The 901,562-nt window shown below is 35.1% G+C and overlaps 168 protein-coding genes, 8 long non-coding RNA genes, 9 other non-coding genes and 7 pseudogenes across 296 annotated transcripts; 96 read left to right on the forward strand and 96 right to left on the reverse strand.

Annotated features, from left to right (window-relative positions):
• Nucleotides 1-705: 705 nt before the first annotated feature.
• LOC103830652 (bZIP transcription factor 44-like) lies at nt 706-1,962 on the reverse strand. Its single transcript, XM_009106460.3, has one exon. The coding sequence runs from the start codon at nt 1,478-1,480 to the stop codon at nt 941-943; it is 540 nt and encodes a 179-aa protein (XP_009104708.1). The 5' UTR covers nt 1,481-1,962; the 3' UTR covers nt 706-940.
• A 15,138-nt stretch (nt 1,963-17,100) lies between these two features.
• Nucleotides 17,101-20,953, forward strand: LOC103830653 (phosphatidylinositol/phosphatidylcholine transfer protein SFH5). 4 transcript variants are annotated; one of them, XM_033275134.1, is made up of 15 exons: nt 17,101-17,360; nt 17,453-17,762; nt 18,209-18,308; nt 18,380-18,646; nt 18,756-18,833; nt 18,922-19,023; nt 19,130-19,179; nt 19,274-19,373; nt 19,478-19,570; nt 19,647-19,760; nt 19,836-19,956; nt 20,033-20,070; nt 20,140-20,400; nt 20,514-20,591; nt 20,687-20,953. In XM_033275134.1, exons 1-15 carry the CDS (start codon nt 17,330-17,332, stop codon nt 20,705-20,707), a joined length of 1,764 nt encoding a protein of 587 aa, XP_033131025.1. In that variant the 5' UTR covers nt 17,101-17,329; the 3' UTR covers nt 20,708-20,953. The 4 variants fall into 4 exon arrangements, with proteins under 4 accessions (XP_033131025.1, XP_033131026.1, XP_009104709.1 ...); XM_033275135.1 differs by having other exon boundaries at nt 19,842-19,956; XM_009106461.3 differs by having other exon boundaries at nt 20,033-20,400.
• Nucleotides 20,954-21,395: 442 nt separating this feature from the next.
• Nucleotides 21,396-21,546, forward strand: LOC117127003. The gene has a single exon (XR_004449763.1). It is a non-coding gene; the product is annotated as a U4 spliceosomal RNA (small nuclear RNA).
• Nucleotides 21,547-24,465: 2,919 nt separating this feature from the next.
• LOC103830654 (ornithine carbamoyltransferase, chloroplastic) lies at nt 24,466-26,365 on the forward strand. Its single transcript, XM_009106463.3, has 5 exons — nt 24,466-24,726; nt 24,930-25,264; nt 25,404-25,535; nt 25,697-25,972; nt 26,046-26,365. The coding sequence occupies exons 1-5, from the start codon at nt 24,519-24,521 to the stop codon at nt 26,226-26,228; spliced, it is 1,134 nt and encodes a 377-aa protein (XP_009104711.1). The 5' UTR covers nt 24,466-24,518; the 3' UTR covers nt 26,229-26,365.
• Nucleotides 26,366-32,138: 5,773 nt separating this feature from the next.
• Nucleotides 32,139-37,137, reverse strand: LOC103830655 (zinc-finger homeodomain protein 5). Of its 3 annotated transcripts, XM_033275445.1 has the most exons (3): nt 33,887-37,137; nt 32,663-33,628; nt 32,139-32,229 (listed from the first exon to the last, which is right to left on the reverse strand). In XM_033275445.1, the coding sequence occupies exon 2, from the start codon at nt 33,592-33,594 to the stop codon at nt 32,710-32,712; it is 885 nt and encodes a 294-aa protein (XP_033131336.1). In that variant the 5' UTR covers nt 33,595-33,628; nt 33,887-37,137; the 3' UTR covers nt 32,139-32,229; nt 32,663-32,709. The 3 variants fall into 3 exon arrangements, with proteins under 3 accessions (XP_033131336.1, XP_009104712.1, XP_033131335.1); XM_009106464.3 differs by lacking the exon at nt 32,139-32,229 and having other exon boundaries at nt 32,526-33,628; XM_033275444.1 differs by lacking the exon at nt 32,139-32,229 and having other exon boundaries at nt 32,526-33,722.
• A 9,620-nt stretch (nt 37,138-46,757) lies between these two features.
• Nucleotides 46,758-49,032, reverse strand: LOC103830656 (DNA-3-methyladenine glycosylase 1). Its single transcript, XM_009106465.3, has 2 exons — nt 47,808-49,032; nt 46,758-47,105 (listed from the first exon to the last, which is right to left on the reverse strand). The coding sequence occupies exons 1-2, from the start codon at nt 48,797-48,799 to the stop codon at nt 47,087-47,089; spliced, it is 1,011 nt and encodes a 336-aa protein (XP_009104713.1). The 5' UTR covers nt 48,800-49,032; the 3' UTR covers nt 46,758-47,086.
• Nucleotides 49,033-51,407: 2,375 nt separating this feature from the next.
• On the forward strand, nt 51,408-57,108 carry LOC103830659 (sugar transporter ERD6-like 6). The gene is made up of 17 exons (XM_009106466.3): nt 51,408-54,119; nt 54,201-54,263; nt 54,343-54,432; nt 54,525-54,584; nt 54,668-54,733; nt 54,817-54,882; nt 54,962-55,037; nt 55,135-55,199; nt 55,290-55,382; nt 55,467-55,550; nt 55,645-55,729; nt 55,808-55,917; nt 56,028-56,087; nt 56,187-56,252; nt 56,337-56,396; nt 56,496-56,610; nt 56,700-57,108. Exons 1-17 carry the CDS (start codon nt 53,925-53,927, stop codon nt 56,810-56,812), a joined length of 1,467 nt encoding a protein of 488 aa, XP_009104714.1. The 5' UTR covers nt 51,408-53,924; the 3' UTR covers nt 56,813-57,108.
• A 418-nt stretch (nt 57,109-57,526) lies between these two features.
• LOC103830660 (5'-nucleotidase domain-containing protein 4) lies at nt 57,527-62,397 on the reverse strand. Its single transcript, XM_009106467.3, has 16 exons — nt 61,986-62,397; nt 61,007-61,326; nt 60,841-60,918; nt 60,542-60,762; nt 60,276-60,368; nt 60,078-60,161; nt 59,654-59,770; nt 59,376-59,481; nt 59,163-59,279; nt 58,946-59,003; nt 58,615-58,691; nt 58,441-58,511; nt 58,292-58,352; nt 58,142-58,201; nt 58,001-58,063; nt 57,527-57,901 (listed from the first exon to the last, which is right to left on the reverse strand). Exons 1-16 carry the CDS (start codon nt 62,239-62,241, stop codon nt 57,776-57,778), a joined length of 1,908 nt encoding a protein of 635 aa, XP_009104715.1. The 5' UTR covers nt 62,242-62,397; the 3' UTR covers nt 57,527-57,775.
• Nucleotides 62,398-67,222: 4,825 nt separating this feature from the next.
• On the forward strand, nt 67,223-70,167 carry LOC103830661 (S-adenosyl-L-methionine-dependent tRNA 4-demethylwyosine synthase). The gene is made up of 8 exons (XM_009106468.3): nt 67,223-68,176; nt 68,253-68,368; nt 68,443-68,618; nt 68,835-69,025; nt 69,136-69,222; nt 69,323-69,480; nt 69,561-69,771; nt 69,869-70,167. Exons 1-8 carry the CDS (start codon nt 67,328-67,330, stop codon nt 70,028-70,030), a joined length of 1,950 nt encoding a protein of 649 aa, XP_009104716.1. The 5' UTR covers nt 67,223-67,327; the 3' UTR covers nt 70,031-70,167.
• A 281-nt stretch (nt 70,168-70,448) lies between these two features.
• On the reverse strand, nt 70,449-71,174 carry LOC108869017 (annotated as a pseudogene).
• A 1,686-nt stretch (nt 71,175-72,860) lies between these two features.
• LOC103830662 (uncharacterized protein At1g01500) lies at nt 72,861-75,557 on the forward strand. Its single transcript, XM_009106470.3, has 3 exons — nt 72,861-73,245; nt 73,662-74,455; nt 75,074-75,557. Exons 2-3 carry the CDS (start codon nt 73,736-73,738, stop codon nt 75,302-75,304), a joined length of 951 nt encoding a protein of 316 aa, XP_009104718.1. The 5' UTR covers nt 72,861-73,245; nt 73,662-73,735; the 3' UTR covers nt 75,305-75,557.
• Nucleotides 75,558-75,723: 166 nt separating this feature from the next.
• Nucleotides 75,724-76,437, reverse strand: LOC103830663 (mitochondrial import inner membrane translocase subunit Tim13). Its single transcript, XM_009106471.3, has 2 exons — nt 76,304-76,437; nt 75,724-76,186 (listed from the first exon to the last, which is right to left on the reverse strand). The coding sequence occupies exon 2, from the start codon at nt 76,177-76,179 to the stop codon at nt 75,913-75,915; it is 267 nt and encodes an 88-aa protein (XP_009104719.1). The 5' UTR covers nt 76,180-76,186; nt 76,304-76,437; the 3' UTR covers nt 75,724-75,912.
• A 325-nt stretch (nt 76,438-76,762) lies between these two features.
• On the reverse strand, nt 76,763-84,825 carry LOC103830664 (glycine--tRNA ligase, chloroplastic/mitochondrial 2). Its single transcript, XM_009106472.3, has 34 exons — nt 84,518-84,825; nt 84,221-84,271; nt 83,929-84,142; nt 83,665-83,720; nt 83,473-83,550; nt 83,309-83,383; nt 83,126-83,196; nt 82,930-83,046; nt 82,733-82,834; nt 82,495-82,621; nt 82,192-82,275; nt 81,982-82,068; nt 81,628-81,729; nt 81,355-81,418; nt 81,204-81,259; nt 80,865-80,936; nt 80,679-80,761; nt 80,482-80,530; nt 80,329-80,391; nt 80,100-80,189; nt 79,914-80,000; nt 79,743-79,814; nt 79,587-79,645; nt 79,394-79,487; nt 79,053-79,271; nt 78,836-78,930; nt 78,599-78,689; nt 78,396-78,500; nt 78,234-78,272; nt 78,031-78,120; nt 77,492-77,593; nt 77,313-77,394; nt 77,141-77,226; nt 76,763-77,055 (listed from the first exon to the last, which is right to left on the reverse strand). Exons 1-34 carry the CDS (start codon nt 84,752-84,754, stop codon nt 76,957-76,959), a joined length of 3,198 nt encoding a protein of 1,065 aa, XP_009104720.1. The 5' UTR covers nt 84,755-84,825; the 3' UTR covers nt 76,763-76,956.
• Nucleotides 84,826-85,068: 243 nt separating this feature from the next.
• Nucleotides 85,069-89,620, reverse strand: LOC103830665. The gene is made up of 3 exons (XM_009106473.3): nt 88,745-89,620; nt 87,998-88,357; nt 85,069-87,392 (listed from the first exon to the last, which is right to left on the reverse strand). Exons 1-3 carry the CDS (start codon nt 89,087-89,089, stop codon nt 86,907-86,909), a joined length of 1,191 nt encoding a protein of 396 aa, XP_009104721.2. The 5' UTR covers nt 89,090-89,620; the 3' UTR covers nt 85,069-86,906.
• A 115-nt stretch (nt 89,621-89,735) lies between these two features.
• LOC103830666 (uncharacterized membrane protein At1g75140) lies at nt 89,736-93,023 on the forward strand. The gene has a single exon (XM_009106474.3). The coding sequence runs from the start codon at nt 90,944-90,946 to the stop codon at nt 92,774-92,776; it is 1,833 nt and encodes a 610-aa protein (XP_009104722.1). The 5' UTR covers nt 89,736-90,943; the 3' UTR covers nt 92,777-93,023.
• A 508-nt stretch (nt 93,024-93,531) lies between these two features.
• LOC103830667 (calcium uniporter protein 5, mitochondrial) lies at nt 93,532-95,038 on the forward strand. Of its 2 annotated transcripts, XM_009106476.3 has the most exons (3): nt 93,532-93,717; nt 93,835-94,226; nt 94,316-95,038. In XM_009106476.3, exons 2-3 carry the CDS (start codon nt 93,879-93,881, stop codon nt 94,826-94,828), a joined length of 861 nt encoding a protein of 286 aa, XP_009104724.2. In that variant the 5' UTR covers nt 93,532-93,717; nt 93,835-93,878; the 3' UTR covers nt 94,829-95,038. The 2 variants fall into 2 exon arrangements, with proteins under 2 accessions (XP_009104724.2, XP_009104723.2); XM_009106475.3 differs by having other exon boundaries at nt 93,547-94,226.
• Nucleotides 95,039-95,477: 439 nt separating this feature from the next.
• On the forward strand, nt 95,478-97,102 carry LOC108869147 (protein BUNDLE SHEATH DEFECTIVE 2, chloroplastic). The gene is made up of 2 exons (XM_018653254.2): nt 95,478-96,625; nt 96,758-97,102. Exons 1-2 carry the CDS (start codon nt 96,348-96,350, stop codon nt 96,798-96,800), a joined length of 321 nt encoding a protein of 106 aa, XP_018508770.1. The 5' UTR covers nt 95,478-96,347; the 3' UTR covers nt 96,801-97,102.
• On the reverse strand, nt 97,094-99,373 carry LOC103830669 (protein BRASSINAZOLE-RESISTANT 1). Its single transcript, XM_009106477.3, has 3 exons — nt 99,159-99,373; nt 98,717-99,096; nt 97,094-98,153 (listed from the first exon to the last, which is right to left on the reverse strand). Exons 2-3 carry the CDS (start codon nt 98,975-98,977, stop codon nt 97,419-97,421), a joined length of 996 nt encoding a protein of 331 aa, XP_009104725.1. The 5' UTR covers nt 98,978-99,096; nt 99,159-99,373; the 3' UTR covers nt 97,094-97,418.
• Nucleotides 99,374-99,710: 337 nt separating this feature from the next.
• Nucleotides 99,711-100,463, forward strand: LOC103830670 (NAC domain-containing protein JA2). Its single transcript, XM_009106478.3, is given in 2 exon segments — nt 99,711-100,053; nt 100,056-100,463. Coding segments are annotated over 2 exon segments (483 nt in total). The 5' UTR covers nt 99,711-99,765; the 3' UTR covers nt 100,251-100,463.
• On the reverse strand, nt 100,318-101,479 carry LOC103830671 (pathogenesis-related protein 5). Its single transcript, XM_009106479.3, has 2 exons — nt 101,331-101,479; nt 100,318-101,211 (listed from the first exon to the last, which is right to left on the reverse strand). Exons 1-2 carry the CDS (start codon nt 101,368-101,370, stop codon nt 100,523-100,525), a joined length of 729 nt encoding a protein of 242 aa, XP_009104727.1. The 5' UTR covers nt 101,371-101,479; the 3' UTR covers nt 100,318-100,522.
• A 645-nt stretch (nt 101,480-102,124) lies between these two features.
• On the reverse strand, nt 102,125-105,601 carry LOC103830672 (probable 1-acyl-sn-glycerol-3-phosphate acyltransferase 4). 3 transcript variants are annotated; one of them, XM_009106482.3, is made up of 3 exons: nt 104,034-105,601; nt 102,905-103,469; nt 102,125-102,805 (listed from the first exon to the last, which is right to left on the reverse strand). In XM_009106482.3, exons 2-3 carry the CDS (start codon nt 103,465-103,467, stop codon nt 102,226-102,228), a joined length of 1,143 nt encoding a protein of 380 aa, XP_009104730.1. In that variant the 5' UTR covers nt 103,468-103,469; nt 104,034-105,601; the 3' UTR covers nt 102,125-102,225. The 3 variants fall into 3 exon arrangements, with proteins under 3 accessions (XP_009104730.1, XP_009104729.1, XP_009104731.1); XM_009106481.3 differs by having other exon boundaries at nt 102,905-103,487; XM_009106483.3 differs by having other exon boundaries at nt 102,905-103,530.
• A 221-nt stretch (nt 105,602-105,822) lies between these two features.
• Nucleotides 105,823-107,771, forward strand: LOC103830673 (30S ribosomal protein S9, chloroplastic). 2 transcript variants are annotated; one of them, XM_033275447.1, is made up of 3 exons: nt 105,823-106,258; nt 106,668-106,980; nt 107,667-107,771. In XM_033275447.1, exons 1-2 carry the CDS (start codon nt 105,908-105,910, stop codon nt 106,953-106,955), a joined length of 639 nt encoding a protein of 212 aa, XP_033131338.1. In that variant the 5' UTR covers nt 105,823-105,907; the 3' UTR covers nt 106,956-106,980; nt 107,667-107,771. The 2 variants fall into 2 exon arrangements, with proteins under 2 accessions (XP_033131338.1, XP_009104732.1); XM_009106484.3 differs by lacking the exon at nt 107,667-107,771 and having other exon boundaries at nt 106,668-107,099.
• On the reverse strand, nt 106,384-106,659 carry LOC117126677. Its single transcript, XR_004449387.1, has 2 exons — nt 106,469-106,659; nt 106,384-106,434 (listed from the first exon to the last, which is right to left on the reverse strand). It is a non-coding gene; the product is annotated as an uncharacterized LOC117126677 (long non-coding RNA).
• On the reverse strand, nt 106,819-110,878 carry LOC103831440 (putative F-box protein At3g22940). The gene is given in 4 exon segments (XM_033276031.1): nt 106,819-107,500; nt 107,953-108,512; nt 108,515-108,948; nt 108,950-110,878. Coding segments are annotated over 4 exon segments (1,362 nt in total). The 5' UTR covers nt 109,072-110,878; the 3' UTR covers nt 106,819-107,254.
• A 264-nt stretch (nt 110,879-111,142) lies between these two features.
• On the forward strand, nt 111,143-114,943 carry LOC103830674 (3-oxoacyl-[acyl-carrier-protein] synthase II, chloroplastic). Its single transcript, XM_009106485.3, has 14 exons — nt 111,143-111,715; nt 112,114-112,319; nt 112,410-112,613; nt 112,675-112,785; nt 112,881-112,976; nt 113,067-113,112; nt 113,192-113,271; nt 113,419-113,487; nt 113,638-113,722; nt 113,815-113,969; nt 114,051-114,131; nt 114,215-114,274; nt 114,414-114,569; nt 114,653-114,943. The coding sequence occupies exons 1-13, from the start codon at nt 111,385-111,387 to the stop codon at nt 114,528-114,530; spliced, it is 1,641 nt and encodes a 546-aa protein (XP_009104733.1). The 5' UTR covers nt 111,143-111,384; the 3' UTR covers nt 114,531-114,569; nt 114,653-114,943.
• Nucleotides 114,944-121,565: 6,622 nt separating this feature from the next.
• Nucleotides 121,566-123,133, forward strand: LOC103830675 (protein TIFY 10B). 2 transcript variants are annotated; one of them, XM_009106487.3, is made up of 5 exons: nt 121,566-121,854; nt 122,082-122,199; nt 122,295-122,581; nt 122,668-122,725; nt 122,819-123,133. In XM_009106487.3, the coding sequence occupies exons 1-5, from the start codon at nt 121,698-121,700 to the stop codon at nt 122,865-122,867; spliced, it is 669 nt and encodes a 222-aa protein (XP_009104735.1). In that variant the 5' UTR covers nt 121,566-121,697; the 3' UTR covers nt 122,868-123,133. The 2 variants fall into 2 exon arrangements, with proteins under 2 accessions (XP_009104735.1, XP_009104734.1); XM_009106486.3 differs by having other exon boundaries at nt 121,569-121,854; nt 122,076-122,199.
• Nucleotides 123,134-124,986: 1,853 nt separating this feature from the next.
• Nucleotides 124,987-126,127, reverse strand: LOC103830676 (FCS-Like Zinc finger 13). The gene is made up of 2 exons (XM_009106488.3): nt 125,445-126,127; nt 124,987-125,360 (listed from the first exon to the last, which is right to left on the reverse strand). The coding sequence occupies exons 1-2, from the start codon at nt 125,951-125,953 to the stop codon at nt 125,201-125,203; spliced, it is 669 nt and encodes a 222-aa protein (XP_009104736.1). The 5' UTR covers nt 125,954-126,127; the 3' UTR covers nt 124,987-125,200.
• A 556-nt stretch (nt 126,128-126,683) lies between these two features.
• LOC103830678 (ethylene-responsive transcription factor ERF018-like) lies at nt 126,684-128,129 on the reverse strand. Its single transcript, XM_009106489.3, has one exon. It carries the CDS (start codon nt 127,913-127,915, stop codon nt 127,331-127,333), a length of 585 nt encoding a protein of 194 aa, XP_009104737.1. The 5' UTR covers nt 127,916-128,129; the 3' UTR covers nt 126,684-127,330.
• Nucleotides 128,072-129,944, forward strand: LOC108869018 (the record flags this gene model as incomplete). The annotated part of the gene is made up of 2 exons (XM_033276032.1): nt 128,072-128,073; nt 128,117-129,944. Coding segments are annotated over 2 exons (78 nt in total), but the record flags the coding sequence as incomplete, so codon positions are not given.
• Nucleotides 129,945-130,203: 259 nt separating this feature from the next.
• LOC103830679 (betaine aldehyde dehydrogenase 1, chloroplastic) lies at nt 130,204-133,524 on the forward strand. Its single transcript, XM_009106490.2, has 15 exons — nt 130,204-130,482; nt 130,558-130,700; nt 130,778-130,858; nt 130,951-131,099; nt 131,184-131,276; nt 131,366-131,489; nt 131,621-131,686; nt 131,780-131,846; nt 131,979-132,055; nt 132,324-132,437; nt 132,509-132,586; nt 132,680-132,831; nt 132,907-132,967; nt 133,066-133,172; nt 133,287-133,524. The coding sequence occupies exons 1-15, from the start codon at nt 130,374-130,376 to the stop codon at nt 133,369-133,371; spliced, it is 1,506 nt and encodes a 501-aa protein (XP_009104738.1). The 5' UTR covers nt 130,204-130,373; the 3' UTR covers nt 133,372-133,524.
• A 135-nt stretch (nt 133,525-133,659) lies between these two features.
• LOC103830680 (mannose-1-phosphate guanyltransferase alpha) lies at nt 133,660-136,870 on the forward strand. Of its 2 annotated transcripts, XM_033274436.1 has the most exons (16): nt 133,660-133,874; nt 133,990-134,159; nt 134,339-134,436; nt 134,507-134,607; nt 134,710-134,788; nt 134,893-134,953; nt 135,036-135,082; nt 135,169-135,261; nt 135,350-135,440; nt 135,520-135,568; nt 135,651-135,764; nt 135,863-136,010; nt 136,090-136,182; nt 136,267-136,335; nt 136,442-136,484; nt 136,573-136,870. In XM_033274436.1, exons 2-16 carry the CDS (start codon nt 134,099-134,101, stop codon nt 136,671-136,673), a joined length of 1,248 nt encoding a protein of 415 aa, XP_033130327.1. In that variant the 5' UTR covers nt 133,660-133,874; nt 133,990-134,098; the 3' UTR covers nt 136,674-136,870. The 2 variants fall into 2 exon arrangements, with proteins under 2 accessions (XP_033130327.1, XP_009104740.1); XM_009106492.3 differs by having other exon boundaries at nt 133,842-134,159; nt 136,267-136,339; nt 136,448-136,484.
• A 585-nt stretch (nt 136,871-137,455) lies between these two features.
• Nucleotides 137,456-138,861, forward strand: LOC103830681 (two-component response regulator ARR15). 2 transcript variants are annotated; one of them, XM_009106493.3, is made up of 6 exons: nt 137,456-137,561; nt 137,649-137,789; nt 137,881-137,957; nt 138,173-138,250; nt 138,358-138,428; nt 138,511-138,861. In XM_009106493.3, exons 1-6 carry the CDS (start codon nt 137,519-137,521, stop codon nt 138,752-138,754), a joined length of 654 nt encoding a protein of 217 aa, XP_009104741.1. In that variant the 5' UTR covers nt 137,456-137,518; the 3' UTR covers nt 138,755-138,861. The 2 variants fall into 2 exon arrangements, with proteins under 2 accessions (XP_009104741.1, XP_018508710.1); XM_018653194.2 differs by lacking the exon at nt 137,456-137,561 and having other exon boundaries at nt 137,568-137,789.
• Nucleotides 138,862-139,104: 243 nt separating this feature from the next.
• LOC103830682 (probable myosin-binding protein 6) lies at nt 139,105-141,901 on the forward strand. The gene has a single exon (XM_009106494.2). The coding sequence runs from the start codon at nt 139,838-139,840 to the stop codon at nt 141,317-141,319; it is 1,482 nt and encodes a 493-aa protein (XP_009104742.1). The 5' UTR covers nt 139,105-139,837; the 3' UTR covers nt 141,320-141,901.
• Nucleotides 141,902-142,147: 246 nt separating this feature from the next.
• LOC103830683 (germin-like protein subfamily T member 3) lies at nt 142,148-142,955 on the forward strand. Its single transcript, XM_009106495.2, has one exon. The coding sequence runs from the start codon at nt 142,192-142,194 to the stop codon at nt 142,849-142,851; it is 660 nt and encodes a 219-aa protein (XP_009104743.1). The 5' UTR covers nt 142,148-142,191; the 3' UTR covers nt 142,852-142,955.
• A 2,330-nt stretch (nt 142,956-145,285) lies between these two features.
• On the forward strand, nt 145,286-148,262 carry LOC103830684 (hydroxyproline O-galactosyltransferase GALT5). Its single transcript, XM_009106496.3, has 7 exons — nt 145,286-146,345; nt 146,421-146,653; nt 146,733-147,023; nt 147,105-147,233; nt 147,319-147,492; nt 147,571-147,678; nt 147,779-148,262. The coding sequence occupies exons 1-7, from the start codon at nt 145,496-145,498 to the stop codon at nt 147,989-147,991; spliced, it is 1,998 nt and encodes a 665-aa protein (XP_009104744.1). The 5' UTR covers nt 145,286-145,495; the 3' UTR covers nt 147,992-148,262.
• A 473-nt stretch (nt 148,263-148,735) lies between these two features.
• LOC103830685 (protein NUCLEAR FUSION DEFECTIVE 4) lies at nt 148,736-152,044 on the reverse strand. Its single transcript, XM_009106497.3, has 2 exons — nt 150,681-152,044; nt 148,736-150,128 (listed from the first exon to the last, which is right to left on the reverse strand). The coding sequence occupies exons 1-2, from the start codon at nt 151,146-151,148 to the stop codon at nt 149,004-149,006; spliced, it is 1,593 nt and encodes a 530-aa protein (XP_009104745.1). The 5' UTR covers nt 151,149-152,044; the 3' UTR covers nt 148,736-149,003.
• A 952-nt stretch (nt 152,045-152,996) lies between these two features.
• On the reverse strand, nt 152,997-157,659 carry LOC103830686 (pentatricopeptide repeat-containing protein At1g74750). The gene is made up of 2 exons (XM_009106498.2): nt 156,529-157,659; nt 152,997-155,729 (listed from the first exon to the last, which is right to left on the reverse strand). The coding sequence occupies exon 2, from the start codon at nt 155,724-155,726 to the stop codon at nt 153,240-153,242; it is 2,487 nt and encodes an 828-aa protein (XP_009104746.2). The 5' UTR covers nt 155,727-155,729; nt 156,529-157,659; the 3' UTR covers nt 152,997-153,239.
• A 261-nt stretch (nt 157,660-157,920) lies between these two features.
• Nucleotides 157,921-162,483, reverse strand: LOC103830687 (protein QUIRKY). Its single transcript, XM_009106499.3, has one exon. The coding sequence runs from the start codon at nt 161,322-161,324 to the stop codon at nt 158,178-158,180; it is 3,147 nt and encodes a 1,048-aa protein (XP_009104747.1). The 5' UTR covers nt 161,325-162,483; the 3' UTR covers nt 157,921-158,177.
• Nucleotides 162,484-163,802: 1,319 nt separating this feature from the next.
• LOC103830688 (isochorismate synthase 1, chloroplastic) lies at nt 163,803-167,645 on the reverse strand. Its single transcript, XM_009106500.3, has 14 exons — nt 167,380-167,645; nt 167,114-167,302; nt 166,147-166,397; nt 165,947-166,064; nt 165,752-165,868; nt 165,528-165,674; nt 165,298-165,441; nt 165,088-165,206; nt 164,938-164,995; nt 164,708-164,818; nt 164,526-164,610; nt 164,338-164,435; nt 164,163-164,255; nt 163,803-164,082 (listed from the first exon to the last, which is right to left on the reverse strand). Exons 1-14 carry the CDS (start codon nt 167,494-167,496, stop codon nt 164,026-164,028), a joined length of 1,704 nt encoding a protein of 567 aa, XP_009104748.1. The 5' UTR covers nt 167,497-167,645; the 3' UTR covers nt 163,803-164,025.
• Nucleotides 167,646-171,377: 3,732 nt separating this feature from the next.
• On the forward strand, nt 171,378-172,584 carry LOC117126901. The gene is made up of 2 exons (XR_004449628.1): nt 171,378-171,542; nt 172,206-172,584. It is a non-coding gene; the product is annotated as an uncharacterized LOC117126901 (long non-coding RNA).
• LOC103830689 (probable arabinosyltransferase ARAD1) lies at nt 172,581-174,988 on the reverse strand. The gene is made up of 3 exons (XM_033276172.1): nt 173,909-174,988; nt 172,805-173,394; nt 172,581-172,669 (listed from the first exon to the last, which is right to left on the reverse strand). Exons 1-2 carry the CDS (start codon nt 174,737-174,739, stop codon nt 172,867-172,869), a joined length of 1,359 nt encoding a protein of 452 aa, XP_033132063.1. The 5' UTR covers nt 174,740-174,988; the 3' UTR covers nt 172,581-172,669; nt 172,805-172,866.
• An 8,049-nt stretch (nt 174,989-183,037) lies between these two features.
• On the forward strand, nt 183,038-186,835 carry LOC103830691 (mini zinc finger protein 1). 2 transcript variants are annotated; one of them, XM_033276173.1, is made up of 2 exons: nt 183,038-186,418; nt 186,490-186,835. In XM_033276173.1, exon 1 carries the CDS (start codon nt 183,087-183,089, stop codon nt 183,378-183,380), a length of 294 nt encoding a protein of 97 aa, XP_033132064.1. In that variant the 5' UTR covers nt 183,038-183,086; the 3' UTR covers nt 183,381-186,418; nt 186,490-186,835. The 2 variants fall into 2 exon arrangements, with proteins under 2 accessions (XP_033132064.1, XP_033132065.1); XM_033276174.1 differs by having other exon boundaries at nt 186,494-186,835.
• Nucleotides 186,836-189,690: 2,855 nt separating this feature from the next.
• Nucleotides 189,691-194,138, reverse strand: LOC103830692 (myb-related protein 306). The gene is made up of 3 exons (XM_009106506.3): nt 192,411-194,138; nt 192,198-192,327; nt 189,691-191,928 (listed from the first exon to the last, which is right to left on the reverse strand). Exons 1-3 carry the CDS (start codon nt 192,541-192,543, stop codon nt 191,175-191,177), a joined length of 1,017 nt encoding a protein of 338 aa, XP_009104754.1. The 5' UTR covers nt 192,544-194,138; the 3' UTR covers nt 189,691-191,174.
• Nucleotides 194,139-205,535: 11,397 nt separating this feature from the next.
• On the forward strand, nt 205,536-206,681 carry LOC103831442 (F-box/kelch-repeat protein At2g22050). Its single transcript, XM_009107331.2, has one exon. The coding sequence runs from the start codon at nt 205,536-205,538 to the stop codon at nt 206,679-206,681; it is 1,146 nt and encodes a 381-aa protein (XP_009105579.2).
• Nucleotides 206,682-207,770: 1,089 nt separating this feature from the next.
• Nucleotides 207,771-209,560, reverse strand: LOC103830693 (cytochrome P450 98A8-like). Its single transcript, XM_009106507.3, has one exon. The coding sequence runs from the start codon at nt 209,483-209,485 to the stop codon at nt 207,989-207,991; it is 1,497 nt and encodes a 498-aa protein (XP_009104755.1). The 5' UTR covers nt 209,486-209,560; the 3' UTR covers nt 207,771-207,988.
• A 1,960-nt stretch (nt 209,561-211,520) lies between these two features.
• On the reverse strand, nt 211,521-213,826 carry LOC103830695 (F-box/kelch-repeat protein At1g74510). 2 transcript variants are annotated; one of them, XM_009106508.3, is made up of 3 exons: nt 213,552-213,769; nt 213,402-213,449; nt 211,521-212,993 (listed from the first exon to the last, which is right to left on the reverse strand). In XM_009106508.3, the coding sequence occupies exon 3, from the start codon at nt 212,979-212,981 to the stop codon at nt 211,698-211,700; it is 1,284 nt and encodes a 427-aa protein (XP_009104756.1). In that variant the 5' UTR covers nt 212,982-212,993; nt 213,402-213,449; nt 213,552-213,769; the 3' UTR covers nt 211,521-211,697. The 2 variants fall into 2 exon arrangements, with proteins under 2 accessions (XP_009104756.1, XP_018508856.1); XM_018653340.2 differs by lacking the exon at nt 213,402-213,449 and having other exon boundaries at nt 213,552-213,826.
• A 487-nt stretch (nt 213,827-214,313) lies between these two features.
• Nucleotides 214,314-226,582, forward strand: LOC103830696 (transcription factor PRE3). Of its 2 annotated transcripts, XM_033275164.1 has the most exons (3): nt 214,314-219,025; nt 219,553-226,199; nt 226,286-226,582. In XM_033275164.1, exons 2-3 carry the CDS (start codon nt 226,068-226,070, stop codon nt 226,433-226,435), a joined length of 282 nt encoding a protein of 93 aa, XP_033131055.1. In that variant the 5' UTR covers nt 214,314-219,025; nt 219,553-226,067; the 3' UTR covers nt 226,436-226,582. The 2 variants fall into 2 exon arrangements, with proteins under 2 accessions (XP_033131055.1, XP_009104757.1); XM_009106509.2 differs by having other exon boundaries at nt 214,314-226,199.
• A 2,478-nt stretch (nt 226,583-229,060) lies between these two features.
• Nucleotides 229,061-232,967, forward strand: LOC103830697 (probable serine/threonine-protein kinase PBL18). The gene is made up of 5 exons (XM_009106510.2): nt 229,061-229,696; nt 230,069-230,433; nt 231,029-231,164; nt 231,249-231,509; nt 231,607-232,967. Exons 1-5 carry the CDS (start codon nt 229,609-229,611, stop codon nt 231,984-231,986), a joined length of 1,230 nt encoding a protein of 409 aa, XP_009104758.1. The 5' UTR covers nt 229,061-229,608; the 3' UTR covers nt 231,987-232,967.
• On the forward strand, nt 232,761-235,057 carry LOC103830698 (GDSL esterase/lipase At1g74460). The gene is made up of 5 exons (XM_009106512.2): nt 232,761-233,292; nt 233,378-233,508; nt 233,586-233,825; nt 233,910-234,159; nt 234,615-235,057. The coding sequence occupies exons 1-5, from the start codon at nt 233,055-233,057 to the stop codon at nt 234,866-234,868; spliced, it is 1,113 nt and encodes a 370-aa protein (XP_009104760.1). The 5' UTR covers nt 232,761-233,054; the 3' UTR covers nt 234,869-235,057.
• Nucleotides 235,058-235,181: 124 nt separating this feature from the next.
• On the reverse strand, nt 235,182-236,101 carry LOC103830699. The gene is made up of 3 exons (XM_009106513.3): nt 235,755-236,101; nt 235,598-235,659; nt 235,182-235,478 (listed from the first exon to the last, which is right to left on the reverse strand). Exons 1-3 carry the CDS (start codon nt 235,846-235,848, stop codon nt 235,347-235,349), a joined length of 288 nt encoding a protein of 95 aa, XP_009104761.1. The 5' UTR covers nt 235,849-236,101; the 3' UTR covers nt 235,182-235,346.
• A 603-nt stretch (nt 236,102-236,704) lies between these two features.
• On the forward strand, nt 236,705-236,779 carry LOC117127007. The gene has a single exon (XR_004449767.1). It is a non-coding gene; the product is annotated as a small nucleolar RNA Z267 (small nucleolar RNA).
• Nucleotides 236,780-236,906: 127 nt separating this feature from the next.
• On the forward strand, nt 236,907-237,002 carry LOC117127009. Its single transcript, XR_004449769.1, has one exon. It is a non-coding gene; the product is annotated as a small nucleolar RNA R44/J54/Z268 family (small nucleolar RNA).
• An 82-nt stretch (nt 237,003-237,084) lies between these two features.
• On the forward strand, nt 237,085-237,168 carry LOC117127021. Its single transcript, XR_004449781.1, has one exon. It is a non-coding gene; the product is annotated as a small nucleolar RNA snoR17 (small nucleolar RNA).
• Nucleotides 237,169-239,604: 2,436 nt separating this feature from the next.
• Nucleotides 239,605-243,819, reverse strand: LOC103830700 (transcription factor MYB106). The gene is made up of 3 exons (XM_009106514.3): nt 243,178-243,819; nt 242,179-242,308; nt 239,605-240,419 (listed from the first exon to the last, which is right to left on the reverse strand). The coding sequence occupies exons 1-3, from the start codon at nt 243,308-243,310 to the stop codon at nt 239,888-239,890; spliced, it is 795 nt and encodes a 264-aa protein (XP_009104762.1). The 5' UTR covers nt 243,311-243,819; the 3' UTR covers nt 239,605-239,887.
• Nucleotides 243,820-249,575: 5,756 nt separating this feature from the next.
• On the forward strand, nt 249,576-253,313 carry LOC103830703 (fucosyltransferase 3). Its single transcript, XM_009106517.3, has 2 exons — nt 249,576-251,841; nt 251,926-253,313. The coding sequence occupies exons 1-2, from the start codon at nt 251,460-251,462 to the stop codon at nt 253,173-253,175; spliced, it is 1,632 nt and encodes a 543-aa protein (XP_009104765.1). The 5' UTR covers nt 249,576-251,459; the 3' UTR covers nt 253,176-253,313.
• Nucleotides 253,288-254,515, reverse strand: LOC103831443 (annotated as a pseudogene).
• LOC103830702 (putative pentatricopeptide repeat-containing protein At1g74400) lies at nt 253,288-256,158 on the reverse strand. Of its 3 annotated transcripts, none has more exons than XM_018653200.2 (5): nt 254,696-256,158; nt 254,282-254,461; nt 253,960-254,043; nt 253,692-253,764; nt 253,288-253,545 (listed from the first exon to the last, which is right to left on the reverse strand). In XM_018653200.2, exon 1 carries the CDS (start codon nt 256,098-256,100, stop codon nt 254,697-254,699), a length of 1,404 nt encoding a protein of 467 aa, XP_018508716.1. In that variant the 5' UTR covers nt 256,101-256,158; the 3' UTR covers nt 253,288-253,545; nt 253,692-253,764; nt 253,960-254,043; nt 254,282-254,461; nt 254,696. The 3 variants fall into 3 exon arrangements, with proteins under 3 accessions (XP_018508716.1, XP_018508715.1, XP_009104764.1); XM_018653199.2 differs by having other exon boundaries at nt 253,655-253,764; XM_009106516.3 differs by having other exon boundaries at nt 253,288-253,764.
• A 156-nt stretch (nt 256,159-256,314) lies between these two features.
• LOC103830701 (probable xyloglucan 6-xylosyltransferase 5) lies at nt 256,315-258,187 on the reverse strand. Its single transcript, XM_009106515.3, has one exon. It carries the CDS (start codon nt 257,910-257,912, stop codon nt 256,539-256,541), a length of 1,374 nt encoding a protein of 457 aa, XP_009104763.2. The 5' UTR covers nt 257,913-258,187; the 3' UTR covers nt 256,315-256,538.
• A 296-nt stretch (nt 258,188-258,483) lies between these two features.
• LOC103830705 lies at nt 258,484-263,725 on the forward strand. Of its 2 annotated transcripts, none has more exons than XM_009106519.3 (4): nt 258,484-258,670; nt 259,339-259,341; nt 262,062-262,707; nt 262,841-263,725. In XM_009106519.3, exons 3-4 carry the CDS (start codon nt 262,688-262,690, stop codon nt 263,595-263,597), a joined length of 777 nt encoding a protein of 258 aa, XP_009104767.1. In that variant the 5' UTR covers nt 258,484-258,670; nt 259,339-259,341; nt 262,062-262,687; the 3' UTR covers nt 263,598-263,725. The 2 variants fall into 2 exon arrangements, with proteins under 2 accessions (XP_009104767.1, XP_009104768.1); XM_009106520.3 differs by having other exon boundaries at nt 262,062-262,685.
• LOC103830704 lies at nt 260,134-262,068 on the reverse strand. The gene is made up of 5 exons (XR_004449347.1): nt 261,229-262,068; nt 260,805-261,162; nt 260,616-260,716; nt 260,328-260,406; nt 260,134-260,228 (listed from the first exon to the last, which is right to left on the reverse strand). It is a non-coding gene; the product is annotated as an uncharacterized LOC103830704 (long non-coding RNA).
• Nucleotides 263,726-264,185: 460 nt separating the features above from the next.
• Nucleotides 264,186-267,626, forward strand: LOC103830707 (annotated as a pseudogene).
• A 223-nt stretch (nt 267,627-267,849) lies between these two features.
• Nucleotides 267,850-269,089, forward strand: LOC103830708 (60S ribosomal protein L35a-1). Its single transcript, XM_009106522.2, has 4 exons — nt 267,850-268,049; nt 268,198-268,233; nt 268,544-268,772; nt 268,863-269,089. The coding sequence occupies exons 1-4, from the start codon at nt 268,018-268,020 to the stop codon at nt 268,902-268,904; spliced, it is 339 nt and encodes a 112-aa protein (XP_009104770.1). The 5' UTR covers nt 267,850-268,017; the 3' UTR covers nt 268,905-269,089.
• Nucleotides 269,090-269,406: 317 nt separating this feature from the next.
• LOC103830709 (probable phosphoribosylformylglycinamidine synthase, chloroplastic/mitochondrial) lies at nt 269,407-274,276 on the forward strand. Its single transcript, XM_009106523.3, has 5 exons — nt 269,407-269,653; nt 269,779-270,181; nt 270,253-270,824; nt 270,891-273,270; nt 273,341-274,276. The coding sequence occupies exons 1-5, from the start codon at nt 269,612-269,614 to the stop codon at nt 274,153-274,155; spliced, it is 4,212 nt and encodes a 1,403-aa protein (XP_009104771.2). The 5' UTR covers nt 269,407-269,611; the 3' UTR covers nt 274,156-274,276.
• A 196-nt stretch (nt 274,277-274,472) lies between these two features.
• LOC103830710 (DNAJ protein JJJ1 homolog) lies at nt 274,473-276,522 on the reverse strand. The gene is made up of 3 exons (XM_009106525.3): nt 274,926-276,522; nt 274,778-274,839; nt 274,473-274,679 (listed from the first exon to the last, which is right to left on the reverse strand). The coding sequence occupies exons 1-3, from the start codon at nt 276,216-276,218 to the stop codon at nt 274,622-274,624; spliced, it is 1,413 nt and encodes a 470-aa protein (XP_009104773.1). The 5' UTR covers nt 276,219-276,522; the 3' UTR covers nt 274,473-274,621.
• Nucleotides 276,523-276,793: 271 nt separating this feature from the next.
• LOC103830711 lies at nt 276,794-283,822 on the forward strand. Of its 4 annotated transcripts, none has more exons than XM_033275282.1 (8): nt 276,794-277,034; nt 277,249-277,737; nt 277,862-277,979; nt 278,061-278,122; nt 278,289-278,399; nt 278,517-279,023; nt 279,095-283,460; nt 283,553-283,822. In XM_033275282.1, the coding sequence occupies exons 7-8, from the start codon at nt 282,796-282,798 to the stop codon at nt 283,761-283,763; spliced, it is 876 nt and encodes a 291-aa protein (XP_033131173.1). In that variant the 5' UTR covers nt 276,794-277,034; nt 277,249-277,737; nt 277,862-277,979; nt 278,061-278,122; nt 278,289-278,399; nt 278,517-279,023; nt 279,095-282,795; the 3' UTR covers nt 283,764-283,822. The 4 variants fall into 4 exon arrangements, with proteins under 4 accessions (XP_033131173.1, XP_033131171.1, XP_033131174.1 ...); XM_033275280.1 differs by having other exon boundaries at nt 278,608-279,023; XM_033275283.1 differs by having other exon boundaries at nt 278,732-279,023.
• A 9-nt stretch (nt 283,823-283,831) lies between these two features.
• LOC103830713 (glycerophosphodiester phosphodiesterase GDPD5) lies at nt 283,832-286,055 on the reverse strand. 2 transcript variants are annotated; one of them, XM_033275279.1, is made up of 9 exons: nt 285,949-286,055; nt 285,558-285,736; nt 285,253-285,436; nt 285,098-285,172; nt 284,889-284,998; nt 284,557-284,775; nt 284,308-284,463; nt 283,969-284,215; nt 283,832-283,925 (listed from the first exon to the last, which is right to left on the reverse strand). In XM_033275279.1, exons 1-8 carry the CDS (start codon nt 285,959-285,961, stop codon nt 283,976-283,978), a joined length of 1,176 nt encoding a protein of 391 aa, XP_033131170.1. In that variant the 5' UTR covers nt 285,962-286,055; the 3' UTR covers nt 283,832-283,925; nt 283,969-283,975. The 2 variants fall into 2 exon arrangements, with proteins under 2 accessions (XP_033131170.1, XP_033131169.1); XM_033275278.1 differs by having other exon boundaries at nt 283,892-284,215.
• Nucleotides 286,056-289,122: 3,067 nt separating this feature from the next.
• On the reverse strand, nt 289,123-291,676 carry LOC103830715 (glycerophosphodiester phosphodiesterase GDPD5). The gene is made up of 8 exons (XM_009106530.3): nt 291,459-291,676; nt 290,906-291,084; nt 290,578-290,761; nt 290,366-290,440; nt 290,152-290,261; nt 289,815-290,033; nt 289,576-289,731; nt 289,123-289,503 (listed from the first exon to the last, which is right to left on the reverse strand). Exons 1-8 carry the CDS (start codon nt 291,469-291,471, stop codon nt 289,264-289,266), a joined length of 1,176 nt encoding a protein of 391 aa, XP_009104778.1. The 5' UTR covers nt 291,472-291,676; the 3' UTR covers nt 289,123-289,263.
• Nucleotides 291,677-291,727: 51 nt separating this feature from the next.
• Nucleotides 291,728-301,518, forward strand: LOC103830717 (receptor-like protein 15). Of its 3 annotated transcripts, XM_033275272.1 has the most exons (5): nt 291,728-292,148; nt 297,808-297,963; nt 298,181-298,255; nt 298,347-300,493; nt 301,385-301,518. In XM_033275272.1, the coding sequence occupies exons 1-5, from the start codon at nt 291,782-291,784 to the stop codon at nt 301,436-301,438; spliced, it is 2,799 nt and encodes a 932-aa protein (XP_033131163.1). In that variant the 5' UTR covers nt 291,728-291,781; the 3' UTR covers nt 301,439-301,518. The 3 variants fall into 3 exon arrangements, with proteins under 3 accessions (XP_033131163.1, XP_009104779.1, XP_033131164.1); XM_009106531.3 differs by lacking the exon at nt 291,728-292,148 and having other exon boundaries at nt 295,998-297,963; XM_033275273.1 differs by lacking the exons at nt 291,728-292,148; nt 301,385-301,518 and adding an exon at nt 298,028-298,062 and having other exon boundaries at nt 295,998-297,963; nt 298,147-298,294; nt 298,347-300,630.
• Nucleotides 292,147-295,754, forward strand: LOC103830714 (annotated as a pseudogene).
• A 286-nt stretch (nt 301,519-301,804) lies between the features above and the next one.
• LOC103830718 (cytosolic sulfotransferase 18) lies at nt 301,805-303,782 on the reverse strand. The gene has a single exon (XM_033275277.1). The coding sequence runs from the start codon at nt 303,147-303,149 to the stop codon at nt 301,938-301,940; it is 1,212 nt and encodes a 403-aa protein (XP_033131168.1). The 5' UTR covers nt 303,150-303,782; the 3' UTR covers nt 301,805-301,937.
• A 255-nt stretch (nt 303,783-304,037) lies between these two features.
• LOC103830719 (cytosolic sulfotransferase 18) lies at nt 304,038-305,245 on the reverse strand. The gene has a single exon (XM_009106534.3). The coding sequence runs from the start codon at nt 305,184-305,186 to the stop codon at nt 304,152-304,154; it is 1,035 nt and encodes a 344-aa protein (XP_009104782.1). The 5' UTR covers nt 305,187-305,245; the 3' UTR covers nt 304,038-304,151.
• Nucleotides 305,246-307,059: 1,814 nt separating this feature from the next.
• Nucleotides 307,060-307,856, reverse strand: LOC103831444 (annotated as a pseudogene).
• A 6,213-nt stretch (nt 307,857-314,069) lies between these two features.
• Nucleotides 314,070-316,472, forward strand: LOC103830721 (protein STRICTOSIDINE SYNTHASE-LIKE 12). Its single transcript, XM_009106535.3, has 3 exons — nt 314,070-314,954; nt 315,248-315,517; nt 315,894-316,472. Exons 1-3 carry the CDS (start codon nt 314,719-314,721, stop codon nt 316,360-316,362), a joined length of 975 nt encoding a protein of 324 aa, XP_009104783.1. The 5' UTR covers nt 314,070-314,718; the 3' UTR covers nt 316,363-316,472.
• Nucleotides 316,473-317,554: 1,082 nt separating this feature from the next.
• On the forward strand, nt 317,555-318,910 carry LOC103831445 (annotated as a pseudogene).
• Nucleotides 318,479-322,010, reverse strand: LOC103830722 (lipase 1). Of its 3 annotated transcripts, XM_009106537.3 has the most exons (8): nt 321,451-321,999; nt 321,159-321,332; nt 320,401-321,081; nt 320,249-320,317; nt 320,084-320,140; nt 319,897-319,949; nt 319,740-319,815; nt 318,479-319,605 (listed from the first exon to the last, which is right to left on the reverse strand). In XM_009106537.3, exons 1-8 carry the CDS (start codon nt 321,489-321,491, stop codon nt 318,657-318,659), a joined length of 2,100 nt encoding a protein of 699 aa, XP_009104785.1. In that variant the 5' UTR covers nt 321,492-321,999; the 3' UTR covers nt 318,479-318,656. The 3 variants fall into 3 exon arrangements, with proteins under 3 accessions (XP_009104785.1, XP_033131165.1, XP_033131166.1); XM_033275274.1 differs by having other exon boundaries at nt 319,740-319,949; nt 321,451-322,010; XM_033275275.1 differs by having other exon boundaries at nt 319,740-319,949; nt 321,159-321,337; nt 321,451-322,009.
• Nucleotides 322,011-322,941: 931 nt separating this feature from the next.
• TRNAD-GUC lies at nt 322,942-323,013 on the reverse strand. Its single transcript has one exon. It is a non-coding gene; the product is annotated as a tRNA-Asp (tRNA).
• Nucleotides 323,014-323,145: 132 nt separating this feature from the next.
• On the reverse strand, nt 323,146-327,917 carry LOC103830724 (flavonol 3-O-glucosyltransferase UGT89B1). Its single transcript, XM_033275276.1, has 2 exons — nt 323,941-327,917; nt 323,146-323,862 (listed from the first exon to the last, which is right to left on the reverse strand). The coding sequence occupies exon 1, from the start codon at nt 327,592-327,594 to the stop codon at nt 326,182-326,184; it is 1,413 nt and encodes a 470-aa protein (XP_033131167.1). The 5' UTR covers nt 327,595-327,917; the 3' UTR covers nt 323,146-323,862; nt 323,941-326,181.
• LOC103830723 lies at nt 323,551-324,450 on the reverse strand. The gene is made up of 2 exons (XM_009106538.3): nt 323,941-324,450; nt 323,551-323,862 (listed from the first exon to the last, which is right to left on the reverse strand). The coding sequence occupies exons 1-2, from the start codon at nt 324,394-324,396 to the stop codon at nt 323,686-323,688; spliced, it is 633 nt and encodes a 210-aa protein (XP_009104786.1). The 5' UTR covers nt 324,397-324,450; the 3' UTR covers nt 323,551-323,685.
• A 2,879-nt stretch (nt 327,918-330,796) lies between the features above and the next one.
• On the forward strand, nt 330,797-336,718 carry LOC103830727 (kinesin-like protein KIN-14P). The gene is made up of 20 exons (XM_009106540.3): nt 330,797-330,940; nt 331,614-331,904; nt 331,989-332,116; nt 332,200-332,283; nt 332,365-332,442; nt 332,522-332,614; nt 332,724-332,753; nt 332,821-332,991; nt 333,067-333,597; nt 333,654-333,735; nt 333,821-333,916; nt 334,020-334,199; nt 334,320-334,426; nt 334,517-334,695; nt 334,788-334,952; nt 335,039-335,292; nt 335,379-335,542; nt 335,781-336,100; nt 336,180-336,298; nt 336,405-336,718. The coding sequence occupies exons 2-20, from the start codon at nt 331,682-331,684 to the stop codon at nt 336,461-336,463; spliced, it is 3,063 nt and encodes a 1,020-aa protein (XP_009104788.1). The 5' UTR covers nt 330,797-330,940; nt 331,614-331,681; the 3' UTR covers nt 336,464-336,718.
• Nucleotides 336,719-337,259: 541 nt separating this feature from the next.
• Nucleotides 337,260-339,703, forward strand: LOC103830728 (trithorax group protein osa). 2 transcript variants are annotated; one of them, XM_009106542.3, is made up of 7 exons: nt 337,260-337,461; nt 337,552-337,629; nt 337,817-337,855; nt 337,941-338,489; nt 338,592-338,672; nt 338,950-339,135; nt 339,349-339,703. In XM_009106542.3, exons 1-7 carry the CDS (start codon nt 337,366-337,368, stop codon nt 339,472-339,474), a joined length of 1,155 nt encoding a protein of 384 aa, XP_009104790.1. In that variant the 5' UTR covers nt 337,260-337,365; the 3' UTR covers nt 339,475-339,703. The 2 variants fall into 2 exon arrangements, with proteins under 2 accessions (XP_009104790.1, XP_009104791.1); XM_009106543.3 differs by having other exon boundaries at nt 337,817-337,852.
• A 231-nt stretch (nt 339,704-339,934) lies between these two features.
• LOC103830729 (RNA polymerase II subunit A C-terminal domain phosphatase SSU72) lies at nt 339,935-341,205 on the forward strand. The gene is made up of 4 exons (XM_009106544.3): nt 339,935-340,238; nt 340,376-340,521; nt 340,591-340,709; nt 340,859-341,205. Exons 1-4 carry the CDS (start codon nt 340,024-340,026, stop codon nt 340,958-340,960), a joined length of 582 nt encoding a protein of 193 aa, XP_009104792.1. The 5' UTR covers nt 339,935-340,023; the 3' UTR covers nt 340,961-341,205.
• Nucleotides 341,206-342,750: 1,545 nt separating this feature from the next.
• LOC103830730 (protein SAR DEFICIENT 1) lies at nt 342,751-350,861 on the forward strand. The gene is made up of 7 exons (XM_009106545.3): nt 342,751-347,110; nt 347,371-347,446; nt 348,263-348,821; nt 349,636-349,796; nt 349,903-350,091; nt 350,179-350,275; nt 350,355-350,861. The coding sequence occupies exons 1-7, from the start codon at nt 347,022-347,024 to the stop codon at nt 350,579-350,581; spliced, it is 1,398 nt and encodes a 465-aa protein (XP_009104793.1). The 5' UTR covers nt 342,751-347,021; the 3' UTR covers nt 350,582-350,861.
• Nucleotides 350,862-351,120: 259 nt separating this feature from the next.
• On the reverse strand, nt 351,121-351,505 carry LOC103830731 (mitotic-spindle organizing protein 1A). The gene has a single exon (XM_033275254.1). It carries the CDS (start codon nt 351,498-351,500, stop codon nt 351,294-351,296), a length of 207 nt encoding a protein of 68 aa, XP_033131145.1. The 5' UTR covers nt 351,501-351,505; the 3' UTR covers nt 351,121-351,293.
• A 2,448-nt stretch (nt 351,506-353,953) lies between these two features.
• On the forward strand, nt 353,954-355,576 carry LOC103830732 (E3 ubiquitin-protein ligase MBR2). The gene is made up of 5 exons (XM_009106548.3): nt 353,954-354,560; nt 354,644-354,796; nt 354,884-354,982; nt 355,073-355,210; nt 355,294-355,576. The coding sequence occupies exons 1-5, from the start codon at nt 354,060-354,062 to the stop codon at nt 355,420-355,422; spliced, it is 1,020 nt and encodes a 339-aa protein (XP_009104796.1). The 5' UTR covers nt 353,954-354,059; the 3' UTR covers nt 355,423-355,576.
• Nucleotides 355,577-356,878: 1,302 nt separating this feature from the next.
• On the forward strand, nt 356,879-359,774 carry LOC103830733 (ETHYLENE INSENSITIVE 3-like 3 protein). Its single transcript, XM_009106549.3, has 3 exons — nt 356,879-357,648; nt 357,821-359,470; nt 359,567-359,774. Exons 1-2 carry the CDS (start codon nt 357,608-357,610, stop codon nt 359,436-359,438), a joined length of 1,659 nt encoding a protein of 552 aa, XP_009104797.1. The 5' UTR covers nt 356,879-357,607; the 3' UTR covers nt 359,439-359,470; nt 359,567-359,774.
• A 535-nt stretch (nt 359,775-360,309) lies between these two features.
• On the forward strand, nt 360,310-360,390 carry TRNAL-AAG. The gene has a single exon. It is a non-coding gene; the product is annotated as a tRNA-Leu (tRNA).
• A 1,058-nt stretch (nt 360,391-361,448) lies between these two features.
• On the forward strand, nt 361,449-366,113 carry LOC103830734 (protein DETOXIFICATION 17). The gene is made up of 8 exons (XM_009106550.3): nt 361,449-361,826; nt 362,408-362,952; nt 363,165-363,251; nt 363,329-363,385; nt 363,469-363,707; nt 363,823-363,941; nt 364,037-364,123; nt 364,238-366,113. Exons 1-8 carry the CDS (start codon nt 361,590-361,592, stop codon nt 364,310-364,312), a joined length of 1,446 nt encoding a protein of 481 aa, XP_009104798.1. The 5' UTR covers nt 361,449-361,589; the 3' UTR covers nt 364,313-366,113.
• A 578-nt stretch (nt 366,114-366,691) lies between these two features.
• Nucleotides 366,692-366,876, forward strand: MIR159A (microRNA MIR159a). The gene has a single exon (NR_120802.1). It is a non-coding gene; the product is annotated as a microRNA MIR159a (primary transcript).
• Nucleotides 366,877-368,857: 1,981 nt separating this feature from the next.
• Nucleotides 368,858-372,151, forward strand: LOC103830737 (alpha-dioxygenase 2). The gene is made up of 9 exons (XM_009106551.3): nt 368,858-369,057; nt 369,183-369,443; nt 369,833-369,982; nt 370,113-370,243; nt 370,333-370,546; nt 370,629-371,002; nt 371,085-371,287; nt 371,358-371,601; nt 371,688-372,151. Exons 1-9 carry the CDS (start codon nt 368,965-368,967, stop codon nt 371,911-371,913), a joined length of 1,896 nt encoding a protein of 631 aa, XP_009104799.1. The 5' UTR covers nt 368,858-368,964; the 3' UTR covers nt 371,914-372,151.
• Nucleotides 369,716-385,734, forward strand: LOC103831446 (probable inactive serine/threonine-protein kinase fnkC). Of its 2 annotated transcripts, XM_033275250.1 has the most exons (7): nt 369,716-369,728; nt 378,935-378,938; nt 381,473-384,220; nt 384,360-384,529; nt 384,661-384,940; nt 385,045-385,193; nt 385,309-385,734. In XM_033275250.1, exons 3-7 carry the CDS (start codon nt 383,847-383,849, stop codon nt 385,446-385,448), a joined length of 1,113 nt encoding a protein of 370 aa, XP_033131141.1. In that variant the 5' UTR covers nt 369,716-369,728; nt 378,935-378,938; nt 381,473-383,846; the 3' UTR covers nt 385,449-385,734. The 2 variants fall into 2 exon arrangements, with proteins under 2 accessions (XP_033131141.1, XP_033131142.1); XM_033275251.1 differs by lacking the exons at nt 369,716-369,728; nt 378,935-378,938 and adding an exon at nt 378,945-380,439 and having other exon boundaries at nt 380,533-384,220.
• On the reverse strand, nt 372,519-376,125 carry LOC103830739 (mitogen-activated protein kinase 15). 2 transcript variants are annotated; one of them, XM_009106552.3, is made up of 11 exons: nt 375,765-376,122; nt 374,932-375,340; nt 374,719-374,846; nt 374,553-374,612; nt 374,148-374,297; nt 373,860-374,015; nt 373,559-373,696; nt 373,399-373,472; nt 373,195-373,296; nt 372,863-373,085; nt 372,519-372,743 (listed from the first exon to the last, which is right to left on the reverse strand). In XM_009106552.3, exons 1-11 carry the CDS (start codon nt 375,993-375,995, stop codon nt 372,681-372,683), a joined length of 1,734 nt encoding a protein of 577 aa, XP_009104800.1. In that variant the 5' UTR covers nt 375,996-376,122; the 3' UTR covers nt 372,519-372,680. The 2 variants fall into 2 exon arrangements, with proteins under 2 accessions (XP_009104800.1, XP_033131139.1); XM_033275248.1 differs by having other exon boundaries at nt 372,547-372,743; nt 372,816-373,085; nt 375,765-376,125.
• LOC103830740 (peptidyl-prolyl cis-trans isomerase FKBP17-3, chloroplastic) lies at nt 376,834-378,016 on the forward strand. Its single transcript, XM_009106554.3, has 3 exons — nt 376,834-377,187; nt 377,376-377,420; nt 377,509-378,016. Exons 1-3 carry the CDS (start codon nt 376,889-376,891, stop codon nt 377,864-377,866), a joined length of 702 nt encoding a protein of 233 aa, XP_009104802.1. The 5' UTR covers nt 376,834-376,888; the 3' UTR covers nt 377,867-378,016.
• A 3,413-nt stretch (nt 385,735-389,147) lies between the features above and the next one.
• On the forward strand, nt 389,148-396,587 carry LOC103830743 (probable inactive serine/threonine-protein kinase fnkC). The gene is made up of 5 exons (XM_009106555.3): nt 389,148-395,022; nt 395,424-395,593; nt 395,681-395,963; nt 396,048-396,196; nt 396,269-396,587. The coding sequence occupies exons 1-5, from the start codon at nt 394,646-394,648 to the stop codon at nt 396,427-396,429; spliced, it is 1,140 nt and encodes a 379-aa protein (XP_009104803.1). The 5' UTR covers nt 389,148-394,645; the 3' UTR covers nt 396,430-396,587.
• Nucleotides 396,588-396,832: 245 nt separating this feature from the next.
• Nucleotides 396,833-397,442, reverse strand: LOC117126645. The gene is made up of 2 exons (XR_004449341.1): nt 397,278-397,442; nt 396,833-397,179 (listed from the first exon to the last, which is right to left on the reverse strand). It is a non-coding gene; the product is annotated as an uncharacterized LOC117126645 (long non-coding RNA).
• A 1,523-nt stretch (nt 397,443-398,965) lies between these two features.
• LOC103831447 lies at nt 398,966-402,278 on the forward strand. Its single transcript, XM_033275253.1, has 2 exons — nt 398,966-400,275; nt 400,692-402,278. Exons 1-2 carry the CDS (start codon nt 399,896-399,898, stop codon nt 400,870-400,872), a joined length of 561 nt encoding a protein of 186 aa, XP_033131144.1. The 5' UTR covers nt 398,966-399,895; the 3' UTR covers nt 400,873-402,278.
• On the reverse strand, nt 402,166-407,262 carry LOC103830744 (phosphoethanolamine N-methyltransferase 3). The gene is made up of 11 exons (XM_009106556.3): nt 407,013-407,262; nt 405,542-405,663; nt 404,753-404,890; nt 404,548-404,685; nt 403,868-404,011; nt 403,668-403,778; nt 403,418-403,562; nt 403,030-403,310; nt 402,781-402,942; nt 402,647-402,700; nt 402,166-402,549 (listed from the first exon to the last, which is right to left on the reverse strand). Exons 1-11 carry the CDS (start codon nt 407,062-407,064, stop codon nt 402,376-402,378), a joined length of 1,521 nt encoding a protein of 506 aa, XP_009104804.2. The 5' UTR covers nt 407,065-407,262; the 3' UTR covers nt 402,166-402,375.
• A 4,808-nt stretch (nt 407,263-412,070) lies between these two features.
• LOC103830746 (protein YLS3-like) lies at nt 412,071-413,670 on the forward strand. The gene is made up of 3 exons (XM_009106557.3): nt 412,071-413,089; nt 413,203-413,238; nt 413,454-413,670. The coding sequence occupies exons 1-3, from the start codon at nt 412,756-412,758 to the stop codon at nt 413,528-413,530; spliced, it is 447 nt and encodes a 148-aa protein (XP_009104805.1). The 5' UTR covers nt 412,071-412,755; the 3' UTR covers nt 413,531-413,670.
• Nucleotides 413,671-414,155: 485 nt separating this feature from the next.
• On the forward strand, nt 414,156-415,466 carry LOC103830748 (organelle RRM domain-containing protein 6, chloroplastic). Of its 2 annotated transcripts, XM_009106558.3 has the most exons (4): nt 414,223-414,616; nt 414,864-414,932; nt 415,039-415,145; nt 415,215-415,466. In XM_009106558.3, the coding sequence occupies exons 1-4, from the start codon at nt 414,343-414,345 to the stop codon at nt 415,335-415,337; spliced, it is 573 nt and encodes a 190-aa protein (XP_009104806.1). In that variant the 5' UTR covers nt 414,223-414,342; the 3' UTR covers nt 415,338-415,466. The 2 variants fall into 2 exon arrangements, with proteins under 2 accessions (XP_033131143.1, XP_009104806.1); XM_033275252.1 differs by lacking the exon at nt 414,864-414,932 and having other exon boundaries at nt 414,156-414,616.
• A 1,636-nt stretch (nt 415,467-417,102) lies between these two features.
• On the forward strand, nt 417,103-420,505 carry LOC103830749 (mitogen-activated protein kinase kinase 9). The gene has a single exon (XM_009106560.3). It carries the CDS (start codon nt 419,308-419,310, stop codon nt 420,232-420,234), a length of 927 nt encoding a protein of 308 aa, XP_009104808.1. The 5' UTR covers nt 417,103-419,307; the 3' UTR covers nt 420,235-420,505.
• Nucleotides 420,506-422,589: 2,084 nt separating this feature from the next.
• LOC103830750 (monoacylglycerol lipase) lies at nt 422,590-425,800 on the reverse strand. Its single transcript, XM_009106561.3, has 7 exons — nt 425,163-425,800; nt 424,496-424,534; nt 424,329-424,399; nt 423,809-423,873; nt 423,644-423,733; nt 423,457-423,549; nt 422,590-423,377 (listed from the first exon to the last, which is right to left on the reverse strand). Exons 1-7 carry the CDS (start codon nt 425,798-425,800, stop codon nt 422,976-422,978), a joined length of 1,398 nt encoding a protein of 465 aa, XP_009104809.1. The 3' UTR covers nt 422,590-422,975.
• A 3,184-nt stretch (nt 425,801-428,984) lies between these two features.
• Nucleotides 428,985-433,723, reverse strand: LOC103830751. Its single transcript, XM_009106562.3, has 8 exons — nt 433,470-433,723; nt 432,231-433,363; nt 430,822-432,148; nt 430,480-430,759; nt 430,254-430,361; nt 429,890-430,168; nt 429,606-429,749; nt 428,985-429,517 (listed from the first exon to the last, which is right to left on the reverse strand). Exons 2-8 carry the CDS (start codon nt 433,348-433,350, stop codon nt 429,329-429,331), a joined length of 3,447 nt encoding a protein of 1,148 aa, XP_009104810.2. The 5' UTR covers nt 433,351-433,363; nt 433,470-433,723; the 3' UTR covers nt 428,985-429,328.
• Nucleotides 433,724-434,856: 1,133 nt separating this feature from the next.
• On the forward strand, nt 434,857-440,106 carry LOC103830752 (sucrose synthase 6). The gene is made up of 11 exons (XM_009106563.2): nt 434,857-436,451; nt 436,555-436,687; nt 436,774-436,928; nt 437,008-437,200; nt 437,284-437,402; nt 437,476-437,692; nt 437,773-438,326; nt 438,393-438,617; nt 438,699-439,265; nt 439,350-439,488; nt 439,584-440,106. The coding sequence occupies exons 1-11, from the start codon at nt 436,342-436,344 to the stop codon at nt 439,992-439,994; spliced, it is 2,823 nt and encodes a 940-aa protein (XP_009104811.1). The 5' UTR covers nt 434,857-436,341; the 3' UTR covers nt 439,995-440,106.
• Nucleotides 440,107-442,981: 2,875 nt separating this feature from the next.
• Nucleotides 442,982-446,208, forward strand: LOC103830753 (homeobox-leucine zipper protein HDG11). The gene is given in 11 exon segments (XM_009106564.3): nt 442,982-443,130; nt 443,198-443,315; nt 443,399-443,587; nt 443,673-444,098; nt 444,174-444,278; nt 444,346-444,546; nt 444,614-444,788; nt 444,864-445,123; nt 445,198-445,287; nt 445,368-445,506; nt 445,509-446,208. Coding segments are annotated over 11 exon segments (2,115 nt in total). The 3' UTR covers nt 445,772-446,208.
• A 1,086-nt stretch (nt 446,209-447,294) lies between these two features.
• On the forward strand, nt 447,295-449,100 carry LOC103830754. 2 transcript variants are annotated; one of them, XM_009106565.3, is made up of 6 exons: nt 447,295-447,464; nt 447,543-447,610; nt 448,074-448,122; nt 448,206-448,312; nt 448,396-448,478; nt 448,578-449,100. In XM_009106565.3, the coding sequence occupies exons 1-6, from the start codon at nt 447,416-447,418 to the stop codon at nt 448,861-448,863; spliced, it is 642 nt and encodes a 213-aa protein (XP_009104813.1). In that variant the 5' UTR covers nt 447,295-447,415; the 3' UTR covers nt 448,864-449,100. The 2 variants fall into 2 exon arrangements, with proteins under 2 accessions (XP_009104813.1, XP_009104814.1); XM_009106566.3 differs by having other exon boundaries at nt 447,317-447,464; nt 448,031-448,122.
• Nucleotides 448,894-452,124, reverse strand: LOC103830755. The gene is made up of 2 exons (XM_009106567.3): nt 449,415-452,124; nt 448,894-449,295 (listed from the first exon to the last, which is right to left on the reverse strand). The coding sequence occupies exon 1, from the start codon at nt 452,076-452,078 to the stop codon at nt 449,778-449,780; it is 2,301 nt and encodes a 766-aa protein (XP_009104815.2). The 5' UTR covers nt 452,079-452,124; the 3' UTR covers nt 448,894-449,295; nt 449,415-449,777.
• A 613-nt stretch (nt 452,125-452,737) lies between these two features.
• LOC103830759 (protein-lysine methyltransferase METTL21D) lies at nt 452,738-454,618 on the forward strand. 3 transcript variants are annotated; one of them, XM_018652692.2, is made up of 6 exons: nt 452,738-453,065; nt 453,290-453,432; nt 453,507-453,691; nt 453,768-453,881; nt 453,978-454,158; nt 454,429-454,618. In XM_018652692.2, exons 1-5 carry the CDS (start codon nt 452,793-452,795, stop codon nt 454,148-454,150), a joined length of 888 nt encoding a protein of 295 aa, XP_018508208.1. In that variant the 5' UTR covers nt 452,738-452,792; the 3' UTR covers nt 454,151-454,158; nt 454,429-454,618. The 3 variants fall into 3 exon arrangements, with proteins under 3 accessions (XP_018508208.1, XP_033131154.1, XP_009104822.1); XM_033275263.1 differs by lacking the exon at nt 454,429-454,618 and adding an exon at nt 454,287-454,312; XM_009106574.3 differs by lacking the exon at nt 454,429-454,618 and having other exon boundaries at nt 453,978-454,307.
• On the forward strand, nt 454,427-458,254 carry LOC103830757 (serine carboxypeptidase-like 2). 3 transcript variants are annotated; one of them, XM_033275261.1, is made up of 14 exons: nt 454,427-454,618; nt 454,696-454,841; nt 456,165-456,241; nt 456,314-456,436; nt 456,525-456,627; nt 456,727-456,764; nt 456,851-456,952; nt 457,039-457,125; nt 457,215-457,283; nt 457,375-457,446; nt 457,537-457,655; nt 457,727-457,829; nt 457,862-457,930; nt 458,021-458,254. In XM_033275261.1, exons 1-14 carry the CDS (start codon nt 454,470-454,472, stop codon nt 458,099-458,101), a joined length of 1,338 nt encoding a protein of 445 aa, XP_033131152.1. In that variant the 5' UTR covers nt 454,427-454,469; the 3' UTR covers nt 458,102-458,254. The 3 variants fall into 3 exon arrangements, 1 of the variants encoding a protein (XP_033131152.1); XR_004449343.1 differs by lacking the exons at nt 454,427-454,618; nt 454,696-454,841 and adding exons at nt 455,251-455,854; nt 455,937-456,082 and having other exon boundaries at nt 456,694-456,764; nt 457,727-457,930; XR_004449344.1 differs by lacking the exons at nt 454,427-454,618; nt 454,696-454,841 and adding exons at nt 455,251-455,854; nt 455,937-456,082 and having other exon boundaries at nt 457,727-457,930.
• Nucleotides 458,255-458,386: 132 nt separating this feature from the next.
• On the forward strand, nt 458,387-462,240 carry LOC103830756 (serine carboxypeptidase-like 2). 2 transcript variants are annotated; one of them, XM_009106568.2, is made up of 14 exons: nt 458,387-458,620; nt 458,698-458,843; nt 458,920-458,996; nt 459,071-459,190; nt 459,288-459,390; nt 459,484-459,521; nt 459,605-459,706; nt 459,783-459,869; nt 459,974-460,042; nt 460,126-460,197; nt 460,281-460,399; nt 460,465-460,578; nt 460,656-460,701; nt 460,805-462,240. In XM_009106568.2, exons 1-14 carry the CDS (start codon nt 458,475-458,477, stop codon nt 460,883-460,885), a joined length of 1,320 nt encoding a protein of 439 aa, XP_009104816.1. In that variant the 5' UTR covers nt 458,387-458,474; the 3' UTR covers nt 460,886-462,240. The 2 variants fall into 2 exon arrangements, with proteins under 2 accessions (XP_009104816.1, XP_033131151.1); XM_033275260.1 differs by having other exon boundaries at nt 460,656-462,240.
• A 260-nt stretch (nt 462,241-462,500) lies between these two features.
• Nucleotides 462,501-463,392, forward strand: LOC103830760 (kunitz trypsin inhibitor 4). Its single transcript, XM_009106575.2, has one exon. It carries the CDS (start codon nt 462,663-462,665, stop codon nt 463,269-463,271), a length of 609 nt encoding a protein of 202 aa, XP_009104823.1. The 5' UTR covers nt 462,501-462,662; the 3' UTR covers nt 463,272-463,392.
• A 1,758-nt stretch (nt 463,393-465,150) lies between these two features.
• LOC103830761 (nascent polypeptide-associated complex subunit beta) lies at nt 465,151-466,948 on the forward strand. 2 transcript variants are annotated; one of them, XM_009106576.3, is made up of 6 exons: nt 465,214-465,367; nt 465,947-466,014; nt 466,097-466,245; nt 466,326-466,382; nt 466,467-466,505; nt 466,588-466,948. In XM_009106576.3, exons 2-6 carry the CDS (start codon nt 465,947-465,949, stop codon nt 466,767-466,769), a joined length of 495 nt encoding a protein of 164 aa, XP_009104824.1. In that variant the 5' UTR covers nt 465,214-465,367; the 3' UTR covers nt 466,770-466,948. The 2 variants fall into 2 exon arrangements, with proteins under 2 accessions (XP_033131155.1, XP_009104824.1); XM_033275264.1 differs by having other exon boundaries at nt 465,151-465,367; nt 466,326-466,505; nt 466,588-466,943.
• Nucleotides 466,949-469,595: 2,647 nt separating this feature from the next.
• Nucleotides 469,596-471,558, forward strand: LOC103830762 (F-box protein At5g03100). Its single transcript, XM_009106577.3, has 3 exons — nt 469,596-470,621; nt 470,699-470,872; nt 471,008-471,558. The coding sequence occupies exons 1-3, from the start codon at nt 469,653-469,655 to the stop codon at nt 471,347-471,349; spliced, it is 1,485 nt and encodes a 494-aa protein (XP_009104825.1). The 5' UTR covers nt 469,596-469,652; the 3' UTR covers nt 471,350-471,558.
• A 4,192-nt stretch (nt 471,559-475,750) lies between these two features.
• On the reverse strand, nt 475,751-477,128 carry LOC103830763 (aquaporin TIP3-1). The gene is made up of 4 exons (XM_009106578.3): nt 477,005-477,128; nt 476,713-476,869; nt 476,368-476,633; nt 475,751-476,279 (listed from the first exon to the last, which is right to left on the reverse strand). Exons 1-4 carry the CDS (start codon nt 477,014-477,016, stop codon nt 475,890-475,892), a joined length of 825 nt encoding a protein of 274 aa, XP_009104826.2. The 5' UTR covers nt 477,017-477,128; the 3' UTR covers nt 475,751-475,889.
• A 238-nt stretch (nt 477,129-477,366) lies between these two features.
• Nucleotides 477,367-482,547, reverse strand: LOC103830764 (eukaryotic translation initiation factor 2A). Of its 2 annotated transcripts, none has more exons than XM_009106579.3 (14): nt 482,436-482,545; nt 482,081-482,134; nt 481,638-481,995; nt 481,360-481,546; nt 481,020-481,254; nt 480,879-480,947; nt 480,629-480,730; nt 480,478-480,518; nt 480,261-480,394; nt 479,936-479,999; nt 479,761-479,857; nt 477,996-478,102; nt 477,789-477,811; nt 477,367-477,701 (listed from the first exon to the last, which is right to left on the reverse strand). In XM_009106579.3, exons 2-14 carry the CDS (start codon nt 482,109-482,111, stop codon nt 477,608-477,610), a joined length of 1,542 nt encoding a protein of 513 aa, XP_009104827.1. In that variant the 5' UTR covers nt 482,112-482,134; nt 482,436-482,545; the 3' UTR covers nt 477,367-477,607. The 2 variants fall into 2 exon arrangements, 1 of the variants encoding a protein (XP_009104827.1); XR_004449342.1 differs by having other exon boundaries at nt 477,675-477,701; nt 477,996-478,138; nt 479,710-479,857; nt 482,436-482,547.
• A 55-nt stretch (nt 482,548-482,602) lies between these two features.
• LOC103830766 (anaphase-promoting complex subunit 13) lies at nt 482,603-483,601 on the forward strand. Of its 2 annotated transcripts, none has more exons than XM_009106580.3 (4): nt 482,603-482,744; nt 482,971-483,047; nt 483,136-483,189; nt 483,398-483,601. In XM_009106580.3, exons 2-4 carry the CDS (start codon nt 482,972-482,974, stop codon nt 483,457-483,459), a joined length of 192 nt encoding a protein of 63 aa, XP_009104828.1. In that variant the 5' UTR covers nt 482,603-482,744; nt 482,971; the 3' UTR covers nt 483,460-483,601. The 2 variants fall into 2 exon arrangements, with proteins under 2 accessions (XP_009104828.1, XP_009104829.1); XM_009106581.3 differs by having other exon boundaries at nt 482,661-482,784.
• Nucleotides 483,602-493,086: 9,485 nt separating this feature from the next.
• On the forward strand, nt 493,087-493,877 carry LOC108869118 (CLAVATA3/ESR (CLE)-related protein 1-like). Its single transcript, XM_033275266.1, has one exon. The coding sequence runs from the start codon at nt 493,133-493,135 to the stop codon at nt 493,364-493,366; it is 234 nt and encodes a 77-aa protein (XP_033131157.1). The 5' UTR covers nt 493,087-493,132; the 3' UTR covers nt 493,367-493,877.
• A 247-nt stretch (nt 493,878-494,124) lies between these two features.
• Nucleotides 494,125-499,465, reverse strand: LOC103830767 (D-inositol 3-phosphate glycosyltransferase). Its single transcript, XM_033275259.1, has one exon. The coding sequence runs from the start codon at nt 495,881-495,883 to the stop codon at nt 494,417-494,419; it is 1,467 nt and encodes a 488-aa protein (XP_033131150.1). The 5' UTR covers nt 495,884-499,465; the 3' UTR covers nt 494,125-494,416.
• A 258-nt stretch (nt 499,466-499,723) lies between these two features.
• Nucleotides 499,724-502,230, reverse strand: LOC103831449 (histone-lysine N-methyltransferase, H3 lysine-9 specific SUVH3). The gene is made up of 2 exons (XM_033275255.1): nt 500,041-502,230; nt 499,724-499,954 (listed from the first exon to the last, which is right to left on the reverse strand). The coding sequence occupies exon 1, from the start codon at nt 502,083-502,085 to the stop codon at nt 500,052-500,054; it is 2,034 nt and encodes a 677-aa protein (XP_033131146.1). The 5' UTR covers nt 502,086-502,230; the 3' UTR covers nt 499,724-499,954; nt 500,041-500,051.
• A 32-nt stretch (nt 502,231-502,262) lies between these two features.
• Nucleotides 502,263-505,033, reverse strand: LOC117126646 (histone-lysine N-methyltransferase, H3 lysine-9 specific SUVH3-like). Its single transcript, XM_033275256.1, has 2 exons — nt 504,797-505,033; nt 502,263-504,161 (listed from the first exon to the last, which is right to left on the reverse strand). Exon 2 carries the CDS (start codon nt 504,148-504,150, stop codon nt 502,348-502,350), a length of 1,803 nt encoding a protein of 600 aa, XP_033131147.1. The 5' UTR covers nt 504,151-504,161; nt 504,797-505,033; the 3' UTR covers nt 502,263-502,347.
• Nucleotides 505,034-505,582: 549 nt separating this feature from the next.
• Nucleotides 505,583-509,936, reverse strand: LOC103830768 (leucine-rich repeat receptor-like protein kinase PEPR1). Its single transcript, XM_009106584.3, has 2 exons — nt 506,707-509,936; nt 505,583-506,180 (listed from the first exon to the last, which is right to left on the reverse strand). The coding sequence occupies exons 1-2, from the start codon at nt 509,711-509,713 to the stop codon at nt 505,813-505,815; spliced, it is 3,375 nt and encodes a 1,124-aa protein (XP_009104832.1). The 5' UTR covers nt 509,714-509,936; the 3' UTR covers nt 505,583-505,812.
• A 719-nt stretch (nt 509,937-510,655) lies between these two features.
• LOC117126647 lies at nt 510,656-513,654 on the forward strand. The gene is made up of 2 exons (XR_004449346.1): nt 510,656-511,611; nt 511,859-513,654. It is a non-coding gene; the product is annotated as an uncharacterized LOC117126647 (long non-coding RNA).
• On the reverse strand, nt 513,555-514,939 carry LOC103830769 (ESCRT-related protein CHMP1B). The gene is made up of 2 exons (XM_009106585.3): nt 514,527-514,939; nt 513,555-514,055 (listed from the first exon to the last, which is right to left on the reverse strand). Exons 1-2 carry the CDS (start codon nt 514,849-514,851, stop codon nt 513,769-513,771), a joined length of 612 nt encoding a protein of 203 aa, XP_009104833.2. The 5' UTR covers nt 514,852-514,939; the 3' UTR covers nt 513,555-513,768.
• LOC103831450 (anoctamin-like protein At1g73020) lies at nt 514,939-519,015 on the forward strand. Its single transcript, XM_009107335.2, has 16 exons — nt 514,939-515,348; nt 515,469-515,830; nt 516,025-516,094; nt 516,214-516,329; nt 516,469-516,595; nt 516,674-516,774; nt 516,864-516,955; nt 517,036-517,140; nt 517,219-517,488; nt 517,571-517,703; nt 517,766-517,879; nt 517,967-518,034; nt 518,111-518,241; nt 518,306-518,388; nt 518,464-518,571; nt 518,659-519,015. The coding sequence occupies exons 2-16, from the start codon at nt 515,660-515,662 to the stop codon at nt 518,956-518,958; spliced, it is 1,989 nt and encodes a 662-aa protein (XP_009105583.1). The 5' UTR covers nt 514,939-515,348; nt 515,469-515,659; the 3' UTR covers nt 518,959-519,015.
• Nucleotides 519,016-520,455: 1,440 nt separating this feature from the next.
• Nucleotides 520,456-524,825, forward strand: LOC103830770 (beta-galactosidase 17). The gene is made up of 19 exons (XM_009106586.3): nt 520,456-520,703; nt 520,859-520,963; nt 521,041-521,236; nt 521,326-521,414; nt 521,748-521,828; nt 522,012-522,106; nt 522,187-522,257; nt 522,383-522,473; nt 522,543-522,660; nt 522,737-522,832; nt 522,911-522,959; nt 523,042-523,229; nt 523,345-523,416; nt 523,516-523,668; nt 523,753-523,803; nt 523,918-524,068; nt 524,139-524,284; nt 524,366-524,431; nt 524,579-524,825. The coding sequence occupies exons 1-19, from the start codon at nt 520,509-520,511 to the stop codon at nt 524,681-524,683; spliced, it is 2,118 nt and encodes a 705-aa protein (XP_009104834.1). The 5' UTR covers nt 520,456-520,508; the 3' UTR covers nt 524,684-524,825.
• A 1,428-nt stretch (nt 524,826-526,253) lies between these two features.
• Nucleotides 526,254-529,633, reverse strand: LOC103830771 (protein HOTHEAD). Its single transcript, XM_009106587.3, has 6 exons — nt 529,385-529,633; nt 528,567-528,957; nt 527,756-528,066; nt 527,279-527,664; nt 526,638-527,206; nt 526,254-526,552 (listed from the first exon to the last, which is right to left on the reverse strand). Exons 1-6 carry the CDS (start codon nt 529,479-529,481, stop codon nt 526,498-526,500), a joined length of 1,809 nt encoding a protein of 602 aa, XP_009104835.1. The 5' UTR covers nt 529,482-529,633; the 3' UTR covers nt 526,254-526,497.
• A 1,841-nt stretch (nt 529,634-531,474) lies between these two features.
• LOC103830772 (protein ROOT HAIR DEFECTIVE 3 homolog 1) lies at nt 531,475-536,632 on the reverse strand. Its single transcript, XM_009106588.3, has 22 exons — nt 536,011-536,632; nt 535,641-535,790; nt 535,499-535,565; nt 535,317-535,419; nt 535,160-535,230; nt 534,991-535,054; nt 534,824-534,889; nt 534,701-534,748; nt 534,552-534,614; nt 534,422-534,478; nt 534,168-534,326; nt 534,034-534,102; nt 533,847-533,938; nt 533,686-533,764; nt 533,261-533,551; nt 532,925-533,187; nt 532,734-532,830; nt 532,486-532,638; nt 532,316-532,420; nt 532,146-532,240; nt 531,961-532,057; nt 531,475-531,866 (listed from the first exon to the last, which is right to left on the reverse strand). The coding sequence occupies exons 1-22, from the start codon at nt 536,012-536,014 to the stop codon at nt 531,675-531,677; spliced, it is 2,385 nt and encodes a 794-aa protein (XP_009104836.1). The 5' UTR covers nt 536,015-536,632; the 3' UTR covers nt 531,475-531,674.
• LOC103830774 (TMV resistance protein N-like) lies at nt 536,135-542,482 on the reverse strand. The gene is made up of 2 exons (XM_009106589.2): nt 537,970-542,482; nt 536,135-537,897 (listed from the first exon to the last, which is right to left on the reverse strand). Exons 1-2 carry the CDS (start codon nt 538,506-538,508, stop codon nt 537,258-537,260), a joined length of 1,179 nt encoding a protein of 392 aa, XP_009104837.1. The 5' UTR covers nt 538,509-542,482; the 3' UTR covers nt 536,135-537,257.
• Nucleotides 542,483-542,714: 232 nt separating this feature from the next.
• On the reverse strand, nt 542,715-544,901 carry LOC103830775 (TMV resistance protein N). Its single transcript, XM_009106590.3, has 2 exons — nt 544,016-544,901; nt 542,715-543,646 (listed from the first exon to the last, which is right to left on the reverse strand). The coding sequence occupies exons 1-2, from the start codon at nt 544,624-544,626 to the stop codon at nt 542,896-542,898; spliced, it is 1,362 nt and encodes a 453-aa protein (XP_009104838.1). The 5' UTR covers nt 544,627-544,901; the 3' UTR covers nt 542,715-542,895.
• A 2,331-nt stretch (nt 544,902-547,232) lies between these two features.
• On the forward strand, nt 547,233-550,117 carry LOC103830776 (5'-nucleotidase SurE). Of its 2 annotated transcripts, XM_009106591.3 has the most exons (10): nt 547,270-548,027; nt 548,127-548,221; nt 548,385-548,452; nt 548,525-548,568; nt 548,654-548,731; nt 548,819-548,972; nt 549,134-549,286; nt 549,388-549,495; nt 549,594-549,659; nt 549,759-550,117. In XM_009106591.3, exons 1-10 carry the CDS (start codon nt 547,750-547,752, stop codon nt 549,855-549,857), a joined length of 1,143 nt encoding a protein of 380 aa, XP_009104839.1. In that variant the 5' UTR covers nt 547,270-547,749; the 3' UTR covers nt 549,858-550,117. The 2 variants fall into 2 exon arrangements, with proteins under 2 accessions (XP_033131153.1, XP_009104839.1); XM_033275262.1 differs by having other exon boundaries at nt 547,233-548,027; nt 548,385-548,568.
• Nucleotides 550,118-550,625: 508 nt separating this feature from the next.
• Nucleotides 550,626-552,628, reverse strand: LOC103830777 (disease resistance protein CHL1). The gene is made up of 2 exons (XM_009106593.3): nt 551,976-552,628; nt 550,626-551,694 (listed from the first exon to the last, which is right to left on the reverse strand). The coding sequence occupies exons 1-2, from the start codon at nt 552,449-552,451 to the stop codon at nt 550,908-550,910; spliced, it is 1,263 nt and encodes a 420-aa protein (XP_009104841.1). The 5' UTR covers nt 552,452-552,628; the 3' UTR covers nt 550,626-550,907.
• Nucleotides 552,629-555,984: 3,356 nt separating this feature from the next.
• On the forward strand, nt 555,985-560,506 carry LOC103831453 (disease resistance protein RPP4). The gene is made up of 6 exons (XM_033276033.1): nt 555,985-556,000; nt 556,115-556,727; nt 557,237-558,329; nt 558,413-558,715; nt 558,797-559,963; nt 560,046-560,506. The coding sequence occupies exons 1-6, from the start codon at nt 555,985-555,987 to the stop codon at nt 560,175-560,177; spliced, it is 3,324 nt and encodes a 1,107-aa protein (XP_033131924.1). The 3' UTR covers nt 560,178-560,506.
• A 636-nt stretch (nt 560,507-561,142) lies between these two features.
• LOC103830778 (nuclear transcription factor Y subunit A-3) lies at nt 561,143-563,544 on the forward strand. Its single transcript, XM_009106594.3, has 6 exons — nt 561,143-561,480; nt 561,899-562,155; nt 562,316-562,407; nt 562,488-562,562; nt 562,654-562,824; nt 562,899-563,544. The coding sequence occupies exons 2-6, from the start codon at nt 561,933-561,935 to the stop codon at nt 563,289-563,291; spliced, it is 954 nt and encodes a 317-aa protein (XP_009104842.1). The 5' UTR covers nt 561,143-561,480; nt 561,899-561,932; the 3' UTR covers nt 563,292-563,544.
• A 733-nt stretch (nt 563,545-564,277) lies between these two features.
• LOC103830780 (solute carrier family 25 member 44) lies at nt 564,278-568,372 on the reverse strand. The gene has a single exon (XM_009106596.3). It carries the CDS (start codon nt 565,411-565,413, stop codon nt 564,400-564,402), a length of 1,014 nt encoding a protein of 337 aa, XP_009104844.2. The 5' UTR covers nt 565,414-568,372; the 3' UTR covers nt 564,278-564,399.
• A 226-nt stretch (nt 568,373-568,598) lies between these two features.
• LOC103830779 (proline-rich protein 12) lies at nt 568,599-570,801 on the reverse strand. 2 transcript variants are annotated; one of them, XM_033275258.1, is made up of 2 exons: nt 569,369-570,800; nt 568,599-569,338 (listed from the first exon to the last, which is right to left on the reverse strand). In XM_033275258.1, exons 1-2 carry the CDS (start codon nt 570,408-570,410, stop codon nt 568,794-568,796), a joined length of 1,587 nt encoding a protein of 528 aa, XP_033131149.1. In that variant the 5' UTR covers nt 570,411-570,800; the 3' UTR covers nt 568,599-568,793. The 2 variants fall into 2 exon arrangements, with proteins under 2 accessions (XP_033131149.1, XP_009104843.1); XM_009106595.3 differs by having other exon boundaries at nt 568,599-570,801.
• A 1,378-nt stretch (nt 570,802-572,179) lies between these two features.
• Nucleotides 572,180-572,261, reverse strand: TRNAS-AGA. Its single transcript has one exon. It is a non-coding gene; the product is annotated as a tRNA-Ser (tRNA).
• Nucleotides 572,262-574,435: 2,174 nt separating this feature from the next.
• Nucleotides 574,436-594,034, reverse strand: LOC103830782 (protein ELF4-LIKE 2). Of its 2 annotated transcripts, XR_004449345.1 has the most exons (3): nt 592,536-594,034; nt 592,084-592,441; nt 574,436-574,446 (listed from the first exon to the last, which is right to left on the reverse strand). XR_004449345.1 is itself a non-coding variant. In XM_033275265.1 (2 exons), exon 2 carries the CDS (start codon nt 592,439-592,441, stop codon nt 592,136-592,138), a length of 306 nt encoding a protein of 101 aa, XP_033131156.1. In that variant the 5' UTR covers nt 592,536-594,034; the 3' UTR covers nt 591,956-592,135. The 2 variants fall into 2 exon arrangements, 1 of the variants encoding a protein (XP_033131156.1); XM_033275265.1 differs by lacking the exon at nt 574,436-574,446 and having other exon boundaries at nt 591,956-592,441.
• LOC103831454 lies at nt 587,087-591,720 on the reverse strand. Of its 3 annotated transcripts, XM_033275257.1 has the most exons (10): nt 590,727-591,720; nt 590,056-590,211; nt 589,713-589,863; nt 589,376-589,437; nt 588,691-589,198; nt 588,314-588,654; nt 588,104-588,205; nt 587,677-587,964; nt 587,541-587,597; nt 587,087-587,438 (listed from the first exon to the last, which is right to left on the reverse strand). In XM_033275257.1, exons 2-10 carry the CDS (start codon nt 590,182-590,184, stop codon nt 587,334-587,336), a joined length of 1,743 nt encoding a protein of 580 aa, XP_033131148.1. In that variant the 5' UTR covers nt 590,185-590,211; nt 590,727-591,720; the 3' UTR covers nt 587,087-587,333. The 3 variants fall into 3 exon arrangements, with proteins under 3 accessions (XP_033131148.1, XP_018508326.2, XP_009105586.2); XM_018652810.2 differs by having other exon boundaries at nt 588,314-589,198; nt 589,394-589,437; XM_009107338.3 differs by having other exon boundaries at nt 588,314-589,198.
• Nucleotides 594,035-594,511: 477 nt separating the features above from the next.
• On the reverse strand, nt 594,512-596,786 carry LOC103830784 (uncharacterized hydrolase YugF). Its single transcript, XM_009106601.3, has 4 exons — nt 595,209-596,786; nt 594,987-595,079; nt 594,832-594,899; nt 594,512-594,740 (listed from the first exon to the last, which is right to left on the reverse strand). The coding sequence occupies exons 1-4, from the start codon at nt 595,938-595,940 to the stop codon at nt 594,626-594,628; spliced, it is 1,008 nt and encodes a 335-aa protein (XP_009104849.1). The 5' UTR covers nt 595,941-596,786; the 3' UTR covers nt 594,512-594,625.
• A 245-nt stretch (nt 596,787-597,031) lies between these two features.
• Nucleotides 597,032-597,847, forward strand: LOC103830785 (germin-like protein 1). The gene has a single exon (XM_009106602.3). It carries the CDS (start codon nt 597,095-597,097, stop codon nt 597,716-597,718), a length of 624 nt encoding a protein of 207 aa, XP_009104850.2. The 5' UTR covers nt 597,032-597,094; the 3' UTR covers nt 597,719-597,847.
• Nucleotides 597,848-603,660: 5,813 nt separating this feature from the next.
• LOC103830786 (putative receptor-like protein kinase At1g72540) lies at nt 603,661-606,621 on the forward strand. The gene is made up of 4 exons (XM_009106604.2): nt 603,661-604,918; nt 605,005-605,140; nt 605,217-605,353; nt 605,436-606,621. The coding sequence occupies exons 1-4, from the start codon at nt 604,511-604,513 to the stop codon at nt 605,943-605,945; spliced, it is 1,191 nt and encodes a 396-aa protein (XP_009104852.1). The 5' UTR covers nt 603,661-604,510; the 3' UTR covers nt 605,946-606,621.
• A 70-nt stretch (nt 606,622-606,691) lies between these two features.
• On the reverse strand, nt 606,692-607,904 carry LOC103830787 (multiple organellar RNA editing factor 7, mitochondrial). Of its 3 annotated transcripts, none has more exons than XM_018652827.2 (4): nt 607,588-607,904; nt 607,350-607,447; nt 607,144-607,258; nt 606,692-607,066 (listed from the first exon to the last, which is right to left on the reverse strand). In XM_018652827.2, the coding sequence occupies exons 1-4, from the start codon at nt 607,848-607,850 to the stop codon at nt 607,051-607,053; spliced, it is 492 nt and encodes a 163-aa protein (XP_018508343.1). In that variant the 5' UTR covers nt 607,851-607,904; the 3' UTR covers nt 606,692-607,050. The 3 variants fall into 3 exon arrangements, with proteins under 3 accessions (XP_018508343.1, XP_018508344.1, XP_009104853.1); XM_018652828.2 differs by having other exon boundaries at nt 607,135-607,258; XM_009106605.3 differs by having other exon boundaries at nt 606,696-607,066; nt 607,190-607,258.
• LOC108869084 (putative defensin-like protein 162) lies at nt 606,765-608,878 on the reverse strand. The gene is made up of 4 exons (XM_033275268.1): nt 608,773-608,878; nt 607,588-608,433; nt 607,350-607,447; nt 606,765-607,258 (listed from the first exon to the last, which is right to left on the reverse strand). Exons 1-2 carry the CDS (start codon nt 608,822-608,824, stop codon nt 608,267-608,269), a joined length of 219 nt encoding a protein of 72 aa, XP_033131159.1. The 5' UTR covers nt 608,825-608,878; the 3' UTR covers nt 606,765-607,258; nt 607,350-607,447; nt 607,588-608,266.
• Nucleotides 608,879-612,892: 4,014 nt separating this feature from the next.
• LOC117127056 lies at nt 612,893-612,999 on the reverse strand. The gene has a single exon (XR_004449814.1). It is a non-coding gene; the product is annotated as a small nucleolar RNA R71 (small nucleolar RNA).
• A 7,251-nt stretch (nt 613,000-620,250) lies between these two features.
• LOC103830789 lies at nt 620,251-625,696 on the forward strand. 2 transcript variants are annotated; one of them, XM_033275267.1, is made up of 7 exons: nt 620,251-620,978; nt 621,422-623,863; nt 623,954-624,032; nt 624,201-624,808; nt 624,897-625,059; nt 625,149-625,195; nt 625,286-625,696. In XM_033275267.1, the coding sequence occupies exons 2-6, from the start codon at nt 623,858-623,860 to the stop codon at nt 625,166-625,168; spliced, it is 876 nt and encodes a 291-aa protein (XP_033131158.1). In that variant the 5' UTR covers nt 620,251-620,978; nt 621,422-623,857; the 3' UTR covers nt 625,169-625,195; nt 625,286-625,696. The 2 variants fall into 2 exon arrangements, with proteins under 2 accessions (XP_033131158.1, XP_009104854.1); XM_009106606.2 differs by having other exon boundaries at nt 620,251-623,863.
• Nucleotides 625,697-627,619: 1,923 nt separating this feature from the next.
• On the reverse strand, nt 627,620-631,239 carry LOC103830790 (exocyst complex component EXO70B1). The gene has a single exon (XM_009106607.3). It carries the CDS (start codon nt 629,814-629,816, stop codon nt 627,936-627,938), a length of 1,881 nt encoding a protein of 626 aa, XP_009104855.1. The 5' UTR covers nt 629,817-631,239; the 3' UTR covers nt 627,620-627,935.
• Nucleotides 631,240-631,302: 63 nt separating this feature from the next.
• Nucleotides 631,303-636,802, reverse strand: LOC103830791 (pollen receptor-like kinase 3). Its single transcript, XM_009106609.3, has 2 exons — nt 634,257-636,802; nt 631,303-633,999 (listed from the first exon to the last, which is right to left on the reverse strand). The coding sequence occupies exons 1-2, from the start codon at nt 635,160-635,162 to the stop codon at nt 632,947-632,949; spliced, it is 1,959 nt and encodes a 652-aa protein (XP_009104857.1). The 5' UTR covers nt 635,163-636,802; the 3' UTR covers nt 631,303-632,946.
• Nucleotides 636,803-639,585: 2,783 nt separating this feature from the next.
• LOC103830792 (auxin-responsive protein SAUR78) lies at nt 639,586-640,394 on the forward strand. The gene has a single exon (XM_009106610.3). It carries the CDS (start codon nt 639,838-639,840, stop codon nt 640,192-640,194), a length of 357 nt encoding a protein of 118 aa, XP_009104858.1. The 5' UTR covers nt 639,586-639,837; the 3' UTR covers nt 640,195-640,394.
• Nucleotides 640,395-642,543: 2,149 nt separating this feature from the next.
• LOC103830793 (40S ribosomal protein SA) lies at nt 642,544-644,481 on the forward strand. Its single transcript, XM_009106612.2, has 5 exons — nt 642,544-642,795; nt 643,261-643,523; nt 643,604-643,801; nt 643,888-644,095; nt 644,195-644,481. The coding sequence occupies exons 1-5, from the start codon at nt 642,669-642,671 to the stop codon at nt 644,263-644,265; spliced, it is 867 nt and encodes a 288-aa protein (XP_009104860.2). The 5' UTR covers nt 642,544-642,668; the 3' UTR covers nt 644,266-644,481.
• Nucleotides 644,303-645,862, reverse strand: LOC103830794 (ethylene-responsive transcription factor ERF073). The gene has a single exon (XM_009106613.3). The coding sequence runs from the start codon at nt 645,786-645,788 to the stop codon at nt 645,057-645,059; it is 732 nt and encodes a 243-aa protein (XP_009104861.1). The 5' UTR covers nt 645,789-645,862; the 3' UTR covers nt 644,303-645,056.
• Nucleotides 645,863-647,313: 1,451 nt separating this feature from the next.
• On the forward strand, nt 647,314-649,080 carry LOC103830795 (agamous-like MADS-box protein AGL61). Its single transcript, XM_009106614.3, has one exon. It carries the CDS (start codon nt 647,372-647,374, stop codon nt 648,008-648,010), a length of 639 nt encoding a protein of 212 aa, XP_009104862.1. The 5' UTR covers nt 647,314-647,371; the 3' UTR covers nt 648,011-649,080.
• Nucleotides 649,081-650,519: 1,439 nt separating this feature from the next.
• Nucleotides 650,520-659,030, reverse strand: LOC103830799 (transcription factor bHLH96). Of its 3 annotated transcripts, XM_033275269.1 has the most exons (6): nt 658,317-659,030; nt 657,432-657,836; nt 652,238-656,715; nt 652,083-652,145; nt 650,848-651,976; nt 650,520-650,749 (listed from the first exon to the last, which is right to left on the reverse strand). In XM_033275269.1, the coding sequence occupies exons 1-3, from the start codon at nt 658,788-658,790 to the stop codon at nt 656,620-656,622; spliced, it is 975 nt and encodes a 324-aa protein (XP_033131160.1). In that variant the 5' UTR covers nt 658,791-659,030; the 3' UTR covers nt 650,520-650,749; nt 650,848-651,976; nt 652,083-652,145; nt 652,238-656,619. The 3 variants fall into 3 exon arrangements, with proteins under 3 accessions (XP_033131160.1, XP_009104863.2, XP_033131161.1); XM_009106615.3 differs by having other exon boundaries at nt 650,549-650,749; nt 650,848-652,145; XM_033275270.1 differs by having other exon boundaries at nt 650,549-650,749; nt 650,848-652,145; nt 652,238-656,998.
• On the forward strand, nt 658,663-661,059 carry LOC103830798. Its single transcript, XR_625799.3, has 2 exons — nt 658,663-658,901; nt 658,990-661,059. It is a non-coding gene; the product is annotated as an uncharacterized LOC103830798 (long non-coding RNA).
• Nucleotides 661,060-671,739: 10,680 nt separating this feature from the next.
• Nucleotides 671,740-677,500, reverse strand: LOC117126430. 3 transcript variants are annotated; one of them, XR_004448985.1, is made up of 5 exons: nt 674,723-677,500; nt 674,495-674,639; nt 674,150-674,433; nt 673,848-674,048; nt 671,740-673,551 (listed from the first exon to the last, which is right to left on the reverse strand). It is a non-coding gene; the product is annotated as an uncharacterized LOC117126430 (long non-coding RNA). The 3 variants fall into 3 exon arrangements; XR_004448984.1 differs by having other exon boundaries at nt 674,150-674,639; XR_004448986.1 differs by having other exon boundaries at nt 671,740-673,734; nt 674,150-674,639.
• A 260-nt stretch (nt 677,501-677,760) lies between these two features.
• On the forward strand, nt 677,761-678,336 carry LOC103830801 (RING-H2 finger protein ATL11). Its single transcript, XM_033276034.1, has one exon. The coding sequence runs from the start codon at nt 677,761-677,763 to the stop codon at nt 678,334-678,336; it is 576 nt and encodes a 191-aa protein (XP_033131925.1).
• A 644-nt stretch (nt 678,337-678,980) lies between these two features.
• LOC103830804 (hydroxypyruvate reductase) lies at nt 678,981-681,350 on the forward strand. 2 transcript variants are annotated; one of them, XM_009106620.3, is made up of 10 exons: nt 678,981-679,405; nt 679,492-679,627; nt 679,746-679,890; nt 679,977-680,104; nt 680,192-680,263; nt 680,338-680,455; nt 680,536-680,633; nt 680,714-680,755; nt 680,822-681,034; nt 681,106-681,350. In XM_009106620.3, exons 1-10 carry the CDS (start codon nt 679,317-679,319, stop codon nt 681,172-681,174), a joined length of 1,110 nt encoding a protein of 369 aa, XP_009104868.1. In that variant the 5' UTR covers nt 678,981-679,316; the 3' UTR covers nt 681,175-681,350. The 2 variants fall into 2 exon arrangements, with proteins under 2 accessions (XP_009104868.1, XP_009104867.1); XM_009106619.3 differs by having other exon boundaries at nt 678,995-679,405; nt 679,483-679,627.
• Nucleotides 681,200-686,353, reverse strand: LOC103830803 (receptor protein-tyrosine kinase CEPR2). 3 transcript variants are annotated; one of them, XM_033274259.1, is made up of 5 exons: nt 685,584-686,353; nt 685,358-685,413; nt 681,989-684,421; nt 681,713-681,921; nt 681,200-681,641 (listed from the first exon to the last, which is right to left on the reverse strand). In XM_033274259.1, exons 3-5 carry the CDS (start codon nt 684,343-684,345, stop codon nt 681,307-681,309), a joined length of 2,901 nt encoding a protein of 966 aa, XP_033130150.1. In that variant the 5' UTR covers nt 684,346-684,421; nt 685,358-685,413; nt 685,584-686,353; the 3' UTR covers nt 681,200-681,306. The 3 variants fall into 3 exon arrangements, with proteins under 3 accessions (XP_033130150.1, XP_009104866.1, XP_018508700.1); XM_009106618.3 differs by having other exon boundaries at nt 685,792-685,936; XM_018653184.2 differs by having other exon boundaries at nt 685,358-686,351.
• Nucleotides 686,354-694,367: 8,014 nt separating this feature from the next.
• LOC103830805 (MICOS complex subunit Mic10) lies at nt 694,368-695,736 on the reverse strand. The gene is made up of 3 exons (XM_009106621.3): nt 695,514-695,736; nt 695,166-695,305; nt 694,368-694,647 (listed from the first exon to the last, which is right to left on the reverse strand). The coding sequence occupies exons 1-3, from the start codon at nt 695,644-695,646 to the stop codon at nt 694,633-694,635; spliced, it is 288 nt and encodes a 95-aa protein (XP_009104869.1). The 5' UTR covers nt 695,647-695,736; the 3' UTR covers nt 694,368-694,632.
• A 119-nt stretch (nt 695,737-695,855) lies between these two features.
• On the forward strand, nt 695,856-698,031 carry LOC103830806 (patellin-3). 2 transcript variants are annotated; one of them, XM_033274260.1, is made up of 5 exons: nt 695,856-696,174; nt 696,235-697,011; nt 697,094-697,218; nt 697,310-697,460; nt 697,546-698,031. In XM_033274260.1, exons 1-5 carry the CDS (start codon nt 696,022-696,024, stop codon nt 697,792-697,794), a joined length of 1,455 nt encoding a protein of 484 aa, XP_033130151.1. In that variant the 5' UTR covers nt 695,856-696,021; the 3' UTR covers nt 697,795-698,031. The 2 variants fall into 2 exon arrangements, with proteins under 2 accessions (XP_033130151.1, XP_009104870.1); XM_009106622.3 differs by having other exon boundaries at nt 695,857-697,011.
• Nucleotides 698,032-701,604: 3,573 nt separating this feature from the next.
• On the reverse strand, nt 701,605-704,466 carry LOC103830807 (annotated as a pseudogene).
• Nucleotides 704,467-705,197: 731 nt separating this feature from the next.
• LOC103830812 (protein NRT1/ PTR FAMILY 5.11) lies at nt 705,198-707,867 on the reverse strand. The gene is made up of 4 exons (XM_009106626.3): nt 707,310-707,867; nt 706,997-707,214; nt 706,210-706,706; nt 705,198-706,111 (listed from the first exon to the last, which is right to left on the reverse strand). Exons 1-4 carry the CDS (start codon nt 707,434-707,436, stop codon nt 705,346-705,348), a joined length of 1,608 nt encoding a protein of 535 aa, XP_009104874.1. The 5' UTR covers nt 707,437-707,867; the 3' UTR covers nt 705,198-705,345.
• Nucleotides 707,868-708,160: 293 nt separating this feature from the next.
• LOC103830811 (protein NRT1/ PTR FAMILY 5.12) lies at nt 708,161-711,040 on the reverse strand. Of its 2 annotated transcripts, none has more exons than XM_033276251.1 (4): nt 710,589-711,040; nt 710,298-710,449; nt 709,192-709,715; nt 708,161-709,050 (listed from the first exon to the last, which is right to left on the reverse strand). In XM_033276251.1, exons 1-4 carry the CDS (start codon nt 710,722-710,724, stop codon nt 708,270-708,272), a joined length of 1,593 nt encoding a protein of 530 aa, XP_033132142.1. In that variant the 5' UTR covers nt 710,725-711,040; the 3' UTR covers nt 708,161-708,269. The 2 variants fall into 2 exon arrangements, with proteins under 2 accessions (XP_033132142.1, XP_009104873.1); XM_009106625.2 differs by having other exon boundaries at nt 710,298-710,515.
• A 250-nt stretch (nt 711,041-711,290) lies between these two features.
• On the reverse strand, nt 711,291-715,562 carry LOC103830810 (protein NRT1/ PTR FAMILY 5.11). The gene is made up of 4 exons (XM_009106624.3): nt 713,459-715,562; nt 713,162-713,379; nt 712,583-713,076; nt 711,291-712,243 (listed from the first exon to the last, which is right to left on the reverse strand). Exons 1-4 carry the CDS (start codon nt 713,547-713,549, stop codon nt 711,478-711,480), a joined length of 1,569 nt encoding a protein of 522 aa, XP_009104872.1. The 5' UTR covers nt 713,550-715,562; the 3' UTR covers nt 711,291-711,477.
• A 546-nt stretch (nt 715,563-716,108) lies between these two features.
• On the reverse strand, nt 716,109-718,770 carry LOC103830808 (protein NRT1/ PTR FAMILY 5.11). Its single transcript, XM_009106623.3, has 4 exons — nt 718,620-718,770; nt 718,317-718,534; nt 717,718-718,232; nt 716,109-717,027 (listed from the first exon to the last, which is right to left on the reverse strand). Exons 1-4 carry the CDS (start codon nt 718,711-718,713, stop codon nt 716,265-716,267), a joined length of 1,590 nt encoding a protein of 529 aa, XP_009104871.1. The 5' UTR covers nt 718,714-718,770; the 3' UTR covers nt 716,109-716,264.
• Nucleotides 718,771-719,316: 546 nt separating this feature from the next.
• LOC103830813 (protein NRT1/ PTR FAMILY 5.11) lies at nt 719,317-725,291 on the reverse strand. Of its 2 annotated transcripts, none has more exons than XM_033276252.1 (4): nt 722,086-725,291; nt 721,748-721,899; nt 721,153-721,667; nt 719,317-720,211 (listed from the first exon to the last, which is right to left on the reverse strand). In XM_033276252.1, exons 1-4 carry the CDS (start codon nt 722,177-722,179, stop codon nt 719,446-719,448), a joined length of 1,527 nt encoding a protein of 508 aa, XP_033132143.1. In that variant the 5' UTR covers nt 722,180-725,291; the 3' UTR covers nt 719,317-719,445. The 2 variants fall into 2 exon arrangements, with proteins under 2 accessions (XP_033132143.1, XP_009104876.1); XM_009106628.3 differs by having other exon boundaries at nt 721,748-721,965.
• A 234-nt stretch (nt 725,292-725,525) lies between these two features.
• LOC103830814 (protein NRT1/ PTR FAMILY 5.14) lies at nt 725,526-729,904 on the reverse strand. Its single transcript, XM_009106629.3, has 4 exons — nt 727,632-729,904; nt 727,346-727,563; nt 726,679-727,199; nt 725,526-726,479 (listed from the first exon to the last, which is right to left on the reverse strand). The coding sequence occupies exons 1-4, from the start codon at nt 727,750-727,752 to the stop codon at nt 725,663-725,665; spliced, it is 1,677 nt and encodes a 558-aa protein (XP_009104877.1). The 5' UTR covers nt 727,753-729,904; the 3' UTR covers nt 725,526-725,662.
• Nucleotides 729,905-729,957: 53 nt separating this feature from the next.
• LOC103830815 (transcription factor IIIA) lies at nt 729,958-732,100 on the reverse strand. The gene is made up of 6 exons (XM_009106630.3): nt 731,865-732,100; nt 731,640-731,780; nt 730,890-731,229; nt 730,586-730,824; nt 730,358-730,501; nt 729,958-730,276 (listed from the first exon to the last, which is right to left on the reverse strand). The coding sequence occupies exons 1-6, from the start codon at nt 731,997-731,999 to the stop codon at nt 730,136-730,138; spliced, it is 1,140 nt and encodes a 379-aa protein (XP_009104878.1). The 5' UTR covers nt 732,000-732,100; the 3' UTR covers nt 729,958-730,135.
• Nucleotides 732,101-735,535: 3,435 nt separating this feature from the next.
• Nucleotides 735,536-736,971, reverse strand: LOC103830817. Its single transcript, XM_009106631.3, has 4 exons — nt 736,591-736,971; nt 736,252-736,304; nt 735,994-736,164; nt 735,536-735,910 (listed from the first exon to the last, which is right to left on the reverse strand). The coding sequence occupies exons 1-4, from the start codon at nt 736,897-736,899 to the stop codon at nt 735,694-735,696; spliced, it is 750 nt and encodes a 249-aa protein (XP_009104879.1). The 5' UTR covers nt 736,900-736,971; the 3' UTR covers nt 735,536-735,693.
• A 944-nt stretch (nt 736,972-737,915) lies between these two features.
• LOC103830819 lies at nt 737,916-738,693 on the forward strand. Its single transcript, XM_009106632.3, has 2 exons — nt 737,916-738,166; nt 738,223-738,693. Exons 1-2 carry the CDS (start codon nt 738,094-738,096, stop codon nt 738,441-738,443), a joined length of 294 nt encoding a protein of 97 aa, XP_009104880.1. The 5' UTR covers nt 737,916-738,093; the 3' UTR covers nt 738,444-738,693.
• Nucleotides 738,694-742,737: 4,044 nt separating this feature from the next.
• LOC103830820 lies at nt 742,738-743,820 on the reverse strand. Its single transcript, XM_009106634.3, has one exon. It carries the CDS (start codon nt 743,561-743,563, stop codon nt 742,958-742,960), a length of 606 nt encoding a protein of 201 aa, XP_009104882.1. The 5' UTR covers nt 743,564-743,820; the 3' UTR covers nt 742,738-742,957.
• A 7,050-nt stretch (nt 743,821-750,870) lies between these two features.
• LOC103830821 (ABC transporter G family member 25) lies at nt 750,871-758,831 on the forward strand. The gene is made up of 5 exons (XM_009106635.3): nt 750,871-751,456; nt 751,530-752,358; nt 756,887-757,221; nt 757,319-758,267; nt 758,431-758,831. The coding sequence occupies exons 1-4, from the start codon at nt 751,349-751,351 to the stop codon at nt 757,997-757,999; spliced, it is 1,953 nt and encodes a 650-aa protein (XP_009104883.1). The 5' UTR covers nt 750,871-751,348; the 3' UTR covers nt 758,000-758,267; nt 758,431-758,831.
• On the reverse strand, nt 758,720-760,288 carry LOC103830822 (uncharacterized membrane protein At4g09580). Its single transcript, XM_009106636.3, has 4 exons — nt 759,943-760,288; nt 759,433-759,703; nt 759,182-759,352; nt 758,720-759,091 (listed from the first exon to the last, which is right to left on the reverse strand). The coding sequence occupies exons 1-4, from the start codon at nt 760,200-760,202 to the stop codon at nt 758,960-758,962; spliced, it is 834 nt and encodes a 277-aa protein (XP_009104884.1). The 5' UTR covers nt 760,203-760,288; the 3' UTR covers nt 758,720-758,959.
• Nucleotides 758,730-763,305, reverse strand: LOC103830823. Its single transcript, XM_033276268.1, has 4 exons — nt 759,943-763,305; nt 759,433-759,703; nt 759,182-759,352; nt 758,730-759,091 (listed from the first exon to the last, which is right to left on the reverse strand). Exon 1 carries the CDS (start codon nt 762,333-762,335, stop codon nt 761,826-761,828), a length of 510 nt encoding a protein of 169 aa, XP_033132159.1. The 5' UTR covers nt 762,336-763,305; the 3' UTR covers nt 758,730-759,091; nt 759,182-759,352; nt 759,433-759,703; nt 759,943-761,825.
• A 2,424-nt stretch (nt 763,306-765,729) lies between these two features.
• On the reverse strand, nt 765,730-768,151 carry LOC103830824 (sucrose transport protein SUC1). Its single transcript, XM_009106638.3, has 4 exons — nt 767,437-768,151; nt 766,662-767,320; nt 766,507-766,570; nt 765,730-766,088 (listed from the first exon to the last, which is right to left on the reverse strand). The coding sequence occupies exons 1-4, from the start codon at nt 768,035-768,037 to the stop codon at nt 765,868-765,870; spliced, it is 1,545 nt and encodes a 514-aa protein (XP_009104886.1). The 5' UTR covers nt 768,038-768,151; the 3' UTR covers nt 765,730-765,867.
• A 245-nt stretch (nt 768,152-768,396) lies between these two features.
• LOC117126917 lies at nt 768,397-783,321 on the forward strand. The gene is made up of 3 exons (XR_004449663.1): nt 768,397-774,440; nt 776,726-782,368; nt 783,029-783,321. It is a non-coding gene; the product is annotated as an uncharacterized LOC117126917 (long non-coding RNA).
• A 9-nt stretch (nt 783,322-783,330) lies between these two features.
• LOC108869123 lies at nt 783,331-785,734 on the forward strand. 39 transcript variants are annotated; one of them, XR_004449650.1, is made up of 8 exons: nt 783,331-783,786; nt 783,960-784,052; nt 784,133-784,236; nt 784,661-784,790; nt 784,934-785,002; nt 785,089-785,147; nt 785,227-785,295; nt 785,390-785,734. XR_004449650.1 is itself a non-coding variant. In XM_033276262.1 (7 exons), the coding sequence occupies exons 1-6, from the start codon at nt 783,630-783,632 to the stop codon at nt 785,108-785,110; spliced, it is 549 nt and encodes a 182-aa protein (XP_033132153.1). In that variant the 5' UTR covers nt 783,331-783,629; the 3' UTR covers nt 785,111-785,147; nt 785,223-785,627. The 39 variants fall into 39 exon arrangements, 13 of the variants coding, with proteins under 13 accessions (XP_033132153.1, XP_033132152.1, XP_033132148.1 ...); XR_004449651.1 differs by having other exon boundaries at nt 784,661-784,764; XR_004449653.1 differs by having other exon boundaries at nt 784,908-785,002; nt 785,227-785,627.
• Nucleotides 785,735-798,264: 12,530 nt separating this feature from the next.
• On the forward strand, nt 798,265-799,259 carry LOC103830825. Of its 3 annotated transcripts, none has more exons than XM_009106639.2 (2): nt 798,265-798,469; nt 798,710-799,259. In XM_009106639.2, the coding sequence occupies exon 2, from the start codon at nt 798,776-798,778 to the stop codon at nt 799,076-799,078; it is 303 nt and encodes a 100-aa protein (XP_009104887.1). In that variant the 5' UTR covers nt 798,265-798,469; nt 798,710-798,775; the 3' UTR covers nt 799,079-799,259. The 3 variants fall into 3 exon arrangements, with proteins under 3 accessions (XP_009104887.1, XP_009104888.1, XP_018508315.1); XM_009106640.2 differs by having other exon boundaries at nt 798,267-798,469; nt 798,716-799,259; XM_018652799.2 differs by lacking the exon at nt 798,265-798,469 and adding an exon at nt 798,525-798,600 and having other exon boundaries at nt 798,716-799,259.
• A 1,443-nt stretch (nt 799,260-800,702) lies between these two features.
• On the forward strand, nt 800,703-802,873 carry LOC103830826 (cytochrome P450 709B1). The gene is given in 5 exon segments (XM_009106641.3): nt 800,703-801,143; nt 801,221-801,447; nt 801,526-801,761; nt 801,842-802,205; nt 802,278-802,873. Coding segments are annotated over 5 exon segments (1,539 nt in total). The 5' UTR covers nt 800,703-800,857; the 3' UTR covers nt 802,704-802,873.
• Nucleotides 802,874-802,954: 81 nt separating this feature from the next.
• On the reverse strand, nt 802,955-805,128 carry LOC103830828 (angio-associated migratory cell protein). 2 transcript variants are annotated; one of them, XM_009106642.3, is made up of 8 exons: nt 804,788-805,101; nt 804,629-804,688; nt 804,506-804,547; nt 804,175-804,440; nt 803,862-804,093; nt 803,674-803,789; nt 803,428-803,586; nt 802,955-803,324 (listed from the first exon to the last, which is right to left on the reverse strand). In XM_009106642.3, the coding sequence occupies exons 1-8, from the start codon at nt 804,891-804,893 to the stop codon at nt 803,085-803,087; spliced, it is 1,221 nt and encodes a 406-aa protein (XP_009104890.2). In that variant the 5' UTR covers nt 804,894-805,101; the 3' UTR covers nt 802,955-803,084. The 2 variants fall into 2 exon arrangements, with proteins under 2 accessions (XP_009104890.2, XP_033130528.1); XM_033274637.1 differs by having other exon boundaries at nt 804,506-804,688; nt 804,788-805,128.
• Nucleotides 805,129-808,314: 3,186 nt separating this feature from the next.
• On the reverse strand, nt 808,315-812,150 carry LOC103830829 (somatic embryogenesis receptor kinase 1). Its single transcript, XM_009106643.3, has 10 exons — nt 811,430-812,150; nt 810,779-810,911; nt 810,624-810,695; nt 810,414-810,557; nt 810,243-810,314; nt 810,086-810,157; nt 809,895-810,007; nt 809,678-809,809; nt 808,868-809,604; nt 808,315-808,799 (listed from the first exon to the last, which is right to left on the reverse strand). Exons 1-10 carry the CDS (start codon nt 811,503-811,505, stop codon nt 808,485-808,487), a joined length of 1,866 nt encoding a protein of 621 aa, XP_009104891.1. The 5' UTR covers nt 811,506-812,150; the 3' UTR covers nt 808,315-808,484.
• Nucleotides 812,151-815,040: 2,890 nt separating this feature from the next.
• On the reverse strand, nt 815,041-822,356 carry LOC103830830 (exocyst complex component SEC6). The gene is made up of 26 exons (XM_009106644.3): nt 822,108-822,356; nt 821,810-822,001; nt 821,684-821,722; nt 821,528-821,616; nt 821,359-821,449; nt 821,140-821,229; nt 820,974-821,044; nt 820,671-820,763; nt 820,230-820,256; nt 819,770-819,877; nt 819,448-819,583; nt 819,312-819,356; nt 818,866-818,921; nt 818,642-818,750; nt 818,174-818,314; nt 817,914-818,093; nt 817,344-817,427; nt 817,169-817,255; nt 816,974-817,018; nt 816,719-816,797; nt 816,340-816,409; nt 816,168-816,255; nt 815,987-816,076; nt 815,788-815,904; nt 815,582-815,644; nt 815,041-815,439 (listed from the first exon to the last, which is right to left on the reverse strand). The coding sequence occupies exons 2-26, from the start codon at nt 821,936-821,938 to the stop codon at nt 815,308-815,310; spliced, it is 2,259 nt and encodes a 752-aa protein (XP_009104892.1). The 5' UTR covers nt 821,939-822,001; nt 822,108-822,356; the 3' UTR covers nt 815,041-815,307.
• A 400-nt stretch (nt 822,357-822,756) lies between these two features.
• On the reverse strand, nt 822,757-825,924 carry LOC103830832 (cleavage stimulating factor 64). Of its 3 annotated transcripts, none has more exons than XM_033274634.1 (11): nt 825,683-825,924; nt 825,523-825,601; nt 825,266-825,440; nt 825,145-825,178; nt 824,839-825,056; nt 824,668-824,745; nt 824,556-824,591; nt 824,064-824,450; nt 823,502-823,684; nt 823,249-823,408; nt 822,757-823,138 (listed from the first exon to the last, which is right to left on the reverse strand). In XM_033274634.1, exons 1-10 carry the CDS (start codon nt 825,714-825,716, stop codon nt 823,256-823,258), a joined length of 1,377 nt encoding a protein of 458 aa, XP_033130525.1. In that variant the 5' UTR covers nt 825,717-825,924; the 3' UTR covers nt 822,757-823,138; nt 823,249-823,255. The 3 variants fall into 3 exon arrangements, with proteins under 3 accessions (XP_033130525.1, XP_033130524.1, XP_009104895.1); XM_033274633.1 differs by having other exon boundaries at nt 822,757-823,134; nt 824,064-824,456; XM_009106647.3 differs by having other exon boundaries at nt 824,064-824,456.
• A 138-nt stretch (nt 825,925-826,062) lies between these two features.
• Nucleotides 826,063-827,421, forward strand: LOC103830831. Its single transcript, XM_009106646.3, has 2 exons — nt 826,063-826,505; nt 826,968-827,421. Exons 1-2 carry the CDS (start codon nt 826,122-826,124, stop codon nt 827,175-827,177), a joined length of 594 nt encoding a protein of 197 aa, XP_009104894.1. The 5' UTR covers nt 826,063-826,121; the 3' UTR covers nt 827,178-827,421.
• A 953-nt stretch (nt 827,422-828,374) lies between these two features.
• Nucleotides 828,375-831,395, forward strand: LOC103830833 (polyadenylate-binding protein 5). Its single transcript, XM_009106648.3, has 7 exons — nt 828,375-828,864; nt 829,075-829,844; nt 829,930-830,007; nt 830,109-830,198; nt 830,280-830,570; nt 830,667-830,876; nt 830,961-831,395. Exons 1-7 carry the CDS (start codon nt 828,588-828,590, stop codon nt 831,189-831,191), a joined length of 1,947 nt encoding a protein of 648 aa, XP_009104896.1. The 5' UTR covers nt 828,375-828,587; the 3' UTR covers nt 831,192-831,395.
• Nucleotides 831,396-839,297: 7,902 nt separating this feature from the next.
• Nucleotides 839,298-847,821, forward strand: LOC103830835 (type IV inositol polyphosphate 5-phosphatase 3). Of its 2 annotated transcripts, XM_009106650.3 has the most exons (11): nt 839,298-839,487; nt 842,753-842,796; nt 844,487-844,539; nt 844,627-844,762; nt 844,853-844,963; nt 845,285-845,357; nt 845,563-845,667; nt 845,762-846,623; nt 846,787-846,971; nt 847,051-847,159; nt 847,250-847,821. In XM_009106650.3, exons 2-11 carry the CDS (start codon nt 842,787-842,789, stop codon nt 847,592-847,594), a joined length of 1,989 nt encoding a protein of 662 aa, XP_009104898.1. In that variant the 5' UTR covers nt 839,298-839,487; nt 842,753-842,786; the 3' UTR covers nt 847,595-847,821. The 2 variants fall into 2 exon arrangements, with proteins under 2 accessions (XP_009104898.1, XP_033130510.1); XM_033274619.1 differs by lacking the exon at nt 842,753-842,796 and having other exon boundaries at nt 839,318-839,487.
• A 244-nt stretch (nt 847,822-848,065) lies between these two features.
• Nucleotides 848,066-851,302, forward strand: LOC103830839 (putative F-box protein At3g58820). Of its 7 annotated transcripts, none has more exons than XM_033274643.1 (5): nt 848,066-849,805; nt 850,141-850,201; nt 850,285-850,488; nt 850,614-850,754; nt 850,842-851,302. In XM_033274643.1, exons 1-2 carry the CDS (start codon nt 848,636-848,638, stop codon nt 850,180-850,182), a joined length of 1,212 nt encoding a protein of 403 aa, XP_033130534.1. In that variant the 5' UTR covers nt 848,066-848,635; the 3' UTR covers nt 850,183-850,201; nt 850,285-850,488; nt 850,614-850,754; nt 850,842-851,302. The 7 variants fall into 7 exon arrangements, with proteins under 7 accessions (XP_033130534.1, XP_009104906.1, XP_033130533.1 ...); XM_009106658.3 differs by having other exon boundaries at nt 850,285-850,442; XM_033274642.1 differs by having other exon boundaries at nt 850,312-850,488.
• Nucleotides 851,303-851,313: 11 nt separating this feature from the next.
• Nucleotides 851,314-853,657, reverse strand: LOC103830836 (peroxidase 12). Its single transcript, XM_009106651.3, has 3 exons — nt 853,127-853,657; nt 852,228-852,422; nt 851,314-852,128 (listed from the first exon to the last, which is right to left on the reverse strand). The coding sequence occupies exons 1-3, from the start codon at nt 853,400-853,402 to the stop codon at nt 851,511-851,513; spliced, it is 1,089 nt and encodes a 362-aa protein (XP_009104899.1). The 5' UTR covers nt 853,403-853,657; the 3' UTR covers nt 851,314-851,510.
• An 8,872-nt stretch (nt 853,658-862,529) lies between these two features.
• LOC103830841 (agamous-like MADS-box protein AGL12) lies at nt 862,530-870,650 on the forward strand. The gene is made up of 7 exons (XM_009106660.3): nt 862,530-868,423; nt 868,527-868,635; nt 869,467-869,528; nt 869,624-869,723; nt 869,868-869,909; nt 870,037-870,078; nt 870,274-870,650. Exons 1-7 carry the CDS (start codon nt 868,242-868,244, stop codon nt 870,373-870,375), a joined length of 639 nt encoding a protein of 212 aa, XP_009104908.1. The 5' UTR covers nt 862,530-868,241; the 3' UTR covers nt 870,376-870,650.
• Nucleotides 870,651-872,016: 1,366 nt separating this feature from the next.
• LOC103830842 (GDSL esterase/lipase At1g71691) lies at nt 872,017-874,888 on the forward strand. Its single transcript, XM_009106661.3, has 5 exons — nt 872,017-872,703; nt 872,914-873,035; nt 873,592-873,834; nt 873,927-874,176; nt 874,245-874,888. The coding sequence occupies exons 1-5, from the start codon at nt 872,388-872,390 to the stop codon at nt 874,466-874,468; spliced, it is 1,155 nt and encodes a 384-aa protein (XP_009104909.1). The 5' UTR covers nt 872,017-872,387; the 3' UTR covers nt 874,469-874,888.
• A 232-nt stretch (nt 874,889-875,120) lies between these two features.
• Nucleotides 875,121-878,305, reverse strand: LOC103830843 (probable serine/threonine-protein kinase At1g09600). 4 transcript variants are annotated; one of them, XM_033274623.1, is made up of 7 exons: nt 877,332-877,803; nt 876,979-877,263; nt 876,589-876,906; nt 876,277-876,504; nt 876,113-876,213; nt 875,664-876,039; nt 875,121-875,578 (listed from the first exon to the last, which is right to left on the reverse strand). In XM_033274623.1, the coding sequence occupies exons 1-7, from the start codon at nt 877,749-877,751 to the stop codon at nt 875,438-875,440; spliced, it is 1,869 nt and encodes a 622-aa protein (XP_033130514.1). In that variant the 5' UTR covers nt 877,752-877,803; the 3' UTR covers nt 875,121-875,437. The 4 variants fall into 4 exon arrangements, with proteins under 4 accessions (XP_033130514.1, XP_033130511.1, XP_033130513.1 ...); XM_033274620.1 differs by adding an exon at nt 878,081-878,305 and having other exon boundaries at nt 875,121-876,039; nt 876,589-877,263; nt 877,332-877,993; XM_033274622.1 differs by having other exon boundaries at nt 875,121-876,039.
• Nucleotides 878,306-878,801: 496 nt separating this feature from the next.
• On the forward strand, nt 878,802-881,777 carry LOC103830844 (pentatricopeptide repeat-containing protein At1g71490). The gene is made up of 3 exons (XM_018653057.2): nt 878,802-881,175; nt 881,397-881,497; nt 881,571-881,777. Exon 1 carries the CDS (start codon nt 878,858-878,860, stop codon nt 880,892-880,894), a length of 2,037 nt encoding a protein of 678 aa, XP_018508573.1. The 5' UTR covers nt 878,802-878,857; the 3' UTR covers nt 880,895-881,175; nt 881,397-881,497; nt 881,571-881,777.
• Nucleotides 881,317-884,198, reverse strand: LOC103830847. Of its 2 annotated transcripts, XR_004449098.1 has the most exons (6): nt 882,752-884,198; nt 882,555-882,669; nt 882,023-882,104; nt 881,876-881,927; nt 881,550-881,781; nt 881,317-881,360 (listed from the first exon to the last, which is right to left on the reverse strand). XR_004449098.1 is itself a non-coding variant. In XM_009106664.3 (5 exons), exons 1-5 carry the CDS (start codon nt 883,052-883,054, stop codon nt 881,719-881,721), a joined length of 615 nt encoding a protein of 204 aa, XP_009104912.1. In that variant the 5' UTR covers nt 883,055-884,198; the 3' UTR covers nt 881,533-881,718. The 2 variants fall into 2 exon arrangements, 1 of the variants encoding a protein (XP_009104912.1); XM_009106664.3 differs by lacking the exon at nt 881,317-881,360 and having other exon boundaries at nt 881,533-881,781.
• Nucleotides 884,199-884,416: 218 nt separating this feature from the next.
• LOC103830848 (ethylene-responsive transcription factor ERF021-like) lies at nt 884,417-888,389 on the reverse strand. The gene has a single exon (XM_009106665.3). The coding sequence runs from the start codon at nt 888,298-888,300 to the stop codon at nt 887,746-887,748; it is 555 nt and encodes a 184-aa protein (XP_009104913.1). The 5' UTR covers nt 888,301-888,389; the 3' UTR covers nt 884,417-887,745.
• Nucleotides 888,390-897,453: 9,064 nt separating this feature from the next.
• Nucleotides 897,454-900,448, reverse strand: LOC103830849 (receptor-like protein 11). The gene has a single exon (XM_009106666.3). It carries the CDS (start codon nt 900,058-900,060, stop codon nt 897,643-897,645), a length of 2,418 nt encoding a protein of 805 aa, XP_009104914.1. The 5' UTR covers nt 900,061-900,448; the 3' UTR covers nt 897,454-897,642.
• Between the last annotated feature and the right edge of the window lie 1,114 nt (nt 900,449-901,562).

A 901,562-nucleotide genomic window follows, 5' to 3' on the forward strand; every position in this document is an offset into this window, starting at 1 on the left:
TGAAAATTGTAGACTGGAAGAGCATCAGCAGCAATATAAACTTTTTCATAGTTTCTTAATATATATAATATTAATATAGTTAAAATTTGTTGTAAAAATTTAAACAAAAATAAAATAGAACGAATTACAATAAGCCACCTGTAGAATTATGCTGTTAAATTGTTCCGAAAGTTTCTAACCAAATAATCGTTGCTCAACTAAAGTGTTTCTCACTCATGCTTTTTGATATATTTCCATTATTATTAGGCTGAGGTACTGGGGTAGATACCCCCACTAATCATGCCGTAACTCGTATAAATATAAGTGTGTTAATTTAAGTAGATTGATCCATATAGACACATTAATCAATCTAGATGTGAGATCACGGAATTGACATGTACATACTATAAATAAAACGAAATTATTGAGTAAGTGAGATCATGTGCATCGTACGTAGGATTCTTGAAAAGAGAAAACTGGAGTGACCCATGATAATAATTCATTTTGTTGCAAGTGCTAGAACGCATCACTATTATGACATTTTGGACAATATAGTCTTGAGCAAAATAATGACAACACTCCATTTATAAATAGTATTTTAAATGGACCACCTTCTTATATGAAACCGTCCACGAGCTTTCACATTGTTTTCATTCTTCACTAATAGCCAAATCATCTTTTCTAATAAAGTCAACAAATGCGCCCAAATAAGGAAAACAGAAACTATATAAAAAGACAAAATAATATTTCTCCATTTTAATATAAATATATATATTTTAAACATTTTCACCCACTTACAGCAAAATCACATCACCATCTTCATGATATCACAGTTTTAAACACTGATTAAGCGTTAATTGTTTTTTATCTTACAAACTAAAAAACATAACATCACATCATACATAATAAAGTTACATGCTTACCCCTGATGTCATTCATATTCGTCACACTCACGATGATATCAACAGTTGAAAACATCACCAGCAGTAGAAGCAGAAGCCATGATTGGTTGGTTATAAAACCCTAGATTGAGAGTATTCATCACCCCGTCGTAAAATCCACCACCACCACCTCCGCCGCCGCCACCGTAGTCAACCAGTCCTCCTCCCTGACCAGTCTCCATCTCAAAGGAAGACGACTCGACAAAGTCGACGATCTCGTTGAGGGAATCAAGGCGGTGGTTGAGCTCCAGGAGCTGAGCTCTGAGAATGGAATTCTCCGCCTCCATAGTGACGTAGTGCTCCGTCGTGACGGCGATCCCGGCGATGAAATGGCCGTTTTCTTTACGTAGATGCGTGACCTGAGCTGCTAGATCGTCCAAGTGCTGCTGCTTCCTCATCCTCGACCTCCTTGCCGACTCTCTGTTCGACTGCTTCCTCTTTCTCTTCCGCTCGTCGAGTAGATCACGTTGTTGGAGATCAGTCTCCGAACCGGAGTTTAGTAAACCGGTCGTTGAAACAGACGAGTTGCTTGTCGGAGATCCGAGTTCAGTTTTATTCATATTTTATATATCGAAAACACACACAGAAAATACTAATACAAATGAAAGACGCAGGACCCAAGTTAGGGTTTTAGAAATCTATAAAATCTTATTATAAAAGTTTTATATGGTATAGTATATAGTTATAGGTTATATATATATATATATTAGAGCTAAAGGAGAGATGATTTATGAGAAGACATAGAACCAGTAGAGAAAGACAACGGAGAAAGATTGAACAAGATGGGTTCTGCGCCTAAGAGACGAATCTATAGTAAGCCCAGATCTAAGGATTTCACTAATCACCGGAGACGACATGAATGTTTGAACATCAAGATCCAGTTCTTTGCCACATCAATATAAGAAAGAAAAAAAACAGAACAAGTTTTGTTTCTCGAGAGAAAAAAAAACTGAAAAAGTATAGAAAAAGGAAGACAAAAACACTAACAGTTTTAGAAGTGATGTATGTATTCGGGATCGAAGGGAGAAGAGGTAACTTATGGGTTTGAGAAGGGGTTTTATAGAGTGGGAGAAAGAAAAAAAAACATAAATTAAAAAGAAGTGAATATTATAAAAATAATTAAAAGGAATCTGGAAACTATTGAGCGATGAAGCATGTGAAGTAGAAACAGTCAAGTTTACAGCTGTTTTGCAATATTTGTTTTTGTTTATGTGTATGGGTTTAATTTTAAATTATTGATTCTTTAAATAACCAATAACCATTTTAGTCATTGTTTATGGAAAAGTAAGCCTTCTGGGGTTTTCTTTTTGTGAAAATTTGCAACCTTCAAGATTTATTCTCTGATTAATTATTTTAAAAATAATTTGTAGTCAAATGTAGTATTTTGTATAAATTTCTAATACTCAGAAATTCCAAAATAAACTAATATTTCCTGAAAATTAGATTTTAGATTTACTTTAAATTTAAATTATTTTAACATGAATTAATTATATTTTATTTTAAAAATAGAACATAAGATAAAGTATAGGTATGGTTGAATTTTATGAAAAATAAATAAAACGTTAAATTAGTTAAAAGTAATCATTTAAAGTAATTAATAAACCAGTATATACTATTTTAAATACCTATGAAAATCTTTATTTTTTGTTTCTACAATATAGTATAAGTAAGTTAATAATTAAATAATTAAAAACCTTTCTCGATTGTCGTTTTTAATACATGAGAATCACCGCCCAAAGTACCAGAATAAACCGTTCAGCAACGGACACCTGGAGTATGAGACAGATGACGGGATGAGGGTAGAGGTGGTATTTTAGAATGCATGTATGGGTACTCCCGTTATTTAATGTTCTGCCATATTCCCATGTCAATAATTCAATCAAGATTGGAAACTTCAATCAGTATTTTAAAATTCTATCACGAAATAAACCATGCATTGAATTCATCTTGATGAGCAAAATGCAAAAAGCATCAACTTTCATGTCTTACCTAGAAAATTATATACTACTTCTATGGTTAAATTGGCGGAGCAACATGGTCCAAGGTGGAGCAGATTTTTTTTTTGATAGTGTTCGTCATACCCGGATTATCTTTAAGCAATTTTGATAATGCCTCCCTAAACATTCATCTCTACATCCGCCCCTTGTTTCAAAGCCCAGTAACTTTTTGAGTACATAAACATATAGTAATATGTTTTTCCGATAATCCAAAACTATTCCTCAATTCAAACATGGAATTTGCATTCTCCTTCTATTTCTTTCTATTTGTGTTTTATTATTTTTAGCTCATTATTTTATACTTTATTTAGTTAGCAATAAAAAATATTCCACCATTTTATGAAATATATTACTTTGACATTTTTTATACAAACATATATTTATGTGTTTTATTGAATACACTTATTTGACCAATAGTATTTGAGATCAATGAAATTATTTATAAGATATATTCATTTCACAATGAATATTAAGCCAAAGTATGTATAAATCGTAATGAAATTCTAAAATTATATTTTTGTATATAAGAAGTCAAAATAACATTTTTAGAAAACATAGAGAGTATTAAATAATTAATTTCTGAAAATATTTTTTTCACTTCGAAATTTAAACTCATACTAACTTCTAAAGCTATATTTATTTTTAATTTAAAGTTTCATACTTAAATCAATAGATTTCTAGTCATTAATAAAGTATTTTTATTTTTGTTAATCGAAGTTATCAGGGACAAATCTCTACTAATTTTACAGGAAAACAATACCGACGATTAGTTTAGTCGTGAGTTTTCTTAATGAGACGTAAGACATAATTTTATCATCTGGTCACTATAACAGCTTAGATTTTGGAAGAATTTAAATCTAAACTAACATATTTACGTTTTATTCCAAATCATTTTTCTTGCCACTAGGTTACTACTGTTTAGAGCATCTTCAAAATAATTTCTATAACTTCAAATACAAAGGTTTTTTTGCTCTAAAAAAAACTTTAAAACTTCAAATTTGAAGTTTTGAGGAGTGAAACTCTATATTTGAAGTTTCACTAATCAAAACTTCGAATTTGAAGTTTCATATTTTTGTTTGCATTTTGGTCTCTACAATTACACATCACATTTATGATTCTTAAATATTTTCTCTTTTATTGTTTTAATCCTTAAAATTTATATCTCATAAATATTTCATTTTGTTATAAATTTAAGTTTTACACATAAAATTATATAAAACTTTAAAATATGATTTAAAATATTTTAAATCTTTATTTAAAGAACAAACAATATACAAAAGAAACCTAACAAAAAAACTTTTAAAAATACATGAAGTCATAACTATTACACAAATTTAAATATTACAATAACAGTAATGATCAGGTAAATTTGATCTGGAACTTCCTAAATCTCTAAAATATTGTCCGAACTAATTTTGTGTAACCGAAGATGGTTGTTGTTGTTGTTTTTGATGTATTTTTCGTATAATTATTTTTTTGTTCAGATCAAATGTATTCATGAGTATTAATATCATCGATAGAAGTTACGTCTTTTAGCAATGTTTTTTTTTTCCTCTTTTACTTTCTCATTCAGATTTAACGTATTTACAAGTACTAGTATCACCTGATTTTAACAATTTTTATCTCGTAATCTACAAATTAATAATAAAGAGAGTCCTTTTTATATGGAGTAGTTCATCATATATGCATTACGGAAAAATTAATAGAATGATATGGTATTTTGCTTGAAGTTAAATATTAATTATGTATTTAAAAAATATCTGAATGTAATATTTTATTAATTAATATTTTGTAATATTTTATTAATTAATATTTTGTAATATTTTATATATGTGCTAGTTATTACAAAAGTTTTATGAAATTAAATTAGTTATGACAAATATAAAGACTGTAGTATAAAATACAAATAGTTTTGAAGTTAAATTTGAAATTTTGTTTTACATTTAAATTTCAAATAAAGAGTTTTGAAAATTTAAAAGTAGATTGTCTTTTTGGAGATGCTCTTAGTTAACTATTTTCATGTTGGCAAATATTTTTTTTGCTATCTCCATTTGATTAGCAACTAATGCACAAATTAATCAAATAGATTCAAGGCTTTATTCATCCTTTTATCCACAGCGAAAACAAATCGCTTTGATATTAATTAGCTACTCTTAAAGAATAAAGACATTAATTTAAAATAAAAGTATTAAGATTTTTTTAAAGAGAAAGAAATAGGATTTGACTTGGCATATTGGCAGCATTCGACCTTCATTGTCATCACAAACTTCTATGTATAGATTTCTGCTTTCAAAATAAAACTAACTATACAAATAAAGTATACCTCAATTAACGTTTAGGAAAACAAATAAAATTCATATGTAACTGAAAATAAAAATATGATCTACAATTGAGTTTAAAAAGTCTCTTAAACATTAAGCTAAATTAATAGAAAATAAAAATTTATTAAATAGACCGTCATCGTACGGATATCTCACGTGCAAGAGTGCGTGCTCTGTTCGCACATGTGGATCTCATGTAAAAGAGTATATACGGGGTGTCAGATCGACACGTGTCATTTTTCTTGTACCTAATAATCAAAATTTTCAAATAATCGATATTAGTTCAAGGAAATAAGTGAGGTCTGACGTTAATTAGGTATCTTTTTCTTTGGCTCAGGAATTAGGTATTTTATTAGTCAGTTTTTTCCTGCATTTATTGGAACAGGTAAGAAAAGTAATTTGTACTAATTGTCTTTTGACAGTGCGTTTCTCCTTTTTTTGTTTATGTGTATTACTCTTTTTTTTTTTTGAGAAAACATATATGTATTACTTTAGTTATATACTTAACAGCTTTTAAATATATACGTGAAAACTATGGGATATTTGCAAAATTGCCAAAATATCACACATGTATGATAGAAAAACGTACACCTTCGATCATTTAGAAACATTTTGTAAAAATGTAGGAATACTGCATAAACCACAAGTTTATTAAATATTTTTTTTACTTTGTAAAATAATTTTAGAAACAAAGCTTAAAAGTGATAGCTTAAATAATTATAATATTCTTGTTTTTAGTTATTTATAAACGAGTTTATATACTTTGATTTTTTGTCTTTTAACGATGGAAATACAGAAATCAACTACCAACAACCTCAAAACTATTGTACCATCGAATTGACAGTTTATTCCCACCGAATAAATTGATATTTTTCAAATATATAGATGCCCAAACGACACCGAATAAATTGAAAATTAAATATTAAAGAAATTGATGCCCCCAATAAAAGGTTTCGAGGAATTAAGTAAGATTATCTCCAGTTTTTTTTCATAAATCCAAAATTAATTAGTCGAAGAAAGGAACAAATGCGTCATATATTGGGTGTATGCAAAAGACATCCCACAATAGATATCTAAAAATAAAATAGTTATTACTTTAGAAAATAATTATAGTCACCACCTAAAAAAATCATTCAAGAGAAAATAATGTCATTTTTCACATCTCACATCTCACTCATAACAAAAAAAACGCTAAACCTTTTCTAAACTAATACACATACAATAGTGTCATACATATTCATAAACCTTGTTTTATTGTTTACTAGGTCAGATAAATTATCAATAATTACACCCTTAAAAAAGATCAATAAAACTAGTTCATTTAAACTACATGATAATTAGATCTTTTACAAACTCAGCACTGCTAGCTTGCCTTCGTTTTTAAATCCAATATATAGTATATACATGTACTTAGAATATATATATTTTGACCTATTTACTCAATTAAAAAGTGTAAAGTTCAAAGCACGTTGCAAACATCATATTAGTTATGTGAAAGAGCATATTTTAGTTTCGATTTGAATCTCAAAAATGATAAAACTCGATCAAAGTAGAGAGATTTGGTACATCAACGTTTGGTAAGTGGGTGTGTGGTCAGTGGTGTGAAGTCTCTTTTTACCCAACGCAAAAGGGTTCCAAGTTGCTTAGTGAAACATATACACAGAAATGGAAAAAGTATTATAAAAGAAAGCTAAGGCAAAGATACTGCGTTTTGGCAAATACAGGTTCTTATATCAAAAGCGGAATCAAAATGTAGCAATAATAATTATTTCTGTTACTAAAAAAACATGTATGTAAGAGAGAGAGACGAGAGAGAGGATGTAAGAAAGAAAAAGATGTCTGAAAGATCCCGAATCTACCTAACCTCTCAACTCTCAAGCACATGCCTCTATCTTCCTTCCTTAGCATTGATCTCTCTACTTTTGCTTTGTCCTCTCTTTCGTTGCGAGCATTCTGGAGTTGTTTTATATTTTTTTTTTGTAACTGGAGTTGTTTTATATTCAGAGACTACCTTTTTTAATCTTATGTACTACCTTGATAAAGCTAAGTAGTTAATTTATGGCTTACGTTGGTAACAATGTTGTATAAATAATCGAACCATAAAAAAAAATCATGCAAAAATAATGATAACATATATACATGAAATAATTAGAAAACCGTAGAACACCGATTTTCTCTTTTACTAAATTTTGTTTTTCTAACTTGCAGAAAACTGAACTAATTGATTAGAGAGATATCATCAATCATCATTCAAAATAATCAAGGATGACCAATGAAAATGTGCACCTCTTCATATATCTAGTCTGAAGAAATTTGTCTATGAAAATAGTGAAGAAATTTGGGGGTTCTCTTATTTTTTGGTTGGGAAGCCGTGAGTAAGGTCACAAAAAGAATTAGGATTTACACTAAATGCTTAATTTTTGTTGCATTGCATTTGATGTAAAAATGTATTTTTATGAATACAAATTTAACATTTATTCAAAAAAAATAGTGTGTTTCTGTTTACAAGTGCCGTGTTCGATTCAATTAGGGTTATATAATGCTTTGCTACATCATTCATTGGGAGTTTAGCTCTCGCCTATATTATTTTATGGAGAGACCGAAACTCTCAATTTGTATATCTTTCTTACAGCATTGGAAGTTTAACAAATTTTATGTTTAGATAATTCTATGTGTTTTGTATTTTGTGTGTTAATTTTGAAATTTGAAATCGTTTCCAAGTAACGAGATTTCTTTGCTCATCTATTATAATGTTTATATTATTTGATCCGAATAGATTTCATGCAAAAGAAAAACAAACAACCTCAATGACTGATGCGTAGATTAAAATTAATAACAGAACATTAGCTTTAACAATTAATTGTGGAATCCCTCTCTCGATCTAATTGGAAAATTAAAAGCCAAAAGAAGTTTTGCCAAATTATTTCTAAGGTGGGTTCTGGTGAGTAGTCAACTTTCATGAATGTACACTTTATTATGTTATATAATATGCATGAAAAGAAATGTGGAAATGTAAAACAAATTGTATGAAGGCATCCTAGAAAAATATACCACTTTCGGTAATATATGAACATTATTCATTTGTTGGGTTAGGGACTTCGTAGTTAGAATCAAACTTGATAATAACACAAAGAAACCCATACTCTCTATAGTTTAGTTATAAATACATTGACATAAACGAGAAAATAGATAAGTTTAGATGGTTTGTTCACTTAGTAGAAAACAGTTGCCTAATCTTCGTTAAACATATATATCTTCTTCTTTTTTGGGTCAAAATTTAAACATATCTATCTAAATATAAAATAAAACAGAAAAGTAGAAAGCAACCAATGAGACTCCCAAGGTTTTTTTTTTTTTTTCAGTTGCGCAAAAAAAAAAAAGTTTTTGTTTTCTGTTTCCCTCACCCATGGTTCATAATTAATGTATTTATAAAAGAGGCGTATAACGTTTCAATCGATTGTCTCGACGACCTGCATGGAAGCTTGGAAATATCATTTCTTGCAATTAAATTAATCAATGAAGGAGAAAGACAAACTATGAACTTTGATGGTTGTTCACGTAGGGTAAGATATGAGTAAATGCATGCAAATTGGGTTCGATTTCATTTTTATAAAAGCTAGCCTTAAAAGGCTGGTATGTTCTTGAAGTTCTTCTCCTCTTTGTCCCCCACTCCGTTTCACTTAAAGTACATGGTATTTTTTTGTAATGTCTTAAACATTCTCCAAGGTTCTCTGACCTCTGTAGGAGTCTCTTAACAAAATGTATTCGTTTGTATCTGCAACGGTTCCATTTCTTTTCTTCGTTTCGTTCTACCCTTTACAAAAAAACTAAAAACAATATTTATTTTTTACAACTTACTCATATACATACACATTATCACATTTGAAACTACACAATTGCGATATTAGTATAAATCATTAAGTTCAGTTAATTATAACAGCTAAATTACAAATAAAATTGGATGATTCTAAAGAATTCTCTATAGAATCCTAAATATTTTACTTTTAACTAATTGCTATAAATTTTCATAAGTAAATCAGAAGATATTTCAAATATGTATAGACACGTTGCACGTCGTATGCCTCACACATATAGACAACGACAACACAATATCAATTGACACTTCTTACATATTGACCATTCATAATAAAGAAAAACCTACGTAAAGAGATTCTGTTTACAATCACATCAAAACTAATGTTGCAACTCCGGAGTCAATAGTTTCTTGCATAGCTCTGTACGGTCATGATGGACTTTTCCTTCGTTAGTAAGGCAAAAATCTGAACATGTATAAGTATATAATGTAATAAATTAATAATGACATGCACGTCAAAATATATTAGTGATGGGTTTAATCGAAACGAACATTTATTTACCAGTGAATTACATTACATACACTTAAAGTAGTATCACCCGAGTCGTATAAACATTATACTTATAGAGTATTTATAGTATCGATCAAACTTATTTTTTATCACACGAATTATAGAATTTAAATATTATAAATACTCTGAATACCAACTGATGTAGCGGAAACTCCAGGAATAAAACTAAGATCCATCGATTTTAAAAAAAAAACAGATACTAGGATCAATGAATACTCTTCACAATATTTAATCAAAAACTCTTTAAGATTTGAGAATATTCTTTTTAATGATTTACATAAACCTATTTAAGAAAACTCTTTTTATTAATCAATCAAAACTGAATACAACTCTTGGCATAAAAACTTATTTATATTAAAACGAATAAATAACAAATTATGAAAGTTCATTAAGATAATTCTAACTAATTAAGATAAACACATAAATAATAATAAAATAAATAAACATAATATTTTGAAATATATTCAAATATTATTACTGCATCAGTGACTCAACTAGACTAATCTGCGAGGACTTTGTCCACCGGCTTCAGGCAGATCTAGTTATTTGCAGAGGGAGTTAGATATTTAGGGCATCTCCATCCCAACTCTATTTTTTCCTCTAAAATGGAGTAAAAGTGGATATGGAATAAGGAATGCTCCAACTCAACTTCATATCTCACTCTATAATGAAATTTACTCCATAAATGGAGTAGTTTATTTTTTGTTTGTTCATCACTCCATAATGGAGTGGGAAATGGAGTAGGGTTTGAGCAATTTTATTTTATTTTCACTTTTACTCATTTTTTGAGAAAAAAATAAAGTTTTACATTGGAGATGCTCTTATTCGCCTTGAGATCTTTATGGGCCGCTCCCGACCACACCCTTGTAGTTAAGTGGTTAATTATTGCAAACAGCTAGATCCAGTTATATAAAGTATATGATTTCGAATTTGAAACTAACTTCAGTTGATACGATATATTTTTTTCTCCAAATATTCACCGTCAGAGAAAATGTACCGACTCGTAAAAGTGGAAGATTTTGCTAACTAGACATAATACAAACTGAAGTAAAAAAGGAAAAACAAAACCAGATTAATTATGGGTGCGTCTATGTCATACAATGGAATGCCGAATAATTAATCTACTCAATATATACATGGAGGAGATATTCTTTTGTTCAAGAGAAATTAATGCTATTAGACTTTAAGAGTATTTGTGAATTTTAAAAGCATTCTCTTCAAACCAAGACCAAAGAATAGCTAAACGGAGAAAATAATAATACATGATAATCTCTGAGCAGAATAAAATAACAAGTTTCAGATACCAGCATATATCGATATCGAATATGCAGGACCGAAATATTATGTCATATCTTGGATATTAAAACCAGATTCGAAGAGACATATAAACATATATATCTATATATATCATATAATATATATTATGCTACATACACATATAATACAAATTATACGACTGTGTTATATATAATGGTGTGTCTCCTTGAGCATGGCCTTTTGGATTTGTTGTCTCTATTTAGTTGCTTAGACTTCGTGTTCGTGTCTCGTATATCATCGAGTATCAAATATTAAGCTTCGATCATTTTACTAAAGGCAGATAACTAATTGCTAAAAGTATCAAAAAGACGACGGCTACGTATTTGAGGTTCATGCACTTACGGGTATTCTATTTTATAGTCGCTGAGACTGTTGTTGAAGTGCATGTACGTATATTAAATTCATTGTTTCAGCGAATAATGATATATTGATATGTTATATTGTTAACTAGATGTCTTGTCTACACATGCAGCCGTAATCTTTTTACGAATACTTATTACTTTATATTTTATTTATTTAAAAATCATTATGATAAGTTATTATTTATGTTGTCAAAAAAAATTAAATCAAACATCAAATTAATTATATTCGACAAAGTTTTGATGAAAATATTTATATTTATTATTGTATTGAAATTTTAAAAATACTCACATATTAGAAATATTTTTATACAAATATTTTTGTCTGATTAATATTTAATTAAAAATTGTTTTATATCTTAATTTTGTTTCACTTTATAATTAAAATATGATTTCTGGATAAAAAACAATATATATAAATTATTCTTTTTAAAGAATGTTTTTATTTTTGACAATTTTATTTTATTAGTTCATAATCAATTACCTAATATAACATATACATTTAATATTATTGATACAAAATTTGGTTTAATTATTGTAATAAGTTATATATAAAAATTCAGTGTGGGTATAAACAATATTAACCGGTCTAACTTTTAACGTGAGAATTCAAAACCAAAAAATCACTTCGCAAATAGTAATATAGATAGAATCCCGACCACCGTCGATTAAAATATGATGAAAAAGACGGCCTCCTTGAATGCCTTCGGTGGGATCCCCGGCTTAACCTCCGGTGGACGTATTTTGGCGCTAATCAGATTTTTTCGAGATATACGGATACCAGGGTCATAAAAAAAGAGTACAGATAGCTAAGTTTACTTGTGTGAAAATGGCCAAGAACCACACATTTTTAATTGTTATGGCTTCTGTTTGATAATTAGTCATATTGATTCCGTTTAAAAAATGTCACCATCCATTGCTAATTCTATATCAAATGCGATTGCGTGATTGCAAGTGATATAATTAACCAATTTTGGACTTTTGGAGAAGGACTTGGTTATCGTGGTATTATTGTTTGATATAAAAACTAATTATTCCAACATGACAATCGATTAAACATATGCTCTATGTAAGTAAGAAATGAAAAAAAAAATACGCAAATGATTATAATAAAAGGAAGAACGAAAGAAAGACAAATGGTAGGGTTGGTCGGGAGAGGCTAAAGTCTTGAGAGTGCGTGAAGGAGGCTAAGAGCAGCCGACATCGAATCTTTAAAAGTCGCAAGAATCTCGAAGTACCTCATCACATATATACGCTCATATGAATATCTTTTTATTTTAAATAAATAATCTAATTTCTTTTTGAAACTATTTTATAAATAATCTAATTATTACTTACTTCATTTAAATGTTTAAATCTCAAAGTACCTTATCACAATTGGAACTTTGAAATTTTATTAATTTATAGAAATACTAATTTACAAAAGTTTCTTTATATAGATTTTTCATTTTAATATATATTTATTCTAAAAGAAAAAAATATATTTGATTTTAATGTCTAGACATTAATTGTTATTTTTCAAATTTGATATTTATATTAACTTTATTATATTAAATGTCTATATAATATATATTTATTTGGATACAAAACATAAATAGCATTTAATAAATAATATGCGAAATGGCCACTACATAGTCTTACTTGCTTTATGGTTATCAATCCTTATTTTCTTGTATATAGATATATTTGGAGGTCTTTAGAAATCCATAATTGTTATTTTATCCATAACATTTTTCACGAACAATAACACTGGCTTGGTGGATGCATCAACTAAAAACGCAAAACATAGAGCTTCTGACCAGAAATGCTTTTGACTTTTGAGCATGTAAACGAGGTTGTGTCCATTTACTACATTCTTACCATCTCGCTGTCATTGTGTTTGAATACTTTTTTGATCACCTCTTGTGGCTGCAACGTTGGGCTTCGTTCGGCCCAAATATAAATGGAAATATACAAAATAGTTTCACCTATTTAAAATCTTATAAGCTTATGGGCCTCGGAAATTGGAGATTTTTGGTTTGCAGACGAGATGTATCATGTGGTGAAGGAAATGGCGGAGAAGATGGCTACGAAATATGTCTTTATGGTCTCTGTCTATCTTTCTTTATGTAATTCATTTTCTCATGAACGTTTTCTCTTAACTTCTCTACTTGTTAGGGTCACCAAAAGAGTTCACGAGGCTTATTTTGCAAACCTTTCAAAGGTTTGCATTTAGTGTCTTCTATGTAACTGGCCGTCGGTCTTGGAAACTCAGTTATAGTTATCTATTCATGTCTCACTTTTGGGGCGATGTTGCAGGTGGGTAATGCATTAATAGATTGTCTCAGCTTTGACCTTCAACCTTCAGATGCATTTAATATAGCTGTTAGATGCAAGGTAACACATAACTATGCTTATAAATCATCTGAGCTGAAGTAAGATACGTAGTTGCGGTTGAAAATTGTGGTGATTCCTCTGTAGGTACCTATCCAAGTGAGCAAGTACCCTTCATATTAATGTAGCGGAAGCTACGTGCAATGCAATTAACCTATTGACTCTTAGAATACCTAAGAGATTTTGCTTTCTTAAGATTCGAGAGTTTAGCTCTATCCGAAAACAAGGTAAAAGAGATAACTTTCTCTTTTTATATTTTATTAAATGTAAAAACCTGCATACAATAATACTTTCATGACTTTCTTAAATAAAAGACACTGACAAAACCCTAGCTAATCTAACTAATACGTCAAAGGCCAAAACAACATTAAAGCCCATAATAACTATTGTAACACATGTGAAGCCTAAATCTATTGTGATAGAATTGGAGACGTGGTTTAGTTGTTAAGATGCGCTGCATCACATATTGTGATGGAGTGAGTCATTGAGTCAGGGAAGATGTCACAACAAACACCTGCTTCAGATGGTTTATTATTTACTGAACAAGACCGGTAAACAGTTACAACAGAAAATAAGACCGGTAAATTTTCAGACACCCGGCCTAGATCATATCAATCATGCTTTTTGAATTTTTTAGTGTCGAAACCTAAAGCTTTGTTTTGCCTTTGTACAGACCAAAGGGTCAGGCTTGTCTTGATACTAAAGAGTTCAATATTTTGAGCAAATGGTGCACGCTGTTCAATATTTTGAGCAACATGCCTTTGTTAATGAAAAGCTGCTTCAGATGGTTTATTATTTACTGAACAAGACCGGTACACATTTACAATAGAAAATAAGACCGGTAAATTTTCTAACACCCGGCCTAGATCATATCTATCTTGCTTTTTGAATTTTTGAGTGTCGAAACCTAAAGCTTTGTTTTGCCTTTGTACAGACCAAAGGGTCAGGCTTGTCTTGATACTAAAGAGTTCAATATTTTGAGCAACATGGTGCAAGCTGTTAATGATGAAGCTGGTAAGCTTTTATGTTAATTGTTATGATACTAATCAGTTTAGGTGACCTTGATCCGCATTTCCATGTAGGTTGCTCATCATTAAGAACAACGACTTTTTTTTTATGGTTTGCAGCTGAGTGGAAAGACATGCTTAGCAAGTTCCGGGCCAAGCTTAACCTGAAGAAATACACATAAAGGGTACGAAGAACAGAAGAAAGTTCATGTAAATAATTGTGTCATCTTCATTACTTATATTTCTCCTTCGGACAGCTCAGTCAACAAGTGTTTGTCTCTGTACATAAGAAGAAGTTATTGTCAGGATCAAAGTGGAGGAAGAAGCAGAGTGTTGAGATCGGAGAATGCTTCTGCACAGTGCACTTAACCCATTGTCCCAGGGAAAACTGTATAATATATGCGTAACATATAGCGTGATGTACATATTAGTAATCTATGTCGTTAAGCTCACTCTGATTTAATTAATTTAATCTTGTTCGGCGTTGTATTTTACCCAAAGAAACAAAAGTTAATTAGTAGTAATTTATTAAGTGATCATCTTACTTTTTAGTCAAAGTGGCATAATATTCTATATGTATGGATATGGTTAGCAAATGAGAAAAGAAAAACGAGATGCCTTTGCCGACAAAGCTGCAGGTGTGTTTCAAACTAAAATAAGACATACTTTGGTTTAGGCTGTAAATTATAATCTTTTATGTATTTTAATTGTCTATTTCCAACTTTTTTTTATTTGTCGCTTTGTTTACAACCTAATAAAGATTTTTTATTACCAATTAACATTTAAGTGGTTTTTAAATAAAAGAGAAAACAAAACCTTATCCATTCGAATAAAAATTAAAAATATCTCAACAATATATGTTCCACCGGCAGAATGAATGACAACCACAAGTCACAAATGAGCTCTACATATGTAAAATCTTATTTATGATGATGATAACTAGAACAAAATAAATCTAAGGAAATTGCATCCTATATACATCAAAAAAACATAAATACACTAACTAACCAAAATTCCCCCCCTCTCTCTTACTTTCTTTTCCTATCTCTCTCTATTCTCTCTCCCAAAATCTAATTTTTCATTTTTTTTTGGTTATTTGGCAAATAAGTCCATAAATCTACCCTAATTTTTTTTGCAATAGATTCAAAAGAAAACAAATCATATATTTTAAAGATAAACAAATTTGTGTGGGTGACATTCGCAATTCAGAAGTCCACAAATGAACTTATTTTAATAGTAGAAGTCATCTTCATCTATTTTCAAAACAATCATTAAGTAATCAACTAATTTTTTTGAAAATAAACCACATGTTTAATTTATTTCTATTTTAATAGATAATTTATGGTATTACAATAAATTTAAGGAACAATTTTTTGTATAAACTAATAAATGTAGAAACCCTATGTTTTAAACTAATCCAAAAGTAATGTACTAAAAATAAAAAGTTTAGTTCACTTACTAAATTATTTACTATTTTTAATAAATAATTTATCATACTACAAATAAATTTAAGGCGTGAAACTTTCTGTAAATTAATAAAAAGGTTTAAAATTTATATTTTTATTATTAAAATAGATAAAATTAATTGAGAAAAAGACTAGGATAGCACCAAACCAAGTTTTTGTTCCCAAAGTAGCACTCAAGGCTCAAAGTCACAAAAATAGGTTTCATTAAAGAGGTAAATATACACTTATACCCCTTGGGTTAATTAATCCAAACCTTAGGGTTTAGAGTTAAGGGGGTGGGGTTTTGGAATTAGGATTTAAAATTTTATAAAAAATAAATACTAAAATAAAAAACAAAAATTTATAAAACAGTTTCAAAAATTATTTTTAAACTATAAAAAAAAATTTGAAAAAAAAATTAAAAAAAAAATTCAAAATTTTTTTTTTAAAAAAAATTATAAAAATTTCGAATCTGAAAACATATAATCTGAAACTATAAATTTTTTTTTTTAATTTATTTTTTATTTATTTATTTATTTTATTTTTGTTTGTTTATTTAATTTAAACCAAGGATATTAGGGACATTTTACCCTTTAATGAATGTCATTTTTGTGACTTTCTCCTTCTAGTGCTCTTTTTGAGACATAAACTTCAAAATGTGCTATTATTGACAATTGCCCAAATTAATTTATACTTTTATTTTTGAGTGAAAAATCAATTTATACTTTAACAATATAAACTAAATAATCGATCAAATATACCAAATATAAAATCATTTAACTCGGGAATCCGTCTAATATAAAAAATAAAACAAAAGAAGAGAACAACGTTTATATAATATCTCACATTTCGTTAAACTTTTGTTTCTAGAAGTATTAGTAGTAGTGCATGCAAATGTTAGCAATGTTATTAATAAAATGTGGTAAGTAATATTATTTTCAATTGGAGAAACAAAACAAAAAAACAAAGCAAGACTGGTTTAACAAGAAAGAAGAGAAGTCACAGACGGGTGGTTGTGTTTCCGGCAACAATTAAAAGTTAAAGTCTGTAACGCAAGATATTGACTTAATTAAACACACACATTTAATCATATTAAAAACCGAACACTTTACTTCTTCTCCCTCTTACGTCTCTTTCAATTTCTCTCCGATCGCTTCTCTCTCTCGGCTGCCGCAATCCCAAGTTCTCGGGATTCGTGTCTCCTCATGTCAGGCCCTCTCGATTTCGCTAGACCTTGTAAGAAATATCTCATCGTTACTTATCCTCCACCGATGATCGCGGTTCTGAATTGTGAATTGTAATTTTGAGTTTGTGAGTTGATTGTTCAGGTTTCGAAGGGTGTTCGAGCAATGATGAGAGAAGAGAACGGAGATCAGACTTCGAAGTTTCAGAGGACGAGAAGAGAACGAGAATCGGCACCTTTAAGAAGAAAGCAGCCAAAGCTTCAAGCAAACTGAGACACTCGCTCAAGAAGAAAGGAAGCAGCGGTAGGAGGAGAAGCACTGATCGGAACTTCTCTCTTACCATTGAAGACATTCACGACGTTGAGGAACTGCGAGCTGTTGATGAGTTAAGGAGTTTACTCCTCTCTGAGAATCTGCTTCCTCCACAGCTTGATGATTATCACATCATGTTGAGGTCATCTCTCTCTCTCTAGTTTTTCATACGCATGACGGTTCGGGTACCCGTTCCGATCATGTTCCAGGTTTAGCCTCAGGTTTTATATATGTTTTGGTCGGGTTCTGATAACAATACTTCATGTTTGGTAAAAAAATATTTCTATCTAAAACTCATTTGTTATTTGAATTCATTAATTTTGGGTTCGAACATTTTAGATATCATATCAAAATAAACATACATTTTTAGATACTTATTTTGGCTGATAATTCGGATTTTTAGGTTAGGATTCTCGGACTCTTTGGGTTTAGTTAACAACACTTCGAGTTCAGATATATTTTTATATCCTAGGAAATTCATTCAAATATTTTTTTTAAGCTCGGATTGGATACAAGTTTTTTTTGCCCATGCCTACTAGTATGTACTATTATATAACACTCCTAGAGGATGATGAGATCATGTTGCAGGTTCCTGAAAGCGAGGAAGTTTGATGTTGGGAAAACCAAACTGATGTGGAGTAACATGATTCAGTGGAGACAAGAGTTTGGTACAGACACTATTGTCGAGGTAATGATTTTAACATAAGTGTTATTTGTGTGTTTGTCTGATGAGAGTTATTTATTCTATTTGTGTTGTAGGATTTTGAGTTTCAAGAGGTGGATGAGGTGCTCAGATACTACCCTCAAGGCTATCATGGTGTTGACAAAGAAGGAAGACCTGTTTACATTGAGAGGTTAGGAAAAGTCGATCCGGCAAAACTCATGCAAGTCACCACATTGGAGAGATACATAAGGTATCATGTTAGAGAGTTTGAGAAGACTGTTAGTATCAAGTTTCCTGCTTGCTGCATTGCTGCTAAGAGACACATTGACTCTAGCACCACCATTCTTGACGTTCAAGGCGTGGTACTTAACAAAAAAAAACTACTAGATTCTTGATAAATCTTTTTTTTTACCTTGTTTAGTGTTAGTAATGTCCTGCTTACTTTTCAATTTTTAAAATTATGTTTTGCAGGGTTTAAAGAACTTCTCGAAGCCTGCGAGGGATCTCATAATCCAGCTGCAAAAGATTGATAATGATAACTACCCTGAGGTTTGAGCTGGCTGCTATAACTTTCCTTAACAAAGTGTGCGTGTGTGTGGTTGGCTGTGATTAATAATATAAACCATGTGATATGCAGACACTACAGCGCATGTTCATCATCAATGCTGGTCCTGGTTTTAAGCTTCTTTGGGGGTCGGTGAAATCATTTCTTGATCCAAAAACAGTAACAAAGATCCATGTAAAGTTACCTTTCTTTCTACATATTTATCCACTTATCCACACGTTATATGAAACATTATGTTAGTCTCATGCCAGCAACTGCTGTCCATGTGTTCTTCTGATAGGTTGTTGGTAACAAGTACCAGAACAAACTACTTGAGATAATTGATGCAAGGTAAATAATTCTCAGTCATCAGCTTTCTTCTTGTTTGGTTCTCAAGACTCCAAAACATGGTTTATCTCCCTAATAATATTTGGAACTTGTTCAGTCAGCTGCCAGATTTTCTTGGTGGCGCTTGTACATGTGTTGATGAAGGTGGCTGTATGAGATCTGATAAAGGTCCCTGGAAAGACCCAGAGATATTAACTGTAAATCAACCTTCCACAACTTATTGTTTACTCTGTGTGTTTGGTTACTCAAATTAACACAAAAATAGAGTAAGCTATCTATCTAACTGATCTCCCACCTGTAGATGGTTCAAAGTGGTGGAACCCTCTGCAGTCATGCATCTATTCTAAACAGTGCTTCCCGTATGAACTCATGTGATAAGCCATCTTTTTCCGGGGTAATATTCTTTGCTTGAATGCTAAACATGTATTTGATCATTTCTTAACGTAACAATATTGTCCACTTTGGCTCAGATTAAGGTTAGTGACACCTCAACAGCGGAATCAAGCTCTGAACTAGAAGAGATGGCTTCTCCAAAAGCAAACAAGGACAGTCATGTTCCCAAGTTGACTCCTGTTTGTGAAGATGTAAGAGTTTTCTTGCATGGAAGTGAAACCATAGTTTGCGTTTTAATAGCACTTTACTTGTTTTCTTGATCTAAGTTGCAGATTAGGACCAATGGTAGATCATATCCTACTGATTCATCAGAGTATGACTCACCAATGGTGGACAAAGTTGTGGATGTTGCTTGGGTGGCTAATGAGAAGCCAAAGACTCCACAAGGTAAAAAGAGTTGAAACTAAATACTAAACTAGATCAATGCAAAGTTTCACTGTTACTGAATGTGTTGTTGGTGCAGGCCCCAAGGAGTCACCCGGTTTGGGAAAGTTAGGACCGGTTAGTCATATCTTCAGGTGGTTAACCACGTTGTTCACGTTTCTCATATCTATGGTGGCTCTGCCACAGAGTAAAGAAGAACATTCTCCGTCTGAATCATCAGTTGATGAACCAATCGCTAGAGAGTCTCGTCCTCCTTCACCGGTTTATTCAACTGTCAGAGAGAGAAACCTCGTTTCTTCTGTTGTGAACAGACTAGGAGATCTTGAGAAACAGGTGGAGACACTTCACTCAAAGCGACATGAGATGCCTAGGGAGAAAGAAGAGTTGCTTAACACAGCTGTGTATCGCGTGGATGCCCTTGAAGCAGAGCTCATTGCTACCAAAAAGGTAAGAACTAGAATCTCTCAGTTCCATGTTAAGTTATTTCCATTGACTGATTGATATAAAAAGGAAATGTTTTTGTTGTGTAGTAACTTGATACTCTGTCTTCAATGGTTCAGGCTTTACATGAGGCTTTAATGAGACAGGATGATCTTTTGGCTTACATAGACCGTGAAGAAGATGAGAAATACCATCAGGTAACTAACCACTTCTCAATTTTTTTCACTCAGTAAACTTGAATTTTGTATTGAATTTATACTAAATGTGTTTTTGTTTGTTGAAAAATAAGCAGAGAAAGAAGTTGTGTTGGTGAAGAGACGGAGAGAGAGCTTGGATTACTATTTTATGAGAGAAGGTGGTGAAGAGAGCTGTGGCTATGCTTTGTGAGTATGTTGGTAAGTTTGTATACACCATATGATATGGTAGAACAATGTTTTATATACAAAATTGAGGTCTCATAGGCAAAAGAATTTGATACTTTTGGGGGAAGTTCCGGAAGACCATGTCCAGTACATATTCATCGTATATCTTTATTCATATCAGAGACCATTTTCTCTCAGCTCATGAGTAATTCTAACTTATATAAATTAAAATATGTATGGAAAATATGACTACAAATTACAAAAAAGAAAGAATTATTTTTTTTTAAATGCATACGAATATGAAACTTGACCAATTATTAAGCTCACACAGCTTGTGTTGTTGTGGTTAGCATAAGAGAGAATCAATAGAACAAAATATGTAAAATAACACTGTAGATGAGATGACCAAGTAACACAGAAGATTAACAGAGCAGAAAAAACGATTTCACTTGCGAACAAAAATACGAAAAAATATGTTTGGACATGAAATTTATAGGTCCAATTTCTGAGGCCCAAGACGCATAAAGCCTGCTTGCGTGTTTTAGGTGCTGCCTGTAATTTCTCCCACATCGGTTATGAATTTTCTAAAGCTCCAAAACTTACGCTATAAATAAAATCTCGCGTGCTCCTTTCAAAAGCATCTTTGCGCTTGGGGCAATGACGCAGCTAATGAGGTACTAACCGAGGCGCGTCTATTGCTGGTTGAAAACTATTTCCAAACCCCCTCCTGGGTCTGAGCTTGTCTTGGGCCTTCGAGAATTTCTGGAAGGGCTCCCTTCGGGGTAAAGCCCTACAATATCCCAAGTTAAATTTTAATTTTCTTTGCTAAAGAAAAATAAATCAAATCTCATTATATCATTCTGGATTAATCACATTCATCTTAACGTTGAGTTCTAAATCCTCCTGTAAAACAGAAGTCACTTTAGTGATTTCTGCTGACATGACATTAATATAGAGCTTCTCAGAAAAATTGTTATAATTCTATTGGTCAATTTTTCTGAATTTTATTTTTCATTTATTTTAATCAATAGCTTATGTAGACAAGCCCAAAACTATTGTCGATTTCGTTAAGCCCATATATAGCTAATGAATAATAATTATCGATTTAGTTTAGCCTTGGGTACCCGTTCGGGTTAGGATCGGGTATTTTAGATTTTCGGGTATTTCGGAATAGATGTGTAAAACCTGTTCGGGTATATCTGTACTTCGGATCAGGTTCGGATATTTTTAGTTCGGATTCGGTTATTTCAGATCGGGTTCGGATATTTAGATTTTGAAAAAAAAAATTAAAATTATCATTTCTCAAGTTTCTTATATTTAAAAATATAACTTTTAGTTAACTAATTTTTTATTTTTAATAGATTGAAGGGTTAATAGATTTGGACATAACATTTTAAAACTAAAAAGACATTAATTTGGTTATTTTTTTTTTAATTTTGGATGTAATTTTTTGTTAATTTTTGAAATAAAAAACTTGACATGCATTTTAAGTGAGTAGCAAATCATTTTTTTCCGTAATTGTATGTATATCATATGAACTTAAAGTATGTGTAGTATCAATATAAATATTTTATATAAAATGAGAGATGTAAACTAGAAATATAAGGTTAATTATACATATGTTCGGTTATCTTCGGATATCCATTCGGGTTCGGGTATTATCCGTTCGGGTTTGGGTATCCAATCTCTCCTTATTCAATACCCGTTCGGGTATTTTGCTACTTCGATTCAGATTTCAGTTCGGGTTTTTCGGATCAGGTTCGGATGCCACTTTGGATATCGGTTAAAGTGCACACCCCTACTAATTAGGTTGTTTGTTTTTAATAACTTACATTTCTAATATGAATTACTTGCGCAAGTTGAAATCATTAAATATGCAAATAACTTATTGACAAAATTTGTTTTTAGTAACTTACCTTTCTAATATGGATTACTTGCGCAAGTTGAAATCATTAAATATGCAAATCACTTATTCACAATATGGATTACTTGCGCAAGTTGAAATCATTAAATTTTATCGATTTAGTTTACCATTGGGCAAGATTTAGAATTAAGACAAATATTAAAAACGTTTCTTATTATTCAAACGGTAAACTTGCGCATGTTGATATCATATTTATTATATTGCTTACAAAATATTTTAATGTTTCTAATTAGGTTGTTTGTTTTTAATATGGATTACTTGCGCAAGTTAAAATCATATCATATGCAAATCATTTTTTGACAATACACATTTAATATATTTCTTTAAACGATTTCATTATTTATTGTGCGTCATTAATATGAGAAATAAATCGACTGTATATATATAGGAGACACCCAAAGTCTTAAAATACAAACATTCTCTTTTTATTCTTTAAAGTATTATTCATAAATCTCTCCTCTCATACTATTAAGGTATTACGACGATCCTGCTTGTGTGCTAAGAAAAATGTGTTTAGACGTAAAGGCTCCTCATCTTTAGAACCCTGAACTCAACTCTTTATGTCTTGTCTCCAAAAAGCATGTTTGGTCTATTTTTTCCATGTGTTGAATACTGGTAACGACAATATGGTCTTCTTTTTTTTATATATAGACCAGGTCGTGAGAGTGATAGTGATCCAGAAAACCTTGAACATGCTGAGAAACCTTGAAGAAGTTTTTTAGTACTTTCTCTTTTTTTGTTGAATATAGTCCGGGAAAGTATTTGAATTGTATTGTTTAGTAATACTATCTTATATCATTTTTTTTGTTGAATATACTATTTTATAAGTAAGCTAGCATTATGCATTTTTTATTTAATTCATGAGGTCATTTTCTCACAGCAAAGAATCTTTTGGAATGGCGCAGGGAGGAAATTTTTCAGGGATATATAGGAAAGTTCAACTGAAGCCGCTGAAGTGGGATGGTGAAGTCGAATAAGAAAGACCCGTAGAGGCCCTTATGATTCTTAAATACGACGGTGTTCTAGCTCACGCTGGTAGAAAACAAGTGTTTACATACTCTACCATTTAATTTGTCATTGCTATATATATATATGTTTTCCAAATATGGAAGAATTGTTTAACTTATTGATGTTTGCTTCATCTGCATGCAGGCATAAGAACTTGGTAGATATAATTTTTTGTAGGTTTCTAATTGAATTTGCTTTCTTTATCGAGAAATGTACTTCATAATTTATATTATTTATAGATAATATTTCGATTTTTATTATATTTTCTTTTAATATGTCTACATAAATGTTTGTTTATTATTTATAGAAAAATAATATTATTCACCTAAAATAAAGAATTACGACACATATACAATACAATTCTAATTAATGATAATATATAATCTGTTACTTCTAAAACTATACACTATTTATTCCATTTTTTGAATGAAAGTATCTTCGTAAACACACAAAATATTTTGTAACGTTGCAATTATACATACACACAATATCTGTCTCTTCATACTGACGTTACTGTGTTCCCTCTCGTGAGGTGCGGGCCGAGAGGGAACACAGAGTGCGGGCCGGTCATGTTTTTGTGCCCGCACAGGGTGCGTGCCGGTCACCTAGTAAAATATTAAATTGCTGAACATATATAATATACAATTTGTTTATTGATTCCCTAAAAAGAGTGCAAGAACAATTTGTCATAGGAGTAGAAACAAATATGGGCCGAAAGCCCAACATCTGATAATGGGCCTTAAGGCCTAGAAACAAGCGTGTCTCCTCTGCAGCAATAAGGTAAAGCAGTGTGTCACTGAAGAAGAGTCATCAACAACGCAATTACGACAATGGTGGCGGCGGCTATGGCTTCTCACGTCTCTTCCACCCGATCACCGGCTCTTTCCCTCTCCTCTTCATCGTCCTTCTTCCCTGGCACCACTCTCAGGCGATTCTCCGCCGTCTCACTCGCTCCTCCGGCGAGCTTCTCACCCCTCAGCCTCCGCGTCTCCTGCCAAGCCTCCTCCGTCACGTCCCCTTCTACTTCCGATGTGAAAGGTTGGATCTTTCGTTACCAGATTCCGATTCTAGCATTACCCAAATGAGAAAGTTCGTTAATTGATTGGAGATTAATCTTTCAAAGCATGTTTTTTTTTATTACAGAAACATAATCTGTTAAACAAAAATGCAAATGTTCTTGTCCGAAGTCGGAACCTGTCTGTAAAAGAATCATTAACTAAAATCTCTTTTGTGTTCTGCAGGGAAATCTGACCTGAAAGACTTTCTGGCCATAGATGATTTTGACACAGAGACCATCAAGAAGATTCTAGACAAGGCTTCAGAGGTGAAAGCCCTGTTGAAGTCAGGGGAGAGGAACTATCTGCCTTTTAAAGGGAAGTCTATGTCTATGATCTTTGCAAAGCCCTCCATGAGGACTCGTGTTTCCTTTGAGACTGGCTTTTTCTTGCTTGGTGGACATGCACTGTATCTTGGACCCAATGACATCCAGATGGGCAAGCGAGAGGAGACTCGCGACGTTGCTCGTGTCCTGTCGCGCTATAATGACATCATTATGGCCCGTGTTTTTGCTCATCAGGTATGCCGGTGAGTTTTTGGTTGGTTTAGAAAAGAGATACTAGGTGGAACACTAGAAGTGCTTTCTCATGTGTCTGTTTTAGTGTCTTGTGTGTGGTATTGGTGTTTTAAAAGCTGAATGAATCAAATCTTGATTGCAGGACATTCTTGATTTGGCTAACTACTCGAGTGTACCGGTTGTTAACGGTCTGACAGATCATAACCACCCTTGCCAAATCATGGCCGATGCACTCACAATGATTGAGCACATTGGTCAAGTCGAAGGGACAAAGGTTAGTTAACCCTTTCAGAATTAAATCTATGCATATAATATTTGACTTCAAAACATTATTTATTTCAAAATCATAAATCATAGCTAGACTTGTAGATATTGTATGTGAAATCATACAGAAAAAGTCATCTTTAGGTACACACTGATTCAATAAAATTTCAGGTTGTGTATGTGGGAGATGGGAACAATATGGTGCATTCATGGTTAGAATTGGCATCAGTTATTCCTTTCCATTTTGTCTGCGCTTGCCCAAAAGGGTTTGAACCAGACAAAGAGATGGTTTTAAAGGCACAACAAGCTGGATTAAGTAAGATAGAGATTACCAATGATCCTAAAGAAGCTGTCATAGGAGCTGATGTTGTCTACTCTGACGTATGGGCCAGTATGGGGCAAAAGGATGAAGCTGAATACCGCCGTAAAGCATTCCAAGGCTTCCAGGTATAACATATTTCTTCTGTATACGAATGGCTCTGATTTAGATATCTTACTTATATTATGTTAAAACTTGCAGGTAGATGAAGCTCTGATGAAATTGGCGGGTCCAAAGGCCTACTTCATGCATTGTTTGCCTGCAGAAAGAGGAGTGGAAGTGACCAATGGAGTCGTGGAAGCTCCTTATTCCATTGTCTTCCCACAGGCAGAGAATCGCATGCATGCCCAAAATGCAATCATGCTTCATTTGCTCGGCTTTTAAACCACTTTCGTTGTCTTAGCTCTCTCACTCGTTTACTGGTGTGCCATTGGCTTTATGTACTTTTAGTTTGAGAAACCTTGATGAATAAATATTGTGGATGGTTTTGCTGGGAATAAGAATGAGCTTCTTTTAATATATATGAACTCGTGGTTACAAATATTTATAGGTTATTACATCTCTAGAACTATCTCTATCCCATATCTTAGCTTGATACTGTACTTGTAACTTATGTTTGCAAATGTACTTCTGTTGTGCGGATGCTCCACGTTGTTGAAGCTTGTCAGGATGAACGTAGAGAGTTGCCTTTCGGTAAGCTTTTCTAACAGAAGCACTCAACACAAGATCAGTGAAAGGAATTGGTTTCCATCCACTTTCTGCTCCCAGAATCTGCAAAGCATCATGATACAACAAAAAGTCACGAATGAAGTTTTATTTACTTTTAAGAATTACAAAAAGAAAATAAATAAATGGCCGGAGAAACTTTATTTTCTAAAATTTTATTTAGCAAACCGCAGAAAAGATGATGTAAGAATATATTTTTTCATCATTTAGTTTTACAACTATATCAAATAAAGTTACATCCAAAAATTCTACAACAAAATATATATGCATTTTAAGAACTCCAATGGATAAAATCTCCATTAGAAATACTTTAATATTTTTAATCTCATTTGGATATTCGGAGAGATTTTTTTCTTGAAATGTAATTATTTTTAGAAATTATTTTAGATCATTCCATAAATCTGAGATACTTTGGTTAATATATATAATAAACCTTTGAAAGCCGACACGAATATTGTGTTCTATTTTAGCAAATGGGAATAGTGATATTTATACAAAAAGCTTGGTCATTGATCAACGACGTAAAAAATAAAAAAACAATGCGAACGTGAGAATTGAACCCAGGTTAGTATGATATATATATAGGACAGTTACCACTAAGCCATTGAAACTTTCTTGGATACATATACAAGAACCAGTAAGTATATAATCACAAACTCTTATGTATATTTACAATAATATGAATTCAACTTTCAAAACTCCGATACTTTGTTTTGTAAAAAAAAAATAAGTAAGTGATTAAGCTAATATATTCTTAGAAAGTGTGAGAACGTTGACAAATATGAAAAAACATAGATTTTTGTTTTCGTGCAAAGTTAAGAATTTTGTAAAAGTAAGTTTAACATATAAATTTTCGTGACAAATATGAAAAAACATAGATTTTTGTAAAATTTTGACAAAACAACTCATAACATACTTCTCTAATATTTTAATAAAATATTATTTAAGGGTGCAATAATTAAATATATTAATTCAATAAATTTTGTAATTTATAGACAAAACAATAACACAACAAATTTTGAAACATTTGTTTAACCTATCGCTTTTTTTTTCATGAGAAGGGGGATATAAGCCATGGAGAGGGTGTCCACATAGGATAGAAAAATCAACCAATCAGAGAACCCGAAATTGCCATGTCATCTCATTTATTTTTCGTAAAAAATAAAAAAACAATGCGAAGGTGAGAATCGAACCCGGATTAGTATGATATATATATATAGGACAGTTACCACTAAGCCATTGAAACTTTCTTGGACACATATACAAGAACCACTAAGTATATAATCACAAACTCTTATGTACATTTACAATAATATGAATTCAACTTTCAAGACTCCGATACTTTGTTTTGTAAAAAAAAAATAAGTAAGTGACTAAGCTAATATATTCTTAGAAAGTGTGAGAACGTTGACAAATATGAAAAATCATAGATTTTTGTTTTCGTGACAAAGTTAAGAATTTTGTAAAAGTAAGTTTAACATATAAATTTCGTGACAAATATGAAAAAACATAGATTTTTGTAAAATTTTGACAAAACAACTCATAACATACTTCTCTAATGTCTTAATAAAATATTATTTAAGGGTGCAATAATTAAATATATTAATTCAATAAATTTTGTAATTTATAGACAAAACAATAACACAACAAATTTTGAAACATTTGTTTAACCTATCAATTTTTTTTTCATGAGAATCCAACTAAACAAGATAAAAATAATAATTAGATTTACAAATATTTAATTACCATTTTATTCAATTTTGATTAATTTCAAATTATCATAATGTATCTTTTTGAAGTTACAAATATGAAAAAGCATAGATTTTTGTACAATTTGACAAAACAACTCAAAACATATTTTTCTAATGTCTTAATAAAATATTATTTAAGGATGCAATAATTAAATATATTAATTCAATAAATTTTATAATTTATAGACAAAACAATACCACAACAAATTTTGAAACATTTGTTTAACCAATCGATTTTTTTCATGAGAATCCAACTAAACAATTAGATTTAGAAATATTTAATTACCATTTTATTCAATTTTGATTCATTTTAAATTGTAATAATGTATATTTTTGAAGTTACAAAAAAATAATGTTCTTTCTTTATTACACTAGCATTATATATAGATTCTATATACACAAAATAAATATAATATAGCAACATAAACTTGCTTTCCCCGATTCATATGAAAACTTTTTAAGTTATCCACCAAAGCAAATTAATTAAATCAATGAAATTGTTAAAATACAGCAAATTAATATATAATTTTATTTTAAATTAAATTATTTAAAAAGTGTATTTTCGTTAAAACAAAATAATAAATAAGTAAAACTGGTTTGATGGTAATTTTTATGATATATATATATATATATATCAATTCTGTGAAAGAAAGAGAAGCTTAATATGGAAAAAATCTTAAATACAAAAACCTCTAAAAATTAACAAAAAAACTAATAAATTAAACTATGATATCACTTAAAAGCTTCTTAGACCATATTAATAAAATATTTAAGCGATAATTAGACAAATTTGATTTTTTTTCCAGCAACAAGTTTATTATTAATTAGCATCAGTTATTTCAAGATGTTTAAGAAATGGTAGACAAAAAAATAGGATGGACATTAATGATATATGAACTATGAATAGTATTTTGTGAAGCAGACTTAGAAAACATATCTGCACATCCATTTTCAGTCCTTTTTGATGCCTAAATTCAATTTCTTCAGAGTAGTTATTCCACAAATAGATCGTATGAGATATTGTTTTGATATGTAGATTTGTTTTTTCAATGTTAAGAAGATTGATAACTGTAAAAATGTCTCCTTCGTATATGATATGTCTATAACCGAGTCTCCAACATGAGACAAGTTTGTTTAAAACGTAAATAATTTTATTTTTCTTATATTATATAATCAATATATATTATTTACTGATAATAAAAATATAGTTATTCATCTATCACAAATATCTATGCAAATATGTGAATCAAGTACAACAATCAAACAACATATTGATTTCCACAAAGAAAATTTAAAAAATATATTTATGTTATGTAGTCATATTTTATATTTTTTAAATAATATAATACAATATTATACATTTTTTTTTAGAATTGAGAAATACATATATCACTTAGACAAATTAAACAAATTTGATTTTTATTTTGTGAGCAAAAAGTTTATTATTAATTAGCATTACTTATTTCAAGATGTTTAAGAAATGATGGACAAAAAAAATAGGATGGACATAAATGATATATGAACTATAAATAGTTTTTTGTAAAGCTGATCTACTTAGATAACCCATATGCATATCCATTTCCAGTCCTTTTTGATGCATAAATTCAATTTCTTCAGAGCAGTTATTCCACAAAGAGATCGTATGAGATATTGTTTTAATATTCAGATTTGTTTCTTGATTGTTAAGAAGATTGATAAGTGTAAAAATGTTTCATTCGAATATGATATGTCTATAATCGAGTCCCCAACATGAGACAAGTTTGTTAAAAAGTAAATAATTTCATTTTTCTTATATTATATAATAAATATATATTATTTACTGATAATAAAAATATAGTTATTCATCTATCACAAATATCTATGCAAATATGTGAATTAAGTACAACAATCAAACAACATAATGATTTCCACAAAGAAAATATAAAAAATATATTTATGTTATGTAATCTTATTTTCTATTCTTTAAATAATATAATACAATATTATACATTATTTTTTAGAATTGAAAAATACATATAATATCTTATCCGCGCGTATCGCGGTTAAAAAATCTAGTTTTTTATTAAAAATAAGATATCAATCAAAACACAACATTGTTTTGTTGGTGGCATTCATAAATAGTACTGTACATTGTTTCACTTATGCATTCCGATGATATAGATTACAGATTACATTTATGAACTTTACCGGTCTGATTGTTATAAATAAGTGTGGCCTTTAATCCGTCGAGCCGCCTCATTTCTAAGACCATAATTAATTCGGGGTTTTTAAAGTGGGTTTTTTAGCGTAAGTTAAAAAACTGTTTTTAACTTCCACTAAGAATCCCAATCTAAAAATTTTAGGTTAATCATGCTCTAACGTGAACAATGTAGGCAGCCAACTAAAACATACAGAAGAAGGAGGATCATATACAGAAATTAGACTTGGATCTTTTACCCTTTGGCCCACTTTCTTTTTCTCAAAGGAAGAAACAAAATGAAATAATTATTTTATAATATTAATAATCAACATTCTCCATTCAAAAGTAGTCGCAAAAAAAAGAAAATAGAAGCTCGAAAAGTGTTATTTATTTATATCCATTATTACATATATATGGTAGCTTAGATACGATACATAGGTTGTGACGACACAGAAAAAGAAAAGAAAAAGGATACACATAGGTCCTGAGTTATATAACTTTGGCCCTATCTGTGATATATATATATATATCTATATGTTAAATTTCTTTGATCAAAAAAAAAATATATTAAGTTTTTTTTCTCATGTTTTTGTTTTGGTACAAAACTGCAAGGTGACTAGTTCTCTACAGTAGAGCCAAATCAAATGGTTGGAGACATTCACATCAAACATATAAAAAGTTAACTTTGATCATAACGCTTGCATATGCATATATCTATCATATATATATAATATCTATAACAAAAAAAACTAAATTATATATTGTTATATACCATAATAATAACATAACAATTTTGCTCATATAAACATTGAAATCTTCACAGAAAAATGTAACGTAGCCTGCAAAAAAATGTTGTGTTTACATTATATACTTGTTTTTTGGTTGGTTCCAAATGATGCTTATCTACAAGATTCTCTGTAAGTGAAATTAAGAAACACTTTACTAGGTTTTTTTTTTTTTGCATTTGAAGGTACGTATTGCAGCTTTTGTTTTTTTTCTAAGATTTGTATCGAACTGTTAATAATAGGGGTGGGCGTTCGGGTACCCGTTCGGGTTCGGGTCGGGTATTTCGGATTTTCGGGTATTTCGGTATAGAGGTCTAGAACCCGTTCGGGTATTTCTGTACTTCGGGTCGGGTTCGGGTATTTTTAGTTCGGATTCGGTTATTTCGGATCGGGTTCGGATATTTAGATTTTGAAAAAAAATATTAAAATTTTCATTTCTCAAGTTTATTGTATTTTAAAATATAACTTTTAGTTAACTAATTTTTTATTTTTAATAGATTGAATGGTTAATAGATTTGGACATAACATTTTAAAACTAAAAAGACACTAATTTAGTTATTTTTTTTTAATTTTGGATATAACTTTTTGTTAATTTTTGAAATAAAAAACTTGACATGCATTTTAAGTGAGTAGCAAATCATTTTTTCCGGAATTGTATGTATATCATATGAACTTAAATTATGTGTAGTATCAATATAAATATTTTATATAAAATGAGAGATATAAACTAGAAACATAAGGTTAATTATACATATGTTCGGTTATCTTCGGATATCCATTCGGGTTCGGGTATTATCCGTTCGGGTTCGGGTATCCAATCTCTCCTTATTCAATATCCGTTCGGGTATTTTGCTACTTCGGTTCGGTTTTTTCGGATCGGGTTCGGGTGCCACTTCGGATATCGGGTAAAGTGCCCACCCCTAGTTAATAATAGCGTTGAAAGCCTGTTACAAAAAAAAAAAAATAGCGTCGATCGTATTTGTATATCTCTAACTTTGTACTTAAGCGTAAAAAAGACAGAATCATAAAATAGTGAATAAACTGATTACAAGTACCATCCGTGTAAAAGACAAAAAGTCAAACTAAACTAAAAACACATATTATTAAGTTAAATTGCATTCCATATACGCAACTTTTCTAATAATTAACTCAATTCTAAATTCCACTCCATGATATCTTTGTTTATAGACACACAACTTGTTACATCATGGCTAATTACCTAATTTCCAACTTCTCTATGGGGTTTTAGCCGATTGACTCTATTATTAATTTATTATTAACTACTCAAACAAAACATCATCCAATCGTACAAGCTACAAAACCTAGATAACATCTAAAACAAAAAGATAACAATAGATTAAGAGATGATTCTCTTACATAATCTCACAACTAAGTAGTACTTGATCACTTCACCATTAGAGAGTTCATGTTGTTGTTGTTGGTGTTGGTTGTTTCCTAGCATTGTTCTTGTTGTTATGCATCCAGACTTTGAAGACCTGTCTCTTAACTCCGATCTCACCACAGAATCTCTTGAGGTCTTCTTCGTCTTGCTTGTTCATCCTCCACCCTAGCTTTTCCGCAAACTCCATCATCTTCTCCTTCTGCTCCGCCGTGAACTTCGTCCTGAACCGTTTCATCGAAAACGCCGTTTGTCCCGGCGTAACACCTCCTCCATTCTCTCCGCTTGACTGTCCATACATATTCAGATCTTCACTAGACGACTCAGCTCCTCCTCCGCCGCCGCCGTAAGGGAAGCTCATCGGCGTCACCATTCCTCCTCCACCAGGAGGACTCATTCCGTACTTGTGGTGGTGCAACGGCGCGTAACTCGGCGGGGGAGGAAGCATGAGTGGGTTAAGCATCATGTTTCTCGGCGGTGGTCTTCTCCCTCCACCGTACTGGTGATGGTGGTGATGATGACGGTGATGAGAGCTTCCATCTGAGCTTCCTACGCCGTCGTTTTCTTTCCGGTGGAAATTACGGTGGCAGTCACAAGCAGCGCATCTAAGAGCTTCTAATGTTCCTTCCTCACCACTCGGCATGAACTCGCCGCAACCGTCATATACACTTCCACCGACGCTCGCCGCGTGGTTCTTCAGACACTCTCGGTACCGTACGGTGGAGATGGAAAAAGAAGGCGAAGACTTGGATTGGTGGGGAACTAGGGTTTGAGAGTTGGAAGAGACACGAGTGTTGTTGTTACCGTTGCAGTTATCTTCATTTGTAATAATGCTATTGATATTACCAACACCATTGTTGCCATTGTCATCTCTTCTTCTCTCAATCATTTCATGGCTTCTCATATCCATTTTCTTTTTCTTGGAGTTTAATTATAATTAAACCCTGAAAATGATTTAATTTGCAATTAAGGAGATGGAGAAGGGCGCTGACAAAAAAAAAAGGAGATGGAGAAGGGTTTAACTTGTGGATCTCTACCCTACCAAAAAAAAAAAAAAAAAAACTTGTGGATCTCTACTCTAGGGTTTGTTTAATCTCATGTCTGGAAAAGAAAATATTAATGAGACTGCTAATAAGGAAAGAAAGACTGTTAAAGACAAAAAGAAGAATGTTAATTAAAGACAAAGAGATTCAGAGACTTACCGATAAAAGCAAGTACACGAGGTAAGACTCAGATTTTCCAGGAGGAACTGAAGAGGACCTTAACCAATAAAAGCTCAAAAGCTTTTTTTTTACTTGTGAAGGGTATTAATGGAGAGAGAGATGAGATGTCTAGGAACTTTTGGGATTGATACTGTAAAAGGGAACTTTTAGGGTTAATTAGTTGTTAAGGTTGAAAGAGAGAAGAAGTCATGTTTGATGTCTCAGTGCTCCCAACAAGCAAACCTTTGAGATCTGATTATAAGAGACAGTTCTTGTGGTGAGGCCATGGGAAAGAGATAGAGACGATCGTATGAGTATATATTATACTATCATGTAGTGAAGTACTTCTCATTTAGCATCTCCTTTGAAGTGCTTTTATAATTTTAAAGCAAAATTTTAAGGTAATCTTGGACTTAAATGAATACTAATGGTAATGATCTGTGGGATTAGTTCAACTAGTTGAAAGATTATTTCAGTGATTCTGAATTTTTAACCTGATTAAGTATATTTATGTCTATGAAGAAAGTATATTATCCCGGTTGAAAACAGAATCCCCAAAATAAAAACCTTAATTCTCTAATCTCTCAATTCTCTAATTTCTCAATCTTCTAACCCTAGTTAGAGAACTGAGAAATTAGAGAATTAAGGTTTTTAATTGAGGGGTCTGGTTTTAGTTTGTCATGAAAAAGGAGAAGAAGAGATGATAAAAAAAAAAGATGTCATTTAGACCATTTTCATATAAAAATTATACTATACTACTGACCCTTTATCAATCTTCAAGAGAAAAACGAGAACATAGAAAAAGTTAAAATGGGAAGAAAAATACTTAAAAGTTTATTTTGGAATATTAAGCTAAATGACTCTATTATAATGTTTTAACATCCAATCTAAATAGGCAATTGAACAACCTTTCAGACCACATGTTATATTGTATTGTAGTATTTGTAAATATAAACAAAATGCATTTTATTTTAAAACTACTACATTTAGCAATAATCATAACATGAGTGAACATTTTAAATCTGAAAACTAAAAAAATGAAGATAATATATAAACGAAAATAAACTAACAATGCATCAGATTAGAACTACTTCTAGTTATTTTCATCATATTCCATATATTTATTTATAAGCGGTGTATTGAGATCTTCATCAATAAATTTAAAATGATGATAAATAACATATTTTTACTCTATATATCATATACAATTAAATCATAAAAGGTATATTTTAAAACGACGCATCTGGTTGAATCAGTAATACATAATCACAGATTAATGTAAGTTTTTTAGACATCATGTAAGTTTATTTAAGTTTTACAATTAGTTGATTTGATATATTATTTTTTAATAATGCATAACTTTAGCAAAAAAAAATTGAAGCCATGTAAGTTTATAGTAATTATATTGCATAACTCTATGCATTTTGGTCACACCAATTGTTTTTTCTTTCTTAATTTGTATGAAATTTGATTGGTCTATCAGTTAGTTTAGTTCTATACACATCACGATTCAACAGTAACTTGAAGCTCAAATTTCATAGTATATATCATTGGCATGAAACTGATGCAATTATTGAATTATGTCGCAGTTTGTATGTCATTTTTACCAAGTACCACAAGCCATTAGTGCATTGACATATTAAAATGGTAAAAACAGAAAATATGAGTACATAGAATTTTTTTTAAAATTTCTCAGTTATATGATTATTTTTTGTTGTTGTTGCATAACGCTAAAATGCTAAAATGTAAATCAGTCTGAAATGGGCAGACTGTTGCTTGTATATCACAACAGTTAATTCCCTTTAAGTAAAGTAAAAAATTATATACAGTCAGCTGATAATAACTATTAAACAAACACTAACATCTAGTAATAATCAATTCAGAATATTGTAATTTGTGCCAATGGATCATATGTACATAAGTACATTTGTAATCAGAAAATTGAACGAATATTGAAGTTTACTGATAAAGTATAAACTCGCATTCTATAGCATTAAATTATGTTTGTGCATTGTGCGCATAATTCTTTTTTGTTCGGTGCAACTGCTACGTCTAATATACGTTTGTATACTTTTATTTTTGCTCAACAAGATCTTGATCGGATTTGGGCGTTGTTTGAGTGATTAAAAATCACATCTTTCAAATGTAAAGTATACTCTCTCTTTTCCTAAATTATGCATTTTCTTGTGTTTTGCACATATTAGAAAAACATATTAAATATTAATTATAAATTTGCGTTTAGCTATTCTTCATAATTTTAAACTAATAGTATTTGAATAAGTACAATTAATATTTGAATTTTACAATTTATAATTATTAACTACTAAAAATTGCAGAACAATTGTAAACATACATCTTTTTGAAACATAATTTTATTTTTAAACATTTATTTCTTAGGAACAAAGGGATTAGTTATAGGATAACCTTTATAGTTTGTTCATTTGAAAAAAAAATACCGAAAACCTTTAAAAACTAAAATTTTAATGTCAAAACCACAAATAATTACCATCATACTGTTTTATTTTGGAGATGTACCAAAAAGGAGCGTTTAGTAAAAAAAAAAGAAGGAAATTAGGCTTTATAGTGTGTGGGTTGCAGAGGAGGGCAGTACAGAGAACAACCGACAAGGTCAAGTTGGAATCCCAGCCACATGCCCTGCCACATTATGGCCCCCGCCATTCTCTCTCTCCTCCATTATTTTTACTCTCTCTCTTGAATCTTTGTTAATGTTCTTATGCCAATATTATGAACGTTGCTATATAAATTCACCCGCGTAGCTTAATCATCTTATAAACATCAAAAGTTGAAGATATATATCTCTGATACGATTAAGATCATGTCTCAAAAGTATGTAGCATCAAGATTACAACAATACACGTAGATTTACGCATTGGATTGGAACAGTGTACATGATAGAGTTAAAACTTTATTAAAGACAAATACAAATATCATGCTTGATAAGATATTAAGATATCAAGCTTATCATCAGATCTCATTGCTATTCATACTATATTTATTTGTCTTCTTTTGCTTATTTTTGCTTTGGGAGGAGAAGACTTAATCGATGTATATCAAGATCAGCCATCTATAGTTAGGAGAATTGTTAAGATTTGAAATGTCTGTATTTAAACAGAGAACCTAAACCAGAAAAAGCAGTTTTGAAGTAGTAACAACTGTATAACCCAACAATGTCTGAATCATAATCTCTCTCTCACACTCTCTGCCACCCTCCACGCTTCCCCGCAAGCAAACTTTTTCCTTTTCCCTCACTTTTTTAATTTTCTTTCTTCCTATGATTTTCTACACCTAAGTTGTAGCTTCTATGGTGTAGGGATATTTTGAGATTTGGAACTATCAAATTCCACTAACTTGGTTTCACTAAAGTATCTAATTTTATATCCGGTTCATTTAAACCAGTATCTGGTTTGATTAAATGAATTCCACCAACTCTCTGGACACCAATAGGCTATTGGTGTCCTCTCTTTGCTTCATGTATGAACTCTCTCATCCAAGTTACTTTTCATTATCTAGCGCGTTAAAAATATAATTAACATGGCGATTTAAGGGATTAACTTCATGGAATATTGTTTAGACAACCATGTAGAATATTGAAATCAAGACTTATGATTGTAGCTCAACAACCAAGAACTCAAACTCAAACTCTTTATTAATAACTCAAGGCTTTAGAAACAATCTTCAAAAACTAAAGCACTCAACCCACAAGTTATGCAACACTCTTGCATATCCTTTATATATAAAACCTAAGTTCCTAAACTCATTAGGAAACATATCTTAAAGATAACTCTCAATCTTTACTAAATCCTAATCTCATTAGGATAACTTCTATCTCAAGTTAACTAACTACAAGCTTAGGTTCAACATACTTCCCCTTAAGCTTGTAATTCTCATCTTTCAATTCTTGAACTCCAATGAGATCTCTCATCTCTTTGAACATGATTCTCCCAAGTGGTTTTGTTAATATGTCAGCCTTCTGTTTATTCCCAGCTACATGCTCAACGTCTACAAGCCCTTCTTCGACGCATTCTCTTATGAAATGGAACCGCCTGTGAATATGTTTACTGCGTCCATGAAACACTGGATTTCTTGTCAGTGCTATAGCCGATTTATTATCAATGCGGATGATCACTTTCTCGATCTCATCTTCTGTGATCTCACCAAGAAGTTCCTGCAACCATATAGCTTGTTTAGTTGTCTCTGTGGCTGCCATAAACTCTGCCTCGCAACTAGATAGAGCAACAATTTCTTGCTTTTGTGAGCACCAAGTAACAGGACATTTGTTGAGGTAGAAAATATGTCCTGTTGTACTCTTCCCATCATCTTGATCAACGTTGTAGCTACTGTCGCTGTAACCTACAAGCTCTTTTCCTTCATTAGTCTTATAGTAGAGACCGAGTGAGCATGATCCTTTAAGGTAGCGTAGGACTTGTTTCAACGCAGCTCCATGTGACGCCCTTGGATCATGCATATAACGACTTAAGACCCCAACACAGTATGCTAGTTCCGGCCTTGTATGAATCAAATACCTCAAGCATCCAATATTTCTTCTGAACTCTCTCTCGTTGATTGTTTCTTCATGTGGTGCTCTGGATAACTTTAACCCAGCGTCCATTGGTATATGAACAGGATTACACTCACCCATTCCCGCTTCCTCTAGTATCTTACACGCATATCTTTCCTGTTTCAAGATCACTCCATCTCTTGTTTGAGTTACTTCGATACCAAGATAGTAATGAAGAAGCCCGAGATCACTCATCTCGAATTTTGCCGACATCTCTCTCTTAAACTCCTGTATGTCGTCGAGTCTTGATCCAGTGATGAGTAAATCATCAACATAAACTGCTACAAGAAGACAGGACCTGTTCGTTCTTCTTTTAAACAGAGATGGCTCCTTTGAGCACTTATTAAAACCAAGCTCCTTGAGAATCTGATTCAGCTTGATATTCCAAGCTCTTGGTGCTTGTTTTAGACCATATAGAGCTTTGTGAAGTTTGTATACTTTACCCTCTTTACCTTTTATCTTAAAGCCCTCAGGTTGCATTACGAATACTTCCTCCTTAAGCTCACCGTGGAGAAAGGCAGTCTTTACATCGAGGTGGTGAATTTCCCAATGTCTTGATGCTGCTAGTGCCAGTAATACACGCACAGTCTCCAGCCTTGCTACGGGCGCAAATACCTCCTCATAATCAATTCCCTCACGCTGCACATACCCTTTTGCGACAAGCCTAGCTTTGTGCTTGTTTATACTACCATCAGCGTTGCGTTTCAACTTGAACACCCACTTTAATCCTATTGCTTTGCTCCCAGCCGGTAAATCAACCAACGTCCATGTTCTGTTTTTCTTTATAGACTCAATCTCCTCTTCACAAGCGTTTCTCCAAACTTTCATATCTTTTGCCTCACTCCAATCCCATGGTTCTTCATTAATCATAAGAAGAATACGTTCTGTCTCAAGTTCTTCTGCTAGCATGACGTAATCATCCAAATAACCAGGTCTCTTGCTTTCCCTCGCTGAACGTCTCAGTACAGGTTCTGCTTCTGTATCAGTGTTGCACTCTGTCTCGCTATCAACATCAACAATTTCATCACCTTCTTCATTGTCTTTGATCTCTAGTGAAACACCACTTTGCTTGGTATCCTTGATATTAGGGAGAGTGATGGTGATCATCCCTGGTTCACCTATCTCTTTCTCAGTAGGATTCCACTTCCAATGTTTGCTTTCTTCAAAGACGACGTCTCTACTTACTATAATTCTTCGACTTGCTGGATCGTAGAGACGATATGCCTTGGACCCTGGTTCAATGCCTAAGTGAACAAGAAGTTGTGATCTGTCATCTAATTTCTTGAGATGTGGTGTCTCCTTTTTAGCATGACATACGCAGCCAAAAACCCGTAAGTGCTCAACGTTTGGCTTCTTTCCTTTAAGCATCTCATATGGTGTCTGCTGTTTTAGTGTCCTTGTTCCCACACGGTTGATGAGATACGTAGAGTGTCGTACTGCTTCCCCCCACAACCAGTTTGGAATACTCATATGCTTCATAATACTCCTGGTCATTTCCATGAGTGTTCGATTCCGTCTTTCCACAACACCGTTTTGCTGCGGTGAGTATGGTGCAGTTAGATGTCTTCTTACTCCATGATCATCACAGAACGCTTGGAACTCTTTAGAAGTAAACTCACCACCTCTATCAGTTCGAAGTGTTTTAATAAACTTTCCTGTCTCTTGCTCAACCATTCTTTTAAACTTCTTAAATTTCTCAAATGCCTCGCTCTTCTCTCTCAGAAGAATAGACCACATGTATCGTGTATGATCATCAATCAACACGAATATATACCTGTTACCAGCCGCTGTGGTTGGTGATATAGGCCCGCAAAGATCCCCATGAATAAGCTCCAAAACATAATCAGCACGGTACATCGTTGCCTTTGGAAAGCTTTGTCTCACTTGTTTTCCTAATAAGCACGATGAGCAAGTTTCTTTCAAGCTTAAGGGGAAGAAGAAAGAATTGAAAGATGAGAATTACAAGCTTAAGGGGAAGTATGTTGAACCTAAGCTTGTAGTTAGTTAACTTGAGATAGAAGTTATCCTAATGAGATTAGGATTTAGTAAAGATTGAGAGTTATCTTTAAGATATGTTTCCTAAACTCATTAGGAAACATATCTTAAAGATAACTCTCAATCTTTACTAAATCCTAATCTCATTAGGATAACTTCTATCTCAAGTTAACTAACTACAAGCTTAGGTTCAACATACTTCCCCTTAAGCTTGTAATTCTCATCTTTCAATTCTTGAACTCCAATGAGATCTCTCATCTCTTTGAACATGATTCTCCCAAGTGGTTTTGTTAATATGTCAGCCTTCTGTTTATTCCCAGCTACATGCTCAACGTCTACAAGCCCTTCTTCGACGCATTCTCTTATGAAATGGAACCGCCTGTGAATATGTTTACTGCGTCCATGAAACACTGGATTTCTTGTCAGTGCTATAGCCGATTTATTATCAATGCGGATGATCACTTTCTCGATCTCATCTTCTGTGATCTCACCAAGAAGTTCCTGCAACCATATAGCTTGTTTAGCTGTCTCTGTGGCTGCCATAAACTCTGCCTCGCAACTAGATAGAGCAACAATTTCTTGCTTTTGTGAGCACCAAGTAACAGGACATTTGTTGAGGTAGAAAATATGTCCTGTTGTACTCTTCCCATCATCTTGATCAACGTTGTAGCTACTGTCGCTGTAACCTACAAGCTCTTTTCCTTCATTAGTCTTATAGTAGAGACCGAGTGAGCATGATCCTTTAAGGTAGCGTAGGACTTGTTTCAACGCAGCTCCATGTGACGCCCTTGGATCATGCATATAACGACTTAAGACCCCAACACAGTATGCTAGATCCGGCCTTGTATGAATCAAATACCTCAAGCATCCAATATTTCTTCTGAACTCTCTCTCGTTGATTGTTTCTTCATGTGGTGCTCTGGATAACTTTAACCCAGCGTCCATTGGTATATGAACAGGATTACACTCACCCATTCCCGCTTCCTCTAGTATCTTACACGCATATCTTTCCTGTTTCAAGATCACTCCATCTCTTGTTTGAGTTACTTCGATACCAAGATAGTAATGAAGAAGCCCGAGATCACTCATCTCGAATTTTGCCGACATCTCTCTCTTAAACTCCTGTATGTCGTCGAGTCTTGATCCAGTGATGAGTAAATCATCAACATAAACTGCTACAAGAAGACAGGACCTGTTCGTTCTTCTTTTAAACAGAGATGGCTCCTTTGAGCACTTATTAAAACCAAGCTCCTTGAGAATCTGATTCAGCTTGATATTCCAAGCTCTTGGTGCTTGTTTTAGACCATATAGAGCTTTGTGAAGTTTGTATACTTTACCCTCTTTACCTTTTATCTTAAAGCCCTCAGGTTGCATTACGAATACTTCCTCCTTAAGCTCACCGTGGAGAAAGGCAGTCTTTACATCGAGGTGGTGAATTTCCCAATGTCTTGATGCTGCTAGTGCCAGTAATACACGCACAGTCTCCAGCCTTGCTACGGGCGCAAATACCTCCTCATAATCAATTCCCTCACGCTGCACATACCCTTTTGCGACAAGCCTAGCTTTGTGCTTGTTTATACTACCATCAGCGTTGCGTTTCAACTTGAACACCCACTTTAATCCTATTGCTTTGCTCCCAGCCGGTAAATCAACCAACGTCCATGTTCTGTTTTTCTTTATAGACTCAATCTCCTCTTCACAAGCGTTTCTCCAAACTTTCATATCTTTTGCCTCACTCCAATCCCATGGTTCTTCATTAATCATAAGAAGAATACGTTCTGTCTCAAGTTCTTCTGCTAGCATGACGTAATCATCCAAATAACCAGGTCTCTTGCTTTCCCTCGCTGAACGTCTCAGTACAGGTTCTGCTTCTGTATCAGTGTTGCACTCTGTCTCGCTATCAACATCAACAATTTCATCACCTTCTTCATTGTCTTTGATCTCTAGTGAAACACCACTTTGCTTGGTATCCTTGATATTAGGGAGAGTGATGGTGATCATCCCTGGTTCACCTATCTCTTTCTCAGTAGGATTCCACTTCCAATGTTTGCTTTCTTCAAAGACGACGTCTCTACTTACTATAATTCTTCGACTTGCTGGATCGTAGAGACGATATGCCTTGGACCCTGGTTCAATGCCTAAGTGAACAAGAAGTTGTGATCTGTCATCTAATTTCTTGAGATGTGGTGTCTCCTTTTTAGCATGACATACGCAGCCAAAAACCCGTAAGTGCTCAACGTTTGGCTTCTTTCCTTTAAGCATCTCATATGGTGTCTGCTGTTTTAGTGTCCTTGTTCCCACACGGTTGATGAGATACGTAGAGTGTCGTACTGCTTCCCCCCACAACCAGTTTGGAATACTCATATGCTTCATAATACTCCTGGTCATTTCCATGAGTGTTCGATTCCGTCTTTCCACAACACCGTTTTGCTGCGGTGAGTATGGTGCAGTTAGATGTCTTCTTACTCCATGATCATCACAGAACGCTTGGAACTCTTTAGAAGTAAACTCACCACCTCTATCAGTTCGAAGTGTTTTAATAAACTTTCCTGTCTCTTGCTCAACCATTCTTTTAAACTTCTTAAATTTCTCAAATGCCTCGCTCTTCTCTCTCAGAAGAATAGACCACATGTATCGTGTATGATCATCAATCAACACGAATATATACCTGTTACCAGCCGCTGTGGTTGGTGATATAGGCCCGCAAAGATCCCCATGAATAAGCTCCAAAACATAATCAGCACGGTACATCGTTGCCTTTGGAAAGCTTTGTCTCACTTGTTTTCCTAATAAGCACGATGAGCAAGTTTCTTTATCAACCGCGATGTTAGGTATGCCAGATACCATCTCTTTATTCATCATAGACTTCATAGTATCAAACGCAACATGTCCAAGTCTTGCATGCCAAGTAACAGAATCACCAGCACTTACAAGCTGCAAGCACTTCACACTTTCGACTTCCATGGTTACTTTATACAGACGATTCTTAGATCTGTTTGCCTTGACCAGTAAGTTACCATCACGATCGTATAGTATCAGATAATCATCCCTCATTCTAATGTCGCAACCAGACTCAGTTGCCTGACCGAGACTAATGATATTGCTTCGTAACTCTGGAATGTAATACACATCTGTCAAGGATCAATACGTGGTATCAGAGCTTAAATATTGAAATCAGAAACACATAGAGAAAGAAGGAAACGATGAGTGATCTAACGATTACTACTACTACGAAACCGAAGGAGAGTAACTCTTCAACGATTCAATGTCCAATGCTTACAGCTACAAATTATACGGTCTGGAGCATGAGAATGAAGGTGACCCTAAAGGTACATAAAGCTTGGGATACTATTGAGCCAGGAGAAGGTGAAGCAAGTAAAAACGATTTGGCCAGGGCTCTGTTATTCCAATCTATACCTGAAGCTCTAGTCTTACAAGTCGGCAACTTAGAGACATCTAAAGAAGTGTGGGAAGCTATAAAAGCAAGACATGTGGGAGCTGATAGAGTTAGGGAAGCTCGTTTACAAACTTTGATGGATGAATTCAGTCGGATGAAGATGAAAGAAACAGATACTATAGATGATTTCTCAGGCAAACTTGCAGAGATATCGTCTAAATCATCAGCTTTGGGAGAAGATATTGAAGAATCTAAGCTTGTAAAGAAATTCTTGAGCAGTCTTTCTCGTGCAAAATACATTCATATTATTGCTGCACTTGAACAGGTTCTTGATCTAAACACAACAACTTTTGAGGATATTGTTGGACGGCTAAAAGCCTATGAAGAACGAATTCAAGTTGAAGAACAGCAGGAGGATCATGGGAAACTTATGTATGCTAATATGGATTCTCAAGCGCAACAAGAAAGCTATGGTAGAGGAAATTCTCAAGCTGGTACTGAAAGTTATGGTAGAGGAAGAGGTCGAAGAGGTCGATCTGGATACAGAGGAAGAGGACGCAGCAACGGGGCCACACAAACCCAACGCAATTGGACTCAAGGAAGAGATGCGTCTAGGATTGTTTGCTACCGGTGTGACAAAACTGGTCACTATGTGTATGACTGTCCTGAGCTGAAACTTAAGCTTCAAGAAACGCATGAGAATGAGAATGACAGTACGCATGAAGCAGAGGAGTTAATGATGAATGAAGTAGTGTATCTTAATGAAGAAAAGGTGATGCCTATTAAGTTCGAAACCGCAAACGGAGATAATGTCTGGTACCTTGATAATGGAGCCAGTAATCATATGACTGGGAACAGAGATTATTTTTCTAAACTTGATGAGAAGATAACAGGGAAGGTCAGGTTCGGGGATGATTCCCGTATAGATATTAAAGGAAAAGGATCAATATTTTTCCATAGCTTTCTTGTTGCGCTTGAGAATCCATATTAGCATACATAAGTTTCCCATGATCCTCCTGCTGTTCTTCAACTTGAATTCGTTCTTCATAGGCTTTTAGCCGTCCAACAATATCCTCAAAAGTTGTTGTGTTTAGATCAAGAACCTGTTCAAGTGCAGCAATAATATGAATGTATTTTGCACGAGAAAGACTGCTCAAGAATTTCTTTACAAGCTTAGATTCTTCAATATCTTCTCCCAAAGCTGATGATTTAGACGATATCTCTGCAAGTTTGCCTGAGAAATCATCTATAGTATCTGTTTCTTTCATCTTCATCCGACTGAATTCATCCATCAAAGTTTGTAAACGAGCTTCCCTAACTCTATCAGCTCCCACATGTCTTGCTTTTATAGCTTCCCACACTTCTTTAGATGTCTCTAAGTTGCCGACTTGTAAGACTAGAGCTTCAGGTATAGATTGGAATAACAGAGCCCTGGCCAAATCGTTTTTACTTGCTTCACCTTCTCCTGGCTCAATAGTATCCCAAGCTTTATGTACCTTTAGGGTCACCTTCATTCTCATGCTCCAGACCGTATAATTTGTAGCTGTAAGCATTGGACATTGAATCGTTGAAGAGTTACTCTCCTTCGGTTTCGTAGTAGTAGTAATCGTTAGATCACTCATCGTTTCCTTCTTTCTCTATGTGTTTCTGATTTCAATATTTAAGCTCTGATACCACGTATTGAAATCAAGACTTATGATTGTAGCTCAACAACCAAGAACTCAAACTCAAACTCTTTATTAATAACTCAAGGCTTTAGAAACAATCTTCAAAAACTAAAGCACTCAACCCACAAGTTATGCAACACTCTTGCATATCCTTTATATATAAAACCTAAGTTCCTAAACTCATTAGGAAACATATCTTAAAGATAACTCTCAATCTTTACTAAATCCTAATCTCATTAGGATAACTTCTATCTCAAGTTAACTAACTACAAGCTTAGGTTCAACATAGAATATATTGAGTATATATGTATATAAAAGAAAAGATTAGCTGGAAATGAAATGAATGAAAAGGAAAGCAGTGATTTGTCTCTATCAGCTCTCTCCTTTCTGAAAAACAAAACTTAAGGGTTGTGTGTTCCCAACTTGTTCTGTAGCCAAAACCAGAACGACTCTTACCTCAACTGTGTTCAGAACACGTGCTTTGTTGTTTTCTAAATAATGAGATTTGTTTGCCTCTCAAGTCTCCTCATAGTCTCACATGCTTCACTTTCCCTACTCACTTCTTACTGAACACAGATTCAGTTGTGTGGAGGAGAAAGACGGATCTGTGTCTGTTACAGTGACAGAAGAAATAAACCAAACAATTGTTTTCATATCTAACATGTTGTCTTCAAACTGATAATAGGAATATCCCAAACCTTACGTAACATCAAAAGGGTTCTTCTTTTTCTTCCATGCGAGTACGATTTGCTAGTATGTTTTGACAACTCAACGCAACAATGACAGCTAAACCATAAGCTTTTTTTTACTGTATATATCTATACTATTATTTGCGAAGTGATTTTCTGTAACAGAGCTCTCAGTTAAAAGTTAAAACGATTAAGACTAATAATATTAATAAATTTTTATATTTATTTATTATATAATAAAAACGGATTTTATACTAATAATATTAGATTTTTTAAAAATTAGATAAATCTTAATTGTGTTGTTATATTAAAATAATATTTTCTATTATAAATTTTAAATATAAAACAATTTATTATTAATTAAGAAAAACATTTGTATAAAAATATTTTCTAAAATATTTTTAATATGTGAGCATATATATTTTAATGAATTTTTTATATATATACAAGTAATCTGATATTTGAGTTAAAATTTTTGGAAACATAAAATGCTAATTTCGAATTATGTTTGTGTGATTATTTGTAAGAAGATTAAGCCAACATGTGCAGGAAAAACACCTGGTTAACAATGAGAAAATGAAAGATTTGGCTCTGTTTTACAGGAATAATGAGCTTTCTTTAAGCAGCAATTTTAAGCCTCCAACAAGAGAAAATCAAAGTTCATCGGCTAAACTATATATCTTTACATAACAAGACGGTTTCTGCCGCATAGTCTTTCAGTTTCGTGTCTTGAGAAACCCAACCTACAAAAGTTCCTGCTTTATTCTTATTTCTTCACAGCAGAACACTCGACCTTTTCACCTGACAGTAGCTGAAGACCGGACCAGAACCCTCTAACGCCATGGACGACAACAACTTATGGTGGGAAGCCAGCTAAGTTTGGCCCCATGCCCTGTTAAGTAGTCAATAAGAACCACATAAGAAGACTAATGTATCAACAACCTCGTTATAATTGTAATTACTCCTTAATTAACAAACCAAGTATTCAGCATTACAAAAGTATAGTGACTTGGATGAGAAAAGCCTCAGTTATTATGTTTGTGATGGTTTCCACATTTTAACGTTGTCACGTGAAACACTAGTACCTAAGGTACGCAAAGTATCAAATATTAGAATCCCTATGTACCATTTTCTTCAACATGATCTTGTTTTAGTGAAGGCTTTCACTGCCGCACATGTGATTACGTTGAAAAGTAAAGGCCTCCACATGAAAAATCTATCAATTTACGTCTATCAAGCCATGAAAACCAGCCTCAATACACATTCCCTGCATAGATGCTACTCTTGAACATACTAAACTCCACGAAACTATGGTATTTTCTCATGTGACTTGTCAGCTCGATACAAGTTTTAGATACTAAAAACTATCTTAACCACAATCCCCTTGACAATTGCATCTACAGTTAAAGCTAAATACCTTGTGAAGCATTGAGATTAACTTTAGGAAACGATAACTAGACGTTAGTACTCGTTTTCAGAAAGTACCATCTATAAGGCAACCACTCCAGTGACTGCTACATCTACCTTAAGGGCAAACTTCAAGCAGGGACAAGTATTGCACAGAAACTACGTTAGATACAGTAGCTGACTATACCCGATACTGAACACACTAAGAGGGTCCAGAAGCTGTGACTGTTGTTGCTGTTGCATGTCTTCCAACTGCGGAAACGCCAAATCAGCTCCTGAACTCACAGCCCCAGCACTAGACGGCGTCCCTTTCGCTTCAATGAGCCGCCACATGTACCAAGACCCAACAGACCTATACGGACGCCACTTCTCGCAAATCCCCTCCATCTGCGAAGGACGAGGCAGCTCCGGCAAGTCATAAAGCATCTGCACACCTTTCCTCACACCAAGATCGTTAACAGGCAACACATCAGGTCTATGAAGCGAGTTTATCATAAACATATGAACCGACCAAGACCCGATCCCGTTAACCATCGTCAGCATCGTGAACAGAGACTTATCATCCATGCTCACAATCCCAGAATCCGACAAGATCCCGTTTTGATACTTTCTCGCGAGATCGTGGAGGTAACTCGCTTTCCTCCCGGAGACACCGATCTGACGAAGCTCCTGAGGCGTCAAGGGGAGGACATTCTCCGGAACGACGCCGTTTTCGCCTCCGCAGAGGGAAACGAAGCGCGTGTAGATTGAGTTCCCCGCTTTGGCAGCAAGCTGCTGGTAGAGGATGCTTCGGATGAGAGCCAAGAAGGGAGTGTTGAAAGACTCGTACTTTGGCGGTGGGTGTGCGTCGATCAACGAGGCTAGGAGAGGATCGACGCTGCGGAGGTGGGTTATCGCCGCTTCGAGCTCTCCCTCGCAAGTTAGAGACTTTGCGTGGATCCTCGGTGGCTGCGATGGTTTGCCCTTCGGTGAAGGTCTCGCGTCGTTGTTGGGAGAAAGCTTTCTGATTTTTCGAGGACGGAGAGGGATTTTGGAAGGAGGGGAGGATACATTGCTTAGCTCGGTGATTCTCGGGGCTTCGATGGTGGTTGATGAGACGATTGAGCCGGGAACGGAGGCGGAGGAGGAGTCGTCGGAATCGTTGCTTTGCGGTGGTTGAGAAGGTTGTGGTTCACCCATGTGGAAAATCGAATTGGGTTGAATTAGGGTTTTGTTTGATCGCTTGAAGAAGTAATCGGAGAATGGACACGGCGGAGTGAAGTTGCGTCTTTTGGCTTGACTTTGATTCTTTTCTGACGCGCTTTTAACTATAGTGGCCTTCACGCTCCGATGTCTTCTGTGTGGGCTTTATGATAAAAAAGTAGAGTCCGTTTGCTTTAATAAGCCCAAACTGGATTACTTGGGTCTTTCAACTGAGCTCAATATACACAAGAAACACCTTACTTTGTTAAATTTAAAATAGTTACAAAGTAAATAAAAGTTGATTAAAACTCCCTCTGAAAACTGGGGGGAAAAGTCGTTGATCTATTGTTTTCATATAATTTGAGAATTAACTGAGTGATGTTTTTGTGGTCAACAAAAGAGTTAATTAATGGGAAATTGCATCCAATATACACACAAAAAAACAAAATTCACTAACTAACTAAAAACACCCCCTCTCTCCTACTTTCTCTTCCTATCTCTCTCTACTCTCTCTCTCTTTAAAAATCTAATTTCACTTTTTTTTTGGCTATTCAGCAAATAAGCCCTTAATTAATTGGGTGATGAATAAGCCGAAACTGGAATGCTTGAGTTAGACCCTTCTTTGTGAAATAAATAACAATTAAATACTTTTCCAAGAGTCTTGATCTATTGTTTTCATATAATTTGAGACTTTACTGAGTAATGTTATGTTTAATTTTATTATAAGGATTAAAGAATAAAATATACAATGGCGATGGGAAGGACTATTCACTACAAAAAAACATTGAATTGTATCACTTAAATTGTATCACAAAAATAAGTGATACCATTTTAAATCACTTATTCAGAACTGAAACAAATATTTATACTTTTAAATCATTTATAGTAATTGATGTTATTATTAATTAATTTAACATCAGTTCGATATAAGTGATGTCTTTTCTTTTAATTTGTATCATTTTAACAAAAATGATACAATTATATAAAATTATATCAATTACACAATTGATGCATATATTATTTTGTTTAGTATCACTTATTTAAATGATCTATAATTTACATCAGTAAAATAATTGATGCTAATAAAAATTATATATATATATATATATATTAGCATCGGTCTAATAAAAATGATATTGTTTTTAATCTTATTTTGCATCTGTTGAAATATATTATCTAGTACAAAATTAGTTTGGATCTATAAAATAATTAATAAATATAATATAATTGTATAATTATATACTAAACAGGATCTATTATAGTTCCCCAAAAAAAGGAACCACAATCCCACATAAAACGTGAACTAATCAGTTAAAAAGTAGGGAATACCAGAAATAGTATAATATTCTTGTGATTTTAATTTTTTGTTAGCTTTAATTTTACTGGATCATAATTTTCTATAACTGTTTCACTTCAATATTTTCATCTTCGTCTCTTTTTCATCTTTTCTCTGTTTCAGTTTCTTAAACTTTTGTTCAGAGCTTAAAATTTGTTGTTTTGGTTATTTGATCAGAAACAGATTTCAACAATATCAAGCATTATATGAGTCACGATGACAAATGCGTTTCTTTTCATGAAAGGGTTTAAAGATTGCTGAAGTTTGCTAATCAAACGACTCTGATTAAACTTTTGAGAGGTATTATTTCTTTTTTCTTTCTCTATTCTCAAATTTTTTGAAAACTACAAGTTCTTATATTTTTTGTTTATGTCTTAATAATCATTCTCTATTAGGATCAGAATAATTCAGAGATATATGAAGACACGACAAGAGTGATTTGAAATGTGGAGGAAAATCGATAGAGATTGAAGATGAAAAAAGAAGATGCAAAGAATGAGAAGAAAAAAGAAGAATCTGGATATAATTGCTAGTATTTTTTTTGTATCTCCGCATTCTTCATGTTTTTTTCTTTCTCATAACTAGTAATTTGTTTAACTTTCTATATTCTTTTTTTCTTCTCTGTACCTTTTTTATTTTTCTTGTTTTCTTGGCTATGTTATATTTCAATGGAAAATTAATAAATTGTTACAAAATAATATTTTATTTTATATGTATTTTCTACTCTACAAATGATTCTAATATTTAAAACAATAACTATAAATAGTAAAACTATTAAAATATTTTTTAATAAATCGATATTAATTTATTAAATTATTAATTAATATTTTATTAACTAAATCAGTTATTTTAATTGATGTCAATACTAATATCATTTGGAAAAATTGATGTAATTGTTAATATCGTTTTTACAATTGATATATATATTGACATCACATAAAGTAACTGATGAAAATATAATAATTTCTTACATCATTTGTTAATAAAATGATGTAAATTATTTGTATCACCACTTTCAGAGTCATTTATTTAAGTGATGTAAAATTATTTTACATCATTTATAACTAATGCAAAAATATAAATTAAATGATGCTAAATGACTTTTTTTTTTGTAGTGATTGTACATGTGAGGAACGAGGAGGAAACAAAAAGACTTGATCAGTGTTATGTACAATGCAGATATATAAATATTTGTGGTCAACAAAAAAAATTAGATCGTGGTGATGTGGAGACAGTAATATCAGATCACAAAGACGTGTTTGGTGTGATATGATACTCTGTCTTTCTGACCATCTCTTACCTCACATTTCGCTCGTTTTGTTTTTTGTTCTTTTATTTCTTTCTACCAAACAGCAAACTAAAAAACAATGAAAATAAATATTTTTTTTATTTAATATAAAGTCTACCATCTTTAAAAATAATATTCTGGCTTACGTATCTAGACAAATTTCTGATCTGTATATTTTGATGGATTTTATATATTGAAAGACAAGAAATAAGTTTCTCTGGCCCAAATTATATTATCAGACCAATATATGCAAGACAAACAATACTAATTTTTGATTAAAAAATAATTCAAAGCTTGATGATCAAAATTTATTTCTCTTTCTAGAAAATTATAGAAATGTAAACTAAAAACGCAAAAAGTGAAAAAACTCTAATAATTTGCCAAACCTTCTCTAATCCTTGACATGCCATATCCATGCTTCTTGGACTTGGATAAATTATGGACCGGATAGTTCTGGAATAATGTCTATGAAATAACATGGAATATTCGAAGTGCAAAGATGTTGTAAGAGCTTATCGATATTACATGATGAGTTGCATAATTTTTTGGACAATAATTAGCCTATAAAACATGATAGTTTTTAGCGATTTGATTCAAAACCAACTGTTTGGAGTTGTTAAAAAGACTAAAAATCCAGTGTACACAAAAAAGACTAAAATTCCAACAAAACCGATAGTTTCTTCAAGTTACGACCATACCTTTTAGTTATCTTTGAAATATGTTTGTTAATTTCAGTTCAAATATAAGTTCTCATGTATAGTTCACATATCCGTATCAATTAGTATATGGATAAGTTTGACGAAAAAAACATATATTTTGATGGCAAATTTTGCTGGCCTTTGAAAACTGGATAGAATTATCCGGAATATTACAAAATATGTATTCAATTTATTGCCAGGGTATTATCTATTTTCTGCATAGTTTATTGGTTATATATATATATTTAATTTAGAAAAATCTCCAAAATAATATTTTCTAAAAATTCTCAAAACAGCACTCATTTAATAAGAAAAACTTAATTTACCCTAATTTTAACTTCAATATAAAACAAAAAAAGTTTTTGTAATAACTTTTTAAATTTATTTATCTACTCTATTAAAATAAAGTCATTGGAAAAATCTACTGTAATAATTTATAATTGGACCTTCTCATTAATAACTTAATATTTTTTATTTGATATTCACATTAATTAATCAAAAATAATTCTTTAAAGAAATCAGAAAGAATATTCTTTAGTAAGATACTAATATTTTTACACTAAACAAATGAAATTTCAAATGAATATTCTTTAATTTTTAGGTTATTTAAATATCCTACATGTATGTGTATCATTATAACAATCTTTTTTTCATAAATCATATCAAATATACATGTAACGATATATTCTTATAATTTGATACATAAATTCATGGCTAATATTCATTTGTTGTTATATTATTACATAATATAATTTAAAATTCGCAGAATTTATTCAATAAAAATTATAAAAACTAAAACATAAAATATATTCGATCGACTATATTTAATATTTTCATTTTATATAAATAATTGCAATAAACTCAAAACATATAAAACTAAAATATAAATTATATATAATACAAATCTTAAAACACAAATATTTCTTTTACGCATAAATGTAAATTACTGATATAAATTTAAAATATAAAAATGTAACTATTATTTATACACATTATATTAGTCAAATACAACATTAATTACATTTAACACTAACTTTTTAACAAAACATCAACTACTTACTTTTATCTCTATTTTAAAGATGTTTCTCTATTTGATTATTGAAAATTAAAATACATTGGTATTCAGCAACTAATGAAAAATTAAATTACATTTTGAAACATAAATTATTATATTAATAATACCAAAAATATACATGAATAATGATTTTTTATACATTATATAACATCAAATTGTAAATAATATATTTTAAAAATATTATAAAAATCAAAATCAAAATCAAAACTATATATAAATAGAAAAAAATATCTGCGCAGATAGATAAAATTCTAGTTAATGTTATTTTAGAGATGTTTCTCTTTATTTGAACACAGGGTGTTTTATTACTATCTCAAGGTTTTACTCTTTTAATTTTAAGAAGAATTATTACATAAAAAAAGTTATATCCATTTATCCAGACAAGACCTTTATTTTTGTCCAAATTTGGTTTATGCGTCGACAGTATGTGATCTAAAAAAAACTGTCTGAAGCAGTCTCATGATCTCTCTGTCTCTTTCAGCAAATAATCACTACATCACCGCCATATACACACCACATTATCTTCCATTTCTTCGTTTTCTTTTATAAGACGGCATTTCTCAATCCATTCTTATCCAAGTTATCGTCATTCTCAGAAAGTCCTCACAGGAGTTTTTGTTGACTTTTCCCGTTTAGAATCGGCATTTTACTTCCTCAATCTTGAAGCTTTTGATAAGAAAAGACAATAGATTTGAGAGTGTAGAGACATAAAGAAAATCAAAAAGATGAGTTCGAGGGATGAGACAGAGGAGGCCAGGAATGAGCTGCGACGACCTTTCATGCACACAGGAAGTTGGTACCGGATGGGCTCAAGACAATCGAGCATGATGGGTTCGTCTCAAGTCATCAAAGACAACTCAATCTCTGTTCTTGCTTGTGTTCTGATCATTGCTCTTGGTCCTATTCAATTCGGATTCACTGTAAGTCGTTGAAAAATCTCACCTTTACTTGTTCATTTTGTTTTAGAAAGTTTGAGACTTTATACATTTTTTTTGGACCAGTGTGGTTACTCTTCTCCAACTCAAGCTGCAATCATCAAGGATCTTGGTTTGACTGTATCTGAGGTAATAAGACCGATCCTATGTCTAGAGCTGCTGCCTGGTCCCTTATTTGACTTTTTGATCTTTTTTTGTCCATGTGTAGTACTCTGTGTTTGGTTCTCTGTCCAATGTGGGTGCTATGGTTGGTGCTATTGCCAGTGGTCAGATCGCTGAATACATTGGAAGAAAAGGGGTACACTTTGTTTTTTTTTAACTGATTCTTGAATTGATCCATGTGATGATCTCTTCATCTTTGTTTTACTTATTGTGTGTTTCTTTGGACAGTCTCTGATGATTGCTGCAATTCCTAATATCATTGGCTGGCTTTGCATATCATTTGCAGAAGTGAGTATATATATAAGCAAAATAGATCTCTGGAGATTTTTAGATTTTTACCTTATCTCTCTACATCATTATGGTATTTGTAGGATACTTCTTTTCTTTACATGGGAAGACTTTTAGAAGGTTTTGGTGTTGGGATCATCTCTTACACGGTAACACTGAACTCGCCTAGTTTGTTTGCTTATAGAATAACAAGTTTCCAGTGAGTTTTATGCAACTCGGTTCTTGGTTTTAGGTGCCTGTATATATTGCTGAGATATCTCCACAGAATATGAGGGGAGGGTTGGGTTCTGTTAACCAGGTTTGTCACCTCTAGCTGACTGATTCTTCTTTTTAATTTCATGAAACAGATTCTTAGTGCTTAACATTTTTTGATGTAGCTTTCTGTGACAATTGGAATAATGTTGGCTTATTTACTTGGCCTCTTTGTTCCATGGAGAATCCTTGCAGTCTTGGGTAAATCTCATTACACAGAGCCTGAAACTAGTTTATGATTATGACTCATCAACATGCTCTCTAATCACTTTTCTCTCTTGTCTTCCTTTATCTTTAGGGACATTGCCATGCATAGTATTGATACCTGGTCTCTTTTTCATTCCTGAGTCCCCTCGTTGGCTGGTACGCCTTAGAAAGTTCCACTTATTTTTATTGAGTTGGTGCATATTTGGTTATTACACTCTTATGGGATGCTTTGCTTTAAATTTGTAGGCAAAAATGGGTATGACTGATGATTTTGAAACCTCATTACAAGTTCTTAGAGGGTTTGAGACTGATATTACCGTTGAGGTTAATGAAATCAAGGTAATATTACCGCTGAGTATGATTGATTCCTTCCATGAATGACTTTCAAAAGCTTTATTTTTCATATTGTCTGCATATCTGCAGAGATCTGTGGGAACGTCTACGAAACGATCGTCTACAGTTCGGTTTGTTGATCTCAAGCGCAGGAGATACTATTTCCCACTTATGGTACAAACGTTAAATATCTCTCCCTTGGAAGATACTTTGTTTACCGTATGAAACAGCATCTTAAAACTCTGTTTCTTTGTTGCGTGTGTAATAGGTTGGTATAGGTTTGCTTGTACTTCAACAACTCGGTGGAATTAATGGTGTCCTGTTTTATTCCAGTACAATCTTTGAGTCTGCAGGTAGGTCCTTGCTCTAAGAACACTTGATGCTTCTTGTTTCATATCATTACATAACATTTTTTTTTTGTCATTTTTTAGGAGTTACATCGAGTAACGCAGCAACATTTGGGGTCGGTGCTATTCAGGTAGTGGCGACTGCAATATCAACATGGTTGGTGGACAAAGCAGGTCGTCGTCTTCTTCTTACCGTGAGTATTATTAGTTCATTAGTTTCATATCTTCAGAACTTTTCTCTAGAGAAGAATTCAAGAAATGCCCAAAATTAACTTCTAATAAGGCAAATGGGAATGTTTTGTAGATTTCTTCTGTTGGGATGACGATAAGCCTAGTGATTGTTGCAGCTGCCTTCTACCTTAAGGTACTTTATAAGTTCTAACTTCCCTTATCACCATTTTTTTCAATCTTCTGCAAAAAACCCAGTATTTGACGTTTTGAGTTTTTAACATCTCTTGTTTAGGAATTTGTGTCTCACGATTCAGACATGTACAGTATGCTGAGTATCTTGTCAGTAGTTGGAGTAGTGGTAAGTTTGTTATATTATTATTGAAACATTTTTGAAGCAGTGAGCTATTATTATCTTTGCTTTAAGTCCGTTGAATCATTACAGGCAATGGTTGTTTCTTTCTCATTGGGAATGGGACCAATTCCGTGGCTCATTATGTCTGAGGTGATTAGATGTTAGAACTAAGTGTGGTAAGAACCAAACAGCGAAAAAAGCTTTACTAAACTACCATCTGCTTGCTTTGTTGTTGTTTTTGGTAAATAGATCCTTCCTGTGAACATAAAGGGTTTAGCTGGAAGTATAGCAACTTTAGCCAATTGGTTTATCTCTTGGTTGATCACCATGACCGCAAACTTGCTATTAGCCTGGAGCAGTGGAGGTTTCTCCCTCACTCTATCTTCCTCTTTTCTCTCTGTCAACACACGATAGGTCATTTTGTTGATGGGGGTTTTGGTTAATTCTGAGCAGGAACTTTCACTCTATACGGTTTGGTTTGTGCATTCACAGTGGTGTTCGTGACTCTGTGGGTTCCTGAGACCAAAGGGAAAACGCTTGAAGAACTTCAAGCCTTGTTCAGATGAGAAAAACTCAAAAACAATTTCATTTTTTGGTCTCCCTCTCTCTTTTGGCCACGAACAAGAAGAAACGGAGAAATGTTCCAGCTGTTGTTAATTGGGCTGAGAAGTTACTAAAATTTGTTTGTTTGTTGTGTGTCAATATTTTTTTTTTGTTCAAAGTTGTGTGTCAATAATCTTCTGTTCAATGTATATGAACAAACATTCAAGTTTTTTTGTAATTTGATCAAACTCTTCATACAGAGATAAATCTGAACATCAACATTGCCAGAAATGAATAATGATGATCTAGAATTGTAACCTTACATGGTGTTGTTGATGCAATCTTCCTGACAGCAACTACAAAAGTGCTCCTATGAACCACAGATCTTTAGCTAGGCTAACTTCCCCAACCCTACAACCCATTCCACCGAGGTAAAAGCTGTTGATGTTACCTATCAACTTGTGTTTGTTCACAGTCATTGCAGATAGTGAAGGTGCAATGTTAAAGACACTACAATTCACAATGCAAATTCCAATATCCTTTGGTTTAATCTCTCTTTTGGTGGAAAAGGTTGTCTAAAGCACCAAACATAACTTGTTCTGCTTCTTCTCTTCCAGCAGCCAGTTACAGTTTTGGAGGAATTGAATGCACAGCTTCAGAATCGTAAGATTTTCTCCTAAACCAGAACTGAGAGTGTTCCATGAACTAAGTAAATGGAGGTTAAGGTGATCAGGAAGAAGTTAACAAGAGTAATTGACAAATAAACTGGTTTGGGTCCGGAAGTGGCTTAACAAAGAAAACAAAGCAAATGACAATAGAAAACATTTTCATTAGATTCTCAAACTTGTAGTTGTTCAAGTGAAACTGAAACTAAGAAGAAACTAAGGAAGCTTATAGACAGTAAGAATAAGCACCAACCAAACCAATACTTTGATATACTCTTGACTTTAGAGCTTGGTCTTTCTTTAACAAGTCTCATTGATCAATCATTCTAGAGGAAGAAGATGGAACTCATGGGACATGAAGTCTTCACTAGGTCTGTAATACTTGTCTGGTGAGTACAAGAGTAGGTTAGAGACTTGGCTTGTGTATAGGCATGCAAACCTTTCGACCTGATTTAGGAAGAAAAGCGGGTTGAGAAATCAATTCCCCAAAAACACAAAACACTCGAGCTAGCACATAAGAAAGCAAAAATATAAAATGTTGTAAACCTGGTTAGCGAATCGTGAACTCTGGTAACCTGTTTTCATCAGTTGTCCCCAGACCTTGTGAAACTGCAGTAACCAAAACCAATGTCAGTTTCTAACAGATTGGAACTGAAACTAGTCGTTGCACTTGATACACAACATTACCTTTTGGTGATTTTCTCTTTGAGCTTGTTGATGACTTAGTCGTACTTGATCTCTTTTAGACTGTCAAATCCCACCAAAAACATAAGTGTGGACTTAAAACAACTATGCAACTGTTGAAATATTCAGGGGTTACACAAATTCTATTTTTACCTCTAAGTCGTTGAGAGCTGATAACATCTCCTGCTTATCATTCTCGTTTACATCTTCAAACCTGAACGATAAGATTGGTTACAACTAAGAATTTTAATCTATGTAACGCAGCTTTCATTGGTGTACATCTTAATTTAAAGAACACTCACTTTAGGGACCAGTTCAAGTGATGAATTTTGTCTTCAACTGAATCACGCTCATTCCTCATCAAAATAAGTTTCTGCAAACCAAAATAAATTATGGAGATCATTAGCGGCTGTTGATCCTAATCACAAAACCATCTCTCTCATACTAACTACATAGAGAATGAGAGGATCAATCACCTTTCGCATGTCCCTCAGTTCCCATAGAAGTTCAACCTCCTTTTCTAGTTCTGGAACAACTAGCATAGTTCTCCAGCCTGAAGAATGAAGAATAATTAAGCTGCAAGTAGCTTTCACAATCAAATACACTTTTACCAGTTTCTTTTAACACCAATGATACTATCTTCATCAACAAAAGAGTGCATTTAGCCTACTTAGATGCTACGCGAACCAGTCATAAGGTGTTAGGGACCTAACATACCATATTCTTAATCCCTACATAGGTCTTCGTTTAAGTTACTTCACTAAACAAAAGAGAAGAACAGTCTATAAATGGAAAAGGAAACCTTACCAAGAACTTTTTTGCTCCGCAAGATATCACCGTATATATGATCACCAACGTAAAGAACCTAGTAAGTTCAAATAGCTGAATGAGTGACAACTAAAGCATGGCATAGTACGTCCGGTTACTATAGATTTCTTTAGAATATATGTAATTTCATAACAGACTGATCTTTGTAATCGCGAGTGGGATAAGTGCTTTTTGAGAAATAGCTAGTGCGATATACCTGCGAACTTGACTCAATGGATAGCAAACTGTGAAGATGTCCGACATTTCCACCTTGAAAAACTCGACAACCTTTATCTTTACTCTTCAGTAAAATTTTTGGTGAAGGATCTCCCACCTTTCAACCAAAAAAAAACAATTATACACAAGAATCATTTGGATAAGAAGTACATCTCAGACACTTGAGTGAGTCTCGCAATTCATTAAGTCAAACCTGAGGCATAGGTGTTCCATTGTCAGTATTAATAAGCATTCCAGACTTAGGTTCCACCTCAAACAAATTGGCACGACTCTCTTCATGGAAGAAGCCAGGTTTTGCACTTCACCAAAAAAAGATCCAATTCAGACAGCAGACAAATAAAAAGAGAGAAATATTTTCCAGAAACAAAAAATTCAACTACAAATTGATAGCCAATAAAAACATATAACTATTTTTATCAACATGATTTTATTCAGAGCATTAAATTAAAAAGACTTGAGAAAGGAAAAGACCTGCCAGTGATCACAACATCAAAATACTGGAGCCAATCAAAGTTGCAAGTATGAGGACCATGTACCGTGCGACCTCCACAGAGAAAATTCATCACAATGTTTGTGTAGTCCCACAAACTGCAACAATGTTAAATCAAAAATCCATCTCACCAAGCAGAGAAAAAAAAACTGATTATACAATAACAGGCGATAATAAATCATTAATATTGACACTCGTTAATATTGACACTGTCTCATAACAAGATTTCACAGATGTTTTTAAAAATCTTCCCAAGTTCGATATTTCTGTTACAAGTGCAGGGAAACAGGTTACAATGGTTTAAGTTAAACTTTGGAGCATGTAACCATTTACGAAGTTAAATTTTTATCGACTGCGCAACCAACATAGCAGGCAAGTTTATAAAATATATGTCGTTAGCATTACCTATTGGTCACCAAGAAAGTAAAACGTCCAGAATCTCTTATCATTTTTATAAGTGGTACAATCGTAGTATCTTCATTGATATACCTGATAAGAAGACAAATTAAAATATGTAAAGAAGGAAGGGGGAAAAAAGTTTTCAACAGAGATGGTACATATCCAATTTTCAAAGAACAGTCATGAACATAACATCAGCCTTACCTATTGGGTTCTTTTGCTACCATCTGTTTTAAAGTTCCATCACGGTGGCACAGATCAACAGCAGCCCGGACATCTTTATACATACGAGCATAACTGAAAGAACACCATTGGAGAAGAAATAAATTAATGATACGTTTTTAAATAAATTAATGCCAAGCATAAGTTAGGGAGTATCGGTTACCAATATTATAACCATACGCATAACATATACTTTATTGAAGACTAGAGAATATCAAAACAGTAATAAAAATGGGAAATAGACTTACTCAACGTCCTTGGGAATCTTTTCAGGGTTATTATCTTTAAAATCAACAAGTTGCGCGAACAGATAAGCTTCAGCCAAAGAAAAGAGAGTATCTATGAGAGCGTAGTCAGGCTCATCAAAAGAATCTTGTATTAGGCTGCTGCCATAGATATCAACTTTATCATCTTTAGAGAGCTCTCTAAACCCATGGTAAGCTACTTTCACATACTTGTGGCGATCCATCTGCATCATCAACAGTCCATTAGAAAAAGGAGCAATAACTATTATGAGAGTCCAATCCAAATAAAGGTTTTCATTCACCTTTAAGATGTTCCCCCTCTTTTTGTCTAGCACCAAGCCTCTAACCATGTAATTCCAATCAAACGTCCATTCCAGCAGCTGGATTAGTTGACCACAACAAGTATTAACAGTCAATCAAACACATTTTGCTAGTCAGAACCTTAGAAGAGCAATACAATATACTAACCTCACTTGGATACCCCAAATCATATACCAATTTCCTGACAGTTCCTTCATAAGCAAGGGACTCAAAAGTTTCAGACTTGTACTGAGCAAGAGTGTAGTCCATATCAAAGCCTACGGCAATGATATTTCTCATGTTCAACGATCTGTTGCAGAAGATTTGTTTCTTCAAATCGATTTTCTTTCCTCCTCCAGGAGATGACCATTTATGGGGAGCTTCACATCCATCCCTTGAGCCAACATTGTGAAACTGTACCACACCTTCACTAAGAGCACTAGCTCGCTGTTCTTCCATTGAACTCTTGAAACACAACTGGCTTGCCCCTGAGAAGATCAAAGGAAGCATAACTTTATTTTTGGACATATGACGTATACGCAACACATGGAATGGAATAGAGAAGGAAACAAGCTATATCCAAAAATAGATAATAAGAATATGCAAGAAACAACTCGTTAGTCAGAACCCACCAAAGCTAAACATAGAAGCACGTGAGAAGATAAACAATCTGATGACACGTTTTCTACGGGAGATGGAATGATTCAACATGAGTCATACGATCAACATGATCCACTAGCACCAAGGACAAAAAAAAAGTAACAAAACCCCTAAAATGAAAATAAAAACAAACTAACTAACATGTTAAGACCACTATGGTTTGTTTATCAACATGATCCACTACCACCACCAACCACCAAAGAGGAACAAAACAAACCTAACATCTTACCTTGATCAAAAGACACAAGCTTTCCGACAAGTTAAGTCCTGATCCTAAGATTCCTAAAAATTGAGATAGCTACTAATTAAGCACACCTTCCTTCTCTATCCAAAGGTTCACTACGAAATTTCTCCAACCACTTAGCAAAGTCAGTTACATGGAACCACACACAGACCGCAAAGTTAATGAACTGCTTCGTGTGGTTACGACACCAATCAACCAAACTCCATAGAAAAATAAACCAAAAAGTCGAATAAAAGAACTAACCAGCAGCAGAGGAGTTGAGGAATCGTCTCTGAGCTTGAAATTTTCCAGGGAAACGAAAACCAGAGGAAAATACAGAGAGACAGAGAGAAAGAGGAGAGAAGTGGCGTTTGGAGAGACGCATGGTATTATTATTATTATATAGGCGGAGAGAGGGAGGTGAATCGTGTTCGAGATAGAGAATAATAGTAGTAGTAGGTGTAAAACATATAGGTAATGTCGCCGAAAAGGTTGGATTCGAATATAAGCAATGAGACATTTACCGGTGGTTTTCCGGCGAATATTCCTTCCAATTCAATTGCATTTATTTGTTTATTTTATTTTTTCTTCTCTCTCTCAGGCGAGGAAGGAAGGAGGGAGGGAAACGAGGTGTGTGTGGCAGAAGAAGAGATCCCTAGGAAGATTGCCACGTGGCTTAAGCGTGGTTCTGGCTTTTTGATCTCTAGACAGAGTTTATGGGCCTTAAACCTAAATTAAATGGGCCTTGAAACGAAGCCAAGCTACTAAACTATACGTCCACTAAAGCTAAGATAATTAAACCGGATAATATTAACCGAACCAATCCTATAAAAATGAATCCAAACCAAACTGAATCCAACATAATTATTGAATGAGTTTTGTTCTGCTCTATTTTGAGTTATGGATTTTAACCGAAAAATCTTGAAAATTTTGAAATCGCACCAAACCCAATTTCAATCTCGAAAAGTACCAAAAATACTCTAACGAAGGTGTGTTCAGTTGAAAGTTTAAGGAAATTTATATTAAAATGACAAATCTAATGTTATTCAAAATAAATTTTAAAACATTTGAGATTCACTATAATTGAACCTAACATTTCATAAAATACTCTGTAATCTATTGTTATTCAAAACATTTGAGTTATATGGTTTCAAAGTTTTTAAGTGATTTAAGAGTGTTTGGATAGTGTTCTTTTAGTTTTAAGAAATAAAAATCTAAATCTCATAGTTGTAGCTGAGATTCTAGAGTGTTGCATATTAAACTCTTTAATTCGTATAAAACATCTAACACTCAATAAAATCAAATAAATTCAAACATTACATTGAATACACTGCTAAGATACTATTGAATGACTAAAATAAATATGTATTTCATGAATAATTAGGAAGAAAAGCGGTTTGACAAATCAATTTCCCACAAACACAAAACACTCAAGCTGCCACATAAGAAAGCAAAAATATAAAATGTTTGTATGCCTGGTTAGCGAATCGAGAACCCTGCTAACCTGTTTTCATCGGTTGGCCCCATACCTTGTGAAACTGCAGTAACCAGAACCCATGACATGAACAGTTTCTAACAGACTGAAACTAGTTGTTGCACTTGATATGCAACTATTGAAATATTCAGGGGTTACACAAATTCTATTTTACCTCTAAGTCCTTGACTGCTGATAACATTTCATGCTTGTCATTCATATCATCAAACCTAATATTAAAAACGTTTTGTGAAAATGGCTATAACAATTAAGATTCTAATATATGCAACACAGATTTCTTTGGTGTACATCCAAATTTAAAGAAAACTCAATTGAGGGACCAGTTCAAGTGATGAATTTTATCTTCAACTGAGTCACGTTCATTCCTCATCAAAATAAGTTTCTGCGCACCAAAAAATTATCAGATTGTTAAGGGCTGTTGTTACTAATCACAAAATCATCTCTTATATTAATAAGATATAGAACGTGAGGATCCATTCACCTTTCGCATGTCCCTCAGTTCCCATAGAAGTTCAAATTTCTTTCTAGTTCTGGAACAACAAGCATAGTTCTCCAGCCTGAAAAATGAAGAAACATTAAGCTGCAAGTAGCTCTCACAAGCAAAAACACTTTTACCAGTTTCTTCTAACCCCTATGATACTATATTATCTTCATCAACAAAAGAGTGTTTCTATCCACTTAGATGCTACGTTCACCAGTCATAAGGTGTTAGGGGAGTGATACAGGTCAATTAAACCCATGAAGTTTCGTTAAGTTCTTCACAAAACAAAACAGAAGAAAAACATATATTTGGAAAAGAAAACCTTACCCAGAACTTCTTTTGCTGCGCAAGATATCACCATATATATGATCACCAACGTAAAGAACCTAGTAAGATCGAATAGCTGAATAAGTCACAACAGATGTATGGCATGGTACATCCAGTTATTTTAGACTTTTACAGAATATCTGTGTTTCATAACAGACTGATCTTTCTAGTCCAGAGTGAGATAAAGCTAGTGTAAAATACCTGTGAACTTGACTCAATGGAGAGCAAACTGTGAAGATGCCCCACATTTCCATTTTGAAAAACTCGACAGCCTTTATCTTTACTCTTTGGTAAAGTTTTTGGTGAAGGATCTCTCACCTTTCAAGCAAACAAAAAAAACAATTGTGACGGATATATACACAAGGATCATTTGGAATAGAAATACATTTGAAAGACTGAATAAGTCTCAAAATTTGTTAAGTCAAACCTGAGGCATAGGTGTTCCATTTTCAGTCTTAATAAGCATTCCAGACTGAGGTTCCACCTCAAACATGTTGGCACGACTCTCTTCATGGAAAAATCCAGGATTTGCACTTCACAAAAAAAGAGAGATTCAAATCAGATAACAAACAAATAAAATGGGGAATAATATTTCCAGAAACAATAAATTCAACTACAAATTGATATCCAATAACACATAACTATTGTTATCACCATGATTTTGTTCAGAGCATTAGATTAAAGAGACCTAGGAAAGGAAAAGACCTGCCAGTGATCACAACATCAAAGTACTGGAGCCAATCAAAGTTGCAAGTATGAGAACCTTTTACCGTGCGCCCTCCACAGAGAAAATGCATCACAATTTTTGTGTAGTCCCACAAACTGCAACAATGTTAATCGAAAATCCATCTCAGCAAGCAGAGAAAAAAAACTGATTATACCATAACAGGCAATAGTAAATCATTAATGTTGACACACTGTCTCATAAAAAGATTTCACAGACGTTTTTAAAATCTTCCCAAGTTCGATATTTCTGTTACAAGTGTAGGGAAACATGGTACAATAGTTTAAGTTAAAACTTTAGAGCATGTAACCATTTACAAATCTAAAGTTTAATCGATTGCGCAAGCACCATATCAGGCAAGTTTATAAAATATATCATTAGCATTTACCTATTGGTCACCAAGAAAGTAGAACGTCCAGAATCTCTTATCATTTTTATAAGTGGTACAATCGTAGTATCCTCATTGATATACTTGACAAAAAGTCAAATTAAAATATGTAAAGAAGGAAGGGAAAAAATTCCAACAGAGATGGTACATATCCAATTTTCAAAGAAGAGTCATGAACAACATAACATCAGCCTTACATATTAGGTTCTTTTGCTACCATGCATCTGTTTTGAAGTTCCATCACGGTGGCACAGATCAGCAGCAGCCCGAACATCTTTATACATACGATCATAACTACACGAACGCATTGGAGAAGGAATAAATTAGTGATATGTTTTTTAAGAAAAAACTAATGACAGGCATAAGTTACAGAGTATCCCTTAGCAATGTTACAATCACATGCATAACATATACTTTATTGAAGACTATAGAGAATATCAAAACGGTAATAAGTATGGGAAATAGTCTTACTCAACTTCCTTGGAAATCTTTTTTGGGTTATTATTTTTAAAATCAACAAGTCGCGCAAACAGATAAGCTTCAGCCAAAGAAAAGAGGGTATCTATAAGAGCATAATCGGGCTCATCAAAAGAATTTTGTATTAGGCTGCTGCCGTAGATATCAACTTTATCATCTTTAGAGAGCTCTCTGAACCCATGGTAAGCTACTTTCACATACTTCTGGCGATCCATCTGCATGATCAACAATTAATTTAGGAAAAGAGGCAACAGTTATTGTGAGAGTTCAATCAATTACAAAATTTTCATTCACCTTTAAGATGTTTCCTCTCTTTTTGTCTATCACAAAGCCTCTGACCATGTAATTCCAATCAAATGTCCACTCTAGCAGCTGGATTATTTGACCACAGCAAGTATTAACAATCAATAAATCATTTTTGCTGGTCAGAAACTTAGAAGAGCAATACAGTATACTAGCCTCACTTGGATACCCCAAATCATATACCAATTTCCTGACAGTTCCTTCATAATGACCACTTATGTATCATGCCACAAAGCTTTTGTTAGAGCAATAGGTGACCTAAAGAGTGCACTTTCGAATCACAAACAAAGTAACCAAAATCCTAAGTAAGACTGAACTTGAAGTTAAAAGGGGTTCAATTGGATTTACGATGTGTTACTATATCTGGAACATAAACCTAAATTTTAACATATCTAAATATGGTCAAATTTCATGTTCCATGAGAACCAAAACCTGGCTGAACCCGAACCAAACCCAATTGGACATCCGAACGCCAGACCTAAGCTTATGATTCAGGATCAACTTTTTGAACTTTCAGGTTTTCGATTTCATTTCTCTAAGTCCCATTTACATATATATATATATATATATATATATATATATATATAGTCAAGTCAGGTTTACGTATATTTTATAATTCTTTCTGATACTTATTTCCTATTTGTATAATACTTTAGTTTTGAGTTTTCAAAATATTTTATCAATATAAAGATAAAACACGTATTTAAATATTTGAAATATTTATTTATGTTTTGAATATTAGTTTAAAATTGTGAGACTATTTTTTAATTTAGATTTTCAAATTTTTGGTATATCGATTGTTTTGGTTAATAATTTTATTTTATATCAGTATACATAAATTTTTTAAATTTCAGTTTGGATCAATTTGGATTTCAGTTTCAAGCATTTAGTCGGCTCGCTTGGTATCAATTTTTGGCTCAGGATTTAGTGTTATAAAAACTGTAACTTCAAGAAAACAAAAGCCATGTTTTATAAAATTTAGAGAAAAACCGTCGATTATTGAAAAAAAAATATAATTAGAAACCGACTTTGAGTGTTTGACTTTGAGTGTTTTTAAATACTTTGGTTTGGATTTGGTTCAGCTCCGATTTGTTAAATACTAAAATTTTGAAGCCGTTTAGATATTTAACCAATTTCAATTTAGGTTTGGTGCTATTTGGATCGAATTTGGTTTGATTATTTGGATTCAGATTTTTCTGCCGTTAAATCTTTCAAAGCCACTTTATCCGTGGTTTATGTCTTATTGATTTCTAGACAGATTTGATGGGCTTTGAACTAATTTAAATGGGCCCATTCCTTAAACCTCACACTGACTCTAGAGCTCTCTTCGCCCTCTCTCTCAATTCATAGTTTCGGGTGACCACCACGCGCCGCCGGTTTAATCTCCAATCTTAACCATTGATCTCACTCCATGGCTTTCTCCTCCTCCATACATTCTCGACTAGCTTTAATCGCTTTACTCTCAGCAACCACTTTCTACTGCATCCACAAATACCGCCGCCTGAAACGTCTCAAAACCCTCTCCTCAAAGCTAAACCCTAGCGCCGCCACCATCAGAGGAAAGATCTTCTTCATCTCCCAAACCGGCACATCCAAGGCCCTAGCACAACGCCTCCGCGACCTATTGGCGTCAAACGGCGTCGCATTCGACCTCGTCGATCCGCGAAGCTACGAGCCGGAGGATCTCCCGAAGGAGACGGTAGCGATCTTCGTCGCGTCGACGTGGGAGGGAGGGAAGCCGCCGAAGGACGGAGAGTTTCTCGTCGACTGGCTCTCCGAGAGCGCCGAGGATTTCAGAGTCGGGTCGCTGATTCTATCGGATTGCAGGTTCGCCGTGTTCGGCGTCGGGAGCCGTGCGTATGGAGAGGCGTATAACGCTGTGGGGAAGGAGCTGGCGAGGAGGATGGTGGGGTTGGGTGGGGTTGAGATGGTTCCGGTGGGGGAAGGAGACGTTGACGACGGAGAGATGGAGGGAGTGTTTAGGGATTGGTGTGATGGAGTGATTAGAGTTCTGAAGGGAGGCTCTGCTCGAGAAGGAGCTGAGATTTTGCATAATGGTGATGTTGGACTTGTGAGTGATGGTGAATATGTTGATTCAACAGATGAGGAGGAGGAGGAGGAAGGGAATGGTGATATTGTTGATCTTGAAGATATTGCTGGGAAAGCTCCTTCAAGGAAGAATGGTGTAGTGAAAGTGAATAAAGGTGATGGGAAGAAGGAGATGGTGACTCCTGTTATTAGAGCTAGCTTAACCAAGCAGGTTGCTGATTCTCTGGACTTTGTTTCAAATGTATATATGGTTCTATAGACTTTCTGAAGTTTTGTGGAACTTGCAGGGATATAAGATCATTGGTTCGCATAGTGGAGTTAAGATTTGTAGATGGACGAAGTCGCAGCTTAGAGGCAGGGGAGGTTGCTACAAGCACTCCTTTTATGGCATTGAGAGTCACAGGTTTGATTCGAAGTTCTGTCCCCTCTAATAGGCGTATAGTTTGTGATTCTTATGTTGGTTTTCGAATAAACAAGGTGCATGGAGACAACACCTAGTCTGGCTTGTGCAAACAAATGTGTCTTTTGCTGGAGGCATCACACAAACCCTGTGGGAAAGAGCTGGCAGTGGAAGATGGATGATCCTAAAGAGATTGTGAAAGGTGCTCTAGATCTTCATACAAAGATGATTAAACAGATGAAAGGAGTTCCAGGTCTGATTATATCTTTATCCTAATTCTGCATGTATTATGAAAGCCATTTAGACCTTTGTTTGCACCAAAAAAGACAGTGAGCTTGGCGCTTTCTAGGCAGTAGGCACTCTTGGAAGTCAAAGATAATCTGCGTGTTTTTGTTGCTTGATTGATTTGTTTTCACCAATTAATTGAATGTCAGAAGCTGACGCTTTATTGGCGGGAAATGTTCTTCAGGTGTAACTGCAGAGAAATTACAAGAAGGTCTAACACCAAGGCATTGTGCGTTGTCACTTGTTGGTGAGCCAATTATGTATCCAGAGATCAATGCCCTTGTAGATGAGCTACATGGAAAGCGTATCTCCACATTTTTGGTTACTAATGCGCAGTTCCCCGAAAAGATTTTGATGATGAAGCCCATCACCCAGGTCTGTGGTGTCTGTTGTCTACATATCAGTTATTTCAAAAGGTGAGCTTTGAAAGCTCTTCATGCACACGTACTGAACCAGATTTTCCTTATTATTTTTGATATCTACAGTTGTACGTAAGTGTAGATGCTGCCACCAAAGAGAGCTTGAAGGCTATTGATAGGCCTCTCTTTGCGGACTTCTGGGAGCGCTTTATTGTGAGTATTTAAAATAAATTCGTTCATGTAATAAAACCTTCGAAGTGAAATGTGAATTAAGATAAAGGTATATAATAATCTCTGTACCATTTGTATCCAGGACTCCTTGAAAGCTCTCCAGGAGAAGCAGCAGCGAACCGTCTACCGTTTAACACTTGTCAAAGGATGGAACACAGAGGAGCTAGAAGCTTACTTCAACCTCTTCAGCATCGGGAAACCTGATTTCATCGAGATCAAAGGAGTCACATATTGTGGATCGTGAGTGTGTTTAACTTGTTCTCTTCTATCTCTCCACTCTTGTTACACGCAAATCATAACTTATGTGTTAATCTTAACAGATCCGCAACATCAAAGTTGACAATGGAGAATGTACCATGGCACGCAGATGTTAAAGCATTCTCAGAAGCTCTGTCTCTGAAGAGCAATGGAGAGTACGAAGTAGCTTGCGAGCACGCGCATTCTTGCTGTGTTCTTCTAGGGAGAACCGACAAGTTCAAAGTGGATGGAAAGTGGTTTACTTGGATTGACTATGAAAAGTTCCATGATCTGGTTAGTTATTTAAACCAAATCCAGGAACACTGATCAATCTCAAAATTCAAGATTTCATGCTAATAATTACTGACATTTTATGAATGAAATTGCATAGGTGGCTTCTGGAGAACCGTTCACGAGCAGAGACTATATGGCAGAAACACCATCATGGGCGGTGTATGGAGCAGAGGAAGGTGGGTTTGATCCAGAGCAGTTGCGTTACAAGAAGGAAAGGCATCATCACCCTAAACCACAGCCCCAGGCGGTTTTAGCTTAGCTCATTTTGTTAAAGCTTTTGTGTTTCTTTTTGTTGTTGTGACAACTACAGTGCTATATATAACTCTTGGGAAGACGTTAGTTAAAGTTTTGAAATCATATCAAACTTTATAACAATCAAGTTTTAAATTTAGATGTCACCTTGGTTGTGACTTTATTAAAAGACTTGTTTCACTAGCAATATACAATAGTTTATTAACTTGTTTATTCACCACGTAAACATCAACTACACAAACCAAAAACGATAAACAACCTACTACAACTAGAAATCCCTCTATAAAGCATTATTATGAAACAATTAATTTTATTTAATTTAACTGTCAGAGATTTTACTGAAAATAGCTTTGATTATCTAAATCTGTAACAAAAACTAGTTGGCAAAAAAACTTGTTTCTTGTTTTGAATAAACTGATCCAAGAAATTATAAAGCAAAATGTACTTTTCGTCCCATAAGGGTTTTTAGTCCAGCAATAGTTAATCCATGGTGAACATACACAAAATTAAAGAGTACATTGACATGGTAATAAAAATTTACCAGCTCTTCACGGGTGTGTTTTTCCTCCTCCACCGTCTAGATGACGGCAGTGCAACCGTTTTCTCCGTCATCTCTGGCTTCTTCTCCTCCTCCGCTAATTCTTCATGTTTCCATTTTTCTGCTTCTTCCAAGCTACTACTACTACTAACTTTATTATTATGTTTATCTCTGTTAATAATCTCAACTTGTTTATCTTCTTCTTCTTCATTTTCGTACTCCTCGTAATATTAGTCTTCTTCCTTCTTGAAATCTCCATGATTCTCAAGATTCTTTCTCGGCCTTCCTCTTCGTCTGAGAGTCCGACGAAGATGAAGCTTCCTTTATTCTCACAAACCTTCTCTTTCCACCAGCTTACGTTTTTTTTTGGTGTAAATCAGCTTACGTTTTTCACAGAATATAATATTTTTGAACAGCTTATTTGTTTGTGATATCTTCAAGAACAGTCACAAAAAATATCTTCAAGGGCTATTAATTTTTCTCATGCTTTTTTTTTTAATGTTTACAGAAAGAAAGAAATACACGTCTTTAATATCAAAAGTCACCCACTCTTTGGACTAGAAGAAAAAGTAGATTTTGAGTTTGTCCATTTGGTTATCTTTTCTTCAAACATTATCCACCATTATAATACATATATGTATGACATATACACCAACATATAATGTACTATATTCTTGGAGTTAGGTATTCATATATTATTGTCAAAGATTAAATTGTAAAGCTTCAAAGATTGAAATTTGTAATCTAGTATGTGAAAAATATTGCCACCCTATCACGACCGGTTGCTAGCTGCAATTTGTGTGTTAAATTTAAGCTTAATTAAAGCTTCCGATTCCATAATAACAACCTAAATATATAGAGTTTTAACTTAAAAAAAGATATATATAGAGTTTGTTGTAAGTCCTGGTTTTATTTCATTTTCAAACATCGTCTTCTTCTTCTTTAGTTATCATATCTGAGAAAAACATAACTATAATTTAGATAGGGGATCGACTTTCTCTCTCTTAACTCTCTCTGTATCTTTCAGAGAGAGAAAGTCATCGATCTCTTTCGCCGGTGTCGCATCTTTCATCCGGTGGATGACCGGCTTTTGATTCCCGGGACCACGCCTTCCTTTTGGTGTTGGACCGCCGGCTCTTGGCTCCGGGGACCACACCTTCCTCTGTAGTTTGGGATCGCCGGCTCTTGACTCCGCTTCGCATCAACCTTTGATGTTTGACGGCGGATTAGTCTCGGGTTCGCTCGGATTTTATCTGGTCTTTTCTTCTTCGCTCTGCTCTATTCCAAACTACTCCCGGTTCGATTGATTCGACAACGGTGATGTTTGATTGGAACTCCTTCTGAAGAAGAGTTTTTTGGTTCTGCATCGCAGCGTATAGTCTCGGTCCTGGAAGATCAGGCGATGTGGTTGGGTTTCCTTCTCTGTTTCGATTGAAGCTCTCTGAAAAATTAGCATAAGGATATGTGTAGATGACGATGGATTTCCCCTACCTTCCAACATAGTCGTTGGAGGTTCTTTCGTCGTGGTGGTCCCAGGTGTTTCTGGTGGTTGCGAGGAGAAGCTAGCCGGTGGTTATGTTCGATCGGTGAAGAAGATGGGTAGTTGCATGTGTTTCCCGGCGAGATTCCGGCGAAACGATTCGTGTTTTCTCCGGAGGTGGAGAAGACGAAGGGAGATGACGACACGTGTTTGCCTCGTTGTTGAGGTTCTAACACGCGTCCCTTGACGTGTTTGGGTGTTTCGGTGCAGCCTGGGTGGGCTCTCGTCTTTGGGCTTGGGCTTTATGCTTTTTCTATGTTTGTTAGTTTTTCGGTTGGGCTTTCACTTGTTCAGTGGGCTTTTTGTTTGGGTTTGCTTTTTGGACTTTATCCATTAATAATATTATCTCAGATGGCAAAAAAAAAAAATCGTATCTGAGAAAAACAGGGAGACTGCATATGTGATCAGTGTTTAATTTAGTAGTAGTATTAATTAAAAACGTATATTCAAACCGTGACATTCTTTCTATTGAATAAAACAAATGATACTGTCAACGACGTAGTTAATAGTTGGCAAAAAAAAAAGGTTCTGAAGTTCTTTTTTTTTTTGAAACACAAAAGGTTCTGAAGTTCTAACGACAAAATATATGACCCAACAGAAACGGCACGACGTTCACGTTTTTTACCATTAGTTTAATTCCCAACAACCTACCGTTTAAGAAAAAAATAAGGAGAACGCAAGTCGTTTTAAATGAAAGTGACCCAGCGAATTGGCTTTTGGTCCCAAAAGAGGATAAGATCATCATCACGTGATCGAAAGTCAGAACAGCCCTTATCTTCTTTCTCCTTCCTCCCGTCGGATCATAACAAGAAGAAGACAATTCAATCCTCTTTCCTGATTTTTTTTTGGGATCATTTTCTCCTGTTTTTCTTTTCGAGATTTCACCAAATACAAATTTATATATTCGATAAAGACAAAGCTTATTCTTGTCCTTTTTTTCGGACAACTTTTTTTTGTGCTGTAATAAAATCAAACTGGGCTTTGTCGTGAAATTTAATAAATCCTCCTTGGCCGTAGAAAATTTCCAAAAAAAAAAAAAAGGAATTGGGAGATGCAGACAGGAAGATGAATATGAAGCGCTAGTTGTATTTTGTTTGTGCAAAATCATTAAGTGTGGAGTTTGTGGATGCAACATCTTCTTGGGGTCAGCTTCCTTTCTTTTCTCCTGATTTTTCTCAGAATATTCTAATTTTTCTTCTTCTATTTTTAAAAGTTTGTTCCTTTTGTGATTGAAAATTAGTTTTATAAATCTGCAAAATCTCTCTCTCTCTTTTTTCTTCTTTTAATTTCTGTTTCACATGGATCAATCAATCTCTTCAGTTTTCAAATAGATCATTGGATCTTTGTTAATTTTTTTTTTTGTAGTAGCCATCTCTGTTTTGGGGAAATAAGTAAAGTTTCATTCTTTACATTCTTTCTTTTTTTTTTTGGTTAACCATCTTCTGTTTTTAGGAAGTAAGTAAAAGTTTGAATCTTTACATTCTTTGTGATGTAACGAATGAATGAATGAATGAATGTTTCTCTTTTCTCATTTTTGATGTATTTCAAATTTTTATGCAGCAAAACTTGTGATGCTAAACATTTGGATTCAGTGAAGAAATAGAGATTGGTTTTTGGTTCAATTCTTAATAATCATGGTGGAGCCTTACGAGACACGTAACAACAACAACGGTGAAGCTTATCAGATGGTTAGGTACCAGAGTTACAACCATCACAATCCCACAATACCATCGTTACCACTCCTGGATTTGAGAGTGTTCTATGTCAGAATCAGCAACTTCAAGGTGGATGATTCCACTCCTGAGGTCCTCACCATCACCCACGTCCCTCTTGATCCAGACTCTCTCCTCGAGATCAACGGCGTTCGAATGAGCATTCACTCCGAAGGAGTCTCCTCTCAGCTGAGGCGAGACCGTGTTGATAAGAAATCAGAGGAAGCTACTTTCATCAGCACGGACAACATCAGGTTATCTGGTAGTGTGAAGTTCGAGGTATGTGACAAAGAGGAGCTTGTTTTGTCTGGGACGTTGGAGATGTCTGGTAGTAATGGCTTCACAGGGGAGTCTGCTAAGCACAGTGTGAAGCGGTGGGGGATGAACTGTGAAGCTGAGATCACTGCAGGGTCTGGTTTCTTGAAGGAGAAACACATTGGTTGTTCTGAGTTGTCATCATCTCCGTTGCCGAGTATTGAAGTGTACGTCACTGGTTGCTTCTCAGGAACGCCTATTATTCTAACCAAGACGCTGCAGCTTGGTTTCAGGAAGAAGCACAGTAGAACGAGTGCGTTGGATTCGATTCCAGAGTATGAAAGTGGTGAGTCTCAGAAAGGCAGCTCATCTGAGCTTGATTTTCAGGTATGTTTCAAATTGCTGTTTCTCAAGATTATTATTATAATGGTTTGTTTGTTTCTATCTTGAAGACATTGAATGCTTTTACCTAGGAGATGAGTCTTGTTAGTCATGGTGTGTATTAAGTTTTGTTCATGGTTGTGTTGACACATGTGTGTACTTTTAGGAAGATGATTCGTTTTAGATATTGAAGTGGACCAACTTTGTGATAAATGATCATGTGATGTATGGGGTCTGACACGTTTTACAAGTCAGTAGATAGCTCTCTCTCTCTCTCTCCCATTTGTCTGTTGTCTTTGATTTTTAATATCTGAATTCTTATCCTTCTGTCTGCTACAGTCAGTTTTTAGGACTCATTGGTTGAAAAATCCTGATTATCACAATATAACTTTAGTTTATGCATAAACTGACTCTGGATAATGTTAATAGTTTCCTTAAGTGTTTATATCTTCCTCATGGAGCAAAGAATAATACCATTAGCCTCTGTTCTACTGAATGGTCATTGTATTCTTTGCTTGACTATGTCTATAAATAAATGTCTCTGTTGCTGAGTTGTTCTTTGCAGTGTTTTGTCCTAAGTATGGGACTTTTTTTTTCTTTCTTTTGTGGCTTTTGTTTGTGTAGGTAACAGAATATGGAAGCTATAAACAAGAGTATGAAGGAGAATACGGAGACATGTATATGGGAAGAGAGTACGCAGATGGTGAAGATGGGGAAATGTCGTGGTTCAATGCGGGTGTGAGGGTTGGTGTGGGAATTGGACTTGGTGTATGTGTAGGTCTGGGCATTGGGGTTGGCCTTCTTGTGCGTACCTATCAATCAACCACCAGAAACTTCAGAAGAAGGCTTATCTAGTCTTCTTCACTCAATTCACCTCCTTAAGCATCTTCTCCTTTGCCTCTCTCTCTCTCTAACTCCACTCCATTGCAGATCTCTTTTTGACTGATAGTCTAATACCTAATACTGCTGTGTAGTAGCATAATCTTTCTTGGTATGTGTGTTTTTGTTTTATCTTTGTGCCTTAAAATTTTGAGAGGAATCATTGTCTTTTTTTTTTTTCTTGTTTGTTGAGATTCAGACTGAAAGAAAACAAAGTTTGTTATTGGTATTTACCTGCTTCCTGTAAATATAAAAATGCTTTTGAGTGTAAAGTTCTTGGATTCACTTTCAAGCCCTGCCAGTGTTACTTATAACACAAATCCTTTTATTCAGTCACTCTTCTAAGATCTCATTATTAATTTGATTAAAAACAAACACAAACCCCCATGGGAAAATAAAACTAATAAAATTAGAAGCTTATAGAATAAAATCATATTTGATTCCCAAACAACCTTTTCAGACAATGTATGTCATCAGCAATAACAACGCTACTGTTGTAGTAATAATATAATCTGATGATGATTTTTCTTAATGACAAACACTCCCAAAAAAAAACGACAAGAGCAATAGTGTTTTGTCATGATTCAATGACGTTGTTGACTGAAAAGAGAACGGCTGATGATACCAGTAGCTTCCAGGTAACGATCAACACATCTAGAGACACAGCTGCTCTCACCACTGCTGAGGCTCGATCCTGGCTTTGTTATGCATTTATCAAAGCATTTTTCTCTCATGGTCTCGATGAGCTCCTTAGCGTAAGCTTCAGCGAGCTGCGCTTGAATTTGTTCCATCAGTGCCTCCGGAGATGGAGAAGCACCCATCGGCGGCGACGATGACGAGTACGAGTCCATTTATTTTCTGAAGATCGAAAAGAAACATAAAATAATCTATATAAGTAGACAAAATTGGCAAGTAGAATCAATCATTGAATCGATATTCAACTACACGACAGAGAGGTGATCCAAGATACTCTACCGTATAATTCAACGAGATCGGTTGTTCTTGAGGGTTTAGTGTTTACCTCACGGAAGATATGTTTTCCCTTTATTTAGGGTTTCTCTCTTGACGGGCTTTTGATATTATTTTAGTGGGCTTGGGTTATAATAAAAGATTAGGCCCATTTGGGATTAACTATTGATGACGAATCTCGGTTCTTAGAGCTTTGTTTCGCTGGACGTTTGTCTTGGGAGTTTTGAAAACTGTTTGTTTAGGACTTTCCCCAGTATATTCAGAACACAAATTTAGACGACAAGAAATAGGGGAAAAGAAGCAATTGTGATGTTAACTTCTTTTTATTTTCAAAGGTTTTAGAGGCAAAACTGAGGCTAAGAATCCTTTTTTACAAACATCATGTGAGTCACTTGGATAAATAACCTTATCAGAATGCGAGAACAAGTTCAATTCAAGAAAATAGTTCCATGCTCATGCAGCGGATCAATGAACTAATTGTATAGTCTCTCTTATTAAACCAACTTGCGACAAGAGTTGATTCGATCAAATAAATCATACAAATAATACTCCAATGCATGCCTGTTTGTTTTGCTAAACAGTCTGCAACGCTGTTTGATTCTCTCTATGCTTGAACTTGTATTTTGTCCGCTCAACAGAAAGATTACAAGTAAAAAACCTCAAAAACCAGGCAAAAATGAAAGGTCAGCGATTCCTGAGGGAAGACTGGCAATGTTATTTAGAAGAGCCAGTCTGTTCTTTCTCACTCTTTCTTCCTCCTGCAGCAACCAGTTATAAAAGTCAAAACCATAAAGGCTCTCAACTCGAGCACAATGTGTGTGAACAAACAAAGTTTCAACTTACCACCATCACAAACACATTGTTGAAGAAATCCTCCAGTGGCTCCACCAACTGCGTCGATATCTCAGTGAACTCCTCGATTCCTATGCCTGGATACAAAATTGGAAAGCAGTGAGAGAAATTTGAGTTTTCTATGATTGAACCATTCCGGTATTAGAGAAGGAAGTTGAATTACCACTGTGAATTCGATCTTTGATGGAGGTGTAAATGCTCCACAGCTCTTTCTCTTGGGAAGTCTCAAATACACCCTCATCCACCTAATTTTTTAATTTTGCATCATTCAATGTTAGAACTTAGAAGCTGCAAGTTTCACAGATGCTCTTTCGCCATTTTATCAGAAGAAACCTCAAGTACCTCAACTCCGACATCGACATCTTTCCCACGGACAATGCGTGTAGGACGTGAATATGCTTCCACTATCTTCGGAAAGATCTCACCTTTGCTCAGCTCTTCCATCTGCAATGCAAGGCATCAGCAAAATGTTAGCTTCTTAATGAGCAAAGTCAATACGGTTTGAGCCTATCAACTGCGTAACAACATTCCAAACCAGAAGATAACAACGTTCAAGGTTTAGTGAACCACCAGCATATTGAGAGGAACCAATTGCTATAAGTAACAGATAAACCTCCCTTTGTACGACTACCGTGCTACTGTAGGAACCCGTTTACTTTTTTTTAAGGCCATAAACCAATCCCAATTTCTGCTAACAGATGAGAAAACACCATCTTCCTTACCAATACCACTATCCAGTCTGGTTTCTAGTCTCGATTAATTAAAAAGTGATCAAACCGGTATAAAACCCTAGCTTGTAGGAGAGTGATGCACACATGCTTCTCAATTATCACCTAATCCTATATCTAATCTGCTATTGGATCATATTTCAGTTCAATTACCTTGTATGCAGTTCGTGCTGCCAGACAAGGATCATTTCCACGCTCTGCTAGGACAGACCTAACTACTTCAGGGCTTACTCCGTTGTCAACCTGTAAAAAGGATTGAACAAAAAATCACACACTAAGATTCTTTAGTTTAAAGAGCCAAGGAACTGTGTCTAAAAGAATTAGAAACAATAAGAATCAGGAAAAGTTGCACAAACCAGAAGCTGTTCCAGTCTTCGAGTAACAAATTGATACACCTAAAAACAATAAAACAGTTAAGTTATATCAAGAACGTTTTTTCAGATGATGGCTTGCAACCCGTAAATGGGGAAACAATATTTTGGCCCCACTCAACAGCTATGGGAGAACTTGATTCTTACATCGTCTAGGGTGTTTGCCTCAACCTTTACTGGTTGTACACTGGCTGCAATTTCTAGAGCATCTTTAAAGTTGACATTTTTATCCTTCTCAACCAAAATCTGAACCTGTAGCATACGTTATTGATTGGTATCCATAAGGCTCATGCAACCATAAAATGACAAATCATAACTTCTTTTTTAGATCAGAACATCTACAAACTTACTAAGCCATAAGATATTCTTCTAAGGCCAAATGGGTCATTTGTTGAACTTGGCTGGCAACCAGCAGCAAATAGACCAACGAGGCTATCCAATCTAGAAACAAGCATAAGTTTTAGTAATATATGATCACAATAATATCAGAAGTATGTGTAATTTAGCTCTGCACCAAATCAGCAACAAGGTCATTTTGGAATAGAAATATATTGGAGGGACACTTAAAGTTGAAGCTTTCACATTACCTATCACCTATTGCCAAAACCATTCCTGCATCTGTTTTAGGGATGACATCTCCGGAAAATCTAGGAAGTGTAATTTCCAGCAAAGCTTCTGCAATCTGCACCCAAGAGGAAACGATTGTTGTGCAATACCACATGCTAATAGATGTATACCATAGTACGCTAGTAGCTAAAGACTATTAACTATTTTTATACAAACAAGCAGACACACGTCCATTACCTGCTCTGAATAGCCATCTCGGAGAGCATAATGACGAGCCATTATTCCTGAGAGGGCAGTAAATTCTGTAACCACAGAAGTTGCAAGGTCTGACAGAGCAAGTGAGGCAGCCTCCCCCACAACCGGAAGCAGATCTTCATCAATTTCGAGGGCCAAACAAAGCTTAGTTACCATCTTTTCTAGACGGTTCATCTTATCCAGCATCGTTCCCAGCTTTTCCTGTAGATTCACATAAACATGAATGAAACGCTTGTGTTGTATGTGCTACTAATTTCAAATTACATCGCTTGTTTTTATTACTTGTACGAGTACCGAACCATTAAAACCGCTGTGAAACTTACGTGGAAAAGAATTCCCTTAAGCTGATCTCGAAATTCAGAAAACTTTTTCCTTGTGTCCACCTCATAGAAGAACTTCGCATCTTCATAGCGTGCCCTGTAAAAGTCAAACATTGCCATTTGATGCTTTTGACTTGGTCTAGATCATCTATCAATTGAGTAAAGATTTTAGTCACTTATTATTACACATCTCAACCTGAGAACTGCTTCATTTCCTTTCCTCACCACATCCTCATTAATTGCACCATTAGCAACCTAAAGCAAGTCACTATCTTTCGTTAGCTATTAACAACTTGTTGTGCCATTTCAAAAAGCATGCAACAGAAGAAAATGCAAGGCCAGAGTGTCGTACAGCAATAAAGTAAGGCAATAGCTTTCCACTCTCATCAGTAATGGAAAAATATTTCTGGTGCTTCTGCATAACCTGGAGGGTTACAGTATAATAAGGCAACGAATTAGATATGCATACTTGACAGAGAGTTAAGAGAAATTATGAGTAAATTACACGGTATAAAGAGCTTACAATAGTTAATAGCTCATCTGGTAATTCTAAAAATGATTCCTTAAACTTTCCAATTAATGGCACAGGAGCTTCGACGAGATTTGCAACCTGGAGAACACCATGAATTAAATTAACTTCTTTGTAAAGATGTGAAGATAATGTCTTGGAGCCATTTTAGAGAATATCACTGATAACGCCATAAGTTACCTCATTAAGTAAGTTCTGCTGGACAACAACTCGCCCATTAACACTTTTTGCTAATGCATTCGACTTGTCAAGAATGATTTTCTTCCTTTCCTGTAAATTATGTTAACAAATCATATAGATCCATAAACAGAAATCTAAAAGAAAAAAAAATTGGCCATCCTGCTGAAAGTTAAAAATAAAAAATAAAAAATTGAAACAATGGTTAGAGAAGAATATATGAAGGGCTTGCCTCAATCTCAATATTGATTCCAGCATTCCTCATAGTATCTTCATAGGACTCTGCAGTATCTACCTGCCAATAAGACCATAAAATGCACATTTAAAGCACGAGATCCAAATATGCCTATAGACGAGTCCACGACGGTGCAGACTAAATTCATACCAACAGTGTTGCTGAAGCAGTGTTGCGAAGTCCAAAAGAAACATTTCCACTGCATTTTGAAAACGAAACAAATATTAAAAAAAACTAATATTTCATTTAGAAATAATATTGAAATCCCAACTGCTAGAGGAAGATAACGATATGCAAAATATTTAATTAAGAAGCGTGGATACTCGAGTGTAGCCAAGTAAACATACCTTGTGTTGCCAGCAAAGCAGAATGGTACAACCAGATCCCCATGTAAGGCCATAACCCAGCGAACTGGCCTGCTAAACATTACCTGCTTACCAGAAGACAAATAGCAATAATTAAAATCCTTGTTTTACTATTGAGCCTATGGCTATATAAACTAACAAATGAGTATCTCGTTTAATGTTACATACTGACGAGTTCCAGCGCATTGACTTTGGGAACGATATTTTAGCCAGTATACCTGGTAATTCTTCTGACAGGACCTACAATACACAAGATCACAAAAATTGTATCCTTAGCAAATTAATTGTAGTTTTCCTTTGAGGAAAAACTCAAATGCCAATATAGTGAAGCACAGGTCTTGGAACGCTAAAACTACAAGCTCACCTATTAAAACGAAGAAGGATATGTGAACATTAATAATTTGTTAAACTAGGATATAAAAATGTCAAGTAGATTTCTCTGTCCTAATTCATAAAACATGAAAATAATAGTTCCTAAGCTCAACATGAGGAGTCAAGGAAGAGAACCTCCAACGCAAGTCGAGCTGGCTGTGTAACTCGTGCGTGAACATATTCTGTCTTTCCTGAAAGAAAAAATAGACAAAAAGATGAAAAATGAAAAAAAAAAAGCTAAACAAAGAAAGCAGAACAGGGAATTTGCTTATGGAGATGCACCAACCGTCAACTTTTCTGTACAATTTTTCCAACGGAACGCCATATCTACGGCTAAAACCATCTGCAGCCTGCAAATTAGAACACCGAGAAATTGATTACATATCTTAAGGCAGTCAATGCTTGCTAAAAAACACAAGCGTATCTAAAGGCCAGTGTATAAGTAATTCATATGCTTTTTCCTTCAATTCCAGCACTGTCTACCAAAATACTTTCAATAGTCAATTTAATTAGCCTGGCCGTGCCTGAGGAGCAGAAAGGACCAAAGCGAAAGAAAAACCTTTGTAGAATTTCCTTGATCATCAAACGCTTTAGACGCAGGGGGTCCTCGAACTTCAACCTCCTCTTCCAGCTGCTTAGGGGACATAGCATCAACTAGAACCTGAAAAAGGGGCTGTCAGTTTACCATGCTCTAAGACTTCCATGATTTAACACAATAACCCACAACCCAAAAACTTCAGATAGGTTTCTTTAAATTTTACATTCTCACATAAAATACAAGGGGACAACAATCTCAAAGAATAAACAGGAAGATTTGGTGTCAACCAGCACTTTATCTGTAAGATTGGATTTATGTTGTTATAGAGCTGACATTGTAGCAATAACATGTAAAGTGAGACATATTATTAATTACCACTAGCCTACGAGGTGTGCCAAATGCTTTCACAACGCCATGCCGCAGTCTTTGGTTCTCTAACAATTGTACGACTAAAACCCTGAGCTGCACGATTAACAAGGATTATTACTCGATGCCCAATCTATCAGAAGAAAGCTAACACAAAAGTCCCTATGAGTCAGCGATAGAGGGAAATTTTAAGTTTCTCGAAATGAAGTGAAAATATACTTGTTCGCTAGCATTGATAACATCTGGAGGTGGCATCTCTTCAGTCCCTATCTCAATAATAAATGATCTTGGATCCTCAGGAACCTGTGACGATTGAAAACAACATAAACAACAAAAGAGGAAACCATATCTTATTTAACAACTTCAGAAATGTTTTCATAACAGAACATATGAACAACTAGTACTGAAGATATTAGCGTCACAAGAATATTTCACCGACTAATATCCCACGATTAATCAAAAATGAAATAATCAGCAACAAAGCTCCGATTGTAAATTCTCAAATTAGAAAACAGGGCCAACCTTTTCAGCCATATTTTCCAAAGCTGCTCCGTGGTGGATGGGAGGAATATGTTCAGAGGCAACACCAAGAGGATGTCCAAGAGATTCACGTGTCTTTAACCACAGTTGGGCACATTGGCGAGCCAAGCTATTCTTTCAAAAATGATGCTTAGAATCACAAATAAGCACTTATTTACAAGTAAGAACTTGTTTAAATCATTTCAGTAATACTCTTTCAAAAAACTGGAACAGATCTTACCTGCGCATTCGACCAAAATAACGAGCACGTTCAGTTACACCGACGAAACCTCTAGCATCTAAGATGTTAAAAGCGTGAGATGTCTTCAGTAGCTGATCATACCTAGCACATGCCCCCAAGCAATTTTGTTAAATTCAAGAGGCAGTAGTTAAATATGAAGAAGACAATGGACGACCATAAGCACGTGATAAACATACGCAGGGATTGGAAGGCCCAAGGCAAGTAAGGAACGTGCTTCTTCGTCAAAAGAATCGAAATGCTTTTGAAGACGGTCCACGCTAGCATGCTCAAGATAATATGAGCTCATTTCCTTCCTGCAAAACTCACCCAAATATCAGTCTGGAAACAGGATAATTTTGATACTGTACGATGAAATATCCACAAGTCTATTACTCATTTTCTAAGAAAAGTTCCCCGTAAGTGATTCCATCAGCATATAAAATCTTCTTGAAATGGTCAACTTCCTGTCAGTTAAAACAAAAGGCTAACTTAAGGCAAACTAAAAGAACCCAAAAGGAAAAATGTGTGCATCCTTGATAAAAGAAACATAAAGTAATAAAGAGGTACAAAACTGACCTGAAGCAACATGAGGATGCGCTCAAGCCCATAAGTTATTTCAACAGATACTGGAGACAGCTGAAGGCTTCCAGCCTAGAGAGAACCAAAGCTTAGAATTTTGGCTTTACCAGAAAATATAGACAGAGATTAAAAGGTATAGTGTAGCATAAAATGAAAAATACCTGCTGAAAGTAAGTAAATTGTGTAATTTCCATACCATCCATCCAAATCTCCCATCCCAACCCCCAAGCACCAAGTACCTGTAAGTCATTCAAATGAACAGACAGTACCACATTGTAAGATCTCTCTCTCTCTCTCTCTGACAATATAGTGAGAAACCAAAAGAAAAGGAAACCCTGAGCTGGAGACATTACCGGGCTCTCCCAGTTGTCTTCAACAAACCGTATATCGTGTTGAGTCACATCAATACCTATAAAGGTAGAGTAAAAGAAACAGTAAGCGGAGAGCTAGAGTTTCCTGCAGCGATACACCATAAAGAAACCTTTACCAAAATCAAGACTAAAATTCACCAAGGAGAAAGATTCAACATACTAAGGAACATTGAAAGTCTCAAAATTTATGATCAAACCGAGACATGTAAGTGAAAGCATTTCAAGGGGAAAGACGTTTGCGAGTACCTAAAGCAGAGAGACTGTTGATGAAGAGGTCTTGAGAGTTCCCAGGATCAGGTTTCAAGATGACCTGAAACTGAGTGTGCCTTTGAAGCCTATTGGGATTCTCTCCATATCGACTATCGTCAGGACGTATGCTAGGCTCCACGTAGGCAACATTCCATGGCTCAGGGCCAAGAACCCTCAAAAACGTGGAAGGATTCATAGTGCCAGCTCCAACCTTAAAAGACAAGTTAACAAGTAATGAGAATAGTCAATAATCGCAGAGAAAGAGAGAGTTTAAATGGTGAATACTAACCTCGGTGTTGCTGGGCTGCATAACGGCGCATCCAACAGAAGCCCAATACTCCTGAAAAAGAGTAGAGAAAGCGATAAAGAGCTCTGTGAAGAAGATGATAGGAGAGTGAAAGAAGTTTGTTATGAAGAGGATGAATCTTCTTCACATTAATTCATACTGTACACTATGGTTCTGTTTATATACACGTTAAGATTAGCTAACGTACACTCTAACCATATAACTGACTGCTAACATGCGCATAGATGCATTACACATATCTAATCTCGAATGATTAAGAGTGAATTGGGGAGAACGAACCTGGAGGCGTTGAATTGCTTGTTGGAATGTAGGGATAGAGACGGAGTTGCTGTGACTATCACCATCGGGCTTGCGATGGGAAGTATGATGATGAACATTGGAGGAGACGGCGGTGCGGTGAAATCGGCGGTAAGGGGATCGAGGAAGGTAGCGAGGGAGGTGGAGGAAGCGAGGAGAGGCGTGAGGACGGAGGAAGGAGGAGATGATGAGAGGGAAAGAGAGAGAGAGGATGGCCATGAATGAGCAGAAGACTTTCGAAGGTTTATCCGAATGCTGCTGCTGCCCCCAGTGATTTTGGGTTTTTCATTAGAGAAGAAGAGACACGACCCGGTTCATTTCAATAACCAATCCGAATAGAAATCAAAAATCCAAAATGTTCGGTTCGGTCTGTGGATATTTCTTGTAGATATATTAACCGAACCGATCCGATAGTGTTACCCGAACAAGAGCTGTTTGGTTCAATACTCGATTAATATTTGATTCTTAACCGCAGCACTACCCTCAAGGTTTTTCTGTTAGCGATCTGTTTGATTATGGTATATCATAGGTCTGATCATTTTATCCAAATCCAAAAATCTGAATCAAAACCAACTCAAAATATCTGATCTGAAACCAAAATTTTTATTTACAAGTATTTAGTTGGATTCAAATTTTTCTACGCAACAAAACGGATATAAATATTATATAAAATATATATATGTACAATACAGTAAGGGTCTGACTGGTGACCATTCGGGAATCAAGAGGAACGAATAAAAAAGGAATGTACGGGAACAAAATATCAGGAACGAAAAGGAATGGCTGTTCCTTATCAAATTTAACAAGGAATCATTTTGTTCTTAAATTCTCTACAAAAAAGGGAATGAGAGGGAATGAGAAGGAATTATTATTCTTTGTGAATGGTGATTTTTTTTAGGAACGTTAGGGAATGCATTATTCCTCACCGTTCCCTGGTCACCATTCATACCCTAAGTTTAGAATAATTATTAAAATATTAAAAAAATTAATTTTAGTTTCTAAATAGTTTGAAAAACAAAAATGTCAGTACTATATTTTAGAAGTGTGAGGTGTATGAAAACAATGTACAAACCGTTATATCATTATCAAAAATGGTTTAATCAAATTCTATAATATTCTGTTAAAATAATTTTGTGAGCCATGATAAATATTTTGTATTGTTGAAATTTTTGTAAATGATTTGTAAAGCATGTATGGACATTATAAGACATTAATAGTTATTATATACTTATATACAAATATAATTCTTTATGTAAAATATCTTGGAAGCATTTAACTACAACTTCTCGACTTCACCAATGATCGTCACGTAATAAAATTAATTGGCTCTAAACTTACTTCTCATTTTTACATTTAATTAAAATTAAAAAAAAATCGTCGACCAATCAAATTATACTAATTTTCTTAAAATTTCACCAATGACCGACACGTAAGAAAAAATCACTTAATTGACTTCTCTTGTAATATATAGTATGGTTTATATTTTTATAAATGATTTATTTGCTCTTATAAGTAATTTTAAAATTATGATAAATTGATTTGTAAGCGATGATAAATAATTTTCATTAAAAACATTTATTAATGATTTATAAAGCATGTGTAAACTTTATAAGATTTTAATAGTTATTATATAATTATATATGAATATAATCATAAATATAAATTTATTTTATTTATTTTATATTAAAATTTTGTTCAATATTTATATGGTTCATAGATATTAAAATAATTGAACAAATATTATTAGTCTTTCTATAATGACTACAATTAGTTATCATAACTTGTTATTCATAATATTTCTTAGATTATTTGGTAAGGGATATTAATTGGTATCAAACTTATCTTTAATTTTTTTAAATTTAATTTAAATAAATAAAATTAAAAATCATCAACTAATTAAATTAGAACAGTTTTTTGAAATTTCACTTATGATCGACAAATAAGCAAAAATACTTAATTTATTTAATATGTAGGAGGATTAAAAAAAAGTTGCACAATTTAAAATTTTAGTTGGTGTACACAAAAATTTAACTATAGTTTACATTGTTTATAAAACTAATTATTGGTACAAGTGCCTCCATTTCACTTGCGTAGCTTCCGTTCCTCCCCCCCCCGAATTCGTGGCTGGTTAGTCGATCGTTGGGTGTATAAAAAACGTTTTCTAGTGGTTCGGTCACTGAACTAACTACAAGTATTCTGACTAAACAAAAAAAACTCATCTTTTACAATTATCAACATATATTGACCAAAATGACACAACTCCATGTATATCTTTCTTTTTTTTTTTTGTTATGAAACCTAATTTTCAAAAACAAACCCATCTAACAAGAAAAGAGAGATACAACAAAGAGGCAAACTATCTCGACGGTACTTAACGATCATTGTTCATATCCGAAGGTGGCAAGAAGCTCTCCAAACACAGCCCACAAATATTAAAATCAACTTCCTCAATCCTCCACTTCTCCTCAATTCTTCTCCGATGATTAACCGCTCCGCCGTACCGATAAAGCGTGGTCAAAGTTCGACCACCATGAGCTATGTTGACCGAGTCAACGTACATGTAATCATCAATGATTGACTCCATGCTTGTCTCCCAGAAAACGCCGTCGTTTTTGCCCCTAGCGGATCTGACTCTCACGAGCTTTGTGTCGCCAAACTTTACTAGAAGTCCCGTCCTTTGGCTGAAGTAACCCCACACCGTGTGGTGGATCACCTCCGTGTTGGCCGAACACTGCGCCTTGAGTATATCTGCCGGTGTCTCTACCTTTAGGACGAAACAGTCTTCGCCGTTAATGGTCTGTTCGCCGATACAAACGGCGTCTAAAAAGAGACTAGCCGTACACCTAGGGTCAAGTCCCTGTCACATTTAACATGTCAAAATGTATATGCATGCATATAAACTTTTAGATTTTAACAATATTTTTATCGTTAATAATCTTTGATAGCTTCATTAGTTTGTTAATATAAAGTATTTACTTAATAGAGATAATTATCTTATATACAACATATTTAAAGCTTAATTAATCATGCCATATTTAAAATATATACTGTCACAAAACTTACAACTACAACCAATATAGTTATAACAAAAATGTTTGCACAAAAGTTTACAACAATAATTTTATGGTTACCGCCAACGCATATGTAACACAAAAATGTTTATGGTTAATTTTCTACAATCCAACCAGTCATCCATTTTATTTATCCTCTCTTTTATAATTTTTACTGCTAGAAACTCTTCTAAAGACCATGAATATTAATGGCCGTAAATCCAATTTAGTTGTTTATAGTTCACGTATACGCATGGTACCATGTTCAAACATGACAACATTAATACAAATTAAAAGCAGTAGACTACAACATTAATTGATTAAAGTTTAAGATATATGGTCAAGTGGTTAAAGTTTGAGATATATGATTAAGTAAAACCTTAAGTGGTTAAAGTTTGAGATATATGGGTACCTGAAAAAAGCGGCGGAGAGGACGAGGAGGGCCACGGTGGGCTTGGGAAGGCTGGGTGGATGATTGGTTCCAAGCCACTTTGCCGTCACTGCCGGCGCTAATTTTGAAACCGGAAACCACCAGCTCCAAGAACCAAAGGTTTGGATTCTTCTGCCATAAAACAAAACCCCCGACTTCGAAATTTCCTTTCCCCAGCCGCACCGGCGTGGCTGTTATCCCTTCATCCTCTCCAGCAACCATCCCGGAGCCTTGCATCCTCACCTGCCCCACCGCATACATGCTCTTCACCGCGTTCAAAGCGGCTGGACCTCCACATGCAGCAACATATTGCTGCACTATGTACTTAGCCGTTGACGCCTCCTTCAAATACACCATTATAATTATATACATATCAAATTCCTATACTAGTTTTTTTCTTCATAGTTAGCCAAAAGTAAGTTTTATAATGTAAGGTGAATGTGTATTATGATCAAATGTATTATATTTTTATAGCTAGAAGCCTATAACAAAGAAAACTATATGCACATACACATTTTATATCTATAAATATTATTTTTATCTCTATAAATGTTCTATCCGGGGAAATCATGTAGTTCATTGGCTAATCTCATGTTCTCGTTTGAATTCTGCTAGTAATTAAACCATATAATATAAACCAGGTGGAAATTCAAACCTAAAACAAATATCAAAACGCAAAACTAAACCAAGAAAACACACAAAATAGATAGCATGATGATATAGACGTACGATGGAAGGGACATTGATGGGTCGTGAGAGACAAAATTCAAGAGGGACATGAAAAGGAATAAGAGGACTTCCCACGATCTTCAACAACGCGACAAATTCATTATCAGATTTCGACTGCATATGCATATTAACATTACTCATCGACGACGAAGACGCCGGCGTTCTCATGTCCGCAGCGACTGCGGTCACGACGGCATGGGCCTTCATAAGAGCATGCATATTCCTCCACCTCCCCGTCGCGTTGCTTCCCATCTTGGTAAACATTTCTTCCGGCACAGGAACCTCTAAAACCGTCTCTAACCCGTCTTCATCGTCTAAATTCGGACAAAGCTTCCTCATCTTCATCTCTTAGTTTTTTTTTTCTTGAATGATCAAAGAGAAAGAGAGGATTAGGGTTTTCCTCTTTCTCCGAGTTTTTATTACGGGAGAGAGATGGGTAGATTTTGGAGAATCATGAGGATTAACTACAAAACTATTCTTGATTATGTTCTTGATCGTTTTCTGTTGGCCGGCTTTTATATATAACTAAGGTGCTCCTTGCTCGTAGCTATCGTGAGAACACGATTTCAGGAGGATCCATCCAAACTAAATATCTTATATCCTGATGTGACATATACATGAATTTACGCTTTTGATCTAGGTTTGGACGTTGACAGTTGACAAGCTATTTATATTAATTCGCATACGAATATTTTTTTTTTTTTGGGTGTAAATGTTAAAATTTATACCATTTTTTAAGAGTTTACATTGTTGTGTGACACAACTTATTACATAGAAGGATAAGAGAGAAGAGAGTGAAAATATTCGTATGCTCTCTCATACGAATATTTATGTGTGTTTATGGATATACATTATGGTCGTGTGCTTCATATGTATACGTGGAAGAATAATACTAGTTGAGGAATAATATCTAAATGTATACAATCGGAGTGGTAAGGCAGGAGACCAATGTTTATAATCTTTTTCTTTAATTAAACGCCTTTTAATCTAGCTAGTTGTTATTCTAAAATATTATTTGTTCATGTAGAAGTGGACTATTGTACTTTATGATTATGATGATTTAATTATCGACCAGAAATCAAATACGTAATCAATGTTTGGGTTAAAGTAAAGAACATGTCTCCTTTGAACTTGAAACCAAAGAACAAAGGGAATCAGAGGAAGAGAAATGACTGGTAACTGAACGTATTCTTGTGAAAGCAATTCTTATTTTTTCCCAACTAAATATTACAGATTTTGTATATTAGTTTTTGATATACAGAGTAAAAACAAAAAAAAAAAAAAAGAGAACTGTGGCAATGGAACTGCACGTGTAGTGAATATGAATCGCTGGATCATGTCGCTTTGTGTTTGTGTGGCCACTGCGGTAGGACCGTGCGTTTGGCATTTTTCTTAGATCGGTTTCAAGTCTCATTTCCCAAAGTACATATAGGTTGCTGCTATAACTACAGAGAGTATAGTGTGAGATTAGATCATCCATCGTAGTCACTCGGATCTTTTGTTAGACACCGCGATTGGAATTACTATAACAAGTTTTGTTTTTTCTATTCAAATAAAATTTCCAATAAATTTTCATTCTACATAGATTGAAGTTATCCAACAATCATCAAACTAAGAACAAAATTGTATAAGTATTTAATTTTTTTAATACAAATTATAGAAATGTTTTATTGATGAATATTAAAATTGTTAATAGATTTTGTTCTCTATATTCAATTATTTCCAGTATTTTTTAAATTTAAAATGGATATTAATTAATCGTCTAAGAATACAATTATTAATTATTCATATGAGTTTTATACACAAAATTGTATTTATATGTAAATTTGCAAATATAAATACAAAATTTGACAAAAAATACAAAATTAGATAAATACTTTATTAAATAATATAAAGATAATTAACTTTTTGTTCTTCTTATCTTCCCCTAAGCTTTAGCGTAGACCAAAGAAGACCAGAGAGTTTCGGACAGAAAGATCTCAAATCAGACAACTTAATTTTTAATCTTCTTACACCCCAACGTTGTTTGACTTCCAAAAGAAAAATCTCCAGATAGATTCCGACCGGATAAATCCTCTTCCTTTCAGATCTCCTAACTCAAATTAGATCTGCTGTGGTAATGGCGGTTACTTCCTGATCTCAGAGAAGCAAAAGAAAGAAAGAAGAAGACCCATCTCCTACCCTTGGTTGCACTCTTTAATGGCCGGGCTTCAAAAAGGCAAGTCCTTTCTCTTCTGTCTCTCCTTCTTTGTCTCGTGTAGCTTGCTTTTCCTTTCGCCGATTGTAACCGCTTCCGAGTCTGATCCGCCTCCGTACGAGCACTCTGATGCTTCTCATGGAGTCGTGACCGTCAGCGAATCCGACAGGCAAGGTGTTGCATTGCATAGGCTCGAGGAGCTTGTTAGGAATCTAACGGAAGTAGTAGCTAGATTAGACGCTAAGTTATCTGAAACCTCTTCTAAGGAGAAGAACGAGATCAGTAGTAATGGGGTTAAAGAGGAGAAAGCTAAGAAGGCCTTTTCAGTGACAAAGTACAGTCCTTTCTGGTCCGAGAGATTCGAGTTCACCTCCGCCGTGAAGCTCAACTCCGAGGCAACGTGCATCAACGTGTTGCCCTTTAGAGACCACGAAGGTTTAAGCAAGTACTTCGTCGTTGGAGACTCGAGTGGTAACCTCTACGTGTTCTTGAGAAACGGCGACGTTTTGGTCGAGTTTTTCACCAACTGTGATTCACCGATCACTGCGATGGTTTCTTACTTGTCCGTGTATAAGAACGAAAGCTTTGTGGTGACGGGGCATCAAAGCGGAGCCGTTTTGTTGCATAGACTCAGAGAAGGCTCTATGGGAGACGATTTTAGTTCAGCTGTGATGGAGAGTGTTGGCAAGTTCGATGGCACGGAGGATGGTCTGGAAGTGACGTTACTAGAAGTGCATCACGTGGGTCGTGTTAGGTACATATTAGCAACTGATCTCACCGGAAAGCTAACAGTTTTCACCGAGAACAGAACCGTTCACGGGTCCGTTACTCCTACAAGTAGACCTCTCGTCTTCTTGAAGCAGAGGCTGTTGTTTCTCACCGAGACCGGCGCTGGTTCGCTAGACTTGAGAAGCATGAAGATCAGAGAATCAGACTGCGAAGGCTTGAACAGCTCTCTAGCGAGAACGTACGTTTTCGATGCTTCCGAGCGGTCTAAAGCCTACGGATTCACGTCAGAAGGCGAAGTCATCCACGTGTTGCTTCTCGGCGACGTAACGAACTTCAAATGTAGAGTGAGGTCAAAGAATAAGGTTCAGATACAAGAGCCTGTAGCGTTACAAGCCATCAAAGGCTATCTTGTGCTAGTCAGCGAAGAGAAAGTGTTTGTATACAATGTATCGACTCAACACTACGTGAGAACAACGGGTCCTCGTCTTCTCTTCCCTGCTGCGTTAGAAGATCTCAAGTCAACGTTCTTGACCCATCAATCTAAAACGAGTCCCCAAAACTTTAAGGTTACTACTCCTTTGATAGCAAGCGACCGTGAGAAGCTTCTTGTGATGAGTTTAGGCGAAGGGTACGTAGCTACATACAAATCAAAGCTTCAGAGTTCCAAAGGAGAACTCAACACGATGCTATGGAGCAGTCCTGTCTTCTTCTTTCTACTGTTTTTATTCGGGGCGTGGCATTTCTTTGCTAAGAAGAAAGAGTCTCTCACAGCTTGGGGACCTGACGATCCTTTCACATCTTCCTCTTCTTCTGCTTCTTTCTCTGAGCCATCTAGGAGAAACAATGATGATCTCATGGATCTTAGGAGAAGATATGTTTCTCCATCTCGGTACCCTCCTGGAGCTGCAGCTGGTACTTATAGGTCGGTTGCCTCTAATGACCCGACCACGAGAGGTTCGGTTGATAGTACAAACTATAGAGCAACAGGGCAGGGGATGAAGTATCGTGGTGTGACAGGGCTTGATTCTTCAGGTGGTGGTGGGTTTGGTAATAGAAGAGAGAGTTTGTTTGGTAATAATAACAAAGCTTTAGACAACGAAAGTTAAGGGCCTTTTTTAACGTTTTGCCACTTTTTTTTTGTTACCGGTTAACGCTTGAAGTTTTTTTTGTATTTTGTAACACTCCGGCGAGAAAAAATAAATGTTTTACCGGTAGCTTTTGTTTCTCCGGACACTTCTTGTTTAGTCAAACTCTTGTAGATTTGAATCGTTATGTAATTTTTTCTTGTGGTCAAGATCAGGATCAGACTGAAAATGATACATTTTTTAATATATATATTATAGTGTTTCAAGATCCAGATGTCTTACAAGACCTCAAGACAGTAAGTCCTTTAGGCAATGTGACACTGATTCTTAACAAGACATATTTTCAGGAGTTGATGTTGTTTCAACTCCTGAAAATGTGTCGGAAATCTTTTTTTCTACCCGCCAACGATGACACTCAGGAAAGCTCAGCTCGGGAACTCAACTCTATCTATCACTCATCGCGATGCACCATAACAGAGAGACTGACACAGGGAGACAACGCAGAGGAGTTTAATCCGCGTAGGTTTGAAATTTGGGCACACCAAGAAAGAATCAGCTCAGCTTGTGCCGTTTGGGTTAGGGCCTAGTACTTGTGTCGGACAGAATCTTGGAGTGTCTGAAAACCGAGAAGGTTCTGGCTACGATCTTTGAGGCATTACAGTTTCAGGTTGTCTCGGTTTAATATACTTGGGTTAGGTACTTTCGAGTTTCGATTTCGTTACCTCGGTTTATTATATAGGTTCTTCCCTTTATTGAAAGGGTAAAATAGTAAAAGCACGTAACTATTAAGCGCATCAATCAAACATCTTCTATCTTCCTCCCAAACCTACCCACAAACTCCAAGGGCCGCAAGACTCTGCAGCTCTCCTCGAACGTCTCCTCTCCTTACAAAATGGAATTAGGGAAATCGAAAAGGCACGGCTAGTGAACAAATGTCGAGCAAACTTTTCTAATTCCAGAAAGTAACACAAAGCTTCTCTTGCTTCTTCCTCTTTTCTTTTTTTCATAAATGCATTACTATTTTTAACCCCTCCACGTTCTCAGATTCGAGTCTCACGCGTCTTTCTTCTTTTCCTTAGCTTTTAGTCCCACAAGAATCTCATATCTGTTTTCATCCTAAGAGATGTGGTCGGCGGTGGGTGCTTTGAGGCGTACGGCCGCCAGTAAAAGTTGTCCGATAAGGTCGTCATGGCTCGGCGGTGGTTACAGATGTCTCACAGTGGAACCAACGGAGGAGATAACTGTAACGGAAGCGAAGAAGCTAATGAGGTTAGTGAACGTTGATGAGATGAAGAAGAAGCTCGGTTGTATGGGGAATGATGAAACTGTCTCTTACACTAAACTCATTGAGGCATCTCAAGGTTTTGGTATCGCTAGATCTCTCCACGAAGCTCATGCCTTCGCTCGTATCCTCGATGATGCTGGTGTCATTTTGATTTTCCGTGATAAAGTCTATCTTCATCCAGATAAGGTCTGCTGCAATCTCATGTTTTGTCTTGGAAAAAAAAAACTCATTGTGTTTGTCTGAAATCGATCTTTGTCTTGTGGGTTTTGTTATAGGTGGTGGAGTTGATTAGAAAGGCAGTGCCTTTAGGTTTGAATCCAGAGGATGATCCAGCTAAAGTCGAGTTCGATAAGCTTAGGAGAATGAAGGAAGAGATTGATGTGTTGGCACATAAGCAAGTGAGGAAGATTCTGTGGTGTGGTCTTGGCTACTCTGTGGTTCAGATCGGACTCTTCTTCAGGCTAACCTTCTGGGAGTTTTCATGGGATGTGATGGAGCCCATTACCTTCTTCACTACAGCCACTGGCATTATTGTTGGTTACGGTTATTTCTTGATGACTTCCAGGGACCCAACTTATCAAGATTTCATGAAGAGGTTGTTTCTTTCTAGGCAGAGGAAGTTGCTCAAGAGTCGCAAGTTTGATGTTGAGAGGTTTAAGGAACTTGAGAAGAAGTCGAAGATGACGTCTTGCTCTTCGTATCATTCGTGCCACGCGAACGCAGCTATTCGGAAGTGTGTTGGAGTTGATCTTGATTTAGAGGATTCTTTGCATAGTCGCAGCGACTGATTCATTCGGTTTCTGGTTTTCTAACCATTATTCACTTTTGGTTTTATATGCTATAACCAATGTCTCTCGAGGCTTCTTCATGTTTGATTCCTTGTTGTTTACAAAAAAAGAATCCAATGGGTGTTTAGTTTTGCACTAGTCAATGGAGATTGAGAATTTTTATTTGATAATCTTGAGCTCTAAAATCAGTAATATGGAATTTGTTGATTATTGAATCTACCGAACAATAACGTTTCTTAGTTTAAGTTTGTTTTCCGTTGTTAATCCTTGATTAAAGTTTCCGAGGGTCCAACGTTTCTTAGTTTAAGTTTCTTATTTTATGGATGGTTTGGAAGTGACGTTACTAGAAGTGCATCACGTGGGTCGTGTTAGGTACATATTAGCAACTGATCTCACAGCTTGGGGACCTGACGATCCTTTCACATCTTCCTCTTCTTCTGCTTCTTTCTCTGAGCCATCTAGGAGAAACAACGATGATCTCATGGATCTTAGGAGAAGATATGTTTCTCCATCTCGGTACCCTCCTGGAGCTGCAGCTGGTACTACAGGTCAGTTGCCTCTAATGACCCGACCACGAGAGGTTCGGTTGATAGTACAAACTATAGAACAGCAGGGCAGGAGATGAAGTATTGTGTTGTGACAGGGCTTGATTCTTCAGGTGGTAGTGGGTGTGGTAATAGAAGAGAGAGTTTGTTTGGTAATAACAAATCTTTAGACAAGGACTTCTTTTCAAACGTTTTGCCACTTTCTTTCTTTTTTTGTTACCGGTTAACGCTTGAAATTTTTTGTATTTTGTAACACTCCGGCGAGAAAAATAAATGTTTTACCGGTAGCTTTTGTTTCTCCGGACACTTCTTGTTTAGTCAAACTCTTGTAGATTTGAATCGTTGTGTAATTTTTCCTTTGAGAAAATCTCAAGTTCAGGATCAGAATGAAGATGACAGTTGAATATATTATAATTTCAAGATCCAGAGATGTCTTACAAGACCTCAAGACAGTAAGTCTTTAAGCTCCCCCCAACTGAAGAATGTGACATTGGTTCTTAACAGTCTCAAAGTTATGCCCATGCTCCTGTTTTGCTTGTTATCTTGCTGCTTCAAAATGGTGATCATCTTCTCTTTAGTAGGATTTAAAAAAGACTAGGAGGATGATGTTACCTTGGTTTAATGTCACTTCGGTTAGGTACTTTCGATTTGAACCCAAGATGTTATCTCGGTTTATATCTCGGTTCTCCCTTCGTTGAAAGGGTAAAATAGTCAAAGCACCTAACTATACACAATAATCTTCAACGCAATTATTATCTTCTTTCTTCCTCACAAGGGCCACAGAAAACTCTGCAACTCATAAAGTCATAAGTCAACCTTTCTGTGTGTATTCATATATTTGGCGGGAAAATAACTATCAACCCGTTCTTCCTGATCGATATATAAAGTGAAACAGAGGTAGTGGGTGTGAGAAAAGTTTTAACGGAGAACGCACTCAAGGTGTTCGACGAAATTCCGTATAAAGACTATATAAGATGCCGCCACCAGAACCGATTCGATTCTTGAGAAACAGCGTGATCGTAGCTCTTGGCGGGTTTGTGACCATAAACGTGGTGTCCGCGGCAGCCTTGAGCGCATTTCGACTAGCTACAGAAGAAAAACGGAAGAAGAGCGGGTTGGCTTGTGAAGCGTGTCGTGGGAAAGGGTTTTACATATGCAAAGTATGCAAAGGAGACGCAACTATAAAATGGTCGCCGTTGTATGATCCTGTTTGTATCAATCCATGTCTTTGCCCTACTTGCGATGGTCACAGGTATCAAATCTCTGATTTAGAAGTAAGAACAATATCTAATTGGTTTCTCTTCAAAAACAAAAAAAAAGAAGAGGATGGTATCTGATTGTGACAGAACTGAAACTCTGGTTTGTTTCTTTTTGGGTATTGCAGGGTACAAAGATGTCTCAACTGCTTAGGAAAAGGATACTGGTGACTCTTTTGAATCACTTAGGAAGCATGGGACCATTTCAACACTCTCGGACCGGTTTAGAGGAAGACAAAATCTTTAGTCTTTTAGTTCAATACGCAAGGGCTGTGCATTATCATTAGAAGTGTACAGTTAAGGTTCTGATTCAAAAGATGTTCCAGAGTTTTTAATAGTCACAGCCTCCGCAGGTACAGATCTGTAACTAGTTCTTTGATGATATTATGGGTTAGTTTTTTTACAAAACGATAATGAATACAGATTTGTAAAAAACATGTTCCGCAAATTTTGGATCTTTGATGTTGAGAGAAACAAAATGGGCTTAAGACATAATACGTCAATAGTCAATTTGACAAGACAACACACAACGGTTTCAAGCCGCTAATGAATGTAACATTTGTAAGAGAACATAATGATCATACATCTTGACATATCTTTATCTACAAACAATGCTCTTTTGGAACCAAATTCATGAATTGAACAACGACACCAACACTCCAATGCTTCCATGGTGAGAGAAGGGTATGTGCCGCATATATGGATAGTAACTGAATAACAAATGCGATTTCAGAGATACCTGTAAGAAGAAGAAGAATAGCTAAGCTTCTCACATTCAAGTGTTCAAAGTCAACCACGAGCTTTGCCGTTTCCAAGAGTAAGCTCCAGATCCTCCATACCAACATCATGTATCATCTCTCCTTCCCACGGCTTCACTTGTCTATTCTCAAATTTAAACTCAGAGCTTTGACCAATCTCTTGTAACGCAACATTTGGAGACATCATCTGAGCCGCGGGAGGAGGTTTCACAAGATTGAAGGTAGGAGATGTTGGCACCATAGATCCAGAGAATGGCTGCTGTTGTGCAAACTTCTGAAAGCTTATCCAATGACCAGAGTCAACAGTGGATGCGTCAGACTCATCACACTCAGGTATAGTCGCCGGAGCATGAAACTGGCGATGAGTGGGACTAGCAGGCGCAGAAACCGCATAGAAAGGATAGTTAAAAGACGCCATTGATTGTTTAGCGTTGGCCATTGACTGCTTAGCAATAGACTCCCAGTTGGGTAAAGGTTTAGGGTTCTTGGAAGTCGGAGACGAGAGCGGTGGAGTGACGGGACAGCTGTTTGAGATTCTGAGAGAAGGAAGAGAGGAAGGGATGCCTCCGTTTCCGAGGAAGGGGAAGAAGGTGGAGCTGTTGTTGTTTGGTTCACCACGAGAAGGACTGGGGAAAGATGAGGAAGAAGGGCTGACTTGGTAAGAAGGGATGGGACTTTGAAAGGCTGAAGAAAGAGGGCTTTGGTTTTGTGATGAGTAATGATGATACGATGTTCCAGCTATCTCCCCAGGTAGAGGCTTGCATCCCTGTTGCTCAAATGAAAACAAACAAAGGTGACAATGTCAGAACTAAATCAGCGGTAAGGAAACAAATGCAAGAGACTTTGGATCAAGTAAGACGACCACAGAACTAAATCACAGCTGTAATTTGGAGCTTTTGTCCTAACGACCATTACAGAACTAAATCACAGCTGTAAAGGAAACAAATGCAAAGACTTTGGATTCAAGTAAAGATTTTAAGCATGCTAATAGCTCAAGAAGACACCGATTTACAATTAGATTAAGATTTGAATCAATAAAAAAACTAAGACAAAAGAAGCTGAGGTTCCGACATGTTTTTAATAACTTTGGTCCTAACGACCATTAAGCTCCTTACAAAACACACATATCACTCTGAGATTAGCAATAAAAATGCTAAATTTAACTTTTTAGAACATTAGATCCGTTTAAAGACATGATTTTTAATCTAAAGAAAGCTCCAAGCTAAGTGTTGTGATCGAATCAGATTCAAGCCCTCAATTGAAAGTCATTAGATTTACACTATCTATACAGAGATAAGCTCAGATCTGAAAATTAGATTGGGGATTGACCTTGCGATAAGTGGTGCCGTCTTCTTCAACAACCCAACCAGCTTCAGAACAGAGAGCCTTGAGGACCTCATTGTTATCGCAATGTTTTGGAAGATTGTAACCACCTTGAGCTCTTAGCCCTGTGTATATCTTCGCTGCTACGGCTCTTCTCCTCCTCTCTCTCCTCCGATTGTTCTCCCTCTCCCTCCACGACGGTTTCCTCCTCGCTGCCGCAGCTGCTGCAGCCGCTGCTGATGTCGACGTAGCTCCATCTGACGTCATCTTTCGAGCTTGGATGGGTGTGAGGGTGAAGATTGTGTGAACGTAGACTGGAGAAGAAGAAGGTAGTAGTGCTCACGAGGAATACGCTTTTTTCTTCGCTGGAATCGAGGAAGAAGAATCTCTCTTTCCTTTGAACAAAAAAAAAAAAAAAAAAAAAAAAAAAAAAAAAAAAAAAAAGAATCTCTCTTTCCTTCTCGAAATTAATTATATTAAAAAGGAAGTATAGTTGGGTTTGATTTTGGGTCGGGCTCTTCGCATTAACATTAACAATCAGTTTTATTTTTTATAATCGATCGTCCACCTGGCCTTTACATATTTTAAGGGTGAGATTTGCTAGGGTGTACATAGCTAGATGTGGGGTTGAGTGTATATTTTATTTATTAAGAATATCAATTTTATATATTTTATGTTGTAGGTGTTATATTTTATTTATCAAGGATATCAATTTTATATATTTTATGTTTTACGTGTTATCGCGGATATAGTTTTCTTGCGAATATTTATTAGTTTATATATTTTGTTAATTTAAAAATCAACATAGTAAATTATTTTATTTATATATGACAAAGGTTTTTATTAAATATATATTTTTTATTATTGTGTCTAAAATATGTAATTAATATTACATATATAATTAATATTTAATTATAAATTATTTTCTATTTTATTGTATAAAATATTATTTAAAGATAACAACAGAACAGTAGATATAAATACAGTAGAGATCTTGCGCTCGGTGTCACTACGTAGCAACTGAGCTATATCAATTCCGTCTAGTTGATTTAGGGATGACGATGTTGGCCGGATACGGCGAGGATGAAAGTTGGATCTCACACAATGAGATCATAGAGAGTTATCTCCGGCCAAAGATTGAAGGAAAAGCAGTGGCGATTCCGGGGTTGGTTGTGGAACTGGGGGAGGAATTGTACACTCGAGAGCCATGGCTGCTTCCGCAGAGAGCACATCCCGTCCTTAACCCTCGAGAGTGGTTCTACTTTGGGAGAAAGAAACCAAATGATCGCATCTTTGAAGGAGTTGATCACGAAGGGGCGTGGGTTGTCCTTAGCGGTCGCTGCCCGATCCGATCCGATCCGAGGAGACTGGTGAAATAGTTGGGGCAACGATGAGATTCAGATATGGCTTCAGGAACAAGGGTGAGAGTACAAGCCTGAGGTGGAGTAATTGGTTCATGAGAGAGTATCGTCTCTTTAACCACGTTAGGCAAACCACGAGCAAGCAAGTTTTTTGCAAGATTACTGAAAACCTATGCTAGACAGCTTCCTCCCTCCTTTTGTTTTTTTTTATTAAAGACACAAGTCAAATGCAGTATGTGAGTTTCATTAGAACAGTATGTAATGCAATTATTTATTTTTAAAGATATGTCACAATACAAATCACAGCTTATAGTGTAACAACTGATCAATACTTAGGAAAATCTTTAAAAAGTGGAAGAAGATATTCATCTTCCCGTGTACAGCAAGCAAAAGATAGATAAAAACCCTAGCTATCCGATCTATTTAAAACCGGAGCTCTGGTCAATTTTAATCAGGGGCAGAAAGTGATCACATAGTTAGCTCCAGCACAAGTGAAGGTACTCGAAGCATCGTCATAAGCGTAGCTATAAGCGGTAGGGCAAGCGTTCTTGAACTTCCTCGAGTAATCCGTAGGAGAACAAGTTTGAGAAGTATTGTGAGCTCCCTTGCAGCAAAACTCATCCGTGTTGAACGCCGCGCACGCGCTTTTACACCCCACGACGTTTCCACCGTTGTTCGGATCCATGACGCGAAGCTGTTCAGGACAATCCGCGTTGAGGTCAGCGACGCAGCCCGTGTACTTGCACTCTCCAGATCCTCCTTCGGGCTTTATCCCCATCTTGACGTTGTAACCGTCGACGAGGCTTAGGTCGTAGAAATCGTTGCCGGAGTCGCCTTGGATGGTGAACTCAGCTAGAGTGGAGGGAGTTGCTCCGGTGACGGTGCATTTTAGGGAATTGCCGCAGTCTCCTGTGGCGCAGTTGCCGTGGCCTGAGGAGTCAAAGTTGCAGCCGGTACGACCCCAGAACCGGCCTGACCATCCTGGTTCATTGGTAAGCGTGAGCTGCACGGAAGCGCCTGGATCTAGTTGAAACCCGCCTTCGCCGAGGGTGCTGCCTTTGCCGGCGAAAGTTGCCGGCCAGACGGTGTAAGGACAACTGTTCTTCAGTGTGAAGACGGTGGCGGAAACAGCAACTCCGCCTTCATTTTTGTAAAACACAAACCAAATCATTAAAAAGGAAGATAAAGATGTATATAAATGAAACAGTGAAGAAACAAAAAAAACATAAACATAATGTGATAGTTGTTGCTGCTGTTACCTGTAATGAACATGAAGAAGAGAATGTGAAGACTGGCCATTCTTTTTTTGTATGTAGTTTCTTGTGTGTAATGTGTTGTGAATGTTGATGATGATGATGATGATGATGATGATGAATGTCAGTGGCATTGATCCTCTATTTATAAAGTACAGATTCTAGGTAGTGACGTAGTGTGAGCAGGCTTTGAAAGAAGCATCGAAGACTTCTTCTTCATCATCAAAGTCCCCCCCATAATTAATGGTAAGGGGGCACAACATTTTCAGCAAAGTAGAACCGGGGGATGGGTTGAGAAGACTGACTTAGAATTAGAATCAATGTTCATGAACTGAAACAACTCTGTGCCGGAGAAAAATAAGAGTACTTAAACATACCGTGAGGATGGGGTTTCCTTGACATATACGATTTATTTATCTGTTTTGGTGACTTTGTAAATTCTAATGTAATGGGGTTGAGAAGACCGACTTGGACTCAAGACCTAGACGGTTTTAAACATGTATATGCTTTCCCATGGGACAAGTTGAAGTGGGTTTGATAAATCTGTGGCAAGAGCAAGAGCAACGATCAACAACAAGAGTTAATGACCTCTTGTTGTTTCTGACTCACTGAACACAAGAGATTCACACCTCCAACAATCATCTCTTCCTTGCAATGTTCTGTTGCTCCATGACGGTTTCTTGAAGAAGAACTAATTTCTCAGTGGCTTTTGCAAAAGACGCAAACAGCTTGACGCAACCATAATAATGCAAATAAAGATAACAACTTGATAATAAACTGTAAGATAAAAAAGAAAACTAAACAATGAAAAAGGCAGGCAGCTTTGAAATCTTTTCTGCCTGTAAACTCTTTATATTGTTTCTCTGTGTGTAAGGAAAAAAATTGTAATGTACAACAGGAGCTATTGTTCTTTTCCTTCTTTACTAGAACCTCCTCTACACCAGCTAACAGACGGTGAGGGCCGAAACTTGTAATAAGTAGCAAAAGACAAATACATGAAGCTTAGACCAACATAGACTTTGAAACAGCTATGTGAATACAAGGTCAGATAAACAAACACCCCTGTCAAAAATATCACCACTCCAAAAGTTGCAACGCATTTCACAATAGAGAGTTCTTCTCCTCCTTGTCTTTGATTTGGGAACTGCCCCTGAGCATTGAAATCAGATAACAGTTTGTCCTTCAACTGAAACGAATCCATTAACCAAGCAGAACACTCTGCATCGTTTGCTGGAATCTCCTTAGCTAAAACTCGCCTAACGTGGATATGAACTTCTGAAGGATCAGTCCCAAATACATTGTCCATGAAAGATGGGCAACGAGGCTTGTATGCAATAGTCAAATCATATACTGCATCCAAAGAGTTACGTAGAGCTTCAAAGCAAACGCTAAAGCCCCTTGTCTTTGGTAAAAGTACATTTGATAATGGTGGAAGATCAGCTTCAGCTGCAAACTTTTGACTTCTCTTGCACTTCTCTTCACTGCATATATCAAAACAAGAGAGAAGAGTTAAACATAAAACATACAATGCAACACATTATGCATTAATGTAAGATCAGATAAGGAACATAGTAGTATACGTGAAGTCTGTTCCTTCAGGGAATAGAGCGAGCCACAAGGGCTCTCGAGGATCCTTAAAAGTCGAAAGCATTTGAAGCATAACAGGCTCGTCGACCTCACGGTTCCTCTCCACAGGGATAAACTCAAGGATATGAAACCCCCAGCCGAAGATAGGCAGCCTCATCAAGCTGCTCTTGAGGACGTACTTGATGTAGCCGAGACAGCCTTTCCTCAAGGCGATGTTCCATAGATACATCCAGTCCACCTCCGTCCTGTGGTTTGCGATGAGGAGGACGCGTTTTTCAACGGGAAGGGTGTCTCCGGAGAAGACCATGGATGTTCCGTTGACTGTTTCGAAGAGGTAAGGCCAGAGAGCTAGCCAGTGACCGAAGATTAATGATATGGCTTTCCTGGATTGGTGTACGCTAAGGAGACGTAAGGCGAGAGCGAAGATGGGGGAGAAGTAGAGGAGGAACATGAACGCAGTTGAGAGGTAGATGAGTAGGATGATGAGACCTCTTAGGATCCTAAGTGGAGTCAAGGGGCGGTTCTTTAAGTTATCAGGGTCCCCACAAACTTCCATATCTGTTAGAGATAACAGAACTGTAGCAATGTGAATCAAATGTTACGCAGTGCCAACCGAAAGCTAGTAAAGCAATGCAATAGCCACAATGTTAATTATAAGCTCAAAAGAAAATAGTGAGATCACACATAGAGCCTAATCAAAGACATTACTTGCCCAAACTTTATAACTTTTGAATATGAAACATACCAAAAAAAATGGAAATGTGAAACTCAGGAACATGAACTAACCAATTATTCAACCTGTTAAGTTTCATCAATTTCCAATTCAAAAACAATTGGTATTACACTAATCTGTTATTTCTCCAACTTCGACTTTTATCTCATTAAAACAAACCCAATGAACGTAAACAATTGTATTAGGCAGCTACATAGATTCGGAATCAAGATTTGACGCTATTACAATAAGTATTCCAAATTGGGAAAAAGACTTGTGGATGGATACAGCAACTGATAAAAACAAAAATTAGATCCCACGTGATCAAAGACTAAAGAGACAGAGCAAGAGAAACACACTTCTGTCGGAAAAAATAAAATCTACAGAGAGAGAGGGAGATAAGAAAGTACCTGGAGAGGGGAAATTAGCAGTTGGTGAAGAGGGGGGAGATGATCAACGTTAAAAAGAGGAACAGAGGAATGGTGGGAGAATCTTAAAAGAAGGATTCGTTTAGGGTCGGATAGGATCTTAATAAAGAGGGTGGGAATGATCAGAGAAGGTAGGGTGTACAGTATACTAAATCCAGCAATCTGATTGGCCGTGTGACGATAATAAGGTCCAAAGGCGCCGCGAAGACAAATACCTGACACTTGCGACCACCTTACAACATTCTCTTTGTCCCAATCTCCAAGCGTCAAGCAACGCCAACCTCTTATAACATTCTCTTCTCTTCTTCACTTCAGTTTTAAGTTGTACCAAAAAAGGAAAAAAATAACGCCTTTTCCTAATTTATTTAAAATTAAATCAACAGGCTGCCACCATTTCTTATAAGAGCACGATTAATTAGGAGTTATTAGGGTGAGATTCTTAGAGCATGATTAACATAGACTCTTAGTTTGAGATTCTTAATTTATGGTTTAATATTTTTTTATTTTTTTATATTTTTTAGCTAAGAACCGCTCTTATATTTCTTATTTAAGAGACGTAATCGAAGCTAAGAACCCCACCATAAGAGTACAGATTAATCATGGTTTTATATTCTACTAAAAACATCACTTTCCATTAATCATGCTCTAAAGTTTAGATCTAATCAAATTTTTAGATTTAAGTTTTTTTTTTTTGTTTTTCTTGTATATGGAGTCTGACCACATGCTCAATTATTTTCATGCATGATAGGTTGGCAACAACAACATATAAATTCATGTTTAAAATATGCTGAGAGAAAGTACCTTTTGCAAACAATCGTGTATTATGTAGTTCTCAGCTCCGGTGATGAAAAGAGGCGGATGAGATCTCGGTATGCCGATTGCATCTCTCCACTACAGTGAGCTCGGGATTATAAGCGTTTGCGGCTAAGAGATTGTGAAGTTAGTGACTGATGGTGTTTCCCGGTGGATCGTCGTTTGGATCACCGGCGATGGCTGGAAGCGGTGGAGGCCGTGATCGACGCGGAGGCATCGCTTCTGGTTTCTCTAGGGTTTCGTTTGGTGGGTTGTGGGTCTGGATGTATGTGTTTAGTGTTTTGTAATGTTGGGCTTTGACCCTTAATCTAATTAACTATTGACGGAAAAAAAAAAAGTAGTTCCAAAAGTATGTAAGATTTTTTTAATAAAAAGTGTGAATATTAATATGATTTTTTTTTTCTCTAGTGGTTACCGTTTCTTGTCCTAAATAACACTGGAATCATTAAATTAGTAGACTAAAGATACGTTCTTTTGTTTTTGTAGATATTAGTGTTTGATTTATAAGATATCATTTGACCAAAGTAGAAAATTCCATTAAAAGTGACAGTAGACCAAACCTTATGATGAGGATGTGACTGATCAGGTTCAGAGGTTACATTCTCTCCCTCTGATTCGTCAACTTACAGTAGAAGTGATTTTATCGCGGTCCATATAGAAAGTGATTCTATCTCCCAAACTAATGCTAGCGACGAGATTTAAGGCATATGGGTCCATTGTTGTTGATCTGATGAAGCTATCAAGTATAAACACAATAACACATGACTGGTCACCCAGAAATTATGACTTATCTTTGTGTGTGTTTTAATGGCTTTGTAATGAGATACAAATTGATCTAAAAGAGTTCAATATTTTGTTGAACAAGTTACGTTTACAGAAATGCCACAAGCCCATTAGTTATCCTCTTATAAAGCCCATATAAGTCGTTAATGGGCCGAGTACATCACTTGGAGAGCTCATGAAGCGAGAGAGAGAGAGAGAGACGCTGCCTAATCTCATCCCGTTATCTTCTTCCTCGTGCCTGCGAGCTTCCTCCAGCGACAATGGCTTTATCGGTTTCAAACCTCGCCTCTTCTCTCTCGTCCCTCTCTTTCTCCTCCCAAGTTTCTCAGGGACCAACCACCCTTTCCTTCCCCCGAGCAAACTCGGCGTTCTCACTCCCGGCGAAATCCGCTCGACGCGCTTCTCTCTCAGTCACTGCCACGGTGGCTGCTCCCGCGGAGGTAGCGGAGGAGGATGATACGATGGAGCTGAAGAAGTACGTTAAATCTCGGCTTCCGGGAGGTTTCGCAGCACAGAAGATCATAGGCACGGGACGGCGTAAGTGCGCCATCGCTCGAGTTGTGCTCCAAGAAGGCACCGGGAAAGTTATTATAAATTATCGCGATGCCAAGGTACATTTTATCTTTTCTAATTCGTTTATTACAAGATGATGCTTACGCTGTTTCTGATGTGTGTTTTGCTTTAGACTGACATTATGTTGTGTTGTTGTCTGAAGCATTTAGTAGTATAAATTTTGCAGCAATGAATAACATAAGTCTTGTTATTAAAATTGGCTGAACAAGTAGGTCTTACGTTTGATGAATCCTAGGTTGTGTTTAGACCAGTGATTCAATGCCTAGCGCTTAGTTTGTAACAATATGTTAAAGTGCTGTTTTAGACTAAGGATAAGTGGTTGAGAATGTGGTAATAGAGTGAGATATTATTGTAAAAGTCTCTAATGAGGTATTGTGAATGTGAATTAATTATTTTGAATCAATCCCACATATGTTGCTAAAAATGATGATGATCCTTTTTATTCAGGAGTACCTTCAGGGCAACCCATTGTGGCTTCAATACGTTAAAGTGCCACTAGTGACACTTGGTTACGAGAACAGTTACGACGTGTTTGTGAAAGCTCATGGAGGCGGTCTCTCTGGTCAAGCTCAAGCCATTACTCTCGGAGTTGCTCGGGCCCTCCTGAAGGTAAGTGCAGACCATAGATCTCCTCTGAAGAAGGAAGGTTTGCTCACTAGAGATGCGAGGGTGGTTGAAAGAAAGAAGGTTGGGCTCAAGAAGGCTCGTAAGGCACCACAATTCTCCAAGCGTTAAAAGAGCTTTTGTTATTTGTATTATTGTTGGATCATCAACTACACTCCTTCGCTCCATTTCCTTGTTTTCAGTTTGTGTAGATTGAATATAATGCAAAGCCAAGAGTGAAAGTTCATTTTTTTTTAACATTAAAAAGTCATTTGATCACTCAAATTCGAAATAGTCTAGAAAATTAAACCGAAATAAAATGGAAACGTTCTTTTAGTTTATCGAATTCATTATAAGAAGAAATAAGGCTTCAAACAACATACATAATTAGTTCTCTGTTTGAAAATAAACTAAAAATCTTGTTCATATGATCATTTATTCTTGTGTTTGATTCGCTTATTATCATATCGACGCTTCTCTGAACTACTTTTGTGTGTCTTGATTTGCACGAAACTTGGAACATAAGGGCACACAAGTGGCCAACACTCTTTGTCAGAAGGTTCTCCAAGATCCAATTCTCTAAAATATCCATCCTCTCCAAAGACTTTTATTGTGTCTGATCTTTCATTTCTGTCTTTAGTCTTTACTGAAAACCAATTGCAACTTTCTTCTCCTCTTCAACAAAGAAACACCCATCTGAAAACTTGCTGATCAAGCTACTGAATAGTCCCATATCCACTCTCAAGAACTTGCTCCACCACACCTTTGTACCCCAATCCACTTTCAAGCTTATGCTATTCCACGAAATTATTTGTTAAAAGAAGCTTTGTTTTTTGTATTATTTGTTGGATCATCAACTCGTCTAGTACACTCCTTTGCCTCCATTTTCTTTTTATCTTCATGTGTTCTGTTTTGATTGAATATAATGCAAAGCCTGATTCATTTTTTACATCAAAAAGTCATTTTATTAATTAAACCTGAAGTAGTCTAGAAAACTAAACCAAAATAGAAAAACCAGTGCAAAACTCGGTAGCTAACTGGTCGGCTGTTGTCTCGACTCGATAATCTAGCATTTGCTAGAAACTTTCCCTTTGTAAAATTCATTGTAAGAAGAAATAAGGCTTCAAACGACATATATAGTACAGTTCTTTCTGATTGAAAATAAACTAAAAATCTTCTTCATATGATCATTTATCCTTGTGTCTGATTCGCTTATTATCATATCGACGCTTCTCTGAACTAGTTTTGGGTGGCTTGATCTGCACGAAACTTGGCACATAAGGGCACACAAGTGGCCAACACTCTTTGTCTGAAGACTTTCCAATATCATTGCGAGTTTCTTCTCCTCTTCAACAAAGAAACCCCCATCTGAGATCTTACTGATAAAGGTACTGAACATACACACTCTCAAGAACTTGCTCCACAACACCTTTTGTTCATCAATCTTATCACTGACCCATATATCAACCACAAGTGATTCCCAAGACTGAAGTAAAACCGAAAGCTTCTCATCTCTCACACAAGACAGAATCACGAGTTGTTTAAACCGATAAGGAGCGAACGGTAGATTTTGAAGCCCTCCGAATCTCATTCTTGTGAAATCAAAACAAACCGTATGAGCGATCTGTCTTCGTGGGTCTGCAACACACCAGTAAGTGTTTCCTTTGAGAGAAACACCACGGCCGCAAAGGTTTATACCTCTAAACCCATTAAAAAGTCTTCTCGGATTTTAGGAACTATAAACCTCAAGATTTTGTAGTGTCGACGACAAGAATCTTCCTCGTACCCGTACCCGATAGCGTACTTGTACTTGGCACGTACGTCAGCATGTCGTCCTTTTTCGATCCACCTTGTTTGTCCCAGACAAGGGTTCCAAACCAAAAGTCTCTTGTCATCTTTTAAGATGCATAGTAACAAACCATCGCAGTGAAAGACTTGAGATATCTTGACTTGTCCGTGGGTTAGACAAGTGAGTTTACCTAGACGCTTTATTGATGGGTTCTCGTTGACTACAATGCTCTTTAGATAAACATTATGATCCATTATCATGATCATCCTAGACTCACCTGACTCCCTTGCTTCTTCCGATGTTACTTTAACATTATGTTCCATCTTCTTTGCAAACCATCGAATAAAATAAACCGTTCCAAGCTTTGCACGTTGATCGTGCTGCTCTCACAGATTCTGAGGGAACCCTAGAGAAAATATCATCTATCAATTCCTCTGGAAGATCCAACATCGTCGTCATAGTTTTCGAGTTGGAACAAACAAACCCAATAATTCATGGTCCAGTAATCTCTGCTAGGATTAATAATCACTAAATTGTTGAAACACACATAATTGTTTGTTTGTAGATCACCTCAATAGTAACTGAAAATCCGGAGGAACACACACACTCTTGTGTGTATATAAACTATCGTCAAAGAAGAAACACTTTTTTTTTGGACTTGTGATCTCTCACATTCGCTTGACTTGGTCTCCTTGTCATCATACAGTTTGCCACTTGTGAGACAGTGATCAGATGCATACGGAAAATGAAAACTGGAGATTAAGCTGGTTTAGCTGAGAATGGTGTGCGAACGTTAGGTATGAGAGAGCTTACCCACTTTGACTCTTTCCATGCATTTTCTCCTGCTGCCATTTTTTCTGCTTCTCCTGTTTTTATTTTGTTCTTTCATTTCGCTAGCTCCTCATAACTTTGTTATTCTATTACTTGAAAATAACAAAAAGAATAACAAACACAACCTGAACTCTTGGGTGTTAAACCAATAGTTTCATTCAACAATTGATTTTTATGTAATATTGTTCCTAAAAAATCCATATTCTAGTTTTTTCACACATTTTAATAAAACACATTAAATTTGCATAATCTTTTATGTTTATCTTCTTTTCACAATTTTAAACCAATAAAAAATCAATTAGTGCAATTAAAATTTTTGAAGTTTGCAATTAGTTAATAAAACATGCTTTGAAAATGAAGAAAATGAATTTTTTAGGAATAATTTTTTCCTATAGAATATGTATCTTTAAAGAATGGAGAGAGTATAATACTAACAGAGAAAAACATACTTGGTGTGTGTGTGTGTTTCCATTGGTAGGATCCTAAAAATTTATTGATTACATGCATTTGTCAAAAGAACATTAATTGTAACAATTTAATGATTTCGAGGGGTCTAGTTTCAAATGAAATTATTACGTTATTAATAGTCTGCTGCTACCAGCACCGGACCACTTCAAAATTCTTTTTTTGGTTATCTATGAACAACTGAAGTGTGTGTCAGTGTATGTACGTCACACCTAATGTATAGTTGTATTTCTGAATATTTCTATGAATATATAAGTTAAAACAGTTGCGTATATATGCCATATCGCTATCCCCTCCCTGCAACACTTCGCTGCCACAATACGACGAGTAACACAAAAGTAAAATATTGGTATCCAAGTGTCCTTCCTTCGATTAAACCGATGTCACGAAATCTGTCTGTAAGTAAGCATATGCATACGATTATGAATCTACATTATTGCTAATTGCTATGCTTTATAAAATGGTGTACGAATGATTTGGAATCTCGCTGCAAAAACTAGTGATTGACCAATGGGTTATTAGTGTTTTATATCAAGGACTGGAGGCTTTGAATACATAAGATTAATGAAACTAAATTTTCTTCCAGGTCATTCTATATAGTACTCTCTCTCTCTTTCAATTTATTTGGTGTTTAATGAATTTTTTTTTAAAATAATTGATGCTTTCACTATTCTACATAAAATTTACTGGACCAATTACAAAATGCTATTTTTCTTATCGATTAAGCTAGATTTATTTAGTACTACTTTTACATAACGAAAATAAATTACATAAAAATTTATATTTTCTTGCAAAAAATTTTAACATCAACTTAAATAAAAAAATAAAGTATGTGATTTTGCCTGCTAAAAAATGTTTATCGTAGTAATACAATTAAAACTGTTTATAATAAATTTCTATGAGACGAAAATTGTCTACAAATTTTTTTTTTTCAATTGCTGATATGATAGTAAAGTAAAAATATATATTTTAAATTAACATAACAAAGAGAACAAAAACTATTTTACTACATTTTCATTGTTATAATTTACTTGTTCTAGAAATCGGGAATCGAGTGTAATTTAAAAGTGTAAACTACTTTACAAATAAATTACTAACAACAACAACAAAACATAGCATTATTTTAAAAAATAAAAAATTATAATATACTATTTATTTGAGATTCAGAATTAAAAATAAATGAATAAAAATTTATTCTGGTCATCGATACGGTTGTATGTATGTTTTATCTCTGTCTAGCTATCTCTGTGTGTTTTGTTGTTAATAACAGGAAGTTTTGTTTTGTTTTTTGACGTCTCAACGCACGAATTTAAGCCTCCATTACGCTCTGCACGCCTCCTGAAAGAGAGAGAGAGAGAAGAGAGATCGAATCATGTTTAATTAAATCTCTCTCTCGTGAATCCGCTAGATTCTCTCTTCACCCTTTTCTCGCCTCTCCTCTCCTCTCCATTTTGTTTTCTTCTTCTTGCCATTGCCATGGTGGGTGCTGCTGCGTCTTCCTGTTACGCTTCTCCCTTATGCACCTTCTTCGTCGCTGCTTGCATGTCCCTCTCTCACGGCGGCGGCGGCGGTGATACCCGTCAACCCCTTGGGCGGAGTCGTCGAAGGAGACAACAGCTCGGCAAATGCTCTGGATCCGGTAGCGTTCAGGAGGCTCTCGTGTCTTCTTGTTTGGAGTTTAAGCCTTGCAGTCACTACAACAAGAACAACAAAGGCAATGCCTTTACTCCTCTCCTCTTCGGATCGAATAGCCTTTCTCTGAATCGTAAACAGAGGAAACTGAATCGAGCAACTACTTCTTCTTCCGGTATAATCATTCTTTCTTTGTTTTTGTGTGTAAAATTTGGACTTTTTATGTTTCATTACACAAGTCTTAGTTCAATGTTGTCATGGGTTTATGTCATAATGGGCAAAAGACTTAAAGCAGCTGACTTGGAATCTCAGCTGAAGTGTGAAGTTGGATTCTTTTATTTTATTTTATTCTGATTTCAATGTGTTTATGAAAAAAAGCACATCTTTTGTGAGTCCTAATAAAAAGTTTGGAGACCTGAACAAATGGCAGTGAAACTATATATATATATATATATATTAAAATTTTGAAGTTGCCATTTGGTATAATGCCATTGAGATGTGGTTTCTGGATAGTAGCTAGTTTAAGTTAATCTATCTCATCTACTATTAATGATCTTTTGTGGGGTTTTTTAGGTGGAGCCATGGCTGTTGCAATGGGTATGGAGAAGGAAGCCACTGTTGACAAGAAACCCCCTATGGAGCAGCGCAGGGTTGTGGTGACAGGCATGGGAGTTGAGACATCATTAGGTCATGACCCAAACACCTTTTATGAGAACTTGCTACAAGGCAACAGTGGTATTAGCCAGATTGAGAATTTTGATTGTTCTGAGTTTCCTACGGTAATAAGCATATATTATATATCAGGAGTTTCTCCCTTTTGATTTTGTAGTTTAATTGAATATCTTTCCTTGTTTTTTACCTTTGATAAGAGGATAGCAGGAGAGATCAAATCCTTCTCAACTGAAGGATGGGTTGCTCCAAAGCTTTCTAAAAGGATGGACAAGTTCATGCTCTATCTTCTCACAGCTGGTAAGAAAGCTTTGGCTGATGGTGGTGTAACTGATGAAGTAATGGCTGAGTTTAACAAAGCCAAATGTGGGGTTTTGATTGGCTCTGCAATGGGAGGCATGAAGGTACATTCTTGATTGTTTTCCTGCTAATCGCTGCATCTCTAACAATCTATATTGATTACAGGTGTTTAACGATGCTATTGAAGCGCTGAAGATCTCTTACAAGAAGATGAATCCTTTCTGTGTACCTTTCGCCACAACAAACATGGGTTCTGCTATGCTTGCTATGGATCTGGTCTGATTTGATTTTGTATGTTTTATGTAAATATTATATGGATCCACCACCAGCAGTTTAGCACTGACCTTTCTTTTTGTGGTTATGTATATTAGGGATGGATGGGGCCAAACTATTCTATTTCAACTGCTTGTGCAACAAGCAACTTTTGCATTTTGAATTCAGCAAACCACATTATCAGAGGGGAAGCTGTAAGTAATCCTCCACCCAAATTGGAAATTTCGACTGTTTGGTAGACTTCTTCTGGTTCTACTTTTATTGGACTATGTCTATTTTTTCAGGATGTAATGCTCTGTGGTGGCTCAGATGCAGTGATTATTCCAATAGGTGCAGATTCGTTCTCCTATCTCTGTTCTTGAACTCTAAGCTACATGTTTCTTAATCATATGTGTACCTATATATGCAGGGTTGGGAGGTTTTGTTGCATGCAGGGCTCTTTCACAAAGGAATAATGATCCCACAAAAGCTTCACGTCCTTGGGATAGCGTGAGTTTCAACCATTTCTTGTCCTCTCTTCTTTCAAGTCTTGATTACCAATGTGGATGTTAGAAAGAATTTTAATGTGAGAAAACATGTGATAGTGTTTGGATATATCTTCTAATTTAGTAAACTTTTGTCTTGATTGCATAACAGAACCGAGATGGTTTTGTGATGGGAGAAGGAGCTGGAGTTCTGCTTTTGGAAGAGCTTGAGCATGCTAAGGTATATAATATAACTCATTGGTTCTTGTTCTCCTCCCTTGTTTCCTATGTGCTCTTTAATCACAAATGAAACTTTGCATCCAAGCTTTATTCATTCATTCTTGCTATGGAAAAAAGTTGTAAGAAATGTATTCTTACTTTTTTTTATCAGAAAAGAGGAGCAACAATCTACGCAGAGTTCCTTGGTGGGAGTTTCACATGTGATGCCTACCACATGACCGAGCCTCGCCCTGATGGTACTTCCTCAGTTTCTAATCAACTCTTAGTTTTAAATCTCTTTTGTCTATTAGAGTTATCGTCATTGTCCCATGTCTTATTATATCCACAGGGGCTGGTGTCATTCTCTGTATCGAGAGAGCATTAGCTGATGCTGGGATTTCAAAGGAACAGATAAACTACATAAACGCACATGCAACCTCAACTCCAGCTGGGGACCTTAAGGAGTACCAAGCCCTTGCTCACTGTTTTGGCCAAAATCCTGAGGTAGCTTTCTCTTCTCCAGACCTCCTCAAGTTCAGTTTTGTTTGCTTTCCTTAATTGGTCTCATACACACTATGTTGGCAGCTAAAAGTAAATTCCACAAAATCTATGATCGGACACTTGCTGGGAGCTGCTGGGGCCGTAGAAGCTATCGCAACCGTGCAGGTAACACATTCAATATTATAAAAACACATCAGTGTATCCTCAAGAAAATGAAATGAGGTGAAATTGTCTGTTGTTGTCTACAGGCAATAAGAACAGGATGGGTTCATCCAAATATCAACCTCGAGAATCCAGACAATGGAGTGGTATGTTAAGTTATTTTTTTTGTCCTTTTGTTATTCCAAGATGATTATACTACACAAAGACCATTTATTGTGTCCTTTAAGAAAACTGTGGGTGGGGGAGAGTTAATAATACTTACCTAATGAGATGAAACTGGAGCAGGATACAAGTTTGCTGGTGGGTCCTAAGAAGGAGAGATTGAGCATTAAAGCAGCCCTGTCAAATTCATTTGGGTTTGGTGGCCATAACTCCAGCATCATTTTTGCTCCTTACAAGTGAAAAAAACAAAACTCGTTTTCTTGTATAACTTGCTGTAAGGTAACATTAACCATCCATTGTTCTCTGATGCATTGTACAGTGATGAAGCTGAGTTTTTAAAAGCATGTAATTATTCTGTGCAGTGTTTACAAGAGCTCTCCCCCATGTTATGTTGTGGTGGGAATCAACACAGCCAAGAGCTAAGCTAAGTTTCTTAGGATCAAGATTTGATGTGCTAGAGAACTTGGATAGGACGAGCAAACGTAGGAGAGTTTGGATTTGCCATCAAAAAGTTTGTTCATTATGATATGTTTTTAATGTGTTTCAGACTCAAATTCTCAAAACAAAGTTAAAACTTTTACGTGTTGTCCTAACCAATTACATACTTGGTGAGATTATCTTTAGTTCATGTCGTAAATGCATAGAGTTGAATACTTAATAGTTTATACAACAAGCCAGTAGGCTATAACAGTGACTTCAACAGATCCGGTTTTACGTAGTTGGTCGCTTAAAACATTTACCTATAAACCATTACAGTAAAAAAATTAAAGCTGATACGTTATGAACTTTAAACTATGATCAGCCCTTTTTGACATATACCAGACTTAATTGAACTGAGGTTTTGTGTTAAGTGAGTCAATTTTACGTATGCAGGTTGATATCTTTGTTTTAAAAACACTAGATCCGTGTCCGCGATACGCGCGGATTTTGTGGTTATATAATTTTCTTTTAAGATTTAGTATAAATATATGATATCGTTTGACAATTTTGTTCGAAAAAACCTACAGAATTTGAGCTTAGAATGTATCTGATTTTGTTGTCTTCTTTATTAATGTTTACAGTTAAGCGTTTTAAATTTAATTGGAAAGAGTAAAAAATAAACCATACATAATCTGAGGGGTTTATGGTTTTATTTGAAGAATTATTAAAACAAAAATAATAAGAAAGCATGTTAGCAGTGTAACTTTAAGAAGTAATATTCATTATCAGATGAAATAATGTTATAGAAATCTTGAAACCATTGAGCTTAATACTACACCCAACGATCGAGCATCTTGTTTGTTATTTTAAGTTGAAGGTAATACAGCCGAAAGTATATCCGTTTATTCTAGTAGACAGTCGTAATAGAAAGTGCACTTCTTTCTTTCTTTGGGGCTGATTGATATATCATTGGAGGATTTGCGGTGCAAATTAAGAAGAAATGAGCTATACTCAGTTTTGTTGAGAGGGAAACATTGCATAATTACTTAAGGCAAACATTGAAAGTACGTGACGGGTTCTCAATAAGTATATGAAATGCTGACTCATTTTATATGCAGCCACTTGGATAATGTTTTAGAAGTTTAATAAAAAAGTGTAGCTTACATCTTGTGAATATAGTTTTGTGTGTTTCTCTCTTAAAATCAGAAACATAGGACTGTGCAACCGGAATATACTCTGTTGTTCTTCCCTCTCCCGGAAGGCCGGAAGTAAAATCCTCTCTTCTCAGAAGCAACAAAAAACGTAGCATTCAAAACACTTTTATTCATCAGTTTTTTTTTTATCTCTGTCGCGTGTTAAAGATTAATATTCTTACTATTATGCTATGACAGAGAGTATTGTCGTAAAAATGTGTCTGAATTTTAGTGATCCAAAAAAATTTGAACTATTATTTTTGAAATGTTTTTTTTTAATTCGAAAGTGCTTTTTAAAACTATTTTTACAATTTTTATTTTAAATTTTTAATATTTTGTTTCTATTTTTTTATGTTGTGAATTGCATTATGTTAAAGTTGTGCTTTGTATATTATTAATTCATTCTTCAATTTGAGTTTTTGTATGTGAATGTATTTTATTACATTGATTTCAAAAATCTTATGGGTAAAGATGATATTCTCAAAGTTGAGTACTATGAGTATAGATTTTAAAAATTCACAAACCAAAAACAATGGAATCACAAAATTTAATAATTCCTCTAGAATTCTTTGCCCAATAACCCTCTTTAGTATAAGGTGCTGATGCAAGTGATTCTGATTTCACTTATCAGTTGCAAGTCATTGTTCAAGATCTGTAAACCACAGAGATAATAATAATTAATAATAGCACACTTATGTAATTTATAGGAATTAGACTTTATTATACACGATGGATAAGACAGATATGCTTCCAACGCGTCTGAAATCTATACTATTAAAGCAAAATCCCTATTAGGATTCTGCCTATAGTTTTTTTAGTTATTTACCAAAGAATGCCATTCCCTTACTTGCTATCTTTTTTTTTAAAAAAAAATCCAACATTAATTACAACCAATCGGAATCTAACTATTCTACAGAACAATTACATTAAAGTATTATTTAATGTACTTCGGTCTTTCTCTCGATTTTTTTCCCAAACCAATTACCTGTAAAAATTCAAACCAATTCGTTACATTCAGCCATTATTAAAAATAACATACAAACAATACAAAACAATACGGTTTCTCTACAAAACAATTTCATGCAAGCATTAATTAATATTTTTCTGTTGATTTTTTTCAAACCAATTACATTCAATAATTCAAACCCGTTACATTCAAGAATTATTTTGAAAACATACAAACTATACACCCTAAAAAAATACGGTTCATACCCTAAATAACTACAATCTGACTTTGAGCTACACAACCCCTAAACATACCTACAAACCCTAAGTTTTATCTTATTCTTATGCATAAATTAATGTTTCATTTTAAAAAAAGGGTTGTTAAATGAAACATTCAAATTATATAATATATACTATTAGGGTAAATAAATTTGTGGAGATTTTAAATTAGTGTAATATGAAAAATTAACACTATGAACTTTCACTTAAATTTATTTTTTCAATATAACTTACCGTAATATATATTATATTTTTCTAATATTTACTGCTTACTATTTTAAAAATCATTTTGATATTACTACGCTACATATCGAAAAATTATTTTGTATAAACTTATTCACCAAGCAAAATTATAAAAATAATAAAATCTTTAACAATATATATAACAACTTTTAGAAATTAAGTTGTGATTCTCCTAAAAATACAGTAACAAAATTTTGACCTTATCATTAAATTAGCCATATGCCTTATTTACTAACCAAAATCAGTGCATCATAAATACTTAAACAATTTATATATATACGATTCTCCTAAAATGCTGGTAACCAAATTAAATCAAATCATTAAAGCCAACGATATTTTTGATTCGATGATTCGGCTAGCTACGATTTCCACATTTTTTCAAGGCGTAAATCGAAAACCCTCACAATACCTCATACTTATTATAAATATAGAGCACGCTCATATCGACAAGGTCATAAACCACAGACCTCACCAAAATACCTATGGCTTCTAATATGAAATTTGCGGCGATGAAGGATTTAGCCTTGGTTAACAACTTGGGCAGTGCATATGAAGGACTTACACACATGGAAACAACAAAAGTGAAAAAAAATCCCGCGCTTTGAAAGCACGGATCAAAATCTAGTATCAATTATTAAAACATAGACTAAACTAAAAGCGCCTACTGAACATGCAGAGGCTGGAGGACATTGAGGACGTGGAGCGCCACCACTAAATCTCCAGAATTACAGATTCCCTCTTTCTTTGCGACTTGGACACTGAAACTAATCATGTCCCCAATCGTTTTCGAATCCGCCCCCATCAGCGGAATGATCCCATGGAACACCAAGCCATGACTGGCCACATGAGACGACCATTTAAAGGACTCCGACATCGAAACAACCAAGAGAACAGGAACGCTCGGCCTGCACCTGGCCACAAGTTTTACCGCAGCCTTGGCAGTGATAATGATAGCCTTTGCTTTGGGGTACTTCCAACAGGCGTAAGTGGCTTTCCTCGCCATGATGGGGAGTACTTTTCATAGACACACAACAAAGAGAGAGACAAAAGTATGGACCTTTGTGTCGAGCATGACGGCGCAGAGGATACCAGTGTTCCGTATGGCGGCTCTGAGATTATTGATTGTTTCTTGGTGGTGTGCGTGAGACCCTCAGAGAAATCGAATCGGGCTATGTTCATACCAGCTTCGAGAAGCTTCTCTATCATCTCAACAGATCTAGACGCTGCTCCAAGTGTCCACACCATCTTAGTCTTTGCCGCTCCTTTCTTAATATTTTGTTCAACTTTCAGGTACGCCATTCTGAAAAATCTCCTAGGCTTCTTTTTTAATAGAGAATTGTCCGTTTGTGTTTGTGGGAAAAAAAATATAATCAGACAACGGAGAAAAGGATCTGCCTTGTCTGAAAAGTAACAACCGCTTCACGGAGTCTAACGGCGTAAATTTGCAACAGCAGCGGATCTGCAACGGATTGGGCTACGACTCCTGCTTGATGGAGAGGAGAGGAAGATAAGATACGACGTAGAAAAGAGGCGGTGGTGCTAGACGACTTCTTTTTTTCTCTGCGTCCGCTTGTGATGGAGGCTAGGTTTTTTTTTTTAAATACACCCACAACAAAATAAAAAGATTTATAGGAATTGGTTTGGGCCAAAATAATTAAAATAAGAGAACAATGTTAGATCAATGTATTGTTTATGTTTTAATAGTTTAAAGCCCAAACGTAAACTTTAATATTGGTCACAAGTGGCTTTAAGCCCAAAAAAAAAAATCTGATTGGTTGATTAAATTTGATGACATGGCAACCTATAAATTCAGTATATGTGGCTTTTAGTATAGTATAGATTTTATTAAATAGTACATTATTCTTCTCCTTTTTCTCATGTGTTTAGTGGTTGAGGGACAGATTAGGTTAAAACCCCTAACCAAGGGACTATACGCTGGGTTAAAACCCCCATCAACGGACTATAAACTCAGAGTATTTCCAACACATTTTTATATCCCTTATATATTATTTGAGAAGCATTGCAATATTTTTTTGTAGTCATGTGTCATCACTATAATGATTATTAGAATCCTTAGAGAAATATGTTGGTCCATCTAAATATATAATAAACTTTTTATTAAACCACAATAAATCCCTTATATATTATTTGAGAAGCATTGCAACATTTTTTTGTAGCCATGTGTCATCACTAGAATGATTCTTATAATCCTTAGAGAAATATGTTGGTCCATCTAAATATATAATAAACTTTTTATTAAACCACAATAAATACATTATTAATGTGCTTCATTATTAATGTGCTTCATTATTTCCTTAAATAAGATTACGGAATTGCCTAATGTGGCTAAAATATATATGACAATTAATGATTTTGATTAATTTTCAGTTATTAAAATAAATTAAACAATCATAGTAACCATATAATAAAAATTAAAAAAAATTATTTATATATTATATTTTGAATTTTTAAAAACGAGTATAAATTACTAAAACTGTTAAAAGTTTCACATTCAAATTTTGTGATCTATGATTTAAAACTTTTGTTATGACATGATACAAATAATTAAAAAATAATATAAGTTGAAAGTCTCATTTAATAAGTATCGAAAATAAAAGATATATAAATATATGTATCATTTTAAATTAAACTATATGCCATATAAAAATACATAAATATCTTAATTTTGAAATTTATTTTGAACATTTTTTTGATAAAAAATTTGAAAAAATATTGACAACTTAATTTTTTAAAATATTATAAATTATTTAAACCATTAATCCCACAGTAAAAATTTTGTTATCACTAATTTAGACTTTTTGCTATAACAGATACAAATGATAAAAAAAATATAAGCAAAAAACATCATCTAATAAATAGTAATATTAAAATATATCATATATATGTTACTATCATTTAAATTTAATTATATATCATATCAAATAGAAAAAATATTTTTTCGATTTATAAAATTTATTTATATGTTCGCACCAATTTAATTATATAAGTAGTAGATAATGACTTTTTTATTCAATATATATTTATTATTTCATAAAATGTTATAAATATATAATATATATATAATGTTCATTCCGCGCAAGGCGCGGATCTTAACATAGTTAACTTTATTATAATAATAATAATTAGAGGTAAGTCTATTACAATTCACGTATGTTTTTCTAAAATATAATTGTTTATTTTTTAAGAGAACAGTTTTCGATTTTTACTCTAAATATAAATAAAAAATAAATATAAATATATTGGAGTAGATATTATCTCAATTATAAAATCATTTTATTTTGAAAGGAAAAAAATCAAAATACATCGATATAGGGCAACGACTGTTTGAAACGCAACGGTCGCAATTTCATGAGTTTGTGGACGTGATTGGTTGTGGTTTATAGCGTTATTAAACAATTTGTACAACTAGTACAATGGTTAGAAATTGATGCATTTACGGGATATTTGTGACTTGTTGATTATCAGATACTGCAATGGTTTAATAATAAATTCTCAATATTAACACATTATACCATTATAAAAGTATAAAAACATACTATTATGATAAATATAATATAATTAATAACAATATTATATATGTTTATTTGTGCATTTTTTAACTTAAATGAAAGTTATACTTTCAATATAATTTATTTTGAAGATTTCTATTAGAACTTTTAAAAGAATATTTTGTTTCTTTTATATATGTATATTTTTTATATAGGTATATATATTAATGTTAAAAAAATTATAGTGAATAGTTTTGGTTTAAAGTGTTATAAAAATAAATTATGATACTATTAGTGAATTTAAATTAATATGTATATATATATATAATATTTCAATTTTAAAATTTAAATAAAAAATGAAAATATTTTTATATTTATTTATCCAACCGCAACCCTCTGCAACCGCAAACGATAGCAAAAACTAGCTTTCGATTTTAAAAGGTTTGCAGCGGTTTGAAGAGATTTGTAACGTTTTTAATAGTGGTTGCAAAACGTCAACAATCTCTACCAATCGCAAAAGCTGCGTTTGCGGGTGGTAGCGGAGAAACCAATCAGCCCCATAGTCTCACTGCTACCTACAGTTAATATAATTGGAATTTATTTTAGCACGTGTTTTATATGCTTTATTATAGAATTATAATTGTTATTTTATTTATTTATTTTGGTATCTGCAACCAGCTAAGAAAGTAATAAAGATTCTCATAGTCATTGACTCATTTGTTAAATTTATATTCGGGAACAAGGCAGAATTGCAATTCAAGAAAGCAGAAAGATTCTTCTGCTCCTATTTTTTCTTACATCTGGAACGATCTTTAAAGATGTCGAGTTCTGCCGAGTGTTGGGAGTTCTCTGGTCCGAAGTTACCTGAGAAGCCAAGCTTCTCACAGACCTGTAGTCGATTGAGTCGTTATCTCAAGGAGAAGGGTAGCTGTGGAGATCTGAGCTTCTCGATGACAAGCAAGCCTGACGTTAATGGTAAGCAAACCCTTCTCTTTCTAACTAGATGAGTAGATCTGGTTAGTTCTGTTTGATTCTCTAGGTTTTTTTAGGAGTCTATAAATCAAGACTTGTGAAACAAGCAACTTGAAGTCGGTTACATGTTAACCGGAAACTAAGTCATCTTACTTTGGTTTTGGTTGAAACATAATCCTAAGTTTAAGTTTAAACCATGATGGTGAATTTGTTCCTTTGTGAAGCTTCAGGAATCAATTCTAAAGCTGCTCAAGATGTTAAACTACAAAATGATATGTTTCCTTGCCAATCAAGCTTTTCTTCTTCCTTTGGGGTCAAGGAAGAGGTCGTGAAGATCACAGAGACTAAGTATGTTTTGTTATCTGTAAATAGTAATAAAGCATCATCTGATTATACTAGATTTGACTACTTTTTTTGGTGGGTTGTCTTTTAATCTTGAGCAGACCTGTGAAGCCAGAGTCTCAATCTGCTCCATTGACCCTATTCTACAGCGGCCAAGTTATGTTGTTTGATGATTTTCCTGCTGAGAAAGCCAAACAAGTCATTGACTTGGCTAACAAAGGAAATGCCAACGGCTTCACAGCTGAATTGAACAATAACCAGAGTGCTTATACTAAAAACATAGCCAAGAACCAAAAAGAGATTGCTTCTATCCCAAGGCCAGTTCCTAGTCCTGCAAAAAGCCCAGCTCAAGAGCCAATCCAGACCAACACGTCCTCTTTAGCTTCCGGTAAGTTATTTTCCCAGGCCACTTTGTTTCAATCTCTGGCCTTTTGGCTTATTCATATTTGTCTAACTTACTTATTGACTTTGTAGAGCTCCCAATTGCTAGAAGAGCTTCCCTTCATCGATTCCTAGAGAAGAGAAAGGATAGGTAAATGCATATTTGTGAAAACATCTTACTCCACTATTTAGTAACCTATTGTTAAAGCAAGTTTCTATATATTCAACTCGGAACCTTTTACAGGATTACATCAAAGGGACCGTACCAGAAAGAAGGTTCAACCGAAGCCTAAACACAGCCGGGTTAGGTTTGCAGTAATCTTCTAAGACTTGTGTGGATCCAGAAGCCACATGAGAGATCATCTCAAAAGACTCTCTTGATGCTCCATCTTTTACAGATATCAAGCTCGTATTCATGTTTTTCATAAAATAAATTTGTCTCACGCCTAGTAGTCTTGTTTTGTTCAATCCGCCAATAACTCGGTATATCTGTATGAATTTACTCTTAATACCTGTTTTTCTTTTTACGTTCTTGATATCATCTATGCAGTTTAACTAACCTAAAGTGTTCTTTTAAAACAAAATATATTTTGAAAGAGCCCTAAATTATGTTTTTGTTCCAAAACAACATAATACAATGAGAAAATAACGTCACTGGAAAAAAACAAAATAGATATATTCATACTTCATAGGATTAAAGTGCTAAAAACTAGTGGTTAGATTTTTAAGGTTGGTGTTTAGGGGTTAGGAATAAGATTTTATGGTCTAAGTCTTAGGGTTTAGATAGAAAATTTAAAATAATAATATTTATTTGATTTTTAAATATATATATGAAATATATAAAATATATATGTATAGTAAATATATTATTAATTAAAATTAAAATACTTTTCACTATTAGTGAATAATTGTTTTTTCTTTTATCTTTTATTAACTATTTTAGGATATTTTTTTTAATAATATTTAGGGGAATTTGCACAATTTTTTTTGTCTATCTTCGCAAAAATTAATTAGATCATTGAATTCAGCCCATGAATTGGAATTCCAGGAATCATTTTCTCTTGAAAATGTGGAAATCTAAGAAGATTGAAGATTATTTATCAAACTAACACTCATTTACACATAGGTCTGGATTGTGACATTTGAACCTACTAGTTACTATACTAGTGTTTTAGGTTTGACAATTATTAAGAAAATGTACAAACCAGAATATTTTGGTATAAAAGAAAATAAATATCACAGAAGTACTAAGAGTTTCCAATCCATCTTTATATTTATTTATATAATAGTATCTAGAAGCAAATCTATTTCAAGGCATCTCTATTTATTTTTTTGAAATTAGAGATTACTATTTCTCTTGATAAAAAAAGAGATTACTATTTCTCTTTATATATAAAGCAAGAAATGATATTTATTTATATTTATCGAAAATGCTATTTAACAAATAAATTGAAATGAAAGTCTTTTCATTATAGAATTCTTTTGTTTTAAAGGAAAGATAGAAAAATACATTAGAAATGGTTTAATATATTACTTTTAGCTTTATACAGTAAACTATATGTAGTACAGTAGTGGATTAGATCAGACCAGGCTTGGTAGGCCATGGGGACTCTGGCTGGCGATAGCTAATTGGTTCGGTCTTGAACAATGTTTTGAACGAACCAAACAAAACGTTGCATCGAGCAGAATCGGGCCCGACTTCATCTTATCAACAACATAGGTCAGATGGTGGATTCTTTATTATCAAAAATTAATTTTTTCAGTTTTAGGCAAAAAGATATATACAAATTACTTTTTGACGACGGGACCCAGATTCAACAAGTTGCACATCCAAGGGGCCATATGGATTAATTGCACTATGAATCAGAATGATGAAAAAGTTATTATGTTGTTTCTTCATGTCTTTATTTTATTAAAAGGTTAGTTTACTTTCGTCATCAACTTGAATCTGACAGACAGGACGCGATATTTAATTTTTTACTTTGATCTAGAATTAGATGAAAAATCTTATGTAAAAGATTGCAATACATTATTAGTAGTCATAAACTTATAACTTTAATATATAAACATCTTGACTGCAATACATTATTAGTAGTTATAAACGTATAATTTTAATATATAAACATCTTGACTGCAAAACATTATTATTAGTAGTTATAAACTTATAAGTTTGTTCAAAAAAAAAGATTGCAATACATTATTAGTAGTTATAAGCTTATAATTTAAATATATAAGCATCTTGACTGGTAAGAAATTTCTTATAAATAAACCATAGGAATTTGTATTTTTGACCAAGGATTCATTGTATAATTATTCAGGTCCTCTAGTCGCAAAGTTATAGAGTCATAGACACGAGTCTTGTGCAATCATACATTTTTACTTGATTAAAGTATTATGTATACAAGTAATTTCTAGATCCAACAAACATTTTTATTGATTTAGTTTAATACATATAAACCTTAATCAAAACCAAAAACAAAGCTTCTATACAAGTTGCTTTAAACCTAACCAAAATTTTCAATCTTTTTTTTTTCTTTTCTTATAATTATTTTCTTTTAAGGTACTATTGAATAATGACCACCATTTTTTATGTTAATGTACATCTCTTCGAATTATTGTGCTCATCCTAAAATATGAATATCCCAGCGGAGAAACTCTGCTCGCCGGCACAAGGAGAGCTTAAAACGTCGACGTTTCCGGAGACTTGCGATTTACATTTCTCATTTTGTTCGTCCTGCATTATCTGCACTGATCTGCACTCCGCACTGCAGAATCCCATCTCTCCTCTGCACACAACCCAAAAGGAAAATTAATTTCAAGAAAACCACATAATTGTAAATTTTATTACAATAGTGCGAAGAGACACTTACTTGTACATGTATATGTCTTTGCCTTGAAGTCTCTTCTTACACAAGTAACAAGAGCTCAGAAACTCTGTCGCATCCCTACAATTCTGTCTCTTGATAACCGGTGGTTCAACCAACGGTTTATTCTTTCTCCGATCATCATACTCCGACCCGTTTTCAAACAGTTCAAACCCATCGTCACTGTAATACACTTTGGTCGGCCCACCAGGGCTCGTCACGTAAGTGTATTCCTCATCCGACAGATCGATCTCAGGGCAACGGAATCTCCCGGAGTAGCAAACCGGATCGTACCGGTTACTCCCAATGTTTCCGTCCTCCAACGCAGCGACGATACCTAAACCGATACCACCGGAACTGTACCGTTTCGAGTTAACCGGCGAGGGAAATTTCATATCTAACGGACTTCTCGGACTGGCCGAGGAATCTTCCGGTTTGGTAGCAGATCTTCTTCCCGGAACCAGCATCTCCGACAACTTACGGATCATTAGGTGAGATCTCTTGCTTAGTGTCATAATGAAGAATCAAGAAACGCAAGCTTATAGGAAATAATCTGAAAGAAGAAGAGAAAGATGGAGAAAGGTAGAGAGACTTTTCTTGAGCTCACTGGTTTCCTTTGAAGTTTGGAATTTTATGTGAGATGATCAATGATTGAAGTATACAGAACGGCCCACCATTTATTTATAATCATTATTATTGTTTTTGTATTTATTTATCTTCTTGTCGACTTTTGTATTTATTTATCTTGTTTGGTTACTTTGATCGACATTATATTATTTTTATACCCATTATTATTGAAATGAGCAGGCTCAGAATTTGATTGAATGAGCAGGCTTATTATTATTTTTTGTCAGAATTTTATTTTATTTTAGGAAATGATTATTTTATTATTATTTCATTGGTGAGTAAGACACTAGGACCCACTTTTTCATCAAGATTCATATGTCCATTTCTGATATTTATTTTTATTCTTTGGAATCCAAGACTTTTTCTAAGAGAAATTTAAAAAATATTATGTGTTATAATCTACCTGATATATATATATATATATATATATATATATATATATATATATATATATATATATATATATATTATGTAAGTTTATTTTTTAAACCACTGCGTTTTATATCAATAGACCAATTCATATGTACTTGAAAAGAGTATATATCAGCACCTAGATTAATAATTTAGATAGTGGTTTTTTATATTGAATCAGGTAGTTGGTTTTACTCTTTTTTGAAAATGATTGTTTTTTTTAATTTAAGCCGAATATTAGGTGGCAATTTGAAAATGATTGTGGAATCTTATCCCCAACTTTCTTTTGTTGTTTCCATAAATCAATTTTTTTGCTGGTTATTATCTCGACTTACATTTGTTTTATCGACCGTTTCTCTTCTTAAGTTAATTAATTCGAGTCCTTTTTCTAAAATCATTGACGTTGAAATTGTTTTTTCATTAATAATAATGCGGGATGAAAGTTCATTTCATTAATTTACGCTTGGGGCCTGCAAAACACTAGAACCACTTTTAAAACGGGACTTCATAGTGATTAAAGATATAGGCCCAACTATCATATTTTGGGCCGAATAATAATTATCTTCAGAATAATTGGTTCGAATTGCATAGGATACTCTTCAGAATATTACGGAAATTCAAGAATTTGACAACGTAATTGATACATTTAATTTGTTATTTATCCAATGATTTTAATTAATAACAAAAAAATGAAAAAAAAAGGAATGACATGAAGAATGATCATCAACGTAAGCGAATCAAGTTTCCGGGTTGTCGGAGCTCCGTCTTACAAAAAAATCTCCAGATTACTCCATGACCCGAAGAAACACACAACTCGCTCTTAAAATTACAATATTTTTTTTTTCTTTGGATATTTAAAAGTCCCAAAGAAAAAAAGATCCATCAAAAATCTCTTCTCCGTAATCTTCAATGGGTAAAATCTCTGTAAATCCATCACCTGAGAAGCCATCAAACCCTGGAAACATCCCAAAGTCTGCAGGAAGCAAATCAAACAACGACAGATCGCAATCCAGCGTTGTCGCCGACGATGTATCCATTTCAGACACGGAGGTTGAAGAAGGAGACTCCGGTCGGATTTCGGACAAACCCGATTCTTCTCCCCGGACACTAATAACATCGTCCTGAGCGTTGGCGAACCGAGCAGCAGCTTCTCGAATCTCCGTCGCCGTCAACGACCTTCCGCCGGAGATAGACGGTGGGTTATCGGGGAAATTGAATGCGGAACCGTCGCCGCGGAGACAAAACTGAGCGGCGTCGAAAGCACGCGCCGCCTTCTCGGGAGTGTCGTAAGAGCCTAACCAGATGCGTTCTCTGCTGTGTGGAAGTCTGATCTCCGACACCCATTTTCCCCATTTCCTCTTCCTCACGCCTCTGTACTTTGACTGCATCGACGAGTTTCGATTCTCTTCTTCTTCCTCCTTCATCGCTTTCTTCACCATTTTGAACAAGAAGAGATAAGCACACACCCGGTTCGGTTTGATTTTGATTTTGATTTTGATTTGGACTCTGTTCCGGTTATAGATTTCTCTCTTCGTTTTAGTTTGCAGTTATTTCTGTTATCTGATTTGATTTCGAATTTGCTTGCGGCTGTGTGGGGGTTTTATAGACGATGGACTTGAGGAGTGAAGTGGGAAGTGGAGGAAAGAGATCAGCGCTGACTGGCGCGTGAAGAAGGTACACATGGCAGATCATAAGTGGATCACGCGGGAACACTGATACTGTGTCTTGGTCTGTTCTGTTCCTTGTTTTCCATGTGATTTATTCCGCTTGTCTTTTTGCATTATCTGATGACGTATTATTTCTATTTATTTTTAGACACGTTGTTTTCTTTAACTTTTTCGTATTAAAATCAAATGGCAAATTGTAGCATGGGAAAGTCGGAGAAGAATAGCAAAGAGCTACATCGAGAGCGAAAAAGATAGTGATAAGAATAATATGAAACATGATGATGCTATATCGTTGCTACTGACTTTATTTAAAATCAAATGATATGAGTAACCCGTAATGGTTATTCTATCGGTTGACCTTGTGAACCTCTTGGGTCTTGGGAGGAGCAGGACTAGGTCCTGAGCTTGAATCCTACCAGCAGCGAGAAGGAAACTAATTTAAATTAAGGCTTCAAATCAAGTGGATCTATATAAAAAAAAAGGCTTCAAATAGAGAAAGGGGATCTGTATCAAGTAAATCAAGTGGAATAAAGACAGATTAAGCGGATCACTGAAAAAAACTTGAACTGGATTACTGGACCACAAGCGTATTATGTCTACTGATTACTGCATCACTGCTCCTCGTGAAGTTTTATGCGGGCACTAACTAAAAGGCTTCTGTATATATATGTTGTTTAAATGTGTCAGGAGTCGCTAAGAGAAGCAAACACAAGATTCATTAACACAAAATTAAACCACATTGCTTGAGTTCCAAAATGTAGTCTTTTTTTCCGTATAAGGCATCTCCATTGGAGCAAAACCAACTCTATAATAGAGTTACTCTATTTTAGTGGGAATTATAGAGGAGATTATAGAGCACCATTAGAAATGGTCTAAACCAATATATTTACAACTAAGCTTTCTTTAATCACTCATTCGTTTGCATCTCAGCTCTAGTGTTTTATTTACGACTAGTGTTTAATTTAAACATCTTCTTTGATCATCTAGCAAACTGCTGAAGCTCAAATTAGGTAGTAGTAACTTAATATAAAAGTTAATTTCACTGGATAAAAAGGTTTAAACTTGTGACAGTTACAGAGCTGCAACAATTTAAAGACAAGTTAGTGGTACGTGCGCAAATCAAAACTCAGAATTATTAGATGGTACGAAATTAAGAAACCTTTTAAAAACATTTGATTAATTTTACAAGATTTAATTTGCGTACTTGCCATTCAATGTAGGACTGGTTGTTGTTGATGGCTCCGCCTCCGCCACTGTCAAATCCAAGAAAAACTTGAAACTTCGAGTGAAATGAACCAATTTATGTGTCAACACCAGAGATCATAAGATGCATCATCCTACTCGAACATATATAGAAGTGCATGCAAGTGTGAGAGAGAATCATCAACTTCATGGTAAACAAACAAGTGTTCCTAATTATGGGATAGTTACTGCACCCTCTTCTAGGCAAATAGAGTTTCCACGTTAAACATCATTGCTTGACTTTTGTTACTACTAAATTAAAAAAATGTTCTTCACCGGAACAAAAATGAAAACTATTTAGCATAAATATAACATATAACTGCGACAGTGTCTCTCTTCTCTCTTTCTTGCAAAACTTTTAGACGAAAAAATTTAACTTGTTTTTCTGTTGTAAAATATAGATTTCGATCGAAAGTTCATCCTTCCTTCGGCTTTGTCGGCTTATCTTTTCGTTTTAGACGTATTAAAACTGTCAAAAACAAAACTTTATATAAAAGTTGAATATAAAACATAAGTATGACTTCCAGCTAAACAATCAGCAACAGACAAATTCCAAATGGAGAGACTTGGTAACAAACTGAAATAAGGTAGTAATAACTTTATATGAAAATTAATTTACCATTAGAAAAAAAAATAGAAAATTTTGACAGTGACAGAGCATCAACCATGTAAAGACAAGTTCAATGGTAACATGCGCAAATCAAAACTACAGAATTATTATGTAGATGGTTTAACAAAAACATGTGACACAGATTTGATTTGCGTACTTGGCCATTAACTGTAGTTGTTGTTGCTGTCTTAATCAAATCTAATTAAAAAAATAGAAAGTTCGAGTGAAATGAATCATGTGTCAGCCACAAGAGAGGAGACGTATCTTTAGACAAATAAATTATATAGAAGTGCGTGCAAGTAAGAGAGAAAGCATCATCAACTTCGAGTCTCCCCCATCTTCAGTGAACGAACTAGAAAGTGAGATTCAGATAACATCATGGCGATTCCGATGCCAACTCGCCAGCTGTTCATCGACGGCGAATGGAGAGCGCCAATCTTGAAGAATCGCATCCCAATCGTCAATCCAGCAACCCAAGATGTCATTGGTATTTAACAAAACCCTAGTTCATTCTTGTAATCGATTGGAACCAGATCTCGAGTTGCGTGTGTGTATGTGTTAGGTGATATCCCCGCGGCTACAAAGGAGGATGTGGAGGTTGCAGTCAACGCTGCTCGAAGGGCTTTCTCAAGGAACAAAGGTAAAGATTGGGCCAAAGCACCAGGAGCTCTTCGTGCTAAGTATCTACGCGCTATTGCCGCTAAGGTAATGATATATATATTATGCTTTTTTCTATCAGTGTGTGTTGTTGAGTTATCTTTCAAGCCTCTGTTTTTGTTTAGGTGACTGAGAGGAAGTCGCATCTGGCTACGCTTGAGTCGCTTGATAGTGGTAAACCATTGGATGAGACTGTCTGGGACATGGTACTCTTTGCTCTCTTCTTTTTTGGTTAAAGTCGGGATTTTTTTGAAGGGTTTTTTGGATCTTAATGTTGGTTTTGTTTGATGGGCTGCAGGAGGATGTTGCTGGGTGTTTTGAGTTTTATGCTGACCTTGCTGAAGGTTTAGATGCTAAGCAGAAAGCGCCTGTTTCGCTTCCCATGGAGACTTTTAAGAGTTATGTTCTCAAGCAACCTATTGGAGTTGTGGGACTCATCACTCCTTGGTAACTATCAGTTTCCTTTCTTTGGTGGTGGGTTCACTTGTTTTGGATCACACCTATGCTTTTAAACTTGGTTTGATGCTGTAGGAATTACCCCCTTCTGATGGCTGTTTGGAAGGTGGCTCCTTCACTTGCTGCAGGATGTACTGCGGTTCTCAAGCCATCAGAGCTTGCATCAGTGTAAGTGAACTGTGTATTTCGTTGTTATGCTTCTGCATTGGTCGGTCCTTCTTTGAGCTCTCATTTGTGTTATGGTTTTTTAACTTCAGCACTTGTTTGGAGCTTGCTGATATCTGTCGTGAAGTTGGTCTTCCTCCTGGTGTCCTCAACGTTCTTACAGGATATGGTTCGGAAGCTGGTGCTCCATTGGCATCGCATCCCAGTGTGGACAAGGTATTGGTCTTTGAGGCATACATCAAACATAATTCAATTTGACTAAAAGGGCTACTGATTAAACCATCATTGTAGTTTAATGTGTGCGGTTTCTTAGAACTTAAAATGCAAAAGTCATTGTTTCTTGGCAGATTGCTTTTACCGGAAGTTTTGCCACGGGAAGTAAGGTCATGACAGCTGCTGCTCAGTTGGTGAAGGTAATTCAAATTTCTGATTTTTGTGCTATATATTTTTTTTCCACTCTTCATCAAACAATGTAAGTGACACAACTTTCGTGGCCTTGTTTGCAGCCTGTTTCGATGGAGCTGGGTGGGAAGAGCCCTCTCATTGTGTTCGATGATGTTGATCTTGACAAAGGTGAGTGTCACGAAAAGTAATTTAACGGTATTGATATAGATTGGTTTTATGATGAGTAGACATGAATTGGATCCGGTGAAGCTTTGAAATGAAAGCTTAGTATGTTTTGACTCCTGTTAATGATCTGAATAGCTGCTGAATGGGCTCTCTTCGGTTGCTTCTGGACAAATGGTCAGATCTGCAGTGCAACTTCCCGCCTTCTTGTTCATGTAAGTGCCAACCATGTGTTTCATTATCTTCTGCTTGCTTTTTTGTGTGAACATGAACTACATGCCGTAGCTGAAGAAGTGAATATTCCAAATTATACAATAAGATGTTTCGATAGAGGTCCATAACAATGATAATTATCTCAGACCAAACCTTTTGGGTGGTTATTGCCAACAGGAATAAGTCACTGCTGGATACAATTGCCGATTCTTGTGTGTAATTTATGAATATATGCCTTATGACATTTCAATTTTATATTTTGAATCCTAGGAAAACATCGCATCTGAATTCATAGAAAAACTTGTAAAATGGAGCAAGAACATTAAAGTTTCTGACCCCTTGGAAGAAGGATGCAGGCTTGGTCCTGTTGTCAGCGAAGGGCAGGTAAAAGCCATATCATGTTTCATCTGGATTGTTATGATCCGAATGAGAGCTGACAAATGTGAATGTTGCAGTACGAGAAAATTTTGAAGTTTATCTCAACGGCTAAAAGTGAAGGGGCAACGATTTTACATGGGGGTTCCCGACCTGAGGTATTTATTTTATCTCTCCCTTTCTTTCATATCCTTGATGCAGTTTCTTCCAGGCTATGATGCTGACCTCTACATCACATATACATCTCACAGCATCTGAAAAAGGGCTTCTTCATCGAACCAACCATCATAACTGATGTAACCACTTCAATGCAAATTTGGAGAGAAGAAGTTTTTGGGCCTGTTCTTTGCGTGAAAACATTCTCCAGTGAGGATGAGGCAATTGAGCTAGCAAATGATTCCCAGTAAGATCTTGTCCTAGACTAAACTTCTTTCTTAATTAAGATCTTTTGTGACTGAAAATCTTTGATAAATGATAGTTACGGATTAGGAGCTGCAGTAATATCTAATGATGCAGAAAGGTGTGACCGCGTAAGCCAGGTTAGTGCTTGTTTCTTAAACCATTTTCAGATTCTTTTGTAGTCTCTTACAATACCATCTAGTAACACAAATCAATACTCGGGTTCTACTTTTGTTAGGACTTTGAAGCTGGGATTGTGTGGATTAACTGCTCACAGCCTTGCTTTACTCAAGCTCCATGGGGTGGAGTCAAACGCAGTGGGTTTGGACGCGAATTAGGAGAATGGTACATACTCTCTATTATAAAACGAATCTTATTGTTAAGGACCTAAATCACTTGATGGCTTGGTATCTGAACAAGTCTTGGGTTTGGTTGGTTTCTTGTGTGTTGTTTGTGCAGGGGACTTGATAACTACTTGAGTGTGAAGCAAGTGACGCTCTACACATCAAACGACCCATGGGGATGGTACAAACCCCCTTGCTAAGTAATGATGAATACGTTGTCATGAAAACGGAAAACCAAATGCTGTGTCTGTGTTGTCCATCTGTGTGCTTTTTCTTTTTTAAAATCAGTCTGTCTAGTTGTGGAACCTTTTGAGTATAATTAAAGACGATATGAATAAAGTCAGCTTTGGTGATTCGCTTTTGTTGTGCATTGAGGCACCATTTTAGGGATCTGGTGCAGAGATATCATGTATATCAAAGAACATGCACCATTTTATGTAACCTTCAAGTCGCAACAAAGTTTGAAACTCACATGGCATTTAATTCAAAGTCGGTAGTATTTGCTTAGAAAAAGCGTTTTATATTAAACAAATCTGAAAGGGGAAGAAGATAAAAAAGGATAAAGAAGAGAGAGACAGAGAGGTGTGTGGGGATTTTCTGGTGCTTATCCTTTTAGAGTGTGACTTGGACCCATTACCATAACAGTACAGCTCTCCTTAGATCTATCTCATCTCGAGATAAACCACTGTCCCTTACTTACTAGGTGACACTTTCGATTACATCTTCTCTCCTTTCTTTGTCAATTTCTCCTACCGTTAGATCTTTTCTTTATTGTCTGAATTCTGATCCTGCGGTGCCCATTTCTTGCTTTGTAATAGAACATTGGTGATATTAGTGCTTAAGAAAGAACTCTGAGGTTTTGTGGGTCTCTCTCTGCTTAAAGATTTGTGCATTTGGGGATTCGTTATTGTCTGAATTTTGAGAAAAATGGGAAGCTCAATGGAGGAGAAAGTGGTGGCTGTGATCATGGTCGGTGGTCCAACCAAAGGTAATAGCGAATGCCTGAGAAATCTCCTTTGATCTTAAACAGTACCTTTAGATGTGGATTTATGTTTGAGCACATTACAATGTGTTTCTTTCCTTTTTATCGTTAGTGTCTCTGCAGACAATTCTGGTCTGAATAGTTTATGTGTTCTGATTCTGTTCGAATCTTGGGATCCACCACAGGTACTCGATTTCGACCACTGTCCCTGAATATTCCAAAGCCTCTGTTTCCTATTGCCGGACAACCTATGGTGCATCATCCAATCTCAGCTTGTAAAAGGGTAAGTTTCTTCACTTCAGTTTCAACTTCAGATCAATAAATAAATGATAGCAATCCTTAATTGTCTGCAGATTCCAAACTTGGCTCAAATCTATCTTGTTGGTTTCTATGAGGAAAGGGAGTTTGCACTTTATGTCTCTGCCATCTCCAATGAACTCAAAGTTCCTGTCAGGTTTTGATAAACTCTCTCCTCCTTTTGAAGTCTCAGTGTGGCTCATTTGTTTTAGGCTTTGATCTTTGATTCTCTGTTTTGTTTTGGGTTTCTGCATATTAGATATCTGAGAGAAGACAAGCCACACGGCTCAGCTGGTGGGTTGTATCACTTTAGAAATCTAATCATGGAAGATGACCCGGTTAGTCCCCAAGGAGTCTTATTATTATTGTTATACTGAATCATTCTTATCCTCAATTGTTTTATGAACTAAGTGTTTCTTCTTCACATCTGACTTCCTTGCAGTCTCATATCTTCCTGCTTAATTGTGATGTTTGCTGCAGTTTCCCCTTGCCAGAAATGCTTGGTATGTACTTTCTTTTCTAAGCCGCAGATTCATCTCTTGGTTTTGAAGATTGTTCTTACTCTCTGATGCCTTTACTACACAGAGGCTCATAGGAAATATGGTGGAATTGGAACTCTTCTTGTGATCAAGGTTTGCCATTGAGCAATAAGATTAGTCTTGTTTTTGTTTCTTGTGGATTTTATCAAAGTTTACTTTCTGTGTGTTTGGTTGTTTAGGTCTCTCCTGAATCAGCAAACCAATTTGGAGAACTGGTTGCAGATCCAGATACTAATGAACTGCTTCATTACACCGAGAAACCTGAAACTTTTGTATGTACATATCACTGAGATGACTTCAGCTCTTTATCATTTCCAAGATGGCAATATCTGATTCTAATGTTTTATTTTGGAAACACAGGTCAGTGACCTTGTTAACTGCGGTGTTTATGTATTTACACCTGACATTTTCACTGCTATAAGAGATGTTTCCTCTCAAAGGAAAGATACAGGTAAAAGCAAGTAACAAACATCTTAAAACATACATCTTCAAAGTCCCTCTTATTCTTGTTCCCTTTTGTTTTGTCTTAGCAATTCTGAGACGTGTTTCCAGCTTTGAAGCTCTTCAACCGGCAACAAGGTTGGCCTACCTGTCTCTTCATAGCCTTTGAACTGAATCATCTTCTTAAGATTGTTATGTTTTCACCCTTTTTTTAAAATAGGATCCCAGCAGATTTTGTAAGACTGGATCAAGACATCCTTTCACCTCTAGCTGGGAAGAAGCAGCTATATACTTATGAGACTTTGGATTTCTGGGAGCAAATCAAATCTCCTGGGTATACCTTTTGCCTTGTCTCATTTCTTACAGCTGAATCAGGGAATCAAGTGTTTATGTCTCTTAGTCTCTTACTTAACTGGTTTACTTTTTGCTCAGAATGTCGCTGCGGTGCTCGGAACTCTATCTTTCCCAGTTCCGGTTGACTTCTCCCCAAGTGTTGGCTAGTGGTGATGGAACAAAGACTGCTATAGTGATTGGCGATGTTTACATACATCATTCTGCAAAAATACACCCAACTGCAAAGGTACCTTTTGTCCATTGTTGACGCAACTTCTTATTATCCCACTTTTAACACAAAGACATTCTGTCTGGTCTGTTAACAGATTGGTCCCAACGTATCAATCTCTGCAAATGCACGTGTTGGGCCTGGTGTCAGGCTCATCAGCTGTATCATCCTTGACGACGTTGAGATCATGGTATGTCTTCTTATATCAGAGACTTGCAAAAGGGGTAAAAGTCTCTCATGATTGACTCTCTTCAGTGACTGTCTGTTTGCACAGGAAAATGCAGTGGTGACTAACGCAATTGTTGGGTGGAAATCTTCTATAGGGAGATGGTCTCGTGTCCAGGCATGTTTCTCTCTTCTGCTCATCTCTTAAGAGTCTGATCTTTAAATGTTTCTTTCTGTGTTTCCTACACAATCATGAACCTGAAGGTATTCTTTGTTGATCACAGGCTGAGGGAGTCTACAACTCCAAACTTGGAGTTACTATTCTCGGTAAACTATTTTTTATATTCACTTCCCTTTAAGAGTCATTCCTTTTACTTATAGACATAGAGGTAACCTGAAACATAAATGGTTTCAGGAGACTCGGTTGCAGTTGAAGACGAGGTTGTGGTGACCAGCAGTATTGTTCTTCCAAACAAGACACTCAACGTCAGTGTTCAAGACGAGATCATCTTATAACTCAAGAAAGGAAACCAACCTTGTGGATCTATACCATGTCCCTGAGATTCAATGTTTACTGGAGAATCACCAAAGAAGTATTTCACATGAATCTTTTGTTTAAATTTGTACCAGATTCCACCATATATACTGAGTCACACCTACTGTAAATGCTATTTTGGCCCATGATATAATAATAAATCACTTGTGTCTTATCCCATGAAGCTTTAGTGAATGTATCAATGTCCAAAGCTGTTTTTTTTTATGCAAGTGAAACGGTCGAGAAGAACATAGACCGAGTCTACAAATTTAGATTCTTCTTTTAAAATAATGTATAGTTTAAAGTTGATTTTTTAAAAATTTTAGGTATACTTTGAGATTTAATGCTTGTAACTTCAAAAGAAACACTAAATATATAAAGATGATACTGTTAACTTTTAAAAATTACATAACTACTTCATTAAATGTACTATATTTTTCTAAACAAGGTCTAGAAAATAATTTGAGACGGCATTGTCAATGTCTCTAAAGAAAATGACATGAATGTTTTGAGCATGGTGAATAAAGGCCATCAACTCCTATACAAGGAGGATCAAGACATAAACACATTATTATCAACATTAATAGACAGTAGTTACTGTGATTACTACTAATAAAAATCTACAGAGGAGAGTTGTCATTGTCAGAAAGAGATTAAAGAGAGCAGACAAAAGATTGTAAAATCAAAACAAGATTGGGACCCTCGAAAGATTATGACCGTGAAGACACAACAATGTTACGTTATCTGACAAGACATAAACACATCACTTATCGATTTAGATTTTCTTTCCCCTCTCCAAGATCCGATCCTCAAGATTCTCTTCTCTATGTTTATATCAGATCACCATCTCTTTCCTCTCTCTTATTTATGTAACTCCTCGTCTTCCTTCACATTGATGTTTGTGTCCTTTTTTGACGTTATATATCTAACATCTCTTTTCTTTATTCTACTTTCAGGTTCACAAGAGAGAACAATGACAGTGGGAGATTTATCTTCTTCTACAATTTCTTCCCCGGAGTTGCATGTTCTCGCCGTCGATGACAGTTTTGTTGATCGTAAAGTTATAGAGAGGTTGCTTAGGATCTCTGCTTGTAAAGGTAATAAAGAGGCAAAACCGTTTCTTAAAATCTTTTTATTTTCCTCCTCTATGTTTGGTCTCTTGATTGTGGGTTTGTCTACTATATAAAGTGACCACTGTTGAGAGTGGGACTAGGGCTCTTCAGTATCTTGGCCTTGATGGAGACGATGCACCTTCTGCTCTTAAGGTACTGTTTCTTTATAAACCTTCTTGCAGAGAAAAAAGGTTTGAAATTTGGACTTGTTTTCTCTTCTGGTTTGGCTCCCAAGAAACTTAGATTTGAATAATGAGGAATACAATATTTAACCTAAATTTTGTTGTCAGTTTCTTGAAAATAAAGCTTTGAAGATTTGCTTTTGATCAGTTGATATGAATAGTTCTGCTAAATTTTGATAAAAACAGGATTTGAAGGTGAACTTGATAGTGACAGATTACTCTATGCCAGGACTAACAGGATATGAACTACTCAAGAAGATCAAAGTAGGTTTACTTTTTTTTTTTATATAGAATTTTTCATTTATGAGAACTTTTTCTTTTTGAATGAAGCTTAGTTACACAGAAACAAAGTTGTTTAATTTTATTACCAGGAGTCATCTGCATTTAGAGAGATACCAGTAGTCATAATGTCCTCTGAGAATATACAACCTCGTATTGACCAGTAAGTGATTGTTATTAGTATGAAACAATTAATCTCAACTATGTAATCTGATTTTAGGTATTTGTTCTCTTTTTTCTTGTAGATGTATGACAGAAGGAGCAGAGGATTTCCTGCTAAAACCGGTGAAGTTAGCAGACGTGAAGCGGTTAACAGAACTTATAATCAGAAATGTTGAACCTGAAGAAGAAGATAAATCCAAACACTCTTATCCTAACAGAATCCTACAAAACAACACTGATTCATCATCGTCTCATGATGATGTCTCCTCTCTGGATGATGACACTCCATCTTCCAAGCGAATGAAAACTAGAATCCACGGCTCATGATTGAGCAGCTTGAGTAATTTCTCCCACTCCTTTCTTTTGTTTTCTGTAATAACACTACTATTAAGCCAAGATGTTGTTATGTTTTGATATATGCAAGTCTTTAGATCCTGATGCAGTGATGCTCATAATGACTCTCTATTTCTAAAAGAAAAGTATACATGAAATCTAACATCTAAAAATTTAAAAGTAAACGTCAAACGATATGTACATGATTTTCAATGCCATGCACGATTTCACTTGTGTTTCATAAGAAGAAAGATGCAGTACAAAGGTTCAGCTCATCCTCAAGTAAAGCTGCCACAGTCACTAAGATAAGAACAAATATATCCCCCCATTTTAAGAAACTTTTCACTTAGAAACAATTTGTGTAAGCCTCACTAACCAAACATTGTAAAAGCATCTCCTCAACAGAGCGGTGGAGATATCTGTTTGACGCTAAGCTACTCAAGTTTATGTATTTGGCTAAATAACAGACAGAGGAGTTTTTGAGAATAGGACTAAGTGGGTTTCTAGAGTTTCATCATCATCTTTTTTTTAATCCTTCCACGTTGGAAGGTTGTTGTAATACTGTCTAGACACTCGTGTGGATCTATCAAAACTTATTAAATTATATTTACTTTATATGGTAAGATATATCTAATTTCCAACTATAGGATGTTGTAGTATTCGTAGAATAATGTCATTATGATTAGGTACATAACCTGTTTTGCAAGCAACAGTCTTCCAATCACAGAACATAATTCCCATTGATTAATCAACCAATCAAACAACATCATATAGATATGTAGATGTCATGTGTGTGTTGGCATGTTCTTTGTTTCGGTCGTGCAAGGTTGTATTCAGTTTAAGCGTCAACGACAAAGTTCTCCTCACGTCTAAGCTGGAAAGATTTACATAAAATCCCATTTGCTTTTTTTTTGTCTATCTGTTGTCTCTAAATTTTTTCAATTCCAAATATCATCCTTTGTTTTTTGACTAATTTAGACTTTCCCAAACCCATAAATAGAAACACAATCATAAACATAACTCACAAGAGAGTGAGAGAGAGAGAGATCCTGATCTATGTTCTTTTGTTGATCTGACATGATTATACAATTGCTCTGTTTCTTCTTGTTCTTGTTTCTTCTTTTACAAGTCACCATGCTTAAACGTTCTTTCAAGAATTTTGTTGAACAAGAACTCGGATCTTTCCCTCAGTTCCTCATCTACACCCTTCTCGAATTGACTCTCATCACCATCCTCTTCATAGACGGGGTTCTCGCCTTCTTATCAAACCAATACGCAAGATTCTTCGAGCTCAACACTCCTTGTCTCCTCTGCACCAGAATCGACCACGTTCTTGTCCCTAGAAACCCTCATTTCTATTACAACGACTCAATATGCGACTCACACAAGAAGAAAGTCTCTTCCCTTGCGTATTGCCATGTCCACAAGAAACTCTCTGAGATCAAACATATGTGTGAAGGTTGTCTTCTCTCTTTCGCCACCGAGAAGGAATCTGACTGTGACACGTATAAGTCTCTCATTGGGATCTTGCATAAAGATCTTGAGCTTCTCATTGACGAACAAGTGCTTGCCTTGGCGCTCAAGAAAGACGATGACCTTGTTCAGACAACAACAAACCTGGTGGATTACAAGACAAACAACAACATTAGCTTGAAACAACATTGCTCTTGTTGCGGAGATTTATTGAAGAACAACAGTTCTTTCCTTGCTCCTGCTCTCTCTCCTAGGGTTCCCTACAACAAGCTGTCTGAGAATGAATCTGAGTTTAGGGTTTTGGATGTTGGCAGAACACTGAGTGGTGTAAGAGGAGGTAACAAGTTCTTTGGGACACCTCTTAGAAAACTCCCTTTGGATAAGACAGAGAATACTTCTGACATGGCTGATTCAAACGGTGAATACATCCTTAATCAGCTCAAGAAAGAGGCTTGCTTGGACAAGAAGTCACTGATGGATTTGTATATGGAGTTAGATGAAGAGAGGAGTGCTTCAGCTGTTGCAGCCAATAACGCTATGGCTATGATTACAAAGCTACAAGCCGAAAAAGCCACTGTTCAAATGGAGGCTTTGCAGTGCCAAAGAATGATGGATGAGCAAGCAGAGTATGACCAAGAAGCTTTGCAGTCTCTGAGTAGTGAATTGGCAAAGAGGGAAGAGGATATGAAGGAGCTTGAAGATGAACTTGAGGCTTACAGAGAGACATATGGATGTTTAACGGATAAAGATGATGTGAGAGAAGAGTTTCTTGAGGAACACGGCAATGCCAGTGTAGTTTGTTATTCAAATCATGAGGACAATGGAGCAAACATTGATCAAAGTGGGTCTTGTAAATCCGAAGAATCGAAATTCTTAGGACAAATGAAAGGAACTGAAAGCAAAGAAGATATAGTAAAGGAGCTTTCTGAGATCACAGAGAGGCTAAGTGCTCTTCAATCAAATGGTGAACTGTTGAAACATATTGCTGATGTTTTAGAAGTTAGTGAAGGTGAAGCAATTCTAATGCAGATATCTCAAAACTTGCACATGCTTCGTAGTTTTGTTGCTATGCCTTCAGAATCATGAATTTGTAATACATCTTTTATTGTTTCTTAGAGAACACGCAAGCTTCTAATGCATTGTCTTAAATTCAAAACATTTTTCTTATTCTTATTCATTGAAATGTTTCAGATTTGCTCTATGAAACCTAACTTGTAAGATGAAATGCATAAAGACTAGAGCCTGATTTTGAAACACAATTTTTTTGTTGTTGTTTACTTGTGATTTTCTTAAGAATACTCACTGATCGTTGAATATTTTTTTGTATGTAGTAATTTTTCTAGAAATTCCAAACTTTAGTTATGTAATCTTCTAGAGATTTGAAGTAAGTTTTTGAGAATTTCGTAAAAAATGACACTTCGTACCAATAGAAATTTGAAATACAAGAGAACCAACTTTTAACACTACCACTAGTCACTAGACTACCAACATCTTGGTAACATGCTTTGATTGTTACAAAGTTTTTCTTCATACATTTGCATTTTGAATTTGATCGATGAATCCACCCTAGAAGAATGGATCGCAGAAACAAATATTATTGAACTGAAACTATTTAATTAGTTACGTTAATATATAACCAAACAATACAGTAATTATTTCTTTTGGGAATATAGGTTTGATTGGTCTTTCTTTTAGTATATTTGTGATTGCGTGTACATCAAGACAATTAAAACCTAACTCACTTCAGCCAAAATGAAAACCACACAAAATTACACTAATACGAGCCCCAACATTCATAAAGATTCAATCATTCACGTGTTTGCCTTAAACCAATCTTATCTTATTCTATCTCGTTATAAGGTCAGTCCAAGAAATACCAAATTTCTGAGGCTATATAATCAACAGTAACCGTGGTGACTTATCATCATCACAAACATCATCATCATATCTCCCTAGCAATGGCTAATGTTCCACAAATATCTTCTTCAATCCTCCTTACACTCTGCTTCACTCTCTTCACGACTCCAGCCCTCTCAGACTACCTTAACCCCTTACAAGACTTCTGTGTAGCTGATCTCCAAGCTACCCCATCCAACACTGGCTACCCATGCAAGTCACAAGTCACCTCTGAAGACTTCTTCTACTCCGGCTTAGGCACTCCACTAAACACTTCAAACCCAAAAGGTGTAGCCGCTAATAGAGCAAACCTCATGACGTTTCCAGGACTTAACACGATGGGAATATCCATGTACAACGTTGCAGTGGCCGCCGGAGTAGCTAACCCGCCTCACTCCCACCCTGGTGTGACCGAGGCAGGGATCGTGGTCGAAGGCTCGGTCTTGATTGGGTTCTTGACGAATAACTACACGTTGTACTCCAAAGTTGCTGGTCCTGGTGACATGTTTGTGATTCCTCCGGGACTCATTCACTATGAGATGAACGTTGGGAAAACGGAAGCTCGTCTTTTGACTGTGGTGGCTAGTGAGTGGCCTAGCGAGGTGCTTGTGCCGCACACTTTGTTTCTTGCGAAACCAGCGATTCCAGACTTTGTTTTGGAGAAGATTTTCAAGACTGATGGTAAAACAATCAACATGCTCAGGACTAAGTTAACTAATTAAACATATGTTTATGTGTTTCCTCTAAAAAATGTAAGGGAAAATGTAATCTGGTATGAGTTTGCCTTAAAAATGAATAAATGAGCTGTCTTTTTATTTGTTTTTTTTCACAATAAAAATCTCAACAAATATGAGAGAGTTTTCGTTCTCGTTTTATGTCATTTCAAAAGTAAACATTTGTTACAAATACTAGAGATTTTTTCCGCGCTTCGCGCGGATTGTGTCTTATAAATTTATTTTATTTATAATATTATTTGTCGGTTTGTTTCTTTTACATTAATTTTTTGTTTTTCCAATGTTAGTTTTTCTTAATTTAAATTTATATGTTTATAGTTTTTCTTTTTTCTGGTTGTAGATGGAGAATTATATTTTTTATTGATAGTTTTTGTATGTGACATAAACTTTTTGAAATTTTAAAATAATGTTATATATAGTACAATTAACACATTAAAGAAGAGAAACATATTTAAGCACATTTTATACAGGTTTTATATACATAATCTTAAACATTATATATGTATATATTATAAGTTTGAAACATGTAAATGCTTTCTAAAGTTAAATACTTGTTCTGGGTTTACATAACTTATCGAAAGTTTTATCTTTTTTAAATTTAAATCACAGAAAAAAATCAAAAAGTCAGTGTAGATGGGTTTTCTTGGGCTTTTAAATCAACACTGAAAATTTACATGAATCATATAACAACAGTTTTATAAACAACTCGATAAAATTTGACCGAGCCAAAGATTTTCACACAATATGTTCTTTCTTCTTCAAATTGCGAAGAGCCTATAGGCACAAGAAAAAAATCATAATTTTTGTTTTCACTTATATAATATTTTTTTTCTTTTACACACGGAATTTATTACACTGCTATAAGCAATTGAGAACTCTATTCATATAAGATTCACATCTATGCATTTTGACAAAGAAGAATTTTAGCCATCTTTAGTTTCGGAATGAATCAACTTCAGTCATATACACTATATTTTCTCTATGATTCAAATCTTACAATTTTAATATATGTGCAGGTTTCCATGTGAAAAAACACGCACGCCATCTATCGTTCAACCTATTACTTTTTCCAAAGTAAACACTATAATCCTCGTTTGGTTAGCTCCACAAACTAATCTCTTTGGATCAGTGTAACCTTTCAGAAAATGATAATCTTAATATCTTACAAAAAAAAACAACAAATATTGACTTATTTATATGAATATATATTATTTTAAATCATTATAGTGGACGAAGAAAGCACCATAATTTGTACAACAAATTTTCTTAAATTCACTTCATCATATTCACCATTTTACCATTTTAATTACATAATTTTATATGAGCTTCTTCACCTTTCCCGGTTATTTTCTCTTTATTTATAACTACAATATAAAGTTATAAACTATATATATATTATAAATTAATAATTTATTTACTCTTAAAGTAACGATTAAAAATAGAACATAATTCAATATAGATATATGATTCTATTAATAAATTAGCAGTTACAAATTTGAAATTTTTAGAAATATCAAAAGTTTTATATTAGTTAATTATTTTCTAAATGACATTTATTTTTAATTCTTTTTGGATGAGAATATTTTGGCTGAGGTGGATAGTCTCAAAAGCCTTGAATTTAGTCCCTTTTATATAGTAGGATATATGCAGAAATGGGTTCTAGCCTTCAAATTTTCTAATGGTTGGATAATTGGTCCAAACCGGTATTATTAAAACATTATTAATTACTAAAAACTCATATCAGCATCTTGCTTAGTAATATTTAATACTCCATTTGTTTCAAAATAATATATGTTTTAGAATTTTCACACTTTTTAATAAAATATATTAAAATTTAGGTATAATTGCATAGTTTTTTGTAATTTTATATTTCTTATATTTTTAAATCAATAAAACTTTAAAAAAATATAATTAATATTCTTGAACTTTACAATTTCTCATTATAGGTTGATAAAATTGTATTAAAAATATAATATATGTATTTTTTTGAAACAAAAAAATTCTCTTGAATATGTATTTTTTTTTGAAACGGAAAAAGTATAGTTTAGTTATTTAACTAAATTTAAAATTATGACAGTGTATAAAATTATGAATCATTGAAACAAAGTCAAATACCCTGGAAAAATCTTAATTTATGAATTTTTATTTGAAAAATCCATCTAATTTTCTAATTTTATTTTATTTATTAGTCATAAAATCCATTGAAATATCCTTCGTAAAATACTTTTATGGGTTTGTACCACACGTGTCACATTTAATGTTGTTGAATTTGTATGATCAAGATTTCCGAATTTGTATCTGCACAGCAATTATAGATGCTATAATGTTGTTGAAAAAGCTATTTAATTAAGATAAATATATGAGTAGACTATATATATAAATCAAAAATCTATATATTTAAATTTTTTTAAAGAAATTAATTAATAATTCTACTAACATACGCCTAAAAAAGGAATCAAGATCTCCTTTTCTCCTCCTCCTCCATCTCTCGTCATCATCATCGTCTCTGCTAAAATTCTCTTCTCTTTAATCCATTACTCTGCGAACAAAGCTCCGAACTTTCCACCACTCTCGGATCCCTCTCCATTCAAAGTTAGCTTCTTTCTATTTCATTTGCTTGGATCCCAAGGAAATGAAGAAACCCAAATCATCAAAAGCCGAAAAAATCGACAAACTCGATCTCTTCTCGTCACTATGGAAGCAGAGACCTTTCCGCGTAATCATAGCAATAGGGTGTCTCTATCTCCTAATGGTCACCGTCGAGATACCTCTCGTCTTCAAATCCTGGTCCTCCACCACCAACTCCGCCTCCATCGATTCTCTCTCACGGCCCGAGAAGCTCGAAACAGAGCAGCAAGAGCCCCAATTCGAAACAATCCCTAACCCACCGTCGTCTAAACCGGATTCTAAACCGACCCTGAACCGGACGGTACGCGAGCATCACCGAGGTCTTCTCTCAAGCCTGAGATTCGATTCGGAGACGTTCGACCCGAGTAGCAAAGACGGGTCGGTGGAGCTTCACAAGTCGGCTAAGGAGGCGTGGCAGCTAGGTAGGAAGCTGTGGAAGGAGCTTGAGTCAGGGAGGCTTGAGAAAGCAGTGGAGAAGCCTGAGAAGAACAAATCCGACACGTGTCCTCACTCTGTTTCGTTAACCGGGTCGGAGTTTATGAACCGGGAGAATCAGCTTATGGAGCTGCCGTGTGGTTTGACGTTGGGGTCGCATGTGACTTTGGTGGGGAGGCCGAGGAAAGGCTATCCCAAGGAAGGTGATGGGTCTAAGTTGGTTTCTCAGTTTGTGATTGAGCTTCAAGGTTTGAAGACCGTTGATGGAGAGGATCCTCCTCGGATCCTGCATTTTAATCCGAGGCTGAAAGGAGATTGGAGCAAAAAGCCTGTGATTGAGCAGAACACTTGTTATAGAATGCAGTGGGGATCTTCGCAACGGTGTGAAGGGTGGAGGTCAAGAGATGAAGAGGAGACTGGTGAGAGTTTAGTTTAGTTTAAGTGTGTATAATCTGTTATTAGCAAATGATTAATAGGTTAGTGTTGTTTTGCAGTTGATAGTCATGTGAAGTGTGAGAAGTGGATCCGTGATGATGACAACTACTCAGAAGGGTCGAGAGCGAGATGGTGGTTGAATAGACTTATAGGAAGGAGGAAGAGGGTTAAAGTAGAATGGCCGTTTCCTTTTGTGGAAGAGAAGCTCTTTGTTCTCACTCTTAGCGCTGGTTTAGAAGGTTACCATATCAATGTCGATGGACAGCACGTTACATCCTTCCCTTATCGCACTGTGAGTATATATATATATATATATTTATCTACATGATTGTGTTCAGATGAAATGGCATTGAGTTGGTTTGTTCTGTTAGGGTTTCACACTAGAGGATGCTACGGGGCTTACCGTAAACGGAGACATTGATGTCCACTCTGTTGTTGTTGCCTCTCTGCCAACATCACATCCCAGCTTTGCTCCCCAAAGGCATCTCGAGTTGTCAAAGAGATGGCAGGCGCCTTTGGTTCCCGATGGGCCTGTGGAGCTTTTTATAGGTATTCTTTCCGCAGGCAATCATTTCGGAGAAAGGATGGCTGTGAGGAAGTCGTGGATGCAGCATGTTCTTATTACATCTTCAAAAGTTGTTGCTCGTTTCTTTGTGGCACTCGTAAGTTAAGATTTTTACATTTTTCATCTCGTGTTAAGTCATGAAGGCTTTATTGTATCTGTGATGTGTGCGTTTCACCAGCATGGGAGGAAGGAGGTAAATGTGGAACTGAAGAAAGAAGCAGAATATTTTGGGGACATTGTACTTGTTCCTTACATGGATAGCTATGATCTTGTCGTGCTGAAAACTGTTGCCATATGTGAACACGGAGTGAGTTATATCAGATCTTTACAGGACATGGTTCCACGTAATCGTTCTTTTGATTGTTGAAAACAAATGACTTTGATTGGTGCAGGCTCTTGCATACTCGGCAAAGTACATAATGAAGTGTGACGATGATACATTTGTAAAACTTGGCGCAGTGATCAATGAAGTGAAGAAAGTACCCGAAGGTAGAAGCTTGTACATTGGTAACATGAACTATTATCACAAACCTCTCCGTGGGGGTAAATGGGCAGTCACTTACGAGGTATGCGCATTCATCTGCATCACACTCTATATTGCATGATATTGTAAAATGGTGTTGAGTGTTTTTGTTTTATATCAGGAATGGCCTGAGGAGGACTATCCGCCCTATGCAAATGGACCTGGATATGTTCTGTCTTCTGACATTGCACGCTTCATCGTGGAAGAGTTTGAGAGACACAGATTACGGGTAAGCGGAAGAGAGAATCATTAACTAATTGTAATCAAATCTCTTTTTCATTTGTCATTCTCAGTAATATCCTGTTTTTGTTGATGTTCACATACACCAGCTGTTCAAGATGGAGGATGTGAGTGTGGGAATGTGGGTGGAGCATTTCAAAAACACATCAAACCCAGTGGACTACAGACACAGTCTGAGATTTTGCCAGTTTGGTTGTGTTGAGAATTACTACACAGCTCATTACCAGTCGCCAAGACAGATGATATGCTTATGGGACAAGCTCTTAAGACAGAACAAGCCGGAGTGTTGTAACATGAGATGATCATTGAGGGAAACAGCCACGTTTTCATTTAGGCGTGCTGTAGAAAGACTAGGCATGTTGAGAAACCAATTTTGCAAGCTCACCATAGACTCTGGACTTCGATTTGATTGGTCTGCAAGCTTTAAGCCATCTAATCTGTAGAAGAATGGAGAGAAGAGTAGAGAAAGAAGCATATAGGCATACTGTTTATTCACTTTATTTGTGAATCAATTAATTTATTTTCATATGTACAAACCCATTTCTTAATCTAAATCAAAATTTGTTCTTTCTTTGTCTGTCTACTTGGACAACATTGGCACATAGCAAGAAACAGTTTGTGCCTCGTGGCCTTTTTTAAGGATTCTTCATGAATACATAAGTTGTCTCCGTTTGAAAACTTTCATCCTATGAAACCATTTACACTAATAAAGCCATCAGAATCAGAGACACCAACAAACCCACCAAGCTTCCATGGAAAACAGTCATTGATCTCTTGTGTTCGTTCTTCTTGTTTCTCTCATGCTTAGCTCTCTTTCTTCATGCTCTTCCTCTGTGTTCCGATTCAAGTGAGTTTCACATCCTCTCATGGTTTTGCTATTGTAGATTGATGTAATGGATGCTTAAGGATCATTCCAATCTGAACAAGCAATTTCAAGCAATGAACATTTCCAAAAAGGGTTGTGCTTCTGTTGTGAAGTCAATCCTTTGTGCTGTAAGTACAGTATGCCTAAAGATTCTGCAAACGTTCTCATTACGAACTAAATGTGTCCAAGTTCTCCATTAAAGAGAAATTTCAACATTTATTGGAAGGAATGTCTGTACACTTCACAAAACAAGATTCACAAATTGTGGAAGAAACTACAAAAAAGGGAGACAGAGATCTCTCAGCCTTCTTCCTTCCCATCTCTAAACACAGACAATTGATACAAACATAAGTTACAGACAACTTAATATAAGGTAAAGTGATAGATGTACACCTTTGGGTATCATACGCTCTATATTCGTTTTCCAAAGTATCATATTCACAAGTATCCTATCGACGGTGCAGCCTCTTCACAAGGATCTGTCGATAGAGCGTCTTTGTTCGAAAGAACAATACTATAGCAACAAGAAACCCAAAAAACGCAACAGACGCCATTATAACAAAGGACAGCCTGAAGCAGTGAGAGCCAAAGCATTTGTTCCCTTCCCCAGAAGCAGTCTTGTCATAAATATAACCGATCAATCTTACAGAGAAGATATATGAACCAATGGGACTAGCTATGGATATGGTGTTGAAGATGGTTCCCATGTGGCGAACTCCGAATAGTTCAGAGGTGATTGTAGGCATCAGCGACCACTGTGAACCATAACAAACGCCAACTATAACAGAACCTACATAAAGGTTTCCTTGAAAACCAGAGGCTATGATTAGATGGCCTATGGTCATGGTTCCAAGAGTTGCAGCCATTAGCCATGGACGAGGCCATCCTTTCTTGTGAAGCATTGCATCTGAGGCGTAACCGGCTCCAAATCTACCGAGAAAGTTCCATATACTCCACAAGGAGACCAGTGAGTTTATCTCAACGGATGAGTACCGAAGAGACTCACCTATTTGTCGGATGTTGTTTATTGTCGAAAGTCCAGACCCCATTCCACAGATCATGGCGAGAAACAACAACCAGAAGCTTAGGCTTTTCATAGCTTGCAGAAGATTCAGGTTCTCGCTCAGACCAGCTTCTACTTGACTGTCGCTTACAGAGCTTTGGTTCACAGAAGTTGCTGCTTTTGGACTGGTTATAAGAGGGGATTTATCAGGTAACGCTGTTTTCTCCATGCGGTCTCGACGTGCTCTTGTCGCAATAAGTAGAGGCAAGGCAAGGAGAAGGACGAGACATACAAGAGTGACAACATTAGCCACTGATGACAAACCAAAAGTGTTCTTAACAATGATCACAATCATAAGATAAGCTGCAATGACAAGAGATACAGCTGAAAGACCATTTAAATGCTTTTTATCATCAGCTGTGCTCGTCTCATAGATCCTGACCAAAGGCATGGCCAAGAGGGAGAGAACTGTTGGTGTCACAGCTAGCAAAAGAATGAAGCTCGCCGGATCTCCGCCACACAGAGTCTCGTACAGTTGAATCAGTATCGCTCCACTCAGACCAAGAAAACCCTGCCAATTAAGATGGAGAGAGAGATAAGCTTGGCTGCTTCACTATGATCATAAACAAACCAAACAGAGCACAAATACTTTGCGCAAAGACAGTACATTGCCGAACAGAGTCCATCAAAGACATAACCTTTATTCTGATGAATCAACAAAAAAACACAACCCAACAATTTCTGCAAACTCCTGTCAAAATCTAAGATACCCACCAAGATGGAACAAACAAAACATCATCTAAACCACAAAAAGCTTTCCACCTTGCATAAGATAAGCTCCCACAACTATTACCGAACAGAGTCCATCCAAGACATAAGCTTTACCCTGATGAATCAACAAAAAAACATAACCCAACAATCTCTGCAAGATCTAAGATAACCACCAAGATGGAATCAACAGAACATCATCTACACCACAAAAAGCTTCCACCTTGATTAAGATCATAGCTCCCATAACTATTACTAAAGTCTCCCCATTTTTGAAGTTCAAGTAATTTACCAGGATCTAACACGTGATCCAATACACAACGCGAAACTCAAAAGGGTACAGTAAAGTCTTCACCTTCATGATGCCAACGGCAGTACCACCATAGTCAGCGACATTCTCCACAGCACTCACAACGTTAGCGGTATTAAAGAAAGTCTGCGACTGCGCCGCTATGAACATAAAGAGGCACATGAGAGCCACAGGGGGCTTCCTGATGATTCCGGTGACGGAAGCCCACATGAGAAAGTAACCGGCGAAGCACTGAATCGCTCCGATAGCAAGCACCACCCAAGGACCTCCGCTGTCTCCTCCGCGTCCGCGGCGGCGATTGGAGGTGACGTATGTGTACAGAAGCCCGGAGAAAACTCCGGCGTTAGCTCCGATGTCTTTGAAGACGGAGACGGTGTCGAGGGTGGATTGATCGTAGGATTGGGTCGATTTTAGAACGGCGGAGTAGATTCCGAATGTGTAGGAACCGCCGCTTGTGCACTGTATCCAGATGCTAGCCGCCATGGCTACCCATTTTGACCTCAGGATCTCCATCGCCGCCAGTAACCCTCGCCGGGGAAAGAGTTTGTCGACGAGGCGAACACGTTACGGAAGATATTATTCGAAAAATGGATTTGACAGATAATATATTTTCTATTAATTCTTAATGGGCTTACGATATTAAGATCGTCGGCCCATATATTGTAATGAAGGCGTATTGTCTAGAATGATAATGTGAATTCTTATACAGTTGAATTATTCTCATGTGTCTTTCTAAGTGTAACCTCGGTAACGAAGGTTTTTAACAGTGGAGATTTTCTTGGGAATGGGATAGTACGATGACTCTTGTTGTTTTCCTATTTTCAAATTTAGCAAAAACCACATTTTTGAAATATAGAATTATTGTGTAGGATTTAGCTACTTTATTTGAAATTTTCAAAGCTACTCCCTCCCATTAAACCTAGAGTAGCACTAATAGCACCATTTTGGTTGAGAACGATACTTAGTAGTCTAGGACATTTCGAGCAAGCTAGAAGAACACACCGGACGGGTGGTTGATGCGAAGCTAGCTTGTAAACATGTTTTTCTAGACCATTTTGGTTGAGTTATATTGACATTGGATGCCCGTTTTTGGGTTTGATTAATATATATCTATTAAAAAAAAGCATTAATAGCACCACAACTAGTGATGCCGATTCGGTGAAATAGAAGATTCAGTATGTCGATTTTGGAAAGTGTGATTGATCATTGCACATACATACACAATTGGTTTACTGTCTTGAATAGGAGACATGATGGTATTTGTGTTCTCATTATAGTGATGCTAATGTTTGGTTAGGTTTCTTTATTCAAATAGTTTTTGTGTGTTTCTCCATTTGTGCATAAAGTTTTGTTATATTCATTTTAGTGAATAAAGTTTTGTTATGTTCTTTTCGTGAATAAGCTATGGTATATTTCATTACAAGAGAAGTATTGTTTGTACAGTGAATGTACCGATTTGGCTAAATCTGGTCATGGTTACTTTGGTGATCGGGTTGATCTAAATGTTTGGAAGAGTAAAGATGAGACTCCTGATGTTCTGCTCACTAGGTTGATGTATAATGATCGACGCCATAACATTCGCGCCAAGAAACCAACACGTGGTAATGTTGATTACATCAGATTTTGACTTTGAGAGCACAATGTTGGATCTAACAGACAAGGGATGCACTATACTGCTAGCTCTTCCTTAGAAAGCGAATCAGGATTTCATGAACGGCTTTCATGCAGCATGGCATGTGTCATGTTTGGTTCAAATACCTATGTATTGGGTCAGAACTATATGGAAGAACTGGAGGTTTTAGGCAGATTTAATAATTATTTAATGTGTGAAAAACTTTGTTTGTTTATGTTGGAGTATTTTTGTAAGAATTATTTACAACTGAGTTGTTAAATTTCTGTTTTATGAATTCTTAGTGAGATTAACCTTTTAAAGTTAAAAAAAAATTGTGTATCACATAGCTTATATAAACGTTATGTTTGATTTTTTTTAACATTAAATAACACATTACATAATCATATAACCTCTAATTGTATTACATATGATGATCGAACTACCTGCAACATATGTAATATTGATGAAAAATAAACTTTGAAAGCAAAATCTCTTTCTCGGCTTTATACTAAACAAGATATAAAGGGTATTGCTCTTCCCCACAGATCCAGACTCTATTCAGTCAGCAAAACTGGTAAGTTGCTAACTTTTAAGACAGATTCCTATGCACATCTTCTTGTTTCCACAATTCAAGGCTCCTTCAGATCTCCAGTTTTCATTCTCCATTCGCATCACTTTAGAATCAAGACATGGTGGTGAGGAAACGGTTTTGTAACAAACATAAAACATACAACAAAATGTTCCAAATATTTAATAAATTTGGGGGTTTATGACCCTTAGAGATTGATTTATTAATTTACTCCCATTACAACCCATTGCAAGAGGAGATAATGTCCACATGATAACAAAAATCTGGAGATGATATTCCAGTCATCACTAGCCATAAACCTTAAACCTTATGACATACAAAAACCAAGCCACTGAGACTACCCAAAGTCTAATAATTGAATAGGCTTTATAAAATAAGAAAAACAAAAACAACTAATCTACAACTAGAGCAAATGCATCCTCTCAACATATGATGATTCAAGCAACCATTTCTTGAGAGGCTCTCCGCATCCAACAAAACACCCTGAGTTCCCATTCTCAGTGAAAAAGGGGAAGTTGAACATGTTGAGCAGCTCCTCAACCGCTTGCCTCACCATTGAAGTCCCTGTGACCCTGCTTCTTCTTCCCCAACCAGTTACTATATCAATCCTTGAAGGACATTCTCCTGAAACCAACATCTGCTTACGGAACCACGCAAGTGTCCTAGACAGTGCAGTGACTGCAGTTCCTTCCGACATTACATGGAGATTTATAAGCCAATAGCTGCAGCTTTTCTCCCTCAACGCGTCTGGATACACATTCTTGAACGCAGCCACTTCCCACACCGAGCCTGCCTCTTCTTTTAGACCCGACTTGTGGAGAAAATCCACAACTGCATCCATTAGCCCTCTCTTACTCTCCCTGTCCTCGCTGTGCATGTAATCAAGGAAGTTACTAACATGTTCACGCACGTTTTGGCCATCAGTACCTGCAGGTGGCATTTTGAGGAGAAACATGTGTGCCGGATGTCCCGAGACCGCCATTAGCTGGCCGCAGAATCCCAAGTCAAACTTCGAACGAGCATCTGTGCAACAGCTTAAGAGCAGTGTGTATGTCTGCAAAGAAGACTGTAGACCAAGCGCAAGCATGCTCTGCAATAAATTATAGGCTTCAGACAGCCTGTGAACTCTAAGGAAAGTACTGAGAAGAGAATTGCATGTAGGAACATTAGGCCGCAGACCAGCGTGAAGCATTGCTTGATACCACTGCCAAGCCTTGTCCACATTGCCAGCTTTTCCCCACAAGTCCACCAAAAGACCGTAAACCGGCTCATCAGGAACCCAGTTCTTACGCTGCATCTCGGTGAAAACAGCCTCTGCTTCCTCTAGATATCCACAGTGCCCAAGCACCTCCATGACTATACTGTAAGTCACTTTATCAGGCTGAAACCCGGCACCTTTCATGTCACGGTAAAGCTTCAACGCACTCTGGTAGTTCCTCGCCTTGGCATGCAACGCTATCATGATGTTGAATGTGACCAAGTTAGGAGTACATCCTTGACCAACCATCTCACAGAAGAGCCTATGGGCAGCAGGTAAATGTCCAGCCTTCCCAAGACAGTTTATTATCACACTGTAAGTGAAAGTATCAGGAGAGAGCCCCGCCGCTTGCATCCTCTGATACATGTCCATGGCGATATCAAGAAACCCAGCTTTAGCATGGATGTCAATAAGAGTACAGTAAGTTACACGGTCAGGCTCACATCCCGCCTCTTGCATTTGGTTGAAAACATTCATAGCTTCTCTGAGGTAATTCGCACGGCCGTAGCTGTGGATAAGACGGTTATATGTAACGGTATTAGGCTGACATCCATCTCTAACCATCTCATTGAGAAGCTTGTTTATCTCACCGAATTGCTTTGCACGCCCAAGGTTACCTACCATTGTGGTGTAAGTATGGCCATCATGCTTAAACCCAGGTTGTCTTTTGAGCCAATAGAAGAAACCAAGCGCATTAGTATAATTATCCATCTGCTTGAGAACTTGGTTTGCTTGGTATGCATCCACCCTCAAGCCGACATTGTGAAGGGCCTCTTCAGCAGCAGGTCCCCATTTGAATCTCCGCAATATATTAGAAACATTCTCCACAACGTATCCAGAGTTACAATGCTGCTGCTGCCTAGGTGTTGTCACTCTCATCATTTCCCTTGAGGGTTTTCTGAAACCTTCAGCTGGAAATTTCATGGTCCTGTCATCAGAAGAATGCACGTTAAAGTCACAACCACCAGAATCAACGTTGGTTCTTTGCGGCATGCTTTTCCTCTTTCCAGAGATATTAGTTGTTGTCTGTAAATCCTGAGGTTCAAAAGGCTTCCCTGCCACATCACTTGAAGGTTGCCTTAAGCCAGATCTTTCAGCTTCCTTAGGGTAGACTTTAGAGAGATCCTCTCTTCTGATGACTTTCACATTTGAAGGCTTCACATGTGTAATAGGCCGAGAAGAGTCAACAATACAGCTTTTAGACAAACCAACGGCTTCAGCTCCATCGGTTAGAGGGATCTTATAGTTTGCTATATCCGACAGGAAGTTCACAGTTCCAATACCAATAGGTGCCACCGCGTCTTCTTCAACGACAACGGAAGCATGATTTACAGAATCTGGTTTCACAGGCAAAACAGGAGAGGAAACATGCTGGGGAAGAAGAGATGGTCGGTGGAAATGTTCAGCCTTTGCCTCTACTGGTAATACATTTCCAGCTAGTCCAGCTGCTAAAGTGGAAGCTCTTTTCCCAGTCAGTACAGCTTCATTTCTGGCTTGCTGGCGTCTCAAGACGGAGCTTTCATCGTCGGCGGATGTACAAGAGTTCCCATCAGCTGCACCAGATCTTGTTCCACCAAGGAAAAAGGATCTCGCTGTACTGGAAAGATTACTAATCTGCTTTGCACGAATCATTGTCTGCAGAAAATGAAAAAAAAAAGATGAATCACAAACTCAGAGAGGCTCAAAAGATTCATACATAGCCCCAAACAAAGAGAGTAATCCCTTGAGCTATATTGGCAACCTATTAATTACACACTACCTGATATATATATCTCACCATATACACATAGAGCCACCAACGTAGAAATTAAGGTAAAATGCTTCGTAGTGTAACCAAGCTATAAGTTAAAACAAACTCTCCTCCCACACATAAAGCTGTATACATCTCTATCTCTCTGACCCTTAACAGTTACTTGAAACCAAGAAACTCTGTACATCATTTATCCCAAGTCACCCTTTGTCTTGGTTTCATTCATTCCACACGGACTAAACCATTCAACGGAAACAAAACAAAAAAAACTGAGTCCTTCCATTTTTCTTTAAGCTTCTCCATAAAGTATCATCCTTTAACACATGACCAAACCAAGAATAAACAACAACAATACTTTTTGAGCCCTCCGCATTTTCGCAAGTTGCTCAAAATCATTGTGCAAATTCACCACAATGAAAAATGAGCCACTGTTAGAATATTATATCCACCATCTGATTCCACATTCAAATCCTTAAAATAGTTGATTCAACTCCCAAAAAAAAATTGCACAACTTCCTAAAACTAGAGTCAAAACGTTTTGAATACGTTTAAATCTAAGGGAACGCTACAACGCAGAGAAACCCATGAATCAGAACCGTGTCTATTGCTAAAGATTTCCATCGGAAAATGAAAGAGAGAGAGGGAAGCGAGATCAACAACGAGACTAGCAAAAGTCTCTCTCACCTTCGAAAATGGTGTGGAGTTTGACTTCCTTCGTCTTGCTTCGTGTTCCCCTGGTGACCCAAAAGGAGAGAAGAAATCGAGTTTTTCTTTCTCCCTCTGTAGCCGTCAAATGTGAAAGCTTCAAGCTTTTGTGTTTTGCTTTGCTCTCCAAGCAAAATTGAGCAAAGGCTGACCTTGCAAAGCTCTCGACTTTATTATTGTCTTTTTTAATTATTTTTATTTATAAAATATTTTCCTTAACCTAGCTGGATTTTCAAGTACACCCCTATATTTTTATTTTATTCTATAACACCACTATAAATGTTATTATTGAGAGACTAGGCCATTCACATTTCAATCTGATGGATACCATAACAGTATCAGTGTTATTTAAAGCTTATTAATCGTTAAAAAAAGAGATATTCTTTAATAAAATATTAATTTATTATCTTTTTTTTGGTAAACTATTAATGTATTATCAATCGACTTCCCCTGTTAGGTCTTGACTCTTAACACTTAAGTAACCAATGTTGGGCAAAAACTGTAATTTACAAGTTAATGGGGTTGATTTGTGAGAATAAAAAGATTATATGGGGGATTTAGCTATAAAAACGGTCTTTACTCTTTGTTCCCCTTTGTGCAACGTTTCATTGTTGCCCTCCCCAAATATCGTTGTATACGTGGCGTTGCTTTCATTTTTTTGAATACGACAGCTTTGTTAGGTTAGTAAAGAGTTGCGAGATTTAGTGGATATGATTCGTTACGAAAAACTAAATATCCGCCGCTTCCTTGATTTAGATTTGTAGAACGTTCTTGATCACTAAATATGTTTTAAAAAATCCTATAGAATATATGGAAATGATGAGACAAATATATTGTGGAATTAGACTGTTGATTTATGGTAATATAATATAAACTCTACAAATATTATAGATTTGTGTTTTTGTCATTTTAGATTTGTAATCAGGTAAGCCCATGATTATGAGATCATTTGCCTTTAGGCTTTTTATGTTCTTTTTCAAGCATTTCGTTTAAGCTGAGAAAATATAATTGGTTTTTGTATAGTTAGTTAGTCCAACCAGCCCATTTTGTATTTTCTTGCTAGACCAAATATACTAAGATGTAAATACATTATGTATAGCTCATCTCTCCTACTATGTCATGGAATTTTATGCAGCTTTAATAAGTGACTCGTGAAAAGGCCAGAAGAGCTCAGAACTTCTTTCTTTTCTATGGTCAAAGCTAACATACAAGAGTAGAAATAGTAGTAGAAGAGCTCAGAGCTTAAACATGTAATGGAAAGGAGTAGAAGAGATGTAGAAAAAGAGATTGGTAAGATAGTGAGGAGCCATTGAGACGACGGAGAAGACTGCTGGTGATTTCGCGGCGGAGTATGAATCATTTATTCAAGTGTGAGCAATTAATAAAGCATTTCAGATTAGAGTAAGTACACAAACATCTCTGTCGTTTGCTTCAAAATATTACAGTCAGGTCTCAAACTCGTACAATCTGATTATAACTCCGACAGAATCCGACTAATAAAATAACGAATCATAATAATATGATATAAATCATAGCTTTTAAATCTTAACACAAAATGAATCTTTATTCTATTCTCTTCCTCAGCTCAAATATCATACTGAGACTTTGGACACTCAAAAAACACACCCTTAGATGAGCCGATCAGACAAGCTTGGCAACCGCCGGAAAAAACTGAGACTCGCCGTAGGCATTGTGTCCCTAAACATCGGATGCCTAAGATAGTAAAACCCAAGAGCCACCGCCACCATTTTCGCCGGAACCACATACAGAACTATCGTGATCACCAAACATATTGTTATGAACAACTTAGTTGCTCTCGGATCTCTCCAGCTAACCAACGCTTGAATCCGTTCCCCTTGCGCTGCAAAATCCCCTAAAATAGTCTGAACCCTCACCGCTAAGATCCTTAACCGATCATACCTAGCTCTGATCACTTCCGGTCGCCTTGAGCTTGGTATGGTGTCGAACTCTTCGTCTAGCTCATCAGGATCCACAGTTTCGGCTTGTGATAACCGGATATCCATACCAGCTGGTATCTTGGGTCTAAACCGGTAGTACCAAACTCCGATCATCACTACATACAAGAATGCTGTCGGGACGACCAAATCAGGGTACCACACAAGAACAAGATATAGAATGTGGACTAGCACCGTCGTCACAGGATTCCTCCATCGTCGGATATTATCTAACCACTTAGCTAAACCCACCGCCCAAGCTAAAACCCCAACGATCCTGTACCAATTCGCTTTGCTCTTCCGCATGCTCCACGAATGTGAATCTGCATCCAACATGTATCGAACCACCTCTGGTCCCAACGGTGGTTCTGCTCTAGCCAGCCACGCTGCAACCATTTTGGTAGCCGCTCCTCTCAATGCATCCTGTTGCGCTACTCCTAGAGGTCTTATATAATGCATCCGAGGTAGAAGTGGTTGTCCGTAAGCCGCACAAACATCAGGTAGCAGTGAAGGACACGCAAACCGGACCGCCACCTCGACTTCACCCATCTTTTTCAGACCGCTAGGTAACAGAACCAGTAGAGGATACGAATTGGTGTACACTTTGTTGCTCTCTAACGTCGAGACTCGTATCCGTATCTTCCCTATCCGAGTATCAGGTCTATCATCGGACACATCCGAGAACATTCTCCAGTTGTCGAACACACCAACGGTTAAGACAGTGCAGGGATCGTAAACCTGCCACGTGTACTGCTCGTGCCATCTCGGGTCGAAACTGTCAGTTATGGTTCGTGTCCGAACCCATTTCTTGCCGTACTTAGCTACACAGTACGCATCAGTGGAGCCTTTCCCTCCGTTTTTAGCCTTCATCGGTAACAACCCACGAGCTCCGAGTATCCCCAGCTCAAGTACTCCGATCGGTGGTTTCCAGAGCTGCTTAGCCGTGGGACGGAAGTCGCTACACACGTGCGCAGCCTCTTCAAGCACGTGATACCCACCTTCAAGACACAGTCTTAAGCTAATCCTTCCACAGTAAGGTCCTCCACCACCACCACCTCCTCCTCCTCCACCTTCTCCTTCCAAAGCATGCCATTTAGACGGCACGAAACGCTCATCGATTCTCTGCTCAATGGAGCTCACTGGTATCATCGCGTGCCCTAGAACCATTGGCTCTTTACTCGTCCTATCTTCAACCATCAGCATCAAACAATCTTCTAACGGCTCTCCAGCGACAAAGATCATATCTTCATGCCAATGAAACGAGCCACTGTGATTATTCATCGAGCCTCGTCGTGTCCTCGCCGACTGAAACCCTAACTGAGCTTTCACACGGACCTCAGGCGCCGTCAACGGCGGAAGATTCGGAGCAATGTGGAGATCCTGCGCCTCGAGAACCGTCACTCTCAAGTACCAAAGCTTCGGCGACTGGTACACCTTGGAACGAGTGTGCGCCACGTGTGGAGCGTCGGAGCTCCACGCCTCCGGGAAAGCTTCATCTACCTGAGTGCCGATCCATACAGAGAGCTGAATATCGCCGGAGACTCTCCCGGAGTTCTGATCGGCGGCTGAGCCTTCGAGGCGGTACCACTGAGGAGCAAGCGGACTATCCGGCGGGTCGCGAACCGGAACCTCGGAGAGATCGAAACAAACGCCGCCGAGGAAACTCTCCGAGGAAGCGTCCCACGCGGAGATTTCAAGAGTCGCGCCGGACGCGGCTGAGTCCGTTCGGTTATGTCCCAGCGCGAAAACCTGATTCCACTCGGGTGAATCCGTTGGTTCGCCAGGCCGGTTAACAGCCGGTTTAGACCTCACGAAATGGTTAGACGTACGCACTTTAACGTACGCGCTCTCGTTCGGCGGGAGTCCACGCGCCTTCACGATCCTGACGAAGAGATACTGCATTGGCTCAACGAGATTGTAAGGGTTATGAGTAGTCTTCTTCTCCATCGTCGCCTCCGAGGCTCCTCCGATCTTGCTGTTGATAACCCTAGGCGAGAAATCTCCGTTAGGCCGTTTCGCCGCGGCGACTCTGATTCTGTCTCCGCCGGGAGGTCTCCCCACCTGCATCTTCCTCACCTCCGGCGGATAACGGTGCACCTCGTGCGGCGGAGACGGCGGTCGCGGAGGATGGTTATCGCTAGGACCTTGCATTACCTCCTGCGGCGGAGATTCCTCGACGATAACCACGGGGGGTTGCTGAGGCTCTTGATAGCTATGACTCTGCGCCGATTCGAAAGACGGTTTCTCCGGAGGTAGATTCTGCATCTGCTGCGGCGGAGGATGAATATACTGTTCATCAGCTTCTTGCGGTTGCGGTTGCGGCGGTTGTTGTAGTTGTTGGTGGTGGTGGCTGGCGATGTTTTCGTCGGCGACTTCGTCGTAGTAATAAATCTTGAGTCCAATCTCGCCGCGAATCCAGCTGAAGACGCTCTTCTTCTCCAACGGGAAGTAGACGAGGCCTTCGTCGCCGCGTCTAGAGAACTGGCTTCCGTAGATCTTAACCCTGCCGAGGAAATGGTTTTTCCGGCCGCCGCCGTTGCCGAAGCGTTTGTCGTTGTAGACCTCGATGTCGAGCTCGTCGTAGTCCATGTTCTGAGGGTCGTTGACGGCGAAGTCGAGCATCTCGTTCCAGATAGGGTTCAGGTCGCGGAACTTGGTGGAGGTTCGTTTCTTCTGGGCGTCGAAATCGACGACGACGTAGGCGCTTGAGCTTCCTTGGCCGTCTTTCGGGAGGAGGTTGCGGGCTTCGACTACTTCGACGACGAGTTTGCGCTGCATCCTCGATGGGGGAGGATCTGATTGAAACGGCGTCGTGTTCATCGTGGAAAGAGAGAGAGAGGAGGGATAGCGTTTCGAACCTTTGTCACAGAGACAGACGGTAATCGCGGAAGAGAGAGAGAGAGAGAGAGAGAGAGAGAGAGAGAGAGAGAGAGGAGAAAGTGTGTTTTTTCGACGCTATACTTTATTTATTTGAATATGTTCTTCTTTCTTTAAAGCCATTTCTTCTTGTAATGTTGCTTGTTTTGTATAAGTAATTTATGTTTCTGTTAATACCAAATCTGAAATTAAGCACTTAGTAATAGCATAACTATGTACGGTCGAAAAAGAAAATTATGGATTTTTTTGCTGTATTATATTTCAAATAGTGCTAACTAAACTTGTGAACTAGTAGTTGATGTGTTTTACAAATGTATAAAGAAATTACCTCTAGTGTGTTTTTTATCATCTAAGTTACTTCTAGTGTTTAAAGACCCAAATAATTCAATGAATCTCGCAAACTTTGTAAGTTTGACAAACTCAAATTTAACCTAAAGAGAGTATGTAAAAGCATCATTATTAATAAAAACTAATGTAAATATTTTCTATAATAGTAATATTTTAATATAATTTAATTTTGTAATTCTACTTAAAATCATTTAAGAAAACTAATTTTCAAGAGTTTTCACTTCACTTTTCATGTTTTTTTAGTTTTCATTTTAAGAAAATCATCTCATTTTATATCTAATATTTTTGAATGATAAAATAACTCATTTCATGTTATAGCTAAGCAAACTGGAGTAAGTTAAAAAAGAAAATATAGATTTGAATTGATTGGTTGAATTGATAAGAATATTGTATACAAATAAACCTAATTATGGTGAAAGGCATAAAGCGCGAAAGAATATTTTGCGTTAGATAATGGGGAAATCTGATTCCATTCTCTATCGCCAAGCCTTCGTTTTATTCTTCCCTTTTTACGTGTTCTCTGATTTTATTATTGTACTCTCTCATTTTTTTATTTTATTTTTTTAGTTCATTCTTCATTAGTTTTATTAAAGTCACCATTACAATATTACCTGAAAAGATTTGGCAACCAAGTCTGTTGGATGGAATTTTTGTTGTTTTTAAACACACAAGTTTCTTAATCTACTAAAAGGCAAATTATCTCAAAGATTATTAATGTTTTTCCTTTTTAAGTTCGGTATGTTTTATAAAAATGCCACTTACCGTTTGAGTATTGGACTCGACTAACGAAATCCATACCATCATTTAAGGCCCAAACTTCCGCCCGGTTTTGTTTTATTTGGTAAAATCAAGGTCATTGCTATAGATTGTTCTTTTCATTTTAAGTCAGAAAAATGATCAATACTTGTGAGTTGTGACTTGAGAGGATCAATAAATGTTATGGGACTTTCACATAATTACTATGCAGTGGGTTCTTATTTTATGAAGGAAAAACCAAGAAAATCTTGTTTTTATTGCATTATATGATATGAATACTACCATTTAATGTGAGGAGTGAAGTGGGTAGGGACCATTATGATCCTTGATTTTGTATCCCACACACTATACGATAAAGAATTTTGTTCCCTCGTGCTCTCGTCATTGCCATAACCTTTGTTTATTTTCCAGACCACCTTTTCTGTGTGTTTGTTGTGAAATATCCCGGTTTGGTTATAATCACAACCATAATCGGTTAGTTAAATGTATCGACCCGGTTTTGCTGTGTACAAACACAAAAGTTACAAATTAGTCAATAGGGCATGAAAAGAAATGAATGAATATTATACTTTTCCAAACAGTATAGCACATGTTTCAAACATCGTTTTCATGAAATTCAAAAAAAGCATCACCGTTTTCATTAAAGATTTAAAGTTTTATTTTCTTTATCACACAAGCCCTCTATTAGATGTCAAATGAGTATCCCAACCATCTTAAATTCAATATTTTATAGCAAAGGGTTAGTCTTAAAATCAATGTTTAGGACAGTAGTAATATAGCTCGCATAAAGAAAATTTTATATATCGAGAGATCGAAATATTCAAATAATAGAAAAGGTTTATTTTACAACTAATTAACATGGAATTGTTTATAACAAAGAGCTCTATCTGATAACATAAAAATTATGATCTTAATTAAACGTTTTGTATATATAGTGGTCGCGTTTATATACAAATTAATTTCATCCACAATCTTCAATACAGTATTTATTATATATACATTCTTTTTACTTGTTTTTTTAGAATATTTTTTACAAAGTTAAAACAAGTATTATTATTACCTATTATGTCCTCTGTTACGACAAACAAATTAACCTTATCTGTATTTTATAAAACTAAAATCCTATGAATCGACCAAAAGAACAAATAAAGTTATTAAAAATAAAACTAAAAATCTAATTAAAATATAATCACCAATCATAATTTTAATATTGGTTTTCGTTTTAGAGGTGTTTTGGATATATGAATGTAAAAGTTTGATTTGGTTTTTACTTTTCATAGCAGTATTTTTAAGTTTTAGATCAATGAGAACATCTGCTTCTGATGAAAAAGAATCCCATTAACAATCATAAAAGGCTTAGCCTATTAACATTCAGATTAGGCCTGGCCTAGTTATAACCAAGGAAGATATAATTAGAAAAACCCCTTCGAACTTTCAACAATTATTATTTCTATTTACAACGAAGACAAATACACACTGATTCTCTATTGTAACCCCATTCCCATATAATACAAAGAAAAACAAATGTTGTTACTCATCTTCAATTAATTGGCTGCAGAGTTGTTGTTGTTGCCTCAGACTCAATTGACTTGGTGAACTGCAAGAAACAACCACACAAATGAATACAGAAACAAAGGAAGCGCAATGTTAGGTAACAATTTTGTAAACAACTCGAACCTGAGATATCTTTAGATCAAGCTCATTCCACTCTGAGGTTGGGTTGCTTCCAGCTACAATCCCTGTCCCCGCATAGATCAATGCCCCAAGACCCTGTAACAATTCAAAAGAAACGATTCAGTCATGTTTGCTTAAACTTAGGAAAGTGTTCTTTTAGAGCAAATAAGATCCTCACCTTCTCGACTAGAGCTGATCTGATACCAACTGCAAACTCACTCTCCTCGCCACCAAAGAAACCGACAGGTCCAGCGTACATTCCTCTATCGAATGATTCTGGGAGACACGAAATGTTTTAATAAGCAAACTTAGAAAAAACAAAGCATAAGATGTCAGAAACAAGAACAGAACCGGCATATATTTTACCTATTTCCTTAATCAAAAGCCTAGCTTCTTCTGCTGGAAGCCCACAAACAGCTGGAGTTGGATGCAGAGCAGCCAAGATGTCAAACTGTATAATAAAACATAAGACAAATGGGTCAAACCTCTTAACTTCAAACGATTAGATGATCATATGATATAGAACTATTCGAATATTATTGTCTCACCTCATCATCTTCCCTCCTAAGCCTCCCCGCCAATTGAGAATACAGGTGTTGCACTCTTGCAAGCTTCCTCACAGTTTTTTGGGGCTTAACAACTACCTTGTCACATATAGACTGCATAACAGTAGAAAGGATAATAAGAAAAATAAACGAAACGAGTACAGAAGAGATTTCAAAACTAATATCGTAACAGAAAAAGAGTGAAAGCTGCAGAAGAAGATGATTGAACTTACGTTTAACTTTTCTCTGATATTCTCACGTACAATAGAGAACTCAAGGTCGTCTTTGGGGCTGCAGCAGTTTAGCAAATCACGTCAGTACACGGATGAGATCAGAGAAATGGATTTTATCATCGTTCAAAAGAGGAAAGTAAAAAAACTAACCTGGTTAGTAAGTCACGCTCTATCTCCATATCACGAGCCGTTGAAGCAGCTCGAGGCCTAGTTGCAGCCAAAGCTTCACTGCAGACACCTAACTGATTCCTTTGGAAAAGTCTCTCAGGCTGTTAATGTCACACGGATATGTCAGCCTTGTTTAGTCCAAAGACGTGAGCTACAATAAAATGTACCAACAGACTACTTATGATAACATACCGTGTTTCCAATAAAAGCTGGTGCACCTGGTGGTTGAAGACAGAACTGATACGCATCATGCCCTTCACTCTGTAACTGTGCAAGCCAAGCAATGGGATCAATGTCGGTATCTGTTATAACTCTGCTGTTGCGAGCAAGCACGACCTGATTTCACAAACAAAAAAACAATCAGTTAAAACGGGAACCATAACTATGTAATAACAGATACAAACACGAAGTCACTAAACTACCTTGCTGAGAGACGAACTCTTCTGCTTTATAATCTCCAAAGCCTTCTCAACAGCAGGGTAATACGCCCCTTTTGTAGGAACATGATTCTTGCTAAGCACAGATACTCCAAGAGACTCCCTCCGTAACCTCACCACAACAGAAGAAACCTGACACACAAAACAAAGCTCTCATTAGCATAAAGAGTCCCATTCAATAACTCCTAGAAAGGATCTATGTTAAAAACCTGAAGCATAGTCTCCTGAAGTGCTTCAATAGCATTCTCCAGCGTCCAAGAGAGTTCATCGTCCCAAGCAAGAGTAGCAGCCAACATTGAGCTTCCACCAAACTCATTAAACTCAACCTGTCCTTGAAGTAACCAATTAGTCAAAACAAGTCTCGTCCTCTATATAAAAATAAAAATCAAAACTTTAAAGGTTACCTGAGGGACTGAAAAGTAAAATGCACCAAAGGGCTCCCACTCCACAGAGATCTTGCCGTTAGGATCAAACCGCATGCCTCCATAGGCGCGAATCAGAGGCGAGTTAGGCGATAGAAACCTTCAAACCACGTTAAACCACTCAACAATCAGATCACCGAGAAGCGAAACGAGAATATTATCCGTAAAGCTTATTACTTTACCTTCGGATGGATCTCCAGTCTTCGTGAGAGAAGGCGTCAAGGTCACGGAAGAACACTGCGGAGCCGATTCCGGCGACGCTGACCAGATCACGATCCGATCCGTTTCGGTTCGCGTTCTCGTTGTCGCTCGCTAAGTCGAGGAGGAGATCGGGACGGCCGACGTCGCTGCGGCGGGAGAAGAAGCAGCGAGGGTGGATCTCGCTCTGGGCTTGAAGCCAATCGATTGCTCCGATTTGCTGGTCAATTGGTACCTAAACCGAACCAAACCGAAATTAAATTTATGGTTCTTGAGAAATTGCGCGGGTAAATGTTCGGTTCTACTGGGCCCACATATTCTTAATAAATGATCAAATCTAATTAACGGTGGATTAGTTAGAAGTTAGAACGAATTGACTCAAGGGAAAATTATTCTTTTTTTTTTTTTTTGAAGAACAAAATTATTCTTTTTTTTCCTACGTCCATTATGAATAATTCGATTATTAGATTCTTGTACGACTCTATGTGCATGATTCATAAACTAATAATAATAGTACTAGTGATAGTGATAGATTAGTCATATCTTCTTCTTCTTCTGTCTTGGTCATCATTAGCCATAGCTTTTTTTTTTTTGTCTATGATTACACTTACACAACCAATTCCAAAAGCACTAACCTTTTATAACAATGATAATAAGCACTGGGATACAGCTATAGAAAATTTAATTATAGAAAATGATGTATGTGTGTAAAGACTCTAGAAATATAAGGAGTATTTAATTATCGTCTAAACCCACTAAATGATTCGGATCATGCTAAAAGAAGCAATCTTAAATGATTATAGGCTTACGATACGGCAATGAAACGAATCAGAGAGCGATATTAACATAAACCAATTCAAAGAAACCACGTGGCATGATCGGATTCTTTCACTGACGTGAAATCTGGTTATCTCTATTAAAAAAATAGAGGATAGTCTATATACTATGTACCTGTAACCGGACGACACCGGAGGAAAACGGCGGAGGTTGAGATTTGAGCTCGGAAACGGCAGAGATTAGCCTCTCAGTGGCCGCTGTCGGAGACAAAACAGTGGACATAGTCCTTGTCTCCACGGTACCAAGTGGCGTCTTGAAATCCCCTTCGCATCCGTTCATAGACATCGAACAGGACATAAACTTCTGCAACCATCCAAAAAGGTTTCTCAGTTAATGTAATTTACATTCTTGGAAAAAAAAGACAAGAAAGAAAAAAAAACCTTGCGGGAGAATAATCTGGTGAATGGAGTTGGAGAGTAATGATGAGAGATGGAGATGGAGCTGTGTTTTTTAGTGTTTGTGGCCAGAAACCGAGAAGAAAGATGAAGTGAGGCCATTGGAGATTGCTTAGAGAACGAACAAAAGAGAGATGGTGAGTGATTTGTTTATATATTTTGTTTATTTCTTTTTTCTGTTTGGAGGAATATACTATATAGTTTTTTGTTTTTCTCTTTGGTTCAAGTAGATATTTGATGATAAGGATTATGGATTCGCCTTCAATAAATAGGGGACGGGTGTAGCTAGGCCCCATTTTAAAATTGAAGAATTCATCTCATTTTCACACTTAAATTTCTCAGAATTGCTAAGTAAACTACTCAGAAATTTTCTTTTGTTTTAATTTCTTCACTTGAAATTGGATCATACTTTTCTTTCGTTATATCTTTATTTATTCACGTAACAATTTAATATTCTTAATCTAAAGAAAGAAAGAAGCTTGTTTTTGGTTGGTCTATTACTATGAAGTATGGAAGTATAAACTGAATTAGAATAAATTGTGGTTTACGTAACATAAAAAGTATATACATGAATAAGCAGACAATGTTGTTAGAGATGAGAAGAAATAAATATATAGATAATATTGTAAGATACATAATCATACTTGGGGTAGTAGTAATGGATTTAAAGGCTAAAAGCTATATAGTGTAACATGTTATTGATGTAAATTTAAGAACTCTAAAATATATCACAGAGTTTATTGATGTAAAATGTTACAAACAAGTGTTTTTCAAACTTTTGTTGGACTTGGATCACGTGAGTGGAGAGACTTGATGGATATTCTATGTGCATGTATTTTCGGTTACCTTTCCAAGGATTTACCAAAATAAAGATTCAGAATATATACAGGTAAAATGGATTGTAATGACAGAGAAAAGGCATTTTGACTGACTGACCACATGTGATGGATATGATGGTAGTAATAGCTGTATTTCGTTGCACTTGTTCTGTCGTTTTGTAAATTAGGATATGATTAATGAAACTTTTTAGTGTAATGCTGAGCTATGAAAGATAGAAACAATATGAAATCAACTGAAAATTAAGACATAAATCAACGGTTCAAAACAAAATGAAAAGCATAACCAATATGAAAGATTCTGATCTTAATTGACAGACTCGGATCCCTCTAGAATAATTGATATAATTAATCAAAAATATGTGGTCATAGTTAAAATCGACCCCAAAACAGACAAAAGATATTCCAACAGCATGTCATCCCAATAAAAGTTAAAACCAAGATTTATCTTAGATTAAATTCTTATGTGTCTTGTTTATCATATTTTAGCTAGATTAATTACAGCATGGACACATTTTCTCATATTTTCTTACTTTGACACCAATCTTTAATATTTTTCCATTTTTCTACTTTGCAAATGATGAATCCAATCTACAAATATCCACCTTGTTTCTACAACGAAGTTATAAATCCATTAATCCATCTATTGTTATCTGTATAATCCCATATATTATTTAAGGAGTCAATTCAGTCTAACCATCTTCTTTGCGAGGAAAGTGGCTCTTTGAAAAATCATCAATTCACGTCCCGGTTATAAATTATTCAAACATTTTTAATGTAAAACGAAAACACACTGAAAATACAAAGATTCATTTTAATTTCTGAATAAATCATAATGTCGTCAAGAGTGAGAGGAGACTGAATAGTATAGAGAGTTTGTAGCAATTTCCCCAAAATTTCCCTGAAATAACCAAGATACACATTTTAGTCCAAAGTCCATAGGGATGATTACGATGGCTCACCAGCTATTTGATAGACCTATTATATTTTTTTCTGTCAAATTGAATCATCGTGGTCAAAACGAATATATTTATTGGACTATAAGTGACTTGACTTTAAAAGTCAAATTGTTATTTATCATGACGACCTATTAAAAATTAGCAAGTCATTCAGATAAGAATATAATGAAACCAAACCATAACTCAACTACCATTGGCGGATGTTAATCTAAATAAACTGCAACTACACACGGTCTAGTCCTACGATATTGTATTATAGTGTGACTTTATAGATCATGAAATGTTGGACGCGGTCACTGGTGATCACATTTTGTTTCTATCATTTAAGACTTGGAATGGTTGTTGCATTTCAACGTCGCATGTGCTATAGTTGGAAATTTTAAACGAAGTTTGAGAAGCTAGACAAGCTCACGAAATCACGCGTCTGACAATGTTCAAATCACCTTGATAAAAATGTCTAAAGCATGTGTTCAATATCTCGTTTACTTGATGCAAACCTTTTTTTGGAAACGTCAAAATTATTTATTATGTACACATTAATAAGAGATAACAGAAGAACCAAAAGCACAAGAACAAAGCCTTTTTTTGGAGGAAACACAAGAACAAAAGCTATAAACATTACTGTAAGACTAAAACCTAAAATTCAAATGTTCACACTCCCATTTTAAACATTTTTTTTTGGTAAACATAATAAACTTAATTATTAATTGTTGTTACATTAACAAGCCATTATTCATTATTGATAACAAACATATAATTGTCCACATGCTAATTTATTTATGGGTAGTTCGAAAAAAACAAGAAGTTGGCATGGAATTAGTTAAGCTCGTTTGTTTGACCAAAAAAAGAGTTAGCTCATTTGTTATCACTTTACGCGGAAGAAACCAAACTTACTGCTGATCAAGTGATGAAGCAAATCACACAAAAAAACTGAAGACCGATCATATTCATAACTCATATGGGCATTCATTACGACTATATAGATTTAAAAAGCATTTTAAATGGTTGTTTAAGCGGTGTATAGACATGAAGCCTTGTAAAACCGTCTCCAATATATTCACTTATTTCTATCTCTAATAGAGATTCTAAAATAGATATGTTTTTTTCTCCAAAGTATTTCTCTTTTTTTTTTCTTTTTAGAAGAATATTTTAAAAAGAATCTATTCTAATTTTAAAATAATTATATTTTATTTATAAAATTTGAAAATTAATCCTATTTAATTTTAGTTTTTACAAGATTTTCAAAAAATATGACTTTGTTTAGTTTTCTTAAAATATTATTAGGTAAATAAAAAGTGTGATACATCATAATGTCAAAAATAAAAAATAAGAACAGATTTTAAAAATTTTATTTTGCAAACCTAATTTATGTTATTAAATTATTTTTTATGATTTTAAAGCTGATACATCATAATTTACTATTACATAGTAGATATAAGCCCATAATTTACAATCACATAATGGATATAAACCCATAATTATCAATAAAGACATTTTCCAATGATCCAAGCCCATATGTTATTTTTTTCAGAAAAAAATAGAAACATTTTTCCCATCTACCGACTTTTCTCATTCCATCAAAGGGTCTCCGTTCTTATCTCTTTCTCCGCAGCAGACAAAAGTCTGATGCATGCTTTCTAAACAATCAATCAAAATAGGGAAATTACCACAAAAAACACATTTATAGTACAACTTTTCATGTTTACACTAACTATTTTTACCCTCACTTTTAATGAAGGGTAAAAAACAATTATACCCTTAGGGTTAACTAATCTAGACTTAGGGTTTAGAGTTGAGGGGTGGGTGGAGTAGGGTTTTTGGAATGTGAAATTTAAGATTCTAATAAATATATAAATAAATACTTAAAAATATATAATTTTTTTTAAAAAATAGTTTCAAACATAACTTTCGTTTTTTAAAAAGAAATTTGAAAAAAAAAAAAATTAAAAAAAAAAGATTTATAAAAAAGTTCGAATTTGAAAAAGTATAATTCGAAAACATAAATTTTTCTTTTCTATTTTTTTTATTTTTTATTTAAATAATGATTTATTATATATATAAATAACAAGGACATAATAGTCTTTTGCCTCTTAATGAAAAATGTATTTTTAAAAATGTCTTTTTAGTAGTGGTAAAAATGAAAAGTGGTACCATGAAAGTGGTAAACATGTAATTTCCTCTTATCAAAATAAATTAATGTCTTCGCTCTAAGGTTATCAGAAGACAGATCTACTGATAACTTTCATCTTTTGGTATAAAGGTTCGAGTTTCTTGATTGAAGTTTGCTTGAGTTTTTAGGATTAGGTTCTTCTAAGCTACATTCTTTGTTTTGATTTTTCATAGACCAACTAAAGTATGGAATACTAAGAGCCTTCAATCGGGGATGAATATTTCTTAAAGCATTTTGTGTAATTGTGTAAATATAATCTATAATTGAATAGTCATTTATGTATAAAATATTTTAAAGAACTTAAATATATACCAATATATTTGCAAATTTTTAGTTGACAATGCCAACTGATTTTCGGCAAATTTTTTAATTTGGAATCATAATCCGTTATTTACAGATATATATGAATTTATCCAAATTTCTTTTTCTGAATCGAAACAATTACCAAAATAAAATTCACTAAGGTATATTGTATAAATAATTGTTAACTGCTTTTGGTCGAATGCAATATTTCATATTGGTCAAGTGGTAATATTTCTTGGCTTGATGTATTAACTAGGATTATTACTTTACTTAATCGGCGTTATCATAATTGCATTAATATAGAAATTACTGGTATAATGGGAATATTTCTTGGCATAACGTAGTACAAAATTAATGGGTTAGCGAAAGTATATAACTACTGTGTTTAGATCAGTGACATTAGATTGTAATTATTGAGGAAAACTCAGGATCAAATTTTATTTGTAGTCCTATTTTAATAGATTAGATAACAGTATTTTATATATTATAACATATATATTTACTATATTGTTTTATCTTGTATACAATTACACAACTTCAAAGACACAAGTAGCCTCACCTCAGATAAATGTCTTCACCTCACCTAATCATCAAGAAATGTGATACCAAAAATAATAACAGAGCATATGGTAAATGATAAACCCATGTTGGTGCTAAGATGTTCTTTACCAAAATGATTTCATTTGTTTTTCTCCTCTCTCTCTCTCTCCCTGTGTTCCCCTTCTCAGGAGAGCTTTAAGGCTCTGAGAACTCTTTCTCTTTTAGAAATATTATTTGCATTTCCTGATCTGAACACATTATGGGAAGGCTCACCATGCATTTTGGGGCACTCAAAGGCATAACAAGGCTACAAGCACTTACTCTCGTGGTCACACCTAGTTAGGAGACAAGCTATTGCAATTCTGACGTTGGAGTTCAAGTTCCAAAAAATTTCAGATCGCAGCTGCTTCAGGTACTGATACTTTTGCTTCTCTGTAGGCTTTTACATAATGAACGTTAGTCCAAAAATATATTTTTGTTGGTGTTCTTGAGAGAATATAACTCATTATTTTTCTTGTCAAACTAGAACAAGCTTTGCACAGATGCTTGTTATGCTGACTGCTGAGTTATATTCTTTGATCTTCAACTCTAAGAAAACAAAACAGAGACGTGGCAAGAAGAGAAAATGTGTTTTCTCCAAATAGCATCACTCACATACATGATCTTAAGTTGATAAACTTCTCTCAAAACCTTCAGATCTACGGTACCTATTCTTTCTATGAACATGAAACTGAAGTGAAGCAAGCTTATGCGAAACCGCAGACCAAATCATATCCACCGAGTCTCCAGGCTGAGAAGGAAACCGATACTCAAAACACCTAGCAACCTCTTTGAGTCTCTCCCACTTCTTCCTCCACTGATCCTCAGTTACCCCTCTGAGGAGACTCACCAAAAACCCTTTCTTCACAGCTTCAGAAGAGTGCACAAACACAGAGAAACCAGAATAGTCTAGAGTATCCTCAAATGGAAGCTCAATCTGATCACTGATGATAACCGGAACACAATGGCTAACGATAGAGTCGAAAAGACGGTTAGAGGAAGGAGTGTCACCTGCAATATTGAGACAGAACTTTGAGGAAGCCATGCCTTTACCGGTTTGTTTAGTCCCGTTCCCTCTTACGGTTCCAAATGCAAAGTGAACGTCTTTCTCATCTTTAAGAAGGTTATATAGTTCTTGACGAATAGTTCCACCCTGCAAAAAAAATATTTGACATGATTTAGATGTGTTCTAGCTAGGCCTGCCATTATTAACCAAACCGAACTGAAAAGTTTGGTTTTTGGATCAGTTTAGTTAGGAGGTTCGGTTCGGTTCGATTAGGCAACTTAAAAGAAAATTTTGGTTCAGTTATCGGTTAGTTCCGTTTTCAAAAAAAAAACAATTAACGAAACTATACCAATCTTAACCAAATTTCCGAACTGAATTAACCGAACTAACAAAAATCCGAACCAAAGTAACTGAGCTAAACCAAATTACTGAACTTAACAAAAAATTTCCAAATTTTTAACCAATTTAAACCAAAATTTAACCGAATTCAAAAAACTTTAGTTAAGTTCTGTAGAAATTTTTGAAACCGAAAACCAAACCAAACATTTACGGTTCATTTCGGCGGAGATTCAACTGAATCAAACTAACCAAATTCGAACTACGGACCCGAAAAACCCGAACTAACCGATCCAGCAGTACTTTAGGACAATAAAACACTTACATCTTTTCTGTAGATAGCTCCTTGGAAGTAGGCCAACACAGGACGCTTCTCAAACGGAGCTGACTCATTGTTAGAGACAGTCTTAACAACGTGCACGTAAGGCGCAATAACATCTTTCTCAAGATTAGCAATGGAGGAAGGATACCTTCCAAAGTCCGAGAGAACAAACATTGCAGAACCAAGCGAGTTTCTTGCATAGAGCAAACTGTTTGGATGGTGAGCTACTATCAAATGATCTTTCCCACCAAATCTTTTCCACTCGTCACGACTTTTCAAGAACTCAACTAATCTCTCCTGCAACAATCTATCAACACTACTCGTCTCGTTTCCACTGAGCTTAGACTTCCTATTGTAACTCAACGAGGAGAAGAAGGGGACAAAGACAACATCAGCTTCTTTCGAACTCTTCACTCTCATTGCACTACATGGTCTCTTAACTTCAGGTGTCTCTGAAGCTAACAAGTCAAGCGTAAGCCAATACTCCACACTGTGTTGACGATTCAACCCACCAGGATAAGACGGGACTGTGCTAACGTTCTTGACGCTAGGCCAAGTCTCAGATCCTTTCTTGTGCCAGTTCAATAGCCCAAAGTGAAACTCAGAAGGGAGATCGTACATAAACACCTTTAACACACCACACGAGACCGGTTTAGCATCGGTTCGCTCGTTCTTGAGGTCTGTGCTCGGGAGAATCAGCTTGCGGACTAAGCTTGAAGTGAAAGAAGAGTCGTTGCGTTGGAGGAAGAAGAGAGAAGAGACGATGAATAGCAGCGTCGATACTGTTATCGTGTAAAAGAGGAGTTTTGAGGAAATCATGCTCTTTTCCGACATCTTTCGAACCTCAAATCATTCAGACAGAACACAAAGTAATCGATTTGGAGACAAAGGTTTCAGCTTTCGACCAAGAGACATGAGTTAGTACCTGATGAAGTAGGGCGGCATTTGAGGTTTCACGCCATTGGAGGTGAACAGAAACTTTGATGCATGAATTGCTCTTCTTATCTGATGCTATTCAGACAGCTTCAATCCAGGAATCAGTTGACTTTGGAGTTCCAGGGTCTTTTGATCTACAGATCTTCTAATGACTCCTTTCCTCTGTTCAGGACAATTTGGTAAAAGACTTTTTTTTTCCGGCGGATAATTTGGTAAAGGCTATTTATTTTCTATTCTTTAATAATTGTGAAACTACAATATTTGTTTGTAATAATAATCTAGTAGGTTTATATTAGTCACATTTTTCTGTTCTAGAGGAGTTTTAGTGTAAATTTATTTGAAAATTTTAAATATATTTCTTTACATGGAACCAATATAACTATCGCTAATTTTATTATAGAAAACTAGGGTTTCTTTTAGTTTGATTGTATATTTAGAAACGATTAATCAAACGATATGTATTTTGAATCTCTTTCAACATGTGTTCAAACGATTATATATAAAATCATTGTAATAAATTTATTCAAAAAGTAAAAAAAAATGATGAAAAAAAAGTTCATATATTTTTTTTTTTTTTTTTTAAACGTCTAAACAGATTTTATTAATATACCAACGTACAAATAGGGTTATAGAATCATATACAAAGCAATGAAATACAAATTATTACATAAGCAGAAATATGTGACATATGCTGAAGACAAATCATTTGTAAAAGTGAAGATTGACGTTGCTTTCTTTTACAGTAAGCCTTACACGCTAACAGAATATGTGATCTGTTATTTTCCTTCTCGAGAATTCGTCTCACTCTGATATGATGGATATGCCATTTTGGCATTTTATTCTTTTTCCATATCATACAGTAAAAATCCATTGTATCCAGGACATGCTTTGAAACATCAACACGGTACCAATTAGTCCGTAGCCGTGTTCTTTGTAATAGAGTAGATTCCATACTTCTCCATTTGTGGATCCGGTAGATTGACATCCTCTGTTTATCCCATCCATTCATAAGAACTGATACTCTATGTAGCCATGATGTTTTCTCCCTCGACCAATACCCAAACAATTGTATTACGAATTGAATTGAGAAATTACCATGAATAATAACTCCATATCCTTGAGTCACCATCTCTGGAAAGTTATAAACGCCAACCAAATCCCCATAGATGTCACACATTCCCGTTGACAATGGCATTGGTAACACACATTGATTTCTCTCCGCAACCATAGATTCCACAAGCACACAACCTCTTCTCTGTACATTAGAGGCCATGGCAGATTTTGATAACAATATATGCACGATGAAAGTGATATCATGATCTCCAGGCCAAGGTGCCTTAAGGAAAGACTGCGTCTCTCCATGAATGATCAGAGAAGGATAAACATCGCGCAACAAGTGCTCGGAGATGGCGCCGACAAAACCATGGAGACTTGCCGGAAAAACATCGACAAAATCAACTAGATTTGCCGGATAATCACTCTCCAAAGTGGAGAAAATTAAATCTTCGATTCGACGAGGTCGCTCCGGATTTTCCCCCCATGACTCAAGAACAGAACGGATGGAAATCAAATCAATGATAACAACCATTCGAAGAGGCGATGAAACGGACAATCGAAGAGAGTAGCAGCGGCGAACAGGTGGATGTAATTGACAAAGACTCTCCTTAGGAAAGGAGAAGACCAGAACGATAACTGGAATATGACAGAACCAAATCATCGCTCAGTATTATTGATAAACTAAAATTTAAAACAAAGAAACTAAGTAGAAGAAGAGTACAGCCGACGTCGGAGCCGACGTCGGCCGGAAATCACAAGATCCGAAAGTTGTAACGATCGCACAAAGAGTCGCAAGAAAAACGGTTATCGAGAGCCCTATAATGATTACTTCCTAAGTTCATATATTTTAATTTGAAAGTTCTATAAAGAAATTTTGTTCTATATATATATATATATTTAAAAACTCTATTTTAACTTGGTCTAACAAATTTGCAAAATACAAATAGGAAAGAAACATACGTACAATTATATGAGAGCTAAGAAATTAATGATAGATAATACAAACAGATAATACTATAATACTAAAATTTAAAATTATATATTTCTATTTATATAAAACAAATATATATTTAAAAATAAAAAATAAATATTTACGCGGGTGCACGGATCAAGCTCTAATTATTAATTAAAATAATAGATTGTTTTTCCTCTGTTTATGGATCCACCTTGTTTGTTGCCGTAAGTGCCTGGATAAACACAAAGACATTTAGTACAACACTTTTGGCAGAAGAACATGCATGGTTTATGATACTTGGTGTTGCTGCGCCTCATCTCTAAACCGTCTTTAACGGCTTGAACTATCAATCTCAACCTCTTGGTCCTGAGCCCTCTTCCTTTCTCTCCTTGTATAAGTTCTCTATGACATATCAGATTACTCCAGAGTCCAGACTAAGTCAAATTTGGTGACAGCCTAAATTGAAGAAAAGGAAAGCTATAAAGGTGAAAGAAAGAGGAGGTAACATGGAGGAGCAATTGTATCTCCATTGCTAGTGATTGGGACCAACCAACAAGAGATCTCTAAGAGAAATATCGGCTTGGCTCTTCATGCCACCTTTCCCCTTAGGCCTTATCTATTAGCAAGGACATCAAGGAACCCCGTCTAATGTAGAGCAGGAGTGACGTGTCTGAATCTCAGAGCTGAATATATAGATGATGCAGGTTAAGAGGTGGACATTAATTGGAGAAACTGAGAGGGACTGAGGGTAGACGCAGCTTTTGTGTATAACTCCATCTGCAGTTCTTGTAAGGAGGTTTTGCTGACGCTTGTGGCAATTCTTGTAGATTGAAGTGTTGCTCTTGTTGATCAATGCTTTGATCTTAGGTTGATACTTGGGGTTTTTTATATTTTTTGCGGCCTTTGTATCTGATTAGTTATAGAGCAGAAGAGATTGCAAGTCTTTTTGACTCAGACTTTTCAATAACAACTTAATGATATTTACATTTTAGCAAAAAAAAAAAAAAAAAAAACTTCATGTGCAGTTGTGCACGTACATTGGAGGCAAATCTATCTAATGCATACAACAAATTTTAACGACTTTTCTCATATGTTTTCATTTTCTGATATAATTATTGCATCTATAGCCCTTGTTTTGAAAATCTAGTAGCGGTGTGTATAATTATATGTTATCGTTCTATGATTTAAAGCTGCAATTATGAGACATTAATGGGCATATAGGGCAATTATAACTGTAGAATTTTGTATGCAATTCTTTTTCGCCATGAAACCTTTTATAGGAAAAATTATGAAAAGAAAGACCACAAATATTTTGAGTATATTAGCATAATTCACACACATATATGAGTGCGACTTAAAAATATGAATGGCTTAGAAAATATAAAAGATTTAGTGGCACTTACCAGTTACCAATCACATTATGGAGCCGTATATGGCTTGTTGGGATTTGTTTATTAACTATATGGGTTTATAAAAAGTATGTGTTCTTTAACAAAAATTAAAATAAAAATAAAAAGTATGTGTTAATTTGGATATTTCTCTTGCGTATGAAATGTGTATAACTCTTTTTAAAATATATATGTGTTCTTTCAATAATAGTATATATATATCCAAATATATGACCAAGAAAATTAATACAAACTTCACTCAAATGAATGGGCATGGCCTCTCGAAGTGATACGAAGTTCAACTTCAAGAAGTTCATAATTCTGAAGGAAAAGCCCGAAAGAATAGTCAGAGAACATTAAGAGCCCAATACTCATTTAACATTACTCCAATTTTTCTTATAAACCTATTAACTATTCAGTCGTTCCGGTAGAAACACATTTAATACTATTTGATTCAAGTTTAAATATTTTCTGACTAATACTAAAGAGTAGATCGATTATCTGTTGTAACCTAACATATTATTAATTACTTAAGCGAAACTCAAACCAAAATTAGCCAAATAGCAATAGTTTAGTGTCTAATGAAAATTGAACTCACGACTAACATATTCCATATCACCCACCAGAAGGACATGGAAAACGTAAGTGACACAATCAACTAAATAAATTTTAATGTTTGGTTACTTTTGCGAGTTTTTTAATTCGATAAGATAGTTGTTATAGTCTTTTTTTTCCTTGAATTAAATAAGGCTATTCTTGAATATAATAATGAGTATCGAATAGGTTGTCTTCAATTAGAGACGGTTGTTATATTTTTAAGGAAAGCGAATATAGAAGCAAGTGACAGACAAAGAGACACTGAAAAAGTAGATTTGATGTTTAGTTTCCCAAATAAGAATTAGTTTAAAATAATCGTAATTAGTTGTTTAATAATCATTGTGTGCCTTCTCTTTGATTCGTTTTAAATTTCTGATACTTTTTCATTGCTGCAGCTAGTTTCAACATTACATCGAAGCAATTCATAATTTGAATTATGGCTGTAAATGGTATACACTCCATCTGTTTCTAAATGTAAGTAATTTTAGCTAAAAACACTATTAAAAAAATTGTGGGATAAAAATGAAATATGTCTATTCTATTCATTTATGATCAAAATTGTAACTTGTTCTGTTTTATAAAGAGTATTATTTTGACACTTTGTATTATATAAAAATATCATTTTAGAAGTTCAATGCAATTTACATTTATTTTAAACTTATTATTATTTACAAAATATATTAATCTTATAAATAATTTTATTTATCTTAAATATTATTAATTAAATAGATGTAATTAATAAAAACACAAATACATTTCAATCATTTTTAATGTGTAAAAAGTATCAAATTGACACTCTTTGCAAAACGGAAAAAGTAATAAATAATTTCTTTTGCATTTTATTTATTTTCTTATGGAATTGATGGTACAAACATTCTATTTCATTAGAGACAAATTGTATTTTTTATTGAATTACTGGAACAAAATATTTCACATTATTTCATTTCAAAAAATACTATTCGGCTGCAGCCTATATGTATTTGTCCTTTATACTCATATTCTTAAAAAAAATGCTAATGTATTACTCTATTTTTGTTTTAAAATCAAATAATCAATATAATTGTTGAATTTATTTAATTCTATTCTATTCTATTTGAAAATAATATAAAAAAAATAAAAAAATATTTTAAAAGTAATTTTGTTTGTACTTTTTTGTAAAATAAAAATAAAATAGAGTTAGAGAAAATTTTACTCCAAACTTCATTCAGAATAGAAAATAGAATAAAATTTGAGATTCTCTAAACGTTGTGATACAGTTTCATATGCGGGAATATTGACCATTAACACTCTTATAACACTCATTGGTTTTTGTTTTATAGTTTTTCAACTTTTATTGATGCTGGTAGTTAACTATTGTGACATACGGAGAAAAATAAAAGCAATCTAAAACCAACATAAAAGTATAGATAACTTGTTAGTCTCACTTTGATACTAATCAAAATCTTATGAAGAAAAAGGCAAGATATTGAATCAAATAAGCTGGTTTTATGGGTTTATATGATTCTTAACTTCACGAGTAGGGCACGGTTGGTGAGAAACATAGAGTCTTTTCAACATAACCCATCACCTCTCTATCTTGAATTCATCTATATGACTCCATTTTTAAATTAAAAAGCAGTCCTAAATCCTAATTCCAAATTATTTTATTAAATCAGCTCCACAGGACGATCCTGACTTAAGGAATAGCGGGAAACAGCATTTTCATACTTTAATTGTTACCATAACTTCAATTCATACTGGTTAATAAAGATTTTTCTAAAGAAAATAGTTTATTTTTTCTCATACAGAAATATAGTTGAAGTATGAAAAACATTTTGCTGATTAATAGGTGAAAAATAACACCAAAATGGTCGTCAAAGATTGATTAAGAACTGTTTACTTTATCTATTCAATTGGCAAATCAACTTCGTAACATTCTTCCGTGATCTTCGGCTTTTAATACCTCAATTATGTTTTTCTTTATAGCATAAATCGGTAATTATGACATTTTCTTGATCTAATATTTGTTGTGTTTCTGTGGTCGGTGAGTACAAAAGCGATAAATGGTTTTACACTAACGGTATAATTCAAAGGTACGTAGAAACCAAATTTCGAACGGTAAAAATGAGGTATACTGAGCTATAATTCGGTGTACAATTATAATTAATTCATCTTTTACGTTTTCAATTGTATTATTTAACACTAGGCACATTACATATATAATCCACTACAACTAGTTGAATAGATTATTCCGATAGTATCTTTGTCGACTTGTTTACTTACTACTTACAGTTGAATTAATTCTATGGTATATTTTTCTGCATTTGTAAAGCATATTGTGGCAAAAAAAAATTCTTGAGTCACTGAGTAAAATTTACTGTAATTCTTAGCTTATCAAACTAAAATACTGTACATTGACCTGAATTTAGGAATATATACGTATTCAAACTATTTAGTTGGATGAATTCCAAGCTGAAATCAAGATTAATCTCCAAAAAAAGGTTTAATCTCCAAATTAATGAAAATCTGTTTTTTTTATTTGTTACTTAAGACATCTAGAATGATTATGTGCACCTCTTGAGAATTCAATTTTTTTTAATGGGATACTCTCACATAAATTTGTATAAAATTTATTACAGAAATACTTTTAATAAATTAAAATTATTATAACCAGTTATCATTAATAACATTATTATAACCAGTTATCATTAGTAAAATTTCATTTGTATTTTTGTTATATCATTTTCGATTCTTAGCTAATATTTTGATTAAAGTCTCTGTTATTTTTAGTTTGTAATTTGTTCATACTGTAACACTTTCACCTATATTTATATTGTAATACGAGCAAGAGGAATAAAAAAGGCGATGCTCACACTCGACTGACTTTTGTGTGTCAAGTGGGAACCATATTTGTTGGCTCACGTTGTAAAGAAGTCAATTTGACCAATTAAGTAAGTATTAATATTCAATTAGAAACCATATCTGTCATGGAAATCATATCTCTTATTTTACATCTTTTTCGTTTACTTGTCTACATAATCGAAGCTACTTAATTATTTAGTTCATTTTTAATTGAATAGCCATTTTCTATATTTTCTTACAAAATTCAACATAGCACACGAGGGATAGTAGTCTGGAATATGTCTTATTAATTTAACAAATTCCTAAAGAGAATAGTCTGTTAACATTAGATATAGTATGTGTATGGTGTTAAACAATGTATATCTATAGACGTAGTATTTATTCTTATTCATGTAATTTACAAACATAACATTACAGCAACTTTGGAATAAAAGAAAAGGTGATGGGAAATGTGATTGCATTCCAATGTTAACCTGTCATTGTCTCTTGCTGGGAGCAAGTCCGTTGGACTGAGTCGGATTCGCATTTAATTCTATTTACTCGAATAATTTAATCAATTATCTATATAATGCATTGCACGTGATCTTGACGGTAAATCAAGGCTGGCTACTAAATTTGTTATATTTGTTCCATTTAGGCTTTCTTGTGTGGTGTATGAATAAACTCCAGATATTATCATTTTGGACTTGAACATCAATGTGTTATTTCACCTGTTTTTCTATCTCACTATGTCACAAGCACTGTTAATATTGTTTTCAATTATTCGGACAACGAAGACCATAGTAAATTATGTCGCGTTTGTACATGTCAGTTGGGTGAAAATAATGGAAGAGAAAGAATATCGTTCTAACAGTGTACGCTGTAGGCTTAACCATATACGATGTCATTTATTTCAGTATAAAACATAGCTTCACTAATTATACAGCAATACACTACAGTGTGTAATAAATGATTTTTTCAACCAATTTGAAAGTCTTACATATATTCTCTTATTAGATATCTATATAACTAACGCAGGTTGGTCAATTGGTTAAAACATATACTATTTTATATGAATCTTGAAAGTCAATAAGCTTAAATCGCGTTTAAATGTTTTTTTTCTTCTTCTAAAAGGTTAAATTTTATGGTTTTAACTTTGCCCTATAATGTCTGGCCTAAAAGTTTATAACCTTCTAATCACTAAAAATATATTAATATATTTATTAGTTGTATATAATTAAATTATAAATGTAATTGCAAAATAACTTGGAGTCTTCACTCCCTCTAGGGTTAAGATAATATAACAGGCCTAACTAGTTTATAAAAGGGGCAGGTACACACCATCTAGTCTTCACTTCGTTTTCATAAAGGAGCCACTTCCAATTTCCAGAATAATAAATCGAAAAAAACTAGGGTTTCACAGATCGTGATGAAGAAGAGACAAGTGGTAATAAAGCAAAGATCAAGAAACTCCAACACCTCGTCGTCTTGGACTACTACTTCTTCATCGGCGACCAGTAGCATCCGTTACGTGGAGTGTCAGAAGAATCACGCTGCTAACATCGGAGGTTACGCCGTCGACGGTTGCCGTGAGTTTATGGCCGCCGGCGTTGAAGGAACCGATGATTCTTTGAGATGTGCCGCTTGTGGTTGTCACCGGAATTTTCACCGGAAGGAGGTCAACACGGAGGTTGTTTGTGAGTATTCGCCACCTAACGCTTGATTTTTCGATGATTCAACTTTTTTATTTTCTGTGATTTGGATTTTATCGAATGATTTTTAAAGGTGAAGTGATATATATATTTGTAAATGGTTATCGATGTGTATATTCACAGCTCACATACTGCCGGTCTGTATGTATTTTAAAAATATTGTATATATCTGTTTGTGATGTAAACAATAGTTACTTTATTTTACAAATTTAGCTTTTGGATTTTTATATGGTTCGTGATATGAACTTCATACGAACGAGTAATACATGTGCGCTATTATACTGATTAAAATTTATATCTGCTGATCGAAACTATAATTGTTTTATAATTTGGAGAATGTTATTGGATTTATTTATTTCACCGTTGAGCTTAACTATAGGATCGCAAGTCAGTATATCACAGGCAAGAAGCATATGTCAGTACATCACACGATATATGAGACAATTTGTAAAGGATGCCTCTTATTTAGTTCAGAACATGGTTTTATAGTTCGAGTACAACTTCCAATACATGTCTGTAGCCTTCTCTCTTCTTTTTTTCTTTGAATATAATTGAACCTCTGATAGAAGCTTAAACGTGTGATTAAAAATTGCTGAAACTTGAAAATGTATATATAGTTTCTTACAACGAAAATTAATGTATATATAACATAAGATATTTCCATTCAATTAAGTTTCAGGAAGTGTCAATTAAAACCTTTAACCATCGTCTTACATGTAACTTACAAAAATGTTGTATATTTAAAAATTTAAAATACATTCTAGAATCATATAGTATGTATAAAGACCAATAAAAAATGAGAGACTAATTGAGTTAGAAATTTGAGGATGCTGATGATGCCATAGTAGGCTGAATCTAATTCCATTTAGTTGGCCTCTTGAATCTAATTCCACTAATATTATATTATTACGTGTCTGAAAGCATGAAATTTCTTTGTAGAATAGTGTACCCAATCTCTTTTGTATCGCAGACGGTCCACATATCGGATCATGTTCGCTTATCGTCTAGGTTAATGGTTTTTGTCTAATTAGTTTTTTTTTTTTTTTTTTTTTTTTTTTTAAATTTTGGAGGCATCCTTCACAAAAAATAATCTCTAAATAAATAGTGCGGTCCACGGATTTTTACTCCGGCAATATTTTCAGAACCGGACCGATCCGATGGTTAGACCGGATTCGACCATAAATCGGTTACATAGTTGAGTTGAGTCTAATAATTGGTTCGACCATAAAGCGGTCACATTATAGATCTCAAAATTATTAAACTGATAAAAACCATTAAAACTATCAAAATCTATAAATCATCCATATAAACAAAAAATTAGTTTATATTTATAATGTTTTATGTTTTAAATTCATTTATATTTTGATAATGTATTATATATAATAATATTACTTTTAAATTTAATTACACACTAAAGATACACTAAATCATATTTAACTATGACCAAATAGTTATCTGGTCCGGTTTCAAAAATACTACACTCCACTAGTAGAAATCTTGCTCATAGCCACGAAATACCTACGAAATTTTCGTGGCAAATTTGAAAATGCTACGAAAATACTATGAAAATAAAACGTAGCAAAAAAAGCCACGAAAATGCCACTAAAATGTCACGAAATATGAAACGTAGCAATTCGTACGTAAATCGTAGCAAAAAAAGTCACGAAAGTACCACAAAGTAAAACGTAGCAAACTATAGCCACGTTTTTTGCTACCGAATTTTCGTGGCAAACTGCTACGAAATTAAACATCCCTATAAACATAGCTAATTTGTAAAAAATATCTTTTTTGCTACGGTTTGGCCACTAAATTTTCCGTGGCTGTGTAAAAAAGCCACAATTTTATCACGAATTAGCCACTAAAATTTGAAATATTAAACCCTAAATATACTTTTAAAACCCTAAACTCTAAATAAAAATCTTAAATTCTTATTTTAACTTTAAATCTCAAACTTAAATTCAAAAAATAATGTTTTTCAGGTTTTACTCTTAAATCTTTAATCTAACCTTGAAACTATATTCCAAACCATACACTTTAAACCTAAACATAATACCCTAAATCATAAATTCAAACACCAAAACTAATATTTTCAAACTCAAATGTTAAACATAAATTACAATCTCTATACCCCAAATCAAAAACCTAATCTTTAAAGAATTTAACTATTTAAACTAAATAAATAATGCTCAATACATAATTATTAGTTATTTATATAAATATTTAAAATCTTTACACGAAAACTTTATCTCTTTGTTTGGTAAGCATGTAAACTTCATCTAAAATTAAAAAAAAACAGTATCTTTAATTCTAAGGCTTAAACTATTAAACCTAAACAAACCCTCTATAACCCCTAAACTCAAACCCTAAAACCTTTAATTCTAAATAAAAACTAAACACTATAGTATAACTAAACTTGCTCTTAAATCCTAAACTATAAATATACTTTAATAAAAGTGACACTTAACTTTATATTTTCATACTATAAACTAGTCTTTTATTTTGAACTAAATCACTAGATTATATATCATAAACATGACACTTAACTTTATATTTTTGTTTTGAACTAAATCAACATATCTTAAATCATAAACATAATTTTTAATATCTATAATTTAAAAAATATAAAATTAAATAAAACATTCTCTTTTGTCTTCCATATATATTAAAACTAAAATGCTGTAAAAAAGAAGGTAGAATAGAGTAAACATAATTAATAATTACTCATAACTTTCTATTGGTTAAGATAAGAGGGTGAGGATCACAATTTTTGACCATTGATTAAATCTAATCAATGGTTCAGATTCATTTATTTGTGTTTCTTTCTCTCTCTCCAAAGTCTATTCTCTCGATATCTTTTTCTGCCTTTTCTAATCTTCTTCTCTCTGTCTCTTCAACAACACAACTCTGTCTTAATCTCTCACAATCACTCACAGCCTTCTTCTTCTCCATATACAACAACGACGTTTAACAACGACCGTCGCGTTCTTCACCACCACCACCGTCACGCTCTTCACCACCATCACCGTCACGCTCTTCACCACCATCACCGGTAGCGTCTCTCTCTCTCTCTCTCCTTCTCTCTTCTGAGCGTTGAATCTGAGTTTATTTATTTTGGTAAAGGAAGGTGGAGGAGGCAGAGGAGATTGATGAAGGATGAGGTAGCAGAAGCGGTGGCTCGTGAGCTGAGCCGGCTTGAAGATTGAAGATAAGAAGCTACGGTGAGGAAGCAGAAGAAGCGTGACGGCGGAGGAGGCGTGAAGCGTCGCTTCATCAATAACACCACCGGTGGCTCCAGAAACAAATCGAGTCGCCGCTTCAGGCGAACTATCCGGAGGTGTCGGTGGTGAAGCTGGTGGCGGTACCGGTGGTTGAGCCGACGTATATATTTGTGTATATATATGTATGATATATATTTATAATTTGTTTTCTATATATTTTGTAATTTCATTAATAAAAATTATTTTTTTCTAATTTAGTAATTTATTTTTCATGAATTTTTTTTTTAATTTTTTTTTTTAAAAGACACGTTTTAGCCACGATTTATTTCGTAGCTAGAATAGACACGCAAATTTTCGTAGCAAAATGTAACAATATTTGCCACGAAAATGTCGCAGCAAATCGTGGCAATTTGCTACGTTCTTTGACACGGTCAGTTTTTGCTACGATCGTATACGTACGATTTAATTTTCGTAGCATTTAGTGGCTTCCTCTCTATATACCCACGAAATTTGGGTTATAGCCACGAAAATAAATGTGGCTGTGGGGGCTTTTTTTACTAGTGCTCTGGATATTCAAATGAAGTCTAAAATATAACTTTATATCCGTGTGATCACATCATAAACTGTAATGGAGTGCCTTCAAATTCAGATCGCTTAGTACTCGAAGCCCGTCTACCACTAGATCTTCATTCACCACCACCATGTGTTTTTTTTTGTCTAATTAGTTAAATCAATAAAATCGAAATAAGAGGCCGAAGCAACTACAATACAATATTAATGTAAATCAATATGGCCATGAAAAAAAAAATTGGTTTTGTGAATAAAAAATGTTGTATTGGCTGCTTTTGGCATCATCTAAGTGGCCACTCGAATTTGTTGGGAAAGACAATGTTAGTTTAATTATTGTTATTACTATCGTTTGAATTCAAAAGAGTTTTATATTCCTTACTTTTTTAGCTAGAGCGTATCGTGAATCTCCAGAAATTTTGAACTGTATTCATTTTTATATATTGGCTTGAGTAAAAATGAAAGGTAGGATTATTATTCAAATAAATTTAGTTAATTAATTTGCCAAGTATTTTGAGAAAAAATTGCATTTATACAAAGTTTATGGTCCGAAACTACACGAATTTATAATCAAACCAATGTTTTTTTTTCTCAGTTTACTGAAATACATGCCATAGTTTATTGACCATTGTGTTAGAGGTGACCAGTTCGAATGACCGCTGAGACGAAATTAATATAACATACTGTGATTTCGGATTTAGTAGATTACATGCTTCGGTCCTGAACCTCCTAGTATTGAAAAAAAAGATTGTACTAGTTGTTATTTGCAATGTACAAGTTAATATCCCTAGGTTAATATGAGTAACTAGTAACAAGATTGTAGTTGAAAAGAGTGACACGTAAATATTATCCCTAGGTTAATATAAGTAACTAAGTAGATTATGTTGGCTGACATTATAAATTAGGATCGGTCTCTTTCTTCTCTTCCGGGAGCTTGAAAGTGTATGAAACTAAAACCAGAAAAATAAACCTTATAAACTAAAGATTTAAAGAGTGCAGCACAAAATATCGGAACATCTTTTCAATTAGGTGGCATGCCATTGTCATGGAGAGCTTGAAGTTGAGATTGGTGAAGGCCCATTAATGGCAAATCAATCGTCATTCAAAAACCAATGATAATATTATTTTTAAAACAAGTCAATTTGGTTTTATTTGGGTGAACAATCGGCATTTTTGGTTGATGGTTGGCTCTTTCGTAAATGTGCAATGTTTAGAAGACCCACCCACTAATTATTATGATTATCACTAAAGACTTTCTTTTTCTTTGTGTTAATTATTTTTTTCTTATTAATGGACCGACGTGCAGAGCCCTAGTGCCCATTCAAAAGCTCATAAAAGGTCCATGGTAAGTGGCTTTTCTTTATAATACTGTTCCTTTAAATAACCCTAAATTCGAGATTTTCTCAAGTTCTAGTGTAGTTCAACTTCAATGACTATTTACTAGTTAAATATATGTACACAAATTTTAAAATAAAAGGGGGTCATGATGAAGGAACTAGGATATACATTGGAATGACAATGCCATTATTTTAAAATATTATCCGTATTGAAGAATAAACAATTTAAATGGGCCAAAAATGAACAAAACCAGCTGTGGACCAAGACAGCGAAAAAAAACCTTTGGCTTATCTAACAATGTAGAGATGCGACTGAGAAAATGATTGAAGTGAAGATGAGTTCCTTTTGATACATGGTATCGATGTGATTTCTAGAGGCCCGTCCTTTAAGATCACATGCTTCTGTCCTTTTAATCCTTCATTCACATTTTTTTTACTCTCTCTCTCTCAAACTATTCGATTCATAGAAAATGCTCAAAGCATGTATGCCGAAAGAAGAACGAGAGATATTAATTCATAAAAATCAATATTTCTTTTGTAGCTCAACTGGTGCGAGATCTGAGAATGTGCTAAAACTCTTCTGAATCAACTTCATTTGAAAGAAAATTACAGTTACGTGTAAAGTCTGGACTTGAGATTAGTCTATGTAGTTTATCTGATAGTCCGGTAACACCCGTGATTCATCTATTTCTTGGCATTGTTCGGAAAGTATTCCACTCAGGTCATGCACTATGATAGCTGTTCAGAAAAATACGCATCGTATATCACTAAATACATTTCTACCGCGGCGAACGGGATCAGCTAATAGAGTATAAAAAATAGTTTGGATTTTCTAGTTTAACCAGTCGTGCATATGAGCACTAGAAGATAATAATTGCAGAAGTAGTTGTGTATTTATATCTTGCTTCAAAATGTTAATACAATCTAGATAAGAATTACGTACAAACCTGACAAATACTGTTGTTGATGCTCTGGCTGATACTGCTCATGATACTGCACCACATGGTAATCTCACAACTGTTGTTGTAGATGATTCTAATGTGTAAGATTTCGTTCAGTGAAAAAACTAGTTGGAAATGTAGTACATGGCACCAATAACTTTTCCGTGTCGAAAAAATTCAAAAATATGTAAATATGGCTGCTGCGTAAACTATCCGCTTAACTCTTAGCATTCTTTTTTTTTTTTTTTTTTTTTTTTTATAACTCTGGTATCTGGGCAGCCACATTCCCAACTATCCCCCGAAAGGGGTCCAGCGCCCCAACGGAAGGGATGTTAAATCCGTTGTGGCCAAGACTCGAAACTCTTAGCATTCTTGTAGCTAAGTTCTCTAATTTTATGTTTTAGTTTATTCTTATGAGTGTATGCTCATGTTTTCTAAAAACTCTTCAAACACTTATGACTTATATAACATATGTATGATTTATAAGTCGTAGACTGTACTTTCACCTTAATACCTTTTCAACAGAAAATATGAAAATATATAATTATACGCTTGTACAACTGTCCATCATATTTCCTCTTGCTATAAGTCAACTTTTTTTTTTGCAAGAAACAAGAATCAATAAAATTTTCTAAAATTGATTTTAAATTTCATGTTATTCATTAGTAATGTATAAAAAAAAAATCGTATAGACCAAAAAATAGAAAAAAAGTTTATATGTAATTTTGAAAAGTATTATGGTGGATGAGTTATAAAAAACTTATGCGAATGAGTTATATTTTTTTATGGCATAAATTTTTTTTTGATATTTACTTTATTTATTTTAAATGTAATTGGATATTATTCTTTAAAGTTCAGAAAATTTTATTGCAGAGATAAAATATTAATTAATTAATTTATAATATATTTATTTTGGACATTCTAAACATAGTAAAAATAATAAGTTTTACTTATAAATATACTATTTTATCACACATTCTTTTTTTGTTAAAGTAATTTTTTTATCACACATTCACACTATATATTTTTTTCATAAACCAATAGCAATTCAATATATTCAAATACTATAAATAAATAATTTATATCCTTGACTTTTAATTTTTTTAATAGCAATTATTAGAAGTTCCTGATCGTTAAAAAAAAATCTTCGTGGAACAAAAATTGTTTTTTTAACCTAATAAGCATAACACAAAGCACGAGGGAATCAACAAGCCAATATTATTGGGTAATAGATAGGCCTATTGTTTCAAATGGGCTATAGTAACTAGGCTCTGTTTCGTAATTGACAAAGTCAATGACGCTAACTTTATGTACCAGATCACCAACACGGCAACACGTTAAGTACGATAACGATTTATCGAAGATTATGAGTCGGTCTCTTCAATTTGATATTGGTACAGCGGCACATGTTTCTTTTTTTTCAATTAATTTCAAAAGTCTACATGATACATAATGCTCGTTTTTCTTTACTGGAACAATAACATTATAATAACTTATCGAAATTGTGTGACATTGACAAATGACAAGGTTAGTTATTATATATAGATAGATAACTAAGGATTATTTAAGACAGAAAATAACATTTAATGTAATCATGTTCTACTAGTCTAATTTATAAGTACGTATTAAACGATAATTGACTTTGGGTGCAGAGCGCAACCTTATTATGAATGCCACTAAGATCACAACACTACCTACCCTTGGTAGTTGGTATACGTTTAGAGTTGCTCCCCAGTTTTTTCTTAGGACAAATCTTGACCGTTGTTGCCATTATTTTTACCCTCTAAAGACACATCAATTAAATCTTCTTGAACGTCATCATACTGATCAACCAAGCCTTGATCATCATATAGCCATTGATCGATCAAAGACAACGAGCCATGATCATCAGTAGTAGCATTATTAGTTGCTTCCATGTCAACGTTTGATTTACTCTCACCTTTGAATATACTTGTCTCTGTCATTATATTCAGTCTCTCATCAACTGATCCAGATTCTGAGTTCGGTGAGAACAAAGAGTACTGATGATCAAGAACTCCTCCTTCACCGGTGCTTGAGCTCCGGTTGTTGGAGAGTGATGAAGTGTTAGGCATTGAAGAGGACGAGCTTGTCCAGTTCTGTAGTAACTTAGAGATGTTATCTGTGCTTGAGGCATAAATAGCGGTGGTAGAATGAGGATCATGAGGCTTTGGTGAGTCGGGATCGGGAGTGATCGATGAAGATGCTTGGTCAAGTGATAAGGCTTGGAACAAGGCTTGTTTGGCCATGTTAATGTCTGTTTGAAGTTTTTTCTCCCATTGGCCTTTGTTGACGCTTCTCCTGTTGTTGTTGTTGTTGTTGTTATCACAAGACGACATCTCTGTCATATTGGTGTTGTCGTCGTTGGTGTTACCATTTTGACGCTGAAGATTGAGTTTCTTTTTGAGATGAGTGTTCCAATAGTTCTTGATATCGTTGTCCGTCCTCTGAGGTAAATATGATGCTATGGCTGCCCATCTGATTTTCAAGACGATATCGAATTATATCAAGAAAAGTTAGAAGCTAAACATTAATACACCAATGAATGTTATGAGATTAAGAAGAGATACCAGAGAGACTATTATGAACTTTCAACTCAAACCAGTTAGAAGTGAGTAGATTAGCTCCTATAAATTATACTATATTACTTTGGATTCTGTCTCGCTGATATAAGATTCTTTAACATCCATCAAATATTTGTACAATTTTATAAAAATGGAATTGCTTAAAGGAATATTTTCGGATACCTGTTACCCAAAAGAGCTTGGAGGTGGATGATAGTTTTCTCTTCATGTTCAGTGAAATTTCCTCGTTTGATCCCGGGACGAAGGTAATTAGTCCATCGAAGTCTACAACTCTTGCTACACCTTAGCAAACCTGAAAACATATATACATGTATATGTGTTTTATATATATAAGTTAATAAGGTTAAAATAAAAATTAGAAATGAAGATCAAGACCGGTATTTCTAGGAACACATCTCCAGCTTCCAGGGCCATGTTGTTGGATATAAGAGACTAAGATGATGTCCTCTTCCGGAGTCCATGGTCCTTTCTTCACCTCCATCTTCTCACAACAAGGTGGTCTACCCATATCTACTCGCGCACGCTCTTGATCCTCTCCTTTCTCTCTCTCTCTATATATATATATATATTGGTAGGTACAGTGCGTGTGTGTATATGTGTGGAAGCTTTATAAAAACTAGTAAGACTCCAATATTGGATTTCTGCAAAGAGGGTATTCTGAAAATGTCACTTTGAACTTGAAAGAGTATTTCCTTTCTTTAAATTGATCTTTCTATTTTAGCTCTTTTTGTTGTTGTTTGCTTATTACAAGGGTGGTTTCACTAAAGAGTGCGGGTGGTGAAGAGAAAGACAAAGCGTCTAGGTCACATGGGTCTTTCTTTGGATATATATGCATTGAGATAAGACACACATGTATTTAAACCGAATCCAACGCTAGCGCATAAAAATCAATTTTATATTAGTTTTTTTTTTGCTGAAAAAGAATTTTATATTTGTTTTCTTACGAATTTAATTAATTTGCTTCTTTACCATGTGAAGTGAACATGTGAAAACATTAACTTTATCTTTAACGCAACCCCTAAAATGCTTTAAGTAACAAACAAAGATACAACATCTATATACACAAAAAATCAAAATACACTAACAAACTAACAAAAACATCCTCTTTCTCCTATTTTCTCTTCTTATCTCTTTTTACTATCTCTCTAAAAAAATTGTTAATGTTGCAAAAGAGAAAAAAAAACAAAAAAATAAATATTGAAAGAAAAAAAATGCCTTTACGTGGCTGTAGTATGATCAAATAGAGACAGCGAAGAGCATTTACTCATTTTTCTCTAAAAAGTCGTCCCTTCCTTTTCTATATCTTTCTCTCGTTCACTTACGTGGCCGTACTAATCAAAGGGTTGGCATTGCAATTAGGAGTATTTAGTATTTACCGATTATACAGGTGAGATTTTATATGTTTAACTAGTGTTGAGAATCAGCCCTTCTCTTATCTCTTTTCCGCATGAAATTAGTATACTGTTCAAATTGACTCTAAATATGATAGTCACTCTATACATTAGAAAAACTCAGTCCACTCACGGATTATGATTTTTGATTTTTATATGCTGAGCATCCTCCAACTCATATCTTTTTCTATAATAGATGAATACTTTGAAACAAAAAGTTATCTCTATTTTACACTCTTCTGTTATATAAAAATAGAAATGAATTGAAGATGATTCAACTTAAAAATAGACTAATAGTCGAAACTAGAAGAATATATTAGGCATGCACCTATGTCATGGAAAAGGTTTTCCGTACATGTTCACTATTAAACTATAAAGATTGCAAGTAAATCGTCTTCTCTAAGACTAGCCGACATTTTTCAAGAAGCACGATCGGATCAATTCATATATACAGTGATCAGAGCAAAGTAAGTATAGTTCTCATTATGTTACAGCCAATAAACGACTCTCATGTATAAAAGCAGCAGCAACGCATATGCTTAGGTGGGGGAGTTTAAAAAAAAATATTATAACAAAGAATGGGCCCCACATAAAAATTAAACATCGATGACACGTGGCGGTCTGCGATTGATTGGTTTTTTATTACTTTTTACTTTTTAAATTAGACAAAAACTAAAAAAAAAAAAAAAAATAAGCACCCTACTAGAGATGCTAGATTAATGGTGTTCTAAGCCAGTAAGTTTTTTTCTTATCATTTGAATTAGACTAAACCGACAAATTTCTACTTGTTACTCAGTTATTTTAATATATATATTTTTGGTACGTAACTACGTTTTATTAATGAGAAAGTATATAGTATATATTTATGATTGGTGAAATTATGGTTAGATACGGTAAATAAATTTTACAATGTTTTGCATCACTATACAAGAGATACTGTAAAGCCGTACATGATTATTATTATTAGAAATCAAGGGAAAATTCGATAGTAGAATGTTTTGTATCACTATATCAATGTCAGCAGTAACAAAGAAACGGTATATTATATTTTAACGGAACAAAGGTTTAATAAGTGTTATTGACTTAACAATTACAAAATATTTACTTTTTTTTAATCGTATTGTCATATTTTGTTATCAATTGAATAATAATTAAACTGCTATTTAGAAATGATAATCTCAACAATAAAGGTTTAATTATAAAAATGGTTTAAACCGGTCCTGGGTGTTTGTCAAAAGAAAGGTTTAACAACATTCACGATTTCTTTTTGACTTTTGGTTTAAAGAAAAATCTCATATCCATCCACCTTTACTTTTCAAAAACAATTTTAGCATACATCATTTGATGTTTAGGCGACACATATCAAATTCAATGGTGCGAGAATTTATTGTTCTGTTCCTATTTCTGTTTCAGTTTCTTTTAAATTTTATAATGTTTCATTTGAAACATTACATATTTTGGCAGAAATTATGAAAAAGCCGAGTTTTCATATTTTAAAGGTAGACGATTTTGAACATGAGTAGACGATTTTGTAGACATATTAATGGTCTTTTTATCGAGGTGTTCTTTTTAAAGATGGACCTATTAATAGTTTTATAGATGCCATTTTAAACATGATTAGACGATTTTGTCCTTATTTACATTATCTTTCCTCTTACACTATATTTTCTCTTACATTTTTACACTTTTACACTTTTACATTCTTACACTCTCACACTATATTTTCTCTTCCATATTTACTCCACGATTTTTACTTTAATCTCACACTCTCCTTTTTCCTATTTTTTTTTCTCTTTTCTCCAACAAAATATGCAAAATAAAGAAAACAATTTAAATTTGAAACAATTGAACATAAATATTATCGTGTAACTAATAACAACTAACATAAATATTATCAAAATATGTATTAGCTAATAAACAGTGTATCATCTAAGAAAACATGTATTTGTTACTTACAGTTATTTTTGGATAAGTTTATGTGCCGAAGAAGTCCAAGGATGAACGCTATGAAGGTGTCTAGGATTTCTTCGGCACATGAAGTATCAACATAGACAAGACGAAGAGCTAGAACAACCGTTTAATTACATAAATAACAAATAAAAAAAGTATCACATAACTACACAGATAACAAATCATTTATCAGATAAAAAACATTTGCCAAATAATAATTAACTCAAAACCTATGTAGTCAACAACCCAATTTTCAGCTACCAAATCAAGCTTTAAACAATATATAAGCTGACAAACAATTTATCAAATCATTAATGAGTTTTACAAACAATGTATCAATTAACAATAAATCTTTTATAACATCATATAACAATTTATCAATTTTTTGATACCAAACTCTCTATCCGCTAACACCAAATGTACCATGTAACAAATCATTTAGCATATAGTAAACTATTTATCAATTAACATATTAACTCATAAACCATGTATCAACCCATTTGTCAGCGACTAAATTAAACCACTTATCGAACCATTTAACAACTACATAATTCATATACCAATTAACGACAAGTCTTTTGTAAGATCATACGAACTATTTATCAATTATTTGTTATCAAAATATGTATACGCCAACATAATATGCACTATGTAACAAATCATTTATCATATAACAAATTCCTAGAATCGGATACAGCTAGATCACAAACATATTTTGGAATTTTCAGAAACATTAACTCATGCCGAGCCAAAACAATGAGAAACCCAAACGAACAACTGAATCTTGCATAAACTCATTAAAAGCAAACAACCAAGCAAAAAAAGACATTTAAAAAAAAATTGATTTGTTTTCACCTAATAGTCATGAGATTTCTTCTTATGACCAAAACAACCAGCCGGTTCACTTGCCTTATTCGAATCTTTCTCTCATAAACTAATTAGAAAAAGCTAGAAAATGTATAAAAGAAGAGAGAAGAAGATAAAAGGGAGAAAGTTAGAATCTAGGATAAATAAAAAGATAGCAAATAGGCTGCAAATACTGACACAATTCTAATCAAATGGACTAGCAAGAGACTATAGCCTATAGGGTTAAAATCATAACAAAAGTATTAATATCACATTGTGGTAGAGAGCTAATTAAAAGTTTAATTATGTGTATAAAAGCCAATTATCTATTGTTTTTGACACATTTTTTACATTTGCTTTCATGGTGAAACTGAACTACAAAATGCAAATGTATTGTCCGAACACGTTTTCTTGACAAGCTACTCAAAAAGTTAAAGTTTGACGTATATGAAAACGTCAAAAACATATCATCGACTTCACATCGTAAAGTCATTTAATTTTTGGCGACAACGATTCATTTTTAACAGATACATATCATTTGATAGTTGCACACTTGCACCCAAAAATAAAACACATCATTTGTTTTTTTTTGAAACACAAATACATCATTTGGTTAAACAAAATAAAGTGCGATTGTATTTTTTTGGGTAACCTGAGGCCAGGAGACAAACCATTCCAAATACTCTTTGTTTCCATATGTGCGCAGCTAATCTTAAATATTGAGCATACACCAAAAAATGCTATATTTAAAAAAAAAAATTAATTTGGGTGTATTCTAGATTTATGGAATAGCCCAAAATAATCTTCTATGGGAAGTGTAACCCATTGATAGAACATCTCAACAGATATTTGAATGAAACCGCTGACTCGTGGTTAAATGGTGCGATAATCACAAGATAAGTAGTATAATAAAATGCCTTTAAATCTATATTGCTTAGCGCCCTAAGTTCGCATCCTCCTAGTCCTACCACTAAACCGCTGACTCGTGGTTAAATGGTGCGATAATAAAGATTATTTCTTGCAAATTTTTACAATTCACGTATCAACCCTAAAGCCAAACAACCTAGAGATACTTATTTAATTAGTTCACACTTCAAGCTAGCTGGTGTTAACATCACAAAAAAAAATCAATCGTTCATATCCATGAAAAATATATCCTATTTTAATATTTTGTACGAATGATAGCTAGATATTGTCTTACATAACATCAAATAGATGAAACATCGAGAAATATCCAATCCATCACGTCAGATTCTAATTAGGAGTATTGTCATATTAGGTGGAATTAATGGCTTTGCTTTTGTGACAACACATAAGTATAATAAATTAATTAAGACCGGGTCATATTCACTCCATTTTCTAGTTGATGTTTTAAAGTTATACACACAAGTTAATAAGATATCTAATTTATATTTTTTAAACAAAAACATTATTAATTATCCAAATAACCATAACTCAACCAAAAATAATAATTTACAAAATATAAAAATTATATAGCATAAAATAATATTTTACATTGAAATTAAAAGCGTCATGTAATTTGAAATAATTTTTACTCCAAAACATCATCTATTAAAAAGATAGGGAATAGTATATTACAGCTATAAGAGCTGCCTACACATAACACATATGTGAACATGTCAAAATGTTTTGGCAAATAATTAATCTATTAATTTAAGGTCCTATTTTTATCTACTATTATCAAATCATAATAGGACCACTTAATGAATTAGTTTATGTGACATATTTGATTGTTTACATTAATAATAAATTAACTATAAATTAAAAAAAAAATTGATTATAACAAAATTTGTTGAGAAAGAATCTAACAAAATCTTACTAAAAATAAATATTTTTATAAAATAGGACAAAAATTAATTTCGTAATAAGTAATATAATATTATTATAAATTAATATTAACTAAAATTATATTTTTAAATAATAAAATAAGAATTATACACTATTTTAATATATTTTATAATTATATTCTGTATTATATAAAAATAGAAGTGATTTATGAATTAAATATGGAAAATTATATTAAATATGTAAATTGACAAATCATTTTAAAAAATATTTTGTTTAAATAAATTATCACTCATCATTAAATTGGATTAAAATTCGTAAACTATATAATATTTTTATTCAAAAATAAATTTATTAGCATAAGTTAAACTTTTATATCTACAACTATATATTATCTTTTTATTTATTTTGAAACCTTTAACAATATATTGTTTAAAAATATTTATTTACAAAAATATTATAGTATATAATAACTTTTAGTTCATATACTATTTAAAAAATATGTTATTAGAAAACTATGAAATTTAATAATTCATTTATTAATGACAAATAAAAATTTAATTATAAATTTATTTTTCTTTTAATTATAACAAAATCTAATGAGAAAAGTTTAGAAAATGTTACAATTTTTTTTAATAAAATAATGTATTAATGTAATAACAAAATAAAATTCAAAATTCATGTAATCTTCCAAACTCAAAAATAGTTGTGTAATTTTCCAAATTTTTCTTGACAAAATATATTATTTTGAAAATAAATATTCAAACTAAAAATGATAATATTTTAAATTTTACAAAAGAAAAAATCATAGATAATAAAAAATAACTTTTTTAAATGCACCAGAGAAAACAAACTATATATATGTTGTAAAAACTAAAGTAATCTAGTATTTTGAAATCTTAATTACAAAAAAAAAAAAAAACTTAATATCATAACATCGAAAAATATTATATATCAATAAAATTTAGTAAATAATATGATATGTGCTAATATGTATAAATTTCTTAAAATAATTGGGTTATATTATTTAAACAAAACAGTGGGTTTACTTATTAATCTCGTAAATACTAAAATGATATATATTAAAGTATATTTTTAAACACAACATGTAAATAAAAATTATCTTAAACATATATATTTTCTATAATATAAATAAATAAAATTTAAAAATATATTATATGAAAAATGTATAAATTAAAGAAAAACATATTTTGAAAGAGGTTCTCTATTTTATTATTTCAGATTGTTAGTTTATTCTACTTAGCTCGAAAATATATTTGGAAGTAATGAAAATTAATAACAAAGTAAAATGTATTAAATAATTATTATATATTAATAATACCGAATAAAAAATATAAACAATAATATTATAGAGTTACACAATATATATCACTAAAAAAATTATATATTAAAAAAGTTGTAATAATATCAAATACATTTATAAAAAGAATGAAAAAATATCCACAAAGAAGTTCATGTCAAAATCTAGTAGTAATTTGAAATCGAGTTAATGTATGATCATGGCATGAGACGGTCACACGTGGAAGGTCAGAAGAAACATACGATTAATGATCCGAAAACGATAGAATGCACTTAATTGTAATTACCCTACTCTATTTAATTACATTATCAGTCCCTGCTCTCATCAATTGTCGGCTGGTTCATACCAACATGACTATTTATTCTGTTGATATGTGTAGTACACATATTTGAATTGATATTGTAAATATACGTATTCCATTTTCGGCGATCAACAACTTCGTCTTGACATCAATCCTGGTCTAGTCGGGTGATATCGCCCGATGTAAACATCCAGACCAGTCCAAATTCAAATACGAAAATATTATGGTATTAATGTGTCATGTTCTATATATTTAGTTCTCTAACTGTTTTATTTCGTCTTAACATTTACAACAAAAAATCGTTTTATTTCTTATAGGCTAATTGGTATATGTGACATAAATTGGGTTGTATCATAGGATTTGACCGTATAATGTATAAACGTAATAAAATATTGGCATATATACGTGATGTCGATCAAGGTTCAAAAACGTATTGTTCTTTTAATTCAATAACTAGATATTGACCCGGGTAATTATTTCAACTTTTATAAATATGTATACATATTTGTGTACATGATTAGTAATATAAAATTTTATAGTTCACTTGCAGTAATTTGATTTATTTTTTAAATTGTCAGTGGTATTTTTCTTATTAAATTTAAACTATATTTACGGAAACTGACACTTAATTTAACATTGACTTAGATATTTCATTGAGAGTATACTTGTATTTTAGATTTTGACCATACATCTATGTTAACTTATATGTTGGTTTTGCCATACATATATGCTATATCGAATTATTTGTATGATTTAAATATTTGACTCAATAACCTATACTACATAAAACGCCTGTTTTATTTAAATTATTTAACCAAAAATGGTAGTGTGTCGTCATTGTCATTTTAAATCTGCATTTTTCTATATTAATTTTTGTTTTATTGAGGTTTATAATGTTGTCTATTGGTGATTTAGATTTTAATATGTTGGTTGTATTACTTCACAACTCTTGGATTATTTTGCAATTTTTCATCTGTGATACATCACGTTATACAATTAATATTTATACATGTCATTACATTTGATAAACAGATTGAAAATAAACATATTCATATGACATATTTTTTAATCATTTATCAGTCATTTAAGTTAATGACATAAATTAGTACAATACATAATGCATTTTTAAAACTGCACAAGATAAAAAATAGTACAAAAATAGTGGCATTAATGAATAATATATAAACTTAGTCTAAATAGAAATAAGAATGATTACATTTATGTTTAAAAAGTATTCGTATTCTCCTATTATTAAAATATAAATTAGATGATCACCATATTTAATAACAAAAATCGATTGTACTATCAAAATAGCATTTGTAAACCGATTGTTCATATTGATAGGACATTTTTAATCATGTGGTACAAATTTTTAAATTGAAAATCATATCTTATAGGGATCCAAGATTAAATTGAAATTTTTTATATTGAATTAATATCGTAAATTTAATACAAAATAAAGGAATATTTATTTGATTAGTTGGTTTTAAAATAATTCATATTTATACAAAAATTAATTTAAACAATTTTCGAAAGTATGGTCCAAATAAAAAATTACACATGAAATAAATCGACTTTTATTTTATTAGATAAGAAGTTGAGTGGCATATGGCGACGAATGCGTATATGAATGTACGGAGATACGTAAGCAGCGAAAATGTAGACAAAACTATGTCAAAAAATTTTCCGACTAAATATTTAACTATGTCAGATTTTCAAGAAGATATTAAATATTTAATGGAGATAGGTAAATAACAAGCACGTGAACCCGCCCATGATCTCATGTTCGTCTATTGTAAATGTTATAAGTTAATTGCAATCGGCTCGTTTGTTTATTTGTTGTAATTGTCAAGATATATTTATCACTGAAGAGACTAATTATGGTCTGCACACATTAATTCAAACGAAATAATGATGCCCTACGGTAACCTATTAATTCGTTTGGAAGAAAGTTCAATTATTTTTTACAATAATAGAAAAATACAAATCTTTGTGTAAACAGATTCAATCTGTCCAAAATCTCGTAAGGACAGATTAAATCTATTTACACAAAAATTGGGAAGTTTGACGCATGTCATAACGTATGTAGACATGTCAGCCAAGATCGCTTTGAATAATACATATGTTATGTTTAGAAACATAAAACTAATAATGTTGGTTATAATATTTGTAAGTCAATATTTCAGTCAACCAAAAATAAAATTGCGAGTATCTCTCAAAGTTTTCGTTTATTCAATTAGTTAACTTTAAAACTATATATATTAAGATTCTAAAATCTAGGAAACATATAAGATACTTTTTTATGAATGCAATGTGATAATGATGATTCTTTTTGGTAATCGAATAACTATACAATGCCTAACATGCAGTTCCATTAGATGAGAAATTGCATTTAAAAAATATATTTTTATAAATTACAATCTACACTATACACATAAAACGGGAGTTGAATGTGGGTGGTAACACGATTGCAACATTTGTTAAAAACTTTTACCAAAAAAAAACATTTGTTGAAAACTAGAAACTAGTATTACAAAAATATTTACTATTATAAAATACTAGTTTATACTATAAAATATTAGTTTTACACAGAATGGTATTTTTTAATGAAAATCTTGAACTTGTTTAATTTATAAGACACTATAATATGAGGAAAAAGTTCTGCTGTTGGAAAATACAAAAGAAGAAGATAGGGATTAATTGTTTTTTTCAAAAAAAAAAAGAAGATAGGGATTAAGTAGGGTGTAGTAAGTGGATGTATATTTAATAAAAATGCGCCCACTAAAACAATGGAATGAGGTCCAAAAAGTCCACGTTGGCTAAATGCATGGCATGTGATGATCTACAGGGCACGTGGGGATGATACCAACTCACCAAACTCATGGCATAAGATTGTTGTAAATGTTCTTTTCAAGTTTTTAACATCAGAATCTATTTATCTGATCCCGGATCCATAAGTAGTGGATACTTCTGTTTTGTCTTTTTTATTGACTTGCATTTACTCTACTACGAAAATCAATATCGTAAGACTTTGAACAGTAGAGTTCAGAAAATAACGAATAAACACTATATGGGACTACGCTCTCATGACACATCTCATGGGCCTGTCAGTGTGTGTAAGCATAATCGTATCTATCATTTACTTGGGACTTGGGAGAAGCAAATTGCAAGAAGTTGTAGAGATCTTGAGCAAAAAGAGAACTTAGTGTTCCTCTTAGCAGACCGTGCCTGTTGGGATAAAAACCGGGGAGATCAAGAGAAGTTACCAGCTTTCATGTTAAGGCTTAATGAAAGAAACAACCTTGTCTCTCCATGGAGGAATCACAGCCAAAAACAATAGGGAAAGGTCCAGCTCATGTAGGTGCAACATCAGCAATAGCCAATGGTTTTAGTAGTGCACATTGGGTACCATGGTCTGCTAGTGTTGCTGCATGTCCTCCTCCAGTGATTACTATATCATCATTACCTGTTTTGGTTTAACATTATGTCAAGAAATTGCTATTCTCTTTTGTTAATTGTAAAGCAATACTTCCTTATATTCACCCAAGTACATAGATAATACTACTACTCTACATGCATAAATTTTTATGCCAAACAAATAGAAACCTGGAACTATATCCATGGAGAGTTGTGTGCAGCTTTTCACTCTTGTAGCTGTAACCATAATATTGCCAGCATAAGTAGAATGGAAGCAGGTTCGCACTAACGTGCCTGGCTCATCGGGCTCTCCGGTGAGTTTATGAACCGGCTAGTTATTGTTTATATGGATAAGGGCTCTTAAGTACTTGTAGCTAGTTGGGAAAGAGTAGTAATGGTGGAGAGACATCATCAGAAAAAACAGTGGGAAACAATAACTACTATCCACGAACCATGAATGTCAAAAAAATTACTATATACCCACCACTGCTAAACCAAAACTGGTTAGGTCTGCTGCAAATCATTAATGCAAACCGACACTAAACCAACATATATAAGTTTATTCCAGACATATATGAACGAGTTAATCTACTTGTTTTTCAGACTCTTCGTTAAAATAGTAGCATGTAAAGATATTCATGAAAAAAATAAGATATATAGACTGCACGAACCCAAATAATTGTTATATACAAAAAGATCAAAACTGTTTTTTTTTTTTCCTTTTTGGTTTGTCTTATGATGAAACTACAGACTCAGCTTTTCACATTGTGTTCTTATTAACTAATAATTAAACCTAACCAATACCCTAGTGGAAGCGAAATCGACACAAGGGACATTGATGACTGATCTTCTTCCACTTGGATATGCATTGTCCATGAAAACGATGGTCACAAATCAATGTAGACACCACTTCTCCTTGTTTGAATTCCTCCATGCAAATCACACATTCATTATCATTCTCCTCCTCCAACGTCGGATCGGAGAAATACTCCTCAATCGTCATACCGTAGATTCTACAAACTTTGGTTATGATCTTCCAAATCTTGACTTCAATCACTCATCTGTCTCCCCATGACGATGATGATGTAATAGCTGCGTCGATCTCACATAAGATAGTGGTACTACCGTATTTGGTGACGCCGAAGCGGCGCAAGATTTGCAAAATAATCTTAGCGCAGTCTAGCGAGTATTTAATAGTGGGTTCGCTTGAGCTGGACGTAACGGTTGTTTCGTTAGGACCACGAGAAATGTCATGGGAGAAACCGCCACTGGACTACTTTAAGTGCAACATGAGCACGGTGTGGGAAGCACAAACTGGTAATGTCGGAGCAGCTTGGATTGTTAGAGATTCTTTTGGGAAAGCTCTATTCCATAGTCGACGTTCCTTTGTCGGAATTCGGTCTCAGGTGGAAGCTATTATGATCGGCCTGGTGTGGACAACAGAAGCTCTGAATGACATTCAGGTGAAGAGAATCATTTTTGAAACCTCATCTCCCCAGATTCAGAAGAACTTCTCTCAGGCATCCCTTCCATGGGTCCTACACTCACTTTGGAGGAGGTTTCGGAGAGCTCTGGATCGGTTGGAAACTTATCGAGTGGTTCGCATCAATGACGGGTGTAACACAATTGCTCAAAACAGCGCCTTGCAGGTCCAATGGCAACAATCTTATTTGGCAAGGAATGGCCCGGAATGGCTTGATGCTCGTATCAATATGGAAGCATCAGCTGTGGTATAATAATCTCTGTCTTGGTTCTCTCGAAGCAGCATGAAGTCTTCGAGTTTGATGAACTCTGCTTCTCTTTCTTACCCCTCTGTTTGGGTTTTCAAATGCCTACTGGCACGTATTGCTTTACTATTCAAGACTGTACTTTCTTAAAACCGTTTGGTTGGTAGTCCTTCATGGACAGATGACAATTTCAATGACAAAAAAAAAATCTATATATTGTTTTTTGAAGTCATACTTTAAATAGTTCTAAACCCCACGAGCAGTAACAATTTTAACAGCCAATTTATAATCTTTACTAGTCTAGAGTTTTTTTGGGCCAAAATGCATCATGTAATTGGAATTAAATCCTCTCATTAGATAACTATTACATTAATACTTACCCCACAAAATCAGCTTTGAGAATAAAACTGAGATCTTGTTGCCTTTTTTTTGGTCAAGGTCTTATTAAAAGCTTAAACGGGTCAATTTCTACATACCATATTCGAATTAAGACAAAACTCAATACAGACTTTTGCTGAAATCTTGTTGTTGATTAACGTTTATAATTCTATAGCATTTTTGAAATTAATGTTTTAAAAGTAAAGTAATAGTTTTGTATAAATGCTGTCCATATCTGAATCATAACCTAGCCCAAAAAAAGTAACGTAGTAAATTTTTATAAAGTCCGCTTTGTTCGATTTCATCATCATCATCATCTTAAATATGCAAGACCGAAAATTTTCAGTCTCTCCTTTTGAAACAATGTCCAACTCCAAAGCCGACGACGAGCCACCCAAAAAATACACTCGTCCGCAGCCGTCGCTTTCTTCACTGCCTGACGATATCGTTTTGAGATGCTTGGTCCGCGTCCCAAGAAGCTATCACCTAAACATCTCATGGGTCTCAAACGACCTAAGATCCCTTGTTCGCTCCCCTGAGTTCAACGTCTTGCGATCCTCCCTCCCCAAGAGCTCCCTCCATGTATGTCTCGAAGAAGATGATGACGACGACAACTCATCCTTCCACTGGTTTACTCTCAACGAAACATCAACAACGGAGTATGGGTTAGTTCCGAACCCAACTCTCTTCCCTCCTCATCCTAAGTACGGTTCTTCAACCGTTTCAGTGGGGTCAAAGATCTTCTTCATTGGTGGATCTATAGAACCTTCCACTGATCTGTGGATCCTTGATACCCGAACTGGGAGCATCACTCGAGGACCAAGCATGAGCGTGCCTCGAAGACAGCGCTACGCAGCTGTGGAAGTGATCGACGGGAAGATATACGTACTCGGAGGCGAACCATACATCGACGGAAGGTTGTTTCATGAAGTCGAAGTTTTTGATCCAGAATCGAACACTTGGGAGGTTACGGAGGTGGAGGACGTGCGTAAGATTTCAAACTGTAGTGCCACGGTGGAGGAGAAGGTGTACATGGTGGATTACGAGAAGACAAGTGTGTACAATCCTAGAGAAGGTGAAGGAGGAGAACGGTTGGTTCAGATGGTAAGCCAGAGACTCTCGGAAGGTGGAAGCAAGGATAAGTTAAATGATATGGCGCATAGCGTGTGTGTGGTGGAGGATGTTATGTTTGCTTTCTTTAACAAGACTGGTTTGATGTGGTTTGATACAAAGCTTAATGTGTGGAGAAGATTGGTTGGTCGTGATGGGAAGGAACTAATGTTTATCTTAGATGCGGGTGCCATGGCGGAATACGAGGGAAGGCTTGTGGTTTTGTATATGGGGGATGAAGATATATTTAATGTCCCCGTTACTCAGAGTGTTCGGTGTATGTTTGTCTCACTGGACAGAGCTGGAGGAAAGATTTGTGGGACAATCGATTGGTCTGGTACTGTGGCTACCGTCCCATTTATGTTTCGTTTTCTTCATTGTTTAGCTGTTTCCGGTTGACTGATCACATATAGTATATGTGTTCTTGAAGCAATATTTGTTTTGTTAAACTCATGAGTGTTACTGAAGAAAATGCAAGGTGGTTTCTTTTTTCTGCTCCTCGTATTGTTTGCATCGTTATTCAAGGTTGATATTAATCTACCTGAGTTTTACATCATCCATGATTACACACATGGAGGAACATAATGATATTTGTCTAACTTATTTGGTGATGTCGAACCGGCGCAAGACTTGCAAAATAATCTTAGCGCAGTTTAGAAGTATTTAATAGTGGGTTCGCTTGAGCTGGACGTAACGGTGGTTTCGTTAGGACCACGAGAAATTTCAACAGCAGCGACGTCTTCGTTGGATTGTTTTAAGCGATTAAAACCGGACTGATTGGCGGTGCTTTTGTCGGGAAGAGACGGTGATGAGGTTATTACACCGTTGCGGTAGCGGACTTCGGTGCATGTTAGCTCGACAGTAAGAGGAGTGGTACTTTTTTTTTTGCTAAATAAAAAGGTGTTTTCACCTTTTTGCCGGGAACCCAAGCATTGTAAAATAGTTTCTTCCACCGTTAGTTGAACTCAAGTGGCGGAAGTTACAGTCGCAGCCTCTTTACCACTAGGCCAACTCAACGTTGGTGAGGAGTGGTACTTGACTGCCGGGCACCGGCGAGGAGAGACAGTATACTCAAAATCAGTGTACTCCGTCATGGCTGAACTCTTTGTTTAATGGAGAGAGGTTATTATATGAGACTAGGAGCACATAAGAAGAAGAGAGCTCAATGTAATGGTTTTATATCGAAGAATTTTATTTCCTAGTTATACTCGAAGTAGAATGGTAATTTAGTAATATAGAAATTAAGGGAAAAGATTCATGCATACATAAGTATTAACTTTTCTTTAATTGGATTTGTTTGAAACAGTAATTGGCTAATGATGGATGTACATGTACTCATAAACAGTGGGGGAGTTCAAAAAGAAGTTAAAAATCAGTGGGATCAATCAACATTAACATGGTTAGTAATAATGTTTTTAACTAATCTTATAATGTACGAATAACCTTTATAGCTCTTTATCTAAAAATTTTGAATTTAAAACATTGTTATAAACTCCAATAAACTACAGTTATTTGATTATTATTTATACTGGAGAAAAGGAAAAACAAACTACCAACGATGTATTGGGATAGTAATTTAGCTTTTAGAATAATGTCTAGACCATGATGCCATGCATCTAGTGTTTTTGACATGACTTCATCTTCTTCTCCCTAATGAGAGTCATCATGGTCTATTGAGTTTCCATGATCTATATTATCTTATTTATTCAACCCATATTTAAAGGTATAACTCTTGTGGCAGCTCTCGGCGAAGCTAGTGCTTCCACTGGAGTCTTCATGACACAAAGTAATCCAGGAATCTCGCTCATGTCAATAGTCTCCGGAGGAATAGGAGAACTCCACGAGAAGCATTGCAACAAGTTCCCCATCACCAATGCCATCAAGTTCATGCTGAGCTGTGCAGCTGGACACACCCTTCTCCCCGATCCAAACGGAAGAACCCTGAAGTCTCGACCTTTGACATCAGTGTCCTCTAGGAGAAACCGCTCTGGTCTAAACTCCTTAGGGTTTATCCAGTTCACTGGATCCCGACCTATCTCCTTCACGTGGACATAAACCGTGGTTCCTTTAGGAACCTTATACCCACCTAACCAGACCGTTTCACTTGCTTTGTGTGGAAGCATTGTTGGTGTTGACGGGTGAAGTCTCAGTGCTTCTTTGACAACACATTGTAGATACGGCAGCTTTGGGATGTCTGCTTCAGTCATTAGCCTTTCTGATCCAACCACCGCATCAAGCTCTTGCTGAGCCTTTCTTTGCACGTTAGGGCATCTGATCATCTCTGCCATAGCCCATTCTAGGACAACAGCTGTTGTGTCTGAGCCTGCGGTGAACATGTTCCAGATTAATCCGTGAACCGTCTCTTCACTCAGCTCTTTCTTCTCTTTCAACACTAACAGTTTCCTAACAAACCCCTCGTGATCCTCAACAGCTACATCTTCCTCCACCATTATAGCTCCTCTAAACCACTTTGTCCTCCTATCCATGTGCGCCATGAAGTCCTTGTCGCTAACGAGCCACTTCGAAACCCATTTGAGCCACCAGATGACATCTAACAAGCTCCCTGAGCCACTAAGATAATGTTCTTTGTGGACAATCTCTTTGAACTCTTTACCTTCCTCGGTGCTGAACTCTTTCCCAATCATTAACTTTGAGATTGTGTTCAAAACAACAGCAGCTAGATACTTCCTCACCACCACTGGTTTTCTTGTCTGATCATCTGTTGAATCTATCATCACGTCTTTGTAAACCGACTCGACCATGGACCTTGTTTCCGTCTCTCTCAACGATCTGAAACTCTCAATGCTCTTCAAAGAGAAAAGCTCCAACGTGCATAGTTTCCTCAGCTTCACGTAATGTGGACTGTAGTCAGACCAAACAAGATCATTACCTGACTGAGTCATCTTTGCGACCCTTTCTCGATTACATAACTGATGGTCGTTGTCTTTCAACACTTGTTTGGCTAAATCAGAGCTAGAGACAACGACAGAGAGGTTTGTTCCAAACCATACAGATATGATGGGACCATAAGTTTCTGACCATTCGGAGAAAGAATGAGTCCAATGTGGTTTCAGTTGATGAATGTTTCCGAGCAGAAACCGCGGCTTTGGTCCTGGAGGTATGTTGGATGCCCACCACCGTTGATAAAGCATGTTGGTGGTGATGATGATGGTGATTACAGATATAATTAGATATAGAATCATTTTTTACTCTGTGAGTGGAAGAAAATATACAAGTTTGATAGATTATAACATTTACCTCACACTGAAGATTTATTTATACACATTATAAAATATATTTTTCAGAAACTATATATTATGTTAGGATTTTTGCTTACGTTTGTTTTAGATAGCAACACACAACTTTGACATGCGCATGAAACATGCATTTTATACTCTCACACTCTTTGCATTGTCAATTTGGTGATTTATATCAACAAAATGCGTTTTAGCGAGTTTAAATCCGAATGATACAACACAGCAACAAGACTAGTGAAACCCAGCATGCTAGATGGCAGATGCCTTGTCACATATCTACCTTGTTTGATTACATTACATAAATATTTATCTAGAAAATTATGCCCTTGGTTTTATGAGGAATATCATTTTGACATTTTCACACAAATTAAAAAATGATTAATAATTACATATATTTAACTAGTAGTCTTTGAGATAAATACAATCATTTATAAGATCACAGCATTATACAACTAATTTTAATCTTAAAATAGGTACAAATTGCATTTGAATTATAAGTGATATTCCTTTGTAACAAAAATATGGTGAAAATAATTTTCTTTATGAAACATAAAGAGTATTTCATCATTATGATGACTTTATAATAAGAACTGAGAATAAAAATGTGAAGTTGAGGATAAAAGTTGTTTCATAATTAAAATGGTTAAGTAGCCATTTGATGTTTAGAGATCAAATAGGTACTTAAATCACCATTATTTATCCCATGCTTAAGGAACACTATAACATGTTTCTTGTTGATTAAAAGCAAGCGTCTAATCTTATACGTTTCTTGAAACTTTAAATGTAGAACATGTTAACGTGAATATGTGATGCAAAGACAAATGCTTGATTTTGGGATCTTGTACCTTTGTTATGTATTGTATACTATTGTTCATTTCCTTTTAGATTTTTTTTTGTAAGCTTTATCAAAGGTTGTATATGAATTATGAAGTAGATAGTTAGGTGGAAGGTTGTTTATCTTTGTACTAGATATTCGTGGCAGTAATAACTAAAGCTGTTATGTTTCAGATCCTACATTAATGTATTAGCATGTGCCACATTCATGCAGGACTACATAAGTTTTGGGGATCTAGTAATAATAGAAGCTAAATTAATGTATTAGCATGTATCACATTCATGCAATACTACATAAATATATCAAAATTGTTCAGTTTAATAGTGCTATATAAATAGATGGTATAAACAGGCTGCCAATTAAGATAAATTCACATTGTTCTTTATCATTTCTATTAAAATTTCAAACTTTCAAAGCTCTCAAAAATGGTTAGTTAATTTGTGAGGAGGGTAGTATAAAAGTCATATACATATAGTTTACACATTCAGAACCAGTATTGGTTATATATAAAAAGTTCTTCAAAGTTTTAATTGTAATTTCATTACTTGCAGGAAGAAGTGAGATTCCAGTTTAATTCTGATTGTGAAAAAGCCAGGAAGAAAGCTCTAGATTATATCTTTGACTACAAAGGTACACTAACACAATTTAATGGTTAAGTTTAAGTCAAAATATTGAAATATTAATGTATCCAAATGAATTTCTCATTTTGTTAATTAGGAGTTAAATCTGTAGAATTAGAAAACAGCATACTTCTCGTGCAAGGAGAAGGACTAAATGAGGAAGAAATGAAGAGAAAGATGGATAAGATTCTTCTTTCACCCAAAACGGGATTTCTATCGTGTTTAACTCCTAAAAGATGATATGATCTTCGTCTTTTAAAATAAATATTTGAATTAGTATGGCTTCATGTTCTATAAAAGGCCAAGTTATTTATCTACTAGTATAATATTTTTGTATACCTATTTGCTTATATAAAACATATTTAGAGAAATCTAAAGATAAGAGATGGAAAACTTCTTATTTTTGTGTATTGTCAAATTAATTTTTTTTTTATAATAGTAAAACTAGTTAACCTAAACATCTCACCACATGGAGTGCTAATAATGGAACCAAATTACAGTGTTGAGAGATAAAGACAACATGAAGTTTCTTCTTAAATCTTCTTCAAATTTTATTGAAACTTGTTCAGTTCAAGATTATGCCTAAACAACCATAACCCCACAAAGACAATGAAGAAAAACAAAACAGAAGTGTTTAAAATAACATGTAAGAACCCCTAAATAAAGAAGTCAACAACTTTTGAAATGGGCTCTCAAGTTTTCATCAACATCCCATAACCGCACAATTATACACAAAGCTTTCTGATGGCTTTGAAGCAAGAACTCTCCAATGCAGTGCCTCACCTTCCCTTGGGACACAAGCATTGATCTCTATGAACCCTCCACCAAGTGCCCTAGGCCCTCCAACCACCACCAACTGATCTCCACAAGCCCTAAACGCCATTCCCCAACCGTTCATCGAAGAAGCCCTCTCAGGCAAACTCCCAACTCTATTCCACACGTTACACCTCTTGTCATACTTCCTCACCTCTTGCTGAGCATAGTTGGCTGCATAAAGCTCGTCCTTCACAACCGCTAGAAGCGGAGGCGCCCCTGACACTGCCGCTGCAGAGGAATCTGCTCCTCCTCCTCCTCCGTTGCTTCCCTGTAACATGTTAGGTATCACTGTCCATGTCCTCTTCTTCAGATCATAGACCTCACCACACATAAGCATCTTTGTGTTCCCCTCTCCGATACCACCAAGAACATAAAAGTTCCCATCCATGAACACACTCGAGCACATCTTCCTCGCCTTGTTCATGCTTGGAATCACGGTCCATTCCCCTGTCTCCGAGTTATAAACCTCAGCAGAGTTCAGTATCTGCCCACGAGGGCCGCATCCTCCAGCCACAACAGCGATCTCACCTAGACTAGCTGAACCAAACAAGCACCTAGGAGCATTCATTTGCATACCTGACGTCCACGTATTGGTCAAGATGCTATACTTGTAAATCACATGGGACAAGATCTCTTTACCGAAGACAAGAAGCTCAGTACCGACAGCAAGAGATTCTTTGTCCGAGCTCTTGAAACATTCGTTGACTGTCATTTTGGGCACACGCAGCCATCGGTCTCCGTTTGGATCATAAGCTTCCCATTCCAAGAGCACGCAGGAGAAGTATATCCAATGCTCAACAATACCCTTTGCTCGTCTCAGCCTGTAGAGCTCGCTGTTCTTGATGAGCGAGCGGAAGGTTCTGTTCGTTGAGGCGATGGAGCGGAAGTCAGATAAGGAGCAGTGAGCTAAGCAGTTGAGCAGAGCGTTTTGGTCAAGCGTAGTTACTGGTGGAATCTGTTGATCACCACCACCTTGCTGACTTTGGTTAGACCTCTGATAGGTTTCATCAACGCGTAGCATTTTGCTCCTGTAACTTCCTTCTGTATCATCCAACAAACGCTTCTTCAAGGAGAGCTGAAGCACGCAGTGAGCGTTGTATATCCATTTGCTCTCTTCCTCACATGAAGAGGGCAAGTCCCTTGACACCAGATAACTCGGAGCCTCCAACATGATGAGACAACGCTAAGAAAAACAATCAAAGAACCATCAATCTAATCATCCAAGAAACAGAAGAGAAGAGAAAGACACTCTATAACAGAATCTTGTTTTTTTTTTAAATCAATTATCCAATGAAAATTCATTTAACTGTAGAGATGATAGTAACGTTTGAGTGAGACCAGTAAGATGAAAAAGTACAGTTCTTGACCAGTGAAAGATTAGCTCTGACATCATCAGAAAAAAAAGAAGAAGCAATCATTAACAATCCACAAGACAAGATCTAAATCAAGCAATACGATCAGATCAAAAGCAATTCACCAATAGAATCAAAGAACAATCATTTCATCGGATCTCAAATTCGAAAACCCATTTACTAAATCTAAAAAAGATCTGAACTTTTACAAAGGGTCATCCACAAAAATCAAAGCTCACCTAAGAATAACCCTCCGACTCGTCTTGCAATCAAAGTCGATTGAAGATCTGAAATATTCAGACAAAACCCCACTTTAGATCCGATGGTTTTCAACAAATCGAGCAGACACATAAAATAAGAAGAAAGAAAGAATAAATAAAAAAACAAACTTGTGTGGATGCAGCAGCTTCTGAGTGGCTAGGGATGATATTCATTCATCATCTTTGTATCCACGGCCACATTTTAGCTGAATTGGTAGCTTATTTGAGCTGTGATTTACATTTTTTTATATTTTATTATATATAATTTTGGGGGTTATAAAAAGATGCACGAATGAACCAGTGGGGTGATTTCTACAATATTAAATCAAGAATAAAGCTGATGAATTTATATTGTTTACTACTTTTTTATACCAAGATGACAAGGAGTAGTGTGGAGAAGGGTAGTTTCGGTATTTACGATAAAAGTTTGACGACGCCGTTGGTAGTGGACGTTAACGGCGGATTGTTACACGTGTTTCTGCTTCGGACAACTAAAGCTCTTCCTTTTTTGCTTTTTCACGTCAATGTTTTGTTTTGGATTTTGTCCTAATCCTATTTTGATTGTTCAGTTTTGTTTCTTCTTCTCTTCCTACCACTTATGAATCTCTAACAATAACATTTTAATAAAACAAATATATATATAAACTAGATTTTGTTAATTTTATCATGAAATCATCTCACTAACAGAAAATATTACTGATTGTTTTTTATTTATACATATTACTGAATTTGCAAAGAGAATCCCTATCACAAAACTTAAAGATTAACAAAGCATAAATTATATATAAAATGTTTGGTTCTTCATAATTGATTTTGAGTTTCGGTCTTTTGGATTGGATTGAACCAATCAGGAGTTTGAGATCAGAATATGAAACCAACTTAGGTCTTACAGCCCATTTATGACCCTATCCTGCTAGCTCTTTTAACGGGCTGGATCTATTCTTAGACTTTAGCCCGTTTATTATCTCATCAGTTTTGCTGTAATTTTCAAGACAATATTTAAATCAACTGAAAAACAAATCATAAGACTTCTTCTTAACACATAGACATGACTAAAAACTACTGGATTTGGGCTTAGTTTTATAAACCCAAAAAATATGAGATTTTCAGGCTAAGCCCACTTAATTTTAGGTATTTTGGACATAAATCCGTTTGGGATAGGACCGGTCCGAATACCCAAAACTTTATACTTTAGCTTAAATATTATCATTCTTATAATCAAAACCATTATTAATATTGACATATTATTTTAATATTTTTATCCAAATTCTAATAAAGTAAATATAAAAGTTGTTAATGCACTTTATTGTTTGATCATTATAAGTGTCATATTTTTAATTTTGCAAATACACTTTCTTCTTTTGTGTACAACATATTTTTTTATTTCAAAATACAATGAAAAGTTTGCCATATTTATCAAAAATTGCATTCTCTTATATATATATATTTAATTTTAATTTATATTTGATTATTTAAATCTTATTAAATTTGGTATGTTTATAATATGTTTTTAAAGCATACGAAAAATAAAACATTTTTGATAAAGAATAAAAGTTTAAACTTAATTTTTTTTTTAACTATTTTTATGAAAATTCATATGTATTAAAAAGTTCAAAAAAATCCGAAAAGCCCTATAGCCCTATAAAAGCCGAGCTAGACTTAAATATTACGGGCTTAGCGGGTTTGGACCGGACCAGTCCGAATTGACACTTCTATTATAGCACGCTACTAATAGGCAATAGCGTTTTAATTTATTTCCACTTAAATCTAAAGTCTAGAGATGCAGGTTGCAATAGCCTATATGTTGTTAACTGAGAATATTCTGCAAGGTATAGCATCTTTTCTGCTTTTTTATGTAGCAAAGAAAGATTATTATGCTATGTTATTTGACCTACCACTTAATTTTACTTCTGATTACTTGAGCTAGGACCACACCTCCATCTTCTAAACACCGCATTACTTTTGTAATAAATATGATCAATCCGCGACAAAATCTTGTTTCTTTAACTTGAACGAACGAGACTATAGATTAAGTCACAATAAATATTTACCCCCACGAGTACATGGAACCCTGTGCAACTACTTTGCTTTAGGACGCTTTTTCTTTTGTCTCGTTACAATCATTTGAACACAATCGAGGAGATTAATTATTGATTAATGTAATCTAAAAATTTGCAAATTGTGAAAAAAAGAACCTTAGACGATGGTGGACGTTATCGATCATATTAATATTAAAATGATGGCAACTTGGGGTTTATAAATACCAAGTTGTAACATAGAAAACGAATCTACATAATGTAGAGCGACCGAGATTTGATTGTTTAGATCAAACACATTAAAACCAGTAACCTACTGTCTTAATTTTGGTTGTTTATTATGATTTATGAATGGTGACCAATTAGAATGTCAAGAAGTGTAGAGCATTTAGGGGAAGTTATGAATTACAACGCATGGTACCATAACGTTCGTGAATACATAATGCTCAAAAACATAAATTAAATTTCGTGAACATTTAGAATATTTTTCGACACTCTCTTTTACAAAATGTGCATGCATTCAGTTTTGTAGCGTTTTTCACCTCGTTCGCCTGGCAGGTTTTGGGTAAATTCATTTGTTAGTTTTAAACGTTTACTCCAAATACTAGCCGAGAGAAAGTATAATTTTAGTATTTGGCGTTTTACATGTTACACAGCAATAAGAAAACCTATTCCAACAATGTGAAAAAAATATCAAATATTTTCATATAAACACATAAATTACGTTTGGAAGCAGTCTAGACTTTATTTTCGGTCAAAATTTTTACATTTTTAAGTTTTACAAATCAGCATAATCATTTCTAATACATGAATGTGATTCTTCATTCTATTCACATATATGCTAATGATTTGTTTCGGTAGAGCACATATATATACATGTCAAATAACTGAATCACTATATGGCTATATGCTAGACACCTAGTCTTAGAGTTTTTTCCTAGTTTTAGAGTTATTACGGAATTAACACGACTAATCTATATTATATATATATATATATATATATACTTTAGTTATTAATTATTGTAAAGCACAATACTTGTATACTGAAGTAGCATAGAGAGATCACTAATTAGGCAGCTATATATAAGCAAATAACAGTTTCAACTCTCCGCTCTATCGGACTTGACAGAGAGAAAAAAAAACATCTTATCAAATTTAGTCCCGCTAGATTGTGAACTAACGCTTTTGTTAAGTATGTCATGATATTACAACACATGATTTACGATTGGTTAATTCAGAAACACAAACTCCACTAATACTAAAGCGCACACACAATTCCTAGAATACAAGATGTCATACTGAAATTCCTTCTCTATATAATGATTAAAGATGAAAGTGTCTTGTTTTGTTTTGCCTTCTTCGTCGTAAACGCATTCGAAAAAAATGATTTTGTTGGTTGATTAACTCCATGTGCAAATTCAGAGTTGATAGGCTTTTGGGACTCATCCTAAGTCATAAACTTATAATTAACCGCATCCTATAAATGGAGTCTGCCAGTTCTTTTGTATAACAAGGAGTTTGCTGGTTGCCCTTTTCAACCTTCAAACTATTCGCCACATTGCAGTTTTGTACATTGCAGTTTTTATTATTGATCGACAAATAGTATTAAGCAAAAGAAAACAGTACAGAGTAGAAAATATGCTGTTAGATGATAATTGTTATGTTTAAAAATGGTTTAGTTTAATAATATATAGCTGGATCACGTTTTTGTAACAATACTATACGATTAAGCTTGTTTTGGTCGGTGTCAAAGAGCAGAGACAGGACACTTTAGCTCAGTTAAGAGTTAAATGCAGATCAAATCATATTACTATTTAAGCATCTTTGCATTCATGCTCCGAATGGTAACAGCGGATTGAGCGGTGCGGTTCTGACAGTTATAAAAACATATAGATATATGGTATATGTAAAGATTTTTGTTAATGTTAACTGCGGTGCGGTACGGAACGAATGTTACCATTCGGAGCCTCAGAATATGAGATTCAAAATTTCTGACAAAAGTCTTACTTAAATTATGTATATATATATTGTAGTAAGAAAAACATATTTTCTAAACTAAGGACATAAAATAATTTAATTTGTTGATTCTAACTAGCATGTATTAAATCTTATTTTATATTAATTTATACATACATATTAATTTTATAATTTAAAGAATCATTAATTTAAGAAATGTTGATTTAAATTATATTTTACTACAGATGACAATTTTATTTAAGAGAAACAAATATAATTTTCTGATTACTTAATTAGAAACATTGACGAATAATTTTATAACCAAAATCATTTCTATGTACTATAATAATTTTTTTTTAAAAATGATAATCTGAAGATTTCTGGCGAGCCGTGGTCCAACTAATTTTTTTGGATTTGTCTATCTATATCAGATAGACCCAGTTTTACTTTAGAAATAAAATATTCATACTGCCTGAGCACATAAACAAATATGTGAGATACTAGATTTTTAATTCAAAGTGTTTAGCACCTCTTCAAATCCGTCGGACCACGACTATGTTTATATAGTTAGTTATTAAAGGTCTTAGACCACCTCCATTGAAAATTATATCCATTAGACTTCTTAAAATACATATGTATATATGTATATGTTATATAAGTGTATGTAGATATGAGATCCACTACTTTTGTGAAAAACTCTATCCAACATTCTTAAAACATTATATGCATTTTAATAACTCCATGAGTAAAATCTCTATTGGAAGTGCTCATATGTATCATCTAATGATTATAATATTTTTAAATTATGAATAACTATGGCTATAACTGGTAAATTGTTTTAGAAATGTATGGAATAAAAAGAATTGGAATAAATGGGATACAATGGAATGTAATGACTCTAATTTGAGGGATAAAATGAATGAAATATATATTTTGTATCCAATTATATTTAAGTTATTTCATTCCTCTCATTCTTTCTATTCCTCTACTTTTTTCATCGTGAAAGAATTTTAACGTAATTTACAGTTTTTTTTTATTTATCTCACAGGAATGGATGGAATCAAAAAGTTTGCTGTTTCCTTGTAACTGGTAGTTTTTATTTGGAATTCTTATGAATGGCTAATTTCACGTAATTCCATTCATAAAAATTACATTCCAGTTGTAGCCTATATATATTTTTCTGGAGTCAGTTCCCGTAAATAATTTAGAGGTATTAATATAGTGTTGAAATACTATAAAAATTAATGGATTCATCAATATATATATATATATGTTTATTATAAAACATAAATTATACTCAATTCAATAGCATGCATTAATTTCTTGTCTAACGTAAAAAAACGAGGGAACAAGACGAACCTAAACAAGCATTAAAACGAAAAAAACAAAAAAGATTTTAAGTTTTGAACTAAAAGGAAAGATTGTGACAAGAATGGAACGCTCGTGAAGTTAAGCTTAATCTTCACTGTGAGTTAAAGATCATGTGCCGCTAGAGACACGCTGACTCCATTTAACTCATCTGAGCTCTCTTTGTTTTATTTTTAAATATAAACAGAAATCAAATCTCTTTTTATAAAATAAAAATGTACAATTAGATCTTATCTCTCTAAAGTAGTCAGTTCTAAATATATTTAACTTTTCGTAGTCAATAAATTTTGCGATTGATTGCTTTGGTTGACCTTGTATATATATTTATACTCGTCTGCTATTTAATTAAAGTCTCCTACTCAAAATTTTATCTTTAGATACTCAAAATTCTCTTATCATGTTCAAATCCTAACACAATAAATATCATATTTGTTGGATGTTTTGATATAGAATAATCGAGAAGATGTCTCTAATATCTTTTATTATCTTATTATCTTTCCTAATATACGCATAAAAATTATTTTATTTTGAAAACAATAGTACTATGAAAAAATTATAGAACTAAATTAATTTACTTCATAAGTTTTAATAGTATACTAGATTGTTTATCCGCATATGTAGACATTTTTCGTATATGTTTATTATTAATACCAAATTTATTGATCAAAAGATTGCATTTACAAAAATATGAGGGCAATAGATAACTTACGAAGAAAAGAAAGAAACAATGTAAAAACTTATACTAAGTTAACGTCAAACCATCTTCACAGCATGCCTGCTAAGGAGGTGATTCACGGCGTAGTGCAGTAAGGAGATACGATTGCGGGATTTTCCCAGTGCTTCTGCTGAGCTGAGCTTATCTTCGGAAATCCAAGCTCCACCATGGTGTCTTAAATTTATTTCTCTCTAGATAGCATATAACACAATCTGGAAGGTCATCCTCATGAGAACTGTGTCAATACGAGACCGAGCTGGAATCATGAGTGCAGCAACCGTGTCATCCCAATCAGGCGTTATGACTTCTCCAATTAATCCTCATGTTGTGTTCATTCAGATGGTAAAAGAATAGGGGAACACAAAAAACAAGTGGTCTCTAATTTCATTTATCTCTCCATAGAGCATGCAGTCTTGAGTTGTGCCCCATGTTCTCATTCTGTCACCAATTGATAAGCGAGTAAGAAAAGCAAGCTATACCATAAAGAAATGTCTAGGCGCTGCTTGACTGAACCAGACCAGTGGTCTCCGTGGCATTGCTTCCTACGTTGTTTTGAAATAGTTCCAAGTATGAAGTGAAGAGTAACCGGGCTTTAATTCGTCATGATCGATTTCCACAGTACCATGTCAGCTCCTGAGTGAGGATTAGGTGGTGGTGTAGCAGCAATTCTTTCATATATTTATGGGCAGCACCTCTGACCCCTATTTTTTCACAAATATTTATTATTACATTAATTCAAAAATTAGCATAATAAGTTATTGTTTATGTCCTAAAAATTATGTTTTCTAGACTAATTTTGTTAGTATTAATTTATAATAATGATTTAATATAATAAATAAATTGAAAATTGTTAATACAAAAAATAGTTGTTAAATATATAATAAATTATCTAATCTAATAAATATATCTAAAATTATTAATATAATTTTTATTAATTATGTAATAAATTATATAAATATTTATTAAAGCTATCAAAACCTTGAGAAAGTTCACCAACAAAAGTCAATTGGCCAACAACATATAGACTTTAACATGACTAATAGAAAAGGGTAATGGACGATGATATCTTATGGAATTGAACTTGCCAATCAAAATATCATTTTTCGAAGTTCTAGAAAGTATTAGGGATAGATTAAATATCCACATCCGAATATTCAGTCTGAAACCATCTGAATTTAGAAATACCAAAATAGATAAGATCCAGAGTAAATATTGGAATATGTCCTAAATTGCTATATCTAAATAATCAATATCAACCTGTTCTTAATGCCAAATAATTATCGAAAATATTTTAAAGATAAATAAATAATATATATGTATATATGCACACATTTATCAGATTGATAAAATGAACCAAACATAATTTGATTTATAAGTACACATTTGAATGAGTCACATGCACCTAATTTCGATATTTGAACCATTTCGTAATAATTTCACTATCAATTAAAGTAGTATATATTAAAATATCCAAATGTATAAAATTGAACACATATTGAATATAGAGATACAGTAAAAATTCTATAAATTAATAATGTTAGAAGTATAGTATTTTATAAATTTATAAAATATAATTTTGTAAAATATAAAATATATTTGATTTTACTATATATGCACTATTAAAATTTTCAAATGCAACTTTCATATAGCTTTTATCATATGATATGGTGTATATAATATATGTTTCATAGAATTTAAATATAGTTTTAGATATAATTCTACTAAATATCATAAAAATATATTAAAATATTAAGAAAACATAAAGATAATTTTATTATGAATATAAAAATGACACGATAGTTTTTATATAAATTGTAATATACATATAAATTCAGGGAACACTGAACTTTTTTTAAAAAATCACCAAAAGAACCTCCAAAGAAAAAAATAACTTTTATTTTGGAAACTATTTTAAAACTTTTATTTTTAAATTTTAGTACTTATTATTTTATTTTTAATTCTAAACCCCACCTCCGAAACCCAACCCCTCAAATCAAAACATTTAATCTATATTAGTTAACCATAGGGGTATAACTGTCTATTTATCCTTCAATGAAACTTTTTTGGTCATTTTTCGTTGAGAGCTCTTTTGGCGAAAAATCTAAAAAATGGTTATTTTAGAAAAAATTTCTATAAATTATTTTCATATGATAAACAAAAAAATTATTATTTTATTATCTTATCGATTTGTGTCATATTTAAATCAGTCTAACTTGGAACTGAAAAAATTTTATATTTATCAAGTATTAACTTATTGAGTTTCTATTGTATATGTTTAGATAAATGTACAAAGCTAAAAATAAAATTGGTTACTCTTATAGATATAATCATTAAGTTATAGTCAATGGAAAATTTATTATGTTAATATAAAATTCTTTTAATTGTGTAATGAATTATATATATAATAATCTATTAAGGATCCTAACAATTGTAAGAGCTCTAACTTTTATCGTGAACTTTTGGGTCAAAAAAGAGTTCGGGTCAAAAAACCAATTCGTAAATAAAAATCTAAATTTAAAATATAAGCGGGAAAAATGGCTAATTTCCTAAATAGTTTTTAGTTTTTGTTCTATGAATAGCTTTCAAGGACAAAAGTTTTCAAAAATAACTTTCATAAGTGGATAAAAATACAATTGTATATTTAATTACATGTTTTACTTAATTATTTAATATATAATAAATAAATATTAAAAGTTAAAATAATAAAATTGATTTTGTTTTTTCAGAAATATATTGAATGTAACTTTTATGCATATTTAGAAAAGTTTTTCTAAATATGTATGACATCTTCTTAAATTTGATTTAAATGCATATTTAAAAAACATTACTGAATATAAAAAAATCTTTCTAAAATTTTACGATGATATTTTAAATATTTATAATATCTTTCTAAAATTTAGATATTAAATACATGAATATCATCCTAAAAATTTAGAGAGATATTACATATATTCAAGCATATATTGGTAAGTGTCCATATAATTAAGATTCAGCAAGGTATTCATAATATATATTAGTGAAGGTTTAAGAATGTACTTTTAAATACACATATTTGAGAAAATTTCTAATAACGGAGTTCAGTTTGTACATAAAGCAGTATCAGTTAAGTTTTTTTTTTAAATAAATTTTACAATTATTCTAAAAGACTTTTACCTAAGGCTCGCTTCAAGATACAAGGAATTTGCATCTAATGAATCAAAAGTATATTGCCATATATTTCTCCAATGTATTAAAATCTGAGATTTGTTGTTTTGCTCCCCACAGCTCACACTTCGAGTTTTCATAGATTCTTGTTGTTTCTACTCTATCTTTTCAAAACATATTTCCTTAATTTCTTCGCTTATGTTGGACTGAAAAAATGTATATGGTAAAAAGGAGAAACTGTATTCTTCAGGTACGAAACTAGGAGGAATGTATCAAGTTAATAGCATATACATGTAGACATGAAGCGAGTAAGAAACACAAAGTTGGCAGAAAAAATTTGTCCGTAAACTTTTTGCGCAATTTGTCCGTAAACTTTTTGCGCTAGCGTAATATCAATATACAGACAGAAAACTGCAGGTACATGGAGTTGATAACAAAAGCAAAATTACACGATTTTCTGTTTGTTTGGTGATTTGATATGAATCGTGATTTAAAAAAAAAAGATTTGATACGAGTTTTTGTGGTGCAACAGATTAGTGCATACATGAATAAATTAATAATGAACTCATATAAATTAACTACAAGATCGTGGTCTAATAGACGGATTCTGGAATGCTAAGCAATCCGGATTCGAAGATATTCCATTACAATTTACACTTCACTTTGTGCCTACGTAATTATGATCATCCATGTTTTAGTTTTTCTTCAAATATCTAGAGTGAAAAAGTTTATCCGTGAACCATAACATCCATTTAGAGATTAGTACAGGATAAACCAAAAAGAAAAAAAAATCATTATGAATTTAAACTTTTTAAGTGTTCACGTCGGTCGGTGTAAGTGTACGCACCTCCCGAAATGCAACGTGTGTGTTGTTAATCAAAGAACATGGGCGTGTGCGTGCCTTTGTGTGTAAACGCTTTGACCAGTCAAACAACTCACACTTTGTCCCTTTCCTTACAGTCTTCACAATTGCACCTGTGTCTACGTAGACGTCAAAAGAAAACCATGGCTAGTGACTAGTGAGTAATTATAGTATTTCAAAGGATCTCCGTATTTTCTTAAATACTTCCGCTGTTTTCGGAAGTAAGATATTTTAGATTTTTTACTTGTTCCATAAAAATAGTTTTTTCTATATGTTTAAGATATTTTATTATACTTTTAAAAACATTAAACAGAAATATTTAAATTTATTAAATTTCATTGGTGAAAAGTTATTGAAAAGTGTTAAAAAAATTTAAAATTATAAATATTTATTAAATTTTTAATAAGCGTGAACACTTTACAAAATTTTACTTTCGGAAAACAAAGGAAGTATAATTTAAAAATCATGATCAAAGTTAATTTCAAAAACTTGTGATATAGTGTTCTTACCATTAAATTTATTGTTATATATAAAAATAATTTTACAGCTTCTTGCCACTAAACTACATGCACGGCCGGATTTTTAGACCAAGATCAATAAAACATTAGTATTGATTTCTAAAACTTTTATATGCTTTTAACATAAAAGCAGATGTTCAAATTATTTTTAAAAAATTATAAAATTTTATAATAAATGTGTAAGAGTTTCAAATTCTCAGATCGGGTTTTGACTAGATAACATAACTTTATATGTTATAATATTCTTTAAAAGAAATACTAAATTTTCCTTTGTTAGATATATTGTGTCATGTTTTTGAATTAATATTTTTAAACTTTATATTTTTGATGTAAACTAAATAATAACTCGAAACTAACTAAGACAGTAACGTAGAAAAAGGTTTTAGAGATATATTTCAGAATCTTTAATAAAATAATATAATAATTAATTCGGTTTTGCTGTCAACATTTCGATTTCAATTAGTGGAGAAAAATGTCATTTCCAGAATAATCCTTTGATTTTTTTTTAAGAAAAAGCGTATATCAGTTAGAAATCAATATGTTTCAAAAAAAAAAAAAAAAGTTAGAAATCAATATAATAATTGAATAAAAAAGTACCTGTGGACGTGGTGGACGAAACCCTAAATATCGAAAATGTAGATTTAGAGAGTCGAATTTCGAGGAATGGATATGCATATTATACTTATAAAATATAGTTCCTTCTCTTGATAAGCGCACAAAATTCAATTACATATCTTCTTTTAGTTTAACATTTTTACCGTAGATATAACAGCATATATATCATAGACGGTCGGTCTGCTCTTGTAAAGGAGATTACCAAATACATATTTCACTAACTAATACTCCATCTATTTTATATTAGATAATGTGTTATCCTAATGCATAAATATTTGAAACACTACCGTTATTAAAATATATTATTAAAATATAATTTAAAATTAATTTAACTAATTATAAATAGAATAATAAAAATACAACTGGTTAGACTGTTTTTAATAAAGTTAAAATTATATAGGTTTGTGCAATTACGAAACAGTATTTTTTGTTAAAAACATCATGTATATTAAAATAAAGTATTATTTTATGGCGTTGCCAAACTTTATTATGTTTAAAGAATTAAGATTAATTATTTTAGTTAATAAAAACTCTTAAGTACTCCCTCTGTTTTTAAAAGATGCATATTCTAGATTTTACACATATATTAAGAAAACTCATTAAATATGCATTGTTTTTTGTGAATAACAATTTTCCATAACTTTAAACCAATAGAAATTCAATAAACACCATTAATTTTTTTGAAACTTATAATTTTTCATAAAATCATACATTGAAAAAGTAAAAAATGTATCTTTTTAAAACAAATTTTTTTTCTATAACATACATCTTTTTTTTCTATAACATACATCTTTTACAAGCCTTTGGAAAATTTTATGTCCATTAAAGTATAATTAGTTTAGTTAGTTGAAACATACCTTTGGAAAATCTAACATATGAACTGTACTAACGCAAGTGTCGAATTCCAAACTGGAAACATTTCAATAAGTTTACAATTTAAGGAAATTTTGGGCTAGACTCAACAATAAGGTTATACATATCATTATGTCAAACTTAGATCTATATATATACATATTAAAATTATGAGATTCTCTGAAATCGATATATAATAACAAAAGTTGTCAGGAGGGATATAATTCAATATTTGAAAAACAAGATTCGCATTAAAAAAGGCTAATTTCATTGTTTGTCTATATTTTCCATTAACAATTATTAAAAAAAGCCTACTAAATACTACCGTCACTTCACTTTTTTCCTTCATACTCTCATCTTTACTGACTTACTCTCTCTCTCTCTCTCTCTCTCTCTCTCTCTCTCTCTCTCTCTCTCTCTCTCTCTCTCTCTCTCTCTCTCTCTCTCTCTCTCCTTTTCCCGGCATAACCTGTGTGTGATCCTAAAGTCCATAACCTGTTTCATCCATAAAGTATAGTTTGCTTCAGTACCTATTATACTCTTACTAGTTTCGAATTATATTCAAACTAAACAAAAGAAATGTCGGGAAGAATATCACGTTCGAGGCAAGTATCAGGAACTTCAAGGATCTCAGAAGAACAGATCAATGATCTCATTATCAAGTTGCAGCAGCTTCTTCCTGAGCTCAGGGACAGTCGTCGCTCTGACAAGGTAGGCTAAATATAAGAATTTTACTTGATATATATTATATGTATATATGGCATGAAAATTATGAAATATAGATTATATCTTGGCAGGTTTCAGCAGCGAGAGTGTTACAAGAGACGTGCAACTACATAAGGAATCTGCACAGAGAGGTTGATGATCTAAGTGAGAGGCTATCTGAGTTACTTGCAAATACAGACACTGCTCAAGCTGCTTTAATCAGAAGCTTACTTACCCTATAATTCATATCTTCTTCTTCTTCTTTTCTACTAATAATAATAATAATAGTATGCGGATTTGTTTTTCTATAGATGATATGACCTTATAGATTTTGATGTTATGAGTTCGTCACTTTCTGCGTCGGTCATAAATATTCGCTTGTTTCCTAACCTTTGCCCCATTTTCGGTTAATTTGTTTGTCTCTTTCTCGAATTCTGTTAGGGTTTTGTTCACCCATAGACTTGGCTTCATTCCTTACCTTTATTTATCTTTTAGTCATTTAAAGCATTCCTAACAAGAGATCTTACATAAAACGACGAATTTGTAACATAAACATACTACTTTAACAATTTCATGTTATATTATACTGCGATAAGAGGAAGCCTTACAATTGTTCAAAAAAAGAGTGGAAGCCTTACAATTCTTCGAAAATATTAACGAATTCTTATTTCAAAACCAAGAAATATTCAGAAATTTAAGATACATAATACCGACTAAATGACTTTGAGTCATTTCCAATATATTGTCGAATGCCATACCTTTGGGGACAGAATAGTATACTATAGGTAACCATTATGAGTTTATGGGGTAATTAATTAATAAAGTAATTAATTAGTTTGAGACCGAGGCATCGATAAAACAATGTCATATCCGCGTATTAGCATCTTGAAGGATTGTAAGATTATATGTTTATGGACAACAAAGTATGGGGTGAATTTGACGCTATGCACTCAAATGAAGCAAAAAAGCTGCAAATTTTATGACATGACCTAATTAATTCATTTTTGTCAATCTTGTTATATTTTACTTTTGTAGTCTTCTTTCCTTCCCACCGAATATATATCCTTTTTTTACAAGATATTTTTGAGTATTAATAAATTACATTACAAATGAGAGGATTTAACAAAAAAATTACATGCATATGAAAGAACACCTACTTCATCTTTCATATTGTTTTTTATTTCTTCTTGTAAGTAGCCCATATGCATTTTTTAGTAAGAGATTTCATGAAATGCCATTTTGGTGGACTGCTTTTCAAAGACAATATTAACACCAAGGTAAACTGAATCTAATAAAAGAGACTGCTACAGTGTTACTTCAACATAAGACGTGATTGGTTGTGCTATAAAAATTGGCTGTGTAATTTTTATTGTAGATGTATCTGTTGTAGTTTTTCAACCTATAAAATATTATTTTAGAAAATAGAAGTTTTACAGGCATTTTTGTTATTTTTTGCTGTAATTTTAAAAATTGATTTAAATTATAATTGTTATTTTTAAAGACCGTAAATAAGAATTAAATTAGGTATCTACAATGCAACCAATCATCCATGTAGTAATATACTAAAACTTAAGTGATTAACGCTCATTTTTAGAGTGAAAATTTTCAACATTATTAAAAATGATACTTAATTAATTTTGGAAAATTGTATTTAAACTAGTTGTATTTTTGAATGATCACGAAGGGAATGTATTTTTTGCAGAACTATGATGTATTTATGGTCTTTTTGCTAATCCCTTTTTAAAGTTGTTCTTTTTATGTTATGAGACTAAACTGCACTATTAATACAGATTGAAAATTAGAAATTTTGATAAAATATATTTTTATTAATTTAGCATTTGCTGTCCAAATTATCTTGGTCGAAGAGTTAGCCAATAATTTATATTGCCCCATAATTAAATAGCTTATATAATAAATTTTTGGATTATATTTCTCTTCAAACATGAAAATCTTACATAACATATTACGAAATAGTAATGAACGTTAAACTGTGGGCCCGTGGTCCATCTAATTTTATTCATAGTTATACTCGTTTATCATATATTACAAGATAACAAAAAATAACGAAATGAAACAATAGGTTACACATATTCATCCGAGTAATCAACAACGACATGCAGACTAAGAAAATCAACGGAATCATCCATAATATCCAGCGGATCGCCTCTGTATTCGTCGCTATCTCTCATTTTCGTCGTGATAAAAATGTTGAGACCGATATTTTAGCTAAACGAGCCTATTAAGCCTATTAGTAGGGTAAACCTTGGCCCAAGGCCTATTTCAATTTTAGGAAATATGTTTGTTCCAAAAAAAAAGCAATAGGTTACGTATGTATTATTTAGATCACAATATAAATAATTTAGTTCTTTAACTAAGGGTATGACTGGTTTTCCCGCTACCACCCGCAAACGCAGCTTTTGCGGTTGGTAGCGGTTGCTGGCGTTTTGCAACAATCGCTCAAACCGCTCTAAACCGCTCCAAAGCGCTCCAAATCGCTCTGAACCTCATAAATTCAAAAGCTGGTTCCAGCTAGCGTTTGCGGTTGCGGGCGTTTGCGGGAGGACAAAAAAAAATTATTTTTTTTCCAAAACAATATAAATACAAAAATAAAAAATTCAATAAAAAAATTAAATTGAAATTATAAAAATGCTAAAATATATCAATTAAATTTTAATTAATATTATAAATCTTTAAAATAAAAATATTTTCTATATTTTTAAAAAAAATTAAACTATAACTTTCTAAATATAAATTTTATATTTATTATAATATTATTATTTTTGATATTTTTATAATTGTATAAAATGTAAATATTGTTAATTTATTATTTAACTGCTGCTGCATTTGATAGTTAACCAGTCATAAGTATCCCGCAAACGCATCAACTTCTAACCGCAGAACCAGTCGTACAAATCTCTTAAAACCGCTAGAAACCGCAACCACCCGCATCCGCAAACTCCCGCAACCGCAACCGCAACCGCTGCGGTTGAACCAGTCAGACCCTAAAAGGGAAGTTGATAATTTAATAAACTGAAAACAAAACAAAATATTGAAAATCCATGGGAAGAGTCTGGCACGGGAGTTGCACGTGACAAAGGATTAGTCAATTGGTAATTAATAGGTTACTCTGACAGGAAGTTAATACACGGAAACTCCCTATGCATTCTCTCTAATTATAGTTTATCCAATTTTAATTAAATTTTCTTTGCTTCTCTAATCTCCCAGCCCAAAATATTTCAAGCACTCTGAATCGATTTGGAATCCAAACACATTTCGATCCCACCAACTCTAATCTCCACGTTCTTCCTTTCGCCGGAGGAAGAACGTCGGTGAAGACGACGGTGCGAAAGATCGATCTATAGCGTTTTACATTTGTCCAAGGGTTTTATATAATTAGACCATATATAGGATTAACATGGGGAATTGCTTTGAATCTTGCTCAAAGAAGAATGATAATAAGGGTGAAAACGTTGTCTCCTCAGTGAAGTCGAAACCCTTTTCACGTAAGCTCTTCTCAACCTTTTTATGTATCTCCTTCTTCAATTAACTATATTCATACTGGAATCTTCTAGGGTTTCTCGGAATCTTGTGAGTTAATGCATTTCTTAGGTTATTTAGGGGATTAGGTTTATTTGTAGTTTTTGGATTCGACGATGATAGAAGAAGACAAAGCTCGATTCCCCATGCAGGATCAGTGATGAGATTTTGAGAACTATAAACATATAGTACAAATTTAAATAAGATTTTGGTATTAACAATTTGGGAACTCTATGTTTATGTATATTAACTCATATGCCAATGTTTCATTTGCCTATACTCATAATTAATTTGCCATGACACCATGTTCTTGAAGTAGTTAACTTTTCTGTTCATAGTTTCCCATTTTGATGTAAGAATGTGGCACTGTCATGGTTCAGAAGGTGATAGTGATTCTGAAAGAATCTCCAATCTTTCGTATCCATGGAGTTTAAAACCTCTGATTACAAGAAAGAGTGAAGCTAGCAGCGCTCTACATGCACCGAGCAAAGAAGGAGACGTCATGCATCCCCAACATTTGAAGTCCTTTACGTTAGAAGAGCTAAAGAACGCTACAGGAAACTTCTGTCCAGAGAGTCTCATTGGAGAAGGAGGGTTCGGGTTTGTTTACAAGGGTTGTATTAATGGTGGACCTCGAATGGACCTCGCTGTTGCTGTTAAGAAGCTTAAAATTGAAGGGTTTCAGGGCCACAAGGAGTGGCAGGTAAGCTTATTTTCAATATTTTGTTATAATTTCTCAGAGCCAGATCTTGAATATAAGGAGGCTATAAACATTTTTAGGCTAGTCTTTTAAAAATAATCGACAATTTGGGGATCATACGGTGTATGTGCATTAACTCTTCAAAATTTAGAAGCTAAAGCAAATATGTTATTTGGTTCTGCCTAGAGCCGGACTTTTGATTCCGGGGGCCCTATCCAAAATAAAAAAAATATTTAATTTTTTAAAGATATTTTTTGAAATTTTTTTTAAGGCAAAACATTTTTTTAAAGCAAAACATTTTTTGTTTACTTAAAAATTTAAAAGAATATTTTTAGTCTATTATAATTTTTTTTATATAATTATAATTTTTAAAATCTGTTTATTTTTATCATTTTTCTATTTTACATTAAACATTTATATATTTATCATATACAAAAAAATATTTCTTTTTTAAAAAAGAGGCTCCACAAAAGTAGGAGCCCATTCAAATGTTTTGCATGAATGAGGTCAAGTCCGGCTCTGCCTAGGACCAGCCTTGGATTTTCTCTAGAGGCTAATACATTAAAAACGTTTTACCTTTATATTGTTTTCTCCAAAGAGGGAAGTGAATTATCTAGGGAGATTGCATCATCCAAATCTGGTGAAATTGATTGGCTACTCTTTGGAAGACGAGAACCGTCTTCTTATCTATGAGTATATGCCTAATGGAAGCTTGGAAAATCATTTGTTTGAAAGTAAGTAAAGAAACTCTTTTCTAAATCCAACACTTATGGTTTTTTCCTCTACATTCCTCATGGCCTGAGTTGTGCTCCTTCTAGGAGGTTCCAATGTGCTTTCTTGGTCACTACGTATGAAAATCGCGATTGGTGCGGCTCGAGGACTATGTTTCCTGCATGATGCTAAGGACCAAGTCATTTACAGAGACTTCAAAGCATCAAATATCCTTCTCGATTCAGGATTCAACGCCAAACTCTCAGACTTTGGATTGGCCAGAGAAGGTCCAAAAGATGACCGTTCACATGTGACAACTGAAGTCATTGGTACACAAGGTTACGCAGCTCCAGAATATCTAGCTACAGGTTTCTGTTTACTCACTGATTCAATGTACGTACAAATAAACACATAACAGGAAAATTTCTAAAACACTTTGGTTTGTTCTGTTCTGTTCCACGTCAGGTCATCTAACTACGAGATGTGACGTCTACAGTTTCGGTGTAGTCTTGCTAGAGATTCTCTCAGGACGAAGAGCCATAGACAAAAGCAGGGCAAGAGAAGAAGAAAACCTAGTGGACTGGGCGAAACCTTACTTGCGGGACAAGCGAAAAGTGTTTAGGATAATGGACACTAAGCTTGTGGGTCAATACCCTCAGAAAGCGGCGTTTATGATGTCTTTCTTGGCCTTACAATGTATCGGAGAGGTTAAGGTTAGACCATCCATGCCTGAGGTTTTGTCTCTTCTTGAGAAAGTACCGAATCCAAGACATAGAAAGAGTAGAAGCAAAAGTTTTGCTACTAACTCTTCTTCTGTCTTTAAAACGGTTTCTCAGACACACTGAAGAAAAAGTCTTCAACCACATTATATATAATCCGTGTCAGACACACTATGTATTTGCTTGTTTTGGATCGTTTTTTGGTGGGCTATAGCTTTTTTTTTTGTAGCTCACTAATAGCTTGTAATCAATTCGGAAAACATAAATAAAAAGATTCCCATGATTTATAATAAAGTTTCATCCTTATATATGAAGTTATGAACATATACATATGTGTATTGTATTAGTACTACTTTTTACTCAAAGTGATTGCATGGATATATCAAAGGTCCAAAAGATATTTCAGTTCATTTAAATTATTAGGAGGTTCTCAGAGAGTCAGAGTAAATTTGTAATCTTCAATGCCTAAAAGGCTGAAACCATAACAAAATAATGTTAGTTTTGTCTTCTTTAATTTTTTTTAAGTTTTGTCTTAAGATTTTACTTGTCTAATTGAGCTAATGACATTTGGTTATTTCAAAACAAACAAAAAATTGACTTTTTATTTCGTTTTCATTTGATTTTAGAGTATGACGGAGAGTTCCTTTGTGTTTACTCTGTTTTGGTTGGAAACAGCCTAAACTTACCAACATTTCTCTAATTGTCCAACGGTTAACCTTAATTTCTTTGAGCCAGAGTATTATCTTCGGTCCATTGGGCTTGATTAGATCCATGATTTAATAGTAGCTTAAAAGAAGAAATTACAGACGAACCAAACATTGAAATTCTAGAAAATACTCGGAATAGCTTTTCTCTATGGAGTTCACAAACTAGACTTTGAAATTATTATGTTGTCACAAAAGCTTTGAAGTTATTTACCCCACGAAAACAAAACAGTTCCCAAGAGAAACAAAATTACGAATTTACGGACAAGAAACGGTTACAACTTATGACACCAACACGAGGAAAGAGTAGTTGAAAGTAGGTTTGAATAAAACATAAAACAAAAAATAATATACAAAATCAGTTGGTTCATCAACTCAAAATCTACCTTCACTTTTCTTACTTGTCTTATATTTCACCTCCAAACCCCCTTTTATAAACCACCAAACAAATCGTTCTCAATCAACACACATTTTGATTTTGTTGTGCGACATGAAGTACTTCTGCGCTATATTCGTGTTGCTCATCGTTCTTGGACTCAATGCTTCCGACGGCTACGATTGCAAGATCGTCCAGTTTATATTTGGGGACTCGTTGTCTGATGTAGGCAACAATAGGAACCTACCGAGGAGCTTAGCGCAGGCGAATCTGCCCTTTTATGGTATAGATTTTGGCAATGGTTTGCCTAATGGAAGGTTCACTAATGGCCGAACTGTTTCAGACATTATAGGTAAGTCATGTGTGCATGTTATATAACGAACGTGGTATATCATGTGCATTACTTTCTTATATAGCGGTTTTATTTGAATTTTCAGGTGATAAAATTGGGTTACCAAGACCAGTAGCCTTTTTGGATCCATCAATGAATGAAGATGTTATACTTGAAAATGGAGTGAACTATGCTTCAGGAGGTGGTGGAATCTTGAATGAAACTGGTGGCTACTTCGTAAGTCTCATTATTATTTTAAATGAATAAGTTTCAAATAAATGATTTTTTATTGTGTTGTTGCTTTCATTGTGAAGATCCAAAGATTTTCTCTATGGAAGCAAATAGAATTATTCCAAGGGACACAAGATGTAATTGTGGCAAAGATAGGGAAACAAGAAGCAGACAAATTCTTCCAACAAGCTCGATACGTCGTCGCTTTAGGCAGCAATGACTTTATTAACAACTACTTGATGCCTGTCTATGGCGATTCTTGGAAGTACAATGATCAAACATTCGTCGACTACTTAATGGAAACACTTGATTCTCAACTCAGGGTTAGTATTTAAACAAACACTTTATTACATACTTTTATTTTTATAAATCGACCGATACATATTCTTTGTGATATGGTGTTTTAGGTGTTGCATAGTTTGGGAGCGAGGAAGCTAATGGTGTTTGGGTTAGGACCAATGGGTTGTATCCCACTTCAAAGAGCTTTAAGCTTCGATGGTCAATGTCAAAACAAGGCTAGTAATCTTGCTAAGAGATTCAACAAAGCTGCAGCCACAATGCTCCAAGATCTCGAAACCAAGCTCCCAAATGCAAGTTACAAGTTTGGTGAAGCCTATGACCTTGTCAACGACGTCATCACCAACCCACAAAAATACGGTATGTATATATAACCAAAATAAAATAAAAATACATAAATACAAAATTCATGACCACTATTTATAACGTTAATTTAAATAATTAATTAATCTAAATATGAAGACTTGGTAAATGTAATGAATGCTTAAGGGACCCAATGTTAAGCATAGCAAATCACATTATTCTCACTATTGAGATGTGAAAAACAATATACAAGACATGACCGTTATTTATTTAAAATATCTCACTATTCACACACACAATTTAGTTTCTACGGTTGTACCAAAAATTCCAAAATAATTTGAAAGATTATATATTATGATCATAATATGCAAAAAAATAAAAAAAAATCAATCTGGTTAATAGAAGTAAATGTTGTACTAGTTGCGATAACTTAATTGCATATATCATATATGTTACCTTTTCTCTTAGTTCATTTCTACAATCATCGGGTTAATTAACTTATTTATACACAGGATTCGATAACTCGGATTCGCCGTGTTGCTCGTTCTACAAAATCCGGCCGGCGCTGACATGTATTCCGGCGTCGACGTTGTGTAAAGACAGAAGCAAGTATGTGTTTTGGGATGAGTATCATCCCACCGATAAGGCGAACGAGCTCGTTGCTAATATTCTCATCAAAAGGTTTGATTTCATGCGTGCTGACGACGGTCCTTCCGACTCTCCTTCTCCCGCCCCGGATCTTGCTCCTTCTCCCGACGATAACTAACTGATTGATGTCTTAATTATATATAATGATTTTCGGTTTATGTATATTTTGTTGATCATGTTGTGGAGAGTCACGTTTGTCCTAAATATTTAATTACCATTTTTGTTTGGTGAAATAATGTGTTGTTTCTGTAATATCTTCATATTCTGTTGTGTGTCTTATAATAGTAAAGATATCATCATGCGTTGAGGTGGTTGTTGTGTCCTCCACTCCAATCTCCACCAAATAAAACTAAAACAACAGTAGCTCAGTGGATGACATAACGTTAGCTAAAGTTAATTGCGAAATCGTTTAATTACATAACCCGAAAAAGTGACCTTTCTAGACATGGGTTTCATAAAGTTGGAGTCTTAAAATAATATTTGATATCTTCGCATAGCCTTTTAGATTAAGATTCCATCATGTTAAATCTTGATACATAGCATATAAAATAGTGCTTATTAGTACAATTTTTGTAGGTGCTCTACATTATAATAAATTAGCAATCAGGGCAATATGATCTTGGAGTGTGACGGTTGTTAGCACCTGATCCTGGATAATCGTTAATCTCCTCAACATCCATCAACCTCCGTGTCCTTGTTCTTCTCTTGGGATCGATCTCAATTCGTCTCTAATGAAACCATTCAGACAAACAAACAAAAAATCAAGAACAAGAGTCAAAACACAGAAGAGATACGGTCTTTACTCACATTGTATGCGTTTGTGTATATGTGTGGAGTGGTTTCTTACCAGGTGAGTAGTCTCATTCAATTCTTGTCCTTTGGTTCCATAGCCGATCTGTTTCTCAGTTTCTGTAATAAGCAAGAAGTTAAAGCAAGAAAGAAACATAACAAAGAAGAAGAAACTTGAGGAGGTTAAGAGAGACTGAAGGAGAAGTATTACAGACTTGGAGTAACTAGGACAGGCTTCAATACGATCACAAGAGACAGAACAGCTAAAACCAAGAATGTTCGAAGCTTTAAGAGTTGTCTTCTCGCCATCTTAAAAAAACAGAAGACGTGTTCTGTTTCTGCTCTGTTTCTTCAAGCAAATCTTTGTCCGATATATATATAACACCCATATGTGATCTTTCTTTAAAGATCAGGGTTTATCGTGGAAGAAGATATAAATATTAAAGTAGAGGAGATTGTGGAAATTTTATCACTTTCTTTTGATTTCTACCGTTGATTGTGGAAACAAGCCTTTAGTGTTGGAGACATCACATGATGCTCATCAAAATAAAAGCTCTTCTTATTTTAAGTACTAGTGTTGTATTATACAATACTCACACTGACACACAAGAATATATACAGATCTGTTGAATATCATGTATGTACACACAACATACCTAGACATGTACACTACAAAAACTTGTATGTATTGCTACAGTGATTCAAATTAATGTCTGATCAGAAGTCAGAACATACTAAATGACCTCTTTCGAGTCATTCTGGTTGGTGCAAAATAAAGAAACATTAATGGATTTTGACTCTCTTTTTTTAAAGCTGGTTGATTATGTTATTAGAGGGATTTTAAATTCTTAACTATCTATAAAAACATTTTATCTCTGCACTGTTAAGAGAATATTTGGTTTGGGCCTTTAAAAATTTCTAACGGGTCTTGCATATCTTCATATTCATACAAGGAAGCCCATTCAGATTTGTTAACCTCCTTTTTGACCTAACTTTCGCTCCCTCTGCCTTTTTTTTTATTTAAAGCCATCAGGATTCTACAGAGACAAAACAGAGCAACTTCTCGTGAAACCCTAGTCTTGTCCACTCGAGGGATTTGTAAACAATTTGATCTTTTGTCGTCCATGAGTTTTCGTGTATAGTTCTTTGTTGTTGTTTGATTTTTTGAATGCCTGTGATGGTGTTAAATATACTTTGAGAGCTAAGTCTCCAGGAAAACTAAACTACTCTGAGGCTATTCTTATTCCTCCTTTTTTATCCTCTGCGTCAGTTTAGGGTTGCATTCTTCACTAGTTTTCTTGTTTATAAAGGTACTAGTTGCATATGCGGTAAGTGTTTAGTTTTCTAGTTTATGCCAGTCTTGTGCGAGTGCAAGTGACGATAAAAAGACAGGGACATCAGATTCTCCTTGGGGAAAAGTGTAATGATGATTAACGTCTAAATGGGAATCTCTCTGATGCACTTATATTTTTGAATCTTTGTTTTAATTTAGGCTTGTTAGTTGTGCCTATGATGTATATCTATTGATGTGTTTTCATCAGATTGTATAGTGATGAATTTAATCACAATTGTCACTACCTCTGAGGCATATTATTCTCGTTTTTGCTACTTATATGTTTAAGCCTGGTTATTGCATAGGAAGGGTTGTTTTTGTTGTACCTCAACATTAAACTGGGCTCCAAAAGTTTTAACCGATGTAATAAGTTTTCTTGACTGTATATGAAGGCCGGTTTGCTTAGATTCTATTTCTTACACTCGGTTTTGTTATATGTTGATGTACTTGTCCCTGATGCCGAAGGAGGGTCCATCTCCTCCTCCCAAGACCATTCTATGTTCTGAATCTATTTAAATTGCTTATAATGGATTGAATGCTTGGACAGCAAGAAAGAGAATGAAATCAAGGAATGGAGAGAAAAAGATGGTCACATAAGCTCCAATAATATAGTCGAGTGTTAATAAAAAATGTTTGTTTACTTAATCAAACCATAATGATGTGAATACTACTATTTAACATTTTTTATACATTAGAAAAAGAACAATTCTCTCAAAAAATACTCAAATAATTTATTTTAACCATGTACTTTTACAACAGAATCAAGAACCTATGTTCCGCTTCCGACATTCCGATGAAACACTTCCCTTACTTTCCTCTCAAATTCATCCAAACCCATTCTTCAAAGCCTCTTGATGAAAGTACAAGTGATAATCACAATGGATTGTTATTGGATACGAGCCATACCCTGGAGTCAAAGCACACATCGATTGCAAGATAAAGAATGAAATCAAGAAACAGAGGAGAAAAGAATATCATGGACGCTCTATTATAGTTGGTGTGATTTTTAAATTGGAAAAATTGTCATTTAAATCACGAACTTTTAAATTTGGTTGAAAAAATCATGAACTTTTTATTGTATCATTTAAAGCACTAACTTATCTTGACTAGCAACTTAAAACCTCAAGCTAATTTGACTAAGCACAAACTTTCTAATTTACAATCCTTTGAAGATGAATTCATCATGAAATCGAGACAAAGGTTGGAGAGTTTGTGCTTTTCGATTTCGATTTTGAGAGAATTAGGGATTTAAGTTTTGAGAATTGGGGGTTTTCTAATTTACAAAACGACGTCGTTTTGGTTTAACATAGATTATAAACGGAGATTAACTTCATCTATTCAATCTGTTAACCAAAGTAACGACATTTTAAAATTAGTTTAGTCAAATTAACTTGAAGTTTTAAATTGGTAGTCAAGATAAATTGATGCTTTAGATGGTCCAAGAAAAAAATCATGTTTTTTATAACCAAATTTGAAAAATTCGTGATTTAAAGGATAATTTTCTCATTTAATTTGTTGGTTTGTTATATATAAGAACAAAGATATGATAACTACTATAAGGCCCGGCCCATTAACTGGCAGTGTAAGCCAATGTATGAGCTCGTTTCAAAGATTTCTGGACATGACAATTGGATTTGTATAGATAGCGAATCTTCCACGTCTATAAACATGAACCGAGACTGTCAGAATAGTACGACGAGACGTATCGGGTTGATCTGTTTTGTGATTTCTAACCTCAGCCTTTTTCAGCTGAACCAGAAGAAAAAGGGTAGAAAAATCGAAAAGTTTTCTAAGAAAAAAAACGAAAAAGAACATTTGGCTTGAAAATAACAAAATTTCAAGGGAATAAAATTAGGTCGCAACTATTACGAAAGGATGTGAAACCAGATATGACATTGTAGAGCCCACATCAAATAATTTGAGATTACAAAACTATTAATTGGAAAACTGAATGCAAGAAAATGAGCACAAATAATTATATTCCCCATGTCTACAGATAATTCAGATCTTCAATCATAAGATTTTTTTAAACAGTGTTTTCTTCTTGTCCTCTTACTTACTCTTCTTGTTCAGGATTCAATGTTTAGACTATATAACATTTAAGTCTACAGAAAAATGATCACACGAAGTTTGGTAAAATGTATTAATTATTAAATAATCCAAACAAGTATGGACCAGCGACGCGGAAGCTAGTCCCACGATGATAAATTTGCCACATGCGTTATAAAGATTTTCCGCAATTAGCGTATCAAAGAAGTGGAAACTATTTAGCAGTACTTGTAGTCTGGCATAAATTGTGTCAACACCAAAACACAGAGCTCAAAGATTCAAGCAGAACATGCAAGAACCTATACATTGAATCATATGAAAATGAAAATGATTACCCCCTTTGTCGTAGCTTAACTTTTTATTGGAAGCATACAATCACAGTGAAAATGTTTAATAGAGTTTTCGCAAGACGTTAAACACGATTAAGTAAAAGCAGTAAATAAAAATATGCTTAGTTCAATTTCAGATTTAACATGGCTATAGTCAAGTGATGTAACATAATATATACGTTCAATAGGACACCCATTTTACACTTTAAACTTTTAGATTATTGAAGTAGCATATTTTAACCATGAAACTCAAATGAGATCTGGTGTTTAGATGTTTGATATTTTGATAGATTCACATGATATTATCGTTTTCAAAAAATGTGTTTGGGATCATGTACAGTCTACACATAATAATAAAGTTTCAACAACACACCATTTTGATAAAACAGTCAATAAAGTAATATAGTACTACATAGGCTTCTTTCATTCAAATGGCATGAAATCCCTCCTCAGATAGGCATGTAGGGCTGTAAGCATGTGCAAGAGATAGAGAGAGGTAATCGAACAAAAAAAGAGACAGTCCAAACTCAGAATTATTGACCATGCATGTCATTTATAGTAATAAACTACTAAAGGCACTTGGTTTTTTTCAGGAGTCTCTTTCTCTCATTCGTCACTGATACCAAAAGAAAGAGATTCAAGATAAATCTTGTCCAAGAGTGGGAATTTCGAGGAAAAGGTCAAATTGGTCATCAACCTCAAGACCGAAATCAGATTGGTACATATCGTAAGGCTCGGAAAGCAACTCATATAACGACGTCGTACTGATAAGATTATCATCACTCTCTATGAAACAACCATCAACTTCCTCCTCCTCTTCCTTGCTGCTTATCATCAAGGCATCTTCTTTAACGGCTTGTCTTGGTTCTGATAATATCACATTCTTGATCCTATCGAATCCCTGTTTTCTTGAGGAGATTCCCGTAGCAAGCCTGTTAAGTAGACGTGCGGAGCTTGTTGAGGAAAATGAGGAAGAAGTAGTAGAAGAAGAAGGGGTCAGTGTTGGAGAGGACGTCGTTGAGGAGGAATTAGCTTTCACGTTGACGACAGGCTCATGGGTCATGGGATCGATTCCACTTCTAACGAGTCTTTTCTTAAGACATGAGTTCCAATGATTCTTTATGTCATTGTCTGTTCTGTTTGGCATTTCCTTTGCTATTGCTGCCCACCTTATGTAATATGCATAATTATTTTCACAAAAAAAAATTATGTTAAGCAAAATAAATTTTATGCATAATCATCAGTTTAATTATGAATATAACATGATTATTGATTTATTTAATGTGGCAAGATTAATGTGCACTGGTTTGCATTTAATCACAAATTAGATGATAATCCGCACGCATCGATTGTAAAATGACGAATACAAATGTTGATCTCTTAAATCAATGTATCATTGTTGTTGAAGAATTAACGTATTACCGCTCATTTTAATTATTTTTAAGACTTTATATGCACAAAAAAATTAAGTTTTACGGCTAACATAAATCACCAAAACCAGATTGACAACCTCAATTATAAAATGACTAAAGAGAACTAAGTTTTCTGCTCTCGATTTTTTTACTTTTGATTCTCCACAAGTGATTTCATTTTCTACCTCTATAAAATTGTGATTTCGTTCTCATTTATATTTCACTAATATGAGTTTAGTTTCTTTTTTTAACTTATGTTGTGAATTCGGTAAATTACATTAGTGTTAATTTAAAAAGATGGACATCTATGAAAATTAGTTCCACACCAGATACATATCCAAGAATCAAATTTTTGAAGAAAATTACCGACAAATTCTATTCACAGGTTAGTGTTCAAATCTAATATATCAAGCAGTTATAAAATATAAGTGCAGACTCGAAATATAAATGTCTGACTAGTATATATTCATCAGTTCTGTATAAAAAGCATCTAATTCTATAAAAACAAAACAAATTACTTATTTTATTAACCAAATTTTTTTAAGATTTAGTTACTTAACAGTATAACGATAAAATATATATATTTATCATTCTAGCATATGTAAACTATGTATAAACTAAGGACTGTTTGATTTATTAAATGATAAACCATATAACTTATAATAAATAGTTTAAATATCTTATTCTTGCTATTATAATAGCTAGATATAGGGTATTAGGAAGAAATAAATTTTAGACAAATGATCAAATTTCTCATTCTTCGAACAAACTCAAAAAGAGGTGATTGAAATCTTGACATGATATTTCAGTAAAAGCTTTTTAAAATAAAAATCAAGACTAAATTATTTAATCTGAATGAAAAGATATATATAGTGCTTCCAATATTAAAAATCACTTCAATTTGAAGAAGTGTATTTTTGTGATTGTCATGATCAAATAACATATTAAAAACCACCTATTTAAAAAATAATTTGTATACATAAAAGTATATATATTAGAGTAAACACATAAATCAGAACCAATATTTTTTTATATTTAAAATCATATTTTTGATAAAGAAATCAAAAAAATTATTTTATTTACATTATATGGTATATAATTAAACTTTAGTGATATTTACATATATATATATATATAATATGTTTTAATAAAAATATTTATGGTTGACACTTCCTACTCATATAATTTTATTAACATTTGTATATTTGCTGTAACAAATATTTTAACCGTTAATCAAAAAACTTTTAATGTGAGATTTTTGAATGCAAATTTCAAAACTAAAATATTAGATCTCAATAATTTTTCAATGAAAATTTTAAAATTAATCATATTAGATAATTCCGTAGCTTTTATTTACGGAAGTAATTGAAAATATTTTTTTGTATATTATTAATCAATTTGATAGTTAGTTTACCAACTTATTTTCTAAAAAATTTAAAAATTATCATAGTCATGACACATAGATACAAAAATATATTGTAATGATCTATGATTAATATATAGAGGATTTAATCACCTGTTACCAAGAAGGGAATGAAATTTGATGATATCTTCTTCCTCCTGAGGAGTGAACTTGCCTCTTTTAATTCCCGGCCTCAAATAATTTAACCACCTTAATCTACAACTCTTTCCACATCTTTGCAGACCTTTTTTCATTTTGAGAAAGAAAATAATATATATCAGAAAATGAGGGGAGATTATTACTTTAATATAGTGGCAAACAAAGAACTTACAAAAGAAAAATATAAACTTTTTCATCCATCAGACAAAAAGGAGAAAACGCAATCACATAAACTTTCTGATTTTGTAAATTAGGCTATAAATATTTCTAATATCTATTACTTTACACTCTTGAAGACTGAATAATAATAATAATATATCATGATAAAAGTAATCAGGATAATACTTGGCTTTCATGGGTTCCTTTTTTTTTTTTGTGAAATGGCTTTCATGGGTTCACATATTGCATTATGGGTGATATATCATCACATCGACCCAATCTGGTTGAAGGTCCAACAAGTTTATCAATATAATAATCTAATAAATCTCATCTACACAATAATTTTGTAAAATGGTTTACAAACATCTTTACGGTGAATTAAATTTCATGTGCTCTCTCTCTCACACACTAATAATACACTCCAAAAAGAATAGAAAACTTTTAAAAATCTCTATATATTTTAAAATAATAAAATCCGTATATATATATATATTTCCAAATATGTTTCTTTTTGTCACAAAAATCTTTTAAAATATATGTATATATGGATTTTTGTTGATAATCTCTTACTCTAGTGAAATGGATAGCTGATAAAAAAATCTCTTCAGACGATGGAATATGATCAATGATTGAGAAAATTTAGAACCAACAAAAAATAATCAAAACATACTCAAAAGAAAATCTCCGGTCCGATAGAAACTGGAATTTAGAGATCCTAGCTTTGAAAGAGACACAAACATATGTGGTCCGTACACAATGTATGCATATGTATAGAGTGTAAGTATAGATTTATACCGGCTCTCTTAGGCATAGCACGCCAGTCCCCAAGACCGTATTCGTTGATGTAAGCGACGAGCATCCTGTCTTCTTCCGCCGTCCACTCTCCTTTTTTCAAACCCTCGTCGTCGTACCAAGTCGTCCTCCCCATTTTATTTCCGGTAAACTAATCAGATCCCGTCACGTATCACTTCTCTCAGGTCAATTCTAGCCCAACGTGAAGTAAGATGATGATGGTGATGACTGAGCTTGAGAACAAGTGAATTATTGATTACTCTTACTATTTATTTATTTATTCAAGAGACTTTAAATATATATGTGAGGCTCTTTGACACTCTCGCTTAATATAGAAGTAGAATGGTCTTTTCTAGAGTGAGTCTATGTATATATATAATAGTCCCTCATTTTTGCTTTTGCTCTTTTAAAATTATTTTCAGCTGTTGAATACATATATTTTTATCTTGATGCTGAAATATCTTTTTCAATTTTATCACTCGTTGATATGTTGTTTTCAATTAGTATAAGTATTCGGAATATGTAAACATGATTTTTCCAAGAGGTTAACTCACACATATAGCGCATTCAAAGCACGTGATGCAAATCATTATTCCCAAAGAATAACGCTAGGTTCCTCATTTTTTTTTTATTTATAGCATGATCCTTTAAATCTTGAATATTATTATTTCATACCTAAATAATATTTTAAAATAATACAAAAATAAATATGATATTCCATAAGAGATTATTTAATAATTTTACATAAAAATTGCATAAAATAATAAAATAGCAAACTAAACATAAAAATATAAAATAAATATAACATAAAATAAGTGATTTAATAATCTGGTCAATCATTTTTGGAACTGTCGTATTGTCCAAATAATGAAAATGTCCAATTTTAAAATATTTCTTTCCCAATTAAAAATTCATGGATAAAAACTCATTATTCATTATGAAATGCTTCAGTAGAATATTTGTGAGAAAAAATATTCTAATACGTATTATTGAACCAAAATATTTTATCTTATATATATTTATGATTTATTGTACTTCTGATAAAAATGTTTAATTTAAATAAATTATATTGTGTGGATGTTTTATAAACATAAGATATTAACGGTTAATTTATAATTTTTTTTGTAAGTCAAAGGTGTTTGTAACAATTATTAATTAAATAAATAGAATTATTTTAAAATATTTATTTTTGGAGTAGAAACTGGAATAATACATTAGAGTAAAACTTTACCTGAAAATTTTAGAGATGTTCTAAATTCCGATCAGCCTATCTCTGTACCTGAAAATTTAATAGATTAACAAATTGCTTAGTTTATTTTGATTATTTATTTAGGACAGAACTGCCTTTGATTATCTTTTACTCGTCCTGCAATTTCCCCATCGTTTGCTAATACATCTTTGAATATGTGTGAAGGACGACTTTTTTTGAATATGTGTGAAGGACGACTAATATAAATATTTTGGGGGTTGATATTGTCTTTCAATTTTGAGCGATACCGTCTAAACCACTTGTACTTTATTTTCCACAAGTCGGTTAATACCATACTTTAGTTTTCTGATCTTTGTTATTGACTTTGATATCAAAAGTCTTTGCAAACACCAAACTGATATTCCTTTTTTTTTTTTGATCAAACACCAAACTGATATTCCAAGACTACCATATATCTATATTTATTTGCATAAGATTTACCCCTCAATAAAGGAATTCATAATGATTTTATAAAATCATGTTTACAGTTGTATCCCAAAACACTTGGTTACAGCAAAAAAAAAAAACATATTGGTACGAAACATAATTTGACGGTTATCTGTCTAATAGCCTCAGAAAAGCAAAGCCGACCTAGCATCATAAAGGTTTTGTTCGTGATATCAGCATCCAGACTATGTAACTCACTGAATTTATCTTTAGAGGTTCGAGATACATGAAATAAAAATTTGCTAAACATTACACTTATCCAAGTTTAACTTTATACTTCTAGAAACTGATAAAATATAGCTATGCAAATTATTGTTAAACTATGAAAAGAAAGTTGTTGTGCTCGCAGAACCGGAGTCCATATATGTAGTTATGTACCCGACTACTGACATGGTACAAAACCTTAGACCATGCGTATGTTCGTTAATCCGTTTTCACATAGCTCATTCATTTGGTTTTTTCCATCTCTCTAAAATTTTATCATTGTTTTGTTGTTTTCACCAAACAGAAGTATAGGTATACCATGCTGCTAACCAAATTCTCATGATTTCTTATAGTCTATTCCGATTTCACCTTTTGTTTTCGTTTTAAAATGTTTGACGGGTATTTATGGCATCACCTTTTGTTTTCGTTTTAAAATGTTTGACGGGTATTTGGCGAATGCCATAATTTATCTTATCGACAGATTGGTAGACATGGTTTACCTTAGGTGCGAAAACCACTAGTCCTGCAATCTTCAAATGTCCGTCTACTAGACAAGTCAAAGCTCTCTTGCCTATCCTCAGAAGCTTTGTGAACACTTTTGAGTGGACTAGGCTAGAAGAAGAAGCTTGGAGATAGCAAATACACGAGAGGAGAATGAAGTGACTAGGTGGGAAACTTCTGAGGACAAAGCTCCTCACCGATCCATTACTCATGTGTGTCATTTTGATAGTTCTTGGGTCTTGCCATATGTTGCCATGTTGGATCCCCATAATAGATTCATATGCATTGAGACCTTCAAATATGGAAATTTTCAGCTAGACTTGAAGGGGTCATGACGATGGTTATCTCCTTTACAAAATCTTTTATAGTTCTCGACCAAATTTTCTGAATTGTATAAATAACTTCGATATTGATATTCCAAAATTATCACGTGTGACATGTCTATTATTTGTTGTGTACAATTTACACCTTGGTAGACAAATCAGCTTATTTTTACAAAATTCAAAACTTGTAGAAACAACCATTTACCATTTTATTACATTTACAACTAAATTTCAAAGGAACTTGTCTCTTATGTTTTATACCATACTATTCACTTGTTTAGTTGCTCAAGCACGACAGGGAATAAAGTACGTCCGAGTGAATGCACACACATTTGGTAAGTACTCCATTTGTTTACAGTAATAGCTGCTTTCAGATTTTATAAATTTATAGAAAATGTTAGTAATGATTCTTCTATTTAATCTCTATTTAAACCAATAACTTAATTTGAAAACTGAAAAATATGAAACATTTAGAAATATATTTTTTTCTCAAAAACATTTGTCAATGAAAATTGAAAAACAGAAGGAATATTAAATATGCTACCATTATGAAGATAGCATAACTAATAACAGTAACACTTTTCTTTTCTTTTCAAAAATAAAATAAAGAACTAATAACAGTAACAAACTATTGAAAACAGCATAATATGTGTGGCTACGGGCTAGTTAACCTTTAACCTTTCTTTTGTGAGGTGTGCGGCGGCAACTATTCCAAAAAATGAATTTATTACATTCACATTTTGTTTTTAATTTTGATTATAATTTCATAATTTTTAAAATGGCAAAATAAAAGAAAATGTCAAGAATGAAAAATGGTCCCTTCACTGCCAAAATATACACTGACCCTCTTTCGAGTCCTCACTTGATTTGTGAACCTCTTTTTCTTGGATTTTGTATCGACGTGGTTCGTAGATTTTATATGATCTTTAGTTTTTTTTAAAACTAATTATACACTATTTTAATAATACGAATATGGAATTCTGTCTTTTGTGTGCTCGATACTCGCTTCATTTCTTTCAGACAAAACCATTAACGTTGCTGAAAGTGATGACTTGTTCTTTTATGAAATGCACAAGGAAAAATATCAATGAGCATGATGTTATTCCTACCTCGATTTAAAATCTAATGAAATATCTTTGAATTCAAATTACTTAACAGACCAAAACTCGTCTACCATTAGACCATCATTGTGTAGTAAAATTTTAGTATTGTTTTAATATTTTGTTTGCGTATATATTCGGATGGTAAATGTGTTTATTTGTCGGAATTAAACGTTAATATTCGTGGGCCACACGGTTTCTTCTGACTCATATCTTTATGTGAGATGTGACTGAATTCAATTCACGATGGTTGTTTAGTCTACAAACTCTACTAGTCTGTGTAGCTCTCGAATCCGCGTTTCTAAAACGCGCATTTCTCTTGGACACTTATGCTTATAATTGTGTACTTTTTTCTCTGTGATTTTTATACTCAAATGCTAATTCTTTGTTGCGATATCATTTTTAATATATCATGTTTATATTGTTAGGGATGACATGCATTTCTGAGTGACTCAACCATATTATGTAGGATTTTATATTGGCGTATACAACCAATTACATCACCTCTAGTTTAGTAGTTTATAGTTTTTCATTTTACGTAGTCCATAACCTACTATTGACAAAATAATATTTCTTTTTTGGTAAATTTTGACAAAATAATATGTTAACCAGTGCATACGTTGAGCAATTCTTGCTTTTAACAGGGCTTTTAAATTTTTTTTTTGTCACAAACAGGGCTTTTAATTACCCAATGAAACTATAAAACAAACTCAAATACATATACCGTCAGATGATATTGCGTCACGGTGCCATACTTAAACACATACTCGCAGTCACTGGCAGATGTACACTAACCAAGGAGGTGGCACTTGCCACCATGAAAATTTCAAAATTATATGATATATCCAAATTTTAATTATTTTCCTCTACTAAATATTAATCTTTCTGTTTTTTAATACGTTATGTTTTAGAAGGTTTTTGATGTTTCAAATTATTTGATGTTTGGACATTTCAATGTTCAATGTTTACTTTAACTTTCTTGAAAACTGTTCAACCAATAGTATTTTACTGTTTTTTTATGATTGGTTCAATTAGTTATAAATTATATTTTAATAATATTTTTTTTTTAAAGTAATTTTTTTAATTTGTGTGCTTTTAGTCATGACATCAAGTATTATGAGTGAAGTATTTTTAGCTATATTTTTAAAGTTTATGTATGATCTGACTCCAAAAAAAGAATAATTCTTCATCCGCTACTGCTCCAATACCAACAATAATAAAATGAGATGGTCATGACTGTGAGCGTTTAAATCTTTATAAATAATTTCCTTTGAGTCTGTTTTATATATGTATTTTAAAAAAAAATCGGAATTTATTTATTATCTAGGTTTTTGAAGGTCTAAATTTACTTATTGTATGGGTTGTAGGATATTTAATGTCATTCTACCTTTTTTTTTGTTATGAAAAAGTGATATGGTGATTTTAATTGTTAGATCTTTTTCTTACCTTTAAAATAATCAATATATGTTTAGTTAAATCATTTTCAATTTAAATAACTTTACAATAACTAAGAATATGCCAATCATTTTAATCATTTTTAACCCACTTAAAATATGTCTAAGCGACACTTTTGTGAAATAGAGAAAATATATTGAATAATTACGTTTGAGTATCTAAAAATTCAGGGTGCTTATTCTTTGAGTTTTATCATATATCAGAAATATTTGATATAAATCCATTTCATACGATTAAACTCAGCTACATGTTATCATAAAATGATAATAAACAACTTTATAAAAAAGTCATGTTATCATAAAATGATAATAAACAACTTTATAAAAAAGTGACTTATCTTAATATGCCTACAGAAAAAGCGATTTATCTTAATATGTTTACAGAAAAATTGATATCATGGTCTGGTGCATGGCCGGTATTTGGCAAAGCCAAATAAAACATTCGTCTCAGTTTTTTTTTATCAGAACTTACATAGACAAATCAAATATTTCTGATATATTTACTAAATTTTCTACGTCCCGAAATTTTTTTTATTGAAATATTTATCAAATCGTCTTTTTCTAATATATTTACTAAATCGTTGATATATTTACTAAATCTTTCCCAAATTTATAATAAAAAAGTTTTTATTGAAATATTTCCTAAATTATCTACAACCTTTAAAATCTCAGAACCAGCCCTGGTCGGGTGTTCACAGCACACATATTCACGATTAACTATACTCCCTCCGTTTTTTAATATAAGTCGTTTTACAGCTATGCACGTAGATTAAGAAAACCATTAATTTCTTATATTTTCTAAACAAAAACATCATTAATTATTTACCTAACCACAATTCAACCAATAGAAAAATAGAAGATATATTACCATTGGTCATACAACATTAATTATTAATAAATTTTACATAGAAAACCGAAAACGACATATAATTTGGAACAAAAAAGTTTCTCTAAAACGACTTATATTAAAAAACGGAGGGAGTATTTATTACATTTATGATGGACAGTCTTTGTTTTTTGTTTTTTTCTTTAACACCGATGGACAGTCTTTGTAATACTCAAACCTACAATGGAAAGCTCTACTTGATTTCACTAAATTTTTACATCAATCAATCTGCATAAACTACATCAAACAATTATGTTCAAACTGAACTTTCAACCTAATATTAAAGCATTAAACCTTTTAACCATTAAATCAAAGTCTTCTACAAGTCAGAGTCAATCCAAGTCCCCTGAAAATCTCTATTTCATAGACTAGAAAAAAGAAGAAAAGCAAAAAATATTGTTTCAAACTCCCACACGAACATTGGTTAAAATGAAATGGTACATGTTTATTAATTACATTTCCCAGGTGCTTAAATAACTTGTTTCCTAACACAGGATTTGAAAAACAGATGGATTCTTTTTTGTTTCTTATTGTAATAAAGTTGAAAATTCTCACATAGCAACAAAGTATTTTAAACTTTTCCGGTCCCAGATATTTAAATTACTGACGTAACCTGCAAGGAGATTGGCACCCATCATGTGTAAACGCGTAAGGTAATAACTTATTACGTTTCACTATCAATGTTCAATGATACTACGGCCTTTTTCCATATAATCCGTCAGTGAAATTAAATGAGATATTAAAGCAGATCGGATGAGATTAAACACTTAAACAAGATCGTACTTTTCTTTATCGTAAAAATAGCACTCCCTCTGTTCCGGAGCAAGATGTTTTAGATTTTTTATTTGTTCCACAAAGATAAATTTTTTATATGTTTAAGATACTTTTTATATGTTTAAGAAACATTAAATGAAAATATTTGAATGTATTAAATTTCACTGGTGAAAAGTTATTGGAAAATGTATAATAAAGGAAAAAAAATTAAATTATAAACATTTATTAAATTCTTAATAAACGTGAACACTTTAGAAAATTTTATTTTCGGCAACAGAGGGAGTAGTAGTTTCTTCACTTACTTGGAAGTTAAACTAACTGTTTAACATAATATTTAAGAAAAATAGGAGTACTTGTTTTTGTTAAACTTTTTGAAATTATATAATCTAATGTTATTTGTTATTAGAAATGTAACCGGGAGTTATCCTATTAACCGGGAGTGATTCTACCAATTAAAACCAAACAGTGTATATGTATGGATGAGAAAGAAGGAATGATTAATTAGGTTTCCACAAAAGATAAATTATATGCTATCTCAAATATGAGTTTTCGCCCGCGTTAAAAATCACAAACCATCGAAAGCTAGGGAGAGGAACTTGTCATCCACGCTCGACATTTTCTGTTATAAATTACCTTCATAGTTGTTTATATAAGGGTGTTCAAAAAGAGTTGTTTATATACGTTGTTTACATTAGATAACATTTCATAGTTATTTATAGCGTGTAAGTTAAAGTTCTCCACACTCTTCTAACGTCTTCAACTAGCTATTACAACTAATGAAGTTTTTTTCTTTCACGACTAATGTAGTTTTTACCCCGGTTCACTTAGCTCGTGGATCTCAATCCGACGATGATGTGTTAATTATGAGGTATAAAGACTACTAACTATGCAATCTAACTATGTAATCACTACGTGATTTTTTCTATGTTTTATCCTTACTCATACGGTATCGGAAATGATGGTTCAATAGATCACTGATCATTTACGTTTTCTAACACCTTCAACCATTGTATCCATCCATCAACGTATAACATGGATTAAAATGATATATCTGCAAGTGTACAACATATACATCTAATCTTTTAAAATATTAATTTCTAGCTTGCACAAATTCTCTGACCAGGAAATCTAGATTTTCTCCCCATATTAATTGTAAAACTGTGTTAGCCTAATTGAAAATCACGAAACAAGACAATTAAAATTTTAGATGATGCAAATAAACAAGATATCAAGTATATGAGACTTGTCCCAATTTTAGATGGTAATGCTCAGTAAAATCGTAGCAAAAGCTTGTCGTTGTCTCTGCCACGTACTCATTGTTTATCTCTGTTCTCTGAAACACATCACATGATGACTTCATCCGATCTCTGTCTTCACTCCACACTCCACACTCCACCACCAACGCTGTTTTCAAGTCTTGCTACTCACTTTAAACTCCAACCCGGTTTTCACCTCACGTCTTTCTCTCTGTCTCACCATATGAAGCGGGGCAAGAAGAGCTCCGATGCGGGTGAACCCGTGACCAACCCAGACACTCGAACCGGGTCTAGCCAAGCGGATGCAGTGAAACCAAGTTTGAGCTCCATGAAATCGATGGGTCTGCTTCTTGCTGTTCTTCTGGTTGCTTCGGTTATGTTTTCTCTGTCGGTGGTACTCAGAGACCCACCTTCTGATGATGTTGTGGAGAGTGTTGCAGCTTCTAGGGTTCTTCAGCTCAGATTCCACCAAGGTAAAAAGCTTTGATTCTCACTCTCACTTCTTTGCAAGAATGTTGCATTTAGTAAACACTCTTTGGTGGCTTTATGAGTTTCAGCTAGTGAATCAGACGGTGGGTTAAGCGAGAAGAAGGACAATCTTGTCCCTGGTTTCGATAAAGAATCATGCTTGAGCAGGTATGAGGCGAGTTTATATCGAAAGGAATCGACTTTTAAGCAATCTTCTTACCTGGAATCTAGATTCAATAGATACCAAGATCTTCATAGACGGTGTGGACCGTTTACTACTTTCTATAACTCAACATTTGACAAACTCAAGTTGGGAGATAAGTCTGATGGTGGAGTCTCTGGTTGTAGTTATGTGATATGGTTGAACTCTGACGGCGAGCTTGGAAGTAGGATGCTCAGTCTAGCTTCAGCTTTTCTTTATGCTCTCTTAACCGACAGAGTTTTACTAGTGGAACAAGGAGCTGAGATGGCTGATCTTTTCTGCGAGCCGTTTCCATCCACTTCTTGGTTTCTTCCCTCAGAGTTTCCGCTCAATGAACAACAGTCTCTTCTTCACCATCTTGTTCTTGATTCCAGTGACCAACAAAAGCTGGAGAGTCAAGCTTTGTTTAACGAGACACCGTGGTTGATCATGAAAGCAGATGGTTACTTTGTCCCATCACTCTTCTCCATCTCTTCATTTGAGCAGGAACTTGAAAAGCTCTTCCCGGTTAAAGAAACGGTTTTTTACTTCTTGGGTCAGCATCTCTTTCACCCAACTAATGTAGTCTGGGGTCTCATCACACGATACTATCACGCTTATCTTGCTAGAGCTGATAAAAGAATAGGAATCCATATTGAGGTCTCTGATACTAGCAATGATCAGTTTCAGCGTTTAGTAGAACAGATTCTAGCTTGTGGGGTTAGACATGAGCTGCTTCCTGAAGTAGACAAAGAGAGACATCTCCCTTCAAGCCAAGTTATAAGCCGAAAATCAAAGGCAGTGTTCATCTCATCTTCTTCTTCTCCAGGGTACTTTGAGAGTATCAGAGACGTGTACTGGGAAAACCCGACGGTGACGGGAGAGATACTCAGTGTTCACAGGCCTAGCCGCAAGGAATACCAGAAAACTCAGAGGAACATGGAGAGCAGGAGAGAGTGGACTGAGATTTACCTTCTAAGTTGTTCTGATGTGCTGATGGTCACAAGCCCCTGGTCCTCACTTGTGGAGGTAGCTCATGGTCTTGGAGGGTTGAAGCCATGGGTATTGAACGGGACTGATCATGACTCTTTTTGTACGAGAGCAAGGTCAATGGAGCCCTGCTCCCAAACGCCAAGGTCCCATGGCTGTAAAAATTAAGAGATGAGTAGTATTATTTTCTGTACTAGGTGTTGTGAGGTCATGAGTTTCAGATTTTCCCAATAGACACGTAAGGTATATTAAGAATCAACTTAATGTATGAATGCATAACTTGATCAAGTTCTCTATATTTTTCAACATATCTGTAGGTGTTAGTTATTATTCATGTCTACAATAGTATACATTCAAAAGTAGAAACCTATGGAGATGCTTAAGTTGCAATATTAATAAATAGAGATTGAAATTAATAAATCTCCACAATGATGCATTCTCTAACGGCCTGTCTGAAGAGCCATTTATCAACACAAACCAGGTGAAACGTGTGATCGCATCTCGGTAAGCTTTGTGTGATTTCACCTGTCTTCATGTCCTGTAATATTCAAATGGTGTGAGATGAACAAAGGGCCATTTTAAGAAGTTTGATCAGTTGGTATCAACGAATGGAACAGAAAGTTTGATCTGCCTCTTGGTCATCTCACTTGACATTATAGCATGGTAGTTTCCTTAACGAGTCACCTGATAAGCCTCTGCGTTTCAATTCATCATAAACATCATCCCGCTCTTCATAGCTTACATCAGAAATTCTTAACTGCAAAAAGTAGAAAAAACTACTCATAGACGACAAAGGAACGTAAGTGTATAAAATTCCCTTCAAATACTTGAGAAGTCTGCAATCATGTTCACATAATATAGCAGTAGTTCTTTTTAATGTCCTCTCAATAGTGGAATTTCTGAGAACAGTTTCAAACTATACACACGCAGATGAGATCAGATAAAATAGAACCTGCGAGTGGTGTGTATTTAACATTCTCGACATAAGTTGTTCATCTACTAGTCTCTCACGAAAGAGTTGCTCTACAAAATCAGCCTGTATCCAAAACAAAACAAAACAAAAGTCAAATAAATGACTAAGCCATTATGTCACTCCATAACTGTGATGGTCCACCAGTAACATGTCAAAGCTATGTCATTATATCTTTCACCAAACTCTTCTCTCTCAAAAACCTTCTCCATCTCGACACTAAAGTCAGTAGAAAAACTCCAAAACCTAATTCCTATATACTTGACAAACGTGTAAGATTGCTCAGATTTATTTTAAGACTAACCATAGATGATGGACCCCTTGATCCTGATAGCTCTAAATACCACCAGTAGGCACGAGAAGCCTCCAACACTGAGAAAAGCTCCAGCTACAGCTGCCAAGTGCAGGCCCACGGAGGACTCCATACTATGCAGCTCTGCCTGCCACAGCACCAGCCAAATCTCTTGTGTAAGCTCAGCTCAACCTACAAGTGAGCAAAGAACAAGAATAATTTACTAATCAAATAAAAAGAAGACATGACCCGGGTCAGATGAATTAAAGTTATATTAAAATTTAGATTCAACAATGGTGAACAAGTAAGGGGACCAAAATTTCTTAGTTGAAGTGAATGGGATTTGATGAATATATACTGGAAAAAGAACATTGAGATTCACTTGAAACATAACAATTTCAATCAATACATAGCACACTTTTATACCTCAACAACTGGAGTCAAAATTCCCCACATCAGAATCATAACTTGTCATACAAGCAACTAAACACCTCAAAACCTCACTAATCTCTCCCACCATTAGCTTCCCATCATCATCACCACCCCCTGAAACAAACTCAGCGATAATGTTTCCCATCTCAATCCAGCTTTTCCCAGGCTCCCTTCTCTTCCTCACACGATCCCTCATTCTCACTTTCTCATCCCACATTCCTTTCGCCGCGTAGATATTCGACAGCGCAACATAATCCCCAACATGATCACTATCCAACTCAAAGATCCGTCTCTGAGCTTCTTCCCCGAGCTCAACATTCCCCTGAAGACTGCAAGCACCAAGCAAGGTTCTCCAAATCACCGCGTTTGGCTTTACAGGCATCTGACTTATGAACTCATGAGCATCCTTCAAACGCCCTGAACGACAAAGCAAATCCACCATACATCCGAAGTGAGCTTCTCTAGGTTTCAGATTGTAATCCTCAACCATGCTCCTGAAATGTCGTTTCCCTTCTTCCACTAAACCACCGTGACTACAAGCCATCAAGACGCCAATGAAAGTCACATCGTTCGGAGACACAGATGAATCTTGTCTCTTCATTTTCTTGAAGAGTTCCAATGATTCTTGAGCTTGACCGTTTAAAGCATACCCCACGATCATAGACGTGTAAGTAGTCACATCTTTTCTCACTGTTTCATCAAAGACTCTCCTCGCTTTCTCAACATCCCCAGCTTTTACATACATGTTGAGAAGTGAGTTTCTCAGAGTTAAATCCATACCCAATCTTCGTTTCCTCTTGATGCTCTGCGAATAAATCCTTTCTCCCATCTGCACCGCACCGAGATCAGCACAAGCCGATAAAGCCACAGTCACAATCACTTCATCAAGCTCAATTCTTTCCTCTTCCATTAGTCGAAACATCTCAAGAGCTTGCACACTTTTGTCATTCTCAGCGTAAGCTGTAATCATAGCCGTCCACAAGACTACGTTTCGTTTCTCAGGCGTTTCGTCGAACATCTGGCGTGCACTAGAGATATCACCTGCGGTTGAGTAAAACCCGACAAGGGATGTCTGAATTTGGATTATGCTATGAAACCCAAGTTTCCTTACAAGAGCGTGGATCTGTTGGCCCATAAAGGAGTGACCTTTATGAGCTGACGATGAAGCTTTAATGGCGAACAAGACAGAGAAACTGTCTATGAAACGAGGGCTTTCTCTGTATCGTTGTTTGAAGTTTAAGAGAGCTTTGATTGGCTCTCCTGATTCAAGATAATGCTTCAAGGTGTGATTGGACTTAAGCGAGTTCGTATGGTAATGAAGTAGAAGAAAGGAATCAAATTTGTTGATCACTGGTCTAGATGAAGTCGCAGACGAAAGATGCCGTAAGATAGACGTCATCGTAGACCTATGGCTGCGTCTAAAATTTAGATTTTAACGGTTTAAAGTAAGGAGGTGGCGCGTAACTGTTACTCGCTTTAACCACATTAAGCTAAAACTGTTGGTTTTGGTGCTTATAACAAACTTGTAATGTAACGGTTATCCTGATTCCACAGTCTAATCATGTATTCTCTAACTTTCTTTCAACAGGTTCATATGTCAGACTTGAATACAGTAGTCACGAGCAATGACAAAGTATATTAGACTGAAGAAAACACAACAAAAAACATCTATGGAAAAAAAGAATTTTGCAACTAAAATATTCTTGCAAACAACAACAAACGAAAACAAAAAAAAGCAGAAGAAGAAACAATGAAGTAGCAAGTACAGGCAAACAAATTTTGCTTTGCATTTGTAAGTGTCATATATATTACCTATACGTGTCCATGAAGAGCTCCTCTAGTTCTGTGGTTTGGTTTCCACTTGCGTTGTTCTGCGGATATCAAACTTGTCTACAAACTCCAACGGAGTAACCGTCTCATTCCTGATCCTCTTAATCTTGGGGCTCAACAGTCCCCTATGTCCAAAACCATACAGCTTCAGCACTTGATTGTCTGCAAAGTTAAAAGCCCTCTCCATGCTCTTCAAACACCTCTCGACCGCGTAATCAGCGTAGCTACCACACGGTTTACACCCAACGAAATGGGTCACAAACGGCCACCTCTCATCACCTAACCCCGGGTGATACTTCTCCATCATCTCCTCATACTTATCCACCAAACCTTCCCAAAACCCGTGCAAGTAGTACTGATTCTCCACAAACACTTTCTCCATCCATGTATCTTTCTGAGAAAGCAGGAGATAGATCAAAGCCGACTGATCATCCGCCTCGAAAGCCGGTCTTCCTTTAAGATAAGCCGTCAGCACCTTCCCAGCCTCATCGCGGATCGGTCCTTTAGGTCCCATAGGAGCCCAAGCATCCAACAAATCCAACGACCACTGACAATTCCTCAGCAAAAAGCTACCAGTGTTCAACGCAATCCACGACTTCTGATCAAACAACAAATCCGGATAACCATGGATCACCAGGTTATGCTTCTCGTACCTAACCAACGGGATCTGAAACAGTATGTCAGTGAACAAAGCATCACTATCCATCCACCAGATCCACTCAACTTCAGGATGAGACAGCATCAACCTCCTAATCATAGGCAACTTGGCCCAATACCCAGCAAGCTCCTTATCCAGATGAGCCATGTTATAAACAATCTCAATCCCGTGGAGCCTACAGTAATCAATCTTGTTCTTCACAGACTTCAAGAGGTAATGATCACCAATAGGATTATCACAGGGCTTAGGAGGAGACCCTGTTAACAACAAGATCCGAGCTTTGCCATTGACAGTACTAGGAAACTCAGGGTTCTTGTCGAGCCATACCTTTCGCTGACTATCCCAATCCGTGATCTTAGGCCCTAGAGCGTACGTCTCGTTGGTACTCATCTCTGTTTCTTGAGGGCCTTCCAAGTCGGTTGGATCCGAATCGGACCGGATCTCGGCTAGGATCCGGTTAGTCTCCTCGATGATGTTCTGGTTAACAGCGTCGGCGCTCGAGCTCCCGAGGTTACCGACGCCGATTGTGCCGCGTAGGACGAGGATGGTGACGAACCCGCAGAGGATCGTGATCTTGATGTTGTTGAACGTCTTCTGCATCTGTCTGCCACGTGGCAGCACGCCGCGACCGCCTCTTCCTCCTCCGCCGTTTTGTGATGTTGACGTCGGGAGTCCTCCGCCGCCGCCGCTTCCGGAGGGTCTTTTGTGCGCCGGCGAACCCATTTTCTCGTTTGGATTTTCAGTTAGAGAGTTGCGAAGACCATTAAAGTCTGTTTCTTTTTTTGTCTGAAAAAAGACAGTCTTTGTAGCTTTCTCTCTCTAACTGTGTACTTACGGATCTGAGGAAAGATCAGATCTTTAGCATGATTCGATGGTGGGAGAGAGAGAGAGAGAGAGAGAGAGAGGATATTCGATCTGAAGAACCCTAATTAAAAAAAGAAACTAAACCCAATAATGCGGAAGCATTGTCTTAATTAAAAATACATTGTCGGAAGAAAATGCTTCGCTCGATCCAGAAGCTGAAGGAGAAGATACGCGTACAGCTCATTCACACCGACAAATGTCATTATTATTATTTTAAATTGTTTTTAGTTTTTACTAAATTTGTAAATGACTGTTTATTTTCTTAAAATTATATAGTTTGCTAAAATCAAATGTGTATTGGTGTGATGATTGTTAACTGATATATAAAATCTATTATTATATAAAAGTTTAATTTTTATTAATTTTGTACTGTTATCACATTTTAGTACTATTGAGACAAATTTTATACAATTTTAACTCATAAAACAAAACTTTCAAAATATTGTATATATTTCAAGATTCTACTATAGTATAAACTTTTAAATAAGAATAGTTCTTTAATTTCTTTTTTCAAATTGAATCAATTTGTATCTAGCTGTACCTAATTTCAGTTCCCACTAATTACTCGTAGCATAAAATAATTACAGAAGTAATTGATGGATAGTGGAAATTAGTATGTACTAGTGGTATTCCGGCGCTACGCGCCGGATTTGTATGTTTTATTTTTAAATGAATTTACAATTTATTTTATGGTCTTAGTAAAGAAAATATGTTGAATAGAATGATATTTTTTTCGATCCATTTGATAGTGGTTAGTGACCATAGTGTATTACTTTGTTTTGAAATTGCTTAGTTCAAAGTAAAATACCATAATTGGTTGTGACTGATTGATTCAATAAAGATAGAATAAAAAGCCGTTAATTGAAATTTAAACATAAATCAAAGTTGATTTTCGAGAAGGAAAAACATTCATATATTTTGTTTGAATATTAATATGAAAATCGAAAACAATATGTAAAAAAAACTAAAAATTGGAACATAAGAAACTTTTTTATAAATTGGAATAATGCTGAATCATAGATGACTTTTTCTACATATGGGACGGCTTATATATGTAGGAATCCATTGATCAATGCAGCAGAAATGGAAAGTATGACCACAAATAAAAGAGCATAGATAGGTTCTATTGTTGTAATTTTAGAATATTTTTTAATGTTCGATAATGGCGTTAATTGTATTGATATTTGTCGGTTTTTGAGATTATTGAGTAAAAGTTGGTGAATTGCTTTGATTTGGATAGGCTGGGCTGTGGAAGCAGCTGGTGTTTTCTTTGTGGTTTGTTGAGTGTGTTAAGGCCCTCGTATGACAGAAGCTGGTTTTTGTTATTACTTAACATTCGATCATGTGGGCTATATCGGTATAGGCAGAATGTGAGAGAGTTGGGAAAAATCAATTTGTTAATCTGGGGGGGACCATCAATGAGTTTACTTTTGTAAATGTACTGGTGTTTACTTGCAAACTATTCGTGGAAGGGTTTACGGTCTTATTTTGTTTGAACATTTTTGTGCAGGCAGCAGTACAATCGTGATTGCACTGTTATTTAGAAAAAATAAATTGAAGTATATTGCATTTCAAAAACTGACCTTTGAAGATTATTCAAAAAAATAATGCCTAATGAGAAGACCAAAGCCATAAACACTTAATCGAAGTCGTTAAATTTCAGGCATATCAATGTTCAAACATAGAAATAAAAACTCAACTCAGAGCAGAGAAGATGCTTTATTTACATCAAAAAGCCATGAAGAGAATTAATCTACCTGACACTGTGAGTTCAAGCTCTTGGTTCCTTAGCTGTGACCAAGCTCCAGGTACGGTGGTTGCCTGAGATGTCTCAATTCTCTCTGAATTTGATCAAGAACATTAGATGAATTTGATTGATATTATTATATATAATCATATGAAGTATATGGAACATTTATAGAACAATATAAGAAGTTACTCAATAGCCTTCTCAAGCAGTGGGTCATCTTCATCAATCATATGATAAGACTTTGTCAAGACAGTGTTCTTAAAATAGGCACTCCAGTTAAAGAAAAAGCTCAAGTTTGATTATTTTCCACGGTAATGATTGCGAGTTGCATACAAAATGAATACCAAAACTGCATATAGTCTACCTCCTCAAAAGTAACATTATTGTTCTCAAGGCCCTCAGCCATAATATTGAAACTTCTTTGTCTGCGGTAGAACACATGGAAACGTATTAAATTGCTTTTATCTTGCCAAAATACTTAAACAAAAACAAATACAAAGAAGACACAGTGGTGCTGAAGTTACTTTCTGCAGTTTATTCCTCTCCTTGGTCCATCTTTGTATCTTATGGAGTTGGTTCGACTTCAGCAGTTTCACTGACAATCTACAAGATACCAAGTTAGAATTTAATCGGAAGTTTAAGAAATATATATCACTCTGCTGAATAGTTGAGGTAGCAAAAAAGAGTATACACAAATCCTTAGATTTATTTATTTGGATTTTTTCAAAAAGAGTATACACAAATGCCCATTGTCACACTTCTCCCAACGTTCTCTTCATTAAAAAGAAATAAAAAGAGATGAGTCAACTAACCCATCTCACGATAAGGAGAATCATCAACATCTAAAGGGAATAGCTCACTTCTCCTGTGGAAGGTAGCTATATGTGGAACAGCTCGTCTCTGTCTTTGTCACCTATGAAGAAAGAGAGGCAATAGTTCTAAAGTTATAAACCACTAAAGTCTGTAGGAAAGTTATAAAGATAGATAAAACGAATACGCACCTCTGAAGTATAAGAAGATTCTGGTGGAAGGAACGGTGTCCACAGAATAGGGTCTCCGAGGAGATCCAATGTGTTGTAGTTGCTGAGCAATGGAGCAGTTAAGAGAGAGGTATAATTGAGTACATGCTTTTCTGAAGAGTGCAACTACGTGACTACGTGACACGACTGGTTGAGTACATGCTTTTCTGAAGTGACAAAGCAGTAGCATCAACACCGACAGCACCACTGCATAGAGCAACTACGTGACTCACGACTGGTTTCTCTATTTCCTTACCGTGGATCTTCTCCATATTGGCGATGTTACGATTTGCATTCTCATCGTTTTCTCTAGTGCTGATCTCTTGGATCAATCTGTTAGCTGTGGCATAATAAGAGTTAATGAGAGGAATTAATGGTATTGGAGAACTGAAGAGTTGTTGCTTACGGCCTCCTTTGTTAACAGTTTCTTAGGTAAATGAATAAGGCTTGTTTGATTCGATCATATTCTTCTTCACTGATGACCAGCTTCGGAGCTGCTGTTCCAAAACCTGTTTGATAATACACATTGATGTTTGGTATGGTTCTTAAGTGCTTCCATAAATAATCGTCTCCAATTGGTATGTGCGGATTGTAATCCGGGGCCAGAGTCTTTTATTGTCTCTGTGAATGATATACAGAACACAATTAGATTGATTACAACAAAACTGTTTGTCTACTTTTTGATATGATTTTGAATCCTAACCTGCAGAAATCCAATCCACTGAGAGCTTGAAAATCGATGGAGAAACTTCTAACCAGCTTACTTGATTTGTCAGCTTTTCAATGTTGAGTCAGAGAACCAGCTTTTGGTCGACACCAGATTTTCTCAGCGGAAGCTGATACACAATTTAAAGATATAATCATCGCAAAGAAGACTCTTGATCCAGACTGATTCAGTAACGTTTTTAGTTTTTGTTCTCAGGTGATATGAAGAGATAAATAACTTAGACGACGATTAGGGCTGTTTGATGCAGCTGAGTTTACAAAAATAATAAACACTCAGACTCTGCATATGGACTTCATTTGATTTGAAGATAGGCTTAGTACAAAAAACATTTAGAGAAAATAAGCCCGTAAGCCCAGATGTTTTTGGCTTCGCAGAATTGATTCGAGAAGAGAGGAGCTGACGTGGCGAAAAAAAAGCCCCACTCTCCGTGATGACGTGGCAGCAGGAGGTGAGAGAAAACTCCCCTTTATATATATAGATGAGAGAAAACTCCCCTTTATATATATAGATAGATGATTAGGCATATGGGTTCTGGTAAAAATGTTAGTTCGGTTAACATAAAGTTACATTAAATTAAGCTGAATCGAATTTTGATTCGGTTTGATTTGGCATTTGGTTAATAATTTTTTTGGGGTGGTTACTGTTTAATTTTAATTACAAATTCGAGTCTTTTGATTAAAATTGGTCAATTCGGTTATATCGATTAAAATTTTATTTATTCGACTTGAAATAAAATGGTTTGTTTCTCTTTTTTTTTTTTTTTTTGAAATCCAACTAACTAATTGCCGAATGGAAACCAAATTATACCAAACTTGAATCGAAACGCAAAAACAATTTCATTTGGTTTGGCTGGTTCGGTATCGGTCAAAATCCCACCTCTAAATATGAGCGTTAACAAACGGTGCGTTTTGTGGTGAATCCAGCGGCGTCAGATTTAAGGTGTGGAAATCTGTTGCGGCCGTAAACTTCGAAAGGCGTTTCCGTGTCACCGTGTCTTACTACGCGTGTCTCTTTCTGTGGTCGTCCTTTACTGAAACGGCGTCGTTACGACAGAGTTTTTGATATTTCTTTGCAATTATCCATATCTCATATGACTAGATAAACTCTTGCAAAACATAGACATTCCTTGCTTCGTGGTATGCTCTGTTCTCTTGGGAGGTTCGGTTGTGAACTTCGTGTCTGAAATATGATTATTATCTATGTCTTTTAGCTTACCATCTCTCTAATGTCTGAAAACAGATTAGTGTTCAGTCTCCTTTAACTGATCATTCTTTTACTTCTTTCTTTGAAGGGTTGAAGAACAAAGTCATCACCATTTTGTTATGTGGAATTTAACTTCAAAATCCAATGAAGAAGGCTTTAAATCAAAGGGAGAAGATGCTGTCACAGAACCGCTAAAAGCTCCTTTAGATGATGGAAGAAAGACAAGGAAGGAAGAAAGACTGGAGTGTCCCATTTGCTGGGAACCATTCAACGTATTTGAGAATGTGCCTTACGTCTTATGGTGTGGTCATACCATCTGCAAAGATTGTCTCTTAGCTCTCCACCGTGCCGTTGTGATCAAATCCTCAGGTTTCCCTTTCCACCTTCCCTTCTTCGTTACTTGCCCTTGGTGCAACATGCTCTCTTTAAGGCTAGTACACAACGGAGCCATCAAGTTTCCTTCCAAGAACTATTACCTTATATGGATGGTCGAAACCATGAACGGCTCTCGCAGTGACAACAGAAGGGTCACTTCAGGGGAGAGAGATACGAAAGAGAGGTGTGATGGAGTGAGTAACAACGCTTCAGATGTGACCAGAGGATACTTGAGAACTGGGTGGCTTCATGGTTATATATGTAAGTCAATGGCTCTTGTTGCTCATTTGTTGGCTAAGTTTCCTTTGGTAGTCATGTTCCTGTTGATGGCTTTATATGCGATCCCTGTTAGTGCTGCGGTTCTCGGGGTCTATTTCTTTGTTACAATTGCTTTGGCTGTTCCGTCGTTTTTAGTCCTTTATTTCGCTTTCCCGAGCTTAAACTGGCTGATCAGAGAGATTTCAGCCTAACTCATTGTTGTACTATCTCTCTCTTGTTGTTCCTTTGTGTTTCTTGACTTGTGAGGAACATGAACTATAGAGTCAAACATTGTTATACTCAGTTTATACAAGAAGAAGAAGAAGACTTTTATTTCAAACTGTGTCTTCTTTTATGATGGTGATCTGTTGTTACTGCTTATGATTTCCCAAGCAAAAAAAACTTCAACTCCATAACATCGAGGCTTCTTCTGGTGAAAGCCAGTCTCGTGCATGCACTGAGCCAGTTTCTGAAGTTACAGAGTGGGAGAGAAACAGATTCAAGAAAATGGGTGGGAAAGAAAAAAATGGCTGAAGAAATGAAGGACTATGTATTAAATAACGTATAATATTTAGTACAACTTTGCAATTTTCATTGAACTCCTTTAATCTGTAGTAGATTCCTTATCTGTAAAATGCATTTCTACCAGGTCCAGCCGAAGAAGAAAAAATGATAATTACGGAAGACCAACCATAAAAGATAGTTCCACGTGGCATCTAGCAGTCATATAGCAAAAAAGTGAGATTGAAATTGATGTCTCTTCTTCTCTTCTCACGAAGTCTCTAGTATCTTCTGGTTCTAAGAAGCAAGACGACGATCACTCTCCATCTCTCGAGATGAATCTCCTTCCCTTAAAACCACCTCACCTCCCTCCTTCCTCCCTCGCAAATCACAAACATTTCAAACACCTGAAGAAACGCAATTCACAACGATCTTGTTTACTAAGAAGAAGAAGTTTTCTAATCCACTGAAGAATGAATCCAGAGAAATTCACACACAAGACGAACGAAACAATCGCCGCCGCTCACGAGCTAGCTGTAAAAGCAGGCCACGCTCAAATCACTCCTCTACACTTAGCCGGAGCCTTAATCTCCGACCCCGCCGGAATATTCCCTCAAGCAATCTCCTCCGCCGGCGGCGGCGAAGCGGCCGCCCAATCTGCCGAAAGAGTGATCAACCAAGCTCTAAAGAAGCTCCCCTCGCAATCCCCTCCACCAGACGATATCCCCGCGAGCTCGAGCCTCATCAAGGTCATACGCAGAGCTCAAGCCGCGGGGGGACACTCACTTAGCTGTTGATCAGATCATCATCGGCCTTCTCGAAGATTCTCAGATAAAGGATCTGTTGAGCGAGGTAGGCGTTGGGGCGGGGAAGGTGAAGTCCGAGGTTGAGAAGCTTCGCGGGAAAGAAGGGAAGAAGGTGGAGAGCGCTTCCGGCGATACGAATTTTCAAGCGTTGAAGACTTATGGGAGAGACTTGGTTGAGGAGGCGGGGAAGCTTGATCCTGTGATTGGGAGAGACGAGGAGATTAGGAGAGTTGTGAGGATTCTCTCGAGGAGGACTAAGAATAATCCTGTGCTTATTGGAGAGCCAGGGGTTGGGAAGACGGCTGTTGTTGAAGGTTTAGCGCAGAGGATTGTGAAGGGAGATGTTCCTAATAGTTTAACTGATGTGAGGTTGGTGTCTTTGGATATGGGTGCTTTGGTTGCTGGTGCTAAGTACAGAGGGGAGTTTGAGGAGAGGTTGAAAGCTGTGTTGAAAGAAGTTGAGGAGGCTGAGGGGAAAGTGATTCTGTTTATCGATGAGATTCATTTGGTTCTTGGCGCTGGGAAGAGTGAAGGGTCGATGGATGCGGCTAATTTGTTTAAGCCTATGTTAGCTAGAGGTCAGCTTCGGTGTATTGGTGCTACGATGCTTGAGGAGTATAGGAAGTATGTTGAGAAAGATGCTGCGTTTGAGAGACGGTTTCAGCAGGTTTATGTAGCTGAGCCGAGTGTGGTTGACACTATTTGTATTCTTAGAGGGCTTAAAGAGAGGTATGAGGGACATCATGGTGTTCGTATCCAGGACCGAGCTCTTATCAATGCTGCTCAGCTTTCTGCTCGTTACATTACTGGTATGTTGAGATTTTTAGACTTGGTGAGAATGTTGTGGCTTTGTGTAGTATTGTTCTTGGTATAACGTGGTTCTTGTGTGGTTAACTAGGTCGGCATTTACCGGATAAAGCTATTGATTTGGTGGATGAGGCTTGTGCTAATGTGAGAGTCCAACTTGATAGTCAACCTGAAGAGATTGATAACCTTGAAAGGAAAAGGATGCAGCTGGAGATTGAACTTCATGCCTTGGAAAGGGAGAAAGACAAAACCAGCAAAGCTCGTCTTGTGGAGGTAGGAGACAGATGACGATTCAAATTGTTGTTTGTTAATATCTTCTTTTGGGACAAATCTCTAATATTGTTATCTTGAATTATGAATATGTAGGTGCGGAAAGAGCTTGATGACCTGAGGGACAAGCTACAGCCTCTCACGATGAAGTACAGAAAGGAGAAAGAGAGAATTGATGAGATTCGCCGGCTTAAGCAGAAAAGAGAAGAGCCCATGTTTGCTTTGCAAGAGGCAGAACGAAGATATGACCTTGCGAGAGCTGCTGACCTAAGATATGGAGCAATCCAAGAAGTGGAATCTGCAATTGCTCAGCTTGAAGGAACTTCTGACGAGAATATGATGCTCACCGAAAACGTTGGGCCGGAACACATTGCTGAAGTTGTGAGCCGTTGGACTGGGATTCCAGTGACAAGACTTGGCCAGAACGAGAAGGACAGGTTGATTGGTCTTGCTGATAGGTTGCACAAGAGGGTCGTGGGACAAGATCAAGCTGTGAAGGCAGTTGCTGAGGCGATCTTAAGGTCAAGAGCAGGACTTGGAAGGCCACAACAGCCAACTGAATCATTCTTATTCCTTAGCCCAACTGGTGTTGGCAAAACTGAGCTTGCTAAGGCTCTTGCTGAGCAGCTCTTTGATGATGAAAACCTCTTAGTTCGGATTGATATGTCCGAGTATATGGAACAGCACTCTGTCTCTCGCCTCATTGGAGCACCACCTGGGTAAGTAGCTATTTCTTTACTTTCCAAAACTCTGTTTTCTCCATGAAAATTTGTTTTCTTACATGGTATCGCTTTCTCTCAGCTATGTTGGTCACGAGGAAGGAGGACAGTTAACTGAGGCTGTGAGGAGACGACCTTATTGTGTTATACTCTTTGATGAAGTGGAAAAGGCCCATGTTGCTGTCTTCAACACTTTGCTTCAAGTGTTGGATGATGGTAGATTGACAGACGGCCAAGGAAGGACGGTCGATTTCAGGAACTCGGTGATAATCATGACATCAAACCTTGGCGCAGAGCATCTTCTCTCAGGGCTAACTGGGAAAGTGACGATGCAAGTGGCCTGGGAATGTGTGATGCAGGAGGTGAGAAAGCACTTCAGACCAGAGCTCCTGAACAGGCTTGACGAGATCGTGGTGTTCGATCCCCTTTCACATGACCAGTTAAGGAAAGTAGCCCGCCTCCAAATGAAAGATGTTGCTGTCCGACTTGCTGAGAGAGGCGTTGCTTTGGCAGTGACTGATGCTGCTTTAGACTACATTTTAGCTGAGAGTTATGACCCGGTACGTCTCTTAGCCTACTGCAACATTTATCTTGTACTAATCTCTTAGTTTGGTAATGTCTGTTGGCTGACTATATTGTATTGTTATGGTTAGGTGTATGGTGCTAGGCCAATAAGGAGATGGATGGAGAAGAAGGTGGTGACAGAGTTGTCGAAGATGGTTGTGCGTGAGGAAATTGATGAGAACTCCACAGTTTACATAGATGCAGGCAGTGGTGGATCTGATCTTGTGTACCGTGTTGAGAAGAATGGTGGGATAGTGAACGCTACGACAGGGCAGAAGTCAGATGTTCTGATTCATATTGCTAATGGGCCTAAGAAAAGTGATGCAGCTCAGGCGGTGAAGAAGATGAGAATTGAGGAAATAGAAGATGATGATGAGGAAATGGTTGAGGATTAAAGTCTTAACCTTTAAAGTGTCTCCAACGTAATACTCATTCTCTGTTCTGGTTTTTGGATTGGCTTCTTTGGTTGACTTAACTAGCAGAATCATGTGAAGATGTAAAAAGTCTACTTTCATTGGAAATAAACTCAATTTACATAAATCCGTTGGTGTCCATAATCTCATTCTAATTCTCAGCATCATAAATTAGATAAGAGCGTCTTAACAATGTCATTACAACCAAACCTTTAATGTAGTGGAGTAAGTGGCCATAAGCTGCCATGCCTCTACGTCTGACACGGCAGCTTTGTTCTTCTTGAAGAGATCATCACACGAGAGAGCAAGTAGGAACGAGAAGTAAACGACAACATAAATAGATAAGGCAACGAAAAAACATTATAAATTGTATTTAAATATTTTAATGGGCCAAGTTTTGAGGCCCATAGGACCATTTTAATCAAAATCTAAAGATGAGAGAACTAGGGCAACACGTTATAAACTCGTGGTTATGTGTTAGGGTTCGGCTTCTCGGTTTTCATCACTAGCTGGCAGCTGCAGAGTCTTGCGTTTTTATCAGCCGACGCGAAAATGGTGAAGGGACGCCAAGGAGAACGTGTCAGGTCTTTCTTCCTCTCCTCCTCTTATTGTTCATCAAGTTTGACACATAAGCCTAGTTTTCAAATCTTGGTTTATCCATAGTAGCACTTGAGCTTTGCTCCTTTTGCCTCTGTTTTACTCACTTTAATGGTCTTATCGATTGTATTGCAGACTCTACGTTAGGGGAACCATCTTGGGATACAAAAGGTAACATTTTACATTTGATCTCTATGTAAATTCATTATATACTGCTTACTGTTACTTGATTTAGCTCCAATTATGTAATGAACCATGATGAGTAGTTTATGTAACTGAAGCTTCTAGGATCTCATACTCAACTTATAATTAGACTCTGCTCCTATAATACCTTCAAAAAATTAAAACATTATGTAATTAGCTCTCTGCATTTTCTTAGAACATTGTATAAACTTCTGCTAAATTTCTTTGTCGTGTTGAACTTAGACTGAACGATTTGATACTGTCATTTAGTCTCTGACGTTTTTCTTGATTGGTGCAGGTCGAAGTCTAACCAGTACCCAAACACATCCCTTATCCAGATTGAAGGAGTCAACACTACCGAGGAAGTGACATGGTACAAGGGAAAGAGGATGGCTTACATCTACAAAGCTAAGACCAAGAAGAACGGTAGCCACTACCGCTGCATCTGGGGAAAGGTTACAAGGCCTCATGGTAACAGCGGTGTTGTCCGTGCCAAATTCACTTCCAACTTGCCTCCTAAGTCCATGGTACTTTATATCTTTTAATCGTTATCTTGTTTAGATGTTAAATCTTTTGCTTGGGGTTCTAAAGAAGACAACTGTTTCTTACTTTTGCAGGGAATGAGGGTCAGAGTCTTCATGTATCCGAGTAACATATGAAGCAAACTTTGATGTTGTAGCTGTGGTTTTTGTCCACTAGTTCGTTATTTTGTATTTTGATATTTAAAGAATTTGACTTTCTTTTGTTTTGAAGTGTTTTGGTTCATGGATTTGGCCTTTAATCCCAAGTTAGAATCTCTCAAATCTTTTTTTCCTCATCATATAGTAAGTTGAATCAGAATGAATATCATTTTCTTTGGCTATTGTTATCATTTAAAGAAATTGATAACGTACTTGTTATAAACATATTTCACATTTTATAGAAGATAAAAAATTTATATCTATATTAAATCTCTTCAATCATTTTTGGCATCATTAACTTATCCTTCATATGATCGTAAGTTCACTCGATAATTACAAATATAGTGTTGTAGTTTTTGTTGTTTATATGGAAACAATAGATAATTGATATCATATGTAATATCTACGCTTAGGCCCATTAATTATTTTGGACCTAGATAGCCCAACTTTGTAAAATTAATCATCTTTTGTTTTTTTTTTTTGTTTTTGTTTTTATACCTGAAAATTGAAAAAAGTAGCCACCCACTAAAAAAAACCTAAAGACTCGCGTTGTGAAGACACAAATACAGTGTTGTGTCGACTCTGGTGTTTCTCGCAGTCACAGGCTCTCAGCCTCGTTAAACCATTAGCAGAGAGAGAGAAAGAGACCCTTAAAACCCTATCTGCCTTTGTTCATCATCTTGGCGATGAATACCTCCCAAGCTACTCGTGCGGCTCTTTTTCTAAACGTAACTATTCTCTTACTCTAAGTTCTATTGCATAGATTAGTGTTAATACAGTCGCATCGCTTTTCTATTGGCGTCTGTGATGTTTTATATTTGGTAAAAGATTCCATTATTCATGGCTCTTGCAGGGTTCCAATAGACAAACAACGCTTTTGCAGAGAAGCTCAACAACTCAACTGTGGGGTTCTGTTAGATTTCAAACCCCACAGGGTCTGCGCTCTCTGAATAGAGCCAAAGCTACTACTGGCTTGAGATGTTCCACGCCTGGAGCTCCTCCTGTTTCTGTTGTTGAGCAACCGAGCTTGGTTGAGAAACCTGCTGCAGAGGTCATCCATTTCTACCGCGTCCCTTTGATTCAAGAAAGCGCCAACGCTGAGCTTCTCAAGGCCGTTCAGACCAAAATCAGCAACCAGGTTGTCAGTTTGACAACAGAACAATGTTTCAACATCGGTCTTGAAACTGAATTAGCACAAGAAAAGCTATCTGTCCTAAAGTGGATTCTTCAAGAAACATTCGAGCCAGAGAATCTAGGTACTACTTTCACCCTCTCACTGTATTATTTTGTTTACTTGCAATGGTAACAAAACTGTTTATGCTTACAGGCACAGATAGTTTTCTTGAGAGGAAGAAGAAGCAGGAAGGACTTCACGCCACAATCATCGAAGTCGGTCCCAGACTGTCTTTTACAACAGCTTGGTCCACCAATGCAGTTTCAATATGCAGAGCTTGTGGTTTAAACGAAGTGACTCGCTTGGAAAGGTCCAGGAGGTACCTCTTGTTCAGCAACGAGCCACTCTTGGAGACTCAAATACACGAGTTTTCCGCGATGGTTCACGATAGAATGACCGAGTGTGTGTACCCTCAAAGGCTGACTTCATTTGAGACTAATGTGGTTCCCGAGGAAGTTAAGTATGTGCCTGTGATGGAGAAAGGTAGAGAGGCGCTTGAAGATATCAACCAGAAGATGGGTTTAGCCTTTGATGAGCAAGACTTGCTGTATTACACTAAACTTTTCAAAGAGGATATTAAGCGTAACCCCACTAATGTTGAGCTGTTTGATATCGCTCAGTCCAACAGCGAGCATAGTAGACATTGGTTCTTTGCTGGGAACATTGTTATTGATGGAAAACCAATGGATAGGTCTCTTATGCAGATTGTAAAGAGCACTTGGGAGGTAATAACTATAAATGTTTTTTTTTAAATGATAAAACTCTTAATCTTATGTGTTTAAGTTATGCAGGCAAATCGAAATAACTCTGTCATTGGGTTTAAGGATAACTCCAGTGCTATAAGAGGCTTTATGGTGAACCAGCTACGCCCTCTACTTCCTGGCTCCACTTGCTTACTTGATCTCAGCGCACGTGATCTCGACATACTGTTCACTGCTGAGACACATAATTTCCCTTGTGCGGTGGCTCCTTATCCTGGCGCTGAGACAGGTGCTGGAGGGAGAATCAGAGACACACATGCAACTGGAAGAGGCTCATTTGTGGTTGCATCCACTTCTGGTTACTGTGTTGGGAACCTCAACATGGAGGGCTCTTATGCTCCTTGGGAAGACTCCTCTTTCCAGTACCCATTAAACCTTGCCTCACCGTTACAGATACTTATAGACGCTAGCAACGGTGCGTCTGACTATGGGAACAAGTTTGGAGAGCCTATGATTCAAGGATATACAAGAACCTTTGGGATGAGACTGCCGAGTGGGGATAGAAGAGAGTGGCTGAAGCCGATTATGTTCAGTGCAGGTATTGGACAGATTGATCATACTCATATAACCAAAGGGGAGCCTGAGGTTGGGATGCTTGTTGTTAAGATCGGTGGACCTGCTTACCGTATTGGCATGGGAGGAGGCGCTGCTTCGAGTATGGTGAGTGGTCAGAACGACGCAGAGCTTGATTTCAACGCTGTGCAGCGTGGAGACGCTGAGATGTCTCAGAAGCTGTACCGTGTTGTCCGTGCTTGCATTGAGATGGGGGAGAAGAATCCCATCATCAGTATTCATGATCAAGGCGCTGGCGGGAACTGCAATGTGGTGAAAGAGATTATTTATCCAAAGGGTGCGGAGATTGATATAAGAGCTGTTGTTGTTGGTGATCATACTATGTCTGTGTTGGAGATTTGGGGAGCTGAGTATCAAGAGCAGGATGCTATTTTGGTTAAAGCTGAGAGCAGAGAGGTTTTGGAATCTATCTGTAAGAGGGAGAGGCTTTCAATGGCTGTGCTTGGAACAATTAATGGAGAAGGTCGGTGTACTTTGATTGATAGTACAGCTGCAGCTAAGTGCAAGAAAGAAGGCTTACCTCCACCTCCTCCTGCTGTGGATCTTGAACTTGAGAAGGTTCTTGGCGACATGCCTAAGAAAACGTTTGAGTTCAACCGAGTTTCTTATGCACGGGAACCACTTGATATTGCTCCTGGGATTACATTGATGGACTCTTTGAAAAGGGTTCTGCGTTTACCATCTGTTTCTTCGAAGCGGTTCTTGACAACCAAAGTGGATAGATGTGTGACAGGTCTCGTTGCACAGCAGCAAACAGTTGGACCATTGCAGATCACTCTCGCTGATGTTGCAGTCATCGCGCAAACATTCACTGATCTAACAGGCGGTGCATGTGCCATTGGGGAGCAGCCAATCAAAGGTCTGCTTGATCCAAAAGCCATGGCGAGACTAGCCGTTGGAGAGGCTTTGACAAATCTGGTTTGGGCGAAGGTTACTACACTTTCTGATGTTAAAGCTAGTGGTAACTGGATGTATGCTGCCAAGCTCGAAGGAGAAGGATCAGCTATGTATGATGCTGCGATTGCTCTAGCTGATGCCATGATTGAACTTGGCATTGCGATTGATGGTGGAAAAGATAGTCTTTCAATGGCAGCTCATGCGGATGGTGAGGTTGTTAAAGCTCCAGGGAATCTTGTGATAAGTGCCTATGTTACCTGTCCTGATATAACAAAGACAGTGACTCCTGATCTGAAGCTGGGAGGTGATGATGATGGTGTTCTCTTGCATGTTGATTTGGCAAAGGGGAAGAGGAGGTTAGGTGGATCTGCACTTGCTCAGGTCTTTGGTCAGATTGGAAACGACTGTCCTGATGTTGATGATGTTCCTTATCTAAAAAACGTTTTTGAGGGCGTTCAAGCTCTCATCTCAGAAGACTTGGTATCTGCTGGACACGACATCAGCGATGGTGGACTAGTTGTAGCAGCTATGGAAATGGCTTTCGCTGGAAACAAAGGTATAAGCCTTAACTTGGATTCAAACGGGATAAGCCTCTTTGAGACTTTGTTCTCGGAAGAGCTCGGTCTCGTTATGGAGATTAGTAACAAGAATTTAGACGCTGTGTTGGAGAAGCTCCGTGGGTTTAATGTTACTGCTGAGGTCATTGGGAAAGTCACTGACTCACCTTTGATTGAGGTGAAAGTTGATGGAATCACTCATTTGAGCGAGGAAACTTCATTCCTCAGAGACATGTGGGAAGACACCAGTTTCCAGCTGGAGAAGCTTCAGCGATTAGCGTCTTGTGTGGAGATGGAGAAAGAAGGTTTGAAGTTGAGGCATGAACCTAACTGGAAGCTCTCGTTTACTCCTTCATGGACCAACGATAGTTACCTGTCTAAGGGTAAGCTTCTTTTTCTCATTAAGCCTTACGTTTCTTGTTGAGAGTTTTTATTTATTTTATATGTTGTCAGATGCTAAACCCAAAGTAGCTGTGATCCGAGAGGAAGGCAGCAACGGAGACAGAGAAATGTCAGCTGCATTTTACGCTGCAGGTTTCGAACCGTGGGACGTGACAGTGTCTGACCTTCTAGCCGGAGCAATCACTCTTGACCAGTTCCGTGGGATTGTGTTTGTTGGAGGGTTCAGCTACGCTGACGTTCTCGACTCAGCCAAAGGATGGGCTGCTTCTATAAGATTCAACGCTCCTCTCCTGAGTCAGTTCCAAGAGTTCTACAAAAGACCAGACACATTCAGCCTCGGAATCTGCAACGGCTGTCAACTAATGGCCTTGTTAGGATGGGTTCCAGGCCCTCAAGTCGGCGGGTCTCTCGACACGGCCCAGCCGAGGTTTGTTCACAACGAGTCAGGAAGGTTTGAGTGCAGGTTCACAAGCGTGACGATCAAGGACTCGCCGTCGATAATGCTGAAGGGAATGGAGGGAAGCACCTTAGGAGTGTGGGCGGCTCATGGAGAAGGAAGGGCTTACTTCCCGGACGAAGGAGTCTTGGACCGTATGCTTCACTCAGATTTGGCTCCGTTGAGATACTGTGATGATGATGGGAGCGTAACTGAAGCTTACCCTTTTAACCTCAATGGCTCACCGTTGGGGATAGCGGCTATATGTTCACCTGATGGGAGGCATCTTGCGATGATGCCTCATCCTGAACGTTGTTTCTTGATGTGGCAGTACCCGTGGTACCCGAAGAGCTGGGAGGTTGAGAAAGCTGGGCCTAGTCCGTGGTTGAAGATGTTCCAGAATGCTAGGGACTGGTGCTCTCAGCTTTAGAGTTATGTTTAAGTTGGTTGAATCTGATGTTGAGTTCTGACAATTGGGTCTACGTTTTGTTTTACTTGATAATACATTCTTCATATGAAATAATAAACATAATAATCATTGCATCGATAGATATTGAAGATTTGAAATGCTTCAGGAGAATAAGAGCTCCCTCCAACAACAATAACAATACAGTTTGGTTAGAAAACCATAGTCTATAGCATGGAAGACTCTACAACAAAGACCACCTGGTGATACTTTGTTAATGAGCCTCAACATTGACCAGAAAGTAAAAAATAGTATTATAGAGCCAACCTTTGATAGCTTTCTTGTTTGCAAAATCATTGTTTCAAACATACTAAGTAGTCAGTACATGAATAGTCTGATCACTAATTTTTGCAATAAAACAACTTCAATGTATAAAATTAAATCAAAGAATACAATTCTTGTTTATACTCTGCATAAAATGAGCAATGGATCATCTGGATTTCACTGTAGCATGATCGGTATCAGCTAAGTGCTTGAATAGTTTTGTCCTGGCCAAGGTAGATAAAATGGTGAGTCAACAACATATTAGTGACACAAAGTATACTGCTGGAGATGACATAAAGAAACAAAATTTTAATGGACCAACCTTGACTCAAACTTTTCTCCGCATCTACCACATTTGTTATAAAAAGCTTTCTTCGATGTGCCCTAACATTTTGATATACATATGATTTCAGTAACCACCAGGCCAGAAACTATGATCTAGTGATGCTACAAGGGAGGAATGATTGTACCTCGGATGTCATTCCTCTGGTTGATGTTTTTGATCTTTGAACCTTCTTGCTTTCCTCAAACGTTTCTGCATGAAACTCTTCCATGTCTCCATTTCTATCTTGAGTATTATCAGCTTCACTGCTCTTCTCCATTAACCCTCCAAGGTTATTCTTATCCTTATCCTTCTTGCTTCTGCGCCTCCTCCCTGTGATCTTCTTGTTATCATTCTCCATTGAATGTGCCTCATCCTTCACATTGTCATATGTGTTTAACTCTACTATGTTGGCATCATCGGTATTCTGTTTAGTTCTCTCAATATCGACTACAACTTCATCTTCTTCTCTTGACACAACATTCTTTAGCTTATTTTTCTGCTCAGATACCATCTTCTTGAGTAGACGCATCTCGTCATCCTCATCCTCACTTTCACTAGACCCTTTCACATCCTCCTCTGTCATAACAAACTCATCATCAGTCTCATCAGCTTCTCCTACAACTTCCTCTTCGACATCCTTTTCTTCGGCTTCGGCCTCATCGATATTGAACCCATCCTGAATCTTCTCTTGAAGCTCCTCTACAGTTTCAGTTTCAGGTGCCTCAACTCTCAACTCTGCCACTATCTCTTTGTGCTTCTTAGACTGCTCATGGTTCTTCCACTGCTTCTCAGTTTTGAAATTCTTGCTACAAACAATGCAATACAGCACCATACCATCATCATCATTATCATCACTATCATCTTCTTCCACTACACTGAACCCTCCATCCTCCCCCTTTGCCCAATCAGGCTCCTTGTAGTTCATAGCTCTCTCCCACCTCACCTTACCCATCTTCTCCTTCCTCTCCCTCTCCCTCTCCTTCACCTCCATCTCTATCCTCTTCATCACCATCATATCAACCATTCTCTTGTCCAGCTTCTTCACAAAAGCAGCCAAGCTTCTCACACTCTCGTTGTACTCTCTCTTCGCCTTCTTCCTCACCTCATCATTCTCCTCCTTCATCTTCCTCCTTATCACGCCGTCAGGTTCAGACATCACATCAAACTCATCCACCCAGCAGAAATCCATAACAGTCCTAAACCCTAACCAGTAACTATAAAACTCCTTTACCTGAGCGTATGGACTCTCTAGACTCCCCATGACTGGAGGAGTCTCCATTCCCAGCCCTAACTTCCTAGCGAAGTTAACCTCGTTGAGGTAAACACTGTTGAACACATCGGAATACACCTTGTAGAATCCTTTCCAGGTGTCAGAGTAACCGGAGTATACCTTTGTGGAGAAGAAAGGGAGGAGATTCGGAACTGTGCCGCCAGACATTCTAAAAGATTATGAAGGTTGTTGTATTCAGTTATCTCAGCCGTCTGCAACAGTTTGTCTAAACTATTTATATGATGATCATAAGTCATCTAAACCTAAAACAATATACCTATACATAAATAAGAAAATATTGGTATAGATTGGCAAAATCTCCAAAATAAGACATTTTAAAATATTGTTGTAAAAATGTTACCCAATGAAATTTTTTTGCAGATAGCACTCATGTGAATAGTGATAAAAAAACTAAATTACTGTAACGCCTAAACTCTAATACCACCCACCCATAAATACTAACTATAAATTCTAATAACTTAAATACTAAATTCAAATATGAAAAATATAAATATCTATACTATATTAAAAGAGATATATAATCATCAGAGAGGATGTCCACATCAGACAATAAAATCAACCAATCAAAAAATTCCTTTTTGACACGTCATTTCGCATGTGGTTTGTTGGGCTTCGATTTTTTTTAAAAAAATAGAATGTTAATGATGTTGGCCCAGGAAGCCCATAAGTTTGCTCTTGGCCTTCTTGGTTTCACCTTTCGATATGCTGAAAGTGAAGAGATTCACGTTTCCTTTTCTTATTTTTCCAAACCCCAATTTGCTAGATCCATTCGTGAAACCCTTTGCTCTTCCTCTCTTCGTTTATCTGATCCAGGATCAATCAATACATCCTCCAGAATTGATTGAGATGGCTCCAGGTCCAGATCCGAACAGCGTTGGTTATGGTGCAAAGCGGGATGAAGCTACAACCAAGATTCCTTTTAAGGATCCCAAGAAGAAGGATGATAAGAAAGAGGAAGATCTGGTAAGCACGATTTCTCATTCTCTTTGAATCTTTGCTTGGCTGCAAGAGTTAGTTCATAATCAGAGTTAGTGGAGATTTACGATTAAGCTGTAGATATTGCACTAATGTAGAGATTTAGGGTTTAGCTGATAAGCTGATAAGCTGTTTGTTGGTTTTGAAAGCCTTGCTAAAGTGATTGTTATATGATATGTTTGGCATCTGATGTGATTTGTAGTCTGAAGCAGTGACATTCCTTCCACTCAAGGACATTCGCTTTTCAAACAAGCCACTCGAAGGTCACACCTGGTTCATGAGCTCTCTCTTAGATAACCAGACCAAAGGCGAGGCTCAGTATCAAGAGTTTCCTTCAGATTCTTCCAACGGAAGGCTTTTATGCTTGAAAGGTATCAATGAACATGATGGATCATGGAACTACTACGCGTTGGCTTGGCCTGAAGCTCTTCCGACCAATGCCATGCTTCAGGAGGGTTTGACTTTTGTTTCTTACAATCAGTACGATTACGGTAACTTGTGGCATGGACTAACCGCATCATTCCCATTTGTTTCTTGGAGCTTAAGAAACCAATGTGAAAAGCCTCAAAAATGGGTTTTATACCACAAGTCAGACGGAGGACTTGTAACTGAAGCAGAACCTGGAGCTCTATGTTGAGAGGGTCCAAGACCCTAATCCTGAACTGCAGAAGGCTGCTCTTGAAAGCATGAGGTAATTCGTGTGTTTCTCTTAACCTATTGTCGATTTAATTAGCTGATAATACTCATATAATCTTTTTTTTTTGGATTTCATAGTATAATTTTAATTTAGTCTATGTTTTTATTTTAATATATAGGCAGGAGATCCGTGCCTCAACAAGCTCCATGACGTCGGTTCCAAAACCCCTCAAGTTTCTCCGTCTCACTATGGAACTCTTAAGAAGTTTCATAAAAATATGGTGGAGTCCGATTAAGGTACAATTTCAAGAAATTATTACCATCTTCTTGCTCATTCTACTGTGTAAGGATTAAAGATCGCTTTTTATGTATCTGCAGAAATTGCTGGCTGATATACTATGTCTGTCTTGGCACTGACCATGTCTGCTGAGGGTCAAAGGGTATGTGCTTTCGTGCTATTATAGTAGGAATTGATAAAAACTTAACTTTCTGTGTGTTTCATCTTATGATATACCTTAAAACAATGTTGTGTTTTGTGGTACGTTCTTTGCTAGAATTTGAGGTAGTTTTTGGTGCTTGACTTTGTTATGCAATACTCTTTTTCAGGAAAGCTTAGGATACAGGTTGACTGGATCAGAGGGTGACATCGGATCTTGGGGTCACGTGTATGTCAGGAATTTGGCCGGTGAGATTGCAGAAGAGTATACAGTTCGTCAGGTTAGAAAACAGTTGTTCATGAGTAGTTTATGTTTGGCTTTTCTCTGCCGGTTCGTTAATGAATGTTATAACAATGAATGTTATTTAGAATTACATCTTTTTGAAAAAATCAACCAGTGAAAGAATAGTATGCAATCGTTCTTTGGAGCTAAACATCGTTCCTTTGATGAATTGTCGAGAATGTCACTGACCTACTTAGACATCACAGATTGCTACATGTTAGACCGGATGCCAAAGAGATTGTGCAGGGGAGCCTCAGTTGTACAATGTTAATATTACTCTTAAAATCTGGCTTGATCTTACAGTTTCAAGTTTTTTTTTTTTTTGTGCAGGGGAGCCTCAGTCAGGACTCTAGGGCAAAATATTGGAGCCAAAGATACAGCCTCAAGGAGACTTCCAGAAATTTTTAGTAAATAGTTAATCTAGATGAAGCTACGGTGAAAGTTACCTCAAGGTGCGGAAGTAATTCTAAATCTAGATGAAGCTACGGTGAAAGAGATGAGAAAGAAAGAGGAGATTGCTAAAGCCAAGCTAGCCATGGAAAGTAAAAAGAAGCTGGCAGAGAAAGCCGTTGCTAAAGCTGCCATAAGAGCTCAAAAGGAAGCTGAGAAGAAAGAACAAAAGGTATCAATATCAATGCTCTTTGCCTTCTCTCTTTTCCATTTTAATAATATTTTTTTTTTTGTGTGTTGCAGGAGCGAGAGAAGGCGGCCAAGAAGAAGACAGGAGGCAGCAACGCATACGAGGCCATCTCTGAGGAAGTTCCAGAAGCTTCTGAGGCTGAGAAGGAGGAGATTGAAGCTCCAGTGGAGGAGAAGCCAAAGAAGGAAAAGAAAGTCTTAGAAGGAGAAACCAATAAGGAACAGGATCCGCAATAGAGGAGGACCGGAAACACTCCTGAGACCAATGCTCAAGCGTAAGAAGCAGACTAACTACATGGTTTGGGCTGCTCCAGCTGCTGTTGTGGTACTAATGCTTCTTGACTTGGGTTACTACTACGTTTTCTAGATCAAGGGAAGCTGCGTTTGCTGTAGTTTGGGTCTTTTTAAAGCTTTCTTTTGAGGATGAGACTCTCTAAAACTTATATCTCATTTACATATTGAGTAGAGACTCTTCCCTTTTTAAATACTTTTTTACATTTCACTTATGTATATATAAATCCAAAAATAGAAAATGGTAGTTAATATAAAGGTTACAATTTTAAAAATGATCTTCTATTTTGATAATTTTAAAATTACAATAAATATAAAACAAATTATTAATATAAACATGTGTAGCCTGGATAATAATTTAGAATGTGTATAACTAAAGTAAAATTTAATATTGAGTTTGTACACAATACTATCAAAGCATCATAAACAAAGGTCATGGAACCTAAAAAAAAAGGTCATGAAACTTAAAATAAGAAGTGAGGCAAATGCGAGAATAATAATAATGCAGTTCGTAGGTTTGCAACTCAGATTGTAGGGCATGATCAAACCGTAGGAGTTAGAATTATTAAACCGTTTTTGTATATAAATTATTTTCAGAAATTTATGCAATGTGTTTAATCAGATTTAAGTTAAGAGTTCTTCAGAATTTTTGATTAAAAACCTAATTCCAGATCTCAGACAGCGATAATTTTTGTATGTATCTACCATTTATAAATTTCGGAAAGCTTTTAAGTTAGGTTTGAAGTCCTCATTCATACATGTTTTCGATAGGTCATTCAAGACCATGTTTGAGCAAGTATCTTAGCCTTGCATAAAGGGATGACCGAGCACACAAACACTACCCAACAAACATTAAAAAAAGTTAGAACATCAAATAATAATATTAATATTCAAAATTATTTCCAAAAAAATCTGATTAATTAAATAATTAAAATAAAAAACTGTAAAATTAATATTATATCAACAACGGTAAGAAAGTAAACCTTCTATAAATTTATAACTAAAAATATTTCAAATCATGAAGCAAAATTTTCTTTCTATCACAAACAAACTTAAAAAAAAACATAAATTAAATAGCAACAATAAATGTTAAATTGAAATTTTGGTTAAAAAGGTTGACAAAATTATTTTGGTTAAAACGATAAATTGAAGACAACAAATAAAGAACCGGTATACAAGTCGGTGGTACTTTCTTTTAAAGACAACTACAAAAATAAAACTTAATAATTTTAAAACCAATCAAAATTTATACAGTACTAATTATAAGCTTTACAATTGTTTTACATAAAAATAAATAACCAAGATAAAGAATATATATAGATCTTAACTTATAATTTAGTTAACTTTTTATTAATCTTACTAATATCCTACATAAAACTCCAATAAAACACAACAAAATATTTCAAATATTTTTAAATTTGTATTTGTGTCTATAATTCTATAACAAGTTTCAATATATATCATATTTGTTCGATTTTAAAATATAAATATAAAAACTAAACAAATATTATAGGAAAAAATCCGGGCGTAGCCCGGAAAACCTCCTAGTATATTTAATATATGTTATTTTGAGAAGTTTCTCTATTGTGTGTTATTTTATCATAAAACATAATTTAGTGTTATTTGAAGGTATTAATCTGGAGAACAAAAATTAATAATGTCTAACGTGGACAATGTCTTTTGAAAAGAGCATTCTCTGAAATATTGATTGGTACTTTGCTTCTGCGGAAAGACATGTCACATGATATCACATCTTGCTTATTCGATTTCCACGGAAAAAAATAATTATCTAATTGTATAATCCATTCAATAATCTTTTTTTTTGTAATTGGACATGATCTAACCCACCAGTCTGAATCACACTAACTTATAAATTACAATCAACTCTAAATATTTTTAGGACATCCTTAAGTAACAAACAACCTCGATGCAATGATCCAATGATTCTCTCTTTGTTGTTGCATAAACATAGGCAAAACATGAACAGAATAAACAAGATTTGGTCTAGTGGCAGCCATGTATATTGATTTATAAATCGACTTCGCCACATGATGATTTTGGTTGATAAAAATTTGTTGTGAAAACTAAATCAATGGTCGATCGAATCAAACCGAATCGAAACCAATTTATTTGGAGGTGACAATTTACTTCTTCCTCAGAACTATCATATAACATCACATTCACAAAAAAATAAATTTAACGTTCTTTAGAGTCACAATATGAAATTTGGAATCCATTTTCCTTCCATGTGAAAGTTCTTTTTTTTTTCCATTATGAAAGTTCAAATTCTATCTCCCCATTTATCCGAAGTTTATACTTAAACACACGCATGCATAGGTTATATTCGGTTTACTCTTTACCAATTAACCTTAAAGTAGTTTTTCCCAAATACACAATTAAACTGAAACTACCCAATTAGAACCCATTGATTCTGGTTCAAAAATATGTCGATTTCGATAGCATGGATTCTCGGTTTCATTTAGATGGTTTTAGGGTTTTCATGGCTGAAGAAATGAAAATGGGAATTGGAGACTTTTGTAATTTGATAATATGTGTTACAATCGAGTTTTAATTGAATAATTTTGGTTTAATTATGTATTTGATTGAGCAAAACTGGATTAAGATTGATTGGTAAACATTAAACCGAATGTATATGCGGAAATATAATTCGAACTTCTATATTGGGTGGAAATCCACTTTCAATTCATGAAGTTACAAAACGTGAGCTTAATATATGTAAATGTGGTGCTATGTGATAGTTCCGAGGGAGAAATAGATTACCACCCCTTATCGGCTGAAACTATTATAAATAGTCCTTGGTCAGTATTGAATAATGTTTTAGAAAGTATATGGCAACAATGAAATAAAATCCATTGAGTAAAACTAGTAATCACATTTTTAGTTAATGTATTATCAATTGCAGTTCATTTCCTATGTTAAAAGACTTTATCTGGAAACTTGCAACCCAGGCTTTAATATTATCTATGGAGACTTGAAGCCACACCACAATAGTTACTGAGTATGATGAAATTCACTATTGCGTACGGTGTCTCCTTCGAAAACGATTTTCTTGTATCCCAAGGCCGAGCAAGCGTACATTTATGCCTTTTCAGGTGTAGTTCTCCCTTCGAACTTTCCATTCTTGAAAACTTCTAGTACTATTTCAAACCGAGCTTTACTTAGCAATGTCGAAAATAGTTGATTAAAATTGGGTTACAATTATTGTTATCATCATCAATAATATATATAAAAATTCCTAGACGCGTGCGTGTCCTTTAAACTCTTAATCTCCTCTTGATTCCAACAACAAACAACATTCTCTTTCTTGTCATCTAAACTTTCTAAAAATAGACATCTTCTTGCATGTGTTCTTCGTCTTCATTGTTGTCCTCTGAAACATCTTTTGTCTTCTTCATACTTGCATTGCAGATTAAAACTTTTGGCAGAATTTTCATTTTGGAACCATGGAAACGTCACACGAGCACAACTTTTTCAACCCCACGTCTAAACCAGAAGCAGAAGATCCAACCCTAAGACTTTCTTCATCGTCTTCTTCCTCATCTTCTTGTTCCTCCATAGAAGCAGAACAAAGACCTGATCATAATCTAAGAAACAATCAATCTCCTCCAACGCAAATCATGGAGAGATCTACAAACGACGCAACCTCAACACCTACTTATAGAATCCCATCACACGTTTTCGAAACAACAACCTCAACAGCTCCCGTTGAATGGAGCACTCTCTCCAACGAATCTCTCTTCAGCATCCGCATGGGAAACAATAGCTTCACCGAAATAGATTACTTCAAATCCGGCGAGCTCACGTTTCCTCAGCCTCCTTCACCGAGAACTCCTCATATGCCTTCTCCTCGCCACGATACAAATCAAGGAGGAGTCGCGGAGGAGGCCAAAACTCCGGTGGATGTAGGTAAGAAAGCAGCTGAGACAGACAAAGCGTACCGCGCAAGTAAAGATGAAGAACAAAAAGCTGCCGCAAGTATAAGAGAAGTTATCATGGCTAATGAAGCTGTTAATAAAGACAACAACAACAACAACAAAAACAATAAGTTAGATCGGTCTGTTTCTCGTCGGTCTGAAGATTTAAGCGTCAAGTCTTTCGCTTTTCAAAAGTAAAACAACAAAAACAAAACTCTTCTCTTCATGTCTTAAAATAGAAATGTCTTTATCTTTTCTCACTTTGTGTTGTTGTTCATTTGCTTAGATTGGGGAATGCAGATAAGGGTGGATTACAAGGGTCAACGCCACAAAAGAGGAGGACGTCGCAGCCAGAGTCGCCAAAGAGTTCGTCTGAGGCTGATGAAGGAGATGAATCTCAAAAACCTCTTACTCCTAAAGCAGAAGCTGATCGTGCATGTAATCGCAACCCTAAATGGTTATCTTGCTTCCCTTGCTGCACAACTTTCTGTGTCTAATTGAGTTTGATTTGTTTACTATCTCTTAAGTTATTTAGAGAGATTGTTTCCTTCTTCTTAGTATTTTAGAAGTATGTTCCAAGATTTACATAGTTTTTTTTCTGGCTTTTATGTATAATCTTGTGAAGTAAGAAAACACATTTGATCTTTAAGACTCTTCTGTTTCTTATTTGTTAAGAATGATGTAAAATACAATGGAAAACATTGGTATTTCAAGCCTTTGCATAAGGGAGGACCAATGAAGCAATTTGACTCAAGAGCTGTCTTGGAGACTTGGAAGTTTCTGACAATGGAGACGTCCATTCTTGGTAGTTATGGAGGCTACCAGTGAAGTCGGTGAAGAGTCCATCAACACCAATCTCATTGATCCAGTACTCATATTCCTTATATGGATCTTGGCTGAAGTTTAGGTGTAAGAATTCGTTTTCATTCCTGTACGTATAAGGATGCACCTGAGTTTTATATCGCCAAGAACATGTTCAAGAATTTAGCAACATGTTTCACCAACCAGACACTCAATCTTAGGGGGAGATTTGAAACAGACCTGTAGGTTATGCGCATGAGCTCTTTTGACCAAATCTGTGGGAGCTTGTATGTAATTGTTATTTACTGGAACAACTGTGTCCTTCCAAGGTCCAATTCCGACAACATATTGCTTAATGTAATTGAAATACACATCTGATGTGATCTCTGCGTAAGTCTAGAATTTGCACGAAAAAATTGATCAATCACTTAAGCAAAAGAAAAAGAACTTTCAGGAGAAGCAAACAACTAAGAAGAGCAGAGGATGGACCTGGTTAGTGTCTTCTGTTAGCACGGTAACATCGTCTATTAGTAACACTTTCGGCGAGTCTGTCAATTTTGTTATGTACACAAGTGAAGATGGAGCAAATGATTGTATAAACAATGGTCTTTTCAACCACTTCTTGGACAAATATGAGCCTCCATATCCATATTTTTTAAGTGTCTCCACCACTTTATCCTCAAATCTCTTACCACCAGGCCATTTGACCTGCGAATATATAATAGTTGATTAGAAGCAAAGCTAGAGGTTTCAAGGGAGATAAAAGGCAAAGAAAGTTCTGCAGTAAATGTAGAAGTCAAGCTTGTAGGATTGTGACTCACATGTTGGTTCATTAGAACTGGATTCTTAATCTCAGGATATATACCGACGACTCGAGGAGCATCCCGAGCAATGGTAATGAACTCTTCAAATGTAATGATAGGGTATTTTCCTGCAAAAACAAACAAGAGATCTGCAGGGTTAGATGTTTCTTGTACCATTGTTTTTGTTTCCTCATCCAGATTAATCCAGGAACAAAAGGCTAGCTAACCATTGTATTGCTGGTCTCGAAAAGAGTATCTCTGCTTTGTCCTTAGTTTCTTTAGTTCTTTGAGAGTAAAATCAACTGTAAGCAAATCAAAGAGAACCTATTGGGATGCATCCACTCAGGTATAAACAATAAAAGAAGGAATCATGGGAACGTACAAGTGAAAAAGCCAGTGATGTTGAATCCTTGAACCTCGTATGTTCTCTTACGATCAAAAAACTCTTTGTGGCTCGCAACATTGGTTGTTTCGTCAAGGATGACATCATGGAAACAGATAAGCGCACCATCTTTGGTTGATAAGACATCTGTTTCTATGAAGTCTGTACCCTCTTCAATTGCTCTCTGTCCAAATAAGAAGATTCACTTCAACAAAACAAACTAAAGATAGCCATGGCAGTAATATGCCAAGATAGTAAAATCAAAGAGAGAGAGAGATATTGATAAGGAAATGTCAATGGTGTACCAAGTATGCAGCTGCAGTTTCTTCAGGGATCTCTCCATTGGAACCTCTGTGTGCGATGTTATAAGGACGTGAAGTCTGAATCGGTAGCTTACCGCCTTTGGCTCCTACACCAGGGAGTGGGTATGGTGTCCTTCCAGCACAGACAGTAAGCAGAGATAGCCATATTAATGGCAAGCATTCTGTAGAGATGAACAATAACCACTTCTTATATCAAACTCCATTGTTATTCTTGCTTCTCTTTTCCTTTTTAGTAAGAAAACCCAAACTTCTCTTTGATTTTGCAGGAAAAAAAGTAAAACAAGTTGCATTACACGCATACTATCAGATGGAGACTAATAGAACAATGAGAAACCCACAAAACATATAAAAAGGTTGAGGTTGAGAAGTTTACTTGTAAGAATCATGAAGATCTCTTAGATCAATCGGATTGCTTTGGTCTTGTCTGTGACTCAATTGGTTCATGTCCGATTATTTAAGTAGAAAAAAAGATTCTGAGATCTATTTTTGTAATCAAAATATCAGTCCAATATTAGTAGAATATAATTCAGACAAGTTGGTGGCGGTGGCTGACACAAAGAAATATAGAAATATACATTTAACATTTTAGGGGACCAAGATTGCCTTTGGTGATTTGTACCTCAAAGTCTCCTTGTCTTTCTTTGTTGCATCCCTTTGAAGAGGTTCAAAGTCTGGACTATCCAAGTTTGCTTTCAGTGCCTTGTTTAATAATATGGAAGGTATATCTGTAATCTTTTTCACCATGTATAACTATTTCTCATTTATTTGTAGTTATATTTTACTAACCGAAATACCGAAAACAAAAAAAAAACGAACTTAAATCGAACCGATATCCGGATTGAACACCCCTACTTCCCTTGCATCAAAAGATTATAGTGCCGTTCTGGGAAGTAGCTAAATATCTATATCGTGTATAGCACAGTCTTTAATCCAACTGTCAAAACCGCAAACCAGAGTTTTCCGTAGACCCGAGTTTTTCCTGCTAAAAATGAAAAATTGAATAGCCCGCCAAAAAAAAAAAAAAAAAAAAGAGCTTAGTTCGCCCTAGCAAAGACTCTCCCAGGCCCAGTTATCGAGGCGCCGTTTGCTCGTCCCCTCTCCGACGCCGGTGGAGTCATGGCTCGCCGGCGTCGGCCCTCTCAAACTCTACGTCTCTCTCTCCTCTTATCTTCTATCCGTTCAAGCTCTCTGGTTTCGTCCGTCTCCTTGTCTTGGTCGGAGAACATTGTGACTGTTTCGTTTTCCGGGGGCTCCCGGTCTATGTTCTCGGTTTCCTCTTCGGCTCACCGCCTCACGCTTACCGTTATGTGTCTTGTTGGGCTCAGATCTGTAAGAATCAGCTCCCGTTTCATCGTCATCGCTCCTGTTCGTGCTCTCATCGTCTCTCACGCCGTCGACGGTTCTCCGTTGAGACCGTCTCTCAAGGTGAGCAGGGACGACGTGGTTAAGCCTTTCGGATCGCTTTCCACCGGAGTCGTTATTTTCTGGGGGGTTCCCCACTTTTCCTCTGTTACTGTCAGCCACAACCACCGTGACTCACCAATGCTCTGCAACTGCAACTCTGGTTGAACAGCCGGAAAAGCCTTAACCTTCGAGGTAGTCACGTCTCAAAACCCTAGATTTATGAAGCACCGTTCAGATCTACCGCCGTCCCCGCTAGTTATGGTGTATGCTTGTTTGTTGTCTCATCGAGGAGGAGATCTGCTCCGACGAGCCTCTCCGCGGCGACTTAGATTGATTTCAGAAGACCGGAGATCAGCACCAACACTCACCCCCTCATCTGTTCCGCTCAACCGTCGCTGCTCCCTTTCCGGCGACCCAAGCTCCTGTCAACGTCAACGGAACAGCATCGCTCAAGCCTGTGAGATGGGCCTATTTGCTTGTAGATTGGGCCTGGTGAGCCTTCTAAATTTCATTCAGTCTCACAGCATAGTTTCAAAGCCCATTTGTTTATGGGGTAGGCTGGTCTACTTGGCCAGTTTGCTAAAGAATTCCGATGGGTTCATCGGGTTGTTTACCGAAACCAATATGCTTACAATGTCATACCTCTCTTTCCTGAAGAGAACACTAATTATCTTTTTACCGGTGGGTTCACTGGGCTCGTTGTCATCTTCATCACCATACTCATCACCATCATCATCATCACCTGCCTTCTCTCGAAGAAGTGTTTCCCCTTCTGCCCATGTGCGAAGGTGTATTTCCAAGTCTATAACCGTCTTGCTATCTTGTGGAGCGGTCCGTTCGGGGCCTGAAGATGCAGCGGATCTCGTTTCGACGATATTCCGAGGTGCGGATTGGATATCAACGTCACTTTTCAATGTGACTAAATTTCAACCTTCCGGCACTGCCGTGATTTTGACGCATTCAAGCTTTGCTATGAATTCGCTGTCTCTTTATCTTAGAGGTTTCTCTAAATATATCGTTTGTGTTGTATGGTTTTATGTTTGTAGTTCTATGAACTCTTGTAGACTTTAAGTTTTTTTTTTTAATGAAAGTGGTGTTCCAAAAAAAAAAAGAATAGCCCGCCAAAAACAAAAAAGTCAGGTTTTTCGGAAAAAATCACAATATTGAGTTTCTCCGCTAAAACCGCAAGATCAAGTTTTCCCGGCATAACTTAAAAGTTCGTTTTTATAGTTTTGATGGAAAATTTGATTTTATGGTTTTAGCAGAAAAAATAAATTTTTATTTTGGCAAAAAAAACTCGATTTTGATGTTTTGGCTGGAAAACTAGATTTTGTGGTTTTTGCTGGAAAACTCAATTTTTCTGTTTTTACGAAAAAACTTGATTTTGTAGTTTGAATGGGAATATTCGATTTTTGGTTTTAAAGAGGGGGGCAAAACATTTTTTGGCAGGAAAACTTGATTTTTAATTTTTCAGTGCCCTGCCGGAAAGTTTTTCCGGACTAGAGAACATAGAGAGCCTTGACCTTTCTTTCAACAGGTTACAAGGCCGAATCCCATCACAACTGACAGAGATGAGAAGTCTTGCTGTCTTCAATGTCTCTTACAACAATCTATCTGGTGTCATGGAAGCAGCTACATTGGGAATCCTCATTTATGTGGAAAACCCACAGGTAGAAGTTGTAGTATCAAATATCAATGCTTCAGAAGTTGGAGTTGAAGATGCAGTCTTCATGGAATCTTTCCGAATGAGTTTTGTTGTAGGCTATGTGACCATAGCTTCACTCTCTTGTGATTCTCCGTGGAGAAGAGCTTGGCTTAGTGTTGTCGATGATTTTAACCGCATGATGAGAAGTTTGTCACCCTAAATTACATTGATTAAGATCAGTTATCTCTAAACTGGTCCAATGATGGTATATACATTGTTGTGTCAATTCCATTGCGGTACTTTTCTGTGTGTGTGACATGTTGCATGTTGCAATCACATCTGGTGTCTCTTGCATTCGATCATAAACCTCTTACTCCTAAAGCAGAAGCGATCATGCCTCTAACCGCACCCCTAAATGGTTATCTTGCTTCCCTTGCCGCACAACTTTCTGTGTCTAAGATCTTTTGAGGGGACTGAGTTTGATTTGTGTACTGTCTCTTAAGTTATTTAGAGAAACTGTTTCCTTCTTTTTGGTATAATAGAAGTATGCTCCAAGATTTACAAAGTTGTTTTGCCTTTTATGTATAATCTTGTGAAGTAAGCAAACACATTTGATCTTCAAAACTCCTCTGTGGTATTTCAAGCCTTTGTATAAGGGAGGACTAATGAAGCAATTTGACCCAAGAGCTGTCTTGGAGACTTGGAAGTTTCAGACAATGGAGATGTCCATTCTTGATAGTTATGGAGGCTACCCGTGAAGTCGGTGAAGAGTCCATCGACTCCAATCTCATTGATCCAGTACTCGTATTCCTTATATGGATCTTGGCTGAAGTTTAAGTGTAGGAACTCGTTTTCATTCCTGTACGTGTATGGATGCACCTGAGTTTTATAACGCCAAAGTTAGTAACATGTTACAGACCTTTAATCTCTGGGGAAGGTTTTAAAACCGACCTGTAGATTATGCACATGAGCTCTTTTAACCAGATCTGTGGGGGCTTGCGTGTAATTGTTGCTTACTTGAACAACTGTGTCCTTCCAAGGTCCGATACCGACAACATATTGCTTAATGTAATTGAAATACACATCTGATGTGATCTCCGCATATGTCTAGAATGCAGGAAAGATTGATCACTCTAGCAAAGCAAAATCATAAGAACATTCAGTTGTAAGAAGAAGAGCAGAGGATGGACCTGGTTAGTGTCTTCTGTTAGAATGGTAACATCGTCTATTAGTAACACTTTTGGCGAGTCTATCAAGTTTGATATGTACACGAGTGAAGATGGCGCAAATGACTGAATAAACAATGGTCTTTTCAACCATTTCTTGGACAAATATGAGCCTCCATATCCATACTTTTTAAGTGTCTCCACCACTTTATCTTCAAATCTCTTACCACCAGGCCACTTGACCTGCAAGTAATTTACCACTAATTAGAGCAAAAGTAGATGTTTCAATAAAAAGCCAAAGAAAGTTATCACATGATTTCTGCAGTAAAGTAGAAGTCAAGCTTCTAGGATTGTGACTCACATGCTGGTTCACTAAAACTGGATTCTTAATCTCAGGATATATTCCGACAACTCGAGGAGCATCCTGAGCAATGGTAATGAATTCTTCAAATGTAATGATAGGGTACTTTCCTACAAAACAAGCAAGAGATGGACAGGGTTAGATATTTCATGTACCAGGAATTGTTTTTGTTTCTTCCAACAGTTAAAAGACAGCAAAGAAAGGCTTAGCTAACCGTTGTATTGCTGGTCCCGGAAAGAAAATCTCTGTTTTGTCCTTAGTTTCTTTAATTCCTTGAGTGTAAAATCAACTGTAAGCAATCAAAGTCGTTAGAGAATAGACCAAGTTCAAGTAAACCCACTTGAAGCGTTATTAGATGCATATTTATGCTGAGAAAAACTCATTGGTATAAAGAAACAAAAGAAGAAGCATGGGAAGGGAACGTACAAGTGAAAAAGCCAGTCTTGTTGGATCCTTGGACCTCATAAGTCCTATTACGATCAGCAAACTCCTTGTGGCTGGCAACATTGGTTGTTTCGTCAAGGGTGTAATCATGGAAACAGATAAGCACACCATCTTTGGATGATAAGACATCTGTTTCTATGAAGTCTGCACCCTCTTCAATTGCTCTCTGACAAAAAGACAGATAAAATTGCTTATAAGCATTCACTTCAAAAAGCAAACTAGAGACAGCCATCAGCCATGCCAGCCAGATAATCAAATGAAAGAGATAGATAGAGAGAGAGATTGACTCAAGGAAATGTCAATGGTCTACCAAGTATGCAGCAGCAGTTTCTTCAGGGATCTCTCCATTGGAACCTCTGTGTGCAATGTTATAAGGACGCAAAGTCTGAATGGGCAACTTAGCACTTTTGCCTCCTTTACCAGGGAGTGGGTATAATGTCCTTCCAGCACAGGCAGTAAGCAGAAAGAGCCATATCAATGGTAAGCATCCTGTAAGATGAACAATAACCACTTCTTTTTTTTTTATCAAACTCCCTTGTTATTCTTGATTTTTATTTTCTTTAACAGTTATGTCAGCAGAAACAAAAGGGAAAAACTGATCAATAGGAAACCCAACCACAGAATCAATAGGATAAGATATAAGCCTAGTTTCTAAAGACCCAAACTTGTACTTCCTCTTTTCATTTTGCTACTCATTTTTTTTATGGATGAACAGGGGAAACTCAAAGGGCAAGGATCAAGTTTTGCAAACTCCATCCACAAGTTAATGAGGTGTAATAAAAGCATACTATCAGATGGAGAATAATCGAACAGTGAGAAACCCAGAAAAACAAATAAAAGAAGTTGGAGTTCGAAAAGCTTACTTGTAAGAATCATGACAAGCTCTTAGATCAATCGATTTTCTTGTCTGCCACCCAATTGGTTCCTGTCCGTTAACTACGAAGAAAGATTTTGGGATCTATTTTTTTAAATATATCTCACACCATTATGAGCTTCTTTTTTTCCACAAAACATTGACTTGTCTTATCGTACAATTCAAAGTAAACGATAGCGATCCATCACTTTACTCATGCCACATGACTTTTAAGTGCTTCACTAAATGTGACGGGACTTCTGACATTTCAAACACAACCATTTCTTGCTTCATTATTTCCATTTGCTTTTTTTTTTTTATATCTTACTTGCAATGGAGGGGAAGCTTTTCTTGGGTCAATACTTGATAATGGTGATATTATTGTTGGGGCAGCTACATGGATACATAAGTTGTATTGAGAAAGAAAGGATGGCTTTGTTGGACCTCAAGAAATACACAATCGCAAGTAACGAATCCCACCAGTTTTTAACAACTTGGACTAATGTCACAAAGAGCGATTGCTGCCAGTGGGAGAAAGTTAAGTGCGATCGTGCTAGCGGGCGGGTTATCAGGCTTTCCATTGGTTGGGCGCGCTACAGAGAGAGTTCTCTAAATCTTTCTTTGCTGCATCCCTTTGAAGAAATTCAAATTCTGGACTTATCCTCGTTAGGATTCAGTGGTTTGTTTGATGATGTGGAAGGTATACCAGAATTTTCATAGTGGATAATTTTAATTTTTTTTTATTTGCGTTGGAACTTTGATTTTTTTCCCTCCGTTAGCGTTATGCTTCTCTAAAGAATCTAGATGGACTACGTCTTAGACCATCTCCAACCCACCCTTATTTCTATCTCTATATTTTCCCCTAAAATAGAGAAACTTTATTATAGAGGTGAAAATGCTCCAATGTATGCCTCTATAATAGAGTTTCTCTATTTATAAGAGAAAATATAGAGATATGTTATTTTCACCTCTAAATATAGAGGTAAAAAATAACTTTCCTCTATATTTTCCTCTAAAATAGAGGAACTCTATTATACATGCATACATTGGAGCATTTTTACCTCTATAATAGAGATCTCTAGCAACAAAGAACTAACCACCAAATTATGAAAGTTAATACCTTATGCTACTGAGATTTTCTTTGACGTTTGTGTCCCATGCTGTATGTTGCAATCCCATATATAGGACGGTCACTTACTTTACCTTTCCATGTACATAGTGTAAATGGAGCAGGACCCTCCTGGGCATAACCAAGTGAAACATTTGCATATGGCTTCCAAAATTTTTTAAAATTAATTTACGTAGTGTGATTGGAGCGAGATATGTTATCTTTATAAGGTTAGCAAGAATTCTCGTTTGCAGGTTATAAAAGCCTAAGGAGATTAAGAAACTTGGAGAGTCTGGATCTCTCTAGAAATGCATTCAACAACAGCATATTTCCATTTATTAATGCCGCTACATCGCTTAGAACTCTGTTACTTCCTTCGAACAACATGGATGGCCTATTTCCTGCTAAAGGTATGTTTCTTTTCCATTTGTATATATCTAGCACGGTGTATTTCTTGATGATGTATTTTCTTCTTCTAAAAATTAGTGTTTTAATTTTTTCTGTACCTCTTAAACTCAGTTTGTATCATTCTTCTATTTGGTAAACTCTATTTCAGAACTCAAAGATTTGACGAACTTGGAACTACTGGACCTAAGTGAAAACAGATTTAACAATTCCATACCACTGGGAGGTAGCTTTTGCATTCATGTTTCCTTCTTCTCTAGGGTGTAAATTCGATTTAACGGCTGTCTAGTACAATCTTTCGGCTATTATTTAAAGGAGTTTTCATTTGTGCGGCTTTGTGGCAGATTTACATGCTCTGAGGAATCTGAAAGCTTTGGATCTACATGGTAACGAATTTTCTACATTAGTGGAACTGCAAGGCAAGTCATAGATCTTCGACCTATGAATTAACTCTAATGATGATAATGAATATACTCATGTGAATAAACGTTTTGCGTTCGATTACCGTAGGTATTTGCGAACTGAAAATTTTGGAGGAGCTCAATCTCAGTCAAAACAAACTTGTAGGTCAGTTTCCCTTATGTTTACTTAGCTTCAATGGACTTCGAGTTCTTGATCTCTCATCTAACCAACTAAATGAGAAGCTACCATCTGCTATCCGTAACCTTGAATCCCTCGAGTACATGTCGCTGTCTAATAACAGCTTCAAAGGCTCCTTCTCACTTGGTTTACTCGCCAACCTCTCAAAGCTTAGAGTGTTCAGACTTGATTCAAAAGGCAACTCACTCCAGGTGGAGTCTGGAAGTTCCTGGAAGCCAAAATTTCAGCTGAATGTTATTGCACTACCATCATGCAACTTGAAGAAGGTTCCTCATTTTCTCCTACACCAGAAGGATTTGCGTCATGTTGATCTTTCTGACAATAAAATTACTCAAGTTTTCCCTTCTTGGTTGTTGGTGAACAATTCGAAAATATGCATCTACAGAATAATTTCTTTACGAGCTTTCAACTTCCTGAATCTCATCATAATCTGCATTGGTTGGATTTGTCTGTTAATAAACTCAGTGGCTTCCTTCCTGAGAACATTGGGTGGATACTTCCTCATTTATCTTATATGAATATATCGAAGAACGAGTTTGAAGGAAATCTGCCATCTTCACTGGGCAACATGAGGAGTATTGAACATCTGGATCTATCTCACAACAGTTTCCACGGGAAGTTACCTAGAGCTTTACTAGAGGGTTGTTATTCCTTGGTAATCTTGAAGCTTTCATACAACAAACTAAGTGGCGAGATTTTTCAAGAATCAGTCAACTTTACTGGTGTCAATGTGTTGTTTCTGGATAACAATCATTTCACAGGACGGATTGGGCATGGTTTAAGGAGGCTGATAAACCTGTTACTGCTTGACATTTCAAATAACAATCTAACCGGTGTTATTCCAAGCTGGATCAGCGAACTCCCAACGTTATTTTCGCTACTGCTTTCAAACAACTCACTGGAAGGTGAGATACCTATCTCGTTGGTCAGCATATCCAGTATTAGGCTACTTGACCTCTCTGCAAACTCTTTATTTGGGGCCATACCTCCACACGTTAATTCTGGAACTTCAGTAGTGTTATTGCTGCAAAACAATAATTTATCGGGAGATATTCCAAATACATTGCTGTTAAATGTTTCTCTACTTGATCTGAGCAATAACAGATTTTCTGGGAACATTCCAGAGTTTATCAGCAGCCAAAGAACCAGTTTTCTTCTTTTGCGTGGGAATAATTTAACAGGGCAGATTCCTAGCCAGTTATGTGCCCTAACAAGTGTTGGCCTTCTAGATCTTGCTAACAATAGATTGAGTGGTTCAATACCTTCATGTCTAAGCAATATATCATCTGATTTGAGAAAAGTGTATCCGCCAATTTATGATTTTGGCATTGATTCACTTGGATTATCACAACTTTCTTATCTGGACAGGGACTCCATTTCCACACGAGATGTAGGTACATATTTCAAATCTCTGCTTATACTGGATCAGTTTACAACAGATGAATATGATGTTAGCACCCAAACAAAACTAGAATTTGCAACAAAAGGTAGATTTGAGGCCTACATGGGTGGAAACCTAGGATATATGATTGGTATGGATCTCTCGGAAAATGAGCTGAGCGGTAAGATTCCAGTAGAGCTTGGAGGTCTTAAGGAGTTTCATGCTTTAAATCTTTCTCACAACAACTTATCAGGTGGTATACCAGAAAGCTTTTCAGGTCTGAAGAATATGGAAAGCCTTGATCTCTCTTACAACAGATTACAAGGTCGGATCCCACCACAACTAGCCGAGCTGAGCAGCCTAGAGGTCTTCAATGTATCATACAACAACTTAGTAGGAGCCATTCCACTGGGGAGACAGTTTAACACCTTCGATACACAAAGCTACTTAGGTAATCCCCTTCTCTGTGGGAAACCAACCAACATAAGCTGCAATAACTTTCAAGAAGCAGATGATGGACTGGAAGAGGATGAATCCACAATCGATATGGAATCTTTCTACTGGAGTCTTGTTGCAGCCTATGTGACCATACTCATTGGAATATTTGCGTCTTTCTCTTTCGATTCTCCTTGGAGCAGATTTTGGTTCTACAGCGTTGATGCTTTCATCTACAAAGCGAGGAGTTGGTTGTGGTAATGTTTATTGTATCAATATTTTACTGTGCTTGTTCCTTCGTTTATCCCTATTTATGGCTGTTCTTCAAAAAGCTGCTTTGTGTAACAACACCAGAACATAATGTGTGATCTTATGTATTCACTACATATCTACTGCAATACATGGACTTTTGCGTGAAACAATCTTCTCGAAGTAGAAAGAGTACACATAAAAAAAATGTTAAAAGTAAATTAAAGAAAATTCCCCATTTGTTATATATAATTTTTTAATAATCTTTTATATTTATGCCATTTACAGTTGCGCACAGAGCATTTTGACTAGAAATTAATACACAATCTTGTGCAACTTGGTAGGTTTTAAATCCCCCTCTGTATTTTGGTGTTCGCTGAATCGATGTATCACTTAGGTAGGTTACACCAGATGTAGTGGCCTTGGTGATAATACCCTTTGTCATGCCATCGCCCGTGACGGAGACGTAGTAATGCAAACAATCCTAGAGAGCCACATCATCCCTGACCGCTGGGCTTCGACTCAAATCTAGTTAGGCTACGGTTCAACAAGAAAGAAAAAGTGAAATATTCTTATATTATTTCAATGGTTTTTGTTGAGATGTCTTAACACCAAGAAATAGTTCAATATGAAAAAGAGACGTCTCTCGTTTATTTTCTTTCCTTGAAACTTATCTGGTTACTATAATATGCAAAACATGATCTTAACTCGACTTGTAGGGTAGTGATCGCTCACGCTACGGCCTACGAATGTCACATGACTTTTAGTGGTCTCATTTAAAGTAACTTTTGACTTTTCTAAACATACAACTCTGCTATTTACAGTCATTTTGGATTCTTCTTCATTTGCTTGTGTTATCAAATTTATAATGGAGGGGAAGATGTCTTTGGGAAAATACTTTTTTTTTCCTTTGGGAAAATACTTGACATAATGTAATTCATTGAATAATGTAATTCATCAAATGTATCTTAAAACCAGGGGCGGACGTACAGCCAAACGTACGGGGTCACGTGCCCCCGTCTCATTTTATAATTTCTTTCAGTAATTCCTATGGTGTTTATAAAATGCCCCCAACTGAAAAATTGATATAATGTATGTGCCCCCACCTAAATACACTCCTGCATCCGCCCCTGCTTAAAACTAGTTTGGTGGTTCCTCTGAACTGTTACTGTATTTTTCGCTGAACAATATAATGCATGAAACAATCTCAACTTCATGTTTTAAAGTTGAAGAATAATTTATTCACAATCCACTGTTGCATAAGTTGCGAAATTGCTGGACCTCCCTGATATTATTGGCCATGTGCGTTCGCATCTATTATGGAATGGATCAGATCATGGGATCCGAATATAGTGATTTACGGATTAAATCCCGATTATTTTTTTGTATACTAAAGCAAGAACCACATCATCAATTCCATGACCCTTATAGGCTTTTCAACATCATTTATTGAATAATTTCGCTGTATTAAGTCTACCAAAAACTTCTGGGAAGACATTTTGAACAACAACAAAAACTTTTCTAGCAACCAGTTTTTTTTTTTTTTAAATATCATTATCATATTTGTTATGAGTGTTTTCTGCAAAGACCTTGACTTGTCTTACCATAACATTCAAAGTAAACGATAGCGATCACTCATTTACGTATGTCTCATGACTTTCAAGTCATTTCATAAACAGAGACTTTGACCTTTTCTACCCTTTCTTGTTGAATTCTTATAACCGTAGAGGTGTTTGCATTGAACCAACATTGAAGTTCATTTTCATTTGCTTTTTTAAAAAAAAAAAATCTTATTTGCAATGGAAGGAAAACTTTTCTTAAAACAATACTTGATATGGGTGATGATACTATTGTTGGGGCAGCTGCATGGATACAAAAGCTGTATTTTGAAAGAAAGGAACGCTTTGTTGGACCTCAAAATATTCTTGATCTCAACTACTGAAGAAGGGCAATCCGAACCTGTTCTCCCTTCTTGGACCAATGACACCACGAGCGACTGCTGTCAATGGGAGCGTGTTAAGTGCAATTCTACAAGCGGACGGGTACTCAAGCTTTCCACTCGTGGACTGAACCTCAAAGAGAGTTCTCTCCTAAATCTTTCTTTGCTGCATCCCTTTGAAGAAGTCCAAATTCTAGACTTATCAGAGTCCAAATTTGGCGGTTTCTTTGATGGTGTGGAAGGTTATAAAAGCCTCAGTAGATTAAGAAACCTGGAGATTCTGGATCTCTCGTCAAATAAATTCAACAGCAGCGTCTTTCATTTTCTTAATGCTGCTACATCTCTTACAACTCTACTTCTTCAGGGAAACAACATGAATAGTCCTTTTCCTGCTAAAGGTTTGTTTTTAATTTGTAACTAGCATAGCTTCTTTCATCTTATGTTTGCTGGAAACCCTTTAAGAACTTATAAATTTGAAAAAATTGGAAATAAGACCTGTGTACATTTTTTTCTTAACGGCTGCATATAACATTTTTATATGGTTTGCATCATGTTTTCGATAACCATGTACGTTAGTAAAGGTGTCTACCTTTGTGTGGTTTTGTATTGTCACAGAGCTTTCTGCCATGGTGAAGCTGAAATTTTTGGATTTAAGTGGTAATGGATTTTCTGGCTCAATGGAATTGCAAGGCAAGTCAGTTCATATCTTTAACTTTTCCATTAAAAGTTGTGAATTCACTTTTGATTTTGTGAATTAATGTTTTGCATTTGATTACCGTAGGGATTTGCAAACTGAAGAATCTACAAGAGCTCGATATCAGTCAAAACAATCTTGTAGGTGAATTTCCCTTATGTTTAACTGGCTTGACTGGACTTCGAGTTCTTGATCTCTCCTCGAACCAAATGAGTGGGAAGCTACCATCTTCTCTCGCTAACCTTGAATCCCTTGAGTACTTCTCATTGTTCGATAACAATTTTGAAGGCTTCTTCTCTCTTGATTCCCTTGCCAATCTCTCAATGCTTAAGGTGTTTGGAGTTAATTCAAGATCCAACTCATTCCAAGTGGTTTCAGAAGGTTCTTGGAAGCCGAAATTTCAGTTAAATGCTATTGCATTACGATCTTGCAACTTGGTGAAGGTTCCTCATTTTCTCTTACACCAAAAGGATTTGCGCCAGGTTGATCTCTCCGACAACAACATATCTGGACAGTTTCCATCCTGGCTGTTGGCAAACAATACAAAACTCGACGTGTTGCTTCTGCGGAATAACTATTTGACAAGCTTTCAGCTGCCAAGATCAGCACATAATCTGCTGTTCCTGGATCTGTCGGTTAATAAATTCAACCATCTATTACCTGAGAATATTGGGTGGATACTTCCTCATCTACTGTCTCTAAATATCTCAGATAACGGTTTTCAAGGAAGCATGCCATCTTCTCTAGGTAACATGAAGAGTATTAATAATCTTGATATATCTCACAACAGTTTTGGCGGGAAGCTACCAAGAAGTTTCGTAGAGGGTTGTTATTCCTTGTCAATCTTGAAGCTTTCACATAACAAACTAAGTGGAGAGGTGTTCCCAGAATCAACAAACCTCACTCGTGTATCTCAGCTGTCCATGGATAACAATCACTTCAATGGAACAATAGGTCAAGGTTTGAGGAGATTGAGTTCTTTGTATATGCTAGATGTTTCGTACAACAACCTCACAGGTGGTATCCCAAGCTGGATTGGAGAAAACCAGTTCCTAGGCGCATTACAGCTCTCAAACAATGTGTTGGAAGGTGAAATACCTCCTTCCTTGTTCAACATTTTCAGCCTTCGGCTGTTGGATCTCTCTGGAAACAGATTATCTGGAGGCTTACCTCAAGAAGTAAGTTTCAGGACTCCGGTGGTGTTATACCTGCAAGACAACAACTTATCAGGGCATATACCAGACACATTGCTAGCGAATGTGGTAGTACTTGATCTCAGAAACAACAGATTGTCAGGGAATATTCCAGAGTTCATCAACACCCAAACTACAAACATCCTTCTTCTCCGGGGTAATAATTTAACAGGCCGTATTCCTCGCCAGCTGTGTGGCCTAAGCAACATCCACCTACTTGATCTAGCTAACAACAGATTAAATGGGTCTATACCTTCATGTCTTAGCAACACATCACTTGGTCTAGGGAAAGAGGATGCACCATACGGCTATAGTTTCGGCGTTGCTGTCGTTGCTCCTGGTGACTCCACTTCCACAGATTCTTTTAGCTATTTGAGTTTGAAAATGTCAGTGTATATTTCAGATCCTTTTAGAATGCCCTACCTGTCAGACACTCAATATGATATTGAATTTGCAACAAAACATCGGTATGATGCCTACAGAGGAGGAATTCTAAACTACTTGTATGGACTTGATCTCTCGGAAAATGAGCTCACCGGTGAGATCCCATCAGAGCTTGGAGATCTTCTGAGACTACGAGCTCTCAACCTTTCTCACAACTACTTATCAGGAGTGGTACCAGCGACTTTCTCAGGTATAAGGAATTTGGAAAGCCTTGATCTTTCTTTCAACAGATTACATGGTCGGATCCCACCACAGCTAACAGAGCTAAACAGTTTAGCGGTTTTCAACGTCTCATACAACAACTTATCGGGAGCCATTCCACAGGGAAAACAGTTTAACACGTTTGAAACACTAAGCTACTTAGGCAATCTTCTTCTCTGTGGACAACCAACCAACACAATCTGCAACAATGTTACCTCTCCAGAATCAGATAATGAACTAGTGAAGGACGATGATGGTCAAGTCGACATGGTATCTTTCTACTGGAGTTCTGCTGCAACCTATGTGACAATACTTATTGGATTATTCGCATCACTCTCTTTTGATTCCCTTTGGAGCAGATTTTGGTTCTACATCGTTGAAGTATTCATCAACAAGGTGAGGAATCTATTGTGGTAAAATTAGTGTTGCCGCCAAAGCCATGAAAACATTTTATGTTTTTAAAATTAGTGTAGGCGCCAAAGCCAAAGTTACATTTATGTTTTTAAATTTTTTAGTAAACTTATTATAAGTAATACTATATTTTCATTTTATAAATATTTAATTTTGATATTATTATACAAATTTAAATATACAATTTATATCTTAGTGTTATGTATTTTATAACTCTTTAATTTTATTATTTAGGTTTCTTATTACTTTATTAATGTAGGGGTTTGTTTTATACATTTTACCTTTTTTATTACATTTTCGAGTTTTTATAATTTGAAATAATCAAATAAAAAATATTCTTCAACATATGATTTTTGAAAATATATAGCTGTATAAATAAATTTTTAACATACGTTAATAACTTCATTTGTATTAAAAAAATCTGACATGATTAACAAATTTGAACCCGTTTTAGTGGTAGATGATAATTTACTTAAATGAAAGCATTATATTACTTAATTACGAAATTAATTAATGCATATTTAATAAAAACTATTTAAAAATTTAGTAGATTTTGTTAAATTTTTTTCAACAGATTTTGTTATAACTGAAAATAAAATTCAAATCTATAGTTAAAATTAATTTATTATTAATATTTCTATTAATTATTATGTCATATTATGTGATTAATGAAATGGTCTTAGTAGACTTCTAAATAGTAGATAAAATGGTACTTCTTTTTTAATAGAAAAAATTTCCTTGTTAATAAATTTATTATGAAAACATAAATATTTTCATATAGAATAATATTAGACTCATTTTCTTATATTTAAAAAAAACATTATATATTTATAGAAACTCAAGGCTTTTTGTTAAAACTTTAACAACACGTGATAGGGTTCAGGAGCGGTTGTGCCACTTGTCGCCTTCCTAACGCGAAAAACGATGTAATTTCCCTATTATCACAGACCTACTTCATGTGATCCAGTACCGGTTTTGGGTAGTGTCCAAGGTGCAAAAACACAGGGTCCTCACCTTTTCACCAAAATTTTTTATTGCTTTAGAGTCTTAAATTCTGAAATTTTTTAAAATTAAGGGTCCAATTTTTAAAATCAACCATTAACATAGGAGAAATATTTTTTATATAGCACAAGGTCCACTGACGTTTTAAGCCGGGCCTGTGTGATCGTATCTGTATTATGAATATAAAAACACAAGTTGCAGAGGATCGAGACTACACCATATCATGCAAAGCCAATTCACTAATTCACCATATCATGCAAAACCAATTCATTTTTCCAATAGACAGACAATACATTCATCTGAAACAGAAACAAGTTTTATTCATCCAATATGTAGCGTAGTACATAGATCATCGAAAAGAGAAAACTTCTGCTTTAAATTAACAAGCATGCAAAGGATGAGTCATCTTTCCCGAACAAGAACTAGCTCATTCACCATTTTCAAGCAAACCAGTACCTTTGAACTTCTCTTCCATTATTCCATCCATACGAGCAGCCATCTCTGGAGTCAGATAATTCACCCAATCTCCGGTCTTTCCTTTCCTGAAATACGTGCTGTTTGTATAAGGAGAAGGGTGGTCTCCTCTCTCCTTATCTCCTTTGTTAGCTTCAAGATTCTTCATTGTCTCGAAGCTGCAAAGATTCACAACTTTCTCAACACCACCACTCTTCTCTTCTTCAGCTGTGAATCCATAACCCATGAACTCAGCCAACCTCTTCACATAAGGCAAAGGATCAGCTCTCACAGTCTCGTACTTGAGGAACAAAATCTTATCTGGATTCTCTTGGTGAGCTTTCCAGTAACCTAAGACATGATCAAGATAAGGACCTTCCCCAGAGATACCTTGGCAGAACATATCAAAACACTCCTCAAGACTATTGAGCGGGCCACGTGTTGACCTTTGCTTTTGCATGAAACTCCAAAAGGAGATGAAAGTGTCCTTTGGGTCTCTCCAGATGTAAACCATCTTACAACCCGACTTGACAACCGAATCGGGTAAGAAATCGTGTGGCATATGAGTTGAAAAAAGAGTGTTCCCTTTGTCTTGGAGAACATCAATGTGAGGGAACAAAGGGAACTCGATCTCAAGGAAAGGAATAAGCTCATGAGGGTTACGTTTTAGGAGAGGGTTCGTGGAATCGTCGAAGCGAGATCGATTGGCTATTGTGAATGTTAGTGACTTGAGCCAAGTGGAACCTGTCTTTGGGTAGCTACAAACGAGGAAGTCATTGGGTCGCGCTTGGAAGAACTCTTGCGCGTATAGGGAACCTTCAAGGAAAAGCTGTATCCACCAATGACCACCGTACCAAATCAGGGGAGATTTCGGCCTCCAGCCTTTCACGTGAGGCAGCGTGGAGATCAGGTCTTGGTACCGTTTCTGATTCTTTTGGAACTCTGTTAACTCCGTCTCGTCATGGTTTGGCACGGTACTGTCTCTTACGGTTTCTGTTGCCATTGGAGATAGAGGAAGAAGATTGGAGGACATGTGTTTCTGATCTGTGTGAGATGAGAAATGGTTTTGTTCGGACAAGATCGGATTATAGCGGGCTTTATATATTAGAAGCAACGACATAGAGATTGACGTTTGTTTTTTAATTGTACCTTTCGTCGTTTTATTAATCCTAATTACTATATCCATTTTTTATAATACTTTCATTAAAAACATAGTATAAAATAGACTGGTCACTGTCCACTATCCACATGCTTCATGTGTTTACCAAGGACCGGATCTGGATCCGATTACGTTTAGTAATGAAGCTAATTTCGTTTATCCACGTAAAACATTTATGAGTATGTCGATTTGCGCACGATGTACGATGGTGCCATGGGTGACGGGTCCATGATGGCAGCGATATTTAAAATTCATGTTGCAGAATCTTTAGGCGCTTACTTAACAGAAGACGATTAAACAAAAAAAAAACGTAAGTGGAGATAGAGAAGGCTTCTTGTTTACGATTTAGTATTGTTTAAAATTAACCAAAATATCTTGTATAATATTTTTTTTTATCAAAACAAAGTTAAATGCATGATTACACAATCGAACTAAATTCTTTAATACAAACAAAGAGCACGTGATGAGACTAAATCATTATAACAAAAACATAAATCTTGTTTATCAGATCGAGGGGAGAAAAACAGAATTAATTATATATGATTAAAAAATCCATTTTTGTTTATCTTTTAGTTAATATTATTTAAATAATTATAGTTTATAAATTTGTTTTAGATTTTTTTATATTTATATAATAATGATTTGTTTTATTTTTAAAATAATGTTACACAAATGACATCTATGTCACTAAAAAAAATGATTGTGATATCTACACCTTTAAAATTAGCTGATGTGACGGTCATGTATATATGATTTCATCAAAAAATTATATAAAACATATGATACGAACATTTTTAAAATTATATATAGATTTGTACTAATTAATTTAAAAGTTCAATATGATAATATTTTGAGCCAATACACTTGTGCAGCATGCAAAGCCAATTTCATTTTCCTATTGATAGTACATTCACATGAAACAGAAACAAGTTTTATTCATCCAATATATAACGTAGTACATATATAATAAATGTGACAAAAGGATCAAACATATGCTTTAAACAAGCATACAAGGATCAGTCGTTGTCCTCATTTACCATATTCAAGCAAACCAGTACCCTTGAATTTCTCTTCCATTATCCTATCAATACGAGCTGCCATGTCTGGAGTCAGATAATTCACCCAATCTCCGGTTTTTCCTTTCCTGAAATACGCGCTCTTTGTGAAAGGAGAAGGATGATCTTCTCTCTCCTTATCATCTTTGTTAACTTCAAGGTTCTTCAACGTCTCGAAGCTGCAAAGATTCACAACTTTCTCAACGACCCCATTCTTCTCTTCCTCATCTGTGAATCCATAACCCATAAACTCAGCCACTCTCTTCACATGAGGCAAAGGATCAGCACTCAAAGTCTCGTACTTAAGGAATAAAATCTTATCTGGATTCTCTTGGTGAGCTTTCCAATATGCCAGAACGTGATCAAGATAAGGACCGTACCCAGATAAACCTTGACAGAACATATCAAAACACTCCTCAAGACTGTCGAGCGGGCCACCATCTGACCTTTTCTTTTGGAAGAAAAGCCACAAGGAGATGAAAGTGTCCTTTGGGTCTCTCCAGATGTAAACCATCTTACAACCCTTTTTCACAACCGAATCGGGTAGTGAATTGTATGGCATATGAGTTGAGAATAGAGTGTTCCCTTTGTCTTTGAGACCATCAACTTCAGGGAACAAAGGGAACTCGATCTCAATGAAAGGAATAAGCTCGTGAGGATTACGTTTTAGGAGAGGGTTTGTGGAATCATCAAAGCGAGATCGGTTGGCTATTATGAATGTTAGTGATTTGAGCCAAGTGGTACCTGTCTTTAAATAGCTACAGATGAAGAAGTCACTGGGTCTCGCTTGGAAGAACTCTTGCGCGTAAAGGGCACCTTCAAGGATAGGCTGTATCCACCAATGACCACCGTACCTGATAAAGGGATCTTTAAGCCTCCAGCCTTTCACGTGAGGAAACGTGGAGATCAGGTCTTGGTACCGTTTCTGATTCTTCTCAAACTCTGTTGACTCTATCTCAGTCTCGTCATGGTTTGGAACGGTAGTGTCGGTTATGGTTTCTATTTCCATTGGAGGACATGTGTTTCTGATCTACAGGAGATGAGAGATGGTTGTTGTTCGGACAAAGATCGATTCAGAGCAGGTATTCTAGTGTTATTTTTGAAACATAAACTTCAAAAAGTAATATTATTGACAATTGCCCTTATAAAATATATGACGTGTAAGATAGAGACACTGACTTTTGGTCTATAATTGGCAATTTGTGTTTCCTAACTACTCTATTTATTTTTTGTAATATCCAGATCCTGATCTCGGTCCGATTATGTTTATAATAATGAAGCTAGCGTTTTTTAAACATTTGTGAGTATTATAAGAGGGAGAAGAGGACCATCGGAAAATCAGAACTGACGGGAAAACCCCGATGTGTAGCTAATCCACCAGGGCTGTCTCAGACTTAAACTCTATAGAGATACTGTTCAAAAATAAAAAAGGCTCCTTTTGGTAATCTGAAGTAATTTATATATTTTTTTACCTCCACATGCGGACTTATCTTTTTATGAATATTTATTAGTTTGTATTTTATTAATTTAAAGATCAGCATGATAAGTTTTTTATTTATGTTTAAAAAAAATTAAATCGAACATCAAATAATTTATATATGACAAAGTATTTTATTTGCATGACAAAGTTTTCCATTAAAATGTATTTTTATTGTTGTATTGAAATTTAAGAAAAACTCACATATTAAAAATAATTTAAAAATATCTTTATATAATTTTTTTAATTTATATATGTTTTTAATTTAAAAAACTCACACAATATCTTTATATAAATGTTTTATCATCGTTGCATGCAAATATGACTTCAACAATTTTAGTTTCGAAAACTTCTTTCTGTAAATGCAAACAGGTATAAGAATAATTAGTAAAATTCTATAAGCAACACTATCACTTAGAAAACAATTAGCTTGTATCAAATAATTCAAAATGTCGATAGGGTAGATTATCTCTGCTAACTTCTCTAAATAATTTAAATTCTATAAACAATGCATTTCCACTAACGTCAAAATTATCACCTTTTTCAAAAGCATTTGTAAAACTACTATAATTATTTAAAGTCATATCATCTAAAGAAACACTTTTCAAGGTTAAATAAAAAACCAAAAATCTTTGCATACTCTTGATATTGTTCAAACCTTTTGGCAAGTGAAGTAATTGCATGATCAACTAACTATGCATAAAAATAATCAATGCTAAATAATTCCTCACTAGATTTGGAGCAACTGAAGGTGAACTACATGGAATATCATCAAAATTTCTCTTTGAATGTTGGATCAACACCTATCTCTATAGCAATTTTTCTAAGAGTTTCCAAAGCATTTGAGAAAACCAGTATCTCGATACTTTAAAAAAAAACTATACTAACGCCCTAACTTTTTCAATAGCAATATCAATAAGCATATCTTTAGACAGCAAACTTTTACTAACCAAATTAACAGCATATACCATTTCATACCAAATAACAATGCTCACCAAAAACTCAAATTCACCAAGTTTATTTGTTGCTAGCTTCACTTCTAATTATAGAATCATAATCACTTTCAGATACTTGCAGTAAAAATTTGGAATCTAATTGCTTTAACACTATGTACATGACTGGTGACTCTCCCAGTGAATAGATGACAATGGCTTAAGTGTAAGTTCTTTTATATTATCTTTTATAAATATCTCCCTCCTAAAAAAATAATAAATAAATAAATATCTCCCTCATAGAATTAGCAAATATTGTGTAGATTATGTGTATCACTCCAAAAAAAAATTAGCTTTCCCACAATTATTAGCCATATCACGTAACGTAGTACATATATAATTCAAGTGATTCTTAAATTTATGCTATAAACAAGCATACAAGGATCAGCCATTTCCCCCAAACAAGAAATAGCTCATTTATCATTTTCAAGCAAACCAGTACCCTTGAATTTCTCTTCCATTATTCCATCCATGATCCATACGAGCTGGCCATATCTGGAGTCAGATAATTTTCCCAATCTCCGATCTTTCCTTTCCTGAAATACGCACTCTTTGTATAAGGAGAAGGATGGTCCTCTTTCTCCTTATCTCCTTTGTTAGTTTCAAGATTCTTCAATGTCTCGAAGCTGCAAAGATTCACAACTTTCTCAACACCACCATTCTTCTCTTCCTCAGCTGTGAATCCATAACCCATGAACTCAGCCAATCTCTTCACATAAGGCAAAGGATCAGCTCTCACAGTCTCGTACTTGAGGAACAAAATCTTATCTGGATTCTCTTGGTGAGCTTTCCAGTAACCTAAGACATGATCAAGATAAGGACCGTGCAGAGATAAACCTTGACAGAACATATCAAAACACTCCTCAAGACTCCTGAGAGGGCCACGAGTTGACTTTTGCTTTTGGAAGAAATGCAACAAGGAGATGAAAGTGTCCTTTGGGTCTCTCCAGATATAAACCCGATTTTACAACCGAATCGAGTAATAACTCATGTGGCATATGAGTTGAGAAAAGAGTGTTCCCTTCGTCTGGAGAACATCAATGTGAGGGAACAAAGGGAACTCGACCTCAATGGAAGGAATATTAGGATCCGCGAGTTCTGTGTTCCAAAATATGTACCGCTCTCGTATCCACTCCATGAAATCAAATTATGTTCTTAGTAAAATTATATATATATATATAAAAATTATAAAATCAACTGAAAAAAAGAGAGATCATAAAAAAGGATCATAATAACTGGTCTACAAATGAAGGCCCATCTTTATTTAGGGTTTCTATGTCTTCCACTTCTTAGATGCTATCGTCCTTCTCCCTCATATTCGCAACCGGAAACTTTCATTTCTTTCTAGAGAAAGCAACAATGCCGGAAAAACAGAGGACGCCTAAGGTCAGCAGAAACCCTGATATGATCAGGGGAGTTGGTAAATACTCGAGGTCGCAGATGTACCATAAGGCCGTTGATGCAGCTCTGATCAAAGCCATTGAAGCAGTTCCAGAGTTGAAGACTTACTTGGGCGCAAGGTTCTCACTGAAACAAGGGATGAAACCTCATGAGCTTGTTTTCTAAATTTCATTAACCTTCTGCTGAGGTTCTAGAGTGTCTGTCACCTTTAGTTTTATCCACGGGAACGGTTTAGTATTGTTCTTCTGTTTTTCATATGGATAGTTCATCGATCTTGTTTTTGAACGTGAGGTTTGTAGCAATATGGAGTTGAAATCTTGACTTCATAGAATTTTCCTCAACCATTCATTTGGTGATAACAGATGGTATAAAGCTACAATGCTTCTAAAGTCTTATTACTAGTCTCTCTCGAACAGTCATTGTAAAGCATAGATCAACCTGGATGAGTTTTCTAGATTAGTCTGATTACCATCTTTTGGCGTTTCTTTGCCAGAAACAATCGGCAACTTTAGCTGCAGCCTCTACATCTCTGTCCAAGCACCGTTTCCATTTGGGTCTCACCCACCATAATAGCCCACCGCTATTAATCATCTCCAACGGATTGGCTTCAGCCACTAAAGCAGTTCTCTGGCGGCGGTGTGCGCATATCCAGCCCAAGAAGCAGGAGAGAACAGCAAGAACGACAAGAACAGAGATGACTGCAAAGAAGGGGCCAATGGAGCCGGTAGAGTAGTGGTTTGGACCGTAGATTATAGGGGTGGGCACTTCTGTTATTTTCTCGGTTCCGTTTGGTTCGGTTTAGTTAGTTTGGTTCTAGTATTTTTCCAACTGAAATGAACGATAGTTAGTTTGGTTCTGTTCGGTTCGGTTTGTGTTCGGTACGGTTTATATTCGGTTTGGTTTGTATTCGGTTCAGTTTATTTTTTGGATCAGTTTAATTAGGTTCTTCTTAGTTTAATTTTTTAACAGAAATTATGTTTTAAAACATAAATATATAAACCTAAATTATGTGAATTAAATTCAATATAAAACTGAAACAGAATTTTTTTTAAGTCATAAAAAGTATATAAGAATTAAAACAAATAAAAGTTAACTAAAATAAAAAAAACCAACATCATTAGTAATGTCTCTTATATCATTATTAAAAAGCTTGTAATGAATCATCTTCCATGTGACGATGTGGACAAGAACTTTTGTTTTTAATAAAATTTTCTTTAGGTTTTAAATTTAGATTTAACATCCACATTTACATATACAAAAATATAAACATACAAACTTTTCTATTTTTTTTAAATCAAATATTTTGATGATTACATATTAGGTTAGAAGAATATATGTTAATGAATGAAAAATGGAAAAATATGTGGTATAGTATTAGAATTTTAGTATATTGGTATTACTAGTATTTTTAATTTAATTATTACAAAACACGTCGGTTTCTCGGTTCGGTTCGGTTTTTTTGCCCGTAGATTAGCATTTGTGCCGTAGGTTCGATCTCATTGCTTCCTAATGGCTGTTGCGGTTGTTGTTGGGAAGGATACAACAACGAAGTGCTGCTACTAGTACTAGTCATTGCCATTGGATCATATGATGTTTGATTCTTGTGGATCAAGATTTAGTATATGTTGATAGATCAATGGGATCTTTAGTTATTGCTTATCTACGGATGAAGATCTATAGGGCTGTGCACATACATGCACATGAGTCTTTTGAAGAGCTTTTAGCGGACCAATGTTTTGTTAAAGAATGACATGTAAAGGTGAATAAAGGGGAATTCCTCATCAGCTTCATCAAAAGCTTTTCAAAGTATAGTTTTTCATATTATGGACATTAAGGGGGTTTCTTCCAAAGCTCCCTCCCCTGTGAACTCAAGGCATAACGACTTTGACTTAAAGAAACGTCTTCCAAGCCAGACTTAATGAAAACACCTTTTTTTTTTTGCTAAATTAATGAAAACATCTTAAGTGAAACTAAACTGATATCAAGTTAATGTGAAACAAGTTACAACCCTTGACAATTTACAGTTTCAGCTAATCTCTAACATATATATATGTTCATGCAATTTTCTCTCTTATAACACCAAGATAAACCAGAACCAAAATAATGAAGACCTCCATGAGAACCATCGTCTTCTTCGTAGTCATTGTCTCAGTTTCTGCTATCTCCCTAGCAAAGCAGAGCCCTCTGGAAGATTGCATTAGAAGAAACATTGTCCGGTCTCTCTCTCCTCCATCAAAGAAAAACGAATCATCTAACTTCGAGGTCTGACAGACGAATTGTGCAGAGATGAGTCACGAACAATCATGTACTTCTTGAGACTGAAAAGAAAGTTCCCACCATACTACATCGAGGCGTTGTGCAATGTATTTGGAAGTGATGGAAAGAAAGTTGGTTGAATCATTCGAAGAAGCTCCTCAACAGCTTAACTTGCACAAGAGGAACCACCTTGGTAGGCAAGAATAAGAGCTACGTGGAAGTTTGTATAAGAAGAAACGTCGCATTATCACTCTCTCCTTCTCCTTCCTAACACATCTCATTTCGACGTCATGAGAGACCAGTTGTGTAGAGATGAGACACGAGTCATCATGTACTTCTTAGAAATGAACGGGAAGTTCCCAACTTATTACGTCGAAGTATTGTGCAATGTATTTGGAGACAACGAAAAGAAAGTGAAGGCAACGTTATTAGGAAATGGTTGGATCATTCAAAGAAGCTCGTTGATAGCTTAACTTGTGCTTCTCCATAAAAGATGTGTAATTGTTGATGGATTAGAAAAATTCAAAACCTAATTATTAAAATTTTATTTTTCTTTACTTTATTTAAATAGAATGTCATCTTTCAAAAAGAAATGAATGGCATTCATGAATAACAGTACAAAAAAGATATATTTTTGTTTCAATTTATATAATGTTTTGAAAGTTTTTATGTAAAAATATTAAATTAAGTGATTAAAATATTAAAAGTTAAAGTGTTGATCTTATTTGTTTAGAATAGCGATGATTAAATTACTTTTGGTTATTTTTTATTGTAGTCAAGTGTTTTTAATATAAATAAATTTTTTTCTTAATTTGTGTGTTTATGCTAAAACATCATATAAAAAATAGAGGGAGTATAATACATGCATCGATCTTGATAAGGCTGCTTTATCCCGGAAAATCTGATAGCATGTTGTGTCGACTTCCCAAACACTTTAGGTTCCTCTGTCCTGAAACACACAATTTTGTGTGATTGTGTGCAGGTGTGTATGTGTTTTTTTTTAAATATCAAATCAAAAGTAAATACATGCAGAGCCGTGACAAAAATCTGTAATGCCATGGGCTAAATAAAATAATATTTATAATTGACAGAATGTTTTACAATTACAATTTTTGTGAAATATGTTTTTAAGAAAATATTTTTCAAAAGTTTTGTTTTCTTAATTTTAAAATAAAAATATAACACATAAGGTTAAAATGTAAATTTATTCTAATTATTTCACAAAGTTTACATTTAGTTCTAGTGAATAAATAAATTAATAGAAAAAGAAAAACAACAATTCCAAAGGTATCAATAGTGGTTTATGGTCAAGAATGTATTTTAATCAGAGTATTTAAATTATAAACAATAAATAAACAATAACATTCAAAAAGAAATTAAAAGTACCAAAAAATTTAAATATTTCCATAGAGAAAAAAAATATTTTCATAGATGTATATATAGTATGAATTAAATGATCTATATTTATGTTTTGATTATAAAAATAAGTTCCTAAGGTATTAGTAGTTACTCTATCTTCCAGATAGAAAAAAAATATAAAAATTACCAATAAAACCAGATTTGTGTTCCAAAAATACCAATAAAACCATATACAATCATATTTGGTAAATATGCCCGTTAAAGTTTCCAAAAAAAATGATACCCTAAACTAGTGTTAGAATTTTCACGTAGTAGGCACGGCTCTGCATACAGGTTCAAACGGTCCGGAGGACGAAGATGACAATAAGCACAAAATTGTGATCAACTGGATGACCAACTAAAAATTAGACAGCTGAAACTGTTCTATAATAAATATAAAATTTTAACATATTGTGCTATCGTCCGCATAGAATTGTTGTGGATCCCGAGCTTGAAAGGGCCTGACATTTTTTGTTTGTTTAAAATGATGATAAAAGCAATAAAACTGTTGCTCAAAAAAAAAAAGCAATAAAACTTTGGTTAAAAACAGCAATGTGTTAAAAAAATTGAGGATTGAAAATATTAAATAGCTTTACAAATTCACGTTAAAGACATGTTTTAAAGAAACTTTTCTCTATGTTCTTACAGCCTCTTGTTTATATATGTTGGATGATAATATTTCTTAAAAATTTAGGACCCTAAAAGAACTTTTGTTAATAATATAGGACCCTGCTAAAACTTTTGGTTCTATATTACAGCTAATTGTTTTGGTTCAAATATAGACCGGTTCAAAGGAATTACTCCAATTCAGTAGACCGGATCAAATTACAGATAAAATTTTAATTTTTAAATTAAAATTGTTTATATTATATATTTGACAGTAAACTAGTAATAACATTTTGTGACAAAAAAAAAAAAACTAGTAATAACATAGAAACAAGTTTTTTTTTTTTGGAAAACATGATATCTAGATCATTGGGTTATACTGTACTTGTATTAATTATTTTTGTGAGATAACTCCATATGTTAAAATTAAATAATCACGAGAGGTTGTTATTACGAGCAACTATAGTAACTTATGTGGAAAATTTGCCGGATTAAGCAATTGTGTAAGTCAATTTAACTATTTTAAAATGTATTTGCTTATTTCTTTAGATATTTTTCATTTATGATTGATATAGTAAACATAAAGCAGTTTCCATTTTTGATTTACATATTAAACCTTTTTTTAGAGAAAACCTTACACTTTTATAAAAATGGATAAAACAGAGTTATGTGTCAAAATTCTGAAAGATAAACGGAAACTTCTTAGTACTTGTTGATAGAGAAAATCATAAATGTTATGTAAGATTGTTTCCCTGTATGGCTTATAGATTAATATTTTACTTTTAGAAAAACCTTAAAATCTTGTATAAAATAGATATATATATGCCAAAATTTTGAAGAACACATGGTTACTTTGCAGAACTTATTAGTTATTACTAGATAACAAGGTGTTTTGCCCGCACAAACGGACATAATCATGTTACAATTATTTATGATTACATTTGTTATTAAAAATTATAGATTTTGATATTTTATTGGAATGCACTTATTCCTCTTCCTTTTCTTGAAATGCACTTATTTCTCTTCTAAGTCATAAACTTGTTCTTCAAATTTATTTATCTTTCTATATCTCCAAAATACTTTCTTGCTCTCCAAGTTTACACGACTCCAGCTCAGCACATTAACTTCACATGGTCTTCACCATTCACCACAACGTCTGCTTCAGTAACTACATCAGCGACTATTCCAAAGCGGATATCTTACATCTTCACTTTGTTATCCATTCATATGTATTTGTTAGCCAACTGTTTTCGATATGGCTTCATGTTTAGTTGTAGTAATCACATATTTTTCATTGTTAATCAATTGTTTTGCTTCAAATCTTTATAATATTTTTTAAGTGGCGAATGGGTAGCATGTATGATGATGCCCCGTATCAAAATTTGTTTAGTAATACATATTGCAGTTTTTATATTACAAGACATGTACTATCATATACAACATACTGTTACAATGTACCAGTATAAATAATACAAGACAGCTAAACAACGAATGCTTAGCTGTCATGATAACAATCTCACAAACTTGAGTTTCTCATGGGTAGTCGAGTTTTTCAATAATCCCTAAAAAAATACATAATAAATTTTATATAACTTGCTTGTAGAAGTTGTGCTCTCTCCTTGTTATTTATTTTTATCGGCAAAAATATTTTTAATTAGTCTGGAGATATTCCAAATCTATTAAAAAATTAAGATTAGTTCTTAAACATATGTGCAGTTTATAGATAAAATTTCTTCTCGAATATGTAAATGGTGGGGGGGGGGGGGGGGCGGGGGGTGTAAGTGGTTTGACGGTGTCTGTCATTATTCAAAGCTTGTGTTGATTAAGCTTATCGTGACGACGTAGCATGTGACAGAGTTATATGTGGTGATCAAGCATGATGTGTGTTGGTGTTGACATGATTGTTGTTATCATTAGTGTGTTAAGTGTTAACATATTTGGTAAATTACTTAGAAATATAATTTGGAAGATTAAAGTCTAAATTCAGTAAAAATTTAGTTTAGGGTTATGTATCTTAATAAATTATAAATTATGTTGTCTTAAAGAATTCATATTCTAGAACAAAGCATGATTTAAAAGGATTGTCGTACTACGCGTGTGTAAATTGATTATAGTTTAATTTATTATTTTAATGGATTTGAAATCTGAACGAAATCTCAAAAATTAGAAAATAAACTCTGTTAACAAATTTTATGTGTTGGGAGTAATTACTTTTGCACTTTATTTTTTTTCGACTCATTCCCCTTTTAAAAATAATAACAAACAAGAATGTATCATGTGCTGTCAATGTTTTAACATATGGAATAGAGAAGACAAAAATCACAAACCTATAAATAGACATACATGCAGATTACAAAGCCTCACGCAATAATAATTATAGAGCAATACGAAAAAAAAACTAAAGAAACGATATGATGTCATCTTTGTCCACAATATCTCTTCTCCTTCTTCTTTCTCTTTTGTGTGCGGTCATCTCGGTTGACGCGTCTTTCCAGTCACTTCCGCTGCCAATACTTATGTCCGGCCCTCAATCTTTCGCCTTTAATTCCACAGAAAAGGGATTCTACACTGGAGTCTCCGGCGGTACAATCCTCAAGTATACTCCCGAGAAGGGTTTTGTCACTTTTGCACGCATCACAGAATCATCGTAAGTTGTTTTAGTTTTATTTATTCGATGAGGAAGTATGTTGTTAGGGATTATAACATGGTATAAAAAAGTACGTAGACTTCACTAACGATGACAATTTCACGTGTCAATATACATGTGATGTATATTACCCAAAAAATGGAGAATGTCTAATATATATGTAATATCCAACTCTGATCAATATATTTTTTTTATATGATATCATACACACAAACAAAACCTAGAAATACAAATAATAACATCATTTATATATTTTAATTTCACTGGTTTCAATTGTTCTTATTACAATTCAGGAACTCTTTATTGTGCTACGTTTTACAAGAACCGATTTCCTCCAAAAGGTGCGGCCGACCGGCGGGGATAGCCTTCAATGAGAAAACAGGTGAGCTCTACGTCGCCGATGCTCTGTTGGGTCTTCACATTGTTTCTCCCGCCGGTGGTTTAGCCGTGAAGATCGCCGACGGTGTTGATGGAAATCCCTTCAAGTCTCTCAATGGTCTTGACGTTGATCCAACAACCGGTATCGTCTACTTCACTTCCTTGAGCTCACACTTAAGCGCATAGTAAGTTTCTTCTTTATCTTCCTCTCTTCTTCTATACATGTACTAATTGTTTTGATCATCATTTGATTAAAAAGTGTGGCAAATGGGTCTTTTTTATTACATAACTAGTTTTACAGTTACAGATGATATAAAATTATAATTTTCGCCACTTTTTAACAATATTTAAAAAGCAAACAAGTCTAAAAAAAAAGATAGATCCGACTAAATTACAACGTAATTATTGATGAACTTTTTTTTGAATAGTAAACGGTCTTCATAAGAAAAACCATTCCAAAACATTAACCTATAATGATTTTAATTGGGTTAAAAAAAGTACTCACTCAAATATCTTTTGCTTTCGGATACATTTGTTTCTTACTTTTTGTTATGTATGTAGCCAAATGCATCTTCTGTTGCGTCTGAATGACGCCACGGGAAAACTCTACAAGTACGACCCATCAACAAAGACTGTCACCGTATTGATGGAAGGTCTAGGCGGCGCAGCTGGTTGTACCGTAAGCTCGGATGGTTCTTTCGTGCTGGTTAGTCAGTTTACAAAGAATAACATCAAGAGGTATTGGATAAAAGGACCTAAAGCTGGTTCTTCTGAAGACTTCAGCAATTCGCCATCAAGTTTACACCCTAGCAGTATCAGAAGAATTGGTTCTACTGGAAACTTTTGGATCGCTGCCGTGCAGAGGGTTACCAACCAAACAGCCGTCGCCAAAGTCGACTCTAACGGTGAAGTGATTCAGAGAATTTATGTTCCTCTTCTATATAATTTTCTTAGCGAAGTTAACGAGTTCGACGGTAGTCTATACTTCGGGAGTCTCACTGAACGATATGTTGGAACTCTTAAGCTTTGAAACCTTGAATGGAACCCAAGGGTGAACGAAACACAATGGGATAAATTACCTTTAATTTTCAGTTCAATAATATTTGTATTTTATAATAAATAAAAGTAATAAACATGTAATGATATGCATATGGTTTTAATTTCCTGGAAAATGGTTCAACCTCTTAAATACAATATTTCATACACAAACTAATATTATTACCATAGTAACAAAATGTTTATCATGTTTTTTTTTTCAAATTAAATTGTAAAATATGCTGAAATGTAAAATAGTATATATTTTGGATTCAAATATATATAGTAATACAAAATATTTTATACCGCTTGGTTAGCTTGTTCTCTTTTAACTTCACATCTGGCCAAAAATATGAGTTTCATATTAAAGGTCATAACCGTATATTGATCTTACTGATTTTATATGAAAATAATATGTTTATATTTCTGTAGTTAACTAGTATAATTTGGTAAACTGAAAGTAGAAAATATTGGTTATGTTCGTTTTAGTAATTATAGTTTGCAAATCTGTTTGATTTTCTAACAAAGATAAACTTATAGATTACAATGAACAATTCATATTATAAATTTATTTTTTTGGGCACCATTCAAATTATAAACTATCATCTAATATGTCTAATTAATTAACTAAAATATCATATCCTATTAATTGGAAATGTATATATATAATATATATTATTTTTTTCCTTACCAGGAGATATATTGTTGGAACAAAGAGGCATAATATGATAGAATTAGTGTAGTCCTATCCAGTAATTTTCTCTAAATATTTATTCACTCTCATATTTTTATTTTAACCGGTAAATGAATAAACCTAATTTCTGAGAAACATCCTATTGGTAGAGAGTGCAAATACTCAAAAACAAAAGAGAGCTAAATAAACCCATTAAAAAACAGAAATACAAACAAACACCAAAAGAACCATCAACACTAAGATTAGTCAAGATACAGCGAAGTCGAGGGCGAACACATGACTACGATTTTGCGCCTTAACTTCTATCATTTGTACGTAGCATCTTCTGTTAGAATCCATTGCAACCAAAAAGCCCATCGCTAGCAACGCAAAGTTGGTATCTTACATCTTTTGTGACACTTAGTGCTATAGCGTATCAGCACAGAGGTTGTTCAGTTGCTTGAACTGGGTTTTTATTTTGGAAATATCAAAGGAAAAGCGATAGACCTAACTCATTCCGGCCAGATCCAACGAAATCTGGGAAAGTGACGGCGAGGAAGAGAGAGAGAATGTGGTTCACGGGCGGAGGAGGAGGACTAAGAAAGCTCTGTAGAGCCTCCGCGGCTGTTTTAGAGAACGAGATGAGCTCTAACTCTCTGTTGTTGGTGAGATACATGTCGAGAGAACGAGCTGTAAACGTCAGAAAGATAAACCCTAAGGTATCGATCCAAGAAGCTCACATCATCTCCACTTCTCTCTACGATGTCTTCAAGAAACATGGTCCTCTCTCCGTTCCCAACACTTGGCTCCGCGCTCAGGTTTGCTTCCCCGGCCCTTGTTCATTTCTAGGTTTACGATGTCTGAGATGTTTTGACTTAGGGGTTGAAATGGTCTGAATAGTATGTTTCACTGTGTTAAATATAATAACAGGAAGCTGGGGTTAGTGGAATAAACAGCAAAACTCATATGAAGCTGTTGCTGAAATGGATGAGAGGGAGGAAGATGCTCAAGTTAATCTGTAACCAAGTTGTTCCTCTATAAAGTTTTTTCACACGATTTTACCTGAAGATCCTCAACAAGAGACACCACAAGCTGCTACCGCTGTTGCGGGGACTGAGAGAAAGAAACAAACCTTCAAGAGAAGAAACAAATAATAGGATATGGTCTTTCCACATAATTTGAGACTTGAGAGAGCAAATCTATGTGGACATAGTTTGCTGTTTGGTGTTCGTGTCTGTCTACATGGTTTTTTTTTTTTTGTCTTGTTTTGATCTGGTTTTAGTCCCCAGGGAAAACATTATAGTTGCTGGTGTAGAAATTCTTTAGAAACTCATCATGAGAAGATACCTTCGATTGATGGTTCATGATTTTTTTTTGTCGTCTTGTGCTCTATTTCAAATCATGGTTGGTCGATAAATCGCAGATCCGGAGGATTTGATGCTACCGATTGGTTATGATTTATATGGTAAATATCTCGTCTAAAAGTTATGATTTACATTATGTACACGCTATTACAGGGGAGATCAACGTAAATGCACACATGAAAGCTCAAACACACAACATCACAATACAATGACACCAAACTCTACACTGGCCATGGTTTGGTTTCCAGCTACTTACACTACTGTACCTTCCTTTTTCTTCTTCTTAAGTTTCATACCTTTCTGGCTGCTCTGCCTTTGTTGACTTGGTGTCACTTCCACAAGCAGAAGCCTCGACATCACATACGTCAAAAGCTCTTCCCGGTGAGAGAATGTGAAATCAAGGTGAGCATACTCGAACTCATTAAACGATACATCAACCCCTGCATCTCTCATCACCTTGTAGTGTTTCCTCACCATGGAAGGCCGAATCACCTTGTCTTTCTTCCCCGCTACCAAATCAACAGGCACATCGATAAACTCGTAAGACTCCCCTAGATCAAGCGGTTCAGGAGAGCCGTAAACCTCCATGTTAGCTGTCCTGCTCCCGTAATCAAACATCTTGAACTTACCAGTGTGTTTGATCTGAGCTAGATGTTTCGCTACACCGAAGGAGACAGCTGGCATATCGTTCATGTTGTAGTGAGGCGTCCCCAAGACTCCGACCCAGTTCGAGCTGTCTCCGCCAACTACATAACTCATAAGGGTTTGGACCAGTCCACCAAGAGCAGGATAGTTGTGGAAGTCACGTGCTAGCTTGTTTAGAAGCATCCTGAAGAACCTTGTCGGTATGTAAAAGGCAGGTACAATGTGAGCCAATACTGGACTCACAAAAAGGAATATGTACTCAACAATTGTGAAACCTAAGTTGGAGTCTTCGTGAAATCCAGCAGGTGAAAGTAGGATCAGTCGTGAGAGTCTGTGTGGCTTCTCCTTGATTTTGCGAGTGATGACGTACATGAGAATTGCAGCACCGCCTAGGCTATGACAGACGGCACAGAGCTTATAAGGCTCCTCCTGGTAGATTTCCTCGTCGGTATTAGGCTGGATGAGCTTCAACTCTGAAGTTTTGATTTCATGGATTTTTTCAATCATCGCTGGGATATCCTCAGTACCGTGCTCGTTAATGGAGTATCGCCAGTACCTGCATTTTGATCAACAACAATTAACACTAGCTTGCAAGCATATATCTCGGGGATATAGATTTTTTCCCCAGTCTCCACTATCAAAAAGAAACTAGCCATAGCAAGTAGGAAAATATGAAGCGAAAGAACTCACTCTTTTGAGGATATGTTCTTGTTCACATGATCTCTTGAAACTAAACCCCGAAAGTTCCCCAAGAAAACATCATAGCCTGTGAAAGTGTGAAGGAAAAGAGAGTAAATATCACAGCAGTTGCTATGTGAATTAATAATCGAGTGGATTATACTTGAACCTTGGTCATACGCAGCAAAAGCTGGAGATCCAACAACTCCATTTGATACCCATCTGAAGAACACGCAGACAAATTATACAAAGAATTTTATGCAACGTGAATATAGAAAACTATAGTTCCTCAATATTTCAGGTTACGATGTTTGAAACTTTTACAAGTCATCTAATAAACAGACCATGAAACTCACCCCATTGAAGAATCCAAAATCCCATGTTGTAGATACACAGCTTTCCTTGCATCACGCCTAAAGACAAGAAAAACAGTCAGGGATGACATACATAGTGTAGAGAAATAAAACATGAAATGAAAAGGATGCACAAGTGAGCGTAATATATCAAAAAGAATAGTATACCTTGGTATCCTTTCCAAGAGAAGAACATAACCATCAGATGTAACAACACGAATAGCTTCGTAAGGATACCTATTAAACGCATGAGAAAAACTAAGTAAACATCAAATACTTGAGAACAAGAAAAAAGCACAAGACATCCAAGCTGCCCTTACCCCAGCTCTGTTATGACATCTTGACACGTTCGAGTATCCGTGTTCATAGAGTTGTACAATCGCGTGGGCCTTTCACTAAGAGATGGATCAGCATCTCCTAAAGTAGCAGTCTGCACAGGTTCATCATCTAAAACATCATCACGACTTTCTTTACTACTGCGAGAAGAGAACCACGCCGACATTTTCGCAAAAGCTTCCGACGGAGAAAGGATCACATGCGTAGCCCTGTGGAAAAAATCAAAAATAGCTTCTATACAGATCTCAATAGCAAGATGAAGATCCTCAATGACTCCGCGTCTTCGATCAGTAGCTCGGTTGGGCACATCATGGTCTTTGCTCGACATAGTCTTGCTAACACGAGGCCTAGGCGAACGTTGGTTCCTTCTTGGACTCGTGGGAGCTCTTGCACTACTTCGTTTATAGAACAAACGAAGAAAGTACTGCGGTATCCATACCAAGATCCGTAAAGGGAATATCAACCACCAGAGAAGGAAGGTAACCCACTCAGTCCAGTGGCTTTCCGGATTTGCAGAAGCACTGGCCCAAGAAAGGCGTGAGCTTTGAGAAGACGGTGAAGCAGGGAGGGCACCATCACTCTCTTCTCCGGAGGAATAGTCAGAGCTCGAAGTATCGGAATCCACAGAGAGCTCATGAACGAAGTGATTGAAAGAAGAGACCCCACTGTTATCAAAAGTCGAGTTAAATTAGCATTAATTATCATTAATCATAAGAACAAGATTGGGAAATGAATTTGTTACTTATGCATCCAGCGTGGCAAACGTGGACCACGGAAAGTGGGTCTGAGCTCCCAGCCATGGAGACCTTCGAGAATATTAGCCTTCCCAGGGAGAAGGGTTAATAGAAGAGCTGAGATTCCGTTGATGCATCTAGCAATGTTGTTGAGAGACTCATATGTAACAGTTTTCACTGACCTGCACTACAAGCCAAATACATAATCATCCATCAACGAATGTGACTCAACATTAGCTAGCTATGAAATTTCTAATGAGATATCGAATTTATATAACGAAATTAGAGAAATGGACTCACTCTTTGGTGACAGCGAGGGCGTTATCTACGATCCGTTGCATCGCTTTTTTTTTAAAAAATCCTAACAGAAATTCTCTACGAAAAATAATCTGATTCGGCGATTCTCTTTGATATCCGCCAAATTTTTCCAGGAAAACGACAGCGAGAAAAATTATATCCACCTGAATAGAAAATTCCGATGGATTTGTTGTTGATTCGAGAGACTTTTGACCAAATCGCGATGAAGAATCAGATTAAAAAAAAAAGAAAGGAAGGAAAATACAGAGACCCAGGAAACGAGATTCAAATAAATCCAAAAATAAACAAATAGATTGGGAGAATCCGATATTTTAGGGGCACGTCGGCGATTCTTGCCGTCCAGAGGATGAGAGAAGAGACCGGATTGATGACACGTGGATAACCGTTATTGGATAACATCGAATGTGGACAAACTACTACTACACGTTTTCATCTAACGTTTGGGAGACGGAGAAGGTCGATTTACCAAACACGCACACACTCGAATTGAGAGCAATGAGTAAATGCCTGAGATCAATAACTGTTTCTTTAAGATATTTTTATAATGTCGACAAAAAAGAAAGAAGAATATGTTTTTCATTTGATTCCTTGAAAAACAAATAGGAAAAATTCCTCTAGTTGCACATTGAAACTTTTCTCTTCCATTCATTTGTTTTTGGAGATAACCTTTTGCTTAACGCTTGTGATTAAATTATTTAACAACCAACCGAATTAAATTGGTCGTGCCAACTATTGTACTTAGTTTTTTTTTATAACGACTGAACTATTGTACTTAGTTATAGTGTTATTATTTATTAGTATATGCCATAAGAGAAGTACTTTTTTATGACAGAACAGAAAAATAGTACTAGTTAAAAACCTAACCATGTGAATATTTTGGAAAAACTATACACAATGCCCAACCAAATTCAAGAGGTTATAAAGAGGTGGTTTTCTAGTCAAATATATGCATAGACTTGCCTGAATAAAAAGAATCACAAACCTAACCCTCTGACTGTCTCCAAAGGTTCTTATCATCCTGGCCATAGAATACACACCATCGGAATCAGCAGCCTGTATACAAGCTTTTAAGAGCATTCCTCCGGATATAAGAGCAGGATTATAGCAGTAGATAAAGGAGTTTCTTAGTGTGTAGGCCGCGCAAGGAGAAGAAATTGTTTATGTGCGAGTCAAGATAACTATAGAACAATCCAATGAGTTGCTTACTCAAGACTTTGAGCGAGAGGTTTTAGGGAGCGAGAAAGGGAACTTACCTCCACCCTACATGGATTCATAGAATGCGAGAGGCGGAGAGGTTTCGAACCGGATATTCCCCGGAGGGTTTAAGAACGGAGCGGAAGTAACTTTGAAGTGGGGTTGTGTTTGTCGGAATTTACTTTTATCTGGGCTTCTGATGTGAATATAAGGAAGAAAGGGACTAAAACACTACAAACCTGAAAATTGTTGGACTGAAAACAAAAAAAGAAAAGGTTACGCCGTTGCCGGGGATCGAACCCGGGTCACCCGCGTGACAGGCGGGAATACTTACCACTATACTACAACGACTTGGTTGTTGAATGTTTTATTTTTATCGTAATCAACTTTGTTTGCTAATAACAAGGATGTCTCCCTCTTGGTCAACTGGAAACAAGAAGCATAATTTGAATAAAGTGGAAAACATTGAAAGAGACACAAACATGAAGAAATAAAGTATTGAAACAAGAGTAACACATATCATCTGAGCAATAACAATACATTTCCACAGTCTCACACTCACACCAAACCAATTGATTCCGACCTTTAATACTCAAAAGAACCACTACTTTCTCTCCAACAAAAAAAAGAAAGAATTTCCACTGATCTCGTTTAACTTCATCAGCAAACCCAGTGGCTCAAGTAGCATCAAGACACGCCAGCTTCATGGCGCTGGGTTATGGTCTGAGATCCTCCAGCTCCAAGTCTGAGATTCAGCTAATCATCCCTGCACTCGCAACGATCCTACCTGGATCTCTCCTCATCTGAAACTACCATCTTAATTACATTTTACTATAGATTTTTTTTGCTATGTTTCTTAACGTTTACAGTTCTTGAAATGAAATCAAGAAAACAAAACAACTATAAAACACAACACTCTTATTTAATAATCGTTTTTTTTTCGCTTTGATCTGTAACATTATATGAACACAAGAAGCTCATGATCAACTTCGAAGATAGCTTTAACAAAACACTGAACTAAAACTACTCCAAACTAGGCGCGACTTCTGTCGGATTAGAGTCAAACACATCTTCCGAGTTCGAACCCTCTGCTTCATCAAGAAGGTCACGAGACTCCATCGCCTCCTTATAAACTGGCGTCTCCTTAAAATCCGTGGCACCTTCGTTATACGTCCCCGCCGCAATTCCGCCGGAGACAAGCTGTAATCAAAAATTTAAAACGTTACAACCGCTTTAAACGAAATTATCAACTCAGAGAATCAAGCGGTTGAAACTTACCGCGAAAACGATGCCGAAAGCCCACAAGTACTGAACGAAGAAACCTAAACCATCCCACTGAGGACCTTCGAATGGGTCAGGTTCAAGCCCAGGAAGATCCTTTATCGAGAACTTTGGCGCGTCTTTTGGATCGCCTCTGAAGCGAGTGTTCACCGCGAACCTGTCTTCGTCGTCGGCGATTTCGATCTGAGACGGTGCTGTGTCGTCGTCGTTGATGCTTTCTTCCGGCTGTTCCTTGGTGGTTGTTGTAGGGACGAGGGTTCGGCGCTTCTTGCTGTCGAACCGACCGGTTTGGGAGGAGGCTTTTTTGGAGGCGGAGACCACGTGGAGACGGGTTCTTGATGGGTAAGGGAAGTTTATGAGTTTGAAGGTGGAGAAGGGAGTACGGCAAGAATCGGTGAGGTCTATGGAGGGGATCCTAGAGACTCCACCACCGCTGCTCACGGTGAGAGTCATTTCTTTTTGTTGTGTGGATGTGTGAGAGAAGGGAGGGAATATGAGAGAATCGAAGAAGATAAGCAAACGTCATTCTTTTCCGGGTCCAGTTATACTTGACCCGACACGACCAAACCAATTCACTTTGATCCACTTCTTTAATGGTCTACTAGTTTCCTTCTTTTTTTTTAACTCAGATTTTTATTAAGTTTTTTATAATGAAACACGTAATAGATTACGAAAACTGACAAAAAATTGTAATAGTTCGGTCAGAAAGTAATATTCCAAAAAAAGAAGACAATAATAATGAAGTACGATAATACAGGAAAAATAAACATTAGAGAGCTACATGTACTAAAGATAGAATTAATAGACTAATCATAACTCGCAAACATTTTTAAAGAACATACAATCCAAGATAACCAAAGAACCAATGACTTACGCAAATATAACCCTGAAGGGTACATCACCAAGCCAAACACAGACGCAACATAGACGCAACATCGGTACAAACATGTGCGAAGATAAACTTACATCAATACCAAAAACCGAAGCCGAGACATAATCAAATTAAAACCACACACCTAGGTTCAAGAACACACGAACTTGAAATGTTAAAGGAAAAAACACCGGTAAAGATTTACATGTCCTACACATATCGATCTACAGAGGTAAAACTGATTACCTCTTAGCAAGAAAAAACCTCCACAGCAAGTACACCTCACACCGACAAATCCAATAAACTAGAACAAAGCGTAAAACGAATGGACTATAACTGTGAACAATCGAAGAAAAACAGAAACACCACAATCCAAATCTAAACCAGCCCTCGACTTGATAAGAAAAATGATTCTATAGATCTGGATCGTCGAAAGCGGTGAGAGATATAAACCAACGAGAAGGAGACTCCACCCAAAACCACCTAAACCATACGAAATCTAGATTAAACTAAATAAGAAAAAGAAAATTCTTCCTCACGTAGCAGCAGTGAAAAACACCGCCAACCACGGAGAGAGATCGGCGATTATGGAGTTTTCTTCTTCTTTTCTCTTTTGTGCGACGGCTTGACCTAATTTTCTTGATCCGTAATAATATGGTCTGCTAGTTTTCTCTCTTTCACTTCAAACTGCTTTAAAATTTTTAATCTCAAATTTGATTTTCGCTACCGTTTACGGTTGGTTACGAACGATTGCAAGTGAAAAATAATTATAAAAATATTGTAAATTTAAATTTTAAAATTGAATATTGTAAATAAATATATAGATACATTTTTCATTTTATAATTCTGTTTAAGACTCATTTTAAACCTAAACTCATTTTTGTATTCTGTTAACAATATTTTAAATTAGGTTAAAACTATTTTAGCGTCGAATATTTTTTTTTGGTAACACTTTTATTTTGTAACACAGCGTCGAATATTTTATAGTTGGATTTCATTAACTCTGAAACTAAGTAACTGAAATACTCGGATCTGATTTTTTTTGTTTTCATGTTTTTGTATACCTATTTAGATTTGAATCAACTGTTTTACAATTTAAAATTTTTTGAATATTTGTTCGGGTTCAGTCGATACTCAAAATAGTGAAATACCTTTTTACGCTACAGCTTCGACCAGAAACGGATTCATGTATTTCAGTTCGAATTCAATTAAATCTAGGATTTAGTTGCAAATGCCCAAGCCTAATTAAAAACTATTTTTAAAACATCGAAATTATATTCGGAAATTCCAGAAACACCGACGTTATCACTTATCATCTTACAACAATTAAATAGAGTGCAGTCACATGCATACAATATCTGGTTGGATCATTTCTTTAGTCCTAAGCTAACAAGATGCTCGATAAATCCATCTATATCCTTAACCGAGCTTCCACGTTCTTGGATCGCATCCAACGCTGCTTTCCTCAGCTTCATGGCTTGGATCCTCTCCGTTTGCTTCCCGGCCACGGAATCAACAAAAACTCTAGCTAACTCATCCGGGTCAGGCACCGTGTCTGGTCCTTCACAGGCACGCACACCCACTTTCAACTCGTCAACCACCAGAGTCGCGTCTGTGTACTGGTCCGCTCGCATCGGCCACGTCAGCATCAGAACGCCGGCTACAACTGCCTCCACCACTGAGTTCCAACCGCAATGCGTTAGAAACGCTCCAACTGCTCTGTGCTGTAGGACAGCCACTTGTGGGGCCCATCCTCTGATCACCAGACCCCTCCCAGCCACACGATCTTCAAAACCATCCAGGATGTTGCCACGTGACGAATCTCTCTCCACGGGCTCCTTGACGGCCCACACGAAATGCACGCCGCTTTTCTCAAGGGCAGAAGCGAGAGCGAGAGTCTGCTCCCCACTCAACAGAACTTGACTTCCGAAGCACACGTAAACCACGTTGTTATCCGCACGTGCGTCTAGCCACGACATCACGTGATCGACAGAAACCGATGTCCGACCACCACGATCACCCTGGGACACAGGAAGAACCGGGCCTACGGCCCATACACGATCATGGCCCATCTCTTTCTTAAGATGCTCGAGGTAAACACTTTCCATGTCGGCGAAAGAGTTCACGACGAGTCCCCAACTCGCCGCGTTGTCTCTGAACGAGTCTCTTATGAACTCCCAAGCTTTGTCTTCATGAACATAGCTTAGGTAGATCGAAGAGATCTGAGACCAAGGGTATCTCCAAGAGTTCGGTATCTTGGTAAACTCGAGAATCTCATCATCGTCTCCAATGGTTGGCATCTCGATCCAAAGAGTGTTGAGGATGCAGCAAGTGACGGCGGCGGAAGGAGAGAACTCGACGCGAGGGATCCCGAGGTGTTGAGTCCATCCAAGGAAGAAGTCAGAGACGATGGCTACAGGAGGAGAAGGGTGAGAACTGATCCAAGAGAGAAGCGGCGCGTGGAGACCACCGAGTGCGTGGATCATGGTGGGGAAGCCGGAAGGAGGTAAGTCTTGGACGTTTTCGACGCCGGAGGGGATCGAAGGGTGAGAGGGGAAAGGGAGGGTGAGAGCTTCGATGTTGAGATCGGCGGAGAGGAGAGGAGAGAGGAAAGGAAGGTTCTTTGGAGTGACTAAGACGGTGATTTTTAAGGCGGAGCCGCCGCGGAGAGCGAGACGGTGGGTGAGGTCGAAGAGGGGAATCATGTGACCTTGTGCCGGAAATGGGAAGATCAAGACATGCGTTCTTGTCGGAATGATGTTTTCTGTGTTGACTGTCATAACGATGTTTTTCTTTTTTTTTTCTTGTCGGAATGTTGATGAAGCCAAAGAGAACACAGAGAGTGATTTAAATAGATGCGTTACCCAATGTTGCTCATACACATGGAGAAAATGCTTACGACTCTATTTGAGAGTACCGTGTGGTCTTTCACTTAATCTAGCATCAGATGACACTGGAAATGAGCTTAAATTGGGAATGAACTGATCGAAAAACTTTTTACGTAACGTCTCTTACATCAGTTACTTATAGTAGGAAAATGGGTCATAGCTTCTGATAGGTACACGTCCTGAAACATAAGCGTTTGGTATCTATTCTATTAAAACAGCAGATTGACCAATTGATAAAAGTTGTGTTCAATTATGTATTTCTATTATTTAGGGGTAATTTTTATAACTGCATCATTTATTACTTTTTTATATAACCAACTTTTATTTACGGGTCATTTTTTTGTAACTGCACCACTTATTATTTCTTTATATAACCATGATTTTGTTTATAACTTCCATTTGATTCTCTCATTTCCGGACCCACTTATGTCAAAGTCTACGGTTTCATTCAGCAATAATCAGTCCTTTCTTTTTTCTGACATCATTTTTTTCTTTTTAATTATATTACACTGTTCTATATTCGAATTATAATTATTAGAGCAAATTATCATTTTAATCTATTATGGACCATATTAAATTAGGACCCATATGAACACCATTAACACAGTCCCAATAATAATACTAATATCAACATAGTTAATGAATGTTAAGGTATATATTAGCCTATTTAAATCATATACTGTTTTTTTAACAATCGTATATTAAAATTTAAATCTATTTTATTAAATTAGAATCATGCCAATTTATAAGTGTTATGTCCAACTAATTATTCCCATGTTTTACTCTTTCAAAAATGAAATATAATTCTTTATTTTATGTAACTAAATATAATATTCTGGTTTCAGAGTTAAAAAACTTAACTCTCTATTAATTTACAAAGCACATAATGTTAAAATAAGATTTAATAGGGTTTAACTGGATTTTTAATAGAAATAGAAAATTTATATAAACTCATTTAGCTTAACAGAGTTTAAATAAGTTATTTAATTAACAACATTTATTAAATGTGATTTTACTTAAAGTTATTGAAGACCATATTAACCATATATATAGATATATAACATAATATATTAGAATTTATCTTTTTCAAACACTTTTCAAATATTTTGTTCAGTTTTCGGTGCAGGTTGAATTTCATATTGGTTTTCGGATATAACATTTTTTAAGGAAAGTTTAAGTATATAGGTCTAATAGAGTATGAGACTTTAATTTTCAGATCTTTTTAAGTACGAATATTTTTGACTATTATGTTAGGTAATTAATAAAAAAATATAATATATTGCAAACTTTATAATTTTTTTTTAAAAAAATCTGAAATGCATATAGTATGTGAATAGTTATGCAGTTTGACATATTTAATGTAGTTACCAAAAATTATATTCAATTAAATCAACATTTAATATAAATACGATTACAAAAAATAACATAAATATAAAAGTGTTATTTCTCAAAAACGTTAAAACAAAAATATACCCGCCCTTTCAAGGGCGGGTCAAAATCTAGTATTAACTTTAAAAAAGCAGAACATTTGGTAAAGGTGTTGAGTTTGGTACTTAGTACTTACCAATAAAAGCGTGTGTGTATTAGTAATCAAAAATTAAAAAGAAACTGTTTATGTTCCTTTGTTTATTTTTTTTTCTATTTGTCAGGTACGGAAGATTTAATTTAGTTTTCCTGTCAGGCAAATTTCCAATATTTTCCATTCATCCAGCCAAGTTTCCAGATTGAATACGCACAGGAACTTCAGTATATGCACTGTTTTAAGCTTTAGTTAATGTTGGACATGAGTAGTTACTTGACCACCAGTTGCAAGCTGTAGTTCTTCTTGCCTCTATTCATTGGTTTGTGATGCACTGAAAAACGGGAAATTTATTTACTTGGGACTAAACTGATATAACAGGAGCCAAAGGAGAGAAATAAGTGATCTTATCAGTTCATCAGATAAACAGAAAAGGCAATCACAGCAACCAAGCATTTTGACGAATTTCTAATTACTTAAATGCATAATGGTTTCTAAATGACCTTTCCTTTGTATCAAGTTCAGACTGACCAGAAATTTGCCTGCGATCTTGGTGTAGGGAGATGCCATGGTCTTGCACTTCCTCGTTCGAGAGTTTCTTATGTGATGAAATTAGCAAGTGCCTTATGGAACGACGAACAGAGACGTAAAAAAGGACAATTGTACTAATCTAACTTGATTTTTTGGGTTTAAAACATTTAAATTAAATGTTTACGTACTCTCTCTCGTTTATTAACTAATTCATCTTGTTTTCTCCTAGCGAACCAGGACCTCTTGCATCAGAAATAGAGACACTTTTACTTCCAAAAGTGAAGAAGCCGGTTAATAACTCCGGATATATATGAACAAGGTATGCTATGATTTGCCAAGAATATGAGTGCCTCCCGCATACTTTGTAAAATTTAGAAATGTTGTAATAATAAGAGGGTCTGTATATATGAGCCCTCATTGCATGTATTTATGCATTTGTGATTCAATATTTTATGCAAGTCCTTCAGAACATGTGTGTAGCTATCCTCTAGGATGCTGCTTTTGTTTTGACAAGAAGTTGTAGTTCAGACGCTTCAAATGTTTTTCAGTGATGACTGTGGAATCATTAGGTTTAATGACATTAAACTGCTAACTGAATGGTGATATGCCCATATGGAATCAACCTCAGTTTCGAAACAATAAGATCAATATATTAGTCGCCACGATTTTGTTTGTTAACCTATGGTTTTAATTATACAGTACTGTATTCTCTTTAATATTGTGCAGATAGAAGATATAAACACTAGAGCTATAACCCGAACGTTATAAAATATTAGCCAGAACTCGACGTGGTATGGTGTCTAAACACAAATGCGTCCTTTGGTCGTCATTCCACAAGACCATATTATATAAACTAACCGTTAAATAAAATATTACTATTTCTGTTAACATTCTTTATAATTGATTTTCCTCCAATTTTAGCCAAGATTTGTCATAAAATTGTAACTTTTTCCCTACGTTCGCGCTCCCTCCCTCTGTACACGAACCTAAATAAAGTACAAAACAACAAAAAATCTTTAATTTTGGTTTGTAATTGTAATTATCAAAAAAGTAATTAATCTAGTTTTTATTACCACTAATCAAATCAACCAACATTCCCATCACGTCTCATTGTTTTCTCTCAGGTTGGACTTTCTCCACGCGTGCGTCCGAAGTTTTCACCAGAAAACTTCGCCTGGATTTTTCTAGGTAAGCAGACAAATGATCGCTTTCATTAATCCTCCTCGTATCTTCATTGCCATGATCCTATTTTGCTGATCACGACTTTAATTATCAACCATGTTTTGACTTCTTCCATTGGCGATTTTTCTCTCTCTTTTGTTCCACCAAAGTGATCATCTATATCCCCATCTCCTGGTAGTTTTGTTTGTAAAATGTTATGTTCTCGTTAGCTTTGTCTCTTCATATCTTTATTGCAATTCTAAAAGGTTATGTTTGTCTCTAACATGGTTATCTCCTGGTAATTTTGTCTGCAAAACGTTATGTTTTATTCTTGCTAGCATTCTCGGAAGTTTCCAGTAGTTGAACATGTTCTTATTAGGTGTCTCTCCATATCCTTACTGCCTTTCTAAAAGGTTAGCTAGGTTTTTCCATGATCAGTCTGGACAAAGTGTAATGAAACATTTACAAATTGTAAAAGAAAATATGTTCAATTTATTTTGAATGGTTAGCTAGGTTTTTCCTGAATCGCACGATCGGCTATGGGTTTATCTCTAAAAGGTTATCTCCTGTTAGCTTTCTGGTGCCATTTGATCCTGTTCTAATCACCTCTTCTATGTGTTTTTCTTATTATATTATATGGATATAATTTATATAATCTAATCATCAAGTCTTTTTTTTGGTTGAATCAATCATGTCTCAGGAGTTGAATGATCCAGTTTTGGGTTTATCAAGTGTTTCCATAAGTTTGCTTACGACGTCGACGCATAAATGAATCCTATGCGTGATCAATCAGGCAGCCCTTATGGAGATTCAACTCCTCGTAGTCCATTTTCTCCCTACTCCGGAGATGAAAGGCATAGAAACCTTGCAGATTCGAAAAGAGATACAACGACTCCTCGTAGTCCTTTCTCTCCATTTTCTCCATTATCTGGAGATGAAAGGCACAAAACTCTCGCAGAATCCAAATTCCAGCAAGCCCTCCCCTGTTCTGGTACATGTGTTGTACTTACTAATTGTCTGCCTGTGTTTGTCTATGTATAATCTTCTTGTTTACTGATTCTTTAAAGCCTTGTAGATCCATCATCCCCTGGATCAATGCATCATGGTGGACACAAGTTTCATGAGGTTTTCCAAATGAAACAAGGGCGTTATGATCTTCAAGCTTCAAAGATTTCTGAAATGATGAAATCAAGTAGCTTAGATGTACTTCTACTACCTCATCCAACATTTCCATACAATTAGTTTATTCTCTTTTTACAATGTTCTTTGGCTTATGTTTGATGCAGAATGCACCAACACAGTCACTACTAAGCGTTGTGAATGGGATTCTAGATGAAAGTATTGAAAGAAAGAATGGTGAAATCCCTCAGGTATTTTGAAGTCTAGCTATTAAGATCATACTGTGATTTACCGCTTGGGAAAGTTTTTGACAAAAGCTAACTAATGATCAGCGAGTGGCATGCCTTTTGAGAAAAGTTGTGCAAGAGATTGAGAGACGCATATCAACTCAAGCTGAGCATCTAAGAACGGTACGGTTTTTGTTTTATTGAAGAATATGTTTTCAGTTTCTAGTTTTGCTGAGTATATATTTTTTTTGTTCTGGTGCAGCAAAACAATATTTTCAAAACTCGAGAGGAGAAGTACCAGTCAAGGATCAACGTCCTAGAAGCCTTAGCATCAGGAAGTGGTAAAGATAGTGAGGTATGTATCATTTTTTAACCAGTTTGGCCTCTAAGAGACTGTTTCCTTAATATCTTACCACATAGTGTGTTACATTCTCTCCTCTGCTGATGAACTGATTCTATGACAGATTGCTACACAACAGCTTAGACAAATTAAGGTAACATTATACTTTAGTAATAGTGGTATCTCTACATGTCTTTGACTTGATGTGCACTGTATGATAGACAGAGAAGTCAACCTGGGAAGAAAAGAAGAAGAACGGAGAAGAGGATATGCTTAAGCTGCTCAAAGAAAATTGTCAATACGACCTTGAAATCTCTGCGTTGAGGCAAGAGCTGGAGACAACTAAACGAGAATATAAACAACAATGCACGCATATGGAAAGCCAAACCATGGTCAGTACGTTATACTCCAAGTCAAGATGTTATGTTTTACTGGCCTGACATGAAGTTTACTTTCAAATGAGATAGACAGAAAAGACAAAGTGGGAAGAACAGTGGAAGAACGAAGAGGAGGATATGGCCAAGCTATCGAAAGAAAATGATCAATTCAACCTCGAAGTTTCAGCATTAAGGAAAGAACTAGAGAAAACTAAGAAAGCCTATGAGCAACAATGCTTGCAAATGCAAAGCCAAACGATGTTGGCTACAACAGGACTTGAGAGCAGGCTGAAGGAACTTGAGCAAGAGAGAAAAGAGACAAACACTGCAAAAAATTCCCTTGAGGAAAGGGTCAACGAGCTCGAGAAGATGGGGAAAGATGCACATACTGCTAAAGAAGCTCTTGAGGAAAAGTTAAAGGAGCTTCAAGAAATGGAGAAAGAAACAAAAAGTGTTAATACAAGTCTTGAAGGAAAGATTCAAGAGCTTGAAGGGAATCTTGTAAACTGGAAGAATAAAGTCAAAGAAATGGATGAAATATCTGAGTCCAAACAACAAAGTTGGAGTCAGAAAGAAGTTTCCTATAAAAGCTTTATTGATTACCAGTCTCAGACACTAGAGGTATATATATGTTTATAGTATTCTATATATAGTTGGCTAATTATGCTGAATCTCAGGAGTTGAGGTTCTACTCAAGTTCCATCAAGCAAGAGATTCTAAAGGTTCAGGAAAACTATACAGAACAGTTCAGCCAATTAGGTGAGGGAATGTTCTAATAGATGCTAGGTTTTTTATGACCTTGTAGTTTTTTGTAATCTTTATCAATCAATATTTGTTTCTTCAGGAATTAAACTAATTGAACTTAGTAATGCTGCCGAAAACTATCATGCTGTCCTAACCGAAAACCGGAAGCTTTTCAATGAGCTTCAGGAGCTTAAAGGTATTAAGAAGATCTAGTTAAAATCTTTCTCTTTAACATTTGTTTTGGATATGTAAATTTTCAAATATGCAGCCTATATAAGTTATATACTTGTGACTTGCAGGAAACATCAGAGTGTTTTGCCGGGTGAGGCCATTCCTTCCTGGACAAGGTGCACCAAACACCGTGGTCGAGTACGTTGGTGAGGATGGAGAATTGGTAGTTACCAATCCCACCAGACCCAGGAAAGATGGTCTTCGCAAGTTTAGGTTCAATAAAGTTTATAGTCCAGCTGCTACTCAAGGTGTCATTCTTTTCTATTTCTCTAAAATTATTTTTTCTATTATCATTTATGTTATGGATGTTACATTAGAAGCATCAAAGTATTTAATCAAAGTTCATGTGTTGTGTTGGATTCTTGCAGCTGAAGTCTTTACAGATATAAAACCACTGGTTCGGTCAGTGCTTGATGGGTTCAATGTTTGTATATTCGCATATGGTCAGACAGGATCAGGAAAAACTTATACAATGGTATGTATGTTTTCATTGTTATTTTTTTGGTCATCTTTTGAGTTTCGTACCAATAATGTGTTTTTGTTACCTTCTTTCTTGTTATTTCAGACTGGTCCAGATGGAGCAAGTGAAGAGGATTGGGGAGTTAACTATCGTGCACTCAATGATCTCTTTAAAATATCTCAATCCAGAAAGGGAAACATAAACTATGAAGTTGGGGTGCAAATGGTTGAGATATACAATGAACAAGTGCTGGATTTGCTCTCTAATGACAGTTCTCAAAAGAAATATCCTTTTTGTTTCAGCTTCTTGTTCTTATACTCTCTTTCTTTCTTTCATTACTAGTTGTTGTTTTTTTGTTTATCTTGACCTTGCACACACTAGGGATCTTGTCTACAATTTCACAAAATGGTTTAGCTGTACCTGATGCAAGCATGTATCCAGTGAAATCAACCTCAGATGTGATTACATTGATGGACATTGGACTACAGAATCGTTCCGTTGGTGCTACTGCCATGAATGAACGAAGTAGTCGCTCTCACAGGTTCGTACTTCATCTTGATCCCCATGAAACAAAACATATGTGTTTCAACAGGTCCTTAACACTGTAGTATATGGTTTCTTATGCAGCATTGTCACTGTTCATGTCCGTGGTAAAGATATGAAGACCGGTTCTGTGCTATATGGAAATCTTCATTTGGTGGATCTGGCTGGAAGTGAGAGAGTAGATCGATCTGAAGTTAAAGGAGACAGACTTAGAGAAGCACAACATATAAACAAATCTCTCTCATCTCTTGGAGATGTGATATTCTCTCTTGCTTCAAAGAGTTCCCATATACCTTACAGAAACAGCAAGCTAACACAACTACTCCAAAGCTCTCTTGGTTAGTTACTTATTCAAATTGATGTTTTAGTTTCTCAGTTTAACTGATCTAATCATAAACAAATACTTTGTGATGTTGGAGTATAGGAGGACAAGCAAAGACCCTAATGTTTGTGCAACTCAATCCTGATGCTATTTCATATTCAGAGTCTATGAGTACCTTAAAATTCGCAGAACGTGTCTCTGGAGTTGAACTTGGTGCTGCAAAGAGCAGTAAAGATGGTAAAGATGTTCAAGACTTAATGGAACAGGTAAGTTCGAGACTTACATCTTTCTTACCATGAGCCGGTCTTGAAATTTGGAGAATGTAAACAAAAACAAAATTAGTTAAATTTTAATTATAAAAAAGAATTGGGGCATATCATTATAGACATTACGGCTAAAAAAATTAAAAGTCATAAGCCAATTTTCGCTTGCCTATGCTTAGAACCGGATGTGCATACCATAAGCAATTACATTTACATGAATCATTTGTTTTGTTTACAACAGTTAGCATCCCTTAAGGACACAATAGCAAGGAAAGATGAAGAGATAGAGAGGCTTCATTCGGTAAAAGACATTCATCATCCTCATAGACTTCAGAAAACAATGGTGAAGATAAAGAGCTTAGGACAAACCGATGACATAAACTCAGAAACAGGAGAATATTCATCACAGTCAAGACACGCCATTACTGACGGCGAGAGTTTAGCTTCCTCCGTCGAAGCAGAGTCTGAGGAGAGATTGAGCGAAGTGACATCTGATGCTGCCTCTAACGGAACTCAAGGATCACCTGATGTTGCTAAAAGACCACCCAGGATTTCAGACAGGTTAAGACTCAAACTTATAATGTTGTTGTGGTTTTCAAGAGTTCTTTACCTAACGCTGTAATGGTGGATGAAATTACAGAGGGAAGTCAACGCCTTCAAGGTCCTCGGTTGTAACACGACCACTTGATAAGCTTCGGAAAGTAGCTACAAGAACAACATCGACAGTTTCTAAGGTTGCATCGGGCTTGACGTCATCAAGTAAGCCAAACTGAGAACCTATACATAAGTATTAATTTTTGTGTATTAGGTTTTTAATTATGAGATTATTTGCACGAACTTTTGTTTGATCTGATATGTTTTCTAGGCAGCAAGAAGACAAGCAACGCTTCTAGTTTGTCAAAGTCTTCTAAACGGTGGGCGTAATTGACGCTTTTACCCCTAGCCGTAGCTGACATACCTTACACGCAACACTGCATATACCCACTCTTTTTTGGTTCGGAAAACCTTACGTACATTTTTTCATTTTCCTTTAATATATGGCTTCGACTGGGACTACAAACTATACCAATATGTTATGTGATTTACGTATCAAATATTGTAAATACATACATCTTATTATTTCACAGGTTTTTTTTTGTAAACCAAAGAAGAATAGCTGATCACATTTTTCAGGGTATACTACGTACTTGTAATTCATGCATGCGGTGATATAATTGAAGAATATAAATTAAGCGATGTTGCGTACTTTCACCAATCACACATGATTCTCAGAACTAAAATTTATAATTAAATTATTTAATAATCGAAAATTAAATAAATAAATTGAAGTCTCATTATATTGGTTCATGTATTGAATGTTATATATTAATTTATTATAACTGGAATCTCTAGCTCTTGTGGTAAAAGATCCACACTTGAAAGTTTCGTCATCACTTAGGTTCGATCGAGTCTGACTAGTTTATATGTTTAGAAAGTTTTTGAGATCACACCACAATTATCAAAAACAAAATTAGTTTATTATATTTTTGTTTTTTTCTTTTCTTCAGTTTATTATATTTTTGTTTTATTATCAAACGTAACTTATAAATTATATCTGAAGAATGAAACATGTGATTCGGTTTTCAATTCCTGTAAATTACAACAACAATATCTAATAACACCTACAAAGGAAGGATTCATGGGCCTATTCTAAAGGAGTAAAAAAAATCGATATAAGCCCATAACGTGCGAGGCCCAGATTTATTTTCACGTACTGAACTGTTGTTGTTTCGCGTGTTAAAGCGCACCGGGTAAAACTCAAGTTGTCACGGCTGCGACTACCAACAATGGCGGGCAAGCAAATCGGCGGAGAGGGCGGTGTGCCGGAGAATCTCGCCGGAATGACCAAAAGCCAGCTCTACGATATCATGTCTCAGATGAAGGTTGTCTTCTCTCTTTTCTCTACTCGTCGATTATCGGCTACAACACTTTCTCGAATCTTGTTTTGTGATTGATTGAATCTGATGACGCAGACGCTGATCGATCAAAACCACGAGCAAGCGAGAGAGATTCTGATTCGGAACCCTCTTTTGACCAAGGCTCTTTTCCAGGTGAGCTTCTTACTTGATTGGACTGGTTTGGTTAAATTGTTAGGTTTAAAAAAAATTAGGATTTGTGATTTTGTGACATGAACAATGTGTTGATAGCTCGCCATTAAAAAATCATTTACATTTAGATTTACAAAAAATAGGGTTTTGTGACATGTTGTATATGATGTTATATGTTGGTGAATGTTAGGCACAGATCATGCTTGGAATGGTTCAGCCTCCTCAGGTGGTATTTGCTTGAATCCCTTCAGAGAAAAACTTGCTTAAGTCATTCATTTTCATGCCATTTACCATTAACAACTCTGTTCATCTAGGTTCCAAAAGTGGATCCTCTAGTCGCGGTACAGCCTCAACAGTCCCGTCAATCTATCCCGACAAAGCCAAACGTTCAAGCTCCTGTTTCATCTGTTCAAGGCGGAGAGCCAGGAGCTACAATGCAACCACAAGCACCTATTAGAAAACACCCAATGCAACAGCAGCAACCGTTGCATATGCCTCCTCCACCTTCCGTCTCTGCAACCAGTAATGCTCCATCACAGCCTCGATTTTCGCATCCCCAGCGTCAGGGACATCTGAATCCTGCTGCCACTTCCTTGTCTCATCCTCAAGTTCAAAACGCACCTCCTCTAGCTCCCCATCATCCAACATCCCAACAACCTCAGTTTCATCATCTTGATATACCAGCCTCCTCGACTCAGTTGCAACAACAACAACAACCGATGCACTCTGTTAAGAGTTCTCATTTAGCTCAGCAACAGGCTAGACCGTATCATCATCAGTTTGGACCATCCCAGACTGGTCCTAATGCTGGGTTTCAGCACCATGGCGCACCTCCTCAGCATCATTCTCAGCCCATGTTTCATGTGAGTTTTATTGAGTAGCTTGTTATCCGTTTTCTTTTGTTTTGACCATTGTGAGTCATGGTTTTGACTGAGTAAAGCTTGTTTATTTGAACCAATTCATAGTCAGGCAACAGACCCCCGGCTTCTGGTGGACCGCAGTTCCCGCAGGGACAGCCACATCTGCCTAGTCAGCCACCATATCAGGTACTTTGTACTCTTACTGTCTTATACCTTTAGGCAGTATGTTTGGTGGTTTTTGCAGATTGATTATGCAATTATCTTTGTACTCCTTCAGTGAGTAGGATTCACCCTTTAATAAGTATTCTTTCCGACATTTTTTCATTGTTCTTAATCTGATATGGGAAATCTCCAGAAATAATTCTTCTCATCTTTGTTCATCGTCATCTAGTTTCTAACCTAAATTAAAATTGTGCAGGATTTAGTTATGCTTTTGAATCTAACTGCTTTTCTTTTGTTTCAGGGTGGAGGACAATTTCGTGGGGACTACAATAATAACCAATTGGGAGGTCCGATGGCTGCAGAAAGAGGTCCTTGGATGGCTAGCCAACCAGAGAGCTCAAACATTACTCATCTCCCAGGATTAGGACCGGCTCCTCCACCAAGCCAAGTTGGGCCTGGAGGCGGACCACCACCTCGCCCTGCACCGGTAATTGAACTTCTCATATTGCAACTGAAAGACCAGCCATTGATCCGATAATATATCATGTCCATGGTTGTGTGGTTCTGTCATTTTAACATTCCTTTTCCAATAGACGCTGTAGTTTGCGTCCTTAGCCGGAGTTCTAAATGACTTTTGAGCAAAAAGAGGCTTGTGTTCATTTGTTAATGATTATTGTCTGTTTTCTTTTTTCTTGTGCAGATATCTGCAGATATGGAGAAGGCACTGCTTCAACAGGTGATGAGTCTGACCCCAGAGCAGATCAATTTACTGCCACCAGAACAGAGAAATCAAGTCCTTCAACTCCAACAGATTCTCCGACAGTGAAGATCATTGATATAATCACTTGGTCTCCATTAGCAGAGACAGCTTTTGGGTTTAATGTAAGGTCCGAGACAAGTTTGAGATGATTTGTCATTTTGTTGAAAAAAGAAGTAATTAATAATTGTATTTTTTGAGTTCAAGGTATCATTTAATACTTTGATCATAGCCCCCGGAGAAAATTATTTGTTCTTTCACTATATTTTCTTTTGGTTCGGTGACATTATTCTTCTGACTTCTAAAGTTTTCGTCATTGTTTATAGTTAATGTTCAGTCTTTCAAGTCTTAACAAACAAATCAACTAGGGGTGGGCGCCGAACCGAGCAGAATTTTTTCCCGGTTCAATAAAGCTAACCAAAATAACGATACTGTGTACTAAACACAATAACGTTAATGGACGTGTTTAAAAAGCCCGGCCCAGGCCCAACAGGCCCAATCTAATTCATTCACATAACATCATCTCTGAAATCGACAACTTGTAAACTGCTCCGGCCACCAACGCCATAAGTCGCCGGAGATCCCAATCGTAGATTCGCTCATCACGGCGGCTTCGCCATGAGGTTCCGGTACGCCATGGTCTGCTCCTCGAATCAGAACCGGAGCATGGAAGCTCACTTCCTCCTCAAGAGGCAAGGACTCGACGTAGCTTCGTACGGGACAGGGTCTCACGTGAAACTACCTGGACCATCCGCCAGAGAGCCTAACGTCTACGACTTCGGAACTCCGTACAAGCAGATGTTCGATGAACTCAGGCGCAAGGATCCTGAGCTGTATCCTATCTTTGATTTTGTTTCTTAAAGCTTCGAATCCCTAATTGCTGTGATAATCTGTGAAGATGCTTTTGTGTTTTATTTATTGAGTTTTGTGAGTCTTTGTAAGCTTGAGGGAACCTTGACCGTTTATTCAGTTACAAGAGGAATGGGATCTTGCAGATGCTTAAGAGGAACCTTAACGTGAAGCTTGCTCCCCAGAGATGGCAAGATAATGCTGGTGATGGTGTGTTTGATGTTGTCATGACCTTTGAAGAAAAGGTTTTTGATTCTGTTCTTGAAGGTAGTCTTTGTGTGTGCTGTTATTATCTTTATCTCATTGATTAATATTATGTTATTTACGAATCTGCAGATCTTAATAACAGAGAACAGTCACTGATGAAAACCATACTTGTGATGAACTTGGAGGTTAAAGATAACCACGAGGAAGCAGCTATTGGTGGCCGTCTTGCCTTGGAACTCTGTCAAGAGGTCAATATTCCTATTGGATTGTTTGTTCACAATCAGTCATTAGTTCTTTTTTTTTTGCATCACTCATGCAGTGGCAGCTTTTGATAAAACATCTAATATTGGGTGTGATACCAGTTCTTATGTAATATTATTATTGTTTGTGGGTTTAGATTGAAGGGAATGAAACATGGGAAGATACAATCGATGACATTGTTGCTGGCTTTGAAAAGCAGCAAAGGCGGAAGCTTGTCTATAGCATCTCATTCTACTGAAGGTACCATTATCATCAGTTCCAGTAATCTGTCAATGTGAGCTTCTCTTTCCTCCTTAGATTATGTAGAATGATGTTTTGTAACCCGAACATTTCTCGATGGTTAATCGTTTTGATATGCTTAAGGTTATATTGTCTCCCAAACACGTTCCTCTGTTTGTTTCTATTTGCTTGAAAGTTGAAACAGAACCATGATGAGCAGATGCTACAAGAAAACAAATATATTTTACTTTTTTTTTGTTGAAATTTCAAGAAAAACGTAATATGAAAGTTACAAAAATGGATAACAGATATATGACACTACTTGTCCTTAGCCCCAGGCCCCCAGCATTAATTCTTTTTGTATTCAGACTCAACTTCCACATAAGAAACGTTTCTTTTAGTCCCCAACTCTTTCTTCATCTTCGCCGACACAGCTAGAAAAAATCATTTTAGTAAAAGAAGCGGTTTGCTCATGATGATGATGAATGGCAGAAGAATCGTTCTGTGGTGGAACCGGAGAACGTGATGCATTACATGACGGAGAGAGAACTCATGTGGCGAGCAACGAAAAATTCAAGAAACGCCGTTTACAACGACAAAGAAAGTGGCATTTATGTTATTGACGAGAGAGGGAAGCTTTATTATGTATTTACAAACTAGACGAAATATTTCAAACATGACTTACAATCAACAATTATATTTGTCTTATGACAATTCTCGTCAGTCTTTAAAACTTTTTGCCTAAAAATTATATATACACAACTATTTAAAAAAATTATAAGCATTTTTTATTATTCTGTATATTTTTTTTCCGAGACTTGAAACCTTTAACTTCATAAATTTTTAGTTAAACTACTAAACTAAAGAAACTTTAACAAAACCTTGTTCACATGTTTGTATTATAATGTAGATACCACGATTGAAGCATAACTAATCTTTCAAAAGACAACTAGGAGGTTGATTGTTTGTAGTTTTTGTTTTAATTTTTGGTTTTTGTTTTTGTAAAAACCAGTTTTTATCCAATCAAGTTTTTAGCTTTTAGTTTTTATTTTTGTAAAAACTATTTCACTTTCCAATCATTTTTTTAACAAATAAATTCCCTAAAATTTAGGGAAACTAGTTTTTCAAAATTTCAACCAATTTGTGAAGAAAAACTAAAAACCAACTTTTGTAGGTTTTCAATACAAAAACGAATTTTGTTTATTTTGTATAAAATACTATATTTTAATTAATTAATAATTAAGTAAATAATGTTTTCATAAAGATAAAATTCCCATACAATTTTTTTTATCATTTAACATTAATGTAAAATAATTTATGTGTTTCATATATGTAAATAAATATAGATAATATAGATAATTTTAGTATTAGTTGTAACCAATTACCTATTAATATCTATAAATAAATTATTGAATAATTTTATTATACATACTAAACAACAACTAAAAGTTATAAATTTAAAATATTTTATTAATACAATATATTATATTAATTTGAAAAATAGCCATTCAAGTTCTAAAAAACGAAAAATATTTTATGTAATAAAATTTATAAATAGTTTTAAAATTTTAAAATATTTTAATTTTAATAATTTATAGATATTTTATTAATTATATTTAAGTATAACACTTAAAAATAAAATAATTTAAAACATGGTAATGTTTTTATTTTAAATAACAGCCACTATATTTTGATAAATTTTAATGGTAATTTTTTAAAAATTATTATTTTAAAACAATGTATTGCTTATTTTATAAAAAAACTAAGAATATAGCAAAACCAAAATCTAAAAACCAAAAACCAAAACCAAAAACTGAAAATCAAAAACCAAAATCTAAAATTTAAAAACCAAAAACCAAAATCTAAAACTAAAATCTAAAAACCAAAAACTAAAACCAGAAACTAATGGAAACAATCATCACCTAGATTTTGATCCGCGCTTGAAAAATGCGAAACCTTGTATTAGGATACACAATTCATCCATCAATATGGCAAAATTATAAATCAAGGTGAATTGAACCCAAGGGCAATGGAGAATGCACAATCAAACAAAAAACAATTATATGAGTTAAAAGTAATGATGTTGCTAGCTCATCTTTTGTTGTGATGTCCTACTTTTTCAAAAACAATCATGACCTTCCTTTTACAAAATCCAAAACAAAAAGAAACTCCCAAATTCGTTGTTCAAATGAGTACCATATGATGGTCTAATAAATTATTGGAGATTGTATAGTATATTGTGAAAACAGTAGTGTATATTATGATTCGCTAGTTGATAACAGTACTGGTTGATAATCGTATTACTCAACGTATTTTTATAAAAAAAAATAGTAATGTTAGATAGCTTAGAGTGAAACTCAAAACTAATATTCAAAATTCAGCACAGATTTTTGGATAAATTAACTTAAAATAACCTTATAAGTGGAAAGTTATACGTATCTTTAATTGTACTTATGAGGCTATATGACTACATGTTTAAGATTTACCAATACAACGTCCAAAATTAAATACTTAATCAAAATAAATTATTACTTACACACTGTACATATATATTTTCAAAGCTTATATATAAAGAATGTGGCTTAGTAACAAAAATTGCGAAGGAGAAAGGTACATTCCAAGAAAGAAAGACAGTTTCATATATTGTTCGGGATCCCTATATTGTTTCATTTAGACTCACGACTCTTCCTCACGCCCACTTACTCCATTTCATCTTTGGTTTTAATCTCATTTCAAAGCTAGAAAATGGAATATACTCAAAATCATAATGAATTAAAAGTTCAATTAGTATGAAAATGTCAAAATCAACAATCTACAGAGTTTTTTTAATTAGCCACCCCAAAAGAGGATAGCAATTGAGAAATGGACTTCTCATCGATCAGACTATATCAATTTCAATAAATGGTTATTGTTATGTACTCTGAGTAATGACTATCATGACAAAACCTAAGACAACCTAACTCCGGCCCGGTTAATCCGGCGCCGGAGGAACCCTCCTTCCCTCTAATCTCTTTTTATTTTGCTCTCTACACCTTCGTTATGTCCGTCTGCCGAGATGCTCGTGTATTCTGGGTTTAAGGAAACTCATCTGAAGCCTAGATTCAAGGAGGACAGTGGTGAATCTCGACAAGATCTGGAGTGACGGCGAGGCTTACGTGGCGGCGGTGGTGTGGAGAGTCTCGGCTTTTAGGATAGCGGAGAAACCGGATCTGTTTTTCCCTTTTTAGATCTCTGGTGTTTCCGATTTGGCGACGGCGCGTGAGCTTGTAAGACACCTCCTTTCACATGGATCTTGGCCCTTACGAGGCGGTGAGATGTGAGGAGGAGCTATATGAAGTAGTGTCTTTGTAAAGAGGTTAAAAAAAAAAAAAAAAAAAAAAAGCTCTCTAGAAAAGGCGACGGGTTGAAATTTCCGGGAGACGGAGGCTCATTTAGCTCCGTCGACGCCGGCCCTTGTTTCCGGGAGGAGGAGGCTTCCTCAGCTCCTTTTTCGCCAGCTATTGTTTCCGGGGCGCCAAAGCTTATATAGTTTGACGTCGCCGGCTCTCGGTGTTGAAGTTCCGTCGTGGGTTCGGGTTTGGGGACTGATTTGGATCCGGTTTTCTACGGTTGCGGTCTGGTACCGATGGTAGATCGGGGTGGTCCGTCGTGTTTGGTTTCCGTGATTGCGGTTAAAGCTCAGATCGTTAAGGTCTCGATTTGTTCGAGGCAGCTCTCCGTGGCGAGAAGAAAGCGCAGTGGTTCCAGGGGAGGCTCGGTACTTTACGAGCTCCGGCGAGTCGAGAGAGATGCTCCGACGAAGGTGCGATGCGGCGGTGGTCAGGCCGAGGCGAAGGTGTCACGTGCAGCTTCAATTGGTGGTCTTGATGAGATTTCGGTATGTCCGATGGAAGATCTCAGTGGAGGACCGCCTTTGTTGTTGTGACCGTGCGCTCGTCTCCGGTGACACTCATTTCAGATTCCGGCGACGCCGTTTGCATGGAGGTGGAAGGACAAATGACCGACTGTGTCTAGGGTTTCCGCGGGATGATGGGCTTGGACTGGGCTCAAGCCCATCTTGCTTTGTATGTTTTTGTGGTTTTCGGATTGGGCCTTGGGCCTTTGTGTCGGTTGGCCGTGGGCCTTTGTAAGGTTAATGGGCTTTGTCTCTTTATTTATCTAAAATTAATTTGAGTAAAAAAAAAAAAAAAAAATGACTATCATGACAAAGACTATGAAACAATACCATAAAGCTTATAACGCCTCCAAGAATATTTTGAAGTTAACCAAGTTGCTTTGGTCTAGTGGTATAGGAGTTCCAGCTGGAGTGCCCGCCTCTGGGTTCGAACCTTGACCACTGCGGAATTTACATATGGGCTGCAGCATCCGAGACCGAAGACCGTTATACGGTGAGCCACATGGTGATGCCCTGGCAGCGTTCATGTTCACTTCGGTTTCTAGTCTGGACCACTTCGGTGGGGCCAGGATAATCGGTTAGCAAAAAAAAAAGAATATTTTGAAGTTAAGAAGAAAAAATAATAGTTTTGATAGAGACTTAACAGAGTCGACTGAAAGCTAAAAGAACGACAAGTTTTTTTAGGAAGAATGACGTTTGAAACTGACCCGACAAGAAACTACCCGAGAAGAACAAATCAATTCAACGAACCTTCTTTGAAATGATTCACTTTACCCTTTATATATAGTTTAATATTGGTGTTACAAAAAATATATATATATATAGTTTAATATTTAATGAACCCATAAGAACTTGGATGATAACTTTACTGACGCAAAACATTCTACACTAAAAAACGATTGCTAGTTACAAAATTTATGGTTAATAGTAGCAATCCAATTATTAGAAAATATTGGGAAAACCCCTACAAGATAGGTCGATGAAATTATTTCTGTATAAAAAAGAGGTTAATAACATATATTTATTTGCTTTAAAAATATATATCCATATATTTCGGACGAGAAAACCAGATATAATAAGTTTAAGTTATTGCAAACTTTGTTTTTGACATAAAATAAAGAAGAAACAAATCTAAACCGAACCTGTCTTTTTTTATAATTTTCATAATTTTCGGATTAAGTAATACATGAAATTACTAAATAACTGATTTATCATATATATATGACATCTTGATTTATCATGAGTATGTTAACTTCTTTGAAAAATGAAAAAGAAAAAAAACTCTTAAATAGTAGTAATAGATTGTGTTTTATAACAAAATTAGCATAAGAAGGAGATTTCTAATATCATTTATTAAAGATAAAAACAAATACATTTTACATATTTGAATTTAATATTTAATGATTAGAGTTTAAAATTTAGTATTTATAGAGGATGATAATGTGATTAAGGTGTAGGAGTTAGAGTATTTTTTTTGTTAAATATTTTCTCGCGAAGAATTTTGCGCAGAGTAAAAAAAATATATTATTTTTTTGGTACAACAAATATATCTTTAATTAAATATAATTAATTAATCAAAAATAAATTTAAATAAAAATTGTTAGTTATTCAAAAAAACAGAAAAAATATGTAAAGTAACATTAAAATTAGACTAACAATATTTTTGAAATAGTAAAATAGTGAAACAATATTTTTGTAAAACAGTGGAAGTAAATGTAGTTTTATAGATTTTTGTCAGTTGGTGTTAGTTTTTGGATAACTTTTAGAAAGTGTAATTTTGAAACTTTGTCAAAAAAAATCTTTAAAAAACGGACCTCGGATCTATCAGACACTCTCCACAAGAATAAGTAATCAAACTTAATATCAACCGTTAGATATAAACCCCAAAGTGGATGATCACAATCATCCACTTGTTAACACATAAAACTTTCTCTTTTGGGGTTGACGTCAAAAGTCTCCCTATATATGACGCTATTAAAAGAAATTTCGCTTCTACTTCATTATTTTGCCACTTGCCAGGTTATTTCCTTTGTCGTTCTGCGAACTTTCTTTATTTCCATATAAACCAACCATATATATCATGTTGCCCCTTTAGATTATTATCAAACATTTCTATCAACAGAATAGATCAACCCTAGATTTGATCGAAGCTCTCTCTCTCTCTATCTATCACTACACCTATCCCATGGCGGGGAAGAGATTAATTCAAGATCAAGAATCAGACCAAGAAAACAAAACGGAGAAACGGATGAAATCACTACCACTCTTTGGCTCGTAAATTTCCTCAAAACTTCTTGAATATTTTCGTTCTTATATTGGTTATGACTAATCATATACAACCATAGTTTTAGCCAGGAAGATGTTCATTGTTCAATATATATACATATATATATATAAGTAAATATGCGTGTGTGCTTTTATTTTATGTATATAGTCTCTTCCTCTTCCTCTCTCTCTCTCTTGTTTTTTTTCTTCTATTGATTCATTTTCTGATAAGGTTTTTGTTACTTCCCCCCTCCCCCGCCAAATTCCAGTGTATTTGGAGCATTGAATACTGAGAACACCATGAAGAGCCTTTCGTCAGCCCTAGAGCCTGTTCTGAGAAAAGTTGTAAGTACACTTTAATTTCACTTCTTTTTAATTATAAATACTTGTTTTCTGTTAATACAGAAATATGACAATATTGTATGTTAAGTAGCGTTAGGTTCATATGCATGACTATAGTTTAAAATTGATAATTCATAGATTTATGTAGATAGTAGAGAACTGGAGAATTTATCAGATTATCAAATTAAGAGTTAGAGGTACATATCTACCATGTTTAATCAAATTGAGACTTAAGTAACAAGTATTCCATGCATCCATATATATGTACATATATACAAATATACAGAAGTCTAGCATTGACAACGCCTAATATGCGAGTTGGAAGTTGATAAAATAAGAAAGATTTGATCTTCTGTCTACCGATACATTTACGTACAGCACACACACACACACACACACATATATATATATATATACTAGCATATATACACTATTAATGTATCATAACTTCATGAAGATTTAAATAAATACTTTCAAAGTTAGAGATCTTTTTAGAATTAGTGACGAGATCTACATATAGATAGGGCTACAAATTTTACATTACTTCCACTTTACAAATAATGTTTTAGAATTATGATTTTGTCACGTTGGATTTTTTTATAGAAAAAAAATGCTTAGCAAGATCTTTTATATCTTTTTGAAGCTTCTCATGTACTAATACAGTAGAATATGTAGTGTAGTAAACCATATATAGTAACAACAGATATAATATAAACTTTATTTATTTGTGTGAGGAAATATTAAACGGAAAATCTTCTATAAAACATATAAAAGTTCATCGTAAGAGTATTTTATAACTTGTTTTAGTGATGGAAACAGGTAAGACAAGAAGTAGAATATGGAATAAGTAAAAGACTTCGATCATTATCTCGGTCACCGTCGTTTTGTGTTGAAGCTCGGGAGAGTATTGCTCCGACATTAAAGCTAATGTTTGCAAAGAATCTAAAGAAACCAATATTCACGGGAAGTAAAATCATTGACGAGGACAACAATCCACTTCAGATCATCCTTGTTGATGACTCAAACAATGATCATTCCATCGCTCCGGTGAATCTCGACCGTCGTCCGATCAGACTAGACATCGTTGCCCTTCATGGAGATTTTCCTTCGGGTGATAAGTGGAGTAGTGATGAGTTTGATCGTAACATCGTCAAAGAAAGGGATGGTAAAAGGCCGTTACTTGCTGGAGAAGTAACTTTGACCATGAGAAACGGCGTTGGAACTATTGGAGATATTGAGTTTACAGATAACTCTAGTTGGATTCGTAGCCGAAAGTTTAAAATAGGCGTGAGAGTTGCGAAAGGGAGTAGCGATCAAGGCGTTGCGGTTTGTGAAGCGATGACCGAAGCATTTAATGTAAGAGATCATCGTGGAGAATGTAAGTTCCTTTTCCTGATCTTTGCTATAAGTTACCCTAACTAGTCATTATTAACAAAGATAATTGTGCATATACTTTGGCTTTTATAGATTCATTGATTAAAAGCACTCCACTAGACATGTGATCGTAACATATCATCACAAGAAACATGTTTCCATTATCTTTGACCTAACCATATATGATTACACTATCAATCACACACCCTTAATATATAGTTCTATGCAACATATGTGCAATAGAAATACATCAAAGTGATATTTTTTTGTCAAAACTTATTGTAATTGATATTTTAATTTTTTTTGTCACAAACTATTAATATTCATCAAATAATAAACGGTACATATATAGTATTTTATCTGTTTAAGAATAATCTTAGTTTTACTAACTAAAATTTATATTAAGAAATAAGTTACATCAAAGTTGCTGTCTTTGGTCGAATTATTTTGAAATCTCTAGTTGTTCTAGTCATGATGTCTTTTCTTTACAAATAGTCTGATTGTTTTGTCTCCACACAAACTAACATTAAAATTTTCAATTTGTGTGCCATTGACAAATTGAACTTATTTGCGGTGTGGACCAAAAGCAAACAAGTGTCAACTTTATATAAATGCAACAAGTCTTAGTCAATGCTTACATATATTATGGTTATGAACCATTGCTTATATTAAATTACTAATACATCGTGAAATCATATTTCCCGAAGCATAAGCAGATATATAAGGAATAAAGTACATACATAGCGACAATCAAATAATACAAGTTTAAATCAATTGTATTAATAGTTTTTGTTTTGTACTACTTGGGGTTGGTGAAGTGTACAAGAAACATCATCCACCCATGTTAGAAGACGACGTGTGGCGACTAGAGAAGATAGGCAAAGATGGGGCCTTTCACAAGAAGCTCTCTGCTGAAAACATCAACACTGTTCAAGACTTTTTGAAGTTATCCGTCGTTGACCTCGACAGACTCCGTCAAGTAAAGCTATTAATAATTTAATTTGTCTTTATTATCTATATACCTATCATGTTTTTGTGAGAAATTTGATTGTCTGACTAATAAGGGTTTGTTTGTTTGGTTACAGATTTTGGGCCAAGGAATGTCTGATAAAATGTGGGATGTCACATATAAACATGCTCGAGAGTGTACATTAGGAAATAAGTTATACATTCACAGAGGACCTAACATTTTGTTGACCTTGAATCCAATATGCGAAGTGATGGAAGCAGCGATCAATGGTCAGGTGTTTTCCAATGAAGAAGCGCTGAATCAGGTATATATCTTTCTACTTTGAATTAGAAATCATCTTTTGAAAAAAAAAATGTGTTTTTATTTCGTTAATGGTAACATTTGGTTGCAGCTCAATATTAAGAAGCTAGCTCGACAAGCTTACTCAAAGTGGGATTTCTTAGAAGTGATTGAAAGAAAAACGAACGAGGTTCCTCTTTTGACACAAGGTAATTTGAAATACAGTTGTTAGTACAACTATTTTTAAAGGTGGTCATAGTAAGTTATAATACAATTTTGGTCATATAGGTCATACTATGGACCAGCAATATGGTGCAAACCACTACCACAACATTGAAATCAACAAATCGTATCAACAAAACGGATATGCTCTAGAGAGATCTCCTAACAATTTGGAGATGATAAACGAAGGGTATATTACGACAACTCCAATGGAATTCGGTGTATGTTTCAACGTTACCGGATCTTCGTCCCAAAGTCATATGAACCCTTTCGAAAATCCTCATCTACGTTAGTATTGGAACACGAAGCCTGTTGTGCCTTCACACGATGGTTAAACTCTTTCCAAATAAGGGTGTAATTTATTATATATACAATGGTGAAAACATGGATTATATATATATATATGTGTATCTGTAGATCATTGTTGTATAGGAATGTGTGAAATTTCAAAAAGAGTAACATTTTTAGCTGAATGGTATTAGAGTTGTTTACATTTTTCATGTTTTGACAACATGATGCAGTTGTTTTTTAACCATTCAGAGTATTAATCAAAGTTTTACGTTTTACGTGTTTGAAAAATAACCATTCAGAACAAGTTATTACTATTTTTTGCTCCCGCTATTCCTTCAGTCTACTATTCATTCGGATACAATTTATCACACCAATCACCTATTGAAATTTGATTAATAAAACATGAGAAATGTGTAATAGACAACTAGTGGTGACACAAGAAATCAATAACAGAGGAGGGTAACTTTATGATTCATGAAGGCCCCTCAAAAGCATTGAGTGAAGAAGATGTGTGTAGTAGTAGTAGTAGGTAGCCTTTGGGTAAGCCGTAAGTGTGTGATAGTGTTCATATTTCTTTCATAAGACTACAGCTCAAGAACACTCGATAAGGCTATATATTTCAAGAACCACTCGATAGTTAAAACATACAGAAAAAAAGAAAACAATCGCAGATGTTTTAGTATTGATCCATCTTCCAAAGGATTTGAATTATTATTATCTTAAGCTTCTGCCAAAGTTGTTGCCAGATTCATGCCGAAGCTCCTTGACAACAGCAGCTAGAGCCTCAGGGTTAAGACCAAGATCACAGAGAGCTATGAGAACAGACAAGGTATGTCGATCGAGACCAGTGTCCAAAATGTTCGACATCCGAAACACAAGCTCCAATGACTCTCTTGCAGTTTCAGCTGCCTCTTGATCCATTTACTCTGGCCACAAAGATAAATCAAATTTCATTTCCAAAATATACGAAACGATTTCTACTTTTTATATCATGTAACTGAACAGATCTCAAATCGGTGATTATCGAAAATCGAATGCTCAGAAGTTAAAGGAAACAAACCGATTATGCAACGGAGACGATGAACGGCGACGAATCTGAGATCTCAGAGCTTGAGAGTTGAGAGAGAGAAACGAGTCGAAGGAGGCGAAGTGAATGCGTAAACGGGCCAGAAATTTGATTGCTAGATATTTTTTAAAAGCCCATCAGGCCTGGTTCGAAGAATGTTAAGAAAAGCACTTTCGTCTAAGTTGAAGGATCAGGACCTAGCTAAGGCCGATTAGTTGAAATTATAAGAACATTTCTTTTGACTAATGTATCATTTTCAAACAAAATATAAACAGAAAAAAAAAAGTAAGATTCTATTATTTTATTTCGTGTTAGATTGTTCTTGTGAATCACGACTAAGGAACTAGTCGACAGAAATATAATTTGGCAACCTAAAATAACAGTATTATTTGTCGTGGAGTTTTTGGGCCATGCTCCGAGGAGAATAAAGTTGAGAGTCTTGAGACTTTCGGACTCTGGTTTTGCACCTAAGGCCAACATTATCAGTTAGTCCCTTAAGGGTCCCTAAGAAGGGGGAGGGGCCACAAAACATCAGGACCGAGGAAAAAAAAAGAGGAAAAGCCCCTAAATAAGGGACAAATGAGGTGAGTCCTTGTGAGTCCTTGTACTATTCATTTGGGGACTTTCATTTGGGGACCTATTGATAATGTTGCCCTAACAGTCTTCCACGATTTTTCATTTTTATTTTTTATTCATCTCAATTCTCAACCACAATAATTGTTTACAAGTTCTAATCTATTTTCCATCAAAACCGGACCAATATTCTTTGGGCAGGTTTTGTATATAGAAATTTACAGATTCTTTTCAGTTTTGTGGCCAGCATAATCAAAAACCTCTGACCCTCTAGTGCATCCTGTCGTCTTTCTTACATCGAATAAATAAAAATTGAAATATAGCTCTGACAAATAAGAAAAGTAAAAGTCATGAGAGACCTTTTCTACATATACAAGCAAAGACGATAAGGGGTGTTATTGAATTAAGAATTCAATAGAATTCAGTGTAACTGTAATTAGGAATCTTTCAGTGGATTTGATTGGATTCTTTACAAGATAAAGATGAATTTTAGTGGAGTTTATCGTAAATCAAATGGAAAATAAATTCAGTTCCAAAAGTTTAAGTTCAACCGTTTTTTTTATTTTTCTCTGCAAGATTTAGTTGCTTGATCCAACAGCCTCCCTGAATTTTTCTTCCATCTGTATCCAAATAAACAACACCATATCACTGTGAATCTTCATATCATACCTCTTTTCGTTAGAATTAGTAAGGAGACGAAGCATATAAAGGTAGCGTCGAGAATGGCTTGAACTCTGGCTTCAAATCCACAAACGAAAATACCAAGCTTTGCCACAGCTTGCACAATGATGATGTTACTCAGAGAGAACATCAGTTTGAGGATTAGCTTGAAAATGGCTTTGAGGTTGAATGTAGGGCAGAAGAAGCGAGACGAGAGACATCAGTCTGAGGATTACCGAAGAACTGATTTCGCCGTTCAGAATTTGTCTGCATCTTCATTTATTTGGGTTCAGATTAAAACCTAACCCAAACAGGTTCGCTTTCTGATTACTTTGTCAAGTTGAACGTGATGAAACTCAAAATCCAAGCAAGAAGTGTCGGATTTTGTTTACTCTTATCTTTCATACAATTTTACATTCAATTCCATTAAAACTAAATTCCAATAAAATCTCATGGAAATTGAATAACAGGTGATTTGAATTCTCTCTAACAAGTACTCAATCCAATAACAGTGGATTTCCGTTGAGATTTAAAATCTATTAATTTCCATTGAATGCACTAATTCAATAACACCCACTAAGATTTCCTCCTTTATCTTCGTGGCAAAAGTGAACATAATGAAAAAAATTATTTAAATCAAGTCAAATATTGATGCTTTGATTGAAAGTAAAAAAAGAGTTAATTAACTCAGTATACACAAATCTAAAATGCTGGTAAGAGATAAGAATCTATTGAGTGAACAAATAAATATCTATTTACCCTCCTGTACCTCAGTTCTTAACTGTTTTTAAGTTTTGAAAAACTCTCAAGACACTTGTTTTTATTTTTATTGGCTTATACATTTTTGCATTTTTAAATCTACTTATATAATTAAAAAATATATTTTTTTTGTTGGTAAAGTATTTATAAGATCAATAATGATGTTCTAAAAACTGACGAAAGTACAAACCAAACACTGGTTTTGCATGTTATCACTTATCAGGTTAGTTGTAAGACTTCAAACACAAACTAGTATACGGAAAGTGGATTTGATTAAATTAATAAATTAATTAATCTCACTAAACCAAGTTAAAAAGTCCATCACACTCTTCCTTCCCCCGCGCTGTGTGTGTGTGAGTGTGCCTCTCTCTCCCCCACCACTCAATTATCTCTTTCTCTCTCACAGTCACAGCGAGAAGACAATGCCTTCTTCTGGAGATCCCTCGACAACAATCAGACACCAACCCATGAACCTCCCACCATTTCCCACCGCCGACGAGCCTCTAATCCCCAAACCTAGCCGCATCTGTAAATCCGCCATGTCTACCTTCTTCCTCTTACCTTCATCATCCAACGAACCCAACAACAGAAGAAAGGGGAAGAAACAGACGACGTCGTCCTTTCGCAGCCTCGGCTGCACCTCCTCCGCCTCTCAGCAGGTTTCCGTCCCCGCCGTGATCCGCTCCTCCGCGAATTGGGACCCGAGTAACGCCAAAAGCAAGAAGAAGAACAAGGGTTGTAGCTACAGTGGCGGTGGCTCGGTTAAGATCTTGAGCGAGGCAGAACGAAGCGGTTGCGGTCCGGTTCCTGATGTTTGGTGCGGACCCGGTGTCGGGTTTTCCACCGATGCGGTGGTCTCCGGCACCGTCGAAGCGGAGCCTCCGAGAAGGAATATTCCGGCGAGACGCAAAATCGATGGAGAGGTTCCTTCTGTTATTACAAAGCTTTCTGTCTTTTTATTACACAAGTCTTGTCTTAAAACTCAAAACTGTTACATTATTTGCAGGGCTCTTCTGTTCCTCCCCGGCGATCTCATAATCAAGAAACTAGTCTTTACTTTGACTCTGATTTGACATCGAGGGATGAACAGATGCAGACGCTTTTCTCTGATAGATACCATCGTCATCTACGACAACCTTACCCTAATGGACTCGACGAGGTAGAGAGTGTGTTCTTGACTATGTTTCAGGTCTTAGGGGTCTTTGTGTTTGTGTGCATTGTTTTCATTTAGTTGTTTTGTTTGTAGATGATGATGATACATAATGGTTTTGTAATGGGAGAGATGTTAGGCTCTCACGATCACTTCCGTGACTTGAGGCTCAACGTCGATGGCATGTCTTACGAGGTAATGTTCCTTTCTTACAAGGAGAATTTTTAACTCTTATGTTTGTTTTTTAAAAAGTTTTGTGTGTTGTTCTGTTGTGTTAAAAAACAGCAACTTTTGGAGCTTGGTGATAGAATTGGGTATGTGGACACTGGACTTAATGAAAAACAGATCAAAACCTGTCTCTGGAGAGTCAAACCATCTCACAAAGCTACACCACTTGAAGATAGAAAGTGCAGCATTTGTCAAGTAAGTCCCTTATGTGCTTTCATTGTTCAGATATTCACTCTCCTTTGTAAACAACCCACGTTCTTGTGTTTGTTTGCCGACAGGAAGAGTATGAGGGTAAAGACGAGGTAGGGAAGTTACGATGTGGGCACAGGTACCATATCCACTGTGCGAAACAATGGCTGTTAAGGAAGAACTCTTGTCCCGTCTGTAAAACTATGCCATTTGTTTAAAAAGTCTTAGATAGATAGATATATCTCCTCTCCTTTGACAATGATTTGCTATTTTATGTCTGAAAACAAAACTGGTTGATGAAAGATTTGTAAGGAACAGCAAATGTTATTACTTACCTATGGAAGAAGTCACAGAGAGACATTGTGAACCCCACATTGCTTGTTGGTTAGATCAATCTTTTTGGTTGGTGATTATTAGGTCGGCAACTACTAAAAAGTGTTGGGTAGATCTAACATTGTTAAATCACATGAAAATGATGAAACTGTTACGTGCAAGTAACATCTAGAGGTTATCTACATAAATAATGTGGCCAATTCAATGATGTTACTGTACTAATAAAGTCATCAATATCATCATACACATTGTCTGTTTCAAAACACATTCTGTAATCTATAGCACACTTACATTTCTTACTTAGCTTTTCCTCGCGTGCTGTAAGGTCGAAAGAGGTGTCGAGCTATAAGATACTAAGCCAAAACTCTTAATACGGAGACGAGAGTTTATAGTTTCTTACAACATAAGAATGTACTCACTTACCTTCTGATGCTGGCAATAGAATGATGTGTTTAGCGACATCTGATGCAAGAATGTAAATGTCATTACTAGAATGAATGTTTGGTTACAATGATATTGAACCAGAATCTACTGTTAAGCCATTCTGTTCTTAAAGGCTGTAAAAAAGTTTAAAAAGAACCTCTAAGAAACTAAAAATTAAATCCAAGCAAACCACCAAAGGTGAGCATTGAAGATAATAATGGTACTAGAACAAGAGACAACATTTTATTTCCCAAACAAACCACTTCTTAATCGCCAGGAGGAATCGAGAGAATAGCCAATAGAGGGTAGATTGGTCGGACACTCACCTGAAGGTGGCTCAAAGTGGCTTCAACGGAGGCGGCTGGCAACGGCTCCGGGGCACCACAAGAGGAGGACGCCGAGCAAACAAACCCATAGCTAACGCGGTCATGGACAAAAGTTCAAACCCGACAAAACACTGCTGAAGATGAAGAGCAAAAACACTGGTCAAGCGTAGGCGGTACAAAACGCCCTCACCGGCCACGCGACCTAAAGGATGCGGCTGAGACATCAAGAGTAGGAACAGAAGCTACAACCGGAGGTATGCAAGGAGGGAAAAGAGACACAGAGAGAGTTGGAGACTCTCCATCAGCAGGCTGAACAAAAGGAGAGCAAGAGCTCGACCTCCAAGCGAGAACACCACCACGGCAGGTCGTCCTCAAAACCCTAGGCGACGGTATCATCAAGCGAGGAAGGTAACCACTAACTTTCGCTGTAACAAGCCATGGTAGTTGTCTGATGGACTAAGGGAAAGAGGTCCTCAGTGGTGAGCCTCAACACCACCTTTCACTCAAAGAGAGAGGAGAAGCTCTAGGATACCTTGAGACAGGCCATAGAAGAGAGCGCCATCTGATGCGAGCGACATCTGATGCAAGCGCCAGGCTTGGCAGTTGTAAGCGCCTCCGTTCGCTTCCATTTGGAACCAACTCAATGAGGCAATGAGAGAAGGAAGAAGATGAAGTTTGAGATTGTTTTCTACTACTGTGGAGTTTCAGCTGACCTAGAATATCTTCCATTGTAGCTTGAACAGTGATTGAATCTAGCGATTCCTCTGTTATTACCTTTGAGCCAACGATGTCAACTCGTCGCAGATTGCAAGAGGATGATTGATTCAGGTCTACTGAGAGAGACAGCAAACGGAGCATGAGGAAGGAGTGAGAGCCGAGAGGAAAGGATAGCCATGGTAGATCAAGACAAGATGCTCACTTACGTACATTTTGGTTAGAAAACGATGATGCTTACGGAATAAAAAATGAATGAAGAGGTTTTTCGGTCCGTATAGTCAAAGTATGTCGTTAAAAAGTCAAACTTCTTTGTTCTGTTTTGTTGCCACGAGAAAAATATTGTTACTATAAAAGCAAAACAAAATTAAATCGAAAAAAAAAGAAAAACAGAACAGAAGAGAAGAGAGGAGAAAACGCAATTGGTTACGAATATTTTTAAAAAAGAAAAAAAAAAACAAATATGGCCTTTGGGTTTTTGCCACAAAACACTTAAGGATTTGTTGCCCCCTTCCTTCCCAATTTTGCAGCCATTTTTACTCTTCCACCTTAACAGGGACTTGCAATTTCTAAAGGTTTCATCTTTTCTTCGAAAACACTCGCGTATATGAGCGGGGGCGATCTCCCTATCTCCGTCACAGACATCAGGTAAGGGAACATTGGATTCACTTTCATTGATTTGCTTTAAGATTTAGGGTTTATGCTCCTTTCTTATATTGGAAGGTGAAAAAGTTTCGAACTTTCAATACGCCCAGATCGATTTTTCTCACCAAAAGTGGACCCTTTGATCTTAAAGGTTGTTTCTTTATTGATTTGCTAGGATGGAGAATGAGCCTGATGACTTAGCTGTAGCGGAGATTGACGTGAGCGATGAAGAGATTGATGCGGAAGACCTTGAGAGACGGATGTGGAAGGATCGCGTCAGGCTCAAAAGAATCAAAGAACGAACTAAAATCGTTTCGTCTCAAACGAAGGAGACGCCTAAGAAGGTCTCTGAACAAGCGCAGAGGAAGAAAATGTCTAGAGCTCAAGACGGTATACTCAAGTACATGTTGAAGCTCATGGAAGTCTGCAAAGTCCGCGGCTTTGTCTACGGTATCATACCCGAGAAGGGGAAGCCTGTGAGCGGCTCCTCTGACAATATAAGAGCTTGGTGGAAAGAGAAGGTCAAGTTTGATAAGAACGGTCCTGCTGCGATTGCTAAGTATGAAGAGGAGTGTTTAGCCTTTGGGAAGTCAGATGGAGATAGAAACTCGCAGTTTGTGTTACAAGACTTGCAAGATGCTACTTTAGGGTCTTTGTTGTCTTCTTTGATGCAGCATTGTGATCCTCCGCAGAGGAAGTATCCTTTGGAGAAAGGGATGCCTCCTCCTTGGTGGCCTAGTGGGGATGAAGAGTGGTGGGTGAAGCTTGGGCTGGCTAAAGGACAGAGTCCTCCTTACAAGAAGCCGCATGATCTCAAGAAGATGTGGAAAGTTGGGGTTTTGACGGCTGTGATCAATCATATGTCGCCTGATATCGCCTGGTTGGCGGTTTTGAACCAGGAGGAGTCTCTTACCCCGCAGCCTAGCAGTGATAATGGAGCTTCTAATGTAACCGAGACACACCGGAGAGGTAATAATGCTGAGAGGAGGAGGAAGACAGTGATCAATAGTGATAGTGAATATGATGTTGATGGGAGGGAAGAGGCTTCAGGTTCAGTTTCTTCTAAAGACAATAGAAGAAAACAAACTCAAAAAGAACAACCAACAGCCACTTCACAGACAGTAAGAGATCAAGATAAATCAGAGAAACACCGGAGAAGGAAAAGACCTAGAAGAACTGTCAATGGACAAGAGGAAGAACAGCCAGAAACTGAACAAAGAATTGTATTACCTGATATGAATCATGTTGATGCTCCTCTGCTAGAATATAACATCAACGGTACTACTCATCACCAAGAGGAAGGTGTTTTAGGACCAGAGGAGAACAGTCTGGAGTTGGTGATCCCTGAGTTTAATAACAACTATACTTATCTTCCTCCTGTCAATGGACAAGCTATGATACCTGTAGAGGAAAGGCCAATGCTTTACGGACCAAACACTAACCAGGTGTTGCAGTTTGGGTCAGGTTACAACTTTTATAATCCCTCTGCAGTGTTTGTGCACAATCAGGAAGAAGACCTTATCCATACACAGATTGAAATGAACCCACAAGCACCGCCTCATAACAATGGATTCGAGGCTCCAGGAGGAGTACTTCAACCCCATAATTTACTTGGGAATGAAGACAGCGTCACAGGAAGAGATTTGCCGCCTCAGTTTCAGAGCGATCAAGATAAACTCTTGGACAGTAACATTCTATCTCCATTCAGTGACTTGGCGTTTGATAGCAACACCTTTTTCTCTGGGTTTGATTCCTATGGTGTTGATGATCACTTGTCATGGTTTGGAGCTTAGTTTCTTAACATTTTTTGTTGGGAGGTTACATGGTAAGTTTGTGTCACATATATTATATATTGTACTCTTAGTTTATTATCAGTTTTCATGAATTGTCTTAAATATTTCTTTTACTGGGTATGTTGCAGGTTCAAAGGAACATGGCAATAGTCTGACTTGTACAGTTACATTCTCTACTGCTGATCTCAGATTTGTTAAGAGAAACAATTGTTTTCCTTTTGAATAATTTGCCAGACACTTCTGCTTGAAAGCAGTGAGTGTGTCTTTTGTAAATTAGCCCTGTGAATAATTCATAAAGTTAATAGAATGATGATCTTTTTGTCTGTTCAAGTTTCATCTTCATGTACTATCTGAGTTTGAATCTCTTTGTGTTTTTTGAAGGGTAAGTATGAACTTGATGATGAGGTCTTTGACCTTAACCTTCACATGCTTTGCAAAGATGGTTGATAGAAAACTTGTCCACCGAAGCTTTGTTATTAACTTCCATGTATCACAACTGATAAGAATGCTCTTCGACTCACGCTAGAGTCAATGCCATCATCTCATCGCTCTCAGTTGGATTTTACCTCGATACCTTGAGATATATATACTGACTGGATCTGAGAAACTCTTTGTTCCGAGTGAAGGCTTCTCTCCTCTCAGATATTCCATGGAGATTGTCATCACCTTTAAACTGAGGCAAGTCCAAATTAGAATCAGTTCCAGAACATCTCTGTCTCTGTCTCTGTCTCTGTCTCTGTCTCTTTCTCTTATCATGAGCTTTGACCTTACATTTGATAAGGTAGGCAAATTATTTTGTGACCAATCCTATGAGCAAAGTCTATTTTATATCTTTGATCTAATATTCTTGTTACTCTCAATTGAACAACAAGTTGATATGGCCGAGTTGGTCTAAGGCGCAGGATTAAGGTTCCTGTCCGAAAGGGCGTGGGTTCAAATCCCACTGTCAACAAATTCTTTTTTTGGGTGTGTTTTTAATACGTTGACATGTGACAGTGTGGCTCCGCCCGTTAATTTCATAAGTTGTCTTTTTTTTCTTTTGTTTTTATTGCTGTCCCTTTGGAAGGTACTGAGCCTAGTGACTATAGTGAGCAATATTGTTGCCTGAAGACAATATCTATGCTTTTTTTTCAGAAAAAAGAACAAGTAAACATCTATGCTGAGGTTGTGGCGCTGAGATTAAATGTAACGGAAGGACCATTAAGTTTGTTATTCACACACTTCCAATAGAGGCATCTAACGGAACAGAAGAGATACATTGGAAGGTCGAGAACACGAACAATAATTCGATATCTATTAGTGTCACAATTGTCTAATGGATCTTCTGAAAATATTTTTGTTTATTCAAGTATAGGTAATTCACATTTGCATATTTTGGTTCAACATGGTTAATGTTAGTGTCAAATAGATGGTTCATGGAAACATTTTGATCATATTTTCAGGATAATATTCAATGATTCAACAAACATGAGGGATTAAAACGTTTAGAAATGGAGGCAGGCTATAAATGTAAATGTAATTTTCACTATTTTATGTGCAAGTACAGTCATTTTTTTGAGTTATGGAATTTTGATTGTATATAATTTTTTTTTTTTTTTGCAATTTGGAACCATACCGAAATATACTATTTTATGAATTTATTATAATATAAATTATTTTTTCATTAATGTACATAAAACCTGCAAAGCTTCGAATTGTAATAACCAAAGTCAAAGGACGAATTTTGTTTGGCTGAGAAGAGAAGAAGCCACTCACGCCATAGTCTAAAATCGGAAACTTCGAATAGAAGTGGATGGTTGCGGATTTGTGAGAATATTTCGATCATAATGCAAAACATTAATGAAAAATATCCTGCCTAATCGAGAGGAGAAAACCGTTTAAATTAATTAGTAACTTTTATTTAAAAACAGAATCGATAATTTATATTTTCAAATATTTCCAGCATTGGCCACAAACCCTACAAAAATAAAATTAAAATAAACCGAATACAGCACTTAAAAAAAAATTGTTACGTGAAAATCATAGATATCAACGACGGCTTCACAAGAAACCCTAAGAACCAGGGACACAGATAAAGAGTTTGTTATTCTATTTCTCAGATTATTTTACATCTTTTTCTGACGTTTACGGACAAAAAGAAAGAGAGAAAAGATGGGAGATGGTGTGACTCCTCCGCTTCTCATCACAGAAAGGAACACAACAACGATCCGTGTGAAGGAAGAAGTGAAGAAACAGCTATGGCTTTCTGCCCCTCTCATTGGTGTTAGCCTCCTTCAATACTCTCTCCAAGTCATCTCTGTCATGTTCGTTGGCCATCTCGGTTCTCTTCCTCTATCCGCAGCCTCCATAGCCACCTCCTTTGCCTCCGTCACCGGTTTCACATTCCTCGTACGTTCCTTTCTCATTCTTCATGCATGGATCCTTACATGGTACCATCTAGTTTTGTTTTCTTGTTAGATTATTTGAGGTTTGTGTACGGTCCTTAAATCGATTTCTTCATTATTTATGCATAGATAGTGCTTGGCTTTTGTTTAAACTTCTTTGTATATGTCCCATCGGCTGATCCGGTAAATCAGGTAAAAAAATTGCTACATAATGGATTTCTTCTCAACATATACCGTAATGTCTAAGAGCATCTCCAACCCATAGCTATTTTTACCTCTATTTTTTACTCTACATTTAGAGATTGTTATTTTAAAGGAATACATTGGAGCATATCTCACCTCTATTATAGAGTTTCTATATTTTAGAGGTAAAAATAGCAAAATATATTGGAGATGGTCTAACACAAGTTTGGAATGATTTTAAACTTTTCATGTGTTAAAGTATGATTGTGTTTTTTTTATTACAAGTGCAATTGCTATAATCAACATGTCTAAAAGCGGACAAGCTTCTTCCTTGTCTTCTTCTGTTAGAGAACAAATTTATAATTCAACACATTTTTCTTTCCGTGTGGGTCACGTCACCAGTTGGGAACAGCGAGTGCATTGGAGACACTATGTGGCCAAGCGTACGGAGCAAAGCTGTACGGGAAACTAGGCATTCAGATGCAAAGAGCAATGTTTGTTCTTCTGCTACTCTCTATTCCTCTCTCGATCATTTGGTTTAACACAGAACACATTCTCGTACTCGTACACCAAGACAAGTCCATCTCAAGTGTTGCTGGCTCTTACGCAAGATACATGATCCCGAGTCTCTTCGCCTACGGACTACTTCAATGCATCAACAGGTTCTTGCAAGCGCAGAACAATGTGTTCCCTGTGTTTGTCTGCTCTGGAATCACCACTTGTCTTCACTTGCTTCTTTGTTGGTTGTTTGTGTTGAAGACTGGTTTAGGATACAGAGGAGCTGCTCTTGCCATCTCGGTCTCTTACTGGTTTAATGTTATTCTCCTCTCGTGCTATGTCAAGTTCTCGTCTTCTTGCTCCCATAGCTGGACCGGGTTTTCAAAGGAGGCTTTTCATGAGATTTATGATTTTTCTAAAATTGCTTTTCCTTCAGCAGTTATGGTTTGGTAAGTGATATCGAAAAAGAATGCTGCATTGTTCATGTCTAGTATAATTTACTAAGAGTTTTGGTAAAAAAAAGTTGTATAACAATTTGAAGACATATGTTCATATATATTAACTTGAAAAAAAATTTAGGAGCCTGGGACCAATGTTTCATTTTGCCATGTTCGGAAACGGTTTTGCTAGTATGTGGATTTAATCAAATTGTTGGTAACAGTTTGGAGTTGTGGTCATTCGAGCTTCTGGTTCTGGCCTCAGGGCTTCTTCCTAATCCGGTTGTAGAAACTTCCGTTCTTTCAATCTGGTAAGTTTCAGTTATTATTGTTTCTTTGGTTTCTCAGGTTCATAGACTTGATCAACATAATTTCTCAAACTTTTCAGTCTAAATACTTCACTAACAATCTGGCAAATCTCAGTTGGTCTTGGTGGTGCAGCGAGGTAAGTAGATTTGTAACCACATAACATAATCTTACTATACCAAACTATGGTTCTGTTACACTTGTGTGTTCTTTAACTTGAAGCATACGAGTCTCCAACGAGTTAGGAGCAGGAAATCCAGAAGTGGCAAAACTGGCTGTATATGTCATTGTAGGCATAGCAGTTGCCCAAGGTATCGTGGTGGTAACGGTTTTGTTGTCGGTTCGAAAGGTCCTAGGCCGAGCTTTTAGCAGTGACCCGAAAATCATCTCTTATGCTGCATCGATGATACCTATTGTCGCATGTGGAAACTTCCTTGATGGTCTCCAATGCGTTCTCTCAGGTTCTTATTGCTTGCACACTCGACCATATGTTTCTGGAACAAGAAAATATTGGTTTAGGCTCCTCCTAGCTTATATATATATATGTCCGGTTAATCCTGGTTTGGTATGGTTTAGGGGTTGCTAGAGGATGTGGATGGCAGAAAATTGGAGCGTGTGTAAATCTTGGTTCATATTATCTCGTTGGAGTTCCGTTAGGGCTATTACTTGGTTTCCATTTCCACATCGGTGGTCGGGTAATAATCTTTGAAACTCACATTCTCGTATAGACCAGGACTAATTTTCTCATAGAAACTGTAAAATGTGTTGTGGTGCTATGTCATTTGTTTAGGGGCTTTGGCTTGGAATTGTTACAGCTCTAGCTGTTCAAGTGTTGTGTCTTTCCTTGGTCACTATATTCACAAACTGGGATAAAGAGGTAACTTTGTTTCTACCTTTCAACTGATTAGTCAAATTTTATATATATGAGCGAATGTGAAACTGCGACTGATGTGATTCTGCATGCTTTTTTTGTTTTTTTGTACGAAAATAGGCAAAGAAAGCTACAAAAAGAGTTGGATCTTCGGATGACCAAGATGATAATGTCGAACAATCAATTCCAAAATGAAGAAGAGCAATGGATTAGCAAATCAGCATAACGTTTAACGTTAATAATGAATAATGAGTGTTCGATTCTTCTAGAGTTCTTTACGAGACACTAGTCCATATATGCTAATATTAATTCAGGGGCCAAGCCAATAATACCCAAATGACAATTCCCTTGAGGTTATACGACCAAAATTTTCGTAGGCCCATGTTTGAACGATGGAATATTTAGCATGAGCTATCCGAAAAAGTAAAAAGAAACTCTTTGTGCTTAACATTTGTGTATTTTTTATGTATTTTAACCAGAAACATAAAATAAATTGGTTTTGGAATTGCATGGTCATGTATTTGTTTGCAAGTGTTTTCCTTGTACTAATATGACAACATTTTACCAAACTCAACCCTATTCACACGGTGGGTAAAAAAGTTCAAAATAAGTTAAAACGTCGGCATGAATTGTGATAGAGACCAGACTCTTTGTGACTTGTGAGGTAATAATACGACAAGGTCCTTCGTCCTTGTAATAAATCTAGCCATAGATTCTCATGTAGGGTAATACTCTCCTGTTTTGGCGCCCACATCATCTGACATGATCTTGACCGCACATAAATAAAACTGTTTCTGTATCTCGTGTTTTTACTTGGAATTGTATGAGGGTTAACGATTACGTTTAGACAACGAGAACACCTTTGTTGGCTTTGTACAGTTTTAAACAAATTGGTAGGCCAGTTTTTTTTTTTCGAGATTCGCCTCTCTCTAAAAACAAAAGCTCTCGCTTCTCTCTAACGACGAACCCTAACTCCGGCTCGGTTTATTCCGGAGCCGGAGACCCCCTCTTTCCCATTTTTTTTCTTTTTTTCTTTTGCTCCCTTCCCCCCACTTGACGCTGGTCGAGATGCTCGATGCTCTGGCTCGGCAAATCCACCTTAAGTTTTCTTCTTGAGACAAACGGTGGTGAGATCCGGTCTCTGGAGTAGCGGCGAGACCAACTTGACGGTGGTGTGGAAAGGAGTCGGCTTTTAGGGCTTACGGAGAAACCAGATCTGATTTTCCCCTTTCTAGATCTCCGGTGACTCCGGTTCAGCGACGGCGCGTGGCCTCGGGAGACGTCTCCTCCACCGTGGATCTATGGTCCCTCACGACGGTGAGATAAAAGGAGAAGGTTTGTGATGGTGAGCTGACAGAGAAGGATCTCCAGGTATAAGTACCGGTTCTCGGAGATCACACGAATCACGACTCACGCGGACAAGGTACACAACATGAGATTACATTAGCGGCGTTTCGTGGTGGTGGTTTCTATTCCCCAGAGCAGAAAGCTACAACCAATGGATGGCACCGATTCTCTAAAAGCTCGTATTAGGTACACCAACCCGCCCTTTTGTAGCTGAAACCCGACTTTCATTCGGATCTCGTGTCCGTTTTAGGCTGAGGGTCACAGTGATTGAAGACCAGCAGGATGAGACTCCCTCGATAATGCACCTATGGTGAAGAAGCTAAGTGACCATGTACTTTGAAGCCAAGCTTTAGGATCATTTAGTTTGTTTTTAATTGGTTCGGGGGTTGTTCTTAGTTCCGGTTGTGTTAGTAAACATTGTTGTACCATGAGGTTGAATTTTAGGTGGTTGAAGGGGTGGATTGCTTCGGGTCGTGGAGTGATTTCATCCCACTGTGGTTGAAAAATACAATGAAGGATGTTAGGTTGCGTTGGTTCCAAGTAGTGAATCAGGGTGGAACTAGACTACTTCATTGTATATGTGGTAGAAATCTTGTATGGTCATAAGCTTTGTACTAAGAATTGGTGAAATGAAATGCTGTTGTTGAGCAAAAAAAAAAAAAAAAAAACAAATTGGTAGGCCTACTACAATTTCAAAGTTAGGTCTTGAAAATGTAGTGGACTAGTGGTTGGAAAGAACAATAATTTATGGTAAAATGATAAATCTTGAAAGAAGAGAGGAGCACAAAAGCCAAGAGGGACGCATGTGACGCGTAGGGGATCTATACACTAAACAATGTCAGATTCTTCCCATGTCTTTTCAGATGCTCCCACCTGTTTTTTTCCCCCTATTTTCATTTTATTATATTTTTTCTTCTACAACGAATACTTCTATAATTACAACTTTATTTCCATCACTTCTCCCAAAACTTGACTTATCTTCTCTTTCTCTCCTCTCTAGTAAATCTGATTATAGTTAGTTAGGGTTCTTCATCTTTGATTTCTAGGGTTCTTTCTATTGTCTCTAACTGAGGCTTTTGCTTGTGTTGTTTAGATCATGTTTTAAGGTTTATTGAGTCTACATAGTTCCCAAGATCAGATCTATATCTTAGATGGTTATTGATTTGACAAGCATCTTTGTTTCTCGATAAATCTTGGCCTTCCAAAATGAATTTCCCGAGAACAAAAAAGTAGGGCTCCTTATAGTTCAAACGAGAGTTTAGCAGGGTAAAGAAAAGCTGCTAAGCTATGAATCCCATAAGCCCTAATCCTTATATATAAAAAGGATTTGGTTATATGGCTTACATATCTCAGGAGCTTTAACTTGCCCTTTAATTGCTTTTACTCTTCTTTGGATTGAAGGGAGCTCTACATCTTCTTTCACTTTATCTAAATTTATTTTTCTACTGTAATGAAGTCAGTGCTGATTTTGATTTTTTTTTTTTTTGCAGTGTCATTTCTGAAGGAGTATTTCTATGGTGATGGTTTATGTATGCTGTGGTGTGGAATTTATTTTCTTGCTTGTATGTAATTAGGGTTTATGTAAATGTGTCCGTAATTTGCGAAGATCCAAATTTATTTTTTCAACAAATGCAATTACTTTCTATTTGTGATCTTAAATTCCTTGTTCAATATTACTACTCAATTGTTGCGAAAACAATTTCTTCCCGTTTCAGATCAGATATTTTGTATCATAGGTGCTCCTTAATACCATTTTTGTATGACTGTTAACTGTGTAAGAAGACTTCAAAAAAATAAATATTACTGACAGACACATTCATTTATTGAAAATTTTAGATTAACCAAAAAATTTATGCTCCTCCTTTAGTACGGTTCAGTGTTGGAATGTGAGAAACAGGCATGTTCGAACTGTTTTTGAGTTAATTGAACAGTATTTTTCTTTGGTCATTTCACATTGCTATTTAATTGTAAGGTAAGGTTTCTCGGAGATATGGACCGAGCCTTTTTTATCGACATATTCACCAACGCAAGTTTAAATTCATGCCCATACAAAAGGCCCACATTAAGGCTCAAATATCAGCCCCCTGATTTGCTCCGTAATTATCTCACCATCGATATACTTTCCTTCATGCATGCTTAGTTGCTTGCAACGACATGGTCACGGCCATCGGCCCATAGCCACACCTATATTCTATTATGCTGACACTTATATACTGCACTAACTTGTACTGGAGTGCACACTGTTCAATGGATATACAAACGGGTGTGATTAGACCATCTCCAATCCACCCTTATTTCTATCTCTATATTTTCCCCTAAAATAGAAAAACTCTATTATAGAGGTGAAAATGCTCCAATGTATGCCTCTATAATAGAGTTTCTCTATTTATAGGAGAAAATATAGAGATATGTTATTTTCACCTCTAAATATAGAGGCAAAAAGTAACTTTCCTCTATATTTTCCTCTAAAATAGAGGAACTCTATTATAGAGGCATACATTGGAGCATTTTCACCTCTATAATAGAGATCTCTATTTTAGAAGAAATTATAGAGGTGTACATTGGAGATGCTCTTAGAGTCTGGTTATTGGTCGTTAGTGGTTATTAAATGATTATATTAAATTATGTTAAAATACATCTATGTTGTGGTTAAACAAATAACATATTTTCACGAAGAACTAATTAACCCTATTTTAAATCAGTATTTAAACCTTTTTATACATTAGTTCTGCTAAATGTTTAAAATCCCCACTTTGCCGGATACATATGCTATCTAGTTTCAAATGCATGATTTGACTATGAATCTATGATACAAGTTACAAAACTATGAAATAATTATAATAATGCAAAATAAGGAAGACTCATCAAATAAGGAATGAAATATATATAATTGAATGACTTGTTTTTAATATGAATCAAACAATAATGCATGAATTGACCATGGCTGGTGCTATGATATCAATAACAATAAGATTCTATCATTTTCATGTGTAGAAATTATGTTAATAATGCAAGATAAGAAAGTTGATCAAATAGAGAATAGTCGGCGATTTACTTCTCCACGAAAATAAATATCAAAAGTTTGACCATGATTTTATGCAGTTAATTTGTAGATACTATTTTTTTTTGTATAAATCATTCCAATATAGTCGAATTTAGTTTAGAAGAAATATTTACTAAATATCTCCATCCAGTCACTCTCCAATCAAAGACATGCTCGACGACCACTCGTTAAAAATGTCAATAATCAAATTTTATTCAAAAACAATAATTAGCTGGTGTTTAGTTGTCTTTTTCCAGTATTAGTTATGTCTGTAACTTCTCTCTAAAATTGAAAATGATATAATATTTAAAATTGTACCAAACGAACAATAATCAAAATTCATCTTACATATGTAAATGTGAATGCGTGTGGGTCTATATAAATACATTACAATTGTGTGACTGTCGTTTAAAGCATAAAGCAAACACACAATCCAAACACATACAAAAATAAATAAATGGGTTTCTCTCCATCTTCTTCCTGGTTTCTTCACCCTGAGCTTCATCATGTTGTTTCCAAGATGTCTCTCTTTGATACCTTTTTGTTCTATGTAAGTACGTCTCTACGATTATTTATATAATCTACAATCATTCTTTATCTTGTAGGAAAACTATCAAATCAATAACCATAATTATTTGATAAATATTTTATTATAATCATTTTTTTTAAATATAGATTGTGCACTTAGTGGACAAGCTAGGATTATGGCATAGGTTTCCAGTGTTGTTGGGAGTAGCTTACTTGGGGATACGAAGACATTTACATCAACGTTACAATCTGGTACACGTCGGTGGTATCAACGGCCAGGGTTACAACACCGATGAGTTCTCTTATCGTACGGCTGATGGCAAGTGTAACCATCCCTCCGATGACTCTGTCGGTAGCCAAGGCACCTTTATTGGCCGGAATATGCCTCTATGTACTTCTCAGTACGGTGTAAGTCATTTTCTTTCGTCTATTTGTATTCACAATCACAATTACATAACATGCAAATTAGTTTCAGACAAGTTAAGTATTTGTAGTTTTGATCCAATTGTAATTATGCTGTATCGATTATAGCGTAATTAAACAGTAGAACCAAATCTTGCGACGCGCTTCTTTGCTTATCGATCTCTACTCACTAGTGGTTGAAATGATGATGTATCAATGTATCATCTTCTTTTGCTTTAAGTTTGTATATCTCTTTGGAATAAACTTTTTGTTTGTTAGAAAAGTGTTTTTGTTTTTGCATGATTAGTAATATTATTTTTTTTTTCCTCAAAAAAAATATTATATTTCTTTTGCATGATCACCAATATGTGTATATAACTTATTGACCATTACAGATTTTGGATCCACATCCAAGTGTTGTGGCTACAAAGTTGTTGGCGAGGAAGAGATTCATAGACAATGGGGACCAATTCAACGTGATAGCTTGTTCTTGGATTCAGTTCATGATCCATGATTGGGTTGATCATTTAGAAGACACCCACCAGGTTTTTATTCTTTTGAATCTAACCACTTAAATATTCAACATTTTTGCAATTTTATCCTTCAACTTTAGATTTCTTTTCATTTGAAAATTTTAAGGTTATATACTAATCACCAATTTAAAACCTCAAACAGATCGAGCTTGAAGCTCCAGAAGAAGTAGCAAGTGGATGTCCATTGAAGTCATTCAAGTTTTTGAGAACGAAGAAAGTTCTCTCTGGTGATCACCACAAAACTGGTGCTGTCAACACTAGAACTCCTTGGTGGTACGTTTTTGCATTCAAATATGCTCTTAATTGTTGTTTAATTATTTATTATTGGAGTTTGATTTTATACATAATAATTTTTGAAATAGGGACGGGAGTGTAGTTTATGGAAATGATGAGGCTGGAATGAGAAGAGTAAGGGTTTTCAAGGACGGGAAACTAAAACTCTCCGGTGATGGTTTACTGGAGAGGGACGAAAGAGGTGTTCCGATCTCCGGTGACATAAGAAACAGCTGGTCAGGTTTCTCTCTGTTGCAAGCCCTCTTTGTCAAAGAACACAACTCTGTTTGTGAAATGCTCAAAGTAAGTTAGGGTTTGTCTTTCTTGTATTGCAAGCCAACTCTTTTTATACAGAATCACACTAACTTTTAACTCTCTTTTTCAGGAACGTTATCAAGATTTTGACGATGAGAAACTCTACAGGACAGCTAGATTGGTGACAGCAGCGGTTATCGCTAAGGTTCACACAATAGATTGGACAATAGAGCTCTTGAAGACAGACACACTTACTGCTGGAATGAGGATCAACTGGTATGGATTCTTAGGGAAGAAAGTGAAGGACACGATTGGTGCAAGATTTGGTCCAATACTTAGCGGATTAGTTGGTATGAAGAAACCAAGAGATCATGGAGTTCCTTATTCGTTAACCGAAGAGTTCGTTAGTGTCTATAGGATGCATTGTCTTCTACCGGACACACTTATCCTTCGAGATATGAGAACTGAGAATGTAGACAAAGCAGACCCTGCAATAGAACGAGAGTAAGACACTTAGAATGTTTTGGTGCACTGTTTTGGCCGGTCCAAGTGCAGTTTTGTTAACCTAGAAAGATATTTCTAACAGGGTGACAATGACGGAACTGATAGGGAAAGAAGGAGGAAAAAAAGGTTCGAGAATAGGGTTTGAGCAGTTACTTGTTTCAATGGGACACCAATCTTGTGGTGCGTTGACATTGTGGAATTACCCCAATTGGATGAGGAACCTTGTGGCTCAAGATATCGATGGAGAAGATAGACCTAACCTTATAGATATGGCTGCCTTGGAGAGTAAGTCAACTCAAATCAATGCTTCTTCTTCTATATCACTAGTTCTCTGACCTATTTATTTTCCTCTCAGTTTATAGAGATCGAGAGAGAGGAGTTCCTCGATACAACGAGTTCAGAAAGAATCTGCTGATGAGTCCAATCAGCAAATGGGAAGATCTGACAGATGATGAAGAAGCTATCAAGGTTTTAAAGGAAGTGTATGCAGGCGATATAGACAAGCTTGACTTGAACGTGGGACTACATGCAGAGAAGAAGATCAAAGGATTCGCCATTAGCGAAACTGCTTTCTTCATCTTCCTCCTCGTTGCCTCCAGGTTATATAATCAATTTTAAAAACAGAGGAGTTTCTTGCGTAACAAGTAACAAAACTGACTTGACTTGACTTGGTTTGATTGATTAGGAGGTTAGAAGCAGATCGTTTTTTCACGACAAATTTCAACGAGAAGACGTATACTAAAGAAGGGTTAGAGTGGGTTAATACAACAGAGTCTTTAAAGGATGTAATAGACCGACACTTCCCTAGTTTAACGAACAAGTGGATGCGATGTACGAGCGCTTTCTCAGTTTGGAGCTCAGATCCTGACCCAACCAATTGGCTTCCTTTGTACCTTCGGTCCGCGCCATAAGCTGTTAAAATGTCTCGTGGTGCATGTGTGTATGTGTCACGTGGTTAGTTCCTTGGTCTATCCTTTTTGGTGGGTGACTTGGATTAAGATCGTACGTATGAATAAATCATATGAGAGTAGAAGAGGTTTAGTCATTACTCATTACCTACTCATGAGTCTGTTCGCTTAACAAAAACATCTACCCCTATTTCTCGTTGTAAAACTCAACTACAATTTCCAACAGTATTTTTAAACTTTTTTTCTCATTCCATTAATGTATTTTTTTTTCAAATATTACCAAAAAATACATCCATAAATATGTAGATGGATGCCATTAATTTAGTAGTTTGAATAATAGTTCATTATGTGTTTTAGTGAGCTCTGTTGTTGGAATGTCAGAGAGTACAATTTTTCATCATTTATACTGATGAAGACATGTTTATAAGAGATGTTCAATTTAATGCAAAAAAAAAAAAAAAATTAGGCAAAAATCTTTATAAGACGATTCAGTGTAGTAGATGTAATGTGATGAATGTAGAATTGTTAGGTGTTGTGTGGATGTGGAACTGTCCAATACAGGGTTTTGATAGAATTATCCATTGTCAAACTATTAGTGTATATTCTTAAAATTATTAATGGAACAATAATCTAAGAAAGATAACTAAATTTGATAACTAAATTTATTAAATATTATTATAATGCTACAACATTCAAACTCAAATTCTGAGAGTGAGAAACCGCAGATTTGCTTCTACAACTCTGTATAAGAACAAATATAGATAAAAAAACTAAGTATTGTGTAGAGATGCAACTTTCTCAACTATCTCATCTTGTTCCTCTGCTATGGCGTCCTGCAATATAACACAACAACGCTTTACATTTATCGCACAAGAAGAGTGTTTACAAATTTTTCAGTCACTAACCTACAAAATCTTTTCATCTACAGAAATGAAGTTTTCCTTTTATATACCTCAATGTTGGTTTTAGATTGGACACCTATACATTTAGAACCACTGATGCTAGCGCTTTTCATCAGGTTACGTGCACTGTATCCTCCTCCATTATCTGTACCTTCAGGTTGTTGTGAAGCTTTGGGACTGTCTAGGGTTGATGCTACAACAGCTGATATTCTTCTCTCAATATCGTTGCTGCTTTCTTCATCTGTCTCATTTTTTGGTGCAGGAACTCTTTCTCTGAAAATGCAATGCAAGCACGTCAATAATGTTGGCTGGTTTTGTTATGTAGTGAAAAGACTAGTTGATGCGGAGACAATAGTTTGTAAATTTTTTGGTCTATTTGTACCTTGGTAAAGAAGCATGTTGTCTCTGAAGAGCGTTACTTCTTCCAGATTGACCTTGATTTTCTTCAAGATGAGCAAACTGCCTCCTAAATCTATCTACCCCACTGTACCGTCAAATGAATATTCTCAGCATGATGTTCTCTTTCATATTAGTTTCAAAATGATATATACTTTTAGTCAGTTAATTTAAGGATCAATTGGCTAACCTAGGGTACATGAAGCTGAGGTCATTGCCACCACGAAGGTATTCCTCCTGCATCTGAGGATGATACTCCAGTATCTATGTTTTTTTTTTTCAGATAACTAATCCATTAGCATCATTAGGAGAGAATAAAAATCAAAGAAGAGATGTAAAAGGCTGAAAACCTCTCTGTAGATTAACTCTCTGACATCATCTTTTGTTAACTTCTTTCTCTCAAACTCAAATTCAAGCTTTGAGATCGGCTGTGTTGATGGTTCCCTCTCTGAACTTGAAACACCTTTAAAATACGGATCAGCCAGTGCCTACAAATACAAGCAGAAAGACAAGATCATACACAGTGAGCATATAATTTCAGTTTTTTTTTTCCTTTGAAATTCCAATCTTCCAGTTTCTGCATCAATGTGGACGTTCTCAAACATAGTTTCATCGATCTCATGTATGAAATACTATTTGCTTACAGCTTACTTCTTCGGCTGATGGACGATCTTTTGGATCAAAGGCAATCAGACGTTGCAACAGGCGGAGAGCAGAAGGATCAGCTTTAGGGAATTTTTTAGAGAATGGGACTGGCTGTTTCTTTCTCATGTTGCCAATATATCTCCTCGCCTTATCATTTCTGATCTGTCAATATGAAAGAGAACATTATTCATTATAAGGAAAATCAAGATTACTTTATTAGATGAAATATATGTTTGATCAAATAGTTTTTCAACCAATGAAAATCAAGATTACTTTCATAGTATAACTACTGACCTTGGATATTGCTTCTGGAGGTGGAGTGCCAAGAAAATCGGTCATGATATCCAATTGGTGAACAACATTTTTCCCGGGAAACAACGGCTTCCCTAGAAGCATTTCAGCGAATATGCAACCGACGCTCCAAATATCAATCGCAGGGGTATACTGAATTTAACAAAAGTAGAGTTAGCATGAGATCTCTAGTTAACTCTTATCCTCCACGTATGTAGATAGTGAACACGAGGAGACCATTGCACAAAAAAAGACTCAAGGCATACATTATATTATAAGAGTTAGAAAATAAAAAGTAAAGCAAGTTCTGGTTAAAACAAAATGTTTGAGGGATGAAGAGAAGCTGATTGTTGTACATTCCTGCCTACGTGAGTAGCATGAAATGGATAGAATAGTTATAAAGCTTACTTTGGAGAAGAAAGATCCACAGAGTTCAGGGGCACGATACCACCGAGTTGCAACATAATCCTATAAAAAAACAGATAGGTAAGCGTGAGTGCATAAGCACTAAAAGGGAATGATACCTTATCCAACATAAGTCTTACAAAAACAAACATTGTGATAGATGACTCACAGTCCAAAAGATAGCAGAGGGGGCGTCATCAAAAGATACACGAGCCAGCCCAAAGTCACAGATCTTCAACTTGCAATCAGCATTAGCTAGAATGTTCTTTGGTTTCAAATCCCTATGAAACACATTCGCTGCGAAACAGAGTCGTAGTTGTTCAAATCATCTTATTAAGGCAACCACAAGTGGTGAGGAAAGTGTAAAATTCCAGAAACTAACCAGCATGAACGTACTTCAAACCACGGAGAAGCTGATACAAGAAAAACCGATGATGCTCAGGAGTCAGATCATCGTTAGCCTTAATCACCTGATGAAGGTCAGACTCCATCAACTCGAAAACTACGTAAACATCACGAAACTCTCTTCTTGAAGGAGGGAGCATGATGTGTTTAATCTGCACAACGTCAGGGTGAAGAAGCAAGCGTAGCAACTTGATCTCTCTCAAGATCCTAGTAGCGTCAGAGATGTGGTCAAAGACATCGTTGATCTTCTTGATAGCAACTCTTTCTCCAGTGTGGGTGTCAATAGCAGAACCAACAACTCCGTAGCTTCCTTTGCCAACTACTTGTTGGATCTGATACCTGTTTGCTTCTCCATACTCAGTGAAGAAGTCCGCATTAGGTGTAGCCTGAAGATACAATGTCAAATTAAATTCAAACTATAACCAAAGCACGAACTAGGCCTGGGCGTTCGGAATCCTGCTCAAGTTCGGGTGAGATTTTTAGGATTTTTGGTTCCTCCAGGTTCTAACCAATGAATCAAATCACCCAAAATATATTTAAAAAACTACTGAAAACTAACGAAAAAATCTAAATTATTCAAAAATCCTATAAAAACTAAAAAACTACTTACATTAGTATTCAGAATAACAACAAAAGTATATAACTACAAAACCCTGGACATTTTTCTATACTATTTCGGTTCGGTTCAGATTATAACTAATATCCAAAATACCTAACCCTCAGGCCTCAGGTCCCATTCAGGTATTCTTTTAAACGGTTTGGATCGGATTCAGTTTTGGTCTGATTCGGTTTGGATAACTGTTCATTTACCTTTTTTTGAGCATCCATGGGTGAATGATCTCGTTTTGGAACCTTGATTAGTTTTAGCTTAGATGGGTCGAGATCTTCAATACCATTAGGGTTCTTTGAATCACCGTCGTTATCTACTAAGTTATCGGGATTGTGAATCTGATCGTGAGTGTTGGAGGAAGAAGAAGGACGACGTTGGAAGAAAAGCCAACGAAGAAGACCGTCAACGAGATTGCTACCACCACCACCCATTGGTCAAGAGGCTAATAATAAGCAGAGACTCTCCGAGTTTACTCTCAGCCAAGCGTTTCTTCGTCAATGGTTCCACATTATTCGCCGATTCTTTCGAGGAGTTGTAAGCATCTTCTTCGTCTTCTCTCCTACTATTTAATTTTCCATTTTTGTTAATTTATTAATTTATTTATTTATCTACTTGTACTACCAGTTGATCTGCAGAGACAAATTGACTGACAGTCAGAGAGACGCGCGCACGAGGTGGAAGAACGGACAACAAGATAAGTTGTTGACCAGATCGGTTTGATTTTGGTTTGCATGCGTGGTTTATTAAACCAGTATTCTGATTGTGGCACTGTTTTGATTACCTCCAGTCGTTAAAAAATATTTATTTTATATATTTAAAGGAAAAATAATATTTTTAATTTTATAGATATACATTCAAATTCGTTTTTTAATTAAAAAATGAAAAAGTTAATATATATATATATACTATTATTTACAAAGTAAATTTTAGAATCGAACTTTCACATTAAAAGCTAGATTGGTTAATATCGTTTATAGTGAAGGTGAAGGATTAGTTTATCTTGTCGTGTTGTGTTGCTTGCACAGTGATGTTCATGCGTAATTTTCTCTATTTTGTTTTACAAAACTGAAACTGTGTAATTTACAAAAAAATAAAATAAACTGTGAAACTGTAAAAAAAGATAGAGAACGTAAAAAAAAGAACTATTTGTTTAATGATATATCATTGTAATTTCGTCGACAAAAAAAATCTTTTAGACATGAAAACTGCAGTCTTCATGCACCACACAAACAAGATAACGTTACTGTTTTATTATTCAGATATATCTTATATAAAAAAAGTCACAACAATATGTGTTCCTGCTTTTGACCAATCCTCTGAAAAAATGGCGACTCTCTTCACTGCGACGACGGCTCCTACCAACCACCGCTTCCTAACTCCTCCTCAACATCCGAGACAGAACCTTCCATCTCAGCCGCTAAGCGTCTCATTCACGGAGAATCCAGCACATGCGTCAGTCGCATTGCAGGAACAGCAGCAGATGACGGATTGGGTGGCTTCTCCGGTGACGCGACGGTTCAGTGTCGGTGCTGGATTTGCCTGGGCGGGGTTTCTAGCTTTCGGAGCTGTCTCTGAGCAGATGAAATCACGACTCGATGTGTTTCAAGAAGACAATAACACAAGGTTCGAATTATACATCATAGTCTTCTCTTTATCGTATTAATAAGAACTGGAGACAGAACATTAAGTGAATGCTTGCTGTTCAAGCAAAGATACATAGAAGGGAATCAGGGTTTATTTGTTCTTCAATGCCTTTTAGGTTTTGGAATCATACACTTGAAATGTCTTTTTGTAATTTCTTGATTCTGCAGAGTTTTAGAGAAGCAAGAAGAGATCGTCTTACCAAATGGCATAAGGTACATTTCCCCATAACATATGTTGATCATCATGTTTCATCAACTGAAAAGCAACATGAAATCATCTACAGAATTTGAACTGTGTCAGGTACTATGATCTACAAGTTGGAAGTGGAGCTACTCCAAGCTCAGGATACTTGGTTGTGTTTGATGTAAAGGGACAAGTACATGGAACAGAACAAGTGTTTGTCGACACTTTTGGAGGCAAGAAGTCACTTGCGACGGTAATGGATTCAAGACCATATAGCAAGGGGATATGTCAAGGGGTGGAGTATGTTCTGAGGTCAATGAAGGCTGGAGGTAAACGTAGAGTGATCATTCCACCTTCCTTAGGGTTTGGAGATAAAAATGTCGAATTCGGACAGGGTTTGCAGATCCCTCCATCTGCAACACTTGATTATACCATCGAGGTTGATACAGTCTATTGTTTTCAAACCATTGTATGAGAGATTATGAAGTTCACTATGTGTATTGAAGTTTCACAACATTTTTTTTCTGTTTGCACAGATCATCTCTATAATAATCAAAGAACATGTATTTTTCATGTATATTTTTTTTTTATATTTGAAGAGTAAAACGGAACATATATATAACTATGTATGTTTTTGAGGAAGCACAAACTTAGTTATACTTGCTGTTCTTATTCTTAAGGCCACTTGGCATTTTCAGCAGGTAAGTCTCAGCTCTTCTCCTCTGTTTTAATCATGTTCCTTACATATTGTATATGTAATTGGATGGTTTATACATATAATATGTTGTGGATAGTTTGAAAGCCCGATGATCCATGTGTATAAAACATGTTAAACTTGGGTATATGACGAATGTTTCATCCGCTGTTTCTAAAATTGACTCGGTATATATTTTACATAGATATATATATATATTATGCAGTATAAGATGGGTGTACAATATGAAGGGTATTTAGAGTGTATCTAAATGGAGTTGGGTCTGGAACTAGCAATTCGTTGTCATTCTTTTTGTCGAGTGCGTCAAATGAAAGTAGTTGCGATGAAAGCTAAGTTAGCCGAGTAAGAGTTCATTAGTTCAATTGGAAAGGACTTTGGCCTGCTGGCCCTTGTGTAGAGGTTTCTAATTCCAGTGATTGTTGAGACGAAACTAATATCACATAATGGGCCTTAGAGAATTACAGATTTAAACTATCAACCTCTTGGTATTAGAAAAAATTATATATACATAATACATGAAAGCCAAGTTACGAGTACCTGAACCAATCCAAACATGTGTATAGACAGGGTAATTAAGTATCTCGGTTTGATATCTCCTTCACCGGCCCTGTTAATTAATTATGATTCCTTTAGTCTTGTTCTTTTTTTTGTGAGCAGGCAGAAGTAAATCCTAAATGGCTAATCTAGTCTTGTACTTATTTAGACTATTTAAGCGTATTTAGAAAAAAAATGTTAAGTATTAACTTTTGATCTATTTATATATATAGTGGAAGGATGGCCGTCCCAATGCAACTGAGAACGGATGGAGTTTTGAGAAGTTTTTTTTAGCGAAGTTTTAAGAAGTTTATACCACTCCAAGTCGAAGATATCAAAGACGCAGCAAAATGTTTCCTTGCAACGACACCATGAAATTTGAAGCCGAGATCTTGTCCTTCTCTAAATCTGACTCTCTCTCTCTGGACTGAGGGTTTAAGATGATTCCACAGTCACTCTTTTGTTGTTTTTCCTTTTATACCTGAGATCTCTGCTATGTAATTCCACAATGGTCAAGTGATACTTTCACTCTGGTTCACTGTTTTGTTATGTTCAATAATAAAGAGTTCGAGTTTACTTGTGTCGAACTTTTGATCAATCAAACTGCAAATGTCATATAATAAACTTTACAACAGAGTTTGAAAGGCAGACCAAGTTGCTTTCAGGCTGTAACTGAAATGTTTTTATGAATGGAAATCATATGAAATTAGGTATTAATGTGAATTCCATGAAGCTTTTACCAGTTAAATAAAAAAAAGTTTTTAATTCCATACATTCATGTGGGATAAGTGAAAAAATTATGAATCACACTAAATATCTAAGCTGTTACTGGTTGAACAAAATTTGGAATAAGAAATGTATGGAATGGGTAATTCTTTTTGATTCCGTAAAAATACAACAGTTACAATGAAAGATCATTTATAAAGCAATCCTAATTTTTTTTTTAATGAATGGAAAAATAACAATTTCTTTGTGAAAGCATCCAACAACTTAAACTTTAAGGAATACTAGATATTGACCCGCGCTTTAAAAGCGCGGGATTTGTTTGATGTTAAATTTATATATCAAACAATGTATACTTCGGTTGTATATAGTAAAAACATATTATGATGCGTAATACTATTTCATAGTTACATATTTGAGATTTTACTTTATGTTTTGAGTAAGTGACATCAATTCTCATTAGTTTAATAGTATATATATATATATATATATATAAATTATTTTATTTTTAACTAAAACACCAAGATAGATAATCATCTATATGCACTTTCAAAATTTTAAATATGCAAAAAATATATAGTACATATATCATATTTATGTTTTTAAGTATAACTTAGGAATAAAAGTGAGATTATAGATTTTTTTTATAACGTTATAGGACAACATATTTTTATCTTAACCTTAAAATTGCTCATATTTTGTTTATAATATGTATATAGCATTAATTTAAAATGTTTAGACTTTTTTTTAAAAAAATTATACTATATGAATTAATTTATTAAGAATGGACTAAACAATAGGCCAGAAAAATATTTGTCAATATTTTTATCAATATAAACCAAGATGAGGTGTTATTAAGGATCCAACCGCTTTAGAACAGCCCAAAAACGAAATTGGCCCAAACCGATATCACTGTTTTGATCTTCATCGATCGGAAGACTAATTGCTTTCTTCCTTTGTCATTTTCAGACAAATGCATCGGTTAATAGAAAATAAAAAATAAAAAATAACCTTCATATGGAGATTAAAGAAACCAATCGGCTCTTCCACGATTCAACTCAAGAGGCATCTCCAAGGTAAATCCGTTCCTGTAATTCCTTCATTGTTGATACTCAGTTGAACTCAAAGCCCCAAGTTTTTTTTTTTGATTTATTTTGCATGTCCTCTAGGATGGCTTAAATGGAATGAAATAGGATGAAATAGATTCCGATCTGAAAAATTAACAGTCAGACATTAGTGAGCTCTATCGATTTGATATTGAAATGAGCAAATCTCCAAAGGTTTGCCTTTGTCCTAGAGTAAATTGTTTCAGATACCAATTTTAAAGTTTTTTTTCTCTTGCAAGGATTAATGAAGTTAATATTACTTGTCTTATTTTTAAAATATATAATTGTTTTTAAATATTAGTGTCTTACTTTTAAAATATATAATTTTTTTATTAAAACAAAATGTATAATTGTTTAAAAAGGTATATATTTATAATTTAAATATTGTCATATTTATCCGTATCAAATTTATTAGCCCGTTTTTATTTTTAGTTAACAAAATTCGCGGTTTCCTGTTTTGATTGGTTTCTTATTGATATGTTGAAGATACGATGAATTTAAATGATTGGTTGTATTCCATATTGTTATGTAAATATCTATTTCAGAAGATATTACTTATTTTTTAAATAAGTTTCTTTAATATCCAAGTATATTCCATATTGTTATGTATAGATGCTCTTCAACGTGGTTTTATTTGCGGATTTTATATATATATATATATATATAATTGCAATTAATAAAAGATTTGAAAATACATTTGGCGAGAAAAAGAGTATATTTGTATACAAATCTATGACTTCTGATAAAATTATTTATATAACTGTTTGAAATTATTTACAAACCTAACGTGTTTAGCCATAACAGGATTCTTATGTTGTGTTTTATTTTACAGTTTGGATGTACTGCAAATAATTCAAAAATCAAGATCTATAAAAGAGGAATAACATAGATGCCATGCTACATGATACTTTAAAAAATAAGTTAAGTAAGGACTATTCAATCACCTAATATTAGAACTGAATTAGTAATAACTTTCCATTCACCATCTCGACAGTGTCTCGAGGTGTTGCAACAATGATTATTTGCAACTGGCATGGATTTTCACACCCTAAAACATGTAAAAAAAAGGCTGAAGTATATATATTATAAATATATAATAGACGATAGTTCCATAATCATAGGGCTTACATTTTCGTCTATTAGAACCATCTGAAGAGAAGAACCAAATTGGGGATTGCATGACTTCCACGTATGAAGCACTTTCACATGAACTCTCTATGCAGATTGGAAAGGCTTAACATCACTTAGATTGCTGGTTTTGATTATGGAACCCATAAGTGTAGATCACGGTAGACAGTTTGGAGGTTTAGAATGGTTATATTTGTTGTGTTTGAAAGGCTATTTATATACTTCATTATTTGGCTTCTAGAAGTGTGAATGCTCTCAAAAAACTTAACTCATAGACAGCAAGCTATCCTTGATCATATATTCAGAATACACGCAGAAATATGTATTAGAAAGCATGTAAATTTGGCTAACAACTTATAAAAGGTTAGATGTCAGGAATAAAACACTAAAAATAACCAAAATACCTACTTGTTTCCAGCCAAATATCCAAATACCCAATTTTCATGTTAGTGTTAGGTATTTAGTTTTACATTATTTAAATTTATGTATTGTATATTATTTTTAGTTTTGGATTTTAAATATTAAATATTATATTTGGATTTTTAATTTTTATATAATTCAAATGAGAACTTAACCCGTAATGATCTAAACCGAATTTTAACTAAAATTTATAAATATTCAAATCGGGTATAAATCTCTATTAAAATACCAATATCCGAATACTCTGATTCGAACCCAAACGTTTACCTTCAGCTTTAAACATACTTAATTAATTATTCATAGCATGATTAATTAGACCGTGTTAATTCTTTTAACCTATGCTATTTAATTAAGCATATACTTAAGATCAAACAGTCATATAAGAAAAGAAAATCATCATATATGACAAAATACAAAAACGTTTTCGGTGTTTTAGTGGAAACAACGCACTCTCCTGGTCCCATACCACTGGTTCAATCTATTCCCAGCCCGTTTTTAATTTGTTGTTTTTTGTTTTTTCCGTTAATGGTATAAACGTAATTTCTTTATCTTCTTCCCCAGTCAAATTAGGTTACGCAGAAAAGAGTTTTACAGCCGCCATTGTTTTTTGGTGTAGAATCCATAGTACCGGATTTTAACCTATAGAAACCAAAAAAGTAAAAAAAAAATTGATGATTTTGATTTAGTGGCCGATTATGAGAAAGATAGCGGTTGTAAGTCACCATGAATCTCATATCGAGATTTCAAGAGTAGAACTGGGTTTTTTTCAAAAAAAAAAAAAAGTAGAACTGGGTTTCTGCTACTGGGTTAAATCCTGAAAGTTTGAGTATTCATCAAAAATCAAAAATAATAATGTACTCATTTCTGCAGGAAGAAAGATAAAAAAAACGTAGATATAGTGGAAAGGGACAACGGCAATATCTCGTTTGTTGGAATAAAAAAATTTCAAAAAATACATAATTTAATTAAAAACATAGCTTAAAAATATTCTAGTGGCAGATATCTGTAAATATTGTTGAAACAGAAGGGCACCTCAAAAAAGAATCTTCTGTTTTAATAGTATTGAAGTGGAATGAGTGGAATAATTTTATTTTTAGTTTAATCAATAAATACATTTTATTTCTAGTCCAATTCTATACATTCCATTTAATAATATTCCTTAATTTAACTGGTCGTTACATCCATGATAAAAATTGTAAGGAATGAAATGAATAGATAGAAAGAAAGAAAAAAATATCCATCTCATTCATTTTATCCCGTAAATTACAGTTATTTCATTTTATTATTCCATTTATTCTGATTCATTTATTCCACCAGTCTGTATTCACACATTCATAAAAATGATTACCAGTTTCAGCCTTAATAGTCATTTCCTTTCTTTATATTTAATTTTCTTATATATACTAAAAATAATTAAATGTTCTGTTTTGGTTTTGATAGATATGTAATATATCATTTTGTTTGGTTTTGTAAATTAATAAACTAATAAATAAAAATAAAATTGAAATTTTGTCAAATATTTGCATCAAAAATGTAAAACAACACGTGATATCATATGAAGGAAATAGTAATACTAAATTTCGGTCATATATGAATATGCGCCCCAAAACCGCCAGTAAAAGTGGATCCAACCTTGAGAACGTGCCAACAGCCTCCTGAATACGTAAATGTCACTATCAGATAAGATTTGATATTGATATAATTTGGCGATAAAATACTACGAATGTGTGTAACTCGTGACAAATATATTAATGGGCCAGTACAATAATTCATGTCTATAAATACACAACTCAGAAACCGTTACAGATACACTTGAAAAAGAAAAAAAAATGTTTACCGAAGAAAAAAAAAATACAAACTATGGAACAATATTTGTCTACTGCTTCTTCTGTCTTGTTTTCATCGTGGAAGTAGTAAGATTTGCAAAACCTTACTACAACCTTCAAAACCTGATGGAGACAGAAGCAGTACTCGAAGAAGGATTGTTGGACGCGGGGATACTTCCTTGTAACATTAGGAGCTCTGTCTCTGTTCCTGCTAGGAATCACAAAAAGCTCTCGGCAACAATAAGGGAAGAGACGAGAACTCGTCCTCCAGTTACGTACTGTGTGAAGTTCGAGTCATTTGACACAATGTCTAAACTGGTCAAAGACAACGGTGACAAGTACGAGTCACATCCTTTCTCAGCCGGTGGATACAATTGGTACGTTGGGTGTAGTTTATAAGTTGACAAGTCCATATAGATCATATATTAACACATTGCTTTAAATCTCGTCAAAATCTAATTGGTACATGTTTTAGCTAATATATAATGTGAACCGTTTTTTTTAATATGTTTTAAGGACGTTCTTAGTCTACCCAAATGCGGACAAGCCAGTGGGCTCGGGTGGATACGTTTCGCTATACGTTAAAATCGATAACTCAAGCTTCATCGAGAATCAGAACGAAGTGTATGCATGGATCAGATTCCTCACCTATAAAAGCACTACGGACACGTACCATGAGTTCTATGGTAATAACTAATATATATATATATATATATATATATATATATATATAATATTAGAGAGACAGTTAGGTATATTGTTTTAATCTTTTGTGGTTTCTTCAGACTAAGTGACTATAGTTTTGTCCGGTTTGTAGTGACTGACGCGCAGAGGTTTCACTTGTTTAAACAAGAGTATGGAATGCTAAACTTTCTTGAGATTGGGTATTACCAAACTCCGGTCCATGGATTCATTTTCAACGGCGGGCAGAGTGTGTTTGGCGTTGACATCGTGGTTTCTAATCCCCCTCTATGGGAGGATGTCTCTTATGAAGAAAACATTCCTGGCCCTGCTATCGGCTGGAGAATCTACAACTTCAGTAGCGGCGAGCATGACTCTTACACTTCTAACCCGTTTTCTTCTGGAGGAAGAAACTGGTGACGCTCTCCACTATATATATATATATATATATATATATATATATATATATATATTTACATATAGATATACAGTATGTATTAATTTTATATGATGTGTGTAGGGTAATGAAAGTTTATCCAAATGGAGTTGGGACTGGAAAGGGTAATTCGTTGTCAATTTATTTGTTGAGTGCGTCAAACAAAAAGGGTTACGTGAAAGCCAAGTTTAGAGTTATTAACAAGACCCCATCCAAAAATGTGGAGAAACAAGGTTAATAAGGCTTATGCCGGAAAACAAAAACCTAATTAGCTTCTTTTTTTTAGTCAAAAAACCTAATTAAGCTTATCTGAAAGATGTTACACTAACTTTTGATTTGTTCCTATAGTGGAGGGATGGCCCAATGCCGAACAAAATGGATGGGGTGTCGACAAACTTATATCTATTGCAGATGTCCAAGACCCGTCCAAAGGTTTCCTCGTCAACGATGCCATCAAAGTTGAAGTCGAGATCATGGCTTTCACTTGAGCCGACTCCATCTATAACTAAGCGCTTAAGATAATCTCAAAATCATCACTTGTACGTTTGTTGCTTTTCCTTTAATAACCGGATGGATGTAGTTCCACGGGTGGCCAAGTGAATATGAATCACTATCACTATGGTTCACTATTTATGTTTCTGTGCAATAATAAAGAGTCCGAGCTTTTTTCTTTGTAAAACTTGATCAGTATCAAAAGATCACATTAAACACTTAAACTTGATAGGGTTCGATATATAAATGATCAAAGAAAAGCTCACAAGGAGAGGGAGAAAGCAACATCAACATATGTAGCTCGAAGAGATGATATGAGACGGAACTAGGGTTTTATGTATCTTACATAACAATTTTTCTCTCTCTCTGTATCAACTATTAAGACCATAACTAATCCGGGTTTTTAGGGTGGGGTTATTAGCTTCAGCTATGAATTATTTCTTAGTTTTTAACTAAGAAAAGAAAAGAATCAACTCTTACGATAAAATATATAAGAACCGGTTCTTAGCTGAAAAATATAAAAAAAATGTCAAATCATGTGTTAAAAATTTCAAATTAAGAATCCGGTTTAAACATGCTCTAAGAATATTATACAAGAGTTGATTATAGAAATAGTATTCTTCTTCGTCGTAGCAACAATAAATAGTATTCTTCAAATTGTAGTTTTGCAATTGTCGTATTATTATTTAATCATCATCCCTTAAATTACACGTTTACGTTGCTTTTGTTTTTTTACGTTTACGTCGCTTATCAGAATCCCTTATATATTAAAAAAAAAGCATTGTAATAAATGCATTCACATTATAATAGACACGTGTCAGCCTCACAATGATTTGATAATAAATATGCTAATGCATTCACACTATAATCATAAATGTGTTCACACTATGTACTTTATATTTTTTTTAATATAAAACTCACATACATAGTTACAATAAAACTCTGGATTTTTCGGTTCGAATAAAAATAGATAACGAATCAAAAGTCAAACTCTATATATATTATTTTTATATTTACGGATAAAGTTGAACAAAATATTCATAAATTTTAATTCGATTCGTTATCCGTTTTGATTTGAACCAAAAAATCTGGATATTTGAAACTCTACAAAACAAATCAAATACTAGAATACAATATCAAAAAAAGAAGCAAATCACAAATACCAATATTTTTAGGAACATATATCTAATTCAATATGTTATATGCATATATATACATATATATAATTCTTTATATATATATGTTATATATATTATACTTTATATCAGTTTTAAAATATTTTTATGAATTAAATTTATTATATTAGGTACTAGAATTTAAAAGGTTATATAATGTTTTATTTTGTAATGAAATGTTATTATAAAAATTATTTTTAAAATTTTATTTTATTTACGAATCAAATAGGATATTCTTTAAAATTCTAAAACATTTCGGATATCTGAGTCACCGAATATCTAGGTGGCTAAAGATCGAATCGACAAGAATGCTTTCAAATACTCAGATATTTGATATGTGTCCACCCTGATTTACAGATATAATTTTATTTTCTTTATATAAAAAATGACTAATGTCAAGGTCTTTTTTATTTTAAATTAATTTTAATTTTATCTTTATGTATTATTTTGTACAAAAATGTCATTTAATATTAATTAACAATATCTTTATATATTTTTTAACTATTTTATATACTTTTTACATAAACATACATGTGCACCTTGATGTGAGCACCTTCTAACTAAGTATTAACCACAACTGAAGTATCTAATTTTTTTGAAAGTTGAAATATTTTTTCTTAATGCTTCTTTCACTACCGACCAAATTGTAGTGAAATGATTTGTCTTAATAATATTCTTTTATATTTCTTAAACTATTATCTGTTTAAAAACTATAATATGAAACTATTGGTTCAACATAACGACTATCTAAAATTCATAATATGAAAATAAATAAATAGTATTAATTTTTGGTTTTTACCGAAAAAACTAAAAAATCAAACATTTTAACCGAATAAACTGAAATGAATATTAATTTAAAATAATAGTTATATTTTAGAAGATTAAAAACAAAAAAAAACGTAAAACCTAACCAATATCCAGATAAAACAGATTTAGTGTTTTTTATTAAAAATAACGAAACTAATAATCACATTCCGCGCAAGGCGCGGGTTATTACCTAGTAGTTTAATATTTTACAAAATTTGGTGAGATCCTTGCAATAAAAATGCTCTAAAATCGCTTGTAATTTGGAAACAAACAAGACAACGTGAGTATGCATGTTTACTTACGCTAGGATCCTTAAGAGCATCAGTATCGGGCGTCCTTATGGACGTCCTTATTAATTTAGGCCCAAAAAGAAAATGAAAAATGGAGTTAATTGTTAAGGATTGTGTCCGAAAGTCCCAGAATAAGAAGTTTGTGGGCTCGTCCTGGGCTCGTCCTTCGTCATACGTGGCGAAAAAGGATTGGACAAGTGCGTTGTAGGGCAACACACTTGGTTTCGTCTCATCGCGACTCTCTCTCTTTCTCTCCTTCTCTCTCGAAACTCTCTCGACGGCGATAGAAGTAGACGGCGATCCTCCCCTGATTTGAAGAGCCGACCGATTATTTCGCTATCTCGAGACCGATCTATTGTCCGACTGAAAGCATCTCCGCCGATTAGAATCAAAAAGGTATGTCTTTCTCTACCCTAAACAAGAATGCGTTAGAGGGTTATGTCGTTGTCTGGTTGTTGTTGGTGTTTGCTGTTATTGCATGGTTATGGTGTGTACATTGAAGGAGATTATAGCCACTGGTTTAGGGTTCTTTCTTAGATTGGCAGATGAATTTTGATGAAAGAGTTATAAAATTGTTGATGAAAGAGTAGTTAACGGAATAACCTGCTTTCACATAGCTTTGTTTGTAGCTTTGTAGATTCATTTCTTAGATTGGCCGACGAACCTCTGTAGATTCATTTCCAAATTGTTGATGAAAGAGTAGTTGTTAGAGTAATTGTTTCTTAGCAAATGCTTTTTGCATTGACAATTGTTGGTTGTGGTTACTTGTCGTGTCATTTATCTGTAAGTAGTAATGGTAAAATGAAGGAAACCAAATACTCTTTTTTGTAGATTCAACCATTTCTGTAGATTTATTTCTAAGAAAAGCTCACATAGCTTTGTTTGTAGCTTTGTAGATTCATTTCTTAGATTGGCCGAACCTCTGTAGATTCATTTCGAAATTGTTGATGAAAGAGTAGTTGTTAGAGTAATTGTTTCTGAGCAAATGCTTTTTGCATTGATAATTGTTGGTTGTGGTTACTTGTCGTGTCGTTTATCTGTAAGTATTAATGGTAAAATGAAGGAAACCAAATACACTTTTGCATTGTCATGATTGATTGTGAATAGTTGTTACTTAAATGCCTAGTTAAAACGATGTGTTCGTAGTTATATTGATTTGTAACTAAACTGCATTGCCATCTCTGATTGTGTAATGAAATCTCTTAATAATTTAGTTAAAATGTAACCGAGATCGCTTCAAATAGATTTGTACTTGTTAGATGGTAATAACTCTTGATTAGACTTAGGTAGATAATGGTTAGGTGGTTGTGAGTTATTATTCCTCTATCAAATGTGAGCTATTAAATCCCAACCTTCTGTCAGCTTTGCTAATTATCTCCATACTCTTCTTTCTCTCCATACTCTTCTTTCTCTCCTATTACTTTCTATGGCTTCAAGGAAACCAGATATGGATTCAACGAATCCTGATATGGATTCAACGAATCCATATAGCCAGTATCGTAGTTACATAGGGCTTCTTAACTCTCAGAATCAACAAACCTTTCCATCTACTGTAAACATTGGAGCCTCACAAATCCCTTCTTTTGTTTCCCAACAAACTGAGGCTCCTGCTGTAGGTTCAGACACACCAGTGGAGCGTCGGGGGAGAAAGACATGGACACCATCTGACGACGAGGTCCTAATAAGCGCCTGGCTTAATACTTCTAAGGACGCTGTAGTTGGAAACGACCAAAAGGGAGGAACGTTCTGGCAACGGGTAGGAGATTACTACGAAGCAAGTCGTAATGTTGGTGAGGGTGGTGATGCGAGCTCTCATACCCATTGGAAGCAGCGGTGGTCAAAGATCAATGATCAGACCAACAAGTTCGCTGCAGCATACGCTACTGCTGAGAGGCAAATCAGCAGTGGACAGAATGAAAACAACGTTCTAAAGTCGGCTCATCAGATCTTCCACTCCGACCACAACACAAAGTTTACACTGGAGCATGCGTGGTGTATCTTGAGGCATGAGCAGAAATGGATGAGTCTCAACACTGCTGCACAGAAAAGAAAGGCAACTGAGTCCTTTCCTCAAGCTACAGACAACAATGTTGGTGAGGAAGAGATGCGGCCCGAAGGTATTAAGGCGGCAAAAGCAAGCAGGAACACTGGTAAAGGGAAGGCTTATGGAGATTATAAGAGCATGTGGGATCTGAAGATGGAAGATTTGGCACAGAAGGAGAAGCTATCCAAGCTCGCGATTCTTGATACTCTCCTAGCTAAGAAGGAACCACTTAGTGAGAGTGAAGAAGTCGTGAAGAATAAACTCCTTGCCTTGTATTTTTAAACTAAGCATTTTAATGTTTTGAATTAGATGTTTGAACTTGTTGTTTTTTTTTTTAATTTTCTGTTTCAAGTACTTGCTTCTGTGATTTATGAAATAATATTCCTTGTTTTAAATCATGGTAGTTTATTTACTTTGTTCACTGTCATAATCTATGGTTGGTGTTATGTGACATACAAAACTTACGTGTGCCGTTTTTATTATTGACAGGTTATGGGTTTGGATTACAGCTACACGCAGCCGTCTGATTCGGAGGATTATGGTTTACAGAACTCAGCAGACAGTAGAAACAGCTCGACAGAAATGAATATCATGCTAGACCAAGCAGAGATCGAAGCCGCGCGGAATCAGTACCCTCCGCAGCCTGAAGTGGAGTTTGGCTTCCCCAAGGAATGCTACTGTGGCCGCGAGCCACTTTTAGCCACTTCTTACACAAGAAATGACCCGGGAAGAAGGTTCTACACCTGTGACAACATCGACGACGGAGACTGCCATGTATACAAGTGGTGGGATGTCGCGGTTACAGAGGAGATCAAAGCCTTAGGTACACAATATGCTCAGCTTTCTGATAAGGTAGATTACCTATCGTTTCGAAGTGACGACGACACCCATTTGCGCGAGTTTAAGGATCTGCAGTATGCATTGGGAGTGGAAGATTGGAAGCATCGACTGTATGCATTGGGAGTGGAAGAATTGCCCCACCGCTTGGAAAGGAATGTATTCACGAGGAACCGGAAAACCAACAATTGTGTTGGAGGCCGTAGCTTCCTATGACCTCTGGATATGGCACGCGTTTTTTGGAGCTCCAGGTACTATGAACGATCTTAATATTCTTGATCGATCACCTGTTTTTGATGACGTTATTAACGGCATCGCGCCACAAGTAAACTTCTATGTTAATGGTAATCCATACCATTACACATATTATCTCACGGATGGTATTTATCCGAAATGGGCGACTTTTATTCAATCTATCCGACTACCACAAACTCAGAAGCATTCATTATTTGCTCAAACCCAAGAATCAGTTCGAAAAGATGTTGAGCGTGCCTTCGGAGTCTTGCAAGCTAGATTTGCCGTTGTCAGAAATCCGTCTAAATTATGGGATAAAGAGAAAATAGGAAATATTATGAGAGCATGTATCATACTCCATAATATGATTGTCGAAGATGAACGGTCATCATTCAGCCAGTTTAATAAATTCGAGTTTCAAGAAAGAGAAGAAGTGGATACATATTCCGTCAACATGCCTTCGAATCTCGGCAGTACAATGAATCGTCGAACGAGCCTTCGTAATAAACAAGCCCATGAACAATTAAAAAATGATCTGATTGAAAATATATGGGTTAAATTTGGACATTTTCAATGATTTGAATAAGTTGTTTGTTTCTTTTTATTTATGAAGTTTGGAAGTTTTTTTTTTTTATGAAATGTAATAAAAAGTTTGTAATTTTCTATTAAATGCATAAATTTGTTTTTCTTTAAAGTTATTCAACTCTAAATGGTAATATGTTTTATTTTATATATGTTACTATTATTTAAAAAAAAATTTAATTACCTAAGGACCAATAAAAAGTCCTACCTATAATCACCATTTTCTTTAAAAGTCCTTAACAAAGTCCTACTCTACAAATAACAATAAAAAAGTCTAAGGACTCTCACATAAGGACCATTGATAATGATGCTCTAAGCCCCATGAGTCATGTATATATAGACAAAGTTCTGCTAAAATAACGTAAACGTGCATTTAAATGTTTATTATGCAGTAATTTTTTCTTTGTAAATAATTTTGTTGGATCATTTCTAACGTATTTGTTATTTTTGGTTCTAAAATAGAATAATTCTATAATAGAAATAGAGTTTACTTCAATATTTTTGGTTTAATTATTTTATATATAGATTGTGTCTTTTCATTAAAAATTGTGGTTAGTTTTGTTTTTCCAACATGCATGCAACTATTGAAAATATTTTTAAAATAATTAAAATATCACAATAAGTGTTTTTTTTGTTTTTTTTCAACATGCAAGTATTAATTATTTTTAATTAATTATAACATCTTAACAAGTGAATTCTCTTAAAAAACAGTTATAATATGTTAATAATAGTCTTTCTACAATTAATAATTTTAAGAGTTGTGTTTTTTATTATTAATATTGTCTTTTTCATAAAAAAACCAGTGATTAGTTTTTTTTTCTAACATACAACTATTAGAATTTTTTTTAAATAGTTAAAATTCACAATAAGTGTCTTTTTGTATTTGTTCAACATGCAAATATTAATATATTTTTTAAATTATTTATAACATCTTAACAATAGGATTCTGTTAAAAAGTAATTATAATATCTTAATAAAGTGTCTTTCTACAATTAGTAATTTATGAGTTTTGTCTACTCATTATAAAAATTTTGTATTTTCATTAAAAACTATGAGTACTTCTATTTTTCCAACATGCAACTATTTGTTTTTATAAAATGAGTTTCGTGCGATATCGCACGGATTCTTTACCTAGTAAAAATAGAGTTTACTTCAATATATTCATATAAAATATTAATATTAATTTCTAATTATAGAGTAAAATAAAAATTGTATTTTTTTCTATAAATAGAGGAATAAAGGTGTATCGAAGAAATAAAGGTGGATTGAAGAAATAGCAATTCTTTATTTTATATGAAGAAATAAGGTGTGTTAAAATAAATTTGCTTCTAAATGCTATTATAAAAATAAATATAGAGATGAAATGAAGATGCTCTGATATGTATTTGGTTGGACTCAGGGTACTATTGACCTTATCAAATATTTGGTTGATGATTTGTCTTCACCACTGACTTGTTATTTTTTTTTTATCAAGAGTAACAAACATACAATTTTAAGATAGTTAGGGAAAAGCTTTTTGATCAAAAAAAAAGGGAAATGCTTTTTATGTCTTACTATGAGTCTGGAACATTATTCACAGCGATAATATTTTTTACTTAGGTTTGCTGAAGAATAAGAGTGTATTATATAGTCATTAGTGTTTGTAACATTGTGATTAGCAAGCATATTTTTGATATTTTTAACATAATTAGCGTTGTTTTCTACATCATCACCAATGAAATTTCTCCATTAAATCAGATCTCTGATAAAGTGGTGATCTGGAATGACGTGGTAGAGAAAATGAGAGGAGGGATGTGACTGAAGACAACAACAATGGCTGGGGAGTGAGTGAAATAATCAACGAAGAAGACAATTTAGGTATACAAAAATGTAACCACATTAGGATATGAACACATTAAAATTGGACAGAAAAAAAATGAAAGAGATATCTTACCTTTCACCAAACTAGGATTACCATAACTTAAGAAGATGGCTCAAAAGTACTACAAGAGAATTCAACTGAGTGCGGATTTTGTTTTCTTCAAAAGCAACTTCATATTCCAATAATTAAACCAAAATATTTAATTTTGTATGACCAAGATGATAATTTTTAAAGAAACTAACACAACTAGTAAGTTAATATAATGTGAGTGAGATAAAATAAATTATCTTGCATTTACGATTGGATGTTTAAAGTATACCCAGCTTAAATATCTCACAAAATATCTTAGTTTTTGTGAACGCACCGAATTAACCTTAAAGAAAGTAAATAACTTAAGAGAATGAAAAGAAGATTGAGGTAAATATTCGTTTATGGTGTATATGTATTGGATATACGAATGAATAATTTTAAATTAAAATTCTTTAAATTCATATTTATACTAACTTCAAAATCTGATTTTTTTCTTTTTACGAAACTTCTTTATCTTAGTAAAAATAGTTTTTCTAATCCTAAAACGCACACCGTACGGATGGACCTTTCGGCACAGCAACCCCCCAGATGAAAATCATGAGTCTTTAGTCACTTCCAACATTTTGATTTTTTTTTTTTTTTGCAAATGAAGGCTATTTATCTTTTATTTATTGATTAGTATTTCTTTAGATATTAAAAACCGTTGAGCTTGCTCTTTAGTACAAGCAAATGAAATAAGTTTTGTGTCGAGGCATATCCCGGAATTGAAGATGTCTCTTGAGTCTGCTTCCTGTAATCGTCTGGCGAACTTCATTGCACAAAGGGTCACATATGGAAATACACACCATTAGTATGTGGCGAGAGGGTCCCCTATAGTTGGATTTACTTCTTGTGTGAGGTGACAGACTTAACGTTTCTTCTTAATCTGTTATGTTTAGTCTTTGTGTTTGAATATGAGTGGTCTCAACTTTGTGGTATTGATTACTGCGTAAATATATTGATCCCATGGGTGACTCATCAGTTTTTGAACTTGGGTGGTACGAACGTTCTTTTGGTGTTAATAGTATCATATGAATACGTGCCACTGCCAGCGCGAAAACCGCATCTAAAAGTATGTCCACTTTTAAAAAGGAAAATAAAATAGGAGAGTACGTTCCAACAACTCGTGAATCACACAAGTGTCACTATCTTACACGATTTGATAGTATTTGGCCATAAAATACTACAAACGTGTGAATTCGTGTCATATATTAATGGATTAAGTAAAATAATTTATGTCTATATATACACAACACAGAAACAGTTACAGATACACTTGAAAAGGAAAAGAAAAATGTTTACCGAGGAAAAGAAGAAAAATACCAACTATGGTTCAATCTTTGTCTCTTGCTTCTTCTGTTTGGTTTTGGTTGTAGGAGTAGTAAGGTTTGCAAAACCTTATTACAACCTTCAAAACTTAATGGAGACAGAAGCAGTAATGGAACAAGGATTGTTGGACGTGGGGATACTTCCCTGTAACCTCAAGAGCTCTGTCTCTGTTCCAGCTCGGAATCACCAGAAGCTCTCGACAACAGTAAGGGAAGAGACGAGAACTCGTCCTCCAAATTCATACTGTGTGAAGTTCGAGTCATTTGCCACTATGTCCAAACTGGTCGCAGGCAACGGTGACAAGTACGAGTCACGTCCGTTCTCAGCCGGTGGATACAATTGGTACGTACATACAGCCCTAATTTAATATTTTTATGGACCTTAACACACAGAATTTAGACTTTTAAGATTAAAGGTTTTGGTTTTTTATTAAAAAAATTATAACTAATGTTTTTTGTAAAAAATTTAATAACATATTTTAACAATATTTTTTTTTAGCATTTTGAGTATTAGTGTGGATTATTTTCAATCTATTTACAAAGAACATGGGGACAATCACTCATCTCCTTGTGAGCCATATTTTATATATATATATATATATATATAACAGTGTAGAGTTATTTCCACACTTTAGATGTGTAACATTTTAACATATTGCTGTAAATCTCGTCAAAATATAATATATATATATATATGTTATAGCTATATATGTATTTGACCCGTTATACTTAATATGTTTATAGGACGTTCCTAATCTACCCAAATGTGAACAAGCCAGTGGGCTCGGGTGGATACGTTTCCCTTTACGTAAAAATCGATAACTCTAGCTTCATCGCTACTCAAACCGAAGTGTATGCATGGATCAAATTCCTCACCTATAAAAGCACTACAGACACATACCATGAGCTCCATGGTACTAACTAACCTAGAGAGAAGTGTATTTGCTGTAATCTTTTGTGGTTTCTTGAGACTTTAGTAACTAGTTTTGATTGGTTTGCAGCGACTGAGGCACAGAGATTTCATTTGTTTAAACAAGAGTATGGAATGCTAACCTTTCTTGAGATCGGGTACTACCAAAATCCAGCATATGGATTCATTTTCAACGGCGGACAGAGTGTGTTTGGTGTTGACATCGTGGTTTCTAAACCCCCTGCAACATGGGAAGATGTCGCTTATGAAGAAAACATTCGTGACCCTGTTCTTGATTGGAGAATCACCAACTTCTCTACCCGAGATAAAGTCTCTTACACTTCTGATACGTTTTCTTCCGGTGGAAGAAACTGGTGAGTCTCTCCAAAGAAATATATGTGTGTGTGTGTGAGTGTGTATATATAAAATATGTATTAACTTATGTGATGTATGTGTAGGGTACTGAAAGTATATCCAAATGGAGCTGGATCTGCAACGGGTAATTCATTGTCACTCTATTTGTTGAGTGCGTCAAACGAAAAGGGTTACGTGAAAGCCAAGTTTAGAGTTATTAACCAGACCCCGTCCAAAAATGTGGAGAAACAAGGTTAGTGACGAAAATAAAACTTATTAAGCTTATTTGAAAGATGTTAAACTAACTTTTGATTTGTCCCAACAGTGGATGGATGGCCCAATGCAAAAGAAAATGGATGGGGTGTCGACACACTTATACCACTCGCAGATATCAAAGACCCATCCAAAGGTTTCCTCGTCAAGGATACCATCAGATTTGAAGTCGAGATCTTGGCCTTCTCTAGAACTAACTCCATCTCTAACTAGGGCTTAAGATAATCATCACTCGTACCTGTGTTGTTTTTTCCTATCATAACCGGATATAGTTGGTACTTGGTAGTAAATTCCAAGTGTTACTATCCCTTTGTTTCACTGTTTTTGTTTCCGTCCAATAATAAAGAGTTCCAGCTTCTTCTTTTTTATAACTCATGAGAGAAGACAATACGGAAAACATATAAAAAATGGGGCAAAGTATTGGAGACGATCTTAGATTTCATAGCACAATTAGAATTTACAAAAAAACACAAGATGTTTAAGAGTATTCACGTTCTAAAATCTTATTGTTGATGTGACTTTCAGATCTGACTAATACTACAGGGTTAGACTAGATTTACAACACATCAACATTTTTCTGTGTCATACCTTGAGCAATCCGACATCAAATAGCATATTAAACACCAAACTTGTTGTATATATAAATGATTAAAGAAAAGCTCACATGGAGAGAGAGAGAAAGCAACACATGTAGCTTGAATACATGATAGGAGGGAACTCGGTTTTGATGTATCTTACATAGCCCAATTTATTTATTTATTTGTTTTAAGTATTAAGAAGGCTAAACAATCAATTTCTCTTGGCCATGAACAAACCCCACTTCTGTTCACCACTTGAGCTCCTGAGTAGCTTTGAGTTCCACCCACCAACAATATCCTCGTAGTCCTCCTTAGAGAAGTCACTGATGAAGTCATCCTTCTCCTTCTCAACTGCGTCCAGTTCCCGTTTCAGGACTTTCATGAACTGATAAAATCAAACAGAAACATATAAACATTAATAGTTTCAAGTTCTTTATTTTTGTAAGCATATTGATATGGTTCATTTTCAGAAACGTTTCTTACCTGATCGGTTCTATCCTCTGCGATTACCTCATCGAATCCAGCATCTGTCGAGCCAAGTAAGGTTTAGGCGAGTTTTGTGATTTTTTAAAGTAGAAGAGAGGAGAGAGGATGTATCTCTGTATACCTGACCGTATGCTTGTACATCATGGAGATCATAACCTCGTTGCTTGATGTAGTTTGCAAAATCTAGAGATGGTGTTTTGGGGCTTCTACAATAATCAGTAATGAGAACTTTCCCTCCAGGCTTCATCCATTTGTAAAATGTTCTGAACAATGCTGGCTTGTCCTGAGAGTAAGACCATTTATTACAAACTGGTAGCTTAGCTTGTTTCCTTGATGAGTTAGTGTGGCATCATATACGTGAAAGGTTTCTTGTCTGTGTGTCTTGCTTTTAAATGTACATTGATATAGCTGTATACTGTCTTCTTATTTCCCTTTTTTTTTGTTCTGATGATGAGTTCTTTTTCTGTTTAGCCAAGAACATTATTCTCGCTGGTGTGAAGTCAGTGACTCTTCACGATGAAAATGTGGTTGAGCTATGGGACTTGTCTAGTAACTTTGTTTTCTCGGAGGAGGACATTGGTAAGGATAGGGCACTTGCTTCTCTTCAGAAGCTGCAAGAACTCCACAATGCCGTGAATGTCTCAAACTTTGACTGACAAGTTAACCAAATAGCAGCTTTCTTGTTTCCAGGTATTCAACCCCTTCTTTATTTGATGATTCAACTTGTCAATAATACTATGATCACCTGCTACGCGAAGCAAGGGAACGTTGAGGCTGCGAGGGCTTTGTTCGAAAGAGTGCCTGAGACTGAGAGAGACATTGTTTCTTGGAACGTGATGATCGATGGATACGCTCAACATGGCTTTCCCAGCGAAGCTCTGATGCTATTCCAGAAACTGTTGGCCAAAGGAAACGTATGACTACTAACATCCTCTCTCTTCTTTCTTCAGTCTCATTCTGAGCTTTTTGTTGGCTTTGTTAGTAGATGATGAATGTGATTATGATGTGGTTGCAGGCATTGACCTAAACGGTGCAGCATAGCAATGTGAACGCATGTGCAAGCTACACAAACGTATAGGAATGTGAACACATGTGTGACTAATTGCATAGCAGAGAGGACATGATGTTTATTTTATTATCTTTTTTAACATTCTGGTTTCACATCATGTACTTGCAGTTGGGAATAGCGATTGTTAATGACTTCAAACGTGTTGAAGGAGACAGAGCAATGTGACTTCAGTCTCTCCCAATAGCTTTTGGCACTGAGGCTGCAAAATGGATATGCGTTAGTGCTATAGACGTTACTCAGCTCTCTGTTGCCGGTATGTAGTATGACTTCTATTTCTTGTGCTTGATCTTATGAGCTAGATGATCATTAGTGAATGTCTATTCTGGTTGCAGTGTATCTTGTAGTGGAAGTATTGTCTTTAAAACTCTTCTCCAAACAAGTTAAAAAATTTTTTGTAAGAACATTTCATTAAGAAACTCCCAATGGAGCACAAAATCTATGGATTTCTTACTTAAATTTCTTAACTAATTTTTATTATGAAACAAGTCATTAAGAAACCGAAATGGGGTTATAGGAATAATGATACTCTAAGTCTATCAGTAACGATGAACATGCTGTCAACCAGGAGCCAGGTTCGAACAACGTAGAATGCATATTTTTAGTATTTTCATACTTCTTAAAACGATAGATCAAAGAATTTATTTTTAGTAAATGAAATCAGTTTTGTGTTCAGGCATATCCCGGAATGAAAGAAGTCTCGTGAGTCTGCGTCCTCTAATCGTCTTGCCAACTTCATTGAATCATTGCTCAAACGAATATTTTTTTTTTTTTGCTCAAACGAAATATATTCCATTCGAATGTGGAGGGAATGTCTCATAGTTGGCTTCATTTCTTGTGTGAGGTGGACTGTGGACAGAGCTCACGTTACTTCTTAGTCTGTCATGTTATGTTTTCGTGTCTTTGTTTTGGATATTGATTACTGCGTAAATATCTTGCACTGATAAATGGTTGACTCTTGGTTGTAAACTTGGGTGGTAAGAACGTTTTTTGATGTTAAATAGTATCATATCATATGATACATATGATACGTGCCAGCGCGAAAACCGCATCTAAAAGTATATCCAAGTTTTAAAAAGGAAAAAAATAGGAGAGTACGCAGTGGCGAATCCGGAAAGTTTTTGAATCGGGGGCACATGCACATATTAATATTTTTTTTTAAAATGATACGCATAACAAAAGTTAACTATAAATATACGCATAACAGGCTTCAAACCACGGATAGTTGAATGATGACAGGGAAGTGAAGCCACTGAACTAGTTCAAGCTATTACGTTCCAACTAATACTGAACAATATATATTTAGTCGGGGGCACGTGCCCCCGTACCTGACAAGGTGCATCCGCCCCTGAGAGTACGTGCCGACTACTCGTGAATACATGTGTCTGTATCTGGTCAGATTTGATATTATTTGGCAATAAAATTCTACAGACTTTTTTCAAAAAAAAAAATTCTACAGACTTGTGAACTCATATATTTTAATGGGTCAGTAATCATCCATGTCTATTTATACACAACACAATAAACGTTACAGATACACGCAAAAAACATGTATACCGAGGACAAGAAGAAAAATACCAACTATGGGTCGATCTTTGTCTACTGCTTCTTCGGTTTTGTTCTCGTTGTGGGGGTGGTAAGGTATGCAAAACCTTATTACAATCTTCAAAGCCTAATGGAGACAGGAGCAGTAATAGAAGAAGCATTCTTGGATGTGGAGAAATCACTTCCATCTGCCTCAAGGAGCTCTGTATCTGTTCCTGCTCGGAATCACCAGAAGCTCTCATCAACAGTAAATGAAGAGACTCGAACTCGTCCCCCAATTTCGTACTGTGTGAAGTTCGAGTCATTTTCCACTATGGCGAACCTGGTCAAAGACAACGGTGAAAAGTACGAGTCACGTCCTTTCTCAGCCGGTGGATACAATTGGTACGTACACGTTGGTTGGGTGTAGCTTATGATTACTTTCTCTCTTTCATAATGTATAGATGACGTTTTATTTCAAGAACATATATCAAAACTCTAATTTTCTAAAAAAATATCACTAAAATTTAATTTCAGAATTTATTTATTTATATAAAAACAAGAAAAAAATATTCTTTATATGTTTTTAATAAAGTTAAAGTTATCTACATGTATGAAAATATCTTATATTGTAAAACAACAAAATTCTCATAAAACATGTTAAATACTAGCGGATGGAGTATAAGTTGGGATATATAAGTGTAGGATCATCTCCGCTGTAGATGTGTGACATTTTAACACAATGCTGTAGATTTCATCAAATCCAATTTGTACTTGTTTTAACTATATAACTTGACCCGTTTTGCTTAATATGTTATAAGGACGTTCCTCATCTACCCAAACGAGAACAAGCCAGAGGGCTCGGGTGGATACATTTCGCTTTACGTAAAAATCGATAACTCAAGTCTCATCACCTATCAAAACGAAGTGTATGCGTGGATCAAATTCCTCATCTACAAAAGCAATACAGACACGTACTATGAGTACCATGGTACTACTTAATTACCTAGAGAGAGGGTGATACATAATTGTTCTAAACTTTTATGGTTTCTTAACTAGTTTTGATCGGTTTGCAGCGACTAAGGCGCAGAGATTTCATTTGTTTAAACAGGAGTACGGAATGCTCAACTTTCTTAGTATTCAGTATATCAAATATATATCCGGAATATGGATACCTTTTCAACGGCGGACAAACTGTGTTTGGCGTTGACATCGTTGTTTCTAAACCCTCTGGCACATGGGAAGATGTCTCTTACGAAGAAAATATTCGTGACCCTATTCTTGATTGGAGACTCACCAACTTTTCTATCCGCGATCAAGTCTCTTACACTTCTGATACGTTTTCATCCGGAGGGAGAAACTGGTGACTCTCTCCACATATATATATATTTACAAGACACACACACACACATATATATATATATAGTATGTATTAACTTATGTGATGTTAGTATACATATACAATATGTATTATACGTATAAAGTATGTATTAACTTTTGTGATGTATGTGTAGGGTATTGAAAGTGTATCCAAATGGAGTTGGGTCTGCAACGGGTAATTCATTGTCACTATACTTGTTGAGTGCGTCAAACCAGAAGGGTTACGTGAAAGCCAAGTTTAGAGTTATTAACCAGACCCCATCTAACAATGTAGAGAAACAAGGTTAGTGCCTAAGATAAAATACTATATAGGCTTATTTGAAAGATGTTAAACTAACTCTTGATTTGTTCCTACAGTGGGGGGATGGCCCAATGCACAAGAAAATGGATGGGGTTAAGACAAACTTATACCTCTCGCAGATATAAAAAATACGTCCACAGGTTTCCTCGTCAAGGATACCATCAAAATTGAAGTCGAGATCCTGGCCTTCTCTAGAGCCGACGCCGTCTCTAACTAAGGCTTAAGATAATCGTGGCTCGTACTTGTGCTGTTTTTTCCTATCATAACAGATACTTGGTAGTAACTCCAAGTGAATTACTATCACTTTGTTTCACTGTTTTTGTTTCCGTCCAATAATAAAGAGTCCGAGCTTTTCTTTTTTTATTAATAACAGGAAAACATATAATGCAGTTATAAAGCAAACCACACAAAAATTAACGTCTTTCACCAAATTACTACGGGTAAAGAGATGTTTTATTAGTGGAGATGATTTCATATTTCTTAGTACAATCAGTAGGATTAAAAGAACATAGGATATATAACTATATTTTGCATCCTAAAATCCTCTTTGACAGGATTTCTAGCTGACTAATAATGCTACCGGGTCGCATCATATTAAAAACGCATCAAAAAAATTCTGTGTCAAACTTTGATCAATCAGATATCAAATAACACAACATAAAACACCAAACTATATACATATATATATATATATATATATGATTAAAGAAAAGCAGCAACATATATAGCTTGAAGGAGATGATAGGAGGGAACTTGGTTTTGATGTATCTTACATAGCCCAATTATTTATTTATGTGTTTAAAATTTTTAAGCATGCCATACAATCAGTTTTTCTTGGCCATGAACAAGCCCCACTTCTGTTCACCACTTGAGCTCCTGAGTAGCTTTGAGTTCCACCCACCTACGATATCCTCGTAGTCTTCCTTAGAGAAGTCACTAATGAAGTCATCCTTCTCCTTCTCCACTGCGTCCAGTTCCCGTTTCAGGACTTTCATGAACTGATAAAACCAAACAGAAACATTAATAGTTTCAAGTACTTTGGCTTTTAAGCATGTGGGTCATTTTAAGTTGTTTATGTAGAGAAACGTTTCTTACCTGATCGGTTCTATCCTCTGCGATTACCTCATCGAATCCAGCATCTTTCAGCATCTGTCGAGCCAAGTAAGGTTTAGGCGAGTTTTGTGATTTTTTAAAGTAGAAGAGAGGAGAGAGGATGTATCTCTGTATACCTGACCGTATGCTTGTACATCATGGAGATCATAACCTCGTTGCTTGATGTAGTTTGCAAAATCTGGAGATGGTGTTTTGGGGCTTCTGCAGTAATCAGTAATGAGAACTTTCCCTCCAGGTTTCAACCATTTGTAGAATGTTCTGAACAACGCTGGCTTGTCCTGAGAGTAACACCAGCGATTACAAGTTAAAGACAAAACAAGAAAGTCATCTCTGGAAACTAAGCTAAACAAAGGGGAAGCTTATACTTGGATATGCAGAATGGTGTCTCTGCTGTAAATAACATCAAAGGTGTTATCAGGATACTCCTTCTTGGTGCAATCAGCTACTTCGAACTCCACAGAGCATTTGAGTCCTATGGCGTGTTCGAGGGCGAAAGAGATCATGTTTACAGATAGATCAATGCCTACAACATCCACGTCAAAGTTCTCAGCCATGTAGAAGTCCCCTCCTCCTATTCCACATCCAACATCTAGAACTTTCTGGCCCGGCTTCAGATCCAGCTTAGCCACAAACTCCTTTGTCGTCTCTATTATCAAAGGTCAACACAAAAAGAAACATAGTATAATAAGAAGGAAAGATAGCTTCAAGATACAGAAGCAAAGTTGATACAAAACCGATGAGTAAGGAGCATACCGAGTCCCCCTGTGCTCACAAAGCCTTGTCCAAAGACACGCTCATAGCGTAAGATACCACTAGACTTATACTGGACATTGTCCAAGAAGCGTTGGAAGCCCCTATCATTATCCGAACTGACTTTCTTCTGCCAAAGCCAGCAGATCTGAAATTTGTGAAAAATTATAATATATGAATCCCTACCAGCAAAAGGGTGGCTAAATAAATATATGAAGAAGCCTTTTTTTTTATGAAGAAGCTTATTTATTACCTGGTTCTGGTTCTTTTTGTTCCTCACATAAGCTCCAACGCATTTACAGCTAACCAAAGAGAATTCGTACGAGTTCCCAACATCGTCATTCATATGGCATTCTTTGAAAAGCTGAAAGGAATTTATGGAGCAGGATTTTCAAAATTTAAATTCTCTAAAAAAGGGAAGAACAGAGGGATATAGAGGTATAGCATGCAAACCTTTGTGTAAAACTTGGGTTCACGGTAGTGTGTTGGGTTGTACTTCCGCTTGTTGTCACCAGACTGATGAAAGCATGACTCCCTAAAGAAAATATACCCGCCAACCTTTGTCCATTGTAACATCTTTTTCGCCAAATCTTCAACCTGCAAATTGAATAAAAGAAAAAGAAACTTTAGCTTTGTCAAGTGACGATTAAAATCACTCTTGATACAGCGAAGTTTAACATTGACAGGTTATCAATCTATATTGATTGACGGACTCCATTATGTTGTAAAAAGTTCTTGGTGAAAAAATAATATGAATAAAGACTTTATAGAGAAAGATTAGCTTTTTAGGCCAAGAGGTTGATATCGAACCTCAAATCAACTTAATAGTCATGATATATTTCATTATAGTTTGATTCAGCACCAGAAATGGCTTAGAACCAATAGTTCATTATCTAATGAATTTTTTCTGTCTTTAGCACATGGTAGGCAGCTGAGTCAAGCTCATATGCTTTAGCGGTGTAGCTTTGTCATTTGGAAGGCCAAGAAATATTAGCAACTACTTTCGTACGGTGATCTTTGCATAGCACAATAGTCCCAAAATGCGTTTCTTTGCATTATTACACATATATAGTCCAAGTGTGTACTGTTCTAAAGTGGTTCCCGCGGTAATAATTTATCAGTTAACTGGTTACCTCTTTATCAGAGAGATACATGAGCAGCCAGTTAGAGAAGATCAGATCCATAGACTCGTTTGAGAATTTCATATCCGGGGATGTGACATCAGCGCACATAAATTTGACGTTCTTGTAGTGCCCATTAATGTTTTCATTCTGCAGAGAAGACTCTCATGAGGGAACTGTAAGTAGCTAGAAAGAACAAGCATGGGAGTGAACTAACCTTTTTAATAACACTTTCAATGAAATCAACTGCAATGACCTGGCCGGCCTTCTGAGCTAATTCACTAGTGAAACGACCAATGCCAGCGCCAAACTCGAGCACTGTTTCCCCTTCAATCGGTGGAAGAAGCGAGAGTATCTGGCATATACACACATTGAAGCCTTACAATATTTCATCAAATGGCAAAAGGACAGCAAAGAACAAAGAAACTGCCATGTCAAAGTAAGTAAAGATACATTTTGCTCAGGCTTGGGCTCGATCGGATCGGTCGGTTTTGTGGATCTGTTCTTTTGGGTAAAGATATAGATTCATAAACTTTATATTTGATTCCGGTCAGTTATACTCAGTTTCGAATCGGTTTGGTTTTTTTTTTTTTTTTAACTTTTTAAAATTGGATTCTTTTTTTTTTCTCAATAACAATTAAAACAAAAAAAATTGAACTTCAGATAATTTCATTCTACTTAATTTCACAAAGTGATAAACTTTACAATTAGAAAACCTTTATAACTAAATCATTAATAAAAACAGAGAAAATTAAACACATAAAGTTATAGTCATATATGCATTAGGGTTTTTACATTGGGTTCTGATCGGTTTAGTTGTCTATTCGAATCCAGATCTATTCAGATCGGTTCTACCAGACAAAAATCTTTTGGATAAAGTAGTTTTGAACTCATATAATCCACAAAATTTTGGATCATTTTCAATATCAATTCAGATTTTAGGATCCAGGTAAAATGAGACTCAACTTCATCTGAATCACAAAGATAATAACTCTATGCTTATTACCTCAGGTCGTTCTTCTTTGTCCAGGTCAGCAGCTTTGGAATCAAGCATCATGGCCTCAACGCTCAAACCCACCGAGTGCTCTTTCCAGTAATTCTTTTGGATTTCACGCTCTTCCCCTGAATCTGAGGATACACCATCCACAACCAGCAAAACAATCAAGAAAAGGTTACCAAAATCAGCAAATCAATCAAGAATATGGATCTCGAAAAGCTTCTTTCCGGTTATCGTTCGGTTTATGCTCAACCGAACCGAAAACCTTTCTTTATCATGGCGGGGTCCAAAATTCAACTACGGGAAATTAGGTGAGGGACGTTGGGCCGTTTGGAGAATCTAGTTTGTCGTTACGTGTGAAGCGTGGTATCTCCTACACCGTCCGATTTTGTTGTTCACATGTTAATGCACCAAGAGTAGTGTGTCCCACGGAACTATGATTTTTTACCAGATATATTAATTCTGCTGAAAGGGGTCGTCTATTTTCATGTTTTGATAATTAATTAATTATATTTAAAATTAGGTTCTACCTAGCTATTCCACGTTGAGAAAAAAAAATTGACATGTTGATAGTTACTATTATTATTTTTATTAAGCTCCACGGAATCTGATACATGATTCTCCAAACGGCCCTAACGTTCCCCACCTAATTTCCCATATTTGAATTTTGGACCCCGCCATGATAAAGAAAGGTTTTCGGTTAATGTTCAAAAGAAAAGAAAAAAACTCCAAGGAATCTTATACGTAGAACGTCGACTACGCTTACGTAATAACCAATCGCCCTAAATCAGAAATTATCTAACACTTCTATCACATCAAAAGCTAAAGTTTTTATGGTGATAGGTGAATATTTCCTCTCAAATGATTAATGGATACCCAACTTAAATTATTTTTTCATCTAGGAATATTAGATTCATTTTTGAAGTATACTTGAGTGATAGAAACATGGTAAAATTTTAAGCCAGTAGAAAAAGAATTCCGGAGATTAAACTCTGATGAAAACCAAGTTTTTAGAGACAAAAAGTCCTATAAAAAGAAACTGGCGAAACGAAATACAACAGCAGAAACAACAAATAAAGGAGGTTGATACCGCAACATAAAGTATATACAGGAAGTCTTTATTATATAATCTCCGGAACTTAAATTATATACAAGGAGGTCTGTAAAGTATAATACGCAGGTTTACTTTACAGTTCCAATAATAGTCCACATTTCATGTTGCAGTTGTTTACCAGAAAAAATGTTATATGTTGTCAAGATCAAGTACATAGAAAAAAAATAAGAACATCATGATCAGTAGAAATTAATGAAAGTGGATAGGTAGAAATCCGAATATGTGAATGTTTGACCGATGATTAAATTGATTTGTGTGTTGATTTGAATGAGGATTTAAATCGCTGTAGTATCTGTAGATTGATGATATTGTATGATTCCTTATGTTATGTACATCTGAGAGCAGCATAATTGAAAGCAAACTTACATGAGTTTGGGAAAGAAGGAGAGATGTTGCCATTAGTGTGAATGTGAGCCATTTGGTTCACTATTGACAAGAAGAAGAAATAAATATAAGAGGTTTACGGTTTTGGGTTGTGGTTCTTTGTAATGTTCATTCTGCTCTTCTGATCTTCATTATATAGAGAAAAATGTGATTATTTTATTATTTTCTTGTATTTTTATTTTCTTTTGGAGAATCGAAGAAAAAAAAATCTTCATTTACCATTTTCATCTTCTTACACGAAATTGCAATACTACTATAAACAGAAAATATGTCCAAATTATTTTTGGCAACAACAGTTTTATTAACTAAATTTGAACGATATAATATCCAAATGGGAAAGGTTAAATAGCAAGTTAGTTTTTGAAAGAAAATAAGATTCATTATATAACCAAAACAAAATGAAATAGTATTCCACCTACCAGTTGAATGCGTTGATGATATGAAAATCATCATCTATAAAAAATTGAAAATTATCTAGGGTTCTTGGATTTAAGGACCATTTAAATCTAAGATTCAAGCTTAGCTTGTGTGTAGGTGTAGCTTCTTTAAAACTTGATTTGCTTATTTCATGATAATTAAGAAATTCAAGCATCAAAACTTATAAGAATGTAAAACAGTTATAGAAATATATATCCTATATCAACCAATATAAAAGAGTGAAGAACTTATATTTAAGACTGGTAAAGACGTTTCACAAAAAAAAAAAGACTGGTAAAGACAGATAAGAATAGATTCTAAATTGTTTATATTCACAGATTCGTTTGCTTAGTTCAAGTTGGATTCAGTGATTATGATGGCCACTTTAAACATTTTCTTAGTGATTAGAAATGTGAGGTTATAAAGACAAACATGAAATAAAACACTGTTTAGAGCAAGTGAGTAACAGTTAATAGTCTTTGAGAAGTAGCGAACAGACGGTGATCCCAAGATGTTCCGAATGGGCAACTTTTAAAATGAATCTTTTGATCCAATGGCTTAGAGCCACATCCTTCGTTTCCCTCTCCCTGTCCTCTTATTTACAGATTATTATTTGTGAGGCCAAAGGATATAATCATTAATTAGATTTTCAAAAATAAAACTGAAAATAAAAAAAAGTGTAAAAAATAGCGACAACAAAATAGTAATTTGAAATCACGATTCACAATCACGTTCATTTTTAATGCAAAATCAAGTACTAATACATATACGGTTATGTTATTTTGCGAGCTAAAAAAATGAAACATCTGATATCCATATATTTATGGTAAAGTTTATTAATTGTAGGATAAATTAACATATCAAGTTTCCAGATCAATTGCCAACTGAGTTTTCAATAAATAAGAATAGTTAGCTGATACACATAAAAATATTTACACATATGCTAGAAACGGCTGCCCTAGTTGGAAAGGAATAGTTTCCACTCAAAATATATTTTTATGAATAGTTATAATCCATTGTAGTAGAAGCCTTTTATTATCTACAAATCTGAATATCCATGATTCTGACCTTTATGAAGATTCTAGAAATGTTAGCATTGTCCGTTAGGTTAGCGAGATACTGAAACTATTACCGTAAACAAGAAAATTAAAATATCAAGATGACATTGGTTTCGTAAGAAACAAATAACCAAAAGTTAAGAGAAAAATGTGGGGAAAAAATAAAATTAAGCAATCAACTTGACACTGCTAAGTGCTAACATCCATATAATGGAAAGTTAGTGGGTCTACTACATTTCTTAGGACCACAACTTGGTTTAATTTTTGTTTTCGGCAAATTTTAAATAATTGTGATGAATACACAATGAATGTAGCAAATGCCATTGCCGCTAACATATTATTTTCTCAAATAGTGGTTCAATAATCAGCTTTAAGCAAAAAAAAAAAATCAGTATGTAAATTTTACTGATAAAATGACAGTTTTCAAAATATCAATAAATTTTGATTTACAAACATCTATTGCTATCCTGGTTACTATTTCAGGTTATCTGTGCTAATACATAATATAATTTATAGGGGATTAGGACGTATTCCTGAATTAGTTTTAAGTTTTACAATGTGATAAAACATTTCAAACAAAATCAATATCTTTCGAAAAAGAAAAATAGAGATATAAATAAACAACCGGATACACAGTAAAATTAACAATTAGAGAATGGAAAATTTTATATTCGACGATAACGACCACAAAGAAAATCACTATGTATGAAATATGAATAGAGTAGGTAGTGGTTTTAAATAGTAACGAGCCTACACTCCATTCATTCTAATTTCTAAATCAGTTTTTTACCATTATAAATCAATTTGGTTAAGCCCAGTTACAAAAAAAAAATATCAATTTGGTTCTTTGATTTGCCTACTTGCCTAGTCACTCACTACATGTAACTCTTTTTTTGCATTACAAGTAACTCCACTGCGATTAATGTTATAGTTAATATTTGGCAAATGACAGTATAAATTAGTTAAGAATCTTACAAATTGGCTATGCAATGATTATATAAACTTTATTATGGGACCTTACTATTTCCACCCGATGATCTAGGGTTTAAATAACTATACTAAAGAATTATTACTACTAACCACGAGCCTATTCTGGTCCACCACCCCAATCATTCCTATTTTCTTCTTATTTTAACGAATTATATTTTATATATTCACTATTTTGGGGTGTTATAAGAAGATTCTCACTACACCAGGTCCATAGTAGCTCAACAGTGACATACCAAAATAATTTAGAGGATTCTAAAAATAATTACACACTTGGATTATAAATATCTCCAATATATAGTGGGTGCGTTTTACCATGAAATAAATCTCTTCCGTTCTATAACTTCCCAACGACTTTTTGAGTCTATTTGCCAAGATCTGTAACCATCGTTTAATCGCGAAATCGCATGAAAAATAGTTAAACTACAGAAAAATTAATTAAGTCTGCAATTTTAAAAAAAAAATTGTAGAATGATAGAATACATGTTAAATTGATCAAAATATTTTATACGGTATTCGCTTTGTTATAAAAAAAATAAATATCAATAATTAAACTAATTATTAAAAAATATGAAAGCAACTAAAATTTATTAAAAATACTTTAATTCTTATTATAAATATTTAACTTATCTTTCACTATGTTTTAATAACAGATTGGTATTTTATAATATTATAAGAAAATTATAGTGTAATTTTATTTAAAACATAACTATTTATCATTACAAGATTTATTGCTATTTATTTAAAACTTTAAAATGATATTAGAATATAATTCAATAATATGAAAGTGTTTATTTTATAAATAATCTACTAAAGTTCATTTTCTACTTAATGAAAATTCTCTTTGTATTAAACCTGCGTTTTTGCATTTTTTTTAATTCCACAATTTTTGTTGATTGGTAAAATTCTTGCAAAATCACGTTTAAAATGCCATTCGGCAATTCTGAAAAATTACCGTCCAAAATTCGTGGTCTGATCATAGTCCCAACTATTTCAACATGTGTTTTTGGCCGGTGACATGGGACGTAGAAACAATTTTAATTTTTGTTTTATTATATTTGATTATCTAACTAGGTTTTGTAGTTTTAAGAGTTCAAAGTTATTGAAGTTGAAAAGAAAATATTTTCTACAAATCTTATAAGCCTATTATCCTTTAGTAACTCTTTCGAAAATCAGCTTATTTGTATAGACCTTCAAAAGAAGAATATGATAAACCAATTTTTTCCACCAAAAATTGAGCTTTAGGATCGGCCTATAAACCTATTATCCTTTCATAACTCTTTAGAAATAAACTTCTTTTACAGAAGTTGAAGCCCACCCAACCAGGCTTCTGCTGGATGATTGTAAATGGGCAAAGGAGATATTATACTTTTGACCTTGTCAAGCAAAGCATATGGGTGGATAATGGTAATTTAAGTAGAATCTTTTCAAAATATTTTTGATTAGAAAACGCTCAAAATGTTTAATAGTAGAAAAATGCTCAAAATGTGAATCAGCTTCATGCAGGATCACATGACTCACATCTATTCTGATAAGGCTAACTTTTCAAGTTTTTATCTATTACATTTGGAGAGAAATGAATGAACGAAGACACAACCGGACCTCTCTCCCTGTGAACCACTTAGCTCATCTCATTGATAAAACAATTCGGAATCGGATTATGTCTACAGAGTATTATGAAAAGCCATGGCTAAACATGCTCTTTGTGAAAATGCGTTTTTGTCATTGTGCAAATGCTCAAGTCGCACAGAGTTTGTATTGTTCGAACTTTGGTTAAATTCGAAGGATGTTTTGAAACCGTATATCCTAACTCCTCCTATGATGGTATGTTCTATTTTTCAGAAAGCTATGTGATTATTATAAAACATTTATACCCCTATAAAGTGTCATAGTTTTTTAGAGAACTTCAATTTTACCACCAAATTGATATTATTTTTCAAATTTACCCTTAAATGATAACTATTTTCCTAAATATTTTCCTCAACCACCATGCCATCTTCAAATGAAGAAGGAAAAAGTTTAAGCAATCAATACCTGAGAATATGTCTCTATTTTGTAACTCCATTTGAAGATGGCATGGTGGTTGATAATCTTCAAGCTTCTATGGTTCAACAGAATGAGAAACTCCATATACATGATATTGAGAAGAAAATGATGATGATTAATCCAGTAAGAAAATCAATCAGACTGATTCCACTCATAAACAAATCTTAATCGCTAGAAACAGAAGAGCTCATAGCCATATGCGTCGGAGAGCTTGAAACCACACATCGTCGAGGAGGTTTCCATTTCATCGGCATAGATAGAAATTTGGCGGAAAGACCACCGTCGCTGCAACCTCCCCAGCGTAAGCAGATCTTAACATTCGCTTTCGGAGAATGTTGAACTCGAGGAATCTGGAACATCCCATATTCTCCAATTTGGCGGCGACGATATGCTCGTGAGGTGATAACCTGAGTCCAGCGATAGTAAGCATATAAATTAGCTGAAAGAGATAGAAATCGGGAGATGGAGATCTAAATTTACTTAGTTGTTTTCAGATATTGAGAGAATGGTTTTCAAGAGAGGAAGACTAACCTTTTTATAGTCGTAGACTTACAGAAGATAAACTTGCATTGAAGACTAGACAGTGGTTGATGGAGTTAAGAAAGCTATAAAGGCGGTGAATCTATATCTCGAAACATTTCTATTGATATGTAAAGAAGATCAAACAATGCGATTGAGACACTACATAGAGATTTTTCACGTTGATTTGAGCATATCAATCTTTCAAAACTCTATTGCTGAAGTCAGAGATCGAAGATTACGAAGAACCTAAATTTCGAGAGGACATGGACAAAAAAGATAAAGGTTCTTCAGGCATGTAGTGCTTGACTTATATCTAAAGTCCACACACAAAAACCCATACCAAACGTTAATAAAACGCAGTGTTTTAAAATTAAGGACATGTGTCGATACCACATGACTCGACTTTATGACCTGGCGTTGACGTGTCACGTCCAAAAAAAAGTAAACACTCTTTTATATATATATAGATAGATAGATTTTTACATGCATGTATATACTTTAAACTGCAAAAATTCAGATTTTTTCTTTAATCCTATAGTATTAGAATTTAGAATAAATCAATTAAACTAGGTAACAAAATCCATGATATTTAGTAACAAAATCCATGATATTTAGAAACAAATAATACAATTCTGACTTTCCTCTATTTATAAGACGCATGACCAAGAAACAACAAGACACGATACACAAAAATTATGGAGATTTGCAAATTTCTTACCTTGATATTCTTGGCCATTGTCGTTCTCTACCCCGTCCAGGCGACAGCACAAGGAGGCGATCCTCATTTGATGTCTTGCATGCAGAAACTTATGTCGTGTCAGCCGTACATACACGCGGTAAACCCGCCGCCTCCACCGTCGTGTTGCGGGCCAATGAAAGAGATCGTGGTGAAAGACGCGCCGTGTCTATGCGCCGTTTTCAACGACCCGGCGATACTCAAAACACTAAACCTCACCAAAGAAAACGCTCTTGATCTTCCTAAAGCATGTGGAGCTAATCCTGACATCTCACTCTGCTCCAAAACCGCTTGTAAGTTTTTATTTCTCAATGAATGTCGCGTCAATATATGTATTCATTATTAATCTAATCAAACATCGTAAAGTAAATGACAATGTTTTATTCATTCCTTACCAACAATGAAGCTTTGCCGCCTACTGCGCCGCCAGGACCAACCAGCGGTACGTATGCACTTCATATTAAAATGCAGTTAGATTTATAGACAAATATATAAATTAAACATTACAAAAACTCGCATATTTGACGCCTAGTATAATATGAACCGATACATTAATGTTTTGGAGTTAAAACAATTTGAATCTTCGCAAAAGGATTAGAGTTGATTAATTCAGTTTGTCTTACTAAAGTTAATCGACGTGACCTTCTTACTCAACAGGATGCTCTTCCGTTCAAGCTGTCAGCTACATTGGACTTAGCTTTCTGCTTGCTTTTGTGGCAAGAATCTTATATTGATTATTCCATATGTCAGTTTTTTGTCATCATTTTATATATTTGGCTCTATGTATTGTTAATGTTTCATCTTTATACATTTTTACGTTGTTGAATTCTCAATTTCGGTTCTATTTTGGATTCTATAAATATGTTGGGTAATGTTTCATTAGTCCAATACAACCTGAGACATATAATTTATGTTTTAACCGAAATTAATAGTTTTAAAATGAGGAGAATTTTAGAGATATTTTTAACATTGGTAAATCGTCAATTATCATCACCAATTTATATTTCTATTATACACGAAGAATAATTCTACGATGTAACTCTCTTTGTAGTATTTGGATCTATTGATGATTCTGCATGTACGACATCTTTGATAGACATACTCTCTTTGCAGCGCACAAGCACAACAAACAGCTTTCCCGCAACACTTTTGAACTTCCGATAAGCATTGATCATATAATCTGCAAAAAAAATTGCATCTTCTGAAAAACTCTATGTCTGATGTAGAAGTATTTAAATCTTGACCATTAGGTCATGGTGTGCTTCCACAACCAAAATGGGTTTGTTTTTTTTATTGAATTGTGTCGGAACGAGTGGATGATAGAACCGTTGGAGGTTTATTGAATTGTGTCGGAACGAGTGGATGATAGCAGTTACATTTGTTCTTATTTATATATTCGGTTTACATTTTGTCTAACCAACTCGAATGAAATGGTTTAGTATAAACCGAATGGAAAATACCAATTTGACCCTCAACAAATCAAGTTGAGAGCGTTTGCGATAGGATATTAGGAGGATCCGAGGAAGAAGAAGAAGAAGAAGAAACAATGGCGAGTAGCTTAGGGATAGTCGCTGTTAATCCGTCGTGTTCTGGAGATCGCTTCTTAAGACCTAACTTCTCAGTCACCACTTCCTGCTGCTTCTCTTCGTCTGTCTACTTCCGTTGCTGGCGCGGACGAATCAATGTCGGAACCGTCGTGAATTCAGCTCGCAGACGCCATGACGTAGGGGGATTGTTAGTTTCTGGTTGTCTCTCTTCGCCGGATTCTTCATCTCCACCGTCTTCTATCTCTGGTCCGAAGACTAAACTGTATGTTAGTGGTAAAGCTCCCTTCCCTTTTTTTCTCTCTCTTTGTCTTTTTTTTTTTCCAATTTTTTTAGAATGTCTCTCTGTTTTCAATTCATCTCCAACTCATGAATGATAAGTGGAATTTATAAGTACATGATCTTGTTGTAATGGGTGTTTATGGTCTCTACTTTGTTGCTTTGACTCATTGTTTGTATTTTACTTTATGAGACTTGAACTCTCTAATGACAAGAGTTTGATGTTTTTTTTATTGGGAGACAGGGCTTTCTTTCCGTACAACTGAAGATAACTTAAGAAATGTTTTTGAACAATTTGGCAAGCTTACACTTGGTAAGCTCTCCCTTGTTTCACTTTCTGTCACATCTTATTTTAACTAGGTGTCTGTAGGATGATCAGGTAAGAGAATCTAAAATGTTAACTCATGTTCCACGTGTAGTTAACTTGGTGATGGATAAAGTAGCAAATAGACCAAGAGGATTTGCTTTCCTGAGGTATGAGACTGAGGAGGAGTCCATGAAAGCCATTCAAGGGATGCACGGAAAGGTAACTCTGCTCAACAATCACACACATACGCTTGCCTTCTTTTAAAATTCTGATTTGGTTTGTGTGCAGTTTTTGGATGGAAGGGTTATATTCGTGGAGGAAGCTAAACCCAAATCAGATCTTCAAAGAGCTAAACCCAGATCAGATTTCAACAAAGCTCAGACTAAACCTCGCACCTTCCGCACCTGGTAGCTGTTTTTGATTCTGTCTTCATACTGTAATTCTTCACAATTTTTCAATCTAGTTCTAAAGTTTATACAATGGACTCGTTGGTTAACTCAGTTACAATAGTCTTAAGTATTAGTATTATTTTAGATAACCCAAGTCAGGTTAAAAAAATGCATCTGTTATATCTTTCAAAACAAACATTCTCGATCCCTGACTGATAGTTTCACGAACACCGTAAAAGAAGGATTCATAGTGACCTGATCACGACTTGGACCAAAGTTGATATCGATATCAGTGTGGGAGATGGTCGTCTAAAAGTTTCCTGTTGGAAACGAATGTGAAGACCATGTCCCTATCTGCCACAACTCTCGTCGCATGTTCACGTCAAAAAACGGACTTTCTCAACTCTTTAGTCTCCATCCTTCCGCCTTGACATCTAATGATCATAAAATCTCGCTTTTTCCACGTTATATGAAAAAGCCGTAGGAACTTATGGATGATAGACGATGGTGTATGGAGATTTGGAAGATTGATAGTAGTCGGGTCAAGATTCATAAGACGGGAACCCATAAAAAAATGGTCAAGTGAAGATGTTAGATATTCGATGAGACCAGGTTTTGTTCAAGCTATCGTCGACATGGCTGATGATATGCTATGACGCCAAGAACTGTGACATAGTATCTAGAGAATATCAGCAATGTCACTACACATGGACTATTGTCTCTACAAAAGATTGCTATGTATAATTTTTTGACCACATTTATCTAGATCTCTTTCTCTAAGGTCATTCCTAAAACACACACCCCGCTTAGAGGTTCAGAGTGTTGTTATAGTAGCATATCTTATGAAAGTTGAAGACATAGATCAAACTCCAGTAGCCAATCATACATCGAGCACTTTGCCATATCCACCCAGGGCGGCTTAACACTTAGGGGTCATCGGGCAATTTTTTTTTACCTTTAAAATTTATAGTTATTTAATGTTTAAAATACATTTTAAAAATTTACCAGTAATGTTTTGCATATTTTGAGATAAAAATAAAATCATATACATATATAAAATATTTTTTAACCTTTTTCAATTTTATTTTTTAATAATTTTGTATAAAAGTATAAATTTATAAAAAAAATTGGGCTTCTTAACTATTAATATACGGAGGACATAGAACTAGATCCGGTCGCACCGGTTGTCCTTCCTTCCTAATTAGCCGGCCATGTATCCACCTTGGAATGAGTTGGATTTCGCCTATAGTATTGTCTGCGGGTAACATTGTGAAAACTTTTATTGATTTCTTAATATTATTGTTATATTATGGAATCCAAATGGCATCCGAGGACAAATTGCTAAGAGTTTTCACTTTTTAGAATTTGAGGATTCTCAATTATGATATATCACACAACGTTCGTCGATCATCCTCATGGATCATCACATAAAATGTTACATGTGGTTTCTTTTGAACACTTTACAAAGGGGCGCACGTTAGCAAACGATATCTGGTTTTCAGCTTTGAGAATCGTTGCTGTCCATTCACAAGGGTTCTATCATATGTATCGACATGGGTGGTATTGATGTCTAATGATTACTTAGAGGAATTATAATATCAAACTAACGACAATAAGTATGCATGTGCGTGATAAATACACACATAACACATGCTGAAAGATGCCAAGAAATTAACAAATTATAATGGCAGGATGTCCTCCATTCCTATTTTCTGTTTCTGTCCTACTTTTTTAATTTATCATTTTATAATTATATATCAAAACATTTCAACATGTTTAAATGAGTTTTAAGTAATTAACTATCGATATCTATTATTATTCTAAACATCTGGTGGATACTATTATAGATTTCGTTTTCGATTAGGATTACTTCGACATTTGTTTTGCAGAATTCTTTCAATTGTTTGTAACTACTAGCATAGCAAAACATAACTACCCACACACAACCAAGCAATAAATAGGCATGTGCACTTCGCACAAATACACACATCACACATGAAAACATACATGTAAACCCTGTGGTGTCTTATGTGTCTGCAAAGTAAGGATCTTATCCCAATTTCATAGAAATAATAAAATTAGGCAACATGTGAATGCGATGGCCAAAGAAACTAAGAAGAAATAAGCCCTTTATAAAAAAAAAAAAAAAAAAAAACTAAGAAGATGGGTGTTACAAGCTTTTCCACGTTGGCGTACAAAACGCTAGTGCTTTTTAGTCGTTCTCATACCTCACTAGTCATTTAAGTTCCTCGTCCTTTAGCCTCCTTGGTTCATCGAACCTTCACACCCAAAAAATATATTCCATTTTCCATTTTCCATTTTCCATTTTCCATTTTCCTTGAGCGTAAAGTAATAATCTATTTGAGAAAAAGGTCATATACTATTAGTGCCACTGGTTTAGGAGATGATCTTTTATTTACATATACTATTTTCCATTTTCCGTGACCGTAAAGTTATATCTATTAGGAGAAAAAGGTCATATACCATTCTATTAGTGCTACTGGTTTTAGGCTTGGAATAGTAACGGTCGGATAAGCAGTACGGATAAAGCGGATAATATAACGCGGTACAGATTAAAAACGGTTATAAATATAAGCGGTTAGACAAAAAAGCGGTTCATTATAAAATATGAATGGTAACGAAAAGAAAATGCAGTGTGAAACTAATAGTAGAATGTTATTTATATTTTATATTATTTTTATATTTCTAAATATTATATTTCTTTTTTTTATAAATGAAAATTAGATAAAATATATTTTAAACCTAATTGTTCATATTTAATAAACTAAAGAAAATGAAATGAGAAAAAGTTAAAAAAAAAAGTAAACTCACTAAACTCACCTAATTTAGTGCTTATGCGTTTCAGGTGCGGTTACAACACACACATTTTATTTTTTTATTTTTAAATGTAAAACCACCATATGCGTTTTGTGTATTAAAATGAGATGAATGGTAACCAAAATTGAAATCTAAGTGCATATAGCACAAACTAACTAAAACATTCATAACCTTAGTCTGACTTTTTAAAACTGATTTGTTATTTTATTATAAAATATAAATTATAATAACTATTAAAAAATCGATAATCTTCAATTATATTTGTTTATTAAGATTAGCGCTTCATAGTTTTGTTTGCATAATATTAAACTGTTTTACGAAGATCCACATTTTACTTGAACCTGTTAAAAATATTCTCTACATTTTTCACTAATTTGTAAACATTTCATTTTACAATATTTTTTATAGCAACGGATTGAGACTCAACCGAGATAGAATCTTGTTTACTGGTGTTAAATAGACTAGTTGCTTACAACGAAAATTAGATAATTTATATCATCTGACAAAAAAATCAAAGATAATTTATATCATTTGACAAAAAAAAAAACAAGTAAATCTGAGTTTGATAGGTTTTGAACTCAAAATGTTTAACTCCTTTGAACTGGCCGCACCATTCGACCGTGCTTGCGTGTTACATTTTCCAATACCTAACCTTAAACGTTATTTCTAGTGTAAAAGAATGAATACTTAATAGATTAATACAAATTCTAAAGTTTTAATACAAAGTAATGCCGCCCGAATACATCATTACCAATAACTTTTTACATACCTTATCGTTTTAAAGGGATTGCCGTTGTCTTGCTTACATTATCGTGTAGTACTTTACAAATAATGATTACTAGGAGGACTATAGGGTTAGTTATTTTCCATGAAATAAATTGGAGAAATCCATTACAGATGCATTTAACCACGTGCGTAATCAAACACTCACACAAGTTGCATTTTTAACGATATTAAAAAAAAAAGAAGAGATTTGCCATTTTAAGATAAGAAGAAATTAAATAAGAAAATTAAAAAGGGGTAATTAGGTCATCTTCACCTTCCACGTTGTCTCCTTCCCACTCTTGTCTAAACGACAACTCTCAAACTCATATAAAACCTGAAGCTTCTCTCTTTATCTTCTTCTTACATCAGATCAAGTCTTCCTTCTTTCTATGGCTTTGGTAAGAGAACGTCGTCAGCTCAACCTCCGTCTTCCTCTTCCTCCGATCTCCGACCGCCGCTTCTCCCTCCCATCTGTCACCACCACAGTCGCTACCTCCGGTGACATCTCCGCCGCTGATCTCGAGAAACTCAACGTTCTCGGATGCGGAAACGGCGGGATTGTTTACAGAGTCCGTCACAAGAACACGGCGGACCTCTACGCTTTGAAAACTGTCAACGGCGACATGGATCCGATCTTAACACGGCAGCTGATGCGCGAGATGGAGATCCTCCGCCGTACGGACTCTCCCTACGTAGTCCGGTGTCACGGAATATTCGAGAAACAAGTCGTCGGCGAAGTATCGATTCTGATGGAGTACATGGACGGCGGGACTCTAGAGTCTCTCCGCGGCGCCGTGACGGAGCAGCGCCTCGCCGGGTTCGCGAGACAGATCTTGAAAGGTCTTAGTTACTTGCACGCTCTCAAGATCGTGCACAGAGACATCAAACCGGCGAACCTCCTCCTCAACTCGAAGGACGAGGTCAAGATCGCCGACTTCGGAGTCAGCAAGATCTTGGTCCGGTCGTTGGATTCCTGCAACTCTTACGTCGGGACTTGTGCTTACATGAGTCCGGAGAGGTTTGATTCCGAATCTTCTTCCGGTGGTAGCTCCGACGTGTACGCCGGAGATATCTGGAGCTTCGGGTTGATGATGCTGGAGCTTCTCGTTGGTCACTTTCCGTTATTACCGCCGGGACAGAGACCGGACTGGGCGACGTTGATGTGCGCGGTGTGTTTTGGGGAGCCGCCGCGGGCGCCGGAGGGATGCTCGGAGGAGTTTAGGAGCTTTGTTGAGTGTTGTCTACGTAAAGATTCGAGTAAGAGATGGACGGCGTCGCAGCTTCTCGCCCATCCTTTTCTCCGGGAGGATCTTTAGTTAATTCGATTCGTTTTGTAGAAATCAAAATCGAAAGTCTGATTAAAATTATTTTTCTTTTGTAGAATTTCGAATAGTTTCTGGAGATACTATTATGTTCGTAATTTTTGTACATAATATATTATCCGGATTTTAGGGGAAAACATTGGCATTATCTGTCAATGATAAAACTATTTCTTTGATTTGTTTTTTACAGTTTCATTCATGTATGTAAATCGAATATCAATTAATGTACATTAGATTTTGATAATCTAGTATTTACTTATTTAAATCATAGTATTATGTACTTTTTTAAAAATAAATACGATATGTTATATATACACAGACACTTTACCTAATAATACTAGCGAATAAATATTTATTAACACTAACACACAAAGCAGATAAGCTAATCACAACCAGTGCAGTATATTTTATTTGTGAAACAATTAGATATCTTATTATATATATATATATATATATATATATATATATTTTAATCTTATTATATTATTGTAAGAATGTGTTATCTTGGCGAATCATTAACAATTATTTGTTCTTTCTTAGGTATGTCTGTTAGGCCAGAGGTTTCTCTCTATCGTCCTTGTTCTCTAATTAGATCTTTCACAAGGAATAGAGTTCTGAGAGATTTTTGTCTGGTTTTTTCGTTTCCGGCGACGCACCTTCTCCTTTGGTGGTCGGTCGGCTCTGTTTCCGGGTAGTGGTGGCTCGTTCAGCACCAGCTTCGCCGGGTTTTGTCTCCGGGAAGAGATGATTCTATCACATCGTCTTCGCCGGCTTGGTTTCCGGGTAGCGGTGGCTCGCTCAGCATCAGCTTTGCCGGTTCTGTTTCCGGGAAGAGATGATTCTATTTCATCGTCTTCGCCGGTTCTTCACCGGAGTTCTTCCGGTTTCGTTTGATTGTTGCTTCTTGTTCTTCGATCTACCATCGACTCTCGATTTGATCCTCTGTCGCAGTGATTAGATTGATTGAAGACGGCGGTTATCTTTCCTGAAGTGATGATCCGGTTGCGTCTTGGCCTTCTGTGAAGACTGCTCAGTTGGTCTTTCACTGATTTGTCTCCGCCGTTGGCGGAGCTTCGGCGTGGCTCTTCCGGAGGAGGTGAAGACTCTCTCTTGACGCGTGTTCTCAGAATCGTTCGTCGATTGTACACGTGGTGGACGGATGTTGCTTTGCTTCTTCGACGGTTCTTGTTTTTGAGTTTTGGACCCAAAAAGTTTGTTTAATGTTGGTCCGTTTGTCTGGGCTTTGTGTTTTGTAAGTTTTTCGGGCTTTGCCCAGTTGGACTTTGATCTCTTTAATAAATATCCAGAGGAAAAAAAAAAGTATGTCTGTTAGGCCATTACATCTTTCATATTACAATAATCATAAATCCTTTGGAACTGTTGTAATAATGAGTTAAGCTGTTTTCTTTTGTGTGGAAAAGAATGTAATAAAGCACGTTCGAAAAAAGATAAGGGCTGCGCAGTCGAAGTTTAAAGTTGCAGTTGCAGCCAAAAGGAATATATAAAAAAATAGCCACTTATGCAAGGAAAAACAATAATATTGGGTTTCACTTTCCACTAGCTTGGATCAAATTTCTGTTTGGATGATGTTCGTCGAAGATTCGGAGGTCTCAATAGCTGTGGAAGAGTTGATGATGATAACAACAACTCTATTAAATTTTTCTTTTTGTTTTCTTCTTCTGACGCACTGCCTTACGTTAGCATTGATGATTCACGAATGAGAAAAGCCCATAGGTGTCACTCTTGAGTGTGACAAAAAGAGAGAGTCACCCCCTTGACTTGTGAACTCTTGAGATATTTGTTTCTGTATGAATCTCATTTCCAACTTTGTTTAGACAATTGGGTTTCATTTCCCTTTCTTCCTCCACTTCGATTATGTTTCCAGGTTATTGCAACGAATATATTAGAATAATTAATATTCTTTACGTCGAAGATTATTTAAGAAAATATTTCTGAAAGATACAATTTTATATGCTCGATATTCTTTATACTTTTGTTAGTTAGTACTTAATAATAAGTAGCAAACTGTAAAATTCATTATTATTTTTAATTTATATAATGTAAAAATTAAACTAATTACAAAATAACGTTTTTACAACTATAATTTAATGAAAAAACTAACTAAAATTTAATGTGCCTATTTTTTAGGTTCTAAGAACCCCCAAATATTTTTCAGAAACGGACTGATGGAGTATATTTAACAGATATATTTTTGATTTTAATACATTTCATGAGATTAGAAACATTCGTACGTTCTTCTTTTTGTAATAAGCAAGTGACCTACTAATACTATGATCAGATCACCAAACACTTTTTCTTGTTGTTGGACAAACAAAATGCTGATTCACACAATAAAACATCATAAACTTGATAAAATTATTTACAAGCAGAAACATTCGAAACATGCAACAGATTTCCATCAACGTAGATAAAAATATTAAAATCCGAGGTTACAAAATTATTTGATTTATAACATACACAGAGGGTCAAAATGTTGTGCAAGACCAATGAACCGCAAGAAAGTCCAAGTCTCCTTATCTCTTTAACTTCTTGAGTTGACAAAAACCAATCAAGAAGTAGCTAAATCAACCAAGAACTCTTTTTAAGTCTTTCTCCCTCACGATTTCTCTGTTAATTTACTCAGAAATTTCCGCAAAAATACATTATTATTTTATCTTAATCAAGAAATAAAACTTGATTAGACATGATAGTAATTGCTGGTTATGGAAAGAGCACTAAACCCGCTGGTTTAGCCAATCTAATATGACTCCAGCGATGATTTCTCTCTCAGGTTCGAAGAGAAGATCGTGCAACAGTCCGTCAAAGAGCTTGATTGATTTGTCTGAAGAAGAAGCTTCCTCGTAGAGCCTCTTAGAGGCGTTGGGATCAGTCACAGTGTCAGCTGTACCGTGCATGACCAGAAAAGGGACTTTCACTTTGTTCAGGTTTTGTTGCAAGTGAGCGGCGATTCTAAGGATCTCGTAGCCGGTTTTAACCCGGATGGATCCGGTGAAGACTAGCGGGTCAGAGTATTTGGTGACGAGAGCTTGTGGATCACGAGAGACCGGCATTCCTTTCTTGTTTGCTGCACTGAACTGGTACCTTGGCAGGAGGAACGCAACGATTGGAGCAAGAACCTGTTTTAAAAAGACAAAGTTGTTCAAGAACTATTTGAAAATGTGCAAGACTATATGACTCTTTTTCAGATTAACTTACAGTAAAGATAGGATGGGATGGTTGGACTCCAACAGCAGGTGAAGTCAGTACAATGCCCGAGACTCGAGACTCAATCATTGGATCTAGCATAGCCTGCACTTGATTGTTTTAGCAATGTTTTAGGACTTTGTAGGCTTGGATAATATGATATGATGATATTTAATGGGGTCGAAAGATGTTTTGTTACCTTGAGGATGATTGCTCCTCCTGTTGAGTGTCCAATGCAGAAACAAGGGAGTCCTGGATTCTCCGTAAAAACCTTTTCAAGAAATGATTTCTGCAAAGATGATGATAGTGTGAGTTTGTTTCAGGAACAAGATGTTTTGGAAACTATAGAGAACGAGAGAGATACCAAATCTTCGACAGCGTAGTCAAGGGAAGGGACATAAGCATGAAGTCCATCGCTTCCACCATGACCTGTTAGATGAGACCCCTAAAAAATTATGCTCAAATTCAAATAAACAGATTTGGAAGTTAACATTGAGGTAGATGCTTAAGTTCAAATTGTTTGCAGTTATAAACAAATCATAGATTAGTTTCTAAGTTGTTGACACTGTAAGGCTAAAGATGAGGTTCATGTGTAACCTTTCCACAAGAACTATAAGTATCAAGGTTCGCTTCTATCCATCCTAGTACATAATGACCCACCAAATGTCAAAGATCAAGACTACCACCATGGCTACTAACGATGTCAAAAACTTAAGCCCCAGTACCTTAGATACCATCAGGATCCGTAGTTAAAAGGTTTATACTCATTTTGACCCAGGCAGACTAACTGGACACGAGGGCAGAATACGAAAATGCTTATACTAAAGTCTACAGAAGCTTCTTTAGCTATAGGTTAAATATCAAAAAGCTAACTAGAGGTTTACCTATCCAATCGATTCCATAGACCTTGAACCCATTAGCATTTAGCTGCTTTGCAAAATCACTATACCTGCCACTGTCAAATTTTGGAAAAAGAAAGCTTCCTTCAGTAATAAAAAAAAACTATATTCAAAGCAGAATGGAGCATAGGTAGACAAAAATTAGTTCAAACCTATGCTCATTTAGTCCATGTAGCAGAACAATAAGTCCCCTGCAAAGAAAAGAGCACTGGCAAAGATAAGAAACCACATAAGAAAATGATAAATGATTCTATAAGAACAAAACTCAGGTTAGCTGCTAACAAAACTAGAGGCATGAAAGATTCAAACTACTTTTATATAAATGATAGGTCAGTAGGTCAAACATTGACAAAGTCTTCTATTATCTTATACTAGTTGGACAAGCAAGACCCTCTCTTTTCTATATTTCTCCAGCTAATCTTTTTTGATATCCTCTAACTGAATCTTAAGAAATGCTTACCAACTAAGTCTAATCTTGATACTGAATGCGCATATCTTATGTTAGTTCAACAACAATTTATGACCCTTGATTACGCAAACTAATTAAATCTAGGAATTAAAGGAATAATATCTAGCCATCCACACTTGAACATTAAATCACACAAGCTACAAACCAAAACATGAAACAGGACCACCTGACATGAAAAGTACAACAGACACAAACTCCAAGAAACATTCATGTAATGAAAAAACACACATGTCCGTCCTTTCAGCACATCTTCCTTAAAACATTTATAATCAGTAATTGACTATAAATATGATAATTTACGGATTAAACAGAATTAAAATAAATAAAATATGGAGAAATGTTAATATGACCTGTGATTAGGGGAAACAGGTGACCATGACTGAGTAAACAACGTATCTCCTCTCTTCGTCGGGAAAAGCGAAAACTCTCTGACGGAGCTTCCATCGCCGCCGTCATCCTCCAACACTCTCCTCATCGCGAGCTCACGTCTAACCGCAACCTCCAAGTCCACCACCGCCGCCGGAACCGACGGAGGCGCAACGCTGCATCCGCTTTCGCTTCCTCCGGCGCCCCTCTTCCTGACCACGATCTGCGGCGGAGACCAGACCTTCCTCTCCTGTTTCTCGTCTCTGATAACCACCGCTCCGGTCCTCCGCCTCCAAACAACGACGCGAAACGGGAGGAGAATGAAGAGGATCAGCGCGTGGATGATCGTGACGAGACGCTTGAGCTCTCGCATGGAGAAGAGGGCTCTAACGCGGCCGCTTGCTCCCGACGTCAGAAGCAAAGTTGATGTATCTGACATTGTTTCCACCGCCATTGACGATGAAGGTAACGATGATGATGATCGTTGAAAAGCTGTGACAGTGATCGGAAGTTTGTTATTAAATCGATTCTTGTAACTTAAGGAAGAGCCTGTAACGGGTAATCTAAAGGTTGAATGTTTTCCTCTGTATATTAAGATCGTTCCTTTGCTTGAACAGATCATAAACGAAGGAAAATGGATTTAAAAACAATAAACAGACAACCTTTTTGTTTGTTTTTTTTTTTTTTATTCCAAAATTAGAGAAATGAGAAATAGCTTTGAATGGAAAAATCCAAATTTAGGGATTCCTCTGTTTGTTAAAAAGAAAACAGAGCTTAGATGATAATAATAATGGCTGATGAAATGAAGAAGGAGAGAAGTGAGACGATTTCTAGAGAATGAGCTAATAAATATAGACGAGAAGAGATGAGCAGATTAAAAAAAAAAGAAAAAGAAAAAAAAAGAGAGATGAGCAGATTCTTCTAGAATTGACACGTGAAGGGTTATTTTGCCTTTAATTTTTTAATTTCCTTTTTTTTCCAAGAATTTTACACTAGAAAGACCGTCCTATCATAGAATCTTATCTTGATAAAAAAGGGATCTTCCAACAATTTATGAAATCTATACACATACAAACACACCTTCTGTATCCGAATATAAATTCACGAAAATCAATTTATAATTTACAAGTTAGGAGAATATTAAAACAACGAATTCATACCATAAATAATTAAATTACATAATTTGGTCTTCATATTTTACAATTTTTTCTTTAAAAATGTCAGGCTTGGCATTTTAAATATCCCAAAACCCCATTTGAATCAAAGTTTTAAAGCTTTTAATAAAAAAAATCAAAGTAAAAAGTAAATAACCAAAACCGGAATCGGACTATAATTTAAAATGTTTGAGTCGGTCCGGTTTGGAATAGAAAAGTATTCAAATATATTATATTTATATATATTTGAAGTTTTACTAAAATGTATGAATATTTAAAAAAAATAAAATTACGTAGAAATAAACAAATCACTGTAAACATCTAGTTATTTGTATTCAAAATAATTCATACCATTTGAAAGTTTTATCTTATTCACCTTAATTGTACTTTATATTTTATCCGATTTATCTTATATTTTATTTGAATTAACTAAAAAGATGAACCAATTTGGATAAGTAAACCTAAATTTTTATTTGAACTGAGAACTATCCGAATCTATCCGAACTAGTGAACCCTAAAATTTTCTACCTAACTGTTTACTTCTCGATTTAACGGATCTATAGACAATCCATACCAAAAATGTTTATGCCAAATAGCAGTATAGATTGGATATTAATCCAACACTATATACTAGTATATAGCCTTTGTGTCCATGCCTCGTACGTCACGTCATGCTCTGGACGATTGCGGCTATTATAAAGAAAGTCTGATGCACCAAATTTCAATTTGAATTTTATTCGGACTTTCTTTTATAAGAAAAGAGAGCCACGAAATAAATTAACCACATGTTTCAAAATAAAGAACCACAAAAACAAAACTATCACAATCGATCCGGATCTAAGCAATGTTCATTCCACACCAACTCAAAGATTTGAAATACATGATTAGAGGAAATTTAATTATGCATACATAAAGTTGTTGTTGTATAATATATAAATTATTAGAGATATGTATCCTACAATGAAAATTCAAAAAAAATATTAAAAAATATATAAAAAATTAGGATCAATCTACTTAATATCAATTAGTTTTAAGTTGGAAATCCAAAATAAATCTGAATCATAGTATCACAACATATATTCTAAATACTTTAAACTTTTTTAATTAATATAACATTTTCAACTGGGTATAAAGGTCGTGGTTAACCTTTCTGATCGGATATAAATGTCATAAAATTCTGAAATTTCTGATAAAAAAAACCATTATCTCGAAAAGGGATATTATAAATATGTATCCTACGTTGAAAAATTCTAAAATACATTAAATAATATATAAGGGGTTCAATCCGCTTAATACCAATTAGTTTTAAGTCGAAATTCCATAATAAATTCGAATCTTACATAAATCATTAATAATTTAAATCAGCTTCCGTAATCTGGTATTAAAATTTTTAATAATCTAATAGTACGTAAAATTAACTAACATGCAAACAAATTAGAGAATAATCTAAAATTCCGCCAAAAAGCCACGTGGATGAAGGCGGCGGATTAACGTCGTCGCGAAAGAAACAGAGCCGTTGCTTTCTAGGCGCACGAACCAAACACGTGTTATGTCCTCACAGGACTACTTCCTTGCCTTTGTTTCACGGACCTCTAGACACATGTCAACAAAGACACACCTCACGTCTCTTATCCGTTCGTTCGTTACCACTTAAGGAATCAGATTGGTAATAAAAGAAACAAGAGACATGAACATGTCTCCATAAGACCATAACAACGTTTGCAAAACGCCAAATTCATGGACGGGCCACACTCTTTTTTCTTCTATTCGAGTAGCTTCTAAATTTCATTTCAACCACACAGGAGTGATCTTGAACGTTGTTACCGACCTAATTCGTAGATTGAGAATATCGAGAAAAGAAACTGTTACTTCATTTACAAGGTAGCCAGCATGTCCTGGTGATACGGATCTGGAAAATAAACAAAACAATTCCTTTTGAACTCTTTCAACAACAAGTATTGCCTACAAGAAAAAAAGGGGTGCATGTGCAAACGCGTAAATTGCTCGTAATATTCTAGCGTAGTCAGTAGTATACGAGCCAGTAACATCACCCACATCGTGCAGATTCCACAACTATTGTCCGGACAAAAAGCTTATGAAGAATAAGAATCAGATTGATGTACAGGTAATGAAATGCAGTTAGGTAGGTGCCTAGTGCCAAGGCTGACTCTAAGCCAAAGCTTATGAAGTGTAGTGGAGTATGGACAAACATATGTTTTGGTGCCTTAGGCGTCCAAACACAAGACAGGGCCTGCCTAGTGTAATTAGCTTTGGTAATATATATTTATAGACAATCTAGGATCTTAACCAAAAAAGACAATCAAGGATAAGGGCAGTGTATATTAACTAACATTGGGCCGAGTAATTGCATCACTGTTTTCAAGCCAAGGTATCTGGAAGCAGCTCCTGCAAAGCCTGTGTGATCAATTAAAGGTAACCCTAAAATCACCATGTAGTTTCCACCAGCTCATAAGCCATAGGATGGAGAAAGTAATTAACTACATGCTTTGCTGCAAGCAGAGCTGCTCGAGATTCCAATTTAATTAAATATTACTACATCTTGTAACGGTTCATTTGTCTTAAAGCTTCTCAAATCACCATCCGATCTCGAAACATAATTGTAGCAATGAAAATAACATAAAACGAAACAAACATTCATAAATAATAATAATCAAAAGGACCAAGGATGATCAGCAGATAATACAAAAAAAAGTTTTACTACAATCTGTTCTAAGAGAATAATAATAATAATCACAAGTTTGACAACAACAACAACAGTGTTACATGATCTAATCAAATTTCACAAAAAGTTTTTTCTTGTCATTTCACCTTTGCACTCACACAAACCTCTTTTGACTGAAGTAGACAGTCACAAGGGAAGAAAAACTTACATTTTAAGGGTCAAGCTTGCACAGATAAATAAGGTTTTCCCTCACTAATCTGCGGTTTTTGCTGCTAGCCAGAGTAAGTCAACTCATTGTTTCAGGAGTTGAGTTTTAAGCAGAGATTGGTTCGTATGGGTATGAAAGCCACGGGTGCTTGAGAGCCTCTGATGCAGAAGGACGCTTCTTTGGGTTTATCTCAAGAAGATGAGCCACAAAGTCTGTGAATCCTTGGTCTCCCATTGGTAGCCTATGTCTCAATGATGTTCTTTTAGGTATCAGATACTCCAACCTGTTGCTTTCCTGCAAATAAAGTGATTCAGAAAATGTTCTTATTAGCAGCATATCCTTCAACATCAAGAGCTACAGGAGTTTCTGGAGTTCTTCTCACCTGATTCCGCTCGTAGAGCATTCTGTTTTTAGTAAAGTACTTGTGGGAATCACGTCCCTTGGTAAGCATTTCCTGATCGATAGTTCCTATGATTCCCATAACCCTTGCTAGCAAACTCGCTGGAGAATCATTCTGGAAAAGAACCTGCAAACACACAACTCCACAAAATCAACAACCAATCCAAGACAGTATAACGTTTTCAAACTATACCTTTATCTCAAGCAAACGTTAGTATAAATGATAGGATTTGATGCATTAGCACTACAGAAATTGCAGAAACTTACATTGCCAGTACACAGTTCAGCTAAAATGCATCCAAGAGACCACACGTCTATCTTTTTATCATAAGGAAGTCCCAAGATTACTTCTGGTGCTCTATATGACCTCGACTGAACATACGAGCATAGGTGATCCGTCTCGAAACAGCTACTACCAAGGTCGATGACTTTTATCTCACACCTGCTGTAGCTTTTCACCAATATGTTCTCAGGCTTCAAATCACAGTGTACGAGTCCAAGCCCATGTAGAAACTGAAGTGCCTCAAGGCATTGGATAGTGATTGACTGTACACAAAAGGTTCAAAAGGGATCAGGAATCCGCTAGATATATGTTACCTGTGGCTAAATGGTGATGATGAAATGGACTAACCTGCAATCTTGGCATTGTGAAATAAACTTCACCACCTGATTCTCTGTTAAATTTGTGGAATTCGTATAGATTGGCCTTAAGTAGTTCACACACAATTAGCAAATGCTCCTGCAAAATAAACCATTATTTCAAAACAACCCCTCAGACACACCATTATATAAAAAGTACTAAAGGCTAAAATTGTTGAAGAAAAAGACATCTAACCAGAGATTAATGTACAGCTTACCCGGTAGTAAAAGTAATCATACAAGCGGAGAAGATGGTATTTGTCAGCAGGATCATGCTTATTGACATACTTCAAAAGTTTTATCTCGTCAAGACTCTGGTCAAAGAAGTCTTTGTTGTTCTTTATGATTTTTATACAAACGTCCATTCCTGTCTGCAAGTCATGCGCTTGTATGGCTTTGCTGAAGGCTGCTGATCCAAGGTACTCAGTCACATGGTAACGCCCAGCAATTACCGAATTTAAAACCACGTGGAAGTTCTTTTCCTCTTCGAAACCAGTCCTGATTAAACAAATAATAAGAAAGCAGTACTCAGACCCTAAAAGTTAAATGAGAGATCTTACCTGTTTTTTCTATGAACGATTTTGAGGTTAAAAGTTTCAAACTCCTCCTCTTGAGCCTTAATTTGTCTTACTTGCTCTTGTACAGCCACTGCCTCTTCATCATCAATAGCTGTCGCATTGTCATCCTCTCTTTCACTGCTATCGTTTCTATCATCTTCTTTATCAGCACGCTTTCTTTCTTCGCAAGCGTAATTTGACAGAGAAGAGGGAGATGTTGGATTATCTTCTTTCACGGAGCTTTGAGAACTTGACGAATCGCTACTCTTCCGTCTCCAAGTTGCAACCATATCATCATTAGCTGTTGTAGCACTCAAACGCTCGGCGTTCTTATCTCTTATCACCGTTTTGTTATTGCCTGACCATAATGATTTACTAGACTCTGCGTGCATCAACTGCCCATCTTTCCGCGACGAGCCAAATGAAAAACCTCCTCCATCAGTTTGAGTCTTCACATGAAAACTCTCGCCTGAATCATTATCTACAATGTAATCTTTCTGTTTATTCTTGTTTTCCCCATCAATATGTTTCTTGTCTGACTCAGAGTAAAGCTGCCTAAACCTGGATACTACAGCATCATGATCACGGGTGTACTCAAAATCTCCCTCGCTGCTCCCTCCAGCCAAACTTTCACGTACTTCACTCCCAAAATCAGCTGCATCGCTGTTAATACCCACACCAATCGACCTGACTGAATCATGCTGGTCATCTTCGAGGCAAACATCATCAAGATGAGACTTTCGATGAACATTTACTCCTTTCTTATCACCACCCAACGTGAGAAGTTCATTCGTCTGAGCTACAAACCCCTGCCAAACAGGCTCATTACGCATCGAACTGAGCACTTCCTCATCCATCAATTGCCCATCATATTGGGATATTAAATCATTCTCCTTGCTAGCTGGATAGATCTCTGAGACGGTCAGTCTTCTGTCATTTTCTGAAGAGATAGGTTCGGTATCTTTTGCTTGAGGGTACTGTTCGCCAGATAGATAAGAAGCCTCCTCTGTATAAGACTGATCTTCTTCCTCGTCTTTGGTTGTATCTCTTTCATGGTGATCAGGACTTCCCCGGGTCGTCCCTTTCTCGTGATCACTTGGATAATCAATCTCATGGGCAAGAAACCATGTTTCGTCCTCGATAGGTTGTCTGACATAACCAATGTCGTCATCATCCTCATACTCGTCAGAGTCCCAGTATTCATTACGGTAATCAACAGATTCACTCAAACCATCACCGATGGTAGCAAATCCAGACACAAGATCTGATGCATCTTCTGCTATTCCCTGACTTACTGAAAGCCAGTTTCCCCCAGCCGATTTTTTTCCACCTACAGTAAATGAGATCATAGGGAGATTAAAGCGTTACTTTCACACCTTAGCTAAAACAGATATGGTTAAGGTAAAACTAACCTGATGAGCTGATTTCTTGTCCAATGGGAACATCAAGGTACGAACCTATGAGAAGGGCCTCCTCCTCATCATTGATTAGCCTTGAACCAGAACCATCACGCTCAAACTTTTCTTCACAGTAAAGACTCAGAGGATTGTCTTCAGACTTGAGCTTAACAGGAGGCAACCTAGGGAACTCTTCCTTCCGGGCATCATAGACAAGCGGGAAACCTAAACTACTTATGCTCTTGTCATCAAAAGTAGATTGAGTTTTACCAAAGAATAAAGCTCTAGCCACCTCACTCTCCTGCTGTTTGATCGCCTCCCTTACATCACTAGTGTCTGTCTTTTTCTTTCCCTCTCTTTTGTCCAAACTGGTAGCCAGATTGTAGCTGGTTGATGCACCCCCTCTTGAAGATCCGAAAAGAGTCTCCACAGAACACTCTTTCCAGTTATCTGAGGTTCTTGTATCTAAGACATCTTCAGTTCTTAAGAGAACGCTGCCCATATAGTTTTCATGCTTTCCAAAATTTTCAATTAGCCTATCAGTCTCATTTACTTTGGATCCGGAGTTGCCTTTACTAGTACTCCCAGACCAAGAAGCAGTCTTATTACCAAAGAAAACAATATCTTCACCAGTCTCCACAACCTTCTTATCAATATCAGCAACATCCCCACGCCGTGACTGTTCCAACGCATACAAATCCACCAAACTGCTACCACCAACATCATCAGCGCTTCGACAAGAGTCCAACGTACCATTACCTGAAGTAGTAGTAAATTTACAGGAACGCGCATCAGGAGCAGCAGCAGGAGGATCACCTGAGTTTTCAGAGAACGTGAAACTCATCTCCCTCGATATAACCTTCTTACTAGGCTTCTCACCGTTCTCCCATTTGGTTACAGACCCATTGGCGCCAGTCCCAAAGTCCACCTCTTTCACAATAAGCTCCTTGGAGACTTCACTATCCCTTGGCTCTAAACCTTTACTTGAATCTTTCTCCTCTACAATAAGCTTCTGGAGGAACCCGTTTAAGTCAGAGCGGTTGTTGAGCTCGTTACGCAGAGCTTCCTCTGCCTTAGAGAAACGGTTCTTTTTGAGAAAGTCTAGAATCCCATCTACAGAGCCTTGGTTCGTCATTGTAATAACAATCCTGTAACCAAACATAACAAAGATCAAAACTTTTCTTCTGTTTCAGATTACACAAACAAACCCTCAACCGAAAAAAACAATTTTGAAGAAACGAAACAAAGACTCACGCTTGCTCATACGGAACGAAGCGAGCTCCAACGCGCAATCGAAGAATCTGGAAAACAGCTGGAGATCCGAGGAAGAAGTGGATCGAACGAGAGATGAAATGCGCTTAGAGATCAACGAAGACGAAGCCCCACGTTGAGGTTTGAATGGATGTAAATGATTTTTGGGGACATTTACTGGAAAATTTTTAAAGTTCCTAAATTTAAATTAGGGTTCTTTCTTTCTCCCCAATCCTTTTGCTATATTACATCTGCTAACATACGCTAACATACGCACATTTCGCCAGAATATGATATATTGCTATAATCTAAAGATTCGACAACCCTTTTTCTCATTTGTTGATTTTTTTTTAATCCGTTATTTTTAACTAACGGATTAATAGTTAGATAGACAACTAAAAGTTAAAACTGGACAGCTGAATAAAATATGTTTGAATTTGAACATAATTGCTTCAAGCCAAAACTAAACAAGTCTTTAAGAAATAGTTTTGTAGCTTTTCTTTGTTAGTTTCTTTTCCTTGAATCATGACCAAAAAAAAAAGAAAAAGGAAAAAAAAACATACAGTTAACTTCTTTGCACTGAATCTTTTAACTCTTTAAATCAAATCAGAACCATTTGTTCAACTGTTACATGATTATTATCCGGTTCAATCAAACTCATGTTTAATAGTTTCATATCTGCATTTCGGTTTACTTGTTCGGTTTAGCAAATAGTTTCATACCCACTATTACAGGAATCAATCAAACAAATAACAAACTTACTAGTTTCTTCTCCTTTCTCTCCTCTCTCTTACTTTGATCTTCATCTCATCTTTATCCTCTCTTCAAACTCCGTGGACTCAGGTTCTTCAGGGAATCCTCTTCTTCCTATTGGTCATCCTAGAGCGGTTTCCCCTTCTTTCTATCCTACTATCCCATCAGCATATTACGCTCGAAATGAATTAAAATATATGCATATATTCATTTTCAACATTATATTCTCATTCACAAAATATTTGTTTTACAATAATAAATTACTTAACAAATCCAATAACATATCTGAATAATAAACATAATTTCCTCTTTTCTATGAAATCATTATCTAAACTTTGAGTATCTATATTTTTGTCCTAGAACATATTCGCATTTTCAAACTTGTATTGAGATATTTTAAAATATAACAAAATAATGGTAAAAAAATAAAATATGATAATTTAATTGTAATGTTATGCGAAATAAACATCAATAAACATGTCAGTAATAAAGTATAAGAAAATAATTATACCAACGCTACCTGACTTTGCCTTAGCATAGAAACCTGATGAATACCAACTTCCTACTGTAGATGCTTCATGGTCTGAAGACAATCTACGGACTAAGAACACATCAAATCACATTAAGTGCAACCAAAGACAGAGCAGTGCATGAAACATTACCTTATAGAGTACAAAGCCAATGGCCGCCATAGAAATACAAATGGTATAGCTCTATGAAAAACTCTCACGATTCTACAAATGTCAATAACATATACTGTATAAGATAGCTCCTTGTGTACTAAGGGAAGATGTTGTCTGTATTGTGTATGTTTGTTTAGTGCAATAAAAGTCTATTCTTTCTGCAATTAGTTTTGTTTTTTGTGTAGTCGGAGGGGGTTGCCTCACTGAGCTAGTGACATTACCTTAGTTACAGAATAAGTAGAAGTTGAATTATGGCTAATCACCAGTGAGAGCTCGAGGGGCCGGGTATGGTCAATGGTGGAGAGCGACATGCCTCACTGAGCTAGTGATATAACCCATGTCTCGGACGTTCTAACAGTGTTTTTGTTTGAGTGGGAGTTATTGATTATTGTAGTAAATGGAATTAAAAGCAAGACCATGTGTTATTGGATTAGTGATTTTTAAATCTTTGCCCAAATCATCTGTTATTCATTTACTAGTTTTTAATACTAGTTGAAATTCAGTATTATTTACTTTTTTCATCAAATTTCGATGGATTTGAAAATAATTCTATGTTAAAAGTACGAAGACATAAATCCGAGAAGAATCTATAAATTTGTAAATAATAATTAAAATCCACTAGTTTAGAAATAGTTAAAATTTACATATTTATAAGTTTTCAAATCATTTTAACTTAAAATACATAAATGAATAACACCATTTAGTTTGTCTGTTGTTTGTCGGTTTTACTTTGGTTTAACTTTGTAACCTAACTAGTTTTCCGTTTGGGCAGTTTTTTTTTTTTTGGTTTTGTAATCTATTGTTTCACAAAAATGTCATTGTAAGATTATTTTTGTTTTTGTCTTAAAGAGTGTCATTCTACATTTCTAATGTAATTTTACGTATTTAATCTATTTTTATTCTTTCGAAAAACTAATATATTTTTATTTAAATTATTTTATTTAGTAATTGCAAAATAAAGAAGGACATATATATTTAAAAAAAAAATAATTTGTATGAAATATGTTAGCATTTTATGTTAAACGGAAGAAGTATTACTAAAACATACATTGAAATATACTATGAACTTATATTCATTTATGCATATTATTAGATAGGAAAGTATATGCATAGATCTTGGTCCACATGGACCACAACATAAACCCCAAGAAAAGCAAAAAAAAGGTACAAAATCTGATTTTGCTCTCAACATATAAAAATCAAAGCATATTCTTTTTTGTTTACTTGCACACTTAGCTAGCTTTTCCAACGAATAATCTTCTCCCTCTTCCTTCTCCTTCTACCCTGTCCCCTTCCACAGCATATTCATTAACTCAACGTATCCTATATATACCTTGTGATTATCACACCATGTTTCAGCAAAAACTACTTCATCTCAATCATTTCAATCTCCTTGAGGAAAAGTTTGATCCCTTCTTGTTGTTTCTGTACCAAAAGAAATGGCTTCTTCCTCATCTCCAACAACGCTTCAAAGATCGGATTCAATCGCTGACAAAATGCCTGATGCATTGAAACAAAGTCGGTATCATATGAAGAGATGTTTTGCCAGGTTTTCTACAACTTTCAACATCACATTATTGATTAGTTTTTTTTTCTTTGCTATATTTTGGATCCCTTATATATATGTTTTTATGTGTGGAAATATGTTGTAGCTTTGTTAAAGGAGGAAAGAAGCTAATGAAGCGTGAGAATCTAATGAATGAGATAGAAAAATGTATAGAAGATAGCAATGACCGCAAGAAGATTATGGAGGGACTGTTTGGTTACATTCTCACATGTACTCAGGTAATATATCATCTTCATTACCATTTGCAATTAAGACAAGGTTTAATCAGTTGCATGGTTTATTTTTCTCTGTTTTAACTACTCAGGAAGCAGCAGTGGTTCCACCCTTTGTTGCTTTGGCCGCAAGGCCCGATCCTGGTTTCTGGGAATATGTTAAGGTCAACGCTGGAGATCTATCAGTGGATGAAATCACAGCCACGGATTACTTGAAGCTCAAGGAATCTGTTTTTGACGAGTCATGGTTAGTAAACAAGAGCAATATGTGTTACTTAAAAAAGCTCAAGGAATCTTATCTTTTTTTTTTCCAAAATGTTTTGTAGGGCTAAGGATGAAAATGCATTGGAGTTAGACTTTGGAGCGATTGATTTCACAACTCCTAGGCTTAATCTTTCTTCTTCGATTGGAAATGGAGCTGATTACATCTCTAAGTTTATATCTTCTAAGCTTGGAGGCAACACTGATAAACTAGAACCTTTGCTGAACTACTTGCTTCGCCTTAACCACCATGGAGAGGTCTTGACCTTATCATATTCTTGTTTTTATTTTGACTTACTTTCTTCACAAGTTAACTCATTCATGGTAATTTATGTCTTCAGAATCTCATGATCAATGAAGGTATCAACACAGTTGCAAAGCTCAAAAAATCTCTGATGCTTGCTGTGAATGTAGTCTCCACTTACCCTAAACACACACCTTATGAAACTTTCTCTCCAAGGTACTGGTCAAGATTCTTGTATCTTCTTAGAAAAACTGGAACAAGGATGTAATTAATAAGGTTGCTTTCTTAGGTTGAAGGAAATGGGATTTGAGAAAGGTTGGGGAAACACATCAGAGAGAGTGAGAGAAACCATGGTTATGCTCTCAGAAGTTCTAGAAGCACCAGACAGTGTGAAGCTAGATTTGCTCTTTAGCAGACTTCCCACAGTGTTCAACGTTGTGATATTCTCTGTCCATGGCTATTTTGGTCAGCAAGACGTACTAGGTTTACCAGATACCGGAGGCCAGGTACTTGCATAACAAGTCTTCAATTTTATTAACAAGAGGAACCTTACTGGTTTAACATTGGTGTTATGATGATCATATAGGTTGTTTACATTCTTGACCAAGTAAGAGCATTGGAAGAAGAGCTGCTCATTCGAATTAACCAACAAGGTCTCGGATTCAAGCCCCAGATTCTTGTGGTGACACGGTTGATACCAGAAGCAAGAGGCACAAAGTGCGATCAAGAACTAGAAGCCATTGAAGGAACCAAGCATTCTCATATCCTCAGAGTTCCTTTTGTTACAGATAAAGGAACCCTCCGTCAATGGGTTTCTCGGTTCGATATATATCCTTACCTGGAGAGATTTACTCAGGACGCAACGAGCAAGATTCTTCAACGCTTTGAGTGCAAGCCTGACCTCATCATTGGAAACTACACAGATGGGAACTTGGTTGCATCTCTAATGGCCACCAAACTCGGTGTCACTCAAGGAACCATTGCTCATGCGTTGGAGAAGACAAAGTACGAAGATTCAGATGCAAAGTGGACAGAACTAGACCCTAAATACCATTTCTCTTGCCAATTCACAGCTGATTTAATCGCAATGAATGTCACTGACTTCATCATTACCAGCACATATCAAGAAATAGCAGGAAGGTTCGTTCTCTTTTTCTATATTACATCTCATTAGAATTCAAACTCATAAATCTATAACTTGTGCAGCAAGGAAAGACCAGGACAGTATGAGAGTCACACTGCCTTCACAATGCCTGGTCTATGTAGAGTTGTCTCTGGCATTGATGTGTTTGATCCAAAGTTCAACATTGCTGCTCCTGGCGCCGATCAATCTGTTTACTTCCCTTACACAGAGAAGCAAAAAAGATTGACTAAGTTTCATCCTTCTATACAAGAACTGCTTTACAATGAGAAAGACAATAATGAACACATGTAAGTAGTACTCTCATTACAAATAATGAAACACTACACTATATGGTTTTTGTGTTTAACCTAACTTGTTTGTTGATACAGGGGATACCTTGCGGAAAGAGAGAAACCAATCATCTTCTCCATGGCGAGACTAGACACAGTGAAGAACATAACCGGTTTGGTTGAATGGTATGGTAAAGACAAGAGACTAAGAGAGATGGCTAACCTTGTAGTTGTTGCTGGATTCTTCGACATGTCGAAATCTAATGATAGAGAGGAGAAAGCTGAGATAAAGAAGATGCATGATCTCATTGAAAAGTATAACCTCAAGGGGAAGTTCAGATGGATAGCTGCTCAAACTGATAGATATAGAAACAGTGAGCTTTACAGGTGCATTGCTGATACAAAAGGAGTCTTTGTTCAACCTGCTTTATATGAAGCTTTTGGCTTAACGGTTATTGAAGCCATGAACTGTGGACTACCAACATTTGCCACGAATCAAGGTGGACCGGCTGAGATAATCGTTGATGGTGTCTCTGGTTTCCACATTGATCCCAACAATGGTGATGAGTCTGTTGCCAGGATTGGAGACTTCTTCAGCAAGTGCAGTACAGATGGTTTGTATTGGGATACTATCTCTAAGGCTGGTCTCAAACGTATCTATGAGTGGTAAATAAACTTTACTTAACTCTTAAAATGCAAATGTTGTCACATTACATTTGCTTATTCTTAGGTTTTGTACCGTCTTTGTAGCTACACATGGAAGATCTATGCAGAGAAGTTGTTGAAAATGGGAAGCATATATGGATTCTGGAGACAAGTGAATGAAGATCAGAAGAAAGCTAAGCAGAGATACATTGACATGCTTTACAATCTCCAGTTCAAACCATTGGTGAGTTTCTTTTTTATTATCATCTGAAGATTTACTATTTATGCTATCTACAAAACTAACCTTTATCACTGCCTCACTGGTGTGCTTTCTTGTAGATCAAGAAAGTGACTATCCCTGAAGATAAATCTTTGCCTATGAGACTGGCTTCACTCCGTAACCTCCTTCCCAAGAAACCAGCATCTCTTGGAGGAGGAAGTAAGCAGAAGGAAGTCACAGAAACGAAACCAAAGAGTAAAGAAGGTCAAGAACGAGATGATGTCAAGGCAGGAGAAGGAGAGGTGAAAGAGGGGTTGCTTGCAGCTGAAGCATCAGAGAGGATAAAGAAAGTTGTAGAGACTTCTGAAGAGACACAGAGGCTAGAGAAGATGAAGATTGCGTACGGACAACAACGGAACCAAGGAGGTTCATCGGTTAGGAACTTGTTCTTGTCAGTAGTGGTTTGTCTCTACATCTGTTACATTTTGAAGCAGAGGTTCTTTGGAACTTACTCGGTTCAAGAGGATTAAAAGTAAATCAAAAAGCTGTAAATCTTTAATAAAGGAAAATATCATCAATGTAAAAGTTAATATATGAAAGTTATCGTCAGAAATAAAACTTTATGAATTATTATTTTTATGATGTTTTGGCTTACCAGATTGGACAACTTTAAATAACACGTGTACGTACTCTCTGCATGTATTAATTATGTAAACTTGCTGAACATATATTTGAATTAATTTGTTAAGATAATAAATAAAGCAATGAATCGGTCCATATGATAATTAAATTTGAGATAGCTATATGGAGCAAACGAATGCAGAGACTGTATGTGAAGTTTCACTTTGTTCAAGGTCCCAAAATAAATGTGGTAAGGTGGGAAACTTTATATCAATGCTTTAAAACTCTATTTAATTGCTTCTTCTTTATCAGATTAATGTAAATATTTAATGAATATAATATTAGGCATACATGAGTGGTAAATTAAAGACCAAAGTGATAATACTAGGGAATATGTAGATAACTTTTCTTCCTAAATAACTATCTCATCAATAGATTTATATTTTATGAATTGATGCATGACAAATTCATTATTCTATTTTTGCTTCATCAATAGATATATTTTCTTTTGAAAACGATCAATAGATATATTTCATTTACGTTATAGCATTTATAATCTCATCCGATACGTTTCCATTTCATCCAATAATGACAAGATAACTAACACAAGGAGAGAATTCTCAAATCAATTTTTGAGATTTGTATTTTGATCATCAGGCGTTTCTTTTCCGTCAACCTAATCAACTTACGAGCTTCTTATCGTTTTCTTCAGCTAATGTTTTGTCATTCCTTTTGTCAACGAAAGTTTGTAGAAGTATGTAGTAGTATTAAATTCACATTGTTGTCAAGTTCTCAAGTTTCAACCATATTTCTTTCTTCCACAGTTTTCCATTTTCAATGTATGTACATGTAACAAGTTTGACTTTTCTGATACATTATAAACTTTGAACTACGATTGGTTATTTGAATTTGGGAACTTCGTAAAAAATGAACGACAATTTTGAATAATATTTTGATGATCTAAATTAAAATATCTTAAAGCAGTAATGATACATTTCAAAAATTGATTTTTGGGTGTTACGTAATCTCTCCATTTCAAATTGATCAATGTTTTAAAAGAAAATTGTTTAAAAAAGATACACTTTTTTTTTAATTTTCAATGCATTTTTATTATGTAATAATGGTAAATTGTAAAAAAAAATTTAAAAAATTGTAATTATTGAATCTTGATTGGTTAAAAATTGTGAAAATAGTTAATCACAAAATAATGTATTTATAATCAAAATTTATGATATTTTCTTAATACGTAAAACATACTACATCTTTTTAAAATGGATGAAGTAATAATTCTCTAAACACATTTACAAATATCATAGTATGAAATGTTAATTAGGAAGATATTCGTTCTAGTAATTCATTTTTTTTTCTCAATATGAAAAATATTAAATATCATTAGGTTTTATAGTAAATATTTTCAAAATGTTACAATGATTTTATTTCAGTTAACTGAATGATAGTTTAATTATTAATTATAGCATGGTGATAGTTTAATTATTAATTATAGCATGGTGTAGATAAAACTGTATATCGTAGATTCTTGTAGATGGATAAAAGTATATGTTGCAACAACATCTATATAATTGTTGTCATGAATCATGATCGCACACATAAAATGACTAATACTTATGTACAGAAGCTGTAATAATTGGTATATTTACAAACTTAAAAAATTTAAGCAGTCCATAATTGTGAAAACGGGTATTGAATAACGAGTGATGTTGCAAAATAAAGATATGATTAAATCAGGCAAGACATGAATAATAGCCATCTTAAATAGAAAAAAAAAACCTCATAAACGTTCACCGCATTCAGAGTATTCAGTAAATAATATTTTATGATTAGCAATTTTATCTAAATTATGACCCATAGCAAATAAAAATACACCTTTTTTAATACTCGAGTTTAATGTCTTCTTCTTTGTTCACTATAGTTAATTAGTTATACAAGAAGTAACATTTGATAAAGAAAAGCAAACATAGTAGATATACACGAAACTGTCTAAAACATAGTATTTCATTTTTTTACATTTGTCTAGATTAGTAAATGATAACAATAGTAAACATTTAGTTCCTTTTTTGTTTTTACTATAAGACGTGAGGGGAAGTCGCCGGAGAAAGTGGTTAAAGCTCCCTTGCTTTTATCCAACCGCCGTCGATTAACCCTCCCTGGAGACAACAAACCCATCTCTTTCCAGAAAGAGTTAGTTGTGGAGAGAGAGAGAAAAAAAGGAGAAGAAGGTTGGTTCGGTCCTCTCTCTCTCCTATGGTGAGAGTACTACTTAGCAGTAATGGAAAGAACAAGAGACTTTAAAACCCCCTCTCTCTCTCTCCTATTAAAACCCCATCAGTTACACAATTTCTAAAGAGAGAGAGAGTTTAGGAATCTATTAATGAATGTGAAGAAGAAGCACAAAAAAAAAGGATTAAGAGAGGAGAAAGAAAACACTAATGGCGGCTTTAGGTGAGGAGGCTTAGAGCAAGTAGAGTTCATCACATCCTCTTTCTCTCTCTAGGGGGTGTGACATTATTACGGCCTAAAAACAGAGTTTTCTTCTCTCCCTGAATTATAGAGCAAAAAAAAAAAATCAATCAATCTTCATTTCATATATCAATGATTTGTTGCCTTAATCAAACCCTTTCACCTCCCGTAATCACCGCCTCTTTCTGATTCTCTTCCGTTTCGTTTTCCTTTTAACCTCTCTCTCTCTCTATCTCTCCCTTCTTGTAGGTGCAAAAACTTTATCTCTCTCTCTCTCTCTGTTTTTCTAGTGAGTCTGCGTTAATGGCGACAGTGGTGTAAATGGACCATTAACAGTTTATGGTTGTGTGAAAAACTAAGTAACCAAAAAAAAAAGAGAAAAGAGTCTTTACTCTTCTCTTGTTTGTGTCAAAAGAGGATGAGTTTCGTCGTCGGGGGAAGTGGTAGCGGCGGCGGAGACGGTGGTGGTGGTGGTGGTAGTAGCCAACGTCACGACGCGTCTGAAAGTGATAGGAAGAAGAAACGTTACCATCGTCATACTGCTCAACAGATTCAACGCCTCGAATCGTAATATTACTTCTCTTTAGTTTTGGTTCTGGGAATGTTATTCTTATAACCGTTTGAATGTTTGCAGGAGTTTTAGGGAGTGTCCTCATCCAGATGACAAACAGAGGAATCTACTTAGCAAAGAGTTGGGTTTGGCTCCAAGACAGATCAAGTTCTGGTTCCAGAACAGAAGAACTCAGCTTAAGGTTTTCTCTCTCTCTCTCTCTCTCTCTCTCTATCTATCTCTCAGCTTAAGTATTGTGATTGTGATTCATGTTCTTTTGTGTAGGCGCAACATGAGAGAGCAGACAACAGTGCACTAAAAGCAGAGAACGATAAGATTCGATGCGAAAACATAGCCATCAGAGAAGCTATCAAGCATGCTATATGCCCAAACTGTGGAGGCCCTCCCGTTAGTGAAGATCCTTACTTAGATGAGCAAAAGCTCCGCATGGAAAACGCACATCTCAGACAAGAGGTTTTTGTTTTTGTTTTTTGTTTTTTGTTTTTTGTCTTTTGTTTTGTCTTCATTTCTAATCTAAAATCTTTTTATTTTCAAACAGCTTGAAAGAATGTCAACAGTTGCATCAAAGTACATGGGAAGACCAATCTCATCTCACATCTCAACTCTACATCCAATGCACATCTCACCGTTGGATCTCTCCATGACTGGTCCTTCGCTTGATTTTGATCTTCTTCCAGGAAGCTCCATGTCTAGCAACTTCGCTGTATCTGACATGGACAAGCCTATCATGAACGACATTGCTTTGACTGCTATGGATGAATTGCTCAGGCTTGTTCACACAAACGAGCCTCTGTGGAGTAGATCAGATGGACGCGGAGAGATTCTCAATCTTGGAAGCTATGAGAATGTTTTCCCAAGGTCAAGTAACCGAGGGAAGAACCATAACGTGAGAATTGAAGCGTCTAGGTCCTCTGGTATTGTTTTCATGAATGCTATGTCACTTGTCGACATGTTCATGGATAGTGTAAGTTAGCTGAAACATCTAACACAAATGGTGGCAGCATTTGCGATATAACGTTTTGTCCTTTTGTATATTCAGGCCAAGTGGGCAGAGCTGTTTCCTTCAATCGTTGCAGCTTCTAAAACACTTGCAGTGGTTTCTTCAGGAATGGGAGGTGGTACCCATGAGGGTGCATTGCATTTGGTAAACTTCTTTAACTTGTGATGAATCATTACCATTATTAGTTTCCTCATGCATTTGGTTTGTGTAGATGTATGAAGAGATGGAAGTGCTTTCTCCATTGGTAGCAACACGCGAGTTCTGCGAGCTACGCTACTGTCAGCAGATTGAGCAAGGGAGCTGGATAGTTGTGAACGTCTCATATCATCTTCCTCAGTTTGTTTCACACTCTCACTCCTATAGGTTTCCATCTGGATGCTTGATTCAGGACATGCCTAATGGATACTCCAAGGTTTGAGTTTGTTCTTTTCCCCTTTCTACTAAATTAGCATCTCCCTCAAGTTGATGATATGTAACAGGTTACTTGGGTTGAGCATACTGAAACCGAAGAGAAAGAACCGGTCCATGAGCTCTACAGAGAGATGGTTCACAAAGGGATTGCTTTTGGAGCTGAACGTTGGGTTACTACTCTCCAGAGAATGTGTGAAAGGTTTGCGTCTCTATTAGCACCAGCAGTTTCATCCCTCGGTGGAGGTAAGGCTGAATCAACATTTGCTAATCTAATTTTCTGAATGTTTTAATAAACGTTTTTTTTTTTTTGAGTTTCAGTGATTCCATCGCCGGAAGGGAAGAGAAGCATGATGAGACTTGCTCATAGGATGGTTAGCAACTACTGTATAAGTGTCAGCAGATCTAACAACACTCGCTCAACGGTTGTTGCGGAGCTGAATGATGTTGGTGTCCGTGTTACTGCACATAAGAGCCCTGAACCAAACGGCACTATCCTCTCTGCTGCTACCACTTTCTGGCTCCCAAACTCTCCTCAAAACGTCTTCAACTTCCTCAAAGACGAAAGAACTCGTCCTCAGGTAAACAACAGAACATATCTTTATAAGTAAAAAGACTGTTCCTATGTAATGAATAATTTCTTTGCTTTTTTTAGTGGGATGTTCTTTCAAATAGTAACGCGGTTCAAGAAGTTGCTCATATAGCAAACGGATCACATCCTGGTTGCTGCATATCAGTTCTACGTGTAAGCCTTGCCTCCTTCTCAATCTTTGTGCATGCATGGTTCTTGGTTTCTTGGCTGATGGAGTTTTGTTTTGCTATTAGGCATCGAGTGCATCACAGAGTAACAACATGCTGATTCTACAAGAAACCTCAATAGACTCATCAGGAGCACTTGTTGTGTACAGTCCTGTGGATTTATCAGCGCTGAACATTGCAATGAACGGTGACGATACTTCATACATTCACTCTTGTCCTCAGGCTTCGCAATCTCACCAGATGGAAACCGCAATAGTCCAAGTGCTGAGCAAGGAGGAGCCTCATCGTCAAGCGGTTATGGAGGAGGAGGGTCATTGATAACGGTTGGGTTTCAGATAATGGTTAGCAACTTACCGTCTGCTAAACTTAACATGGAGTCGGTAGAAACGGTTAATAACCTGATTGGAACCACAGTGCATCAGATTAAAACCGGGTTGAACAACTGTCCTAGTGCTTCAACTACAGCTTGATACAACAACCATTAAAAGCTCTTTTCTGCTTTTTCTTCTGGGTGTGTCTTTCTCTTCAATGATGGATCAGAGAAAGTGAATGCTCATAGAGAGAGAGAAGAAAGGGACATTAACTTCAAATTGTTCTGTTCTTGGACAAAACCTCATTTAAACAACCAGCTGGATTCTTACTCACCTTCCTCCTCCTCATCATCATCTCTCTTCATTTGTTGTTTCTTTTAATGAGATTTTTAGGTTCTTTTTTTTTTTATTACTATTATTATTGTTTTGGTTAGAAAACTGGAAGTCAAGAACGCACCATGCATGTTCAAACTTTCTTTGTATGGTTCGGGTATTGACTTCTATCGCAAGGTTTTTGTTTCTTTTGTGACAGTTAAAAGCGTTTAAACTTTGTTCATCTTTCCATTAAATGGTATGTGTTCTGCTTTTACCTTTTTCTTAAACCTTCCTCTTTGATCAAAGTGCGTCTGTTGATTGATCTAATTGTTGTTATGTGATGAAATGAGATCTCTGACAAGTGGATGACTTTTTGAAAGTTAGAAGGGAAGGTAACAAGAAATAGTTAATGATTTATAAATGTGATTTTCTTTTTGGTTGGTTTTGCTTTTAATGTAAGTTGTATTCGTACGGACCAATGAACCCATCACACTCTCTCATTGGTTTATAAATCTAATAAATTCACCTTGTAATGATCATCAAACTTATGGTGAAGATTCATGTCACGTCTCTCACCAACATAATAACGTCCAACGTGCGGTTTTGTTTTGTTTTTTTTATTATAGAATTTTATTATTATTATTATCATCATTTTATCAAAAACCACATGTTTCTTTGCAAAAGTTTGGTTGTAGTTTCTGACCGTGTTTCAAAAAAAAAAAAAGTTTATGATTCAACTTGTGATTTAATATAGTCAACAGTTTTTTTTTTTCCTTGTAGGGTTGGAACCGTAGATAGATATAAATCGTGATAATGCATCTGTATATAGTAAATGTACTTTCTGTCTATAACTTAGGTCACATGCCAATAAAGGGTACTTGACGTTGCTAGTCTAAGAGACTACAACTAGACTTCTTTTCTCCTTCTTCTAATAGTTCAAACAAAAATTAAACATATAGTTACTTTTGGTATTATCTATTGCTAATTATTATAAGCCGTAGTTAAGCTCTTTAGACACTTAGCTAAGAGAGCCTAAGACCTTGATGCAACTATGTCAGAAATGACAAAAGAGAGTGAATGAGACATGAAATAAATTTTCTTAGTGGTATGATCAATGATGTGTTGTAAATTTAATGACTTTTCCTTTCTCATACTAAATATTATTTTTATCATATAGTAGATTTAATAAACTCAAAGTATGTGAAATTATTTTGAAATTATGATTTTTTTTTGTTTATGTAGAAAAGAAAATCAAATAAGAATGAACCTTATACCTTTTAAATCTTATTTATTTCCTACAAAAATAGAAGTGAATATTGGGCTAAGAATTTAATTAGGCCTGAATATAGTAAGCCCAATGGAGAAGACAAAACCCAAACATCACTTCATGTTTGGTTCGAGGGAAAGCCTTTACCGTGTTCATCCTCATCATCCCTGGAAAACGTAGGAACCCTAATTTTCTGAGCGTTCGTTTTAGAAGCGAAGACGATGTCAGGGAGAGAAGTTAAAGAATACACAAATCTCTCCGACCCTAAAGGTGCGACCTTTGTGTCTGGGGTTGATTTCATTGCAAGGGTTTCTCGATTGAGCTTTGTTTACCTTTTTTTGATTGCAGATAGGAAACTAGGGAAGGGGGGTAAGATAGATGATGAAGACGTCACCTTTCAACGGATGGTTGCAAAGGTTAGCGCCTCGCCCTCTCCTCTGTTAACACCACCTTCTATTGATATGCATCGAGAACTTATCTTATCTCTATGTTGCATTAAGAGCTTATCTTTGAGTAAATATCGCTGTAGAAGCTCAAATCTTTGCACTTTGAGCTTGTCGATGTGTTGCATTAAGAGCTTTGAGTAAATTGCTGCTCTTTCTTGCACTTTATAATAGAATTTTGAATGGTGAACGTGATCGATTTGATCGAGCTCTTATTTCTTCGTTTCCATAGAGCAGTGGATCAACATTTTGTGTTGATTGATTGTTGTAGTATATAGGTAGGAAAGTTATATAGAGAGAGCTCTTTCTTAGAAGTGTTATTGGTTATTGATGTCTGTGTGCGAAGTGATTCTATTTTTGGGAAGAGTCTGTTCTGATAACATGCCCCGGCAGGGATAATGGCCCCTGCTACATTTTTGTGGTTATTTGCATTTAGATGCAAGATGTTGCTGGTGAGCGTGGAGGCTATCTTCATGGAAGAGGCGGTACCAATCTCTCTCCTTTTTCCTCTCATCTCTTTGAAATTGTTTCATAACTTTTGAAGTGTTTTTTGTTTTTTTCTCTGTAGCTTTGGACAGCGACGATTTACTTTATTTGAAAGAGCAAATGGAGGCAGAGCAGGATGCGGAGCGCCTTCTGAGACGAACTGAGAAACGGGCTTTTGCTGCCTTTAAAATATCCTTTCTTGTTTGCTTATGTTCAGTAGCTAGCCATGATTTCATTCACCACTGTATATGTCTCTCTTGACCATGAATCACAAAGCTGCAACCCAAGCTGATTCATCTCCAGCATCTATTCCTCTGCCACTTCGTGTTGAGCCCAAACCAAAGAGTGGTATCAGGTAGCAGTTTCCTCCCTTTCTACTTTATTCACACCACGAAATGGATTGTCTTAAGACGCTTAGTCGGTGACTAATTTGTGTGTGTTTACCAATGTGTAGGCAGCAAGATTTGCTGAGGAAGGTTGTTGAGGTTAAACCAAAGCGACCAAAGATCTCTACGGCCTCAAGTGCAAGCTTGTCACCTCCTAAAAGAAGCGATATAGGTCCAACAGAAGCGAAAGTTCAAAAAGATAAGCAGAAAGAAGAAGCTAATACAGTGCTGAAGAAACTGGACAGACCAGAGGAGCAACCCGGAGGGAAAGCAGCAGAAAGCAATGTGCAAGGTCAAAATGCTTTGAAAGGCTTACTGGGATTAGCGTATGAGTCTTCAGATGAAGAAGACTGAGACTAGTCATGAATCTTTCTCCTTGTAGTCTTGTCGCATTTTGTTTTGTCGTCTCCAATATTTATGTCGAAAGCTTACAAGTGTTTTAGCTTTAGGATTCAATACAGCTTTGTTGAAACCAAATGGGTTTGTTGGAATGAAGACGCTTCCAAAGCCATACGGTTGTCCTGTTATGTAAGAGCTTTTGATGTCAAAAGTACCAAAATTTACATGAAGTTCAGTAGTCTTATGTTTTAATGGAGTGTTTAGTGTACGAGAGTAGTTGTGTGATCAGTTTGATTTGGTATCCGAACAAAAATGTAACTTCTGAGTCCTGACCAAAATGAATAAGTACCAAAGTAACTTTCACTCCCCTCAACACCAAAACCAAGCTTGTCCAGCTCTCAACTAGTCTAAGTTTCTCTGAGTTTGATTCGACGGTTTGGTTATGCCCTGAAACAAAAAGTATGGAGAATCAACCTTTCTGTGCTACTAAGGAAGCGCTTTGTAAGCACTGGTGGTGAAGTAAATGGAATATCTTGTTTCAGATTCAAGAAGAGGGAGATGCTTACAAGCTTGCGACGTGGGTGATAAGACTCTAAGATGTAAAAGACGATATTATTGCTTATCGTACGAACCGTAACAATACCAAGACGAGAAGGCTATGAACCCTAACGCCAAGGTCCTTCAAATCCAGAGACACTCCTCTGATTTGCCTAACAACTCTCTATCATCCCCCCCTCAACAACAACACTCATGGATCTTTATTTATACTCCCCAGTTTCAGTAACAGCAAAGCCTCTGACTCAATCAGCAACTTCACTAACTTGCCAACACAGTAACCATCAGCCACGTCAGCTATAGTATTCGGTATCTATCATTACCCCCCGCTTCAAATAGAGCTTGTCCTCAAGCTCTGCAAATCCTGGCTTCACCTAAAGCACTGCAAGTGCTAGCTTCACCCCAAGCTGTGAATAGAGCTGCTGCAACACGATACTGTCTCTGGTTAGTCTGGAAACGCATCTTCTGATTCTCCATCTGTGCTTGACTTGAAACTTCTCATCGTCAAGGTTGTGTTTTCTTATTACCGCAACACTGTCCTGCATAATTATGTCAGACTCAACGTTCTCCGGTGAGCTAGCGGCAGTTGCATCAATATCTATATGCTTCCTTGTTTGCCAATTCAGAGTCCCACACATCTTTGATAACGCTTCATAGACATTAGGCCTTTGTAGAACTGACTCAAACACAGCTAGTCGTGCAAGTTCTGCATCAGTCTCTGGTAGCCAGTGCAACATGCAAAACAAGCAGAATAGGTTAACCATTTCAAGGTTTGATTCAGCCAGAGTCAGTTGCGGAATGTGACGACCATCACTCCAATCATTATATGCTTGTGCAAGCTTCATACAGTGTCCCTTGTGCCTGCCGGTATATATGAGCCTCACCAGCACAAGAAAAAAGACTAGGACGTAGTGGCCTGATCCCAAATTTGTACGCCACTCAGCTACGTTGCTTCTTATCATCACGTCATTGTTCAGCTTCTCCACTAGTAGCATCCACCGAAGGTTCACAATTTGCATACATGGAAGGTAGTGATTCAGCACAAGGTTGCCACTATGAAGAATAACATCATACTCTTGATCTGCAGTACATGTAATATGAACATCAATGTTTTTTATCATAAGCTTTTGTTTGCTCCAAGTCTGTACCACGTTGCTCAAACTCTTTTGCTTCATCAGAAACTGCTCGCTGTAACATGTTTCCCTGTAATATTGTAATCGAAAAGCTTCTCTAACCGTTGCACTCTGTTTGAAATTAAACCACCAGTCTTTGCACCATTTTCGTGTCCATGAATCTACAGCCTCATCAACTTCTGACAACCCATACTCTTTATGTGACTGAAGACTCACCAGAACAAACCGCAAACGGCTTGAAACGCTATTAAACTTTCTCGTCGGCTTAGCTTGATTCATTGTCAACGTAAGGCTGGTCTGCAAAGTTGCGTCTAACTCAGCCTTCTTCGGCAAACAAGGTGCAGGTTCCTGAATATCTTGTAGAACTGTCTCAAACACCACTTGTATCCCAGACTCAGTAGCTGCATGAGTGACGAACGGGAAATCTTTTTGGTATCCAGACTTAAGCTTGAGTGACTGTTCCTTGGTACCCGCTCTTTCTCTCATTAAATCAACACTTGGAACTGTACCAAGAGCTTCACCGCTAGTTCCAGACAACATTCTCCCCAACTCTCCACTGAGTTTAGATTCAGAGCTCGACAATTCCCTCCACTGAAACTCTAAAATTGTCTGTACAACGTCCAATCTTCGTTTCTTCACTAGATGTCCTTTGTATTTAAACCTCCAAGACTTAGGAGCCAAACACATCTTCTTCCTGTGATGTACCATTGGCCTTCTCATGATCAGTAATCTTGGTACACCAATCACGAGTGAAGCAGACGTCTCTGAATGCAGATGTGGATTCAAGGCAGTAACGATTGATTCATGATCATCATTGTTGTCCTGACTCGATTCTGTCACAGGATCTAACTCTCTGTCTTGAATCAAATTCTCATCCATTTTAGGTTCTTCCGCTTGTATCGTGACTGTTGCTAATGCTTCGACCTCTTGGACTTGATTAGTCGAGTTGATAGACGGAATCCATCTTGTTGTAGACATCTGTAAGTGTCTACCTTGTTCTGCCTTGTTTCGTTCACCATACTTCCACAACAATGATTCTCTCAAATCCTTCCAACTTTGGAAAGGGACGAACGAATTCATGCGGTGAACATATGCTTCCGCTTCTCCATCGATGAAACCGCGAGCCAATGCAAGCTTTTGTAGCTCCGTGAACTCTTCAGACGCAAACCGATTCTCCATCCACTCGATCCATGGTCTCAAATCAACACATGTAAACACAGGAATCTCTATGAATCTTTCCTCTTCGTGATTATCAAAATTCTCAACTACTTGTCGATAACCTAACTGATTGTTCCCGTACTGTTCCGATGAAGAAACAGATACCTGAGTAGAAGATTTCAGCTGATTAGGATTCGGAAAGATTCCAATCGAATCCGCCTGAGGTGATCGTTGTTCTAGCGTCGCAATGCATGATTGAAGCATTGCTTCGATCCTATTGAACTTCGCATCGATCTTTGCATCAAATGATTGATAGAACGATTGGATTTGTTGTTCGCCAGCTCCGGATCTCGTCGCCGTCGTCGCGAAATTCTGATACGCCATTGTCGTCACCAAAAGCTCGAACCGCTCACCGTCGCGATGATCGAGTCGCTCACCGCACCAATTGATAAGACTCTAAGATGTAAAAGACGATCTTATTACTTATCGTACGAACCGTAACAATACCAAGACGAGAAGGCTATGAACCCTAACGCCAAGGTCCTTCAAATCCAGAGACACTCCTCTGATTTGCCTAACAACTCTCTATCATCCCCCCCTCAACAACAACACTCATGGATCTTTATTTATACTCCCCAGTTTCAGTAACAGCAAAGCCTCTGACTCAATCAGCAACTTCACTAACTTGCCAACACAGTAACCATCAGCCACGTCAGCTATAGTATTCGGTATCTATCAGTGGGTGTAGAGTTGATGACAATACCAAGTTTGTGATGTAACCAACGGTTCTATATGATATAAAACACATGGCTATTGTAAAAAAAAAAAAAAAAAAAAAAAAAAACACATGCCTATTGTATGTACTGCTGACTAATATCATCCCCTCCATATCACTGATAAAAGCTTGCTTGATTATTGGGTTAATTAGACACTCTATGAAACTTTGAGGTAAAATATGAGAAAACGTGAGAATATTGGTTCATTGTTAATAACCCCAAAACTACGTTGTATTCACTATAATGCCCCTGGTTGTTAGGGACTGTTTGGTAAGCAACACCCCGAGAGAGTCAATTCGGCGGCGCGTGTGGGATTTCGAAAATGGGCGAGGAGGAAGCAAGTAAAGGAGAAGATACGGTGGAGGAGATACGACGTATGAGTGGTTACGGTGGAGATGTGATAGCCGTCGGTGGGTTTCCGACTTCAGACTCGGAATCTGATTCGGATTTGGCGGCGGCGGAGATAATGATCATATGGGCAATTCAAGGCCCAACTTCGTTTGCTCCCAACACCTTAGTTTCGCAGTCTTCTCTTGAGCTGCGTCTCGACGCTTGTGGCCACTCACTCTCTATTCTCCAGTCTCCTTGTTCACTGGTAAACCCCTTAGCTTAACAGATTCATAGCATAAAGATGTCAACTTTAGGGTTTATACATTGTATTTTAACGAGTGTATGTTATTAGTCTTGATAGATGCAGCTTGTGTTAGTGGCTTTTAACTTAACATTGAAAGATGTGATGTAACTTGATTCTTCTTGCTTTGATCATGAAACGGGTTTGAACTATCTCATGTGTGTTTTGTTGTATATTGGGATGTAAAGAACACGCCTGGAGTAACGGGGTCAGTGATGTGGGACAGTGGAGTGGTGCTAGGGAAGTTTTTGGAGCATTCTGTTGATTCTAAGGATCTTTCTCTTGAAGGCAAGAAAATCGTTGAGCTGGGTTCTGGTTGTGGCTTAGTTGGGTGAGTTCAAAAAACTGCAAAACCTTTCTCTACTAGGACTGTGTTTTAAATATTAAGTTAGTTTGTTCTTTCAGTTGTGTCGCAGCGCTTTTGGGAGGCAATGTTGTCCTCACTGATCTCCCGGATAGACTGAGGCTACTCAAGAAGAACATCGACACCAATCTGCAACGTGGGAATACGAGGGGATCTGCTGTTGTGCAGGAACTTGTTTGGGGAGATGATCCTGATCCAGATTTGATTGAACCATTCCCTGATTACGGTACCGTCTTCACCTCTTCCACTTTTGCTTTGCACACACCATTTTCACACCTTTTACTGTCTCTGCACTTTTGTAGTATTATGCTCAGATGTCATCTACAGCGAAGAAGCTGTTCACCATTTGATCCAAACGCTCGTGCAACTTTGCGGCAATCAAACTACAATCTTCCTGTCAGGAGAACTACGGAATGGTATCATTATTTCTCCTTCTTGTGTGCTTTCCACTCACTTTATATATAACAAAGTACACAGTGTCTAATTTTTGCTGCTATCTCTTATTATGCCAGATGCTGTTCTTGAGTATTTCTTGGAATCTGCGCTGAAAGATTTTGCGATAGGGCGTGTGGAACAAACACAATGGCATCCGGATTATCGCAGCCGTAGAGTAGTGCTTTATGTTCTTGAGAAGAAGTCGAAGAGATGCCTCGCTGATGCTTCTTCACTTAATCAATCTTGTTAGTCATTGAGGTTTGTTTTGTTTACAGTGTATGGTGAAGTACCACATTGAAATTAGAATATTATTAATTATAAAAAGACGACTTTTTTAGAAATGGCAATTTTTGTATTCTGTTAACATTATTATAAACGATCTGAAGATCAGACATGAAAGTTTCACATAAGAGAAAAAAGTGACAAGTTGGGTGATGAAGCCAAGGTTAATATAATATGCATAGTGGGTAGGGGACTTTCTTTGGTTTTTACTTTGACGTTTCAGTATTAAGATCCAATCATTGTCAGGTCTTAAAGGCTATTGACTTTCTGAAACTGGAAAAAAACGAATGGCTAAGGACTATGTTTCCTCTGTTCTTAAATCTCTGCTTCTGATTCTCCAACTTGTCTTCTTGAGTCAGCATCAATCTGCTTCTGCCTCTATCGTCAAGTTTCTTCCTGGTTTTGAAGGCCCTCTTCCCTTTGAGCTCGAAACAGGGTTTGTTTTCTCTTCTTGTTGTGATTAATTTAACCCGTTTTGAAATCTAAGTAGGTTACTGTTTCTTGTGAATAAAGTTACATTGGTGTTGGTGAGGAAGAAGAAGTGCAACTGTTCTACTACTTCATCAAATCTGAGAGGAACCCTAAAGAAGACCCTCTTCTTCTCTGGCTAAGTGGAGGACCTGGCTGCTCTTCCATCCATGGGCTTCTTTTTGAGAATGGTGAAATCTAAAAGACATTGATAAAAACTCAATTCTTATGCAGTCTCTGATTGCTCGTTTTAATTCTATATATGATGAGCAGGGCCTTACCTTGGAACTCAAGCTTGGATAAGATCGCTCAACTATTCTGTAATTGAGGACAAGAGGCCATGGATGATCAACAATCAACTAGCTGGGTATTATACTGAGTATTCTTGTTTATTGTTTTTTTTTATTAGAGAGTCACCTACTCACCTCAGAGATGAACCAATCTTTGCTTCTTCTTGGCAGATATACAACAACTTATGCAAATAAAATGACATTTGCTACTATCAAAGCAAGTCTTTCCCTATTTCTCTTTCAAAATATTCATTTAAGACATTTTTACTGTGGTTTTTAAATTAATTATGTTGTGGGTTTTGAGTATAGGGAGGTGGGCACACAGCAGAGTATAAACCAGAGGAAAGCTTTATCATGTTTCAAAGGTGGATCGATGGCCAACCTCTGTAAACAGTTTCCTCATATTTAAACAACCTCTGTATAAGCATATGATTTGGTAATCTACCTGTAACCATTGAGATTCTGTTTGTGTGGTCACAACGTGCACACTAAACATATTGACATTAGAGTATTATTATAAGATGAAATTTCAGTTTGTTTGAAAATAAAATTGTTTTTAATGCTCACGACAAGCGCAAGGACAATAAACAAGTAATTTTGTGATTCTATATTACGATTTGAAGATCAGGGACAGTGATGGATGAATCCAATCTTTGAGACATGAAAAGTGTGGGTTGCGACTTTTTGTTTTTTTTTTTGTTTTTAGTATATAGATACAATCATTGATCAGTACTTCAAGGCCATTGACATCCTGAAACTGAAGAACCAATGGCTAAAGACTACGTTTCCTATGTTCTGAAATCTCTGCTTCTGCTTCTTCAACTTGTCTTGTTGATTCATGATGCTGATTCTGCCTCTATCGTCAAGTTTCTTCCTGGTTTTGAAGGCCCTCTTCCCTTTGAACTCGAAACCGGGTTTGTTTTCTCTTCTTGTTGTGGTTGATCAAATATGTGCTGTGTTGACTCTTAGTAAGGTTACTGTTTTCTCTGAATGAAGTTACATTGGTGTTGGTGAAGAGGAGGAAATGCAATTGTTCTACTATTTCATCAAGTCTGAGAGGAACCCCGAAGAAGACCCTCTTTTTCTCTGGCTAAGTGGAGGACCTGGCTGCTCTTCCATCTCTGGTCTTCTTTTTGAGAATGGTGAAATCTAAAAGACATTGATAAAAACTCAATTCTTATGCAGTCTCTGATTGCTCGTTTTAATTCTATATATGATGAGCAGGGCCTTTGACTATGAAGCTCGAGGAGTACAATGGAACTCTGCCTTCTTTAGTCTCTACTACATACTCATGGACTAAGGTAACAACACAAAAAAAAGTGATTAATTTTATAAGACCATCTCAATACACGTTGACATATCATTTTCCACAGACTACGAGCATTATATTCTTGGATCAGCCTGTTGGAACTGGCTTCTCGTACTCAAGAACTCAACTTGTTGATAAACCGAGTGATTCAGGAGAGGCCAAACGGGTCCATGAGTTTCTTCAAAAGGTAATGAATCCCAAAGCAAACACCCTTTTCTTTGTGCATAGAAGTTAGAAGAAGCTTATTTTTCTTTTTTTCCCTGGTTGTTGTGCAGTGGCTAGGTAAGCATGAAGAGTTCATTTCCAACCCTTTGTATGTCGGCGGGGATTCTTATTCTGGCAAGGTTGTTCCTGCTCTTGTTCAAGAAATCTCTAAAGGTATGTAAGGATTTTATGATAATCAATCCTTGGAGCCTCTTTCTCAGTCAACTGTTTATATAACAGAGGAAAAACATGATGTATGTATGTATGATACAGGCAATTATCAATGCTGCAAACCTCCAATAAATCTTCAGGTTCGTCGGTATTTTTGTTGCTTCTTGTATGAATGAGATATGCCAAAGCATTATTTAAAACTAATAGTTTCCGTCCAACAAAACAGGGTTATGTGCTCGGTAACCCGTTAACAGAATTCGAAACTGATATGAACAGCCGCATTCCATTTGCTCATGGGATGGCACTGATATCTGATGAGCTCTACGAGGTAATGAAGGATGAAGTTTGCATTTGTTTCTTGTTCCAATAATGCAATTCAATTAGTTTTTTTTTCATTTTCTTTTTCTTTTGCAGTCACTGAAGATAATCTGCAAAGGAAAGTATGTAAATGTTGATCCAAGTAACACAGAATGCTTGAAACTCGTTGAAGAATATAACAAGGTACAGACTCATGAATGGTTTTAGTTGATGTTGTGTCTGCTTAGTAAAAGATCATCACTCAGTTCAAACCTTTTGTTGTTTCTTTATAGTGTACAGAGACAGTAAACCCATTTCTTATATTGGAACCATTCTATGAAGCTGAAACTCCAGACTCCTATGTAAGTAATACATATCTTAGCTCTCTCTTTTACAGTTAAACCATTCATGAAAAAAAAGAAAAAAAATATATATTAAAGGTTGCTTTTGCAGATTTATAGGTATCTGCTAGCTACTTACTGGGCCAATGACGAAAGCGTACGCAAAGCTCTTCAAATCAATAAGGTGTATATATATATAAGCAAGTTCATTTTAAGGTCTTTGTTGGTAAAGAAACGCTGTCAGTTTTTTTTTTTTAAAGATTTATAATTGCAGGAGAGTATAGGGAGATGGATACGATGTAATTTGGATATTCCATACACTCAAGACATTATAAGTAGTGTACCCTACCAAGTGGATAACAGCATCGATGGCTATCGTTCTCTCATCTACAGGTCAGAGATTATTTTTTTCCCCACCAAGTTTCAAAACTTTATGTAAACTATGTCTGGTTTTGTGTGAACAGTGGTGATCACGATTTGGGAATGCCTTACCTTGGGACTCAAGCTTGGATAAGATCTCTCAACTATTCGGTTATTGATCATACTGATTTTTTTGTTTTTGTTCTTGTTTATTCGTTTTGATTAGAGTCACCTCAAAGTTAAACTTGCCTTTTCTTGGCAGATATAGAAGAACTTATGCAAATAAAATGACATTTGCTACTATCAAAGCAAGTGTTTCCTACTTATTTCTGGCTATTTACTGTTCTTTCCACTCGACATTTTACTGTGGTTTTAAGGTTTTTTTTTTTTAATTACAGGGAGGTGGACACACTGCAGAGTTTAAACCAGAGGAAAGCTCTGTCATGTTTCAAAGGTGGATCAGTGGCCAACCTCTGTAAATAGTTTCCCCATATTTAAACAAGCTCTGTATATGCACATTCTTTGGTATCTACCTGTAACCATTGAGGTTCTGTTTGTGCGACCACGACGTGCCACTAAACATATTAACATTACAGTATTATTATAAATTTATAAGATGAAATTTTAATCTTTAGGTTTGAATATACAATTGTTTTAATGGTTATGACAAGCGCAATGACAGTAAAGAAGTAGTTTTGTATTCTATATACGATTTGAAGATCATGCACAGTGATGAATCCAATCTTTGAGACATGAAGAGTGGGTAGCTACTTTTTGTTTGGTTTTTTAGTATATAGATACAATCATTGATCAGTACTTCAAGGCCATTGACTTTCTGGAACTGAAGAACTAATGGCTAAAGACTACGTTTCCTCTGTTCTGAAATCTCTGTTTCTGCTTCTTCAACTTGTATGCTTGTTTCATGATGCTGATTCTGCATCTATCGTCAAGTTTCTTCCTGGTTTTGAAGGCCCTCTTCCCTTTGAGCTCGAAACCGGGTTTGTTTCTTCTTCTTGTTGTCTCTTTTGAGCTTTGGAGATAATCTAAGTAGGTTAGCGTTTCTTGGTGAATGAAGTTACATTGGTGTTGGTGAGGAGGAGGAAGTGCAATTGTTCTACTACTTCATCAAGTCTGAGAGGAACCCTGAAGAAGACCCTCTTTTTATCTGGCTAAATGGAGGACCTGGCTGTTCTTCCATCTCTGGTCTTCTTTTTGAGAATGGTGAAACCTAAGACCTTGATAAACTCATTCTTATCCGTCTCTGATTACTTGTTTTAATTCTATATATGATGAGAAGGACCTTTGACTATGAAGCTTGAAGTGTACAATGGAACTCTACCTTCTTTAGTCTCTACTACATACTCATGGACTAAGGTAACACAAAAAAAAAGTGATTAGTTTTATATGACCATCTCAATAATACACATTGACATATCATGTTTCCACAGACTTCTAGCATTATATACTTGGATCAGCCTGTTGGAACTGGCTTCTCCTTCTCGACTCAACATGTTGATACACCGAGTGATTCAGGAGAGGCCAGACGGATCCATGAATTTCTTCAGAAGGTAAACTAATGAGAAACATAAAATGTCTCTTGAAATGAATTTATTGGTTGTGCGTACAATTTAGAAGCTTCTTTTCTTTTCCTGCTTTGTTGTGCAGTGGCTAGCTAAGCATGAAGAGTTTATTCCCAACCCTTTCTATGTAGGCGGACATTCTTACACCGGTAAGATTGTTCCTCCGCTCGTTCAAGAAATCTCTAAAGGTAATGTATGGGTTTTGTGATATCAGTCCTCAAGCCACTTTCTCAGTCAATTATTTTTATAACATATGAAACATGATTGATAAATAAATACAGGCAACTATCAACGGCACAAACCTACAATAAATCTTCAGGTGCGTCTGGTATTTTGTTGCTTCTTGTATGAGATATATGCCAAAGCATTGGAAACTGACCTTGGTACACTGACCAACAACAGGGGTATCTGCTCGGTAACCCGGTAACAGAATTTGAAATTGATTGGAACAGCCGCATTCCTTTTGCTCATGAAATGGCACTGATCTCTGATGAGCTCTACGAGGTATTTCAAATCATAAATTTTGCGTTTGTTTCCTGTTCCAACAATGCATTTCAATAATTCTTTTTTCTTTTTGCAGTCGTTGAAGAGAATCTGCAAAGGGAAATATGTAAATGTTGATCCAGGTAACACAGAATGTTTGAAACTCCTTGAAGAATATAACAAGGTCCACACTCTTGAATGTTTTTTTTTCTTAGTTGATGTTGTGTCTGCTTAATTAGTAAAAGAACATCACTAAGTACAGACCTTTTGTGGTTTCTTTAATTATAGTTTACAAAGACAGTAAACCCGTTTCTTATATCAGAACCATCGTGTGAAACTGAAACTCCAGATTGCTATGTAAGTAAGGCACATCTTAACCATGTGCTTACCGTTAAACATTGAGGAAAAAAGTAAATATATATACAAGGTTGATTTAGCAGATTTATAGGCATTTGCTAGCTACCTACTGGGCCAATGACGAAAGTGTACGTAGGGCTCTTCAAATCAATAAGGTATAATATAGGACAAGTTCATTTCAAGGGGTTTAGTAAAGAAACGCTGTCAAGTTTTTTTTAAAGAAGATGTATAATTGCAGGAGAGTATAGGGAGATGGGTACGATGTAATTTCGATATTCCATACACTCACGACATTATAAATAGTGTACCTTACCATGTGGATAACAGCATCAATGGCTATCGTTCTCTCATCTTCAGGTCAGAGTTCAATTTTTTTCTTCCCCCACCAAGTTTCAAAACTTTATGTGGTTTTGTCTGAACAGTGGTGATCACGATTTGGGAGTGCCTTACCTTGGGACTCAAGCTTGGATAAGATCTCTCAACTATTCGGTTATTGATGACTGGAGACCATGGATGATCAACAATAAACCTGCAGGGTATTATACTGCTTTTTTGGTTCTTGTTTATTAGAGAGTCACCTCACATATCAATTAATCTTACTTCTTCTTGGCAGATGTACAACAACTTATGCAAATAAAATGACATTTGTTACCATCAAAGCAAGTCTTTCCTACTTCTCTTTCAAAATTTTCTGTTCTTTCCACACCCAAAACATTTTTTACTGCGGTTTTAACTTAAATGAGTTGTGGGTTTTGATTACAGGGAGGTGGGCACACAGCAGAGTTTAAACCAGAGGAAAGCTCTGTCATGTTTCAAAGGTGGATCAGTGGCCAACCTCTGTAAACAACTTCCACATATTATTCGATGATTAAAAAATAAGCATATGATTTGGTATATCTACATGTATTCCTTTAAAGAATGTCTCTCACAAATCAAGTCTGGTTAACCATGGAGAGTTTTGTGTGACGAAGACGTGCCACTAAACATATTGAAATATGAAATTTATTATAAGATGATTATTTACTTTATGTTTGAAAATAATTTATGGATTATATATGTGTGTAATTGTGTATGTATATATTATATATGTGTGTAATTGCAGAATTCTAAGCCTTGCGAAAAACCCAACCGAAAGTATATACACATATATAATATATACATACACAATTATGTATTTTTAGAACCCCTAAGTTAGAACTCCCATTGGGATTGCTTTTACAGTACCCCATTGAGGATATTTACTTCAAAATATCGAGTTACGTTTTCCGTAAAACTTACAACCCAGCAATTACATACACATATATAATATATACATACATATAATATACTCTTAGATATTTTGAGGTAGATATCCTCAGTGGAGGTGCTCATAAAATGGGTGAAACCACCCCCGTTAAATCTGCTTCATTTAATTTCGAACTCACTTCATTTAAACATTGAACACATTTAGTCTTTAGATCATTTTTATTATTTTTTTAAGGTTTTTATATTTTTAATTTATACATATATAATGTTGATGTTAAAAACATATCAAACTCATATATTTACAAAAAGAATTAAAAATACTAATTTTAAAATTTAACGTGAGTTTTCACACTGAAATTAAATTAACAAAAAAAGATTACAAGAGTGTAATACATTTGCCAGCAGATTCCAAATCTTTGGAGATGAAGCTCCAAAATTGAGAGACAAAATCCCAAACACAGGAATACTAAAAAGACAAGAACATGAGAGACTATTCCGACGGTGTGCCGCCGCCGAAAAAACACAAGCTTTTTTTTTGGTAAAAAAACACAAGCTTTGACGGAGAAGAAAATATTTAGAGAGAGAAGACTGTATCGCTTCTCACTAAAACATATAGTTTTATTTATGATAATTTTTTTAGTGATTATATGCTAGTATTGTTAGTGTATTATTGTTATCTTAACTCAATCTATATTTTACTTTTTATCTCTGATGTTATCCATATACAATGCTCCAAACTAACATGACATGCACATTACACTGAAATTGATTAATTTTGCCAAGAAGAAGACAAGCTCATGACATGTAAGGATTAGAATAAAAGTTTCAATTACGTGTCCATTTTGGTTGGTTTAACCAAATTGAACTGCAATAGACACTTAAAAATATATAAAAATCTTGGTCTCTATATCTGGACAAAACGTAATAAACAAACAAAGTAAAATGTTGACCCCCCAAAAAGAAAAAAAGTTAAAGTAATCAAATCAACGATTTAATATTTTCAGAAAAAAATGGGGATATATGCTGTTAGAAACGTATTAAATTAAAACCATACCAAATCAAAGTAGAATAGTAAATTCAGTTCTCAAACTTTTTTTATAGAAAAGTTGGAAAAAAAACTCGAGCTTGAAAAAAATAAATAAATCAAAGAAACGTGTGTTGAATATAGTGTACATATAGTATGTAAATTCAAATAAATATTGAGAGTTTATAGTTCACAAGCTAAGCATAGCCTACACTAGACATCAAAGTCTCCTCATCTGGTCACCATTGGCTATACTAGTGTCTATATATATAGATTGCATCAAGTCATTTTTTCTTCATCCCCAAACACTCAGTGCCTCAGATTATCACTAAAGCTATAGAAAAAAGCACCATGAATCCTACGTTTTACTTCGTTCTTGCCTTAACCATAGTTTTGGCCACAAACACATATGGTGCAGTTCTTGACATCGACGGCGACATCATTTTCCGCGGCAGTTACTATGTTCTCCCAGTCATCCGCGGAAGAGGAGGGGGGCTAACTCTACGCGGCCGCGGTGGCGAGCTATGTCCTTACGACATCGTGCAAAAATCATCCGAGGTTGATGAAGGTATTCCCGTTAAATTCTCAAACTGGAGACCTAGAGTTGCGTTCGTTCCCGAGTCGCAAGACCTTAACATCAAGACGGACGTTGAAGCTACGATATGCTTCCAGTCAACATACTGGCGAGTCGGTGAGTTTGACGAGGAGAGGCAGCAGTATTTCGTGGTGGCTGGTCTACAAGACGACTCACCCAACAGTTTCTTTCAGATCGAAAACTCTGGAGATGATGCTTACAAGTTTGTGTTCTGTCCTAAGACTGGTGATTCTGGTCGTCAATGCACGAATGTCGGGATATTCGTGGACGAAATAGGCGTTCGGCGTTTGGCTCTAAGCTCTGAGCCGTTCTTGGTTATGTTCAAGAAAGCTAATGTTACTGAGATTTCGTCCAAGACTATGTGAGACTTGTGATATGACAAGACTCGATCCTTACTTACAATAAAATGTCTGTGTGACTCTTTCTCTTTTCCTTTGAAAGTTACATATTGAATAAAATATATCTCTTATCTGTTTCTTTCCTCAATTATTTAGCGTAATATTTACATGATCACGAGTTGATTTTTCTAAATTATAATCACTTTGGTGCTGACCCAAAAAAAGAAAATTATCTCTTTGTTACCAAAGTCAACTACTCTGAACCTAACCAGTTAGACCATTGTTAAGTTGTTAATCGAAATTGTGGTCATGGATTGGTAGGTAAGAATAATACGTATTACGTACGTGCATGAGTTGGACACTGAAGTCTCGTATAAGTGCGAACCGGAGTATTTCGGTTTAATAAAATACTATGTAGAATCGGAGTGAAATAAGAAAAAAATTGTCATCTAGTGAAATAATTTATTAGATTATTTATTCCCTATATATTATTTGAGAAGCATTGCAATATTTTTTTTGTATCCACGTATCATCAATAGAATGATTCTTAGAATCCTTAGAGAAATAAGTTGGTTCATCTAAATATATAATAAGTTTTTTATTAAACCATAATAAATACATTATTAATGTGCTTCATTATTTCCTTAAATAAGATTACGGAATTGCCTAATGTGGCTAAAATATATATGACAATTAATGATTTTGAATAATAAAGATTTGATAAAAATAAGTGTGTATTATAATTATATTTGTTTAATTTTAAGCTATTAAAATAAATTAAACAATCATAGTAACCATATAATAAAAATTAAAAAAATTATTTATATATTATATTTTGAATTTTTAAAAACGAATATAAATTACTAAAACTGTTAAAAGTTTCACATTCAAATTTTGTGATCTATGATTTAAAACTTTTGTTATGACATGATACAAATAATTAAAAAATAATATAAGTTGAAAGTCTAATTTAATAAGTATCAAAAATAAAAGATATATAAATATATGTATCATTTTAAATTAAACTATATGCCTTATAAAAATACATAAATATCTTAATTTTGAAATTTACTTTGAACATTTTTTGATAAAAAATTTGAAAAAATATTGACAACTTAATTTCTTAAAATATTATAAATTCTTTAAACCATTAATCCCACGATAAAAATTTTGTTATCACTAATTTAGACTTTTTGTTATAATAGATACAAATGATAAAAAACAAATATGAACAAAAACTATCATCTAATAAATATTAATATTAAAATATACCATATATATGTTATTATCATTTAAATTTAATTATATATCATATCAAATAGAAAAAATATTTTTTCGAATATAAAATTTATTTATATGTTCGCGCCAATTTAATTATATAAGTAGTAGATAATGACTTTTTAATTATTCAATATATATTTATTATTTTATAATATGTTATAAACATATAATATATAAAATAATATATATATATAATGTTCATCCTTCGCAAGGTGCGGATCTTAACCTAGTTGCATGTTATACTAAGAGATTTGTTGTATAGTTTTTTCTAGGGATGATCATTCATATATTCGTTCGGATTCAGTTAATCTATTCTGATTTTGGATTTTTAGAATTAAAAATTTAAATTGTATTTGAATATTTACAAATTTTAGTTTAGATTTGATTCCAATCATTTTTGGTTCAAGATTAATTATGATTAATTATGTATTTTTTTAACAATATAATTGTGATTTAGATATTTTTGGTATCCAAAAAATATTTTAGTTTGGATCAATTTTCCTCGGGTGATTACGCATTTACAGACAGAATTGTAGAAACGGAAACTGAAATGGGCCACACTAAGGCCCATGTCCAAATAAAAGCAATATCGAACGGTAGAGAACGAGACTCCTTTTAGGAACGTGAGATAACTGACCGTAGGATGGTGTTTAGTATAATAACAATTGTATTCGTGTTAAAAGCGAGATTGGGCTAAGCATCGTATTTACTTAAAAGCACAAAACCCTCCACCGCCGCTTGCATCGTTCCTTCTCTCCCCTTCCTGTCACTCTTTCTTACTTATCTTCTTCCTTCTTCTTATACCCTTCGACGCAAGAAGAACCCTACAAATCGAAAACAAGGTAAGCCCACTTTCACTAATCTAATCCTTCTTCACTCTGACATAATCGATTGTTTCCTTAGTGCTCTCTGATTCAGCTGAAATGTTTAAGATCAGTTTCGTGTTTTTGTTTTTTTCTCGGTTCATTTGGTTACTGCTTTTGTCATTGAGTAGTATCCTCTACTTTCCGACAACTTAACTAAGTGTACAAAGTACTGTCTGATTTTATCGAAACAATAGATACCTAATCGATTGAAAAGGTTTTCTTTTTTTTTTTTGAATAAAATGTTGAAATTTGATTCAAAAGAAAATATAACTTTTTACAGCATTTGCTACTTTGTTTTTGCCTTTTCTATCGAGAAACAGAAATTTTGGGATTACATCCTCACTGATTATCCAGTTCTGGAAAAAGCATTATCCAAAGTCTTGTCGTGCCCCTTGATAGTCATAGTTCTGTTCTTTACATGCATGTCGATGATCCTAGATTGAAAAGATTTAAGCTTTTAACGTTAAAGCTCATAGAACAACACAAAACATTATTCTTCGTGCTGCTAATAATTGATTTATTGTGTGTATTCATAAATGTTTTTCATTACAACAGATGAATAGAGAGAAGTTGATGAAGATGGCTAACACTGTCCGCACTGGCGGAAAAGGCACAGTTAGAAGGTATGTATATTTAAGTCTTTTTTTTTTTTTTCTGTAAACAGTTTAATGTTCGCTAAACCATTTTTGTTTTCTCTCCTTTCAGAAAGAAGAAGGCTGTTCACAAGACGAACACGACGGACGACAAGAAGCTCCAGAGCACGCTCAAGAGAGTTGGAGTCAACTCCATTCCCGGTATCGAAGAAGTTAACATCTTTAAGGATGATGTTGTGATTCAGTTCATTAACCCTAAGGGTAAAGTTCCAAACTTTTTGTTCACTTTTATCAATCTTAGCATTTTGGTTAATGGTCATTTGCATGTTTGTTATTAACAGTTCAAGCTTCCGTTGCTGCTAATACATGGGCTGTGAGCGGTGCTCCACAGACCAAAAGTAAGTGTTCTGTATCTACATACATCATATTCTCTTCTCGGCTTATGTTTATTCTAATTTTCGAAAATCTAAATTTTCGTGCAGAGTTGCAAGACATACTTCCTCAGATTATCAGCCAACTTGGTAAGAACCATTTAGTGTTTACTCTTTCCAAACTAATGAACCCTCGAGTTAACAGATTTCTCTTACTTTTTGATAATCGCAGGAACTGATAACTTGGACAACCTGAAGAAGCTAGCAGAGCAGTTCCAGAAACAGGCACCAGGTGGAGGAGCTGATGTTCCAGCAACTATCCAAGAAGAGGATGAAGATGATGTCCCAGAACTCGTAGCGGGAGAGACTTTCGAGACTCCTGCTGCTCAAGAAGCTGCTAAAGCTACTGCTTAAGAAGAGCTCACCAGCAAAACCCTCATCATAACAAATGTTTGGTGGTGGACCGTTTTTGAGATTCTTGTTTTCTCTAAACGTTGCGAACAGAAAGACTTGGTTTTGTTATTATCACTTGATGCGTTTCGTCTGAACAGCAATTTTCCTTTTATTATGGTTAGATCGCTTCCTGCTTACTATCTGTTCAAAGTTCAGTGTTCGGTCTTTTCAATTAATTCTTGCCACACAGCCCTCCTGATCGTGGTTCTTGGTTCTGTCTATAAATAGTTTATAAGGTAATAACAGAATGTGCAAGTTAAGGATTCGAACTTGAGAAAAAGACACAAAAATATATAGTACTTTGTTACGTGTAAGTGTATAAACAGAGATCTAGAGAAACAAAGTGATTGAACAGCCTTGTAATTCCAATCTCACATCGGGACACGTCCCTGCTCCCTTTATTGTGATTCCTCTCGCAGTGAGTACGTTGTACGCCTTAGCACTATCGATAGTCAGGTTCAGATTCTTCACTATCTCCGTAGAGAAACGAAGTTGTCGGCCGCGCCGCTGTCGATCAAGACTACCACCTTCTCGCCTTGTATTGTCCTTTCTAGCTTGATGGTTTTCGATGATGAGATCCCCATCATTGAGCTAATCGAGATCTCTGCTACCTCCCCTTCTTCTTCCACGTCGCTTCTGCCAACTCAACGGAGCAATCTGAGATATCGATCTCCGTTCCGTCTTCCAGCAGCATCAACACCAACAGCTCCGGCTTTGCACACCGATGATTGTACCGGTATTTCTCGTCACAGCGGAAACAGAGCCCTTCCGCCTTCCATTTCGCGACCTCCTCCGGCGTCAGGTGTCGAAACGGCGGCTTAAGTCTATTGTGTGGGTTATGGCTTCCATTGTTAGGTGATGTGGTCGTGGGTGTGTTAGGCTTGGGCCTGTTCAGCCCACCTCCTTGTCTATTACCTCCTTGACCATTACCTCGAACACTTTGGGCCTGGAAACGTCCGTTACTGGCCCAGCCCATTTTACTATCACTCCCTTCTCTCTTCTCCGACGAGTCTCCCTCACCGGACCAATCATCGACTAGCTCCGCCACGCTCATTATCTTCTCCAGCCCCTGCGGTTCCATCAATTTCACCCCTGCACGAATCTTAGATCTCAGGAGCGTTAGATGCGAGCGCGATGAACTCCTTCTGAAACTTCTTCACGGAGCTCGTCTGCCTCAGGCTAAGCAGCCTTTCCCTGGCGCTCGAATCGCGAACAGTCGAGAACTGTTTAAGCACCCTGCTCTTCATCTGCTCCCAACACTCAAAGGAGTTTCGGTTTCTCTCCCAACAGTACCAAGATAAAGCCTCACCGGTGAAACATAGCCGCACCGCCCTCATCTTGTCTTCCTCCGTAAAATCACTGATCTCGAAGTATTGATCGATCCTCAACATCCAACTCTCAGCTTCCGTGCCGTCGAACAAGGTTATCTCCATCAGACGAGACAACGAAAAGTTTCGATCCTCCAAGGCCCTCCACAGCGGTTGCTGTACCGTGAACTAGTCACCCTCCAACTTCGACTCGCCCACGAACCTTGCTTCGCCAGTGTACCTCGGTCCTTCCTCGATACTTCCCCAATCCTTCTCCCTGATAGACCGGAGCGTTGAAAACACCCGCTGGATGAGAGATCAAACTAGAGGAGATCGGCCCTTCTTCCCGTCGATCCTTCTCCTTGGTTTGTTCTGTCAGTCGAAGACGGATCTTTCCAAACTCACCGGTCATCTGCTTTATCTCCATCATCAGGCTTTCCATACACCTTTCTAACGACGAGATCTTCCCCACCTCCTTCTCGATCGCGTCGATCCGTTCATCTACACGATCAGTGAGCTCGGTGATCTTCTCTTCGTTCTTCTTAGTCGGTGCCATGCTTGATCTCACGTACCCGAATCGGATCCAAAAAACCCGAACTCGGTGATCAGCGAGCTCGGTGATATTCTCATCGTTCATCGTTCTTCTTACCCGGTGCCATGCTTGATCTCAGCGAGCTCGGTGATCTTCTCATCATTTAGGGGTGGACACTTTACCCGATATCTGAAGTGGTACCCGAACCCGATCCAAAAAATCCGAACCGAAATCCGAACCGAAGTAACAAAATATCTGAACGGGTATTGAATTAGGAGAGATTGGATATCCGAACCCGAACGGGTAATATCTGAACCCGAATAGATATCCGAACATAACCGAACATATGTATAATTAACCTTATATTTATAGTTTACATCTCTCATTTTATATAAAGTATTTATATTGATACTACACATATTTTAAGTTCATACGATATACATATAATTACGAAGAAAATGATTTACTACTCACTTAAAATGCATGTAAAAATTTTTTTTTTCAAGAATTAACAAAAAGTTACATCCAAAATTTAGAAACAACAATCAAATTAATGTCTTTTTAGTTTCAAAATATTATGTCCAAATCTATTAACCATTCAATCTATTAAAAATAAAAGATTAGTTAAGTGAAAGTTAAATATTTAAATACAAGAAATTTGAGAAATGAAAATTTAATTTTGTTTTTTCAAAAATCTAAATATCCGAACCCATCTGAAATAACCGAATTAGAACTAAAAATATCCGAATCCAATCCGAATTACAGAAATACCCGAACGGGTTCTACAACTCTATACTGAAATACCTGAAAATCCAAAATACCCGACCCGAACCCGAACGGATATCCGAATGTCCACCCCTACTTGATAGAGCAGTAGCACTGTACATCACAAAGACTTCATTGTTTGGTCAACCGGTCAAAGAGACCAAACACCACATACACATTCTCTTTTTCTTTTTTTTTTTTTTTCATTTTCGCGTTATAACCCCAGTAAATTTCTGGAAAATGAGAAGTGAAATAAAAAAAATGGGCACGAGGGTCGAAAGTGAGAGTGAGAGAATCTCCGCCGCCGTAAGAAGCCCTAGCCAGCGCTTCCGTTCAAACGAGGGTTCAGATTTCATCAGCTCACTACCTGACGCGATACTCCACCACATCCTCTCCAACATTCCGACCGAACACGCAATCAGAACATCGGTCTTGTCCAAACGATGGAAGCATGTATGGCGCGAAACCCCTTGTCTCTCCTTCCATTGCCGCACATCGGATCACCCTGATTCCATAAGCAAAACCCTAGCCACCTTCACGGCTCCCAAAATCACGAGTTTCCATGCTGATGTTACCTTCAACAACTCTTCTTTAACTCCATCCCATGTTCATAGCTGGATCGAGCTCGCTGCTTCACGTAACGCTGAGATCATGTCTATCATCATCATAATCGTCTCCGATGACAACGTGCTTCCGGATTTCTTCTTTACCAATTCCTCCGTGAAGCAGCTCAGGTTAGCTTTGGGTCGTCGAGGCAACTATAATTATTGCAACGTGATTCCTAAATGTACGGTCCTTTGGACATCGTTAAGGAGCTTGTCTCTGGAATGTTGCGGTCTGCCCGATGAGTCCCTAGCTAATATTCTCTCTGGTTGTCCAATGCTTGAAAGCCTTGTATTGATTTTCTGTCAGCATATTCATCATATTGATCTCAGCAAGTCAATGAAGTTGACAAGGTTGGAGATTACTGGCCACTACTACGGACCAGCCAAGATTGTAGCGCCACACATCCGTTTTTTGAAATTGATTGGGTCTCTTGACCCATGTGTATTAGTGGATGTCTCCTCTTTAACTGATGCTAGATTCAGCCTAAGCTATGTCAGAAGAACAACAACGGGGGAGGATGATTTTCATCAAGACAAGTTGCTGAAGATGCTAGAACAGTTGCAACACGTAGAGAATCTTACTATTGGACGAATCGTTCTTCAGGTATATGTTTTCCCATCTTATGATTCTTGTTCTAGCATTCTCTTAACCCTACAGCTTTGTATGCATGATTTTGTTAGGCTCTATCTGTTGCCGAGCTTCGTGGTCTTCCTTTTCCGCAACTCCAGGCTAAATCTTTGACTGTTGTAATGATGGTTGTTCGATCTTTTATTCCTGCCTTAGCAAGGCTGCTCCAAAACTCCCCTGGATTACAGAAGATAACAGTTACCACAGTCTGTTATAAAGGCATACATGTATCTTTTTTTTACCATGAACCTCTTTTTATCTTATAGTAACTATTTACGAGTAAAACAATTATGTGCTTCCACTTTGGGATATATTCTTGTGTGTGTGTGTGTGTTGAGCATTGTTTTTATTACTATCTTCAGGATCAGGAGCTTGACAGACACTTACGTACGCAAGGCTTGAATCCTGATCGATGCTGGAGATTGAAATACGGGGACTTTCCAACGACAGAGCAGACCTATTCATCATCGTCCTCTGGTGTTGTTTCTAAGCTAGCAAAGTCAAAAGATGTGGTTTCGTTCATAAAACTTGTGCTTCAAAACTCAAAGGCAGTAGAGACGATGGTTTTACGGTTGGATGGTTACCTTGATGCAACAGAGTACCAAAAGCTGCTTCGAATGGTTCCAACATTTACTCGCAACAAAAATGTCAGAACTCGTGGTCAAGCGAAGCGGCTCTTGAACGTTTTAAAGATTATTCCTTGAACCGTAAAGATCTATGTGTATAAATATCTGCATTAACTACGATCACCAAGATTGTCCATATTACAAACGCTCATGACTTCTCGTTCTCTTATTGTTATCTGTGAGTTGCTGATTTGTGTTATAATAAAGCTAGTTGCCTATGATTTGTGTTATAATAAAGCTAGTTGCATATGACTAAATGTTAAATATTATTATTATTATTATTATTATTATTATTACTATCAACCTAAAATTATGGAGAACATGATATATTTCATTTCAAAATATTCTTTAGTAAAATAATTTTTGGAGTCTGTAGGTCTTAATGTCTTGAATTTTGTATAATCCAAGACATTCAGAGACTTTATTCTTTGTTCAAACAGTCAAGTGACCATGAGGACGATGTAACTCTGGTTTGGGGTCGGGGAAACTAAAATACCTCTAGCCCAGACCGCATAGGATGATCACATTTATTTGGTATAAATATTTTAAAGTTAATAGATTTTCTCCCACTATTGATTATATTTACTTACCTCTAAACACTCAATAATTTATTACACAATAAATATCTACCTACAGTATAACCTCTTTAAATTAATACTGTATAAATTAATATACACTAAAAATCTCTATAAAATAATATAATTTTATAGTTCCAAATTGAATTTTTGGTTCAATTAGTATATCGATAAATTAATATCTCTATAAATTAATAAAAAAATTATAGTTTTGGTGTAGTCCCAACATTATTAATTTATAAAGGTTTCACTGTATATATAAAACATCTATAATATTTTTCATTAGAATCTCTGCCATAACAAAACAGCATTTCATGGGTAAAAACAGAAACTTATCAAGATTTAAGAAACACATTCAGTTATAAAACCAAGTGCCTTTAGAGTTTCTCAACAAGATATAAAACATTATACAACATCACTCACCACATAATTAAAAATGTTAAATTTAGTTGTTATGACTAACCTCGGTGAACTCCAACATTTTGCCAAAAAAACTCCAAAATTACATTTAAATAATTATAAATGAAACATGTAGAAATAGAATGTCAATAACAATATTCGATAACTGAAAAACAATTTACTTTTTTTTTTAATTTGCATTGTGATTGGATTTTCATGATTTAATGATGGATCATGTCTACATTGTATATAAATATACAGATATGATTATGATTACCCAATATATATATATACAGAAGATTTAAGTATAGTGAATATCACAATCCTCTTTTTAATTATATCTAGATACAGTTGTTTTAATTAATTAATTTAACTATTGGTGGTGTTCTTCAACAAAAAGTTGTTCGAATCTTGAAAGGTTTCTTTTAGGATTCATTCCAAAACCTGTTTCATTCTATCTTCTTATTATAATTTATTTTCTCTTTTTTTTATTGATCTTGAAAAAATTGATCTCTTTTATATTTTATAACCATTTTGAATTGTTTTTCTCCTTCTTAAAACTCGTCTCTAATAAGCAAAGTTTTCAAAAGATCTCTTCATCTCTTTGAATCCTATATTTAGGGGGTAATTAGGGTCTTAAATCTTAATCCAACTAATCATAATAAAAACAACTATTGTTTGGTTTGTCTCCATTAAATCCATCTCTAATCAACACCATGTCTTAATTTTAATCAATGGTGATATTTGTAATGATTATTTTCACATGAAATTGACAATGAGGTCAATAGTTGTGCATTAAGGAACATTAGTATGAGAAATAATTTTAATGGTACCATTACATATTAACACATAAAAACGTGTGACATAATTTTTTTTGCTAGAATAAGTATTATCATAATCATTAATACAATAGATAACTAGATTTGGTCTAAACCATATCATTCCGATCATATTATTAGAGGCTTATCTTACTTGGTAATCATCCTTTTTGTCTGTGATTATTGATTGAGAAGATCTTCATTGTTAAATACATGTTAATCAATAGTCCTATACAATACTAGTGAATATTACTAAATCCATGTTGGTCTCAAAACTAAAGATCATGTTGTTGAGAAGTTGCTTGAAATGATATGTACATCTTGATCACATTTTTGTATAGGATAAATTAGGTGTTAATCACATTGCATTATCAGCTAAACTTTGGAATTTATGTACTATTCGCTAAATTTTTGAGTGATATTTTCCAGTTGTGGCATCAACAAGTCAAGGAGGAGATAGAGTATTTCAGGCTTGGTGATCTATGGGACTGATGTGGCGAGTTTAGTGCGTATGGCTTTGTATAACAGTTCGATTTAAAAAATGGAGAAACCATTATGCAATACTATGTACCTTACTTATCTGCCATTCAAATCCACACTAACATATCCGTTGTGTTGTTCATGTTAGCTTCATTATCAGTCAATTCTCTTTGTGGTTTGACAATGGAAGTGTTCTGGATGTTTAGGTCGTTATTCGTGTTGCAGGAACCAGAAGAGGTGGTTGAGACTGAGAGTAGTGACTGGTGGATTGATAGCGAGAGCGAGAAGTTGTTGTCAAGATCTATGAGCAATGATTCAAGCAAAACATGGGAAGATGTACCTGAAGATTCAGTTTTTGAGCCATATGGTACACTATAGCCTCGAGATAGACTTGGTTACCTTGACTTTAAGTACATTGAAAGAGATCCACCATACAAGCGGTTTCCTTTAACATACAATGTTTTCTTCTCTTCATGGATCTCTACGAAACCACACTCTTCTTTTTTTTATCTTTTTCTGAATCAAAATCACTCTACTTGATTCTCCTTCTTCAAATAAACGAACTGGCTGAGAAGTATGCTGGACTTATGACCTTAAAGGAGTATCAATATGTCTCATGCAAGTTAGATGAATTTTGCATGGTAAGCAAGCAATCGTCAATTAGTACAATTCTTGAACGATTGGATTGATAAGTGTGATTGTTTGATGAACTAGGTATCTGATATATCACATTCCGACCTACAAGAACGATAAAGATTTTGACGACAGGCTGGCTTACTTTCTCATACTTTGTCTTCTTCTTTTCAAGGTATGGATGATCTATCACGGCTTAGTGATGTATAAAACAAGAACCGTTTCTGTTTTGTTAACGGATTCAAGTTTTGCAGATAATGTGGTGGGAGGATATGATAGCAACAACAAAAACAACGGAGAGACAAGAGTGTTGTGAAGAATCTGTTGTGAATAAGAGAATCCCATTGCCTATTTGCCTCTATTTTGTTTGGCTACTTACAAGATGCAAGGAGATCTTTGGCGAAAGACAGGGTTTGATCAGGACCGGTTGATTTACCTTCAGAGCGCTGCGGATTCATGGCTGAAGCAGCTAAGTGATGATCACCATGACAATAACTTCATCAACTTTTGAGACACGACCCTTTCTCCAAACCTTAAAAATTCCATAACCTCTTTCTTTGTTTTTTCTGTTGTCGCTGTTTTCTGGCTCGTTGTGCTGTTTTAGATAGGAACCCACAAGGCCGAATTTTTTTTTCTCCTGTTGCAACTTGCAAGCCAAGGAAGTTACTAAGAAGAAAACAGAGTTTTTTCGGGTTTTTTTCGGTGTTACTGTGATGAGAGAACAAGAATGCTTTGTTCATGGACCATGTAAATGAATTTTGTAACTCTTTCTTCCTTCTTTCTGTTAGATTTTCTAAATGGATCTTTGAACAGAGGACTCTGTTTTGTACTTCTCTATCCAAGTATATAAAATATTTTTGGTGTAAATGTCGGTAAGAGAGAAATAAGAGAGAAATTTAAATTTTGGTTGAGCTGATAAGTCCTTTTGTTTGTTTTCTCAAATTATGATGTTTACTGTAGTGATTGATGATGACTTTTGTCTGAACCATATTTATTTGTCGCATTACTTGGTTACTTTTTCTGATGGGTTTGTGTATTCATCTGATCATTTTGCTTGGGATCGTGCATGCTGCTTAGAAGCATTGATACCAAGGATAATTAACTAAATTATACCTTTCCATATGAATCTAAAAACAAACAAAAGGACATAACAGAGAAAAACAAAGACTAAAAGACTTCCATATTAGTCTTTGTTTTTCTGTTATGTCTGCAAGACAATTTTCGCTGGTTGTTGTGTTCTTTGGCCTCCAATGCTTAGGCTTGACGACCTTAGATCATGGTGTGATTAATGGACTCTGAAAGTAGTCATAGGAGCTCCTTTTTTTCTTATCTCTTTTAGAATCTTAGACCGTCTCTGTTTCTTAGCTGTGGAACGCAGTTACTTTGTCAATAGGAGTCTCGTGGCTTCGAGGCACACTGCGTGTACACATGAAGCTGCCTCCATTTGATCAAATATGGTTTTGCTTCACAAGCATGCCCGGTATTAAATTCTACATCATCTCATCTTTTTTTTTATCTTTTCCAGGTTAAGAGTAAACAAGACTTTATGATATCGTTACACGTATCCATATATATTTGATGAAATATCCGAAATCTTTCTTTATTCTTATTATTACAAGAAAAAAAGAGTAGTATCAAAACAAAGATTTTATGCAAGTAATTTCACACAGACAAAGAGAGCTTGAACAAACACCAAGAGGCGAAAGACCACATCTAGTAATCTTCAGGAGCCAAGGGCTGGTGGGTGGGGTGCGTAGGTGGCTCGGTAGGTATGACCATGTACTCATATATAAGAGCAGCTAAAGCACCACCAATGAATGGTCCGACCCAATAGATCCAATGGTCATCCCATCTCCATCCAACCAACGCTGGACCAAAGGCTCTAGCTGGATTCATTGACGCACCAGAGAACGGTCCACCAACCAAGATGTTAGCCCCAACTATGAGTCCTACTGCAAGTGGTCCTATAACCCCAAGGCTTCCACGCTTTGGATCAATCAAAGTCGAGTAGACAACGTAGACTAGACCAAACGTTAAGATGATCTCTAAAATGAGTCCATTAACTGCACCAACACCTGATGCTACACGGAAACCAACTGGTCTCTGCATGAACACAAACTCTTTAACCATTGTAACACAAAACACTAGCTCACATCACATATCACATATATATGATTTTAATTAGTCTTACCATGCCGTTTGTGGAAAGCCTTAGCAATAGACAAGCGAGGATGGCTCCAAGAAGCTGAGCTATCCAGTAGTATATGGCACGGATCGCAGAAAGTCTGCCTCCAATAAGAGCACCAAAAGTGACGGCCGGGTTAACGTGTCCACCAGAGACATTGATGGCTGCAGAGACAGCAGCGAACAGAGCAAACGCGTGAGCTAACGCTACTAACACCAGTCCTCCTGGTGTGTTTGTCCCCGCATGAGCCGCATGGCTCCAATACAACTTGTCTGAGAGAAAAAAAAACTCACAAGACATATTCACATAAGAAAAAGGCTCAAAACATAGAGAAGGGTGATTGTTACGAACCGAGAGAGAGGATAGAGCCTTCAGCTGCAAAGACAAAGACAAAAGTGGAGAGGAACTCAGCTAAAGTGGCTCTAATGGAGTCAGGGTGTGTAGCCTCGTCGGCCCTACCAAAAGCGTATGCTCTATGAGCTGATGTTGCCATTACAATCACAACGCTCTGAATTAACAAGGATGTGTGAAGAAGAAAGATAGACGTGAGAAGAGAGAGATAGAGACAGAGAGCTTAAAAGAAGCGAAGTCGAAGTAAAGGAGGACAGATGTGAGACTTGAGTATCCTGAGATGGACACGTACCCTTGATTGCATGCATTTTTACTTAACCATCATGACTTCAAATTAGTTTGTGTTCGTGCATATCATTAACTTGCTCTGCCTCCTTATCTTCTCAAGGTAAGTTTTTGGACAAACCGTAAGGTTCGAGTTTTATAACTACATGTCCTCGTGTGCGTGTTTGTCTCTCTGTGTGTATTGTGCTGACTATGCATGTATGCCAAATAGGTAGATTGATCAGAATCTTAACCATTTTTGCTGTATTTAGCTATTTTTTCTTTAAAATATAAAAACTTTATAATAGAAAAGATTTTACTCAGATATGTAAAATAACATTCTCCCACTTCATCTAGATATATAAGAAAGTAGTAATGCTATTATAGAAAAAAAATGAACACAAATCATAGAGTTTCAAAATGATTGTGACATTTAAAGTAACCAAATTTTTGTTTATGTCAAACAATGTTCTTGTATTTTTTGAAGCAGTGATCCTTAGTTTTCCACCTGATTACATCTTAGGCTTCTTCTGATTTTGGCTGGTTAACACAACTGACAAAAAAAACGTTTCCAAGAAGAAAAAAAACGTCTTCACTGAATCTGCTGATATATTGGGTGTGACTTCTTCAATCAGGCGTTATTAGACCCAGAAGCAGCAGCAGCCTCTGCCGCTTTCTTCTTCTCCCTCTTCTTCTTGTTTCTAAGAGCGTTCTTGCTCATCTCTCTGTATTTAACAACAGAGTATCCATCAACAAAAGAAACCATTGATGGTTTCTAAGTTTATGTATGTATTGCAAGATAAGAGACTTACCCTTCTGGGTTTACTCCAAGCAACTGCAATTTACAAATCATGGAACTATCAGATACATTGATATGTGAAGCCGTATGTTCAATAAAAAAACGGTAGTAATGGGGAACAGTTAAAACCACTTTAAAAAGCCGGTTGGGATAAACTGGGTATCACAATCATGACTGTATTTGTGAGACCATAGAAAAAGTTCATTATGGGTAGTAGTACCTCAGCTTGAATGGCAGCCGCTTGCTTAGCATGAGGAGGTCGATATGCAGCTGGTCTTTGTATAGTGGGGATGGAAGCAACAGGTTTCTTCTGAGATGATCCTTGTCCTAAGAAAGAGTAGAATCGTTTAAGGAAAAAATAAACTTAGGCCCTGTTCGTTTGCTCACCCAGGTGATCCATCTGGGTGAAGATGCAAATTGATGTTCGTTTAGTGCATTATAATGCTACATCCAGATGGATCATCCAGCTGAATTTATAAAAACTCATCTCAAATTCTCATCCAAATGAAGGTGAGTCTTGATGGTGCATCTGGATGCAGATGCATCTAGTTCAGTCCAAAACGATAAATGACAAAAATGATCTTTTAAAATCAAAATATTATTTTCAAACCGCAAATTCTATTTTTTTGCATATACATTTTTCCGCTATAACCAAAAAATGCAATTTCTCGCAAAAACGGAAAAACACACTTTTCCGCCAAAACCGCAAGATGCATTTTTCCGCAAAAAACATAAAACACACATTTTCATTAAAACACACTTTTCGGCTAAACCAGTAAAACCACACTTTTCGACCAAAACCCAAAAAACGCATATTCCCGCCAAAACTCTAAAAGCATTTTCCGGCCAAAACCGCAATAAGCATTTTCCCGCCAAAACCGGAAACAACGCATTTTCTCGCCAAAACCAAAAAAAACGCGTTTTCTCGCCAAAACCGAAAAACACAATATTCCCGCCAAAACCAGAAAACAGAATTTTCCTACCAAAACTTGAAAAACGCATTTCCCCACCAAAACCGGAAAAACGTATTTTCCCGCTAAAATCGGAAAACGTATTTTCCCGCTAAAACCAGAAAAAACTCATTTTCCCTCCAAAACCGGAAAAATGTATTTTCCCGCCAAAATAGAAAAATGTATTTTCCCGCCAAAACCGGAAAAGCGTATTTTCCCGCCAAAACCGAAAAATGTATTTTCCCGCCAAAACCGGAAAAACGCATTTTCCCGCCAAAACCGGAAAACATATTTTCTCGCCAAAACCGGAAAAATGCATTTTTCCCTCAAAACCGAAAAATGTATTTTCCCGCCAAAACCGGAAAAACGCATTTTTCCGCCAAAACCGGAAAAGCGCATTTTCCCGCAAAACCGGAAAGTGTATTTTCCCGCCAAAACCGGAAAATGTAATTTCCCACCAAAACCGGGAAAAATGTATTTTCCCGCCAAAACCGCAAAAATGTTTTTCTTGCCAAATCGCGAAAAATAACTTTTCCCGCCAAAATCGTGAAAAAAAACTTTTCCCGTCAAAAACACTTTTCCCGCCAAAACTTCAAAACACACTTTTTCCGTCCAAACCGCAAAAACGTATTTTTCCGCTAAACCCATAAAACGTATTTTCCGCCAAAACCATAAAAATGCACTTTTTCACGAAAAACACATATTTCCTCAAAAACCGCAAAAATATTTTCGGCCAAAACTGTAAAAATGCTATTTTTTCCGTCGAAACGTAAAAAATTATATTTTTGTCATTTTATTAACAAGTTCACCTGGATGCAGATGGAAGTTAAAAAATGAAAAGCAAACGAACATAGTTGCATTCAGATGATTCATCTGGATGCATGGACGAAATGAAGAAACGAACAACACCCAGATGGAGCATCTGGATAAGACATCTAGATGGACCATCTGGATGCATCTTCCAGATGTACAAACGAACAGGGCCTTACTTACAATCAGCATATGTTAAAGATTCAAGAAGCACGAGACTCAGACCTTGCGATTTGCCCTCTTCGAGTTTCAATGATTCAACTGACTTGAGAAGTTCACTGATCTCATCGAACCTGTCTGGAGACTCCGGTTTCCATTCAACCTGTAGGTAAAATAACCATGACACGTTTAGTAAGACAACTTGTAGTTATGTTTTTCAAAGCTGTTAAGAGATGTATACCTGGTACAGTCTCTCAAACATCTTCTTGAAATAACGCTTCCCGTCATAGTTGAAGATTTTAATCCTTCAGTCAGAACAAAGAGGATATAGAACACAAAACAGTCCATATCAGTGAGATATCACAACTCTGCATAATAGACAAAGGAGAAACCATCTCCTCTGATAACTTTAAATATAACAGCGACTAGATTCATACGTTAAAAGTCATGGATTAAGATAAGTGGATATGACGACATATCACCACTCGATCTGTTCAGATGAACTATGACCCACTGATGCAGATAAGATACCAAACTCAATATTGTAGCAAGAAGTTTTAACATACCCATTGTCGATTTGACGTCTTGGTGCTGTTGATGCAGTCAGGAAATAACGCCCATCCGGAGACCATTCACTTGTTACAGACCACTCGGCTTTGTTACTTCCTAGTTGCTTCTTACTTACAACGTCCCAGAATGTCTGAAACGTATTAAGTTAATCCATTGAGTAGACTGTTAACCGAAAATTGAAAGATATGAAGAGCAGAAGATATCGTTATTTACCATATCACCAGGCAAGTTTCCGAATCCAGCCACACATAAAACTGTAGAATCGATTGAAAGTTACCAAGTATGCACAAACACAAATACTCAATTCATAATGAAACAAAAAAAAAGAAGATAAAGAATATAGGAATGAGGAAGAGAACCGTACTTCTCCCTTTTGGGTTCCATCGAAGAGTGTTATAAGGACCTTCGCCAAGTTCCATCAAAGGTTTGCATTTCTTGTCAAAGATTGTCACACAAGCAGGCATAACTGAAGTCGCAATTAAGGAAAAATAAAGTTTGAAGAAAAATAACCTCTTAACACGAACACAAAGATATTAACATGTCAATTGGTGATGACATGCACAAGAAAACATTACTCTTAAGTCCTTATAGCTGATGTAAAAAAAAAAGGATACAGCCATATACAACTGCAAATTCTGAACCCGAGAAGGACCACTGAACATCATGAACTGGTCCCTCTTTACCTGTCAAAGCACCAGAGAGTCAGTACTTTCAAAAATCACAAGAGAGCAGAATTATAAAAGCTGAGGACGTACGTAATGGAACAAGGCCTTCATGTGTGCCATCTACGGTAAGGTAGTGTAGCTTCGTTTCCCCATAATAACTTTTGTTGGTCTTGTCAACATCTGATTGTACAACCACCAGGAGTCCAGTGGAACCATGGTTCCAACTAAACTGCACAGAGGAACACCGGAAAAAGCTACGTCTAGCACTTGGCTGACTCTCGGCATCTTTCCCACAACCAAATATCTGGACACTACCTGGACTTCCCTAAACATATGTAAAGCATTAACCATGTCAGAGTAGCTTATCCACTGAAGAAAAAATTGTGTCTTTTACTACTAAGTAGCACATAGCCCAAGCAATGAAAAATACCTTTACTTCTGGAACAAACACAGCAACATGGGAAGCTGGGGTTTTAGAAAGCTCAAATGCCGCTACTCCAGGAACTCTGATCCGGGATGTTATCCCTTTCGAGAAATCTTTGGGGTCAAAGAACTGGACCTCATTAGTAGCTAAACGGCAGGCAGAAGATTCATCAGGAGAGAAGCGAATCGATGGCCTATAGAGCAACCACATAAACACTCCATATCATATAAAAGCAGTATAATAGGCATCACAAATCCAATCATTAAGCACTAAGAGCAGCTTACCATGTGGTTTTAGTAATGGACTTTTGGTAAAGACTATGCGCAAGATCTCCAGTGTCAGTATTCCAAAGGGAGACGTTCTTCTCCTGGGGAGTAGTAGGTTTCTGAAAGGTCTGAAGATAAGTCCCACACGGAGATATCTCAGTAGCAGTAACATTAGCTACTGTGAACGACCGAACTTCTCTCAAGCTAGCGGACTCATAGATACTAATGGTTCCATCTGATTTCACAGCCATGAACTTGGATCCATCAAGGCTGAACTTGGTGCTGGAGCATGAAACTCGCTCATTCTTGGGAGTAGGTTGGCCGTTACTACTAAAAGGAGGGCCGTTCCACACAATGAAACCTTCAGCGTCTCTAACTGCAATAAAAAAAAGGAAGTGACTTTAGAGAAGAGAAGCACCTCTCTGAATATAACCTGAAATTGAGTTTGAGAGATGTGTTACCTAAAATCTCCAACGACGGTGAAGAACTCATTGCTTTACTTGAGAGAGAGAGACCTGAATCAATGCATCAATCAACAGAAAGCTTTTAAATTTCCTACTGGGTCGATAAAATGAATTGAGGATAGTAAAGTAACACAACTTGTCTAATTGAAATCAACATAAAAGCTTTCAAATTTCCTAGTGAAACCCACATCATCAATCAAACTTGAGCTATGAGGTAGGCTAGTTAGTTACACATGAATCGCTACGTAGATCACTATGCTGGATCGACCAAATGCATTGAGATTAGTAAAGTAGCCAGCTTTTTATACAACACAACAACTTCTCTAGGTGAAACGAAAGATGAAGAAGTTACCTGAAAGGATCGGCGGGGAGAGTGATCGGTGGCTGTTGTGGCGGGCTTAGCTCTCAACTCTGTGTAATGAGATAACCCTAAGATTGCAAATTTCACGAAGACTTTACAAACCCTCTGAATTAACCAGAAGGTAACCCTTACTAAAGGATAAACCGGACGAACGGATTCTCTCCCGGTTCGGTAAAGTTTTGTACGAACCGAATTAAACCGAAAACCGATTCATCCGAACCGAATTAACCGCAAGCCTAAATAGTAAATACTAGTTGTGTTCGCTCGGTGGCTGCTCTCACTTTCCATCGTCTCTACCAGGTGAAATCTCTTTGCAATTTTTTGGACTAATTCGATCCAAGTAAGATTTTTTCGTACTGAGAATCGTGTCTTTCATCAAGGGTTGGCTTTAATTTTTGTTATTCGGGAATCTTTCCTTGATTGCTCACCACCTGCTCGGCGAATTTCCTCAATAGAAACCATACTCTGTTTTTTTTCTCTCGTGGATATTGGTTAGTTATCATCTGAATTTTGAACCTTTTTTCAGTATGGCAGAAGTGAGTCTTGGTATGCTTATAGACATTGTGGACGAGGAGTGGATGAGGGACACTCTCCCTGATGATGGTGAACCTACCTTCCCTCTCGAGATCATTTTTTTTTTCATCAGATTAATTGTTTGTGTGTTATTTATTTATTGATTGTTTGTTTGCAGATCTCCCATTGCCTCCAGTGCTTGCTGTTAGGACTGATGATACCGAAGAAACCAGTATGTTTTCTTTCCCCTTTGGTTTGTTTTGCTTTATTTATTACACAGTCTAAAAACTGCTACCTTCAATTCACCATGTTGGTGCATAAGATACTGAGATCTTGAAATGTCATAAGGAAACCAATGGACACATAGTGGAATATACATTGAGAGAAACTTTGAGCTTTAGGGCTTTCTCCTACGACTAAAGCATTTGCGATTGTTTCAGATCAGGAAACTCAGCAAGTAGATGGAGAAGCTTGGCATGATCTTGCACTGGATACCCAGTAATAAAGCCAGTGGAAACTTTTTAATAGAAACTCCTACTTGCATCTATCTCCTTTTATTGTGTATGATCAGAACTTGTAAGCTTTGTATGTTAAGACAATTATTGCTTCACTTCCATTAATAAAACTCTCTTGGATTTCCCTTTTTGTTGGATTGAATAAATTTGCTTCTTCCTGCTGAAATGTGACCCTTTTGCTGTTGTGTCTTGCTATCATACCATTCAATCTGAGAATGAATTCAGATATCTAGTTTGGATATTCCAATGTGACACATCTCTAACAAATGGTCATTGTCATATAACTCCATGCCAAAGACTGAAGTTCGTGTTCATCCTAGTCTTACTGTTGATGATGTCCTCACAGGCAGAGACTTTTGTCTTATCGAGTTTCAACTTTAGATGGCAAGACATTAACAATACTAACATGAACTTACTACGCTACCCGTCATAGTCATGTCAATTATTAGATTTCGAGCCATATTTTATAATTTTGATATTTAAATGAAGAAATAATATTTTAAAAAAGAAATTTGTGTCAGTGTCAAAGTATACTACTTTCTTTTAAAAATAGTTGACTTTACAAATTAACACATTCCTTAATTTTTGTAACAATTCTTTTGCAAATGGAAAAAGTGGTGTTAAAGTTGTGACTCTATACATATCAAACCGTCACTTAAATTTATTTAGTTTATCTTGGATTCAGAGATCATGATCCATTTTAATCCCATGGTTATTATTTAACTCAAAAGTATAATTGATATATATACACTAGATAAAAATATATATATTTATACTTCTGTTTAATTGAAGTTGAATGGAAGAAAAAGTTGGGTTGGAGTGCGTTATGTAAGAAAGTGCCGACTAGATGAGTGAGGACTACGGTGCGAGGTAGTTAGCTAAACATTAATAACCTTAATCTTCTGTGAGGATCGACTATACTTTATTTATTAAACTTCATCAAAAGGTTTTCTCCGATTTATCTAATAGTATGTGTTATATGCAGATTTGTATATATTGATATGTATATTATTTGTTGAAATGTTAAATCTGTTGATGAATAAATAAAATTTACAGCCAAAACAGTTACAGTCTAGTTGTAATAGAAGGTTTAGAACTGTTCTGGAAGTACAAAAAAAAAACTGTTCTGGATTTGATTTCTACTGTTAACTACATTCCTAATGTGAACGTGATTAGACGAATATAAGACTACGTATTAAGTTATAATTTAATAAATTTGAGACTGGATTTTTCATCGATACCAGTTTTTGGGGAATTAGCTGGATTTTAGCTTTGACACTTTTGATATTTTAGTACAAATAGTTCAACCCAATCTATACCAATTAATTTTAAGTTGAAAGCTATGTAACTTGACAGTTTAAGTTCCACTAATTAGTCATGCCATAATATTACATTGTATAATAACCAACTAAAATGCATATTGACAAAAAACACACACATCCATAACTATTTTGTAACTTGAAAAAACTCTATGTTTTATTACCACACTCATTGCCGGTTAATGTTTTATAAAACTGGAGAACAAATGGGCTGTTATGTGGTTCAAGGTTAAGAAATGATCATTTAAATTATAGTACATATACCTTTATTTCAAAGAATATTACTGAAAATAAAGTTGGAAATAGTTTATAATATTGAAGATTGAAAACGGATTGGAAGCGGGTTAGAAGCCATAGTTCTACAGCTTTTCCTCAGGACAGGACAGAGCCTGCCCAATCAAAACAACATATAAGAGCACATGAGGATCTTGAGTATCCATATAAATCGTATCTCAAATATACAATCTAACATTAGGTATTTTTGTCAATACTGCCCTCTTTAACTAGTAGTTAGTGTTCAAATAACTTTTTCTTTTAGATTCGAATTGGTGCTTCACTTACTCTATAAACTAAGCCAGCTAGTATCCACAAGATCCAAAATCGTTTCCGCTAATAATCTAGTATCATAAAAGAGTTCAAATTATTAATTAACCAAAGTAGAATATAGTCATTAACTTTGCCATACTCTCTCGTTGATGTTAAAATAAAACAGTGAAAGAAGCTTTATATAATGATTTGGACCTCACTCATGAATACTCTCGAAGTTCTTTTGTAACATACAGGTTATATAGAGATTCATAGTTGATTTTGTTTGTTATTAATAGCACTATTATATTTCTTATTTTAAGTCGGTAGAAAGAATTAATATTCAACTAAAAGACATTACTCAGATCATTTACTTCGGATTCACGTTAGTTAACTCAAATGGTCAACTAGTCAAAAGGGTCAAAAGTCAGCCAGGGATGACTCTTTGCTAAACAATTTATTTTCGAAAATAGGACCCATTCACATTAAGATCGATTCATTCAGATGCACCTTAACATATGTCATCTACGCAATTTCACCTTTTTCTTAAACTGTTACTTTTTGTGTATATATCATTTTACATACAAAAATCGCAACACGTTAAACACGCTCATCAAAGTTTAACATACATTAATATAAAGTAAAAATAATTTAAGTAACCTTATATTTTATTATTTATTTTTGATGATAAAATAAATAGTAACTTTCTATTATGAAAATATGTATTATTCAATAACTTTTTTATGTGAAGCTAAATGGATAGCATAACCACATTAACTAGAAGCTAAATGGTTAGAAGGAGATAAACCATACTTGACTAGCTAGTCTTGAACTCGTATCAATTAAAATAGATAAAACTGGAAAGGAATTGTCCGCAGTCCGCACAGATTAATTGCAGCAAGGAGCAGCAACCATATAAAGACAACCCAATCTCTAGTATTAATGGAATCATGTAAGGTATAAACTTCATTTAAAAGCGGAATAAAATGTTCTAACACTTGTGATTTTATGTCTGCATGCGATAGGTAAATGTTCAACTCATTTACCTAGAAAAACAAAGGAATGAAGAATGTTCATGCCCCACCTAATTTGTTGCTTCATGTTCGTACTCTGAAACAATCAAAAGTCGTTATCTGAGTAGCTGTCAAAATCGAATTTATTCAGGGACTTTGTAATCGAGCGAAAAAAAAAAAGGATTTGAGATGCCAACACATTCCAAATTTTATCTACTGTTATGTATGTGAAACTAAATTACATTGTTCTTGGACACCTATAGGATATAGACCTATGCTTTCGGCATATTTTTATATCCAAAAAAGATATCTATTTATATGCTATACTGCATTTATTCTTGAGGATTAGTCTAAACTCTAAACATATCTATAAATCTAGGATATCTCAAGTTAAATAAAACTGACCAAAACGAACAACAAAAGGTAATTTTCAAAAAACAAACAATAAAAATAGGTCTGAAGGCAGTTCAGAAAACGGTTCCAACACTGAATCGATAACCAAAGATCTGACTCGATATTCCGAACCCCCGATATTCCGAACCCCGGTCAAATACGCTCTGAATACAACTCTCCTATCAACATGAGATGGTTTTCACATATTTTGACTCTTATATTGTGATAATTGATTTTTTATTTTATTATTTAAGCACTTTGCCCTTCCTAATATTTTAAACATATTGTCTTATTTTCCTACCACCCTCCGATCATCAAGCGGCCAAATTACAAATCCTATTTGACCAAAATTTTCCTTCTCTCTCTCTCTTTTACTGCAAAACTCATTAGTTAAAAACTAAATGTATACCTTCTTTTTATTTCTACCTAGTGTGCGGCACAACAATTAAGATGTATTTGATCTGCATTTGAAATAACTTATATTAAAATATATATATATATATATGTTATTCAAAAGTAAATTTTAAAAACTCTTATAAAATATAATGTTATTTCACTTGTAAATTAAAAATGAAAAATATTGGAAATATTTTAATTTAAAATTTTAGTGATTTTAAAGTATTTGGATAAAGTTTTTTTAAATTTAAAAATATAAAATTAAAGATCATAATTTTAGATTGTAGAGTAGCTGATTAAAATCATAGTAGCTTTCCCAATTCAACCAATATTATCTAAAATCTCACTGAATATCAAATCATTTCAAAATACACAAGTCAATGCTTCTTTTCGCCTGTTTGCAACTCCTTTTTCAATTTTTTTTGCACATTTTCATATTTTTATTATGTAACTTAAACATTAGAGAATCATCACAAACTAATTAACAATAGCCTGACTATGTATAAATAGGAGGTGGTGTTATATGATTTATCATGTTCAATATATGATATATATATCAATATGGGTTACTTGAATAGTATATCTTATAGCATTATATATTGAAAAAATAATATTATATAGATTGCTCTCGAACCATCCAGTCGAACTCTACATAATCAATTTAGACAACGGGAAACTATCTTCATCTTTTCTTCGCTTATATTTTTTTTCATACCTAGGAGCTTGATCTTTACCGTGTTGGATAATTCCAAGCTTATGGAAACTTAACATATTATTAGATGTTTAATATGTTAAGATAAACACAATAAGGAAACCGAGAAATAGGAAAAGGAAGTTTCTATTTAGGTTAGGTTGTGTTTTCCATATCCCACATGTTAAAGGGAATTGTCTTTCATATAAATATAGGTCTAATGGAGAGGTGTTCCATATGATCTAAGTGAAACATATTGAGAGCTTTAGTTTTGAGTAGTTTCTAAAGCTAATAAGAAAAGTTGTTCTTATAACTCTTTGTGTTTCAAAAGAGATCTGAATTGGTATCAGAGCCAGGTTGGAGACTCGATCTAAGCTTAAGTTGTAGCTTAAGATCCTGGTGCTTGTGAACAAGAGATCGCGACGGCAAGATGGCTGACGTGACTAGGGCTCCACGCACGAAGGACTTTGGATCTACATCCATCCAATGTCCGATGTTGTCATCGACAAACTACACAGTTTGGTCGATGAGGATGAAGGTTCTACTACGTGTTCATGAAGTGTGGGATACAATCGAACCCGGTTCAGATGATCAAAAGAAGAACGATGTTGCGATAGCTCTTTTGTTTCAATCTGTTCCAGAGACTTTGATTCTCCAGGTGGGAGAACAAACCGCATCAAAAGAGATCTGGAACGCCATCAAGTCGCGACACCTAGGAGCTGATCGTGTAAGGGAGGCGAGACTTCAGACGTTGATGGCGGAGTTTGACAGGTTGAAGATGGATGATTCAGATACGGTCGATGACTTCGCGGGGAAGATATCGGGCCTATCATCCAAAGCAACCTCATTGGGAGAAAACATAGAAGAATCCAAGATGGTCAAGAAGTTCTTGAAGGGTCTTCCAAGACACAAGTATATCCAGATCGTAGCATCACTTGAGCAAGTCCTAGATCTCAACTCGACGGGGTTTGAAGACATAGTTGGAAGGCTTAAGGCGTACGAGGAGCGTGTAGGAGAAGAAACTCAGAAAGAAGACCAAGGGAAGCTGATGTTTTCGAACAATGAAGAGCATAGTCAGAGGGGCTATGAGAATTCCCGTGGTAGAGGAAGAGGACGGAACGGTAGAGGCAGAGGTCGAGGTAGGTCACACAACCAAAACCGTGCGTCACACACCGAAGATAACAACTCGAAGAAGAATCGTTCAAAGCTGATATGTTGGAGATGTGACAAGCCTGGTCACTACGCAACTGTTTGTCCCGAAAAGACAGAGAAGAATCAAGAAACCAACCTAAACGAGACAGAAGAGGCTGATGCACTTTATGTACACGAGGTGGTGTTTTTGAACGAAGATAAGGTGATTCCGAAGAATCTTGATATCGACAAAGGCAATGCAAGTGTCTGGTATTTGGATAATGGAGCGAGCAATCACATGACAGGAAACAAGGAGTTCTTTTCGAGTTTGAATCTCAACACCAAAGGGAAGGTGAAGTTTGGTGATGGATCGTGTGCTGACATTGTAGGAAAGGGTGTGGTTACTTTTGTGTGCAAGACTGGAGAGAAGAAGGCACTCAAAGACATATACTACATACCCGATCTGAAGCACAATATATTGAGTCTTGGGCAAGCAACAGAGAACGGATGTGAGGTTAACATGAAAGATGTCTACTTAACGCTCACAGATTCGCATGGAAGGTTGCTAGTTCGTGTGACAAGATCTCCAAACCGTCTCTACAAGACCCCTATGGAGATCAGCTACCCGGAGTGTTTACATGTCAGGGACGTAGATGCTACATGGAGGTGGCATGCTCGACTAGGACATATAAGCTATGGAGTGATGAATAACATGGTAAGGAAGGAGATGGTCGTAGGAATGCCGTGTGTAACACATGAAGAAAGCGTGTGTGACGCATGTCTCGCAGGGAAGCAGATCAGACAGTCATTCCCGACCAAAGCCATGTTTCGTGCGACAAAGCCATTAGAGTTATTGCATGGAGATTTGTGTGGACCAATCACACCACCAACGCCTGCAAATAATAAGTATGTCTTTGTCTTGATCGATGACTTCTCTAGGTATATGTGGGTTATGCTATTGAAGGAGAAGAGTGAGGTATTCGATCGATTCAAAAGGTTTAAAGAGAGTGTAGAGAAGCAGACCGGGTCAACCATCAAAACCTTTCGCACCGATAGAGGAGGAGAGTTTACCTCAGCTGAGTTCAATCTATTCTGTGAAGAGAATGAACTTAAAAGGCACCTAACCGCGCCTTACACACCTCAACAAAACGGTGTTGTGGAGAGGAGAAACCGAACCTTGATGGGAATGACAAGAAGTATGCTGAAGGCAATGAAGATGCCGAACTACTTGTGGGGTGAAGCTGTACGACATTCAACTTACCTCATAAACAGAGTTCCTACAAAGGCCTTGAAGAATCAGACGCCATACGAGTGCCTTACATCGAGGAAACCAAATATCAAGCACCTGAGGATATTCGGTTGTGTAGCTCATGCGAAAATCACTGGTCCTTATCTGAAGAAGTTGGATGAGAGATCAAAGAGTATGGTCAACCTTGGAACTGAGCCGGGTTCCAAAGCCTACAGACTCTATGATCTAGACACAAGGAAGGTGATGGTGAGTAGAGATGTGATTTTTGATGAAGAGAAAGCTTGGGACTGGGCGTCTACAACAAACCAAGCTGATTGTGAACCGAGCATGCTTAAACTTCCACATGAGGGTGATATAGAAGAAGGTAATGATCAAGGTGAGGATCATGAACAGGAAGCTATAAACCAAGATGAGGAAGAAGAAGAAGATGCGGATCACAATGCAAACCAAAACGGTGGAGGTCAACCGCTGGTGACCAGACAAGGCCGAACCATAACAAAACCAAGATATCTCGATGATTATGTGTTACTTGCAGATCAAGAAAGTGCAATGCTGTTGCTCACAGTGGATGGCGAGCCAGAGAACTATTTTGAAGCTGAACACGTACGAGAATGGGTTGAAGCGATGGTGGCCGAGTTGGAGTCTATCACAAGAAACAAGACATGGGAACTTGTGGATAGACCGGCTGGAGTGAAACCCATAGGGTTGAAGTGGATCTTCAAGATCAAGAGAAAGGCGGATGGTACAGTGAGCAAGTATAAGGCGAGACTTGTGGCAAAAGGCTATGTACAAAGAGAAGGAATAGATTTCGACGAAGTGTTTGCACCAGTGGCAAGACTTGAAACCATTCGGCTCTTAATAGCCCTCGCAGCAACGAACGGTTGGGAGATACATCACATGGACGTGAAGACCGCTTTCTTGAATGGAGATCTAAAGGAGTTAGTGTATGTAACTCAACCTGAAGGTTTCGAAAAGAAAGGAGAAGAGGATCGAGTGTATGTGTTACACAAGGCTCTGTATGGGTTACGCCAGGCACCCAGGGCATGGAATGTAAAACTCGATCAGGTTCTCAAGGAGATGAGATTTGAGAAGTGCACGAAGGAACCATCAGTGTACTGCAAGATTCAAGGAGCAGACGGAATCAGAATAAAGCAAGAGAGGTATGCTCAAGGAATCCTGTGTGACACAAAGATGGAAGTGTGTAACACGACTCACATAGGAGTGTGCAACACGGTTCAAGGAATCCTGTGTGACACAAAGACGGAAGTGTGTAACACGACTCACGTAGGAATGTGCAACATGACTCACGGAGGAGTGTGTGACACAAAGGTGGAAGCGTGTGACACAACGCACGTACCAATGGAGTCAAGGTTCTCAAAGGCTGAAGATGAACCAGAGATAAATCAGTTGGGTGTTGAGCAGAAGGCCGACATCCTTCCCAGAGCTCACGTACGCAAGATGGCGGATGTGACCAGAGTTTTCATCGCAGTGAGCTTCAGCCACAAGACTCATCGCAACTTAAGTGAAGAGGTCATGAGAAGGTTCTACAAGAACTGGGCCGATTCTAAGAAGAAGCGGTACGGAAGCAAGGAGAGCATCCGGTCTAACCTTGAGAAAGATGTGAATCCAATGGGTGGATTCGTACACCGTGGTGTGGTGGATGATGATTACTTGATGATTAAGTTCAAGCAAATGAGGAGCTTAATCGGAGTTCAAGAAATTGATCTCCCTAATTCAAGTTGGAATTAAGGGGGTGAATGTTGGATAATTCCAAGCTTGTGGAAACTTAACATATTATTAGATGTTTAATAGGTTAAGATAAACACAATAAGGAAACCTAGAAATAGGAAAAGGAAGTTTCTATTTAGGTTAGGTTGTGTTTTCCATATCCCACATGTTAAAGGGAATTGTCTTTCATATAAATATAGGTCTAATGGAGAGGTGTTCCATATGATCTAAGTGAAACATATTGAGAGCTTTAGTTTTGAGTAGTTTCTAAAGCTAATAAGAAAAGTTGTTCTTATAACTCTTTGTGTTTCAAAAGAGATCTGATACCGCTAATGATCTGACAAAATCAGCACTGTATCACTCAAACTTTGTTATGCTGTTATAAAGCTTTAGTTAATCAAATGATTGTTCAATACCCTAAATAAATAAATAATTTGGCTTTAACCACCTTCTTGTCTATCTATATATATTATTATTTGTAAAATGATTTTTTTCATTCGAGCTCTTATGTTAAAAGTTAAACAGGTTAATATTGTTACTACTCTTAATAAATAAAATATATAAATTAGTCACAAAATCAAAACGAATTTTAATTTGTTGATTAGATAAGTGATTAAAATTAGCAATAATAATTATCTAAAATATAAAAATAGATTTTAAAATAAAAGATAATTTTTATATATATTGTGTTGTTATCTGAAAAAACATTTTAATGAATAAAGTTAAAATTTTAAAAACATAAAATACATACCTAAATATTAATCACGTATAATTTTTATTTTATATAATTGAAAAGAGAATATTAAGTGATTTTAAGAGTTATTTATGTATGGTAAATATAGTGTACAAATAATTTTTCAAAAAAATTATAACACATAAGAATGTTCAAATGAAAATATAAATAATAATAATTTTCAAAAAAAAATTGCACCACGTAAAAATTTTCAAATGAAAACATAAATAATAATTTATCCTTATAATCTTTTAATTAGTAATGCATATATTACTAAGTAATTATAAAATGTTTATGTCCGCATGGGTGGGTGAAACACCTAGTTTTATAATATATATAGCAAAAAAATATCATTTCAGTGAGATTGATCCCAGTTCCATTTTCTATATAAATGGTTCAAGCATGTGAGTGAAAACACACACACAAAACACGCTAAACATATAAACACATTGCGTATTGAATCATTGATTAGCACATAACACATGGCTAACTTAAAATTTTTGCTGTGTTTGTTCCTGATCTGTGTTACGTTGTCGCTGTCATCAGCATCTCGGCCAATGCAGCAGCGGTTTGCAAACGCAGAGGGAAAGAAAGGAGGGCGTATGATGAGAGAAGCTGAAAAAGTGTTGAAAGCTAATATGGAGAAGCTAATGGAGAGGGGCTTTAGCGAGTCCAAGAGACTTAGTCCTGGAGGTCCTGATCCTCGTCATCACTAAGTACTACGTACGTACCCTCGTATATTTAAATTTGCAGGGATGTGTTTTCTTTTCTTGATCTTGAACCGGTTTAGAAGAAAACATATTAATCCGCTTTGTACGCAGCCTTGTTTGTTCGTTCGGTGTAACCAAAATAAATTGTGATGTTCGTTACACGTTTTATGAATTGTGCATGCTTTACGTACTCTATACATTCTACAATATACAATAGTCTACTAGGATCGGATTATATCATGTTTGTATGAAAAGAAAGTACAAATAAATAGTATGAAAAGTGAGACTGAAATAATTTAATTTATCATGTTTGTATTCTATAATGGCTCGTGTATACGATTTAAAATTAAGTTTGAAAAAGTATAGATTATTTATGGACGACAACATAATCCGGAATTTTGACATAATTTCTCAGCAGAGCTCGAAGAGTTTGTAGACTCAAGAGGCGTTTTCATGTTTTTTCTTACTGCATTTCGAATCATCAACTCAAACGCTGATCATTTGGCCAAGAGTGCTACATCTTTTATGGGATTTGTTTTTTTTTTATTAGATATTCCGTTGCTTACCCAATCCACTTCATATCTAAAGATATGAACACATAAAAAATAACCAGCAATAAAAGTAATGACTACTCCCTCCGTTTCAAAATACATGAAGTTTTAAGATTGTGCACAACTTTTAAGAAACTTGTTTTTTATATTAAAGATATCATTAAAATATAAATTAAAAGTTATTTAACCAAACACAAAACAGACAACAAAATATCATTGGTTACACAGTTTTTGATAAAGTAAAAAAGTGCATTGATATAAGAAAACATCATCTATTTTGAAACATCAAAAACTCTCTAAAACATTATCTATTTTGAAACGGAGGGAGTATTAAGTTGATTAATCCAAATAAATAAACGCTTATAATTTCGTTACTAGATCCACTAAAACTTGCAGGTGTGTGTATTGTGTAAATAAAGAGTATGAAACTGTGTAATACAAGAGATCACGTATCTTGTTACAAAACATATGAATCAAAGTAACTTACAAAATCATTGAAAAAAAATCAACTGTCTATAGGAAGAGGGTACCTACAAAACCTCTCATTAGTCATACACATAAAGAATCTCTCATAAGCTGAAGCCATCTGAGTAGCTGTAAACATTGAAATAGCATAATCCTTACAAGCTTTCCCCTTCATCTCCAAAACCCTAGACCCATCACTTACAACAGAGTCCAACGTCTCAACAAGAGACCTCACGTTTGGAGAAAACGTATACCCAAAACGCTCGTCCACAACCACCGTCCCAACAATGCTCGGGTAGTTCGGCGCCACAACAGGTTTCCCACACTGCATTGCCTCAATGATCGTCAAGTCGAGCCCTTGAGGTCTCAACGTTGGATTCACAAACACATCCAAAGCGTTGTAGAAACCAGAGAGCTCTTCAGGCTCTAAAGACCCCAGAACCCTAACGTGTTCACCAAGCTCCGCGTATCTTTTCCCCCAAGGACCAGATCCAGCCACAAGGAGGTACACTTGAGGGTGCGTTTTAGCGATCAAAGCAAACGCTTCGTACAGAAGTGGATGTCCTTTGTCTCTCACCAAACGTCCAGACACACCCATCACAATAACTGTCCCATTACCTTCCGGAACACCGTGTTTCGCCCTAAACCTAGCTCCAGCTTCAGGGGAGTACACGAACTTAGTCTGGTCAACGCCGTTGACTATCACATGAACGTTTCTCTTAGGAAGCTGGTAGATGTTAACAAGAACCTCACGCGCGCTGTTGCTTATGCAAATGTGCTGTTTATAAGCCGGGAAGAATCTGATTTCATCGACGAGTCTAGGCATTGTGTGATCAAGATCGGAGATAGGATGCTCATTCGAGTAATAAAGCTCTTCAAAAAGCTTAGAATGCATAATCTCGTACCAAATGCCATGCCATGTCACAGCCACGTCACCTTTAGGCACCATCTTGACTCGCCAATGAGGAAGAGCAACGCTCTCCGTGTGAACATAGTCGAAAGGATGATCTACACCGTTGATTCTGTGGAAGATCTCGAAGGCATGAGAGATGTTAAGTGCACCGTTTTCGTTTGGGGCAAAGTAGATGTGTAGATCTCCTTTGTTGTAATACTCTTCTTGGTTTTCATAACGGTTACTTCTGTCGGAAGAAACCGTGAAGACGTGAACCTCGTGGCCTCTTGAGGCAAGAGAAGTGTAGAGAGTGTATGCGTGACGCTCCATGCCTCCAGGGATCGAACCAACGGGCCATGATTTGCAGAAGACAGCGAGTTTTAGCTTCTCGGAGATTGGTCCGAAAGAGAGTTTGTTCCAAGGGGATGTTAGGTCTCGAAGATCTCCAGCGAAGGGAGGATTTTCCGTCGAAGAAGTCAACGGAGAGTGATCTAACTGTGAGAAGATGTAGTAAGAAGTACAGAAGATGAGTAGTAATATAATGGTTGTTGTGAATCTGAAAGGAAGTGAAGAAGATGTATAAACTGTTCTTGAAGAATGATTCTTGAAAGCCATTTTCTTGGTTTACTCTTTTTTGTTATTGTTGTTGTGTGTGTGTGTAAATCTGATTGCACGTATTAAAGATGATTCTTTGCTTAAAATTCGGATCTTTCTCGAATTTAATTTCAGAGTTCGAGTTTCCATGGAATTGCACATGGCTTAGCTACTTTTATATGATTTCTTATAAGTCAAATCTCTTTGTGTGTTAAGTCCATGGGTTGAAAGCAGTTTAATGGTTTAACTAAATGTGCAGTTAATGCTTTTACAATACGTACATAGATTTTGAGTTAAAAAATGATTTATTAAATCTTTAAAAAAAAAAAGCGATTTAAAATAGTGAATACATAGAATCGTTAGACATAAATTTTGGTAACCTAAATAAAATATCATTTGTAAAAAATTGTCTACATAATAGTTTTTATTTTGTAATAAAATAATAATCAATTAAGAAAATAAAAGTCAAATCTCTTTAAATAAACTGGGATTCTTTATATACTAAAGTACAAGTCAATTGGCCAATAAAAATCTGACACATGTTTTTGTTTTCAGAAAATAAAATTAATTAAAAATAATTTCTAAATTTCATTTTTTTGAAACTGAAAAAAAAAATTGAATCCCTAAATTTTCTCCTACGGTCAAGCCACTATCATCACTTTCAAATTCCAAAAAAAAAATTGTGTCGTTTATAATCGAAAACCATATCACGGTTTCAAAGTGTGTCTGCTTTCTTTACCATCCTTTCTTCATTTTTTTCTCTGTGTTTGAGGATAGTAGAAAATTTATATACAAGTTTATGTTTTGCCTTTCAAACTTTAATTTTCTTCCATTTACAACTAAAGCTCTCTCATTCTTTTTAATTCTTTATGATTCAGTTTGAAGATGGTACTTGAATTTACTCGAGCTTCAAAGCATTCTTCAAACAAGAAAGGAAAACTCAAGGGTTTCGTCAGCAATTTAGGTAACAATACGTATATCTTCTAATATCAATCTTCTATATGCATATTGACTTATTGAGTATTGACAAACTGATTTATTATGGTCTACTTTTTTTACAAATATCTTTTCTTATAATAGAACATATTCAACTACTATTTTACAAATGTGTAATTATGAGTCTATTATACAGAAAGTGGAGATTTTATATATGGTTTGTCTTAACCTTGAACTTCTAGGTTAGTGATAAGTGATGACTGCAGAAAAATGCGATGGAGAAGAATAACAAAATACAAGTTCAACCAGAAAATCCTAAATGTGTTCTTTTTTTTTTATATTTAGTTAGGCATTTATCTTTGTACAAGGCTTACGATTTCAAAACCTTTGAAAGAATAGTTTGAATAAAAGTCTAATGTTTTATATTTTATTTTAGTTTCACTTTATTTTTATTATAATAAAAAATAAATATACTTATATTTTAAAGAAGACTTATATACAAATCAAATACAAAAAATGTTGTATCAAATGTAGTAATTATATTATTATTTTTTGTAAAATAGTAATTATATTATTATGTTTTGGTATTTACAAATTATCATTTTCTACAAAAGTTGCTTCCAAACATGTATCTCTTTTTGTAAAAACTTATAATAATTGGTTTGCCTTTCTAACTGTTTTGTTTCAATGTAACAAGTATATTTTTGTTCTTTTTCACGTCTAATTTAGGTTTACATTTTATCCAGCTCAAAAATATGACTAAAATAATATTTAGTTTTGATAAAATAAAACAGAACACTAGAAGTTTATCAAAATAAAACAATATAAATGCAACCAAAAACTTCTCCGTGCGTAGACGCACGGGATTAATACTAGTTTATGAATAAACCGGGGACAAGCATCTGATTTTTCTTTCCAGTTAGTTCCGGTTTGTTATTTATCCGAGACACGTAAGCGTTATTGCATTATTCACACTTTACTTTACACACGTGGACGAAAGTTTAGAGCGCGTGTGTCTCTGTCTATGCTATTCTCGCGACTCCTCACAGTTGCTTCGTAGGACTTTGTTATCCGTTCAGACTTCAGAGAATTAGTCAACATGACAGTGAAGTTTCCAAGGCGAAGTATAAACAGAGCGACACTGACATCAAAAGCCGAAAACGACCCAAGCCCACCATGTCGGCGAGGCAGGACAGGCCGTTGAGTTCGCTTGGGTCAAGAGAATAATCATCACCAGATGACGACGATAAGCCTGAGCTCATTTACGGAGCTTGAAGTCAGGAACTTGAAGCGGAAACTAATATTTGAGCTTGAAAAAGTTAGAAGCTTGATCAAGCGAGCTAAAAATATCGTCGGAGGCTTTGGTCTCGAGCTCGCGGAGACTCCAGTGCCTGACAAGAAGCTGAAAACAGTAAACAAAGGTACAGTCCAGATTCTAAAGAACTGCAACAGTTTTGCTGATGAAACATAAGCTCGGATGGATTTTCAACACGCCAGTGGATGGGGCTAAGCTGGTTTACATGATTACCTTACCACACTATCGTTAATATGGATTTGGGGACAGTGAAGAGTAAGTTGAGTAAGAGTTGTTACACGTCACCCTTGAAGTTTGCTGAAGACGTGAGACTTACTTTTAACAATGCGATGCTGTATAACCCTGTGGGGGCATGATGTGCATAGTATGGCTGAGTTTTTGTTGAACATGTTTGAAGAGAAATGGAGGCCGCTTATAACACAGTTTGAGTCTCTTAATAGGAGGCAACAACAAGAAGCTCCTGTTTAAACAAACCCTCATTGGGTAGAGCCATTACCATTACAAACATCCTATAGTTGAAAATAGGACTCTTAACTTTATTTTATGTTTGTTAAATTCCATTAACATTTGATGATGATGATGATGATGATGATGATATGTATATAAATGCAACTCTCTCAACACACATGAAATTGTATACTCCCTCTGTTTTTAATTATAAGTAGTTTTACTTAAAAGCACAAATATTTAGAAAGTTATTATCTAAAAAAATATATCATTTAATCAATTAATTTAACCAATTATAAAAAACTTAATATTATTTTATTGGTCACACAATATCCAATAAATGAAAAAGGTGCATTGAAATATGTAAACTACTTATATTGTGAAACAAACTCTTTTTGCTAAAACTACCTACATTTAAAAACAGAGGGAGTATTTTATTGTGTGGAACTTTGTATTGATCCTGTTGGATTTCATTGAACTTCGCTACAATATTTATTTCTTACTTTCACTTTACCGTAACATTGTGTTCTGCCGCAGTCCACATTGTGAAGAAATAAATACCTTGCTAGCTCTCTAAATATAAAAATTTCATTGATCTTAGAGGTAATGAATGCACCTCCTGCTTCCCTGTTTAGATTCAGTGATTGAGAACTGTCCACCATCTCTTGAACATTATGGTTTTATTTTCCCGACTGCCTAGGTATCTAGGGAGAGGATGTAAAGGACAAGGCAGAACGTTACAGACCGAACTTATATTCAAAACCATGGTAGTTGAACCAGTTACAATGTCTGTAGGAGAGTTGGAATCCGATATAGCTGGTGATTTTCTCCAACCTGGTTACTTTCAGTGGCTAATTGTGTATCAAATTTTCTTACCTTTCTGATATTCCTATCTGGAGAACCGGGAAACCTCATACGTCACTCTGCTATAGAACACCTTCACAAGTGAATCAAGTTAGAAGTTGTTCTTATCATTCCCAGTCTCAACTGATTCCTCCTGACAGGCTTCAGAGTGATCTCCCTCTTACAAAATTTTCAAACATTGGTTCCACTTGAGATCACATGAAGAGTCTGTTTGAAGATGATAACGATTTGACAGAAACTCATCATGGAAACAAAGCTTTCCAAGGAGTACATGAAGAACATTGACTACTAATACCAAACAAACATCAATATTTTTCTTCTCATTCTTGAAGTCTACGGATAAGTTGTTACAAAAAGCTTCAAAACATAACTGAATCGCTCTATGGAGTTTAATTTTACCAAACCTATGATGAGCATGGAACCTAAAGACGATGTTATGCCAATACAATACATTACATTACAAGTGTATGCATAACATGCAAATGCATACACAGTTTCCAAAAGCCATCACCCTCTTTCTACTCTCTGCCCTGTAACAAACAGATATGGTTTCAGACCATTAGTGTTCAGAATCATATCTAAAAGTACAAAGAAAAGGTAGAGATCAAGGGTTTACATTTTCTCAGATTATCCAAATGAATCGCGGCATTTCACAGAACCACAGTTACACTGCCTCTTTCCATGTAAAAGGCTCCCATCTCTGGACTCAGATGTAAGGGAGACTCCATAATCATAAGTCAGTTCAGCCATTGGAGGAATGTGACGAATGGCAAAGAAGGCAATGTGGACAACCGGTTCACCATTTCCTTCAGAAATAACTGGCTGCCACAGAACGTTGGGGGAGCAGCTATGGTTCATGAACCGAGCTACATTTCCAAAACTCTTAGCACTGATCAGGAGCGGTGCTGGGAGATTAAACTCCTCAGAGAGTTCATCTGAAGGATCCTCATCTACTAACGCAGGCTCATAGTTCCATTTAAACGAGTTATAAACACGCGATGTGTCAAAGACATACTCATCCTCTTCTTGGTCCATTCTAAGTGTTTCTTGGTCTTTGACCTCACCAGCATATTCACATATGAAAGAACCAGCACGAATGGGATCCCACGACCGTAAACCCCAACCACGGTTCGCCGTCTTAAACACCTCCATCCGGAACTTAAGTCCTGTCTGAATCACTTTGTTTTTGCAACCGGCGTTACACGGACAGGTTGAACCACATTCATATACCATTGGCCTCCTGGAAACAAGCATAACGCCGTTAAGGTAAGGAAGATCGCCACCGTTCATTCTGATGCAAGAGCAGTTTAGATCTCCCGGCGCACACGAGCCACGGCAGGAGCAACCAGTTGCTGTGTTCTGCTGGGTTATTCTAAAGGCTTCAGAGTGTTTGAGAGTGGAGATGTAAGTAAAATAAGAAGGCCCCTTCTCATCATCAAAGTCATTCACAAGGGAAACAGGTTTGCTCTCAACACCTGAAGTGATATCCGGAAGTATAAGTCCTCTTCTTGGAGTCATCAAACCTTCTTTCCACTTATGAACAGCTTTCCAGAACCCAAAAGCAGGTGGCTGACCTGGCACTCTCACCAATCTATACTTAAACGTGTTGCAGCCAGACTTGCCTTTCTCCACCCATGACTCCGAGATTGTATAAAGCCCATCGTAAATATAGATCTTCCCCGTTTTACTAGCTGGATCCTCTTCTCCTCTGATAACTCTAACTCCATTCCCTTTCCTCAAGCTTCTCTCTAACGCAAGATTCCCTCTCTCAAGCTTCTGATCAGACGCTTGTTTGTTCTTGTCTGCATTCCCTCCTTGTCCGCTGTAGATTAAAGACTCAGGATCCTGGGCCTCGCCGTCATAGCGTCCGGCTGAAACAATGCTGGTAGCTAGAGGCTCCTCATCTGCACCTGCTGCTTTGCTCGTTATGTAGTCAATGCCGGCCATTGTCTGCATGTGGAGACCCACTAAGCACATCTCTATCCGTGAAAAGAAGATATCTCCAACTTCGATTCCTGGAACCGTTCCAACTCTCTTTTTCATGTTTGTCCTCACCCCGTTGCTCATCAAAGAGCCTGCTGCTTTAGCGGTCGCGGCCTTTGCGTACTCCACTTGACTGAGACGCCTCCTAACAGCATCAAAACGCATCAGCACGGTGCTTACTAAGTCCACATTGCCGTCTTCTCGCTCTGCTGCACTGATCCCGCTGTCGAAAACTCCACTGAAACGCTTCACAACCTGAACATCCAAAGTAGGCTCTTGGGGGACTGTCTTGTCTTTTTTCTTGGCGTTGCCGCTTCCCTTAGGACGACCTCTTTTAGCTCCGGTTGAGCTGCTAGGGCCGTTTGATGCAGTGGTAGTGGGAGATCTGTATGATTGAAGAGGTGGAACAAACGATGGAGGAGGTGTGTACTGAGTCTGGTTGAGATCTGGAGTGTCTTGTGTAGGTGGTTGTGATCCAAATGGGAAGAAAGGTGAGTAGCCTGTAGAAGAAGGGCCAAAAGGTGGAACTCCAACAAAGGGTGGACCTTGATTGCCATTTGGAAAAACAGGTTTTAGACTTCTCAGTGGTTTAACATCTAGCACTATAGACTTGTCATAATGGTTAGGATTTGGAACTCCTTCCATTGCTAAAACTCCTGTCAAAAATGAGACCAACATTTGGGTTAAAGAGCATTGACAAAGCTTAGATTATTATTAGCATATGAATAAAGTATGATGAAATAAATATCACAGCATTTTACTGCATAGCCCCTCTAGAACAACACCTTGCAGTGACCTTGTGGGTTATATATACTCTTTGCAGTACTAAAAGCAGAAAAAAAAAAGTTATAAGGAAATGCAAAAGAATCCATTTAAGAGCAACCTTAGGTTCAATAAAAGTCCCTAGAAGAATCGAAAACCCAAAAAAATGCAAACTTTGCTATATTTTGTAGACCGAGCAGCTATGGTTCATGAACCGAGCTACATTTCCAAAACTCTTAGCACTGATCAGGAGCGGTGCTGGGAGATTAAACTCCTCAGAGAGTTCATCTGAAGGATCCTCATCTACTAACGCAGGCTCATAGTTCCATTTAAACGAGTTATAAACACGCGATGTGTCAAAGACATACTCATCCTCTTCTTGGTCCATTCTAAGTGTTTCTTGGTCTTTGACCTCACCAGCATATTCACATATGAAAGAACCAGCACGAATGGGATCCCACGACCGTAAACCCCAACCACGGTTCGCCGTCTTAAACACCTCCATCCGGAACTTAAGTCCTGTCTGAATCACTTTGTTTTTGCAACCGGCGTTACACGGACAGGTTGAACCACATTCATATACCATTGGCCTCCTGGAAACAAGCATAACGCCGTTAAGGTAAGGAAGATCGCCACCGTTCATTCTGATGCAAGAGCAGTTTAGATCTCCCGGCGCACACGAGCCACGGCAGGAGCAACCAGTTGCTGTGTTCTGCTGGGTTATTCTAAAGGCTTCAGAGTGTTTGAGAGTGGAGATGTAAGTAAAATAAGAAGGCCCCTTCTCATCATCAAAGTCATTCACAAGGGAAACAGGTTTGCTCTCAACACCTGAAGTGATATCCGGAAGTATAAGTCCTCTTCTTGGAGTCATCAAACCTTCTTTCCACTTATGAACAGCTTTCCAGAACCCAAAAGCAGGTGGCTGACCTGGCACTCTCACCAATCTATACTTAAACGTGTTGCAGCCAGACTTGCCTTTCTCCACCCATGACTCCGAGATTGTATAAAGCCCATCGTAAATATAGATCTTCCCCGTTTTACTAGCTGGATCCTCTTCTCCTCTGATAACTCTAACTCCATTCCCTTTCCTCAAGCTTCTCTCTAACGCAAGATTCCCTCTCTCAAGCTTCTGATCAGACGCTTGTTTGTTCTTGTCTGCATTCCCTCCTTGTCCGCTGTAGATTAAAGACTCAGGATCCTGGGCCTCGCCGTCATAGCGTCCGGCTGAAACAATGCTGGTAGCTAGAGGCTCCTCATCTGCACCTGCTGCTTTGCTCGTTATGTAGTCAATGCCGGCCATTGTCTGCATGTGGAGACCCACTAAGCACATCTCTATCCGTGAAAAGAAGATATCTCCAACTTCGATTCCTGGAACCGTTCCAACTCTCTTTTTCATGTTTGTCCTCACCCCGTTGCTCATCAAAGAGCCTGCTGCTTTAGCGGTCGCGGCCTTTGCGTACTCCACTTGACTGAGACGCCTCCTAACAGCATCAAAACGCATCAGCACGGTGCTTACTAAGTCCACATTGCCGTCTTCTCGCTCTGCTGCACTGATCCCGCTGTCGAAAACTCCACTGAAACGCTTCACAACCTGAACATCCAAAGTAGGCTCTTGGGGGACTGTCTTGTCTTTTTTCTTGGCGTTGCCGCTTCCCTTAGGACGACCTCTTTTAGCTCCGGTTGAGCTGCTAGGGCCGTTTGATGCAGTGGTAGTGGGAGATCTGTATGATTGAAGAGGTGGAACAAACGATGGAGGAGGTGTGTACTGAGTCTGGTTGAGATCTGGAGTGTCTTGTGTAGGTGGTTGTGATCCAAATGGGAAGAAAGGTGAGTAGCCTGTAGAAGAAGGGCCAAAAGGTGGAACTCCAACAAAGGGTGGACCTTGATTGCCATTTGGAAAAACAGGTTTTAGACTTCTCAGTGGTTTAACATCTAGCACTATAGACTTGTCATAATGGTTAGGATTTGGAACTCCTTCCATTGCTAAAACTCCTGTCAAAAATGAGACCAACATTTGGGTTAAAGAGCATTGACAAAGCTTAGATTATTATTAGCATATGAATAAAGTATGATGAAATAAATATCACAGCATTTTACTGCATAGCCCCTCTAGAACAACACCTTGCAGTGACCTTGTGGGTTATATATACTCTTTGCAGTACTAAAAGCAGAAAAAAAAAAGTTATAAGGAAATGCAAAAGAATCCATTTAAGAGCAACCTTAGGTTCAATAAAAGTCCCTAGAAGAATCGAAAACCCAAAAAAAATGCAAACTTTGCTATATTTTGTAGACCCCCCCCCCCCCCCCCCCCCCCCCCAAGATGAAAATGTAAAGGGCATTTCCATAAAACCTAAAATGTACAATTCCAAACAACAACACCATTGTGCCCTAGGACATAAAAAAAAAAGCTTGCTTTTTGCCCATCAAGATCCGTAAAGGGCATAAAGGAGCATGGCGTAGCTACACCAACCCTTAATCGAACACCAAAACATACTAATTTCAGATTCACCAGCGGAAAAAAAAATTGAAAACTTTATCAACAGTGAAACATTCATTTAATTCATACTCAAGATTTCAACTTACAAAATGGAAAGAAGAAACACGACACTAGATTTTAAACCACCAACCTCACGAAGATGAGAAATTTGAATTTGGGCTCCCTGAAATTAGGCGAGAGAGAGAGATAACAGAGACGAGTTTTGACGATAGATAGAGAGAGAGAGAGAGAGAGAGAGAGAGAGAGTGAAAGAGATGTCTTTCTTTATTGTATTTTTCAGACAAATGCTCAGATGAAATAAAGCAGGAGACGTTAGTCTTACAGAGAATTCAATCCGTTAGATTCTCATTTGCGTCATCTGTATCGTCCAAAACACTTCAGGGCCTTGAAACACACAAACCTTTCGTTCTTCGTGTTGTTATTGTCGCCATTTCTTTTCTTTTTTTTTTTATTATTAAATTTTCTATCCAACTATTTACCAATGCAAGATTAAGCACAAGAATCCAAAAAAAAAATTAAAATGTTCTTTTTTTTTCTTCCAAAGAAATATTTGAGTAGTAATTTCAAGAGTATTCACTTTTAAAAAGTTAACAAATTCGGATAAATCGAATCTGGATTTGATGATGTAATAAGAGTCTCATGTACTAGTAACATATTCACTTTGTTTTGTCTTAAAACGGATGTCCATTTATTGCCAATCCGGGAAAAGTAAATAACAATATGGGTTTAGCACTTTCAGACCTACTTGTCACGCACACTCTTCTTTGGCTTCTCTTTATAAAATCAACAAACCCCATAAACATGAATCCACAAAGGAATTGTAAAGAAACTTTATTTGGAGCAACAATATTTCAAAAAATAAATGAACTTCATCTTAATATCTACAATCACTACCAAACTGACATAGAAATGTAAAGAACTCGAATATAAACAACATTCCAATTGTTGAACTCAAATATAAACAACATTTCTTAGATTTGGTATTTTAATTGAGGAGTCGATTTTACGAACATGGTCTAAAATAAAGGGCCTTCATAGTTGGACTTTAGTTAGGCCCATTATAGGCCGAGTTACATTACTTCTAGTTAACCAAAAACATTCACACTTGCTAGTTACTAATAACATCATCCCCTTCCTTTGTAAAGATTAGCGAACTGAACCAGAGGAGCATCTTACAAGACCTTGCGCATCGCACAAAACTTTCACCACCTCTCTCATCGTCGGTCTCCTCGCTGGATCTCTCTCCGTACAACTCAGTGCCAACTCAGTCACCTCAACTATCTGTTCCCTAATATCCGAATTAAGAAGCTCGTCCACGAGAATAGGATCAACAATTGTTGACACCATGTCGTCCACGCTGCTCTTGCTCAACATAGATCTCACCCAGCTTACTATATCAGTACTGTCCGGGAAGGACTTGTCCACCGCTCTCTTCCTAGTAACCAGCTCTAGCAACACAACTCCGTAACTGTAAACGTCTGATTCTCTTCCCCTCACCGTCTTGAAAGCGTTTTCTGCACAGTTTCATGCGTGAGACACAAGAAACAGAGAATATGATTCACAACAAACCAAGCTCTAACAGATTATAAACTGGTTAAATTCTAAACCAAACTATACCAAGTCTAATATGTCTAATGCAGTTTCACGCGTGACAAACAAGAAACAGACGATATCTTTACACCAAACCAAGCCCTTAACAGATTATAAACCGGTTAAACTCTAAACCAAATTATACCAAGTCTAATCTGTTAGGATTTGGTATAGTCTGGTTTGGTATATATTTTAACCGAGTTAGTTACCGGTTTATGATCTGTTAGGCTTGGTTTCTGTTTCTTATTTCTAAACTACACAATACATATTAGACTTGGTGTAGTTTGGTATAGAATTTAACCGAGTTTGTTACCGGTTTTATAATATGTATAGTGCAGTCTTATGCGTGACAAACAAGAAACATATAATATATTCACAACAAACCAATCCCTAACAAATTATAAACCGGTTAAACTCTCTAAACCAAACTATACTAAGTCTAATATTTACCTGGAGCGATGTACCCGGTGGTGCCTGTAACAGTGGCAGTTGAGACCGTTGAGCCATCAAGAAGCCTCGCCAAACCGAAGTCACCAATGTGAGGCTCCAAGTCCGAGTCCATGAGTATGTTCTCCGGCTTAATATCACGGTGAACAATCGGAGGATGACAGTCATAGTGCAGATAAGCCAGTCCATGAGCGACCCCAAGCGCTATATTGTACCGTGCAGACCACTCTAGCACGTCTTCTTTAGGGCTAACACCGTGAAGAACATCGTACAAGCTTCCTCTAGGCATGTATCTATAGAGCATCAACCCGTCTTCTTTCCTCAACCAAAACCCTTCTAACTTGATCAGGTTCCTGTGTCTGACTTTCCCTATCGTCTCGATCTCCCTCATCATGCTCTGGTTGGCTCGGATGTGAGACGCGAAGATGAGTCTCTTCACCGCGTAGACCTCTCCCGAGCCTAAAGAAGCTCTGTAGACAATGCCGTGAGCTCCTCTTCCTATAATATGTTTTTCGTTTAGGTTGTCAGTTGCTGCAAGAACTTTGCTGAGAAGCAAAGACGGACCTTCTTCCTCGGTGAAGACAATAGCATCTTTCTTTGGTCTTTCTTCGTGACCACCACCACGACGGCGTAGGCAGATGAAGACAATAGCAAGAACCAAAACCAACACGAATAAAGAAGACAAGACTGATATAAGCACGATCTTCCACGTGCTGAGACCGCTTTTGCCGTTTCTTGATTGATCTTCACAGTAACTCAACTCGCTATTGTTGCTAATAGGGAAGGAACGAGGAATGCAGAGGCCAGGGTTTCCTAAAAACGACGCCGGATCAGATATCGACTGATTCTTTAACTTCTCAGGTATTGCACCAATGAACTGGTTGTTAGAGACATCAGCGTGTAGCAACGAGGTAAGGTTCCCAAGAACAGACAGAGAGCCTGTCAGCTTGTTGTTGGATACGTTGACTCTTGTTAGTCTGATGAGATCCTTCAACTTATCCGGAAGCTCACCTGTTAATCCGTTTCCACTCAAATCCAAACCGTAGATCAGTTGCTGTAACGAACCAATAGACGAAGGAATCTCCCCGCCAAAAGCGTTTCTACCCATCTGAAGATCCGAGAGCTTCACAAGCTCAGGCAAGAAGGACGGTATACCTCCTGTAAACCGGTTCTCAGTGAGGATCAAAGTAGCCAAGCCTTTCCACGCGCTGTAGCTCGAAGGAACGGTACCGTTTAACTTGTTGAACCCAACGTCAAAACGCTCAAGGTTAACACAGTTAGAGAGCTGAGAAGGAAGAGAGCCTTCAAGAAGATTATTAGAAAGATTCAAGTAACCGAGTCTCACCAAGCTCCCAAGCTCTGGAGGTATCTGTCCACTGAGTTTGTTTCTAGACAGGTTGATGCTAGAGAGGTTCCTAGAGCTCCCAAAGCTTCTAGGGATCGGTCCTTCGAAGCTGTTTGTATTAAAATCAAGAAACGAGATGCTATGATCCTGAGAAAACTCAGGGAGAGGGCCTGAGAGGTTGTTCTCTCTGAGGATGAACCTCTCGATGCTCTTGCAGTGACCGATAGACGTCGGTATCTTCCCGTGGAGCTGGTTAGAGCCCAAGTTAAGCACTGTCAGCTTCTTCCCATGGCATAGATTCTGCGGTATCTCGCCAGTGAGTTTGTTGCTTATAAAATCAATCTCTTCTAAGCTGCTATGCACACCTAAAGCAGATGGTATCTCTCCGTAGAAGCCGTTGTTGAAGAGAGTAACTTTCTTTAGATGCTTTAACTCTGTCATCTCCAGAGGCAGTTCACCTGTGAGGTTGTTTTGATACACCAGGAGCTGAGCAAGACTCGGAATCTTCCACACCTCTATAGGTATCTCACCGGAGAACCGGTTCTCGAAAAGCTCAAGACTGTCAAGCTTCTTGAGCTTCCCTAACGAACTCGGTATCTCTCCTCCAAGCTGGTTGTTGTTGAGCTTTAACATCTTTAAGCTAGTGCAGTTACCAATCTCTGGAGGGAGACTCCCGGAGAGACGATTCTCTGAGAGGTTAATAACAGTGAGCTTCTTCAACATACCTAACGAGGAAGGGATCGTGCCTGACAAGTTACCACTCACAATCACCAGAGCGTCAAGGCTACTACAGTTCCCTAACTCAGGAGGAACACCACCTTCGAATTCGTTGTAAGACAACTCAAAAGTCAGCAAGTTCTTGCAGTTTGCTGAACCGAAACGAACCGGTCCGGTTAAGCTGTTGTTACCAACGAACAAGTCAGTGAGATTCTCCAGCATGTTGAGAGTTTCAGGTAAAGAACCAACCAGCTTGTTCTTGTGCAGATACAGAATCTCAAGCTTACTACAGTTCCCGATAGACTCAGGGATGTTACCAGAGAACTCATTCTCAAACAAACTCAGCTCAAGAAGCTCCTTAGCTTCACCGATACTCTCGGGGATCGAACCGGTTAGATTGTTGTAGTCAACGTGAAGAGTCTGCAGCACCGGGATGAGGAACAAGGACTCAGGTAACTCACCGGTGAGGTAGTTTTCGTAAAGATAGAGATCGGTTACGCTCTTTAAGTTACCGAGAGTGTAAGGGATCTCACCGGTGAACTCGTTTTCAGACAAATCTAGGTAGACGAGTTTGGTACAGTTTCCTAAAGTGGAAGGTATGGTTCCGGAGAAGCTGTTGGTGCTCAGATCTAGAATCTGTAAGCTTCTGAGGTCGCCGATCTCGGGGGATAACTGGCCTGAGACGTTGGAACGGGTGAAGTTGAGAGAGGAGACGTTGTTGGAGTCGTCGCAAGTGATGCCGAACCAGTTACACGGAGTGGCTTCGGGAGATGAGTTTAGCTTCTTCCATGTGGAAGTTACTTCTTTTGGTACATTCTCTAGATGTTTGAGGAGTGAGAGTAGAGTTAGCCCTTCTGAGTTCAGACAAGAGACAGAAACTATGTGGGTGGTGGAGACAAAGAGAATGAAAAGGAAAAGGCTTTCGAATGATCCAAGATTCTTCTTCATCTCCAGATTCAAGAATCAAGAATCATGCAGAAGAGAGGCTAAAATCAAGATTGAAATATTTGAAGCGAAGGAGAGAGAGAGAAAAGGAGAGAGAATGTATAACTGATTATCAATTTGATGTTTGGTCGGTATTGTACAAACGATTGTGAACCTGAAAACGTTCAACGCGTTTTCTGTTTGAACCCCACGCCGTTTCTGGTTCGGTCTTCTTTATTTCTGTTTTCAGACACACGTGCTTTAAAAAGGTGGTCTTCTTTGTTTATTCGATTCTCACTTTGAGAAACGTGAATAATTTGAATATACTAAAATGTCGTCGTTTTTGTTCTTGTAGATGTAGGCCAAAGAAAGTATGAAACCGTTAACAGCAAGAAACGTAATCAGACAACACTTGTTTGGTTAATTAATTGGGATTCCTTTTGTCCGTTTGCAGTTTTGTTTTGGTGGATGGTCACTTGATGGAGCTGTGGGTAGGGTAGGTTTGGGTCAATTATTCAGTTTAGTATATTAAATTCATTGTTTGTAGACAATATCATCGTGCACTATCTGACTATTAAAATGTGATATATGACCTGTATACGCACTATAATTTTCGATTTGTATAGAATATCTAAACGTTAGTTTGAGCAGAACAATTTGATTACTAAAGTTAATATTCTGATTGTATAACAACACTATAATATGTTAACTTTTAACTTTAGATTACGATTTGTTTAAACTGATAACACAACATCCAAACGTTAGTTTGAGCAGAAAATTTTGACTACTAAAGTTAAGACTCTGATTGTATATATAACAATATAATATGTCAACTTTAATTTTAGATTACGATTTGTTAAACTGGTAAGAACATCCAAACGTTGGCTTTTAATATGATATATCACGTGTATAACACTAATATTCAATTTCTTATAACTGATAAGATCATTCAAAACGTCAACTTGAGCAGAACAATCTTACTATTCAACACGACTAAAAGCTTTCAATTTTAAAAACGTAAACTATTACAATTACCTTATAGTTTGGAAAAGTTAGCATGAAACAAGCTTCATAGAAAATAGAATCTCAAACCTATGGAACTTTAAAGGTAAAGACTAGAAACCCATGTGTTCAACGAACTTGATTCCATGCGTTCAACGAACTTTATCAACGAACAACGAACTTAGAAATATAAAAACATTTCCAAACTATCATTTATCACTCTCATAAAACATTTTCTCAAACTCTTTAACAGTGTTGCATATACAATTGTACATATCTCAATCTTGAGAGACTTGAGAAACTTACAAACAAAGTGTGAATCCATGACTTGGCCACTATTAAGTCACGCCAACTAAATGACAAGTCAAGTTCCACATCTTATCCCCACCAAGTTGCTTTCTGCGACATTATCAGTTTCAGACCACTTTAAGCTGCTCTGTTCACATGCAAGAAACACACGAACACACATTATAGACCAATGTGCGAAAAACCTTGTAGCCCTCCCTGCGCCGGAACTCAAGTGAGCTTCCTTTCTCTTCTTGTAGGCCTAGAACCTGTTACAGCTCTTCCTTCGTCTGTTTGCATCCATAATTTCAAACAGAGCTTGTTACATTTTTGTTAGAGGTTGGGTTAAAAGTCTCCATGTCTGGAAAAACCTAAAGCGTCATTGATGTATATATGTAAGAAGGAACAAATAAAGAAGGGTAACTAATCAATGAAAGAAACGAAGGAGATAGATATTTTAACAATGCAAGCTCTCTACTCTCTATATTCTCCTCAACTTTCCAAGGCAGGTACGAAGGAACTTGGTTTCCGTACAACATCCCAGTCCCAGGCACTCTTTCACGGCATGGACTAGAATCAGAAACAGACGAGATGATCGCTCATTGAAACACAGGGAATGAGATCAACTGCAAGTTGTATCCTGAGCTGATAGAAACCCAAATCACCTGGCTTGCTATATCTGCGCTTTCTCAGAGGAATAATCTAACCAGTAAGCTGCTATCTATCTACTCAAATATACAAGTGACTGGGATGGGATCATTATTATCCTAATTAAAGACCAACAGAGGAACAAACTTCAAAAGTTTCTACTCAGATATGTGTTTCAGGCGACATTATATTCAATTTGGAATATGCAAAAGATGGGAGTACTTGAGTAACGAGAGCAACATGGTTTTCAGTTAGTTTTAATTTTAGCTGTTTTCACCTTTTTTTTTCTTCTGCAAAGTCAATTAACAAAAAGCAATGTTATAGAAAAAATTGCTTCGTCCATACAATAAATTTATCATTCTTTACAAATTCTTTGAAAAAAAATTCGTTTGGTCCATAAAATAAAATCGATGACAAAAGGACTAACAAAAATTGTGTGTTCCATATAAAGTCAATGGAAAATTAAACAGTAAAAAATTCCGCTGCCGGGAATCGAACCCGGATTTCAAGGATGCGAACAGCCCCTGTTTGCTCGTTCAAAGAACGAAGGACTGCCCGCTTGAGCATTGAAATTAACCATTGTGCTACAGCGGATCAAGTTGCTTAAGTAATAAGTAAATATTATTTATTTATTAATTTAAACATGAATGGGCTTTAAGAATTGTTACACTAAACTCTCTAATTATCTAAAAAAGATTTTGGGCATGAAGATGATGCATAGAGCCCATAATCGTGGAAGCACCGTAGCCTATTGGTTAAGGTTTAAAGGCTTCTACACCCAGGTCTGGGGTTCGAATCCCAGACTATGCAGTTTATTGCACATTACAGGAAATCCAGGTTTCAAGTCCCGGAGAGAGTGGTTTATTAACCAATTATGCAGACTACAAAGGAAAGGCTTGCAAGAGATCTTCAACATGGTGCAAGTAAATCTGGTCAGGCGTGGATCTTCATAGGACGGCTCAGGTGCTGCAGTTAGGCGTAGGTCTTCATAAGGCAGGTAGTATTGTCGGTTGTCGAATCGTCTATGTAATATTTCCTATATCATAATTGTAAGATCATAATAAATCAGCGTTAAAAAAAAGAGCCCATAATATGCTGACGGTAAAGACGATTACATTCAAGTTTCATGTGTTTACATTAGAAAAACTTAACATAATGGTAGTCCACAGTTGATGCTTCATACTGGGATTGGTCCAAGAAGTTATCTTTCGACTTGGCGTATCCCTGTGGCTCTTGAACAGCCGCATGTGGGAGGATAAACCGAGGAACGGTGTCACCATTGGTCCTCCGGTTCCAATGGCGAACTCGCTGATACAAGTAGTAGGTATTACTGAGGAAGGTGCTTCTCTGGAGGCTGCTTCCAGATACATTCTGTTTTCATCAGAGCTCCAAGATAAAACCCAATTATTAGTGTCTACTGGTTTACTAAGGTTGGCCTGATAGGATAAACCCAATTGTTTTATTCAACTACTTTAGAGATCCACAGGATCAACCTTCAATATCCCTCCCGGGAAGAATCCACAAGCTGCCTTGATGAGATACAAGATGAGCTTGATGACATTTTCTGGATTAGACTTACTGAATCTTTTGCTGTATTTTCCACCTGTAGCATTCTAGTAGTTGATTCTACAGTTAGTCTGTTCATTTATTCATTGGACTCCTCTGCTTAATTCATGTGACAAGAGTATAGCGAGTTCGTGTTTAGCTGATGTAAACATCAGGACTGAGATGTAATAATCAATAGCTGATTTTACTCAGAGTAGCTATTATAATAAAGTTCAAGCCTTGCTCTGTCAGAAAGTAAGGGACATGTTACATTGACTCCTTCGACTTCCATCAACCAAGATGATCCACAAGCCTCGAAATAATATTCACTGGCTCACAAGACTCTACGGATAAGATGTATCCTAGTCAATGAAGCCAAAATGTGACTCGAACATAAACTTTTTAATGCACAATTCAAAAGGAAATCATCTTATTGCAATGGTAAAAGCTAAACACAAAAGAAGGTTTTTATATAAAGTTATAAACAAAGCATATCTCAAAGTGATAAATATACACAAATGCGCCAGTATTAGCAGATAATAGCTGTAACGTTTCCATAAGGACCTCGTCCCAAAGCATATGGTTGTTGATTCGCTGACTCATCCTCTGGCCTTGAGCTCCGCAAGCCTCCTGGACAAATCATCCTCACCGACTTTCTCCTCAGTCGCAGTAGGGATAGCATGACCAGCAGGCTGAGGTAACCCAACAGAGACTTCAAGACCATAGTCATCAGCAACTTGCTGCATCAGGCTGTTGACTTCGCCTTCAGGAGTGGACAATGATGTTGAACCAGCCATAGCGTTCTCCATGAACTCAGCTTGGACCTCCATGTTCACAAACTGCTTCTCAAATGAATCCATAGTCTCTGACATCTTCTGTAGATTGCCTGTTGAAAAGAAACAGAGAACAGATAAGAACCCAATGAATCTACTAGTCGCTCGTGCTATACATTCTTCTCCCTTCAAGCTAGTTTCCTCTTAAACAAACCTTTCTTTCAACCAACAAAGAATCCTGCAAGTCCACATTCACCTAAACCCTAACAACAGACAGAACCAACACTACAATCAAACACATTTTGTCTGCAACAGACAGAACCCCAAATTGCATACAATACAACTCAATGAATCTACTTAGACAAGTCTACTCCGTGATATACATTCTCCTTCCTTCATGCTACTTTTCTCTTAAGACAAAAACTACGCAATTGAGACCAAAAGGATGCTACTTTCCTCTTGGGTTTCCATAAAGACAAAACCCTTCTCTCTACCCAGAAACAATCATGCAAGCCCACAATCACCTAAACCCTAATTAACGATCAGCATGAAAATTCAATAGCGCCTAATGACGATCGACATACCTGTGGCGAGGGAAGACTCGAGGGATTTGACGATGTTGGTCATGGATTTGGTGATGGTGGCCATCTTAGCCTGTGTGTCTAAGCGAGCAACAACAGCGTCGAGGCGAGAAGCGAGGCGGAGGTAGTTCATCTGCTCGCTGCGTTTACGAATAGCGTTCTCGGCGTAGATCCGAGCTCCATCCATGTTTCCCTTCTCGATCGCCTTCTTCACCTTGAGTTTCTCTGCTTTCTCTTCCTTCTCGCACTTCCTTGACTGCCTTTGGAGAGATTTTGAGGTGAATTTGAGGTCGAAGATTTGGTTCATTAGCTTATCTGTGTTACCCATGTTGATCGATTTTTCTCTACACGTCCTCTGGAATTCGATTGAGAGAAAATTAACAAACAGAGGATTAGAGTTTTCTTCGGATTTGGGAAAAAATATCTCAACGCGTTATGGACCAAGAAGATGAAGAAAGCAGAAGGAATCTAATTAAGTGGGCCCCGTCAAGTTTGGTTTTCTTAAATCTGATCGGACTTAGCCGGTTCAATTTAAACGTGATTGTCGGTAGTACCCGGTTTAACATTGTATCGATTATAAACGGCGGTTACTGACACGCGCGCATGATTAGAGAAAAAGAAAGAGGCACACGTGTCAGTACTGACTAAGCACCTTCCGATGGATGACTCATCATCTGCGTGCCAACTCAGTACGAGCAGCTCCTTTTGGCATGCATGTAACTGTTTTCAAACTCAATCCAAATTTGGAAACCAAAGCTTTGTCTTTACCCTTTTCTAGAAACGTTTCTTGGAGCTGACGTAAGAATCAAGAAGCCGAACTAAACCCCCCAATCTTATTTTTTTTGAATTATACAGAGGTATCCTGGCCCCACAGAAGTGATCCAGACTAGTCACGTGTTGCCACGTGTCGGTCCTCTGTCCTCTGTCCCTGGCGTGACTTTTAACCCCCCAATCTTATCGTGAGGGATAACTAGAGATGTGTCATAAAGTCGATGTTGTCGTGGAGTTTTGATATTTTTGTTGTACCCTGATCCTCCTTTATAATCCAGAAGCTGTAGAGAGCTAAAAGTGAGAAAAAAGGTAGAAACTTCAGCTACTGAGCGACGTTCACGAAGCAAAATACAAGGAATCTCGAAATGAATGCGAACAATGGAGAGGAGCGAATCGTTCACGAGGTTGCATTGGTGCTTCCTAAGAGGACCCGAAAAGAAGAAGAAGAAGACTGTGTTGAAGTTTTGGTGACTGAACTAAAGAAGAGAGGGATGGTTGTCGATAGAGACGTTGGTCTCGCAGATGAGTTTCTCAAGGTCGGTCTTTCTTACAGTTGTGAAAGTCTCTATATTCAGTTCTTCCTCTTGTCTTTTCATGCAAAAGTACTGGTCTCGAAAATTTTGATTAATAAGCTTGCTTAGTGGTGCCTAGGATTCGACAGGTAGAATACCTTTTGCTATCAGGAGAGTAACGTGCGTTTAAATAACTAGAATTAAAGTATTGCTTTCAGGTAGCAGCTCCTTTGGAGACTTTGGAAAGTGCAGCAGCAGAGCTTCATATACGTAAACCTACTCGTCTTGGTATATATCTACCTGGTTTCTTGTACTAATAGCTTAATTTGACAAATGAACATCTGCTACGTTGCAGCATCACAGATCTTCTCTTGTCTTAATATTTGATGGTTATCTCTCATCTTCAGGAATGGATCTACCCTTTGAGGTGCAAGGGTCTGAGGCTTTCATTCAGCAACCTGATGGGTCACTGTTCAGCTGGTTTGAACGTTTTCGTTGCTACCAACACCTTCTTTATGGAATTGTAAGTTCTGACACACTCCAACTATGTTAATAGTTTATATTATGTATCTCCTATACATGTTTCAATTGCTCAAGTGTGTCATTTTACAGTGTTGCTGATTCACTACAGAACAAATCAACTGGTATTGAATATTATACAGGTAAATTGTTATGGACACGACGTTACACTGAAACTTGACGGAAGAGAGCTTTGTTGGGCACCAGAAGAATCATTAGTTAGAAAGTTGGAATCAGAAGGCGTCATCAAACAAATGTTTCCTCTTCACGGTATGCTATTTAATATACCTTGGGTTACAAGCTGTCTAGACTCTTAAGTATGGTTTAAAATTGACATTTTATCTGTAGATGAACTCAAGAGGAAAGAACTTCTCCGAACTTGGGCTTTAAACTGGTGGAACTTCACAAATCAACCAATTGATAAGATCTACTCTTACTTCGGTGCAAAGGTAGTCACACAGAGAAACCTAAGCTTTCTATATACATGTTGTAACAGAAAGCTTTTTGTGTAGAAACTCATTAAATAGAAATATCACAGATTGGAGTCTACTTTTCCTTCTTGGGAATGTATACACAGTGGTTACTTTTTCCAGCCTTACTCGGGTTTATAGTCCAGATGGTTAATTTTGGGTAAGTTCTAAGTCCACCTATTACAAGCTCTTTAAGTAAAATACTAGACATGCAGGCTCATCCATCATGCCTTGTTTCAGGTCATTGCAGTATCTTGTTCTCCCAAGTTTCTTTGTCATTACAACACTCTGGGCTGCCTTGTTTCTTCAGTTCTGGAAACGTAAAAACGCTGCTTTGTTAGCTAGGTAGGTTTCCCCTACACTGATGCTAACTTATTCAACAGTTTAGATTCTCTTACCAACTAGTTTTTTTTTTTTTTTTAGATGGCAGATAAACTGTTTAGTTGGTCCCAGTCAAGGATATCGATTTCTCGGAATGGAATGGAGCTCTCTTCCGTTTCCAAAGGAGCTTACAAAGAATCTAGGGAATGAGAAATTCAAAGAGAAGGAACCATATCAAAGATATGAATGGTTTGCTTATCGCAAGAGGTTTAGTAATGATGTTTTTGTTATCATAAGCATTATCTGCTTCCAACTCCCATTTGAGCTAGCGTATGCTCATACTTACGAGATGATCACATCCAATATAATAAAGTGAGACCTTACTCATTTAGTTCTTTACCAGCCCTTTGTGTTAGCAATTTTTTCCATGACAATTTCTTTATTACGGTTTCAGGTTTGTTTTGACAGCTGTCTACCTTCTAATCATTCAGTACCTCACGAGGTTGGGAGGCAAAGTGGCTGTAAAGCTGATAAATCGAGAGATCAACGAGAGTGTGGAGTATCGAGCTAACAGTTTGATTTACAAAGTAAGGGACAAGGTTATTTTTGTGTTCATCGTTCCTTGTTTCTAATCATTGCTATATTGCAGGTTTTTGGGCTCTATTTTATGCAGACTTACATTGGTATCTTCTACCATGTTCTGTTACACCGGAACTTCACGACACTACGACAAGTATTGCTCCTACGGTTAATAATCTCCCAGGTAACAAGAAGATGGATGCCGCTTTATTACATACTCTACTTTGAAAATGTTTATACCAACATATGTTTGAGACTCAACTTTCTTCAGGTTTTCTGGACCTTTATGGATGGTTCTTTGTCTTACCTTAAGTACAGCTACAGAAAGTTTAGAGCTAGGTACACCCTTTATTTCATTCATGCACCCAGTGTCAGGAATCTTGAGAAATACCAAAACTACTTTTTATTTTTCCAGGAAGAAGAAGAGAAGTGAAGGTGGACCATCAACAGGAAAAATACAAATAGCCTCAAGAGTTGAGAAGGAATACCTCAAGCCTACATATTCAGCAAGCATTGGTGTAGAACTTGAAGATGGGCTATTTGATGGTACTTAAGTTATCAAGTGTGATTGATTATGTTAAGATGTAGCCTAAAATGTGAACTTGTGCAGATTCACTCAAGCTAGCGTTGCAGTTTGGAATGATCATGATGTTTGCTTGTGCCTTCCCTCTTGCTTTTGCCCTTGCTGCAGTGGTAATAATTAACATCTTTTCAACCAATTTCATGTTTGGCTTTTGGATTTTCTGTTGAATATAAGTTGGTGTACAGAGTAATATAATGGACATAAGAACAACTGCTTTAAAGCTATTGGTCACAATGCAAAGGCCTTCTCCTCGTGCTGCTGCAACCATTGGAGCTTGGTTAAACATATGGCAGGTGACTTGGCCAGCAAGAAAAATGAGCTTTATCATGTACTGCTATTTTGATCTCGCTGCACTGAGTGCTTTTTTTCGTGTGTTTCAGTTTTTAGTTGTAATGTCTATATGCACAAACTCGGCGCTCTTGGTATGTTTATACGACAAAGAAGGAAAATGGAAGATGGAACCAGGGCTGGCTGCCATTCTCATCTTGGAACATGTACTCTTGCTTCTGAAATTTGGACTCTCTCGTCTTGTCCCTGAAGAGCCTGCTTGGGTTAGAGCCAATCGTGTGAAGAATGTGACACAAGCACAAGACGTTTACAGTAAACAGCTCTTGAGAAGCAGTTCTAGTGAATTTGCCTCCATGGTAAAACCTGAACAAGAACAACAGAAAGAAGACTAGAAGCAACCTTGACTTGAATATATAGAACCAACGAACATCGAAAAGGTTTTTTTTTATGTGACAGTTTGATCTTTTGTGTGCGTCCTTTTTTTGCATAAAACATATAATGATATCTTGAATACTTGTATAGACAGAAGATCAATCTCCTGTTTTGTCTGTAAATACGTTGAACTATGAGGAAGTCAGTTTTAATATACATGTTATAATCATGGGTTTGAACTTTAGGAAGAACGGCCTCCTAATATATTAAATGTTTATGTTTTTCCATCATCAACAAACAAAAGCTGTCCTATATTTTCTATCCTTCAGAAAAGTTCATTAACCAAATCCTTTTGTAGTACACTTAAATAAATTTATAAAACTCATAAAATTTTCTCAAGGACAAAACAAAACTCAATAATCATGTTTTACTAAAGCAGAATGCAAAAGGAATTCAGAATCATCATCATGACATCCCTGGAAGGTAAACACATTCTCAGACCACTCTATGCATCCTTGAACCATCTTGTGACCCCAAATCTCAATTAAAATCTGTGCACACCAAATCTCAGTTTGACATTCCTCAGCATAATAATTAGTCTTCCACCAAACTAAAACTCTCTGGTCTTGGCCAGAGTTGGTCACCGAAATTAGATAATTAGAGGATATTATTGCTTCAAGTCCCACAACTTTACTCCACCAATTTAATCCACCGCAACTTAGTTCACCACCGCAACTTTGTCAACTGATTATATTAAAAAGGTCCAACAAAGTTTACATGATTACAATCGAAGTAGTTAATCTCGATGGTAAAAAGAGCAAAAAAGAAAGCAATACGATAAAACAAAGTATAGACATGGTTACATGGAGAGTTTTGCTGGATGGAAAAGAAATCTGTAGATAATTTTCACTTGTATCCTTGAAACGGTAACTCCAACGAACTTATAGTCGGAATGGACGTTGAAATACTCAAACAAAAGGGTTTTAAAGGAGGCATAATGCCCTTTGAGATGCTGGATTTGGCTAAACAGCCCACTGAACAAGTATTATCAGCACTAAAACCGACAAAGCTGACTGAAGATACTAGGTGGATCTCAAGAAACTGTGCTAGTTAATGTGTAAAGTGTAAACAACTCTAATGCAACATGGGTGTTGGTTATGCAAGTTGGTTATTAAATTTACCAAAAATCAAATCGTGTTATAGACCAAGCTGCAACGGTCGATCAGTAATTACTCCGATCATGCTTATTACAGAGGTTTTACCACAGCCACCTACAAGACCAAGCAGCGATCTTCTGTCGCAATTTCAGGTAGCTAGTCCTTGTCAAGTCTAGCTCTTTAAGGAACATCAAAGTTAGGATATCGACCGGTATGCTGTCAGAACCTTGTTTGTGTAATAGACACTTCTTAAGTAGACTTTTTCTTTTTGGTTTTGGAACTACAGCTTTCTCTCCGTCTCAAAACTCATGTTTTTGTGATTAGTAGTTCACCCGGTTTAGGAATTCGATTTGTTTAAACCGGTTTTGATTTTTTTCCGGCACGAAATCGACAATGGTGCCCTGTTTTGAGACATGTTAGATCAAGCTTACTTTTGTAGAAGAGGGACGATGGCGAAGATAAGCAGGCCATCAACAGGAAGACATCGTTTGGCTTTCGTGTTGCTTCTGTTTCTTGTGGCTGTCGGAATCTGTGTTCCTGTCTTTGCTCTCCTTCCGTCACTGTCCTCTCATCAGTATCTGCCTCCTGCGCTAAGTCGAGACGAGAAGGTAAGAAAGATTCATACTTTCAGAGATTACTACTGAGAGTTTGCTTCTTTGATGCTGCTGGATCCAAACAAGTATGATTTGGTTCTGTCTCACTGCTGGAGTGGATGGTTCTCATTTCATGTGTGTAAGTTGTCAACTTTCATTTGAACTTGTAGATGATGTCTCGGAGATTTTATATAAAAGACGACAAGTTCTGGAAAGATGAGAATACTTTCCAGATCATTGGTGGTGATTTGCACTACTTCCGAGTTCTTCCTGAGGTATTGTCCTCTCTCTTTGCATAACTACTAGTTATGTAGATGATTTTTATGATGATGCTAGATTGATGGCATGGCAGTACTGGGAAGATAGGCTTATGAGAGCCAAGGCTTTAGGTCTGAATACTATACAAACGTATGTTCCTTGGAATCTGCACGAACCAAAGCCTGGGAAGTTTGTCTTTGAGGGCATTGCTGATCTTGTGTCTTTTATCAAGCTTTGTCAGAAACTAGATTTACTGGTTATGCTGCGTGCTGGACCTTATATCTGTGGAGGTATCTGTTAATTTTGCTGTTTTCTTATGACTTGCTTCAATTGTTTTTACACAAACAAATGCTGATATATGTTCCTGTTTCCATCACAGAATGGGATTTGGGCGGTTTTCCTGCTTGGTTACTTGCTGTGAAACCACCTCTGAGACTAAGGACAGCAGATCCTGCATACCTTAAGTTGGTAAGTAATCATTAATAGTAGGATCCATTGGTAGTGGTAATTAGAATGAGTGGAAACTATGAATAATTTTGCATGATTCATTGAAGTGAGCATTTATTGTGTTAACTTGATTGCTCCTTTCTGTTTATTCAGCTCAGCACTTCCTCTTCCCTGCTTGTGTACTATTTGAAAGGCATGTCACATCTTCGTTTTTTTGCTTGGGATAATCTCTATATTGTGTCCCCCATATTGATCATTTACTACCTTATTTTCCCACTCTGCAATGTTCTTCACACACCGCATTTTAAGACTGTTCCTTAAAAGTAGAGTTATTCATAACAAAACATATCACAGGTGGAAAGATGGTGGAATATTTTATTGCGGAAGGTATTTCCTCTGCTTTACAGCAACGGTGGTCCTGTTATAATGGTCCAGGTATGCACAAGAAAACAATGTTCCAATACTGTATCATTTATCCTGGTTTATTCTAGTGATTTTGGCATATGTACACTTTATATGATGTGTTGGCTTCTACTAAACCTGGAACACTATGTGAAGCTAGAGGCTGGGTCTTTTATGTTGGCAAGTTTGTCAAGTCTAGGTTGTTTTTTTTTTCAGATTGAAAATGAATATGGGTCATATGGAAATGACAAAGCTTATCTTCGTAATCTAGTTACTATGGCTAGGGGACACCTGGGGAATGACATTATTCTGTAAGACTTTGTACATCTTCAACAATATGACATTATCTCATGTGAAAATAAATTGTGGTATCACTGTTAATGATCTTCAGGTATACAACCGATGGAGGTACAAGAGAAACACTTGAGAAAGGAAATGTCCCCTTATATAATGTCTACTCAGGTAATGTAAATCATTCAGATGATTTGTTATCTTCTTCCTGATAAAACACGTCCTCCGGAACATGATTGATTGTAAAACGAAATAGTGGTTTATAAAAATGACAAACAACTACATCTTTCTGATAGCTGTTGACTTCAGTACGGGTGATGACCCTTGGCCTATATTTGAATTGCAAAAAAAGTTTAATGCTCCAGGAAGATCACCTCCACTTTCTTCGTAAGTGACGCCAAACTTCTAAAATGAACTAATTCCTCATTTACAATCCATTTGAGTTGTGTGATACAGGGAGTTCTACACTGGTTGGCTTACGCATTGGGGTGAGAAGATTGCGAAAACAGATGCTGAATTTACGGCAGCTTCCCTTGAAAAGATATTGTCCCGAAATGGTTCTGCTGTGCTATATGTATGTGCTTAAAAACATTCATTTACAAAACAATAATTAATGATAATTCTTGAGGTTCGTGTATGGTGATGTTCAGATGGTGCATGGAGGAACAAACTTTGGTTTCTACAATGGAGCAAATACTGGCTCTGATCAATTCGACTACAAACCAGATCTGACTTCCTATGATTATGTAGGGAAATGTCACACCATTAGTCCGTTACCTAAAACTCTTAACATGTGTTCTAAAGTAGTTTTTTTGGTTCTTCAGGATGCTCCAATTAAGGAATCTGGTGACATAGATAATCCAAAATTCAAAGGTTTGATGATCTTATGATTGCTTTTAGCTATTTACGGGCCTTGCTTTGTTTCCTTTATTAAACTTTGTGCCATTTTTGGCAGCTCTCCAGAGAGTGATTAAGAAGTACAGTGCTCCACCTCACTCCAATGTCCCCTCCAGTAACAAACGGAAAGCGTACGGCTCAATCAAGATGCAGAGGACAATATCTCTGTTTGATTTGATGAGTATGACAGATCCTGTAGATGTGATCACTTCCACCAACCCAATTTCAATGGAATCTGCTGGACAGGTATGAAATATCGTTAGTCTCTCCCCCTTGGTGCAGCTTAATCATTTCCTTACCAAGAAATGGTCTAATATTATTTTACTTTGTGTAATCTGATTCCTTATTATCTTGCTCCCAGATGTTTGGATTTCTTGTATATGAATCTTCATACATTTCCAAAAAGAGTGGGAATATACTAAGAATACCCAAGGTATTCCTTTCAATCTGAATACACTGGCAATATGTATATGTAGCTTTTTCTTTTATAATCATGGTAGAGATAGAATCCGGGAGACTTAATGCGTTGCAGGTTCATGACAGAGGTCAAGTGTTTGTGTCCTGCCTTTCCCAAGATGTTGATGGGGGAGTACTGCGATACATTGGTACAACTGAGAGATGGAACAACCAACCTGTTTCTATTCCAACTACTGAGTGTGCCTCTAACACTAGCTTATTTATTCTGGTAAGAGAATCCACTGATAAGATTTTTTACCTCTATGGTGAGCTGTAGAATGTGGATTCATCAATTTGATAAATTTTCCATTAGGTTGAAAACATGGGACGTGTAAATTACGGGCCATATATCTTTGATGAGAAGGTAAGACTCATTTCACACATTATCTCACGCATCTGATACACTTTTCTTGATTACTTTTAGTTTGTACCTATGATCTCTTTAGTTCGTGAAAGGTCTCTTTGTATTACTTTCCAGGGTATTCTGTCAACGGTTTATTTAGATGGTCAGATTCTCCACGGATGGAAGATGATACCAATTCCTTTTCACAACTTAAACCAAATGCCGAATTTCAGTTTCGAGATACAACGTACCAAAAAGAGAAGTAAGAAGTTTGAGCTTATTAAAGGTCAGTGCTCAATTTTTCTCTTCCAGCATGTCCTTGGTTTAAGCTAATTGCTTCTTACGCTTATCTGTAGATGTGGGTCAAAAGGAACCAGCTCTGTTCGCTGGTGAGTTCTCTATCAGCAGTGTTAAAGAAAGCAAAGACACTTATCTATCATTCAACGGTTGGGGTAAAGGAGTTGCTTTTATCAATAAATTCAACATAGGAAGATATTGGCCGGTAAAGCTCTGTCCTAAAATCTTATCCAGTGAACAGGGTATCTTAGAGTTTCTCCTTATACATGTCTCTCTCTTTTTGCAGTCTGTTGGACCACAATGCAACCTCTACGTTCCTGCGCCACTCCTTAAGCCTGGCAGAAATTCTGTGGTAATGTCAACAAGAACATGAAATCTAGTAGACTGCTTTGTTAGGACAGAGGGATGGAACCGTTTTAGTATTTTGGGAATTAGAGACTCTATACATTACTCATTGCATCTTTGGATCACTTAGATTTGCTGAAAAGGCTTTTTTCAGGTGATCTTTGAGTTGGAATCTCCACATGTCGACCTTTTGCTTCGGTCAGTGGATCAGGAAGACTTCACATGCGGTTCAAATGATTCCAAAGTCAATCAGTTGTAGCCGTTTAGTTGTGCAGTAGCCAGTATTTGACCAATCATGTTTTTTTGGGTTCTTAAAAAAGTTAGTCAATAACAAAATATTCATAGCACAACAAAATCTTAAATAACAGTTTATAATCTATAGCATACATTAAGTGAAGAAAATGAGCCATTTGTCAATGATAACTCATCGTGGATAGTTCTGATTCTAGGTCTTACAGCAACGAGGAGAGGAAATAATTTGTTTGTTACACTTAACTTTTAAAGCAACAAGACTCTAAATTAATAAACTAAGAAAACCATGTTAACAATCGGCATTAAATAACATTGGTTACACTGATGTATTTATAGACAAATGAAATTTTTTCTCAAATCCATGTTTCAAATTATTTCATTGTTAAGATTTATTGTGAAACTATTTTTAAAGAGTTAGACAAAATCTAAATAACAGTTTACAACATAACTAATAGATGAATTGAGAAAAAGGACTGCCATACGAAGTGAGAAAAAAAGAATGAGCCATTTGTCAATGATAACTCATCGTGGATAGTTCTGATTCTAGTTCTTACCGCAACTAGGAGTGGAAATAATTTGTTTACTGCCACTTATACTTTCAAAGAACTAAACTCTCACCGGTTTATATACACAAAATGAAAATAAATATTAGAAATGAAGCTTGAAAACCCAAATTAATAAACTAACAAAACCATGTTAACAATCGATATCTTCTTCCCATCGATGTTAACCAATAACATTGTTACACTAATATATTTATAGACAAATGAAAAATCTTCTCAAATCCATATTTCAAATTATTTCCTTTGAATAGACTATCAAAAAGCTGACTTGGATAATTTGAAAGAATGCTGGAAACATTATATATTGTGGAATAAAATTGTTGCATAACACACCTGAGGAAACAAACTGATTTTAAAATTAATTTATTAAAAGATTTAATTTTATTAATACTTAAGATATATTATATGAAATGTTCTTTTATGTTAAGATTTATTGTGAAACTATTGTTAGAGATACTTGCATTGAAGTCTATGATTAGTATCCATATATTTTATGTTTGTCGTTGTATGTCTTCATTTTCATCATGTACTTGTTTTAGTGCAACATAGGTACACACAAAGATGTTTTCTAACTTTTTACTTCTCACGAAAAAAAAAACTTTTTCTAAATGTTTATAGACGACTTGTCAATCCCACGTAGTTATGCATAACCTTATCTTCTATGCTAATGCTTACTTTCTAGATTCAGCTGGTATGGTTTACAAGATCATGTGTGATCGTGAAAGACCAAGCTGGAGACATCCATGTGTACAACACATGTCAAGCAAGCATTAGCATAGAACATAAGGTTAGTTTTAACAATTGTCATGTTTGTTCATAGACTAAGTTCTTGTGGTTCACAAAATCATGTGTGTCTTAAGCGCTAAGCCTTCAAGCAAAGCTTTAACTTAATTCATCATCAGCTTGTTATGTAAATTGTCTTTGAAGAACTGAGCCATTGATTTAGTGTTGGTTTTTCCTTTATTTAAATAAATTACCAAAATTATTGTATGTAAATTATATATTTGCTATAGATTGAGAAAATTGTTAAAACTAAATCTGAAAACAAATCAGCCCAAAGGCAAGGCATGATAACATTCAGACAGAAACCATGATTAACTTCTCACACAAGCAAACAAATCTGATTGCCCTAAATAGGCTTACACACAGTTCATTACACAATCTGATCCTATATTTCAATGAATAGAATATCAAAATAACCAGAGATGGAGAAATTATCCAACGAGTTACGTTGTGTGATAACATCTCAACTTGTAGACTAAACACCTGCCTTGTTTCCAAGTCTCTTTCGGAGGATCTTGACTCCCATGTATCTGCAAAGATTGACAAATTCTCTGTTTATATATTGAAGTTAAAGTAAAACTCAAATCCATTATGTTACTATTGATTTCAATTTACCTTCCCATCATCATGACCGTGGCTTGAGGGTTGGTTCCAGGAGACTCGTCAAATGTGGAACCATCAATAACTCTGAGCCTATTGACACCGAGAACTTTGCGGTCAGGGCTCACTACTTTACCCACAAGACAACCACCATGATAGTGCCATATTGTGACAACAGTATCTTTACAGAACTGAGCCATTGATTTGGTATCATTCACTTGCTTTGGTCTTAGATTGATGTTTGCCTTGACACTTAAGCTAAGCATCTCGTGTACGTTTTGCTTGTCGCATTGTGTGTAGTTTAGGAAGCGTTTAGACGTCACAACTTTTGAAACCAGACGAATGGCTTCAACGCAGCGTTGGAGATCCACCGGGTGTTTGAAGTAGTTGAAGGTGACTGAAGGGTTGTCATCTACATTTGTGTTGAGCAAACTCAAATGCCCTCTAGAGATTGGGTAAGCTAGTTTCTCCAAGATGAAACTTCCATTGAAGGCTTCATGAAGTTGGTACTTGTTTCTTCTGATGTAAGCTTGTGTTGCTTCTGGTCTTCTCTGCTTTGCAGGTATGGTGGAAAACAATTCATTCTGCAGAAAAATTCAAAGACCATTCACATACAAAGATGCTAATAAGATATAAGTTATGTAGTTTATGGTTACCTTATCTGACATAACCCCATAGTGAGTATGAATGCTCTCAGGGGATTGTCCAAAGCCAGTGCTGGCTTCAACATATACACCCATCTTTGTGATTCCAACAGTCTGGATAAGTGACTGCTCTATAGGCTGCTTCGAAGGCACCAAGATGGTGTTCATCGGATTATCAGCCATTCCTTTCCCCACATGCTCATTCTCTAGCACCAAAGGAATCTTCAGCCTCTGAAGCTCTCTCTTAGGTCCAATTCCACTTAACATCAGCATCTGTGGTGACCCTATAGCTCCACTAGACAAGATCACTTCACTTCCCTTTCTATTCGAGAGTAGAGCCTGGTGTTGATTACCATTCTCGTCTTTGAATATCACTCCTGTCACTCTAGGTCTTGCTCCTGCATCCAAAACAAAAAAAACATTGAAAACATTAGCTTCTAAAAACCAAAATAGTAAGTTCTTCGGTAACTTGGAAGGCACGCAAAGTACCAGATGTGTCAAAGACTATCTTTTGCACGGTGGCGTAGATCAAGACTCTGAGTTTCTGAGGGTTAGCGTAAGCAAGAAGCTCTGCCGCGGTGTGACGACGGCCGAACCTATCGAAGATTGTGCCGCCGATCTTTGTGCCGGAGACGTGATCGTACGTGTAGCCATTGAAAGGTCTGACTCCAACTTCTAAAAGACTGTCTCTCAGAGCTTTCTGCCATAACGTTAGCTTCGGTTGATGAACGATCTCTCGCTCCACCCATGGATACGACTCGTTCACTAGCTTCGGATCCCATCCTGCTCGCTTCACGAACCTATACCATTCGAAAACGTGTAAAACATTAAAAGACGTGATCGTATAGCCCATTATTAAACAACATTCTTGATCGGTGCGTTTTCAGAGATGTAACACTGACCAATAATGACACGAGGCATGGATCATATCAAGTTATCAACTAATCCCTCAGTTTCTGAAAAATAAAGTTTTTGTTTATTTATATATATTAAGAAAACACATTATTTATAATTTGATAATAAATATATGATCTGTAATTAACTATTTACAATAATTTTTATCCAGTAGTAATTTAGTAAATACAATTATTTTTTAGAACATTTACGATTTAACAATATTAACTCATAAAATATATAAAACATTGAAAATGTATTTTAAGAAGCAAACATTTCTAATAAAATATTTATATTTTAAAAACAGAGAGAATATATGATTTCTTTATAAATAACAAGATCTATTTCAAGCTTCACTATTCATAATCTTGTTTTTTTTCCTAAACATAATGTAATAATTACTTACGCAGCATCGGCTCTGGAGTAGAAACCAGCATTAATACAAGAACCGCCGCCGAGAACTCTAGCACGAGCGTTATAAACGCCGTCAGTGGAAACAAACGCCTGAGATGCAGAGGAAGCCGACGTGTCAGCAAGTCCGATGTGGAAGTTCCTGAGGAAAGAGACGTTTGCGTTTGTAAACGGAACGCCCCCTCTTTCTAAAACAAGAACGCTGAAATTCCGTGACAGCGTTGCGGCGAGGGGACAGCCTGCGGTTCCGCCCCCGATGACTATGTAGTCGTAGGTGGAGTCTCGACCGTTGGATGAAAAAGAAGATGAGGAAGATGATGCGAATGTGCTGGCTTTATCGATGAACGTGTATCTATAAGGATTGAACTTCAGCTTCTGCTCTTTACCTACATAAAAAAAATGTTTGTATCGTTATTTTATTAACTAGACAAGGACCAAACAAGTGCGGGTAGTTGGTAGAAGTAACTACACAATTAAATGTCGTGAGCAGAACATAACCCAACAAAAAAACATAACATTATGCGTAAAAACAAGACTGAACTGTTGTTAGTGTCCTAATCACTCCAGATTCGGTCCTGATGAATCAAGAAACAGAGTTTCTCCTTCAAGAAATGAGTAACTCATGGTAGAGTGGTTATATAAAGTATATGCCTGTGACCAAATTCGGACATAAGCTAATTTTGAGAAACATATCTCCACAACTCCAAAGAATTGTCAACGACTAAGAGAGAAAGAAAATATATACTTCAAACACAACACTAAGAAGAAAACAGAAATTAAAGTTGGTGAGAATTGTGTGAAGAGAGGAGCAACCTTTAGAAGCAGTGGAGGAGAGAGAAGTTGGGAGAGAGATAAGAAGAGCAAAGAGAAAGAGCTTGAGAGCCATTGGAGACTGCAGAAACCAAAACATAGATTTATGTTTTTTTTTGCTTCTGCTTCAACTTCTTATGTGGCTTTTGATGAATGGTCTTGTTTTGTGTGTACCTTTCTCCTATAAATAACACTTAGGATCCAACTGAGCAACTATATTAATTACACCTACATTTCTATATATTGTTATACGTAATATGTAACTATTTATACGAATTAGTTATACAAATTCATCGAATTTAGGTAGGCAGCATCTCGGTAAAAAATAAATAGTAAGAGAATGAGTTGATAAATACTATATGTTGGTGGTCTCACACAAACGAAATCGGGTCTTGAGTGTGTCCCATTTTTGTCGAAAATAGCAAATGAAAAAGATAAGTGTATAATCTTACTTATTGAGTTGTTTGCAATTTATCTATAAATAGTATTTTTATCACTAGAAAGTTCTGGAACCATGAATTTCAACATGTAAATTTTCTATGAGAAACTCTTTTCATTGTAAATCGAAAACACAACCTCCAGAATTCCTACACGGTTAACTACGAGAACTAGTTGGTTAATTATAAATAGTCACCTAATAACAAAACTTCTAGCTTCTAATATTAGACTGTTAGTACTTTATTATATGACTTACTGTCGCGGAATAGTGTCTTGCAGAAATTAATGATAAGTACACTTCACTGCTTATTAGAACAGTCATTATCATTTACATTTTCATCTTTTATCAGAAACAAAGACTTAAGAGGGTTGCTTTCACCGTTTTACCATGGTGATAATAAATCATTTGATTTGTTTTGACTTATGGGACCAGTTGTAAAAATAAGTTATTAGTATCATATAATAATAAAAATAATTGAAAGATAAAAAGGAGAGTTGTACAGCTTGTCTATGTCATTAATGGCGATATGAAACGGTTGAAATAGGAGGTCTGGTAGCCGTTGGATCAAAGACTTGATAGATTAAAAAGTGTTTCCATTAATCATCTTCACCTAACCAAACCAGCATAAAACGACAATATACGGAGCCATGTTTTTGGCGAGTAGTTTTGTTTAGTGGATCGTAATTATGACCATAACTGTGAGTTAACAAAATCTTCACGAGTCATGTATTTTTGGAGTCGGACAGCTAATTTAATTGATTAGCTTCACCTACCTAACCAAACAGAAAACACGTTCCGTTTTGAGCATGTGATCATGGGTTTTACTAACAAAATTAGAATAACCTCGGATGAGTTAGTTGCCAATTTTATTTCAAAGAATAAAAAAAATTGTATTTTAGTATTGAATTTAGAGTAGGATTATTGATTAAAATGTCACATCGCATCACGTACGTTAGTCATATAGATCGCAGTACTTTAAACCAGTCACAAGTATAAGAACAAAAGTATATAAAGTAACTACAAAATTTGAAAGTTTTATATAATGGGAATAGGGATTAATGAGTTTATATGTGAAGGAGTATTATTTGTATGAGTGGTTATTAGTGCGCAAACCTTTTTAGACAATTTTTATTGTACTTATACGTTTTTAAAACCTTTTGTCCATTACCGATCGACCAAAACCCCCCACAAAAATTGTTTGTAGACAAACTCAATTAAACTCGGACGAACCATTTGACAGCTATACTCACAACGACTATAACTACATAATTTGATTTTGAATTTATTAATGAATGTTTTTATGGAGGGAAAATAAATTTCATATATACAACAAAATCACTTGAATATTCTTACAAAACTGTTTTCGTTGCCTACAAAAAGCTTATGGACATTTCTTAAAGATAAATTCATTCTATATCTCATGGTGATTTTCGGTGGGTGGATATGCAAACTGTAAAGAAATGGTGATAATAAATACACACACCAATCCCTGAGTTGGATTCAGAATGTGTATTCAATAGTTTATAATAATGGTTACAAAACTTTACCACTCAGCAGTTAATGTAAAGATTAATTTCTGCTCTCTTTTCTTGTGACTGGCATGTTATCCCATGCTCCAACTTTCACGAAACTAGTTATTGAGATCGTACATGTATTTATAGTCCAACTTTATTTTATTTTTACATTATAAGAAAAAAAATAATCAACCAGTTCAGAATCAAATCATGCCACAAAGCTTTTAAGTCACTTGTTGTGTATAAATACGCAGCGTTTTTGCACTCATGAGCAAGTTAATAAGTTTAAAAAACACCAAAGTATTAGAGATCAAACCTTCGAAGAGTAATAAGATTCTTCTTAATCTGTCTTTGAGGCACTTTTGTGCTCTGTTGGATTATCTGATGAGGAAGCATTTGAAGAAGTGTTGTTACTAGGACGACGGTTCTCTGGATTAGCTGTAGGAGGAGCTTCACCTTGCGCGGCAAGGTTCTTGACAAGGTTCATGACTGTGGGAACAAACTTTGCTGATATTGATATGATCCCTGGAAGCTGAAGAAACATAGGTACTAGTAAGTCCATGATTCATGAAAAAAATACTATTACTACTTTATTGGAAGGTTGAGAAGATTGGTAGAACACTTACTGCACCATTGCGGAATTCGCCAGGGATATCCAGTTGCGTCCAGAGTGCTTTCAGAAGTAAGAAACCAACAAACAAGACACCAAGATAGAGAGGGTTTCTGTCACAGTAAGAAGCAAAGAGGTTTCAGAATCTACATGCCATACCATTCATCAATATGAAACAATCAGATACTAGCTTTGATGGACCTTAGAAGAGTCATGAACTCGTTGAATCCAAGTATGATCAATGCAAAAATAGCCCATGGAGGGGGTAACCAGTTACTACCACGCTTATTCGCTTCCTGAATTAGTATAACCAATTAGTATTCATAAAACATATATAGCATAGAGCAAACTTGTGAGTAAAGTAACCATGCCTGTGCAGATATGGCTTGAGTCACTGTATATTCTGTCTCTGTCTTGAACTGTCTCCATATAGATTTACAGTGGACTGGTGTGATCAAAGTTCTTGATGATGGAATCTACAAAAATATTAAGATCAAGAATCAACTGAAGTTAAGACACATTGGAGAAGAGTCATACATACATCATCCCAAGTGCTTGAAGCCAATGGATCAGATGCTGTAATGCTCTTTTTAGACGTTGTTGAATCCAAAAGAGCAACACTTAATGTCTTCTCGATGTTATCGGTTTCATCACCCAATCGCATTACAGCCATTACTGAGAGCAACTTCAAGGACTGAAAACAAGAAACCATAAGATACCATAAGAAAGTGTTTAGAAAGACTTTCTCAAGACTTATAAACAAAACGTTAAGGGAAATACAAAACGTACAGCTGATCTAGCTGCTTTAGTAATTGCTCGAAGATCTTCATTTCCAGTCCAAACTCGTGGCATTGAATCAGCATCATTGCTGAAGATTGTAGCAAACCTGACAGAAAAGAAGAAGATTCAGACTCAAAACTTAAGTGTTGTTTTAGGCTTGTTTTGAAAGTCTTACTATATATATATATATATATATATACCTATCTTTCATACGCATCAAAACCCTTCCAGCTTCTTCCTTAGCCTTCGATTCTATGACACCTCTTGAATACTCCTGAAGACTCTTCACCATTTTGTCTCTTGTTTCTTCTTCAATATCAAAAGCAGCTAATGCACTACTGAATCCAGAAACAGCAGTTTCAGTTTCACGTCCATGAAGCTTCTTTACTGTCATCCACGTTTGATCATTCGCTCCTTCCAACAAAGCTTCCACCGGTTCTGACAATGCTGTATGAAGCTTTGTCTGCAAGTTAGAGTCTACATCAGTTGAAAAAAACTTAACTTGACCCGCAAGCTTTCTTTATTCTTTCTGTTACCTCGTATTGACTAGTAAGTTCAGATAACTTGGAAGTCCGGACAGAGGAAACATGAGCCTCTATGTCACGGACTAACTTTTCCCTTACTTTGGTTGTGTCCCAATTAGCTTGTTCAATGATGGCACCTGCGCACTCTTCATCGAACTGGTCCATGCAAGCCTTGAGCCAAGTAGTGGAAGCTGAAGAAAACCCTTCACCAATTTCTAAAGCTTTATCAAAAGAAGCCTTAAACTTCTCAAGCATTCCCCATCTTATGTGTCCCAACACATCTTGAAACGCTGGATTCACAAGCTGTATAATAAAATTAACAGTGAGGAAAGCATATAATATCACAACTGTATATAAGCAAGAGAAACATGCTTCAAGAGATTTTAGTCAAAAAAAAAAAAAACATGTTCAAGAGATTCAAGATTGTATTGTATTACTTGGAGAAGCTTTTCTTCAAGCTGATGTCTCTTTGAAGATCTGACACCTTCATCAAAGAATGTAGCCTCCCCATCATATCTAATAAAACAAATTAGCTTTTAAAATATATATAAAGTTTTATTTTATGTGTGAGTATCTTGGTTAAATTTGTTGTGCTTACTCTGATAAGCAAGAACCAATAATAGAAGTAAGTCTCTTTCCAAAACCAGAAACTGGACCAGCTTGAACCTCCTCATCAAGTTTGCGCCAGTCCTGTAGACAAAAGCAAACAAAAAAAAGGTAGTGACCATAGGGCTAACCAAGACGCTTCAAACAATGCAGAAGTGACATTAGTAATGTCACATTACCTCGTTTGTAATGAAATGGGCAAACTTCTCATTTGAGATTTCTTCGCACCGCACAGTAGCCACCATGACCTGCAAGAAGAATGAGCTCAGAGGGAGTATAAAAACAAAATCTAAAGGTATCATTATAAGTTTACCTTGTGAGCAGGAAGGTCAAGATCCTTATTCTCTTTGATGACTCTCCAGATTTGATCAGCACTAAATGCAAAACCTGAGGCTGGAATCACTCCTCTTCTGTCTCCAGCAAGACCACCGGGTGCAATAGAATGCATGAACCGTTGTCTCAAACTAGCAACCTAAGTTTCAAAACACAAAATGAATCTGTCTATAAAAGCATGACAATTTGGAACACTCATCTATAGGAAACATGTCGTCGCACACACATGCATACCTGCTCTTTAAACTGTTCTTCCTTTTCCTCATAACTAGAAAGAGCAACAACTTCAACCTAACCATCAAAAGAGAGGAACAACATGAAGAATCTGTAACATAACAATAGGTCTAGCTGTAACATAACATACGTTGAAGAAGTCACTCATAGGAGTTTCTTTGTGTGCTTCAGGCTTTGGAACAGAGTCCCAAATCTGCCAATATAAAGAACAAATATATGATCAGCTGGCTTTCTATGAATATCAATTTGGAATTAGCTGAAATTCACTTCTTTTTATACCTTCTGAATATCTTCCCTTAAGACAGGCTCTAAGTTTTCCAATGGCGTCTGCATCCATAATCACATCAATAAAACAACGTATGCTACTTAATAGTATGATAAAGGAAAAAGAAAAGAATGTACCCTGGTTTTATCTCGTATTACAAACAACATTGTTGTTTTACGTGGACTAAACAACCGCATCATAACCTGTTAAACACAACTCCAAAGATTCAAACCCAAAAGAAAGAAGATATGTTTTTTATACACTAAAGAGTTTATAACTTTTTCTGAGCATCACAAACAAATACCTGAAAGACAGTTTTCAAGAGAGGTTTATTAGCAGCTTGTTCACGGCCAATATCGTGACACCACCTAAAAAAATACAACACAGAGGTTGAGAATAGGTAAATTATATACTTTCTTTTCAACAAAAATGAGAGCTATGTGCAAGTTTGATATACTCTATTACGGTCTTACATGTTGATCAAGACAATATCTGAGATAGCAAGAGCAAAAAGAGCACTCTGTTTCTCGAATGCAGTATCATCCTGATAGGCCACAAGAGGACACCATTTATGGTAAAAGTAAACAACATCACACACTAAACCAAAATGGTAATGAAAGAAACATTAACCTCTCCTCGCTCTCTTCCATCAGTGCCCTCCAAGTCCATTACAAGGGTGCAAGGCTCTATACCAGCACATCTTGCAAGCCAGATACCTTTTGTGGTCTGAGACCTATAGAAAATTTCTTATTCAGGAGATGAAATTTCACAAAAATATCATATATGCAAATGCTATCAGATGAAGAGCATACCTTCCCTTAAATGCATCCATCTCCATAAAGTTTGTTCCAAACAAATTATTCAACAAGGTACTCTTCCCTGTGATATCACAAAAACTGTTCTTAAAAGATTCTGAATAATACAAAAGTGCATCCTCTCTAAAAGAATGCATACCGCTGCTTTGAGGACCCATGATGGAGACAACAGCATAGGAGAGGCCACATTCTCCTAGCTTCACCTCTTTGATGAAGTGATCTATGCCAGAGACATTGTATGTACCATCTCCATCAATAAGCTGTACAGAACAATTTCCCTCGCTCTTATCTGCATCGATAGTGCAATGAAACGAGACCAATGACTCATGTTTTTTATGTTATATAAGCATGCAGACCCATTACTTTCTGAAACCATAACAACGACATTCTTTCTCAAGAGAACAGAGAAACAAGACTCGTATATAACAATCTACATGGATCTATAATAATGATCTAGATCAAAAGAGCATACATGAGACAACGTAAGTTGTGAGAGAGAGAGATAATACCCATGATTTGTCTTTCTGAGAGAGAATATCCTCAAGGGCCAATGAGAATAAAGGTCAGAGCTTTCACTCTTTAGGGATCATCTTCTTCAAAAGCTTCCTTTTCTCTGTTTCTGCATGTTAGTCATTCTAGGTTATAACTTCAAATACTATTTTTTCTTTGCACTTTTTTTTTTGCTTGGATAAAGCAATATCAAGGAATGAAAGTTGGGAACTTTAGATCTCCTCTGCAAATTTGTATGGAACTCATTAAAAGCCAAACTTGAAAAAGAATTTGTATGTCATTTAATCCAGTCAAGAGCAATAATTGCTTCTATACACCAGTAACTCATTCCAAAAATAGACAAACATTCCTATTTCTAAGCCACATCTTACTAAGTTTAGTCATACTTAACTTAATGTACAGTAAAAAATAATAACATCTTGAATGGATACAATTGGCTACAAGTATTAGTATTGGAAATATCTAGATGAGTATTAAAAAATAAAATACTTAAATGGATAAAATAGGAGAAAAGAAAATAAAAAAATTTCATTTTTAAAACTTTTAAAATATTTTTTATGCTATATGGCTTTTTATGATTTGCTTAATTTTTTATATTCAAAACTTAATCAAAAACATTATACTATATACAATATATTTTGTAAATAAATTTTATTATATTTCATTTACATGTTTGATCCACAAACATTTTTACGATTGTATATTTATGATTGTTTATAAATCAACCCGTAAATCGGGAGTAAGGAGTCATGAGTAAGGTTTTGATTACAAACCAACTCGAACATAATAATTTAAGTCTTATAGTTCTTAAACTAGTTTCGCTCGACTCATCATTCTCGACGCGTACCGCTAGTCCGTGACGATAATACTCAAGAATCGACGACTGTTCTCAACCTTTAGCGTGAATCTCTGAGATTAACCTCGTGTTCTCAAATGTTGAAGTTTCATAAGATATCTCCGGAATATCTAGTCTCAAATGAATTTATCGAACTTATTTTTCCATTAAAAAATGCATAATTAATTTTAGATATATTTATTTTTATAATAAATTCATTATTAATATATTTTAGTCTTTTTAACTACTAATATTCAAATATTATTTAAATAAAAACAACGAACAATTTAGCATCTAGATGGTGTATCTGAATGCAAATACTAACTATAAAAACGAACAACATATAATATCCAAATATTGTACTCAGATGCTACATCTAGATGTTGTATGAAATACAAAAACGAACATGACCTATATACCATTGCATATCAGGGTCGGGAAAGAAAGCTCGGAACCCACATGATCATCTCTCCGTATGATGGCTTCAGACCTCCAGAGCTTACGAACTTCACAGCATCTCAAGAGCTCAACTTCGTAGACACTCTTCACACCCCATGAACTAAGCAAATGCTTATCTTGTGTGACTATGATGATCCTACTCCCTGGACCAAACCAACTAAATTCATCAGCAAGCGCGTCTAACTTTTCGATCTTGTCCACGTCGTTAGCCACTAGCAGAACCTTCTTGTTCCCGAGCCTTGCTTTGATAGCGTCAAGACACATGTGAGAGCTCTTTGTGCTCATCAAGACTTCTCCTTGCATCTTGGAAAGAAGCTCTTCTTCTTGTAGATGCAGTGAGATATTTCTAACGTCTTCGAGAAAACAATGAGCTTCAAAGTCGGGTGAGATGTTTTTGTAAACGTGTTTCGCGAATGCTGATCTTCCCTTGCTTCCTCTTCCCCAAATCCCACTTACTTGTACACCTTCATTTGAATTTAGATCAAGTAACGGATACAATCTCTTCATGTGTTCGTCGAAACTAATTACGTTACTGGACAAAATCTTCGATATTCTCTCAGTAACTCTATCGACCAGCGTCGCGTCATCTTCCCTGAAATGAAAAAAAAAAAAGATTTAGGACTCGACACAACATATAGATATGGTCTCGTTATAGAAAGTTTACGAAATCTTTGAACAGTCGCCGGAGAGAGTAGCCAATCTGTTCAAGGCATCTCTCCACGAGTGGACTCTCTCTGTGCTATGTCTCTTCTCGTGTTTCTTGAACTGCTTCACCAGTTTTCCCGTCTGTCTCTTCAGGTCATTAGGTTCAACCTCGTAGAAAATAGGCACCACAGTGAGTAGTTTTTCTCTCTCCAGTTTTAAAATCATTACAAGCTCCTCGAGACACCAGAAGGAAGCTGGATAAGTCGGAGAGATCACCACGACAGCGATTGTTGATCCTTTGATGCCTTGGACAATCACTGGTGCAATCGAACGGCCACACACCAGTGCGTTGTCGTCTTTGAAAGCTCGAATGCCTTTGGTCTCTAACTGCTTGTACAGAAAACTGACGAAGTTCTTGCGAGTGTCTGCGCCTCGGAAGCTCAAAAAGACGTCGTATTTTTGAGGAGTGGACGAAGACGATAATGACCTGGAGTCGAATGGTCGTCCAGAACTAACTTTTCTCTTGAAGCACGATACATTTTGTAATATCGTGTTCATATTTTTTTGTTCTTGCTCTTTTGGTTTGGTACCTTTTTTTGTTTAAGAGCATTTGGCAAAATGACATATATTTATAGTAGGGGGGTTGGAAGAAAGAAAATACTTTATTTTGACTTTATTTTGAAAAAAGGGAAAAGATTGTATATGTTTCCAATTTTAGGGTCAACACAACATAATATTTGATTTTAGTCGCTCTTCGCCAGTACGAAGTTAAGTTAAGTTAGGATTTTTCTTTTGTTAACTAAAACGAGTTTAGGTCTTGGATCATAATCTTTCTTTAGCCTCGAGTCAACCTTTGATAATACAGATAACATTTTCTAATTAGGAGCATAAAAATACTATAACTCTTGCGTTTAACATTTGGGGCTAAAGTTAAGTTAGTTTTTTGTGGTCTATTTATAAAAAGAAGGAAACTTTTAAAACAAATACATAAGAGCATTTGGTTAAGTGTACAAGTATAGTAAAAAAATTCATATAAATTAATAGTGTTGGAATTATAATATTTTATTAATTTATTAAAAAACACATTTGAAACACATATATATTGAATTATATATTTCCTATATTTATATATATATATATATATATTGATTATTATTATTCATACAATATATATATTTATTAAATTTTAAAACACAATATTTATTTTGTTCATATTCAATTATTTTGTGTATATAAGATATGTATTGTAAACAGAGATGTATTATGATAAAATAATATTAAAATATTTTGAAGTGTTTAAAAATTAAAAAATAGATTTCATTGTAAATAATAACAAATAAGATAATTTTATATTTATATTTATATACGTTAATTATTTATTTATTTTTATAATGAGATCATATATTTATATAAGGTTTTTTAAAAAATATTATTTATCAAACTGTCTTATATTTGTATTGATCTAATTCAAAAATAGTGAAATTTATTCATTTATTATAATTATTAATTTATCAAATATTAATTTATAAAATTTCTAATGTTTTTACACGATAAAATTTATTAATGCTAATGTACCAAGAGATCCAAGTTTCAAGTCTCTCCAGTAAAATTATTTATGAAATAATTATGCAAATTAATGTGGAAAAACTTACATAAACTTTTTTAGCATGATGTGAATAATTTTTGATGTGGATCTCCATTACGCGGTCTAGTTTGGTGTAGTGAGATGTGATATTTATAAGACATGTAAATTTGGTGGTTGTAAAATTTTCTATGTAATATTTGTTATAATGTGTAAGCATAATACACCAATGTTAAAATGATTGAACCTAATTTTATAAATTTCACTGTACATGTAGAATTAATTTTGAAATTATACCTAGGAGGGATTCTAATAAATTCAATAGTTTAGAAAAAAAAAGTGGATTACAAAAACATAGAAGGAGCAGGCCGTCTTAAATTAATTATGGGTTCTGTCATCTGTGCTCAACAAATGTTTTCCCCAAAATTACAGTTGTATTCTTTTAATTTACAGATTAGGACCTTAATATATGTGGTTTTTCATAAGTTAGGACCTTAATTTTTTTAAAGAAAATTTTCCACAAAAAAAGAGACCTACTGCATTTGCACCTTCGGCCCTCCCCAAGCGCAGGCACTGAGAAGGAGATAATGAAGCCAATTCTTATGAAGTCAATCATAGAAATGGGATAATGAGGTCAATCATATTTCTATGGCCGGAAAACTTTTCGAAGGCATGGATGGCCCTTCACGTACCCCCATCCCGGTCCTACTTGACACCCTGACATTGACGCTTAAAAAGTAAAAACCCGAGTTATTCTGAATCGCCACAGAATTGTTCTACCTTTACAGAATAATAATAAGGTCCTGAAACAGTAAACGTTTAATTTATGTCTAATAATACAACGTCACAAACACTGGAGATCTGGATAATTTAAAGCACCTTTTAGTTAATATAATAGGTTTGCTAAATATAATTGTCGTTAAAAATTTAAACCACTTTTAATGCCATATTTTCATGCAGTCACTAAGATCGTAACACAGTAACATATGCTACTTTTAGTTGCCGACTCGTACATTTGTGGACAGTACATTAGAGTGTTTTGTTTTATTCGATAAAGAAGCCAAATAAGACTTTTCTTACTTTCGTACACTATTGTTTCGAGAGCTTTACACGGAAACGCACTCAACTTTTACTTTGAAAACATGTTTATGGTAGGTCTTTTAGATTGGATCTCTTAACAGTAATATAAGATACGATTTTTTATTTTTTAACTACAAAAGCTAAAAAACATTTTTTAAGTTAAGAGACGTTTCTTAAAAAAACTAATTAGAAAAATCTTAAATTAAAATACGTCTCTTAACTTTTTTAGTTAAAAAGTAAGAGACTGTATCTTCGCTAAAAGATCCAATCCAAAAAACCTATAATCAACATGCTCTCGAAGTAAAAGTTGAGTGTGTAAAGCTCTCGAAACAATAATGTACAAAAATAAGAAAAGTCTTATTTGAATATTGAGTTGTTTATGAAAGGCACTTTTGAGTTATCATTTTCATCAGAAGGCATTTCCAAAGGGAAAGGCACTTTGAGCATCTGAAAACTCAAACTTATTCCTCAACTCTATTTTGTTTAGTTTGGCGAAATATTATGGTTCTTATTCTAGTTACAGACTTACAGATGTATTCTTCGAAAAGATATTCCCAGCCACATCTTTTATTTTATTCTAAAAACAACTGAGTCATTTTTTAACACAAAACAACCAAGTCATTTAATCAAATATTATCTCCTTCATTTTTTTATAACTTTTCCTCTCGTCAACTCCCCTAATATCTTTAGCCATAAAAAAAAAAACTCCCCTGATATCTCCAATCCTCAAAACTCTAGAATTCTTTGATTTTATTTGGTCGAAGACATCGTCGCCTTTTGGAAATTGGTCTGATAGAAAGTACAATATATAATCTTAGTATATTATATTTTCTTTCTTGTTTTTCTCGTTTAATCGTGCGGTATTACAATTGATTCTTCCAACGATTCTTGTTTTCAGATGCTTGTGCAGTTGAAGAATGGATAACAACTTTTTTCAAAAAAGAAAGAAAGAATGGAATAAAACTTTCCTTCAGTGTTTGTTTTCCTGTGACAGGTTGCAGTCGCTTTATGGGGAGTAATATGTGCTATCTATGTTTAATGTTCTTGGGATTTTAGGTTATTAACTTTAATAAGGTTTTCTAAAAATATATCATAAAAAATCGTTTTAAAAGCAAAAAATTAATTAATTTTACCCGTACTCAGTTGTATATATATATTAATACAAATAATATGATTTAAAATGAATATAAAATCATTTTTACTATATCATAAAATTAAAAGATATCAATCTTTCCCTATCCAAAAATAAGTAGTCCATTTATATAATAATAATCATTTTTAAAATTTTAAATATTAATGTACATGAATAATAGAAATTGACTTAAAAATAAATAAAACTTAGAATAATTAATTACCTATTTTATTACTAATAATTTTATATGTGCTAAAAATACATTCAATACAAAATAACTTCAATACTGATAAAAATAATATATATTAAGATATAAAACAAATTTCAATACAACTGATAATTGAACGTTAATACAACAATATGTATGTACAATACTATATATATATTGTATGTTAAAACAAATATTCGTACGGCTGTGCGGATCAAAATCTAGTCAAAGTTATGAAATAATGAATCAAACTATAAATATAAAACATTTCATATCTTAAAACAAATAAAACTCAATTATATATATCAAAGCTCAAACAGTCTATATATAAAACTTTAAAATATATATTAAATAATTGTTTTAATTATCAAAAATAGATCTTTATTTTCAAAGTGCGGATAGAAATTTAGTTTTTGTTTAAAAAATATGAGATATTTATCACTTGTTATGTTGTCACTGAGTCTGTGCATTTCATAGCATTAACATTGATGTCCTCTTACTGAACATTGATGTCCTCTTACGTAGTTTTCACAATTCAATATATAAGAATATTAAAAAAAGTAAGAGAAACGGTATAAATGTTCATATTTGAGAGACTCATATATGTTTGTGAGATACTTATCCTCCACATATTCAATTATTTTAAAATGGAAAAAAATAAGTAGTTAGTAACATTGTTGATGTTCTAAGGCTCTGACCAGTGTAAATCTCATTCGTCAATTATTTGTTTCACATGTCGAAACATCAAAGGTACAGACAATCTTCAAGAAAATGGTGTATCTTTATTCCTTATAATAAGAAACAGTATTACATAGTGAAAAAAAAAAAGAACAGTAATACATAAAAACTGGTAAATCCAGATCCAAATGATGGCGTTACATCTTTAAGATAAAGGACGTTGTGTCTATAAAGGCTTTGACTTTTCCATTTTAATCAAATGAATCTAAAGACTATATATTATATCATTTAATCTTTCCCTAAGCTGATCTCCATCACTCAAATAATTTATTAAATATTTCAGGGACGAAAAGAGATTACTACCAGGAAGATTCATGGACCCCTCGAAACTCTCAGGATCTTGTTTCTGCTTGAAGGCTTCAGACCTCCACAGCTTACCAACTTCACAGCATCTCAAGAGCTCAACTTCGTAGACACTCTTCACACCCCATGAACTAAGTAATTGCTTATCTTGTGTGACTATGATGATTCTACTCCCTGGACCAAACCAACTAAATTCGTTAGCAAGCGCATCTAACTTTTCGATCTTGTCCACGTCGTTAGCCACAAGCAGAACCTTCTTGTTCCCGAGCCTTGCTTTGATCGCGTCAAAACACATGCGAGAGCTCTTTGTGCTCAAGCAGGGACCTTCCATCTTGGAAAGAAGCTCTTCTTGTAGATGAGATTTTTGGCAATCTAGTGAGATCCTTCTGAGGTCTTCGAGAAAACAATGAGCTTCAAAGTTAGGTAAGATGTCTTGGTAAACGCCTCTCGCGAGTGCTGATATTCCATTGCTTCCTCTTCCCCAAATTCCACTTACTTGAACACCTTCGTTTGAATCTAGATCCAATAACGGATACAATTCCTTCATGTGTTTGTCGAAATCAATTAGGTTATTACCATTCCTTTGTGTTTCCGTGGACAATATCTCTGAAATTCTCTTAGTAATTCCATCAACCAGCGTCGCGTCATCTTTGCTGAAAAAAAAAAAAGATGATTCCAATCCGTAAATTTATATCCGACAAATTGTTATCATGAAAGTGAATTAAATCTCAATGCAACATAAAAGCAACATTCATTGGGCCTATATATCTTTAAGGATTATAAAAAATACCTTTGGTAAATAAGAATTAAAAAAAAAAAGGGAAAAGGAATATCGAATTTTGAAGTTTTATAAATATGGTTATTCATAGTCAATATACAAATTCTAAAATGTTTTTTCCTCAATAGTATTTGCCTCAATGATGGTGTTTCTCTAAAATGTTTTTTTTTGCTGTTCCCATGATTGCTACAAATGAACAAGAAGACAGATAAAAATAAAATTATGGTCCTTATGGAGATTTTACCAGTTTTTTGAACAGTCGCCGGAGAGAATAGTTACCCTAGTCAGCGCATTCCTCCAAGATCTGACTCTCTCTCTGCTATATCTCCTCTTGTGTTTCTTGAACTGTTCCGCGACTTCTCCCTTCTGTCTCCTCACTTGACAAGGATCAACCTCGTAGAAGATCGGCACCACAACAAGCAAACCTTTTTTCTCGAGTTTCAAAATCTTAACAAGCTCTTCAAGACACCAGTAGGAAGCTGAGTAAGTCGGAGAGACCACCACCACGGCGATTCTTGTCCCTTGGATGGCTTGGACAAGCTCTGGTGCAATCGGACGGCCACGCACCAGTGCCTTGTCGTCTTTGAAAGTTTGAATGCCTTTGGTCTCTAACTCCTTGTACAGAAAACTGACGAAGTTCTTGCGAGTATCTGCGCCTCTGAAGCTCAAAAAGACATCGTATTTTTTAGGAGGGAAAGAAAAAGAAGAAGATAACCTGGATTCGAATAGTCGTAAGGACTTAACTTTTGTTTTAAAGCACGATCGTTTCTTTAAGACCGTGTTCATGTTGTTGTTTTCAACTTGCTCTTTGGGACTTTTTTTTGGTTTAAGAGCATTTAGGCAAAGTATATACATATATTTATAGGGTTGGAAGAATACTCGGTAATTTTGTAAACTCCGACGGCCGACCTATAACAATATAGCAGTCAATAAATATTATAATATTGGGGTGAATAATTTTAATAACAGATTATAAAACAAAAAAAAGAGAGAAAAGAGATGCAGACAGATTTTCTTCGTTGTTTCCAGGCTGTACAAAGGCAATTTCATCCAAAAATGCAGTAATATATAATATACTATATCACTTGACTAAGTATGTGCATGGAATAAATTACTCTTATGTTGCTTTTGTTAGTAAATGCCTCCATAAAGGTAGAACAATTATATAGCGTCACTGTCAATACATTAGTGGGTGAGTGTCAAGAATGGCGGGCGGTACCAGCATCAAAATGATCTCAGGCCATTGGAAATAAGATTGGCTTCGTTATATCTCCAACAACGACACCAAATTTGATGTTAAAATTACACCAAATTTGATATTTTGGTGTCAATTTTTCTTTTCATCTCTAACAATAATACTAAATTTTACACCAAAAGCAACATTATATATTATTTGATATTTTTATTTTTAAAACTTTTATATTTCTATTATTTGTAATTGATAAATAATAATTATGTTACATCTAGATTATATTTATATTTTGTTATTTATAAGTGATAAATAGTAATAGTTATTTACTAATTTATGAATATAATAATAAAATTAAAATTAAAAATTTAATTATATGAAAATAAATTAAAAATACAAATAATATAATATTGTTTATGTTTAATTACAAATTTTATAGTAATTGATCTATATTATTAAATGAAACATATTAAAATGTATTTTAGAAATTTTATGTGATGAATATCATTACACCAAATGTAAAAATAAATTTAAAATAAAAATAATACAATATATTTATGTTTAATTACAAATTTGATAGTAATTAAGCTATATTTTAAAATGAAACATATTAAAATATGTATTTTAAAGATTTGGTGTGATAAATAGTGATACCCCAAATTTGGTGTAACACTATTCATATTACACCAAATTTGATGGGATGGTGTCAAATATACTTGATGTTTTACAGAAGTTTTGTTGTTTCATAATATATGATGTTTGCAAAAATCTATGTAACTCTAACTTTATCAAAAACTGTGTAACAAATTAAATTTTTATTATTTCTATTTATAACTAAAGAAACTAATTTAAATTATAATTTAATGATATTTTTGATAAAAAATAGTTTTTTTAAATATGTGTGCATTAGAATAAAACATCAAGTAATATGACACGGAAAGAGTAATATTTAGTTACATCTTAGTGATCAATAAAACAAATATTTTTTTTTTACCAGTATTTAACTTTATTCTAACTTTTGAATCTTTCTATATTACCACAAATGTAACAAGATTCTCACCAGCATATTCTTCTTTCGTGATGCATATACAAAACACATTCAAAAACCAACGAAAGCAGAAGAAAAAAAAAACAACCTCATAGTGTAAAATATAATTTTCAAAACCGATATATTTTCAAAACCGATATATTTTTGGATAGTGTCATCATTGATGTGGCGCAGCATCAAGCTGGATAAGCTTGAAAATCGTTGATTCTAAGAAAAATAACCGTTAGACAAGGATTCGATGATCGTTGATTCCAAAAATAGCCATTTAAACAAAGATTGTTAATAATCGATTCATAATAATACCGAAGAGAAAAAAGATGAACCAAGTTCTCGGGTTCTTATATATTCAATAATCGATGGTTCTTATTTACAAGTGATTATCTTATTTATACTATACAAAGATCGGAATCGTATCTTATTCTACATAATCTACAAAGAGTTAATAAGGCCAAATTCATAGGATGTGCTGCATCGTGATGTTTAAATATGAGAGATGAAAGGCGATGAATAAGAGATAGTTTGTATATGGGTATGTTTTATTACATGTATATTAAAAAAAATTGTGAGTAAACATGATATTTTCAAATTTTAGCCTGAGTAAAAATATATATACAGTAGAACCTCTATAAATTAATAATGTTGGAACTTTAAAATGTTATTAATTTATCCAACATTATTAATTTATAGAGATATTAATTTACAAAAGTTTCTTTATTTAGATTTTTAATGATAAGATATATTTATTTTAAAATAAGAAAAATATTTTATTTTAGTGTATAGACATTAATTGTTATCTTTTGAAATTTGATATTAATTTTATTATATTAGTTGGTGTATATAATATATATTGCATATAAATTAAATGTGGCTTTAAATATAATATTACTAAATCTCATCAAAATTATATTAAGTGTTAAGAAAATATAAAGAAAATTTATTTGTGAATATAAAACAAATAATATAATAATAGATTATTACTTATATAAAATATGTATACTTATAAATTATTCATTTATAATTCTAATGGGACCATATATTTACATAGATTTTTTTTAAAAAAAATTATTATCTTATTATTTTATCAATTTGTGTCAAATTTTGAACCGGTCCAAAATGGAACTGGAGAAATTTATTAATTTATAGAAATTATTAATTTATCGAATATTAATTTATAAATGTTCTAGTGTAATTTGTATTTTAGTAACAATAGGCTTTAATAAAATTATTAAATCAATAAAAACTAAATTTTGAATAATAAAAGATTTAAATAGAATTAAAAAAATTCCAGAATAGTAATAATATGTTTGACTAAGATTTTCATAAACCAATCTAACATAAAATCCCAAAATTTTATAACTTATATAGAACTTGTCAACCAATAACCTCTTTAGTTCGAAAAAATCACTTTAAATTTTTAGTTTCATTTTTTTTATCCAAACAAATTTATTTGAAGGGTTTTCGCATTAAAATCTTACTTAATAAGTGGAAAATTGTTCAAAAAAAAGAAAAAGAAGAACATTCCTCTCAGTTCTTCTTCTTCTTATCTTTCTCAAGCTAACGAAACCAATTGTTACAGTTGACAAATAAATTTCTCTCTCTACCAATTAAAGCTTCTCTCTTTCCTCTCTCCATTAGACCCGCTCCGTGCCCAAATCTTCTCTTCCCCTTCTCATTACGGTTACTGATCCATTCAACAACAAACCCACATCACCTGCGTCCCTTCTCTCTCTCTCTCTACACGATGACCTCGAAGAACAACGGCTTGTCAGCGGCGCTCGTCTCGAATCTCCAGGACGTGCTTTCCAAGAGAAAAGGAGTCGTGACCGATGGATCGGCGGAGGAGCCTCCTTCTACTTCCGATGCTGCGGCCAAGGAGGAGGAGAAGGAGAGTGATGATGACTCAAAACCCATTGTTTTAGTTACAAATGGAGATGGGATTGATTCGCCTGGGCTCGTCTCTCTCGTTGAGGCTTTGGTTCGTGAAGGGCTCTACAATGTCCATGTCTGTGCTCCTCAAACGTGCGTCCGATCTCACCCCTCCCTTCTTTTTGTTAATATTCTTGTTTAAAGTTTCGAGCTTTTGGTGACCCACAAGGCTTGTGAATTGGGATGTTGCAGGGATAAGTCGGCTTCTTCTCACTCTATGACTCCTGGAGAAACCATTTCTGCAAGTTCAGTTAACATCAAAGGTGCCACAGCCTTTGAAGTTTCAGGTTTGTGGATTACAGTTTTCTTAACAACTTAACATTTATAATCTGAAAGTTGGAGTCTTTGTTGAACCCCACGATCCATTGATCTTCTTCAAGTTGTTGGGCTAGTTTAGTGTCTTGATACAAGATGATGTGATACAATACAGTCTCTGTTGTTGTGTCTCAGGGACTCCTGTGGATTGCATCTCATTAGGATTATCCGGAGCCCTTTTCGCTTGGTCAAAACCAATACTGGTTAGCATTTTTTTTATTCATCCCATCATACATTTTTTATTTGGTATCTTTTTCCTTACTTGTTTACTTCAGGTAATTAGTGGAATCAATCAGGGATCTAACTGTGGTCATCAAATGTAGGTGCTTTTTGTCTTTTTTATATAACTGGTTATTCTTTGTCTCTCCGATTGCTATGTGTTTCCTGATGCGAGAATCTTCCAGATTCTATTCCGGTGCAGTAGCTGCAGCTAGGGAAGCCTTGATTTCTGGAGTACCCTCTTTGTCAATATCATTGAATTGGTGAGTTGATCATGAGAATGCCTGTGTGCTGCTGTAGTATTATATCACCGGACGGTTAGGCTATACATTTTTGCTTATATATTATAGGAAGAAGGACGAAAGCCAAGAAAGTGACTTTAAGGATGCTGTTGGTGTCTGTTTACCTTTGATTAACGCAACAATCAGAGACATTGAGAAAGGAGTTTTCCCTAAAGACTGCTCTCTCAACATAGAAATTCCAACATCACCCTCATCAAACAAGGTTTGTTTGCTTCTCAGAAACTGTCTTTTTGTTGGTTCGAATTCTGTATGCTAAGAAGTAAGAACACAATCTTTGCTTGCATTGGTTACCCGGTTCTGTGAAATTAGAGCCTTACTGGCCAATGGTTTAGGGAGGCTGACGTTTCATGCACATATGAATAGGGTTTTAAGGTAACAAAACAAAGCGTGTGGAGGAAGAGTCCTAGCTGGCAAGCTGTTTCAGCTAACCGTCACCCCGGTGCTGGGAATTTCATGTCCAACCAGCAAAGCCTAGGAGCTCAACTTGCCCAGCTTGGTAGAGATGCTTCAGCTGCTGTGAGTTAACTCCTCTTATTCAAAAGTTTTAAACTCAACTTTGTTATTTTTGTAATTTTTTGTTGATTAGATACTGATATTAAGATATCTGGCAATCTCAGGGAGCTGCTCGCCGTTTCACCACGCAGAAGAAGAGTATTGTGGAGATTGAATCAGTTGGTGTTGCGGGTAAAACTGAGAGCCGTGTTAAGAAATACTTCCGCCTAGAGGTAACAAAAAGTTTGAACCCTTCTCTTCACAAACCATTTGGATGTTTAGTATGTACCATCGTATTTACAGATTCTGACTACAGTATGTTTATGTGCAGTTTGTGGCCAAAGAAGAAGAACATACGGATGACGATTTGGATATCAAGGCTCTAGAAGATTGTTTTGTAAGTTGTCATTATCATGCTTACCTCTGTTATCTTGAATCTCTAAGGCAAACGTACTAGGATTGGTTTTTAGATACCTGACTTTTTTGGTAATGACAGGTTTCTGTGACTCCACTGTCTCTACTTCCAAATATAGATCCAGAAACTCAAGCCGTTGCATCAGAATGGATCTACAAATACCTTAACGCTGATCAATGAAAAAGGGTGATGTGGCCAAAACACAGCCAACACATCTGGTAACTCGATTCTGCATATGTTTGTTCGTGTGGTCTTGTTGTCAATTTAGCCCTTTTGTTTATTTTATTTATTCGATCGCCATAGAAGCCTCGTGGGGTGTTTTTGTTGGCTTGTTTGTTTGTTTGTTTTGTCAGTAGCTGTTTGGGAACGCTTACTTTTGTAATTGGCAAAAAGGGTTGGTTTGGTTTTAATGTGAAATGGTGGCTATAGATTTAACCTTAGTATGATATTGAATCATGACAGTGCAGTGATTTTGATTTCATATAATCTTGCTCAGTTTTTACCTTCTTCGATCTCAGTCCCCCAATGATAACAACCACAGATCATATTTTAGGATAGAAGAAGAAAAATGTATTACATGTTTTGCATAGCTACCACTATCCAGGTTCTACAACAGGGGACAACATCACTTTATTTCCAGATAATTCTTACTGAACGCTGAGCAACCTTAGTGTAGGTAGCTAATCAACATATATAACAGAGCTATCACTTTCATTGGATGCAGCATATTGACATAATCTTTTTGAGTAAACTTAGAAACATGATCCTCACTTCCAATGTCAAAGCAATATGTGATATGAAGCTGAATGTTGTTCTTCATCTGCCCTGACATATTGTTTCCGTTCATTCGTCTGTGTATGTATTGCTGATGAACCCTTTTTTTCCGAGTCAAGTCTGTATTTTTTATCGAACATTGAGCAAGTGGAATTCCTAAAACTTGATATTGAATTAAAATAACAGATTATCAAAATAAGAAATGCGTGAAACATAAACTTGGAAAATGTTTTATGAAAACCTTAAGAACACCGAGTTTCAGACAAACGCAAAAGAGATTTGACAATAAGTTCTTCTACTCAACAAGTTTGCCTTTTGTAACTATGCTAAAGATTTCATTAAAAAAGATTCAGACAGACTCAAAAGAGATAATTTCATAGTTTAAAACCCATATATATCCATCAAGACAACCCATAAACCCACTTGATGTTATTAAATCTTCATCATCGAATTTACCTACTCCTCATTTGCTCTTGCGCAGCTCTTCTTCATTACTTCCATTATAGTTTTCTCTTGGTCTCCTTCGAGTTTTTGCAGCTCCTCCTCCCAAGTCCTTTCATCCTTGCCATGTAAAGACGAACCTAGGATTTTAAGAGTCAGAGGAAGGAAACTTGCAACCTGGACAGCACGAAGAGCCAGTGATTCAAAACTAGTAGGAGGGTGTTGCTGGTTGAAAGCAGCTCGGCAGAAGAGTTGGAGAGCTTCGTCGTATCTTAGAGACTGGAGTTCATAGACATGCTCCACACCAACTTCATCTAACAAACTCTTTTCCTGTGTAACAAAGATGACTCTGCTCCCTGAACCAAACCAGCCAACGATCTCTGCTATGTCCTTTAACTGTTGGAGGTTATCCACGCAGTCAATCACAAGCAGACCTCTTCTCTGTCCAAGCGCTGATTTGATGACATCAGTTTGAGCGTCTTCTTGAATCTCTGTCGATGTGAATGTTTCTTGATAGTTCTTCTCGGAGTTGTCTACAAACATATGGACATGGAAATTGACAGACATTTCTTCGTACGCGTATCTAGCTAGTGTCGTCTTGCCAACGCCTCCTGGACCACATATCCCAACCAAGCGAACTTCCTTGTCGGAATTTAGATCCAGCAACTCATATAATGCATGCATATGACGATCCATTGCGACAGGTCCATCCGCTTTGAATGTTGATGGACTGATCTGCGTATTTGAAATAACAAGTGATATTTCATTTGTAATCAGATCGACCATCTCTGCTTCTCTGCTCCTATGATTGAATACCATGAAACAAAGTTTAGAGGATACTATATAAGTGAATGAAAGTCTTACATCTGTAGTTGGAGAAATAATGAACTAATGTATAATATAATAAGAAAACCATTGCCAACTTTTTTTTGAACTGGAAGTTATATGGTAAGCTCAAATTTGTCATGGTATCAGAATCATTCGATATTGATCTACCATGTGAATGTTGTTGAAAGTGTTAATGAAACGAAATTCTCAGATCGGATTGGTTCGGTCATGCATATTGTTATGAAAAACATTTACCAAAAACGCGAATCCAGGCCGGATATACCGGTGAGTTTGGTAAGAGTCCTCCTCCATGATTGAACCTTCTCAGCTGAATACTCTTCACCAAGTTTTCTGAAAGGTTCTGCGTATTCTCCGGTTTGTTTTCTTATGTTCGAAGTATCCACTCCATAGAAGATGAGTAGGACGGAGAGTTGACCTTCGTCTTGCAAGTTTAGTATTGTTTGGAGCTCGTTCAGGCACAACACAGAGGTTGGATAGCTTTCGGATACCACCACAACGGCTAGTTTTGAATCTCTAATACATTTGCTTAGGTCAGAACCCGAAGATGAGACTCCCTCCTCTAGCTTTTCATCTTTGTAATAAGTTGTAATGCCTTTTTCTGACAAGGAACTGAAAAGATCCGTTACGAAAGTTTTGGCGGTGTCTTCTTCTGAGCTGAAACTTAGGAAGACATCAAACTTGGGAATAAGAGATGAAGACGAGGCCGACATTTAGCAGAGTGGTTGAGATTACTAAGGAAATGGGGAGTTACTGAAATCTCAAAGGAAGAAGAGATGCAGTTTCGAGCAGAGGAAAAGTCACCCCACTTGCGCATAGTAAACATTGTTTTCTGTATTAAATGTCAAATTGCTGTTTAATTTCAAATACTTTAATAAAGGTGAATACGACGTTTTTGGCTTTGTATATCTATCTTATTAAAACTCAAGTACAAAATTGGAGTGTTTGGAGACTTGAATAAGACTTTTAAAAATTTGGAGTGTTTGGAAACATGGATTGCAGTCTTTTAAAAAAAAATATTTTTGTTTGAAAACAAGGATAGTAGTATTAAGAAAAAAAAGTAATGGGCTTATGTTCTTTTTAAAAATTGAAAGTTATCTAGGCCACTTTTAAAATATACCAAAATGGGTCAATCTAATTCCCTAAAATTTTTTTTTCTAAACTAACCATAAAACAAAATTTAAACTTTATATACATATTTCAAATCAAAATAATAATTCAAATTTGATTTATATCAAAAATTGATTCAAAAATATACATATATTCAAAAATGGATTTTTACTAAACTATTTTTCAATAACCATTATAAAAAAATATTGTCAATATATATAAGAAAAATATAATACAAAGCCCAATTTGAAATACCAACTCAAATTATGGTTTTCATATTTCATATTAAGTTTTAAAAATATATATGTAATTATTTATATGATGGTATGTATAAAATACTATTAATTATATGATTACTTATATGATGGTACATATAAAATACGATTAATTATATGATGATAAAATACGATATATAATAATGACTAGGGATAGGCTTTTGGATACCCATACGGGTTTAGTTCTGATCGGTTTGTATTTTGAGTTTTCAGGGTCAAAGATTTCAGCCTTATTAGAATGTTTCTAAATTTTGGTTTGAGTTCGATTTGGATCTTTGCGGGTTTGGTTTGGGTTTGGATAACTAATTTAAATTATTTTTAAAGTCTTAAATCATTATATATTTTAAATTTCTCAAAATGTATAAATAAAATAATATATTACGTATAAATTTGAATAACATATGTCATAATACTTAAGCTTAACATATCAATTGGCTTGATTTAAAATTTTGGATACGAAATCAATAATTATTTTAAGTATTTTTGGTGATTTGAGTATACTTTAACTATTTCGGATATTTACTTTTGACTATCTATATATATTTTCAAGTATTTAAACCAATTTAAAAGTATCATTTTTGATGTTTTATATACGTTAAATCTAAAAATAATTAATATATATAAGTATATAAATCTATTTTTAGATAAATTCGGATACCCAAATACTTCGGTTCAGATCAGATTCGGTTCTCTAAATAACAAAATTTTGAATAATTAGAATATTTAATCAATTTATGTTTGGGTTTGGTACTATATCTTTGGATCGGTATCGGTTATGTTCCTCGGATTCATTTTTCCAAATCTTAATAATTACATGAAAAACAAATATCAACATATTTTTCAAAATATACACCCGCGCGCCTGCGCGGGTCAAAATCTAGTCTATATTATTAAAATTGAAGTTGTTTGGCAATATAGATAGTAGTTAAAAAATAGTACTGTTTGGAAACATGGATAATAGTAAGTTAGAAAAAAAATAATGGGCTTATGCTACTAAAAAATTGGAAGTCCATTACATTATATTAAAAAGTAATGGGTCTATGTTACTTGATAATATATATATTCAAATCAAAATAATAATTTAAAATTGATTTATATCAAAAATTCATTCAAAAATAAACATATATTCAAAATTTAATTTTTACTAACATATTTTTCAATAAATATTATAAAAATGTTTTCAATATATATAAGAAAAATACAATACAAAGTCCAATTTCAAACACCAATTTAAATTATGGTTTTTATATTTCACATTAAATTTAAAATATAATTTATGTGATTATTTATATGATTGTACGTATAAAATATTATTAATTATAAGAAAATTATTTGATGGTACGTATAAAATATGATTAATTATATGCTAACAAATATTTTGTAACCTATGATGACACACACACATATATATATATATATATACGATGACACATATTAGGGATGGGCGTTCGGGTTCGTTTTCAGGTCTTTTTGGGATTTCGTGTTCATTTCAGATCTTTGAGGATTTGGTTCGGATTTGGATAATCAATTTAAATAGGTTTGGTTTAAATATTTGGTAGAAAATTAATAATTATTTAAGTATTTTTGGAGTTTTTAGTATATTTTAACTATTTAAGATATTTATGTTTGATTATTTGTATATATTTTCAAGCATTTAAGCAAACTTAAAGTATCATATATATTCTGGATGTTTTTATATATGTATATTCTAAAAATATTTAATATATATAAGTATATAAATCTATTTTGGATACCCAAAATACTTCGGTTCGGATCATATTAGATTTCATTTCTTCAAATACCAAAATTTTGAATAATTCAGATATTTAATCAATTCCGGTTCGGATTTAGTACTACTTATTCGGATTGTAATCGGTTCAATTCTTCGAATTCGAGTTTTTTTGCCCAACCTTAAATAATGACATAAAAATCAAATAGCATCATATTTTCTTAAAAATAATATACCCGCACATCTAGTTTGTAAATTATTAGATGATATAGAATGTTGGTTTATTATGGTTAATAGATAACCGACTCTGGTTAAGTCTCCTTTAGCTTATCCGGAGTATTTAAAGTCTTTGTAACTAACTTTGGACGTTTTATCACATTCAATACATTCAGTTCAATATGGTATCAGAGCCTATTAGATGATAGGGGTGGGCGTTCGGGTACCCGTTCGGGTTCGGATCGGGTATTTCGGGTTTTCGGGTATTTCGGTATAGAGGTGTAGGACCCGTTCGGGTATTTATATACTTCGGGTCGGGTTTGGGTATTTTTAGTTCGGTTTCGGTTATTTCGGATCGGGTTCGGATATTTAGATTTTGAAAAAAATTTAAATTTTTCATTTTTTAAATTTCTTGTATTTAAGAATATAAATTTTACTTAACTTTTTTTTTATTTTTAATAGATTAAATGGTTAATAGATTTGGACATAACATTTTAAAACTAAAAATGCATTAATTTAGTTATTGTTTTAAAATTTTGGATCTAACTTTTTGTTAATTTTTGAAATAAAAAAAACTTGACATGCTTTTTAAGTGAGTACGAAATCATTTTTTCCGTAATTGCATGTATATCATATGAACTTAAAGTATGTGTAGTATTAATATAAATATTTTATATAAAATAAGAGATGTAAACTAGAAATATAAGGTTAATTATACATATGTTCGGTTATCTTCGGATATCCATTCGGGTTCGGATATTATCCATTCGGGTTCGGGTATCCAATCTCTCCAAATTCAATACCCGTTTGGGTATTTTGCTACTTCGGTTCGGATTTCGGTTCGGGTTTTTCGGATCGGGTTCGGGTGCCACTTCGGATATCGGGTAAAGTGCCCACCCCTATTAGATGATATAGAATGTTGGTTTATTATGGTTAATAGATAACCGATTCTGGTTAAGTCTCTTTTAGCTTATCCAGAATATTTAAAGTCCTTGTAACTAACTTTGGACGTTTTATCGAATTCAATACATCCAGTTCAATATAAGTTTTACCAAAACGTCAAAAGGAGGAACGTGATATAGTCAACAAAAGGTTGCTCTATCAGTTTTTATTCCTTTATTCCAAGACTAGTTTCCTTCTTGGACAGACTGTTCTAATCCGTAACCAAGAAAATAATTTTCTTTCCGTCTATGGTTCCTCGTCAACTCGTGTCAGGAACTATGATGTCTTCCTCAGCTTCCGAGGGGAAGACACTCGGCGCACCACCGTCAGCTTTTTGTACGAAGCTCTTTGTCGCGAGGGTATCTATACTTTTAGAGATGATCGGATGCTGGAGGCAGGTGATAACATTTCAGAACAACTCATCGAAGCCATAAAAACTTCGTGGTTCGCTGTTGTAGTCATCTCAAAGAACTATGCTACCTCGAAATGGTGCTTGGAGGAGCTTCGCTTGATAATGGAGCTTCACAGTGCCAATCATATTCAAGTGGTTCCCATTTTCTATGGAGTCGAACCTACGGACGTGAGAAACCAGACAGGAAGCTTCGCGGCTGCGTTTCAAAATTTCGAAGATCTAGATACGGTGCCGGAGAGGGTTTCCCAATGGAGAAGAGCTCTCAACCAAGTTAGTCATCTCTCAGGCTTTCATTCCACCACATGGTAATCTTTCTTTATTATAACAACAACTTTCTACATGCTTCATGGATTTCTTAAAACACGCGTATGTCCCTGGATGCCAGCTCCTATACAACTGTAGCCATGATCAAAAGTCAAAACAAAGCCTACAGCCTTTCATATCCTCATGAAAGTCTCAATTCGGTAGTTGGAGAATTAATGAACTAATATATAAAAAAATATAGTTCATACACTTATCGTTAATTAGTTTTAAATTAGAAGTCTATGATAAACTCGAGTTTAACATGGGTGTTACATATTAGTATTTACAAATTAATGAGCTACTTATGGTTAGTTGGCTTTAATTTTTAAATTGAAAGTTTATGATAAACCAGAACTTAGTCTTAACTAAATTCTCAAAATTAGGTACTAGAGTTATCAAGTGTAGGGAACTAAGGGAATAAATATAAATTCCAAAGAATGTAAAAATATGGTTCATCTATATATATATACCTGCCTGATCTATAAACCTTTCAATTCTTTGGGAGAATTAGGCTGGACGAGGCAGCAATGGTAGCAAAGACAGTTCAAAGTGTCTCAAGAGGACTGTTGACGATGAGGCCGACCATTGGGGTCGATTTAGTTGGAATGGAAGCACACATGGTGAAGATGCATTTCCTTTTGAATATGGGGTCTAAAAATGAGGTTCTCATGATAGGAATATGGGGCATGGGAGGCGTAGGCAAAACCACCATTGCCAAGTGTGTCTATGAACGATTTTCAAGTCAGTTTCCAGCTCATTATTTCATAGAAGACATTAAGAAGATTTATAAGGACAAGAGTCCATCCTACTTACAGGAAAGTTTCCTCTACAAAATCACTGGTCAACATATTGACTTTCAAAGGGTTGTAGCAGGATCTCAGGTAATAAAGGCAAGACTCCAGCACCAAAAAGTACTTGTGGTGCTTGATGGTGTGGATAAAGCGGAGCAGATGCATGCACTGGCACAAGACACGAGCTGGTTTGGTCGAGGGAGCCGAATCATCATAACCACACAGGACAGGGGTCTTCTCACTTCCTGTGGAGTAAACCATATACATGAGGTTAATTGCTTGGAAGATAAAGATGCCCTCCAAGTATTTAAAAAATCAGTGTTCGGAGGAAGAAGGCCTCCTTCTGACAAATTTGAGAAACTCTTCATCAGAGCTTCTCGGTTAGCTCATGGCCTTCCATCTGCCCTTGTGGCCTACGCCTCACATCTTAGTGAAAACACTACCATAGAGAGGTGGGAAGATGAATTACGTCTTCTTGAAACATCGCCTCATAAGAATGTTGAGGAGATCCTGAGAAATAGCTATGATGGTTTAGATAACAAAGACAAGATTGCTTTCCTTCATGTTGCGTGTCTCCTTAACGGATACCCTTTCAACCATGTCACCTCTCTTCTTGATGACGGTTGTCCTCGGATGAATCATTTATGTAAAAAGTCCCTGATCAGCATATCGACAGATGGATGCATAAACATGCATTTTTTGGTCGTACAAACAGGCAAGGAAATTGTGCGCCAAGAATGTAAGAATAGACCTTTCAGACAAAGGTTCCTATGGGATGCTGATGACATCTATAATGTCCTGGATAACAAAATAGTAAGTTCGTTCTGATCCCTTTGATCTCTTGTAAGACAGACTCATCTTTTCTTAACATTTCTGCCTCATGTTTCTATCAACAGGGTACAGACGAAACTGAAGGGTTGATACTAGAGATGTGTAAGATGTGTGATACGTTAACTATGAGCGATACGGTATTTGAAGTTATGCATAGTATCAAGTTTCTCAAGTTCTTCCTCCACTTGAGTGATATAAAGCCCAACTTGCAGCTCAAGTCAGATGGATTTTATTTCCCCCCAAATCTTAGGCTACTACACTGGGATGCATATCCACTGAAAACCTTACCATCCAAGTTCAGACTCCATCACCTTGTTGAAGTCGATCTCCGATACAGCAAACTCGAGAGCCTTTGGGATGACACATCGGTATGCTATCTTTAGATAATATATGTTTTGATTGCCAAAGATAAATCTCTACATATTTTTTTTATCTTCATTTTGTTTCAGATCCTTCGTAATCTACATAGGCTAGATGTGACAGGCTCGAAGAATCTTATACAACTTCCAAATCTGTCAACAGCCAAGAACTTTGAGGAGTTGATAGTCGAAGGGTGCAAGAGTCTACAGCAAGTTCCAGAGTCACTAAAGGGGTTGCTTAAGCTCAAAAAACTCAACGCAAGCCACTGCGATAGCCTTAAAAGTATCTTGTCCAATGTTGAATCCATCACGTCTGAGTACACCTGGCAAGTTTTACTAAGTTTTCCGTATGAGAAATCGAGCATGGTTTATCTGAAAGATTTATCCATCGACGGTCAAATACACGTAAAATTATTGGGCCTTAATGGATGTGCGGAGCATATCTCCTTTAGGTCCAAACAACCGATCCCTGATGAATTGTTGATGATGGAAGAGAGCACATCCCATCAGCTCATGTCAGATTCCAAGGGCTTACATTCACTCAACATCATGAATTTCAGGTACAGAGAGTCTAGTGTTCCCTTCGCCTGTATAAGCTTTCGATGCTTTAGGAGTGTAAAAGAGCTAAAGCTTGTCAACTTGAACATTGAAGAAATCCCAGACGGCATTTTTTCCTGTCAAAACCTAGAGAAACTGGACCTCAGTGGAAATGATTTTGTGTCCCTACCCAACGCCATTGGGGACGACCTGCGCAACTTGAAGTATCTCAGCCTTCATAACTGCCGCAGAATCAAATCACTGCCACGACTTTCACAGGTGAAGACGCTCATACTTTCTGAATGCGTGAACCTCCGATCGTTTATGAAAATTCATCCACGGGAAACGTACTGCTTGCTTGAGCTTTGGCTTGATAACTGCAAGCATGTCCGATCACTGTCAGAATCACTAAGTGTGTTCACCACGTTAACATACTTAGACCTCAGCAGGCATGACTTTGTGAGACTGCCTCAAAGTATCAGGGAGTTTTCATCCTTGGCAACTCTCTACCTCAATTACTGCAAGAAACTCAAGTCAGTGGAGGAGCTTCCACAAAGCCTCAAGTATCTCTATGCACACGGTTGCGATTCCCTCGAGAAGGTTTCCCTTTCTCCAAATCACTCCATCAAACACCTTGATCTTATCCACTGCCCCCGCCTGAATCAAGAAGAACACAAGCATTTAATGGATCTGTTTATACATGATGGACAGAGTCAAGAGGTAAAGCTTACTGCGATCGACCTGTGTTTTTTTTCAGATATATATATATATGTTATGAATGCACACTCCTTTTTTTTCGTAGGGTTCACGGCGATGTGCTTGCATACCTGAAACTGGAGTATCCAATGACTCTGCTAATGAAACCAATCAGACATCCAAGAAACTTGGCCGGACTAGAAAATTATTTCGGTCTCTCAAATCAGTGTTTAGTTGATGGTGTGTCACAAAAAAAAATCATTCAATCAAACACCTCGACCTTATCCAGTTCTTCAGTCTGCAACAAGCCGAAATAACAGGATGATTTGCGATAACCATAGCGGTTAGACTGTGGTGTGTGGAATTTATTTTCAGGTTGGGAACTATATTATACCAATCATCGGTCTATTTGTATATTTTTCGGTTTGCTTGTATTTTCGTATCAAACCAAACTTAACCAGCGGCGGGAGACATTCCAAAACATTGGTAAATCACTAGCCAGAGTTTAAACTTATGACTTTTAACCTCGTGATCGAGTGGTTAAATTTTTTTAAAAAATTACATTAATTTGAGGTTCAATTTCCAAAGATGTAATTTTACAGATTATATAATACTCCTATAAAATTTATAGAAATTTTAGAATGCTATAAATAGAGCTATTTGTTGTGATCATATATTATAAAAAAAAAATACATATCAAAGATATCGTCGTATATATATGTAAAATCATCTATTAATCATGAAAAATTATTAACATTACGTATATATGTTTCAAATAATTTATTATTATTTATAATATATATAAAATTATATAGTTATGTTATCAAGTTTAAAAATCTTCTAAAGATAAATTCAAAATTTTAACCAGCACACAATTGGTTGTTTAAATTATTTAACATTATCATTTTAGTATTTTTCCAATTTTAAATTTTCATTTTTAGGGAAGTTAGGAATCTGAAAATAGTTGGCCGATTTCAATTTACAAAATTATTATTTAAAAAAGTTTTTTTTATCAAAATCTTTTGAAAAAGTTTAATACTATATTTTTGAGGGTAAATGATTTTAGTAAGTGATTCTAGTAAATGATTCTAGTAAGTGATCAAAATCATTTAAAAAAGTTTAATACTAAGGGTAAATGATTTTTGAGGGTAAATGATCAAAAAAAAAAAAGATTCTAGTAAGTAGAAAGTGGGATAAGCAGAGAGCCTCCTTTATTTTGTGTTTTGGGCGAAGTGAAACAATTAAAATGAATAATAAAAGGAAGCACTTAAAGACAATGATAAACCAGAAGGAGAAGAAGAAGAAGAAAGTGGTAGTGGTGGTGCTCATGGCGATGGTGGTTTCCCAGTAAAGCTAAGAGAGAAAGAAATCGACATAGACAAACAATCAGAAGAAGGATCACACCAGTCCAACACGACACACACTCTCTGATTTACTTAGTTTCATTCAAAATTTCAAAGAGACAACAAACAGTCCACTTTGTTCTGTAAGGACAAGGAGACATGCAAAACTAATCGTCGTTTCATCAAACTACTCAAAAGGTTATCTCTCTTTCTCGAAACGCTTTTTGGTGTTTAATCTCTCTCAAAGTTTTCTCCTTTTCGTTGTATCTGTCTTGTGGCGTGTGCGATTGTATGTTTAACCAATTTGGTAACTCTCCGCAAAAAGTTTCCTCTGCAAGTCAACGCCTTTTTGCCTAAAGTGATGACAAGGCACAAATCTTGGTCGGAAGATTTCTAATTTGAGCCAATCGTCACTGATCTCTGCATCCTTTAGCTTACCCAATATAGTACTATCGAATCAGAATTCGTTTAGACAAGACAAATTTAGAAACTTCCAGTGTCTCTTTTATTTCTATTTCTAGGTTTTCACCCTTTCTTCTTGATTTGATCCCTTTAAATTGTTTGTGTAATTATCCTCCTCTCCATATAATTTTTGTGTCATGGTTGAACTGTGTAGGTACTATTCTTGTGATGATAGCTTGTTAGGCGTTATGCATCAGATGAATAAGAAAGATTCCACTTTGCCATACCTGAACACTAGCATCTCATGGGGTGGTGTGGATGCAAGGCCTGAACATATGCAAACCACAAAGCAAATCAGTTTTCAGGATCTGGATTCACCTTCATCTCAGTCCACTTGTCAATCTTACACTGAAGTTGCAAGCAGTGGGGATGATAATCCTTCCATACAAATCTCCTTTTCAACAAAGTCAGGTCAGTTCTAAAGTATGGAGTTAGTTATAAAAAAGAAAAGGTTGTGTGATATTCTATGTTTTGATGTTTTGACTTGTTCTTGATTGCTTATTAGGTATTATAATGTGTTATATGTTGAATTGTACAAGAAACTCTCTTATTTTCTTAGATGTTTGTTTAGGATCTGAAGAAACTCAGCAGAAGGGATTTGCAACTCATCCTAACTCAGGCTCAGTGACAGGAGTCCATAGTATTCACTTTGCTCCTATGCAGGTATTTTAAAATCTTTTTTTTTTGGTAATACTATAAAACTTCTGATGGTGGGCTGGTATCTTATATCATATATGGTTCAGGCTAATTTCTCCTTTCAATATGCTGATCCACATACTGGTGGTTTATTGGCTGCAACTTATCTAGCACATGCACCGGTTAGTGGAACATTCCTTTCTTATACTTTCTCCTTCTGGTATCCTTGCATTTAGTTAGTGAGACCTTTAAGACTCTTAATCTCTGTTGCAGACATGCCATCCCCAAATGGTGGGTATGGTTCCTCGTCGAGTTCCCCTACCAGTGGAGATCACAGAAGCTGAGCCAGTCTTTGTCAATGCTAAGCAATACCAAGCAATCATGAGGAGAAGAAAGCAACGTGCAAAGCTTGAGGCTCAAAACAAACTAATCAAGTCCCGGAAGGTATAACATATATATCTCCACAAACAAATGCTTAGGATTGATTTTTCCATCTGTGTTTCTTGTTATTGCAACAGCCTTATCTTCATGAATCTCGACATGTTCATGCTCTCAAAAGGCCAAGAGGATCCGGTGGAAGATTCCTAAACACCAAACAACTTCTCCAAGAATCCGAACAGGCTGCGGCTAAAAAGCAAGAACATGACAAGTCGGTCCAGCAAGAAAGCAAAAAGGCAAACATGTCTAGATTCGAAGCTCATCATACGCTGCAGCACAACAAAGACCGTGGCTCAACCACTTCTGGCTCAGACATCACATCTGTTTCCGACGGTGCTGATATCTTCGGACACACCGAGTTTCAGTTTTCAGGTTTTCCAACAACTCAGACTAACCGAGCCATGCTTGTTCATGGTCAGTCCAATGACATGCATGGAGGTGGGGACTTGCACCATTTCACTGTCCATATCTGAGACATTGGATCTTTTGGTGCTGTTTCATGTTTCCCACCAAAAGGGGAAGTCATCCTTGGCTACTACTACTACTAGTTCTTTTGCTTGTTGTTACTTGTTAGTGTTTTTCATGTATGTGTTATTATACATCACAATAACAACCAAAATCTTCACTTTGGAACCACTCTTTCAATCTCGTACTAAACTTGTGGTTAGATATACTTACAAACTTCCAATTCCTCTTGTGTGTTTTTTTTTCCCATGGTTTACTCTTTATGTGTGCCTGTAAAAATGATGAAGTCTCCAGATTCTGTATGAATTTGATAAATAAATAAAACAGATTCTGCTTCCAATGTATCTTGGATTTCTGAATATTTTTTAGTTTAGTTGACAATGTTTGAGAAACATTTAATGAAGAATCAAAGACCATATAGTGTATGAATATATCTTATTCTGAATACACTTCATTTAATTAAGAAATGAGGTTGAAAGATTCTACTTTTGAGTCTCATTCATATGTCTGAGAAAATATCAACACACCAGTTAAGATACTTGAAAATATTACCATTTCTTGGACACGTTCATGAATAAAAATATCAAAGCCGTCTCTACGTATTATTTCCTGTTAAAGAAAGAATAAATTATCTTGATAAGGTAAGAAGAAACGTAAGACTCTGCTCCAAGATACGTTGACTTCTGTAAAAGATACACACTTGTGTCTCTTGAGCACTAACAATGAAAACAAATGACAGCATTTTTGAATCATATAAGTCACAATCAATCCTTGTAAATCACTTTCATAAGTGAATCATGAATTACTAATTGTAAACATATTATTGCCAAATCAAATCATGTTGTATGTCTTTAGTGATGTAAGAGCTTGCCAGTTGCCAAATGGAGTATTGAAAGTCACTCAGAAACCATTCTTTTATATTGCATTCATCATACACCGGTTTAATAGCGCGGTTTTGTTTAACCACTCCAAACCGAACCGAAAATTTAAGCAATTGATGAAATGAACCTTTCTTTATTTAGAAACAACTGAATTTTAACACGTTCATTACACATGACTGGAAACAAAAGAGAAAGCAAGAACAACATCAAAGATTCTTATCACTATGATTTAGAGTCAAAACCCGTCATGGTTCTTAGCAGAAAGCCGTTTCAAGAACTCGTAGGTAGTAATCATAGTTGTTGCAGACATTGACATTGAAGCACATCTTGGTCCCAATCCTCTATAACAAGCTGTCCATCCACCTTCCCTAACCAAGTTCCTCACCGTCTGTCCAATACTCGGTCCACGCTTCCCATTACTATCTTCCCCATCAAGAACCTGCAGTCTCGTCTTGATTGTATCCAATGGCATTGTAATTAAAGCAGAAACACTCCCAGCAACCGCAGCACTAACTCCCTGAACAGCCATTACCGTCTTGGAGTCTGGTTTAACCGTGTTCCCATTATCTTCCCCTTTCTTACAGACATAACACCCAATCCCACCCCAAACCATACTCTGCGCAACAGAGTAAGACGCCCACCAAACCGCATTAGACGGTGCATAAGTCAGAATCGATATCCCAAACCCTCTGTATAACCCCTTGACCCCATCAGCTCTAACAATCTTCCTAAACGCATCAAACCCATTAACATAATTACAACACCTAAGACCACTGCTTCCTTGAACCATAAGTCTCTGGCTAACCACATCAACAGGAGTCCAAACAAGCTGAGCAGCCATCGCAGCCGTTAACCCACCAACGGCATTAGCAGCAGCAGAGGCTTTAGCCTCGGTAAAACCTAAGCTAAGAGCAGCAGAGCCGACGTTGCTCTTGGTAACCTCTAAAGCTGTCATGTAGAGAGCACGAGCAGGGATGGTTCCCATCAAAGAAGTGCCGAATCCTCTGTACAATCCCTTTAAGCCTTCGTGTCTGACGAGAGTAAACGCGCCTTTGATACATGAGCCTTGAGAACGGCACACTTGTTGACGAGTTTTCATCAAGACGGCAGGGTAGAGAGCTCCGGAGACCCCTGAGAACAAAGCTGCGCCTAGAACGAAGAACTTTGATTTATCGAGCATCTCCCAGTTGATATCAGCCGGGATGTGAATCTCTTGGGTAGATTCTTCCTCGGATGTGCCAAAATTCATCTTCGCCACCTTTTTAAATCCAACTCAGAAAAGACCAAAAAAAAAAAAAAAAAACAAGAACAAGAACAAAAGCTTTTGTCTTTTTAGTGTTTGAGCCACAATCTATCTGTCTGTACAATCTTGAAAAAAAACAAACTTGGCAATTTCTATTTACAGGAACAGAAAGACCAGAACTTTCTAAAAAGAGAAAGAAAAGATTTAATTAGATTCACCGAGAAAGGAAAGATTTTTTCACAAGTTAAGGATCAAACGAAGAGACGACGGCATTTTTTTACGCCTGTGGAACCATGTCTTGGATGAGAAACGATCAACGAGAAGACCAAGAGGATCTAACGACATCTCTGAAAGTTTCGGAAACAGAATCGATAGATCATCCTAGAAGACTAATCTAAAACTGTATTATTTTGCCGAAGATATCTAAAGAGAGAGATGAAAATGGGCAGAGCACCAATACGAGACGGATGAGACAAAACGAGAGAGAGTATTCTGGAGAAAGCTCGAAAATGCGACCTTTTACAGTTTATACTGTTATCCAGGGGGCGAGAGTCTAGGGTTCCGCCTTTTTTTATTCTGTTAAAAAAAAATAACGAAAAAAAAAAAAAATAACGAAATTGAGATTCCGGTATAGGTATTTCCTTGTATAAACCGGTGTGTACTTTCCGGTTTGTTTAACCCATTTCTTTTTTCTAACAAGATGTCATGTATTATTTTCACAAACTTTATCTGTTTGTAGACATGACAAATTTTTTTTTGGAAATTACTAGAGATGTGTACTTAATCAAGGATTTGGAAGAGTTTATAATAAAATATTATATTATTCAAGTACAAAGTTATAAAAAAAATGCTAGAAAATTTAGTGTTTTGAATTTGTGATTTTAAAATAATTATTTTTTCTATTTTAAATGTAGTGTTTTGAAAAAAACAAAAAAATTGGTTTGAAATTGTTTTGGTGAAACGTTCTATTTCTAAAGTTAAAAAGTATAAGAATTCAAATTACATTTTCTTAAAAATTTCAAATATTTTGAATTAAATAATAACCATTTACTTAATATTCAAAATAATTAATTAATTAAAATTTAAATGTTTTCAAACCTTACACCCCACTAGGTTTGGATTCAGGAGCTGTATATCAGATTCTATTTTTTATATAGAATTTCCTGATGCAACTTGTCACACTTTTTAACTACTTTAAATGATTTTGATCAGCATTTTTTAAGGAAACAAGGACAATCTGTATCCAATCAAATACTGGCCGGTGACACGTGTCAATCAGGACTTAGGATGGAGAAGAAAACAAGCGAAATTGAGAAAATGTTCGACTGCAAAATGGACTAACACTTTGAGGAGGATCAACGACAGAGATACAGACGAGGTCAAAAATAGTAATCGAAGTGAACGGCTAAGATCTTTCCATCGGAAGAGAGAGAAAGTGGATCCGCTTTTGTGATATGGATAAGATGACGTGGTGTCCATCCATATCCTTGGGACGTTGGGAGTAGTTTGGAAGAAAAGAAAGGAGCAGAAGTCAGTGTGTAAGAGATGAGGCACATGATCTCTCAGACAAAGATCACGTGACCTCTTGTGCACGATTCTTTTTCACAGTTCCACTATTGACTATCCCTCCCTCGAGCCTTTTATATCTTCGATGTATGCATAAATATGTTTTTCTTACAGATATATCATTTCATACAGATGCTAAAATGTCATGAACAGAACAGTAGTGGTGGTCCTAAAACAAGAAACCACCAAACACACCAACAAAAATCATTTTTCTCTATGAGTGGCATTACTTGAAAACATTAACTTAACCTTGTGAGTGTCACACTTATACATCGTTAGTCATTTCTTTTCAACAGATTTTATATGCAAGCCCTTTTTCAAAAAAAAAAAAAACAGATTTTATATGCTTAAAGGGGGTGGAAATAAAAGTTAAGACTGATTCAGCATGTGACTGATTACAAATTGTGATTATGTTATGGGCTGTGGTCAACTATGGTCTGATCCACTAATCCTAAAAATGTTGGCTGCTATATGGATTAAATCTACCGTTATTTTTAAGCCCACCACAATGTTCCTAATTGTAAGCTCCACTTTTGTTGGTCCAAAACATTCTATATGTGAAACAAATTTTAGTCCTAGTAGTTTGTTTTATTTTACACCTTTTTGGGAATCAAGCAACCTTGTATCAAGTTTCATTTTCATTAATGACTATTTAGTATTTGCCTTTCAGCCCACAAAAAAAATTTCTATGTGTGAGTTCAATCTTAAGGTACACAAAGACAACCTTCTAAAAATGAAATGAAAAGTTGGTAAAGCCTAAAATTCAGAGAATGTTTTTTTTAGGTAGTCCACCAGAGATTGACATGTGTTGATATATCTTATGTGAAATGTTTTCTTCTATATATTCTGAAACTGGCATCATAACCAGTGTATGTGTTTGCTTCAGCTGCATCACAACGGATGTTATGTTATATTTCGTGAATTACTGTTTTGTTAAGTATTGGCTTCTTTGGTCTTCTAATATTAAAGGGCTAGTGATCACTAGTCGCTTCACATCAACGCAAAATGACCTTTTAACATTCAACTGAGCTTACTTGGACATTTTGACAAACGCAACTAAAACATCAAAACGAACAAATAAAGAAACTAACTGATAAAAAGAGTTGGCACTGTATTGCAAGTCAAAAACACCAAATAACTAGTGAAGAGCCTTCTAATCATAATAGTTGAAGGTAATAATCTTCTAACCTGATTGTATCACAAAGTTAAAAAGGTACTTTTCTTACATGATTGTAGCACAAGTTCACAGCACCAAATAGCTGAGAAATTGTAACAAGCTGAAAACACCAAATAGCTGAAGTTGGTGTCATCTAACCTGAGAACAACCTAGTCTTCTAAACGCAAGGGAGTAAAACTAGGTCCATCTACATGACCCGTCTCTTCCTCCGCAACTAAAAGATCAACTGCGGCCACTATATATGCCTTTAACAGAAGAAACTGCTTCATCTTTGGTAGCAGATTTCTTCCTAGACTCGCACATGAATAAGCCATATTATGTTTAACCACCGTATGTGTTTGCTGTGACATGACATCACAATGGGTGTTAGGTTTAGACAAATTAAGCAATGTTATGTTTTGTGAAATACAGTATTTTAAGCACTTGAGTAAGTTGCTAATCGTTCATGTAGTGATGGTCTCATATTGTATACACCACAAAACTACGTATACGAAGTTAAATAAATGTAAGAAACAAAATCAACAACACAATTTACTCACAAAAAAGGGATCCAACGTTCAAGAAATAAAAGAAGAAACAATATCCAAAAAGAAATCAACGTCTTATACGATTGGGCTAGGCCTATAATGATATTAAAACCCGTTTAAGATTCGGATTCACCGGGGCCGGGTTCGGGTCCTAAATTGGATCTCCCTCTTTTGACAGAGTTCATCTTCTCCAGCTTGAGTCCAGCTCTGAATCTTGAGATGAAATCATCCGCTTTGGTATCTACATCAGGACTCGGACAGAACATGCTCCCATTGCTCTTACCGGACTGAGCTACGTCCTGATCATCGTCAGGCTCGTCTGAGCTTATGCTGATGTTGCTAGCCATCCTAACGTAATCACCACGCTTCACGAACTTCCACGCCGGCATTTTGAACGGCGGAGGAGGCGGCGGCGGAGGGATCGGCATTAACGGCGATTCGCTTCCGGTGAATCGTGTTACTTCAGCTGGCGGAATGGATTCCATCGGAGCTCTGCGAATGTTTGACGTTGATGCGCGTGATTGGAAGTTCCGGTGAGGTGGCGGTGGCGGAGGAGGCGGTGGATTTGAGTAAGTTCTCTTGCTTTTACCTTTTTTGGACGAGAAGAGTCCTTGGAAGAAAGGTGGTGGAGGCGGCGGCGGCGGAGGATGCGGCGGTGAATGTGGTGGCATTGAATAGTCAAATTGAGAATCGGAGCCGAAGAGTAAATCAAGACCATCGATGCTCTGTTGACGCTGCTTCTTCTTCTTCTTTCTCCGTAACGCAATCAGAAAGTCCTTGGTTGCTCCGCCTTTCTTCTTCTCTTCTTTACTGCTCTTCTGATACACAGTCGTCGGAGGCCGAGGCGTCGCCGCCACAAAATCAGCTCTCTCCTCCTTCTCTTCCTTTGGAGCAACATCCTGGTACACTCTCTTTGTCCTCCTCCTCGCTGGCTTAGATGGTGGAGGCGGCGGAGGTGACGGCGGAGCAGAAGGTGGAGGCGCCGGATTAGAAGACGCCGGTATCTCTTCCACTACTTCAGCCGCCACCGTCTCGACGACCTCAGCTTTCTCAGTCCCGGAACCACCAGTACAGAGCTTCTCTCCTCCGTCGTCGCCGCCGTCTGCTAGATCTTGATTCTGATAGATCGGATCTGATGCTTCGTAACGGCACTCACTGACACGTGTATCGTCGTAAAATCTCCACCGTTCATCGGTTTCAAACTCTCTGTTCCTCAGATCTGGATACGAGCTAACACTACGTAACCTACTAAACCTCTTGTACACGGTCTGATCGGGAAACTGATCTCCGCCGCGATCATCGATCCAATAACGCGGCGTAGCTGCAACACTACGACCTCGATCGATGGTCGACGGCGAGCTCGAGTACTTGTCGAAACTGTATCCGTTGATGACGTCATTGTTATTAGTAACTTCTTCCTTGTTGTGATTGCTTTCGTCATTACCGGTGTTGCGGCTGAGGAAGCCGCAGATGACGGCGAAGAGTACGAGGACGAAGTTGAGATAGTCCCAGCTTTTACGGACAAGATGTGGTCGGAGAAACTGAGAAACAGAGGAGAAGAAAGGAGGGACGATGAAGAAGACTATGAGGATTGCAGCTACTCCGGCGAAGAATGATTGGATTGCGACGGTGGTTGCGCGGTTGCCGAGACTAGAGGTACGGCGGAAGTAAGTGTTATTGCGGCGGGATTGGAGCCAGAACGGCGTAGACGCGCCTCCATCTTCTTCTTCCATACGCTTCTTGTTTTTTTTAAATGTTTTTTTAGTTTTTTTTTTGAGTTTAGGATTTAGAAAGAGAACTTTTTGTTGAGAGTGGTTGGCTTTCGATGATGCTTTTTATGCTTTGCTTCCTCTGTTGAGATTTTTTATATGCTTGAGGAGTTGAGTCTGGTCATATTATATGTAATTTCTTTGTTCTTTCTGTCTGGATTCTTACTTTACTTTACAGTTCACACCTTCCTTATTAGAAAAATCAAAAATGTAATTTCTTGGAGTATTAGACATGTTACTCACAAGATAGTGTTGCTAAAAAAAAACTCATAAGATAGTTTATAAGAATAATTATGTGTCAGATTCTACATTTCATATCTATTTATACATGTGTCAGATTCTTTTTTTTTTTTTTCCATCAACTTTACAGATTCATAAAGACTCTGTAAACCAAACCGGGAGATACTGATCCATATGAACGACTAAAGACGACTGAATCCTAACACTGCGTGCTAGGCTATCTGCCTTTGTATTATGCGCTCTTGGTACATGAACGATCTCTGATTGGAGGAAACTTGCTCTCAGACTTTTAATGTCTTCCAAATAACTTGCAAAAGCTGACCATTCTTCTGGTTCCGAAACTATCTTCACCAATTGAGAACAATCTGTTGCAAACGTAACCTGAAATTGACGTAAATTCCTCATACATTCCATAGTCAAGAGTAGTGCTTCCATCTCCGCATAGAAAGGAGAAAAACTAGTTCGAACATTCCTCGCCCTCAGCAGCCCAGCGAAGCCTTCTAAAGTGTTGTACCAATCTTGTCCGGAAAAAAATATCTTTTTCTTTCCAAGAACCATCTGTGATACACCATCGACCTGAATTTAACAGTGAAGACCTAATCTTTAACAGTGAAGACTTAATCTCTGTCTGTGAGACCATTATCTGTTCATTGTGTCAGATTCTTTATTTAGCTAATTTATAATGAAGGGGATACATAATGTATAATGAATGTTCAAACTTGTACTTTTCTACCAATTCAGCTGAGCATCCATGAAAATTTTCAGCTGAAATTATAAATTATATTCCCTATTATTTTTAACAGTAATGTATATTGTTTTTTTCAGTGTTTAACAACATGTGAATCCACGAGAGTTTGGTGACATATTAGATAATAAGCTGGAATAACGGTGATATTTGCTTGTGAAAGATGGATTGGAATTACAAAGACATATGATACAGCTGGATTACATGAAGCAAATACATATTGGTACGCCACAATTGTTCAATGGACTCTTATGTCTAGCATGTTAATACACGTTTTCTATATGAGAACATAAGGCGTAATTAGTCTGTTTATTTCTAATTTTGAATAACAAACAACAGTGCTCAAATTTGAAATTTATATTATTCAAGAAATTTGATTCTATTTTTTTTAACACATTCAAGATTTGAATAATAATTAGTATTTCGGTCAAAGAGGGAGAGAGCCGTTGCTGTCGATGGCTTTGGCAGTAGAGGTCATACCGTCAAATGCAGTATTAATATTGTTTTTTTAACTTTAAATGCAATATTAATACTATTATTATTATCAAGTTCTGTTATTTCCCCTATAAAAAAAAAGATAATCTAATAATGATATGAATAAAATTAATCACGATCTTAAATTTATATAATTTCACTCCCGGGTCACTTTAAAACATTTGTAACCACATGCGTAAATCAATGAATGTAAATGATATATTTATGGAAAAAACATTTAAGAAAACAAATAGGAAAATAAAAAAAAATTACGCGTGAACGGCAGGATTCGAACCTGCGCGGGCAAAGCCCACATGATTTCTAGTCATGCCCGATAACCACTCCGGCACGTCCACTTGTTGTCTAATTGCTGGTTTGTTATATATTATCGTTGAATTCTTTTCTCTACAAAATTCAAGTTACACAATCAAACGACATTAATAAGTAATATAAAAATGCTACTATTTCGTTTCTTTCCTTTCCCCTACTATATTATTTTCTTTTATATCTGAAATCTGTATAGAGTTTCATTTATTCCTGAAGATATTATAGAACATTTGTTTTCTTGCTTAAAATATGTAAATGTTTTCACAAAGCCTTGACTCGTAGACGCATGCACTCTTTTTTTTTGGTCAACAGAGGCATGTACTCATTCTAATTAGAGAGTTTGATAAATGAAGTGAAATAAAAATAAATCATGATTGTATATGCAGAGCCGGTCCTAGACATTTCAGAGCCACAAACCTAAACTAAAAAAAAATGGCTGGAAAAAAATAATGCACCTAAGGGGTCTCGAGCCTAGCCTTCCCATAGATTATTAGAGCACATTAGACCACTACACCACAAGAAGTTGTTAAGAAAATGTGGCCGCTATAATATTTATTATAATGGCGGCCGGAAGCACATGCTTCACTTGCTTGGACCAAGGGCCGGCTCTGTGTATATGCATGCATTTATTAGTTCTAGTTTCTAAATGACAGCTAAATGATAGACATAATGTGATAGAGAAGGAGATATGTGAACTAATGAAATCTCGACGCGTATAAATGTATAATAATGTATGGGAGTCACTAGCTCGAATATAATCAAGTTTTTTTTTCTATATATGATTTTCATTAAAAACACTTTTTTTTTTAATTGGAACACCAAAACTGAGTCGGTCAATGGGTTTATTCTATTTAAGTTAAATATACCACACCAAAAAAGCAAAACTCTGTTTGATAATGTTCATATTTCATTTTGTATAAACTCGGTGATCTATTATTGATATAATTCTTCTTCTTCTTTTTTATGTCTAATATACAAACGATTTTGGTTTTAGATATTAGCGATGGAGCAACCAGTGTTATGGTTTGCTTGTGAAGCAGGTTAATTCAAGTTTCTTGGGAAGCAAGTCTATAACTTGTCTGCAAGAAGAAGTGTAGACGATGGCATAATCACAGCGATTGCCATTAATAAAGATAAGAACAGCCAACACGCCTTGGGGTAGTTGAGATTTGAGAACATCATTCTCGATTCTCCACACTGTGTTCTTCTCCACGTTCAACCTAAAGCGATCTCTCTCGCTCTGTACCTCTCACCTCTCTATAATTAGGAATCTGGTTTGCAGAAGGAAACACAGCCACACAGGAGCACATTTACAACTTGATGAACATCAGCAAACCGGATTGCTTGGAGTGAAATCTGACTGTACTCTTTTGGTGTAGTGCTTCTACAAATCATAACAGCCACGCCAGCGATGGGGTTAGGCCATAGATATGACGGTTGAAAATAACAAGCTCAGGGATATTTTGGCGCCATGAGTCTAGACTTCTCGTTCACTATGAGAACGATGATCTGAGTTTACATTCGCCATGAGAGTGTAGCTTACGATTGTACTTCAAAGCTGTTTTCTATTTCCATTGATTCAATCAGAAATTACAAGTGTTTCTAGTGTTACAAGGATCTAAACTCTATGAGTCTCATATATTACAATCTAACAATTCATATCCGCTTGTCTCAGTTCCTTCCTCTAAGGTTAGTTTATTAGAACCATTCTGCTTGGGAGAAATACCTGCAAATTGAACTTTAGGGAATGCTACACATATCTTCTATATTCATATCTAGACCTTAGTTGATCAAGAGACGTATAAAGACACGTTTCCAGTTCTCCACTCATGCAATATGGTTTTAAATCAACCTGATTGATTTACTGTCAAAAGTAGGTAAAAAGAGATCTCCATAGCAAGAACTAAGACAATACTAGTCTGAAATAAAATTAGCAACACAGAGGCCAAGATGTAGAGAGTATAAGAGCTTAGTACACAGATAATATGCCTAACACTTGAGAGACATAAACCACGCAAAGCAGAAGACAGTCCAGTTAAAAGGGACAAGAGGAACATATAATTACACAATCTTTGAAAATCAAGTATCATTCATACTCATTCTCAGCATTGCGGTTGCATTATCAAGAATGTGCACCATAGGAAACAATAAGGAACTAGATAACAAAAGGCATATTTATGTTAAAGACTTTAGAATACTAGAGCAGATAACAAACTAACAAAAATACTTGAAAAAAGTGTTTCATTAAGACTGATATAACACATAGATCAAACATTAGCATAGGTTCAAAGAAAATAATTTCATCAGAAGCTACTATCAAGAAACAAATATACTCATATCAGTTGAATACCTTTCTAATCACAGTATACAAATAAAAAGGTTTGCAGGTTTGGTATTCAAAGTGATCTGCATTATGACATTCAGATGTTTTTGAAAACCAAAGAAACTATTAGAGCTTGAGCTTTAGAGTAAGAGAGATGATGAAAGGTAGTTACAGATTGAATGTAAAATGTATTTACTCAAGTCGAATGTTTACATTGTACACACTTCTATATATATATATATATATATATATATATATATATATATATATATATATATATATATATACATGACCGGTTTAGTAAAATGTGAGATAATCAACTAACATGTAATTTTGTTACATGTGAGATAATCAACTAACATGTAATTTTGTACACATTGAAGAAAAAGAAAAAAAAAAGCAAGAGTTGATTATCAAACAAGAAAGTGTTAGAAAGAGCAACATATCATACAAGAGCAGGCGATGTTTGAATTGGCTTGATAGAAGGGTTGCAGACATGCCATGAGAAAGCTCTAGTCAGGAAAAACAATCTCACAACCAAAGTTTTGGGTAGACCTCCTCCAATGTCATCATCAGCTACGAGTTCTGAGACTTCATCCACATCTCAGTCCTCAGTTCCCTTCTCAGGAAGTTTCCTTTAGGAAGAAGATTATTACAGAAATCCAAGTTACATGAGCCTGACAAAATCTATCAAAGCCAAGAAGAGACGATCAACCATATTCTTCATCTTCTTGTTCCAAAATCACTGTTTGAAAAGAAACAGTTCATGCCTTACAACGAAGATGTGAATGTAAAGCGTTGTGAATGTTCGGATCCATCTTGCAACAAGTGGATTGATCTATATCCACATGCTCAAGTAACAAAGAGAAATATGTGGGCAAATAAGCTAAAATAAACATCGTTTCATTAAATCATTAAAGCATTTCAACACCTTGATGGTTCTAAAAACACACAAAACACTGATTTATAGATTCATAAGCAACTTCTATGTATGTTTTTTTAAATACGAGTTAGTATGAAGACTGCTGCAATGTTGTTATTTGGCCACTTTTAATATTTAATAGTTAACTTCTGATGCTTCTAAGATAATATGTTCATCCCATCCCTTGAAAATATGAAACCAAGAGCAAAGTTTCATCTTTAGACATGAAAAGCCAATTAATAGACCAAATAACATAGTTTAGACCAAAGCTTCCTAATAAAATTTTATTCTCACGATCTAAATCTAAAATTGAATTCAGTTCATCTATCTGATTATTAAATTGTTTTCATTTTTCATCCTTTTATTGAATTAATTAATTTATTTTAATTAAATACTTACTATTTTTAATATAATCTTATAAATTATGTTACGTATGAGACATTCACCTAATAAACTATAAATTTAAATAGTAATGTTTGAAAAGGATTTTATTGACATTCCTGTAAATAAATTCGTAATTCTAAAAATAGCAGTAACTTTTTGAAAACATCAAAATTATGTACACGCATAGGACACATACCTTTTTATTTACTTATAGGAAAATGAACGACTGTAAAGCTTCCACATGTTATATGAGCAAAACATGGATTTTTCTAAATTAGATTCGTTTAAATCGGAACATATTAATGTGAGTTTCTTAAATTAGATTTTTAATGTGTATATATATGTAAGAAGACTTCTTGCGTTTTTAAAAAAATAGAATAATTCATCTCTTTCCTAAATTTTTAAGTCAGTATCAATCCATTTCTATAATCCAAGATGAAGAAATCCCTTCAACTCTCGTTTACGTTCTTAATTATCTTCATCATTCTTTCACAAGGTTTTTATTTACATCTTAATATATTGCATATAGTAATTATATAATAATTGATTATCCTACAATTTTTACTTTTAATATATTGAAAATCCCGTATAATAATTTTTGTTCACTATATATAATATAGCATTAAACTATCTCTTTTGTGTAAAATTTATAAATTTCCAGAAGGCTAGAAAATAGGGTCAGAAAGTTTTGCGTTAAAATTGAAAGGATCATTCACGAAGTATTTAGGAGTTTTTTATACTTTAGTCCATTTATACATATTTTTTAATGTATGGGTTTATATGTGATGAAGAACTACAATGATAAAATAATATTAAATAGTTTCATTTTTTATCATATGTTTATGAACATTTTGTCCTGCATATACAAATGATTTAACCAACATTTTCATAATATGGATGAACTATAGCTCTTATGTAAATTTATGTGATATTTTTAATTAGATTTATATATTTTACAGGTAATATGTTATGTTTTTTCAATACATACTGTAGTTGTTCTTAAAACATCAAAATTTTATGTGTAATGTTTATTAATGTGCTCATAATTCTTAAAACCATATTTTCACAAAATAAAAAAATAATGTTTGACCAAATTAAATGCTCATTTTTTTTATTTACTTGCAAAATCTATTTATCTATTTTTTTACTTGTAACGCTTAAAACAAAATTTTATTAAACAGCTTTTGTTGATAAATAAGTTTTATATTTCAGAAAAACTATATATATTTTCTAACAATTAAAATTTGAGATTTTTATATCTTACAGGAATGATGGCAGACGCGCAGAAAAAGAATTGTCCTCATAAAATTCCAATAACAGGAAGCTATTGTATTCCAACTAAATGTTTGGATATGTGTAAGAAGCAACATGGAACTGCTGGTAGTTGTTCGGAAGAAAAAGGATTTTGTAACTGTGCTTGTAAGTAAGGGTTCTCACTAAGTGTTATGAATCTAGTAATGTTCAACCAAAGTTTTATATTATTTCTTTTAACAATAAGTCTAAATGTTTGTCTCTGATTTGTGGATCTATTTATAATAAATAATAATTTGAATGTTCAATAAATACAAATGTGTAAAACAAGAGTGGACTATTAATAAAATATATGATCATATTAATGTTAGAAGTAACCATTATTATGTGTAAAATCAAAAGCTTAACGCGAGTTAAAAAGATAGAGATGAAATTACAACCAATATTTAAATGTGAGATAATGAACTAACATGTAATTTTGTACACATTGTAAAAAAAGAAAAAAAAAAGCAAGAGTCGATTATCAAACAAGAAAATGTTAGAAATAGCAACAGATCATGCAAAAGCAGTCCATATTAGAATTGGCTTGACAGATGGGTTGCAGACATGCCATGGGAGGGAAAATTGATAGCACTATTTCTGAACATGACAAAGCTCTGGCCAGGAAGAACAATCTCACAACCAGTGTTTTGGGTAGACCTCCTCCAATGTCATCATCAGCTACGAGTTCTGAGGCTTCATCCACATCTCAGTCCCCAATTCCCTTCTCAGGAAGTTTTCTTTAGGAAGAAGATTATTACAGAAAGCCAAGTTACATGAGCCTGACACAATCTATCAAAGCTAAGAAGAGACGATCAACAAATATTCTTCATCTTCTTGTTCCAAAATCACTGTTTGAGAAGAAACAGTCCATGCCTTACAACGAAGATGTGAATGTAAAGGGTTGTGCATGTTCGGATCCATCTTGCAACAAGTGGAGTGATCTATATCCACATGCTCAAGTAACAAGGAGAAATATGTGGGCAAAGAAGCTAAAGTAAACATCGTTTCATTGAATCATTAAAGCATTTCAATACCTTGATGGTTATAAAAACACACAAAACACTGATTTATAGATTCATAAGCAACTTCTATGTATGTTTTTTTAAATATGAGTTAGTATGAAGACTGCTGCAATGTTGTTGTTTGGCCACTTTTAATATTTAATAGTTAACTTCTAATGCTTCTAAGATAATATGTTCCTCCCATCTCTTGAAAATATGAAACCAAGAGCAAAGTTTCATCTTTAGACATGAAAGGCCAATTAATAGACCAAATAACATATTTTAGACCAAATCTTCCTAATAAAATTTTATTCTCACGATCTAAATCTAAAATTGAATTCAGTTCATCTATCTGGTTATTATATTGTTTTCATTTTTCATCCTTTTATTGAATTAATTATTTTTTTTAATTAAATACTTACTATTTTTAATATAATCTTATAAATTATGTTACGTATGAGACATTCACCTAATAAACTATAAATTTAAATAGTAATGTTTGAAAAGGATTTTATTGACATTCCTGTAAATAAATTCGTAATTCTAAAAATAACAGTAACTTTTTGAAAACATCAAAATTATGTACACGCATAGGACACATACCTTTTTATTTACTTATAGGAAAATGAACGAGTGTAAAGCTTCCACATGTTATATGAGCAAAACATGGATTTTTCTAAATTAGATTCGTTTAAATCGGAACATATTAATGTGAGTTTCTTAAATTAGATTTTTAATATGTATATATATGTAAGAAGACTTCTTGTGTTTTATAAAAATAGAATAATTCATCTCTTCCCTAAATTTTTAAGTCAGTATCAATCAATTTCTATAATCCAAGATGAAGAAATCCCTTCAACTCTCGTTTACGTTTTTAATTATCTTCATCATTCTTTCACAAGGTTTTTATTTACATCTTAATATATTGCATATAGTAATTCTATAATAATTGATTATCCTACAATTTTTACTTTTAATATATTGAAAATCCCATATAATAATTTTTGTTCACTATATATAATATAGCATTAAACTATCTCTTTTGTGTAAAATTCATAAATTTCCAGAAGGCTAGAAAATAGGGTCAGAAAGTTTTGCGTTAAAATTGAAAGGATCATTCACGAAGTATTTAGGAGTTTTTTATACTTTAGTCCATTTATATATATTTTTAATGTATGGGTTTATATGTGATGAAGAACTACAATGATAAAATAATATTAAATAGTTTCATTTTTTATCATATGTTTATGAACATTTTGTCCTGCATATACAAATGATTTAACCAACATTTTCATAATATGGATGAACTATAGTTCTTATGTAAATTTATGTGATATTTTTAATTAGATTTATATATTTTACAGGTAATATGTTATGTTTTTCAATACATACTGTAGTTGTTCTTAAAACATCAAAATTTTATGTGTAATGTTTATTAATGTGCCCACAATTCTTAAAACCATATTTTCACAAAATAAAAAAGCTTTTGTTGATAAATAAGTTTTATATTTCAGAAAAACTATATATATTTTCTAACAATTAAAATTTGAGATTTTTATATCTTACAGGAATGATGGCAGACGCGCAGAAAAAGAATTGTCCACATAAAATTCCAATAACAGGAAGCTATTGTATTCCAACTAAATGTTTGGATATGTGTAAGAAGCAACATGGAACTACTGGTAGTTGTTCGGAAGAAAAAGGATTTTGTAACTGCGCTTGTAAGTAAGGGTTCTCACTAAGTGTTATGAATCTAGTAATGTCCAACCAAAGTTTTATATTATTTCTTTTAACAATAAGTCTAAATGTTTGTATCTGATTTGTGGATCTCTTTATAATAAATAATAATTTGAATGTTCAATAAATACAAATGTGTAAAACAAGAGTGGACTATTAATAAAATATATGATCATATTAATGTTAGAAGTAACCATTGTTATGTGTAAAATCAAAAGCTTAAGACGAGTTAAAAAGATAGAGATGAAATCACAACCAATATTTAAATGTGAGATAATGAACTAACATGTAATTTTGTACACATTGTAAAAAAAAAAAAAAAAGCAAGAGTTGATTATCAAACAAGAAAATGTTAGAAAGAGCAAAAGATCATGCAAAAGCAGTCCATATTAGAATTGGCTTGACAGATGGGTTGCAGACATGCCATGGGAGGGAAAATTGATAGCACTATTTCTGAACATGACAAAGCTCTCGCCAGGAAGAACAATCTCACAACCAGAGTTTTGGGTAGACCTCCTTCAATGTCATCATCAGCTACGAGTTCTGAGGCTTCATCCACATCTCAGTCCCCAATTCCCTTCTCATGAAGTTTCCTTTAGGAAGAAGATTATTACAGAAAGCCAAGTTACATGAGCTTGACACAATCTATCAAAGCTAAGAAGAGACGATCAACAAATATTCTTCATCTTCTTGTTCCAAAATCACTGTTTGAGAAGAAACAGTCCATGCCTTACAACGAAGATGTGAATGTAAAGGGTTGTGCATGTTCGGATCCATCTTGCAACAAGTGGAGTGATCTATATCCACATGCTCAAGTAACAAGGAGAAATATGTAGGCAAAGAAGCTAAAGTAAACATCGTTTCATTGAATCATTAAAGTATTTCAACACCTTGATCGTTCTAAAACACACACAAAACACTGATTTATAGATTCATAAGCAACTTCTATGTATGTTTTTTTAAAATATGAGTTAGTATGAAGACTGCTGCAATGTTGTTCTTTGGCCACTTTTAATATTTAATAGTTAACTTCTAATGCTTCTAAGATAATATGTTCCTCCCATCTCTTGAAAATATGAAACCAAGAGCAAAGTTTCATCTTTAGACATGAAAGGCCAATTAATAGACCAAATAACATAGTTTAGACCAAATCTTCCTAATAAAATTTTATTCTCACGATCTAAATCTAAAATTGAATTCAGTTCATCTATCTGGTTATTATATTGTTTTCATTTTTCATCCTTTTATTGAATTAATTAATTTTTTTAATTAAATACTTACTATTTTTAATATAATCTTATAAATTATGTTACGTATGAGACATTCACCTAATAAACTATAAATTTAAATAGTAATGTTTGAAAAGGATTTTATTGACATTCCTGTAAATAAATTCGTAATTCGAAAAATAGCAGTAACTTTTTGAAAACATCAAAATTATGTACACGCATAGGACACATACCTTTTTATTTACTTATAGGAAAATGAACGACTGTAAAGCTTTCACATGTTATATGAGCAAAACATGGATTTTTCTAAATTAGATTCGTTTAAATCGGAACATATTAATGTGAGTTTCTTAAATTAGATTTTTAATATGTATATATATGTAAGAAGACTTCTTGTGTTTTATAAAAATAGAATAATTCATCTCTTCCCTAAATTTTTAAGTCAGTAGCAATCAATTTCTATAATCCAAGATGAAGAAATCCCTTCAACTCTCGTTTACGTTTTTAATTATCTTCATCATTCTTTCACAAGGTTTTTATTTACATCTTAATATATTGCATATAGTAATTCTATAATAATTGATTATCCTACAATTTTTACTTTTAATATATTGAAAATCCCATATAATAATTTTTGTTCACTATATATAATATAGCATTAAACTATCTCTTTTGTGTAAAATTCATAAATTTCCAGAAGGCTAGAAAATAGGGTCAGAAAGTTTTGCGTTAAAATTGAAAGGATCATTCACGAAGTATTTAGGAGTTTTTTATACTTTAGTCCATTTATATATATTTTTAATGTATGGGTTTATATGTGATGAAGAACTACAATGATAAAATAATATTAAATAGTTTCATTTTTTATCATATGTTTATGAACATTTTGTCCTGCATATACAAATGATTTAACCAACATTTTCATAATATGGATGAACTATAGTTCTTATGTAAATTTATGTGATATTTTTAATTAGATTTATATATTTTACAGGTAATATGTTATGTTTTTCAATACATACTGTAGTTGTTCTTAAAACATCAAAATTTTATGTGTAATGTTTATTAATGTGCCCACAATTCTTAAAACCATATTTTCACAAAATAAAAAAGCTTTTGTTGATAAATAAGTTTTATATTTCAGAAAAACTATATATATTTTCTAACAATTAAAATTTGAGATTTTTATATCTTACAGGAATGATGGCAGACGCGCAGAAAAAGAATTGTCCTCATAAAATTCCAATAACAGGAAGCTATTGTATTCCAACTAAATGTTTGGATATGTGTAAGAAGCAACATGGAACTACTGGTAGTTGTTCGGAAGAAAAAGGATTTTGTAACTGCGCTTGTAAGTAAGGGTTCTCACTAAGTGTTATGAATCTAGTAATGTCCAACCAAAGTTTTATATTATTTCTTTTAACAATAAGTCTAAATGTTTGTATCTGATTTGTGGATCTATTTATAATAAATAATAATTTGAATGTTCAATAAATACAAATGTGTAAAACAAGAGTGGACTATTAATAAAATATATGATCATATTAATGTTAGAAGTAACCATTGTTATGTGTAAAATCAAAAGCTTAAGACGAGTTAAAAAGATAGAGATGAAATCACAACCAATATTTAAATGTGAGATAATGAACTAACATGTAATTTTGTACACATTGTAAAAAAGAAAAAAAAAAGCAAGAGTTGATTATCAAACAAGAAAATGTTAGAAAGAGCAAAAGATCATGCAAAAGCAGTCCATATTAGAATTGGCTTGACAGATGGGTTGCAGACATGCCATGGGAGGGAAAATTGATAGCACTATTTCTGAACATGACAAAGCTCTCGCCAGGAAGAACAATCTCACAACCAGAGTTTTGGGTAGACCTCCTTCAATGTCATCATCAGCTACGAGTTCTGAGGCTTCATCCACATCTCAGTCCCCAATTCCCTTCTCATGAAGTTTCCTTTAGGAAGAAGATTATTACAGAAAGCCAAGTTACATGAGCCTGACACAATCTATCAAAGCTAAGAAGAGACGATCAACAAATATTCTTCATCTTCTTGTTCCAAAATCACTGTTTGAGAAGAAACAATCCATGCCTTACAACGAAGATGTGAATGTAAAGGGTTGTGCATGTTCGGATCCATCTTGCAACAAGTGGAGTGATCTATATCCACATGCTCAAGTAACAAGGAGAAATATGTAGGCAAAGAAGCTAAAGTAAACATCGTTTCATTGAATCATTAAAGTATTTCAACACCTTGATGGTTCTAAAACACACACAAAACACTGATTTATAGATTCATAAGCAACTTCTATGTATGTTTTTTTAAAATATGAGTTAGTATGAAGACTGCTGCAATGTTGTTCTTTGGCCACTTTTAATATTTAATAGTTAACTTCTAATGCTTCTAAGATAATATGTTCCTCCCATCTCTTGAAAATATGAAACCAAGAGCAAAGTTTCATCTTTAGACATGAAAGGCCAATTAATAGACCAAATAACATAGTTTAGACCAAATCTTCCTAATAAAATTTTATTCTCACGATCTAAATCTAAAATTGAATTCAGTTCATCTATCTGGTTATTATATTGTTTTCATTTTTCATCCTTTTATTGAATTAATTAATTTTTTTAATTAAATACTTACTATTTTTAATATAATCTTATAAATTATGTTACGTATGAGACATTCACCTAATAAACTATAAATTTAAATAGTAATGTTTGAAAAGGATTTTATTGACATTCCTGTAAATAAATTCGTAATTCGAAAAATAGCAGTAACTTTTTGAAAACATCAAAATTATGTACACGCATAGGACACATACCTTTTTATTTACTTATAGGAAAATGAACGACTGTAAAGCTTCCACATGTTATATGAGCAAAACATGGATTTTTCTAAATTAGATTCGTTTAAATCGGAACATATTAATGTGAGTTTCTTAAATTAGATTTTTAATATGTATATATATGTAAGAAGACTTCTTGTGTTTTATAAAAATAGAATAATTCATCTCTTCCCTAAATTTTTAAGTCAGTAGCAATCAATTTCTAGAATCCAAGATGAAGAAATCCCTTCGACTCTCGTTTACGTTTTTAATTATCTTCATCATTCTTTCACAAGGTTTTTATTTACATCTTAATATATTGCATATAGTAATTCTATAATAATTGATTATCCTACAATTTTTACTTTTAATATATTGAAAATCCCATATAATAATTTTTGTTCACTATATATAATATAGCATTAAACTATCTCTTTTGTGTAAAATTCATAAATTTCCAGAAGGCTAGAAAATAGGGTCAGAAAGTTTTGCGTTAAAATTGAAAGGATCATTCACGAAGTATTTAGGAGTTTTTTATACTTTAGTCCATTTATATATATTTTTAATGTATGGGTTTATATGTGATGAAAAACTACAATGATAAAATAATATTAAATAGTTTCATTTTTTATCATATGTTTATGAACATTTTGTCCTGCATATACAAATGATTTAACCAACATTTTCATAATATGGATGAACTATAGTTCTTATGTAAATTTATGTGATATTTTTAATTAGATTTATATATTTTACAGGTAATATGTTATGTTTTTCAATACATACTGTAGTTGTTCTTAAAACATCAAAATTTTATGTGTAATGTTTATTAATGTGCCCACAATTCTTAAAACCATATTTTCACAAAATAAAAAAATAATGTTTGACCAAATCAAATGCTCATTTTTTTATTTACTTGCAAAATCTATTTATCTATTTTTTTACTTGTAACGCTTAAAACAAAATTTTATTAAACAGCTTTTGTTGATAAATAAGTTTTATATTTCAGAAAAACTATATATATTTTCTAACAATTAAAATTTGAGATTTTTATATCTTACAGGAATGATGGCAGACGCGCAGAAAAAAAATTGTCCTCATAAAATTCCAATAACAGGAAGCTATTGTATTCCAACTAAATGTTTGGATATGTGTAAGAAGCAACATGGAACTACTGGTAGTTGTTCGGAAGAAAAAGGATTTTGTAACTGCGCTTGTAAGTAAGGGTTCTCACTAAGTGTTATGAATCTAGTAATGTCCAACCAAAGTTTTATATTATTTCTTTTAACAATAAGTCTAAATGTTTGTATCTGATTTGTGGATCTATTTATAATAAATAATAATTTGAATGTTCAATAAATACAAATGTGTAAAACAAGAGTGGACTATTAATAAAATATATGATCATATTAATGTTAGAAGTAACCATTGTTATGTGTAAAATCAAAAGCTTAAGACGAGTTAAAAAGATAGAGATGAAATCACAACCAATATTTAAATGTGAGATAATGAACTAACATGTAATTTTGTACACATTGTAAAAAAAGAAAAAAAAAACAAGAGTTGATTATCAAACAAGAAAATGTTAGAAAGAGCAACATATCATGCAAAAGCAGTCCATATTAGAATTGGCTTGACAGATGGGTTGCAGACATGCCATGGGAGGGAAAATTGATAGCACTATTTCTGAACATGACAAAGCTCTGGCCAGGAAGAACAATCTCACAACCAGAGTTTTGGGTAGACCCCCTCCAATGTCATCATGAGCTACGAGTTCTGAGGCTTCATCCACATCTCAGTCCCCAATTCCCTTCTCATGAAGTTTCCTTTAAGAAGAAGATTATTACAGAAAGCCAAGTTACATGAGCCTGACACAATCTATCAAAGCTAAGAGGAGACGATCAACAAATATTCTTCATCTTCTTGTTCCAAAATCACTGTTTGAGAAGAAACAGTCCATGCCTTACAACGAAGATGTGAATGTAAAGGGTTGTGCATGTTCGGATCCATCTTGCAACAAGTGGAGTGATCTATATCCACATGCTCAAGTAACAAGGAGAAATATGTGGGCAAAGAAGCTAAAGTAAACATCGTTTCAATAAATCATTAAAGCATTTTAACACCTGATGGTTCTAAAACACACACAAAATACTGATTTATAGATATATATATAAGCAACTTCTATGTATGTTCTTTTACATACGAGTTAGTATGAAGACTGCTGCAATATTGTTGTTTGACCACTTTTATTATTTAATAGTTAACTTCTGATGCTTCTAAGATAATATGTTCTTCCCAACTCTTGTCAATATGAAACAAAGAGCAAAGTTTCATCTTTAGACATGAAAGGCCTATTAAATGACCAAATAACATAGTTTAGACGAAAGCTTCCTAATAAAATTTATTCTCACTATCTATTTAATCTAAAACTGAATTCAATTCATCTATCTGTTTATTATATATTTTTCATTTTTAGTTATTTTATTGAATTAATAAAAAAATTTAATTAAATACTTACTATTTTTTTAATATAATCTTATAAATTATGTTACGTGTGAGACATTCACCTAATAAACTATTAATTTAAATAGTAATGTTTGAAAAGTATTGACATTGTTTTAAATAAATTCATAATTCTAAAAATAACAATAACTTTTTGAGAACATCAGATTTATGTACACACATAAGACACATACCTTTTTATTTACTTAAAGGAAAATGAACTTCTAGATATATATATATATATAAGCAATTTTACATACGACTTAGTATGAAAACTGCTACAATGTTGTTGTTTGACCACTTCTATGTATGATCAGGTTCTTCTTCATCTTCCTGTTCCACAACACCATTTAAGTAGAAACAGTACATGTCTTACAACGGAAATGTGAATGTAAAGGGTTGTGCTGGTTCGGAGTGGACTGATCTATATCCACCAGTGCAAGGAACATGGAGACATATGTGGGCTAAAGAAAACATCGTTAACTGAATCTTTAAAGCACTTTCAACATCTTGCTGGTTCCATGAAATACATAAACCGATTATAGGTTATATAAGCAATTGCTGTGTATGTTTCTTACTTATAAATTAGTTTGAAGACAGCAATGTTGTTGTTTGGCCACTTTGATTATTTAATAATTAACTTCTGATCTTTCTGAGACAATATGTTCCTCTTATTTCTTGTCAATACGAAACAAAGATCAGTTTCATCTTTAGACCAATACCACAGTTTTAGACCAAAGCTTCCTAATAAAAGTTACACAAGACAGCAAAAACTGTATCCTATCTCACATTTCTCATCTTCCTTACTTGGTTGCTATTTTACAAAACTCAGCTACAAGGAGTTGGATCTTGTTTCCTCATCTCGAATAACCTTATTTTATCGGTGATTCGGTGGGACCAGTGCTTGCTTCTCCGCGAGCTCCCTTACCTGCAACAGAATCTGCATAGGAATGTCCATCGATCCATGTTTCTTGAGACTTCCCTGGAAACACAACCCCAACACATATTCCCAAAAGGTTTTGTTGGCAAAGGAAAAAAGAAGTTTACAAGCTAAAGGGATGTATATATAGAGAGAGAGAGGTACCATGATGTTTGAGGGACTCTGAGCAAAGTTTGTTCTCAGAAGATTTCGCCATTTGTCCTACAAATTACAACGTTGATAATAAACAAAAGCCTAGATTGATAGGACTATCTCAAGAGAGGTTAAGAAGTTGAATTACCTTGAGATCTACAGGGGTACGGTACGAATGAGATGAAAACGAAAGCTTTTTGATTTCAGACCACTTCCCAGCTCCATACTTGGCTACACCTTCTACTAATTGTGTAACCTCAGATAGAGTCCAAGCTCGGTGATGCTTCCTTCTAAGTCCACCACCTTGCATCGTTGGCAAGCCAATGTTATTATTGTCATCTGAGCTATTTCCAGATGAGTCTATGTTCTCTGTCTCCATGTCTTGATCAACCTCAGTGAGAACATCCTCCTCATTGTTGCTGCTACTTGTAGCTGACTGCATTTGCAACGATAAACTGTATCAGTTTTGCAAAACCAATTTCTTCTAAAAATATCAAGTGGATGGTACATTAAATCTTAATTCTCTATTGTCTGCAAAGTAGAATGACGAAACCAAAAAAACAGGTATGTCTTACTTCTTTCTGGTCTGGTCCAGAAGCCGACTTTAGCACTTCTTTGTGTAGCATGTTACTCTCTCCTGAACTAGCTTTTGCCTCCAAGCAACTGGAGTGACATTCCTAAACAATGTTGCATTATCTTTTTTAAATACATTCCAACTTAGAAAAAAAAAGGCAAAGCCAAATAACTATATTGAGAAGAATGAGTAGTAAACCAAGAGAAAATACCATAAGAGCCATGATGTTCTCTCTTGGACGGCTTCTCCGGACAAGAGAAACATAAGGAACCTCAATTTCAGATCCAGCAAGGGACACCACCCTGGTGACGGTGACTCTCTTCCCTAAGGAGACGCTAATAGACCTCACCTCAGATTTTTCTGATAGCTTCTCATCTTTTGAAGTAACCACTGGCTGTTTCTCATCGTTTTCTGAAAGTTCTTCAATGTATCTTCGTGTAGGTTTCCTAACCCTTTTTGCAGCCCTCTCTTCGCTAGAAAAATCTTCAGTGAGACTATGTCCCGAGGCATTTGAATGTCCATTCGCATTATCAGTACTAGAAGGTGGTGCATCTTTCAGGTTAGTAGCTCTTACATCATCAGTCAAATCATTTGCCTTGTCTTGATTTCCAACTAGCTTGCTGTTTGTAATTCTCAGGTTAGTGGTTGGTACATTACAGGAATTAGTAAGTCCCATTGTAATCCTCCTTTTCAGCCAAGTCTTGTCCTTAACAGTCGTCTCACGGCCAAAGGTCGCCTTGAATGTTTCTTGCAGTGCCTTAATAGGTAAATTATTCAAGCATATCTCCCCTCTAACTAAAGAAAAATCAGGTCTTTGAGCAGTAGCAGGGGGCGCCGCAGTTTCTTTTGGACTAGCTTCTGCGTTTGAGCATGGTACAACCGTATTAGATTGATCCACATTGCATCCGTTCTGAACATCTGATGAGAAAGGAATGGGTTGCTGCAGCGAAGAGTCATGGTGGACATGATCCTCATTAAACATGTTGGTTTCATTACAACACTGGCTGTTGGCATCTGGAGCAGAAAGCATGTGAGGACTATGTATCATGGCAAGTCTCTCATCCTGTTCAACCTTCTGCAACATCTGCTCGTTATACTGCAAAAAAAAAAAAAATCAAATTTGGAGCAAAATCTAAGGAGTAAGGTCATCTAGAATTCTTATGAAATTCACAGACATTAAAACATTTACAACCAGAAATAAGAAAAGAGTAGTTGTAGAAAAGATACACTGCTAGAAAAATATTTTTAAAAAAAATTGTGAAATGGGACTAACCTCAGGTTGAGAATTCACCTGCTCTGTATATGATGGTTCCACACATCCAGACTGCAATAAAGCTGAATTGATAGAAAAACGTTATCGCCAAGAAGTAAGTAAACAATCCAGGAGGAAAAGCCAAAGAGAGTTAAGCTTATATCACTAATAGAAAAAGGTCTGGATGAAGGTAAAATGGATTGATAAACGTCTACAAGAAACCTAGATTTTTCTCTTGAAAGTGCATCTAGATATACAATAACACAATGCGTTCGCTAGAAACAAACCAGTGTTCCCTTAAAAAGAACATCATCAGTAGAGAATCAGTTGAACATGTAAGGAATGGTGAGAAGCAAACCTTGAGAAGTTTCTTCTAACTGAGAAGGTAACCCTTGAGCAGAAAGGGAGCCTACACTCTGACAAGCATCTGACGCAGTATGCATATCCGTCTCATTGACCTCAAAAATTTCTTCATCGGTTGCAGGCACTAGTCTTCCATCTCCTGCAACCTATACCATTTCCATAAACCACATAAGATCAGATTTTGAAAGAATAAAACATATATATCCACAGTAGATATATTTCTCAATTAAAGAAATTATAATCAAACAAGAGGATGTTACAAAAAAAAAAAAAAATCAAACAAGAGGATCAACTATACAAGTGACATCTAAAGAAGACAGTACAACGTGTAAGCATACCCGGACAAGCTTGTAGGTAACAGGATTCTTAATCTGATTTGTTGAAGAGAAAGGTGTGATCCTTGTCTGAGCAGCACTGCCTTCAAACATCTCTCTGCACTCCTCAACATTTCCAACCACAGTCCCCATCGCAAACCGTACTCAAACACACAGAGCCTGAGAATCCAAAACAAAACAGGAAAAGAAAAGAAAAAAAAAAAGGCTAAATGATCAACATTTCTTCAAGTGAGACCCAAAAAAGAACAATCCACAATAGAATGCTTAAGAGAGATTCCAAGAATGCATAGTCCAAACAGATCACCATATTTATCCCCTTAGATTCTTAATTTACTAACTGACAGCATAAATATGTACAATGACCTAAACCAAAATGCATTCTCCTTCAAAGTAATGCCATCAAACAAAAAGGAGTCTCTTCATTAACTTCAGTGAGAAAGTATCTATTTTTTAACACAAAAACAAGGCCTTTGAAGAGAAAGAAGAAAAAAAACTAAAAATACTACAGATTTTGTACTCTTATCATCAAATTCCATAGAAGTTTCACAATAAGAAATTCCATAGATTGTAATAATATCTTTGCAGTTATTACAATCAATTGTTCCAAACCTTATCAAGGAAGAACAAAATTAAAGCTTTGAAAAAAAATAGAGAGTGGAAACTCTAATGCTTACCACCGGGAAATTGAGTTAGTCGCCCGTGAAATCAAAGGAAAGCGATTAAAATTTCCGGTGAAAACGAAGCGTCGGAGTCGAATTCATCTTTTAATACTGGATTCGTCGAAGATTGGTTTCAGTAGAGCAGAGAAGCTTCTTGGATTCTTACAGCAATAAAAGGCACATAAAATTGGAATGAAAGTAACAAAAGTGCGGACTCGAAAGTGTTTTATTAACTCGATATATCTTCTTTTTGTTTTGGAGTTGGAATCCGTATATAGGCTTCTGAGTTTATGACTTTATGATGTTTTGTCTGATTTTGCCACGTCTGTAAATAAGATGAATAATGTCGGAATAGAATTAACTACGTTCCGTTTAGTGTCACGTGTACAAAAACGCTAAGTCGTCTGGTATCTCTAGACTAGAACTACGCGCCGTTTAATAATGTGTGAAACGAAATTAAATTTCATTTGCGTAGGTGGGTATTTCTGTTAGTCCAGATTTAATTATTGTTTTATAAATAACTTTTCTTCAAAATTTAAAAGTCAATTACAATTTCAAATTTTTTACATAAAAGAATCATCCATAAGGAGTAACTCAAGATGTAAATGGATTATCTCAAAGCAAGAACGATGATGACTAATAGTGAAATAAGCTGTATAATTGTATATCAAGTTAGAACAAGCTAATATCGTTGGAGATATTAACAAAAAGAGAAGAAAACTAGTAAATAACAAGCAAAACCATTTATCAACTGTAAAAGCGATGAAGAGAGTCTTCTAGAGGGTTACATTGGACTGTTAGGGAGACGATTTACAGTAGCGTGGAGAGAACGAAACCTTATCTTTTCTCTATTGAAACTGCCTTTGGCATGTTTTGAATATGCGAGATCATGGTTTAATGAAGCTGCAGATGTCTGTTAAGCCATCTTCTAATAAGACAAATCATATGCTGACTTCCCCCGCTTGGTTTCAACAACATTTTCATGAAGGAAACAGGGTGCTGCAGCCAAAGGAAGCATAAGCAAGGAAGATGCTGCTCGCATATGTGTTGAAGCTTTAAGTGTGATCCTACTACCAACAGGACTGATATTCGAGGTAGATAACATTCTTTGCTTTTCTAGGGAAAGAAGAAAACCAGTAGACAAGTTTTATTCGATGCAGCTTCCAATACAAAGATTACTGATGAGGCTTTGACTCTGTCAAGTTTCAAATGGAAGGACAGTTGATGAAAGTAATGCAGAGACATAGTGAAAATAGGGCTGGATAAAATATCTGTAAATTTTGATTCGACTCGTTATCCGTTTCTATCCGAACCGAAAAAATCCAGAGATATCCGTAAAACAAATATAATAAATCATTTCTTAGCTCCACACTCACATTGGCACTGAATCTACATAACACAAAGAGTAATCATTCTTTGGTACATTACTCGCATCTAAATCTCTTCTGGTTATTAGCCTTCCCATCAGATCTCAAGGTCCCAGTGGATTCTCCTTCTGGTGAAGCATCAACCGATCTAGCGAAAGAATGAGAGAGACCACCATAAAGACTTGCCACAGTTCTGATATTATTATTGAGCTCTCTTATCAAACCAATATTTCGACCTAAGTGATCTGCTTGTTTTGACTCATGGTTCTGGTTGATCTCGTTGATCAGAAGCCGGTTTTGATCGAGAATATCTTGAACCTGAACAAAGCTCTTCTGGAAATTTTTTAACACTTTCCCATCCATCTGTTATCAGAATATAACAAAACCATTGGATAATATCAATTACCCTTTGTATGCATATGATAAAAACAAGGTTTGAAAGGATAAGAGAACTCACATTTAACAACAGTGCTTAAGTCTTCTACTTCGTCCATTGACCTTGTCTACAAGCTCTTGATCTCACATGAGATTCCAACTTTTCCAGTAGCAACCAAAGCGAAGATAAAAATAATTTTTAAGTTATATTTATCAGTCAATCTCAGAACCCTGAGTTTTGGACAAGATACCAATCAATGTTATGTAAAAAGAGATCTATGTATAGATAAAAAGAGAAGAAGTCAGACTTGTTCTATAAGTAGACCAGAGACAGGGACATAATCTCATCAAAAGTAGAAACCGATTCCATAAAATTCATAACACTAGACCATCTGCAATGGGAGTCCATTAAGGATCCTTAGCTCCACATCCAATGTTTATCAGATTAAAAAACTATTATTTGAGTAACATAGTACAAGGATTGATCCTTACATAAGGAATTTAAGGATCAAATCCTTGTCTACGTGGCAGTTATGACTTGTAAACATTTGACTTGTAAACATTTTTAAACTTGTATCAAACATAGACATTTTTAAACTCTATCACACTTATATTAAATGAAACCTATAGTTTTAAGAAGATAAACTTATACATAAGATAAGAAAAACTAATAGAAATTATTTAGCTTATAATTTATAATTTTTTTAAAAACATTGAAATTGAAAAACTTATAGTTTTTAAACTTATACATTTTTAAACTTTTCTTTTCTGGTATATTTATTTTTAATCATGCAATTAATAAAATTTCAATTTCAATTTAAAACAAAATTTTTTTTTTTTATTTCTAAGAACTCCTAATTGAAGATCACCATTGGACACATTATTTTGACTAGAGTCCTTAACTATTCAAACAAAAAAAAAATAAAAAAAAAATTAATATAATAATGATAAGGACTCCAAGAAGGAGTCCACCGTTGCGGATGCTCTAACGTCTTTAAACTAAGATCAGAACTCAGAAGCCAAAAGATTCATATCTACAAATCCAGAAAGCAAAGCAAAAATAATTCAAAAGCTTGACTATATACAAGAATAGGAAAAATATATTTCTTACCTTTTGAAGCAGAAAAGAACAAGCTCAGTGACGTACAGATAAAAGCAGAGATGAAATCGAGATTGTATATTGTCGGGAAGTAAACAAGAATCTTATTTCTCGAGAAATAATATGACAATTATTGGATGTTGGTAAAGTAAATAAAAAGGAATCTACTTGTCGTCTCTAAGATAAACAGTCTGAGACAGAGAGATTTGAGAGGAATATATATGTACGTCAGTATGTGTATACATGTTCTGATCTCTTTTAAATCCTTTTTCTAAATAAAATATTTTTGGCATGTACTTACCCTGCATCTCAATTCTGTGGAGTTGATAAGGGAGGTTAAAGGTGTGCCAGTATATTAAATGTAAATGTAAATTTAAATTTAATTTTTAAGACTACTATAGTAAATATACTTTCATAAGAAAAAGTATGGATAATTTTGTAGCATATAAATATAGTTTCAATACATATAGATAATATTTGTATTGAAACTACAATCTCTTGCTTTTGTGAATCTGAACTGGGCCTTAACACTATCTTCTGCCACTTCTGTTTATTAGGCGTTTGGTTTGGTGACCAGTTGTTTACCTCGTTCCACTGCACTTCTCTCCTCCACATGTCCGGTTTGAGAGATACCGTCGTGGTCCTTATTCTTATCCAGCATAAAACCAACATAAACTAATAGAATATCATAAAATATTTAATGATCCAATTGAATATCCGTTATAGCCAATCAAAACTGGTAAAAATATATTACAATGGGCAAAAATTTTACACTCCAGTTAAAAAAACTATATTTTGAATTCCAGTATACGGTTTAAATATGTTCCTTACTTTTCTTTTTGCAAAAGTATGGCTTGGAGACTTGGAGTACCAGTTATCTATCCCGAACCCAATTCACTGTGATTAGGCTGCAGATGGTTAGGATTTGTGTACATGAGACCGGTTATTTCGCGGCAGTACAAAAACGTTGTTTAGATTGATATTAATTCGTTTGTAATTTTCTTGGAACATACATATATAATTAATATATGTCAGACATAAATTTACTATGTTTGTCAGAACAGAAATAGAAGTCAGGAAACATCTAAAACAAACGAGGTTATTAAGTTGTTAAGAGTAGTTGGTGCTTCAATGTTCACGCCGTGTCCAATATCCTTCAATATCTCTATACTCGAGTTTGGCAAATGTCTGCCAAAAGTATGTGAAAACATGATCATTTACTGAAAATGGAAATACTTCTGTAACATTATTTTTTTGTCATCATGATTGTCATATTTACCTATGTAGACGACGTCCATGCTCCAAGGGAAACACCTCATCCTTATCACCCCAAATAATTAAGGTTTTCTGAATATACATACCAAATTAAATCATTCAGTTACAAATGTTTTTATGGATAAAAAGTAAAAACTGATCATTGAGAATATTAGTGACCTGTGATATTGCATAGAACTCAGCATCTTCTTCTCTTTCCAGCAAATTCTTGGCTAGCTCAACAAGTTCCTTCCTATTCGTCTCATACATCACCTGAAATTTTAAAACTTAAGGGTTTATTTTTCACATTTTCTAACGTCAGGGTTAATTTCAAAAACACAAGAATAATTCTGGGCAGATTAGTAATTAAGAAAAAAAAAGAAACAAAGAGACAGAACATACAGCGATGAATTGAGAGAGGATGAAGTCTGGAACCCAGTCAATGAACGCGATCCCAGTATTCATTGAAATCCTAACTAACATCCGTAGATCACGCGGACTCCTCGGAACAAGAATCTCCGACACATCTCCACCATGTTTTTTCATCTCTGTCATCTTCTGCTGTTGCGTGAACCCCACTCCACTGCTCACGATCACCAGTCTCTCGATCATCTCCGGCCACATCTTCGCGATCCGGTACGCGACGAAGCCTCCGTAGCTGATCGAGTAAACCGCCAAACCGCCCTCGCTGCAGCCCAGCCTCTTCAAACCTCCCACAACGCTCCTCGCTTGAAACTCGACGGTCCGCTCGGTGTTCCTCGAGTGGGAGTTCCCGAAGAAGACGAGGTCGGGGATGAAGAGGTTGAAAGATTTGGAGAGATCTGAGACCTGGTGGATAAACTGCCATTTCGAGTTTCCTCCGTAGCCGTGTAGCATGACGAGGTCCGGGCGGTTGTTTCTGCGGTGGCCGGAGACCCAGAAATGTACGGTGGTTTCTCCATCGTTTAAGTCGACGGTGATTGGGCGGAGATCGCAGAATGTTATGAAGTAGAATGATAAGAACGCGTCGGCGAGGTTGATGAGGATTGGGTAATCGAAATTATCGAATAGACACAAGACAAGGCTTTGGAAGAGAGATATCGCGATGGAAATGTAGCGACAGAGAAGATGAAGGATGCGTTTCATGGACGCCATTAGAGTGTAATCTTCTGGAAATTTTGGTTTTGCATGTGTTGTGTATCTCGGTGAGAGAGTTGGTTATGGCTAATATTAGAAAAAAAACAGATCCATTAAAATCTCTTCCGGTCTAATCCGGTTAAGTCCGGCCTAGTTGGATTAAATTTCTGACTAATTTAATTGTTGCTGGATATATTTGGTAATTTACGTGACGTTTACAATGCATGCTTATCTTTAGACACCTAGCATGACATTACAACGTGTGTGCAATTTGAGTAAGAAAACAATAGTGAACCTTACTTTTCTGTTAAATCTTTCCCGCCAAAACTTCACTAGGATAGAAAGATATCATATTTGTTAGATATTTTGGGGTTAGTGTCAGTCAAACTGTCATTGCTTTAACTTGGATAGAAATATAACATATTGAGTCTACGTTGAGTTTTACTCCACACATTTGCAAGTTACATGTAACAAAAGTGGAAGGGATGGTTTACACCCAAAACAAAAAAGTAGAAGGGATCTTTATAAGAATCTTTCTTATAAGCTTCTTCTGGTGGTAGGGACATTTATAAGAATCCTTTTTAAGCTTCTTCTAGCTGTCAAATAGTGTTTTGTAATGGTTCTTCACATGTGACTCTGGTCCACACTACATTACAACACACATACGTATTTTCTACGTCAAACTAAACCCAACTTGTGACAAAACTTTGGCCCTTGACTCATAACTCCCAACTACCGAAGTAAACGAGTGTCTTGTTGGCGCGTGATTTTCTCTCTTCTGCTTACTTGAGCCACAAGTTAAAACTGAAGCTTGATGTCACCAATAGCTCACTCTCTGTTCTTCTCAAAATCTTCCAAGACACGGTCTGAATCCACCAGGCTTTTCCTTTAACAACCCGAAATCTTCGCAGCCAATAAATATCAATGTGTACATCATCATTAGAATCACCAGCGATCCAATGATGCAGAAGGCAAAGAAAAGATACATTTTGTTTGTATCTAAGAGTGGTCCTTGTGTTTGGACGTCCGTAATAGTTTCCAAAAGCTTATCTCCATCTTTCGAATGTTCACCACACAGTTTCTTAACCAACCCCTCTATATAAACAATGAAGAGAAGAGAGAAGAATAGAGCAAAATATTAAAGGTGTTAGTTCTTAAACCAACCAATCAAAATGTTGCGCACTATCTTCCTCTTATTTCTCATTTTTGCTCTATCCAATGCCTCTGTTCAAGACTTCTGTGTGGCCAACCTGAAACGTGCTGAAACCCCTGCCGGTTACCCTTGCATTCGTCCCATTCACGTCAAAGCCAAGGACTTTGTCTTCTCCTTAGGCATTCCTGGAAACACCACAAACATCATCAGCGCTGCGGTCACGCCCGGTTTCGCCGGTCAGTTCCCGGGTCTGAACGGTCTAGGCCTCTCTACAGCTAGACTTGACCTAGCTCCTAAAGGTGTGATCCCAATGCACACTCACCCTGGTGCCTCTGAGGTTCTTTTTGTCCTTGACGGCTACATTACCGCTGGGTTTGTCTCCTCAGCTAACTCTGTCTACGTCCAGACACTAAAACCAGGACAGGTCATGGTTTTCCCACAAGGCCTGCTTCATTTCCAGATCAATGCGGGGAAATCACCTGCTGCTGCCTTTGTCACTTTCAGCAGCGCTAGTCCTGGTCTTCAGATTCTTGATTTCGCGCTTTTTGCTAATAGTCTTCCCACTGAACTCGTCTCGGCTACTACTTTCCTTGACCCTGCTTTAGTCAAGAAGCTAAAGGGTGTTCTTGGAGGAACTGGCTAAAAGATACTTGGGACTCATTGACACTTTTCTCTTTGTTGGATTCTTGTTCTCTGTTTTGTATTCCTTGTAATACCTGTCAACATTGTTACATTGTATGTGAGTTTTTCAATTAAGATCCTGAGTTGGTCATACCGTTTGTATCATTTGCTAAAACTAAATCTCAGTGATAATAATAAAACAAAGAGAGGCCCAGTCTCTCACATGGGTCTCGGTGGTCCCAAATCCATAAAGCTTATATCGGTCCATTGCAATGTTTGTACATGATATGTATGACATTTACCCTCATGGACCATACAAAAAGGGGACTTGATGAGAACAATCCTGGTTTAGTCTCTTACTAACTTAGATCTACCACTGGGAATCAAGAACAGAATGATAGTTCTTTCAAGTTTTGCTGACAGAATTTTCTAAGTGTATAATCAAGCTTGAGAACCTATGAACTCTAATTACCATCCTAAACATATTAAGGTTAAACCATATGTATATTGTAACCATTAGCTGATTTGAGATTCGATGTGTTGTTAAGATGAAAAGTTCTTTTGTTCTACACACTAAGGTAAGACCTTTACCTGAAATATTTAACTCTACTAAACAAAACTAAAAAGTGTTCTTTTTTTTTATTTGATTTTTATCAATCCAAAAAGTGTTCTTTCAATTTTTGGAATTTTCCTAATTTTTCCTTCAATTTTTTAGATGCAGTCTTCTGAATAGTTTTCTTTTTTTTTGGTCAAAAAAAAAAAGAAAAACTATTCCAAAAATTTTTAATTATTTTTTCCATAAAAACTACAAAGAGGTTGATTTTAAGTTACCATTGAAAAGGTCTATGAAACCTACAAGATTATTTCTGCAATTGTATGTATGTACGTACAGACATTTTTTTTGTACGTACAGACTTAATAAGTTCTAAACTCTAAATCTTTTATCCAAAAAAAAACTCTAAATCTTAGATTTTAAAATCTTAAGTTTATATCCTGTCATAAATATCTTTAACTCTAGAGAACCTATAAATTTAGTATTTTTAAAATCGACATTTTGTTTTCAAATAATATAAGATTACTTTCAAATTATTGTTTTTATAAATACTAAATACTTATGATTTAAAGGCGCCGTTGAAAAGGTCTATGAAGATTATTCTGGCATATGTGTGTATGCACAGACGCAATATGTTGAAAGTAGAAACAAATTTGTGGCCGCGTGAATTCAAACAGAAAGGTAACGAGTTTAATGTTTTTACGGTTATAGTGGTTATATTAAAACTAAAATAGCATTGTTATATTAATCATAACTTATGTGGTATTACTAAAAATGTAATTATATTTATAAATTATTAAATCTTACTAATAGTAATTTAGTTTAGATATATATATTAAAACAAAAGTAGAGAATCATTTAGAGAATAACTTATGAGATCGATATTATAATAATTAGTTAGACTATATGATGCTTTACAATCAAAGTCTTTGTAACGCCTCTCCTGTCTATGGTTTTAATGGGTTTTTCATGCTTTGCTCACTTGGTCGTGGATCCCATTATGTATGTGATAATTTTTGAAAGTTTGAAAGACTTATTGATTGCACATAATTTTTTTTATGTATTTGGGATTCACTTTCATGACATCGCAATCCCTTTTTGATAGGTTGCTTATTTTTTGACTACTCTATCTTATGTACACTTATTATAATTTTTTAGATGTGTACTCGAAAAAATAATTACACTTTTATAATATAGATAGACAAATCATTTATGTAAAGTCTTTTCACTTACACCCGTATATACCACAATTGCGATGTTACAATCACTTATTTTCAAAAAACGCAACATCTTCACCGCACCGCACCCAAGATCATCATACATGTTAGTATGAGTCTATGCACAACTACACATTCATACGTGTTCATCTCTGATACCACTTGTAACACTCCTCCCGTCCATGGCATGTGAATCTGCCACACCCACTCACTCGGTATGTGGGTCCCATACTATACAACTCATTCGGTATGTAGGTCCCATACCATACAACTACTGATGCATTAATATTTTGAAAATTTTAAAATTTTGGTTATTAATTCTACAATTACCACATGATTCTATGTGCTTAGGATATTTATACGATAATGCAAATTACTTCTCTTATTCATTTTTTACTATTCCAAATCAAACACACTTAACTATAAAATTATCTCCAAAATGAGTTTAAAAAGATAAATTGTTATTTGGAGGCATAAATAGTTAAATCAGTTTTTTAAACCATCTCACTTCTATCATCATTTTCCACAACCTAGATATTACAGGGGTTTTTAAATACCATAAAATTATTTCAAAACTTTATTTTATTTGCAACACGGATCCATATACCTAGGCCTCGATTGGTAGAGCTAATGGCAAAGCAGTAGTAGTATGTTATAAAAGCAGTATGCTCTCAATAATGCAACTAATATAGTGAATTGTAGAGCAGTAAATGATTTATATAAAAAACAATCATATAAAATTAGTATATGATATATAAGTAGCTTATTTCTGAATAAATACATATATATTATATTTATAATATATATTTTTATTGAAAAAAGTGAATTATATTTAATTTAATTATATTTTAAATGTGAAATAGTTTTATTGAAAAATAAATTTAAATTTTACTTTTAATTTTTTTTCAAATTTTATTTAAGTTTATTTAAAATTTTATTTTTAAAAATTAAAATTTATTTTATTTTAAAATTTTAAAATTTTATTTAAGTTTATTTAAAATTTTATTTTTAAAAATTAAAATTTATTTTATTTTAAAATTTTAAAATTTTATTTTTATAAAATTTTCTTCAATTGTTTTTATCTTTTCATTTAAATGTAGTTTCTGAAAAATTTAAAAATGTTATTTTGAAATTTTTTTAAAATATTAAAATATAAAATTAAAATTTTATTTATAAAAATATATATATAGTTTGGGATATAATATAATTTGTGGTATTATTATATAAATGAATTCTATTAAGTTATTTTATATTTTTTTATATATTCTAAATGCAAATGCTCTACCAAAAACTTAATATGAAAGCATTGGGCAGATAGCATTTGGAAAACAATTGCATCATCTAATTGCTATTAAATGTTTCTTAAAAACTTATTGATTGGATAACAATGAGCGTAATGCTTATGATAATGTTCTCCCAATCAAGCTCCTAGTAAGTATTTTACAGAGTATTAATACACGTGATTATCTTTGCTCTAAATATAGATCAAGTCAAAAGTAACTTTAATTGATGGCCACACTCCGCAGCTGCTGCAAAATAAACTTACATTTTTATTTATGTTTTTCTTTTTCAAATGTACTCAAAATCGGGATGTCTTATATTGAAACACCTGAAATCATGATTACATTTCTTTCCTTTTCATTTCTTGAATCATTTTTCTTCATTTGACCTTTCATGTGGTAAAAAGGAGAGACAGAAGTCAAAATAATAACATTCAAATTCAATAATTCACTGCTAATTTCTAATATGTTTCACACTCGATACCATTATTTTCATCCACATTTTGTCCATATCTATTATTACTTGCCGGTCTGATTTAATTAGATTCATTGATCTCATTCATATCGTTCTTACTAAAATCCATATAATACTGTAATAGTTAAACAATTTGTTCTAATTTTTTTTAGTTAATCGCAATAGTAAACAACTTCATCCTAACGGATAAAATTAAACAGAGGACACCATTGTTTCAAGTCAATGGTGTGGCCAAAGCCAAAGGTATTGGACTGCACATTATAAATTTCCAATTCCAGAGAGAAAGAGACAAAAAATAATCCAACTTACTATTATCCCTTATATATTAATTGAAGAACATTTGAAAAAATGTAACCTCAATTTTGTATTAATTAAAAGAGGCCCCAATGCATAGGTGGCACTCAATTAGGTAGTCAATTACATTCAATTGAAAAATAAGTAGGTCCACATTCGATTTTTATATGTTGTTAGATACATAAGTTGGTCAAACTATATGATATAATGATATGATATGATATTTTCTTTCCTTAAATAAAACCTACGGAATTACCATAAATGACTAATATATATATGACAATTAATGAGTTTAATAATAAAGATTTGATAACAATGTATATCTCCTCCATCATTTTTTGTTTAATTTTATATTATTAAAATAAATTAAACAATCAAATTAGCTATAAAAATAAAATTTAGATTTTTTCGTATATGTCATATTTTGAATTTTTAAAAACGACAATAAATGACTAAAACTATTAAAATTATTATGTTAAAAATTAATGATCAATGGTTTAACATTTTTATTATAAGAAGATACACATGATTTTAAAACCATATGAGTAAAAAATATCATTTAGTAATAAAATAAATATAAATATATATATATTAAACACTATATACCATAAGATTACATAAATATTTTAATATTAAAACTTTCAATGAATTTTCAAGAACATTTATAAATTATAAACTTATTAAAGATTTCAGATTGAAAATTTTGTTATCGATGATTTAAATATTTTGTTATAAAACGATATGAACGATCATAGAACCGTATGATTATAAATTCTTATTTAATAAATAACTATACAAAATATACTATTCCTAGAAAAATAGGTTGGTCCATCTTAACTTATATTACACTTTTTATTAAACTAACTATCGAATTGATAAATAACGTACCAAAAATTGTTTTGCACTTTCCTTAAATAAAAGCTACGATACCTAATATGATTAACGTATATGTGAAAATTAATTATAATGAATAATAAATATTTGATAACAACTTTTGTATCTTAGTTCTTTTTTTAATTTTATATTATTAAAATATATTTAAAAATCACATTAAATATATAATAAAAAAATTTATAATTTTTCTTATATGTTATATTTTGAATTTTTCAAAACGTCTATAAATTATTAGAAATTTGAAGATCCCCACTCAGAAAATTTTGTGATCAATAGATTATTTTTTTTGTCATAATAAGTTACAAATGATCATAAAATTGTATTAATATGAACTTTTATTTAATATTATAAGAAGATACACATTATTTTAAAACCATATGAGTAAAAAATATCATTTAATAATAAAACATATATATTTATATATATATATATATATATATATATAGATGAGACTATATACCATAAGATTACATAAATATTTTAATATTAAAACTTTCAATGAATTTTCAAAAACATTTATAAATTATAAACTTATTAAAGATTTCACATTGAAAATTTTGTTATCGATGATTTAAATATTCAGTTATAAAATGATATGAATGATCATAGAACTGTATGATTATAAATTTTCATTTAATAAATGACTATATAAAATATACTATTCTTAGAAAAATAGGTTGGTCCATCTTGACTTACATTATATTTTTTATTAAACTAACTATCGAATTGATAAATAATCTACCAAAATTGTTTTTGCACTTTCCTTAATTAGAAGCTACGAAATTACCTAATATGATTAACGTATATATGAAAATTAATTATTATGAATAATAAATATTTGATAACAATTTTGGTATCTTAGTTTTTTTTTTAATTTTATATTATTGAAAGATATTAAAAAATCACATTAAATATATAATAAAAACATTTATATTTTTTCTTATATGTTATATTTGAATTTTTCAAAACGTCTATATATTATTAGAAATTTGAATATTCCCACTCTGAAAATTTTGTGATCAATATATTATTTTTTTGTTATAATAAGTTAAAAATGATCATAAAATATAACGCATATGAATTTTTATTTAATAAATATTCAAACTAAATAATAATATATATATATATATATATATATATATATATATATATATATATATATATATATATATATATATATATATAAACACTAATGATTTAAAGCAACAAGATTGGCTGATCAATTTAGTCGTCCAGTTGAAATCTTTCAAAAGTATGTGAAAGACTAAAGTCAAAGTAAATATGGATTTAGAATAGTAGTTATATTTTACTAACCAAATACCAAAAAAAACCGAACCGAACCGAAACCAACCCGATATCCGGATTGAACACCCGTAATCCAAATGAAGCCAAACTATTGTTTCATTTTCCAAAATATAACAAAAATAATAACTTAATCCCGCGCAAAGCGCGGGTCTTATCCTAGTTATTATTAAGAGAGCTTACATAAATTATGTAGCAGAAGCAAAAATCTTCTAGATGAAAATGAATATATGATAATTATCTAACCATTTCATTAACAAGTTACAAGTGTATGATAGTAGCCAATAAGCAAAACAAAAGAATGAAATGATTTGAGAAAGTCAAAGAATTTTCTAATAGATCCAAAACTGCCAATGAAAGAGTATATTGTACACATTATAATAACACAAACTAAGCTATCTATTATCACAAAAGAATGTCAAATTATAATACAGTAATGAAATATAAACTTTCTTTTTAGTAGTTTAGTTTGGGAATTATGTAGCTTCATAAATAGTTCTTTTTTTGTTTCAAAAATAAAAGTTTGAAAAGAGCAAGTCTAAAAAAAAGTCTACTCATCTGCATATTTTATTCACAATTGACTGCTTAGTGGCTGATTCATCCTAGGATGTCTTTATAAGACGACAGACTTTCTTTTGAGAGTCTTCACCTCTCTCCACTTTCTCACTAGCCCTTTTCAAAGAAGTTTCATCATCTCCTATATATATATATATATATATATATACATATTAAGAAAACCATTAACAATATAGACAGATAAAATCTTCTCAAAGAAACACAAGAAGATCCACTCTCAGAGATGAAACGAATAAGATTTTCCTGGAAGAATATATGTCTTCCCATAAGCTGCATCAACAACACAAACCAGAAGACTACATGTACAACAAACCCATCAAAGGAAAGACTTCTTCTGCTATCCAAACAAACCTCTGTCCGAAGCAGAGTCTACTTGTCGGATTTCAGCAACTCAACAATCTCACTCAACGACTTGTCAAACTCTTATCTCATAGACATTCACATCTTCACCTTTGAAGAGCTCAAAACGATCACACAAGGCTTCTCAAAGTATAATTACCTCGGTGAAGGAGGATTCGGGGAAGTCTACAAAGGGTTTGTTGATAACAGCGTCAAGACTGGTTTGAAAGCTCAGCCTGTTGCTGTTAAGGCATTGAAACGAGAAGGTGGACAAGGCCATAGAGAATGGCTGGTAATAATTTTCAACTATTATATGTCAGCTCATATGAGAATGGGATCACAAATACCAAAAATAAACGTTTCTTTGGCATTATGCAGGCTGAAGTTGTAATCCTTGGTCAGTTGAAGCATCCTAATCTTGTGAACTTGATCGGCTACTGCTGTGAGGATGACCACAGGCTTCTAGTTTACGAATACATGGAACGAGGCAATCTGGAAGACCATCTGTTTCAAAGTGAGTCAAATTAAATCATACAAGTTTAAAGAGATGCAGTTTACTAAAGATATGAGTACTGTTTGGTGCAATGCAGAGTATGGTGGAGCCTTACCTTGGTTAACAAGAGTGAATATTCTGCTTGGTGCTGCTAAAGGCCTTGACTTCCTTCACAAGGAAGAGAAACCTGTCATTTACAGAGATTTTAAGCCTTCCAACATCCTCTTGAGCTCGGTAATTCAAAAGCTTCTCTTCCTATCTTGCATCTCAATATACTTATTGTCATGTCAAATAACTTTATATCTGAAACTTTCAGGATTACAGCTCTAAGCTTTCAGATTTCGGCTTAGCCACAGATGGATCAGAGGCAGATGACGCAGACTTTACCAAAAGTGTGATGGGCACAGAAGGCTATGCTGCTCCAGAATACATCTCAGCAGGTCATTTGACAACTATGAGCGATGTGTTCAGCTTCGGTGTGGTGCTTCTGGAGATGCTAACAGCTAGAAAGACAGTGAAGAAGTACCGGTCACAGAGAGAGAGGAACCTAGTGGAATGGGCTAGACCCATGTTAAAGGATCCCAACAAACTTGAACAGATCATAGACCCGAGTTTAGAAGGGAGATACTCGCTTGAAGGCATCAGAAAAGCAGCTGTCTTAGCGTACCAGTGCCTGAGCCACAACGCTAAGTCACGGCCTACTATGGCCACTGTCGTCAAGACCCTAGAGCGAATTTTAGACCTCAAAGACATCCAAAACGGACCGTTTGTGTACATTGTTCCAGTAGCAGGCGCAAATAAAGTTCATGACATCAAATGTAACTGATCACACAGAAGATAAATGTTTTATTTTTTTTATACAGGTATGTATATTAGGAGACAGTAAGTATACAGGAGAAATACACAAAAAGGTTGTGTTAGATAAATGAAAATACTATAAGGTTCAATGAAATTCTGCAGATGTTTTGATAGAAACGTTAGCTACAAGTCAATTTTCAGTTTTGTAACCACAGATGTATAAGTCTTAATTGTATGTGTGTTTCAAAAGGGATATTATTACTTGGATACTCAACATCATTATCCTAAATTGACTGTAGTTCACCAACAAAGAATTTTCAGTGGTGTAAGCGTGTACTCTAGGTCAATGTTTTAGAATATGGGTACATATGCAAGCATGTTCCAAATTTCAGACAGAACAGTTTCATATACAGACAGATTAGATGACATACGTTGGTTATGAAGAAAGACTTCTTAGTCCTACCGAACACCACTCAAAGACTTGTAGAAAAAAAAAACACTTTTGTGGTTGCTTATGTCACCTCTAGTTTTCTACATGCCCCTGATTGACAAAACAGGGACAAGAAGCAGCCACTTGGTGATCTTGTCTATTTTTCTAATTAAGGAGACTTCAAACGGATAACAGGTTGTATGTCACTAACAAAACCGAAGCAATACAGAGAAACATAACAAATCTTCAAACTGATGATTCAGGCAAAATTTCATAAAGAAACGAATCAACAGCTCGTTAATCATCTAATTTTGATGAGATCTAAGTACTGGCACTGGCTTCCATATATGTAAGAGACTCTGGAATTTTCACTTGAAGACAGATTCCACTTAGGTCCTAAGCTCAGTAGCTATATAATGATGTGGAAACTACACAATATATGTCCCTCTACCATTATACATATGATTCTTTACAATAGCTAATGGTAGTAACACTAGAAGACACATTCCAAAAAAAAAAACCCTCAGGCTTGAGTAACGCCACACTGAAGCAAAAAGACCTCCAAATCTACCAAAGTTAGTTCAACTTCTTATTTATTTTTCTCCTAGGCTTCTTTTTGACTAGTCGGTTTTTAGCATCCTCATCGGTTTGATCTCGTAGCCAGTCCGCATGGTACTTCTCATCGTATGGGACAACCTCCCCATCAACGAACGGCTCTCCTACAATACAAGATCCATAACTAAGAAACAAATAGTACGGCAGGTACTACTAAACAGTAAACATATACAACTACAACATCTTGTCCCCCAAAGAAGCAAAACTTAAGCAGCAGCAAATGAAACCTCCATATCCACTGTCACCACCATCCACTATAAACGAATCTGGTAGAACCCATCTAACATCAGGCAGAGCTGCAAATCAAACCATAACCCACAGAGTTACAGCATTTGCCACAAAAACTAAGAAGATGAGTATTTTAAAAGGATATGTGTCAGTCAATACATCTTATCTTGTAAGTCAAATGCTCATGAACCCTGCAGCCAAATGCATAGTAGTACTTTGTTGAAACAGAGTATATCGATTTCTTAGCTTCTTCTTCGCTGCACACAACACAACAAGCAACCACATTCATAATATTACGACAAAAGTTTCAATCTTTTCTCGATTGTAATGTATCTACTAGAACGAACACCACACAAACCATAACATTATTTAGTGAAAATTTTCTTGATTAGTTTACCTCCCTAGAGCCATGGCTAGCGTTTTGATAAAGCCTTGTACGATGTCGTTTCGAGGTGGGTATCCGTTGGGAGGCTTCATGAGCACCAGCCAGTGCTTGTAGTCGCAGCCTTCGACTAAACTCGGCACTCGGACTAACTCGGAGCAACGAGTCGTGTCCGAGTTAACGGAACCAGAACTTCCGGAGAACGGTAATAACGGAGCAAGTCGAAACCGGACGACGGCTGCCGTCAAGTTTGACGGCCTTCTGATGATGCTCGCCATTGGTACGGCGGAGCGTAAAGGATGAAACCTTGATGACGTTACCAATTCAGACAGAGTGTTACTTTGGTTCTATGTTTTTTTTGTCGCGGTTTTGTTTCCGGGGTCATAAACCGGTTTTATGGTTTGGTTTGGTTCAGTTTTCCGGTTTTATAAACCCCGGTTCACACAATTTTAAAATAACTTCTTGCCTATCAAATATCAAGCCAAGCCGAATATTAAACCTCCAAAAATTAGCAAATACACCTAGCTTCTTCCCAGGCAATCACATGAAATTTGATTTTCATTCAAAATCAGATATACTATATAAAAAAAAGTTTATTCAAATATGATATGACCATATCCTCCAAATACATGGAGTTAAGGTCATTAACGCCCCATATAATAAGATTTTGGGTCTAGTTTAGCAACATTCTAATTTAACAATCGTAAATGCAAGTGCAAATATTCTTTTTATTTCCGATACAAATGCCATCCATGTTGTACTTTTGAAGACAAAGCGGTGTGCATTCTTGAAAACTGCATGCCTTCCTAAGGTTCGGATTCACCCTGCATATTTTCTGTGCATTTGGCAAAGCCAAAAAAGCTAAAAGCAAATAAAAATATTTAACAAGCCTACAAATGAATTTAAGTATATTATGCAAACAAAACGAGAATAGTTCATTTGAAAATAATTAGTTGAATAGTACTTTAGCCTAAAATCTTTAAAAAAATGTGATGTACGATATTTAAACGCCATGTGATCAATATAATGCATAGCTTTTATCTAACTCGTAAAGTCATCTTATCATTTTTTTTTATGAATTAGAAAACCGTGCTTAAGTAGGGTTCCTACAAAAAGAACCTGAAGAATGATCTGACTCTTCTTAAAGAGATCAAGGGAAGATGAGCATACCAATGAAATACAAAGCATACAAATCCTTACCTGAGAGAACAAACATGGAGATGAACAGATACGAACACAAGAATTTTGTCATGACTTTTGAATAATTAGATGACTATGTTAATTAAACAATTTTTTTTATTTGATATTGAAAACGTGATAAAGAAAGAATGTTTTATATACAAGTACTAATATTGACGACACAAACATAGAGGGAATCTCTTACTAAAAAAACATTTTTAAAAATTACAAAGAAAATAAATTAATTTACAACTCGTTATGGTAAAAAATCTTACATTTTTCAATTACTGAAAGACATTTTATTGGTTTAAATTCTTAGATATCTTACATTATGTGAATAACAAACATAAATTAAATTACATTCACTCTCCTTTCATTATTTTATAACCTTTTATCCTTTGATATTTTAAGATAGTAAAATAATTATATTAATTTAGTATATTATTTATAAATAATATATACCAAGTCAGTATTGAAAATAAATTACCTTAAATAAACAAATAATATTACAATATAATGATTCAATATTTAATAGAATATAATGAAATTTAAAAGCATATACTTTATATTAAAATGTAAATAATAATATTTCAATAAACTGTTAAATAATTTATTTATTACGTATAAATTGTAGATTAATAACATTAATTCTATTTCTATAATGGTGTAAATATCTAGTCTAAATTTTTGGTATGATCCTATCTAATTGATCCTATAATTTTAATGTCCATTCCAAGTTATATATTTCTAATATATATATATATATATATATATATATATATAAATACTTAGACAATTTTTGGACAAGATATTCTTACAAACCTTTTCTTAAAATCAAAAACAAATCTCCTACCAAAAATACATACAGATATCCTATGTTTTTTTCTTTTGGTCGCAGATACACATAACCTATATTTATGTAAAAGCAAAAAAATTACCATGTCTTTTTTTTGAACACTGAATATTATAGAAATTGAAACCCAACCAAAAAAATTACCATGTCTTAAAGTTCAAAACCGAATTGGCTCTAAAGAACATTCAATTCTTTGTATACTCTATATAAACTCTTAAGTTGAGAAAGTATCTTTAGTCAAGTGGTTAAATGTGGTATACTCACCGGAGCTTAGTCCCTTTAAGTTGTGTTTTCTGCATTCTTTAGTTGGTTATGATTCGGGTTCGAAACCTTCAAAGTAGTACCAATTTAGGAAAAGAATAATGATAATAACTTTTCTTAACAAATGAAAGAATTGTTTATTTTAAGTTATAAGCATTTAGCCCGAAAATTTACACATGTACACAAATCCAGCAAAACACACATGCAGACAACAAGGCAACAATTTTGGTAGCTGACAGACATTTTAAATCTAAAAACCAGATCGTCCGGTTTAAACTTTCTTTCTCCATCAAAGAGCTTAAACTTTCTATCTCCAACAAAGAACTTTTCACGTCAAGCTGGCGAAACAACAATCGGACCTAGACAAAACATTTGAAGCACAATCATCTAAGCATCCTTGGAGTATCCAAGATTCTCTATCTTCTGAAAACGTTCATTTGATATGTTCTCGGGACACAAAGACGAAGAGAACAAGTACGAATAAACAAATAGACAGCAGTGAACACAAATCCAACAATATCAACTATCTTCTGATGTACCTAAGATTGGCATGTAAATTTTGACTTAAAGATAATCAGTGAGAAAGAAACACGTATAACATATATATATATATATATATATATGTTTGAAAATAGAGTGGTAATATTTTGGATAAAAGATTAGGAGATTTTTTTAAAAGAGCATTGGAGAAGGAAGAGTTGAGTAGATTGATAAAGGAAGCGGAAGAGAGAAAACATTCCAGAAATAGAAGGATTTGGTACACTAATGGAAAGGTTACGAAACAAAGAGACCTCGTCATGTGATATCTTACATATTTGTATTGTTTTATCCATTCATCCATGAGCATTTTCATCATATAGATTAGGATTCAGACATGTTTAGGTTGCATTTTGCATACATGAGTCTCTATTAGGTACTGGAGTACCACATGAGGTTATTTGGAGCTCAAAAGAGGTGAAAAGGTGACCATTGGACGAACCGAGCATGGGAGCGACCTCCCGGAGCGACATCACGAAGTCGCTGTGTCCCACTTCTCAGAGCGACCTTCCTAAAGCGACGCCATGAAGTCGCTCGCGTTCTCATTACTCCGAACAGTCTTAGATGACCCTGGAGCGACCTCTCAGAGCGACCTACCAAGGTCGCTCCCGATCCGGAGCGACCCGTTGGAGCGACTGCACAAAGTCGCTCGCATTTTCACGTCCGGAGACACACAACTCGCTCTCGGAGCGACCTCTCGCAGCGACCCAGCAAGGTCGCTCCCGAAGCTTGGAGCGACCTGTCCAGAGCGACAGGGAGAAGTCGCTCGCCATCTTGGTTCCCAGAGACAAGAAATCGCTCTCGGAGCGACCTCTCGCAGCGACCCAGCGAGGTCGCTCCCGAAGCCTGGAGCGACTTGTCGGAGCGACGAGCCGAGGTCGCTGCGCGTCTCAATTTCACTCGAACTTATGATTTCTCAAGGGCCTTTTGGTCATTTCATTATGCACGTTTTACATTTCTAAAACCTATGTTTTAAACATCTTTTGTAGCCACCAGAGGCAGATTATCTTTATCTTTTGATCTATTGAGAAATACACAAGAACTCTCTTGAGAAGTTCATCTCTTGGATTTTGATTGTTATGTTCTTGTGTTATTGTTGATTTCTTATCTATTTCTCTACATGATTAATCTGAAATCCAATATGGGTTTAAGAGGAATCATGGAGATTAGTGAGTAATCACCTTTGGAATTCATGGGTTAGGGAGATTAAGGGTGATTAGGTTAGAGCTAGGATGTTTTAGTGTAGATCATTCATATTTCCTTGCTAGTAGAGTAATCATAATGCATCTTCTGAGTTGGCCACTCAGTTGTTGATCCTTAGGCATTTCTCACCCGAAAGGTGTTCGATGAAATGCCCGAGACAACTCTCCTAGGCTTTTAGTATACTTTGCCAAAGACATTTGTTGTTAAAGATGCTAAGATAGCTAATAGACTTGTTAGTAATGATTGCTTTCATATTATTCAACCAAAGACATTTGATGTTTGAGATATGTTAGCAAATGAGCATTCATCTAGACATAGAGCTTGCTTAGAATTGTGTCTAGGCTTAAGGTTGATAGTTTGATTGATCATTTGCCATCCTTAGTTCGATACTTGATCACCCAAGGTCTAATCCCTATGCCCATGAGTTCTCTTTTCCCTTAGTCAAGAAAGTATCATTCTGTTATTGCTTTCTAGTTTAGTAGTAGTTTAAAACCCATCTAAATCATTGGTTGCACTTAGATTAAGTGAGTACTTGCATTCTCAGTGCTTTGATATCCCTCAGAACTGGTTCGACAATCTTCTATACTACAACATTTGTCTTAGGAGCCTTGAAAACTCCTAACATCAAATTGGCGCCGTTGCCAAATTCTGAGTAGATTTGAACATTGAGATTTAGTCACTTGCTTGAGACTAAGTCATTTTTATTTTCTTTTGTTACTGATTCTCTTTCTTCACCTCCCTTTAATCTACAGGTGTATGAACTTGAGGAGCAGGGGTCCATCAAACCTAGTTCCAATAGCTGCAGACATCAGAGCTTTAGAGAGAGAGTGTGCTAGAAATAGAAGAGAAGAAGAGCAACAGGCTCACTTGCAGAGATTGAGTACTGATATGGGAGACATACCTCAAAACCAACAGCGAGCAGCTCGACCCATTGGCACTTACGACCGCCCCAACATTCATGGTCATAGATTGGGAATCCGAGCACCCGCTGTGGCAGCCAACAACTTTGAGATCAAATCAGGACTCCTCAACGTGATCGAGAACAACAAGTATCATGGCTTGGCTCTAGAGGATCCATTTGATCACTTGGACAGGTTCGACAGCTACTGTGGGTTGTCAAAAACCAATGGTGTGTCCGAAGATGCCTTAAAGCTCAAGCTATTCCCTTTCTCTTTGGGGGATAAGGCACGTCAGTGGGAGAAGTCTCTACCCAGTGACTCCATCACTACTTGGGATGACTGCAAGAAAGCATTCTTGGAGAAGTTCTTCTCTACTTCAAGAACTGCTAAGCTGAGAAACGAGATTTCCAGCTTTCAACAGAAGAACTTGGAAGGCTTCAGTGAAGCCTGGGAGAGATTCAAGGGCTACCAAGCTCAATGCCCACACCATGGCTTTTCTAAGGAGAGCTTGCTGAGCACATTCTACCGTGGTGCTCTTCCTAAGTACAGAGCCAGACTGGATACAGCTAGCAATGGGTTCTTCTTGGGGAGAACTGAGGAGGATGCAGAAGAACTGGTTGACAACATGGTAAAGAGTGATGCAGTCTACAGTGGAGACCACGACAGAGGCAGTAGAACAGATGATAAGCAGACGAGGAAAGAGATCAAAGCTTTGGAAGACAAGATCGACCTACTCATTGCTGAAAAAGCAACCCAAGAGCAGCTGAAGTTTGTTGGTAACTCCAAGCAGGAAGATCCACTTGCTGTCAATGAGGTTGAGGGTTTGGAAGGTCAAGAGGAGTTGTGTTTCATCAACAACAATGGTAGCTGGTACAAAAAGGAGCCCAACTTTCAGTACAACAACTACCAACAGAAATCCTATCCAAACAACCAACAGAGTGGCTATCCGCCAAGAAACAACCAGCAAGGCAGCTATCAGCCTCAGCAAAACCCCTCGTCTGGTTCCTCTGCTCCTCAAGAGAGCAGCACTGATACCTTACTGAAGCAAATCTTGGAGTCTCAGACTAGAAGTGAGAAGCAAGTTGGTTATGAGTTGAAGAACCTTCATTCCAAGATTGATGGGAGCTACAATGAGCTCAACAACAAATTCTCACACCTTGCTTCTACAGTCAGGAATTTAGAGAATCAATTTGCTTCCATGAACACTCACCAGAATCGCCAGCAAGGATCTCTACCTGGAAAGTCTGACCAAAATCCCAAGGAGGCCAAAGCTATCACCCTTAGGAGTGGTAAGCAGTTACCTCCTAGAACCCTCACCAAGGATGCTGAGAAATTAGGTGAGGGGGTTGCCATCAACATAGATGATGAAGTGGTGATTGTTGATGAGAAGATCAATGACGAGATCTTGGAGAAGATAGTGGAAGCCAAAGGTAAAGGAAAGGTTGGAGAGGAGAAGAAGACAGTAAAGGATGGTGAAGTTGTTACTCCAGCAAGTGAAAGTTCTTTTGTTCCTCCTCCCTATGAACCCAAACTTCCATTCCCTGGTAGATTCAAGAAGCAGCTGCTAGAGAAATACAAAGCTCTGTTTGAGAAGCAAATGAGTGAAGCTCAGGTTGCAATGCCCATCATCGATGCTTTCATGTTGATTCCTCAATACAACAATTTCCTGAAAGATGTTGTAGCTGCAAAGAAGAAGGAGATGGAAGGCATGATGATTCTTACCCATGAGTGCAATGCCATCATCCAGAGGCTTGATGTTCCAGAGAAATTAGAGGATCCAGGAAGCTTCACACTACCTTGTGCTCTTGGACCTATGGTATTTGAGAAAAGTCTCTGCGATTTGGGAGCTAGTGTCAGCTTGATGCCTTTGTCTGTTGCAAAGAAGCTTGGATTCACTCAGTACAAGAAGTGTAGACTCTCTCTGGTGTTAGCTGATCGTTCAGTGAAGTACCCTGTGGGCATCTTAGAGGACCTCCCTGTGAAGATTGGAAGGTATGAGATACCTACAGATTTTGTGGTGCTTGAGATGGGTGAGGAGGCTCAAGATCCATTGATTCTAGGAAGGCCATTCTTAGCTACAGCAGGAGCTATTGTTAATGTGAAGGAGGGCACGATTGATCTCCATTTGGGTAAAGAGAACATCCTCCACTTTGACATCAAGAGGAAAATGAGGAAACCAACTGTGTTCGGGCAAGCCTTCTACATTGAAGAGATGGGCACTCCTGCTGATGAGCACCTTGAAGAGTTACCACCTGAGGACGACGAGGAGGGAGCATCTCCCTCTACTCATTCCCTATAGAAGGTAACCCACCACACTCCCTTGTATATACCATTTCATTTTTGCATATTAGTCTTCTTTTCGGTATCTCTCTCTCTACTTGACGACACAGAGACTGTGTAACTCAAGTTTGGGGGAGGTACCAAGTATTTGATCATGTTTGCTTTGATGTTGTTTCATTGAGTCATGCATGGCATACCTATTTGCATAGATAAAAAAAAAATCAATCATTTAGTTTGCATCATTTGCATTTTTAGGAGAGTCTAGAGCATATAGGTTGCATTCACTTGCATTGGGAGCAATGATTTGAATGCCTTGTAAAGAACACTACGTTGCACTTGACTAGCTTTTGCACCTCTCAAAAAGACTTGTATGTTTCGAGCCTTGAAAACTCTTCCTGAAACTTGTTGATTGCTGAAACTCAGTCTTTGAAGCCAACTACAACCTTATTTGAACTGAACGAACTTAATGCTTCTTGCTCATGGTCCCTTGTGTACTGAGTCATGGCTATACACACTTGAGTTGTCACATCTTTTATACCAATCTTTTTTGACAAACTCTAGTGGTAGACCACTCCCAAAACCTTTTCCTCCTTTTAAGCTTTCATTGTTTGATGAGTGAGGCCTTTTTCGGAAAGTCTTACATGTGCATAATGTTGAGAGTATCGGGAACGACAATGCTTGATCTTCATTCTTGCTAGATTGGACACTCTATTGTCTAGCTATAGGTGGGGGTGAGTGTTGTGATTATGATTTGGGAGAAATGAAAAAGGAAAAGAATAGACTCTTTGTGCTTAAGTGAATTGTTTTATTGGGACCAGTATAGAAGCCTCTAGCTCAAGCTTTGAAAAGTTTTGGCCCCCAGCCTAAAAAAAAAAAAAAAGAAAAAAAAAAACGAAAAAAAAAAAAAAAAAAAAAAAAAAGAGAAAAAGAAAGAAAAGGGGGCTAGCAAAGTTGTTAGGAGCTAAGAAATGTTTTGAGGTTGTGAAAAAATCCCTTGTAGATTTCAAAGAGAAGGAGTTAAAGTTCTTAGGATCTTTTGGTGAGAGATGTGAGTTGGGTTTGACATTGGGAAATGATTGTGTGATTTGTATGTTTGGGAAAAGGGTAGAACAATGGAGATTGAGCATTGTATGCATGAGTTGGTCCCTTTCTTAGATATATTATGTGCAATGTCAAGGCTACTTGTTTTGAGAGTAAACCACCTTAAAGATCATATGTTTTGAACCTCTTGAATCACTTGAATAAAAGCCTTCCCTTACCCAACCAAATGACTTGGACCAACTGACCATTTGCAAGAATTCACCTGATGTTTTGTGCTTAATGAATGTGAGAGTTGGTTGATTTGAATGTGTGGATGCTTGATGATGAGTGTAAGAACAAAAAGAGTTAAGATAGGCCTAGAGAAGCTAGAGTGTAATAAGAGAGTGTGCTAGTTGTGTTTCTTTTGGCTATGTGCTCCCTCCTTCAACCTCTCTCCCTATGAGTTCTAGAAAGTTCACTTGTGGACAAGTAAAAGAACAAGTTTGGGGGAGTTGATATCTTGCATATTTGTATTGTTTTATCCATTCATCCATGAGCATTTTCATCATATAGATTAGGATTCAGACATGTTTAGGTTGCATTTTGCATACATGAGTCTCTATTAGGTACTGGAGTACCACATGAGGTTATTTGGAGCTCAAAAGAGGTGAAAAGGTGACCATTGGACGAACCGAGCATGGGAGCGACCTCCCGGAGCGACATCACGAAGTCGCTGTGTCCCACTTCTCAGAGCGACCTTCCTAAAGCGACGCCATGTAGTCGCTCGAGTTCTCATTACTCCGAACAGTCTTAGATGACCCTGGAGCGACCTCTCAGAGCGACCTACCAAGGTCGCTCCCGATCCGGAGCGACCCGTTGGAGCGACTGCACAAAGTCGCTCGCGTTTTCACGTCCGGAGACACACAACTCGCTCTCGGAGCGACCTCTCGCAGCGACCCAGCAAGGTCGCTCCCGAAGCTTGGAGCGACCTGTCCAGAGCGACAGGGAGAAGTCGCTCGCCATCTTGGTTCCCAGAGACAAGAAATCGCTCTCGGAGCGACCTCTCGCAGCGACCCAGCGAGGTCGCTCCCGAAGCCTGGAGCGACTTGTCGGAGCGACGAGCCGAGGTCGCTGCGCGTCTCAATTTCACTCGAACTTATGATTTCTCAAGGGCCTTTTGGTCATTTCATTATGCACGTTTTACATTTCTAAAACCTATGTTTTAAACATCTTTTGTAGCCACCAGAGGCAGATTATCTATTATCTTTTGATCTATTGAGAAATACACAAGAACTCTCTTGAGAAGTTCATCTCTTGGATTTTGATTGTTATGTTCTTGTGTTATTGTTGATTTCTTATCTATTTCTCTACATGATTAATCTGAAATCCAATATGGGTTTAAGAGGAATCATGGAGATTAGTGAGTAATCACCTTTGGAATTCATGGGTTAGGGAGATTAAGGGTGATTAGGTTAGAGCTAGGATGTTTTAGTGTAGATCATTCATATTTCCTTGCTAGTAGAGTAATCATAATGCATCTTCTGAGTTGGCCACTCAGTTGTTGATCCTTAGGCATTTCTCACCCGAAAGGTGTTCGATGAAATGCCCGAGACAACTCTCCTAGGCTTTTAGTATACTTTGCCAAAGACATTTGTTGTTAAAGATGCTAAGATAGCTAATAGACTTGTTAGTAATGATTGCTTTCATATTATTCAACCAAAGACATTTGATGTTTGAGATATGTTAGCAAATGAGCATTCATCTAGACATAGAGCTTGCTTAGAATTGTGTCTAGGCTTAAGGTTGATAGTTTGATTGATCGTTTGCCATCCTTAGTTCGATACTTGATCACCCAAGGTCTAATCCCTATACCCATGAGTTCTCTTTTCCCTTAGTCAAGAAAGTATCATTCTGTTATTGCTTTCTAGTTTAGTAGTAGTTTAAAACCCATTTAAATCATTGGTTGCACTTAGATTAAGTGAGTACTTGCATCTCAGTGCTTTGATATCCCTCAGAACTGGTTCGACAATCTTCTATACTACAACATTTGTCTTATGAGCCTTGAAAACTCCTAACATCATCATGCTCACATTCCATGTGCTCCTAACACTTTCTTCTCTTTTTTTCTTATCCCGATGTTTTTCACTCTCACGAGTCTAGTTAAGTAAATTACTTTACAACTATTTGACCGTCAGCCAAATCGACTTAGGTTTTGATTGACAGAGCTAATGACAAAAGAGTAAAAATATGCTACTCAAATAGTATGATCTCATAAATGTATTTAAAAAATTGATTTTTAGAGCAGTAATAATTCATATAGAAAACTATAACATAAAATAAATATATAATATATAATTTGTTTGTTTCTAAATAATATATATATATATATATATATATCAATTCAAAAATAAACAATGATGCATATAATTATATTTATAATATATATATATATATTATTTTTATTTACAAAAAAAAAATTATATTCTAAATGTGAAAATTTGTTCTTTTTAAAATTAAAATATTTTTAATTTAATTTTCTTTTTAATTTTCAAAATATAAATTTAATTTTATTAAATTATTGAATACTATAAATAAATTATATAATTTTTTAAAAAAAATTATATACATTTAAATGCAAATATTATACAAAAAATTTCATGCGAAAGTATTGGGCAAAACACATTTATAGAGCATTTGCATATTCTGAATGCTATTCTAAATGTTATACTAATCATTCTTGATTGGATAATAAGGAGCATAATGATTATGCTAATGATGCCAATCAAACTCTAACTAGTAGAGTTTTCTTTTGTTTCACAAAATGGAGTATATTTTATATTTGATTATAAACAAAATATCAATAAAATCATAACCTTCTAAATTATGTTTTCAAGCTACTAAGATAAAAATGTATTAAGGCTTCAGTTTGAAATATTTTAAATATTAATATATATATATATATATATATATATTATTTTAATATGTGCTTTAAAGCGTGAGATTACTTTTTTATAAGGTTTTAATTTAATGGAGAATATATTTTTTAATTTATGTTCATATGTGTAGGTCAATTCAATTTTTTTTCAATAATCACATTTAGATTTGTTAAAGTTAAAATTATTGGGTTAAAAATATAATAAGATTATTTTGTTAAAGTCTTATAATGTGTTATAATGCTTAGTTGTTAATTGTTAAACTTAAATTGACATTGTGCGTCCGATTATTTATGATTTTCAAGACTTTCACTGTTGAGGAATATTTCCTTGAGCAACTTCATTTTTAAGGTTGGATGAACCTTAAATTTGAGGTTTGAAGATGGTCTTCTCCAATGATAAAATCTTAAATCTGACTTTATACAAGTATGAATAAGTTTATTCACTCGGAAAGAGGCTAGGTTTCTTAAAGATTGTAGCGTCCTCAATACATACATGGTATATATCTCTTATACTAGGTACTATGCTCCATAATTTAGCTACGTTATGGTCTTGGCTACATGGATTTTCAATTGCTGGACTGCCATGCTATTTGACCATTCATATTATAATATTGTTATCTCCAGCTAACATGGCACGTATAGAGATTCAGAAAAGGTGGTTTTATAAAAAAAAAGACTGTTACGTAGCCAGATATTGATTCTATATATTTAAAAGAGTTATTCTTGGGTTCACCCCTAAGGTGAACCTTTAGGTTCACCAACCAATAGAAATTCATTATTTCAAATTTGATATTTTTTTAAAAAGAAAACAAAATATTATCAAATTATATTATGTTTTCAAAATAAAAAGGTAAAAAAAAAATAATAGTTACAAAATAAAAGATTTTTTTTTTAAATATTGTTAACGTCGTCAGTAAAACACTAAACCCTAAATCCTAATCCCTAAACCCTAAATCCGAAATCCTAAACCATTGGGTAAACCCTAAACCCTTGGGTGAATCATAAACTATAAATCAAAAACACTAAAATCTTAAACTTTTGAGTATTTTAGTGTTTAGTGTTTTTGATTTAGAGTTTATGATTTATCCAAGGATTTAAGGTTTACCCAAGGGTTTAAGGTTTCGGATTTAGAGTTTAGGGATTAGGACTTAGGGTTTAGTTTTTTCTTAAAAATATTTTTTTGTAATTACTACTATTTTTATTTTTTATTTTTTTTTATTTTAAAAACATAATATGATTTGACAATATTTTATTTCCTTTTATAAAAGATATCAAATTTGAAATAACATAATTCTATTGGTTGGTGAACCTAGAGGTTCACCCTAGGGGGTGAACCCAAAAATAAGTCTATTTAAAATAAAATATTTGTAGTCAAGAAAAAACTGTAAGAATATTGCAAAAATAGCTTATTGACCCTGGTAAAATATGTTATTTATTTAAATCGACCCTTCTAAAAAGTTTGGTAGGCTCCGCCACTGCGGCTACACATACGTCTGACAATCTCCGTTTCTAATTCTGTCCGACATTGTGATCACACAAGCAATCAACTAGAGATTATAATAAGATGGTTTTACTTTTATCCATCAAACTAGCTATTTGAACCATTGTAGGATTGGTCCAAAATATGTTAAATAAACTATAAAAAGTTTGCCTAGTTTGACCATAAAATATATGTTTCTTAAGGAATAGCATGCTGACGACTTGCATGACGATCATGTGTATATAATCGACTGGTGCGTTTCTTTTGATACTTTATAGTACATCGATTATATACTTCCAGTAGTTTCATAAACTATATATTTATAATTCAGATGCCTCACACGTGTACTGTTTAAAATCACAAAACATCTCAAAACCTCACTTTTGTTGTTAATCACGATTAGCATATGTTTAAGGCATCGTATCAACCATATTAACCACACATTCGATACAATAATGACTATTTAAGTGGTCCCTAATCCATTCATTGTCCTTATTTTCCTCCCATTTTCAGACCAATGTACCATTTATAAATTTGTATAACGCGTATTGCATGCGTGTAACAGTCAAGTCGCCACAAACACTCAGATTAGTATTTAACTTAATCTTGATTTTGCTAAAGATACTACTGTTAATTAAATAATAGTACAACCATAGGAGACCAAAGAGAAGAAGGCGAGAGAAGAAGTTGAAGTAAAACCAAAGTTTCATGGGGACAAATAAGATATGCATGTTTCCTCCAATGATGTTAGTTCATTTGGTAAGATGAAACGCTATTGGAATTTGATAATCCCCTTTATTAATTATATTGATTCTGTGTACTGTATATAAATATTAGTTAATAATTATATTGATTCTGTGTACTGTTTATAAATACTAATAATTATTTAGATTTGTATCTATTTATTCGCCTTAGGAACAAGTGTAGAATAAATATTTTGTAACTTTGTTCCAACATAAATTATGTTGGACTTATACTCTGATTATATCGAAAGTGAGAGACTGAGAGCTCTTTGGCTAGTGCATCTGGAGCTGGTAGTGGCCGTTGAAAGTCAACCCGAACTCTTTGGTAAAAGGGTTACACATTGGAGGCACCGTAGCTCTCGCAGCATTTTATTCATTTTTTATATGATCCCTTGTAAAAATTACGAGTGCAGTAACTTATTAATAAAAGTAATTAGTTAAGGAAAAGTTTGATTTCAGACAAGTGGACACGAGTTAGAAATGATGTGGCGAATGTCTATTGCACCAGAATCAACGTGATCGGGAGTGGTGAGGTGGGCTCAAGCTTCCGACGATAAAGCGAGACTGCTTTTTTTTTGCTTTCCTTTTGTTTCCTTCCATCTTTATAACTTCTCAGTTCTTCCCACTCCTACTATGTTATTTCCATAAACATAATTAAATCCCCAATTGAAGAAGAAAGCAATAATGAGAAACTATGGATAATGGATTTATGAAAAGAAGATGTCAAGAGTTGATGCCACGAAGCAATTTAAAAAACATACAAATGATAAATATTTCAGGTTCGTGTTTTCTAATGAAAAAGGATTGTGTTTCTTATTGTTATTAATCTTATGGACTGAAACAATATTTGAATAACATGTGATTATATAAAACGGTGAATAATAAAATTACTCCGTATTGTCATTGTGTAAGATTACGAAATAACATCTAGTAGTATATCTTTCACCATGGTTATATAGACGACATTATCCGTTTAATTCACCATGTTCTATATAGAATTTTATTTTAGGAATGATCATATCACAAAATAAAAATGTAAAATATTTAAGATATAGAGGTCATGTTAGTATTGTTTAAATGATTTATTCCAAACAAATATTAAAACCATAATATTAAACGGATAATGTCTATATAAACCATGTATTATATATATATTATCAGTGTCATCCAATCATTTATGCTAATATATATAGTCCAACGGCTTAATTAGTCAAACAACTAACTCAGAAATTGATTTGGTAAGATGTCCACAAATCTTGGTCTACAAAGGTTTCGTAAGGCCATTAATAAAGTCATATAGATTCCATAATTAGTTTAATTTTCATATACTATATGGAAAGAAATATATACATCTATGTAGCTTTGTAACTCTAACGTGGCACCATAAAATGAAATATGGATGATTAGTTTGCCGTCAAACCTAAAAGATGATTGGGTAAAATGTGTTACACGTCCATAACATTATGGCTCAATTATTTGATGGAAGATAGAGATACATAATTACATTGTATAGAGACACTAAGATCTTAGAAATCCAAAGGGTGAGGGGACACTGGCATGAGTTCCTTCGTGGGGTTTGGCTTTATAAATTTCACTCTTTCTATCTGTCTCTTTCCCTCTTAGAATTTTCTGAAATTCTCTAGAATTTGATATCAGCCTTAGAATAATAGTAAACATGTCACATAATCGTTTTCTTTAAAATAAATTACGAGTGGAGCAAAAAAATTTGAAGTGCAATGAGTTTTCGTCAAGAAACCGTTTGCACAATAAGAAGTCACAAATAAAAACGACAAATTTCTTATTTCGTTTTGAAAGAATTAAAATATATGACGCTTAATTACTATCTAATATTTTGAAATAATCTTAACACTATATTCCACTCGCACAAACCCATTACAAATTGAGCATTTCAAATAACAATGGCATTAAAAATCCTGATAATGCCTTTTTTTAGAATTGATAATGGCAATATTTGCATGCACTAATGTTAATATATATATTTGCATGCACTTAGTTAGAAAAAATAAGCCAACATACATTACCATTTATATATTTCATATGATCAGTAGAAGAAGAAAATGTACAAATTCTACAAAGAGAAATTACACCCAATATCTAAGAAAAAAACCAAAATTCACTATCTAACTAAAATTCCACTCTCTCTCCTCTTTTCTCTTTCTATCTCTCTCTTCTCTCTCTCTAAAAATCTAATTTCTTTTTTTTTTTTGGTTATTCCCTAAATAAGCCCTTCTACAAAAATAACACACAAATAAACAAGATGTGTGGAAGCCTCAGTATCTTCGCGTCTACATAGTAACCACTCAATGACAAAACAAATACTTTTCTAGGGCTTCAAAGTAACTATTTTTCTCCTTTTATAGATAGTCGAAATATGGTAAAAAGAGATTTAAGACTTTATGATCATACGAAGTGCCGTTTATCTGAACTGTTATCAAAGCCGTGACGTTCTCTCCGATACAAAATCAATATTTTATAATACTAGTTAAGCGTTTTTATAATATCAATAAATTATAATACAAATTAAATACACACGTAAGAATATTTCGTTGGACCTGGATCGTTTGCATGGGGATATGAGCCGTACATTGTGAGCTGTATAAAGAAGAGTGCGAGAACTGAACAGAAGTTAACCAAACAAATCCTGAGTTTATTACAAAAAAAAAAAAAAAACTTTTTTCTTCTTCCTTCCGTATTGTTTTTGAAGAAGTGAATCTGGACGAAGCTTAAATTCATCAAAACAAATATATCCAAAGATCTTATTTTTGAATTCTTGCTTGTATTTAATTAAGCTTCTTGATTCACCAATAAAACGAGCTATATTTCATTTCCTTTTCACATTTTTCTCTTCCTCTTTTTCTTCGGGGTCATTAAGACATGAAGGTCCGTTTCACCACTCATGTTCATTGATCTCTCAGATGTGTCTAAAAATGAACACAAGTACTCATAAACGTTTTTTTTTTTTGTTTTCAGTTCTTCGGATGGATGCAGAACAAGCTACATGGGAAACAAGGGAACACTCATAGACCAAGCATATCTTCTGCTTCTTCTCGTAAGTTAAAGATTAAACACATTAGATTATAGTATTGTCTACTTATTATATGAAATAAACCTTTTTATTTACCAAAGATGTTGTCTACTTGGAATATGTGCAAAGCAGCCCCTTGTAGTCAAATGGCTCTCTGATCATTTTTGTTTGTCTTTTGTTTGTAAATCACAGATCAACCAAGAGAGGAGTTCAGCGACTGGCCTCAAGGATTACTTGCGATTGGAACTTTCGGTAGTGTGGCCAAAGAGCAAACACAAATACAAGTTGTTCAAGAAGTGATTCAAGAGGAGAATCCCTCTAACGTGCACGTGGAAGGTCAAGTTCAAGATGAAGATCAGGATCTTTCTTTCTCCGGTGATCTTGAAGATTTTACTCCCGAGGAAGTTGGGAAACTGCAAAAGGAACTGACGAAGCTCTTGACAAGAAAGACCAAGAAAAGGAAGTCAGATGTGAACAGAGAACTTGCGAATCTTCCCCTGGATAGATTCTTGAATTGTCCTTCGAGTCTTGAAGTCGACAGACGAATCAGCAACGCGATTTCTAGTGGTGGATATTCTAACGAGAACGAAGAAGACATTGAACGTACCATCAGTGTTATCTTGGGAAGATGCAAAGCTATTTCTACAGAGAGTAGCAATAAAAAGAAGAAGAGTAAGAGAGATATGAGCAAAACCTCTGTTTCTTATCTTCTCAAGAAGATGTTTGTTTGTTCAGGAGGGTTCTCTCCTCTTCCTAACCCTAGCTTGAGAGACACGTTTCAAGAATCTAGAATGGAAAAGGTACTTCTAAAGTTCATAACACTATTTTAAATACTAATTAAAGTGTTTTTTGTTCGTGTAACTTATTATTTACACGATATATATACAGTTACTGAGGGTGATGCTACACAAGAAGATTAATGCTCAAGCTCCCTCGAAGGAAACATCAACAAAAAGATACGTGGAAGATAAGCAACAGCTTGCACTAAAGAACGAGGAAGAAGAAGGAAGAAGTAGTGATGGGAGCAAATGGGTTAAAACAGATTCTGATTGTGAGTTTCAGATCTTTTGGTTTCTTAAATTTTTTTTTGAAAAAAATGTTCAAGAATTGATTAGATCTTCTTCTTTGTTTTGGTTGCAGTCATTGTTCTTGAGATCTGATCCCATTTTCCATTCTTCATGTTACAGGTAATTAGTTAACCTCAACAATAAGTCTTTATTTCATTAGTTATGCTTCTTTTGATCCTGAATCTGATATTAGATCTTATGTCTTTACAGGTAGAGAATCTCAGTGGTATCAAGACAAAAAAAAATTCAAAAAAGAAGTGATCAATCAACTTTCTTTTTCTTTCAGATGACAGTTTTTGGGTATCTATTAGTAGAGGCTGTAGAGCCCATGAGTTTCTTCTGTTTTTGCATGTTTGAGTCCATAAAAAACAAACATGTTCTGGAAACTACAACATTAGAATACAGTACATGAGATTATATGGCTACATGCATGTATGTATATAAACAGAGAATTATGTGTACATGTACGTAGTTTTGTATTTTTCTGGTGGATAACCATAGTTTATGTAAAGACTTCCTTTTTGTCTTTCTTTACACTCTGTTCTGTTCTGTAATTCTTCAGTCACTATACACTACCAAATTTGTAATTTCTTACAAAACGTTAATATATGCTATATTTTATAAAATAATTCCCATTTATATATTAACACAAGTGACTGTATACAAATTTCATAAATGTTTGTATAATTCTATATGATAATTGCTATGAATTTATCTTTTTATAAAGTTTTGCATTAAGTCCCTAGAGTGATAACAGTTAATAAGGTTTTTAATTTATACTCTTGTAGTCTTGTTAAGTACACTGGTTCAGAAAAACATCAACACCATTCTTCATGTAAATAAGACCCCTAACTTCTCAGTGGACTTACTTTAAGACATTCAGTAGGCCCAAAGAAAGGCACATTCTAAATTTTAAAAGAATGTTTTATCGTCGGTTAAACCCTCTGACTGGCTTAACTGGTCAACTACATTCATAGAATCTTCGAACATCTGGAACGATCAAGGAGCGACCTTCGAACCATCCATTGACACATCTCAACCTTGTAACTGGTCAACTACATTCAACGGCATTGATCTTACAGAAAAACATGTACTTTCTTCTTCATCGTTGAGTTTCAAGCTGATTCGGTAAGGTTTGCATACTCTAAGAATCATATGCACAGAGTAAACGTTTTCTTCCATGGGTCGAGAGTTGAAGTTCCCTTGTGTTTAAGTTACTTCTTAGCTGTTTTTTTTTTGAAAGTTTCTTATTTTAAAATTGGTATTGTTTGTGTTGACTCTGGAAATGACTTATATTATGGCCGGACAAAATCTTCTAGGATTAGAAAATTCGATTTTAGTAGGTACGGTAGTTTCCGTTAAGGGAATAGTAATATTAATTTTTTAAGGAGTATAAATACGAGGCTAAGGGTTGTAATTTATTTATTCACACAATCAATATACAAACGTTAAAATGGGGATTTGGCTCAATCGAGTTTTGCTATGTAGTTTTCTTGCTTTTTTTCGGAATTGATTCACAAGTTATTCCCAACAGTTTGTTTCTGTAAACCTTGCATTGACAGTTTCGAGAAGATCACATTCCGGAGGCCTGAGGAAGTTTCCAACAGATCTTCATTACCTATCCATGATGTGGGTTTTCAGGTAGAAGACCGAAAATACATTGGAGAGGATCAGCTTATGGTGAGCAGAGAGATGTGTGTTGCACCTCTGATTTGGCTAAACTCAGTGTTTGCTCACATGGAGAGATCATTCACCATCCTTCTGCTAAAGATTCTGGTTGCCACAAGTGTTTGGTGTTTCGTTGAGTGAGAATGAACCGTCTGGTATGCTTGCCAATAAGATTTACCCAGATCACTAGGACCGGAATGTACAACCTCTGCTTCATTCATTGTGATCCTGACCTCAAGAATTTGGTTGTTGAAGGGAAGACCATCTGGAAGAACGCTTGGATCATCCCAGCCTTTTGGCAACTTCTCTCCTTCTAGCTCGTAGGTGTTATATGTTCTTTCTGGGCTCCGTCCCAGAACTCAACTAGGTAACACCATATCCAAGAAGATTAGGCAAATAGCAAGGCTTCTATGAGTTTTATCATCTTGTAGGTACGTGTTCTTTGGATCTTCTGGTGATTCAAGTGGGGAGTTTGAGAAGGATGATTACACACTAACCCTCATTCCGATTCCTTCTCAAGAAGTCAAGAACATTTCAAACAAGATCTTTACAAGCTGACGAAGAAGAATCAGACAAAGATTTGGAGGAAGAGAAAAGGGAGTAAAGTAGTGGTGGGATAGTAGTCACATTCGATCTTCTTCTACTTACACATCTTCACTTTTAATGAACACCAATATTTTACTATATGTATTCTAATAGGTCACGGGCGTTTAGTATAGTTTGACCAAAGCAGCCTGTATTGTAGCGTTAGTTAAACTAAGTTAGTTGTGTTGCCAGGTTTTTGTCTTAATGTAATGTTCACCTAAGTTGCATTTTACACCTGAGCTAGGTTTTGTCTTGAAACATATGTTTTGGTCCACGAAAGACAAGAATGGATTATGGATAAAACCAAAACTAACAATAGCAAATAAGCGTACAAAGGGATATGACATTGACACAACAAAGTTTCATCATATGAACAAATAAAGATGTGAGCTAAGAATTTGGCAAGTAACCAGACAGATGTATTATAAGTTCATACAACATTACAAACTCATGAATCTGAACAATTAAAATCAAAGGTTGAATCAGTCTTTCTTGGCTTTGAATCTTGGCTCTCACGCAAAGAACCCGAAATTGCGAAAAAAAAAAATTCAAAGAATCTATTTTTTGTAAAGCTCTATGAAGAGTAGAAAGAAAGAGCACTTATCTCTCATTCTGATCGTCTTCTCTGATGCTGCTGAGTTGCAGTTAACCCCTCGAACAAGTCAAGAACCTCGGTCTCCAGCTCTTCAACTGTGATCTTGATGTAATTCTCCGGGTGCTTCCCGCTCTCTATATGGCTCCTGAACCGTCCAAGAAACGATCTGTAAGCCGGACTAAGCTTCTCCAATATCGATATCTTCAGCTCTTCCCTCAGCTGAGAATCCGGAACCAACCATTGAGACTGAACCCTATGAACCTCCTCAAACAAAGCATTGAAAGACTTAAACCTCTCTCTCAACGCGCTCCTGGATACACCTGATGCAAAGCTTCCCTTTGTCCTTAACCCTTCATCTCTTAAACAATACAACACTTTGACCCAAGCGGCTCTTTGGTAATAAGTAGCGGCTTGCCTGAACTTACCCGTTAGCTTCCTCAAGTAAAGATCTCCGATCATTTCCCTCAGCTCCGCCGACCCTTTGATCTTCTGAACAATGTAGTGCACATTGTTCATAACAAAGAGATGCGACAAAGCCGCATCTCTGTAGTACTTAGACTTCCCTTCGAGATTGAATTGCAAAATCAGTATGATCCAGATCAGATGCAGAGCTAACGGACCTTTGTTGTCAACCTCGGAGAAGTCCATCTCCGGCGCGTTTGTATCCGTAGCGTTCCTCGACGGTTTAGACATGATGAGATCAACTAACGTTGGTCTGTACTCAGAGATCAAACTAATGTAGTTCATTACATACCTAGTCAACGGATGTATTGTCCCTCCAGGGACAGGAACTCTCGACGGCTCACGCAAGACAGCGTTTTCGAATTCCGACAGTATCCCTCTCGCAGCTTCCGCCAACCTCGAGAGTATCTCCGCCGCCTGAACCCTAATCGAGTCCGAAGACTTCAGATCGAACACCGACTCTATATCCGGCAAAAGCTCGATCAACGCGTCGTGGAGATCAAGGATCTTGAACAACTTCTCCGGCGATCTCCGGCTGATGCTTATCGCCTCGGCGAAGTTGAACAGCTGGATCGCCGGACCTTTGACAGTCTCCATGAAGCAAGCCTCGTGGATGTTAACAGCCCCGACGCTCTCGAACACGTGCTCGCAGAGAAGCTTCTCGCTCGCGAAGACAACTCTCACGCAGACCTTCGCCGCGCGGATCCAGCGGCGGATCTTCTGCTCGAGCGCCTCCCAGTTGAGCCTCTGCACGTCTCCGATGCTCAGCTTCTCGATCCCTAGCCGCCGGAAGGAGGAGTCCACGGCGGATTTGCGCACGCTGCCGTAGACTTGAATGCACTCCCGGAGGTACCCGGCGGAGACCATACGCCGAGCGATCCAGCTCAGGTACACCACCGCGTCGATAGGGATCAGCTCGATCTCGCGTATGCTGCTGGTGGATCTACTGTAGCTTCCACGTCCGGTTGGTAACCGGACCGTGGCTGAACCGGAGCTGGAGCTAGACCCGGTTCGTTTGAGAAGATCCGTTTCCTCTTCTTGATCATCTTCTTCGTTGTTGTTGTTACTCGCGTCTTCGTCAACCTCAAGGTGAGAAGAAGAGGAGGAAGAGGACATTAGAGAGTCCGAGTTGATGGGAGAGCTGTGCGAGACGAGGATGTTGCGGAACTCGTCCTCGAGGCGAGCCATGGCGATCTGGATCGCTGAGCTGGCTCGGGACTCGAGCTCGCCGGGGGAGGAAACGTGCCGTTGGATTTCGTCGACGGCGTGGAGGTAAAGCTTCACTTCCTGCGGATCGGTGAAGATCATCTTCTCTCTGGCTTCTTCCGACGCCGTGGCGTCCCATTTCATGATGACTTTCTCGGCGGAGTCGAAGCCGGAGACGGAACAGTCGTCTCCGTCGCTGCCGTGAGTTTGCTCCTGAGGTTCCATGGTTTCATACGAGAATACAAACAAAAAGTTGGAGAGAGAGAGAGCAAAGAGTAGAACTTAAAAAGATGCTTTTTGGTTAGTTAATTAATGCAGAACACCATCCGGGTTTTAACTTGTATGCTTTTTAACAGCTCTTAACCGTCATGCGAGGCGCCTTTTTAAAGTTGATGGAAACACTTTAGATTGATACACCACATTTTTGCAGGTTAAAAACTTTGAAATGTTAACTTGACACTCACTGTTAGGTCTCGACATTCGGGTTTGAGTTCGGTAGATTCTTATTAGATTTTTTATTTTGATAGAATTATATAGACTCAAATATTTTAGATCGGTCCTCCTAATCAATTTTGTGTAAATTTGGTTCTAATATTTTATACATGTAAATTTCTATAAATAATGGGTATTGTGTTCTATTAGATTTTTTTATTTTTATTTTACCAACGCTGAGTTTACTCGAAAATGTATAAATAAATACAATATATCAGAAATAACTAAAATTATATATTGTATAAATTTAAAATTAGACACTAGAGTTTTATACTATCTAAAATATCATAAAATTGAAATTACCTAATAACTTTTATTATAAATATATAGAAATTTAAAGGTTTAAACACGGACATTCAATTTTTCATTTGAGTTTGAATCGTTTTTTATATCTTTTGGACATAGAGATTTTAGATTTATTTAGATAAGTTTTGGTCCGATTTAAATCAGTCTTTTAAGTTTTGGTTTGGGTTTTCAGAATAAAGTGCCCAGGACGATTCACTATCTATCATAAGTCCTTTTCAAATTAAAATAATGCAAGTTCTACTATAGTTTTTTAATCTGGTTAAACAGAAAGAAATATGTTTTTTTAATAATCAGAATCATGTGAATTAAGTCAACTATTCGACTGCAACAATGGGCCGACATTCACGTGCTTGCACCCGATTTCCCACGCATTATGGCTTTTAAAAAGATTCACGATGATAAAACAAATTATAACTCAACACAACAAAAGAAAAAGCCCAACTCTTCTTTTTCTTCTTATAGTAAACGTTAATACTTAATATATTAATTAGGTGGATTATCCACCATGGATATAAAATTTATACAAACAATTATCATTCCTAATTCTATGCTTTCTTTTAATGTTGTCATATACAGTACCTATAATTTCTGGTAAATAAAATTAAGAGAACTGCATGATTTAGTTTCCTTAAATTACCGTGGGGAAACATTATCAATTATCATTTGTTATTGCTATGGGACAGTCGAGAAACATGAAGTCAATAATACAAAGAAAATATAATAATGTTGCACGAGTGGTGCTGTGCTGGATTGAGCCAGTGCGAGAATTACTGAGTTATTTTAATCTAAATTTTAGTTTTAAAAACGAATAGATTACAATCCGATGACGATTTCGATAAAAATGCATTTTTCATTAACTAAAAAGCCACTCGTATGTCATTAATATGAATGTGAACAGCTCACTTTATGCAAAACATTTATTGGGTAAGCAAATGTCAATAGATGTATCGATTATATAACTCTAGACAATAGTATACATTTTGATTTGATGTTTGGATATTCACTAAATCCAGAAGTATTTGTCCCGGTTCAATGTGCATAGATTTATAGTTAGTGCCACTTAACTTATTATAGTATTGCATGATTTGCATCTAACCTATTAGAATTTAATAAAATAATTATAGTAACCCAATAGTATAATTTATTCGTGCTCATATTATTTTTTTGTTCGTAGCTAGAGTATGAGTGGTTAATAATCAAATGCAGGGATGGGTATTTTGTTGTCTATAAATCCTGGCAATAATTAAATTATTCATAGGGGGAAGAAGAAGAAGAAAAACCGATAATAATTTCACGATCCGTTAATCTCCAGCTGTGCTTAGCTGTCATACAATTTCAATATTTGCTTCACGTACGTATGTATACACAAACACGTGATATAGGCATATTATTGGACGACAAAACATGGTATTGAACGTAAATTTGTGAATTTCTTTGATAGTTAAATCGCTAATGACGTTTTTTGTGCGTGTGCTAAGGTGTGTCTCTAATACCAAAGTTTACAGCATGCACGTTTGTAACTTGAGACTAACCCTGAGCATTTAGACCCCAAACCGAATAGAAATCAAGCTGATATTCATAAATATTCGAACAGTTCTTATATTTTTGGAACCCCACAATAGAACTAGTATTAGATTTATTACTGAATCGTTATTTGTGACTTTCTGTGATTATAATAAAATCGCGATTGTGATTTGTGTGTATGTGTGTGCTACTGTGAAGACGGCGAGTTTCCCTCGAGAGAAGAAACAATAACAAGAGATGATGAAGGTTTGACAAAACGGCTTACTCATGAACAGAGTAACGAAGAATGAAAAATGGAAGCTTTGCAAGAAGATATGAGAACTAGATTCATAACAGAGTTTTCAAGAAGAAATTACAAATATTCTACGCTAATGCTTTTCACTAGCATTCATTGTATACTTTTAACTTCTACCTTTTGAGTACTAGCTGTTTACAATGCTATCTATCATCTCTTTAGCTATCTATCAATCATATAAGTTATAACCTATGATTCTTTAACTCGCTCTCTTACCTTTAAGCATCAATATATAATAAACACAACTCTTAATTAGGGCTTCTCGTGCGGGTTCCTTTCTTAGCCATTGACCTTACATATGCACTTGCATCTTGCCAAATCAGCATTCACACCATTAGGACCAGCACACAAACCGTCTTTTTGACTGCTCCAAAGCAAAGGCAGCTTATTTGTGATTTCCTCAAAATAGTTTTTTTTAGGGTAAACATTTCCTCAAATAGTTGTTGCTTTAGTGTGGTCTTTAAAGTAGGCTATGCGCAACCTTGATTCGATTTACATCAACATGGTTAACATGTTAACATCTTCCACATCTCTAAGACTAAAGTTTGCAAGTGGTAGTAAAAATGCGAAACAATCTATTATGCCCAAAACGTTAAAAGAAACCTTTGTATTCACCTCAACTGATATTTGAATCATATACAAATTTAAAAAGGGAAAAATCATAATTAATACAAAAATGGTGAATCTGCACGAAATCTAACGGTTGGAACTCATCGAATCTCAAAAGTAAAAGTGAAGCTAAGTTTCTATGGTGATGAAGTCGTCGCTAGAATCTTCCATCGTTATTAGTTCGTCCACGACTTCAGCCATACTCGGCCGCCGATCTGGATCTTCTCCGGTGCACCTCACACCAATCCGTAAAACATTCTCTATCTCCTCCGACGACGTTTCATCCTCAGCAGCGGCGGCTACGACCGTATGATGAAGCAGATCCATCCACACACCTTGTTCCAAGGCGGAGCCAATCCACTCCACCACATTCGTCCCGCCGGCTCTATTCAATCCTGAGTATTGCGAAGGAAACTTCCCTGTGAGAATCTCTAAGACCACGACTCCGAAACTAAACACATCAGACTTCGCAGAGACGGTTTCATCGGGAGAGTTATAGGCTACTAGAGATTGAACTTGATCGTCGAGGTTAATCAGTCTTTGTAGACCGAACTCGGAGATGAGTGGCTCGTCCTCGTCCGCGAGAAATATATTACTCGACTTTAGGTTTCCGTGAGGTAAGCTTAGAAACCCTAACTCCTTGTGGAGGTAACACATCCCTCTCGCGATTCCTAGGATGATTTTAAGCCTTGAAGGCCAATCTAACCGAGAAGCCTCCCCGTGATCGCCGTGTAACCGATGAAGAAGACTCAAGTTAGGGACGTATTCGAACACAAGCAGTTTCTCGTCTTGTCGGAAATGGTAAGCAAGAGGTGTTAATATATTCTTGTGTCGCAAGCTACCTAAGTTTTTAATCTCCTTGTCGAACACGTCTAAACTCACTTGATTCATCACCGTCACACGCTTCACCACCACCGTGACACCGCTCTCGATCACTGCCTTGTACGCAGATCCCACACTTCCGCTGCTGGTAGGCCGGCTGCCACCGCCGCCGGAGTTTCCGAGAACGTGAGCCTCTGCTTTCATCAAGTCTGATAAACCGAAAACACCCTTTTCTTTGTTCACCATCACCAAATCCGCCGTCTCCGTCCCCGTCAAACCTGTTGATTTATCACTCAGCTCGCCGGAGCGACTGCTCTTACTCTGCCTCGAGCCACCAGTTCTTGATCCGTCAACTATTACCTGTCAAACGACATCAAGAAGTTGTTCTTTATAAGTTAAAAACTCTCTTTAACACCGGATCCATTTTAGGCATAACCAGATGAAACATTCGTCTTAATCCCCAAAATTTAAATGGATAATATGTATAAATCATTTGATCCTAAAATTGATTAATAAAAATATGTATTGATCATTTACTGTACAGTTCGTCTATGTTTCAAGCCCCGTAAATCTCAGAGCCGACTCTGGTGAAGTGAAGAAAGTGATAGTGGACTAACCTGGATTTGTTGGTCGTCATTGCTGTCTTGTTCAGAGGCACGACGTGTCCTCTTCCTCCTCTTTCTCCTCTTTTTCTTCTTCTTGAAGAACAAGGAGATGATGGTAACCACTAAAAGGAACCCTAGTGTACCAAATGCTATATAGTATTTGGTCTTATACGCATCTTTCATTGTCCCGTCTATTAAAATCGATGCAGTCGCATCTTTTGGCTGCGTGCATGTAGTTGCTAGCTTCTCACCGCAAAGGCCAGGATTCCCCGCGAAAATACTCACGTCGAATTTCGACAAACCGGATGGTATTCCTCCGGTTAGTCTGTTGTTTGAGAAATCAACATCAACTAAACTCGGTTGGGTGAAGTTCGGTATATTCCCAATGAACTGATTGTTTTCGAGGTGTAACGTTATTAGATTAGGCAACTTAGTGGCCAACGAGAGAGGAATGAGACCAGAGAACTCGTTGTTTGAGAGCCAAACTTTCTTCAGAGAAACCATTGTTGAGAAATAGTTGGAAGGGATGTTACCAGAGAACCGGTTACCTGATAAATAAATAGATTTCAGACCGGTTAACCGGTTAAATTCGGGTATATCACCGGTGAAGGAGTTGTTCATTATGCTTATGGTGCGTAACGCTGGTAAGTCCATTAAGGAGGCAACGTCGATGGTTCCTGAGAGACCCATCTGTTCGAGCCGTAGGCCAAAGACTGAGTTTTTGTTGCAGAGTATTCCGACCCATAGTTGTTGCACTCCTCCACAAGGGTCTGAATCTGGTGTCCAAGAATCGAGAGGCGTGGCGTAGGTTAATGACTGCTTGAACTTCAACAATGATTCTGATTCAGTTATTGAATTTGCGGGAAGTGCTGTTAGGAATATTAGTAGGAACGGCCATATTAGCCAGGCCATGGCCATTTACTCTTGTTTTCAAGAACCTTGTGTTTTTTTTTGTTTCTAATTTTCTTTGTTACTGTCTTGTTTCTCGCTCTGTCTCTGTTTTCTTTGGCGTTGGTGATCCATTGGATGAGAGATAGTCAGGAGCTTATGGCGAGAATATTCGTTGAAAGAGTCAAGATTGAGAAAAGGTGAAGCTATTATTAATTGTTGCTAATTTGAGTCGAAGCCCAAACTGGAGTAGAATTACTTCTTTTTTTTAATTGTGGGAAGCGTTCACTAATGCAGTTTTACACAATGTAATTGATAAATTTTTGGACAAATGTCTATATGTATCATTAGTTATATATATTAATGGCAAAACATTTACATCGAATTTTATAAGTAAAACTGTGAGACCGTCCTAAATAAATGATAACAAGAACATATATGTACACGTAGAATTATTGGCTGAAGACACGAATGCTATTTAAATTAGGAACTCCTAAAGATTCTAAAAGCATCAGCAATGGTAATAGGCATATCTTTTTGCCCTAGCATGAACCATATCTTTTCCTCCATAACCCTGTTCAATAGATGTAAAAAAGAAGCGCTGTTCAATAATTTGCAATTCTTAACTTTCAGGCTGAAATGTTTATTGGGCTCTGAGAAAACGATATAAATGTAATGCGGGTGGCTGCATTCTCCAAAAGAGTCTTGCAGGTTGGTAACATGAATATATGACTCGTCAAGATCATCTTATAACATGAACACATAGAGTGATGGCATTAGCACACTGGTATTGGACATTTGTATGTTTTCTCTTAAATTTACTCTTATATACTTGACTAGGTTGTGCTACAGCAGCCACCACGTTACCCCTGTGGATACCTTTTCCTTCTGTCTGAGGTGCTAATTTAAAAGCAAGGTCCCCTTTGTTGTTTTCACTCCTTTTTTTTTGTAAACCTTGTTGTTTTCATTCTTTAAAACAAAATATATTGTACATTCAATTTAATCACTTGAGACTCGAAATCATTGATCAAAATATCCTTATACGGGTATATATATATATTCCCAAATGTTGTAAATATATATATATATATATATACCCAATAAGTATATCATCAATTTTGAGTATATTTTACATACAAAGATTGATATCGATACTTCCCCTTCTTATAGTGATGGGCATCATGATAGGTGTGCGAGAACAAATTGGTATAGCGGTAAGTGGGTAGTTAGTTAAATCATCTTAGATCTTTACTTGAGTGATATGATTAAGACATGCTTAGATCAGATGTAAGCTTAAAATCCTACTTAATTGGGAGCATAAGCGAATCTATATATCTTATTAAAATAGAAGTACAAATATAAACTCACCATTAAAACAACCACTTATTTACAAGTCAATGCCAATAAAGTAATTAATAAAAAAAAATTTAACATTTCTCTTTCCTAATTTATATTTCACTGCAAAAGTTACTTAATCTTAACTTTCTGTATCTATTGTTTTTTTTATCAATTCATTGAATTTAGTCAAATAAACTTATATAAACTCGACATATATTTATATATAATTGATTTAGAATGTGGACATGTGTTTCATTATTTAATAAACATGAAAAATGTGGTTGTTAAACTTAAAATAACTAATTAACTTACATAACGTAAAATAAAAAAAATTAAACCGATTTAGGTATTCATTTACTAAATTTTGAACATAATATTTTAAAATTATGTAGTTATATATCTTATTATTTATTAGTAATAAGTATAAAATTAAAAATAAAAGTTACATAAAATAATCATTTATATATAATATATAGTAGAAATTAGTCCTTTAATATATTATTGACAGTATATTTTCATATATGTATAAGTTCACTGAAAATCAAATACGGTAAACTTATATGATGATAAATGATGATACAATTGACTGTAAAAAAATAAAATATAGTTACTCAATGTAATAAATAAAATTATAATGTTTAAAATATCATATTAAATAATTATGTTGTACATGTAGATTATAAAAATATATTATACAAGTTATACAAAACAATATTTTACTTATTTAAAATAAAAACAAATATTCGTGCAGTCGCGCGGGTCAGATTCTAGTTTCTTATTAAAGCTTAAGAACATTTCCAAATCCGTAAAATGTATTAGGTTAAATCAGTATAAAACCCAGTAGACTATCGCGATATTAAACTGAATAGATACTCATATTCATACGTCGTGAAAATATTAATCTACAATATATCAGTCAATAATTACAACTACTCGTAAAGAAAAATAAACGAAATGCATATATATTTCAACAACTATGTACTACTCCGTTAAGTCCTTATAGACAAATACTTTAAGAAAACGATAAGTTATATTAGTTGTAAAAAAGCTTATTATAACGAAGCTTTATGCATTTCTTTTACAAGAAGAGAAAACAAAAGTAGATTAGTTGCACAATTGTCGTGCACTTAGATGAACAACACGTCAACACCAGCCCAACTGGCCTGTCTCTGCTTTAATTTTGGACTCTAGTTTTAATATAATCTACAAATTTCTCTTAAATAACTTTGTAAGCTTTTTAGTAATAATATATTTAAATCTCGAAACAACAAAATAATATTGCTAAAAGTACTATACTTTAGAATATTGACTAATATCTCTATATGGCGCTACTTCAAAAAAAAAGATAGCATAACTGGACTTAATCATATCCTCACAATAAAAAATAATTACAATGATTAGGAAGTTGAAGTAATTAGTATTCCAAATATTCGGTTGCTTGTCTGTTTCATGTAATGCATGTATATATGCCTAAGCATATATGTGCGAGTGTCATCTTCAATAAAACTCTTGCAACAGAAGATATATTTTTTAAAAAAATTTAGGCCTATATGATGGCTACATAAGTATATAAGTAAGTACATGACATTGGACGGTTATCTAATGTCTGATCATTAGCAGTACTATCTTACTATTTGATTTATTTTGCCACAAATAAGTATATGTTACGACCAATTATAAGAAGTGTTTGAATTCGTTAAATGATTAACTTACCGTCCACAACCTTTTTGTTCGACAAAGACAGACGGTAAGGTACTAAGGTTCTCTCCACCCAATTTCTTAGAAATACCAAACTGACTAACTTTAATTTTTTTATATGCATTTTAACTGATTAAGATGACTGTATTTTGTCAAAAGAAAAGAACATATTGCCTTGTGTGTGTGGTTGCATCCGTCCGAAAAATGTTATACTCCCTCTATTTATAAAAGATATATTTTTTTGTTTAACACATACATATTAAGAAAACTTCAAATTTTGGTAATAAATAATTATTTTATTATTTTCTGTAATTTTAAACTTATAATATTATAATAAGTACAGCTATATTTTCTTAATTTATAATTTACTATAATTAAATAATAAAACTGCATGTAAAATATAAAACATCTATCTCTTTTAAAGAAACAAAATTTTATCTAATTTTTAATCTTTTAGAAATAGAGGAAGTTTAATAATTTTATTTTATTTTATTTTGCTTCAGTACGGTCATCTCTTTGTTTATATGATTAGGATTCTTCATTCGTTTTATGGTTATGGTTTTGAAATATGTTACTCAAAAAGAGTCAATAGTTCATTGGTATAGTATACATGAAGGACAAAAAAATTAGCATTATCGGGTAATATTCAACAAAACTGTGGACAAGCTGTAATCGTTATCTAAAACACATCAATCTTTGTCCGATCATCAGATCACAACACGCAATAAGATGTTGCCTACACATCTAAACATACACGTATACGTATATATCTACAATCTACAAATTTATTATATGTATTATTTTTAACTCTATAGTACACATAAAACAAATAAAACTTATTTAATAAACATCTATGTCTGTTATCAAGTATTTTCAAATTTTGATTTATGAAGAGTGGCATCAATGTAGACAAAATAAAATGTCATAAGTAAGAAAGTAATAGACATATATTGCAAAAGCTTTGTCATGTTAATGATCTAGATTTTTTACCAAAAAAAAAATGTTAATGATCTAGATTAATAAGTATGGTATCAAATATTTATTGTTAGTGATTTTTTTGTATTGTTGGTCCAAAATTTAAATGCTTTGTACATATGGTTCATATATTAAGTTACTGAGTTGACGTCAAAAAAAAAATTTAAGTTACTGAGTTATTAGAAATTCCAATTTACTAAAAATGAGCATGTTATATACAAGATTATATATATTCATGCCATCAATAGAACTTTTTTAATACACTAACTAATATATTACATGAAGATAATCAATCACTTTGTCAAATTTTATTTATAAATGGAATTATGTAGGAAATCTACTTAAATAAATATCAAAATCCGATTATAGTTAAGAAAAAACAATGGGCAAAGGAGATGCTAGTTTTGCCATTTATGTCCTCATCTCTCTTAGCTGTTATGCATCAATCGGTGGGTCATGCATCTATACGTTCTCTTTCTCTCCTTTCTCTACCTCGCTCAATATATATACACGAACCTTCCTCGTTATTTCCTCCCAAGAACATCTCAAACATTTTTATTCTTCATTCAATATTTTGAGACCCCCCCACACACACACACTCATATAATCATATATCCTCATAAACCCTAAACCCTACCTAGTTTCAGCAACTATATTGTTCCAAATCCAAGAAAAAGGGTTAGATTCTTTATCAATGGCCAAAGTTGGGAAGCTGACAAAGCTCAAGTCGGCGATAAAGAAATGGCCTTCATTCGCCAAGAACCACCACCATTCATCCTCCTCAGCCGCCGTCTCCGATGAGCTCTCGGAGGACAACAATCTCCATGTTGTTTATGTTGGTCAGACTCGAAGACCTTACATGCTTAGACCGGACATCATCTCTCACCCACTCTTTCAAGAACTGGTGGATCGGTCTTCTAGATCTGCAGAACAAGAACGTGAGATTGTTGTAGCTTGTGAAGTTGTGTTATTCGAGCACTTGTTGTGGATGCTTAAGAGTGGTCAAGAAGGAGGATCCGTTGAAGAATTGGCAGAGTTCTATACTTGTTGACATCGATTTATCAAATTTTTCGCATTTATTTCGTATAATACATATGTACTTTCTATGGTGTTATTGCTGCTGCTGATTTGTATTTTTGACTCGATCCGGTGTGTGACCAAAACGTGATCTCGTAAACCACATCATTTGCTTCTGTTTTTTTTTCCTCGAGCAATTTTATGATAATGATGAGCATATGTAGCTTCTTACTTTGTTACCAGTTACCACCAACAAAGAATTCTCTTCCTTTAACAATCATCTTTATATTTTCTTCTAAATGTAATAGACAAGCCTAGGTAGACAGCTAAATGAATATGATCATTTCATAGAATTTTATTTTATGGTTGGCTTTGTTTCTATATTTTATTGTGGCGGTTTGTAACTTTTGCTTCAATTTGTTTTTGTAACGGAATCTTTCTCATGAGTCATGCGTGAGTCTCATGACACAATAAAAAAGGACTTCAGTGATGCTCAAATTTGCTTGTAACTAATACATATTTTTTTGGAACAAATATTGATTGAATATGATGATGACAATACTAATTAATTAAATTATATATTCTTTATTTATCAAAAACAATTATTAGCAATGATTTATATCATTGATTTATAAAGTTCAAAACAATCTTACTGAACATTTTTTTTCACTATGATTTAAAATACAATTTGTGTGCATTTAACGTTAGTTAGTACAACTCCTTTATTTATTATCCGTCAAAATTCCACATATAATCAGAGACACGGTCCTGTGTGTATCATATGTGTATGGTGTTCATTTCAAATAATTTTTTCGTATAAAACATAAACTAATTAATATGCAATCTTATAGTGTTAATTGGAAATAATACTGGTCCCTCTCATGACGGGTGGTGACCTGGTCCCAAGTTCATGACCCTACTCTCCTTTCTAGTTGCAGATATTATACATTTGTCTTTAATGTTTCTGGACTTGATTTCAGCCATATAAGAGACAGTGGCGGAGGCAACTAGTTAGGAGAAGAGCTCGGCATGATTATTTGGTATTTGAGTTGTACTAGTAGTTGCTTCGTATTCATCTTGAATATTTAAATATTTGGTTTTGTCAAATCAAATAACAAGTCATCAAGTTTTATTACTTGGAAGTCTAAGTCAAGTAACAAATATCGTTTTTAACTTTTATACTTAATTTGCTATTTGTTGCATTTTTTGTTGCTCATCACTAAAAGTGATTTATTACCCTTTAGAAAAATGTTTATAACTCATTAAAAATACTTATTACTCTCGTTAAAATACTTGTTTCACATAATTTCAATTCAAATTATAAATATCATCCTTTGTCCATCCCCTTTTGATTGCATTGGAGGAAAAAAGAAACAAGCAGAAGACTAAGACATATCCATAAACTATGTTCAAATAACAAAAAAAAACATTCAAAACAGTGACATAACAACCAATAAAAAATGATGAATGTAAAGTAAGCATACATTGAATGTTAGTGCATGCAAGTTAAAGATATATTGCTGATCAAAAGAGAATGCAGGGGGGATTTGATATTGGGCAACACTAACAGATGATCTTCTATTAAGGATCAATGAGAGAGCTGGAGAAACATGACACCCGTGAGTTCTCTCTCCCGGGTTCAAGCTCAACCCGTCTGGGTACTGCATAAAGAAATCGACATGATGATGGGAGACATGAGAACTGAAGAATTTTCACAAGGAGTATGAAACTGAGACCTTATGAGCTCGTTCTGGAGAAGATCATATGCGTTTGTTAAAGAGGTAACCGAAGAAATCACAAACAGAGGTTCGATAATTTGAAGTAGAGGAGATGTAAAGAGAAAGCGAGAGAGATCACTGTGTAGTACACTTTAAGGTCGGTTTAATATACACAAACCGAAAACTAAACAACTAATTTTTGGTTAAGTATGATTTGATCACTGATCAGCACTGACAATTTTAATTTACAAGTAAGGATGGGATTTTGACCCAAACTAAACCAAATTTTCGGTCTTTATTTAGGTTTGGTTTAGGTTGATTCTGTTTTTTTTTTAGAAAATTATTAATCTATTCAATAGTTTGTTAGTTTAAATTAAAATATATTAACCAAATTTCGAATCAAATTGGTTGAAAATTTTTAAACAAAAAAGAACTGAATAAATTGAAATAATTAGATTTATTTTACCGAATTAATTAAACTATTCTAAATTTGAACTAAACTAAACCAAAATTTAATAGAAAACAAAAACTTCAATTAAATTTGATAAAACTCTTACCGAACTAACTGAACCAGTTTCGTGTGGTACTAGAATTTTGAACGAACCAAATTAAACAAACTACTCAACCCAAATTAACCTAACGAACCAAATCTGCAAGCTAGGGGCAAAATAGACTTTACAGAAACTAGGGTTTTGGTTGATATATTAACTGTCTCCCTCGCGGCTCAGTAGTTTCCTCGCCTCTGATTGACACTGCTCAAGCTTATCTCGGCGAAGAAGAGAGAAACAGAATGGCGACTCAAGGATCCGCACAGAAGGAGGCTGACATTAAGATGATGTGTGCTGCTGAGGTTCACCTCGGAACCAAGAACTGCAACTACCAAATGGAGCGTTACGTCTTCAAGAGACGCAACGACGGTATATTTTCTCGTCTTTTTTTTTTGAATGTATAGACATGATTTAGAGCATTGAGATTCTGTATGTTTATGTGCCGCCGCCACGGATCTAACAGTAGCCATGTCTGTCATCATTTCGTGTATTAATAGGTCTAGATAACAACGAAAGTACTGGTTTTTATGTATGTTCTTGTCTACTTAGATTTGTTTCGGTGTATATGAAGTGGTGAGTAGAACATAAGTTTCATTTTATTTTCTGAGCTTATGAGTAAGAAAATTGCTTCAGTGGAAGCTAACCCTCTTTGTGTGTTCTGTTCTTTAGTCAGTTTGTTGTCTGAACGCTTTGGCTTATATTTGAGTCTGTTTAGGTTGCAAATGTCTTTTTTTTTGTTGCTAATCTTATTGAGTAAAGATATTACTTTGTTTTCAGTATGTATTCTTTGTTTTTGCTCTCTTTAATTTTGAAGTTTTTGTTTTTCCTTGGCAGGTATCTACATCTTCAACCTTGGCAAAACATGGGAGAAGCTGCAGATGGCTGCACGAGTTATCGTTGCTATTGAGAACCCACAAGACATCATTGTTCAGTCAGCTAGGCCCTATGGTCAGAGAGCTGTTTTGAAGTTCGCTCAGTACACTGGAGCTAATGCAATTGCTGGAAGACACACTCCTGGTACCTTCACTAATCAGATGCAGACCTCATTCAGTGAGCCAAGGTTGTTGATTCTTACTGATCCACGTACCGACCACCAGGTAAGCTCAAAATGAGTCTTTTTTTGTCCCAATTCAACTGATGATTTTGTCTTTAACTTGGATCTTGTGTTATGTTGCAGCCCATCAAGGAAGGTGCTTTGGGAAACATTCCAATCATTGCGTTCTGCGACACTGACTCTCCCATGAGGTTTGTTGACATTGGTATCCCCGCCAACAACAAGGGAAAGCACAGCATTGGTTGTCTCTTCTGGCTTCTTGCTCGCATGGTCCTTCAGATGCGTGGAACCATCCGCCCTGCTCAGAAGTGGGATGTCATGGTAAGAGGACGAACATCATTTTTACATAGAAGTCTGTAATTTAATGTCTTCAGTTCCTGTTTGATGTGTGACTTTGTGTTGTTCAGGTTGACCTGTTCTTCTACAGGGAGCCCGAGGAGGCTAAGCCAGAGGATGAGGATGAAGTTGCACCTCAGGCAGAGTTTGGACTACCTGCTCCCGAGTATGGAGGAGACCAATGGACCACTGCTGCGATCCCTGATGCTGCATGGCCAGGAGAAGGCCAGGCGCCAATCTCTGCTGCTCCTGCTGCTGCCTCTTGGAACGATTCCACCGGTGAGTTTTCAACAGATTAAAATAGGATCTCTAGATATGTCTTAATCTACAATCTTGATTTTAACGGGTTTGTTCTTTGGGTTGTTTTTTGTTTTGCAGTTGCTCCAGCAGCAGAAGGTGGATGGGACGCTGCTGTGCCACCCACAACTGCAGCTGCTGGTTGGGAGTAAAGTTGATGATGATACTACCCTTTACAATGTGTTTTTGTTTTGTTGCTGTTGGAAATTGAAGAGTTATCGAATCACAGCTCTCTCTGTCTCTTTCAATCCTCTCTTTAGGACAAGACATTTAGGGTATTTCTGTTTTGCACTTTTTGTTTTGAATGGAATTTCTACTATATTTATCTCGTACGTTTTGTTATAAATATAGTTTTGAGCTTCTGGTTCCTTGCAACAATTCTGATCATTTGAATTTGAAACTTGTGAATTCCACGAAATGCAAAACAAATGGTACTTCCTGGTCAGGAAGATTACCTTATCATAGACGCGTCCCCAAAGAGTTCTTATGTTCAAGAATATAAACAGTGAAAACCACAGTCTGTTTCTTTGTCCATTCTCAAATCTATTCCGGGTGTTAATCACTAGTTTTATGTCCTCCAACGGTGTGATGGTAGACAGAGAGTTACAACTTACAAGCTGCTTTTTCCTTTCCTCTGGATCAGCCGTGGAAGATTGAAACTATGCTATGGAAAGATTAGAAATGAGGTCATCTATAAAGGCGTGCATAGCAAGCTATAGCACCAGAAGGTAAATGTTCCTTCCTCTGCCCTAACTGAGGTTACAAGTTTAGATCATATGTTCCGCAATGGTGATATGGACAAGCTAGAAAAATTTAAGCTATTTTACATTGACAAGGGAGAAGAATCACAGTTACAAGAGTCATAACACACAAGCAAAACAATAATCTCATTTATACAAATACAAACACCAATGACTTCATGTCATTAGTACAAAAGAACCATTCAAGACCAAAGATCCAAGACATCATCTCCCTCAAAGACACTGCTTCCTCCCTCCATAAACGGCATCTGGAAGAAACACTCCGTCTCTTTCTCAAAAGCAAGAAGCTCTTCCGAAAGCAAAGCATTCACGTCACCTTCACCATCACAACCCTTCTGTCTCTTCCCCTCCTTCTCGCCGCCCTTGATGGCATCTTCAAGCCACTGTGTATCTACCTGAATCGTGTCCCCCTCCCACAGGCTACTAGCCACTGCAACCTCTTGCTTCTCCTCTATCTTAACCTGAGGCTGCGGTGAAGAAGAAGAAGAAGCTTTACGTTTTCTTGAAGGTGATTCGTTAGGGAAGTTGAGCTTAGCTTTGGCTCCACGGATCCTCTTAGCTTCAAGGTCATAAGCTCTCGCAGCATCTTCAGCAGTGTTGAACGTCCCCAGCCAAACTCGAACGCCTTTGATCGGGTCTCGAATCTCAGCCGCCCATCTTCCCCATGGCCTTCTCCTGATTCCTCTGTACTCACTACTCTTCTTCTTCTTCCTTCGATCTTCTTGTGGAGGAGAAGAGCGGCGGAGAGGAGCGGCAGGCTTGGCCGTTGAGAATCCGTAGATATCCTCGTTCTCCGACTCGAAGTCGTCGAGCGTCAAGTCAACGACGTCGTTGTCGCGTCTCCAGGTAGACTTAGAGGATCTGCTGGATCGCGACGGCGTTATGTAATCGGCAATAACTGCACCTCCGCACATTTTGAACGATGGGTGTTGTGTACAGTAACTTTCAGAAGTTTTTGGTGTAAATTTCTATGAAGGTGGTTTATGTGTTGATTACATTTTTGCTACGTCGCGTACTCTTTTTATATGCGAAATGAACTTGCGTCTAGGACACGACACAATTGGCCAAGTGGACATTTTCTACCAAATTTATGTTTTGTCCGTCCTTGCGTAGAGGTCCTTTTAAAACTTTTAAATATTTTTACAAGTTGGCCACTGCAAATCTAATAATGATCTGCATTTATATGAGCTTTATAATCGGATTATTTAAATTTAATATTCGATCTTATCTTTTAATTAATCATATATTACATTAAGTAGCTCAACTATACGATTCCTTAAATTCATTTAAAACTTGTATATTTTGATTGCGGCTGTGATTTCTATCTACAAGTTTTATGAATCAATGTAATATGTAAATATATTCCTTCTTGATTTTTTTTTTAATATTTGGAATGAATTTTGCCTAATATCATGTGGCCAAGCATATTATGATACTCTACGAGTTCTTTTTTGTAACTTTACTCTACGAGTTTTATATTTGAGTTCTAAAACATTTTTTATATTGTCGATTTTTTTTAAAGAATCCAATTGTAAAGTTTCGAAAGATAGCACAATACTTGCAATTGTAACGAACAAAAATATGTAGTCCTTTAACGTAAAGTTTACATTATATAAATCTAAGACATTTTTTTCTGTGGTCAATCTAAGACAGTATATATATTGGTTTGGCGTGCTTTGCTTATTCACCTCTCAAGAGGTCGACATGGTTGGTAAAAAGAAAGGTCGACATGGGTTTTTGGACTTTTTGTCAATGTTTATAGGAGTTATTTGAGATTATTTAAACCTTTGTGGAATAACTTTTATGAAACATATAACAGTTGTTAATTACAACTTGATAAATATGTAACACATAAAAAGCAATCAATTATAGTGTAATACAACTTGTTAGCCTAGCTATAAGGGTATATGCCGTTGATAGCTATGTAATTTAATTTTGAAACCAGAAATAGTCCAGTGACAAAAAAAAAAAAAAAACAGAAGTAGTCTCTATAATACTGACTAATTGACCCACGGTTTTCTCCACTAATCAATTTTCAAATCTAAATTAATATATCAACCTTGCTTTGAATCTTTTCATCAAAATAATTTTTATAACAGATGTATATATGGGTATATTATATTACTGTATTGTTGAGTGGTTAATCAAAGACTAATGGAGATATTTGATTGGTTATATAGCATCATCATTAACTAGTTTTTTTTAACAACCAAGTAAATTAGAATGTGGTAAGTATATCTAGCAAATCAGGGAAACAATATCGCGAAACTTATATTAAGAAAATATTATCTTCGGATTTTATGGAATCATCCCATTAAAAGTTTAATTATTGAGACGTGCATTTAATACCACAATTAACATTGATGATGAGGAAGCATTAATTCATTATTTACGTAAAAACAATATATATGGAGAACGCAGAAGCTTCATTGTAATACTGTTTCTCAATAAATATAAATCGTGACACTGTTTCTCAAAGAACACTGGTGATCTCAGTATGGAGAACGGAGAAGCTTCATTGATCACTTGCTTGCCTTTCAAGGAACAAAAGCCCATGCAAAAACCTAACTTGGCGGTGAAGCAACGAAATGGGAGAAAACAACAAAACCCTAAAACCACCAAAGGTCGACAGAGGATAGAGATCAAGGAGATCCAAGAAGAGAACCGAAGGCAAGTGACGTTTTCGAAACGCCGAACCGGACTTTTCAAAAAAGCAGCCGAACTAAGCGTCCTCTGCGGCGCACAGATTGGTATCATAACGTTTTCACGTTGCGAAAGGATCTACGTGTTTGGTAACGTGAACACACTCATCGAAAGTTACTTGCGTAAAACTCCGGTGATGCTAAGGTCTTATTACGGCGGTGATGTGGCAGCCGGAGTGGATGGAGATGGTCCGATGTGGTGGGAGAGGGCGGTGGAAAGCGTGCCGGAGGAAGAGATGGATGAGTACATGAAGGGGTTGAATGGTTTAAGGGAGAATTTGTGGACAAGGATCTGCGAGATGGGTGGTGATCCAACGGTCCAGATGAATGCTCAGATATGTCCAGATCTGATGGCTCCGGTTAACTGGAAACTGATGGATGAGAATCTGGCGGTTAGGAACGATCAAGGTCAAGCAGGTTATGATGGATATTAAGGCTTACAGGCGGTTCAGTTTATGTCTCAAAGCCATAGACAATGAAGAGTGCAAATGATCATTTTCCATTATCTTCTAAAATAGTAAAATTTTAGAGAAATTTAAAGTTCCACCATTTTGTTATTCTACGTGTGGTTTATATTAACAATTTGGTTGAGTTTCTTTTTATTGTGATCTTGAAATTAGTATGGAGTCTAAGCAGGTTCAAAGTAGAGGTTTTTTTTCCAAGTAGTATAATCTGAGAGTTATTTAGAAATTATGACACATATTAAAGAAAACCAAAGATTAATTAGTAGATTATAAGAGATAAAAGATGGAAACATATGATCATTTTAGAAAATGTTTACAATATCATCTATGAAAGAGTAATCAAAATTAAATTAATTTATGAATCAAAGTTCAGTTAAATTCAACTGCTGAACTATTTTGCCAAATCACAAGTGCCTGATTAGACAATCATAGACAGAGATTGATCACACTTTAAAAGTCTCTCTACAGGTCATTGAGCTCAGCTTCAAGGGATCACACTGCTTTCTTCATCACAAAACTCGTCCATGAAGCTTTTATGGAACTCTGTAAAACGGTTCACTATCGCCTTCTTAAACGCCTGGAACATGGCACTTCAGATGCACAATCTGGTGCTGTCTATGCAGCCTCTACAGCTTCAATAGCCTTTCTAGGAAGATTAATCCAAGGAAAAGAGATACATAGCTCCTTCAGCTTTGTTACATGTTACACCTTCCAAGTTGTTAAGACACTAGTGTTCACATTCATTGTTCAAGCTTATGAACATATACACAAAGAGACTAAAAACATTGTACCCTAAGGTTAGTGTAATCTCTTTACTAACCTTTGCAAGTTTAGCCACTTAAGAGAGAATACCACCTCTTTCTACCATGTATGAGTCATAAGAGTCGTCTCCAGGCTGATCAAATATTTAAAAGACTGATTATTAGTCCTTTATTCAGGTGCAAGAAGTTAGCGAAAACCGGTTAAGAGAGTACCTTGGGTGGGCTCATGAAAAGGCTAGTAAGAACTTGACCAGAGATGTTAGAACAAAGATTCACAGAACCTACTTTGTAATTGTTCTCTAAAATCAGAAGTGAAACTAGTAACCTCTCCATGAAACCTCCTCTCTTCCCGCATTCTCCACAGTAACCTTTAGAGACTGATTGGAACGAGACCAAGGCGATATCTTTTTCTCCATATCCCAAAGACCGAGCCACTTTCTTGAAAGAATGAAAATTTCTTGTCACGGACGTAAACATATTCTTGGTAAACCTCGTCAGCTAAAAGAACCAAACCTTCTTTCTTGCAAAACTCAACAATGCCACGCTGGTTTTCTACTGGAAGAACCTTGAACCAGAACACAAAAGCTGAAAAACATCACAGGAGATTGTTACTTCTCAGTCTTAAGTCTTGAAAAGCTGTTTCTTACCTGACCAGTGGGGTTGCCAGGGTTTCTGACAACCAAGGCTTTTACAGTAATGCCCTTAGAGCTAGCTTCCTCTAGTTACTTCTTAAGTTCAGATATCTCCAGTCCCCATCCTATTGCTTCATCAAGATAGTATGGAACCTAAGCGAACAATGATAGTCAAAAGAAAAATGGTCCCAATAAGATTGTTCCATAATGCTTAAATGAACATACCAGAGATCCACCGTGGAGGGAAACTGAAGCAGAGTACAATGGATACTGAGGCAAACTTATGTTTACTTGCTTTTGTAAGCAAGATGGGTTCGATATGGGAAGAATTAGCTCCAAGATTCAAGAATCGTCTTGAACAAGGTAAAGTCAGGTGCTGTGGTTTCTCTGATAGCGGTTAGCCAAAGGCTTCAGAGTCGTGAACAAAAGGTTTTAACTGAAAATTTACATCTTCTTTAGTTTTTTAAAATGTTCTAAAAGAAAATTGTAGCTGATTTTGCAGTGTTATGAACCCTATGCTGGTGCAGTATGTTCTCTACAAATAATAAATCCTTCATTCATTGTTCAACGGTTACTGTTTCTTGATAAGTACTACCTTGGTTGCCAAGATAAGTCTCCATGGGAGTTGGCACCTGGTGCAAAGATATGCGTGTCATGGGTTGTTTGATCCTTCAATACACTTATTTTCAAGTCATGAAAGGTACGTTTCCTTTTCTTCTTGTGTTTACAAAACAGTTTCATTGGATTTAACTCCAAGTTTAGCTTTCCATGCACGTTCACAGTATTTTTCCCAACTTTTTCTCAATTCTCACAAAATCTTATACACACATGCATAACAAGCTTTTAGTTATATGACACTCTTTGGCAAAGATGACTTGAAAAATAGACATTCAAATAGATTGAGAATTTGAAGGTTAGATAGAGTTCTTATTCTATCATATTTTTTTTCTCTAATTTTTAATGAAGATAACCATAGTTAAGGAATTTTCTAGAAAAAAAAATCATAGTTAAAGCCTTTCTGGCTAGATCTACCCTCAAATGAATCCTAGTACAAACAATATTTTTGGTATTACATTCCAAACGAACTTATAGAGGGCTAATGAATCCTAGCCAAATCTAGTAACTGTAACAGTATCAAACTTATAGGATGGTTTCTTATGCTTCAATTACATTACAGCTTCTAGAAACAAGTTTAGATACACTGTTCTATACACACACAAAAGAGGACCGAAGAGAACAAAAAAAAAAGGATCTATGGTTCTCTTTCGGTGGTGCTCTGTTTCCTACTTCCTCCAACATCTTTGAGGGGATAGTTCCTGGTTCCAAAAAATACACAATCTTGGTGTCAATTGTACACATTCAAAAAGAGATATGTTTAAACATTGAAAACTGATTGGTGTGGTTTTGACTTTACTTGTTGTTTATAGGGTTAGAGCCCCTCCTTGGTATTCTCCGGAAGCTATTTTTTCAACTCTTGGAGACTCTTCTTTTGTCTCCTTGTTTATCTGCAAATCTCTCACAGCTTTACCAGAAGCTATAGCCATGGAAGCTGGCGCCATCTGCTGACCCTCTACACTATTCTTGGTGCTACACAAAGCTACAAGTAGCAGAATCAGAGCTGTTGAAGTTGACACCGATGTATGGAACATCTTCATCGTGAATACTCCTTTTTGATATGTTTTTATCTTGGAGATTTTAGGTTGTTCTGTTTCTGAGGCTGCAGCTGAGGAAACTTTTGGTTAGCTAACTATGTTTGAGTTAAAAAGAAAAAAGAGAGAGAGAGAGAGAGATTGAAACTCTTGTTGCTTTGTAGATTGTATTATTGTTCTAAGAGACTTTTTGGGATCTAATCACGTGATCTAGTTTGACTGTTGTGCCAATAATGTTTATTCTTCTACACTTGTATTTCAGATAGTGAGGATATCTTCTTTAATCTAATGATTTCAGATTAGTCCTCGCATACACACATGCAAACACATTCATTCACTGATGATTAGCCTTCACTGATTAACAGCTCATGTCTTTATAATAGTCATCAACTGCTTTGTTTTTCTTTGTATTTTAGTTACAAGCTTTGAATAGATAATTAAAAGGTGAAAAAGAATATCTTGCCGGTCTAGTTATGCAGTGCACAAGACCAAATAAAATTGCTAAGTTAGTTTTCTTCGTTGTCTGTACCAGCCGCTTGCTAGTTCTTCTGTCTTGTCTATGTTGAGCTCATTGTAGCTCTAGAGTTTTGCTTCTTGATGAATTTCATAGTTCATGCATAAAATCATATGATTTTTAAACTAAAAATGACAATCTATTGTGTTAGAGTTGAGGAGCTTTCTGCAATCATTTGAACTTTATCAATCTCATAAATTCATTTATCAATATAGAACTCTTGTGTTGATCTGAGAAAACAAATGTTTTATGAACTCCCATTGGGTGGCGACGTTTTTGAGCCAGGGCAAGCCGATGGAGTCGGGTTCATGGGTGGTCAGTGCCTTCGTCTCCTCGTTACAAGATTTTAATTCAAACGTATATTCGAAACTGGAGTAAAACTGTAAAAGCGAAAGGAAATAACATCGTTTTTTAACTGCCTTGTGATTTACTCTATGCTACAAACAAAAATTATAAAGATTCATGAGAAATTTTGTTTTTATTTACTATGGTTCTCTTGATGCGATCTGCTTTTTTATACTTGCTCCTACATATGTTACTGGACCCTTCCTGGTACAAAAAATAAATACACTGTATCAATATAGGAAAATCATTTGACATGTGTGAAGATTGAAAACTGTGTGGTGTGTTTTTGAGATTACTTGTTATTTATAGGGCTGGAGCCACTCCTTGGGATTCTTCGGAAGCTATTTTTTTCACCTCTTAGAGACTCCTCGTTCATCTGCAACTCTCTCATAGCCTCACTAGAAGCAAAGTCCATGGAAGCTGCCGCCATCTGACGACCGTCTACAGTATTCTTGCTGCTAGACAGTGCTACAAGTAACAAAATCAGCGCTGCTGAAATCGAAACCAATGTATGGAATCTCTTCATTGTGAAATCTCTTTTCTTGGAGCTCTTAGGCTCTTCTGTTCCTGAGACTGAACTGAGATTTTTTGGGTAGCAAGCTATGTTTGAGTTACAAAAAGTAAGCGACATTGAAACTCTTGTCGTTATATAATTGTTCTAAGTTACCTTTGGGATCAAATCACGTGATCTAGTTTGACTGCTGTGCCACTAGTTTTAATTTTGTAGACCAATATTTGTCCTCACGTTTACACATCTTTTTTCATCAATATATGAATACACATTCATTTACACTTATTAGCCATGAAGATATATGTGACTGAGATGAGGATCATGTGATATGCCATGTGGTTACTGATGATGTTTCTAGTAGAATGAGTCAAGTCCAACTTCAAGAGAAGAAACTTTGCAGGCTAACAGCTCATGTCTTTATAATATTAATAACCCACTGGTGCTTTTATAATAGTAAGATCATTTTAGTTCTTGCTTGTTACAGAACTTCTCAGTTCATGTCTTGTTTTAGACTAAGATGATAACATCACATGGTTCAACATTATAATAGTTTTTGTTAATGTAGTAAAGCTTCCTGTAATAATTTGATGTCTATTAGAGAGTAACATAGGAATGTGTTGACCTGAGTAGCCAAAATATTTGGAGTATTACTTGGATAACAAAGAAAGCTCACACAAAAACGAGCCGAGACCACTACACAGTTTGACATCCTCAGCCCTCAAGGATCAACAGAAGAAGCATCGATCAGCGTTTGAGCTACTACAATCTCGTCTGAAAAAGACAATGGGAAATGAACTGAGCTCAAAAGGAGTAAGACCACCAGTGTTGTATAGAGGGTCTTGCCCTGGGACGAAGATGAAACGGCGTAGTTGGCGGCGAGTGATTATCAGATGTGAATGTATGGGTGATTGGTAGACGGCTCCATCTCTCTCACCTAGAGAAGATTATCCTTGAATCCTCTTTATTTCTGCTTTATTTACATGCGGTATTATTCAAAATCAATGTCTTTGGTCTCTTGTGTTATGGTTTAGTAGACGGCTAGTTGATCTAGGGTGTTATAGGGCTAGAACTTAAGCCAAACACAAATACTTTTATGCTTTAATAGTCTTCATTTATACTTTACTAATTAATGCTTGTGCTAATCTGATCACCTAGTATTTGATCTTGGGTTAAACTTATGTATCAAAAGTGACATAAATTGCTAGATCTAGTATAAGTGAGCATAACATCCCAAGCCACACAAAAGTAGTTGTTAGGGTGTTTATGTGAACAGATTGGACTTATACACTAAGGTTCGCCATCAGATCTCAGACCAAGCGATATCTTAGGCGATGATTTAGATCGGTGAAAGGAACAACTACACGACAGTGTGCTCTTCTAACCGTGAGTTCTGAGTTCTAATCTTGGTCTGAGTTGAACCTGAATAGTTGTTTGGTTTACGATTAAAGTGACTTGAATTAATCACCCTAGGTCGACTTTTCTTTAATCTGAAATCTCCACCAGTTCGTGTTACTTGTTCCTTACGTTACTTTCAATTCAAAACCCCATCATATCTTAACTAAATATTGATCCAACAAGAATAAGTGTGAACTAGTCCTCTTAATTTGAATCTAAAGTACTACAACAATCACTATTAACTTGACACTAGATAAGATTTAATTTTAGTTTATCAGTACCCACCCCTATATACACACTAAATCATTTGGCAACAAAGAATGTAATCAACAAAATAAAATAAACATGTTCTCCGACCAATATTATTGTTGATGCATTCCATGGACCATATAACGCATTTTTTAAAATTAATTATTACGGGAAATATAAATTTAATAATCCATTTTTTTTTGAATTATACAGAGATATTCTGGCCTCACAGAAGTGATCCAAACTAGTCATGTGTTGCCACGTATCAATCATCTGTCTTTGGCGAAACCGAAATGTTAATTCCCCAGTGGCCGGGATTTGAACCCAGGTGGTGATACTCACAGCTGTAAACTTTTTACCACTAAAGCTAGAAGCCCCGGTTATTTAATATCCCATTCGAGTCTTCATGTTTTTATATTTATTTTGTATTGGTTTTGTATTGAATATTTACACGTATTTTGAAATGGACCACAGACCAATTCAGAAGTGGCAATTGGTATCGCAAATTCAGAAGTGGCAATTGGTATCGCAATGAAGGGGCCTTAGCTGTTTACCGTATGGGCAAAGATCAAATTATAGTCCAAGTGGATTTGAATTGAATTAACGAATTGGGCCTCTCATTCACCCGTCTTTTTCTTGCGAATTGCAAATGTTAACCAATAACCATCATTTTCCTTGTAAATTAAAATTTTGATGGTAATAGAAGCTTTGATGTTTTTTTTAAAAGAATAGAAGCTTTGATGATAGAAAAAAGTTGGAGATTATGCAGCTTCAGATCAATCATCAATCTGATTATCTGAAAGTCTTTTACCATTTAGATCATATTGATGAACGGTGTGAAAATATATCAATCTCAGTCACATCCAAACAAATATTTACTCCAAGGCAAAGTTAAAGAAAAGTTCGTGTAATTCAAAATCCCAATCATGAAAAAGATGCTAAAACAGAACAGTCAGCTATATGTAGAGGGAATAAGTTTTAACTTTGTGTAATCACATCAGTAGACTTTTACTTTTTAACTTTTTCTGGCTTTTGCTTTTTAAATCAGAAAGTGAAAAACATAGATTCGAGAGATCTTTGATAGGTCTTCATGATACGACAATCATCATCGTCTTGTTCCATGAATCCCACGTACTGCTAATTTTGTACATCCATGTTAAGGGTGAAAGAGAGTCAAGAATAAACTGTTCGACCAAAATATAACAGGATCATTAACAAGTCTTCATGATACGACAATCATCATCGTCTTGTTACAAATAAACTGTTCGACCAAAATATAACAGGATCATTATCATGATAAGGGTGAAAGAGAGTCAAGAATAACCGTGACAAAAAGAAAAAAGAGAGTCAAGGATAAGTGAATAACAGCATTATCATATGACATGATCGTAAATCTCTTTTTTTTGGGTAAACATGTTAAATGATCGTAAATCTTCTGTTTTCTATTTATAAATTTATTAAGGACAAAATGTAAATAAAAACAAAAGAAAAACACTTGAACTATCTTATTTTACGCAAGAACATTATCAATTTTTTTTCAATTTATTTTACGCAAGATCATTATTAACCTATAGAATATTTTACAATTTTTCGACTGTCTTCTCATACCATTTAGCAAGGTCCTTGAATCGCGCGTGGCCGCAGTGTGACTATCTCATATTCCAGATATATTGTTTTGATTTTATAATGTAAAAGTAGCCCTTCAAATACTTCAAATTCTTTGCTACTCACCTAGAACAATTTCTAACAAAGAATTTTATATTTGTACTTAAGTTATTTCAAGAAACATCACACCTTTATATCAATCAGTTTTTGATTCATTGATATTATCATACTATCGAGACACTCGCCTATACATAATGTATAAATCACTACATAGAAAACACCTTGTTTTCTATGGAATTTCTGGCCGATTTTGTTGCTAATGGATAATCTAAAAAATCAAATTTCGTCATAAATTTACGACAGTTATTTGTTTGTGAAAAAATTGTCATAAATTTTTGATGAAATTTAAATGAATTAACCAGAAAACAATCAGAATTCCGTCAAAAAAATTTGATGGGTATTTGTTTGTGAAAAAAACTTCAAGAATTTACGCTTACTGCTAAATCAGTTGAAAATCCGTCGAAAAAGACTTTCCAGACAAATAACTAACGAATTTAGCTGTTTGAAATAACTCATTTTTTTGTAGTGTAAGTAGACTATATAAGATCTAATTTTCGAAAACTCCTGCTGCTTAGTCGAGACAGAATTCCTAATCAGTCGCTTACCATCTTGCCATTACAATTATACACACTCGCCATGTTTTGGTAAGCAAATGCTAAATTTTAGTGATGGACTGAATAGAGGCTATAAAGGAAAGGACAAATGAAGCATCATCATTCATGAAAAAGTGAAGCAGTAAATATGGAAAGACCAATGAAAAGTTACTTATTTTTATTTTATTTTAATATGAAACGAGTAAAAGATAACACATGAAAACTTAGAGTTCCTCTAAATGTGTCATACTAAAGTTCAACTATATTAGCTAAAGGATGAATCTTCTTCGATCCTCCTTAGGATTTGATTCACAGCTGCTGCAATATCTTCCACTGTATTCAATTGGCTCCCTTCTTCAACCTGAATCAACCCATTTTCAATTAGAAAGAATTAAAGTAAACTTCAAGTATAAATTACATGAAAAGAGTTGATACAGTTAAAAAAGGTAAAGTGAAAAAATAATAAAAGAAAATGTATATATTTCGAGGAAGAGGCTTATGAATGTGTCCGGAAACTAGTGGCGTCATTTCGTTCTGCCGTGCACAGTGCATCCACAGCTCTGTCACTGTGACCACCAAAACTTCCACAAGTACACATGTACACACATACACACATGTATAGGCATATGTCATCTTTCTGGTCCCTGATTCTTACAAGAATCATTATTTTGATACTCAAGTTTTGTATTTTTAATAAATAAGAATTGATGAATTTGACCCCACTCCCCAATAATTGAAATTGAGTAACCAAGTAAAAGACGAAATATACGAAATTGTTCTTCAAAACCGTTTTGGCCCAGACAAATTAAACCACAAGCCGTACAAATAAGAGACAAATCAAATGTGTAAAAAAGATAAGTATTATGAATAAAACTTTTGTGATGGAAGAACCAATGAATCATTGACTCCCAAAAAAAAAAAATCCAGAACGGTTATTATATTAGTGATCCACTAATACCACCTTATTTTGGCTTTCCAACAAAATATAAAACCTTAAATATGATATGTCACTAACTCTAGTTTGGTTATGAAGCTATAAATAGTGGGAAAAAAAAAAGTGGTTGATAAGAAATGTACCTTTAAACTGATGGAATAGAGGACGGAGTCGTCACGAGTGGTAACATTGAGATGAAGAACAGTAAGCCTTAGGCTCTGAATCGATGCCACCAGTTTAAGAAGCTGTTTTGGTCTCTTCTTCGCAAGTATCTTCACATTCGCATGGCTCTCCACCATCGTCACCTCTATCTCCGCCGTTCCCTCAGCCACAGACGACGAGGAAGGCCTTCTCGAGTATTGAGGAAATGCGAAGAAATCTGAGAACGGTCCAGATGAGCTGGCGGCAATCGTGTTCATCTGGTCACCGGCGCCGTCACCAGCCTGTTTTGTGGCAGGGGTGCTTACCGTAGGATCCATTGATTGTAAATGATGCTCAAGCTCCTTTAAGTAGTTAATGGCTCCGCCTACTACTGACGCTTGATCTCCCTTTCAACCACCACCAACCATAGGTTTAAGCCCATAGAAATTGCAAAAAGGTTTTTTCAAAAACAATCTACCTTTAATATTTAAATATTATGTCACAACTTTATCATGCATATATGATATATATAGTCCTTTTTTGTGCAAAGATGTTCAAGACTTTATTTATGCTCCCATAGTTTTACTACCCAAAACTTCATCTATATAGACTACATGATCTTTTCTTTTTTTGATATTATGAAAACAATAAAGACATTCGTTGTATTTACACAACGGCTTTCAATCATTCATCATTTTTATCAAAGTTAATTATTGTTAAACATACACAGACTATACATGCATATAGCCTATGTATATCCAAATGAAACTAGAAGTCTAGAACATAGGCTTTTGCCTTTTTCTTTTATTTTCTTCACGTGTTAAGAAAAGATTTCACGCGCTCATACACACACACGTATACAAATATAGTTTGGTGTAGAGACTAACCCTTTGAGCATAAGAAGGTGGCATGAGAGAACGGAGAACGGCGAGGTACTCGTTCATTTGTTTCCGACGGTTTCTCTCGACGGCGATGTGAGTCATCCTTTGGTTCTCGATCTCTTCCTTGTTCTTGCTACTCTTCGTCCTCCTCCTCTTTCTCCTCCCTTCTCCCGTCGCTAAAACAGACGTTGGAGGCTGGTTCTCCGTATCGACGATAGATCCATAAGGAAGGTCGTCCCGTGGCCTTTGAAGATCCTTGTGATCGTTGTAGTTATAATCATCATTGTTATCTCCGCTGTTGCCGTTATAATAAATACTCTCAAACCCTTGTCTTTGTTCTTGCCCTAGCTTAACGTTGTTCTTGGTTTCTAGTGGATCTCGATCTTCTTCTTGTTGAAAGTATAAGTCGTGAAACTGATAATCTTTGTAAGATATGTAGGAGAATGGATCTTGTGGGTAAACAACAGCCTCTAAGGCCATAATTAGCTACAAATTTTGAAAGGGGTCGGAGCAAGAGAGAGAGAGGAAGAAAAGAAAGACAGAAAGTGTTTGTCTTTCTCTTTTTGTCTCGTGAGGGAGACAAGGCAAAAGGTAAAGACACACTAGGGAAATTAAACTTGTAATATTATACCTCTACAATAAAAATAAATTAATAGAAAACTTTTCTCTAAAATCTCAGCAAAATTGAAGAAGAAAGGAAAGAGAGAAAAGATACAAGAAGGTCAAACAAAGTTGTGGTTTGGATCGATGGAAGAGAGAAGAAGCTTGTGAGGTTTATAAAGCTGACATATATATATTTAAAAAAGAACAGAATAAGTCTCAAAGAAAATCCAAACCAGTTGAGTTATGAAAAGTATAAGATATAGAGAGAGGTGTTATATGGTTTGTTTTGCACGTGAGATTATAGACCGGTCTAAAAACCAAAGAAAAGATTCTGCGTGTTTTTGCAGGCTTTGGGTTTCGTCTAGTTACACTCATGTTCCAGGAGAGAGAACTATAACAAGTTGCAGTCTCAAACTTTATACGTTGCTATGAATTAATGTTTTTTGCCGTATATCATGTGAGTCGTTATAATCAAATTAGTCGCGCAATTTGGGGATTTTTGGGTTGATAATCCCCATTATCATTTCGTATGCCACCTTTTAGGTGTTCAATTAATACTTGGGGCTTCTATTCTATATATTCAGAGATAGTGAGCTTAATGTCAAATGTTTTTCTTTGTTTCTATGTATCAGCCGACGGCAAAGCTTTAAAGGTTCGTAATGAAAGGCTTATTTATACGAGTATATTTTCGCGAATCGTGCGGTGACAATGACCGCTAGCTGATTTATTCTTTTTATGAAATCGTATCGTTTATCACATAACCCGTAATGAATAACCGTGAGAAACATAAAATATCATGCATGGGTCCGAAAGCTTATTTCCTTTAAATAGCTACAACTACTGGATCTGGATATCTATAGAGTAAACATTCGTTTTCAACCCAAGACATATGTATATTAAATTGTATTATATATTTACGAATTTTAATTAGTCCTAACAACTTAAAATAAATATATATAGTTTTGTGACAATTGTTTACAATATTTGTATATGAGAATTTTCTGAAAAATTATCTGTCACGATTCTTTAAGATTTCAAAGAATACAATTTACACAAAGTAAACGTAATAAGTTTATAAAAATTTCGGTATAATATAATAGATTTTTTTTATCATGATTATGCTTGTTAATGATATATTTGTTTTCCGTGAGTATGATCCATGTTAATTTTGTCTATCAAACAAATATAATTACATGTTGAGATTTTTGTTTATACTATTCTCACAAATTATAAAAAGAAAAACTTCCGAAGATAAAAAGTGTATATGTAAACAAAGTGACATTTTTTAACATTACAAAGTGACATTTTACTATCAAAGTCTGCTAAAAAGGAAAAGAAATCGAGGCAAAGTGACTACCAACCGTTCTTGGTAGTGTTATAAAACACTTTAGACGTTATATCACCTAAATTTAAATTTGAACATTATGCTGAGATAATATGGTGGATATTTATTTTAAACAAAGAGTATAAACATAAATTTATTAATACATGAACATGTAGCCACAAATGTTACAGTAACAATGAGAATAGCATTATTCATAATGAAAAGTCATAATAGTTACATAATATATTAGGGTTATTTTCCAAGAGAAAACATTGTTGTTATATTTTGGACAGTTAAAAATGATATAAGAATCGTCGTATATGGATGTGTGGCTCTGTCTACGCATATAGGCACCTTTTTTTTTGAACATTCATTATGGCCAACTATTTTTGTGGCCATTAGAGTATTTTAACTCCATTCCATATTTTACTATAAAATGGAACGAAACAGAATAATTAACAAACAAAAAAATATTACTCTGTTTTCAAATCTATTATAAAGTAAAATATGAAATATGGATGAAGATACTCTTAATACGCTATATATATATAGCATAATGATATAGTTTCTCACTGTACAAACTATATATAGGCGGATTTAAAACGTTTTTCTATGAGAAGCAATATAGCAGAAAAGTACATTATAGAAAATAGGATATACATATGCTATATAATATGAAAAAGAAATTTATACAAGTCTTCAGACAATTTGTTATTGTTTTGGAAGTTTATCTACAAAATGAGAATAAATGTTTTAAACGAGTATGTGTAACTTTAAGGTACAAACAAAGAAAAATACGACCTTTTCAAAAAAAAAAAACAAAGAAAAATAGGCAAAACAAGTTAAAGGAAAACAAAATTATTTATTTAATAATTAGAGCATCAACAACAATAAGAACTCACTTTGGATAACACACAATTATAACGAGTACTAGGGTTTGTTTGCGTTTCGTGCAAACAACTTTACTCTATAAGTTTTTGGTTTACATTTGTATTTAGTTTCAGGTGTTTGATTATATATCATGTGTGAATCTTATTTCTTTTGATTCTGTTTTTAATGTTAAGAGTTTGAATCTCAAAATTAGTGTGCTTAAAAGAACTACTTAATACGATATTTGAGATTAGTTGAATAAAAAAATGTCGTTTTTCATTTAGATGTATGGTATTTCAATTTAGAGAATTTGTACTCCCTATATACCACTTTTTCCCTATTTGCATTCCATACCCTATATCCCTCCAATTTTCTTCCTCCCAACATTACTATTTTCCCCCATTCAATGATATCCCACCTTTGTTAGTATATTTAGCTAATTTACTCTTCAATTTATCTATATATTTTACATCATACTAGATCCTTTCTCCGCGCTACGCGCGGATAATATATTTAAATTTGTTACATTTATCATTTTTATTTGTATGTGAATTTTTCTATATTAAATTATATATAACTAATTTTTAAAATTATTTTTTTTATATTTTTAGTTTGAAGTAAATATTTCTATTATATGCAACACAATTAACTAATAAAATATGAAGAATCAAGTCCAAAATTTTAGAGTTATGTAAAAAATATATAATTATGTATAGAACACAAATTATCTTAGTTTAAAAGATCGGAATCTCATCTCGAATAAATTTACGAAAAGAAAAAGTATTCCAATAACCTACTTAAAATATAAACCTCTTTTTCAAAAAAAAAAAGCGTACTTAACAATATTTTTTTACGTGTAATAGTTGAAAACTGACAATTGAATATCGATCTAGAATATTATTTTAATATATCTAATGTAAAATATTAATTGTAATAAACAAATTTTGAATTTTGTAATATTACATGAATTAGAAGTCTTTAAAATCTAAAATCTATTTTATTAAAATACTATATTTTTTATTCATTTATTATTTTGACGTTACAAAATATTGCTTTAGTTTTATTTGTATATTAATTTTTTAATAATTTAGTTTCTTTTTAAGTAATTTTAAAATTATCAAGAATATAATATATTTAAAATTATTTATTTAAATATATCCAAATATGATGTCTCATTTTTATGTGTGTTTGCGTTGAGCATATTTAATTTGTAATTTGTATATTTAATAACACCTTATTGCGTGTCGTTCTATGGTTTTAATAAATGTGTTGTCATTTCATTTTTATTACTACTAACATGATTTTTTTAGTGATCAGTGATAATGTATTTTTAACGTTATGTATTATATTTTATAGTATATTTTTTAACTCTTCGTGCTGGCACTTTTTTTAAAATCATTTTAATCAGATAATAGGTTTAAAGATGTAAATAAAACTGTGTATGTTGTAAATTTAGACTTTTTAGTGTAGCTAAGCACTATCAATTAAGGAAATTATATTATGATTTTATTTTCCTAAATCTTTTTTCTGTGTATTTTTTTGTTTTATTTTGTATTTTTACAATTTTATCGCATTATTCTTTAATTGCAGAGAATTGATATTTCCAAATTTTGTTTCATATACCTTAAGTCGTCGGTTGATTTTTGTTTGTTTTCTTTTTCTAATTATACGTACAGTTCGACCGTTTCTTCTTTTTTGGATCAAATTACTAATATCATGAGATAGAAAAGTTTAAACTCTAAGAATGGAGTGAGTATTTGTGCTAGAGAAAACTTATTTAACCACTAATATAGTGAGATATTATAATATTAGAAGGTATGAAAACTCTTCTATGTTGTCCTACGCTGGACATAATTAAGTTGTTGTCAGTTGATTCTATATTTGTGATAACTGGAAATACATCTTTATGTCTTACTTACATCATCCTTAATTAGTTTACGGTTCGACCATTTCTAATATACTGAGAGTAACATAAAATTAGATGTTGATTATCTCCTCCCAATTAGGAATGCATAGAATGAGAGAAATTCAAGATGAGACCTCTTTACAATTTTGTCCTCATATCTATATAGAGTTAGTTTATAGATTACTCTATCTGTTTCAAAATGTAATCATTTTTAATTAAAATCTGTAATATTTAAAAGTTATTGCTTTAGAAAACTGTCATTTAATATATAAATTTAATCAATTACACAGTAATTTACATAATTTAATTGGCCACACAATATCCAATAAATATAAAGTTACATTGAAATATAAAAACAATTTCCCTACCAAAAAAAAATATAAAAAAAAAATTATATAGTGAAACAAAAAATACTTTTAAACCATTATATTATAAAACAAAGAGAATATTTAAATTATATTGAAACATTAAAATAGTAAAAATCAGAAAAGCTGAAATCTCAACGTCGATCATTTACGTTGGCCATGTTATTGACTTTGAAGATAACGTGAATGATCAAGAACAAAAAGATTAATTTTAGCTTCAGTCTTCTTTTTTTTAATAATTTTACCAAAAAAAAAAGAACATGAAGATGACTAATAAAAAAAGATACAGACAGAGTACTGTAAAAAGGTGTTGATCACAATAGCAAACATTATAGTCGCAAAAATAATCAACTTTATATTAAATATTAGTCAAAAATAATAAAATATATAATATTAATAAATTTCATTTTAAATATAATTTAACTTTTAAAAAATTTATGCTGCACATGGTGCAGAAAAACACCTAATATTATTTGAATTTCAAAAACTATCTGATGCACTGACTTTTTGTGACAAATCAAATTTAAGGAACTGGACAAGAGATTGAGAGGAGTGATGTGGAGAGGTACAAAGAGTCTTCACTTGATGAGTTATAATGGAGCATTGAAGTGCCATTGTTGTAGTCGTAGGAGTTACACCGATGAAGTTGGGTAGACGAACAGTTTTGGAGTCGTTGGAGACGTCTGAGGCGAGTAGACTAAAGAAAAAGAAGCTATAAGTTATACAATGGACTGACTATTTTGATGGGTTTGGATGGTTCGAGACCCATCATCTAAACATTCGCGATGACGTGGCAGTTTGATTGGTGAAGAATATTTTGTCCTATGTGGCACTTCTAAGAAGCCTCAAAATTAGTAACTTTTATATAGTACGATTTATGCTGCACATGGTGCAGGAAAACACTTAATATTATTTGAATTTCAAAAACTATCTGATGCACTGACTTTTTGTGACAAATCAAATTTAAGGAACTGGACAAGAGATTGAGAGGAGTGATGTGGAGAGGTACAAAGAGTCTTCACTTGATGAGTTATAATGGAGCATTGAAGTGCCATTGTTGTAGTCGTAGGAGTTACACCGATGAAGTTGGGTAGACGAACAGTTTTGGAGTCGTTGGAGACGTCTGAGGCGAGTAGACTAAAGAAAAAGAAGCTATAAGTTATACAATGGACTGACTATTTTGATGGGTTTGGATGGTTCGAGACCCATCATCTAAACATTCGCGATGACGTGGCAGTTTGATTGGTGAAGAATATTTTGTCCTATGTGGCACTTCTAAGAAGCCTCAAAATTAGTAACTTTTATATAGTAGGATGCTGTCTTTTAATGTAATCTAACTTTACCAGGGCACTAAGGAACATGTTATTGATATTTGGGATTTTATTTGTTTTATTATTCATGTTTTTGTTGATTTTGATTTCATACCGCATCATTCAGATTTAAAGCATATACATTTTACTTTCATTTTGCATAAGTTTTAGGCTGTATCCATGTCCGACTTAACAATAGGAAAAACTCTTGAGCAAAAATATTTTTAGGTCCTACAATTAACTAAATATAATTTTATTATCAAAAGAATATAAAACAACTTATCTAAATTTATTAATTAGTTTGTATTTTGAAATATAAAAGAACTTAGAGTATTATACTTTTAAAATATTGTGTAAATATATGAGTCCTTTATATCACTAGATTTACATGAATTTAAATGGACCCTGGACAAATATATTGTTATCCTCTTACTTAACCCGGCACTGGTTGTATATATATCGAGTTTTGCATGCATTTTTTAGTTGGTGGACTCGTGATCTTCTCCTACATCTTCATCCACCACTGTTTTAGGTGAATTAGACATTAGACTATTTTAATGTATTTTGCTATCTTTTTTCTCTAAAACAGAAATTTTCTATAAAGGATGTGAGATTTTTCTTTCATGTATTTTTTCAAAATAGCATTTTTAAAAATAGAATAAAAATAGAAAAATGTTATTTCTTTCTTTCTAAATAAATAAAAATTGGTTAGAATAATTTTACTTCTAAATGCTATTATATGCAGATAAATATAGAGAAAAGTTAGAGATGCCTTTAGAGGAACTTATGATAAACTGAGTTAAGCCACGTAAAAAAAAAATGGAATGATGAAGAGCTGGGCTGTTCTACTGACGGATGGGATAAACTGATAAGATGGCAAAGAGAAGAAGAATTGATAAAAATATACAGCTTTAAGTTTGGTGTTCAATCCAATAATCTACCGTTTAGAGTTTGATTAGGAACTTTTGGAGTTAATGAGAATAATAAATAAAGTGGAAATAAAAGTAATAAATAACATAGAAAAAGGAGAAAAAATGAAATAAGAGTGTTACTTTCATAAAATGTAGCGCAACGATGAGTGTTAGAGCTTGACTGGTTTTCTCGCTACCACCCGTAAACGCAGCTTTTGCGGTTGGTAGCGGTTGACAGCGTTTCGAAACAATCATACAAACCGCTACAAATCGCTTCAAACCGCTTCGAACCTCTTAAAATCAAAAGCTGGTTCCAGCTAGCGTTTGCGGTTGCGGGCGGTTGCGGAAGGATAAATTTTTTTCTTTTTTTTTAAAACCATATAAATACAAAAATAAAAATATGCAATAACTTTTTTAAAATAAAATTATAAAAATACTAAAATATATCTATTATATTTTAATTAATATTATAAAATTTTAAAATAAAAATATTTTGTATAATTTTATAAATTTAAAACTATAACTTTGAAAATATAATTTACATATTTATTATAATATTATGATTTTTGATATTTTTATAATTATATAAAATGTAAATATTGTTAATTTATTATTTAACCGCTGCTGTATTTGGTAGTTAACCAGTCATAAGTATCCCGCAAACGCACCAATTTCTAACCGCAGAACCAGTCGTACAAATCTCTTAAAACCGCTAGAAACCGCAATCACCCGCAACCGTAAACATCCGCAGCCGCAACCGCTGCGTTTGAACCAGTCAGACCCTAAGTTTTCTTTTGATTGAATAGTAATTAGAGTAAATGTAGGAAAATGTAATTTCACCTGATTGGCAGTTTCATAGCGTTATCAGGAGTAACACATTTTTCACTAATAAAAATTGCACTAGATATACCTTTCAGTCAAAGTTTAAAATTTGCTATCCAATAGTCTGTTATACCAATTTAAAAATCTACTGTCTAGAATGTCAGAATTTTTATTTTCAACTGCAGAATAAATAAATGTGGAATTTTAGACTTTTTACGAGTTTACAATCTGACTTTTGTATTAAAATTACAAGGCTATCAAATTATTCATGTTCTGGAAAAGATAAATATAGCATTAATTCATCTAAAATGTTCAAATTAAAAACCTGAATTTAAAAGTGACCACAGTTAACACTAACAGTCACATTTGCTTTTCAATTACACGGTCAAAATTAATCATAAAACAAAATTCACGGATAGCAATAAGTATAACATTTCGGTCGGCGTGTGGGGTAATTGCTTTATTAGTGTTATCATGTCACGTTTAAGCAAATTATTCCTGATGTTGACATGTGTAACTAAAAACTAAAGAAGATATAGCCAACTTATTTTGTATGTTATAGTCTTGTTTATCGAACTTCATGTGAGAATTGGATGTCTATTATACGACTTAGGTTTGCTATGTAACAAAATTGGTTCGTCACTTGAACCAATCGAGGGACAAAGATCTTTAATGTGACCCGGCAAAATGATCACAGCGAAAAAAATAAATCATTTCACCAAAAGAATCCTATTTGGAAAATGATAGATCTCAAAATAAATCATAACCTATGATTCTGCTGTCGCCTTTGAGTCCGTGTACCTATAGTTTTCTTCTCTTGAACATAAAACGATACCATAATTTCAAAACCATCCAACTATATAAGACCATCTCCGACCATTAAAATCATGTAAGATGCTAAAAAAATAAAAATATTTATATTTTAGTTGTGCAATTAAATTTGATATTTTTTAAATCATTAAAATGTTAGTTCCATAACATGTGAACGAAAAATGTTTAGAAATTGTTCTAAAACAAAGGTTTTTAAAACATCTTTTCACTCTCCCTCTTAATTTCTTTTTTTTATTTCTTTAATTTTAGTAGAGGAGTTCTGATTGAAAAACTTCCAATTGGAAATGGTCTAAATATCTTAATAGGAAAAGATTTAACGATTTGTAAAGCCCAGCAAAATCGTTTGATAGTTTTGCAAGGGTCGTCAAAACTCTAACCATTAACATGATATCTCTACAGGACTTTTTTTTTTTGAAAAATCTCTACAAGACTTTGCAACAACGTCAATGACTTACATAACAATAAGGAGCAAACATGCAGATAATAACACTTTCAGTTCATTGGATGTTTTTTTTAAAAAGGTCTTGATATTAATTTTTAGATTATTTTTAATATACATGAGCAATTTTTTTTAAAAAAATGATCTAGTGTACACGAACCGGTGAAAACTTGAAACCCTAACCTATTCGTGTACACTAGATATAAAACTCTAGTCGTAACATGTAAAAAAATCATGAATTCAATAATTTTTTTTTAAAAATCAACTTTTTTACATGTGATTTTTTTTTTTGAAATTTGGAAAATTTCCTAGAAATTTTATTGAATGTATGTTTCTTTTTATTTATTAATATTTTAACAATAAATTTTTATTTGCCACAAACAATCTTTATTCAAAATATTAAATTACCTTAAATATTATAACAATATTGTGAAATATAAGATTTGAAAAGAATATTTTAAAATAATAGTTATTCAAAATATTTTATCTCAGATGCTCAAATTATTAATTAAGTAAATGAAATATTCACTAAAACTGTTAATAAACTTAAAAAATAAAAGTAATGTTTTAAACGGAAATGAGAAAAGACAAAACTAGCTCGAAGCATATAGATATTTAGATCGGTTTCAACTAGGAACCAATCGGGTTGGTTTTTCTTCCAAGTTAGACTGGTTCTTAATTTTGACAATTCACCCTCTACTACTATCCAGTCCATATAACATGACACATTAACAATATACAGATGTATGCAAAGTAGTCTTTTCGATTCAAGTAGTAAATAATCTCAACATCCAGTTTTTAACCGTTTTAAGTCGATTGGTGATTTTTTCAAAAAAAAAAGTCGATTGGTAGCCACATCATTAATAAGCCGTTACTATTTTACCAACTTTCTTTTTCTCTCACTGATTTGAATCGAAAATTTAATTTCTTAGATTTTTCCATTTGTCGGAAAAAAGAGAAGTAAATTTGAAACAAGAATGAGAGGAGAGTGAGCAATTTGACTATGTGAGTGCCTCACAAGTCACAACACTCTTCCTCTCTCTTTCTCTCATAATAATAGTCTCCAACATTGGCTTCTCTTTTCCCGAGTGACTTCCTAATAACACAATCCGAAGCTCTCTCTCTCTATTTCCGATCAAAAAAGTTGAGTAGCTTTCTGCAGGAGTTCCATTTCCAATGTCTTTGTTTCCCATCTAGCTAGATGATACCTACACTTGATCAAATCCATGATGAATCTATTCTTCATAAACAAATGGTTTTTATTTAAATGGGTTTATTAACTTATTATGTAGTACTGGACAGTGGTTTCCAAAGATTGATGTCTTCTCTTGTTTATTTCAAAAATGTTTCAGTATTTGGTGTTTTCAGTATAATACGTTAGTTATTGGTTAGTAGTAGTAATACTCAATTTGACAGAATAGTGATGAAATTTAAAATGTAAAATAAATGTTTTGTTCATATATACTCCATCCGTACAACTTATTTTAGTATAATATACGCAAAACCAGTTGATTCAGCCCGACAGCGTGAATATCAAACACTGAATACTCAATATATAAATCGTTTTTCTATTTGCTCAATAATCTTTAAAATGTCGATAATGACTTTAATTTCCCGCAAGACATTCCATACGGTTTTAGGGTTCTGATGGTATGCAATTTAATATTTATATACTATTCTTTACTTAGAACGAAGATGTTTTTTCTTGAATAGTGTGATAGTTTTATGTTAATAAAGATTGTCTTTATGCAATTTTATCAGATTCGTGTTCAACTTGAATTAAACTATGATTGAACAAAAAACTTAGTGGGGTTTATTGGAATAGGGATTTCATAAAATTTTAGGTTAATGTATGTCATCATCCGTCTAAAATACCGTGACGAAAACTGACCGACGTTAACAGAATTAAAATTAAGGCTTTATTTCGTCAAATTTTTAGTTGAATGGTTTTTTATGCGAATTTCCCGATAGACAAAATAGTCCTAGCTATACATTATACAAATACTCTAATATGGATGTGTTCTCTCTTATAACACATAAATACACTACAAATTAAACTAGATTTTACTTTGAACTTTATCTAGTATATATTTTAATGCAAATGTTTCTCCAAAACAAATTAAGTCACACCCTGCAAATACATTAAGGTCTTCATGAAAATAAAGCCAACATATCGTCGATATCGAAGATGAAAACTGGATTTCAACGTGGATGCAAAACAAAAACATTTGCGTCGAAAGTTCAGAAACTAATAGAAGTCTAGAATAAAGAAGGTCAAAATTAATAAGTTACGATTAGGTTCTCCAGGGGAACAAAGAAAACACGTGCATGTATCCAGATCATTCTACGCACATTGTTTGACTAGTGAACGGCGATTCAATTTTAAAATCTCGTCTACAGTTTTGATATTATAAAAGGAAAATTATGAAAAGATTTATTCTACAGATCTTGAAGATTACCAAATTTGCTGGGTATTTATAACTTGATCTATAAAATGTGAGAATATTAGAATACATAACGAGATATTTACATTTTAAAATTGCAGATAACACATGAACTACAACAATCCTATAGTGCTTTCTTGGTTGTTGAGATAATTCTCTAGTTTATTAATTTTGATCTTCTTGATAATATCGTGCTTTTTCGTCATCTTTAAAAATTATCTAATAAGAAAATAATTAACAAGCAATCAGATATATAATCAATAATATAATCATGTCATGTGAAAATGGATAGATGGTCCGTATCTCAAATAATCTCTATCACATCATATTTAAAAAATATACTTTCAACACATTAGGGTCCAGAAAACTAGTAGGGTTAGAAATTGAAATAAGATTATTATTTTTTGGAAAAGTCAGTTAAGACAAATATGCACGTTTTGTGATGATGTTTAATAGCTACCCTGGACATGTAATACGCACGAAAATGCATGATGTTGCAATTTGTAGTTATTAAATTCAGAATATCCAAAATATATATTTGCGGTGATAAATTTATTAACACAAAGGCATAGGTTACAACTAAGCACCCTGGAAACACACACCCTAATCTACGTTTTTAAATAAATCTGCGAGATTAGCATGTGGCTTAAGCGTAAATCTCGCAACCTGAAATTCCAACTCAAGGACTGTACTTGTTCGAATCATGTGTTTATGTTCGTAACTTTTTGTCTTAAAGAATATAAAACATTGGGTGGAGATAACTGGATGTTAATGTGTCAATATATATACCAGATCACAACAGTACATATGTTTGGGCTAAAATAAATGACTAACCTCAGCAGTCATCACATGCTATTAATATAAATCCATGAAGCCCAATGATTTGATGGTGGACAAACATATATTGATCTTCGTTTTGTTCAATATTACAGAAATATTAGGAATAACTAGTGGTTTTCCGGCGCTACGCGCCGGATTTTTATAATAATTTAAATATATAGTTTAGATATTAAAATATATTTTAATAAATTTATCAAATTTTATTATCATTTTAAAAATTATTTTTCAAAATTATAAAATTATTTTAATTTTAGGTTTAATTCCTACATCATTGATTAGGGGATTTAGAGAAATGGAATAGTTAGTAAAATTTAAATATATGCATGGAAGGCATATTAATCTTCATATGAAATATATTATAACTTTAGGTATTAGTTTGTGTTGTTTTCGTAAGACTTTGTAATAACCTATGTTACATGGAAACGGAAGCGGGTACGTGGAAGCGAAAGCGTATAGAAGCGTAGAAGTGAGATTTTTAAAAAAATTAGGAAGCGGGTACGTGTTGAAAGCGTATATCCATATATATATATATATATATATATATATATATATATATATATATATATATTAAAATATAAGAATTTTTTTTAAAAAAATAGGACTAAGAATTATGTAATATAAATTTAAAATAAAGTATTTATTCATTTATAATAATTTTAAAATGATTTCATATTAAAACTGTGAAGATACACATAAATTAGGTTTAAAAGAAATTATTATATTACTTATTTTTAATACTTCATAAATTATTGACACAATATACAAATATATGATATATGTTTAATAAAAACCTCAATACATAAAGATAATTTATAGTATTAATTTTAATATTTACATATTTATATTCTCTCTATTCATTACTATTAAAATTTGAATTTTATATAAATTAAAAACTACGATTATATTTTTTAGTGATATATGATATTGTATTTTTTTTTAAGAACGGAAGCGTGATTCCAAAACAGAATCATAAACTTCCAACGTGTTTTTAAAGATAATATTTTGGAAAACGTTTTGGAATCGAGATTCCGTAAGCTTCCACAAGGTTCCGATTCCGATTCCGGTTCCGAAGCGGAAAGCGGACGTCCGACGAAGCTTCCATGCAATGTAGGTAATAACTATCTTATATTTTTGAAATGGTCAATCAAAACAAAAATATTTTTCAAATCACCAATATTCTAAAATTGTGTATTATAAAAAAAAATAGATTTTAAAAGGTTGTATTAACCCTTTTTATTATAAAGCATCTGAAAATTTAAAATCAATGTGAGATATATTTAATAGATGAATTAAACTGTTTTGACTATTATATAATTATACATATAAACTGTGACTTAAATTATATAAATATAAAAACCAAATTAATTCCATATTTGAGTATTTGTTGTTTCATTAATATAATTAATTTAAATCAATGGAAAACTTGATTATCATAAATGACATAATTTTTACTTCATATAAGTTAATAGATTAACTGAAACAACATTTCAGTTATTATTTGTTGTTTTATATTTGTATTGGCTGCCTGTTTATAGTTGTGCTGTGCCAGTTAACATTTCTTGGGTGATTAATTGCGTTTATGTAGTGTCTTGTGGATTGTGGTGTTGGTTGTTTGTATAAACTTCAAAGCATGTCTTTAGCTATGTGGAATGGGACGGCTTGCTATTCAACATTTCTTCACAACTCTTTGAGATTGCTATGTATTATGTTCTCCAAACTCCACCAGATCTTTTCTCCACCATTGCTAGAGAAAGATAAGAATCTTTTCACTCAAGGTTTTTCCAAAGTGTATTATTTTTAATGGTGGATGCTATTAATTGTTGGTAACTGATAAAAAGGTAGTGGCTAAGTTTAACCTTCAAATTAGTTTCGCCACTCATGCAAGGTAGGAGTTTTTATTTAAATATATGTTTAAAAACTTAGTTTATTTGGATGGTACGAAAACAAAAGAAAATCAAATACCCTGAACACGCGAGGAAATCAGTAGTACTACAATTTCATTATTATGCTAAATTTTATAAAAACATGGTCTGCACCGTAGGTGTGAGAGTCGACTTTTGTACACTCCTTTGTTAGCCAATATGCAGTGTGAAGCCCACGATTGGTGTTAAGTTGCACATAAGTGACAAATTCAGAGAGAAAAAAACAACAATCACAACTATGATGTTCCAAGCGTGAATCAGGAGATTTGTCAATCTTAAGGTAAACTAAAAAATGAGAAGCTGTAGAACTTTAGTATTAAAACTGCCAGGAGAGAAGCTTAGAACTATAGTATAAACAGCTAAGAAGAACTACAATATTCAGTCAGACATTTATATATAGTTGCCAAGCGTGAATCGTAAGCTGTCTAAAGCCTTAGGTTAACTTATATTAAGCAAATATGTAGACTATAGTAGAGAAGATAAACCCAAGAAAATAGCATATATAGCATAGCAGATTGTAACTTCTCACCTCCAACTAACTTAGGGTTGATATTTCTAGCAACGTACACCTTTGGTTCTACACCAGAGGCAAACAAATTTTCATGCAGGAGCATGGCAAGGCCGTCGAATAAACTCAGAAATTTACTTGCGTCCCTGCATAGACAAAGAGTAACACTATTATCCATGTGGAACCAAGAAGTGAACAACTATGCTTAACGGGTCATGAAAATTAAAGCTGGAAAGTTGTCGTAGACCTTTCAATCATTATGGTTGCCGTGATGCGTTGAGTACTATGTTTCTCTTCTTTGAAAATGATTTTAATATACATAACTTTTCCTACGATAAATGCGAGCAGATAAACTATGTAGGCTACTTGACAGGGTACTGTATAATCAATATATGGACTATGGAGTTATTCATTCTTGTAAGGGAAGTTAACTAAAACAAACCTGGCAGATCTGTTTTCGTATTGGCTATTAACATGAGTTGATCATAGTTGCGGGACCTAAAGCTCTCAGTTGGGATCGGTGCAATTTTTTCCGCAAGTTCAAGAAAAATGATTTGTTCCATGACTCAGTACATTGTTTTCCAAAAATACTGATCTTCTTCTGCGATTCTGTTTCAGTTATAATCATTTTTTTTGGTAATACCTGCAGTATTCAACAATTGGACAGATTCCTAAGATATTACTTGGCTTATATAACTGACCATGAGAGAAGAAAGAGTTGATGATGATGTTTAGTTAAACCACCTTTGCTTTTGATGGAGAAGGCTCCTCCAACGTGTTTGCTTTTGATTTCTACTACGACATGCAAAGAGAGAAAATTCAATGTCAAATATATAATGTGATAAGTGATAATCATAGAACTTTGTTTGTTTGCTTTAATATTTTGATCCTGGATGTTTACTCAGTCAATTGATGATCAAATCAATCTGCATTCACCCAAACAAAAAGAAGCCAGAAACATATTCTTACTACCAAACACCAAACTGATGATCAAATCAATCTGCATTGAATCTTGTAGTTTCTGAAATCTGACAACAGTTTTAGTTTTATCAAGCATTTCGACAAAAAAAAAACAGGTTATCGGTTTACCTGTTGCTTCTGCAGCCGTTAGAGTCAACAAATCGCCAGATCCACGAACATGAAAAACACTTAACTCATGAATCAAGCCTTCTTTCAAGATGTGTTTGAAAGTGTTAAGACGGTTAACATTGATAGATACATGGGTGTGCATCGCCTGCAAGGAGAAGAAGATTCATAAACAACTTCTTCGAAATCTATAAACCTGAAAGTAATAGTTGAGAAAAGGAAGAGGCGGACCTTCTCATCAGTTAGAAGCATGTCAATATCAATAAGTTCACCTTGTCTCAACCATCTGTCGGCATCGGTCAGGACTCAGACTTCAACTTAGAAAAATGTATTCAAGAAGTCGCCATGGTCGGAAGGTTTCTGTGAGATAGAACTCGAGCTTTGGATTCAGGAAAAGGAAAAGGCTTTAGCGGAGTCTCTCAGACGGTGTGTATGTATAATGAATGAGCTGCTTAAGGTGATAACTAAAGCTCCATTGAAGAAGACTTGGCGGAATTAGTGGGTTAATTTCATTTCTTGACATTACTACAAAGTGAAACGTAAGCAGCTACGGTGAATGGGAATCAGCAGCGCGTCGGTTAGACATCTCCGACAAAAGTCGAGCAATTTTTCATACCAGCGATAATGGACAAACCCTAAGAACATGTGGGCTCGTAAAGAAATTAATAAAAGCCCACCAGAGTTCAGTTGCCCACATAAAAAACCAACGCGAGAAAGTTGGAAAATTTGTTGCCACGTGGCTAAAATTGCCCTATGCTCTGATGCTGAGGTGGCTGCAGGAGGTGAGAGAAAACCCTGCTTTATTAATAAAGATATGGATCTTTTTCAGCAATTATATATGACAGAATTATTATTTCTCGTATAAAACAGTTTGAGAACTATGAAGCAATTATAACCGATAACTTGAGAAGGTTTAGTCTTTAAAAAAAAAACTTCAGAAGGTTTAGTAATTTTTAAAAGAGGTGTTTTAGTAATTGTGTAACTTTCTAAGATTATCTGAGTAACAATCTCTCGTTTGATCAGAACAAAAGCCACCAAGTTCGCGATGATATTTGTATGAAATCAATCAGAAATTATTTATACATGTTTTTATAATGTTTTATGCTCTAACATCTTGCTAAATAGTGTTTGCGGTGGTGGAATTAGTATACAGGTTTTTATAATATGTTCAATACATGTATTAATTAGATAATGAAATTAGTAATCATTTTTTATGAACCAGTCAAAAATATTTTTATGAAACATTTTTGGCTTTCACATGTATAGGAAGCATATAAACCTTTTGGTGACACTTATAATAAATTAATAACTATCATCTTTCACAAAATTAATAGCCGCACTCACATCCATTCTTTCTGCTTTAAACAAATCGAGTTCTAAGTCAAAAGAAGATTAGCAGACATGTATATATATATATATATAATATACTATATTACAACTTAAACAAGAAAATACAAAATCACATGAAATCACATGATTTATACATAACAATTTAGTCAAGAAGATAATATTAAAAATTAGTAATACAATTTTGTTATAGAAAAAAAAACTGAAAACGACCTTGGACGGTATTATATGTAGTTTAATTAACTAATCCAAATAGAGCATTTTAATAGTATATATTCACATTTTCCTCAAAACTATACTCATCTTATCCTTATAATATTATGTCACCCATATTCAAAGTCACCACCTCTCTGATCCAATCATTATCCATCGATATGATTAGATTGAGGCTCTACAACCTTTCTATTTTCTTAAGACAATCAACAAGAGCACGGATCCAATAGAGTTATTGCATACATAACCTATAATTGGATAACGACGTGATGACCACATGGGATGAAGCACGATGCAAAGCCAAATTAGAGATGACATATTTTATTTTGTTAGTAACGTGAAACTTTCGTGAGTGATTGCGTTATAAACCCATAGTGCAAAATGCATATGCTGAAGTTTTAAAATCATATTTGACCAAAGAACCACCATCTCACACGGCCACTGGTTTTTTCTAGAGGTTACCATTGAGATTCTATGATACATCAAAATATTTGTAAGAAATAAAGTTATGATTTGAAATTTGATGTGGATGGATTACCGACATTAAAACAAGTTTATTTCACTCATATTGTTCGTGTTAAATTATAAAATCCGAAACAAAAACATTTGCTTGAAAGTGGAATAAGCCTGAAATACTGTGGAAAATAAAAATTACACAATTACAAACCGGACACATTTGGACAACCGGAACGTTAACAAATCTTGGTCATATTTGCACTAACCGGTTGCTCCATTGATAATTACATCCCAACTTATTGATGGAAAAATCACAATCATAACATATACTTTATACGAAAATGTTACATCTAACATATTAATTAGTTATGATGCAAACATCTTCTAAATAGAGCCATTGTTAAACCTTCAGAGTCAACCTACCAACCACAAAGGCCCTTTGTAGCCATTGAGCAACCCCAAATCGCAGTTTCTCTTATTGTTCCTCTCCTTTTTAATTATGATATCTTATCATACCATTTCCTTTGATCATCACATCAATAAATATTTCTGTCCTTCCCCAAAAAAACATAAGAGCGTTGCATGGACCAGAGAGCCAAACCGGGTAAAGCTTGGTCCTCATGAACACCCGAAGAAGAATCATCCTCAGCCGTTCAATCATTGGTCACCATGGTTCGAGTCTACGGCTACTTCTCTTTCTCGTGCTCTTCTCAGGCCAAGTTTCAGCTGAAACTCACAACGGTTCGGATATGTATGGAGAAAGCTCTCGATTCGACCCAACCATGGCAATACTCATGATCGTCCTGGTCAGCGTCTTCTTCGCTCTCGGGTTTTTCTCCATCTATATCCGTAGGTGTCTTGAACGATGCATGGGCAGCAACAACCACCCCCTCGACGTCGGCGGCAACTGGCTTTCCCTGAGCCGTCCACAGGCTCGTGGACTCGACGCGTCGGTCGTCGAGACATTTCCGACGTTCCGATACTCAACGGTGAAGACGCTCAAGATTGGCAAAGAAGCCCTTGAGTGTCCTGTTTGCTTAAACGAGTTCGAAGACGATGAAACGCTGCGTTTGCTTCCTAAATGTTGCCACGTGTTCCATCCTGGTTGTGTAGACGCTTGGCTCCGGTCTCACGCCACATGTCCTCTCTGCCGCGCCGATCTCGTCCCTGTACCGGGTGAATCTGTTGTTTCTGTCCAGATACCCGGTTTAGCCGATAATGCTCCCGGTTCTGATTTAACCGGTAACCGCACTATGGTCTTGAGTTCTCCGGATGTGAGGCTAATTGACTCGGTGGCGTTGACCGGTAACCAGAGTAGGCCACGTAGGTCTCTGTCTACCGGATGGAATTTAGCCGGTATTTTTACCAATTCTGACTCGCCCGGTCAACATGCAGAGAATCTTGACCGGTTCACGCTTAGGTTACCGGAAAACATTCACAATAAGCTCGTGAACCCAAGCCTTTCGAAAAGCCACGTAGAGTTACCTCAGGTGATGAGTTCAGCTAGAGGGTACAGAACCGGTGGACTAGAGACTGATCGAAACTATTTCTACTATGAACGGTTTGATGACCAAGATGGCCGGTTAGACCGTAGACCATTCTCCATAACACCTCCGTACCGGACATGTTCGATCAATACGTCTCCATGTGGCAGTGGTGATCAGGTGCGTGCTGCTACACCCAAGGGTGGTTTGCTTCTAGCGATGAAATCACCGTTTGATCGGTTGTTTACTGGAAAGAATAAGAATATTGGTGAACGTTCATCAAGCAACAACATCGGTGAACGTTCGTCGGATCACCTTCGCTCCGGCGATGCTAGCCCTGTGTAGACCAAGTTGTGTAATTGGTTATTTGAGAAAGTTTTAACTTGTAAATATTTTATTTTTATTCTCTCATTCTGCATTTTCAGTTTTAATGTTATGGAACGAAGTCTCTATCTGTTCTTTTTTTTTTGATCAATCTGTTCTTTGTTTTCTTTCTGGGGGTCTAATATTTTAAAAGTAAACAATCGTCAGAAATTGGAATACAAAACACAATTAGTATGTGGTCTAGTTTTTTGTTTGGCTGGAATGGAACTTCTCATGTAGGTCTATAAGCCAAAAAGTGATCATGTAGGTCAATTAGTATGTGCGATAAAACACAGTTAAGTATGTGGTATAGTGGTTTTCTTCAATGTGTTATGATAAAGATTACACCACTATCGCTACACTACAAACATAACTTGGTCTTGGCTCCTAAAAATGTAAGAATTAATATACATAAAATTCTAAATTGTCTAAAACAAAATTTTATTAAATTATCTATACTCTAAAATTTCTGGACTTGCCTTGAATCTACAAACCTTGGGTTAATGACTCTAAAAACATAAATGATATTTTCGAACAAATAAAAAAGAAAAAAATAGAAATTTCCACTTCAGGGTTGCAAAAAAGAAGAAGAGTAATCTCGAATTAGCGTCAAAATATAGTAGTATGTTAGAGTTGTCCTAAGTATAAGTTTGTATTTCAACTTAAAAGATCTATTTTGGTTACCAAAAGAATATAAATAAGAATACAAATCCTTTTGGACAAAAATATAAAACATTTTAGTTTTGAAAATCTGCAATAGAAGGTTTAATAGGATAAATATGAAATGTTTTGCAGAGTATTAATCGAATTGGTTTACTTTATGCTGATAACAAAAAAATGAAAATGAAATGGTAGGGCTAAACGGTAATAACAATTTCTGCGAGAAACATATGAAATGGTGTAAAGTTCGATTCAAGTAAAACGCATCAACGGTTGCAAATGTGATTCGTGCGACGACAACGATGTATAATATCGCCAAGGCTGCGTTTCGAAACAAAAACTCCACTGTAGCTTCGCTCCTCTGCTCTCACCAGTCTCGCTCAATCTCCAGGTGAAACCAAAACTCATCCTCTGTTTCATATCTCTGAACTTCTCAGTCTCGTCGCGTAATTGCTAGATCTGTATCAGGCAAAGCAGTAAACTAGTTAAGCCCGAGAGAATGGCTGAGAAAGAAGAAGACAAGAAAGTAACTCGTGTTCTGTTCTGCGGCCCTCACTTACCTGATTCCTACAACTTCACTAGAGATTACTTGCAGCCTTACCCTTTTATTCAGGTTAATTAAAAAAAAAAAAAACTATTTAATTCTTCTACCAACTGCTAAAGTTGTCAACTTTACTCATCCTAGATTAGTTCCTGCTGTGTTTGAGATGTTATTGTTTTTGTTCATACAGGCAGATGTTGCCCATTTCCGTGATGTTCCTGAGGTTATAAAGAATTATCATATATGTGTGACTTTGTTGATGCAAATGGATTCGTATGTTATCTCTCGTGCCACCAACATGAAGCTTATTATGCAGTTCGGTGTTGGTCTCGACGGTATCTTGCTTAGTTTTTTCTATGCATCCAAAGAGCATCCAAAGCTGCTGTTTACTTACGTTTTTAGTATGGTTTGATCGTAAAAGGTGTTGACATTGATGCTGCTACTAAGAATGGGATCAAGGTCGCTAGAATCCCCAGTGAGGGTAACGGAAACGCAGCCTCTTGTTCTGAAATGGCTATTTATCTCATGCTTGGCCTCCTTAAGAAACAGGTTTTGCTTCATCTGTTTTTCTCTGTGGCTCTATTAGTATATAGCTCTCACTCTCCCAAGTAAATCTATTTTAAATTTTTATTGCAGAACGAAATGCAGATGTCTGTGCAAAGCAGACTACTCGGACAGCCAACCGGTGGAACTCTTCTCGGTAAAACTGTGAGTCTCGGTGTGATTATACATCTGCTTTCTATTATCTTCAGTTTGTATCTCTTATGAAAGTTTTTGTTAAGGTGTTTATCTTGGGATATGGTAACATTGGAATAGAGCTGGCTAAACGGTTGAAGCCGTTTGGGTCGAGAGTGATAGCTACAAAAAGAAGCTGGCCTGCTTCTGTTATGAACTCAGACTGTATGGTCTCTCTCTGTTTATTCCTCTGTTTGCCTTGACATGAGGGTTGGTATAGTAACTTGTTAACTTATGATCTCCAGCCAATCTAGTTGATGAGAAAGGTAGCCATGAGGACATTTACACATTCGCGAGCAAAGCAGATATAGTAGCTGTGTGCTTGAGGCTGAGCAAAGAAACGGTAACATCAACTTCTTCTTCTTCATTAATATATGCATTGGGGCTGTGTAACTGATATGTTTATACATTGGTGATCTCAAGGCTGAGATCGTGAACAACAAGTTCATATCTTCAATGAAAAAGGTAGACTCTTCCCATTTTTACAGAGTTTTGATCGGATTGTGATGATATATCTCTGGTTGTTTTCAGGGTGCTCTTCTTGTAAACATTGCTAGAGGCGGTCTGGTTAGCTATGAATCAGCTTACCAGAGTCTGGAGTCCGGTCATCTTGGAGGCCTAGGGACTGACGTGGCGTGGTCTGAGCCGTTTGATCCAAACGATCCGATCTTGAAGTTTAAAAACGTAATCATGACCCCTCATGTCGCTGGAGTTACTGAGTTTTCATATAGGTCCATGGCCAAGGTAAACTATCTAAAGAAGATACTTCATTACATTTTTTTTCATTTTGTTACTAAACTGTTATAATACAACAGGTGGTCGGAGATGTTGCCTTACAGTTGCATGAAGGACTTCCTCTCACCCGAATCGAACTGGTTAACTGATGAGATAGCTTTGACAAGAACCATGTTTAGATCATAAGCTGTATTTATTTTACTCGAGTTTAGAATACAGAGAAGCTTTTGTGACTAGTCTATTGACTCGATAAACCTATACTGTAATCTTTCCGGTTCTGTCTAGATGTTGGAGACGCATGGATCAGCGTCTTCAAGTTTCCTCACGACCTCTCTCATGTTTGGTCTGAGACTAGGGAGCTTTGCAGTGCAGAGAAGTCCCATTTTCAGAACCTTAATCATACTTTCTTCTACGTAAGACGACAGAACATGCTTATCCAAGACGTTTCTAAGGTTCCTCCCATCTTGTTGAATTTTAAACAAGACATAGTCAACAATGTCTTTGCCCTCTCCGAACCCCTCTTCCACTGGCCGAAGACCGGTCGCTAGCTCTAGAAGAACAACACCGAAGCTGTAGACATCACTCTTCTCTGTCGCTTTCAAGGAATAAGCCAGCTCTGCACTCACCACACCACAAAACAAATCAGTTTAAAAGTAAAAACCAGTTGAAACTGCAATGAACACTCACCCGGAGCCATATAGCCATGAGTCCCTGCAACACAGCTCCATTCATATCCCTTGTCTACAACTTTTGCAACTCCAAAATCCGCGATTTTCGACTCATAATCCCCGTCAAGCAAAATGTTACTCGACTTTATATCTCTATGAATGATTGGAGGACAACAATCATGATGCAAATATGCAATTCCTTTAGCTGCCCCCACCGCGATTTTATACCTGTTTTTCACATAATAATAAGTTCTTGAATCCATACTTAGACTAGAGAGTAGAGAACAAACAGTACCTCTTGTGCCAATCCAATTCACCTTTAATAGTCTGGTGAAGAGCTTGATACAAGTTCCCATTCTCCATGAACTCAAACACTAAATATCTAGAACCTCTTCCGACAAGACAAGCGTAGAGCTTCAGCACGTTTCTGTGTCTGATCTTCCCAAGAATCTCCATTTCAGCAACAGAGACGTCTGTTCCGTTACCATCTTCTTCCCCTCCTCTCCTCAACCACTTAACCGCCACTGTGCCACCACCGCCTTTTTTCAAATCAACACGGTACACTTTTCCCGCGCTTCCAGCTCCAATCACGTGACCTTCATCCAACCTGCATATCTCCTCAGCGTCTAGCTCCATTTGATGGAAAGACGCGATCCTCCACTTCGCATCCGCCGCCTTGTTGATATCCCCATTTTCTCTGTCGAACTCGCGTATCTTCACAACTCTGTAACGCAACGCGAACAGACCAGCCACCAACACCACCATGGCAATAGCAAGAGCCAAGAACAAGAGCGTTCCATCGACTGAACGCTTCTTGTGCACGTGCTGGTCCCCACTGCATAAGCTCAGAGAAGATTCTTCACTTGTTTTGGCGTTTTGGTTGTCGACGCAGAGCTTCTCGTTGCGTGAGAACGCAGTGGATCCTCCCACAGCCAAAAGATCCGGTGGTATTCTCCCCGAGAGTTGATTCTCAGACAAGTCTATGAAACTCAGCTTCAACTTCACTAGAGTCGCAGGGATCTCTCCGGTTAACAAGTTGCCTGAGAAGTCCAAAGAGTTTAAAGAAGCGATCTGATATAAACTCTTTGGAATCTCTCCAGTCAAAGAGTTCTTGGCAAGATTCAGATCGACAAGTCTGACGCATTTTGTCAATCCGTTAGGGATGTAACCTGTCAACGAATTGTTTTCAAGATGCAAAGAAGACAGCTGTTTCAAGGATCCAAGCTCTGTCGGAATCTCGCCAGAAAAACTGTTGTTGCTCAGATAAATCCTCTCTATATTCGTCAGTTTCCCGAGTTCAGGAGGGATCTTGCCGGAGAATCTGTTGTTCTGCAAGATCAGCTGGCTAAGTTCAGCTGAGAGTCCTATCTGAGAAGAGATCTCTCCGGTGAGACGGTTATCGCTGAGATCGATCATCTTAGCAAGGGGGAGAGCCCAGAAGCCTTCGGGAACATGACCAGTAAGAAGATTCTGGTTAATCCTGAGTCTCAAGAGAGATTTGCAGCCAGCGTAGGATGCCGAAATCTCCCCGGAGAATTGATTCTGTACAGCGAGTAAGAACTGTAGTTTCTTGTTTCGGCATAAGAAACGAGGGAATGGACCTGTAAACCGGTTTTCGGATATATCAACCGTGTCCAACGGCGAAAACCGGCCGATGTTAGGCGGGAATTCACTGGAGAAGTTGTTCCGGTAGATTGATAAGGAAGTTAGGAAATGTAATTCTCCGAAACCAGAAGGGAACTTGCTGGTAAAGTTGTTTTGATGGCAGTGGAAGACTCTGAGCTCTTTCAAGTTTCCGAGTTCTCGAGGTAATGCGCCACTCAGCTGGTTTGAAGAGACATCAAGCTCTCGTAAATGAGTCAGTTTTCCGATCTCCGGAGGGATTTCACCGGTTAACTTGTTGTCGTATAACTCGATCTTGGAGAGATTTTCCAGCCTTGTGATCGAGGCTGGAAAATCTCCCGAGATTCTGTTCCTGGCGATGTCGAAAGTGTCGAGAGCGTTCAGATCAAAGATGGAGTCTGGAATGTGTCCGGTCAAGTTGGATTTAGCTAAGTAGAGCCAAGTGAGTTTCTTCAAACCGCCGATACTCTTGGGAATCACGCCTTCTACGTAGTTGTTGTTTCCGAGACCGAGTGAAACCAACAGAGTCAGGTTCCCCACCCAGCTCTGAAACTCTCCGGTTAAGAAGTTCGCGGAGACGTCGAGGGTCTCTAGGTTTTTCAGAGGGGAGAAGTCAGGGATGGTACCGGAGAGGTGATTGGAAGTGAGATTAAGGACTTTGAGGTTTGTGCATTTGAGTATCTCCGGTGGGATTGGGCCCGAGATGAGGTTACCGGGGAGGGACAAGGTAGAGAGTTTTGTGAGAGATGAGATAGCCGGAGAGATGGAGCCAGAGAGATTCGAGTTCTCTAGAGAGATACCAGTGACTTCGCCGGAGAGTGGATCGCATTTGACGCCGTGAAACGTGCAGGGTGAATCGGAGGGTTTCCAAGATTGTAGAACGTTGTGAGGGTCGTTAAGGCGGTTTTTGAAGCGAAACAGAGCTTGCTTCTCAACGGTCGATTCGGTGATTGGCGGGAAAATTGAGAGGAGAATTGTTACGGCCACGGTGGCGAGTATGACACGTCGGTTGTCTGGTCTTCTCGACATTTAGGGTGATATCTAAGGGCAAAACTGACAATTCCGTAGGTTAGGTAGTCATCATGGTCGATGGACTGGAATTCACCTAAGAAACAAATAAAAAAAATCAACAAACATATATCATATATGAATACCAAAAACATATCAGAACATTTAGAGAAAAAAAAAAGGAAAATATATTAATGTCTGTGGAATCGTGGATGGTCATGTTATTATATATATGGTTTTCCGATTGTGATTAGTGTTATTATATTCCATGCATACATACATGTATTATATGATTATTAAAAATATTGGGTTCATGGGATTCTTACCTAGTTTTATGTAACTGATAAAATAAAATCTGTAGTGAATTCGTAAAAAAAAAAAAAAAAATCTGTAGTGAATTTCTTTAGTTGGGTACTAGACTAAAGAAATGAAGTTAATGAACAAATGTTTTTTTTTTTTATAAATGGACATATAAAGCTTGCTTGTGTCATAAACATACACAAACTCAATAAGTGAGCTTTAAAGGTACTCATTACAGTGCATACAGTTTATTTTCATCTGCTAGATGATTAGGTTAATCATTTGTTTTCAAAGTAAGCAAATGGTTTATCTCTCACTCTCTTCTTAATATGTGAAAATACTATAGAAAAAACGCGTTGAACTTTTTCTGAAAAAGAAGAAGAGAAGAAAGAATCCACGATTGAGGATTGAGTATGTTTTAAGGATTAATTGTCAAAACTTAAAAAAAATCAAGAGATCACTTATCATAATTAGTGGATATATAGCAAATATTTGTAAATTACTACAGCTAGTAACTTACACGTTATAAACTTTGTAGTTACAAGATTTCCAGCTTTTTATATCTTTCAATTTCTTACAAATATATAAAATAACCACAGAGCATAGATTCAGGGCCATTGAGCGAAGAAAATGAGTGAGAGTCTTGAAGATTCAAAACGACAACTAAGAAGAGCAAACAATATTTTTGGGGTTAAAATGTTAAGAATGAACAAACAATATTGAAGAATGGTACCTGAAATATATTAAAACAAACCAGAATCTCAGGTTGGAGAATAATCCTTCTTCAGTCTGTTGAAGTTAAACTTGAAAGATGTTAGTTAAAACATAATCAAAAACAGGGGAGAGGCTATTAAGAGGATTTTCAATTTGTCGTTAAATTTTCTTTGGCTACTTCCTAGGAAAATCTATGGGGGAAGCAACAAAAAGCAAAAAGAAGTTCTGATTTCGAGGCATTTTACCAAAAAAAAAAAAAAAAGTTCTGATTTCGAGGGGGTTCTTCTAATACACCAGATCAGCTGATTCTCATATAAGTGGAACAAAAAGTTATAAATTATTAATTTTGTTAGGGTTTCTTTTACAAACAAAATTGTGAAGAAACAAATACAGAGAAGGATGTCTTCAAGAAATACGAGAGAGAGATTTTTAAGATGGAGAGAAGAGAGATACGAGAGAAGTTTGTCGCTGAGAAATGGAGCCAAAAAGGTTAGTCTCAATTCTATCTTAAATCGACTCTCTCACCATATATTCCAATCTTTCTGAAAGTAATAAACTGTAAAATAAACAAAAGTAATAAAGATCATTGGTTTTGACATATTGTATGCAAGATGGATTGTATTTGATGATCTTTCGATTTTACAGTTAACGTCGCTTTCAGATAATTACAAAATCCAACGGTGCTGATATAGTTTTTAATATAAACAAATATCAAACAACAGACATTGACATTCGTAAAAGTTTTTCATCGCTGTAGACATTAATCTTAGGATGATTTCATTAAACTCTAATAAAATTTATATAATATACTATTTATCTAAAACAACATAGCGTTTCAATTAAAACGTAGCAACACATTATTTATTGTTACTAATGCGTAACAAATCGCTGTAGTTGAAAATTTGGAGAAACCAGCGAGAGTTATTTGAGTTACATTAAAATGAACAACAAATCGACTAGATCCCAAGTAGTTAAGGCAGATAAAAGGAACAGTGTGCTTTATAGTCTGAAAAATAAATTAAAAGAAGTAAAGAACATTAAAATGTTGTTGCGTCGATTACCCTTTTAAGTGAAGTTTCATAAGAATCGTCTAACCTCCTCAAAGTCCTTTTCTTTCTATATCCATCTCTCTAGCGTTACCCCTCTTTGATTCGAATCTAATAATGATTTACCTCCCATTTTGTATCACCCATCAATACTATTAAAACAGAAGACCCTTTTTTGAGATGCCCTTTAAATTTAAAAGTATTTACAGCCTCATGCCATTGACTATATTTAAACATATGCTTTTAATTAAATTATATATTTACACGATATTCTTTTTCTTCCAACAAACATGCCTCATTTCTCTTTTGTCGTTCAACCGAATCATTTTAGCTGATCGTAACGTCACCAATCCATATTATTTCGCTGTACATAAAAAAAATTGTTATAGTTTCGATTAACGTAACCAATCAATAACCATTTGTTTTTCATTGCTTATAAAGTAGATGGTTGTACGTAGGTTTTATGTATCGAAACTTACACTATCATGGTCTAATAACATATGAGATTCAACGTCTCGAGGTTTTCACATTGACAGGTATTTTATATACCTAAAGCCTGCTATAAATTTTGTCAGTATTCATAATTATGAAACCCTAACGTATATGATCATAACTCATTAAGCCCTAATTCACAAACCCTATACTCCAAATATTAATGTTTTTATTTTATTTTTTACTCCTCATCTATTGAAAAAACAACAAAACTGCAATTATAGATAACTATTAATTAACTTAAAGCTGGGCGTTTAAAAAAAAAAATTATATATTCAAATTTGCTATTATCCAAATTTGTTATAACAATTCAAAATACTGTTCCAGTTATTATTATAGTTGCAAATCTTTTTCAAATCAATAACAAACAATATAAACTAGAAAATTAAAAGTCGTTAACATTAAAATCTAATATACTAGAACAGAAAACTAGGAGCCAATCATTATATATACCAATCTTCCACAAATAATTTTTTGTCAAATAGATAGGAAGTTTCTAAAAAACTGTCGAATATGCTGATTTAGAAAATCTTATTTTCCATAACTTAAACTAACTTGATACTCAAGATATGTAATATTGACAAAATATTAGCTAACTGTATTGAATGAGAATATGCTAAACTATCGTCCTTGACCAATCTTATATATACTGCATTCTAAACCTCAAAGCAATCACGTTGTTTTCAACGAATAATAGCTATAATGTCTTCCAAGCAAAAGATATCATACCTTGATGAGGTTACGCCATGGAAATGGACATGGTTGATCCAAGTCTACACACCTGGAAACCATCCAATGCCGGGTTTGGTGAGAGTTTGGAAATTATATTTGCAGATAAAAAGGTAAATATTATTCATCATCTTGAAAGAGTACGTTTTGTTATTGTAGCAAAAGTATGTTCAGTCAAATCTTATATGGTTTTGTTAATCAATTAAAGTAAAACATATATGCTTTGATATCGATCTGTTTTTTGTGTGTGTATGTTTTGTTTTCATGAAATCATGTAAGTTAACATCTATGTTATTCTTATAATTTCTCTGGTTTTGTTTTTGTTCTTCGTAAACGTTATACAGAACTAGCTATATATGGATCAAGAGAAAGACAAAGATGTTAAATTTGATTTACCTTTACGGATCTGTTGAAGTGCTTTTATGGTAGATCTCCATCTTTTTTTTTTTTTTTTTTTTTGATAACTCTGGTATCTGGGCAGCCACATTCCCAACTATCCCTCCGAAAGGGGTCCAGCGCCCCAACGGAAGGGATGTTAAATCCGTTGTGGCCAAGACTCGAACCCGGGTGGCGGGCAGTACAGCTGTACCTCCTTTACCACTAAGCTACGAGCGCTTGGTTGATTTCATCTTTATGCAGGTAAGCCATCAAATCGGACGATTTCACAAGGATATACCTTTGATTGTTTCAGATCGGCTTTGATTTTTCGGATCCATAACATCCAAGCCATCTGACATGGAATTCAAAACAAATCAATAAATTGTTTCAGAAAAATGTGTAGCTTCAACTATCTATGAAGGATGAAGAATGAAGATCAAAAGATTTACCAGGGAAGAGGTTCGCTGAAGAGAATCGAGATTAACAAAAGCGCTATTTTCGAGATTTTTTTTGTTTTTTAAGACAGAAACGTTGTCTGAAACATGTTAGAAAAAAAAAGGTATGTGTTTTACTTTGTTTCTAACGTTTGGGCTTGGACCAACTATGTAATTAGATTTCTTACTACCTTTGCAAAAAAAATTTGATTAAAATTAAAGTCCATTTTTATATTTTTATTGACCATGAAAATCAACACATTAAAATATGACCCATTAAATTTGACCCACTTACAATTACATAGCAAATTAAAAAAAATTGAAATTTTAAACTATCAACATCATGAATGATTTATAATAGAATTGATTACAAATTTTATTTTTGAAACGAAAACATTTATCTGGATCATAATAGTGAATATTTTATTTAATATTAAAAAATTACAGACAATTTAAATTAATAATATAGATCGATCATAATAATTAATATGTAGTTAAAAAAACAAATACATTTTTACTTACAATAGTAATTACCATTAATCTAATAAGATAAAAAATATCATACAATTTTTTTTGTATTGTATTGGTCTACAAATAGTAATTACCGTTAATCTAATAAGATAAAAAATATCAAAAATGTCAATATATTAAAAACCTTAAATAATTTAAAATTGAACAATATTTTGAATATTGTATTGTATTGGTCTACAAATTAGCTACATGAGCATTTGGTTCCATTTCCACCTGTCCAAAATTTAGTAATAACAATCTTTATTTTGTTATTTGTGAAAATGTTAGATATACCCCTCCATATTGATTATATACTATTTTATAATGTATTATGTCTTACGGGTCAGTAAATTTCATATAATAAATTCCACGTAGTTTTAATCTAATTCATAGTTATTAAATATATGTATTCATTAGAATATGTTTATTTGGTATATTTGTTGAAATAAATATATTTATCATTTTATCACCCACCTATATCTTACCTAAATACAATAAATTTCATTTTAATTAAATTAATGAAACTTAATAAATCAATAACAACATTTTGAATAAATACCCTCAAGGGTCCCCTCTCTGATAAAAAAATATTCTGATATTGCGTTTTGGTACGGGTTAAAATGATATTCTTAAAATATTATGATCTTGCATTTTGGAACATATTATAAAATTATCTAATAAAATAATCTATTAAATATATGAAATCAGGTGTAACTAATCCCTTTCAATATTGAATTTTGTTGAAATAAAAATCTAACATTTTGGCACAAATTTTAGTTTAAAATTATGATTCTGTGTTTTCACATGTGTTAGAACCCAAAAAATAAATAAGTAAGAACTTAGAAACTAAATATCTATCATCGTTAAACAAAGTTTCAGATTTTCACAAACTTATGGTTGAATATTTCAAATTTTATGGTTATAATAGAATTAGGATATAAAAAATTAAAAAAAAATATTTTGCTTCTAAATTTTTAATATTTAATGTATGGTGCAGGCAAAAGAGCATTCACTACCTAAAATTTAATACACTGCAAAACTATAATTCAAAATAGATATACAAACGTGTGTAAAATATAAGAGTGTATGTTTATTTAGTAAATATATGTGCTTAAAACTATAATTTTACATAAATTTTAATTATTTATAAATCAATATTTAAAAATTTAAAATAAAGTTGACTTTCCAAAATCAATATACAATTAATATTTACAGGTTAATCCATTAAATCTGTAAAATATGTATCAAGTACAAATGTGTTTAACATATACATTTTTCATTTCTATTATGATCTAACAAACGGGTTAATAATTTTATAAAAAAATAATTCCGCGCTTTCAAAGCGCGGGTCAAAATCTAGTTTATTATTAAAACTAAGAGTAGTATTACTGGAGATCTATCTTGAATCTCTCATTAAGTTTGTTGTATCCATTAAAAAGGAAGATTTTTTAAAAAACAAGAAATGGTCAAAGAAAGAACAAGATAAGTTTTTTTTTTTGGTGTGAGAGACTTTAACTGGGCCTAGGCATGGACGTTCGGTCGGATTTTTTCGGATCCTAAACATTTGGATTCAATAGGTATTTAGAAAATTTCAGTTCGGGTCAGTTTTTTCGGATCCGGGTCGGTTCGGATTTATAATTAAAATACCCAAAAAATACCCGTAATTTTTCGGGTCCGGATCAGATTCAGATATTTAGGATCTAAAAAAAACAGCCAACTCCATCAAATTTAGTCGATATTGTCATATATATCTAAAATTTTACAAAATAACTTAAATGAAACTATTAATAATTAAAATAAAACATTTTTAAACTCTAAATTTTACATTTTAAAGCCTCATATTACTTAAAAAATGTTACAAAATAATAATAAATATTGTTAACAAAAAATATTTCAACTAAATCATAAAATATATATAAAATAGAACACAAAAAATCATAGTTTTGGATATGCATGTTTTTAAGTCGGGTACAAATCAGTTCTTATCGGGTCGGGTCTATTCGGGTCGATTTTTTTTGGGTCGGTTCTTTTCGGTTCCGGGTTTTTCGAGTAAAATAAATTTAGACCCAAAAAATACTTCGGTTTCGGGTCGTGTATTTTGGGCCGGTTCCGAATCGGTTTTTCGGGTCTATGTTAAAATGCTCAGACCTAACTTTAACAATAGATTCTAAAACCAGATGTCAAATTGTCAATTGTTCAATTTTCCTTATTTTAAAATTTAATTCATCTCATCTTTATCATTATTTTATAACTGAAAGATGAACAATTCTTCTAAAACACACATAAAAATTCATCACAAAAATAGCAAATAATAAAGAAAATGACCAAAACAGATTTATTAAAAAGTATAATACTAAAATACATTTAATGAATAAAAATATTAGTTTAAATTTTATACTCTAAATTTGAAATTCTAGACTATAAACTCTAATCCTCAAAACCCTAATCCCCCACCCAAAAAACTAAGACTAACTAACTAACCAAAAAATGAATGTATTTTAAACCTTTTAGTAAATGTTATTTTAATTATTTTATGTGCTTTCTTATGATAATTTTTTGTACTATTATACAGTATTTCTCTTAAAACATTGATACAAGTTACATAATCAATGTTGAGGCTCTAATAACTGGCCATTCTCTTTCTGCTGCTACAGTGCTACTTGTCAAAGCCGTAGTGTAGTGGCTGTCCAACATTTTCATTTTTTTTTATGCCATATGCTAAATTAAAATTTTGGGTTCTTGTTATTCATATAATTTTTTTATAGTGTCCATATACAACTAAAATGAACGCTAAAATTATAATATCCTAAACGATCGGTTCCTTTACCTATGCTCCGGACCGGCTCCATGCCGGCCAAATAAAACATTGTGGAATCAAAAATTAAAGAGTATGGCTCCTATTGGCATTGTGGAATAATTATATATCATATAACATTTAATCACAACAATCCCACGACACTAAACATATGTGGCCACACGGATATGATATCATATTTTAAGATTTATTTAAAAATCTGGAATATGAATTTATTTGTGGGCTTTAACACTATTTGGGAATTAGTATGAGCTTCTCTATAGATTAAAATATCTCCAATGTTTAAAAAAAATATTTAGGGTCTAACTGGTGATCATTAGAAGAATATTAGAAATGAGTAAGGAAAAATGTAGAGGAATAAAAAAAATTATTCCTCATCAATGTTGGGAGGAACACATTTGTTTTATATTCCTCTAAAATAAAAATAATGAGCAGTAATGAAATGAAAAAAATATTAAATGGTAAAATAAAAAAAATAACAAAAAATGCATTATTCATTTTCGTTTCTTGGTCACCAGTCAGAAATCACAACTAACATATCCTACAAATAACTTCACTGCATTATAAATAGTTACCAGCTTGATACTTGAAAAAAATATATACCTTTTATCTTGTCCTTATACAAAAAAAAAGAGTAAGAATCACGCAACATTTTAGCCTTGTATTTTCTTTTTTTCTTTCTGTTGATTCTATAATAACTTTTTATACTTATTATTTTTTCTTGTGACGTCTGGTTAATTTCGGTTAAATGGGAAGATAAACGGCTTAAACTATGTGAGAAATGAGAATGAAAGAAAGATCTTAGATGTCTTTCCCAGCTGTATCCCCTTCCCTTAATTTCCACATTGGTTCATTTCTTTAGTGGAATATATCCAAAGAAACCTTATGTTTTGTGTATTAGATATTCGTCTGAGTTTACTAAAGTCGATCGATACTTTATAAAAGTTCATGCAACTTCATCTCCTAGTCATTTTTCCAATATAGAAGAAGAAAAGAGTCGAGTGATCCTTATTGACTTTATTATATTTCTTTTTCAATATCTTACATACATAAACATGTTCCATCAAGTAAAGACATTATTGGAAGGAAAATTTTCAGTAAGTTTGCCGATATTCTATGAAATAGGACACTGAATAGATGGGGTTTCAGTGAGAAGAAAATAGCTAGCCAAATAGTGATAGTAGGGCCGAGGTTAGATAATAATTTACAATAATGTAAATATGGTGTATAATGTCTATAATTCGCAGAGTAGGACCGGCCAACAATGATTACAATATTGATCAGAGGAGAAGCTGATAAGAAGATCATATCTATCTTTAGACCTCTGATAATACAACTTCACTACTATACATTTATTTACTAGACACAAGATTATGCAACTTCATGGGAAACTGTTGATATTACTATGTGTATAAATTTATTTATGTAATACTCGTTATACTCGTTATAACGCACACAAAAAATGAGGTATAGAAAAAAAAACAATGGAAAATTTCCTTTTTTGGCCTCTATCTATGAGTAAAAATGAATTTAGACGCACTAAAGGAGCCAGCGCAATTCCGAATATGGGCTTGCCGTAGCAGTAAAATTGAATCATGGGAAAAAATATTGATGATTTGGTTAGGAGTGCAGTTAATTTAATATCGAGGCCAGAAGAAGGGAGACACGTTTTGAAGATGGATTTTAAGCGGTGAGTTCAGTGTAACAACGTCCCTTTCGGGACATGCACATGACAAAGATGAGTCTATCACGCGTATGTGTTTTTTTGGTGTTACATGTGAACAGAATCCTCGACCTGTGTCTATGCACGTGTGACATGTTAAGACAAAAAAAATTGTAGCTCTATCTTGTGGTCCACTCATCTACCGTAACACGATGTGTTGTCTCTATGACTGGATAAAACTGTTCAACAATTGGCGACTAATGGTAAATTCCAGTTTTATGTTTTAGGCAAAATAACCACAAGTACATTTTCAGTAACCTGGTTTTACCAAGTGAATCTTGGATTAGAAGCGCTTATTTAAACCCTCTTGAAACTGGGGGTTATTAAGATCCCTAGTTCGATTTCCGTTTGGAATAGATGTTGATTTCTTGGGAGCTCGATCACGAGCTGCCCATGGATGATCACATGCCATAAAGGTAGAACTTCCTCAATAAAATAATAATCAGATTTTATAGCCAATAATGATTATGGGTTTCTATCAGAAACTAATTATGAAAACTGATGGTTGTAGAAACTTGTTAAGACTTTTCAGCAGCCACTGAGGTAGTAAACCCAACAAGGTGTCTAGAAGAGGACCACTCGATCTCAATGGTTTCACTTTAGTTACGAAAACTGACGGCTGTGGAAGATAATTGATTCGAGGGAGACTGAAATCAAGTTCCTGTTCTTATTCTAAGATCCCATCAACAAGTTCATGAGTGGAATGGTCAAAAATACTTTTCTGTAGGTTTAAGGAATGAGGATGTGCGTTGAGAGATGATTGATTTGTGGTTCAAGGCTTTTTGTTCTAAGGTCCCTATCATCATATCACCCATTTCAGTTTCCTTAGTCAAACAATGATCGTGTATTTTTGTAAAGGGAAGCGACCAAAGACAAAAGTAAAATCAGAGGCAAGCACATCCGTCATAAGCATGACATCGTTTGGTATTTTGACTAAAGAAAGAGGAACAATCTTCAAGTATACCTTCTTCTGAGGTTGTTTATTTTTGGAACTAGAATGCGTGACTGAAGTCAGCTGTTCAAAAGGATTTAACAGAAGAAAAACAAGATTTTACATTCAGCGTTAATCTCAAAAGACTTGTCCTTACAGGTTTTAGGAAACAATTCAACAAATCATTGGTGTGATGGCTCTGTTTCCGCATGGATTAACTTACTTTCATCGTTTGTCTATTCGTCTGCAGACTGCAACAACAAGGAAACAAAAAGAAAGAAAGATTCAATATCATGTTATAATTTGTGTAATGAATTTAAGAAGATCAATTGTTCAGAGGTAAAACGCGAAATTGATAAATAGGAATGTCAAGTTAGCCATCATTTTCATTTGCAATTAAAAATATCTTCTCCTACTTAATCCCACATTACAGATACGTTGGGCATTGATAGTAGAACTTGCAAGAGAGAAGTGCTTTCAACCCAGTAAGTATCCAAGTTATCACAATATGAAATGATACATAAATAAACAACTGTCGTATGAGTAGCAAAACCACAACACTAACTCAATCCTCAGAGCGTTGAATAAGTAAATTACAAAGTTCAGAGGACCCGTTTGCTTAATTCTACTATAACAATAGGCAGGCAAAGATTGGTTGCTTCTTATGTATGTTTCAGCTCAACTCAACAATCTCTCTAACATTTGCTCCCCCATTATCAATTTTTTCTACCAAAGAATACATTTGACAAAATGAAATTACAAAACTAACCTGAGATACAGTCTGAGAAACAGAAGAAGTCTCTGTGAATGAAGGCGGAGCATCAAAAGCACGAGAGCAGTCAGTGTATGCAGAACCAATACCAAGTCCAGCACCAAAAGCAATCGATGCCCATCTTGTTACAGGACTCCCTACACACAAAAATCAAAAATTCAAACTTTTTTTAAAAAAATCAAAACTTTAAACAATGATTATCCAACAAAAAAAATAAAAAATTGGAGAAGCAAAATGCCAATTCATTCCTAGAAACGAGATCCGTAATCACACTACGTATGTATCCTCAAACAAAAAAATACAAGTAAGTTATCAGAAGTGAAGGGGGTGATTAAAACACCGAACTGAAGAAGAGAAGACCGGCGAAGGCGCCGCCGAGTGAGGAGTAGACGAAACGGCGGGTCGTGAGATCGATACATGCGTCCCACTTCGCATTCACATCGTGCTCCTGTGGCACACTCTCCTTCCCCTCTCCCATTTTCCTCTTTCCGATTTGGTCCCTTTCGAGTTTCGTGCTTTCCTTTCTCGGCGTTGCTCGATAGAAACGACATTAGTGGGCTCACTATTGGGCCTAATAAAGTTGACAATATATCAGGCCCAGTTGGCTCATATTTGGGCCTTACTTAGAAAGAACCACAACCATCTTTATTGAAGTCTTCGGAGCTTATCTTAAATTATGTCGGAAGGTAACGACAAAAGAAAAAACCAGTTCGATCGGTCTGACCAATATACCCCCCTTCGTACTTCCACACTTCAAACTCATTTTGTCTGGTCGCAACTCGCTATTATACCAAAAATCGATTTCCCGATTTAGAAACATCACAGAAACAATAATACCACATATCAAAAAGAAATGGCGGAGGAATCAATCACCACCACCCTCCCCACGCCGGAACTAACAACTCCGGAAGAATCAAAGCCTACTCTTGAATTCTCGGCGAGAGAGACTGAAACGGCGGTAACCACCTCCACGCCGGAAACGGAAACCACGGCGGAGAAGCCTGAGGTTGCGGCGCCGAAAGTTACTGAAACGGCGGTAACGGAAACCGCCGCGGCTCAGCTTGAGGTAACGCCGGAAGAGCATCAGCAGCCGAAGGTGACGGAAACGGAAACGGCGTCGACGGAGACTTCGCAGAAGGAAGAAGCTGCTGAAGATGAGACGACAAGAATCCCGCAGAATCTCGGCTCGTTCAAGGAAGAGAGCAGCCTCCTCTCCGATCTATCAGATTCAGAGAAGAAATCTCTAAACGAGCTGAAGCATCTCGTGCGCGAGGCTCTCGACAACCACCAGTTCGGTTCAGTCCCCAAACCGGAAGAAGACGCCGCCAACGCACCGGAAGAAGTCACGATCTGGGGAGTCCCGCTCCTCGAAGACGACAGAAGCGACGTCGTTCTGCTGAAGTTCCTACGAGCAAGGGACTTCAAGGTGAAAGATTCGTTGACCATGCTCAAGAACACGATCAAGTGGAGAAGGGACTTCAAGATCGACGAGCTGGTCGATGAAGACTTAGTGGATGATCTGGACAAGGTGGTGTTCATGCACGGACACGACCGTGAAGGCCACCCGGTGTGTTACAATGTCTACGGCGAGTTCCAGAACAAGGAGCTTTACAGCAAGACGTTCTCCGATGAGGAGAAGAGGAAGCATTTCTTGAGGACGAGGATTCAGTTCTTGGAGAGGAGTATAAGGAAGATGGATTTCAGCTCCGGTGGTGTTTCCACCATTTTTCAGATTAACGACATGAAGAACTCTCCGGGGCTGGGGAAGAAAGAGCTTAGATCGGCGACCAAGCAAGCAGTGCAGTTGCTTCAGGACAACTACCCTGAGTTTGTGTTCAAACAGGTAACATCAGATTCGTCTTCATTGTCCAGATTCAGACATGATTGATTATTGTGGTTGAATATTTTGGTGATAAAATTTTCAGGCCTTCATTAATGTTCCATGGTGGTACCTTGTGTTTTACACTGTGATTGGTCCGTTTATGACACCAAGGTCAAAGAGCAAGTTGGTGTTTGCTGGTCCTTCAAGATCAGCCGAAACCCTTTTCAAGTAATATTTCAAAAGTTTTTTTTTGTGGTTTTGTTTGTTTAAAACTCTTAAGACTCATCTGACACATATTTGAAAAAATGTGTGACTATAGATACATATCACCTGAACAAGTCCCTGTACAATACGGAGGATTAAGTGTAGATCCTTGCGACTGCAATCCAGACTTCTCATTGGATGATCCAGCCTCTGAGGTCACTGTTAAGCCCGGAACAAAGCAGACTGTTGAGATCATAATCTATGAGGTTAGTGCATTCTACACCTTTCAAGTCCTCATCATTTTAGTATGCAATATTCAAAACATTAGATAGTTATTAAATCTCTATGCAGAAATGTGAGATTGTGTGGGAGATAAGGGTTATTGGATGGGAAGTGAGCTACAAGGCAGAGTTTGTGCCAGAAGAGAAAGATGCTTATACAGTGGTTGTTCAGAAACCGAGGAAGATGAAACCGGCAGATGAACCGGTGTTAACTCAAAGCTTCAAAGTGAATGAGCTTGGCAAGGTTTTGCTCACAGTGGACAACCCAACCTCTAAGAAGAAGAAGCTTGTTTACAGGTTTAATGTCAAACCTCTCTGATATTTCCAAAAAAAATGAAACTCTTTTAAACTTAAAAAAAAAAAAATACAAACAGTGTGGTTTCTGGTATGCTTATGTCTTTGTATATGCGAGTCTACTTTTTCATATAATTTATCATTTTGTGTGGTTTATACGATGGAGCTTTCTGCATCTTTTGCTCTTGTAATCATTTGGAGAGAATATGTTTTACATGACTTTCTGTAATAAAAATTCTTTAATAAATCTCTCTACCCTTAATTGATTGTGTTAATCAATTGTATACGGACTAGTTAGGTGTTGTGCAACATCAACGATAAATCATGAGTTGAAATAAATGAAAGAGATTCGTAAGGCTGTTGATTTACACGTTGTAACAACTTCTCGACACTGACATATTGTTGTCTGGAGACTGGAGTGGGTGGAAGTGGTTCAGTTTCACAATTTGTGCCTTGTTTACCCAAAACTTGTTGGCTGGGGCGGTTGATCTCCATATCTTCTTAACCTCCATCCAATGTCCAGCCTACTCAACAGATGCAGACACATATGAGTGGACAACCTCTACTAAGCAAGATGCAAAATTCAGTGCCCAAAATACTTGGCAGGATATGCGCCTCTCAGCTCCGGTCCAACCGGTGGCAGAGACCATCTGGTTTAAAGGAGCAATACCAAGGAACGGCTTTAATATGTGGATAGCAAACTTGAACAGATTGCCAACCAGAGCAAGACTAGCAGGTTGGGGCCTTCAAATAAATAAAGCTTGCTGTCTCTGTTCTGCTTTCGAAGAAACCAGGGATCACCTCCTTCTCTCTTGTGCTTATAGCATGGAGGTGTGGCGACTCTCTATCGGCAGGTTAAACCCACCGAACTCACTGTTCAGAACTTGGGCTGAGCTTCTATCTTGGATTAGAGGTAACTCAGTTGCAGCGCCCTCTCTCCTGCGGAAGCTAGCTGCCCAATGTATCATTTACCACCTTTGGAAGCAACGAAACAATGTGCTGCACAACCACACTGTTCTACCACCTACCACCATATTCAGGATCGTTGATAAGGAGATGCGCAACACAATTACAGCAAGAAGGGAGAGGAAGCACTTCATCAATCTTATGGTCAAATGGATGCGATGAACTACGTTTATCTCATATTCAACTTTGTTACATCCTTGTTTTTTAAACTTTTTGCCAAGGTGTAACAAAACTTAGATCTACATTTCTTGTAAATCTTTTTTCATTTATATGATATTTACCTTTTAGCAAAAAAAAAAAAAAAAACTTGTTGGCTGTTACGTCATTCAAATGCCAATTATGGTTTGGGAAAAGTTTTCTTTAAAAATGAATGTTATTTCAACTATAAACAAAAAGTAGTTTATCCATGTCTAGCATTTCATAAACCTTAATTATATATAAAGATATTATTCTGGTATTACTCAATAATATATTTACAAATTATCATCATTGTCAATAAATAACAATGAACAAACATATTTTAGACAATACCAATCAAGTCCGAGTAAGAGCTAAGTTGAGTGTAACGTTTTGATGTGGGACAAACCAACACAAAATATATACAAGTTTGACGTGGGACAAGCTATCATATTTTCCTCACCTCAGAATTGGACATCTGAATCGTGAAGTTTGTGGAATTGAATAGAACAAGGATTTTGATACCATATTATAATGAATTTAACTCACGAAAAATGAAAAATTGCCACACATGTACATAATATCCACAAATCTTTTAAAATGAGATAAACTCATATTTCCTACGTTTCAAATGTCGTTTTAAATTTTTGTACACAAATTAAGTAAATAGTTAGATGTTCAATTTTACAGTTATATGACTATTGAAATTCTATAGTATTTATTGTTTTTCCAAATTTAGTTAAGATCAATATTTATTTTGTAAGGAAAGTTTTACTCTACACCAACACATAAATTGAAACGAAGGAAGTACTCTCAGCAAAAGATTTTAACAAGTACCAACAACAAATTTAAGACGTTTTGTTCAGCGCCTTATCGTCGCCTATGGTTAAATACTAAAACTGTAAAACGAGTAAACCTATAAACTTATGTTATAGAAATGAAAGTGATCAACCGACCACACGTTGTTTTCTTTTATATATGTCCTTTCGGTTGATCCCCGGCCGGTCTCGGGAAGAATACATTTAATGTTATAAAGTTGACTAATTCGAAAATGTACCACACTGTATGACTTGAGTTTTAAATACCTTCCAACCAATGATAAGAGATGAACCGATTAAAAAAAAAAAAAAAAAAAAAAGAGATGAACCGATTATCTATTAGGGCGCATTTAGTGTTATTCAATTGTGTGAAAGTGAGATCTTTTACATCATTGGTGAATTAAAATAAGGGAAAGCAAAAAGGAAGTAAATGAAGAGGAATCGATGAAGAAGCACATGCGACAACTTTGGCTAGTAGTGAATCTGTTCAAATTCCATTCATGGCTGTTACTCTTGTGTCGGTCCATGCATGTCCCTCCCTTTTCTATTGTTTGTTATTTATCCATTTTTCATATAAACTCCGAACTGTCTTCGGACCCGACGCTATGATCACTACCATTCTCATACATTTATTACACATTATTCATTTGTAATCATTACAATACATTTTTTGGTAAAAGTCATTACAATACATGCTTGTACTAATTATAAACTCAGCATTTAGCTGCTGTCAAGTTGTCACACTGTATGCGTTCAACTTTCAATATTCTTCATCTATCATTTTAATATAACTCAAGTCAAGACTCTAGGTTTCTGTTCATATTCAAATATTAGGGTTCGAATGGTGACCGTCGTCCCGCCCTGCCCCGCAGTTAACAGTAACAAAAATCTCTACATATACTATATATCTATATATTTTTATAACTGTTAAAACTGCACCGCAGTTGAACCGCTTGTCCCGCACCGCTCAAACCGCAGTTACCATTCGGAGCCTATAATACTGTCGTTTTCAAAATAAATGACGTAAGTTGATGAAGAAAAAACTAAAGGACAATGACATGTATACTGTTATACTATAGTTAAGATGAAAATATTAGTTTTTATCATCATGGCGAGGGCCGTCGTAGTTATGTATTTAATTATTAGTTTGACAATCATGCGGATTACACTTTTTTTTTCTTTCTTTTTTTAGACTTGATGTTAACTTTAGCCTTAAATTGATTTATGAGTTGGCCATAGCCAGCTAGTCATTATTAGTTTGCATTTGATTCAGTTCACACCTGTCCGGGTATGTGTATCTGGTGCGGATATATGAAAATCTCGCAATTCGAATTTGGATATCCGTTTAAATTATGTTAAAAAAAAATCAAAACATCTAAATATACTTTTAAATTTTAAAATCCAAAAAAATAAAAAATAATATACAACTATAAATTTGAATAGTAAAAAATTAAATACCTAAAATTAATATAAAAATTGATTTGATTTGGATATTTAGGTTAAAAACATGTAGATATTTTGGATACTTTATTTTTAGTATTTTGCTATTTTAGATAAATATTGTGCCTATGTTGGATAATCTTTAGATACTTCCATGTATTTTGAATATTTTATAGATATTAATATTAAAATAATTAATATATTAAATATATTATTGTAATTAAGTTATCTACAAATATCTAAAATATTTTGGTTTGGATCGAATTTAATTCAAGTTTTTAGATATTAAAATTTTGATTTCATTGGGATATTTGATCAGTTTCAGTTTTAGTTTGATATTAATTTTTAGATCAAATTCAGTATGGTTCTTTAGATCTGGATATTTTAGGAGAATTTGGGGGATTTGGTAGGAGAATTTTCCCAATGCTTTACAAGACAGAGAAAGACATATATAAATAATGAATACATTAAGGTAAATAAAGAAACAAAGTATTGTTCTCGCTTTTGAATTTTAATCACATATTATTCATACACAAAACATCCCAATGCTCGAAACAGAGCAAACCATTCCAGCAAAACACAAGTACAAAAATAACATTTTACATTTCAAATCACATAATAAATAACAAAATAATCCTTCTTCTTCGTCCTTCCAACTGGGTTGTGGTAATTGACATGTAGTTTCAATTTTTTTTATCTGGATGTGACCTGACATATAGTTTCAAATTTCATTTCAAAGATCAGATATTGGTAGAGTTTTGAACCTGTAGAGCACTTTCTTCTTCTTGGAAGTCAATCTTTCCCGGTTCACCCACCTTAAAAGATTCAGTTATAACCGGTTCATCGGTTGACTCAATCCTCCGGTTCTTAGAGACAATCACAGCATAACTTCCCTCTGTGGTCGGCTCAAACTGAGCTCCATAGCTAACATCTGCACCCAACACCCTTAGTTCCCATGAAAGCATGCAAGCCTGCCACAAGCAATACAATGCACATTAATCTTCGTAATTAGGAATAGTTTACAATATGAACTTATTGGTAGTCAGATTCTGAATGTATATACATCAGAAGCAGGCAAATCTATGGTGTATTTGGCAGCTGGTTTAACTATAGCTTCAGTTACAGTATCTTCAGTGGCTATAGGAATATATTTGCTAAGTCCACCGTATTTAACCGGGACTTGTTCAGGAGAAATGTATCTGTTTCCAACCACAACCATAAGAGCAGTGCCGTGCAAAGAGTCTTAGGGGCCTAAGGCAAACTTTAAAAATAAACTTATTACAACTATAATGAAAACAATTTTGCAATATGATATATCGCTTTTACCAAATACACAAATCTAACGCGGTAAAATAATAAGTTTATGGTACATTAATTATGTCATATAAGAAAAAAAATACATGAATTCAGAAGGTTAGTTAGTCTACTACGTGGAAAGGATTTTTAAAAAATAAGTCTAAATCATTAGATTATAAATTATTTTAAATTTTGGGACCCTAAAAAGATTTATATTAATCGGGGGCCTAAGGCGAATGCCTTTTTCAATACACTGTAGGCACGCCTCTGCATAAGAGCTTAGTGACAACAAATATTTGAATTAGGAATTATAAGTGGTTAATTACTTGAAAATTGTATCGGCAGATTTAGATGGACCAGCAAGGACCATCTTGCTCCTAGTCCTTGGTGATGTAATGATAGATCCGAATGTTTTGTAGTAAGGAATGTACCACCATGGAACATTGACGAACAGCTGCCAAAAAAGTAAATTAAAGAAGAAATCACAAGCAGTTTCAGGGTGATTAATTGGGTTATTATATCTTTAATTGTAATTATGTTTTGGAGAATAAGTTCTTCATTGACTGAAGCTGGTTTGTATTAGTGTTATGTTGTGTATGTGTAACACTATTACGTACCTCTCTAGAGGCGAATTCGGGATAATTGTCCTCGAATTGCTTGACAGCTCGCCTGATGAATTGCCACAACGCTCTCTTGCCGAGTCCAGGAGCGTTCCTGAAGTCGCTGACGAACACAAACGAAGATTTGGCATCAGGGCTGCTGAAATCAAGAGCTCTCACACACTTCTCCTGTAGCTGAATCCTCCAGTTGAGGAATCTGTTAAGCTTCTCCTTGTCGGAGAAAATCTCTTTGTTCTGGAATTCACCGTAGGAGCTGTAGATCACGACATGACCTTCCTTGTCCACACCGTGAGCGAAAACCATCTTCTCGAACTCGCTCGCTTCTTCTACGAGCTCGTCGATTTTGTTTTCCTTACGCCATTGGACGGTGTTTTTCAGCATCGTCAATGCGTCTTTGACCTTGAAGTCTCTTGCTCGGAGGAACTTTAGGAGGATCACATCGGATCTCTCGTCTTGGAGGAGAGGAACTCCGTAGATGGAGACTTCTTCCGGCTCCATAGGCTCTGCCTCGGAGACTACGGTGTTCTCTGGAGGAGTGACGGAGACTATCGACTCTTCGATTGCTTCCACGGTCTTGGTTCCATCTTCTTCAACACTAGAGTCTTTCTCGGTGGCTGACACTGCTTCTTTCTCCTCTGATTTGGTCTCTGCGGGAGCCACCGCATCAGTTTTCTCCTCCAACTTAATGGCTTCCGGTTTCTCTTCTTCCTTCTTTTCCTCTGTTTTGTCTTCTCCTTTGGTTTCCTCGGCCGGCTTCTTCTCCTCTGGTTTCTCTTCCTTCACCGGTGCCGGAGAAGTGAATTCCCGTTTGTTCAAAGCCTCCCTCACGAGCTCTTTAAACTCCGCAAGTGCCTTCTTCTCAAGTTCCTCAGGGGATGGAACAATCACCTTCTCAGCTACAACTGTCTCTTCTTCTTCCTTCTCGGACTCGGCCTTCTCCCCCGAGGCAACCGTAGGAGTCACGTCCTTCTCCGCCACCGGGGGAGGTACAGTCACCTCCTTATCTGTCATTGGTTTCTCCGCTGCTGTGACAACGACATCAGCTGTTTTGTGTGCCTCTTCTTGAGCCATTTTGAAATTCAAGAAAGGAAATGGAGGGAAGAGAGAATTTTGGAAAGTGAATGAGAGAAGAGAGAGGACGAGAGGGGTTTTATAAAACGGAAGGCAAAAGGGAACACACACAGACTGGTCGGGGCTGTTTTTCCGACAGCTCATTCGAACGCTTTCTAAGTGGGTCCTGTTTCTTTTTCCTCCAACGGCCGTCTTTTGCTTCACGAATTAGTATTAGGCTATTAGCACACTTCCTATTTTTAAATCATTAACCAAATCACTTTTTTTTTTAGTTTTAGTTTTTCCTACTCTTTCCCTAATTAAAAATTATATTATTTAATGTATTTATAAATATATATATTCCTCGTATAAGCGATGCTTTTTTAAAAATATCGTATATGTTAATAAAAGAGAAAAAGACCAAAATAGCATTAAATCAACTTTTTGTTCCCAAACTAGCACTCAATGCCAAAAATCACAAAAATAGTACTCAAAGGGTGGGGTTAGGGTTTAGAATTTAGGGTTTAGGGTTTAGAGTTTAGGTTTTAGGGTTTAGAGTTGAGAAGTGAGGTTTTGGGGATAAGATTTTAAATTTTGAAAAATAAAAAAAATTAAATTTTTCAAAAGATAAAATGCTATTTTGGTCATTTTAGTTTTTGAGTGCTATTTTTGTGATATAAACTTAGAAATGTGCTATTTTGGAGATTTGCCCTTAATAAAATCTGAAACATATTTTGATGATCTCCTTGATTTTTGAAGATATTCTACCTCGCTTTTCTCCCCTAGTCTTCAAGATTTACCCTACATGAAGCTTTACTAATGTTTGAGGTGAGGAAAAAAGTGGAATCATTTGAGAAAGAGAAAGAGAAGGGGGCATGGTAGTCATGTACATTTTGCATTGTATATGAAGCTGTTTTTCCTCCCTCTTCTTTTCTAATTAAGCCACTTGCTTTTTATTTATATTTTAACATATGATTAATCACAATATTCAGTACGCATATTTAAAATTTATTATATACTTTTTGATGGAGGCAAATAATCTTAAGAGAAATTAGCAGCAATGACCAAAAAATATAATTAACTACGTATTAAAAAGGTACTAATATTTCTTGTATATATACGCCGAGTTGTTTGGTATGAAGCCGCATATCAGAAATGCAAGAAATCAAATTAAGTTAAAAAGACAACCACAATGTCACAAGATTATTTTTAGAATTTGTTTGGTCTATTGTAAACATACGACTTGGCGAACCACAAGTAGGAGGCTAAACCAATGGAGCTGAGACAAGCCAGAAGCCAGTAGAAGTAATCCAAATGAGCCTTGTTCAGGTCGTTATCGAACCAGCTCGTTTGACCAGACTGCCTCGTCACCTTATCAATGAAGGATATCATGAAGCTGCTTAGAAAGTTGCCGACCCCATAAATGCTTAGATTCAAAGCCATACCAATGCTCCTAAGCTCACAAGGGACTTGGTCATAGAAGAGTTCTTGCAAACCCACCATTGTCAGCATGTCCGCGACTCCAATGAATACGTACTGTGGAACCAACCACCACACGCACATCAGTGTTGTGGCATCATCCCGTGCGGTTTGGAGCCTTTTGGTCTCGACCAAGGCGGCTACTACCATAGCAAGAATGGAGAGAACCATGCCTGATCCAATCCTCTGAAGCATTGTGATTCCTGATGGGCACTGAGTGAAGGATCTTGCGATAGGGACAAGTAGACGGTCATAGATTGGGATGAAAATGATCATTGTTAAGTTTATGAAACATTGAAGTGTAGCTGCAGGGACTAAGAGTCCTGGTGAGATTGACCTGTCCATTGTGGCTCCCTGCTTTGTGAAGAAAGTGTGGGATTGAGCACATACAATGGCATAGACCAAGCAACTCATCCATATGGGAGCAAGCTTAAGCACTGCTTTTGCTTCTTCAATTTCAGCCAAATCACATGAAATCGCCGCCTTGTCAAGGAACCTTCCATAATACATACATAGAGGAACCAAATTGGTATAAGCACAGTTATGCCCTGAAAACATTCTAAAGAAAAGTAACATATCTCTGTATAATGTTACCTGAGCTGCTTTGAGTCATGAACAGGTACCATAAGGAGGGTCTGGTTGGGGTTATATATATCTAAACCTGGTTGTCCTCTGTTCCTTACAGCCTCCATAAAAACATGACTGATTCTAGCAAAAGGGTTTTTCTTTTCTCCTCTTGCAGTGCTGAAACGATAGTTCTTAGTTCCAAGAAGGAATATAAGCAGAGAAAGTAGCATGGAAACACTTGGAATACCAAATCCCAAGGACCAACTTAGGTTCTCTTGAATAAATATAGAGATCAAACGAGTGGTCAACACGCTAATACAACTTCCAAACATTAACCAGTTAAAGTAAGAGCTTAAGGCATCCCCATCAAGTTGATCAGCTCCAAATACCCTAATACATGGTTTGTAACCGCCATGGCCTATGGCTATAAGATACAAAGAACAGAAGAAGAGGGTCACTTGGAGTTGACTTGGATCTTTGTGGTGAGAAGAAATCATGGTTGAAAACGACAGTTGCCCATGTCCCTATTTGTTTCACCAGATCTTCTTCTTATTAGAAATAAATTCGCAACATTATGACAGTCTTTTAACATGTGCAAGAAAAGTAGTCCAACATAGCTATGGTACAAATAATTCAAATTTCTGTAAGAAAAAAAAAACATATGCATATAAAACTGGAATCTATAATTTTTACAAAGTATTTCACCATTATATATATTATATTATATTTCTTTTTATTGGAAAAACTAAATATAATCTACTAGATTTTTTTCAAGTGAAAGTAGAGAGATATTTAAGAAGAATTTGTTGCATACCAAGATATACAGAGAAGATGCAACTAGGATAGTACGGAAACGACCGAGAAACGAGTCAGCGATAAAGCCCCAGAGGAGAGGCAGAAACGACACCGTTCCACTCCATGCGTTGACATTCGCAGCAGCTGCAGCCGTTGACTCTCCCAATGGTCCCGTCAGGTACGTTATTAGGTTCGAGGAAATCCCGTAAAAGGCGAAATGTTCGGCCATTTCTACACCTACAAGCAAAGAAAACACAGCGGATTCTGTGAATCTATAATAAGAGATAACAAAGCTAATATCGTTAAGATCGATCGATATGGGGTTTACTAACCGATGATAAGCCTTGCCGATTTCCATCCTCCAGATGAGGATCTCATGGAACCTTCGGTGGTGCCTGGATGAAGAGAGTCTTCGAGCTCATCGCAGACGTTTGCCATTGGCTCATTTAAAATAATCATCGTTTTTGGTATTGGTCTTGACCTTTGTATATGGCAAGGTGACAAGTTGTATTTAAATATATTTACTACGGTCGCTGGGACATGTAAGAGTACACTCTGGTCATTTTTTAATCGATTTAATTAGTTAAACCATTTCTAATATATTTCTCTATATTTTTATAAAATAGAAAAATTAATAAGATAAATGATGTCTATTCTAGTGTATTTCTTTATGAAAAAGTAACTTTCCTTTATTTTTCTCTCTAAAAATAGTAAAGAGTTGAAGTTGATTTTACAACAAATGAAGTATGTTAGTTACAGATTCAAAATAAAATAAATTAAATGAGAAAACAATTTTTCTGTAAAGGTATGTAGTATATTATGTGTCTGAATTTAACCATTAAAACATTTATGAGAAATTCCTTAAGATATTTTTTTTTAGTTTATTTTCACAAAATAACTCTCAAGAAAAAAAATGATCAAAAGAAAATTTTATTAAATGGTAAAAATACATTTATACCCTAAAGTTAACTAATCTAAACTTAGGATTTAGAGTTAAATGTGGAGTTTTGAAGATATGGTTTCAAAATTTTAAAAATAAAAAAATAAAAATTAAAAAATTTAAAATAAAAGAGGTTATTTTGATCATTTTTCTTCTTGAATTCTATTTTTGTGACAAAAAGTAAAAAATGCTATTTGAGAGAATTGCCCAAATATTTAAGCAAAAAATAATGGCTTACAAAGATTAATAATGTCTAATAGCATATGAAAATCTGATGCTATACCTCTAACTACTTTCATTGATCTTTTTTCTTCATATCAATCAATATTATTCCTCAAGATAGATAAAGAGTTTACTTTGGGTTCTTGTATACATACGACTTGGCAAAATAGACAAAGGAAACGAAGGCCACAGAGCTTAGACAAGCAAGTAGCCAATAGAAGTAATCAAGATGTGCTTGGTTCAGGTTGTTAGCAAACCAACTCACTTGACCGGACTGACTTGTGGCTTTCTCGATGACAGCGACCATAAAGCTACTCAAGAAGTTGCCTATGCCAACTACACTAAGGTACAAAGATAGTCCCAAGCTCCTAAGCTCGACGGGTACTTGTCCGTAGAAGAACTCTTGTAAACCAACCATAGTGAAAACGTCAGAGACTCCATAGAGAACATATTGTGGAATCAACCAACAAACACTCATTGGAACCGTGGCTTCAGGCGAATCAACTAGCCCGTGATCTCGGGCCGTCTTGAGCCTCTTCATCTCCACCAAAGCAGCTATTACCAATGAAGGAATCGAGAGGAAAATGCCGGTGGAAATTCTCTGAAGCGTTGTGATTCCTGCTGGTCTATGAGTTATTGATCTTGCCATTGGGACAAATAAACGGTCGTATATTGGGATGAAGGCGAGGATTGATAGGTTTATGAAACATTGGAGTGTTGCTGCTGGGACTAATAGTGTTGATGAGATTGATCTATCCATTGTTGATCCTTGCTTTGTGAAGAAAGTAGGAGATTGAGCATACACAATGCCAAACACTAGGCAACACATCCAAATTGGAACAAGACTCAACACAGCTTTTGCTTCCTCAACTTCACGTGAATCACAAGAAATCGCCGCTCTGTCCAGGAATCTACAGTTTCCAAAACAAAACTTCTTATTGAAATCTTCTTTCAACTTTTGGATAAAAACTATTGACAAAAACTAGAAAATGTGATTATATTGAAACAAAAATAGACATAAGCTAGCAACACATGTAAACACACAGCATCACCTGAATGTCTTTGAACTTTCTGTAGGGACTAGAAGGTATGTTTCTGAAGAAGTTTGTTGTCGGTTCTTAGCTGCAGCTACGAAAACACGACCAATTCTAACGAAAGGGTTAGTATGTTTTCTGCCTTCTCCTCCGGTGCTGAAGCGGTAAGTGTGTGTTCCAAGTAAAAACAAGAACAGAGAAAGCATCATGGAAAGACATGGAATCCCAAACCCTAAAGCCCAACTCAGATTCTCTTGAACATAGTTAGAGATCAAACGAGTTGTCAATATGCCAGCTGATCTCGCGAAATAGGACCAGTTAAAGTAAACACTCTTGGCTTTGGATTCTTTAGGATCTTGTTCATCAAACTGATCTGCTCCAAAAGCCCTAATACATACTTTGAACCCTCCTTCGCCTATCGCTATTAGATAGAGAGCAGAGAAAAAGATCGTTACTTTGAGGTTAGAAACGCACGAGACGAGTGTTTCTTGATCTTTACGGAGAGAAGGAATCGTCGCTGAAAACGTAAGCAACCCAAGTCCCTGACCGCATAAAATCAAAAATATTAAAACTAGTTCACAATAGAAAAGCTTACAAAAAATCTGTTTTGAGATATAATGCCATCTCTAACCCCTAACTCCAAAATACTATTTTATTGTGATTTTGACACAAAAACTTTCTTCAATCTAATACTAAAAATCACACTATTTTAATGCAACACTATAATTTAACATCAAATTTGGGGTAACACTATTCACTACACTAAAATACTATTCACTCAGTAAAATACTATTCATCCCACTAAAACACTATTCACTTAATCTATAAATAAAATAAACAATTAAATAAATGACAAATAAATACATATAATATTATAAAATAGTTTTTACTTTTTAGTGTTAAGTTTGGTGTTATGGTTGGAGAATAACTTTTTTAGTGCTGAAATTACACTAAAATAGTGTGGTTTTGACACTTAAATAGTGTTATGGGTTGGATGCGGTCATAAATATTTTTAGGTTAATTTTAATTAAAAAACATTTATAATTTGAGGATCATGCCACGTATAATAGCATTTTAAAATTTTAAGAAAAAATACTAATTTGAAGGAGTTACTAGTTACTTACCAAGATATATAGAGAAGAGGTTAAGAGAATGGTACGGTAACGGCCAAGGAACGAGTCGGCGATAGAACCCCATATTAGAGGCAAAAACGCTGCCGTTCCGAGCCAGAGGTTCACGTTTGATGCTGCAGATGCAGTTGACATCTCTAACGGTCCTGTGAAGTAGGTTATCAGGTTCGACGCTATCCCCAAGTAGGCGAACTTCTCAGCTACTTCAGCACCTGCCGGAATATTCCCTTTTATGAGAATATGGTGGGAAATTTAGGAAGCGTGGACAACAAGTTAAGTGCTTACCTATGATGTAGCCAGAGGATCTCCATCCACCTGAGGTGAATCTGACGGATGGCTTGCCTCGGAAATCGACAGAGCTATCAACTATACCGTTTAAAAGTGTAGTTCCGGCCTCGTCAGCAGCCTCAGAGATAGACATTGCTTTTTCTTACAGTTTTGTTCTAGAATCAATCACAGTGACTGAGATCTGGGCTGGTTGATTGAAGTTGTTGGAACGAGTGAGCATTGTCACTATCATGTGACTGTAACTTATAAATAATTCGTTGGATTCAATCATTTTCGATTTCTTTCTTTTGTCCTCATGCTATCGTATTTGATACGTTTCTTTTTTCAAATCATTACTTTTAGATAATTTTTTATAGAACAAGCTATTGCCATAAAAGCATTATTTAAATTCTTTTACCAACCGCTAATTCAGGAATTTGTTGGTTCAGATAAAAAGACACATGTATGAAAAATGTTCCATAAATAGATTGTTAGAATCGTGTTACAAAAAAAAAAAATAGATTGTTAGAATTAGGATCAATAACTTAACAAACAAATATTATTCATCATTGCTGATTAGAAGTAAGTTTTGTATAAAATAAAAATTCTTGTTATCTCTTCAAAAATAATCATCTCATTAAAAATGATACATATTGCGTATTTTTAGTTGTTATTAAGTCTCACTGAGGATATTTTACTAAATTTATCAAGTGAACAGAATAGGTCTCTAAAATAATAAAATGGTATTTAAAAAAAAAATCAAGAATAATTTAGTGTACGTTTACAAAATTCCTCATAATATTTAATTCATAACATTCTAGTGTGTAATCATGATTTAGTTGGTTCTAAGGTACATTTCAGTAAATGAAGAATGCTCGATACATTAGGCAGATCAGAGGACAATGCTTTAGAAGGTGTTTAGTCTGTTGTACACATACGACTTGGCGAACCACAAGTAAAAGGCTAAAGCAATGGAGCTGAGACAAGCGAGAAGCCAGTAAAAGTAATCTAGATGACCCTCGTTCAAGTCATTATCGAACCAGCTCGTTTGACCAGAATGGCTTGTGACCTTATCAATGACTGATATCATAAAGCTGCTTAGAAAGTTGCCGACACCGTAAATGCTTAGGTTCAAGGCCATACCAAGGCTCCTAAGCTCACAAGGGACTTGGTCATAGAAAAGCTCTTGTAAACCAATCCTTGTGAACACGTCCGAGAGTCCAATGAATACGTACTGTGGAATCAACCACCACACGCTAATTGGTACGGTGACATCATCTTTAGCGGCTTGGAGCCTTTTGATCTCGACCAAGGCGGCTACTACCATAGCAAGAATGGACAGAAAAATTCCTGTGCCTATCCTTTGAAGCATTGTGATTCCTGATGAGTTATGAGTGAATAATTTACCCATGGGGACGCGTAGGTGGTCGTAGAGTGGGATGAACACGATAATTGTTAGGCTTGTGACACCATGGAGTGAAGCTGCAGGGACTAAGAGTCCTGGTGAGATTGACCTGTTCATTGTGGCTCCTTGCTTTGTGAAAAAAGTGTAGGATTGAGCATATACAATGGCAAAGACTAAGCAAGTCATCCATATGGGAACAAGCCTAAGCATCGCTTTTGCTTCTTCAATCTCGTCTAAATCACATGAAACCGCTGCTCTGTCAAGGAATCTGCATCGTTTCCAAGAGAAACTGTCAAACTTTCATTTTTACCACAAACAAAAAGAACTTTCATCTTAAGCGGGTTTGATTTAATCATTATCCCTCTTATATATACCGGCTGAACCAAGAGAGTGTAAACACAAACGTGGGGCTAAGAGTGCTAGATTTTTGAATTGATAATTACTTTTTATTAGTTATTCTATTCCGATTAAGTTTTCTATGTCACTTTAAATCAAATTTGATTAATAAAATGTTATTTAATGTAAAATAAAAAAAATAGAAACGTGGGATCCAACTTGGATCATCCAAGATTCTAAACAAGAAAAACATCTATGTTAACTATGTTACCTATATTCCTTGGAATCTTGGTGAGGTAGGAGAAGGAGGTTCTCTTTCAGGTTATCTACATCAGTTTGCTTTCTGTTCTTCAATGCCTCCACGAAAACACGACTGATTCTAGCAAAAGGGTTTTTCTTCCCTCCTCTTTCAGTAATAACACGGTAAGAGGTAGTCCCAAGGAGGAACAAAAACAGAGCAAGTAGCATGGAAACACTTGGAATACCAAACCCTAGTGACCAGCTTAGGTTCTCTTGGATGTAACTAGAGACCAACTGAGATGTCAGTATGGTAATACAGTTTCCAAACATTAACCAGTCGAAGAAAGAACTCTTGGCTTTCGCCTCTTTTATATCGTTACCATCGAATTGATCAGCTCCAAATACCTTAATACACGGTTTGTAACCGCCTTGTCCTATGGCTACAAGGTAGAGAGAGCAGAAGAAGAGAGTCACTTGGAGCTCTTGGGAATGAATCATGGTTGAAAACGTCAGCAACCCAAGTCCCTGTGTTGTTTTGTTTCATCACATCAGTTATCTAAGGAACTTTGGTAATAAAAACATTTTAAGAGGAGATTAAATTGTTATATACCATGACATATAGAGAAGATGAGATGATGATAGTACGGAAACGACCGAGAAACGCGTCAGCTATAAAGGCCCAGATAAGCGGCAGAAACGAGACCGTTCCACTCCAAGCGTTGACATTAGCCGCAGCTGAAGCTGTTGACTCTCCTAATGGTCCCGTCAAGTACGTTATCAGGTTAGTCGATATACCATAGTATGCGAATCGCTCAGCCATTTCTACACCTACAAGAATCATTAATGAACACGAATCAGAACTGCATGCAAGAGAATCAACAAGACTATCATTAAGACTTTTACTTACAGATGATGAGCCTAGCAGATCTCCATCCACCAGAGGAGGATCTTACGGCTGTCTTTCCCAGCTCCTCCGTGGCGACGCCGGTGTTAGACATTGTGTTTGTTTGTTTGTTTGGTTGTTTTTTTTATGTTTGGAAATTTATAAAGACATAGAAATTGCTTCTTGTAATGGTTTTGTAATGCATGTGAGATGGTATTAAATGAAGGTAGTCGGCAGGTTGTATTGGTGCATAAGATAACATTTAAATAGTTTTCTCGTGCAGCGGATGGTGCTTTCTTTTATCTTTTTGTTCGAAGTCGTTGCCTCGTTGGAACACGTTCTTGTCTTTCGTCAATCATTAGAACATGTTCAATTAGTCGAAAATAATTAATAAGAAGCCCGCGTTAAATGGTTTCTATTTTATATATGAGCAGCCGGTGTTCCAAGTAGAAATAGTCAACGAACGTGACTATGAAAGAGAAAGAAAAAGAGAAAAAGAAGAGGCAGATGTAACTATTTTGACATAAAAAGAAAGTTGATGTGACCACCACAGAAGAACACAAAAGATAAGCCAATTATGTACATTCCATTATTTGTGAATGTGTATTACTAATATTTAAAAAATAAAGAATAATATAGAATACCAAAATAATAGTTTAATTAGTTCTCTCCCCACAATTACCAAGATAATTGTAATTTAGTCTTTCAACACTTCTCGACTATGGATATTAGACATGTTAGGAATATATCTTACTTGAAGTAGAAAATTGTTGATCTTAAATTTTCCAATGATTTTGTCAGGTGTGTTATTTGGTAAGACCGGCCCTGAATCCAAGTAAAACCACGCTTGGTCTTGCCACACCAACATTAATATTTTTATTTATCGGCCTTTATTTTAATCTACAGTTAAAATTCTTGATTACAAACTTTCATCCCATGAAATCAAGTCCTTTCTTTATTCATTTTGTTAGGTCACAAGCTCGAAACCTCGATCACTCTCAATCTCTCACTCAACGCAATACTTCAAAAAACGTAAACACAAAAGAATGACACAAGACAATTAACGAGTTTGGACCCTCGATATGAGTAACAACCCTACTTGTCAAGTTGATCTTTCTTAGCCAATTCACTATGATCTTGCTCTCCTCAAGTGAATCAAATCGAATAATCCCTCTTTTCTCACAGTAGAACTTAGCTCACAAGAGAGAGAGAGAGAGAGAGAGAGAGAGAGAGAGAGAGAGAGAGAGAGAGAGAGGAGATAACACCACATATGCTCTATATATATCATAGAGTTTATTAGGCACATTAAGTCGATTTTAAACCACCGTAAACCTTGGGCTAACCGCCTTGCTGAACCAGATAAACCACCCTCTTCAATTTTGACAGCTCAAAATTGACATAACCAGCCTTGGTTTAAGCTAATCTGGATTGACTATCATCATCAAAGCACTACAGATTTGTTGTTCAGTTCTTACTTTCTAAAAACCCATTACCTGTCAGGCCCAACCTTTTTCGGCTTATGATCTTTATAATTTGAAGGTCGACATTGGGATGAGAGTGAGAAACTTGGTTGGGCTTACTTATGATTAGCGTCGCCTGTATCCACCATCCGGAGGAGAATGTGATGGCTGGCTTGTCTTGGTAGTTAATGGAACCATCGCATGTGATCGCATTTGGCTTTTACTTTACTGATTCCGAGTTGAAGATACTATATGATTCTTCTGTTGTTTGTGTATGTGGAAAGGGCCCACAGATAGTCTTATTAGATACTATGTGATTTGTTATTGATTTTAAATACTTGAAAGTTGCTTGGGAATCAGTGTTATTCGAATTCATTTGTAAGTTCATGTGCATCCTCGTGGTTTCAGAGTGTTGAATTGATATATATATAGATATATTTTATATAAATGATCAAGTGAGATCAGGTTCAAGATTCTCTGACTAATTAATTAAAAGATGGGATAGAATTTCCACATTAGAAATATATCATTAGTAAAATATATAAAGATTATGTGTCACAAGAACATATGCACAATCGCAATGATGGATTAGATGTCTTCAATCATATAGTTTTGATCTTAATGTTTTGACTAGTATTCGTATCCGATACAAAATATTAAAATAGTCAAGCAACAATTTAAATTTAATTATTAACTTATTTGTGTGTAAAATATGAAAACATTACAAAAAAGAATATGCAAACATATATTTGTTAGACATTATGATTTCAAAAGATTTATGAAATACTATCATGACACATACATGTCACATGTGATATACATGTATATATAGATATCTAAATATAGGCGAAGTTTTTTTTTTTGAACACAAAATATAGGAAGTTAGTAGTACGTGTTTTGAGCTGATCTTGTGAACATGTTATACAGTCATTTTGTAGCTAACTTTTTTTTCATTTTGATATGCTTTTATAAGGCAAAACAGACTAACATAGAGCATTACCATATAATTAATAATAATAAAATATTAATAAAATGTTTTGTCTCATTTGCCGGTTTGAAGTGGATCATATTTAAATTTGTCATGCTCTGGTATTGAGCAAATTGCTAAGATTTTTGTAGTTCTTTCATATTTTTCCAACATCTAATTTGTAAATGACCAAAATTCTTGTTAAATTTTTTTTTTTTTAAATTGAAATGTTTAATCGATTTCCGAAGAATAACTGTTAACTTGTTATAATGTGAAATAAACTCAAAATTTGTCTTAGTTACTATTTGTAATATTTTTCCAATCCAAAACTGCTAGAATGTAAATCTCTATTTCGTAGATTCTGAAGTCCATTTCGGAAATGTAAAAAGCTCAACTCAGCTGACTAGGTGTTTGATCTGTTGTAGACATACGACTTGGCGAACCACATGTAGAAAGCTAAACCAATGAAGCTGAGAGAAGCCAGTAGCCAGTAGAAGTAATCTAGATGAGCTTTGTTCAGGTCATTATCGAACCAGCTCGTTTGACCAGACTGGCTCGTGGCTCTATCGATGACAGAAATCATGAAGCTACTTAGGAAGTTTCCAGCCCCGTATATGCTTAGGTTCATAGCCATGCCAACGCTCCTAAGCTCAGTAGGGACTTGATCATAGAAGAACTCTTGTAAACCCGCCATTGTGAACCCGTCCGCGACTCCATAGAGAACGTACTGCGGAACCAACCACCACACACTCATTGCTATGGTGAGGTCATCCCTAGCAGTTTGTAGCCTTTTGGTCTCAACCAAGGCGGCTACAACCATAGCAATAACGGAGAGGAAAATTCCTGTGCCAATCCTTTGAAGCATTGTGATTCCTGATGGGATATGCGTGAATGATCTTGTGATTGGGACAAATAGACAGTCGTAGACTGGGATGAAGACTATAACTGATATGTTTATGAAACACTGGAGTGCAGCTGCGGGGACTAAGAGTCCTGGTGAGATTGACCTGTCCATTTTGGATCCTTGCTTCGTGAAAAAAGTAGGAGACTGTGCATACACAATGGCGTAGACTAGGCAAGTAATCCATATGGGAACAAGTCTAAGTACTGATTTCGCTTCTTCAATTTCAGCCAATTCACATGAAATGGCTGCTCTGTCGAGGAATCTGTAAAAATCATAGAGGAATTGACAAAACTATTGTTATGAGAATTTGTAACAAGAACTGTTATGACGAAAAATGCGGAAAATGATTAAAACGCGAAACAATAAAGAGATTTAATGTGGTTCACTAATTCAGTTATGTACATGCAAAAATCTTATTATTTGAGGTGATTTCAGTGTACAATTAAGGTTAGAAAAATAAGAGTGTTTTCCATTCTAAAATTCTATTAATGATAGATTCCAGGGCTTAGACATAATAAAAGTAACTAAATAGAATATTATGATCATATAGGAATGATTTTATACTATTTAGAATGGGGCGTCACCCAACCATGGTGACGCCCTCCCAATAGACCTTATGACTCGTTGGTTCTATCAGTGGCAGAGCTATGTGGGTGGGAGGGGGGTCAGCTGACCCCTGTGATTTTTATAAAACATGAATTTCACATATATATTTTAGGTAGTTTTCAGAATATGTGGTTAAAAACCTTTAGTTTGACCCCCATAACTCAAACTAATTCTTTCTTTTGACCCACTTTAATATCTTCTTAACAATTTTACATAATTAGTTTAGTAAATGACCCATCTAAAATGTGATGCTAGCTCCGCCACTGGGCTCTATCAGGTCACAATAGATTCAAGGCATATCAACAAGAACTAAGATGGTATGATTTTAAAATAGAACCTTTGTTACCTGAATTTCTCAGAGCTCTGTTTTGCCAGGAGAAGGAGGGTCTCGTTTGAATTAGCTATATCTGAATTGTGTTGTCTTCTGTTCTTAATTGCCTCCATAAAAACACGACCAATTCTAGCAAAAGGGTTTTTCTTTCCTTCTCTTTCAACAGTAAAGCGGTAAGAGGTAGTTCCAAGGAGGAAGAGAAGCAGAGCAAGCAACATGGAAACACATTGAATACCAAACCCTAAGGACCAGCTTACGTTCTCTTGAATGTAGGTAGAGACCAAGCGAGTGGTTGTTATGCTGATACAGCTTCCAAACATCAACCAGTTGAAGTAAGAACTCTTGGCCTTTCTCTCTTTTAGATCATTACTATCGAACTGATCAGCTCCAAAAACCTTAGCACACGGTTTGTAACCGCTTTGTCCTATTGCGATAAGAAACAGAGAACAGAAGAACAGAGTCACTTTGAGCTGGTCCGAATCTTCGGAGTGAGAAGGAATCATGGCTGAAAACGACAGCGACCCGAGTCCCTGTTTGTTTTTTTTTCATCAAATCATCAATAACGAATCTTGTAGTGATAAAATAATGTATAAAATGATGAAAATGTTACATACCAAGATGTAGAGAGAAGACGATATGATGATAGTACGGAAACGACCAAGACACCCGTCAGCTACAAACGCCCAGAGAAGTGGAAGAAACGCCATTGTGCCAATCCAAACGTTCACATTCGCTGCAGCTGCAGCTGTTGGCTGACCCAATGGTCCTGTCAAGTACGTTATCAGGTTTGACGATACCCCGAAATAGGCAAAACGCTCGGCCATTTCCACAACTACACAAAGCTCAACAACAACAACAAAAACGAGTTAGCCAAAGTTTCAAGGCAATTAATGAGGAACTTGATTGCATTTGCTTACAAATGATGAGCCTCGCCGACTTCCATCCACCGGAGGAGGATCTGACGGCTGTGTTTCCGAGCTCAGCCGCGGCAGCGTCGGTGGAGATAGCCATTGTGTTTGATATGTTTAGTATTTAGAAATACAGACAAAGATCTTGTATTGTTGTTGCTATATAAAACAGTCAATTAGCCTCAGCTGTCACTGTCAGGTCGACAAAGCAAAAAAAAGATTAAAAAGTACCTAACTCGTGTTGGATATTTATTTATTCTATTATTTTTCTTATCGGTGTGTTGTTGGAATGTTCGATTTAGCCAAAATTGTAGATTTTAAAAACAATAAGTGGGGCGTATGCGTGCGTTCACGAGTTGGCCTATGCGTGCCTTAGATTGCCTTCTTCTTCCTTTTTTTTAAAGTTTATAGCGTCTTCTATTTCACTCAATTGTGTGTATGAATATCATGTAATATTTAATAGATTGACATTTGGAAAATGAAAAGTTTTAATGTCCCATAACATATAAACTTAATAAATTGGAGCATATATTAACAATGTTTACTATGGTTACTGATATCTAATAAAATACTACGAAAATCATATTATACTAAAAGAAAAAAAAAATCAAAATATATAAAATCTGTTTATTTAGAAAATATCTAACAAAATAAAATTCGCATTCAGTTGTAAAAACAAAAAAAATAAATATTATAGCATGCCAAAAACATTAAAAATGTTACATATTATTAAATTATCATCCTAATTTACAAATATTGATTTCGTTGGTTCTCAATTCCATTTTAGTAAATGGAGAAAGCTCAATTTTGTAGGCAGAACACAGAAGACAATGCGTTAGAAGGTATTTGGTCTATTGTACACATACGACTTGGTGAACCCCAAGTAGAAAGCAAAACCAATGAGGCTGAGAGAAGCCAGTAGCCAGTAGAAATAATCTAGATGACCTTTGTTCAGGTTGTTATCGAACCAGCTCGTTTGACCAGACTGGCTTGTGACTCTATCGATGATAGATATCATGAAGCTGCTTAAGAAGTTTCCGGCCCCGAATATGCTTAGGTTAAGAGCCATACCAACGCTCCTAAGCTCACTAGGGACTTGGTCGTAGAAAAACTCTTGCAAACCCGCCATTGTGAATACGTCCGCGACTCCATATATAACGTACTGCGGAACCAGCCACCACACGCTCATTGGTATGGTTAGGTCATCCTTTGCAGTTTGTAGCCTTTTGGTCTCGACCAAGGCGGCTACTACCATAGCAATAATGGAGAGGAAAATGCCCGTGCCAATCCTTTGAAGCATAGTGATTCCTGATGGGATTTGCGTGAAGGATCTTGCGGCTGGAACAAGTACACGGTCATAGATTGGGATGAAGATGACAATCGATATGTTTATGAAACTTTGGAATGTAGCTGAAGGGACTAAGAATCCTGGTGAGATTGACCTGTCCATTGTGGCTCCTTGCTTTATGAAGAAAGTAGAAGCTTGTGCATTTACAATGGCATAGACTAAGCAACTCATCCATATGGGAACAAGCCTAAGCACTGCTTTTGTTTCTTCAATTTCAGCTAAGTCACACGAAATCGCTGCTCTATTGAGGAATCTGCATGGTAACAATATATACGATAATTGCAACAAGGTCATAATTCTATCTCTACAATTCGTATCTGATCATATCAGATGAAGTAATACATGTTTCTTCAATAATGGATTAGATCATTGTAAACATATATGAGGATTTCTAACAATAACCAAATTGTATAAGAACACAAGTTTCACACAATAGGGTAGGAAATAAACAAGAGACGGCAGGGTGAAGATTTTTGACAAACAAATTCGAAACCGGATCTACAAAGGGCAATGGTAAGTTTTAAATATATCATTAGTGTTTTGAAAATTTACCTAATTATAGATTTTCTAGGTATGTGGACTCTAATTTCTTTGAATTTTATGTATAAAAATATAGTTTTGCGTATATTATAATAGTTTCAAATTATAAAAGACATGTTTAACAATGCAAAGATGAATAAACATATTAATTTATATTTATTTTACTAATAAATCAAATTAATATATTTAAATACATAAAATAAATGATAACTAATATAAATAATAATATTTTAAATATGTAACTGTACTAATATTTCAATTTTTTAAATATTAATTATTAAAATCTGATTTAACAGTTAGACACTACAATATCAGATTTTTGAATAACACTCAAACAGCATATACAGCCAAAATCATAAACTACGCAAACAAGACTGGCAATTAATTGGTTGGGCTGATAGGACCCGGATTATTTAAATCCGGATGGTATATTAAAAATGAGAACGGTGGCCACCCTATTGTGATTGGACCTCGTTTAGACGCGCCTGGTCCACATTTTAGAACACGCGGTTCTAGGAGTGTATACATGCTTGGTTTGAATCTCACACTAGTGCAACATAATGCTCTTAAAATAATATTCGCCTAAATAATTCTAAAGAACAAAAATAAATTCGGTTGAGTTTTTTTTCAACTCGGTTAACTTATGTTACTTACCTGAATTGTTCGGAACTCTGGTGAGGGTGTAGAGGGAGGCTCTCGCTTGCATTACCTAAACTTAAATGGTCTTGTCTTCTGTTTTTTACTGCCTCCATGAAAACACGGCCAACTCTAGCAAAAGGGTTGTTCTTTCCTCCTCGTGTAGTGCTAAAGCGGTAAGTCTTAGTTCCAAGGAGGAAGAGAAACAGAGCAAGTAGCATGGAAACACATTGAATACCAAACCCTAAGGACCAGCTTACTTTCTCTTGGATGTAGGTAGATACAAAAAGAGTTGTTGATATGCTAACACAGTTTCCAAACATCAACCAGTTGAAGTAAGAACTCTTGGCTTTGGCTTCATTTAGATCATTTTCATCGAATTGGTCTGCTCCAAATACCTTAATACACGGTTTGTAACCGCCTTGTCCTATGGCTATAAGGTACAGAGAGACAAAGAAGAGAGCCACTTGGAGTTGATCCGGAGCTTGGGAGCGTGACAGAATCATGGCTGAAAAGGACAGTAACCCAAGTCCCTGTTTGTTTTGTTTCATTAAAAATTATCTTAGGTTTCGTTCTGGTAACAGAAAGATTTGCGTGAAAACTGTTGATATACCAAGATGTAGAGAGAAGATGAGATGATGATTGTACGGAAACGACCGAGAAACGCGTCAGCTACAAACGCCCAAAGAAGCGGCAGGAACGATATGGTTCCAATCCAAGCGTTCACATTAGCCGCGGCTACAGCCGTTGACTCACCCATTGGCCCTGTCAAGTACGTTATCAGGTTTGACGCTATCGCAAAATACGCGAACCGCTCTGCCATTTCTACAACTACAAAAAGCTCAAAGAAAAAGCTGAATTAGCTCAAGTTTTTTTTTCTTGATCTTTTGAGTTAGCATAAGTTTGTAAGAGAATTAATGAAGAACTAGATTGCATGTACTGTGTACTTACAGATGATGAGCCTCGCTGATCTCCATCCACCAGGGTAGAATCTAACGGCTGGGTTTCCGAGTTCATCGCCGGAGGCGTCTGTGGTGATAACCATTGTGTTTAGAGATTAAAATACAGAAATTTTTTATTATTATTATTGTTGCTGTATGTGGCGAAGATATAATGGTAGATTCATGAAGGCATTGGATCAGGGTCGGTCCAGGCATAAGGAGATGAAATATTTGCCTTTAGTTCCAAAATTATAATGGATAAGATATATGCACATCGATAAACATTTACAAAATAAGTAAATTATAATACTGATAAATATTCACTACGAGAAATCGCATGTATAATGACGACAGTTTTCATGGTTATTTCGTCGTAAAATAGAGTTTACGGTGAAATAACTAAGAAAGTCATTCCTCGTTAATCGTATATTCCATCGCTAATTCGTCATAAAGTTACGAGAAAAAAGGTTTCGTCGTAAAGTAGTGTCAATAGTTTCGTCGTAAAAGACATATAAACTATTTTCTCGTAAAAACCACGTAAACATGTACCTCGTAAAGTACACGTAAAAAATTTCTTCGTAAATTCCTCAATAACCATTTTCCAATTTTCTCTTTAATTAGACATAATTTAGCTACGAATTTGCTTCGATTCTTTATTTTTTACAAAAAAAATAATCAAATTTATTTTTAAATTTATTTCAAAATTATTAAAAATGTAAATAATAAATCAATACTAAAAATAATTTGTCTAAGGTTTGTTGTTCTGCATCTCCTGGAAGAGGTCTTGACTCTTCCTCTCTACTTCTTCCTCATCCTTATGTGTGCGGAGTGGCTCTGGAACGAGATCTTATCTCCACATTTACTGTACGCTTGTTCTTTCTAACCATCTAAAATATATATATATTTAATTTTCATTATTAACCATCTGAAAAGAAACATATAAATATATTATTAATTAACATTTAAAAATCATCATCTTATGTTATCAACAAATTTCATAAACCTATCTACAAATTATCTACACTAACTGCCTTATCAACACTAATTATCCTAAACTAACCATCTAAACTAAACTAAAGAGGAAGTAGAGAGGAGTCCCTTGCTAGGAGAAGGAAATGAAATGACTACGAAATGAGAAGTGAGATGGTTCAGTATATATAGGAAATTATATTTCGTCGTAAAATCCTCGTGAAATTACGAGGAAGTAACAAGCTCCATTTTTTTGTTATTTATTTTTTGTCGTAAACACGAACGAGATCTTATCTCCACAAAAACACGAGAAAGTAGCAAGGTCTATGTTTTTTTTTACGAGGAATGTACGTAAATCCCTAAAACCCAAAATCTGAAACCCGAAAACCTAAAGCCCAAACCCCAATTACCTTACACAAAATCAAATTATATAATATAATTTTCATGATTAAACAAACTAAAAATATGCATTTTTAATTTTCGCCGTAAAGTCCACGTAAATTTACGAAAACATAACAAGACCCGTGTTTCTTTTACGAGTAGTTTACGACGAAGTGTATTTAAATTTTGTCGTAAAGACCTCGTTAATTAACGAGGAAATAACAAAATCCATGTTTTTTTACGAGGAATATATGTAAATCCCTAAAACCGAAACCCGAAACCCCAAACCCCCAATTGCCTTACACAAAATAATATTATATAATTTAATTTTCATGATTAAACAAACTAAACACATGCATTTTTAATTTTCGTCGTAAAATCCACGTAAATTTACGAGGAAATAACAAGGTTCGCATTTTTTTACGAGTAGTTTACGATAAAATGTTTTTAAATTTTGTCGTGAAAACCTCGTTAATTTACGAGGAAATAACAAGGCCCATGTTTTTTTACGAGGAATATATGAAATTCCCTAAAACCCGAAACCCCAAACCTCAAACCCCTAATTGTCTTACACAAAATAAAATTATATAATTTAATTTTCATGATTAAGCAAACTAAACACATGTATTTTTAATTTGCATCGTAAAGTCCACATAAATTTACGAGGAAATAACAAGGCCTGCGTTTTTTTTACGAGTAGTTTATGAGGAAGTGTTTTTAAATTTCGTTGTAAAGACTTTGTTAATTTACGAGTAAATAACAAGGCCCGTGTTTTTTACGAGGATTTTACGAGGAAGATATGTAAATCCTTAAAACCCCAAATCCCAAACCTCCAATTGCCTTACACAAAATCAAATTATATAATTTAATTTTCATGATTAAACAAAATAAACACATGCATTTTTAATTTTCGTCATAAATTCTATGTAAATTTACAAGAAAATAACAAGGCCCACGTTTTCTTTTTACGAGCAGTTTACGAGGAAGTTTTTTTAAATTTCGTCGCAAAAACCTCGTTAATTTACGAGTAAATAACAAGGTCCGTATTTTTTTACGAGGATTTTACGAGGAAGATATGTAAATCCCTATAACCCAAAACTCCAAACCTCAAATTCCTTAATTTATAATTCCAATCTCTTCTTTCCAAACCCCAAACTTTCAATTGCCTTACACAAAATCAAATTATATAATTTAATTTTCATGATTAAACAAATACATAAAGTCTGAAGTAAATCATATTAAAAATATTACATCATCATTCGGATACATTATTGACATTCTCGTCATCACTAGAAACATCAATTGACTAGCATCGTGGAGAAATAATCGAGGAAGGTCCTCACATCGTCTGAACCTGACAAGCTTGACTATGCCAACGAGATTCACGATGAAAAAAAAGGACCAAATCAATTGTATTAGAAGTTATTGTAATTTGTTACAGGTTACCACAAACAAAATAAAGAAAACACATTAAGTCACATAAAAGATGACACATCTTAATGTTTATATGATACATTAAATATTTTAGCACATAATGAACAAGTTATACTCTTTCCGTGCCTAAAAGATTTATGTTTTAAATTTTTTATATTTTTTAATAAAACATATTAAAATTTAGCTATAAATGCATAGTTTTTTGTAATTTTATATTTCTTAGTATATTTTTAAACCAATAAAATTTTAAAAAATATAATTAATGTTCTTGAACTTCACAATTTTTCATTATTAGTTGACAAAATTTACATTACAAATATAAAATATGTATCTTTTTGAAATAAAAGTTTTATCTAGAATATAAATATTTTAGGAACGGAGGGAGTATTCAACATCGAGATAAATATCATTTTTGTTTAGGGTCAGTAGTTAGTAACAAATAAAATAAATTTAGACTAATTTCTTAACGCCATTTGCTAAATTTCTTAACCATTTAATTTTCAACGGTGTGGTCACCATCCCTGTGTCATTTTATATGAAGCATTATTAGGAAATTAATCATTATTCATAAAAGTCAAGGTTTAAGAAGTCCAGACATGAGACCTTGGTATTAAGAAAACATAAAATATTTGCTTGCGTTAAACGTTTGTATTCTACCAAAATATATTATGGAAACAATGAAAAATATCTTATATCTTTGTGTGTTTGAAACAAGCAAGACCTAATTTAACAACATAAGATTGTGAACAAACAATATGAATCTCATATCAAATCGTCATCTTCTGCCAAGAAAATCTGTAAGACTAGACTCCATCCACCCGACGATAGACATATGACTTAGAAACAAACAAGAACACAGAGAACCCCAAGGCGCTAATAACAGCAAGTAGCCAATAGAAGTAATCGAGATGTGCTCTGTTCAAGTTACTATTAAACCAGCTGTTTCCAGCATCTCCTCCAGTGACCAAATCAATCACAGACACAAGCAAGCTACTCAATAAGCTTCCCACACCCAATGCACTTAAGTAAAGCGCTAGACCGATGCTTCTCAGCTCTGGTGGGACTTGGCTGTAGAAAAACTCTTGCATTCCCACTAATGTAAGTACGTCAGCCAATCCCAGCATCAAGTACTGAGGGACTAACCACCATATAGACATTGGAACCGTTGTTCCCGGTTGGTCTATAAGCCCGTATTCTTTTGCTGTCTGAATCCGCTTTGACTCAACCAGTGCTGCAACCACCATAGTGAGAGTTGCAAGTACCATTCCGGCTCCAATTCTTTTGAGCGTTGTGATGCCACAAGGATCTTTGGTTATAGACCTGGCGACTGGGACCAAAACACGGTCATAGATGGGGACAAAGAGGACTATTGCTATGCCGATAAGGACCTGAAGAGAAGCAGAGGGGATCTTCACACCAGGGAAGATTGTTCTTTCTAGTGTTGCACCTTGCTTTGTGAAGAAAGTCATGTATTGAGCGTAGGGGAGAGCGTAGCCGAGAGTTGTAACCCATACTGGGATGAGCATGACAAGAGCTGTGGCATCTTCCACATCACTAACACTACACACATTGTCCTCTTCAGTAGATGCATGTGGGGCAAGCAAGGCTTTGCTTAGACACCTGTCACAAAGATAGTGAATAATCTCAAAATCATTCAACAAGACTTTATGTGATTTCATCTTTTTGCCAGGAATCCAAACATTGTCACTCTCAAAACAAGAATTGAACCCGAGTGGCGGAATGCCTACTAGACACTCATTTACCACTAGGTCAAGAGCTCGTTGGTTCAACAAGACTTAATGTTATATAGACTTTATACCTCAGCTTCTCTGGAGATCCTTGAGGTGGGTTTGCCTCCAGCTCAGTCTGAACTTGACTCAATCTTCGATTCTTGAATGCTCGAAAGAAGACTCTACCTATCCTGGTAAAAGGGTTGGTTTCCTTTTCATGTCTTCTTTTACTGTACCTGTAACTCCTTCTCCCTACCACGAACAGAAAAAGAGAGATCACCATGAACACACAAGGTATACCAAACCCGAGTGCCCAGCCGACAGCTTCCTGAATGTAGACAACAACTACAATGGCCAAGCAGATCCCTGCAGACAGACTAAGGTACCACCAGTTAAAGAAGGAGCTTCTGTCACGTTGCTCTCGCGGGTCTTTCTCATCGAACTGATCTGCTCCAAAGGCCTGAACGCAAGGCTTGTGCCCACTTTGTCCAATGGCCACCAGATACAGAGAGAAGAAGAAGAGTACATTGAGCAAAGAAGAAGAGGCCACTTTCTCATTCTCACTAGTGATAGGAACGAGAAGTGCAGATAAAGTCAAAAGTGCCATCCCCTAACATCAAATCCACACTAATTCAAGTCAATGTCTACTTTACAACTTTTCATAACAGAACATAAACTTCATACCATGTCCTAACCTCAAATCAAGATTTAAAGAAAAAAAAAAACTGAAAAAGAAGAGACAAGAAGAAGACGAACCAGTACGTAAATAAGAGACGCGATGATAATGGTTCGGTACCGACCAAGAAAAGCGTCGGCGACAAAAGCTCCCAGAACAGGAAGAAGAGCAGAGATTCCCGACCACGCGTTGACGTTAGCTGCAGCGACCGCCGTAGATTGACCAAGTGGTCCAGTCAAGTAGCTGATAAGGTTTGACGCGATCCCATAATAAGCGAACCTCTCCGCAACCTCAACTCCTGAAAAGACACTAAGAGATTCAGAAGCACGGGTAAAGTATCAGAAACAGAGTAGCTTGTGATCTCACCGATTATGAACCATGCGGCAGTCCATCTACCGGTGTTTGATCTGTCGGCGACAAGCCCGTCGTGGTCAACGGCGTCCATCACGTGTTCTTCTAGAAGAGGAGTCGCTGCTGTTGTCGCCATTTCTTTACTAAAGGAGAAAATAACCAACGGCAAGTTTTGTCTAGTTGCATCTCTAATCTCGTTCTTAAGCTAATCTTGTTGACTTTTTTAATTTTTTGTCGGCCTAATTTTGTTGATTAGGAAAGTAATTAGTAATTCTTGTCAGAGTGATTTCTTCTTGGAAGTACAAGTACGTAAGGTTTTACTTCCAACATCCTACACGTCATGGAGACTTTGACGCTCCTTGTCCACAAACAAAAACCAATCACTTGCAGGACGATCTTTTAGCACGTGCAAATAGAGGAATTGAATAGGATCCAAAATTTTAGAGGATTTATAATTTTTTTTATTTTAGTAATAGTTATAAATTTAAAATCATATATTTATCAAAAATCAGATAGCTATATTTAAATTTAATTTTCGTATTTATTAACTAATAAATGTAAACTACAAATTTGATTTTGTTTACATAACCAACAAAAATGCATTAAGTCCGAAAAAAAAATTAACATTTATATCAATTAATATAATTTGGAAAGTAAAAAATAGATGTTGGTGTTTGATTTAATATTCAATGTAAATTTAGAAAGTTAATATTCTAATTTGATTATATTTAGGAAACTATTATTAATTAATGATTATAAATAAAGAAAGAAATATATAATTTTCAGTAACTTTTACAAAAAATAGTAAACACAAAGAAGAATGACTAGTCTAAGCTTCTACCGAGAAGAAAAATGAGGAGTCTCCAACTTCTTGTTTAATCAAATCAAGAGTCTACGGTTTTTGGTCTAACCACTACCCATGTTCTATTGTTTATTAGTTTTCTTATAGATTATAACTCATGATTGTGGATACAAAAAAAATCAAAAGAAAAACAAACTGAAAAATTCATAGTCACAAACCGGTGCTTTTCATAAGTTTTTAATTATAAAACCAAAAGATGTTACTTCCACACAAATTAGATTGGTGTATTTATTATATATTATAACAATATTTGCCAGAAAAAAACATAAACTATTTTAGGTTAGTAAAAAGGACTTTTTTTTTTTTGAATAGGGTTTCTTTAGAGTTTGAAACGGTCCTGATTCGAGGGTCCACATCATTAGATCTACGTGAGGCAGGAATCTCCATAAATAAAAACTCTCCATAAAGAGAACAAACAAAAACAAAGATTTACCGATTGGTATTTTAGATCAAAAATCTCGGTTTAGATTTTAGGGTTCAATCAAGCTTTTATTTGAATTTTATTTATATTTGGATTGGATTTGATTAGTAAATACTTCAAAACCGGATAGAGATTCATTTTGGATCTGAACTTGTTTCTGATTTGATTAGTAATATTTTGGATTTAGTTATTTTAGATACTTTATCAAATTATTTTGTTTATTTATTTAATTAATTTTAAAATATTAATTCAGAAATTTGAGTTTTTTGAATTTTGTGATTTTTACAAAATTTTAGATTCTTCGGTTTTAAATAAAAAAAGTATTTTTTGGATATTTAGAATTTTTTTTAAAAAAAATCTTCATTGCTCAGATTTACCACTAATTTATAATCTTTCTTATTTTTAATAGGTTAGATGATTAATAGATTAATAGATGTACAAGTTCGAGTATTGGATAAAATGCCTAAACCTATTTCATATGCACACTATTCAATCTCAAACTAGTTTCTGAGTATACCATGTGCAGGCGGACAAAAGAGTCTCTCTCATCTCCATCCTTCAGATAAGTGAGTCTGCCCTTCTTTTTGTTTTTTTGTTTGTTCTGAATAACAATTTACAAAGTTCCAACTACCTTTAACTTTAAAGGACGTCTCTACACTTATGTATCCATAAATGTTTGTATGGAACAACACATCAATCGACTTCAATTCTCAACTCTAAAACATTGATGATATCGTTAGAACTTAAAATTTAAGGACCCCACTATGAAACCTTGCAAATAACCAGAAGCTATTGCTGAAACTTTGTGACTGAAAACGTTGGCTACTTGGTTCTGAGTCAATCTATACAAGGAGAAACCAGAAGCTAGTGTTGTGCTTCTTAAAAAGCTTGTATACAGTATACGTATGGATATCTACAGGCTTATGGTAAAACCTCTCTTTACTCCTGTAAGCTGTAACTAACTTCATTCACCCTCCCTGTTATCATATCGAGAGAGTACAATCGATAGCAAGGAATCGTACCACCTATTATAATGAGACATCGCCACATTTTGTATGTAGTAGTAGCAATGCCTTTTAGAGTAAAATTTAAACAAGCTCTTCAAGGTTGGGTTTAGAAAATATTACATTTTTACTATTACTATTGCCGTTATATATTTTCTTCTACACTAACAAAAACAAACAGAGACTACACACATAATGAAACCATCTGCCTAGTGACTAGTACTTGTAAAAACTAACAAGTCTCTTGTTCTTCTGAATCAAACTGGGGAGGCATGACCCTCTTCCTTACAAGCATTTCTGCTGTAACTTGCTTTCTCTTTAGTCCACCTCTTGGTCTCGAGGTGAAATCTTCATCCGCTTCAACAAAATCACCCTGAAACAATCATTCAAACTTCCTTTGAGTTACAAGCCTCTTTATAGTTTGTAACCAAAACAAGATGCAGACTGAACTTACGCAGGTATAGACGTGGGACCCGGAGTTCTCGTGGTTGTTTCTGACGTGTTTGTAAGCAAACCTCATGCCACAACCTGGAAAGCCACATACAAAGGGTCTGATATCCTCGTGCACTGCTTTCAAATGTTTCTGAAGATTAGAAGGCTGCAAAATCATAGTAATATAATAATCAGTGGATGCTTATATGTTTTGGTCTAAAAGTTTGTCTAGCTCTCGATGTTTCTTTACCTTTGAGAATGTGGAAGAGCAACCCTCAACTTCACACTTGAACTCTCCTGGTGATGATGAATCTTCGTCATGAGTCCGTAGATGTCTCTTGATGTTCTTCTTCAAATGCTTAGAACCACATATCTCACAGTTGACGTGCTGATGGCAGGATCTTATGTGTGCCTTTAGACATTCCTCGTTTGTAAAGTACTTCATACACCCAATCTCTGAACAAAAAGCCTCCACAGAGTCCAATTTCACTGCCAATGTAAATCTATAAGTAACATTTTAGAGACTTAAAAATAGGCAGATACGGTGCACATACCATGAGAATCTTCATGCTTCTGCAGCTGTGAAGGATACTTGAAGGCCTTTCCACAACCAACTTCTTTGCAGACAAGCTTCTTCTGACCAGAAGAACATCCCGAGGGTTGAGAATCTCCATTAACACTATCGCCATTGGAAGTATCATCCTTGTTACTATCGCTGTTATTATGAAACTTCTTAAGATGCTTACTGATATTGCCATGTATTGAGAATTCACTCTTGCAATTCTCCACTGGACACTTGAACAGCTTTCCTTTATGGGTAAGAAGATGTCTATTGAGATGATCTTTTCTCCTGTAACTTGAACTACAATCATCCACATAGCACGCAAAAGGTCTCTGCACAAAGATAAAACAGTTAACCATTAGAAACATACTCCACGAAAAGACACCATAATCCAAAGCGCTAAAGAAACAAGCTAGTAAACATCATATCTCAGACCTTCAGCGTGATGGAGGCTTACTTGCTGGAGCTTCTCAGGAGGTCTCCCTACCTGATACTAGTCCATAACATGTAGCCTCGCATTTTGGAGTTCTCTCTTTTGGGATCCAATGCCTCACGCAGTAACACAAGTTTTAAGACCATATGTTATTAAACCATAAAAGCCATTCATTTCCTGCAAAGGTGTAAACTTTTAGCTTGTAATAAGACCAACACTCAAAACTAAGCAAACCCACAAGCGTCTTGTCTCAATCTCCATTAGATAACGAAGCTACCACAAACAGAGTGAGAGAACACATCACTCTACCTCAAGAGAGTGGCTTTGCATATGCTGCTTCAAGTGAGCAGGTTTCTTAAACTCAGCACCACATTCATTACAAGTTTGTTTACCAGAGATCTCTTCTTCATCCTCACAAGCTTCCTCATTTCTTTCCTCTTCAACTTCCATCTAAACCAAACACGTATAAACAGGCTAAGTCGATACACACCATCATCGGTTTAGGTAAGCCTCAGAGAGAGATTCAAACCAAACCTGATGATGAGATTCGATGTGTGAAGTGATTAGATACTTCTTCGATCTGCTGATTCCGCAGTACTGGCAGAGGTAGTTCCTTATGTCCTTGGTCTTCGTTGGATTGACGTCAACGTTAGCTGCTTCTTCCGACATCTCTCTTTGGTTGTTGTCTACACAATAACTAGGGTTTCATCACACGCCGCAAACGATAGAAGCGAGTGATAGGTGGCAACAGTTTCTATTTATATACTTCTAACCTAGAAAATATGGGCTTTCGATTATATAATGGGTTATATCATGGGCTCACAAGCCCATTGAGTCGTTTTCTTCAAAGAATAGCTAATAAGACCACTGAGCTACGTGACCTTGTTGAGAGATGGTTTCTGACTTCTGAGCCAGTTGATAAAGTGGCCAGATGTTGGACCTGACCACTTCAATATATTAGATGTTTTCTGGTTTGTTTCTATTTTGAGGTATGCTTATAACCTTCCAGAACTATGTGTTCCTCACTTAGGCTTATGCAGGAGAAAAGAGTCCGCATAAACATAAGTGACTTGGAACGATTTAGAAGCTTTGCAGTTTGGATCTCTGAGACAGAAAGAAAATGGTATTAGAGTGGAGCTCGAGTGATGAGTCACATGGCATGTCCTAAAGAGGTATTCAGCTTGAGAGATGTGTTTGAATTGTGCATACATAGTAAAAAGGACATTAATCCAACCAACATCCAAATCATACCCGATTTTTACTATACAACAATGAATATGTTCACTTCTCAGCAGTGCCGACTCTAAGAGTAGGCAAAAAGGATACACGCCTAGGGTCCATCTTAAAAACAAATAAAATTATTGATAGAAAGGATTCAGATTTTTTTTTTAACAACAAGAATCCATAATATTATATTTAATCGATTATGATGCATATACAATAAATTTGTCCATGGATCCAATATAAGGTTGAGTCAGTCCTGCCTCTCAGAAGTAAACCAGACAAAATACACATCCTAAGAACACTATGTAAGGTGTACTTGTTAGGGTTTTTGCATCAGATAATTGAAATCAAGTTCAAATTGGCATTTGTCCCCAAAAAGAAAAATCAAATTGGCATAAAAAGATTGCAATATTTATTTCAACACAATATTTTATTAATACATATTTGATGATAGACTGATCAGTTGGTAGATAACAAAAAAAAAAAAATCAGTTTTGGCAGTTAAAAGTGCAGAGACAGTCTTTGGCCATTCCTGGCCCTCCCCCACATGCCCCTCTTCCTTGTCTTGCTCCCCACTTTGCAGTACATTGATCGGCACACTTTTGAGGTACACAAACGGGGTCTTGTACAAAGTGTTCATGACACAATTCTTCTCCTTGTGTGTCCTCCATCACCATCCCTAATAACACATTTTTAAAACAATTATAAATATCATCTTAGTTCTTGTCGTTATAAAAATGAAAAAGGTGATGATAAAAAACTCATCAAATAAAAAAACAAACATGAAAATATTTAATATATTTTAAAGTGTAAAACAAACCTAGAACTAGAACGATCATAAAGATAGCAAAGATGGTGTTTTTAGCCATTTGTATGATATGTGGATGTATTTTGGATGTAATTATATTGTACTTGTAAATATCACACACACATATATATACATATATATATATATATAAGAAACTGAATGCATATTAACATCACAAGTTGTAATAATAGAAAGAAATAAGTAAATCAACTAGTAATCCATTAGATTTTTTTTAAAGAAAATGTCATAGAAAAACAAATAGAAAGATATTTACACTTTAACCTCTCTTATTAAAACATATTTTTTAAGGTGGACCATCTCTTTGCTATGCAATATTTTAACTAACTAATAATGTGGGTTATTGATTGAGATTTATCTCATTTTTGTAGGTTTATTAATTTTCAAATCATCAAAATTACCAATTATAATGTCGATTTATTTCCTATAGTAAAAGCTAACATCAATTTTGAAAAAAAAAACATACATCAAATTTCTACTAACTTTTACCAATCATATGATTTACATCCCCTAGACATTATTTTCCAATTGATTTACGTACATGTCATCACCACAATCATTGTCACAAAAAAAGATGATATGTCACCAACCTAATTGTGACATATAAAATTTCCTTACAAAAATTTATATTATTTGGTAAGACTTTTTAAATATAGTAATGATTAGTAACTATTAGACCATCAATGAGAAATAACTTTTTTGTAGACAGATTTCGTTTTGGCAAGATTTTTAAAATATATTAATAGCTAATAACTCATATACTAAAGCCAAAATATATAAAATATATCACATTACTAAAAATAAACTAAATAAAATTACATTATATTTTTACATTAAATTATATATCATATTTATAAATATTTATTTTATTAAAATTATTTGTAAGTACAAATTAACAAATACAAAACTAAAGAAAATACTGATCGATTTTTTTTTTGTTGATGATTAAATTTTAAATGTTTATTGGGAGCATTTATTGGTTCATTAGATTAATTCACAAATTATTTTTTTACCAGTTTAGCTTATTTGTTTTAAAACAAAACTGTTGATGATTGTATTTTTAAAATTTTATTAGGATAATTGGTTCATTAGGTTAATTGACATATTATTTTAACCAATTTAACGTTTTTTAACTAAAAAACAAAATGAAAAAATTCTTAAAATTTATATGTTATATGTTTAAATATAGACATAGTTAACATTAAGGATGAGAGGCATATTTTTAAAAATTATGGTTAAATATAATATAACATAAATAATTTTTTTTTTTTAAAATATAATTCTAACTGTACGAAATTCAAACAATCAAAAGAAACATGACTAAAAATATTTATTTTTTCCAATTTATGAAGTTAAAATATTAAAATTATAATATCAAAATGTAAAATATTTTTATTTATATAAAATAATATTATATTTAAAATTATTATTTTTTCGCATGGCACATGAGAACTCCTAGTTTATTTTTAAAGCTAAAGCAAAAAAAGGGGTTTTTTTTTATTTTAGGCAAAAACATACATCATTGTTATTGACACTGTAGAATCTTTAAAATGAAAATTTTCTACAATATCAAATCAATTAGATAATCCTAGATAAAAAAATTTTCTATTTAAATATTAAATTTTTATAATTCTAAAATTATATACATAATTTCATTTACTTTTCTGTACTTTTAAAAATAGTAAATCAACTAATAATTTTATTTTTCTCACATGATGTCGAGGATTATGCTTGAATGTTGTTAGATTAACGCCATGAGTCCTCTCTAGATCGCCATGAGATCGCTGAAGCTTTTATACTCGACATGAGAGTGTAAACTCATCGTATACTTCAAGCTATCATACCTATTACGGTTCTTTACATTTGATTCTTAGAGTTACAGATTTGTAGACTATCATTACACCTCTTCGGTTGATGGAAGGAGTATCTTCATTGACAGAATGGTAAGCTGGAAGATATGAAAGAGTGATAGTTTTAAAATGTGTGATTGGGAACTTAATGAAACTCTGCACTCAGGTGTTTGTGAGAGCAGTTCATGAAGCGAAATGGATGAACGAGATGGAGGTAAGGTGTTTGAGTTTCAGTTTTCAGTTACTGTCTCTGTATAGATAGTTTAGGTATATAACCCTTAGTGTAGAGAAGACTGGTGTCTGGATAGTTGTATCAAGTGTTTTCGTTGCTTGCAAATCACTTTGATGGTCTGGAGTTTCAGTTTTCAGTTACTGTCTGTATATTGGTCGGTCCAAGTCATTTAAACAAACCCCTATAACGCTAAAGCAAATATACATCAAGAAATAGAAAAACCGAAAACGCCTAAGAAATGCGTTTGGTCATAAGAACGCGACGTTTTCTTCCTATCCAAGTAGAGGTCCAAGGTGGATCAGACTCGACCACGCTATAACCAGCGTTTGAGTAGAGGTTTCTAGCGGCTGCGTCGTCTTCATAAGCTCTTAGAGCAAGAAGCTTGAAACCCCATAAATAACATATAACATCACATGCCTTTAACAATGTACTTGCCATCTTCTTCCTCCTATTGATATAACAAAACCAAATTCCTTATAAACAACATTACTCACTAATTTTTGTAACGAAGAAAGATGAGAGAGAGAAGACCTTTGTGCTTTGGAGACGGCTAAGCCCGAGACGTAAAGATATTCTTCCTCACCGGGAAAGTGGCGGAGTACTGAGTTTTCTGTCTGAACTGTGATGTCAACTACTCCAACGACACTTGAGCTTGAACTAGTGTCAGCTTCGCCTGCTTTCTCCGCCACGAGACATGCATATCTGCCGCATTTAACGTTGCATAGTTATAAGTAAGCACTTAGCAACTAATTTTCTTCTTGAAACAATGTTTTTGTTCTTTGCTTTTACCTGTCAGGAGGTGAATTCTTTAGTTTGTAGAGAAGCCCTGACAAAACTTCTGCCTGCAACATGTGTATTCATTACATATGTCACTAGGATGGTCCAAATTTTACATAAAAATACTGTTATGTATACACAAGCAAAGAAACTTTAGATCCAAGAATCCAAATTAAACATAATATATATGTATCTACTCTACACAACTATTCTTCTAAGATTACTGAACTTTTTATATGCATTGAACACATGCAAACCTTATTATGGAAAAAATATACTGAATTTTTCCAACAGACTGAGACTTTTGCATTAGATCATCAAGAAGGTAACACAAGAAAAGAGTAGACAAACCTGGAAAAACAAAAAGAAAAAATCATTGAAAAGAGCGAGAGGGATGTGGAAAGCTTCGGCTTGGACCAGAGACACTCTCCTAATCTCTTCTTCGTCGTCTCTCCTCAACCTCCTCACGCCCCACCCGTGTTGACTCACCATATACTTCAACTCTAACTCCGCCGCATTCTGAGTCAAACTCGTTAGCGACTCGGTAGATGCGCACCGTACGATCCCTGGGAAGCGACTCCACTTCGGCTGGCTGGACTTTCCCGGATATGGAAACTCTGGCCTAGCGGCGGAGTAGAGACTCTGTGGCAAGTGAGCCATCTTTATTTTTCTAGCATTTTTCAAAAAAAAAAAGATGAAACGTTCATGTTTCTTTAAATTTTATCAAAAAAAATGAAAGAAATGAGATAAGCTTACTTCCATCGTTTGTTTTTTGTGTGGTTGAGATTCATTATGGAGATTTTGTTTTTTTCTTTAATTAGAAAAGATAAAATAAATAATTCAGGTGGTTTTAATAGCCACGTTGACATAGTATGTCACGTTGAGAGTTGGACTTTGGAGCAGCATCCAGATATCTGCATTACTTACATAGAAGAAACATGATCTAGAACTCAAATTAAATAAATTGCAGAAGTGGTTAATGATTCTTTTGAATTTAGATGATAACAGCTTGTATGTGGCAAACTTCTGTGAATGTTGATTGTTGGATGAGAATTGTGTATACAGTATACTTAATGCATGCATGATCAAACATAGGGATGTTAACATGGGTAGTTACCCATGGGTTTACCCAAACCCACTAATAATGGGCTGGGTTTTTACCCATCTAAGATTAATTGGGTCAACCATGGGTATTAATTTTAAAACCCATATTTATGTTGGGTAAATACAAAAGGGTAATGGTGTACCCATGGGTTTTCAATTATATATATAGATATTTACCATTTTAATTAAATTATATAAAAATTGCAAAAACGTTTTTTTCCGTCAGAACCAAAAAATGATTTTTTTTCGCAAAAACCCTAAAACTAATATTTCTAACAGAAACCAAAAACGAGTTTTCCCGCTGAAACCGAAAAATCGAGTTTTTCTACCGAAACCACAAAACTTGTTTTTCCGCCAAAACCATAAAACTAAGTTTCCCGCCAAAACCGCAAAACTGAGTTTTCTCACCAAAACTGCAAAACTGAGTTTTCCCGCTAAAACCGTAAAACTAGCAAAACTTGATTCAAACATATGAATGTCAATTATTGGATGCCAATTGTGTTTCCACTTTGTATCACAAAACTAGCAAAGAGTTTTATGTTGCATCTCCAAAAGGGCCAGAAACTAAAACTAATCAAGAAAAGCCTCATGTGTGAATAAATGGGCCAGGCCCAAAATAAAATGAAGCCGGCACGTGCACGTGTGATCTTATTCCAGTCTCAGCTTTCCTCCGAAACGAATTCGCCGTAGAACTTGCAGAGTCGTCATCGTCGTTTATCTTTTAGCTGTTACTCGATCAATTTTTTGATAATGGCGTTGAACAGCGGAATCAGATCGATCTCAAAGATCATAGCTTCATCCGAGTCATCAGTGTCCAGATCTGGTTCATGTAATCTTCAGAACTTGCTGAAGCTTTCTTTTGTTTGTCATTATCAACAGTGAGCAGAAGCTTCCACTCGACTGGAGCTACGAAGATGAGCGGAGGAGGGCATGGCCATGACGAGCCATACTACCTCCACGCTAAGCACATGTACAATTTGGACCGCATGAAGTACCAAGGTCTCAAGATGTCTCTTGGTGTCTTCACAGCTTTCAGCATCGGTGTTGGAGTTCCTATCTTTGCTGTTGTCTTCCAGCAGAGGAAGACCGCATCTGGTTGAGTTGAGTCTCTCTTCTTCTCAGCTTGAATAATTTGTATGGGAATTTTCAAACTCTGCCTCTGCAAGAGAGAGTTTCTTGCTTCTTTTTGGAACTTAGCCACATGTCTTATCGTTATGGTAAAAGTATATTATTCATCTTCTTTTGCTGGCTGTTTGATGCTGGAATAATGATTTCTTTTTTCAAACTTTGATTGGAATTGGAAGTTATTGTTTGAATATTTTTTTCAGTTTGAGCAAAAAATTTGCTTTATACATTTTTGTGTCACCATGTATGTGTTGTACCAATGTGATCCATTTGGATACTAGAAAGATCTCCCAATAGCCAAGAAAGATCAACTTATTCACAAGTCCAAAAGCTAACATGAAATAAAGGAAACAAACAAACCCCACAAATGATATGGCAGCATTCAACCGCCAAAAGTATATCAAGTCCTCATGGCCCATTTAGAAAACAAACAAAACAATCTCACTTTTTCTTAACTCACCGTTAAATTCGAGATCCATGAACAGAGGGATGGTTGGGAATCTTTCTTGCTAGAAGCCAAGAAGGGTAAACCTATTCGTTCTTCCCAAGAATGCGTTTTGGTTTTATTTTGTTCCACCATGCGCTACAAATACAATGACTCTTATGTACGTAGTTTGTTTATTCGGTCAGATGAGATGTAATCATTTGGATCACATTGCTGTGGACTTCTGTCAGGTGGCTCTGGTACAGTGGTGCTCTTATGCTCATTTTCTTCACTATGTACATTTTTGGGTTTCTCATACGAATCGATCGATATTGTATCTGCTCGTTAGTCTTTGATAGTTCCAAGTAGGGATATTAAATGGTTGTGCTGTCTATGTGTATACTGGGTAACTTCAAATTATAATAGAGCAGTTATGGATATGTTCATCTGAAGTAGGTTTAAATGGGTAAACCTAGTTTTGTTCCTGATAAATATGGATTTAGATAGACTGGACTACATGGTAATTGGTTTGGACTTATTTTAAATTAACTTGAGTAAAATCGTTTAACTTATTTATTCCAAATTTTATTTTTTCTAACAAAACTTCACAATCGTATTTTTGCTAAAATCATAAAATTACATTTTACTTCAAATTCAAAAAATCACATTTTCGGTTAAAACTGTAAAATTATGTTTTCTGCAAAAATCTAAAATCATGTTTTGTTCAAACAGAAATATATATGGTTTTCTACCAAAATCGTAAAATCATGTTTTTCTACCAAAACTACAAAATCACTTTTTTGCCAAATCAAAAATCACATTTTTTTATCAAAATCGTAAAATCATGTTTTTCCGTTAAAATCACAAAATTATGTTTTCTGTCAAAATCACAAAATCACATGTTTCCCCCGCATAAACTAAAAAATCACATTTTCCTTTTAAAAAAAACTAAAATCATGTTTTTCGTCAAAAATAGCAAAGTTTGAGTTTTTCACCTAAATCGTAAAATTGTGTTTTCGTGTCAAAACCACAAAATCATGTTTTACGTCAAATCCAAAAATCACATTTCTCTGTCAAAATCGTAAAATTATGTTTCCCATAAAACTACAAAATAATGTTTTCCGTCGAAACTATAAAATCACATTTTTCCACCAAAACTATAAAAATCATGTTTTCCATCAAATCCAAAAATTACATTTTTTCCGTCGAATCACAGTTAGAACACAACTTTCAAAAATATTTTCTAATTGTTCAGTTCAGTTTAACATTCATGTCCATGCCTATAAAACTAACGGGGATTTGAATTCCTCCAAGCTACAACGATCGGAACATTTAAGTATTACAAACAACTTAAAAAGATACATATGACATGTATAGTGTAGTGGTTTATCTAGTGCATATAGCATACATTTAAGTTTTTTTTCTGTTAACAGTGGAATTTCGAGCCTTATGCCCATAATCTTCAGCATTTAGATATTCACCATACATTTTATCATCTGGATTAGGGCCTGTATGTTATGATGCACATGGTGTACAAAATGTTAAAAAAATTAATAGAAGAAGTATAATTAGCCCACCTAGCTTTTATCATCACTATCGAGAGATCCCTTATTCTATGCAATACAAAAATAGTATCATTATTAAATAATCACTGACTTATCTTGTAGAAACTACTTTTTTAAGTGACTGAATAGCATCAGCTTATTTGTCACTGACGACTCTTGCTTAAACTATGTTTTTCTTTGGATTTGATGCCTTCACAAATCAATGGACTCCGGTTCGTATGCTTCATTTACGTTGCATATATAATATATTGTTTTCCATGTGCGAAGAGGACACGATGGTGGATGCTGATAATAGTGTCTTTAGTCTCAAGCTACATCTCAATCACTTACAGCGGTCCATCCTGCCAATATTCATTTATTATGTTTAATTATGCACATGCCCACGCCAACACATTTACGCAAGTGCTGAATATTTGCCTGCATAAGTAAAACTAATCACCGCTTATAAGAAATATAAAACCCGATACTTCTAAGCTACATAAATTAATAAACCGATATAATTATTACTTCGGAACGACTCAAACCTGTCTACCACTTAATCGACTCAAACCTGCCTACCCCTTAATCTTAGAAGATGGGCGCCGACAAAAATAAAAAGTTATTACTTATGTGATAGTTTTCATCAAGTTTTTAAGGAAAACCACAAATGTATTGAACTCATGATACATTTTGTAGTTGTTGTTTAAACTAGCTAGTGTTATAATATATGGACATGTCAATAATGTAAAAGCACACACGCGAATGCAAAGCAGACAATGATGAAAGTAATGTTCATATTAAAGATTAAAATTATGCCTAATAATATTATTAGAAGTTGGTCATCATTGACATCCCACGTATTTTTAGGTTCTTTGGCTCCCCACTAATTCATCTCGGTGCTCCAGACCAAACTTAATTTTGACGAAAACAGGAAAACGAATTCACTAATTGATAATTTGATTTCTTGACTTATCAAACTACTTCCTTTTTTTATTTTATGAGAGTTATTTTTAGACTATGTTGGTGTATACGAAAACTGCTTTTCACTTGACACAAGATAAGTACTTCACTTCAAATATTTCATATATTATACATACAAATAAATATACTTATACATTCATATATATTGGATTCATGGATATATTTTCAACCTTTGATTCATGGATATTCACTATGAGAAAACTTTCATATATTTGATAGTATCGTATACTTGATTCACACCGATCTTTAATATTATTTTTGATATCATAATGCCCTTACAAATATTTCGCTATTTCTTTCATTTTCACTTTATGATATAATGATATATATAGCACCAAATCTCGATTGTGGTGATATACGACTTAGAGAAGATATATAGTTTCTAATTGTGAAAGTATAATTGTTTCAAATGTTGAAAAAATGGAATTATATCTAAAGATTTTTCACCGTAAGAAAAATAATCGATTATTGCAAGTTCGGGTATTTTCGAGTTAACTACTGACCTTGCATTACAGAGCCATATGATCATGGATTATCAAAAACTAAAATAATACTATCCAAAACTTAATAAAATTATTTGAAATACACAAAAGGATTTTAAAATATGAAACTTTAAATTTAAAAATTTAAATTGTGAAGTTTTGTACTTGTTTTTAAAATACGTACAATTTTATATTTGAAGTTGATTTCATATTTGCAGTTGGGTTTTTAAAGTTAATTTGACATCTGTTCTAAGAAATTTTTTATTGTACTTGTTTTATAACGTATAAAAAAGGATGACTCCATGTAAGAAGCAAAAAAATCTTATATTATTTCAAATCGTATTAAAATACTTGGGTCAAAGACATGCATGGTAGCTCAACAACTTTATTATTTTTATTGCCTTGTGCGAACACAAACAGTGAAAGATCCATTCTTTAGAAACTTGAAGAAAAATAAAGTATTTAGAGAATATATTTAGTGTTATAATACAGCTGCATCCCTAGCCACTTAAAAGGTAAAAAACCAACAAAATAAAATGTCAGTACGTACAAACTCGACCATGCCTATAACAAACTAATGACGAATGATATTTTGTATCTACTTGCACGTTTAGCGTAGCTTGCCCTCATATGGGATGGTATTGGAAACTAGCTAGAGATCACAGAAGCTCCGAACTTGGTTCCACCAAGTTGAAATAATTGCAAAAAAAAAACAATATTCTTAAAGTTAATAATATTTTTAAAAACAATTATTACACATATGTAAGTAAACTGAATTGATTGCAGAAACTTACAATATGCTTAAGGTTCATAAAAATAATAATGTTTTTTGAAGGTATCACACAGTTATATACTTTCTTAATAACAACAATCTTCTTAATAAGATTAATATTTTAGGATGCTTATGTAGACTTAATGTTGCGATCTAAAAGTATTTAAAAAAACACAAACCCGTAATATGTCTCATTCAGAGAAAATTATACAGAAAGTATTACAAAGACCAAGAGAAAAATATATGTATACTATATAGTATATAGTAAATGGCTAAAGACGACAAATCAACGGCGACGGCGTGGAAGAAGCAGATGATCATATGAAGCAGCTTTTTCCGGTCCCGGTAGCTGAACAATGGACTCTGTAACTGAACAAGATCTTCGACAAGAACCGTAGAGATTCACTAACCCAAACCTGTTGCTGAAGCTGCCCTTTGCCAACACCTTTCTTGATCCACTCGAGTTTCCATCGTAGTCGTCACCTTTGGAACATTCTAACAACGCCGCCGCAAAGGGATCTTTCTCCGTCACCGGGAACTTATTCTTCTTAGTTGGGTTATTAGATTTATGGTTTTTACCAGTGACCGGAAAGGTGGTACTCCGGTGAGGAGGGAGAGGTAGTATAAGTGAAGATTCTCTATTTCCGCGGTGGTTATTGAGTCTATGAGAGTAGTCTTTGGGTTTTCCAGGAAGCTGTTCCCATGAGAATGGAACACCAAGGAGACGAAGAGGAGTGGTCGGAGAATTTAAAGGAGAGTCGCCTGGAAACACAAGGGAGCTAGAGGAGCAAGAGGAGAAGGATGAGGAAGAAGATAAAGATCTCCGGGATGAAATGTTTTTCTTCACCGGATCAGATCGGCTGGTTACTATTAGGGTTCTTGAAGAATCCATTAGGAGGAAGAATAGAGAGATAGACAATGTGATACAGAGAGAAACTCTGTTTGTTAGTTTATTCTCTGATGAGATTTCTTCTCCATTTAAACTGTTGGAAAAAAAAGGACAGGATTGTCAAAAGTATTCTTATAAGATTTTGTTCAGCTAAATATGATTACAATAATGGCAAGGAAAAATGATTGATATGTAAGAGAACATTATCAGTAAGGGTCCTTAATTTTTTTTTTCTCCTTTTTGTCTGATTAAATTTTTTTTTAAAAACGAATCAATTGCAGACCGCCACGTATCCGTGAGGCCCGCAAACAATAGAAGGACCAAACCAAAACGTTTTTTATTTGGAGACATTTTCCCTCGGTTTTGGTATTTTTGTGGGTCCTCTCCCCTTAAGGACCAAACCAAAAGCCCCAATAATATTGCTCTAACCGAACAATAGATCATTACATGATCACACATCCAAATAAAATAATGATTAAAACTTATACGAACTATATAAATCATATGACAACATTTTTAAAGCAGTATGTGTTATATTTCTAACACCATCAATATAATTTTGATAATCATAAAAGTGTATTGAACTTGTATCACGACAATTTTTTCATGATGTTCATATCTTTTAATATGTTTAATTTGTTATCCCATATTTGTGATGTACATTATTGCATTTTGAATAATTGATCTATATGTGTTTTTTTTTATTTAGACATGTGTTATAATTTGTTTCTAAAAATAAAAATTCACTGGATAATATCAAATTCCAAATTAGACATATTTTTTTTAATATCAAAATTATATTTATGGGGTTAACAACATAATACATGTTAGTTCAAAAATATTGTCATATGATTATATAATTCATCTAGCTTTTTCATATAATCCATATGTATAATTATGTTGTGGTGTATTGTTTTTGTAGCTGGCAATTATTTTCTCACATGACAATACAAAGCAAAACATAATTATTACATCTAAGTATTACTTTTGTTTTGTTTATACTAGTTCTATAACTCTTTCGTAAAATTAATTTTAAATGTGGAATAATAAAAAAAGTAGGTGGAGAAGTACAATACGCACTGGAACTTAAATATATAACTAGATGATGTTAGTAGATATGCTTGAATTGGTGGAAACAGAGAAAGGTCTAGTTTTATTTGGAGAATTAAAGTAGTGAAACTGCAAGTAACGATGAAATAAGATTGAGAGTGGCGACCCCATTGGATTGATGGTTTTGGCGTGATAGATGAAAACGACATTGGACGACATTAGGGACATGAACTTTGAAGTTTCATAAATATAACATTTTTTAAATAATCTGTATGTATTCAATAGAGAAAGTTGTTACATTGATATGAAGAAAACGTATTGGTCAAATAATTGAATCATAGCTACATGTTAGTAATTCATTGCTGAAAACAGTAATATAAGACAATGATAGTTGCGAACTTACAAAATGGTATTGATCAGTCCATAACAGATATTGGTAATTTTCGTTTGTTCATCTGCCATTTTCATTTGACTGATCCATTTAGATGTTTAATCCAAACGATCCATTAAAAATCTCAGATGAATGATGATCTATCTAAATATTGTTTAAAATCGTTTTTAATTCCAGATGGTTCATCTAAAAAAATCATATTTTGTTCGTTCGTTCATCTCTTTTTTAGTATAGATGAGTTTAATAAACAAATGATTTATATTTCTTGTTTTGATTTAATATTATTTTTAACTTTTGCTATATTAACTTTTATTATTTATCTAAAATATAGTTATTACTAAATAATTTTTAAATTAGTATTTGATTTTGTGTTATGGCAGAAAATATAATTTTATATATTATAAAAATGTGAATTTTCAGTTTTACCAAAAAAATTAATGTGTCGTTATTATTTTAACAAAAAATATAATTTTATAGTTTCGACGAAAAATGTGATTTAACGGCTTTGGCGGGAAAATATGATTTTTAAGTTTTAACTGGAAAATGTGTTTTGCAGGTTTGTCGAGAAAAATGTTTTTGCGATTTTAGCAGAAAATATTATTTGGTAGTTTTGGAGAGAAAATCAAATTCTGCGTTTGGCAAAAAATACAATTTTACGATTTTTATAGAAAAATGTGTTTATACGGATTTGGCCGAAAAATGCATTTTTGTGGTCATGATAGAAAAATGTGATTTTTTAGTTTTAAGAGAAAAATGTAATTTGGTAGGAATAAGTGTTTTTGCGGGTTTAACAGAAAAAATGCGTGTGATTTTGATGGAAAACTATGGTTTTAATATATTGGAGGGAAATGTAGTTTTGCAATTTAAAAAAATATAATTATGCAATTTTGGGAAAATATAATTTTACTATTTTGGTAAAAATGTGGTTTTAGGGGAAAATGTGAATCACATAATGATTATTTGTTTGTCTAAAATTTGAGTTTAAATATTTTATTTAGATAATGGTAATTTGTCTTTTGTTATTTTGGATATGTATACCATAATTAGATTATGAGTCATTTTATCATTTGGATGATACTCATTTCAACATAGAATGAATATCAATTCTCATTTTCATCGGGACGGTCTATTGACATGGATAAAGGAACATGCCTATTATAATCTGTGTCCTCCAACAAACTCAATAAATCACCATATACGAAGAGGAAATGTTGACTCTTGTCAATTCTGCCCTAGGCTTTTTGTCTAACTTTTGTTCAGATGTTTAGAGTCAATGATGGTGAGAAACATTATGTTTTCTGGCAATTAATTTTGTTTCACTTCTTGAGGTTATATATAGAGAACTACTATTTCAGATAAGCATTACTTCAGTGCGAGACGGAGTGCGTAGTAAAGATAGTCTCAAAAGTTTGAGAAATAATCTCCATCTTTTGGTATAATATGATAATTGTCGAAGGAATTGAAATATGCTGGTCTATCGTTGATAATACCAATCCTCAGCCCAATACATAAAAAGGTTTAATGAGATGTAAGTTTCATGGGCATCTAAGAAGATCTTATTGCCCATAATCAGAGCTGGCTAAAAGGGACTGAAGAAGCCACACTTTGAACAACACAAATGTAACTTTAAGACCTTCTTCATGTTTAAAATTTCTTGCAAAGCCAGTGTGACCACCGAAATGTGTTTTGCTGAAATGCTCAGGTCGATTACAATTATCTAGAAGCAAAGTGAAGGACCATTGAGCTTTTGAGCGGTATATTATAGGATAGGAAGAAATACACCTGGGGTTATTAAACTTGATCTTCTGGGACAAGATCACATCAAAGAAAAGGCTGGTAGCTGAGATTATCTGAACAAAAGTTAAACAAAAAACCTAACCCGAATGGATATCCGAAGATAACCGAACATGTCTATAACTTTATATTTCTAGTTTATATTTCTCATTTTATTTAAAATATTTATATTGATACTACATATACTTTAAGTTCATATAATATACATATAATTATAGAGAAAATAATTTACTACTTAATTAAAATACATGTTAAGTTTATTGTTTCAAGAATTGACAAAAGTTACATCCGAAATTTAAAAGCAATAACCAAATTAGTCTTTTTTAGTTTTAAAATGTTATATCCAAATCTATTAATAATTCAATCTATTAAAAAAAAGATCAGCTATGTGAAAGTTATATTTCAATCCGAAATAATTGAATCCGAATTAAAAATACTTGAAACCGATCCCAAGTACAAAAATATATGAACGAATTTTACACCTCTATATCGAAATACTCAAAAAACTGAAATATCCGACCTGGCACCCCTATTGTAAAGTAAGCTGGACCGAAATCTATATTTGTCAAATCCTAGCTACGATTTAAATCGGTCAAGTTATCTCTATGAGGACATGGGTGAGGGTGCACGAGGTTTAATCACAAGACTTAGTTAAATTAAATTTGATAACTAAAATTTTAAATCATCTTGTAAAATTTAAAACACATAAATATAGTTTACTAAGAAATGGAGGTGGTGATAGACGTCTGATGATAGGAGTTTCAAGGCTCCTAATCAAATGTTATAGTATAAAAGATGTCAAACCAGTTCTAAGTGATTATGATGCAAAGAGAATGCAAGACCATGCTTAATCTAAGTGCTACCAGTTTTTGAGATGATTTTAAACTAGATTACTACCTAAAATGCAATAAATGACAAAGCTTTCTTTCTTATAAGAAGGGAGAACTCATGGGCTATGGGAATTGATCTTGGGTGATCAAGATTCAACCTAAAGGTGTCAATTTTTAATCAATTTATATCTACCTTAGACCTAGACACAATCCTAAGCAAACTTTATCCCTAGATGAATGCTCATTTACCTAGATAACTCAAGCATCAAATTCTTTTGGTTGAATGTTATCTAAGTAATCATTAATCTCAAGTCTACTAGCCATCTTAACACCTTTAACAACAAATCCCTTTGGTAAAGAATGTTAAAAGCTTAGGAGAGTTGGTTCAGGCATTTCATCAAACACCTTCCGGATATGAAATGCCTAGAGCTTTGCATCACACCGTTGCGACAAGTACAAATGCGGCAGGGGATGAGGTATTTTTACAGCGGCTTCGGTTCACCGCTGCGTTAGGCCGCTCCCATACTTCTCTCCATTTCTCGAGTCTTCATCTCTCGAGCGTCTCCAGCGGCTTCAATACACTGCTGCACAGGGCCGCTCCCACACTTGATTTATGTTTCTCGAGCGCTTGCAGCGGCTTCTCGATGAGTCAAAAGGCCGCTGGGACGTCACAAAGCCGCTGGGACACTTAATCTCTGCGTCTCCTTCTCGAGAATCACCCCTTTCGCTTTCAAACCATCTCTAAATGCTCCAAAGTCACCATTTGAAATCTCACCTGATAAAGACATATGTAATGCAATGCAACCTAAACATATCTAAATGCTATCCTAAATGATCAACATATGCGAGAATGAATGGTTAAAACAATGCAAATTAGGAAAATATCAACGTCGAGGCTTCTTTTCAACGAATATTAAATTCAGAAATATAGTTTATATTTAGCAATGTTATAAAAATAGCTAGGTGGTGATTAGGTGCCTTATGCAAAAATATTGTTTAGGCAGACGCAGCTTAGACCGACTTTAGAACATTGATATTTATGAAAGAAATTAACTAAAAAGACTAACATAGAAGAAACTGTATGATAAAAGAGAAGAAGAATCCAAATTAATTTATATTGCCATGACGTAATTGTCATACGATAAAGTGTACTCAAAAGAAAATGTGAGAAGGGGATGCTTGTTCGTTCCTTCGTCATGACTCACGGCCATAAGTGGTTCATGTGGTCCGTATTCTCTGTACACTTCTCAAATAAATAATAAATCATTCATTTACATTATCACGGCGAGTTTCACGGCCCACGCGCCGTCGTGGAAGGTGAGCAAGAACAAACCCATCTTCGAAGAAAGGAAAGTAATATAGTAGTGACACACACAACCAGTGGTGAATGACACAGAAATGGATCTGAGTTGAGAAGACAATATTGAGTGCGTCATCACGTGCGAGCAACACACGTCGCTGTCATCAGTTTTACCAATGGGACCCACCGTTTAAAGTTGAAACTTCGAAGTTACAAACTGATCATGTGATTGTCTGTGCCCAAGTACTGTTACGATCCCGAGAAATCTTATCCTTTTTCTTCTTATGCGCCGTTTGACTTTTCAGAGTTTTGTTATGTTACTTATGTACAATTACTGTCAAGGTCAACGCTTGTAAAAACTCAATCGGGGATATTTTCCATAGCAAAGAATATTGAGAACGGTCTTCAGAAACGGTGTCGTGATGGCTCTGATACATCCCTGTAAACGCACGTCTTCTTCATGAGATACATGCATAGAGAAATCATGGTCACACGAATAGATAGAACTTACAAGTATGCGCATACGATTTAGTTGTATTACAAAAAATGTAATTAGTATCAAATTTAGCCACAGCAGTATATTAAGGCAGCTATACTATATATGTTGGTGTTGGGTGCACATCCTTGTTCTTATCGAGTTGTGGTCTTCGTTATTGAATCGATCTACCGGTTCTTAGGAACATTCGGCTATCTCTAAGCCATCGATAAGTTTCTTTTTTTTGTACTTTTTGACTTTTCCGATGTCTGTTTAAGTTTGACGTGTAATTTCGTGATGCGTTCATATTCGAATTTTGTTTCACTTTTAGCACATTTTACAAAACTTGTTTATTTACATATATGGTCAAGTGCTAATCAATCAATAATCTTTGGATTACAGATAGCAAATGAGTTTCATTAGGAACATATACATGCTGTAGAGACAAACTTATTTCATAACATCATTTTACAGCATCTACACTACACGCAAAAGTTAATGCAGCAATATTCCTTTTAATCAAAACATAAGTCTTATGTACCTTTGAATCTGTGCAGATATTAAAATCTTATTTTCTTTAACAGGTTAATGGAATAGCAAAAAAAAAAGAGTCATTTTGAAACATCTATAACATATAATACATTATACACTTAAGATCCACACATGTAAACTAATCGTGGACTTGACATACAGATCCACACATGTAAACTAATCGTGGTCGGCCATGGTTTCCGACATCTCAAATTGGTTTTTACCTCGTGTTTGCAGAAGAGTTGTTAAACGATAGATACTATTGTCACTGCGCCTAGATTCACTGAGACCTGTTTCTACCTATTGTCCCATCGTGCGTTGTCTGCTGCTTTCGACTTTAGCTCATACGGCTGATGGACTTTTTTCTTGATGAGCCAAAAACGCTCTTTAGTAGGTCTTTATGCAATTGGACTGAGCCAATTCGAGGGGGACGTAAGTCCCATCCCCAACAGTGTTATATAAATGACCATCCTGACTTTCTTACCGGTACTATACATTTATCTCCCTTCAATTTTATTTCATCATATAGATATAGATTTAATGGTAACCACTTAAATCTATCATTTGATTTTATATTATTCATTATTTTAGCATTTTCATAATATAATATATTTTTATTTTACAATTTACTACTCCCTTTGTTTTTTAATATAAGTCGTTTTACAGCTATGTACGTAGATTAAGAAAACCATTAATTTTTTATATTTTCTAAACAAAAATATCATTAATTATTTACCTAACCAAAATTCAACCAATAGAAAAATAGAAGATAAATTACTATTGATCATACAACATTAATTATTAATAAATTTTACATAGAAAACCGAAAACAATATATAATTTGGAACAAAAAAATTTCTTTAAAACGACTTATATTAAAAAACGGAGGGAGTAATGAAAATAAGAAGCCAGCCGACACACGCATTAACTTGAAAAAACATCCTGACACATGATGAATCGATCGTCGTCCAAATGTATCTTTTGCTTTAATTTTTAGAGCAAAAAAAAACATCAGGTGATTCTCAATTTGACAATTTAGAGTGGAAAACACTTAATTAAAATCTGTTCTGTAAAGTGATAGGTATATTCGAAATGAAATAAATAAACACAATAACAACCCGAAAAAGAAAGGCATGAAAATAAAGAGATTTTAAAGTGACAAATTAAGGAAAAATAAAACACTTTTTTCCAAGACCTAATTCCTTTCAGCAGTCGCCAGCTGGCATTATACTATATGCCACGGGTCACTTTGTCAATAACCATCACTTTGCTGACGTGTCACCAACTTGCCATTTTCCTCTCCATAAATAGAGCTCTCAGCATCTCACCCCCGAGCTTCAGCCTTCTCCATAACTCACCCCTCTCTCTCTAACTCCGTTTAAGTTTGCCATCAGAAAGTAGTAATTAAATAAAAATAATGTCAGGTTTTGACGGTGTTGAAAATCAAATCAACGTTCCAGATATAACAGCTTGTCTCCCTCAAGATCCTCGTGAGCCTCGCTCATTATTACCAATCACCCTCAAGGTAACACAAACACTCACTGAGTTCATGTCGTTGACGCGCTTTGACTCTGGTCTTAACTCTTACTTTTGTTTAGTTCGTTGATGTATGTTACCGAGTGAAACTCCATGGCGACTCCAGTAAGATCAAGAAGTTATTGGGACTAGAGCACAAACCGTCCGATGAGACTAGAACGACGGAGAGGACGATACTTAGTGGAGTCACTGGAATGGTGTCACCCGGCGAGTTTATGGCCGTTCTTGGACCATCAGGAAGCGGTAAATCTACGTTGCTTAACGCCGTCGCAGGGAGACTACATGGACCAGGCCTCACCGGAAATATACTAGCCAACGACGCTAAACCAACGAAGCAGACGTTAAAACGAACCGGGTTCGTGGACCAGGACGATCTACTCTACCCTCACTTAACCGTACGCGAAACCCTAATTTTCGTCGCCTTGCTCCGTCTCCCTCGGAGTCTAACCAGAGAAGATAAAATAAAAGCGGCCGAGTCGGTGATATCGGAGCTAGGGCTTGAGAAATGCGAGAACACAGTCGTGGGGAACACTTTCATTAGAGGGATCTCGGGTGGTGAGAGGAAACGTGTGAGCATAGCTCACGAGGTACTCATCAACCCGAGCCTTTTGGTTCTTGACGAGCCCACGTCGGGGCTTGACGCAACGGCGGCTCTCCGGTTGGTTCAGACGCTAGCCGGGATGGCTCATGGGAAAGGGAAGACGGTGGTCACGTCTATTCACCAGCCGTCGAGCCGTGCGTTTCAGATGTTTGATACTGTGCTGCTTTTGAGTGAAGGGAGGTGTTTGTTCTACGGTAAAGGACGTGACGCCATGGCTTACTTCGACTCCGTCGGATTCTCGCCGGCGTTTCCGATGAATCCGGCTGACTTCCTTCTCGATCCTGCTAACGGTACGTACGTTCCCATTTAAGATCCCGTTTTTTTTTTTTTTTTGGTCGAACAGATCCCGTTTTTTTTTTTTTAATTCAGCTTTTAATTAGTTAACATCATGACTTTCATGTATATAGTGTAACACTAACACGCATAATCACTTATTAACATATATCATGATTAATTCTTTGATTTAATAGTATTATGATTAGATCAATTGACTGATGATAGGACAAAAAGAACTTTTGTATATGAAATCGTCCTTTGGAGTTTTGGGTGGTCCTATACGTGTATGTAATACGTATATGGTTCCTTGATTCCGCAACCATGCATAAATACTCATGTGAGGTTTAGATATTTCATATTTGTATTGAAAAATACTACTGTGAAAATAGCAGCTCGACCCCAAAACAAGAGAGTAATAAATGCCATATATATTGTCGTCATCGCCGCCGTACGATGAGAACTATACAAGTCTAAGCTACGATGTTTTTTTTCTCGTTGACTCTTACGTGATGGCTTTATTATACTAATATACTTGGTAATTTATTTGAAGCTTAAACAAAACGCTAGTCTACTAGTATTACATTAGTCTAGCGTTACATTAGTAATAAATGATATTAGTAGTAATATTACTTACATTTACATACCCTATTCTTTTATGGTAAAGGGAACTTATGTAGCATATTTTTCTAATAATTGTTTATTCTAAAGTTTATACTAATTGTTAAAGTAGAGTCGATAATGGAAGGGTGGCTTTTTGATGTTATGGGAAATTGGGATACGTGGTTGTCTTTCTTTTTCTCTTTTCGTGTATGCCACAGATTTTTGGGTTTCAACTTTGGCATATTATATCATCTGAATAAATGTTATTCCTTACTTTTATATAAAAACCTTATCGTATTACACATTTACACTACTAAAACGGTGCTTTTTCTTTATTTTTTTTCGGGAACATGCTTTATTTAAGAAACGAACCACCACGATTGTGTTTTATAAGATGACGTAATAGTTTTAAACCCTTTGGCATATTATATCATCTGAACATCTTATGAGTTTTATAAGATGACGTAATGGTTTTAAACCCTTGCTATTGTGTTTTTTCGCGCATATTAAAAATTATTTTAAATTATGGTTTACCATCTATTCATACAGTATCTTATACGCGTTTTCTGTTTTCCCAATAATTTGTATTGTATTCTCTTTTTCTTCCTAAGATCATCATTAACTTCAGTCTTTTAATATGAGTTTTTAGTTTTTCTTACATTTTAACTAAGAAAAATTAAGAACTGTTTCTTAAATAAAAAATATAAGAATCGTTTCTTACTGAAAAATGTAAATATATATATATATATCAAATCATAAATTAAGAATTTTGGCTAATAAACCAGGGTTAATTATGTTCTAAAACAACTAATAAAGTTTCCTAATTGTTCAATGTTCAGTGTTTCAATCGAAGTAGACTTCTCACTCTCTTTAATTTTCTGTGGTTTTTGAAGCGCATGGTTTTGAATTGTCTGCAGTTCCGTGTTTCCAATACATCCTTGATTTAGGAAACTTTTACTTTAATGGTTAACCGCCTAAAAGGACCCAATCACACTCTCGCATCTATCCCTGGTTTTCAGTTTCCCTCTCTCGGTACTCATCGAAGCATTAAATACAAGTTCCTTGGGAATTGGAAATTCTTATTCTTAACTCCCTTTTAGGGCAACCCCAACGGGATTTTTTACACCGGCCGGTTTCGGATATTAAAAAATAAAAAAGTTGGAAACAGTGAAAACAAAGAAACCATCGGTTGCTAGTTCTAAACTTCAACAAAAAAAAAGCTTAGGACACTCTTCTTACAGGTGTTACTTTGGTCTGTACTGATTTTTAGTTTAAAACTTAGTAATTTTTATCTAATTTATATACAACTTATTAATTAAGGTACCTTTGGAAAGACACTCACCGATAATCATACTCTTACAATGTTTTTTTGAGTCTTATCGTGATTACAAGAATTTGTCATGACTATGTAGTTTACATTTTCTTTCAAATAGAAAAATGAAAATGAAATCACAAGTCTTTTTTTATCAGAAAAAAAAAAAGAAATCACAAGTTTTTAATGTAAGGAACCACATCCATGTGTCACGTTAATACTCTGTCCGTTTCAGTTAATTTATCGTTATAAAGTAAAATTTGTGTTTTAAAATAAATAGTATTGTATTATAATTTTAATGTAAAATCTGTTAACTTTATATTCTAATCTATTTTTTATTGGTTGCAATATGGTTATAAACTGTATTAGTATTGATGCTTTTATTTAATAAATATATAAAAATTAAATAATTTTTTAATAAGTGTGTGTGTAGAAGTTTAAAACAATAATTGACATGAAACAAAAGGAGTATATTCTAATTTGTCTTTGCTTTATCCAAAACAAGTTAAGAAGTACCAACAAATAGTACGAATGTTTTGACGTTGCAAGGCATATCAAAAATGTAGACCGAACCTAGGTTCGTTTAATAATTCAGCAATTGATACTCGTGACAATTATTCACACATGGTCCATATATATATAGCGAGCTAGCTAGGGACATGCGTCACACAAACACACGAATGATTGCTACATTGGAGTTAATGACTAACTGTGTAACCCAAGGCCAAACAAACTAACTGTGTAACCCAAGACCAAACAAAAACACATAAGGCTGTATTGGTCTTCGGCATTGACTTTTCATTTCTGTCTGGTGTTATTAATGATGACAAACATGAAACATATGTACGTACATCTGTATGTCTATATATATATATATGCACGCACATGATATGTCTAAATACTCTGGTGACGCCGTAGGTAGGGTAAGAACACAATAATAATAAGGGATACAAATGGCACATATAGAAATAGTTTGTGGCGCACGATGGCATATTATTTAGTATTAGATCTAAGTTATTAATTTTGGTGGGCAGTAATTTCTTTTGTCTCCACTAACCTTATGCTCGACATTCAAACGTTCTTTGTATTGTATCTTCGTGAAAAGTTCCATTTATTTGAATAACCATCCACGTGATCATTCGATCTATTTCATCTATATATATATATATATGTGTGTGTGTGTATGCGTGTGTGTGTAGCATGTATGTGATTTTGCATGGCTGGAAAGTTTTTTTTTTTGAACTCATGGTTGGAAAGTTGATAGTAAGCATTTCCAATGTAATATTTCATTTTTTTCTTTAAAATTGAGTAAAAATAAAAATGAAGTAAAAATGCTTGAACTCTACTCCATTTTTCATTCCATAATGGAATGATGAACAAACAAAAAATAGATTATTTTATTTATGAAATAAATTTTATTATGGAATGAGATTTGGAATTGGGTTGGAGAAATCTTTATTCTATTTTTATTTTTACTCTATTTTGGAGAATAAAATGGAGTAGAATTGGAGATGCCCTAAACAAGAATATCGTTTGACTAGTTATTCGCTACTAAAAGCATTTGTTATATTTTCATCAGAAAATGTTAGATATTGGTTTCTACGTCAAAATACAACAAGAAACTCCACTTGCCCGAACTTATTGATCAATTTGAAAGAAAATAACAACATAAATTAAATTTTCAGCTCCAACATCATTTCTTTTTCAAAAGCTGGCAGTGACATTTGATGATTACACTTGTTGAGTAACTAGCTTGAATATGCATTGTTCATTTATTATTGACTTTCCCTGACTTTTCTTCCCCAAAATTCAATTTTATATCTTTGATAATCCTGTTGATAAGTAAAAAAAGTAAGCTTAACACGTGTTAGGAACTAAAACCTATTCGGCTTATTTTGTAGTATAAGCTTATCGGTCGTTTTTTTTTTTGAAAAAAGCTTATCGTATTAAAAGTTAAATTCAAGTACTATGTTTACTTGATTTTCAAGTTTTTCCATTTCTTAAAAATGGAATCAATGAAGTAGGTAACATTAAGAAGTAAGATCACCGTAGTGGCCACCTTATGCTTTTCTTGGGTGGAGTCTTCGGCCTCTCCACCTTGGTTGGGTCAGCTTTTCTGCAAATCCGACCTCCATTACTCATAAATGAGTCAATTTATTAATTTATAAAGATATTTACTTTAGTTAGATTAATAAACAAATGGGTCCAACATAGTTTCAAAACCTGTTTAAATATATTTGTTTGGTCGGTCAAAGAAGACGATTGGTTGAATCGCACTTCACCTCTATTCGGTTCAATGCCACATTGAATTGTCTTCGCCTTTTCATGTTTAGGTATTTAACTAATTATTCCATCGGCCAATTAACTTTCCCCTATTTGAATGATAATAACTTGAGCAGTCCAATTTCATTAATTTATAGTTTAAGAGATAAAAGTTAGACATTGATTGGTTTGATTAATTAATTAACCACCCTGAATCTTTTGAATTACCAATTTATTAAATATATCCGACTATAGCGAATCAGATATTTGCTATGCATTAGTGGTTAGACAGGAAACTATCCAGAAATATTGATTATTATACGCGATTTATCTAAAGCTGGTTGGGATTTTATAACTTGCATGTGCAGGTGTTTGTCAGATTGACGCTGCAACGGAACGGGAAAAACCAAACGTGAGACAAACCTTGGCAGTTGCCTACGATACATTGCTAGCCCCAAACGTTAAAACCTACATAGACGCAACACCTTCTCGAGAGAACGTGCGTTTTCTGAAAACGGAGACAAACGTTCGTGGAATAATGTCTGGCTTCACAACATGGTTTAGCCAGCTTTGCATTCTCCTCCACAGGCTCATAAAGGAACGACGCCATGAATCCTTCGACGCACTTCGCGTTTTCCAAGTCGTCGCGGCTTCACTACTGGCGGGTCTCATGTGGTGGCATTCCGATTTTCGAGACGTACATGTAAGTATATAAAACATTATTAACCCAATATAACAACGAAAACAAACATTGTTGTTTAGTTTTGGCGTTTTTCTTAACGATAATGTTGTTATTACAGGACCGACTAGGACTACTCTTCTTCATATCCATTTTCTGGGGGGTACTTCCGTCATTTAACGCGGTTTTCACGTTTCCACAAGAGCGAGCAATTTTCACTCGAGAACGTGCGTCTGGTATGTACACACTCTCATCTTACTTCATGGCTCACGTCATCGGATCACTCTCCATGGAACTGGTTCTTCCGGCAGCGTTCTTGACACTAACTTACTGGATGGTCGGTCTACGCCCAGGGCTAGTCCCTTTCCTCCTCACACTTTCTGTATTATTGCTATACGTTTTAGCTTCCCAGGGACTCGGACTTGCCTTAGGTGCAGCGATCATGGATGCTAAGAAAGCGTCCACGATCGTGACGGTGACCATGCTAGCGTTTGTTCTAACCGGCGGTTTCTACGTGAACAAAGTGCCATCTGGAATGGTGTGGATGAAATATGTTTCCACGACTTTTTATTGTTACCGTCTAATGATCGCAGTCCAGTATGGAAATGGTGAAGAGATATTGGGGATGTTTGGATGCGAATTAAAGAGAACGGAAGGAGCGGCTAGGACTGATGGGTGCCGATTTATGGAGGAGGAAGTGGTCGGAGATATTGAACTGTGGACCAGCGTTACCGTTTTGTTTTTCATGTTTGTTGGTTATAGAATGTTAGCGTACTTGGCTTTAAGGCGTATTAAACTTTAAAATAAGCTGAGAGGAAAAAAGTTAAATAAACAAATGACTAGGGGGTTTAGTTTGTTCGATTTTCGGGTGTTTTTGTTTTGTTTTTAAATGTGAAACTAAAATGAAAAAAAGGCTTTTAGTTGATTATAATGAAATGTATATTTCCATCTACTACATTTCACTGGTTGTGTGTATATATATATCAAATGATAAATGTTTCTTATGGCTAAGTACAGCGAAGAAGCTGCAAAGAAAGCTCTCACACATGACCAAATAGCCAAGATATCCAGTACGTTTTCTTTTCTTTTCATACTTGTCCAATACTTGTAACTTAGAAAGCTTTTAATTGATAAATGCACAAGAAGAATTTTAGCCTCTCACAAGATACTTACCGATGTTTTATTTTTCTTGCTATATTTTATCTCATATGATATTTTTTTGGGGTGTTGCAGAGAACAACCAGGTGTGTGATTCAAGTTGTGCCTAGCCACCAGACCTACCAGTTGCACAAACCTGTTGGTGGTGGTTTCAAGTTGACCTAAGTTTGACTTTGTGTATCCAACTTCTGCTGAACTTAATCCGGTGTTTTACAGAGAGTAGTAGCTTCTTGTTATACTGCTCTGGCTTTGGGAACTAGTATCTAACTAAAATAATGTCGTGAGTTGTTGAGCATCCAGTTGATTCAATAATTGTTCTAAGATAAGTTTTATTTTCTATCTAGTTCATGTTTCATAAAAGATATAGCAAGAACTGATAATAATCAAAAATCAAATCTGTATCAGCAAGATATCTTGTGAAATGGGCAACAAAAATGTATTGATTCTGTACTCTCTTAATTATACTCACCAAAAAAGAACTATAAGCGAATCAACATTGTTGTGTTCTGTATTCAGTTAAGAAATGTACTCTTGACTCTGTCAGGCTTTTATGGCATCCAAAAGTTAAGCCACCCTGTGTATTGTAAAAATACTACTCCTTGGTTTACTCATATATCTTCTTTCTTTTCAGTATTGTTGGAAGTATGGAGATAAAACCGATGAGGAAAAGCACTGACAACGTCTTGAAATCATACAGATCCTTCACCGATTTGAGATCTCCAATAGCAAGGCCAGCCTGCAATACAAACACCAAAAATTGAAGCTTAACTTAGATATACCAAAAGGAAAGCTAAGGAGAGTTGGAGAAGGAGCAAAGGAGCTTTACCCTGACGGTTATATAAGCTGCGGGAATGAGACCGACCAATGTCGCCAAAAAGAAGACATGAAAAGGTACATCGACTATGGGAGAAGCCAAATTGATGAATAGATTCGGCAGTGTTGGTGTTATCCTCAGAAACAACATATAGTTCAGAAGCTTATCTCTACGCTTACCAATCTGACAAACACACAAGCAATCATCAAAACCACCCACCAAATGAAAAATTCTTTATTGATTAAGCAAAAGAAGAGTTCTACCTCAGCCTGAAAGAATCTTAATTTGTCAGGCCATAGCCAAGTGATCAACGGCCTGCCGATCAACTTAGAGAGAAAGAAACAACAAGTAGCTCCAGCTGTTGCGTTGAAAACAACCAAGATAACACCTTTGATAACCCCGAAGAGAGCTCCAGCTAGAAGCGACATGAAGATAGTCCCAGGAATCATGAAGGTCTGCATGAAAATGTAGGTGGCACAGTACCCTAAAACGAACTGCGCCGGGTACTCATTCGCGTAGTTTGCTAGATTGTCTCTGAAACCAAAACAAGATCAAAACTTTCAAGATACCCTTATCAAGTTTTGACATTGACACTATCAAGAACCTCAACATTAATCATAACAAAGTTAGAGTCTTTATCACTTCTGAAACCAAACAAGATTACAACTTTATCAATACCCTTCTCAAGTTTTGACATTGACACTATCAAGAAGCTCAGAATGATCAAAACATCGATTATCATATTAACAAAGTTTGAGTCTTTATCAGTTTACTTGAGCAAGCGGAGATCAGAGATGCTTCTAGGGAGCTTGAGCTTGCCGAATTCAGCAGCGGGCATGGTGATGTAGATGCAGAAGAGCCCCGAGGAGAAGACAAGGAAGACGCCGAGAGACACCGCGAGTTCCCATCGGCTGAGAGGGAACCGATCGAGCTTTGATCGTTTTCCAGATGGCGAATCGTCGTCGTCTGAGATCGCTCCGAGCTCTTCGTCTCTGATTAGGTTCCGTGTCGGAGCCATCACCGAATGCAACATCGGAAGTTTAACCGCGGGCTTAATCCATCTTCAACGATCTGAAGATTTGATTTTGAGGATTCAGATTTAGAAAGAAATCAATCAGCTTTTTTTTTTGTTCTTCAGATTAACGTAGACGAATGATCTTCAGACCTTCTCTATGATTCAGAGGGTTCTGACTATTCCAAGATCAAAACCTCTGGATCTGTCAGAGGGTAAGGACAAAGCTTTTTTTTTTGTTCAAACTGGGCTTTTCATTAGCTTAATTAATAAAAGAGTTTAGGGCCCAAAGGGCTTGTTTAGCCAGAGAATCAGCTTGGGTATTTTTAGATCTAGCGATAAATTTAAATTTAATAGCCTTAAAAGAAGAGGAAAAGAGGTAGATATCTTAAAGAACGCCAAAGATCTCCAGATTCATGCTTCTACGGTTGATTGTATTGATCAGTACTTGCGAATCTGAAAATATTTGGATGGACTCCATTCCACGAGAGAGAGCAGAGGTTATAGCAGCATGAACTGCCAAAGATTCCGCTAAAAGGAGCGATGCTACGAAGGTAGCAGTCGCTTGATGGTGTGATGGAGAAGCCGGATCATCAATGATCCAACCAAGCCCTGCATTTCCAGTCGTGGAATTCCATGCTGCATCCGTGAAGATTGGGGTCAAATCATCACAATTAGGCCTTGGTTCCGATCTCATCAAAGGCTTCGGAGGTGAATGTGAAGTGATCGGTGGCGGTTGCGCAACTTCCATTCGCGCGCATTAACAAGGGCTTTTGATATCGTTTTTTCTGGTGTGAAGTTTCTGTTCTGGAATCCAAATTGATTTTTGGAGATCCACTGTGTGGGTAAGGACAAAGCTTACATTCCAGATGTAATTTCACAGAGAATGAAATTCGAATGATTTGGATGGGGCAAAAATATCAAATCAACACAAATTGAATGTTTCAAAGTTTTCTAGCGGTAAAATGATAAATAACCATTTCACTCTCCTATTCTAACACTCTATCCTTAGACTATATACAATGGTTTCAAGATTCAACATCTTCCACTTTATTTTTTAACACTCAATATCATATTCTCTTTCTTACTCATCATCATTCAACACACATTAAATTTTTATCCACTACAATGGTTTTGTTAAATAAAATTCAACATTCTATTTTATTAATTAATAAATATTTTTTTCTATATCCAAATTAAATAAACCTAGCCTCTATTTGTAGATAATTAAAAAATATAAATTTTAGTATAAGAAATAAAAACAAATTATTTAATTTATAATGAAATTAATTAGTTTTAAATAACTAAGAGAATATCAAAATATCAAAAATCTTTAAAAAGTGACATGTGTCGTCGTTGGTCTTCATTATTCAACATGTTGAATCTTTTCAACGCCAATTAATCCATATCATCAAATTTCATTTTTCAACACTTTTATTGTAAGAATTCAATTGTTGAATCTTTTATTCAATATCCCATTACTCAGTTCAACCCCTCCCAGGTCTCGAAAATTAACTGTTGTGAACCAATCAAACTACAAATGTAATTTTTTTTCAGGCTATTATTTTTTTGTTCCTCAACAAAAGCCCCGTAATTTATGAATTGTATATAAAAACCCCTCAATCTAAAGTTATCACGGTGAGATCACGGTGGATTAGTTTTCGCCGGTGATCTCTGAGACGAACTCCGAATAACAAGAATCTTCTTCAGTACCCTCATCAACACCAACACGTTCGTACTCATCTTCATCTTTGTTGACGGTCTCTTCTTTGTCAACTTCATACCGCATCCCACGGCGGAGCTCTCGTCGGGAAACAAAGACGATCTCTTATCTCCGCCGAGATCGATCCTGAGACTCTGGCTTCTCGGCGGAGGCGGTGCTTCTTCGTTGAGTTCTTCCCACAACATATCCATTTTCTCCTCTGCATTAACGTTCCAAAGACTTCTCGTTTCCACATAAGAGAAGCTCTTCCTCTGACCGTCATCATCGTTGTATCTTCCGATGATTAATCTCCCGTCGTCATATCCTAGGCGGGTTTTCTCCGGCGAGTGTTTCCACAATGGAGGTGAATCGGAGCCGGAAGTTTGGGAAGAATCTTGGGAAGCAAGCAATGGAAAACTAAATTCTTCGGAAGACGCAGTGTTCAGAGCCATTCTCTAGGATCAAGAGAAGAGCAGAAGAGAGGACAAGACAAGAAGACACACAGTTTGTGTGTTTGTTGGTGATGTTGGATTCGTTGCTCTGTTTTTTTTTTTTTTTTTCCTCTTTTCTTTTTGTAGTTCAACTGCTACAACAAGTCAACGGTAAGTTTCCAGTTTAAACGATTTTAACTCTCCATAGGCAACTGTATTTTCCAGTTTAGGTAGTTTATATGTATAGTCATCAATTACCAGTAGTCATTGCAAATCGGATTACATTGAAAGGTTTTTTACACTGATTTATTATCTAATTACAAATTATAAAAAATATTATATAAACCCCTTTACAACTGACAATATATTTCTTACGAAGCTTGACATCTAACAATTTTATTATCACCATTTTGAACCGTTTAGGGCATCTCCAACCCTACTCCATTTTCAACTCCAAACATCATTATGGAGTAAAATCTTCTCCAATCTCACTCCATTTTGGAGTTGAAAATGGAGTAATGGCTAGGGTTACTCCATTTATGGAGTAATCTTACCCATTACTCCATTTTGGAGTTGAACTTTTTTTATTTATAAATGGTCCTTTGAATCTTTAATGTTTCTATTTTTTACTTAAATAATATTTAAAATGATACAATAACATGAAAATAGTATATTCCACAAAAGATTATTTAATAGTTTTAAATAAATGATGCACCAATTGAACTTGGAAGAGAAGCTCCACCTCCAGATATCGAAATTGCAAAAGATGAAAATGTCTGCTTTCAAAATTTTCTTGCTCGATTTAGGAATATCAAAAATAAAGAAGCTCATTTTTCATTACGAAATGCATTAGTTGATCATTTGTGGGAAAAATATTCTAATGCTCATTGTTGAACCTATATATATGTTGTCTTTTTTAATGATTTCTTGTACTTTTTAATAATAAATATTTAATTCAAATAATTTATATTTTAATTATTATCGTAAACATAAAATAATTGGGGTTAATTGGTAAATTTTTATAAGTATAAGATTTTATTTGCAATTATTAATAAAATAAAAATGAAATTATTTAAGAAATATTATTTTTGGAGTAGAAAATGGAGTAATACATTGGAGTAAAACCTTACTCCATTTTGGTGTTGCACCATTTTAAAATAAAAAATGGAGTAATACATTGGAGATGCTCTTAATGAAAATCCACGTCTTACATCTAACACGGTTTTATTTTCACCATTTTAAACCGTTTAATGTAAATTTTGTTCTTTATTAATTTGACACCATTTTTATAGGGCTCGAAATCCAGTATTTCTGATCTAATTAATTGCACTATGTTCACATTTTCACATTTCATAACAATCTACGTTCCATTCATCTTATTCAATTTCTCTCTATTCCATTTATTTCTTTTTTGATTTACCAGTTACAGCTTAAAGTGATGATTAACTCTCTAAGTTATGAAACGTATAAAAGGAGTTATGAGAGTGACTTAACGCAGTTTCAATTTGACATCTCATCAACCAGCGGAGTGATTGATTGAGGATTGAGGATTGAGGTATAGATGACTGTAAAACGTTGGCTCTATCTATTATCAACAAACTCCACCTCACCAAGATAGTCTTTCTTCAACAATTGACTAAACATGTGCTTTATAACTATCAGAGTCTTATCATCTTTTTTTCAAATGGTATTAAACCAACCAAGGAAAAAATACTGTAGAAGACTAAATAAAATCAAACATAAGAGATGCAAATCTTGAATTGAAAACTTTCAGTTATATGCTTGTAAGAAAACCAGTTTAGGCAAAACCGAGAATTGTTTATACAATCTTAAGAGGTCACAAAAGGGTTTATGCGTGGGATGCCCTACGTTTGATGAGCTCACAAAATATTTACCTAGAAGAACATGATCTGGACTGAGATCTCGTCCTCTTTGCTCCTTTTTACTTTTCTCGATATTCTTGAACCAATCTGCATTTGTTAGGACAGAAGAACCTTGGTCCATGTTGTTGGTAGATTGAGACAAGGGGCAAAAAGTTGAGGCTTTGTGGCTTGCAGTTGTTAGAGTAGGCTAGAAAACAAGTTAATAACGCTTTTATGGTGACCGCAGAGACTCTTGGCGTCTTAAGTGGAATGTCTTCTGATTCAAATCCATCCTTATCGGTATGCTTGCTTATACGCAATTAATGGTAATTTACCGGTGAACCTACAATAACATAGCCATAACAATCGGTTGCAAACTCTCAGAAACCGCATATGGATACAGACACTTGGTATTAAGATTATATGTACACAAGATATGGCGATCATGAATAGTTATGTTCCTACAATTCTAGCTAGTAGTGTTACAGCTACATTCATTATGTATATCATCGTTCCTAATAGCCGTAAATGAAATAAAGTAGCGCACCCTCGACCATTATGTGTATGTAGCTTGTAGCAAAGGTTCGGTCTACATCGGATCTGAAATTGCAGTCCACAACACACACACAAATAGCAAAACTAAAAAAGAAAGAGAGTATGGTTTGGTATTAACTTCATTTGCTGTAATTTGGTTTGATGTCAAGTTTATGTGATTTACTCTGGCAAAATGTCTGATGTAAAAATGCTACATAAACGCTCTTAGAAGAAACAATTTCGCCGTTTTTGATGAGTTAGCGATTAAGTGTCGTGAATTATGAAGCTTATAACTTTTCAAAAAAGTAAGTACTCTAATTTTGAATTTTTTTAAGCAGGAGATCATTTTCCAAACTCAAAGCTAATGTTAGACACATATTGAGCAGAATTAACAGAATTACATGCATTTCCTGGGCTCCGGGCTCTTGCTATTCAGATACAGATCCATAAATTTGTTTGGGTCCAGACATAATAGTCCGAGGGGAAAATGATAAGTATATGTAAATTTAATTTTCAACATTTGGCTTTACTTTTTTTTTGGGTATGTATACTGTATAGATGTGGTTGTATCTATGAGCTATAATGCACTGAATTTATACTTGAAGAAAATATACAACTACTAACTTGTGTAGAATATGATGTACACGCATACGCTTGAGTGCCAGCAATATTTTTCTTTTGCATCTGTTGTGGTATTGTCAATGTTAGGTGAACATGAAATAGACAAAACATGTCATGTTGCCTAGTTTGTTCATAAGAATATTTAAGGTTTATTATTTAATACTATTGCATATTTCAGTGTATTTGACGTCTTTTCAATGAGAAGAGTACTAATTTGGAAAATAGTCCAAGTAGTCAACTCTTTTTCATGTATTATACGATTGTCAGAAAGATTCACTTTTAATTTGGAAATTATTTCAGAAGTTGAATCTTTCTCTTTTATCAAAGTCACAGGCACAATAGTTATTGACGGCAAAAAAATATATTTCAAATAGATAATCGGTAACAAAAACAGCAAACTAAAAGAAAGGGTGAGATAGATAACCCAAGGTTATTATATTTATCACTTTAACCATTCTTTTTGGTTATAAAGGTTTATATTTGCACAACAGTACTGTAGTTGATGAGTTTCACAAGAAAATTAAACATAGAGTACACTAATGGAAGCCCATGGCTCCCGACTTCAAGGCAGGTGCATCTGGTGGCGGTGAAGGTAAAACGGTTAACGCTAATACTCCACTAATGGCTGCTGCGATTGCTCCGACCACAAATACCGGTAGGTTTCCACCACCGAAGAGGGCGTCAAAAGATCCTCCTCCAAGTGATACTATCATTTGTGGTATCACAATTGCCAAATTTAAAACTCCTATCGAAAGTCCTGTAAACAAACAAAAAGAAAGAAACACTTTAAAAGTCAAATTTAAATATTACGTTATAAAGGGAAACTATTTTTATTTATGGTAGTACTGGATGAAATGAAACATACGAATTAGTAAAAAAATCTCACCCAACTAATGCTATGGATAAACTTATCGATATTGTCCACATAAGATTTTGAAAAAAATAACAAAGGAAAGATTTAATCCTTTCTTTCTTGACAAAAATGGAAAACGTTAACTCTAAATGATAATTTAATTGGAAACAAATCTCTCACGCTCATTAATGTATTCAAATCAAACGTTTGAACTTATAACATGGTAATTTAATTGGTCCCACATTGTCAGACGATAAGATTTCTAAATTAACAGGAGGAGATAATAGATTTTATAAGTAAATTAAATTATAACAAAAGTTACCTTGGCCGGCGCCGGAGCTATTTGAAAATATGGAGGCTAGTGCAAATGGAATACTGAAAGTAATCTGCCAAAAAAATAATTTAGTTTAATACATTTAGCTAAAAATATAAAAATGTAATAAAACTCATATGAAGACAAAGAATGAAAATACTTACAGCTAATGGAATACCAAGAACAGCAAAGAGACTCAACGCTCCAGCTTTAACACCAGATGACGGTCCGGCAAAGTCACCGGCAGTTTTCCGGTGTTCCTCCGCCTGTTTCGAAATTAGAACCGTCATGGCCAAGCCTATGGCAAGGATAAAGTTGACAATCCCCCAAAGCCGTTTAGCTCCTCCCACTTTCCGACCAATCCACTCAACACCAAGTGACATAAACAAAAGAACTATCGATTGAAGCATCAATCCCAATGCACCAGCGTGTACTCCTTTGTTGTATAGTTTCAACATTCTATCGTCTCCTACTGAATTTCCACCGTACACTTCACGACCCATCCAGTCAGTATCAAACAAAAGAAACGGGAACCATGCGATCCAGTTTAGGGCCGTGACGATAAGTAGCATCCACATGGGACGTTGCATGACTTTAAAAGCTCCAAGGATTTCTCCAAAGAACGGAACACTCGATGTCTTTTCGTCGCCGGAGTTTGGCGCCGGAGACCATTGTTTGTCTTTAACGTACCAGAGAGACGAGACGGTGACGATAATGAGGAGTGTGATGGACAAGAAGAAACACGACTTGAGATTCGCGCAGTAGATATCGCAAGCTTTGGTCATTGCGAACGGGAACATCTTGTGGAGGTTAGTGTAAGAACCTGCCACGTAAGAATTTGATTTTATTTCCAAATTATACTTTCATACGAGATGCATTCATTCATTGTAAATTTTTTTTTGAATTGAATAAAATTAATATTCATTTTAAAAAATAAACCTGCGGCGTATCCCAAAACGTTTCCAACCGCCATAAAGAAGGAGAAAAACCCATTTGCGACTCGCGTTCTTTTAGCGTCTCCGGCGGATAGGTCGGCGAGGAAAGCACGGCAAGGTCCTTGGAGGGTGTTGTTAGCGACGTCGAGGATCCAAAACCCGAAGGCGAAGATCCCGATGGCTCGGACCCTCGGGGATTTCTGCTCGAGTTTGTCTCCCATTTTGTGGCCGATATCCGCGGCGTATCCGATCAAAAACACGGCGACGGCGACCAGGGCGGCTCCGGCGGCGATGAAGGGACGACGGCGACCGAATCTTGAGGTGCATCTGTCACTGTGGTAACCGACGATGGGTTGAACAATCATGCCGGAGACGGGACCGCAGAGCCAGATGAGAGAGGACCATTTGTGAGGGATACCGAGAAGCTGAACGTAAGGAGTCAGGAGAGAGAGCTGTAGGGCCCACCCGAACTGTAAACCGGCGGCGATGGAAGCGACGGAGATGATTTTGCGGAGGGGAGATGGCTGGTCGAAGTCTTCCGAAGGTGGCTGTGTCTCTACAACCGCCGCATCTTTTGCGGTTTTTTCTGTTTCAAAAGCTCCCATTCTCTAAAAAACCAAGAATGTTTTTAAAAAGGTATATTTCTTTTTTTTTTTCTTTCTCTCTGTTTTTAATATAGTGAAGATTGTACTTTCTTGTGATCTAAGAGATATGAGAGAATGGTGCTGTATTTATAGTGAAACGGGAGGAGTGATTATTATTTTTAATTAAATTAAATTTGGAGATGATAATTTTTTGGATAAGACAAGAGTAGGAAATTACAATTATGGTGAGCGTATGGTAAGGTGGAGCCACGGGGTCACTTATTAGATAATTTTTCTTTTTGATGGGAGTTCATTGTTTTTACCTACAAGTGACTTGGACATGATTCAGTATCAATAATTTCATTTGACTAAAGTTGCGTTCATGCTGTATATGCAGTATTTTGAACAGTGTAGTGTTAAATTATCTGAAAATAGAACAATGTAGTTAAGTTTTTTCTTAACAATGAAGTCAACTGTTTGACTAAATATTTAGTTAAAGAAGTTTTCTTGGTCAAAGCCGAAATTTAATTAATTCTGAATTACAAACCAGTTTAATATTTAACCAAAAATATTAAAATACAATATATGGTTTATTTATAAATATAAACATTGACCAAACCAAGATATTAAAAGAATCTTAAAATACAATATATGGTTTTGTTTGGAAACAAATAAATGACTGTTTTGACCAAAAAACAAACATATTAATCTTATTATTATATATCCACAATACTGAACTATTGAAAATACAAGTAAAAATATACTCCCTCTGTTTCATAAATATGCATATTCTAGATAAAATTTTGTTTCAAAAATATACATATTTTATATTTTCAATGTAATTTTATCAGCTAATAGTGAGAAATTGTGAAGTTCAAAAATATTAATTACATTTTTCAAAGTTTATTGGTTTAAAAATATATAAATATATACAATTATAAAAAACTATGCATTTATACCTAAATTTTAATATGTTTTATTAAAAAGTATGGAATTTTAAAACATGTATTATTTTGAAACAGATGAATTATTTACTTTAACGAGGTAGACCTCATATATCAAACTTTAGACCTGAGAATCAGGAGTTTAAGGCACATGATGCAACATTGTTCAAGGCGAATTTCACTTATGGCCCTTTTGGATCACCAAGACATTCAAATTCACATCGTCCACCATCAAGGCTTGTCTTATGTAATGTACAAAGTGTCGTGGATCAAGCCTTAACATTTGGCTCCAATAACAGTCATAGATGAAGCATTGCGGAATATATCTCAGATCAATCCACTCTTATTCCAGACAATTTCATACTTGGGATCAAATCTCACTATAAGATTCAATCAGCAAAACACTTTCCAAAACCGATACACTCAAAATAGCCCCCAAAGATGGGATGTTCTCCTTGGCACCCAAGACATTAGCCCAAATGCTTAGTTTCCGGTTTGTAAACATGTCTTGATATCCTGTCACCAGAGCAAGCCCAGGCATCAAGTGAATGAAGCAATTGCTTGCGGCAGTTTATTTTATCAATAAGTTTTGGCCTCATAGTTCGTATATTCTCGTTAGTCTACTGGCAACGCTCACACATCTCACCTTCTTCAAGTCACGGGGACCATCAGTGGTTACAGTTCCGGACACATTGTTTTTTTTTTTTGCTTCTGGTCTTAAATATTCTAGGATCCGCTCTGCCTGTCACTGATTAGTTTTCACCTTCAACTTGTTTGTAACCCCAATTTGTAAAATTTAGCATTGTAATATTTCACATCAAAAGTTGAGAAGTTCAAGTTCTGTTGAATGAAAAAAATTTGAACACATAATTCGCCCTAAAACTTTGTATTGCAGTCACAGTTACGATCGGAGAAGTCCATAATTGACTTTTCCTTAGAAGTTAGAACGGAGAAGTCCTTATAATTTTTTTTTCCACTTTTCAACCGGCCAGGCAACTTGAAGAGAGCAAATAAAAATACTCGAAGAATATATTTGTTGAACTCTTGGATTCTAGTTGTCTGCGAACTAGTATCAAATAGACGCACTTGGCACTTATGTTTGTAGAATTAGATCACATGTTTGTTAAACTCCTTACGCTGTCTTTTCTACCCTTACAGGTTCCAAGTTCCAGTCTCCACTCTTATGTAAGTTAGATATGTTGCTAATCTTACTTGTTATATCATCAATTTTTGAGTGCATAACGTCACCAGTTCTTATGTTATACGACCTTAAAAACAACGTTCAAAACATGTATATATAGGCTTATATTGGTACAAAGTATTTTTAATTATTCATGAGTCACTCATGAGTAATCAAAATTGCATCCACTAAATGAAATCAAATCTAGTAATTGTCTCCCGCAAAAACAAGGTGGACACTAGATCAATGCAATTCATTTGAGTTTTATGGACATGAAAAAACTATAAGGAAATGTTGAATAACCACTTTACTCAAAAGTTATCATTTGTTTCCCCCCTAAATTATAGGGTCGGGGATCGGGACCCCAAAAGAAGCTTATAATTTGTTAGCAACTAAATTGATCGTGGTTCGCTCCATCATTATGCACTCGTACTCGTAGTTGAATATGACTAGGCAATGAGTGTCTTTTGCTTAAGTTCCTTCGAAACTCAAACTGTTTATTACATTATTCAATGCGACGAGTCAACATATTAATCACGGGGAGATCCAGTATCAATAATTTAGATCATTATAACTGTAAAAGAGAGCCATAACTAATGAAAATATTCCCAGTAAGGGAATAATAGTCGTCAGGAAAATTTGCTGGTCGAATTGTTTTTCAAAGTCAGATTTGAAGTTTAAAAACATTGGAGTATATGATACACACATGTGTTTCAAAAAAAAAAATTGATACACACATATACATATAGGTTCCTTCAAAATACTAGGTTACATCCATTTTCGATCGCTGCTGTATTATCAACTATTGCTGAACTAAAAGTTCCAAATCTCACTCTAAAAAGAGTATTGATGCTAAGAAAACTATATAACAAACTATATGATTTATAAACTTTAGACTACACAACTCAAGAAATAGATCGCAATATTTCAAAATTGTCATCGTCGCACAACTATTGGGTACATCACTCTGCAATGCCGTAAGATCTCGTCGAATAAGTCTAATCAATATCTATGTTTTGCTTAGCTTCACATAAAATGTTTTAATGCTCAACAATTTTAATATTTTGAAGAAAAAAATAAAAATCTTTCACTGCGTCCACTTCACCTGGAATCAATGAATGAACCAGCCTAAATTATAGTAGAAAAAGGCGTTAACAAAATTATTATAAGAATATTTGTCCACACATAAATGGAATTTACCAAAACTAGCACCTACATCTGAGAGTAATTTTGTAAAGTTTCTTATTTTCAATGAACGCTACAAAAGCCTACCAAAATAGTCACAAAAAAACATTGGAGTTCTGTCCAATCCCGAGATTCTGATTACGCCACGCCATATTCACAATCTTGAACCGTAATAACATGAATATAAAAGGAAGCAACATAAACATTGTTTATAATACTTCTACAAAAAAAACATTGTTTGTATTACAAATTTTATGATAAATATCTGATATTAAATATTATCCTTCTTACGAATAGAACGACTTAGTTTGCGCACAACTATAGTGAATTATTTACCATTCAAATCCTTAATAAAATACAAATAGTAAAGTTAATTATAGGAAAAGACTTGTGGCTTACAATTTATTGGAGTTGTAGCGTACAATTAGTTCCAAAATAACCTAATTTGGTTTTTAATATCTAGTCATTAAAATATCGCCAACATAATTGGCGTTGAATTTATATTCATACGCGTCTTATATTTGATGTCTTCACTTATATGTTGACAGTTTGACATATCTCTTGGACTTGAGTTGTGTTTTCTGTTGTTTTCCTCTTGTTCTTTACTTCTACTTCAACTCTTAGTCTAAGATTCCCATATCTTTAGTCTTTTGCTGATATCAACAAAATAATATTCCATTGATTTTCTAACATTATTATCTGTATAATTTAAACAGAAAACATCAATGATAACATAAGTTAATTTTATTGGCAAAGAACGTGAGACCATTCTTGCTTAGGGTTTACAGACGGCCCAAAATAATAAAATGCAAATATCGTATTTTTTTTATATATTGGCCATAGCAATTTAAATCGGGGAGCGGCTAAGTTCTAGCATCTATTGGTTAGCTCATATTATTGGTTTGTTTACTCTGAAAACATGTACCAGTTGAACTGTATTTCTTTGGCTTAACGTAAAAATTCCAATTCATAAAAAATAAATTAAAAGATTCATTTACAACTCTAGTTACTTAAACTGTAAATATTTATTAATTTTATTAAGAATATGTTATATTAAATTCTTAGATTTTTGCATATGATAATTTTCCGCATGTGTATGTATTATCCGATATATATATATATATATATATCCAAAGCAAAGTGATTATTCACATTTAATATTTTTTAATTTTTTAGTTTCTTTCATTTCTAACCTTTTTTGTAACAATTTTGTTTCATTTCTAACAAATATTGTTTTTGATATATAGTTTGCTTTATGATTTAATTAAGATAAATTTTTTAAATCCGAATTTTTAGATCGGATTAGTCAGAACGTACAGAAAATTAAAATAGCTATCATATACTCCATTTGTTTCAAAATAATATATGTTTTAAAATTTTCACACGTATTGATAAAACATATTAAAACTTAGTTATTGATGCATAGTTTTTAGTAGTTTTGCATTTCCTATATTTATAAACTTATAGAACTTCAAGAAATGTAATTAATGTTTTTGAAATTCACAATTTTTCATTATTATTTGACAAAAATTACGTTGAAAATATAAAATATATATCACTTTGTCATTTTGAATCAAAATAATTTTCTAGAATATGTATATTTTAGAAACGAAGGAAGTATATTTTTAGACTGAACTAACCGCACTTAATTTTTGCTTTTTTTTTTGTCTCAGATCTTTCTGATTTTTTATATGAATTTCTTCTTCCATAAAAATAGCGATTCACCATTGTTTTTTTACATGCAAAATAAATTTAAATTGGATGGTTATATTAGATAGGGGAAACTAAACAAGAAGTTTGGTATTCATGACAGGTTGGAGATCAAATACAAAATTTGATCAAATACAATTACATAAAAATGGAATGGTCAGTAAGGATAAAAAAAGTTTAATGAGAAGAAAACAAAAAGGAAACACCGTCACACATGACTATCTTGGAGGCAACTTGCTATTGACATGAGTAGAAACAAAGGAAAACGGTAGGTAATAGCCGACTGAAGGACCTACGTTGGTCTAGTTCTATTAATATTGTCTTAATTTTTTTTGACTGAAGGCATTCAATATTGTCTTAATTTTCGACGATCTTTTAAATACCTAGTTATCAATATTTCCAGACATTATCACTTGAAATATTTGCTTTCTCCATTGAATTCATGTATGGTATAGATTTTTGCTTTTATTGTCATAACTAAAAAATATAATGAGATTGTCTTTTTCTGAAATTGTTATTTTATTTGCCAAAATGAAAGTATGGGACCAAAGGGAGACTTGGTTGACTTTAAATAGGAAGGACAACGAATGAGACAAAGCAATTCTCCATCACTCCATCAATGTCTATGAGAAGTTTTGTGTCTGAATCTGAAATAGCCAACTTGTTGTGTGGATTCGTCTTAGTTATTCCGCCGGACACTTTACCCATCTTCCCTTCCTCATCTCTGACTTTTCTTCTTCCCGTCTCATTTTGCTTTTAACAAATTCACATAATGTCATATAAACATACCCCATCTGTATATGGAATAGTCAAGACACTCTTCTTAAATTCTATTTATTGTCATTGCCCCCTTGGTTATTTTATGATGGATGCATGACATACTAATTCTCAAATCCAATTTATAATATGTAATTATAGTTTTTTTTGTAATATTTCAATTTTTGTAATATGGTGATACATGCAAAATGTTAACGAGAATTAATTTGACTATTTATATTACTAAAATATGTTTACTTTCAATCATTTGTTTTTAAAAAATTAGAATTCTCGTTAGAGTAGTTTAAAAATAAATAAATGTTTTTAAACTAATGAAACGTTACGATCGCTAGAAAACTACGATTGAATCCATAAATAAAAGTAGATGTGAAAATTTACAGATGGTGAAGGTTAAATTCTTACTGTTAAATTTGTGTTTATTATGAATTTTCAACTTAAAACTAATTGGCTTAACTATTGACATCAGATTTTATTTACTAACACTCAAATATGGACAATTATGGGAACAACATCCATGGAGTAGTTTAATATAGATGACTCTCATACCATTTAAATTCAAGCTTATCATGAGGTTCCAACTTAAAATCAATTGCAATAAATAGATTAACTTTAACTTTTTATATACTAGGTGCTGAGACCCCGCGCAAGCGCGGGGCTGGTTACTTTAGTTATCAGTGTGGTGGTATGATTTACGGGATGTTGGTGTTGTTTACGATTTGTGCAAATTAAAGAATAAAATTTATCGGAAGTAAGACAACAAAATTGATCTTAGCTTTTGACGATTAACTCAAGTTAGAGACATCTCCCAAAACAGAAGGAAAATTCAAAAAGTATAATTAAGGTAAAATATAGAGAATGTAAAAAGGGCCTAAACATGAAACAGAGAGCGTGGAACAACGGAAAGAGAAAGAGAAGAAGATGAAGAAGCTTACGTCATGTATATGAAATTAAAAAGACAGATATTGTGACAGCGCAACACCAACTTATTTGGGGGTCCATATCAAGTTATCAACTCTGTATATATCCGTTGTTTGAATAAATACTCAAAGTTTCAAACTACTTGCATTACAAAATTATTTTATTTTTTCAAAATACACATTATTTGCTAGTACTTGTTAGGGAGCTCAAGGACCGTAGTAGCATATATTAAAGCTACACTAATCTTCATCGCTAAGATCACACATTGTCTACATCCTCAACGTTAGGATATTCTAAGTAACACTTCTCCTCGTCTTCCTCGTCACGGGTTCCATCTTCATCTTGTAAACTCCAAGTAACCAACTTCCAAAACGCAGCACTCCACTTCTCTTCCCTCTTCAAGCTTAGCGGTGGTCTGTGATAAAATTCAGCTGTTGGATTGAAACAGAGCTCTTATATTGGCTTTGTGGTTCATAAGAGTTTCAAGAATGGTGAAACTGGAAGCATCGTGGCGAGTGGCTCCCCTTCTAAGGAGATCTGCCCCCTATGTGAAATAGTTTAACAAAACATAAAGATTAAAATAGTTTAACAAAATATAAACGACGGTTGACGTTTTTACATTATTAAAAAGTAATTGTGGTTTTAAAATGTTTGGGCTCAAATTATGTTGGGCTCTATGTCTAAAACATGACTTGAACTTAAAAACTGAAAAAAAAAACGTTAGGTTATCTTTCTTTTTTTGTTTCTCCGTCGTCGGGACAGCATCACCTGTGGGATCCCTGGCATGATTAGAGCTTAAGTTTGTGAGATTGGGGAGCGATAATAGTGTGATGCGTTATTGAAGAGGAGTTTACTTACATCAGTTAGGCTTCGTCCGCATCATTCCATTGTCGTTGGTCCTCAGGTGCTTCGTCGTCGTTGGAATCTGTAAAAGAAAAGGTTTTAATTTGTTAAGTAAGATGTCTTTTATTTCTTTTAGATTCGGTTGCTAAAAACATAATTCTTTCAGTTTTTCTGTTTTGTTTGGAGATTGCAGGGATGAAACCGTAGATCACAGAATCCTGTAAGAAAAACAGAGAAAAATCATTAGTTGTTCATAAAAAAATCCATAGACAAAACCAAAACAAAAAGATGAAGACACGTTTCATATACGAACAAAGATTAAGCAAAGCAGAGTTAAAGTGATAAAAAATAAGTTAGAAACAATCATCACCAGTTCATCGAGGAGGAGAATGGTGATGCCCATAAACTCTCCATTCTTGTTAATATTCCTGGAATCCTAGAATCGGATGAGCCGACCAACAATGGACTGAGTGGACCTTCCAAGGCGGAGAGAGTTGAGGGTGGAGTAGGGAACGGCGGCTGAAGCGGCTGGAGCAGCTGGATAAGTCATTTTCGTGACGGATGTGAGAAAGTAAAGCGATCGGAAAACTGAGAAAGAAAAGTTCGAGACAAGATGAAGCTTTTACCTCGAGCGATTCTATATATATGAGAGCTCTGAAGGCGTTAGAGGAGAAACTAAGCGTTTGGTAGGCACAAAACGTGCGTAGAGCCTTAAAGATCGACAATAATAGCTGATTTCCGAAAGAGGAATCGCAAGCGACGAAGGAGATGGTGAAGATGGTGGCTTCCCTAATCTTCTTAGCTTTGTCCGTATCACCACTTTGGGCAGATACAAAGTCTAATAAACAGAAAATCAATAAGCCCAAAGCCCACTTTTTGTCGAAGTCCATTCGTTACCCATCAATTAAAAAAAAAGAGGTGGGATCCATAATGTTATATTAGTTTCCAACCTTTATAATATATATTAGTTTCGACCATCAATGTACAAAGTATCATTTAGTGCAATGGTATAGTTGTGGGTGTTTATATCTCAATAACCCGGGTTCGAGCCACATATTTGACATTTTTTCACACTTTTAAGAAGTGGGACCCACAGACCGCTGACGTGTCGCCTCAGGAGGAGAGAAACTCCCTCATTATATAATAGATTAGTGTTACTCCTTTTAAGCTTCTGATGTGTGATGTCTTTTTAATCTTCCGATGTGGAATCTCAACACGCCTCCTCGAGAAGATAACTCTTATCGATTCATCTCAAAATAAATCTCACTTTAGGACAGATAATACCCTTTTGGGCCACCTATTTAGGTTAACAAGTGATGTTTTGATATCATATTAAGTTTGGACATATGCTAGAATTCTAACTTAAAAGTTAAAACCAATTAACGATAATTAGATTGACGATATCCTTTTATATATAAATTAATTATTTCTGCAACTACCGATGTGAAACTTCATTTATTAACACTTACATCTGATTGTAGTCGCTACATTTGTATGTGTTGATCAAGGGGCTAAATGCATCTCGATACAATCTTAGTTCGGTTTCCACATTGAGCAATTTTAACTTGTCATTTATCTATGATAAGAATTTTCACAGAATGATGATATAAACAAAATAAATGAAAAACTAGAATATATCCAACTCTACACCTAGAGGCAAATTTATTAAAAAAATCGTATACTTTTCAAATGTGTAACAATAGAACACATGAACTGTAGCCATTCTATAGCTGCCTAAAGAAACAATACATATGCTGTTAACAACAGATATTAATTAAATTGGTGCCAACCAAAGTTATAGACTTATAGTATGAATTATCTGTCTTATTTTTGTCGCACTGTCGACCGAATCTGGATTGTGCTTTATTAATCAAGATTATCAAATTACAATACTTCAAATGTTTAAGACATGCTGTCACCATATATTTATATACGGCTTCATGAATTTTTTAAAAGCATGCTAGTAGATGAGAGAGATAAAGAAAAACACTTAGATTACCGGCGTTGCATGTTTTCAGTTAAGTTGAATTCTTATATATTATCCGAGGATAAGATAATAGTTAGAGTATCTAGGGTTTCAAAATATGACGTGAGTGGCAAATTGACTGATCGAAACGAGAATACGACTGATCGAAACGAGAATACGACGGTAAGATAATTAGAGATATAAAAAAAATAAAATCACAAAAGAGACAAGAAGTTGTATTTAATTTATCAGCCACAACAAAACAAAGAGTAGTAAAAACAGGTTTCCAAACGATTTATTGAAGGACCATGTTCGGCGATCTTGGCTTCCAGATGATGGAATTACCAGCTCGCTAATAAGTAAATCACAAAATACATGCTAAAATATAATATATAGATATTTTTATTGAATAAGAAACCAATATTTTAGAAACCTATTTCTGACAAAAATAATCTTGATATATCGATTACTATAAAATTTAGAGTGGCCTAAATACATACTAGCTATATGTTTTAAGAAAGAAAAGAAAATAGCTAGCTGTATGTAATCCGTTGTACAAGAAATACAATGGATAGATTCCTTAATATAACCACGTTTTAGCCTTTAGGCCACTTTTTAGGTTGTCCAAAAAGAAAAAAAAACCACGTTTTAAAATTCAAAGTCGCATCTATATAACAACATCGTACATGTCGGGAAATTATTTTAGATTCATTTCATCTCAGTATGACGCACATAGTAACACATTAAATTTTTTGAACAAAAAAAAAAAAAAAAGTAACACATTAAATTTCAAAAGTACATATGGGTTCCACAGTCGTAGATTTCCAAACTAACTAAATAAATGAAATTGCAAAAAGCAATTGTTTTGTATTTATTATCTTACTAAAAATTACTCGCATATATTGAAAAAATCAAGAAATTAAAATTAGACATTTTTGATAAGATTTATAAGTTATAAAATTTGATAATATTTCATTAATCGCTACAGTAGATAAAATATATAAAATTATTTATAATGCGATAAAATTGGTTATAAAATTTCATAAATAATATATAAAAGATTATAAATTCATATAAATTCATTTATAAAGCCTCAGTAATCATTTATAAAATATAATAGAATCAGTTGTAAGAGTTAAAATAAAGAATAAGAATTTTCAAAAGTTTACAATGTTATTTATAAAAACTTTTAAACATGTATACAAGCTTCTAAAATATTCAGCAAGAGTTATAATGTTTTAATAGAAGTTGTGAAGCTTTACAAAATTATTGCTAAAGTCTTATTAATCATTTGTAAAAATTTACTAATATATATATATATGACCTTGTAAATAAATTATAAAAATTTATAATAATGTACAAGGATTTTATAAATTAATTTTAAAGGCTATAAATTGGTTATAAGAATTTTAAAAAAAATGTAGAAAGTGATTATTAATCACTTATAAACTTTTATCTATTTTAGTGATTGTATAAACCCTTGTTTGATATTACAAATCAACTCTTATAAATTATTTTACAAGTTTATAATGAGAAATTCTTTATGTAAAATTTTAAATGTTTACATCCAAAATAGACAAAGAATGACATATGTTAATGATTTACAAGATAATTGTATAGAACATTAAAAAAATAAATTTATAAATTGTCTTTTGATTCAAAAATAATTTAGGGGTTTTACACAGAAAACCTTTATAACAACAACAAAACATTTTCCCTTTCTTTTGAAAAAGTGTCATCTTATATTTTTCATTGTTATACAAAAATCATCGTTGTAAAATTTCACTACAATTTATATTTATTTTTAGCTGAATATTAACTGTAAAATGCATTGATTTAATAAATAAATTTATTTATTAAAAATATTATATGTTAAGTATATGTAATTAATCGAATAATATATTTGTACTATTTACTTAATATGTGTGAGAAGCGTTTACTGGCATTGGAAGAGTATGAAAATTATTTGTCAAAAAACATTATAATATTAGAAATCAAAACATTCAACATTGCGAATATTCATAGACGTATAGAAATATAATTGGTTGGATCACGTGGTTCTGCAAAAAGATCGTTACATTTTTTTAATTTTAGTACATGACAAATCAAATTTGGAGTCTTGTACTCCCACGACAAAATTTTACAGATAGGCTACAGTAATGTGTTACAAATATTACCAAAATTTTACAGATAGGCTACTCCCATAATATTAAATGAAATACATAATGTGTTACAAATAATACCAAAATTAATAGAATTCTTCAAAATTAACCGACTTTTAAATCTGGCGATCATATACTCTATTGATTTCATTAAAAATGTCATTTTAACACATTTCACGCAAATTAAAAAAAATATAAAAATAATGATGTACCGGCATTTAATCTATAATTATTTAAATAAAAATCTATTATTTGTTTGATAGGATAAAAAGATATTTTATATGAAAAATTGCATTGGGAACATAGAGTGACATATTTTTTAAATAAGAAAAAATGATAAAATAATTCTTTTAAAAATAAGAGCATATCTTCAAAGACTAGCCAATTATTAAAATAAAGGCAAAACTAAGTCAAGCGTCAACAATTTTAAAACTGGATTTACATAATTTACAAACTCGAATAATATTAAAATATAGGCAAAACTAAGTCAACAATTTTAAAACTGGATTTACATAATTTCCTAAATCGAATAATATTAAAATAATATTCACATAAAATTTACTCAAAAACTGGTGATAAAATATAAATTCAAATAGTGAAAATAAAATATTTTAAATACAAACAATTATATTAACTTTAGCAAATGATTTTCAAAATCTTGTCCTATTTACTTTCACCAATATATTAGCAAAATATGTAAATTATAGCATATTTAATGAATATAGGTCCATTCTAATTATTGATAAAAGTAATTTAATATATCAAATGATGATTTTAGCATAGCAAAATGTTATACAAATATATTAACATGCATTAGTTACAGATGATAAAATAAATTAAGTATAAAATTATAAACAATTTTATATTAATAATATCGAAACAAGATATAAAAATATTGTTATTTAATTATACTATATATAATTTTAAATGTAAATAATATTTTAAAATTGTTACTTGTAAATTCAAAATCTATACACAGAGCCGGGACTGAAAAAAATTAGCCCATACGCGAAAAAAATATTTTGGTTCTTTTTTAAAAAATATTGTAAAAATATTACTTATACACAGTAATAATAATGTTACCAGTAAAGCTATCTAATATTTCTGATTATATTTGACCCCATGAAATATATATTCTTTGACCCTGAAGCACATGATTTATTGAATTTGTTAAGGCATGACCCTGTCTATACATTTAAAAAATATGAAAGAAAGAAATTCTTTAAAATGTCATCTAATTAAAAACGGAGGAAATACTATTTAATTGTATGCGAACCTTTCGGTTGAACAATTATCATGAATGCTTTGATGAAATTTTTTTTATCCATGATTAGGTAAATATTTACGTTTTTGTTTTAATATTTACTAGATTTTGACCTTGTAGGTGTTTGTTTTTCTGTTAAGAATTGTTTCTAACCTTTGACAATGCCATAAAATTAATTTTTGATTTGATACTTTATTCAGTTTTGACATTCGTGTGTCTCGTTTAATATGTTTAGCCTCCACTTATAAATTATGAGATTATGTATTTTTTTGTGTATTGCCGACTTTTTTTGATAACGTAAAAATTAAAATATATAATATTATATTTTTAAGTATACTTGTGAATTTTATTAAATTATATTATAAATATTTTGATTTAAAGTTGTATATAAAGTTCAAGTTTGATATTGAGATTTTTTAAAAAACAAATATATGTTTAGGTAGAAACATTCAAAACTAAGAATTGAATTTTAATCATTTAATAATTTAAGTTATTGAGTTGGGCCATTTGGCTATGATTAAAATTTTGGTCCATACATGCAGAGTTTACAATCTGAGAATATACATATCTTCAAAATTTACCATAAAAGATATCAAAATTGTTTTACACATTTTAAAAGAGAATATACGCATCTTGCAAATTTAACAGATATTTCTTCAATTTCTCTAGATAATAAATATTTGGTTAGTTAATATAACAGATAATAAAATTGATTTATGCGTCGTAAGTATAGAATATAGAATATTGAACAATAATTTTTTTATTCCTTTTGTCTAAATAGATAATTATAATTGGTTCTTAAGATAAGCGATTTAAATATGTTACTATAAACTAGCTCAAGCAATTAGGATGTTGTTAGGAATATTCGTTAGTTGATTCAAACTTCACGTACACAGTTTTTATATATAAAAAATATTATTTTTATTTACTTAGGAGAGCAGTGAAGTTAATATGAAGTTTTGAATAGATTGCATTTGAAAAATTGAAAGGAGTTTTGATATAGTGTTAGTAAGATTGATATTTTTTGATTAATTTTATACCTAAAATGAGGAATTGATTTTTTTGAATGTATTCTGTTATGAAACCTGTCATTATGGGGATTATATATTAATAATTGTGGTTATATAAACTATGTTTCTTTATGTAATATGACATGATAATCCGTCATTTTATTTTGTGATATACATGAACAAAAAGTATTCACATGATAAATAGTTATTTGTTAGTTTTTATATTAGTATCTAATGCAATGAGTAAATAATTAATGATATGATTTTGTTAAATTTTCATTGACATGAATTTATGATTATATGTTTTCCATACGTCTTTTTCTTACCTTTGTATTTTTTTATTATTTCCAGAATTATAATAGAGTTAGAATTGGTTTGAAGATGCAATAAGTTGTTAATAGCTACGTTGCACGGAAGCTTCATCGGACGTCCGCTTCCCGCTTCGGAACCGGAATCGGAATCGGAACCTTGTGGAAGCTTGCGGAATCTCGCTTCCAAAAGGTTTCTAAAATATTCTCTTTAAAAACATGTTGAAAGCTTATGATTCTGTTTTGGAATCACGCTTCTATTTTTTTTTTTAAATACAATGTATATCAATAAAATATAAAACCATAGTTTTAATCTATATAAAATATAAAAAAATAATAGTAATGAATATTGAATTATAAATATATAAATATCAAAAATAATACTATAAATTATCTTTATGCATTGAGATTTTTTATTAAAGCTATAGCACATATTGAAACATATTGTGTCAATTATTTATGAAGTATTAAAAATAATTAATATAATATTTTTTGTAAACATAATTTATGTGTATTTTTACAGTTTTAATATAAAATCATTTCAAATTATTATAAATGAATAAATGTTTTATTTCAAATTTAAATCATATAATTTTAGTCCTATTTTTTTAAAAAAACATATATATTTATATATGGATATACGTTTCCAACACGTACCCGCTTCCTAATATTTTAAAAAATCTCGCTTCTGCGCTTCCTTACGCTTCCGCTTCCACGTACCCGCTTCCGTTTCCATGTAACATAGGTTAATAGTTTAAATGAATTCTGGTTTTGGTAATGGCATTAATAATGGTTTAAGCCAGTGACATGAGATGGTAATTATTGAAGAAAATTCAGGGTTAAATTTTATTGGTCCTCGTGTGTTTAATAGATTAGATGTTTTTCTAAAGGCAAAAAGGATAGTACTTTATATACTCTGTAAGTGAAAGAATATTTATATGAAAAAAAGAAACATAGTGTTTAGTAATTGGTATTTATAAATTGGCACGCAATAACGAAAATCTAAAACCAAGCCCAACTGGTCTCTTTTGTGATTGGAAGAATCTAATTATATAAAAAAATGTTTGAGTCTCTCCCGCAATGTCCACGTGGAAACTCTTTCAATTTAGAGGCGACGCGTGTCCGAGAAGTATGAAACTCATCGTTTCATTTACTTTACTTGGAAATTGGATGGGCTTATATATCGTTAATTTTATAGGCTTCGTTGGGCTTCATGTTTTATCCAAGTCTTCGATCCCGATAGCAAGTTAGGCTTATCGTCTCAAACCAAATTTTAGGGTTCGCAATCCTCTTCGATCTCCAACAACGACGATGTTCATAGTTCATATGTGCTCACCACACCAGCAATGGAGGATCTCTGTGTGTCTCTTCAATCAGCTAGACATTCTTTCCTACAAACCGTTACGGGATGCTTTGATTCATCTTCATTAATGACCGTCTTAACTCATTCGGCCACTCCAAGCACGTTTCCTCATTCAATGCATCTTCCCTTTGTACAAGGAGGTGAATCTACAGCTATAAAAAGGTTAGTTTTCATCATGTGAACATCATTCTCACAATCCTAATAATGGAGCATTCAACGATTCCAGTTTTTTGTTTTCAATTCTTCTTGCCTGATCTATTTTTTGGTTATGTGAGTGTTAGTTGTGTGATCATATCATGTTGTATTACAATAGCAGAGTCTTTCCTACGGCTTCAAGTGTTTAAGGAATTGATATCAATCTCGCTTATGGATTTCAGACTCACGACTTCCACTTCCTTCAATCAAGGTATTTATTTGCAGCGATTAATTTCTCTTAAGTTTATCATTAAAATTGTAAATAAGGGAGTTTGAGCGCTGGATATGAAGGGTCTTTAAAAAATATTACGTGTTTGCCGAAGGGGAAGAAGATTCTGGAGGAGAAATGGATAAGTTTGAAGTCAAGCTTTCTAGAAGGAAGAATTGGATCACAGGTTAGTCTAAACTTCATGAATAATATGCGTCTGGGATTTTATGTCTCTTTGTGGACAGGTTACTTTGTTCTCTAAGCAGTATAAGTAGAACTTTGAAGCATAGATTTTTTTTTTGGTTATTGTGATTTCAGCCATCTGTTCTTCATATTTTCTTTACACATTTTTCATTCTAGAATGGAGACTTTAATCAGATCAAACAAATCAACCACACAAATTTTGTAGATATTGTTTTGTTGTAGCATTCGTTTTACTCTGCACTTGAAGTTGTGATGCTGGTTGCTACCTCGCGATCGCGATTAAACTACGATGACATCGTTTTTATGCCATACGCCAACTTAGACTGAGATGGAAACTTTCATTTGCTTAAAGTATTAGGTCTTCAAACTTCATATCCTGTTTATTTCTTTGGTATCTTCGTTTCCAGAAATTGATGTTTCTCATTCAGATGGCTTTGTCTGGGTGTCAATTGACTGAATGGAATAAGCATTCTTCTGCGAAGGAGGTGATGCACAGGACTCAAAGAGACATGTATGTTCATGAAAGAAACAATGAAGGTTTCATTTCATTTCTTACTCTGGAATAAATATTGCAACTGGATCTTTGCATTTTTTCCTCTAAACCTGATCTCAAAGTTTTGTTCTTTAATAAATTTTCTTTTCTTTTGTGCTAAGCACATACTCCACTACTGCACGCACAGGTTCACATGTAAGGCTTTGGCCCACAGCCACTGGCTGGCGCCGGTCCATCAGCAGCGCCGAGCTCAAAGGTCCTCTGTTTTTATGTTTATTCTCATCATATTTCATTTAAGTATTTGTGTTTGAGTCTCATGATCATATGTTTTCTCTAAACCAGGCAGTTAAAAGATGTGAGTTGAAGTATGATCATGAACGTATATGACTTGATAGATTTTGGTAATAAGTTAATTTGGATGGCTGACACCTTCTTTTGGCACACTTCTGAATGATTTTAATTTGTAACGGATGGAGGTAGGCCAATGAAGTCAAGAATCTAACGTTTGTCACTTAGGAAGACTGCTAACGACTTTGACGAAGTTATGAGGTAATAATTCTTTTCGCCATGACATGCGTTGGTGGAAGGAGGACGATTCTGCATCATCTTCTTTGCGTCAAGTTTTTCCTTTGGTTTGCTTCAGAGTCAGGGAAAGCAGTGTTAACATTTATCTCTTGAACAAGCAGCCATAAAATTCTGAAAAAGAAATTCAATGCAACTCAGGAAATGTTAATCAGATTGTGAAACGCAAAAGAATATGCTGGTTTCAAGTATGTTTTGGAAACTTTGTTAGAGACTCTTGATATGACTTGGTTTCAAAATATTAAGATTACGATCCATATATGGCCTCTTCTAATCAATTTTAATCATTTCTTTGATAATAGCAATTATTACACGTTAGAAAACTAATCAAAATGATATTTTTCTTTGGTCATTATTTTGATTTTTTGAAATAACTTTATCACACAACAATCACTGTATATTATAACACAAATCTTATAAACTAAAGAACAATTAAAGTATGGGCTATGCAGTTACTGTCTGATGAGGTGGTGCATATTAGTCGCGACTTCCACGCTGAGTAACGTATTTGCCAATATTCTAAACTCAAACCCAATTGACAGTCGGACGGGTCTAACAGTGAACGGGACCATATTAGGGTAGGATGGATAAAATTGAGTTTATTTTTAATTTGTTTATGACAAAAAAATTTTTTTGTTGATTTTTTTATTTTAAAATCATTATAACTATTATAAATAAAATATTAAATTTTTATATTTAAGTTTTAAAAAATTTCATAACTCACAATGATAAATATTTTAATTTATAATTTAAATATTGAATTTAAATGTTATTTTTATTTGGTTTATACTAAAATTTATAAAATACACATAATTAAAAAATATTTAATAATTTAGTTATAATGTTATTTTTATTTTTATTTGGTTTATACTAAATATTTGAAAAATATGTTTGCTTCACTCATGTGATGCCACCTCAGCGTCCAGTTAGGAAAGTCGTTTATTGTGGGCATGACACGTGTCCGTCGGCATAAAACGCATCACTTCATTAACAGAAAGCGACCATATTGTTGGGCTTCGTTTCGTTTATGGGATTCACTTATGATCGATGAACTCATCTCTTAAACTACCCTGCAACGCTCGCCGTGTCTCCAGCGTTGCCACTGAGCTGCTACTGTTGATCGCGTCCAATCCGTATGATTCTTGGCGTCTTCTCTTCTCCGCTGCCATCAAACCCGCTCTGCATCACCATTGGAGAAACAGAATGATGAATTCGTCACCAAATCGAAGCTTGCTCTCTCATGTATTCAACTCGAGCACCGCCGTCACGGTTTGATCTGAACCGTGTCTCCAACCCCGAGTTCTTCGCGTCAAGACACTGCTTCCGCCGCGTCTTCTTCTCGATTCACAGCCTCAGCCAAGGCTTCTTCCTCGACGTCGTCATGCTCGAAAGTCTCCATGGTGAAAACAAGCTTCGCCGGCGTGTAAATACCAATCAGAGGGTTCCATTCGTCGTCATGTCTTGCTCCGTCGTGGCCATCGTCACCGGAATCAGGCCTTGCCGATGCGGATCCAGATAAAAGCTCTTCAAGAAAACAATTGCCAACTTTTGCTTATTTGCACACTTGGTCCTTAAACTTTCAGCTATTCTCATAGTGACCCCAAAACTCTTAGATTTGCACGTATGTCATTTTGAATCAGCCCCAAAACAATTGATGGAGCACTATAGACCTCTTTGTAATTCCACAATGGTCCCTTATCTTTTGATGATTTTCAAATCGTTCACAAACTTTGTAAATTTCAAAGATAACCTCACAATTTCGCCCCACACTTCTCAAACATCCAGTTTAGCCCCTATCAAATGCAAGTGAACACACAAATGCAATATACAAATATATTTTTACAAAAACAATAATAATGAAACAGTAGTGAATTTTTTTATAGAAAATAGCGAATTAATGTTTCACAAATTTAGAATAAATTAAACATATACAAAATATCCATTAAATTGGATTTAATGGTAAAATAAGTTTATGCTTTGTAAATACCGTGAACATAAAATGTAAGGTTTATATTCAAATAAATATGAAAACTAAAATAAAAATCTCAACCATAATTTTAATACTAATATGTTTATTAAAATTAAGAAACATAACTATATAAAAACCCGACAATAAAAAAATAGAAAAATTAAATAACTTATACTAAAAGAAACATATTAAAGTAAAATATATCTTATCACATAAAATTCCTCTTCAAATTAAACTTAAAAAAATCATCATCATATACATCTCTTTCAAATGCAAACCTAAAACACAAACCACAAAATCGTACAAAACTTAATAACCTAGATCACAACTAAAGTATATCCCGCCCGTAGGGCGGGCCGGCCCTAGTTGGTTTATATGACGTTGACGCATACGGCGTACCTTTTCGTTGCGTCATGGGGTCATTAGTTCGGGCCGGTCTCATTTGTCAAAATCAAAACTATTTTGTTCCTCAATATTTTATTTTGCCTTTACCTCAAAAAGTATAATTTTAGATCTGAGGATGTTGTAAATCAACGAACCAACACTTTTTCATTTTCTTTCTCCGAAAAGAAATCCACTCACCTATGAATTGTTTAAAATGACTCACTTACACGTCAGAAACTTGTAAACACGGTTTCATTGTGGGCATAAAATATTAATTTTTTTTTTCATAAAATATTAATTGAATACTAGTAAAGAGTATTACATATTAATTTTAACTAGATTTTGACCCGCGCTTAAAAGCGCGGGTTTATTTTTGAAATTTAAAGTTTTTATTTGATATGAATTTTTAATTTTGATTATGTATTTACATATAAATGTAACAAAAAATATACTATTTTTGTGCATATTATTTAACATTTTTATTTTGAGAGAGGTGCATATGAAGTTTATAGACGGATTAAATTATAAAGAACATGCATGGTATTTACTTTATGTACTTGCAATATATTTTCGTAAACGGTAATGAAATGAGGTCATGTTTTGCTATCTCTATAAAAATTATGTGATTCAGTTACGTGTTAACAAAATTGTATATTTTTTGCCTAAACTTATGTGGATATGCTATATCTTTGAGACTCAAGAAATGAGCGATATAATGCAATTTTTTTCTTTTACGTTCATTTTCTATTCGTTCCTCTTATTTCCAGAGTGGTCACCAGTCGAACCCGTTGAGTTGTATTGTTTCAGATAGATTTGTCGATATGGTGAGAAAAGTTTATGCGTAGTGAAAATCATATAGTATTATAGTCAATAATTTCAGAATATTCTTGAACACAAAAATATTCGCATATCTTCATAGTTTAAGTGTTACCCATCTTGGCAAAAGCGTTTATAAATGTACGAAAATATCGATTATGCAATGAAAGTAGAATTTTGTTTATGGAACGATATCCCGGATATATATAATTAATTTCTATATCTCCCAAAACATTAAAAACATGCAATCAAATACTCGTTTCAAAGTTTTTTTTCAGCAAAAAACAAAAAATAAACTTCAAAAATAAACAAAACTTTTGCTTTTATTAGTATTGTTATATTTTGATATATAAATAAAATTGGACAGATTATATTTGAATTCAATGTTATTGACGTAACGGGTTACAATCTCAACTAAATCATGTCGTAATCTTAGCTAATAATTATATGTTTATAATTTTCAATTGAAATATCTTTGAATTTGGTTTTAGATACCATATAAAGTTTAAATTATTACCTAAAAGCTGTTTGGTAACTAAATCTGTAAATGGCCGATTCAAAATATATAGATATCAATTAGATTTGAGAATATTGTAGTTTAATAACCGGTAGTAGTTCATGAATTAGGATTTTGTGGTATATGTATTAGTTTAATATCAATCTATATTATTGTTAAGAGTTTCAAATAATAATGGTATATGAGATTTAATAGTTTAAAAAAAAATATTTATGTTAACAAAAACACACTTTAGCATAAAAATATGTTCATTCCCTTTATGAGCTACTTTTCATAAATATTCATTTTCCCATTCTTTTACTCTAAATTATGTTGCAAATTGATGTCAAAAAAAAAATTATGTTGCAAATGAAAAACAAATGATCGATTGTGCTAGTTAAATAATAGTATAAGACTAATATTAGTTGTATGTTAATAAATGGTTAGTTGTATATTAAATACATGTATTGTAGTTCAAGCTGTGAAACACCATTTGTGCATGATTTAATTATTATTTTGACTAATGGATACAATACAAACCGTTTTGAACTCATGGTTACGAAAAGTATTATAAATGTTATATTAGAAAGTGTAGGATGATGACCATAGATAATAGATTAAGTAAATAATTAATAGGTCCAATAACCTTGTATAAGTAGATTTTTTAGGACTCCTTCCCTTTTAATAGTATTGATACTGTATTGTAGCAAATATTTAATAGTGTTCCATTATAAAAGCTGAGAAGTCTGCGTTAAGATAATTAATTTAGAAAAAAAAATTTCGAAACGCTAAAATGTAGTGCTTTCAGATTGATAGCTTATTAACATTTGCTCAAATGATGTATATCCATTTACAATCATGAATCCTTTATCTATTAAAAAGAAAAGAAAAGAAAAGGTTAAAGGATATAATAGATAAATAAAATATATTTACCTATCATATCTTAAATAAGCGTGTTTGATTGACTCAAAATGCACTATACAATGTATATTTATTCTCAAATTGGTATAAAATAAAATACATGTATATAATTTACGAATACAAAATATCTTTATCCTTTTTCATTAAGAATCTTGAATCTTTTAAAAATATCAGAATTTACTACTTTGTTTTAAAATTTAATCACAAAATGCTACTTTCTCCATTTCATTTTAATTGTCGTTTTAAAGTTGGACACACGAATTAAAAAATATTTAATTTTACATATTTTCAAAATAAAAACATCATTATCAAGTACATCTAACCACATTTTAACCAATAGAAAAATAAATTGGAATATAAAGTCAATAAGTTTTACATTGAAATTATAAAAACACTTATTTTGAAACGGAAATTTAATTTTACGACGATAATTAAATCGAAACGGAGAGAGAGTAGTAAATCTATGAAATATTTATGGAATGAAACTTTACATAATGCGCTCTGATATTATCTACATCAGCTTCTTCTCTGGTCTTGTTTCTTTCAATATGTTCTCTACCATAGAAAAAAATTACATCGACATATGTTTCTAAATTTGTAAGAATTTTAAATTAATATTTACTAAATCGCCTTACATCCTCTAAAAGCTCAGAACCAGTCTTGATGTGATCTACAATTTTAGATCTGAAACCACAAATTGCAGTCCAGTTATTTGTTTTGGTATCACGCAATTGATTACAATACAAAATTGAATTTTTAGATCATGTTACTAAAAATCAACAATTAAAGTTTTTTTTTTCTTTTTGGTAAAAAACAATTAAAGTTTCAGTGGCTGCAATCTACGAATGATCACCGTAACTGACTGCAAAATACATAATACTTGACATTAAAACAACTGGTATTTGGTCGCTGTAGCAGATCGCATTTTCCAACGACAAACAAACGAACAGAGCATGTTCTCGTTGTGTCATTATTTTGATCCACTCTCAGATAAGGCATGATAGCGGATTAAATAACCTTACTATCGTGTATACTACAGTAAATTTCCACTTACGATGACTATGTGTGGATATGTAGGTGTAACTTTCCACATGCAGAACTTACATAGTAAAGTAGGTGGTGAAAGTTAGGGTAGGCTGATGTACGAAAGCTTTATTGGATAGAGTTAGAGATCCGTTGATTCTTAGAATACCCGAAAAATTAGGATAATCACAAAGATTTTATTTGGTCTAAGAATACCTAAGATCAATGTTTTTTTAAATTCGTTGAGACCACCAATTATCTATCGAAACAAGAAACAAAGAAGGAACTCTCAGTTTTATTAATCAAATCATCAACTTATAAACTGTTTACAACATAAAGCCTAAACGACTATATATAAAAAAACCATAAGACCCTAAAACAATAAAGATAATTATTTTAATAATAAATAAATTCTAAATAAAATACTAAATAAATAAGATATTTATTTTAAATATATTCTCTGCATCATAGGCTTAATGGCAATGGCTGTAGCATTAAGTGCATTCTTTCCGAGACAAACCGGATCAGCCGATAGAGTTTATCAAAAAAAAATTAAGGAAGGCCCAATGGCAAGATCATAGTCTCAGAGAGCATGGAAATATCGGAACATATATAGGGTCTATATAAAATTCAAAGATGCCATCTTTGATTCGAATCCCCCCTCCCCTCCCTCCCCCTCAGAAAGCTATTTTTTAATTAAAAAATCAAACTCAGCAAAATGAAATTCCGTTTCGAATTTTAGTTCCACTTTTTGTCTCAATTATTGTCCTCGTAAAAGAATGAAGAAGAAAAATGGCGAGCGCTAAAAAAGACTATATGGACACACATATTTCCACGTTCACACCATCTCAGCTCACTAGTGATGTATTTTAAATTAATGTGTGAGGTAAATAATTCTGCTCAATGCTCATTAGTCATTATGTGATTCTTCTGTTTATAGTCATACATATTCATCCCGTCAACCTGTCAATTTGGCTATACGGTATTTACATTTTGAATATATCAACTAATATAGTTTCCATTTTAAAATATTTATCTTTTACTCTCTCCGTTTTTTAAAGATAAATATTCTAGAGAAAATTTTTGTTGCTAAAATATTCATTTTTTATATTTTTAATACATATTTTACTAACTAATTGAAAATTTCAAAAATTTTAATTGCACAGATAAATACAGAAAATATGTAAATTTAATGTATTTTGTTAAAATATGTGAAAAACTAAAATATAGATCTTTTAGGAACATAGTCTCTCTCTCTCTCTCTCTTTCTCTCTCTCTCTCTCTCTCTCTCTCTCTCTCTCCTCTCTCTCTCTCTCTCTCTCTCTCTCTCTCTCTCTCTCTCTCTCTCTCTCTCTCTCTCTCTCTCTCTCTCTCTCTCTCTCTCTCTCTCTCTCTCTCTCTCTCTCTCTCTCTCTCTCTCTCCCTCTCCCTTTTTCTCCTCCCTCCTCTTCTTCCGGCAGTGGCCACCACCTCTTCCTTCTTCTATGCATGTTCTTTTGTCTACTTTTCCGCCAACTCTTCATCTTTCTCATTGTTGGTATAAATTAATTGTTTTAAACTATAAATTTAACAAATATAGCATAGTACATATTGTATTAACAAATTCTCATACACAGAGAAGAAGAAACATTGTCTACATTTATACCAAATTAACACAAATATCAATACATGGCTATATTTTTAATAAATGGAGCTGTTATGAATATTAAACAAAATGACCCTAAATGTAATGCTTTGGCCGTATATAGCTAATAAACCTTCCACATCTGTTCATTTGGTATGTGGGCTCACTCGTACAACCGACGATGCAGTCATTTTGTTTGTTCCTTTGTCTACTTTTCCGCCAACTCTTCATCTTTCTCATTCTTCTTATTTTTTCACCCTCTTCACGATGTGTTGTTGGTATAAATTAATTGTTTTAAACTATAAATTTAACAAATATAGCATAGTACATATTGTATTAACAAATTCTCATACACAGAGAAGGAGAAACATTGTCTACATTTATACCAAATTAACACAAATATCAATACATGGCTATATTTTAATAAATGGAGCTGTTATGAATATTAAACAAAATGACCCTAAATGTAATGCTTTGGCCGTATATAGCTAATAAACCTTCCACATCTGTTCATTTGGTATGTGGGCTCACTCGTACAACCGATGATGCAGTCATTTTGTTTAAGTCTGGAAGATTTGTTTATTGTCTTTATAATTATCATTTGATTTTTCTGTGCGTTTAATCGTGATATATCGTCCATCATGTTAGTACTCTAACTTAACCACACTTATATTCAAAACAATAAATACATTTTGTGGGTATAAATAAGTAGCCAAATAATTTTAAAGTCTTTCAAACTACACTACCATATAAAATAAATTGGAATGTTACAATCACACTCTCTCACCTAACACAGCGTTCTCGTTACATCTCAAGATCGTCATCCATGTTATTTTGAATCCACACATGACTCTATATGCATCCATGTTCGGTTCAGATGCAACTTATAATGTTTGGACTGCTTATAATTAATGGATATTCCACACTCGCTCACTCGGTCTAGTGCATTAATATATAGAGGTTTTAGAAAAATGTTTATTAATCTTGTGTTGATAGACATTTTTTGCTTAGATCTCACTCATTTAATATCTTGAATCACTTTTTGATAGTTCACCTATCATTTGATTATTTTAGTTTAATCACACTTAATTCTAGATTTTTTTGGATATATACCGAAATAAGTATAGCCAAATCAATTTTTAAAATTTTCAATATATACTACTATATATTATAAATGGGGATGTTACATTAAAATTCAAAGTGATGTCATTTTTAAAAGAGATGAGTGTTGTAACTTTTAGAAGAGATGGAGGAAAATTGACGGTCACGATTAGCGTACGTGGAGACTAGTTGCTACAGCGTCATATTAAATCACACAAACATTATCTATCAAATCTAAAATATGTATAAACCGAAAATCTACTGTTTTTCTATCTTTCATTTGAAATCAAATAAAATATGTGTTTCAAGGAATCCAAGAGTCGACTGTTTTTAGTAGTCGCATGCGTGAAATCCACTAAACTGATGTGGTTCTAATTCTATCGACACCTACCTACTATATCCTTCTGAATTTTTAAAAAAATGTATAATAACAAAAGTCTCCGCACATGTTGAAGAACCATAATTGTGAAATATATGTTGTCACAACCCAAAATCCTAGTTGACAACTTATATGTGTATTCTTTCCTTCTTTTTCTTCAATGGTCTCTTTCCAACGATTTTGCGTTTTTTATAAGAATATCAAGCTAAAAGTAATAAAATGTAATTTGTAAAAATCCTAATATGTTTATTCTTCTCTTCTTATATGTAATTTGCTGTTATTGACGTCTGTTCTGCATTTATTCAACTGTAAATCCGATGATAAATTTTAAACTGGTATAGTGAATTCTCACATTTGCAAAGTTAAAAAATGGGTTCCAAAATTCCAATGGAAGCATACTACGATAATGGGATACAATTTTTAATCGTCTCACATTTTATTTTTGTTCATTTCCATAAAATAAGAAATTGTCACAATCGTCTAAGTACCTATCTTTCCATCAGATTCTTCCAAGAGATACAAACCCAAACAAGACTACTTACATAATACATTAATGTGAACATGCCTTGTGGCTGTTCTCTTACGGCCATTCACCGAAAATTCCTAAAGTATTCGTCTCCTCTGTGTTGAAATTGAAAGCTCGATCGTCATCATTTTCATAACCTAAGTGCTTTTGTGCTCATTCTGAGCTTTTCGACAGTATATCTTTGTGTGTAAAACTCAGTTCTATATCTTTTAAAACTAAAAAAAAACTAGATTATCAAAATTCACTAGTACTAATCAGCTGAAAAAATATCAGAGGAACTAAACTAGGGAGAGGAAAAAGCTTCTACTACTTGAAAGAAAAAAAGTACTTAGACTATAATATATACCAGATACATCTGCTTGTGGAATTAATGAACTGGAGTGTAGCTCATCATATTGATAACAGTTTCCAACGGGCCTCTATTAGTCTGTGGATAACATTAATTAAGCCCCACCGTTAAAACGGGATACGTAAAAGCCCCATAGTGTAAAATCCAAACCCAAGAGGCAGTCAATGGTATATATTTGCCAAAAAGAAAAGATCGATAGTAAAATTTATTCCCTCTGTACTTTTGGTATAATAATATATATATGATGTTTTTTGATCAAAAAAAAATATGATGTTTAAAATTACTCTTTTGTTTTCTTGTAAGGACTAATATTTTCCTTTTGCTACAATTCAATGCTCTTTTAGACAAGCAAATATGAGTGGGCTTCGTGTATGAATGACTCTTGTCTTGTCCATCTTTTGATCCAGCTGAATGTCTAAATTGTCGTCTGGTCTTCTGCATTGAAGGGGTAAAGAGGAAAATGCTTTAATTAACACAAATGTAACTATCATCTCATTTTGTAGCTTTTAAAAAAAACTATCGTCTGGTAACCAGATTGTGGAGAAACCACTGTCGTGATATCTTGTAGTGTTTACTGTGTAAAGAGTCTTCAAGACTTGATTCCTGTAAATTTCCACATGCGATTAAGGTTCTTTTTAATAGATTTTGCTGTGAAGATGCTGAGTAAAAGAAACAAATGAAACAATTGGATTTGAATTCAGATTATTTATAAGTAAATTAAAGGTTTGATTAATTTTGCCGTTTTGCGGATAGTAATAATTGTTAATGTTTTACAAGAATCACATAAAACATTGTAAATTGACGCATGCAATTCTAAATTCTTTCTTGAACTTAATTTAAAATAGAATAATTCTATATTATTATCTATAATTAATAAATTTAGAAATAATAACTAAATATTACAATTATAGATATATGCACAAAATTTTAATCTTCTAATTTATATCTACTAACCAGTATTGTAATTTATATTTAAAAGAACTTTAAAACAAAATATTCTCAATAAAATTTTCATTAACCACTACTATATATCTACATATATAAAAATCAAAGCGAATACTTTTCTAGATCATATTAATCTTTAATAAATATATTTTTTACTCAAATTAGAAATTTAATCTAAAAATAAAAATGTTATATTATTATTAATTATATTGATAGCAATATGTTTTATTATAATACTAGCAGTTTATATTTTTTATAATATACAATATGTTGATATTATTAATTTATTGTTAAATTGTTGTTGCATATGTTTGTTTGTCAACCAATAATAACTATTTTACATTTCTTAATCATTATGTTTGTCATAAGAAATGTTTACTAATGCGTGAAACTATAACGATCTACATTTGTAAATTTCTAGATCTATACAGGGTAACCGGTGTTTTTAAACCAAGCTTTTAGGATTTGACTGATTTTGCCGTTACCATCCGCACAAGGTGCATTTACGATTGGTAGAAGTTTTTGGCATTTTATTAATCACAAAAATGTTATAAACCGTTTCAAATTTCTCTTCACTAAAAATTGATTCTAGTTAGCGTGGTTGCATGCGGTTACACGAGGATAAATATTTTTTTAAAAATATGTATATAAAAATAAAAATATGTATAATTTTTAAAATTGAAATGATATAATCTATATTATAAAACTTCAAATAAAAAAATTGCTATAATTTTTAGACATTAATATATATATATACACATATTTATATCCACAATAGTTTTTTTTAAATGTAATAGTATGATTTAGTATTTTATAATTATATAAAATATTAAATCATACTATTATAATAATATATAAAAATTATAGTTATAAAATTATTCTATTTAATTTATAATTAATTATTGAAGTGTTGTTGTATTTGATAGTCCCATAAACACACTACGGGGCTGTTCGTTTCTTCATCTACCATTTTCATCTAGCTGCTCCATCTATGTGATTCATCCAAATGATCCATCCAGATTTTAATAGTTGTTTGTTTCTCCATCCATATGAGTCATCTAGATGAGTCATTTGGATGTATTTTATGTATGTCTTTATTTCCATTTCCATCCAGATGAATTTAATAAACAAATTACAAATATACTCATGTTTTGATTTAATTATATGTTTGATATTAATTTTAACTATACTAATTTTTATTATTCAGTATAAAATATATTTACACTGAAATTATTTTAAAATTAGCATTTCAAATTTATAAATTTTTATTTCATATAAATTTTTTTTTTGTTTAAACTTGCATTAAAATTTAACTACAACTATAACTTTTAATAAAACTCAAAATAGAAACTAAAATTTAAAAGATGAAAGCAATGGTAAGAGCATTATGTACTCAAATTCTCAGTTTCAGTGGAAAAAGATGTTTTCGCGGTTTTAGCGGTAAAACGCATTTTTGTAGTTTTGGCGAGAAAACGCCTTTTGCGATTTTGGCAGTAAAATGCTTTTTTTTTTTGCAATTCTGGCGAGAAACTGTGTTTTACGGTTTTGGCGGGATAACGCGCTATTGCAATTTTGGCGGGAAAACCCGCTATTGCGATTTTGGTGGAAAAATGCGATTTTGCGGTTTTGGCGAGAAATCGCATTTTACGGTTTTGAAAAAAAAAATATTGTTACGGTTTTAGCGGAAAACATGTTTTTACGGTTTTGAAAAAAAAGCGTTTTTACGTTTTAGCGGAAAACATGTTTTTATGGTTTTGGCAGGAAAGCGTAATTTTACGGTCTTTATGGTTTTTGAGGGAGAACACGTTTTGCGGTTTGTGGAAAATTTTGTTTTTTTAGTTTTTGCGAAAAAAACATGTTTTGATGTGAAAGTGTATTTTTATGGTTTTGAAGGGAAAAAAAACTATTTTGGCGGGCAAGTACATTTTTACGAAAAATGGGATTTTGGGAAAATTTGTGTTTTGTGATTTTTTGTAGTTTTGGTTGAAAAATATTTTTTTGTATGGTTTTGTTGTTTTTCATGAGTGACAAAATAATATTAGGTTTGAGTTTGTAATTTGTACACGGAGGTATAATAGATATTATACCATTTTGACAAACTCATCTCCACCCAGATGATCCAATTTGGATCAACCACCTGATTTTCAAAATTAAATCTAAAATTTTAAAACTCATTTAGATGAACCATCCAAATGATTTGTACTTTATTTGTGTAATCAAATAAAACTTTTTTATTCAGATGGTTCATCTAGATGGAGAAATGAACAGTCCTAACGGTTAAAAAAAAAACACTATAAATCGTTTAATAACATTTATAAATTCCTGACCAGGAAGATCGATAAGATTTAATCGAGTTTGTCTGGTAAATAATAAACCGGAAGCAAAAAACTGGAGTAAAAAAAATGTCAAGTAAACATTGACGAGTCATCGTCCCTAGTGACGCGGGAAAACTCGCTTGTAGCGGCGCGTGTCGCAGTAAACTTATTATTAGCTATAATAATACTGTAATAAACAACCGGGCCGCGACTTTGAGCTTCTGGGTCTTCGCATCAAGTAAGGTTCTCATCGCCACGAGGCCTTCGTCTTAGTCTTCGAGAATATCTCCAGGGTAAGCTTCGGGTCTCCAGATCTCAAATCTCTCTCTCATGCTTCCCGAATCATCCGTCTTATGGATCTTTCCATTTATTATACAAAGTTCCTCACCAGTTGATGAGCGGAATGTTGTTGTATATCTACGAGGTTAAATTTGCTGTTTGTTTCGTTCTTGTTCTTCTCTGTGAAAGCTACTTTTGAAATTTCTTGTTCCATAGAAGTGGTGTTTTCTGAATCTATTTGGCTTTTTGTCAAGATGCAGGAGTCCTAAAAAAAAACAAGTGCTCTTTCTTTTGAATCAAAGCCTCACACAAGAAGAAGAATGAGCTTTGCGTGCCTTGTGTGTCACAGTGTAGAGAGCCCGTCCCACTCCTTTAGAAGCTACTCCGTGTCTAGCTCAGACAACGAAGGAAGATGCTCTGTGATCGCGAGCTGCCTCACTAGGAAGTCACTTATTCAAGCTGCAAGGTCCAACACTTTCCCTGCATCATCCTCAAAGGTAACCCCACAACCCAATTTCCAGGCAGGCGATCTGATGATTACACAAGGAGCCTCGCCACGGTTAGTGCGAAGCCGTGCAGGGAGAAAAGACTGGAACTTCAACGAAATCGAGGCAGAGCTTTAAAAAACCAAATCTGACTCTATTCTCTTATAGACTAGTGTTAGTTTGTTCATCCTTCGGGTGATCTTAGCAGTCTATCTTTTGAGTTCTGTTCACACGATCTTACATTCATCACTTGTCAAATTTTGTACTCTTCTCACTACTTTATAAACCAATAAATCTATAAAATTATCTTTCACGTTTCCGACCGTTTAGTTTGGTCTAAATCATACGAGCCTGAGCTGGACATGTTAACAACATGTCATTTGTCAAGACATCTATTCGGATTTGTGAAAGAATGAATGTGAATGTTTCTTTCTTTAATTTTTTTGATTATTGTTCAAAAATAACCAAAAATTCTAAAGTTAAAGAAAGTGGATAGTTCAGTCTTACCAAAATCGCCTATAATATAAAAGTTACATAATCCCTTTTAAACAAATTGAGAGCAAAAACCTAATTCTTTTTCGTCATTTTATAATTGATGTTGTCTATCTTATTTTGATGATTTGTGTCAGTCGCAAAACTTAATTTCCTTTTGTGCATATGAAATTTTAAAGTAATTAAAATGAGATGTAATGTTAACTCTTCAACAACGATGATACATTTAAGAGATTAACATTTGTATTGGTCATCTTACAATCAATAAAGATTGTAGAGTAACAAAATATTAAAATCATTTAATGAACAAACATTAATATAAAAGCCCATATACACATGCGCATGGATTATCATCTAGTTTTTTTTATTATTGTTCAAAAGTAACCAAGGTACTAAAGTTAAAGAAAGTGGATATTTAAGTCTTACCAAAATCGCCTATAATATAAAAAGTTACATAATCCTTTTTAAAATGTATGTAAATGAAACAATACAGAGGAATAAGAGAGGTAACACACACTAATATCTTAAGATTACAATATTTGCAAGAAAGGATTAATCATGGTTAAATGTGCTACTTGATATTTGTATATTGATATAATGATATTTTGCATAGCAGCTAAACGAGAAACAAAACTATTGATAGTTGATAACTAGTATGTTTTCACTTTTCATCTTATCATATAATCACAAAAGCAAACTTCAACACTTACATTACACTATTTTTTGTAACAAAATAATTTCTAGAAATATCATATGATCTGGATATATTAGCAACAAATCATTTTCAAGACCATCTACTCGGATGTGCGGAAGAAATCATGTGAAAGCTCTTTCTTTTAAGAAAGTAACCTAGATATTAAAGTTAAATAAAGTCGACAGTTAAGTCTTAACAAATTAACTTACTATATAAAAATAACATCTACGTGTGAATAATTAAACGTGAATAATAAAGAAAAGAAAAAAACGATTTTGTTTATTGATTTACTATATATACATCAAAATGAGAATAATTTTACTTTCATGAATAATTTTATGAATCTAGAAGACTTATTCATCTGATGACAAAAAAAAGAAAAAAAAGAAAGAAGACTTATTCATCTTCATACCTTTTACTAATATTATGATTACGTAACAATATATGCCATGTACAAATTTAGAATCCACTCTATCATCTTACCACATATAAAGCACATTTTATATTTAATTAATTGCTTTTTTTTCTCAAATGAAGAATACGTGTTCGTGCTTACTTCATGTTTAAAATAGAAATCACTGAATTAACTAGCCAGTAGCCTCACATTTATTTTACAATATGAAGTGTATCTATATATTCATCTCATTGCATAATGTAAAACTTAAAACCACTACTAAACCAACAATTATACACACCCAAAAAAAGAAGAAAACACTTGTGTTGTTCTTTCAATGGAGCTCATAACCCTGATGAATCCTATCTTAGCACTGCTTGTTTTGCTCTTTGTTGTTCCCAAGATGTACAACGCTCTTATCATCCTTGTATGGCAGCCATTTGTCTTGACCAGAAGATTCAAGAAACAAGGAATCTCAGGACCAAAGTACAGATTCTTGTACGGAAACATCGATGAGATAAACAAGATAAAGAGAGAATCTCACGTTTCAGTTCTTGATCCAAACTCCAATGACATCTTTCCTCGTATTTTCCCTCATTACCAACAATGGATGACTCTATACGGTGCCGTTTTCTCCGTCTTAATCTTTCTACTCATGTTTTTTACTATGCGTGACACACACGTTTGTTTATGTTACTAGGAGAGACGTTTCTTTACTGGAACGGAACAGAGCCAATGCTATGCATCTCAGATCTTGAACTCGTCAAGCAAATCTTGTCAAACAAGTCAGGTTTCTTTGTTAAATCAAAGATAAGACCAGAGCTCTTTAAACTTGTCGGCATGAAGGGACTTGTCTTTGTCGAAGGTGTTGATTGGGTTCGCCATAGGAGAATCTTGAACCCTGCTTTCTCCATCGATAGGCTCAAGGTCTTTTCATCCTTCTTTCTCAACAAGATTATGATAGTGACATATGTAGTAATATGTAATAACCTAATCTTTGATCAGATCATGACGAAAGTGATGGTGGAGTGCACTCTGAGGATTCTAGAAGAGTGGAGTGATGTTAAAAGAGAGCAGAAAATGGAGATGAACACATAGTTTCGGAGATTAACGGCTGATATTATAGCAACCGCTGCTTTTGGAAGCAGTTATAACGAAGGCATCGAAGTGTTTAGGACACAAGAAGAGCTTAAGAAATGTTGTGTTAGCTGTCTCACTAACGTCTACATCCCTGGAACACGGTAAGTAAAACTCTCACTTCTTGTTTTTTTTTTGTTCTGGTCAGACAAGATTCTCAAGCTCATGTTTCTTGTTCTCCAAGGTACCTTCCTACGCCTTCGAATATTAGGATATGGAAGCTGGATAGGAAGATGAAGAACTCAGTGAAGAAGGTTGTGGATTCTAGACTAGCATCAAAACAAGATTATGGAGACGATCTTCTTGGAATCATGTTGAAATCTTGCGAGTCAGAAAGGAAGGAAAGAAAGCTGAGCATTGAAGAGATCATAGATGAATGCAAGACATTTTTCTTCGGGGGATACGAAACTAACTCGAATCTATTGACATGGACGACCATGTTGCTGAGCTTGCACCAAGACTGGCAGGAGAAGCTAAGAGACGAAATCTTCCAAGAATGCGGTAAAGACAAAACGCCAGATTCAGATACTTTCTCCAAACTCAAACTGGTAATAAAATGTTTACTTGCGTCTCAAGAAAAAGTTTTCTTGTGGTTGAAGAAACTTATTTATCTCTTGCAGATGAACATGGTGTTCTTGGAGTCGCTTCGTCTGTACGGACCAGTATCATATTTCTCCAGAGATGCAACAAAAGATCTGACGCTAGGCCACCTAAAGATCCCCAAGGGGACAACGATAGTTTTCCCTCTTATGAAGATGCACAGCGACAAGGCCGTTTGGGGATCAGACGCTGATAAGTTTAACCCGCTGCGATTTGAAAACGGCGTTTCCAGAGCCGCTAAACACCCAAATGCTCTCCTCGCGTTCTCCATGGGACCAAGAGTTTGCATTGGCCAAAACTTTGCAATGATCGAAGCCAAGGTCGTGCTCACCATGATCCTTCAAAGGTTCAGGCTTAGCCTCTCCAGCGAGTATAAACATGCACCGGTGGATCACCTCACTTTAACTCCTCAGTATGGCTTACCAGTAATGCTTCAGCCTCTGTGAGGCTTTATGAGCCAAAGAGTTATCAAATCCTATATCGTGCTTTAAGCCGGTTTATATATATAGTGATGTGTGCTACTTAACTAAACTGCTATGTGCTAATTGATACTTCTTCAGTTCCATAATATAAGATGTCTTAAATTTATATTATTAGTGATATTATTTTAAAAAAAGAAAATTTACTAATTCTTATTCTTGTGATTTTAACCAAAACATCTTACATTACGGAAAATATAGAGTATTTGCTTATCCTGTTGAGGAGAACAAAACTATCAAATATAATTGAAAAGTAGAATGTTTTACATCTTTATCAGATAAATCACATGTCCGAAGCAATAACAAGATGTAATAAATAACATTCATGTAAAGTGTTCTATCACTTGCCTATTCCATTTTGTTTTGGAACTCAGATGTGTCATAGACACGAGCAGTGTGATCAACAGAGACCGATACAATGAACTCGGTGTTGGCGGAGACTGAGATGGACTGGACAGCATCTTGGTGGCCATGGTAGGTGTGGACGCAGTTGCCTAATAAGCTGTCCCAAACGCTCACTGTACCATCGCCGCAGCCGGTGGCTAAGTACTTGGAGGTTCCTATCCAACTCACGCATGTCACACCTTCCTGTAACAAAAAAAAAATAGAGAAGAAGGGCTTAGTGTTTACATTCCAATCTCTATTTTTTACTCCATCTCATAAGAGAAAGCTACAAGAGTAAGGATTATACCGCGTGTTCGCAGATGAACCTAGGAGTTGAGTGTTGAAGATCCCAGATTACAAGCTTCTTGTCCATCCCACCAGTTGCAGCCATAGGGATAGTTGCGGAGCTTGGTGAAAACTTCACGCATTCAACTGACTCTGTATGAGAACTCAGAGAGCTCACAACCTGTTTGGTATGATTATTATGCACAAGTTAGAATCACACTCTGATGATATAAGATCATAAACCAATAAATGAAGCAATGAAACAAACCTTTCCAGTGACTATATTGACAATGTGAACAGAACCGTCTTTAGAGCCACTGATAGCAAGACTGGAGTTGGAGTTAATATCCAAGCATATCAGCCCTTCCGTATGATAAGGATGACCTACATGAAAACCAAACGTTAGCATTCTACAGCAACATGTAAAAACCAATAGAGGGAGTGAGTTTAACTTGCCTTTAACCACATGAATGCTTTCACAAGTCTTTGGATTCCACACAATCAAACTAGCATCATCAGAGCCAGTACAAATCAGTTTACCGTCAGGAGTGAAGTCACCGCAAGTAACACTCTGATTGTGACCAGAAAACATATTAAGATAAGCCTCTTTATCAGCATTCCACATCCACATAGAACAATCTTCTGATCCAGCCAACACAATGTGTCCTCTCGGATGCCACTTCACCCACTGAATTAAAAAAATCAAATCACACAGTTAAGTACAATCTTCTTGAATTAATTGTTATCAGGTCACAAGTTTTTTTAATACCTCGATGCCACTACCAGGACCGTCTAAAACGCATTTCAAAGCCCCTGAGGATGCGTCAAAGATCTGAACGACACCGTCCAACCCTCCAGAGGCAAGTAACTGTCCGTCATAGCTAAAAGCTAGAGAAGAGACAGAGTCTTTGTGGGCAGGGAGCTCAGCGGCCCAGTCTCCGTTGCCGATTTTCCAGAGGAAGGCTTTGTCATCTCCACCTCCGGTTGCTACAAGGGTGGGGTCTAGAGGGCTACATGCCAATGCATAAAGCTCGCCTGTGTGAAGAAAAACGTTCTTAGCAAATGTTTGAGTAATGATGGGATGATAAAAAGTGGTTTACCTTTGTGACCGGTGAATGTGTGAACTGAGTCGTCGTTTTCATCTACGAAGAAAAAGAAAAAGAAGGAACCATAAAGCTCAGAAACACAAAGTAAAACACAAGAGGTGGTGATTGAGTTAGTACCAAACACTTCATCCTCATTGTCGTTGTCATTATCATCCTCATCAAATGCGTCAGGAAGATCTGAATTCACACAACAAGAGTCATACACACATGTATAAGATTAAAAGGTTAAGACTTTAAGAAGGAGAGAGATGAATATGAAGAAACAAGAGGAGAAACCTTCTCCGTCGACATCGATTTCATGGAGGACATCGGATTCGCCGAGGAAAACGTCTCCCTCATCTTCTTCTTCCATTGCTGGATTATTCATATCCCTGTTACTCATCTTCTCCTCTGTTATCACAGAATCTTTTTACAACTAGCACGACAAAGAAGCAGCAGCGAAGAAGAAGACAGACGCGACGGTGGACGGAGAGGGAGGCGTGACGTGTCACGACGTTAGAGGAGGGCGGAGACAGAGAGTACAAAACAAAACCCTTATTTTGGCCTCTTTTTTTCTTACAAAACCCTTTATAAACCTTTTTTTTTCTTTATAAGAGAACAAACTACGTCGTTTCACTGATGAGATCATAAATCAAAAGAGCCCCGGAGAATATAAATGTGAAATGACGTCATAATTTGGGAAGTGTATAGTGTTTTTCCGTGTATCAATCAAGTGGTTAGGTCTTCAGCTTTTTCTCGGTTTTGGATCCTCAATCTCTTTCTTGGTGGTGATATCGTTTTTCGTTCCTCGTCTTTCTTGTGACTATCTTAGTCGAAACTGTGGTTCGTTTGATTCGTTTTTTTATCACTCTTTGCTTTGTAGCAGTGTTGGGTCTGCACGAGCTTTTGCTTCTAACACCTTTCGAAATGATTGTAACTTGACACTGTGCAACAGTTCAGTTTGATATCTTTTGTTTCACAAGTTTGTCAATTTGTTAGAGAGTTTTGGTTTTCGCAAGGTTCTTTTTAGGCTGAAAATTTCCTTGTAAGGTTCTGAAACTTTAACACAGTTCCAGATGATTAAAAAAAAAACATGACACGATCTTACAAATCTTCAGCTTATGCTTCTTCTTTTTTCTCTTTTTATAGAACCGTAGCACAACTTACACAAAATCACATTATCTTTCAAGAGATAATTACACTCAAAGACAGTTTTGAGTTTTTTATAACACAAAAGACACTTTCCGTTACCAAGGCAGTTTATCCTAACAGCTTCCTTTTTGCTTAAATAAACTAGTTATTTTGTAACCAATCCACTGACTAACCTAACCATTGTTTTAGCGGGAATAAACCTACACCCCGCATCTTTCTGCCATCTCAACGGTTCAGATTAATTTTGAAATCATTGACAAGATTTGTATCTGTCTCATATCCTAACCATTAGATTTTCTTTTGTACTCTTTAAATCAACGGCCTAGATTCTTTATTTTGGATAAAGTCACATTCATCAACCTCCTTTGTATTTTTCACGGTTTTTCTGTAAATTTAAGAGTAAATTCATGGAAACTCTACACCAGTCATCAATAATATAGCTTTCTGTTTCGGATCCAACCCTCAGCTGAAATCCCTGCCTCCGTTTCGTCCTTGTCTCGTTTCACCGCCTTCGTCTCGTCTCCATCGTTTCACCGCCTTTATCGCCTCTGTCTCACCGCCTTCATCTCCTCCATCTCTCCGCTGATTCTAGGCCTCTGTTTTAACTTATGTAAATGTGTGTTCAAGTTTTTTTTGGTGTACAAGTAAAACGATGTACACTAAGCTTTTGTGGATTAATGTACATATGCCAGTCAAAATTAAGTGTACACGTTGATTTTATCAAAGTAGTCTGTAAACATTACTCTTACAAAAAAACCGTGACTTTAGCTCACATGTACGCTTTCTAACCAGTTGACGGATGCATCATTGATTTCAGACTAGTCTTCGAACGTATGTTGAATAACATAAAACTCATTTCACATGTATATTCTTGATTCTCAGCATTCAGATTGATAATAATCGTATATTACATCATTAGATTGATAACCATCTAAACAAGACTCATTTGTAAAGTTTCTACAAAAAAGTTTAGTATGATGTCCATGTGTACATTTGCCTGATAGTGTACATGTCTACATTTCTTCCTCATATTGTACATGTGTACATCTATAGGTATCCGCATGACTTTGGTTCACTTGTACGCTTTCTAAATAAAACGCTGATGCATTTTTGAATTCGAACTTGTCTTAAAACGTATGTTGAATAACACAAAACTCATTTCACATGTATATTCTTAATTCTTAGCATTCAAATTGATAATAATCGTATACTACATCAATGGGACTATAGGAAAACAAAAACTCAACGTTAGGCACAATTGTTTGCTGAAAACTCAGGTCCACCATTATTATCAATAAGAACCGTATTAGAAAAGTACTAGATACAAGCAAAATCCAGAAGATTAAAAGACTAAATAAATACATATTAACTCCACATGAACATGTAGAAGAGAAGATTCATATCTCCTTATGGCATGTTGATGGGAATATTGAGAATCATCCGAGTCTATAGACCAGCTCTTGTAGACAACCCGCCAAGTGTTACTGATCAATGTGTACATCAAAACTATTGTACATGTGTACACGTAATTTTAATATATTGTCTTTTTCAGTGTACATTGTTGTTCGATTCAGAAACAGTTACAAGTGGACACTCCATGGTCAATTTTCTGTTTTTTGTGGTGTTCAACAAAATGTCATTTAGCTTCTTCTTTTTTAAAATTTTTAATTGCATGGGAAGTTCAAAGTTTGAGATGACTCGTTTCAAAATGATTGTTACATTCACAGGGATCATGACATTAGTGAATTCTTGGACCGGCAATAGTTAACAGTATCTTAACCATCTAAACAAGACTCCTTTGCAAATTTTCTACAACAACGTTCAATAGGATGTCCATGTGTACATTTTCTTCATAGTGTCCATGTGTACATTTTGTACTCATAGTGTCCATGTGTACAAAATGATTCTTTCCAATAAGCTGCATCTGACTTTTGAATTAAAACAACAAAAAACTAAAAGAAAACAACAAGAAAAAGAAAGAAAAAAACCACACATCTCAAAGTGACCTTCTCAATTCTTCAAAGAGTGCTAGTATTTTAGAATCTGAGCTTAGAGATTAAACAATTAAAGACTCCTTAGCATAGAATGATATTGCAAAAACATAAGAAACTAGAAAGACAATGTTGTTAACATACAAATCCAGATACTGTCCAGATATAATTGCAGCTTATGGTCTGTAATCCTAGGCCAACAACATGGAAGCATATGGGTCTTGCCGCGACCTTCTAGCACAATTGTTTACTGAAAACTCAGGTACACAATTAAAAAAAAGTTAATTGCATTTTCGATTGTAGATCCACCGACATACCAACAACAACTAAAACCTCACCATCCGCTTTCTCTTTCCCCTCCGGCTCCGTCTCGTCGACATCTTTCTCTTTCTTTTCCACATAATCGTCATCTGCTTGTTTCGGCCTATCTCTCACCGGAAATCGCCGTTGGATCTGGCTCCTTATCAAACTTTTCACTTTTTCTTTTTTTCTTCCTCGGCAAAAGTTTTAAAAAGTATAAAAAATAAAATCTACACATATCAAAGTAAGGTTTATCTCTCGTCGGGTCCACCACATATTTTTTAAATTTCAAAATCCAACTAAAATCACAACAGTCTAACTAAATGACAATTTATGGTTACGCTTTATTTAAGGACAATTTAAGTCTTTTCACACATAAACTGTCCAAGTAGCAGAAACTGCCTATTTATGTTATAAAAACTCATAAACTGCCTTTGAATGTAAAATACTCATCTTTCAATGTCAGTTTCATTACAAAACAAAAAAAAAACTTACGGTGAAAAAAAAGCTACCTACCCTTAGATAAAATATGATTCTTTTTGTTTAGCGAGCTACCTAGGACCAGACAACTCAACAGCATGCAAATTATAAGTAGAATCAACGATCCAATCAGAGTGAAGATTCGGACTCAAATCAACATCTTCCCTCAATATCTCAACCTTCTGCCACTCATCCCATCTCTCCGCAAGCCCATCTCCTTCCAGCATCCTCACAACTTCAGACATCTTTGGTCTCTCCATCGGCGAACCTTGCGTGCAAAGCAACGCCACTTGTATCACCTGTTCCAGCTCCCTCTCCTCATAGTTCGTCTGAAGATCAGGATCCACCAACATCTCCAGCTTCTTCTCCTTCAACAACCCTTTCACCTTAAACACACAAAACATAAAGTTAACACCTTCAACAATAAATGAACTTAAAATTACAAAACTTTTACCCAGTCAAGCAACATGACGTCATCATCGTTAGCCAGCCTAGCGAGATCAAAGGCTCTTTGTCCTGTGATGAGCTCCAGAAGCATGATACCGTAACCGAACACGTCTGTCTTCTCCGAGGACTTTCCGGTTGAGAGATACTCAGGAGCGATGTGACCTATCGTCCCACGGACAGCTGTTGTCACGTGAGTGTCTTTGTAGTCCATCAGCTTCGCTAGCCCGAAGTCGCCAACAACAGCTTCGAAGTCCTCGTCTAGTAGAATGTTCGCTGCTTTAACGTCGCGGTGGATGATCTTAGGGTCGCAGTGGTCGTGCAAGTAAGATAAACCGCGAGCTGAGCCTAGTGCTATTCTCTTACGCGTTGGCCAGTCTAGTGGAGGCTGTGACGGTGGCCTCTCTCTGAGACATGAAGCAACGCTTCCATTGGCCATGTAAGGATAGACGAGCAGTCTCTCTGTTGGTGTCATGCAGAAACCTCGTAGTCTCAAGAGGTTTCGATGAACAGCCATGCTTATCATCTCTACTTCTGTTTGAAACTGAAGCTCCCCTCCTGGAGTTCGCTCTTCCTTGAGTCTCTTGACGGCAACGAGAGTTCCGTCTGCTAAACGGCCCTTGTAGACTTTCCCGAACCCGCCTCTTCCCAGTATGTTCTTGTTGCTGAACCCGTCGCTTGCTACTTGTAGCTCACGTAAAGAAAACCTCTTGAGCTGTCCTAGATGAACCTCTGGATCCTCTTCGGCTACACAAGAGAGTTTAACAATTTTAGAAAGAGTTTGGAGATCACAAGACAATGACTTCTCTGTTAAACTCACCAGGCACGTCGAAGAAGATATCATGTGGCTTTCTTCGACGCCACCAAGCAAAGGCTATTGCAGGAGCAGCGAAAAGCAAAGCAGCACCTGCAGCAACTCCACCTGCTATTGCTCCTGTTATACCGTACCCACCTGTAAAATCAAAGATGGTTAATAAGAGAGGCAAAGATCTCATCTTCTGTTTCCTATGATGTAAACTCAAGAAGAGACAACTTACTGGGTGTGGAAACTGGAGGAGGTGGAATAAAAGGCGGCGGAGGAGAGAACGGGGGAGATCCAGGACATGGGTGACTTGTAACAGGTCCACAGAGGTCTAAGTTATTAGCAAAACTGCAAAAGGGAAATGAGAGTTTCAATTGCCAATACTACGTTCAACAAATAAAACCAGTAAAAGATAGGGAATATAACCTTATGGGTGTGAAGAGTGAGAAGGATCCATTGTCAGGAACCGAACCAGAGAGTTGGTTATTAGATAGATCCCTGCCGTTGTATTATACATCACAGTTATAAGCATTTAACTCCATACAAAACAATTAGGGCAGATGCATAAATGAGAAAAACTCACAAGACTTGAAGGGTGGTGATATTGGTCAGTGACATGGGAATAGAGCCGGTGAGAGTGTTGTTGTTAAGCCGCCTATTCTCGCATGAAAATTTTGAAGCAAAGAGTCAGAAACTGTGACTACACCAAGATTAAACAATAATGTGACTGAGCAGGTAAAGCAACTGTACTCACAGAAACCTAAGCTTTGAAAGTTTTCCAAGTGATTCTGGAATGGGACCGGTGAAGCTGTTTAGGTAAAGATCCAAGCTCACTAAGTTCGTCAGGTTGCCAAGATTACTAGGAATAGGGCCAGTTATGTTGTTACTGTAAAGCTCCCTGCAAAAAAGTAAGAGACTAGTTAAGTGTGACTTGATGAAAACAAGATTCCTAAGTGTGACTTACAAGTACTGCAAGTTCTTGAGCACACCAAGCTCTGGAACTAAGTGGCCAGACAACTCGGCATTCCCTAAGTCACTGTATAAAAGAGATAACAATGTCAGAACACAAATTGAGAAGATTCAAAGAGAGGGGGGTTAGTAAGTAGGAAGCTTTTTTACACTCTAATGACGCTGTTCTCGTTGTTGCAAGTTACATGGAACCATGTGCAAGGATTGACAAGCGTAGGATCCCAGCTCTGCAAGACATTGTTGGGATCAACTAAAGTGACCCTCAAAGTATGCAATGCATCACCTGTAACAACAAGAAGCACAAAAATCTACAAGATTAGCATCAAGAGAACTAACCGAACAAGTCTCTTTGAGAGTGTTAAAGACTAATAATCACTACGCAAATTTTGATATAAAATCAAAAACAAAGGAAGTCTAAATCATAGACTGTTCATAGTTTCAAAATCCAACCACCAGGGAACGATACAAAGCCTAAAGCTAATCAAAGTAGTCGCTAAAAGCCAATTTTCACGAAACTTTTGCAGCACATGAACAAGGCTCACTCAGGCTTTCAGTTACAAACTTGGTATAGTTGATGTGAACAAGAAAAGCAATAGTGGATTCACTGTTAAACCCCACTAACTCTAAACATACAAAGAACAACATCATTTCACAATTAGAAAAAAAAACAATGAACAAAACTTTCCGAGCACACAAAAACTAATCCACAAACTATAACGATTGAAAAACCATTTTCAAAAATCAAAATGCAGACCCTATGATAAGAGATTCACTCCAACATAACCAGTAGCTACAACAAACCTTCAAGATTAGCAGAGGCATGCTTGGGTAGAAAGATGAGAGAAAGCAAGATAAAAGCCACATGAATCGTCTCCATTTGCGACAAAGATATATCTCTTCAGATCTAGCATCAACCCTAAACCCTCAACTCAAAATCAAATCTCTAATCAACCCATTAGCTGAGACACTGAGCATAAACCAAAAGTCCTAAACTTTCCGGCGTTCTTGTCGTCTCCACACTCGCACTCTCTCTCTCTCTTTCTCTCTCTTTATCACTTCGAAACGAAAGTTTTGTTTTTTAAGATAAAGTTCCAAAGAAAAAGATTTGAGCTTTTGGAGAAATAAAACGTGAAGTAATAATAAAAAGAGCTTTTTTGCTAGAAATGTCGTTAACTCAAGCCTGCCAAAGAAACTATCATTAGTGTTCTTCGTCCTCTCCTTTTCAATCTATCTCCTTTTTCGATTAAAATAGTTTTTTTAATTTTTAATAAATAAATGTATTTGTTTTTATTTGAGTTTTGATCTCAACGGGCTTTATTTATGGAGGCATGCAGTGTGAGGAAGACGAGGAATATAGCTGGGCTGCCCGCTCTGCCCTATTTGGCTAGTCAAAAATATGTGTATGCGAGAGATCGTTGAAAACGACGTCACTTGGATTTTGGGCAGGAGTTGAAGCTCAGCTCCTCACCCGTTGCTCCTGTCCTGGTCAAACCTCTGTGGGCCATTTAAAACCATTAACTTTAAAAAAAACTTGAACTAGAATCCTTGTGAAAATGAGTATTTTTTTTATATACATATCTCAGCTTAAACCCAACAAATCTTGTACGGGTACATCACTAATTAACAGCTAATTCAACTCTAGATTTCTAACAGAGTCTAAGACAGAACTCAGCTTTTGTTTGACAAAATACCAATAATTTTGTTTTTAGGTAAAAATAAATTAGAATTGAGAAATTTAAAGCATTATCCCAAATCAATTCTTACCACTTAATCAAAAAAAATATACTCACATTTTTTAAACCCCTAAAGCTTCTTTTTGGGATTTAAAACCTTGAATTTTGGAAAAAGATCAAACAAACCATTGCTAATTAGTTAATGGTAAATAAAAATCAAATTTAAGAATTATATGCATAAAACATACAGAGAACGTTTACAATCTTTTTATATTTTATTTGTAAATAATATATTTTTCTTAAATTTTTTTTGAATATATATTGACCCCAAAAATCAATGTGGAAATTTAAAATTTGAGAGATTTGATTTTATTTTAGTTTGTGAATAGAATAGCACTGTAAGAATTCATAGAAGTATAAAAAAAACATATTTTCTAAAACTTCTAGAATTTTCTGTAAATGTTAGTATCCTAATTTCACAAAACTGACAAATAATAATTTTGAATTGGAAGACCCAGATTGCTTAATAGGTTTAGACGTAACTTAATTTTAGAAAAAGAAATAATAAATTAAATGTTTCTTATATAAAAATCATCATTTCATTTTAGGTTTTGTTAGCATTAGCGTATGTATTTCTTTTACTTTACTTTTTCTCAAAAGTTGAGTGTTTTATTACCCTTTCAAATAGGTTAGAGGTTTCTAAATTAATGTTTTTAACAAAAGTGAGGGGTTTTATGCAGGTATAAAATGCGTAGAATCTCATACCTTCATTTTAAACCTTTTAGATTGGAAAGAGTTCTCAATTATGTGTAGAATCTCATACCTTCATTTTTACAATACTAATTGTTATATTCAAAGTTGTGTTTATGTGTTGAAAAAAAAAAGAAAGTACTTTAGGCAACAGTAAAATATAACTTAGACCATCTCCAATGGCTTACTCTATTTTTTACTCTAAAATAGAGTAACTTTATAATAGAGTTTGAGTTTGCTTCAATGGTACTCTATTTTAGAGTAGAAAATAGAGTGGTGAACAAAGAAAAAACAAATTACTCTATATTTGGAGTAAACCTATTTTTCACTCTATTATAGAGTACCATTGGAGCATTTTCTACTTTAAACTCTATTTTAGAGTGAAAAATAGAGTGGAGTTGGAGATGCTCTTAGGGCAACATTATCAATATGTCCCCAAATGAAAGTCCCCAAATGAATAGTACAAGGACTCACAAGAACTCACCTCATTTGTCTATTATTAGGGACTTTTCCTCTTTTTTTTTCTTCGGTCCTGATGTTTTGTGGCCCTTCCCCTCCTTAGAGACTCTTAAGGGACTGACTGATAATGTTGGCCTTATGATGACTATAACTACTTTTAAATTAAGTTTTTAATACTAAAATTGTCATTCGTAGTAAAAAATGGTTGATATACAAAATGAAATACAATGATGGAATACATAAACCGTTAGGTTCCAAATCATCATAGAAAAATTTAAAATAGAAAGAAACTAAAATCTCAAACACGGAAAAATTAAAAAAAAAACTGATTCTTACTAAAATACATAAGCAAAAAAAAAGATGCACTTAGAACGACTTAACACTAATATGTAAAAATGAAATAGAAAATATGTTTAAGGTCATGTTCGTTTCACCATCCATATGAATCATTTGAACGGAGATAAAACTGTAGTTCGTTAGACTTCAAACTACAAGTTATCTCAATGCTCATCTGAAAGAAGAGTCAAATTTTCGTTCAATCTATCGATGAACTGAAGTACGATAATAAGATAACAAACCGCATTCTTCTGCATAACCGAAGGAAATAAAAACGCGAAACCTATACTTCATTCATGCATACATTAAATCACATGAGACACCAGAAGCTGAACCGAAAAGACGCAGCTAGGGAAGACAATACCATCTGATTTGAACGCTCAATACTAAACTGAGGAAAACAACCCGAACCGGTCAGCACCAAAAAGAACAAACCCAACCTTATATTTAGTTATAAATTTTATAAGGTTAGTTTTCATTTATTTAAATCCGTGGCATTAAAACCATTTTTGTTCAAACATTTTTTGTAAACTATTTTGTATGGTATTTTTTAACCCTGAAGGAGCAATGATATTTAACACTAATGTTTTTAGCTTCTTTTAACCCTATCATTGTCTTAATCAACAACAGGCGACACAATTCAAAAATATAAGACATGTGTTAATCATCTGCCCTAGTAGATTAGAGGGGGTTCCAAAATTTCGGGTTGTCCAAACACGTAGTATTAGCTATTTTGTCTTTTCAGACGTAACTTTCGCAGAGGAGAAATTGAAAGAGGCCTTATATTTGAGTTTTGTCAACATTTTGGTGGAAAAAACTATAGAGCGGCATATACAAATTTGGCCAGGTTCCACTGTGCAGTAGAGTATGGCATATGATCTTGAAGACTGTTCCACAATACAGTTTTACATAAACTTGTCTTCTTATTGAATTTGTGTTTTACATTCAATGAACACAATGAGTAGTGCATAAAGTAAATATATTTGTTACCCTGTAAATATCACACATTGTGCTTGTCCCATGCGGTGGACTCTTTATTCTCATTATGATGAAAAGGTTTCTAGAACAAAAATTAAAGTAAAAAAAAAGAATCAGTCATTTTAGAAACTTTTTCAAGATAATGCTTGCATTTTATTAACTGTAACTTAACAATTCATTCAGCCATGATATCATTTAATATCAAAAAAGGAAAACTCTGTTTGAGTGCATCAGTCGTTATTAACGAACAATCAAATTCGAATAAAGAATACATTATGTAACAAAAAATGCAAAGAAATCTAAAACCAAAAAAAAAGAGAATTCAAATTTACGATAATAATGTTCTAGAGTTTGCGTTGCCAACAAATGTTCCAGGCCAGAAGAGGTAAAAAGAATTGAGAGAGAACCAAAGAACATAGAATTAACAAATTGAAAAGATATCATGCAAGAAAATAAAAGGAGTCGGACGCAAACGTTATTATTCTAAATGCGTTTACGCCAGAGAGATCCTTTGGAAGCAGCTAAGCACTTGACTCTTGGGAATACAAAGCCTGTCTTTGGAGGATTACCATCTACCAGAGTGTTCTCATATATTTCTTTGCATTCTTGTACCACCTGCATCAATTTACACAACCAATTTCAATTCACACTATTATTCTCTCTTTCCTACTCAAATCTCAGCAGCACTGTGACATATATAATGTTTTCTTAGACTGCTAACCATAACATGTTCCTAAAAATAGAGTTTGGTGTTTACCTCTTTGGTGTCCTTCTTTGGTATGCCTTCACGAAGTCCAACAAGCTTCTCCACTACCTCGGCCTGACGATTTTGATTTATTATAAGAGTTTTATCATTTATGTATATATTGAGAAGTAATCTTTGCAAAATCAGTGAGTAGACTGTGTTACCAAAAAAAATAAAAAAATCAATGAGTAGAGTTTGTTAATTTGATATTAATTTACCGGGCAGTCAGGCTGGTGCTCAAGAATGTTCGAGTACACGAGTGTAAATGCATCTAGACTCTCCGCAGATGCAAGTTCTCTCAGATCACTCATTATTCTGATTCTGCTCTCCACTTTCTGTAAAGTAATCCCAGTAGATATCGCAGGTTATGAAGTAGTACTAAATGAAATAAGATTATTAAGTGCTTAACCAACTTACAGATGCACTTATATACTCCCTAAAGAAATCCATGAGAACCTCCTCGTCCAGCCTCATCCGTTCAATAGTTTCCTCTTTGATGTAGTTTTTCTGGAATTACGACACGTCAACACCAAGGTTCAGTACGTATGCATACTGATGATACATGAATGGTAAATACAGGAGAATAGATAGGGGGAACCTGTGTTAGGAGATGATCAACATAAACAATGACTGTTTCTTCTAGACAAGCTTCCACAAATCTTCTGAACGATCTTTCTTCCACATACCTGCATCACCATTCACCAACAAGACCTCATCAGAGTTGTAGTGTTACAAGTTATATTACACAAAAGGGTACACGACAAACTTACATTTTCACATCTGTGAAATAATCACTAAAAGTTGCCACGAGAAACTCGGTAACCTGTCCCTCGGCCCAGTCTGTAAAGTAAACAGCCAAGGTTAAGAACAAAACCACATGGACCAAAAGCCAAGAACACGTATCAAGTGTGTATGTCATCTCGCTGAGAAATAAGATGTCCATATTGTTGTTTTCGGAGGATGAAAGAGAGTCATTTGATTCTTAAATGATTTGTGTTATAAATAACAGATTTATAACATTGATTAACATATAGAAATAAGTCGAAACCAGAAACAAAAGTGACAATGAGAAAACTAAGCCTTAGCTGCCTCTTGTCTATTCACACATTAACAAATCCACAAAGATTAGTCCTGCAGAAAGGAAGATACCTTTCTGGTAAAGCTTAACAAGTAATTCCTGAACTCCTGGATCCTCAAAGATAACGCGAACTGTTTGATGCACTGCTTCCTGCGATCAAAAGACCAGATGGCAACTAACGTAAAAATCCAAAACAAATGTTTTATCTTTGAAGATTGTACAGATCAGGTTAATCTTTTTAATCTCAACAGCCATCTGGGAAACTACAAGGCCAGACGATACAAAGGTAAGAACTACACTTGGATATATAAAAATCTTTGACGTACCTTAGCCACCTCCAAGAAACCTTTGCAAGTGTCTTCAAAATTCACCTGACAGAAACATCACAGTTGAAAGGCATTTTCTTAGTATGCAAACAAGGTGCAGGAGTATTTAGACGTGGAGTATAGAGGGGCTAAGAGTGAGATGATGCAGTGAGGAAAATTGCAAAGAAACTAAGATCAGAAATGGCAGTAGGATACCTGCTCCGCATAGTTCTGTGGAAGAGCTTCTAAAGTGCTATTACTCAATTCCATGGCAAGGTCATAGCAGCGAAGGTTGTTGTTTATCTGAAGGAAGTATTAACAAATATAATTCTTTATCGAAAACGAGAGAATGATAGTAGTGCCATTTAAAGAGTCATATGGTTTGACATACCATAGCGCAAAGAGGTTCCAGACCAATGTCAGAAGCAGGTTCTCCAACTCTCTGCTTTTCAGCTGCTTGGAAATCGATCATAACCTGAAATAATCAACAATCTTAATCAAAACATAGAACATGCATACTGATGGAGCTGAAGCGTTCTAGGGTTTGAGAATACTCTTCTCATTGATCTTCTCATTGCTTTATAAAAATCTCTTTAGAATTTGGAAATATTCTTTTTTATCCGTGCTATATAAACTATAAAACTTTTTTAGAAATCACTTATAGAAGCAACGACTAGATAAACACCAAATAATAAGATATAAACTTGAAAACCAGATAAAACCTATCTAAGACATAATTATCTTAATATTAAATAACTAAATAACTAAGATAATTACATAATAAATATAATAGTTAAAATATAGATACATCATATTTATCTTGAATATGAGCTGCATCACATACGTATGCTACAAAACCTGAGTAGGAAAATGAATGATCTCCAATTGTAACCCATTTCAGTTCATAACCAAACAAAGAAATTGGGGAAAACCAAAATATGTATTTCCAACTCCTACTTACCTGAATGATAGCTAACGCAATCCTGTATAGCATAACGTCGGTGCTATTATCTCTGACAATTTGCACTTGCTCTCCAAGTATTCTGAATAAATCTACAGCAGCCGGTGTGTATAATTTTCCTTCCTCTGTTTTCTTAGGTGGTTGCACCTTATCCGCCTCAAGGATATTCATGTACCATTTCTGCAATCAAATAGGATTGACCGCTAAAGATACTATAACTGTAAGCCACAAAAACCAGAAGGGAACGTGCATGGCATTACCTTCGTCGTAGCTTGCATTCGTTCAACATATGCATTCATTAGAGGATCCATTGAACCACTCTCTGAACACACTTGAGCTAGTGAATCATCAACACCAAGCGCAATCAAGTTTTCTTGGTACTCTACCACCCAACCAGTAACCTAGCAAAATCCATAAGAGAAAGAGAATATACATCACTCTCTATAGGATATTGGATGCACAGAGACAAGGTAAAACGAATATGGCATATTGATGAACGCATTGTGTTAAGGCATGAATACAAACGTGAAAAACTACTTATGTCAAATAATGGTGTTCCCTGTTAAATAACTCGCACTAGCTTGACAAGTCCTTGAATATCATGCATGGTTGGTTAAAAATGTCCTTCATACTCGGCCATGAAATACAGAGTAAACACACCGAAACAAAAAGTCTTGAGTTACGATACAACAATGCAAGAACACTACAAAGAATCAAGCTTTACACACCTTTAATATCTCTATATTTGTCAGATCGGTTGCCCTATCACTGAGCGATCTGAGCATGTGAATGAATCTCTCGGTATACAGATTCACCATAAGCTGAAATATCTCGTATCTGCCAACAGAACAGAATTGCCAAGATGATAATTTTTACTTGGAGAAATTGAATTAGATTTTAAGCTGTAGCCATTGTTCTAGAAGAAAAAACGGAAGTTGATGTAGGAAAAAACCTCGGAGGAAAACAAGGAGCCACATAGTCATAAATATCGCCAAGTTCCTCTCCAATCTAGTTGTCAAACACAATAGCAAGAAAGTTAAAACCGCAGTTAACTTTTTAAAAAAAGATAATAGAAGAAAACGAGGTTGGCATCAATCATTATAAGTGGAAGATAATACAATTAAACTGGGGATTGACGTCTATGGAACAGAAACATCAGTATAGATGGTGAGGTCTATTTGGAACCTTTGAAACAATACAAAACATGCTAGACCATCGACTATATTCATTAAAAACCAAAAGAATAAGACTTTTAACCAATTCAGTCAACTAAAGGAGATCTGCTGAAAAGCCTAGTATAACCAAAATTAATTGAGTAACAAGTTAGTAAACTTCAGAAAGGAAAAGAAAAGGAGACAATGATGAAGAAGAGTATGCAAGCAAGGGAATCAGTCTCACCATTCTAGCTTCCTCCAAAGCTGATTTTAGATCTTCAAATACAAGCTGGTCAATAATTCAGGGTTAGAACGACTTCATAAAAAATATACTCTTTAGCTATGCCACCAGTTGAAAAATCTCAAAAAGATAGTCCCACCGTCAAAAGCCTATCGAATCGATCTTCCACTGACTTTCGAATCTGTTCGTAACATTTGTCCTTGTAGCCTTTGCCTTGGACTTTTAACTTCTGTTGTGCAAGACCCTTCGACGAAGCTGACGTTGTAGTAGATTTCCTGGATTAAACACAGCAAATATAAGACATGACACGAGTGATTATGGGATCTTCAACAAAATACCATTACTTTTCGGGTGACTAGATAAGTTCATAACTTATCTTAGTTATATGCACAGTGCAAAAGCGAAGGAGACTCTGAGACAACATATCAAGAAGAAAATAAATAAAAACTTATTAGACTCACTTGCCAGGCCTCCGAGGATTTGCTACAGATGCCATCGCACCTTCTCCCTCAGCCTCTGCTGCTTCTTCAGCAAGTTGTTCGTCAAGAATTTCTTGCATTTCAACAACCCTTTGAAAGAAGAGACCACTGTAAGTTAATACCAGCATCGGAGACATCATCCGATATTTAGAGGACTTCAAATGCCAGCATAAAATTCACAATTGCAATGTGTGTTGAATGATTTTCGAAAGAGACAATTTGCTTGTCCAAAAATGGTTGTTACGGTAACACAATAGCTTTAATGAACTACTTTACATATTTGAACTCATCTCAATACTATCACCGGAAAACTTTATACACAATCTTCATTGCTTATTAAAATAGATTTTCTTGCAAGTTGCAACAGACTTACTGAAAAGTAAAATTATTGGTATATATACTAAAGACAAATAAGAAGAACGTCGTTGGTGGGGAATCATACCTCAAAGCACGAACCAGCGTTTGTGGACTGTAGAACAAAGAGATACATCGGTAACAAGAGTAAAGTAGTTAATCATTACGTTTGAAATAAATCTAAAAATATGTAACATTTGATATCTTAGCAGAGTTATGAGCTACCAAATGGGTATTTAAGCCCTAAGATCTGGTTGGCAATATAACAAAGAGAACATGTCATTACATAAACTGTGTTTTCACAGATACATATGCCCATATCTAGCCATCGAATAATTGGTACAGTCCAACTATATCTGCCTCATCTATTGACATTGCTTTCTTCCTTGATCTAACTTGTTATTGGCCTCATTCTTATCAAAGACCAGCAAGGATCATATACTAAAATGAGGCAGTAGAGCTTAAAAAAATTTAAGTTAAACAGAGAGGTCTTTAGCATAAGTATATATTTTATATTTATACAAAATACCTTTCTTTAGAAAGTTTGTGGAAGTTGGAAACATGACCCCAGAGTGTCTTCTCGAATGTTTCCCATGTTCTATCAACGTCTTCAAAATACTCCCTGAACCCATCAAAACAACTCTTCAGAAATTGGTGGGGCGTGATACTGTATAAAGAAAAGATAGTCCAGACTCCAGAGGCGGGACCAAATCATCATAGGCACCATAAAGAAAACAACAGTTCCATATACTGCTTCATCTACTTAAGCATGGAGACCCGCTTCACCTAAGTAGGAAAGAAAAGTAAGGAAAAGGGTGGAGTAAATACAAACCTTAGCCGCCCAACCTCTTCTCCAGCAGCTGCTAAGGCAAATCTCCGTTTACCATCAAGTGCTGTTAGTCTCTATGGAGGACAAAAGGAATGTTATAATATCTTACACCAAAAAATGGGACGCAGTCAGAAATGCGTGGAATCCACAGGAAAAGAACTCATGCTACCTCGTAAGTGTTAACAATCTCCTTATCATCACTCAGAGAGTCCCTTGCGGCAGCAGCTTCAACAGAAATAGACATCATACCTTCTACATCCTAGAAAAAAAACAATGTGGTATAGAAAATAAGTCGACATAAACTAGAAAGCATTTAAATAACAGTGACGACCATGCAGAGCAATAGGCTTTTCCAGCAATAGAAGCAGAGCTCGTTGGCGTAACTTACCTTTAGAGTCTTGTTAAGATTATTCCTGGCGTTACTCAGAAGCTTAATCTGGTCATGATTGTCAATCAAAGTTTGACATTCCTGACAAAGCCTGTGGCACACAAGCAGTGAGGTTAGAGGGGGACAATTGAAAACTCCGTTTCTCAAAATCTCTAGCATATAAACATACTTGTCTATAGAGATGAAGTTATCCCGCAGCTCATTGATGGTTTTCTCAGATGCGGAAAGCGCCTCAAGCCCAGCCTCAGCTTGCTCAACCTACAGTTCGTCAAACAACAATTATACAACATGAGAATAAGGAATATTCGATAAAAAAAAGCTTCACCTGCTCAGCAACCATGGTACTAAGCTGTGCATCATTCGCCTGAGGAATTCAGAATAAAATATCACGATGATTAGGAATCTAACGATAACTGATACTCGGTGGAATCTAAGCCAATTCAGCTCAAACCTGTTGACGAGCGATGTAATCGGCTTTGATTGAAGAAATGGATTGCAGAAGCTCCGGTAAGGGTAACAGCTTGGCGACCTCACGTACAGCAGCTTCCTTGGCTTCCACACCGAGATCCTCGACCATCATCTTCGCTAGATTAGCTTATCTAACAACTCCGATCCTAATTTTGAAGATCGTCTCTTCTCTTCTCTGCAAAACAAAATAATCAGTAATGACGCAGAGGAGAATCAAGAGAGATCTGAAAGAGGAGAACGTAAGGGAGGAGTTAGTTAAGAAAATTCGGAGAGTTATTTACTTCGTCAGCTCTGTATCGTTTGAAGCTGGTTTGTGAAAGATCGTTTGAAGAGAGATGAGGTGGAAGAGGAGAGCAACTGCAAACGATTTTGAACGAGTCTCTCCACTCGCGCGGGTCTAATGGAACTTTCCGAAACGCTGATATCCTCACCTTGACCGCTTCTGATTTATCCTTTTTTTTTCATGCGAGGATACGATGTATATTCATTCTATATATCGTATACTTTAAATGTCAATATTCTAGTTTAGATAATGAGAAAAAGAAATGTAGTAGTTGTATTATGTTGAACTTGTGGGGATGAATAAACCAAGCAATTACAGAATATTTTAGAGAAATTACGTAGGATATCCTTTTTAGTTTTTTTTTTCAGACGTCCATCTAAACTAGATCATGTATTTCGGCTTGACTGTCAGAGTAGAGGGGCATATGATGATATAATGTTTGAAACAATTGCCTCCTACCTCTGCATATGTTTTCCAGGATGCAATTTCCAGAGAAATTTTGCAATATAAACTTCCATGTACTAACAGAACACTCGTACTTATTGGCTATACAATTTTATTGGCTGAAGGATATTAGAAAGAGCTCTACCTACACTCCCAAATAAGTACCTTCAAAGGTAGACACGTTTGATCAATGCTTCAACGAGAAATCAACTTGCATCTTTTTTTATTTCCCTTACTGGTAAGCTTTGGTGAAATAAAATGTTTAATCACTGAAGTTCTGACCAGTGGCTACATGATAATGAAGGATGGTTTACTTAAAGCAACAAAAAAAGGAGATAAGAGAGAGAGGACACAGTTGTTCTGAGACTTTTTGACTTGTAACTTTCTCTTTTATATTATTGATGGCTCGATATTTTCTTCTATGACTATAAAGACAAACTCAGCACAAATAAATGCTACACTAATAGTACAATCACCCACCAGTTCAGGTGAGAGAATCCTTCTTCTTTCTATGGTAATCTGTGTGCCAAAAACCTTTTCATCTCTGCAAGTTTAGTTTCAATCAAATCAAACCAACCAACCAACCTGTGGGACAGAAAAAAGAGGAACCGAATGAGAATTAGATCAAATATCACCGAGAAAAAACAAGGCTGCTCTGAAAGAAAAACGAGATTCATGGCATATAAGACAACAACCTCAATGCTATGAATGCTGCGTCATGTTGTCTTGCTTGAGCGCTTGTTGCAGCTTTCTGACTTCTTGCTGTTGCTCTGGAGTCAGCAACCTCAGCTGTTCCGGTGTCAGGTTCATTACTTGCTGGAGCAACGTTGCCTGGACATCCGGGGAGATCTGTGTCTGTAAAGAAAGATAATCAATCAATCATTGGGGGAGTTTGTGAAAGATTTTGCTTATCCAATTAACTTTCCAAATGATGTGAACTGATTATACCTGATGCGCTCTCTCTTGTACTTGTACAGGATTTGGAAGCATTGAGTTAGACGCATGACCGTCACTGAATGAAGCAGTTCTCCTTTCATCCACTCTCATCATCTTCGATGGTCTGTTTATTGATTCATGAGGTCCCTCGTTTATTCTTTTGCCATAGTTTAGTGATACCATATGTCCACCTTGCTGTAAAGTATGTAAATACAAACGTTAACTTCATAGAAAATCTAAAAAACAAATAAGAGAAAGAAAGTAATGAAAAGGGTCATATAATCCACTAAACGTTCTTCATATTCACTAGATAGACATTTGAACTTTGGTTATTAACTTGAAAAGTAAAAAAAAACGTGAATCTTTTTCCCTTTGACAACTCATTAGCAACTCATATTCAACTAACAATAAACTCTCCCTGTCAGATATGGTAACTAAAACAGAGCAGTCCTTTGGTGTAACACCGAATGTTGACATTTGAAAACTATGGTGCTAAACTATGTAAATAATTTTGAACTAAATTTATATCCCCATAGTTCATTCACTGAAAAGATAAGATACTGTGGAAACTCACCTGCATAACAGAGTTTGTTAGTAGTGGCCGAGGTACTTGAGATGGCTGGATAGCACTATTCGGAACTGAAGCCTGAACACTATAACCCATGCTGATGGAAGTTGGAACCAATTGTTTTTGGCGTTGGAATGGAGCGGTTTCGCTGAGACCTTGAACTTGGGCATTCATAGAAGAAGGGCCTGGTTGGGCTACTAGTTGTGGAATCTGACTAAATGGTTGTTTAGAAGACTGTTGAATGGGAAACTGACTGTGGGTAGGTCGACTTAGCTGCTGTGACCTTTGTGCCAGTGGCGGTAATAGGTTCTGAGTAGATACTTGACCAGATAGTTGTGTGTCCTGAATGGACGACCCTGACATATGATTTGGGGCCTGAACAATATTTGGCGTCTGCAACTGCACAATTCAAGAATGGAAATAGCCCTCTTAAGACAGAACCATATATATACAGAAGGAAAACGCACAAAATAAATACTCAGTGAGATGGAAACTTACGACTTGTGGACTCACAATCCCAAGCATTATCTGTGCCTACAACAGTAAACAGGGTATAGGTTCACAAAAAGGTGTAATAACAACTATTTGGTCAATAAGGATGGGTAAGTACCAGGAAAACAGCTTTTAGCAACTGAGGTCTCGAAACCAGCAACTGTCGAGCTTGTTCCTTGTTCTGCGTAGCCATTAACTGAGACAACCACAATCACACCACTCGGTTACAGTTATTCAACAATGCGTCAGAAGATAAGCAAGGAAACAATCCATGTTGATAGATTCACACCTTAACGGACGATATAATTTCGGAGAGCTGACTCCTAGACATCTTAGCAAGATGAAGAGTCAGGGGATCACTAGCTGGAGCCTGCAGTGTACTTTGTGTACCAACTTGAGGACCACCAAGCGCACCGGCCATAACAGATGCAGCTGATATAGCAAGGTTGACACCAACCGGCTGATGCATATTTAAATCTACAGACCCTCCAAACTGCTTTTGAGATTCTGACATAAAGAACGAAAAAAACAAGGATAAGTTCTATGTCTCTAAAGACAACTGTGGTCACTGGTCAGGACTGAAACAAAAACATACCAGTAGCAGCAGGTAAAGCAGGACCTCCTTGACCCTGAATCATTCAAAGGTATCACCTTTAGTTATAACTTACACAGAGATGAAAGCTTAAACATTTTAAGACCGTACAGAAGAGTAAAACCTGATCTCGGGTTTTGTCGGTTCCTTTGTCATTCTCAGCGAAATCAACTCTTAACTGACGGCCATTGATTTCATAACTCTGGAGATTACGACGAGCACTCAACGCTGTCTCTTCGTCCTTATACTCGCAAAAGCCATAGCCTTTAGGTTTACCCGTTTCTCTATCGGTAACTAATCTGAATCATGAAGAAAGGTGCGCTCTTTATCAAACCCTAATCACACAATTAAACCGAATTGAATAATGGCGTCACTACTGACCTAAAGGAGACAACAGGTCCAACCTCGCCACAAATGTCTCTGAGTTGTTCCTCGGTAACGTCGTAAGGAATGTTCCCAACTAAAAACAGACGGTGAAGATTGACAATTGAAAACCAGAAGAATGAAAATCGAAAAGGAGGTGGAAGGGGAGAGTGTGTACCGAAAACGCAGCGTCGTTGGGAAGATGAAGCCATATTGAATCAACAGAAACAGAAGAAGGTGAAGCTCGGCTTCATCTTCTTCCTCCAAGAATTCGAATTCGAACTCGAGCCAGTTCAATGTGAAAAAAAAAAGAGATCTTTTCGAATTCGTCAATGAGGGATGTGTCTTTTGTGTTTTTGCTCTCAGTATTAAGGAAAGACGAACGAAATTAATGTGAAGCGAATTAGATTCAAGGATATTTATGTCAACTATACAAAAATGGAAACTTTATTCAGAAATGGAAATTTATATGGGCACATAATATTTGTTTCTGCCTTTTAGGCCCATAATAAAGCCCAACCACTACTTCCCTCATAAGAAACGGCGTCGTTACAGAGAGTATTTTTTTTTCTTTTGATAAACAGAAAACCTTTCATCGGAACAGCGAATCGTTAGCCATGTCAATAGAAACGATGCCGGAGAACGCGGAGGAGAGAGATCCACAGCAAGAGATTGAAGAGACTACACCGCTGCTCGACGACTTTCAACAACCCGACGGTGAATCGAGGTCAAGGAACGCGGCGGCAAAGGTGCCAGAGGTGGAGATCCATCTATACCGGTGCGGAAAAGGTCCGGTCGACGTGTTCAAGTCGAACCTCGGCGGCTGGGAGCAGGATCAGCTCGAAGTCCGATCTATCCTTGAGAAATACGGATTGAAATCCATCTTCGCTTTCAACGTCAAGAAAGGCCGTGCCGTCCCGATCCGATTTAACCCTAGGAATGGCCGGTCTGTGCTGACTTACAGGGATGGTGCCGTCGTTTTTATCGACGGTGAGCCTCAGGTAATAATTTATATCCTTCCGATGGAGTCCTCTCGACTGTTGGAATCGATTTGTTTTGAGTTATTTTGGTTTAAATTACGATGGTCTCGGTTACTTTCGGTCAAATTTGGTTAGTTTAACTAGTTCGGTTCGGAATTTGGTTAACTTTTTTCTAAAATGAACCGATAACCGATTTTTTAAAAGACTTACCGAATTGAACCGAATTATTTTTAATACTTGCCGAATTGAATCGAATTTATAACCGAACCTGGACCAGAAACCAATTTTTTGGTTTGGGTCAAAATCCCGGTCCTAGTTATTTTGGTCAAGTAAAATCACACCAAAGAATCTCAAAGGTAAACAAAAGACAAATGTAGAAACTAGAAAGGAAGCCACAGTACTCTCAATATCTTTGGATTATTGGATACTATTGTAATAAGAAGAAAAACGTTTAAAAGTTGCAATATCCATTGTCTTTTTCAGGATTCTCTGCTCAAACCCATTACAAGAATCGTGCTTGGGGTCGCGATTGTTATGCTGCTAATAACGTTTCTATTGAAAGACCCTCCAGCGTGGATCAAGAACAATATCTCCATGGGGAACTTTCCTCCGTGGGTGCTCGCTTGCATGGTAATAGTATTCACCCGAGCGAGGAAGAGGACCAGAGACTTCTTCAAGAAGTTTGGCTGGTGATATCACAGTCCCTAACATCTTGTCTCTTTGTCTTTGGAAATGTGGTGGAAATTGTAATCCTTCATCGATCATGTAATATAGAGATTCTCTAATCTTAAACCCAACAAGTTCCCTTCCTTGGTAAACACTTGTTGTCTTTGTTAAGCCTTGAGGCGCCAAATTGCTTGCTTTCAGAACCAAGAGGGCAATCATTTTCTCCATTTGCATTTGTTGAACTTTATAGTTTTATGCATTTTCTTGTGTATGCGATGTGGAAATAGATAATTTAATCTTCTGGAAACCCAAAAGTTTGGTAAAAGTAACAAGCATGTTCATGTTATATTTTCTTTTGTATTATTCCTGCTGAAAATCTTACAGTCAGAAAAAATAAAAATCTACAACCGGTCACTAGTTTATGTTATGCACAATTTTTTTTAAAAAAAATGGTAGACAATGATTGGGAAATATCTAAAATTATTTGACTTTATGTATGAATTTTTTTGCACGAACTTTGTATTTTGAATGTTTATTAACCTTTTGAACAAATTGATAGAGTATATTGGTCAACACGTTTTTAACCAAATAATCTTTCCCAGAAAAAAAGTTATTAAGAAACTATTGAGTGAATTCATCTACGAAAGTAGGTATGGATGTACAAACTGAAATAGCAAAAAAATGTAAAACACAATTTGACTTGAATTTATGAGATAGTTCCAAGTACCATCAACATTGTAACAAATAAAAGTAAATAGTTGCCTGCTACTTTTCAGTTTTCACATATTTAGGAGCCATATCCACATTGGATGTTAGAAGAAGTTATTAACTCACGTCGAAGAACTCATCACAGAGAGCATCTTCGATTTTAAAACATAAACAATTGAACACAATATTATACGATATAATTTTGACCTAATTTTTCCTATGTACTATCCTCTTCTATCTGTACTTTCCCGCATGTAAAGTGGTCAGGTCAAATCATAAGAAACGCAGAAGTAGAAGATATATGGTTAAATTGAATATCCACGTTACTCTTGCAGATGCACAATAAAAGGCGACAAAAAACAAAATAAAGACGGACACGTGGCAGATGTTATACATTATTTGTTAAGTTATGGGCCCACAAAACTCGGTCAATGAAAAGACACATCAGTTCGAACTGAGATCCGTACGGACCGATTCGTTAGTTAGCGAATGTATAAATACACAACAGCACATCTACCACACTCTTATCGTTTCTCCGAAGTTATCAAAAAAGGAAAAAAATCAAAATCAAAATATCAAATAAATAAAAATCTCGCAAAATATTCTCCAAAAGATTTAAAAGATCGCAAAACACACAAACTTAATCTCTCTCGCTGTCTAAACAAAAACCCTAAATATCAGAGCAGTATAGCGGCGGCGGTTGCATCTGGAATTTCCCCGACAACAGCGATGGTTGATCAAGTCATCCCTAATCAACCAGCGGTTACAGTTGCTTCTCCTCCTCACGCGACTCAGGTAGCTGCCGTTGCGGCTGCGGCGGCCGAGGCGTTTGTAACGCACCCTAACTCGTCTCTCTATGTGGGAGATTTGGACCAAACTGTCAACGAAGCACATCTGTTGGATCTCTTCAACCAAGTGGCTCCTGTCCAAACAGTTAGGGTTTGTCGCGACTTGACTCGTCGTTCACTTGGATACGCTTACGTCAACTTCGCGAATCCCGATGATGGTACTTTAAAATCATCTTCGAATTAATTATTATTATAATCAATGTTGAAAAAATGGTTATGAGTTAATTAGGTTTAACAGAGGATTAGTGCCTATACGGATGTATACAGACCAAATTTGTTTAGAATAATCTTTTGTTAAGCAAGGACAGACCAAATTTTAGAACATTGATTATTATGGATTATTAAAAATTGTTATTTAATTGTAACAGCCATGCGAGCAATGGACATCCTCAACTACACTCCGATCAAAGACAGACCCATAAGGATCATGCGTTCGAACCGTGACCCGAGCACTAGACTCAGCGGCAAAGGCAATGTTTTCATCAAAAACCTGGACTTAACAATCGACAACAAAGCACTGTACGACACCTTCTCGAGTTTCGGGACCATACTCTCATGCAAGGTAGCCATGGACAGTACGGGAAAGTCAAGAGGTCACGGCTTCGTTCAGTACGAGAAGGAAGAAACCGCTCAAGCCGCTATCGACAAGCTTAACGGGATGCTTCTCAACGACAAGCAAGTCTATGTGGGACCCTTTGTCCGTCGTCAGGACAGGACTCGTGAGAGCGGTGCGGTCCCGCGTTTCACCAATGTCTACGTGAAGAATCTGCCTAAGGAGATTACTGATGATGAGCTTAAGAAGACGTTTGGGAAGTACGGAGAGATCTCTAGTGCGGTTGTGGTGAAAGACGAGAGTGGGAACTCGAGGTGTTTCGGGTTTGTGAACTTCGAGAGCCCTGAGGCGGCGGCGGTTGCGGTTGAGAAGATGAATGGGATTAGTCTTGGGGAGGATGTGTTGTACGTTGGGAGGGCGCAGAAGAAGGCTGAGAGGGGTGAGGAGCTGAGGAGGAAGTATGAGCAAGAGAGGTTGGAGAAGTCGTACGGAACCAATTTGTATGTGAAGAATTTTGATGATGGTGTGAATGATGAGAAGCTTAAGGAGATGTTTGCTGAGTATGGTGATGTGACCTCAAGCAAGGTTTGGTTTCTTGATTTTAAAACACATGTCTTAAAGGTTACTGCATAGGATGGAGCTAAAATGTTTTGTTTGTAATTATTGTTAGGTTATGACGAACCCAGAAGGTTTGAGCAGAGGGTTTGGTTTTGTTGCGTACTCTAGTCCTGAAGAAGCTTTAAAAGCTGTAAGCTTGCAACCATATTCACAATCTGATTATATATTTATTTATTTATATATTTTTAAATTGTACTCATGTAAATTTGAGATGATTATTTTTATATTCAGATGAATGAAATGAATGGGAAGATGATAGGAAGGAAACCTCTTTACGTTTCTTTTGCTCAACGCAAGGAAGAGAGGAAGACTCGTCTTCAGGTTTCTTATCCCTCTGTCTCTGTGAACTGTATTACTTGTGTTTTGAAACTTGTTCTCACATCTTATTTATGTTTTATTCAGACTATGTTTTCTATGAGACCAAATGCACCAATGGCTGGGTACCCAACAGGAGGGCCAGCTGCAGGGCCACACCATCAAATGTACATGGGCCAGAACGGTCAAGGTATGGTGCCGTCACAGCCTATGGGGTATGGGTACCAACTTCAGTTCATGCCTGGTGTGCGTCCGGGTGCTGGCCCGGCCAACTTCATGATGCCTTACCCTCTTCAGAGGCCAAATCAACCTGGTCCTCGTTTTGGGTTCAGGCGTGGTGCTCCTAACATGCAGCAGCACTTCCAGCAACAACCACAAGTATGTAAATCTTTATCCTTATCATCTCTATGACTATTAGCAAGGTTGTTTATTATCTTCAACTTTGTGTGGGATGTTTTTATTTTGAACTAACAGATGATGCAGCACAATGCAAACTCTGGAATGAGATACATGGGAGGTCCGGGTAACAGGATGAACGGAGTGGAAGCAGCTGCCCCACAAGGCATCATGGATGCATCTGCAATCTCTCACAATGCTTCTCAAAACCCACTGAGGCCACCTCTCCTCCCCATTTCTAAGCTCACTTCTGCCTTGGCATTGGCTAGCCCTGCCAATCACTCACAGGTTGGTCTCTCTTGTGTAATTCTCTTACCACATGAGCCATGTACTAGATAATATTTGTTGAATAACTTGTTTTAATGATGATAGATTCTTGGGGAGCAGCTATACCCACTTGTGGAAAAGCAGGAGCCAGTCCATGTAGCCAAGGTTACAGGAATGTTGCTAGAGATGGACCAAGCGGAGATCTTGCACCTTCTTGAGTCACCTGAAGCTCTTAAGGCCAAAGTGTCTATGGCTTTGGATGTCCTCAGACTCTCTGCTAATCCGTCAGCTGTGTCATCCGTTGATGACCAGTTTGCTCCCTCCTCAACGGAGTGAAATGAGTATTTACCCATAAAAAAGACTAATGTTTCTTCTGGCTTTATTAGACAAAATGCTCTTTGAAAACTTTTAGGACGTCTTGAATCTTCCCGTTTGCAACTTTAGTTTACATTTGGTTTTCTTTTCTTTTAAGACTAGTTTTTGTTTTGAGTCTATCTAATGATATAACTCTTTGGACCTCCTCTAATTTCTTTTGCAATCTTTGTTCTTTAGTATTATGTTATATATTAGACTGCAGATTATGAGTGACAAAATATCTCTAATTCATCACACGTGGATGGAAATGGGCATCTGCTAACTATGATTAATTGGAAACCGAATGTGCCTCATCATCTACATCTCCACTGACACATTTTTGATATTATTATGCTTGAAAGCATGTTTTCAATCAACTCGTGCTGCTGCTTACTGTTGACATGTTCATCTACCAAGTAAACGACATATTTGTGAGTAGGCGTAGGAGCTCTTACTGTCACTAGAGTTATATGTTTTGTATCCTTCTTTCTCGTCGTTACTGCATCTGCACATTCAAACGACGTAAGGAACCCCTATCGTCGTTAAACAATAGTTAAAGCGGCTATATATGCAAACTACATTCGGCAAGTTTCTGGCCTAGCTATGTAGCTCAAAAAAAAATGAATTAAAATCAGAGAAGTAGTAATAATGTAAGCATAAATCATGTTACATGCAAGAAAATCTGCCTCTTTGATGCTGCATCTCGAGAAGTAAAGCTACCGTCTATCTTCCATCTGTCTCCTCTAACTGACTGGTGATGATCCAGCAGCATTAGAATATGTGTTCAGCTTAGTGCTTTTGAACATGTTATTTGACATCTCAGTCACAATCCTTAGTTCTGAAACTAAATTTTATCTACTGGTTTATCCAAATGCGAACATACACTGTTGATACCGCGCCATACAGACAATACACACAACTGCCAAATTAAGCACCTGAAAATTAAAAAAAAAAATCTCTCTCTTTCAGTGTGTACCCAACACGACAAGCCATCGAGACGACATGTTCATTTTAAGGTGAGTGGAAGAAGAATATTGTACAGGGGTTTCTAAGTAAGCTATTACTTCTCGCTCCCCTTTCAAATTTGTATATCGTTATGCGTTTGTCTTAGGGCTAAATGGAGCATATGGTTCAGTATTATATGATTTTCTTTAGAAAATAGGTGAGTTCCTAGCTTGTTCCTCTTTGTTCAGTTTGTGTGATGTTATGCCTATGCTTGTCTAATCCATTGTTAACCGAGGTATACTGCATGTGATGAACATGTGTTGCACCTTCTATATTTGTTCAGCGCCCATATGACTGTCGTGGGCTATGGCATGAACTTTTCAGAAAAGTACCGCAACCTATCTTACATTGGCGTATGAAGTCTCAATATTCATGTTACTATATAACATGAAGTGAAGTCAGCTCATTCTATTGTTCGAAAAGGTAAAGCTATACTACACTTCGTAGGTGATTTTGATGCAAAAGCTAATGCATTGTGACGTGTGTTTCTGAAGAACTTCACACAATACAGTATATTCAAAGAAATCAGCACAAACAAACAAATTGTGCCCTCGGACTATAAGGTTTATCCATTCTTAAGGAACTATATATAGTCTTTCTTTCCTTTGCTACTTCCAGGTGGGCCACTCATCAGCATGCATGCTCGGGTCTACATTGTATGTCTCATAAACATCACCATTGTTCATTACCATCATGCTCATGTCATTCAGTTTGTGCCACTCAATCTTAACAATTTTAACAATAAATTAAATCTCTGAAGCTTTATTAGTGGATCTAATTTATATAATTTTACGTAATTTACGTGGAGTTCATTACGATCAATCTAAACTCACTTGACCCTGAACTTTTTTCAATAAGTATCAGTTTATGCCACTCAATCTTAAAAAATTTAACAATAAACTAGATTTCCACCCGCACAACCGTGCGGGTATATATTTTCACATTTATATATATAGATATTTGTTTTACATAATTATTATATATTTTTATTGTTACTCACATATTTAAATGTTTGTATAATTATGCCAAATATAATAATTTTATAGTTTTCATGCTATAAATTAAAATCATCACATATATATGTTTCTTATTATATATTTGTCCTATTGAATTTGCGTTTGATTACTAAACTATATTTTTTAATGCATGAAATATCATATGTGAAAACAATTTCGTATTTAATTTATTATAATCATGATCCGTAATTCAAATCTCTAGATTTTTTAGTAATTTTTTAATGTTTATTAATTTTATATAATAAAAAGTTTTTTTTAACGTCTGATTAATTATGCTATTACAATGATGAGAAATATTACATAGACGATTCTACAGCCGACAATTCTACCATCATATGAGAATGCACGTCTGACTGCATCGCTCCGAGCCGCCCTATGAGATCCATGTTCGATGATACGCTCTTGCACCATGCTGAAGACCTCTTGTAACCCTTTTTTCTCCATGATCTGCATAATTTGCGTTTTCTGGGGTTTGAATCCCATACCTCCTGGTGTAGAAGCATTAATGAACTCTTAGTCAAACCATTGGACTAAGGGGGCTTCCACTATATTAAAAAGTTTAAGATAATAAATTTTTATACATGTATTATATAGTTTACTAATATTAACCCGTTCTACCAACATATTATATTTTTAGCATAAATATTTTATATTTATGAAAATAAAATATGTGAACTTATCAATTTAAAATAATTTTATCATATTTTTTTCAATATAACGTTTTTATTTTAAAATGATAGATATTATTATAAAATTGATAAAATAGGATATAATTTTATTCTTTTAGTAACATTTCATTACTAATTACAAAATTAGTTGAAAATATTTATATTCAATTTATGACAATTAAAATCTTATTATAATCTTTTTCAAGAGATTTGTTAGAATTTTAATTTTTTTTTATAAAAATAAAAGATATAAAAGATATTATGATTAAAGTAGTTAAAAATATTATATATATTAGCATTAGTGATATACATTTAATAGAAAATTTAAATGATGGTCCAAATAAAAATATCACTCATCAAAAAATCATTATTTTTATTTTATTAGAAAACAAATTTGAAAAAATTAAAATAGAAATAAATATTTATTTCTTACAAAATCTTTAAAAATTATTAGTAAATGTATTTTTGAAATTAATTAATTTCATTTTATTTAAATTTTCGTTTATAAACCAAAACTGTATTCAATTTTAGTTTTTAATTATATTTTATGATAATTTAAATTAAAACTAACTAATTTTCAAAAGTAAATTTAAAAGATTCTAAGAAGATTTTAAAAAGATTTTGTTAGTACATTTTAAATATATTCATTTGTATTTCAAATAAAAAGATAAAGATATTAAAAGATATAATAATGAACTTATGTAAAATATGATATTTTCTAGAAATGGTCCAAACTAAAAAAATCACACATGAAAAGAAGTCATGACTTCTGTTTTAATATATTAGATATTCAATTTTAATTTCTAATTATATTTTATGATAATTTAAATTAAAACTAACTAATTTTTGAAAGTAAATTTAAAAAGATTCTAAGAAGATTTTAAAAATATTTTGTTAAAACATTTAAAACATATTCGTTTGTATTTAAATAAAAAAATAAAAATATTAAAAGATATAATAATAAACTTATGTAAAATATGATATTTTCTAGGAATGGTCCAAACTAAAAAACTCACACATGAAAAGAAGTCATGACTTCTGTTTTAATATATAAGATTAAATCTCTGAAGCTTTATTAGTGGATCTGGGGGAAGCCCATTAGCAAGTTGATGATGAACAATAATTATCTTGGCCCAAAAATGATTATATCATCATTACTAGGCATGCACATTCGGAGTCCCAATCGAGTTTCAGTTTATTCCAATCAGATTTTGAGTTTTCGGATTTATCAAAATCAACCCCATTTGGATTATATGAAAATTCTGTTCGAGACCGGTTCGGGTTCTATCGGGTTCGGGTTGGGATTCGTAAATCTTCAAAGAACCGGTACAACCCGATGTACTTTCGGATTCAGGTCCCAATCGGTTTTTCGGTTTAAATGTACATGATTTATATCTACTTTGTAACCAAAAAAATAAGTAAAATTGGTTCTTCGGTTTTAAAATACTTGATTTGTACCTATTTTGTAGCCAAAACATAAATAAAATCGGTTCAAAAGAAAGAAAGGAACCAAGCGAAAGGTAAACATAGTTATTGATCGAAAGAAAACCAAATAAACGAAAACATAAAACGAAAACTAAGTTCTCATGAAATGCAAAATATTATTCAATGAAAACAAAACCAAAATCTAAAAACTTCAACTTTTAACCGCCACCTTCAACCATCAATCTTCATATAATAGATAATTATTTTAGATGTTCAATATATTTTGAATATATATTAGGAATTGAGATCATGTTTGGTACAAGTTCTTTTTGAAAATTTTGAATATTCGGGGTTTATCGAATATACATTTAGGTTCGGGTTCAGTTCGGATAATACCCATAACCCGAAATACCATAAAACAAGATCTATTCGGTATTTATGTCGGGTTCAGATCGGTTCAAATTTATTTTTATCAGATCGGGCTCGGTTCAGGTTTTTGGGTTTGGTTTATTTGCCCAGCCCTAATCAATACTATTAAAATCAATACTATTAAAATATAATTATTTTGTTATCTATTTACAAATAGTCTATGTTGGACTGTAACATTTATTTAAACTTTCTATTTTTTCTCTTCAACTAACTTAATTATTATTAAATATGTATCATATCTAACTTATTATATTAATATTTTCAAAATAAGATATCTAATTAATATTCTTAAGTATCTTTTTCTAAGATTCCATTGTAATAATATATTTTAATGGGTTTTTCTTTAAAAAATATATATATATATATATATATATATATTTATTTTTAATATTTAGTTTCAATAATAAAATACATAATTAATATCAACTATTATAAAAAAGTTCTAATTCATTCTTGGTTTATAGAGTAAGAAATAACAATCCTGTAATATTTATATTCATAATTAAATTACTACACCAATTAACAAATATAAAGTAACTTAATTCATGTCTTAAGTCTTAACTATTTTATAAATAATAAAATTAAAGAATAACATATATTCATGAATTTACAACATACTTCAACCTATTAAAATAAAATATTAAAGTAAGATATATTAACTAATAAATAATTTCATACTTTAATATATGTTATTTAATATATAATTTAAATGAGATATATTTAATTTATATAATAATAAAATAAATTTTGACCAATATAAGAAATTAAAAAAATATTGTACTATAATTGAAAGCTTTAAAATATTAGTAAACTTTAATACAGGTGGATTATATAAATGAATTATCTTATTTCATAAAATTATATTCATGTAAATTTAAATTTAATTATCTATACGGGTGGATTATATAAATGAATTGACTCTGCACTTTTAAAGAGCGGGTCTAAATCTAGTAATTTGATTTGAAAACGTATAATTCGAAAACATAAAAAAAAATTACATTTTTTTTATTTTGTTTTTTTTATTTTTTTATTTATTTTTTTATTTAAATAAATATTTATTATATATATAAATAACAAGGGTATAATAGTCTTTTGCCACTTAATGAAGAATGTATTTTTGAAAATGTATCATTAGTGGTGGTAAAAATAAAAAGTGGTACCATGAAAGTGGTAAACATGTAATTTTTCCAACACATTATTACTCTTTCATAGTTTCAACAATTAGTTACCATAAATAATTATTTCTAAAATTATGTAGATTATTTGAAAAGTGGTAATTGAATTATCCTTTCCTTTTAGATGTAATTATAATAAATCAAATTAAAAATCATCGGCCAATCAAATTATAACAATTTGAAGAGTTTATTTATGATCGACACGTAATAAAAAATAATTTATATGACTTCTCAATCAATATTTAGTAGGTTTATATTTTTATATAAATAATTTATAATATTTTATAAATTATTTTAAAATTCTGATAAATTTATTCTTTAAACAATGATAAATAATTTTAAAATAATATTAATAAACATGTTTGGATTTTGTAATATTGAAAATATTAATTATATAATTATATTCGAATACAATTCATCAAGTAGAGTATAAAACTATTGTAATTATCTTATATAAAAAATTTTTCATTTTATTTTATAGTTTATAAATATTAAAAGAAATAAATAAAACATTGGTAATATTTCTATAATTTCGAGAATTAGTTTCCATGAATTGTTATTTGTAATATTCTTTAGATTATATGGCAAGTGATGTTAAATGATTTTAGACTTACTTTAAATTTTTAGATCTAAATTAAATAAATAAAAATTAAAAACAATCGGCCAATCAAATTAGAACAATTTTGTTGAAACTTCATCTATGAGCGACAAGTCACCATAAATCACTAAAGTGACTTCTCATTTAATATATATAGGGGGATATGTAGTTTAAAATTTTCATGATTTAATATTTGAAATTCATGGTCTATGTCACTTTTTGGTATTTTAAATTTAATCAGTATGTTTACAAATGAATTTTGATATTTATCAACTTTGAATAAATAATGTTTCAGATGATCTACTATGATTAAAATACTTTTCGCTTTCATGTTTATATTATATATAGTTTTTTTTATATTATTATTATATATAGTTAATCTAGTAAAGTTTATATTGCTTGAATCATCCAAATTTGGATTGAGTAATTTGATCGCTAAACGTTTTGTCACTACCTGTTTAGCATCTACCTTTACTTGAACCTTATTTTAATTTTCCTTAAAACCCAGTGATCATTTTGATAAGTAAATAAACTTATTCTGAACCTGAATGAACATACTAATTTGTGGCTTAAAAAATCGTTTGCGACGGCCAATAAAATTCACACTACATTTTTTATTTTTTAAATGGAGTTTCATTTTTTAATAAATGAACGATTAGTTAAAGTAACACATACAGACAATTGATTAGAAAAACTTCATGATTTCCAATCGTAAATTATTAGTACAAAGATGAAGATGAGATGATACTCGCTCATATGATGATCAAGTTCTGGCCTGACAACAACCCAACATCACGCAAAATAATAACTCAGTTTAATTTACATAATTGTCATGATCATTAAAAATTATACATTGAACTCACCGATCCATTATGATTAATCATCGCTTTGCCACCTATCCGAATTGAATGTTTTAATTAATCAGCGAGTCATAGCCAATCATTTAAAAACAACTTTTATATTTTAATGCTCACTGATTTTCAGTTTGTCGAAAATGATCACTGATTAGCATCAGAAAATATTTATTAGTACTCCCTCGTAGTATAATGTTGTTAAATACATTCCTAGATTGAGATCAGTGGTTATAGACAGGACCAAGAGAGTATTTAGTCTGTATTCGATTGAGATTAGTGGTTATAGACAGGACAAAATGGGTATTAAGGTAGGCTTGCATGATGTTAAGTTTTATTTCTAAACGTAATAACATAACAAATACATCACACTCAGATTCGAGTTTTAATTTAGTAGGTACAAATTTAATTATTTTGGACGTTCCATCAGTTTTGACAAATATTTACACTTGTCTCGTCACCCGTGATAGATGCATGTAATAATGATCTACAAAATAAAATAATAACGAGGCGTTATTATCGCTGTACAGATAAGTTAGAAAATGAGATCTGATGTAAGACAAGTCTCTGCTTTTGCCGATCCTTCTCTTCTTATAATATTTTCTTTTTGTTGCAAAATTACGTAAGGAGTTTAGGTTTTGCAGTTTATACTAATCACAGATCATATATACATATGACACGTACGGTAAAGACGACAAAACTTAACAACGGATCAAAAGTGTACTCTGATTTCGAAGTCAAATGACATGTGCCAAGATGTACTAATACAGCTGGGGTTACAGAAACTTATAATGTCGAACCGGTTTACATTGGTTTTTCGTTTCCCTCGCTAGTTTAATCTCATGAGGATCGGAGTAGACGTGGCGGAAAGGTGTAAACTGAAAGAAATCTATAATATATAGTACAAAAATGATATAATATGCTTGATATACACGGATACAAATATAAATGGAGAAGCAAAAGTAGGGGAAGAAATTAAAAGTTTGTTTCGACCTTCCCAAACGTAAAAAGCTCACTTCACACCTCGAAAAGACCCAAAGAAAAACTAATTTCATCTGCCCTTTTTCTTCTTCTTCTTCGTCTTCAAGCCATTACCTCCTCACAGACCAAGGTACTTTAATCAACTTGGGCAACAAATAAGTGTACTTTGATCTGATGCGTTTTATATTTTAGACTTTCTTTTGTTTATTTAGTTGTCAAACAATGTTCTCGTTTGGATAGGTTTAATCTGAACACAAAATTAATTAACAAGAATGATCATGAGAAGAATTGTTCCATTTGACATCCAATTTCTTCTCACACTGTCTTCTCCGTATCCAATAAACATTACCAATCTGGTTATATCTTCATAACTCCCTTTTTTATAAAGAGAAAGTAATTTAAAATTTCAATACAATTTATTCTTATTTTAAACTCGATAATAATTACAGAATGTATTAATTTTATAAATAATTTTATTTATCTTAAATATTTTTAGTTAAATATGAATAATTAATAAGAACATATATACATTTTAATCATTTTTTACAATCTGTGTAAAAAAAGATAAAGTGATATTCATTGCAAAACAAAAAGAGTAAGTACCGAGCAAACAGAAGATCAGTGAGTTATTGTGTTACTTACCATTAGAGCATGATTAATAAAAGTTTTTAGAGATGGAGTTCTTAGCATAATTTAAAAATCAGTTTTTAATTTTAATTAAAAAAAAGATTAAGAACCGATTCTTAAATAAATTTTCTTTGTTAAAATTAAAAACCAATTCTTAAATTACGCTAAGAATCACACTCCTAAAAACTTTCATTAATCATAATTTTAGAATATCATTGGTGAAAGGTTCTCAGCAAGGTTTTCACACATATAATAATAAAAAATAATTAGAAAGAAAAAGAAAGACAGATAAATAGTAAAATTGAGGAAAGAGAAGTCTCTTCTCCCAGAGATTAAAAGCTTTTGGCAAAAAACTAGTATTTTGCAAGGTGTCATATTATTACGGATTTTATTTTATAATTAACTAAAACTTAACTATTATGAAAAATTATATTGGTATTTAATGATGAGAAATTTTATTTAAGAGCTTTGTTGTTGCAGATGCTCTTATTATATTCACAAATAATGGTATACCATTGTTCAAAAAAATTCTCTACTTGATATCGAAGTTTAATATATAGTATTAGTATTTTAATAAAAACTAATTATTTGATTAAAAATTAATATTAAAAAACCACTCACATAACAACATATGATAAAAATGTTTTCAGAGTATTTATAAGCTTGTCTTTTGAGAAATTCCTTTTCTCTATTTTATATTTTTCTGTTGTTGATGAGATATCTATTCTCTATCAATGGAAGAGTTCCTAGGCACTTGTTTGTTCTGTTTAGTTGTCTACACAATATCTAATACTAGAATATAACTTGGTAGATGAGATTTCTGTGTCATCGCTATTTGCTAGCTTTTATGTCATTTAATTCCTAAAGATGTTTTTTCGTCTTTGTCCATTATCATATATAACAAATCTGAAGCCTTTCAATTGTTCATGACATGTTTAAGCGAGTTTATATGTTTCAAAACATCTTTCTTAAGCAGATATGGAGTTAAAACCTTTAAAAATATATATCCAGTTAAATTTTGGAAGTCACTACGAGGACAGTAGCTAATCTTTCATGTCATTTTCAACATGGCTGGGTTCGAGTTCACCGAAAGCTGCGTTTGAAGTGGTATATCCGCTCCCACTAGGACTGAAAAGACAAATATGTCGTGATATTAAAAAACAATTAAAATATTCATTTTTTATTTTATTTGTGGCGGTATTATGTTTATTAAACTTAAAAAGTCAGTAAAATAAATAAATAAATAAAAATGGTGTTTCTAAAATTTAATTTGGTGCAGATTATATATGTAGGAAATATTCTATAAGAGAACAAAATATATCTAATAAAAAGTCTGAAATTTTAAGTTTTCTTTTTAGGTTGACTTCAGTTTGGTTTGCTGGTTTGAAAAAAAATAAAATAATTGATTAACATAAATTGGTTGGATTGGTTGGCCACTATATAATACATATTACTTTGAATCTAAATTATTTCTACGAGAACTAATCAGTCAGGTAAAATATTACTTTTTCATATATAGACTATAGATTTTTATTATGATATTATTATTTACATTATTTTTCTTTCCTCTTTTCTACTCCTTTATTTTCCTCTTTTTTCTGAATTTAATTATACTCTTTCAGTTTTCTCTTTTTTTATTCTGTTTATACTACATCTGTTCGTTAAAAATAGATATTTTGATATTTTTACATATTAGAAAAAACACATTAGTCATGCATCGTTTTTTGAAATTATCAAATTCCAATACTTTTTAAATAATAATCTTTCAATAAATTCAATCAATATTATTAAAATTTGCAATTTTTGTATAAAAAACATAAATAAATCTATTTTTGTGAAACAAATATTTTTAAAAAAATTATCTTAATGAAACAAAAGGAGTATTTGACTACAAATACCTATCAGATATATATAAATAAAGTTTTATATCTGACCACAAATACCTATCGCATATACAATTAAAAATTAATATGGACAGAAATAGCCAAATGTCTGCCCTAAAAGTTGGCTGTCGACCAATATTGTCTATATCGTGGATTTGTGGTCAGGACTGATGTGATCCCAAAGGGACCAAACATGCTTTCGTTTTCTCATTATCTGTTTATCTCCATTTTCTCATCTGTTTTTCCTTATCTTCTTTTTTTAGACTCTTTTAATTCCTTCGTTGTTTATTTCAGCTGATCATCCTCGTCGATAGGATTTTGAATGCACATAGTTTAGAATATATACATATATATATTGTTTATTTCTGGGTTTCAACAAACAAAACAAACAAAAAAAAACAGTTTCGGTGGCAATTTTTGGGGGTTTTAAATTAATATAAACTTGGATTACAAGTAAATCACTATAACACAGTTTCGAATGTCACCGGCCATAAAAAACAAGAAAGAAAGACAATTATATATCAATAACAACTTCATTTTGTTTTAGAAAAAAATCACCGATTATGAAGTGAATCAAGCATGGAGCTTCATGTGACTTGTCTTTGAATCAAAGGCATATCACATGAATCTCCATACTTTATTCAGTTCATCATCGGTGATGTTTTCTAAAACAAAATGAAATTTTATGTGGCTTGCACCCTTATATCTCCAAGACTCTAACAATTAGGCATGTGATATTTTTGGACGTCTGTAATCTGGTTTCAACAAATCATATCATCATTCGAACCACTTTTATGGTGGTACAGAAGACATTCAGGAAATTTTGTGCACCCAGTTATAAAAATGTATTACTGATTTTTCTCTTTTAACTTCATTTTATCTCAGCTGACGGTGATACAATCAGGATACTACTAGCTAGATGCTAAAAGGTGACTTCCCCTCCTTAGTTTGTTTTTTACCCATTGAAGACATTGATCTATTTCCACATATAAAGTCATTATTCTACAGCAGTATTACATTTTTTTTTTTTTTGAGAAAAGGCTTAACAATATAATTTTTTAACATTGAGTTAACGATTTTTAGAATTTATGACAAAAAATATCAATCAATTTAAGTATTTGTAGAAAATATATTAATTTTTGTGTCTGCAATTTATTTTGGTGGGATGCAAATTGGATGTCTTATATAATTTTTAAAAGTACACTGTAATTCATTTCATGACACAAATAATTTTACAAATACTTCAATATTCGACTGAACCTAATTTTTATATAATATATATTGGTCAAATATTACCAAACGGTACATCTTTAGAAACATTACGACCTCCAAATACAGTAAAACATGCCTAGAATAACAAATTTATACACGTAAAAAAAAATGAAATATTTCTGGATTCAAATATCACTAAAGTTATGAGTGAATAACAATTTTTAAAATTTAATATATTAAGTTTGAAAAAATATGTAAAAGCAAAAAGAAAAATGATGTTGATGTATCGAAATTTGGATGGATCGACCTAATATCTTTACAAAATTAATTGAAAACAAACTTATGGCCTCAAATTATACAGAAATATATCAAGTATTATAAATTTATAACCGTTCATATCCTATTTATTTACCACAAAGGTTGATGCAACAGTACAAGTGTACAACACACTGGTTGAATCGTAGACTAACTCTAGTTAAAGGTAGGTGGACCCAAAGGATTAGAACTCTGTGTATGCTGCTTTCTGTGGTCCGTGTATGTCGTGGGTCCCATACCGCACCTCACGACCCGAACACCTTATCCACAACCGGGCTCTAACCGGAAATCGAGACCCGATCTCCTATAGATTGCTTTTTTTTTGTTCACCCCATCGACTAATTTGGCGGCGCCATGTACTTTGCGTTTCATGTCTCATTTTTCTGGTATTCCAGAATTAATCTTTGCTTTTCGTGACTTACCACGTCAATATTGTGATTTGTGAGGATAAGCGGTGTATTATTAGTTATAGAAACAGTTTACGGTCCAAAAGTTAAAGTCCAACTGGGACCACTCAGGTTAAAAAGTAGATCCAATGGGAGCTGAAAGACCAAAGTCCCTACCAATATGTACCGCGTGTGCATATTCATACAGTACTAATTCATTTTATATTTGTAAACTTACTTTTAATTGGTTGATGAAAAATACATTCATACAAAATCTATGAATAGCCATAAATAAAGTAACAATTTGATATACTCTGGGCCAATTTTTGAAAGGTTCACCTTATAAGTTTAGCTAGAGACAATTATTCAAGTTACTACTATATCGTAATTTTAATCTTATATAGTGTGGGCCTTTTTCTATAAGTGACTCGTGACACTAATAGTGATTTTAGCAATAAATTACCTATTACTTAGGGAAAAAAATATATTTATGTCATTATCAATTTTATTAACCTTACATAAATGTAGAAGAAAATTGCATAAAATGAAATAAAAAAACGAGGACGGACTCACGCGTCTCAAACTCTCTTATGGATTTTATGGTCTGACACGAAAAGAAAAAATAAAGATTTACAAAAGTTTCAGCACTTTCCTTTATTTATTAAAGAATATCACTTTTGTGAAAATTCAATTTTGATGTCTTCAGTTGCTGAACCTGCCGGGATGATGAGGAAGAGCTTCCGTCGTCAGAAATCTCAGGTAATATTTGTTGTGTGTCCTTACAGATCACGATGTCTTAAATAAAAATGATTGGTTCTAAACAAAAATGTTGTATGATTTACACAGAGATTATGGGCGAAGGTTGTTATGAGGAAGTGGTTGAACATAAGTGCTAGAGATCTTGAGTATGGTGCTGATACTGAAGACGAATCCGAAAACGAGGACGTTGTAGAGGAAAACCACGACTCTAGCTCCGACGAAGGTTCTTGTTTCTTCTTTCTCTCTCTCTCTCCAGAATCATTCATCAGTTCTTCTTTTCCGTTTATCTAAGCCGTTTAAACCGGTTTAACAGATAATGAAGAATCGAGCACGCGAAGGAGAGGATCTACTCAATCGTGGGTTAGTGAGATCTCGGAGGATCCTATAACCGTCGCTGAAGCAGCCGCGGAGTTTACTAGCAATGGTAATGCCGAATTGCATAGGTTGTTTATGAGATTCACTGTGCTGTGGTTTCTAAGTTTTTCAGTTCATTTTCTTTGCTGGAATTCAGAAATTTTATTAAAAATAAAAACCATATTAAAATATTGGTGGTCTGGTGGTATTTTAGTAGTTCGGATTCAAACTATCTTTGATACTTAATTCTTTAAATTAAGAAAAAAAAACTGACTTCAGATACTTAGGAGATTATAGACTTAAGATCCAAGATTCCTATGTAGTTAACAAAATTAAACTGGAGAAACAATTTTTTTTTGGATATATTTTAAACTATTTTTGATGAAATCAGATGCGCCGTTGAAGTTAAGGAGAAGGAATTCAGAAACATTGAGGGCACAGTACATTAACAACAAAGAAATAAGGTATAACATTTGATGTTTTTTTTTTTAAACATTTGATGTTTTTTTTTAAAAACATTTCATGTTTCTTTCGCTTTTTTTTATATATATATATATATATTAATTTTGATCGTAGTCGTACTATATAGATTCCGAAGTTTGTTGGGTGATAACTGATAAGGAGACCTACCATGTCGGAATTATAATAGCGAAAACTTGTCGTGTGCAGAGTATGTGTTGGTACGTGGAACGTAGGAGGAGTATCACCACCTTCTGATCTTGACATCGATGACTGGATCGACATTAATCATTCTGCTGATATCTACGTTCTTGGGTAAACCAAAAATAAAAATATTATTTATTTTTCCTCAACGACATAGACAAAACTAACTCTGTTCAATATGTTCATGTTCTTGTTTTGTCTGAAGTTTGCAAGAGGTTGTACCTTTGAATGCTGGAAACATACTTGGAGCTGAAGATAACCGGCCCGTTGCGAAATGGGAAGAAGTGATCAGAGAAGCATTGAACCGAGTCAGACCCAAAAACTCTGGGGTTAAGAGTTACAGTGATCCACCAACTCCAGGGATATTCAAACCATTTGACGAAACACACGATGTTATAGAGGAAGAAGTAGATTACGAGAGCGATAGCGACGCTGGCGTTGAGATTCACCCCATCAACGAGGAAGAAGAAGAAAGCCTCGGGGAGCTAAAGCATGACGGTGGAGTTGTAGGTGAAGTCAACACTCTCGTTGATCCTAACTCCGGTGTGCCGGTTGTTGAGATTAAAAGACAGTTCTCTTCTCCTAAGAAGCTAGACAGACAAATCTGTTTACGTGTTGATAGCTTTGACAAAAGGAAGAAGGATGAGGATTCCCCTGGAACTGGTATGAAAACGCTAAACCGGATGTTAAGTGGGAAAGAAAGGATCGGTTTAAGCTGGCCTGAGCCTCCTTTGAGCATGTTAGGACCTTCTTGCGTTCTAGATAGACAGCCTTCCATGAAGTCAACAGCGTCCTTACAAACAACGAAGTCTTTCAAGGCTTACAATTCGTTTAAGTATGTGGCCGGAAGCAACAACGGGGTTGCACCGGAGGTATTGGCTCTAGCGTCCATGGACCTGACGTCGCTGATGGAGAGGAAACGAAGACCGGCTTATGTGAGGCTAGTGAGTAAACAAATGGTTGGGATTCTTTTAACCATTTGGGTTAAACGAAGCATGCGGAAACACATTCAAAACGTACGAGTCTCTACCGTTGGAGTTGGCATCATGGGTTATATTGGTAACAAGGTATATAAAGATTATATATTTCATTAATTTTCTTTTAATGTATAGCTGATCCGGTCAGCTCGGTAAGAACGTAATTAGTGCTACAGTGTGGACATCTCTAACTCATTAATTTTTATGTTATATTGTTTCAGAATCGTTTTATAAAGTGATATGTGGTATGCAGGGAGCTGTGTCTGTGAGTATGTCGATATACCAGACGTTCTTCTGTTTCATATGCACTCATTTGACGGCAGGAGAAAGAGAAGTTGATCAGATCAAGAGGAATGCTGATGTTCACGAGATACATAAAAGAACAGTGTTTCACTCTGTCTCAGCTCTTGGACTTCCCAAGCTTATCTATGATCACGAGTCTGTATTTTGTACTCTCTTCTACAAATTGTTTTTATTTATATTCTTCTAACTTTATTTTGTTTTCACCTCTTTGCAGACGAATAATCTGGTTAGGAGATCTTAACTATCGGCTTAATTTATCGTATGAGAAAACCAAAGACCTAATTTCCAAGAAAGAGTGGTCCAAGTTACTTGAATATGATCAGGTAAGCTTAACCGTTGATCTTTTTTATTAAGGTTAAGCTCAACTTTGCTTATTTTGTTTTCTTTCCTAAGAATGAGTATTTATATTGCAGCTGGTAAAGGAATACAAGAAAGGTCGAGCATTCGACGGATGGTCAGAAGGAACTCTACAATTTGCACCAACCTATAAGTACCAAGCGCATTCGGATGAGTACACCGGGAGCGATGGAAAGGCGACGAAGAGAACACCAGCTTGGTGTGATAGAATACTATCTTTTGGCAAAGGAATGAGGTTGGTCCAATACCGGCGTACCGAAAATAAGTTCTCAGATCATCGTCCGGTTGTAGCAATATACATGGCTGAAGTCGAGGTGTTTTCCGCGAGGAAGCTTCAGCGAGCTTTGACATTTACGGATGCAGAGATTGAAGACGAGGGACTTGTGGCCGTAGTCGTTTAAGAGAATAAGAAGAAAAGAAGAGCTTAAGATTTGGTGCTTGTTGTTTGTTTGATCTTTGCATATGAAGTATTGGCGAAAGAGACATTCTCTTTCTACGGATAGTTTTAATCTTATGTCGTTACTGATGCATCACACTGGAAAACGTTCCTAGTGTTATACTTCTATCTTGAAATTAGTCATTCGCATTCGTGTCTTTTTTGAATAAGAATCGATAGAGTTCGATAATTCTTTGGAACTGTTATTACTTTAGAATCTGCTTCGAGATAGTTTCCGCGGAGTAGTTTTTGACTTTGAGTTTCAGCTCATCCAATTCGAAATGTTGTTTGCTCATTGCGTACTTGTTCTGTGATATATGTTTCAAGGAAAATCCGCCAACTTTTTGACCCAAAATCCGAAAGCAAACCTTATTAAAAAATGTGAATCTTAATCCAATGCAATCTATAAAAATATTTGAATATATATATATATATATATCTATATATATATATATATATATTATGTTTGAGGAAATTCGTAGCGAGTCGAATAAAATCTTATCTAAAATTAATCTGAACATATCTAAAATTAAATAAACATTACTTTAATATATATATATATATATTTCTTTATAGATTTTTATTAATTTTGTTTGTTTTTAATTATTGGAAGTTTAGTTCATTTCAGATATTATTTTTCATGAGTTTAAATTATGCATTCATAAATAAAGTAGTAGTATAAGATTTCTTAAGTTTTGTAATCCACTTTTTTTAAATATAATTTTGAGTTTTAATAATTATCATTTAGTTGAAGGCAAAAAAACAAACAAACAAAAGTTTGTAGTTCGGTCAACGTTTGAGTTTATCAAGGTTTTAAAATTTTCCAATTTTCCAAAGATATTAGAAACGCTGCCGACAAAGCGAAGGAGTAAAAAAGAAAGAGAAAAGGAAGTTAAGGTGTCCAAAAAAAAAAACATAATCCTTATTTGTTTTGGAAAAATAACCACCATAAAGTTTTGTATATATAAAGTAATAGCGACCTCGGTTACAATGAATCAGATCTAAGATGAGTTGTGTTGAGTCGAGGATGTCCAATTACGGATCGGAAGAGTCACGACCGCAGAAGAAAAGAAGGAATGAGAAGGCATCTCCGAGGTGGTGGTGGTCGTTGCCAGACGCGGTGGCTCTGAGCATCGTGGCTCGGCTCACGAGATTAGACCACGCGGCCTTATCTCTAGTCTCCAAGAGACACCGCTCTCTAGTAGCTTCCCCTGAGCTCTGCCGCGCACGGTCGCTGATAGGTTGCACGGAGGCATCTCTCTACGTATGCCTGAACATCATGCCTGACCCAAACCCAAGCTGGTTCGTCCTGACACGTAATCGGCAGCTGAGGCAAATCCCATCGAACCCTTACCAGCCTCTAAGATCATCGTCATCTTCTTTCGTAGTGGTGGATTGGGGCATTTATGTAATTGGTGGAATCGTAAACGGCAATCCGACTCCGGATGTCTGGTTCCTTGATTGTTATTCTCACACGTGGCACCCAGTCCCGTCGATGAAGATGGCACGTGCCTCCGCATCAGCAAACGTTATAGACGGCAAGATCTATGTGTTTGGAGGGTGCCGAGATGAGGCCAGCTCTGCAGAAGTATTCGATCCAAAGACCCAAACTTGGCGTAACTTTATTTCGCCCATAGGTATCCAGCAAAGTGTGGTGGTACAAGGGAAGAAGATTTACGCTGTTGACGAAGAGGACCAAAGCTTCTGCTCTTTGCCAAGTGAGTGTCCATCCTGGACAAGCGGCAAAAGAGATTGTAAGCCCGGAAACAGAAATGATTGGTGTGCCATTGGGGATTTATTATTTTGTCGTGGAACTCGAGGGAGAATACTGTGGTGTGAGCCAGATGAATTGGATTGGAAGGAAGTGAAGGGCTTGGAAGAGCTGCAAGAGTCTTTCTGTGGCTTGAGACACGTCATGGATTATGGTAAAAAAGTTTATGAACCCTGTAAACCAACCGAGAGAAAGGTCAAATATGATATTAGCAAACTCAGCTGCAACTCTTCCGGGAACATTGTCATCTTTTGGAACACCCAACTTGAATATCCTGAGGGTTTGGAGCTTAAGTCTGCTGAGATTTCCTTTGAAAGGCACCAGGAAAGCGAGATTTGGGGCAAGATTGAGTGGTCTGGTGTTATATTGAGAGATGATCCTCTCTCACACTCATATAGCCTTAACGTCTTGTTTTCTGCTCCTGTCTATTGCTGAAATTTCCAAGTTTTTTGTTTATTCTATTTTATATATACATTTTTCTCAAACTGTTTTTCGGTATCAAGCTAATCAATCTTGAGCATCTCTATTGATCTAATTATTAACTAATTGTCTGATGGTACCATGTTAATAATATATCTTGCAGTTTCTTTTTAAGGACAAAAAAAAAAAATGTTGCACTTATTTCTTTGAACTGGTCGTGGTATACTCTGTTCTTGAGATATATATGTAGTTTTGTTCATATTCTTTCTAGCCTCAACTTATAATTTTTGGTTGCACTCTGACATTAACTCCAACTCCAGTCTCGCCATCAGTGGCTCAAAAGACGGTTCTGTTCACATTGAGAATATAGTCACTGGAAAGGTTTGTTTTATTGGTTTATGATCTGTATCATCTAAATTGCCAAATGTTGTGCTTTTAACCTTTTGCATAACCATACCAAACAGTTGTGAGCTCTCTGACTTCTCATACAGAGTCAGTTGAATGCGTGAAGTTTTCACCAAGCTCCGCAACTATCCTTATGGCTGCAACCCGTGGAATGGACAAGAAGCTTGTAATCTGGGATCTTCAACATTCAACTCCTAGGTTCATCTGCGACCACGCGGTATAACCCTCTTGTAGTTACCCTTACGAGATAGAATACAAAGAAGGTTTTTGTTTCTTCTATCTCTCTCTCCAGAATCATTCATCAGTTCTTCTTTTCCGTTTATCTAATTAAGCCGTTTAAACCGGTTTAACATGTAATACCAAAATGCTTTTGTTTTTGTTTTGTCAGGTTCCTTCTGTGTGGTCTGAATCGGTGCCAGTGTTCAACAACCTCAAATCATTAGCTGTTAAGAGTGACAAGGATAGAGGATGGCCAGCAATTCCAGCTCTTCTAAGGAACTGTCCACATTTACAAACTCTAGTCGTTAAGGTATTAAAGATTTGAAACTCTGTCCACAACTAACATGTACACTTAATATTTGAATTATTAATAGTCTTTTTTTGTGCCTGCCTCTAGGGTCTCGTGCACCATGTGACAGATAAGTGTGGGGATGTTTGTGACTGCATCTCTCGGGAGGACAAAGGATTTTCACTCACACGTTGTCCAGTAAAAGTGGTGAAGATTCATGGGTTTCAAGGAACAATGAAAGAGGTGGCAACGATACAGCATTTTTTTGGAGTATTTTCCATCTCTGGAGGAGATGGTGGTGGTCTATTGTGTGAAGAATAATCCTACACAGCTACGAAACCGTCTCAAACTGAACCGATCTCAAGACTGTAGATTCTTCTTCTTGCTTGTTTTCTACTATTTACCATCGATGGCTAGTTTTTATTTGATCAGTTATACTTATGGTTCGAGTTGATAGCCACATTAAAGTGTCATTCTATAGTTCTCCGAGTAAATGTGCCTTGTGTTAAATAGTGTGATGAACGTTTGTCTTAAGAATCTAATCGTGTACAGTGAGTAACTTTGATCAATGGGTCAAAACTAAACCGAAACAGACCATGAGATTTGAATCCTTAACCAAACGGTCCACACCAACCAATCACGTGCATGAGCTAAAAACGAAGTTTTATATGAACCAACGTTCTTATTTATCACAGTCTTAAGCATCCCACAAACCACAAGTGTGTGAACACTAAAACAAAGTTAAAGAAAAGAAGAGTCGAGATCTTATGGTTTTATTTAGATCATGGAAAGAGCTTCCTCGAGTATGCCTTCTTCCAAAACAGACATGAAACTTCCCGTGTTTCTCGCGGAACAGTTTGAACGAATCTCTCCTTGTGACCCCGTCAAGACACTCATCTGACCCATCTTGATCATAGCCACTGCGAAATGATCAAAAAACAGCCTTTGATCAATCGCAAAGCTCTCCACAATACCACGTGTCCTCTTGTCCACGAACAGATCCTGGTCAGAAGTGAACAACCCTTGTCGGTTCATGAGATCAACGTAGTACTTGTTGTCGAAAACATCGGGACTTCTTATGTCATTCACTTGTGTGTTGCTCGAGTTAGCGGTGGGACACGTTCGTTTGAGGCTGTTGGCGAAGAACTTGTTCATGGTTGGGTCTTGGTTCGGGTAGAGCCGGCCTGTGAACGAGGGACAATGCGCAATTCCGATGGTGTGGCCACCTGAAAGTGCAACTAAGTCGGTGATGTTGAGGTTTCTATTGGCGAAGTCGGTTATGAGCTGGCTCGCTTTGGCGAATGGTGGCGGCAGGTTATTTAACGTCGTGTTCTGGCTCGCGAACGCTAGTGAGTCGCGTCGGCCAAGTGGCACATCATAGTCTGGTCCTCCTGACTACATTAATTTATACAAAAAATGTAATTATCAGTTAAGTAGTTAGTAACTACACCAATATGTAGTTTGAGAGTTCTGATTGAAGAGAGAGTTGGTTACTAGGACGACAGAGTCACGTGCGGCTAGAGCGAGGATGTCAGAGCAAGAGACGACTTGGCCGCACTGCTTGTGTACGAGGGCACGAAGGTTATTGATGACTACAAAGGCGGCTTGACGCAGTGTCAGATTAGGGATCGATGATTGTTCTCCTGGTCCACTCGCTGATCCATCTAGCAGCACTGAACCTTCACATCCCTGTTTTCGTTTTTTTTTTAAATATTAATTCTCGTAAGGAAAGCCATAAATGACAAATTACATTCAAGATTTTCTTATGAAATTATTTGTCTGATCAAAGTACTCCACACTTCAATATATGTGTGTTGCAAGTAACACCACAAATATCCGGATTGTCTAGATGAATTAATATATTTTATAAATCAGTTAAATACATCAGTATATATATATAAATTATTGATTCTTGTAGCATCTCCCTATTTGTAGCTGTGCCATTGGTTCAATATTTATTTCTTAATTAAGATATTATTGACGTTCATTAAAAGAGACTCAACTAACCCTAGAAAAGCGGGTGAAAGTATTAATGCGACAACACAACTCGATAATATCTTCGACATTTAATTAGTGTTACTTTCAATTTAAAAACAAATCAGTGTTAACACTTTACACGAAGAAAATTTGTTCTTATTCATGAGAATTTCGAGACGGTTTAATGTCTTTCTTAAGGTTATTTTGGTCTGATTTACTTTAACACGTGACAGCATTTTTTTAAGAATACTCAAACCTGTTTATTTCTTAAAATTTTCATTTTCATATATTTAGAAAACACAACGATATTCCTATTTTTGTGCGTGGGTATTGATTCATATGGTTCCTTAGCTATCTAACATATCTATGTTGCTTAAAACCAACAAAAAAATGAGAAAAGATGAATAAAGATAGACCTGAACGAAGCAGTCATGGAAATGTATACGAAGGATGGCTGCGGCTAAACCAATGTCTCTCTTGAATACTTTCTTGAGCTCTTTCCTGATGATTTTTTCCACTTTCGGACATGCTTTCTGGTAAAAGCTCCATGAGAGACCTTTCACTATAGGAACATCTCTCCTTGGCTTCTTCTTATTCTGAGCCTCTACGTTGGCTAGAAGGTTCAGTGCCAGCGCTACTAACGAGATCAACATCAGAAACGTGAAGATACGTTTAGATAAACCCTTAGCCATTTTTTCTCTCTCTTTTTTTTTCTTGACCGAAGCTTTTTTTCTTCTCTATCTCTTCTTGTTGTTCTTTGGAGGAGGAATTCATTTTATAGCCAAATGTGGTCCTTGTGTTGTTTTAAGTAGATATTTTAATAAGGAAAATAAAATACTAAAGAATTTTACTTATTTTGTTTGTTTAATGGAATTTCTTTTTAAAGAATGATTTTTTTTTATTTAGAAGAGAAATCTTAAAGCAACGATATTACTAGTTTTCTTTCGTTTTGCTTAAAACTATATTACTAGTTCAACTAGGATTAAACCCGCCCTACGGGCGGGTGAATAATTAATTTAAATATATTAAAACGTATAATTTATCACGTCAAATTTATCTTTTTATTTTACAAATCATAAACTTAATTAACTGTTAAAATCATAAAAATATAATTTTTTTAAAAAAGTTTGTTTTAGTTTAGCTTATATCGATATGTCACATTGACTATTTTTAAAAATGAAACATATAACTAATAGTTAAATACAATGTTAAATTTTCTAAATTCTCATTCACTTTTATACACAGTCACACACAAAAAATTAAAATTTATTATCATAAACTAAGTTTGTCATACATTTGCTTTGTAATGAAAACTTGTCATCTGTCGACTCGAAAAAATCGTTTCTTTTTTCTAAGAACAAATCATTTTCTCTTCTTTTATGTGCGTTGCCTCTTGAATTTTTTGCGAAAAAACTCCACTTTCACACAATCAGATTTTGAATTGTGAGTTGTGTCAAAAAAAAAAGATCTCTCTGAGTGATTTAGAGACTTCAGGATAAAAAAATATTGGTTCACAGAAGAGTAGTGAGTTGGAGAAGAGTAGTGAGTCGTTTCAAGCAGTTTCAGCGCATGTTTTCTCTTCTCCTTAACCTTTCTTCTTACTCTCAAGCTTGATCATGTTCTTTTTCAATCAGGGTAGTGAATTTCTTTATTTCTTTTTTCGTATTTGCTGCCTTGACTTCTCTTTTGTATAGCCAAAATTGGGATAATTGTTTGAATCAGTTAATGTGTTTTTCTGATATTGAGTTTTGACTAAATCTAGTTTGGATACAAACTATAAAAATTGGATCCATGCGTGTTTAGCGATTTCTAAAGTAGAAGCCTTTATCATCATTTGACTTTGTCTTTTGCAGATTTATATTTACACCATTGTGGCCGTTTCTTGTTGTGATTTCATCTCTTCTCATCTTTGCATTCTCTCTTTTTTTCATCTTTTTCATATCTTCTTCTATTTCTGTATGTTTCTTTATTAGTGTGATTTTATTATTTTAGCTAAAAATTACACGTCAAATTTATCTATTTATTTTATAAATCATAAACTTAGTTAGCTAAACAGAATCTAATTATTTTAAAAATCAAATCACAAACCATAAAATATAATTATTCTTTCAAGTTTGGTCTAATTTAGCTTCTAACGATGTCATCTCGATTATTTTTAGCAAAGAAACATTTAACTAATAGTTGTAGCTTTAATCTAAATCTTATGTTAAATTTTTAAAACTGTCCTTCTTTTTTATACACAGTCACACACAAAAAATAAAAGGATATTATCGCAATTAAGTTTATCATCATCTGCTTTTATCGTGGAAACTCATCATCTTTCGACTAAAAAAACAGTTTTTTATCTAAAAATAAATCATTTTTCTTCTTTTATGTGTTTGCCTCTTGAAAATTTCCTCGAAAAAACTCCAGTACACATAATCAGTTTTTGAATTGTGAGCTGTGTCAAAAAGGGTCTCTCTGATTGATAATATGACGAACAAAATCATCATATGTTTTGACTCTAAAATTCATACTTTCAGCCCACATGCAGGTGAATAAACAATAAAAATTACTAATAACTAATAATATGAAATGTTGCTTAGTAATTGAGAAAAAAATGACATTAAAAAATGCTATAAGACAGACAAATATTGAAAACATTAATGTTTCTCGCTCTTAAATTCATATTATGATTGTGTTCAAAAAAAAAAAAAAATTCATATTATGTATATTTTTCTTCTATTATTGAATTTATTTGCTTTTACTTTTCTGACATTTAAATGATATTAACATGATATTATATACATTAAATATAATATAATTTTGAAATTTATATTATCTCCTCTTATAAAACATAAATTTAATGTTTTCCATTTTGTTGCGTCGTATTAACGAAAATATGTTTTTAACCTGAATTGTAAATTCAAATATAAGAAGAATATACATTAATGTTTTTCATGTGAATTTTTAAATTTATATTTTTAACATAAATTTACTATTTTTATCTGTGTATATAATTTTGAGAGTTATTAAATAATTTATCAATAATTTGTATGTACTTAAAAATATTTATGAAGATTAATTAAATTTTTTAATAAATATATACGAAATAATATGTTCTAGTAGATCAATATGTAATGTAACCAAAATATGTTTTATCCGAAGTTCAATTTACCAAGTGATTTTTTTTAATGAATCATATGTTTCATATTAAAAACTTATTATTGGAAATGTTTGAGAAAAATTGTCATCAATTTTGAAAATATATTTATACTGTTCGTTCATGAATATGTTTAGGTGTTTTGATTTTCTTCCAGGTCGTATTTTTTTGTTTTCAGTTTGGTTCTGGTTATTGGTTTGGATAAAACAAAACCCGACAACATGTGTCACTTTCTTGTATTTATGCAATATGAACATGTCCTTTGCTTTATGAAATTGTAAGCCTTAAATTCGCTATAACAGATACTCTGAATAAACTCAGATGTTGATCATTACATCCCAAACAACTATAGACAAATATGCTAGAAGTAAGACTAATCCAGAAAATACCATCAAGCATATCATGTATTTCACGGACTCACACTCTTCTAAACATCTGTCCCATGTACCTGCAATGTATTTATATGAAAAAATTGTTTTTAGTAGGACCAAACATGCGTAATGTATCAAAGCGTATAAACCTTGACATTTTTTACCTTTCAAACATAGTTAAGTAGCTTGTGGATTAGTATGTGGAGAAATATGTAATGTTGATCCATTCACGATTCTGAGAGAATCAATGCTGACATCATGGTAGTACCATATTGTGCGCACAGTTCATAAGCAGAATTATGCCATCGCTAGAACAAACATTTGATTGGTCCGCTGGTAATAGAACTCCATCTAACCTGAACCTACAGCTCTCAAACCATTCACTGAACATGAAATCCTGCAAAGCTAGGCTCTTGAGTATTTCTCTTTGTTTAAGGGAAGTGACCTGTGAGAGATGTGAAGCACTGAAGATTGTATAAAGCTCTCCAGATTCTACTCCATGATCTACTGAGTATCCGCATAGCATGTTTCCCATCTCTTCTCGATCTGATTTTGCATCAGGGCCTTCACGTGATCTTATAATCATCTAAAGATGATAAAAATAAACACATTAAAGTTTATATAATCACAAATGAAAACATCATTAGAAGCTTTACACTTACCTTTTAAGTTCGATTGTTTTAGAAAACTCTCAGTGCAATCAGCTCCCCAAAGAAGTCCCTTGTAATTACTTTCGCTCAGACCATCAGCCATCCACGGACACGACCATAAAACATGGTTAAGAGTTATATTCCCATCATCATTCTCGCCAACTTCTCTCCTGTAAACCCTGTCAAGTTCCTCTAATGAACCCAACAATAAAGTGCTATCTTCATGGACCCGAGAGGAGCTTTGAAAGAGGCCGCCATGATTTGTGTAGACACATTATCTGCAAAATCAGATGCCAAAGGTAACGTTTTGAAACAATCGATACACTTGGAATGTAGCACTGGACCGTGTTCACCGTATCTGTCACATGTCTCTTTCAAGAAACCAAACTCTTCTGCAGAAACTCTTGTTTCTGAGCTTCCACTAAGTAAAAATACCCTTGCAGGCATCAGAATCTGTAGTTATCAATCAGAATCTGAGCTTCCACTAAGTAAAAATACCCTCGCAGGCATCAGAAACACTTAAAGAATCTAATTAATTGTAGAGACTATACATAAGTACCATCGAAGCTAAGAGATTGTATCATCATGGTCTCACCAGATGCGGCTGATAAGCTCCTCACCGTTCGGATCACCAACAACACTACTCTCCATTTATCTTCCACCAACTTGGAATCATGAAGACGACACCGTACCGAGCATTCTCTGTGGCATAAACTTCAGCGTATTTGAATTCACATCGCTCTGCTGAACTTTAGCTACATCCTTAATGTTAGCCACAACATAAGAAGAATACAAAGAAGAAGATATGTTCAAAGAAAGAGAGTATCATCACCTCCATAATCAACACCAATAATGAGTTTCACCACAACGGTCTCACAGATGGGTTTGAGGAAATCTGCAGGTGTCTTTGTGGTTCCGGAAACTCTTAACTCCACTTCCACTCATCTTACTTTGTTAATCTGAGAACGATCCTTTATGCAATTGCAAACACAAACTGAGAACATTGAAGGAGGAAAAAAAGGAGCTGAAACGAACCCTTGTGGAGTATTGATGGATCGATTAAAGCTCAGTGCGAAATGGTTTCAAGGGGAGAAGACGAAGTGGTAGAGGAGAAGGGAAAAGACTCGCGACTTCAGCTCCGTCGCAGACTTAGGTCTAATCAAATGAAAGAAGCCCAAACCTAACTCCAACGAAGCCCACACATCTAATTGCATTGAAAACAAACTTTAAGCCCATATCTAAAAACGAAATGTTCTGATTGGTTGAATATTTTTAGTGACGTGGCATAGCTGAGAGTTGAGATTATCCCCCTTTTAGTATTGTATTGATGGCTATCTTATCTAAAAATAATAAAATGAAAGAGAAAAATAAGGTACATTTTGTAAGAAACTCCTTAAATACTTTGATAATAAGTGTGGCTATATATATATATATATATATATAAATGAAATATTTTTAAAATATCGATAACAAGATAATGAAATAATTCAGATTCTGGTACATTTTAAATTTTAATTAGAGTTTTATATTAGGCTAATCCTTGATATCGATAATAATACTTAACAACCATTGTTTGTTAATAAATTCTCCAAAAAAGAACCCAAACGTCTTCTCTTTGTCTCTCGTACACCATCCTCATCATCTGAATTTTCCATTGCCACAAGATTTGGGACTGCACAACTGTAAGAAAAAGTAAATATCGTGATTTACTGATTCTCTTTAACCACAAGATTTGATAAACAATATTAATATATTATTCTTTTGCTCTTGCCTACGATTTATTTTTAGCTAATGGAGAGGAACGGTTCAGTGAATGAACCAAATTAAGGCATACGTTCAGTTCGTCGTAAAAGTGACATAGTTTGGAGATATGTAGTAGAACGCACTGAGCAGAATGGGAAGAAAAAAAAAAAAAAAAAAAAGAATGGGAAGAAAACTTTGATTCGTGACTTTTGTTGGAAAGAGAGCAGAGGTGGATGCATTAACAGAATGATACTATTTTCATTTAGTTCATTAATATGTATTCAAGATTCAGTTATTATTTTTTATTTTATGATACTATTTCTAGTTATAGATATGACGGGATGAATATTATATATAAATTATTTTTAAATATTATATATTTTTACATATTATAAAATAATAAATATATATTGAATAATTAAAAATTTAGTAACTATTACGTATATAATTAAATTGGTACAAATACTTAAATAAATTTCATTTATCCAGACAAACACTTGTTTTCTATTTTATATGTTATAAAATTAAGTTTAAATGATATTAACATAGATATATAGTACATTTTTAATATTGATATCTGTTAAAAAATATTTTATACTCATATTATTTTTGATCGTTTGTATTTCTTTATAACAAAATTTTTAAATCAATGATAACAATAAAAAATTTGTGGGATGTTTAATAGTTTTAGTAATTTATAATTTTAAAAACATTCAATGCAAAGTTTAAAATCTAAATATTAAGTTGTCAATAATTGTTCAAAATGTTTATATAAAAATTTCAAAGCAAATTCGAAATTAAAATACTATGTATTTTATATGGTATAATTTATTTTTAAAAAAATATTAATTTTCATATATATAATATTTATTAAATGAGACTTCCTTCTTATGTAATTTCGTAATCATTTGTATCTTGTTATAACATAAATTTTAAACTATGGATCACAAAAATTTCAATGTGAGATTTTTAACAACTTTAGTCATTTATATTCGTTTTTTAAAATGCAAAATATAATATATACGAAAAATCTAAATTTTTATTATATAGTTAATTTGGTTGTTTAATTTATTTTAAAATGAATTAAAAATGATAGAGAATATACTGATTTTATCAAATATTTATTATTCAAAATCATTAATTGTCATATATATTGTAGTCACATTAGGTAATTACGTAATTTTTATTTAAGGAAACAATGAAGAACATTTTATGATTAATTTATTGTTAGTTTAATAAAAAACTTATTATATATTTATATGGACCAATATATTTTTCTAAGGATTCTAAGAATGATTTGTGTGATGACATGTGGCTACAAAAATATATTGTAATGCTTCTCTTTTAATATATAGGGGATTATATATATATTTATAATAAATAAAAACCTTATTCGTTAAATCGGTCCGACCAGTCAACCAGTGAGTACCCCGAGTCGGTATCAAGTTCAGTTTTTAAACATTGGTGAAAACAGTATTTATTTTCTTCAAATGGCGTTCAAGTTCGTGACACTGTCCACCTATCTATAATAGAAGTTTCCTAATATATCAAGTTCACTATTGACAATGAAATTATTACAAAAAACTATTGAAAATGGATATATAAATCTTTTAATTATATAATATTACTCAGTCACGTGAAAATGTTATAAATAATAATGTATGTGCACCTAATCGGTTAGAAGGGTCTTGTTTCAGCCAGTGGCCCAGCATCAGATTTAAGAGAGTTCAATATATTACCTAGAAAAAAATATAATGTGTACTGGTGTCAAGGAGGGATCAAACACAGATTTTTGGGGTGTCAATAGGCTAGATCAACCATCAGACATATAAGCCCAAATAAAGTTTTCTTAACATTTATGGGGTGTCATATTACACCTCTCATTCTTTATTGGATCCGCCACTGATTTCAGCACCATTTAACCTAAATTCAAATCATATGCATGTGCTATGTTTAACAAAATCTAACTATTTCTCTTTTAAAACTAGACTGGTTTATTTAATTTAATTTATATGAATATATATAAATTGGTTTTATCTTAGGTTATTAATCAAGGTTAATCACATGTTTAAAATCCTTAGGTTAATCACATGATTGACTATTATAAGTCTATTAGCATTAGGGTATCAACTAATTAATTGGGGTGGACAACCACACGTGTGGTTCGTTGCTTCGGACTTTCACTTTAGGGTAGGAACGCAGCCTAAAAATTGACATTTCGGTAGGAACGTAGCCTAAAAATCATCTGTTCTTTTAATTTTTTTTTTTTAACAATTTATCAAAATAATATTAATGAAATAAAACATCAATAGTAAACATAACAGATGCACAGTAATAATATACTTCCGGTATAATAAAATTACTTTGGAGGTAGTTATTCGCATTGCCCTTCAAAGCTAATTGTATAAAGTATATGTCACGATTTTTTTGTGGGAAAAGAAAGTATTTTTTTTGTTTGAATTATAGTTTTTCCCAAATATGGCATATGTCCCAAGATAACAGTGTAGAATCATAGAACATTGTTAATAAAATAGAGTGGAACAAGAAAATCAATTGCGTGCATATATCTCATTTAACTAAATCAACTTGGAGGTTTTTAAACATCAACTTGATGTACGTGTTATTCTATTAGCTGTGAAACCATAGTGTGGATGGCTGGTTGCTCCACTGCATCCCATTTCGCATCATTAACAATTATTATAACATTAATGAAAATCTTACATGTTTTAGATTGTCTATGTTCCAAATAGCTAGATGCTTTTAACTCTAGAAGTAATTATTGCCATCTTATTGATTTATCCATATAATATTTATTACTCAAAGATAAAAATTAACTAACATAAATAAAAGCAAGATTAGAACACACGTTTTAAAAAAATTGTATAAATGTTAAATATGTGTGCAAATGATATACTTTTTTTTTGAAACACTTGTTAATGTTAATATACATACTCTATATATTAATAAATATAGAGAAACATTTAAAAAGTTATAACTTGTAATTTGTACTAATTAAAAAAGAGTCATGCTGAGTTGTCACGTAATTGGAATGCTAATTTTGCTTACGTGGCGGTTTGAGAATAAATTGATAATTTTGTTAATCCAAAATTAAATTGCTAGAAAATGATATATTATATAGCATGTCCATTATGGACCATTCATTTATCAAATTGAAATTATTATATATTCTTTCTTTAAATAAAACCTATGGAATTATCTAATATGATTAAAATATATATGAGAACTAATGAGTTTAAATAATAAAGATTTGCTAACAATATGCATACTTTCTATTATTTTTGGTTAATTATTTATTATTAAAATAAATTACACAATTACATTAATCATATAATAAAAATTTAGATTTTTTTTGTATATGTTGTATTTTGAATTTTTCAAAACGAGTATAAATTACTAAAATTATTAAAAGTCTCACATAAACTTTTGTGATCAAGGTTTAAATTTTTTTCTATAATAAGATACAATGATTATAAAATCATATGAATAAGTAATTTTATTTTAATAGGTGTTTATGTTAATATATATTGTTTAAATTAAACTATACATCGTATGAAAATACATACTTATATTTTGATACCTACGTTGAACATATATTGAAAAATTAATATTTTTATTTTTAAATCTTCATTTTTTAAATGATTATAAATTATTAAAACCACTAAACATTTCACATTAAAAAAATCATTGGTGAAAAATTTTTATTACACAAATATGCAAATAATCATCAAATCATATGAGTATAAATCTCATTTTTAATAAATATTCATATTAAAAGTATATTATATTTTTATGGTAATATCATTTAAATTTAATTATATATCATATATGATAAATAAGATTGATTGTTTTGATTTATTTACCTTAAAATAATTGAGAATAAACAAGAGCAGTTGTTTAATTTATATACGCATGGTAATTTATTACATAATAGTAATTGATTTCTTAGTTATTTAATATAATTATATTTCTTAGTAAATAATTATATCAACACCCTTACAAATCTTCATTTAAAAAGAATTAATAAATCCTTGTTAATTTTTATGTTGATTACAATCTTTGATATTTACACCTAACAGTTTATCAACGTTTTATCTTTGGTATAACTTTTAAATTGCAACAATAGCATTTTTGATATCAACATTACAATGATTCCACCAAAATAGGTTTATTTTAACAACTAGTGCATAATTAATTAAGGATAAGTAAGAGTATAAAGGGCAACCTTAATTATCCTAAGGCATCTAGTCCTTTCTTTCAAGATTCAATGTCGATGGGAAGGAACATAAGTTTAGTGCTTCTTGCAGATTTGGATATTTATAATATCTGAGTTGTTTTTATCTGCCTTCTTTGGCTTCCTTGATAGTTTAAATTATTATCCCGCCCACACATGACACACCCATCAAATATGCATAACATATGTATTAACTTTCAGATTTAATTACGATATCATTGACTCAAGTGTATAATGATTTGTTCGAGCGTCTAAGAGCATCTCCAACCCCACTCCATATGTTACTCCAAAATAGAAAAAATGGAGTGGGAAATGGAGTGATGAACAAAAAATAAAAGCATTACTCTATAAATGGAGTAATCCTTTTATTTTTGTTCATTACTCCATTTCCCACTACATTTTCTCAAATTTGGAGTAAAATATGGAGTGGGGTTGGAGATGCCCTAACAAGCACTCATATCGATTCTAGCATCGTAGACGTAAAATGTTCTGATATGTTTTAGGGTCACTGATTTGCAGGTCTAAAACGAGATTCGTTTCTCTTAGGTTTTGTATGATTTAAAATTACTTTGGATCGTGTTCGAAGACATAATTGGTTCGAATGTCTAATAATACTACTTAATCTATCCCATATTGTGTTAATGCATATATTAAAGTTACCTGAAGAAAGCCACTATCGCAGATCACATTGTACATATAAGCTCATACTAAAACTGAAAGCATGCATTGGGATAAGTTATTACAAATAAATTCATAAATTTAGGAGTGGAGAATCAAAATAAGCTTTATGCTCCTACAAGACAAGAAAAACAATCCATGTGTCAATCATAGATACGATCTTGAGAGCCAATGAGCGCAAAGATGCGAGGCAAAAGAAGCAACAGATCGAACACACACTTTCTTGGTTTTGCAGTTTGATGCATTTTTCTTTGTAAACTAAGTTTGATGCATTTTTATTTGACAAAGATTCTTTACTTTGCTTCCTTCTTGCTTACTTAACCTGCTCTATCAATCCATCATCTCCTTAAAGAGAGACATGTCCCGTCTTTATCATTCTTTTAAGAATAATTCTAACCATAATGGAAAGTTTAATGTTGAAATAAGACAAAATTAATTTTTACGTTCTATTTTATTTTAATTTTGAACACCAAATTTTACACTTAAAATAATATTTCTATTAATATATTATTGATTTTAGTTTTATTAATTAATAGTTATTTGTAATTAATCAATTATCATTTACAAATAAAAAGAAAATTGAAAATTTTAGAAAGGAAATGATTATTTAAAATTTTTATATCCTAAAAATGATTTTAGCATATTATATTATTAAAAAAAAATTATTTTTAGTTACAAATATAAAATTTACCTATATTATTAAATGAAAAATCCATCATACTTGAATATTAACTATCGTGAAAATAAAATATAAATGGTGTAATATATTTATTATTATAAGATTTAACCTAATTAATAGCACTAATTCAACTTTTTTTTGCACAAGCTTTTAACTATATTATTATTAAATACAAATATATTATCTAAATGTTTTGTGTGATGTATAATGTTACAAAATTGGAGTAATACTATTTACAAAACACCAAATTGAATGAAATGAAGTTACTTTTGGAGTTCCGTTAGAATTAAGTTACAAAAAATCTGGTATTTTGGGGTTCATTGAAGTTGGCCGTAGAAATAAATTGTTGCAGATTTTAAAAATCCGAGATTAAAGTTTCGAGTATTGAAATAATTATGTAGTGTTGTAAATACATTATTCTGACCATGAAATAGTTTAACAAGATCACGACCTATTTAGAACGTTGCTTTGCACACCATTTTATGTGGTAATGGCAAATTTATATCATTTTGTAGCCTCATTCTATTAATACTTTTAATATTAACACTGACTGACAAAAATATGTTAATTGGATACATCACCACCAAATTAACTATTATATACTTAATTACCGACTGTCTAAAGATGAAAAAAAATTAATTAAAGAGAATATAATCTTATATTAGCTAAATAAAAATAAAAAGATTTAAGTGGCTAAAGCCATTTAGTCCATAGAAGACGATTCTACATTCCATTGATTAAATCTAACCTCTTTTTCAACATAATATGCATAAAAAGCATAAGGGCATACAACATTGGTCGAAAGATAATTGAGCTTAACAAAAGCTCCATCATTCAAATTATTCTGGTATACTATGTAAAGATAAAATAAACATCTAATGCATATTTCTTTCGAACGTTAATTGCAGACTTTTGAGAAATAGTCTTCCTGGAAAAGATTTTTCTCATATTCCAAGAAGAAAAAGTGAGTTGAAACTTGAAAACCGCGTACTGCTGAAGAAGAAAAAGATTCAGGAGTTTGTCACGTAGACGAAGGGAAAAGTAAAGATGGCCAAAAAATATATAGATAATGGGAAAATAATTAACTTAATCAATAAATAAATACAGTTAACAAAAGCTACTACTGGAACCTAACATGGTCCGGTCGTTGGTTCTCCACCACGGTAGTTTGCACATGATACCTCTTTAAATATTGACTAGTTGTGTTCAATCGTTAATTAACATTGGGTTTTGCTATATTATCAAACAGCCATTTCCCGATCTACAAATATGTACGGGCTCTGTGTTCATTTTTGGTACTCCAATAATTAATTAAAAGTTTATTTGGCTGATAAAAGGACTTAATCTGTTAAATTGGAGAGCTCCCTTCGTCTAATAGGATGCTAAATATACACACACGTTAAGATAAATGGTTTTCCTATTCCATAAATGACTTACCTATAAAAAGACTAATTAATTTGGATAAATTTTAAATTTTAATTACATGCATGCAGACTTTAGATGTCAATATAAATTAATTGACTGACTACTAAAAACTAAGAGTAATGTTTGAATAAAGTCATCTGGAACATTCTAGTTATCATTTGGTGGAAAGGGTGGTTAAGACTGGACATTTGATCCGTCAAATTTGATTTGATTTGTTATTTGTTTTCATCCGATCTAAAAAAAATTGAATATCAGCAAACTTTGAAGCAAAGCAAATAGTAGAAATAGATATCGGTTAAATTTGAAACAAATCACATATACTATACTAAAATTTTGAGAAGCAAATATCTGCTCTGATCCAGAAAATGTATAAATACATGTATATCTTGAATAAATTTAGAGTTTTAAGCGTATAAATTATTTATAATTATCATTCTAACATATAGTTTAATAATTTCTATTCACATTATTACTTATGAAAGTATTAAATCAGAAAACCTTGTATGACTATTATAAGATTTTCTTAAGTTTTCTCTTATTATTATTGTTAACTAAGTTAAAAAATTTACAAAACATGTACTTTCACTATTTTTTAATTTTATTCTATATATCATGTAAAATAAATAATTTAAAGAACAAATTTATATCAAATTTTCTAAATTATATGTATTAAGTAAAAAAATATTTGATAGCAGTAAGTATTCGCAAATATCCATATATTTTTTGGATATCTATATTTTTTGAAACAAAACAAATCGAAAAATTAAATATCTATAAAATATGAAGCAAATCACAAATACTGAAAATTCTCGTAGTATTTGCTTTGTGCCCACGCTTAGCTATAAAGCCATTTGGGAATTCAAATTTTGTTACTTTATGTCCCCATATCATACGTTCAATATCCTATATCTTGTGTCAAAGTAGTTCTGGTGCACAGAAAGACAAAATTGCATATTGATTTTTCTTTCCATCTCACAAGCTTTGAATGTCTCTTTTCTGTCTTCTCAGTTTACTTTATTCAACATACTTAAAAATTAGGGTTTTTGCACTAGATATACAAAATAAGAGGTATAATTAGCTAAATGGCTATGGCTACTGTACATTTTCCATAATCCCAACAATAACCTTACTGAAGCTCTCAGATATAGGTCTGACAAAAGTTCTATCTTTATCCTCCAAACAAACGTCTGAAATTATGATGATTATAGAAAAATCGAACCCAACATTATTTATGGTGTACATAAAAACTTCATCTCTTTTTTTTTTATCTTTCTTAAAGCTCTTATTCCTCTATAGATAGTCATCTCTTTTATTTATGGTGTCTTCCTCCCATCCTGAAAAGATATACATAACAACAATCCCAGAAAAAAAAAATTGAGTCTTTCTAGTGAAGAAAAAGAAAAAAATTCAAAAACTTTACATCTGGGTTCACTGATTTTAAGATAGATCTTCAGCTTTTTCCTGCAATGGTGATGGCAGCAGGGGAATTGAAGTTTTATGTGTTAGTTGTTGATGGTATTGCAACAGCGTAATTGTAAGAATGTTAGAAAGATCTAAGCTTTTATGTTTTTTTTTTGTGTTTCTGGGTTTAAGATAAGGTATTGAGAATAACGATCCAATCGTTGTATGTACTCCATTGTATGTAAAATCGCTGGGTTTCCGATTTGTGTCAGCTATATGTACTCCATTGTATGTAAAATCAGAATGAAAATGGAATTTCCAGAAAGTAGGATTACGTATTGCATATAAATTAACTGTTTGGAATTCTAGTGACAGGGATGGACAAAAAGTCTTATGCAAAGGGTTGTTTTGGATCACAGCTTCACAAACGATTCCAGTTAATGGAAGTAGCCGGTAGCAGATAAAATAGAGATGGATTCAGTCGATTGCAACAAGGATAATATGGACTTTCAATGCAGTTCTTTCTCCTGGTTTGCCAATTAATAAAAAAAATGTCCATTTAGCTAATTTCCATTCTTCTTTTGGTTATTCAACCAAATGAGCCTAAAAATTACCTATTGAAATAGGAATATATTTTGATACAGTATTATACCTAATAAAAATTGTAAAATAGAGTTGGATTTTGTTACAACTAGTGCATGTCAGGTCATAAGTCACATCATACGTAGGCTTAATAAATCAAGTATAATCTAGGATTTAATTTTGTACAAGTTAGAGAAGAAATGGCTAGTACATTAATACAAACCCCAAAAACAACAAACAATGCTTTAGTGGCTTTCGTATGTAAAGCTATGTGCTTTGTATGAATGCTAGATGAATACTTAACATATAACGTATAAAAGCACATACATATATTATATATAAGAGAAAAGGAGGCTTGTGTGGAGAAAAGGTGCTTTAGAAATTCGAAGCAGAGAAGGGAGTGGGAGAATCTGATAATGAAGATTATATATAAAGAGAAGAAGGTGGCATGAGTTTGGTCATAACTTTCACAGTTTTCTCCCAAGAAAAACAGAAACCAAACAGTAAGTGGGGAACCTCGAAGCTAGTTCAAACTAGTGGGAGGTTGATCCACGTTCGAACTTCAAATCCAAATTTAAACACAAATTCAAACGTTTGATCATTACACAATGGCTCGTGGAAAGATTCAGCTGAAGAGGATCGAGAACCCGGTTCACAGACAAGTGACGTTTTGCAAGAGGAGAACCGGTCTCCTCAAGAAGGCTAAGGAGCTCTCTGTGCTCTGCGACGCTGAGGTCGGCGTTATGATTTTCTCTCCCCAGGGCAAGCTATTTGAGCTCGCTACTAAAGGGTACTATCATATATATATATTTTTCATAGCGTGCATATTTATACTTGTACTTAGAAGTGATTAAAGAGTGCCTACTATGTATGGGAATGTGATTAAAAATTAGAACAATGGAAGGAATGATTGATAAGTACATGAAGTGTACTGGTGGTGGTGGTCGTGGTTCTTCTTCTGCTACTTTTACTGCTCAAGAACAACTTCAACCTCCAACTCTTGTACGTCTATTTTCTCAATCTTTTTTCATTTCAGTATCCAATTTGTTTCTTTGACTTCTTAGATTGACTGTGGAATGTGTCAGTTAGTGACATTTTGGGGTTAATTAAAACTAGTCGATGCTCAAAGTGTAGCATATATTTGGACATGTTAATCAATTCCTTATATTTTTTTTCCGTAAAATATTAGTAACATTTATAATGCAAATTGGTTACACGTGTTGACATGCAAATCGAAACTCTTTTGGGCAGCGTTGTCTCGATTGATTTGAAAGTAAAATACTCAGTAAGTTAGGTAAGGCACCTGATTCCGATTCTACGTGAAATTACAACAGTTATTAAAGTATACTACATTCAATGCACCTAGCCCTCCCTTTTAATTTGTCGACTAGTGTGGGAAACTCACGTAGGTTATTAGAACGTTGAACTTAAGTGTAAATAGTAAAAAATACAGGTCAATAGTTACTTAGACTTACTGTTAAAGTAAAAGATGCTTGCGACAACAACACCCATATTACGATTTTAAATATTGTATCCTTAGCCATTTCATCACTTTTGTATTTCGAACAAAGTTAGGATTATTGGTCTCAGCAACCTTTTGATAAAGTTGTCCTGAGCACTTTAAAAAGGTTACCCTAGCACTATAAACTATTGTCACCGCTCTGAACTAGTATTAATTATTTAGTTGATGCTTTATGCTTATATGTATTTTATTTACGGACATTTTAATTTTAGTGTCACCAAATGGAACTCTACAGCTAGTTAAAAGTTCTATTCGGTTTACAATATTATTTACAAATAATATAAACATTGAAACGGAAGTTGATTTTCTAGGATCCAAAAGATCAGGTCAATGAGCTTAAGCAAGAGATTGATATGCTTCAGAAAGGAATAAGGTATATACACACACACACTAGCTATTTCCTTACTAAGTTGTTTATACGGGGCGATGAATTCATACACATGTAAATATAACAAAATGGATTTTCAGGTATATGTTTGGAGGAGGAGATGGGACGATGAATCTTCAAGAACTTCTTTTGCTTGAGAAGCATCTTGAGTATTGGATTTCCCATATTCGCTCTGCTAAGGTATACATGCGTTCATATATATATATATATATATAATAATATTCAGGCATAGGTTGGAAAGTCAAAGTAAAATACTGATGACTAGAAAAGTTTATATGTTTCTATCTCTAAATATCAAAACTAATTAATATGTAAAATTTGTAGATGGACATTATGCTTCAAGAAATTCAGTCCTTAAGGAACACGGTAAGCACATAAACATCATTGTATATTTAGCTTTATAACAATTAATATGAGCTAAGGTTTGGTTTACTAAAAAAGAATACAAAATCTAATACTATTTTCTAACGGTTTTGTTTTTGGTATTATGAAGGAAGGGGTCCTCAAAAATGCCAATAAGTACCTCCTCGAAAAGGTAAAACAAAATGACTACATTCTTATCATACAATCTATGAAATATTTTCTTTTGCTAAACTTTGCCGCAAACATTTTCTGAAAATGATATATAGCGGAAGTATATCTAAATGTACTTAGTAACACTGTTCCGACAATATTTACACTGTTTTGCCCTAATGAATTGTTTTGTTGTTTTGTTGGTGAATTAATGCAGATTGAGGAGAACAACAATAGCGTATTAGATGCTAACTTCGCAACTGTGGAGACTAACTATTCTTATCCGCTAACAATGCCAAGTGAAATATTTGAGTTCTAGATCATACGGTATTTGAAGACTAGTCTTGCGATATCAAATGATCTTGGTAAGTATAATCAGTGTTGTTAAATCACACATAATTATAATAAAGCATGTGGAACATGCTATGCTGTTGAAATTTCTGTGTGTTTTTTCCCTCTTATTTCTACTTTGCTGGTGTGAGCAATATAATGACTACAAGTATGGTGTGTACTTAAAGTTTTTCTAATTCTATGTATGATTGAATTTGTGGACTATCGTTGCGTTGAGGATACCTAGCCTCTTTTGTTTCAGTGTATTACATTATTATCCATGACGAAAAGTCTAACCTCGGAAAATGATAGTCCAAGGAAAATAGAAAATAGAAAATTATTTGACCTTTTTCAAAGCTGATAGTGTCATCACTGTCATGAAATTTGAAACAAATCAGATGAGGAAACTTTTTAAGTGTCTAGCATAGGATCGATTGGACTACCATTTATGGCAAAGAAGAGATACACAATCTTAGAAGTCAAAACACTAAAAGTCAACCCTAAAGTAAATAGACGCTAAAACCTACAACCACCATTACACCATTTTGAAATAGCAGACTTATTTGATGCTTTTTCTGCTCTCTTCTTCGACATAATTGGTCTTCACGATTGTCTGACCTTGAAAGCGTAAATGTCGTTGAGAATATCGACGATTGTAAATGCAACTCTCCTCTTCTTATTTGCCCTTTTTATTTGTTTTCTACTACATGAGTTTCTTAATAAATGTCATTTTGATATTTTTCACACATATTAAAAAAGTGGCAGAAATATATATAAGTTGTTATTAATTACACATCTCTGACTAATAATATTTTAGATAAATAAAATTATTTATAAAATCAATGCAGGTTGCAATTAATTTTCAACTGAAAGTAACTACTCCCTCTGTTTTTAAAAGATGCATATTCTAGAATTTTCATATATATTAAGAAAACTAATTAAATATGCATTGTTTTTTGTGAATAATAATTTTTCATAATTTTTAGCCAATAGAAATTCAATAAACACCATTAATTTTTTTTTGAAACTTACAATTTTTCATAAAATCATACATTGAAAAAGTAAAAATGTATCGCTGTCAAAAAAAAAGAAGTAAAAATGTATCTTTTTGAAACAATTTTTTCTCCATAATATACATCTTTTAAGAACGGAGGGAATATAATTTGTATTGAAATTGTAAAGTAACATTTTTTGTGTAACAAGAAAAAAATGTTACAATGACACTTATTATGAAACAGCGAAAAATGGAATAAAATGCTTCTTCTTGGTATATACTATATTATGTCAAGGCACATTTATCGAAGAACCGAACTGAAAAGTTAGGTTCATGTCGGGTCCAGAACATACTATCAATTATATTAGTGGATCATATATCTACAGAACCAAAACTGAACCATAATCGAATAGAGAACGAATGGATATCCGAATTTCTATATAATGTATAGTTTATCTATTTATAGATATTAACTATATTCAATTTAAAATAGTTAAATAATTCAAAAATATTATCTATAAGTCGAAATACCCAAAAAATCAAATTACTAGAATACTTTCTATCTAAAAATATTTAAAATTATCTGAGTTATCCAAATTTTTATCTGAAAATCTAAAAAATCTGATATTTAATCCGAAAACTCGATATGTTTTTTTAACTCGAATTAACTGAAAAACCAGAACCGAACTGAATCGAAATCGAACCGAGAACTGAGTGGCCATGGGTATACTATATAGACATGCATTAAGAAACAATTTCATGTATATACAGATAATAAAAATGATTTTATAGACATGCATGAAGAAACAATACATGTATGCTACATAACTCACATATTGTAATTATCGTGAGTGGCTGTTATTACTGTGTGGTAGATTACGGATACACGCATTTACTTCCCTTCACCAAACCCCTCTCTCTCCCTCTATAAATATCTAAAATTCCATTTTCCTCACCAAAGAATCAACCCTACAAACTTAACTTTCAAGCTCAAACAACTTTACACTATGGCTTTCCACTTCCGGCGACTTTGCATGTCCTCTGCTCTTCTGGTGGTAGTTCTCCAAATCCTGCATGGCGTATCCGGCCAACTTGTTGTGGTTGAGGACCCTGTTTCTGCTTCTCCGCCACCATTGGTCGAACAAGACGGCAGTGATGGCATTGTGCCCGCACTGTTTGTGTTTGGTGACTCTCTCATAGACAATGGGAACAACAATAACATCCCTTCCTTTGCTAAAGCTAATTACTTTCCTTATGGCATCGATTTCAATGGAGGTCCTACCGGTAGGTTCTGCAATGGCTTGACCATGGTCGATGGTATTGGTAAGTTTTCTGCATAAAAAAAAGTTTCAAAAAAAAAAAAGTTTTTCTGCATGTTTCAAGTAGGGCCTAGTAAGTATGTGCGGGTTTAAATCTTATTTATTTTCTCTACAAAGCATGTATTTTCCAACTATAAAAGGTTTTAAAAATAAATAAAGTATAGATGGGCTGATGGATGAAGTAATTTGATGCATGCATGCACTTATCATATAGCCCAACTATTGGGGTTGCCGTTGATTCCGGCGTACTCGGAAGCTACCGGAGATCAAGTGCTACGTGGTGTCAACTACGCTTCCGCAGCAGCGGGGATTCTTCCTGACACCGGAGGAAACTTTGTAAGTAGCATGTAATTTAATTTATGTTGTAAGAACTAAAAAAAGTAAATATGTAAGTTATCCAAACATATATACATATTACGTTTACCTAATAACCAGTATTTATTTAGTAGTAGTACACAACGATTCTTAGAAATGGTTTTGTATTTATATTTTAGAACAAGTACATATAATTTTTACTTGCAAAATTTTCAAATATAAGAGCTTTTGAAAACAGTTGAACAAAAAGAACGTTGGAAAACCAATATATTGCCTTTGTAAAAAAAAACACTATATTGCCTCAAATTTATTCGCTGTGTTTCTTGATGGATTTGTTAATTCTCATGTACCATGTATTTTTCTAAAAAGTACTTGTATACACCAAATGTTAGTTTATATGTAAATCATGAAGTAAAATGATAACATTGTTTTAGAAATAATCATTGTAATTTTATAGTTCATTTAAAATATGAAATGAAAATCTCAAAAAATATACTTTCTAAGCGCTAGCATGGTGGTCACATGAGTATATTTCTTAATAAATATTGAAAAAATGTATATATGATCCGATGGTCAGGTGGGGCGAATACCGTTCGACCAGCAGATTCATAACTTTGAGACAACGTTAAATCAGGTGGCTAGTAAGTCCGGTGGTGCAGTGACAATTGCAGACTCGGTGGCTCGAAGCTTGTTCTTCATTGGAATGGGAAGCAACGACTATCTCAACAATTACTTGATGCCCAACTTCCCTACCCGTAACCAATACAACGCTCAACAATTCGGTGACCTCTTGGTTCAGCAATACACCAATCAACTCACCGTAATACATGAGAAAAAACAAATTAATAGTACTAATTAAACAAGAAGCTAAAATGTAATCATAAACGTGTTCTTGTTTTTTTGGTAATGCAGAGATTGTATAATCTAGGTGGTAGAAAATTTATAGTGTCCGGACTTGGAAGAATGGGGTGCATTCCTAGTATTCTAGCTCAAGGAACCGACGGTAAATGCTCGGAAGAAGTTAACCAACTTGTTCTTCCTTTCAACACAAACGTCAAGACAATGATCACTAATCTCAACCAGAATCTTCCTGATGCTAAATTCATTTACCTCGATACCGCTAATATGGTCCAAGACATCACCACTAACCCAGCCGTCTATGGTAATTAACAATTGTTAGACCAACTTCTTAGTCTCGATGGCTAATATAATGGTGTTTTGATTTTGTAGGGTTTACTACTTTGGACAAGGGATGTTGTGGGATAGGACGGAACAGAGGGCAGATCACTTGTCTTCCCTTTGAAACTCCTTGTCCTAACAGAGAGCAGTACCTGTTTTGGGATGCTTTTCATCCCACGGAGAAAGTTAATCTCATAATGGCCAAGAAAGCGTTTGCTGGTGACCGCACTGTCGCGTTTCCTATCAACATTCAGGAACTGGCTAGTCTCAATTAGAGACCATCTTTTTTATTCAAGAAAAAGTAAAAGAACTTCGTGTTCTGTCTTTGTAGTTTGTCCTTGTAACGTTTTTGAGTTTCTTTCGTATTAAAAAACTTAGTTAAATCGTTTTGCCTCTTTCAGCGCATTGTGAAACATATATGAGAACATTAGAACTGAGCCCTGTTACGTTTTTAAGGTTGGTGAATACACATATAAACTCAACAGCCAAAAAGGATAGCTCAGTCCCATTATTGAGAAGTTTTATTACCATCCAAAACCAAAAGCTTTGAATTCTACACAGCCATTTAAGCTTTTAACTGCAGTAAAAAATCTATAGACTTCACAAAAAGAGGAAAATATGCTTAAAATCTTCAAGTTCAGAGCCACTGGTTTTAGCATGAAAAAGTCTAAAAATCTTATGTTATGAGAAAATTTTGTAAAAATAATGCATTAAATTTATAAATTGATTTTGTACTTTGTCAAAGACAAATTAAATAAGAGATTTGCACACTAAAATGTGCATTATTACCCGGACTATCCAACCCGTATATTTCGGATAATAGTTGTAGGTCTCTGAAAGAAGCCATAACATACCCTTGCTAGTAACTAAACCGAGATGGATAGTTCTACAAAATGAATACACTGGTTGGATTGCGATGAGGACATAGGTTGCAACACATATGTTTGCTTGACTCAACTCAATATAGACCTTGTGCGTCTGTACAACATTGATAATGTGATCAATCTTGTTGGCCTAAGAAACAAATTTGACTATACATTGCCTCAATCCCTGGCTCCACGCACAAAAGGGGCAAGCACAAAAAAACGCTTATGAGTTTCTATGGCTTGATGAATCCTCAAAACTTGTGTTATTGTTGTTTAAATTTCTTCTTCCTGTTCACTTCTCTCTCTCTTTTAGTTACCGATCATTTCTTTGGTGTAACGCTGCTGCTGCCGCTACCTTGCTAATGCTTGGTTCTTCTTTTATCCATACTTTTCGACACGGGCTTTACGGACAGCTTGTTGGATCTGCTTCTCATGCTCTTTTAGCATTTCTTCAAGATTCCCACCAGGAGGCATCAGTGGTCCTGAGTAAATGATTCTGTTTTTCATTGGCGCGTTTCCCTGTCACGGAACATAATAACTCAACACTTACATACCAAAAGGTTAAGACCCATAGAATAACTAGAAATGAAATAGTGAGGCTTACGGTTGAGTAATCTCTGTTAGAACCGCTCCTACAAGAATCACCAGACAAGTTTCCTGTCTGTACTATCCTAGACTTCATCTCTGCATTAGTTTGCCTCTTGATGCTTCCTCCTCTGTTCCATTCAGTATCAGAAACACTTGGGTGAACCACTGAAGAAGCCTGAGCGTAGCCGTTCTGGTGAAACCCCTCTCTTCTGGGTGGTTCGATCCTAAACCCGGTTCCACCTTCCTCGTCAGTTTTAAACTTATGGCTTATGCACATGACCTTGGACTGCCCTGCGGCCTTTAACTCAGGTGTATTAGCAGTTTTAACATCTTTTGGTTGATTTTTTGTCACAGTCTCTCCCCTTCTTCTCTTTTTATCCTCTGCCCTTAGTCTACAACCAAAAAGAAATTAATAAGAAAAGCTCCACAAGAGAGGAATAGTGAAGTTAAGTGATGATGCCTTACTTTCTTGCTTCTTCGTTGCGAAGCTTAGCGTCAAGCTCCTTACTTGGTTGGTATCTAGGTAAGTTTGATGGATCAGCAGGGAGTGGCTCCGTGGTGAAGAACTGCATAGAAGAAGGTTAGTAAATGATCATTAGAAAGTTTAGTGCTTGTTAAAGGAATATTACTTCGCTCCTCAAGGCAGAAGCAGCTGAGCCACGTTTCTCAGGTTCTATTGCAAGTAACTTATTGATGAGGGTCAGAGCTGACGCAGGGAAGTGACTGAAGGTTTCCGCAAGAACAGGCTTGTAAGGGTGACTAGGTTTAAAGCTTGTTGCAAGTGGCAGAGTTGCTCTCTTCCAGTAATCTTCCGAGGGTGAACCACATAGCTTAAAGATCTTGTGCATCTGCTCAACCTGAGAAGCAAAAAAAAAGTGATTATAATCTCGCCAGCCGTGCGATACAAGAAACTACATAAAGTTACTTGAGAGTTTCATTACTTCTGTGCGTCCTGGCATAATAGGCTTTCCGGCGAAGAGCTCAGTGAGAATACAGCCTGCGCTCCACAGGTCTATGGCTGGTCCATACTCAGTAGCACCGAGTAACAGCTCAGGCGCTCTGTACCATAAGGTTACAACGCGGCTAGTCAGCTGCAAGTCTCCATCACCTCGGTAAAAATTCGCCAAACCGAAATCACCAATCTTCAAAACACCTTCGTTGTTAATCAAGAGGTTTGATCCCTTGATGTCACGGTGGAGGATGCCTCGTCTGTGGCAATGTTCCAGACCACGGAACAGCTGTTGCATGTAGCACTTGATCTGAAAACATTGTAAGACTTGAATGTTCCAAACTTTTAAAGTCCATAGGGAAACAAAACATGTAATACCTACCTGAGTTTCAGAGAATTTGATTCCAGGAGTTGCGGCTAGACCTGCGAGGTCATGTTCCATGTACTCAAAGACAAGGTAGAGACTACCCGAGAGTCTAGATGTGACAAGACCTTCAAGCTTCATAACGTTAGGATGATCAAGCTTGCGAAGAATGAGAATCTCCCTGGCCATAAACTTAACACTCTCTGGATCCATATTCACAAACCGAACTTTCTTCATCGCTACAACCTTTCCCGTTTCTAGGTCTCTTGCTTTGTACACGCTGCTGTAAGTCCCCTGTCCAATCTAATAACAATACACAAAACATAAGTTGCAGTTTAAGGTCACAAAGAGAGATTCAAAGATAACCTAACTTTGTCTAACTTCTCATATGAGTCTGCGTAGCGAGGAACCCATCCCTTAATGGCTTCTCCAGCAACAGAAGCTAGCCAAGATGGCCATTCTGGAGTCAAACGCCCTGACTGTTGCACCACGGGCATAGCCGTGACTCTTCTGGAGTGGTTCCTGCTCCGAGCTCCCACAATGACCACTGGCTTGTTACCGTTTCGATCGGATGACGTGGAGGGACGACGCGCCACTGGATAGCCATTGGCCACGACGGTGATGGAAGCTGCAGAGCTGGGACGTGAGAAAGAACCTTCCTTTTTGGATAAAGAAGAGGAAGACGATGGAGGATGAGAGATGAGATGAAGGGTGGACTTGCTGGAGTCTAAGAGCTCGTTGTTGGCTACGGCGGCGGTTGGAGTACGGGCGGTGGCGCAAATGCATCCCATTACAAAACTAAAAGACCATTCAATAAGGTCCTAAATGAAGCAAGAAGCTTGAGTTTATCTACTTGTCTACTCTGGAGATATGGTCGGCGATCAGAAAACTCTTATTTTCTTTGTTTGGATAAAAAAAAAGTGGAACGTGCGTGCCACTCAATGTCTTTTTGTCAACTCAACAACAGCTTTGTTTTTCTTTCCTCCGGTCGTAACTATGTCTCATGGGTTTCGGTCAATAGGCCCATTTTCATCTGCAAAGCCCGACAATCATTGTGTCGACATTCATGTATAATCAAACAACACCTGAAGCTAAATCAGACAGGAACCAAAGCCTATACCTTTGGAAGTAACTCAAACCATGCTTGACGATTACTCGGTCAAGCATTTTCACAAACACCTTATAGACGAATGTGGAGAGACTTGTTTAAGCTTAGGGTTAATTAAGAAGTCTCTCGTTGTAAGCTCTTTCCGCCGGAGAACGATTCTCAACAGCAAACACATCGTTCTTATACCAAAAGCAGCAACATCGACCTTCACCGTTTCGGAATCGCCGATCACGGCACAGTGGATAACCGTACTACTAGTGCTGCAACCGAAGTAAACCGAACCGAATTATTTGGTTTTGGTTTGACACGTGACTAACCTCAATAGGCTTTAAAGCATTTTGGGCCGACATGGACCTTTTGGTGAAAAGCCCATCACTTTTAAGCCTACTAATGAATGCTAACAAGCAAGTTTTCTATGGAGTCTTTCGTCTCCCACTGCGTTTCTCGAGCGGCCTCTTCCAGTTTGCTTATCCCTTTCAAACCTCTATCTCTTTCTTCTCTCCCTATTCCATGAGAAATCTCAAATCATTATCTCTAGATTTTGCTATGGATATAACCCAGGACCTTTAAGTGTGTGTATGGTATGTTTAGCACACCACGTGTTCGATGCTATACCTCAGTGAACTTTCCTCAAGCCTGATCCTTCTGATTTGATTTCAAGATTCTTTGAATATTTTCATTCTAGTGTTAGGATCAGTTGTGATTATATGCCACGTATGATGTTACGACATACTGATATTGTCTTTTCCTTCCCTACATACTGACACAGTGACACTGTCATATTTATCAATGCTGATTGAGAGTCTTTTCAAATCACTCGGACATTACGTCAGCCACGGTCGTTTACATGACGCCTTCAAGGCATTTTCTCTCATTCGTCTTCAGTCTTCTTCAAGTGATCTCCTTTTGCAATCCGCAGCTTCTCTTTTATCCGCCTGCGTCGATGTTCGTTCATTTTCGTCAGGGCTGCAGATTCACGCTCACTGTGTCTCCTCTGGTGTTGAATATGACTCTGCTTTAGTCCCAAAGCTGGTTGCTTTTTACTCTTCCTTTAACCTCCACAGTGAAGCTCAGTCAATTAACGAGAACTCAGGCATTTTGCTTCCCTTGCCTTGGAATGTACTCATCGTTTCGTATGCCAAGAACCAGCTTTTCGAGGAGGCTATTGCCGCTTACAAGAGAATGATGAGGAAGGGAATTACACCCGATGCCTTCACTTATCCCTCTGTTCTCAAGGCATGTGGTGAAACACTGGATTTTGAATCTGGAAGGGTGGTTCATGGATCTATCGAGGTTAGCTCTCACAAGGGTAGCGTGTATGTCTGCAATGCGTTGATCTCTATGTATAAAAGGTTTGGAAACGTGGGTGTTGCTAGGAGGTTGTTTGATATGATGTATGAAAGAGATGCTGTCTCGTGGAACGCAGTGATAAGCTGTTATGCCTCGGAAGGCATGTGGAGTGAAGCGTTTGAGCTTTTCGATCAGATGTGGTTTTCAGGCGTAGAAGTCAGTGTCATAACTTGGAATATTGTTTCTGGAGGCTGTTTGCAAACAGGAAACTATCAAGGAGCTTTGGGTTTGGTCTCTAGGATGAGAAGTTTCCCCACGGGGTTAGATCACGTGGCTGTGATTATTGGCTTGAAGGCTTGCTCGCTTTTAGGAGCAAGACAGTTGGGGAAAGAGATTCACTGTCTTGCAATTCGCTGTTCTTACGATGGGATTGACAACGTTCGAAACACGGTGATCACAATGTACTCTAAATGCGACGACTTTAGGCACGCCTTTATAGTGTTTCAACAGAGTGAGGACAAGAGTTTGAGTACTTGGAACTCTATCATTGCCGGCTATGCGCAAGCGAATAGATCAGAAGAAGCTTCTTACCTTTTCAGGGAGATGATGCTCCACGGCCTGCATCCAAATTCCGTTACGCTTGCAAGCATTCTCCCTCTTTCTGCTCGGGTTGCAAACCTGCAACACGGGAGAGAGTTCCACTGCTACATCCTGAGGCGCGAGTGCTTCAAGGACTATACAATGCTATGGAACTCTCTCGTAGATGTTTATGCAAAATCAGGAGAAATTGTAGCTGCACAGCGAGTATCTGATTCGATGAAGGAAAGAGACGAGGTAACATACACTTCCTTGATAGATGGATATGGAAATCAAGGTGAAGGGAGAGTTGCATTGGCCCTGTTCAACGAGATGACCACATCCGGTATTAAACCTGACCATGTAACCATGGTTGCTGTTCTGTCTGCATGCAGTCATTCCAAGTTGGTCCATGAAGGCCAGAGGCTGTTTACGAAGATGCAGCGTGAGTATGGCATACGTCCTTGTCTTCAACACTTTTCTTGTATGGTTGATCTCTATGGTAGAGCGGGTCTCCTGGGAGAAGCCAGGGATGTGATTCAAAGAATGCCGTGTGAGCCGCCCAGTGCCATGTGGGCTACTTTGCTAAACGCTTGCCACATCCACGGGAACACAGAGATTGGTGAATGGGCGGCGGAAAAGCTCCTGGAGATGAAGCCTGAGAATCCGGGGTACTATGTGTTGCTTGCGAATATGTACGCAGCTGCTGGCTCTTGGAGCAAGCTTGCTGAAGTGAGGATTTTTATGAGGGACTTGGGTGTGAAAAAGGCTCCTGGGAGTGCTTGGATTGACACAGGTTCTGGGTTTATACTGTTCTCAGTGGGGGACGCATCAAGCCCTCGAGCGTGTGAGACATATCCTCTGTTAGATGGTCTGAATCAGCTGATGAAAGACGTTGCTGGTTGTGCCATCAATGACGAGCAGAGTTCAGATGAAGAACTTCTTCAAGAAGTAGGATGAAAATGATGGAGGATAAATCATGGACATTAATGGTGGCGTTGAGTTGGAGACTGCTTCAGACGCTAATGTCAGAGCCGTTTTGGACACAATCTCCTTGGCCGTCTCCAACGCACCAGCTGCCTTTGCAGACGATTTACGTACAAGATGGGAACAGTTGCCACCGTGAACGAGTGACTGTTGTTGGCTTGAAGACTTTGTTTCCGGGGAGGAGGAAGATCGTGGGCGGGACGAGTAACGGAGACACCAAAGAAGAGATGATAGAAGCAGTGAAGCTTAACATGGTTTGTCTTCGTTTTTGTGGCTCATTTGGGTTTGATTTTGTGTGTTTTCTGTTCTCTCAACACTAACACTTTGAGCAAGCATAGAATGTTATGACCAAAACTCTACACGAACACTAGTTTTACATGTTGATAACTTTCGTAGTAAGCTAAATCGACCATCAATGTTGCTCACTCTTCTAATTTATTTATTTATTATTATTATTTTTTTTTGAATTATACAGAGGTATCCTGGTCCCACGTGTCGGTCCTCTGTTCCTGATGATGCCGAAATGTTAATTCCCCAGTGGCCGGGATTCAAACTCAGGTGGCGGTACTCACAGCTGTAAGTCCTTTACCACTAGAGCTAGAAGCCCCGGTTCACTCTTCTAATTTATTTAAGTTGTTTTCGTTTACAGTTACATTTAAATTTGTGGATGGCACAAGTACTACGTACCAACTTAATGGTATGTAAAAGAAAATTGTAGATGAAGATCAAGCAAGATTATAGTCGTTCGTAATATTTATTTTGTAAGAATTTATTAAGCAAGCCGCATCATAATTCCATCAGAAACGATCAGCAATTTGAGGAAATTTCCTGAGCAGCCAGGCAACTCCTTTGACAGCAGCCTAACACACAAAAAGCAAAAGATGTTTGAATCTATATCAACTCATTTTCAAATGCATCAAGCAATTTGAAATTAATAGTAGTAGCTCATATTACAATAACACTTTCTCCGGGTTTAATTGCAGGCTCGACGCAGTCCCTTACATATCTGCAACACACAACCCCACAAGAAAAAAATGACATAACTACTGTCATTTGGTTGTGATGTAGTAGCAAAGTTATGTTAAAAAAGAGTGTGCTTACACAATTTGTTTCTTGCCATCAATAACCTCTAACCGGTAAAAGCTGCAACTTTTGCTAAATGGAAAATTTTTTCCCTTCCATTCTGTCAAAAAATTGCATCTTATGATTGTAAGAATAGTATGATCTTTTAAATCACATTTGATCATCATTTAAAGCCATAAATAGTTTAAAATTTTATAAGGAATGATGTAGAATTTACTATTTCTATTCATTTATTTGGTCACCATTTTAAAGACCGTGGGTATCCTAAAAAATTTGATGTAAAACAAAATTTCCCTAGAAACAACGCCTTAAAGGAAACAACCACGAAATCAACATAAATAATTGGACTTAATGGGGATTACATTAACAGTCTAAAGTTGCAAGTTTTTGTCATTTCTGGATCCTAAAAATGAGATTTTGTCGCCCAAGGTTCAACGATAACATATTGACGTGTTAATTAGTTTTAAATATACTTTTTCCTACAACTGAATTTCAAATTAAGCCTTGTAGCCTATGATGAACTTTTTACGGGTGAGTTTTGGAAGCTCACCAAGATGCCACGAAACTCCAACAGCTGAGGAGTCTTCTTTCGAAATGTCATCTATCACAAACTGCATGTCCGTACTAGTTGCATCTATGAACTTTCCGAAAAACTCTAGAATTGCCTGTAATGGTTTGATCAAGAACAACATTAGCTTTAAGTAACGTTTTCGAAAGAAAGACAAAAAGTAAAAAGAATATACAAACCGTTCGGCCAACGAAGGGAGATGAGAAAATGAGATCTTCGTAGACGCAGTCCTGGGCAATGAGGTCCCTAGCAGAGGATAAATCATTGCTGTTAATGGCGGTGTAGAAGCTGGAGACGATCTCATACGCAGGCGTTTTGGGAACAACGTTGTTGGCCCGCGACGGCAATGCAGCTTTGGTAGCAGGAACATAGGATGTGGACAATAGCCGCCGTGAAAGAACAACGCTTCTTGGTGTGACCACTTTGGTTCCGAGGAGAGAGGAAGACCTCAAAGAAGAGATGAGAGAAGTAGTGACGCTCATCGTTGTTTACTTGATGTCTTCGTTTTGGTGGTCATTCTCATCATATTTATATATATATATATTAAGAGCTCAGTGATATTCAGTATTTGCTTATTCATTTCAATGCATCTAAAAATCAACATAAGGCGGCTTAAATTATGGAGAATCGTGGAATTTTCCTATAACAAAATTGAATTGTATTCGTACACACGGGAAAATAGTTGTACATATATTTTTTTGAGTAATTGCATCCTCTATACACGTTAGAAAGATAATTTAGGTAATTGGAAAAGTTGATATCTGCTCCTGTTTATAATAGACGTATGCCCAAAACTAACCCTATATGTATGTCCAAAACGTCGCTTTCATCAGAGTTCCCTGACACAACGTGATTTGATTGATATTCGACGTCGGGGACAAAATGGTAAGTTTCCCACCACGCCTTTATCACCATATCCAAATAAAAAGTTAACAGCTATGAAACTTAAATATCTTTCGTTCTTTGTATTTTCAGCGAAATGGCCCTATTTTTTTTAGTAATTTTCTACTACTAGTTCTTTATGTCTGTTCATATCTTTGGAGAATTAATTGTTGAATTTTCTTATAATAATTTTGAATAATGTGTATAATAAAAAGTTTCTACGAATTATAGAGAGATGTTGAATTTTCTTATAACAATTTTGATTTTGATTTGTTACGTTGAAGTTTTAGTAATCAATACTATTTTTTATAGAAATTTTAACTATTAATGAAATTTAAGGTTTAGATTTTAGTGTTTATAGTTTGAGGTTTTGGATTCAAAGTGTAATTGGGATCACACTAAAGTAATTAGACGAAAATTATAAAGAATAAAAGAGGAAAAAATTGAAACTAGAATAAATAAATAAAATGAAAATATATAAAATATTCACTTATTTATATATTTTTACTCTGAGTTTAATTTTAACTAAGAGTATAAAAAAATTTACTCCCCCCAATCCATAAAAAAAAAAAAGAAGACTTGAAATAAAACAGAGACATTATTTTTTCTGTTTCATGTCCAAAAATTAACTGAATGGAAGGAAAACACTTTTACTCTATTAATTTTATTATAATTCAACTGAACAATCACGTCCTTAATCTATATAATATTTATTTATATTAATTTTTTTTGTTAGAGGTAATTTTGTATGTATATCTTATCAAATTATAAATGTGATTTTGTTGATTTTCAATTATTTTGTGATAAATTGTTTTTTTTTTTAAGTCAGTGCAGCAAGTACTGAAGAGATTTGAAACTAAATAGATTGATGCTCAAATGAGCTTATTAAACTAGAAATGAAATAGCTCAGTGAGCTTTATTTAACAAGACAAAGAGAGAGGATGAAGATAACGTTGTCACCAAGATAAAAGAGTTTTCGATTGATTCATAAAAATGAGAAAGGAGGCTGCTCAAACTGCAGCCAAAGTTGCAACTTCAGAACTGTTAACAACATATATATATATGAGTCTATAACCCTAGTCTAAAAGCTTCTAATGGATCATAAGGTTGAGCTTTTCTTTGGGCTTCAATACTCCCCCGCAAACTTAGCGTAGGTGGATCTCAACGGAGCCAAGTTTGAACCTCAAATGATGGCTTGGTGGAAAAAGTAGTGGAAGAATGATCACATAGGAGCTATAGGTATATTGAAGCCCACACTGAAGCCTATCTTATGATCCATTAAGAAGCTTATGTAACTATGTAACTAGGGTTTTATAAACCACTATATATGTCATTAGAGTGATTGCTAGTATGTAACTTTGGTTGCCATAGTTGCAGCCACATTAAACCCTTTTTATGATATCAATCTATCTTGTTAGCTCTTGGTGACAACTCTCAAGTTTCCTCTCTATAGTTTCTTTATCATTCAATAAAGCTCTATGAGCTATTAGTCTTTCAATAAGCTCTTTAGAGCCTAAATCTATTTTATCTTCAAATGTCAACATGGTATCAGAGCTTCAGTCGGTTCATGGGTTTATAATCTCACCAGTATCTATACATATCCTCTCTCTGCGCTTTACTACATCAAATGAGTTGAAGGTTGAAGCTTTCCATCTCAAGATGGCACCTTTCAGACAGTAAAAGAAAAACCAGACCAGATGCAACCAGATCGAGGTTTTTTCAAGCTCAGCTTACAAGTGGGTTATCTACATCAGAACGTGGGTTATATGCAAGTCTGTCCAGGAAATCATCAAGCTTTCTCCATCCCTAAAGCTTGGTAAAGTGACCTTTTCGGCAGCAGAGAAGTCAAAGAAGAGACACGCCTTGGTAAAGCAAAGTTGGTGTATTGGTGAAGCTGTTTGAAGAGGATAATGACTTTTCAAACAGAACCAGTGGTTTCTCCAAGTCACATGTCATGTTTCTTCTCAGGGTAATATCTCTGTACTTTCATTCGAGGCTGAAAATAGATAGCTTGGGAACTGGAAACATATCGCTGGCTAGGTATTGTGATGTGACTGGATTGGTTTGGAAATTTGCGATAGGATAGTGGTGGGTTTGAGATTAATGGCAGCAAGTTTCTGTTTTTGATGAGTGCACACAAGATGTTTGGTTAAATGTCCAAGAGAAAAACAGATTGTGAAAATGAAGAGTTTTGGTGGCAGATAGATAGGAAACAGAGAGTTGAGGTTTTGGGCTGTTGTAGGATGGATTTTTCTTTGGCTGTGAGATAGCTTAGTCTAGTTAGGAGGATAAAAAAAAAAAAATCCCCAACTTGTTGTGAGACAAATAGGTCAAAAGAACCTGAAGATGTTCTCACACTTATGTCTATTCTCCAAGCTGAATAGTCATCTACCTACTTCCTATAGACCTTCAACTACTCATGATCCTTTCAAAGCCAGCTCCATCTGCATCTTCAAACTTGGATCAGCTGCTTGATTCACCACCCGATGCCAAGTTTGCGGGAGGATATTGAAGCCCACACTGAAGCCTATCTTATGATCCATTAAGAAGCTTATGTAACTATGTAACTAGGGTTTTATAAACCACTATATATGTCATTAGAGTGATTGCTAGTATGTAACTTTGGTTGCCATAGTTGCAGCCACATTAAACCCTTTTTATGATATCAATCTATCTTGTTAGCTCTTGGTGACAACTCTCAAGTTTCCTCTCTATAGTTTCTTTATCATTCAATAAAGCTCTATGAGCTATTAGTCTTTCAATAAGCTCTTTAGAGCCTAAATCTATTTTATCTTCAAATGTCAACAAGTACCAGGGTAACTGCTAACGAGTAACGACCTTAGCTTAATCAAGTGGTGACTGGTGAGTGTCAGTCACCATGTAAGCAGTGTCGTCTCGATTCCTACGTCTCTTCCAGTGACGTCGAGCTCCAACCACCGTCCTCATCTCCCCTCAAAGCAGAGCTCCGGCGAAATCTCCGGCTAAACCTAGCAGAAGTAGACGCCCTTCACCTTTTCCAGCCAAAAAGCCCAAACCTTTCAGGGAGAGAGATGCTTTTCCCTTCTTCTCTTCCGCTTGTCTCCCGTACATGTTCATATCCGCATCAATGGGTTAGAGAAAAACGACTTCTTTGGGTCAAAACTCGTTCTTTTGTACACTTCGCGCGGTTTGATAAGACGCACAGAAGGTGTTCGACGAAACTACTAACTGAAATGTTTACAACAGTTCTTCCTGTTTGTTCAGAGCTGAGGGATATAAAGCAGGGAAAAGAGATTAATTGTTATGCTTTAAGGAATCTTTTCTTGCCAAATGTATGATTAGTCACTTCCTTGATGGTGATGTACTCAAAGTGCGGTGTTCCGGAGTATCCTGTCAGACTGTTTGACAGGTTGGTTGGAGCGGAGTAATGTTAAAGCATGAACCGCCATGATTGACTGCTATGTGGAAAACAAACAGGCCAGATTCTGTTACAGTGGGTAGGGTTTTGACTATCTGCAGTGATTTAAAGCTTTGAAGCTGGGGAATGAGATTCATGTGCGCATTCTGTAAAAGGATTTCGAGTCGATCCCTTTTGTTTCTTCAAGAATCATCAAATATGTATGGACAATGTGGAGATCTCAGAAGTGTTAATCTCTCTTTCGGTACTGTTGTTGGGCTCTCTGACATGGACCGCCATTATATGTCAAAAGCATCAAGTAAGTTGCTTGAAGAATGCTTAAAAGTATATTCTGTTTTCTTGTCTGCAATAGCTTGCATTTATAGGATATACTGGTTTTGGTTCCTGAAAAATGGAAGATCTACATTGAACTGGATCAACTTGTAAAGAATCTTGCTCTATAAAATGTAGATTTACCTAAATATTAGTCAATGGTTTGTTTAGGAAAGAAAGTCAAGAGAAGGCAAAAGGCTTGTTAAAATTTTTAAAAAAATCTTATAGTTTTCATATGGAATTACATAAGCAGATGAGGTTACAAACAATAGGAAAAAAAATAAAAAATAAGTCACACCTCGCAATTTCTTACACAGCTTGTAAAATAGAGGAAGCCTAAAATAGAAGCTGTGTGTCTACTAGTACAAATAATCTTTAAAATAATTGTAAAGAGGTCCATTATCTGGGACCCATCAAGCTCATCTGTTCCTTTAGAAGAGTGCAAGTGCCTTTCCCTCCAAGACTCACATGAACTTTATTCTTTGCTATAACGGTAAACCAAACCCTAGTAATTAAGCATTCTAGGCCATTGACTTAACCTGGTATTATATTAAGATGTAGAAACTCTCCCTCAGTTTGGCATTAGGGGTCCCAAAGAGAGTCAGTCTGGTATGCATCCCACACATTCATCCCCACATCATTGTCAAACCCCATTGGGTCATCATATGATGAATGCATCAACATGGTAGGAGATCCCAAAGTTGACTCGTTGATCGCTTGAATTTCTCTGGGCGAGAGTCTCACCATCGTTGTACCTACGTTGGAGGAGCTTGAGGTGTCCACTTGCATGGCTGACTCTACTGGCTCTGTTCTGAGGTAGAGTGCTGCCTGATGAGCTGCCATGCGAACGCTGTCTGCGCTAGAGTCTGCAGGACGTGGCAGGCTGTTGACGAGCTCGGGGAAGTTGAGACGAGCCCCTTGTCCCCTGAAATGGAATGCTGCAACGTCATAGGCGGTTGCAGCCATTTCAGGAGTCTCGAAGCTGCCTAACCAGATACGGTTCGTGGTCCCCGGTTCGCGGATTTCAGACACCCATTTGCCCCATTTTCTCTTCCGAACTCCTCTGTAGGCAGATGGTATACCAGCTTGACCATCATTTCGCGCATTGTTAGTGGAGTTACTACGACCAGACGACATGAGAAACCACACACAACCAAGTTTTTTCTCAAAATGTTTTCTGTTTGAGTGCTTTGTCTGCTTAGATTCTGATGTTTGAATGTTAACAATGGTTTGCAGTTATTTATAGGTGTGTATTAGTGTCTTAAACAGCAGATAAAAGCATGTAGACGTTTAATAATAATGTCAAAAGCTTCAAAAGTGTAGCTTCCAGGAAACTTCAAAGGTGGCTTGTGGGTTTAACAAGTGTTATATCTCAGATGGAGAACTGTAGATTCACTTATTATTGTGATTATATAATGAGAACTGAGAATATAAAGGAAGGAGGCAGAATCTGGATTTTGTTTTAAAACTGAAAAGAAGTGTAGTGAAGAAATGGAAGTAGTAGAAGGAAGCAGAGTGTCACGCCCCAACTTTTGAAGAAATAATGGGTCGGGACCGAGAGGTTTAAAACCGACCATACTTAGTATTTTTCTTAAGTTTAAGCTTGTAAAATATCTAAGTATGGATAATATAAAATAAGGATGGAAGTGTGTAGAATACTTTAGGAGGAAGTAGCTTAAGAGTGAAGTACTTCATGTTGAAGTTACTTCATAGGAAGGAAATGATCTGAGCCGTTAGATCGGTTCGATCTCCACCGTCCGTTGAGGAGGTGATTTTGTATAAATAGGGGGTGAAGCCTCATTTGTAAATCATTCACCAAGTTATAAAATCAAGTACTTTCTAAAGCTCTGACTTCTCTCTAAAAGTATTCACACTTTCTCTCTCTAAGTGCTGATCGAGTTTGTCCGAAAGGCTGACTTAGTAACCACAAGGGTGGAAAGGTACTAAGGCCGCACGTCCTGATTGCTGTGAAGAAATCAGTCCGTGACAGTTGGTATCAGAGCGGAGTTACGATCCAGACAAAGGGAGCCTCTGTCCGAGTGAAGAAAATGGCTAAGGGAGATAAACAAAAAGAAGCAAGCTCGCAGTCCGGCGTGGAGGAGCGCGGACGGGAGGCTACGTCCACACGTGCTGGCACCCAGCGGGAAAAGAGTGTTTCTCGTGAGGCTTTGGGTGTGGCTGTGGGCGAGATTGGTGAGAAGCTCGAGAGGGTCGAGCATACCGTCACTGAGCTGGAGAGTGTTGTGTTCGGTGGGCTTGAGGAGGTCAAGCAAAATGCTGCCGACTTGGACTCTCGGTTCATTCGGCTCGAGGAGCTGGTGACGGGATCCATGCAGGCTTTGCGTGATGACATCGAGGGGATGAAGGCACGCTTTACTGCAATGGAGGAGGACGTCGCACTGGTCAAGAGGGCAAGCGCGAACGCTGGAACCGTTGAAGGAACCAGTGTTGGTAAGGTTGAATTTCCGAAGCCAAATCGGTTCAACGGGGCGCGGGATGCCAAGGAGGTCGAGAATTTCCTTTGGCAGATGGAGATATACTTCGACAATCTCAACTTGGTGGCTGAGAATGCGAAGGTGAAGGCTGCGACGTCCTACCTGTCGGACACGGCCATGCTGTGGTGGCGAAGGAAACATTCCGAGATCGAGCAAGGAACATGCCGGATCGATACTTGGGATGATTTCAAGAAGGAGTTAAAGCGGCAGTTCTACCCGGAGAACGTCGTGTATGAGGCCCGTAAGAAGTTAAGGGAACTTCGACAGCGTGGCTCGATCCGGGACTATGTGAAGGAGTTCACAACGCTCATGCTTCAGATTCCGAACATGACTGCAGAGGACCTTGTGTTCTACTTCACCGATGGACTGCAAGCTTGGGCCAAACAAGAGTTACAGCGTCGGGGAGTCAAGACAGTGGACGAAGCCATTGCGGTGGCTGAGTCGCTAACTGACTTCCGCACCTCTGGTCCGTCCGAGTCCTCAAAGAAGAAGGAGCAGGTCGTGGCCAAAGGTGGGGGAGCGAGACGGGATACTTCCCGACCATCCAACTCAAGGAGTTTTGAGAGGGGTGCTCGACGGGAAGACTTCGAGGCAAGGAAAAAGTCCTTCGTTCCTAAGGGAGGGTGCTTTGTGTGCAAGGGGCCACATGCGATGAAGGACTGTCCAAAAATGGGATCCTTGTCCGCAATCATGGAGAGTCGGGACACCGAGTCTCCAGAAGAGGAGCCGGGAAAGATGGGATCGTTGCAGCTTCTCAACGCCCTGAAGGCTAACCCGGTGGTAAAGCCAACGAGCAAGGGGCTTATGTATGTCGAGGCTCGGATCAATGACAAACCGACCCGAGTGATGGTGGACACGGGCGCCACTCACAACTTCATGGCGATAGACGAAGCTGTGAGACTTGGTGTCAAGTGGTCCAAGAAGGACGGTTGGATGAAGACGGTGAACGCCAAGGCTCAACCAGTCCATGGGATAGCCCGAGGGGTCGGGATGAAATTGGGAAGCTGGAATGGTCCGGTGAACTTCTCAGTCATTCCTATGGACGACTTCAAGGTAGTCTTGGGTATGGAATTCATGAGACAAGTCTCAGCCATACCCATGCCTGCGTTGAGCTCGGTATGCATACTCGAGAAGGGATCACCGTGCATGATTCCAGCCTTGGAAGAGAAAACCGATGGGACGAGGCAACTATCGGCGATGCAGCTCACCAAGGGGGTGAAGAAGGGTGAACCCACGTTTTTGGCTATGATGAAGGTGGAGGATCAGCCCAAGAACGTGGAGTCTATCCCACAAGTCGTCGAGGCAGTCCTTGAGGAGAACAAGGACGTGATGCCAGCTAAGTTGCCTGAGAAGTTACCACCGAGGAGGGCGGTGGACCATCAGATCGAGTTGGAGCCGGGAGCCAAACCACCATCTATGGCACCTTATAGGATGGCTCCATCCGAGCTGGAGGAGTTGAGGAAACAACTCGATGAGTTGTTATCGACGGGGAAGCTGAGACCGTCGAAGGCACCTTATGGCGCCCCGGTTTTGTTCCAAAAGAAGCATGATGGTTCGTTGAGGATGTGCGTGGACTACCGGGCCCTTAACAAGGTGACGATCAAGAACCGTTATCCCATTCCGCTGATTGCCGACCTATTCGATAGACTTGGTGGGGCAAAAGTCTATACGAAGATGGACTTGCAGAAGGGTTACTATCAAGTCCGGATAGCGGAAGGGGATGAGCCGAAGACTGCGTGCATAACGCGGTATGGGTCGTTCGAGTGGTTGGTGATGCCCTTCGGGCTTACGAACGCCCCAGCCACGTTTTGCACCCTTATGAACCAGATCCTACAACCCTACTTGGATCGGTTCGTGGTGGCATACTTAGACGACATAGTCATCTACAGCAACTCGATGGAGGAGCATGTAGAGCACCTACGGACAGTTTTCCGGGTTCTCCGAGAAAACGAACTGTTCGTGAAGAGGGAGAAGTGCACGTTTGCCACTGAGGAAGTTCAGTTCCTTGGCCATGTTATCGGCCATGGAAAGCTGAAGATGGATGAACCGAAGGTCAAGGCGATTATGGAGTGGGAGGCCCCGACCAAGGTGACGGAGTTGAGATCTTTCCTTGGTCTGGTCAACTACTATCGTCGGTTCATCGAGGGATATTCAAGGAAGGCAGCACCACTGACGGACCTTCTCAAGAAGGGGAAGACATGGGACTGGTCCGGACGTTGCCAAGAAGCCTTCGAGGAGCTGAAGACTGCAGTAAGCCAGGAACCCGTCCTTGCCTTACCCGACTTCAGTCTCCCTTTCGAGTTACACACGGATGCCTCCGACTTTGCCATCGGGGGAGTGCTGATGCAAAATGGACACCCAATTGCCTTTGAGAGCCGCAAGCTCAATGAGACTGAACGGCGGTACACGGTTCAAGAGAAGGAGATGACCGCGATAGTCCATTGCTTACGAGTTTGGAGACACTATCTTCTGGGATCGCACTTCTCAGTCAAAACGGACAACGTGGCGACGAGCTACTTTCAGACCCAGAAGAAGCTGTCCCCGAAACAGGCAAGATGGCAAGACTTCCTGGCTGAGTTCGATTACACTTTGGAGTACAAGCCAGGAAAGGGGAATGTGGTGGCCGATGCACTAAGTCGGAAAGCAGAGCTAGCAGCAATGAGCCAAGTTGAGGGGACCATTATGGCTCGAATCCGAGAGGGGCTGGAACGCGATCCAGTCGCTAAGGAGCTGGTGAAACTATCCAACGAAGGGAAGGTGCATCGATTTTGGGTAGAGAACGGGCTACTCTATACCAAAGGTCGAAGACTTTATGTGCCTAAGTGGGAAAGTCTTCGACGAGACATCATTCGGGAGTGCCATAATACCCGATGGGCGGGCCATCCGGGACAGAAGAGAACAATGGCACTTATCGAAGCAGGATACTACTGGCCACGGATGAGGGATACCGTGGAACTTTATGTGAAGACTTGTCTTGTTTGCCAGCAAGACAAGACGGAGAACAAGCAGTCCGCGGGTTTGCTACAGCCACTTCCGATTCCAGAGAGACCATGGGACTCGGTTTCCCTAGACTTCATCAGCGCATTGCCTAAGTCCGAAGGGTTCGGATCCATCCTGGTGATTGTGGACCGATTCTCTAAGTATGGGACGTTCGTGGCTTGCGACCGGGACTGCACCGCGGAAGAGGCAGCAAGGGCGTTTTTCAAAAACGTGGTTAAGTTATGGGGACTTCCGCGGAACATCGTGAGTGATCGTGATCCACGATTCACCGGGCGCTTATGGACGGAGCTGTTCAAAATGCTTGGGACAGAACTAAGTTTCTCAACAAGCTTTCACCCGCAATCTGATGGGCAGACCGAAAGGGTGAATGCCTTGCTTGAGAGTTATCTCCGTCACTTTGTAAGCGCCAACCAACGAGACTGGGCGAAGTTGCTGGATATAGCCCAGTTCTCTTACAACCTTCAACGCAGCGAGGCGACAGGACGCAGTCCATTCGAGCTCGCAACGGGACAACAGCCACTAACTCCACATACTTTGGCTGCACCAAGGACTGAGGGGAGAAGTCCAGGGGCGTTTATCATGGTCAAGCAGTGGGAAGAACATGCGGATCAGGCCCGAGCATGTTTGGAGAAGTCCCGTAAGCGTATGAAGAAGTGGGCAGATGAGAAGAGACGGCCTTCGGAGTACTCAGTGGGCGACCTTGTACTTGTGAAGTTACTTCCACAACAGTTCAAGGCATTCCGGAGCCTACACAAAGGCTTGATCCGGAGGTACGAAGGGCCGTTCGAGATAGTTGGGAAGGTGGGAAAGGTTTCCTACCGACTTGACCTACCGGATACACTTAAGATCCATTCGGTCTTTCATGTGAGCATGCTGAAGCCGTACCAGGCTGATATGGACGACCAAGACAGAGGCGTCTCGACCAGGGCACCACCAGTCATGACCAAGTCTTATGACAAGGAGATTGGGGAAGTACTGGCGTCCAAAGAAGTCAGGAAGCGAGGAGTCCCAAGACAGACCCATTTTCTCATCAAATGGAAGGGACTGCCGGAGGCGGAAGCAACTTGGGAACCGGAAGAGGACTTGTGGCAATTCCGGGACGCACTGAAGGCATACATGGCGACGAGGGCGTCACCAGCATAGGTGGGGGAGGATGTCACGCCCCAACTTTTGAAGAAATAATGGGTCGGGACCGAGAGGTTTAAAACCGACCATACTTAGTATTTTTCTTAAGTTTAAGCTTGTAAAATATCTAAGTATGGATAATATAAAATAAGGATGGAAGTGTGTAGAATACTTTAGGAGGAAGTAGCTTAAGAGTGAAGTACTTCATGTTGAAGTTACTTCATAGGAAGGAAATGATCTGAGCCGTTAGATCGGTTCGATCTCCACCGTCCGTTGAGGAGGTGATTTTGTATAAATAGGGGGTGAAGCCTCATTTGTAAATCATTCACCAAGTTATAAAATCAAGTACTTTCTAAAGCTCTGACTTCTCTCTAAAAGTATTCACACTTTCTCTCTCTAAGTGCTGATCGAGTTTGTCCGAAAGGCTGACTTAGTAACCACAAGGGTGGAAAGGTACTAAGGCCGCACGTCCTGATTGCTGTGAAGAAATCAGTCCGTGACAAGAGAGAGTGGATGGGTTTGGATTCTGATGTTGAAGACGCGGTTTTGTTGCACTATCTGTGGACCCATTTGTGATCCATTCCATAACTTTGTAATGCTAAAGCTCGATGGAGAAAGTGAATTTTCCTCAAACGAATGTCAAAGATCATTGGATCATGTACTCTTTGGGAGTCAATTCAAATAGAATAAAAAAATAATTGGCAATTCATTTCTCTTTTGTAACAAATAAATTCCCAAACACTTTCTGGAGTCAACTAAGAAACTTGAAATATCAATTATATCCTTTTTGTATTGTAGCAGAGTATATTTCTATTTCATGTCAGAATGTTGGTTTTAAAAACTCATAGCCAATTTATTTATTAATAAGGTATGGTACATTTCTTTTTGAAATATTTTTCGAAAATTCTTATATTAATCAGTTTTATACATCACTTTCATCTTATCTAAAAAATTGGATGTAGTATTTACATTGATATCACAATACGTCTCTCTTCAAAGGATCACACAAATTATGGCATTCTTCAACTTCTAGCAACACATGTAATCCATCCTTTACTGACATATTCAACCTAAGAACTTCTTATCTAACCATTGTTGCACTATGAGAAATTCTTCACCTACATATGTCACTGTCATCATTGTTTGCAAAGTTATCTTGAAGGGCACTCCCTTCACAAGAGAACATACATAGTCTTTGCATAGGATTACCGAACAGAGACTTTTTAATTATCTTACAGATTTTTAGCCTGGTGATTCTAATACCATTTGTAGGCTTTTAAATTCATGTTCAACTCCGATAAGATTATAAGAATTGTAAGTGTTTCTAGGCATTTGGACACTTCAGTAAAAAAACATATTGCCGAACTATCTATAATCAATAATCAAACTCTCGACGTTCTAAATCTATAGCTACTAACAATTGGACACTTATTTTATGTTTTATTTTGTACTGAATTGGGGTTTCTTACCCCCAATGCTCTGAAAAAAATGTTAGATTTTTTTTGGCTCCTAGAAGATTTTGTTTCTTTTGATGTTTAAGTTTTAGTCACAAATGATATATTTTTATATGTGTGTAGTTTAGTTATGCGAAACGGGATATATGCAAGTCGCAATCTTTGCTTTACAAGAATGTCTTGGTCTGAAAAGAAGAAACGTTGTTGTTTTCTTTGTCGGGAAAGACAGCAGATAAAAGTTCAGGTGAAAGGAGACAGAAATAAAGGGATTTCAATAACAAGAGGAGAAAAAGAACTACTGTAGCTGAAACATGTGTGACTGTTACCTTTATCAAACAAAAAACTATTCAATTTTAGTAAAAATCTGTGACTGAGAGTTTAGAAAGTTAGAATCAGAAGCACACGAAAAGTTTATTTATACCACCGACTTAATTTTTTATCTTATATTCCCTGTATACTAAAATGATGTTTTAGAAATTTTAAATAGGAAGAAATATATATTTGATTTGATAAAATGATTCTACTTGTAAATAACAATGAAATGTGTTATTAAATATTTGAATAGAGACTGAAGCTTTATTTTTAGATTCATTAAAATAATAAAAACACAAAATATATTTTCTCTGTTTTACGAAGAATGTCAATTTGATACTCTAATCTCTTTCAGAAACAATAGTTGCATTCATTGTAAAAAATTTTTTTGAGGTGAATAAATTTAAAATTTATTCAAAGAAAGAAGAATGTTGTTTTGACATTTTCACACATAGTAAGAAATGATTGAAATTTATTTATGTTTTTAGTAATTACGCATATTTAACCAAAAATATTTAGATAAATAAAATTATTTTTAAAATCAATGCATTTTGCGAATAATATTAAGTTTGAAGTAGATATAAATTGCACTAGAATTATAATTATAAAATGACATGGTTTGAGTAATAAGATAAAAATGTGTTATGTTTTTTGTAAAACATAGTGAGTATATAAAACTATCAAATTCAAAAGCCACTGACAGTAAAATTTCCGGCTAACTACCATTGTCAAATCATATTAGATTTATGGTATATCAACAAAAAAACAAAAATCCTTGTGAATACTTCTTCTTTCCATTTTGTTATTTGTATTGTACTTTTGGGTTTCCTCAGTGTAAGCACTGAAATGGGTCTAACGCGTCAAGGAAAACAATGAATCGAACCCCATATAACTCATTTCCCAGTAAAAGATACAATGATGTATGGATATAACAATGCGCTGATTCATTATATATAAAATACATTAAACACTCACAAGACTAGTGTTTAAAGAGCTTATTTAGGAGCTTAATTAAATAAATTAGTAGAAAAGTGTGGTTTCCAACAATGGAAGATGTTCATTGGGTCTCATATAGTATTGATGATGAACATCGAGAGAAAGAGAGATGAATATGTGCTTGAATGCGAAAGAAGTAGTGGTGAATTGCAGCTGGATTCCTATTTTGGGGACTTATTAATACAAAGGGTGGTGAGTTGCAGCTGGATTCCTGTTTTTGGATGTACATAATTAGTCTTAATTATTAGTTTAATACAAAAAACTGAAAAACATAAGTACATTCCTTTTGTCCGAAGGAGGCAACATAGTACGACTTCTTGAGATCCTTTAAGTTGACGACTATACGTAATGTCGGCGTGAGGATCGTTGACTCCTTTGTTATATGGGCTTCTTCCCAACCGTTAAGTGGCCTAATTTCTTATTTTACTGTTATGAAGGATTTAATAAGCCCAATAAGTTTCCACTCACCTTCGTTGGAAGCCGATCATAACATCCCGTGAGAAAGACAGTGTCCAAATACTCTTGGTGTTTGGTTCACAGCCATCTCTACTGGACTTAATGTGTCCTAGGCTCTAATTGTGACTACTTGGTGTTTGGTCGTGCAGTGAATATTGACATATACACATGAGAGTAAACATCTCCTGGATTAGCTTCTTCCCTTCAAGTTGTTTCTCTCTTTCTCAAATTGTGTAAATTTTGTTCTGTCTTCTTACTTCCACCATATTATATTCTTTTGACAGCCGTTATGCTATTTTCATATATACGTTTTTTTTTCTCTTAACAGTTGCTGAATCTTTCATAAATATAAAGCTGAGTTACTTGTTAAATGTTGGAATCTCTCCAATTTTCTTTTAGGATTCGGATGAGTAACTTATGTGACCCTAAAAATTAATAATATCTCATGACAATACCAAGCATCAAGGGGATCATACCACAAGTTGAAGATTTGAGTAGGAAGAAGTTCTCGCATACATTGTTAACCAAAGACACGAAAGAGGTCTTTCTACTACTACAAAACCCATCAAAATAGAAAAGTTACAAAACACATAAAAAATTACAACAAATGCTTAGAGCTACTGCAACAAAAGATGAAGATCTTACTTATTGTTACTCTGAGTTTTCTTCGACCAACTTTTATGATAGCATGAAGTAAAGATATGTCCGATCACCAATCCACAAAACAGACCAGGTCCGTAGGCTATTGCAGCTGCTACCCAGTTGAACATATGTTCCTCCTCCTCTAACACTTCCTCCGGTTGTTGTCTTGCAGGAAGCAAGAGGCGTTTTCCACAGATTTCTTCGAGACCAAAGAGTCTTGGGATGTCGGAGAACGAAGAACAGCTTTGTCTTTGAAACTGCGTGCCTCTTGGCACTGGACCTTCAAGAAAGTTGCTAGAGAAGTTCATGTACGACAGAGAGGAGAGCTCGCCAAGACTTTGAGGGATTTGACCTGACAACTTATTACACGACAGGTCCAACGTCTCGAGCTTCGTCAGATTCGCCAAGGATCGTGGGATATCGCTGGTGAAGCCGTTACCTGACAAGTTGAGAAGATGCAACTCCTTCAAATAGCACAAAGATTCAGGGATCTCGCCGTAAATCATGTTTCCTGAAAAATCAATGGCTCTGAAGTCTTGTTGGATCCGCTCAAAGCTCGTCTCTACTCCTTTAATCACCATAACCATCGTATTACGATAAAAGACAGAATCGTTAATGATATCAGCCATGTAAGGATCATCTTCTTCCCTCATTTTGGTCATCTCACGCCAGTTGGAGAACCAGTGAGGTGGGAGAGTTCCAGTGAAGTCATTGTGTGAAATATCGATGACTCTTAAACTCTGAAACCCAACGGACACGTTGAGATGATACAACGGTCCATAGAACTCGTTTGATCTTAGGATGAGAACGTGTAATGATGGCAGTGATCCCAACCATGATGGAAACACGTCCTTGATTCTGTTGCTTTCCACGTTTACAAGTTGAAGAGCTTTGCAGTTGATCAATGACTTTGGAAGCTTTCCTTCAAGCTGGTTTCGACTAACGTCGAATGATCGTAGCTCGGTAGCATTAGCAAATATATCTGGAAGAGTTCCACTGAAACTGTTGTTACGCAGAATCAAGTCCGTAAGAGAATCAATGGAGTTCCTTAAACATGGAGGAAACGAGCCGTTGAAGAGATTGTTGGACAAATCCAAGAAGCTCAACCCTCTAGTCTTGCATATCCAACGAGGGAATGGTCCGCGAAATGAGTTTGAGTTCAGATCCAACGCTTGGATGAGTGTTTCTTGTAAAGGGTTTTCAAAGCTGCTGAAAAAATTGCGAGAAAGCGTCACTGTTGTCAATCTCCATAAGCAAGAGGGTACTTCACCTTCCAACATGTTGTTAGAAAGATCAAGTACATTGAGGTTGGCTAGCTTTGATATAGACCTAGGGATTGTCCCAGTGAAATTGTTGTTTTGAAGATATAATGTTTGGAGGTTGAGAAACTTTGATATGGATTGTGGGATTAGGCCATCGAATTTGTTACTAGCAAGGAATAAATCCTCTAGCTTAGACAATGATGAAGAAAAAGATGTATTAGTAAACTCTATAGGTCCTGTGAATTGGTTTCCCTCCAAAGAAACAGTTTGTAAGGAAGGAAGAGAGAATAAGGATTTAGGGAAAGGTCCAAAAAATGAGTTATTACTAACATCAAAATGCTCCAAGCTGTGAAATCCACTCATGTCAGATGGAAGCGTGGATGTGAAGTTATTAGAGCGGAGGCTGATATGATAAAGCTTGGTTAAGTTGGTGAATGAAATAGGAATAGTGCCGTTTAAGTTGTTTTGGCCAAGTGACATGACTTGTAGTTTGTTAAGGTTTCCGATGGAAGCCGGAACTTGACCTACCAAACTATTAGTGGAAAGTTGAAGGTAGAAGAGATAAGAAAGGTTTCCTATTGAGGAAGGAATCTCTCCTATGAGCTGGTTGATCCCAAGGCTAAGGTATCTGAGCTCGTTTAGATTGCCTATTGAACTTGGGATTGTTCCACTAAGAGTGTTACCCCCAAGGTTAACGTGTCTTAGCCTCTTTAGATTGCCTATTGAAACAGGAATATCACCTACCAGATCATTGTGAGAAAGGTCAACTAGTGTGAGACGAGATAGGTTTCCTAGTGAAGAAGGAATCTCTCCTTGGAGGTAGGAATAACTAAAGTTTAAGTGTCGAAGGTATTGGAGTCTAAAAAGGCTACTGTTGGTTTTCAGAGAGCCGTTGAGCAAGGTATCAAAGAGGTTAAGTGATATAACCTGGCCAGATCTATCATCGCACGTGACACCCTTCCAAAAACAGCAATCAGTACTACTGCTCTTGTTCCATGGAATTGGGTCAGACTCATCAGTAGGAAACTCGTCTTTGAATTCCAAAAGAGCATCTCTCTGGTCTGGTAGGCAAAAGTGGAGTGGAGGAGAAGCAAGAGTGTGGATTAGGAGGGAGATTATAATACCAGAAAAGCAATAACAGTGGCTTCGAGTCATGATATCTCTCCTTTTTTTTCAGTTTGTGTTGTAAGTAATGTGTTATGTTGTATGATTCACTGCCTCTCTTTAAGAAGAGGAAACACTAAAGGTGGGGCCGTGGGGGCGCTATGACTTGAATTCGGTTGGTTTCGCATAAATGAATTGTACTATTTGTCCTTAACACTTTCCACATAAATTCCAATGGACCATTCGATTTGAAATACATGCATCCACAAAATGTTTTGAGACTTTTAGAGTAAAAATGTATGGACCATAGTCAACTTTTATTCCAAAAATCAAAATATGTTATCTCCATCAGAAAAAAAAACATTATTTGGAAAATCAAATTATTTTTATGAAATTAGCTATTACTTAGCATAACCTGTAAGGGAACATCTCGGCTATAGAAACCGAGTTTTTTAGCAACAGTTGACTAAGGGTATGACTGGTTTTCCCGCTACCACCCGCAAACGCAGCTTTTGCGGTTGGTAGCGGTTGCTGGCGTTTTGCAACAATCGCTCAAACCGCTCTAAACCGCTCCAAATCGCTCCAAATCGCTCTGAACCTCATAAATTCAAAAGCTGGTTCCAGCTAGCGTTTGCGGTTGCGGGCGTTTGCGGGAGGATAAAAAAAAATTTTTTTTTCCAAAACAATATAAATACAAAAATAAAAAAATTCAATAAAAAAATTAAACTGAAATTATAAAAATGCTAAAATATATCAATTAAATTTTAATTAATATTATAAAACTTTAAAATAAAAATATTTTCTATATTTTTAAAAAATTTAAACTATAACTTTCTAAATATAAATTTTATATTTATTATAATATTATTATTTTTGATATTTTTATAATTGTATAAAATGTAAATATTGTTAATTTATTATTTAACTGCTGCTGCATTTGGTAGTTAACCAGTCATAAGTATCCCGCAAACGCACAAATTTCTAACCGCATAACCAGTCGTACAAATCTCTTAAAACCGCTAGAAACCGCAACCACCCGCATCCGCAAACTCCTGCAACCGCAACCGCAACCGCTGCGGTTAAACCAGTCAGGCCCTAAATAGTTGAAAGTTCAAACGTTAAATTACATATGCTGGAGAAGAATGACTTTGAGCTCATTACACTTCAGAAGATACCTTATACTGCTGCTTGTAAAAGCTTATTACAAATTTAGATTCGCTGCTCTTCGTTCTTTTTTGGATCCAGTTTATATTTTCTTGCGACTGCTACGCTAATTTTTCCCGTACAATATATATTTTAAGCAAGTGTGGATTCTTCATAAGATATAAGGTATAGAGTCTGATCGCTCTTAAAGAAGGAAAATAAGTTTGATAACATCTAGGTAGAACCTAACAAACTTGTTACAAATGATATTGATGTACCTTGTCTAACTGTGACGAACAATTATGGATTGATGTTTGCGTTCACGCAGTTTGCATTCATGTAATGTAACGTAATTATTCAAAAGAAAATGAAAAAAAAAAGAATCACATTTTCAGCTTTGCATTATGCAT

This window comes from Brassica rapa, chromosome A07 (genome assembly GCF_000309985.2).
Source record: "Brassica rapa cultivar Chiifu-401-42 chromosome A07, CAAS_Brap_v3.01, whole genome shotgun sequence".
NCBI lineage: Eukaryota > Viridiplantae > Streptophyta > Magnoliopsida > Brassicales > Brassicaceae > Brassica > Brassica rapa.

Excerpts from the sequence above, each read along its gene's own strand:
- LOC103830771 (XM_009106587.3), bottom strand. The coding sequence starts at position 529,481 with ATGTTTTGGTTTCTGCAGTCTCCAATGGCTCTCAAGCTCTTTCTCTTT. Across the intron at positions 527,207-527,278 it reads ATGGGGTTATGTCAGATAAG|AATGAATTGTTTTCCACCAT; the intron begins GTAACCATAAAC and ends ATTTTTCTGCAG. Across the intron at positions 526,553-526,637 it reads ACGGTCATGATGATGGGAAG|ATACATGGGAGTCAAGATCC; the intron begins GTAAATTGAAAT and ends CAATCTTTGCAG.
- LOC103831450 (XM_009107335.2), top strand. The coding sequence starts at position 515,660 with ATGAATGCGAACAATGGAGAGGAGCGAATCGTTCACGAGGTTGCATTG. Across the intron at positions 517,141-517,218 it reads AACGCTGCTTTGTTAGCTAG|ATGGCAGATAAACTGTTTAG; the intron begins GTAGGTTTCCCC and ends TTTTTTTTTTAG. Across the intron at positions 518,242-518,305 it reads TGAAGATGGGCTATTTGATG|ATTCACTCAAGCTAGCGTTG; the intron begins GTACTTAAGTTA and ends GAACTTGTGCAG.
- LOC103830708 (XM_009106522.2), top strand. The coding sequence starts at position 268,018 with ATGGTGAAGGGACGCCAAGGAGAACGTGTCAG. Across the intron at positions 268,050-268,197 it reads CGCCAAGGAGAACGTGTCAG|ACTCTACGTTAGGGGAACCA; the intron begins GTCTTTCTTCCT and ends ATTGTATTGCAG. Across the intron at positions 268,234-268,543 it reads ACCATCTTGGGATACAAAAG|GTCGAAGTCTAACCAGTACC; the intron begins GTAACATTTTAC and ends TGATTGGTGCAG.
- LOC103830746 (XM_009106557.3), top strand. The coding sequence starts at position 412,756 with ATGGAGATTTGCAAATTTCTTACCTTGATATTCTTGGCCATTGTCGTT. Across the intron at positions 413,090-413,202 it reads ACTCTGCTCCAAAACCGCTT|CTTTGCCGCCTACTGCGCCG; the intron begins GTAAGTTTTTAT and ends CCAACAATGAAG. Across the intron at positions 413,239-413,453 it reads GCCGCCAGGACCAACCAGCG|GATGCTCTTCCGTTCAAGCT; the intron begins GTACGTATGCAC and ends CTTACTCAACAG.
- LOC103830744 (XM_009106556.3), bottom strand. The coding sequence starts at position 407,064 with ATGGCTCACATTCACACTAATGGCAACATCTCTCCTTCTTTCCCAAAC. Across the intron at positions 404,891-405,541 it reads ACAAAGAAGAACGACCTGAG|ATACTCTCGCTTCTTCCACC; the intron begins GTAATAAGCATA and ends TGTATATGCCAG. Across the intron at positions 402,550-402,646 it reads CAGAGGATAGAACCGATCAG|TTCATGAAAGTCCTGAAACG; the intron begins GTAAGAAACGTT and ends TGGTTTTATCAG.
- LOC103830733 (XM_009106549.3), top strand. The coding sequence starts at position 357,608 with ATGAGCGGGGGCGATCTCCCTATCTCCGTCACAGACATCAG. Across the intron at positions 357,649-357,820 it reads ATCTCCGTCACAGACATCAG|GATGGAGAATGAGCCTGATG; the intron begins GTAAGGGAACAT and ends TTGATTTGCTAG.
- LOC103830763 (XM_009106578.3), bottom strand. Across the intron at positions 476,634-476,712 it reads AGGCTCTATCCTCTCTCTCG|ACAAGTTGTATTGGAGCCAT; the intron begins GTTCGTAACAAT and ends TTTTTCTCTCAG. Across the intron at positions 476,280-476,367 it reads GGCTTTCCACAAACGGCATG|AGACCAGTTGGTTTCCGTGT; the intron begins GTAAGACTAATT and ends GTGTTCATGCAG.
- LOC103830748 (XM_009106558.3), top strand. The coding sequence starts at position 414,343 with ATGGCGAGTAGCTTAGGGATAGTCGCTGTTAATCCGTCGTGTTCTGGA. Across the intron at positions 414,617-414,863 it reads GACTAAACTGTATGTTAGTG|GGCTTTCTTTCCGTACAACT; the intron begins GTAAAGCTCCCT and ends ATTGGGAGACAG. Across the intron at positions 415,146-415,214 it reads TTCAAGGGATGCACGGAAAG|TTTTTGGATGGAAGGGTTAT; the intron begins GTAACTCTGCTC and ends GTTTGTGTGCAG.
- LOC103830817 (XM_009106631.3), bottom strand. The coding sequence starts at position 736,899 with ATGGCTCACTTGCCACAGAGTCTCTACTCCGCCGCTAGGCCAGAGTTT. Across the intron at positions 736,165-736,251 it reads AAGAATTCACCTCCTGACAG|ATATGCATGTCTCGTGGCGG; the intron begins GTAAAAGCAAAG and ends TAAATGCGGCAG. Across the intron at positions 735,911-735,993 it reads GCCGTCTCCAAAGCACAAAG|GAGGAAGAAGATGGCAAGTA; the intron begins GTCTTCTCTCTC and ends TTATATCAATAG.
- LOC103830806 (XM_009106622.3), top strand. The coding sequence starts at position 696,022 with ATGGCGGAGGAATCAATCACCACCACCCTCCCCACGCCGGAACTAACA. Across the intron at positions 697,219-697,309 it reads TCAGCCGAAACCCTTTTCAA|ATACATATCACCTGAACAAG; the intron begins GTAATATTTCAA and ends GTGTGACTATAG. Across the intron at positions 697,461-697,545 it reads TTGAGATCATAATCTATGAG|AAATGTGAGATTGTGTGGGA; the intron begins GTTAGTGCATTC and ends ATCTCTATGCAG.
- LOC103830756 (XM_033275260.1), top strand. The coding sequence starts at position 458,475 with ATGGCTAAAGACTACGTTTCCTCTGTTCTGAAATCTCTGTTTCTGCTT. Across the intron at positions 458,844-458,919 it reads TGGTCTTCTTTTTGAGAATG|GACCTTTGACTATGAAGCTT; the intron begins GTGAAACCTAAG and ends TATGATGAGAAG. Across the intron at positions 459,391-459,483 it reads CGTTCAAGAAATCTCTAAAG|GCAACTATCAACGGCACAAA; the intron begins GTAATGTATGGG and ends AAATAAATACAG.
- LOC103830701 (XM_009106515.3), bottom strand. The coding sequence starts at position 257,912 with ATGGGTTCGCCGGCGCACAAAAGACCCTCCGGAAGCGGCGGCGGCGGA.
- LOC103830675 (XM_009106486.3), top strand. The coding sequence starts at position 121,698 with ATGTCGAGTTCTGCCGAGTGTTGGGAGTTCTCTGGTCCGAAGTTACCT. Across the intron at positions 121,855-122,075 it reads AAGCAAGCCTGACGTTAATG|CTTCAGGAATCAATTCTAAA; the intron begins GTAAGCAAACCC and ends TCCTTTGTGAAG. Across the intron at positions 122,200-122,294 it reads GTGAAGATCACAGAGACTAA|ACCTGTGAAGCCAGAGTCTC; the intron begins GTATGTTTTGTT and ends AATCTTGAGCAG.
- LOC103830810 (XM_009106624.3), bottom strand. The coding sequence starts at position 713,549 with ATGTCTAACACCGGCGTCGCCACGGAGGAGCTGGGAAAGACAGCCGTA. Across the intron at positions 713,077-713,161 it reads CATCTTCTCTATATGTCATG|GGACTTGGGTTGCTGACGTT; the intron begins GTATATAACAAT and ends AAAACAACACAG. Across the intron at positions 712,244-712,582 it reads CAAGATTCCAAGGAATATAG|ATTCCTTGACAGAGCAGCGG; the intron begins GTAACATAGTTA and ends GAAACGATGCAG.
- LOC103830820 (XM_009106634.3), bottom strand. The coding sequence starts at position 743,563 with ATGGATTCTTCAAGAACCCTAATAGTAACCAGCCGATCTGATCCGGTG.
- LOC103830676 (XM_009106488.3), bottom strand. The coding sequence starts at position 125,953 with ATGACACTAAGCAAGAGATCTCACCTAATGATCCGTAAGTTGTCGGAG. Across the intron at positions 125,361-125,444 it reads AAAGACATATACATGTACAA|AGGAGAGATGGGATTCTGCA; the intron begins GTAAGTGTCTCT and ends GGTTGTGTGCAG.
- LOC103830793 (XM_009106612.2), top strand. The coding sequence starts at position 642,669 with ATGGCGACTCAAGGATCCGCACAGAAGGAGGCTGACATTAAGATGATG. Across the intron at positions 642,796-643,260 it reads CTTCAAGAGACGCAACGACG|GTATCTACATCTTCAACCTT; the intron begins GTATATTTTCTC and ends TTTCCTTGGCAG. Across the intron at positions 643,802-643,887 it reads CTCAGAAGTGGGATGTCATG|GTTGACCTGTTCTTCTACAG; the intron begins GTAAGAGGACGA and ends TGTGTTGTTCAG.
- LOC103830679 (XM_009106490.2), top strand. The coding sequence starts at position 130,374 with ATGGCGATTCCGATGCCAACTCGCCAGCTGTTCATCGACGGCGAATGG. Across the intron at positions 130,859-130,950 it reads ATGAGACTGTCTGGGACATG|GAGGATGTTGCTGGGTGTTT; the intron begins GTACTCTTTGCT and ends GATGGGCTGCAG. Across the intron at positions 133,173-133,286 it reads GGACGCGAATTAGGAGAATG|GGGACTTGATAACTACTTGA; the intron begins GTACATACTCTC and ends TTGTTTGTGCAG.
- LOC103830828 (XM_033274637.1), bottom strand. The coding sequence starts at position 804,893 with ATGAGTAACAGGGATATGAATAATCCAGCAATGGAAGAAGAAGATGAG. Across the intron at positions 804,441-804,505 it reads CACATTCACCGGTCACAAAG|GCGAGCTTTATGCATTGGCA; the intron begins GTAAACCACTTT and ends TTCTTCACACAG. Across the intron at positions 803,790-803,861 it reads AAGCATTCATGTGGTTAAAG|GTCATCCTTATCATACGGAA; the intron begins GCAAGTTAAACT and ends GTTTTCATGTAG.
- LOC103831447 (XM_033275253.1), top strand. The coding sequence starts at position 399,896 with ATGTATACCGAGGACAAGAAGAAAAATACCAACTATGGGTCGATCTTT. Across the intron at positions 400,276-400,691 it reads TCAGCCGGTGGATACAATTG|GACGTTCCTCATCTACCCAA; the intron begins GTACGTACACGT and ends ATATGTTATAAG.
- LOC103830782 (XM_033275265.1), bottom strand. The coding sequence starts at position 592,441 with ATGGATGGGAAAGTGTTAAAAAATTTCCAGAAGAGCTTTGTTCAGGTT.
- LOC103830764 (XM_009106579.3), bottom strand. The coding sequence starts at position 482,111 with ATGAGTTCTTCACCGTCGTTGGAGATTTTAG. Across the intron at positions 480,519-480,628 it reads ATGGAACCCAAAAGGGAGAA|TTTTATGTGTGGCTGGATTC; the intron begins GTACGGTTCTCT and ends TCGATTCTACAG. Across the intron at positions 477,702-477,788 it reads CTTGGAGTAAACCCAGAAGG|AGAGATGAGCAAGAACGCTC; the intron begins GTAAGTCTCTTA and ends TGTTAAATACAG.
- LOC103830710 (XM_009106525.3), bottom strand. The coding sequence starts at position 276,218 with ATGTCTGGCGGCACAGTTCCGAATCTCCTCCCTTTCTTCTCCACAAAG. Across the intron at positions 274,840-274,925 it reads CCAGAGGAATGACATCCGAG|GGCACATCGAAGAAAGCTTT; the intron begins GTACAATCATTC and ends TCAAAATGTTAG. Across the intron at positions 274,680-274,777 it reads GGAGAAAAGTTTGAGTCAAG|GACAAAACTATTCAAGCACT; the intron begins GTTGGTCCATTA and ends TACCTTGGCCAG.
- LOC103830766 (XM_009106580.3), top strand. The coding sequence starts at position 482,972 with ATGGCAGAAGTGAGTCTTGGTATGCTTATAGACATTGTGGACGAGGAG. Across the intron at positions 483,048-483,135 it reads GGACACTCTCCCTGATGATG|ATCTCCCATTGCCTCCAGTG; the intron begins GTGAACCTACCT and ends GTTTGTTTGCAG. Across the intron at positions 483,190-483,397 it reads TGATGATACCGAAGAAACCA|ATCAGGAAACTCAGCAAGTA; the intron begins GTATGTTTTCTT and ends CGATTGTTTCAG.
- LOC103830751 (XM_009106562.3), bottom strand. The coding sequence starts at position 433,350 with ATGACGAACCAAGGCTCTGTAGATGGGATTCTAGACTTTCTCAAAAAG. Across the intron at positions 430,760-430,821 it reads ATCGTTCATAGAAAAAACAG|GACTGGTTTCGAAGAGGAAA; the intron begins GTAAGATCTCTC and ends TTGTTTAATCAG. Across the intron at positions 429,518-429,605 it reads TGCTCTACGAGCGGAATCAG|GAAAGCAACAGGTTGGAGTA; the intron begins GTGAGAAGAACT and ends CTTTATTTGCAG.
- LOC103830669 (XM_009106477.3), bottom strand. The coding sequence starts at position 98,977 with ATGACGTCAGATGGAGCTACGTCGACATCAGCAGCGGCTGCAGCAGCT. Across the intron at positions 98,154-98,716 it reads ACGGCACCACTTATCGCAAG|GGATGCAAGCCTCTACCTGG; the intron begins GTCAATCCCCAA and ends TTTGAGCAACAG.
- LOC103830656 (XM_009106465.3), bottom strand. The coding sequence starts at position 48,799 with ATGGGTGAACCACAACCTTCTCAACCACCGCAAAGCAACGATTCCGAC.
- LOC103830794 (XM_009106613.3), bottom strand. The coding sequence starts at position 645,788 with ATGTGCGGAGGTGCAGTTATTGCCGATTACATAACGCCGTCGCGATCC.
- LOC103830776 (XM_033275262.1), top strand. The coding sequence starts at position 547,750 with ATGACCTCGAAGAACAACGGCTTGTCAGCGGCGCTCGTCTCGAATCTC. Across the intron at positions 549,496-549,593 it reads AGAAATACTTCCGCCTAGAG|TTTGTGGCCAAAGAAGAAGA; the intron begins GTAACAAAAAGT and ends GTTTATGTGCAG. Across the intron at positions 549,660-549,758 it reads AGGCTCTAGAAGATTGTTTT|GTTTCTGTGACTCCACTGTC; the intron begins GTAAGTTGTCAT and ends TGGTAATGACAG.
- LOC103830836 (XM_009106651.3), bottom strand. The coding sequence starts at position 853,402 with ATGGCTAAGGGTTTATCTAAACGTATCTTCACGTTTCTGATGTTGATC. Across the intron at positions 852,423-853,126 it reads TCCATGACTGCTTCGTTCAG|GGATGTGAAGGTTCAGTGCT; the intron begins GTCTATCTTTAT and ends AAACGAAAACAG. Across the intron at positions 852,129-852,227 it reads CACGTGACTCTGTCGTCCTA|TCAGGAGGACCAGACTATGA; the intron begins GTAACCAACTCT and ends AAATTAATGTAG.
- LOC103830719 (XM_009106534.3), bottom strand. The coding sequence starts at position 305,186 with ATGGAAATAGAAACCATAACCGACACTACCGTTCCAAACCATGACGAG.
- LOC103830813 (XM_009106628.3), bottom strand. The coding sequence starts at position 722,179 with ATGGTTATCACCACAGACGCCTCCGGCGATGAACTCGGAAACCCAGCC. Across the intron at positions 721,966-722,085 it reads ATCAGCGAGGCTCATCATCT|TTGTAGAAATGGCAGAGCGG; the intron begins GTAAGTACACAG and ends AGCTTTTTGTAG. Across the intron at positions 721,668-721,747 it reads CATCTTCTCTCTACATCTTG|GGACTTGGGTTACTGTCCTT; the intron begins GTATATCAACAG and ends CAAAACAAACAG.
- LOC103830715 (XM_009106530.3), bottom strand. Across the intron at positions 290,441-290,577 it reads CAAGACTGGCTTTTTCACTT|TTGATTTTACACTCAAGGAA; the intron begins GTACGTTCCCTT and ends GATTGCTTACAG. Across the intron at positions 289,504-289,575 it reads CTCATGTGCATAATCTACAG|GTGCATCCATACACGTACAG; the intron begins GTCGGTTTTAAA and ends TATAAAACTCAG.
- LOC103830659 (XM_009106466.3), top strand. The coding sequence starts at position 53,925 with ATGAGTTCGAGGGATGAGACAGAGGAGGCCAGGAATGAGCTGCGACGA. Across the intron at positions 54,734-54,816 it reads TTGGGATCATCTCTTACACG|GTGCCTGTATATATTGCTGA; the intron begins GTAACACTGAAC and ends TCTTGGTTTTAG. Across the intron at positions 55,383-55,466 it reads TTGAGGTTAATGAAATCAAG|AGATCTGTGGGAACGTCTAC; the intron begins GTAATATTACCG and ends GCATATCTGCAG.
- LOC103830814 (XM_009106629.3), bottom strand. The coding sequence starts at position 727,752 with ATGGCGACAACAGCAGCGACTCCTCTTCTAGAAGAACACGTGATGGAC. Across the intron at positions 727,200-727,345 it reads CGTCTCTTATTTACGTACTG|GGGATGGCACTTTTGACTTT; the intron begins GTTCGTCTTCTT and ends ATTTGATGTTAG. Across the intron at positions 726,480-726,678 it reads GGATCTCCAGAGAAGCTGAG|GTGTCTAAGCAAAGCCTTGC; the intron begins GTATAAAGTCTA and ends TCTTTGTGACAG.
- LOC103830754 (XM_009106565.3), top strand. The coding sequence starts at position 447,416 with ATGTCAGGGAGAGAAGTTAAAGAATACACAAATCTCTCCGACCCTAAA. Across the intron at positions 447,611-448,073 it reads TTCAACGGATGGTTGCAAAG|ATGCAAGATGTTGCTGGTGA; the intron begins GTTAGCGCCTCG and ends ATTTGCATTTAG. Across the intron at positions 448,313-448,395 it reads GGGCTTTTGCTGCCTTTAAA|AAAGCTGCAACCCAAGCTGA; the intron begins ATATCCTTTCTT and ends ACCATGAATCAC.
- LOC103830750 (XM_009106561.3), bottom strand. The coding sequence starts at position 425,800 with ATGATCTGTTCAAGCAAAGGAACGATCTTAATATACAGAGGAAAACAT. Across the intron at positions 424,400-424,495 it reads CATGGACTAAATGAGCATAG|TGGCAGGTATAGTGATTTTG; the intron begins GTTTGAACTAAT and ends AAAATTTGACAG. Across the intron at positions 423,734-423,808 it reads ACTACGCTGTCGAAGATTTG|AAATCATTTCTTGAAAAGGT; the intron begins GTATCTCTCTCG and ends TCATCTTTGCAG.
- LOC103830673 (XM_033275447.1), top strand. The coding sequence starts at position 105,908 with ATGGCTTTATCGGTTTCAAACCTCGCCTCTTCTCTCTCGTCCCTCTCT. Across the intron at positions 106,259-106,667 it reads TAAATTATCGCGATGCCAAG|GAGTACCTTCAGGGCAACCC; the intron begins GTACATTTTATC and ends CTTTTTATTCAG.
- LOC103831442 (XM_009107331.2), top strand. The coding sequence starts at position 205,536 with ATGTCCAACTCCAAAGCCGACGACGAGCCACCCAAAAAATACACTCGT.
- LOC117126646 (XM_033275256.1), bottom strand. The coding sequence starts at position 504,150 with ATGGAAGGAGTTCCAAATCCTAACCATTATGACAAGTCTATAGTGCTA.
- LOC103830808 (XM_009106623.3), bottom strand. The coding sequence starts at position 718,713 with ATGGCTATCTCCACCGACGCTGCCGCGGCTGAGCTCGGAAACACAGCC. Across the intron at positions 718,233-718,316 it reads CGTCTTCTCTCTACATCTTG|GGACTCGGGTCGCTGTCGTT; the intron begins GTATGTAACATT and ends AAAAACAAACAG. Across the intron at positions 717,028-717,717 it reads CAGAGCTCTGAGAAATTCAG|ATTCCTCGACAGAGCAGCCA; the intron begins GTAACAAAGGTT and ends TGATTTTTACAG.
- LOC103830786 (XM_009106604.2), top strand. The coding sequence starts at position 604,511 with ATGAAACGAATAAGATTTTCCTGGAAGAATATATGTCTTCCCATAAGC. Across the intron at positions 604,919-605,004 it reads AAGGCCATAGAGAATGGCTG|GCTGAAGTTGTAATCCTTGG; the intron begins GTAATAATTTTC and ends GGCATTATGCAG. Across the intron at positions 605,354-605,435 it reads CCAACATCCTCTTGAGCTCG|GATTACAGCTCTAAGCTTTC; the intron begins GTAATTCAAAAG and ends TGAAACTTTCAG.
- LOC103830654 (XM_009106463.3), top strand. The coding sequence starts at position 24,519 with ATGGTGGCGGCGGCTATGGCTTCTCACGTCTCTTCCACCCGATCACCG. Across the intron at positions 24,727-24,929 it reads TTCTACTTCCGATGTGAAAG|GGAAATCTGACCTGAAAGAC; the intron begins GTTGGATCTTTC and ends TGTGTTCTGCAG. Across the intron at positions 25,973-26,045 it reads AAGCATTCCAAGGCTTCCAG|GTAGATGAAGCTCTGATGAA; the intron begins GTATAACATATT and ends TAAAACTTGCAG.
- LOC103830703 (XM_009106517.3), top strand. The coding sequence starts at position 251,460 with ATGATGACTTCATCCGATCTCTGTCTTCACTCCACACTCCACACTCCA. Across the intron at positions 251,842-251,925 it reads TCAGCTCAGATTCCACCAAG|CTAGTGAATCAGACGGTGGG; the intron begins GTAAAAAGCTTT and ends TATGAGTTTCAG.
- LOC103830681 (XM_018653194.2), top strand. The coding sequence starts at position 137,588 with ATGTTTGTGTCCTTTTTTGACGTTATATATCTAACATCTCTTTTCTTT. Across the intron at positions 138,251-138,357 it reads AACTACTCAAGAAGATCAAA|GAGTCATCTGCATTTAGAGA; the intron begins GTAGGTTTACTT and ends TTTTATTACCAG. Across the intron at positions 138,429-138,510 it reads ATACAACCTCGTATTGACCA|ATGTATGACAGAAGGAGCAG; the intron begins GTAAGTGATTGT and ends TTTTTCTTGTAG.
- LOC103830801 (XM_033276034.1), top strand. The coding sequence starts at position 677,761 with ATGGTCTTGAGTTCTCCGGATGTGAGGCTAATTGACTCGGTGGCGTTG.
- LOC103830830 (XM_009106644.3), bottom strand. The coding sequence starts at position 821,938 with ATGATGGTCGAGGATCTCGGTGTGGAAGCCAAGGAAGCTGCTGTACGT. Across the intron at positions 817,256-817,343 it reads TGGAACCTCTTTGCGCTATG|ATAAACAACAACCTTCGCTG; the intron begins GTATGTCAAACC and ends TACTTCCTTCAG. Across the intron at positions 816,798-816,973 it reads GTTTCTTGGAGGTGGCTAAG|GAAGCAGTGCATCAAACAGT; the intron begins GTACGTCAAAGA and ends TTTTGATCGCAG.
- LOC103831454 (XM_009107338.3), bottom strand. The coding sequence starts at position 590,184 with ATGGGGACTGTGGTTGGAAATGTTGAGGAGTGCAGAGAGATGTTTGAA. Across the intron at positions 589,864-590,055 it reads TTACCTACAAGCTTGTCCGG|GTTGCAGGAGATGGAAGACT; the intron begins GTATGCTTACAC and ends GAAATGGTATAG. Across the intron at positions 588,206-588,313 it reads AGAACATCATGGCTCTTATG|GAATGTCACTCCAGTTGCTT; the intron begins GTATTTTCTCTT and ends AACATTGTTTAG.
- LOC103830789 (XM_009106606.2), top strand. Across the intron at positions 624,033-624,200 it reads CATATCTTCTGCTTCTTCTC|ATCAACCAAGAGAGGAGTTC; the intron begins GTAAGTTAAAGA and ends TGTAAATCACAG. Across the intron at positions 624,809-624,896 it reads AAGAATCTAGAATGGAAAAG|TTACTGAGGGTGATGCTACA; the intron begins GTACTTCTAAAG and ends ATATATATACAG.
- LOC103830696 (XM_009106509.2), top strand. The coding sequence starts at position 226,068 with ATGTCGGGAAGAATATCACGTTCGAGGCAAGTATCAGGAACTTCAAGG. Across the intron at positions 226,200-226,285 it reads ACAGTCGTCGCTCTGACAAG|GTTTCAGCAGCGAGAGTGTT; the intron begins GTAGGCTAAATA and ends ATATCTTGGCAG.
- LOC103830687 (XM_009106499.3), bottom strand. The coding sequence starts at position 161,324 with ATGAACACGACGCCGTTTCAATCAGATCCTCCCCCATCGAGGATGCAG.
- LOC103830841 (XM_009106660.3), top strand. The coding sequence starts at position 868,242 with ATGGCTCGTGGAAAGATTCAGCTGAAGAGGATCGAGAACCCGGTTCAC. Across the intron at positions 869,529-869,623 it reads ATGCTTCAGAAAGGAATAAG|GTATATGTTTGGAGGAGGAG; the intron begins GTATATACACAC and ends ATGGATTTTCAG. Across the intron at positions 869,910-870,036 it reads TTCAGTCCTTAAGGAACACG|GAAGGGGTCCTCAAAAATGC; the intron begins GTAAGCACATAA and ends GGTATTATGAAG.
- LOC103830769 (XM_009106585.3), bottom strand. The coding sequence starts at position 514,851 with ATGGGTAACACAGATAAGCTAATGAACCAAATCTTCGACCTCAAATTC. Across the intron at positions 514,056-514,526 it reads CGAGTCTTCCCTCGCCACAG|GCAATCTACAGAAGATGTCA; the intron begins GTATGTCGATCG and ends TCTTTTCAACAG.
- LOC103830722 (XM_033275274.1), bottom strand. The coding sequence starts at position 321,491 with ATGCAACGGATCGTAGATAACGCCCTCGCTGTCACCAAAGA. Across the intron at positions 321,333-321,450 it reads GCCCTCGCTGTCACCAAAGA|GTCAGTGAAAACTGTTACAT; the intron begins GTGAGTCCATTT and ends CTTGTAGTGCAG. Across the intron at positions 320,141-320,248 it reads CTCTTGGAAAGGATACCAAG|GCGTGATGCAAGGAAAGCTG; the intron begins GTATACTATTCT and ends TCTTGTCTTTAG.
- LOC103830727 (XM_009106540.3), top strand. The coding sequence starts at position 331,682 with ATGAATCCTATGCGTGATCAATCAGGCAGCCCTTATGGAGATTCAACT. Across the intron at positions 332,284-332,364 it reads AGAATGGTGAAATCCCTCAG|CGAGTGGCATGCCTTTTGAG; the intron begins GTATTTTGAAGT and ends ACTAATGATCAG. Across the intron at positions 334,200-334,319 it reads TAGTCCAGCTGCTACTCAAG|CTGAAGTCTTTACAGATATA; the intron begins GTGTCATTCTTT and ends GGATTCTTGCAG.
- LOC103830775 (XM_009106590.3), bottom strand. The coding sequence starts at position 544,626 with ATGTATATACTTTGCCTAAATGCTCTTAAACCAAAAAAAAGTCCCAAA. Across the intron at positions 543,647-544,015 it reads GGCGACTGTTCAAAAAACTG|CAAAGATGACGCGACGCTGG; the intron begins GTAAAATCTCCA and ends TTTTTTTTTCAG.
- LOC103830844 (XM_018653057.2), top strand. The coding sequence starts at position 878,858 with ATGCTGATTGAGAGTCTTTTCAAATCACTCGGACATTACGTCAGCCAC.
- LOC103830759 (XM_018652692.2), top strand. The coding sequence starts at position 452,793 with ATGGGCGAGGAGGAAGCAAGTAAAGGAGAAGATACGGTGGAGGAGATA. Across the intron at positions 453,066-453,289 it reads TCCAGTCTCCTTGTTCACTG|AACACGCCTGGAGTAACGGG; the intron begins GTAAACCCCTTA and ends TGGGATGTAAAG. Across the intron at positions 453,882-453,977 it reads GTCAGGAGAACTACGGAATG|ATGCTGTTCTTGAGTATTTC; the intron begins GTATCATTATTT and ends TTATTATGCCAG.
- LOC103830777 (XM_009106593.3), bottom strand. The coding sequence starts at position 552,451 with ATGTCGGCCTCGTCTTCATCTCTTATTCCCAAGTTTGATGTCTTCCTA. Across the intron at positions 551,695-551,975 it reads GGCCTGGATTCGCGTTTTTG|GAGCAGAGAAGCAGAGATGG; the intron begins GTAAATGTTTTT and ends ATTCAATCATAG.
- LOC103830847 (XM_009106664.3), bottom strand. The coding sequence starts at position 883,054 with ATGAGCGTCACTACTTCTCTCATCTCTTCTTTGAGGTCTTCCTCTCTC. Across the intron at positions 881,928-882,022 it reads GATGGCAAGAAACAAATTGT|ATATGTAAGGGACTGCGTCG; the intron begins GTAAGCACACTC and ends TGTGTGTTGCAG. Across the intron at positions 881,782-881,875 it reads AACCCGGAGAAAGTGTTATT|GCTGCTGTCAAAGGAGTTGC; the intron begins GTAATATGAGCT and ends TTTGTGTGTTAG.
- LOC103830752 (XM_009106563.2), top strand. The coding sequence starts at position 436,342 with ATGGCTTCTTCCTCATCTCCAACAACGCTTCAAAGATCGGATTCAATC. Across the intron at positions 438,327-438,392 it reads TATCAAGAAATAGCAGGAAG|CAAGGAAAGACCAGGACAGT; the intron begins GTTCGTTCTCTT and ends TAACTTGTGCAG. Across the intron at positions 439,266-439,349 it reads CTCAAACGTATCTATGAGTG|CTACACATGGAAGATCTATG; the intron begins GTAAATAAACTT and ends CCGTCTTTGTAG.
- LOC103830761 (XM_033275264.1), top strand. The coding sequence starts at position 465,947 with ATGAATAGAGAGAAGTTGATGAAGATGGCTAACACTGTCCGCACTGGC. Across the intron at positions 466,015-466,096 it reads GGAAAAGGCACAGTTAGAAG|AAAGAAGAAGGCTGTTCACA; the intron begins GTATGTATATTT and ends CTCTCCTTTCAG. Across the intron at positions 466,246-466,325 it reads TCAGTTCATTAACCCTAAGG|TTCAAGCTTCCGTTGCTGCT; the intron begins GTAAAGTTCCAA and ends TGTTATTAACAG.
- LOC103830693 (XM_009106507.3), bottom strand. The coding sequence starts at position 209,485 with ATGATTCTATATCTAATTATATCTGTAATCACCATCATCATCACCACC.
- LOC103830680 (XM_033274436.1), top strand. The coding sequence starts at position 134,099 with ATGGGAAGCTCAATGGAGGAGAAAGTGGTGGCTGTGATCATGGTCGGT. Across the intron at positions 135,262-135,349 it reads CCGAGAAACCTGAAACTTTT|GTCAGTGACCTTGTTAACTG; the intron begins GTATGTACATAT and ends TTGGAAACACAG. Across the intron at positions 135,569-135,650 it reads GCTCTTCAACCGGCAACAAG|GATCCCAGCAGATTTTGTAA; the intron begins GTTGGCCTACCT and ends TTTTTAAAATAG.
- LOC103830762 (XM_009106577.3), top strand. The coding sequence starts at position 469,653 with ATGAGAAGTGAAATAAAAAAAATGGGCACGAGGGTCGAAAGTGAGAGT. Across the intron at positions 470,622-470,698 it reads TTGGACGAATCGTTCTTCAG|GCTCTATCTGTTGCCGAGCT; the intron begins GTATATGTTTTC and ends TGATTTTGTTAG. Across the intron at positions 470,873-471,007 it reads TCTGTTATAAAGGCATACAT|GATCAGGAGCTTGACAGACA; the intron begins GTATCTTTTTTT and ends TACTATCTTCAG.
- LOC103830734 (XM_009106550.3), top strand. The coding sequence starts at position 361,590 with ATGGGAGATGGTGTGACTCCTCCGCTTCTCATCACAGAAAGGAACACA. Across the intron at positions 363,708-363,822 it reads TCTCCAATGCGTTCTCTCAG|GGGTTGCTAGAGGATGTGGA; the intron begins GTTCTTATTGCT and ends GGTATGGTTTAG. Across the intron at positions 363,942-364,036 it reads ATTTCCACATCGGTGGTCGG|GGGCTTTGGCTTGGAATTGT; the intron begins GTAATAATCTTT and ends TCATTTGTTTAG.
- LOC103830731 (XM_033275254.1), bottom strand. The coding sequence starts at position 351,500 with ATGGATCAAGAGGCAGCTGAAACTGCAAGAGAGTCATTGGAGCTTGTG.
- LOC103830811 (XM_009106625.2), bottom strand. The coding sequence starts at position 710,724 with ATGTCTATCTCTGAGGCTGCTGACGAGGCCGGAACTACACTTTTAAAC. Across the intron at positions 710,516-710,588 it reads ATCCTCTGGCTACATCATAG|GTGCTGAAGTAGCTGAGAAG; the intron begins GTAAGCACTTAA and ends ATATTCCGGCAG. Across the intron at positions 709,051-709,191 it reads GAAAGTTCAAAGACATTCAG|ATTCCTGGACAGAGCGGCGA; the intron begins GTGATGCTGTGT and ends TGGAAACTGTAG.
- LOC103830829 (XM_009106643.3), bottom strand. The coding sequence starts at position 811,505 with ATGGAGACGATTCATGTGGCTTTTATCTTGCTTTCTCTCATCTTTCTA. Across the intron at positions 809,810-809,894 it reads TCCTCCAGTTTCCACACCCA|GTGGGTACGGTATAACAGGA; the intron begins GTAAGTTGTCTC and ends TTGATTTTACAG. Across the intron at positions 808,800-808,867 it reads ACGTCATGTTGCTTGACTGG|GTGAAAGGGTTGTTGAAGGA; the intron begins GTAAAAGTTTTG and ends TGTGTGTTTAAG.
- LOC103830739 (XM_009106552.3), bottom strand. The coding sequence starts at position 375,995 with ATGGGTGGTGGTGGTAGCAATCTCGTTGACGGTCTTCTTCGTTGGCTT. Across the intron at positions 374,298-374,552 it reads GTGGATCTTTCTTCTCCAAA|TATACCCCTGCGATTGATAT; the intron begins GTAAGCTTTATA and ends TGTTAAATTCAG. Across the intron at positions 373,473-373,558 it reads GAGAGTTAATCTACAGAGAG|ATACTGGAGTATCATCCTCA; the intron begins GTTTTCAGCCTT and ends AAAAAAACATAG.
- LOC103830848 (XM_009106665.3), bottom strand. The coding sequence starts at position 888,300 with ATGTCGTCTGGTCGTAGTAACTCCACTAACAATGCGCGAAATGATGGT.
- LOC103830779 (XM_009106595.3), bottom strand. The coding sequence starts at position 570,410 with ATGGAAGAAGAAGATGGAGGCGCGTCTACGCCGTTCTGGCTCCAATCC.
- LOC103830689 (XM_033276172.1), bottom strand. The coding sequence starts at position 174,739 with ATGTCGGAAAAGAGCATGATTTCCTCAAAACTCCTCTTTTACACGATA. Across the intron at positions 173,395-173,908 it reads GAGCTATCTACAGAAAAGAT|GGTGGAACTATTCGTCAAGA; the intron begins GTAAGTGTTTTA and ends TTTTTTTTGCAG.
- LOC103830770 (XM_009106586.3), top strand. The coding sequence starts at position 520,509 with ATGTTAGATCAAGCTTACTTTTGTAGAAGAGGGACGATGGCGAAGATA. Across the intron at positions 522,258-522,382 it reads CTTATATAATGTCTACTCAG|CTGTTGACTTCAGTACGGGT; the intron begins GTAATGTAAATC and ends TCTTTCTGATAG. Across the intron at positions 522,474-522,542 it reads AGATCACCTCCACTTTCTTC|GGAGTTCTACACTGGTTGGC; the intron begins GTAAGTGACGCC and ends TGTGTGATACAG.
- LOC103830787 (XM_009106605.3), bottom strand. The coding sequence starts at position 607,850 with ATGGCGAGCATCATCAGAAGGCCGTCAAACTTGACGGCAGCCGTCGTC. Across the intron at positions 607,448-607,587 it reads CTAGCCATGGCTCTAGGGAG|CGAAGAAGAAGCTAAGAAAT; the intron begins GTAAACTAATCA and ends TGTTGTGTGCAG. Across the intron at positions 607,259-607,349 it reads TTTGACTTACAAGATAAGAT|CTCTGCCTGATGTTAGATGG; the intron begins GTATTGACTGAC and ends TTTGATTTGCAG.
- LOC103830723 (XM_009106538.3), bottom strand. The coding sequence starts at position 324,396 with ATGACTCTCACCGTGAGCAGCGGTGGTGGAGTCTCTAGGATCCCCTCC. Across the intron at positions 323,863-323,940 it reads CTTTCGGCATCGTTTTCGCG|CTTGTCTCCGGCGGAATTGC; the intron begins GTAAGTTTCAAC and ends TTTTGATTACAG.
- LOC103830842 (XM_009106661.3), top strand. The coding sequence starts at position 872,388 with ATGGCTTTCCACTTCCGGCGACTTTGCATGTCCTCTGCTCTTCTGGTG. Across the intron at positions 873,036-873,591 it reads CTGACACCGGAGGAAACTTT|GTGGGGCGAATACCGTTCGA; the intron begins GTAAGTAGCATG and ends TCCGATGGTCAG. Across the intron at positions 874,177-874,244 it reads CACTAACCCAGCCGTCTATG|GGTTTACTACTTTGGACAAG; the intron begins GTAATTAACAAT and ends TTGATTTTGTAG.
- LOC103830849 (XM_009106666.3), bottom strand. The coding sequence starts at position 900,060 with ATGACTCGAAGCCACTGTTATTGCTTTTCTGGTATTATAATCTCCCTC.
- LOC103830709 (XM_009106523.3), top strand. The coding sequence starts at position 269,612 with ATGAATACCTCCCAAGCTACTCGTGCGGCTCTTTTTCTAAAC. Across the intron at positions 269,654-269,778 it reads GTGCGGCTCTTTTTCTAAAC|GGTTCCAATAGACAAACAAC; the intron begins GTAACTATTCTC and ends TGGCTCTTGCAG. Across the intron at positions 270,182-270,252 it reads ATTCGAGCCAGAGAATCTAG|GCACAGATAGTTTTCTTGAG; the intron begins GTACTACTTTCA and ends TTATGCTTACAG.
- LOC103830774 (XM_009106589.2), bottom strand. The coding sequence starts at position 538,508 with ATGAACACGATATTACAAAATGTATCGTGCTTCAAGAGAAAAGTTAGT. Across the intron at positions 537,898-537,969 it reads GGCGACTGTTCAAAGATTTC|GGAAGATGACGCGACGCTGG; the intron begins GTAAACTTTCTA and ends TTTTCATTTCAG.
- LOC103830831 (XM_009106646.3), top strand. The coding sequence starts at position 826,122 with ATGTCAATAGAAACGATGCCGGAGAACGCGGAGGAGAGAGATCCACAG. Across the intron at positions 826,506-826,967 it reads TTATCGACGGTGAGCCTCAG|GATTCTCTGCTCAAACCCAT; the intron begins GTAATAATTTAT and ends TGTCTTTTTCAG.
- LOC103830685 (XM_009106497.3), bottom strand. The coding sequence starts at position 151,148 with ATGGAGATCCTGAGGTCAAAATGGGTAGCCATGGCGGCTAGCATCTGG. Across the intron at positions 150,129-150,680 it reads CTGCCGTTGGCATCATGAAG|GGTTTTCTTGGTCTGAGTGG; the intron begins GTGAAGACTTTA and ends CTTAATTGGCAG.
- LOC103830835 (XM_009106650.3), top strand. Across the intron at positions 844,540-844,626 it reads TCCGTCGTCAGAAATCTCAG|AGATTATGGGCGAAGGTTGT; the intron begins GTAATATTTGTT and ends TGATTTACACAG. Across the intron at positions 844,964-845,284 it reads CGCGGAGTTTACTAGCAATG|ATGCGCCGTTGAAGTTAAGG; the intron begins GTAATGCCGAAT and ends TGATGAAATCAG.
- LOC103830686 (XM_009106498.2), bottom strand. The coding sequence starts at position 155,726 with ATGATTCGTGCAAAGCAGATTAGTAATCTTTCCAGTACAGCGAGATCC.
- LOC103830833 (XM_009106648.3), top strand. The coding sequence starts at position 828,588 with ATGGTTGATCAAGTCATCCCTAATCAACCAGCGGTTACAGTTGCTTCT. Across the intron at positions 828,865-829,074 it reads CTTCGCGAATCCCGATGATG|CCATGCGAGCAATGGACATC; the intron begins GTACTTTAAAAT and ends TAATTGTAACAG. Across the intron at positions 830,199-830,279 it reads AGAGGAAGACTCGTCTTCAG|ACTATGTTTTCTATGAGACC; the intron begins GTTTCTTATCCC and ends TGTTTTATTCAG.
- LOC103830757 (XM_033275261.1), top strand. The coding sequence starts at position 454,470 with ATGGCTAAGGACTATGTTTCCTCTGTTCTTAAATCTCTGCTTCTGATT. Across the intron at positions 454,842-456,164 it reads TGGGCTTCTTTTTGAGAATG|GGCCTTTGACTATGAAGCTC; the intron begins GTGAAATCTAAA and ends TATGATGAGCAG. Across the intron at positions 457,656-457,726 it reads TATCGTTCTCTCATCTACAG|TGGTGATCACGATTTGGGAA; the intron begins GTCAGAGATTAT and ends TTGTGTGAACAG.
- LOC103830721 (XM_009106535.3), top strand. The coding sequence starts at position 314,719 with ATGATGTCATCTTTGTCCACAATATCTCTTCTCCTTCTTCTTTCTCTT. Across the intron at positions 314,955-315,247 it reads GCACGCATCACAGAATCATC|GAACTCTTTATTGTGCTACG; the intron begins GTAAGTTGTTTT and ends ATTACAATTCAG. Across the intron at positions 315,518-315,893 it reads AGCTCACACTTAAGCGCATA|CCAAATGCATCTTCTGTTGC; the intron begins GTAAGTTTCTTC and ends TTATGTATGTAG.
- LOC103830785 (XM_009106602.3), top strand. The coding sequence starts at position 597,095 with ATGTTGCGCACTATCTTCCTCTTATTTCTCATTTTTGCTCTATCCAAT.
- LOC103830737 (XM_009106551.3), top strand. The coding sequence starts at position 368,965 with ATGGGTTTCTCTCCATCTTCTTCCTGGTTTCTTCACCCTGAGCTTCAT. Across the intron at positions 369,444-369,832 it reads TATGTACTTCTCAGTACGGT|ATTTTGGATCCACATCCAAG; the intron begins GTAAGTCATTTT and ends TGACCATTACAG. Across the intron at positions 371,003-371,084 it reads GACCCTGCAATAGAACGAGA|GGTGACAATGACGGAACTGA; the intron begins GTAAGACACTTA and ends TATTTCTAACAG.
- LOC103830671 (XM_009106479.3), bottom strand. The coding sequence starts at position 101,370 with ATGGCCAGTCTTCACATTCTCTTCTTCATGTTCATTACAG. Across the intron at positions 101,212-101,330 it reads CTTCTTCATGTTCATTACAG|GCGGAGTTGCTGTTTCCGCC; the intron begins GTAACAGCAGCA and ends ACAAAAATGAAG.
- LOC103831453 (XM_033276033.1), top strand. Across the intron at positions 556,728-557,236 it reads GGCTTTCATTCCACCACATG|GCTGGACGAGGCAGCAATGG; the intron begins GTAATCTTTCTT and ends TGGGAGAATTAG. Across the intron at positions 558,716-558,796 it reads GCCTTTGGGATGACACATCG|ATCCTTCGTAATCTACATAG; the intron begins GTATGCTATCTT and ends ATTTTGTTTCAG.
- LOC103830683 (XM_009106495.2), top strand. The coding sequence starts at position 142,192 with ATGGCTAATGTTCCACAAATATCTTCTTCAATCCTCCTTACACTCTGC.
- LOC103830695 (XM_018653340.2), bottom strand. The coding sequence starts at position 213,596 with ATGAATATCATCCCTAGCCACTCAGAAGCTGCTGCATCCACACAA. Across the intron at positions 212,994-213,551 it reads AAGCTGCTGCATCCACACAA|CGTTGTCTCATCATGTTGGA; the intron begins GTTTGTTTTTTT and ends TGTTTTTCTTAG.
- LOC103830791 (XM_009106609.3), bottom strand. The coding sequence starts at position 635,162 with ATGGCCATGGCCTGGCTAATATGGCCGTTCCTACTAATATTCCTAACA. Across the intron at positions 634,000-634,256 it reads ATGACGACCAACAAATCCAG|GTAATAGTTGACGGATCAAG; the intron begins GTTAGTCCACTA and ends GTCGTTTGACAG.
- LOC103830699 (XM_009106513.3), bottom strand. The coding sequence starts at position 235,848 with ATGGCGAGAAGACAACTCTTAAAGCTTCGAACATTCTTGGTTTTAGCT. Across the intron at positions 235,660-235,754 it reads GCCTGTCCTAGTTACTCCAA|AAACTGAGAAACAGATCGGC; the intron begins GTCTGTAATACT and ends TGCTTATTACAG. Across the intron at positions 235,479-235,597 it reads TGAATGAGACTACTCACCTG|AGACGAATTGAGATCGATCC; the intron begins GTAAGAAACCAC and ends TGGTTTCATTAG.
- LOC103830711 (XM_033275282.1), top strand. The coding sequence starts at position 282,796 with ATGGAAACGTCACACGAGCACAACTTTTTCAACCCCACGTCTAAACCA. Across the intron at positions 283,461-283,552 it reads AAGTCTTTCGCTTTTCAAAA|ATTGGGGAATGCAGATAAGG; the intron begins GTAAAACAACAA and ends TCATTTGCTTAG.
- LOC103830822 (XM_009106636.3), bottom strand. The coding sequence starts at position 760,202 with ATGTTGCATTCGGTGATGGCTCCGACACGGAACCTAATCAGAGACGAA. Across the intron at positions 759,704-759,942 it reads TCTGATCTCCGCTTGCTCAA|AGACAATCTAGCAAACTACG; the intron begins GTAAACTGATAA and ends TTTTGGTTTCAG. Across the intron at positions 759,092-759,181 it reads CAGCTTATATAACCGTCAGG|GCTGGCCTTGCTATTGGAGA; the intron begins GTAAAGCTCCTT and ends TTTGTATTGCAG.
- LOC103830760 (XM_009106575.2), top strand. The coding sequence starts at position 462,663 with ATGAATCCTACGTTTTACTTCGTTCTTGCCTTAACCATAGTTTTGGCC.
- LOC103830697 (XM_009106510.2), top strand. The coding sequence starts at position 229,609 with ATGGGGAATTGCTTTGAATCTTGCTCAAAGAAGAATGATAATAAGGGT. Across the intron at positions 229,697-230,068 it reads GAAGTCGAAACCCTTTTCAC|TTTCCCATTTTGATGTAAGA; the intron begins GTAAGCTCTTCT and ends TTCTGTTCATAG. Across the intron at positions 231,510-231,606 it reads TCCAGAATATCTAGCTACAG|GTCATCTAACTACGAGATGT; the intron begins GTTTCTGTTTAC and ends GTTCCACGTCAG.
- LOC108869118 (XM_033275266.1), top strand. The coding sequence starts at position 493,133 with ATGGCTAACTTAAAATTTTTGCTGTGTTTGTTCCTGATCTGTGTTACG.
- LOC103830660 (XM_009106467.3), bottom strand. The coding sequence starts at position 62,241 with ATGTCTCATTGCTTATATTCGAATCCAACCTTTTCGGCGACATTACCT. Across the intron at positions 61,327-61,985 it reads CCTCAACTCCTCTGCTGCTG|GGGCAAGCCAGTTGTGTTTC; the intron begins GTTAGTTCTTTT and ends TGATCTTCTCAG. Across the intron at positions 59,482-59,653 it reads GATGTTGTGATCACTGGCAG|TGCAAAACCTGGCTTCTTCC; the intron begins GTCTTTTCCTTT and ends TTTTTGGTGAAG.
- LOC103830824 (XM_009106638.3), bottom strand. The coding sequence starts at position 768,037 with ATGGGAGCTTTTGAAACAGAAAAAACCGCAAAAGATGCGGCGGTTGTA. Across the intron at positions 766,571-766,661 it reads TTCTTGGTATTCCATTAGCT|ATTACTTTCAGTATTCCATT; the intron begins GTAAGTATTTTC and ends TTTTTTTGGCAG. Across the intron at positions 766,089-766,506 it reads TAGCTCCGGCGCCGGCCAAG|GACTTTCGATAGGAGTTTTA; the intron begins GTAACTTTTGTT and ends GTTTGTTTACAG.
- LOC103830839 (XM_033274641.1), top strand. The coding sequence starts at position 848,636 with ATGAGTTGTGTTGAGTCGAGGATGTCCAATTACGGATCGGAAGAGTCA. Across the intron at positions 849,806-850,140 it reads CACACTCATATAGCCTTAAC|TCTCGCCATCAGTGGCTCAA; the intron begins GTCTTGTTTTCT and ends CTCCAACTCCAG.
- LOC103830768 (XM_009106584.3), bottom strand. The coding sequence starts at position 509,713 with ATGAAGAAGAATCTTGGATCATTCGAAAGCCTTTTCCTTTTCATTCTC. Across the intron at positions 506,181-506,706 it reads CACCGGGTACATCGCTCCAG|AAAACGCTTTCAAGACGGTG; the intron begins GTAAATATTAGA and ends GAAACTGTGCAG.
- LOC103830843 (XM_033274620.1), bottom strand. The coding sequence starts at position 877,751 with ATGGGATGCATTTGCGCCACCGCCCGTACTCCAACCGCCGCCGTAGCC. Across the intron at positions 877,264-877,331 it reads CATATGAGAAGTTAGACAAA|ATTGGACAGGGGACTTACAG; the intron begins GTTAGGTTATCT and ends TATTGTTATTAG. Across the intron at positions 876,040-876,112 it reads CGCAACGAAGAAGCAAGAAA|ACTAAGGGCAGAGGATAAAA; the intron begins GTAAGGCATCAT and ends TTTTGGTTGTAG.
- LOC103830678 (XM_009106489.3), bottom strand. The coding sequence starts at position 127,915 with ATGGTGAAGAAAGCGATGAAGGAGGAAGAAGAAGAGAATCGAAACTCG.
- LOC103830655 (XM_033275445.1), bottom strand. The coding sequence starts at position 33,594 with ATGGATATGAGAAGCCATGAAATGATTGAGAGAAGAAGAGATGACAAT.
- LOC103830730 (XM_009106545.3), top strand. The coding sequence starts at position 347,022 with ATGGCGGGGAAGAGATTAATTCAAGATCAAGAATCAGACCAAGAAAAC. Across the intron at positions 349,797-349,902 it reads ACCTCGACAGACTCCGTCAA|ATTTTGGGCCAAGGAATGTC; the intron begins GTAAAGCTATTA and ends GTTTGGTTACAG. Across the intron at positions 350,276-350,354 it reads GGTTCCTCTTTTGACACAAG|GTCATACTATGGACCAGCAA; the intron begins GTAATTTGAAAT and ends TTGGTCATATAG.
- LOC103830795 (XM_009106614.3), top strand. The coding sequence starts at position 647,372 with ATGGAGAACGGAGAAGCTTCATTGATCACTTGCTTGCCTTTCAAGGAA.
- LOC103830792 (XM_009106610.3), top strand. The coding sequence starts at position 639,838 with ATGGCCAAAGTTGGGAAGCTGACAAAGCTCAAGTCGGCGATAAAGAAA.
- LOC103830713 (XM_033275279.1), bottom strand. Across the intron at positions 285,173-285,252 it reads CATCACTGGCTTTTTCACTT|TTGATTTTACTCTCAAAGAA; the intron begins GTACGTTCCCAT and ends ATTTGCTTACAG. Across the intron at positions 284,776-284,888 it reads CAGTTCTAATGAACCAACAT|GTCAAATGGCCTGGTGGTAA; the intron begins GTGAGTCACAAT and ends ATATATTCGCAG.
- LOC103830755 (XM_009106567.3), bottom strand. The coding sequence starts at position 452,078 with ATGGCGTATCAGAATTTCGCGACGACGGCGACGAGATCCGGAGCTGGC.
- LOC103830700 (XM_009106514.3), bottom strand. The coding sequence starts at position 243,310 with ATGGGGAGGACGACTTGGTACGACGACGAGGGTTTGAAAAAAGGAGAG. Across the intron at positions 242,309-243,177 it reads TGCTATGCCTAAGAGAGCCG|GTCTGCAAAGATGTGGAAAG; the intron begins GTATAAATCTAT and ends AAATGAAAAAAG. Across the intron at positions 240,420-242,178 it reads CATTCCCTTCTTGGTAACAG|GTGGGCAGCAATAGCAAAGG; the intron begins GTGATTAAATCC and ends ATATTACATAAG.
- LOC103830691 (XM_033276173.1), top strand. The coding sequence starts at position 183,087 with ATGAAGAAGAGACAAGTGGTAATAAAGCAAAGATCAAGAAACTCCAAC.
- LOC108869123 (XM_033276254.1), top strand. The coding sequence starts at position 783,630 with ATGGAGGATCTCTGTGTGTCTCTTCAATCAGCTAGACATTCTTTCCTA. Across the intron at positions 784,053-784,132 it reads TTCCACTTCCTTCAATCAAG|GGTCTTTAAAAAATATTACG; the intron begins GTATTTATTTGC and ends CTGGATATGAAG. Across the intron at positions 784,237-784,660 it reads AAGGAAGAATTGGATCACAG|AAATTGATGTTTCTCATTCA; the intron begins GTTAGTCTAAAC and ends CTTCGTTTCCAG.
- LOC103830667 (XM_009106476.3), top strand. The coding sequence starts at position 93,879 with ATGTGGTCGGCGGTGGGTGCTTTGAGGCGTACGGCCGCCAGTAAAAGT. Across the intron at positions 94,227-94,315 it reads TCTATCTTCATCCAGATAAG|GTGGTGGAGTTGATTAGAAA; the intron begins GTCTGCTGCAAT and ends GTTTTGTTATAG.
- LOC103830819 (XM_009106632.3), top strand. The coding sequence starts at position 738,094 with ATGGCGTTGAACAGCGGAATCAGATCGATCTCAAAGATCATAGCTTCA. Across the intron at positions 738,167-738,222 it reads GTCATCAGTGTCCAGATCTG|TGAGCAGAAGCTTCCACTCG; the intron begins GTTCATGTAATC and ends CATTATCAACAG.
- LOC103830692 (XM_009106506.3), bottom strand. The coding sequence starts at position 192,543 with ATGGGTAGACCACCTTGTTGTGAGAAGATGGAGGTGAAGAAAGGACCA. Across the intron at positions 192,328-192,410 it reads ATGTGTTCCTAGAAATACCG|GTTTGCTAAGGTGTAGCAAG; the intron begins GTCTTGATCTTC and ends ATATGTTTTCAG. Across the intron at positions 191,929-192,197 it reads CAAGCTCTTTTGGGTAACAG|ATGGGCAGCCATAGCATCAT; the intron begins GTATCCGAAAAT and ends CTTGAAAATCAG.
- LOC103830665 (XM_009106473.3), bottom strand. The coding sequence starts at position 89,089 with ATGAAGATGAGGAAGCTTTGTCCGAATTTAGACGATGAAGACGGGTTA. Across the intron at positions 88,358-88,744 it reads CCATCAATGTCCCTTCCATC|GAGGCGTCAACGGCTAAGTA; the intron begins GTACGTCTATAT and ends GTGTATTTGAAG. Across the intron at positions 87,393-87,997 it reads CTCTCCGCCGCTTTTTTCAG|GGACTTGACCCTAGGTGTAC; the intron begins GTACCCATATAT and ends TAAATGTGACAG.
- LOC103830812 (XM_009106626.3), bottom strand. The coding sequence starts at position 707,436 with ATGATTATTTTAAATGAGCCAATGGCAAACGTCTGCGATGAGCTCGAA. Across the intron at positions 706,707-706,996 it reads CATCTTCTCTGTATATCTTG|GGACATGGGCAACTGTCGTT; the intron begins GTATGCAACAAA and ends TGAAACAAATAG. Across the intron at positions 706,112-706,209 it reads CATGACTCAAAGCAGCTCAG|GTTCCTTGACAAGGCGGCGA; the intron begins GTAACATTATAC and ends GTATTATGGAAG.
- LOC103830749 (XM_009106560.3), top strand. The coding sequence starts at position 419,308 with ATGGCTTTGGTAAGAGAACGTCGTCAGCTCAACCTCCGTCTTCCTCTT.
- LOC103830717 (XM_033275273.1), top strand. The coding sequence starts at position 297,426 with ATGGAAGGAAAACTTTTCTTAAAACAATACTTGATATGGGTGATGATA. Across the intron at positions 298,063-298,146 it reads AAAAATTGGAAATAAGACCT|GTGTCTACCTTTGTGTGGTT; the intron begins GTGTACATTTTT and ends ACGTTAGTAAAG. Across the intron at positions 298,295-298,346 it reads TAACTTTTCCATTAAAAGTT|GGATTTGCAAACTGAAGAAT; the intron begins GTGAATTCACTT and ends TGATTACCGTAG.
- LOC103830684 (XM_009106496.3), top strand. The coding sequence starts at position 145,496 with ATGAAGAAACCCAAATCATCAAAAGCCGAAAAAATCGACAAACTCGAT. Across the intron at positions 147,234-147,318 it reads TTGCCATATGTGAACACGGA|GCTCTTGCATACTCGGCAAA; the intron begins GTGAGTTATATC and ends TGATTGGTGCAG. Across the intron at positions 147,493-147,570 it reads AATGGGCAGTCACTTACGAG|GAATGGCCTGAGGAGGACTA; the intron begins GTATGCGCATTC and ends GTTTTATATCAG.
- LOC103830780 (XM_009106596.3), bottom strand. The coding sequence starts at position 565,413 with ATGAATTTTGGCACATCCGAGGAAGAATCTACCCAAGAGATTCACATC.
- LOC103830732 (XM_009106548.3), top strand. The coding sequence starts at position 354,060 with ATGCCTTCTTCTGGAGATCCCTCGACAACAATCAGACACCAACCCATG. Across the intron at positions 354,561-354,643 it reads GACGCAAAATCGATGGAGAG|GGCTCTTCTGTTCCTCCCCG; the intron begins GTTCCTTCTGTT and ends CATTATTTGCAG. Across the intron at positions 354,983-355,072 it reads TCGATGGCATGTCTTACGAG|CAACTTTTGGAGCTTGGTGA; the intron begins GTAATGTTCCTT and ends GTTAAAAAACAG.
- LOC103831449 (XM_033275255.1), bottom strand. The coding sequence starts at position 502,085 with ATGTTGGTCTCATTTTTGACAGGAGTTTTAGCAATGGAAGGAGTTCCA.
- LOC103830803 (XM_033274259.1), bottom strand. The coding sequence starts at position 684,345 with ATGTCGAGAAGACCAGACAACCGACGTGTCATACTCGCCACCGTGGCC. Across the intron at positions 681,922-681,988 it reads GAATTGGATTGGCACAAGAG|GTATAAAATCGCGGTGGGGG; the intron begins GTACTGTTTGTT and ends TGTGAAAAACAG. Across the intron at positions 681,642-681,712 it reads TCATGGCTATATGGCTCCGG|AGCTGGCTTATTCCTTGAAA; the intron begins GTGAGTGTTCAT and ends TGGTGAGTGCAG.
- LOC103830652 (XM_009106460.3), bottom strand. The coding sequence starts at position 1,480 with ATGAATAAAACTGAACTCGGATCTCCGACAAGCAACTCGTCTGTTTCA.
- LOC103830805 (XM_009106621.3), bottom strand. The coding sequence starts at position 695,646 with ATGGGAGAGGGGAAGGAGAGTGTGCCACAGGAGCACGATGTGAATGCG. Across the intron at positions 695,306-695,513 it reads CGCCGGTCTTCTCTTCTTCA|GGAGTCCTGTAACAAGATGG; the intron begins GTTCGGTGTTTT and ends TTTTGTGTGTAG.
- LOC103830698 (XM_009106512.2), top strand. The coding sequence starts at position 233,055 with ATGAAGTACTTCTGCGCTATATTCGTGTTGCTCATCGTTCTTGGACTC. Across the intron at positions 233,826-233,909 it reads CACTTGATTCTCAACTCAGG|GTGTTGCATAGTTTGGGAGC; the intron begins GTTAGTATTTAA and ends ATGGTGTTTTAG. Across the intron at positions 234,160-234,614 it reads CACCAACCCACAAAAATACG|GATTCGATAACTCGGATTCG; the intron begins GTATGTATATAT and ends ATTTATACACAG.
- LOC103830705 (XM_009106519.3), top strand. The coding sequence starts at position 262,688 with ATGCTCTGTTCTCTTGGGAG. Across the intron at positions 262,708-262,840 it reads ATGCTCTGTTCTCTTGGGAG|GGTTGAAGAACAAAGTCATC; the intron begins GTTCGGTTGTGA and ends CTTTCTTTGAAG.
- LOC108869147 (XM_018653254.2), top strand. The coding sequence starts at position 96,348 with ATGCCGCCACCAGAACCGATTCGATTCTTGAGAAACAGCGTGATCGTA. Across the intron at positions 96,626-96,757 it reads CCTACTTGCGATGGTCACAG|GGTACAAAGATGTCTCAACT; the intron begins GTATCAAATCTC and ends TGGGTATTGCAG.
- LOC103830666 (XM_009106474.3), top strand. The coding sequence starts at position 90,944 with ATGGCCGGGCTTCAAAAAGGCAAGTCCTTTCTCTTCTGTCTCTCCTTC.
- LOC103830662 (XM_009106470.3), top strand. The coding sequence starts at position 73,736 with ATGGTGGAGCCTTACGAGACACGTAACAACAACAACGGTGAAGCTTAT. Across the intron at positions 74,456-75,073 it reads CATCTGAGCTTGATTTTCAG|GTAACAGAATATGGAAGCTA; the intron begins GTATGTTTCAAA and ends TTGTTTGTGTAG.
- LOC103830767 (XM_033275259.1), bottom strand. The coding sequence starts at position 495,883 with ATGGCTTTCAAGAATCATTCTTCAAGAACAGTTTATACATCTTCTTCA.
- LOC103830682 (XM_009106494.2), top strand. The coding sequence starts at position 139,838 with ATGATTATACAATTGCTCTGTTTCTTCTTGTTCTTGTTTCTTCTTTTA.
- LOC103831446 (XM_033275250.1), top strand. The coding sequence starts at position 383,847 with ATGTTTACCGAAGAAAAAAAAAATACAAACTATGGAACAATATTTGTC. Across the intron at positions 384,530-384,660 it reads CACGTACCATGAGTTCTATG|TGACTGACGCGCAGAGGTTT; the intron begins GTAATAACTAAT and ends TCCGGTTTGTAG. Across the intron at positions 385,194-385,308 it reads CAAAAATGTGGAGAAACAAG|TGGAGGGATGGCCCAATGCC; the intron begins GTTAATAAGGCT and ends TTGTTCCTATAG.
- LOC103830790 (XM_009106607.3), bottom strand. The coding sequence starts at position 629,816 with ATGGAACCTCAGGAGCAAACTCACGGCAGCGACGGAGACGACTGTTCC.
- LOC103830799 (XM_033275269.1), bottom strand. The coding sequence starts at position 658,790 with ATGGCCTTAGAGGCTGTTGTTTACCCACAAGATCCATTCTCCTACATA. Across the intron at positions 657,837-658,316 it reads CACCTTCTTATGCTCAAAGG|GGAGATCAAGCGTCAGTAGT; the intron begins GTTAGTCTCTAC and ends GGTGGTTGAAAG. Across the intron at positions 656,716-657,431 it reads TCTATTCCATCAGTTTAAAG|GTTGAAGAAGGGAGCCAATT; the intron begins GTACATTTCTTA and ends GGGTTGATTCAG.
- LOC103830832 (XM_033274633.1), bottom strand. The coding sequence starts at position 825,716 with ATGGCTTCATCTTCCCAACGACGCTGCGTTTTCG. Across the intron at positions 824,457-824,555 it reads GGATTGTGAGTCCACAAGTC|TTGCAGACGCCAAATATTGT; the intron begins GTAAGTTTCCAT and ends TGAATTGTGCAG. Across the intron at positions 823,409-823,501 it reads TACAAGAGAGAGCGCATCAG|ACACAGATCTCCCCGGATGT; the intron begins GTATAATCAGTT and ends CTTTCTTTACAG.
- LOC103830688 (XM_009106500.3), bottom strand. The coding sequence starts at position 167,496 with ATGGCCTCACTTCATCTTTCTTCTCGGTTTCTGGCCACAAACACTAAA. Across the intron at positions 164,996-165,087 it reads GAGCGTGACTTACTAACCAG|CCCCAAAGACGACCTTGAGT; the intron begins GTTAGTTTTTTT and ends AAACTGCTGCAG. Across the intron at positions 164,083-164,162 it reads TTGATCTAAAGATATCTCAG|TTCACCAAGTCAATTGAGTC; the intron begins GTTCGAGTTGTT and ends TGTTTCTTGCAG.
- LOC103830804 (XM_009106619.3), top strand. The coding sequence starts at position 679,317 with ATGTATAATATCGCCAAGGCTGCGTTTCGAAACAAAAACTCCACTGTA. Across the intron at positions 680,105-680,191 it reads TTGGCCTCCTTAAGAAACAG|AACGAAATGCAGATGTCTGT; the intron begins GTTTTGCTTCAT and ends TTTTTATTGCAG. Across the intron at positions 681,035-681,105 it reads CATATAGGTCCATGGCCAAG|GTGGTCGGAGATGTTGCCTT; the intron begins GTAAACTATCTA and ends ATAATACAACAG.
- LOC103830825 (XM_009106639.2), top strand. The coding sequence starts at position 798,776 with ATGAGCTTTGCGTGCCTTGTGTGTCACAGTGTAGAGAGCCCGTCCCAC.
- LOC103830724 (XM_033275276.1), bottom strand. The coding sequence starts at position 327,594 with ATGACAGTCAACACAGAAAACATCATTCCGACAAGAACGCATGTCTTG.
- LOC103830653 (XM_009106461.3), top strand. The coding sequence starts at position 17,330 with ATGTCAGGCCCTCTCGATTTCGCTAGACCTT. Across the intron at positions 17,763-18,208 it reads GATTATCACATCATGTTGAG|GTTCCTGAAAGCGAGGAAGT; the intron begins GTCATCTCTCTC and ends ATCATGTTGCAG. Across the intron at positions 18,834-18,921 it reads ATAATGATAACTACCCTGAG|ACACTACAGCGCATGTTCAT; the intron begins GTTTGAGCTGGC and ends TGTGATATGCAG.
- LOC103830778 (XM_009106594.3), top strand. The coding sequence starts at position 561,933 with ATGCATCAGATGAATAAGAAAGATTCCACTTTGCCATACCTGAACACT. Across the intron at positions 562,408-562,487 it reads TTCACTTTGCTCCTATGCAG|GCTAATTTCTCCTTTCAATA; the intron begins GTATTTTAAAAT and ends TATATGGTTCAG. Across the intron at positions 562,563-562,653 it reads CTTATCTAGCACATGCACCG|ACATGCCATCCCCAAATGGT; the intron begins GTTAGTGGAACA and ends TCTCTGTTGCAG.
- LOC103830718 (XM_033275277.1), bottom strand. The coding sequence starts at position 303,149 with ATGGATATAGTAATTAGGATTAATAAAACGACGAAAGGTACAATTAAA.
- LOC103830672 (XM_009106482.3), bottom strand. The coding sequence starts at position 103,467 with ATGGAAGTTTGTGGGGACCCTGATAACTTAAAGAACCGCCCCTTGACT. Across the intron at positions 102,806-102,904 it reads CCTGAAGGAACAGACTTCAC|TGAAGAGAAGTGCAAGAGAA; the intron begins GTATACTACTAT and ends TGATATATGCAG.
- LOC103830664 (XM_009106472.3), bottom strand. The coding sequence starts at position 84,754 with ATGGCCATCCTCTCTCTCTCTTTCCCTCTCATCATCTCCTCCTTCCTC. Across the intron at positions 81,260-81,354 it reads ATTGTACAGAAAAGTTGACG|GAAAGACAGAATATGTTCAC; the intron begins GTTGGTGCATCT and ends TTTTTCTTTCAG. Across the intron at positions 80,001-80,099 it reads AGCAGAACTTACTTAATGAG|GTTGCAAATCTCGTCGAAGC; the intron begins GTAACTTATGGC and ends GGTGTTCTCCAG.
- LOC103830661 (XM_009106468.3), top strand. The coding sequence starts at position 67,328 with ATGGCTTTCTCCTCCTCCATACATTCTCGACTAGCTTTAATCGCTTTA. Across the intron at positions 68,177-68,252 it reads GAGCTAGCTTAACCAAGCAG|GGATATAAGATCATTGGTTC; the intron begins GTTGCTGATTCT and ends TGGAACTTGCAG. Across the intron at positions 69,481-69,560 it reads GGAGTCACATATTGTGGATC|ATCCGCAACATCAAAGTTGA; the intron begins GTGAGTGTGTTT and ends TAATCTTAACAG.
- LOC103830772 (XM_009106588.3), bottom strand. Across the intron at positions 535,566-535,640 it reads CATGGGTCCTCAAAGCAGCG|GGAAGAGTACCTTGTTGAAT; the intron begins GTATGCATTCTT and ends GTGATATCACAG. Across the intron at positions 532,421-532,485 it reads CTTCAAGCACTTGGGATGAT|ATTCCATCATCAAGAACTTT; the intron begins GTATGTATGACT and ends ATATTTTTGTAG.
- LOC103830743 (XM_009106555.3), top strand. The coding sequence starts at position 394,646 with ATGTTTACCGAGGAAAAGAAGAAAAATACCAACTATGGTTCAATCTTT. Across the intron at positions 395,594-395,680 it reads CACATACCATGAGCTCCATG|CGACTGAGGCACAGAGATTT; the intron begins GTACTAACTAAC and ends ATTGGTTTGCAG. Across the intron at positions 395,964-396,047 it reads TCTTCCGGTGGAAGAAACTG|GGTACTGAAAGTATATCCAA; the intron begins GTGAGTCTCTCC and ends ATGTATGTGTAG.
- LOC103830728 (XM_009106542.3), top strand. The coding sequence starts at position 337,366 with ATGGCGGGCAAGCAAATCGGCGGAGAGGGCGGTGTGCCGGAGAATCTC. Across the intron at positions 337,856-337,940 it reads TGGTTCAGCCTCCTCAGGTG|GTTCCAAAAGTGGATCCTCT; the intron begins GTATTTGCTTGA and ends CTGTTCATCTAG. Across the intron at positions 338,673-338,949 it reads CTAGTCAGCCACCATATCAG|GGTGGAGGACAATTTCGTGG; the intron begins GTACTTTGTACT and ends CTTTTGTTTCAG.
- LOC103830674 (XM_009106485.3), top strand. The coding sequence starts at position 111,385 with ATGGTGGGTGCTGCTGCGTCTTCCTGTTACGCTTCTCCCTTATGCACC. Across the intron at positions 112,786-112,880 it reads CTATGCTTGCTATGGATCTG|GGATGGATGGGGCCAAACTA; the intron begins GTCTGATTTGAT and ends TATGTATATTAG. Across the intron at positions 113,113-113,191 it reads TGCAGTGATTATTCCAATAG|GGTTGGGAGGTTTTGTTGCA; the intron begins GTGCAGATTCGT and ends CTATATATGCAG.
- LOC103830821 (XM_009106635.3), top strand. The coding sequence starts at position 751,349 with ATGTCAGGTTTTGACGGTGTTGAAAATCAAATCAACGTTCCAGATATA. Across the intron at positions 751,457-751,529 it reads TATTACCAATCACCCTCAAG|TTCGTTGATGTATGTTACCG; the intron begins GTAACACAAACA and ends ACTTTTGTTTAG. Across the intron at positions 757,222-757,318 it reads CCGATTTTCGAGACGTACAT|GACCGACTAGGACTACTCTT; the intron begins GTAAGTATATAA and ends TTGTTATTACAG.
- LOC103830815 (XM_009106630.3), bottom strand. The coding sequence starts at position 731,999 with ATGTCGGAAGAAGCAGCTAACGTTGACGTCAATCCAACGAAGACCAAG. Across the intron at positions 730,825-730,889 it reads GAAGCATGAAGATTCTCATG|TGAAATTGGACTCTGTGGAG; the intron begins GTATGTGCACCG and ends TTACATTGGCAG. Across the intron at positions 730,277-730,357 it reads GGTCCCACGTCTATACCTGC|GGTGATTTTGTTGAAGCGGA; the intron begins GTAAGTTCAGTC and ends TGATTGTTTCAG.
- LOC103830729 (XM_009106544.3), top strand. The coding sequence starts at position 340,024 with ATGAGGTTCCGGTACGCCATGGTCTGCTCCTCGAATCAGAACCGGAGC. Across the intron at positions 340,239-340,375 it reads AGGCGCAAGGATCCTGAGCT|TTACAAGAGGAATGGGATCT; the intron begins GTATCCTATCTT and ends CCGTTTATTCAG. Across the intron at positions 340,522-340,590 it reads TTTTGATTCTGTTCTTGAAG|ATCTTAATAACAGAGAACAG; the intron begins GTAGTCTTTGTG and ends ACGAATCTGCAG.
- LOC108869084 (XM_033275268.1), bottom strand. The coding sequence starts at position 608,824 with ATGACAAAATTCTTGTGTTCGTATCTGTTCATCTCCATGTTTGTTCTC. Across the intron at positions 608,434-608,772 it reads CTCCATGTTTGTTCTCTCAG|CTTTTTTGGCTTTGCCAAAT; the intron begins GTAAGGATTTGT and ends ATTTGCTTTTAG.
- LOC103830740 (XM_009106554.3), top strand. The coding sequence starts at position 376,889 with ATGGCGACTCTCTTCACTGCGACGACGGCTCCTACCAACCACCGCTTC. Across the intron at positions 377,188-377,375 it reads CAAGAAGACAATAACACAAG|AGTTTTAGAGAAGCAAGAAG; the intron begins GTTCGAATTATA and ends TTGATTCTGCAG. Across the intron at positions 377,421-377,508 it reads GTCTTACCAAATGGCATAAG|GTACTATGATCTACAAGTTG; the intron begins GTACATTTCCCC and ends GAACTGTGTCAG.
- LOC103830663 (XM_009106471.3), bottom strand. The coding sequence starts at position 76,179 with ATGGACTCGTACTCGTCATCGTCGCCGCCGATGGGTGCTTCTCCATCT.
- LOC103830823 (XM_033276268.1), bottom strand. The coding sequence starts at position 762,335 with ATGGCTCTGAACACTGCGTCTTCCGAAGAATTTAGTTTTCCATTGCTT.
- LOC103830702 (XM_018653200.2), bottom strand. The coding sequence starts at position 256,100 with ATGACGTCTATCTTACGGCATCTTTCGTCTGCGACTTCATCTAGACCA.
- LOC103830784 (XM_009106601.3), bottom strand. The coding sequence starts at position 595,940 with ATGGCGTCCATGAAACGCATCCTTCATCTTCTCTGTCGCTACATTTCC. Across the intron at positions 595,080-595,208 it reads TCCTCTCTCAATTCATCGCT|GTGATGTATGAGACGAATAG; the intron begins GTATGTTCTGTC and ends TTAAAATTTCAG. Across the intron at positions 594,900-594,986 it reads AGTTCTATGCAATATCACAG|AAAACCTTAATTATTTGGGG; the intron begins GTCACTAATATT and ends ATGTATATTCAG.